Source organism: Lissotriton vulgaris, chromosome 6, assembly GCF_964263255.1.
Source record: "Lissotriton vulgaris chromosome 6, aLisVul1.2, whole genome shotgun sequence".
NCBI lineage: Eukaryota > Metazoa > Chordata > Amphibia > Caudata > Salamandridae > Lissotriton > Lissotriton vulgaris.
Window position 1 is genome coordinate 1,690,073,535 of NC_141694.1, and position 1,153,433 is coordinate 1,691,226,967.

Genomic DNA, 1,153,433 nt, shown 5'->3' on the forward strand with positions numbered 1-1,153,433 from the left:
TAGGGGATTAGGATACGTCTCCCGCACCCCCTTATACCTAGTACTTTAATTAACGAAGCACAAAATGGCGAATTCCCGTTTCGCTACCAGTTTGCGGCCCAGTTCGCGGCCCGTGAAGCGCTTCTACCGTGAAAAATCATTTTTTTTTATTTTCCCCACGGGACCCTTTAATAACCCCAACAACATTCCTAGGGGGTCAAGAGGGGGATACCTTGCCCCCTTTCATTAAATTCCCCCTTAGTTTTTCACCTTTTCTTCTCTCTCGATCCTACCGAGAGACAAGATGGCGGCCGCTCCGGACTGTCATGCAGCAAAAAAAAAAAAAAGCTCAAGCACAGCCGCTGGAAGAGATGTATCAACATATATCAGCCTCCTCAGCCACCCTCAGGAAACATAGGGGATTAGGATACGTCTCCCGCACCCACTTATACCTAGTAATTTAATTAACGAAGCACAAAATGGCGAATTCCCGTTTCGCTACCAGTTTGCGGCCCAGTTCGCGGCCCGTGAAGCGCTTCTACCGTGAAAAATCATTTTTTTCTTATTTTCCCCACCGGGACCCTTTAATAACCCCAACAACATTCCTAGGGGGTCAAGAGGGGGATACCTTGCCCCCTTTCATTAAATTCCCCTTTCGTTTTTCACCTCTTCTTCTCTCTCGATCCTACCGAGAGACAAGATGGCGGCCGCTCCGGACTGTTTAGAATGTTGACAGACACCGGAGAGCCAATCAGCTTTCTGCGCGCAAAGTTCCGATAAGCGAAAAGTAAGCGGACCGGATCGCTGCCCGGAGCGCTGTTACAGATATATATCTTGATTTAAACGTTAATTTCTCAAAATCCACTGAAGCACATATATTGAGACCTAGCAAAGGCACATCGGGCTAACAGTCCCTACAATTTTGCCAAGTTTCGTGCAAATCCATTCAGCCGTTCGAGCTAAAAGTGAGTCCAACCGCCCTATGGAAAACTCAATGCAAAAAACGTGTTTTGGGACCCCCCTTTTTTCTCAGCCCCCCCTTGACGAAACCCCACCAAATTTTCAGGGGCTGCTCAGAAACAAAATGTGCCATTTTCCTGAAAATTTCAGCCGATTCCGTCCACAAACGCCAAAGTTATTAGACATAGAATTTTCAGAAATCCCATAGGGAAAAAATCCTAACTATATATACCTACTGGCGATAGCCAGTAGGTAATATATATATATATATATATATATATATATATATATATATATATATATATATATATATATATGTATATGAGCCAAGGAGGTGGTGAAGTGAGTGCTGGACGAATAAGCAGAGACCAACTTTGTTTTTAATCAATGAAGCCCCCAACTACCTGAAGCGTAAAAGCGCAGTTTCCTGTTACGCGCACGAGGGACTCTCTCTACAATGCGACCAGAGTTAAAATTGGAGATGGAGTGTGTTCCGAGAATATCGGGTTAGTTTGACGGCCCGCCACAGAAGCCTCTGAGGTGTTTGAAGCAGCTGGGACCATCGTGCACAGAGGGTGCGGAGTGACGCTGACACCCGGTCTGTGCTGTCGACTGCTGAGCCAAGGAGGTGGTGGAAGAGAGTGTGGGACGAATAAGCAGAGACCAACTTTGCTTTTAATCAATGAAGCCTCCAACTACCTGAAGCGAATTGCCAGCGCGCTGCAACGTGGGGCTGGTAGTCCCCAACATAGAAGCGAGCAAAAGACAATTGGCTCCAGGTGAGACCAACCACCACATGGAGGGAGGCGCTCTTTAAGATCCACGACGTGGGAGTCATCATTGTAGAAGGACGTTAGGCGTTTCAGAAAGGCACACGCCGAAACCGTTCATGCCAGAGCCTTCAATAAAATTTACCTGTTTGCAAGTCCCGCTGAGTCCCTGGTGAACTTCTTGAAAAAGGAGAGGTGGAGTGACATTAAAGCGCGGTTTCCTGTTACGCGCACGAGGGACCCTCTGTACAATGCGGCCAGAGTGAAAATTGGAGATGGAGTGTGTTCCGAGAAAGGGAGGTACAATGGCCCTCTAAAGAAATATACCACTTGCAGAAATTTGTACGGCTCCTAAATAGTCAACATAGCACACCTTCACTAAGCATTATTGTGTGAATGTTCAAGCCCGTCAGGAGGCTTTGGTTGGTCAAGTGGTAGTAAAGACTTTATTGAAAACACATCTGCATTGTTCGCTCAATAGCTTATTGTTTTTGTTGGAGAGCAGTGCTTTATAGTCTATATAGCTAGCAACAACACACATGCCAGTACTAATGCTTGATCAACAAATACAAAAATTAAATCACACGTGACACTCATAGTGACTGAAAAGAACAGTTTTTTTATTTTTTGATTTGTTTAAAGGTTTTGAAATTTGAATTTGTCAAAAACACATTATCGGTTCTCACAAAAGTCTAATAATCAATTTTACATAGACCACACAAATTCCAAGACATACATAACATGTATAACATACGATATTTGTCACATATATTTCAACAACACTAGACATAACGTCAACAGAAGATTCATGCAATAGTGATGAATGAGCAAGCTCAGGTTCCAAACTTTGCAGCACTTTAAAGTAACTAACATGAAAAAGATGAAAAGAAAAAGCCCAAAGAGGGGTTGAAAGCTTTATTTTAGAATTACAGTGTCACTTTTTATTTTTGAGAACAACAGAATTTCACAAACCCAATGAGGGCACTGGCCAAACAGTGTATTATCCAGGTAACCAAGGCAATTCCTTCCGTAATGCTTTAAAGAAGTTAGTCACAAGTAAACACAAAAGGGGGGTAGGGGAAGTTAGCCTGATAGTGAATCCATGTTCACTTGTTTGGTCCGAATCTAGATCAACGCTTTTCAAACTCCTAGGTGACTTTGGCGGGTTTCTCATCAGGTCCTGGGACAACAAAGAGCTGAAGAAAGGGGAAAGAAAATGAGAAAATAGTGCTTGTAGTATCACTTACAACACCAATTATACAAAGCACACCTGCCCTAAAAACAAAATCCTAACTCTGATTTACCATCTTAGAGATTAACCAATCTCTAGCCAAACTGTTTGTGTAGCTTTTTGCATAGAAACTGCGGAGAAGGAAGAAAAAAGAGAGACAAAAAGAAACCACGTCAGTCTTGTGAATGGTGCTTGTGGAGGGGAGTGATTGTGGAGAAGTGTGAGGGCTCTTCGAGTTCGCTCAGAAAAGTGTGGAGGGTGTCTTTCATGAAGTGTCGAAGGAGAAGCTGTGTTTTTTCATGAGTGGTCTGTCACTTACCGCTGTTCTTGAAAATAAACTGTTCTTAAAAAAAACTGTTCTTTGAAAAAAAAACGAGGTGGTGTGGTGCCTGCATACCTTTTTGGATGTCGCTGTGTAGAATTTCCATAAAGATGAGGAAACATTGTAGACTTCATCAGAAGTTTATTCAGGTACAAAGGATCCCATCCAACAGCTGCCAGAGTAAGCTTCAACTGAGCAGCATCCTTCAAAACCCTAATGACATCAGAACATTCCATACGATGCTAGGATGGAACTTAAGCACACATAGAATTCTGATAATAGAGAATAGGCATACTATTTCACCATGCCTAAGAACTTCATAAGTTCTTCCTTATTCTTGGGAGGACTCATTTTCTGAATAACGCCAACCATGACTTCTTTTGGTCTAACCCCGTTTGCATCTATCTTATGACCCAAATAATTTATGGAGTCCGCACAAAATTTACACTTTACCTTTTTCACCGTGAGATTACATTCATTCAGATTGCGAAAAACAGCCGTTAATCTACTATCATGCTCGACCATATTGGCAAATACCAAAATGTCATCCTGATAAACAAACACACCAGGTAAACCCTTCAACACCCTCTCCATTACTCTCTGAAATACTGATGAGGCCTAGACTAGACCAAATGGCATCCTTTTAACCCCTTCCCTGCTGGGTACATTCCCCCGATGTGCTGGGGGGTGTGGGGCGTGCGCAGCGCCCCCATGCTCAGGACGAGCTCAGCTCGTCGTGAGCTACAGTTCTCCTGTGCTCATGACGAGCTGAGCTCGTCACGGCCACACCCGTTTCATTAGAACGTTCAGCACAGCAGGGGAATTAGCCCAGCGTGCGAGCGTTCTAAAGGCCATGATGAGCTCAGCTCGTCATGAGCACCGGAGCACTGTAGCTCATGGCGAGCTGAGCTCGTCATGAGCATGCAAGGGGTTAAATATAAAAGTGCCAAAAGGCTTAATGAAGGCTGTTATGTCTCTGCTGTTTTGCTCCAACTCTATCTTATGATACGCAGATGTTAAATCAATGGTGCTAAATACTTTAGCACCACCCAATAACACTAACAGTTCATTAATATTAGGTAAAGGATATTTATCGATCACCACATTTTTGTTTAGTTGGCGCAAATCGATGCATAGACGAAGATCGCCATTGGGTTTTCTTGCGGCCAGCACCGAGCCAACCAATCCGTTCCCTCAACCTCCTCAATGATTCCACCATCCATCAATTTCTTTAATTCTTTTTGCATATCATCTTTTACAGACAATGGAACATTCCTCACTTTGCAACATACAGGAATTGATCCATTCTTTAGCTTGATTTTATGTTGATATAGCAATAGGAATACCACACATCTCCCTCCTATAATACCTATATACAGATTCCAACATTTTCAAAACATTATACATAATCCTTTAGATATGATGGACGTTTTAAGGTCCTAAAGGAATGACGAAGATAATTTTGCTCACCTCTGTTATTATAAGAATGTTCACCTTGGCTACCACTGGTAGAAGCACGTTGACTCTCCCCAGAGTGAGCATCATTTTTTTCCCAGAACCATCACCACAACCATCATTTCCATTTGATTTAAATCTTACAATGACCACTCTATCAAGATTCCATATCCTGTGATCCTGAGTTTTCACAGCGTTATTGAAAACCTTTATGACTAACATTGGTTTGAGATATTTGGAGTTCCCACCACCAAATAAACAAGGTCGCCTAATAGCTACCCAATCTCCTACCTTAACAACCGTTCTTTTCACAGATTTTTTTGCATCAAAATTCCTTTTCCTTTGCTGAGCCATATGTTCCTCTCTCTCATTCAAATCTTGACCATCCACACTTTCAACTCTTCCTTTAAGTCTACAATAATCAATAACCCAAAATGGTTCCAAACAAGTATTTGCAAACCTTCCCCAAAAAAGAAAGAAAGGAGATTTTCCCATTGTAGAATGAGGGGTTAATCTATACTCTTCAACTGTTTTACATACTTCACACTTCCAGTCTAGATTGATAGATTTTGCAAGAGTAATATTTTCCTTTAACACTCTGTTATACCTCTCAATCATTCCATTACCCTCAGGATGATATAACGAACAAGTTTTATGCACAATATTATTTTTCATCAGAAAATCCTCCATTTCTTTGGATATCATCTGCACGCCATTGTCTGACAGAATAGATCTTGGATTACCCTCTCTCGAAAATAATTCTCTCAAATACCTTATCACACATTGTGTCTCCACACTGGATAAAAAGAAAACCTCAGGCCACCTAGAAAACATGTCCATGATGACCAAAAGAAAGGTTTGGGAACCACCACTATGAATGGGTCCTAAAATGTCCAATGCAATGTCTCCCCACGGACGCGTAGGACGTCTTCTTACTACCATGGGTTGAGTTCTAGGAAATTTAGATTTATCACATAATCCACAAGGAACACATTCCCGAATCTCTCTCTCCATGAACTTGTCCATACCGGGCCACCAATACGTGCTCCGTAACCTCTCTTTAGTTTTAGTAATACCGGAATGTGAAATATGAGCCATGTCCAGCAACTCATTCCTAAGACTGGCCGGGGGAACTAATCTCGTGCCTCGAAACAGTATACCTCTATTGACCGATAATTCATGCCTCACATACCAAAACGGACTTGTTGACAAAGTCCCTGCCTTAGCACTCACCCAGTAACCACTTAATTAAGACAAAACTTCACTCAACGTTTCATCTGAACCAACTTCATTAACCCATCTCTCTTCAGTTATACTTACCAAATCCAAAGCATAAACCCATTCCTCTTCAAACTCATTGTCAACACCCTGAAACTCTTCATCTATGTCTGAATCTTCAACACCAACCTCAGGAACAAGGCGAGAAAGAACATCTGCTATTTTTTTCTCCACCCCAGGAATATATCTAATGCAAAAAGAAAATTCTTGCACCCCCATTATCCATTTGGTAATTTGGCCAGAAATCAAATCCAGGCCCTTTTTCTCAAAGATTTCCACCAAGGGTTTGTGGTCAGTCCTAACCTCAAATTCTGTTCCCCATATAAACTTTTTCAACTTCCTCACAGCCCAAAAAACTGCTAAAGCCTCTCTTTCTACAACATAATATCTAGTCTCAGGATCCCTGAGACTTCGAGACAAAAACATTATGGTTTTAGTACCAGATGGACCGCATTGCTTCAATACAGCACCTAAACCCCTCTCACTAGCATCCGTCATTTTTTTTTTTAAATGTGTTTTTATTGCAGGCATCATATATATCAAATGTTACAACATTTCTCTCTCCCCTATCTAGTGGGTGCATTGCATTAACCATCTGCTTCAATCTTTACACAGCCCCATTGCCCACATCCCGGAGGTCGGGCGGCGTATATCGGAACAAAGAAGAGGCTGTTCAATGTTAGATCAAAACATCCAACTAGTAGGAGCACCTCGAGTCTGCTTTTCTCCTTTTGTTCTTTTTTTTAAAACAACCCCTCAAACACAAGTCCCTCCTCCTCCCCACCAAACCCAATCAAATAGGCAGCTAAAAGGAACAATCAAATTTACTTGACGCACGCTTATATCTTCTGCAGTTCCTCCCCGATCATAATCCTGTAGATCTCTCATCTGACGATTATTCCTGTCAATATCCACCTCTCTCCATGTTAGGTGACATTATTCTTTGTCGTGTCGGGGGGTCCCTCAATAGTCTGAAGGTGTTATGTGTTATGGACTGGCGGTGCACCCTACAGTGTTCGCTAGGGGTCCTGGTGTGCCCAATGCTGTCTCCTATTATCCCTAATGTTGTCTCTCCTCCCTCCCCCCACCCACAGTCCCACCACTTCGCAGAATATCGCAGTCTATTTCTGGTGTCATGAAACAGGTGCATCAGACGTTATGGAGTGTAGTGTGTCCTGGGCCTGCTGTCTGGGCTCTCTATCATCGTCTAGTTCCTCCTCCTCATCCTGTACTTCGAGATCCCTCAGGGCCTGTACCAATACCTCCCATGCCGACGCTGCAGCTAATGCTCTGTCATCTCGCCGTCTGCGTGCCATCTGATATCTAAGGGTGCTTTCACAGGTGGCCCATTTCAGGAATTCACTCATCCAGCGTCTATACAATGGGCCAGCCCTTGCCTTCCAGTGCCGGGTAATCTCTCGCTTGGCCAATATAAGGCCCATGTCAATGAATTTGCTGGTATACCTGTGCTTGGGGGAATATGGGAACCAGTGCAGAACCCCGACTGCCATATCAAATTGTATTTGTCTCCCCGTCGCCTCGTTCAAAACTTCTCCTATTGCCCTCCAATAATCTCCCAGCCCCGGGCAAGTCCAAAGCATGTGATCTAATTCTACTGCCTCCCTAGAACATCTTGGGCATGCTGCTTCCTGTACTCCAAAATATTTCCGGACTTTCCCCGGGGTCAAGTACGCCCTATGCAATATGAAAAAATGCACTAGCTGGAAGCGAGCGTTCCTAGTACTCTTACGGGCACGTCTCACTATCTGTGCCCAGGCTGTCTCCGGGATCTCTTTACCTATGTCCGCTTCCCACTTAGTTTTCAACACAGTCAACGGGGGGCAAGTTTTCCCAGAGCATTCTGCTATATAGGCATGTGACTGCCTTATGAGTGCCCGCTGCCATCATGGTATACTGACAGGCCAATGATGTTGTGGATTCCATTAGTCCCTCCCGCCAGTGTGCTTGTATCGCCCTGGTAATTGCGGCATGTAAGAAGAAGTCCCCACTAGGCAGATCAAATCTTTCCTGGAGCGCTTGTTAGGGCAGCAGGGCCCCATCCTCATAGAGATCTTCCACAACTTGTAGTGCCCCCTCCTCCCACTTCCGCAGTTGGGACCAGTCCCCTCCGTGTGGCAACGCAGTCAGCATCTCAAGTGGAATTTCCGGTGCATACGGGTGTCGCACTCCTGCTAGGCGTTGAGCTCTGTTCCAGCAAAGTCGGAACTTTCGCTCCTCAATGGTTAGATCACGTAAGTGCAGCTTCTGCTGCATTGTTATATAAGCGAAGATGTGCTGCGGTGTACCTCTCTCTCTCTCCTGCTCTGGGCCCCTGAAAACTCTTGCCACCTCCTGAGTAAACTGCTGCAGTTGCGCTGCCAGATAGTAAAGTTCAAAATTTGGGACTGCAAGTCCTCCCTCGTCTTTTGGTCTAATGAGCGTGTTCTGGGCAACCCTACATCTCCCCGCCCCCCAAAGAAAGGAGGAGACCTGCGATTTCAGCGCTTTGAAAATGGAGCAAGGTATCCACACAGGTAGTGTGCGGAAATAATATAAAAGTCTTGGTAGGGCCACTATTTTTAACAGGGATATCCGGCCCATCAATGACAGAGGTAGAGTCGCCCAGAAGGCCATGTTGCCTTTCAATGCTCGTATACAACGACCCACATTGCCTTCGAGCATGTCTGCCGGAGTATGGTAGATATGTACACCGAGGTATTTGAAGCAGGTGGGTTCCCATTTGATCAGCTGGTGACCCTGCGGTCTGGGCTCCCCACGTCGGACAGGAAACATGCACGTTTTGGACCAGTTGACTTTTAGGCCCGAGATCTCCCCGAATCTATGCAGCAATCTTTCTGCTCCGGTCAGAGCTGCCCCTGCATTTTCCAGGAACAGCAATAAGTCATCCGCATATAAGGATATCAAGTGTCTACCTTCCCTGTCAGCTAACCCTTTGTATCTCACAAGCTAAAGGTTCCATTGCAAGGGCAAACAAGAGGGGGGACAGTGAGCACCCCTGTCTAGTCCCGCGCATCACCGGGTACTGAGGCAATATATAAGACTCTCGTCCATTTTATATACTCCTCACCCGGTTCGAAACGTCGCAAAACCTTGTACAGGTAGTCCCACTCCAGGCTATCAAAAGCCTTCTCTAAGTCTACGGAGAGGATAAGGGGTACCTGTGCCTCTGAGTCGTCGACGGTCATGAGGCGTATGAGTCTCCGAATATTCAAGGTGGTGTTACGCTTGGGGATAAACCCCGACTGGTCGTCGTGGACCAACGAGGTCATGTATGGTAGCAATCGGGCCGCTAATATGCTGCTAAGGATCTTATAGTCCGTGGTTAGCATGGACAACGGCCTATAGGAGGTCTTGTCGCTAGCCACTCTCCCTTGTTTCAAGAGCGGTACCACCAGGGCCTCCCTCATCGATTGGGGTAAACAGCCCACCTCCTTGGCCTCTTTGTATACCTCCAGGAGCCTTGGTGCTAATAAGTCTACATATTTACTATAAAATTCCACCGGCAAACCGTCCAGTCCCGGAGTTTTATTACGAGCCATGCGTTTTATAGCTCCTTGGATCTCCACCAGGTCTATATCCTTACCTAGACCTTCTGTTTGGTCGGGATCTAGTTATGGTAGATCCAGCTCAGCCATGAAGGCATCCAGTGCTGGGTTTCCCTCTACTATCTTACTTTTGTAGAGCTCTTCATAGTACCTCGTGAAACCCTGTAGTATTTCAGTCTGTGTGTACATCATAGCTCCCTCGTCATCCTCTAGAGCCAGAAAGGGTGAATGTCGTCTCTCGGGGTTGGCCCGCCATGCCAGCAGCGTGCCCGCCTTGTCCCCCTCCGCATGCGTTCTGTCCGAGTAAGCCTTGAAGTCAAAGCAGCGGAGTCACTCCACCTCTACTGCAACTGCCTCTCGAGCTGCATTGAGTTTCTCTTGGAGCTCAGGGTGTCCTGGCCTCGCTATTTCAATGTTCCGGACGTTTCCCTCCGCTGTATCAAGATCCCGCAGGAGAACCTTACGGACCCCCGCCTGCTTCCCAATACAGAGCCCCCTGGTGACAACCTTGAAGGCGTCCCATTCTGCTGCCCTAGTCGTGGCAGTACCAACATTTACTTCGAAATACTGCCTAATCCCGTCTTCCAGCATCGCTTGAAACAGCGGGTCATCCATGGTGTCGGGTCGTAATTTCCACGTGGGAATGCACAGAATCTCGGGCATCCAGTTTAGGGTGATCAATAGGGGGTTATGGTCTGAAATTGTCCTGGAGAGATATTCAGTCCGCACCACTAATGGCATTATCAGTGGAGAACACAGCATCGCGTCCAACCGGACATGTAGCTCGTGCACTCTTGAGAAGTATGAGTAATCCCGGTCAGCTGGGTGACCTGATCGCCATGCATCCACCAGATTCCAGTGTGCCTGCCATTCCAACCTGCCCTTAGCCAACCTATGAACCGGGGAATCATTGAGCGGAGGGTGGGACCTGTCGAGCGATACATCCGTTACTGAATTAAAATCCCCACCAACCACTATTGGTCCCGCCGGTAGATGTGCCAGTGTCCCAGATAGTTTCCCCAGGAATACCAGCTGTTCCATGTTGAGTGCATATATGCTGCATAGGGTGATGTCCAGGCCCCGTAGCCTGCCCGCCACAGCCACAAATCTACCCTCAGGGTCGATCACCTGTCTGGTCATCTGGAAGGGAACTCCGGCTCTGATCCAGATCAGCGTCCTTCTAGCGTATGCGGAATAAGCAGTACTAAACACTTGACCTCGCCATCTGCGTTGCAGAGCAAGCCCTTCTGCTGCCGTTAAGTGCGTTTCCTGGAGAAAAGCAATCTGGACCCCTCTACGAGTTAAGTAAGAGTGAACTTTATGCCTTCTCACCATCGTATGGAGCCCCCTCACATTCCAAGTCACATACTTCAAGTTATCAAAGTCAACCATAATCCCATGTCTTCACAGTACTAATCAGAGCAACTGTCGAACTAGCATCAGTGGTGGAATCTCCCCAACAATTCCCCTTGTACCCCGCCTCACCCCCCCCTCCCAACAAGGAATTTAAACATCCATTTCAAAGAAACATCCCCAACCGTCACCCTCCCTCTCCTCCCCAGAACAGGACCCAATAGCAACCCATCAGCCCCCGTCCAATCTCCCTCTATTCAACTTATCTCCCGTCTATCCTGCAGTTGTCGCTGCAGTAGCCTTAAGGGCTGTTTAGGGGTAGACTATGGACCAACGGGCGGCTGCGCCAACTGTAACCCGCCCCTCTAGGATCCCTGAGAAATGATATGCGGTTATCGCGTTCTCGACCACAGGTTACCTTACTCTGTCCCCACCAGAGTTAGACAATCAATGTTATGAGGTAGATCCGAATTCTCACGTGTCAGGCATCCAGCACTTCGTCTGCTGAGTTCGGTGTCACCTTTGGGCCCTTGGCGCCTTGTAAATGTAAATGTAAATGTAAATGTACATGTATTTATATAGCGCAAATCACTGACCGAGGTCGGTATCTAAGCGCTTGCTTAGGGAACCCATCCTGGTATTCCCCTGTGAGATAACCCCGGCAGGGTATCCACAAGGTGAAAGCCAGGCATCCCACCGCGAGGGGCCGTTGTGGAGATTAAGCAAGCTATTGCCCAGAGTCGCAGAGTGTGAACCCGTGAGTCGAGAAGGCACCGGAGCGAGAATTATCGAGTCCGTGGAATTTTTGAGCCCAAGACCCACCGAGGCGGGGAATTGAACCCTGGTCCAGGGCCGATCTCAGCTTCCGGGTCTGCCGCCTCTAACCCCTGAGCCACACTTCTCCACTCCACTTGTGTCTCTGATATGTCCGTCTCTGACCCCATGTTATTCCCCTCTGAGTCCGTGCCTCGTTTCGATAGTGGCGGGCTGGCGCCCGACAGTTCTACCACTGCTTGCAGCGCTGCCTTTCGTTCTTCCACTGTTTGTGAGGCCGACGGTGTTCGGGTGCCCCGTCTCTTCCCGCAGAGTCTTTGTGATTTCCGCACCTGTGTCGCTCTCATCGTCTCCTTTTCCTGTTGACACGGGCCGTCGGTTCCTGCTTTATACGTTTTTAACCACGTCCAGGCGTCCTCCGGGGTAAGGAAGAAACGAGCCGTGCCATCCAATTCGACTCGTAGTCTGGCCGGGAAAAGCAGAGAGTATCTTATACCTTCATCTCTGAGTGCACGTTTCAGCGATAGGAAGGAGGACGTCAATCGCTGTGTTTCGTAGGTGTAGTCCGGGAATATGGTGACTCTACTATTGTCTATGTGGTATGGGCCATCCACTCGAGCCTTCTGCAGCAGCAAGTCCCTGTCTTTATAGTGGAGTAGTCGTGCTATAACCGGTCTAGATGGCTGGCCCGGTTCGGGAGGCCTGGCAGGAACCCGATGTGCTTGTTCAAGCGTGAAGAAAGGGGACAGGCCCTCTGGGGCCACTGTCGTCTTGAGCCAGGAGTCCAGGTAGCCTATCATATCGCTCCCTTCAATTTTTTTCCGGAAGGCCGATCAAGCGGATATTATTGCGTCGACTCCTATTTTTAACGTCCTCAGCCCTCTTCTCCAACGTTTGTATCCGGGCAATGGCATCTTCCATCTTCCCCTTCAGGATTGAGTGATCGGGGGTCAGTTCCTGCAGCGCTGCTTCGTTCTGTTTGACTCTATCCGCCAACTTGGCATGGTCTGCTCGGAGTAGCCCGAGCCCGGACGCCACCTGCGCAATGTCCTGTTGCAAGGCGTCTTTTGTGGCTATTATGGCATCAAGAATACGATCTTGCAGCTGCTGGAGGTCCGCTGGTCCCGCCACAACAGGATCTTGCGTCTCCGCTGTCGAGGCGCCCTCCCTCTTCCCCTTGGTTTCCCCATGTTGCGGCCCGCCTCACGAGACTCGTGGACCCCTTATGACGCACCCGTATTCCCAACTCTGAGCCTGTTGAGGGGGAGGGGCAGTCCAATCGTCGGCGACAGCCCTTCTCCGGTTGTCTCAGAAGTCCGTCGTCTGTGCCGGCCCTGTGGTTTGTTGTGTCCCCGGGGCTGTGGCCTCTTGCAGGCCTCTCAGATCTAATTATTGTTCTTGGATCAGTGGGCTAGCGATTTTTACCCCTTCCGCCTCGTGTCCAAATGGCCTTAGCAATGTTGCGGTGGGTGGGTCATGAAGCCGTGCCCTTCCCTTGCTCTTGATGATATGGCCAGGCGCTGTGCAGGGAAGCTCTCCTGGATATCAGATTGCACAAGAATGGCGCAGCGGGGAACCACCCAGCCTTTCCACTCTCCCTCCCGCCGATCCGGGTCCTCCAATACGCCCTTCTCGGCCCTCCTGTGCTCCGGCCTTCGGTATATCGTGTCCCCAAGGAGCTTAGATGTGTCTCAGGGGGCCCGGGATTCCCCTGCCAAGTTGCGCTGTGTGACCGATATCTCGGGCGGTTCCCAGACAATAAGGGAGCTGTAGCCGGCTGCGCTCCGGACCTCCGCTCCACCGAGCACCCTATTATCTCGTCAGGTCATGGCCCAGGTCAGGCACTCTCCCGGCTGCAACAATGGCGCCTCTTCCGTCCCGCAGATGGCGCTCCTCTCCATCCACCGCTAGATGTCTCTGCGCTATGCCGCCGCCCCCTTCTCCGCATTCAGGTCCTGTGGCAGCACGCTTCCTTGAAACCGACCGGTACCTTGTGACCGCCTGCCCAGGGCACTGCTCCGTCCTTGCCAGCTATCGTCGGGCTCCGTTTCCCAGCCCTCCACAGGCCTCGCCTCCTCACCGCTGCTAGCTGCCGGTCGCCTCGCACACCCTCAGGCTTGGCACCAGACGGGACGCTGTATTCGCTCGCACCACGGCTCCGCTCATCCTCGCTCAGCTTGCGACGTCCAGTGCCCCTCCTCGCAGGCCTCTACGGAGCTCTACTCGCCCGCACAGGACCCCTCCTCCGAGGCCCAATCTCCTCTCAGGCGCCATTTTGGGTTCCTCCGGCCGAAGATCTTTCGGTTCTCGCTCCGTCGCCACTGCGAGTTGGGGAGTATTTTCTTCAGCGTCCTATTGTGTCTTCTCAGTTCCTTTCCTTATGCCACTAATGCGAGCCTAGTTTCGTGTGAGTTACCGCTCTATAATCAGGATAAGAGAGGGATCGGGCGCGGAGCTCCGAGCTCACGCCGCCATTCCCGTCGGCCGTCAAGCCACGCCCTCCCCTAGCATCCGTCATGAGAATAGCTTTGAGAGAGGTATCAAAACTTTGTAAGGATGAAGCATTTTTTAAACATTTCTTGACACCAGGAAATTCTGCAATACATTCAGGAGACCAACAATAATTGACACCTTTTCTTAATAAACATCTCATATTGACAGTCACCTCAGAAAAGTTTTTTACAAACTTAGCATAGTATTCCACCATGCCTAAGAACTTCATAAGTTCTTCCTTATTCTTGGGAGGACTCATTTTCTGAATAACTCCAACCATGACTTCTTTTGGTCTAACCCCGTTTGCATCTATCCTATGACCCAAATAATTTATGGAGAAAATTTACACTTTACCTTTTTGACCGTGAGATTACATTCATTCAGATTGCGTAAAACTGCCCTTAATCTACTATCATGCTCGACCATATTGGCAAATACCAAAATGACATCCTGATAAACAAACAAACCAGGTAAACCCTTCAACACCCTCTCCATTACTCTCTGAAATACTGATGAGGCCTAGACTAGACCAAATGGCATCCTTTTAACCCCTTCCCTGCTGGGTACATTCCCCCGCTGTGCTGGGGGAGGGGGGCACCCCCATGCTCAGGACGAGCTCAGCTCGTCGTGAGCTATAGTGCTCCTGTGCTCATGACGAGCTCAGCTCGTCACTGCCACACCCGTTTCATTAGAACGTTCAGCACAGCAGGGGAATTAGCCCAGTGTGCGAGCGTTCTAAAGGCCATGACGAGCTCAGCTCGTCATGAGCACCGGAGCACTGTAGCTCATGGCGAGCTGAGCTCGTCATGAGCATGCAAGGGGTTAAATCTAAAAGTGCCAAAAGGCTTAATGAAGGTTGTTAAGTCTCTGCTGTTTTGCTCCAACTCTATCTTATGATAAATCAATGGTGCTAAATACTTTAGCACCACCCAATACCACTAACAGTTCATTAATATTAGGTAAAGGATATTTATCGATCACCACATTTTTGTTTAGTTGGCGCAAATCGATGCATAGACGAAGATCGCCATTGGGTTTTCTTGCGGCCAGCACCGGAGCCAACCAATCCGTTCCCTCAACCTCCTCAATAATTCCACCATCCATCAATTTCTTTAATTCTTTTTGCATATCATCTTTTACAGACAATGGAACATTCCTCACTTTGCAACATATAGGAATTGATCCATTCTTTAGCTTGATTTTATGTTGATACCCTTTCAAGCATCTCAACACATGTTTGAATACATTAGGAAAGTTTTCAATGAGGGATAACACAAATTCATTTTCCTTACACTTGATACAGACAGGTGTGGAAGTATGTTCATGCTTAAAATCTAGAACTTTCCTGCTATCACTTTGTTGAACTAGAACTAGAACTAGATTTCTGAATTGCCAAAACATTTTCTTTGATTTTCATAGGAGGATCCACATTGGGGTCCAGAAACACACCTAGATCTCCTTGATGTAACCAACTTATTAAACTATCTCCTTTCTTAGATATATAAATCTTGCCTGCAATCATTCTGTCCTTGTACTCAATCACACCAATGAAATATCCATGAAGCTTAATTGGTTCACCTCCATAAGCTAATGGAATAATATCAGGTTTTTCAAGTTTGATTTTATTCTTAAGCTTTAAGTTATAGAATTCATTAGAAACTATAGTTATCTTTGCTCCAGAGTCAAAAAGGACTCTCGTTGATTCACCTTCAATGAGTATGTCGTCAAAAGGACAATTTCTCTTCTTGGACATATCTTGAATCTGGACCACTATCTGCCCACACTCAAAGTCGTCCTGAGAAGACTCTGAGTTACTTTCGTACACCTCTACTTTCTTCACCCTGGGAGATATTTTCGTCCTACATGTGTTAGCGAACTGACCTTTTTTCTTGTATTTGGAGCATATATGATTAGCACAGGACATCTGCTATCATTAGATAAATGCCCTACCTTATCGCATCGAAAACATTTCAATGTGGTGAACTTCTTCTTATTTTTAAATCTTTCATTTTTAACCTCTCTATTAGTGTTATCTTCCACAACTGGATTAGATTTGTGAAATTTACTTTTAACTGAATGAACCTTTTCTTCTTTTACATCACCATTCTTAAGAACATCAACACAGTTCAACAAGTGTTTTATTCTCTTCGCAACTACAAGAACCTCCTCAAGAGTAGGCTCATTTTGAAGCCACAACTCCTCTCACACCTTTTCCATGTTGCAGCCTAACATAAATTGATCACGTATGTGATCATCAGTTAGATTGTCATATTTACAGGATGAAGCTAACTCTCTTAAGTCTGTTATGTATGTTTCAACAGTTTCCCTATCTTTTTGCTTGCGTTTCCCAAAATGATACCTTTCAAGTATCATGCTTATAAATAATGTTTATCCAATTTACAAATGCAAATTTCATATTCATTCAACCCATTAGCCTCAGAAGATGGTAATTCTGGTAAATGATCGAACACTTCCTGTCCTTCTGATCCCAAACAATGTAAAAGAAGTGAAGTCTTTCTTTCAGCACTTAATGATGTCCCACAAACTTTGGCATATCTCTCGAAAACATGCTTCCATTTCTTCCATCTAATTGGAGGATCACCCGGTGACTCCAACAAGAAAGGTGCCGCCGTTACATTCTGCATCGTTTAATGATATAGGCCACAATTCAATAAAGCTGAATGCTCAAGTAATGTAAGCGTGAGAATCGCTGATGAAAATGATGTGCTTTTCATAAAAAATGCAATGCACAGTCTATCAATAATAAGCGTGCAAATCGCTGTTGAGATGTTTTAATAGAAAAATTATTTGCCACAGAGTGTACTTACTAAGAGACACCAAATCGCTATGACCACAAAATGTAATATTAGCCACACAGTACCTTTATCTTCTGATAAGCATGCAAATCACAGTCACCGCAGATGAAATAAAACATTGATGTGAGTGTGCAAATCGCTGTCGATATCTTTTTTAAAATGATTTGCCACAGAGTGTATCCTGCTGAAATCACAAAATAAATATTAGCACACTGTACTTTTATCTTGTGAAAAATATGAAAAACGCTGCCATAGTCAGGAATTAAATTGACGAAATGGTCCCTGATAAGTAGGTAAGAGTTTATCTTTGACCTTACCAGTGCCGAGTGAATACAAAGTCTTCAAATGTATAAATTTCCAACAAATCAGCCAATCTATGCATCAAGCAAATGGTATTTGATGCAAAGTTAAATGTTTTCCTTGAAAAGTTCGAGTCACAACACATACAGTATTAAAGCTGAATCATGCCAATAAAAGCCCACAGCAAGCCGCTTTCTGATGAAATAAAGGCATTCAGCAAATCACTTTCCAATGCTAAAACTCACAGCAAGTAGTTTTCCTTGAATTCTTCTTATTTCCACAAAAGTACCAAATCTCGAGCAACCATTCTGAGAAATTTGAATGGAAATTATAGCTCAGAGAATAAAGGGAAATCATGCAGCCACTGTTATCATTTAATCAAAGGATGATGAGTTCTAGGATGAGCCCACATCGATATGCTAAAAATCATACATCCCATATAAAACAACATGTGGCGAAGCTCTAATCCCACTAGACTCAAGTAGCTTAATATCCTTTGAAAATAAGTAACCACAAAGTCAAATGAAAGGTGAACTTTAAAATTCTCACCTTAAATGCAAATATGAAAGTGTAATAAAATCATACAGAAGACAGTTCCTGAGTTGAGATCCTTTGGTGAAGCTTCCGACTACGCAAGTTTAGAATTTCCATAAAGATGAGGAAACATTGTAGACTTCATCAGAAGTTTATTCAGGAAAAAAGATACCATCCAACAGCTGACAGAGTAAGCTTCAACTGAGCAGCATCCTTTAAACCCCTAATGACATAAGAGCATTCCATACGATGCTAGGATGGAACTTAAGCACACCTACAATTCTGATAATAGAGAATAGCAATAGGAATATCACACGCTGTTTCTTTAATCGCGGGTGCAAGATTTTCGGAGGAGTGGTCGAAGCCTCATGGATTTCCTTACTATAAGTACAGCTCATTCTCACACTCTACCGCTCCTGGATAAAATAATGTTCTGATTTTTTACCTTTGCATCAAATTGTAAAGCGCTGTGATATCCTTCGGGATCAAGTTTGCGCTATATAAAACTTTATAAATAAAAATAAATAAGTATACAACATGAGTGAGAGAATGGAACATCAAAAATGTTCAGGATTGTTGGAAGAAAGCTTTTTATAACGACTGGGAATTGCTCGGGGTAGCATTTCAACCCATCATTCTTATGCACACTATTTACCTCAGTTTAGACCTAGCCACAGGCAAATCAGTCTTGACCCTACTCCAATAGGAACAGTCCAGCCCAAACTCCCAGTCCAGGTCCTTCCTGAACGTAAGCACAAGCAACACAATATCGGTTTTGCCCTGACTGGGGCTCATTGATCAGGTGTATCTTGGTTCCAAAGGCACAGTGAGCACGGGACCCACATCTGGCCATACCCTGTAGCAGGGTTTCCGTTCTCCCACAGAACTGTGCATAGAGATCTAGAACCTCAGTGAGTTAGGATGATCCAAAAACTCATCTCAGTGTCAGAAATCTCCTTACCTAGCTAGCTACAGTGTCTCATGGATCATTATGGAATGATCCATGTCTTAGACAAACCAGAACATGATCTTTAGAATACCTCAGGAGTCGTGGAACACATGAACACTCTTTCGTTATATAATCATTTCAAACCAAAACTGAGAGTCAAAGAACACAAGTGCAAGTTTGAAATATTTATTATTCAATGCAAAGTTCTCAAACGCAGTATCTTGTATAATACCAAAATGCAGATTATAAAAATCAGAGTCAGCAGCATAGTCACTAATCCATAGTAAGCAAAAGGTGCTAGCATGTTATAATGCAATTTCTATAGAAATCTATATCACCTATATTTCGCGCACCCTATCTAGCATATTATATTATATCTAAGAAGGTCTTATTTGGGCTTTAGCAGGGAGGCCCCATACCTCTCAATGTCAGTAGGAGCAGTTCACATCAACAGCTACCAGCTCTCTTCATGCGCAGCACCAAGTGTCTGCGTTCATTCCGTGTAACTCTATCTTAAACCCGTGTAGAGCCCAAAATGTTGGCATCAACATTATTTGTGTTATGTCTAATGTGGTGCGAGGATCAAGCCTCCCAGCAACCTTGTGTTAGGTTAATTTCAGAGTGTGCAGCTCTCAGTGTGCAGACAGTTGTACCAAGTGTACCAGGCAAAGCTGATAGCATAGAAATAACATATTATTCTCAAATAAACCACCTCACCGCTTCTAGGGTGAAGGCGACAACAACAAGTATGTGTCATGTGCAAAACTGAAGCCGAAGGAAAAAAGGCTGTTTAAACATGTAATGCACTCATGCTAACTTAACGCAATATATGTAACGAAGTATCCATATGACACCCCCCCATTGGTCCGAGCAACGTCAAACATAAGGGAAAAGGCAATACTAAACCAGATACAAAGATTGAAAGCAAAGTTCAATAATCTTGAGCTAAAATAAGCTAAAAAAATATGTATGAATGAATATGTACGAATGCCTACAGTGGCCTCAAGTCTAAAAATAAAAACAAAACTTTCGAACCAAAAGTTATTCGCCAGGTCTCAAAATTATGAAATGTAGGACCAGGCCGCATCAATCCAAATGTCTGTAAGAGAAAAAAAAATTTTTAAGGCACTTATCAGATATCCAAAGTCATGTGCCATGTTGACGTTATCCTCAGCGACATCACGTGCTTGAACTCTCCATCAGCTGAATACAGTCCATCCCTCCAATTCAGCGAGGGGAAAGTCATATTTCACAACAAAGCACTCCTTCAGTCATGTCATGATTGGAAAGTATATGCAAAGAAAGTTGCAACAGCCTCCAGTATGAAATCACTGCCATCATCCGAAAATAGTTCAGCAATCCAATTCAGCAATGGGAAAGAACATACGTGCTCCTCCAGCATCGGATCCTCCTGTAACGTCAGAGGACAACTCGGTGGGTTCACCAGATCGCTGTGTGTCAGAAAGGCATCCGCCGCTGCAGAGATCTCCCATTGGCCCAGAACTCCATTTATCGCTGCCAAGGCCATAACTCTTTCGCCAGAACAGATCAGCTCATGAGCCACCACGGGACGCATTAGTTGATCAAAATCGACGTCAGGAGCAGTCCTCAAGCATAGGCACAAATCAATGGCCCAATCGAACTCGCAGCTCAGGCAGTGAAACACAGGTTGGACACGCGTGAAGTCGGTGAACCGAAATGACAATCTATAGGCCGTGCTTAATGCTGCAAGCGGCAATGTTCCATAGTAATTGAGCATCCGATTACGGCACAGTGTCAGGAGGCGTTGAACGGCGTCTTGCGCAGGATGGGCATCCATGTTTTATGAAGAAAAACACCAACAGAATGCCTGCGGCTACAGCCAGCAACACAGGTAGTCCACCAAACAAACTCGAAAAAATGGTGTGGAAAAACGTGGGAATGATACCAAAAACTTTTTCAAACGTAGTCACGAGGCCACTGCTCACTAACTTGAAAAAATGTGCCAGCCCAGTCGTTGAAGAAGCATTAAAAATCTGGTGTACCAGCTCGCAGAAATGAAACGGCAAATCAGTATTTAAAAGCGCCTGCACCTCTGTGCGGGTGTTGGCTATGTGAAGGACATAAGTTTCCCGGGCCGAACTCAGGGTCACTTGTTTTTGAGACAAAAGGGCCCTTATTCTGCTTAAACCATTGAATTTTGCTTCCAAGGTTGGAATTCGTGGCCAGATGGAGACATCTAAAGACCCATGTGTGGGTGGGTATAGAACATTCTTGCAGCACACCACACGCTTTGATACAGTTACCACATAAGCCACACCAATTAATAAACCACAACATAATTCGTTGTTTAAAAGCAAATAACTACCATTAGCTAATAATGTAAATGTGGGAACCACTGCTGGAACTGGCGTGCCTTTTAAAACACATGCTAAATTTGGGCGGTCCTGATTACAAGAACCGTGTAACTGAATGTGTCTGCATATTAATGAATGGTCAGGTGACTGTGTGCATTCCTCACCATTAAGATTCACTTCTTTCCCATCCTTCAGACATCTGTATGTGTATGGTAATGACCATGCCTCATGTAAGAATGCATTGCCTAGTGGTTCATATCGTCCTATAGCAATATACCGCATACAGTTAGTAAATTTATATAAAGGAAATGGTAATGTAATTAAACCATGAATAAGCCATGTGGCAGTAGTGGTTTCAGCAACAGAAAAAGGCAAGGATTCTAGCTTCTCAATATGTAACATAGAAAATGATGCATCACGCATTGAAAGCATGCGCTGTTTTTCAGTAAGATTAAAAGGGGCGAAAAGGGATGAAACGTTCAATGAGGTCCAGGGAACTCGACCAGCCTTAATTGTCTGTAGAGTCCAGGCAAACTGTATTACAGAACGCAATTGATTTTGACCATGGTATAACGTGGACACTTCATCATGTACAATATCAACAACAGAAGAAACAATATTATCCAATGTGTAAATTCTGGAAGAAAGCATGTTAATACTGTTATCGACCACTGCAAGCACTTTTTCCAAATTGGCTTGATCAATAGCCCTCAGGCGTTTAGCTGCTTCGACTTGTGAAAATTTCCAAATTTCATTGTAAACAGCATAAATAAAGCGTTTAGACCTACCCATAGTCGGTCCTTTTATAAAATCATTTAACTCTATATTCTCATTCAACTGGGACAGATGTAGTTTAACTGCAGCTAAAGTGGAATGTTGTAACCAGTTTTGACACAATTTGCCTACTGAATAAGTTGTAACAGTGTGATCTGTGTCAAACCTGGGATCTGACCTGATGTGTGTAAAACCTTCAGACAAACCCAAAAAACGACGTTGGCAAGAATCAGAGCTTCTTTGCCATAAAAGCCACCCATCTGGATCAAAACTTGAAATATTAAAGGAGGAATTCTGCAAAAGTGCTTGTATCTCACTTATGGATAATGTAGTGAAATTACTCCAACCTGAATATTCTTCCAAATCAGGGATAGTAGGGGTATTTAATTTTTTAGATGTAGCCAATCCAAAACATGTTGTTTGGGAAACAGTCGAATTTAAAAACAACATGTGATTCGGGATGAGACATGCACGATGCAAAGCCTCAGTGCCTTGTACCTGCCAATCTTTGGTACCCCAAACCGATTTAAGGTCAATAGCATCCTTCCATAACTCATAGCCATCCACAGATAACCTTTCTAGAAAGGACTTTGAATACAGCAATTTTGTGTCAGTTAGTCTAACTTTGGGCATGAATTTCTGGTTCACTTTAAAATAAAACGACTCAGGATTTGATTGATTAAAATCTGTAAAGTAAGAGTATTTTCCCAGAAATGTACTTGAGCTCCCCTGTAAAGGAGTAGGGCAATGTTCCCACTGAGTGTAATTCACAGGAACCCTCCTGGAACTTGTCTTGTGTAAGAAATGATTTCCATAATGTTGATAACAAAACAAATCACCATAATTGACAGAATCTAAGTACAAATCCTCATCATCAAAGGCCGCATAATATTTCAAATCAGAGAACAATGCTTCTACGGCCTGAAGATCCCAATCATCAGAACGAATATTTTGCTTAATCACATCTCCCATGTTTACTCTAAGCACATTAGGAACATTAATAACCTCTGTGGGGCCATGTATCTGAAACCTAACCGCATCCCACACAATCCCATCAAGGACAGGCCAAGCAGTAATCTCTACTGAATGTAAGTCTCTTTTTAGTCTGTGTGCTGAATGTGAGGAGGAAAGAGGGGCCAATGTTCCATTAAGGTACCAAATTCCTGTTCTTTCTTTCACATAATGGCCATCAATCAGGCGGAAAAAATAAAACACAAAACCAATTGACATAAAAAGATAAAATGAAAATATTATCAGCCAAATGTATGTCCAAGGTGGAACTAAAAAATGTTTTTTAAACAACGTGGCATATTTTGCAATAGTCGATGGTTTCTTTGAAAGTTCCGAATCAGAGTCAAAAGAGAATCTGGACTGGTTAGCCAAACGAGCATGTAAATCGGACATAGATAAATCAGCAGGATCTGCATAGGTCACCTCATCAATGTTAGTAACAGGAATAGTATTTAATAAAGGACTTGATATGGCAGGCATCTCGAGGGACACCTCCTGATCTGCACCAGATGTAATAGCCAGCACAGAGTGCCTCACCATGGAAGGACAGGATACAGCCGGTGTCATGCTATGAAGAATCGGCCACCCTGTGTGTCTTGACATTGTCAATAGAAATAAATCTGTTTTCTTTACGACCTGGAAGTGGTGGTAAAATGACTGTTCTTGTGCCCTTCACTCCAAGGACTCGAACCGGCGCTCGATATGAGGGACCAAACTCTTTCTTGTTATCGATCTTCTCTCGAACCAGTTCTCCAACTTGGGGTAGCCAGCCAACTACCGGGATCTGCAACGCATCATCCGACGTGGAGGGCAAGTGTTCCTTTGCAAGACTGTCTCTGGTCTTTTGTAGATCCTGTAAAACATTGCAATGTTCATCTACGTCAAAGGCCGCGGCCTGGGCCTGGCAGTCTGCACCATCAAGGTCAGGGACGTACATCTTGATACCAAAGAGCATTTCGTATGGGGTCCGCCCACCCAGAGACCTTCTAGGGAGATTATTAAGCGCACGCTGCACGCCATAGAGGTGGGTCAGCCAGTTTCTACCAGTGCCTATAACACGGGCTGTCAAAGATTGCTTTAAGTCGCGGTTCATTCTTTCTACCACAGAATTGCCCTCAGGCCTGTAGGGACTTGAAAACTTCACCTGTACTCCCAACGAAACGATAGCATCCTTATACGCCTTAGAGGCGAAAGCCGGACCCTGGTCCGAATGGAAAGCACCACAAGCAAAGATTCCCACAAAGACACGCAAATCCTTAATGACAGTTCGCGAATCAGCGCTTCGATGCGGCCATACCCATACAAAGCGTGTGCATGAGTCAACTGCTACTAAGATGTATTTATACGCAGTATCAGAGAAAAAGGACCGCAGTGATCCAAATAAACACAACCAAGTGGTTTATTAGAGATGTACAACAGTGTCTGAGGCGGACGCGCAGCAGTAGAAGGCTTAATCTGCTGACAAATGTCACACATAAGGACATAATCGCGCGTCTGTTTGTACAGTCCCCGCCACCAGAACCTTTGTTGTAGCTGAGATACAGTGGCTGAGACGCCCGCATGCGCAGACGCCACACCTTCATGAGCCGCTGTAATCAGAGAAGCTCTGCGATCCGAGTTGGGAACCAGACGCTCTCCAACTTCAGGAATTTTCACTTAAGGAACCTTATCGGGACTTAAGTGGTATGTGTACTTCGAAGGGAACCCCGCAGGATATTTACCTCCCTTCGCCGTGGCAGCAACAGCTGCCAAGATGTCATCATCTATTTTGCTTTTGGACCTCGTGACTGCTGCAACTAAGTATTTTGATACCGCTGACTTCGCTGCTTCATCAGCAAGCGAGTTGCCAACAGCGTGGACTCCCACGCGCTGGTGGCCGAGAGTATGAATCACAAACACGAGCGGCAGTTTCTCTTTAAGTTCCGCCACTCGGACCCAGATCATTTTATGTTTTATTGTGCTACCCTTGGAATCATGAAAATCATTCTGAATCCAAAAGAACAAGTTCTCATTGTAAGACTGGACACAATAGTAAGAATCACTTACGATTAAAGTCGTCACACAAGGATCAGCGTACTCTAATGCGAGCATCAGAGCACGCAGCTCCGCTAATTGTGCGGTGCAGTCCCCAAGCGTCTGCGTGTGCACGACACTGGACTTGAACTCATCGTTCACCATGGCACCGACCACAATGGCGCAAGCGGAAACGTAGGCATGTTTAGAGCCATGCGCAACCTGCGCCGAACCATCCGTGTAAATGATACAGTGGAAATCCTCCAACGGCCGCATTGCTAAAGGAGCAGGATGAACAAATTCATACTGTAAATACTCCTGCGACCGTAAAGCGGCGTCAAAAATAAACGTGACATCCTGAGATGTCAAGGATGTAGCCCACTGAATCCACCGAGGGTGCAAAGCTTTAGAATTCGGTACACTGGCTTTCGTGACCGCCTCCAAGGCAGGACACGGGGTAACAACCAACATGCGCTTTCCCTGCGACAGGGCACGTTCTTTAAGAATTGCCATCTGCACAGCCGTTAAAACTTTCTCCACAGTGGAAAAACGCAGTTCAGCCGAAGTGTACAAGTGTGACTTGTAAGCAATAGGTACAGTATCCCCCTCATTAAAAGTCAGGTACGTGAAACCCACCGTCCCAGGGATAATTCTTATCACCAGGTTGGTCTGGTTATCACGGGTCTGTAAGTAGTCAGAAGTTAGCAAATCAGCCTGCAAAGACTGCAGAATGGCTGAATGCTCAGGCAGCCAGCATGATTTGGAAAAAGATGGTTGTACCAAGGCATATAAAGGCTTGATACGCTGGGCATATTCCGGAATGTATGTCCTCCCGAAATTTAAAAAACCCAGTAAAGACTGTAATTTTTTCAGCGTTGTCGGAGAGCGCAACTGCGCGCACTTCTCCAGGAAGTGAGGAGCCAATCCCTTTCCTTCATGGTTAAGTTCATAACCCAGAAACAACACTGTGTACTCCGCAATGTGTGATTTTGCAAAGTTAAACTTGTAACCCATGTCTGCAAAGTTACAAATTATGCTGTTTACTCGACACAGATGCACCCAAAGCTCGTCGTCTGTGAGATAAATGTCATCCACATACGAACATGCAACTGGATCGAAACTCTCCAAAAGAGAGACTATGCGGGCGGAAAACACTCCAGGACTATTTTTATATCCCATTGGGAGTCTTTTAAACATTTTTTGTACGCCGCCGCATGTAAAACTGGTCCATTGGGAACTTAGACCATCTAATCTATGTGCATAAAAACCATTGGAAATGTCAAGCGTGGTTTTGAACCGTTTACGCTCAAGACTATTCACTAGGGCAGAGCCGTGAGTATTCTGTACTGCACAGTTACGGCAATGCGAGTTCAAATGCCGGTAATCCAAAACCAGACGATATGAGCCGTCCGGCTTGTTAACAGTAAAAAGGGGATTATTCATTGGTGACACACACGTTTCAATTACACCTTGATATTCCAATTGTTCAAGGATAGCCGCGACCGAAGCTTTAGCTTCACGCCGTATGGGATACTGGGGTTGTGGCTGCGGCTGTGACCGTAACGGAATCTCATGGCTAGGGGACAATTTATCCCAGCCACACTGATTCCGGTACACAGCCGGCGCAAGCGCCAGAGCCCACTCTTCTGCAAAATGCAGCGCTTCCACTCTCGGCACAGTGTGCGCGAAACTGGGGAGGATTACCTCCTCCCCTCGCGGAGCTGCGAGAACAAAAGGTGGGGGCCAGTCAGCCTCCGAAAGCAAAATGTCATACGTATCCGAAAGATTGTCCCAAAATACCCCTTTTACAGTTCGCTGCATGTCACCTTCAATTAACAGGACAATTTCAAAAAGTCTTTCAGGGGGAGCAACATGTGTATCAGCTGTTTCGATTACAACATAAGTGTCAGTCGCTGTCACCTTCAACAGTGGACGGAGGGCCTCTCTCACTATGGTAATCTCCGCCGCGCTGTCCAGCAAGGTCAGAGCCCACGTCAGATTCCGAAGCCGCGTTCTCACTATCTGGGGCATATCGATGCGCCGTCAAGGCTGCGACTTTCTTCTTGGCAAACTGCGGTCTCTTTGGCGTAGAGCCGTCCCGCTGATCCCCTTCACTTCGCGTGCGGGGCTGGCCACGTCCTTGCTGACCACCCCTGCCCCTGCCGCCCCCTCCACCACCGGTTGACGGAGCCGATGAGTCCTGAAAGGAACGAGGAGAGCGTTGGTCAGATGCCTGATATCTGTCAGGCGATTTAATCGTAGCGCGATCGCGCAATTCATAAACTCGCTCTGACTGCGCAGGTTATGAAGGCGCCGGACTCGAAACCTGTGTCTGTTGTTGTTGTTGCTTACCCTGATTCTGCTTTTTAGGCCAATTTTGTTTTTTGGACTTGGGCTGTCCACCTGTTTCCGAAGACTGCCCCTGGGGCTGCTTCTTTTCTCTTTCAAGAAAAACCTTTGCACCCTTAGAATTGCGGCCAACCGTTTTATAAGCCGCCACAATAATTCTTGCCAGCTGACGGGGTTTCTCGGCATCGGGAATTAACGCCAGACCATTGGCCACCTGAAAGTTCACTGCATCCCCTTTTACATTGGCAAGGATAATACCGCAAACTGTCTCAAATGAACCGTTCAGGCGCATACCCAACTCAACCGCCGACTCCGGTCCGTGATCATCCTGAACACGTTTGAGGATCGCAGACAGGTTCGATACTGACGGGGTGCCAAAGCACCTCGAGTAAACCGCTGCAAAAGTCTTACCCCATGTCTCACAGTCAGCAAGTTCCGGGGCTAAATCTTTCGGTAAACTAAGCGTAAGAATCCGGTGTTTTTCACCTGGAGTCGTATTAGGAAACACAGCCTCCAGTTGGTCGAATTTCTCGGCAAGCCAGTAAGGAAAATCATCCTTATTGTCTGGCTTTCTGCCCATAACGGAATTCACCAAGACAGGACTGATTTTCAAACCAGCCTGTTCTGCCCGAAGCTGCGCACCTGCGGGGGCTGCGCCATGAATATTACGACCAATGTAATGAACAAGCGCTCTAATCACTCCAACCGCGACCTCATGAAGACGCCGCAGGTCACCCACGTTACAAGTGGCGCGATTAGGATGAGGAGTAAATCCACCCAAAGCGGGCCAATTTGTGCCCGGAACGGACAAAGGACCTAACCTCGGAGCCATTAAAGAATGGGGTAGGGCGCCACCAAACCAAACTCCGTGCTGCCAAGCGTCAATAGGTACTTCCAGTGCCCTGTACGGAGCATAAGCCGCCGGTACATCCGTGGCAGTGTATGAATGGAAGACACCCGAATTAGCGTCCACACCCGGAAATGTTACCCAGGAATAAAACAATTCGTACGGGTACGCATGTTCCGCACTCACCACTAGAACCACAGCCAAGCCTTCCGCAGGTACATTATATGCCCGCAAGTGGTCGCGAACCGTGACTCGGCTATGCTGTGCAATGTCCACGGCCATGTTAGCACAGGAAGAGAAAAGAGACAAAGAACAGGTTGTAGCACAACTGGGTAGTAATTCAAAGAAACCGTTTTCAGAAGAATTCAAGCTTGAAAAGACCTATTTCAAAAATAGGTAGGTTTTTCCAACACTCCCGTTTACCGGAAACGGGAATGAAGGTGTTAAGGTTTGAATGATATACTACTCGAGTGTCATGAAATACGGCCAACCAATCCGTTGGGCGCCATGTAGCAGGGTTTCCGTTCTCCCACAGAACTGTGCATAGAGATCTAGAACCTCAGTGAGTTAGGATGATCCAAAAACTCATCTCAGTGTCAGAAATCTCCTTACCTAGCTAGCTACAGTGTCTCATGGATCATTATGGAATGATCCATGTCTTAGACAAACCAGAACATGATCTTTAGAATACCTCAGGAGTCGTGGAACACATGAACACTCTTTCGTTATATAATCATTTCAAACCAAAACTGAGAGTCAAAGAACACAAGTGCAAGTTTGAAATATTTATTATTCAATGCAAAGTTCTCAAACGCAGTATCTTGTATAATACCAAAATGCAGATTATAAAAATCAGAGTCAGCAGCATAGTCACTAATCCATAGTAAGCAAAAGGTGCTAGCATGTTATAATGCAATTTCTATAGAAATCTATATCACCTATATTTCGCGCACCCTATCTAGCATATTATATTATATCTAAGAAGGTCTCATTTGGGCTTTAGCAGGGCGGCCCCATACCTCTCAATGTCAGTAGGAGCAGTTCACATCAACAGCTACCAGCTCTCTTCATGCGCAGCACCAAGTGTCTGCGTTCATTCCGTGTAACTCTATCTTAAACCCGTGTAGAGCCCAAAATGTTGGCATCAACATTATTTGTGTTATGTCTAATGTGGTGCGAGGATCAAGCCTCCCAGCAACCTTGTGTTAAGTTAATTTCAGAGTGTGCAGCTCTCAGTGTGCAGACAGTTGTACCAAGTGTACCAGGCAAAGCTGATAGCATAGAAATAACATATTATTCTCAAATAAACCACCTCACCGCTTCTAGGGTGAAGGCGACAACAACAAGTATGTGTCGTGTGCAAAACTGAAGCCGAAGGAAAAAAGGCTGTTTAAACATGTAATGCACTCATGCTAACTTAACGCAATATATGTAACGAAGTATCCATATGACAACCCTTGCCGCTTAGTGCCGTACACCAAGCACACAAAAGGTGATGGGAGATAAACAATTCAGTCATGACTTTGCTCCAATCCCTACATTGAAGCCCAAACTGCCAGGCCAGGTTCTCCCTGAATTGGAACACAAGCAACCGTAGTATTAGGCAAGACCTTTTTATTATATCATGAATTTACATAAAGGGACCTCCAGCCAGCTTCTTCATCCAGTGTCTGTTGTGTCACATGTTTCTTCTGCCCACTAAAGCATACTGTATATAGCACTGGATCAGCTTACTTCAGCCATTGGCTAACTTGATTGTGAACAATTGTAATCTGCTCTTTCACAGGGAGCACATCTGCAGAGTAGTTCCATCCAGTGGCAGAGACTAGCATTACAATTTGAGCTTTTTGAGGCCAAACAATTTTTTTCTTTTTTGCCATTTTTTTTCCTAGGTGGGGGCGCAGCATGTACCCCAACAATAATGTTTTACAAAAATCTAAAAAAGCATTGGCAAAGCCAATGGCTGACAGCCAACACCTGCCTTGTAGGGGTTGCCACCTTTTGTTGTATGTGCAACTGTATGTTGTAAACAATTGCCCTGCAAAGCTACCTTCACAATAGCAGAATTAGAAATTCACAAACACTTCTCAGGAATACTCCTTGAAAAATGTGGCTATCCTATGTTTCTTGGAGTACACTTGAAAAGTGTTATGATTTCTAAAAATGTATAGTTATGCACTCAAACATTGGAGTAAACCTATAGTGGCAGATTTCAGTTTTTTAATAGGAAGTGGACCCTTTGTTTCTACATTTGCTGGTTATTTTAAAAATAATAATTGTAGACCTTTCAGAATATCTCTACCTCATAAAGCACCAGTAGTTCAGAGCAAAGGTATTTCAACTTTTAGAGGGATCAGAACTTGCCTGGCAAAATAAACTGGCTCAAGTATTGTAAAAATGTATGAAGTTATGGAAAATCAAGTTGAAGCACTTTGCTCCTATGTATCAATGTTGTAATGATAGATTAAAGTGCCATTCTAATGTGCTGACAGGAGAACGGAGCTAAAAATATCAGCAATGAGATTGTTTCTTCTGTTACTGAATAGGGTGTCAATGCTGCTTTTTATACTTTTCCAATATATGATTTCATAAGTATGTGATTATGTTGTAATTGAGGCACACAACTGAATGAAACCTTAACGACTGTACGATGTATAAATCTGGATATATTCTTAAGAACCGGCTTAAAAGTTTCCTAGCGCTTTTACATATATAATATTTAATTTGGACTTCTCTGATAAAAACAACTTCATCCATTGCGATTTAATATCACAAAAAGTCACATGAGAAGGTCACTCATTTCAATGGTGTTTAAGTAAACTAGGCGTGAGTTAAGTTTTTATTTAATCTGAATTGGTTGACAATATTTTTTTGAATTTTATTTTTAGAACTACACCTTTGGAATAGATTGCAAATGATTTACTGCTCCCTCGCCAATGTAAAGTTTTTTATTCCACATATTAAGATCATTATTATGCTAATCAAATGCAGCCAAGTAAGCCAAGCTCAACCCCCTGGTAGCAAATTATGACACCCCTACACTTGCAACATAACTCCATCCTAGAAATTGTACTCAGATTGTCTCTATGCTACTTTAAATATATCTGCTTTTCTATGCACAATGGCATTGTGAAGGAAAGTACACTAAGTGACTGTCCTGGACACGAACGGTCGCTCCCCTTGCCTCCTCCTGCGAAGACCTGGTATTGTAGCGCCTGACTCTGCTGAAATTTCATCGTAGCGCTGACTGCTAACCTGTGATTGTAGCGCCTGACTCTGCCTCTGCAATTAACATCGTAGCGCTTGAGTGCAGACCATTTCCCATTTATTAGCGCTTGACTGCACTGTCTCTATTTAAACCATAGTGCCTGCATTGTTAGTGCTTTTCATATCGCTAGCGCGCACTTCTTGGCTGTGCTTGTTAGAGATACTTGATTATTCAAAAGCGCCTCCGTTTCCCCTGCTGCAAAGCTTGTTGTTGTTGCTGCAAAGCTTGTTGTTGTTGCCGCCATTTTGTGTGCATCCCCTGGCCCTTCCCACACCTCGCTCCCGCCTCCGGCTGACCCTCCCACCCACGAAAACCATAGGACGTCCTTGCACCCTCTTTGAGCTGTGACCGTCCTGTCCTGGACACGAACTGTCGCTCCTCTTGCCTCCTCCTGCGAAGACCTGGTATTGTAGCGCCTGACTCTGCTGAAATTTCATCATAGCGCTGACTGCTAACCTGTGATTGTAGCGCCTGACTCTGCCTCTGCAATTAACATCGTAGCGCTTGAGTGCAGACCATTTCCCATTTATTAGCGCTTGACTGCACTGTCTCTATTTAAACCATAGTGCCTGCATTGTTAGTACTTTTCATATCGCTAGCACGCACTTCTTGGCTGTGCTTGTTAGAGATACTTGATTATTCAACAGCGCCTCCGTTTCCCCTGCTGCAAAGCTTGTTGTTGTTGCTGCAAAGCTTGTTGTTGTTGCTGCCATTTTGTGTGCATCCCCTGGCCCTTCCCCCACCTCGCTCCCGCCTCCCGGCTGACCCTCCCACCCACGGAAACCATAGGACGTCCTCGCACCCTCTTTGAGCTGTGACCGTCTTGTCCTGGACACGAAAGGTCGCTCCCCTTGCCTCCTCCTGCGAAGACCTGGTATTGTAGCGCCTTACTCTGCTGAAATTTCATCGTAGCGCTGACTGCTAACCTGTGATTGTAGCGCCTGACTCTGCCTCTGCAATTAACATCGTAGCGCTTGAGTGCAGACCATTTCCCATTTATTAGCGCTTGACTGCACTGTCTCTATTTAAACCATAGTGCCTGCATTGTTAGTGCTTTTCATATGGCTAGCGCGCACTTCTTGGCTGTGCTTGTTAGAGATACTTGATTATTCAAAAGTGCCTCCGTTTCCCCTGCTGCAAATCTTGTTATTGTTGCTGCAAAGCTTGTTGTTGTTGCTGCCATTTTGTGTGCATCCCCTGGCCCTTCCCCCACCTCGCTCCCGCCTCCCGGCTGACCCTCCCACGCTCCGCCCCCCCCTCCACTCTCCACTTAAGGCAGATGTCCCAACGCGCAGCGTCCACGCGCTACGCCCGCGCCGAAGGTGCGCCAAAGGTAAGCCCGTCTATGCCCGTCCGCGCCTGGACCGCGCCCAGCGCTAGACCCCCTGGCCAACGTTCCACCCACCCCACCCGCATTACATACGACGCCTCCACCCTCTCAGCCCTAAACCCCGGCCGCCTCCCCAACTGCGCCCAAGCCGCTCCTGGACACACCCATGGACCCTTCACATGCAACTCCTGCAAGTATGACGGCACCAAGACCAACTCCTCATCCACTAACACCAAACAGAGATCTGACCCCAACCACCTAAAATGCATCCTGCTCAACACCCGCTCGGTCCACAGACACGCCATCGACCTTTGGAATCTACTAGACACCATCTCTCCGGACGTAGCCTTCCTAATAGAAACATGGATGAATGCCTCCTCAGCCCCTGACATCACCATTGCCATCCCGGAAGGCTATAAGATAATCTGTAAGGACCGCACCAAGCAAACAGGAGGAGGCATCGCCATCGTCCATAAGAATTCCATCCGCATCTCAACCAGCACAGACGTCAACTTCGCTAGCGCCGAACACCTTCACTTCCAGATCCACACCGACCCCAAAACCACACTCAGAGTCACCCTCCTCTACAGGCCACCAGGACCCCATGCACAATTCAGCGAAGACATCACTGACTTCATCAGCCCACACGCCCTCCCCTCCGAGGACTACATTCTATTGGGAGACCTCAATTTCCACCTGGAAAAGAGCAACAACAGCAACGCCACCACCCTTCTGGACAATCTCGCCAACCTCGGACTCAAACAACTTGTTAATACCCCCACTCACTACGCAGGTCACACACTCGACCCTATCTTCACCTCCAGCAAACATATCTCCTTCAGTCACACCACAGTTCTCCATTGGACGGACCACAGCTGCGTTCACTTTGTCTACAAAAAGACCACAAGCCACAACCATCCTCAACCTACTCTGCGAAGAAACTGGAACAAAATCACCATCGACCAGATCTCCTCATCACTTCTTCAAAACCCCCCTGCCCACTCCTCAAACCCCAACCAAGCAGCCATTAACTTCACTCAATGGCTAACCAACAGCGCTGACAACCTAGCACCTCTGAAAAAACGTCAAATCAAACTAGGCAGCAAAAACGCCCCCTGGTTCAACGATGATCTTAAGAAATCCAAGAAACTCTGTCGATCCCTTGAGAAGGCCTGGAAAAAAGACCCAAACACCAGCACCAGGGACGCCTTCAAAAACGCCACCCGCATACACCACCAACTGATCCGGACTGCCAAGAAAGCCGCATTCAAAGACCGACTAGACAACAACGCTCACAACAGCAAGGAATTATTCAACATCGTCAAAGAGTTTACCAACCCCACTGCCAACTCCAACGACATCACTCCCTCTCAAACCCTTTGCGACTCCCTAGCTTCGTTCTTCCACGACAAAATCGCAGACATCCACAACAGCTTCGACAACCAACCCGGAGTCCAACCCACCCAACCTTCTGCCGTACCTTCACCCCCCTTGAACATCCTTAATGACTGGAACCCAATCTCCACTGAGGACACCATCCGCCTGATGAACTCCATCCACTCAGGATCCCCCACAGACCCATGCCCCCACCACATCTTCAACAAAGCAGACTCCACCATAGCACCACACCTCCGAGACGTCATCAACTGCTCCCTCAACTCCGCCACCTTCCCGGAAAGCTGGAAACACGCCGAACTCAGCGCCCTTCTGAAAAAACGCACAGCTGACCCCACCGAACTCAAAAACTACCGCCCCATCTCGCTCCTTCCATTCCCGGCCAAAATCATCGAGAAAGCTGTCAACAACCAGCTCGCCGCCTTCCTCGAAACCAACAAATCCCTCGACTCCTCACAGTCCGGCTTCCGAGCCAAACACAGCACTGAGACCGCACTCATCGCTGCAACAGACGACATTCGAACTCTACTGGACAATGGAGACACAGTCGCCCTCATCCTCCTCGACCTCTCCGCAGCCTTCGACACAGTCTGTCATAGCACCCTGTTGCAACGCCTCAGAAACATCGGAATCCACGGAAAAGCACTGGAATGGATCACCTCGTTCCTTGCCGGAAGAACTCAGAGAGTCCACCTCCCACCATTCAAGTCAGAGGCCACTGAAGTCATTTGCGGCGTGCCACAAGGATCTTCACTCAGCCCCACCCTTTTCAACGTATACATGAGCCCCCTCGCGGCCATCGCACGCCAACACAACCTCAACATCATCTCCTACGCTGATGACACTCAACTGATCCTCTCACTCACCAAAGACCCTAACACCGCCAAAATCAACCTACATGAAGGAATGAAAGTAGCCGAGTGGATGAAGCACAGCCGTCTGAAACTGAATTCAGACAAAACAGAAGTCCTTATCTTAGGTACCTCCCCCTCCGCCTGGGACGACTCTTGGTGGCCTGAGGCCCTTGGAAAAGCACCCATCCCGACGGACCACGCACGGAACCTAGGCGTCATCCTGGACTCCTCACTCTCGATGACCAGACAAGTCAACGCCGTTTCTTCGTCTTGCTTCAACATTCTTCGCATGCTCAAAAAAACATTTCGCTGGATCCCCACCGAAACTAGAAAAACGGTCACCCACGCACTGGTTACAAGCGGCCTGGACTACGGAAACACCCTATACGCCGGTACCACCGCAAAACTTCAGAATAAACTCCAACGCATCCAGAACGCATCAGCCAGACTCATACTAGACATCCCGCGTAAAGACCACATTTCTGGTCACCTGAAAGACCTCCACTGGCTCCCCGTCAATAAGAGGATAACATTCTGCCCCCTAACCCACGCACACAAAGCACTTTACGATCTTGGACCCGAATGCCTCAACACACGACTTTCCTTCTACACCCCCCCCGCCAGCTACGCTCTTCCAATCACGCCCTTGCTGCTGTACCTCGCATCAACAAAACCACCATGGGAGGAAGATCCTTCTCCTACCTGGCGGCTAAAACCTGGAACTCACTTCCCATTCACCTTCGCCTCACTCAGAACCACCTAGCATTCAGAAAGCAACTTAAAACCTGGATATTCGACAAGTAATTCCCCACCCTTCTTCAAGCGCCTTGAGACCCTCTGGGTATGTAGCGCGCTATATAAATTCTTTGACTTGACTTGACTATTCACAAAGCCTCATAGCCATTTCCATCTGTAAGTTCGACTTACACATGCAAGCAGCTTGACGTACAAATGCAAGGTATTTACAAATGGTGACCTTGTAGTTCTTAATCAATCTAATTATACACAATATTACCTTAAACTGGTATGAAATTGCTAGCTAGTAAATTTGTCCAAGGGTGGAAATAAGGTGTTTCAGGGCACAGACACCCTTTAAAGATTGGGAAGACTCACATTCAGGAATTGGTTTAAGAAACTTTCCTGCAACTTATTCTCATTTTTTAAAAGCTTGGAGATTTACTCCTGTGATGAATAGTAGTAAATCCGTTACCACTGGGGGAACATGGTTGGAAGTCCACCAAAATCGGGGGCATATCAACAACGATTAGAGATAAACATCGCTAAGCGCGTTTAGCAATGTTTATCCTATTGCTGAATTTAATTCCCGTGATAGCGCTGTATCAACAAAGATTTTCACAACGGCAATAAGAAATCCAGCGATAGCGGGGAAATTGCCGTTTTGCAGGGACCATCGCTGGTTTTCCATCAATGGTCCCTGCAAAACGGTGATAACCTTGCTGATACGACCCTGTGGTCGTATCAGCCCCTATCCACCCCCTATGTTAAGCATAGGTAAGTCAGGATTTTAGCAGACAAAATCCTGTGGGCTGCCTTGTAAATATCGCGATGTGAACATCAGCGATATTTTACAAGGTAGTCCATCCGGGGTACGCCCAGTGATGCCCACTTTACATCTCATTAGAGATGCAAAGGGAGGCGTCGGGAAAAAGGGTGCTAGCATGTGATTATGCATGTTAGCACTCTCTTGTAAATAGGGGGATAGTTTTATCTCTGCTTTTTTGGCTTTTTAAGCCATAAAAGCAGAGATAAAGCCCTTGTCAATATGCCCCTCGGTGAGAGAAAGGATTTCACCAACAGAAAAACATGTTTTTAGTCTTGAAAAAAAATTGATTGCAACAATAGTGGCATTTTCCCATGCAGTATTCTATGTACAATTGTGCATGCAGAAATACCTTCACCTAGATGCAGTGGTAAATTCATAACTTTTTTCCAGATGAACTCCTGTGAATCTATATGCATGCAGTATAGTAAAGCTTTGGGTGTAAATATATGTGTTCTTTAAGGAATGTTTCCTGACAGTTTTTTACAATGTATATCTTCAACAGCACCACTTTTTAGACTTAAACAAATACCTTTGCAATATGAAGTTTCACACACATTTTCAATTTCACCCTGAAATCCAAAGATATGTCACCTCAACTACACCCGTAGATAAAATCATAGGCCCAGATTTACTCAATCTTTGCACCAGTATAAAGGGTTTCAAAGCCTTGCAAGTGTAGTTGCTGTCCAGTTTAAAGTTGTTTTGCAATGGAAATATGACTATTTCTCAGTGCAAACCTCCATTTGCACTACTTTATGTCGAGGGGGCATTTTGGGGCAACACTGTGTTGGATCATCGCAAATACAAATAAGTTTAGACCAAAAGCTCACTCTACTAAGAAACCCAGACTGGGCTTGGATTTAAAAAAAATAACACCATTTTTAGAACGGTGCCAACCAGCAGAAATCTGTTAATTTCTCAAATAAAACCTGCACATTGCACGTGTGCTGAAGTGCATAAGATCTTTCTGAGTGTGCCTACGCGCTGGAATTGATACTTAAATGCTATGTAACCAAAACAAAGGTATGGTACAGTCACTCTCTCCTCTGAACCATAGTACAAGGCTGTGTTTTGTGCATGGCTGCCTTGTTTGAGTGTAAGCACTGGGCATGACACCATCAGCAGACCAATCAAAATAAATATGTCTGTCAGCTATGTTTTCCTCCTTGTTCTTTGGTTGCTGCACTGCGTTCCATGAAAAGTTAGTAAATCTCACACATGGATTCCAATAGTTGTACTTGTTTAGTACAAAAATAATTACTTAGAAATTACAGTGTCCCTCCATTTTGCAAGGTCTCAGAATATTTATGCATGTCCTCACTAGAAAATGGGTCTTTAAATGATTATTGAAAAGCGAAATAGGAGTGGCGATAGGCCTAAGATTAGAACACAGGTCACTGGCAGTTCTGCACAGCAAAAATATAACAATGTGTGTGATGTTTCCATTTTTCTATTTTCCAATATAAATGATTGATGTTAGTTAAACAATATTAATTTGTTGTGGAAAGCACTTTCAGCTAGAGACATAATTTACCATGTAGGTAATGGGAAATGTTAATACAAAACTCAGGGTGTGGACCACACTAGATGAGTCAATATTTATATTAGCAGAACTTCCTAAAGGGGGGAAATGAAAAAGTATTTACTAAAAAGAAGGCTTGTGAAAAAGAATATAGAATCATAAAAAGGCAAAATTCTAATCTAACTATAGGGAGCCGGCTCGTACATTTTTTTGATAGATAAGGTTGAGTGCAGGAATAAAACTGCAATATTTACAAGCACCAATTACTCCTAGTTCACAAAAAAGTAAATGGAAATGCAAATTATGCAGCTAAATGTGTTGCTTTCACAATCTGCATTTTGTAATGGGTAAAGTAGTAATTCAGAGGGACTACTTTATATTTCAAAATACAATTCACAAACCTACTGCCAGAGAGCTTTTCCTCTTCTATCTTTTCTAGGTGGAACAATAAGGTTGAAAAGGATTTCAATTAAATAAATAATACACTTGAATCAAATGTATTAAAATGTTATGAGGGTAGTTATTTTTTTTATTTTTTTTGTTTAAAATCAATATTTATATCTATCAAATAAATTAATGCATTTAAAAAGTTGTATTATTTAATACACTTTTAATTTGAAGAGTAAGACAAATTAGTATGCTGTAAAATGTTATTTTATTAGTTCCAGGTTAATGTTAAATATTTTACGCTATTTTATATTTCTTTTTTAAGAATAAGAAACTTTAGAAAATGTCCCTAGTTTCTAATAGGGAGATCGCTTTCAAAAGGTGAATTACTAGTAATAACTTTACACTTGTACATTGTGTTATAGGAAACACCAATCCCTGTCTTAAGGGGTGGAGACATATAATTCTACACCTGGGTGTAAACCTCTACTTGGAAATCGTCAAAACCAAAAAAGTAGAGAGTTACATGAGGGGGCTTATTTATGAGAGCCCTGATTCACTTTTGCATCACATAAATGGTACAGCCACGACGGAGGGCTCTCATAAGGCTCTCATAAAGATTTGTGTGAAGCTGTGCAAAGCCACCCTGCATGGCTTTGAGTGGCCTCATAAATCATGAATAAGGCAACGCAGAGCAGAATCGCTGCGTTAAATTACTCTGCACCCCGGAGGCGTTCCATTGGTGTTGCGGTGGGTCTTCTATGCAACACCCTTGGAATTTGATTCTGCCCCGATTTACAAAGTGATGTAAACCTGGGGAAGTGCCAAATCCGTACGCCTCCCAAGGTTAGGCGTAACAAGGAGAAATAGCTCTATTTCGCCTTGTTTTTTCCTCTTTCCCTGTGTGATGCATTCTGCAGCACACATAGAAAGATAAAAATGGCAGTTTTGATTCTTTTTATGCAGGAAGGTGCCCCTTCCTGCACAAAACAACCCTGCCTGCAACGGAGGCACCCTTGCATCATGGTGCAAGGGTTTCTACTTTGGCGTTATGCTGCTGTAATGGTGCCTTCACAAGCAGAAAGGTCAGGAATGCACCGTATTGCTTAAATACAGTGCATTCCTGCCCTTTCACTCTATTGTAAAGCAGCGTACCCAGGTGCCTTGATGCCCTGCCCTTGCTAAAAATGCCATAAATGTGGCCCTAGGTGTAGGAGCAGATCTGTGCATGAATAAATATGAACATATAGAGATAACTTGTGAATTGGGACAAGGGTGTTTTTTTATGCTCACAGGTGTGCAGTCTGCATATATAAACTCAGTATGCACTTCCATAAGTGACTGCGTTGTCACATGTCAGAGGAGGAGCGAGTATCGAGCAAGCAGCAGCAGCAGGAGAGAAGGCTGTGGAGTCCCGTGGAGTCCCACGTCTCTGGCGTCTCCCGCGACTCCTGCGTCCATCATCGGGGAGAAACAGCCTACAGCCCGGCATCTCGGTAGTAAAACCAAGCGAAGGAGGTCAGTGCTGTGCCCGCAGGAGGATCAGCGCGGCGGGGGCGGAGGCAAGGACCGAGCAAGGTCCGGAAAGCGACCTCGAGCGCGGCCGCCGTTAGAGGCGGCTGCGAAGTAAGAGCCCGGGGGTAGACCGCGGAGTGAGCCTGACTAGGTCTACTAGCCTCTGGTTCCCCTGTGAGCTCTGCTCGCCACTTTCCCCTTGACAGAGGTTCACTTAAGGAGTAATACAACTGCCACTGCCGCCGCCAATGCCGCGCCACCTAGAGGTTTAGCACCAGCGGCTTGTCGTGCATTCCCCTGACCCGCCGCTACCTCTCCAGTAGCCAGCACGTGTTTCTACTTAGAAAATCACAGCCTTCCGAAACATTTGCTTCTCCAGGAGCCATAGTGCAAGGCTCTTCTCGACAAACAATCTACTGAGTCATTGCGCCTTAGAGCCGTTAGAGCGCAAAGGATGACAAACAAAGGAGGACAAGCTTAGTCAAGCAGAGTACTCTCTTACTAAGAGACTCCAACAAAGCGTGACCATCTAATGATCAAAAAATTAGCAGCCAAAAAGATCACAAACAGCAAGAGAGGCAGGAAAGAGACCGAGGGGAAAAAAACAAAACAAAAAAAAACATTAGTTCAAGGGTCAGTAAAAGAGCAAAATAAAGAGAAGGAGCTCATAGGTCCTATCGTTAAGCAAAAAAAAAAAAATAGATCTGGAACGAACCGGCAAGCTTTACCAAGTGAGAAATAATAAAAAAAAAAAACAGGCAAGTCCCTCCAAGAGGGTTCCTCTTCAGTTCGAAAGGGGAAACCAGCAGACCAGAGAGAGAGAGAGAGAGAGAGGGCAGGATCAGTCCCGATACCAGACAAAATCGACCCAAGCCTAGGAAAACAACAGCAGAAGATCAATAAATAATTTTTCCTAAAGGATCCAGTGTCCATGGTTTTTGCTTCAACAAAGGAGGCACTAAACCTACCGAGCCCAATTCAGCCCGACAAGTTAAAAACACCAGTCTTGTTCGAAACTTCAAATCAGGACAAGCAGCCAATGGAACTATTTACTTACGACGCCACAGCCGACTACCCAGGGAAAAAAATATCATCTATGGAAAAAATTGGAAACTGTGGCCCAAGTCCACAATACAATCAGGTCACCTATTAATACGGAATCGACTAGTGGTACGGAATAAAAAACTAACAATAAGTAAGCAAGACCTGAAGGGTGAAAACCAAATTTCATTGATACCATCGACACCTCCAGGAAAGGAATCCTTGGAGAATATATTTAACAACACGGGATACAAGAACAACAAGGAACACAATGAAGATAATGACCCATACAAAGAGATTAAACCCGGAGAAATTGGTGATTTGATAAAACAGAGAGTAGAAGGGGAGGAAGTCTGGTCGAACTCCCTTTTAGTATCAAATGAATCAAATTTGATTGAAACCACCAAAATGACAACAAAAAGGACATCTCCACAAGGGTCCCCTTCAGTACAATAAACAAACCCTAAGAGCGCGGGTCGGGACTAGTGGCATCAATTCTATGCAATATAATGGACAGCAGTGACATTCAAAGAATACTCATAGAGGACAGTATAAGTTATGGTAGTAGAGTAAGTAAAGGTCACCAGTCGGCACCAATTTCAATCTCATCAGCAAGCATGATCGAACATTCAGTCAAACCGGTAGGGATTGCAGGCAGCCAACAGTTTAACATACACTGGGGGAAGGCGCTAATAATTTCGCTGGACCAAGCTATAAGGGCACTTAATTATCAGTCTGACAAAATGGAGGTCCAAATCGATCTTATAAAAATTATCGCAGAGCACATCGCAAATATAAGCTCTAAGACAGACATAATAATGTCCTCACTGGAAAACAAAGGAAACAAGGACCAACTCCCAAACAAAGACAAACAAAACAAAGGAAACATGGACCAACTCCCAAACAAAGACAAACAAAACAACTGCGAGTGCGGGAGTATAATTGAGAAACTTGCGTCCCTCCCAGATATTTTAAAAGACATTCTCGAAGCAGTAAAAACAGCGAGCAAGCGCAAGGGAAATCAAGAATCCCCAGAGAAAAAAGTCAACAAAGAAACGCCAAACGTCCCAAATCATCAAACAAAACAAAGGCATAACAAAGAGGGGGATGGTAATTTAGAGCAACCGGAACACAAAGAGGTTCTTAAGGCGGAAATGGAAAGCAACGACGTTCAAATAAAAGAACAACAGGCCAACTTTGATCCTCAGCCACAGGATAAATTAACAAAAAGACAAAGGAAACGAGCTAGGAAGGCAAACCCAAACAAAAAAGTAAACAAACCACGGCCACAGAAAACTTTTTCCCAATATTCACAAGGAGCAGGAGCCAAGACCAAGGTAGGATAAATGATTCTCCGAACAACACCACGAGTAGATTAGCATTATCGGACTTGGATCGGGTGAGCTACTCGTTGGAGCAGTCGATAACGGGGGAACCCATTCAAGAGCTAGAATCATCAACACACGAGGGATCAAATTATGGTCCACAACAAGTTTCAGGCACTTTTAATCAAAAGAGGGCAAAAAAACATTCTGAGAACGTCGGTGAAAGGTCTCTGACAAAAAAAATAGATAAAGACTTATCATCTTCAAGGGTTTCATGTGCAAATAGAGAGGACGGTCAGATCTCAAAGCACCCGAGCGAAGAAAGTACACGAAAGACCGCCCACAGGCGCTCGGAAAAAAATATAAGTAAGCAAAAATGGGGAAAAGAACGTGCAGGTAGTTACAAATCAGACCCCAATCAAGATCACCACAAATGGAAACGATCGGAGATGTATTGCACAAAGTGAAGACCGAGAATACGAGCAAACCAAGCAAAGCAATTTAGTAGGAAAGGTAAAGACAAGGGAACAAAGGAAAGAGGCTTGTACAGGACAGGAAACAGTCAGAAAAATAAACAACCTAGTAACCAGAAAAAAGACCATCAACAGGCCCCTCAAAGAAGTTAAAAAAAATTCCTGGACGACATTGAACCAATACTGTCATTCATCCCAGAATATGTAACGAAGGGAAGGCAGAACATTTTAAACAGAGGGAACTTGATAAAACTATTTAAGGTAATACCAGAACTAAGTGGGATAGTCTCTCGAGACATAGTAGCAGTGGAGTTCTTTTAAAATAAAGATAACCCAGATATAGAAGATTCTGTGATCACCAGGGCATCTAAGGAGTTAGCGACCAGGATCTTCGCTAAGAGATCATTATTTGACTGAGAAGCAAAAAAAAGGGAATCAAACCAAACTTCAATAACATTAGGAGTTTGAGAAAACTATCAGAAAAAGTTGTGGACCTCAAAAGCAGTGTATAAAGATTCTATCTGGGCAAAACTTTTATGTGCAAGTAAAAAACCAAACTCTCGGAATTTTTGGAGCATTATAAATAACCTAAATAAATGAGAAGTAATGCACCAGGATCCCGGAATTGGAGACAACGACCGGGGAGATCACGTAAGGAACCTTTATTCAAGTCAGGACCCACAGAGAAACAAATAGAACCAAGGGTTAACAAAAGATATGGAACCAAGCAATTCAAAAATTACTCAGGTTAGTGAAAAAAGCCCAAAGATTTGGAATGCGAAAAAGGGGTTAACGAACAACCCACTCTGACTAATCGCAACCATTTAAAAAAACGAATTCAAAAGCTCAAAACAGAGGGCGCCCCAGGACCAAACAGTCTACCGACTGCAGTATTTACGTTCAACAAGGATTTTTGGGCATCTAACTATGCTGTTTAATCAAATTTACGTACAAGTTAAAATGCCGGCATCTTGGAAAGGAAACATTATCCACCCAATTGACAAAAAAGGAGACCATAGAAATCCGGGGAATTACAGGCTGATCTCTTTAATAGATGTGGAAGCCAAGCTTTATGCCTCATGTCTCTTAGAGCAGATGCAAGAATGGGCGGAAAATAATAACTTAATTCCTAGATTCCAAATAGGATTCAGACAAGGGATGGGGACAATAAGAAACTTGACCATCCTGGCATTACTAACCGAGAACGCTGAAAAAAAGAACCAACGATTATATGCGTGCTTTGTCGACATAAAAGCCGCCTTCGATCGAGTGAGCAGGTTTAGACTATGGGAAAAGCTAAAAGAGTGGGGGTTGCCCCAAAGCCTATTAAACGCAATATTTGGATTGTACAGCGACACATGGGTAAGGGTAAAACAAGGACAAGGGTCTAGTTTAACATCTAAAATTAAAACCCAGGAAGGACTAAAACAAGGTTGCGTGTTAGCCCCCAGCCTATTCAATTTATACCTGGCTGACATAGGCAGAAATCTAGAAGAAATCGATTGTTACGCCCCGAAATTGGCAATGTTTCAGTTCCAATTCTGCAGTATGCAGATGACATTGTCCTACTAAGTAAAACGCCAGTAGGCCTACAACGCTTAATGAACATGCTAGTATCTTACCTAGCCCAGGAAAATCTGGAATTGAACAAAGAAAAAACAAACAAAAGTGCCCCGGTTAGTGGGGCAAAAGAAAATCAAATTTAAATGGGCAATGAACGAGACAGTGGCAGAAGAACAGGAATCCTCTAAGTACCTAGTCTTAATCCTCGGACAGGGCCCCTCAAATAAGGAGCACACATTGGCAATAAAAGCGAAATCACAAACACTAATTTATGCGTATAGACAATTACAACTAAAAATGGCCGGCCCGAACTATACCCATCTCTTAAAGGTAATGGCTGCACACATTTTACCAACACTGTCATATGGCCTAGTAACGTGGCTTGGAAGGGAGGCGAAAATATTAAATGAATTACAAAATCAGATATATAAAGCAGCGTTTAAACTGCCACAGTCAGCCTCTCCAGCACAATTCCGCCTTGAATTCGGCCTACAAACCAAACATTTCAGTCAATTACCAGCTTTGATAAATTATGTCATAAATTCCGCTCAGCTCCAACTGAGTCAATGGACAACATCTGCTGGAAAGAAATAAAGTACCAGGAAAGCCAGCCACCCACAAACTCATGGGGAAGTTACTTGAGTACCTGTCTGTCCGAATTGGAATTATTAGAAGAATGGAAAAAAGAAACCGACCAAGCATACTTCAGCAAAGTAGCTAATGGTGCAGCAAAAATGAAATCATTGCTAGAGGACAAAAAAACATAAACTGTGGAGTGGTGTGGCTCACTGGTTAGAGGCGGCAGACCCGGAAGCAGAGAACGGCCTGGGACCAGGGTTCAATTCCCGATGCGGCAGGGTCGTGGACCAGGGTCAGCGGACTTGATAATTTTCACCTCGATGCCTACTCTAACCAGGGATCACACTCGGCAACTCTGGGCATTAGCTTGCCTCATCTCTACAACGGCCCCCAACATTCGCCGGGGAGGCCTGGTTTCACCTTGGAGATACCCAGTAGGGACCATCTCACAGGGATAGCCAGGACGGGTTCCCCAGCGGTCTACAGCGCCACGACGCCTCAGGGCAGCAGTGCGCTTAACAAGAACACATACATTACATTACATTACTAAACGTCGACACGCATGGACAGTAATCACCTCTTACAATCAACAAAAGCCACAGGAATATTTAGTCACGCATTTTAGTCAGCATTTATAAAAGATTTATATTGACTATCTAAGGGGCCAGCATTACTCTAAGGACTTAAGACCATCCTAGAAATATCAAAAAGAAAGTCCCCATTGCAGACTCTGTGGATATCATGATGAAACCTTAATGCACCTGGTATGTGTATGCCCGGCACTCATGTCTTTAAGAAGACAGTACCTACGAGACATCTTCATTACACTGAACATACATTCATGTCGGTAAGCAGTAATAAGTTGGCTGGGAGGTACCTCTTCCATCCTGACCTGTCTCGGGCTTAAATTCATGATTGAGGTAAAAAAACGGTTCCAGAAAACTTAATGAAAAAAAAAGAAAAAAGAAAAAAAAAAGCCATGTTGGGCATAAGGGACTGACAGAGGCTTGAAGAACATTGAGGTACACATAATTCCACCAAATCCGTGACCAAGAATTTGAACTTAAATATATACTGCACCGGGGGAAACTAAGAATGGTTTTTAAAACTGCATAGGGATGTTTCATAACGAATGTATATATTTATAGCTTCTAATTTTTTATTTTTTTATTGAAAGAATATTGTAACGATTTTTATTAATCATTCAATAAATTAAACTTGAACTTGAACTTGAAGTGACTGCACACAGGACAGTGTGAGATGCAGTATCCACGAATATCCAGTTCAAAGTTGGATTGCACAAAGTATTGAATACTGGACCATTCACAAATGTTTAGGAATTCGTGTACTACGCTTACCCTAAAAAAACATGCATCAAGATATACGTGATATATATACGCTTTACAGAAAGCAGGTGGAGTGTAACATTTAATCCAAAGTTTTGCAAGTTGTGTCGCCTGAATGAAAATAAAATTTTTGTATGTAAGGAAAAAAATTGGAACGTTCAGTAAATTAGAAAATTGCAGCTTTCCTGATGATAGGCATGCATAAGGTATCCTTGGGAATAATGCCATATGCACATTTGAATAATATTTCTGAGCTACATAGGTGTATACATTTATTGCCAAAAATACAATACGGTTCACAAATATGTAAGCTTCACGTTTGCATTATATAACTTATTTACATTCCACTGCACCCTTGTGAATTGACCGCAAAGGTAATCAAATGCGCTGTTAAACGAAACTCGCCACATACTGAACTGAGGTATCTTTTTACAACTGTACCTTGGAGACTTTTTATGCATGTTCTTATTTTGCGTTAGCAAGAGTGTAAAGCACTAGTGCCTTTAAAATGTTAAGAAGAAAAAGTAAAGGCAGTCTAGCCTCACCTATATAAAACTGTTTTGTGGCTTTGTAGTTTAAAAGCAACCTGCCAGATTCCCAAGTCCAAGTTAGAAAGTTGGAGAAAAGCTGGTCTGGAGGTTACTGGTACACCCAGAGCTGTTGCCTGACTTTTTTAGGGATTCATAAAGAATCGTGGGTACACTTCAGGACATTTCTGACAATATTAAATTCCTGCATACTTTAATGTGTACAATGAATGCATTATTTCTACCAGGAGTCAAATTCCTCTATACAAAATTAACTAAAGTAAAATGAATTAACTATGTATGTATCTATGTATGGGATAATACAGTACAGCAAAGTGGGTCTTAATAATTTGTAAATAAATTGTGAATCGCACAGTGAACGTTCACTTAAACAAGTGTATATTCTGCATGCGCATCCTTACCATGAGGTATGCCCGAAAAATTGCCACCATCGCATTGATGAATAATGAGAAGCACATTTGAAAAGTGCGATGTGCGAGCGCACTTAGGCCCACTGTGTCAGGAACACAACCCAGCTCTTTCCTTATTCCTGTATCAGCACAGAGAGAGAAGATAATGGTCCCTTCACAAAATGTAAAGCGTGTCCTCACACCCCTGCACCCCACCAAGCCCTCCACCTACCACCAACCGGCCACTGACATTATCTGCCTGCTCCAAGGAAGTGGAAAATCTCAGCAGTTTCCCTTCTAGAATAGGGATAAATGCATGCAAAATTATGCAGTATCTCTGCGCCCAAGGAGTTATCCTTCTTTCTGGGTAGAAAACGTGTGATTGCCGGAATCTCTTGCTGGAATCTAGCCAAAATCTGAGATTCTCCCTTGTGTATCCCCACACCAAATTTTAGGAATCTCATAATGAGGGCTTTAGTGTGCCAAACATAGGCCATGAATCTGTCATATGGCATTTTTTCCCCAGGGGCCAAGCATCATCAAAGTGGGCTTTATGCACCCACAATTGCATGCCTCAAATGTAGGTTAGGTCACACTCAATGATTGAGGCACCTCATAAAGAGACATGGCTGAATATACCACAACCTACGCACCTCTCATCAAAATCTGCTTGAGGGCAAAGATAGCAGCAGTCTGATTTGCCAACTTCACAGGAAGTATCCTGGGATCCTGTGTGCTTGAGGTGCATAAGCACTCTTCTCCGCCACTAGGGATCAGTTGGGTTGTGCTGCAAAAGTCCCAGAGTTCTCTATTGTAAAATAAGTCTGTGAACTGCAGTGACGTCACAGAAACTCAGTGTCGTCAAGAAAAAAATGGAAATACTTCAAAAGAAGACTGAAGGGAAAGGCAGAACAGGAATTGGTTGCAAGCCCTGCACAACTGGGAGCTAAGATGGATCTGTAAAAGCTAACACTATTGCAGACGAAGATGGAGGTATGCGCCACTTTGCTCGTCAGTTTCTTATTACGGAATTGCTGATCTGTACTTATACGGAGGGTGCATATGCAACTACTTGGGACCTTACTTTTCGGATATCGCTGTCCATCGATTACCATGATTGATTGAGGCGGATGGACTGTTTAAAGTTTTTTGCAATATAAGGCTAAGTTTAATGATTTGGAAGGAGACTACACTAACAGTTGTGATATCCGGCCATAGATATTTTTCGTCATCAAACCTAATTTGGGATTCCTGCAAATCGGCTAAATATAGCATTCACTTGAATTTTTGGGAATAATTGAGATTCTAAATATAAGGAGTACCACCAAAGATGAGGCTGAACAGCCAATATTGGTGGAATGAGACAATGTTGTGAAAGAAGAAGTCCTTCTTTGTTTTTTAAGGAACCCCTCACTCACCGACCTGGTCGGTGACATGCTTCATCATCGGGGCCACCTTGACAGCCGAGTGCCGTCAAGGTGTGCTGCGACACCTGAAATACAGTGGAGCGGGTATGTGAGTGATGAATGTGAAAAAAAGGGAAAAAGAGTCAGTGAGTTAAAAATTGTCCTGGTATGACTTATTCAAATATTTATTTATTCTAAGACTACTGGACAATGTTAAAAACAGTGTATGTTGATACAATAAAGGCTTTAATAGGACCTAGTGTATCTGTGGTATGTGATAGGTCTACATGTTTCAAACCATAGGTGGGAGTTACCGGTTTTTCTTCAGGACCATAAAAGATGTAAAAGGAGTTGGGTGGTCAGGGTACACTAACACCCTGCCATACCTGCAACCCTTTCAAGACCCTAAATAGCGAGGTTGCTAAGTGGGTAAAAAATGGATTGTAACCCAAATGTGGTTACAATAAAAATGCAAGAACCTGTGAAAAAATAGAGGATTATAAGTCACATAAGTTGTTTACATGCCTGTAACGTAGTGAAGTGACGTAGTCTGTTCTATCTCTGAGTCATTCCACAATCATTTAATGCGAATTATCCATAGTGCGGTGTATCAGCATAATTTATAAGTGGGAATTGATTGCTCCTAGGAGGACACACTTATCAATATTGGTGTGAAAGTGAAAACGCACATATAATTCTATATTTTAAACCAGTCTTACATAGTCTAGATTGTGCGTGCCTAAGTCATGATTCTTATTGACTTGTGTCAGGAATTACCGACGTGATGATATGCCAACTTGATCCAAAATCACAAATATTACAAGACAAACAACGCACAACACAAATATTGCCAGAAAATTAAGGGTTAAAAATGCTCACTCCTCAGTGGAGAAACGCTTGCTGCACGGGGATTGAGGGGAGGCAAACGAGCTCAAAAACGTATTCTGTAGAGTTAAGGAGAGATAGTATCAAAATGCCGTGTGTTCTCCTTCTCTTTTGGTGGCAAAGGTCCGGAAACGGGCACGTTTCCATAGGTATGGGCTCTACTTACAGTTTTCCAGCTTCAACAACGGCTTCTAACCTAATCCGCTCCTCCCTGCACCCGTGTGGGGCAGAAGAGCAGCGCCGAAATTAAAGGCAGCCGCCATTGCGAGCGCGGAGGGCGTGGCTGGCCAGCGTCGCGTAATGACGTCACGTGGACACGTGAGCGTCATATGCGCGCCGGGTTGCCAAGGGGGAATAGTGTAAACAAAACCTCCGTGAAACCAGGGGATTGGGAGTACCCTTCCATCCACCCCAGTGGACAGAATCCCTTTGCTCTCTACTTCTTGTTAAATATATAATAATTGAGATTCCCCAATTTCACTGATACAGATTTGCATCTTCTCATTAGGGAAACAATTGCTTTTCCTGTGTGACGCTCACTTGTCATCCATGAACGGATACGTTACAATACATCGATCTGGTTACTGAACCTCTTTACATACTATTAGCCCTGGCGAGCTTCCCGTGGCACTGGGGAACGAAACACGTTGGCTGTGTGCCGTTGTTGTTTTCCAAAGAAACTCAATAAAAAGAAGAACCTCGAAGAACTCATTTGTCTTGACTTCTATGTAGTGCACCTTCCTTTGGTCTTTAATTCTTAATGCAACCAAAGGCATGTCCATGCCAAACTCAGCATGGCACTGAAGTAGAGGCTCAGAGCAGGTAAGTACATGAGCACTGACACAACTGGTCATTGCAACACAGCATGACCCTTAGTGTTAATTGCTATGCTATCTTAACCACCTGAAATGATACTGTAGACATGCTATGCATGTCATGGGTATGTTGTGTACCTGTGCTTACATTATAGTCATGTCACACACTGTTTGTACTTTGAATTTACACAAAACTCATCAAATTTGTCCATAATCCTGACATGTTACTTGTAAGCGCCTTTAGACGCAGAAGAAATATATCAATATGTACAATGACTGGCACTTCCTCCTATGTTGGCACTGTTCCACACAAACATCTCTTGTAACCTACACCAGTTTTATGATAGGAAGTCGTGACAATTGTGAAAATGATAACAGTCCAGTTGGTACTTGAGACATTCCCTTAATACTGACTTGGAATGTTAAGAGAACAAGAATGGACTTCATGACTCAAAACTCATACACTCAGCAACAGATCAGAAAGCATCAGCATGAGTCTGAACAAGATCTGAAATGTGAATGTTGACTCAATATACCTCACTTGAATGATTGTTTTGGACAATATGAAAGATGCACATCATGTTTACATGCCATCATGTTTATAAGGTCAGTAAGTTGAAACTGGGCAGCACTTATTTCCAGGAACCTCATTTCAATGTGTACTACTGTTCTATCACTGAATCTTAGCTGCCAGTGCACCTTCTGTGGTAAGACCCCTGCCAGCGGGGACCACTAAAATAGAATGAATATGTGCCTTGGTATAATGGACAGGCAGCGAAGGGGGCAGGGTTGCAGAGCAGAAAGGGTCATTTCATATCATACCACATACTTTAACATTTACATTTAGGCATTATAAGACGATGCAAAGAATGCCCTTCATGAGGTAGAGAATCAATAAGGGATGGGTCATTGTGAGAAATTGGGTTTCTGGATAAGTGAGATGTTACTCCCACTGATGCAACAGCCATAATCCCTGTCAGGGTGAACCACAAAAGTCACCTAATGAACCTGTGCTTAACCCTTTGGTAGCTTGGCACAAATGCAGTCCAGCTTAACCTAGAAGCAAAGTGTAAAGTATTTATACATAATGTAAGAAAGTGATAACACAACACAAGAAAACAAGTAAAATCCCACCTCAATACAGAAAAATAGAGTAAATTAAAAAAGGTTATTTGAGCCCAAAATGGCAAAAATGCAATTACTAGAATCAGAGATGAAATCACAAACTGCGCGCATCTAGTTGCACAAAACTGCGTCAAAGTTGAAAAATATGTAAGGGTGGTTGGAGTTATAGGAGATGCACAACACAGAATTCTGAAGAGTTGCGTAAAAACTCTGTGGAATCTGCAGAGTTCCGCTCCTCCCTATCCAAGGGTCCCCACTGGTGTAGGTCGGGTGCGCTGGCCTCACTCACCTCCACAGGTCAACCACCTGGCCCCCATCACCAGCAGATGTCCACCACCCATCTTTAGGGCCTGTATCACTCGACACGGTGCAGTCACCCACTGCACCTCGTCAGCATTCAGCCCCAACCACCAGTGGCGGCTGACCGAGGGAGTGCTGTGGGTTGGCGGGGCGGGGGAGGAGCAGGGTGGTGGGGTAGTGGAGTCTGACATAAGACGAAGAGGTGTAAGGTAAGTAATTAAATAAATAAAACTATTTACCTCTGCGCGCTGCGTGGCAAACTCGGCGTGGAAGGGGTGAATTCTTTCGACAGCCACTGTATCAATAAGTCCCTCCAGAATTATCTCAAATAAATATAAAGAGCAGCAGGCAAAAAAACTTGCACCTGCCTCTTGTCCCCAAAGCAATTCTTGATATTGTGCACATTCTTTTAGTATCCGCTGCTCCTGGATACCACTGATTGACAGGAAATGCAATTTCACAATTATAGTGGTGCAATAAGTAAAGACAACATCTTTCTACGCATATCATAACACCCCAGCATACAATAAACCTTTAATCCCCACCAATTCCTATATACAAATTTATATCAGTTAAAATCCTGTTAAAATAACAATACTCCTACAAAATGTTGTGTCATAATAAATTAGCAATTCAACCATATCTTTCCATAACTTAATTCATTTTATTACAATTCTTCAGGAGTAAAATTAAAAATATTAATCAATAAAAAGCAACAAAAGAAACTAAAGATGACAACTTTGCTGTTCCATTAAAATTATTGTCCATATGTAGTTTCTATATATATTTAAATAGAATAATACATACCATTCAAAATATCAATAATTCCTAGAACATTCTAAAATGATCCTAATATGGTATCCAATTCTTTTTGATCAAGTAGATAATATAACAATCCATAATTCAAATTGTGTATCATGAGCCCGAATCCCCATATTCAATATCAGGCCCGCCTCATTAAGGATACTCAGCAAATAGAATGGAACATGTGTAAATGTGGACTATATCTAAATCATCTCATTTAGTACTTTCAAATCCATATAGTCCCAACCCTTCATGTGGCCACCCAGATCCATCCACATTCCTTTTGTTTCTTAAATAAACACAAAACACAAAAAGTTTGTGTCCACATATCACACATGATTACCAAAGGAACACAAATACCACATATCAGAATTTATAAAACAGCAATTATACTTTACTGTTGGGATGTTGACTATAAACATAGTCAACATCCCAACGGTTGTAAACCCTGTATTATTATGCCAATAGCGATGCAAACCAGTTATCAAATGTATTTGTACTACAAATAGGATGAAACATCCATGCAGTTATAGCCATTAGATTGCCATGCCATGCGCAATGTAAGCTGGACTTTTTCATGGAGTCTAATGAGTCCATGCCAAAACTAACTGCCATTATTCAATTCCAAACATCGAAAACTCGGTAAGCAAATGAACATCGAAAACTCGGTAAGCAAATGACACAGCACCCAAAAAAATGATTGGTCCAAGATTCTTTTCTTAAAATGGCCAATACATGTATTTGTCATGACTCACACCTGCGTTGGCCACAAAAAATCCTTACCTCGGCGTCCATTTGATAATATCCATTATTTTTAATGTGCAAAGAACAACAGTGCACCTTATCGCATCTCCAGTAAATTCAGACCCATTAGCACATCAAATCACATCCAAAAACGTAAATTATCAATCAATTTGCATCTCTAAATATCCAAATACTCTCACATTTGTTCCTACATGTTAGAAATTGGGTTTCTGGTTGGCAGCGGTATGCACACTGTCCAAGAAGGAACTAAAGTCCTAGTCAGGGTAGGCCACAAACACTCCATAAATTAACCTGTGCTCACCCTCTGGTAGCTTGCCACAGATCAGTCAGGCTTAACTCAGGAGGCGATGTGTAAAGTATATGTGCAACACATCAAACAGTAGCATAGTTAAAACACGATAAAAAGATCCCACATTAGTTTAGTAAAATAAGGAATAATTTTATAAATAATATTCAAGTCCAAAATGACAAAAATCCAATGTATAGAAGTCGAGATATCTGCTTTTAATGATTAAATGCAAAAAAAGCGCTTAGAAGTAGTAACGGCTTAAAGAGTTAATTGGTCATGAAAAATGTCAAGCGTTCAGGCCACCAGCGATGGAGCGTTGGCCGGATACGGGACCTACGCGGGCCTGCTGAGCCAAAGTACCTTGATCCTGGTCAAATGCAAGGAGAAGCAGGTGCAGCCAAGCAATGCCTGTGTGATCATCATGCAGCTGGCGGGATGTGCTGGATTTCTCCACGTGACTATGGTGAGGCATCTGTTCATTGAGCGATGCGCCGGGTCTGATGCGCGGCAGTTCCGAATGCAATGAGCCTGGTTTGTTCACGCTCTAGAGGCTATGCGTCAAGCTTCTCCATGCAGTGGCTGCAATGAGTTGATTCCGAAGCAGCATTTCTAGAGGTGATGCGGCAGCTCCAAGCGTGATGCACTGATCCGATTCCAAGAGCAGTGGCGATGCATCAACTCTGCTGTTGCAGCAGAAAATGCATCAGTTCCAATTGGTGCAATGGCGTCAATGCATGTGTTCTGCAAGTTGCAGCACTTTATAGTCACTTCCAATGGCCCTGGAATGGGCTGGCACCACTTGACAGAGAAAGACTTGCAGCAAGCAAAGTCCAGATTGTAGGTTGAAGATAAGTCTTTGATATCCCTCAGACTTCAGAACAGGAGGCATGCCTACAGGCCCTTGGAGATACTTAGGTTCTAATGTGTAGAGATGCAGGCCCAGTCCATTTCCCTCCCAGGCAAGTGGGCAGCAGACTGCAGGCCAGCAGAACAAAGCAGTCAAAGCACAGTGGCAGTCCCTCCAGCAGCACAGCAGTCCTTCTTCCTGGCAAAATGCCCGCAGTTCCAGAAGGGATCTAAGTTGGTAGTGCTAGAGGTGCAGCATTTATACCAATTTGGGCCTTGGAAGAGTTCCTGCATTCCTCCCCTGGCTCCAGACTCACATGGTAGCCCTTTGTCTGGGGACAGGACACAGCCCTGTCAGGTGTGTCAGCTCCTCCCTACCATCCTGCCCAGGATAGCCCATCAGGAATTGGATGGCCCATCAGTCACACCTAAGCTCCCTTTGTGTGTGGCTGTCTAGAGGGAATGCACAAATCCAGATGTCACCCATCCCAGACGTGTATTAAGAGACAGGCAGAAGGCACCAAATGATTACAGTAAACAAATGGCAACTTTCTATAAAGTGGCACTTTTAGATTTGCAAATTAAAATCCAACTTCACCATAAATTTTGTTTTCTAATTGTGATTCCAGCGACACCACATTTGGGGATCACATCTCTTCCCAATTGGAAATTCCACTTATAAAATGTAATAAGGCAATCCCACTGTTATCCTGTGGCAGAGATAGGACTTGCAGTAGTGAAAAAAAATGTAAGAGTATTTCACTACCAGGATATGTAACATTTAAATAGCACATGTCCTACTTTTTAAATATACTTTACTCCGCCCATGAGCTGTCCAGGGCCTCACCTGGGTGTGACCTATGTGTGATGAAAGGAAGGTTTGGGTTAAGTTGCCAGGTGGGCATGGCAGTTTAAAACTGCACACACAGGCTTACAGTGGCAGGCCTGAGACATGTTTAAAGGACTACTTAAGTGGGTGCCACAATCAGTACTACAGTCCCACAAATAGCGTTTAATTTACAGACATGTAGTGTACTTTACTATGGACGTGTAAGTAAATTGAATAAGCCAATTGTGGATAAGCCAATGTTACCATGATTTCAAATTTAGAGGACATGCACTCTAGCACTGGTTAGCAGTGGTAAAATTCCCAGATTCCTAAAGCCAGCAAAACGAGATCTGCAAAAACAGTAAAAATAGGAGGTTTTATTGTGCCAATTTGTGTTTTACTTTATTCCACCACTGTAGATTGTGCCCATCTGTATTTTGCTTTATTCCACCACTGTTTTATCCCTCATTCCTGCCTGTTCCCTTTCGCCGCTGCTGCCCCTGTAGCCCCTCCCCCTGGATAACCCCACTCCCGCCTCCCAGCCTCTCCTCCCTCCCACCTCCCCTACATAATGGCGGCCACTGCAGTGGAGCGCGAGTAAAACCTCCGACCCTCGGTCTGGGTCCACTCTCTCCCGCATCTCCTCTGTGTCGTCTCTTGCCTCCTGACCCGACCTCCTCCTTGGGAGGTTCGAGTCTGCTGCTCGCTCCTGCCACCCACTCCATCTGGGATCAGACTGCCCGCCGCCACCGTAAAACTTGTCAGCCCTTTTTCTTTTTCTAAATTCACTATTGTGCCACTGTTTATTTTGCAGCTCTGTGTTTTGCTTTATTCCACCACTGTTTATTGTGCCCATCTGTGTTTTGCTTAATTCCACCACTGTTTATTGATCCCATTTGTGTTTCGCTTTATTCCACCACTGTTTTCTCCCTTGTGCCTGCCTGTTCCCTTTCGCCTTTCGACGCTGCTGCCCCTGCGACTCCTCCCCCCGGACAACACCTGCTCCCACCTTCCAGCCTCCCCTCCCTCCCACCTCCCCTACATAATGGCTGCCGCTGCATGGTCGCTCACAGCGGGCGCGCCGAAGGTGCACCAAAGGCAAACCCGTCTGCGCCCCTTCTGTGACCTGACCGCGGCCAGCACCAGGAACCCTGGCTCTCCGACCACCCATCGCTTTGACACCACCACCCTCCTCGCACTCAACCTCAGAAGACTTAGGGAATGCTAACAGGCCTCGCCGAACACGACCCATGACCAGTTCTCCTGCCTCCACTGACGCCAGACCTTCACCACCACCCGGCCTCCACACTGCTGACTCCAGCACCGGCAATACACTAAAATGCATATTCATCAACGTACGCTACGTGCACAAACACGCCATGGAAATCTGAAACCTACTCGACTCTCTTGTGCGCGACATCACCTTCTTCATGGAGACCTGGACCAATGCATCCTCCGCCCCCAACATCAACACCACCATCCCTGAGGGATACAAGATCCAGAGGAAAGACTGCCCCAACCACCCAGGAGGAGGCCTCGCCATCGCCCACAAGCACACCCTCTGCCTCACCAGCTCCAGCGAAACCATCCCCTCCGGTGAACACCTGCACTTCCAGATCCAGACCTCCCCCAAAGCCACACTACAAGGAACCCTCGTTTACAGACCCCCCAGCCCCAGACACCCTTTGCCACCAACATCACCAACTTCATTGCTCCCCATGCCATCGCCTCAACAAACTACATACTCATCGGAAACATGAACTTCCACCTCAACAACCCCAGCGACCCCAAATCTGCCATCCTTTGTGACAACCTCGCCAGCATCGGACTCAAACAACTCGTCAACACACCGACCCACAGAGCGAGACACACCCCGGCCCCATCTTTGCAGCACAAAACAGCGTTCAATTCAGTCACACAACGCAGCCGCCATGGACCGACCACCACTGTGTACACTTCACCGTCAACAAACTAAAGGCACCCAAACAAGCCCCATTCCCACCACAAAGGAACTGGAGCAAGATTACCCATGAGCAACTTAACTCCGTCCTCACTCGAGACAACCACACCTGGGCATCCGACGCATATGATGCAGCCAGAGAACTCCACATCTGGATCACCAACTGCGCAGATGAGCTCGCCCGCTAAGCAACCCCAACACCCAACGCCCCAGGAAAGCTGCCTAGTTCACCACTTCTTTCCAAGAAACCAGGCGCACCTGCAGATGCCTGGAGAAGAACTGGAGAAACACCAAGACACCCGAAAATGACACCACCTACAAGGACTCCATGACGGACTACCACAACCAAATCAGAGCCACCAAGAGAAACTTCATCCACAACAAAATCCTGGCCAACTCCAAGGAACTTTTCAGCGTCATTCAAGAATTCACCAACCCACGCAGTGAAGCCACAGACATCACCCCATCCCAAGACTTCTGCGACAAGCTTGGAACCTATTTTCATCTCAAAATCAAAAACCTCTACGACAACTTCATCGACCATCCACCTGGTGCCACAGATTGACCCCTGCCCCCCAGAGACACCAGCAAGACCACCATCTCCAACTGGACACTGATCAAGACCGAAGAAACCTCCTCGATTATGAAAGGCATCCACTCGGGGGCCCCCACCGACCCCTGCCCCTTGCAAATCTACAACAAAGCCGCTGCCGCCATTGCACCCAAACTACAATGCACTATCAACACCACCATCAAAACAGGCACCTGTTCAGAAGATTGGAAGCGGTCAGAAGTAAGACCCCTGCTCAAAAAGCCTACAACTGACCCCACCAACCTCAAGAACTATCGGCCCATCTTGCTCCTCCCCTTCGCAGCCAAAGTTGCAGAGAAAACAGTCAACAGGTAACTGACATGATTTATCGAAGAGTACGCCGTCCTCGATCCTTCCCAATCTGGATTCCAAAGCAACCACAGCACAGAGACCACCCACTTGCCGCCACAGATGATATCCACACCCACCTGGACCAAGGCCTCGCCGCAGCCCTCATCCTACTCGACCGATCAGCAGCCTTCGACACCGTCTCTCATCCGCACACTAGTCGCCACACTACACGACGCAGGCATAGAAGAAACAGGATTCGATCATTCCTCACCGGAAGAAGCCAAAGGATCAGACTGCCACCCTTCCTCTCCGCCCCCACAAAAACAACCTGCGGAGTCCCATAGGTTACATCACTGAGCCCCACCCTCTTCAACATCTACATGGTCCCCCTCGCAGCCATCGTCCAACAACACAGCCTCAACATTGTATCCTACGCTCACGATACCCAGCTCATCCTCTCCCTCACCAAAATCCCCACCACCGCCAAACTCAACTTCCAGAAAGGAATGCAAGACATCTCAGTCTGGATGGCCAAAGCTGCCTAAAGCTCTATCCAAGAAGGCAGAAGTCCTCATCCGAAGTACCACCCCTTCAGCATGGGATAGCACCTGGTGGCTGACCGCCCTCGGAAGCCTACATACCCCCTCGGACCTTGCCAAGAACCTCTGCATCATACTCGACTCATATCTCACCATAAACCAACAGGTCCACGCAGTCACCTCCAGCTGCTTCAACACCCTACCCATCCTCTGCAAGACTTTCAAGTGGATCCTCCCTGAGTCAAGGAAGATTGTCACCCAAGCACTGATCACAAGCAGGACTATGGAAACGCACTCTACGCCGGCATCAACAAGTCCCTACTCCGCAAACTTCAGACAATACAGAACACCGCCGCCAAACTGGTCACCGGCATCCCCCGACACAATCACATCAGCCAACACCACCGAAGACTCCACTGGCTCGCCATGGAGAAAAGAGTCACTTTCAAAATCCTCATTCACGCCTACAAATGTCTACACAACATCGGACCCAAATACCTCAACGACAGAAACAACTTCAACGTACCCAAAAGAAACTTCCGATCTGCCAACCTCGCACTGGCCGAAACCCGGCGCATCTACAGAGCCTGAGCAGGTGGAATAGCCTTCTCTCACATCGTGGCCAAGACCTGGAACGAACTACCGGAAGACAACAGACGTGCCCCCTCCCTGAACACCTTCAGGAAGACTCTCAAGACCTGGCTCTTCAGCTAACAGATCTGCGCCCCCGCCCCTTGATACCTTCTCGGGTGAGTAGCGTGCTTACAATTCCCTGATTGATGGATTGATTGATTGAGGTCTAAAGGCAAAAAGCCAGGTAAATCCACGCCAAAGATGCCAAGTATAACACCATCCATACCTTAAACCCTTTGGCACTTTTGACGAACTCAGCTCGTCATGAAACACAGTGGAGCTGTGCTCATGACGAGCTGAGCTCGTAATAATTGCCACGGAACGCCCACGTTGGGCTAATTCCCCTCCTGTATGGGCGTTCTACAGGAGTGGGCAGAGTTGTGATGAGCTCAGCTGCTCAGCTCGTCATGAGCACCGCGGCGCCGCACCCAGCCACCATCACCCCACACCGCGGGTGAATTAGCCCCGCGTGTAATGGGTTAAAGTTCTTTTTAAAGTCAAAAAAATTCTCCTTACTATTTGTGTTAAAAGGAAAGAAAGATCACATAATAACCCAAAACTTTTACCTATTTTGGTAGAATAGGTAGTTTCAAACACCAATGAACAGCAGATGACCGCAAGTCGGTTCCACTTATTTTATTTTTATTTGTATTTTATTTAAGAAGTTTTCAATAGCGCTGGCCAGACCTAGGGGTATCGGAGCGCTTTACAATAGGTACATAGCAGAAAATCAACAGATACAAAAATAGAAAAGTGACACATCAACATAAGAACGTAAAATGAAAGAGCACACAATGTAAAGCAGGATAGTTAATTGCCTTCAGGGTGCTTCAGAGACTTAGAGCTTGAGCAGAGCTCGATGACCGCTAGCTGCCCCGAGATATCCATTCCCTACTGAGTGGTTGAGGAACAGGGTTTTGAGTTGGCTTTTGAATTCTGCAAAGGAGGGAATGCTTCTGATGTGAGGGGGAATGGAGTTTGATATTTTGGGTGCGCTTCCGGTGAAAGGTCGGTCCGCAGTTTTTTTTCTTCAAGTTTTTGGTGGTATGAGTAGGGGGGAGTTTAAACTTCTCAGGTTCCTGGTCTGGCCGGCTTTAGTGAGTTTTTTAGCCAAGTACTCAGGTTTACCGGTGTGAAGGGCTTTATGGGTGAGGCAGGCTGTTCTGAAGCTAATCCGCATTTCGACTGGTAGCCACTTTAGTTCCTTGAGAGCAGGGGAGATATGATCGAATTTCTTGATACCGGTGATCATTCTGGTGGCCGCATGCAGCGTTGTTTTTATGGGAGCCAGGTTTGATTTTGGAATTCCTGAGAAGACTGCGTCCCATAATCCAGTCTCGACAGTACCAGAGATTGGGTGGCCTGTTTGAGATCATTGGACGGAATGTAGGGTTTTATTTTGTTCAGTAGTCTGAGGTTAAGGAAAGCGCTTTTGGCCTAATTCTTAATGTGACTCTTCAAGTTCAGTTTTGAGTCTAGAGTGATGCCTAGAGATTTGACAGAGTCTGCTAGAGTGAAATTTCTGTTGAGCGCATCAATGGCCTTCAACCATTCGGCAATTTGGGGGTTATGTTCTTTATTCGAGATGAGGAGATAACCACCACAAAAACTCTGGTTCATTGCCACAATACTCCAGGTCATTACAGAGATCACCTACATAATATCTCTTGCAACTTCTGTCTCAGCCCATTGTCAAAACCGATTCCCTACTAGTTCACATACACAAAAGATAGAAAACATGTTGTGATGTGTAATTGTGACTTCATGACTCAGCAAAATCAATAGTCTTATGGGTTGCTTGTTGTTTTATACTTTTATGATGCATTAGGATTGATTGTGAGCTATTGAGATCATATTAGGTTTGTTTTACACATATGGACATTGTTAAATTGACGATATATGGTATTACAACATATTTTTGCTAACTCATGTGTGTGTACCAGAATTGAAGTAATTCGATGTTTTTGGAAGGTTTGTGTCGCCATGTCACCGGCATTTGAGTTCAGAGTGTACAAATGTTGCAGACATGTGAGTTTACATTGTACAAATACTTAGGATGTTTGGATTGATGCCAGTTAGTTTTGACATGGATTTACTAGAGAGCGTGAGGAAGACCAGCTTACATTGCTAATGACATGACACTCTAGGGCTTATAAGTGCCTTGATGTTTGAGATTGTTTGTATTGCAAGCATATTTGGTATTCCTTCAATACTGAAATGTGGTATTTTTGTTCCTTTTGATAATGATGTTTGATATATTAACTCAAACATTTTGTAGGAGACCATATTAGGGTAGTTTGAAAATCTTCGAGGAATGACTGACTAATATTGTGAATGGTTTTTATTATTGTATTTGAATATATAAAGAACTGTATAGGCTCAAGAATGTTAATTGGACAATAATATTATCATCTTTAGTTCCTTTTGTGGATTTGTGATTGATTAATAGTTTTCATATTACTCCTGATGAATTGAGTGATAATGTGAAATAAGTTATGGAATTTGTCTTCTTTTCTGTCATTTTGAAACATTGACACAAAAGATATGGTTGAATTGCTTATTTATTGACACTTTTTGTACATAGGAATTGGTGGAGATTAAAGGTTTATTATCAGGTGAGGATGGTTTTGATATGTGTAGAAAGATGTTGTCTTTATTTATTGTCATATATGTTTCCTATATATTGAATTGTATTGCTAACCTGAAAAATTTCACGGTGGTGAACGAAACACATTGGCTGTGACTGTAATGGTTTGAACTGGAATATTAAAAATATAAGACTGTTTGGAATTCGAAATGAAGAAGAAATGGACCAGTCTATAATTTGATTGGACTCTTGTAGTTTTTGGGTGCACCACTGCTGAAGGAGGAAAAGACAGAAGCAAGAAATCTTCAAGAGAAAACAGCGGGGTGGGGATGACGCACAATACTTAAGCAATACAAATTGAACAAAAAAAACAAGAATTAATATGATAAACACGTGGGGCAAAATATACTCTAACAGGGAGCCAGAGCATCTGCAATGCAATTGTGCATAGGCTGACCTCACTTATATATTAAACCCTAACCTGGAAATAGAAGATAACCTCAGGAGCCACAAAACCTCCATCTTAGGCTGGAACAACAGCAGCTGGCAAACTGTGTGGTGCCATCTTGGACTATATTTAATATTCAGTCTGGATCCTGTGCAAACAGAAATGCTGAGAGGCCACCTATCCTGAGCCAGGAAAATTGAAGATGTGGCGAGGCTGTGAGGGCACTCAAAAAAGAGGCTAGGTTCCTGCTGCGGGTGCTGCCCAGGACTGATGCTAATTTGCTGCTGGCGATCACAATCTTAGCATGCGGAGTGCTGTTGCCTGTGACTCAAAATACTATGATAGAAATACATCTTTTGCATTTGTATCATGTCTAGGAGTTATAGGGTATTGTTTATTTAACACATATTTTCAACTTGATTCTCTACATCACCATCCTATACCACAGTTCTTCAAAGTGTTATCTGTCAGTCTGACCTTAACTGATATCTTATCCTGATGGCAACTATTTCACCAATGTTGCCAAGGCTCTTGAATTTTAGTATATACAAATATGGGCATGTGTCAGTAGCACTGGATTGAAAAATGCTTCATTCAGTCATCTACTGCCAAGCACCCTTCATCAGTTCCAACAAACATAAGAGGTATGAAGACTTTTACCATTGGGCAATACATATTGAGCAATCTAGAGCGCTTATTGCCAAAGGCAGTATTGTAAGACTAAGCGATTGGGAAATCCATACAAATTCTCTGCACCATTGTTCTTAACAAAGTGAGACTGAAAGTGTTACTGGGCTTTATGAAAGGCTGGTGGGTGTCAGAAGGTTGGCAGCTCTTACTACAGCCCTTTCCGGCACTGTGGGACACTTGGCGTTCCGTTATGCTTGAGGGTCATAATATGAGGACGGCCCACTTACTCCAACCAAATACTAGAGATAATCTCTAATTCTATGAATTTATAGACACTAGAGGTTCATTATTCTACTAAATCACACTTTCAGTTGCTTGTAGAAAATATTCAAATGTACAACTCTGGGCCTTCTGACTTCAGGGCCTAGTTAAGCCATGGAAACTGGCTATCATATTCAATGCCACAGGACACTCCAAACTACCATATAATGGTATCTACACTTGATTATAAAATATTAGTACATTCATGGTTATATGTGGTGACTAACACTGTGCTACACAGGAGTGTATGAACGTGATGCAGGCAGGATTTACATTTTCGCATCACACATGGACCCTTCGTACCTTACCCCTATATTTTCAGTGGATTGCCTATTAAAACAGAAATTCACTTATAAAATATTAAAAACTTTCCAGTGTCCAATGACACAATAAAGAGATTGCACAGCATGAAGTACACATCATACGTAAAGTGACAAGTGCAGTAAAACAGCTGAAAAAACAACCCTCTGGAACTGCCAGCATAACCATAAAAAAGTCCACAAATCACATTCATAGATTATACTAGAGAGTGTTCCTTAATTTAATAGCTTGCTGAATGAAATTAATCTCTGCTATACAGATTTTTTCTGAAGGTAATCATTGCAAAAAATAGAAGGCTGGTCTACATTGTCTAAAAGTTAGGTTCCTACACAGAGGGATATGAATTTGTGTTCTGAGCACTTTATAAATCTTACAAAAAAATATACAACAAAGGAATCTTTGGGAAAAAACTAGAGAATAGGCAGTATTAAGACTAAAATGTGTGGGGCGTGGCTTGGCGCCCGATGGTCATGGCGGCAGGCGAGTTAGGCTCCACGGCTCGCCTCAGAGATATACCGCTTCCCGTATTTAATACCTTGTGCGGAGGACTCTAACGGACGTCGGCAGATGCCAGGACAACTTCAAGCCACATAATTACCATCTGGATGCGAGTTCAACATCTATTTTAAGCACCGTGAGTTCATAGCGGTTCCGCTCGCATCATGGCCGCCATTTTGTGTATTTTGCGCGAAGACGCACTTCTTCTCAACTTTATTTGGCAGCATGAACGCGACACCATACCGCCAGAATCGCGCACCAGGCTCCCTTTTTCAGCTCTAGCCCTGGAACTTATTGGAAGCCATTTTAGGAGCATTGCTATTTCCACAGGAGTTTTTCCTTTGATACACAGGTGCTGTATCTTTTTGGATATGCTGCTTCAAAGACAGGTCTGCCGCTCATTTATATCTCCATACCCTGCCAATTAAGCTTGCATTAGCTGTTGCTGTGGGGAGCTGTGTAATGCCTGTTTTTGCATTTCATCCTGTATTGATACTCTTTTGGCGCCTTTCATTGTCTGTCGCGCTCAGCTTTTTCTGATGGTGTTTTGCTCTTTTTGTGGATAGCCGTTTCAAATCACTTGATTTACCTCATATCTCCCTTCACTTCGTCTATATTGTGTTTTTTCTTCCTGCAAGATTTACGTTGCAAGATATCCTGTTCTTATTGAGAAGGAGTCTGATATTTGAAGTTTTATGGGAAGATTGAAGTCATCATTTTCTTTGACCACCATACCAAAGTTCATTTTTATAAAAAATTCCAAGATTCTTTCTGAATTTTCCAGGCTTAAAGTCTCTCTCACCTCTTCTTCGCAAAGTTCTGACGCAATGATGGCATCTTCCCAAGCAACCTCTGGGAAATCCAACACCAAGCATCTGAAAAAGGACCCACTATCCCCTCCTAAGTCATCATCATTAGCCTCTATGGATATATTATTGGAGGAGATTAGGGCCCTTCGACCCTTCATGGAGGATACTAACACTAAATTACAAATTTTGACAGACAATTAGTCCCAATTAGATACACGGATCTCCTCAGTACACATATATTTCCGTGAAGCTTCTGCCTATACCTTGTTAGGCTTTGCACCGGGTCACTCATGAGTAGCCGCGCACGTTACAAATTCATATAACATAACAGACAGTTGCAGAAACATCTAAATGCAGTTGTCTAAGGAAACAGATGACAGGTTTGTCAACCTCCATGGTCAGCATGGTAGACCATAGCTTTAGAATCAAACATTTTATTATGCGGCCAGATAGCATCATACACAGCCCAGCTGCCTACATCGACTCGCCGGCAGGGCGTAAGCAAGCATTGAGTTAACACTGCATGTGGACCTACAACCTGGAGGGCGGTCCTGCGTAGGAAGAGCCATAGGCACTCCCCACCGGCGGAGCGGGGTCTGCAATTTTCATAGAAGAGGAAACCAACAAGAACCAAAAAAGAAATTAGAGGAAACACCCCCCCAAATCCCATCCCCCCTAGCCGATCCCCCCATTCCCCCCCTCCCTCCCACCCCACTCCGCATCAGCCACCAGCCAAGATAAGTGCATCACACCCACTCCTCTGATCCATACGGACCCGCCCCTAGAAGCTAGGGCACTGGCCCCGCACCCATCGGGCCTAGAGGAATAAGTTGTAGGATTTGTAGGTACTTCGGACATGTAACTTCTCTAAACTCCTTAGACAGAAGTCGCAGAAACGGGGCCCACGAGGTAGCATATTCGGACCTTCTGCCATCCATATTCAAGGAAAGACGTTCCATCGCCAAGGCGTGCCACAGGCGCATCAACCAGTCACGCACATCCGGGACGTCCAGGGTGGGACCTGACACGCTGGGCAAAGGGCTCCATATAGAACGCAAATAGGAGCGGCGAGAGGGGACACCCCTGCCTCGTCCCCCTGGTGATAGAAAATGGCTCCGATCTACAGCCATTGACCCGCACAACCGCCCTCGGCGACGCATATAGGGCCTGATTCCAGCGCAGGAAATTACCCTTTAGGCCAAAAGCCTGTAATACTCGGAAAAGGAAAACCCACTCAACCCTGTCAAAGACCTTCTCTGCGTCGATGGATAGGAGGATGGCCTGGGTCTTTGCCCGGTGGACTCCATCCAGCAGGTGCAGCAATCTCTTAGAGTTATCACTACCCTGGCGGGTAGGAACAAAACCTGATTGGTCCGGTTCAACCACGCCATCTAGAAGAGAGCTGAGCTGCCTGGCCACATTCCAGTGGCCCAAGACGGATGGAGGCCCTGCTTGAGAACCCCAAAGTCCTCTTCAGTCTGCCTTTGCATGGCAGTGATACCAGCATGTAAAGACTGAGGGAAAGGGACATCGTAATACCTTCGGTGGTGCGGTTGCACAGGCACCGCCGACACTGTAGGGATTACGGTCGAATCGCCACGCCGATGGGCTCTTTGAGCCTGTCGGAGGCAGCCGGCTTTCCCCCAACCTCTGTGCTCTGACCGCTGGTATTGAAATCTGGTGGTGGGACCGATGCCGTAGATGCCAGGCGGACCTGTTGGTGGTGGTCCGCCGAACATCGTAACACCGTAATGAGGGCCAGAGTTGGGGACTTAAAATAAACCCCCTTAGGAAGAAATGTTAAATTGAAATAAATTATTAATTTATTATTAATTTTTTTAAATTAATTCATTTAAATCATAAATTAATATAATTGCACATAAAAGTGTATAAAAATTACGAAAAAGGTACATATTTTAATTTAATTGTAAACAATTTTAATCAGTTGTTTTGCATTTAAAACTTATGTAACAGTACATTTTATTTATTTCATTAAAGCATGGTTAAGCTACTTTTTATTAATTCAATGGATCACTTTTAGTAATTAACAATGAAGTATAGGGAAAAGTACAAGTTTATTAAAATGGGTAAAATGTTTATGTTAAATATGATTGGAAATTAATTTTAGATATTTTTTGTTACATCTTTAATGTAAATATGTTAAATAAAAGTATTTTTTCTCAACATTACATTGAAAATACATTCCCACATAATGTAAAAAAATATTATGCATTAATGAATATTAAAAGTGGTGTGTGAAATTATTATACATTTTTGTTGCATTATTTTAAATGTAAAAAATGTTACTGAAATATGTTATAAATATATTTTTTTAAATGTGTAATTTTCATAGTTGTAAACATTATTTGTACTTTAATACTTATTATATTTCAAAATGTTACTTATTTTAATTTACTTTAGAATTGTTTCTTATGGGGTTTTATTTGAAGTCCCTGCCTCTATTGATTTCTATGAAGGATTTTGCAGTGTCAGTGGTTTGCCTGTCGTGCTGTTCCTATAAATATATATAGAATCTGCGTGTTTAGACAACATAAACTGAGGGATTCGTGTTCAGACTGATTCCAGACAACCACAAAGGATATGTTAGACTTTAGACCAGCTACCTCACAGTGCCACTATAAGCCCTCTAAACTTACCAAGGAACGAATAGTTTCTGGCACCGAGCGAACATGACAACCCTTGATCCTTCAGGGATCATGGAAACAGTACAGTACTTTTCGCTCAGTCACTCATGCTCACTTCTTCTCAGAGAGATATACAGAATAAATGATGGGGACATTTTCAATAAGTCAAAAAATAAATAGGAGAATGGATCACTTGTGGACTACAGCACCAGGGTTTTCTATTCGGTACAGCCTTCTTAAAAAACCATCATACATGCATGTTAGCGATGAGGTGGTATATGTTGGTTCTCCACCAATTAACATGATGTGGGTACATCATCATAGGGTTCTTTATTAGTTGTATGCAACCTCCACCAGGAGGTACCCACTGGTTTTGTAGCAGTGTTCCAGAGATAGTGCTCCCAAAAAAATTGATAGTGCAATAAAAATCCTTAGATCGTCAAAAACAATTCTTTTATTAAAGGTAGGGATCAAGGCTAGTTAAAAAATAGCTTGTCTAGAGAAGGGTCGCGTTACTGGACCCTCATACATAGAAAATGGTCAACATGTTTCAGCCCCACTATGCCCAGCCGAGTCTATGGGGCTTTTGTCAGGACCGAGATGGAATATTAAGAAGAATAATAATACTTGCACGATTTGTGTAGTATAACGGTAGAACAATATTCCCCGTGCTTTCTTTACAAGGCCAATAGTACCTTGTTAGCCTTGATTTTAGCTTCCTTCGGGGGTTCAGCCTCTGCCTCTGCCCCGGGAAGTGAAACAGTACAGTACTTTTCGCTCAGTCACTCATGCTCACTTCTTCTCAGAGAGATATACAGAATAAATGATGGAGATATTTTCAATAAGCATTTAGTGAACCAGCGTCATTCTAGTATAAAATACGTGTGCTGCGACAACCATTAGACAAAAACAGATATATACAAATGCAAGCACTGAGAGAGTAAATAAAAGGTAGAATTTTACCATTGCGCTAAAACATTGAATATATGCAGGCATATAGATCCATAGCATGTATTTAGGTATACTCCTAAAATACGAACCCTAGCTAAGTGTGTAGGTGTAGATCCAAGAATCTCCCTAGGAAAGAGCCAACCCCATTATCTGATGGGATAGAACAAAGGACCCCTTCTTGGTTTTGAATTGGGCACCCAGCGAGGGATGTCATACCACTGCGTGCTGGAGTTTCTGCATGCAAGGACTTCAGCATCTCGTGGCAGCATGGAAGCTTCTCCTCTAGTTTGCCCATTGCAGATGTGGTGCTTATATACCCAAAAGGTACCCTCAGGGGGTCTACCTAGAATGGTAGTGTGGGCCTGTCGTTCTAGAATGATGATAGTGGTGACTCTTGTACAGAGTTATTATACAGAAGATGGTAATCCTGCTGTGATACTAAGAATCCTCATGAATAATAAATGAGGCTAGTTTTTGTAGAAACCCACACAACATTTTTTCGGCACATAACTAGATAAAAGGTCAGCGCCAGAGCCTGAGCAAGGTGGGACAAATGTAGGTAAAAAGTCATACCCCTATATTGGAGTGCATTGGGGATCATAACAGCCATGTAGTGTGCTGGACTTACTTCAGCTCTAGCTGGAGTAATGTATTACTGTTTTGGTAAAGGAAACTTTTACAACATGATTATCTTAATTTTGAATTAAATAATTAAGTAATTTAAGTATATTATATTGATTAGGGTTGCAGTGCTACCCAGAGCTATTGCCAATGGTAGACACATTGATATTGCAAGCACTCCTCCCACCATCTTTTGTGTGCTTGGGGTTATTAATAGCTCGGCATCCAATCAGTCAGCATTTATGCCCAACAAGAGTACCAGACTTAGGGCCTCATTTTGAGTTTAGGAGATAGGATAATCCGTCACAAATTTGATGGATATCCCATTCGCTGTCTTACAAGTTCCATAGGATATAATGGAATTGTAATATGGTACATTAATACATTAATTTATGGAGGCTATATGAATGCCTGGAATATACAAAAAAGGTCCACAAACCAACAGTGGTCCTCTCCATGGACTCTGTGGTATCCATCTTATTTATATTCTTCATATCTTACATACATTTGGTTCATCCTTTGTGTAGCTTCAGTGCTTAATAGAGTGTTAGTGTAGAATCTAGAATTTAAGTGATGTAATGCTTTAGTTAATCTAAGAGACAGTTGATGTTGATGTCTGCTGTGGATGGGATCTTGTATTACCCTCATCTCAATAAAGAAGTTATCTTAATATCCATGAGTATCATCTTCTTCACATTGGCGACGATGACTGGGATTGATTCAACCTACTACACCTACGTGCTACAACTTCAAGGTTTGAGGTGATTTCAAGATCTCAACACAATTCCTGTACTCTGGACTCAAAAGGTATTTAGCGCAGCATAATTAATTTTAAAGCATTTGAAACTTCAAAGACGCTTAACTTGCTCTCTTAACATAAATTTTCATCAACTTTCATCGCACTGTGCTGTTTTCAAAAGAATCTTTCTCTATTATTTAAACTCAATCCACTCTCCACGTTCAATGACAAGCGCATTATTGGTAAAATTTCTTTATCTACATCTGACTCTTATAAGTGTTTGGCAGCCAAGCAGACTTTAATGCACTTTTGTCCGTTGTACACACACATAGTTCACTTTTCTGCAACAGCTACTTGTCGTGTGAACAAATTTAAATTGGAATTCTCTTCAGCCAGCTGTCTGCGTGAAACATAACCTGCTGTGTGCCTGAAGCAAAGCACAAATTTGAAAGTGATATATATATATATTGGCAAATACATATTTTCAGCCGGGTGTGCTAAGTCAAGCGTCAATCTAAATTTCATATTGACTCTCAACTGTGCATGTCAAATGAGCCCGATGCTGAATTTCTGTCTGCGAATGCGCATTCACATTGAAAACAAATTATTCTTCGACATACTAAGCACGAAGACCTTTTACTTGAATACAGCATTTTCTTAATTTTTGATTTAAAAAAAAAAAGAGATTGCCTTACTTACATTCCGTTTTTCACCGCTTTCATTCCTGTTATTAAAAGGGAAGAATGACTACAGGAGAACATCTTTCAGAACAACTAGAGCGCTGATACACACAGCTTCTTCACTCTAGTTTTCATTTCACCGCTTTTATTCCTGTTATTAAAAGGGAAGAAGGACTACAGGAGAACATCTTTCAGAACAACTAGAGCGCTGATACACACAGCTTCTTCACTATAGTTTTCATTTCACCGCTTTCATTCCTGTTAATAAAAGGGAAGAAGGACTACAGGAGAACATCTTTCAGAACAGCTAGAGCGCTGATATACACAGCTTCTTCACTCTCGTTTTCATTACTAGCTTCCTTCTCAATCACAGAGTAAAGCAATTCAGGTCCAACAAAATCCCATCCACAGCAGACATCAACATCAACTGTCTCTTAGATTAACTAAAGCATTACATCACTTACATTCTAGATTCTACACTAACACTCTAATAAGCACTGAAGCTACACAAAGGATGAACCAAATCTGTGTAAGATATGAAGAATATAAATAAGAAGGATACCACACACCTTCCCCCGAACCTTAAACAAACAAATAATGATAAACAGTAGATAATATTAAATACATATTGTTTCAGTTTCACAAGACAAGAAAGAAATCTGAATAGGCTTATTCATCATACAAGAAAGTGAACAGAACAACTTATTTCAAAACATAATCACGAAGAGTCGTTGGAATTCTTGACTCCCGTAAACTTCTCCTTAAAGAGGTATCAACACCAGCTCGACCACCTGTGTCAGTGGAATCAAGAGAATTGCGTGTGTTTTTGGATACCATCCCAGGAATGGGTGCAATGCGATTCAAATTCCATATATCAAGAATACCTCCAGCAGTCACTCCTCTCCTCCCTATCCCCAATCCCCTCCGCCAAAACATACCATCTCTAAGTTTCCTCCGATTGATTCTACAGTCTTGGGACAGCTCATGAATCGAACAAAGTCTGGCTCCCCTGCAGATCCATGCCCCCTAGTATCTTTCGCCAGGCGCTTCCTGCCCTAGAAAGTCATTTTGTCTCCCTACTAAACAAATCATTAGACTCTGGCCAGCTTCCATCCAGTTTTAAAGAAGCACGAGTTAGGCCCCTAATAAAGAAGCCGGGGGCTGATCCCATCAACCTAAAAAATTATAGGCCAATATCTCAGCTTCCTTTCTTGTCCAAGATTTTGGAACAACATGTTCTGATATCTTTGTCATTATTCCTGGAGTCACACCATCTACTCCAGGAACGTCAAGCAGGTTTTCGGGCGCATCACAGCACCGAATTGGTGATGCTTTCGGTGCTTGATGAGCTCAGAGGTATGGCTGACAGTAAAAAACCGAGTGCCCTGATATTATTAGACCTGTCAGCGGCATTCGATACTGTCAGCCATACACTGCTTTTTGGACAGATTGGCCGCGTTTGGTATACAAGACGTAGCCTATAAATGGCTTAAATCCTTTCTTTCTGGAAGATCTCAAAGGATTCAACTGGAGGACTGTATATCAAACTTTGGTACCCTGAGGTGTGGAGTCCCCCAGGGATCTGCCTTGTCCCCTCTCCTTTTTAATCTTTATCTGCAGCCATTAATCGACTCTTTGGTAAGCATGGGCTGTAAAACCTTCAACTATGCGGATGATACCCAGCTGTTATTTAGTATCGATAACACTGCATCCGCACAGACCCATGCTCAAAAAATACTTAGACATACGGTGAGCTGGATGACAGCAAATTCATTGAAGATCAACCCTGAAAAAACTGAGGTCCTGGTGGTTTCATCTGAAGCGTCTCCTTGAGGTGATTTGTTTTGGCCGCAAGATCTTTGCCCGACCTCTAAACCCTGTTCCAACGTAAAAAGTCTAGGCATAAAGATCGACCAGGAGCTGTCAATGGTCAGCCAGATCTCCTCAGTGTTTGGGACCTGTACTAACCTAATTAGACAGTTACGTAAGTTAGTCCCTCTGCTTTCCTCATCCACGCTCCGTACATTGTCTCCGCCACAATAATCTCAAGACTAGATTACGGGAATGCCCTGTATTTGGGTCTCCCCAAAACACTGATAAATAGACTGCAAGTAGTCTTGAACGATGCAGCTAGGCTGATCTTTAGGCTACCTAGACACACTCATGCATCGCCCCTGTTATGTAAGCTACAGTGGCTCCCCATAAAACAACGGGTGGAGTTTAAAAGTTTGTGCATTGCCCATAAGGCAATTGTGACAGGGTGTGCGGACAGGACATGTCTACACCTACGGACTGGTGGTCCGCCACACCCCTCTCACCTTGCCCCTTTTCCCTACAGCTACCAGCATGCACGTGGACCGAAGACCCAGAGTCGGGCTGGCCGGCTGATACCAATACACACGGCCCCTTTAACAGTCCGGACCACGAGGAAGAGTCCACGCCCCTCGGCAGCGTCGGAACGTCAAAAGCAGGAAGTGGGAGAGAGGCGATGGACGGCGTTTCCCTGGAGGAGGCTGGAGAAGGAGTCGGAGAATTAGAAAGGCGAGACCAGAAGGATCCCGAGGAGGAAGAAAAGACCGGGACCGCGAAGCCAGGAGGCCAACGTTTCCACTCCGCGCCCCGCCACGTTCCCACGGGAGGAACGTGGCTCCAAGAGGTATGGGGTCGTGTGGCGGGTTGGGTGGGGGGGAAGAGCCAGCCCCGTGTGTTAAATTGTAAAGCCCCTTTGTAAAGCTTCCCCTTCATTCCCCTCACGTGCACTCTTACCTTTACCTCACGGACCGTAGATAAGCATCGTGACGCACTATCACTGGTTCCCCTCACTCCCGGCCCTATCTAGTGCAACGCGGTCATACCAGTCACCTGACCCGATTTTCCTTTCTTTCCTGCACCGGAGCGGAGGAGAATATTGGGGAGAGACGTCCCCATCAGAAGTCCCGGTACCCGTCGCCCTCTTAAGAAGAAGAAAGTCAAGCTGGAGCAAGCTACCTTTCCCTTGGATCCCGCCGCTCATTCCAGGGACCTAGCAGCACCCCTACTCAGAAAGACTTATATACCAATAAAGCCATCGCTTAAACCCTTACTCAAGGTGCCAGTGTTTCTCTTTACACCTAAACCACCTATCAGTCCAGGGATAGGAACGGAAAACCTGGGTATCCCGGCGCCCTTGGGACAGCAATCTATGTTCAAGCACCTGCTTACATTAAAGAACGCCTTGGAGTTTATAAACCTACACGATCACTAAGGTCCTCGAACACTCAACTGCTGTCCTGTCCCCGCTATAAATTAGCAACGATGGGTGGCAGATCTTTCTCAGTGGTGGTTCCACAGGTTTGGAACAAACTTCCAGATTCTCTTCGTAAGGAACCTAACTTGTGGCAGTTAAGGAAATCCCTAAAAACACTCCTGTTTAGAGAAGCCCTAAGCTCTACTTAGTGCCATGGCTCTATGCATCTGTTCTTCTGTTAGTATAGCTTTCTTCTGTCAAAAGCGCCTTGAGACCTGACGGTGATTTGGCGCTATACAAGCTCCAGTTAACAATAACAATATACGCCCATCATTCAATTTAACAGCATTGCGAAAAAGCTTGGTAACATGAAAAGGAGCGGAGAACTTTGACCTAGAGGATTTGAGAGGTAGACGAACCCTCACATGATCACCCACAGAAACCTTCGTGTGAGCAGTAGCATGTCTGACATCAAAGTTTACTTTCCTATTATTGGACTTGACATGCTGTCGGTCTAACCCCAGAGTTTTTCTCGAACTCAAGGCCTTAACACCTAAGTTTCTCATCCAAGACTGAAACATGTAGGTATTTGGCGTACGACCCCTAAATAATACAAAAGGTATCTCACCAGTGGTGGAGTGAGGTGTGAATCTATAGACCGAAACTCTTTCGAACAACTTAGTTTTCCAATCTGCAACGTGTTCTTTAGATAACTGAATGCATTCTTTGAGTACGCGATTAAACCTCTCTACCATCCCATTGCATTCTGGATGGTAGTGAGAGAAGTGCTTATGTTTGATACCCTTATTATCTAGGAAGTGCTCCATTTCTTTTGACACAAACTGGACTCCGTTGTCTGTGAGAAGAGAGTCAGGAAATCCTTCTCTACAGAAAACATCTTGCAAAAATGTAGTAATGCTCTTAGTCTCGATACATTGAGTGACTTTAATCTCTGGCCACCTAGAGAACATGTCCATTAAAACTACAACATAAAATTGACCACTTTTGTTAAAAACAGGTCCTAAGATATCTAGAGCCACATCTTGCCAACAGCGCGTCAGAGCTTCTCTTATGATCATCGGTTGCACTCTCGTCTTGCACACCTTGTCAGAAGTATTGCACTCAATACAATCTCTTATCAAGCGGTCAACCAAGATATCTATGCCAGGCCACCAGAAATGTAATAGTACCCTTTCTTTCATCTTTGATATTCCTTGATGACCTTGATGAGCTAGTTGAACAATCTTCAATTTAATGGAAGAAGGAGGAACAAGTCTAGTGCCCCTCCAGAGTAAATTCTCTCTCACAGAAAGTTTGTCCCTTACATTCCAAAATGTCTTGGCACATTCATTTAAGTTCTTCTAACAAGGCCTACCTGTTAAAACTAATTTACAAATTGCTTGCAGATCAGTGTCTTAAAATGGCATCAATGCTCTTTTTACAAAACACATCTTTTAAAGGCTTGTGGTCTGTATGAACAGTGAAAGGATTGCCCCACAGAAACTTTTTTAACTTTTTGATTGCCCAAAAGATGCATAAAGCTTCCTTCTCAATCACAGAGTAAAGCAATTGAGGTCCAACAAGAGCCCTAGAAAGAAACAAAATGGTAACTTATTTCCCATCTCTCATCTGCTTGAGGACAGCACCCAGGCCACGAGAACTTGCATCTGTGACAAGTATTGAGTTGAAAGACACATCAAAACTTTGAAGAGAGGGAGCAGAATCAAGAGCTTGTTTGACATGCTCATATTCTGTTTGACATTGCTGTAACCATGCAAACTTCACTCCTTTCTTCAAAAGAGATCTCAGATTAACAGTTTTACATGCAAGACGTGGTATGAATTTATTATAATATTCTGCCATGCCTAAGAAAGTGACAAGTTCTTCTCTAGATTGTGGAGTGGCAAGTTCGCTTATGGTCTTAACCAAGCGATCCTTAGGTTTAACACCAGCAGCAGTCAGACAGTGACCTAGATAATCTATTTCAGAGAGGTTAAAATTGCACTTATTTTCTCTGAGTGTCAATCCTCTCTCTGCAAAACGTTCAAGAACAAATCTGACTCTGAAATTATGCTCCTCTTGAGATGATCCATGAACCAGTACATCGTCCTGATATACCTTAACTCCTTCAATACCTCTCAGGACGCCCTCCATGACCCTTTGAAACCAAAGGGCAGGCCTGTGAATTTGTAGGTTCCGAAAGGAGTTATGAACGATGTAAGATTCATGGACTTCTCATCAATCCTGACCTGGTGATAAGCTGCCCTAAGATCCAGGGATGAAAATACACACGCATCACCCAGCTTTGTTAACATCATGTTGATGTTGGGCAGAGGATATCTATCAGCTACCACTTCCTTATTAAGGGTTGATGTTGATGTTTGCTGTGGATGGGATCTTGTATTACCCTCATCTCAATAAAGAAGTTATCTTAATATCCATGAGAATCATCTTCTTCACAGACTCCACTTAACCTTTTGACACAGTTGAGTGGCCCTTTATATTCCCTGTACTCGCCAGCTTTGGACAAAACTATACAAGTTTGGCTAGGCAACTATCATAAAATCCTATGGCCAAAAAGAAAGTGAACAATACTTGGCCCAAACCTTTCCAGCTAGGGCAAGGCCTTATGCGCCATGATATTTGCACTTGTGCTAGAAATATTGGTCCGCTGGATCTGGGAGAACCTACATACAAGAGGCCTAAAACAGGACGATACACGTGATGAGAAACTATTGCAATACACTAAGCATGGGCGAATTTTGCGAATCTCGCGTTCGCGGATTTTGCGGATTTGCGAACTCGCAATCCGCAAAATCCGCGAATTCTCGCGAATTTGCAGATTTTTTTTTTTATGTTCGCACGGGTTTCCGCAAGTTCGCGAGGGTTTTGTACAATTTCGCAAATTGCGAAATTGTACAAAACGCGTGCGAACTTGCAGCAACCCGTGCGAACACAATTACATGAAGAGAAAGAAGCTCCTGGTCACAGGAACAGCACGGGGATTGCGCTCATGAAAGTCAAGGATGCAAAGGCCTCTACCCAGCATCACAGCTGATTTTCCACAGTAGATTTGGGAAGAGGCACACCTGTCCCGCCTCGAAGACGCTCATGATTGTTTTTGGGCTAATGAATGAGTCACTGAATTTGAGCATCAACTACTTCGAGCGACCATGTGTGTGTTACTATGCAATCGCCCCGAAGGGCGCAGGGGTCCCTTGAGTGAGCTGTCCATCATAGTGGGTGAATGGCGGGAAGACGGTGCAAACCGCGAGTGTGTGGGCGGGGCCAACGGTGCGGGGCTTCCATGCGGGTTCACATGCCTCTTGTGTGCATAAAAGGTCAGAGAAAGATCAGTTCAGCAGATGAAGAGAAAGACGCCCCTGGTCACAAGAACAGCACGGGTATTGTGCTCGTGAAAGTCAAGGATGCAAAGGCCTCTATACAGCATCACAGCTGATTTTCCACGGTAGAGTTGGGAAAAAAGGCAGACCTGTCCAGCCTCGACGACGCTCACGATTGTTTTTGGGCTACTGAATTTGAGCATCAACTAGTTCGAGTGACCATGTGTGTGTTACTATGCAATTGCCCCGAAGGGCGCAGGGGTCCCTTGAGTGAGCTGTCCATCATAGTGGGTGAATGGCGGGAAGACGGTGCAAACCGCGAGTGTGTGCGCGGAGCCAAACGTGCGGGGCTTCCATGCGAGTTCACATGCCTCTTGTGTGCATAAAAGGTCAGAGAAAGATCAGTTCAGCAGATGAAGAGAAAAAGCTCCTGGTCACAGGAACAGCACGGGTATTGCGCTCGTGAAAGTCAAGGATGCAAAAGCCTCTATCCAGCATCACAGCTGATTTTCCACGGTACATTTGGGAAAAGAAGCACACCAGCCTGGCCTGTTGTAACTATTTTACGATGGCGCCAGCAAGCTGCCAGCGCCATCCTAAAATAGTTACTAAATTAGCTTCAACAGGAAGCTCTAATAGATAAAATCGAGCACCTGCTTTATTTTATCTATTAGAGCTTCCTGTTGAAGCTAACTTAGTAACTATTTTAGGATGGCGCTGGCAGCTTGCCGGCGCCATCGTAAAATAGTTACAACAGGCCAGGCTTCAACTTTTGCCCCCAGATCCGCCGCTCGCGGATTTGCGAATTCTCGGTAAATTCGAGGGAGTTTGCGGATCGCGAATTTACCGAAAATTCGCAAAATCCGCGAGCGTAACGGATTTTCCGCCCATACTTACAATACACTCACAACGTATTGCTATGCGGAGCACAACCTGAAATCTAAACTGTCAGAAACTCTTTAATATTTTGAGATGTATTGGGATTATTCCATAAACTGGACAAAATTATTTTTATGCGGTCTGACCAACTTGTGTCCGCCTATGACCTATCAGTCTCTGCTGACCTTTTATCCAGAGGGCTTCTGCTATTTGGGTATATATGTAACATGGAATGGAGATGAATTCTTCTGCCACAACCTCCACACATTACTACATAAATTCCAAGGGGATGTAAAACATTGGAGAACAATTCCATTACCCCTATTGGATAGAGCACACATGCTTAAGATCCAAATTCCTATATGCCCTTCAAAATTTGTTCTTTAAGGAGCTGAATGTGACAATTTGGTTGCTCTTATGGGTTGGCAAACTGCCAAACACTGCACTCACCGCACTAATAAGGGGGACTATGATACTGGAATCACCCTACCAGATGGACAAAAAATATGACTTGGCATCCCAAATGGTGGTGATAAACAAATAAGATTTTTCCCTCCTGGAGAAGCCTTTGTTTCAAATGGACAGTCATGTGATGTTGCACAGGATATTCCCCATGGCCCGATTTCGTGGAAATGATGGACCAAGATTACCTGCACATGTACAATCAGCAGTGGATACTTTGAGAGTGACAAATAACTGCCTAAAATGGGCTGATCTATTAATCAAGGAGACTCCGCTATGGGACAGTGATCTCCAGAGTGAGCTCAGGGAGCTTAAGGGGTTTATAACAGTTGGGATCTCATAGGGATCAGTAAATTACGAGATGATAGGGATGGCAGGAAACCAATTCCTTTCAAATAACTTAAAAAGGAATACAGCTTAGCAGAATCTCATGCATTTATAACCTGCAGCTGAGTCACACAATCATAGACCATTTTCCATAGTGGTAGATGAAATTCTTTCTGATCCACTTCCTAAAAAAAGACAGTCTCTCTCATTCTTAAGAAAATTGTTGATAACGTCCAAGACACACTGGTGAAATTAAGTGAGAGGTGGGCCATGAACTAGGCTTTCAGCGTGGTAGCAGTTAGGGCAGGCTTCAGGCTAATACACCTCAGGATCTAAGATTAGAAAAGAGAGCAGCCCCGCATTCCAGGGGACAGGGTTAAGAAACCAAATCACCTAAAACCTACAGCAGGTGCTTCTCATATCAACTAAGGAGCATAAATTAACTGCTAAATCACACACTCAATCATTCAATAGAACAGCCCACTATGTGAACCCTGTCCAAACATCACATGCATATTTATGAAAACTATATACATATATTCCAATTTCATAAAAATATTTTGTATATCAATGTATAACCGTATAAAGCATCACATATTAAGAATGTGTCTCAATACATCGCAATGCAATACATCGCCTGCTTTTACAACCCAGTTGTTACAATGACCGAGTTGTTAGTACGCAATGCATTTACATCACAAGTCATTACAACGACTTGCAATAGGGGGTGCGCTGGACTTAGGAATAGTATCAATTACTATTTCTACTCCACTTTGCGCAACAGTAGGGAAGGTGTTGGAATTAATTTCCAATACCTCAGTTGCCCCTAGTGCAAGTTGTTGTAATGACTTGCGTTGTAAATGCATCACGTACTAACAACGTGGTCGTTGTGACACCCGCGTAGTAATAGTAGCGCAATGTAATGACAGCAATGTAAACCCTGTTTCCCCATATTAAACATATCAAACAGAACCTAAGAAAAACTGAAAAAATACACATTAATTAGGGGTAGATGTATCAAGCTTTTTTCGTGTCACAAACACTGCGAATCGCAAAATAGCAGTGTTTGCGACACGAAAAACGGGAAATGAGATGTATCATGCAAAAAATTTGCAATATTAAGGAATCGCAAATTTTGTGATTCCTTAACATTGCGCAAGCATTTAAGAAATCGCAAATTGTGATTTCTTAAATGCTCTTTATGAAACATTTCATTTTAGCGAATTTTGGCTAAGAAATCGCAAATTACCACCAACTTGTAGTTGGTGGTAATTTGCGAATTCTTTTACAAATGCACTTTATGCAATTTGTAAAGGTGCCATGTGACGCTCATACATGCCCTTAGGGCATGTATGAGCGCCATATGCACACACATATCATTTTCAGGGGTGCAGTAGGGTGTCCTTGAGACACCCCTGCACCCTTGAAATTATTCTCAATTTGCGATTAGCAAATTGCGAATCGCAAATTGAGAATAATTTCACATTCATTCCAATGGGCCTCCTGGCCCATAGAAATGAATGGGAAATTATTCCTTATTTGCGATTAGCAATTTGCTAATCGCAAATAAGGAATTTTAGGAAATCGCAAAAAAATTGTGATTTTCTACATACATGCCATTTTGCTATTCCCAAATAGCGATTCCTTAAAAATCGCTATTTGGAAATCGCAAAAGGGTATGTTGATACATCTAGCCCTCAGTTACTAAAACGTACTTATCATTTCCATGATGTCACTCTTCAATTATGAGCTAATTTTCATGTACATTTATTCAGTGCAGGCAGATAGTGATTAAAAAATCATCAATGCCTTTTGGAGGGATAGATTTATACTATCCACCTTCTTCAAGACATGAATTAATGTATTCTTCCACCAAACATTTTAAAACATACATAAAAAAACTTCTCATGCTACAAGAGTAATCCTCAACCCCATGGGAAACTGGGCATCTAATGATTACAGAAAAACAGTGATTCTCATTGGTATCATTTCAGGGAAATTGCAAATAAAAAGGCAAAAAAACCTCATGCAGTCAATGCTGTTAATTGGTAACACTGCCATAATTTGCTAACATAAAGTCCACCACACTTGTTCATATGGCATAAAAGTGAATTTTATATATTTTTCTTATACAGACTCAACAGGGTCTGTCATAAAGGTACAAAACAGAGCCTAGTGTCCACAGTGAGAAAGCCAAACAAAACAAAGTTAACTACAACAAATATAAAATAAAAAAATGCGTGTGTGTTTTTAACAAACAACTCTTAGATTTTGTTATAGTCCATTGGCATGGTTGGTTGACCAGTTTCTTGTCTGTTACTTATTAGTGTCAAAGAGGTTCAACCCTTTATCGAGATACAAAGGTCTCATCAGGACTTAATGAATAAAAGGACATTTGCAATAATTAATGAAGTGGACTTAGGTCGTCACGTGCAGAAAATATGCACATAGGGATGTTTTTACCTTCCACGCCCATATTCTATATAAAGGATGGTATAGACACACTAATCAAGCAAGGGGTGAAGGGATATACACCGTTGTGACAATACAAATTTAAAATGAATAGTAATTCAGAGGTAATCAATGCATGCAAAGGTGAAACTGTAAAATGGCTGCAGCATACATTAAGGACTGTGTGTCTGACCCTCCAGTGGGAAGGGTCCATGGTGGATAGCCTAGATGTGATGCCACTGGCGGCACCAAATAATCACCAGAACTGGTTCCCATGAACAGAAATTGGACAAGTGGAGCAAACCTCTCCCAGACAATAAACGACAGCGTGGTAACATTGTCCATCAATGTTCGTTTTCAGGATCCGAGCTTGGTTTGTTCACTTCCTGGAAGCATGCAAATGACCTCCAAAACGAAGGTTGAAATGCCATGTGCATTCCAGGCACGATCAATGTCCTACCAAAAGTAAAACCAGTCCTATGAACAATCAGAAACTAATTGGAATGCATTTCTGTTATGAAGAATAGCTATCATATTGTAATTATACAATGGACCATATATTATAACCTACACACCAATTAAAGAATTATACTGAGGAACACATACAACAGTAAGGCTGGTGATATTCAAAAAGATTCATTCAGAGGCTCTTGTTTGCCCATGTAATGTCCATTCTAAGGGAACAGTCATCTATTACTACTTTCAGTCATGTAGTAAGGACACAAATCCACACCATTCATCAGAAGAGTTCTGACCTCTCTCAATGGAGTCACATAATCAAATCCATTTGCATTCCAGTTTTTGTAGACTAAGAGAAAGGTTACCTTCTCCATTCAGTACATATGTCACATCAAGTACCTGCCATCTGATGTTGCTGTCGATGTGGTGTGCCTGTATATGCAACCAATGGAGCAGTGGTCACCCAACACAAATCCTCCTCCTTTGCTGTCCAGTCCAAGTCTTTACCTGCTAATTTTTTTGGCCAACATAGATTAGGGGACAAGAACACTATATACAGAAGACCACGTTCACTATGTTACAGTTTGAGAACTACATTATTTCCAAACTGATGTCATTGTTCTCAAAATGTATTGCATTGATTGTGAACTGACAAGTGTTGGAAAGTGGGTTATTAGTAGTGGTAAATATGCATCTACCACTGGCAACATGGCAACTAACATGGTCTAGGGCTCAGTATAGGTCTCAATAAAATATTCCCATGCTCAACCCTTAGTAGCTTGGCTGCGAGCAGGCAGGCTTCACTTAGGAGGCAGGTATGCAAAGCATTTAAAAACACCAATTTCAGTAAATAATTAAGACACAACACTCAATAAAAATCCCACACCAATTAATAAAAATAGGAAATATTTGTATCTTTAAAACAGCACTAAATGACAAAAAATCAATATAGGGAACCGGAGATATGATTTTTTAAAGATTTAGCACTATGCAGCACTCAGAAACCTATAGCGCCACTTTGGGAGATCTGGTCGCCCTTGACTGGGACAAAGACAATGTTATATGATGGAGCCCTGCTCGGATACCCCCGCGGTAGGCCTCAGTCGAGATTTTACCTTCAGACTTGAAAACTTTTTGGGAGCTTTTTCTGGCGAGGTCCCTCGATGCTCTTCACCAGTCTGGGTTCCATGAGGGTTCACCAGTTTGCTTTCCTGGGAGTTCCTGGTCAAACTCTGGAGTGGGACGAATCAGCAAGTCAGGCTGACTCGCGGTTGACGATGGCTGTCTTGGCTCTCGCGGTTGAGTCAGTTTGCTTATGGAGCTTTTTTCCTGAGTTACTTCTAAAGTCCCCAGACTTCTGGAACTTCTTCCTGAAGTTCCTCTTAAGGGTCCAAAGTGTCCAAAACATAATCCAAAGGTCTGGAATCTCCGAGCTGGTCCTTAAAATCTTGGCACCACAATTCCCACAATGTCCCTGGACAAAGCACTTACAAATCCACTGGACACACCCAGGCAGGGAATTCTTGGTGGTGATGGTCTAGGTGAGCACTGTTACCCTGTAGTTTGCAGGGAGTCCACTCTTTATTCCTCCTGAAGCAAGGTACATACAAAGGGCTGTAGTTACAAATAATGCAGCAGACACAGCCAATCAGAATGCAGTGCCTGAGTGTGCAAATCAAGTTTCCAGCTTGGCAAGCCTGCTTCTTCTCTTAGTTTCAAGCAGCAGATCTGACAGACTTCGTACCTCTCACATATTTATTCAGTGTGCTCTGAGATCAAGCAGGAGAGCACCCCTGTCCAATGAAGCGCTGCGCAGCACCCCAGAGCATGACCACTTCCTCCAAAGTGTGGCATAATCTTCTCCCGGAAAGCACTATTCCTCCAAATTCAGTATGGCTGAAATCTCAGCAAAGGAGCAAGAACTAGTTAAACCAAACTCCAGTATGGCTCATTTCCATAGCTTTCCTCCCCCTACTATCTAAAAATTCCTTCCCTAATCCTACCATCTTGCTGGGTCGCAGGCGCTGGTGGGTAGGTGACCCTGGCATTCTCTGTCAGTCCTATCCCCCTTTGAAGCTTCCTGCTGTACTACTCCCCCCCTACTCTGTCATTTCTGTGAAGCAGAGCTCTCTCCAAATGATAGCCCTTCTGTGGGTGAGTCAGGGAAGACCACAGGAAGGCTGAATTTTGGCTTACAGAAAAGAAAGTATTATAACTTATTTTCTGTATATTTCAGGATAAATTCAACAATAGCATATTGTTGGATCTATCAGTACCATTCTCCTAAGTCCTTGAATGATATTTTCTTTGATTCCTAGTGATAGTTATGCATTCATAAACAATTGCCATGTTATCCTAAGGGGCTAGGCACCTACAATAGAGAAATTGTAATGTGCAATTCATTCATCATCAGGGCATATAAAACATATTTCACAAGGGCCCTGCCTATAGTTACAGGACCCCACCCCCTACCCACCCCTGGGACACTTAGGGGCTATTTTAGGGGTCCTGGATATGCATAAATAGTGTAGATCCTCATGCCACAGTGCTCATAGCAACAAAGTTGATTTTGTAAGGCACTTTACCATAATGTGGAAAGTGACATGTGTGATTTCTCTATCCCCAGGGCACATAAAACATATTTTATAATGGCCCTCCTTATAATGACATGACTCCCTATCCCTGGGACACCTGGGGAGACCCTGGGTATACCTAAAATGCCAAAATATTGTAGTTTATGACTTTTTAAGCGCCCCTACCACCAAAATCAAGTTTGGGCACAAGTTACACAGGATAGCTTTTAAAAAGACCTCAGGTTCTAAGCACTGCACACATGTAAGTGCACCAAAGGCTGCTGGCCTCTAAACTGCCATGCCATATTATGTACTAAGGACTTAAATGTGGTTTTAATCTTCCTTCCCTATTACCTACTAGGTAGGGATTTGTAGGGTAGGTCATGCCAATCATAGGGGTGCCCTGACACATAGTGTACCCTAATGCACAAGTGTGTTTTCACTGTGTGTTTAACATAGCAGTGGGTGTTTTAATATTGCACTGGCCCTGGGCCTGCCCAATGAAGAGCCCAGGGCACTCTCAGGACATAAAAACTGAACACAGGGGTCTCAAAATGTGCCAAACGTGAGGGGACACTGCAAACAGATCCTGATTTCCAACAACAAGCAACACAACCACCTCACTTACAGTGTTTTCTCACTTGTTGGAACCCTCATAAGCAGGCCAAAGAATTTGTACTGGTGATCCTCTGTCCATCTGAGTGCACTAAATGGTCAATTATTATGTGTCTGCATCTTTTGTAAGAAAACAATGGCAGATTTAATGTGGAATCTATACAATGTATGATATGCCAATGTTTCTCAATGCTTGGATCTTGTTAGTGTGTGGCCAGAAAGTGGTTACAAAAAAACTGTATCACTCAATAGTGCTTGCAATACACCAGGGATCTCCTGAAAAGAATTAGTACAATCACCTTAGATTAGTGTATCAGAAGTAGCGGCCATCAGAGCACTTTTTTCACACACTATGGTCATGTTCCGAGATGGAGCCCTATTAGAAAAGGTGGGTGAACATATGAGACCAGTACTAGGGTCCCCATTATGGAAACTACAAACTATCCCTCATGAAAGTGCAGGATAATGAGAGTCTTTAAAACACACATGAAGGGCATTGAGAGTCTATCTAAAGTAAACACAAGAATGGTGTTTTGCATTTGGAGGTCTCATGGAAAGTAATTCTTTAGGAACGAAAACCATTACCCACCCTAAGGGGCATGCTTCATCATCGGGTTCCTCCGGTTACCACTGGCAAAAGTGATGGTGAAGGAGACTACAACTCTTCGCTCAACTTATTTTTTGTGGACCACATTTCCCATAATTCCAGACGCAGTCACTTTTTGCAGTTGCCATCTGGAATCCGTCAAGAACAGTTTTTAAATCAACACGTTTAAAGTGTTTCATGGTCAAGGCCTCTGATAGGACATTACGTGTGAAAGTGAACTTTTTTAATGTGCCTTGCAGTTTATCCCGTTCCTCAAGCTCCTCACGTTGGTCTGCATGGTGAAGGCTGTGACTTTGCGTTTTTGCTGGACTTGCTAGATTACGAGACTTTCACCCCAGGTGGGGCTGATTTATAATACATAGTGTCTGAGACCTCCTGCACTTACAATTGAAGGAGTGTCTTCTCTCTTTTCTGAAAGCAAGGTGTTTATGTGTATATATAGCCTACCTCTATGGACCCACCACCATTTACAGAGTGATTTCCATTTGCAGACGCTGCAGGCTGCCTCATAATATTATGAGAAATCACTAGGTTGATGCTGATAAATTCTTCACTCTTGATGACCTGATTTAAAAGGAACACTTTCTGACCGCCAGCCTGGCTGTTGCATTCTAACTGCTTCTCTGGCAGTCTCCTGACTGCCACAATGGCAGTCGGCGGTCTGACCAATCGCTGTCATAATGAGGCGCTCAATCTCTAATAAAAAAAAACCTTGAAAATCCCTGAGACCACACTAATACAAATCTAACTTTACTTACCAGTCCTTGTGTAAAACTCATCTTTAAAGAGACAGAGCTTTACCTGACCTGGAACCAATACTCTTGAGACTACTGTTTGAAATATACCGTAGGTAGGGTATATGTGTCAAGTCAGTCATTCAGTGTTTAGTCTACTATACCAGTCACACTGAGCAAAGCAACCCCTCTGTTGTAAGAAATACCTGTTGCAGAGAGATTAAATATTTCATCTCCTGCACCTATCAGATCTCAGTTTCTCCTGCCATAACAGGTTGGGCATGGAAGTCAGAGAGTGATAACAAAAAGATTGCCAGACATGCAATAGCGTTAAGCTAGGACAGGCCACATTTTTAAAACAGATCTCTCATGCTTTAAGACATTTCAATGTTGGCATTCCAAATGAAGGAGGGCAATATATGTAGGATTTATAATTTTCATGTTCTTGAGTATGTTCACTTTAGAACTGTTTTTGAACCTAATAGGGATCCGTGAAAAGGTATATGAAATCCTTCAGACGTCTTTTATTTACAGTACCTGAGAGCTATTATCAGGTTTGCAAACCCTCCTGGCAGGATCAGACACTGGGGCAGCGCTGTAGGGTCTCCAACTCCTAGTTACAGTGCCCAGTGCTTTTCCAGCTTCACCAGGAACAATAATTTAGAAACTAGAGTAGCTGAACTCTCATCCAACCCTACCTCTGGCAGGTTTGTGACTTGGAAATGTTTACTCTTCCATTAAGAGTTGTGTAAAATGTTGTTGCAGAATACAAACGGGCTGAGAAGCTGCAGGGTGGAGCCGGTCTGCGCAAACCACAATGCAGTTAAGTTGTCTAGCAAGAAGGGCTTGTGTGAGCATCAACAAGAGTGTTGTGTTCGATTTAGGATTCCGAATTAATTTCCCGATTCATGCCCTTATATAGGTACAATTCGCGTTGCCCTTATATAGGCATAGAAATCAAGCCCTTATTTAGGCATAGTCCATGCTACACGAATACATGCATGGCTACTTCCATCCGTTCATGTGCGTCACAACAATTTCTTGGAAAACCTGACTCTTAAGCCGTTAGGGACTTCCCCTTGCTTGAATATTGATTTCTCCAAGAACCTTTAAGGTATAGATATACCTTTGCTATGGCAAAGCACAGTATGGTTCGGTGCAGTTCGACTACCTAATTGCACAACGCAGCTCGTTACAGCAAGTGCCGAAGGAAGCCAACTCTCCAGCAGACGCACTGATCAGAAGCTGTCATCCTCCTGCCGAGAAATCCAGCTCCAGTGTTTCCGACTCCCCCTACATGGTGTTGAGAAATCGAGTCCATGAAAGAGATACCAACCTCTCTCATTCTAAGGTATGGAGCTGGTTAGAACCTAGAAAAAACGTTGGCAATTCTTGGCAAAAAAATAAACCTATGCTAAAGACAACACTTACTTCTTCCCTCGTACTAGACCTAGGTTAGGTACATTGGGGTAGGCATATTTTAGAAGCATCAGTTGAGTATTTTAGCCTGTGTTATTTATGTATGTATTTTTATATGCCATAGCACCAGACAATGCTATTACAGTATTATTTTATATTACTGTTTATGCTGTATGCAGTATACTTTGCATTCTGTCTAACGTTTGTAGCAGTTCACCTCTCTTGCATGAGAACGAAGACTGTTCAATAAACCCTTTTATTGAAAACGCCCGTCTCTATATTTCTATGCAACTCTGTAGAAGCGAAGCATGCACGATTGACTAGGTAAAATAGTTATCTATTGTTTCCAAGACTCTGAAGATACGTTTTTATTCTTGGGGAAACAAAATTGTCATGTTCATCCGGTTGTCAGAAACTAATCCCTTCTTGTGTATTCAAGAACGTTTCTAGTGACCTCTGAGCTAGCTGGCACTTACAATTAAGTTTAGTATAGTCGATAGAGACATGCTGAACTCAGTCCTATGTCAAATCTATAGTGTATATTATTCCAATGTGCAGAGCCTATTGAGAATATTGGAACTACACTACATGGCTCCCAACAGTTGGTAAGGCACTAATTTAATGCTAGATACTGGAGTAACTCAGTCGTGCTTTTCTCAGAGACCCCTTTTCCATAAAACTCCAATAGACATGGAGTGGGTAAGGGATAATATCCGCCATAGCTGAGTAGTACGAAAAATCCTATGTATTAGCTTTTTGGTTTGTTCAACGTTGAAGGATACACAGTTCCAAAACATTGTGCACCTTATTTTTGTTTCCTTGAAACTAGCTCTGCAAACTTTCAGTTAACACAATTGCAGACAAAGATAATCCCGGGGCCAGAGGAGCTACAGGCGACAACGCCAACAGAGCTTTAAACTATACAGGTGTCCAAGAAACCGATGAGGATGCTATAGCCATTCCTCTGAATTTAAGGAAAGCCATCACTATAAAACTTATAAAACATGGCCTATCAGCAAGAGGTGGTAGGGCAGTTTTTGTGATAGAGGCACATGAATATCACTGATAGAGGTATTCTATTCATGGATAGTCTTCCCTGAAGCAAATCCTATAACACATGTGTTTCACTTCTACAATAAGATGATCCACCAGAAGAACACATTCCTTTCGAGGATATTGAAATTCCACTCACATACCAGGAGCATGAGCTCTGATTTAAAGGCGCCCTAAAACATTTAAATCACATTACCAGGCTCGGTCCACTAGTTAGAACAGGAGCAACATGGCCGGGCTTAGCCAGCTCTACAACACATCCTGATATCAATGAAATGTCAGATGTAAACTACTAGCTCAACTCAAAGAGTTAATCAAAATGTATAGACAATTAGTTCAATATGTCATGCAGACTCTCACGGTCCAACCTGCAATAGTAATTCCGCAATATACCCCTCACCAGGGGAATGCACAAAAAATTACACAACAGACTCTTCACTAAGTCATTGGTAAATTACCTGCAAAACAGGAATAAATTCCATTCTGAGCTCAAAAAGTTACCCAGATCAGAGCAGTATTTCCTAATATTAGCCCTCATGAGAAACACAGAATTTTAACAATCTGTTTACCAATGGGGATCACACCACATCTGGAGGACTCACCACTTGGGGTACAGTCTTTGCTGCTGTTTACACTAAAACATACGGTGTTCCGTCTATGGCGGTAATACCAAATGTCCTGAAACAGATTCAAAATTAATACAGGGCGGAGCCTGCTTTAAATTTGGGTATGAAACTACTGAAAGATTTCAAACAGGTCTCAGCAATAATATTAGCTAATATTAAAGATGAAGCAGCATCAGTGATGATCCGCCAGAAGTTAGGGGAATTTAACTGAACAACCACAAGAACTAGCCAGAATAATTGAAAATTCCTATGAAGAATTAGGCAGAGACCGTCTGGGTGGGAAACCGGTGAAAGCCCAACTGTCTGAAAGTCCTGAAAAGGTCTTTACTAAAAACACTCCTTCTCCTTCTAAAAAGAAGTGGGAAAATAGCAAAAAAACTTCTAAAGAGAAGCGTTCTCATTCCAGAGGTAGGTCTCCTCAAAAGGAGCCCTCTGAAAGGAGGTATACCCTCAGGAATAGGGATAATTTGAGAATACCTGATAGATATCCAGATACTGATGCACGTTCCTCTCGTACCTTTCCGACTTCGTCACAGAAATCCAAAAGAAGAGGACGGTCAGAAAACAAGGAAGAACGCGTGAAGTCCAAAGACGATCAACACGTTCAGAAAAACAAGAAACCTCAATTCACCAAAAAGAATGTAGCAGGTCTAAAAATCAGACATGCCGAGGATTTCGAGGACACAACTCAAGAATGGACTCAGACAATGTTGGACAGCGCAGCGGAGATCACAATAGCTCGCCAGAACCTGACGGATCATCTGGAGACAGTGGACTTGAATGAATTCATTCAAGTTGAAACTGCAGATACCAGGGTTAGTTCTCCACATAAGTCATATGAAATAACACTCCGGATGGAGGGAGATATACCAAGAAAAGTGAGAGCACTCTTTTGGGAGTGACTTTCTAAGGGTTATGACATTCTTCTCGCTGAGCAAGACTGGCCACCAGATTTTGTCATGGAGTGCCCACATGGCGAGGACATCATTATGCCAGCCTTCTCCAACCATATGCCAATTCATTTAAAATATACTTATGCCAGGAAATGGGCAGTTGCCCAAGATCCAGCATTATACAAAATCAGGTAGGATGGGATGAGGACTCGCCGCACCATAAAATCCAGTTGAAAAATCAACCAACTGCACAAAGGCAGTATCCAGTTAAGCAAGAAGCTAAAAAAACAGGTCAGGAAGATCTTGAATCAACCTGAATATCAGGGGGTGATTGAAACATGCACCTCGGGAATGAACAATCCTTTGTTTCCTGTCTCCAAACCAGACAATACATATCGTCTAGTATTGGATTACAGACATTTAAATTCTTGTTGCAAAACATTTGCAGTGCAAAATGCACACAGTACAGCATTAATGAATAACATTGTGCGTAAAAATATAAAACCACATTAGATATTTCTAACGGTTTCTTGTCAAAACATTGCACCAGAAAGTAGGTATTTGACTGCTTTTTCAATCATGGGGACGCAGCGTCTCTTCTGTCGTCTCCCTCAAGGATTCAAGAATAGTCCTGGGTTATTCTCAGCAAGGGTAACAGAGTTACTACAAACTTATTATGATGAAGCATTGTCATATGTCAATGACATCCATCTGACAGACGATGACTTGGATTGGCACTTGAACAGGCTGAACACCATAATACTGGGCTTCACCTCTGAAGGGTATAAATTCAATTTTAAGAAATCGAGAATTGCCCATCTCAACGTCCTTTTCCTAGGAGAATTATCAAGTGAAGGCAAACGCCTGGCAGCCAACTTTTTAGAAAGTGTGCGCTGCTCCAACCTCCAAAAACGCGGAAAACCTTACAGTCGATTCTAGATTTCCTGAGTTTCAGAAGAACTTACATTCTAAATTACGCAGAAAGGGTTAAACCTCTCTACGAACTAAACAAACCTGATTTTAAAACAGTAAATTGGACACAAAAACACACAGAAATGTTGCGTTCACTCCAAACAGACATGTTAGCAACTTAACATGTGCAAACCCACGTAAACTTACGCAACTTAGTGATCCGAATAATTCCAGGACAATGCGGATTCAAATACTTAACTTTTAATGAAGGAGAAAAAGTACCAATAGCTTACAAATCACTTGTACACACAAGCAGAAATGACATTTACTTCTACAGAAAAAATTCTGACAGCTGTTCAAACTGCTGTAGCAAAAGCAAGAGCCCTCGCACAGGGAAAATGCATTATGATCGTTACATCTGTACCTGCCTTAGAGGCAATGACGAAAGCTTTAGCATTGCAAATGCTAAAGCTTTACATCCAAGATGGATATACTGGGTTAATGTTCTTGCTGCAACAGAGGTTGAATACGTTTTTGATCCATATTTGACAACACAAGCATTTCTACAATACGAACAAGAATGTCCTCTGCCTACTGAAATTCTGTCTCTAGAGCAGTATGAATGTATAATTTATACTGATGGATCAGCTCAACTCGCTGTAGTATAGTTCTTATATTCCCAGTAGGCTCTGCGCATTGGAATAATATACACTATAGATTTGACATAGGACGGAGGTCAGTATGTCTCTATCGAGTATGCTAAACTTAATTGCGAGTGCCAGCTAGCTCAGAGGCCACTAGAAACTTTCTTGAATACACAATAAGGGATTAGTTCCTGACAACCGCATAAACTGACAACTTTGTTTTCCCCAAGAATAAAAACGTATCTTCAGAGTCGTGGAAACAATAGATAACTATTTCACTCAGTCAATCGTGCATGCTTCGTTTCTACAGAGTTGCATAGAAATAGAGAGACGGGCGTTTTCAATAAAAGGGTTTATTGAACAGTCTTCTTTCTCATGCAAGAGAGGTGAACTGCTACAATCGTTAGACAGAATGCAAAGTATAATGCGTACAGCGTAAACAGTAATATAAAATAATACTGTAATAGCTTTGTATGGTGCTATGGCATATAAAAATACATACGTAAATAACACAGGCTAAAATACTCAACTGGTGCTTCTAAAATACGCCTACCCCAATGTACCTAACCTAGGTCTATTACAAGGGAAGAAGTAATTGTTGTCTTTAGCATAGGTTTATTTTTTTGCCAAGAACTGCAAAAGGTTTCTCTAGGTTCTTATCAGCTCCATACCTTAGAATGAGAGAGGTTGGTATCTCTTTCACAGACTCGATTTCCCAACACCCCGCAAGGGGAGTCAGAAACACTGGAGCTGGATTTTTCGGCAGGAGGATGACAGCTTCCGATCAGTGCATCAGCTGGAGAGTTGGCTTCCTTCGGCACTTGCTGTAGTGAGCTGCGTGGTGCAAGTAGGTCGTCGAACTGCACCGATCCACACTGTGCTTTGCCATAGCAAGTGAAGGTATATTTATACATTGAAGGTGTTTAGGAATGCCAGTTTTGATGTAAATTCGGGCATATGAACGTCATGAATGAACCCCTAGGAATAGATGTTCAACAACTGAGTTCTTGGAGAAATCAATATTCAAGCAAGGGGAAGTCCCTAACGGCTTAAGAGTCTGGTTTTCCAAGAAATCGTTGTGACGTAGATGAAAGGATGGAAGTAGCCATGTCTGTATTTGGGAAGATTGGGCTATGCCTAGATAAGGGCTTGATTTCTATGCCTATATAAGGGCAACGCGAACTGTACCTATATAAGGGCATGAATCGGGAAAATCATTTGGAATCTAAAAACGAACACGACACCGCTATGGGGATAAACAAGCTTAAAGTGCGGCATGCAAGATCGTTAAAGGTCGTTGGCGCGATGGCAAATTCCGACCAATGGTCACAAAAACGCAATCTCTAGGAGATTGTACAGCTCAGCGAGCTGAACTACAAGCATTCAAGATGGAGCCCGAGAATACGGACCGCGAATTCCCCACACTAATAATGTGCGATTCGTATTATTGTGTTCAATCTTGCAATGAATACTTGCAGAGCTGGATTCAAAACAGTTACAAAGATCCAAAAGGTGACACAATCAAGCATAAAATGCTTTGGGAACAAGTAGTTCAGTTACGACAATGACTACAAAACACTCACATGATACATACGCTGAGTCATCAACGTGATGGCGTTCACGTTGCAGGGAATTCATTGGCTGATGAAGCAGCGAAGGCAGCTGTGCAAACGGCTTCCATAGCTGCAATCACTTGTTCAAAAACAAAAATAGACGGCGAAATAATGCTGGCTGTCAATGCTTCAAACAAAGACAGTGATAAAACATTACCTAAAGGGTTTTCACTCAATTACTCATATATAACTGATGCGAACAATGTTCCGTTTGCTCGAATTCCTGGAGTGGGGAATAGAGTAATTCCAAACATGGAACATATATTAGGACTAATTTTAGCAGTACATGAGCTCGCCTCTGCACATGCAGATGTTTCCGCCACAGTGTCATTATTAAAACAGAGATACTGGTGGCCAAGCATGCGGAAACAAACCAGAAACTATGTTTTGGAATGTGAAATATGCCAAAAGATGAAAGTCTCCACTGTGAAACGTCCTGCTCAGACGCCCCTGTTAATTTTAGATAAACCATTAGCTTGCGTTTACCTGGACCACTGTGGTCCCTTACAGAGGGATGGTAACTATAAATATATCATGGTCGCAGTGGATTCGTGTTCAAGGTTCATTTGGATGTGGCATCAGCGCTCGGCAGACGCTCGAACAGTTATAAAAGGTTTGCGAGCCTTTATCGGTACATACGCAGTCGGCACACTACATACTGACCAGGGTCCGGCATTTAGCTCTGAAGCTTACAAAGAGGCCATGGCCAATTTGGGCATTGCATTGCGGTACTCTAGTCCATTCCACCTTGAGGGAAATTCGGTTGTGGAGAGAAAAAAACGGGACATAAAGCAATCTACAACAGCTAGGGTATTAGGTTCGGGTGACGGGTGGGTCAAACATCTAATAAGTGTCCAACATAGTCTTAACAACTTGCCAAGAATTTCTCTAGGGGGTATCACTCCATATGAGGTTCTTTTTGGGAGAAGAATGTTGGTTGCGGACCTTGATTGTAAGACATCAGTGGTGAACCAGAAAGATTTTGATATCAAAGATCGTTTGGCTGTTTTACAGGACTTAAAAGAAATAAGAATGAAACAAAGTAACGTGATCCTGAAGCCAACCACCACTGAGGAAAAACCAACCATCCCAGCAAGGTCTGTCTGGATCCCAAAGCTTGGTGATCTAGTCAGAGAAAAGATTGTGGACAAGAAGGAATTTGGGCCTTCTTACAGACAACCAGTACCTGTCCTAGCAATCCACGGATCAAGAACAGTATTACTGCCGCCCATTGCTGATAAAAAGGAGAACAGGTTTGTGTCTATCGACCTGGTCAAACCACATCATGTGGCCGATAATCAGCAGTAGGCCAAGTGGACTCTGCCAATGTAGCAGACGTCCAGCTCTAGCTAATATCCAAGAGGTTCAAACTGAGAGACTCATCACCTTTGAAGAATCTGCAGTACGAAATGAAGGACTTAGCAACAAAGCTATGAAACTTGTACCTCTTGAAGCCCAAATAACAGTTCATCAAGAAACGCCTGCCTACAACAAGGTAGCATCTGACTACACAAATGTAACAAGTGATCCTGTGGTTCTAGCGATTTCAATGAATCCTGATGCAATCCCAACAATTGACAGAACTGCCTTTGGCTATTTCATTAACTTTGATACATTTTCTGAGGATCCCAGCAAGCCTGAAACAACTCCAGTGAAAAGAACTTTGAAAGAACAAGCAACAGACCTTTTTCATCACCCAGAAAAGACTTATCTAATGTCAACATGGATTGCACTTAGGATTGTGTTAGGTGTATTATTTCTTCTACTTTGGTTGACTCTGGTAATAACTTTGGGAATGCTGATAAATGGAAGATATGTCAAAATGGACACAGCAAGTAAGAACATCAACTTACTCCTCGAGCCACACAAATCATCCCATCATGAACAAAGAGACTTATCATCAGTGAACATCACAGCCGTTCCTATACCTGCTGGTATAGCTTGGGACAAAACGGATTATGACATTTTTGGCCCGTTGGAGCTGTTGAAGATTCCACACTTATTCAAGATTTCATTAAGTGACTTTGTTTCATCTAGTACTTTTTCTGATGATTGGGACTTCGAGACTGTTAATAATATGATGTCAGACTTAGAAATGTCTGCAGTATTCACAAACCATGAATATTTAGTAGGTTCATCAGACTAAGAAAAAATGTATTGTTATAATCATTATGGTCATCATTTGTTGCACAAATCTGAAAATACTAGAAATGTATTAATGTATAACCAATGGGAACATTGTCCTATGCCACAAAAGGGTAGCTCAAAAACATTTACAATGTAATTTCCATACTTTTCAGGGTTCAATGTATCCAATACAGAATCGTTTTACTTTAAAAATGTAAACAAAACAGGCATGAAAAGTATGTTGACAAATACCAAACAGATTTATTCTGCAGCCTTTTATGCCCAAGTGTCTAAACTAGGTTTCGACTTTTCGAAAGACAACATTGAGACAAAAACTGTCTGGTGTACAATAGATTGGCAGGTACTGGGAATAGAAGCTTTGTTTAGAGCCTGAGCAAATTATGTTTTTGAATGACACTGTCCAACAGACGTCTTGCCTTGGATTAGGCAAGATGAAAGACATGAACAATCCGTCCATACCTACACCTACAACTGAGGATGATATCACTTCAGAGGGGAAGGTCGATGTACATACTATTTTGCTTCACAACACAATAGATCCAGATTGGAATAAATGGTTAATCTGGCCCACAGACACAAACAACTGTCAAGATAGATTCCTGAAAAAAACACAGGGTTTCACATTCAATAGGCCAGATCCAAGATATGTTCAGAGACAGCATCCAGGAAGAGTAACAACATACAGTGTAGGAAAGCTTTGCCTTGATTGGCTACAAAGATCTACACTTAAGGATGTCAAGCAACAATTATCTTTACTTAAAGATGGCGCTGATCTTGGGGAATTCTTGCTAGGACCAAGAACACTGCGTCATAAACGTTTTATATATGCCGGTATCTATGCTGCTTATAATGAAGCATGGAAGATTATGCAAGCAGAGACTGCAGAAAGAATATGAGAAATTGATTGTATTAATTTATAGAAAACTCTCATGTGGTTGACAATGAGTTAACGACTCTGTCGTCCAGGATATATTCATTGGACATCATAGTGTCTTCTGCCATAGACATCATGGAACAGGACTTGGTCATGCTGCAACATGGTCAGTCGCAACTACGTTCTATCATGCTATTAGGCTGGACATTGCAAAACCTTCATTCAGGCTATGTGCCTTGGCGTTTAATCAATACTACGTCACTGTTTTCAGAATTCAATCTCACTGATAAACAGATGAAATTGCCACAAAGGGGAGCAGACTTTATGGTGCTGAGCATTGAAAAACTGTAAAGATTGCCATATACGGTAGCAGAGAAACCAGCTACTGAATGGATAATACATAGAACAATCACTCTGCCTGTTACAATTTTCCATTTTCAGTATTGCCTAAAACACATACCAGCAGGCACATATGAAAGGTTGGGTAAAGAATACATCAAAACATCCTGGTAATAACCGTACACACACAGATGTTGGAGTGGGGGACGTGAAGTGTTTCTTAGTGGGAAAAACTGTGAAAACGCACTAAGTGGTTCTCTCCTTTGTCAGGGTATAAACTTACAAGGGGCCTGCGATGGTTCCTCTAACAACTTATCCTGCCACCTGCAAGGTTCACCAGCTGCGGTGGGTGATTGATCCAATTTTTGGACAACTCTCAATGGGAGTTACTTCATGTTGAATGATCGCAGCAGCTGTGGCCCGTTGCCAGGTGTACCATATCTAGTAACTGTGTCAGCCAGGGTCACTTGCTGTATGCATCTATTGTTTCCTAAAACCAAGACTGACAAGGAGTCTCCATTATGGCCTTCACTGAACATCTCTTCTATACAAATTGATACTTTAAGCAGAATGAAAGCCATTATTTTGGAAAAAACTGTGCCACTGACCTCGGCCATTGAAACCTATTATTTACAAGTCGCAAGGACTTCTGCCGAGATACATGCCCTCTTAACTACAAACTGCCCTATACATTTCTCAGAAATGTTAAGTTGTATCTTAAACATGTCTGATACGAGTGGTATTATACATGTATTTAAGACCGTATTTTCTGGACTTTTAGCACCTTTTGAAACAGTCCTAGGAATATTTCCAAACTTCGTGCACTCTGTGTTTGGCGACTGCCGCTCATTTCAGGACTTGCTGCAGGGATACTATTTTTGCTCCTACTGCTGCGATATGGCAAGCCAATTCACCAGCGACACCCAGTTCTACATGGAGACACCTCTACTGGCAATGAAGTGTCGTGAGCTCATCGTCCAAATTTTGGAACTACCTCCTCTAAGAGAATTAAATACCACATGGTTTCTGTCATTCAGACCAATTTGGCAAGATTGCATCTTACCTGTTCTACTCTGCCTGCTATGCGGAGAAGAATGCGTGTTAGACACATGTCTCACACACCCATCAGTCATGCCAACGGATGTTGATACTTAGCTTGAACCAGTAACTTCCCATCCACTGTGTTGTCCCCAGCGGCTACCAATTCTGATGACGGCATTCATTTAGATCTCACAGACACAAATTGCAACTGCTGAGGTACAAGAGGAAACAGGCTCGCAGGTACCATCCATTACGATTATTGCTAATGCGACCAATGCTGACGGAGATGCTTCACATCTATGTGTGGTTAATCTTCTAAACGAGGTAATCCAACTTTCACCTACAATGGTAGATGATTTTTTATCAACTGACTTAAAAGATTTCATGTTTTCTGCAAGCCCTAACACTGACTTTTGAATTCGACCTTCATTTTTCAAAACAAATTTCTAACTTTGGAACTCTTTTTCCTATAATTCATTTTTTTTCTCCAAATTTGTATTTTTTGTTTTTGGCACAAAGTAATCTGCTTAAAGTAGAACTATTCATAGAGAAAAAGAATTCTTTGAAAACTTACAGACACAATATTTGACCTTGTCCACATACCAACATGTTTTATGTAATTCTGACATGAAATGGTTTCAGCACTTTTTCTTTTGTATTTACGAGCCATTTCATAAATGTATATTTCATGATTCATTTGTTTAGCATTTCAATTGAGAACTATATACTGAGAATGAAACATTGCTTGAATGCGTACAGCACCAATGCTCGTTTGTGTACAACCTGTAACATTCCACTGCGACTCCTTGGGATTCGGATGAAGCACAAAAAGTGTCCACCTCTTGACGTCCCCAACTCAGGACAAGTAAACACAGAGTAATAAGGCAATCAAGCAAGGGAAAAGAATTAGGGAAGGAACAGCAGGGAGATGGATACCTTTAACAAAAGAATATAATGTTAACACAAGTATATCTTAAACACTACACTTATATGGTCTCACTAGTGTTGCCTCTTACCTGTAAACCATTAAGTAGTGCTGCGGTATTCCTTTCTATCTACATTAGAGATGCTTATCTCCAATTGAAATGCTGTGTACCTAAAACAACAACAAAGTGAAAACACATTAACCTTCATGCATTCCAACTATAGCCAAATGAAAAACTCACCAGCTCATACGTACCATACTATTCCTTTTATACAACAGAAAGCAGAATTAGAAGGAAAATAAGGATCTATGAATCCAATGTTCCAGCACATAAGAATCCAATAATCAGTCTTGAAAACAAGGAGTTCAATCCGGAAATCCAAATTAAAAGACTCCAATTACCAGCAATTACGAAAGAATACTATATTTGCAAAAGGTCACTGAAAGTTATGGTTCCCTGCAGGATGTAGAAACCAGATACCTGAAATGAAGCAAGAGTACAGGCATTCCTCTCAAACTTGAATAGCTACTCAAGCCCGAGTAGTCTGGAATTCAGCATCACAAAATGAAAAGCCAAAAGTTCAGGAATTAATTCCAGCGGAGCCACAAACTCCATGAACTGCACCCAGCGGAGGGAATCCTCCTCCGGGACTCGGCAAAGATAACTCCCACAGGATTCCAAAAGCCGAGGCATCACCAGGCAACCAAGCTCAGCCGAGCTTAGTCAGCGTGGCCCCCTGAAGGAGCTGAATATCAGGAAACCGCCACCTGAACCACAGACGGCGTGAGGAAACCAAAATCCGAACGGCTGCGTCTCCCCGCAATATCCACTAACGGCCAGAATTACGCGCACCGCCTACCTCGCGGTCCTGGGAGATAATCAAAAGGCCTCGCCCATTCCAACACCAGGGTTTCTGGGAGATGTCGTCCATCTCTGTCAAGGATCATGTAGGCGCCTAGGCTCAGCGCCTGACGCAACCAGTACCAATGCATTTTTATGTATTTTGGGTGGGTTTTAAACACTTGTTGTGCAGATAGTCTTTAGATATGTTTATACATTTTTAGAACTTAGTATTTAGTAAGATTCGTACATAGGAAAGTGGACTGGGTGTAGTGTTCAATTTTAGAATATTTAGGTATAGCCCACGCTACTTACATACAGGCATGGCTACTTCCATTCGTTCATCTACGTCAAAACGATTTCTTGGAAAACCAGACTCTTAAGCTGTTAGGGACTTCCCCTTGCTTGAATATTGATTTCCCCAAGAACCGAAGGAAGCCAACTCTGCAGCTGACGCACTGATCAGAAGCTGTCATCCTCCTGCCGAGAAATCCAGCTCCAGTGTTTCTGACTCCCCTTGCTGGGTGTTGGGAAATCGAGTCCATGAAAGAGATACCAACCTCTCTCATTCTAAGGTATGGAGCGGATTAAAACCTAGAGAAACCTTTGGAAATTCTTGGCAAAAAACTAAACCTATGCTAAAGACAACACTTACTTTTTCCCTCGTACTAGACCTAGGTTAGGTACATTGGGGTAGGCATAGTTTAGAAGCACCAGTTGAGTATTCTAGCCTGTGGTATTCATAAATGTATTTTTATATGCCCCAGCACCAGGCAATGCTATTACAGTAGTATTTCACATTACTGTTTACGCTGTACGAATAATACTTTGCATTCTGTCTAATGATTGTTGCAGTTCACCTGTCTTGCATGAGAACGAAGATTGTTCAATAAACTCTTTTATTGAAAACGCCCCTCTCTCTACTTATATGCAACTCTGTAGAAACGAAGCATGCACAATTGACTGAGTAAAATAGTTATCTATTGTTTCCACGACTCTGAAAATACGTGTTTATTCTTGGGGAAACGAAGTTGTCATGTTTATGCAGTTGTCAGAAACTAATCCCTTCTTGTGTATTCGAGAAACTTTCTAGTGACCTTTGAGCTAGCTGGCACTCACAATTAAGTTTAGTTTACTTGATAGAGACATACTGACCTCAGTCCAATGTCAAATCTATAGTGTATATTATTTCAATGCACAGAGCCTATTTGGAATATAGGAACTACACTACAAGAGGAATGCTTTGAGGTTGATGGATTCCAGTCTAGTGACAATGCAGTTGTGAACAGCTGTTAACACAGCAAAAGCTTTTATTCAATTATTCATTTGTGGGTATGTCTATAGGGCAAACTTAGCTATGCCTGCATGTTGCGCTTTACCGACAACTATAACATACGGTACATTAAGATAAGCTACTCTTATAAAATATACATTGGCCCACATGCTGGAAATGGTGGCAGAGGGTTTTGAGTACATTAAACGTGCCAGTGACAAGGTGATTAGAAAGAGTATGTTAAGCTGAGAGGAACTTTTCAATTGAGCTAAGCTGGGTAGGAGCAGCTGCCTTAAATGTAGCAGTCAATCATCTGAGGACTTGGCAGGGATTCCCCTGTTGCAGTACAGACTGGAGGGGTTGCAGGGAGGCGCTCTCATCACCCCAGAGTCAGAGTGTGATTACAATACTCGTTCTGGATGCTTTCCTTCAGCAACTGATCTTGGAAAATGGAAACTGAAAAGAATGTCTCCCTTTAACTCACTGAGGTATTTTATTATAAAATCACTGGGTTAATGGCAGACATTTCAAATAGACGACCATTCTCGAAACACCGGAAGTCGAAGAGTGCACAACACTTGGCTTGCTAATAAACCCGTGTCTGATAGCACATGCTGAATGACAGCTGCACAGGAGTTAGAATTAGATACAGTTCATGCTTATTTATATCCATATTTTTCCTTGATGTGGAATTAAGCATCTGCTCTCTCTCCTAATACAGGATGAGTTGTCACAGACACTGCAAATCTGTCTATTTATAATATATACTCTTTTTGCCGTCCCACATTTCACTTTAGGTGTAAGTAATGTTACTTTGTGTTGGGACAAAGTAATTATTCAAAAGCATAAAGAGTATGCATATATTTTACTTTCTAATCGCTGAAGGGGTGAAGAAACTATTGCATTTCAACCGAGGGCGTTATTCGAGCAGCTCAGAACTGCATATGGGGGTGCAAGGACACCCAGAATGAATTACTCCCGCTGGTATCTCTATCCTTGTTCTGGGCATCACAAGTATTCAGGCCCAGAAAAGGAAAAGAATGTCCTCCGTATATTAATATATAAATATAAATGAATAGTTAAGATATATATAAATATTTACAATAATCTATTTTGAATGTAAAAAAATAATGTAACAACAAATGTTTAAGAAAAATAATACATCAATTTAAATTATGCATCAATTTAATAGTTATTAATGCACATTAAAATCATTATTTTAGTTTTCTTCAGGTGGAAACGTTTTAAAACGTCCCCTATACTTTACCAGCCAGCCAGAGATCTCCACCCAGTCTGCAGAGTCTGCCTATGGTAAATTACAGGGAAAATAATTACTAAAAAATAAATATTAAATATAGTCCAAATGGCCCTTGGAGTCCACTCGCCACTCCTATCTACAAGTGGGAACAGGTCCAGCCCTTGGGGTCTCTCCCCACAGCAGGCATTATCCTTCTTCTGCCTTCCCCATGCCCAGAGGAGTTCTGAAGAAGGTATATAGAGATGGCACATGTATGCCTGGCACCCTCTTGTGGGTGGGGACACTCCCTGACCAACAGCGAAAAAGTGCTCAGGGGCAGCCCTTACTACTTTGACATCTCTTCTTGGGGATTTGTCCCTAACAATCCCACAGAGCACTGCTCTTCCAACATCCAACATGGGCAGAACACTTGTTCCCTGGACTAATTTCAGGGCACACCCATAAGGTGTGCCTATGGAAATGAGAAAATCCCCCTGCAAACCAGTTCTGAAGCAGGTTTTCCTACCACTGGGATTGATGCCACTCTGGTTACCTAGACAATAGAGGTTGCAGGCCTAGGTGTGCGTTATATCTGCCTGTGACAGGGGATACACCTTTGAAACTTGTGAATTTGGTGAGTATACCCCCAGACCATCATGTCAAGAGGAGGTCACATCTCCTCCCACCCAAGGCTCTTTACCCGCTCTCTTGGAGCAATTCACATCTCACCAAATAGGAGACATTAATAGTCTGGTGATATTGAACATTGACAGAAAGGCACACTTGGCTGGGGCTGGAAAATGGCAACTTTCCATAGGTGGCATTTTCAAAATAGTATTTTAGAACATGACTTGACCATTAGATTGAATTTCAGGACATTATTAGTTTGAGTATTTGAATCCTGGTTATAGCTATTTCTAAACATGACTATGCATTGTAAAGTATTATACTGTAGGTCAGTGCTTTTCAATGGGAGTGCCAGCCCTGCCACAGGGAACAATTACTTTGGAGATCTTTCAATGCCAGGACATGTAAAACATTAGTGCACATTTCCTACTTTTTAAATACCATCTTCCCCGCCCTATGGGCATTTAGAGTCTACCCTAGGTGTGACTTTTAAGTATTACAAAGGAAGGTTTATGCCTGGGAAAAGGTTTATTTTTTCCAGCTGGATTTTTCAGTTTTAAAACTGCAGACTCAGGCTACAGGGGCAGGCCATATTTGTTATTGCCACTTTGTTGGTGGCATAATATGTGCTGCAGCCTACTTGTGACATTTAACCTATAGATCCTGCCTACCATAATCAAGGGGCTTCCAGGTGAGTTAAATATGCCAGTAAGGAATTGAGCAGAATTGCCTAGGTAGTGGTGCCCTTTTCCATAGCTGCACCTCTGGGTGGGCACTGGGAGCTCTGACCTGGGAAGAAAGGTTCTGCCATGTTGGTTTTAGGGGGAAATGGCTACTGTGGCGTAGTATAGAAGTGCTCCAAAAGTGGGATGGGTCACCCATGGTAACTATCACCCTATTGGATAGGGCGTCACCAGGAGTTTCCTCCACCCAGAAGCTGCCACTCTGCATAAATATGGCACCCCCCAGCACCCTCTTTGGAACACTTCTGGACTTGTGGAGAATCAGAAGAAGGACTGCCCTGCTGTATGTAGAACCTGAAGAAAGACTGAACCTGCTTCCCTTGAACCTAGGGCCCCAGTAGTGACTCCAAAAGTCAATTGGCTGATCTGTTTGAGCTACAGGGACACAACAAGCCTGTGACCTCTTTCCCTGCAACTGCCCAGCGGACCAGTACCACCCAGCCCTGTCGTAGACCCTGCTGCTGGCCTCTGTGAGTTATCACTCCCAGTTGTTGCCAAAGGTTGTGGATCCTTTTCTGGTGTTAAAGTGCACTCCTGCCCACACTGCAAAAGCTGGGACTTAAAAACGTTTTGGCAACTTTCTGCCTGGAGAATCAACTTAGACTGAGATCACTATTAAGGGTGCAGCTGTTGACTTTGAATTACTGGTCAGCCTCAGCACGCTGGATTTGCCCCACTAAAGGAGATCTGACTTCCAGAAAAGTTCCTAAGTCTGAAAGTAGAGGGCTTCATCTGACCAACACTAAGCAGCAACCCATCAAAGTCGAGGCCTTCCTGGGCACAGACCTCAGACTATGTCCACTGTGAGCTTTTCTGCTTTGGCGGATGCCCCACCAGGAATATTCATTGAGCACTGCTTTGTATTTAGCTTGCAGCTTGTCCCGCCAATGATTTGTCAATGGCCACTATTTTTACAAGAATATTTTTTAATTTCGAAGGAAAACTTTCTATTGTAACAAAACTGATCACTATCTCAGAACCACGCTAGTTCTTAACTATTGAATTTGACCAAGTGTAGCATGTTAAGATAACCGCAGTTGGTGCTTTGGAATATTTGGTTAAATGTTTAATACAAGTGTTGACAAAATTATCACTCCGGTTCTACCTATTGAATTTTTGTTGCTTTGGTGAAATATTATTTATTAAGATTAACTCTATTTTACAAAATTGATTTGATGTTTTTCTTGTGTTGAGTTTTTACTTTATTACTCTTTGGGTACTAGATAACAACTTTACATATTCCCTCTAAGTTAAGCCTGAATGCTTTGTGCCAAGATACTAAATGGTTAAGCACAGGTTTATTTAGTCACTTTTGTGGTTCTAACAAACAAGGGCTGTGATCATTATTTGAGGTTGATTCTTACCCCCCTTCAACTAATGCACCAATCTCTTACATAAATAAAATGGTGTACATGGGCAGTGGTATGGGATAAGGGATTGTAGCAGGATGCGGAGAATGAAGGCGGGGGATTATAAGATTGCATGCATTGATGTGGAAAAGAAATCTTAGTATATGTTATGTATTGGAGACATTAGTTCTTGATAAAAGACAGGTAAATCTATTTGTAGCGGAAAGCTATAAATGGTATTTCATCCTTTTTCAGGTGAAATTTCCCATTGTTTCTCAAATTGTCTAGAAATATATGCTCTTTTCCCGAATTTTAAACACTTCCATCTAATTCTAGGACATTATTTGGAAAGGTGTACCTATAAACTCTCTGTATTAATGTGATTAGATTATTACATTAAATGTCCTGGGTTTTCTTTTTTTAAAGAAATTACAGGTTTTATTATATGCAATTACGGCGAAACAATACTCATGATAGGAACAAGAAATCTCAACACTTAAGGTGCTAAATAAGTCATGTTTTATTTGTTATCCTTTATTTGTTCTCTGCACAACAAATGTGGTAGAAAAAGGTACACTATTGATCTAACTGTAGGCAGTTTCTCTTCATCCCTAGTATATAACTTGATAACTAGTAGCATTAATAGAAAACAGTTGGCAGAACGGTTATACCAAGAGAATATTTCAGTTGAGAAAGCATTCACAGGTAGGAAAATTGCATAATGTGCCCCACAAAAAACTTCAGAAGTTTGTTCTTACAGAACAAAATGCTCTGTCAAGATGGCACATTGAACATGGTGCCCACTTGGTAAAAGAGAGGTACCTTCCATGACATTGCAAAGGAAGTGGCTCCACTGAAGGTACAGATACCCCCATCATTCAGAGAGTCTCTGAATTTAGAGGGTAGTCCTCCACCAACGGAGTGAAGGATATTGCCTCTGCTGACCAGGTGGGCTGGCAACTTCCCGTCTGACTTAAAATGCAGTCCTATGACCTTTAACACTCCCCTTATTATAATACAGTTCTCTGTACCCTTCTGCTTTTTTAAGTTGAAATATTTTAATAACCATTAACACTAATAGCTATATAAATAGCCTGATGTTCCACATACAAAATACAATAGAAATAATACACTTGTAATGTAGTAAATGCTGTACAAAAATACTGTATATGCTAAGAAGAAAATGTCAATATTAAGGAGTATTAGTTAATGCAAAATAGCTGTGAGAAGAATATCCAAAAGAGAAAAGAAAAAGAGGAGATAGAAAAGATAAAATACAATAATATAAATTATGTATGCGAAACCCATTGCATTTATAGAGACTTCTTCAAACAAGATAAAATGAAAGGTAATTGACAAAATCATATATTACAAAGTCAAATAACTGTAGGTCTTACGAATAATAAGAATATTAAATTGTCTAGACAAGATTAGCACTAGAAATGAACAATCTATGAAAACAAGTAAACCATTCATAACTCAAGGGGGGGGTATATATATAATCTGTTCTCGTTTGGTGTAGGCTACATGCGTTATATGAAGTATTAAGAAAAGATTTTAAAGGAGGCCATAGTGATTGCCGTTTGGTAGCAAGAATCGTGTGGGGTACATAACCTCTATCAAGTTGATCATCATAACACACTCAATAGCCCAATGCCTTAAATGTTACATTTGCAGCTTTCTTGCAATGTGTAGTTATCTCTTGATAAGTGATATTAGAAGATTAAAGATAAAAGAGTATTCATCCTAATCACGAGTTAAACTACCCACAAAATATTAGTACATTTGAGGGAAACATGTGTAATAAAAATGTAATTAATCTAATTTTACACCTTTTGCCAAGGATTCAGTATATGAGGACATATAAAGATCAAATGCTTTAAATTATTGTTACAAATCCAGCATTTAGAATTTGGTTCAAGGAAAATGGAGTTATCAACAGTCTATTATTCATGAATAATAGGTATTGAGTGGTATTTGCATCATCACGTGACTTAAATACTTTAACTAAGTTTTGACTCACAATGAAGTTGGCCACAAAACATTTAAATCACTTTCTTAAAGTAATGATGTTTGACATCTCAATCCAAAACCAATAATTCCTCAAAGTGACTAGCCAGGAATGGAGACATTTTGGGAAGGGAGAAATTAAATGTACAAAAGAATGATTTTTCTAATGGTTGTTAGTAGCATTTAATGTGGTATATTGCTTACGTCAAGTAGCAACATTTTTTCTCATGAGTTTGGTATATGAAATTTGCTTTACAATTCTGTAAAAGAAAGCACAACGTTCTTGTGTATAAACTGGAGGACTCAAATGAAATCCTTATCCCTCAAGGTATTGCGAGGCAATCATTTATTTTTTTATTTTATGATTTTTGTTTACCAAATAGATTAATTAAGAAAGTCCTCTCTTCCTGGGCCATCAGAGAAAATGAACAGTTTCTAAAATCTGAACCCTTTGATAAAAATTGATACCGACAAATCTAAAGAACTTTGGGAGTTTGTTTTCAAAAACACATAGTTTGTTATCATTTGGCAGACTGCAGTCAAAACCAAATGTGGTGATCCCCCAAACTCTTCGTACCTTGGCAGGAATTGCCATGGCAGTGGATTGTGTTATGGTACAGCGATCACCTCTAGGTCAATGGTGATCCTTATATTTGACAGATGGAGTTGCACCTGCCAACCTCTTATTCTAGCCATAAGGATTTCAAGCCCAAAACCTTGCCGCTCCAGTCCTCTAAACATATCATTCAAAAGCATTCTATGGCAGGAGTATTCAGCACCTACATTTAGAACAACAGCAGCTATTTGCATCTGGAGGCTTTACTTTAACCATTAAAAAAGGATTTGGTATTGACAGGATATAGCCTGCGTTTTGAAAAGATAAAATGTTGTGTTAATAAGACAAAGCATAAGCTATTCTAAAAGTAAAGTTGTAATGTTTGCAAAAACGTATAATCAGTGATCACTAATGTGTTTGGGCTATAATTTTTGCATATTTCGGGATCAAGACATTCACTTTGTGAACGAAAAATCATTGTATTTGGGAATATTTCTTGAGCTGGAGAAAATGTTGAATAATACAAAAAGGTTTAAGAAATAAAAGTTTGGAGAAATGTGAATAAAAATGATCAGAAAGTCAACACCAGAACCGGGGATTTGCCTTTCTTTAACATGATAACTGCTTTAATTATTTCATCAAAAGAAATCTCTTCTTCAAGATGAAAAAAATCGTTATTCTCAATCGACCAATCAATCAAGGATTTGTAGAGCGTGGTAAATCATCCGTGAAGATCTCAAGGTGCTGGAGTTGCTTGCTGCTAAAAGGTGATATGTTTACTTGAACAGCCAGGTCTTGAGTTCTTTCCTGAACTGCTGGAGCGATGAGGTGGTTCTGAGCTGCAGAGAAGGTCGTTCCAAGCATTGACCTCTGGGTGTGAGAAGGAGTGTCTGTGAGGAAGAGAGAGGCTTATCATATGTATCTGGTCAGTTGATGGAAGGTGATGCGCCTGCTGATGTATGTTGGTCTTTTGTTGTGCAGAGCCTTGTGTGCTTGAGTCAACATCTTGAACTGGCATCTCCTCTCGATCGGGAGCCAGTGTAGCTTCTTGAGGTGTGGTGTGATGTGGGTTTTTCTGGGGAGGACAAGGATGAGTCTGGCGCTGAATTTTGTATTGTCTGTAGTCTCTACAGGAGGCGAGTTGTAATTCCTATGTAGAGTGTGTTCCCATAGTCCAGCCTGCTGGTGACGAAGGCCTGAATGACGGTTATTCTGGTGTTGACTGGGAGCCACCTGAAGATCTTGCGGAGCATGCATAGGATGTGGAAGCAGGCGGAAGATTGAGTTTACCTGCTTCTTCATAGGTTGCTGTCCAAGATGAGACTGAGGTTGCAGGCATGGTGTGTCAGACGGGGGATGGCCAAGGTCAGCAGGCCACCATGCATCATTCCAAAGAGAGTTGTTGTTCCCGAAGATGAGGACTTCCGTATTGTCCGTGTTGAAAGTGAGACAGTTGTCCTTCGTCCAGTCAGCAAAGGTAATCATACATCTGTGGAAGTTGGCTCTGCTGGTGGAGTGGTTTTCTGACAGCGAGAGGATGAGCTGTGTGTCATCGGAGTAGGACCACTGCACTTATTCATACAGATACAAGCACATACTTGCTCTCTCCGACCGACAGAAATTCTGTAAAAGAGAGTGCAACATTCTTGTATATAAATTGAAGGACTCAAATTAAATACTTATCTCTCAAGGTATTGCAAAAAGATAATTTCTTTTTTTATTTAATGATTCTTATTTACCAAATAGATGTATTAGGAAATTCTTCTCTTCCTAGGGCTTCTGAGAAAATGAACAGTTTCTAAAATCTGAACCCATTGTTGATAATTGATACAGACAAATATAAAGAATTTTGGGAGGTTTTTTTCAAAAACACAGTTTGTGAACATTTGGCAGACAGCAGTCAAAACCAAATTTGGTGATCCACCAAACTCTTTGTACCTTGACAGGAATTGCCATGACAGTGGATTGTGTTATGGTACAGAGATCACCTCCAGGTCAAAGGCGATCTCTATATTTGGTGGATGGTAATCTGTCAGGCTGGCAGACTCAATGTCCTCTGTCGTCTTGAGAGATGGAGTTGCACCTGCCAAACTCCAATTTTAGCCCTAAGGATTTCAGGCCCAAAACCTTGCCACTCCAGTGCTCTAAACATAACATTCAAAAGCATTCTATAGCAGGAGTATTCAGCATCTAAATGTATTGAAACAGCAGCTATTTGCATCTGGATGCTTTACTTTAACTGTTAAAAAAGGATCCGGTATTGACAGGCCATAGCCTGCATTTTTTTCCATTTCTGACATTTTCCTCTTTTCTTAAAGATAGCCATCTTGCTGTTTCCTTAAGTAAGTCCTAAGCCATTTGTGTTGTCATACCACTAGGAGCAGTCAACTTTCAAAACTCTTCAGCAAACTGTTAAAAAAAATAACTGAGGAAGTGGTCTATTAGTTGGGGTGCATGGGAGTCCACCACAAGTAATAATGGTCTTGTAAAAGTTACATTCATTTAAACCTAAATTCAATTCCTGGGAGCTATGGTACAGAGCTGTTATGTGTAATTTTTGTAAAGCGTATAGAAGTAGAAAGACTGTTAAAAATTGAAAACCATAATACAATAGAAATTACATTCTAATTTATGAAAATGTAAGTAATTTAATGAAAAAATTTACACCAGAACCATAGAAATCTGATGAGGAGATTTGGAGATATGTATTTTTAAATTTGAAAAACAAAATAGTGATAAAAAGCATTAAGCCACAACTGTGGTTATCTGGTTATGCATGACCGCTACCTAGGCAGAATTTAAGGCTCACATAGGTTAGGTACAGAAATCATGTTTTCCCGGTCTGAAGACAAAAATCTCTAGCAGTGCAGGGCAGCAGGCTGTGCCTGGTGAGGGATCCATGAGGTAGGATAGCCATTGGACATGGTCCCAGTGAAGAAGTTGAATTCTGATGGGATAGCTTAGTGTGGCAGAAATTCAAAATTTGTGCTCATCGAAGGTCCGGCTGGCTGGATATGTTTGGTGCATTTTCCTTATGATGATTTCTATTATCGGACATAGTCACTTTTTTGGTGCTTGGATTTTCTCCAAGATGGCAACGCTGTGAGTTGTAGCCAAATAGAGCGTCATAAGCTGAATATTGTCCCTGTGAGGTCCAGCTGAAACAGATTTGCTAGGGCAGAAAAGCTTTAATTGGGATCAACCTGAATCTTTGGCCCAACAGTAACTCATCTTGTCAGATTGACCTGGCAGACTTTTCACAGACTCCACAGGTTTTTAGAAATAAAATGTTTCTAAGTAACAGGTTTCCAGAACATTAGAAGGATTACGGTTTGACATGGCCAAGAGACCTGAACCTCAGGAATAGCACTTGGAGTCTAGACTCACTCTGTCAAAAGCAACCAGAATGGTACAGGGCATGTCCAGTCAGAAAGAGTGAGCTGGGCCCTTCAGGAAAAGGAATTCTTGGAGCTTGGTTTGTCGCTGTAGCTTAACAGGAGGTCATCCAACTTCACCCTTGGTGTGTGGTCTTTGTCCTGAGTTTAAGTGGGAGCAGTTCTAGCCTTTTTAGGTCTCCTCACAGGTCTAAACAGCAGGTGCAGTTCTGTATTCCACAGGTCTAATAGTATTTTGTGGAGGTTGCCCAGGGGTGCCACATGTATACCTGGAACTAGCCTGCGGGCGGGCTTAATTTAGAGTGGTCACCAGATGTGGTTGCATTATCTTTATATGTTGTGACATAGATATATTGATCCAAATCTTGCTTTTGGTGCCTGAGAGCTGCCCTTCGGAATTCCTTTTTTCTTTCTGCCATGACTACTGCCACATCTTGCGGGAACAACAACTGTTCACCTGGCACAATATTTTCTTCTTTCTCTTCCCTGACATAATGATAACAATTATAACTGTGTATAATATCATAATACTATAAGATTAGAAGCTTCTGAAAAAGATCCTAGTCTTTGACCTATATTCAGTGCTCTCTGAATGTTTAAAATTCTGGAAACCAGCATGTCTTAAACTCTGGGTGTAAAGGATTGGAAGAATGAAATGGGGTTTCTTCCTTCAATATCCTCTAGTACGCCATGGATTCTAAGGCTGTTTATTCTGTTTGAATTCTGTATATTTTCTGCTTGTTTCTAAAGAACAGTGCCTTCGTATTGTTAATTGCTGATTTCATTGACGGCATCTTGCACATAACTTACTCTTCGTTCTACTTCTGAAACTCTTTCAACCTATAAAACAATTTATAATCTAAAATCTGCATATTGGTTTTCTCCAAACGGTGTCTCAAAGCTCTAATATTCTCATAAAAAACACCCATAGAGATTAAGAATGGAAACTGAACTGGATCTTTTTAGACACTTATTTGTGGAGGTTTTGGAGATATAAGGAGGTTTAGCTGAAGCTATAGGTTTAGGATTTGAAGAATTTAAGATAACATATATCAGTGTCTCTCCCACTCCTCCCTCAAGATAGGCCCATATTACACTAAGTAACATGTTGATCAGACCACGCCATTAGGTATCCGTTCCAATCCATAGCCATTCGATGACACAGGTTTGTCGCGGTTTCCATCACTACAGTCATGCTTTCATGGAGAACATCGCCCTCTTCCTGCTGATCATCCAGTTTGTCCTACCCTAATCCACAGAGGTCTACCAGCCATTCTCACCACACACACCTGTCCATTCCCTTAAACCTGCGATCGTTAATTGGACAGGGTTTCAGACATCATCTGAGACTGTGCCCCAGAGCTCCCCGGCCGAGATAGGGCATCCGTGTCCCCATACAGTTGCCAGGCCATCTGTAGATTCTCAAGCATGACCCCGACATCTCCATATCCCGCTCAGCATTCTTGTCAGTGTGAACCAAGTGTAAATATTGCTCCTCTGCTGCTCCTCATTTGTTCTTGTCTGCTCTCCATCTATTCACCCTAGGTGGTGCAGGGTGCATCCAAATGATAGCGATGCAGCGTTTGGCTAGCACAAGTCCCAGTAGTGTAAATTTATGTTGTATTCCTGGTCCCAGATTTGGGAACCCGTTGAATCTCGTGAACACAATGGTTGACCATTGCCTGAATTCCTGTGACTTCCCACATCGTCCCTAGTACCCCTGACCAGTAGACCCAGAGCCGGGTGCAATCCCATGTCATATGGACAAATGTTGCGGGCTTGATGCCACAACAAGGACATGTCAGCGAATATGCTGTATTAAACCGTACAAATGGGTGGTGTCAGGTATGTGTGGTACAGGTAGTGGAATTGTGTGAGTTTAAGGTGAGCATTACTGACCACCTCACGAACCTGTGCAAATGCTCTCTTCGACTCCCCCTCAGTAAGCACTAACGGTAGGTCTGTAGACCACCTGTTTTGGACCCAGGAGACATCTGCCTTTAGAGCCCCGTGTAGGTGGAAAATCAGACCCCTGAAGGAGCCTGGGTCGAGGATTACCAATAATGTATGAGGATCTTCTGGGAAAGAGGTCCATATTTCGCGGGCCATGCCCGATATTTTTGCGTATTGTAAAAATTGTGCCCCTGGGATCTGAAAGCATTCCCTCGCTTCGGCGAAGGAGAGAAAGGTCCCATTGAGATGTAAATCACCCGCTGCAAGACAGCCACAGTTGAACCATCCTGTCTAGTCCATCACTGACTGTATGTTGCGGGAGCTATAGAGCCACTCCAGGGGAAGCACCTCTGCGTATGGAGCCCTACGCAAGACCAGAGTGACCACACGTTCCCAGGCCCACGCCAACTGGCGAACTACAAATGGGTAATCCCCAAAACCCATCATAAGACATCTCGGGAGATTAGCCCCCTGTCCCCAATCTGCCAAGAGATCCTTCTCCATATTTGGGACCTCCGTGCACCATTGTGCCGCATATTGGAGGAGGCCAGCAAGATAATAAAGGTGCAGGTCTGGATCCATGCATCCCCCAAATCCATGTCCAATTTCAGAATTTCTAATTTTACCCTGCCCACACTAAAGAGATAAAGAGACTGTTAAGAGCCTTGCAGGTGTTTTTGAGAATTAAGCAAAAGGAGTTTTGAAGGACATAGAGGCAGTGCAGCAGCAGGACAATCTGGGTCATAGCCATATGTTCCATATTCGAAATTGGGAGGCGATTCCAGAAGCTAAAGGAGGACTTCAGACCCGAAAGAACCGCTCCCCTATTCAAGGTGTATTGTGCCTTGGCTGAGTGTGCCACCGTGGTCCTCACGTAATGGAAGCGGTTGCATTCCCATCTGAACTCCAGCAGGGGAGGTTGCCGATCTCCCAACCAGTGTCGCCAGCGGGAACATAACCGATTTCTAGTTATTCACTTTCAATCCCAATACTGCGCAGAATTCTGACACGACTTCGGGGTGAGTCACATAAAGCAATGCATTGTCCGCATTTAGGGACACAACATGGGTAACGCTGTCCAGAACAACTCCCCAGCAAGCCATGTCCTGTCGTATTTGTATCACCAAAGGCTCCTTCACCAGTGCCAAAATGAGTTGGGACAACGGGCATCTCTGTCTTTTCCCCCGTTCTATAGAGGGAATGTCAGAAATCACACCACCACTTCTAACCCTTGCAGTCAGATGACAGTATAACAGATGAACCCAGGACATAAAGTCCTGACCAAGATGCATTTGTGTCAGAACTCTCATAGGTAGTCGCAACCACAGGGTATCAAAGGCCTTTTCAATAACCAAAGCTAAGGCGGCAGTTTGAATATTCATGGTCTCCGTGGCATGAAAGACATGAGATAACCTTCGCAAGTTGCTATGCATTCCCCGGACTGACATAAACCCACATTGGTCCCCATGGACCAAATGGGTCACTACTCTACCCAGTAAAATCACCAATATTTTAGCCAATATCTTACTGTTGACACCCAGCATAGATAAGGGTCGATAGGAGCCAGGCATATGAGAGTCTTTACCTGGTTTGAGGAGCATCACAATTTGGGCCTCCCTCATCGATGGAGGTAGAGTTCCCATCCGTTTGTCCTGCTGTAGGGTCTGCAGCAGATGAGAGAGCAAAAGGTCTGCGAGGGAAACACCCCATACCTGCTGAGTCAGCCCGCACCGTCTCTTTATACACTGTCAACCAGTTATGTTATGTTATGTTATGTTATTTATTTATTTATATAGCGCTCGGCTACTCAAAAAGAGTGTCCCAGCGCTTTATTGGAGAAAGGGAAAACTGCGACAGAATAACATAACACCAGATAAAAGAAAAACCGGAGTGCCAGACAAAAACTCACAATAAACAGACTACTGAGTAAACAGCCAAGTTTTAAGGCCTTTTCTAAAAGCCAGCAGGCTTGTGGCTCCCCGCAGAGCAAGCGGCAAAGAGTTCCACAGCTGTGGCGCCAGCAATCCAAAAGAGCGGCCTCCGAGGCGCGCTTTCTTTACACGTGGAACAACTGCCAAGTACAGGGATTCCGACCTCAGAGACCTGGTCGGTTGATAAAAGACCAGTCTCTTTTGGAGGTACTTAGCTCCCCCCTTGTAAAGAGCTTTATAGGCCAGAGTCAGAGCCTTAAAGGCGATCCGCTTGCGGATGGGAAGCCAGTGCAAAGTTTTCAACTGGCCCGAGGCACTGGAACGCCTATTCAGACCATAAATTGCCCTTGCAGCGGCATTCTGCACCACTTGAAGCCGCTGCAGCAAGTACTCTGGGAGGCCCAGGTAAAGAATGTTGGAATAATCCAACCTGGACCCAATCAGAGCCTGGACTGTCAATCTCCTGTGTTCCTCGGAAAGCAGGGGAAGAAACCTCCGCAGCATCCTAAGGATGCCGAAGCAAGTGCCCGACACCCCCAAGATCTGGGATTTCAAGGTTAGCCTATTATCCATCTTGACCCCCAGATTCTTGGCAACCTGGGAGGAACAAGACGGAGGGAACATATTCATTGGCCACCAGGCCTGCCAGTCTGGCTCTGTGTCACACCCAAAGAAAAGTACCTCGGACTTATCGGAATTGCACTTGAGGCTATTCAGATGGAACCATTGAAAAACAGCCCCAAGGCAATCCCGAATACTCTCCCCATCAAAGTCACCTCCTCTCTTACAAGAGAAGAGGAGCTGGGTGTCATCCGCGTAGGATACGATCTGGGCGCCCAGCGACTCCATCAACGCCGCCAACGGGGTCATAATGATATTGAAGAGGGTCGGGCTCAAGATAGAGCCCTGTGGGACCCCGACTCCCAGAGGCGGCATCACGGCGGAATCCGGCGGAGCCCAGATCGTTTGCCGGTGGCCGGCTAGAAAGGAAGAAAACCAGTCGAACACCGTCCCCCGTAGGCCTATCTCAGAGAGTCTGGCGAGAAGACCATCATGGGGAACGGTGTCGAACGCCAGTGAGCGTGCAATCGGGAATGGATGCCATACTTTGTGGATATGGGATTTTCACCCACCATCTGAAGTGTGATAATGATCGGGGATGCTCACATTGTAAGTAGCCATGCCAATAAGCACCCTGATTTGCCCCCCCTCGTGGTGAAGTAGTTGGCGATATTCACAGAGGACTAGGCAGTTCAGCCTGTTCCATATTCCTCCCACCCTATGGTTGGCATGCAGTAGTGCCTCCCCCTGCGCCTCCCCAATGGGCTCCCCTCCATGTATTTCAGCAAAGGCATCTTCTATGCCGTGGTTAGATCCTTCTCCAGGTGTCTTCTCAGCCTGCCTACCTTGGAGCAGCATTCTCCACTTGCCACCACCTTTAGCGCTTCCCATTCCATCCCCTTCCCAGCGGTGCAGACCCAGTTGTTACAAAAGTAAGCTCTGCTCACCTCTCTAAGCTACCCCCTGAATATTTAGTCTTTTATAGCTTCTGGCTGAAGTCGAGAAAGAGGGACCTGTGATGGACCACTCCCCGTCCCAATTCCAGGAGCACGAGGGCATGGTCTGAGAGAAATGGACCCATCACCCATGTCTGCAGTACTGTTGCAGCCGCCCCCTCTCCCCCAGAGAGTAGGAACTGGTCTAATCTACTACTAGCTGTGTGCGCGGGAGTGTAGCAAGTACAGCCCCCCTCCCACGGCAAACGGCCACTACAACGCTGCCGTTTCCACGCACACCATAACCACGAATGCATTACAACGCATGCGTGGTTACAACGAGAAGCCTTTACCACACATACCTTTACTACGAAAAATGTAGTAAAGGCATGTGTGCTAAAGTAAAAAATAAAATAAAGGAGGGGCTTGGAGGGGTCCCCCCCACAAAATAAAAGTGTGGGTTTAAAAATAAAAAGACGCACCTGTTTGTGAAAGAAAAAGATGTGAAGGAGAACGGCGTCTTAAGAGGAAACGTAAAAACACTTCCGCTTCCTCTTAATGACGTACAACGTCACCACGGCAAAACAAGGAGAGGAGAGGTAAGGAGGAATGAGCGGGTGGTGTAGCGGAGAGTAAAAATAAAAAAGTAAATTTTTAGGGTGAAAATCCATTAACATGAAAATGCCATTTACATGCATACTTTTACAGCGAAAATCGTTGTAAAAGTATGCGTGTAAAAGGTATTTTCGTGGTAAAGAATGTGCGTGGTGACTGCATTCCGTTGTAACGCATGCGTGGTAAAGGCATGCGTAACAACGGAATGCGTTGTAAAATCATACAACCCCTTTCCCACAGGTGCATCACGCCCCATATGTCTACATAGCCAAGGTGATCCATAACCCCTTGGAGAGCAGCTGTCATGCTGGGTTTAGTGTGGACTCTCAGGGTGTCTGTCCAGTGTGCCATCCAGAACACCGTTGAAATCCCCAGCCCATACTACCAGGGTCCCTACATTAGGCAGTAGAAGAGTCTCTGAGTGTAGGTAGAAATCACGGTCAACGATATTCCGGGCATAGATATTCAGTAGTCAGATTTCTATACCGTCTAATGCAGCATGAATAAAAACATGTATATTTTGTAAAGCACACGTTCAGGTCTCTTGACGCTGAATAACAGATGTTTATTGTTACCCAACTCAATGGTTCTCATTTTATCGTCCTCATATGGATGAAAGGCTGAGGGGCCTGCCAGGATTTGAACCTGTGACCATGAGGTCAAAGACAGGCCCCTGCATTGGATGCATTATTCCACTGAGCCACCAGACCTGCATTCGCAAAGACATATCTCCCCTCTATATCTGTCTCCCAACTAAGGACTCTGAGCGGGACCTGTGAGGTCACCCAGATCACCACTCCCTGGGAATAGGTGGAATAAGTTGCAGAGAGCATCTGATTCTGATAAATGTGTTTGCCACTGCATAGCTATATGGATGACTTATCTACAGATGTAAGTTGCCATCTGGTTCTTTTTTACAAAGGAGTTAAGACCTCATTTATTCCATGTAACAATTTTAACCTGAGCCATCGGTCAGTCTGTGACCTTGTACGGTCCCATCACCTGTACCCCACCAGTGCTGCTACCAAAAACATCTATGAGGATAGACAGTCCCCCACCCCCTTGGGTAAAACCTGCAATAACAACATGTTAGAATCATTTTCAACCCCCCACCTTTACCTTGAACAGAAGAACACAATCAAATCAACCAACGACCACAGCCAACTCTCAGACCCCCACGGCGTGGACTTTTGCAGATTTAATTTCAGAATGGCGTATGCCACCTAACACACACACACCAATAGATTGTACCACTAGTGAACTATACATCACTCGTACACTCCACAATCAACCAATCTAATTATCGTGCTGGGCTAAGGAAGAGTCCCGGACGCTGCACCAGTTAGTGCACCACAAGAGCTCTCCCCCACCCTTGGCCATGACACACACTCAGTCACTCACTCAGCAACCCCAAACACACAGAATACTTGACCAGGGAAGGGATAGAAGAGGAGGGGGGTAGCCTGCCCACCCAATCTTTTCAGTGCCCCTCCTGATCCAACACAGTAAGGAGCATCCAGTTGCCCTCAACAAGCATACTCCATATAGGCCATTGGTCTCCTGTCCCACATACATCAGCCAGATGGTTCTCCCACAGAAGTGCCCCCAAAAACAACACTTGGGGGGAGGAGCTAGCTCGCAACCAAGATGGCTGCATGAGCCGAGAGCTCCCCCGTCTCGCGAAATATCCTTCAACTATCCTGCGCTTGTAACTGCTTCCAGCTGTCCATAGCTAAAGAACTGAGGGGCATATTATCAAGGGGGTTTATCTCTGCTATTTTGGCTTTAAAAGCCAAGAAAGCGGAGATAAAATTATCTCCCTATTACCAAGCTGTCGCTAACACCAGTTAGTGACAGCTAATAGGAGATAGCGACCATCTTGGGCCCCGCTTTGCATGTCAGTGATATTTATCACTAATGACATGCAAAGTGGGCGTGCCAAGATGTTAGCGACTGGAAACAGTCCCTAACATCGCTATCTCCTATTACCAACTTTTGGAGATATTCGCGCTAAGCGCGAATATCTCCAAAAGCTAACACCTGCCCTGAGCAGTTCTTAGCCATGTTATCCAATGGGAGGTGGATAACATGGCTAAGAGCATTTGCTCGATAATGCATGAATATCGCTGACTTTTCAGCGATATTCATGCATAGCGGCCGTTTTTTATCGCATTTGCGATAAACCTTGCTAATAGCAAGGTTTATCTGCGATAAAAATCGCCGATGTGCGGCGATAATGTTTGTCTCTAAACAAGTTAGAGACAAAAATTATCGCTAGTTGTTGGTAATATGCCCCTGAGATACTGGGCGGTTGTGGACTTTGAACGGAGCAGGTACGAGCCTTGCACTCACCTGCTGTCCCTGAAAAGCATTGGGCGGCCTGACTGCATGGACCGCGCCTGGAGCACGCGGCCTGCATCGAGGGACGGAGAAACTGCCTCCGCCGCGACGGGCCAACTTTGTGGGTGGGAGCCTCGGCGCTTGGAGACCTTCGCGAGGATCGTCTCCCTTCCTTCCGCCTGCTGTGTTGCTGCCAAGCGACGGGGACTCTGAGTCGGCATCGGTGGACCCGGAGCCCCTGGCAGACTGCGGGGCCAGCGCTGCGGAGAGCTTTGTTGCAGCCAGTAGGACCGCCTGCGCCTGGGAGTGGTGACTGTCCCCCCCACGGCTGGAGAGGAGGGGTGCTCTGCGCGGCGACGGAGGCAGTGCCGGTCTCTGGAGTGCTGCGCCGGCGCTTGTACCACTGCTCACCCGTGGTGGCCGGGTGACTGCCCTGGAGCAGAACGGCCTGGAGAGACACAGTTGGACGGCGGGCCCGGGAGAGCTGACTGAATGCGCGGCTGCGGCCTCAGTGGACACACCCTGCCTGTCGAGGGCTGAAGACGCCGTTAGTGAGTACGCGCCAAGGTGGCAGGGGTCTGGACGAGGTGCTGGGTGTTCCCCTGGAGCTGAGAGTAATACGACGGCCCTGGGGCCTACAACTGGGAAGGCGCAGAAGAGGACATTAGCGGAGAGGTGGGGAGGCGGTGGCACCATATATGGATTTGACTGTAGCGGTCAGGGGGTGCCCTTGAGTGCCTTTGGGGATTTGCCTTGCGCCATCATTGACGTGGTGGCTCGGCGGTGGACGGCCCCCCTGTGCTGAGAGACTAGCTGCCTGGCGCTGCGGAGACTAGATTCCTGGAGGTGGTAGTATTGCCCCTACTGTGCGCCAGCTGACCGCCCGAAGGTGCTCCTGAATTGCAGTGCTGAACTGGGAGAACACATAAGAGCCCTGCTGATTCGGACCCAAGTATGGATGTGTGACTGGTTGCGGGCAGGAAGAGCAAGGCAAGCAGGGACTACGCGGTAACCAACGGGACACCCCTGCGGCGGTGCCTCTGCGACGGGGGCTGGAACATCACGAACTGGATGGCGGCCTAACAAGGGGTTTTCCTTCACTCCAAGACGCAAAGGGTCATCTAGAGCTGCCAGGATTGGGCGCACGGATCGGACTCAACCCAAACTGTCCTTTGAGCCTAAGAGACCCAAAACCGGTGAGTCCTCAAAAGGGGAAGATCCTGGGGAACTGGAGTTGGCGGAGGAGCTTCCTAAACAAGATATTTCTGGCCTGTTATTAGCTATGGAGAAGAGTCTGCAGGGGGGGATTGCCTTGCTGGGAACTAAGATGGACGTCCTCACCTATCGAATGGATCGCATGGCAGAGAGGCTAGACAAACAGGCGGAGAGGATCGACATGTTGGAGCGCCACCTCACTGAGGTAGAGGAGGAGCAGACTTCCCTGGACTCTGAACATAAGTAGTTGGGCAGAGTGATACAAATATTGCAAGACAAGACGGAGGATTTAGAGGCTCGCTCCCGAAGGTGCAATCTGCGCATTACAGGCCTGCCAGAAAATATACAGACCGGGAATATGGAGGTGTTAATGGAGAAGCTCTTAAAGAAACTACTAGGCGAGACGGCCTTCTCGGAAATGTTTGTGTTAGAGAGGGCCCACCGATCTCTGGGCCCGAGACCAAAGCCGGGAGCTCCCCCGAGGCCTGTGATCACTAAATTGCTCAATTACAGGGACCGCAATGTGGCTTTAAAATTAGTGAGAGAGAAACAGCCGCTACAATACGAGGGTTCGATCCTTTCATTGTCCCCGGATTTCACTGCAAAAGTATAGGAGGCACGGAGGTAGTTCGTGCCGATGAAACGCCAACTACGAGAGATGGGCACAGACTATGCGATGCTATATCCCGCTAAGCTGCGGGTTAATAGACAGGGAAAGTCCAAGATCTTCACGGATTCTAAGGTTCTTCAGAAGGCCCTCAAAGACTGGAGGAGAGAGGGGCGTCCCTCCCCAAATAGAGAGGTGGAGGTGAAGGGGGTTTCCCTCGATGAGCAGGACTAATGGTGATACTCGTGGATGAGCTGCTCAGCTTGAACTGAATTGCGCAGATGGCTTGGACGAGGAACACTATGGAAAGTGAGACATGATGGCCCCTGCGCATCTCATTCTAAGGCAGGATGATACTGTATGGGCTACGAGCTGTGCGGGAGGGCGCGGGTTGTAGTGATGGCAACGACACGACAAGAAGACGGGATGCCAGTTGGGTCATGATATGCAAGTGTATGCTGCGCTTATTTAGAGGTAGTGGTTGACCAATGTTTTGAGGTTACGCAAACTGCAGCATTTGTGTGCACTATTGGCAGGGGAGCTCCGAAGGACAATGAAGCTGTGCCTGAAGTCGGCTAACGCCTCAGCTGAGTGCACACTTTCACTGCCCATGATTAGTGCGCTCAGGAGTAAGGATTGTGATTACATGCGGGATATCATGGCACCGGGACGGGTGAGGGGCGTGTGGATATATGTCTTTCTTCTGCATAGTGATTTTTTGTTTGATGGTTACCTGCATCCCCGCGTGAATTCCACTGTACTGGTAAAGTAGGTCCTGTTTTCCCTTTTTAGTTACAGGTTTTGGGGATGGGACGGGAAGGAAGAGAAGTTTTGTTGGCGTGGGGGATGATCGTGGCCTAGTTGGGGATGGGCAGGCGTGGGAGGGTGGGAGAGGGAGGAGGGGCGACTGTGCGGTGTGTCGCTTGGGATGGGGGGAATCTTTGCAGGGGGTGGGGGGTTTTCATGGGTCATTGGGCATGGCAACGGCGAGGTGTGATGCACGGACATGTGCACAGACCACACTGCGGAGACACGTACACCAACAATTACAGACGGGATGACGCCACCAGGTGAATCTACGGGTACACTGACATTAATAACATGGAATGTCCGGGGTATTAATGATCACAGGAAGGTTAGGAAGGTTTTACAATATCTTTCGAAACATGGCGTCAATATCGCACTCTTACAGGAGACGCATCTACATCCAGACAGCCACATCTTACGATATTGGGGCTTTTTAGGCAATAGACACGTGGCGGGCTTTACCTCACATGGCAGGGGGGTACTCACGTGGGTCAACCCGAGGTCGATACTACAGATGACACCACTGGGGATGGACAGGGACGGGAGGTACACGATCACAAAATGCTGTGGGAGGGATATGGAGCTCTGCATAGTGAACACCTACCGTCATAACTATGATCACCCTGCCTTCTATTCGGATTTAGCAGTTAAGTTCCTGACGCATTCGGGGGGGTGTTCTTTGGGGGGACGATTTTAACATGACAAGACAACCCAATATTGACAGATCGGACAGGCCTGAACGATGCCTCTCGGCTTCTGCCAGGGCGCTGGAGGCACTAATGACCCGACTGGACTTACGAGATGTATGGAGACACCAACCAACACTTGGGGGATACACACATTATTCCCCCCACATAATATACACACTAGGATAGACTACTGGCTGGCCACAACTTATTTAACTCAACAAGTTCGGGCTTGCACTATACTACTGCGTACTTACTCAGATCATTCCCCCTTGTTGCTAACAGTTTCTGTGCCAGCCAAGCGCATCCCACCGTTCACCAGGCGTTTTCCCCCTTACTCCCTATTAGATGGCTCCTTTAACCTCTTCGCTGCTGATGACAAGCTCAGCTCATCATCAGCCACTGTGGTTGTGTGCGGATGACAAGCTGAGCTCGTCATGTAATGCAGCTTTTTTAATTTTGCCGCACACAGCGGGAAAAGCCGCTGCAGCGATGCGGTTAAGGAGGAGTTGGCCGTGGCCATTGAGATGTTTTTTGACACCAACGTGGGCACAGTGGATTCGTTCAAGACTGTTTGGGAGGCCTTTAAGGCGTACATCAGAGGGGTTACCATTTCTAAACACTCAGGGGTCCTTAAGTTGATTCGAGGCCGGTTACAGACTTTAGAGTCAAAACTTAGGGAGTTGGAGAGTGAGCGACTGCGCAGCAGGGGTGAGTCTCTTACCCAGGAACTTGCCCAAAATCTGCGTGAATACCAGGAGGCTGACTCTGAAATCAAACACTTGGGAAAGTACGCTACTGCGAGATCATATGGTGAGAGGGAGCGCACAGGGATGGTGCTTGCTCAACTGATTAAGCAGTGCAGGAGTAGGAAGTCGATACCAGATATGAGGCCCTCTGCGACGGACGAGCCCCTTTCAGATGTACAGGTAGCGGAATGATTCCGTGAGTATTATGCGACTCTGTTTGCCTCCCGAGGCCCTGCCCCGGAGGAACGCATACTAGACTACCTCTCCCATATTGAGCTTCCCTGGCTCTCTAATGTGCACCGCGAATTTCTAGTACGCCCGATTGAGCGAGAGGAAATCGTATGGGCATTATCTGCTATGAGGGCTGGGAGTGCGCCAGGAAGCAACGGCCTTACTGTTGCCTTTTATAAGGCATTCGCAGACCTTCTGATTACTCGGTTACTCACCTTGTTTGAAGATATGGCAGACACGGGCACTATGCCGCCCACTATGCGCGAAGCGATATTGGTGACTATTCTTAAGCTGGGAAGGCCCCTGGGGGATTGCGCCTCGTATCTCCCCTTATTACTATTGAATGTAGATGCGAAAATATTCGCCAAATTGATCGCTAACTGCCTCAGCCCCATGGCCACTTCAATGGTCGCCCCTGAACAGGCGGGATTTGTTCCCACACGCAACCTAACGTATAACCTTAGGACGGTGTTTGCAGCGTTTCAGCATACACGTCCGGCGGTCCTGGCTGTTGCGGTTTTCCTGGACATGGAGAAGGCCTTCGACTCAGTCAAGTGGCCTTTTCTGAGACATGTCCTCAGTCGGATGGGAGTGGGTGCGCTGTTTCTCCAACTTCTAGCTACACTGTACACCTCCCCTACAGCTCGTATACGGATCGGATCGCTGGTCACGGACCCAATACAGATAGGCAGAGGCACAAAGCAGGGCTGTCCCCTTTCCCCTATACTGTATGCACTTGTGACTGAGCCACTTGCTTGTGCCCTATGTGAATATCACGGGCACAGGGGTATACGGTTTCCCACATATAATTGATCATCTCCACGTATGCGGACGATACTTTATTATATGTTCTTGACCCAGAGGTATACTTACCGGCGGTCCTGTGCGAGGTGGTCTTGTTTAGCTCTCGCGCTGGCATCCATGTAAATTGAAGCAAGTCCCTCATGTTTCCCCTCACACCGGCTACGAAGAGGTTTGACCCAGAATTTCCTATTCAATGGACGACAGATGCAGTACGGTATCCGGGTATCCGACTCCATTCGGACTCGGAGATAGTTCGAGAGAACTACGGGGTAGCTGTCTCCAAGCTGGAGGATGATGTTCAAAGGTGGATAACTTTACCACTGTCGCTGTTGGGACGTATCTCACTCATGAAAATGATTGTGTTGCCCCATTTTTTATTTCTGTTTTGCAACATCCCTATGGTGCTATCGAGCCTATTCTTTCAACAGCTGCAATCATTGATGGTCGGATTGGCTTGGGCTGGAAAACAGCCTAGAGTGGCGTGAAAAATACTTATACGCCCGTATGCTGCGGGCACACTGAACGCCCCAGATCTAGAACTTTATTATCGAGCGACGCAGGGCGCGCCTGCTTACCACAGGATGCATGTCCCAGCAGACATTCCACACGTACGCATTGAATCGATCGTTGCAGACCCGGTACCTCTACCCGCCCTGCTGGCTCGACCTCACGACCGGCATACATATATTCTGGACTCACTGAATGCAGTCAATCATGCATGGTATCATACGATGGATATCCAGGCGCGCAGTTTACTGTACGCCCGAGTGCTCCTCTTGCTTGGTCGAAGGGGTACTGGCGGCGTTGGACACGTTGAACATACACCTCATGGGCGACCTGTTTGCAGGGGGCACAGCACACACCTGGAGTGAGATTGAGACAGAGGATGTTTCCTATCAGCTGTTATTGCACTTTCAGTTCCACAGGGTAAGGCATGTGCTTAGGGATCTTCTAGGGGAGGACATGGCAGAGCCCCCGGTGGTCGTAGCTTTTGACTACGTCATTGCTGCTAAGACCCCCGCTAAACTAATAACCAATATGTATCGTATAGCCCTAGCGGAGAGGACAGCGGATTACGCTAGGCCACGTTTGGCATGGCAAGCCGACTTGAATACGGATCTGAAGGAAGAGATATGGCAATACTACTGCCGGAGTACGAGGAGAATTTCTCTAAATGGTCGTCACAGGCTAATACATTTTAAATACCTAAACAGGACTTACTATACGCCTGATAGGCTCCACAGATATGGCTTACGCACCAGCCCTGGTTGCGAGAGATGTGGGACGCAGGTATCGGACTTCTTGCACGTGGCTTGGTCTTGTCCAGGCATATTTGCATTTTGGCGTAAAGTATACAACGAGGTACATGAGACCACGCAATTAAGGTTGATGCCGGATCCATTATTAGCCATACTGGGTTACTCTAAGCCTCTACGGCAAGAGCACAGGAGATCGGTTGATATGGCCTTCCTTCTAGCTGAGCGGTGTGTAGCGCTCTCGTGGATGTGTGGCCCGGTCCCTACTCTATCACAATGGACAAAGGAGATGATTTACTGCAGCACACAAACCGAACTTTATAGCGATTTATTACCCGCTCGCAATCAACCGAAGACCTTCTGGTCCATGTTCACAGATAGACGGTTCACACTGGACACTGGGGAAGAGGGGGAGGCAGATACACACACATGCGGGGATGACCCCGTTGGGGACCACTATGACAGCTCGCAGAGCGACCATCTCTAGTGCACTGTGACTTAAGGGGGGTAGATTCAGATTGCTCATGAAGGGATAAATTATAATAGCCCCGGACAGGGACGAATGCATCAGATTGTTTGTACTTAATGGATCTCCTGAATATCTGCACTATGGGTCTGCTATTACTGTGTAGAAGTAACGCTTTTTGTCTTTAGCATCCTTTTATTGATTTTCAAACGCTTTTTGTGTATCTGCTGTCACCAATTAATGCCAATGACTTTGATGGTTGTGTATTTTTGAAATGTCAATAAAGAAATAAAAAAAAGAAAATCGCAAAACATAAGTTTGCAACAGGGCTGCAACAGATCAAGGAGTGGCAGTCTGGGGGGGTCTTCTACGATATTACCCATGCTGGCATCTGAATTTGAGGCGGTCACCACCTCTACCAGCGATATGGTCTCCTATCCCCCTGTCATCCCGGAGAATGCAGTCACACTCTCTATAGTTGTGGATTTTACCAATGAGTGTGCGAGGTGCATCACCAGCTGGGGGGCCGGTCTCAAGGCCTAATGAGTCTGTTCAATCATAAACAGAGGGGAGAGGGAGGCAGCCGGGAGCGTGGTTTAAACCAATTTTCAAGGGACTGTTCAGGAGTCCTTCTTTTGGATCCCTCCGAAAAACTAACAAACTTCAAATTACATCTGCGAGAGCAACCCTCTACATCTTCAGCCCTGCGCTCTAGGGCTGCGGTCTTTGAAGAGAGATCCACAAGAGCCGATTTTAATGTGAAAACATCCAGGGACACAATCAATCAATCAATCAAGAAATTTGTATAGCGCGCTACTCACCCGGAGGGTCTTAAGGTGCTTGGGGGAGGAGGGTCCGCTACTGCTCGAGCAGCCAGGTCTTGAGTTGCTTCCTGAAGGAGAGGTGGTCTTGGGTCAGACGGAGGTGGATGGGGAGGGAGTTCCACATCTTGGCTGCCAGGTAGGAGAAGGATCTTCCTCCCATGGTGGCTCTTCGAATGCGTGGAACAGCGGCAAGGGCATGGTTAGTTGATCGCAGCTGTCGGGTGGGGGTGTAGAAGGTCAGGCGGTTGTTGAGGTATCTGGTGCCCCGGTCGTGGAGGGCCTTGTGTGCATGGGTGAGGAGTGAGAACGTGATTCTCTTGCTGGCGGGGAGCCAGTGCAGGTCTCTCAGGTGTCCGGAGATGTGGCTGTGTCGGGGGGTGTCCAGGATGAGTCGTGCGGAGGCGTTCTGGATGCGTTGGAGTCTTTTCTGGAGTTTGGCTGTGGTTCCGGTGTAGAGGGTGTTTCCGTAGTCCAGTCGGCTGGTGACGAGTGCCTGGGTGACCGTCTTCCTGGTTTCGGTGGGGATCCATCGGAAGATCTTTCAGAGCATGCGCAGGGTGTTGAAGCACGATGATGAGACGGCGTTGACTTGTCTGGTCATCGAGAGGGAGGAGTCCAGGATGAAGCCCAGGTTGCGTGCGTGGTCCGTTGGCTTGGGAGTGGTACCCAGGGCAGGGGGCCACCAGGAGTCATCCCAGGCAGAGGGTGATGATCCGAGGATGAGGACTTCCGTCTTTTCTGAGTTCAGTTTCAGGCGGCTGTTCATCATCCACTCGGCTACGTCTTTCATCCCTTCGTGCAGGTTGGTTCTGGCGGTGGCTGGGTCGTTGGTGAGGGAGAGGATCATCTGGGTGTCGTCAGCATAGGAGATGATGTTGAGGTTGTGTTGGCATGCGATGGGTGCGAGGGGGCTCATGTAGACGTTGAAGAGGGTGGGGCTGAGTGATGATCCTTGTGGTACGCCACAGATGACTTTGGTGGCCTTGGATCTTAACGGGGGGAGGCGGACTCTCTGGGTTCTTCCGGTGAGGATTGAGATGATCCACTCTAGTGCCTTCTCTTGGATTCCGATGTTGCTGAGGCGCTGCACTAGGGTGCGGTGGCAGACAGTATCGAATGCTGCGGAGAGATCCAGGAGGATGAGGGCCGCTGTTTCCCCGTTGTCGAGCAGGGCTCGGATGTCGTCGGTGGCTGCGATGAGGGCGGTCTTGGTGCTGTGGTTGGCTCGGAAGCCGGACTGCAAGTGGTCGGGGGATCCGTTCGTCTCGAGGAAGGTGGAAAGCTGTCTGTTGACGGTCTTCTCGATGACTTTGGCAGGAAAAGGGAGGAGCGAGATGGGGCGGTAGTTCTTGAGGTCGGAGGGGTCTGCTGAAGGTTTCTTCAGGAGGGCGCTGAGTTCGGCATGCTTCCAGCTCTCCGGGAAGGTGGCAGTGCTGAAGGAGCGGTTGATGATGTCCCGGAGTTGGGGTGCGATGACGGAGTCAGCCTTGTTGAAGATGTGGTGGGGGCATGGGTCGGTTGGTGATCCGGAGTGGATGGTATTCATCGTGTGGATGGTGTCTTCGGTGCTGACCGGGGTCCAGGTGTGGAGGGTGGTGGTGGGGGGGCGTTGGATCGGTGGTTGGGTGCTTGGTCTGAGCGCCGAAGCTGTTGTGTATGTCGGCTATCTTGCTGTGGGAGAACGAGGTGAGGGAGTCGCAGAGGTCTTGTGATGGAGTGATGTCGTTGTTTCCGGCGCTGGGGTTGGAGAGCTCTTTGACGATGCTGAAGAGTTCCTTGCTGTTGTGTGAGTTGTTGTCGAGTCGTTCCTTGAATGCTGTCTTCTTGGTGGTGTGGATCAGCTGGTGGTGTTTGCGGGTGGCGTGCTTGAGGTCGGTCACGTTGTCTGAAGTCGTGTTTTTTCGCCAGGCTTTCTCGAGGGTGCGGCAGTTCTTCTTGGAGCTCTTGAGGCTGTCGTTGAACCAGGAGGTTTTCTTGCTGCCGGGCCTGCTGGGATGGTTTTTCAGAGTTGCCGTGCGAGGTCGTCCGCGCAGTTGGTGATCCACTGTGCGAGGTTTTTGGCTGCTTGGTTGGGGTCCGTTGAGCTTGCGGGAGGGTTCTTGCTCAGTGATGTGGTCAGCTGGTCGGTGGTGATCTTGTTCCAGCTCCTGCGGGGAGCCTGTCGTGGGTGGTGGTGGGTCATGGCCTTTCTGAAGCTGAAGTGGACGCAGCTGTGGTCTGTCCAGTGGAGTCCGGTGGCGTGGCTGAAGGGGATGTACTTGCTGGAGGAGAAGACTGGGTCAAGTGTGTGTCCGGCGTAGTGGGTGGGGGTGTTCACCAGTTGCTTGAGTCCGAGGTTGGCAAGGTTGTCCAGCAGGGTGGTGGTGTTGTTGTTGTTGTTGTTCTCCAGGTGGAAGTTGAGGTCCCCTAGAAGGATATAGTCAGCGGAGGGGAGGGCGTGTGGGCTGATGAAGTCTGCGATGTCTTCGCTGAATTGTGTGCGGGGTCCTGGGGGTCTGTAGATGAGGGTGCCTCGGAGAGTGGTCTTGAGGGTCAGTGTGTATCTGGAAGTGAAGATGTTCGGCGGCTGTGAGGGTGTCGTCTGAGTTGGTCGTGATGCGGATGGTGTTCTTGTGGACGATGGCGATGCCTCCCCCTGTCTGGTTGATGCGGTCCCTCCGGGAGATCTTGTATCCATCCGGGATGGCGATGGCGATGTCGGGCGCTGAGGAGGTGTTCATCCATGTTTCCGTGAGGAAGGCGACGTCTGGCGATGTGGTATCGAGCAGGTTCCAGAGTTCCACGGTGTGTCTGTGGACGGAGTGGGTGTTGAGTAGGATGCACTTCAGGTGGTTGCTGCTGGAGCTCGGCTTGGCGGGTGCAGTACAGGTCCGGATGCAGGAAAACTTGCAGGATAGGCAGGTGAAGGGTCCGTGGGTGCATCTTGGGGTTGCTCGGTAGTAGCCACATCATCGATCTTGGCTTGCACTACCATGCTCGAGGCCTAAATGGCCACAAGATTCTGAGCCCCATTGGGGTCCATGTGCATATTCTCAGGGGCTAGAGAAGTCTTGCGGTGGGTCCACCTGCGGCAGTGCAACCTGTGCCGTGTACTGGCCCATTTTAGTCTGCTGTGCCCTCCTCTCTGGCCTGTCTTTCCCCATGGCTCCTCCCTTCAAGACGAGGAACCAATTATGGGTCACTTCCCAAACTTAGTCTCAGGCCCAACCTCTCACAGCCATATGGGCACAGGGGGCCTGCCCCAGAACAGTGGGGGGTATGCAAAATACAGCGTGTTACCCTCTGATGATAGGACAACATGTAGTCACCACTGCAGCCACTAATAAGCTCCACACTTATGATCCAGAGGCTGCAGGCCCAATCCAGGCTCCGAGCTCTACCAGAAGCCAGGGCCCAGTCCCAATGATCCGCAATGCCCACCGAGTGTGACTCAAAGGACGTAGATGCAGCAGGACAGGAAGTAACAGTAACAGTTTGGGGGGGAGCAGGGTGATCCTCTCACATCTCCAGCTGGCCACTCAGCCTCCCTCCAAGGGGAGATGAGGTCACTCACTGGATAAAGGCAGGATTCTCCAGGCAGCGATTCTCCAGACAGCTCCACCCCATTAGGGCAACCACAAGCTCACATGCAGGCCACACGAGAAGTGTAGGCCCCATCGAGCCACCGCTCCATTCCCTTAATGGGCCATCTGCATGATGATTCCTGTGGTGTGGATTCTGCCTCGGAGCAGCCTTTAGCAGTCACATCGTCTCGTGGCCTGGTCACCAGACATGGGCCTCCCTCACGGTCTGTCGTGCAGTCGCGACCCAGGGCAGGACCCGATCCTCTAACACCAAGGGCCCGCCCAGATCATCAGCGTCCTCATCAAGCCAAGCCCTCAGCAACATGCATGCTTAATGTGGTGGGAGGAGCACAAGAAATTAAGGAGTGTGTGTGGTCCCTAGAGTGCGTCTGCTGCAGCCGCCATCTTGACCACGCCACCACATTTATAGATGTTTATGTCAAATATGCTGAGGTCATATAATGTAGAGGTAATAAACTATCGGCTCGTACGTTTATTCTCTGTTCTAGTCCTTGTACTGTGTATGTTTTCATATGTAATTATGGAATATCATCTTGCTTGACACTTTCTTTAGGGGGATGTGTTTTTATAGTCCCCTATTGAAGAAGGCCATATTTACCCATGAAAATATTATATTTCGTAATTTGGTTTCTCACTGTTGAAAATGCTGACAATGTGCTGTTATCATATGTCCCTTGCCCACCACTACCTGTAGAGGATCAGCTGCAAAAGGAATGTCTGTTTTCCATTTTCATGTCTGCTTAACTAGTTCCCAGTCTTCTTTGTTAAAGGCTGTCTATTGGCATGGTGACGCCGATCTGCACGTTTGCATTTTTCTGAGTCTTGTTGGTGTCTCGAAACTTATCATCAGTAACTGGTCAATACGGGATCCATTGGGGTAGTTTTGTTCTGATGGCTCTCCCAAATGTAACAGTGGCTGGAGTTGTGGAGTGAAGGATTAAATTATAGACCCGAAGGGCCTGGCACAAGGCTTGGTTTAGATTGATTCCCTCCATGGACTTTTTGAATGACCCTCTAGAGGTCGCTCATGAATCGTTCAAGTACACCAATGGCCTAGGGCCAGAGGGGTGTACTCTCTTGGTGTTTGACTTTGAGTCGGACAAGGAATTATTTGAACTTTTTGCTGTTGAAGGGCGGGCTGTTATCAGAATGTAGTATTTCAGGGATGCACCAAGATGTCATCAAACCATTCTATGACTTTCTCAGAGGTTATCGAAGATAGGTTTTCCACCAAAGGGAAATGCGAATAATCATATATGACTACCATAAGATGATGCTCATTTCCTAAAGGACCAAAAAAAGTCAACTGCAACCCTCTCCCAAACATGGGCAGAAAGGTCAGACATTGTCACTGGGTGCTGCGTCACCTTGAGAGACATTGTAAACGAGGCACCCCTTCAGTTCCTTCTCAACTCACTCACCTAGCCCAGGGAACCACACTCCAAATCCAGGACAAACTCAGGTAAATACAACCTGAAGAGCCATTAAATATTATATACCATTCAATGCCACAGGCCCAGGATAAACTCACTCAGTACTCACCCCCAAAACTTGTGGAGGCGGTAGATCTTATCTCTAAAAGGAAATCTGGTTCACCCCTGGACCCGAACCCTCTAAAATCATGAACCTTATAGGTGAATGAATCTTTTAGGGGAATGCTTAGGACCCACCTTCCATGAAATCTTCTCCACTTCTCTACACTCAGGGATGGTGCCCTGTTCCTGGAAAAAGACAAATGTCATCCCCTTGCTAAAAAAACACCAATGCAGATCCTAATATCCAATCAAACTTCAGACCTATTTCTCTGCTCCCAGGGGCTTCTATGCTTATCCAAAAAATGAGGTAACTCTCGTTTTATGCAATTCCTGGATACTAATAATTGCTTGCACCCCTCACAATCAGGCTTTACGGCCCTCCACGGCATGGAGTCCGCTTTGATGGAAATTTCCAACACCTTCAAATTTGCACTAGATGCAGGCCATAATGGCGTATTGATCTTACTGGATCTCTCCCCGGATGCTGACATGATCTCACATTAGATCTTGCTTCCCCATCTCACCCTCATTGGGGTGGAAGGGATGGCCTGGGAATCGTTAAAATCTTTTCTAAAGAATAGAGAGTAGGCAGTTTGTCTTAAACCCTATCACTCGGGAGGCAAAAAAATCAATGAAGTATGGTGTGCCTCAGGGATCAGCCATCAGTACCACACTTTTTAATATATATAAATGACAATACTGGCATATCTCATTGATATTTTGACATCCATGTCATCTTGTATGCAGATGACACAGAAAGGTTGCTGACTTACAGCAACAATGATTCCATGACAAAAGCAAATGTTGCAGCATGCATAACAGCAGTAATGGAATGGCTGAGAGCTACTTCCCTGCAATGTAATCCCAACAAAACAGAGTTCCTGCTGTGTGGCAACAACCTCTTTCCCTGCTGGACTGGAGCCTGACCTGTCAATTGCACAGCACCTCGTCCTCCAAAGGAAGTGGCCAGGAACCTGGATGTTCTTATGGATACTAACTTATCCCTCAAGCCCCAGGTCACTGTAGTGGTAAAAACCGCATGTTGGATTCTAAGGATGTTACAGACATTTCTTAAACTCTTGCCTTGGGAAGCGCAGAAAATGGTGGTACAGGCTCTAATTCTATCTAGACTCGCTTACAGGAACATCTTATATGTAGGTATCTTGGATTGCCATATGCAGAAACTTCAAAAGGTACTAAACATGGCCATCCATCTTCTGTATAACCTTCCAAAACATGCCTCGATATCTCAGAATCGTTGCCAACTGCACTGACTCCCAGTGAAGAAAAGAATCATATTTAAAGGCCTGACAGTAGCACATGAAACCTTTTATAGAATAGGCCCTTAATACCTACAGGATAAACTGACCCCCCCACCCTAAAAAAACTCTGAGATCACAGCCTGCCCTCCTATTGTCTATCCCTTTCAACAGACATAAGAAATGGGGCAGCTTTACATGCTCAGTTCTGGCAGCCAAATACTGGAAAGGACTCCTATTGGCCCTTAGGCACATCACTGACAAACAGCCCTTCGTAAACAACTTAAAACACACTTCAAATATTAAACTGGTCATCCTCCCCACTAAGCCCTATGCCCAGTGCCGGGACACTTTAGTAGTAGCCGTGCGCTTTACAAATCCATACATTCATTAGTTCATTTATTCATTCACACTCAATCTCTATTGGCTCTTTTGGTGGCCACATTACCATGGTGTCCTTAATGGGCCAGCGCGATGAACCGCTGTCTTAGGGTTCCGGGTATGACGACTCTTATTTAAATATTTTTATTTCGTTTTTTATGTGAGCCATAACAAAATAGGATACTTGTGGGTACTCTCCTTAAACAAAATAACATGGTGATAGGCCACAATACATTAAGCACTACCATTTTTAGACAATTGGAGCAGTAGAGGAGACATTAGTATAGTTGCAGCTGTTACAACAAAATGACATATCACAGGACGTAAAACATAGTTAAAGAGAAGGCCCCATAGCAATGTTAATAGCTTCAGACAGTCAATAGCCTTCCATCCATGCCCCACATATTTTATAGAATGTGCCTGGACATCTCCTTCTCTGTAAAGTTATCCACCTTTCAACATCATCCTTTAGTTTTACTTTGTGAAGGAGACAACTGGCTCCCGCTAGGACACCAGCCCCACCATTGAAAGTGTTATTCATGGTGTTACACCCCGTGAACCCGTCTGGGCTTTCTTAGGTGAGTCTATACCACTATGTGTGCTACTTTAATGAGTTTGGCACTACACATTCAATTATAAATTCAACCCTCCTCATTGGGACCAACGTGTCGGAGCTCCTTACATGCTGGTGGGACGCGGCACTGAGGGACAGACTGTGGACGCCCTTCCAAGGGACACGTGATCGATCAACACGTTGGCCCCAATGCAGAGGGTTGTAGGTATGCTGTAAATTCGCAACCTCCAGGTTTTTAAGCACATATGAAGTAACAGATTGAGAAAGTGAACCCCAAGTAGCCCTGATTAAGTTGTGAGATACTATAGCAACAAAACATGTTGCAGTATAGAATTAAACATGGTTTGATGGGAACCATTTTTTAATTTGGAGGGCTTGCAGCTTGGAATAAAAGTTGGTTGGCCAGCAAGCCTTACCAGTTTTTAATGGTGAGAATCAAGTTCATTATTTCTCACAGGGGTTCATTGGGCACATATACACAAGAGTAAGCACAGCTATTTTGTCTTACTATCACTTGTGTCACCACGTTTCTTTGTGGTTCTCAAAAAGGAGAACACACACTGTTTTTTCCTTTCGTTTCTTTACTTCTTTCACATTCAGAGAGAGAGTCACCGATGATGAGAAGTGGGTAAACTGGCGATTGTTAGTCAGCAACCCTGTTGGCGGTTCTACCCTGAGGTACTCTCTCTCTTCTCTCACATTTTTTCAATGATGGAAGGTGGGGAGTCTAGATGGTAGCAGTTGCTGTTTTTAGTGAGAGACTGTGACAAATAAGAGTAGTTGAATTGTACACACTCTAGGGAATTGAGAAGAGTATTGAAAACCCCGGATTTGTCATTTATGTTAGGACTAAGTGTCTTTTAGGTGAGGCCATATGTTGTTTATAACGTTCCTTCCTTCTTCCCCCTTGGATCCGAGTAGATTGAGGGACTACACATTCAACACAAAGCTGACCAATAATTTTAATGCCAACAGGCTGTTATTTTCTTGTCCAAGTCCCGATGAAGACCCACACTGACCTTGCAATAATGCAGACCCTGGGTTGAAACGTTGACATTATATCCCTTGGACCAGTCAAAAGATTCTGCGATGAGACTTATTCATTCAGTACGCAGAGTTACTTGAAATATTTGCTTCTCTGGCCATCCCTTCCCCCCCCCCACAATCACTTTTGTATATATTACACCATCACTTTATCACTGAGAACCAAACGTCCCCTTGTCACATGCTACTAGTCACTATGTGTTTTTGACAGCCTTGCAAATTTAACTAGGGTATTTATGAATGATACAATTTATAAAAGCTCTTAGAATACCCCATATGGTTTGTGTTTGTATTTATTATGATTAATTGGTCTTTCTATGAATAGACTCTTGACCAGTCTAATTGTTTGAAGAAATAATACGCACCCAAGAGAACCAATTGTATTTTTGTATATGGCTTCCCAGGTTCTGAGGGATACTGGGTTACCCCATTGTTACTAAATTGGAATTTAGTGCAGGTGTGGACCCGTGAGGGTTTCTATACTCTCATTCATTGTTTTCTTTTGGATTGCCTTGTCCAAATTGTGTTTGTTTTGTCTTAGTATGTCTGAAAAAGAAACTCTGCCTTACAGTGAGGAATACATAGCGAAGCTAATCCAAGATCAGGGTGCTTCCAACTTCCTTCCTTAAAGACTAGAAAAAAAGCAAATCTGATCACCCCTTCATGGGCACGTATTAACAAAGTACTTGGAATCAAATATAATCCCCAAAGGTTTGCAGGTCTGTAATGAACCCGCCATTTTCATAGACGTCCCGAAATTCAGGGAAGGGTTCAGTTACGTAGCCAACAACTGCTCCGGGCACTGGATGGTGCTTGGAGTAGAAACTGCGATTAAGTAGGTAAAAAAAGTCACGCAAGAAATCGCTGACCTTAAGAGAGAAATACTTGGAGACACAGCGCTCACAAATGCTAGGGAGGCACTGGAGCGCACAGAGAAAACATTGGCTGACTTTAACACCGTTACCCTAAATAGGAAGCTACATAAGCTATCAAAAGATTTGAGGAACTACGATAAAAAGATAACCTATCCCTACCTCTCTGACGACTACTACCAACAGGATAGCCAAGGATTTTTCTCTAACGAGGGTAGACAGGGACCGAGAAGGTACAACACATTCTCGATTCCTCAGTAGGAAGTGGCTCAGATTCTGAGTCTGATAGCCGTCCACTAGCCACCAAGACAGCCAGGGCCCCCATTTTTTAGGGGAAGGCTACCGCCAGGGTACCAGGGGCGGAGGGAGACAACAGAACTGGGAAAGACTAAGGAGATGGGGCAGAGGCAGGAACACACAACAAGGGACATCACGTGTCCGCTTCTACCAACCAGAGACACATGGGGTTATCTCCACACGGACGCAAACTTACAGAAGGTAGACACACACAGGAAGAACAGCACTATCTCTAAACCCCGAGTGAACATATCCTAGCCCCCCCTGAGCCTAACATGTCGATTCAAGTGAGAACAACCACCACCTTACATGGCTCTAACACCACAACAATACTAAATGGGATAGGGTTGGCCCAACAGGGAGACACATTGGACTATGCAGACTCTTTGGCCAATTGTCCAGACCACGCCACACCCCCATACAGAGAGTGATCTCCTTCCAAGGAACACAGAGGTGCCCCAGCTGAGAGCAACACTGGATCATGCAGACCCAATATTCAATCTATCAGACCACACAATGTCTCAGGCTGAGCGGGATGTCCTCGCAAGGGGCCTCTCTTTTGTACCAACTGTGATACCAGATTCATTTCAAGTGAAACTTGAGCTTCAGCGCTTTTTCCGGAAAATAAGACTGAAGCATTACTTCAATAGGGATACATACACCCCGACACCAGCAGCAACTACATTCAGACCTGCCTCTACATTTACACCAGCAGCATTTCTAATGAGTGACAAAATACTGGCCTTTGAGAAAATTGTTCTCCAAGAAACTATGCAACTCTTGGATGGAAGAAAATACATACAATAAAACATCAGTAAGGAAGAAAAATTGGCACTTCATTCCCTTGGTACAAATAACTCCATCGTCATCAAAGCGGAAGATAAGGGTGTCACAGTGGTCCTACAAAACACCAATGACCATGTAGAAGAGATAGAACTTCAATTACCAACTAACCCCGCGGGACCCAACCCCCCATCTTAAAATCCTGATAGAAGAGGTAACCAAAGGCGGATTGGAAGATGGATTTCTGATTCTCCATGAATACTAATTTCTAAACAAAAAGGAACCAAGGATTCCTACTTTATACACTTTACCGAAGGTGCACAAGAGGCTAGAGAAGCCACCAGGCAGACCTATTGTGTCTGGTTGTGGTTCGCTTTTTGGAACCATTGAACCAATTCATTGACCATTTTTTACAACCTTGGGTCCCCAAAACAAAATCTTTTGTGAGAGACAGTATGCACATAATACAACTACTGGAAGGCCAGACGTTTGATGGTCATACACAGTTATTAGTAACACTAGATGTGTCCTCGTTGTACACGTCAATCCAACAAGATAAAGCCCTGGAGGTAATCAGGATCACACTGGACTCACGACCCAGACCACACTGGATCCTAACAGACTTTCTAATTTCACTACTTGAGATTGCAATGAAAAATAACTATTTCGTGTTCAGAAGACAGTTCTACTACCAGTGCAAAGGAGTGGCGATGGGAGCCACTTATGCACCAAGCTTAGCGAACATTTTCATGGACCACTACGAGGAGAAACACCTGTACAGTCATTCGAATCCATACCTCAACAGGATTTAGGTTTGGAAAAGATATATCAATGACGTGATAATGGTGTGGCCCGGCAATATAAATGAGCTGATGGATTTCCACGCATGGCTGAATACCAGAACGAGGGATATTCAATTCACGATGACAAGCAACGATGAAGCAATAGATTTCTTGGACTTGACATTCCGAGTAGAGGATGGCTTACTATACTTTGACATCTACCGTAAACCAATGGAAAGAAACACATTGCTCATGTATGGCTCACATCATCCTCGTACCCTGAGGGACAACTTGCCTTATGGGCAGTACTTGAGGCTGAAAAGGAATTGTTCCCGAAGGAAAGACTTTCTTAAAAAATCAGAAATCTTAACAACCCGTCTGAAGGAAAGAGGATACCCGACCGGATTACTGAAACGTGCTAAGAAACGAGCCTGGTACTGTCCCCGTGAGCAACTACTGGATGTCAGGCAAAGACCTAGGGAGTCAAACAATATTGTTTGCGCTACAACATTCAACACCAAGAGTAACGACATTAAAAAGATTGTAAAGAAGTATTGGAACATGGTGGTAAGTGAGTTACACATTAACCAAGACCCCATGTTCGCCTTCAAGAGGGGAAGAAACATCAAGGATACTGTTGTCAGAGCTTTCCTGGAACCACCCAAGCAACATGACCTAAGGAGCCACCTGGGCCTTCCGCCTTTGACCAGGCATCACAGATGTGGACATTGCAAAGCGTGGGACTTGTGCCAGGAGGGACAACTTCTACATACAACAGAACTTAGAAATTGCCACACTTTACAAATTGCAACAGCTCCCATGTGATATATGCATTTCTCTGCCCCTGTGCCTTAATATGCGTTGGCCAAACCACCGAGAAAGCAAAGGCTAGAATCATACAACACATAAGAGCAGGATAAGATGCAAAACACCCATGTTCGAACATTTTGCGACACGCAACCATTCCCCAGAGAATATGAAATTGTGGGTCAAAGAGAAGATCAGTCCCACTGCTAGAGGAGGCTCACTCGCAATGGCCCTAAATTACAAAGAGTGTAGATGGTTCCATTCTCTCCACTCAGTACAGACTGAGTTGAACGAAATGGAGGAAACTGCTAGACAAATGGGACAGCTGTAACCACATGGTCCCTTCTGACAGTACTTCTACCATGCCGCATGGAGAGTAACACTAACTGTAGTGCTACGCAATGTGTGATATACTGCCCAATTATAACGAGAATATTATGCATACATTACCAATTTCTGTTACAATACTGGAAATATTTTCTAAGGGTGGGCGAAGCTACCCGAAGTAGGCGTGAAACTACGCCCACCTACGCACTTCGCGTAGCCCCACTATGCGCCACCCGCCCTCCCTAAATGCTTCAATTAGCTTAAAAATTAATTGTAAACCATTTACCTTGTCCGCCGCTGCGTCCCCGGGGCTCCCGCTCGTCATTGCGTCGCGGGCGCTGCCGTCTTGGATACTAATGCGCATGCGCGGCCGCCCGCGCATGCACATTTCTTATGCGCATTAGTATCCGTGACTGCGGCGGATGACAAGAGGGAGCCCTGGGGACGCAGCGGACAAGGTAAGTGGTTTTATAATTAATTTTTATGGTAATTGAAGCATTTAGGGAGGGCGGGAGGGAGGCGGGTGGCGGGCAACTTCGCTAAGCCCACAGAGTGGGCGTAGTGTTGCCTGCTACGCCGACTTCGCACAGGGCGATGTAGGCAACACTAGCGAAGTAGTTCGCCCAGGGTTAATATTTTCACTGCCCAATTATAATGAATATATTATGCATACATTACCGATTTCTGTTACAACACTGTACATATTTTCACCTTGAATGTCACATGTTAGATAATGTGTATGCATTGGCAAGCTAAGGCCTCAGACTACATTGCATGACTGGCCTTTTAACATACATGTGACAAAGCAACTATATGACCTATGCACAAGGATCTCACCAACATCCTTGATGTTCCCATTGACTCTGACCTTTTATTATGAGATACGCTTTGAATAAGGGACTCTCTACCCTTCAATATTGCATTGTAGATACTATGTACACAAAGCGTCATGATTGCGCCGTGTTATAGAATACCTCCATTGTGCATTACGCAATTTAATCAGATTAAACTTTGGTTACAACCGTATGTGTATCACAACATTGTTTAGACACACACATGATGCATATCGCCAATAATCTTTGTAGTTCATACTCTTGTAATTGTTGCATAACTACAAGTTTTGTTTTGGATGCATATCAACTAATGTAATACTGCATCATTGTGAAATATGAGACACACTGTATATAATGACACACAAAGCATGATTTTAATTGTTTTTACTTTCACTGTATAAAAGGTTACAAATTGAAATGCTAATTACAATTCACCAACTCCCCCAAAAAACTTTCACGTTGAACCACAATATACTTTTAATAATGAAACTTTTTCTGGTTACGATCAAAAGCAGCCTCAAACACTAGCCGATCTCCTCAGCCTCCCGGAGGTTGCTCAGCAACCAAGCACGTCAGCGAATGAAAGTAAGACAGGCTACGCCTAGCCGGTTGCTAAGCAACCGGCAGATGCTTTCTCTCCGTGCGGAACGTCCTCATGCACGGCGAACAGGATTAAACGGGTAATTTTACCAACGCTCGGCAAAGCGACACGAAGAGCGGTTTTATGATGTTACAAATCGTGTTATTACAACGCGTGCTGTTACATCGCAGCTGGGCCAGACGCCCTTCCTAATGAATTTTATTCAAAATTAAGGGAGGTCTTGATCCCACCTTTAACATCACTGCTGAATAAAATATTCTTAAACAAATCTAACCTTCCCGACTCCTGGAAGGAAGCCATAATCACCATCCTCTTAAAACAGGGCAAAAATCCAAGAAAATGTGAATCATATCGTCCTATCTCGATCCTTAATTGCGACTATAAAATTTTCACGCAGATTATGGCGAAGAGACTGGGAAAAATAGCAGGGCTCTTAATAAACAACAATCAGAAGGGTTTCATTCTGGGAAGACAACTACAAGATTTAACGCAGGAGCTGTTTGCCGCCATAGATATCGCTTCCAATGAGAAAATCCCCCTATCAATAATTACCATCGACGCCGCAAAAGCGTTCGATAGAGTTAACTGGGTATACCTAAACAGAGTCTTGGAAAGGTTTAACCTAGTGGGAAATATACTAAACATGGTCTCTAAAATATATACTTCTCCTAGAGCCCAAATCCTAATAAATGGCAGTCTGACCCCAAATATACAGATAAAGAGAGGAACCAGGCAGGGATGCCCCCTCTCGCCTCTCCTTTTTAACTTTTTTATTGAACCGATGGCGGAACATCTCAGATCAGACCCCCTAATCTCTCCTTTCTCTTTTCAAGATTGGTCTAAAAAAATCGCGCTTTACGCAGATGATCTTATGATCTTTACAGATAACCTCAGGGGGACACTAACTATAGCTGAAGAGGCACTGATCAGGTTCGGGAGTATTTCTAGCTATCAAGTCAATCAAGATAAGACTGAAACTATGAGTTGGAACGACAACTTTACTAGCCCCCATAACAAAGATAAAATCAGATACCTTGGTATAGACCAAGTTAAAGATCTAGATAAAATCACCCATATAAACCTCCAAAGAATAGACAAGGATGTTAAAAGGTTATTGAAAGTTTGGGGGGTCTCCCTTTGTCGTTTCAAGGAAAATCGAACTTAATTAAAATGTCAATCCTGCCAAAGTTTACCTTCGCCTTTGGGGCTATCCCTCTTGAATTTAATAAAGTAACGTTAAAAAAAATCCAGAGTGAGATCACAAGTTTCATATGGTCCTCAAAAAATCCCAGAATTGCATGGAACAAGTTAAGGAGGAAATAAATCCAGGGGGGAATTGCAAGCCCTGATCTCTATGATTATTGTAGAGCTTTCCAATTTAAATCTAATAGAAAGCTTCTAAATGTTTTTGATTGCTACCCATTGTACTTCCAAACTATGACCAGTAAAACTAGCCACTTCCTATATAAATTCGGACACCCTAAGTACTTTAAAAAAATTAAACTAAAGATGTTGAAATCCGCGGCCAAATTGTGGTTTAGCATAAGATGTACTCTAAACATTCCCTATTACAGCGACCTAGCCCCCATCTGGGACTCTGGCAAGTATCCATGAGCAAATGCTGGACAATTCTGTCCTCAGCTGCCTTAAAGAGAAACCATATTTTCACCTCTCATAGAGCCTATTGGACTCCTAAAAAGTTATCAAAATTTGCTGGGTCAACAGTGAAAGCCTGCCCCAAATGTGGGCTGGAAGGAGCCGACGACCTACACATGTTTCGGCAGTGCCCCCTTCTCGACGGCTTCTGGAATGATGTGGGTAAGACTTTGGACGGGGTGTTAGGAAGACATCTAAATGTAAGTATTGACTTAATTATCTTTGGGGTAAGGAGCTCAGATGCATTAGACAAGCTTTCTACTCTTCAGGAAAATCTCCTATTTTTATTAATTCTGCTTGCAAGGAGAGAAATATGTTTAAAATGGGTAAGCTCTGCTCCTCCAACTCATAGTGATTGGTTAACTCCCATACTAAGAATATATAGACTTGATAAAAGAAAGGCCCCCAGAAAAAAACTTAAGTTCTGGGAAATCTGGGAAAACTACCAGCAAGGTGTAAATTAAATCATGGAGGTATCCTAGAAATTAAACTGTCTTAGTGATTGGCATGACGAACGTTCACAAAAATCCAATGATTATGTGTAAGCAATGGAAAGGCAGGAGAAGGCCTGCATGAGTAGCCATAATGGCTAGCTCCACCCCCCGTACTCAATCCTTCTATAAAGTAATGGAAACAAGGGAACCCTTCTCTCACCTAATGACGCTCCAGGGGAACTGTCCAGTTACACACAGTCTATTTCAGGACAGTGAAGTATAAGAATCAAAGAGAGAAAGGGGCCCCGACAACTCCTTATTTTTTATATTGCACTTATGAGGACTAAAAATTAAAAAAAAAAAAAGGTTACAAATTGAAATGCTAATTACAATTCACCAACTCCCCCAAAAAACTTTCACGTTGAACCACAATATACGTTTAATAATGAAACTTGTTCTGGTTGCGATCAAAAGCAGCCTCAAACACTAGCCGATCTCCTTAGCCTCCCGAAGGTTGCTCAGCAACCAAGCACGTCAGCGAATGAAAGTAAGACAGGCTACGCCTAGCCGGTTGCTAAGCAACCGGCAGATGCTTTCTCTCCGTGCGGAACGTCCTCATGCACGGCGAACAGGATTAAACGGGTAATTTTACCAACGCTCGGCAAAGCGACACGAAGAGCGTTTTTATGATGTTACAAATCGTGTTATTACAACGCGTGCTGTTACATCGCATTTGTTACAACGACTGTGATGTTACCACGCTATGCCTTTACAACGCAAGTCTTTACATCAACTTGCGCTAAGTGGCGTGCTAACATTAGAAAAGTGTAATTTACTATTCCAACTCCAGTCCACTTATCAGTAGGGAAGGTGTTGGGATAGTAAACTACACTTTTTTTAATGTTAGCACGCCATCTAGCGCAAGTTGATGTAAAGACTTGCGTTGTAATGGCATATCGTGGTTACATCGCGGTCGTTGTAACGACCGCGATGTAACAGCATTGCGGTGTACTGACCGCGTTGTTAAGGATGTTTCCCCAAAGAGCTGTAGCAGCAGGAATAAGATGTATGCCACGCAACTATATAGCGAATAATTAACTAAAGGTGAGCAGGTCACGGGGGCATAAATACTATCCTGAAATTGCTCATCTTGATTAAATCGGAATGGAGGAGATTAATTATATTCTCCTTTCCCAAAAGAGCCTACTTTGGGACTGAGCCCCATATTGGAATTCTAACTCACCACCTAACTGAATCTAGGTGAGTTTCCCCACGAGCACTTGTCATAACCATTAACCCCTCCCCTGCTGGCGACGGAACCACTCTGTCATCAGACGCGGGCGCGCTGTGCTGATGATGGAGTGGTTCCGTCATGGCCCGCTCGGACGCCTGCGTGGCGCGAATTCCGCGCGTGCGCTGAACGTTCTATTGAATGTGCAGGGAACCGCTCCGTCATGAGCACAGCACAACCGCGGCTGGTGACGGAGCTGTTCCATCACCAGCATGCGCCCTCCGCTCTTCCGCCCCGCCCCCTTAGCACTGCGGCGGAATAGCCTCCGCAGTGAATGGGTTAATGGAGATAAGGAGAATGGGATAGTAATCACCGCACCCATTTTTCCTTTAGTTTTACTTTGTGAAGGAGATACCCGGCTCCTGCTAGGATACCAGCCCACCATTGAAAGTGTTATTCATGGTGCCACATCCCGTGAGCCCATCTGGGCTTTCTTAGGTGAGTCTATACCACTGTGTGTGCTACTTTAAAGAGTTTGACACTACACATTCAACACAAACCTGACCACTAATTTTAATACCAACAGGCTGTTATTTTCTTGTCCAAGTCCTGATGAAGACCCGCACTAACCTTGCAATGGTGCAGACTCTGGGTTGAAATGTCAACGATATATCCCTTGGACCAGCCAAAAGATTCTGCGATGAGACTTATTCATTCAGTCTGCAGAGTTACTTGAAATGTTTGCTTCTCTGGCCATCCCTTACCTTTTTTCCCCCAATCACTTTTGAATATACTACACCATCACTATATCACTGAGCACCAAATGTCACCTTGTCACATGCTACTTGTCACTATGTGTTTTTGACAGCCTTGCAAATTTAACTAGGGTATTTATGAATGATGCAATTAATAAAAGCGCTTAGAATACCCCATATGGTTTGTGTTTGTATTTATTATGAATAATTAGTCTTTTTTATGAATAGACTCTTGACCAGTCCAATTGTTTGAAGAAATAATACGCACCCGACACAACCAATTATATTTTTGTATATGACTGCCCAGGTTCTGAGGGATACTGGGTTATCCCATTTAACTAAATTGGTCTCTATAAATCAGTCTGTGAATTGAGCTAGGGGTGTGAGTCTTACCGGGTTAGAATTCTCTCCAGATCTGTCTAGGTCTGGGGACATCACATTGTTAAAGTCTCCTCCTAAAAGGTGCAGGAAGGATTTGCTTCCAGAAGGATACTGGTAAGTTTGTCTCGGGGGTATAGGCACTGATCAAGGTGAAATTAAGTTGTCCCCAAAGTCCCTGTACTGCAGTGTTCAGCCAGGATTTCTACCTCTGAAAGGGGAGAGATTTCTGGATTAAAATCGCAACCCACAGGATTCAGACATGAAGCCAGCATGCAGTTGTGTGACGTATGCCCCTCGGGCCAGGAAGTGACAGAGGGTACCTTTGAGAGAATGTCTGACATAATATCGACAGACAGAATATCGAAATACAAAAATATCGGCACAAAAATATCGACATCAAAAATATCGGAGTCATATCTTCATAAAGGTAAGTACAAAAATATCGAAAAAATAATATTGTAGTACAAAAATATCGAAATTAAAAATATCGTTTTTTTAAATGTATTAATAATAATGTAAAATTAATTTTAAAATACATATAATTTTACAAATATTAAATATAAATATTAAAACAAAATTAAAACTTATACATATACATTTAAAATAAATAAAACACTTAATTATTTAATGTAATTTTCTTTTTTTTAATTTCATTTAATTGATTTAATGTAAATTATTTTTATTTTTACCTTGTACGCCTGTACCCCAAAAATCAAAAACTGACCCTGAACCCTAAAAATATCCCTGTACCCCAAAAACCCAAAACCGACCCTGAACCCTAAAAATATCCCTGTACCCCAAAAACCCAAAACTGACCCTGAACCCTAAAAATACCCCTTTACCCAAAAACTGAAAACTGACCCTGAACCCTAAAAATACCCCTTTACCCAAAAACTGAAAACTGACCCTGAACCCTAAAAATACCCCTTTACCCAAGAACTGAAAACTGACCCTGAACCCAAAAAATACCCCTTTACCCAAAAACTGAAAACTGACCCTGAACCCTAAAAATACCCCTTTACTCAAAAACTGAAAACTGACCCTGAACCCTAAAAATACCCCTTTACCCAAAAACTGAAAACTGACCCTGAACCCTAAAAATACTCCTTTACCCAAAATTAAATAATATTATTTAATTACCAATTAATTATTAATTAACAATAACAATAAAGTAAATATATTAGCACATTAGCTGTAATTAATTTATTTTAATAATTAATATTATTTTTCCCAATTAATTAATTAAGAATAACAAAAAATTATATATAAAAAATATTACTCTAATTATTGTAATTAACTAATTAATATTAATTAATTACCAACTAATTAATAATTAAAAATATGTACAAAATTATATTAATGAATTAACTAATTAATATAAATTAATTACCAATTAATTATTAATTAAAATATTTACAAACATATATTAATTAATTAATTATTATTAAATTACTTCCCACACTATTCCCCTATAAACCCATAACCCGCTACAGAACATATTTATCAATTAATCAATTAATTTAAATTAATTAAAATTAATTCTCAATTAATTAATTAATAATTCCTACTAATTAATAATTAATTTAACATAATTAAATTACTTCCCACCCTATTCCCCTATAAACCCACAACCCGCTACAGTAGTAAAAGACAATATTTAATTAAATTACATTAAAAATAAATAAAAAACCATAATAAATACAATATAATGTACACTAAATTTATTTAAAAATTGATATTAGTAACATCGAAGTTATTTATTTCGATATTATTGACATCGATATTTAAAACTTCGATATTACTTATATCATACTAATATCGATATTAAGACTGTCGATATTACTTACCTTCGATATTTTGTCCCATCGATATTTAAACTTCGATATAATTGTATATCGAAATTTAAAACTCGATATTTTGTCTGTGTACCCCTTTGAGATGGGTCTCTTGCAATAGGGTTACGTCAGGTTTAAGACGATCAAGATAGGCAGTCACCAACCCTCTCTTCTTAATCTTGTTACCCATCCCGTTTACATTCCAGGTGAAGACAGATGGTTGCCGAGGGTTCCAATCATTAGTGCCTAATACTCCTGGATGTCACAGTGGGATTCTCCCCCGCTGCTTGGGGGACTCCTTTGTGTGTGCTCATTATACTCATCGCCAAACTAAAAACAGAAACAGAAATAACAATGTGGAACAAACATTTCCAACTATTTGCTCTCAACCCTCCCCCTGCCCCACCCCCCTCCTTCCAACCTCTGTGCTCCTCAACAACTGGCAAGTGGAACACATTGTAGGCACAACTTGAGGGATCTGTTGCCCTTCCCATGACAACTAGTTTAAATATGAATTGAATCATTCAAAGAAGATAGGCATGAAGGATAAAATGAAGGGAAGAATAGGAATTAGTGGCGAGCCAGCGAGGAGGGAAAGCAAGAAGATGGAGAGCAGGAAAAGGGGGAAGTAAAGACAGAAGGAACAGAAAGTATAAGAGAAAACTCAGTGCAGTGCAATAGATGATCCTGGGCAAAGGTGGGCTACATTATCGCAGGGATGAGAGATGGGTCTCGTCGCCAAGATACTATAGCTTTCTCAGTTATTCAGTTGTCACTTCCAATATTTGGTGCTCGGAACATAGATCTCGAGTTCATGTAGGTGGATTAGTATTCAGAGAGTCTTGTGCCATAGCTGTAATATATTTTGGCAAGGAATTAGTGCTCTCCACCACATAAAAAGAGTCCACTCCGCTTAGTCACGATTGTGGGTTTCCATGAGAAGAGTTATTGCTAGGAGGCATGGGTTTTTGTTGTTCATCTCCCTCTGTATTGGACAACCAGTGTCCATCTCACTTCTGCATTCTTTTTGGTTATTGGGTCCTTCATCCTGAGTAAGTGGCCTTGCGAATCCTCCTCTGCTGTGACCACGGACCGGTCTTTGGCCTAGCATCTGGAAATTGAATTGTTAGAAGTTCTTTGATGCTCGTGGGTTCTTGTTGGACCCACGGCGTTCCCCCAGCCACGTCCAGGCCTCTTCTGGAGAATGGAAAAATAAGGATTTCCTTTGAAACAGAACTTTCAACTTGACTGGAAATAGAAACATATATTGTAGTCCCCAGAAAATATAATTTTGAGCCAGGTGGTGAGAAATTTTCTTGTGGCGTTTCCTTCAATCCCTTCCGGGAATCCGACAAAGCAGAGATTATTCCTTCGGGCTCGGTTCTCCACGTCTTAGATGCATCATAGCATTATTTCTCCGCTGTTCCTCTGCACTCTTTTTGAGGTTCTGGACCAGGTCAACTACTTCAGTGAGTCTTGTTTTTGCCACCATCACTCTATCTGAGATGTTAAGTAGGTCTTGGCACAGGAGGTACACCTCTGAGCATCAGTGATTTGACCACTCTGGCATAAGTTCCAGCCTAGCCTGCTGTGTTGTCTTAGCCTCCTTGCCCTAAGTCATGGATGCAGTTATTTCCCTTTTTGTGGTCCAACAAAGGGGGGAGGGATAATACAGTGTTCAACTATAGGAAAGCTACTTAGTGATGAGGAAGAGTGTAGCACACAGAGACGCTCAATCTCCCCGGGAGAATAGGTCCCCCCTGTTGTTGGCAGAGAGACAGTAGCCCCCCCCTGAGGCTTATACAGGTAGCCCCCCACTTCTTGCTGTCTCATAGATGGGGTTAAACTCACTTTAGATGTTCTCCCCTCAAAACTAATTATGGATAGGAGTTGATTCGATTTGTCAACTCAGTGATTCAGCGTCAGGTCCACCTGCACTGCAGTATCAGCAGTGTCTCCCAGGCCTCAAGGGACAGCGGGTAGGATTGCATCCATGGAAAGAAGGGGGCTGCATAGATCATAGATGGGGCAGCTACAGCCGTCAGACAGGAGGAGGGCCACAGGAGAAATAGTCAGCAGGAGAGGGCCCCAGGGATTCAGCGGGAGACAAATAGTGCTGTTCCCACTAGGAGCCTAGATGCCCAGGGGCATCGCAGGACCAGCCCGTCCTAAACCGCTGCGGTCTGCTCCCCAGGGGCCCAGATGAGGAAAGCCATTAACCAGGAAGACGGCAGTCCCCTCCCAACATTGTCTGAATGGCCCTTGGGTCCGTTCACACAGCGGTGTGGTGCATGCAGGGTTTCACAGCACACTTCAGACAGGGATCCGCGAGTGTGGTGAAATCACTGACCCTGGCCCCAGAGCTCCAATCTGGGTCTTTGCATCACCTCCCAATAGGGTGTTGGCACAGGACAGCACAGGTCTCATGGGGAGTCCTGTCGATGGGGAGGGACGGCAGGGGGTGAAGAGGCCCCTCGTTTCAGTGCCTTCGGGTCCCTCCCACTGTACCCCACAGCCTCTTTGTTTCAGTCGGTGCCCCAGCGAGGGTCGGTCCCAGCCTCGCCTGTCACACAGGAATTCGCTAAGGTTGCGGTCTCACTCCAGCTCTCCGATGCAGCAGCCCACTTCTCTCCCATAGAGCCGGGAGGCCCCAGTCAGTCACTGGTTTTTAAGAGGTACGCTGTCACCAGAGTGGTCGGCGCAGGACAGCCACTCACCGGCTCATTTCTCCTGTTCTTTAGGCAGCCTCAAAGCAAGCCAGCTGCCACCCTCTTCCTCTGGGCCAGCAGGCAGTTGCGCAGGCCATGGGCAGATGTGGCGAGGTTCGAGCGATTTAGTCACCAGAAAAGACACCAAGCAACACAGGTCCGGGCAGTCGCCCCATGGCCAGCGCCAGCCGGCCAGTTATAAACACAGCATGGCCGTCTCTGCTCTCTCGTTCCGTTACAACTCTCAACCTGCATAGGCCGCCATCTTCCTTCCCCAAGCCGGCAGGCTGTCTTGCTGGTCCTGGGCACAAATGGCTGGTTGCAGCCCGAGTCACAGGGAAGACCACAGGTGATAGGTCAGGCTTAGGCAGCTATACCTGGATGGCGTCTGGAAGGGTTGGATGTTTGTCAGAACCATATCGGGTAGCTGGAGTTCACGGCAAACGTGTCTACTCGGCCATGTTGTTGACCATGCCCCTAGGCATGACGAAACTTGAGCCTCACAGTATTACCCCTTCTTGGGTGATTGCTAACTCATCCTGTAAATTTTTGAACTTTTGGAATTCAACATCATCGGCAAGGGGTGTGGTAATAAGTTCTTTGAATTTGGCCAAGTCTTTATCTGTATTGGTGGCAGCAATGATATGTTCCACAGACAGACCCGCTGGTGTGCTGAATCTCGCAATAAAGTTAAGATAAGCTTCAGCTGTTGAACTGTGCAGATGTGGCGGCACTCATGAAAAGTAATCTGCTGGGTTTTGATCCTTCCCTCGCTTGTGCATGATCTCAAAGATGTACTTTGCAATCTCAACCCCCACCTCTTGATGCGAGGGGCCATTTTAGCCTTCCAGATTCCCAAAATTTAAAGCAATGCCTGGTGATCTGTGATGACAGTAAATCGTTTTCCGTAGAGGAATACATGAAACTGTCAGCAGGCCGACACAGGCAGACGCTTTTTCTCCGGCTGAGAGTAGGCATGTTCTATTTCAGACAGGCTTTGACTGACATAGGCCTCAATATGTCTCTAAGCAGTCATTCTGTTGAGCAAGGATTTCCCCTTGCCCTACTGTGCTTGCATCAATCATTATTTTGGTATGTAGCTTGGGGTCAAAGTATGCCATTTGAATTTAATTCTTGATAGCATGTCTAATGTCTTTGAGACTCTGGCTGCATTCCAGAGACCATTTAAACAGTACATTTAGGCTGTGGGGTTTTAGGTTTAAACCTATAATAACTGATGAAACCCCACTGAAAGAAAAATAGCCCTCACAGGTGAAAACATATAAACACTGAAAAAACACCTGCACAACCACAAACTAAATGCCATTCAAAGAAAGGAAAAAGCAAGTGAAATAGTCATTTTCTTCTTACTGAAGGGGTCAATAAAATGTAACTTTGTTATACAAGCTAGCAGTAAGAAAGACTAGCTAACATTATTCTGCTTGAGTTTTGTTTTTTAGGGATGCCACTAAAATATTGTTTCTTCTTCCTTTTACTTTTTTCAGTTGTTTGGCCTTTGGTCTAAAGATGCAGGGTTTAGTTTCATGTTTTAGGTCTAGTTTAATTATTTTATAAACTGTAGAGAATCAGTACATATCAAACTCTTATTTGATATTTTGGCTGCATTTGATTCTTTCACTGATAGGTAAAATGGCTAGTTTCATACAAATCTTTCCTAATATGTGTCATCGCATTTACCCACAGAGAATGGGTAAACACCCTTAATACATCAGACCATAGTTTCTAGTGGGTCAGTATTGATAGTAGGTGAATTGCCAACACCTCAGGCTTTAAACATTAAATGCAAGGTATAGTGACAAGGATATATATCACCAAGCATCTGGGATAGTGGTGAAAAAGTGACACCAGACTTTTGGAATGCAGTGTCACTTGTTATACTCTGCAAAAAAGGTTCTTTCCAAGTTCAACAAAGATTGGAGTGATATTGTGGGTATTTGCAGTGATTCAGCTATGTATATACAAAATTTGTGTGATGACCTGTCAAAATTGATACCCGAGCTGAAGTGATTCCCTGTAGGAGATCCTTGCCACTTGTTAGATGGTATGCTGAAAGCATCTTTACAATCTTCAGAGTTAATGAGGGATTCTATTGACTTTTTAGTCCATTCTGGTGCACTCTTTTCTTATGGTCAGGAACTAAAACACAAATGTTTATCATTTTGTGCTTTATTTGGCATCAAAGAAAGAGTCATCCCAACTGTGTCCCTTAGCTGACGGTTCTCAACCCAAGGGGCTATGAATGCTGAGAGGGCCTTTTCACAGAAGTTTACATGGGAAGGAATGCACAAGCGCACATGACCAAAGACTCACTGAAGAAGTATTGTATGGTGTTCTACAATAAGATTAATTTGCAAACATCTCTTTGGACCTCATATGCACTATACGTACACTGTTTATATACCATGTTCTTTCAGTGCATAAAGCAAGCAATGATAAAAACGAAACGTTCCATAACACCGGTAAAACACTTTTTCTGTTGTTTTTAGTGGCGTGAAAATGTGTAACCACTGATAACAACTGTTTTTTAAGATATTGAAAACACTGAATAAACCCCACCAGAATTTACCAGAAATAGAAACTGAAAACAGGACAGCCTAAGTACATTTCATTTTGTCAAGTCTCTCAATGGGGCATTCAATTTCAATTTCAATTTCAAGAAAACTTTATTTCGGCAATCCATACTAATATTATAAAGAGAGAGCCAAAACCTTTGAGGCGGGTAAGCTCCGGAACCAATGTGCCACCCGGAACACCCAATACAGCGTTGGAAAGGAGAGTTTCAGCAGATGGACATAGGCTATACACCAGCCCAACATATACATTAGAAGGGAAAAAGAATGTTTGGGAAAAAGTAGTCCGTTGTGGGCGTGTGCGTTCTGCTGTAAAGTGATGGGCGTGTGCATACAGCGATGGGCGTGTGCATTCGGCAAAAGCCTGTGGTTGCGATAAGCGTTCTGTGTGGGACTAGCATTCTAACACGAGTGGGCGTGTCTTTCAGGCATTGTTGTGGGCGTGTGCCGTTGGAGACACCGGAAGCATTCAGAAGCAAGAGTTGTGGTGTTTGTCGTTGACGCGATGTGGGGCTTCTAAGTGCACTGTGTCATGTTTGGGGAGTGTGTGCATTTTGCCACGATCAGGGCGTCGGCTGGAGCGGACACACACGTTCGCATATTGTGGCAAGGACAACAAACAGAAGAGCACATGCTCACCTTCAGCGGTACCGAACGAGGGCTTCTGAGCGGACGCACAAGCAAGTTTTGAAATAAATTTGCCTTGCCCATTACAACCATTGCAGACATTATATTTCATACCCGGACAACGTCGGGCGGGCTGCTAGTATACCATAAAAGTAGACAGAAGCATATAAAAAAACAATGCAGGTAGATGACAATATTAATTACTTATAGCAAATATAATTTCCAGGTCATTTTTCAAATAGACACATTTGGTCAAAATTCATCCATATAAAAACCCATTTTTAAAAAAAATAAGTTTCTAAGAACAGTTAAGAATTTATAAAACACACAGTATGTGACCGTGAGCTGCCAATCCAGGCTTAAGTTTAAGAAATTAGGAACCTACGCTTGTGTCACATAGCTGCCAAAAATTGTGAGACGGCAAATACAATAGGACCAGTTGTGTCAGATTTAAATAGTCTAAATGCCTGCATGCATTCTCGGAAGCCCAGATTTTTGCATAAAGGAACAAGCCAGTACTTCCTAGCCTTGTGATACTCCGGATAGAAAAATAAAACTTGAAGCTCGGTTTCAGTATCACAGTTGCATGCGGGACAATTTTTCTGAGCAAAAGATGACCACCTGCTAGTGAAGGCTCGCAAAGGTAGAACACCATGCCTCCACTGTACATAGAGTTTTTTTGCTAATAGAGGATATATGTCATCAAGAAATCGCTCAAATAAATAACAGTCTTTGACCAACAGGAAAGAAGTAGTTATAGAACCAATTTGATGGTTACATAGTATGGAATTAAGTCTGTGAGCACAGAATATATTCATGAGCTGGGTGCGTGAAAACATTTTGCAGCCCCTCTCTGGGTCAGACCATAAGACAGGAACTTCTAACCTTGTGAATTTGTTTTTTATGTAAATAAGCCAGGTAATATTCCCTGCAGCCGAAAAGGTCAATATTTCCTTGAGTTCCTGTCTATAATTTATCAGCTCCAGTGTTACCCAGAGCCGGCGCCAAAATCTAAGCGGTTTTAGCGCTAACTCTTCATCGATTGGTCTGATTCCCAGGTCGAACCTTAAAGGAAGGAGTGGGGTACTAGACTGTAGTGTTAACAACTGTCTTAAAAATTTGTTTTCAGTCCTGGTCATTTCGGTCCTGTTACAGTGACCCAATAGATCGCCCCCATACATGATGGCACCCCTGGCTTGTGTTTTGTAAACCTCCAACGGTGGTCCTACCGGTTTAATAGTGGACTTGTTGGATAGTTTGAGGATTCTGCCCGAGACTTGAGCCAATTTTAGTTGTGATTTGATTTGCTGGGGAGCCCACGGCAAGTTCTCATTAATGGTGACCCCAGATAGTCAAAGGTCGTTACCCTTTCAGGTCTCGTTGTCCATAGACTTGGATTTGGTCATGTGGATCTCGGGGGATTGAAGATCATGACATTTTTTTTTTTGAGGGAATTGATCTCTAATCCCCGAGCGGTACAGAATTCCTGAAAACCATCCAATGTTTGCTGTATTCCCTTTGGGGATTAAGAAACCAAAAGGGTGTCATCGGCGAACATAATTGCAGGGACTCTGTTGCCGGCCAACTTAGGAGCATCGTTGTTTTGTACTCAATTAAGGTGCGCGATTACTCCGTTGACATAGAAGCAAAACAGGGTTGGTTCAAGAACACAGCCCTGCCTTACCCCCCTGCCAACGGGGAATCGAGATGACAGTGCACCATTTTCCCCGCATCTGACTTGGCCAAAATTAGCCTCGTGTAGCCTCATCAGGACAGACAGGAGATGGACAGGAATGCCTAGGTCAAGAAGAACAGTCCAGAGTTTCCCCCGAGGAACAAGATCAAAGGCAGAGCGAAGGTCGACGAATACCATGTAGAGGCTGCCACCCTCTTGTCTCACCGTTTTCCAATACATAAGTTGTAGACAAAAAATGTGGTCCACCGTGGAAGTATTCTTTCTAAACCCCTCCTGATAGGGACTGAGAATTGCATACTCCTCTATCCAGTCCTGCAACCGGTCCAAGATGAATCATGCAAAGATCTTCTGGGGGACATCAATGAGGCTGATGGGTCTGTAGTTGGATGGGAGCAGGGGAAAACTCCTTTTGAATATAGGGACTATCTCTGTGCCCAACCAAGTGCAGGGAACCATCATGCCTCTCAAGACCGCATTAAACAGAATCTGAAAGTATGGGCCCCAGATTTTCGGCTCCTGCTTAAAAAGGTCCCCCGGAGGTTTATCCAATCCAGGTGCTATACCTGTGGCAAGTTTGGAGATAACATTACAAACCTCTGGTACTGTAAACTCAATCACCAGTGCAGACTGGGTGGCTAAGGCTTCGGGATCATCAGAAAGTCACTCAATAGAATACAAGGCCCGGTAATGGCCTTCCCAGGCTTCTTCCGCTATGTTTGATTCAATTGCTGCTTTCGGGTCCCTGCTGCCATTGTTGATGATTATAGACCAAAATTTGCGGTTATCTTTGGTTGCAAGCGCCAGAGATAAGCTAGACCATTTATCGTGGTCCCACTCTTCCTTTGCGCACTTGGTAAACCATTTATAGTGTGCTCTCCTAGTTTTAATTGCAGATCTATCATTGTCTTTTATAGCCTGCAATAGCTCTGTTTTGGCCTTCCTACACGATGAATTATACCATGAATATTTAGACACCCTTTTTACCCTCTTACACATCCGAGGATTGAGTAACTCTGCCAGGTTGGATAACAGGCCCTCATGAAGAGCCTCGAGCTTAGTTAAGTAATCATGGGGTGGTGGTTGAGTAATTAACGCTGCAACCTCTGTGAAGGAAGGGATTATCAAACTATATAGTTTTCCTAGTTGTTCCGGGTGTTCCACTAGTTTGTGCCAACTTACTCTGCGCCTGTTGTTAGAGACAGTAAGGTCACCATCATTATCACCAAGAACTGAGGCGCCATTCCTACTGTTATAAGGTAAGCCCAGTTCTAAAATTAGGGCATTGTGATCACTGTCCACTCTTGCGGCAACATTAAAATCAATGACCTTTGGCCATAACCTTGTCTCAGCCAAAATGTAATCAAGACGAGTCATTTGCCCTGGTTTGTTATAAGTACATTTGGCTGGGGTGCCGGAGGATGTACGGCCATTACAAGCTCGTAAGGAGTGATTCAAGGTAAGTGCCATAATCTGTACGGCTAATGCGACCATGCCCTAGGAGATGGAACCTGAGTCATAGGGATAGACCAATGTTCATCCTCTGCCAATTGAACTTCATAATTTAAGCCCTCTAGAGGTTCAAAATGGCATTTCAGGTCACCCCCCACCAGAAGTTGATTGTCACTCGGGATTGTTAAAATAAAGAGGGAAAGGTCCTCAATGGTACTGGACTCACTAGCTATACTTACAGGGCAAGACTAGATATTGATCAGTGCAAGTTTGAAAGCATTGGGCCAGGTAAGTACTACACATTGGATGTCTTTAGAATGAGCATTTAGTATCTTGGCAGTGTAGCCCAAGTGGGAACCGACCCAGATGGTGATACCCCTTGACGGGCGGTCTCTCCCTCCCCATACTGCCGGAACATAGAATGAAGCAAAGCCTGACCGATATTGCTCCGTTCGAGCCCACGTCTCTTAAAAGAGACACACATCACTTTCATCCACGAAGGAACCCCATTCAGGACAGGTCAATTTGTTAGGCAACCCTGCCAGATTCCAAGATAATATTTTAAATGAATCTGGCCTTGGGCTCAGGTCCTTGTTCTTAGATAACTCCACGCTTCCCACCTCGGTCACGACTGCTGTACATAATAGGGGGGGGGGCAGTGAGTTATCTTCCACAGTTGTAGTGGCTCGAAGCTCCTTGCTTCTACCAGTGGGGAGTGGGCTATCGCTAAGCATGACTGAGGTTCGTATGTTCACCCTGTTTCTTTCCACAATCCTGGCCCCTATAATGCTATCAATTTTCCTTTCTTTTTTGCTTCCACCCTCTTCCCACCACGCCCTATCTACATCAATGACTGCCCCAATTACACCCCCCTGAGTGAGGCACAGTCAGTCCACCATGTCCAGTCCACTATATCTGTTTTGTAGACAGACAGACACTGGAGCTTGAGATTCTCTAAACCTACCCTGACTATTACCACCCACTAATAGGCGCCCTACCAAGTTCCAAGGTAGTTCAGGACCTGGGCTGATGCGGAGTCGGCCAGGGGGATAAAAGTATGATAGGGGAAGCGGCTGAATAGCTGTCACAGAACTGGGCTGGCTCCACTCACATATGTGAGACACCGTCTGTGTGTCTCTAAAGTTTATCAAAACACAATCTCCCTTTAGGTCTTTATCTCTGTGGCCCACCCATAACACCCAACGAACAAGCAAGATTTCACTAGTTACAGATGGCGGGAGTGGTCTATTTTTATTAAGCCAATCTGTGACTTTGTTCTTAAGTGACGTATGAGATTCCTCACTGACGTTCTTCAGCTCAGGTACCCCAGCTAGAACCACCACATATGGGCTAGATTCGGGTGGTAGGTTAATTTTTATAGGCCGTGATTTACTGATGTGCTGTTGCTGTATAAACGCGTTGGGGTCATGGCAAGATATGTGTTTGTTTTGGGAATTCTGATCCAGGCCACAATTAGCAACATCCGCTACTCGCCCTATTATGCCCATTTCCGAAATCCCAGACCCCTGTACAGTTAAATCTGGTGCGACTAGCTTAACTACACCCACAACATTTAAATCAGATGAAGTAGGGGGTGGGTGCTTGTAATCGGCATTAGTTAGTTTAGCTAGATCCCCTGAGATCTGGTTGGAAACATTGGAAAGAGTTATTAGGTTAGCTTCAATAGCAGCCAATCTATGAGTGAGGGGTAATAAATGGTCAGCAAATAGAGACACCACTTTGTCCCAAAAAGCGTTGTTCACAGTGGGCTCTTCGACCATTGGTATGTCGGGAGCCATCGGTTCTGGTAAAGATGTCACTAGCTCCGTCTCTTCAAAATGTCCCAAGGATTTCCGCTCGTCCTCGCCCAACCTTTTGGGCTTTGATTTACTGGGACAATTTTTCTTAAGATGGCCCCCATCCCGTTTCTTTTTAGTGGCTCCTTGCATCTCTGTTAGATGTTCCTTTCTTCTCGTGAAAGGGGCAGTCATTGACCTTGTTATGGGACATGGTAGCTGGTCTGGTGCCCTTTTCTCTGTTGCAGAGTATACCTGATCATTTGCTGGAGTATTGAGCACCCTAGGAGGATAGGCGTTACCAATAGTCACGTCCTGTACAGGAGAGTGGACCGGCGTATGCCCTCCCACAGGCTTACAAATATTTGGAAGCGCATCAAGTGATAGCCGTCGTTCTGTTACTGCTATCTCTTGTGCGAGCACGTTCGAAGCTCTCGTGATAAAATAGTCCAGTGTTCCCATCATACCCCACCTTTCATGCCCGGCTTTTCCTTGTTGGCACCACACGCCATCACAAGTGGATAGGCAACTCGTACAGTTTAAGCACCCCAGTTAGCAGACTCCCAGGATTTGGAACTCCATCGCCCCACATATCAGAACGACCGCCTCCTTCCCACAATTCAAAACGCTACTCAAAGCCCTCTTCCTTGAACGCTCCAGTGCTTAGCGAGAAGCCCATCTCCCAACATCAGAAATCTGATAGCCTTTGCGGAACTCAGAACTAACTGATTCGCCCCCGAACTCCGTCTCTTACTGCGTTATTATTGTTGTTGTTCTGTTGGTGTACAGGCTATATTTCCCTCCTATCGTTTCCGATTCTTGTTTTCTATGCTTATTGCCCTGGTTGCATCTCTCTATTTGCTGTGAAGCGCTCTGATACCCTCGGGTCCAGCTGGCGCTATACAAAACTTCAATAAATAAATTTTTTAAAAAACTTGGATCAGTGCTGCAGGTCTTACCAGACAATGTAAGCCGCCAGTGTCCGAAGCCAGACGTTGGAGAGTGGGCCCAGCCCAGCCTACTCTGGCCTCAAACGGGCTCAAACGGGCCCGCCTTTGGCCCGGGCTTTGTCCGGCGCGAGTCCCGCGAAGCGCGGTGCGTACCCAGAGAAATAGGCTGTGGGCTCCCTCACTCCCTCAGCTTGGCGGGAAATGCTGGACAAAGTTCAGTGGCTCAACAAACAACCGCTGCGAGTGGCACCCCATTTCATTCTTGATAGCATGTCTAATGTCTTTGAGACTCTGGCTGCATTCCAGAGACCATTGAAACAGTACATTTCATTATGTCAAGTCTCTCAATGGGGCATTCACTGTAGCAAAGTTGTGAATGCTACTTGAGCAATAACTGGCATTGCCTAGACTGGATCACAGCATTGTAAAATATTGGGAGGAGGGGCAAGTGGATGGCAGTGCTTGCACCTTGTTTGGGTCTGGAATCATTCCCATGCCAGAAATTATGTGCCTAAAAAACTTGAGTTTGGTTTTGTGAAACTCACACTTTGCAGCGTTCAGAGTAAGACCTGCATCAGCAAGTAACTGGCACACTTGGATAAGGGTTTTGTCGTGTTCTACTTGTGTTCTCCCAAAAACCAGTGTGTCATCACTTTAATTGAAAGCATGAGTAAGAAGTAGAATTACTCAGCGAATAACGTCCTGACATATTTCCACAGCCAAAGATTCTCCAGAACTCAGTCTTTTCTATCTGAACAAGGCAACATGAGTTGAAAAGGCAGTAAAGTACTTGCAGTTCTCCAGCTAAAATTGATGGTATCCTTTGTTCAGGTTAAGACACTTTCATGCCATTCAGTTGCATAATCATGTTCGCGATGTGGAACCAGGGTTTCTCTTCCTTTCAATGGCTTTGTTTCCTGGATCATAGCCATGCAAATGAGCACTGCTCCACTACTGTCATTTTTTGTCACTACTAATACGGGCAAAGCCCATGGTGTGGAGCCTGTGGAATGTTAAATGATGTCATGCTTTAAAAGCACTTCCAACTCTTTCCCTACAGCTTCTTGTAAATGCAAAGCACCTCTACAGTGTCACTGAGCCACAAAGCAAATGTCTTCATTGATGTGAAGCAGTACTTTCATTTACTTGAGTTTTCCAAGGCCATGAAATAACGATGGGTACTGGATCATTAGCTATGATTGAGCACAGAAATTTTAGTTGATGGATATTAACCCCATGTCAGCAGTGGTGGCAAAACTGAGCAAGCAGGCACTCAACAAAGTCCTTTGTAGAACATGAATGGTGGCTCGCACTAATGTATTTTTGTACCTCATTATCGCTGTAAATGATCCTTGGATTTGCAGTGCCTCATAAATGGCCCAAGTATATACCTTCATGCCTGCTAGAGTGAGGTAAGAAACAGGGGACAAGCTATTACATTTTTCTACTGGCAGGATATTTATTGGCGCACCACTGTGGGATGATCATTCACTTTCAATGTGATTTTAGGACTACTTCAAAATGAAGTTGGTCGCTTTACTTGATCAGCTGTCTTTTAGCTGTGATTTTCTTTACAGCAAGCTAACTCCACTTGTGCACTCCGTTCTTTTGTAGATATCATCAGCACACAGCCATCTTCTTCGCTGATACTCGATAGTGATGTTGAGCCTTTGTAGGATGAGCTTAATGACGATTGATCTTGCCTGGTTTCAACTTGTCGTAGCTGATGTCGCTTTTTGGTTTTGTGGGCGTGGCGAGAGTGCTTCTAGGTTCGTTATGGTGGAAATGAGTATCCACCCAATCGCGCACTGTTCACTTGGCGCTGTTGCGCCTTCTGTTTTTTTATTTTTTCAAACTTTGTTTAAACCACACTTGTGCTTTATTCCATTTATGTATCTTTTTATTTATCTCATGCTTATATTCTCCTATTCATATAGGCTATGGATTCGTTGTGCAACATTAACATAACAATATGTTAACTGACGTATTTTTTCAATACATTTTCGTATTACATCATGCTTATCAACGTTTTCAATGTTCTACTTGGCACATATGATATAATACATTTAATGAACATTTCTTGAATGAGCCCAATGCATTTCGGCACTCGTGAGTGCCTTCATCAGGGGCAGTATCTACAAAAAGAAAAAAGTAAGAAAACATGGTGTAAGTGTTTGAGTCATATAACTGTGGGGGGTTCTCTGGATGTGTGACTGTGTTGTATGCGTACCTGATTGTTATAGTTGTGTACCGTATGTAGCCTTTCACGCCATTCAGTTGCATAATCATGTTCGCGATGTGGAACCAGGGTTTCTCTTCCTTTCAATGGCTTTGTTTCCTGGATCATAGCCATGCAAATGAGCACTGCTCCACTACTGTCCTTTTTTGTCACTACTAATACGGGCAAAGCCCATGGTGTGGAGCCTGTGGAATGTTAAATGATGTCATGCTTTAAAAGCACTTCCAACTCTTTCCCTACAGCTTCCACAAAGCAAATGTCTTCATTGATGTGAAGCAGTACTTTCATTTTCTTGAGTTTTCCAAGGCCATGAAATAACGATGGGTACTGGATCATTAGCTATGATTGAGCACAGAAATTTTAGTTGATCGATATTAACCCCATGTCAGCAGTGGTGGCAAAACTGAGCAAGCAGGCACTCAACAAAGTCCTTTGTAGAACATGAATGGTGGCTCGCACTAATGTATTTTTGTACCTCATTATCGCTGTAAATGATCCTTGGATTTGCAGTGCCTCATAAATGGCCCAAGTATATACCTTCATGCCTGCTAGAGTGAGGTAAGAAACAGGGGACAAGCTATTACATTTTTCTACTGGCAGGATATTTATTGGCGCACCACTGTGGGATGATCATTCACTTTCAATGTGATTTTAGGACTACTTCAAAATGAAGTTGGTCGCTTTACTTGATCAGCTGTCTTTTAGCTGTGATTTTCTTTACAGCAAGCTAACTCCACTTGTGCACTCCGTTCTTTTGTAGATATCATCAGCACACAGCCATCTTCTTCGCTGATACTCGATAGTGATGTTGAGCCTTTGTAGGATGAGCTTAATGACGATTGATCTTGCCTGGTTTCAACTTGTCGTAGCTGATGTCGCTTTTTGGTTTTGTGGGCGTGGCGAGAGTGCTTCTAGGTTCGTTATGGTGGAAATGAGTATCCACCCAATCGCGCACTGTTCACTTGGCGCTGTTGCGCCTTCTGTTTTTTTATTTTTTCAAACTTTGTTTAAACCACACTTGTGCTTTATTCCATTTATGTATCTTTTTATTTATCTCATGCTTATATTCTCCTATTCATATAGGCTATGGATTCGTTGTGCAACATTAACATAACAATATGTTAACTGACGTATTTTTTCAATACATTTTCGTATTACATCATGCTTATCAACGTTTTCAATGTTCTACTTGGCACATATGATATAATACATTTAATGAACATTTCTTGAATGAGCCCAATGCATTTCGGCACTCGTGAGTGCCTTCATCAGGGGCAGTATCTACAAAAAGAAAAAAGTAAGAAAACATGGTGTAAGTGTTTGAGTCATATAACTGTGGGGGGTTCTCTGGATGTGTGACTGTGTTGTATGCGTACCTGATTGTTGTAGTTGTGTACCGTATGTAGCCTTTCACGCCATTCAGTTGCATAATCATGTTCGCGATGTGGAACCAGGGTTTCTCTTCCTTTCAATGGCTTTGTTTCCTGGATCATAGCCATGCAAATGAGCACTGCTCCACTACTGTCCTTTTTTGTCACTACTAATACGGGCAAAGCCCATGGTGTGGAGCCTGTGGAATGTTAAATGATGTCATGCTTTAAAAGCACTTCCAACTCTTGGAGTTCTGGACTTTTTGGTTCCGTCCAGAGGTGTCAGGGTACAACACCCAAAGACCCCGGAGTTCCACCTGCCTTGGTGCACAAATGAACAGAAACACGGGCTTCTCGATGGTGGCGTCAAAGACCAAAGGTTTATTACTGCAGGGACACAGAAGTCACAGAATCTACACACGGGCAGAGACTAGGAGCCTGTTCGATTTGTACAAAGTGGGTTGCTCCTTATATACGAAATTTTAAGCTGGGGGCGAATTCTTTACATGTAATACCTTCCCAAAACCTTTGTGTCTGAAACAATAAATATTTGACGTTACACAGGAACCGTCGATAATATCTGAGGCCAAACATTGCGAAAAGAGGGGTTCCCACTAGTTTGTCACAATTCCCTGTCAATATTGCATTCAGGACCCGGACCGCCTCATCGTAAAGTTCGTTACCTCCCCCTAATAAAGATTCAGAAAGAAAGAAACAGAGCCAGGTGTGGAAGATAGAAAAGTGGGATAAGGGATGTTTGTGGGTTGTAAATGGGCAAGGCTACCGGCTTCGGCCGCCTAATCATGATCAGGTACAATGGACACGAAGACCAGTTTGGCAGGACTGGCCTCGGGCAGATGAGGCAGCCTTTGTCGAGTCATGCAGCTACAGCGTGATCTGGTTTAAGGTGCACGTGTCATGTAAGAGGTGAATCTCCGGCTAAGGCTACGTGTCCTTAATCAAAGTGGAGTGAATGAAGTGATCAGAGGCTATTGCATATGTGAGGGCAAGGAAACACAAAATGGCGGCCATGGTCTAAGATGGATGCCATGGGTATATCAGAAATATGTCAATGGAAGGAGTGCTCTTGCTCGTAGCGTAGCGAAAACACTAGGATATACTAAATGGATCATTTGCGGTTCGCTGATACCAATATTATGTATTTCCGACAAACTTGAAAACACGGGTTCAAATTGTCACGGAACCGTCACGGAACCTCAGACCCTCCTTTTGCCCTTACATAGGCAATTACTCAGTCTATGTCAGAATCTAGTTCTATGCTCATCAGGTCAGTGACATGTTGTTGTATCATCATCCTTTCTCGTGTCTTTTCTCCAAACGCAGGTGGTTTTCTGAGACAAGTCGCAGCACAAAGACTACACAGAGCAGGACCACACTGGATAATCAGACAACATGAGAATAGGAATACTAGGATGACACCAATGACCATTAGAACCTTCCATCCCCACGCTGAGATCAGAGTCCAAAACCACTCCATGAAGGACCAGTTTCCCTTGTCTACATGTATGGAGTCTGAAATCTTGTGCAACTTAGAGATCGCCTCATAGACTGTTGGAGCATTATTAGGAATAAAGACACAGCAGCTCGATTGGATCATTCTGCATACCCCACCTCGATCTGCAAGTATAACGTCTAGAACCATACGGTTCTGCAACGTCATGAGCCTATCCGCCTGAAGCTCAGCTGTCAGATTGCTAAGGGCACCAGCGGTTTCAGTAATAGTAGATTCAACTACCCGTGTTAGCTGACGTATGTTTCTACTATTGGCCATAGGTCCCCAGAACGGAAGGAAGCCTTTGAAGAAGTCTCCGGCTTCCTGACCAGCGGTATCTTCCTTGCTGAAGACACCTCTCGCTACTCTTGTTCTGTGGTAATCAGGTGAAGCAGTGTATGTCGGAGGCAATAATCGAGCAATATAACACGATCCTGAGAAGTCGGCAGGCAACCATGTATAAGCTCTGTCTCGACAAATGAAATAGGTACCCCTAGCAGTAAGAAAGGCAGGGGAAGAGTTAGCCGGAAACACATAAGTCTCTACGCACTCACTCCTCCCTAGCTGAGCTCTCGGATTTCTCCCATTACCTTGCAAACAGACCTGACCTCGGTGAGGTACGACCCAGATTGGAGTTGAGCTTTTACGCTTGCTTTCTCCTAAACTAAGGCGATACTCTGAAGTATTCCAACTTAAATATACTCGCAATTCGTCTCTAGGGTAAGATGGAGTATTATTGACGTCCTTGACCATGTCAATAATTCCCTGGACTAAAGCTTTGTTAGCAGAGTTATATTTAGTGGAACGCGGTGGACGTGGAGGATAAGTTTCAAGGGCATAAGCAAAGATGGTTTGGAAGGCCTGAAATGATCCATTATAGCTGTAAGGCAAAACCAAATAGGGAATACCTTTATCCATAGTGTGAGGTATCAAGCCACACACCCAACAGTCTGTTGTGTTAACTACCAGTTGGTGTTGGTGCAAGAGCTGTACAAAAGTGTTGTTGGTAAATTCTGAGCGTCTGGCTTGCTCATGTTCCGGAAATGAGTGAAAGGAGTGTATAGAAGAAACAGTAGAAATAGCAGAATCAAGGGGAGGTACTGTAGAAGCTGGCACAAAAATCAAATTTATGCTAAAGACGATTCCACCCACCAATGTTGCTAAAACAATCAAAAATGTAACGGCACATTGCATCAAAAAACATTTGCAGTGAAGAATTCTATTAAGTCTGTTTCTGCGAACGTAAATCACATTCTCTCGTTGCAGCGCAGGAAGTTCCATCTTCTACAATCCGCTCGCGACCACTGATGATGTGTACGTAGATGAAAATGCCTCTATCAGCCCTGGGAGTTCCCAGAACTAACAGAAAGATCGACCTTGTGTCAGACCCCTGCAAATTCAAACTAGGCACACAGCCACGACCCTACGGCTACCCAGACGGCAAGGCAATTTTAAAAACAATAAACAATAGCAAACTTCCTGGCTGAAGGCAAAAGTTCAATATATCAAAAATCACAATATGCAGTTGCCTGCTTTATTTGTCCTTTTTATGGCTTCTAAGGTTGTATCTCTGCTTCGCTGGTACTGTCTGATCGGAAAATAGTGTATCACTAGCAGCTGTTGCAGAGTTTAAGTTCGCAGATAGCAAAGTTTCTTCTGATGCTGGAGACAAATGTTCAGTGTTCAAAGGAGTCTTTTCAGGAGGAGAGTCAAGTTTCAAAGTGTCAGTAATCAAATCGGCATCGCTGAAAGGGATAAATTTCGGAGTGATTTCAGATTCGGAGGCACCAATTCCCTTCTTCACCCAGTCGTCGTAAGGCAGTGGCAACGGAACACGCTTTACGTGAGAAGCGTGAATCCAGTGTTTACGGCCAGCGACACGTACGGCTGTCCTCGTTGCCAGCAGGACCTGGAAGGGGCCGATGTAGCGAGGCTGAAGATTCTTTGTCCTCGCGAAGTTTCTGACCACCACGTGGTCGCCGGGTTTCAGCTGATGCCCTGGACTCTCCGGAGGTTTTGGCAAAGCATCGAAGACCTGTTGATGAATAAGACTCAATTTAGCAGTCAAGTCGTAAAGGTAGTCTATCAACATAGGATATTCAATGGAGCAAAATTGTTTAGGCCTCGGCACACCCCAGATATTTGCCGGGCGGCCAAACACAATCTCGTATGGAGAAAGCCCTATTCTAGAATGCACTGTTGCTCTCGTTGATAACAAGGCCAAAGGAAGTGCGTCTGGCCAAGCTAAACCTGTGGATGCTTGTATTTTGGCTATCTTAAGCTTGAGAGTGCCATTGTAACCCTCGACTAAACCAGCAGATTGGGGATGGTTTGCACTATGGAATTTTTGTTTCAATCCTAGGCCGGCACACACACTCTGCATAACTTTCCCTATAAACTCACTTCCGTTATCTGACCATACAATCCGTGGCATTCCATACCTAGGGAAAAATTCCTTGAGAAGAATTTTGGCAGTCGATAGAGCAGTGTTGTCCTTTAGTGGGTATGCTTCTATCCACCTGGAAAAAGCACAAACTACCACCAGGACGTATTTTAAATTGTTGCAGCGTTCCATGTGAATGAAGTCTAACTGAATCACTTCAAAGGGGCAGGAAGGAGGAGCGAAATGACCAGCTGGAGTTGGAGTTCCCTTGCCAGGATTGTGCATCAAGCACACCATACAATTTTTCACCACTCTCTCTGCACACTTACTGATTCCCTCATTCTTCCAGACCGGAGCCAACATCTTACATATCCCTTTAGAACTTATATGCGCCACTCCATGCGCCATCGTCACTACTGCAAGCACATATGCATCAGGCAACATCCAACGCTGCTGTTCTGTCAAATCAATCCAACATCCATTCGAGTCCAACTTGCCCGTACTTTCTCTCCATACACGTTTCTCTTCCTCAGTCGCTTCTTTCTGAATCTCTTTCACACTTTCCATAGTGTCCTCACACATTCCAGACTCAGCAATCCATCTTGCAGACGTAGCAACATACATTCTACTCATCGTGTCTCTAGCTGTCTGTTTAGCAGTTTCATCAGCAAAGGCATTCCCACGACCAACATCATCCGTGATTGCTTTATGAGCACTGCACTTCACAATCGCAACTTCAGTCGGCAAGGTTAGAGATTCCAACAAGTCGTTAACTAGCTGACCATGTTGGATCTTAGTCCCATGGGACGTAATGAAACCTCTTTCTCTCCACAACCGGCCAAAACTATGGGCCACGCCAAATGCGTACTGACTATCTGTAAACACATTCACTCTCTTTCCCTCAGCTAAAACACACGCTCTCGTTAGAGCTATTAATTCTGCAGCTTGGGCAGAATTCTGACTCACTCTTGCAGTCTCCACAATCGTCTTCAAAGTCGTTACCGCGTAGGCAGCAGTCACATCACCATTCTCCAATTTAAAACATGACCCGTCCACATACAGCGTACCATCTGGGTCGGATAGGGGAGTATCTTTCAAATCGATACGTCCTTTTGTCTCTTCCTCCGTTTTGAAATAGCAGTCATGTGGCTCAGAATCACTCGACTCTTGATCAGTCGGCAACAATGTTGCTGGATTCAATACATTGCATCTTTTGATCTGAATATGACTCGCTAGTAATGTCAGCTCGTAACCAGATAATCTCGCACTAGTAAGGTGTTGTGTCTTCGTTCGGTTCATGAGTGTATCCACTGCATGAGGAACCATGACCACTAGCATATTGTTCATCACTAAACCAGCAGATTGTCGAATGGAAGCCGCAGCTGCCGCTGTAGCCCTCAAACAACTAGGCAACGCTCTAGCTACCGGATCTAATGTTGATGAAAAATACGCACAAGGGCGTTGTTTATCACCAAACTTCTGTGTCAGAACACTCAACGCGCAACCTTCTCTTTCGTGAACGTAGAGCGTGAATGGCTTGCTGTAATCAGGTGTACCCAATACAGGAGCTGAACACAATGCTTTTCGTAATTCAGTAAAACTCTCTTGACATTCATCAGACCATGGCACCGGACTCGGAACATTTTTCCCAGTCAAAGCTACCAATGGTTTCGCTAAAAGAGAAAAATTTGGAATCCACTGCCTACAGTAAGAGGTAATACCTAGGAAGGCACGTACCTCTTTCTGTGTGCGTGGAACACTCATCTGCGTAATTGCTTTTATTCTTTCTGGGGTCAACTTCCTTCCCTCCTTTGACAAGAGATGACCTAGGTAGGTCACTTCTTGGCAGCAGTATTGCATCTTGGAAGGAGACACCTTATGATTCAAATTAGACAAATGATGCAATAACGAAATTGTAGCTGCTTTGCAAGTTTCCTTGTCATCGGCAGCCACTAAAAGATCGTCTACGTACTGTACTAGGGCAGAACCTGGAGGAAGGACAAAAGAATCTAGCTGACTTTTTAAAGCTTGACTGTAAATGGATGGACTTTCACAATAGCCTTGTGGAGCGCGTTTAAATCTGAAACTGCGACCTCCTAAACAGAAGCCGAAAATATCCCTACTTTCTTCGGCTATCGGAATGCTGAAAAAGGCATTCTTTAGGTCAATAACTGAGAACCATGTAGCTGTAGCAGGAATCAATGTTAACAAGGCAGTAATGTCTGGCACTACAGGAAACTGCGGGATTACAATCTTATTAACTTCTCTAAGGTCTATGACAAACCTATATACTGGAGGTTTTGTAGGATCAGTTCGTTTCAGAATCGGTAATACAGGACTGTTACAGACATTTCCTCTAGTTTCCTCAACCACACCCTTCGTGATCAAGTCTTGCACAATCAATAAAAGTTCACGCTCACCTTCAGTCGAGATTTTGTATTGAGGAATTCTTGGAAATTTCACATTTGCTTTCAAAGTTACTACATACGGTGGAATTTCTAGGAGACCTACATCATTAGGACCAGTCGCCCAAAGAGAATCAGGGAGTGAACGTAGCTCCGGCGGGAGTGCGTCCATTGACAAGTACATCGGAGAGGTGATATTTTTACCCAGTGTAAGCTGTACTCCTTCCGGAGAACAGTACAATGTCGCATATAGTCTTTTTAACAAATCTAAACCAAGCAGATTTTCATTACAACCTGTCGTCAAAATCAGGGGTGCTTTCAATTGGCACGGTCCAACAGAAATAGACAAAGGACCAGATATCGGGTTGTACACAGGGGCGCCTGAAAAACCTACGGAAACATTTGTTGAGCCAGACAAAGGTGCGCCAGGGAGTTTCGCATGCATGATAGAACTTTTTGCGGCACCAGTATCCAACAGAAACGGTTCGACTACACCTGATGTTGCTACTGCGACATAAGGCCCACTCTGATCCACTGGAACTGATACTACTCCCTCTCTCTGTCCATGGCTGTCCTAGTACCCATTTTGCTGAAAACCCTCATCTACTTCACAATAATCTTCAACAAGATATTGTTGAGATCTATTTTGCTGAACAGATTGTCCATTTCGCTGATCAAAGTGATTGGAGGGACGATCATTCGTTTGTGGAGGCATAGCACCTCGTCCTCGTCCTCTAGAATTCTGCACAAAACCACCACGACCTCTCTGAGCTGCTGCTGCATTATTTTGTGCTAAGATCGGACATTCATTTTTATAGTGACCCTCTTTCTTGCAGTACGCGCACTGATTCCATTGATATTGAGGTCTTGATGTACTATAATCTGCCCTTTGGTATGAGTTTTGCTGCGTATTAGTCTGATTCGCGCGAGGCGGATACGCCTGCTGCAAAAGAACTTTAGTTTTTAAATCTTTCGTTTTCTTTTCTGATTTTTCCTTTTCCTCTTTATCTCTATTTTCGTAGTACTGCGCAGTTGCAAGTATTTGCGCTGTCGTAGATACAGCCCACGCACTTTCTGAGTCTTTTAATTTATTGCATAATTCAGGTAACAAATTATGCACAAATTTATCTACAAACAGTCTTTGCCCTCCTTCTGTGCTCATATCCTGACCACTATGATCTACAAAAGTCTCTTCGAACCTCGTGAAGAAGTCCGAGACACTTTCGTCTTTCTTTTGCCTACATGCTGACAACTTGTCCCAATTAACACGCAATGCTGGCATCAGAGTCTTCATTAGATCAATTATTCTACCTGGCAGATTAGCAATCAAAGGTTCGGGTTTCGCACCACCTATTTGTTGATTATCTGCTGCAGTGATAGCTGCCCAATCACCACCTAAAGCAGCCTGATGATCCTCTCTACGAATTTTAGCCCACACTGGTTGCGGAACTACATTACCAAACAACATATCAATGTCGGCTAAGTTCATTATACAAGCCTCAACTGTCTGTGTTAATTCCTTGTAATATCCGGCTGGATTCTTACGCGGATCTGGCAAGGCCTGTTTCACTGCTAACACTTCTGCTCGCTTCCATGGAATGTGTATCCACACTCGTTGGAACTGTGCTGGAGCAGCCGCAATACCAGCAACCGCATCAGCTTGGATAGCTTCGTGCCAAATCGGAGGAACTTCCCTCATCGGATATTTGCGACTTAGCTTCACTTTACCTTTCTCTAAATCTCTCGGTGAACGAAGAGATGGATCATTCCTAAAACTTAAAATGAGTTCCATCGCTTGCTTTATATTCTCACCCACTATCATTCCAGCAGCAAATTCCTTTTGAACCCTAATTAAATCTTCCAAATCTGATTCGACATCGTCTTCTTCTATCTCTTCACGTAACAACGAGCACATCTCATCAAAGACGTACCGTTGCGTTGGTTCTCCCCACTGCATAAATGTGTCTAGCACATCTCTCGTACTATATCTTCTACCCTTCGAAATCCATCTGAGAGCCGTGGAATCTAAAACTCCCCGTTCCTCAGTACTCGGAAGCTGACTCCGTCTCTGAACAGAGTCAGGAGTAGGAGTCTTAATCAAAGTTTTATATATAGGAGACAGCATATTAGTAACAGAATCAGTGATTCTTCGACGAACAGAAAGTGGAGTTAGTACACTCGCAGACATAGAGAATGCAGTGGAGGTAGGAATAGATGAGGAAGCAGTAGGAGTATCGAGGAAAATAGTTTCTGGAGCAGTAGGTACAGAGGTAGGTATAGGGGCTGGCAGTGTAGGAAGAGGAGGAGCTGTAGGAACATTCACATTCACCACAGGAAGTACAGGAACTTGATTCTGAGGGATAAGAGCAGGAGCACCAGGTTGTCCAGCAACCGGCAATTGAACATTCGGGACGAGTGGAGCCGTAGCACCTTGTGCATACGGTGGAGGTGACCGTAACAGATAAGATAGCAGAGGATCGTTTTCGGAGTCCTCCAGTATCTTAGCCATTTTCGATGGCAAGGCAGGATAGCACTTGTCAATCGCTAAGTTATGCTCTCTAATGGCTACATCTATGGCCTTCTCACACTCGTTAGCCTGCAACTGTTTAGTCGCTTGCTCTAGAGTTAACTCCTCTTGTTCTTTCTGCTCTTTCTTCAACCTTCTCATTTCTCTCTGTTTGGATTCTTTCCGCCAATAACGGAAGGAATCAAACATTGCCGGCCGGGCTTTCTTCTTGAACAATTTCGCTTCTAAATTGTCGAGAATCTCTTGTTCAAAACTACCATGCAGTGGCCAACTAAGGACACCATCCTTCTTACAATAGCGGACCCATATCTCATTATAAGTTATAGGACCCACGCCATATTTGCAATATAAATCATATAGGGGAGTCCCAATCGGAGGAACCAGACAAGAGTCCTCCAATCGTGAGTCACTGTTGCAACTAAAACAAGACAATATTTTCCGACTTACCATTTTCAGTCCGGAACACAAAAACAAACAAACACGGAACAAATATGTGCACTCGAACCAAGAACTTAGGCCTACCAAAACGAACTGATGTATCGATACCCAAAACTAAACCAAATAGATTATCGTATCTAGAACAACCAGTGATAATCTGACAAAACCAAACCAAACCAAGAACCGATCAAGGATTTTTAACAATCCTCACAAAGTAACCAGCTAGCTATCACTAAATACTTAACTGAGTCACTGAAGACGTCACCAAGGAGAAACCCGTCACGTTTCGCCGTACTAAGGACTGCACCACTTCGGGTCCAAGACAGGGCGACGGTCAAGGCAACGGCCCACTGCAGCCGTCCTGAACGGGAAACCCTCGTGGAAGAGAACTTCGGGCCACTTTTGCGATATGCCGGGATCGATGAAGTGGGGCGCCTCCCTCAGGAATCTTCACACGAAGCTTCTCGAACTCTTCAGGCTTTTGGACCGGTACCGAATGACGTCGCCCCACGTTGGGCGCCAATTGGAGTTCTGGACTTTTTGGTTCCGTCCAGAGGTGTCAGGGTACAACACCCAAAGACCCCGGAGTTCCACCTGCCTTGGTGCACAAATGAACAGAAACACGGGCTTCTCGATGGTGGCGTCAAAGACCAAAGGTTTATTACTGCAGGGACACAGAAGTCACAGAATCTACACACGGGCAGAGACTAGGAGCCTGTTCGATTTGTACAAAGTGGGTTGCTCCTTATATACGAAATTTTAAGCTGGGGGCGAATTCTTTACATGTAATACCTTCCCAAAACCTTTGTGTCTGAAACAATAAATATTTGACGTTACACAGGAACCGTCGATAATATCTGAGGCCAAACATTGCGAAAAGAGGGGTTCCCACTAGTTTGTCACAATTCCCTGTCAATATTGCATTCAGGACCCGGACCGCCTCATCGTAAAGTTCGTTACCTCCCCCTAATAAAGATTCAGAAAGAAAGAAACAGAGCCAGGTGTGGAAGATAGAAAAGTGGGATAAGGGATGTTTGTGGGTTGTAAATGGGCAAGGCTACCGGCTTCGGCCGCCTAATCATGATCAGGTACAATGGACACGAAGACCAGTTTGGCAGGACTGGCCTCGGGCAGATGAGGCAGCCTTTGTCGAGTCATGCAGCTACAGCGTGATCTGGTTTAAGGTGCACGTGTCATGTAAGAGGTGAATCTCCGGCTAAGGCTACGTGTCCTTAATCAAAGTGGAGTGAATGAAGTGATCAGAGGCTATTGCATATGTGAGGGCAAGGAAACACAAAATGGCGGCCATGGTCTAAGATGGATGCCATGGGTATATCAGAAATATGTCAATGGAAGGAGTGCTCTTGCTCGTAGCGTAGCGAAAACACTAGGATATACTAAATGGATCGTTTGCGGTTCGCTGATACCAATATTATGTATTTCCGACAAACTTGAAAACACGGGTTCAAATTGTCACGGAACCGTCACGGAACCTCACTCTTTCCCTACAGCTTCCACAAAGCAAATGTCTTCATTGATGTGAAGCAGTACTTTCATTTTCTTGAGTTTTCCAAGGCCATGAAATAACGATGGGTACTGGATCATTAGCTATGATTGAGCACAGAAATTTTAGTTGATCGATATTAACCCCATGTCAGCAGTGGTGGCAAAACTGAGCAAGCAGGCACTCAACAAAGTCCCTTGTAGAACATGAATGGTGGCTCGAAATAATGTATTTTTGTACCTCATTAGCTCTGTAAATGATCCTTGGATTTGCAGTGCCTCATAAATGGCCCAAGTATATACCTTCATGCCTGCTAGAGTGAGGTAAGAAACAGGGAACAAGCTATTACATTTTTCTACTGGCAGGATATTTATTGGCGCACCACTGTGGGATGATCATTCACTTTCAATGTGATTTTAGGACTACTTCAAAATGAAGTTTGTCGCTTTACTTTATCAGCTGTCTTTTAGCTGTGATTTTCTTTACAGCAAGCTAACTCCACTTGTGCACTCCGTTCTTTTGTAGATATCATCAGCACACAGCCATCTTCTTCGCTGATACTCGATAGTGATGTTGAGCCTTTGTAGGATGAGCTTAATGACGATTGATCTTGCCTGGTTTCAACTTGTCATAGCTGATGTCGCTTTTTGGTTTTGTGGGCGTGGCGAGAGTGCTTCTAGAACATTCTTGTGTCCATCTCTTCTTACCATTGTGACACACTTGATTTTTCTTTAAATTGGCTCACAGTTATGAAACTATTTTTTTCCACAACCTTTGCAGACCTGCCCAATGGTTGGACATTCACCTTAATGGGGAAATGAAAATGCGCATCGGAAGCAATAGCTTCGATTCCTTTGAAGACGTTGACTTAAGTGCATCTTGCTTTTGCTTGTGCTTGCTTTTCACAGCTAAGGCAGATTCATTGTGGGCTGGTCTTGCTTCCCTTCCAGCAAATTGTCGGTCTGCTCATTCTTCTGCTCTTGCAGACATCAGCATTTTTCTAAGCTGTGGATTTCTCTCAAAATTCACCTTCTAAACGAATGTGAAAGGTGGCTATCAATGACTCTGAGGTGCATGGTTTCTTTGTCGATGAACTCACAGAATTTGTCATGTTTAATGAGTGTAATAATCCTTTCAACAAATGCATCCATTATTTCACCAACCTGTTACCATGCTTGGTTGAAGTTATACCTTTCATAGTCGACTTTCGGCATTGGGTTGAACTTGGCCTCCACTGCTTCCTTTTCCTTCTGGTATGATTTTGCATCAGTCTGTGAAACTTTCTTTAGCACTTATTTCACTCCATGGCCTGCAAGGATTTTTAAGTATTTGATGATCATCTTTCATCCTCTTCTTCTAGTGCAGCTATTAAGTCATCTAATGTTTCGTATCACGCAGCCCACCTGGCACTAATTTTCTGCTTCTTAGAAGTGTTGAAGGGTGGCGGCGGCTTCAGAGATACAGCTGCATTTTATTTTGCTCTCTCTTTTTCTGCCATTGAGAGGACATGCTGTTCAGACAGCTTTCGCTGTGCACTGCGACTCCTGCAACTTCTGCAAGCGCAACCCCTGTGCTTGAGCTTGAGTCACAAGGCCCAATCTGAGATCATAGAATGCTTCACTTGCCTTTGATGGTGAATAAATTCTCTGTTTCTTGTACCAGGTCGTCGCTGCAGTTATTAATTGCTCTGCATTTGGGATGTAGAGCAGCTTATCTGTCAACCGCTTCACCTGCGGTTTTTAGAAGATATTTTGAATGAGCTCCTCTGTAGGACCTTTACTTTTTTCTTTGGCCATGTATGGACTGGAGCTGGGCTTTGACTCAACATGTATCAGTGGCAGACTGCTTTGCATCGATTTGGTAAAATGCTTTGAATCAATTTGAGGCACATGTGGCACTGAAGAGCAGCTTACAGTACCGAGAGCATCCTAGTTTTCTTTGGGACACATAATCCCTACTAGTCGCCAGATGCAGCATCTTCTCCGGCCCTGGAGCATCCGAATGAAACAAGCCATAAGGGAGCTGCAGGCAAATGCTTCTTTATTCATCAGCATACACTCACACATTATCTCATACTCAAAATTAGCCACACCCTAATACATCCCTGCATATTATGTAGTTCCTGTTCAGAGTCTGCCCTGGAACCACAAAGGTCCCAGTGCATATAACCAGTCAGTGGCTCCTGGTAGGGGATGGTGGAGGGGGAAGGAGGAGGTAGTGGGGTTAGGAAATAAATAAAAAAGAAAACTTACCTGCTGGTCGCCATTGCCAACTGCCGCCTCTCTTTGCAGGAACCAGGAAGAGGAAGCACCCAGGTTTCCAGGCTCCCCTAGCCAGTCAAGCCTCTGCTGATAGAAGCATTGTGATTGGTCTGAGTGCTGTGGGTGTGGGCATGCTCTCCACCCAGGCTGTATTACAGCCTGGATGGAGAACATCGAAAGTGCACATTACTGTTTGGCCGGCCCGAGACGGACTGCCACACAGTCATGCGCACTTTAGGTGCAGCATTAGTCATTCCTCCTCCCTGTGGCGCGGGGAGACCCCGCCCCACCGCGTCCTAACCTGGAGGAAACTGGAATACTCAAAATAATATGATAATAACTTCTATTATCATTTTATTTGTTCTAATGCACTGCTTAAAGCAGTGGGGGTGAGGGTCCTCTGCCTGAACGTAGGAGACACCACTGCATATAACATCAATGTGCTGCACAGCCTAAAACTGAAAGGTTAAATATAGCCGCAATGTAATTTTTACTGCTGAGTTTTACCACTAGTTATATACCAGACGTTAATTATAATAATGTATACCTTTCTTGGAATGCTATTTCTCATAAAGTATGAAATTATCATGAAAAAATAGCCATCTTTGTGTGTGTGTGCCTGTGCATGTATGAGCAGCCATTGTTGAATGGTTTTTGTTGTAGTTCATGGCAAAGCTCACAGTAGTGTTTGGTGAGTGGAGATGGGAGTGGTGAGAACTGGGGAGTTTTAAAGAGGGGAAAGAGATTGTGGAGATGGGGTGGGAGAGTAGCTGTGGAAGAGCAACAAATGAGCTTGGGTTTAAGGAGGGCAGAAAGTGTACGAGCAGGAGAGCACCAGTGTGTGGCCTTAAGCCGCAGATACATGATAGAAAGAGAGGGCACAGAGATGGTGGGAGACCAAGAAATAAAATAGCCAGGCCCTCATGCACCACAGGGCAATCACTTCACAGGCAATAGAAAGACAGAAAAAGACAGAGAGAAGCATTTGGTGATACAGCCAGTAGGCAGAAGTGGAGCTAATCTAAGATGTGATTGACAATGTGCCAAGCCAGTGGCTGAAGAGGCAGAACCAAACCAGCTAATGGACCTAAATATAGGCAAAAGTTAGTATTCTCTGGAAAGAAGGCAAAAGGAGAATTGCACAGCAAGCCCAGGCAAAGTTCCTTGGGAACAGAGATGATCCTTGCATCAGGGAAGCCTTTGAGTCTCAACAGGTATACCAGCTACCCAGCAAGAACTGGCAAATCCACTAAGGGCCTCATTAAGAGAGCCCCAGACATTTAATTGAAATATTACCAACCCTGGGTACTGATAATCCGCAAGGGCTGAAGTTACCAGAGGATTACATGATGGAACCTGTTGGTCCCCTTAGAAATGAGGACCTATTGTGCAATCGGTAATTCTGGGTCTGATCCTCCTGGTAAATCCTCATTTTTCCCATATTTTCAGATGGTGATTTTAGCAAATCTGTAACTGAAAATTACCAGGCCCATGGAATTCCATGGGTCACATATTTCTAATGGAGCCGATAAACTGCTGGTAAGAAATCCACTAGTTAATTTGGGTAAAAGTAACACCTGATATTTGCAGCCTCTTAGCCAGCAGAATTGCAGTATGAAGCTCTACAAAATAAATTACTATTATTTTTTTAGTCCTGTACGAATGGTAAAATATGTCAGGCAAGTCCAAATGAAAATATTCTCCAGTCCCTCCTTCCCAATTGTTTCTGGGAGGAGAAAAGGTTACTGTTATAGAACTGTTTAGCCTTGGTTTGAAACAAAAGTATTTTGCCATAATAAGACGAAGGCTCAGTTTTCCACTAAAACGTATATAAATCAAATCAAATAAGATGAGTTGGATGGTAATAAGAAATCATTTTTTTTCCTTACCAACCAACCTTGACATTAGGAAGTGAGAATAAACAAGAAACAACTCAATGCTGCAAATGCACCGTCTTAGTGAACATATCGCAGAACATACAATTCTCAGGATGTCCTTGCATTGCTGTCAGACATTTCTCTGTTCTCTCAAGGTTCATAATAATGTAGAACTATTGTGCTTCGCTTTTAGGCTGTCCGGCACATACTGTTTCCCACAGCGCCTGAGACTGGACGGACACTGGATAAATGCACATTTTACACATTGATGAATTCACACCCATCAATGGGGACGAGAGATTCATTGCTTCTAGAATAATATTAAAATGTCAAACTCTATCAAATTAGATGTAACATTCCTTAAACATGCCATCACACAAAGTGTTTCACTCTGAGTGTCAAATTTTACAGAGCAAAACCAAAGGGGCTGATGGAAGGAGTGTTGAATATTGCAAGCACTCACCACAGTCAACTGATCTGGGTTTAATCCATCACCATTCTTTAGCTCACTCAGCCACCCCAGTTCAGACATGGCCATATGCAAATCAGTCTGACCCTGTGCCTCATGGGAACAGTCGAGCCCGAACTGCCTTTCCTGGACTGGAAACAATCATCCTGGGACCGGTTTCAGGCTCACAGCCCTCATCAGCCAGGCTATCTTGAATCCAGTAAGCAGTAAGCACGGGACCCACGTCTGGGCATACCCTGTCAATTTAGGGTGAACAAAGCAAAACCAAAGGGGATGATAGACGGAGTGACGAAATTTTACATCAGTGGTTCTTCACACATTAGTCTTGGCTCTGTGATTTGTGGATAAGCAAATGTGTGATTATTCCATGTAATAGAGGAATGTGCACTGCCAAAATTGCGTACCAAGGAAAATATCTCTTTAATGTAGAAGACTTTCTGCCATGTAAACCGTGGTGGATCGTAATGTCGATGATCCATAGGGTGGGCGTGCACACTCGCTCACAACTATTCATTCACAAGTGCACACTTATACCCACCATTCACAAGCACATACCCATTCACGGCATACATGTGTAAAATATCCATAGGTTCATACATGCACATGCACTCAATATTCAACAAGCACTTGTCAGACTGCGGCGGAGACAGCCGGTGGTGGGAAGGAGAAGCACAATGGCCTTAAAAGTTGCAGGAGGCTGGATCCTGCCACCTCCTCTCATTGGTTGACCTTCTCAAAGATCTGCTAACTCATTACAGAGTGGGGTGGGGACAGTGAGACTTGCTGACTGCACCCAACTCTATGATGAGGTGCCATTGATAGTGGATCAGCACTGGGCATTCAGGTCTTAAACCTGAAGTGCCCAAGTCTGACTCTATCAGTGACGCTCTCCCTCATCATGAGGCGGTGTTTCCCCTGCTGATGAGGTTATTGCCCTCGGGGCTGGAAAGCCTTCAGCCCAGCCTGCACATTAGCGCAAGTAAAGCACTTGTCTGCCTGACCTTGACAGGATGAGTGTCTGTCAGGCTGACAAACACTCGTTATGCTTTGGAAGAGGACAGGTGCGGATCTTTGGTGCTTATAATGATGGGCCGCTTGTGCATGTGAATGGTTCCACAGGAGCATCTGGTCCAGTTTGCACCCTAGGAGTCAGTTAAGCGGTGGTGCCTGGGGTCACAGGGTTGATGCCTGATAAACTTCTTAAATATTTTGCAAATAGACTACATGCAATACGACAACATCATCTTGGAATACCCATTGCATTTTAACACAGAATACCATATAGTAGTACCCTTTTCAATTTCCAAAGTTTATTATGTCATGCTATTCTCCTTTGTGTGATGATTTTACCCCATTGGCTTAGGGAAAACTCAGCATGAGACACAAAAACTAACCGTGGAAAGTCTCATACTGTTTGATGATGTTACTTCCCTCGGATGTTTGAACTAGATATTTCAAAAGCAGTGCCACGCAGAAAATGTTTGTCATCGGCGTGAGCAGTGGTTAATTTCGGATATCAAATGACTTTTTGGGTCAATTTAGGTTAAGTTTTCATTTACTTTTTGTCAGCCAGTTGCTAAGCTTTGGATCATTGCGATAAAGACAAACAGCCTGATTCATCAAGCCGAAATCGGCTCGCAAAGGGCCAGATTCTGAGAATCTGGCCCTTTGCGAGCTCTATTTTTGCATTTGGGATTCATCATCCCAAATGCAAAAATCGGTAATAGCGATGTCGCAATTTTGCGTGGAATTACATTTAAGGAATCTCTATTTGAGATTCCTTAAATGCAATTCATCATCCATTAGAAAATTGCGAATTCGCAATTTCAGCCCGCTATTTACCGGGAGGTCAAACCTCGTGGTAAATAGCGAAAACTTAGAAAAATGCTTTTAAAAGCATTTTTTTAAGTTGCATGTTGCACACACACATGTCCTTTGGACATGTGTGTGCGCAACACCTGTTTCAATTTGCATTTAAGGGGTGCTACAGGGTGTCCTTTGGACACCCCTGGCACCCTTTAAATCGCTATCTTATTTGCGATTAGCTAATTGCTAATCGCAAATAAGGAATACTCCCCATTCATTCCTACGGGCCTTTTGGCCCATAGGAATGAATAGGGAGTTATTCCTTATTTGCGATTAGCAATTTGCTAATCGCAAATAAGGATTGTGTAGGAATCGCAAATCTTTTTGCGATTCCTACATGAATCCCGTTTTGCGAGTCTGTAATAGCGATTCCTTATGAATCGCTATTATAGACTCGCAAAACGGGTCTATGATGAATCAGGCTGAAAGTACTGTAAAATAGTTCATATAAGTGACAGGTATATTTGTCTCCCATATTCCATTTTCATCTCTGTGCTATCATACACTGTTGAAAGGCTTAAAATAACCCTCCACCACACTAACCAGCCGTACTCTGTCCACAAAACTCTAAATCGGGCACTGAATTTAGCTCAAAATACACCTATTGTTGGATCTGTCAGCAAGGTTTTACTTAAGTGTAAATGTATATGAATATTTTAGTCATTGCAGAAATAACGTAATCCTGCTCTCTATGTCGTACCGGACCAACACAATTTCAAATAACTTTTAATAATATTTAGAAGACATGCTAGTGCAAGGGTGAGATTGTAGATCTCTATCTTATCACTCTAGATCTAAACCCCGTTCTGGTCGTCTGAACCTTTATTGCCTGTCGTTGAGGAGAGAAAGTGCATCCAATACCAGGTTAACTTTGCTAATGATGAACTCGACTCGGAAAAACCACAAACTACTTCTAGCTTTTAAAGATTTATTATAGAGTCAAGGTTAGCTGCAAGTACAGGCATCTCAAAATGAGATTCAAAAGGTATACAGGCACCACTACATACATGTGCTCTCGGAAAGCCCTCAGGCGAGCAAAGAACACGACTAGGACTAATTCCAAAATAAAAAGGGCTGCAAGCATCGACACATATTGTGATCTCTCCGTCATTTACAAGAGGAGGGAAGGTTTCAGGTTAGGCTGTCCCTACCCTGCTCTAGATGGTATCCCTACTTAACAGAGTCCCAACCTACCAAAAGGTGTCAGCTGTGAATGACTTTCTAAGAAGATCACCCACACTTAGTCTCTAGGTGAAAACCTATAATCGCCAGTCATGAACCCCTCACTGCCTACCCATCCGCTCTCTAAAGGGTCCTCAGGCAACTGCTCTAACTCCACCCCGGGGTGCTGACCCTAATACAAAATACAATAACATTTGAGACGCCCCTCGTGAGACGCCCCTTCACGTGGTGTCTGTTCTGGCTTTTTCCATGTTGATCTTCCTCTGGGCCTCGTGCGTTAGCGTTGACCTTGCTTCTCAGACTCTTCTCCGGCCCGCCGATACCCCCTAAAACATTCCTGAACCCTCCTCCATGTCTGCACCAGTCTCTTGAACAAAGTTCTATTCATCCAATTATTAATTGGATCCCCCTCACATTTGCAGACAGACATCCGTAGCTGAATCTCCATTCCCATAGACTTCTAACAGAAGCTTGCAACATTTTTCCTGACACAGTTCGGCCTGTACCAGTACGTGCAAATCAAAAATCCTTTCATCATTTCAGGCCTACAACCCTTTCGCAAGTTAACTAAAATAGCATGTTAGCGTCTTTCTCTGGCATAATAAGAAAACACATCTATGGAATATAAATCTAATGAATAAACAAATCGGTGTAACATTAGTGCAATCCATGTCTATGCAAAGCAATTTACGTTTCTAAACCCCTCTGACCTAGCCATAAGGCCCGTTCCCTTCTATGCCTTACAGCATGACATTTTTCCATTAGCAGCTACATAACATGGATCCTGATTAATCACGTCTAATAAAGGTATACCTTTTCACACATGTTTGCATTAGTTCCACTTCTATATGAAATCTCTAGATTAACTACACATTTCAAGGTATAGGTGAATATATTTCCAGCACTCATAGCATTTCTCTTTATGATTTGTGCGTACTACTTGCAATTTTGGTGCACTCATGCATTTTGTTCAGTTTGCGCTCTCTCAGTTCCCCCCTTTGATGACCTCTAGGGGTCATCACCAACATTTAAACTGAACTAATGGCTAATGCCCCTCGTTTCTGCGTTTCTAGAGCCCTCAGACTCCGGTACTGATTATCTTGTATTGCAGCCAATCTCTGTAACTGCTCTCTCCTGGATCTCTCCAATCTCTTTGATCTATACCATTGGTATGACCTCACCAATCCCCACAACATGATCACACAGATCACTATTATGATGATAGGTTTCAGCACATACCATACAAAGCTCTTACCTAGGTTGGCGAACCAACCTCCAACTTATCCCATTCCGTGACCCACTTTTTCCCATACATTTATTTTAGTTAGGTCTTCGATCTCTTTGTGAATATTAGTTATATTCATAATGACTTTCTCCAGAGGTTTTGAATTGTCTGGAATGTAAGTGCAACATTCCTGGACCTTCAAAGCCTTACAGACTCCGCCTTCTTTTGCTAGCAGGACATCTAACGCAAGACGGTTCTGCAGCACCATGGCCCTTATCGATTGCATCTCTCCTTCCACCAGCATTAAGGATCTAGCAGTGCTGGCAGACAACCTGTCTACGACTGTTGCCAGTCGCCTAATTTTGACATCATTGAGAATCAGTCCTAAGAGAGGAAATGCAGCTCCAATTACATCTCCGACTAATTCTGCATCTCCTACATCTCTTCTCCCTCTTGTCGAGGCCTTACCCTCGATGATCTCTAAGTCTTGGGCATGGTATATTTTGGGAAAGACAATTGCCAAGTAACATGATCCATACCAATTGTCAGGTAGTCTCACGTAGGCATTTCTTCCGCACACAAAATATACATTTGGAATCACTTGCATTCCTTTCAAGAAATCCTTTGTGTAATATTCTAATCTGAAAGCATGTTCACAACTGACTTCCCCTACGAATACATTTTCGTAGTACGTTTTACTTCTGTGAAGACATAACTTCCCTCTCTGCGCTTTATCCAAAGCTATTGGACCACTACTACCCTTCCTCTTGTGTGCCTTCTCTTCCTCGGTCCAATCTGTTTTCCATTGTCCTGATTTTTTCAAAATCTTTTGCCTTCTGTATCGATCATCCACTTGCCCTATAAACTTCTTCTCGACTTCTGACACTTTGCATGTCAGGTTATTTCTGCGGGCATGTGAAGTATCTAAGGTATCCCAAGGAATGAAGAACTTGGCCAATCTGTCTTCACTCTTCCAGTAGTCCCATTTATTCATTTGTTTGTAGTTTGGGACTTCTGGTAACACTGAGTCATAATTAGAGAAATAATATTCAAAACTATCTCTCCCATAAAATATGCTAAGCAATAAGCTACATGTAATGCCATATGTCAACGGGAGGTGATGATATCTAATGCCTTCATCTACAGACGCCGGCAGCTGCATGCAGACGTAACAGTCCTTAACCTCCATGGCATCCACGTATTCATACAGAAGTTTGGCATAATCATTTGACCTAAAGTCGCCTTGGGACTCATCCATGTGTAACCTACGGGCTTCTGCTGCCAATAACGCTTTCTCCTGTATGTTTTCCCCTTTCTTACCAGCAACAGTGGGTTTTGGTGTCACCACAGACTTCTCGTCTGCTACCCTTGCCTCACTCTTATGTCCCATTACATATGGTACAGTAACTACTAAAGCTATTAGAAGTATCACTCCTACTATTAGTGTGCCTATTATACATTTGGCTCTACGATTCTGGCTACCGGCCTCCATTTCTTCAGACAGTATGATTCTTTCCCTCTATATCAATTCAAAGTTCTTTTCTTCTTTGTTCCTTTACAGTCTCTTTTGATCGTTCAGTCTTTAGAACCACACAAATGGAAGCTGGCAATCTCCTTTTGCAAGAGTCTTTTTAAAGCTTTAACACAGACAACCCTAGCCCTTCTCCGTCAACTTATAGGAAGGTCCCTAAGATTCTCTGCTTCCTAGGCGCTAGGTAATCTTCTTTTTTTCTTGCTTATTTACAAAGTCTTTAAGCATCTACGATGAGGCTTGGGCCTGCGGCTTGGACAGCATAGTTCAATATTTCCAGACGAAGAATGTGCTCTTCATGGCTTGTTATCTTTGTTCCAAAGTCGAGGAATTGCAATTCGGTGAAAAACATGTGCTTTAACTTGCTTAGGCGGGGAGGGTTGGGGAGTGTGAACGTTAGTGACCCTTCTGCTTCGACTCCGGGCACTAACAGCTGTACTTCTACTGTGATGATGGGTTCAGAGCTGGACACCAGCACCGCTCTGATCCTCCCTGTCGCTCGTTCCCAAGACATTTGTCGCCAGATATGTCCACTCAGGGGTGGCGTATCTTCTGCTAGGCACACGTACTCTTCTTGATCTTCTTAGGTCTGGTGCTTCAGAGCCCTGAGCACCTTCTTCCAGGTCTGAGTCCTCTGATATTGGAGGAAGGGTTCTCTCTGGAGTGGACCTCAGGCTTGAACTCCTTCTTTGCGGCCAACTGGCTTCTCCACGCCTTACCCTTCTGCTCCTTGACCTTCTGGTTTGCTCGCGCTCTCTTTCAGACTGGTCAGTGTCTGATTCGTACTCCCAGCTACTTTCTCCTTCTGTAGCGTTGTCTGTTTTGCTGTTGTACTGACCGTCCTCAGGCTGGTCAGACTCGTTCCCAGCTTCTTCTGGCACCTCTACAGCTTGGCTGGCCCCCTCTATGGCTTCTCGGTCCGCAGCTGGACTTCCATCCGAGAGAGGAGCTGTTTCTTCCAGAGGTGCTGGAACCCTTCGCGTATGAGACGCGTGGATCCAGTTGGGCAGGCCTCCCACTTTCACAGCCGTGTTCGTGATCAGGATGATCTGGTAGGGCCCACGCCAACGAACATCCAGGCAGCTTCTTCGTACGTGCTTCCTGACAAGCACCCAGTCGCCAGGGCACAGGTCATGGCACAAGTCCTGGCACGACGGGACCTCGGCAGCCTGCACCTGAAGGGACACAGAATGAATGGCATCAGACAGACCCTTACAATAGTCCAGGATCATATCATCTGTGATATTCAATAATGCAGCAGTTGGTACAGATGGCAATCTCATTGCCCTCCCCATTAACACCTCGTGAGGTGACAGTCCCGTTCTTCTGTCTGGGGTACTACGGATACTCATAAGGACCAATGGCAGCGCGTCAGGCCAACTCAGGGACATTGACGAACACATTTTTGCAATTCGGGACTTGATGGTGCTGTTTATCTGCTCCACAATTTCTGATGCCTCTGGTCGATAACTACAATGCAATTTCTGCTCTATGTTCAGGGCCGCACAAATCATCTTCACAAGCTCGCTGTTGAAATGGGTTCCCCTATCTGATTCCAAAGAGGCCGGTACCCCGAATCGCGGGATGAGTTCCCTAAGCAGTAACTTGGCCACTGTGAGGGTGTCACACCTGCGTGTAGGGTATGCCTCGACCCATCTGGAAAATATGCAAACAACCACCAGGACATAACGAAGGCGGTTACACCTTGGCATTTCAATAAAGTCTATGTGCATCCTATTGAATGGACCTCCAGACCTCCCTATGTGACTCAATGCAACTGGTGTTCTCTTTCCTACGTTCAACTGCTGACAGGTCACACAACCCCGGTCACACTGCTTCGGCTGCTACTCTGAACTTAGGGTTGTACCAGGTTTGTCTGAATACTCTCAACATAGCATCTCTCCCTAGATGTACTGGACCGTGTATCTGTCTGGCCATTGGGCTCACCATCTCATTGGGTAACACTGCTCTTCCATCTGCTGAAACCCAGAAATGCGCCTCACCTATCACACATCCTGCAGTTTCCCATGTTTGTTTTTCAAAATCGGGTGCATTTTCTTGCATACATTTCAACTCGTCCCAAGTGTCGACAGTTTCCAATATCATGGCTAATTCAGTTCTTACATTTATTCCGCCCACTTCCACCTCTGTGAAAGAATACCCTTGTTCTGCACAATACCTGGCGACTTCGTCGGCATATCTATTGCCTTGTGACACAAAGTCCCTATTCCTGGTGTGGGCGGTACATTTTACAACTGCAATACCTGCTGGACATTGCAAAGCTTCTAACAGCAAACGTACAAACTCTCCATTATGAATGGGAGAGCCTGAAGAAGTCATGTAACCTCTTTGAGACCATAATTGCCCGTAATCATGAACTACCCCGTAACCATATTGGCTGTCGGTGTATATGGTGACTCGAATTTGGTTGCTTGCCAGGCAGGCACGCGTCAATGCAATAATTTCAGCTACCTGAGCGGAGTGTACTCCTTCCAGGCATCTGGCTTCTACAACTCCAGTAATTGTACAAACAGCGTAAGCTGCTCTCAACTGCCCAACCTCGTCTCTTACACATGAGCCATCGACAAAGAAAACTTCATCGGGATCAGTCAGTGGCTCATCCACGATGTCGGGTCTCGGTTTGGTGCATAGTTCAGTCACATCAAGGCAATCATGGTCTGTACATACATCATCATCAATGTCCCCAGGGAGTGGCATCAAGGTGGCAGGGTTCAAAACAGAGCATCTCTTGAGAGTCACGTTCTCTGCAGCAAGAATGACTTGCTCATAGCGCGTGAGCCTGCTATTGGTCAGATGCTGTGTTTTGGTCCTGGTCATTAACAGTTCAACAGAATGCGGCACGTACACCTCTAACGGGTGTCCCATGACGATGTTCTCGCAACGTTCGATACTGACACCTGTTGCAGCAACGGATTTGAGACATCCGGGCAACGCTGCGGCTACTGGGTCTAAAGTAGCCGAAAAGTAGGCAACTGGTCTACGGGCATTCCCATGGATTTGGGCCAACACAGATAAAGCACAACCCTCTCTTTCACAACAGTAAAGCAAGAATATTTTATCGTAATCAGGCATTCCCAGAGCAGGAGCACGACACAGGTCCTCTCTCAGCTGCAGGAACGCCATCAAACAGTCCTTGTCCCATGGTACCGGATCACTCACCTCCTTGTGCGTCAGTTTTTGCAAGGGCTTTGCTTTCAGTGAAAAGTTCGCTATCCACTGTCGGCAATACCCTACCATCCCTAGGAACATCCTGACTTCTCTCTGTGTTTTGGGCGCATTCATCTTCATGATCGCCTCTATCCTGTCAGGGGACACCTTCCGTTTCACCTTCTCTATTCTGTGCCCCAAGTACTGCACTTCCGTCAGGCAGTACTGCAATTTTCCCGGGGACACCTTATGTCCATTTGCAGCCAAGTGATTTAGCAAAGCAATGGAGTCCTCCCTGCAAGCTTCTTCAGTTTCTGACGCCACAAGTAGGTCGTCTATGTACTGGACCAGAACTGACTTCTGGGGCAGCACTAGACTTTCAAGATTTTTCTTCAACAGCTAGTTAAAGATCGATGGGCTCTCTGTATACCCCTGAGGAATACGACACCATGTTAGTACGCGACCTTCCAGCTTAAATGCGAAAAGAAAATGGCTCTCCTCATCCAGAGGGATCGAAAAGAAGGCCTGGCAAAGATCTATCACAGTGAACCATTCGGCTTGGAATGGTATCTGAAACAGTATCACTGATGGATTCGGTACCACTGGACAACATGAGACAACTATGTTATTAATCTTCCGGAGGTCCTGCACTATCCTGAATTTCCCATTTGGTTTCTGCAAACCCATAATCGGGGAGTTGCATGGACTACCCACGATTTCTTTCAGTATTCCCTGCTTAATCATGGACTCGATCACGGGTTTTATACCTGCAATCGTTTCTGGGGTCAATTTATATTGGGGTGTTCTCGGAAACTCAGCATGCGGTTTCACTACGATTTTCACTGGGTCCACTCCCTTGACCAATCCAATCTCTTCCCCAGTGAAATCCCACACTTCTGGTGCCACGGTCTCTCTTAGATCCCATGGGAGCTCATCCACTGTCAAAGTGGGATACAGCTCCACACATATTCTCGAGTTTGCGACTTTGAAGTCAGCATCGTCATCATTGGTCAATACCTCCACTCCTTGCGGTGTGCAGTATATTGTACAGTTTAATTTGCACAAAAGGTCTCTTCCTAACAGACATACAGGACTAGAATCGCAAACCACAAACTGATGCTCATCGCTGTACTTCCCTATTTTCACCTGTACCGGTTCCGTCAATGAGCTCGTTATTCTCCTGTTTGCGACCCCTACCACTTGAATGGTCTCTCCAGACATGGGCAGGCCTGGAACTGCGGCTGATCTTATCGTGGATCGGGTGGCTCCTGTGTCTACTAAAAATGTCGTGGGGCACCCTGCCACTTTGGCCTCAACGTAGGGTCCCCTTTGGTCCACATCTAAGGCTGCCCCGAGGGTACAGTCTTCTCTCTCTACTCTCTGTCCTGTTAAGGGATCAACGTAATAGCACTCCTCTCCTCCTACAAACAGAGGCATCTGTCTATAGGTCTTTCCCGTTGTCCCTATTCTGGGTGGTTGAGGGAACTGAGCTCGCGGAGCTGGGGTCCCCCCTTTGACCACCTTCCCTTGGTACGGCGTTATCCCTTTCCCTGGAGTGCATTGGACCTCTTCCTCCTCTACTTCTTGTTCTCCAATTTCGACGTTGTAGGGACACTCGCGTTTCCAATGCCCCACCTCGTTACACTGGTGGCACCGGGTCGTCTTTTTCAATGCGGCTATGTCTACCCTTGGTCTAAAGGTGGAGTTTTCCTCATTGCCCTTGTTCTGACTATACTGTTTCTTACCCCCAGTTCCTGTTCCCTGTTGCTGTTGCTGCTGTCCACCCTTACCAGCTGACTGCATCTGTACTACCATCAGTTTTTCTTTTAGCTTCTTTGCCTTCGAGTCTATCTCATCACAGCAGTACCTGGCATATCTCAGAATTTCATCCAAAGGTTTATTTTGCCAACAAATCAAGTGTTGCTGAATCATTAAACTAATATCCGGTCTCAAGCCCAAAACGAACTTAGACACAAATTGCCCTATGTCTTTAGGATCCATTACATCCAGTCCGCTATATTGTTTAAACGCCTTCAGCAATCTCTCATAATACTCATGAACTGTCTCTTTGGGTTCTTGTCTAGTTCGATCTATTTTGACCCAATCTATGTCCTGCATTGGCACCTTATCTTTCAGCCAAGTCATCACTCTCTCGAATTTTGCCATTACTATCTCGGACGGTCCATTAGTCCGTGCATCTCTCTCTGGTTCTGCTGTGGGCCACTCAGCACTAACCTTACATGCTGTCCACAAGTCTCCTGGTACGGCAATGTCAAACAGTGTGTTCAAATCTATCCATAGTACTTTAGAAATTTTTACAAACCTCTCCACCTGCTTATACCACTCGACTGGATTCTCCCTCAATTTAGGGAAGGAGTTGGTAAAGGCTGCTAAGTCTCCCCTACTCCATGGCACATGCACATAGTTCCCGTTTGCAAACTCACGCAAAGGGTATGCCTCTACTCTCTGCAGTCCTCCCTCTGGGGTCATTCCAAGCATGCTTCTCCTAACGGTCCCTTTCTTGGACCACCTTTCTTCCCATTTATCCAGCGCTCTCCATGTCCTTATTCCCGTGATCAGTTCCCTTATGTGTGTTTTTAATCCTATTGTTCTTCTCTCATCTAGGTCCTGATCTGAATAATGTAGCCTATGGTTACCCTGTAATGCTTTAGTCCTTGACAGGTCTACCATATATTTTCCTGCCAGTTCGACTAATTTCTCATGTACCGCTCTCGCTTTCCGAGTGATGTCCTTTGCCATGAACAGTATTTCATCCTGCTCATACATCTCCATTCTCTCTAGAGGCAAGGTACCATCCACCATGTCATCCAGATCTGATTTTAGGCTGGCGACATCAAGTCTCTTGGCTTTTATCTCGGCTCGCAGTATGTCTTTCGTAGGGGGTTCACTAGTCTCTCTCCCGTCCCAACTTCGAGTCCTACGGTTGGGCTCAGGGGAGTTAAGGAGAGTTCTCCCTTGTTCCCATCTCTCTAGGTCCCATGCTCGGCCATCCTGTCTTGGAAGGTGATGAAACACAGGCCTGTTTCCCCCAATCTCATTTCGTCCACTCTCTCTGTCCTCCCTCACTCCCTGGTAGGATTCCCTGCTGTTCTCCCTCCTGTCGCTATCCTCTCGTTGTCTAGTGTCACTCAGGATTCGGTAGGTTCCTTCTCGGCTCCCCATCTCCCCAGGACTGCGTTCATGTCCGTAGTCGCAGGGGTTATGGCGAGGCCTCTCGCAACTCTCGTTCTGCCCACTATTGTCAGACGCATAGTGGGTGCACTTAAAACTGTTCCTGTATTCCTGCGTTCTCCTATCCCCTTCGCTGTGAATTGGGCGAGACACCCCCCCACACTCGGGGCTCCTGTTTTCCAGGTCTGGTCTCCCTCTTCTCCTGGTAGGACAAGTGTCTCCTCTACTGTCCTGACCCTTCCCGTCCCACTCCGGACTGCTTTCGTCAGCCCCACAGTGAGTCCGGGTCCTGCTGTCCTGGCTTTCCCTTCCAGCTTCCGCTGCTATTATGCTCTTGTGAGCCTCCACTGCCTCATCCCATTTCTTCATGTACTCCCTTAGCTCCTGGAAGGATTTCTGTCCCGATCCCCTCAGATCCTCCGGCCATCTAGGGCCCCCCGGATCTCCTATTGGATCTACTGCTGTATGTACTGGGGTGCTCCAATCCCTCGGTCTTGTCAACTGACTTGGGGAATTGATTGTATCATCCCTCCTTGCTATTTCTGCTCTCTCCCTGTCCAGTCGTACCTGTTCCTCCCCTTTGGCTCTCTATGGGTCATAAATCGATACTATAGGACCTATAGTAACGGGTACTTGCAGGGCATCTGGCAGTGCGTAGGATGTGGCACGCTCCGTTTCTGGCACCCTTTGTACCACAAACCTACCGACTACCTTCTGTACCGGACTCGGTTGAGACAATTCTTTGCATGCAGTGGGATCCCAATCTGTAATGGGAAGCGGTCCATACTCCCCTATCCCCGGCCCCCCTTCTTTGCTGGGCTAAACATTTCCTGTCTCTTTGTTGTACGGGGGTGGCCTATCTGTCAGTAACCTGTTTATCAGGCTGTCCTCTGTCTCGCTCTCATCATCTTCTTCTAATGGGTTTTTGTTTCCTGGCACTTCTATTACTGGGTACAGTTTATTAACTTCAATGTTATGCACTCTCCATCTTTTTGCATCCGCATCCCATTTGGCATCCTGCACTGCTCTTACCGATCATTTCACCCTTTCTTGTCGTCTATTCAGGTTCCTCTTGTGCGCTGCCCTAATCCATGCATTGAGAGCTTCAAACTGGGTCGGTCTAGGCATAGGTCTCATTGAGGTCATGACTGCTTTTAGTCGGTGTAGCACCTCTAATCTAAACGTCCCGTACTTCGGGAACGTTAGTTCCTCATTTCCTTCTGTAATCTTACTCCACTCTGAAATCCACATTATCGTGTGTAACCCAACATTTGCCGCCATATAATAAGCCGGCGTGCCCTCCGGCGGGGCTTCTTCCCCATCATAAGATCTTCGTCTCTCTCTTTTAAACGCCGCTCTTAACCATTTAAAACATTTCATGATTAAACGTACAATTTCCAGCCTCGCTATGCTGTTTACTTCCTGATGACAATCCACCAATCCTAGCGCGGCTTTGCTAGCTGGCCTATCACAGCGCGGTTTTGCTCCGGCCGGCCAATCCCAGCGCGGCACTTTCTGACGTCACTCGTCTCCGCTTCGCAGCAGCACCCCTCCTTTCTCAGCTCGTCTCCCGGTCACACATGCGTCCCATTCATACACCGAAAAATGACTACTTCCGACCAAGCCGTCACTTCTCTTGACTGTACGTCCACAGTCTATCTGTAATTGTCACCACAACTGACGAAATGTCTTCCGTCTTTCTGATAGGTTGCTTACACACAGTAACTTCCGACCAGCGTCCGTTACTCACGCACTCACTCTTACGTTCCCCCTATCTCGGTCCTGCGGGCGATCAATGGTACCTCATGACCCCCTTCACACTGGTTGACAATTACTCTGGATGTCCGATACACCCGAACCACTTAAGCTCTCCTTGAACTTAAGATTTGCACCGGTTGCGCGCGCTCACAACCTGTTCCACAGTCACTCTACAGGCATTCAACTCCGCCAGACATTACAACATAGATACAACACAAAAACACCGCAATCTAACACGCATGACCCTTTATACTCACTCTCGACCGATACTGCTGCTTTTCTGTCTCACGTCATCCGGACCTTCTTCGGCGGGCGGTTCTTCCGATCATCGATCTCTATAGCTTGAGCACAAATGTCACAAAATTGAATAAAAGAAACCACATCTTTTTTCCAAGTTGGCCACCAGAAACTTCTCTGTACTAAGTCTTTTGTTTTTGCGATCCCTGGATGGCCCGCTAACTGTCTGGTATGACACCACTGTAAAACTTGCGTTTGTAACTTCTTTGTTGGAACAAACAGTAAATTCGAGAAAAACGGTAGATTTTGATGGATAGTTCTATCAGGACCTTCTTGAACCCAGGATAACAGCTTAGGTATCGGCATGGCTTGTCTTATTTGCTGAAAGAAAACATCCGACATTGTGGCACCAATGATTTGATTACTAGACAGCATGTTCGTAGGCTTGGGAATAAGAAGAGAGTCATCTTGTTTGAAGTCATAGCGTGACAAGGAGTCTGCTTTGTTGTTCTTAGTGCCTGGTCTGAAAGTTATAATGAAATCAAATTCTGCAAAGAACAGTGTCCAACGAAGTTGTCTTGGACTCAGCGCCTTTGCACATCTTAAAAATTGCAAATTTCGGTGGTCCGTATGAACAGTTACTGTATATTTCGCTCCTAGTAAATAGTGACGCCATTCTTTGAAGGCATAACGAATTGCTAAAAGTTCCTTCTCTGCTATAGTATAGTTGGCTTCAGCAGGTAAAAACTTTCTTGACAGAAAAGCAATGGGATGTAATTCATTGGTTTTTTGATCTTTTTGTGATAAAATTTCAGCTTTTTGTTCACAAAAAACATCAGTGAAAGGTTCATAAATAGGTGGTAAGTCTATATCTTGTTCGGCGGCAGTAGACACATAAAGAGCAGAAGCATTGTGAAGAAAAGAACTTGGAGACTCTTTCAATTCTTGCTTTGTACAAAAACATTCTTGTTTGCACCAAAGAGATGGGAATTCAATAGAACGCTTAACCCAATCAATGGTAGGATTGTGTAAGGTTAACCAGGATATACCAAGAATTACTCCGAATTGAGGTGCATCGATTACATCAAATGAAATGGTTTCTTGATGTTTTCTGTTATTGGTATCGCAGATCATTAAAAGAGAATTGGTACAATGGGTGATCATTCCTGAAGTTAACTGAGTCCCATCTACTGCATAAACTATTTCAGGTTTTGCTTTTGTGGTTATTGGTATGTTTGTCTTTGAAACAAACGTAGTGTCGATGAAATTTCCGGTAGCCCCTGAGTCTACCATAACTGCTACCATTAATTGTTTCTGATCCGGCAAAATGAACTGGACGTTTAAAGTTAGATGTGGTACAGTTAACTGCAGAGTGTTTGCTACTGATTGTTCAGGAGGATATTGCCAACTCGAAAAAGTCTCCTGATCCAATCTCGAGTTAGCTAGTTTTCCGACTTGTTCTCTTTCTTTTCACGTGACCAAGAATTTTTGGTTTGGTTAGGAAGTTTGATTATCTGGTGAAAAAACGAGGTGGAACAAATGAGAATCCTGCTGATACTGTCAAAAACAGCTCCTCCAGCGTACCCTCCAGTGATAGTGAGAGTATTCCCAACCCAATGGAGGATACTTCCAATACAAGCATGAATAGTTTTTTTAAGGAACTATGTTGTATACGGATAGGCAATCTAAATATGAATACCCGGTCCAAGAGCAGAGAAAGACCAGAAGAGGAAAAAGAAATGAGGAATCAGTCCAGAGACAAAGTAGAGATACAGAAAAGGTCATGAACCTGAAATATATATGCAAAAGTCTTGAGTAGTAATATCTGATGTTAAAGTTGTGAACCTGTCAAGCAAGGAACTTACACCAGAAAGAAATAAAGTCATGAAGAAAGGCTAAGGGTTATTTCCTTTTGTTAACCTTATGTTTGATCTTGTAAAAATGTGTTTTTTAAATTTGTGCACAAACTTAAACTTAAACAATAATTTGCGACGCTTACTATGCATCAAACACAAGTGACAAATACTATCTCATACATCAATCTCTACATACAGGATGTGATTGACACTACCACACTCCTCTCATTAACCACAGAGGAGGCGAATGATACAAGTTTACGAAGTGCGGTAATGGCCCTAGGCATAGATACAGGCTGCTGTAAGGGTAATGGGTCTAAACCAAAATCGAAATGGACCCGTTATCTCACTCCAGATAACAATTGTGACACTTTTTTAGGAATGTGTGCAGAGACTTTGATCGAATAACACTGATGCAAATATATAGAAGAGCAGGGATGACCATGAACAATCTAACCCCCCCCAGGAGAAAATGGCATTTCAAACCCTGCAGGGAGATGATACACTAAGGCAACCTGTTGTTCGTACCTGGATAACTGAGGCTACTTATATTTCCAATTGTCTCCCCATTCCGGAATGCAATTTTCAGGTGTCTCATATGGTACAATCTTGGCATTATCTCTAAGCAGGTGCTAATGATTTTTGAGCACCCTCCTGACCTTGTTTATGTTTCTTCCGTATGTAGTAATGAATGTAATTGTGTCGGAGTATGTGCGATCCCTTGTTCTGCACTCCTTAAGCATCTTTTGTCTATCTAGTTTAAGTGCTCTGTTATACGCAGTCCCTTCTGTGTGTGTCATACCCTCTTGTGAGAAGCATATGTTTTATGTCACATATGAGGAGTTTTCACAAAAGCATGCACTGCGCAATGTGTAGGATTGCCATGGATCTGAGATCATTTAGTTACAATAACAACCCTACCTACTACATCAAGGACAAGGTGAATTGCATGTCACAGTTGGTAGTGTGTGTCCTAGTATGCAAATGCAATAAGTTATAAGTGGGAGGCACACTCAGACCAGTTAAAGATAGGATAATGGAACATTTCATAGAAGTCAAACAGAGAGACCTGAAATTTCCATTTGCATTGCACATTCTGACATGCGAGCAACATGATCACAGTAGGGGCTTTCAATTCCATTGTATAGAAACAGTACAGCAGAAAAGAGGAGCGGAAACAGGGAGCAACGACTGAGACAACAGTAAGCCCTATGTATAATGAGACTGAAAGCTGTTGAAGAGGGTTTAAACATAGATCATGAATTACATTATTTCTTAGGAGACTGATAAAGTTTACTTTATTCTTTGTCTACACAGTCATATCTTACACACAGAAATGATTACAAGTGCACAAACTATTATGTAGAAGGAACGTTTAAACTCCTGGCAAACAATTTCCAATGTTGTTAAATATCATGTAAACCTGTGTAAGATGGAGTATTACAGACCAATGATACCTGTAATTCTTTCCTTGTTCTTTTATCCATGGATCATAAGGGCGACATGGAGCTTACTTCTTTTTCTTCTATAAAGCTATATATATTGGACAATCCAATTTAAGTTTGACAATAAACCCCAGTTATAGGGTACAAAGGATGTGATAAAATACAAATATGTTAGTACTACTGAGACTATGAAATAGCTCACTATGCATAATGGAGAAGGAATGGAGGGATGTCCAAACATCTGACATGAAATTTGGTGAAGTATGACAGTTAAATAATGATACCTGTAATTCTCTCCATGCCCCCCCCCCCCCCTATGATCATAAAGGGGATGTCTGTTTTATTTTTCTATCTTTATAATGATTACACACTTTAATTTAACTAAAGTCCCTAGTCAACATAAGTGGTACAGAGGGTAGCAAGGTTGTGAAGGAACACAAATGTTAGAATACTACTGTGATTATTAGGTACTGCCAGGCGCATGATAGATACCAATGTTGTAATATGGAAGGCAAGCTGCGGTTTTGCAATGCGTGAAATCGTGAATATAGTATGTTTGGAGGCCAAACTGGGTTCCAAATAATATGATATTACTTTACACTCGCGTAGAGTTTACTTTATCATCAGGGCAACCAAATTGGACAAATGACTTCACATTTCCATTGGGACTTCCCATGGTAACATCTACATCTTGATGGCCAGGCTATACAGGGTAGACAACATACTCAATAAGCAAACTACTCAATAATTATACAACGCTTAACCTTTACCGCGCTCGATTAAGAAGGATGGTTGACACACCAGCATTCACAGAATGCACAAACGCATAATTCTCGATATGGAGACACAAGATATTTAGGCTAGGCAGGGTAATAATTTGTTTTATTTTAGTAACAACGTAAGTGCCGACCATATATAGAGTAATATTTCAAGATGACCCTTATTCAGCACGCTACTTTTTCATGACAATACAACGTGAAGGGCCAGGAGCACTTTACTAAATATCATTTCCTGGTCTTGTGTTTGCCTTGTCATCATGTTGGGAGATGCAGGTAGGAACTGCGGCTTTAGGAAGAGAGAATATCGCTATATAGAATGTACGGAGAATTTTTGTGTTGTATCGGTTCACCTTTTTTGCAGATCTGTTACGTTATCACTAAAGGTACTGGGCGGCACATGGACCTTTTCGTGGACTGGTCTCTTCTGAGGCCAGAACTGTGTGTTGTGGACTACACATGGATAACCTGCTTTTGCGTTCACTGTGGTCACGGGTCAATTGTTGGATGTACATGTTGTTAGAGAGGCAGCTTTTTATAATGCGCAAGTGGTTTGAGTTACGCTGTGCACCAGCTGTGATTTATTATAGAGAAGCAATTACTAATGTTATTACAATCGATCTAAAGCTCATAGCATCAAAATGCATGATACGCATGATTTGCATGGTGCAAGGCATATACAGTTGAATTGAACTGTTATATCACGACCAGATTTACACTCTGGGAATTGACCAGCTTACGTTGGCAAAAGATCACATGGTGGTGACACATTTACTGTGTTAGATAATGCACATTATGCCATATTTAGAGTTTAACGACTAGGGAGCTATTACAACCACTGAATGGAGTATACTTTGCTTGAAGGTATTGAATAATTAATATTAGAAGAATGACCTAGTGCTCACAATGAGTGGACACATCAAGGTAAGAGATTCTACTTGCCTTGATCCCTGTAAATGAAATCTATTATATCATATCACTAAAATGGAGATCCTATGTACTTGTAGGAAACATTGCGATGAATGAGTGGCTTCTACAAGGACATAGGTTATATTAAAGGGACACCAGAGCAGGTGAGCCCTGTTCTTTCTTATTCATCCGAACACTGGTGATGACCCAAAACTAATTACTCACATTATTATTTTTTGGCAGCTTTGGGTGAATGGACCCTTTATGATACTTTGGGAATACATAGATGATCTAAGTGAAAAACACTAACAGGTACCCTATTGTGACTACTACCATAGACAATAGTCTGCATAAGAAAGATCACTTTAACATTTCAAGCACAGCGTGACTAAGGCCATTGTGACCCGGGTGAGGGTTTCTGCTGCCTCCCTACTTAAGGGGCTCCTCCCTGAAATCATGTACATTTGTAATTGTAGCCCTGAAGAGCCTGATTCAAATTTTCCAGCAGGAGAAAAAGATACATGTTTGCAAGTGCGAACTTAAGGAACTTCTGTGAAAATAAAGACTGTTACTACCACACTCATTGCGTTGATTCTTTTTGAGTGCTCAAAGGTCTTGTTTTTTATCAGTTGGACTTCTTCCAGAAGAGGGAGATCAGCTCTTCCTCCCCCTTGAGCATGGGACAGCTGGGATATTCTTTGTATATAAACAAGCGGAACTATTATAAGACTGGAATGTGTGTGCTTTCTTCCCCAGTCACCTAAATCCATTCTTTTGTGCTTAAATGTTTCATTGTTCTGCTGATATTTTTAATCTGCAACAGGCACCATAGCTCTGGCCCAGCTTGCAGATGTTCTAATTCTCCAAATAAGCTGGAGTAACATGCTGGTAAGGTAGTGAAAACTTTTATCTTTTTTAAGGTAAAAGTTGCAGTCTTGTCATTAGTCTTGAATGGCCACTCATTCTATTCATCTAAGCTCTAACAAAACTGATATTATGTTTTTTCTGTTCGTTCTTGTCAGATTTGCACTGATTTGGCAATCTGGAATCAACAAAAGCGGTGTTAATATCCTTACTTGTCCAATGCAAATGGTAATCATGCAAGGGATACCATGCTGGTGGGAAGGGGATCTGAAGAAAGGTTAATGGGACAAGAGAGACACAGAGAAAAACAGAGCCGCTAGATAAGTTTACTCTGCCTGTTCATACAACAGGCCTCCCCCTGCTCTGCAGAGGTGTCGATATCTAACACAAGAATAAACTCTTTTAGTATTTCACCTTTCACGTTCCAGCACACTACATCCAATAGGTCATATGATATCCCCAGCCAATATCTGTATTTCTGACTCTCTATGGATGGTTGAAACTCTGGGGCTTCCTTGAGCTGAAATACAAATAGAACCTCTGTAATATAAGCAAGAAAATACCCAAGCTATATCACTTGTTTCTATGTCAGTAGCTACCTTAAGTAATTCACAGGTTACAGCTGTGCTCTGAATTCTTTATTACATTAAAAGTTCATCAGCTGTAACATAAGGGATAAACATTAGTATTATATTTTCCTTCTTGGCAATAGGCTATCACGTCCACGCTGGTATCATTACCGTAATAATATCATGTGTCCCGTGCAGGCCTATTGTTGTTTTAATTATGTTAGCCTGAGCACATTGGAGGCTGCACTCTTCTTTCCGCATGTTACTATACAAACATTTTTTTGCTTTGTGCCCACTGTACTTTCACACAGTACCTGCTGTTGTTTTTGCGTTCTGTTCTTTCCTGGAATTTAGTCTGAACACCGTAGACAAGGTCAAACAACAATGCCCCTTGTTATTCTGTTCTGGTCAAGCTCTAGCACCTATACAAAACTCAAGAATGCAGCAGTTGTTTGGGAGCACATCCTATTTATCATATAGGTGTGCAAAGATATGTAAAACACACACACTTAGAGAGAGGTTTTCAGAGAGGCCATAATGACTACACCTGAGATGTAGAACTTTTATCTGTGCATGCTAAGGTACTGGGTCCGCTGCAAACACCCACAGATCTTTGTATATATGATAATTTCTGTAGAAGGGGAAGGGGATTCATCTACCCTGTCTAATATAATGACAGCTCCCTTTATGATTTATGGGTTACTTACTATGCTGACAGTATTTGCATTAGGTATTGTCATACTTAATGTGGCACGTGTACTGCAAATTAGAGCACAAAAGTTGAAATAAACATTTTAAACTTTCCCTGTGTCTCTGTCAAATCTTATTGTGGACAAGTACGAGGGTGAGAGTGAAAGGGTGTGTCCTGTCACCCTGATTTCTGGGAAGGTCAGGAGTGTTGTGTTCTGGGGTCACTTGTTCCTCTTTGAGTGAGTAGGAGGGCTAGTGAGAAACTATAGCTAGTCGGTCCAGGGTTCATGGGTACTAAGTTTGTAGGATGACTGCCTACTACGGTTCTATGGTACCAAGCATAGTTCTATTATTCCACAGAATCTCTGCAATATGGCGCAGCCAACGTTTGGTCTTGTACTTATTTGCAAGACACCTGAGTAGCGCTTGTGCTTGTCCACAATACCCTTGCATCGTTTCCTGGAGACATTCATGGTGTAGCAGCTTTACCTCCACAGTTTGTAGGGACTTAGTATTTCCATAGGTTTTTCAAGCTTGAATTTTAGAAGATTTATATCCACTTTTGTGCTACCATTTGAATCCCTTGCTATTGCTTTATGACTTATCCCGTTGTGATTCAAGCTCATTGCCGCACAGCGATTACTTAACACTTGTTTCAGCATGGAGTTCCTAATGCAGGATCTGCTATTGATTTTGTGGTCAAGGCAGACCCTGCATACCCCTTCAAGCTTTTTTACTCCTGGATTACGTGTCCCGCTGTTTTCATACTTATACAGGGGCTGCAGTTCTTGTGGCTTATCGCCCATATGTGGTCTTGAGTTTCTTCTTACAGCCTGGGAGCACCAACTTTGGTATAATGGCACCCTGCCCCATCCTATTGCTATTATTCGAATGGGCCCCTTAAGTATTGACAGAGTCACATGGCATGTGTTGGCCGGTTTTACTCGTACCCTCTTTTATGCCAACGCTAATGTGGCAGAGGCACGTTTGTTATATGTGCAGGTTGTCTTTCTTTATAGGAGCTTTCTAGGTGCTCCACCTGGGACTGTGCCTCCTATGCAGAATTGAAGAATGCATTCCACCTGCAGTGCCTTAGGTGCTGGGGTTGTTGTTTTAAGACACTTATTTGTTTAAAAAGAGGTAATGCTAGACCTAATGCCAGTGTCAGCAGAACGTATTGCACCTTTGTTTTAATCACGTTCCCACTGTACATTTTTATCCTGCGCCGCATTTAAATACCTTTCTGCTTCTTTTCTTACTGCCATCGACCCCGGTCCTCACAGCTTGTGCCGCTTGTACGCAGGGTCGACTTACTGGCATTATACACTTCCGGTTGCACTACCGGAAATCTAAACCAGCGTTGTAGCTTTTTTCGCCCACCTCCTACTTAAAGAGGAGCAGGGCGCGGATGCGCGCAGCGGCGCCTCTGACTGGAGGTATTCGCTGTTTGTTCTTTGTTCTTATTTGTTTAAAAACAGGTAATGCTAGACCTAATGCCAGTGACAGGAGAACGTATTGCACCTTTGTTTTAATCATGTTCTCACTGTACATTTTTATCCTGCGCCGCATTTAAATACCTTTCTGCTTCTTTTCTTACTGCCATCGACCCCGGTCCGTCACGGCTTGTGCTGCTTGTACGGTGGGTCGGCTTAGTGGCATTATACACTTCCGGTCGCACTACCGGAATTCTAAACCAGCGTTGTAGCTTTTTTTGCCCACCTCCTACTTAAAGAGGAGCAGGGCGCGGACGCAAAGGCAAGCCTGTCTGCGCCCATCTGCACCCGACCAACGCCAGACGCCAGGACCCCTGAATCTTTTTCTTCTGTAATATATCTTCATGTTTTATTACCTGTCCTTGAAAACATGCCTAATTTAAGATACTCCAGTGAAGAAATAAGAAAAATGAATTTTCCTCTGAGCGAAACTACGGAGGCCCATGTGGCAGAAATAGCTAGATGTCCTGAAATCCTTTACACAGCCTTCCCTGCTGACAAGACGGATATTTTAGTATCTCCCAGTTCTAGTTCTTCTAATACTGATAAACCTGTTGTACAACGTAAGGCCATATATGTCAATGCCCATTTAGTTACTAAACATGGCTTAGAAATCTGGAGTCTACTTGATTCAGAAGCTCCAGATATTTGTTTTGTCACTTTGACCTGGCTGCACGAAAATGCCACTCCTGACGTACACATTGCCTTCCCTCCAGAGTACAAAATAACACCGCTTGATAGGAAAGAAACCAGAGGGGGAGGACTACTAATTGCAACCACTAAAAATGTAAATGTTGTCAGCATGGAAAACCTTATTTCCAACCCCATAGAAATTATTGCGTTTAAGATTGAGGGATTACCAAATAATGTCTGGAAAGGAGCTTTAATATATCGGCCACCTGGTGTTAAAGGAGAATTTGCAAACAAGTTACTTGGGATTATTGCACCGCATGTTCTGGTTGCTGATAAATTTCTCCTGATAGGTGATTTTAATCATCATGGGGATATACAATCTAATTTAGATACTGGAAAGCTAATCTCTAATATGAACACTTTGGGCCTTGTTCAGAAGGTTATTGGCCCCACACATCAAGTCGGTCACACGGTGGACCTTCTTTTTTCAAATTCTCCTGACATTATAGTTGACCCTCCCATTCCATTACTATGGACAGATCCCCATTTACTAAACTGTTCCCTTCCTGTGACTACAACCAAGATGGCACTGGAAAATGAACAGATATTACGCAGGCCTCTGAAAAAATGTACAGTACCTTTATTTAAAAAAAAAAATGACCTAGATGAATTAACATCTGCCATGAGTGCAGGTTCAGCTGCACAACATTTTGAAAATGCCATAGAGAAAGCACTGGATAAAATTGCCCCTTTGAGTAAAGTTAAGATTAGAACTGCCCCTTGGTTCACAGATCAATTAAAAATCACAAAATCTTTTTGCAGAACTGCTAAAAAAAAATGGCGAAAGAGCAAAGATCAGGCCGACCGGAAAACATATACACTTCTGCACTCTAGCTATATGCATGACATAAAAGTGACAAAGAGAGTATTTCTCACTCAGCGGATAAATAAAGTGGAAAATTCATCTAAAGAACTTTTTCAAATTCTAAAAGAATTTACCATCTTCAGAAGTCCGTCAGAAATATCAAATTCTCAAGAGTGGACCAAAGCTCTCTCAAAATTCTTTGAGGATAAAATAACGGCCATTGATCACTCTTTCCCTCCCAATCGAATTATAGGGCAGTCTGAAGTCTTGGCAAATTTGACACCTGATCTGCCACATGTAATGAGCGAATTTTAAAAATTCGACTTCAACGCAACCATTTCAGTCGGTCTGAAAATAAAGTATGGGTCACCTTCTGATCAGATCACCCCCAGAACATTTAACAAGTCTTTTTAATAATTCATTTTCAGACGCAGACTTCCCTAAAATATGGAAAGCAGCAAGAATTAGACCAATTTGAAAAAAGCCCACAGCCGACCCTAACATATTGTTAAATTATCGACCCATTTCAGTACTTCCATATTTTGGGAAATTGCTGGAATCCTTCGTCAACACACAGCTTGTGAGCCATCTTGAAAACAATGGGCTCCTGGACCCATCACAATCTGGTTTCAGGGCATCCCACAGTACGGAAACAGCGTTGGTAGAGGTTGTTGATAATATCAGACTGGCATTAGACAATCGCCAATCAACTATCCTGGTCCTGACTCCACCTGTCGGCGGCCTTTGACACCATCTCCCATTGCATCTTAATCCAACAGCTGTGGGAGATTGGTGTCAGAGGAAATGCCCTAAAATGGTTTTCCAGCTGCCTATCTGATCGGTCAATCGCTGTTCAGATTGACAAAAATACGGCGGAAAAAAGACCTGTTAGAATGGGCATGCCGCAAGGCTCGATCTTGAGCCCTACGCTTTTTAACGTCTATATGACACCATTGGCTAGAGTGATTAGGGCCTACGGCTTTGATGTTCTGTCCTACGCAGATGATACCCAGATCTTGATCACGCTGGGCCCAGATCCAAATGAAACTAAACAGCGTTTCAAAAACTGCCTGATCCATGTTGAACACAGACCTAGTGTAATAAATCACTGGGTTGGACAACCATTTGTATTGACTGAATTATTTTTTATATAAAAAATTTTTTTGCAAGAAGTTTTTGGCATCAAAAGATACACCACAACATTCATAAATATACAAGAACAAATTCAAAGGACTAAACAAAAATTGGCAAAACAGTGCAAAAAACAAGAGAATTGTCATACATAAATAACATGGACAACTGTGAAAAGGCCTCAAATTAATCACTTTACAGAGGCTCCAATCCTGGATATACAATAGACAAGGGGAATATTATGTTTAAAAAGAAAACCTCCTTGTAACAACCATCACGAGATACACAATAGATAACACATCAGGTGCTAAGGCTAGGAACAACATAGGAACAGTAAACGATTCCAAAGTGGGATTTTTTGGTTGAGTCCTAGCGAGCCCTAATACTTTTGTATCTCGGAGGTGAAAACGTCGACGCGTTTCGAACCCACTATCATTCAACGGGTTCTCCTCAGGACAGGGACTGGGGGGTCGTTGTCACTTATTGGTGAGATGGAGGGGTCACTCCCTTGACAGAGGACGGTGTTGCCGCTGAACAAGGACGGGGTGCCGGCCGTGATCTATTTCTCGGTGTGTGGATCTGGAATCTTAGTTAACGTGGCGATTTGTTCAAATTAAGCGCGTGGGAGGCGGCGGCCGCCGCACGGGCTGGCGTGTTCTCGGCAGAGAATACGAGCTGCAGCGGTCCGGCACACAATGACTTCTGAGAGACAGCTAGTAGCTGTCTCTCAGAAGTCATTGTGTGCCGGACCAATAAGTGACAACGACCCCCCAGTCCCTGTCCTGAGGAGAACCCGTTGAATGATAGTGGGTTCGAAACGCGTCAACGTTTTCACCTCCGAGATACAAAAGTATTAGGGCTCGCTAGGACTCAACCAAAAAATCCCACTTTGGAATCGTTTACTGTTCCTATGTTGTTCCTAGCCTTAGCACCTGATGTGTTATCTATTGTGTATCTCGTGATGGTTGTTACAAGGAGGTTTTCTTTTTAAACATAATATTCCCCTTGTCTATTGTATATCCAGGATTGGAGCCTCTGTAAAGTGATTAATTTGAGGCCTTTTCACAGTTGTCCATGTTATTTATGTATGACAATTCTCTTGTTTTTTGCACTGTTTTGCCAATTTTTGTTTAGTCCTTTGAATTTGTTCTTGTATATTTATGAATGTTGTGGTGTATCTTTTGACGCCAAAAACTTCTTGCAAAAAAAATTTTTTATATAAAAAATAATTCAGTCAATACAAATGGTTGTCCAACCCAGTGATTTATTACACTAGGTCTGTGTACTCTGTCGCGAACTCAATACTGTCCGGCTCTTGTTTTGTTGTTTCAAGTTAGAGTGGCCCAGGCCGGTCAGTGACAGGGCCCAAGCCTTCCCCAGTTTCCCCTTGATCCATGTTGAGTCATGGATGAATGCTAATCATTTGCAGTTAAATGGAAGCAAATCAGAAATTTTGCTTTTCATCAAAGCGGCAGAATATTGGACTTATGATTGGTGGCCAATTCAATTAGGCAGCTGTCCAACACCCAAGGAGTCAGTCCGAAATTTGGGTTTTAATATGGATAATAAACTGACCATGGAAAACCAAATTATTCATATTGCGGGTACCTGCTTTGGGCTAATGCTCAGTTTGAGGAAGATTTTTAAGTGGATTCCCGTTAAGGCCGGAAACCACTAGTACAGGGCCTCATCATAAATAGAATGGACTATGGGAATGCCCTCTTACTTTCCATAAACGAACATTACCTAAACAGACTCCAGGTTCTTCAGAACACTGCAGCATGGTTGGTTCTCGGCCTCCCGCGAAGATCTTCATCAACTAATTGTCTAAAATGTCTTCACTGGCTTCCGGTAAAGAAGCAAATTATCTTTAAAGTTCTATCCCTGGTGCACAAACACATGTATAAAAATGGTCCTAGATACTGGTCCAAAAAACTGAGATGGTACCAGCCCCAAAGAGAACTTAGATCCAATAACGAGTGTCGGTTGACACCCTTAAGAATACAAACTTCCAGAAATGGCGGTTGTGCGTTTTCCTATCTCACCCGCGCCTCATGGAACAAAATGCCCTTCGGTCTCCGCATCAAAAAAACTGAAGACCTGGCTTTTCGCAAACGAAACCATCTTATTTCCTGTGTCAAAGCAGTCTGCTAGAGCCATGAGACTCTTCGGATGTGTTTTGTGCGCGATACAAATGTCCCTGGCTTGACTAAACAAAATATCCACTGGCCACATTCTGTGAAAGTTTCAAAACACAAGTGAACAATTTCCACAAAGGAATGGTTAGTTGGAAGAAAAAACTAACAAAGGCCCAGATTTACTAAACGTAGATACTGGTGAAGATGCACAAAAAATGAAATCGTCAACCAACCTTTGCCCAAAAAAGGAATTTTGCACCAAAAGTTGATGCGAGTGGAGCAGTGAATCAGTATTGTGTTGCGTGGAGTGAAAACCCTGAGGTTCTATTCCAAGTTGGCATAGTGGGATGAGAACCACCATTCCAACACTCGTAGGATTCCACAAAAATACAATATGAACTAAAGTCAGGAAAAGAACTGCGACATAGCTTGCACTGCCTTTGAACCATGACCCAGTGCTACATCCTGCATAGTATAACTCACACACAGCATTTTTAGTGGGAGCTTGACCAAAGACATTATCAGCAGTAAAAATCGCTCTGTGCCACTTTTTCCCATTTGCATAATGCAGTGCTTGAGATTTCCACAGTGTGATTTCAATGGCCTAATCTAGACGGCAGTATTTCGTTGTAGGTAGAAGGTATTTTTATGCCACTGTAACAAACCATCTGGGAAAAACCAGCCTGGATTGTTCAGAATAAACACCATCATTAAGACATGCTGCTTCTGTGACCTGAGAAGTAAAAACACAAATGTCTTCTGCAATAAAGCCCTAACCATCAATTTGTCCACTGCCCTTTTCTGACAGATTATCTTTAGGCTTTGGTCCCAGTCAATCAAATGCACCTCAGACTTGGATATTTATCTGACATTTTGCACGGGTCAATACATCTCTTCAGGTCATTCTGCTTTTCATCTTTCACTGTTATCTACTTTAGGGATTGTAATATCTGCTGCTGACAGCTTCGCATGGGCCAGGAGTATTATAGTGGCGTCTTAAATAGAGTCAATATAATACAATCTTTATTTCCAACATATGGACATATAGTGATTTTTTGTGACTATGTTTCATTTACATTTATTCTTTAGCAGTGTCTGCCATCACTTCTGAAAAAGACCTCAGGCACGTACTGGTCACAAAAAATAACAAACGCACGTGAATTTAGGAAGGCATTGTTCCATTTTTGTGCTTTTAATACTGGATTTTGTCGGGAATCAAGCTTTGACATCTATATACATACTTTAATGTCCTCCGATTGGCTGCAGGGCACGGAAAATCATCACAAGTTAATATTTCAGCACTTGAATTTAGTATAGTGTGAATAGTACAAGTTGATCTAAAGGAAATACAACTCAGATAGTTAAGCATTAGTTCAGGCTTGGAACTGGGATAACCATATTTATTTCAGCTTATAGACATACTCTTAAAGAAGCTGGTCAAAGGGATTACACTGCCTCGTGCTTTTCCTTCAAAAGAAAACAATAAAAAATAAGAACAATGTGCTCGATTAGGATGGCGGACGGACTTGCGTCCGTCCGCCACCCCCGAGGTGGAGGGACCGACCGCAGGGGCAGCGGCGGTCCCTCCGTAGCAATTAGGATGTGACCGCCACCCTGGCGGTCACATCCCTTATATTTTACATTGCAGCGGGTGCTGCTTTGAGCAGCACCCGCCGCAATGTGAAATATGCATGTTGAACTTTGGCATGCACAACTTGGCAGGCACTGCGTGGGGCCTACCACCTTGTGCATGCCAAAGCAGGGGGGTACCACAGGTACTCCCCAGGTGCACCAGCCACCCCCCAACACCCTGGGGGCCCGCAACGGGCCCCCAAACACAAAAGACCACATGCTTTTCCACGGCGGAAAAGCTGCAGTGGAAAAGCATGTTTCCGCCTGCATCCTAATATGGCTGGCGGTGTCTTGCAGACACTGCCACCATATTTGCGTGCATACACAGTGGATCAGCGGCAGACGGACTTGCCGTCTGCCGCTGATCCCACCGCCATCCTAATGTGGCGGTGGGTGTTTCCAATGTCCGCAGAGGTGAATCCGCATCCTCCAGGCCAGCGGTGGCTTCCGCCGGCCCGGAGGATGCAGATTCACCGCCATCCTAATCGGCCCCAATGTGAGGGAATAAAAGGTTGACCACAGATATATCCACTTCTAGTTAGATATATTCAGTTAATCCAAACCATCAAAGTATACAGAATCAATAAATAACAATTAATGAATAAAATAACCTTTCTCCACTACACATATAAAAACAATATGTTTAAAACTTCCATAAAAGGGCTTTGTGCCAGATACATCAAGCATTATAACAGAGCATACCTGTAAACAGCATCCAAGCTGCCCTGGGATTGACTACATCGAACATTCTCAGTCTGGAATTTCTGTTGCCTATACTAAACATTCAACAGTAACCTGCTTACAGTAAAAACAATGGTATTTGACATATCAGTCTTTAAAATCCTCAGAGCAACCCAGTAATGTCTAGTTTATGAGGTTACAACAACCAGGTTTGATGGAGCAGGATTTTCACAAAAAGAAACTTGCTCGAATTAACTCCCCCATAATACATACTAACAGTATGTGGTGTGAAAATTAATATACAAATCACATGAACACGAGGGAAACCTCTTTGCGCACGCATGCACTAATGCGAATAAATGCATGACAGAACTAAACCATATTTCCATATTTACATTGTGCTTTGAAGGAAACAAGAAATAATGCATGACTAGGCTTCAATTTACATCTTTTTGCATCTTGATTTAAAAATAATAAATAATGCTGCTTTTCCCTTAGGCTTCTGTTAGGAAAACATGTAACAGGGAAAAGGTGGGTGGTAAACAGTAAAAAGTGCATTTCTGTGTAATTAATGAATATTATGTTCCATTGGCCATAGTGAACTGAATGGGCTTCCATTACTCTAAAGTTGTCCGGATAGAGGAGGGGCTGGAAGATGAGCGAGAAATGACCTGCCAAAGCAGACAGAAGTGCTGAGCGCTGCAGAGAAAGTGTAAAGGTTCAAGGCTATGCAGCACAGAGAACATTGTATGTCTGCCAAACGGATGAAACTGGCCATGGGACCCGAAACATCTTCCGGGATGTTGCTGAGAAATACGTGTGAAAATGTTGAAATGTATCATGTATTAAATTGTATGAACGAGTCAAATATTAGGTAATAAAAAAGGATGTAGAACAATCAGCATGTACAAATTATGAATGAAGTCACAGTGGTGTGACAGACCACCTCCTAAATTGACCAATAGCAAGTCAGATTCTGTGAATTGTTTTAACTAAGGTGGGTTGGACATGTAGGTTTTAGGGTATAACTGGAGTGCCTTTGGGGTGTGCTTAGGCAAGCTTGCAAGGAGAGAGAAGAGAGGGGTGATAAGTCGCTGTTTGTCGGTTTTGCAGAGAGGCCTAGCTGTTCCTGTCCGTTCCGTTCCTGTCCCTGATATCTTTGTTTCCTGACTCTATTTCAGGGGGCCCCCACCATCTCTTTGGCCAGGGGGGTGGTATTTCACAGATCCTTTGGGTTTGTATTAATTATCTGACTCCTGCAAATGAAATTTTTGTCTCTGAAACTTTTGTCTCTTCATCTATCCACTCCATCCCATGTATATTGTTTCGCATTATTTTTCTGCAACTTTTGTCTCTTCATCCAGCCACTCCGTCACATGTGTATTGTTTCGGATTATTTTGCTGAAACTTTTGTCTCTTAATCTATCCACTCCTTAATGTGCATATTGTTAATTGAATGATGAGTTTGACACTGTTTGCATTAGCAAATGTTTTCTCTCTCTCTTGTGAATTTCATTGTTTGCATTTCTGACCGTATGCAATGAGCATTTTATTAATCATTTGTGAGATAAAACCTTATTAAAAGATTCTGTGATTATTTAGTTGAATGAATAGTTAGTTAGTTAGTTAGTATTATCATTACCATCAACTATTCAACTAATTGGTCTGTCGACCAAGAGGAAAAAGAGTTGATGTAGAAGCTTAGTTATGAATTTAGGGATGTCAAACATGAATTTGTGAGGAAAATTGATTTGATGTAATTAAAACCTGATCCTCAGCGCATCAGGGATCTGGGTGAATGTGTACGGGCCATTGTATTGTGATGGTATTGAGTATTGTAGGGAAATCAAAAGGGGGGAGGAAGAGGTGGTGCTGTGTGGCACCGAGGTGGGCACGTCCTCCTCTTGCGAAAGTAACAGTAATCAGAAAGGTCCACCTCTAAGAGAATCAGTGTGTATCCTGTTGTCTATGGAATACACACAATGTGTTAAAATACCCCTCACACACCAAAAGGGTCCTTGGTGTCATGCTTCATCATCGGGGTCTTCCAGCCCGGCTGCCGGACGGGGCAGTGCTGCGACAAGCGACTACACTGGAGCACCTTTTAAATGTGGGTGCTATGTGAGTGAATTTGAGTGAGTGTCAGTGGGGTCAGGGGTGATGAAAAAGTGATGTTTAAAAAAATACCTGGCCTAGTGATAGAAAAAACTATTTAATAAACACTGGCTGGTATTATTTAAAAAAGTGGTGTCGGAAAGGATAAGCGGGTTAATGGGCTTACTTTCCTGTGCGGGTCAACATGTTTCGGGGCGCCATGCCCCTTCGTCAGGACCGGGGTCAGATCCCCCTGTCACTCACTAATGTTTCTCTACAATAAAGTGTATGTACAAAAAAGTGTGGTGGTGATCTTATTTATCAATGTGTATAGATATACAGTTTATATTAATACACTTCCCTTGCTAATGCTAAGATATTGATGTAGTATGCCTGAAAGACAAGAGCACGGTATTATTAATGCGCGGATCCCACAGCGCTAATCTCTGAATTGCCTGTAAGGGAAAAAGGACAAACATACATATAGCAGTAGTCTGGAGCTAGGGAACCCAAAAAAGAGTCCATAGTTTCTATAGTTATTGAGGTGATTGATTCGACATAGTTAAGCACATACACAAAATTGAGCTCACACATTGTTTACATGTACAGTACAGTAAATTCAACTGGAGAGATTCTGTACTTATTTTAAAAATACATACTTAGCAAGGTGAGGAACAATGCCCCATGAGCCAACTCTAGACCGAAGGGTATTTGAGGGTCCAACTGCAGGTGAGACAAAGATGGGAAAAAAAGAAGAAAATAGGGGATTTCTGGTCCCAGTATTCTGATGGTAAGTACCTTAGAAATGTGGTAGTGAAACCACATACGCCACTTTTTTTTAGTCTTTCCCATTAGGCTATGCCGTACTTACTCAACCCCCAGCCTCGTTGTGCTTCCTCCTCTGTCCGTGGTTTCCGTGATAGTGAGGATGGAAGCTTGGGCGGGTGTTTTTATAGTGGTGTTAATTGGTAAAATCAGGGCTGGTCTAATTAATTAAGGGCTTTTGACTCCGGACAGCTGTGCCAGAAAGGAAGGGTGCCTAGGTCTGGTTAATGCGGTGGCCATTGTTAGCTAGTCACCGATCTTTTTTATTGGCACAGGGAATGGTGGTTGGTTCCGATGTTCCCCGTAACTAATCGCCATGTAGATATCTCATTAAGGTTAAGTTAAAGTGGTTCGGGAGGTAAAAAACACCGTCTTAGTCCAGCCGCTGTCTGGTGCGTAATGCGCATGGGCAGAGGAGTGTTACCGGTCCGTGCATGCGTGGTGGAGTGTTATCGGTCCGAGCATGCGCGTGGAGAGGGTAAACACTGCGCATGCGCTGACGGCAGTGGCACAATGCATGCGATTGAAAAGTGTTTTCGGTGGCTCACTCCCTCAATTTAAAAACGAAGTTTTACAAAACTCATGATGCATAAAACGGACAGGCTGTTGTATACCATCTGAGAGTTGTTACTGGGGACAAAAAAACCTGCAGGATATTAATGGGGAAAGAAACTTATTAGTATAATACAGCGATGTTTAATATAGCTATATTTGTAAATGTGGCAGGCTTGTATATTTTCGGTCTAGATACTATAATGCAATTCCTTGACAGGCACAGATAGTGACAGCTGATTGGGCTAGTGTTATACTCTCTTAAAACATCATGGGGCTGGTCAAGAGTTTAGTTGAGACCAGGGTATATCATCGTTTAGGCCAGTATAATGTGTACCTAACCGATGCACCCACCGTTGTTCCTTCGTCAGAAGGTCCTTGTCATTGTTGAAAACCTCAATGACCGTCCATCTCAGATCATGAATGCTGTGACCCTTTGTCACATAGTGTGTCGCCATTTTAGTGGTGTTTTTTTTGCAGCGCACATTGCTGCGGTGTTCATTCATACAAGTTTTCACCGGTCTGCTTGTCAACCCTCTATATTCTTTTTTAAAGGGACAGGTGATTAAGTAAACCACGTTGCGACTGTTACAATTAGTAAATGCGCGTTGTTCCCATGTGGTTTGATAGGAGAATATGATTGTACGGCTTTTTTGCGAGTATTGACAGGACGCGCATGAGCCACATGGGTGGTGGCCTCCAACTTCTGTAAGTCTGGTGGGGGCGTTGGACTCAGTGTTCCTAGGCCTTGTGTGAACCAGCATATCTTTAAGATTCTTGCCTCTCCTATGCGAGAACATGGGTTTAGGGAAATCAAGTTTGCCACAATTGAGAAGTCTCCAATGTTTGTTCACAATTTTAGTGATGTGGTTGGAGTTGGTGTTATATGTTGTAACACAGATGGGTCTTGGGTCGGGCTCCTTGTTACAGGTTTCTTCTAGTAGGGCCTCTCTGTTGTTGTTGCGGGCTCTTTTTTTGGCCTTTTTTGACAATGGCTTTTGGATATGATATATAGATATTCATTTGTATCTGAATATCTACCCCATTGATGGGAAACTAGAAACAAGCACACATTTGAAACCCACAGCAAAAAAACAGCCTGTTACTTTACGACAGCTTTCACCCTCGACACCTACGCGAGAATCTACCCTATGGGCAATTCCTTCGACTGCGACGCAACTGCAGCAACATCAAGGATTTTAAGACCCAGGCGGCAGATTTGGAGTGTAAATTAATGAATAGAAACTATCCAAAAGCCATTGTCAAAAAAGGCCAAAAAAGAGCCCGCAACAACAACAGTGAGGCCCTACTAGAAGAATCCTGTAACAAGGAGCCCGACCCAAGACCCATCTGTGTTACAACATATAACACCAACTCCAACCACATCACTAAAATTGTGAACAAACATTGGAGAATGCTCAATTGTGGCAAACTTGATTTCCCTAAACCCATGTTCTCGCATAGGAGAGGCAAGAATCTTAAAGATATGCTGGTTCACACAAGGCCTAGGAACACTGAGTCCAACGCCCCCACCAGACTTACAGAAGTTGGAGGCCACCACCCATGTGGCTCATGCGCGTCCTGTCAATACACGCAAAAAAGCCGTACAATCATATTCTCCAATCAAACCACATGTGAACAACGCACATTTACTAATTGTAACAGTCGCAACGTGGTTTACTTAATCACCTGTCCCTGTAAAAAAGAATATAGAGGGATGACAAGCAGACCGGTGAAAATTCGTATGAATGAACACCGCAGCAATGTGCGCTGCAAAAAAAACACCACTAAAATGGCGACACACTATGTGACAAAGGGTCACAGCATTCATGATCTGAGATGGACGGTCATTGAGGTTTTCAACAATGACAAGGACCTTCTAACAAAGGAACAACGGTGGGTGCATCGGTTAGGTACACATCATACTGGCCTAAACGATGATATACCCTTGCCTCAACTAAACTCTTGACCAGCCCCATGATGTTTTAAGAGAGTATAACACTAGCCCAATCAGCTGTCACTATCTGTGCCTGTCAAAGAATTGCATTATAGTATCTAGACCGAAAATATACAAGCCTGCCACATTTACAAATATAGCTATATTAAACATCGCTGTATTATACTAATAAGTTTCTTTCCCCATTAATATCCTGCAGGTTTTTTTCCCCAGTAACAACTCTCAGATGTTATACAACAGCTTGTCCGTTTTATGCATCATGAGTTTTGTAAAACTTCGTTTTTAAATTGAGGGAGTGAGCCACCGAAAACCCTTTTCAATCGCATGCATTGTGCCACTGCCGTCCGCGCATGCGCAGTGTTTACCCTCTCCACCGCGCATGCTCGGACCGATAACATTCCACAACGCATGCGCGGACCGGAAACACTCCTCCGCTCATGCGCATTACGCACCAGACAGCGGCTGGACTAAGACGGTGTTTTTTACCTCCCGAAACACTTTAACTTAATCTTAATGAGATATCTACATGGCGATTAGTTACGGGGAACATCGGAACCAACCACCATTCCCTGTGCAAATAAAAAAGATTGGTGACTAGCTAACAATGGCCACCGCATTAACCAGACCTAGGCACCCTTCCTTTCTGGCACAGCTGTCCGGAGTCATAAGCCCTTAATTAATTAGACCAGCCCTGATTTACCAATTAACACCACTATAAAAACACCCGCCCAAGCTTCCATCCTCACTATCACGGAAGCTACGGATGGAGGAGGAAGCACAACGAGGCTGGGGGTTGAGTAAGTACGGCATAGCCGAATGGGAAAGACTAAAAGACAGTGGCTTATGTGGTTTCACTACCACATTTCTAAGGTACTTACCATCAGAATACTGGGACCAGAAACCCCCTATTTTCTTCTTTTTTTCCCATCTTTGTCTCACCTGCAGTTGGACCCTCAAATACCCTTCGGTCTAGAGTTGGCTCATGGGGCATTGTTCCTCACCTTGCTAAGTATGTATTTTTAAAATAAGTACAGAATCTCTCCAGTTGAATTTACTGTACTGTACATGTAAACAATGTGTGAGCTCAATTTTGTGTGTGTGCTTAACTATGTCGAATCAATCACCTCAATAACTATAGAAACTATGGACTCTTTTTTGGGTTCCATATCGCCAGACTACTGCTATATGTATGTTTGTCCTTTTTCCCTTACAGGCAATTCAGAGATTAGCGCTGTGGGATCCGCGCATTAATAATACCGTGCTCTTGTCTTTCAGGCATACTACATCAATATCTTAGCATTAGCAAGGGAAGTGTATTAATATAAACTGTATATCTATACACATTGATAAATAAGATCACCACCACACTTTTTTGTACATACACTTTATTGTAGAGAAACATTAGTGAGTGACAGGGGGATCTGACCCCGGTCCTGACGAAGGGGCATGGCGCCCCGAAACATGTTGACCCGCACAGGAAAGTAAGCCCATTAATCCGCTTATCCTTTCCGACACCACTTTTTTTAATAATACCAGCCAGTGTTTATTAAATAGTTTTTTCTATCACTAGGCCAGGTATTTTTTTAAACATCACTTTTTCATCACCCCTGACTCCACTGACACTCACTCAAATTCACTCACATAGCACCCACATTTAAAAGGTGCTCCAGCGTAGTCGCTTGTCGCAGCACTGCCCCGTCCGGCAGCCGGGCGGGAAGACCCCGATGATGAAGCATGACACCAAGGGCCCTTTTGGTGTGTGAGGGGTATTTTAACACATTGTGTGTATTCCATAGACAACAGGATACACACTGATCCTCTTAGAGGTGGACCTTTCTGATTACTGGTATTGAGTATTGATCACTGATTAGGTGAAGTGAGCGCTGGATCACTTTTTTGGTAGCAAAGGACGGTTTAATTATTGATTAGTTTGGTAATGATTATTGACTATTTGTTCTTAACATGAAAAGTTAGTGTCCTGTTCTATGTTGTTCTGAAGTACAGGTTCGCAGATACCTGAGGAATCCCGGGAATGGAATTTAGCCTGAAGTAGGCAGAAAAATAGTGTGGTTAAGAAAACCACACTGCAGAAGTACTTTGTCTGTTGTTATAATACCAAAGCTATGCAGGGCTGTAGGTGTTATGTTTAGGGAAAATGTTCGTATGTAAGTAGAGTGTCTGAAATAGTGAAGGGTCCACTTCCGAAGCTCTAGCCCTATCCCCAGGAAAGTAACAAGACCTCTTTTTACACCAAAAAGTCCGCTTGTGAAACTTTGGCCTCATCCCTAGAGGAGTACTAGGTCCTCCCGGAGCTTGTTTGAAAGGTAAAATAGCCCTAATCGGTATTCTTACTTGAAGTGAAGAAATTCTCTTTGGAAGGGTGAAGACTATCTTTTTATTTATTGGAGCAGACAAGGAAGCATTGTTTCGTGTTGTTACTAACTGAAATTTTGATTAAAAAATGTAGAACAATATTGCAGTATACTTTTGTAAAGGGAGGGTCAGTAGAATGAGTAATTCTGACATCAGAAAAGGCAGCACTGGCATTGGTCAGGCAGCTGGCGTGTCCTGAGGTCTGATTGGTTGGTTAATGTGAGCTGCGTTGGTTTGGTTGAGACAGCAGATATGTAGAGAGCCATGATTGGATGGTTGGTGTGAGTCGCGCTGGTATAGTATGGGAATTGACAAATAGAATAAGTAGAAATACAGAAAGGTTTTCCTGTTTGTTTTGCTGAGATACATTAGTGTAAAAAGTCCCCCAAATTAGGCTGCTTAAAAAAACAAAGAATTTCTTTATCAAGGACAAACCAATAGTGACAAGAGAGGGAATTCCTTTTCCTCTTCCAAGGACACCTGCTTCCTATATGATGTTGGAGCAAGGATACCATACGTGTAAGTGGTTAGAGTCTAGAAGTAGTGACTGGTCTCAGAGGGGCAACTGTATTTAATGCAGATGTCATCAAAGCATTAAAGCAGGAGGCGTCCCTATCGGGGTTGCCTGACAGTTGTGGCGCTGTTACATCAAGGACTGGCCCCAGGGTGTTCATAGTGAACCTACTCCAATTCCACTTTTCTTCTGTTTGTTTAATGCTTGACTGGTATTTAGCCTTAAAACTAAACCTGAATGGGACCAGAAAATGATCCGTCCAAACCATGCGACATAGCTCCTCTATTCTCAAATCTTGCATATTGGAGAAAATAAAGTCTAACACATGGCCAGCTCTATGGGTAGGTGCTGTGACCAACTGGGTGAGGTTGGAACCATTCAGAGTTGATAGTAATTGGGCATCCTGAAGGCAGATAGGATCATCCACATGGAGAGTAAAATCTCCCAAGACTGGAAAATTAGTATAGTGTAAGGACATCTGGGTAATAACATCCACCAGGACCGGTGTGTGGCTGTATGGGCTGTCTGGAGGCCTATATAGCAGCAGCCCAGCAAAGGTGAAGAAGGGGGATATTTTTATGCAGAAGGTTAGTCCCTTGATATAACCAAAGTGTCCCTCTCTGGAGATGGAAACCTCCCAAGTATCTTTCAGGGTAATGGCCACACCTTCCCCAATCTGATCTCCATCCCTAGTGACACGGACTATTTGAAAACATTGGGAAAATGCAAGTGCCAAATCGGGGTTAGTACCCTCCTCAACCAGGTCTATGTTAGAAACATCAGATCCCAAACATTGTCCATTAAGGATTGCCAAAATCATCTGCATGTTTAGGTAGAGACCTGCAGTTTAAAAGACAGGGTTTAATGTGATAGTTTCTTAAAGTCTGGAAAACTGAGTTTTCTACCTTTTCCCTATCTACCTCTGAGCACACTTTGAATTCAAAGTTGTAGTCTGAGCAGCAGTACTCAGAACACCCCACCCAAAGTTCAGTATGTGGCATGCATATGCAAGGCTCACCTCTCAAGGCCAAAAGAGTATCTCTTGTCCATATAGTGGCCTTGCAGCTGGCTTTTTGAGCAGCATGGCTGGCACTTCCCTTGATCCGGATATGGACGGGCTTGCCTTTGGTGCGCAAGCGGGACACCCGCTGCATGTGTCCGTGTTCCTGTTTTCAATATATAAAACTGACACCTGGACTGCTAACCAATTCAAAATGGCAAGTGGTACTAGCCCCTGCGGCGCGACGAAAAATGGCGCTCCATTCAGCAGTAGCAACAGAGAAATGCCCAGAGATCGAGTCCTCCCAGATGGGTGCAGATGCAATTAAGGTATGTGCAAAAAAGAAAAGCTGTGTAGAAATAAAAACATTAAAATTAGTACTGATGCCCCTTACAGTACACCTGAGGTTCCGTGACGATTTGAACCCGTGTTTTCAACATTGTCGTAAAAACATAATTTTGGTATCAGCGAACCGCAAATGATCCATTTAGCATATCCTGGTGTTTTCGCTATGCTACGAGCAAGAGTACTCCTGTTTCCTGTTACAAACACATTTCTGATCTACCCATGGCATCCATCTTAGATCATGGCAGCCATTTTGTGTTTCTTGCCCTCACATAGACAAGGGACACGCAATGACCTCGCAATGACCTCTGATTACTTCATTTCGATTAAGGACACGTAGGCTTAGCCGGCGATTCACCTCTCTAGTGACACGTGCACCTTAGAACAGAACATGCTGTAGCTGCATGACTCGACAAAGGCTGCCTCCTCTGCCCGAGGCCAGCCTTGCTATACTGGTTCTCGTGTTCGTTGGCCTGATCATGATTAGGCGGCCGAAGCTGGTAGCCTTGCCCATTTACGACCCACAAACATCTCTTATCCTGCTTTTCTATCTTCTGCACCTGGCTCTGCTCCTTTCCTTCTGGGCCTTTATTAGGGGGAGGTAACGAAATTTACGATGAGGCGGTCCGGCTCTTGAATGAAATGTTGACATGGGATTGTGATGGAATAGTGGGAACCCCTCTTCGTAATGTTTGACATCAGATATTATCGACGATTCCTGTGCAACGCCAAATATTTATTGTTTAGGACACAAAGGTTTGGGAATGTACTAGCATTGTGAAGAATTCGCCTGAAGGCTAATATTTTGTATATAAGGAGCAACCCTTCTTGTACAAATCGAACAGGCTCCTAGACACTGCCCGTGTGTAGTTTCTGTGACTTCTGTGTCCCTGCAGTAATAAACCTTTGGTCTTTGACGCCACCATCGAGAAGCCCGTGTTTCTGTTTATTTGTGCACCGAGACAGGTAGAACTCCGGGGTCTTCGGGTGTTATCCCTGACACCTCTGGACGGAACCAAAAAGTCCAGAACTCCAATTGGCGCCCAATGTTGGGCGACGTCATTCGGTACCGGTCCAAAAGCCTGAAGAGTTCGAGAAGCTTCGTGTGAAGATTCCTGAGGGAGGCTCCCCACTTCATCGATCCCGGCATATCGCAAAAGTGGCCCAATGTTCTCTTCCACGAGGGTTCCCGTTCAGGACGGCTGCAGTGGTCCGTTGCCTTGACCGTCGCCCTGTCTTGGACCCGAGGTGCAGTCCTTAGTATGGCGAGACGTGACGGGTTTCTCCTTGGTGACGTCTTCAGTGCCTCAGTTAAGTATTTAGTGGTTGCTAGTTGGTTACTTCGTAAGGGTTTTTAAAATCCTTTTAGTTCTTGGTTTGGTTTGGTTTCGTAAGATTATCACTGGTTGTTCTGGTTACGATAATCTATTGGTTTAGTTTGGGTATCGATACATTGGTTCGCTTTTGGTAGGCCTAAGTTCTTAATTCGAGTGCACATTCTTGTTTTTGTTTGTTTTGTTCTGTGTTCCGGATTACAAAATGGTAAGTCGGAAAAATTGTATGTTGTCGTGTTTTGGTTGCAACAGTGATTCCCGGTTGGAGGACTCATGTTTGGTTCCTCCGATTGGAACTCCTCTATACGATCTTTATTGTAAGCATGGTGTGGGTCCTATATCTTATAATGAGGTGTGGGTCCGATATACTGAAAAAGACGGTGTCCTTAGTTGGCCACTGCATGGTAGTTTTGAACCTGAAGTTCTTGACAATCTAGAAGTGAAATTGTTTAAAAAGAAAGCCCGGCTGGCAATGTTTGATTCTTTCCGTTACTGGCGAAAATAATCTAAACAGAGAGAAATTAAAAGGTTGAAGAAAGAACAGAAAGAGCAAGAGTTGACTTTAGAACAAGCTGCTAAGCAGCTGCAACTCAACGAGTCTGAGAAGGCAATAGAGATGGCTACTAGAGAGCGTAATTTAGCGATAGACAAGTGCTACCCTGCCTTGCCATCGAGTACAACTAAGATAGTAGAGGACCCTGAAAACGATCCTTTGTTGTCTTACTTGTTACGGTCACCCCCACCGTATGCACAGGGTACTACGACTCCGCCTGTACCGAATGTTCAATTGCCGGTTGCTGGACAACCTGGTATTCCTGCTCCTGCCCCTCAGAATCAACCTCCTGTACTTCCTGTGGTTAATGTGAATGTTCCTTCAGCACCCCCTCTTCCTGGGTTGCCGACTTCTTTGCCTATACCTGTATCGCTTACACCTACTGTTTCACAAGCTACCTTACCTGATACTCCTACTGTCCCTGTGCTATCTGTTCCAACTGCTGCTGTGTTCTCTACATCTGCTAGTATTATGACTCCGCTTTCTGTTCGTCGAAGAATTACTGATTCTGTCTCTAACATTCTGTCTCCCTTTTATAAAACTTTAATTAAGACTCCTACTTCTGACTCTGTACAGAGACGTAGTCAGCTCCCAAGTACTGAGGAATGGGGAATATTAGATTCCACGGCTCTCAGATGGATTTCGAAGAGTAGAAGATACAGTACTAGAGATGTATTAGATACATTTATGCAGTGGAATGAACCAACACAACGATATGTGTTCGACGAGATGTGCTCTCTTTTACGAGAGGAGTTAGAAGAAGATGACTCTGACTCGAATTTAGAAGAATTGATTAAGGTCCAGAAAGAGTTTGCTGCAGGTATGATAGTAGGTCAAAATATAAAAGAAGCGATGGAACTAATTTTAAGTTATAGGAATGATCCATCACTCCGTTCACCAAGGGACTTAGAAAAGAGTAATACGAAGCAGAATCGCCAATATCCAATGAGAGAGGTTCCACCAATTTGGCGGGACGCTGTACAAGCTGATGCTGTTAATGGTATTGCAGCCGCTCCGGCGCAATTCCAGAGAGTGTGGATACACATTCCGTGGAAGCGAGCTGAAGTGTTAGCAGTGAAACAGGCCTTGCCAGATCCGCGTAAGAATCCTGCCGGATACTATAAGGAGTTAGCGCAGACAGTTGAGGCTTGTGTAATGAATCTAGCGGACATTGACATGTTATTTGGGAATGTAGTTCCGCAACCAATTTGGGCTAAAATTCGTAAAGAGAATCATCCAGTTGCTCTAGGTGGTGATTGGGCAGCTATCATTGCAGCAGATGGTCAGCAAATAGGTGGTTCTAAACCCGAACCTCTAATTGCTAACCTTCCAGGTAGGATAATTGACTTAATGAAGACTCTGATGCCAGCATTGCGCGTTAACTGGGACAAGTTGTCCGCATGCAGGCAGAAGAAAGACGAAAGTGTCTCCGACTTTTTCACGAGGTTCGAAGAGACTTTTGTAGACCACAGTGGTCAGGATATGAGCACAGAAGGAGGACAGAGATTGTTTGTCGATAAATTTGTACACAATCTGCTACCAGAGCTCTGCAATAAATTGAAAGATTCCGAGAGTGCGTGGGCTATCTCTACAACTGCGCAAATACTTGCAACTGCACAGTATTATGAAAACAGGGATAAAGAGGAGAAAGAGAAATCAGATAAGAAAACGAAAGATTTAAAAACTAAAGTTCTTCTGCAACAAGCATATCCGCCTCGCATGAATCAGACCAATACCCAGCAAGGGTCATATCAAAGGACAGATTATGGTTCCCAAAGACCGCAATACCAGTGGAATCAATGTGCGTATTGTAAGAAAGAGGGTCATTATAAGAATGAGTGTCCAGTCTTAGCGCAGAATAACGCTGCAGCAGCTCAGAGAGGTCGTGGTGGTTTTGTGCAAAATTCTAGAGGTCGAGGACGAGGTGCTATGCCTCCACAAACGAACGATCGCCCTTCCAATCACTTTGATCAGCGTAATGGACAGTCTGCCCAACAGAGTAGGTCGCAACAGTATCATGTTGAAGACTATTGTGAAAATGATGTGGGATCCGCGCATTAATAATACCGTGCTCTTGTCTTTCAGGCATACTACATCGATATCTTAGCATTAGCAAGGGAAGTGTATTAATATAAACTGTATATCTATACACATTGATAAATAAGATCACCACCACACTTTTTTGTACATACACTTTATTGTAGAGAAACATTAGTGAGTGACAGGGGGATCTGACCCCGGTCCTGACGAAGGGGCATGGCGCCCCGAAACATGTTTACCCGCACAGGAAAGTAAGCCCATTAATCCGCTTATCCTTTCCGACACCACTTTTTTTAATAATACCAGCCAGTGTTTATTAAATAGTTTTTTCTATCACTAGGCCAGGTATTTTTTTAAACATCACTTTTTCATCACCCCTGACCCCACTGACACTCACTCAAATTCACTCACATAGCACCCACATTTAAAAGGTGCTCCAGCGTAGTCGCTTGTCGCAGCACTGCCCCGTCCGGCAGCCGGGCGGGAAGACCCCGATGATGAAGCATGACACCAAGGGCCCTTTTGGTGTGTGAGGGGTATTTTAACACATTGTGTGTATTCCATAGACAACAGGATACACACTGATCCTCTTAGAGGTGGACCTTTCTGATTACTGGTATTGAGTATTGATCACTGATTAGGTGAAGTGAGCGCTGGATCACTTTTTTGGTAGCAAAGGACGGTTTAATTATTGATTAGTTTGGTAATGATTATTGACTATTTGTTCTTAACATGAAAAGTTAGTGTCCTGTTCTATGTTGTTCTGAAGTACAGGTTCGCAGATACCTGAGGAATCCCGGGAATGGAATTTAGCCTGCAGTAGGCAGAAAAATAGTGTGGTTAAGAAAACCACACTGCAGAAGTACTTTGTCTGTTGTTATAATACCAAAGCTATGCAGGGCTGTAGGTGTTATGTTTAGGGAAAATGTTCGTATGTAAGTAGAGTGTCTGAAATAGTGAAGGGTCCACTTCCGAAGCTCTAGCCCTATCCCCAGGAAAGTAACAAGACCTCTTTTTACACCAAAAAGTCCGCTTGTGAAACTTTGGCCTCATCCCTAGAGGAGTACTAGGTCCTCCCGGAGCTTGTTTGAAAGGTAAAATAGCCCTAATCGGTATTCTTACTTGAAGTGAAGAAATTCTCTTTGGAAGGGTGAAGACTATCTTTTTATTTATTGGAGCAGACAAGGAAGCATTGTTTTGTGTTGTTACTAACAGAAATTTTGATTAAAAAATGTAGAACAATATTGCAGTATACTTTTGTAAAGGGAGGGTCAGTAGAATGAGTAATTCTGACATCAGAAAAGGCAGCACTGGCATTGGTCAGGCAGCTGGCGTGTCCTGAGGTCTGATTGGTTGGTTAATGTGAGCTGCGTTGGTTTGGTTGAGACAGCAGATATGTAGAGAGCCATGATTGGATGGTTGGTGTGAGTCGCGCTGGTATAGTATGGGAATTGACAAATAGAATAAGTAGAAATACAGAAAGGTTTTCCTGTTTGTTTTGCTGAGATACATTAGTGTAAAAAGTCCCCCAAATTAGGCTGCTTAAAAAAACAAAGAATTTCTTTATCAAGGACAAACCAATAGTGACAAGAGAGGGAATTCCTTTTCCTCTTCCAAGGACACCTGCTTCCTATATGATGTTGGAGCAAGGATACCATACGTGTAAGTGGTTAGAGTCTAGAAGTAGTGACTGGTCTCAGAGGGGCAACTGTATTTAATGCAGATGTCATCAAAGCATTAAAGCAGGAGGCGTCCCTATCGGGGTTGCCTGACAGTTGTGGCGCTGTTACATCAAGGACTGGCCCCAGGGTGTTCATAGTGAACCTACTCCAATTCCACTTTTCTTCTGTTTGTTTAATGCTTGACGGGTATTTAGCCTTAAAACTAAACCTAAATGGGACCAGAAAATGATCCGTCCAAACCATGCGACATAGCTCCTCTATTCTCAAATCTTGCATATTGGAGAAAATAAAGTCTAACACATGGCCAGCTCTATGGGTAGGTGCTGTGACCAACTGGGTGAGGTTGGAACCATTCAGAGTTGATAGTAATTGGGCAGCCTGAAGGCAGATAGGATCATCCACATGGAGAGTAAAATCTCCCAAGACTGGAAAATTAGTATAGTGTAAGGACATCTGGGTAATAACATCCACCAGGACCGGTGTGTGGCTGTATGGGCTGTCTGGAGGCCTATATAGCAGCAGCCCAGCAAAGGTGAAGAAGGGGGATATTTTTATGCAGAAGGTTAGTCCCTTGATATAACCAAAGTGTCCCTCTCTGGAGATGGAAACCTCCCAAGTATCTTTCAGGGTAATGGCCACACCTTCCCCAATCTGATCTCCATCCCTAGTGACACGGACTATTTGAAAACATTGGGAAAATGCAAGTGCCAAATCGGGGTTAGTACCCTCCTCAACCAGGTCTATGTTAGAAACATCAGATCCCAAACATTGTCCATTAAGGATTGCCAAAATCATCTGCATGTTTAGGTAGAGACCTGCAGTTTAAAAGACAGGGTTTAATGTGATAGTTTCTTAAAGTCTGGAAAACTGAGTTTTCTACCTTTTCCCTATCTACCTCTGAGCACACTTTGAATTCAAAGTTGTAGTCTGAGCAGCAGTACTCAGAACACCCCACCCAAAGTTCAGTATGTGGCATGCATATGCAAGGCTCACCTCTCAAGGCCAAAAGAGTATCTCTTGTCCATATAGTGGCCTTGCAGCTGGCTTTTTGAGCAGCGTGGCTGGCACTTCCCTTGATCCGGATATGGACGGGCTTGCCTTTGGTGCGCAAGCGGGACACCCGCTGCATGTGTCCGTGCACCTGAGGTTCCGTGACGATTTGAACCCGTGTTTTCAACATTGTCGTAAAAACATAATTTTGGTATCAGCGAACCGCAAATGATCCATTTAGCATATCCTGGTGTTTTCGCTATGCTACGAGCAAGAGTACTCCTGTTACAAACACATTTCTGATCTACCCATGGCATCCATCTTAGATCATGGCAGCCATTTTGTGTTTCTTGCCCTCACATAGACAATGGACACGCAATGACCTCTGATTACTTCATTTCGATTAAGGACACGTAGGCTTAGCCGGCGATTCACCTCTCTAGTGACACGTGCACCTTAGAACAGAACATGCTGTAGCTGCATGACTCGACAAAGGCTGCCTCCTCTGCCCGAGGCCAGCCTTGCTATACTGGTTCTCGTGTTCGTTGGCCTGATCATGATTAGGCGGCCGAAGCTGGTAGCCTTGCCCATTTACGACCCACAAACATCTCTTATCCTGCTTTTCTATCTTCTGCACCTGGCTCTGCTCCTTTCCTTCTGGGCCTTTATTAGGGGGAGGTAACAAAATTTACGATGAGGCGGTCCGGCTCTTGAATGAAATGTTGACATGGGATTGTGATGGAATAGTGGGAACCCCTCTTCGTAATGTTTGACATCAGATATTATCGACGATTCCTGTGCAACGCCAAATATTTATTGTTTAGGACACAAAGGTTTGGGAATGTACTAGCATTGTGAAGAATTCGCCTGAAGGCTAATATTTTGTATATAAGGAGCAACCCTTCTTGTACAAATCGAACAGGCTCCTAGACACTGCCCGTGTGTAGTTTCTGTGACTTCCATGTCCCTGCAGTAATAAACCTTTGGTCTTTGACGCCACCATCGAGAAGCCCGTGTTTCTGTTTATTTGTGCACCGAGACAGGTAGAACTCCGGGGTCTTCGGGTGTTATCCCTGACACCTCTGGACGGAACCAAAAAGTCCAGAACTCCAATTGGCGCCCAACCGGGGCGACGTCATTCGGTACCGGTCCAAAAGCCTGAAGAGTTCGAGAAGCTTCGTGTGAAGATTCCTGAGGGAGGCGCCCCACTTCATCGATCCCGGTATATCGCAAAAGTGGCCCGACGTTCTCTTCCACGAGGGTTCCCATTCAGGACGGCTGCAGTGGTCCGTTGCCTTGACCGTCGCCCTGTCTTGGACCTGAGGTGCAGTCCTTAGTACGGCGAGACGTGACGGGTTTCTCCTTGGTGACGTCTTCAGTGCCTCAGTTAAGTATTTAGTGGTTGCTAGTTGGTTACTTCGTAAGGGTTGTTAAAATCCTTTTAGTTCTTGGTTTGGTTTGGTTTCGTAAGATTATCACTGGTTGTTCTGGTTACGATAATCTATTGGTTTAGTTTGGGTATCGATACATTGGTTCGCTTTTGGTAGGCCTAAGTTCTTAATTCGAGTGCACATTCTTGTTTTTGTTTGTTTTGTTCTGTGTTCCGGATTACAAAATGGTAAGTCGGAAAAATTGTATGTTGTCGTGTTTTGGTTGCAACAGTGATTCCCGGTTGGAGGACTCATGTTTGGTTCCTCCGATTGGAACTCCTCTATACGATCTTTATTGTAAGCATGGTGTGGGTCCTATATCTTATAATGAGGTGTGGGTTCGATATACTGAAAAAGACGGTGTCCTTAGTTGGCCACTGCATGATAGTTTTGAACCTGAAGTTCTTGACAATCTAGAAGTGAAATTGTTTAAAAAGAAAGCCCGGCCGGCAATGTTTGATTCTTTCCGTTACTGGCGAAAAGAATCTAAACAGAGAGAAATTAAAAGGTTGAAGAAAGAACAGAAAGAGCAAGAGTTGACTTTAGAACAAGCTGCTAAGCAGCTGCAACTCAACGAGTCTGAGAAGGCAATAGAAATGGCTACTAGAGAGCGTAAGTTAGCGATAGACAAGTGCTACCCTGCCTTGCCATCGAGTACAACTAAGATAGTAGAGGACCCTGAAAACGATCCTTTGTTGTCTTACTTGTTACGGTCACCCCCACCGTATGCACAGGGTACTACGACTCCGCCTGTACCGAATGTTCAATTGCCGGTTGCTGGACAACCTGGTATTCCTGCTCCTGCCCCTCAGAATCAAGCCCCTGTACTTCCTGTGGTTAATGTGAATGTTCCTTCAGCACCCCCTCTTCCTGGGTTGCCGACTTCTTTGCCTATACCTGTATCGCTTACACCTACTGTTTCACAAGCTACCTTACCTGATACTCCTACTGTCCCTGTGCTATCTGTTCCAACTGCTACTGTGTTCTCTACATCTGCTAGTATTATGACTCCACTTTCTGTTCGTCGAAGAATTACTGATTCTGTCTCTAACATTCTGTCTCCCTTTTATAAAACTTTAATTAAGACTCCTACTTCTGACTCTGTACAGAGACGTAGTCAGCTCCCAAGTACTGAGGAACGGGGAATACTAGATTCCACGGCTCTCAGATGGATTTCGAAGAGTAGAAGATACAGTACTAGAGATGTATTAGATACATTTATGCAGTGGAATGAACCAACACAACGATATGTGTTCGACGAGATGTGCTCTCTTTTACGAGAGGAGTTAGAAGAAGATGACTCTGACTCGAATTTAGAAGAATTGATTAAGGTCCAGAAAGAGTTTGCTGCAGGTATGATAGTAGGTCAAAATATAAAAGAAGCGATGGAACTAATTTTAAGTTATAGGAATGATCCATCACTCCGTTCACCAAGGGACTTAGAAAAGAGTAATACGAAGCAGAATCGCCAATATCCAATGAGAGAGGTTCCACCAATTTGGAGGGACGCTGTACAAGCTGATGCTGTTAATGGTATTGCAGCCGCTCCGGCGCAATTCCAGAGAGTGTGGATACACATTCCGTGGAAGCGAGCTGAAGTGTTAGCAGTGAAACAGGCCTTGCCAGATCCGCGTAAGAATCCTGCCGGATACTATAAGGAGTTAGCGCAGACAGTTGAGGCTTGTGTAATGAATCTAGCGGACATTGACATGTTATTTGGGAATGTAGTTCCGCAACCAATTTGGGCTAAAATTCGTAAAGAGAATCATCCAGTTGCTCTAGGTGGTGATTGGGCAGCTATCATTGCAGCAGATGGTCAGCAAATAGGTGGTTCTAAACCCGAACCTCTAATTGCTAACCTTCCAGGTAGGATAATTGACTTAATGAAGACTCTGATGCCAGCATTGCGCGTTAACTGGGACAAGTTGTCCGCATGCAGGCAGAAGAAAGACGAAAGTGTCTCCGACTTTTTCACGAGGTTCGAAGAGACTTTTGTAGACCACAGTGGTCAGGATATGAGCACAGAAGGAGGACAGAGATTGTTTGTCGATAAATTTGTACACAATCTGCTACCAGAGCTCTGCAATAAATTGAAAGATTCCGAGAGTGCGTGGGCTGTCTCTACAACTGCGCAAATACTTGCAACTGCACAGTATTATGAAAACAGGGATAAAGAGGAGAAAGAGAAATCAGATAAGAAAACGAAAGATTTAAAAACTAAAGTTCTTCTGCAACAAGCATATCCGCCTCGCATGAATCAGATCAATACCCAGCAAGGGTCATATCAAAGGACAGATTATGGTTCCCAAAGACCGCAATACCAGTGGAATCAATGTGCGTATTGTAAGAAAGAGGGTCATTATAAGAATGAGTGTCCAGTCTTAGCGCAGAATAACGCTGCAGCAGCTCAGAGAGGTCGTGGTGGTTTTGTGCAAAATTCTAGAGGTCGAGGACGAGGTGCTATGCCTCCACAAACGAACGATCGCCCTTCCAATCACTTTGATCAGCGTAATGGACAGTCTGCCCAACAGAGTAGGTCGCAACAGTATCATGTTGAAGACTATTGTGAAAATGATGAGGGATTTCAACAAAATGAGTACTAGGACAGCCATGGACAGAGAGAGGGAGTAGTATCAGTTCCAGTGGATCAGAGTGGGCCTTATGTCGCAGTAGCAACATCAGGTGTAGTCGAACCGTTTCTGTTGGATACTGGTGCCGCAAAAAGTTCTATCATTCATGCGAGACTCCCTGGCGCACCTGTGTCCGGCTTAACAAATGTTTCTGTAGGTTTTTCAGGCGCCCCTGTTTACAACCCTGTATCTGGTCCTTTGTCTATTTCTGTTGGACCGTGTCAATTGAAAGCACCCTTGATTTTGACGACAGGTTGTAATGAAAATCTGCTTGGTTTAGACTTGTTAAAACGCCTATATGCGACATTGTACTGTTCTCCGGAAGGAGTACAGCTTACGTTGGGTAAACGAATCACCTCTCCGATGTACTTGTCAATGGATGCACTCCCGCCAGAGCTGCGTTCTCTCCCTGATACCCTTTGGGCGACTGGTCCTAACGATGTAGGCCTTTTGGAAATACCACCATATGTAGTCACTTTGAAAGCAAATGTCAAATTTCCACGAATTCCTCAATACAGAATCTCTAGTGAAGGCGAACGTGCACTTTTATTGATTGTGCAAGATTTGATTAAGAAAGGGGTGGTTGAAGAAACTAGAGGAAATGTCTGTAACAGTCCTGTATTGCCAATTCTGAAACGTACTGATCCTTCGAAACCTCCAGTATATAGGTTTGTTATCGATCTCAGAGAGGTTAATAAAATTGTGGTTCCGCAGTTTCCTGTGGTTCCAGACATTACTGCATTGTTAACGTTGATTCCTGCAACAGCCACATGGTTTTCAGTCATCGACTTGAAGAATGGAAAGGGGCGACCACTCGGTCCCCCCGAACGTATGGCAGAGTGCCTCGATCCCCCCGGGAAGCCATTTTTGGGCGGGAGGCGCGTCTCGGCTGGTATGCCCGAAGCGGCGTAGCCGGGGCGCGCTTTTTCCCGCCCTTGAGTGGGCTGGCCTAGACACGGACGCCGCCGGCCACGCCCTCGGGGCAGGCAGGGGCGGGTTTACGCCCGCCCTGAAGATGGATAAAAAGAGACGCAAGACCAGAAGACATCCTCTTGTTCCTGTGCTCTGAAGCTGCACCTCCCCGCTGCACGTGAGCTCGAGACGGAACGAAGAGCCAATTTTGAGCGTTTTAATCGTTCTTGTTTGTTTTTCAGTTACTTTGTTGGAGAATGCCGAAGAAGGTTGAAAAGCGCATGAATACCGACCAGATGCTGCGTTTTATCATGAAAGAGATGTCCGAGCTAAAGAAGCGGGTGGACAAGAATGAGGAAAGGGGTCCAAAACGTCCTTTGTCGGGAGCAGCCCCGGGAGGAAAAAACAAAAGGCCCAGGAGGGGGGCAATGGGAGAGGAGATCCCCGGTCCCAGTGCTCCGCTCGAGGCTCCAACTCCCGTGCCAGAGGAGGGGAATCCGATCACCCCCGTGTCCGAGGATGATATGCCGCCCGAGTTGGCAGCACAATTGGCAGCGTGGTTGGGAAAAGGTAACGAGGGCGCCACGGCTGTCGAAGCGCAGGAGCTGATTAAGCAATTGCGTGAGAAACGGGAAGCAGCCAAGGTGCCCGTGCCGGCTGCAGTGGGGGACAAGACACCAGGGACGGTTGCGACCACAGAGGCAGCGTCAGGTGCAGGTAAGCGGCCATTGCCGATCGCGAGGGATGAGTCAACACCCTCTCGGAGAGAAAAGTTGGGGCAACATGTTCCTTTGGCAATTAAGGAGAAGATTTGGGCGGGGGAGTATGTGAACATTTTTTCGTTACTTGTTGATCATTATGAGGTGGAGCATGTAAAGAGTCAGAAGGACCTCATGCATCCGAGTGTTTGGCGCGCAAAGATGGCCGCCTTTAAAGTGAATGAGAATATCGCCAATTGGGGCAATGCCTGGGGAATCTTTACATCAATCCTGGGGGAACGTAGGCCTGAGTTGCTTTCCGAGTTCCCAATCTACCAATCACGAATCATGGGGTACTCGACATCGCACCAGGGTAATCATTGGTTTTGTTACGATAATATGTTCAGAAAGGAAAAGGAGCATAATAAAAGTCTAACCTGGGATTGTTATGATGCCTTGACCTGGGATAAAATGAAGGAGTCAGGGATGTTAAAAATGCCGTTGGTAGGAAGTAATGTGGGTGAATCCTCCCGACAATATGCGGGGACGCCCTTTCGATCAGGTTCGGGGGCCGATGATCACTCGAAACCTACCGGCAATACCGGAAGGAAGGGTTTCTGTTTTAATTACAACAGAGGAAAATGTACGAGACCGCAGGGATCGTGTAAATTCAAACATGAATGTAGTAGTTGTGGGTCGTCCCATCCTGAGACCTCGTGCAGAGCCAGAACGGGTGATAACGGGGGGAGAGGAGGTGCCAAACAGGTCTAATATAGTCCGAGGGGCGCCTTTACCCACTCCCATTGATACCCTGGCAATGATCCCTTGGCTCAGTGATTACCCGGATCGTATTTCTGCTGGGGTGCTGCGAAACGGTTTTTCGTATGGTTTCCGCATCCCGGTAGGGGACTTTCAGGGTGTGGATAAGTGTAAAAACCAACTTTCCGTCTTGCAGCATACAACCGTAGTACGGGATAAGATCCGAAAAGAGGTGACTCGAGGTCGGGTCGCTGGCCCGTTTAGTCTGCCCCCAGTCCAGAATTTTGTTTGTTCTCCCTTAGGGGTGGTCCCCAAGAAAGACCCTGGAGAGTTCCGACTAATTCATAATTTATCAGCCCCACGAGGTCTTTCCGTAAATGAGGCAATCGATCCAGAAGTGTGTTCGGTGCGGTACGCATCCTTCGATGAGGCCGTAGCCATTTTGAATCGCCTGGGGCCCGGGGCGCTGATGGCGAAATCAGATATCGAGTCAGCGTTCCGATTGCTCCCGGTACACCCAGACGACCAGCGTCTCCTAGGTTTCATGTTTCAGGGTTGTTATTACATGGATAGGTGTATGCCAATGGGGTGTTCTATATCCTGTGCTTATTTCGAGAAATTCAGTACTTTTCTTCAATGGGTTTTCACAAAGAAAACGGGTTTCCAAGATGTAATGCACTACCTTGATGATTTCTTATTTCTTGGGGCAGCCGGGGGTCTTGAATGTGGCCGGGCCTTGGCCGAATTTTGTGTATTGATGAAACAGTTAGGTGTGCCATTGGCGCCGGGTAAAACAGTGGGTCCTACGACTTGCCTCGAGTTTCTGGGGATCGAGTTGGACTCCATTGAGGGGTGTTTCCGTTTGCCAGCCGAGAAAGTGTTGAAGTTCAGGGCTGCGCTGCAACTGTGTATAAATGCATCAAAAGTTACGCTGCAACAATTACAGCAAGTGGTGGGACAGTTGAATTTTGCCCTGAGGGTAATACCAATGGCCCGCCCCTTTTCCCGTTCAATTGCCCAAGCGATGGTCGGCCTTAAAGAAGGCCATCATCGCACGAGACTATCGGCCGAGATCCGCCAGGACATGCGTATTTGGTTAGCATTCTTGGCGGATTTCAATGGTAGAATCGTCTGGAATAGACCAGCCGTGTCTTCTGAGGAGCTGGGGCTATGGACAGATTCTGCGGGAAGCATAGGTTTTGGCGCCATTTTCGGCACGAAATGGTCGGCACAAAGATGGCCGACTTGGTGGCATGAGAGGGGTCTGACGAGTAATATTGCTTTCCTCGAACTGTTTCCCATCTTGGTGGCCTTGAGAACATGGCCCGATGGGTTCAAAAATCACTCGGTCATATTTTGGTCGGACAATATGACCGTGGTCGAGTGCATCAATAGTCAGGCAGCACGTTGTAAACTGATCTTAAGACTGCTTAAAGAAATAGTGTTACTATGTATGCAATTGAACGTGCTATTCAGAGCAAAACATGTGCCAGGGGTAATGAATCAGGCAGCTGACGCACTGTCTCGTTTTCAAATGCAGGCCTTTTCGGGTTTCCTTCCCTCAGCGGACCCGGAGCCGGCACCCTTTACCGAAGCTCTCTGGTCTCTCGGTGCCCCGAACTTCGTCACCTCGTGGGAGAGAGTCTAGCACCAAGGACGAGGATGGCATATGAAGGGGCGTTTCGGGCCTATTTAGCCTTTTTGGGGAGTGATAGAGAGCAACTTTGGGGTCATGAGGAATGGGTGGTGAATTTCCTGATGTCCTTACGTAGGGCTGGGAAATCGGTGGCTACGGCCCAGAGGCATCGTGCTGCCATTTCCTTTATTGCCAGAGCACACGCTATCCAGGACCCAACAGCGTCTTTCGTTGTACAGAAAGCGCTGCGTGGGTGGCAACGCCTTGAGGGTCGCAGAGTAGATGTAAGGCGCCCGATAGGTTTGGATAGATTGTCCCAGTTGTTGGCTACACTTCCTGCCACATGTTCATCTCAGTTTGAGGCAGTGCTGTTCCGAGCCGCGTTTACGCTAGCATTTCACGGAGCAATGCGAGTAAGCGAACTAGTTGCAAGGAACAAACTGGATGTGGCGGGGGGTTTGTGCCGGGAACATGTTCAGATCAGGGGAGAAATGATGACTGTCTCCTTTGTAAGGTCTAAGACTGACCAAGATGGGATGGGTGACTGCGTCGTTGTACGCAGGATTCCTGGGTCCTCCATATGTCCGGTAAAGTGTTTAGAGGATTACCTAGCACGAAGGATGGCATCATGGGGGGGGACGTTGTTAAGACACGCGGACGCCACCCCACTGACGAAATTTCAGTTCCAGCGGGTGCTTGCGATGTCAGTTGCCGCTGCGGGCTTGAACCCGGGCGAATTTGGGACCCATTCCTTTCGGATAGGGGCTGCTACGGAAGCTACAGCAAGGGGTCTTGATGTTGAGCAAGTGAAACGAGTGGGGCGTTGGTCCTCCAATTGTTATAAAAGATATGTGCGGTTGCACATGTTGTGAAGCTGTAATTATGTACTTTGTACTCACGCTTCTTGTTTTTGTTTGGTTTCAGTTACGCAAGCCTACGAGGCGGGGCGGACTATGCAGTCGACCCTACACCGGGCCAGCGGTCAGACATCACCGGCTGTGAAAAAGGAGGTGTGGGTCGTGGGCCACTCATACGTGAGGCGTGCCGCGGACGTATTCAAAGCAGGTGACATGATTCACGTAGCTGGGGAATACGGGTACAGGATGTCCTTCTACGGAAGGGGCGGTCTCTGTATTGACCAGTTTCAAACATTCTTTGAGGGTTTGTTAGGGCGGACAAGGTCACCGCCGTCTATAGTAATAGTGCATGTTGGGGGCAATGATTTGGTCACCATCGGTAGACGACTACTCCTGGAGGCAATGCTTTCCACTGTAAGTTGGTTGGCGAGGAGAGTTCCGGGGTGCACAATTGCATGGTCCCATTTGATTCCACGAAAGGTGTGGCGGGGGGCTATCTCTATACCTGCTTTGAATCACTCTGTTAGAAAACTTAACAATAAAGTGAGTAGGTTGTTCCGTTCCAGGACATTGCATTCTATTTCTCATAGCTGTATTAATGATGACAGGATGTATTCGGGGGATGGTGTGCATTTGTCTTGGGTAGGGAATGAGTTGTTCTTAGGGGACCTCTTAGCATGGTTGAAATCTTTGAAACATGACCTTTAGGTAGGAGTTTTTTGGGGGGTCCGGATAGCCGGTCAACTATCCGGCCTGTGGCGGTAAGGTCATGATCGGTGAGCACTAATTGGAAGATCCCTATGAGTGGGCGTCACCCAACACGGATGGGAGCGCTCGGGGGAGGTGGCCTTTGGCCCCTCAACGGGGAGGCGGTCCCTTCTAAGGATGGGTCGCCGGAAGAAGAGGAAAGGCGGTCAAGGCCCCTTCCTGTGTAGGAGGGGTTACAGCCCCCTCCAGGGGAATTTCCCGGGGCCAGTGACATCTGCGACGGCAGATGCGGTAAGTTGTGTGGGGTTGGGGGGAGGTCTACGATACCTTCTAGATACCTCACACGAGTCTTCGAACGACCTTTAACTGGCGTCGAGTTGATAAGTGCCCCCGTCAAGACAAGGGAAATTGTAGTAGTTGCACGTGAGTACGCCTCAGTGCTGTCGCCCCTCCCAAGTGGGCGGGGTATGTCTGGTTAGGGATCTTGACACCGGTTACGACCTTGCCGTTGGCCCTTAAACGTTAGGATGTACAATTTCAATATTTCAAGTAAATGTTTTTGTAGGATGTTAGATCGGCTAGGAGAACCTCTGTATTAGAGAATCTGTTAAGGTTAGCCAAACATCGCAGTGTGGTATGAAATTGTACATTAATGATTAAATGTTTTAATTTTTAGTTTTAATAAATACGGCCGGGAGGGTCACTCCCTCCCACTTCCAAAAACTTCAAGAACTGTTTCCGGTTTCCCTCATTTGGGGATTGTGTTGAGAGGGGGTGGCGGGTATCTCAGCCATATGGAAAGGGGCGACCACTCGGTCCCCCCGAACGTATGGCAGAGTGCCTCGATCCCCCCGGGAAGCCATTTTTGGGCGGGAGGCGCGTCTCGGCTGGTATGCCCGAAGCGGCGTAGCCGGGGCGCGCTTTTTCCCGCCCTTGAGTGGGCTGGCCTAGACACGGACGCCGCCGGCCACGCCCTCGGGGCAGGCAGGGGCGGGTTTACGCCCGCCCTGAAGATGGATAAAAAGAGACGCAAGACCAGAAGACATCCTCTTGTTCCTGTGCTCTGAAGCTGCACCTCCCCGCTGCACGTGAGCTCGAGACGGAACGAAGAGCCAATTTTGACCCACCCACCAGCCCCTGAGGACAGCTAGTTGTTTTAATAAAGTTGATCAGTTAATCTATTTCGTTTTCAGGTTGTTTTGGTGTTATGTTGATATTTGATGTGTAATAAAGATTGGTATAATGTTACAAGTTGAGTATTAAAGAATGTCGGATTTTAAGGTCTATTTAGACACAGGTTTTTCGGTCATAGTGGCCAATGTAGTTTCGTTTAGTTAGCACTTGTCGTATTTATTTCAGTCGGTAGGCGGTAAGGTCATGATCGGTGAGCACTAATTGGAAGATCCCTATGAGTGGGCGTCACCCAACACGGATGGGAGCGCTCGGGGGAGGTGGCCTTTGGCCCCTCAACGGGGAGGCGGTCCCTTCTAAGGATGGGTCGCCGGAAGAAGAGGAAAGGCGGTCAAGGCCCCTTCCTGTGTAGGAGGGGTTACAGCCCCCTCCAGGGGAATTTCCCGGGGCCAGTGACATCTGCGACGGCAGATGCGGTAAGTTGTGTGGGGTTGGGGGGAGGTCTACGATACCTTCTAGATACCTCACACGAGTCTTCGAACGACCTTTAACTGGCGTCGAGTTGATAAGTGCCCCCGTCAAGACAAGGGAAATTGTAGTAGTTGCACGTGAGTACGCCTCAGTGCTGTCGCCCCTCCCAAGTGGGCGGGGTATGTCTGGTTAGGGATCTTGACACCGGTTACGACCTTGCCATTGGCCCTTAAACGTTAGGATGTACAATTTCAATATTTCAAGTAAATGTTTTTGTAGGATGTTAGATCGGCTAGGAGAACCTCTGTATTAGAGAATCTGTTAAGGTTAGCCAAACATCGCAGTGTGGTATGAAATTGTACATTAATGATTAAATGTTTTAATTTTTTGTTTTAATAAATACGGCCGGGAGGGTCACTCCCTCCCACTTCCAAAAACTTCAAGAACTGTTTCCGGTTTCCCTCATTTGGGGATTGTGTTGAGAGGGGGTGGCGGGTATCTCAGCCATATGCCTTTTTCAGCATTCCGATAGCCGAGGAAAGCAGAGATATTTTCGGCTTCTCTCTAGGAGTTTGAAGCTTTAGGTTTAAACGTGCTCCACAAGGCTATTGTGAGAGTCCCTCCATTTACAGTCAGGCATTAAAAAGTCAGTTAGATTCTTTTGTACTTCCTCCAGGTTCTGCTCTAGTGCAGTATGTAGATGACCTTCTGGTGGCTGCCGATGACAAGGAAACTTGCAAAGCAGCTACAATTTCGTTATTGCATCATTTGTCTAATTTGAATCACAAGGTGTCACCTTCGAAAATGCAATACTGCTGCCAAGAAGTGACCTACCTAGGTCATCTCTTGTCAAAGGAGGGAAGGAAGTTGACCCCAGAGAGAATAAAAGCAATTACACAGATGAGTGTTCCTCGCACACAGAGAGAAATACGTGCCTTTTTAGGTATTACCTCTTACTGTAGGCAGTGGATCCCAAATTTTTCTCTTTTAGCAAAACCATTGGTAGCTTTGACTGGGAAAAATGTTCCGAGTCCGGTGCCATGGGCTGCTGAATGTCAGCAGAGTTTTTCTGAGTTACGAAATGCATTGTGTTCAGCTCCTGTGTTGGGTACACCCGATTACAGCAAGCCATTCACGCTCTATGTTCACGAGAGAGAAGGTTGTGCGTGAGTGTTCTGACACAGAGATTTGGTGATAAACAACTCCCTTGTGCGTATTTTTCATCAACATTAGATCCGGTAGCTAGAGCGTTGCCTAGTTGTTTGAGAGCTACAGCGGCAGCTGCGGCTTCCATTCAACAATCTGCTGGTTTGGTGATGAATAACATGCTAGTGGTCATGGTTCCTCATGCTGTGGATACACTCATGAACAGAACCAAGACGCAACACCTTACCAGTGCTAGATTATCTGGCTACGAGCTGACATTGTTAGCGAGTCATATCCAGATCAAAAGATGCAATGTATTGAATCCAGCAACATTGTTGCCGACTAATCAAGAGTCGAGTGATTCCGAACCCCATGATTGCTGTTTCAGAACCGAGGAGGAGACAAAAGGACGAATTGATTTAAAAGACACTCCATTGTCAGATCCAGATGGCACGTTGTATGTTGATGGGTCATGCTTTAAATTGGAGAATGGTGATGTGACTGCTGCTTATGCGGTAACGACTTTGAGTACGATTGTGGAGACTGCAAGAGTGAGTCAGAATTCTGCCCAAGCTGCAGAATTAATCGCTCTAACGAGAGCGTGTGTTTTAGCAAAGGGAAAGAGAGTGAATGTGTTCACAGATAGTCAGTACGCATTTAGCGTGGCCCATAATTTTGGCCGTTTGTGGAAAGAAAGAGGTTTCATTACGTCCCATGGGACTAAGATTCAACATGGTCAGCTAGTTAACGACTTGTTGGAATCTCTAACCTTGCCGACTGAAGTTGCGATTGTGAAATGCAGTGCGCATAAAGCAATTACGGATGATGTTGGTCGTGGGAATGCTTTTGCTGATGAGACCGCTAAACAGACAGCTAGAAATATGATGAGTAGAATGTATGTTGCTACGTCTGCGAGATGGATTTCCGAGTCTGGAATGTGTGAGGACACAGTGGAAAGTGTGAAAGAGATTCAGAAAGAGGCAACTGAGGAGGAAAAGCGTGCATGGAAAGAGAGTACGGGTAAATTGGACTCGAGTGGGTGTTGGATTGATTTGTCGGAACAACAGCGTTGGATGTTGCCTGACGCGTATGTGCTTGCAGTAGTGACAATGGCACATGGAGTAGCGCATATTAGTTCTAAAGGAATCTGTAAGATGTTGGCTCCAGTCCGGAAGAATGATGGGATTAGTAAATGTGCAGAGAGAGTGGTGAAAAATTGTATGGTATGCCTGATGCATAATCCTGGCAAGGGAGTCCCTACGCCTGCTGGTCACTTCGCTCCTCCCTCTTGCCCCTTTGAAGTGATTCAGTTAGACTTCATTCACATGGATCGTTGCAACAACCTAAAATACGTCCTGGTGGTAGTTTGTGCTTTCTCCAGATGGATCGAAGCATATCCACTGAAGGACAACACTGCCCTATCAACTGCCAAAATTCTTCTCAAGGAATATTTCCCTAGGTTTGGAATGCCACGGATTGTATGGTCAGATAACGGAAGTGAGTTTATAGGGAAAGTTATGCAGAGTGTGTGTGCCGGTTTAGGGATCAAGCAAAAATTTCACAGTGCAAACCATCCCCAGTCTGCTGGTTTAGTTGAGGGTTACAATGGCACCCTCAAACTGAAACTTGCTAAAATACAGGCATCTACGGGTTTGTCCTGGCCAGACGCACTACCCTTGGCTTTGTTATCCACGAGAGCGACTGTACATTCTAGAGTAGGGCTTAGTCCTTATGAAATTGTCTTTGGTCGTCCCGCTAACATTTGGGGAGTGCCAAGGCCGAAAGAATTCTGTTCCCTGGAATATCCAATGTTGATTGATTACCTTTACGACTTGACTGCTAAATTGAGTCTCATTCACCAACAGGTTTTCGACGCATTGCCAAAGCCACCGGAGAGTCCAGGTCATCAGCTGAAACCAGGAGACCACGTGGTGGTGCGCAACTTTGCGAGGACGAAGAATCTTCAACCCAGATTTGTCGGCCCCTATCAAGTGCTGCTGGCAACGAGAACTGCTATTCGTGGGGCCGGCCGCAAACACTGGATACACACGACGCACGTCAAACGTGTGCCCCTGCCACTTCCTTATGACAACTGGGTTAAGAAGGGAATTGGTGCCTCTGAGTCCGAGCGAACACCCAAGTTTATCCCTTTCAGCGATGCCGAACTGATAACTGACACATCGAACTCTGACTCTCCTCCTGAAACTACTTCTTTGACTCCTGAACACTTGCCCTCTGCATCAGAAGAAACTTTGCCATCTGCGAACTTGAACATTGCAACCTCTGCTGATAACACACTGTTTCCAGATCAAACAGCTCCTGCAAAACTAAGATACAATTTACGATCTCGCAATATGGACAAATAAAGCAGGAAACTGCCTATTTTACACATTTGAAATTTTAACATTTTGCCTCCAGCCAGGAAGTTTGCTATTGTTTTATTGTTTTTAAAATTGCCTTGCCGTCTGGGTAGCCGTAGGGTCGTGGCTGTGTGCCTAGTTGAATCTGCGGGGGTCAGACACAAGGTCGATCTTTCTGTTAGTTCTGGGAACTCCCAGGGCTGATAGAGGCATTTTCATCTACGTACACATCATCAGTGGTCGCGAGCGGATTGTAGAAGATGGAGCTTCCTGCGCTGCAACGAGAAAATGTGATTTATGTTCGCAGAAACAGACTTTATAGAATTGGTCATAGCAAATGTTTTCTGATGCAATGTGCTATTACATTTTTAATTGTCTTGATAACGTTGGTGGGTGGAATCGTTTTTGGTGTAAATTTAATTTTTATGCCAGTAACTACAGTACCTCCCCTTGATCCTGCTACTTCTACTGTTTCTTCTATGCACTCTTTTCACTCATTCCCTGAACATGAGCAAGCTCGACGCTCAGAATTTATTAATAACACTTTCGTACAGCTCTTGCACCAACACCAACTGGTAGTCAACACTACAGACTGCTGGGTGTGTGGCTTGATACCTCACACTATGGATAAAGGCATTCCCTACCTGGTTTTGCCTTTTAGCTATAATGGATCATTTCAGGCCCTTCATACCATTTTTGCCTATGCCCTTGAAACCTATCCTCCGCGTCCACCACGTTCCACTAAATATAACTCTGCCAACAAAGCTTTAGTCCAGGGAATTATTGACATGATCAAGGACGTCAATAATACTCCATCTTACCCTAGAGACGAATTACGAGTATATTTGAGTTGGAACTCTACAGAGTATCGCCTTAGTTTGGGAGAAAGCAAGCGTAAAAGCTCCACTCCAATCTGGGTCGTACCTCACCGAGGTCAAGTCTGTTTGCAAGGAAATGGGAGAAATCCGAGAGCTCAGCTAGGGAGGAGTGAGTGCGTTGAGACTTACGTGTTTCCGTCTAACTCTTCCCCTGCCTTCCTTACTGCTAGGGGTACCTACTTCATCTGTCAAGACAGAGCGTATACATGGTTGCCTGCTGACTTTTCAGGTTCATGTTATATTGCTCGATTGTTGCCTCCAACGTACACTGCTTCTTCAGACTATCACAAGACCAGAGTAGCAAGAGGTGTTTTCAGCAAGGAAGACACCGCTGGTCAGGAAGCTGGAGACTTCTTCAAAGGTTTCCTTCCGTTCTGGGGGCCTATGGCCAATAGTAGAAACATACGTCAGCTAACACGGGTAGTTGAATCTACTATTACCGAAACTGCTGGTGCCCTTAGCAACTTGACAGCTGAGCTTAAGGCGGATAGACTCATGACGTTGCAGAACCGTATGGTTCTAGACGTAATACTTGCAGATCGAGGTGGGGTATGCAGAATGATCCAATCGAGCTGCTGTGTCTTTATTCCCAATAACGCTCCAACAGTCTATGAGGCGATCTCTAAGCTACACAAGATTTCCGACTCTATACATGTAGACAAGGGAAACTGGTCCTTCATGGAGTGGTTGTGGACTCTGATATCAGCGTGGGGATGGAAGGTTCTGATGGTCATTGGTGTCATCTTAGTATTCCTATTCTCATGCTGCCTGATTATCCAGTGTGGTCCCGCTTTGTGTAGTCTCTGTGCTGCAACCTGTTTCAGAAAACCACCTGCGTTTGGAGAAAAGGCACGAGAAAGGATGATGATACAACAGCATGTCACTGACCTGATGAGCATAGAGTTAGACTCTGACATAGACTGAGTAATTGCCTATGTAAGGGCAAAAGGAGGGTCTGAGGTTCCGTGACGATTTGAACCCGTGTTTTCAACATTGTCGTAAAAACATAATTTTGGTATCAGCGAACCGCAAATGATCCATTTAGCATATCCTGGTGTTTTCGCTATGCTACGAGCAAGAGTACTCCTGTTACAAACACATTTCTGATCTACCCATGGCATCCATCTTAGATCATAGCAGCCATTTTGTGTTTCTTGCCCTCACATAGACAATGGACACGCAATGACCTCTGATTACTTCATTTCGATTAAGGACACGTAGGCTTAGCCGGCGATTCACCTCTCTAGTGACACGTGCACCTTAGAACAGAATATGCTGTAGCTGCATGACTCGACAAAGGCTGCCTCCTCTGCCCGAGGCCAGCCTTGCTATACTGGTTCTCGTGTTCATTGGCCTGATCATGATTAGGCGGCCGAAGCTGGTAGCCTTGCCCATTTACGACCCACAAACATCTCTTATCCTGCTTTTCTATCTTCTGCACCTGGCTCTGCTCCTTTCCTTCTGGGCCTTTATTAGGGGGAGGTAACGAAATTTACGATGAGGCGGTCCGGCTCTTGAATGAAATGTTGACATGGGATTGTGATGGAATAGTGGGAACCCCTCTTCGTAATGTTTGACATCAGATATTATCGACGATTCCTGTGCAACGCCAAATATTTATTGTTTAGGACACAAAGGTTTGGGAATGTACTAGCATTGTGAAGAATTCGCCTGAAGGCTAATATTTTGTATATAAGGAGCAACCCTTCTTGTACAAATCGAACAGGCTCCTAGACACTGCCCGTGTGTAGTTTCTGTGACTTCTGTGTCCCTGCAGTAATAAACCTTTGGTCTTTGACGCCACCATCGAGAAGCCGTGTTTCTGTTTATTTGTGCACCGAGACAGGTAGAACTCCGGGGTCTTCGGGTGTTATCCCTGACACCTCTGGACGGAACCAAAAAGTCCAGAACTCCACACCCTGCAACACACAGAGGTGCATGCAAAAAATCCCCCCTACAACTGAGCACACCGCAACACTAAAGCGGGGATGCAGCAACATGGGCTTACGCAGTCTGAAAGTCTGCTGTGCTTCTGCATCACTGTTTTTATTATATAGCAGCTGGGAGGAAAAACTGACAACTGGACTGCTAACCAACCCAAAATGGCGTCTAGTACTAGCCCCTTCGGCACGAGAAAAAATGGTGCTCCAATCAGCAGTAGCAACGAAGAAATGCCCAGAGATCAAGTCCACCCAAATGGAGTAGATGCATTTAAGGTATGTGCAAATTGTAAAAAAAGTTGTGCAGAAATAAAAACATTAAAATTAGTACTGATGCCCCTTACAGTGCACCCTGCAACATGCAGAGGTGAACGCAAAAAATCCCTCCAACAAACAAACAGACCTCAAAACTAAAGCGCGGACGCAACAACGAGGGCTCACTTAATCTGAAAGTCTGATCCAATCTGATACTTCTATCCCTGCACATTTCAGGGATCCCTGATCAAAGTCTTCTTCCTCATATCTATCACATCTTGGGTAGTCCAAGGACCAAGGAAGTAGAGTAAACCCATGGCCATAACCTTGCCACGTAAACAACAGCCGCAGCCCGTGCATGTAAGAGCGGTGGGGCCGACTGGGGGTGGATTTTGACAGACTATGAGAAGGGGAAATTAAATAAATAATTACTTTTCCCTCATCATCGTTCATCTATATCCCCCCTTCTCCGGGCCCCACGCCTCACCGCTCTTACCTACACGGGCCACAGCTGGTAAATAAGAAATCTTTCTCAACACATTGATAAAGAAAAGTCTGACCACATCATCGAGAAAGATCCATGGTCTTTTTATTCTCCCAAGGCTCATCTGTAACCCTTCTATGCAAGAATGGACCTAAAATCTTTCAGGAGCTGGAATGAGATTTCCAGGGTCACATGAGGAGGCAGCCATGTGTTGGGGCAGTGAATATAACCTGTAGCTAAAGTAACTGTCTTTGCCTGGTTTCTTCTTCCAGTGCAAGAGTTGCACCAGTGCGAGTTCTGGGCCTCTCCTAGGTAGGAGCAACGCATCTTCTGAGACAATTGTATAAGTGCCACTTTAATCATTTTTCATCCCTTGAGTGTGTGTGATGAAAATGTTAGAATTGATGAATGGATCCGTGGAATGTTAATCATGTCGTTTATTTATATTAGGAACTCAGTGATCCAAGGCAGAGAAGCCTCTGCTCCCGAAAGAACTGAAGTGACTGGTCAGCCCAATTTGGCAAGCAAGGGATCGTCTTTCTAGCCTCTGCTCTCTTCGCCACCCCCTTTCCCCTGTTTGGTAGAAAGATTGGCGTGGTTATCTCAGAAGGGAAGTAAGGCATTCATGTTGTTCCTGCAGCAATCCAGATAAAACCAGGTGAATGGAACATGACAACATCTCTCTTGTGGGCGAAACATTGAAGTTGCCACACATTAACTATGTTTAACAGACACATTTATTGATGCAGAATGCAATCAACGAGACAACCTTCCAGGCTGCTAGAACATATTTCTCTGTTGTTCGTACAAGGAGCATCCCCCTTTTAGCGTGGCTCCAGTTACTTTGAATTATAAGGTGAAGAGGAAGCCCCACTCCAGCCACTTAAAGCTGTACGTAGCCGGACCTGGCTTTTTGTGACTAATCATTAGTCAACGTTTTTACGCTCCCTCCTTGTTACTAACAGCTGCTTTAGAGCAGACTTAACATTGTGTGAAAACATTAATTTCCCCATTGGAAGATGGACAGCCGGATTCATGCATTGAGCAGACATCGACTTGCTTCCAATACTCACAGGCCTATTACTAGCCGTAGAAAAGCAAAAGAATTACATCAATACTTATAACCCGGAGGTATGCACATTGAACATGATTTGCCTGCAATCATTCATTCATCGCCGATATTGAACAGGAAACTCACTAGCTCGATATGATGGCTAGTTAATAGCCATTCGCTTGGAAGGGCGTAGAAAATCTCAAGCATGTGAGGCATGTTCAATGGGTGGGAAGAGGAGGCTCCTGGAAATACATCAACAAAATCTAGGTGGAAAGTGGCCCATGTCCCATGACAAAATATGTGGGGCCTCATTTATGAAAAGTGACGCATCACTGCGTGAAAACAGCGATGCGTCACTTTTCACTGCGCCCTCCTTGCGAGACCAATGATGCGTCTTATTTACAGTATGACGCATCATGGTGCAAGGAGTTACAGATACGTCAGTATTTCTGACGTATCTGTATGGTGCAAAAGTGATGCATTGTAGGAGTGTGTCACAAAAGGGACGATACTCCAGCAATGTGTCCTTTCACATGGGGCAAGCCCCGTGTGAAAGGGCCTGGGTCAGTCTTACGCATGCTGTGAGGCAGGCGTAAGAAATTGACGCGTTTGTGTCCGAGAAGAGGCGCAGTGAAATCTTATAGATTTCACTACGTCACTTCTATGACCCTGTCTTGCGTCAGAACGACCCCCTACATACATTATACCTGGCGTAGGTATAATGTAGCGCAGGGTTTTACAAAGTGACGCATCTACCTAGATGCGTCACTTTGTAAATATGGTGCAACAAGGCACATTTTTTACGCTCCTTATGCGTCACAAAAAGTGACGCACCGGCGGCGTAAAAGTGACGCACAGCCTCATAAATGAGGCCAGAGGTATTTTATCCAGGTGCACAGACTCCAGGTCTACGTTTGCCGTCTCTGCATTACCCACAATGGTAATGGTGAAAGAATCAGCAAGTGGGTGCAAAGATGTGGTTGGGAGACCGAAATCCATAGAAGTGGAATCTGCCCCTAGTTCATTGGCTACTGGAACACTGTGAGTGCCCTGACCTCTGCTGTTATTGCTCTTCCTCTGAAATTTAGATATGAGGTAAATTGTTTGTTTAACCTTCACTTGTTTTCTCATTCTTCCCATGAGGCAGGTATGAATAACTAGAGTACCTTCCATTCTCTCGCCAAATATAAGATATACTGATGAGTCAATTACAGTTAATGGCAGGATTGACTTTCTTGCAGATCTTGCTTCTTTGATGGACATGTGCTCTAGCTCCTCAAACAGCTTCTGTATTGGGTAGATCATGTGACAGTTTGTTCATGGGTATTCTTGAAATGGTTTGCTTTTTCTGTATAAAGGTTTATTACAGCATCATTAGGGTATAATACATGACCTAGCCTTGAGTTTGATTTGTGGGATTTATACATTACTTTGCCATTTTTTCATTTATTGTATTTCTCTTGTGTATAATGTGTCTTTACCTCTCACTTTACAAATCTCCGAAAGCAGCTCGCTTATATTCTTCCTGATGATGGCTGTTCCTGGGTATGTATCTCAATAGGTTCTGAGTCCGCATACAGTTTTTAGTAAGTTGGAAATGCCATTGTGGGCATATGGGCTCCTAGGTAACCCCAGGGACATATTCACTTGGACAGCAACATCACTTTAGAGCCTTTTCCTCCATGTGAGCCCTTTTCCAATATACCTGAACAACACCTGCATTTGTTAATAGAGAAACACAGGCTGTATTTGGCACAGATTTTTCTAATTTTAGTTAAAGAATTTAAAAAGTCTCTGAGACGACAAAGTGCTCAGCAGTGGGGTTGCTTGTCGACTTGTCATTTATCAATATAATGGCAGACGGCTGTGGGAACTTTGGGCTTGTTTCAGCTCTATTACTAAGTTTAAAGACTTGACCCATTTTTAAAAGGCAAAAAGATTTAACCGGGATTCACTTCAAGCCTGGGATCTAGGAAAAATCAACATATCAGGTAATATTCAGTCAACAATAAGGGAGGAGCTTGCTAATGAGGTCAATGATTCAGGCACACATAGGGGAACTTCGAGTAACTCTAGACCTTAGTCCACAGAGGGGATGGGTAGAACTTTCCCATCTCTTGCTCTGTCCCCATATCTCACTTTTCATGATCAGAATCACTGAGTTCGATTCAACACTATCGAGCCTTGTTTGAATGGTCCAGAGAGCTCCTTTCAGTAAGTGCTCCATCACTGGTTAAGGACCTAGCGAGAGGATGTGGACCGGCAGTAGTGGCAATATCTTAGTATATATGATGCTGTTCTGCTCTCTCATTTTCACGCAAACTGATTGTTCCGTGAATCAGGGCTGAAGTTTGTAGATGTGGTCACAGAAATCACTTGCTACTGTCACAAATGTAGACACTCCTTTTTGAGTGGATCACTGAAATAATATCGAGGGACAAAATATCGACTTGCCAAAATATCGTGGACAAAATATCGACAGTCAAAATATCGAGTTTGTATCTACAAACAGGTAAGTACAAAAATATCGAGTACAAAATATCGTTAACAATAATATAGATGTAAAAAATATCGACTTTATTAAAAACAGTGTTAAATTAAATTAATATTAAATTTTAATTACTAAAATATACTTAAAAATACTTAAATAAAATTATAATAATTAAATAATAAATGAAAATAATAAAAATAATTTTTTACAATCTTATTTGTTGACCCTGAACCCTAAAATATACCCCTTTACCCAAAAACCCAAAACTGACCCTGAACCCTAAAAATACCCCTTTACCCAAAAACTGAAACCTGACCTTGAACCCTAAAAATGCCCCTTTACCCAAAAACTGAAAACTGACCCTGAACCCTAAAAATGCCCCTTTACCCAAAAACTAAAAACTGACCCTGAACCCTAAAAATACCCCTTTACCCAAAAACTGAAAACTGACCCTGAACCCTAAAAATGCCCCTTTACCCAAAAACTAAAAACTGACCCTGAACCCTAAAAATGCCCCTTTACCCAAAAACTGAAAACTGACCCTGAACCCTAAAAATACCCCTTTACCCAAAAACTGAAAACTGACCCTGAACCCTAAAAATACTCCTTTACCCAAAATGTATCAATATTATTTAATTACCAAATAATTATTAATTAACAATAACAATAAAGTAAATATATTAGCTCATTAGCTGTAATTATTTTAATAATTAATATTATTTTTTCCCAATTAATTACTTAACAATAACACAAAATTATATATATTAAAATGTACTCTAATTAATGTAATTAACTAATTACAATTAATTAATTACCAATTAATTACTAATACAAAATATGTACAAAATTATATTAATTAATTAACTAATTATTATTAATTAATTATCAATTAATTATTAATTATAAATATTTACAAACATATATTAATTAATTAATCATTATTAAATTACTTCCCACCCTATTCCCCTATAAACCCACAACCCGCTACAGAATTACATTACGCAATTATTAAAAAAACAAAATTCATTTAATAAAATATTTTATAACATTAATACACACGTTTCACACATATTATTACATAAAAATACACTATAAAATATTATATATTATTACAAATTCGATATTTTTGCTATCTATATTTTATACAGTCGATATTACTTCACTTACCTGAAAAACGATATTTTTGTAGTCGATATTATGTCCAGTGGATATTTTGTCCAGTCTATATTTAAAACTCGATATTATGTCCAGTCGATATTTTGGAGTCGATATTTTGTCTGTGCACCATTTTGAGTCTATCCCACTGAGGTATCTAGGCCCTGTATAGTTTACTGAAATTATAACATTACTGTCCTAATATAGCCCCATAGCAATGCAAACAATTAATTGGATACCATGATAATATATGATTTGATTAAATTAAGACATGCATACACATGAAAACCACAATTAGAAAATATAATAATAAAAATGCTAAAAGAAAGTAAAGTGTTCCTTGTGTGTGCACACATGAGAAGGCTGCCTTTGCAAACAACGTTTCAAAATAAATGCACTGTAATTTCTGTTTTCATGGCATTCTGTCTTTCATTTTACTCCCGAACATTGCTTCAAATTGAATAATAATACTGTGCAGGGAGGAGGCCTGGATACCTCCCCTTACCTAATAGTGTATTTGTTTTTGCTGCCATGGGAACTTTATTGCTCTGCGTGCTCTCTCGAAGAGCAATGACATTCTGATGAATAGAATGGCAATCTGTCTGCAAGGCGAGCTTTGATGTGCCACAGAGGACAAATGATAACGATCAGGAGAGCATCATAAGTGCTGGCGGATTCACTGGAAACTCTCACTGTGCATCTGGTGCTTGAAACCCCTTACTTATAAGACTGCATCCGACTTATCTTCAATAGCCTTGATCTGTTCGGACATTAATGGAAAATACACAAGTCTGACCAGCTCTACCAAATATAGTTTATTGTTTTCCATTTTTGTGCAAAGTGTGTGGTATGTAGTCTGTTTTCACAAATTAAGGAAATGTGTCTCTAATTCAAAACCTGGCGTGCTACTCTGTGACATGAGAGTTGCTTCATTAACCTAATCATTTCAATCGTGATTTTCATTTGTATTAATGTCGAAACAAAAAAATTGTTTAAAAGCAAGGAAGAGACAACCTGGCTTGCCAAGAAACCAAAATGGGTTTTTCGTGCTTTATAGGAACTATATTCAAACCAAATTAATGGATTCAAAACTTTCCGATTTATGACTGACTTACACATGCTTGGCCCAATTCACAAAGGTAAAGTTAGATCTGAAGTGTAAGTATAGACCTAACGTCTAAGTTTAAACCAAAAGTCTATCTTTGCACATAAAGTCTAAATTTAGATCTAAAATCTAAGGGCCTGATTCACAAAAGTAAACGTAGACCAAAAGTCAAAGTTTAGACCTGAAGTCCAAGTTTAGATCTAAAGTCTAACTTTACTACTATTCAAACTTAGACCAACAGTCTAACTTTGGTAGTAGTAAAATTAGACTTTTGGTATAAGTTTAGACCAAAAGTATGACTTAGACCAAAAGTCTAACTTTACTATTACTAAAGTTAGACTTTTGGTCTAAATTAGACCAAAAGTCTAAATTTACTAATAGTAAAGTTAGAGTTTAGACCTAAAGTCTAAGTTTAAACCTGAAGTCTAACTTTCAACCTGAAGTGTAACTTTAGACCTGAAGTCTAAACTTAGACTTCAGGTCATTAAACTGCAGGTCTAAAGTTTGACTTTAGGTCTAAACGAAGGGCCCAATTCACAAAGGTAAACTTAGACCAAAAGTGTAAGTTTAGTCCTGAAGTCTAAGCTTAAACCTAAAGTCTAACTTTACTAGTAGAAAAGTTAGACTTCTGGTCTAAGTTTAGACCAAAGTCTAACTTAGACCAAAAGTCTAACTTTAATAGCTAAACTTTGGTCTAAACATTGACCAGAAGTCTAACTTTACCACTAGTAAAGTTAAACTTTAGGTCTAAACTTAGACTTCAGGGCTAAACTTACACTTTTGGTCTAAGTTTACCTCTGTAAATAGGGCCCTCAGACTTTAGGGGTACAGTTAGACTTTAGGTCTAAGCTTAGACGTTAGGTGTAAAGTTAGATTTTTGGTCTACATTTAGATTTCGGGTCTAAAATTAGACTTCAGGTTCAATGTTAGACTTTAGGTCTAAACTTAGACTTCAGGTCTAAACTTAGACAGTAGGTATAAGTGTTCCTTTGTGAATCAGGACTGAAAATAGGAGCAACTTACACTTGTAACATAAATAGTTAACATAGTTAGGAGTCCAGTTTAAGTTTGCAAAATAAGGCTGTGCAATGTATGCATGTATGTGTACATCATGCACTGTCACTTGTAGGCTTTCTGAGGAGTGTGTGAAGGGAGATGTAAGGTAAATGTCATCCAAATGCAGTGTGCACCTTTTTAGGTATTCATCATAACGAACAATTGTAAATTCAATTCGCACATCTATATTCACTCTTAAGTTACAAGTTGAAGGTCTAAAAAAACAGCTACAGAAATTATTGGGAAGCGCACTAAACACCTCAGTTTTCACAGGTGGGATACAGGATGAATATCCACATAAATATGCTCCTAATACTTACAAAAATCATCATTACTCTAGACCTGCTTCGCAAAGGTAAAGTTAGACCAAAAGTGTAAGTTTAGACCTAAAGTCTAAGTTTAAACCTGAAGTCTAAGTTTAGAGCTGAAATTTAACTTTAGACTTGAAGTCTAAACTTAGACTTCAGGTCTAATGTTAGACTGAAGATCTCAAGTTAGAGTTTAGGTCTAAAGGAAGGGGCCAATTCACAAAGGTAAACTTAGACCAAAAGTGTTAGTTTGGTCCTAAAATCTTACATTACTAGTAGTAAAGTTAGGCTTCTGGTCTAAGTTTGGACCAAAGTCTAATTTGGACCAAAAGTTTAACTTTAATAGTTATACTTTGGTCTAAAATTAGACCAGAAGTCTAACTTTACTACTAGTAAAGTTAGACTTTAGGTCTAAACGTAAACTTCAGGACTAAACTAACGCTTTTGGTCTAAGTTTACCTTTGAGAATCGTGCCCTTAGACTTTAGGTGTAAAGTTTGACATTAGGTCTAAAGTTAGACTTTAGGTGTAAACTTAGACTTTAGGTCTAAATTTAGATTTCAGGCCTAAAATTAGACTTTAGGTCTAAACTTAGACTTCAGGTCTGAAGTTGGACTTTAGATCTAAACTTAGACTTCCAGTCTAAAGTTAGATGTTCTGGTATAAGTTTACTTTTGTGAGTTGGGCCTGAAGTGTCTAACTTTCTTATCACAGACCTTACATCACACTGACTGTGAAGAAGTCCTTAAATTGGCCCCTATGGGTCGAAATGCATAGACTACAGAACAGAGAAACACATACACTCAAATACACTTAAAGAAAGGAACTGATTTTCTAACAGAAAGCTGTATGTAAATTGTCCTCTCTCTGCCATCCTTCTTTACGGCACATTGCAATTTCATTTTACACCTCATTGGCCCACAGCCAGGACCTAAAATGAATGGGCAAGGAGTTCAATTGTTGCAAAGTTTTAAAGAAGTAATTGATATATATATATATATATATATATATATATATATATATATATATATATATATATATATATATATATATATATATATATATATATGTATATATATATATATACATATATATAAATATATAAATTCAGTTGCAGAACTCAACTTCGGAACAGAGCCACACGGAGATGAAAATCAAAGCACCAATTGTTTTAATGACAGCTTGCCAGCAAAGATTACTACAGGACAGGCATTTAATTCATTTCGCCAGACGCGTTTCAGGAAATTACTCCTTTCATCAGTGGCTGTGGAGAGACAAGGAGAAAGCGTTTTCAGCATGCACTCTTTAACTCCTGCCCCAATGGGCGTGGCCTAGCTGCATTCTGGGAGATGAAGTGCGCTTCATTTCATAACCACAGTGGGTGCTTTTTCCAGTCATAATGTCCATTTAATTCCAGTGCACATGTTCCTGAGAGTCTTTGCCCTGCTTTGCAGTTGCCACTTTCGCTTTTGACACCCTCCTCTCTGCAAAGGAGCCTGCCTCGTTCCGTCCCGTTGTTGGCCACACCAGACGATGCAGCCACGGACCCGCCATGACAAGCGGTGAGCTCATTCCACGACCCGTGGAGGCCGTTCAAATATAAATTCAGTTGCAGAACCCAACTTCGGAACAGAGCCACACGGAGATGAAAATCAAAGCACCAATTGTTTTTAATGACAGCTTGCCAGCAAAGATCACTTCAGGACAGGCATTTAATCCATTTCGCCAGACGCGTTTCAGGAAAGAGAGTCTTTGCCCTGCTTTGTAGTTGCCACTTTCGCTTTTGACACCCTCCTCTCTGCGTTGAATGAGCTCACCGCTTGTCATGGCGGGTCCGTGGCTGCATCGTCTGTTGTGGCCAACAACGGGACGGAACGAGGCAGGCTCCTTTGCAGAGAGGATTGTGTCAAAAGCGAAAGTGGCAACTACAAAGCAGGGCAAAGACTCTCAGGAACATGTGCACTGGAATTAAATGAACATTAGGACTGGAAAAAGCACCCACTGTGGTTATGAAATGAAGCGCACTTCATCTCCCAGAATGTCGTCAGGCCACGCCCATTGGGGCAGGAGTTAAAGAGTGCATGCTGAAAACGCTTTCTCCTTGTCTCTCCACAGCCACTGATAAAAGGAGTAATTTCCTGAAACGCGTCTGGCGAAATGGATTAAATGCCTGTCCTGAAGTAATCTTTGCTGGCAAGCTGTCATTAAAAACAATTGGTGCTTTGATTTTCATCTCCGTGTGGCTCTGTTCCGAAGTTGGGTTCTGCAACTGAATTTATATATATATATATATATTCACTGAAAAAACCATAGGTTATAGACCATATATAGTTAGGGATTAGCATTTAAAAAACCTTATTTTATTTGCACAAAACCATTGAAATTCCATATATAGTTAGTTGCACTAACTATATATCGCGGACCCGCAATCCACTGCTAATGATGTCACATATTACATCATTCATGACATGGTCAGTGACATCACTGATGACATCACTGATGACATCTCAAATGACATCACTGATGACATCACTGATGACATCTCAAATGACATCACTGATGACATCACTGACATCTCATTTGACATTACTGATTACATCACTGATGATATCATTTATGTGATAATACATCTTCAGACTCTAATATAACCTTTGATACACTCAGTGTAAACAGGCACTCACAGACTGTCACACATCCATGGAGTTACTCACACACCTATTCAGTCATGCAAAGAATCAATCACATCTCCATTTCCTTAACTATACAGTTATACACACCTTACTTATTCAAACATATACTAACACATATTTACTCTCTTATACAATCCTTGATACAAGTTCACAATGATTCATACAGCCACTCTCACATTCACTGACTCTTATGTTCAGTTATTTATATATGTCAACTCTCACATGGAGTGTGTTTTACATATGTACTTACTTTGACATGTAGAACTGAGATATCCATTCACTCACCAATATACTCATGCACACAGTCAACTGTCCATACAGCTGTTTCTACATGCACTTTTGAACCCATACACCTAGGGAATCAACCGCTCACACATCTATGCACAGAGTTATACACCTCCCAGCCACCCACACACACACTCAGTCTCCCATACAAATACTTGGGCAACCATTCAATAACCCATATAGTTACTGATATAGCTACTGATTTAAACATGCAGCAGTTTACAGAAGAACATAAATATTGATTGCCAAATTAAGACACTTTAATCACTAACCCATGCACTCAGTGAGACACATTTAATCATTCTCTCATACAGTCAGTCATGCACCTACTAAATCCTTCATCCAGACACTTATACATCCACTCATTCTTCAATATGTAAGACATATTTTAACTTTACAGAAACATACAGTCACTGGGTGTTGTCATCAGTGATGTCATCAGTGATGTCATTTGAGATGTCATCAGTGATGTCATCAGTGATGTCACTGACCATGTCATGAATGATGTAATATGTGACATCATTAGCAGTGGATTGCGGGTCCGCGATATATAGTTAGTGCAACTAACTATATATGGAATTTCAATGGTTTTGTGCAAATAAAATAAGGTTTTTTAAATGCTAATCCCTAACTATATATGGTCTATAACCTATGGTTTTTTCAGTGAATTTTCAAGGTTTTGTAAATGCAAATTCCTAACTATATATGGTCTATAACCTATGGTTTTTTCTGTGAATTTCATTGGTTTTTTAAAAGCTAATATCTATAGCTGTAAAATATATTCTTTATTAAGTGACGTATCACGTAGCCCGTGAGACGCCTCATGATGCATCGCATAACCGTGACGTATCGTCTCTGCAGCGCAAACCAAACCCAAAACGTAAGCGCGCCAGAACACGCTTAAAGATATATATATATTTTTTTAACCTTAATTAGACAAAATCCACACGTGCACATATCACAAACGTTCAAAAAACACAATATGTCGGACTCCCGTTACGCTGCCGGTTAGCTGCCCGGTTAACGTACCAGGAAGCACCTTTACCGCGAAAAATCGCAAATTTTTTTTTTTTCACCCCCCAGGGAACTTTAATAGCCCCCTCATCAATCCTAGGGGTTCAGGAGGGGTCTGCCTTACCCCTTTCATTCATTTACATCTTTTTTTTTTCCACCTCTTGTCTCTCGATCCCACAGAGAGACAAGATGGCGGCCGCTCCAGACTGTTTACAATGATAACAGCCAATCAGCTTCTCCTCAGACTCCCGTTACACTGCCGATTAGCTTCCCGGTAGCTGCCCGGTTAGCTGCCCAGTTCGCGTACCAAGACGCGTCTCTACGGCGAAAAAATCGGATTTTTTTGTTTGTTTTTTTTTGGCCCCACGTGGCTTTATAATATCCCCCTCATCAATCCTAGGGGGTCAGAAGGGGTCTACCTTGCCCTCTTTCCTTCATTTCCCCCTTTGTTTTGGCCTCCTCTTGTCTCTCGATCCTACCGAGAGACAAGATGGCGGCCGCTCCGGACTGTTTACAATATTGACAGCCAATCAGCTACTCCTCAGACTCCCGTTACACTGCCGGTTAGCTTCCCGGTTAGCTGCCCGGTTAGCTGCCCGGTTCGCGTACCAAGACGCGTCTCTACGGCGAAAAAATCTGATTTTTTTTTTTTTTTTGGGTTACACTGCCGGTTAGCTTCCCGGTTAGCTGCCCGGTTAGCTGCCCGGTTCGCGTACCAAGATGCGTCTCTACGGCGAAAAAATCGGATTTTTTTTTTTTTTTTGGGTTACACTGCCGGTTAGCTTCCCGGTTAGCTGCCCGGTTAGCTGCCCGGTTCGCGTACCAAGACGCGTCTCTACGGCGAAAAAATCGGATTTTTTTTTTTTTTTTTGGGTTACACTGACGGTTAGCTTCCCGGTTAGCTGCCCGGTTAGCTGCCCGGTTCGCGAACCAAGACGCGTCTCTACGGCGAAAAAATCGGATTTTTTTTTTTTTTTTTTGGGCCCGGCGTGGCTCTATAATATCCCCCTCATCAATCCTAGGGGGTCAGAAGGGGTCTACCTTGCCCCCTTTCCTTCATTTCCCCCTTTGTTTTGGCCTCCTCTTGTCTCTCGATCCTACCGAGAGACAAGATGGCGGCCGCACCGGACTGTTTAGAATGTTGACAGACACCGGAGAGCCAATCAGCTTCGCTTCGCAAAGTTCCGATACGCGAAAAGTTCGCGAACCGGAGCGCTGCCCGGAGCGCTGTTACAGATATATATCTTGATTTAAACGTTAATTTCTCAAAATCCACTGAAGCACATATATTGAGACCTAGCAAAGGCACATCGGGCTAACAGTCCCTACAATTTTGCCAAGTTTTGTGCAAATCCATTCAGCCGTTCGAGCTAAAAGTGAGTCCAGCCGCCCTATGGAAAACTCAATGTTAAAAACGCGTTTTGGGACCCCCCTTTTTTCTCAGCCCCCCCTTGACGAAACCCCCCCAAATTTCCAGGAGCTGCTCAGAAACAAAATGTGCCATTTTCCTGAAAATTTCAGCCGATTCCGTCCACAAACGCCAAAGTTATTAGACATAGAATTTTCAGAAATCCCATAGGGAAAAAATCCTAACTATATATACCTACTGGCGACCGCCAGTAGGTAATATATATATATATATATATATATATATATATATATATATATATATTTATACATATATATATATACATATACATCGCCAACATGCCAGCTTGCGCTGCCAAAGAACGTCCCAATGACGAAGAGTGGACCCAAAGTTGCTGGTGCAGGAAGTGGTTTTATTTAAATTTGTGTCAGCGCACCCGCCATGACGCGTTTCGCCTCCTGAAAAGGCTTGATCACATGACATACTGCACAACCCCCGGCAGTTTTTTAAAGTGGCAGTACAACAAAATTTGGCATAGGCATAGACAAAAGACTCTTTCAAATATTCCATCCTAAATACATGAATACATTCATAAGTATTAAGACAGATTTAAAACATGTTAAAAGAGCGTGTTAAATATATCAGCAAACAGTTCAATAAAAAACCACATAATTAGGTACTTAAAGAACTTTATATAAAATATACTTGCACCGTGCATGGTAATGCCTTGTGCATTTATACTGCGTCGACCCTCATTTCAATAATACTAAAAGAGGCGTCTACAAGACATTCCATTTCTGAAAACATGTCGCCAAGCCAAATCATAGTTGTAAAATTCCAATATCACTACATGATATCAATTATTGCATGTTGCCCCAGTGGGCCCTTGTGTTGTATCTAAGCTGCCAGTGAAGCTGTAAAGTGCCAAAGTGATTTGCAAAGTGCAAAGTTAAAGTGCTGAAAAAAGTGCAAGACAGACAGATTGTTTAAAAACATTCCATATGTACTGATAATCTTAAAAAAATGTCACGCATCATTCCAACAAGCTATTACATGAAAACCATTGCACATTCTTGTAAAAACTCACAGTATAAAGCTCCTATCCGGACAGGCTCCTCTGAAACCGATTATTCTAGATGCAGGTATGTAGGTCCTCCCTATCATTGAGACACCCATGATTCTTCGAGTAAAGCTCAAGTATATACCTGGTCTCCAAGAGTTGGAGTTTGGATTCTCGGTCCCCTCCTCTTCTTGACGCCGGTATAGTATCAATCACATAGTACTGGAGCTGATTGCGGTTACCTGCATGCATGGTTTCGAAATGCCTGGCAACCGGATAGGATTGGTTGTGCCCCGTAATTGCCCGTATGTGTTGCAATATCCTTTTGTGGGCAGGCAATCGGGTGCTTCCGACATACCTGAGCCCACAAGGGCACTCCAACACATAGACGGCAAAGGCCGTTTTGCAAGTTAACCTCTTGCTAATCGCAATAGGTTCCTGTCGAAAAGGACTGTTATAATGTGTTCGATTAATTCCATAGCAACAGGCTTTGCATTGGGGGCAAGTTTTAAAGCCCCTACTGAGGGCCAACCATGTGTTTGAAAGTTTGGGCTCCAGGGTGTTTTTAACCAAAGCTTTCGCCATGGAGGGTGATCTGCGAAAGGTCAATACGGGTTTAGGCTTGACTTTGGGACCTATAACGGGGTCACTCTGAACCAAATTCCAGTTCTTATATAGAATCTTCCTTAAGTCCCTGTGCTGGCGGTTGTAGGGTAAAACAATCCGCGAGGGTATTCCTAGATCACTCTCCTCTTCCAAGACATTATCTTGGGATGTACTATCTCGAGGCATCATGGCCTCCTGTCTGGTAAGGGACTGGGTGCACTGTATTGCTTTGGTTAAGTTGGTATTTGAGTAACCCCTGGCCAGAAAACGTAATCTGCTGGACTCCTGAACTGCCACACACTCCGTATTGGTGCTACAGATCCTTCTGATCCTGAGCATCTCCCCGAAAGGGATGCTCCGAATCAGATGTCCTGGATGGTGGCTAGAAGCATGCAACAAAGTGTTGCCCGCAGTGGGTTTTCTGTACAACCTGGTTGCGAGGGCGTTGTTAGCAACATATACTTCCACATCCAAAAATCATAAGGAAGTAGAGCTAATATTGGAGGTAAACTTTAGATTGACATTATTCCCATTCAAGACCTCAACAAAATCTTTGGCACTGTCCGGGCTTCCCCTCCATATTAGGAACAGATCATCTATATATCGCAGGTACAGCAATACATGGTTGGAAACAATAGCCTGGTGTTGGCCAAAAATATATATATACAACATGGTGAAATAGTGTTCACGGAAATGCACAGCGAAGATTGGTGCAGCCACACTGTTCATAGTAGCTGTTTTAATATTTGTCCTAGCAATGAGCACAAATCATGATATTATTCAAAATGTTTGAAGAACAGATCTAAGAAATTGCAATGCAGAATGTATCACTTTCCTTGTATGTTTCTGAGCAATTGTGATATTGCTTACCTGAATGGTAAGGAAGTGCAACTGGATTGTCAGGTCAATACAACGTTTGATTTTATGCTTGTGAATCTGGTCTCAGTAATTGGTATAGCAGTCTACTGATAATTGCTGTCCTAAATATAAACAGCTCTATGACAATCATAATAGCCCCATGTGGGCCAAAGAGCCTTATAAACATTCGAAAAATCTTTCGAATAATTTTTCTTCAAAAATTTTACATCTTTCAAAATAAATTATTTTTGTTGCCCATACGATAGCATCTGCTTTGTATTTAACATTCAACATGATTCTCCAGTCTTTTCACAAAGTGATTCCCAATGCATTTAGGACTTAATGTCCTTCAGTCAGAGGAATAACTATGGTACATATATATATACATGCTCACTAACAGAAGCCTAAAAAAACATATAATTAATTATTAATTGAAAAGTATATGTTGAAACCAAAATACATTAGACGAAATTGTGAAGTGAATAGAATTTGTGCGGCAAACAAGTGTCATTTCACAATCAAAATGTAAAAAACACCTTTACATGTGCGAAAAATAACTAGCACCATGAGACCCTGCCGTTACTGAAATGAAATAGTTGTCCAAACTAAACTTCCTACAGTTAGTTCCATCTGTAATGTGTCCAACTATGTATAGCTAGCACAACTTAAGTTCAGACAGAGTTATAGTCTTTAAAGTATGTTATTTCTTTATAATAACTTAATCAATCAAAGAAGTTAGTCAATTAAAAAAAAAGTCATGCGTACAAAGAAAATACATTCCAATACAGTTATGTATAAATAAAAACATTACACAAGTAACACAGAAAGAATGCCCCGGGAAGATTAAAAAAACATTCACGTTAAAAGCAAGCGTAAAAAACTCCATTAAACAACAGCACTATTCTTCTACCCTCGACATAGCCCATCTTCTTCAATATCTGTTCATGGAGAAAGGAGCGGGTGGCAGGCCCTTTTGTCTTGAGCTAAAGATCCCTGATAAGTACAATTTGTAAAGTATCACAGATTGAGACCTGATCACGGATGCACGATGGCAGCTATATATCCTTATACCAAGTACACTCTGAGAAAAGCAGCTGATAAAACATACCCAACTTAAAATAGGTTTATAATAACTCACCATGTCAACCGGTTCCAAAATATAGCTAATTTGATGCCCATGCATACAGAGTGCTGGCGATGGTGCTGCTTGCATCTAAAGAAACATGCTGCAGTGCTTCCATATTTCAAAACAGTGATCATGTTTAGTCTAGTTCGTTACAATCCAAACCAGCTGAACGTCATAGAGTTGTGCTAAAAGCTTGCATGAGCAGAACTACATTTCTAATTAAGTATAAAATCAAATATATACGGTTTAAACATGGAACCCAAAACTAAACGAAATCATGCCATGAAACATAACATAATGGGGGCAACAGGGGTGGCCATCTTTAAACATGCTTCAAGGTATAATCCCAATCATATGACATTCTCTCAAAATATTAAACTTTCAGCATATAACTCAAAAACAATCGATGTGATAACTCATATATAATCAAGAAACAATACGAGTTCTCATAATGAATATAATGAAAGTGACATTGTTAATTACAGTGATTGATGAACATTAGAAAAAATATTTTGAGAACATAAAAACAAAGAAAGTCAATGTTAGATGATTATCTCGCATATGAAAAAAGGCCATTTTCACATGATCATTGAATCCCTTAGGATGAAGAGTAGCCAAACTTTTAATCTAATACAGTCCTTGCTGTAGCAGTTTCTTATGTAGGCCACAATCAGGATTATACATTACTTGGTCAGTTACTTGCTATTTCAGTTGAGAAATCTTGTAGTTAAACTTATTGAAATGTACTGCTATTACTGACTCGTCAGAGTGATTACGAATGTTACTTTTGTGTTCAGTAATACTTAAGTTGATTTTTTTCTCAGTCATATTTACATATAACAAACCACGTGGACACTTCAAAATGTAAATACAATGGTTGGAATTACAATCACCTTTTTATTTGAGCTGCATGGAGTTTCCTTGTTCCTTGTTGGACGCCTTCAAAAACGCCACACGCATACACCACCAACTAATCCGGTCTGCCAAGAAAGCCGCATTCAAAGACCGACTAGATAACAACGCCCACAACAGCAAGGATTTATTCAACATCGTCAAAGAATTTACCAACCCCTCAGCCAACTCCAACGACATCACCCCCTCTCAAGCCCTCTGCGACTCCCTAGCTTCGTTCTTCCACAACAAAATCGCAGACATCCACAACAGCTTCGACAACCGACCCGGAGACCAACCCACCCAACCCTCTGCAGGACCTTCACCCCCCTTGAACATCCTTAATAACTGGAACCCAATCTCCGCCTGGGATGACTCTTGGTGGCCAGAGGCCCTTGGAAAAGCACCCATCCCGACGGACCACGCACGGAACCTGGGCATCATCCTGGACTACTCACTCTCCATGAACAGACAAGTCAACGCCGTTTCATCATCTTGCTTCAACATTCTTCGCATGCTCAAAAAAAACATTTCGCTGGATCCCCACCGAAACTAGAAAAACAGTCACCCATGCACTGGATACAAGCCACCTGGACTACGGAAACACCCTATACGCCGGTATCACCTCAAAACTCCAGAAAAAACTCCAACGCATCCAGAACGCATCAGCCAGACTCATACTAGACATCCCGCGTAAAGACCACATCTCTAGTCACCTGAAAAACCTCCACTGGCTCCCAGTCAACAAGAGGATTACTTTCCGCCTCCTAACCCACGCACACAAAGCACTTTACGAACTTGGACCCGAATGCCTCAACACACGACTTTCCTTCTACACCCCCTCTCGCCAGCTACGATCCTCCAACCAAGCCCTTGCTACCGTACCCCGCATTAACAAAACCACCATGGGAGGCAGATCCTTCTCCTACCTCGCAGCTAAAACCTGGAACTCACTCCCCACTCACCTTCGTCTCACTCAGAACCACCTAGCATTCAGAAAGCAACTTAAAACTTGGATCTTCGACAAGTAATTCCCCACCCTTCTTCAAGCGCCTTGAGACCCTCCGGGTATGTAGCGCGCTATATAAATCCTTTGACTTGACTTGACATGACTCCAGTGATAACATTGTTGTTCCAGGTGATGTAGGTGGTACTCCAGAACACAGTGGTTGAGTGAAAAGTTCCTTCAAATTTCGTGTGTATTTGTAAGCAAACAATGGGGGACTATTGAATAATTTCCCCAAATTAGCTTCTACCTGAACTATGTACCACCTGTTTCTGATCAAACGTTTGATTATTGCACACTTTGTAGAAAAATTGGACACAAATGTCATTCAAGTGTGTGTAGATTTGAATTATTTCTGAAGTAAATGATCTCTGGTAAGGCTACCCACTCTTTCTAATGATTTTTGTAAACTATGTGGCGTGTAACCTCGTTGGATGAATTTTACAGACTGTTCCTGTGTAGCTGTCTGTAGATCTTGAGAATCAGATACTGTGTTTTTTATACAAGTGAATTGCAAAAATGGTAGATGCTGTTTAAGAGGAAAACTGGTATAGTGTAGGTTTCCAATATATGTTGGTATAAATCCTATAATTTATAAACTTATGAGTGCATCCAAATATGAAATCTCATTCTGTGCTTTGTTGGTTGGTGTGTGATGCCTGCTCAACACGTTGTTCTCACGTTTGGTGTGAGGAGGAAGGGGCGAAGGGGGAGAGAGCCACAAATGTACCCAGTGGCCGAAGATTTCAGCAAGCTTTTCGCTGGTTCTGAGACCCACCCAACATTCTAAACACAGCAAGAGGAGGATTTTGTTGTGCAGGTTTCGACACTCCTGGTGGGAGACTGCAGCCGTAACAGCTCAAGGATTTGGTCGGGAAAAGTAGAGAGCAAGGCCAAGGGTTAGACACTGAGGGCCGGAGAGAGGTGGGCCAGATGATGTAGCTGTTGAAATGCGGGTCCACAGGACTGAAAGATCCTAGGTCAGCTGCGTACCTTGGTGGAGTCATGATTGGCAGCACTGTGCCTCCTTCTCGCCCCATCAGTACATATTGCCTACCTGCCCCGTCCCAGCCCAAATCTGATGGCATTTGAAATAGTCATCGGGGGCCAACAAGGACCAACAGCCACCCCACAAGTCAAAACGTCTTCAGGCAGTCCCGCCCCTCTGTAGGATCCCTAGGTCCCACAGTGACCATGGAAGAAGGGCAGCTTCAGCAGGCCATCAGTTGCAGTTGTGGTAGCAAAACCAAAGGAAGCAGGACTCTTTAGCCCGGAAACTGGGGCAGATCCAGCGATATCGTGGTGAGGACCTGTAAAGTGGTGGGAGGACCCGGACCGGGGAAAGCATCAGGCCCAGGGAAGGCATCCAGCCTGAAGTATTTGGGCTCAGAGAGAAGCAGTGAGGTAAGAGAGACCTAAATCGAGCAGCAGTCCACTGCACTCATCACTGCACAGAGGTGGTCGGCATTAGGTCGGTGTGTCTTGTGCGCATTTTTGAGTCCGCTTCGACAGAGACCACCTCTTGAGGGAATGGAAATTGATGTGCATCAACAAGTCAAACGCCCCCTACAGCAGTAATTATCCTCTCTGCTCTTTCTACATTTGGAGAGATGCACAAAGAGGACAGATACAAAAACTTTCTGAAAGGGTAGCACTCACTCGATCACCTTGCTCACAGTTTTCAGTTACTTTTGTAAATCAACCTTCGGAAAGGGAAAGATCGTAGGACCTGAAGTCTGGCTGGACCCTATGGTTTATAAAAAGTTAAGGAAATTGCACAATCATCATGAAGATACTGGGCATGGCACAATCTCAGAGGAAGAGCAAACAGAGAATGGCGCATACAGGTATTCTCCGAGGCATGCAAACTATATACAGATTATTTACCTCTTACTCATCGCCGGGGAAAAAGACAAAATGACAAACAGTAAATCTGAAAACTTGCAACTAAAAAGAACGACATAGGAGAAACCGATGCTGCTTCGCCAGCTTCACATACACCATAAGTTGAGACTAGTGTAGGAAACAGCTTGTCGGACCACTCCTTAATAATATACCATCAACACCAATCTTCTCAAACTGCTCCTACAATAGATTATACATTGCCTGACATAAACTAGAGTCAACTCCCTCACCCTGCAGAGGCCAAATTATCAAAAGCGACACTCAAACTGTTTTAGAGTACACCCAGCAATTCATCTGACCTGGAAAAAAAATCTGTTGCATTCTCCCGACTTTTCTTTACTTTTATCCTCTAATTCTATCAATAAGCAAGTAATTATCTCAGAATCACTATTATCCTGGCTGAGGGTGTTAGAATCAATCCTTGTATTGCTAGAAAAAAACAGCCGCGGCTGGTGGTGGGAGTACCTGCCGGGAGGTGACGTGGGGAGGGGGAGTGGCAGGGTGAGGGGTAGTAATGTATGGATTACGGAGTTTAACAGGTCAGTAAACATATAAATAAATAAAACGAATTTTGTTGCGCGCACTGCATCGCATTTGGTGATGCAGTGCATGCAACGAAATTTGTTTTATTTATTTATATGTTTACTTACCTGGTTAACTTCGTAATCCATACATTACTACCCCCCACCCTGCCCCTCCCCCTCCCCACGTCACCGCCCAGCAGGTACTCCCACCTCCGGCCACGGCTGGAAAAAACCCACAAACAACTCTGATCTTCTACTGGAAATACACACCAACCCATTACAGTATTTGGTAGATCAACATAATAAGCTAACCACTGGAAAGTCTAAATCTAGAACTGAGGTACAAAAAAGAGAGGACCCAGATCAAGAAATAACACAAACTGAGGGGAAGACACAGGCCCAGAACCAAAAGATAACAAGGGCAACACAAACCAGCAGAATATGTATGGAGAAAAGGAAAGGAAAAGCAAAAAAGACTGCATTGTCTATCAACTTCGAAAGCTATTTAAACATCCTGGGGCAGATTTACAAGCCCCTTGCGCCAATTATGCGTCACTTTTCCTATGTTAAAAGTGATGCAAAAGTGGCACAAGGGGCTTGTAGATCTGCCCTCCAATACGCGAAAATGACTCAAACACAGACTTCAAGACATTACCATGTTACCCCATATTTAATTGTAAACATTTTCAGAGTCCTTACAGCAACCCAAGTTATCAAACTCAACATTGAATGAGAATGAAACAGAGGTAACTACGAACAAAAAGCTTTCAAAAACATCTAATATTAAAACAAAAGCAAAAACAAAATCTGTGCTGGAAAAGAGAAGGATCAAAGGAAGAATTAAAAAGTGGAAAGCTTGCAAAATAAAGTTTACAGAACATGAACTCACGCAAATAGAAGTATAACAAAAAGCTATGAGGATGGCAGATGAAAATAATTTTATTCTAGAGATTCTACAAATTCCGGGCATAAGACCATCATCGTCAAGATAGGAAGCACCAACGCAATTAAATCCTCTAGCTCCAAACTTTGAAAGACTAATGCCTTCTCAAGACTATAGTTTCCCAACACAACCAGCAGTGGAAACTAACTTATGTACCGCAACCACAGAAACAAATCAGCAAAAAAAAAAATGTTTGCATTCTCGAGATATCTGATCTCTTTCCAACAGGATTACAAATCTCTTGCATAACTTCCACTCTCTCCAGTCACTAACTCCGTCGGAAATAAGGCTTGTAGAATTTCCCTATAAGCTTGATGTATATGTGGCACAAGTGGAATTCCGGTCAAGCGTGATACCATCCATCGTGTTGCAGGAAAGTGAAAAACTGCACAAAAATGGGTTTGACGTAGTAGACGTTTGATACAATAGCTCTGCAGGACCGTACACTGAAAAAAACAAGGCAATACAATAACTTCATCCAACAAACGGCTCCAGCAGTGAATTAAAATATGTTTTAGTGGATACATTTACAAACCACATAGAAGGTGCAGATAGGCAGATATGGAACCAAAGTTGACCAAAACCAGACAAATCACAAATGGATAGCATTTGGTCTTTGCTCTCAGGCAATTGTAACAGCAACAAACACGGAAGAGGATCAAAACTCCCTCTTTAGCAAAAGTTACACAACTATCTCTTGGAACACCACTGGATTAGATACGTCAACGCTGTCTTGTCTGCTAGAAAATTCGCCTGCAAATTTCTGTCTCCAAGAGACCTGGCTTTTAGATAAATACAACCAATAAAACGATTTTGTTTTTGACATCCCTGCCGTGAGGGCAAGACGAAGCCACGCAAAGCGCAGACTGTCTATTTTGTCATCAGAAGAGATTAGGTGGGACTTCGAATAATCCACTTACCCAGCAAGAATATAATGTGGATCAAGGAAAAGTTCCTGAATGAAAGATCTTACTCAGTCGAATCATTGATTCTCTTTAACTCTTACGTTCCACCAGGACCTGAATTTAATCCATTGGTGGGAAAAAAAATTTGAACTGATAGAATCTACCCTAGAGGCAAACGCAATTCGCAAATATTACTAATGAGTAAGTTTAACACTAAAATGTCCAGTGCCCTAACAAAAGCCTTCTGGAACAAAGAACTAGAAGATACCTGGTCCATACTGCCTCTGGTCTTTCCAGACTCCATTAAGGCCGATAAACACAGGAAGATGTTATTCGATCTACTAAACGGAGTGAATGGAGTAACCTTAAATGGGAGAATCGAAGAAGATGTTCCGGCAGCATTCACAAGAAAAGGAGCTTCTGGTTCCTCATTATTAGACTATATAATCAGCAGCCAAGATCTGTTCCAGAAATTCCAGCATCTCAAACCTCGTTTTGTACAAAGAAGAGATCATGCAATACTTTACCTCGAACCAGAACTAAATCTATAAGCTACATCTTCATGATCTCTATCAAATGGGAGAGGAGACGTACTAAAAGCATAAAAGCAGGGCCAAATCATATGGAAAAACCACAGCAATAGTAATAAGAATATAGCTTTAACGTCTTGGCAGTCGAGTCAAATTAATACTGGAAGTAACCCAGTATTAATTTTCGAATGTACCCTTACTTCAGTAATACAAACTCTACAGAGGAAGGCAGTCAATCGCATACCCTCTACTTTAAAAAAGAAGTGGGCAGCCTCCTGAGTAAGCTGAATAAGTAATTTTGACTACAATACATTGACTTCTCTGCTACCAGGAAGAAATAAAGTTCGGTCAAACAGAAAACCCAGAAAATATTTAAAAGGAAAAACTGCAGAGAAATAATGGATACAAATTGGGTTGACCTGCAGGAGGCAGTCTTGCAAAAAAATAGTAAGCTCTTATGGGGTATAATCGCTAAAGTCATCGGAAGTAACCCTGGGCGCAAGACTATGCTCCGCCCACGGAGTGTAAGTAGTATTGCCTACTTTGCAAAGTAGGCGTAGTAGGCCTCACTACGCATGCTCCATGGACGGAGCAAAGTTGCCCGCCACCTGCCTCCCTCCCGCCCAGATAAGTGCCTTTAATTTACTTTTGTAGTATATTTAGCTTTAATTAGGTATTTAGGAGAGGGCGGGAGGGAGGCGGGCGGCGCGTAGTGGGGCTACGCGAAGAGCGCGGGTGGGCGTAGTTTCATGCCCACTTTGCATAGCTTCGCGTAGCCCCACTACGCATACTACGCCCACCCTTAATCGGAAGTAAAAAATCTCCCAATACCTCACCAATTTCGCAGAATGAATGGTAAATGTCTTTTTCTGAACTTCATGGAATAAACCCGGTCAATCAAGTGATAACAAATCTCTTGTCTCCATGCTGCTGAAAGAATCTGACGAGCAAATAATGGCTCCATCTGCAAAGCAAATTGAACTATACATAAAGAAGGCAAGATCTTTGTCAGCAATGGCTCCAGACAAGAAACTCCTAAAAGTTCTTCAGGGTAATCCCGAGGGCTGGAGCAAGTTTTTAAGCCCTCTTTTTTCCTACTGCTGTGAACCTGGCCACATTCCACGTACAAGGTCTGGAAGCATTGTTGTGCTACTCCTCAAAAAAGGTTCCCGATACTTTCAGAGCAACTATCATCAAATTGCTTTCAGGGAAAATCTTCACGGCCAGTGTCCTGGGCCACCCATAAGACTCAGTATTTTCCAGGGTTCTGGAAAGAGGCATTTTTATCCCCTTTTTGACATTTTCTACGCTAAGACACCCTCTACAACAAATTCTTGGTGTTGGTAGAGATCCAGAAGACTTCTGCTGCTCAATTCAAAATGATCTCTAGAGTTTGTTGAAACTCTCTAGTAGGGTCATGATCAAGTGTGATATGTCAACCTATCATTAAAGTGGCGCTCTACTATGCGATTATAGATTGCACTGTCCATTGGTACTAATGCTCTGCCTTTATCAGCTGTCTGAATTGTAAGGTAACATTGCTTAGCCAAAGACCTGATCATATTCAAGTCTTTCATAGTCAAGTTCATTTGTTTAGATATGTAAAATTTGTATTTCTTTAAATTAGCTTTAACCAAATTTGTCCAGTGGTTTTATGTGAGATGCGTCCTAGTTGAGTACTATTCTTTTTAAATTCCTTGTATATATTTTGATTTTATAGCATGTGACTATTATGATGTAAATGGAAGTATACCTTTCAGCGAAGTGTGCCCATAAATTTGAATGTACCTTTTCACTGTCAAGCAAAGTAGTTGATGTGTAGGAACTAAGGATGACCCTTGGGAAAGAAATGCTATGTGATGTTGAGATTGTTTGAGAGAGGACAAATTAATCACATGGTTTTTGCCTGATTCCTCAAGTTCCGACATGTTATTTCTGGGTTTCTCTCCTTGCCCTCTCCTGATTTTGTATTATGATGGGCTGATTGACAAAAAAGTCAGGTCTGTTGAAGTAGATGGTCTCTCTTCAGAAGTATGTTGTGCAACATGACTTTCCTTAGTGTTAACTTGTGGTGACCTTCACCTGAGGTAATGCTTTCTTCTGACGTGGTGCCTGTGCTGCCTCATAACACTCGTTTTTGGCATGGGATTCTGCCCTTGTACAAACCTTTTGTAATTTGTAAACAGTTGTGTCTTGGCTAAACGTACACATTTTTCGATCATTAATTTATGTTGTATGCATGCTATTTGTTTTGCTTAGGTCCTCTGATGTTTTGTCCCAAGGGTCTTCCTCCATGCAACTTGTGAGATGTGTTTTAAGTTTACGAATCTCCTCTTTCAAATCTGTGATGACTTACGCTAATTCTTCTACTAATAGCAAAATCAAATCTAGTGAACATTTGTTCAGAATTGAATGCTACTTTTCAATGAACTGCTTGTTTTTCTTGCACAATGTAGGTTTTAAAAGAATACGTGAACCTCGTGGAAATCTTTTGACTTCACAATTTTGAACCAATATTGTTGCATATAATCAATAGTTTATTTCCTGTTTCATAAGGAACTCCAATTGTTTCAAATGTTGATGCATAGTGCCTCCTGATCCTGTAAGTTTAGTTTCCTTAATTAATTAATTCATGTTGTGAGCTTCTTGGTTAGTGTAACCACGAGTCGTGGCTTTGTGGACCGTAAGGTGTGCAATTTCATCAAAAGATATGCTCAGTTTTCATTGGGTGCCGATGGAGTTGTAGACAGAAAATATATAAAAACTGTTCATTTATAAACCAATAGACTTAATATTAATTGGTCATCTTATGAAAGACAAAATAAGACAGATAATCACATAAGGTAGTTATTCTTGTTTATGGGTGTATCTAGCCTCTCCCTTTACATTGTGATAGGTTTACTCTTACGCAGTGCTTTAAATGGGCAGGTACTGTCCGGTGTAGAGAGTACGAGCACTTCTCAAGAGAAATGCTATACTTTTAATTGGAGAGTACCGTCACTTCTCAGAAACAAGCAGGTACTCTGCTACAGAGTACCTGCACTTCTATTTTTCCATTTCAAGCACTGGTCTTATGTATGCATAGCCAGTGCAGTTCTCATTAAGGTAAAGGGCTTACAGATAGTCAAATATGTGACTCCATAATGGTCATAAAAGCACATTTTGCAACAATCCTGAAAATTAACTAAATATTGTATATTTAAAAGCTCCTTGTGCTGCCAGTGCTTCTCTTTTAATGTAGGAAAGGTGACGTACCAGCAGCGCAAGGGGCTTGCAAATATACCCCACAGTGTGTAGAAACAATTTCAAGTCATCATTCATGAAAGGAAGGTAAGTGCACTTATCTCCTAAACCAACGAGGAGCAGCACTCATGCGACAGTTGGCTGACCTGTGCAGAAAGGACTCATTCTTCTAAGAAGTGTATCGTAAACCAAAACCATGCCAGGAAATTGAAAGGCAGGATGCCACAATTAGGCCAGTGAGGATGTCTCAAATTAATTAGGGACTAAAAGGAACACAAGGAACAAATGCCACTTTAAATAATGCAATTTTCGTAATTTCAACAGTACATTTCTAATACAAGTTTAATTTGTTTTCAATTAATGTATACATAATGAAATGTTTGTTAAAATGCTAAAAACGCTATTGATTTAGACCTAGGTAAAAATGCATTGATGTCTGTTTCATTCAAAATAAAAGACAAAAGACAACGTTTTTGGCACAGAAGTACTTGCACTTAATGTTTGCAAGTAATGTCTTGAGTCTGGCATCATGCAGAGAGGGGATTGGTTGCTCATAAATATCCAGTACAGGAGCACCCAAGTTACAACAAGACATAGTATACCTGCTTGTGACGTTCAACAGCTTTGATATTCAGTGAGAAATATGTCCTATCTTCTAAGGCATACGCAAATCACCACCATGTGAAATCCATTGGCACACTTTCGCTGACATAATTGCCTGAAAAAGACCATCAGTAGGTTTGACAATTTTCTATAATCATTGAAGTGTCACAAAGAAAGCAATAGGCATACGGAAAATCTTCCATATTAATCTGCTGAAACCCCAGCTTGAGTCACAATAAGATGCAAAAACATCAATAGACATAACTCTGTGAGATTTAAATAAGAGTCTTCTTTTTAGGTCTGGGTCACATTACAGATGTTCATAATGTCTATTGCTCGTAATATGCATAGAGCGTGCCTTCGGTAAGCCCCCTTCAACCATTTGCATGTTTGGCTCAGCATCTTTCAGCCATTGCCTTGGGACATTATCAATCACATCTTCTTAGGTCAGCCCAGAACCACATTTCTCTCTTATCTCATATCATTGGCTGTTTATTATATAATTCCACCTCCTTTTGTGTGATTAGCTTGCAATGAATTAGGTGATATTTTACATTTAAAAAGAAAATTGAATCAGCATACCTATTGTCAATTCTATATTCACATAAAAACATGCCTATAGAAGTTGTTTTTTTTTACTGCAACACGTGTTTTTTTAATGTTGTTGTCATGACTCAAGTGCAAGCCTGGCCCTGACATAGCTTCCTAATTGCTTTTTGATTATAACTTCTGAGAGCCAATGAGGGGTCAGTCTGTCCCAATAAAACGTAGATGTACATATTAATATAGGGACCACCAATGCCTTACCACCAGCAATAACCAATACCAGACTATCACCTACACTGCCATCATCACCATCAATAACACCAGCATCCTCTACACCACCACCACAACCACCCACAGTAGCACCACCAATACCATTAATGCAAGTCCAATGTCCAATATCACACCTCCACTGAAATACGAATACCACACCGCCACAAATGTCATCATTATTTCCATATAAACCACACCAATGCTACTACCAATACAACTACAACTACTACCATCATCACCATAGCACCTCTACTAATTCCACACCCCCAATGCCACTAATACATCAATACCATCATCACAACTAATGCCACCACCAGTGCCAATACAAATCCCATGACACAAGCAAAACAAGCTCTATTACCACTGTTACCACCAACAGTGGTACCAGCAGTACTACCACTACAGCCACCACCAAAACATTGACCCCCAAAACCACCTGTACCAATACTACATTGCCACATCCAATGTGTCAAATTAATCAGTAACACCACAGTACCAATACCACCACCAGTGTAAAGTTCAATACCACACCACCGCCACCAGTATTACAACTAATACCACAACTATCACTACAACCACCAGTACTAAGATACCACCATCAATATCACTACCAATACCACTAATATAACCAACAATATCACCATCACTTCTACGACTACCAATACTATCACCAATACCACACCACCAGTTCCACCACTACCAATACCACCCCTAAAAATACCACCAATTTCATCACCACAATTCAAAGAACACCACAGCCAATAGCATACCACTACCACCAATACCACCATCCAATTATATATATATATATGTAAACATTACACAAACCGGTAATTCAGAAAACCACACTCACTCAGTGTAAACTGTGTAAAAGGTGTTTTTTCTTTCCCCATGATGAGCTGATCAAGATTCAACAGAGTTGAAAAGCATCATGGGGAAATGAACACCATTTACACAATTTACCCTGAATAAGTGTGGTTTTCTCATCTACAGGTTTGGGGACTGTTTGCATTATTCTCACTGGGTTCTGCTCCCAGTGGGCACGCGTCACAGCATTAGTCTGGGCATCCTTTGGAGCAGCAGCTGTTGACATGTATATTTAATATATACGAGCCATGGTGAATATACAAACACAATTGAAAAATACTGGGAGCTCCTTTCTAACTGGAGAAACACAGAGTTGATTGAACACAAGGAATATCACTATTTAAAGAATAATCATCCTCATATACCAGTCTGATACATGCTGCCTAAGGCACACAAAGCCTAAAATCAACCTCCTAGGAAGCCGGTTGTATCCTTCAGAGACAGTCTTTTAGAAAGCGTATCTCGTTATATAGATCACTTTCTAAGACCACAGGTGTGTACATTTGTCGTCTCATAAAGAAGATATTGAGAATTGCCTTGAAAGCATTTAGGGCATCAATTGGGAGGATAATTTCCTATTAATGACATTAGTTGTCTACTCCCTTTACACTAGCGTACAACATCATGATGAGGTGGCTACGTGTGAACACTTTTTGAGAGCAAGGCCAATCTGTTACTATGCCCATACCAAGATGTTACTTGAAATGATGATGTACTGTTTGAACAACAATGGGACTCTATGTAGACAGATTCAAGGGACTGCCATGGACACATGCTTTGCCCCAGCTATGCCATCCTTTTGATGGGCTTATGGGAAGAGCAGGTGTCCATAGAATCATATTTTGCCCTGTACAAGGAGAAGGTGGTGTTGTGGGTCAGATTCACCAATGATCTGCTCATTATTTGCAGGTAACAAGAAAAATGCTAAGAACTTTGTTGACCATCCAAATGAAAGTAATTTAAATCAAGAACTGACCTGCAACATGACTAGAGAGAAAATTGCCTGTTTATACGTGATAGTGGAAGTGTCAGGCAATAGGCTGGTGTCCAGTTATACAGAGGACCTACCACAGGTAACAGCCTACTCAATGCCATCAGTAGATATCCGAGTTCCCTCAAATGGAGTAATCCATATTGTGAGTTAACACAGGCAAACTTAATTGTACTAAGGAGGGAGATTTCTTAAAACAACAGTAGAACATACCCGAGAGATTGAGGGAATCGAGTTACACAGAGTGGGTACTCAACAATGCCATTCAGAGAGTGAGCGAAAACTCCAGAGACCAAATTTTGTTTGGCACAACAAAGGTAGACAAGTCTAGGGATGAGAGGGCACTTAGATTGATCACCATTTACAATAGGAATTAAAGCTCAGTAAGAAAAATTCTGACAAAAGATTGGAACCTGTTAAAATGTGATAAGGTCATGCGTGAAATAGTGAGCTCCAAACCAGCTATCACATATCGTGGAAACAGGTCACTAACAGATGTGTGGTACATATTGACATCATAACTAGAAAGAACATCATTAGTACTGACCAGAATGATATTTATTCCTAAACTCTGAAAACATGAAAATCTTTGAAGTACCTTTCCGAAAAAAAAACAGGGAAACATCTCAATTTATAACATCCTGTACCAACTTTGTGATTTATGCTCTACAATGTTCATGCGTTCTTCGCTATGTGGGTAGTATGATTCATCCAGTACTTAGAAGAGTGCTGGAACACCTGAGAACAATAGATAATCATGACAAACATTTCTCAGTGGCAGGACACAACTTTACATGTATATTTGTAAAGCGCACATTCACCGCAAAATGTATCTTGGCTCTGAATAACAGATGTTTATTGGTACCCAACTCAATGGTTCTTATTTTATCGACCTCAGAAGGATGAAAGCCTAAGTCGAGCCACTGGGATTTGAACCTGTGACCACGAGGTCAAATACAGGCCCCTACAGTGGTCCACTAAGCCACCAGACCCCGCTTTTTGAGGAAGTCTAATTCAGTGATCACAACCTCCTGAAATTATATGACACTGAGAAACTCAAGAAGGATCCCTAAGGTGGAGACAGACTTCTTATGCTAAGAAGGAGGGGAACCTGCCTTAATATAGTTTTAATACCCAATCTCCTTTTGGTTTGTACTCTGATGAGGAATTGTTAGTACATTTGGGCTGAGTACTTTATAAATTGTGTCATGAAATAGCGGTATTAATTTGCTGCAGTTGGTCTGCATATTGTGCATGACTCCTTGTTGGTTCTGTTGAAACTTGATGAAACTTCTCTGAAAATAATGTTTTTGTGCTTTATTGAAACATGTTGGTTTATTGTTTATTTTTGATTATCCAGTGTCCATTGTTTTATGCAACTTTGAAATATAGTATATTATAGATCAGATATTATATTCAAATCACAACCATACATTACTATTTCAATGAACCACCATTTAGACTGTATGATCATGTAACTTCTCAAATATGGTGCCCATCTTGAGTGTATTGTTAGTCTTCTTTCTATTTTCATAATGCTTGGTTATGAGGGTGTATTGCACTTGGGCTGGTGAGCGTGTGCAAGGTCTGTGAGCTGAAATACATCACTTAGCAGTCCAATTTGGCTGCAAAAAAAACCCAGTGAACTCTTGGTCCTGAGTGCACGTTTGTATATATATATATATATATTTATATATCTCCAACACTCCACCGCCACCACCGTTGGCGCTTCTCTCCTTGAATAATGGAGGGCGGACCACAGTTAAGGTGCTGTAATGTTTTTTCATTTAATCCATTAGCAAGTCGGCCATTACGCATTTCGGCTCCGTGAAACCTTGATCACATGACGCGCTACATAGTCAGCTGATCTAGTTTATACCATTTTTTTCTTCCCTCCTTTTCGTTTTACCAGTGATTAAAGTGACAGTGCAAGTGCAAAGGGTTACATATGGTGATGGTCATATCTTTGGCTTTAACATCTCGTAAAGCATTACAAATTGACATGCATTTTTGGTTTGTTTGTCTCAATGTTCCTTTAGACATCTGAGTCATCATGTACATGCCATACTGTTAAAGTTTAAATACAGTATTTGTGCAAAATGTGCGTTTTTTACAGTACTCGATATAGGAGTTGATCGGATCTGAATAGATCATTTTTAAGTACAGGTTGATATACATATATATCAATTCACTCCGCATATCCTACATCCAAAGGCACGGACACGGACCCAAGATTCCAGGTAATTATTCCTTTATTTGACATGCCGCCATAACGTTTCTGCTCCAAGGGAGCTTTGATAACATGACACACGTTACTATCATCTGGACATTTTTAAAGTGACAAGTGCATGAAAAAACTTTACGTAACGTTTCACAGAAGCATAGACATAGAAGTTCCAATGTAGCCCAATGTCTGTCAGTTTCGTTGATACAGTTGCTACAATTAGTGCAAAATCTTTGGTTTCATGAAGATGTAATACCCACAAACCTTAAAATACAATAAAATAAATCAGGGGCATTGTTTACATATGTAAGGCCTCAGCAAAAGTGCTTACTCCGCCCTAAACCAAAGATACCATTTCTCCAGTTTAAACATATCAATCTTGTTTCCACAAATACTACCTTACTTGTGTACTGCTTATCCCTGTGCACAATTGTCTACCTCTATCCATTTGCCTCTGGGAAAGTGCCAAGTGAAGAAAAAAACTGTATAGTGTATAAGTGTTCTAAAATCAATATAACTCCACATGTTTTGAATAACAAATCTCCTATCTCGCAATCACATATATTCATTGTTGTTAGATACTATCAGAGCAAGGGTGACTAGTAATCCATATCATTGTCAAGAAAACTGTCAAGCCGTGTCCTTTGTTTATGGATTGTGTTCACGTGTTGGTCACAATAGTGCAATTAGCAATTAGTTAATTGATTATTCCTGGTTGTTTGTTACGACTATACAGAATCATAGTGCAATATCAGGCATAATAAAAATTTGTATAAATACATTAAGAATTTGTTCTTTATCACTAAATAAGTATCACAATATAAAACACCTATAAATATGATAAAACATAAGTATAAAACCCTCTAAAATTGAATTAAATTTCAGTTTTATGGTACTGTTTTATAATATATACAAACTCCCTGCCTAGACAAATCTACTCATAATTGTCTTATGGTATACTCCGTATGCCTCCATGCGTAAATGCATTGGGGCTATCTAATCTCTATTTGGCCAAGAAAATCAATTGTAGTCTTGCTGAAATATATTTACTGTATTGTACTTTGTACATCATTTCTCATATAAATAAATAAATATTCACATAAAAATTTCAAAAAGTAAATAGTGTATGATTGCATTAAAAAGCTAAAAACATATACTTGTTCCTCAAAGATTATCATTCAGTCTACTCATTCCCCTAAACAGGTGTGCAGATCCTAAGTGGCATTTAGGCCTTCTGGTGCCTTCGAATCTAACTGCAGAAGGTATCTTGTTTCCATTCTACGCAGCTTACTTTCCCTATCCCCTCCTCGTCTACTCGCTGGGATGCTATCAATAACAAAGTACTTAAGGCCTGAGTTATTGGAATTGTGTGCCTCCCGGATGTGGCGTGCCACTGGATAAGTGTTATCCTGGTTACTAATGGGTCTTAAATGTTGGAGGTTGCGTTTATGTACCTGAGTTAAGTGCTGCCTATGGTTTGGAGCCAACAGGGGCACTCCAGCACATAGAGAGCATACTCGGTTTTGCACGTGAGGAATTTCTGTATTTTATACGGTCTGTCACTGAATGCAGTTGTGTAAGCCTTTTAATTTACACCGTGAACACAAGCTTTACATGTCCGGCATTTGAAAAATCCCTTATTTATCTGTAGCCAACTTGTTTTCTCTATTACATCTGGACTGGTGTTGACTAGAGTATCCCTCATTGAGGGTGATTTACCAAGTGTGATGGACACCCTCTGCGGCAGCAGAGGTCCTATCACATTGTCACTCAGCAACAATGGCCAGTTTTTTTTAATGATATTTCTTATCTGTTTGTGTTGACTACTAAATCTAGTTATCATCCTAAATGTGGAATCTGCTTACCTTCTGCTGTTTCTTTGTTCAATGTTATGTTCCACATTCAGTAAAGAATCTCTCGTTGGAACCATTGATTTAATTATGGCTCTCTCGATGATTTGCTGTCCGTACCCGCTTTCCCTGTATCTTTTTGTACTCTCGGATTGGGCTGTTTTTAAGTCTTGTTCATTGCTGCATATTCTGCGTAACCACAACATTTCCCCATAGGGTATAATCTCAATTAGGTGTCTGGGGTGAGATCTGGTCGCGTGGAGAGTAGTGTTCCCTGCTGTCTCCTTTCAGTATATTTTAATTTCCACTTTATTGTTACTAATAAAGATTTCAGTATCCAAAAACATTAACTGAAATGGAGCTTATGGTCATTGTGAAGTGAAGATTGATACTGTTTTCATTAAGTGCTTCCACAAATGACCTTGCTTCCTGCTCAGTGCCTTGCCACACTAAAACAAATCATCTATAAGCCTGAGCCACTTCCGCACATGTTTGTGAATACTGTGACTATGAGTGCCCATGAGGGCCACCTCATTCCAGTAGCCCATGTGAAGACAGGCATATCTGGGAGAAAAGCTGGCCCCCAAGGCAACTCCTCTGGTCGGCTGAAAGAGAAGATTATTAAACATAAAATTATTGTTTGTTAGACAAAATTCCAACATATCCAACAACATCTTAGAATGTTCTTTGTGACCAGAAGCACGTTGAGACAAAAAAATGTTTGGTGGCTTTCAGTCCATCCTCATAATTTAGACTGGTGTATAAGGATGTCACTTCCATTGTCATTAAGAGGTAGTTTTATTTCCATTCCATCCCTTCTATTTGTCTCAAGAAATCCGCTGTATCGTGAATGTACGATGGTAAATACTTTACAAACTCCTGCAAAAAGAAGTCCACATATATAGAAGTATGCTCTAGGAGACTTCCTTTAGCTGATATGATGGGCCGCCCCGGCGGTGTGATGGCATTCTTGTGTACTTTTGGAATAAAGTATAGTGTAGGTGTTACTGGATTATCCCTCTTTAGATACTTGTATTTATTGTCCGTAATTCAACCTTTAATCTTCCATGTTGTGAATTTGTTGTAATAGGTTTTGTACACAATTTTTGAATTTGTTGCTGTGCTCCTAGTGTAGCAGTCCCTGTCATTGAGTTGTGAAAAGGCTACTTTGAGATATTCTTCTTCTGGCCAAATGACCACGTTGCCAACTTTGTCACTGTTTCTAATAATCAAATTCTTGTCCCTTTTAAGCTAAGTCACAAGATTGTAGTATCGTCATTGTCGATTATTGTATTTAATTTTGGTTTTTCCCAGATCTTTATTGAGCGTCTTTAATGGTGCTGTTACAGTCTCGTGGATATACACAGCCAAAGGTCATGTACAGCATGGGGTTTACTGCATTTGGTTGGATTGACATATGCTAACTAAATATTACTTTATGATTTAAAAATATAGAAATTCACTGAAAAACCAAAAAGTTACAAGGACGTTATAGTTAGAAAATACAATTTTAAAAACCTTCGAAATTCACAAAAAAATTCAAAGTTTACAGGGACATTATAGTTAGATTAACATTTTACACACAAAAAAACATACAAATTCGGACAATATTGTTAGAATTATCTGAAGTAACTATAACTTGTGCCCTAAGGTAACTATGACTCACCCCCTCACCATGCACAGATAATTCCCCATATATTGCATTACTCATCACATCTTCTATGACATCATTGATATCATCAGTGCAACATCTATATATATAAAAACGAAAGTATTCCTGTCTGTCTGTTTCTCCTTTATGCATTACTACATCATTCATCCGATCGCCATGAAAGTTTTGGAAGTTGTTGAGTACACTCCTGCAAAGGTTTCTGTCAAAACCTTTTTTAGAAATCGGCCCCCCAGGGCCCTCATAATCTTTCGAATACTGAAATAGACAGGGAATTTGCGAGCATTGTCGACAGTTATGACCCCCAAACGGAAATTGATTTGTTAATCTACATCAGAAGCACGAAAGAAAAAGGCATTACGAGCTTCAGAAACAGACGAGCAACGGGAAGCAAGATTAGAAGCTGTTCGAATACAAACTGCTCAAGCCCGTAATTCTCAAACGAACGAGCAACGAGAATCAAGATTGGAAACAGATCGATTACGCACTGCTCAAGCCCGCTCAAATGAAACAGGAGAGCAGCGAGAATCAAGATTGGCAAACGATCAATTACACACTGCTCAAGCCCGCTCGAATGAAACAGGAGAGCAACCAGAATCAAGGCCGCAAGGCCTTAGTACATTCCTCGTAACATTTTAAGCATTGAACCACACATAATTTTTCATTTGCAGGAAAAGCATTGTATGAAATATGTCTCGATAAAGTTTTTGTGCGACCTGTAATATGAAAAGAAACCCCTTCCGGGGAAAACACTCTACCTGTAACGTCGAGCGCTCTCACATCAGAAGTCCGCCTGCAAGATGATAAGCACAGCAACATAGCTAGCTTTGCCGACAATTGTTTCCTAGAAAGAAGATTATTGACCGGCCATTTGTTGAATAAATCCAGAACCAAGGACACATCCCACAACCCGGTATACTTGGGTTTGGGCGGGTTGGCTACCCTGACGCCCTTTAGGAGTTTGCATACCAGTGGATGCATACCCACCGGTTTGCCATCAATCTGTCTATGACCCGCTGAAATCGCTGAACGGAAGTTGTTCACCGACCTGTACGCCAGGCCGACTCCTGCCTTTTCGGTTAGAAAATTCAAAATGTGGGACAACTCTGCCCCCACGGGATCCAGGTGTCGTCCCATGCACCAATCCACCCAGCCTTTCCAGGCCGAGGAATAACGCTTCCTGGTGGAAGGCGCCCATGCCTGCTTGATGAGCTCGGCAGCCTGTCCCGAAATGCCTGGCAACTGCCACTGTTGCCTGAAAGCCTCCATGCCATCAGCGACATCCTGCCCTCTACCAGTAACGGGTGTTGTTCCTGTTGAGGGCCCTGCAATAACCAACTCGAGTCCGGGAGCATCCTCGGACTGTCGCAGCTCCACTGAAGGAGCTTGGGAAACCACGCTTGTGACGACCACCACGGCGTCACCATGACAATTTCCGCCCTCTGTTTGATCACTTGCGTCATCACCCTGGGGATCAATAAGAACGGGGGAAAGGCATATTGGGTCCCCCGAGACCAGTCCTGAAGAAAGGCATCCGTCGCCGCTGCCAATGGGTCCGGTCTCCAGCTGAAGAACCGGGGAATCTGAAAGGTCAGTCTGGAGGCAAACAGGTCCGTGTGAAACGGTCCCCATATCTCCTGCAGCCAATGGAAGACCCGAGGTAACAGCTTCCAATCGCTGTAATCCCGCAAGTGCCTGGAGTTCCAGTCCGCTACCTGGTTCGCCTGGCCCGGAATATACTCCGCTATCACCGATATTTGATTCTGCAGACAATAGTGCCAAAAATCCTTGGCTATCTGAACAAGCATGGATGACCTCGTGCCGCCCAACTTGTTGATATACCTCACCGCCGACACATTGTCCAGGCGGAGGAGGATGCAACAGGATGTCTGCTTCGGGGATAACGTGCGGATCGCGAACGACCCCGCCAGTAGTTCTAAACAGTTGATGTGCATCTCGAGCTCTTGAGCCGACCATCTGCCGCCTGTAGAAACCCCTCCACAGCGCGCGCCCCAGCCCCACCGGCTGGCGTCGGACTCGGTTACTACCTCCGGTTGGGATCCAAAGATCGCCCTGCCGTTCCATGCGTCTACGTGACTGAGCCACCACTGTAGTTCTGTCCGAACCTCTTCCGACAGAGGAACCGAATCGGTATAAGAAAGGCCTCTTTGTAGATGTTGGATCTTGAGGCGTTGTAGCGCCCTGTAGTGCAACGGCCCCGGAAATATGGCCTGGATGGACGATGCCAGTATACCCACAACTCTGGCCAGCGTCCTGAGGGTCACCACTTGTCTGTCTAGCAACTTCCTTATTTCCTGTTTTAAGTCCCGCAGCTTGGCCTGGGGCAGACGTAGTTGCGAGGTCTGGGAATCGATCATGAATCCCAAGAAGTCTATCATTTGTGTCGGAGACATCACAGATTTCTCCAGATTGATCACAAACCCTAAACTTTGCAGCAAGGCTGTAGTCATGTTCAGATGTCGTGAGAGATTGATCTGATCTTGTGCCATGATCAAGATGTCGTCGAGATATATAATTAGTCTTATGCCTCGTTCCCTGAGGTACGCTACCACCGGCTTCATCACCTTTGTAAAGCACCATGGAGCCGATGAAAGACCGAAGGGAAGAGCCGAGTACTCGTAACACTGGTTCTCCCACATGAATTGTAAAAACCTGCGATGAGGTGGAAAAATCGGTATAGATAGATATGCATCCTTGAGGTCTAGGCGTACGAACCAATCCCCTTCTTGGAGCAAGTCTGCCAGGAGGTGAATACCCTCCATCTTGAAATGGTTGTACGTCAAGTATTGGTTGAACTCCCTCAGATTTAGCACCAACCTGTTGCCGCCCCCTTTTTTCTGGACAAGGAAGACGTTGCTGAGGAAAGTACGGGGACCCTGTCTGCAACGAGAGATCGCCCCTTTCTTCAGTAAATCTTCCACCTGCTCGCTTATAAAACTGCGCTCTTGTAGGGAAAAATGGAGAGGTGGAGGGGGAAACGCCTGCGCTGGGCTGGAGTAGAACTCTAGGCGAAATCCCTGAACCGTCTGTAGCACCCACGCATCCTGCGTCAAATTCCGCCACTGCGCCATGCAATGCTGCGTGCGCCCCCCCAATGGAAGAAGGGAAACATCTGAGGCACTCACCGGTATTCTGGTGTGATTTGAAGCTGGCTCTATTGTTTCCCGATTGGAAACGTCCGCGGTTGAACTTCCTCTTGGACGGGTAGAAGGTGCCGCCACGGGTGGAGTCCCACTCTCCACGTCCGCGGCCAAAGTCACCGCGTTGGGATCCTTGCTGGTATCCTCGGCCTGACGAGCGACCCCCGCCTCGTCCGGCCCTGGTGAAAACCCCCTGTGTAAGGGCTCTCTTTATCCCACTTTGGGCCTTGTCCAGGGCAGTAAAAGTACCGACGTACTTTGTGACGTCCTTGACAAACCTATCTCCAAAAAGGAAACCTCCGGCCAGAGGTCCCGGCTCCGCATCTGCCAGCTCCGTCAAATTGCTGTCCATCCGGAGCAATAGTGATTTGCGCCTCTCCGAGGAGATCGCGCAGTTGGCGTTGCCAATCAGGCAAATGGCGCGCTGAGCCCAGCCCGCCAGGATATCCAGGTTCACTGTCCCTTGACCCTCCTTGGCCTTCAATGCCATCTCCAAGATTTTTGCCAGGGGCCCCACGACGTCTAACATCTTGTCTTGGCAGCCCCGCCAAGCCCTGTCTAGTCCCCTTTTGGGGTCCTTGGAGAATTTCCTTAAGAAAGTAAGCATACTTGCGTCGATCTCGGGAGTGTCTGCCACGCCGTCTGGAAGCTCAGGGCGTAGACATTCTGACCGCGAGCGGGTCCGAACTTCTCTACTAAAGCCCTTCCGGAGATTTTCGTGCAAATACTCACAGACCGCCGGTGGCGGGATCCAATCCGAAGATCGGGGGTGGACTATCTCCGTAGGGTCAAAATTGAATGTCTTGATCCTGTCCTCAGCCGGCTTAGGATCCACTCTGGCTTTCTTCGGGGGAGGAGGGAGTTCCTCGGATGTATCAGTATCGGTCCCCGTGTCCGTGTTAGTAGTGGAAGTGTCAGTGTCCACAGGGATAGGAGGTTTAGCCTTGGCCTTGCCACCCATATACTGCGAACTATACGACTCTTTTGGCGGCAGAGAGGCCAATGATTGAGCGTGCGGCCATTGAATGGTGTCAGCTGAGTCCGCAGCTGAAGAAGTGGCTGCCTGCTTCTTCTTCTTCTTATCCCCATAACCGTGCCGTTTAGCAAAACCTTCCAGTTGTTTTCTAATGGGTCGTAGTGCCTCCGCAAGTGCCTGCTGCACAGTCTGTGGGACTTTCGTCTCCATTGCCTTATTTACAGAAGCCTGGACCGAGGCATCCAAAGCTTCGACAATATTGTCCTCAAGGACAGCCTCCTGCTGCCCATCCATAATTTCCTCCCCATCATTGAATTCCTCATCAGGATATCGTACCCAACCTTCCATTGTGAAGGCACACCCACTGCAGAGCAGTCTAGAAATACAATACTGGGTGAAATGGGGGGTAATGGGGGGGGTCAGCCCAAGCACACTTAGAAGTAACAGGTAACGTTTCCCAAACCCCCTCAGCAATGCTGTAATCAGAGGATCAAAGATCCTGGCCCTTCAAGTCCCTGGAGCGTGTGCGCACTCTGGGCCAATAGTTTATGCAGCCAGCCGATCAATAAAGCAGGCGCTCACACAGGGGACCTGCCGGAATGCTGAACGCGCGAAAAATGCGTTCAGCGTAAGCCGAGGAGTCGGAGCGAGGCACGCCGCCCAAACACTACCAAAATCCTACTAAAAACAAGCCCAAGTTGGCAGCGTTTGGGGCGCGTGCGTCGCCCGAGAGCCACCCGGCATGTGCGTCAGGGCTGACAAGGGAAGCCTCTGCGCGCCTCACAGGCTGCCGGTACCGGGCTCAAATGAATACGCGGCGGGCCCCCCGCCGGTCAAAGACCGTAACAAACAGCGCGCCTGCAGCGCGAGCTCAAGCGGGCGGAACACGATCGGAGGGACGTGGTTCAAAACAATCAGAGAGCTAAGTGCTGAAGCGCTCGCAGGTCTCGCCGCTAGCGCGCAATCAATACCTAAATAATCAAGCTGAAACAATTCAAGTAGTGTAAACAATAAACGGAGCGAAAAGCCCCAGCAATCAATGCCTTAAACAGGACAGTAATCAATAGCAATACCCCCACAGGGAAGAACCCAAGCACAAACAGAGTGAGGGGACCCAGGGGAAGGTGCACTTAACTCTGGCTTGAGCAGCAAAGAAAGAGGAAGTGATGTGCACGCAAGGGGTTCTTATGGACTGTGGGGGCGTACCTATAACCATGGTGTTCATGGGAAATGTAGTAATTTTATTGTTTACTTGAGAAAATAATATATTTTCATTGGCTGCTGTGTTGATGCAGTAAAGTTTGAGAAGCATAATCTGAAGCCTCCGGTCCTGTAATAGAATCGAGGACGCACTGCTCAAGCCACACTTAGAAATGTTTTCAAAAATAAAATGAATAATTGTCAATAACAATGACACAATGTAAATTGAATGTTTTCATAACGAGATTCCTTGAATTTCCTTTCTTCTGAGATCGCAGCAATGCGCGACGGGTAAGCTAGTTTGCTATAAAATTATTGATAAGAAAACTGCATGGCAGGGGCGCAAGTTATAGTTACCTTTAGGGCACAAGTTATAGGAGCCTGTTTCCTCAGGAGTGGCACACCTTTCAGCCCCACCGACTCTGAATAGTAATTACCCAAATTGGTTCAAAAAGGATAGATGAGGGCAGGTATACCAGTGAAACAGGTCTTGAGTAAGACAAGATAGTGATGAGTTGTAGATCTCAGTGGATTTTAAGCAGCAATTAGTCAAACATACACATTACCATTATATAACCATATGAGTTAGTCGAGCAGTTATCTTCGCCATGTAAAGAAGAAGTATCTTTTCTCTTATGGTTACTTCTTGAAAGAAATTTCACAGGATAGAATGTAAGCACAACTCTAAAAATACTGATGAAAGTAGCCACATTCGCATCTGGCCACCTACTCTTATTTTGGAATTCTGGATAGATCTCCGGCAATTGTTCACATGGAATGTACCATCCTTCTGTTGCCTCCAAGTCTTGAATCCTAACTTTTAACATGCTTAGTAATTCAAAACATAACAGTAAGATTCCAGTGCCTACAAGGCTTTGCAAGACTGGCTAACATTACTGCTTGTCCACCAGTTTCTTTTCATGACCTTCACAGAACTAGGGGGCCTCCCCACACTCTCATCCAAGAGGACTTCACATTTTTCACTACTAGGATTAAGTAGCTTCCATCATACATGAACCACCTCTTTCTTCTTCTGAGTTTCCTGTTCAGGATCGCCTCTCTTCACCCACTTGAGCTGATCAACAAAAGAAGGGCATGTCTTTCCTGTCATAATCTTGAGCCCCAAAATGCCCATAGAAACTTTACAGTTATTGCGGGTGTAAATATCACTACACAGGTTTCACTTATAGAATAGTACATGTTCAGAGTAGCCCGAAAGAAGCAGAAATGCAATCTGAATGCTTGGCACCAAACTCAAGTGACCCTAGCTGCTAACCTTTTGTAGTTTAGGCTGTTATGTTTTCTAGAGCTTTCCAGAGCTGTGGGTTTGGATTTATGAACCCAAGGTGCTCAGGTCTCAGTCAGTGTGCCCGCCCGAATCAGAAAACAAGTTGAACTGCAGCCCAAACACTACTCATTGATCCTGGATACCCGTAAGGGTGATAAGTTGGCCCTTTACAAATGTGGAATTATACCATTGTTATTATTATTTTATACTATTATTATATGTTATTAATATTATGAATATTGTATTATTAGTGTTATTATATTATTGCTATATTACTATTATTATTATTATTATTATTATTATTATTATTATTATTATTATTATTATTATTATTATTATTATTATTATTACTATTATATTAGAATGTTTGTGTAATATGTGTTCAGTCCCATGAGACATGAGATAGGGACAGTTAGTGGAACAACAAATCATCTTTCATAAATGAACAGCACACTCAAAGATCACTAGAATTTGGGATATACTTTTAAAACCCTTTATTTTAAAATTAAAACTCTTGTCTCGTTAACACAAGATGAATTGTTACCACAATTAATAAAAGCCGTAAGGTATTTAAGAAGTTTATGAGTAACGTAAACAATAAAAAATACTCCACCATTAGTGCAAATTAAGCTATAGCATTAACACCCTCATTTAGTACTTGTAAGCACTACAGTACTTCTAGCACATTAGTAGCATATTAACAATAAAAGCCTATTTTGAGTTTCAGGGATGGTTCGGATCAGTATTCCTGAATCCAGAGCAATAAGTTCACAAAAGTCAGCTGAATGTGCCCATGACAAGCACAATATATATTGTGCCACTGGACAGGCAGCTAGTGAAGGCCATATCTTTTGCAGCTTCAGTTAAGGTGGGTGCACAATTGTGTCTTTGTCTCTCCGATTGCTTGTTTTTAAGTCCTCTCAGCCTGGTTTTATGAATTAATCCAGGTGTTGGTGAAGACTGTTAGAATAAATAGTCAACAAAGAATGGCCTAATGCCCTTTCAGCTATTTTTACTCTGTCAGGCAGGTGTCCCTTGAAAAGACAACAGATGCAATATATCCTTACCATCCTTCTAGAAACTCCACCATTTTAGAAATTATGGTGGAACACTGTCAGGATTCTTGTACACAAACCCAACGTTACATGTGCAACAGTGTTTGGTAGGACACATTTGACATCCAAGACAAGAAAACCTGTTTCCTGGAGCCAGCTTTGGAGATGCACGAACTCTAAGATGGCCGACATTGCTGAAGATTGAGCGCTCTAGTCTTTTGCCCAAACTGCTTCAAGATTCTATTAGGAGTGCGCGGCTCCAAAAATCCACGCACTTCACCTGAGGAGTTTTCCTGAGACGCACCTTGTCAAGGGCTTCTCCATCGCGTATCTAGTTAGGGTTAAGATTCTTCAAGTTCGTTGTTGCGTTAGTTTTCAACGTGTATTGGAAGAACTAGTCTGTCTCCCGTTCCCGAAGAGCTGCTCTTCTTCCTTCTTCCATGCACCATGAGGAGAGAGATTGCCGAGTCATGGGGTATGCGCAGTGAGGCCTTTGTCGCTATTGCGCAGTGAGGAGAGCGCATGACTAAGAGACTACGCTATTCCTGAATAGCAAAAAGATCCAGTCTCTCTGCTGGAGAACTAACACAAATCTCCTCATCGAGTGGGAATAAAAACATAGAGCTAAGTACAATATTCTTTAATACTTAAATCTATAGTGTCATTATCGACAGCATATTTTTCTAATTAACATCAGGAAAATTCTTGAGGAGAAAAGAGTTAAAGAATAATATTGTTAGAGAGGAACTGAAATCCTAAATGAAAAGACTTACCTTGTATTGATGAATTCCGGATTTCCTAAAGAAAAACAAACAAAGAAATAATTATCAGAAGGTGACTACCGTAATTGGAAGCATAAAATAAATAATAGGAGCGGAGCTATCGTCTAATGTTATCTAGGTATGTACAATGATCTAAACGATCATAGAATACATTATGTAATAAGTAGATTAGAATTATAGAATACGAGAGCTAATATCTCTATGTGCTTAGTTTCCTAGAACACCATAAACCAAGGGTGAATACCACGCTGAGGAGAACATTGAGTGTACAGGAAACAGATGACCAGAGGCAGTCTCTCCTTATTGTTTGTTATTTTATCCAACTCCCCTTTCCCCTTCAGGATACATTCTCAGATGCTATGGACTTAAAAGAGTGTCAGGGGTGTTTCTCAGGTGCGGTATTGGGAAATTAGGTCTTCCTGTTCCTGCGCAAGTGAAAGAGGGAAAGGCAGTCTGACAAACATGAATATGACCAAAAGCAATGATGAAATATCAGAAATATATTAATGTAATCTTGATTATTATATGCACAATCACAGAACAATATGGAAAATAATGTGTGCTTGATTTGATCACAGGTATCCACTTTTTAATGAATAATTTAGCACATATCGTTCACAGAAGGGGAATTAAAAAAAGGGGAATTTGGGCCTTAAAAAGAGGACACAAAACAGGATGTTTATGACAATGGCCAGGTGTGAATGCATGTAGAGTGTACTAATTTTTACAATGGGCTGCATGCCAAGCAGGTACAGTGGCCATGACATGGAAGTGAGTTCTGTTGGTCACGTTAAGGTATAAGTGGTACATTATTTCATACGTTGTTTGAATATAATGCGAGGCACCACACCCGAACCTAGGGGAGGGGGGCCTTTAGTGGGCATTCCGGGCCTGAAGGAAGAGTTTCGTTTCTGCCTGATTTTGTCATGGGGAGGGTCACAAGGTAATGCGAGACGAAAGGGAGGTTCATCAGCGATCCCTCCCCGAAGGCAACAAGAATGCTGGTCTAGAGGGAGTAGCCCTCTTTGTCCGCTTGCCTCTGGGGGTTGTCGGAAGGGTGCAGTTGGAGCAGTTGGAGTGGATTGACGGGCCCGGCAGCGCTGGTGGCGATTCCTGAGGCGAGGGGGCCTCACGGCATAGCAGGGATCGGGTGTCGCGAAGTAGGTATCATTTGGCACTGGGGAGGATGATGCTGGAGCACTGCGGGACATCGCTGGCAGGCATGGGGGATAATGAGGCATCCTTTCACGTGTGCTGACTTGGTAGCGTGGTGATCAGCAACTCAGTTGGGGGCAAGGCACTTTTCATGTATGCGCGTATACGAGGAAGCAAGCTGGGGGAGCGCGTTGAGAGAGGAATGTCGGGCGCAAAGAACATGTGGCGCTGGGATGGATTGACGGTGAGGCACACGAGACATGGGTGGTATTAATTATGGGCATCCACGTATGATAGACACTGTCTTTGTAGGAGTGCTTAAGGGCACGCAAGGTTACCCTACACCAATTGCAGGTATTGGTGGGCCAACTGAATTTTGCATTGCGGGTGATACCCATGGGCAGGGACTTCCCAAGGAATGTAGCCAGGGCAATGTCAGGTTTGAGGGCGAAACACCACCACACTAGGCTATCAGCGGAAATGAAGGATGATTTGGCCACGTGGTCACGTGGGGAGATTTCTTAGAGTTTTTAAATGGGTCGGTGATATGGCAACAGCCAGCACAGGCCAATGGAAAGCTAGAGCTTTACACTGATGCAGCGGGCAGTGTCGGTTTCAGTGCAGAGTAAGGATCAAGGTGGTGTATGCAACATTGGCCAAAGGATTGGGTCAGGACAAGTTTGGTCTGTAATATCACGTTTCTTGAGTTATGTCCCATAATGTGTTTTGGTCAGACAGTATGTCGGTGGTTATGGCGGTGAACAGCCAGAGGGCAAAGTGTCCGTGGGTACTCCGGTTGCTGAAAGAGTTGGTGCGGGGTTGCCTTAGGCAATAATGTGTGTTTTACTGCCAAACATGTACCAGGGGTAGATAATACAGTAGCTGATGCCCTGTCTCGTTTTAAGTTGACAGAATTCAGAGCGTGATGGCCACAAGCAGACGTGCAGATGACAGTCTTCCCGGAAAGCCTGTGGAAGCTTGGTGCCCCGTTGCTTCTGACCTCATAGCAGCTTCTATTGCGCCCAAGACTAAGAGTATATATGAGAAAGCATGGAAGGTATACAAAGCACTCCTGCAGAAGGAAGGGGTGGCTGAGGAATTTACAACACAAGGTGTGCTGTAGTTCATAGTTGGCCAGAGGGAAAATGGAAGGTCCTGGAGTTTGGTCCACAGGCAGTTGTCCACAATCGCCTTCTTTACGGGAATAAAAGGGGTAGCAGATCCCACTAAAGACCTCAGAGTTAAAAGAGCCATAAAAGGTTGGGAACGGCTGGCTCCAAGGGTGAAGGATAACAGGAGACCCATAGACTCCAGTAGGTTGGTGAATTCCTTGGGGGTGTTACCTCCGGTGTGTAGGTCCCCTTATGAGGTGCAGTTGCTGAGATTAGCATATTCTTTAGCCTTTTCGGAGCTTTACGGATATCAGAGCTTGTACCGAGTTCCAAGGTGGACAGACAAGGGAGAATTGCCTTGGAGGATGTAGTGGTGGCCCCTGAATTACTGCAGGTGAGAGTGAGGAGGTCAAAAACTGACCCACTGGGGAAAGGTGTATGGGTACAGCTAGGGGCTGTACAGGGGGCATGTTATTGCCCTGTGGTGCTGATGGCGAAGTTTCTGCAGATGAGACCGGTGGGCGGAGATGGTAGGCTTCTTGTACATGAGGATAGAACACCCCTTACGAGATTTCAGTTCACGCGTTTATGTAGGAGCGCACTGGAACATTTGGGTGAGGATACTGCTCATTTCACACCTCATTCATTTTGGATTGGGGCGGCCACTACAGCAGCGAAATTAGGACTCTCATCGGAAGCAATCAGGAGAGTGGGCAGATGAAGTTCATCGTGTTTTGAGGTCTATGTAAGACCACAGTTGGTTTAGGGAGAGGTCTGTTTAGTGGTTTGTGTGGTAATTATGCACCTTTTTCTTTTTCTTTTGGTCTCGAATGCAGTGGTGGCAAGTCAGTGGACACAAGTATGCTGGTGTGGAGATGTAGTCATACTCAGAGCAGGGCAATGGTTCTGCGAGTCCGGGGAGGAGAGGACACAGAGGGACGCAGGAGTCGTCCATAATTGGATAGGAATGGATGGGCAGAGGGTGGAGGATATCACAGCCCATTTGCAGAGGGCGCTGGACAAAGGTAGGCCTATTCCAGATGTGTTGGTGATTCACGCGGGGGCGGAAAGCATGATCCCAGGGGGCAGGAGGGGAGTAAAGGAGGCCCTGTTCTCTATGTTCACATGGATCAGGAGGGTCTTACCAGACACGGCTATATTTTGGTCAGAGGTACTAACTCGTAGAGCTTGGGGTGGTGACATACCATCAGCTGCAGTGAACACATCAATGAGAAAGATTAATTGCGAGGTGGAAATATTGTTGCGAGGGTCGCCGATATGATTTATCAGGCATAGCCTGCTGCAGGCATTGGACTCGAATTGGTATCGGGCAGAGGGGCTCCATCTGTCCAGGGCAGGTTTGGAAGTGTTCGTTCACACTATTCTGGGGGCCATCGCATTACATCTAGAAAGTGTACTGGGGTCTTAGCCACAACACGGTGGTTGGGAGGGGGGAGGGCAAGGGCGCCAGTTGGCTTCTTGCCCTGTGGCGGGGTCCCGGACAAGAGGAAAAGGCCGGGACTCTCTTTTGGGCGGAAACTGGATGGCCCTGCAGCAGGGAGGCAGTCATTGGGGCTATGGGCTGGCGGGAGAGGGGGCCGTCCTGCTGGTGGTCCTGGACTCTCTTGCCCTACCTTAGTAGCCGGTACTTGGAAGCTCTGTTGGCCGCGTCTAAAGGTTAGACGACAGATTGTTACCTCAAATGGAAATAGTGAAAAGGGGGTTGTGTTGTGTCCTGCTTGTACAACTCGCCTCAAGAGATGCTGAATTGTAAATATATGGTAACCTAAAGGCGCGTATGTATGAAGCGCCTCAATATGCATATGTGTGGAGCAATAAAATGATCAATGTTTAAAGTTTTAGCAACAAATAAAGATGATGTTTTGCATAAGTAATAAAAGCTACGCAGTGGAAACCATTCACTTGTAAAGTCTCTTTGTGGGAAGGGTGATCAAAGTGTGGAAGGTGAATGGCACGTGATATCCCCACTATGCGAGGCACCCCCGCGCCTAGGGGAGGGGGGCCTTTAGTGGGCATTCCGGGCCTGACGGAAGAGTTTCGTTTCTGCCTGATTTTGTCATGGGGAAGGTCGCAAGGTAATGCGAGACGAAAGGGAGGTTTGTCAGTGATCCCTCCCCGAAGGCAATAAGAACGCTGGTCTCGCGGGAGTAGCCCTCTTTGTCCACTTACCTCTGGAGGTCGCCGGAAGGGTGCAGCTGGAGCAGTTGCCCACCCACCCATCCCTAAGTTTTTATGGTAGAATTGGCGGGGTCTCGGACAAGAGGAAAAGGCCGGGTACTCTTTTTTGGGTGGAAACTGGATGGCCCTGCAGCAGGGAGGCAGTCATTGGGGCTCTGGGCTGGCGGGAGAGGGGGCCGTCCTGCTGGTGGTCCTGGACTCTCTTACCCTACCCTAGTAGCCGGGACTTTGAGGCTCTGTTGGCCGCGTCTAAAGGTTAGACGACAGATTGTTACCTCAAATGGAAATAGTGGAAAAGGGGTTGTGTTGTGTCCTTCTGGTACAACTCGCCTCAAGAGATGCTGAATTGTAAATATATGGTAACCTGTGGCGCGTATGTAGGAAGTGCCTCAATATGCATATGTGTGGAGTAATAAAATGATCAATGTTTAAAGTTTTAGCAACAAATAAACATGGTGTTTTGCATAAGTAATAAAAGCTACGCAGTGGACACCATTCACTTGTAAAGTCTCTTTGTGGGAAGGGTGATCAAAGTTGGAAGGCGAATGGCACGTGATATCCCCACTATGCGAGGCACCCTCGCGCCTAGGGGAGGGGGGTCTTTAGTGTTCATTCCGGGCATGAAGGAAGAGTTTTGTTTCTGCCTGATTTTGTCGTGGGGAGGGTCCCAAGGTAATGCGAGACGAAAGGGAGGTTCGTCAGAGATCCCTCCCCAAAGGCAATAAGAACGCTGGTCTCGAGGGAGTAGCCCTCTTTGTCCGCTTGCCTCTGGAGGTCGCCGGAAGGGTGCAGCCGGAGCAGTTGCCCACCAACCCATCCCTAAGTTTTTATAGTAGAATTGGCGGGGTCCCGGACAAGAGGAAAAGGCCGGGTACTCTTTTTTGGGCGGAAACTGGATGGCCCTGCAGCAGGAAGGCAGTCATTGGAGCTCTGGGCTGGCGGGAGAGGGGGCCGTCCTGCTGGTGGTCCTGGACTCTCTTGCCCTACCCTAGTAGCCGGTACTTGGAGGCTCTGTTGGCCGCGTCTAAAGGTTAGACGACAGATTGTTACCTCAAATGGAAATAGTGGAAAAGGGGTTGTGTTGTGTCCTGCTGGTACAACTCGCCTCAAGAGATGCTGAATTGTAAATATATGGTAACCTGTGGCGCGTATGTATGAAGCGCCTCAATATGCATATGTGTGGAGTAATAAAATGATCAATGTTTAAAGTGTTAGCAACAAATAAAGATGGTGTTTTGCATAAGTAATAAAAGCTACGCAGTGGACACCATTCACTTGTAAAGTATCTTTGTGGGAAGGGTGATCAAAGTGTTGAAGGCGAATGGCACGTGATATTCCCACTATAAATATGTTAAACCTGTTTGCCAAAAGTTATTGTGTGAATGTAATGTAATATTTAATACTGATCGCCAATTGTCTCCACAAAATATTTTCCTAGGTGCAATTATTTTTTAAAAGAATACCATATTTCATTGTGCATATATTGTTAATTTATATATAGCCTCAGCGTTCAAACAAGTTACATCCTATAGGAAGAATATATCTAAATGATCATATTCTTCATGCTGGAATGGATATGCATCAAATTGACTCTACCACAGCATACACGTTCAAGAGATTATTTCCACCAGCTATATTTTTTACTGTTTTTTTCCATTATATAAATGATTGACAAACTAGTTATTTCCTGTGTCCGAAAAATCTGAACTACATTTATGTTAACCTGCACTAACAATTTACTTGTTAATTACCCCCACTATTAAACAGGTTAAACCGCATTGTAGGTGCATTTTATTTTAAACTATTTTAAAATAAGAAGATTAGTCAATAAGGTTTAGTGCCATAGGTCGGTTACTGATGTGCTTAAAGTTAATCGCTGGTAATATATTTTTGTTACCTGATAATTTCTGATATACTGTGCCCTGTTTCCAAGGAAGGAGTTTATTATTGTGGTACTGTGGCACACTAATTTGCACTGTAACTCTTCGTAATATTTCTTTTTTGATATTTTCATTACAATATGATAGCACTGTGTGTATGTACATATGCAGGTATGTGTTATTTGTATATGTCAGCAGGCAGAGGAGTGCTGCAGAGGGTCAAAGGCAAGGACACATGGAAAAGATGATTGGATGGGAAGGTGAGTCCAGAGTAGGGTTGGTTGGTTACTCTGTCTTGGTGTAGTGTTCCTTAAGTAGGCGTGACTTCAACTGTGCCCTAAATTGTGGGAGTATGGGCGGGTATGAGGGATACGAGGATGTCCTTCCATGTCCTGGGTGAAGAAATGGAGATGTCTTTTGTCTTGCGTTTTTTCTTTTCTGCAATTCTTCATCTCCAATCTGTTGGTGTCCAGCTGAGAGACAGTAGATGTTTGAACATGAAATAAAGAGTCGCCCTCGTGTTAAAAGATACGTTGATAAAAGGAGGAGAAGGGATGACGCTGTGAGCAGAGTGGCTCATGGTTGATACCTCGTGCCCTGAGTTTGACCCTCGTGACTGCGTCATAGCTACCCTGTGTCAACTTCCGGCTGAAAATAACTGCGTCAGACTCTTAAGCTTGAGAGAAACGCTTCCTGCTTGATATTTTGGTCTGTACTCGTAGTAGGGACAAGATGCGCAGTGCGCGTAAAGCGTTCAGTGACATGGAAAATTAGATTATTGCTGCGATTATCTGGCTTGCATGTATTTGATCATTTGATACCAGCACTGTGAGTGCCTCTGAACGAGGGATTTGAAAGAGGCCTTCCTGTCCCTGCAGAGCTGTCCGTGACTGGGGAGCTGTTAAACTCAATTTTCTGAATACAGTTACATGAAAAGAGCCAGGCAGCGTGATTACAAAACAACGCAAGATGCTCGCAAGATAGAACAAAACGCACACGTATGAGGGGCAAGTAAAATTGCGAAGGATATGTGCATTGCTGGTTAAAGAGTTGCCTTTTTTGTTCGAGGTGCCTGAAATATAATGAATTTTACGAGAGTTTGGCTTGTAAAGTAAAACAAAATATCTAAATATCGTAGAAGCGCTGACATTGAAGATGTATATGACACACCTGCAGTCACTCAATGAAAGGTATTTACTGGCTCATGTGTGATATATAAGGAACACCTGCTTTCTTGCACACATACTTTACAATTCCAGTTATAAAAACTCACAAGACCATTACATCATGAAGAATACAGATTGAAAAGAGTTGATTATTAGCACCCTTAGTAGTGCCTTGAACGAACTCTGGTTACATAAACATACCTACAGCTTAGGAAGAATATTAAACATTATAGTTAATTGTCAGCCTGTTACTTTTATTTAATGTTGTGGTAGGTCTGAGGTGCAGGGGTCCCGTGTTTAATAGAATGTTGAGGTGTAGGTGTGTGAAGCGCAGCAGGTTACAACACATTTCGGAAAATTTTGAGTATTGCATTAAAAATGTCATACCCTGGATACATTTCGGCAGGTCAAACCTGATGAAAGTTAGTGGTGAAAAAAATGGCTGGTAAATTCCGGAATGGGTTGATTTGATCCGACTAGCACCAAAATATGCATGTTATATACATATCTATGCCTAACTGGCCCAGGGGAAAACTCGTAATTGGATAGCATTCATCACACCTGATAAAATACAACCCAGCTCAGTCTGATTTTATCGCACCATTTACCTGCGTACAGTAAACATATTTAAATGGAGAGGAATGTTGTTATGTTGTCCTATATACATGTACTGGGTTTAATTATATTTCAAAAACCCTACAAAAAATATACCTTCATTTAAAATATTGATTGTTCTCTCTCCTATTGAATCTTGTTGCCCTCCATTCTCTGCATGCCTTACTCTCTCTGAATGTCGCCACTCAAAGCTGCAGGCTTGTCTGCCTGTTTCCCTATTATTATATTCCTGAAATTACCCTCACTTCATAGATCCAGTGGCGGCTCCGCCGCTAAGGCAGTGGAGCGTCCCCCCACTGCTTCAGCTGCAAGATGAATGCAAAAAATAAAATGAGATTAATGTTCGTTATTACCATGTTTGTTTCTTGCATTAAGCTTGAAGCTGAAGCAAGGGCGGGCGGGCTGGGCGGGCTGGGCTCCCCACGCGTCACAGGGGAAGGAGTGGTAGCTGCAACTAAAGAGCGGGAAAGAAAAAAAACACAAAAATAAAGTCATAAAGAAAAAACCTATAGGCAGTCTTTAAGCAGAATAACTGTCTTAACTGCGAACAACAGTTTCTCTTTTCTTGCAAGAGCGGATTAAGGATAACAAAACATAGGTATAATAACAAGAACAATAGAAATGGCCAGCACACAGGCAACAGAGCAAAAAGGTCCATGGCGAAGTCCAACATGGTAACAGAAAGGGTGTTCGACTGTTCAGAAGGTTGCCAACACGTGGAATACTCCAAATGATGTAATTCTGATGGTGTTGATAGACCTTGGAGAACTAACTTGGCAAGCTAGCAAAATCAAAATTTTATTACATGACCAATGGTTTCTATTTTGCTTGTTTAAAGCATATTAACAACAGAGTTTGCTACATGGATAGCAGGCGTACAATAAAAGGTTTGCAAAGTAGAACCATTAGACCAGTCTACTGATCTGAGAATGTTCTCTAATCCAGCCGCCGCTCAGAAGGCTTTAGAAGCCAGAGCTCCTCCAGCAGATTGAGCTCCAAAAGAGTTGGTGTCAGTACCTGCTAGGGCCATGATTCATTTAACCCACTGCACAAGGGTAGTGAAAGACACAGGTTTATGAGGTTTCAAGAAGGAAAGCTACACCTGAACAGGGGAGGACTTTCTCGAATCTGCAGTCTTTGCCATATATGTAGGGCTTTATGTGGGAAAAAAACTGAGGGTGCTCTAAAAGGGGCGTGGTAAATCTCGTAAAGGGGTGTGGCCTATCCGAGTAGGGGCGTGGTCTAAATCAAGATAACTAGCACTGCTGCTCACGGGATCCCTTTAATCCCTCGGTGACTTTCTCCCAACTAAAACTTTGCAGTTTTTCTGCATGACCTTTCAGGTTGAGAGCCGGGGCTATCAAGGGCAGCCAAGTATAAACATTATTTTTGCACCAGTATCACATCCACACACTCCTTTCACTCTTCCCCCCCCCACTCTTCTCTCTGTGTTTTGTCTTCCTCTCTTTCTGTAGGAATGAAGGTCCTCTACTATGAACTTAACCTCTAGAATATTTTCTGGCTGACACTCTAATCTCCATATTTGGTCATTTGATTGAACCAAAATGGGTCAAAAGGCATTTTGGTGACCAGTTTTGTTTTTAGGTTTACGTTATATTTTTGTGAATCAAACAAACAGCATCTAACAAATAAAAATACCATCAATATGGAAAAGCCGCCATACAGTAGTATCTCACCCAGGAATTATGTTTCTGCTTTTTATTTCATCTTCATTAGTTTATTTTTGCAATTTTATACGGTGCAGACTCGACCCAAAGGCATTGACGCAGGAAAGTAAGAAGTACCCTTTGGATAATACACATCACAGAGTCAAAGATAAGCATTACGGAACTAAAAGTAACAAACAATTTGTTGCAGCATAGACAGTCCCTTGCCAGGAGGCACTTGGCTGTCAATCACAACGCGCGCATAAAAAACATAAAGATGCAAGTTTGTAACTGGAATCTACACGTTATACAAGCTCAAACTAAAAAACGATTTTAATCAAACTGTGGGGATAACCCACTGCACTTACAGATCAAAGATGGGGCTCCACAGGTGAAAAATGGTGAAACTAATTCCCCGACCTCTCGAATTCAAAACACGGCGCCAATTAATTAAGTGAAGGTTATGTAGGTCCTGCTGAAGCAGGCTGCTTGGGGCAGAGGCGCAACTAGAGCCAAATTTCGGGGGGGGGGCTAAGAAAAGAATTCGGGGGGGGTGGTGAATCTTTAATCAATGGGCAGAGTGGAACTGCAGGGGCTCTTAGAAGGGATGAGACAACAGCAAGGCCTCATTAACAGGCAAATTGTCTTAAAGACCTGTGAAGTGCTGGGGTGGGGCTGTGTGGCTGACTCAGGCGGGCTGACACACACGAGGGGGGTGGGGTTAGAGGGGAGGCTGCCACTGAAGCCCTTTGAGTCCAATGGGTGTTGCGCGCCTGGCTGGGGTCCTCTGCCTCTTCAGTTTTTCATCGTCCCAGGCTGGCACCACGTCATGCCGTGACCACTTCTCAGTGAGGAAAATGAGCTCTCACTGCTGTAGCATAGGTTCAGAGATCGCGTTCTAGCTCCCTTAGCTGTCCATCTTGAATACAGAAAGACTTATAGAGGCTTACAGCCTTTTTGAAAGATCTCCCATATTTTTCTCCGGAATTGACCGGTTGGACTTTAACAGACACAGAGAATTGAACTTTTTGCCTACAATTCACAGAAAGGACCACTATAAGCTCTAGTTCTATGCCCTGATAAACTATTGTTAAGCTTCAATTCTCCAAGGCCAGGTCTTGCTCGTCATAACCCTGGAGACCCCAGCCTTATAGCCATGTACGGGTACCAAGCATAAATGAGACTTAGTAGTAATCATGGAAAGTGGAGGACACAGGGCCCTTTTATTGTAACACGAAGGGGAGCCTTGCATGGGGGCGAGTTATAGGAAGAGCATTTTTTATTTTTTTATTCTTGGGCTTGCTTATGCAATCCTGCCTCCCACAGGAGGCAATAATTCACTCGGTTAGGGCTGCGGGCAGAGGTGGCAGTCTGGGGCTGCAGTTAAAGCCGGCTCTGAAGTATAGTTTCTTCCAGATAGCTTACCCCCCTAGGGTTACGGGAGGCTTGCCCCCAGCTGCACTTTACCCCTTCAGATCCTGCATCCAGAACCTTGGTGCCCTCCAGTTGCTCTTTACCCCCACACTTTACTCTCGACCACCTCAGTGCCCGTGGGCAGAGCTCAGAGGCCACCTGAATGCTCTTTTCCCCTGGACCCTGATATGAGCTGAGAGCAGATACCTCTATCTACCCTTTACCCATTCTCGCCCGCATGGGCGCAGCTGAAATCCCCTGGCTGCACTCTGTGACCTCATGCCCAAGGAGTAGGCACCCTCTGGCTGTTCTTTGCCTCCCTCGCCAAGCTCCGTGGCATTCTGTATGGATAGCTCCCGGTTCCAGCCTTCAGACACCGACCTCACTGTCGTGAAAGCGCAAATAATGATAAAGGAGCAGCTGATACGAGTCAGCCTTGAAGACCTCAGACAGACCAAGATAACCGAGCGCTGGAGCCAGTGATGGGAGGGGGCGTGTACGTGCAGTGTCAATCAATGGGAAGGCGTCTGCACTGAACACAGGCTGCAGACATGCTCTGCCTGGGCACAGTCAGGGCTTTAAATGGGCTGGGTGTGAGCACCGGCAGTTTTTTTTTGGGCCCACGAAACGGGTCTGAAAAAAAATGAAGAAAGGACTACCTTTGCCAGCCGCGAAAATAGGGCCCGATAGAGACCCGTTTCGAGGGTTCGAAAAAAAACTGCTGGTGCTCAGACCCGGACAGACCCGGCCCACTTAAAGCCCTGCATATATGTTTTTAAACAATTTCCTACACTAAGTATAGAATGGGAAGGAAAATAGGGGTAATGTACAGCCGACACATTTGTTTAGTTTGATTACAACTTAAATTGTGTTTTCTCACTCCCTCTACAATGTCACCCCAACCATCAGTGAACATATTTCTGACTAACCCAACCACAGATGAAGTAACATACATAACACTTAACGTCTTACTCAATTAACAATCCTCATAGAAAATTATCTCACTGTCACAGCGATTATAATTTACCTAAGGGCTTTTTTGGGGGGCTCGGAGTGGGGGAGATTGTATAGAGCGAACTTGACCCAAAGGTATTAGAGCACTTTACAAGACACATTCATTTGCGTTACAGACGGACACGCTCATTTTTTTAGGGACTGGAAGATTAAGTGATTAGCCCATAATCACAGGATGTTGAGCCTCCCTGCTGAGACTCGAACCCGGTTCCCCAGCTTCTAGGTCAACCGCTCTAGCCGTTAGGCACATCCTTGTGCTTCTAATGACTATTTGCAAAGCACCGCCCCCTTTAACCCCTTCGGTGCTGCAGTACAGTGCTCATGACGAGCTGAGCTCGTCATGACCACACCCATTTTTTTTATGGCCCAGCACAGGAGAGGAATAAGACCAGCTGCGATGGTGTTAAAAAGAGAAACAATAGTTAACATAGATAAGGGACAATAAAACAAAGAGAAACAGGAAGAGAAAAACACTATGGAAAGACTTTTGCTTCTTACCCTGCAGGTTTAAATCCTGAAGAGGAAGAAATGTGAGGGGAAGTGGAGAACAACAATCACAGAGAGGAAGGAGCCTGGAGGTGGCTGTGCGGGAAGACTGGAGAACGTAAAAGAGAAGAGATGAGAGCTGATGAGGAACCACGAAGAATAAGGATGCAGCCAGACACCTGTAGAGAAAGACCAGGGGAATCTCTCAAAGGCAGAAGACTGCTCAAAGCTGGAGAGTGAACAATGGCCTCAGCACACAGATAAAGCAGGTGCAGTGGTCGCAGTGGGTGGGATCGGCAGGGCACGGCGTGCCCCTACGTCTTTAATTTTATAGGTTCAGTTCCCCAACTTTTTAATCTTAAACACGCATCCCAGGACAGCAGAAATATTCAAGGCTTATAGACCAGGCTCGGTGTTCATGGCCATTCGGGGACAATCTGATGGGCAGAGAAGGAAAGGGACTCTGGGGCACATGCATCAATGAAAATTGCATTCGCAAAGCGTGCGAATCGCAAAATTCGGCCGTTTGCGAATGCAATTTCATTATTTGGGATGCATCACTATTTTTGTATTGTTCGCAATTTAAGAAATTGCAAAATTGCGATTTCTTAAATTGCGATTGCATTTAAGGAATCTCAAATTGAGATTCCTTAAATGCAATGCATCAAACTCTAAAAATTTGCGAATTCGCAAATAAGGGGAGCAAATTACCATGAAGTTAACCTTCATGGTAATTTGCGAAAACTTTGAAAAATGCACTCAAGTGCATTTTTCAAAGTTCCATTTTACACACACACATGCCCTTGGGGCATGTGAGTGTGCAAAATGTACTTCTAAGCAGATTTCAAGGGTGCAACAGTGTGTCCTTTGGACACCCCTGCACCCTTAAAATTGCATTCTTAATTTGCGAATTTCTAATGGTGAATTGCAAATTAAGAATGTCTTTCCATTCATTCCTATGGGCCTCTGGGCCCATAGGAATGGATGGGGAGGTATCCCTTAATTGCGATTCTCAATTAGAGAATCGCAATTAAGGAATTTTAAGAAATCGTTATTTTTATAGCGATTTCTTGATGCATTGCAGTTTGCAATTCCTTAATTGCGATTCCTTATTTTTCGCAATTAAGGAATCACAAAATGCAATATTGATGCATGTGCCCCTCTGTCTTTTCCTTCTTGCCAGAGAAGACAAGGACAGTGTCCACTTCTTCTGCTCTGCTGCTGGCAGCTGCCCCCCTCTTTCTTACGCTTCCTACGTCTCTTTCTGTCTCGCTCCTCCTCACTTACTGAAAATCGTGACTTCAGGAAAACGGTCTTTACCCTCTCTTTCCTCTCCTTTAGTTTATTTGTTCCTCCATGAAATGGATCTAAAAATAAAAACACTTTTGCTGGAAATGTCATCTTCTTTGGACATTTTTCTAATTTAAAGTGCAGCCTTAAAAGGTTCAAAATGTGAAAAAAACTAAATAAAGCAAGACAGAGTGCTCGCAAAGTGGCCAGCTTGATTTTATTCATACCCAAACACATTAGCACCGCTTTACAGTGTTTACCAGTGAAGCACTACTTTTGTTTTCTTGTCTTTCTTTAAACAACATTGTTTTCCCCTGGTGGGGAAGTGCACCATTCCTGGAGGTACTGCAATACCTGGTTGATGCCAGAGTGGAAAACGTCTAATGCGATCCTTATCAGCTATTTTCTGTAGTCATGTCCTTAAATTTTCAGACACAAACACTCGCTGCTTTCTGAATAATAAGTGTAAAAACGTTAAAGTAACCATGTTGTTCCTGCTTACATTTCGCCTGTTTTAGGTTATCTTGCATTATGTTGAGTGTTTGCTTTTTCCAGGACGTTATTACTTTTTTTTCAGGCAGCATATTACACTTGTCTGGTGCATACTTTGAATTAAATCACATTCAGGTATTTATAGAAGGGGACAATTGTGTTGTAGCTGAAGGCAATGCACGTTTCTCCCAGTGTGGCAGTATAAAGGAAGTTATTTTAAGTAAGGCAGGCTTACTAAGTTTGTCAAAGTGTCGGAACACCAAAATATAAAAAAGGCCTATTGGCTTTTTAAAGGGATCAGCATATAAACATGTATAAAGCAGACCTGTTATCTTTATCGGAAAATCCACAATAATTATAATCAAATGTATATTTCATTCAGTCACACATTGCAATGTTTAATGAAAGTGAATGTCTTAAAATATTTGTAATCAAGTTTATTAAAAGAAAACATCAACATGTTTTCAAATCTTTCTTTTAACAGTTTTCAGCCCACAAAGTGCAGCCATAAAAATAGAATTTAGACAGTGGCAGTATGGTGTTCAGTGGCAGAGAGGATGTGGCACCATGGTTAGAGCTGCCGACTTTGAAACTGGGGAACCAGGTTCAGCCTTCATGACCAGTCCACCGGACCGCTCTCCTGATGGAGCACATTCCCATGCTAGACCTTAGAAGCCCCCGCAAGACCTTAGAAGCACTGGTGTCTTAGCACCAGCAGGTGGACCATAGCAGTAGCAAGTGTAGTTTAACCTTGAAGGCCTGTCCACCACCATCCATGCTGAAGTTCACCTCCAGTCTTGCAGGCAGGCCTCTGAAACAGCACACTGTGGCGCAGGGAGTAATTGGGGGACACCAACAAACATTGTCGCACAGGGCTCCTCCAGCGCTAAAACCCTTGAGGCCAGCTCACATCACCCATTGGTACCTCCATTGGCCTTGTTTCAGCAATAGTAGCTGCAACTTACCAGGGGTTGACAATGAAGGCTTTGCATGCACACCAAACTAAGTTCACAAACTTCACAGTATCTCTGCTTCATGCACAAGCACATTTAACATCTTTCTGCCTGCTTTGGGTCCACTGCAATTATGCAACAATGGAGGACAAAATTATGCCACAGTGTTGACTAAATTGTGGAGCAAAAGAAGGGTTGCAGCATTATGCAGTATATTATCTGATACTTTAACATTTTGACATTTTTACACATGCTAACAGTCTCTGCGAAGATGTTGCCTCATTAGTACCAGTGCAACATACAAATGCAGCAGTGAGAAAGGCGATCAGTCAACCTTTGAAAAGTTTTATTTTTAGTAGCTTTTGATCTTTTTGAGCTACAAGCATTTTATTAGTTAAACTCATCAAATTATGCAGCAGATGATGCTTTATGTGGCAAATAGTCACAATTATATAGAAAACATTCGAAAACTAGTATTTTTTGCCATTCATGTTTAAACTGCTCTTGTGGAAAAAGGGAGTAGTGCTGATGAAAGAAACTGCATTGCTCGGAGCAAATGGCTTGTGCTTCCACTTATAAGCGGATTTGGGACATTCTGTGTTCGGAAACAAATTCCACTTTGTGAATGTATTTTAATGTCAATAACTCATAATAAATCTTAAATGAACATGTATCCCTTGGTTGAATTAAATAATGTAATACGCGGTAACTGGGTAGTGAAATGCCAAGCAAATACTAAAAATTTGATTGATTTCCTCTTTCTAGCCACACCTCTGAATCCGCCCACTGACCCAATCCTCTGGTTATTCCCACCCTCTGATTCTTCGCCCATAGTTCCCCTACCTTTCCCCCCCACTTCGACCACTGGGCAGGTGGCACTACTAGCTCCTGCCACTCTCCTAGAAAGGTGTGGCAATCCCGGGTGGGTGCCCAGCTTAGGAGCTGAATGTGTAGTACAAGGGAGGAGGGGAGAAGCATGTTCTGAAACTGGTTAAAGGAGGGAGGGTGGAAGATACACAACATAGCCCAGAAGAGAGTTAGGAAACCTGTATACCTGCCCACCACCCTTATAATTCACAAGGCTGTTACTGGCTCTGTGATTACAGGGGGAAAGGTTTGGATCACATATAATACTTTATATATTTGTTGTTTCACAGAAAGACTTTTTGTTAAGTTTTTTGTTGTGCTCGGACTAGGACATAAAAGAGAAGCCTGTTATTGTTATTTTTTTCAAGAAACAAACAGATTGAAGAGAAAATAGCCATAAAAAAACTCAGATAGGAAAGTACTCCAGACCAAGACTAAGAAAGAGAAAGAGGGAAGCAGCCAGTGCGTACTATTTTCAGTTACTTCCCAATGTTTCTTTTCAGCCAGAGGACCATCCAGCTTCGCGATGAGCTTGGGAAAAAGAGGGAGAGGAAAGAAGAGTCACATAACAAAGATGGGTAGACCTGACAGACCCTCGAACTACGACAACAAACAACCTCCCAAAAGACAATATATTCTTAAAGGAACTTTTTGATTACTCCAATCCTATGACCATCCAAAATAAAGATAAATACATAAAAGCTAATAGCTAGCCCCCTTAAGTTATTTGCAACCGCCTAAATGGAAGGATCACATTTTCATAAAACTTAAATAAAACAGCATTGGTAAAATTAGATATAGATGTATGTTTGGCAGTTGGCATGGGAGACCCAAGGGCAGTAGACCTAACCAATACTATTCTAGAGATGTGTGGTAGGCCAAATTGGATTGAATAAAGTACCTGACATGTTTAAGCCTAATTGTTAAACAGTAACCTTTCTTGTGAGTCCCTTTAGTGATGACCTTGCGTTTGGGAAATATTGTCTCACTTTCTGGTTTATGTCTCTTTTACATTACCCTTTGCCCATGCGGGTGAAGACCAAGAGAGGATCGCCATGCATTAACGATTAGTGTCTTGCACCCACAATACATAGTTTACATATAGCAGGAGCTCTGTCATCTGAATTCATTTTTGGAAAATACATTCAAGCATCCCTCAGACTCACAATTAAACTTCTAAGGTTTATAAATGCCAGGAGAACAAATAGTTAAGCTGTATGTAAAAGTGTAACAGTCATCAAATTAGTGCTGGTAGAGAAGTTTGGCTGATCATTGTTTAACCTAATTTGCCCCTCATTCTAATTTGCCCCTTCTTGGCTGATGAAATAGGTAGGGTATGAGTTCAATGTCTTCTCTGTTTTCTACAAAAAGAAGGATGCTAATTCAGGGTCAATGAACATGCATAGTTTGCCTTTCACAGTCATTTTTAGTTTTGTTCGGAATAATATGAAGTAAGGTAACCGATGTCAGATTCGTCACCACTATTTTTTAGATCCAATTACTACTGGTGAAATGAGGTGGAATCACCAGTCGTTTTCTCGTCAACAGTGGCAAGGATAACCAAGACTGTGCTCAGCATTGAAGGCGAAGCGGGGGGGGGGCAACAGGGATAAGGGTATGAGACAAGACACACAAGAGACCTTGTCATTTTGTAGTCACATAGCTCATCTCATCAGATGGAGGTACCCTTGGATTTTCTGCAATTTCTCTCAAGTGGCAGCTCTTTCCTACTAAAAATAACAACACGCTACTGTTATTCTCTGCTCTTACAGCAACTTAAAATACACACAGCTTTTTATTTTATGTAAATTTCACGTAAGAATGGTAACATAGAGGAGATGATCCATATTAAAATTTTGTTTGAGTGACTGTGGCAGTATATTAAACATTCAACATGTCAATGGCACAGTACCTCTATCCTGTTAGAGCCCAAAAAATTGTCATGAGCAGTTGAAAATGCATTAGAAACTGAGATATCGGTAAAAAACAAAGATTCACACAGGATCTGCATATAAAACTGTGGAGGATACAGGAGACGTTTGTAATAGAACAATGTGTATGACAGAATTGCAGTATGTAGGTGCAGGGAACATTACAGGGGCACAACAGAAGTCCCACAATCTGAACAAGTGACGTCTAGCTCTCCCTAGCTTTCACTACCCAGAGGCGTCTGAAGACACCACTGGGAGTGTTCAATTAATTCCAAGGATGTAAGGAAAGTACTTGAGGTAAAGCTTCAGAAGGATCTTCAGAAGCGTCACAAACAGAACATTTCTGGGAAGTTGTTCCACTTAAAGGTCATTCAGATTGGATAGCCAGGAAAACAGATTATGCGTTAAACCCAAGCAGAAGAACAGGTAAAACGCAGAGCCCAAGCGGAGGCTTCCTCGTAGCAACAAGGATGAAATCGTAGCACTTGGCAATGCCATGGACGTGGCTTTTATAGACTGTGGGATTCTGTGAAGTAGTGTGGCTCACTGGTTAGAGGCGGCAGACCCGAGAGCAGAGGACAGCCCGGGACCAGGGTTCGATTCCCGGCGCGGCAGGTTTCTGGACCAGGGTCTGCGGACTCGATAATTCTCTCGCCTCGGTGCCCACTCTGATCAGCGATCACACTCGGCAACTCTGGGCATTAGCTTGCCTCATCTTCACTAACGGCCCCACCAGACCGCCGGGGATGCCTGGTCTCACCCTGGAGATACCCATTAAGGGACCATCTCTCAGGGAAGCCAGGAAGGGTTTCGCAGCGGTCGAAGGGCCTTGAGACCCTCCGGGTAAGTAGTGAGCTATATAAATGCCTATACATTTACACAATCCTGGAGTAGATCTACTAATCCTGCAATAGACCCTCAAATTATGGGATCCTTGATTCCTGTTGTAGTCTGCCACTCAGATGGGGCAGATTGTCTCGGCTTCTGGGGTGCTCTCATGGGGACTGGACTGACTGTACTACTGAGGATGGTGATTAATAATTGGCAGCATACAGCCCTGGGTTGTGTGACTCCTGGCATGCAGCGCAGACGACTTGCTGAGTGGCAATGCCATGAGCAAAGGGTGGATGGGGTGGCTAATAATTCCAAGGAGCAGAAGTTGGATGCAAGCAGGGGCATACTTGTTACAAGCCATGACAACAGCATCTGTTATAGTTTTTTCTTGATGGGTGTAAATGTTTTCTTACATCCTAGTACTGCTAATTCAAAATCAGGGAAGACTGGGATCATGGATTCTCTGTACTGGTGCTCTAAATTTTTTGCATGTTTATAGCCCCAATAACTACCAATTATTAGTCTGGCGGACTGCCCTGGGGGAGGGGGGCTTCCAAGGATTGGTAAATTCATTCCACTACAAAGATAGAAGAGATCGGATCTGTCCAAAAATAAATCATCCAGCTGCATTTAACAATTGTTTTCATACTCCCTGTTGTGGTATATATGGGTATTCCCACTATGCATACGTTGTTCCTATAAAATAATAACTTGCTTTTCTAGGCTCTTGTTTTAATATAACAGTCATTTTCATTATATTTTCCTTTGATTTGAATACTGTTTTTTCTTTTTTAAATGGACTATTTGAAAACAAAAACAATAAGCCAGCAATTCCTTTTGCAAGTTAACCATAACCTTTTCATTTCTTTCCGTTGGCTATTTGAGAATCTCTAGCTTCGTCATGATGAATGTTCTTGTGGAAAAATATTGCGTGAAGTACCGCCAATTCATCTCTGAATTGTCAGCCCTAACTGGAAAACGATTTACCTGCTGAGGACTGCTGAAGTCTTTTAGAATAATGGTTTTCATTTGTGCTCTGTACTTGTAATATGCTGACTATTTAAGGTACTTGCGATTCAATCATAACAGTCATTAAAGACTATCCTGTTACCTTGGGATAAGCACAGGTACATATTTTTTTCTTTTTTTAATGTACAGTTGTGAATTAATTCTGCAACTGCAATTTCAGCCCTAAAATCTTCCATATTATACAAGTATTGTAAGAAATTGGGTTACTGGTTGAGGGGGAATACCACTCTCAAGCAGCAGCCCCAATTCTTATCAGGGTGAACTCACAAGCAAATCCTAAACCTGTCCTCAACCCTCGGGTAGCTTGGCATAGTGCAGTCAGACCTAACTCAGAGGCAATGTGTAAAATATTTGTGCAACTCATAAAAACTTTGACACAGTGAAACCTTCACCCCAAAAGGACACTTCAAAAGGATTAGAAAAATAAAACAAGATCAAAATGACAAAAATCCAATGAGTAGAACCGGAGATATTCAGTTTTTAAGATTTTTGTAAAAATACCACCAAACGGCATAAAACGCCAACTGTGGATATCTGAACGTGCCAGACTAGGACAAAGTTACAAGTTCAGGCCACCTAAAATGAAGCGCAGGCTGGCTACAGGGACTCAGAACAGCTGAACCAAATACCTTCCATCCGGGTTTGTGGAGAGTTGCAGGATCGGCATCAAAGATTTGTTGCGCAGCCGAAGTGATACTTCAGTTCTGAGATGTAGCAAGGCTCCGGTGCATGGTCCTGTTGCTTCACCATTGGAGATCCTGTCAGCAAGGGTTTGTAATGCAAAGTCCAAAGTCAGGGATGCGTTGTACAGGCAAGGCGATGCTTCAGTTCCAATGACCTGTGAGGCTGCAATGTGAAGTCCAGCGTAGTTTTTGAGGCTGCTGTCAGTGAGAGATGCGAGGGCCTGCACCGAGGGTGGATCACGCAACAGGGGTTCCGATACAGCAACAGCAACTATGCAATTGGGGTCTTTGTGTCGGTTTCAATCCATGCAGCAGCAGCAATACATCGATTCTGCTCGGGTTTGTTCCAATCAGCACTGGAGATATGTTGGTTCTACTCGGTCCACAGAGGCTAGCAGGGCACCTTCGACCCACTTCAGGGGTCTAGGATTGGGGTAGCACCACTTGGCAGACTAGACTCACACATGGCAGAGCCCAGGTGCAGGTGCAAGGTTGTTGGAGACTTCGGTCCCTGAGACTGAGGTCAAGAAGTCAACCAACTTGTTCTTGGAGTCACTCTGGGGCTCTGGGTTCAAGAGATGTAGGTCCAATCCTTCTCACCTAGGCAGGAGGGCAACATGCAGCAGGTGAGCACAACAAGACAGCAGCATAGCAAGGCTCTCAAGTAGAGTGCAGTCCAGTAGAGTGGCAGTCCTTCATCAGCAAAGCAATCCTACTTCTTGGCAGAGTACCCAGAGGTCCAGAAGTGTACTGAACAGTTGGTGTCTGAGGTGCAGTATTTAAACCCAGTTGTGCCTTTAACCCCTTCGATGCTTGTTACGGAACGGTCCCGTCACGAGCGCTGGTTGGGCTGTGCTTATGACGGAACCGTTCCGTCACGCCCACGCCCGTTATTTAACACCTTCAGCACAGCGCAAAAATTCACGCCGCGCTGAAGGTGTTAAAGTGGGAGAGAAGCTTGTGGAAGTTTCCCTTCAAAGTCCCCAGGCAACCTGCCTTTCCTGACCTGGCTCCAAACTAACTACAGGAGGTATGCACCCCTTTGTGTGGAGGTAGGTCTCAGTCGATTCAAGTGTAAGTGGGGCTGTGCCCAGCTCCTCCTTCTGATCCTGCCAGTGAAGGGCCATCCAAGCATATCCAAGCTCCCTAATGTGTGTAGCTGTATAGGAAGGCTACACAAAGCTCAACCGTAATCTACACCCAGTCATATGACCCAGGTAGAGGCTAGAGACATTAAGGGCTTTTTTATCAACATTTCACACAAAGCAGCAAACTGCCTTACTGCACTGTGCTGCATGAAATGTAGAGGGCAGGAATTCTCCATATTTAACATTGCAAGTTATATTTCTGCTCTCTGCCTGAGCTGGTGCACAACATGCTGACTAGTGCCAAAACAGGCACCCTTGCACCATGGTGCAAGGGTGCCTGCGTTACAGGCAGGATCGTTTGTGTGCCTGAGGGATATCTTCCTGCACAAAAACAATCCTCGTAGATTTTTTGCCTCCTGCTATGTGTATTACAGAATGCAGCACACGTAGAAAGATGAAAAAACAAGGAGAAATAAAGATATTTTTCCTTGGTACACTTCCCCGTGGGAGGTGTAGCATACTTTAAATATATGGGTGCGCAGTTCCTAAAGATATAAGTGGTAGTCAGGTCTCTGGAATAACCTCCAAATTGAGGAAGTGCCCTCACACAACACAATATGTGTCATGCTTCATCATTTGGGCATGCTTCTCGTCGGGCCGGCACTGCAATGCCTGACGGGATCCGGCGAAGGGACTCTTTGCAGAGTTCTTTTGATAAAGCTGTTTGGTGAGTGAGGGTATATGAACTGAAGTGAGCAGTGTAGTAAGTATGATTTAAAATAGATTTAGGGAGACTCTTTATTAATGCAGCTCGCTAACCTAAATAAAAACAGTGTAGCTCGTATCGGAGATAATGATCCTATAGAGCATATATACTATTTAGTTTTGGTCAACATGTTTCTTGCCTCATCACCCCTAAGGGGTCTCTTGGCAATTTGTCAGGACCATAAAAGGATAATATCCTAATTGTTTTACACTAGTGCAGGGCTGGTGTATTCAATTTGGCAGATTAATCAAGTCGCCAGCCGTGCTATGTCGTACAAGGATAAGTGTCACCTTGTATCACTTCGAGACCTAAAACAAATAAGGTGGAACAAAGGCATAAAATAAAATAATGATGACATTACACTTGGTAGACATTCGTATAATTTTATACCGTTCTTAAAACCATATTTACAGATGGTGACCTGTGACAAATAAATCAATCCACACATGCACACGTGTGTCGAGCTAGTTTTGACAACTTGTTGTCATCAGAACGACTAGTGGCATGCAAACTGCCCATGTTTGTGATTGGTGACGCTGTTGTCTAAAATGCTGTGCTTTTGGTGCAACAAGGACAAATGCCAAGAAGTTAACATACAAATCCCTTTTCACAGCCTCATAGTTATGCCTGGATAGGGTGATTGTTTCTTGCAAACCTATATTTATAGTCATTTAGTCATGTGAAAATCCCAAGTACTCATCCCTTATTTTGTAGGTCAAAAGCTGACTGATTTTTTTCAGAGCGCGTCGCTCACACACAATCTATAAGTGGGGGCTATGCAGGTAAGTTACAAATAGAAGCATGGGCTTACCAGTATTGCTTGAAACAAAATTAAAAATTCCCTTTTCACATGTTCGGAAGAAGAGACTTAGGTCTCTGGGTGTTTAAGGGAGAGGCGCAAGGTGAGCCAACAGGCGTATACCAGTATTGCTGCCATCAGTGTTTGGAGTTGCATACTCAGTAGAAGTGGTGTGGTGAGTAGCCCTTCGACTATCCCGGCTCTGTCTCCCATACTGATATGTGCCAGAGGTCGGCTAATTAAGCATATTTCCTGTTGTCGCGTCGGGAAAGGCTAGAGTCGCAACCATCTTATGAAGGACGCATGTTACCAGGCTCATTAGTTGTTCCTGTTTCTGCATCAGGTTTTGAAGGGCCGGGACACTCTTCGGAGTAGCTGAGCACTATATAAAACCCCATTTTAACATAACATAACATAACAATTTAGGTGTGTTAAAGTGTGTGTAGTCAGTTAATGTTTATAGTTTTTTTTTATTACTAATATTTTTTTAATTGATCATTAATTATGTGAATTATGTAAATACATTTAAATACATTTTTGTAAGTGTTTTGTTATTGGTGTGGTGTTATAGGTTAGGAAATAAAATAAATACATATTTTTTAATTATTTTCTTTTGTTTGTAAATATTTTCTAGTTTAAAAGAAATGTATTTGTAAATGTATTTATTATTTTATTATATATGGTATTTCTAGGTTTTTGTTATATCTAATTAATATTATAAAAATTGTTCTTTTTAGATATTTAATAAATTGCATTTTAATATTTTAAATCATGTTTATTATTTTTCTCAATATATATATTTTTAAGTGTGTTAGTGTGAATAGTAATTTGTTTTCCAACAGTATCCAACACTTTCCTAAATTTTGCATTCAGAGGAGTGGAAATAGTAATTTTTACCCCTCCGCTACCCAGTACTTTCCCTACTGTTGCAATCACACGAGTACTCGTGATCAAGAGACTCTGTACCAAAACGCTTTGAGGTGTTCCATCTCTGCTGAATAAACAACTGCTTTGAAAGCTTTTTCGTGTCCGCGGCTGCTGTGATTGTTCCGAGGTAACAGCGTGTGTTTGGTGTTATGAGGCTCGCCTCCTCGCCGCGGACCGCCATTGTTAGAGGAAGGGGAAGGCCGATTTCAGTGGCTGCGGTTTTGATATATATATATATATATATATATATATATATATATATATTGTTTTTGTCCGTAGCTGATTAAATTGTTGCTGCATAACCCCCGTGAGTGCGTTATCGTTTTTGGTAAAGAAGAAACGATTGGAGCCGCTATATATATATATATATATATATATATATATATATATATATATATATATATATCTCCAACAACTATTCCCCGAACGGGAATAGTTGTTGGAGATATTAAGCGGCTTGGTTCTGCCGCAGGATACCGCACATGTGTGAGCGCTGCACAAACTCCCGAGAAGGAACCGTTGTGGAGGAGATATATATATATATATATATATATATATATATATATATGTATATATATATATATATATATATATATATATATATATATATATATATATATATATATATATATATATATATATATATACCATAAAACACCTTTACCACCTAATTTCCTCACCCACCCCTAAGTTCTAAAACACCTTGTGACCCAACACCCCTAACCACCTCTAAACCCTAAACACACCCTTACCACCCATACTTTTACCCACCCCTAAACCCTAAAAACCACCCAATACCCTTACCCCCTGAAACACTAAATACACCCTTACAACACAATACCCTCACCCACCCTTAAATCCTAAAAACACACTTTCCACCCTTACTCACCCCTAAACTGTAAAAAACACCTTTACCATGCAATATCCTCACCCACCCCAAAACCCTAAAAACACCCCTACCACCAATGACATCATTGATGACATCAGCTAGTAACTGTGAGTGTTTAAAAATAAAAATTATGAGTGTTATATATAGTTTCATGGGCAAACAGCGAAGGTGACTCCCAGGTATTGGCTCTATCTGTGACCGCCACATCCAATGAATGCAATTAACTGCTGTCAAGGCACAGTTCGTGACTACACGGAGAGATAGATTTCACTGTATCTCTATCTTTGATTTAGCAAGACTTGGACTGCTGTGGCTGGAGGTATGGGGGCCAAGAAAGAGGAAAATTGCGGAAACATCGGACCCGCATCTACATACGCACCAACAAAGCTTTCAACATACTCATTTTCAGCACTCACTACAAGAAACTTGGTGCCCATGAAGAGATACTTACTGAGCAAGCCAACATGTTGCTTGTTGGGAGATGTAATTCACTGATGTGGGCTGCACCATTGCTCTAATGATTACAAGGCCCAGCTGACCTGCCACCAAGGGGGAATAAGCTCAACTGTTAAAACTGCATTGGGAGCCACAGCCCGATGTGAAGGCATTTGAAAAAGGCACACTTGCCGAAACAAGTCATGCCACGTCAATAAAGAATCAATCTGAAGCCCCTGGTCCCTCCGATTGCTTCCTAGAGGAGGGGTCGATTGTTGTGATATATATATATATTTAGGGTATAGAGTGAATATATTACCTACTGGCGGTCGCCAGTAGGTAGTTATAGTTAGGATTTTTTTCAATGCAAAATCTCAAAATTCTATTTGGAAAAACTTTGGCACCGGTTGACGAATCTGCCTGAAAATGTCCTCAAATTTGCCTTGCGGAGCTCCGGTCCTTCCTTGAAAGTTGGGGGGGATTCGTCAAGCGGGGGCCGAGATAAAAGGGGGGTCCCAAAACGTGTTTTTCCCATGTTAGTTTCCATAGGGCGGTCAAACTCACTTTTAGCCCGAACGGCTGAATGGATTTCCACCAAACTTGGCAAAATTGTAGGGACTGGTAGCCCAATGTGCCTTTGCTATGTCTCAAGATATGTGCTCCAGTGGATTTTGAGTAATTTAGGTTCAAAAAAATATATATATCTATGGCCGCGCCCGGTACGCGCACCGGGGAGCGCTGATTGGCTCTCGGGTGTCTGTAAACATTCGAAACAGTCCGGACTGGCCGCCATCTTGTGTCTCGGTAGGATAGAGACACAAGAGGTGGAAAAAAAAAGGGGGAAATGACCATAAGGGGGCAGGGTAGACCCCCCCTGACCCCCTAGGTTTGATGTAGGGGCTATAAAAGGGCCCCGTGGTGCAAAATATATATATATTTTTTTTGATTTGCGCGGGGGGAGCGCCGGGTGCACGCAACAGGGAGCAGACCGGGGAGCGGCCCATGGGGAAAGAAGAATGACAGAGTTATTAAAAAATGTGGCCTTTTATAAATTGGAGGTAGTTCTAAAAAGAACTGTTTTTTTCTTCTTTTTGTTGTTTTATATTTTTTTGTGTTTTTGGAACATTTTGTACTTTTTTTGGCTTTTATGAACTATTTTATATTTCTTTTGGTTTTTTTATGGGGATAAACGAAAAAACAGGGAATTGAAAATGGCTCAACTGGAGCAGACAAAAAAATAAGAACAAATTAGGGTTTTTTGGGGCATTTGTGGTTGTCCCCAGCAAGGACGATGAGCTTTATGCTCAGTTCACCATAGGAGATGGTCTTACCACAATGTACATAAACAAAGTAGAATCCACTCAGAGTGGCGGTGATCCCTAAAGTGATGGGGAACACACAGTGTTGTTTAAATGCCCCTCACACACCAACAGGCCCCTTGGTGTCATGCTTCATCATTGGGGCCTTCACCTCACCTCACTCACACCTTAGTAACACACCCCCTCACATAGTTCACTGTCTAGTGCTCCTGCGTATTCGCGAGTCGTAGCACGCCGCATCCCGTAGAGGGGTGCGAAGGCCCCGATGATGAAGCATGACACCAAGGGGCCTGTTGGTGTGTGAGGGGCATTTAAACAACACTGTGTGTTCCCCATCACTTTAGGGATCACCGCCACTCTGAGTGGATTCTACTTTGTTTATGCGCATGACTAGGGAGACTGAATCCACTGACTCTCTCTCTCCCCCCTTTTGTTTGAAACTTACCACAATGTATACATGTTATACGGAAATCCCCAAACCGTGGCTGAATGTTAGGGATCGTCTCCCTTGCCTCTGGTCCCGTTGGAGTGGGTTGATTTCTTTGGGAGGTGGAGCTTGAAGATTGGGGAAGGTTACTGGCCAGTTCTCTCATCTCTGCAGCAGAATAGCTGATTGGATGCCTGCGCTGCACGTGGCCAATCATGGTGTTGTTTCCGAAAGAGTATTTCTTATTAGGGTTTCCCCTGGAAAGTTCCACGCCACAGATTAGGCAAGTCACCTTGGCCGCATTTACTTTTTTCTTTCCCTCTGGGATCGAAAAAAACTCCCATACAATGTGTGGTTTTGGCTGGTATGGGGTATTGTGTTCTTGCAGCCATCTTCTCCTCCCCTCCTCCTCCTCCTCCTCCTCCTCTTGTTGACCACCAATGTAATCTTGTGGTGGTCCTCTTGGTGGTTGTGGTGGTGGTGGTGGTGCAGATACTCCAGCTGCTGCTGCTATTGAAGCCATTTGAAAGTACAAAATATATCTCAAAGATTGCCAAACAGGTCATCCTAAGTCAAAGGACAAAGTCAGAATAAGGAAAAAAGGTGGGGTCTTTCATCATTTGGAAAAAAAAAGGCCTGAACCAATGAGAAGTGTTATTTTCAGGTCACAAGACCAGGGATTTCATCATTATGAAACCAAAACTGTCCTGCACCAATAGGGGTCATCCACATTGCATTAAATTCACTGTCCTGATGATGGTCTTTGGATTTCACCTTTGAGACCGAAACGTCGACACACCAGTCCAAGTCAACATCCTACACTTGACTTTCTATTTATTATTTTTAAAAGAAGTCAATTTGATATATTCTGTTAGACTGGATTGTTTTCTTATGTATTAATGGTTTGTTTTGTCATCTCCATTTACTTAAGATATGTATGCAATTATCATTGACTGTGTACCCTACATAATTCGTCAATTTGAACTCAAAAGAATATAAATAATAATTTTCTTTGAAGAACAAACCTCTCCGTGTTGCTTTATCTACTTTTTTGTTTCCAATAGTTCATTTATTGAGCAAAATCACAAATAGTGTTGGTAATCTGTTTAATTTTTTGACTTATATGGGGCTAGTGTGGTAGCTTCTTTAAGGTCCATAAAACAGATAATAAATACGAAGAACAGTTGCTGTTTTGCTCAGTTGATAAGTCTAAATAATATAGACTTCACTACACTGTTTAACTTTGATTTGTAAACAAATCCTTTGCTGGCACCTTTACTTTAAACATACTGTCATAGCAAACAGCAATGTCCCGGGGGTGGACACTCCGGGACATTGCAGGACCCGGCCCCAGGCCCATTAAGTGCTCCAAGAGGTGGGCCCTATTTTCAAAGCCCCAGGGTGGTGGTGGTCCCCGGGGCTGCAGGAATGCTGTGTGACCTCCTGCACCTAATTTACATAGCCCTGAGGAGGTGGTGGTATAATTATACGATTGCCCCTGGGACTTGGCCCACCTGGGGGCTTATTTAAATGAATTGGGGGAGCCTCTGCCTAATAAAAAAAAAAAAGAATTTGTCCGGATTCATGCACTCACCGCATTCGTATGTTTAAAAAAATAATAATTTGTGGGACCCCCTGAACAGGCCTGGGGGGTCAGGGAATTTCTACACTGCCCCCTTTTCTTCATTTTTTACTTTCTTTTACTGTTTTCTTGTGACTCAGTTCTACCGAGTCACAAGATGGCTGCCAACACTTCCTGGTTTGGAGTGATTTGTTGTCTGAGTACCTGTATGAGTGTCTAAGTGTCTGTGTGGGTGGGAGGGGTATGTGACTGCCTATATGGATAAGTGAGTGGGTGAGTCAGTGGCTATATGGATTAGTGAGTGCATGTTTGAGGGGCCGTATGGGTAAGTGAGTGTGTGTATGGTTGTGTGGGTGAGTCAGTGGATATGTCAGTGGTATATGGGTGAGTAACTAGGTATGTGAAAGACAGTATATGTGAGTGATGATATATATGAGTGACGGTATGGGTGAGTGAATGCGAAAGTGGCTTATGGGTGAGTGTGCGCTTGAGTCAGTGACTGTATAGGTGAGTGAGTACATGTTAGTATCTGTATGAGTAAGTACATTAGTATGTGTGTAGCAGTGTGGTTGAGTAAGAGTCTGTATGAATGACTATATCGGTGAGTGAGTACGTGTGTGAGTAGCTCTATGGTTGACTGACTCAGTGTGTGATTGACTGTATGGGTGAATGAGTGGATATGTCATTGGCTTTATTAGTTAGTGAGTGAGTGGGTGTATGAGTGGCTGTATGGGTGAGTGAGTGGATGAGTGTATAGATCTTTGAATCAGTGAGCGGGTGTGTAAGTACTGGAATGGGTCTGTGAATGGGATTGTGAATGGTTGTGTCCAGTAAGTCCCACACATCATGATTACTGAGAGGTCTTTGGAGGCCACGCCCCCTTTCACCAACACTCTGCAAATGCTCCTCGTGGGGCACTACTGGTTGAGAAATGAAGTCTCCTTGGCTGATGCGAGCGGCTGCGTAACAACATCTACTTTGCTGACAAATTTGGTGTTGTGCCATTGAGCGGTTCGGGCTGTGGGTTCAATTATGCATTCTATGGGAATTTAAAATGTCAAAAAATGCTTATCCTATGGAAACTAGGCCCTAACTTTAACTACCTATTGGCCACTGTCAGTAGGTTATACACACACACACACTTACCCCATATATACTTGCCTTGCGATGTAAAGGCATGCGTTGTAAAAAAATATCTGTGGTACAGGGCTGCATTGCAAAGGCAATGCGTGGTAAAGGCATTGCGTGGTAATGGATGAATGGTAAAGGCATTATGTTGTAATGCCCGCATTGTAAAGGCTATTTCCCCCCCAGGAATGCTTCAGAATCAATGGGTGGGGAACGCCAATGCTCTACCTATGGAACTCCTCCCTGGCACAGAGGAGCGCAAGGCAGCCACTAGCACTGACTTTCATTTCTCCTGATTTACCAAGCCACACAGCCCCACCGCAAGGTGGCCCTACATGGCATGGTGCATCTCGTCTAGGTTTTATGTCACCCTTGTGCCCCCTTGCGTGGGATAAGGGTGATGCAAGAGTTGATAAATATGCCCCGTAATGGCTAAAGGTAGGAAAATGCCAACTTTTTAAAAGTGGCATTTTCAAATTAATAATTAAATATATGCCTTCACCAGAAGTTAGGATTTTTCTTTACAGGTCCAAAGACAACAAACATGAACAGGTTTCCTATTCCCATTTAAAATTGCAGATTAATAAATGTAATAAGGTATCTCCAATGTTAGTCTATGGGAGAAAAAGGCCTTGGAGCAGTGACAAACAAATGTAAGAGTTTTTCACTAGTAGGACATTTAAAACTTAAAGTTCATGTCCTACCTTTTATATACACTGCACCCTGCCCTCTGCACTGGCCAGGGTCTACCCTATGGGTGACCTAAACGATATAACAAGTGAAGGTTTGGGCCTGGCATATGGTTTATTTTGTGAGGTCGACATAACGGTTAAAAAGTACTACGCACACAGGCTGCAGTGGCAAGCCTGAGACATGTTTTAAAGGGCTACTTAAGTGGGTGGTACAATCAGTGCTGCAGGCTCACTAGTTGTGTTTAATTTACAGGCCCTGGGCACATGAAGTTCCATTTTACTAGGGTCTTACATGTAAATTGAAGACTGAAGACTATCCTAAGGTTGACAGGTCTAACATCTAATATATGGGAAAATATATACGGACACAACTACACAAAACAGAAGGCTTTGCAGTACTAAACAACAAAAGGATATACTGTGCAGTAATAAATTGTCTTTTTGAGGAGCGTTTTGACTGTGCATGAATTTTTGCATCTCAGAGGTAGTAGAAATAACATCAATTACCCTTCGACCACTGATGACGATGGACCGCGTCGCCTACCATTAGATACTAAGTGATACCAAAGGGCATGATGGACGGAGTGCTTGAGCAAATCAAACACTCACCCCAGTCAACTGATCAAAGTTTAATCCATCATCCTTCTTTAGCTCACTCCACCACCCCAGTTCAGACATGCCCATATGCAAATCAGTCTGACCCTGTGCCTCACGGGAACTGTACCCTTCGCAGTTAGGGTGACAAATGTAAAAGGAACAAATGATAGATGGAATGTTGAACAATGCAACCATTCACCCCAGTCACAAAAATGTGGGTTTAATCCATCGTTCTTTTGCTCACCACACCACCCAAGTATGAACCCAGCCATGTGCAAATCAATCTTGACCCTGTTCCTCATGGGAACAGTCCAGCCCGAACTGCTAAGCCAGGTCCACCCTGGGAGGAGTTCGCGTAGCCGGCATACAGGAACCTAAGCGAAGTGGTAAAAAAACTCTGCAACTCTACGCGGAGTTCCACGAACATGCGGAGTTGCTTGTTCCGGGGCCTGTTTTCATCCCTCTCCAATCTTTTCAATTCTTTGCTTTTTACACTGTTTTTCTCATCTATCTCTCTATCTTCCTAATTGCATATTTTGCGTTTCATTTCTACTTTTACTGCGTTTTTCTACTGTTTTCATATTACTTACTTTTTTTTACTTCTCCTGACTTTATTTTTTACTCCTCCATTTTCTTTACCGCCCCCGCCCACCCAGAACCATGGTTAAGGCTAGTAGGAAGGGGAAGGCCAAGGCTAGTGCAACCAGGAGCCGCTTTCCTTGTGGAAGACGGCGCTTGGAAGGATTGCAGCCCCGAGCCTTGTTCTCTGAGGTGGAGGTGGGTGCACTTGTCTTTTGTTTTGTACAGCGTCTCCTCCCCTTAACCCTGGCAGCAGGCCTGGCTCCTGCTACGGTACCCAGGAGACGGTGGGCGAGGGTGCACTGAGAGATGCTTTGCTGCTCTGAGGTCCAGCGCACCCACAACCAGTGAGGAATTATAATCCGATTTCCCTTACATTAGCAGTACTAGCTATATATATATATTGTGTTAGCATGATATATCTACATATTCTTCTCGTTTTACATGCATAATGCTTAACCTATACCTGTTTTAGCTAATTGGTAAGGGTATATGCTGATCATATGTTCTTTTCACATTGAGTAGGCTGAGAACTATACAGACGCCATTTTTTCTCTGTCTGTGCCAGGCCCGAGCAGTAATCATGTGTTACCTTCCAATGGTTGTCAGGCCCCAGTTCAGTCGAGTTACTGAGAGCAGCTGAATGTACGCTATACTTTCTCTGTCCTGGGACTCAAGGTCACATCTGGCTTTGGGTGCGATAAGCCCATTCCTGAAGGCGCCGTGCCTGCACTCCCGGGCACCAGAACAAAAGAAAGTGATCCCGCATGACCTCCCAATAATAACTAAGCAGAGATTTTAACCAGTCATGTGTGCCATATATGGTCCTTTCTTGAGGCCCAAGAAACCAAGTAGTGTTTTTCCATTTACGGTGACTTCATGTACTAAACTGAAAGTATATATGTGTTGTCTTGAACGTAAGCCAGCAGTCGTCTCCGCGCACCTGAAAGGGTGAAGGTTGGAGAGGCTCCTCTATAGAGTATTTTGTATAATAAACAATTGAACTTTCTTCACTGCCAACTGACTGGTTATTTGGTAATTGGTATTGGGCCTATTGGTAGGTATAGCTCCTTTATGTTATTTTTTATGGTACGCCAGTTGGCAACTCTGGTGGGATTCCGCGTTAGGGTCGTCCTGCCGAATTCGGGTAGAAAGGACAAAGAAAGGGGATCTCTGGTCGAGTGGGTGGACTGACCAGAAATTCTGACTTACTCGGCTCTCGCGATCAGGGAGCCCCAGCTGCTAGTGACCCTTCGCCGGAGTCCTACGGGCGTAACCCAGGAACTGACCGTGATGGTCTTCAGGAGTTGGCAGTGGAGAATACGCAATTGTACCTGCGTGCATCAGGTGAGTGACTTGGTGTCTTTTGGAACACGCTGTTGATTGGAGTTTTGAAACAGTTAACTGTATTGGATTTGATGGTCGGTGTACCACGGAGAACTTTGGAGGTCTGATGGGGCAGCATTGTGGCTGCACGGGCAGATGCTCCACGGACTTGTTTGGTGAATAATAGAAATACCGTTCGGACGCCTTGGTGTGGCTTGTGTGGTGCGCACCCGGCCGGACTGCTCTCGGAAAAGCCCGTGGTCGTACCTGGGTAGCCCTTGGGACACATCTGAAGCGATGCTAAGGCAGCGGGCTAAGTCAGAATAGTCTTGAGGGTGAACCGGGAGGATCGCGGGATGGTCTGTAGCACGGTCTGTGGTTAATTCCTGTCTGACGGTCTCTTGGTAGTCTCTGGATTGCCTGATTTTGGTATCTGTTGGTCTGGAAATCTAAATTGATTGGTTCTCCAAGAACGGGAGTTGACGGGCCCCAACTCCTCTGTTTTGGAAAAGGCATGTCATTTTGAACTTTCCTTTTGAATGTACTTATGTATATATTGTCTTGTCTGTATTTCTGTTTTTGAATGGTGAAGGAAATGTTGAGAATGTATGAACATGGCCATGTTTGAAAGATTGTTTTTCTGAATGAAATTGAATTATCAGTTAATAAGGATGCCGTGTTTTAGTAAATTATGTTTTAGATGTTGTTGTCGCCAAAAAGGCACGCGATTGGATGAAAGTCAGCCTGCCTCACCAGAGGGTAGCCCATGTAATGATATGTACATTAAACATGGAATTTCACCCATCCTGTTTAATGCGTTATGGCATAAGTATACCAAATGCAGAGTGGAATATTTTGTTCGATTTTTTGCGGGGCGCACCAAAGAAGAAGTCCAAAAAGATTGTTTCTTATGTATGTAGAAAAGTTCTTTATTTATTTTTATCCGTTTTTTAAAATACAAATCACCAGGCACTTTACAAAAAGGATCAGCCAATGCCTTTCACTCCCTTCCAGGGAGTTTCTTCAGGGCAAATACAAACTTCACCGGAATCGTATGATAGGGTCCTTCAAATTCTTATTTTGAGTCGATGTTTCTTTGTCTCCTGTCCATTAAGTTGGTCTTTAGTTGGTCTGGTGTGAGGGGCAGTGTAGCCTCCCCCACTTGTATTGGACGTATTCCGGTGTCGAAAACTTTTTTAACCAAGGAAGTCGAGTCACTTCCTTTTCCTGACCATGTATAAAGGCATTGTCGTCGTGAATCTGTAAGAGTTGCTGAGGTCGTTTTCCCGTCACGGCATGGATGGTCCCAGGCAGAGTGGAACTACAATGGACTTTTTTGATGACAAAAAGATAAATTTCTTGCAGGATCGGTTATTCTCCAAACGTAGTCGGCAGGCAATGTTAGATTCTTCGAACATGTGGCAAAAAGAAGCAAAGTGTAGACGCATCAGGGAGGAGAAGATATGTAAGATGAAAGGAGGTCAGACGATTACACAGAAAGCTATATCTTACGACAAGAATCAGACTGAAAAAAATATTGATTGCACGTATAGACAATTCAGGTTGCAGGTGGATAAAAGCTATATAACTAGGATTGAGCCAGAGGATGAAATAGAGGAGATATTAGATGCGCATCCACCTCCCCCTTATGCCCCTCAACGCATATATACTGCGATCTCTTTGGCTCCCGCCTTGGCTCCAGTAGCTTCGGCGCACATTGTATCCTCTTCCCCCGCCCCTTTGGGAACTTCTTCTGTTGCGTCTCCCTCAGCATTTGGATCAGCTACTCTAATACCCGATGCGTTGTCCTCCCCCAATATGTCCACAGTTGTTTTGTCCCCTCAACTCCAGCTTGGGCTTCTCAGTCTTCGAGTACAACCCCCACCATAGCTGACTCAACTCCCTCTCGTGTCCCGGGGGATCTTGGCGCGCAATGGTTTTTTACTCGATCAGCAGTAGGGTTAGATGAGTAAAGACGGTTGCGAATCAGGCATCCCAATGGATGCTGAATGCTATTTATACTGTAACAGATATATGGAGTACCCTTAGAGACTATGAGCCTGTTATGCAGCAGCACGCCCTGGAGCATATGGCTACACGTCTCCTTTCCTTATCGGAACAGTGTTTCCTAGACGGAAGAGCCCCTCAAGTATTGTATGATATTCTGGATCGAGCTCATAAGTTTGAACTAGGATTGGAAGATGTGTACAGGAATGTCGAGACTTTAGTGAAATAACGAGGGCGGCTAAATTTGAAATGTCCAAATTGGGATTCCCAGCTTCCTATGCGGGAAGTTCATCCTATTTACCATCCAGAAATAGCGGAATTGAGAAATGACCAGGATCAAGTAACCTTGTGTGGAGGCACAATTTCAGGAACAATGGGTCTATACCGCTTGGAAAAGGAGTAAGGTCCTCTCACTGAAATGGCAACTTCCCGACCCCCCTAAAAATCCTACTTCTTACTATAAAGAGCTTACTGAGGCTGCCTCTTCGGCTGCATTGACCCTGGCTGGCATAGGGTTATTTTTCGGCTTACTAGTCCCTGTTGACGTATGGCGTCAGGTGCATGATCATGATCATGCTACAGAATTGGGAGGGACTTGGGAACAGATTAAAGAATAGGATAAGGATCGAAACCCAGGCGATCAACCTAAACCTGAAATATTGGCTTTGCCGGGTCGGTTTATTACCTACATGCATTCCTTAATTCCACCCCGTAAGGTGGATTGGGATAAATTGACAGTGTGTACGCAGAAAAAGGATGAGAGTGTTTTGGATTTCTTCACCAGATTTGAAGGTATGTTTATTGATTTTAGTGGATAGGACTTGTCAGTGGAAGGTGGTATAAGATTATTTCTTGATCGTTTTGTGATGAATCTGTTACCTGAGATCTCCACACAGCTACAAGCAGCTGAGAGTACTTGGACCACTCCTTCGGTAATACTGAGCATGGCTCAGTATTACGAACATAGGGAAAATGAGAGCAAAGATAAGTCAGAAAAGAAAGCAAAGGATCTTAAGACACAAGTATTATTACAGCAAGTCATCAGGGGATGCGCCAGAGAGAGAGAGACGGTAGAGGGTCTGTCCCGAGGGGGGTGGGAATTGGACGAGGTGGAGGTCCAGCTGTTGTTTTGGGAATAAACCAATGTGCTTACTGTAAACAGGAGGGGCATTAGCGAGCTCAGTGTCCACTGTTGTTGGCTCAGAGTGGGGCAGTAAGAGGAAGAGGGAGAGGTCGAGGTGGTGTGGATCGAAGTGATATGCGAAGAGAGGAAGTAAAGCACGGTAAGTCTGAAAAGAATTACTTTGATAATCCGAGAGGCAGGCAGTACTACAATGAAGACTGTGTGATTGAGGGAACTGATGGGTATGCTTACACATAGGACCTTCTCTTGCTCACTTTGCCACTGGATTCAAGCAAGCCGGGCTGAAGACGGCTGGAATGCCAGAAACCGGTCCTCGAAAGCTTGTTTCCGGTCCAGGGAAGACATGGCTTGGCAGTTCGGGCTGGACTATTCCCATGAGGCACAGGGTCAGACTGATTTGCATATAGCCATGTCTGAACTGGGGTGGCAGAGTGGGCTAAAGAACGGTGATGGATTAAACCCAGATCTTTTGACTGGGTATGAGTGTTTGATTGATTCAGATGCTCCGTCCATCACCACCCCCTTTTGTACATATAGGACAGCCATGGACAGAGTGGGGGCAAGGTGTCAGTACCCGTTGATCAGCAAGGTCCTTATGTGAGAGGGCGATTGATGGGGACTTCTGAAAGATTTTTAGTTGATACGGGTGCAATGAATAGTTCTATTGCTCGTTTGCTGCTCCCAGGGGCTGCTCTGTCCAGGCAGAATAATGTTTCGGTAGGATTTTCCGGAATTTCGGTGGTGAGCCCCATTTCTAAACCTATCCCGTTTACAATTTGTCCGGTCACGGTGGACTCTCCGTTTTTGTTAACTTCGCATTGTGGAGAAAATCTATTATGGTTGGATTTGCTAAAGAAATTGCATGCAAAGATTCATTGCTCCCCTGATGGTGTTTATTTGACCATACAATCTCCTGGTAAGCATACACTGCAATGCTTTGCTAAAAATAAACCCCTCCCTCCGGAGCTCGCTGCTATCCCCTCGACCCTGCAGGCGACCGGGGATACAGATGTCGGTCTATTGAAGATTCTGCCTGTTTCTATTACTTTGAAACCAAATGCTCGTTTACCACGTATACCCCAGTATAAAATTTCACCGGCTGGTGAAAGGGCTTTACTCACCATTATCCAGGATCTGACTGTTAAGGGTATAGTGAAAGAAACGGCTGCCAATGTATGCAATAGTCCTATATTTCCGATTTTGAAAAAGGCCCCTGTTGGAAGAGACCCGGATCATGTTGATACTTACCGTTTTGGAATTGACCTGTGAGAAATTAATAAGATAGTGGTGACGCAGTACCCTGTAGTTTCTGACATCACTACTATTCTCACTATGATTCCTCCCAATCCAAGTTTTTCTCAGTTATCGATCTGAAAAAGGCTTTCTTTAGCATTCCGATCCATCCTGATAACCGTCATATTTTCGCCTTCTCCTTATCTGGGTGCAGCTTCCTGTTCTGTCGTGCCCCCCAGGGGTACAATGTGAGTCCTTGTATTTATAGTCAGGCTTTGAAAGCAGTATTGGATGATTTGACCTTGCCTCCTGGTAATGTGCTCCTCCAGTATGTAGACGATCTGTTGGTGGCTTCTGATACAGAGGAAGGTTTCAAGGAAGCCACTGTTAAATTGTTTCATTTGGCAGCCAATGGTAATAAGGTATCCCTCTCCAAGTTCCAATATTGTCGACAGGAGGTGACTTACCTTGGTCATCTTCTGTCGAAAGAGGGGAGGAGACTAACCCCTGAACGTGTGACTACCATCTCTAATATGCCTGTACCTCGTACTCAGCGTGATGTTCGTGCATTTCTTGGCATAACCTCTTACTGTCGCCAATGGATCCCTAACTTCTCTCTCATGACTAAACCTCCTTTGTACTTAACCACTAAAGATGTGCATGAACCTCTACCCTGGACTGATGAGTGTCAGGAAGCTTTTGACTATTTAAAATCTGCGCTTTGCTCTGCACCCATCCTGGGTACTCCTGACTACCGAAAACCATTTGTGCTTTATGTACATGAGGTGGACGGTTGTTCGCTTTCTGTGTTAACACAAGGATTTAGTGGTAAGCAGAGACCTTGTGCCTATTTTTCGGCGGTGTTGGATAACGTCGCCAGAGCACTTCCTACATGTTTAAGGGCAATTGCTGTGGTAGCGGTGGCCATTCGACAGTCAGAAGGGCTCGTTCTGAATACTGAGCTCACAGTGATTGTACCGCACGCTGTGGATACATTATTGAACAAAACAAAGACTCAGCACCTTACGAGTGCGCATCTTACTGGATATGAATTTACTTTGCTAGCCCCCCATATTACAATTACGTGGTGTGCCACTCTTAGAGCCTCCACTTGGGATGCACCACTGGGCACTGCCCATGTTGATCTAGTTTTTCGCCAGCATGAGAGCCTGAGCTTCTGCACAGCACGTTTACCACTCTGTTAATGAAAGCTATGATCTCCCAGTGGTAACTCCGGTACTGGATACTTTTATTGATTAACCAATTTGCTGGGCACCAGTGGCTTTTTTTATGTACTAAGAATCCCTTGTCTCTACCGTAGCTTGTGCATGGTTGCTACACCTACCCTGACACGGCCTCTCCGGCCATTGATCCTGATAAGCCCCCTCACTGAGCATGTGTTACAGTGCTACAACCACTGCACTCGCATAGGCTTGCCCATGTAAATTATTAGTCATTCTCTTCTAATTTGTCTACCTTTCTCTGTCCATTCCCTTATGCAATGTTGTGATTTTTCTTTGGTTTTCTTTCTAGGTCACCACATCGCCCAGTACAGGACTACTAGGGCCCCATGACAGGCTACCTTTAACTAATTCGGAACCTGTCTTTAGCTGTGCACAACACATATCATAGGTCCTGAAGAAGTGCCATCTGATTCCTATAGGAACGACCAGGCACGAAACATGTCGACCTTACATTAGAGATTGTCCACCGGGAACATTATACTCCCATAAGACATCCACTTCATTTTAATTAGGCAGGTACTACCGTTAACATTAAAACTACTGATGACAAGACTGTCCCTGACCTATTTTAAACCACCACCTTTTGTGCATACACATTTTTATTGACCCAACACCTGCACGCACCCAACAGCTTCCTAAAAAGATCTCCGACAAAGAGCCCCGGAAACGGTGAGCCCGTCGAGCATTGCAGCGCCGGCCCGACGAGGAGCATGGCCCCGATGATGAAGCATGACACCTCTCGGGGTGTATGAGGGCAACATGACAAAAGATTACTCTATCCCATTCCCTTTCACCCTCTAGGAACTGCACTCTCCTTGCTTTTTGCTATTACCACTCTGAATCCTGCCACGTTGCTACCCCTCCCTTCGGATGAGAAAAATTATGACGTACATAATTGTATATTTCGGACCGAAGACAAGACGAAGGGACGGGTAGATCTTACAGACATTCCTCTATCTGACCCCCAAGGGGAATTGTATGTGGATGGCTCTTGTTTCAAGTTACCAGATGGCATGACAACAGCTGCATATGCGATTACCACCCTCCACACTGTAGTTGAGGCGTCTCGAGTATCAGTCAGCACAGGCAGCTGAATTAGTGGCTTTGCTTTGGGCCTGTGAGTTGAGTGAAGGATTGAGAACAAACATTTACACAGATAGCCAATACGCCTTTGACGTGGCTCATAGTTTCGGCCGGCTGAGGGTGGAGAGGGGTTTTCTCACTTCTCATGGTCAAAGGATACAACATGGCCCTTTGATTTTGCGATTACTAACAGCATTGACATTACCAGAGAAGGTGGCTGTAGTTAAATGCAGTGCACATAAGGCAGTGGTAGATGCGGTAGGTCAGGGAAATGCTTTTACTGATCAGTTAGTGAAGGGAACTGCCAAATCCAAAATGTCTTCGATGTTTGTAACTACCTCTGCAAGGTGGGTTGCAGAAACAGAGATGTTTGATAACACTATGGAGAGTGTCCGAGAGATACAGAAAGAAGCTACTCCTACTGAACTGGCTCATTGGGAAAAGGAAGCGGGGAGACTAGATGAAAATGATTGTTGGGTTGACCTGACGGAAAAATAGAGGTGGTTGTTGCCCAATGCATTGGTTAATGCTGTAGTGACCATGGCACATGGCTCAGCACACATCGGGGCAAAGGGCACTTGTGCACTTTTGGATCCTGTATGAAATAATCCTAATATCCCTAAGAGTGCTGCCCATATGGTTCAGTATTGTATGGTCTGTTTACAACACAATCCTGGAGGCAGGGAACCTGTTCTCAGTGGGAACTTTGCACCATCATCTTTGCCTTTTGAGGTGCTCCAAATGGATTATATTCAACTGGAGCGTGTGAATAATCTAAAGTATGTTCTGGTTGTGGTGTGCGCCTTTAGTAAATGGGTAAAGGCCTACCCGACAAAAGCTAACACTGCTCTGGCAACAGCAAAGGCTTTGATAAAGGAGTTTTTCCCACGTTATGGATTGCCTCGGGTGATATGGACAGATAACAGGTGACACTTTAATGCAGATCTTATCAGGCATGTTTGTAATGGATTGCAAATTAAGCAGAAGTTTCATGCAGCACGACATCCACAATCTGCGGGACTGGTTAAGAAGTATAATGGAATACTGAAATTAAAATTGGCAAAAATTCAAGAGGGCACTTGGCTGAAGTGGCCCGATGCCCTTCCAGTATCATTGATGTAATTACGAGTTACCCCCATTCCCGATCTGGCTTGTCGCCATATGAAGTCGTCTTAGGACGACGAGCCAATATTTGGGGTGTCCCAAGACCCAGAACGTTCCGTGATATTGACTATCCTATGATGACCGATTATCTGTACGCTTTGACTAAAGATCTCCGTTCCGTTCATCAACAGGTGCAGCCCCTGCTGGAGAGTCCTGGACGTCGTTTGGAGCCAGGACAGTGGGTCCCCTGGTCTGCAACTATCAGCGAAAATCCAGCCTGGACTCTCAGTGATCCAAGCCTCACTAGATTCTTTTGGCCACGCGGATGGCAGCCAAAAGCGACATTGGATTCACGTTTCCCATATAAAAAAAAACTGCCCCTCCCACTTCCTCATGTTCAGCGAAATCAGGAAGGAATTTTGACCCAGGAGAGTGAACGAGCTCCTTGTTTTGTCTCTTTTTCTGATGCTCTGGAAGTTAGAGAAGGAGCAGCGGGTTCCGAAAGGGCTTTGTCATCTGCACCAGTGATAGCCCTGGATTCTGTTGCCCCTACCATTGAACGAAAGACTCATGATATTCCTGTTGCAATGGATGCATCCTCTCCTGTTTTTTTCTTGATCAGGCAATGCCTGGCCATGTTCGATACAATCTGTGGCCCAGAAAACAACACAGTACCCTAGGTGAAGACAGTAGGAGATAGGGAAAGACTTCAGTAATAGGGGTGTCAGAAACTTTTCTGGGGTACTGAGTGAGACACTGGACTGTACACGCTGAGAGCCTGGAACATTTTGTTTGCTCTGTTCAGAAAGAAAGACTGAATTTCCTGTAAAAAGGGCCCAGGTTGTATTTTCTTCAAGGATTGGTGAAAACATAACCCCAACATGAGGATCTGTTTTGGTTTTTCTTTGTGACGAACAATAGGAGCCTGCCTGTGAGGCTCTAGACGGACACAGGAAAGAAGCACCCTCTGGCAGGTTGGACTGCATTGCCCGAGTTTAGTTTTGGACTTTTAGCTAGTATGTACCCTTTTGCCCATTTTGTTCCCGTAGAGGAACGTCCTCTTGCACCAGGTTATTACTCTACATAAATGCCTGTTTTTTCTAGTTGGACAATGCGTTTGAAAATAGCCTTTGTGATTACAATAGCGACTTTGTTGATAATATTAATGAGTGTGTTTGTATATTTGGAATTTCGTCATCCTATGCATACTGTCTTAGGAACTACTACCCCGCCTCCAGAACATCTATTTTATACCTTAGCTGCGCATAAAGAAAGGCATCGTCAGACTTATATGAAAAATGTATTTGTTGAAATGCTTCATCAAACACATAGTGCTACGAATACAACCAATTGTTGGGTTTGCTGCTTTCTGCCCTCTGTAATACACAGACATGTTTTTTTTTAATCTCTCTGCCATTATCATATTTAGGAAGTTGTGAAGCTTGGTTCAAGTTGGTATCTATGATGTACATGCATTATTCTGTAGATACTAAACTATATTCCAAAAAAGACTATGAGATGATCCTCCTAGCATGCACAGAAGTACATCAGGGTTTTGATCCTCAGGGAAATAAAGGGGAAGGGTCATTAGATCCGGATGCCTGTATGAATTTGTATACTGAACATGAAAATGTCACCTGGTTGAAAAATGAAATACTAGACTTTTCAGAGTTTAATTTTACCCAGTATTTTCAGCAATTTCAGGAAAGAAATATCACAGATGCAAAGCAATCCCAGTGCCCATATTAAATAGTACTTCAGCATTTTGTGCCCAGGGAGCAGGATACATTCCAGTAGGAGAAAGTCGATGTAATTATAATTATCAGCTGCGCACCTTTAGTAGCCCTCCATTACTGCCCCCCCTAATGTATATTTCGTCTGTGGAGAAAATAAATATACATGGCTTCCCCATGGTTGGGCTGGCCGTTGTTATTTGTCCTTTTTTGTATCCTCCAGTATACATAGCCCCCTCTAATTATCATAAGAATCATCGATTAGATAAACGGAGTCCGCTACTTGTTAGAGATAAGAGAGAGATTGATACCACCAACATAGATCAGACAGAAACTCCGGAGCAACATTTTATTGACATTGTGAAGGGGGTGTTTCCTATTTGGGGTCCCATCATTACCAGCAAGGAAGTAAGGCGTCTGTCTAGGGTAGTTGAAAGGGTGATCAATACCACTGCAGGTATATTGACCAATCTAACTGTAGAGCTTCAAGAGACAAGACTCGTCTCGCTTCAGAATTGAATAGTTTTAGATGTCATCTTGGCTGACCGAGGCGGAGCATGCAGCGTGGTTGGCAGCTCCTGTTGTGTATATATCCCTGACTGCGCCCCCCCCCTGTTCATGTGGCCATTCAAAAGTTACACCGCTTGGCCTCTGAAGTGCATGCAGACACTGGTACCTGGTCTTTATCTGACTGGTTTTGATGTCTGTTGTCCACCTGGGGATGGAAAATTTTGATGGTACTAGCGGGTATAGCTGGCATCATATTCACCTGTTGCCTCTGCATACATTATTGGCCTGCTTGTTGCTCTTACTGTGCTACTAAACTTGCTTCCTCTGTGTCCAGTCCCTCTCCAGCAGCAGCAAAGGCTCAATTGGTTCAGCAGGAAATAAAGGATATCATGCAGATTGATGAAGGGATTTTTGAAGACTGGCTTGCCTTTTAGTTATCTACATCATGCTAAAAGGGCGGTTCTGAGGGATTAATATCCGATTTCCCTTACATTAGCAGTATTAGATACATATTTATATATATTGTGTTAGCATGATGTATCTACATATTCTTCTCGTTTTACATGCATAATGCTTAATTTATATCTGTTTTAGCTAATTGGTAAGGGTATATGCTGATCATATGTTCTGTTCGCATTGAGTAGACCGAGATCTATACAGACACCATTTTTTCTCTGTCTGTGCCAGGTCCGAGCAGTAATCACGTGTTACCTTCCAATGGTTGTCAGGCCTCAGTTCAGTTGAGTTACTGAGAGCATCTAAATGCACGCTATTCTTTCTCTGTCCTGGGACTCAAGGTCACATCTGGCTTTGGGTGCGATAAGCGCATTCCTGAAGGTGACGTGCCTGCACTCCCGGGCACCGGGACGAAAGGGAGTCATCCTTCCTGACCTCCCCAATATTAACTAAGCAGAGCTTTGAACCAATCATGTGTGCCATATATGGTCCGTCCTTGAGGCCCAAGAAGCCAAGTAGCGTTTTTCCATTTACGGTGACTTCATGTACTAAACTGAAGGTATATATGTGTTGTCTTGAACGTAAGCCAGCAGTCGTCTCCGTGCACCTGAAAGGGTGAAGGTTGGAGAGGCTCCACTATAGAGTATTTTGTATAATAAACAATTGAAATTTCTTCACTGCCAACTGACTGGTTATTTGGTCATTGGTATTGGGCCTATTGGTAGGTATAGCTCCTTTATGTTATTTTTTATGGTACGTCACCAGTGGACTCACCGGGGTTGGACATCTTGGACCGGGAGCAGGACCTGCAGGACCTGCTAGGTGTTGAGGTTGTGGGGCTTGGTGAGTAGCTAATTTATAGTACTATTGTGTGTTCTGTTCTATGTTATTGTGAATATTATTTTTTTCCCAAATAGTAAGAAGGCTGCTGCTTACATGCAGGTAAGCTACGTTTAAAATCTTATATTATGTGATTGTTATTCTTCTAGACACTAGACAGGTGCTCGGAGCTACTAATCTTACTTGTTTGCAACTTTGCGCTCACTTGGGCTGATTATGTAAGGGAGTTTAGTGAACTTACATTAGGTAATGTTAGAGAGACTCCTTTCCTTTCTACTGTCACTAAGATTGTGGTGGATTGGTAGGTAGTTTCATTACTTAGTATTAGTTGGTAATTTTTTAGCGGTCCACGTGATGCGTCCTCTGTCACGTCACGTGGTGCTGACTCCTGTCCTTAGTAGAACCTTTTGTAGTTTGTTAGTGACTAAGTAATATAGCAACTTATCAGCACATCAGCAGTAACCAACACACAATTTGGTGTATGCAATATGCATGCAGCCATCTATGCATGTTTTAGGACAAAAATAAATGGAAATGCAGACTTAGGGGTCTATTAGGATGTCGGGCGGTGGCACCACCGCAGTGCTGGTGGGGCAGAAAAATGCCTTTTTCCACCAGCGAGCAGCGTGAATCACGTCCGCCATATTAGTAAAGGAAAAAAGGAAAACATAGGCTATTTCCCGTCCGCTGCGGAGCGACCTGCACCGCCATCAAAGTGCGCCCGCCACTGCGGCGGTGTGAGCCAATGGAGACTCACCGCCGTGCGGAATGACGTCCGCCCGCTCCACAAATTAGGATGGCCCAAACAAGCAGATGCACCGCTCCGGAGACACCGCCCAACCTGACACGGGGAAAACTCGATAGCGGAGCGCGATAGCAGAGACCCGGTCCTCTCCACCCGGTCATGAATGCCAAGGACCCAGCCCTACATGTGTTTCCGGTGCTGTACCTGCTACACCACTATCATCAAATGGGCCACCGCGGACGAAGCCGCAGGTATGCAACTACACAAACACAACACACAACACACAGGCTGAGACAGGGTACTATTCTACCACAGACACCCTGCTGGGGGTCACAACACATCCACAAGGGCAGCCACACATGACCTACCTGCCAACAAGTCACCCACTGCAGCCGGGACACACATCGACTGCGAACTTGCAGCAACATCCCGGTCCCGGTCACGTCACCGCAGCGGTCAACACATGCGCACAATGCAGAAGGCAGGGCCACTCCAAGTCATGGGCAGGGCACAAAGACCACATGGACACACCACCCCCAATCACACATCAACACATACCATCAAGTCACAGGCCAGGTGCCCATCCTGTGCACCCCGAAGCACAGCAACAAGCAACAAGCACTGCAACAAGCAAGCCCAATACACACCCTGCACCACACATCACACAACCAGGGAGACAACCACTGCAGGAGTGGCTGACAAGGAACACACAACACAAGTGCCACACACACTGAAGGATTACAAAACGTGCCAGCACATACACACACAAACAAACACACACCCTGGGTGTAGCCACAACAAGGACACAAACACAGGGAAGCCTGAACAGATGCCTGCACAAAAACAACACACAAACACCACAAGAACACACAAACAACACCAACAGAAACACACATACCCCTTCAGCCAAACTGTGGAAAGGCAATAGGAGCTTAAACACAACATGAGTGTACAACCTCATCACTCGGGAACAAAACACACACAACAAAACACAAATCACACAAGAAATGCACCAGCACATAACTACACTGCCACTTCAAAACAACCACAGATGCACATGAAATTGAAATCAACAAACACCACAGGACATCAGGGTATGCACATAAGGCAATGCCAAGCCCAAATACACACAGCACTGTATGCACAACAAGCAGTGTGTGCACACAAGCACAACAGCCACATACAGACATGACTGCCACAACCTCAACACTTACACCACAAATCAGCACAGCACAAATACAACAGCACGCCCAGGAAGTGAAGTAATACCACAGCCAACACACATACATCCAACACAACAACAACATATGCACCATGCTGGGATATAAGAGCACAACCATCTTCACCTGAGCACTGGGCAGCACACACAGCTGAAGTGCACATGACCAATCCTGAATGACTAATAGCACAAGAACAGCACACATAAACAATTGGGGCAATGTCCAGAGTGGGACATCACTCTTGGCCCAAGAACTGCACCACAAAGCACAGTTTCACAAATGAAGTGATGGTGAGGCACACACACACATGGAAACCAAGGGGACAGCGGGCATCAAAGTGAACTGACTTGCATGTCAGTAGTAGACATGTAAGGGGTGTACTATACACAAATAGAGGGAGTGCAGACCCACAATGCGTAGGCATAAGTGGCACACATAGAGGATGGCATTACACCACACACACCATACCATACAAGAGTAGAAAAGGCACCATGTGCCTGCAATGCATGAGAAACACAACCACAATGCCAGTGTGAAGCAGCAGGGCCACACAGTCTACACAAACACACCCAAGACAGATTGATGTTCAAACAAACACAACACAGATGTGCAACTCACACATCTTGCACACTTCTAAGTGACCAAAACATCAAGGATGAGTCAGACAGAACTGCATGGACACACCAATACACTGCACAGTGCACAACAGACAACTCTCACATGTGCATACAATCCTTTACACAGGGCAGGACAATCCAAACAACAGGTACACAACTCCTGGGTGGCACATGTGTGGCTATCACAATCCAGGGGCGCACACACATCCACACACTACAAAGTCACACCCTACACACTTCACACCTCTTGACCACCCAAGACCACACATCCCATGTAGGCCATGGTACCAGGACTAAGTGCCAGCACAAGATGACCATACACATACACAGCTGGGCACAAATAAAGGAATAACACACATACATCATGACATTGCCCAGCCTGCATGCAAACCTGTGCACAGCATCACACCCTGTGCTGGCAGTGTCCCTGTGAGGAAGGGGTCTTGCGGAGGGAGACACTTACCAATATAAAACTGAGGGGGGTCCACAATCAAGGGTGATGGCTCTGCGACGACCGATAGAACCACGGCATCCAGATTTCTTTGCTCTATTTCCACAGGGAAGTGACCAGAGTCATGCCCCAGAAGCAACGCCTCCGCAAACCGGAAGAAGAAGCCCCGGACCAATGAAAGAGACTCAGAATCAGGCAGGACCAGAGAGAGAAGAGGAAGAACGCCGGAATGGTGAAGTCGGAAGAAATGAAGCAGGACTTGTAAGAGACTGCACAGGAACTTGTAAGGAAGACCTGGGACCCGAGAAAGAAGACGCGGGACCCGAGAGTGAAGATGCAGGACCCGACTTGCTGGATACCAGGACATCAGGAAATCCCGAGGATGGCGAAGACAGCTGGTACTAGGACTGGTGGTGTCCGGAGGAGGCTGGGGGAGCGGCCGTAACTCAGGAGAGTTACGGCGGAGCCGGTAAGTGCTTACGGCTCGGGTTGTCAGGGAGAGGGGAGGGAGAAGAAGTGGGTGGGAGTACAGGGGAAGCGTAAACAGGAGGGTATGCATGGTCCTTTGTGAACTCTTTTTATGAAATATACGCCTTACCTAACAAGAGCGTGATATCCATGGCAGGATTGTGCACTTTTTCATATTTCCCATCCTAAGCACGTAAAAGTATCCCCAACAAGGAGTTTTTCCTTTTCCCCTCTTAATTACCCCCTACCTCTTTTTTCTTGGCTTTTTGTCCTATTCTATTCTCAAACTGAGCACACCCAAAGAACGTAGAGCACCAAGGTGTGGTGAAGGGAGAATAAAACATAATCATAGTAGCACAACATTCTGACGGTTCCTTTCTTCTCTTTATCCTCCTATGAGCATCTGGGGAGACGACCTCGGTCAAGGGGAACCAGGAAGCAGAACACCATCTTTGCCTTCATCACCCCCTTCCAACTCAAAGGATCATCAGAGGAAGATGACCGTCCAACACCTTCATTCCAACAGTCTAGAGTTCCCCCTTTAACCAATAAACCAGTTTTTTAACCCATACTACAGCCTCCACGCCTGTTTATCAAGCCTGCCCTCCCACAGTCCCCCAACTTAACATGGCAACAATGTTTCCAACAATAGCAAAAGAGAACTGCATGCCAGGAACAATAGCCATCACAGATGACACCAGTATCAGTGTCTGAATGGACTGAAGATCCTGTCACCCCTGTTTAAAAATGTGAAGCGGGCAACGATCTTGGCAATGTTGAAGTGACACATAGAGCATGGTGCACAGGCAATCAAATGCACACACCAACATCACTTTAATCAGCAAGGACACTAACAAACACACAACAGGAGTAACTGACTTTATTCACATATTGCACGAATGTGACAGTAGAAGAACAGTAAACCAGATCAACTCACAAAATGCTGATCATATGCATCAGAATCTGCACAGGCAAACTACAAACAGGAAGGCCAGTGTCCATGGCAGTTGGCACAGCAATTATACGAGAGGCTGCACAGGTGATAGTACAACACAGCAGAGCAACACGGCCAGTGTCCATGGCAGAGGGAAGACTCCAACACAGCAGAGCAACAGGGCCAGTGTCCATGGCAAAGTTCACAGCAATTGCATGAGAGGCTGCACATGTGAGAATACAGCAGAGCAACAAGGGCAGTGTCCATGGCACAAATGAGAGTACAACACAGCAGAGCAACAGGGCCAGTGTCCATTGCACAGGTGAGAGTACAACACAGCAACGCAACAGGGCCAGTGTCCATGGCACAGGTGAGAGTACAACACAGCAGAGCAACAGGGCCAGTGTCCATGGCACAGGTGAGAGTACAACACAGCAGAGAAACAGGGCCAGTGTCCATTGCACAGGTGAGAGTACAACACAGCAGAGCAACAGGGCCAGTGTCCATGGCACAGGTGAGAGTGCAACACAGCAAAGCAACAGGGCCAGTGTACATGGCACAGGTTAGAGTACAACACATCAGAGCAACAGGGCTAGTGCCCATAGCACAGGTGGGAGTACAACACAGCAGAGCAACAGGGCCAGGGTCCATGGCACAGGGGAGACTTCAACACAGCAGAGCAACAGGGCCAGTGTCCATGGCAATGTTCACAGCAATTACATGAGAGGCTGCATAGTTAGGAGTACAACACAGCAGAGCAACAGGGCCAGTGTCCATGGCACAGGTGAGAGTACAACACAGCAGAGCAACAGGGCCAGTGTCCATTGCACAGGTGAGAGTACAACACAGCAACGCAACAGGGCCAGTGTCCATGGCACAGGTGAGAGTACAACACAGCAGAGCAACAGGGCCAGTGTCCATGGCACAGGTGAGAGTACAACACAGCAGAGCAACAGGGCCAGTGTCCATAGCACAGGTGAGAGTACAACACAGCAGATCAACAGGGCCAGTGTCCATGGCACAGGTGAGAGTACAACACAGCAGAGCAACAGGGCCAGTGTCCATGGCACAGGTTAGAGTACAACACATCAGAGCAACAGGGCCAGTGCCCATGGCACAATTGAGAGTACAACACAGCAGAGCATCAGGGCCAGTGTCCATGGCACAGGGGAGACTTCAACACAGCAGAGCAACAGGGCCAGTGTCCATGGCAATGTTCACAGCAATTACATGAGAGGCTGCACAGTTAGGAGTACAACACAGCAGAGCAACAGGGCCAGTGTCCATGGCACAGGTGAGAGTACAACACAGCAGAGCAACAGGGCCAGTGTCCATTGCACAGGTGAGACTCCATCACAGCAACGCAACAGGGCCAGTGTCCATGGCACAGGTAAGAGTACAACACAGCAGAGCAACAGGGCCAGTGTCCATGGCACAGGTGAGAGTACAACACAGCAGAGCAACAGGGCTAGTGTCCATTGCACAGGTGAGAGTACAACACAGCAGATCAACAGGGCCAGTGTCCATGGCACAGGTGAGAGTACAACACAGCAGAGCAACAGGGCCAGTGTCCATGGCACAGGTGAGAGTACAACACAGCAGAGCAACAGGGCCAGTGCCCATGGCACAGGTGAGAGTACAACACAGCAGAGCAACAGGGCCAGTGTCCATGGCACAGGGGAGACTTCAACACAGCAGAGCAACAGGGCCAGTGTCCATGGCAATGTTCACAGCAATTACATGAGAGGCTGCACAGTTAAGAGTACAACACAGCAGAGCAACAAGACCAGTGTCCATGGCACAGGTTAGAGTACAACACAGCAGAGCAACAGGGCCAGTGTCCATGGCACAGGGGAGACTCCAACACAGCAGAGCATCAGGGCCAGTGTCCATGGCACGGGTTAGGGTACAACACAGCAGAGCAACAGGGCCAGTGTCCATGGGACAGGTAAGAGTACAATACAGCAGAGCAACAGGGTCAGTCTCCATGGCACAGGTGAGAGTACAGCACAGCAGAGCAACAGCGCCAGTGTCCATGGCACGGGGGAGACTTCAACATAGCAGAGCAACAGGGCCAATGTCCATGGCAAAGTTCACAGCAACTGCATGAGAGGCTGCACAGGTGAGAGTACAACACGGCAGAGCAACAGGGCCAGCGTCCATGGCACAGGTGAGAGTACTACACAGCAGAGGCAACAGGGCCAGTGTCCATTGCACAGGTTAGAGTACAACACAGCAGAGCAACAGGGCCAGTGTCCATGGCACAGGTGAGAGTACAACACAGCAGAGCAACAGGGCCAGTGTCCATGGCACAGGTGAGAGTACAACACAGCAGAGCAACAGGGCCAGTGTCCATGGGAATGTTCACAGCAATTAAATGAGAGGCTACACAGGTAAGAGTACAACACAGCAGAGCAACTGGGCCAGTGTCCATGGCACAGGTTAGAGTACAACACAGCAGAGCAACAGGGGCAGTGTCCATGGCACAGGGGAGACTCCAACACAGCAGAGCAACAGGGCCAGTGTCCATGGCACAGGTGAGAGTACAACACAGCAGAGCAACAGGGCTAGTGTCCATTGCACAGGTGAGAGTACAACACAGCAGATCAACAGGGCCAGTGTCCATGGCACAGGTGAGAGTACAACACAGCAGAGCAACAGGGCCAGTGCCCATGGCACAGGTGAGAGTACAACACAGCAGAGCAACAGGGCCAGTGTCCATGGCACAGGGGAGACTTCAACACAGCAGAGCAACAGGGCCAGTGTCCATGGCAATGTTCACAGCAATTACATGAGAGGCTGCACAGTTAAGAGTACAACACAGCAGAGCAACAAGACCAGTGTCCATGGCACAGGTTAGAGTACAACACAGCAGAGCAACAGGGCCAGTGTCCATGGCACAGGGGAGACTCCAACACAGCAGAGCATCAGGGCCAGTGTCCATGGCACGGGTTAGGGTACAACACAGCAGAGCAACAGGGCCAGTGTCCATGGGACAGGTAAGAGTACAATACAGCAGAGCAACAGGGTCAGTCTCCATGGCACAGGTGAGAGTACAGCACAGCAGAGCAACAGCGCCAGTGTCCATGGCACGGGGGAGACTTCAACATAGCAGAGCAACAGGGCCAATGTCCATGGCAAAGTTCACAGCAACTGCATGAGAGGCTGCACAGGTGAGAGTACAACACGGCAGAGCAACAGGGCCAGCGTCCATGGCACAGGTGAGAGTACTACACAGCAGAGGCAACAGGGCCAGTGTCCATTGCACAGGTTAGAGTACAACACAGCAGAGCAACAGGGCCAGTGTCCATGGCACAGGTGAGAGTACAACACAGCAGAGCAACAGGGCCAGTGTCCATGGCACAGGTGAGAGTACAACACAGCAGAGCAACAGGGCCAGTGTCCATGGGAATGTTCACAGCAATTAAATGAGAGGCTACACAGGTAAGAGTACAACACAGCAGAGCAACTGGGCCAGTGTCCATGGCACAGGTTAGAGTACAACACAGCAGAGCAACAGGGGCAGTGTCCATGGCACAGGGGAGACTCCAACACAGCAGAGCAACAGGGCCAGTGTTCATGGCACAGGTGAGAGTACAACTCAGCCGAGCAACAGGGCCAGTGTCCATGGCACAGGGGAGACTCCAACATAGCAGAGCAACAGGGCCAGTGTCCAAGGGACAGGTGAGAGTACAACACAGCAGAGCAACAGGGTCAGTGCCCATGGCACAGGTGACAGTAAAACACAGCAGAGCAACATGGCCAGTGTCGATGGCACAGGGGAGACTCCAACACAGCAGAGCAACAGGGCCAGTGTCCATGGCAATGTTCATAGCAATTACATGAGCGGCTGCACAGATGAGAGTACAACACAGCAGAGCAACAGGGCCAGTGTCCATGGCACAGGGGAGACTCCAACACAGCAGAGCAACAGGGCCAGTGTCCATGGCACATGTGAGAGTACAACACAGCAGAGCAACAGGGCCAGAAGCATGGCAAAGTGCAGAGTTAGGACATGAGAAGCTGCACAGTGAGTGTGTTTGACTGTACCCTTCCATGGCCAGCAACACATTCAGGTGGTAAACAATGGGCAGGACTAGCACACCTGTATGAGAGACAGGTGTATGAGGGGGACTACCACTCACTCTTGGCTGTCAGGCGGACTTGGAGCTGGCTGTGTGTTGGGGACAGCAGGACCACTTGACTGGGGAGACAGAGGCCCAGGTGATGTAGGGCTATCAGTGGTTTGGCAAGCTGGAGGGCTGTTTGGACTAGGTGGTATAGTGGCACGTGTAGGTGGAGTCATGCAGAGTTGTGACATAGTGTGCGTGGGAGGGGGTTGAGGGGTGCCCTTCCACTTTTTTGGAATACGAAATGGCTTCCCTGTCTTGGGGTTAATGGGAACTGGTGATGACACAACAGGCACACACACACACTAACGGTCCCGCATCAGGAGCAGATACTGGCACTCCCTCCGGTGATGCGCTGGATCCTGCCCTCCTTTGCCTCTTTGACAGCGGTGTCCCCTACGGTGCACTCCTTTGCCTGTCTGCCAGGGGTAGCTACTACAGTGCCCTCCTTTGCCTTTCTGCCAGGGGTGGCCCCTACAGTGCCCCTACAGTGCCCTCCTTTGACTGTTTGCCAGGGGTACCCCCTACAGTGCCCTCCTCCACCTGCTTCTCTGGGCTTGGATTTGGAGTTGATGTGGCGGGGGAATGTGGCCCTGTGCCCTTCCTAGGTGTACCCTTGCCATACAACACCTCATCAGTTGGCATAGACACTGCACGCCTAGCTCTGCGTGAAGTTTTAGGGATAGTAGAGTCCTTCACTGGTGATGCCTCTGAGGCATGGGAGCCTGATGTCTGCCTCATTGCTTTTTGGGCCTAGCTCTTCCCTGGCGGGCTCTTGTCTTTGCATTCTGGGGTGGCTCTACTCTTCTGTGGGGATGGTGTCTGTGGGCGGGACCGCTTGGGTTGTGCCTGCTGTGTGCTCCTTGTGCTGTATAGTGTTTGTTATGCATGCAAACCATGATCACTGTCATCTGATGTGGCCACTGACTGGGGGGTGGACAAAGGCACCTGAGCAGGAATGGGAGTATGTGCCTGTTGAAGGGCAGACGTCACTGCGGATGACAAAGCCTGGACTGTACGGTGTAGGCCACCTACGTCTGAGTGTATGGCCTCCATGTATGCAACCACCTGGCTTAATTTTTTGTCATGGTCACTGAAGGCATTGAGCAGGGTGGTCTGGCCCACACAAAGCTGGCGCAGGAGCTCTACAGACTCAGCACTGAGGGTAGCAGGGGGGACAGGTGCAGACTCAGTGGAGCCAGGTGTGAATGAAACATGTCCCCTCTTACTGACACGGACATGGGCAGCACCAGAGGAAGTGGATGGGAGGGTGGCCACTGGCCGCTGTGTGGTAGATGATGATGCAGACTCACCATCCCCTGTGCCCGCCAACATGGATGCATCACCGCTGGCATCAGATAATGTAGTACTCTGCGTCTCAGGCACAGATTCCTCCTGCATACTCCGGTCCCCCTTAGATGCACTGATGAGCTCTGTGTCACTGGCCTCCGGTGCAGCTGTGGTGCTACTCTCGCCACCACTGGTTTCCGGCTCCCGTTTCTCCGTGTCCACTGGTATTACTGCATGAGAGAAAGATACAGGGCTGTTTAGTGTCATCATCAGGACAAAGCAATCCAATCAATGCAGTACAGGAGATGCCCAAATCAACATGGTGACCACCACACCCCACAATCACATTGCAGCAACACACTACATAGACCACACCAGTGCCTGTAACACTGAATCTCTGCCATGACTGAGCCATGTTTACGCCACACAGCACAACACCCTTCCCGTGGATGAAGTGTACCAGACACACAACTTGCCCAGCCCACACCTAGGGACATGATGTTGGGACAACACTTACTACCACTGACAGACCTTCTGGGAACAGGAGGGAACATCACACACACCTATTAGGACATGACAGTCCACAATGCCAAGTAGGCAATACCAAGCACCATGTGGTACTCTGGGGCACCTTGTTGTCAGATGTATGGGCCTCACCAATCAAGATGCATGCAAAGTAGGCATACATGGAGTTACACACATATAGTGGACCCTGCTGTTCACCCCCAAAAAGATTCCCCACACCATCCCAATGCTGAATGACCATGTGGATCCTAACACATCTGCCTATGAGAAAGCACAGCAGGGAAGATCACCTTTGTAAGGTCAGTTTGGCCCAATGCATGACACTGGCACCTATCCCAGCAGCCACTCACATGACACAGCCCAGCAAAACCACACGAACATCACATGGCCCACCGATGCCACAGGCCCTGTACACATGCATCCGCTCCCAGCCAAAGTCACCCTCCCGAAATACTCACCCTTGCCTTGCTGCCGATGCTCCTTCAGACGTGCATCCAGCTCAGGATGAGTTACTGCCAATATGCGGGCCATCAGTGGTGTCATGTTGCGCCGTGCCAAACGCCCAGTGCACGGTAGCAGACCCAATGTCATCTCTGCTACTGTTTTTGCCAGCCGGCTGATGTCGTCCCACCTCTTGTAGCAGTGGTTGCGTCATCGGTTGAATACTCCCAGGGCTCGCACCTTTTCTGCAATGGCCCTCCACACAGCCCTATACTTGTGTACCTTGAGCTGCAGGTATGGGAGAAAAGAAGGGGAAATGATCAGTGTCACAGTGTCATGTACCAACATCTATCAGTACAGTAGCAAGACAGACTCATGACCAATTGTAATCTCCCTTCATCACAAACTGGGGGGCACCTCACAAGGGCACTCTGCATGGGCCAAACAGATGTGATTGCATGCATTCATGAGGGCGTACAGGGTCCCTGATGATCTCACACACATGCAGGATGACTGCACTGAACCCCCTCAGTGGCTTGAACACTTCTCCTGTCCCATGCTTGTCTGGCCATTACATACATTACATATCTACTGTGTCTGTGTGTAGAATCACTGTGTGCATGAGTGGGTAGCATTTAATGAGCATGTCCTGTGAACATATATGTATGTTATGTGTGTGGCATCGGGGCACATGGACTCACAAACAAAATATCCATTTACACAAGTGTGGTCATGTGCAAATATACAGGACTGAGATGGTGCATACCTTCATTTCAGTGTGAATGAACAGGAGTAAGGACCCAGTAAGTTCAGCAATGCGATCTTGTTTGGGTGGGCGGGCACTGAGCCTAGTCTCTGGGTTCACACAGAGTCGGACAACAGGGGCACACAGAGACAATCACCCGAGCAATTACTGTCCTGGCACCTGCATGTCCAACATCCTGTGGCTCTGTATGGCTGAGAATGTAACACACTCCACTCACACATACAACTGCAGGCAGGGAAACAGTGACATTGGGACACACACAGTTCCCTCGCCCTGTAGACAGCTTGTTTGTCAGTGGATGACACAACCTTATACCCTCAGGCATATATCACAGCAGCACAACTATATGTCTGACAACCCCCTGCCCTACACCTCTCTTCATGATGACTTACCACTACATTGGGGCCACCATACAGCCTTGGGTACTATGCCAGCACCTCGTCCACAAGGACCTCCAGCTCCTCGCTTGTGAATGGACTGGCACGGATCTTCTCTGTCCTTGCCATCAGTGTGGACATGGAATACCTGGGGTGGAAGTGAGTGGTGAGGGGTCAGGGGTCCCAGGCAGCAGGCACTTGAGGCAGCAGGAGAGGGTCCCAGGCAGCAGGCAATTGAGGCAGCAGCAGTAGAGGGTCCCAGGTAGCAGGCACTTGAGGCAGCAGCAGGAGAGGGTCCCAGGCGGCAGACTCTGCGAGCAGTGGAAATGTGAGGCTCACTCCCACAGATTTATAGCCCCCTGGGGTCGTTTGTAAGGTGCAAAGCTGCAACAATTGATTGTCCAGGTCTGCCTCATTCAAAAGCATTCAATGTCCACCTCCGCAGTGGTGGAGAACACCTTCCGCGATTTTCAAACCTGCATCATGCCATCACAATCATCACTCCCATTGGCTGTAGGCAATGCTCCATGGCGGTGATGCACCGCAGGGGCCAGGCGGTAGCTACTGCGATTTGGGCAGCGGAGCATGCCCACCACCATCTACACATGTCTCCATGCCAACTACCGCACTTGTGACGGAGTGGTGCTGGTGTCACACCGCAGGGGCCAGGTGGTAGCTACCGCGATTTGGGCAGCGGAGAATGCCCACTGCCATCTACACATGTCTCCATGCCAATGGCTACCGCACTTGTGAAGGGGGTGGTGCTGGTGTCAGACCGCCGTGGCCAAGTGGTAGCTACCGCAATTTGGGCAGCGGAGCATGACCACCGCCATCTACACATGTCTCCATGCCAATGGCTACCGCACTTGTGAAGGGGGTGGTGCTGGAGTCAGACCGCAGGGGCCAGGCGGTAGCTACCGCAATTTGGGCAGCGGAGCATGCCCACTGCTATCTACACATGTCTCCATGCCAATGGCTACTGCACTTGTGACGGGGGTGGTGCTGGTGTCAGACTGCCGTGGCCAGGTGGTAGCTACCGTGATTTGGGCCACATGCAATGGCAATGTCCATCGTGAACACTGCATCAGTACACTGCAGCAACATGGTTAAGGACACATCATTGTGCACACAATGTCATTATTCCATATGACCCACAGGTGGACACACGTTATGTGTGATGCACATTGGTCTGTGGCCTCTGCCATGCAGGCCCCTGCTATGCATTTGATGATTGATGATGCTTGACAGTGTGAAGCTGGTGTCAATGATTTGAAACCAATAAATGTGTTATGGGTCAGTGCTGAACTTGGCAAGGCTTGTCTCACTGTATGGTGTTGCTATTTACATGTGCTTACATATCAGCTCATGCACACAACTGACAGTTTTCCGGCTAGTGTCATCATTGGTTTGTGGATGTGTGCCAAGTTTACATGATGCATTGAGGTATGACAGATACAGCAGATGGGTATGAGACAGTCATGCTCATTTCATACACATTGGAGATGTTACGGTACAAGGCGTCCTCATGTGAACTGTGGGGTTTCGTATGTGTGCATTTACATTGTCCTATGTGTTGTTTGTGGCACTTGTGTATTGTAAATGTAGAGCTGTGCCCTCTGTTTGTCTCAGATATCCAACCATGTAACCTGTTGTGCCATGCATTTCTCAGGGCAGTCTTTGTTTTTCCGTGACATCCTTAACGGTATGTGCTGTGGCCATCTCATGATGGTTGTCATTGACATATGTCCATTTTCAACTCAATTAGGAGGAGGCCTAATCTCATACGTCACCTGACACTGCTGAAGGACATGAAGGATGTTGCGATCATTCGCAAATTCCACCTCGACAGACCTACACTGAAGACCCTTTGTGATCTTTTGGAGCCCCACCTAAAGCCTCGTCGCCACTACCCAACAGCATTCACATCCACGTACAAAGTGATGGCAGCCCTCGACTTTTTTGCAACTGGTTCCTTCCAGGAGACCGTGGCCAGCACTGCAGGTATGTCGCAGCCCATATTCAGCCTGGTACTGAGGGATGTTCTTGCAGCCATGATGATATATAAGGATCGATACATACATTTCCCCAGGGGAGCAGAATTGTGCTGTTGTGAAGGGTGACTTCTATCCCCCATGTCGTTGGTGCCTTCGATTGCACCCATGTCGGTCTGCTGCCACCACATGCGAGTGAGCACATTTTTCAGAATCGTAAACATTATCATTTGATGAACGTGCAGGTGGTGTGCCTTGCGGACATGACCATATCACATGTTTGTGCAAAATTCCCCGCTCAGCCCATGACTCGTACATCCTGAGGAACAGCATGGTGCCCCAGATGATAGCAAATCTCCTTCCTGAGCGTGCTTGGATTGTGGGTGAGTATGTCTAGTGAAATGGCGTGTTGTGTGTGTGACCTGCTGCCCTCTGCCTGTGCAACGTTGCAATGCGTGTTTGGCATTCCTAGGTGACTCTGCATATCTCAGCCGTACATGACTGCTGAGCCCACTACGGAATCCCAGGACCCCGGCTGACATCAGGTACAATGAGGCACATGGCAGGACCCGACATGCCATTGAGCGGACTTTTGGCCTGCTCAAGTCAAGATTCCGCTGCCTGGACAGGACAGGAGGTGCACTGTCATACTCGCCTGGGAAGGTCTGCAAGATCATTGTGGCATGCTGTATGCTGCACAACATGGCCATTCACAAGGGCATTCCCCTGCTCCTGGACGATGGTGAGGACCCAAGGCCACTGCCTGCTCAAGGACCTGAGTCCAGTGATGAGGACAGTGGGAAGGAAGAAGGAGTTGACATGCGTCAACAGCTCATCACCCGCTACTTCACTTGAAGGTGGGTAACAAGGTACAACTTGTACATTGTCCGGTGTGATTGCTGTTGTCGTAAAGGGCTATGTGCGGATTGTACGGACAGGCACATGTGGAGTCACCTGTGTGGGGAATTGGGCAGTGACATTTCACCTGTGAACGTATATGGAACCCTGTTTGTCGACCCGTGTTGCACATTTTGTTGTCTGCCTGTTGACTTGTGTAGATGGTTGGTGTATTGTAATGTCTGTGATGCCACACTCAGGCACACTGACTATTGACTATTGTTCTGTTGTGTCTCCCTAGGAGCCTAAAATTTTTCAAGAACTACGTACTGTACATCTTTTGGCATACATTACGGACATTTTGAACAGTGGAAATATTGCACTAAAGACAAATCAACACCAATTGAAGTGTGTAAGGTATTTTATTTACAAAGTTAACATGTGAGGGGTGCAGGCATATTTACATGAAGGTGGTGATGGAGCAGTTAGTTGACAGTCATGGTAAATGAGATGTAGTAGTAGACACCACATGGAGGTGGTGACCCAGTCCAACAGACAGGTGCCATTCACAAGGCAGTGTGGGGAAGGACAGTCCAAACAGTCAATGCAGTGAAAAGAGGGTTGCCATCAGGACTGGACCCGTGACTGGCGTTTGGCTGGTGCTTTGCCATTAAAGACTCCCAGGCTCTTCTTAGGATGGCCCCTTGCTCACTTGGCCGGGGGGGTGGGGGGCCTGCTGCTGGGCCAGCAGCATCTGAGGACTCACCCCTCTCTGTGGCCGCAGGGGAGGATGGTGCACTGTCATCCTGCAGCACAACAGAGGGGGCGGAGGTGTTGTTTGAGACGCAGGCCTATCCCTCAGTAACACCACTTGCTGGCCCATGAGGTCCACCATTTGTCCAAGGCGTGTGTCGATAGACCTCATCAGCAGGATGAGCTCACGTAATAGTTCGTCAGACCAGCCACTTTGTCCCTGGACCTGTTTGTATGCACCGATGACTCTGGTGAAGTGGTCCAGAGATGGTGTCCCAACCTCCTGAGGTCTGGGGGTGACCCTGGCCCTCCCCTGGCCCTCCCCTGGCCCTGCTGCCATGGACCTGTTGCCTCGCCACTGTGGGTCCCTGCACACTCTCCCTGCCGTCCACAGTTGTTGGTGTGGGCTGGTCATCCCCTGGGACAGGGACGGTGCTGCAGGTGGCACTGGTGGTGGTAGTGGTGGCGGATGTGGCGGTGGTGGAGGCACAGGCCGTAACTGTAGGGATCTGCTGTGCAGTTGTTGTTGCAACAGACGTGGTGGTGGTGGTGAGGAGGGGGGCTGGGACCTGTTGCTCCCTGGGACACCAGATGGGAAGGCCTGGAGCTCATCATCCAGAGAATCCTGGGCGTCTACATCCGAGAGTCCATGTACCGGGGGTAGAGACTGGCTCTGCTTGTCGTTGTCGTGGTCCTCAGCAGTGAGTTCAACGCCACCTGTGGATTAGAAGGAGAATGGTCAGTGTTGTGCACTGTGCAAGAATTCTGTTAGCTGTGTGTCATCCACTGTCTGTACACTACACAATTGACTGATCTTCAATATTTTTGCTTAGCGCACTACTGTGCCTCATTGCATGTTGCAGAGGTACATCAACTACTCGTACATCTCAGATATTGATGCATTGCATGCACTTGGTGCTGTGTGTAGTGATGCAGGTCTCCCACCCACAAACATCCAGCCCAGAGAAGATGGCTACAGTGCAATGGCTTCAAGGTGCTCCTGGGTGGGGGAGGGCTCCATCCTTCCTAGGGGTGGGACAGGCGGCATGGTGGAAATCGTGGTATAGGCCTCCCACCCCCAAGCAGGCCTCCCAGGCAAGATGGCTACCTACCTGTTTGGTGAGGGTGAACCATACAATGGCTGGATACTGCTTCTGGGTTGGCGTGGAGTGCTACATCCTGCTTAGGGGTGGGACAGGGGGCATGGTGGGAGTCGTGGTACAGGCCTCCCACCCCCAAGCGGGCCTCCCAGGCAAGATGGCTACCTACCTGTTAGGTGAGGGTGAACAGTGCAATGGCTGACACATGGTCCTGGGTGGGGGAGGGCTCTATCCTGCTCATGTGTGAGACAGGGGGCATGGTGGGAGTAGGAGTACATGCCTCCCTCCCTCAAACACCCTTACCGTGAAGATGGCTCCCTACCTGTAAATTTGTTTGGTGAACAGTGCAATGGCTGACACATGCTCCTGGGTGGGGGAGTGCTCCATGCTGCTAGGGTGTGGGACAAGGGGCATAGTGGGAGTCGTGGTACAGGCCTCCCACCCCCAAGCAGGCCTCCCAGGCAAGGTTGCTACCTACCTGTTAGGTGAGGGTGAACAGTGCAATGGCTGGCACATGCTCCTGGGTGGGGGAGGGCTCTATCCTGTTCAGGTATGGGACAGGGGGCATGGTGGGAGTAGGAGTGCAGGCCTCCCTCCTCCAAACACCCTCACTGTGAAGATGGCTACCTACCTGTAAGTTTGTTTGGTGAACAGTGCAATGGCTGACACATGCTCCTTGGTGCGGAAGTGCTCCATGCTGCTGGGGTGTTGGACAGGGGGCATGGTGGGAGTCGTGGTACTGGCCTCCCACTAAGCATGGGCGAATTTTGCGAATTCGCGATCCGCGAATTTGCGGATTTGCGAATTCGCGATCCGCAAAATTCGCAAATTTGTGCGAATTTCTGGATTTTTGCGTGTTCGCGGGGTTTTTTGCATCTTCGCGAGCCGCTTGCATAGCGAAGTTACCCATGCAGTCGTTTATGGCAGAGGGAGAGAGAGATAGATAGATAGATAGATAGATAGATAGATAGATAGATAGATAGATAGATAGATAGATAGATAGATAGATAGATAGATAGATAGAGAGAGAAAGAGAGGGAAAGAGAGAGGGAGAGAGAGAACGAGAGAAAGAAAGAGAGGCCGGATCTCTGAAGGGCCAGATTCCTGAGTTGCCCCTACAGAACATACAGCTTTTTATTTTTAGCAAAATGCATATGAAAATTGTGCTGTAAAGGTTTCTTTTAGTTTAACCCCTCCTGACAACTCAAAATGGGTGTATTTGCCATCCTCTCCCTTCTTCCTGTTTTTATATCTGTAAGTGCTTCCTGATGAGGTTTAATTCCTTGGACAGGTGCCTCGTTGCCTACTTGTAACTATTCTCTGACCCTGCTTCAAGGGTCAGAGCAGGGTCAGAGAATAGTTGCAAGTAGGCAATGAGGCGCCAGGAAGCAATTAGCAGCAGGTGTCCAAGTTGAAGTTAATTTGTTTGTAACCCTTTTGTAAAAGTTTACAAAGAAATTATGTTCAACTTTTGCACCTGCTGCTGTAACCCTTGCTTGGCTGAAAATTCGTCCCCGCTGATTCGCGGATTTTACCGCGATTTCGCGAGATTCGCGGATCGCGAAATCGCGGAAAATCCGCAAATTCGCCCGTGAAACGGATTTTACGCCCACCCTTACCTCCCACCACCATGCAGGCCTCTCAAGCAAGATGGCTACCTACCTGTTAGGTGAGGGTGAACCATACAATGGCTGTATATTGCTTCTGGGTTGGTGTGGAGTGCTCCACCCTGCTTAGGGGTGGGACAGGGGGCATGGTAGGAGTCGTGGTACAGGCCTCCCACCCCCAAGCAGGCCTCCCAGGCAAGATGGCTACCTACCTGTTAGGTGAGGGTGAGCCATACAATGGCTGGATACTGCTTCTGGGTTGGTGTAGAGTGCTACATTCTGCTTAGGGTGGCTGGTGTTGGGGGAGGGGTCCATCTTGGTAGGCTGTGGGACAGGGGCATGGTGGGAGTCGTGGTACAGGCCTCCCACCCCCAAGAAAGTACATATCAGTGTGTTGGTTACCAATTGTTTGTACTTACTAGCCTCCACTCCCCCGGATACTCCTGTGAGACTCTCAGGATGCAGTATGGCAAGCACCTTCTCCTCCCATGGTGTGAATGTTTTCGGTGGGATGGGAGGTCCACCGCCAGTCCTCTCAGCCAGCTCCTGGTTCTTGCTTCTCCTCTCTTTGACAACCCTCTTGAGATCATGCCACCGCTTCATGATCTCCTTCTTGGATCGCGGGGTGGTCCCTACTGCATTGACCCTTTGTACTGTCCTTTCCCACATGTGTGTCCTTGTGGCTAATGGTGTCTGTTGGACCAGGCTACCAAACAGTTGTGGTTCCACTCTGACTATCTCATTGACCATGACTGTCCACTCACTCTCTGTGGATTTTAGCATTTTCTGAGATGCCATGGTGTGTGGTGTTTGGAGTGTTTGTGGGTACAGGTGTATGGGTGATGGGTGTGGTGTTGGTGTGTGAGGTGTGCTGTGTGCTGGGGGATTGTTGGTGCTGGTGTGATGGAGGTAGTGGTGGTGTTGGTGGTGCTGTGCTTTCTTGCCTCTCCTGTCATGTCTGGTGTGTGCCCGTCTCTTCTGGAGTGTTGCAAAGGATTGTGGTCAGTGAAGGGGCTGGTTTTACACTCAGCTATGTGGGTGTGTCCAAATGGAATTTTGCTGTCAAGTGTGTTGTGGGAGTTGTCCTGGGAATTGTATTATTTTTTTGGGGCATTTACTTTTCCATTGGTATGTGTTTTTTATATTTGGGGCCATGGCTACTTTGATTGGTGCAATGTTTGGCATTGTAGCGGTGTTTTAGCATTGTCCGCCATGTTTTTCATGTATCGTCTGCTGCGGTGGGTATGCTGCAGCTCTACCGCTGTCTCTCCCATTCACTCCTGTGTGCGACTGCGGTGGTCGGAAACAGCGGATTGTACTGCGGGACCATCGGGGATATACTAATTTCCTGTGTGGTGTCTCCGCTTTGCTCGCAGCGGGTTGTAGCTTTTCCGCTGCGTTTCTGACCGCCACGGTCGTTTTTTGGACATCACCGCCCACGTTGGGCGGTTTCTGTTAACCCGCTGTCGCCGCGGTCAGTCTTTTTTGGCAGTTATTCCTAATTTGACCGCCAGTTTATCTGCGGTCCCGGTGGGCGGTTGTTTCCCGCCTCCATGACGGTCGGGGTGGTTTCCCGCCCGCTATCCTAATGGGGCCCTTAGTGAACAATTGGCCCGTCAAAGGGGGTTGATTCATTGATGATTTGGGATGAGATTTGAACCTAGAAGAAGCAAATATATTTTTGGGCAATTCATTTCCAATGTCTTTGGAATAGGAGGACTAGGTGGTATTTAGGGTTAGGATTCTGAAATCGGAATGGGACACTGGATTAATAAATAATAACTAGTTGGTCCGCAATAAGACTAGTCGATCAGATTAGATAGGTCAATGTTATTGCAATTGTTGTTTCTTGTCAAAAAATGTTTTCGAGCATTTTAAAAAATATTTTATTTGTTTCACACCAATCAATTTTTGTCTCTTTATTATATCTTACATGATCAGCATCCAGAGGCAAAAAGACGACGGGGGCTGAGGCGGGAGCTGGAGGTGCCTCCCAGGACCAGGATTGCTCCTCTACCAAGGGCTCTGCTGCTGGCCCTAGTAAGTCATCCTGTTGTTAATATTAATAATTATAGTTCCCTAACTTTTACTGCACCTTATTTTTTCTGAACTATTATATCTGTTTCCTAATTCTATTTTTTACCAAATCCTTGAGACTTTTGTGAAATGTGCGGTATACAAGAAATTATGACTATGACTATGACCATGACTTCTTCGATCTATCTGTTTCTAAATTCTTGTTATCCCTGACTCTAACTACCTCTGACTCTGTACGACTACTATCAGTCTTTCTATAGCTTGCCCAGTTGGCCACTCTTTATTTTCAAAACATTTTAAAACTCAGATTCACCAATAGCTCTACCCACCGAGTCCAGTCCTTTGGGTTGTCCTCTTCTTAATCTTGAGAGGCGTTTTGAAAATTGCCAAAAAAGAAAATCCACCCTCGCAGGCGAGGGAGAAGGGTGTCACCTGCCAAAAGATACTGTTGGGACGTAAACACTTCTCACAAATGATAACAAGAACCCAACTAGGTGCAAATTCAGGGAGAATGCGACAAAAATATGGATACACAAAATTATGTGTTACAGAAAAATAGAATTTATTAGAAGTACAATAAATATAATCAATTTACTTTGTTGAATGATGCATCAAAGAAACAAAAAATAGACATACAAAAAAAAATATATTATGTGCTTCAAAACTTTTCAATAGAACAGGGATTTTATAATTCTCTTTAGGCCATTTAAGGGCCAATGCCACGATTACACACAATGAGAATATTACATCCCCACAAACAGGTATCAGTAATTAAAAACAGGCTCCAACCACATACACAAATGCTCGATCCATCTAGCTACATACACATTCGAACCTACTCACATACAACAATGACACCATAAATATGTACAACCCGATACAAAAAGAGAAAGGCAGAGACCAACAAATAAATAGTAAAGTGGGCAATAGTGCATAAGTATTAACAGGAAATTCTTGCCCAATGTCTCTGTCTTGCACAGTGCCGACGCGCGTTTTGGTGCTGGACTAACTAGTAGCCATCACCTTCCTCAGGGCAGTAAAAATATCGATCTCTGTTGCTCAGCAACAACCATGGGGGAAATGAGGCAGAGCAGCAACAAATTATGTACATAAGTATTCAGTTGGTGGCACGGATCCCAGATCAAATATATTCTGTTTATAGCCGTTCCATCAAAGTGTAAATTGGAGAAGGCAGACGCCTGAAGCGAGCTCCGGGAATAGCGAGCTGCGTGCAAAGCTGATAATGAAAAGGGAAAGAAGGATGGAAGGAGGAAGGACGGGTGACATGTAATATATGACTGGTAGTGTAGGATGTGTGTGATGCATAGGTGACTAATAGGAATTGGATGCATGGGTGATTGGAGGATGGGTAGAAGGGGAAAGAATGGATGCCTGTCTGGGTGGGTGAAACTGTTTGGGTGATAGGAAGTATCCTCCGGGGGGATTCATGGGTCAAACTCATAGGCAGGCAAGGAAGGAAGCATAGGTGGTGGTTTAAAATAAATAACAAATGTATGTTGTTGGTGAAACTAAAGTTTGTTGAGAGATTAAGAAGAATGATAGACATGTTTACTCTGAATGGATGGATGCCTGGATAGTATTCAATCATCATAGCATAGGTGGAGACTGTCACTGGATGAAGACTCTTTGAAGACAATGTAAAAGAAAAATAAACCATGCCAGAGTAGCAAAGCCAAGGAGAATAGAATAAGATTTGACTTAGAAGAGCAATGCAATGATAAATGGAAAAATCGCTGGGGAGAGAAATGAAGACTGTTTTTTTTCAAGGTTTTTGATTCAAGGTTGTATTTCAGAATACTCCCTTGACTCACAGTAGTTTGCAAGCAAAGCATATATATTGTGTGTGTATGTACCCATACCCACCCATTATCAAGTGCTTTCCTCCAACTCCGAGGTTCACTCCCTACCTATGTCATTTTTTACTGTTTTAGCCTGCAATCGGCTGCATGGTTACACAATCAATCAATAGTACCTTGCGTCATTCCATTTATAATCAATGATCATTTGAATTAGATAGCATCTGCCTTGTTGTAGTAGACAGAGTGAAAGTGAAATTGAGCAGTTGCCATTGATGTAACAGAGTATGGCCATAATAGAAAAATAGGATAATTGTGTAGTTGTAGACTACAGCTTCCCCACCTGCAGACAGTAGTAAATAAAAATAACTGCGACATAAGTATGTTTGTCTAGGGCACAAGCTGACTGAGCTGGCATGCCTACAACAAGGTTAATTTAGCTGAACAAGAGAGAGAGAGAAGAAGACTTATCTACTCCGTAGTGCCTAGTAGTAGTAATGCCTGAAACTCCCACAAATTTTAGAGGCTGAGGAAGTGGGAGGATACCACAAATGTTATGTACTGTGCTTGCTAGTGCTGCTGTGCCACTATGTGTAGAATTAATTATTTTGTGTTACTCTTTTGCTAAGAGTATATGTTACAATTGTCTTTTTTCTTTATTGATATAGCTACTCCTTCCCAACAAAACAAGAAGGAGTTAGCAGCCATGGCCCGTCTGCTAACTCCTAGCTGGATACCATCCGTACAGAATATCAGCAGCTGGTGGCTCTGGCGGAGAAGGAGGAAGAGGCGGCAGCAGCTGCAGCCTCCTCCAATGCCCCGGGCCCCAGCCAGGCCCCCCCCAGTGGTACAGCGCCATGGTCTGACAGCCACCCGCCACGCTTCATTGAACACTGCTGCCCCCCTTGTAGATGCAACAGTAAAGCATTCAAGCGCTGCATGCTCCTCCGGATTGCGCACCTAGAGGAGGGGGATAAAGGTCCTGGAGAGTAACCGGCGAGCCCGCCACTATAGCTGGACATTGGTTGGTGTTAGGAAGAAGGGTGGGTCAGGTGTTGTGGGGTTTTTCCATTAATTTATTTTGTTTGGGGAATATATTATTTATACTTAAAGTTTACATACAATGTATATGTTTTGTGGAGGGATTACTATTTTACTTCACACAGTGTCATTTGCTGCTGCAGGGCTGCAGCCAGTTTTTGATTGAAATTATCTGCTGATAGTGAAACACACCAACAGATAGATGCAGTACCCTCACTTGTGAGTGACTTGTCCTACTAGTGCTGGTAGTCTCTCCTCATAGCCTATGCAGTCTGCAAATGGACTCAGAAGGGTGTGTAAATTCATGAATTAATTTCCGTATTATTAATTATGCCTCTCCCAAACGTCTTCTCTTACCTGTGATTGATGTTTCTTTATACTTAGGCAAAGCAATAGATGCATGGTGATGACGGTTTGGTTTCTCAAAATGGCATGGTGATAGTGGTAGTAGTAGTAGACACTGGCAGTAGCATTTGCAAAAAAAGAAAACAAGACAGTCACCTGAGGGAGACTCGGGAATGAGTAGTAGAAGTACAGTACACAAGAAGACTGCCAAATAAGAAACCATGATGATGATAAGCAATGCTAAAGTAAAATAAAACAAAATGGTGGTGGGGATAGCCTAGTACAAGTACAAACTGTAGTTGACTCAACCTTTGAAGTGGAGAAGCATATCCTTTAGTGCTGGAAGGATGATGAATCGATACTGGGAATTAATTATGATGGATTTTGTTGCTCTGGAAAAAAAAATTGACCTGCAAATACTGAGCATGGGTGGGCAAGCATAAGATCCTCGCCCTGCCTTGAGTTAGTGTTGCTTTCACCACATCCACCTCAGCAAGTATGTGATCAATTATTGGTGTAAATGTAATTTAGTCACACCTCAATATAAATCACACAGCCCAGGGGAAGAGGGTTAGGGTTTGATGAATGGTTGTGATGGGGTATTTGAGGGAAAGGTTTGACAAAGACAAACACTACACATGGACAACACACAATCTTGGCAGATGACCATCATAAATCTGTTAAGGGAGAAAAAGGAAATGCATGCATTATGATGACTTAATGGCGATGAGTAGTACTAGTAGTACAGGACAGCAGTATATTATTATTATTATTATTATTATTATTATTATTATTATTATTATTATTATTATTATTATTATTATTATTATTATTATTATGCAATTGCCTTGCCTGTCTGCCCCCGGAGAGACCCAAGTTACATACATTTTATGTTCTGTTGTACCGGGCTTCCTGTTAAAGCTAGCAAAGAAAATGCAAAAATATCTGTAGGAGTCAAATAGATAAGCAAGCATAATAAACAACAACACAACACACACAGTCATAATGATTGAAGGGATAAATGAATCCAATGAAAAGATGATACTATAACTATGTGATGGTCACAATGGGAGTTGAATCTCAGCATTCCTCTTGGTCCTTCCTTCCATGGATGCTCCGTCTGTCAATGTTGGGTGCCTGCCTGGCGGATGCGGATTGGTAAGGTAAGTGTGAGTTGTTTTTCCCAGTATAGCACAGGGTAAAGGCCAGCCTGTAAGTGTAGATAGAAAAACAAAAGGGATATTGAAAAATCTAGGAGAAAAGTAAAGTTAGACTGCACAACAAGAAAACTTTCAGAGGCGGCATGGCTAAAGCATGTCTACTCTGTTTCCAGCATTAACCTACAACAATAACAGGACAGAGCAGGCCCACGTCACACACCCAGCCTCCACTTAGCTTAGATTTTGAGCCAGACAGCACTGAGCACACATACACAGCAACATAGCATTTTCTAAATTAAGAATCTAAATCAATGCACTGCTGTCAGTAATACCACTACACTCGCCTCCACCACTACAGAGACATGTAGGTCTGGTGTTGTTGTTGTTGACTTGTTTACCTTTTAGGACACTTCATGAAATGCCCCGAGTTATTCCATCAATCATCCCAGACCCTACTGGCTGAGTGCGAGTATGGTATGGTCATCATGGTGTCCAACTCTATAGTGTACCGAAGTGAGTCCAGATTCCACAATGCAATGGATTGGCCTGCAGTAGTACAATTTTGTTATTGAACAACAAGAAGGGAAACATTGACTTGAGTCACTTTTTTGTATGTAGATTAAATACTAGTAGTAGACATCATGCACAATAACAAAAACAGCAATCACTCAGAGTCAGCATCCAATGCATTCCATCATTTACCTGTTTTTACGGGGCAGTCCCTCTACGCTCGGAAAGGAGGATAGCTATAGTCAGGTTTTTTGGAGAGACTCAACGAGGCACGTACACTTTTAAAGTTTCATGTACTACTATCCATCCAATGTCTGGCTTAAGGGAAATGGATTTAGGGCGAGTCAGGACTGGAGCAGGACTCGGAGGAGTGGACTTACTTCTTTACTGACTGCACACAGTTGCAACTCCAATCCGGCAATAAAAGAGTAAGACAGTGGTGATGGATTTGTTGTGTTTCGTTTTGGGAGGCTTTTTTGGGGGCATCAAAACAACTAGTTGAAAGCCTAGTTGTTGTCTGGGAAGAAGAGCTCATCCTAAAACGTTGGTGGTTCACTCAGAAGTAGGTCATCAAACACAGTACTTCCATGACCTAAGTCGCCGTCATTATCTTCCTGCTGTGCTACTTCAGGTATGGTGCAATCTGATGGTATAAAGTGCTGATTCATTTTTATCATGGTTAACCTCTCCACGTTTTGGGGTGGGACAATGATCCTTCTCACTGTCAGAACGGCACCTGTGGCACTGAAAACAGGCTCAGAAGAGACACTTGCGACAGGGCAAGCCAGATCGTTTATTGCCAGCCTGCTGAATACTCACCATTGGCGCCTTTAGCCATACCACTACAGCAATGGGTTTTGATCAATGTAGACCTCTGTTGGGTCATCCAGGTAGGCCTTGACCATCTATTCAATGCTGAGGGGTGCTATGCTTTGCTTGGCCTCTTTTTCCTTTGCCTCAGCACTGGACCTAACAAGCCTTTGCTGTAGAAACTATTCCTGTGCTGATTTTAGTGGGGTTGATGCTCCTATTCTTGTTGTTGTTGATTTTGTTCTTGGTGTTGTTGGTGGTTTTGGCTGCTGTGAGCCAACTCCACTGCCCTCAGGCTCTGAAGTTGAACTTGACGCTGGCTGCCCTGCAGTACTTGTTGCTGCCTGGAGTAGAGGGCCTCTATTTCCCGGCCGCTCTTTTTCTAAGTGATTGGCTTCTGCAGCTATCCAAGTTTTGTAGTTGGCAACATCCCCTTCTGAAAAAGGAATCAATGTGTTCAGTACTGGTTTGTACTGTGGATCCAGAATTGGGGCACAAATGTAATGGTTGGATTACACAATGCTCTTTGCATTCTTGTATTTTCATGATAAGCGAAGAGTTAAGCTCTCCACCAACTCATAGGCTTCTTTTTTTCCCTCCACACCTGCCTATATTGCAGACACCCCCTTCAGCTGTTCCTATAGCATGTGCACCAATGGGATAGCTTGGCCCATAGTACAGTCCTCCTTGCTGACTTCAAGTGTGCAGAGCTCGAAAGGAAGTAGCATCTCTGTCAGGCATTTAACTAGGCCCCATTGGTCCATCTCAATTATCATGCCTTTTACAGTATCATCCTCTCTTTGCACGACATATTCATTGATTGGTCTGTACTGCTCAAACAGACATTCAAGCATGTAATAAGTTGAGTTCCAATGTGTTGGCACCTCCTGGGTGACTGCTTTAACTGGCATTCTATGCTCATGTTGAATGATCCTCAGCAGCTTCCGGGCTTTCAAAGAATGGCTCAAATGTGTTCAGCTTCTTCTGCAGGTGGTCAGTAAGTTGCTGACTCTGTGTTCTTGTTTCAAAAATTCTTGAACAATGATTTTAATGCAGTGCGCCAAACACATGACCCTGAAATAGCCACCATTGGCCATGGCATTAACTATATTACTAGATACAAAAGAATGAATTATGCGGTGCACACCTAAGCTTATAACGTTTATTAAGCTGTTTAAGCAAAAGTTAAACAAAAAAAATGTGGGTCTGTGAGTATGTTTTGTTTGTGTGCTACACAGCGTTTGTGGGCTGCCTGTCCTACGTGTGCGTTAATCATCAAAAATCAAGAGAATTCTCACTTGAGTGACTGTGTGCACTACACTGAACAGTTTAGGCAAACATAAACAATTTTTACAAGATCATGACAAACTCATCTTGCTGAACATGATAAAGCAGAAAGAAATTTCAACACAAAGTTGTGCTCAATGAAAAGTTGTTTGTTATTTACACAATCAACATAAGAATGTAAACGACCTGAATATACATCCTTCAGTGATATAACAGAAATCTTTACATTTTACCAATACAGTAGCATTATCTTTTGCCAGTGATTTTACATAACGCAAAGCATTCCAAGGTGGCCCGATGCATTTCGGGACTCCAAGTCCCTTCCGCGGGGGCCACTGTAATAAAAGGAAAGAATACACTTTCAATTGGAATACAGAAAATACATCTTGTGGAATGCTCACACAGATGGTTAAGTGAGTGATGATCTGAATGGAAGTGCAACTTACCTATGTCTGAAGGAATCGATGGAAAGCTGGATTCATAGAAAACGCGGATGTAAAACACTAAAGAACGAAAGAGAGGAAGTGAGTGCAAAAGATGAAAGAAAGAGTGCATCAAGTTTCAAGAAAATAAAAGTAACCTCGGTACCTGAAGGCAGTTGTACTCTAAAAAAGTAAAAAAGAGAAACAATAATGGAAACCGGATAGTTAACAACTAATGTACTGGCCTTAAAAAACTAACCAACAATCCCGTAACGTACCTAACTGAGACTGGAGAAATCTTTAAAAATCACAAGGAATCTACAAAATGAAAAAGAGGCAAAGTTACTAACTGCCAGAAAACTAAAGACAGGAACGTGCTGAGAAGGATTGCCCCCCAAAATACAAACAATTCTCTTACCGGGAACAACGAGGAGTTGTGGAAAGACTCCAAAGTTCAGAGTACCGCGAGCTGAGGCGGTTTATCTGAAATAGAACGCCATCGCGATCACGTGATCGGAGTTCGTGGAAAAAAGTATCCGGCATATTGGAACTGTAATTAGAGCATTAGCGCATTATCATTTTTTAATCCTTTTTCCTCTTTTTCATCTTGTTTGGTATGTTTTATTTCTCATTTTTGCACCACTACGAGTCTTTTCAGCTTCATTTTACAGTTCCAATGTGGCGGATACTTTTTTCCAAACCCTCCGATCACGTGATCGCGACGGCGTTCTATTTCAGGTACACCGCCTCACCTCGCGGTACTCTGAACTTTGGAATCTTTCTACAACTCCTCGTTGTTCCCAGTAAGAGAATTGTTTGTATTTTTGGGGGGGCGATGCTTCTCAGCACGTTCCTGTCTTTTGTTTTCTGGCAGTTAGTAACTTTACCTCTTTTTCGTTCTGCAGATTCCTTGCGATTTTTTAAGATTTCTCCAGTCACAGTTAGGTGCGTTACGGCATTGTTGGTTGGTTTTGTAAGGCCAGTACATTAGTTGTTAACTATCGGGTTTCCATTATTGTTTTTCTTTTTAACTTTTTTAGAGTACGACTGCCTTCAGGTACCGAGGTTACTTTTATTTTCTTCAAACTTGATGCACTCTTCCTTTCATGTTTTGCACTCACTTCCTCTCTTTCGTTCTTTAGTTTTTACATCTGCGTTTTCTATGAATCCAGCTTTCCATCGATTCCTTTAGACATAGGTAAATTGCACTTCCATTCAGATAATCACTCAGGGTGTGTACACACCTTTTAAGCAGTTTTTCATTCACTTAACCTTGTCTATACACTGGTGACGGCACTTCTTGTAAATAGGGGTTAGATCTCTTTATTTATTAATTCATTAATTTGTGTTTTCCTACAATTTTGGTAGCAGCACATCTGTGTGAGCATTCCACAAGATGTATTTTCTGTATTCCAATTGAAAGTGTATTCTTTCCTTTTATTACAGTGGCCCCTGAGGAAGGGACGTGGTGCCCTGAAATGCATCGGGCGGCCTTGGACCGCTTTGTGTTATGTAAAATCACTGGAAAATTATGTTATTGTACTGGTAGAATGTAAAGATTTCTGTTATATCACTGAAGGATGTATATCCAGGTCGTTTACATTCTATGATTAGAGCGGCAGACCCTGATGCAGAGGTCAAGCCTGGGACCAGGGTTCAATTCCCCGCCTCGGCGGGTCTTGGGCACAAAATTCCACGGACCTGATAATTCTCGCCTCTGTGCCTATTCCAATCATGGAGTCCCACTCTGCAACTCTGGGCAATAGCTTGCTTAAGCTCCACAGTCCCCAAAACGCTAAAAGGATGCCTGGCCTCCACCTTGGGGGTGCCCAGGAGTGGACGCCTCACAGGGAAAGCCAGGATGGGTTCCACAGCGGTTTTCGTACAAGCGCCTTGAGACCCTTGCGGGTGAGTAGTGCGCTATACAAGTATCAATTTACATTTTTTACATTTACATTTTATGTTGATTGTGTAAATAACAAACAACTTTTCATTGAGCAAAACTTTGTGTTGACATTTCTTTCTGCTTTATCATGTTCAGCAAGATGAGTTTGTCATGATCTTGTACAAATTGTTTAGGTTTGCGCAAACTGTTCAGTGTAGTGCACACAGTCACTCAAGTGAAAATTCTCTTGATTTTTTTATGATTAACTATATTGCTGCCATTGTCCGTGGCAACGAAACCAATGTTAAACTCTATTGGTTGCAGCAATTCAAAGACCTTACTGTCAAAGTCTTCCAAAATGTTTGCAGCAGTATGAGATTTCTCCATGGCGAGCATGGCTACAGTTGTATGTTTCAGAATGGCATTAAAAATCTTATCTGTGTCAACAACACCTACTGCAGATATCTCTTCTCTAACCCTAAAAAAAGAGATCCAGTGTGCAGTGATGCACATGTAATCATTGGCTTAGCAACTGGTCCACATGTCTGTTGTTAGGTGGCTAGTGTGAACAGCACTCTGCCGCAAATCTTGTCCAAGCAATTCCATCATGTCGTGATGTAGTGCTGGAACAGCAACTCTGGCGAAATAGGACTAGCTGGGAACCTTCCATTTTGAGCAGATGGTTTTCACAAATTCAAGAAAACCCACCTCTTCCACAAAAGAAAAAGGGAAGCGGTCCAGCGCTATCATGTTAGCCAGCTTTGTGTTGTACAAACGTGCCATTGGGTGGCTGCATTCGCACTGCCCCTCCGACCTAAACATGCTGAGAATCGTATCCTGGATTTTTTTTCTTTTCTGGTGCCACTGATACAGGTGACATCATCTTGACGCCAGATGATGTTAGGCTCAACGCACATTTTTTAGTTGCGGTACTCGCTTGCCTGGGACCCCTTGGTGTCTTAGCCTGACTCTTAGTCTTGTTCCACTGCGATGTTGCTGATGAGGATGTGGGTGGTACCACAGTACTACTGGGGACAGAGCTACTTTGTTTACCAGAGAAAATGTCTCCCTCTTGTTCACCTTCCACTATGATCAGGTCTTCTACTTCTTCATCCCCACCAACAACAATTGGTGCCGTATTTTGGCCGCTAAGGTGTGACTCCCACTGTATCAAGTGGTGTTTTTTCAGATGGGTTGTTTGGCCTCCGGTACCATAGTTTGTACCAAGCTTACCCCGACTAACACCTTGTCCACAAATGGACCATATAGTATGTTTACCTCCTTCCTGCTAACTGAAAATAAGTCCCAAACTGGGGAGGTCAACTTTCTGGCACTGTTGATTGGTGCCACTTGCAATGCTGGAGGAACTGGTAGGTGGGTGTTTAGTTTGACTCTCTGCAGGACGTATTTCTACTGAGGTGACTGTGGTGGATGTAGGTGGCTGCCGGCGAAATATGGAAGGTGGTGATGGTGTTGGTGGTATCATCTGTGTTGGTGTTATCCATGCCACATATATCATAGCAATCTGGGATGGGGTATTGTCGGTCTCCACTGGGGCAGGACTAATGTCCATGATGACTGGCTCATCATCATCATCCTCCTCTTCTCCATCTACCTCAATAACTCTAAGGCTTGCATGAACCTTCCTTTTCCCTAGCCTTGTCTTGTGGGTGTGGCATGTCTCCAACTCAGACAGAGGCGGGATCCAAGTGGTGTCTAGATCATCAGAAGGTAGGCTTTGAGAAGAAGTTGATGGACTGACCCTCCTTTAATTTGCTGGGGATCTGGAAGACAATGGATCTTCTGCACGAGTGGCTTGCTCTTCCTCAGTAGGATGCTTGATCTCCTGAACTTCCCCTACTTTGGGAGGAACTACTATTATTGGGGGCAGTTGCGGCCATTAGTGCCCACTTATCTCAATTCCCTGCATTGATTGGGTACTACTTTGCGATAACTATTTATTTATTTATTTATTTATTTATAATTATATAGCGCTAGAATCACTCCTACAGGAGTATCTCTGCGCTTAAAACTATAAGTCAATTTCAACATCACTACTCTTCGGCATTGGCGTGATTAGACTAGCTGCCTCTGCGACAGACGTTTGTGCCTAGGTTGGTGGGGTGGGTACACTGATGCAGGGGTGCTGCTCCAAGCTTGCTCCTTATATGCCGCTTCTGCGACATACCGGTCTTTGTAACTGGCAGTGCCTTCTTCTCACTGGCAACTTTCTTGGTACTGGAGGAACTGGCACCTTTCTTTGGGGCCATCTTTCTTGAAGATGTCAGCAGCACGCAGTAGCACGAGATGAAGAAATGTCTGTGGTCACACGTCATGTGCTGTTGTGCGCAGCAGGACTTCTGTCTGGCAGTACAATGGGTGATGACGTCTCCTCCTCTTTTGTGCACCTAAAAGCAAAGAAGCAAGAAGCACATCAGTGAAACGTGGTATTCATTGTTGTGGTTCAATTACTACTAGTACAAACAAACAAATATAATATATAACTTAGTGTGTGGTCACCTTTGCTAGTGTTATTAATATTATTAGATTTATTACCTCTGCTATTAAAAAAACATAAGAATACATTGTAGATATTTGTGAGAGTTTGAGAAAAACAAGGGCTTTCATGGTTGGTGTACTAGTGTTCAGTTACTGAGGAATGATAGCAAATAAGAAGAACAACAACAAAAATACAAATCTAACAGACCCGGTTTGGCATTGAGTATCACGTGGGATTCAGCATTCAGAGAGCTACAGCTGACAATGGATAGAAGCAATAAGCCAAGAGGAACAAAGGAAAGACATGTAGGCCTAATGCAGAAGCACACTGGCTGCCTATACAAAATGTCTACCAGGCACATGGTCAGTAACTCACAACAACAACAAGCAGGAAGCCTGGAAAACAATTAACTCAAGCAGGCTTATATGGACACAGACTTCACAAAATGGCCTCTGGCCACACAGGGAGGCTCAGCCAAAGCAAATGCTGGCCCACTATTACAGACACACTCACACACTGGCCAGAGAAAAGAGGCATACTAAAACAACACAGCTTTAATGCAACAATGCCAAAAACGAAAATCCATAGGGCTAAAAAAGGTTTCCAAGTTACAACCACACACATCCAACAAAGGCATTTATTTAACACATATAAAAAAGTGAAATACCCCCCAAAATGTATATTTTGCATTTTTAATCCAATGCCTTCCATGCCCTAAATGATGTTTGAGTTCAACAGCCACCACAGAAACAGTTGTTTCATGCACCCATGAGTAGCTTTGGGTCTATTGTTGGAAAGCCCTTTGGCAGACTAGGCCACATAGTTAATCAATTCAAATCAATACTATTACACATTTATTAGAAAATGTAGGGAACTGTGTAACATTGTTTGAATGACAAAACATAAAAGAAGAAAAACTTGCATGCAAAACAACCAGCAAGAAGGGATGGCTGCCACAAAGAAGGCTTGTAGGCCTAATACAGAAGCACGCTTGCTGCCCCTTCACAAAATGGCCACCAGCCACATGGCCAAACCACAACAACAAGATAGGGAAAACAGACAATGCAGGCCTATGAAAAAAGCATACTGGTTGCCTTCACAAAATGGCCACCGGCAACATGGTGAGGCAGGCCACAACAACAGGAAAGGGAATACTGACAATGCAGGCCTATGGCAAAAGCACACTGGCTGCCTTCCAAAAATGTCCACCGGTCACATGGCCAGGCAGGCCACAACAAGCAACAATAGGCAAAACAGGAACAAAGGAAAGAAGACATGCAGGTCTATGGCAAAAGCACTACCACCACCACAAAATGACCACCAGCCACTATGTCGGTCACTCACAACAACAGAAGCAGGAGGCCTGGAAAACAATAAACTCAAGCAGGCCTCTATGGACACAGACTTTATAAAATAGCACCTAGCCACAAGGGGAGACTCAGCCAAGGCAAATGCTGGCCAACTATTACAAACACACTCACACACTGGCCAGACAAAGGAGGCATGCAAAACAACATAGCTTTAATATAACAATGACAAAAATGAAAATCAACAGGGCTAAAAATGTTTGCAAGTTACAACCACACACATCCAACAAAGGCATTTATTTAACACACATAAAAAGTGAAATACCAAAAAAAATACATTTTGTATTTCATTCCAATGCCATCCATGCCCTAAACAATGTTTAAATTCAACAGACACCACAGAAACAATTGTCTTATGCACCCATGAGTAGCTCTGGGCCTACTGGCTGAAAAGCCTATTGACAGACTACTGGGCTAATGAATTAAATAAATATTACAAATTGATTTCAAAAGTTGGAGAAAATGTAGTGAACTTTGAAACATGTTTCCTTTATAAAAGAAGAAAAATTACTTACAAAGAAACAACTAGTTCCCTACTGAAAGTACAGGCCAACTCACCACACTAAATAAAAAAACACAATGAAAAGTACAAGAAAATGTAGGTGCAATGCCCAAATCAAACAAACAACAAAGGTTTTCCAACTTACTTGTGAAATCTCAAATTCAAAAGTCCTCAAATCCAATAATATGTGATGCAGCAGACACAAAAAGGGATGCTTCCAGCTACAAATCCAAATAAAAGAGAACAGGAGATGGACAAAGCACTGGGAGAGTCTTGATGGACAGGAACAGGAAGTTGGAGACACTGGCGCACTTCCTTTCACTTCAAGAAAAAAGTTAAAAAAGAAAAGGACTCCTTGCACAAACAAGTAGAGCCAAATGTCTTTCTGAGGAGTTTTTTAAATCCAAATCATCATTTAGAGGAGGTTTTGATGCTTCTCAAGAGAGATTCTTCTCCAGCTTACAGATTCTACGTGTTGGGGATCACAATCTTCACAAAACTTCCGCCGGAAGTCCGATGGCGCACCTAAATTATATGTTCGCGTTCGCACACTCTCGCGGGACCGTGCGGCTGACTACCAAATCTCATGTGGCTCACAAATGGATGGGAAATCTCGTCAGCGATCACAGGTATCCTGGTATGTCGCTCCTGCGTGCATGAAAACACATTTGGAGCAAGCGAACACAGAAAAATCTTTGGGTCGGTGCGGAGCGAGGAGGTTTTGGTAACTCCGTGTTCTACGCGGAACACAGAGTTGCCAAAAATCCACAAACTCCGTGAGCATAGCAGAGCTTTTCACCCAGGGTTAACCCTAGATCGGAACAAACATCCTGGGACTGGTTTCAGGCCCTCACCCTTTATCAGCCAGGTTAGCTTGAATCCAGTGGCGCAGTGAGCACGAGACCCCCATCTGGGCGTACCTTTCCCACTTAGGGCGACGAAAGCAAAAGGAACAAATGATGGACGGAATGCTTAAAAATGCAACCCTTCACCCCCAATCACAAAGATCTGGTTTTATTCCATCGTTATTTTGCTCACCACGCCACTCCAGTATGGACCCAGCCATATCCAAATCAGTACAGACCGTGTTCCTCATGGGAACAGTCCAACCCGAACTGCCAAGCCAGGCCCTCCCTGGACTGGAAACAAGCATCCTGGAACCGGTTTCAGGGCATCACTCCTCATCAGCCAGGCTAGCTTGAATCCAGAGGTGTAGCAAACACGGGACCCACGTCTGGTCATACCCTTCCTACTTTGGACAACAAAAGCAAAAGGAACAAATGATGGATAGAATGTTGAAGAATGTAAACAAAAACTCTTAGTCACAAAGACCTGAATTTAATCCATTGTTCTTTTGCTTACCACACCACCCCAATATAGACCCAGCCATATGCAAATCAGTCTTTACCCTGTTCCTCATGGGAACAGTCCAGCTCGAACTGCCAAGCCAGGTCCACCATAGACCGGAAACAAGCATCCTGGGACCGTTTTCAGGGCATCACCCCACATCTGCTAGGCTAGCTTAAATCCAGTGACACGGTGAGCACGGGACCCACGTCTGGGCATACCCTTCCTACTTTGGGTGTCGAAAGCAAAAGGAAAAAATGATAGACATAATGTTGAACAATGCAACCATTCACCCCAAGTCACAAAAATCTGGGTTTAATCCATTGTTCTTTTGCTCACCATGCCACCCCAGTATAGACCCAGCCATATGTAAATCAGTCTTAACGGAGTTCCTCATGGGAACAGTCCAGCCTGAACTGCCAAAGCAGATTCTCCCTGGACCGGAAACAAGCATCCTGGGACCGGTTTCAGGACATCACCCCACATCTGCTAGGCTATCTTGAATTAAGGGTGGGCGTAAAATCCGTTTCGCGGGCGAATTTGCGGATTTTCCGCGATTTCGCGATCCGCGAATCTCGCGAAATCGCGGTAAAATCCGCGAATCAGCGGGGACGAATTTTCAGCCAAGCAAGGGTTACAGCAGCAGGTACAAAAGTTGAACCTAATTTCTTTGTAACCTTTTACAAAATGGTTACAAACAAATTAACTTCAACTTGGACACCTGCTGCTAATTGCTTCCTGGCGCCTCGTTGCCTACTTGCAACTATTCTCTGACCCTGCTCTGACCCTTGAAGCAGGGTCAGAGAATAGTTACAAGTAGGCAACGAGGCACCTGTCCAAGGAATTAAACCTTATCAGGAAGCACTTACAGATATAAAAAACAGGAAGAAGGGAGGGGATGGCAAATACACGCATTTTGAGTTGTCAGGAGGGGGTAAACTAAAAGAGACCTTTACAGCACAATTTTCATATGCATTTTGCTAAAAATAAAAAGCTGTATGTTCTTTAGGGGCAACTCAGGAATCTGGCCCTTCAGAGATCCGGCCTCTCTTTCTTTCTCTCATTCTCTCTCTCCCTCTCTCTTTCTCTATCTATCTATCTATCTATCTATCTATCTATCTATCTATCTATCTATCTATCTATCTATCTATCTCTCTCTCCCTCTCCCATAAACGACTGCATGGGCAACTTCGCTATGCAAGCGGCTCGCGAAGACGCAAAAAATGTTCTTTAGGGGCAACTCAGGAATCTGGCCCTTCAGAGATCCGGCCTCTCTTTCTTTCTCTCATTCTCTCTCTCCCTCTCTCTTTCCCTCTCTATCTATCTATCTATCTATCTATCTATCTATCTATCTATCTATCTATCTATCTCTCTCTCCCTCTCCCATAAACGACTGCATGGGTAACTTCGCTATGCAAGCGGCTCGCGAAGACGCAAAAATCCCCGCGAACACGCAAAAAACCCAGCGAACATGCAAAAAACCCCGCGAACACTCCGAAAAACAAAAATCCGCAAATTCGCACAAATTCGCGAATTTTGCGGATTGCGAATTCGCAAATCCGCAAATTCGCGGATCGCAAATTCGCAAAATTCGCCCATGCTTATCTTGAATCCAGTGCCGCATTGAGCATTAGACCCATGTATGGGCATACCCTTCCCACTTAGGGTGACAAAAATAAAAGGAACAAATGAAGGATGGAATGTTGAACATGGCAAACATTCACCCCAGTCACAAAGATCTGGGTTTAATACATAATTCTTCTGAATGTGTCACCTCTACCGAAGAGCTTTAAATTTCCCTTCCTGTAGCAATTCAGGCTCATCTATAGATGCTGGTGGGATAACATTTCTGGTATGGCACCAGTCTCCACTCACGCTGAGATTATAATTGTTTCCTTGCATTCACCAGCGCTTCCCTCTAAATAAAATCATGCAATGGTGGTACCCCTGCTGAAAAAGAATTCATTTGATCTCACCTCTGTTCGTAAATACAGGCCAATATCATCTGTACCATTTCCTACCAAACATTTGGCGAAATGGGCCAATGTTCAATTGTCACAGTATCTTGAGCTTAATTCCCTTGTGTCTAGTTGACTTTCTGTTCCCCACCCCAGCAGATTATATGTAACAACCATCAATCTGCCCCTGGGGGGGCAGAAAGACTTTTGTCCCTGGGGGGAAGGGAAAGCATTCACTCATTGCCAGGGGCCTGGTGGTGGAAAAGGCCCTGAATTGGCTCTCTAAATACAGTATGGGGGATTTTAGGCTTTACAGCCACATTATAATGGCTAGACAGGTAAAATGGGTGGGCCATGGCACAAAATCGATTGGGAGGGATTGTGTGGTAATAAACTTTAATAGTTACAACAAGGGGGTTCCTGAACTGTTCCTAAGCGTGACTAAGGGAAAGACTAGCTGGCGTGACCAAAGGTGTAAATGTGACACCCAAGGGCATCCATTGTGTTGGATGGATTTGCCTCACACACCCCGAAGGATGTCATGCTTCATCATCGGCGGTTGCTCCTCGTCGGGGAGGCGGTGCAATCCCCGACGGGCTCACCTCAAAGAGGGGCTCTTTGGCGGAGATCTTTTTCCAACTGCCTTATGGTGAGGTGTGGGTGTGTGGGCAGGGTGGTATGTGATAGTGAGAAAGGGATATTAAAATGTAGCTAAGGGTACCGGAATGAACTTTATTCTGGGGGTCCCTAGCTGCAGTTAAAAACAAGGGGCTAGCTCACTAGGAATCAACGAGTAAGTTCAGGTGAACCTAGATAGGGCTAGTGGTGCAAATGGTCGACATGTTTCTCGCAGTGGGCAATAGTTACCCGCGATTCATCAGGACCTATGAAAGGTGATCAACCACATGCTGGTGTCATGTGTGGGTTTGTGTGTGTATTACCTCTGTGAGAGTTGTCCTATGCCTAAACATGGAAAGGAGATAAAACAACAATGGTTAAAACAATTTGCAAAATGCAAAGTCGGTCACGCCAATGGGGAAGAACTGTGAAAAGCGTGGCATGCTATAGGTGTACTTGTGGTTCAAGTAACAATCAACACATGCCTGAGTGGTTAAGTATGCCGAATGTCTGAAGTATGGCATACACAACAATCACTAAGTAGGTGAAGTGGGTATTTCTGTGAAGTGTGAGGAGGTTTTTAAAAGGTTAAAAAAGGGATTAACATGCAGTAGCTAAGCAAGCTCAATTGTGCAACTGGGTTCATACCCTGTGATGGTATCAGTAAGTAACAGGGGGAGACACCCATTAAAACATGATGATTATAACGTGAGCAATTTGCACATACACTCTGACTTCAGGGAGCCTCAGTTCTAACAAAACTCCCATTATCCACTCACCTATTTGTCAAAAACTAACTGCCACATGAGGGGTCGGCGGGATGAGACATCAAGGATGAGTCATAAAGTCAAGACTGGGGTTGGGATTAAACAAAACAAAACAACCAGGCGAATATTAATGAAATAGCAGTATCTACTACTTCGAGTGGCTCCCCGTCTAGAGCCCTCTTGTCCCGCTGGAGCACTCACCTCTGATCACTTGTGCCCTGGCTGCTTGACCTACCCTTCTCCGCCGAGCTCGAGTAGATGTGAGAGCTCGGCGGGAAGGGTTATTTACATTACTAACAGCGAATCAACACGGAGCGAACGTCCCCGCCTATCTGCGGGTCACGTGGTTACCGCCGTTTGTGGGGCGGCCATCTTAAGCTAGTGGGTCTATGGCGTTTGGTGGGCTATGGTGTGTATCCGCGCGCCTTAAAACCGTGTACAGTGCGTAAGGAGCCCAATGCTCCGGGTGTTGGAGCGCATGGGAGCTGGGTTACAACAAGGTTTAACCTTGCTTGTTTGTTAACAATGTGTAGGGATGACCTCGTGATACTAGTAAGTGTGGCGGCGGCCATGATTGAATGGTGTCACAGCGCCTGAGCCCCTGAGTGAGTCACGTGGTTACCGCTGTTGGCGGGGCGGCCATCTTAAACTAGTGAGTCTATCACATTAGGTTAGTTAATATGCAGGGTCGTTAATGCAAAATGTATCAGCCTAATGTCAAGCCCCTGTGGTACTGTGGCATTAGTTTCGTTCGGGATGTGGACAATGTTGGGGGTGGAAGCCCTTATTAGAGTGTTAGTTCAAGTATATTATGCGATATGGACCCATTGGGGGGAAGAAGGGGGGGTGGTTATCATTACAGATAGCAGCCAAAGGCTGGATGTGGGGCTGCATGGAATGGTTGACACCTGTTCTCTACTTCCTGCCGAAGATCCATAAAAACAGCTCGAAACCACCAGGGAGACCAATTGTCTCGGGTTGTGATTCGGCCCTTGAACCAGCTTCGAAATATATAGATTTCTTCTTGAAACCTTTTTTGACTGGGGTTAGATCGTACCTGAGAGACACTATTGATTTTCTCAATAAACTCCAGGAAATGACTTTTGACCCTGACACACAGCTGATGGCAACACTAGACGTGACCTCGTTGTATACACAAATTCCTCAAGATGAGGCTCTTGAGGTGATGGAAATTTATCTTGACCAACGTGAGAGACCACACAGAGTTCCAACCTCTTTTATCCTAGCCTTGGCCCAGGTTACACTAAAAAGCAATTACTTCAAATTCGAAAATGAGTTCTTTGTACAAACCAAGGGCACAGCCATGGGTTGTCCTTACGCCCCAGAAATGGCGGTACTGTACATGTCACAGTACGAAGAGAAATTCATTTATAAGGACAACCCATATGATGCAAACATCATACAATGGCTTAGGTACATTGACGACGTCTGGCTCCTGTGGCAGGGGAGCCAGACTGACCTCATGGCATTCCATGAATGGTTAAATCAGAGACACCCTGACATAAAATTCTCGATTGACTGCAGTAACCAGCGGATGACATTTCTTGATGTAGCCGTGGGCACCGAAGGGGGCAAGTTCACCACCACTTTGTTTAAAAAGGCCACAGACAAAAACACGATCTTACATTATAAAAGCTTTCACCCACAAGGGCTCAAACAGAATCTACCCTACGGCCAATTACTTAGAATTCGGCGTAACTGTTCGGACCTTGATGAGTTTAATGTGCATGCTGAGACCTTTTGTGATGAACTGACCAAAAGAGGATATCCCAGCAAACTCCTCAAACACTCGAAAAAAAGAGCACGCTACACTCCCCGAGAAGAGTTACTCCAAATAAAAACCAAAAAAGAGTTGGACAAACTCGTGTGTGTCACGACCTATGGATCTCACACGAATAAATTCAGACAGATTATTCTACGGAATTGGCATTTGTTGGAGGGATTAGATTTCCCCCTGCAAAAACCAATTTTTGCGCTGAAAAAAAACCCAAGTATAGGTCAACAAATCATTAGAGCAGACAGCTCTTTACCAAAACCTAAAAGTGATTTGATTGCGAAATGGAACCTTAAGCCTATCACAGGCCACCATAAATGCGGTACGTGTGTGGCCTGCGCAAGTGCAGTGGAGGGAGATGAATTTTGTCATAACGGCATCAGATGGAGACACAGTTTGCAAACAAACTGTAAGAGTAGGAATGTAATTTATGGGATCCTGTGCGCCTGTGATAAATTATACATCGGCAAAACATGCCAGCAGGTTAACGCTAGAATAACACAACATCGCTCTAGACTCAAGAGAAAAGTGCAGAATGCCCCAATGGTTGAACACTTCACGTCAGCAAATCACAAGGAAACTGATTTCACATGGACAGTCCTATCTGGCATTGACCCACAGCACCGGTCACCTGATGTAGAGAAAGCGCTTCTACGAAAAGAAGCCTACTTGATACTCCGGTTTAATACCATAAATACCGGGTTGAACTCAATGAGTGAAGTTTCTAGATTATAATCCCGGCTTCACCATTAAAGGGACTTCAGGCCCCACAATGCATCAGACGAGAACGCAAAAGAATCCTCTTCTGATTGGCTCACCTATGATGAGCTCACTCCTTTGAATCACTGAGGCAACCGAATCCACATTCACTCTCAGTGAAGGAATGAGGAAGTGAAGAACGCTGCCAAGCGGCCAGGTAGGACAAGCGTTCCACTAACTGATAGCGCGTAACAAAGCGAAGCCCAAACAAGACACAAACGCCTTTCTATAATGGAACGAGCGTTCAACATTAGAAAAGCCGACCCGTCCCAGCGCAGTCTTTGGTAAACACCAAACGCGCGCTCTGTGCACTTACAAAGGAGCTCGATGCTCCCGAGTGATCACTAATTGCCGTCCGTGCTTTTTTCAACAGACTCACGGCACCAGTCGCTGTTGAAAGACAACCGGTACAACCCTTTGAACTAAGGCATCCTTATTTTTCGTAAAGAAAAGAAAACAAAGTAAGTGATTATTGGTTTCCAACACCATCTGAAAATGTTATGTTTCCCGCATTGAAAACAGCGAGTAATACGCCCATTTTACCTGCAGTTAACTATGTGGAAAGCGATTTGAAAATCGAAGCAAACCATTGATTTTCCCTGCACGCACAGAACCCACCAACCCCCTTGAGATCGACATATGTGGGTTGGATGAATTGTACCACCTCTATTCCCCGGAGGTACGTGTTATTTTAAAAGTAGTATGTATGAGAAAGCGTGATTAGGTTGATGGGAGCTAGCAGTAACAAGTGTCCCCAAAACCTTTATGTTTTTTATGAATAGGTTTAATAAACGGGGAAAAGAATTCAATTTGCCCTGAGGAGAGTTTGAGAAGACACGTCACAAACTCGAAACGCGTAGGCGGACAGGATTAAGTCCTCAGTTCTGACAAACAGATTAAATTGTTAGGAGCTACAAGCCTGCTAATACGGCCACCGAGAGGTCGTTTTGTTCCTTCTTTGGAGATTCATCAATAGACTCCCTATTGGTTACATTTAACAATTTTCTGATTATGTCATGTTAAAATATATGATTATATATATCTTTTTTTCCCCCTTCTTTTGTGATAATTCGCCACATGTTGTTGTGTTTTTTCACACATTGTTAGTTTCACTTATAGTATGCTTTCAGAATTTACGTTGTATGTTGTGCTAAATTATTGTGTTTTGATGCACTGTTTGATTTAAGTTTCTTGTTGTACGCTGGTGGCTAGTACGTTCAAGACACTGTGATTTCTTTAGACCAAAGTGACTCTTCACTTTTTGACAAAAATTTAAAAAATAAAACGGCGCAACTAATCGCCTGGATAAACATATTAAACTTTGTTTATCTCTCTCTTTTTCACCTTAAGTTGAATGGTGTGAAATTACTGAAGTGTGGGTTCCTTCCTTTTTTATACAGTAATTGGGCCCTTACCCCACTTCCGTCCGCATGGGCCAAACTCCCTTTGTTGTTACAAAAAAAAATACTTCAGACATTCGGCATACTTAACCACTCAGGCATGTGTTGATTGTTACTTGAACCACAAGTACACCTATAGCATGCCACGCTTTTCACAGTTCTTCCCCATTGGCGTGACCGACTTTGCATTTTGCAAATTGTTTTAACCATTGTTGTTTTATCTCCTTTCCATGTTTAGGCATAGGACAACTCTCACAGAGGTAATACACACACAAACCCACACATGACACCAGCATGTGGTTGATCACCTTTCATAGGTCCTGATGAATCGCGGGTAACTATTGCCCACTGCGAGAAACATGTCGACCATTTGCACCACTAGCCCTATCTAGGTTCACCTGAACTTACTCGTTGATTCCTAGTGAGCTAGCCCCTTGTTTTTAACTGCAGCTAGGGACCCCCAGAATAAAGTTCATTCCGGTACCCTTAGCTACATTTTAATATCCCTTTCTCACTATCACATACCACCCTGCCCACACACCCACACCTCACCATAAGGCAGTTGGAAAAAGATCTCCGCCAAAGAGCCCCTCTTTGAGGTGAGCCCGTCGGGGATTGCACCGCCTCCCCGACGAGGAGCAACCGCCGATGATGAAGCATGACATCCTTCGGGGTGTGTGAGGCAAATCCATCCAACACAATGGATGCCCTTGGGTGTCACATTTACACCTTTGGTCACGCCAGCTAGTCTTTCCCTTAGTCACGCTTAGGAACAGTTCAGGAACCCCCTTGTTGTAACCGTTGATACGGGCACACACTGAGACTGGACCTTCCACTCCCTTGAGTGGTAAACGGTGCCCTTTGATCAAGTGATCTCCTTCCTCCCTTCTTTTGAAAATAAATAAACTTTAATAACCACAGATTGGTGGAGCATCTTCTGAATGTCTTGCCAAATGCTCCTCGAACCGAATCCCAGAATTTTGCACTAGCACTTTTTTTTTAAACTATTAGGGCATACCAATATTCCACAAGCCTGGGCTCCCCTATATGAAAAACAAAATCGAGCCTTTGATGATTGGCCAGTAGTTCCAAAAAAAAACATATGCGATCCATTAACTGATCTTGAAGCCGGTGACTGGCTCTCTACCCAAACGGAGTCCCAGCCATTTGATACTATACCTGCTAGTATTACAATTCCTACTCCGAACCAAGATTTGCACAATTTAAAACTCATCTCCTTGAACATAGCGGGATATGGGCAGAAAACCCAGGATCATGAATGGCTGCGGCTTGTATCAAATTATGATATCCTGTGTTTACAAGAAACATGCAAACTTGATCAATATAGATGAGTTTAGTACTTCAGACGCCTGCAGTCCGGTCTAGAGCAGAACGAGCACGAGGAGGGTTTGTGACCTTAATAGCCTGTAAAGGTAGGCCTACTGTGAAAAGGTTTATAAAGACATCATCATGCTGTCCTATCCTCCTGTGTGAAGGTTGGCATGGAAGAGACTGGCTCTTACTTAACCTGGATAACAATATCTTTTCGTTAGACATTGCTGGGGTCAGTGAAAAAGATATAGCTCATTTGCAATAATACCATCATGCACCTCTAAAAATTTTATGGATGGGGGATTTTAACACCAATACATGTAATAGGACAGAGCTTCCTGTTTGTGGCGTGATGGATGATCAAAGGGAGCCAATCCGTCAATTCACCCATAATGGCTATGCACTGCTCTAAATAGACTATTAGCGATCCACAGTTTTGAGATAATGAATCCAGTAGATGTAAGTACATGCCAATTAGAATATACCTCCTTTACCTGATCCTATAAGACAACGATTGACTTTATTGTGGCCTCTGAACATATAAGATCGCAGGTTTCCACCATCAAGACAACAATTTACCCATTTGATGATAATAACGCGGCCATTAGTTGTCAAATACTGTCGGCTAAAAAGGTTTCCTTCCAGGCGGAATGAGTCCCAAAGCCATCAATTGTAAGAAAAAAATTGATTATCTTGAAGTGGGAAAAGCTGGACATACCAAAATGTACCCATAGTATTGTGGCTACTGTGTCCCAGGAAATTTTAATCTGCCTAGATCCATGTTCACACCCAGAGGAATCCCCTTTAGCCTTTGAGCTAATTTTATCTACAATCAATGCAAATCTGTTACTCCCTCGTAAAAATAAAAGGGGCAGGGATTCAGTATGCTGGTTTAATGACCATTGCACTAAAGCATTCAAAAACCTCTGTAAAGCCCTCTGAACAAACTCAAGAGATATCTCGCTGGTAAAATATCTATGTTTCATCTATAAAAGTAGAAAGAAGGAACAGATCAAGGGCCCTAAAAGAGGAGGCAAGAGACAATCTAAAATAGCATCTACACTAAAACAAAGTAGGGACTTCTGGCTCATAATTAATGCTCCGTTCCTCAAAGATGAGTCAGACCCCGCTTTAGACCAGCAGGTGGCAGAGGATGATTGGATGAGCTACTTTGGCATAGAGGGAGAGGGCACTGCAGTGCTAGTACCCTGCCAGTCTCAAATGGAGGGTCCCAAACTATCTTTCACTTTGGACTAAATGAAAATAGCGCTGAATAAGTGCAGAAGCTTGAGTGCGGCTGGGCCTGATGGGGTCCCAATAGACTTCTTCTTAACGAATCAGGAGTTTTGGGCCTATTGCTTGCTAATGTCTTTAACACTCTATCAAAAACAAATGTCCCCCCTTCCTGGAAAAAATCTGTGATAATACCGATTTATTTAAATAGGGACATAGCAGTAGCAAAAAATGATTGCCCAATATCACTGTTAGATAGTACGGCAAAACAAATTGCTTATTAAATAAGTTAGAGTACTGGGCTGAGGAAAACAACATATTAATTCAAACTCAATATGGATTTAGAAAGAATAATGGGACAGTGAACCAGTGTTTAAACTTAAACCTGCTGATTGCAAAATACACTGCTGCTAAGGAGGGCCATTTTTATATGGATTTTATGGACCTGTCGGCCGCTTTTGACCAATTGGCCCATATGAAGCTATGGTCTATAATGGATAATATCGGCATAGATAAAAATATACCCAATTTAATCTGGGAGTTGTACTCCTCAGGTGTGGTCTGTGTGTGCATGGGAAGAGAGGGGGAGTGTTTTAGACCCTTCCCCCTTGTGCGCTGTGTCAGGCATGGATGCGTGGTTGCGCCCTTTTTATTCTCCCTCTACACTAATGGTGTGGAAGCTGCGTTGGTGGGATCCACCAGTGATGTTCCCAACATAAATTCTACTCCGGTGCCACTTATTCTTTATGCAAATGATGCAGTATTGCTGGCTCAGACTGGCAATGCGCTACAGATACTTATGGACACCTATTCAAGATTCATGAATAACTTAGACCTGAAAGGTAAATAAACCAAATCAGTTGTGCTCGTGGTAGTAGCTAGATTGAGAAACCTTCCTAGCTGGAATATAGATGCGAAGAAACTGGCAGTAGTGGGTTCTTTCTCCTACTTGGGGGTACTCTTCGACTCAAAAAAACACCTGGCATAACATGGTGGCGAAAAGAGGACTTATAATGGAAAGATCTACAGGGGGAATCTTGAGCTTTATTAAGAAATTGGGGTCTAAACTAATAGAAACAATAAAAAGATATATGAAGCGAAAACAATGTCAGTGGCAAATATGGAGCAGTAGTATGGGGAGTAGCAACTGTATCAAGTCTCCAATCAATAGAAAACAAATTCTGGAAACGCTTGATGGGCGTTCCCCAATCCTGCTCCTCCTATAATTGCCATACTGAACTGGAAGTCCCCTTTATCTCAGACCAGGTTTATGCTGCCCCTCCCCTCTTCAGTGGCATTCAGTATGGAGAAGGGTAACTTTGAAGTTAACACAGGAAATCCTATTGGATTGCCTAAAGCTTGATGTGTCGCACAGAATAAAATGGTTGCAATTTATTAAGAACAGCATGTATGCTATTGGCCATCCCAAGTTATTTGATGATCCAATGTTTTATAACACTATCTCGAGGCTGAAAAAACATATAATTGAAAAGCAGAAGGAAAAGAGATAGGTAGCCGAATGCTCAAAATTACGGAGGAGACAATACCATCTAGACCCCAAAATAAATTCACCTGGCTTTAATTACTTATACTTTGTGACTAACTCACCATAGGTTCCTCTTAATGAGGTTTCAAATGGATTACATACCTTTAATGTTTGGCTATCCTGCCAATACATGCTATGTGAACGCTTTATCCCTTTGCCCATGTGAATCCTCATCTATTCAATGCGATCTACACTTGTTATTTTTTTGTAAATTTTATAGTGAGGAGAGGAAGATATTTGTTTGTCCAATCCTGCGTACATATGAGCTGAGGCAATTTCGACCGGCCCTTTATCTTTTAAAACAGCTTGCTGATCTGTTTACTTGTTATTGTTTGGCCCAGTTTTTTGTCGTGCCATAACAAGATGAAAGCATAATCTGTAATTAATTAATTAATTAAAAACCCTGCTTCCTATGCACTGTGTTTTAACTTTTGTATACTTTTTACTCTACTTTTTGCATAGGATTGTTTTTTAACTGTATATCATGATCTTATTGTATGTAGAATACTTTTTATGCCGCTTTTTTATCAACTGGCGAAATAAAATGGTTTTGACTGACTGACTGAGTTTAATTCAAGATTGGGCTGTTTCAATGTGGCTTTGGACCCCAGCACAGTACTGAATGAGCTCTACTAGCTGTAACAAAATATCTTAGTTCCATTTCAGATCATGGGAGCACTGCCACCTTGATACTCTTAAATCTTTCAGCAGATCTTAGTACAGTGTTACAATCTATTCTGGTCAATCACCTTCTCAGTTTTGACATCTGTAATTGTGCTGTGAGTTGCTTTCACTGTCTTATTGTATAGGCCCCATTCTTTAAGGCCTCAGTGATGTTCTCCGTCTCCCCTCTTAGAGGATGCTTCACATGGATCCTCCCTAATTGTCCTAAATCCCAATGTTCTTTAAGATCTGCATTGGTCACTGGCTACCTAACATATACCTACCGCCATCTTACATCTCTGGCTCTACCTTCTAGCAGCATTACCTTACTGGTGTCGGTGAAAGTTCTATTGCCAACCTAGGAGGAAGGAGAAGGTCCCTTCCTGACATTGCCCTTGCTTGTCCCTTCCGTTATCAACAGCAGCAATGGGGAGGGACTTCCCTTTTTATTGGGTCTTCTCCTATTGGTACCAGCTTTCCTTCTGCAGTCATCTTGTAGGAAGTTTTGGTTCCTGAGCCCATGACAGGAGGCTTCAGAACGTTGAATAGAGTGAAGTCCTTCAGTTCCGCTTTGATCATTGGTTACTTCAATCTGAGTCCTGCCTATGTCAATGATTCAAACTATAAGCAAAGCCGCAGGAATTACCCAACAATGGAGGGCTAAGCTGTGCAGTACATTTCAGGTACCCTAGCACACGTAAAGTTTAATGCAGTCTAATTCAGACAAAGTAAATGCAACAAAAGGCGATGAGTCTTATTCTTTCTGTCCTTCTCATTTATTCAGACATCCGGGAGTTCGGGGTCCATGTGTTCCAAGCCAAGCCAACACGTGTTTCGTCGCTTCTTGTACAGATAAGAACATGCGACTTGTTCACGGCTGTATATATGGTCATTGATGTGTTTCTTTCATGTGGCGATAATTCCAGGCCACATGGTCCCGTGGCGTGTGATAACTGATTCTCTGAAGGATGTGCTGATAGTATTTAATGGCCCAATATCAGCAGTCCAAAATCTAATCTGCATCCGACAAACGCCAAATACGCGTTACCTCTCTTCCACGCCGGGAGCTCGAGTGCGCGCTGTGCAGTAGCTGTTGCTAAAATTCCAATAGGAAAAGGCTGATTATGGAGCACAATCCGTGACTGTTGTTTCCTTATTATGTCAGATCAGAACCTTTTAATATTGTCAGCGCTACCTTGCACCCCGTTTAGATCAGTTTCAATCCTGAAGCAGTCAGCAACTGAAAAGGAACCAGTTAACATTTTCCATATGGTCTTCAATTACTTTTTTTGCGCTTTTTCAGTGAAGTTTCATTCGCTAGATCTAGAAATATTTTTTTCTTGTTAAAATGTGCGCATTATGCTGCAGATTGTGCGTTCTTGGGCAACTCCCGAAATATGGCAAAAACGCAACTGCATGTTGATTCATCTATTTGCAGTGGCCTTATGCATATGCCAGATGTTTAGCACACGTGTACTTTTGAAACACTACAAGCGAGTAGAGTGTTACCATAGAGGTGACTTGCCGCTGGCCGCGCGACGCAAAGGGGAGCTAAGCGAGACAGCGTCTTAGTACCACATGCCGGGCGAGCAGAACGATAGCGCGCCGGCCCCTGAGCCGCCCCTTTCTCAAGCGACCAATGGGAGGGCAGCACAGGGCAAGGTGGGCGGCCTCAAGGGACTTATAACTGGCACAGCAAACATTGCTCGGTCTTTCCTGCCGCGTTTCCAGAATAGGGGCGGCTACTGCAGCATATAGGGCTGGGCTGGGTGAGGAAGGTGTCAAACGGGTGGGGAGGTGGTCGTCCTCCTGCTATCAGAGATATGTCCGCCCATGAATATGACGAGTGGCGAAGGCCATATTCATTGCATAATTGGTAGAAGGAGCCATTGTGCAGCAGGCCATGGCTCACAGAAGATTCAGTTTTGTGGTGTTGTTTTTATGTAAAGCCAATTTTCAGGATGGCTGATACTGTATTTTAAGTTTTCGTTTGCTGTGCAGGTCAATATAAATAAAATAATAATGCCAACGGTGTCTTTTCTTGCAGTTGACTGTTGCGTGTGGGTGATGGGCCATTCGTATGTTACCAGGCTGGAACAGTGGGCGTCATACAGGAAGTGGGATTTGGCCTTTGCAAGGACACGAATAGTGTGGCTGGGCTCCCCGGGAATGAGATGGGGTCAGCTGAGGCGCAGACTGGACCAATGTTTGTCAGCACGGGGGGGGGGGCCTCCCAACATCCTCGTGATACATCTGGGAGGGAATGATCTGGTGACGGTGGGGAGGAGAGCATTAGTGGATGCCATACAGAGGGATGTAACCGCTATAACGAACAAATTGGGGGCCACTGAATTAATATGGTCGGAGATTGTCCCCCGCAGGGCCTGGAGGGGAGCGCGGTCAGCTCTTGCCATCGAGCAAGGCAGGAGGAGGGTCAACAGGGCCATGCAAAAATTCATGGAGAAGAGGGGCCTGGGGTTTATTAGGCATGCGTTGATACAGGAAAGGACTGTGGGTTACTATGAAAGCGATGGGTTCACTTGTCTGGGATTGGGATGGATGTCTTCCTCCTTGACTTACAGGAAGCTCTGGCAGCAGCAGGGTGCCAGTGATCTTGAGGGCACTAGGGAGCAACAGAAGGTAACTAGGTGGTGGGGGGGCTCTGTCATCGACGGGGGCCTCCTCCAGAGCTGTGGCGGAGTACAGGGCACTCTGGAAGCAGATGGACAGTAAGGGTACCTCTGCGGCAGAAGGATACAGTCAATACCTCTGCCTGGCACAGTAGGGGTGCCTGAGCCAAGAACCTGGAGCCGAGGGGGTTCCAGGAAACAGCGTCGGCGCCCCGTTAGTCCTTCGGGCGGTCGGGGGGCCTGAACCGACCGGGGGTGTGCCTCATCGCTCCGCCCTGACAGGGGGGGCGGGAGTAAAACGAAATAAAGTGTTAATGTAATGCACCGTCAGAGCATCGACTCACCGTGCAAGATGGCTAATTAGGCATGCGGGTCAGCGAGGGGCTGCCGCATTGGATCGCCTGTAAGATGACCCACCTTATCTGCTACTTGTTATGCAAAATAAACCTGCACAACCGTTTCCCACAATTCTGTCTCATGAGTCTCCTTGGTATGCAAGTGGTATGGGGCTCAAGGTGGAGCGAGCGCTGGCGGTGTGGGCACTATGCGCTCAGTCATTAGATTTCTGCATTGAGACGGCATCTTAACTTGTGTTTTGTCATTCATTATGAACAGAAACATGTGTTAGACTGATTTGTTTTTCTGGCAGATATTCTAATTATACAGTGAGTTTGGATTTTCACTTTGGTTTTGACCTGGAAGTTAAATAACAAAAAATTAGATTGTTACTCAATGACAATCCCTTTTTTATTATAAATAATGACAGTTTTTTATACAAATAGTAATGCATAGCTTCCGTCTGTCACGCAGGGATAACTAACCTATTCCAAAGTGTGTTAAACCTTTGCAGTACAAGGATTAACTGTAGCAACGGGTGTAACAGAGATAAAATTGTTTTGGGTATTTTTTTTTCCAATAACCTTTTCCAGGTTCATTTATGCTTATTTCTAAGCAAATTTTGTTTTCAACAAACCTCACATGACAATTGACCGGCTAATTGTTTATGCTTATCAAAATGTTTTCTTCTTATCACGTGACTCTATAAAAAGACTATTCAAATCTTATTGAAAATGTGGACACCTCGAAAGAATTAGTTTATTCACGTTCAAGGTTTTATGATAATACGCGTTTATGCGTTTTTTATAACAAATGCTCGATGGTAAACGATTACACCTGAACAATTAGACGTTCCTGTCTAGCATTGTTAAAAGTTTTACAAGAGCAAAGTATGTCGTAGGAGATCAATATAAAATTGAAGAAATAAGCATGTTGGTGTTGTATGTGCAACATTCTGTTGCTATTCTAAGTGAGCAGGGGCCGCGTGTACACACAGAGGTACTGTGTATGATTTTTGCTCCCACACACTGTTGTCATGAAACATGCAGAGCTCGGGTGAAGAGAGAAAGTCATAACTCCTTTAAATACATGCATTCTGCCTCAATTTGGAATGCTATTCCACAACGCATGAAACTGATGTTCCGTCATTAAGTAGTGTTTCACTCTCCTAGAAAAGTAGTGGCATTTGGTGTAAAAATGCATCAGCACTCGTAGGACTGGGTGCGCTACTGTACTGATGGAATGCTGTGTACATTTTACTCAGTTGATACTTGACTATGCATTGTCGAGCCTTTTTTTGTGTATTTACTCCAAATCTGTTTCTAAGCTCACTTTTGGGAATAATGAATATAGATCCATCTGAATTTACAGCCTGCCTCAACTAGATTGCCCTGTACATTATATTTTGAAATAGAGTATCCCATGCCATACTTAAGCAAATATGATGACCCTGAATATAGCAGGTTTAATGTCCACTAAAGTTGTTAAAAATCCCCTAGCTAGAGGGGATCCCTGGTAGTGATGGGTTACATAGAGAACTCCCCTTCGGCCCAAAATAGGATTATACACGTCCTGGTCTTTATCACCTGAAAAAAGCAGGTGCAAATATGCCCGGAAATCGGACTGAAATTTAGATAAAGCAGACAGAAGACGCTGTGGTAATAGTGCTTCCGTTATTCCCCATTGCAGAGGTGCCAATTTGGAATTGCCTTGTACACGGTTTAGTTCCACCTAGTATCAGTAAAACCAGGTGTTGTAATATTGTATTTTGTTACTATGCCACCCCTGAAGAGGGTCACAGGGTTATACTGGAATGTTGTGATTTTTGAGTACAGAATGAAGGTTTGCATGGTTACTCTATCTGGGGTCCACCAAGGCGGTCACCCGGTGTCTTCAATTGGTACAAAATGCCGCCGCTCGACTCCTTTGTGGATGTCGTAAATCAGACCACATTACAGAACGCCGGAGGGAACTTCATTGGCTCCGTATAGAAAGCTGTATAAAGTTCAAGGCGCTATGCTCTATGCACAAGATTAAGATGGGTGTGGCTCCCCTTTATTTTCAGTCACTTGTCAAACCCTATTCTCCTTCCCGTTTGCTCCGTTCCTCCACTCAACACTTATTCTGTGTTCCTAAGTATAGGTTGTCCAGAATGGGGGGCAGTGCATTTGCCAACCTGGGACCCTGACTGTGGAACTCCCTCCCGCTGGCTGTTCGCACGGAGGTCAACTATGTTTGCTCTCGAAGAGCTGTTAAAACCTGGCTCTTTAATCAGTAAATTTCTTTCATGGGTGTCAGGTTACTTGTGACAATCAGCGCCGGGAAACCCGTTTGGGTAGCTGTAGCGCTTTACAAATTCAATAAATAAATAAATTAAAAAAAATAATCAATAAATCAATATTCATGCCTTCCAGTTGTGAAAAACCACAATCAGAATTCCACAGAATGCAAACAAGGGTGATCTTTTCATTCATTTTTCAACATGTGAAGGTGGAACATCTCTTGACTCCTGCAGCCACCAGTATCCTCATCTTGCTTCAGATGCGGAGTGTTTATGCAAGATTGACGGACACTCCATCTATATCTGTTAAAAACCTCTGACGTGGCTTGACTCTTATTCCTGCATAAACGCATTGGAGTCCTGTTACACCATTGGGGAACACCTGATGCATCACCCATTAATTACATTTAGAACGAAATAGAGCTGCATATTTACAAGGAGTTAACATCATCAGAACGCCACTTTTTGAGATGTTCTGGTGGCGTTAAATCATTTGTCTTATTAACAAGGCAGCGTTAAGCCACTTACATAACGTGGCTTAACGCCGCTTTGTAAATAATGCCACTATTCACGCAGCATTCAGAAAAAAGTGTGTGCAATAGATGTTGTACCAGCCATTGCTTTTTGATGCTGCCTGATATTTACAAGGTATGGGGCAGCTTTAAAAATATTGCCTGGGAATACCGGGTTTTAAGCAGGCGATACGAAGAGAATGTTTTATTTCTTCTCGTATTTTGCTCTTTCCATGCAGCACACATAGAAACAGCAAACCCCGTGTAAAGATTGTTTATGTGCGGGCAGGTGTCCCACTCCCTCCCTGTACATAAACAATCACCCCTGCAGCGCAGGCACTCTTGCAACATGGCACAAGGGTGTCTGCTCTAGAAGAAATGCAAGGGTGCACCGTATTTTTGTAAATACGACGCATCCCCGCGTTTTGAACCTGACGGAGCACAACATTACCAATTTTAGCCTAACACCAGGAGCTTGCGTAATACAACTAAATGTATTTATTGTTTGTTTTGCTTCAGTAATGTAGTCGAAACAAACATGTTTAATGCTGTTTAGAACAACAATGATGTGAGGTAAATCCAGACAGAAAGAAGCATAAACTTGGGGGGAGTGACATGGCGCATGGTATCAATGGCGGCTCTACCTGAAGCTCTGTAGAGCCTCCAATATGTTAGGCAGACAGGGTGATTATTAGCACTAAATAAAAATATGGTAATATCAAGAGACCGTTGGTTGGAGTTATTTGCTTTTCTCTCTTTCAGAAAATGAATGTTTAATATGCTCAAGTTAAACATTTCAAATATATGTTTGCTCAATCCTGCATAAGTCCTCAAATGGTTTTTTTTTAACTCACCTGCATATCCTATCTTCCCAGCTGGCTTTCCACACCAGGTTTAGCCAGCATATCTGTGCTTCACCACAATTCTTCCCATGCGCCATGACTCTTAGAGACATGCCCTGGTGGGAAGGTGCCCTATACTGGCTCTGGGTCCCCCTGGAGCCATAACAGACTCCGTCAAGTTATTTGTTAGTTTACCCTATCCATCCTCCAATTTCTCTGCCAAGTGGGTTATCTGATCCCAGGTGAAATGTCTGTTGAGACGCCTGATGTCTTCTAAAGCCTCCCAATGGCCCCCCTGAACCACCCAGTTAAAAGAACAAACATCCTTCATTATTGTAAGAAATTAAATGGCGACATAATATTCCTCCAATAAACTAATATAGCTTTCAGAGGAGTACTGTTAATGAGGATAGGCTGGGTGTCTGAAGTGCTTTGCCCTGAAGCATGCGGTAAAAAAATGGGGTACTTACTTTATTCTACAGAAAATCTGGCCTATCAGTAATTGAGTCAGAACATGAGTTCAATATAGTCGATGGCTACTCACTAGACTGAATAATGGGATTCATGATATCTATATCATGAACATATATGCTCCCAATGTAGATGATCCATTCATCTGGTGCGAACTAAATAAGAAACTAGAAGACATCCCCTCTGATTCTAAAATGATTCTGGGTGGAGATTTCAATCTTCCAGTGGATCCTATTCTAGATCGCCACTTGCTTTTAAATTCAGAACACCAAGGGTCCATAAACAGATACTCCATCTTTGTTCCTCATACAGTCTATTAGATGTCTGGAGAATACGTCACCCCAAAGGAAGCAATTAAAATATTTCTCACAGCCTCACTCTAGTTTCTCTCCTATAGATTATGTACTGGTAGATGCCTCACTTCTAAAAGTCGCTACGACACAAAAATACATCCCATCCTTGTGTTAGACAATGCTGCGGTCTTCATGTCCATTTCAAACCGTCCTAAGAAAAGCCAATATTGAAATTGGAGTATAAACACAGACATTCTAGAACAAGAATCTGACATTGCGGCTATTCAGAACTAAATAGAATACTTCTTTAAGGAAAAATAACACACAGTTAGTTCCCTTGTAATAATATGGGATGCATTTAAGGGCGCCATAAGAGGACAAATTGATAAACGAGTGTCCATTAAAAATGGCAAAATCAAAAGAACGATACAATCTTAAGGTGCTGAACTTAAAAATAAAGAAGAAGTGTTTACACGCTCTAACATCAAGACCCTACTTAAAGATATTGCACAGTTAAAATACACTTCTAATTCCATTATTAGCAAGAGGGTATACCTAAGTGTACACAAACAAAAATCTAAACATCTTTTATTTCATAACACGGCAGGCAAAACTTTCACCACCATTCTCAAATTCAATAACATCAACAACCAAAACACACATATTGTGGCTCAAGATGGCTCCCAGAGATTCAAAACAAAGCAAATACGTGAGATCTTTAAATCCTTCTTTGACAAACTCTACTCACCACAATCGACTTGCGACAAATCAGTGTCTAGCATCTCTCCACTCTCTCCCTACTGCTTCAATGTCTGATGCAGATACAGTGCGCTTGAACCAGCCATTAGAAACAGAGGAGAGATGTTAAGGCAATAAAATAAGTTAGGAGCAGAAGACATTTACGACCTCCATCATCGGACATCCCAAAAATACCCTTCATGACTTTTCTCTTCAAGGCAAAGTTTTTGGCAAGGCCTCTGAAGCTACGATTGTGGTAATGCCCAAGGAGGGGAAAGATTATTCCGACCATAAAAACTTTCGTCCCATTTCACGTCTGAACATGGAAGCCAAAATTTGTTACCAAAAAACTCCCCAACAGAGTAGAGACTCACATACCCAAACTCATTCAGAGATCCCAAACAGGTTTAGTTAAAGGGTGTCTCGCAAGTGATAATATTCAAACATTCTGCCATATTATTGAAAAATCCTGCCTTTCCTTACTCCAGACAGCAGACATCGCCCTTGATGCAGAAAATGTCTTCGATAAATCCTCTTGGCCCTTTATTCATTCTGTTCTGGAGTCCCATAACCTAGGCACATCTTATATTAATATAGTGATTGTCCGTATGTGAACCACAGAGCAAATATTAGAATAAAGGGCTCCACTTCTTCACACTTTTACATGCACCAAGGCACAAGACAGGAATGCCTTCTTTCTGCTTTGCTTTTTTTACCTGCCATTGATTCCCTACTTACGTTGCCAGAAACTGATTCTGAGATTAAAAGTCTCCAATTTGGTAAAGAAACATATAAAACTTCAGCCAATGTGGATGACATACTAATTCTTTCGGGGGATAATCAAAATCCAATTCTGATTATCACCAACATTATTCATAGGTTTTACGAGGTCTCGGGATACACTTCAAAAAAGGATAAGACCAATGTTTTTCCCCTCAACCCATTGTTCTTTCCTTCATATTTAGGTGATTCAGGTCTCAAATGGTAGCCCTAATTTCATAAACAATTGGGGATTTAAATCTGTAGCGATTTTACAGAAACACTACAGTATAATGAATCAAGGACAATCTCCAAAGTTTGAGATTTTCTGTCATCCTGTTCACCCAAATACATCTTGTGGTGGGGTAGGCTACAAACTCTAAGAATGACGGTTACCCCAATAGTGAATTTTGTGTCCTCTATGCAACCCCTAAAACTCTCCTTATCCCTTTTCCACAAAATCGAAAATATTACTTCAAAATTCCTCTGGTGTGATAAAAGAGTAAGGATCTTATACAAGGGGCCATTAGGTCAAGTTTTTCCTGGGCTGGCTGCAATTTACAGAATTGCACCCTATATCAATCAGCCTTTCTGGCTGCTCAAGGTGCTGCCTGGCTAATTCCAGAACCATTCAACACACCTTGCTGGTTGGAGATAGAACGTGACATATGTTGCCTCTTTGGTATTTCTTAGTTCATCACAATTTCGAAATGTATATCCCCTCAATCAAACCGTAAACTTTCAGATATGGCAAATGTCCTAAAATTGCTAGACAAAAGACTACCTGAACCTATCCGCAATTCCAGATGGGCCTCATTATGGCACAACCACAAAATTAAGGTGTAGATGCCCATACTGCACATGTGTGGGCCTTCAAGGGCATAAGACTAATTAACTGAATATATGATCACAACAATGATCCACTCCGCTTCTCAGCCCTGGCCAGAACATAAAACCTCTCTACCATAGACTTTTACAGCTTCCTGAAGATTAAAGTAATGCATTCAAATCTTAATTTCACCAAGCATTCATCTCTACCGTCCCACCTTGCAATATAGCAATACTCAGTTCACATTGCCTTCAAAATGTGCACATTTTTCTCTGACCCACGCTTTACACAAACTTCATTACTAGGCATAAAATTGGCCAAAATGTTAACACGGATGTTTCTGACCACATCACTAATGATAATTGGCAAAAAACTGGCAAAATTTTGCTTTGTAATAAAATTGCCACCTCTCTCAAGTTCTTCACAATGGGTCTCCAGCACTGGACCCCGGCTAGGCTGCATAACTTGAGCCTGCAGGAGAACGACAAATGCTAGAGCAAACAACAAGTTCTCACCAACATATGTTGTTTTTATTTCAACTCTTAATGCCCTAGTTGCCTCAAGTTCAGAACCAGTTAACAGCCATTTTTGACATACCCATAACACTGAGCTTCCCTACAATAGCTCTTGGCCCCTGGGCTTCGGTGACCAATTTGAATCTCAACACCAATGATATGGCTGTCAGTACTTCTTGTGACTAATGCAGTGAAGGTTATCCTTTCTGAATGGAAATCATTTAATCACCTATCTCATCACGCATGGTAGGCATGAGTATCATACCTCAAAGGGGCTCACAGCCTCCAATCCAAATTGCAATCCTCCCCCCAATCTCTATGGCTGTATGGCTTTCCTTAGATTGAGTAAAAAAGAATGTTTCCCTTCGGGTAGACCATGTATCATCCACATCAAACACATTCAATCAATACACTTAACCAGAATCACTCCCCTCAAAGAGTTAAATGCAACTAATATATCATGTGAAACACTTACAAAGAAAAAGTAATACATGAATTATATCAAAACAGACTGTTTATTTTCATACTAAAAAACATTAATCTGAATGTGCAATAAATATAAATATAAAAAGCTCTAAAAAAGACTAAATTACAATCATAAAAATTCATAAAGCTGCACAGGAGAAAATTTAACAATTGTGTTTGACGCTTTATACAATTGTTAAATTTGGAGGGGTCAACAAGTGAAGGGTTATAGGGAAGGGAGGCCTAACCTTGTGTTGTCCTGATAGAGTCTAAATTAACAGTGACAAGACAAAGTTGATTGTCTTTCCTTTCTCCTGTGCAGATTTATGAATTTCTATGATTATCATTTAGGCTTTTTTAAATAGAGGTTTTTTTCATATTTATATTTATTGTACATTCAGATGAATGTTTTTTAGTATGAAAATAAACAGTCTGTTTTGATATAATTCATGTAATACTTTTTCTTTGTAAGTCTTTCACATTATATATTAGATGCATTCAAATCTTTGAGGGGTGTGATTCTGGTTAAGTGTATTGATTGAATGTGTTTGATGTTGATGATACATGGTCTACCCGAAGGTAACAATTCTTTTTCACTTTATAGTAATTTGTTCCTCTATTCCCTTTTGGTTGTAATGGAGCCCCTCTCATTTGTTTAAGATTTCCTTAGATTAAAATATAGAATTAGGTACAAATGGGTTGTTAGCTCATCCTCCACCTGGACCTTTGAATCTGACCCTTCATTCATGCCAAGCCTATCTGTTCATTTCTTACTGAAAGAGCCTTTATCAGCCTATATCTCTCACACGTTACTTGTTCAGCCTGCACCTGTAATGTAATGTAACTGTTTATGTTTATGCTTTTAAAACTGCTTGAAACTTGTGCTTTTTAAAACTTTATGCTCACCTGCTCTTCGCGCATTTGATCTGATTCCTGACACCCCTGCACAGCGGATTTAGCGCTGGTGCGGGCGAGGTGTTTGTATTTACATTTGCCGCCATTGCCGCACTTTCTGGGACACGCCCACCGGTGCTGGCCACGCCCCTTTTCCAACCCTTCCCTTACCTGTACATAGGATGTGCCCCTACCGGAAGCGCAGCGGGCGCGCCTAAGGCAAGCCCGTCTGCGCCCGTCCGCGGCCGGCCGGGGCCTGGGGCCTGCCACTCTGCCCAACTCACATCCTATGCCCCCAGGGACCTGACTGCTCTACACTCACCCTGGCCGCTGGAATCCGCCAGCCACCATAACCTACAACAGCTTGGTATCTACCAAGCCCGCACCTCTTTCCCCGAGATCAGGACCCTCCCATCCTCCCTCACTCCTGAATACACAATCACCCCCCCCCCTTTCTAAACCCCTGCCCGCTCAAGCACCTGTTAATTTGGAACTAGCAATCATGTATCTTAACACCCGGTCGCTCGTCAGACATCAATCTGATATCCACCACCTCCTGGATTCAGACCGACCTGACATTCTTCTTCTAACAGAGACTTGGCTGAATGACGACTCCTCCCCTGACATCTTGGCAGCCATTCGACCGGGTTATTACATCCTCCAAGCCAACCGGCCGGCTGGCAAACCAGGAGGCGCCGTAGCCGCTATTATCAAATCTCCTCTCAGGTTCAGCTCCCTTTCTCTACTTACCATCCCCCAGGTTGACTGCCTGGCAATCCGATTTGACTCCTCGGTGTCCCCTTTCATCTGTGTTTTGGCATACCGCCCCCCTCAACCCATGCCCAACTTTTACTCCCTCTTTGGCGATCTACTCTCTCAGCTCACTATCAACAATTCTAAAATCCTGGTCCTAGGTGACTTTAACTACTGGCCATCAGATGCAAATGAAAGCCCTCATTCCTTGGCTTTTACTGACCTGCTAAGTGGGCTTAATGGCTCTCAACATATTCATACAGCCACCCACTCTAAAGGCCACATCCTAGACCAGGTGTGGACCTATAATCTGGAAATCAATACGCTCACGATATTACCTTGCCACTGGTCTGACCACTTTCTAATCTCTTTTAGTCTTCTGATCCCTCCCTCACCCCCCACAGCCGAGGCCCTAGCCTTCTGGCTCGCAACTGGAACAAAGCAGACCTCGATCGTTTCCTCACCTCTTTAACTTCCTCGGCTCCGTCCTGCCTAGGCTCCATAGACTCTCAAGAAGCGGCATTAACTGAATGGTTAGAATCTGCCAGCGACAAGGTCGCTCCCCTCAAATTAGTCAGAGCCAAGCGTCCCCATGACGCACATCAGTGGTTCTCAGATAGCCTCAAATCCCTAAAACTGGGACTTCGCCAAGCTGAGCGTCATTGGCGCAGAAACTACGACCCTTTAGAGAAACTTCATTTTCTAAAACTATCTGGAGAATATAAACAGGCTATTTCAGCAGCTAAAACCACCTACTTCTCCTCAAAAATTCTCAACTCTGTGCAAAAATCCAAAGATATTTTTGCCATTGTGGAGGAGCTCTCACATCCGGATAGGGTGACTATTAAACCCCTTCCGTCCCAGGCCCTCTGCGACTCCCTCAACTGTTTTTTTATAGAAAAAATCAGTAAAATCAAAAACAGTATATCTTCCGGACCGCCGGCGACGGCCCTCTCTGAGGTCACCTCCTCCTTTAACCCCCACTCCCTCACTCAGCTCCCCCCCATACTAGACGAGGACTTTCCCTTCCTACTTAATAAAGTTTCATCTGGTTCCCCCACAGATTGTTGCCCTCCTATGATTCTCTGGGCCGCCTTCTCGGCCTGCCCCTCCCCTCCGCTGGCCCTCCTGAACAACTCTTTACTGCTCGGTCAGGTTCCCAGCCAGTTTAAAAACGCTGAGGTGGTTCCTATATTAAAAAAACCCAACGCTGATCCCGGGGTTCTGGGCAAATTCCGCCCCATCTCCCTGCTCCCTTACTTGAGTAAGGTACTTGAGTCTCACGTGACCAGCGTCCTCAGCTCCTTCATCGAAGACTCCAACTTCCTTGATTCCCAGCAAGCCGGGTTTAGACCTGCCCACTCGACTGAGGCGGTTATCCTCTCTGTCATGGAGGAACTCCGTAGAGGCGCTGACTCCAACATCAGCCAAGCCTTGGTCCTTCTGGATCTGTCAGCTGCCTTTGACACGGTCGACCACACCATCTTGGTCGAACGTGTCAAAGAAGCGGGCATCGGTGGGACGGCCCTTAACAGGGTTTGTTCCTTTCTGACAAACCGCCACCAATCCGTCCGACTCTCCCAGTTTTCGGCTGACAGGAGGATGCTTACCTGTGGTGTTCCACAGGGTTCGTCCTTGTCACTGCTTCTTTTTAACCTGTACCTCACCCCACTGATCCGCTCCCTCCGGGGAAGGAATGTCTCCGCATTTAACTATGCAGACGACATTCAGCTCGTTTTCAACCTTGACTCCTCTGACGAAGCGGCCCAAAATGTCCAATCCGCCCTCTGCCATATCAGCAATTGGATGGGCGCCCACCATCTCAAACTTAATCCCGACAAGACGGAGCTTGTTCTTGTCGGAGCCCCATCCAACCCTTGGAACTCCACCTTCTGGCCCCTCTAACTTGGCCCCCCTCCCCACCCTGCTGACAAAGTGAAAAGCCTTGGGGTTTACATCTCCCACGATCTCTCTATGAAACATCAGGTCAATGCCACTGTGTCCACTTGCTTTTTTCAGCTTAGGAAGATCCGAAAAATAGCCCACTTCCTGACCACCGAAGCCCTCACTCTGGCATTGCTGGCCCTAGTCATCTCTTGGATCGACTACGCTAACGCTTTGTATGTAGGCATCCCTCAATATCAGATCAAACGACTGCAGTTGATACAGAACCAGGCAGCTCGCCTAATCTATCATCAACCCAAACATCATCACGTCCACCCTCTGCTCAAAGCCCTTCATTGGCTCCCTGTATCAGAGCGCTGCAAGTTCAAACTTGGCTGTCTTACTCATAAATCTTTGGCCGGCATCGGCCCTTCCTTCATCTCTTCCCTCCTACATTGCTATGTCCCCTCCAGGCACCTCCGATCCTCTGACCAAGCACTCCTCCAGGTACCCAGATACAGGCGCAAAAAACATGGAGGTCTCAGATTTTCTTTCCTGGCCCCCTCATTTTGGAACTCTCTCCCATTGGAACTTAGACTCTCCCGCTCCCACCCTCAATTTAGGTCTCTCCTTAAAACCCACCTCTTCCGTAGTGTCTATTCATAGGCTTTTCTCAGCCCCCCCCCCCCCCCCCCCCCCCCTCTGCCTCCCACCGAATATAGTGAACAGCGCCAAGAAACCGTCCGGTGTATGCCGCGCTTTATAAGTAATTTTTACATTACATTACATTACATTCGAGACATCCCACTCACCTCCCTTTCCCCTCTCCCTCTATCCCAGTTTTCTCATGTATTCTTATCGTATACATAAAGGCGATACTTCTTTAGGACTAACGTTGCTTTGCATGGTACACTAGAGAGGTACTATAAGTACAAATTACATCAGATTGATACCTTCCATTCTGCTTGTCATACTAAGAGGATAATCATATGAGATTACACAGATCCGTAGTACCTCATATTTATAATACGTATATTATTGTTCTTATATGACTGAAATTGCCTCTCATATGTGTTTTTACATGGCTGACCTACAACACTTGGTATGTAATTTGTAAACTATTTGCTTGAATTGATTGTTTCAAATGTCCTTTCTGTATCTGTATCGCAATGATATATACCTGTTTTGCCCTCATATTAAAATGAATAAAATACTTTGAACACAAAAAAAGAAGCATAAACTTTTAGCATATGGATTTTTCAAATTCGGCATTCATGTCTTGATATCAAGCAGATAGTGTATGTGTGAAATGCTCTAGTTTTGTGATTAATTCGGTATGAAACAATAGGTATTCTCTTAAACCAGCAGAGTATCACTTGAACATCACTTTAACACCTACGCAATTCTATCTTTTCAAACAGGCATGCCTTTTAAATGACATGTCTCTGAGTGTCATTGATTTTATTGAGGTATTATTTAAATCCGAGCACAGGCACTTTTTTTACTCTTTCAAGTGTGATGAATCAAGAAAGAGTGAATAGCAAAATCATCTTGATTTACTATTTTCTAAAGCTTTTATAAGTATATTATATTCACAATAAGTAAAAGTCGTATTGTTTGCTTCACATCATTGACATTGTCCCTAGATCCATTGAATCCTAGTAGGAAACTTCACAATTGCTTTTCTTGGATAAGGTCATAGTGGCGTTGGCTTCTTGGAATCCTTATGTGATACGTTTTTCATGCTTTAACACCATTGCTTGGATGTGCAGTCTTGCCAAAGCTATTTACACTTCTATTTGGTTTGGATGAAGGGATCATAAGTAGCCCATCTAATCCCTTTCATACTTTAATCATTGGTTTGTTTTACTTTATGTCTTGATAACATATTGTTGTATTTACAGAGTGAACACATAGTGCTATGGCCTAGTTTCATTTAAGATGTTACACAACTGTGCTATTAATTCTTAAGATCTGTTTTTGTGCACTATTTCTTTTCCTCTTTCTCACAGAAAAGGCTATTATGTTTTCACCAGTAAAGCAGCAAATGTTAGCCATAGCTTACCTTTCCTATATCTGTGTCATGTAGACAATTTAGGAAGCTAAATCAATTCCTCATTATAAAAGTAAGAGTGTATCACCATACACCATACGTAGATAAACTGAAATACTTGAGCTAAAAACATTTTTAGCAATTATTCTTAGGTATTTTTTTGCCCTTGCCCCTCTCTGGCTGTTCCTTTTTTCGCTTAAAATCCTCTCTACCTGTATCTTCCTTTGCATGGACTTCTGCATGCCATAACACCTGTCAGCCAGCCCCTATTACACATATATCTCTCAACACCTCTCCCTTTCCACTGTCTTTCAGCCTACACTCATGCCAAGCCTATCTGCTCAATTCTTACTGAAAGAGCCTTTATCAGCCTATATCTCTCAGAGGTTACTTGTTCAGCCTGCACCTCTCCTTCCCCATACTTTCACTGATGCACCTCTGTCAGATTGCACCTCACTCTACCCATACATTTCTCTGCCTGCCGACACCTCTTCAAGCCTGCACCTCATCCTGCTCTCACCTCTGCCACTTTGAACCTACCCCTGCCAGTATCTCCCTCCTTGCTTACCACTCTCCTTCCCTCCACCTCTCCCAGTCTGCACCACTCTCTACCTGAACTTCTCCCTTCCTGTACATTTCTTTGCATGTAGTTGTCCCTGGGAGCACAGCTCTTAGTCCACACCCAACCTGCACCTTCCCACAAGCCATTTCTCTCCCTGCCCACACCTCTTGCGCCATTAGGCCATTACCATTCCCTGTTAGAAACACAAAGTGATTCTGATGGAAATAACTTAAAAAGAGAACAATAAGACATTAGGAGGGAGGCCAAACCATGATCCTCTTCATATACAATCAATGACATATACAAATATAAAAGTAATGGAGCACCAAGAGAGAAATTGTTGCTGCATCAGAAATCAAATGCACATAATCGAAGTGGTGTTCCAAAGAACAAAAGTATGTGATGTGGTGCAGTGTCAGGTTCTGGGCACTAACCTTTTGGCTAGTGATCACTGAGGCTGTTTCCCTACTCCACTGAGGAACTAGCAGCTCCCAACACTTTCTAGTACTTGAGGATCAGCCAACCCACTGGGGTAAAGGGGACTGCGATTGTAAGAAGAAAATAAGTCTTTCTCTCTGATGCTTCTTATTTGTATGGTCTATTTGTGCATGGGTATTCTCTCCATTGTTGGCTGTACTTGGTTGGGGATGGAAGAGCCATCCAGTCAAGTGCATGGGGGCAAACAGCACGTTAGGAGTGTTATTAGGAAGGGGCGATCCCTTCCTAATAGCGACCCCACAAGCCATGTAAGAATGTTTTGCTACCGCAATTGTGGTCGCAAAGCACTCGCAATTTACCACCCTCTTCAAGAGGGTGGTAATGCAATCACAAAAGGGAAGGAGTCCCCAGGGGACCGTTTCCCCTTTGCAAATGCAGGGGAAAATATGTTTTTGGGGCAGTCAATAGTCCCCGGGACCACTACCGGCCCGCAAAAAATGAAACAAAAACACTTTTTTTTTTTTTTTAAATGCATCCCCTTTTCCTGTAAGGATAAAGGGCTGCATTTAAAAGAAGTCCCAGACATGGAGATCTGCTGAGACCAGCAGGCCACCATACCTGGGAGGGCCAGCCATTCTCAATGGGGTCGCAAATTGTGAGTGCCTCAAGTCATGAATAATGATGAGGCATGCAATTTGCAACCCCATTGACAATCACAAACAGTGTCTCTGACACTGTTGTACATGTCATTTTGCGAGTCACAAATTGTGACTCGCAATTGAGCATAATTTGCGACTCGCAAAATCACATGGTCGAACATCTGGCCCCTAGTAACCACAGACCACTACGTAAGGTTAGTTAATTCATTACAAGGCCAATAATAACTGGATATAGAGACAAAATGAGAGTGTAAAATACATTGGAATCAACATAAAGCCAAATCTGCGAATAAAGTTCATTCGGTGAAACATGCACAAAGCAATTAACTCAAGGAATAGAATGCAGAGGATCAGAAAGTAGAGTTCAAATTTCCCTGCATCAAGGGTCAGTGAAAATAATGCTAACGTGACATCCCTACTTAAGCATCCTTTTGGGAAAGAAATAAAAGGTGCCCGACAAGAGCTTCCAGGGAAATGCATTTTACAAGATTCAACCAACATAAGAGAAATTGCGTATGAGCTTTATGAAATTACATAGAAATAAAGCACGTTTAGTAATATTCCTACCTACATATAAAATGACACAATAACCACATTTAATAAAGAATGGTTGTTAGTGGCACAACACAGATTCTTCACGTTTCTGTTTTCTGCCAGTTACATTCGATTTCCACATATACTCATCACGTTTTTGTTATATTTAGCCTGTCTCTTTTCTGCCCATGGGATTTCACTGTGACTCACATGATGTCACCACTAGAATGTTTGGTGACATCATGGGGTGTTGGGCTTTGCCTGGCCTCAACTGGCAGTTGGCACCAGGCAGGCTGAGTGACAAGGAGGTCACTCCTGTGGGTCTTCACTATGGGCCAGATGTAGGTAGGCAAATACCGGTCAGTAATGGCCGAAATTCGATAATTTCGTCCGTTACCGACCGGTATTTGGAAAATGAGATGTAGGTGGGCATTCTACTGATTCGGTATCGGTATTTTAAGGAATGGGTAAATTACCGATTCCTTAAAATACCGAATCAGTAAATTACCGATTTTGCTATGTCGGGAGCACTCAAATGAGTGTTTTTCCCCTTTTAGGATTCGTTATTTCCCACCAACTACAATTTGGTGGTAAATAATGAAAACCTTGGAAAAAGCATTTTTTTTGTTTTTCCAACAGTGCCATGTTGCAGACATACATGCCCTTGGGGCATGTATGTCTGCAACATGCGCACCCATACACAATTGAGGGGTGCAACAGGGTGTCAAAGTGACACCTTGCAACCCTTCAATGTTTCCCCTTTACCGAATCGGTAAATACCGATTCGGTAATTGGCATTCATTCCTATGGGCCTCCAGGTCTCCAGGCCCATAGGAATGAATGCCAATTACCGAATCGGTATTTACCGTTTCGGTAATTACCGAAACTTACCGATTCGGTAATTTTTTCGGTAAAAATACATACATCCCATTTGCCTGTCTTAAGTTCCGAATCGGGATGATTCAGTATTTAAGAATCGGTAATCAGGGATTACCTACATCGGCCCATAGTCTTTTGTATTTCCATCTTTATGACTTGACCTGCAACTTGACTTGAATAAAGTAACCTGATAATACACCGGACTCCAAGGACTTCTATTTACAACATTTTTGGCGACAAGGGTGCGATCAAAAATAAAGAGCCTACAGCGTGCAGAAAACAGAAAGGAAGAGTCTATGTATTTAAAGAACTTGAAAATACTGAAACTAAGAGAAAAGAAGCACCCTGGTAAGTCCCACCAGTGTCCATAGTAATCAGGACGGCCTGCAAACCCAGGGTGTTGGTGTGCATGGGATTAACATTGTGGCAAAGTTGGCGAAGACCATTATTGCATGAGAATATGCTGCAGTAAAGGAAGGGCTTACTGGATTGATTTATCGATTTAAGAACTGCGTGCCAAAAGTAACTGAGAAACTGATGTACCGTTTATTCAGCATGCGTTTTTGACTGGTATTCAAGACTGTAATCGCAAGTCATGACCGAGCGCCTGGGGGAGAGTGAATAAGGCACCGTTATTAGCACTTAGCGGATGTGTGAAGATATGCTGAGAGATAAGCATCCAATGTGTTTCACAGTGCCTTTGTTTCAGAAACTGTTAAGATCGTGAATCTGGGAGAGTGGAAATTGGAACAGTACTTAGCGGCTGTGCTTTTCAAGCTGCGCAAGGACATGCGAAGAGCAAGTGACGGCTCATACATCCTGATTATTTTGAATCAAACCAACATAATTTCAACTGCGCAATGCGAAGTGCGCAAGATATCCTTAACTGTCATCTCTAATTTGGAAAAGTGCGCGAGAAAGACGCAAAGCTTACCTTCGCTCCTCAGCTCTTTGTGACGTTGTGGGAGTTTTGTTGTGCCGCACTTTCATGTTTTAGAGCAGCGGCGTGCCAAGAGCCACCCGGTGCTACGCAGTATGCGTGCCGCCAGCTTGCGCTGATGTCGCTTTACGGCGGATTAATACATGGAGCCTTTGTTAGGATCATCACCATGGAAATGAGCCTTCGGGGGATGTACGAGGCTTTTGACATTTGATTGTGATGTTGCAACAGAAAGAACTGGCAGACAGTGACCTTTTCAGCGACATGCAAGCAGTTTTTGGGAGATGTCGCGAACATTGGAGGCTGTTCGTTTTGGTCTGGCTTGTGCCTACCTATCGAATGGACAATACAAGGGGTTCACTGACAAAAGGTATTTTCATATTTACTGCTCCCTGGATAATACTACTACTGTGGGGTCAGTGAGGGGTCAGTGGTAAATCAGTACTGATTAGTACTTTATTGCTGTTTATTTTGGGGGGTGGTGTGTCCCTTGTACAATTTATTTTAGGGTGTTTTAGAGGAGATGCTGGATGATGTGTCACAGCGGAGATGGTGGTGTGTTTTAGCGGAGATGGTGGTGTGTTTTTGGGGTGGTGAGTGCCCCGTGCAGTTAATTTAAGGTGTGGTGAGCGGCAAGTGAATGGCGAGTGCTGTGCTGTACTATTGTGTATTTGTGGGGTGGTGTGTTTTCGGGGTGGTGAGTGCCCCGTATAGTTTGTTATAGCTGGTAATGTTCCAATTGGAATTCAGAGTGATGCCCTGTTACATGTTTATTTTTGAGATGGAAGCTATATGCTCCAATTGTTTTAAGTTCACAGGGTGAGGTGAACCTCGTTGCATCCTCGCTTGTCGGACTATATGTGTCACAGTTATGGAGTTATGGTTCACGGGGCGTTGTGTGCCCTGTTGCGGAGTAAAGAGTACTCCAATTTTTAGCTCACGGGGTGATTAGTGCCCTAGTACGGAGCAACGTGTACTCCAATTTTAGTTTTAGGGGTGGTGAGTACCCTATTTCTTATTTGGTGGTGGAGCAATATGTACTCCAAGGTGTGGTTCACAGGGTGAGATGTACCCCGTTAGGGAGCAAAGTGTACTCCAATTTTAGTTTTAGAGGTGGTGAGTACCCTATTACTTATTTGGTGGCTGAGCAATATGTACTCCAAGGTGTGGTTCACAGGGTGAGATGTACCCCATTACGGAGCAAAGTGGGCTCCATTTTGTCTCAAAATCAATTTGTGTTTGATTGTGTTTCCCAAGGAAAGGGGATGGGACTAGTTGTGTTTGGGATTTGTTAGTTATTACCTTTGGGACTTGTTAATAATTACCTGAGGGTATGAGGTAGTGTGAATGTTATCTTAACGCTCTATCTTTAGAATGTTTTGTGTACTTTGATATCGATGTGTACACTGAAGTTAATGTTTTCATTTTAATTTCATCTTTTCTGATTTCCCTAAAGAAAGGAGATGTGTTATATTTAGCCTGTTTCTTTTCTGCCCGTGGGATTTCACTGTGACTCACATGATTTCACCACTAGAATGTTTGGTGACATCATGGAGTGTTTGGGCCTTTGCCTGGCCTCAACTGGCAGTTGGCACCAGGCAGGCTGAGTGACAAGGAGGTCACTCCTGGTGGGTCCTTCACTATGTCTTTTGTATTTCCATCTTTATGACTTGACCTGCAACTTGACTTGAATAAAGTAACCTGATAATACACCCGCCTCAAGTACGTCTATTTACAACAGTTTTCCATTCAAGGAGACAAACACATCACATTTTATGTTATTACATTTCAAGATCCTAACACTTTATGTTAACACCACCAAGTATTATATACAGGTGCGCTCTACATGTGTGATTATAATGCACCCCTAAAAATAAATTACATTTCTGCTAAATCAAAGGCAAGCAAGCAATAGTTTTCCAAAAATATATCAAAGTCTGCAGTTGAATCAGTTATCAGGTTGTGCTTTTAAATCACAAGATGTGCTGTTTTCAAATTCAAAGATACACTGGTGATTACAATGCACAATCTGCCTGATCGACACCACCTTTTCAGCGGTCGGCCACATCAAGGTCCCCTCACGAGAGGGTGGCATGGCTCGCAAGTGGAAAGCTGTCGACCCCTCCAAATTTCTAGCTCATCTGTCCCAAACCTATCCTCTGCTATCTAACGACACTGATACCGACGAGCTCCACGGCTCCGTGGCAGACTGGCTTACTACTGCCAGTGACATCTTTGCTCCCCTCACTAAATTTCCTCAATCCCGGCACAGTAACTCACACAAATGGTTTACCCCCCACCTAAAAGCTCTCCACTTGGAACTCCGCCAGCTCAAGCGCAAGTGGAGGAGAGACTACAGTCCCGTAAGCAGAGACGCATATGTGGCCGCCCGTAATGGGTACAAATTCGCCATTCGGGCTGCCAAAAAAACCTATGCCTCTGGAAAAATTTTATCTGCTCCTTACCAGTCTAAGGAAATTTTTAAAGTCCTTAATGATTTTACCTCTGACCCCAGGACGCTTCCTACTCAGGCCCCGACACAGGAAGCATGCAATGCCCTCGGCACCTTTTTTATTGAAAAAATCGTATCGATCAAGGACACCATTCCGGTCACCCTTCCTGGCGCTGGATCTGTTTCCCCCCCCCACAATACTTCTTCTTTCACACAATTCCCTCTTCTAGATTCCACCTCTCTGGCCACTCTTGCAACCCGCATTAAGTCGGGATCCCCAGATGACTGTTGCCCCCCCTCCATTCTTAGGGACATCTGCCACACCCTACCTGACTGTATCTTCCCCCTGCTAAATTCTTCTCTTTCCTCTGGGACGGTGCCGGGCCCCTTCAAGGAGGCCGTGTTGGTGCCTCTTCTGAAGAAGCCGGGGGCCGACCCGGCTGTTCCGGCAAACTACCGCCCCATCTCGCTCTTACCGTTCTTCTCAAAAATCCTGGAAGCCCACGTCACCACCTGTCTCTCACAGTTTATCGAGAGCTCCGACTTCCTCGAGGGCAACCAAGCTGGCTTCAGACCCGGCCACTCCACGGAGACAGTCATCCTGGCCGTGCTGGACGCCTTGAGAGACGGTGTTGACAAGGGTACCCCCCAGGCCCTGGTATTACTAGACCTGTCAGCTGCCTTCGACACGGTGGATCATAACATCCTTCTCCACCGTATCGAGCAGGCTGGCATCCAGGGCCTGGCTCTGGCCTGGGTCAGATCCTTCCTGACGGGCAGGTCTCAGACCCTAAGCCTGGGTGCCTTTAGGGCTCCTAGAGAGCACTCGCTCTGTGGGGTTCCCCAGGGTTCTTCTCTGTCCCCTCTCCTTTTCAATCTTTATCTTCGCCCCCTTCTACTTTCTCTGAGGCTTTGGGACGTCACCGTGTTCAATTACGCGGACGACCTGCAGCTCATCTTCCCTCTTAATTCCCCCTCTGCTATTTCTAACTTTCAGTCAGCCATGTCCCATATTCTCCAGTGGATGGGCCACAACCAGTTAAAGTTGAACCCTGGTAAGACGGAGCTCCTCCTTCCTGGTAAGAGCCTCACCTTCTGGGGGCCTCAATTCTGGCCGGTGGAACTGGGCCCCTCTCCCACCCCCGTGGCTTCGGTGAAGAGCTTAGGGGTCACTATCGACTCCGCTCTATCCCTAGGGCCGCAGGTGGGGACCGTGGTCTCGTCCTGCATTTACCAACTGCGCAGAATCAGGAAAGTGGCATATCTCTTTACACCTGATGCCCTCCTGCAGGTCATCATGGCCCTCGTCCTCTCCCGCCTAGATTTCTCCAATTCGATCTACCATGGTCTGCCTAAAACATCGATGGGCAGACTATAGGTGGTCCAAAATCAGGCGGCGAGATTGGCCTTAGGGATTCCGAAGTGGCAATCTGCCAGGCCCCTCCTCGTCAAACTCCACTGGCTTCCTGTCGCCTCTAGGGCAGCCTTCAAGATCGGCTGCCTTATCTTCAAATCTTTGGCTGGTTCTTGTCCCATCTTTGTAAAATCTCTCATCCGTCCCTACTGCCCGTCCCGTAACTTGAGATCCTCCCATCTTCACCTCCTGACTGTCCCCTCTTACAAGCTCTGTAGATCTGGAGGCCGGAGATTTGCATACTTGGCCCCCGAGTTCTGGAATTCTCTCCCCCTTTCTCTTAAAATTTCTAACTCTCTGATCCTCTTCCGTAAATCTTTAAAAACTTGGCTTTTCCCTCAAACTGGTTAGTCTCTCTGTCTTCTCTACTTCCAACCAGCGCCAGGAAACCCATGGTGTCAGTGCGCTATATAAGCACCCCTTACGATACGATACGATACGATACAAAGTTGCCAGCGTCAATGTCTTTGTCTTTTTTCCTAAAACTCTGCAGATATTATGAATACCAAGCTGAACTGGACTGGCATGGATTGCTGAACATAGCAAAATCATTGGGTGGGGGGGAAATCCCCCTACCCCCCGGACACAAAGTATGGCCTTGCTTGCACTGCACGTTCGCACGTTACCTTGTGTCTGAAGAATGAAAGTCTGTTGTCCTGTCTTGTTTATAAAGTTGTCTGGATGCAGTAGATCGGCCATGCTGATGGCGGGAACAACAGACCCGATCATTGGAGTAGAGGGGCGTCACTGAAGTACTGGAAGACTCAACCGCCACCTCAAGGTAAAGTCTAATAACTGGTCATAATTACTGCTGGGGTCAGCGTTCTATAGCCAGCTTTGCCCAAATGCTTCCTGACCTCATGAGAGGTCAAAGTCTTGCAAGAGTGGGACTTCTTTTGCACTGATAGAGGAATAATGGGGGTGTAAATGACTGTGCAAGAGCACAAACAATAATAGAAAACCACTAATCCTTTCCTGGCCTCTACTTATCATCCTGCAACTTCTTCTGTGACTGTATGCTGCGAAAAAGCCACTAGGCAGCCATGACAGTACACTACTCCTAGAGCCCCGGCCACAGGTTTGTGTTTATATGGGTGTTCTAGGTGGAAGTTCCATTACAAACGTGCTGTGTGAACATGTCCTCTCAGCTCCCAAGATCATTTCTCAGGTTCATATCCCCTCCAGTCGATTAAATAGTGATGGCGCCTCTTTATTCATTTGGTATCCAGGGTTGCCCTTGCTTTGTACTCAGGATGGAGACCTACTTGACTGGGTGGTGTGGGAGCAGACAAACAGGAATCTACTTTTACTGGTTTGGTCTAAACAGTTTCTATAGAGTTTTAGAATGAACAATACATACAGCCCACACTTACATCCACTGGCCTGCGGGGCGAATCCTGTAGGCTTATGAGGGAAGGAAGGAAGAAATGATGAGTTCAGAGAAAGAAATGGGGGAATAACAAACCAACAGAGTTACACATACTGCTTCTTGGTGGAAAAACTATCATCACAGACAATCTTAAGCTAAAGAAACATAGCGTTAAGGGGTGGAAGTGTTGTTGCCGGATGCATCAGTGTTAAGGAGTAGAGGATGAAGTACACGCAAATCAATTGGACAAGTTAGTTCCGTAAACTTCCGGAAAAGATATTGTATACTCAGCTTTATTGAATTTAGGTAACACACAGTCTAGTATTGCAGTCAAATTTTCCATGCCCAATGTAGCCCAGAGTTTGTGTAGCTATTCTAATTTAGTCAGAGTGACATTGGCCCCCATTTAGCTAAGATAGATTGTTTGGCGGCACAGAAGGCTAGTGTGATAGTTCACCACATGCAGAGTGCAATGGATATGTGAGAGAATTGGGGAGGCCTAATAGAATATCACTAGGTAAACCAGATAAAATAGGGTGATAAATTTCATTTATGCCGGTAAGTGCCTTGGACCAGAAAGTTTGTATTGCAGGGCAATGCTATAAAATATGTGTCCATGTTGCCTGCTGTCCACAATGTCTCCAACATTGACCAGTCTCAGCCAGCTTCCATTTAATCAAGCATGCGGGGTAATAAACCAATAGTGAGTTATTTTTAAAAGTGTTTCTTGCTTTCCAACATTACTAGCAGATATGCGTGCATATTGAATAATGTCAATGAAGCGTTCACATTCCACCTCTCAACTTGTTGTTCCAAGACTGGCTTAACTGAAGGTGTATTAAGGAAAGCATAAATATCCGCCAAAATACTCCTATCCGATGCCCGAGTCAGGAGCGATCTCTCAAAGGAAGTGATGCGATGGCTGATGTGTGGTCTAATATGGGGCTGTGTGATCCAATGTGTGATGGCAAGATATTGCCAGTGAGCATAAGACGAAGTCTTATACTCTACCTGTATCTGTGAAAAATCCAAGAGACCATCCTGATCTAATAGGTATCCCACTCTCTTACACACCCTTCCAGTGTGTGAAATCCCATCCCCGGAGAACTGGGGGAAGTCTGGGTTGCCAATGACAGGGGCCAGTGGTGAGAGGAGGAAAGAAAGTCCCTTTACAGTTTGTACCCTTTCCAAAACGCTCACCGTAGCTCTGATACCTGGAGAGATATAAACCCCCATTGGTCTATGTATCAGTGGAAGTCAGGTCATTTTCCAAATATGAATTCCAGCAATGCCTTGATCAATAAAACACCACTGTTTCTCCAATTCGGACCTGAACCACTTCACCTTATATCACAACTGTGCTACCTGGTAGTAATTAGTCAAATGAGGAATGCCCAATCCTCCCTCCCTTAGTAGCCAGTAACTTTGTTGCTTTGACATATGTGCCTGTTCGCCGTTCCAAATATAGCACTCTATAAGATGTTGCATTCAGCCTATCCCTTGTGGGGGCGGCTGCAACTGCAAACTCTGCATAACATATAATATTTTTGACAACAAAGTAATTTTCACTCCGCCAAGCGTCCCATCCAAGTAATGATCTTGCCCATCCATGACTGTAAATTCGCTTTGGTTGTGTATAGTAGTGCAGCATTAATTTCCCTCTACAGTGGACGTAAGGGTGGAGCAAATCTGTAATCATAGATAGGGGACCCCCCCAAAATCCAGGGGAAAGGGAACAGGCTCTCAATTAAGGCTCTGTCTGTGTGAGGGATAGAAAGGTTCAGAAGTTGTCTTACCCAGTTTGACCTTGAAACCCAATACTCTTCCAAATATATCTAATTCTTGCATCAAGTGTGCTGTGTGACAGTCACCATCACATCATCCACATACATAACCAGTTTATGTTCCCTGCCTCCCATGTATATACCAGCTATGAGGGGACTGTCCCTTACCTTTTCTGTGAAGGGTTCCATATATAACGCAAAAAGAAATGGTGAGAGGGGCAGCCCTGTCTAGTTCCACGAGTGACAAGGAAGGGGTCCGATAGTATGCCATTTAGTCTCACACGTGTCCTTGGGGCACTATAACTACACCACACCCATTTCTGAAAACAGGCACCAAGTCTGACCTTGTCGAGCACCAGGTGGAGAACTGGCCAGTGAAGCCTGTCAAATGCTTTTTCAGCATCCACCAAAAGGAGTACGGCCAGTGTGTGCGGATGATGTTATTTATCAATAGGATGATGTAGGTGTTTGGTGTTATCGGCACCCCCCGTTCCGGGATGAAGCACGCCTGATCCGGGTCAATCAGGTTCTGCATATAAGGGGCTAATCTCACAGCTAGAAAGCTAGTGAAAAGTTTGGCATTAAAATTCAACAGGGAGGCGATGGATCGATATGATGCACAGTATTTGAGGGCCTTCTCAGGTTTAGGTAGAGCTGTTATAACCGCATCCCTCATGGTATCAGTAATTGTTTCCGATGCACTAAATGAATTGAAAGTAAGTGAAGATAGGAGCTAATTTAGGGTCAAATACTTTATAAAAATCGACTGTGCAGCCATCGTGGCCTGGAGCCTTCCCAGGCTTCAGCCGCAAAATCGCCGCCAAAACCTCCTCAACTGAACTGTCACTTTCCATCTGCAGGGAGGCAGTGTGGGGAGTTGGTCCACATGTATTGCATCGAGATATTGCTGAGCCCCAGTAAGATCAAGCAGTTCAGCAGTGTATAATGTCAAATAAAACTGTTCAAATTCTTGTGCAATTTGGGAATCCTGATAAACTGTGTCTCCATAAGAGTTTTCTAAACCAGTAATCCTTCGTGTAAGGACCTGGGTACAGAGACTGTGTGCCAGAAGGTGCCGGCTTATTGCCACCTATACAATAACGTTGTTTAGTGCACAATAATGCCTATTCTTCTCTGTCTACATCAAGTGCCCGAAACTCTTTGTGAACTGTCATCAGCTGTCTCCTCACTCTATGTGAACCTGTGGGTCAGTGTTCCCCTACAAGGTCTCTTACCCACTCCTCCATGACAAGTCTATTTTCACGTCTCTCCCAATTATATTTAGCCTATATACCTATAAAAGTCCCTTTAAGTGTAGCTTTCAAGAAGTCCCAAAGCAGTGCGATGGGGGTGTCAGAATTATCATAGAAGCCAAGGAAGGATCTCAGCGCCTCCTCAATTGTGAGTCTCATGGATTCATATTGTAGTAATTTGGGATTAAGATGCTAAGTACCAATCTGGGGAGACGATAGCGGGATACGCAGGGCCAAAGTAATGGTTGAATGATCAGATAGAGCAGCAATGCCTATCCCAGGATCCACTACTACCATAGTGAGGACGAAATCTATTTTTATATAAGTTTTGTGGACAGTGGAGAAGAATGTGTATGTCTTGTCAGTAGAATGGTGGAGGTGTCAATTGTCGGCCAGACCCATATCTGCAAGCCATTGTTGGCCTGTTTCCGTGAAGGCTCCAGTCTATCCTATTCTCTGGATTGATCTATCCAGTCGTGTGCTAGGTGCCAAATTAAAATCTCTGCCAATCAAAATATCTGAGTCAGTAGATGCCAAAACCCGTCCCACTGCATCTAGCATAAAGGATTCCTGATGGTCGTATATCGTAGCTACTGTAATTATACGGGAAGGCAGGGAGACGCCCATCGACAGTAATCTGCCCTTGAGCTCAGCTTCTACCTGCAGCACCTTGCCCGGAAAGTGTTTAGCGAAGAGGAGAAACAAATTATCGATCATACCAGTGGGAGCGCAATCGAGTCCAGTCCTTCTGAAGTATATGAGTCTCCTGTAGGAGACAAATATCACATTTGGACTCCCTAACCAGAGAGAGATGGGCCAGGCTCTTCAGTATTCATGAACTCTGAACTAACAATATGGACAGTTGAACTAAAAGATAAGAAAATAATCTCCACCCCTATGTCTCATGAGTGACTGTAGTGAATAGAGCAAATGTGCTGAGCAGTGTAGTGTAAGAGAAAGAACACCAAAACGTTCAACAAATCAACATGCAAATTGCGCTCTCTCGCATGAGAGTCAACCATAGAAACAGTGAGAATAAAAGTCTGTGGCATCGGAGTATCACCATATACGATCTTTGTAGTAGAAGGAGCTCCATTGCATGATGCACTACAAACCTAAAGCATCGGCAAGCAAGTGAATATTCCGGCTACTATACTGTATAGATTAGAATGCTCAGGGTTGTTCTACTGTAAAGCGGCTTGCCTTAAAGGTCAATCATTCTCAGGATCAGAAATTGCGCTCCCATTGCTGAAGCTGCAGAGATCATGGCCCCAGCATCTCCAAGTGGGGCTGCAAAGAGAGAGAATCAAATAAGACACCCCATGTGTGCAACTGCTTCTCAGTCAGAACCAATCAGCAAGTGTCTCTCTTCCCAATCGACTCACAGGTTACAGATGCTGTCCCCAGCAGTTGCAACCAAAGCGAGGAGGCACACAACCTGACACCATAGTAGGGAGAGAGCTGTATCTCCAGGCCTGACCATTATGCACCCAAGTTCATGGCTCAGACATGTGTGGGTGTCGAAAAAATACTGGGCCAAACTCCAAATCAGAAAGGTGAGGGGTGGAAAGATGTGCTCCTTCTCGAATCTTGGGCAGGGGAACAGGTTTTGTAGCCGGGTGAGTTGAGACGGGTTGGGAAGCATTGCAAGTCAAACCACACTGGCCTATTCAGCTGGTCGCGGTGAGGATGTCCCTCCAGGCCTCCAAGCCCGGGGAAATGCAGGAATGTCATTCTGTGCACCCACCTCCAGGCTCCAGTCAGCCAGGTCCCCTCCGTTGACTGCCAGCAGACTCCGTCCGCATTAGTGCTGCGCCAAAGCATCATGGGTAAGGCTTCTGGCACTCCGCAGCTGCACTCTCTTGTCCTCTTTACTCCGATCTCCCAGTGGCCGCCATCTTGCATACTCGCCTGCCACAGAAGAGACAGCCACAGTCCAAGGAATAGGCCTCGCGCACACAAAAGGCACCCGCCAGTGCCTTTCCACTCCGCAGCTAGCTTCAGGACAACAGAAAGATGAAAATAAGGTGTAATAGAGCACCGCCAGCGTCTATTATATATTTCAGGCAGGAAAGCTCTGTGATCTTGTTGTTACTCTGCTGCCATCTTGACCCCCCCACACTTTTACAGGTTTAACAAAAGAAATGTTGAATACTTGATGAACTGATAGTGTCGTCTGCAGTTTTAGTTTTATTGCCACTAGATTTAAAACTTTCAGAATGGGAACTGGTACAAAGAATTTCAGTTGGAATTTACCACTATTATTAAAAAATATATTTTACATTACAATAAGTTTGTTGTGTTTTTTTTTTTATTTACTACCATAAAAAATATACATTTATTTATAAGCTCGTGAAAAATAAATGCTTATATTTCCAGGGACTGCTAACGGGTGGGGAGTAGAGCTTTGAGTCGGAAGAGCATGCAGTTGGGATAGGCAGGCTGCAACAAGGAAGAAAGGCACTCACTAAGGAGTGTGTGGTGTAGAAAGAGGTTTACTCCAAGATGACATGTTTCGGCCCTCACAGCGGCCTTGCTCCCATAAAAACATGAATGCATAGCGGTGGACATGTGGTTAGATAAACAATGAAAAGTAATGAAAATGAACACATCCAATGAATACCTCAATTTAAAGAACAATATGGGCACAGTAAGCAATACATATAAGGAGATGATAATGTCTCATCCGCCAATGTATAATAAAGGGTAACAGCAACAAATTAACTAAATAAATTATTTTAATCACTCAGATTATGAGCTGCATAGAAACGTTTCTAACCAGTGGATAAAGTGTAACATTTCTAAGGGCTACATTGTTGCAACTAACCACAGAGTCAGGAAATGACTGTTAAAAGACAACATACTGTGGCATGAACGATACAAACTCAATACAGCTTTAGGATGTCAGAGGGGCACCATGCCTTAAGGCTACACTATACTTCAAACTGAACGATGCAGATGTAAACACAATTAAGTGGACCAAACAGAAAATGCTAAATAGAACAAGTACAAGTGCATATGCCACTTAACAATAATAGACAAGAAATGTCACATTGACGAAATGCTATAAAAATTGATCTAGCCCAAGTGAGACATATATGTACAAGACATCCATCAATGCCCTGTGGACAGAACAGAGGGCAAAAATTCACCACAGAGACAATATCACCCCCAGTGGACTGAAACCAATGTACGTGTGATGAGTTCTTAAGAACTGAAGGGAAGACACAAAGGTGTCAGGGTAAAACATAAGAGTATCAATCAAGCTGGCTACAGAATCCTAGCGAAAACATGACAAAGTCCAAAATGTACAACTGAACAGGTAAAAAATAAAACTGTCCTGTACACGAAGGGAAAATACATATATACCATATTGTCACAAATGTGGCAAAACATGAGGCTGTTGTAAGAAGGCAAACATAGAAAATAACGTAACTTCTGAAAGGAATAAATAAAAATGAAAGAATACTGCTGCAAATGGTTCCCTGGTCAAAAGTACATAAAGTGGAAAAAACAGTGAAATCTCATATGTGTGGAACTATACATCACCACAGTGAAGTTAAATAAAAGGGTTGGGGACCAGTCCAGCTGATTCTCGTGGTTGTCAATGAGTGCCTCTTTCTTTCCTCATGTAAGAAAACACAGCACAACAGTGTGAGAAATAAAGACACAGTTTCTTAAAAAGAGAGGGACGTACAAAGAAAAAACACAGTACATAACTAATCATGCAGAACATCAAATGGTTGGAGGAGAGCCACACAAGCAATAAAATATGATATATTACTCATTGGGCAGAAGTATATTTAGTTCCTCATCCAAATTAAGGCCTTCGGTACTCATGTTGTCAAGCAGCTAAATGATCAATTGAGACTCTCTTTTCATGAGTGTGATCAACTACTCAGGAGTGATTCACAATTTGTTCAATAGCATACAAAAATCAACTTGATACTCTCACTAAAATGTTTCTTCCAGAAGTGTTTGGCTACCAGGTACTTAGGATTGTAATTATCAATGGCCTAAGTTGTTCAAAGACTCATTTCTTGGCTGCAAAAGTGGTGCTGCCCACATATCTCAAATGGCAGGGACATTCTGGAAAATATATCACAAACTGGGAACTGCAAGTTAGAGATTGATTAATAGCGCAGGTGTTAACATTGATGGTGTGATATTTTTTGTTGCTGTGGCTATTTTTACAGGCCTTACAGTGGCCACAATGGAATAAATCCTGGAGATTGTGCTCTATTATCCTTATGGTAAGAGTAATGTCACTGCGGACCAGAACATCTCTAAGTGACCTGGTTCTGCGAAATGTGACACTGGGGTTTTCACCAATGTTGTTACCAATGAGGGGATCGCATTTGAGAATGTTCCAATTCTTAGATAGATTGTATCTTACATGTCTGGAACTGTTGTTATATATTAATATAACTCTGGTACTAATACAGACAAACTATTTTTTATCATACTTCAAAACAACAGTCCTCATATACACTTGCTATTCGATGACTCATAATTCTAGACGTGTAACATATGACAAATCGGTTAAAGAACAAAATTCACATGTGTATGTATCATTATCCTATCTTTGTTATCCATATGTGTCATAAATGAAATGTACAACGTGAAAGCAATAAGAACCTATTGTACACTGAGTCAAGTTGTCTAGCTCATATGTGCATTTATTGTTGTAAAGGCGCCCAAAAAAAATACATATATATTATGGACAGAATAGAAAAAACTGGAAAAAACAGTCCAACCCAGTGTCTCCCAGGTAAACAGTTATGAGATCCACTTGCAACAGTTTTTGTCATCACATTCTGAACCAAATATGGGGTCCATCACCTCACTTGCATGGGTATGGTGTGCATCATCATTTTGATTGTAGCCACACAATGAAGATCATGGACATCATTCAGTCTATGGGTTGTACTCTGTAGTGTGTCGATCTGTTTATATTCTCTTTGAATAATTCTAACTGTTAATTCTCCACCGTGATGTACGGTTTCACACCTACTATAACTTGCCACCATATTTCTTCAGTACTGTGAAATTAAATTAAATTAAATTAAAAATGAGCTTATAGAGAGAATTAAACCCAAGGGAATCTACGCACTATAGCAGAAAACCAAGCTCATAATCACAGAGAAATCTGAGAGCCTAAATTGTGAAAAGCCAAGTTTTTTATGATTTTTAAACAAGGCAAAGGAGTCAAGTTTAGCAATGTGGGCGGAGAGGGAGTTCCATAACTTTGCAGCAACCCCGGAAATGGACAGTCTGTCCCATCTGACTTTCTGAAACCTGGGAATGGAGACTTTCCTAGTTGAAGAAGACCTGAGTGGCCTGCCTGGAATATACCACTTGAAGAAGTGGGAGAAAGGTTTGAACCCTTTGTGATGGGGAGCAAGGAAGACTAGGCAAATAGCCTTGAAGACAGTGAGCTTCTTAACAGGGAGCCAATGCACTGTGGTTCTGCTCCATACAATGTTTGACCAGTGATGCAAACTCCATTTTACATCTCACATGGCTTCTGTACTGGCATATTCTCTGTTTGACCCTTGGTGTTTGGCCAACATATCTCAGATTAAATGGACATTGGATAACATAGATTACATTTCTCAAGTTACAATAAAAAAAAGATCTAAATTTGTAACCTTTTGATCCAATCACAAATACTTTAGTATTGTCTGTGAACTGACATACTTGGCATTTATTGCATTTGTAGTGTCCTAACACTTCTGGGAGATTCCAAAGCACTCGTGTGCCTAGATGCATCAACCTTTTTAGGAAGTGCAAACGGTGCGAATCGCAAAAATCGGCCGTTTGCACTTCCTAAATTGGTTTCTGGGATGCATCAAGCATTTTTGGAAATTCGCTATTTTTTGCGAGTTCCAAAAATGCGATTGCTTTTAAGGAATCGCAAATTTGCGATTCCTTAAATGCAATGCATCATCCTCACAACATTTGCGATTTTACAAATTGCAAATGCAAATTACCACGAAGTTGAACTTCGTGGTAATTTGCAAAAATGTGTAAAAACGCATAAAAATGCATTTTTTAAACGTCTACGTTACACACACACATGTCCTTAGGACATGTGTGTATGTAACTCACATGTAAAAGTGCATTTCATGGGTGCAGGGGGGGGTCCTTTGGACGCCCCTCTCCACCCTTGAAAGGCTTTGTTGCATTCCGATTTCAAATTGCGAATTCGCAATTCCCATTCATTCCTATGGGCATTTCAACCCATAGGAATGAATGGGAATTGCGAATTCGCTATTTGAAACTCGCAATTTTATTGGGATTCGGTAAAAATTGCGATTTTTACCGAATCTCAATAAAATTGCGAAATTATTCAAGTCAAGTCAAGTCAAGTCAAAAAGGCTTTATTTCAACATATAAAATATCTTAAAAAGCATACATACATGTAAAATTCATTTCAATGCATTTTAGAATAAAACGTTTAAAAAACCCCTTGCATGATGAAAATCTGCAATTTTTACTATTATTTTTCAGGGGAAGAATATTTAAATTACCTAAAAAAGGCATGTTTATGAAACGGGCCACAAAAGTAAAAGCATGATTAAACAATTTGTCTAAGTCTTTTTGACCGAATCCGCCATGCCCACCCGAGATACTTCGAGGTGGCGCATGCATAAAAGGTACGAGTGTCTGAAAGAAGAATCCTTAGTGCCACATTACAGTGTCTTGTTCCCAGTGTACGACACATGGGTTTTAGCCATTTCATCCGTGGGACTTTATAGGCAGGACACTCGAATAAAAAGTGAGGGACAGATTCATGGCGCTGTGGGCAGAAGGGGCACCACGGAGCAGTCTGATAAGGAATTTTCCAATGGCTAGTGAGTTCCATTACGGGGAGAAGACCAATCCTAAATTTGAAATACAGGGATCTTTCCCAAGGGGCTGAGATAATGTCCAGATACAGTTCTCTAATGGGGACATCTTTGGACTCCATAAAATTTCTAGCCGATTTACAAATCGAGGCAGAAGAGTTTCTTCTATTTGCCACCCAGTTCCAATAAAGCTGTTTTAACGTTGATTTGGGCGGGGCTGTCTGTTGGTACCATGCTTCTTCCAGCCCCAGATTGGTAAGTAGTGCTTTGATGTCCGTTAGCCACTTTATTTTTGCCCAACCTGTCGATCTGATTGTCTCCCGCAGGCCATCCGCATAACTTGAGAGCTCGGGAACTCTCCAGATGCGGGCCCACAGAAGCAAAGGGCGTAGCTTAGCTTGATCTTCAATCGCCCGACAGCCCATATCCAATTGCAGTGGCAAAATGGGGACAGAAGAACCGAGGGACATCAAGCTTCTCAAAAAGGTATTCTCAGCTCGAGTAAGCTCTTTCATATTTGACATTCCCCAAAGTTCCGCCCCATACAGAGCGGCGCTTACTCCTCTGGCCGAGTAGATGTCCAATACTGCTGCTATAGGTTTAGTAGAGGCAGCTCTCTGCTCTTTCAGCAGGGTCCCAGTTACTCTTTTCAAATTTAGCAGCATTTTGGTCAAATGATGGTCCCATTTCATAGAATCCACCAGCCGGATACCCAAATAATCGAAAGTCTTGGTCCTATCCAGTGCAACAGAGCCCAGTGTTGGTGGAGGGCCAAGTTTTTGCGGGGGATTCAAGATAAGATACTTTGTTTTATCTGTGTTTATACAGAGTCCTCTTTGCTTACAAAAGTCATCAAAACCAGAGAGAAGCTTTTGTAGGCCCATTGGGGATTTTGACAAAGGCAAAGTATCGTCCGCAAAAAGCAGAGTGGGAATTAAACGACCTGCCAAGCGAGGTGCATCTGCTGGTATCCTGGTCAAGTGGTCCACCACCCCATTAACATAGAGCGAGAAAAGTGTTGGGGCAAGTACGCACCCTTGCCGCACGCCTCTATTCACATCTATTCTTGAGGTCTTTTGACCATTCGGACCCCAGCGAATTTGGGCATAGTTTTTTTCGTGGAACTTCATGATCAAGTGGAGCAGGTAATGTGGCAAGCCAAGATCACTTAGAACCTTCCATAAATTATTTCTGGGGACCAAGTCGAAGGCCGTCCGGAGGTCGATGAAGGCAAGATATAAAGTGCCCTTCCCAATCGTGACGACCTTCCAGTGGATCATAAGTAGCCTTAACGATTGTTCAATTGTTCCTGTACCAGTTCGGAACCCTGCCTGGAGATCCGAGAGTATCCTGTTTTCATCTGCCCACTGCTGTACTCTGGTTAGGAGGACCTTGCCCGCTACTTTTTGCGAACAATCGATCAGGCTGATCGGCCTGTAGTTCGCAGGGTCTTCCCTAGAGCCTTTTTTGTGCAGTGGGACCACTTCGGCGGCCATCCAAGAGGCGGGCAGTGGAGCACCCGCCATGGCAGCGTTCAATACTGATGAAATTAACATACTCCAATCACCTAAGTCTGCACGGAGCAGGTCGCCCGGAAGCCCATCGGGACCAGCCGCTTTGCGCGGGACGAGAGATTTTATAGCACCTTCCGCTTCTTTTTTAGTAAACAGACTTTCCTCATAACTCTCATCACCTCGAGAGATCTGTGGTAATGCGAAATCCATCGCTTCAGCTACTGATGCTGTATACAGTTTCGAAAAATGTGAGTACCAAAGATCCTCAGTTATGTTGCAGGTGATGACAGTATCTAGGGGTCTGTTTTTCTTGCGTATTAAGTCCCAAAAACCTTTTGCGTTTTTTCCAACGCTGGCGATACGGAGTTCCTGCCAAAATGCATCTTCCCAGTCTCTCCTTGCTGATTTTAGCTCCGCTTTATAGCTCTTGCGTTTGGTGGCTATTAAGGTTGCGTCTCCACTTTTTACAGCCAATATCAGTGCTCTCTTTCCTGCACGACACTCCGTCGAGTACCAACCAAATTTGCCCTGCCGCTTATCACGGTTGTTGTTTCCCTTTTTTACTTTAGCTTTGAATAGGTCCCCAATTGACATCGAGACCTCGCTAAACATTGCTGTAATCTGATTTGGGCTGACAAGCTCATTTTCCAAAATGGCGCAGGCTGTAGAGGTAACAGCTCTGATGCATGATAGTTTCTCTTCATCTATTGCCACTTTGTCCCATTTTAAGCGTCTTAGACAGTTTGAGGGAACCACCCCTCCCAATGACCCTGGCACGGGTGTATTATGATTTCCACAAGCTGAGTGAATCTCCCTCCACCAGTATGATAGGGATAGTGAAAGTGCGTTGTGGTCACTATCCAAGGAAGGTAGGACTATCATATCCTTCATGTGAGCCCACAAAGAGAAGTTTAAAAGGATATAATCTATCCGGGATGAATGACCAACCCTATTGTATGTGTGTGCCCCCGCTAAGTCTGAGCGTGTTCTCCCGTTGGCTGCTCTCAAGCCATGCTCAAGTGTGAGAGAATTTAGCTGAATAATTCTGGGGGTCCAACTATTTATGATTGGGAGATCAAGTGACGGGACACCTCTCCTTGAATCTTCGTCATATAAGTCCAAAGATTCGTCGGACAACAGGGGCTCGAATGTGCAATTAAAGTCCCCCATGACCATAATTAACGAATCATTGCTGCACTCACCTAAAGCTACCTCCAAAGCCGAAAGAGTTGGTGACAAGGCTCTCCCAGAGGTCCCACGTGTGTAAATGTTAATAATCTCCAGTTTTTCAGCTTTCCTCGGGCATGTTACGGTGAGGCGCATCAAGTCTGGAGATTTTTGGGGATGATGGTGTACCCTCCATCCTAGGGAAATATCTACCCAAGCTAAGAGACCTCCATAAGGGCGACCTCTTCCCGATGCTGGAATACCTGCCGGGACAAAGAAGGTGGCATGACCCACTCGGTGCCTTGGTTCCACGCACCACGTCTCTTGGAATGCACAGACTGAATGGGGTTCGATGAGCGCCACCCAGTCCGGGGCATCTAACTTGTTGTTTAAGCCTGCCACATTCCAACTAATGGCTTTCAGGGATGCGTGATGCAGGGGCTCAGTGCATCCTGCATCCCCACCCTGTGTACCAGGAGTTTGTGCTCCATCCACTAACTCAATATTCTCAGACCCATCGCCTGAGAGAGGGGGCATAATTGAGTTAAGCGGGGATTGGGGCACAGAAATGTTAGACAAGGGTACCCGCCCACCTGTGCGTGGTGTGTTGACCCTAGGAGGGGAGGCATTAATTACCGCTAAATCACCAAGTCACCAACCCCAACCCTGTGGAGGGGCTACTTGAGTAGGTGTCCATGCCCTTGCTCTGGCGTCCAATGTTGGGTAATGTGGGAACCATCCTCCTCTGCCCCCTTCTTGTAAAGATTTTTTGGGCCCCATAAGAGGAGGGGGGTGATAGAAGTACCCCAGGTCCCTAGTTTGAATGTCGCAGAAATTGTAATGCGACTGCTGACTACAGATCATACCTGCTGCTCTGGGATCGTTGAAATTGATCAACACACAGTCCCCGGTAAGATCCTTACGTCTGTTACCAATCCAACCCACACGTCGGACAAAGGCTATTCTACCATCAATGTGCCCTGGGAGTGGTCTATTTGCTTTGAGCCAGGAGAGCGTCTTGTGTTTGAGGTCAGAATACAGTTCACAAGAACCCTCTTCAAGCTCAGGAACCCCCGTTAAAATTACCACATAAGGCTTACAGCCAGGGGGGAGGCTCGCATTAGGAGTGTGCCTTCTTACCCTGTCTTTAGCCGGGGATTTTGCTGTGGTTTTCGCTGGAGGCTTGGGCGCAGCCTGTTTAGCAGGAGTTGAAAGGGATGGGGTTGTATCACCCTTCGTTGCGATCACTGTGTTTCCTACTACCTTGGTGTTTGGCACTATGGGCTTGGGATTTGTGGCAAAATTGACCTTGAGTGCCTTGGGTGCCTGGGTACTAGCTTTGTTCCTTGGACGGGCCAAACTAGGCTCAAGAGTGGGAGTTAGTGATGTGGGTATGGTTCCGCTATTGGGTTGCTGCAATTGGGATGCCTTTCCCAGGACGGGCGTCTTTTGGCAAGATATGAGCTCAGGGTGGGCTATGGTGACAGAGGGAACTAAGGGGACAGCACCACTCTTTAGCCCTCCGTTTTCTTCAACCTGGGCCTTGGCGTGAAATTTAACTAATGATTTCACCGCGTAAAAGTTGTCCAGCATTGACTGTTCAAGTGAGGCTAGTTTGCGTGTGAGGCCGTTAATCTTATCTACGAGAGGCATCACCACAGACTTAATTATGCTCTCAACTTGGGGGAAGATGCTGGTATCTAAAGGAGCCATTTGACCGGGAGTGCCCTCCAACAAAATATCTCCGGTGTGGGACGCATATGATTTTGGGTAAGGAACCTGGTTCGAACTAGTACCCCCTTTGGATACAATATTCCTACTTACTTTGCTGTGGGGCTTTAGAGAGCCTCCCCTGCGGGGACTAGCAGGACGCTTTCTCTTCTTTTGTGGGACTGGACCTAAAGCAAGATTCCCTACGGGTGTGGTTTGATGAACTGCTACTCTGGGAGTACTAGCTTCAGTGTGTACTACAGTAGGTGGGGAATTCACGGCTTCACTAGACAGCACAGGGGGACTAAAGGCTTCGTGGATTTCAGGGTTACAATCCAGAGTTTGCCTCCCCGGCGATGGGTTAGTTTGGGCGGAGGAATTGAAGTGTGTCGGGTCAAGAACAATGCTTGGTGCGGTGGTAGTTACCCTTTCTAAACTATCCCTAATCCGACTCACTCTCTCATCAATGTTTGGGGAATCAATTATCACCAGTGGAGTTGGGGAAATATGTCCAGGGCTAGAGGCTAGGGCAATGGCGCCCAGAGATGAGCGCTTGTTGGACATACTCGTGGAATCCCGGGATAATCTTCGTTCCGCCAGGATTATCTCCTTTTCTACTATGGAAACTGCTCGTGTTATGAATTGGTCCATAGTACCTAAAACAACGTCTCCCGCAGATTTCTTTGTTTTACACGATCGGGTGCCTGAAGCCATTCTCCCATTCCTTACGTGCCCACTTTGCGGAGCCAAGAGATGTGGCCCGGCCCGGCCTCTTCTGGCCCCTGATGGCCTGAGATGGTCCCGCCCTTGTCCCGGGCTTCTCCCGCGATACTCCCGCGTGCTCCCGCACAGCGGGGACTGGGCGTTCCTTTATGGGGGCGTGAAGTGATTGGTGGGAGGGGCAATCGGTCTGCAGGTGTGCCGTGGCGCAGGGACTCCTGGTTAGTTGAGTCCCTGCAGCGGCACCGGCGGCGCTGGTGAGAAGAGCGCGACCCTGCTCCCTGATGTCCTTCCCAGGGGCTGTGAGCAAACGTGCTCCCAACAGCCTTGCTCTGCCACACTGCGACGCGGCACCCGCGCAGCGGGTGCGGCTAGCTGTTGCTTGAAACAGAAGGCGGCTACAGCAACACTTGACTGCAAACGTGGGAAGACGCCGGTAAGCCCTCGGCGTTTCTGTGTCCCGCTGGAAAAGGGAAATCAGCTTCCTTTTCTCCCTCTGAGCGATTGGTGGGAGGGGCAATCGGTCTGCAGGTGTGCCGTGGCGCAGGGACTCCTGGTTAGTTGAGTCCCTGCAGCGGCACCGGCGGCGCTGGTGAGAAGAGCGCGACCCTGCTCCCTGATGTCCTTCCCAGGGGCTGTGAGCAAACGTGCTCCCAACAGCCTTGCTCTGCCACACTGCGACGCGGCACCCGCGCAGCGGGTGCGGCTAGCTGTTGCTTGAAACAGAAGGCGGCTACAGCAACACTTGACTGCAAACGTGGGAAGACGCCGGTAAGCCCTCGGCGTTTCTGTGTCCCGCTGGAAAAGGGAAATCAGCTTCCTTTTCTCCCTCTGAGCGATTGGTGGGAGGGGCAGTCGGTCTGCAGGTGTGCCGTGGCGCAGGGACTCCTGGTTAGTTGAGTCCCTGCAGCGGCACCGGCGGCGCTGGTGAGAAGAGCGCGACCCTGCTCCCTGATGTCCTTCCCAGGGGCTGTGAGCAAACGTGCTCCCAACAGCCTTGCTCTGCCACACTGCGACGCGGCACCCGCGCAGCGGGTGCGGCTAGCTGTTGCTTGAAACAGAAGGCGGCTACAGCAACACTTGACTGCAAACGTGGGAAGACGCCGGTAAGCCCTCGGCGTTTCTGTGTCCCGCTGGAAAAGGGAAATCAGCTTCCTTTTCTCCCTCTGAGCGATTGGTGGGAGGGGCAATCGGTCTGCAGGTGTGCCGTGGCGCAGGGACTCCTGGTTAGTTGAGTCCCTGCAGCGGCACCGGCGGCGCTGGTGAGAAGAGCGCGACCCTGCTCCCTGATGTCCTTCCCAGGGGCTGTGAGCAAACGTGCTCCCAACAGCCTTGCTCTGCCACACTGCGACGCGGCATCCGCGCAGCGGGTGCGGCTAGCTGTTGCTTGAAACAGAAGGCGGCTACAGCAACACTTGACTGCAAACGTGGGAAGACGCCGGTAAGCCCTCGGCGTTTCTGTGTATTGATGCATTGCCATTTGCGATTCCTTATTTGCGATTCCTTATTTTTCGCAAATAAGGAATCGCAAATGACAACTTTAATGCATCTAGGGGTTAGTGTTGTGTTGTTGGGGGAATTCTCTGTGTGCTCTTACCACATGGTCCCTGATATTTTTTTTTGTGTTGAAAGGCAAAAGGTGGAGGCTGGTTATTTGTTTCCTCTATCGGGTGCCAATGATTTTTGATGATTTTTTGTATTTGTTTGCCCATAGTATTGAATGTACTGACCATACCTATCCACTCTCTGCTATTCTCTCTCCTGTTGCTAGGGTTCGCAAGTGATTCTCTTGGGCAATACAATGCCTTCTGGGATACCTTTTTATAATAATGCAGTTTTAAGTATTTCTTCCTCCTTGTAATAATCTTCCTTCTTAATAACAATGTCTCCTTCTTCTCTGTGAATAGCTGTAGGGTTTAAATATCGATAGAAGGATCTCTTGTCTACATCTTAGATTGGATTTAGGGAAGGACTGTAATTTGTAAAACAGACTGCAGCACAGTGATTTTGAGACCGGGGTTCTGATCAAAGAGTTGTTGTTTTATTCTTTACATAGTCCCTATTTGCACCTTGTTCACACACTGAGCCGCCTGCACTAGAGTCACTAAGAATAATACATGTTGTTTACATGCTTCTATGCGATGATATGTAATGAAATTGTGAATATAATTGATGGATTTTTGCATAAGAGAAGGCCCTGTTTTAGTATTTATTATGCTAATTGAATGACTAAATTGACTTTGGGCACTGCAGATATATACATAATTACCTGTAGAAAAAGTCCCACTTGGTTTTGCATTTCCAAAACTGTGATTTCCTATAAGGAAATTGTAATTTAGAAAATCCAAACCCGAGGGTGCCTCTGGCCTTAACATCCCCCTAGAGGCACCCCAAAATTCATAGTGCACATGCAAGTGCACATATTTCCTGGGGTCATAAGTGTGCTTCATGTCACATTAAAAAAACTCATTTTAAATGCTTTTTTTCACATGGTTTCCATCGACTCTGTGCATAGAAGACCGCACAAATCTCTCTTTCTCCTTCACTGTATGTAGTCGCAATGTTAGGCAATCATCTTTTCTGCATTTACCTATAATTGCGACTTTAGAGCCTTTCAGACATCACGAAATACTATTTTGCGTTCGCAAACGGACGATTTGACCAAGGGCCATATGTATGAAGCATTATTGCATTCGCAAACGCCGAAATTCGGCGAATTTCGGTGTTTGCGAATGCAATTTTGCAAAAAGGTATGTATCGAGGCAAAATAAGGAATCGCAAAATTTGCATTCGCAAACACCGAAATTCGCCGAATTTCTGCGTTTGCAAATGCAATTTTGCAAAAAGGTATGTATCAAGGCACAATAAGGAATCGCAAAATTTGCGATTCCTTATTTTGCGATTGCATTTAAGGAATCGCAAATTTTGCAATTCCTTAAATGTAATGTAAGAAGCCAAAAAAAAATGCAAATTGGCTTTAAGGAATCGCAAATTACCACCAACTTCAAGTTGGTGGTAATGTGCGAATTTCTTGAAAAATGCAAATATTTGCGTTTTTCAATGTGCCATGTGATGCACATACATGCCCATGTGCACCCATGCTTATTTCAGGGGTGCAACAGGGTGTCCTTTGGACACCCCTGCACCCTTGGAAATATTCTCAATTTGCGATTCGCAAATTGCGAATCGCAATTTTCCCTTTCATTTCTATGGGCCAGGACTGGAGGCCCATAGACATGAACGGGAAGTATTCCTTAATTGCGAATTCGCAATTAAGGAATATCAAGAAATCGCAAAAAAATTGCATTTTTCTTGATCCATACCATTTTGCGATTCTGAAATAGCGATTTCTTAAAAATCGCTATTACAGAATCGCAGAATGGTTCCTTGATACATATGGCCCCTAATCGCACCGTTTGCGAACGTAAAATCTTTCATTTATGTGGCCTTCTGTGCATAAAAGACTGCTCAAAACTCTTTCTCCTTCTCGTGTGAGGCGCAAAACACCTGTGCCACCGATGAGGAACGGACCGCGTGTCTTGCTCATGCCAAAATGTGCATGTACCTTGAAGAACATTAGGTGCCTTTGGATCCGCTGACCCTATCTGCCCCTCCCTTAGACTGGGAAGCTATGACTACCCCCTTTTACCGCGAGGAAGGGGTAGTTGCTTATGATTGGATTGTGCAACCACACCTTGTGCATGGGAGACTCCAACCGCGGGAGGTACCAGAGTGGCTGCCGTCCGTTAATATGCACGATTCTGTGCAAAGATGACAGGAAGTCCTCAAAGCGCAAATGAGCCAGGAGGCCTGGATGGTGGCCCGCCGCAGCATCCTCCTCTTTCCACCCCGAGGCTCCTACGAGATAAGGAGACCCCACCCCTCGCAGGAGGCCCCTTCGATTGCCGGGTGGCTGCGAGCAGCCCCTCGTGGCTCTGGCAGAGGAAGAACCCCGCCCCAGCACTGGGGAGGAGACACCAAGACCCCGACTACCAGAGCCCCCCAGGTCCCAGTTAACACGGCGCGCGGATCTCGCCGTCTGCTGCTGCACCTCTGCCGCTCCTTCCCGGAACGCTCTGACCCCCTCCGCCTGCCTCTCCCTCAGCCTCGCGCCACAGACGGCTCGCGCGAGCAGCGCGCGCCCCTCCGCACCGGAGCACACCGCCCGCCCAGCACTGGCCGCGAGCACCCTATCTTTGAAAGATGCCTGCCTGTGAACGGAGGAGAGTCCAGTCCGCGTGGAAATAAGAAGTGAGTGATCTCGCGCGCTCCCGGGCTGCGTGGAGCGTTCTGTGAGGGGCCCGCCTCTCGTTTCCCACATAGGGGAGCGCTGTGCGTGGATTACACGAGGAGCTTCGTTGTGCATGGATGGCCACGACGGTATACTTTCAATAGTGCTGTGGTTATTGTGGTATTAATAGTACTTCACCTATGTACGTCTAGGTTTACATGTGTGCTTCAGCCGTGCGTAGGGCATACCTGCCCCCGGCACTGTTCCTGCCCAGTGCTGAACGTATTGCAATACATGGGACTGGTACTTCTTACGGGTTCAGCAGGTGTAGCGGTCTTCCTGATCGGGATTCCATCCTTTACTTTGTTAGAGACATAGATGAAGTGATTTTTCTCTCCTCACAATGAACGCAGGCGTTTTGAGGCCGCCCGTGTGTCACCTGCGAGCGCCCACTTCTGAGAAATGTTACTGTGCGCACCTGTCCGTGTGATTCTGAAGAACGCGTGTGGAGGTGAGCTTTGAGTGGTTGCCTGCTTCGTGCATGTCCTCACGCATTTAAATCGAAATTCCATTTATCTAGCGCTTATTATCCTCGACAAGGCATTATACGCACTGGGCGCTGACTTCTTGGCGCAGCCGCTTATTTGTTCCTCCTGCAGATGGTACCGTGGGCTGCCGAGGGTGTGAGAGGAGGAAAGAAATGTGCTACTATACTTGTCAATCACACAAGAACAGGATCGATGCGGGCTCAGCTGACGTCTTTTGTGCTGGGTTAGGTACTTTGCCAAATCCCAGTGGTACATTCCCTCCCCCACACCGATGGGGTTCAGTGGAGTTACCACATGGAAGGCAATGGCTTCTTTCGGAGGCAGGGGTCGGGCCTGTCACTGCGGGCATTTCCACAACCCCACCTGTCTCTCAATGATTTGGCATGATGTGTTGATATATTTAATACCCAGGGCGAGGTTCTAAATACCAGCTGCCAATGCTTTTATACTTTTGTAGATGACCCTTGCTACGGTTATATTTTTGTTGTTTTTTCTCAAGTACTGCGCCTTTGCCAGGTGAATGCATATGCAATTTGTGCAGTAATATAGTCATTAAAAATAACCGAAATAGATAAATTCTATTTAACAGCGCAATATTCTCTCCTGAGGTGCCAGACTGCGCAGAATGTCTGTCTGCTCAGCTCTCCCGGCTGCAATCGCACGTTCACAACAAACACTAAAGTAAAGACTGCTCGTCAGGTTGAGAGGGGGCTCCCCCTCCCTCCCCACGGGAATGTTATCCGGTTCACCGCACATTCCACACACCTGCTGCTCTGCTGTTTGACCCACTTCGCGTGGATGCTGCCGCAGCCCAACCATCGCATCGCTTTTCGCACTGACACGAACCGCAACGGCGCAGGATTCATATCATGCTATTTCAAAGGTTCAGACATGTCTAGTTTTAACCTGAAGCGCATAATATAGGAAAACAGGTATATGCTCAGTTTTTAATTTAGCATTTTTAAATCAGTCTTTGCATGAGCAGGAGTGATCAGCATTGAGACCACATACACCAGTGTAGTGTTTTCCCCTTATTTACTAGAATACTTAAAATTACCTCACAGTCAGGTAAAAGTGTTGCAATTTATATGTGTCATTTCAGATGCCTATAGGTATTCCTCGTGATTATTCATCCTACTCCACTTGCTGTCCAAAACCGTGACGGGCCTCAGTACCCTCTGCTGGCCACGTCCCTCTAATTCCTCGTGCCCTTATGGTTGCTAATCCATGGCACCACCTTATTTGTGCCCATCTCATGCTCCCCAACCACTCAACTCTATCCATTACCTCCTCGTCCGTCTTCCCCTCCCATTCCTTATCCATGAGCAGCTCACCTGCTCCACAGAAGGTATTGCCTAGCTAAGGTCAAAATACTTCCCCCCTCCCCCCCCACAATATGGCGCTGCCTACCCAGCATGGATAAAGGGGGAAGCACAAAGCACATCACTATGACAGCCTCAATATACCAAAGAAAGGAAAAAACAAAAACAATCACCATAACCGGAAATCAGGGAGGGAGGGAGGGGCCCAGGAATGGAATGGGAAGAATAGGACTCGGAGTAATGAAGATTACCGGTGAGTTACCAGGCATTACCAGGAATCTTGTGCCGTACCAGATGAGACCATAGGGTCTACCATGCTAAAGGTTAAGCTCTTCTGCAAATACAGCTTCCAAGTGTTAGGCAGTGGCAGAGCGGGTAAAACCACCAATCAGATGGCAATAACCACACCTCTGTATAAACCTGCAATTTACCAACCACTCACTCGCAACAATAAAATTAAGTGGCTGCGGTTTTCACTGGGCTTTAATATATCCAGAAGGAGAGGAAGAATATCAATGGTGTAGCAGTAGGATTCCTAACTTTGACCGGCTGGTGATCCCTTTGTTACCCCCGCAGAGATTCAGGAAATCAACAGGGATTCCCCACAGAATACTTCGAATCCAGAGGAGGTTGGGGGAATCTCTGCAGACTTCTGACCCTTGCTGAAGGTGAGACAGCTATAGTCACCTCCGCACCCCAATACACCAAGGTAATCCTTGCTATAGGATGTGGGCAAGTACATCCAACAAAAAAAAGGGGATACTGCTAATTCCCCATGTGCTGAGATGCTAAGATACATCAGGGTAGGTAATCTCAGTGGTTCCTGAAGACCCAGGGGTGTCCACCAGGTCAGCATGGCGGTGCTTGAACCACAGCGTTGATGTCTGCAGCGACCCACCATTGCCTCAAATTGAGGTCAGTTGCCACCAGCAGAATATGTGGGGAAACGCAGGCTGCTAGAAGGGGTTAGGCCTACATAGAGATGGTGCCTTCACTAAGGTTTATTAGGGGAATACTGACTTCATCAGCTGCATGGCTGCTTGCTTAATTTCTTGATATCTGTAAGATGGGAGCTCACTTCTTCCACTTTTCAAAGATCACGTTTTACAGTGTCCACTTAAGCTGGATACTACAACCGCCTCTTCAAAGGCCATCAGCCATATTCATTCGCCCGAAGGAAAAGCATCTGCTGAATGAAGAGAAACAATGGGCCTGTTTGACTAGTGAGTAGAGTGTGTAGCACACTTGTCAATCCTCCCAAGTCTACACAACCTCACAGTCCCACAACAGAGAGGGATGGCTGTCTGCTAAGAATATATAATGCTCATCCCACTCACTGTGCCCAGTAACTCAGCACTGTCTTGCTGGCAGAACACCTATGTTCAGTCCCTCCTCCTTCTGCGCTTTGACCCAGACCACCCATGAATAGGAAATACCAGCCTCTGGGTCTGAGAGCAACAACGTCCTAATGTAAAAAAAAAAGTAATCTCCATGTAAGAACAGATAAAAAGCCAGCTAGACCACCCTCAACTGTCCAATGCTACCAGCAATTTGTCCATTGGGAATTACAGTTTTAAGAAACCTCAATGGATGAAGTCTTGCTCAGCAGACATCATGATGATTTAAAGGATTGAACGTGTCTTAATAGTAGTTAGCACATTTGAGTTGTTTAATCATTTTTGATAGGTCATCTCTGAAGATTATCAAAAAATTACTCGGAAAGTTTCTAATTTTGATTAAAATGTAAGAGTGAGTCATAAAAGCTGTTTCATTTAAATAGAAGTTACTTTCTTTTAAAAGAAGCTCATTGTGCATTTCAGGGCCTGCAAGTCATTCAGGTTAGATTGCACAGTGCAGGGGTATCAAATTGCCATGGGTCTTATTATGAGTTTGGCCGTCCATTGGTCCGCCGAACCTGTGGTGATGGTCCACCCGCCCTATCAGGAAATTGGTGGTTGGACCGCCACTAGACCACTGCGCCTGCTGGGGACCCTGGATCCCGTGGCAGTGGTCAAGCAGAGCAATATGCTGGTGGTGCTGCCAACCTTAGTTCCAGTTACTTTACCTCCAGGCTTTTTATGGCGGTGGGCCTGCTGTGGAAAGGATGGAGGTGAGGCAACTCAGGAGGCCCTTACTGGGCCCCCTGTCACCTCTCTGCATGGGGTACATGCAGGGGGGGGGGGCACATGATGTGCCGCACTGTATTTTAGCACCCCCCAGTTCCTGCATAGGAATGAACATGCTGCGACTTCCCATTGCCATGCCTGTTACAGGTCTGCTATGAATGAGCCTTTAAACAGGCACCTCCGTGGGACCGCTACAGCATGACTGCCCAACTTGGATTCAAGTCTGAATCCCGCGGGTGGTCTATATTGGCTTTGGTGGTGTGGCAGCAGGGCAGCCGTGTGGCTGCCCAACTCCCACACCGCCACTGTCACAATAATGCCCTAAGTTAGGAATCGCAGATTCACACCAATAATTGCACGCATGCGCTGTGCATTACAAGTTGTGTCCCCTGAATGAGGAATAAGATACTCTGAGCAGATGGCAAATGGGAGAAGGGGTCTGTAGAAGGGTGCAGGACAGGTAGTGGGATTGGCTAGGCTTCCAGGATCCTGGGAAGGGTTTGGACAGACAGAGCTGGGCATTCCATGCTTCACCATGTTGTAGGAAGGGGGCAGATGAAGGCCCGGCTGCGTTTGTACCTGCGCCACTGCCTGAGCCTCATTTGATACAGCTCCCCTGACTCAGAATCGGACCCTTAGTGGTCAACTAAAAAGCTAAAAAGACAAAAGGCCAGGGAGAGGAGTATTAAGCTAAATGTTATGAGGTTCAGTTGCTTCAACTGTGTCTGGAGTGGAGGAGCGCAGCTCAGGTTTGGAAGTGTCTGGGAAAGTGTGGGCTACCCAGCTCTCAACCCCCAAGAAGGCCGAAACATGAATCAACGCAGAACAGGGCAAGGAGCAATAATGAGGAAAGGGAGCCACCCTGGCTGTGGGGTCCCTGCTGGCTGATTCTCGGATGCTTCAGTGAGTCTCGTGCTCTGGATCGCCCAAGGCTCCGCTGCCAATGATCGCAGGAGTTCCAGGAAGCCTGCACGAGACAGTCCCTTACCGGGGCAAGCCAGGTACAGGTGAAAGTGGTAGTCCGGGGCTCTTGTGGTCATATAAAAGTTCACTCTGGGAGATTAATTCAAGCAATCTACTCATCACTTTTATTTGCTTTTGTCAGTGATTTTTTTTAAATAAATGAAGCACAGGAGTTTGACACACCTGTAAATGAACTGCGTCAAAATGATAGCTGCCCCCTTTTATACAGCACCAATCATTCAGTACAGCACTTTGAGGAGTGATCCAAACTGGTCAGTTATTAGCGGTTTTGAGTCTATCTACAACCAAGAAACGACTAATTGAGCTATTGCCAACACGTTGAAAAACAAATTCAGGAAGTGAGCATGAATATTAGAGCTCCCCCACAAAACAACCCACCAGGGCTGGTGAAGGAGCTGTACAGAGGTGATAAACATCTGAAATCCTGCACATAATTACCTCTCAACTAACAGGAAAAGAATACCTGAAAACGATCCAGATCCTCTGGTTGACAATGCCAACAAGCCAAAGATGCATCTGATAAAATTGTTTGTTGCTTTTCCTTTAAATACAGATGCTAGACCAGGACAGGACAAAAATATGGTATCTGCAGTAGAGCAGGGACTAGTCATTTCACTTGGTTCAAAGTTTGAGTCATGAGATCTTCTGAAAAGTCCATGTGTATCGCTTAACGCTACATAATCACTAGTGTGATGCAATTGAAAGGCATTAATTCATATAGGAATCAAAATAATCCAGAAATTCCCCTTCTCTATGCAGAGTACCCCAAGATTCCTGGCCCTACCCATATTTAACCTCTTCGTGAAACCCCCTTGAATCTATTCTCACCAACAATATCAAGATTCAACTATTCACCAACATACACTTTTACCTTGAAAGCACTTCAAACTATTTTTATTTTCTGAATACAGACTTGAAGTTACTAAAAAAGTGTAACCTACAGAATTCGACAAGTTATTAACACACTTGTTAAAATGAGCAAAATATCTTTATGCAAGGTATTCTTGTACCCCTGATTTAATTTTTGCAATTATACATATTGCCTAAAGAGATCTAATGCACATTGCCTTTGTATCTTTTGACGCTGAAAGAGTATTTGATTGAGTCTGCTGGGGTTTGGTATGTATGGTTGTGGTGAAATTGATTTTCTCGAAACATTTGTTAGCAGCAGTATTCTTTCACCTCATCAGCAGCTAAGAACCAAGTATACAGGTAATAGACAATTCTCCCAATACCTTTTTGCCATGTGCACAGTACACAGTGCCATTTATGAAATAGAATTGATGTAATGTTACTTTGGGTAGATTCTGTTATGCAGATATATCAATAAAAATACAATTATACACCTGTAATATTTTTTTAGATCCTAAGTACTTAGGCCCTGGTTACAAGTAGGGCAGTTAATTCCGCCCTGTACACGTTTCATTTAATTTAACTCATCCAATATTTATCAGATGCGTTAAATAACCCAACATTAATGACATTTCGCCAGGTGAAACCTGCTGAAAATGAACAGGGGATATGTGTACGATATTTTTTGTATCATGCAAATTTCGGGGTTTAAACCCCAAAATCCACGTCATTCCCCAAAAACTCATATTAGGTGCTATTTATTGCACTTAATAAATATCGAACCCCAGGGTATCGTTATTTACCAGATGTAGTAGATATCACCTTTACTTGTAATCAGGCCCTTAGACTGAAGTAAACCGTTGGAATTAAAATGACCTGCTTTTCAGTGTGCTTTAAACTACATCATGAATAAGGTGTATACAGAGTATATATTTCTCAATTGTGAACAACAGTAGATGCATTACAAGAAGCAGTCTCAGACTTCAAATCACATCAGCATTTAGAGGATTGGTTCTATGTATCATGCACATTAAAAGTCTGTTTTGAGCCTATTAAAAAAGAGATATCTGGGGACAATATATCAACTTATTTTCAGCAATCATGCATTTGTTAAACGATAGGAAATACAGTTATATTTGCAAAATGGAAAAACCAATGGATAGTACTTAAGAGATTGTTGACAATTCAGACACATTTTTAATATTATTGCACAGCATTGTCATTCAACATACAACTGGAAATGCAGTACTTTCTGTTATTTTAATTATATTATAATATGGAGAGAGTCACAACTTTTGGAGAGAGCTTTTATTGTCAGTTGTTTAGATGAACAAAGCAAGGAAAAATTATAAAATATTTCCAGGAACATATGTGTCGAAACCCAGCTGTACTAGACTAGTGGGAATGGAGATAACTTTCTATGAAAGTTGTCTTTGGAAAGAGAGCATTGATTTGGTTGTACAATGGAATGGGAAGAAATCTGAAGATGCATGGAAGCATAGATTAATAATTTAATGACATAAGCATATAGGAATAACAGAGTATTTAACGATCATAAAATGGAGGATACAAAATAGTTTATAGGTGCAATGCTGACATTAATTTTGACATTTGTGTTACCAACACTTGACTGGTAAGGTTTTCGAATAGGTTCCAATTTAGCTAAGAAAAAAGTGTATTCACCAACTGTTTTAATTACATTCTGGGTAAAACACTTTTTGTGCTTTGGCGTCAGAGAATGATGTTCTTCAGTTTCCGCATGACATTGAATCATACAAATAAATAAACACATACATTCCCCTCCAGAGTGATAATCCTTAAGTAGGCTTGTTGATGGGCAAAAGATCCAGAATGGTCCATCAGTTGATTGATTATCTATAGTGGCAGTAGTGTTGTTTTCACTTAGGACAGATGTGCTGTGCTGGTTCCAAATCCCATCCCTGCCCTGACTCACTAGCGACCTATTCTTTAAAGTAGAACAGAAAGGGTACAAAGGAGAAAACTACTCTTTCCACTATACAGAGACTTCTGTTGTCTTTGATATCTAAAAATGAGATCTAAAGTGATCTTTTTTCTCCCACAATAAATCCATGAGAACTTAGACATATTGCATTCAAGTAAAATGTGGACTTTAATCCTGGTGAACTGTGGCATATACTGTTACTAAATGCCAAGCTGGATCTACTACACTTAATAACAGTTACATCTAGAAAATAATTGTTGCTCTTTCTCATGCTTGACTAAACTTTCCTTCCTGAAGTGTGGAGGACAGTTTTATAAGTTGGACCCAGGGGTAGTGAAATTCAGTGCAAGCATCTCAAATGGTCAAGGGAGAATAGTTGATTCAGAAATATGAGGGTAAGCTTCTGATAACTAAAAGGGCGCTTTGTCTGAGCCAAATGCCTGGGTACACACAGGAGAAGCAGCACAAACATTGGCATTAACTTGTGTAGTGATACGTAAAGATTTTGTCTCATGAAAACCAGTCTGTATGATTTGCATGGGTGAATCCCCAATCAAATCCAAAGATTCCAGGAAATGGTTTTAGCACTTCTCAGTAGTAAAACCATATAGCTTAAAAGCATAGAGCCCTATTGAAACAAGTTAAAAATGATGAGTAGTAGTGTTCTAGGAAACCTACAACCTACCCGGTGTTCCCACAACATTTCTCTGCTTTCAGGATTTTCCATTTCTAATAAACTCACATTGAGTCTATTTTTGGCATTCTGGACCCGCTTCCCTCCTAAGCCTATAGCTACTTCTTGCTGGCTTGCTGGTGAGATGAAAACTCGTAGAACCTTTGCCAAAACTAGGATTAAGGTGCCAGTCTAGAAATGTAAGGAGAACACATGGTGCTCTTCTTATGCTGCCACAAAATATGGTGGATTATTATGGGGTGTGCTATTCCAGTTGATCTGCCATCTGGCACCTAAATCATGGGACTGCCCCTGTTTATGATCTTTATCATTTAGAGCAGAAACATTTTAATTACTTACTCAGGTCTGATTCACAAAGGTAACTCAAACATTTGAGCAAGTTTACTACTTTCCGATATTCACAAACTCCAAGTGTAAGTTTGTACAAAAAAAGCAGTAAATCCAGCACTATACATGACCAATCACTGGAACTGCAACACCTCTCTATAGAAACATTGAAGGTAGGGTCTTAAAATAAAACACCAAAGGAAATAATGTTAAATTAAAATAAATTAAATTATCTAAAATTGTTGTAAAATATGAATGCATAATAAATATTTTAAAAAAGATATCAAATAGTACATATTCCATAATAAATATTCCAAAAAATATATGAAATAGTACATATTCCAATAACATATTTTGAATTTAGAAAATGATGAAGCAATACAATTCTATACATCATTTAATCATTATTAATGCACATTAAATGAGGTCATTTTTTTCTTCAGGTAGGAATGTACATTTTAATTCATAGTTAATTCATAGTTAATTTTAAAAGCTTTCCCTATACTTCACCAAAGGGAGACTCTGCAGTCAATGCAGAGATCTCAGCATGATAAAGTATAGGGAAAATAAGGAAGTTTCTCTGACAAGAAAATAAATATTAAAAATATTAGTATGTCAAAAATAAGGTATATTCATGTCATATGTTTACTTTAAATGTAGAATGAAAAAACTGCTACGACATTACTAAATGCTACAATACTAATAAATGCTACAACAATAATACATTATTTTTGAATTTAATTAATGGAAATATATTATATAACATTAAAGTTATTTTTTGAAGTTTAAATAAAAAAAACATTCCACCTAAATAGATATTTTTACTGTGAATTAATGAATTTGCAAGTGATGTGTACAATTAAGTAACATTTATTAATATTTTGTATAAAAACTGAATAACAAATGTTAAGAACATTTATTGTTGCATTATTTTTTAATTCAAATTATTTTATTAATGAATATATAATAAATATACACATTTATTTTATAGTTACATAATAAATAACAATTGTAAGTAATTTAATGTAACACTATTTTCTGTGAGGTTATATGTGAAGTCCCTGCCTGCATTTTTTTCTGTTGGAGAGTGTTGCAGTACCAGTGGTTGGCCATGTGTAGTGCTGGATTTACTACTGTTTTTTTTAAGTAGTAACATACACTTGGAGTTTGTGAACATTGAAAAGTAGTAAGCTTACTTAAAATTGTACACCTACTCAAAAGTGTGAGCTATGTTATGTCATGTTATGGTATATTTTGTTATTTTATGTGTATTTGTATGTTTATGTTAAGCAAGGTAAGCCCACGGGTAATAAGGGACCAGGGGTATGTATATTTATAAAGGAACAGGAGCCCCTTACACAAAGCATACAAACAGTGGAATGTACATATTGATACAATGAGGCCTATGTCTGTTATCCAAATGGTTTATTCATTAAAATTTATTATGCACAATAAAAGAACAATGGTGTGGGAAAAGCAAACAAAAAAGAGTCAAATTAGACTTGAAAGCTCAGACATATGAGTGTGACAAATGAAACACAATCGTTATAGGCACCATCCACGAGTACCAATGTTCATGTGTAGAGTAAAGGACAATGTAAAAATTGAGTCAAGATATTAGAGTCGGGGACGTTTCGATCCTTTGTGAAAACATAGGATCATCAGCAGGACATGCATAGCATTTGTAACCCAGTACCAACTAAAAAGAAAAGGAAGGAAAGAGGGAGATCGGAAAAGGGAAGAGTTAATTGCCAATAATTAAAGTGGTATGGTGCAGAACACCCGTTCAGACTAGGAATTGTTGCATTGAGTGTCTAGGGCCAGACGAACATGGGATCCAGACATACGGAGAAAAAATTAAAGGGCAAAAGAGCTACCTAGGGAAAATTGGGAGATGACCCATATTCACGTGTGAAGATGTACACATGGTGAAATGCAAAGCTGTTTGCCTGGTATAAAATAAAAAAACAGGGTAAAGAGCCTTGTGATATTTAAAAAGCGCGTTTATGTATATCAGGTGGACCAGGGTCATTGGTGTGATTCGAGAAGCCAAGCATACAGTGTAGCCACTTAACCCATAATTCGTGAGTAATTTCCGCAGTGTACACCTGTTCGGAGGAAGTAGTAGTGAGGCAAATACTTTGTAGGTAGAGTTGCGGCTGATAGGGAGTTATGCTGCAAGGAATAGTAAGAAGCTAGGCATACAGAGTGAATTGAGCATGTGGCAGAATGCTGGAGGAGCTGTGGAATATGTGACATGCTGTGTGGGGAGAGCAGAATACCAGAACCGGAATCAAGGAGTCAGGAGTGAAGCAGAGCCGAGAGGAGGTTGGAATGGGGCTTAGTTACACTTACATGGCATACAGGCGGTCCATGACTGCTTGGGAAGAAGTTCGAAGGTGCTGAGTAAAGCCGAGGAGATGATATAAATTGGAACAATTTGTTAGACTGAGTAACGTGAAGTGAATAGGCATTGGGGGTCACTGGTCGAATACTGCTTTCCTTGAAATAAAATTCTGGGCAATATCAATTTAGGAGAGAAATTAAAGGAGAGCAAGCCGAGGTGGGAGCATACTATAGTGGTTTTAAAGCAAGAAAGATTTGTAAAGATACAGCGTTAGCTACAATGTGCTCCTGAACAATAATAATAATAATAATAATCCACATTTGTAAAGCACACAATCACCCGTAAGGGTCTCTAGGCGCTGGGTGTCGTCGGGAAGATTAAGCAAGCTATTGCCCAGAGTCACATGGTGCTGAGCTAATCTGCCGCCGGTGCCAGGGATCGACTCGTGATCCCCAGATTCCGGAGTCAGTCGGCCTAGCCGTGGCGCTACACCTCTTCCTAACAAGGAGATATGAGTTTAGGGAACATGGGGGCACTTACCAGCAAAAGCATTGTTGGACCTGGTATAATTGGCGTGAGTCTCCCTTCCATTTTCTACTGATTGCCGCCTCTGTTTTTTATCTGTTTTGCTGGTTAGATGCTTTGAGCACTGTGCCACTGCTATTCAGTGCCACAGTGCAAGTGCTCCCTATGTTAAATTGATGTATTGATTAGTTACTCCATGATTGGGTTATTTGATTTACTTTTCAGATCCTAGTACAGTGCACCATGTGCGCCCAGGGCTTGTAAATCAAATGCTGCTGGTGGGCTTGCAGCACTGGTTGTGCACCCACAGAAGCAGCTTGTAAAGTGTGTCTCAGGCCTGCCATTTCATAGCCTGTGTGCAGTCTAGTACTACCATGTCGACTTGATAAGTGCACCCACTTGCCAGTCCCTAAACCTTCCCTTTTCTTCATATCAGACACCCCTAAGTTAGGCCCAAGGGCAGGGTGCATTGTAAGTATAAGGTAGGACATGCCATGGTGTGTGTGTGGCATGTCCTAATAGTGAATTACAGCCATTTACGTTTTTCACTATTGCAAGGCTACCAGTCCCCATAGGCCAGAATGGACAGTTTGAATATAATATCTTATATTCCTAACTGACCCAGGTAATATGGTAAAAATTTGAATTTAGTATGCCTGAACTCAGAATGATAAAATACATCTTTTAGTAAAGTTGGCTTTAACATTCTGTGTTTGAAAATACCACTTTTAGAAAGTAGGTATTTTCTTACCTAACCACATAGCCTGCCTCTGCTAGCTTGTGCATTGCATGTCTGGTTTTGTGACTGACAGGGGCTGGGGGATTGTAGGAGACACGGCGAGTCAGCACAAGGCTGAATAGACCTATCTGCATGCAGATGGGTGGGATGAGTAGCACCTGGGTCTGAATATGGCTGTGCCTGACTTCTACAACACTGGCTCCACCTCCTGTAGTGTGTCTGATGTCCCTGGCCCACACTCTCACCAGAAAGAAGGAGTCCTGTAAAAAAAGTGCTCCAGGACTGCACAGAACTGGTTTGGACTAGGTACAGGCCCCTCTGGCTTCAGAGGACAAAGGGTTTTGAGTATAAATATGAGGACCCAGACCCTAAGACTTTAGATTACTTCTGGAACAACATGACAAACCTTTGCCAAGGAGAAGAAGCAAGGAAGCGGCAGGAGTTTGGACTGCCCCCCTGCCAGTGTGCTGTATTGCTGGGTTAGCCTGCAGTTGTTTCTTTATTGCCAAGGAATGGAATGAATGGAATGAGGAGGATTTGTAGAGCGCGTTGGCTACCCAGGGGCGTCCCAGGAAAGGAGAAGGAACTTTTAAAGGACTTTCATCATCTTGCAGAATAATTACCCCAAGGGTTTGAACTTGTGCTTGCCTCCTGCTTAAGTCTCAGGGACAAAAGACTTCACCACCAGCTCCCCTTTGAATTTCCTTGCTGGGAATTCTGTCTGCAGAAGCCTGCGTGTCGCTGAGAGCTGGAAGCGCGATGCATCGAGAAGAAACGTGTCGCAGTCGCAGCTGTTGCCGTCGCATCACCTGAGAAGCGTGTCGCTGCCGCAGAGGTCGCCGCCGTATATTCAGAGAAGCATGCCTTCGTCAAAGCTGTTACCCGACACATCACCGGAGAAGCATGTCACCTCCGCAAGGTTGCATCACCGGAAAATCGTGTCGCAGCCGCCGGGCATGCACGCATCGTCTTCACGTCTTATCGCATCGCACCAGATTGTCGCATCGCATCGAGGTGCCATCTTGCTGCATCATAACCGGGCCACAGTACAAGAATCCACGCATCATCTCCTCTCCGGTAAGTACCAATATGCATTCCCTACTCTGCGCAAGCATTGAGGCGTGACGCATCGTCTCCCCCAAAGCACGGAACCAGCGCATCTCCCACTCTGCGAGCCTTTTGCTTGTTTTGCGTTACGCATCCAGGTACTTTTGTGAGAACTGTGTCGCATTTATCATCAACTTGAACTACGTAACTTCTACCATCTTTAAGTCTATTTTAAGTACAGTATTGTGTATTTTTGACGTTTGTGGTCTTGTGTTAAGTCTATATAAAGAGTACTTATTTTTATAAAACATGTGTTGTGCCATCTGTAATGTTTTCACTGTATTACTGTGTGTATTCACAAATGCTTAACACACTGCCTCTTAGATACGCCTGTCTGCTCTTGCCAAGCTACCAAGGGGGTGAGCAGGGGTTATCCAGTAGTGTAATCCCCTTTCCCTGACTTAGGAGCAAGGGTCCCTATTTGGTCAACGGTGTATCCTATTGCCAACTAGAGACCCCCAGTTCTAACATTGGTGGTCAGTGGTGAGGATTTGGATTTGCATTTGTGACTCATATACAGTAGTTGGTGTACACTACTAGTGAGTGCGGACCAAAAGCGACCACATACGTTTTTGGTAGAATTATTTTTCCTTGGACTATTATTCTTTAATGAGAACTGCCAATTCTTACTGCCATGAGTAGACCAGCATCTGTTGCATCTATGGATCTAGATTTTGAGGAAGAGAGGTTGGAAACCGACACTGTGAAACAGTTCAAGCAACTCTGCAAGAAATGGAAAGATGCTACACCAGGCATTTCCAAAAAGGATGACTACCAAAAGGTGCTAAGGGCCTGGGTAGAAGCAAGAAATGCCCCTGAGTTGGTGGTAGTGCCAGCTGGGGATGCAGATGGGCAGCTGGATGGGCCAGTGTTTCCAGCCAGGGGAGGGGTACCGTCCTCACCTGGCAGTAGTACCTCTTCCAAAGACCTGTCCCCCAGGGAGCTGGAAGATAGGGAGAGAAATAGGGCACACAAGCTGGAGATGGCTAAGCTTAAGATGGAGAGTCAGAGGGAAATAGAGAATAACAGATTGTCGTTGGAGAGACAGAGAATGAGAATGGAACATGAGAGGATGTTAAGGGAGTTAGAGATCAATCCCTGTGGTGGCAGCGCACCATCTGTGCCTTCAGAAGGCAGCGTATATATATCCCCAAGGATGTAATCAAAGATTTTCATAAGCATGAAGATATTGGGCAGTGGTTTGCAGCCTATGAGATAGCAATGTTGGCCCGCCGGGTCCCTGAGAAGGATTGGGGAGCTGGAATTTTGGGTCCGCTTTGTGAGTGAAGGGAGGGATACCTTGTTAGACCTTCCCAGTGAACATAGGATGTCTCATGCCCACATGAAGGAAGCCCTGATGACAAGGCATGGTTTGACCCCAGAACTCTATAGACAGAGGTTCAGAAATTGTAAGAAGCTGGAGGGAACCACTTGGGTAGACTATGTATCTTTCTTTTGCAGAGCTATGGATAATTGGGTTAAGGGTAGCAAAGTGGATACTTTTGAAGCGCTCTATGATTTGGTTGCAAGGGAGCACTTGTCTGTTTACTGTTTTCCAGAGCTACACCAGCACCTTATTGATAGCAAGTTAACTAACCCTAGGAACCTTTCTGAGGAGGCAGACTGCTGGGTCAGTACCAGGGTCATGTGGGAGACTCAGCCAAAGGTGGGCAGGGTCCCCAGCAGAAGAGTGGGGAGGACAAGGGTAAACAGAGGGAGTTCCAAAAAGGGCCCCAAAGTAAGTCCCAAGGGAACCAAGGGAAGGGTTCCCAGCCTCCCCCTGAGAAAAAGTCACAGCCCCAACAGGTAAACCTGTTCATAGGGGGCCCGCTACATGCTTTCAGTGTAAGCAAGTGGGACACCGTTGGTATGATCCTCAGTGTCCCCAGTACGGGGCTATGGCGAGTCCCACTGACTCGTGGCCGCAGGCGCTGCCCCTCCCCCTCTGATGGAGTCTGAGTTGGCGTGGTGAGCGTGGAAAGTGGAGCGGACCGGAGGAGAACTGCGGCCGAAACTCATGCTCTTTCTCGTCCACTTTCAGCACAGCGGCAATCTGGATTTTGCCACAGAAGCGGATGAGTAAATGCGACCGTGGAATTTTGGGCGGCCGTTGTTTGATATGCGTGGTGGTTGCGGCCATAACTGCTTTTAACCGGCTTGCTGGAGTCTGCTTCTGCAAGCCTCGGATTGCTGCCTACTGCTCGAGGCTGAGGCTGTGGGATCCTTCTTTGAGCATGGGGGTCTGACGCATTGGTGTGAGTTGAGGTCATCAACCAGCAGCCTATCGAAATCCTTACACCTCTGTTGCTCAGTAAGGTTTATTTTGCACCTGAGGTTTTCCTCGAATACCTGGCTTTTCAAATAGCCGAGTTGGAGCAAGGAACTGTGCAGAGCTGAGCAGATTGAGATCGTCATTGCTTCATCACTGAAACCTGAAGAAAACATTCTGAGACTCTTTTCAGGAAAGAAAACGAGGTGAGAGGAGGAGAGGTGGTGCCAAGGAGGTGAGAGCTAACTGGGTGCAGTGGCAAAGTCGTAATAGTGGAGTGGTTGAAAGAAGTATTACAGAGATTTTTTGTTTGCAGAGACTTGGGCTTGTTTTCATGGGGGCCAGCTAATTTCGGCTTCAGTTCTGTAAAACAGAGGGAAATCTATAAGATGAGGAGACAGCTAAAGCTTGCAGCAGTTGCTGCTAAAGCGGACGCCGCAAGTACAGCAAAAGCCAAAAAACGTTCAGCGAAAGCTAAAGTGACTCAGACCTCAGCGAGAGCTGTGAGTAAAATGAATCAAGACGAGTCTTCCTCTAGTACCCAAAGTTCAGAGATTGGTGATTCATTATTGAACGAGATAAACCTGATGGAGGTCCCTTTCACCACCCCAGTGCTCAAAAAACCTAGACAAGACTGTAAGGCAATCTACTTTTGTGTCAAAAGGAGATATGACAGCGCTCTCTGCCACGTAATCTTTATCTTCTGTGGTAGTTTCGCCTCTTGTGTCTGCACCTCCTCCCCTCCTTGAAGTTTTAGCTCCGGCGGTGCAAGTAGAAGAGTTGCTGACAGAACAGCCTTGTCCTGATCATCTTCAAACAGCTGCTCTGGCCATGGCGGTGGCAACACCACTTCCTCACTCTCCTACCTGCGAGAAGGATTTACAACATCAGTTTGATACTATCGTGCAAGTTCAGAAGATGTCATCAACATCGCTGAAGGCTCAATCACAAGAGCAGGTCTGTTCTAAAATATTAGAGTCCTCTGTGTTAAAAGACAACTAAGAGTCGCTGTCAAGATCTGCTGAATTCGAGCACGTAACTCAAAATGAGATGGCCACCATGCACCAGATTGATATCAAAACAATGTTCAATTTAATACTCCAACAAATTTGGGATATGAAGAAAGTACAACAAATCGAAACATCGGCTCTACATCTTCGATTAGGAAAAATAGAAGAGGCAGTCATTTTCCTATTCAAATTAAAAAGCCTGAATCGAGGATTTCTCAAGTAGAGGACCAAATGAATGACATCCTCCAATAAGTGAATTCAGTGTCTTGGGATAAAATAATTATGGAAAACAAAATTGAAGAACTCGAAAAATGTTCACGCCATTCAAATATGCGGATAGTGGTGGTCCCGGAGAGGTCCAAAGGAAAGAATACACTTCAATGGGTAGAGACTTTGCTTAAGAAAGTGGTGATTCCTGAATTCTCTGCAAATCTAACACTGACTAGGGCTCATCGGGTTCCAGTACATCTTCCACCTAACATCAAGTTCCCCCGCACTATACTAGTCAACTTTGCAGACTAACGAATAAAGGAAAACATTTTGTCAAAGGCAATTCAGATGAGACAATTCGATATTAATGATGGAGCTAAAAGTAAAATTTTCTCTGATATGTCAGTGGCGGCTGGAAGAAGGCGTAAAGAGTTTGTAAAGCTCTCGTACCTTTTTAAAGCTCAAGGGGCGCAAGCCTCTGTTGTGCAACAATCGAAACTTAAATTTCTTGTGCAGGGGAAGTTTAATTTGTTTACGAGAATTGAAGAGGCCTAGGAGTTGCTTAAGGCAATTTCAGCTGGGAAATAATCTGATTTAGCTGTTTTTTGTATTTACAGGAATAATGTTCTTTTTCTATTTATGGCTTGTTTCACTTTCAGGGGGTTGGGGGGAGGCCACCCATGGTGCAGCACCAGGGCACCAGTCGGTGCCCTGCTGCTGCCGGGAAGGTCACATTTCTCGGGGGTGAGTTAGCCTTTTGGGTGGGCGCCTCTGGGGTGAGGGAAGTCAGCAGGGGGCTTTAAAAAAAGAAATGAGCAGGCGTAATCAGGATAGAAAAATACAGAATTGGAAATGGAATGTCAAGATTTAATGTATTGGGATTATGAATCCAAACTGTAGATGTCACATTATATCGCTCAAAGTTAATGGTATTTTAAACAGGCAAAAATATGGGAGATTGGTTAGGTGGCTGACTACATTAAAACCCCAAGTCCTTTTTTCACAGGAAACTCACTTGAAAACTAATTTACCAAAATTGTTTATTCCGGGATGGTTTTCAAGTTCCTTTTTTGTGTCAACTGGGGCGCCATGAGAGGGGTTGAGATTTATTTTTCGAGAGATATTGATTGGGAAATTCTACAAGTAAATCGTGATCCTCAAGGTCGATGGACTTGAATTAAAACTGAAATTGATGGTAAAATTATAAATTTCATTAACTACTATGGGCCTATTTCAGATGATGCATTAATACTATCAACCATACACAAATTTCTTATTGGTGTGGCAGGGCAAATTATTTTAGGTGGTGAATTTAATTATATACAAAACCTGACAATAGATACCTCAGATAAGAATAAAAAACAGTTAAAACCCCAGACAAAGAAAGCTATTGATGGTCTGATGCAGGACTTGTATTTGATTGATGCTTGGCGCTCTGTTAATCAGACAGCTCGTGAATACACTTGTTATTGTCGTCAGTTTCATACTGCCTCACATATCGATTTTTTTCTGATTTCACAATCTATGGTACTTGCTGCCACTGAAATCGGTTTTAATGCTTTTTCTGACCATTCCTTTGTTCAATTGGATCTCAAGCTTCGGTATAAAAGGAGGAGGAGGTCCAGGTGGCATATGGACCGCCTCCCTCTCTAGGATCCTCATTGGCAGGAGAGTTTTAGGGTTTGCATAATGGATTACTTTAATCGGAATGAAGGTACAGCCAAACATTTTTCGGTTTGGGGTGGCTTTAAAGCAGCTGCTAAGGCCCACAAGATTGCAGTATCTGTAGACAAGGGCAAAAAACATTTGGAAGAATTCGCAGAACATCAGCTCTCTCTCAAACGCTTCTAGATTTTGTAATTCTCCAGCACAGGATCAGTGGGAGGAAGCCAGGGAGAATTTTTGTTTATTCTTGAGGAAATTAATAGCTCTCAGTCTTACATGCAAAAAGTTTATGTAGAGAGTCAAATGATCAGAAAAATGTTAGCCTGTGTTCCAGAAATAATAGATCCTAAGACATATTTAGTAGTTTCAGACGGAATAGAGATTGCCCGGGTGTTTTCGGAACATTACCAACAACTTTATACCATAAAATATACTATAAGGCATGAAGTGATTCAGGAAAATTTTGCCGGAGTAGAATTTCCCACATTATCTTTAAACTCTGTAAAACAACTTTAAAGCGAAATAGTCAATCTGAGATTTTGGAAGTTATAAATTTAATTGCGGGGGCAAAAGCTTCTGGGGATGATGGATTACCCATCGAATTTTATAAAACTTTTGCAAAAGAGTTAACCCTATTTCTTAAGAAACTTTTTTACTTCGTAAAGACTGGTGTGGCTGTTCCAGTTGCGTTTAGGGGCCAGATGTAGGTCACCAAATACCGGTCGGTAACGGCCGATTTCGTCCGTTACTGACCGGTATTTGGTGATTGAGATGTAGGGGGCCTAAATTTTACAGAATCGGTAAATTTACAGATTCTGTAAAATACCGATTCGGTAACTTTACCGAATCGGTAAATCTATATGTAGGTGGCACTGCAAACAGTGACACAGGCCCCTAAGAATTCGTTATTTACCATGTAATACTATTGCATTGTAAATAATGAATTCCTGTGTACATGCACATCTGTGCATGTGCACCTGTGCCATGTGCACCTGTGCCATGTGGCACACAGACATGTGGAGTGGTGTGGCTCACTGGTTAGAGGCGGCAGACCCGTAAGCAGAGAACGGCCCGGGACTAGGGTTCAATTCCCGACGCGGCAGGGTCGTGGACCAGGGTTAAACTGACTCGATAATTCTCACCTCGGTCCCTACTCTAACCAGGGAGCACACTCGGCAACTCTGGGCATTAAGCTTGCCTCATCTCTACAACGGACCCCCACAGACGCCGGAGAGGCCTGGTTTCACCTTGGAGATACCCAGAAAGGGACCATCTCACAGGGAAAACCAGGACGGGTTCCCTAGAGGTCTTCAGCGCCAGGATACTCCTTGGAGTCACAGTGCGCTTTACAAGTACACCCACATTTACATGCCCTAAGGGCATGTATGTGTGTCACATGGCACACAAGCCTGAATCAGGAGTGCAACAGGGTGTCAAAGTGACACCCTGTCCCCCTTGTCAATTCGGTAATTTTACTGAATCTGTATTTACCGATTCAGTAATTGCCATAGGTTCCTGTGGGCCTCAAGGCCCATAGGAATCAATGGGAATTACCGAATCGGTAAATACCGATTCGGTAATTACCGAATCATTCCGATTCGGTAAAAATTACCGAATAATTGCCTACATCTTATTTACCGAATCTAAAATACCGAATCGGTAAAATTTGGTATTTTAGAGTCGTAAATAGGATTTACCTACATCTGGCCCTAAGAGTGCTATCGTAGTAAGCTTCGTCAAAAAGGGTAAGGAACCCAATAATGTGAACTCATATAGACCCATTAGCCTTTTAAACGCTGATTATAAGATTATGATGAAGATCCGGGCACAGTGCTTTACCCCATTGGCTCAACAGGTAATTCATGAGGATCAAACAAGCTTTGTTGCAGGACGGACCATGACATGTAATACCGGGTATCTGATTCAAGCATTGTATTATTTCAATATTAATAAGACACCCGCTTGCATTATGATGGTCAATGCAGCATAAGCTTTTGATTTAGTTAATTGGGATGCTTTATTTTTTAGGCTTGAAAGTTTTAATTATCCGCCTCAAATTATTTCTATGCTACAAAATATTTATCAGGGGGCTCAGGCGCAGATAGTAATAAATGGTAATAAAATAGGTTCAGTGGATATTAATAGGGGAACCAGGCAAGGTTGTCATTTATCATCTTTATTGTTCACCTTTTTTATAGATCCTCGAGCAATTAAAATAAGGAGTAATAGGAATATTCAAGCCCCGATATCAGGTATGGCTAAGCTGAAGCTATTCGCTGACGATGCCATTTTATACTTATGGCCTGTAAGGTTAAATACAGATCAAAATATGACCGAGTTTACTCAATTTTAAATAATAGGGGGATATAGGGACAATCCAACAAAAACAGAGATTATAATATTAAATACCGATCTGAATTTCCCCCGGATAATCTTGAGCAGCAGGCTCGTAAAACAAATCCTATACGGTACCTCGGCATCTTCGTAACCAGGCAATTTTGGCAGTTAGCTAAATTGAATTATGAGGCTACCAGTATTAAAATAAAGAAACTTTTGGCAAGATGGGCAACTCTTCCTTTAACTTTTATAGGCCGAGTAGCACTTATTAAAATGTCGATACTACCCATATTAATTTGTATTTTTTCTAATATTATCATTAAGGTAAATGCTAATTATTTCAAAGGACTAGATGCGATGATTAGATTTTTTATTTGGAATAAAAAGTCTTCCAGATTAAACTTTCAGTTCTTCAACTAGATGTAGAATCAGGTGGTTTAGCCTTTCCGCATATACGTTCATATTATGATTCAGCTTTTCTTGATTTTACTGCCTGTCTACTGTCCAATACAAAATCTAGAGATAATTTTTTTTATTAATAAATGATTGCAGAAGCTGGAACTCAAACTCCCACTTTCCTAAAAAGTTTGAAACTCCCCCAAAAAACCAGATAGAAAACGCTTATTGTTTTTATATCTAGACTGAAGGTATTTTTTAAACAGAGCTGGTTCTCTGGATTCTATGCATTAGAGTTGAATGTAGAGATTCGGGTCTCTATATACACTCTTCTCATCTTAGAACCTGGCAGGACTCTGAGCTGGGTACAGTTATTCAGTTTTTTATCCAGGACAGGATTATTACATGGGAAGGAGTATAGTCTAGATGTAACGATCGTAACAAACCTTCATTCTTTGAATATTATCAAATTGTTTATTTTTTGAATAAATATAAGTTAATATTGAGTGGTTGTCCATGTAAGGCTGCTACCTCTCTTTTTTTCCCTCTTAAGACCTCCACAACGAACCACACCAACAATCAAGCCGCCTGGTTCACCGAAGACCTCCGGATCTCCCAGCACACCTGTCGGAAGCTGGAGAAGAAATGGCTCGACGACCGAACACCCGACAGCCACACAGACCACAAGAGCGCCACCCGCAGACACCACCAACTCATCAGGGCCGCCTTCAAGGACCGCCTTCAAGGACCGCTTGGACAACAACGCACACAACACCAAAGAGCTCTTCAACATTGTGAAAGAACTCTCCAACACCAACGACATCCCACCATCACAAGACCTGTGCGACTCCCTGGCCACCTTCTTCCACCACAAGATCACCGACATCCCCGACAGCTTCAACTCCGACACCCCGGCACCCTCCACCACCCCTGCGACCACCAACCCCACCAGCCGCCTGACCGCCTGGTCCAACATCAGCGACAAAGACACCATCAAAACCATGAACTCCATCCACTCCGGATCCCCATCTGACCCCTGCCCTCACCATGTCTTCAACAAAGCCAGCACTACCACCACGCCCCACCTCCGAAAAACAATCAATAGTTCCTTCGAGACAGCAACTTTCCCGGAAAGCTGGAAGCACGCCGAGATTAACGCCCTTCTGAAGAAGCCCAATGCGGACCCCAAGGACCTCAAGAACTTCTGGCCCATCTCCCTGCTCCCGTTCCCGGCAAAAGTAACAGAGAAGATTGTCAACAAACAGCTAACCCGCTACCTCGAAGACAACAACATTCTGGGCCCCTCACAATCCGGTTTTCGCAGCAACCACAGCACCGAGATCACCCTCATCGCCGCCACTGATGACATCAGGATCCTGATGGACAAAGGAGAAACGGCCATCCTCATCCTCATGGACCTATCAGCAGCCTTCGACACAGTCTGCCACTGCACCCTATCAGCACGCCTCTATGACACCAGGATTCAAGAGAAGGCCCTGGCCTGGACCACATCCTTCCTCTCCGGCAGAACCCAGGGCGTCCGCCTCCCACCCTTCTGCTCGAAATCCACAGAGATCATCTGCGGCGTCTCACAGGGTTCCTCCCTCAGCCCAACGCTGTTCAGTATCTATATGGCACCGCTCATCCACGTCGCACGGCAACATAACCTCAACATCATCTCCTACGCCGACGACACCCAGCTGATCATATCCCTCTCAGAAGACCCCCTCACCGCCAAAGCCAACCTCCACAGAAGAATGAAGGACGTTGCCGACTGGATGAAGGACAACAGACTGAAGCTGAACTCAGACAAGACTGAGGCCCTCATTCTCGGACCCACCCATCAGCCTGGGACCACTCTTGGTGGCCAACATCGCTAGGCACAGCCCCGGAACCCACAGACCACGCACGCAACCTGGGGGTCATCCTCAACTCTACCCTCTCCATGACCAGGCAAGTCAACGCCGTCTCCGCGTCCTGCTTCAACACCCTCCGCAAGCTCCGCAGGTTCTTCAAGTGGATCCCACCCGACATGAGGAAGCCCGTCACCCAGGCCCTCATCACCAGCAGACTCGACTACGGGAACGCCCTCTACTCAGGAACAACAACCAAGTTCCTGAAACGACTACAACGAATCCAGAACACCTCGGCACGACTGATCCTCAACGTCCCCAGACGCAGCCACATCACACCCCACCTGAGAGGCCTCCACTGGCTCCGGGTCAACAAGAGGATCACCTTCAAACTCCTCATCCACGCACACAAATCCCTTCACAACACCGGACCTACATACCTCAACAACCGATTCAGCTTCCACACCCCCACCCGAAGACTCCGCTCAGCCAACCTCGCCCTTGCAACAGTTTTTCGTATCCGGAAAACCACCGCCGGCGGTAGATCCTTCTCCTACCTCGCCGCCAAAACCTGGTACGCCCTCCCCACCAGCCTACGACAGACTCAGGACCTGCTGGCTTTCAGAAAACTCCTCAAGACCTGGCTCTTCGATCAGTAGCGGCCCCACCTCCCCCCAGCACCTTGAGACCCTCACGGATATGTAGCACGCTTTACAAATGGATTGATTGATCGATGTGAGTGTGGGGTGGGAGGTTGAGGATGAGCCTAGCCACTGAGTTTTGCATGGTCTGAGGTTTTCTGGTTAGTTGAACATTGATTCTGGCATAGACTGCATTTCCGTAGTCCAGCTTGCTGGTGAGGAGTGCAAACATTGGTGGGGAGTCATTTGAAGATCTTCATGAGCATCTTGAGTGTGTGGAAGTAGGAGGTGGAGACCGTGTTGACAGTCATGGTGAGTTGGTTGTTGATTACTATTCCAAGGTTCTTTGTGAGGGTTGGTGGGCGAGTTCAGATGCCTGATTGATGTCCAAATGAGGTTTGTTGAACTCAAAATGCCCGATTGTTGAGCAAAATCCGATGTGATTTCATACATGCACTTATTGGCCTTAAAAGGATTTCAAACCCTTACATTTATGTAGAGAGATTCTTCCTATATCCAATCAATTACATATTAGCTTTTCATTCACTCTACCAAGAACACTTTCCGATTAGGTTGTCTTATGGGGTCTTGTAGTAGAGATGTCCTTGAAGAAATTATTCAATAAGAACTATATTTCTTTTGCCCTGTCGTCTCATACTTATAGTGATCCTATAGGTGGAAATGAAAGTACCCCAACTTCACAAGCTAAAACTGTGTTAAAGTAGTGAAAGTGAAAGCTTTGTTTGGAAGTATCTGAAAGCAGGACAGAATAGCTACATTGGCTGAATGAACTGATTGAAAGTAATGACTTCATGTCCAGTGTATTTATTTATTTGAAAGTTTTATAGAGCACAGACAAGACCCTTGCCGGTATCAGAGCGCTTTACAGTAGATGAGTTTAGCTATATCATACATCAACAGATATGCAAAAACATAATACAGAGCATTATTCATGAAGACAAAAAGTAAAGTAACATGATGCAGAACAGGAATGGCCTGGAGAGTCATAGTAGTATAATGAGGAGAAAAAGTCAAAATATATAGCAAATCGTTGAGTATACAACTACAAAGCAGTAAAATGCAGAGCAAGGGCGGGCTGACGCAGCAAGGTCGTGGAAACCTGGGACTATGTTTAGGTGAATTTTCCCATAAGGATCCCTTTTACTTCCAACTTGAAGGATGAGGTGGAGTGTAGTAGTACTTTCTATTCTGTGGACATGCACATCCTTATAACCGTAAGTGACAGTGCTACACCATGTATGTTGCTTAACCTAACACCATAATTATGTAACCTTATGTAGGCTGATATAGGATTAAGACTAAAAGAGTTATGAGCCACACTTTTTAAGGGCAGGGTGTATACCTGTACCTTTGTGCAAAATCTTTCCCTGAGTATGCACCCTGCTCCATAAACCAGAATAGTGACATAGCCACCCCTTTTTCTTTGAAAACACAGCACCAAAGGTCTCTGTTTGAGGCATGGTGCCGCATGGAGTAGCGGAAAACCTGGCGGGAAGGGAGTTGGGAAGAAAGGTAGAGCTTTTCTGGACTGTTATAGGATGGGGGCGGTTGCCCCTCTGGTGGACTTTTGAGAGCCAGAGCAGATGACTCTTCCTAACCCTGTCTACTCCACAAGTGGAGGAACCAACATGCACTGCTTGAAGCTGTTAAGGATGCATTTGTAAGGTCTAGGAATTAGATCCAAATTGCGGAAGTCCACTCTTCACAAAGGAATCATTGATATATCACAGTCACAATATCTCTCTACACCCCGTTTCTTCTTTCTGATTACCTATATGCTTGCTGTATGATAAGTCTAGAAGAATTTCTGCCAGTCGTGGTCTTTAAGTTGATGTGTGGTAGGTTGATGAGTGGTATGTGGTAAAAAGTAGCAGAAGATGCAGGACAAAATAAACACATCAGATATTTTGCTCTTTTGTTAATTTGTTTTTAATTTAGAAGAAAGTGCAAACTTTTTAATCACTTTTCAGACTATTTCCCATGGAAGCTACATCAATCAATCAATCAATCAATCAATCAGGGGTTGGTGAAGCGCGCTACTCACCCGCGAGGGTCTCAAGACGCTGGAGGAGGGGTAGGTCTAACAGCTCCGATCAGTTGAAAAGCCAAGTCTTGAGTGCCCGTCTGAAGGTGAGTAGGGTAGTCAAGCGTCTTATTTCAACTGGGAGATCCTTCCATGCTGTGGCGGCGGTGTAGGAGAAAGCTCTCCCTCCGGCTCTGCTTCAGTGGATGCGGGGTACCTCTGTCAGGGCGAGGTCGGAAGAGCGATGGTTCCTCTTGGGTTTATGGAAACTCATTCGGTCTTTGAGGTATTTGGGTCCGCTGTTATTCAGGGATTTGTACGCGTGAGTGAGTAGTTTGTAAGTGACCCTCTTCTCAATGGGGAGCCAGTGGAGCTCTGGTAGGTGCGGCGTCATGTGTTTCCGGCGTGGTAGTCCTAGGACAAGCCTGGCGGCGGCGTTTTGGATGGTTTGAAGTTTGCAAAGTATTGATTTGTTGATTCCGGCGTCGAGGGAGTTGCCGTAGTCGAGCCTGCTGGTGATGAGTGCGTGTGTGACTGATTTTCGGCAGTCTGAGGGGATCCAATTGAAAGTCTTTTGTAGGGTTCGGAGGTAGTTGGAACTGGCAGCGGCAATAGGGTTGATTTGGCGGTTCATGGAGAGTGAGGAGTTGAGGATTATGGCGAGGTTCCGAGCATGGTCTATTGGGGTCGGAGGGGGGCAGAGGGCGGGAGGCCATCAGGAGTCATCCCAGGCTGAGGGGCTGGGTCCGAAGATGAGAACCTTGTTCATTTTGGAGTTGAGTTTGAGGCAACTGTCCTTCATACAGGTGGCTACTCCACTCATTCCCTCCTGGAAGCTCACTCTGGTGTCTTTGGGGTTGCTGGTGAGGGAGAGGATGAGCTGGGTGTCGTCGGCGTAGGATATGATGCTGAGTCCCTGCTATCTGACGATGGTGGCGATGGGGGCTATGTAGATGTTGAATAGGGTCGGGCTCAGAGAGGATCCCTGGGGGACCCCGCAGATGATGTCGGTGGGTTTGGAGAGGAAAGAAGGGAGCATGACTCTCTGTGTTCTGCTGGAGAGGAAGGATTGGATCCAGTTGAGGGCGTCTCCGCGAATTCCCATGTTGTGGAGTCTGGTGGTTAGTGTGCGATGTGAGACGGTGTCGAAGGCTGCAGAGAGGTCGAGGAGGATGAGGGCTGCGGTGTGCCCCTGATCGAGCAGCATGCTGATGTCATCGATGGCCGCGATTAGGGCTGTCTCGGTGCTGTGGTTGCCAATGGAGCCCCACTTTGAAAAGAATCAGGTGAGAAAAGGTTTGGGTCATAATGATAATGTTATTTCATATGCCCCACATTCATTGCTGTGCATGTTAGCGCAAAGTTCTTTTCATTTGTGTAGCCATGTTTTAATCTTTTTTTAGTTTTGTTGATACAAATAACATTACTTACCTCAATCCGGTGGGGGCCGAAATTAAAGAGTTACCTAATAGTATTGTGATCCAAGGAAATAGTTTGTTTACAATTTGAAGAATGCAAGGCACACTCCTTACAATAAATTTGTTGTTGAAGCATAGGAATTTCTGGTTCATTTTCTGTCTATAGGGGTGTTGTTTTTACGGTACATGATTTTAATATTGGCATTTTTACATACCGTTTCTTGTGTTGCATCGGCACTTTTCTCTTATCAACATTTAGATTTCAATCCCTGGGCCTATCCATGTCATTTTCCAGCCCAATCTGAGGCATTTTGTGACTAAAAAATGTTGATGGTCTAAACACGGTCGTCCACCATACCTCTATAAAATGGATACTGCTGGGTGGATGTGTAGCAATTGTGTATAGCAGGTGAACTTCTGACACACCTAAGGCAAGCCTGTCTGCACCCGTCAGCCCTGGCACGATGCTCAGAGTTCGCCATGCTGCCTCATCCTTATACGCTAACATCGCAATGACTAGGGACAGGATTTGTTTTACTAAATGACAAATATTTACTTAGAGAACTCAAGTTCAGATTTAGATGTTGTTACATTAAACAAACTGTTAGACAAAAATGTGTTGACATTTTCATCTATTTAGCATTTAAGTTAACTACAGAACATTTGATAAAGGGAATCTAAGTTAACAACCCAATCTTAGATAAATGCCGTGCTATGTAATGTTCTCTCTGCTCTAGCACATAGATCTGAAATGTTTCCTTCATTGAGCAACACAAATTACAACTCTTAATTATTACAGAAAATTGGCTTACGCCACCCTGCAATCTGCTTTCAGATGCAATGATTCTGCCTGGCTTTAAAATTATACAAGTCAATTGTATCAACAAATGAGGGGGTGGCATTTTCATTATCTTTCTAGAAAGATTTCAAACCAGGCAAATAAAAATGCTTCCCATCCAAAAATGTGACAATTTGGACATTCAGATCACTCAATTAGTAGTAATTTTAATATATTTTTTTAACTTTTTTTATTAGGCCATTCTAATGTATTTACCTCCTCAAACCTGTGCTGAGACATTTGATATTCAAAGTAATGAATTGAACCACATCTATAATCATCATGATTAGGTGCTTTGAACCTCAGGTTAGAAAGCCCTGGCAGCCAGGCCCAAATTTGTAAAATAAATAAAATGTGGACGTTTTTAATCTCAGTCTTTTGTCTACGTTGCTCACCCATTGTGCCAGCCATCTGCTGGAACCCATCTCAGCAACCATGTACAATATAACAAGTGAACCCCCACTCCTTCTGATTTTAACTGACCAAAGTCCCTTTAAATATTATCTTATGTAAAGTAGAAATACAGTTGTGTCTTGAAAAACAGGCACAATGTTACACTCCTGGAATCTCACCTTCCTGGAAAAGCTGGGACACAAAGTCCTAGCTAAAAGAGATTGTGATCCAGACTAGACCTCTGATATGAACGGAGCCTCTTTACTAGATACATTTTCTAAGACAATGTGCCAAGTTCTTGATGAAAGCTCCCTCTCCAAAAGAAATCACAGTCTTTTCTGAAAAAAATAATTCTTGATTGTCTCCTGAGCAGACCAAACTAAAGTTGGAATTATGCCAACTTGAGTGCCAGTGAGCAAGGTGTATAAATAAAAACTAAAGCAAGTATACTCTGCTAAGGCCCTGGAATATTATTCTAAAATTAGAGATACTAGATAGTTTTATTTACCAATTAGTTAGAGAGCGTAGAGAGCGCCTTAATTTATTAAAGGCATTAGTTTAAATTATAAAATAAATACAGGAGCCCTTATACATCACAAACAACTGTTGCCTTCTCTCCTAAACTCTGCAAATCTTTCAAACTTTTTCTAGGCAAATTAGGATCATGTGAATACTACTGAAGCAGAAGTCATTCTTAGACCAGTCCTTATTGATGTACTAGTTCTGCCTCTTCTTTCCGATTGTATTTTTGATGAATGTCATCCTATTTCAAATTCAATTACTAGAATACATTTTGGAATCTGACCCTCTGGCTTACCCCTATCCAGCTATGTTTATGCACTCATTACTCCCACTTTTAGTCTTGCTTTATTAGCGATCTTAACAACTCATTGTGGAAGCATGTGGTGGTAAAACCACTGCTAAAAAACAAACAGTTTTGGATCCTACTAAATTGAACATTTTTGGTCTTTTCCTTTACTTAAATTCACTGCCAAACTTATAGAAATGATTGTTTTTCAGCAGCTATCAGAATTTATTTAGTCTAGTAATATACTTGACCCCTATCAGGGAAGGCTCTGCCATTATAGGAGTAGGAGGCTGGTGGTGAATTGGCGATAGAAGATCTACGCAGGCATTTGGACACCGAGGGTCTGGTAGTCTGGAAGGACCTGGTATAAAGATAACTTCAAGTACTGTCAACTTTCTGACTAACCAGCCGCAGACAGTGGTGGTGCCTCTGTTTCCTTCTGACTTAAAAACCATCTACTGTGAAGCCCCTCCGGGATCTATTCTGTCTAGATTTATTTTTAATATCTATATGAGAGCTTTGGCTCAACTGCTCCTTCAGACGGGGGCTAAATTCTAAACTTATGCCGATGATTCTCACCTCAAACTAAATCCCCTTCATCAACTACTGTTCAAAATTTGAGAATTTACTCTGACTCGGATCTTAGTCTTACAGCAAATTCCCTATAAAAGTAAACTGATTTTTCACAACAGAACTATAAGGAAATTATTGTCAGTTGTTGATCCTAATTTAAAGATCCCTTTAACCAAGGCCTTGATTCAATCTCACATTGACTACAAACATACACACATATAATCTTGCTGGCTTCTCCAAAAAATGATTTTAAAGATCCAACTGATTTAAAATGCCACTGCTAAACTAGCTTGTGGCGTAAAGAAACATGACATTGCGTCATCAGCTTTAAGGAGACTGGACTGGCTTCCGGTACACAAATACATTATTTTTAAATCTGTGGTGAATGTCTACTAATGAATCTAAATTTCTAGCAAATAGGTTTAGTTCCTATAAACCCATAAGGCACTTGCACTCAGAAGAAAAAAAAATTCTGCAAATCCTGCAAACTCGTACAACTTCTTATGGCGATTGATCATTTTCTGTTGCTGAGGCAAAAGTTTGAAACTCCCTTCTCTGCATCTGACAACTTCCCTTACTCAATTTAGAATCACTGACAGCTTTTAATTTGGTCTTGAACTGCTAATTCATTTCAGCTTGGATTAAACTTCAATGTTTGTATACCTCTAATTTTCATTAGCCCCAATAAACTGTAGTAATTAAGCTTGTTTCATAAAATAAATACAAATGCAAATATAAATACAATGCTGGCTCTGGTCATGCTATAACTACCATGTCTGCTTTTTCCACATCCCCTCTAATCTCCAGCAGCAATTTGTGAAAAGAAAGGGGAGTATTTCGGTACCTTGACCTCTTCATCCCATGTTCCTCCTCCATTGCTTCCTTCACAGCCTTCAGTAATCCTCACACTACAGACACCCTGCCTTTAACATAACTCTTCTACCAAGTGCTCCTTCACATTACCTATATACAAAAGGCAGCAAAGATCTTCAATTTATGCCTTCTCCACTCTCTTTTTCACCATATCTGCTTTGTTTAACTTTACCCCTATTTCCATCTAAGAGCTCAATCATTTCTGACAGCTTTGCAGTCTTAGTTACCATTGCCTTCAGCATGCTACATGTGCCATTTCGTGAGAAGAACCCAAAGACATGTAACACATTGGGATTATACTCTGCTCACCTCTTCCTTGCTTCTCTTCACTCCATACTAATTGTTTCACATTTCCCTAGATGGTCTTTCTCTCTAATCTCACCACCCATCACCCTCCCTCTCTCTTCAGCACCCTTCACTAATCCTCGCCCATTTCACATTGCTGCCTTCATACCTACTGACAAGCAATGGCACTGTCCCTCATGGTATCAGTCCTTCTCCAGTAATAGGGGTGTCTTTCATAGATTCACATGCTTGAATATTCCCCGTCGTCGAAGTGGGAGTCCCACGGTACATAAAATAGCAGTAATATATGCATGTATACATGAGAAATATCATGAATAAAAATATACATACATATAATGCAATAGAAATGTAAACTTAAAAAAGTACCATAGAACAGAATAGGCCCATTGAAAAGCCCAAGGGAGAATTCACTTTAGTAACATATTAGAGTCATTATGTGTTGGTCCACATTCCAGCCAATCAGGCTGTAGCCTCCTCTAGAACCTTCTCCTCAGAAGCCCAAGTCCTCAGATTTTCTACCGCACGTCGTGTGAAGGGAGTCTCCCTGAGCTCTGCTCAGTTTTTCACCAGTTCTAGCTGTTTTCTTTTCAGAAATGTCTTCTACAAAGAAAACCCTTTTCAAGGCTTGTCCATCCTGTGGTAAATTGCGCCTTTTTCATGAGGACCCACACAGTAAGTGTATTTACTGTCTTTACCCGGATCATAATGCCTCTACCTGCAAGTTCTGTCACACTTTTCCCCCTAAAACATTGAGGGATAGAGAGGCCCGCCTCCTTCTGTGGCTACAGAAGTTGAGATCTACTGAAAGTGTGGTTTCTGATGCTGAGAGTCTGTCATCTGGATTTTCAAAATCCTCTCAGAAGCGTGGGGCCGAGACTGAGGTACCCTCTCCTTTCTTAAGAAGAGTAGAATGTTGGGTTCCTTCAAAGATGTCTCCCCACAGGACTTGCTTCAGGGCGCGCCTACGGGACCTGGCTCTCTGGCATCTAGACCCAAAGCTATGCCCTCCTCTTCTAAATCGGGCACTAGCTCGTCGACGGGCCCGTCGACGCGTCCGTCGACGTCTTCAGCGTCGACGAAGTCAGTCATGGCTGTTTCTACATCGACGACCACTTGTTCCCTGTCATCCAGCTCTGCAACGATGACGACCATCTCGTCGACGAGCAGTCATGAGGTGAGACCCATCTCGTCTATCATTAAGATCTCGTCGACGATCAAACCGTCAACGAAGAAATCATCGTCGACGCGCCTCTCGTCAACGGGTCCTCCGTCTACGAAAAGCAAGCCATCATCGTCGACGACAACTCCGATGACGAGATCTTCATCGTCGACGACTGCATCATCGACGACCGCATCGTCGACAACAACCACTCCGTCGACGGCAGCCACTCCGTCGACGACTGCTCCGTCGACGGTTCAACCTTCGTCGACGGCTACATCCTCGTCGACGAAAGCATCTTCGTCGACGGTAAAAGCTGCAACCTCGTCGACGACCTCGTCGACGACCAAAAAATCATCGTTGACCAAGAATAAATTGCCAATTCATACGCCGGTTTCTTCCACAACGGCGCAAGGGTCCCAGGGTGGTGCAAAGACTGTGGAGATCTCGTCAACGGGCTCGTTGACGTCACACCAACCCCTAACCACTGCTACCACCTTCAAAGTGGTTACTGCCTCGTCTCTCAAGACTATACCACTCATCCAATTAAGTCCAGTAAGGAGTGGATCACAGCTTCCGGAAAAATTATTTCAGTCTGGAGAAGAGGAATCCGGAAATGACTCTGAAATGGATCAAACTTATGGGCCAGCTTCCAGTCCTTCTGAATTACACATTAAGTGTCAGGATGATAGTGACGAGGATGAGGACGAAAATAATGACGTCGAAGATGGGAATGAACTTTTTCCACTTGATGAGGCAGAACCAACTAGTTATGAACAGGTTACACAAATCCCTTTGTCTTTGGTGCAAAACCTGCAGCACATGCTGGATGACTATAATCGTAGGTTTCCACCATCTTTGCCTACTTCTCCAGCACCTCGAGTGCCCCGGTCTCAGTCTCCAGCGCCTCGACCTCAGTCTCCTGTGCCTCGACCTCAGTCTCCAGCACCTCGACCTCCAGCTCCGGGGCCTGTTGCACCTACGTCTCCAACTGGTACTCGTCCTGATACCGATAATGAGGATCAAAATCCTCATAACACTGGGGATAACGACACCGATAATGAGATGCAGGATTGGGACAATTATCGGGCACAGACACCTTCTACTCCACCTGCATCACCAAGAGCCTCACCGCCAGTAGATATCGCGAGTTTTCATAACCTTATGGTTCGTGCTGCGAAGAGGTTCCATCTAACAAATGAGGCGCAACAAACTGATTGTTTCTTACACGATTTTAAGGACTTGCCTCAGAAGCAATCGCATAACATTCTTATAATCGACCACATATGGCAAGAAGGTCTGAGGTTAATGGAACGTCCTAATTCCATACCAGCTGTTTTGCCCAGATTGGATAAAAAATGGCTACCTACTTCTCCGGCCTGTTTGGTTTCTCAACCTAAAGCAGATTCTGTGATTACTCAGGCGGCACAAAAAAGATCTCGAAATCCTGCCATACCTTTGACATCTCCGCCTGATCAGGATGGCCGTAAGTTGGACTCCATTGGTAAGAAATTTACAACAATGGCAGCGACAACTGTGAGAGCATCCAACGCCTTAGCTATTCTAGGTCGCTACGACCGCCAAATGTGGTCTGAGATCGCTGGTCTGATCCCTCAGATGCCCGATTCCATCCGGGATGAAGCGCAGGCCATAATTCAAGAAGGGGAAAGAATTTCGGCCGAAATAATCGATTGTGCCGTCGACATTTCATCCACTGGTTTTCGGCAACTAGCGGGTGCTGCAGTCTTGCGCCGTCAAGGCTGGCTAAAATCGACCACTTTCCGCCCAGAGGTTCAATCCAGGGTTTTAGATTTACCCTACGACGGTGAATCTTTATTCGGCAAGCATGTCGACGATGCATTGGAACTGATAAAGAAGGACACTGACACTGCGAAGTCCTTGGCGACATTACAGTATCGAAAACGGCTTTTTCATGGGGCACGTGGTAGAGGAGGAGGAACCTCTACTTTTCGTGGAACAGGCCAAAATCGATCATACAACTACAATGATAATAGACAGAGGGGCTTCTATCAGTCCCAGAGTCGTCAATCCACCTCCAGACCATACCAGCGTAAGTCCAATTACAGAGGTGGTGTGAACAACAACAAAAAACAGTGACAAATCCAAGCTTTACCCTCCGGCGACTGTACATCTTGGAGGTCGGATCTCAAAGTTCTTCTACAATTGGTCAAACATAACCACCGACCAATGGGTCTTGGACGTTATTGCAAAAGGGCATACCCTGGAATTCACGAAATTCCCCCCCACTCGTCCACCTTCGGTTCCACCCTCTCCCCATCTAAAGGAACTGTTGGCTCAGGTGAAGCTAATGATCAAGAAAGGAGCCATAGAAGTGGTACCGCAAAGTCAACGCGGCAGGGGGTTTTATTCCCGTTTCTTTCTAGTAAAGAAAAAATCAGGAAAGTGGCGTCCCATCTTAGATTTGAGGGCTCTAAACAAGTTCATCGCATCAAAGACTTTTCAGATGCTAACCCTGCTTCAAATCTTGAATTTCCTCATTCCAGGAGAGTTCTTTTCAACGATAGACCTTCAAGATGCATATTTCCATGTACCTATTCACCCCAGGCACAGGAAATATCTTCGCTTTACAGTCGGCCAGTTTCATTACCAATTCAAAGTCCTACCATTCGGCCTTCGATCAGCGCCGAGGGTATTTACCAAGGTTCTAGCCCCGGTTGCTGCCTACCTGCGTCTCCAGGGCGTCCAGTTTTATCCGTATCTGGACGATTGTCTAATAAAGGCCAAGATTTTTCAGTTAACGGAACAACACATTCAAGTCTGCACCTCCCTCTTCGTCCATCAATTACCAAAAGTCGCACTTTCTACCATCTCAACAGCGAGATTTTCTAGGAGCCTTGCTAGATTCTCGGCTGGGGCAAGTGTTTGTTTCTCAGGAGAGACAAGATCGAATGATAAAGAAAGTACAGTTCCTACAGTCAAGCAAGTACGTTTCTGTCCGGATGTACAAATCATTCCTCGGCATGGCTTCTTCGTGCATTCAGCTAATTCCCAACTGCAGATTGCACATGAGAGTCCTACAGGAGGAACTGGACAAGCAGTGGAAGCAGGTATCGGGGTCGTTTGAAGACAAGATCCAACTAACGCCCCGCATTCAAAAGGCTTTGGAGTGGTGGGCTCATCCTCCAAACATAGCGACAGGTCGTTCATTCAGAGACGAACCACCAACACTTACACTGACAACAGATGCATCCCTAGAAGGTTGGGGGGCACATCTCGATGGGATGTCCGTGAAGGGAAAATGGACGGCGTCTCAGCGCACTTGGCACATAAACTGCTTGGAACTCCTCGCGATTTTCTTGGCCTTGAAGTCCTTTCAGAGGTTAGTGCAGGGACAAACATTGCTGGTGAGGACAGACAACACCACCAGCATGCACTACCTCAACAAACAGGGCGGCACAAGGTCTCTCGTGCTGTCACAACTGGCACAGGAAATATGGGATTGGGCTATCCAACGGCACATACATCTCACAGCTGTTCATGTGCCAGGTGTGGCCAATGTTCTGGCGGACTCGCTCAGCAGAGCCCTCTCTGACAACCACGAATGGGAAATCAATCAGCCAACTTTGGATTTCATCTTCCGACAATGGGGCCAACCGCAGTTGGATCTCTTTGCAACTGCTCTCAACAAGAAGTGTCAACGATTTGCGAGTCAGCATCCACACAGGGAGTCGAGCGAGAATGCCTTTTCAATAGATTGGTCGAACGACTTCATCTATGCATTTCCCCCACTTCCGCTCATTCCTCGCCTGTTGCACAGAATGAGGTTCCAACCGTGCCAAATAATCCTGATTGCACCCAAGTGGCCGAGACGTCCTTGGTTTTCGGATCTTCTTCTGTTCTCTCTGACAAATCCGATACCTTTGCATCCTCTGCCTCATTTTCTAACGATGCAGCAAGGTCAGATCTGCCATCCGGATCCAGCATATCTCCAACTTCATGCATGGAACCTGAGTACAATGAATTTGCATGCATAAATATCAACGAGGATTGTAGGGTGGTACTAGCAAGTGCTCGCGCTCCATCCACCATCAAAACTTACCAGCTAAAGTGGAGGCGTTTCTGTGCTTGGTGCTCCACTAAGACCTTGGATCCCATGTGTGCTCAGCCTGAGCAGATCTTGCCGTTCTTCCTGTCATTAGCAAGATCAGGACTATCACACTCCACTCTAAAGGTGTTTCTGGCTGCAATTTCCCGTTTTCGCCATGATGGCGTAACATCTTTGTACTCCTCCAGAATAATTAGGCAATTCTTCAAGGGCCTCTTTCGGATGTTCCCACCGATCTGTCGGCCCCCACCTACTTGGCGATTGAACTTGGTTTTGTCTCAACTGCTTTTGCCTCCATTCGAGCCCATCCATTCTGCAAATCTAAAATTCCTCTCTTGGAAAGTGGCTCTTTTGCTTGCTCTGACTTCGTCCAGGCATGTCAGCGACATCCAGGCATTTACTATACAGCCACCGTTTCTACAATTTCTCTAACGAGGCTGTTACGTTAAGGACAAATCCCAGTTTCATTCCAAAGGTTCCCAGTGATTTCCATCTCAATGAACCAATTATTCTTAAAACTTTCTTTCCAGCACCACAATCTGCAGCAGAATGGCCATGAATGTTTAATACTGTTTGCCACTTCTCACCTCCTCTTTTCATATCAAACTATAGGCACCACTTAAATCCAACTTAGAAAAGACCTTGGCTTTTCGAACTACCACTTTTATGACAGGAACACAGTTGGGAAGTGTTGAGGAAGTACTGTATTTTTGTGTCACCATCACTGTAAATTTAAGGTTCAAAATATCTAAATTAATTCTTGAGGAAAAATATGGCAATATTACTATTGAACATCTGAACGTGATCTTTCAACTCAAGCAGTAAATTAGTCAGTGCTTCTGGTTCATTGTGTGTGAAATTATGATTCGGCCAGGGAAGGAGGATAAAGTCTATCATTTTGCAATTCCATGAAATTGTGAACTTTCTAATTTAAATCATGCTACTTGAAAAATTCTCACATATTCATGGTAAAAGTCACTTTGTTTTTATTCAAAATATGCCAATAAACACACATTGATTATTCACTTCTTTTGGCAAAATGCAAAATACAAAAATAATTTAATTGATATTTTCTCCACCCGCACATTTTTTGCTGACTTTTTTCAAATTCAAATAGAAATCTGTTACGTTTTTATATGATTGCCTAAAAGTCATACATGGGAAGTCCCGCAATTTTGCACACCTCTACTTATGGGCGAAGATGTGTGACCTAGATTCATACATTTTGGTAAGGGAACGTTGCTTTAAGACATTTGTAAAATGAGATTCGCTGTAACATCCATGATTCACTCACTTTACACAGCGATTTGAAATGGAAATATAATTGGTTTCCAATTAGATACGTATTCAAAAACTCTCTACAGGAATCAATACTGTTATTGGCCTGTGCTAGTGAGCACTTACAACGGTTGAATGCGTATTTTTTAACTAAAACTTGAATAATGTGTTCCTGTGTAACATTCATCCATTTCAAATCAACATTTCCAACAAGGTTAGCACACTCCAAGTCTGGAAATTAAACTAATTGAACAATTGAATTAACGAAGAATATCCATTCTGAAAATATTGAATGAAAGTAGAGGTTCATGCTGATCCTTTGTAAACGAAGGCAAATACTGAGATAATTGATTCATTTGAATTAGTCTGTGTCTCAGTATAAAATGAAAGAACCTGCTTTGAACAAAGTAGAGGTATGCCCCTTCATTCTACGACAAAAGAAAATGTAATGAACAATGAAACTCAGATATCAGAAACCCAAACAATGATGTACTTTCTACTAAGCACTCACTTCGAACACAAGGCAACTTTTTAAAAACACGCTTAAAGGAAATTCAGTGAGAGTGGTAGAATTGGAGCTGTCCCAGTGTTACACAAAATCACACCTACATTTACTTTAAAGTAAAGCAAAGTACAAGTCTGCTCTGTGCGCTACTTTATCTTGTTTTGTGTCAAGGGGACATCCAATGGATAGCAAACAGGGGTTTACATGAAACCACACATGGTATTAGATGGAAAACCCTATCTAATCAATTTTAGACAGGGTTTGCACCTCCTTGAGGCAGGCACAAAGAAGGAGGAACATTTTTCTTTCCCCTTTTTTGCACCAAAGGGTGCATGACAGAAGGAAGCGTTATTGTGAACCAGTGCTTGAGAAGAGAGCAACAGTTTTGTATCTTTGTAGACATGACCCTGTCCTTCTCTCTCCATCTTACTCAACGAAGCATAGCAGCTCAAATGACTGCAATACGTTGTTTGAGATATTAGAAAATGTGCCCCTAAGTTTGCTCTGGCTGAGTCTATGCTCTGCGTCTTCAGTCTCCCCCACACCACCCTCCTTCCCTATAATATTTTCATAAATATTGCACCTGGTCTATTGCAACCTGCTCACTACATTTGGAATTTACTTTCTCCTTCCTCTTCCAAATTTAAAATAAAAACATCCAAATCACCCTTTCTGTTCCTCTTCAGTAAAAATGATACCTGGCATTTTGCTTCTTTCACCCTCCCTTCTCTTTACCTTTTCTCCACATCCCCATCCACAAAAGGATTGACAGCAGCTCTCTGAGAGCTGTGTCAGTACAACCTAGAATTCCATGTCAGAGTGGTTCCACAGAAACCCACGTCTAGCAAGTGAGAGGGCAGTTGGTGAAAGCAGGTTTGCTGAGGTCTCTAGATACATGTCCTGAGTCCTGGTTATTCTGAATACTGGTCGGTATGGTCAATCCTACCTTTTCCCCATGGAAGTTCAGCCATTTTTACACCGTGTAAAGTGAAGGAAGCATTATCCCTAGGGGAAAAGGGTGTGTGTGAGAGAAAGAGAAAGAGAGAGAGAAGAGGTACTCACTGTAGAAGGTTGAATGGTAAAAGACCTGCATTGGACTCTCTAGTTTACAGGATAGCGCAGCAATATAGATCTTAAATGTGAATCACAACTTCTATGTCAAAATATAGAGAGCTAAGTCAATAAGTACGCAGCCACAAGGATGGAGTCACTATGCATGAACATAAGACCTTACCCGGAGCAGCAAGTTGTCAAACTATAACTAACTCCCAGGCAAACCTGCAAACTTACCCCTTCCTCCATTTCCTACAGTTTGGTATTTTTCTGTCATTTTCTGGTGTGTTAATCTTGCACATCTGACAGTTGCCCAATTCCTTTCCAAAAGCTCCCACTTCTCTTTGGATCTGGATTTACTAGGAAGCATCTTGAGAAATGCTCTCACTAATCTTGGGCGAAGGACAAAAGCTGCTGCCTCCCAAGAAGTAGCAGATACATCACATCCTTCCCAACCACCTAGTCTTACAGTTGAGCCCTAATGCACCAAGAAGCAAAAGTTTCCACTTCTTTGTACTCAAGTGTTTCATCAACTAACATAGAAGGAGGAACGACTGAAGTAGAGAAAACAGCCCTATTGACCAGAGAGACATGGCCTTCAGCCTGAATGCACCAAAGACAGAGCTGTCCTAGCAACCTTGTGATGGGAAAGAGACCTACACATCTTGGAGAGAATGTAAGGTGAGACCCTAGAGTAGATAAATATTCAGTGAACAGCCAGACCCTTTCTCCCAACTTGAACACTGGGCTAGGCCTGGGGCACCTGTTTGCAAACCTCTTGCATTTGACTTCTGCAAATATCAAATGTAAAAGATCTGATTCCTGAAGCTTAAGAATGTGTTTAAGCAATGATTTTACAGCAGGGGCCGGAATAGCATAGAAGATAGTTGCCCAAATGAGAGGATGAAAGACAGATAAACAGTAGAACTGGAAATATCCTAATGAGGTGTGACAGATGCTGCTATATGAGAACTCTGCTGTACGTACCCATTTAACCCATTGCATGGAATGGTGCATAAGAAATCATCTTAAATATTGTCTAAGTGCCAGGATGAGACTTTCTGCGTTTCCATCGGTTAGAGGATTGAAACTTGTGGAAAGAAATGTACAACCCTTTGAAAAAAGAAATCCTAAATCTAGCTGAGAAGAGTGATCCATGATCTGTAATAATGATATGTGGCTAAATCAGGAGCTGTCTCAATCTTTTCTAAGGAAATACAATGTGCTATAGTGAGCAGTCTATGACTACTAATAATACAGTCATACATTCTAATGGTCATAGAGCAATTAGAAAATCCATGGAAATCTGTGACCAAGGTAGCTAAGGTCAGGCACGGGTTGTAAGAATAGGATTCTTTTCTTTTGGGTTACCTTGGCATGTGCACAGATGACACACTCTTGTTCACACTTTCCAATCTCTCCCCATATTTCTAACCACCAGTATTCTTGAGTTAGTAGTTCTCTAGTGTTTTATATTCCTTGACGTCCTCCAACTGGAGATTGTGCTACTATTTTATAAATAGATTTAGCAAATCTGGATCAGGAATAAAGACTTTATTCTTGTGCTAAAGAAGTTAATTTTCTAATTTCCTTTGATTAGGCTCTTGTGCAATCTAATCTGAGGGATTGAATAACTACTGTTATTTACCTTAACCTTTGCAAGGCTGTCTCTCCACATTTTACACTTCATCCTTTTACAAACAATATGGAGGGATGACTGATGGTATGTTTCTGTTCTCCTCCTTATGGTGACAAAGCATCTCATAAATCTATAAAGGAAAAGGGCACACCTTATATGTCAAATGTTCATATATTTATTGGATTCTCTGTAACCTAACTTCTTGTGTCGTGTACAAAAGGGTGATGACATGATGAGTTCCCTCAAAATAATGTCTCCAATGACCAATAACGTTTTGGTGGCAAGGAGTTCTCAATAAAAAGTGTAATTGATCCCAACATTTATCATAGATTATGAGACGTATGCTAATGGAAGCCCCAGATTTAGGTTTCTGTTGTGAGAGGACGGCTCCACAATGAATGCCAATTTGCTATTTGGTTGTTTCTGTCTTGTTCTGCACCCTATTGAAATGGAACTCCTTTATGTGTGAGTCTGGATACAAGTTGTACTATGTCTGAAAAGTCTTATAACAAAATGTATGTAGAAATTGGCAAAACATAGAAATCACTGAATCTCTTTGACTGACTTGGGAGATGTCCATTTTTGCACATCTTCGGCTTTATCTAGATCAACTTGTTCACTGTGAACTGATATCTAAAAAACCCCAAAAGGTGCTACTGAGGTTTCAAAGAGGTGCTTCTCAAATCCTGCTAACAACGTTTTTTTAAAAAAGCCTGAGTCTTACATGTTTTCTGTTTTCTTCCAATGACTCAGAGAAGAACAAACATCATACAGCTGGATGACCATATATACATCCAAAATATATCCTAAAATGTCATCGACAAAATGTTTGAGTGCAGCGGTGTGTTACAAAGAACAAAAGGCAATAATAGAGATTCAAAATGTAGACATCTTCTATGAAATGCGGTCTTCTATTTGCCAACTTGATGGGTGCGAACCAAATTATAGGTAACTCTCAAGCCCAATTTTGAGAATACTTTAGCAGTCTTTATCTGGCCGTATAGTACCAACATTAATGGCAATAGATATTTGTTACGTACTTTGATTGTGTTGCATTCTCTGTAGTCAATACATGTATGGTACTCTCCCACTGGTTATAGAATGAAAAATATTGGGGCACCTGATGGTGACATATGAATCCTTCCGGTAGATTGTTTGCATGGTTATGAAGTACCTCATCATCTTTAAATGTAATATACTTATATTTTTAACTAGCTTAAATATTTTAATTTAACATTATTTCCTATGGAGCTTTATTTAAAAATGTCCTACCATCAACATTTTTAAAGAAGAGTGTTGCAGTATCAGTGGTTTGTCGGTTCTGCTGGAGTTTTCAGTCCTTTTTGGCTATAGTATTCTTAGAAGTGCAGCTTGTGAATAGGAATTGGCTAACTATATTGCAAGTGGGTGCACTCCCAACTCAAAGCCCCTGCCTAACCCTCTTTAACCCCCTTACTCATCCCTAAACCCCTCCAATTTAGTAGTAAGAATGTTCTTTTTGCAGCCATCACAATTGACCCCGTCTACATTTACTCCAAAATACATTTGCATGTGTGAGGCTACCCACATAGAAAATATAGGAAAGGTGGTAGTAATTTACACTCATAGTGTAGTAAAGTAATACTTCTTTACGTACTACAAAATCCAATTTATGAATCAGATCCATACACTCATAGGTTTGTGAATTTTATTTTGCAGTAAGTAGTACTAGTTTATGTAATACAAAATGTAGTTTGTGAATAGTGCCTGCGGATTTTTGAATTGCATTTTGTAGTAAGTAAAGTAGTACTTACTACTGCATTGTTTTAGTTTGTGACTGGGACCTGTGTAAAATTCCCCTTGTAATTAGACTCAGCTGTATCTAATGTAGTTATAAACAAAGTCAAGGAAAGAAATGCTAGTAACTTTGACATTCATATAACAGATGTGATGCAGAATTGTATGTACATATATTATACAATGCAGTTGGAGAATATATACATTCTTTATTGTCGTTTTTAGCAATGTTAACTTTTTCATGTTAATAAAAATATTATGGGGCAGATTTACAAGTTAAATATCAATGTTGTGTGCGGCACTCCTGGTTAATTAAGGTAAATGATTGTTCAATCAATTATTAGGTTGAGTTCTCAGTTTCTGGGTGCCACTGGGTAGACCCCTCCTGACCTTGGGGGGAACCAAATTTGAACAAAATTGATGCATTGTCGAACCAAACGACACTGTGCCCTTGGTGGCACTCCTATGGAGACTAGGTCTCTTTACTGTTCGTTTCAAGCTGTAATGACTCGGAATCAATGGAATTTCATCAAAGATCTAATCAATAAGGTGCATTCCAGATTAATATCATCGGAATAGAATCCAAGACATTGTATCATACCTGTGGTAACACGTCACTTTTGTTCATCCAATTGTGCAAGGTGCGTCCCAATGCATTTCGGGACTAGTGCCCTTCGTCAGGGGGCTGGTACACAATCCTTGCCGCACATGGTTCCAGGCGTCCGGCCTCCGCCGAGTCCCAAGTGACGTGTTACCAAAGATATGATACAATGTCTTGGATTCTATTCCAATGATATTAATCTGGATTGCACCTTGTTGATTAAATATTTGATGAACTTCCATTGATTCAGAGTCATTACAGCTTGAAACGAACAGTAAAGAGACCTAGTCTCCATAGCAGATTTACAAGTCCCTTGCATGACATTTACGTCGCCGTTGCGTCACATTTGTGATGCAGCCGCAGCGTAAATGTTGTGGCCTATTTACAACGTGACGCATCTAGGGAGATGCGTCCCATTCTAAAGCCCTGCATCACATTATACCTGTGTCAGGTATAACGTATGCAGGGTGAGCGTTCCCTCACAAAAAGCCTTGTAGAACTGAAGCAGTGAAATTTACAAGATATCACTGCATCACTCTACGCCTTCACTGCGTCAAAATCCCTACTCCTGCTCAGACCAGGCCTAGGTAATGACGCAGGGCTTTTTGAATGGGACTCAGCTATCTGTTGTGGCGCATTGCTGGAGTTGAGTCACTTTTATGAGCAACTCCATTGATGCGTCATTTTTGCGCCAACAGATACGTCAGAATTACTGACGCATCTGTTAATCCTTGCACCATGGAGCACTGTATTGTAAATACATCGCATTCATGGTGGTGCAAGGACATTCAGCGCTGACGCAAGGAAACTGACGCATCTATGCAGATGCGTCAGTTCCTTGTAAATCTGCACCTATATATTTTATAAACGCTAACATTTCTTAATTCACATTTCCTATTCAGTGTTTACCAAAAACAATCTATCATTGTTTTCTCAGTGAATAAATAGTGTGGGCAGTAGGGAGGATTCATGGCCTTCATTTTAATTGATTCTGAAAAGGGGGTGGTGATGGACAGAGTTTCTGAATTAAGCAGAATACTCCTACCCAGTCAACAGATCAGGGCTTGATCCATCACCGTTTTTTAGCTCACTGCACCATCCCAGCTCAGAACCTGGCTACATGCAAATTAGTCTGTCCCTGTCCCAGTGCATCATGGGAACAGGGCAAACCAAACTACCAAGCCAATTCTTTCACTGGGAAGGAAACAAGCTTCCGGGGATCGGTTTCTGGCATTACAGCCGTCATCGGCCCGGCTTGCTTGAATCCTGATGGTGCAATGAGCAAGGGACTCACATCTGAGTATACCCTTCCACGCTTATGGTGGACAAAACGATTCAGAAAAGGGGGTGGTGATGGACAGAGTTTCTGAATTAAGCAGAATACTCCTACCCAGTCAACAGATCAGGGCTTGATCCATCACCGTTTTTTAGCTCACTGCACCATCCCAGCTCAGAACCTGGCTACATGCAAATTAGTCTGTCCCTGTCCCAGTGCATCATGGGAACAGGGCAAACCAAACTACCAAGCCAATTCTTTCACTGGGAAGGAAACAAGCTTCATTTTAATTGGGCAGAGAATGCGATTGGACATACGACGATGAGGGAAACTTAAATTGAAGAAAAGAAAAACATGTTTTTGTTTTTTTTTAAATGTAAGTTTCCTTAGTTGTCATATGACCAATCCCCTCCCACACAAGCCGCTCTTACCTGCCTGGGCCGTGCCTTTCTTTCTGTGAACCATAATTAGGGTCCGTTACATGGAATTTATTTTTGGGAAATTTCCTTCTGTATTCATACATATTTATTTTTTGCTCTTTTTATCTGTATTTATCCATCATTATTTTGTGCTTAGTGTAAAATATGAAGCCGCAATGGGCATATTTCTACATCTATTTAACCCAGAAAGGTTAATCCATATTTGTATGTCCAAAGTGGGGAGAGGTGTGGCGCAGCGGCAGGGGCCACTGACTCCGGAGCACGGGGCTCACAAGTGCAATCGCTTGTGGCAGCTCAGCTCAGCATCATGTGACGCTGGGCAATAGCTCACTTAATCTCCCCAACGGCCCCCAGCGCCTTGAAACCTTAAGGGGTGATAGGTTGCGCTTTACAAATATGGATTGTAAAGTGTTTTAGCCATTTACAGCACAACATAGTCATTTGAAACTATTCTATTGCAGTAGTTAGTTAAGCTTCATTAGAAAATCTTTTTTGAATTTATTTAACTCACCTACCTGTCAATCTACACAGCTATTGACCTGGCACTCATGATTGGTATTAGTAAGAATTGTTCAAAAGAAAACCTATTTTCCATATCTATCCATATTTGAACATAAATACAGGCAGGAAATCTGATGGTTTTCTGTCTGTATTTAAATGTAAAATCAGTAAAAATGGACCACTGGGAGCCTTAACCATAATTCACATAAGGTGCAGCTAAACTGTAGTCAAATACCTGTTTTATTGGTTTCTAAAGGCAATCTATAGCACATCGATGTTCGAATATTTACACATCCAACTAGAACATTCTGAGTGACTATATTAATGGTTGTGGGTCTCTTCGGGTACCGAAACCCCTACACACCACAAAGGAATATACATTTAAAATGTATATTCACATGTATATCACTGCAGAGGAAGGCACGCTTCTAAAGGCAGTGTTTTATTAAGAACAACTTTAGTTCTTGTCGGTAGAAACAGAACCTAGAGAAACTTGGCTATGCTTATAACATACAGCAAACTAGTACTAGTCTTATTTCTGTGAAAATATAGAAGAAAGACCTACTCACTTAAGAAAGGTGTACCAAAACCGCTGTCAAGGATCTTCTTTTTGCCTTCTAACGACAATCTATAGCACATTGACGTTCTAACATTACACATCTAACTAGGAAACTCAGGCTGATTTATTAATGTTTGTGGGAGAGCAGAGAAAATGCTTCTAAACAGTGTTTAATTAAAAAAGAGACTTTAGTTTATAACTGTAGAAACAGAACTTAGAGAAGCTTTGCTCTGTGCACAACATACAGCATACAAGTAATAGTACTGCTTCTGTGAGAATATAGAACATAGACTAATGACTGCTGCACTAGCGATGTGGCGTTATCAAATATACTCATTCTAAGGTCAATTTTGAATCTTAATTACACACACATTCTATCCTTGACTTACATAAAAATTATTGTAGCGTTTCCTTAACAATTTGCTTTAGAAAATAACATTCATATTGTGACAGACACAAATAATATATACATACGTACAATGTGGCAGTAGCGGCTGGTGTAGGGGAAATGTGGTATGCAGTGCAGGGGATCAGCGTGAGCGGGCTGAAATAATAAAAAAAACGTACCTTCTGTTATTCCACTTGCCGGTCTTCTCCTCTGGGCACAGGCTGAAGCTCCCATCTTTCCCTTTGGCCAATCCCAACGCTGCTATCACTATGAGAGCAGCGTGGAGTTTGGGTGGAGTACACTGGTTTTGCACTCCATCGGGGCCTGGGAGCCTGTGCCTCCTGATCCCTCCACCCCTACACAAAAATGGCGAAACCCAACAATCCGTAGGACCTGGGTAGTATATTTTAAAGAACACTAATGGTCCTAGTGTAGACAATTAACATTTCAAAGAAAAAGTTATTCCTGCCCAAGGAAATACACAATATATACAAGTAGGAATTAATTCACCTTTTACATCGAAAATGTTTATCAGATCATGCATTTACATTTTTGAAAGATTTCTCCACGCAGCAGCAGAGCTGGATTGGAGAGATGGCAGTGTGCATGATGGTTTGGCCGTCCAAGGATGGCCGGCCAAACCGTCATGCGCGCTGACAGCAGAGCTCACCACTGCTCCTCCCCCTGCTGCAATGCTGTGGCCCCACCCTCAAGACTCAGCCACAGGACCAAAAAAGTAATCTGCGCTAAGATAATTTTATTTTTCGTTTGCCTCTGAGGGCAGTGGGGCAACGCTCCTCCGGCTGCCCTTCTCCCCCATACTGGAGGAGCCGCCCCTGCAGCGTGGTGCATCCCAATGAAAAGCCCAAGTGAGAAAATAACGATCACTTAAAACTAGGAAGCTGAAAAAAAAAATAAACTCAAACAAGTAATAGAATACTGCAAATATATACTTTAGCTTTGTTGTGTTGGGTTAGGTTGTTTCATTATGAATTGCTTTCCTTTGTTGTTGTTTATGTCCGTGGGCATTTTATCTACTAAAGCAACAATAACAAGAACCACCAGTAGGATAAAAGAGGATACAGTTTACAAACAGAAACTCAGATACCGTGTCCCAGTCCACAGTCAAGTTATCCGTGGCCCTATTCACAAGATATTTTAGTTTTAAAACTTAAATAATTCATATTTTCCGATCCCTTTATTGGATTTCTGCCTTTTTAGGTTCACTTGCACAGTGTTTGTGCTGTCCTTGTAAAATCTATTGTATTGAATAAAAAAGTTTTTAAAGATGTTAGAGCCCACCCATTACTTTCCTCTAAATAGCATTGGCTGGTTCCCACGTCATTTTAATTACCATTGGCTGGCTCCCACGTGGGTCTCATTTCCTTCTTGCCTATTGGTCAGCACCTCTTTATTTACCATTGGCTGGCTCCCATATGGGTCTCTTTTCTTTGCTTCTTATTGGTCTACAGCTCCTCCTGGCCTCTCGCTTCCTCCTACTTTTCGGATTCTTCGATTCCTCACCCATGCTGTGGATCTGTGATCAAGTGCTGCTTCTGGTGGCCAGTGTCCTTTCACTGGCCAGCATGTATTCTCTTTCTTTTTTACTTTTGCACAGTGCCTGAAGTCTCATGTAAAGCAATTCACTTGAAACAACTTCCAAGCTCAACTCTCCTCTTCCCTTTTGTCTACTGTATAAATGTTCACAAAAATCATAGCTTTCATTCTCACATGGAATAACATTTGGAAATTGAAGTGCCCTGGATGAATTACCGACCAGGTTGATTCATGTTTTACTGTCACTCAATCAATATGACAAAAGTTGGTGTCCAATTCCTTACTTCCTCTGTGTACCACTGACGTTAGTAATAGTAAACAGTCAGTGAATTTTAGATTGCTCTTTGTCCTCTTTAAGAGTTCAAACATCTTTTAGTTTAAAAAACACCTGTACCTCCATTTTAACGATTGTCGATACCTTGTTTAATATGGAAACAATAGTTATCTTGATAAACCTTTGCTCAAATGTAGATCAATTGCTCCTCCCCGCTGTAAAGAACACATCACTGCTTTGCATGAAACACCAGAGAGATTGACCTCTTTATAAGCACAACAGGCAACAAGTGTTAGCAAAGCCAATATGTTTTGCCTATGCGAAATCTATTGACTATGTCAATTTCTTTTACATGTTGCACAGCAGTTGAGCTTCTGTGTAACATATCTTAAAGTAAAAAGAAAAAAAGCGCTATGATACAGCCAGCATTGAGTGTTTCATAGCGCTTTTTTCCCTTTAAGCCACGTTGCACAGAAGCTCAACTGCTATGCAACATATATAAAAGCATTGACAAATCCAATAGATTTTGCATAGGCGAAACCTAGTGTCTTCTCCAATGCTTGTTTATCCTACAGGTGGTTCTTGTTGTTGTAGGAGATAAAATGTCAACGGACATGAAAAAAACTACAAATGGAAACAATTCATAATGATAGATGGGACCTAGGTGCAATGGATGCAGGTCAGATACACCAACCAGGTTGGAGATTTTACCTTTGGACTTAGTCTTGAAAAATTGAGGTCATCAGGCTAGGCAGCAGATGGTATCTGAGAAGGGCTCCACAATGCCTAACAAAGGAATAGGGATGTGTCCATCTGTAACGCACTCTGTCACACACAAGTGTAAAGCACTCTGATAACCAATATCGCAAGTCTAGTTCACGCTATATAAAACTAAAATAATAAATGTCAGATAGGCATTGTATGAAGTTTCGGTGAAACAATTAGTTTAGGTGAGTGTGGAACATGGGGTAGCTGGTTAAAGGGGGCGAAGCCCTACTCAAGCAGCAACCATATCCTTGTCAGAGTAAGGTACAAGCAGATGTTTATGACCATGTTAGAACAGGTTGGGCTTCCACATGAAGGTTTTCTTTTCAAATATGGAGACAACAAATTCTTTAAAAAAGTAAGGTTATAGGTTTTATTGGGTGCAGCTCAAATATGGGCTAGAATAAAAAAATTAACGGGTCTAGAATACCATTCAAGGTTAGCTCCATTGTGGGATAGCCCGAGGGCACCAAGTTGCATGAAAGATATGCTGGCTGTACCTTTAAAAACTGCAGGGTTAGCAATATGGGGAGATTTAGCAGCAAAGGGCTCTCTCCCACCCTGGGCAACACTTAATGAGAAATTGGAAGAGGGCATGTCCAGATTTAAATATCTACAACTAAAGAGTTGGTCCCAGAATCTTCACAAACCAATTGGGCTGGGGAATACTTTAGAAGAACATCTGGTAAAAAAGCTAGCAGGGAAGAAAGAGGTATCATTCTTCTATTGGGTAATTGAGGAGGCCATCGATGGGGAGTTCAGACTAGCCGGTGATTTGTGGGAGGAATCCATTCCAGAGATAGATTGGGTGGAGTTATGGAAAACCTCCTACAACACCTTGTTCTCAGTTGTGAAGCCAGCCTGGTTGAGAAGAAACCATTACTTCACCACACATAGGGCCTATCTGTCCCCGGCAAGACTTTCCAAGATGTCCAATGGTCCACCTGCTAGATGTAAAAAATGTGACATGGAAAACGCCAGCGATACACATATGTTTTGGACCTGCCCTGCCATTGCGGAATTCTGGGAAAAAGTTGGGAATACCTTAACGACTATTTTAGGACACAAAGTACACATTTCCCTGAGTTTAATAATCTTTGGCATACGTAGTGATATCACAGTCCCCAACAGAGGTTTTTTATTTTTTGCCATATTGCTGGCCAGACGGGAGATATGCAAGAGATGGGTTGAGTCCTCACCTCCCACACAGTCAGATTGGCTTTCTTCCTTGTACAGAACATCTAAGACTGATTTGGCCAGATTAAAAAATAGCAAAAAGAGAGCCATTTGGGACTGCCTGTTAAATTGGTCCCTAAAAAAGGAGGTAGCAAAATGGTACTGGACATTTTTAACAGAAGAAGAAGAAAGCTACCAAATAGCAGAACAAACGTGGGGAAAAGATTTGGAAACAGACGATTTAGAGAACCTATGGGAAGAGTCAGTAGAGAAATGCTGGTCAACACTAAAATCTGTAAGACTGAAAAGAAATCACTTGTACACCCTGCATAGAGCTTATTGGACCCCGAAAAGACTCTCAAAATTTAAGAATGCAGGAATTAAGAAATGCCCGAAGTGCGGGGAGGAAAGGGCAGATGACATCCACATGTTCTGGAGATGCCCAACATTAAGAACATTCTGGGAAGCAGTTGGTAAGACGCTAAATCTGATATTCAGAAAACATCTAAAAGTAAGTGAATTTCTTATTCTTTTTGGGATTGGTAACACAACAGATCAAATAGGGCTGACAGTAATGGAAACAAAGCTACTTTTTGTTTTAATGGTAATAGCAAGAAGAGAAATATGCATTAAGTGGATTGTTCCAACAGCCCCCTCACATGGGGAATGGATGAATTCTGTCATCAAAACAAACAAACTGGATAGAAGGGGTCATAGGAGTAAAAGGTTTAATTATTGGGAAATTATGGAAAAACACGTAAATCCATAAAAAGGATATAACATTCTGTCCTATGATTAAGCGAATACACAGTCTGGATTATGAGTATGATACTCATAAGAGTAGCCAAGGTGGCTAGCTCCCTCTTCCCTCGCCTACAGACTTGTGGATATGTAATGGCAAAGGAGTCTCCTCTGAGAAAACAAGGAGAAGGAACATCTTATGGCAAGTGAGAAACGGGCGGTGACGGTACGGAAAATATATCCAGAGGTAGAAACCAAATTTTCCATATACATAGAATTTTCGCAATATGAGGATTATAAAAAAATAAATAAATAAATAAATAAATTGGTCCCTAGCCATTGCTATTTTGTTTGTTGTTTTTGATCACACATTTTTTTTTTTAGTACTTTGCTTGTCCAAATATTAAGCCTCATAGGAAGCTCTCAGACTGTGCTGGACCCCCTTACCACCATTGGGCCGCCTTGGTATTGAGATCTAAGATGGGCCTTCAGTAACAGTCGTTGGTTCTTGGTAATCAGTAGAGAGCACAACCACCCTCTCATTAACAACGAGAGGTCAGTAACAGGAAGAAAGTTGGTTAGCTACTCGTAGGCGGATGACAGACGGGTGGGGTATTACCCTCAAAGACCTACCTCTCATAAATGAGCAACAGTGACTACAATCGGATTTCCAGTTAGCTGTGGTTAGAGGCGAATGAGAAAAAAAAAGAAAAACGGGGAGAAAAAAAGGTGCAAGCAGAACACAAATTCATATTTGCTCAACCTTCTGTGAGCTTGCCACAGAACATTCAGCCTTAACTTAGAGAATGTGTGAAGTTTTTATACAGCTCTTCAAACAGTAATTATGTGAAATCAAGATGCAAGAAAAATCCCATACCAATTTAGTACAGTAGAGTACATTTTATTCAATAAAACAAGACCAAAAAGACAAAATTACAAAAATCCAATCGGTAGAACAGGAGATGCAATTTTAAAGATTTAAGTGAAAATAGCGCCAAAAAGCACAAAGGGCCAACTGTGGATATAAAGTTGCGCTAGTCCGGGGCAAAGTCACAAGTTTAGGCCAAATGTGATGGAGTGTGGGCTCACTATAGGCTCCAGTTGGGCCCGCAGATCAAGAGTACCTTAAATCATGGTTGCAGAGTGTTGAGAGGCCCTTGTCGAGGATGTGTAGTGCCATCGAGGCGTTGCGTCATTTTGGATGAACTGCGAGGTCCTGCATTGTCATTGAGTATCCCGTTAACGAGGGCTTGCGATGCGAAGTCTGGCATTGAGGGTGCATCGCACAGTCGCAGTGATGCATCAGTTCCTTAGAGCTACGAGGCTTCAATATGAGAACCTGTGTTGGGTTGAGGCTGCCATCGACGAGAGAGTCGGACAAGCTTCACACAGCTACGGCTCTAATGTGAGGTCAATGCGGAGTCCTTCAACTGTGACAACCCTTGCACCAGAGGCATTGAGCTGAATCTGCTCGGGATTATGCTGCGAAGCAGAGGAAATGTGTTGGTTCTGGTAAATCCACATATGGGCTGATGGACCAAATTTATGCATACTTTCAAGGGTCCAGGACAGTAGTGCCACCATTTGGTCTGGTAGAACTCACAGATGGTAGAGTCCAGGTGCTGTGTTCAAGATTGTTGGAGCCATCTGTCCCTTAGGCTTTAGTCAGGGTTCCAGCCAACTAGCTGTTGGAAGCACTCTGGGGTCCTGCGTTCAACATGTGCAAGTCCAGTGTTTTTCACCCAAGCAAGAGGGCAGCAGGCAGCCAGTTAATACAGCAGGGAGAGTAAAAATATGTTTTCCCTTGGTTCCTATAGACTAGATTAAAGGCAAAAATTCAACTTGCATCTCACCATTCACCACAGGCTAGAACAGAGATATTCTTAATGCCCACACAATAGACAACCAATAAGAAACAGAAGACAAGAACAAAGATTATTACAATATTAAATAATTACAAAAGATTTTTTATTAAAAATATTATTTGCAGTTGCGGTTTTAAAAAAGTTTGGCAGAAATTATTAAAATCATACAGCAAAATAGATCACAAACATCTTGTACACTCAAAATTCCCTTCCCTACTAAGGGGAACACATACATTGATATTAAGAGAGAAACAAACAGACAATTCACTTTGTTGTTTGATCATACACATTCATTTAGACAAGCTATCACTAGGACCTGGTAGGAAAGGAACATTTTTTAATATCTACAGATCCAGTCACTTTCACGAATTGTGTGAGTAGTGCGTCGACGCGTTTCAATGGTATTACTGTTTGTTGATGAACAATATTGCTGTGTATCTTGGCAATGTGTTTTACAGATACCATTTCAATAGATGTAGCTGCTTGATATATAAGGCCCTCATTTCATGGCATTTAAACGGTGAAATATAGAGAGTATTCTTTCTTGATTAGATTTGTTATGCTTTTTAGTTAAATATTTTCGGAATACAAAGATCAGTTGTATATTGTAGGCATGTGCTGTAATCACATCAATAGATTTACTTGCTTGTCATAAATGACCCTGATTTCATTGCATTTAAACAGTGCAATAGAGAGAGTATTCCCCCTTCCTCTTATTCAGTTTTCTTGTGCATTTCAGTTATAAAAATGGCATTGTGTTGTAGTTGTATGTCTAAATAGATGTATTTGTTTCACACAGGATCCATTTGTGGTGCAACCAAACGGTGCAACATAGAGAGTTTTTAGAGTTTGTCTTGAAAAAGATGGGATTTAAACAGTAATACCATTGAAACGTGTTAACGCACTACTCACACAATTTGTGAAAGTGACTGGATCTGTAGATATTAGAAAACACCCTTCTCCTACCAGGTCCTAGTGATAACTTGTCTAAACGGATGTGTATAATCTAATGACAAAGTGTATTGTCCTTTTTTTGCCCCTTAACACATTGCCTGCAGCAGGAATTCCAGCCCGGTGCTGGACATTCCAATCGGTGGCGTGGTCATGACGGAACCCAGCCGTCATGCGCACAGGCCACCCGTAGCTCATGATGGCTGGGTTCTGTCTTGAGCATTGAAGGGGTTAGCATCAATTTATGTGTTCCCCTAACTAGGTAAGGGAATTTTCCGTGTACAAGGTGTTTGTGATCTATTTTGCTGTATGATTTTAATAATTTCTACCAAACTATTTTAAAACTGCAACTGGTGAGATGCAAGCTCAATTGTTGCCTCTCATCTAGTCTATAGGAACCAAGGGAAAACCTGCTTTTACTTCTTGATAGTACCCTATTCCCTTAGTGTGGTAAAAGGGGTCCATCTCATTTACTATTTTATACAGCGGGGCAGCAGTCCTTCTCAGTAGAACTCCTTCTTCCTGGCAGAGTTTCCACAGGTCCAGGCTGTAGTAGCCTACCCAGCCCAGGTACTCGTCAATGACATCTCCACACATGGAGAGTAGTTATACACGTCTTTATCCTTCAGCATGTAAGCAAGAAGTCAACGATCTAAACCTGCCTTTACTTCATTACCCTCCAACTCTCATGTCACAGGTCTACGGAGTCCTTCATGAACCAAAAGAGTTCCGTCATTCTGTATTTAAACAATGCTACAAAGACGCATACGGAAGAGTTTGTGTCTGAGGTCCATTATTTATACAAAATGCAGACAGGGGCTTGAAGCCGTACCTTGAAGTACATGAATAGGCGTTTGCACCACTGTTTTCTTGTGTTACATCATAGCTACAAATGAGCCATGACTTTCTAGAGGTATCGACGGGGCCCATGTGTATACTTTAGTTCTTATTTGCGTAAGTTGTGGTGATAGAGACCATCTACAATATTTTCCTCAGGCATAATGTTGATGGACACACCTCTGTTAATAATAAAAGGTATCGAACACTCATTTATCTTCAAGGTAATCTTTGAACAATGTTTGTAGGTCTTTTTCATATCGATCTATCTTTCATCTGTGTTTTTTCTCACATTCGACTAGTCCTATAAGTGCATGCCTCTCTAAAGTAAACATCATCATTGTCACTTTTTTCTTTTCATGCTGTGATGCACTTACTTAACCCTTCACCTTGTAAACCGTCACAAAATGGTTTGCTTTGCAACAGCGGTTGCAAATCTGTCCAATGGTGGTGCATCTACTTTCGTGTGGAAGCTACAAACCACATCTGAAGCACATATTCTTTTTCTGTGGAGACATCACTTTGAACCCCTCAGCTCTATGTTTTGGCCAACTATTTATGTTCATGACTAACACACTCTGTGCACCTCTGGCCACCATGTCAGCCGCTTGTCGATTAGCACGCCAAGATAGCTGTGAGCACTTGCTCTAAAGTCACAGTTTCCTTTAGCATTCTTAATCGAAAAGAATCTGACAGACATCCATCTATCACTCTGAGACGTGTAGCGTCCTCATCATTGAATTAATTAAACTTACAGTGTTTCATGAGAAGATCTAGTCTCTCAAGAATGTAATCACATTTTCACCTACTTTTTGACGTTCTTGACTGAGATGTATCTTTTATAATCTACATTTGTCACTGGATTGAACTTGACATTCAAGGCTTCTTTGATGTGATTGTATGTCACTTCACCATCCTGTGGTATCTTTTGTATGGCCTCTTTTACACCTTAACCTGCCATGTTATTGAGATACTTCATAATCTTTTAGTCATCTATTTCATTAGTGCATCTATGAAATACTCAAAAGTCTCCATCCAAGCAGGTTATCCACTGGCAAGATTGTGTTTTTTGGCAGAACGAAATGATGATGGCGGTTTCAAGAAAGCAGCAGCAGAATAACCTTTGGAGGACAAAAATGGTCTCTCTAATACTTATTGCTGATCTTGCTCATGCTAACCATCTCTAAAGCCTTGTGACTTGCTGACTTCAGGGTCATAAATTATATTTGGAGGAGCTTTGGCCTCGCCCTTGCTCTCCAGAGCTCCCACTTTTGGTAGTGGGCAACTTTATTTATGGACAGTTCTGCATGCACAACCCCAATTCTGCCTCTGGGGCCATGCCGGAGCAGGTGGTGGTATTATGACTCTCTTTAGTTGTTTCAGTAAGTAGACAAGTCTTTGTATTTGAATGAATAGATATGCAGATAATGTTATGATATCCAATTGGCTTTGCGCTTAAATGTCTCTTCGTAACCACTTTGTTTATCTCTGCTTCATAGCACGTCAATTTACAATTTAACATGCACTGGTTTGTCAGGACCTGGTTGCATTTGTCTTTGGCATTTTAACTCTGCATGACATGCAACTTTCATTTGTGTAGTGACCCTCCCAGGCATATTTGACCCCACTGTTGTGGGTAGCTGTTTAGGAGAAATACACAAAGCTTAACTATCAGCTATCATCCTTGCAGTAGTGGAAAACCACAAACAATCCAATTCTATCTTATATAAGGAGAGAGTATAAGCACTTTAGCACTGGTTAGCAGTGGTAAAGTGCACAGAGTCCCAAAAACCTACAAAAACAGGTTCAGAAAACAGGAGTGTGAAGGTAACAAGTCTGTGGATGACCCAGCAGGAAGGGCCAAGTGCAACAGTGGGAAAACCTCGAAGCAGGAAAATGAAACTTTTTGACCTAGGGAAGTCCTCTTGTCAGCCAGAGACCTTGGGTGCTTCAACCCAGGCATGTTTTCTACATTCTTACTTTGTAACTCACCTTTTTGGAATTTGCATTCATATGGTGGGGTAGGATTGCAGGCTGATGCTACAGAGGTTGGATCAACTTGGCACTTGGATGCCAAGACTCACATCATCAGAATACACCAGTAGGATCCAAGGTATGTCCAGTTAGAACTGGTCAGGTGGGCTCTTCAACATAAGGGCTTTTTGTAGCATGTTGTGGCCCTGTAGCTTACACAGGATGTCAGATCAAATGGATCCTGTAAGTTCACTTCTTTGTCCTGGGTACACGTGGGTGCGGGTCCAGTCCTTCAGTTCTCAAACAGAAGGTGCAGTCGTTCTTCTGTTTTCCTGCAGATCCACAGAGGTCTGAAAAGGAGACCAGGGGTGGCCACATTTATCCTGGCATTAGCCTGTGGGTGATGTGACTCTTGACTCATCCGTAAACAATGTGATAAAAGTTCCTATGAGTTACCCTGTCTACTTTATGCAGCATTTCAGGTATGCTCTTCTGCAAAAATCCAACAATGTCCCTCTATGCCTAAATCTGAGACAGAGATACCCTTCTCCTCTTCTGCAGATCCTGTGTACCCACGCCAGATGTTTGGCCCAGGAGATAAGAACGCCCTTTTCTGTGGTCACTGTGGCCCTTTTCTGTGGTCACTGTAAACCAGTTCTGAGAGCATATACCTTCCCATTGAGATCAGAGGCAGCCTGACTGGGGGGGGACAAGAAAAGTACCTTTTCTTGACTATTTGGCTTCCACTATATATTACAGAGTCCAATAATGACAGTTCTAGATGTTTCCTAGCCGAAGATAGCATTATTAAAATGATTAGTTCATCCCAGTGTTTCTCTATGGAACAGCCAGTCTTGCTACAGTTAAAAAAGCTTTTAGTTTTTAATATTAACTTTCTACATGTTCTTCTTTAAAATACTATACATCCTACCAATAGGCTTGAAAGCATATTTTAGGGTGGTTATCCCTCTAAAGAAGGGTTTATTTTGCAGTTTTAAGTTGCAAATGCCAGGCCACTGTGGAAGGCTTGGAGCCATATTTGCCTGGTCACATATGTGGATGGCACAGCTGTGCTGTAATCTATAGGTGAACATTTAACTTTCCATGTCATAGGTATACTTTGAACACCATATACTATGGACTTTTAGGAAAGGTAAACATGGTAATAAGGTGTTAGCCAATTCAACATGTTTTAGGGTTTGTAACACATTGTCTTGGGCCTGGTTAACAGGGTCCTAGTGCACAGCGTAGGAAAAACAGCAGCATCCGCCACAAAATCTGGAGATGACTTTTCAAAAATAGGCATTTTCACAAAGGCTCCATCCTTCAATATTTGATTTACTATAATTCAGACATTGGTATCTACCCAAAGCCACTCATTCTGTCTCTGAATTTAAATGTCAAATAACAGGTACGTGTTAGTGACTGACCCAGGTTTCCTGAGAAGAAAGGACAAGTATTTGAGTAGGTAGGTACCAGAAGAGACATTGTGAGAAGAATCTTGCCTGAGATGTCCTTCTGATCTTTATGTGATGGTTAGAGGTAAAGCTAATTGAATCATGAATTTATCTTGATGCATGGACATTTTCAAAGCACTTCCATTAGATAAAAAGAGACAGAGGCAAATCATTCTACAAATATTCCCACTTTTAGATGTAATTTACATGCTTCAATTGCCAACAATGAGCAATGTCATACTCCCAAGAGTGGTATAATTATTCAGGGTGAAAGTGGACTAGCATACTACAAAGTGAAGTGATAAAAATTCTTCTCCAAAGAAGCCTCAAATGCGCTCTGGTCTGCTGGATATCTCATGGCCATGTGTTTTTATGACTTTTGTATTCTGAAGGCCTTTGCTCACTAGCAGCCTTGGATGATAATCGCATTTTAAACTCCTTAGAGCTCAGAATTAGCCAAGGTGATCTTCTTGTGAATTTATCACTATTTATCCAGCTGTGTGGTAGAATTGTTACAGATTTCTTGTGATTAGTTATTGCATTCAGTATTGGTATTGTCTTCTGTGAAAACCAATCCTTATTTATGAATAGTTTGCATGGCACATTTCATTAGTGACTGATTACACGGATAACATCTGTACAATGCTTGATATTTTGCTTGATAGATTTTGAAGAAGCCTGATCTTTCTTTAAATTGATGGATTTGAATGTTTTGCATTTTTCGATTTAAATCCAGCAATGATTGAGCATAAGGAATTAGGGGGCAGATGTATCAAGATACCATTTTGCACTTCTCAAATAGCGATTGTTAAGGAATCGCTATTTGAGAAGTGAAACATGGTAAGTATGTAGAATTTCGCTATTTATTAGCGAATCCTTAGAATTCCTTAATTGCGATTAGCAAATTGCTAATCGCAATTAAGGAATAATTTCCCATTCATTTCTATGGGCCAGGAGGCCCATAGGAATGAATGTAAAATTATACTCAATTTGCGATTAGCAATTAGCTAATCGCAAATTGAGAATAATTTCAAGGGTGCAAGGGTGTCTTAAGGACACCCTGCTGCACCCCTGAATTTGATATGTGTACGCATATGGCGCACATACATGCCCTAAGGGCATGTATGAGCGTCATATGGCACCTTTAGAATTTTAAAAAAGTGCTTTTTGAAAAGAATTCGCAAGTTACCACCAACTACAAGTTGATGGTAATTTGCGAATTCTTAGTCAAAAATCGCAACACTGAAATGCTTGATACATTTCAAATCTTAAATCGCAATTTGCTATTTCTTAAAAGCCTCGCAATATTAAGGAATCGCTAAATTAGCGATTCCTTAATATTGCGAGGCTTTTTGCATGATACGTTCCAAATCCCGTTTTTTTTGTCGCAAACGCTGCTATTTTCCGAATCGCAGCGTTTGCGACAAAAAAAACGGATGATACATCTGCCCCTAGGTCTTTCTTGTGACTGATAGAGTCGATGATACCACTTTTTAGAGGGTATCTTGGCATATATAAATCTATCTATACATATAGCTCATGCTCTCTTCAAAGACATTTTTACAGTTGGTTGAGAAACTTTATGCCGTGGAAATATAACTCTGTGACGGCATTCGTTCAGTAAAAGCTCTAAGATTGCAAAAATGTCAAAAACTGATCCTTTATTGATGTGAGAAGATTTTGTTTGGCCTTCTCAATGGGTCACTGAGAGAGTTTACATGGACTTTAGAAAAGGTGATGAACAGAATGCCCTTGCTACAGTGCTTCTCCAATATTATGAAGTGGAAGATGGCCCACAAAGCTTTCCCAGACATATTGTTGGTACTGTTACCACTGATCAATACATGTCCACGGCAATTGAACTTTTCTCCCCTCTGAACCATATAATATGACATGAATGATGTGGCAATGCAATTAGTTAGTGATTCACTTTGTATATATTTCTGAATCAAAATGTCATCTGGACCTCATGTTTAGTGTTTGTTGTCTATCAGGCAGTGTTAAGGCATCTTCACAGCATACAATCAGTGGCTGCAACATTAACAGGACACTGACCACAGTCACCACTTCTGGAATATTTGGCCAAGAAGGTTATTCAATGGGCCATTGCCTCTTGTTCCCAGAAAAGAACCTTCCTTGTCTCTATGGAAAATGTCTCTTTTTGCAATAAGTGTAAGGCCTCCAATTGCCCAGGAGAGAGTGGCAGCAATCTAGAATCCTACTACATTGCAGCTGAAATTTCACAACACGCTGGCGCCTCTAGCATTGGGTCCGTTCTTCCACGAATCGCACGAACAACTTGTAACCTCTGTACTGATGCTTTGTTACATTCTTCCAAAAAGTTAATATTATGATGAAAACTTGCTAGTCGATATATTCGAGATGTGCTCTGCATCTGCTGTGCTACGAACAGTCTGTTTTTGAAACACGATTATATTTCCATGGTAGCCGTCCACCTCAGATTCATTGAACCCTATTCATAACACACTGTCTTGACTAAGAAATCAATTACATGATTTTCTAAGAACAGACTGAAAAGGCCATTTAAGATATTTTCACAATCGGCAAGCATCAAAACTCTTACCCTTTGATACAACGAATGGAATGTGTTTCTGTTAATATTATTGCATAACATTTATTATGTAACTCAAAATGCCAAAAATGACATGCATCAATTTATGAAGCTCTTTAAATATACTGTATAATGCAATTGCTTTAAGATTGTGCATCCTTTGTTTTATGTGAATGCCGGAGTCACTAACTCCTTTCTTCCGGATTTTGCCTCTAACTGAATTAAATTCATTGCGATTTCTTGGAAACATAAATTCAAGGAAATTATAAATATATGTCTTTTAATTTAGCAAGATGAACACTAGCAGTATGTCCTCATAAGACCCATTTTCTTAGCAATACTCGCAGAGTTTGTATGAGTAATAAATGGTGATCCGGAAACAGATTCAATTTCTGCCCCTCCCTAGCTATCTGAATTATGATCCCAACAGCAACATGAAATAACGATCAGCATCCAAGATGTAAAAAAAATACCACGTGTGGCAAGATGCTGTTTTTATATTCTCCAAATTGAATAAAATGCTAATCAGATATAGCTACGTAGAGCTTTATGCTCTTAGTTAATGTGGGTTACACCACAGCAAAGACGTCCAAAGGTGAAATTCATGTTACTGACTTTCTGCAAAAATACCCACAACTGATTGGAACCAGTTGAAGGGTCTAAAAGAAAAATATCCTCTTCTAAATGCATAATTTTGTTAAAAATATTAAAGGTCAATTTACCTTGATAGATGGCAGCGGACTGGTGCTGCCTGTCAACCTTAATTAACGTCTGACAGTCCGCCCACTTGGTAACAATTAGCGGCACAAGTGGCAAGGCGCAGCGAGGCACAGGAATAGAAAAGTGAGGGGCCATTTGCAACCTGTAGCAGCTTGTAGCACCCAGTAATAGGGCTCAAAGGCGCTGAATGATGAACCAACTGAGAAATACTGCGAGAAAGGAAAACCCCTTGAATCACAGGCATGGCTTCAGTGATTGCATGCTGCATTCAGAGAACATTAAAGACGAACTGCTATCTATTATTTTTGTGCTGTTACATATCTTTGAGACTTCTGTGTTGTATGCAAAGAGGCATTGCTTCCATCATTTCGTTTCTGCAAAACCCCTTTACAGTTATTGTAGTAAGGGAGACTACACAGGAGGTAGGTTCAAGCAGGTTTATTCGTAGGAAGAACAGCTTAACAACCACAGGTAGCAAGAGATGTCTTGATCATCAGTCAAGCAGTAACAGTCTGCTGTCAAGGGAAAACATTCCAAGATCCTAACACTCTACTGAGTGACATGGGAAGGTTCCAGATGACATAAGGTAATGGAATACCACAGTTATGAAATGGAAGAGCCTTAAGACTTCTTTTTATTGCCCCTCTCGGCCTACAGTAAAATGCATTTACAAAGGCGATGTGTCTCCTGTCACTTACCAGGCTCTAAGGTAATCCACCACTTTGGAACTTATGTATTAAGCTTGCCTATGATTATTTTGTTAACAGCAGTTGAGCAGTACCAAATCCCTGCTAGAAGACAAGTAGACCACACACATTCATCTTGCTCGACTGCTGTCTGACATCAAACATGCCCTTTTCTCAAAGCTATTTTTTTTAAATCAATGAGTAAGTGTGACTACATCTTGGAAATTCAGCATCAAGTCACAATTACTAACATGAAAATCTTTATGAATTGGGCATAATGTTAGCAATATTTAATAGATTTGTTAGTCAAGTCATTCATTGAGCTGACCAGCATCACAAGTGAATAGGTTCTATCTATTTTCTCTACATTACTTTGAAATGGTCTGGGAGCACACTTGAGCCACTGCTTCACTCCGGAAATCAAACAGCTTAACCCCTTCGGTGCTCATGACGGCTCCCAGCCGTCATGAGTCACGGTGGGCGTGTGCTGATGACGGCTGGGAGCCGTCACAACCACGCACGCGATCGGAATGTTCAGCACCGGCCCGGAATTCCAGCCGCAGCCAAGGTGTTAAAGGGATCAAGAGGTGCTCAGTAATGCCAAATGAAGATGGTTCGCTCAGCGAATAAAACATCAATTATCAAAATTTGAACATACAAATGGCTATCTCTGAAACACAGCAAGCATGCTAGAATGACAGTTTAGTAGTGCTGAGCAATGTGCCACTGTTGTGCCAGTGAAAAGTCACTGTTCACGGTTAACCAGGACCTAGGCAGAATTTCAGTCAGACTGCAATAGAACAGAGGTCGGATACACCAAGCAGATCATTCCGGTCAGCATTTTTTTATCTTTTGACTTAATCAATTTTTGGAAGTTGAAATCCTCCAGTGGGGCAAGGTTGAACATGTATCGGGTGTGATCTTTTGGAAGTCGGACACTCATTAGCTAAATCCCTCTGAAGAAGTAGGTTTTGATAGGACAAGTTCTGAGTGGGAAAATTCAAACTCAGTGAAGTACACTCATTGCCGCATACTATTGATCCTTTGTCCCATCATGATTTGTGCCTCTAGAATTAGTCTCTTTTTAGAGCTAAAGATACTCCACATAGGAAAAGGCTACAGGTTATATCCTAGGAGGCCACAGCAATATTGGATACCTTTGCTGGGTGATCCTCCTGCAGCTCTGCAGGTATTGTAAGTCAATAAAAGGTTCACATTTCGAGAGAATATCCTATTGCTGAATTGTTATACTGCAGGACCTAAGGGACCGAACGTATGGACCAGGACTCACTGCAGCAGAGGCCACTTGCAGGGTCTAGTCCAGGTCTGCTGCAAATGGTAAGTTGGTCACTCCATGAAAAGTGCCTTTTGCAGCTTTTGACGTCCTCACCACGAGTCCAGGGTAGTGGGTCAAGGTCTAGCTATTCAGGTCTCCACATAATTCATGGAGAGCAGGTCCAGATGTATTCTAAGGAGGTGGGGGTGCTGTCCAACATTTGTACAGTTCACTAGGCAGTGAATGTGGATGACACCAGGACAAACCTCACCCTATTGCAGCACAACCTGTTTACTTTACTGCAATTATCCTGCAGTACACCAATCTCCGGGTAAATGCAGGTGGCAGAACCTTTCTGCCCCCGGAGTATGGGGACCCACCTAGAGGTGTCTCGAGGGAACATGACTAGTCCTGTCCTCCTCAACCACACAAAGCTGGATCTAGGATCAGCTCTTCTTTTCCACTGAACTTACTTTATGCTATGATTAGGCAGGATGCATCCTGGTCTCTTCCAATTTAATGAAGTTCCTGAACCCTCCTCAACTGCTTTTCCTGAGAGAGGATAAGTCATGTATCTCATACCCTTGTCTTCCTACCAAAAAACTGAGGCCATTGTCTTTTCCGTGGGAGCAGTTTTTACACCGCGTTAAGGGGAAAGCACTGATAAGGAGGGCAGTTGCAAACAGGCTAATGCTAATAAGCCTTCTGGAGCATTTGCCAGGCAAAGGCTAAAGTTTAAAAATAAATTTTCCTGCAAATGTATGAAAAAAATCCAGTTTTATTACTGAAGTGGGTTTTTACTAAATAATTAACACTGTGGTTGAATGGACTATGTAGCTTATTCCATACCAAGTGACTAAAAGCAGAATTTTATTTGTACCTAGTTTCTGTCATTTAAACAGCTACAGCCCCATACAGTGACATAGCTTTTCAGGGGCTAGTCACGGTAGGAACATGACAGCCATAAATCCTTACATGTTCCACTTTTAAATACTGCGCACCCTATCTTGTGGGTTATAGAGCCCACTTAAAGATGAATTAGCTGATATTAAAAGGGATATTTTACAGGTTCGACTACAGGATTAAACGTTGCAGCAGTCAGGCTACACATGTAGGCCTGAGGACATGTTTCCCTGCCAGCCTAGTGGATAGCACAATACGTGCTTCAATCCACATGGGATATGTAACCTCACTGCTATTTGTGTTTTTTCTACACCATATTCTATAGCCTTAATTGAAAGTTAAATATGCCAATTGTGAATTCAGCAGTGTTACCATGTTTAAGGGATCAAAACACATACACCGGGGACTGATCAGCAGTGCCTCAGTGTGCAGATTTAAAAAACAGCAATACCTGCCAGCAAACAAAAATCTGAGTGACTTCAGAAAAAGAAGCATTTTCTAACGATGATGCAGTTTCTGATTGAGATGTAATAGATACATGTTGTTTGCGTTACTGTGTATGTCACAAACATTTCAGAATATACATGAGGGATAAAGTACCCCTGTAGTTTATGGCACCTTGTGGGCATCTATGGAATCAAACCCATTGTTCTTCCCCCAAGTAGAATGCCTAACCTTGCATATATGAGGTCATTCTTGGCAATTTGTGAGCATTCAATCAATCATGCACAATACATGCCCTGGTAAAATGCTGTACTTGGCATAAGGTGGAAATTCTTGGAAACTATAGGCATCCACAGGTTATATACATTTCCCACCAGTGATAAAATACTGGTTCTCATATAAGGACAATACTTATTGTCAACATGTGGGAATCCATGAGATGGTGCCAGTGGCCCCTGGTTAAATATTGATACCCACACTATAGGAATAATTATTGGCACTTTAGAGACATCAATGGGATGATGACCCTTCCTTGCCCTGTATGGATCTGAATGAAACAGTAAGTAAAAATGTTGTGTGATGGGGGCGTGGTTTGGACGCCGAGGAAGATGGCACCTTAGTTCCTTTCTCCTCCCGTAACGCGGCCTAACAACCAGCATTGGAACCTCTCTAACTTGTCTCACCCCCGTGAGAGTACCGGAACAGTCAATCGGAATGTGAGGGGAGTGCGGCGATCCGAGTTTCAAGGGTGACGGAGCTCAGAAACTCACATAACTAGAGGCATCCCGGAGCGCCCATGCTGCGGCGACGCTGACGAGAGAGCGTGCGTACGGGATCTCCAAGGCCAGCCTTCGTGACCGATGCACTCACCAATGCGCTGGAGATCCGGAATCACTGAATCCGCTCTACCTCTCCGGTGATCCGTGAGTACATTAGCGATTAGACCGGCGAGTAACGGCTGATATAGCTGACTCGCGAAGCCTTCACTGGAACGAAGCCTTTACCAAGATGGCCGCTGCTGCTTTCATAACGGCTTGATGCGGCTCAATTTCCCCACTACGTGTGCATGCGACATCAGCAAACACCCGCACCAACAATGACCCCCACGCCATGTGTGAAGAGGAACTGGGCATTTAAGGGATACATTTCCAGCATATTTGACATTTTATAGCGCGAGCCTCCAAAGCACGGCGCTCGGCGCTATTAATGATGCAACCACGTGTCTTGGCAAACCCGGGCTCCCAATCATGGCGGCACAATCTATAACGAGCCTTACAAAGCTGCAAATGATCACAAATGACTGCAGATAACTGCTAGCTGGTCCCTGACACTGAGGTTGATGGGTTCCTTGATCCCTGCTTTTCTGTCTGAGTCAATGACGCTAGATGCACGAATAAGAAGGTGACCTACTGACCCTCTGCCATTGACAAGCCTCATACAGCCTCCTAGTCACTTACTGTTATACTACTGGGCCCAAAGGGTGGTGGTGAAGATTTAACTCAACTGCTAAATTTAAGGCGGAGAAGAGCATCAGGGGATCCTGCACAATCAAGTGTTCTGCTGTAAGTTTTCCACTATTGGCCTATAAATACAGTCTTTCACGAGGGGCCACCCAAGCACTGGAATTGACACTGGGACAATGGATTCCAAGGAGCAGAACTCCCTGAAAAGAGTCAAATCTGACCACTCAAACCCAGGTTCTCCTGTCAAGACCAAGAAAGTCACACCGGACGCAATAGCCATGAACCTAAGCAGGCTGGATGAGGTAAAAGACCTAGCCAAATCGACCAAAGAGGAGGTTGTGGCAATTCGACAAGTCATAAGGGACACCAACGCTCGCCTTACAGAGACGGAATCAAGGATTAGTCGACTCGAGGACATCGAAGTTAAAGCGAAACAATTGTGCATATCCTCGGATTCCACTACAAGAAGGCTGGCTGAGTTGGAGGACAGGAATCGAAGGGGGAACCTGCGCATTTTCGGGGTTCCGGAGGGATCCGAAGACACGGAAGGCTCATGTATCCAATTCCTGGAATCATGGTTCGTACAGGCTACAAATCTGACCTTTGTTCATCCCCTAGAATTCGACAGGGCCCACAGAGTGCCAGGAAGGATCACTAAAATGCAAAAAGGCCCCAGGCCTATAGTGTGTAAACCGCTGCGCTACCAACACGTGGAACAAATCCTTGCCTTTGTCCGGAAACACAATCATATCTTGTGGAAGGATGCGAAGATCTACATCTCACAGGACTACAGTAAGGAAATGGTGGAGGTGAGGAAAGCGTTCCTGGCGCTTCGACCACAATTGAAATCGAGGGGCTACCAGTTTGGCTTTGTGGCTCTGGCAAAGTACAGAGTGATCGTGCAGGGGTCTCCACACATCTTTTCAGACCCCTTGAAATTCAGGCGCATGCTGACTGATCTGGATGAACGTGACATGGATACCAACAATATGGAAAATGGGACAGCTTCGGCCTCCGGCTATAAATGAGTATCCTTTTGCTTATATTGTCTATGTGAAATTTCACTGTGCTCTCACCAGCTAACATGTCTATCAGTCCAATTACTCTACGTACGTTATCTGCAGATTTGTTGCTCTTGACTGTTGGTAGGAAGGACTGGCAGTTGGCTGCTCATTCTCTTTTGCTCAGGACATCCGCAACTCTGATAATTTCGGTATAAACTTTATATATATTCCTGGGCATAATTCATAGTACTCAGCTTGCTCGCTACTGTACTACATCAGTCGCCTGATGGTGTGTTAGACCCATTAGGAGCTCTTTACCTTAAATCTAGTATGCCGTCCCAGATATGTTTTCTTAGATTTTAAGATGCACAGTCTCAGAAATATTGATGACTACAGTTAGCTTATGTGTGAAGCCCTTTGCTCCTTTTACAGTATAAAACTGTTTTCTCATTGTTATGCATAAATGTTCTAGTGTTGGAAGGGGGTTACCTTGAAGCTAAACTTGTGACATTTCTCTCATGGAGCTAGTTGAGTTATCACTATGTTGAATGTACACAAAATTGTTCCGATGTTTCTAATATATCAGCATATACGGGAGGGAACACCGCGATTTTCCTCAAGTCACCATGCTTCTGTTTGCGGTTGGGGAGGGGGTGTGGGGGGTGTGGGAGGATGTTGGGGGGTGTGTGTTGTATGTATTGGTTTTCATTTTCTTGCTTTCTCTTTCTTTATTTATGCCGACAAGATTTGGCGTTTGCATGTCATCCTTACAAGCTTGCACGATTACTCGTCATTTTTATGGTTCGGGTGCTACACTGATCGGGTCACTGAGTCTACAACAATCCATGATCTCACTGTTTCACATAGAGTTAATTTCTCTGAGAATCATACCAATATATTCTGTCTGTAATTCTTTAGAATGACGCGCTCTACTCTTGATACGCCACTTGGGGTGGCCAGGACAGACAAATTAAAAATTCTGTCTTTAAATGTAAAAGGTTTAAATCAACCCGTTAAAAGGCAAAAGATAATGGACTATTTGCGCAGGCAGAAAGGAGATATCGTGTTGCTACAAGAAACCAAATTAGACAGCAAACAGTTCTATACGTTAAGAAACAAATAATATTCTGAAGTAGTAGGCTCTGATGCAGTGGGAAAGAAGAATGGAGTATTGATATTGATAGCTAAACGTTCAAAAGTTGAGGTACTCTCTTCATCAGCAGACGAGAAGGGTAGATGGGTTACGACCAAACTAAGTAAAGATAACACAGAGTTCTATGTCACCAACATCTATGCTCCAAACACTAGTGACTTAACTTTCTGGGAGGGGTTAGCAAAACAGGTTGAGTCTATTCCAGATTCTGCTATACACATACTAGGGGGTGATTTCAACTTTCCAATGGACCCACTCCTAGATAGGGATTCACGATGCACTTTCAAATCTAACAAGTCTCACAAAGCTCTACTTAACTTGTGCCAACGTTTCAACCTGGTGGACACATGGAGATTACAAAACCCCACAGATAGGGACTATACGTTTTACTCGTCACCACATGATTCCTATTCGCGTATTGACTACATCCTAATCACACAGAATAGGGTACCGAGAATAGAGGACTCTTCTATAGAACCAAGAGTTATGTCCGATCACTCGTGTATCTCCCTTTCCATAACCAACGCCAAGCCTTCTTCACGACAAACATTGTGGCGTTTAAATGACGAAATACTGAATAAAGATAGTCATCGACTCGCTATCCAATCTGCCATTCACTTGTATCTGGAGTTGAATGAAAGAGGGGATACTTCTGACTTAGTTCGCTGGGAGGCATTAAAAGGCACGATCAGGGGGGTATGTATCAAAATCCGTTCAGCAATGAACAAAGATCACAATGCTAAACTGGTAGCACTGGAACGAGAGATATTGGATCTAGAAAACAAACATCTAATAGATAGGGACAGAGTAATTCTCAATACAATGACAGCTAAGAAATATGAATACAATAAACTTGTTAGCGAAAGAGCGGGCCTATGGTTAGACAGGAAACGTAGACTCAAAATTTGCGAATCCAGCAAAGCGGGTAAGAGCTTGGCCGCCTATTTAAAGTTTAAAGTCCAAAAGAATTCAATTAATGTCATTAAAGACTCATCGGGGGTGGGCCACTCTGAACCAGATGAAATAGCAGAAGTTTTCAAAGACTTCTACGAAACCCTCTATGCCAAAAATCCATCTGTAGAGGAGGGTAAGATTCAGGAATACCTGAACGAATGTGACCTGCCGAAACTCTCCCTAGATGACCAACAGAGGCTCAACGAACCAATTACGACAATTGAAATAGAGAAAACAATTAGGACTCTAAAATGTGGTAAAGCTCCCGGCCCTGATGGCTTCACTGCTAAATTTTACAAAAGCTTTGCCTCCTTTCTGGTGGACCCCCTCCTCCATTTGTTCCAGGAAATAAGTGACACAGGTGCAGTAAGAGGAACTCTGGCAGAAGCTACTATAGCCGTCCTCCCGAAAGATGGCAAGGACCCCTCCCTTCCAAAAAATTATAGACCTATTTCCCTAATTAATCTAGACTGCAAGATCTTGGCCATGATTCTCTCGGCACGCCTTCAACGTGTTCTCCCTAACCTGATCCACCCTTCTCAAGCAGGGTTTCTTAAAAATAGATTATCCAGTGATAATACCAGAGTTCTAGCACACGTCCTGGAGAAAGTTAAGCTCTTAGATACACCAACGGCTGCAATAACATTGGATGCAGAGAAGGCTTTTGATAAAGTAGACTGGACCTTTATCGAGGCCGTGTTAAATAAATTCAATCTAGGAGCAACGTTTACGAAACTTGTCATGTCACTGTACACCTGCCCCACTGCAAAGGTTAGAGCGGGTGGCTCTTTCTCCTCTTCCTTGTCCCTGAAGCAGGGTACGAGACAGGGTTGCCCCCTCTCCCCATCCTTGTTTTTGTTAACAATTGAACCGTTCCTGTTTCATATAAGGCATAATGATGCTATTGCCGGTATCCCATTCCAGGATTGTAACATAAAACTGACCGCGTCCGTGGATGATGTACTAATTTTGTCTGAAAGAGCAGATGAGGCTATTTCGGCACTCATGCATACCATTGATGAATCCTCCAAGGTATCGGGCTACAAGCTAAATAAGGACAAAACGGAGGTCAAACTCCTCAACAATATTGGGAATAGTGAGATCCTTGGAGACTCCGGCCTCACCTGGCAACCACACTGTTTCAAGTACCTAGGCCTTGATTTTAGGAAAGATTTAATTTCAACACTGAGAATTAATGAGGAACTAACCCTGAAAAAGATCTCAACACGATTAGATGGTTGGTCACCCAAGGTTCTCTCCTGGTGGGGCAGAGCAGAGACTCTCAAAATGATGTCCACCCCTCTAGTGAACTACCTTGCTAGCATGCTTCCTATGACTTTTACGGACGACTTTATTAAGAAAGTGGACAGGCTGTTTGGTGAGTTTTTGTGGCGGGGGAAGAAAGCCAGGATATCTATGAAAAAGCTGCAGATGGCAAAAGAAAAAGGCGGCCTGGGTCTCCCCTCCTTCAGGAACTGCCAGATAGATTTTCTTTGCAAGCAGGGAGCCTTATGGCTAGTGGACTCCCCACCATATGTTCCAGTGTGGCTAAACATTGAAAAATCTATTATCACAACACAAAACTCACTTTACTCCTATTATCTCCCTAATCCATTTCTAGAGATTATTCCCTCTATCTCTCCTTATACTCATCCCAAACCTCATCTTACTACTATGATCTCCTAATAAACACTTTCTAGACTTTTACCTTGTCTGTACACCTCAATACCCGCATTATCCTTTTCAATCCAACTAACAGAGTCACATGTCCACCACTCAAATTTCACTATAATCCACCAGTAATCCTTTTTGGGTTCTGGAGTAGCGGGCTAATCGCCGAAAAACTTTTTGACGCCTCGGCAGGGGTAGTAAGCGCTATATAAATACAATTAGAATACAGTGTAATATTTCAACACTGTACGTTTTATCAGCTATTTAAGATGTTTTTAATAACAATAATGGTATTCTCTGGTTTATATGACCTTAAACCTACTTTCCAATGGTCATAGAGCCACATGCCATCAGTGCTCTATTTCACTTATTTATCCATAGATAGGATGAATGTAGGCTTGGGGATTTTTTTTTTTTGTGCGGGGGAAGCAGCTAGTTTACTCTCTTTTGTTTGCATGACTAAGAACAGTTTGGAATATATGTATTTCAATTAACTTGCGTAGCATTTAAAATATGTTTTTGTCTATTTAATCCTCCGAATACTGAAAAGTATTTGTAGTTAGAATTAATGTATATAAAACAAGCCAATTATAATAAGAATTTTTCATTGAATTACACCTCTCTTACTTTAAAGTTAAGGCGTGGCCTCTAATATATACTTGAACCGGCTTTTAAAATAGTTTTCCATACAAGAGCTGATTTTCATTTTCTAATCTTTCTTTTTGGAGAAAGTGCTGTAACCTGAATGTTTTTTGTTTTGCATGCCCTTGAAACATTCTTCATTGTGGTGAGATGGATTATTACCTGCTATAAATCCATCCCATCTCTGTTAACTTAAAAAGGCAACAGTATGCCTTCCTTCCAGCCTCTTCATTCTATCTACAATATATTTTAGAGATTTTAATTGCTTGTTTATCACAAACGAAAATTCAAAATGAAGAAAAACATTCTCTCAAACCAGCAGCCTGTATTAAGGCATAATATTCAAGCAAGTGTTTCCTATTGTTTATAGATGTAGTGTTTTCTGAAGTGTTGAGTCTTTACATCATCTCTGCCATGCAGGAAGTTTGAGAAGTTATGATGTTGACTGGGATGATATTTCAGATTGTGGGAGTATACATGGAGAAAGCCTGTCTTACACTTTCGTTTTTCAGTTTTTAGTTTGTATTGTGGCTTTGACCTAGCATCTTGTGTGGTGCTGACCATGTGCCTGATTATGACTTTGCCACCCTGCCGCCGCACTGCCTAAGCTGTGGTTGGGCCGTCTGCCAGATTAGTTTCATGCTGTCTGGTGGGCTGGTTTTTGGCATTCCCACGGTGGTGCCACCGAATATGGGCACCGCAATGGGAATGCCAAAAACGGTTCCTGCATGTCATGGACTATAAAGTGATGGAACTGGTGTGCATTCACACAGGAGGCCACATGTTATGTCCCCCGTGTGCATCCACAGGGCGTGAGGCACCAGGGGCCCTGTATAGCCCCCTTTGTTTCCTGTCTGTCCGTGACACTGCCAGCAGAGAGGAAACTCATAATATGCTTGGTGGGAGTGCAGCGGTCCCGCCAAGCATATTGCGGCCTCCTGACCACCACAACACCCACATGGAATGACGTTCCCTGGTGCCTGTGTTGGAGCAATTTAAAAAAAATAAAAATTAAATCGTAATTGGCCTCTAGGTGAGGTTATTTTCGAGGCCCCCCACGAGTCTGGCACTCCGTGGACCACCAGACTCCTAATAGTCCCTTTAGTGAGGTGGTTATTCTTTAGGCTAACATACTAGGGCATTGTTTCCTGGGGTCTGTATGAGATGCAGCTCGTCTTGACGTGTGCAGGGCGAGTGAGTATAGTTTCTGGAGTTTGTAAATTCCCTTATTTATCTATTTATTTCACAGTTTTCGATTATGGTCCTGTAACACCCAAAACATTGCAGCTCAGCCACCCTTCTGCTGGAAACTCTGGAGTTCAAGAAGGAAACAAGTCGAAACCATCTTTTTCAATAAGTGCACCCAGGGTCTGGATTTACATCTCCTCTGAACTTTATGTTCATACAAAAATTTCAGTTCAGAACATGAAAATATGCCTCAATAAGAGAAGCGGTAAATTCACAGAAGAGCAAATGATTCTGACCCTTTAGTCTCTGCAATAATTTTTGCTTCAGAAACTTGCATTTAACCCATGTCAAAATCTAATATTTAGAAAAATACGGCATACTGTATGCAAGATATTGATTTGCATGCCAAATATCGGTCTGACCTAGGAATAGAGACTTGATGGGAAATAGATTCCATGGCCTGTTTACAATATTGCTTAGGTGTGAACAACATTTTCCCAGTCATCCATCCTAAACTGACATAACAAAGAATCTTGTGACAATCATATTGGTCTACAGGAAAGACGTATAGGTCACTCCATCATGATAATGGCAGCTGCTGGAAATATAATACTCCAGATCATCGGATCATAACCTGTCACTCTTGATCTTTAATTGCTCTATAGTTTTCCACAGTGTTCAAGTAGGGCTCAGAAACAATTATTTGGAGTACTGGATTATTCGTGCAACCTTCAAGAGGATTCATTATATTTAATTATCTGAGACAAGTATATTTGACGGATTCCGATAAAGGAACATGGATTGTAAGAGCAGTAAGGGTGGGAAAGAAAGTGATTCTGTCTAATTAAAAGAGGAGAAACAAGCTAGACATATGTTATGGTTACCAGAACTATCTGCGTTAACATCTAGAGAGAACCTGCACTTTAGATGTGAAAACAATCTTGCAAAATTTCACAAAGCATGGCATGATGTTTTTTGGATTTGTAAGACAATGCGAAATTTATAAAAAAAGATTAGATTAATATCATTAGGACATCCTTTCCATCCCTCTTCAGCACAGTTGTTTAAATGTTATTTGTCTGATGAATATTTATTTATTATAATGCAATTTCCAGCGTGTTAAAAAAAATGTCCATTGTCCATTGTACCAGACCTTCGACACCATGGCCAGTACTAATGGCATATGCGCCTTGCTATTGTTTGTAGATGTAAGCTATTTTGGATATTTTTTAAGGTATAACCTTTACTACTCTTTTCAAATGTTTGATTTTACTCATTACACAAATTAATGTTGTCCTACTGTAGACAGGTTAACATGTTTTATTACGTATTTATGAATTACATATTATTGAATTTAAAATAAATAGAAAAAAGAACTTCCGAAAGAGCTGATGAGCGCCCTTACCTCATAGCGGATTTTACCTCCAACTTGTATGCTGACTGCTCTGACCTAGGGTCAACCGAATTGAACTGGAATTAAGTACCATATTTATATTTCTAGAAATGTATGTAACTTGTTCACTCTCTCCTCTGTCATTAAATGTAAACATCCCATGCATTCTATTAATGCAACCGTGTATATGCTGAACATTTCTATATCTATTAATATGCAATTCATGAATATTGTAAGAATTCTGTCATCTGTTTAAATCTTGTTTGTGTTATACAAAGCTGCTAAAAAATTCTTAAATACATTAAACTAGATTCAGAACAATACGCAGTGAGCAGAAAAGAAACAATTGGATTGTCAGGATTGGAAAAAGAGGATTGTCACCAGATTTCAATGCTTCAGTAGTACTTTTAGGAGAAAATGTTTTAGGGATACTTTTCCTTTCCAAAATCCTTCATGAAATGTTTGTTTCATGACATCTTAAGCACTAAGGTCTCTATACATTTCATTTTTTCTAATATTTTATTTTGCAATCAGATTTTTTTTCTTTCTTTTTCTTTGTCTTTTTGTCTGAGATCGACACTTAAATCTTTCTGCGGTAGTGTTTGTTACAGTATTTAATGTAAATCCATTATTAGCTAACAATTGAGACAGGCCACAAAATATCTTGAAAAAGTAGATATATTTGCTTTTTCCTGTCTTAGTAGGTCATGCTGCACTAATTTTGATATGTATCAAATTGTTTTTGAATGTGTTAGGAGTATGATACCAAAGGTAATGCACTACTTTTCATTTATTTGGTACTTTATGTCCAGACCGCACAAATGAAGAGAATAATCTTTTCAGTGTCCATGTTCTTGTTACCTGATGCTAATCTCTTTTTTTTCAGTGGCGGCACCTGACTTACTGGATCCTAAATCTGCCACTCACAACGCCAAGCCAAGACTCTCCTTTTCTACGAAGCCCATTGTGCTGTCTACTTTTGAAGACAGCGATATATCAGCCAGTGTCATGAGATGGAAGACAGTGTCAACCATATTCCTGGTGGTCGTTTTGTACCTTATCATTGGAGCTACTGTATTTAAAGCACTGGAGCAACCACATGAGAGCTCACAGAGGACTACCATTCTCATTCAAAAACATGCCTTTGTAGAGGAGCACGCATGTATCAACACCACTGAACTTGAGATGCTCATCCAGGTAATGAATGGAAACATATGGTGTTTCAGCCATGTTATCATTTTATGTTGGGCCTTCAACGGTGGTAGTACGTTTGTCAGCTGTTGCTTTGACATTTTTGGAGATCTTCTTATGATATTTATACAGACTAATTATGTTGAATTATACTGAAAAGGCTACTCACAGCACAGATCAGAATGCTGACGTATCAACTATTGGGTAAGAAGTTAGTTGTGATGGTTTTCATGCCGATCAGATTAACAATGGAGTGTATAGGCATAGCTCTGATGAAACTTTAAATTGACTATATTCAAATTATTTCTGCTAGATCCACTTTGTGAAAGTTAGTGTTGAAGAGCCACTGATCTGCATTATTGATAAGATTCCAGTTGAGTCACATTGTGTGTCGGAACTGGTTATTAGGGTCTAATGGTGTTTAGTGGCTTCATTTTACATTTTTATTTAAGCAGTTGAATTTGCCATATCTTTGGACTGAGAGTATTCGATCGAGCATCAAGCTCACAAATGTACCCATTAGAAGCTATTTCTAATTGGTCAGCTGTAATTTCTACCAAGAGGGAAAGGAGGTGACATATTCTGCTACTCAAGCCCAGTCTATCCAAGAGGGCCTTCAAGATAAATGCCATTGAAGCACACACTTTTCTTGTCGATTCATGTCTTGTTAACTCCCACTGTTTAGAGAGTTCAAAAATGAGCCAGAAAGTGTATGTAAAAGTAGTAAAGTAAGCATATAGATCAGGCACAAGAAATCATTGACTGTGAGATAGACAGTTTTAAGAAATATGTACAAAATAACTGGTTGGTTAGTTCATGATCTATGGCTTAATGTGTGGCCAGTTGATAGACTGTAATCTGTGGATGTTTCAATCTGTTTATCTGTACATTAATTTTGAATGGCTTCTTGTCCTAGTAAAACTCAATTTTAAGCACCATGTGGTCATGAAACCCGGTGTATTTTCATGGTCATCTGGAGAGATGTCTGCCAAGCATGATATGTAAGAGGTGCCACTTTTGCTAAATCATCATGATCACAGGTCATCTGATTTAATGAGGGATCAGGGAAGGCGAGGTTAAGTGTGATGTTCCTGCAGGAGCTGTCAATGCAGGAAAGTGCCTTACTGTTCTGTCAGATAAATGTGCTGAACATTGAAGCAAGATGTTTTCAAAATGTTCTGTGAAGCAGACTACTGTCTAGCAGTGCTGGAAACCTCTATGAAAAAAGCATTTCACCGAACCATACTTCACTTCAATGTGGAGTAGAGGGGACAATGAGATGACACCTTTATAGTCTAAGTACCAATACATGATCACCTTTCATGATAATTGACTTTAACCGCTAGACTGAGAAGGAAAGCTTTATTAGGTAAAACCTTTCAGCTAAAAAAATCCTACAAAAATCTGAATAAAGAAATTATACAAAATCCTAACCTGAAACATGTGTATAATACAAACATAGGGGACAATTGTATGTTTTCTCACACATACTGTACATTTAAAACCTGTGTCTTCTAACAGGCACTGTTTCAGCAAAGAAGATTTGTAAATAAACCAGATGTACTTTTCCCCCATGAAAGGGAGTATCCTACTCATGACATAAGTTACTTCTGTTTGCATCAAACAAGCCGTACTTTATCTGCCATAGAAAATTCAGGCCAGTAGCATAGATTGTCTTGGGAAGGTTTACTGGAACCACAAGTTGCAGATTAGCTTGCATTGAGTTTCTTGCTATTGATTCAACTATTCTCATTGATGCCTGTATTTATCCTAACAATTCCAAAATCAGTAAACATGCCGTCTAATTGAGTTTTCTCAAGTTTTTCAGTCTGAAATGTTTGTAATAGTTTCCAGGATAAAAGCCATTCAATGTGAGACAGAATTTTCCCCTCCTTCTGCTAAGATAGTTTCTGTTACTTCAGACTACATTGTGTGCCAAAAGTTGAAATTTATTTTTATGTATTTTGGTTTTGCCTATAAAGCATGAACAATAGATGATTCCTAAGGTATTAAGACAAAATATTGAAAAAAATATTGTGGAGCTGAAATATCGAGTTTCAAATATCGTGATGTACAAATTTCCTGTGCAAAATTATCGCTGACAAGAATATTTACTTTAAGGTAAGTAATATCGATGGTAAAAATATCTATGTTGTTAATATCGATTTTAAAAATATCTATGTTTTTAATATTGTTTACAAAAAGATCTTTAATAATATCAATTTTTAATTATTTTGATGTATTTTAATATATATTTTAATTGTATATGCTATAAATCATTTGTATAATTATTGTTAATCGTTTTTAATATAGTTTGCAAATATGTAGTTCTTTTTAAATTAAATGTAATCGTTTATTAGAATTGTTGGTGCTGTAGTGGGTTGTGGGGTTTATAGGGGTACAGGGTGGGAAGTAAATACATTCTAATTAATGATTGATTTATATTAATTATTTAATTGATAAATATATTACTTGTGTATTTTTTAAAATTACATTAAGTTTTAGGTGCAGGTTGTGAGATTTGTAGGGGTATGAGAGTAGTGACTGGAGTGGGAATAGTACATTTTACCCCTACTGAGTCTAACAATTTCCCTACTCTTGCAGAGATTAGAGTTGAATTAGTATATATATTATCCCTACAATTTTATGCTTTTGTTATATTGTTTGTAATATGCAATATATTTGTTGTAACATTTTAGGTTTTTATTTTGTTTACTTTTTTTGTGTAATTAAACTGTTATGATGTTTAGAATTATATCCAGTTTATTTGCTACAGTTTGCAATTTATTGTATCTATATATATATATATATATATATATATATATATATATATATATACATACAAATCTATATTCATTTGTTCTTTTTTAATTTTAACATTTTTGTACAATGTAGCATAAATTATAATTATTATTTTAATAACAGTTTTAAATTACTTATGTTTAAATAAACAAACACATAGATATATTTTAATAAGTATTACATTTTATATGATTATACATTATTTAAATATATTTAAATTACATTATATTACTGTTTAATGTTAATGTATTGAATTTTTACTATGTTTAACTATGTTTATGTAGAAAACTATATTTTTGTGTTCAATATGTTTTTTTAATTATTTTTGATATTTACATTCTTGATATTTTTAAAACAATATTTACTTGTTAAGTTTGAACATAGTTATAAGACAGCTGAACGCTGCACAGGGCAAGAGGAACTTCTCTTTTAATTGGGCGCCACTCAGAGGGTCACTTTTTGAATGTGGTCTAGTGTTAGGGATATAGTAGGTGCTACTTTATGTTGGTTAGATAAGTTATGATACATTTATTTGCTTGCAAACAAATACGTGTAAACACCAATAAGGTGAAGACCATATAGTGGCACATTACAAAACCCCTCCAAAGAGTCATAAATATTAACTTTCAAATCCCTTTTAGTTGGAAATGGGGCTTTATTTTCTATTGACTTAATATCATGTAAATAAAACTGTGACTATGATTTTGTTAACACAATCATATGTACAAACCAATGAACCGCTCTACATGAGGAGAGGTATGTAGTAAAAGTGGAGCACCATCAAAGGAGGTGCAGGGGAAGAGAAAGAAAAGGCAGCTTGGAGGAAAGGGTGCTTACAGCAATAGGGGGGCGGGATAGTGCATTAAGTAGGAAATGGCTAGCTATAATAACTGAGAATGTGGAGGGCATGATTCTTCCAGGACATATTCTTTAATTAATTGAGACCTAGGCAGCTAGGGACCGGAGAAGAAAAGGTTGTTGCAGTTGCAAAGCCTAAGGCATGCAAAATTGTAGGCTTTGTGACCTCAGAAACCACTCTCGATGTCCTAAAGGTATGAATCACAAAGCTATCTGAGATTGCAAACCCATTGATTGGATAGTGACACCGCAAAAGAGCTGTTGTCCTTTCAAAAGGTTTTAGGATGGATAACTTTCACATTGTGAATGTGGGTTGTGGACATTGGATGAGCAGACAGTGATTTATGCCCTGACCAGGTGCCGCGAGCGTGAGGGGTAGGTGTCTCCGCCGTCCCAGCGTCTGTGCACAGGTACACCGACCAGACAGCGCTGGCCTCACAGGAGCATGCTGCGAGGCCCGTGTTACTCTCCCCTAGGGTCGCCTAATTAGAGCAGGACCCCTTGGCCCTCTTTGTACCCGATCCAGTGAGGTTGTATTTACATTTGCTTTTTACTTCCTGAATGAGCATTGTATCACTTTTTTCTTGTGTAGTACTTTGTTAAGGTCCTGACGAATCGCCGGTTGGCGAGAAACATGTTGACCACACCAGGGGGTTGAGTTAGTTTTCTGCACACTCAACAGTCTCTAGCTCCCCTCTCACCCCTTTTAATCAGGGAATCAGCCACGCTAATAAAATCCATTGTGGACTGCTTACCCTTTTTAATATTCACTCACTTTGCACCGACTACACTTTCCCTTTTTCTCACTCACACACACCATCGGCAAGGAACAAAAGAACTCCGCCAAAAGAGTGCCTTTTGGCATTCTGTCAGACATTGCAGTGCCGGTCTGACGAGGAGCAGTGAGCCGATGATGAAACTGGACATCCTACAGTCAAGGTGTGTTTCACACCTAAGGCTCTGGGTGTGTGAGGCTCTCTAGTTCCGGCAAAGGAACTTCCCTAGTTCCCTGACTCTGCACTTCTTTTCCCTCTCCACACTATAGCACTCTCCCCGGGGAACTTTGTACCCTTCTGTGTGATTTATGCCCTACCCCGATGATCTTTTGTATCTTGACAACCTATTTATAAAATTCTGCCCCGTCCCTTTAAGTGGTAGGGGGCTGCAGTGTCAGAATTGTGCATATGTAGATGCAGTGATAGGAGTCTGCATCCCCCACAAGCCTCTGTTGCTGCATTGTAGGCATTTGTTGGGGTATGCAGAAGAAATCCTATGGTGGTTATAACACATTACACCAAATGCCATACATACATTCATAAATAAAGTAATTACTGCATAAATACACTCATAAAAAGATTCATTAATTCTTAGAAGCCAAGACATTTCCATGTGGAAAAATCTACAACACACAATACAAGAACGCCATATTAACCTTAACCTAATATCACAAATAAGGACACCAACATTTGCCCAAAACCTAGGCACCATGGTATGTCTTTGAATTTTGAGCCCCCCCTCACTTTGTTTGCATGTCTGTGCACCATGTGCCATGCACATCAACGGAGGTGAGTGGGGCTCCCCAGTGCCACTTTTTAGCAGCCTACGATGGCGGGCTGCCCTGTTTGGAGCCACCCATATCTCTTTCCAGCAAGTGCCATTCAGGGATGCTGCTCCTACCACCGCCTCATCGGGATCTATGATCCTGGTAGAGCCAGCAGTCTTGTGTCCGACAGCTCATGGTCCGACCCCCACTATCAGAATACGGCAGTCAGACCTCCCATGATGGCCTGTCAGCTGTCCAATTGTCGCTATTGCAGTCAGCCACTTCAGTGCCTATTACGATTGCGGGCGGATCGCCAACGCCGGGTCGGCAGAGTTCTCCGCACCACGATCTTAACCTTAAAAACCGCTGGCCAGATTATGATGGCGGTGGTGACCGCAGCAGTGTGAAAATCCGTCCGCCGCTTTTCCACCTGTAGCAATACGCCTGCGGAGCTGGACTGCTAAAATGGTGCCGGTGCCTAGCTTTTCCTGCCGTCCGGATTAGGATGCATGCAGAAGCTAGCTTTTTCACTGCACTCTCTCTGCTATGGAAAGGCTGATGGGGATTGGGTTGAGGGGCCCGTTGCAGACCACCCTCATGTGGGGGGGGTGGGTGCACTGGGCGGGTACCCACCTACATTTCACTGCACCAAGTGGCTGGCACAGTGCAGTACCTCCTTCGTAGTGCAGTGAAATGCACAAAATGCTTGTTTTCGCGACGCAGCGTGCTGCTGCCAGCACCACCTGTCTCAATGTTAACGCTGTGGAATCCAACCGATCAAAATACAAAGGGCAGGACTGCTGGAAGTGTGCGGCGGTCAAATCATAATACGATGGGCGGGACCGCCGCACGCATGGTGTTCGGACTCAATATCCGCTACGGTTGCGGCCGAAAAAAATAAAACCACCAACCTAATAGGCTCTGTAGTGTCTAGCATCATATCTTTTTTTCATTCTCCCCAGAAATTTCTCAACTGTTGGTCGCATAATCTTAGCTAAAAAGAATGCACGGTCGAATTTCTGCTGAAAACCCCTCAACCATGCAAGACATAATTTTGACATTGGGACTTGTCCCCTCATGATTTCAAAAGGACATAATCCATTAACACCATAAGGACATGTACGATGGGACCACAGCATACTCTCTATTGCATCACTCAACTCAATTTTGTTTTGGACCGCCCACTGAATGCACTCCATCAACATGCCAATCATTTTCTCAACAAGTCCATTAACCTGGAGGTGATAAATAACGCAATAAGCTTGTGTTTTATTGCAATGCCTTCAAGAAAATCCTTAATTTCTTGCAAAACAATTGTACTCCTTTGTCGGATACAATTTCTTTTGGAACCCCCTCTATCAAAAACAATTTCTTCAGGAACTTTATCACCACATTAGTATTGGGCTCTTCCATAAAGCCTACCTCCCACCACTTGCTGTAGCAGTCTACCACCACCATAGCAAATGTACATCTCTGTGGTAGCATATTGAATGGACCAATAACATCTATTACCAACTTAAACCATGGGCCCTCAGGTAGACTTCTAGTTTGCAATGGTACAGACTCTGTCTTCATCCCTTTGTCACTGTTGCCACATATAACACAAGCTGTGGCGCTTGCAGTGATTTCTGTGTACATTCCCAGCCACCTATCACTGTGCCTAGTTTTCCATTTTGTGATGGTTTGACCCAAATATCCTTCATTGGCATATTATCTAATCTCTTAAACCCTTGGGAGGAAATAGTTTGTCTCCCCTCATTAACATTCCATTTTTCTCAACTCACAACTCTGCTAGCTTGAAATAAGACTGAATGGACACTGGTAACCCTTTCCTTTTGGGCCAACTCTGTTTGATATATTTTTTGACAATCTCGAGATCTTCATCAACTAACATTACGACCATCCATTCATCCTCAGTAAATGCATTTCCCTGGCACACATCCACTGTAGCTATCAAATATTCCTCATCCTCCTCTTCCCAATTTATTGATTGTTCCTGATAGGACCTGGGGAACGTGATAAATAATCAGTTATGGTGTTTTTTACTCCCGGAAGGTACTCAATCTTACAATTACATTTCAAAAACTTGGAGCTCAGTCTGGCCAGTCAAGGGATGTGTTCCTTTATCACTGAACCTCCAAGTATGTTAACAAATGGCTTCTGATTGGGTTTGAGCATGAACTTCCTCCCCCCAAATAAAACCTTTAAATCATTCCACCACCCAACAACAAGCCAATAGTTCTTTCTGTATAGCAGATTTTTTTTTCTTCTAATTTTCCTTAAAAGACCTGGACGCAAACCCCACCATTGATTCACCTCCATCTTCTTTCTTCTGAGCAAGAGTGGCACTCAAGTCTACTGTGATGATGCACGCCCTGGTAGAGTGAAATGGTGCCAGAACTTCATCAGGGACTATGTCTTTCTTCAGAGCTGCAATTTCATCCTGGCACTCTTCACTCCACAAGAACACTTTTTTTTTCCTTGAGCAGTTCTCTCAAATGTACAATTTTGGCCGAGAATGTTTTTATTAAATTTGCAAACCCCTTAAAAGGATGCAATTTGCTCTTTGGACAGGGTGCCTTTGTAATATCTTCCACAAGACCAGTTCCGGGTTCCACTACTTATTCAGATATCACAATGCCTAAATATTCAATTCTACTTTTGGCAAATTCACACATTTTAACATTTGATACAATGCCAAACTTGTTCAATATTTCCAAAATCATGTGCATAAGCCCCTGGTGGGCATCTAACTCTCAAACACGTCACCGTACGACATTGCCTCAAGACACACGAGGTGCTCATGGACACCCGAGTAGACACCCGAGGCTGAATGAGCAGCTGGCTTGCGCCTGGACATGCACTGACCATGACCTGGACTGAACGGATGACTTGCCTGTGGAGATGCAAACTGGTCATGCGCTGGTCTGCAGAAACTGCCTCCTCACGCAGCATGTAATAAGGTTGGCCTCTCAGGCTCGACCTGACAGTTCCTCCGCTCTTGTGCTGAAGGTTTCTGTGCATACAGGCCAGTGGACTCAGTCTTGGCAACAGCTAATGCGCAAACAGGCAGCCAGTACAAACAACATAGAAAACTTGCTGCTACTGGTCTGATAATTCTCTGGTTATATAAAAGTCATCAGCAGTTCATATGACTGTTCAAAGAAATGCTCAGACAGGTCATGTCATTAGGCATGCACCAGACATGATGACCTTTGACTGTGGCCACCCTCAGTTCCACACCCTCTAGCAAAGGAATATAAAACGTGGAATGCATTGTGAAAGACTCAACACCACAAATCCCTTTCTCATGAATACCAATGGGCTATCCTTACAATAAGTCATTTATGCTCTGTGATTGATTAGTACATCCATCATAGTGCCAAAATATTGAGAGATGAAAAAAACTCCCTCCGGCCCTAAGCATTTATTTCTTGCGGGCGTGGATCTTGATCGCCTTTTTAATAAATAATTGAAGGAGAATGCCTCACTAGCATGGAATTCCAGACCCCATGTGAATAGCTTTAGAAGGCCTGATTTCCTTTCTTTCCTGTGTTTTCTAGTGGCTTCAGCTATTGTGTAAGCCACTGGAGATCTTGACATTGGTTGCCAAGTATGCTGGGATATTTAAGTTGTTCACCTTGTAGCTCCACAACAGGTGTTAAAGTGATGATGAAAGATCCCTTTTAGCAGTGTTTCCTTTACTTTACAGCCAAACAATCTCAGAAATCCATATACTGCTGTTCTTTTAAAGAAGCAGAACAAGGGGATCACATTGGCGCTTCTGTCAGCCCTCTTGGAGCTTCCCTATTATAGTGAGAACCTCCCCTTCCCTATCAGCATGAATCTCACTCTTACTGGTCTGGGCCCGGGGCACCGTGATAGAAGTCTGTCTGACTATGATGAAGACAAGCTTCAAAAGCAAGCTCACAAGAGAGTTCTGTTTATTATAAACATGCATTTACTGGGTTCCTGCTTGCCCTTTGTAAGATATAATTGTTTCCCATCCCCTCACAACCTAGATAGCTATTATTATATGTTCCTATATTTACCTGCTCACAGTTTTCTTACTAGAGATTTACCAGAAAGCCCATTGCTCCCAAAGGCCCTTTGTTTTGCTTATGGGCACTACTTATATCTTTACTCTAAGCAAGGGAAGTCCAATTACTGCCAGTGCAAGAGCAGGGGCCTGACATAACCAGTTTTTAGGAATGTCCTACTTTGTGGTAAATGCAACAATAATCTACAGAATGTCACCAATTAATTAGGCATTGTATAGTTATCACAATGTTGCAAAGATGATATCGCTAGCTCTTACCTAACTGAACTTAGTAAATTGTATTTTTATTTTAAGATAAACCCTGACTAAATAGAAAGACAGCGTTAGCAAAACTTTCGATTCCTGTTACTGCATAGACATATCTAGTCCATCTTTGCATGTCCCACTTTTGTAAATAATGCAACCATACCTCATGAGCTCCAGTGCACTACTTATAGGTGACTTAACTAATATTAATAGTAGGCTTGTTCAACATGTCAAAAAGATTTATTTTGACAGGTGCTAGGCATGATGGCAGTCCTGAAGCCATGCTTTTAAAGTAGCTTGTGTGTGGAGTGATTCCCTACTGCACCACATATGGCATTGAATGTTTATGTTACTGTTGAACTTGGTAGACATGCCTATTGGAATTGGTCTATATTACTATGTTACTGTGGGGCGGTTTAACAGCCTTTCAGAGCCCAGAGACAAAATATACAAGTAAATTCAGCCTATAAAAGCATACTATATCTAGCAAGGCTACACAGAATGGTCAATGTCTGTACAGTGAAGATGTAGTACTGTTACTCAGATTAATATTAGAGTATTATTTCTCAAATATGAAGCCAGTGGTGTAACTATAGTGCACTATATATACATATGATGATGCATTACAATTATTTTCATTTCAAGAAGCACCTTTACGTTCCAATGAATCTGAAAATAATCTTTTTAATTAACCTAGAGAAGGAACACTTAAAATATTGTGATAGGTATATTGATAACGTTAACCGAATTTGGAAAGTTTTATAGAATTCAATATTGGTTTTCTTACACTACTTTGATACTGTCCATGAAATGATGAACGATTCTTTATATAGACAAAGACATAATATTGTGAATAGTAAGTTCAAGACTAATACATTTTTAAGGCAAGGTACCAATGTAGCCTGTTGAGAGGAAACAGTTTCTTGGATTTATGATAGTCTAAACTGTAATACAAAGATACAATTTAGAAGTGAAAAAATTGACATGAAATGGAAATTTCTCAATTAACACCGTATAAAATGTCAAAATAAATAAATAAGTTAATATGTGGGAAAATATAATGTGAAGGGCAAAGGATGAAACCCACTGAAATCACTAAAGTGCCCAGAGTTGGGTGGCATTCTTCTTCTTTGAGTTTATAAGTCACTTTGTAATCAAATATGTTTGCACCCCTGTGTCAAGCAGGATGGATGACGTTTTTTGAATTGGTTATATTGCAGGATGTATTTGGACATCTAGTGTTTGACTTTGATTAAGGTGAGGGTGAAAATATGTCAATTATGGTGGCAGTTTGGATGTTTAATTGTGTATAATAACTCATAAGCTGAGTGTGGTCACATCCTGCAGCCTTCCAAGACTTTGGGAAGGGAGATGGTCAGCCCCAATCATTGCGTGCATTGCTCTCTGTATGTCCGACGTACTGTCAACCGTCTGATGGCGGGTGCAATGTGAAACAAACAGAACACATTAACATGTTAAAGCCAATATTTACAATTTAAGTTGAAAAAACAATTCATTTAAAAGTTAAATCAGTAATGTCAAAATAGTAAGCAATATATTAATGCAAAGGAATGATCTATGTGAAACAAACAGAACACATTAACCTGTTAAAACCAATATTTACAATTTGAGTTTGAGTTGAAAAACAATTCATTTAAAAGGTAAATTAGTAATGTCAAAACAGTAAACAACATATTAATGCAAAGGAATGATCTATATGATGAAAGGAGTATGCAGCCAAAACAGAGAGAAAGAGAGAGAAAGATCATGAATCAACTTGTAACCAGATCCAGAGAAAGAACGGGAAAAGAAAAGAAAAAGAAAAAAGAAAGAGAAAAAGAAAAGAAGAAAATAAAAAGAAAGAAATTTAATGAATTGACTAAAGAGGATGTTACATACCCAGAAAAGTGAAGAGGATTACAAACAGATGAGACAGAACACAATGAGTTCAAAGTCAAATTCAATCTCCTAGATGTATAGACAATTCTTCATCTGAATTCAAAACATTCGGTATATTAGTATTCAGTTCTATAATGTATCTAGGGCCACATGCATGAAGCCTTTTTGAGTGCGCAAATGGGCCTCATTGAATCTGCCCATTTGCAAATTCAAAAAAGGCTTTTCACATGCATCGAACCCAAATTGCGATTCAGTAACCTGTTACCGAATCGCAAATTGGCTGTCTATCCCTAGCAGAATTAGTTTCAAGGTCCTCACGTTGGCGTTTAAAGCCCTCCACTGCATTGGCCCAGCTTACCTCAGGAAGCGGATTGCTCTCTACGTTCCCCGGAGGAGTTTGAGATCTGCTGACCTGGCTAAAGTGGAGGTACCAGTGATCAAACGCGTGCGGATGGGAGGCCGGTCTTTCCAGTTTATGGCGGCCAGTTTGTGGAATGAGCTCCCTCTGGCACTCCGCAAGGCTAACAATCTTCTGGCCTTTAGAAAGGAGCTCAAGACGCTCCTCTTCTCCGCCTAACCAGTGGGCCTACAGTGTTTCTGCCGCTGGGTTTTTCTTGGTTGTGTTCAGGACTCTCTGCCAAAGCGCCGGGACACCCGATCTGGGTAGCCGTGCGCTCAAGAAATATAGTTCTAACATAACAAATTGGGTTTTGCGATTCGGTATTAGGAAGGGGCGTGTTTAGGGTGTCCCTTCCTTATACCAAATCGCATCAATATCTATGAATGTTTTGCGACCGAAATGGGGTTGCAAAATATTCGCTTTTGACCACCTACACCAAGTAGGTTATAAACCATTTCTAAATAGGAAGGTCCCCAAGGGACCCCTTCTCCTTTGTGGATTTTGTAAAAGCATTTTTCAAGAGCAGGCAGTGGTCCCACAGACAACTGCCTGCTCTTAAAACATGAAAGGAAAACTTTTCATTTTTCTTTTTGTAAAACATCCTGTTTTCCTTTAAGGAAAATGGGCTGCTTTAAAAAAAAAGATTGCTTTATTTAAAAGCAGTCACAGACATGGTGGTCTGCTGACCTCAGCTGGCCACCATCTCTGGATTTTTGTGAATTCTGGGGAGCCGCAAATTGCAGTGTACCTCATTAATATTAATGAGATAGGTTGTTTTGCGTCCCACTACGAATCACTATTTGAAACTCATGGAGTTTCATATATTGGAAATTGTGATTACCTAATTGTAATTCTCAGAAAATCACAATTATTTGCAGTTTCCAATTTTGATACATGTGGCCCCTAGATTCTAACTGGCATAGTTTTCTCACCCTATCCCCACCTCTGCTGAGTTTAGGTATGTAATCTATGGCAAAGAAGCATAAGAGATTCCTCTTGCTGTCATGTTTCTCTTCAAAGTGGGGTGCCACCGGATAGTGCTTGTCTTTATTCTGGATAGCTGTCATGTGTTACAGTATTCTTTTTTTCACTGGAAACATGGTGCTGCCCACATAAGATTTCTCACAAGGGCATGGAAGAACATAGATACATTAGTCTGACATAAAGGACAGATGTTTATCAATTAAACTGTGTGTTTTCATTACTGGTGAAAATGCTTGTTTTACATTTTGACTGTATTTACAAGCCATACAAGAGGTACAGGTGAAGAGGCCTATCAAGTTACTGGTGGTAGATTTACTTTCAGATATTTTGCTCTTGCATAGCTTATTACTCAAAGAGGGACTCTGCTTGAAACATGTTTTAGGGCTTTCTTCCAAAATGTTTGTTAGTGTTGCCTCAGTTCTAAGAATCTCCCAGTGTTTGTTGAGGCTCCTTCTTATGTCCACTGCCTTGCTGTTATATGTATTGATAAACCTCATGGTAGGTGTCTGTGTAGTATCAGACTTGTTTGTGAGTGTAAGTGCTGTTTCCCTATTCACCTTTTTAGCTTTAGCTGGAGCCGTATTGAAGATAGTCTCCCTATAGTTTCTCTCCCTGTAACGTTGACTCATGACAATACATTCCTCCTGGAAGCTTTCTTCCATACTGCAATTCCAGTGTGCTCTTAGGAATTCCCCATAGGGGATGCTATTGATTAGGTTCCTATGATGTCTACTTTCTGCATGCAGCAGAGTGTTACCTCCTGTGCTTTTGTGATGTAGTGTAGATGTTAGTATGTTCCCAACTCCCGACATTTGTGTATCCAGGGATTCCAACTGGGTGTCACTAATGTGACCCTCAAATCTGAGGTTATATGTATTATTATTCAGATCTGAAATGGATGTGAGTACCCGATCATGATCTCCTTTCCAGACAATAAATAAATCATCAATGTAACAAGACCACAAGACAACTTGGGCCATGAAGTCTTGAATGATGTTGGAGACCTGCTGCTCCCACCACCCCATCATAAGGTTGGCATACCTGCGAGCAAAACAGGCGCCCATTGCAGTGCCCTGTGTTTGTCTGTAGGTTGTGTTGTTAAAGAGAAAGAAATTATTTTCCAGGCACAATTTGATCACTGAGATCAACTTTTCAGTGTGGTGTTGATTCATCAAGGGGCGAGATTTCATATATATATAAACACCAGTATGCTTCAAAGCAATACGCGAACTCAGGAGTATGGATGCTGATTTTTATTCCTTAGAAAACGTTACGCGTTTCGACACCAGTTGTGCCTTGATCACATGTTAACCAGAATTACATTTTTGGCGCATTTAAATAAAGTAAATTAAAACAGAAATAAACAGTGATGAGGTAACAATAGAAGGTAGCTCACAAGTACAAGTGAATATGTCGGCCATTTTGTAGTGGTAAAAAAGTGAAGGTAAATAATATGTACTCAACACAATTCCTTATTGTATACTCTGTCTACTCTTTTCACCTGGGTGCATACATGACACCTACTCAAGATTTGTAAAGGTGCCTCATGCTACTCCTGTTGGTACATCCTACCATAAGAAATTGTACCTTCTACGGTCTAGTGCCGGAACAGGAGCGCTGCCTGGAAATTACATAGCCCCTATTTTACTAGTAACCACACAGGCACCATCAACGGTCTAGTACTAGATTTCTTGATCATGCATTCGGTCTAGTGCCCAATCTCTTATTGTATACACCCTGCTATTAGACCAAAATGGTAGTAACCGCATCTTGGTCCATAACTGTATAGATACTGTCTCTATACTTGTAGTCAATCCATTCATATCTCTTACCAGGCCAATTGATATTGCATACGAAAACGTAACCAAAGATACTGGACCTCATCACCCCCCAGTATAAGCAAATAATAAAGCCAAAAGTGCAAAAAGTGATAATCTTATCTCAATGTAGTGAAGTGATCTTCTTTTGTCGCCGAAGAAAAGGGTAGGGAAGAGTGAAGTGCATTAAAAAAAAGTGATGTCTCCCTTCCTTTCCTCCTGGAAGAAACATATAAACAAGCTATTAAAATTTCATACATTAAAATATTATCAAGAAACATCTTATTGTTAAACAGTATAATACAGTACAACTGAAATATAGGCAGCTTAGTGCTGACTGGTTAGATTCCTACCGAGTTGCCTCAACAGATTAAGGGCTATACTGATACATCTTTCCCTATTTTTTGACTACTCTTCATAAAGATGAGTTGCCAATTCCTCGTCTAAGTTGTGGCCTCCTGGGAATTTCGTTTCTAGTTCCATAATCCATTTGGACTCCCTCTTCCTCAGTGCCAGTACTCGGTTGCCACCCCTTCTGCCTATGTTGACCTGTTCTAATGCAAAGAAACTTAGCAGTGAGGTATTTGATTGGTGGTATTCCTGAAAGTGTCTGGCTACCGGGTAGCGGACATCTGCGTGTGTCACTGCTCTCAAATGTTCCTGAATTCGCTTTTTGACCATGCATATTGTGCTACCTACGTACTTTAATTTACATGGACATTCGAGTACGTAGATGACAAAGTTAGTATTGCATGTGAGGAACAGTTTTATTTCGTGCTTAGCAGAGTGCCCTGGGATTTCTTTTTCTTTCACCATGAAACTTGCTCTGCAAGCCCTGCAGTGGCCATAGGGATAGAAGCCTTTGAGGCACTGGATGTGCTGTCTTTTGTTGTTGGATATGTCACCTTTAACTAAGATGTCCCTTAGATTCCTTCCTCTCCTATAGGTGATTTGAGGCCTTTCTTTCAGATGAGAGCCTATTATATGATCTGTCTGTAAGATATTTCAATTATCCTCTAGGATCTTTCGAACTTTGTCAGATCTCTGGTTGAAGGTGGTGATAATTCTAGTTGGATTGTTCTCACTTTCAATATTGGACTTACGTTGCAGAGTCTCAGATCTCTCTACCTCTGATACCCTTTGAGTTGCCCTAGAAGGACCCACTCGGGATACCCTCTCTCCCTGAATCTTGACAACATCGTGTTTTGTTCCTGGGCAAAGCCTTCTGCATTATTGCAATTTCTCTTTGCCCTTAGTAGCTCCCCGTATGGTATACTCCACTTGAGTGGATCTGGGTGTGCGCTGAGGGCATGCAGAAGGCTATTGCCAGCCGTCTCTTTCCTGTGTAATTTCGAGAAATTATAGTCCAATATTGAAAGTGAGAACAATCCAACTAGAATTATCACCACCTTCAACCAGAGATCTGACAAAGTTTGAAAGATCCTTGCGGATAATTGGAATATCTTACAGACAGATAATATAATAGGCCCCCATCTGAAAGAAAGGCCTCAAATCACCTATAGGAGAGGAAGGAATCTAAGGGACATCTTAGCACTTTGCACTGTGGTTGTTGTAGTTTAGCTCTCGTAGCATGCCTCCATATATCCTCTCATAATAAAAAATCTCAAGTAGGTTTGCTGGCAATGTCAAAACCATGTCCCAGGCAATAATAACCACAAGAATCAGTCACGTATGAGACGATATATGGAGGCATGCTACGAGAGCTAAACTACAACAACCACAGTGCAATAGCTGTCACGCCCATCACGGCGAGAAGCAATCAAAAAGCTCTGCAAATACGGCGCGAAAACCAGTTGCCTCCATCCTGAACTATCCAGTGACCAAGGACTGAGGAAGCCCGAAATGCGTTTGGAATATGGGATTGTGCTGCCTGGAGATGCCGTTTTCCCTTGTCATCCAGAGATTAAAAGGTCGATAAATGCTGCTGTGTTGTGCCTCAATTGCTGGGTAATTACATATTCAATATTTAGCGGCCCACCCGGGTCGCGAGGCACCCAACCGCGGAAGAGCGGGCAATGCATGCTTCTTCAGAAATAACCGCGGCATGCGAAGGAGCAATGTGACCGATTCTTGTGGGTATTATTGCCTGGGACATGGTTTTGACATTAACAGCAAACCTACTTGAGGTTTTTTTATTATGAGAGGATATATGGAGGCATGCTACGAGAGCTAAACTACAACAACCACAGTGCAGTGGCCGCCACGCCCATCACGGCGAGAAGCAATCAAAAAGCGCTGCAAATACGGCGCAAAAATCAGTTGCCTCCATCCTGAACTATCCAGTGACCAAGGGCTGAGGAAGCCCTGAACGCGTTTGGAATATGTGATTGTGCTGCCTGGAGATGCCGTTTTCCCTTGTCATCCAGAGATTGAAAGGTCGATAAACACTGCTGTGCTGTGCCTCAATTGCTGGGTAATTACATATGGAATATATATATATATTTATTAGCAGCCAGTCCCAACCTTGCTTGGGAGCAATCAGGCTTCCCAGACCCCCGCCCGCCCCAACATTGTCCACCACCCGGGACCCCGCCCGCCCCGACATTGTCCAGCAGCCCGGGCCCCCGTCCGCCCCGTCCCCCGCCTGCCCCGTCCCCCGCCTGCCCCGTCCCCCGCCTGCCCCGACCACCGTCTGCCCCGACATTGTCCGTGGGTTCCCCGGAGCCGTACCTCAGCTGCTGCTCCTCCCCTGTGCTCCTCAGTTCACCGCTCCGCCGGTCCTTGCCGCTCCTCCCGCCTGTCCGCCGGTCCTTACCACCTGTCCACCGCTGGTCACCGCTCCTCCCCCGCGCCATGTCCGCCGCTCCTCCTCTCGCTCCTGGACGCCGCTCCTCCCCGCGCTCCTGACGTCAGCACGCAGGTCGCGGACGGCGCTACTTCGAAGGGACTACTTTTTTTTAAAGGTACATTTTTTAAAGAACGCATATTTTTATAGTTTATATAGCCTATGTCCATCTGCACACCCTGACTATTACAATGATGTATCGGGTGTGTGGATTGGCGCTGTGGTTCCCGAGTTTACCCGCCTCAAAGTTCTTGCTTTATAATAGTAGTATAGATATAGATATATATATATATACACATATATATATATATATATATATATATGTATATATATATGTATATATATATATATATATATATATATCACCCACGTACTAACTATACACTTATCCAATCACCCAGGTTCTACCCTTTCCATTCATCCATTCACCCAGACACTACCCATGCACAACCCTCTTCAACTACCATAAAAATATAAAGGTGGCGCGGAAGGCCTTATTGCTTTACAGCTAGCCTGGGCAGAGAATGCTCCTAAAACCCTATTCCAGATTCTCAAGTCCTTCACCAGTCCCGAGGCCTGTGACAATCCTGAGGCGGCCTCCCAAGTTCTCTGCGATGCTATTGCTCAGTATTTCACTCAGAAAATTCAGCTCATTTATGATAAGATCTCTCCCTCAGGGAGCCAGCAACCGGATGCCACACCTTTTGACCCATTGGCATCTGCAAAAACACAGCTGCTGGAGAGCTTTCCCCCTATGACTTCCAAGGATGTGGAAGCCTTACTACGCACAGTAAAATCTTGCTCTCCCTTGACGTCATTCCAGCTAAAGTCATTATCTCCCTTTCTAATCAATTGTCCTCGCCCATAGGCATGCTTCTCAACCTCTCTCTAAGAGAGAATTATCTTCCTCTGGAATAGATGGCGGCACAGGCCATCCCTATATGTAAGAACACCAACGTCTCTATGGCAGATCTTTCCAATCTCCGACCCATTTCTTTACTACCTCTCCTGAGCAAAGTATTAGAAAGATACATTAAAAAACATCTGTCCAACCATGTTGAATCTTCTGGTAGTTTGGATTCTTCTCAATCTGGGTTCAGGCCCAAATATAGCACAGAGTCTGCCCTGTTGGAGGTCACGGATAATATCAGGATGACCTTAAACAACGGCCATTCAACGATACTCGTGCTGCTCGACCTCTCTGCTGTGTTCAACACGTCTCCCATCAGATCTTGCTCAGGATATTGGAGGAGATTGGACTCAGAGGACATGCTCTTCAGTGGATGACGAGCTTCCTTTCCTCCCGTTCTCACATCATCAATTTAGGCCCTTTTCGGTCAAAGACAATGGAACTGACCAAGGGAGTACCCCAGGGCTCATGTTTGAGCCCTACCTTGTTCAACATCTAAGTTACTCCCTTGGCTAACCTCCTCATGACCTGTGGCTTTACGCCTATTTCATATGCTGATGACACTCAGCTCCTCTTCTCATTTAATAATTTGGTATGTCATCAGTGATGTCATCAGTGATGTCACTGACCATGTCATGCGTGATGTAATATGTGAGGTCATAAGCAATGCTTTGCGGGGCAGTGAGTTATAGTTAGCTCATTTAACTATAAGTGCTGATTTTCTCTCGTTTTGTAGGAGTGAAATGTCAGCCTAATTATAACATCACTGTAGCCTTTGTTTTTTTTAGTATATGGTCAGGGTACAAAAAATCAGATACATCATGCACTCCGAGAAGGAGGTAAAAACACGTATTAAAGACAACTGGAAGATCTTGGACAAAGATGGGCATCTCAAAGATATTGTTCACAATCCCCTGGGTATAACGTATTGGAAAATGCACTCTGTTGGTGACCATTTGGGTCACAGTTTCATACCAAACTGAGAAAAATCTAGTGGTTGTACACTTTCCAATAAATGTGGGTTTCATAAATGTACAAAGTGCAAAGCCTGTAAATGGGGAGCTAACAGAACAGAAGTAAAATTGCTTGATGGAAGACCAAGGAGGATCAATGAACATATCTACTGTGAGAGTGCACTTGTTGTGTATGTTCTGGAATGCAAATGTGAGATGGCATATGTAGGCAGTACAATCAATGAACTTAAGCTACGAGTACTGCAGCACATTCGAGCTGTTACAATGAAAGATTGCACATATATCATCTCAAAATACATTTTGGAATTTCACTATGGGGATATTGAAAAATTTGGATACTATGGAATCCAACAGATCTTTGTGAACCTAGGAGGAGGTGATAGGGAGATGAAACTACGGAGAGCTAAATCAAGGTGGATACTTTCCATGAGCACAGAAAGTCCGTGGGCATTAAATACAGATGCAGAGCTGTACTTACACCTTAATTGAACCATGGCAGTGTATATGGAACATTGTGTAATATGACATCAGGGAGAATGTCCTCCCATCTTTTCCATTCCTTTTCCTCGCTCCCGTATAGTGTAACATCGATAAATGGAAAAGGTTTCTTAACGTGTCTTTGATGAAATTATATCAAGTTGATTTGTTTTGAGTTTATAGGTGAAGGATCCCTTTGATCCTGACAAGAGAAATGAGATGGAAGCAATGAATTCTTAGAGTAATATGCTGTTTTGTTTAGAATTTCTGTATGATGCAAAGTCTCTTCTTACTGTGTATCATGCATCACAATGTAATGTGCAAAATGTGTTATCATTTTGCTCATTGCACTTTGACGGACTTAAGAGGCTGTCATACTTTGCACTTTTTTCGTCTTCCGACCTTTGGGGGTTATACATGGCACATGGCACATTATTGAACTCGGGTGTTGGTATAATCTCTTAATGACACTGTAAGATTGTTATATGTGGTGCAATATATTTCAGCTACTCAAGAACCTTGTGCATTGGATGGTAGTAGAATTCATGACTACTTAAGTACTGTGACGTGGTAATTTATTGTGCAATAATTTCTAATTGAAGAGTGTTTATTGAGACTTGTCTTGAATCTCAGTTTAAATTTGTTTAATTGGCAACAACTTCAATGCACTTGATAACATTGTAAGAGCAATTGTTTGTGGAATGATAGGTAGTTAAATCTGCGCAATGTGGAATCTTTCTATGGTGGGAAGAGAGATCATAGAAGTATATATGGTTTATGCATCATGTACTGTAGTGAGACAATGCATAATGCACTTTATAAACTCTAAGGGTAGCTACTCCAGAAATGGTTCAAATTCAGAGGCTTGAAAAATTTATGGAGACGATTTTCTAGTGGGGATTATTTCTAAATAGGGATGTTTGAAAGTGAGGTCATGCACTATGCACTTTTTGAATTCTAAGGACAGTTACTTCAGAAATGGGTAACAATCAATTGCTTGCAAAATCCATGTAAATAAATTGACAGTGGATACTAAATAGAAATGTTTGAGAATACCTCCTTCATCACGCTTTATGACATTGGAGAGGAACTCTTGTGTGCTCCTTGTAGTGTGGATTCTAAATTCAATAATGCAACAGTTATTGGGGTATAAACATTTTTGCGCTTAGACTTGAGAGGAGAACATTGAAAAAAATGTCATTGAAAAAGTAGAGAAAGTTCAAGAAATTATTAACCCCTTCCCTGCTGGGTACATTCCCCCGCTGTGCTGGGGGAAGGGGGGGCGCGCGCAGCGCTCCCATGGTCATGACGAGCTGAGCTCGTCATGAGCTACAGTGCTCCTGTGCTCATGACGAGCTGAGCTCGTCACGTCAGCACCCGTTTCTTTAGAACGCTCAGCACAGCAGGGGAATTAGCCCAGCGTGCGAGCGTTCTAAAGGCCATGACGAGCTCAGCTCGTCATGAGCACCGGAGCACTGTAGCTCATGACGAGCTGAGCTCGTCATGAGTATGCAAGGGGTTAAAGAACTGTGTAGATTAGAATGATTTATTTTCCTCTTTTTAGAAATGGGAACTTCTCCATTCCCCTTCTCTCTTTATTTTTCTCATTTCAGAAATTATCTCTCTCCTGACTTGATCTGTACTAAATTTGCAATTACAATAAATAAGAAATAGAAAATTGCAAAAATGAACTAATACATAATTAGTATGGGAGCAATATCCTGTGTATGAAATGATTGTTGTTTCAGCTTTAGTGGATGGTTTTGGAGTTATAATGCTTAACTGTATATAATATTGGCTTGTGTCTCAATTGTGCTAATAACGATTTTGTTGAGGTGTGGGTAGGGGCTTCTGCCCCTTTAAAAGGTATACTCTACACAATCTCTGTATGGCCCCTGTCGAAGGCTACGTCTGAAATACGTAGGTCATTTGCACCTTGGTGCTGGTATAGTTAAATAAATAAATTATAGCTTCCTGAAAATTACAGGAGGTGCTGTGTCTTTCTGTGCATGTGGATGTTGTGAAAGGATCTCTGACTGCTGCCTGAAGACACTGGTAACCGGCACGCCCTCTCGATCAGGAGCAACGCACATGCTTGGAAACTTTGGACGACGGTGTGAGAATCACAGCGCGTAGCCCCCCCAGCAGAGACACAGCCACTGTGTGATTGTTTTGTTTTTTTGTATGCAGTTTTCAACTTAGTGAAGGGGCAAACATTTGGACTTACCATCATATTCACCCATGTAGGCAGCCGCAGCGGATTTGTTTTTCAAGGCCAACAGGATTGGGGTACCACTTGGTGCACGAGTGCCCTATTACCCTAAGGGCACCCACTGCTGAAGGCCAAGACAGGTGCTGAGTAGTATTTGGGGCCGCATATGGAGTAAATCCAAAGCGAAGGAAGAGCCTAGCATGCCATCCAATGGGAGTGGATATCCGAACTTTTGAATAGGCTCCCAGGTGTAACATCTCGCACAAGTGAAACCAGCACTGATGAAGGCTGAGGTGGCTGAAACGCGTCTGCCTGAGCATTTCACGGACTGGAGACTTTTACTTCTATGCACAAAACTGCAAGATCTTTGAATAAATACCATGTTTACCCCTGAGCAAGTGTCGGCCCATGCTTCTGGTGAGTGGGATTGGACCTATGTGTAGCCAGTTCACAGGCACTGGCAAACGGCACGCGCTCTCGATCTGGAGCAACGCGCCTGCTTCAAACTTTGGACGACGGTGTGAGAAACACAGCACGTAGCCCCCCGGCAGAGACACTGCCACTGTGTGATTGTTTTTACTGGGAAGAGAGTATGCAGTTTCCAACTGCGTGAAGGGGCAAACATTTGAACCTACCATCATATTCACCCATGCAGGCAGCCGCAGCGGATTTGCTTTTCAAGGCCAATAGGATTGGGGTACCACTTGGTGCACAAGTGCCCTTTTACTTAAAGGGCACCCGCAGCTGAAGGCTGTTTGGCGCCACGTATGGAGTGAACCCAAAGTAGAGGAGCCTAGAGTGCCATCCAATGGGAGTGGACATCCAAACTTTTGAATAGGCTCCCAGGTGTAACATCTCACACAAGTGAAACCGGCACTGATGAAAGCTGAGATGGCTATAACGCTGTTGCCTGAGCATTTCACGGACTGGAGACTTACTTCTATGCCCAAAACTGCAAGATCTTTGAATAAATACCACATTTACCCCTAGCAAGTGTTGGCCCTTTCTTCTCGTGAGTGGGATTGGACCTTTATATATTTATATATATGTATATATATATTTATATATATATATATATATATATATCCATTCACTTTAAAAACCATAGGTTTCAGACACGTTATAGTTAGAAATTAACATTTAAAAAACCTTTGAAATTCACTGAAAAAACCAAAGGTTTCCGGCATGTTATAGTTAGAAATTAGCATTTAAAATACCTTGTAAATTCACTGAAAAAAGCATAGGTTTCAGGGGCGTTATAGTTAAATGGACATTTCACTCATACAAAACCATAGAAATTCCCCTGTTATAGTTAGTTCAGCTAACTATAACTCGTGCTCCCACAATGCACTGCTGATGACGTCACATATTACATCACTCATGACATGGTCAGTGACATCACTCATGACATCACTGATGACATCTCAAATGACATTACTGATGACATCACTGATGTCATTTGATCTGCTTCCCTCTACCTCACTGACCCCACAAATCCACTGAACCAACAGCAAAGGACACTCTTTCTCGCACCTGGGGGCCAAGTTAGGGAACTACCTTTCCCTTCACCTCAAGACCGCACAGTTGCTCCAGCAGTTCAGGAGAGAACTCAAGACCTGGAGGTTCGTATGAGCAAACCACTGTCTCATGGTTGATTTCCTGCTCTTTATAAATGTTTGATGATTGATTACAAAGATGTTAGACAGAGTTCCAGGTAAGCACTCTTGCTGTTTTATATTTTTATCAATGACCCACTTTCCCATATTTTGAGAGCAAACACTTATTTGTTCTTATGAATAGGGTTAACATTCTTTATTTATTTTATGCAGATGGCTCAGTATTAACAGCATACCATTAAAAATATCTACCTTCCTTTTTGGCTGTATTTGAGGACTATTGTGAGAATAAACAAGTTTACTCAATTTATTAAGAGCAAGATTCTTCTGAAGTGGAAGCCTTACTCTGAGAAGACTTTTTAGGATAAACGGTGTGCCACTTGAGCAGGGTTCCAAATTCAATGACTTTGGGGTTGAGATTAAATATGTGTTGCAACTGACCCACCCACAGTGAAAAATGTGGAAACATCGAGAAATATACAGCACATGTATTGATCATGTATATTTCCATCAACACCTTTTACTAACATGAAGTGGTGTCTAGCTCAATTTATTGAGCTATAGTATGTTGAATAGAGAAATTTAGCCCTATGGTTGTCCCGCCAAATAACTTGGTCACGGAACAGGTTCTGGTGCTTGCAATAAAGATGGAAATAACTGGAGTAGAGCATTTTAAGTGTCCAACAATCACAAGTTCTTGTCGCTTAATACCCTTAAGAAATATGGTAGGAGTAGCATGCATAGAATAATTTGCATCATTGAAACATTTAGTCTTTTGGTATGCCTTTTAGTCTTTAATCAGAATATTTACAATACCTAATAAGGCTTGAGGGAGCAGAGTTGTTACCTTAGTTGGTTGATATTTGAAATGGATTCTTAAGTATGGGACAGTTATGTAACTGAGGGCCTGATCACGATCTTGGCCTGTGGAATACTCTATCCTGTCTGCTGTATTACAAGTTCCACAGGATAAAATGACATTTTAATTTGACGGACGGGAGTAACCTGTGTCTTCCAAGATCTCAATCAGTCCCTGACTGTTTAGTAAAATCATCAGCAATTGAAATTAAAAGGAGATACTATTATCTACACAATACTAAAGAATTCAATATGATGTTTAATTCAAAGATGGGTGTTCAATATTACTACTATTTTTATCACTGATTGATAAAGAGGATTGTTTTGATGACTCTATGTCCATTCCCATAGATAGTTATACATTATGCGAAGTTTGAAATCCTTGCAGAGTGTAATTGGCAGATAGAAGTTATAATTATTACAAACATTTGTCATAATAACACAGTGGAAGAAGACATTCACCTCTTATATGTGTTCCCAATTTACTGTGATTTGAGGGAAGATAGTTAAACCCATATTTTCTGGATTTTAGGGTCACTAGCTGTAAGGAAGGTCTTTCTTTATGTAATTATTCAAGTCGGATGTTGACAAAGTTTGGCCTGCAAAATATCTCTGGATCGACTGGTATAGACAAAACTAGGAGTGGGGCACATGGGAATCTTTTATGCAGATTTCTTTACACAGTCTTTCTTTTCACAGCCTATAGTATTATGTTTCACTTTTAAAACCATTGAATGGAATATAGGGGCCTCAGAACCAGCTTGGCACACAGAAAACAATATACACTACCTACCTGTGACATTAGGACATTCTGCCACCTTCCAGAGGAACTTTGGTAGGGTGTGTTTTTACCACCTCTAACTCCAGAACTGGGGATGCATGTGTGTTGACCTTGCCAACAGAGATATTTATATCTGCTTCTGATTGGAAAGCAGAAGGCCAGTAGATTATGTCTCAGTAACTGTGGGCTGCGAATCTGAAAGGACCTCAGCTCTAGGGGATTTTGAGCACAGACTCCTGCAATAATGGAACTGAGTTCATTAGAATCAGTCCAGATTAACTGTCTTGTTTCCTTTTGAGGCTGCACATAATACCTCACTCAGAAACCCATCCCAGAAACTTTTTACAGAAACTGTTTTCCTGTGTGGGTTGACATTTTGAACATAGCTAAATGTACCAGGAAGAAATAAAGACAAAGGGAGAGTCAGAGAATGAGCAACAAAGAGCGAGAGAGAAGGAGAGCGAGGGGAAAAGCATTGATAATGATTGGACAGGTATGACCCCTGGTTGGTAAATGAGTGTGTATTCCTGCAATGAGAGACAACCCTGAATGTGAAACTGGTAATCTCATTTTCTGTTGGCCCAGATGACATGATAATCTAGCATGTGCACTGAGGAATGTGCCCCTACTTGTTAAACAGGTGTATACCTCTGCCATGAGTGACATAACTGTATGTGAAACTGGTGATCTCACTTTCTGTTGGCCCATTTGACATGATAATCTAGAATGTGCGAGGAGGCCTAGGCCTATCAGTCATGAATCCAAGGTAAATAATTTGTTCTCTGACCTGCATTATGTGTTCCCTCGCTATTGACACAGGACTGTTCATATCAAGCTGTTGCAGCAGGCCAATTTATGTAGATTCATAATATTGTACAAGCATTTTGCTGCTTCAGGAGGAGTGCAGTGCCTACCGGCCCCACTCGTGTAAAGTTTTGCTTAGATGTAACGCACAGACCTCATGGATATATCCTTTGTGCATGTTGACATTCTGTAGGTAAGACATGGATGGTAGCAGGACTGTGTTGTGGTGAGAGTAGGAGTGCTAGGGCCAGTGGCTGCATTCTGGAATGACCCTGGTTTGACATAGCACAATGCAGGATGGAATATAGAGTCCCCAAACAATGGAAGTGAAATTCCTGCATTCCTGGAGCTGAAGGAAGGAACAACAGATACTGATATGTGAGAAGATGGAAACACTGATACTCTTAAGAATTGTTACAGAATATTTTAGAAGGGGGTTGCTGATTAGTCTTTCTTGAGCACTGACATTTAGTTGACGGTAGGAGAATGGAGGTAATTCTGCAGAGTTTCTTGTTATGGATAAGGAGATTTCTAGGCAGGGACATCCATTTTGTCTTTCCCTGATTGCTACTTTAGGATGGCTGAGGACAACCAGATGCAGTGTCATCATACTCCTTTGTGCCATGTCTTGGACACTATTGTTTGAAGCTAACATTATCACTACCTGCTCTGAATGCCATCATCTTGCACAAAGTCTGTGTCTGAACTGCAGCCACAACATTTTATTTGAAATGGAATTACTTTAGCCTGATCCTGGACTCTGAACAAAGGCTCAACATCGCCTGTGAAGAGAATGAATATATTAGTGGGATCCAAACTATACCAGTTTGTTCCAGTTCCAGCTTCTCCTAGTCCAAGGAAGGAAATGCTCCACATAGTACTTGAGGAGCTGCTGTCTAGCTAATACTCACTCTCCCAAAGGTAAGAAGATATTGCCGGAAATCCATGCAACTTGCTGGAGAGCTGTGGCTAGCACCCAGTAGCCTGCCTGTCTGCTCAGAAAGGGAAGGGGAGTGACAGGTCCTGCAGAAAGAGAGAACGTACAGGAGGAGAGGCCCAGTTATGTTTCTGGCATGTAAAGGACCAAGAAAAGCCAACTTTGTACTTAGAGTGTAACTGGCGCTGAACCGAGCTTGGAAAGGCCCAGGAGCGGCCCGTGCAGGTAAGAGCTGTGGGTAGGTGGGGCCAGGTTGGGGGGATTCGACAGACGATTAGGAGGGAAACTTAAATAAATAAATAATTTTCCCTTGTCTGTTGAAATCCACCCCATCCGTCGACCCCACCACTGTTACCAGCATTGGCCACTACTGGAGGGGGTCACCACACCTTTCTGTGCAGTTCATGTGGTGAACTGTGTGAAGTGACAGCATGCCTCAATGATCAGTGTACCCTGCGAGGCCTGACAACACTGCTGGAGCATGGGGTGAGTGACTGCTGCCTAGACTTGCCATGCTGTTCTACAGTGACAAGTTCTGAGGGATGGAGCAGCTGCCCGTGAGCCTGTGCATGCCATTAAGAATGTTGACTGTGGGACCATGAAGAGCTCTCCACCAATCCCAATTCCAAGCCATGTCCCACTGAACAAAGAACTGATGCCTCAAATCAAAGGCTGACAGACTGTTTCTTGGAAAGGTAAGCTTACATGTTAGGAAGATTAACAATTGCCAGCGGGAGCTCATTTGCTCAAGAACTGAACAACCTGACCTACGGGTTACCAAGCACAGGAGTTGCTTGCACAACCTAGCAGTAAGTTTACACCTGTGCCTGATTCTTGCTTATGCTTAGATCACTACTACAACAGTGTAGATATTGTGGGCAAGATAGCAGCTGTGTTAGAACACTATAGATGGTGTAAGATTGTCACACTTGGCTAGAGCCATGTAAATGTGTTTGTAGAACTCTATCACTCAACCGCCATACTGTGTCCAGTATTTCGTTTTGCTGCAATATCATTCTACCAAAGACAAGCACTGGGATTGATAGTAAGATATTGTGTCTGTTGTTGACCATTTCAGCTCTGAGACCATGCATCTCTTGACGACCTCCCTTTAGAGCCTATGACTGCTAGTCGTTTCTACTCTGAGAGTCAAATGTGTACAGGTGTACTTGCAGAGCCATTGTAGATTGGCCCCTCGACCCTAGAGGCAACCAACTCGAACAGCCACAGTTGTGACCCTGCATTTCCTTCCTGCCCTGTGGCTCCACAAACTCGGTTTAAAAGAGGGGAATTTGTGAAAACACAAATGGAGTTTGTAAGAAGAATGCCAACATTCAGTTGTTGGAATGGATGTGATCCCAATATCAATGAGTAATGGATAAGGGAATCGGTGCTTTGTACATTTCTTTTCCAACCTAATAGCGAAAGTTCCATTCGTCACTAATATTTAATAAATATCAGGCACACTTCACATTGACGTTTGATTGTGGCTTAATTTAAATGGTATTTTGCAGTATAGCGCATTGACACAGTCAAAATCCCACACCAATTTAGAAAAATAAAGTAAAATGTAATAAGTTATTTGACACTAAATCAACAATACTACAATTAGTAGAACTGGAGCAATGCAATATAAAAGATTTAAGTGAAAACAGTTTTTAGAATCACAAAGTGCCAACTGTGGATATCTGGCTGCGGCAGACTGGGGTAAAGGTACAAGTTCAGGCTGACCGTGGTCCATTGTGTTCCAGATACAGGAACCAGGTTAGGCCTTCTAAGCAAGGTACCTTAAATCCGGATTGTGGAGCATAGGAAGGTCCTGCTTTGAGGATTCTTAGGACAGAGGTTGGTGCAAGGCCTTTGTGGAGGATGCGTCACACAGCAGCAGTTCCGAGGAGCTGCTGGTATGTGATACAAGGTCCTGCATTGAGGATGGATCGGGCAATGGCGGTTCCAAGGAGCTGCAGGGCTGTGATGTGAGGTCCTGTGTCGAGGAAGCATTGGGCAGCATCGATTCAGAGGAGCTGTGTGGTCCTGCATCAGGGATGTGTCACACTGCTGTGCATGTGAAAATATCCACCTGAGAATTTTCAAAGCCTGCTATGTAATATGAAATTGCAATAGCAAATGGAATGGAACAACATATATTCCTTTGATGGTTTGTGTACCAAATATTGGGGGTCATTATGATCGCGGACGGACTTGAGTCCCGTCCGCGACCATAGAGGAGGAGGGAACCTCCGCATGGCCTGTGGAGTTCCCTCCTGTGCAATTAGGATGTGACCGCCACCCTGGCGGTCACATCCTCTATTTTTAACATTGCGGCGGGTGCTGCTTCAAGCAGCACCCGCCGCAATGTTAAGAATGAAAGCTGTGCATTTGCATGCACAAAGCGGCAGGCACCGTGCGGTGCCTGCCACTCTGTGCACGCAAATGCAGGGGGGTACCATAGGTACCCCCATGTGCACCCCCACCCCCCCTGCACCCCTGGGGGCCCACAACGGGCCCCCAAACAAGATTCCGTATGCCATTGCACAGCGGACATGCCGCTGTGTAAAGGCATTGAAATTCAGACATCCTAATATGGCTGGCGGTGTCTGAGAGACACCGCCACTATATTAGGCCTTTTCCGCCGCGGTTGTAAGCCAACCGCGGCGGAAAAGCAGCGGACCTAAACCAGGACCCACCGGCCATCCTAATGAGGTGGTGGGTCTTTGGTGGGTCCGCAGAGGATTTTCCGCATCCGCCGGGCCGGCGGTGGCTTCCGCTGGCCCGGAGGATGCGGAAAATCCTCCATCATAATGTGCCCCATTGTATGGGGCTAAATAATGAGATTGGGTTTTTGGCGTTAATTACTGAACTTCAAAGGCTAGGCAACGGAAAGAAAATGGCTAATCAAGTTTAAGTTACATTTGTAACTACGAATACTTAGTATAATAACAATTCTAGCGTATTATATTTGGTAATGATGAAGGGCATTTAAATAAAAGTGTTGTAAATATATAACCTGAATGCCATATTAAAATATTATTATATAACACGTTTCCTGTTCAGGGGAGGCAAAATAGAAATATCAACCTTGACAAACGGCAGCCCTGATTGAGTCTCCAAAGCATGCCAAAATCCCTTTTACATCTTAGTTTTCCGAATCTTGACCTGCTATTTATTGATCTTAACTGTGCACACTCCATTAGAGAGCTTGTTCTATTTCAATAATAAATTGCCTCTGTATTTTTGTAGAAGAGCTTTTCTGTCTGCCTAGTGGTTCATTTTCCATCTGTACTTCAAGCAGATTCTAAAGAAATAAACATTGAAAGAGTTTCATCGGTTTGGAGCCTAGGAGACACGCCTCTGTTAATCGCATTATAACCCAAGTGTTGTTTATATCATAACTATTTATCAGTGTGGTTTTTGTATGAATTGAAAGATACAATTATAAGATAACCCTCTAATAACACTAAAGAATATTGTCTCAATAGATGCAATGGTAATCTAAGAGTTAATGCAGGCCTTTTCACTGAAATGAGGGCTTCCTCAGAAAGCAGAACCTATTAGGAATATTTTAATAAATGCTTTACAGAAAAACTGTAACATTTATATCATGCAATTGTTAAACTAATAATTCTGTTGGACACAAATTATTTTACAGGCCCCCATCAGTAAAGGTGCTGTTTACAAGTGATCAGAGTCTGTACTACTTTTTTGTAAAGTTGCTTAAAGATGGAATTTTATGCTATGCTGAGCCACAAAGCCCAAACCATTCACTTTCTGTGAGGTAGAGAAGTGTCCTTCCGGCAATGGTGTAGCTAGGGGGAGGGGGTGTGGAGGGGTGACAGTCTGTAGTGCAAGGGTATGATTTCTTTTATGAGGAAGGTGTCCCTTCCTGCACATAAACAATCAATAATGGCAATTTGCTACGTTTGTGTTACATTCTGCAGCATGCATAGACGTAGCAAATCGCCATTATTTAATGATTGTTTATGTGCCAGAAGGGACACCTTCCGGCACATAAATAATCATTAATGACATTTTGCTCTTTCTATGTGCACACATAAAACAGCAAAAACAAAGAGAAATAATAGTATTTCTCCTCATCGCACCATGCCTGCTATTGCATGACATTAGTTTTTGGCACTTCCTCAGATTTGCAGATCCTTGTAACTCTAGGGCAGCATCAAAAAGCAGTGGGTGTTTTGGTGGAACGCCCACAGCAACACCCATTGCAGGCCCCTTTCATGCAAAGTGATGCATGTAAAGGCGTCGCTTAACATGGCTTTGTAAATATGGAGATGTGCATGGCACCACCAGAAGGTCGTAAAAAGTGACGTACTGGTGACACTATTCCCTTGTAAATATACCCTAAGCAGTTGCCTCACTCCAAACGTTACAGGGGACCAGAACCTATGCACAATTTGCATTTAACCTGCAATGGACCAAGGCATCAAAGGGTTAAAAAGTTTATTTTCACATTTAGAAACTTTTCTGTATTTTTGTAATCTTTGGCACATTAAAGATGGAAGTTGTAGCCGAGCACTGTTCCGCAAGGGTGGAGAACTCAACTTTTTTTCATGGTCCTGCAGTAGCTTTGAAATTCATAATCAGATCAGGAAGCATAACTTGTAAACTTTGCAGCTTTTTTTATTAGCTCTGGCACTTTCTTCATACTCCTCCTGAAGAAACATCCCATAATTCCTTCCCTGGTACTCCAAAGGTCTCTAAGCTTTCATTTAAGCCATATTTGCACAATATCTTTGGTTCAAATTGTGAGAAGGCTTTTCACAATTCCTCAAGCTTCCTTTTTCTTCATGACCTCCTAAACTCTCACACTTTCACAGAGAAGTTCCAAATGGCATGCAGCCTTCCATACCTAGAACCAGGATTCATTAGATCTAGTGGGTCAGCAGTAGTCTTTCCTTTTAAGACTCCAGAGCTTCTCAGTCTAAGACATTCAAATTAAGTTTGGGAAACATTTTCCCCACGTCCGTTTATGTCATCTGTCAGATGAGTGGATATTCTACCAGTGAATAACCTGCAGGGTTCTCTTCTGTTGTAGTCTGGTCATCTTTATGGCTCCAAGAGTGCTTAGTGATTGGCAACAATTCCTAGACAAATCAAACCAAAGATGTGTCAATTTCTACACATCTGATTTGTCACAATGGCACCAAGTTCTTGACTCAGAAACATGATTTGCCATGAAAGGGATTTCAGAGTGCTTGGCACTACAGTCAACAAAGATGACAGCTCTAAACTCCCATTCAATATTTCACCTAGCTCTCTTCAAACTTTATCCCAAGCAAGCTTACTACTGGCTCTATAGAGCCAAAGAACTTCCTTTGCCTATCTTGACACATCTGCACCCTTTCCCATGTTGAAATAGGCTCACTGATAGCTGAGATGTTCCCTGTGTATATAGGTTACTATTCACATATATTTATGAGGTTGGTATGGGAGAAGGTTGTCCGGAGCTCCAAATCTTTGAAGTTCAGCAGCTGACTACAATACTTCAGGGTTAACAAATCATGAAGTTAGTAAATTGTCTATAAGTGACAGACAGATCTGCAAAGGCCTTTTGCTATCACTAGATACATTTTAAATAGGTGATATGAGTGCATATAAGGAGTGTGACTAATCAAAATCGGAAATTCCATTTATTTTGCCATACTTTTCAAAATCCTGTAAACATGGGGTATATAGCTATATAATTCAGTTAATCCAAAGATATTACACTTTAAAAGGTAGACTTATACAAAACAACATCAAATATCAGCACATATCAGCTTTTTAATGTTAGGGAAAACATTGATTTGAACACTGTGCAGCAGCACAGAACATTTTTAGCAACATTAATACAGCAATACATGGAAATCCCCCAAAGTATTTCTTTTTATTTTTGGTAGTTGTGAGAAAAGGCACCTTTATGCGTGGTCAATTCAATTGTATTGCTGGGTTTAGACTCCTAACACTGGAACACTGCAGTCCAGTTATGTGCACTGATCCCCTAAAACTTGCAAAATTGGCTAATCCCTGAATGGCATATTTAATTCACCGTATAGCCATAGTTTATGAACTTGGACAATATGCATGGCAAGGCAGGTTACATTTCACCTGTAAACTCCAGCACTTAGTGTGCCTTCCACTAGTACAACAAGAAAAACATGGCTTATATCCGACCAATGTAGCCAGAATACTGCAATTTAAACCTGCAATCCAACCTATCAAAAAAAAACTTTTGACCAGGAGGAAACCTCCCTTTTAAATAGTAATATGCCACCTCTATGTAGGCATTGTAGCCCAAAAGATAAATTGCATGGTATTTAAAAGTAGGACATGTAGAAATGTAATGATACCATATCCCTTTAGGGCAATCCCAGAAAAGCTATTATCACTGTGAAAGGTTCAAGCTTCCATCTAAGAAAACTAGAGCACAGGTTAAAGTATTAATTCTGCTGTCTCTGGTTTGGGGCCAGCTAGAAAAACGATTCAATCATTATTCTCAATATTTATTACAAGTCTGATTTAATGGTAAATTTAGGGTAAATGTTTGGGACTAATGACTTTTATAAAGTTACATTTTCCCTGCTTCAATCTCCTGGAGACGAATTTTCATCAGCTCTCTAGGCACTTCCCAGCCAGTACTTCCATTCCGAAGTCTTCCGTGCAGAGAGAGTGGGTAAGAAGTGAACTGAGCCTGTTGTACCCTGGGGGACTCGCTGCTAACAGTGCTGCAGCACCATAGACACTGTTGACTAAAACCTGAAGATTCAAGGGTGAATTCTTGAATACAGCCATTCTCTGGATGTGGCCACCAGTGAATGGGGAATAACCCTGAGTATGCTACACAAAAAAGGTGGAACAGGAATTTGAACAACTACAAGAACCCCAACCTCAAGGGGATTGTGTTGTTTCTTCTGAATGTCCTTTGAATGTTTATAGTTATAAATAAAATTGAATGAATATTCCTTTGCATCTTCAGCGTTAGAAATACAAAATACTACTTTTTCTTCTAAAAGCAAGTATTTGACTGGACATTGATTCTTACTGTATGCACTTTGAGTTATGAGTCGTGTTCACTGACCTATATTTACATATCCTCATGAGGGATCCTTGAATGCTTGATCACAGCTACCGCTGAGAGTTAGATATAGAAGGGATCCTTGTCCAGTTCTTCAGGATCTATAGTTGGTCGGGCCCTGGGGCATCAGGTGTAAAATGCCTTAGCCCCTGCATGTCCTTTGGCCCGCTGAAAGGGGTCATCCCTGAAATTTTTGGCTTCCTCCTGTATTATGTCTGACCTATTTTTATTGGTTTTATGACTCTGGACACTTTACCACTGCTGATCAGTGCTAAAGTGCATATGCTCTGCCTATTATAAATTAATGTATGGATTAGTGATTCCATGATCGGCTGATTTGGTTTACTGGTCAGACCCTAGTACCGTGCACTGAGTGTGCCCAGAGCTTGTAAAGCAAATGCTGCTAGTTGGCTTGCAGCACTGATTGTGTCACCCACGGAAGCAGCCTGTAAAAGTTTGTTTAAGGTCTGCTATTGCAGAGCCTGTGTGCAGTCTGGTACTGCCATGCTGACTGGGCAAGTGCACCCACTTACCAGTCCCTAAACCTTCCCTTTTCTTCATATCAGACACCCCTATGGTAGGCCCAAGGGCAGGGTGCATTGTATGTATTAGGTAGGACAAGCCCTGGTGTATGTGGCATGTCCTAATAGTGAATTACAGCCATTTTCGTTTTTCACTATTGCAAGGCAACATATTCTCCATAGGCCAGAATGGGCATTTAGATTATTACATTTTATAATCCTAACTGATTTAGGGAACTAAGTTGAAATTTGACTTTAGTATGCCTGAACTCAGAATGATAAAATACATATTTTAGTGAAGTTGGTTTTAACATTTTGTGTTTGAAAATAACACTTTTAGAAAGTAGGTATTTTCTTGCTTAACTATCCAAGCATGCCTCTGCTAGGTTGTGTATTTCTTGTCAGGAGTTTGAGTGACAGGGGCTGGGGGATTCCAGGAGTGTGGGTGAGTTAGCCCAGTGGTGAATAGAGAGATCTGCATCTAGATAGGAGGGAGAAGTTGCACCTTGGACCTGAACAGGACTGTGCCTTCCCTCCACAATGCTGGCTCCACCCCCTGTGGTGCGTCTGATGTCTCTGCCCTCCACTGTGAAAGGAGAGGAGTCATGTCAACAGAGTGCTCCAGGGCTGTGCCTTCCCTCCACAATGCTGGCTCCACCTCCTGTGGGGCGTCTGATGTTTGTGCCCTGCACTGTGAAAGGAGAGAAGGAGTCATGTCAACAGAGTGATCCAGGGCTGTGCCTTCCCTCCACAATGCTGGCTCCACCTCCTGTGGGGTGTCTGATGTTTCTGCCCTGCCCTGTGAAAGGAAAGAAGGAGTCATGTAAACAGAGTGCTCCAGGACTGACCAGAACTGGTTTGGACTAGGCAAAGCCCCCTCTGCCCTCAGAGGACAAGTGATTTTGGGGTATAAGTATTGGAAACCTGATCCCAAGAATTTAGATCACTTTTGGACAAACAAGAAGAAACCTTTGATGAGGAGTGGAGCCAGAGAGACTGAGGAGAGACTATCCCTAAGCTGAAGTGCTACTTGGGGGATTGGCCTGCAGTGGTTGCCTGACTGCTAAAGAAAGGAGAGAGGTACTTTGTGTACTTTTCATCAACTTGTGAAAGAACTCCAAGGGCTTGGAACAGAGCTTGCCTCCTTCTGAAGTCTCAGGGACAACAGACTTCAACCACCAGCTCCCAAAGATTTGTCTTGAAGTGCCTTCAGTTGTGCTGGACTTTTTCAGGACTTGGGTGTCTGTAGGAGCTAGAAGCACGACAAGAACAGGAAGCGTGTCACATCGCTGGAGAAGAGGATCAATGTCGCAGCAGACTCCGCCGCATCAACGGGAAGCGTGTCGCAGGAGAAGAGGATGGACATCAAATCAGATGCCTCCGCATCTCTGAGAAGCGTGTCGCAGGGCCTTTCGCGGCTCATTGCCGGAAAGGAGGATCGACGTCACAGCAGACGCCACCGCATCACCGGGAAGAGTGTCGCGGGGCCTGTCGCGGCTCATCGCTGGAGAAGAGGATCGACTTTGCATCAGACCCTGCCGCATCACAAGGAAGAGTGTCGCAGGGCCTGTCACGGCTCGCATCCTTGTGGTAGCAACTCGCATTGCCAGGAGAGAGGATCGACATCGCAGGAGAAAGCACCATCTTTATTTCTTTGCACCAGATCTTCAACGCATCACCGTCCTTGCGTGTAAGGGACTACCGCATCACCTTTCCTGCAACACTTTAGTTGCCCTTCGTGTCGCATCTTAAGGTACATTGACTCAAAGTATCGCATTTTAAGATCTACAGAGAACTAAGCTAATTCTACCAGTTTAAGTACAGTATTGTGGATTTCTGTCATTTGTGGTTTTGTGATAAGTCTATATAAAGAATACTTATTTTTTATATAAAACCTGTGTGGTGTCCATCTGTAGTGTTGTCACTTGATTAAATTGGGTATGCCATTATAATCGCCCCCCAGTAAGTGGGTACCAAATGTTCCCTATCCATGGTTCACAAATGCTTTACACACTGCCTCTGAGATGAGCCTGTCTACTCGTGCCAAGCTACCAAGGGAGTGAGCAGGGGTTATTTTAGGTGTGTACCCCCTTACCCTGACTTGAGGCAAGGGTCCCTATTTGTCACAAGTACCTACCTGTGGCAACTAGAGACCCCAAAATCTGACAGTAATCAAGAATGCAGAGGTGCACATATATCCGGACTACACATTATCAGTACAGCGCTGCATGGCATAATTTTTGGACGTTAAACACTGCCTCCGTGAACATGAGATAAATATGTGCTGCAATATTGCGAATACAACATAAAGGAACTATGATCTTCTGCCATTCTCCTGATGATGCCTGGAACTGGGTGGCACAGAATGGAGTTCTGTTCAGAAATCCACAGGGGACTCACACCTGCAATGGAAAAAGGACACACATCGCAGACACAGCGGCCTACCCCCGGGCAGCGCCCCACCAAAGCACAAGTCGCACAGACCTGGGGTGGGGAGGTTGGTTTATAGTGTAACACAAAATGCCAGTCCATAACATGTGTCCGCGTGTAGTTGTCCTACATGTGCTATTCATCTCTTTGCCGCATGAGAGGAATGTATATTTACTGTCTCTTTCTCTTATTGTTGGAAATGCATGGGAAGAATTACTTATTGCTAACCTGAAATGTGTGCGGCCTGGCCAGTTGTGTCAAGCGACACAAAGTTTATCAATACTTACACAGATACAAAATCGCCATAGTTTTACTTCAAGAGACACATTTAATGCAACAAACAATGCAATCGCTCAGCAAACGATGAAGGGGCACAGTAATAGGCACAACTTATTCAGGCTATGCCAGTGGGTCCCTGATCTGGGTGGCACCAGGCACCCCACTACAGATAATGCATATGTGCATTGACCCTCAGGGCCGTTATGCAATATTGGAAGGCTCTTTAGATGGTCGCTCACTATCCATGGTTTCACTTTATGCACCTAACTACGGGCAATCCACATTCCTTCACACATTAACCCCAGCACTCCTTAGGGACCATTTGGTACCCACTTACTGGGGGGCGATTATAATGGCATACCCAATTTAATTATTGACCGTTCCCCACTTCCCTCCCCGGAGTACAGGCTGTTAGGCTTACACACATTATGTCCACATGGCCCACACAGATGCAACTGTTAGACAGATGGCACGCAAAACACCCCACAGAACAGGAATACTCACACTACTTTTTTCTCCATGACCTATACAAGCAAATAGATGCCATTTACTGCACGGAAACCTACTGGAGCATGTGGCTCACGCTGAATACTTAGCTCACACAATATCGGACCATAGCCCCATGCAAATTCAATTGACTTGGGGCACGTCCAGACCCAACATACAGACTTGGCACCTCCCCGTAGGCACTTTGTGACCCTGTTCTGAGTGCCACCATATCACAGTCCATAACCTCATACTTTCAAACTAATGAGGGAACGGCCACATATGCTGGCATTGAATGGGATGCCCTAAAGGTCATACTGGCAGTATATGGAACCCATATGACATTAATTAAAGAAATACAAGAGCTAAAGGCTGAAATACAACAGCAGGAACATAAGGCCCCCACGGAACCGCACATACTACCAGCACTTTCCAAAGCCAGATTAGCGCTTAAGGAAGCATTGGATAAATTATGCGCCCTAGACTACAAACAGTACATGGCTAGATGCCACGCAGAACATAACAAAGCTGGCAAGACACTTGCATGGTTGTTGACAAGCAACCTTACGCAACCACTCATCAAGGGAATATACACCCTGGAAAGTAATCTAGTTAACACTAAGGAACAAATCAATTAATGCTTTTATAAATATTAGACGTTACTATACAAGGCCCCAGAATCGGGTGCCCCTCATGCAATGCCACTGTTCCTAGAACTTACACAAGTAATGCAGGACCAATATAGAGACCTAGAGGCCTGGCTCACAATAGCCGAAATCTCGAACCACAGTGAGAATGTTAACCTCATCCGTGCGGTGCCGATTTACACCCGGTGCTGGGCCCTAATGTAAATGGGTGTGGTCATGATGGAACGGTTCCGTCATGAGCACAGCTCGACCGATGCTCATGGCGGAACCGTTCAGTCATGAGCATTGAAAGGGTTATGTGGCACCTATTGTTAACTCTCTAATTTCTAAGCTGCTGCTCTTATAGGCTACTTAACTACATTTATCATTGTTTTTAAAGATAAACCTTCACCCTTAATTAGTATTTGATTTTTCAAATATCGACCAAAGGAATATTCTCTAGGGAAAAATGAAATAGAGACTGAAAATGCTGTTTTAAAATTAGTGTATGGATTTGTTTCTCATTTATATTGCAGTAGTAGTTGACAGTGTGTATGCTATGCGCAATTGATTACACCATAAAATACCTTCTAAGTGTTCCTAGAATCATGGGGCTGCGAGCTGGATCTACCACCATAGACAATACCTACCATTTTGAGCATACACAAATATAAAGCATGCAATTAGGAAATAAAGTTGACAGCTTTTTAATTATTAGTCTATTGATATTTTTGGCATTCACTAAACATACAAAACTGTTGACAGGAACACGTGTGGTATTTTTATTTTATTCCTTTATTTACATCTTTATATTAAATGTGAATTTTCCCTGTTTTTGAGAACTGATTTAGCACAGTTTTCTAATTTACTGACTAAATAATTGTAAAGTGAATAATTATGCTGAATCTTAACATTTTTTTACATACCAAAATGTAATAAAATAACTTACATTGTTTCTTCTGTTAGAAGCATAATTAATGTGAATTAAATGTGGTTCTTAATTGCCAGACATATTACCTGACCACTTGAATATATTTTGGAAAGCAGTTTTTTTTTTTTTCGCCATTTTTTGCTGTGTATGACATGTTTGTATTCCTATCTGTTTTAACGAATATTGAATATGCAGTCTAACTACTCTCGCACTGGTTCTTTCTTTTCTACCGCATGAGAAGCAGGAATGTTGTTCTGGCGGTGTGCAATTAACTAAATACTGTGACCATGTAATGAGGGCATTTCCACCCTTCAATCATGCGGACTCATAGATTGCAATGTTGCTGGATACTTTAAATAAAATAAGACATGCTCTAAACAAACTGCCAGTAGCTACTGGTTTGTGGAAACACTGAGACTTTGGCAGTTAATGCAATTCACAGCTGATGTATAATTAACACATTTGAAGAGAAAGAGAAATAGAGGGCTAAAATGAGTTTGCTATTAATTCTTTGTGATCCAAGAGAAGCTATCAGTTAAGGCTGAAGAAAAGCAATGCTTGTGGAAACCCAAACATAAAGCAGGAGGTGAAGTGAAATTACTGAACTATTTAGAGGACGCGGTATTTACAGTTGACACAAGTAAAGGTGAAGAAGGCATGTCAGTTGGTAACATCCATTAATGCTAGAGTGTTATAAACAACAGGAACCCCTTCGCTGCTAGGCCTATCACTACCTCCCCGCCCGCTGTGCTAAGCTTTTTTTTGTCTATTTTGTCTATTTGGGGAAGTTTGCGCTTAGGTCCCCCTAACGGTTTGTCCACATAAGGTATCCAACACCAAATGTGCTTCCTTTTCTTCCAACATCTTGAAGATTCTAAAGGTAGCCAGGGTTCATGGATTTTTTGTGCTTTCAACCTCCTTCTATTTAGTGGTAGAAATGGGTGTGATACCAATAATGGATCCTGGATTGTGTAGATCCTTCAAGGTTTTCCTATGAAAAGGAACAGTTGAAATAAAAAACTATTGAAATTATGTTGAAAAAAGCAGCCATTTGTACCTACATTCTCCCCTGTAACTTCTTCTAAAAATGACAGATTTTTTAAAGCAATATACTTTTACGTTCACTGGACCTTTCTGGTTCCAGGAATATATAGGACGTGTAGGTTCACCAAGAACCCGAGGTACCTACAACCAAAAACTGAACTGTGCCTTGCAATGGTTTTTGATTGTGTGCCTGGTATACAGCAATTCACTTTCTAAAATATAAAGAGTGAAAATTAGCTATCAAGGAAACCTATGTATTACCGAAATGGTAGCAACATATGGAGTTTAGAAGCAGTGGTTATTTGCACAATTCTGAATTTGTGGGTTCCCACACTAGCATGTGAATTAGAGGGTATTTTTCAAAATGACTTATTTTTTACATACTGTCTTATATTTGTAAGGCAGAATTGCATAGAAATTTAATTGGTAATAACACTTGTTCAACTATTTTGTGTTACCTTATTTCTCCCAATAAATATTTCTGTGATGGAAAGTTCTGAAATCTGTGGGGGGCCACACACTTCCACCCACCCAGCATTCCCCCAAGTCTCCAGTTGAAAATGGTACCTCACTTGTGTGGGTAGTTCTAGTGCCCACAACAGGAAACAGCCCAAAATGCAACTGGGCTACATCACATTTTTCCAGTGAAAAATTACACATTTTTCGCAATGCACCTAGCTGTGGATTTTGGACCCTAGCTCAGCCGAAACCTAGAGAAACCTAGCAAACCTGTACATTTTTGAAAGCTAGACACCCAGGGTAATCCATGATAGGGTGAGTTATGTGTTACTGTCATCAGGTTCTGTTACCCAGAATCCCTTCTCTCAAACCTTGTAAAAAAACATTTCTGCATATTTCTGTGATAGAAAGTTCTGGAATCTGCGTAGTGCCACAAACTTCCACACACCCAGCCTTCCCTCAAGTCTCCTGATAAAAATGGTACCTCACTTGTGTGGGTAGGCCTAGTGCCCATGACAGGAAACGGACCAAAATGCAATGTGGGCACATCACATTTTTCCAGTGAAAATGGACCCTTTTTTCGCCTTGTGTTTAGCTGTGGATTTTGGGCCCTAGCTCAGCTGGCACCTAGGGAAACCTAGCAAACCTGTACTTTTTAAAAACTAGATACCTATGAAAATCCAGGATGGGGTGGCTTGTGTGGCTCTCACCAGATTCTGTTGCCCAGAATACCTTGCAAACCTCAATGTTTGTCAAAAAACCCAATTTGACCGCATATTTCTGTTATGATAAGTCCTGGATTCGACGGGGGGCCACAAACCTCCACCCACGCAGTATTCCCCATGTCTCCTGATAAAAATGGTGACTCACTTGTGTGCGTTGGCCTAGTGTCCGCAGCAAGAAATGACCTTAAACGTACTGTGGAGACTTCAAAATTATCGGTTACAAAAAGACTTGGTTTTGCAAGGGAGTCGTCTGCGTTTTTGTTCTCGGGCTTGGCGGGCATCTAAGGAAAACAACCACACAAAGACATTTCTGAAAACTTGTCACCCGGGGGAGTCCAGTAAGATGTGACTTGCATAGATCTCCCAATGTTTTCCTACCTAGAATCCTCTGCAAACCTCAAATTTAGCTAAACAAATGACATTTTCCTCACATTTCGGTGTGAAAAAGTTGTGGGATCACTGGGCTGACACAAATTTTCAACCACCAAGTATTCCCCCAAGGTCTCCCGATAAAAATGGTACCTCACTTGTGTGGGTGGACTAAGCAGGGAATGCTCCAAAGAGACATCGGAGGAAAGGAAAACACTTTCCTTTCCCCCGATACCTTTTTGTTACAAACCCCCCCTTCCCAAGGTAAAACTCACCTTCTCCCAGACACGCTGGAAGCAAATGGCTTCCAGTGCATGGGGAAGCACCGTCTTAGATGGCTTCCGCTGTCATGCCCAGTGCGGGTATGAACAAGGGTGGCATATGAGGGCGCACCGGTGCAAATGGCTTCCAGTGCATCTGGCAACCTCTAATAATGTAGACATGCGGTGTATGCTGATGTCATTAGATGGCGTGAGGTCTGGGAGGCAGCGGAAGCAAGGGTGGCACATGGGGGAGCACCAGTGCAAATGGCTTCCAATACGTCTGGCAACCTCTAATAACAGCATGCAGTGTACGCTGACGTCATTAGATGGCGTGAGGTTTGGGGGGCAACGGAAACGCTTCCGCTGCAATCCCCAGTGCGGGTATGAACAAGGGTGGCACATGGGGGAGCACCAGTGCTTTCCCCCGTAGGTGGTAGCCAGGGCGGCCGGGAGACATCAGACGCACACACACACTGAGTCGTTGGAAGGCTCCTGGTCATCCGACACATGGAACGGGTTAAGGCTTTAAAAACACTGATGCGGTAAACACATTTTAGTATGCCTTGTCACTTATCCACTCTTAGCTCTCTCAGTGGGTGCTCCCACTGTGTGCTTATTAAATTAGATTAATTATTGGCAATAGTATTGGGTGTCCCTTTTGGGCACAAACAAACAGTGAAACACACAAGTCTAATTACTTTGAAAGAGCGTTCTTGCTAGATTTCCTAAAAAGAGGATTGGCTTATTATTTATAAATGATAATGAAGTCTTTTTTCAGGTATATTCTGTGTCTTCATTTTTGTAGAGTAGTACAAGTTCCCTATGCCTACATGCGGTTATCACTTTCAAGCATTCCAATTATATATGGGACATATACAATGATATTTTAAGTCACCAAAGAGTTTCTTTATAAGGCTATGGAACTCTGAGTTGATTTGAAATGTGCTCCTTATGTATGGCACAGGCTATATTACTGTGTTTAATACATAATCACTGCTATTTTTTGAGGTAATGGAAGCTCCACTCAAACAACCACAACCTTGTCAAGGGGAACCGCAGAAAGCACCAAATTAACCTGTCTTTAACCTGCTGGTAGCTTGGACAAAATCAGTCAGTTTTACAGGCCAAAGTGTGAAGTATTGACCGCATATTTCTGTTATGATAAGTCCTGGATTCGACGGGGGGCCACAAACCTCCACCCACGCAGTATTTCCCATGTCTCCTGACAAAAATGGTGACTCACTTGTGTGCGTTGGCCTAGTGTCCGCGACAAGAAATGACCTTAAACGTACTGTGCAAACTTCAAAATTATCGGTCACAAAAAGACTTGGTTTTGCAAGGGAGTCATCTGCGTTTTTGGTCTCAGGCTTGGCGGGCATCTAAGGAAAACAACCACACAAAGACATTTCTGAAAACTAGTCACCCGGGGGAGTCCAGTGAGATGTGACTTGCATAGATCTGCCAATGTTTTCCTACCCAGAATTCTCTGCAAACCTCAAATTTAGCTAAACAGATGACATTTTCCTCACATTTTGGTGTGAAAAAGTTGTGGGATCACTGGGCTGACACAAATTTTCAACCACCAAGCATTCCCCCAAGGTCTCCCGATAAAAATGGTACCTCACTTGTGTGGGTTGACCAAGCAGGGAAGGGCCCAAACCTATTATGGAGACATAAATATTACCTATCACAAAACAACCTGGTTTTGCAAGGGGGTCACCTGCGTATTTGGTCACGGGCTCAGCGGCAATCTAGAGAAAACTACCAAACCCAGACATTTCTGAAAACTAGACACCCGGGGAAGTCCAGGGAGGTGTGGCTTACATGGATCTCACAAAGGTTTCCTACCCAGAATCCCCTGCAAACTTCAAATTTAGCTAAAAGAATTACAAAAGTCTTCAACTCATCCAGATTTGTGGGAGTCCACTTGGTAGCTCTAGAGCGGGCCTAAGTCTGGACCTGTTGTCCCTCAAATACAGTTCAGTATACAAATTAGTCTGCTCAACATTCTCATCCAAAAATACATTGTCCATAAACAACTGAAAAGATTTGTAAGCAAAACATTTTCATAATTCACTCTACACCCTACAGCACCACTAAAGCTAGCAAACACCGGCTGCACCATCTTTAGGTCAACCCTGATTCCAGCACTTCCAATGGGAATCCTTGCAGCCCCAGGCCTCAATCAGATGATTCCTCTTGGACAGGAAATTCTCAGCCAGAATCATTCACCTCCTCCTCTGCCTCAGATGCAGTGTTAGTCTCATAATCATGGTCAAAGGGAGATTCAAAAAGCATACCAACAACCTGCTGAGCAGTATCTCCACTCAGCTCTTCAGAAGACTCCAGACCATGCAGAACGCTGCAGCCAGACTCATCCTGGACCTCCCCAAATAAACTCACATCGCCCCCCATCTAAGAGACCTCCACTGGCTCCCCATCCAGCAGAGATGCCAGTTCAAGATCCTCACGCACGCCTACAAAGCCCTCCCTGACCTCGGACCTACATACATCAAACATTGACTCAACTTCCACCAACCCTACAGACAACTGCACTCAACTTCACTCACCCTTGCATGCACACCTCACATCCGTCACAGCTGCAGCGCTGGCTGCTCCTTTTCCTACATCGCTGCAAAGACCTTGAATGACCTGATCCTCCAGCTCTGTACAGCCCCCTTGCTGGCAGACTTCAGAAAAAGACTCAAGACATGGCTCTTCGACAGGGACACAGAGCCCAGATACCCCTAGGCGTGATAGTGTTGCACTTTATAAATGATGATTGATTGATTGATTGATGGAGTTTCATCTCTTTGTTTCTAGTGAAGGATGCATCCATTCATTAAACTTCAGCATTAACAAGTTTTCGCAACATGTATGCAAGGTTTCTGTTGATTACTTTATTGTCTTTCACTTATGTAGCACTTCCTACATTTGTGCAGTTGTCTATATATTCCTTTTTATCAACTTTAAAAGAATGAAAGGCTGAGTGAACCTCGACCAGGGAATCAAACCTAGCATTTAAGGAGACTAAACGAGCCCCCGCCACTCCCCACCCTCAGGCAGCTGCACTCTTCTTCTGGCGGCTGCCGCTGGGATTGTGAACATTGTTTGGATAATTCTGTTCAAGATATACTAATTCTTACTTCTCACGATTCTGTTCCTACCAAATAGTGAAGAAACAGACGGCCTTGATAACAACATGAAAAAATAATTTATAATTCGACAATTTCCGCGATGCATTAGTCCTCAGCAGCTCCAAAATCTTTCCTGTTTCTAATAAAAACGTTGTACGTCCAGTTTGTTTAATTTCAGTAATCATCTCATTTGGAACCCCAAGGCAAAAAGTAATACCCGTGATATACCGAGTCAGAAAATAAAATAATAGCCGTCTAGAATATTATACATTTTAAAATAAGAACCCTGTTGTGTGAGAAAAACAGTGCCATCAAAATACTGTGTGCCACATAGAAGTCGTGTTACCGAGTGATGCTCTGCAGGGAAATAATACACGTCAAGACTGTCAGATAGAATTTTGTGGTTCGCGTGTGGGGCCAAGGTCAGGCATACACAAACCAGTTAAAAACAAATTATTTGTAGCCTAGAGTAGCTCGTGCTCCATCTATAAGTTTGGTTGCGAGCGAGCTCCGTGTCAGCAGGATCATAATGCCAGAATACCACTTGCAGAATGATGAGTTTTGTTATATGAAAACCGACAACTGAAAATATTGGTCTTGCTGGCGTGATGGGATCTTTCGAGCCAATTCCGGTCTTTTAAATACTGGCAGATAGGTTGCTGGGGACAGTCCTCCAATTGGAGTTCAGACTGAAGAGCATCTGCCTGACTGCTCCCACTCCATCCTCACCAGTGCTAGCATCTGCAGAAGTCTTAGAGAGTGCGCAAGCTGGCAGGGGTGGGAAGTTGAGCGGTACCTTGTCTGCCACTTATCATCAAATGGAGTCTCTCCCTCTCCCACTTGAGCTGTGATAAATTTGTACTAATTGGTTATTGTAACCTAGAGCCATCTGTTATTTATTCATATATTTTTTAGTAAAATTTGCGTCTAGCAATCTAACATTTATTGCAATGCTTTTGCTACAGTATGCAGAGTTGTGTGAGGATTTGATATGCATTCTACAAATAAGAAAATAATCTTCACATCGTCTTGAAGGACCAGGCACCACCCGTTTCAGCATTTCAGTGGGCTACCGCAACTGTGGGAGGAACGACATAGGTTAAAATACTGCAGAATAGAATACTCAAACAACGTGGAAGATCCAGTAGCGTAAAAGTTAAGGAAATATCCTGGCGCGCTCGTTATATAGGAAGTTAGGGCTAAATAGCAACAAATATGTCCTCATGGTGTCCTACCCTCCCGTTCAATGTTTTCCAAGTTAGAACTAGGCAGGTGCCCATCAGCACAGTTACAGTCTTCCTTCATATTTGAGTCTGTGCATTTAGAGCCAGCATTTTGCTGGTGGTATTGCGGTTGACTTTTTGACTGATGTGTTGAAAATGATGCTCTAAAACGACATCAATCAAATTGTTTTACACTACATAATTTGCGCAAAAATAATTTCTAGCAATCGTATTGTCAATCAGTATCCAAGATAAAAGCTTAATGGCACATCATATCTGTCAGTAATACATTGAAATATCCCATTATTGCACAAACACAGAAATTGTGCCATTGCCATTGAATATAAATATAGAGCAGAAGAATAATAAATAACAGCATTTTTTTCAAACCATCACGCAATGTAAAGCGACTTTATTTTGATTTGTTACCATTACCTCCAACACCACTCTCCCAAGCAATTGCAACCTAGCAAAGCTAACAAATGTATAAAGTCTATACTGCACATTATTGACAATCTTAAATTCAAGTTCTCTCCTTGAACGTAGTAGGTGCAAAATTGAATATTGTGTGCTTATATGAAGCCTTGAGTCTAGAAATGGTTAAATGTCCCCAACATTTACAGATTTTCAGTTTCTTTGTCTAAGGAAGGTCTTTGAATATTGCGTTGGGGACCACATGCCTACTCACCTGCTCAAGTGATTGGATACCCTCCCGGGAGATTCGTGCACTATACAAATCCACATAACATAACAAGGAGCAAAGTGTGGATATGCTTGGGGGGATTATCGTTCTATGTATAGTCAAAATGAAACCTGTTCTTTCCTTTCCTTTCAGTCTGTGTTTTTTGAAGGTTGTTGGTTGGAGATTTTGAAATCCTAACTATTTTTAGATGTCTAAATTAATACTTTTCTCAAGAACAACCATTTTTTAGATTAGGCAACTCATTGTTTCGGTGGGTAGGGTGTTGGAGGCATATAGGGGCACATGCATCAACCTAAATACCGATCGCTAACGTGCTGATTTCCTGAATCGGCCCCTTTGTGACCGGTATTTAGGCAATTGGGATGCATCAACCCAAAACCCATTAGCAATATAGGTAATCACAAATTTTGCGATTATCTAAATTGCAAATGCTTTTAGGGAATCGCAAATTGCGATTCCCTATTTGGGATGCATCAAAGTCTTTCTTAAATGTGACTTCGCATTTAGGAAATTCTAATTAACATCAACTGCAAGTTGATGGTAATTTGCAAAAACTTTGAAAAATGCACAAAAATGCTTTTTTCGAAGTGCCATTAGGGTATGCCTTTAGGGCATATGTGTGCGCCACATGAGCATACATTCCAAATTTGGGGGTGCATCAGGGTGGCCTTTAAGGCCCTCTAGAACCCTTCAAATTGTATTTTCAATTTGCGAGATCCTATTTGGTACTCCAAAATTGCGAATGGATTCCCATAGGGCCCATAGGAATGAATGGGAAGGCATTCCTTCACATCGATTTGCAATTTGTGAGTCGCAAATAAGGAATTTTAAGGAATTGCAATTCTTTTTGCGAATCCTTCATGCATTGCATTTCGCGATTTCTAAAGAGTGAATCAGTAAAATTCTCTATTTAGAAATCGCAAAATGCAGGCTTAGTGATGCAGAGTTATTAATAATGGGAGCATTCCTCTTACTGTAGCAAGCAAGTCAGTAGGTGATATATGGCTGAATAGACTTCAAGGTAGCCCATAAAGTGCGATTTCACTTTAGAAAAAGAATACTTCTGAATTCAGCTTTTGATTTACTGGACCGCAAATTTATCATATGCAAACCTTACTCTGGAGATTTAGGGTAGATATTCCAATGTATTAGTCACATATTCCACCATCTTGAAACAATTTTTTTATTACTAATTTATATTAGCATCACTACTAGCCTCTATTTTAGATATCAACATCAAAGCATATTTGAGTGTGATCATTTCCCCCAGAAGTTCGGGCTACATCCTGATCAGGGCTTTTGGGTATGGCATGTATAATGATGGGGTATGAGCAGTTAAGAAGTAGGCAGTGGTCTAATTTGGTTTTGTAAAGATACACCTCATGTATCCATCCTATCTACCCAGCTGTTACTGGTCTCTTAGAGTGGATCTGAATTCTTGTGAGTAAGGGTGCCAGTGACTCTACAGTGATGGATGATTCCAAAATCTAGCCAGTCTAGCAGTAATTGAAAGCATTTCAATATTAAAACCAAGCGGTATTCCCCCACACAAAAAAAGGCAGAGAAATCATTGAAGAGGGAACATAGGAGGATTCCAAATGAGACTCATCAATGGTCAGTTTAGTATATGTACACAAGGGTAACCCAAAGAATGTAAGGGACCAAGGGTACTTGAGTAATTCTAGGGACAACGGCCCCTTAACAAAAAATGAAATACAGTTGTTCTGGATACAAAAATCAGTTTCATAAACAAATTCCATGATCAAAGTTTTCAATGCTATTGCTACAATTTGAACCAAAATTTGAATAACTCCAGCCGGGATCATTTCAAAACTCAAAGTCAAGAGAGCAAAAAACAACAATCTGAAACAAACAATGAGCACAAAAAATGAATGCACAGCAAACCAGGTGTTAAAAACTGACATACAGATATATACAGTCAAGCAAACAATGATCAACATTAATATAACACCTTTAGGTCAATTCTTATTAAAAGCAAAACACTACTGCACCCAAAACAAAACTACTACAAAGCATAGTGTAATGGGTCAAGTGTATGTCGAAGACGTTTCAATCCTGTAAAAATGTGGGATCATCATCAGGACTGTGGATCAGTTGCCTAACATGGCATCTGTTGATATATTACATGAAGCACCTGATTCGTCAACAATCTGTAATTAAGCAAACAACAGGCTTTTTCAACACAATTAGGGCCTGTTTATCATATGATGAAGCACCAAAATAAACAAGGAGCGAAAAGGAAGGAATGTAAATGAGAATTAGGAGAATAAAGAAATCACTTTTATTTTAAAGATATGTATATTAGGGCCATTCACCTAGAGAGATGTGTGCTGCAAATATTTCTCTCGAAGTAGTGGAAACATAGGGCCAAAAAGCAATCATGCATGAACATGCTATCTTGTGCTCTGGCAACAAATGATTACTAGTAACGCACCGATCAATAATCCATAGCGTCAAGGTGACTGGTAAGAGTATGATTGCAATCCCATGTACGTGTGAAGATTTGAAAAATATAAGGGAGGATATACCTACAAAGGTAGTGCACTTTTGTTTCCAAAAACTGCAGCGGATTTGGGAGAAATCTAAATATACACCCATATAACGATACAATCAATTTCTAAAATAAAGAAATAGAGTGAGTATAACATATAGTCTGGTGTAAGAGACTAGTATAGTAATAATTCAAAAGACCCATACGGGTGCTCCTTCCATTAACACGTGTTTTCAATATGATGCAAGAGTAAACCACAAGTAGGAATTAATGCCTGTCCGGAGCGGAATTACAATGATGAAATAAATCTAGCATGAGAGCAATGTGTAAAAAATAGCTCCTCTGATTATGGAGAGCGTCTTTTCAGCAAAAGAGAAAGAAATTATCAGGGCAGATGGTGGGTCTTACCTTAATAGAGAAGTGGTCCCGAATGAAGACGCATTCGTATCATGCTGACCCGACAGCAATGTGCAAAGCAGAGCATGTAATGTAGTTCCTACATCCCTGATAGGCTCTGCGCATTGGAATAATATACACTATAGTTGTGGCAAAGGACTGAGGTCAGTTTGCCTCTATCAAGTACATTAAACTTAATTACTTTTGTGTGCCAGCTAACTCAGAGGTCACTAGAAACTTCTCAACTAAACAAGAAGGGATTCGTTTCTGACAACCGCATAAACATGACAACTTTGTTTCCCTTAGAATCGGAACAGTCTCAGAATCTTGGAAACAATAGATAACAGTTTCACTCAGTCAGTCGTGCATGCTTCGTTTCTACAGAGTTTACACAGAAATAGGTAGACAGGCGTTTCAATAAAAAGGGTTTATTGAACAGTCTTATTTCTCGTGCAAGAGATATGAACTGCTACAATCGTGAGACAGAATACAAAGTATAATACGTACAGCGTTAGCAGTAAGATCAATAATACTGCAATAGCATGGATTGTAGCTATGACATATATTCATAAAAATACAAACATAAATAACACAGGCTAAAATGTGAATACTCTTCTGGTGCTTCTAGCTAGCTCCACCTAAGTGTACCTAACCTAAGTGTAGTACGAGGTAAGTAGTAGGTGCTGTTTTTCTATAGTCTAGTTTAGCTATAGTTAGTATTTTATTTTAATTTTATTTTTTCTGCAAATGAAAAAGTCCACTTTTGGTGTTGCAAAGATTTGCCAAAAGTCCCTCTAGGTTCTAGTCTGCTCCATACCTTAGAATGGAGAGAGGTTGGAATCTCTTTCCGGGTCTCGATCTCTAACACCCTGCAAGGGGAGTCAGAAACACTGTAGCTGGATTCTCTGTGAGGAGAATGACAGCGTCTGGTCAGTGCGTGGCGAGCCGTGCAAGTATGCAGCTGTGACTTGCCATGGCAAGTGAGAGTATATTTATACCTTGAAGGTGTTTAGGAATGCCAGTATTGACGTAAAAGTCGGGCAGAAGAATGTCATGAATGAACCCCTAAGGGATAGATGTTCATGCATACTTAATGAGTTCTTGCAGAAATCAATAATCCAAGCAACGGGAAGTCCTAAAGGCTTAAGAGTCTGGTTTTCCAAGAACCCGTTGTGATGTGGATGGACAGATGTAGGTGGGCATGCCTGTATTTGGTTAGCATGGATAATGCCTAAATAAGGATTGGATTCTATGCCTAAATAAGGGCAATGTGAATTGTACCTATATAAGGGCATAAATTGGGAAACCTATATACGGTATCTAAATCAACGCACAGCACCCACTTCAGTTTCATATGAACGACATTACTAAATTCTAAACATGTTAAACTTATCTAAAATATAGCTACACATTAATTTGCTGAAAATGTGTCTAAAATTCATTATAAAAAATGCATTAAAACTGTTGCTATGCATACAAAATGTAATGGTGCTGTACATATTAAAGCAATGTTTAATTCTAAGCATAAGATCGCATTGAATGCTAAATGAATGAACATGAGTGTATACATTATGAAATGGCTCATAAATACAGAAGAAAAAGCCAAAACCATTTCATGTCAAGTTACATAAAAACAATTGTTATTGACAAGGTGACATATTATCTCTGGAAGTGTTTCAAAGAATTCTGTTCTCTATGAATAGTTCTACTATAAGTGGATTACTGTGCCATAAAAAAGAAAAATGCTAATTTGGAGAAATAAAATTAATCATAGGAAAAAGTTTAGTCTTTGTTTTGAAAAATTAAGGCCAAATTCAGAGTCTTCCCGGTACACTGTGTGCTGAATCAATAGTCAGTGTATGGAGATGAAGAAAACATGAAATCTTCTATTCCTGTAAACAAAATGTCGTCTACCGCTGCAGGTGAAAGTTGGATTACCTCGTTTAGAAGATTAACCGCACATGGATGAGAAGCATCGTATTGGACGCATCAGCAATGTTCCTATCCAATGTTACCTGTGTGCCTGTTGATTCCTCTCGTATCTCAGCAGTAGCAATTTGCGTCTGTGAGATCTCAATGAATGCTGTCATCAGGATTGGTAGCCGCTGGGGACAACACAGAGCATGGGCCGTTACCGGGTCCAGCAGCGTATTGATATTCGGTGGCATGACTGATGGATGTGTTAGACAGATGCATTCTTCACAGCGAAGCAGGCAGCGTAGAACAGGTAAGATTCAATCTTGCCAGATTGGTCTAAATGACAGAAACCATGTGGTATTTAATTCTCATAGACGAGGTAAACTCAAAATTTGTACGATCCGCTCACAACACTTCATCTCCAGTAGAGCTCTCTCCACTGTGCATTGGGTGTAGCTGGTGATTTGGCTTGCCATATCATAGCAGTAGGAGCACAAACAGGATCTCAGCAACTAGAAGTTGTGGCAGTCCGCCAAACACAGAGTGCGCAAAGTTGGGAATTATTCGAGGATTGCTTGAAAAGGTGCTAACAGTCCTGAGCAAATGTTCTTAAATACATGTACAATACCGCTTGTATCAGATATGTTTAAGATATGTCCCAACATTTCTGAGAAATGTATAGGGCAGTTTGTATTCAAAAGGGCATGTATCTCGGCTGAAGGCCTTGCGACTTGTAGATAATAGGCTTCTTTGGCCGAGGTCAGAGGCACTGTTTGTTGCAAAAGAATGGCTTTCATTCTACTTAGAGTATCAATTCGTATAGAAGAGATGTTCAGTGAAGGACATAAAGGCGACACTCTGACTGTCTCTATTTGAGGGAACTAGACTTGCATACAGCAAGTGACCCTAGATGTAACTGTTACTAGATATGGAATACCTGGCAGCATGCCACAGCAGCTGTGGTCATTCAGGTAACTTCCATTTGAAAGTTGTCCAAAAATTGGATTAATCACTGCAACTGGTGAACCTTGCATGTGGCAGGATAAGTTTGTAGTGGAACCATTACAGGCCCTGTGTAAATTAATACCCTGGCATAGGAGAGAACCGCTTAGTGCATTTTCACAGTTTATACAGCTAAGATACACTTCAAGCCCCCCTCTCCAACATCTGTGTGTATAAGGTAAATACCAGGATTTCTAGATGTATCCTTTATCCAACCTTTCATATTTGCCTGTCGGTATATGTTTTAGGCAATACTGAAAATGGAAAGTTGTAACAGGCAGAGTAATTTTACCATGTATGATCCACTCAATAGCTGGTTTTTCTGCCACCGTGAATGGTAATTTTCCCAGTTTTTCAATGCTCAGCACCGTATAGTCTGCTTCCTTTTGTGCCAGTTTGATTTGTTTATCAGTGAGATTGAATTCTGAAAACAGTGACGTAGTGTCGATTTAACACCAAGGCACATAGCCTGCAAACAGGTTTTGTAGTGTCCAGCCTAATAGCATGATAGAACGTAGTTGAGACTGACCATGTTGCAACATGACCAAGTTTTGCTCCATAATGTCTATAGAAGAGGATACAATGCTGTCCAATGAATATATCCTGGACAACAGAGCCGTTAACCCATTGTCTACTACAGCGAGAGATTTCTCTAAATGAATACGATCAATTTCTCGTATTCTTGCTGCAATTTCTTCTTGGGTATCCTTCCATATTTCATTATAAGCAGCGTAGATACCGGCATATATGAAATGTTTTTGACGCAGTCTTCTTGGACCTAGCAAGAATTCCCTAAGGTCTGTGCCGTCTTGAAGCAAAGTTAAGTGTTGTTTCACATCCTCTAGTATAGCTTTCTGTAGCCAATCAAGGCAGAGTTTCCCTACACTGCATCTTGTTATTAGCCCTGGATGCTGTCTTTGAAAATAGCGTGGGTCTGGCCTATTGATATTGAAACCCTTGTGTTGTTCAGGAATCGATCTTGACAGTTGTTTGTGTCTGTGGGCCAGAGCAAAATTTTTTTCCATTCTGGATCTGATGGATCACTGACATAATATCGACTACAAAAATATAGGCATTTAAAATATCGACTCCAAAATATCGACTACAAAAATATCGAAGTCCTATCTACAAACATGTAAGTACAAAAATATCGAATCAAAAATATCGTTTAAAAATATGTACTTTGTAAAAATATCGAATTTATTAAAATTAATGTAAAATTAAAAACATATTAATAAATAACTAAAATATACTTAAAAATTCTTAAATAACCTTAAAATTATTAAATAATTAATTTAAGGTATAAAAAATGTATTTGTTAAAACATATATATATATATTAACATATTATTATTAAAAAATATACAATATTATTACCGTAGCATAGCAAGAGTGTTAAAATTACTATTCCCACTCCAATGAGTTCAACAGTAGGGAAAGCGTTGGATAGCGTAGCGGTAAAAATTACTATTCTGACTCCAAAGAGTTCAACTGTAGGGAAAGCGTAGGATAGCGTAGGGGTAAAAATTACTATTCCCACTCCAAAGAGTTCAACAGTAGCGAAAGCGTTGGATGGCGTAGGGGTAAAAATTACTATTCCCACTCCAGTGAGTGCAACAGTAGGGAAAGCGTTGGATAGCATAGGGGTAAAAATTACTATTCCCACTCCAGTGAGTGCAACAGTAGGGAAAGTGTTGGATAGCGTAGGGGTAAAAACTACTTTTCCCACTCCAAAGAGTGCAACAGTAGGGAAAGCGTTGAATAGCGTAGGGGTAAAAATTACTAGTCCCACTCCAGTGAGTGCAACAGTAGGGAAAGTGTTGGATAGCGTAGGGGTAAAAACTACTTTTCCCACTCCAAAGAGTGCAACAGTAGGGAAAGCGTTGGATAGCGTAGGGGTAAAAATTACTATTCACACTCCAGTGAGTGCAACAGTAGGGAAAGCGTTGGATAGCTTAGGGGTAAAAATGACTATTTCCACTCCAGTGGGTGCAACAGTAGGGAACGTGTTGGATAGCATAGGGGTAAAAATTACTATTCCAACTCCAAAGAGTCGAACAGTAGGGAAAAGCGTTGGATAGCGTAGGGGTAAAATGTACTATTCCCACTCCAAAGAGTGCAACAGTAGGGAAAGCGTTGGATAGCGTTGGGGTTAAAATTACTATTCCCACTCCAAAGAGTGCAACAGTAGGGAAAGCGTTGGATAGCGTAGGAGTAAAAATTACTATTCCCACTCCAGTGGGTGCAACAGTAGGGAAAGCATTGGAAAGCGTAGGGGTAAAAATTACTATTCCCACTCCAGTGAATGCAACAGTAGGGAAAGCGTTGGATAGCGTAGAGGTAAAAATTACTATTCCCACTCCAGTGGGTGCAACAGTAGGGAAAGCGTTGGATAGCGTAGGGGTAAAAATTACTATTCCCACTCCAGTGAGTGCAACAGTAGGGAAAGCATTGGATAGCGTAGGGATAAAAATTACTATTCCCACTCCAAAGAGTGCAACAGTAGGGAAAGCGTTGGATAGCGTAGGGGTTAAAATTACTATTCCCACTCCAAAGAGTGCAACAGTAGGGAAAGCGTTGGATAGCGTAGGGGTAAAAATTACTATTCCCACTCCAGAGAGTGCAACAGTAGGGAAAGTAAATATTTCATATATTATTTAAAAAAATATAAATTAATATCTATGAAAAATGTATTAAAAGTAATTACCAATTTAATATAATATATTAATTAATCAATTAAAATTACAAATTAAAATTAATTATTACAATTAGTTAGCTATTAATACAAATTAATTAAAAATGAACAATTAAGTAATTAACAATTAAAAATTAATTAACAATTAATTCAAATTAAATACAATTAAATAAATTGATTTATTTAATTAATTATGAATAAATTACTTCCCACCCTATTCCCCTATAAACCCACAACCCGCTACAGAAAATAAATTAGTAAAATTAACATAATTAGCAATTAATCAATTAAATAAAATTAATTGGCAATTCAAATTTAATTAATTACCCATAAAAAATTAATTAACAATTAATTCTAAATAAATACCAATAAATATTTTACATATTTAATTAATTTTAAATACATTACTTCCCACCCAATTCCCCTATAAACCCACAACCCGCTACAGAAAATAAATTAGTAAAATTAACATAATTAGCAATTAATCAATTAAAATTAATTGCCAATTAAAATGTAATTAATTAACAAATATAAATTAATTAACAATTATTTAAAAATGAACACCAATAAATAAATTTACATATTTAATTATTATAATTAAATTACTTCCCACCCTATTCCCTATAAACCCACAACCCGCTACAGAATTAAATTACGCAAAAATTTAAAAAACTAAATTCATTAATTAAAATAAATTATAACATAAATATACACTTTTCTCACATATAATAACATAAAAAACATTATAAAAAATTTGATATTATAAAAAATTCGATAATTTTAATAACCTATATTATATACTTCGATATTTTAACTTGCTATATTTTTAACATTCGATATTACATTACTTACCCTAAAAATGATATTTTTGATGTCTATATTGTGTCCATTCGATATTTTGTCCATTCTATATTTTAAACTCGATATTATGTCCATTCAATATTTTTTACTCGATATTGTGACTGTTTACCGGATCTGTTGTGATGTAAAATAGTACGTACTTCGACCTCCCCCTGTGTAGTGCTATTACTTGCAGGTGCAGGTATGGACGGAGTGTTCATGTCTTTTATCTTGGCTATTCCAAGGCAAGACGTTTGTTGGACAGTGTCATTCAAAAACATAATTTGCTCAGGGATTATACAGGCTCTAATCAAAGCTTCTACCCCCTGCACTTGCCAATCTTTTGTACCCCAGACAGATTTTGGCTCAATGTTGTCTTTCCAAAAGTCAAAACCCTGTCTAGACAGTTGGGCAATAAAGGCTGCAGAATAAATCTGTTTTGTATTAGTTAACATATTTAACATTCCTGTCTTGTTCACATTTTTAAAGAAAAACGTTTCTGGATTTGACAAGTTGAACCCTGAAAAATATGGAAATTTCTTTGCAGAGGTTTTTGAGCTACCCTTTGGAGGTGTAGGACAATGTTCCCATTGGTTATACATACATACATTTCTAGGTGTTGCAGTCTTATTCAAGAAATGATGGCCAGAATGGTTACAACAATACATTTGTTCATAGTCTGATGAACCCTCCAAATATTCATGATTTGTGAATACTGCAGACATTTCTAGATCAGACATAATGTTATTAACAGTCTCAAAGTCCCAATCATCAGAAAATGTACTAGAGGTAATAAAGTCACTTAAAGAAATTTTAAATAAGTGTAGAATCTTCAAAAGTTCCGACGGGCCTAAAATGTCATATTTGGTCTTGTCCTAAACTATACCATCTGGTATAGGAACGGCTGTGATGTTCTCTTGCTTCACGATGGGATGATTTGTGTGGCTAGAGAAGTAAGTTCATTCTTTTACTTGTTGTGTCCATTTGAATATATTTCCATTTCTCAGCCTACCAAGAATTATTACCAGAGCTAACCAAAGTAGAAAGAAAATTATTCCCAAAACAATCCGTAGTTCAATCCATGGTGAAACCAGATAAGTCTTTTTCAGGAGATGAGAAAAATCTGTTACTTGTTCTTTGAAAGTTCTTTGTGCTGGCGTCGTTTCAGGTTCACTCGGATCCTCAGAAAACGTATCAAAGTTAATGAAATAGAGACAGCAGTTCTGTCAATGGTTGGAATTGCATCAGGATTTGTTGAAATCGCTGGAACCAGTTGATCACTTGTTACTTCCTTGTAGACAGGTGTATCAGGATGAACTGTTATTTGGGTCTTGAGGAACGAGTTCTATAGCCTTGTTGCTTAGTCCTTTATTTCTCACTGTAGAATATTCAAAGGTGATGAGTCTCTCAGTTTGAACCTCTTGAATTGTAGCTAGAGGAGTATGTCTGCTACATTGTCGGAGTCCACTTGGCCTACTGCTTAGTATCGGCCAAATAGTGTGGTTTGATCAGGTCGATGGACACAAATCTTTTCTCCTTTTTACCAGCAAGGGGCAGCAAAAGTATTGTTCTTAATCCGTGGATTGCTAGGACAGGGACTGGTTGTCTGTTAGAAGGCCCAAATTCCTTCTTGTCTTCGATCTTCTCTCTGACTAAATCACCAAGCTTTGGGATCCAGACAGGCCTTGTTGGGATGGCTGTTTTTTCCCCAGTGGTGGTTGGCTTCAGGAACATGTTGCTTTGTTTCGATCTTAATTCATTTAAGTCCTTTAAAACAGCCAACCGATCTTTGATATCAAATTCTTCACTTTGCACCACTGTGCCCTTCATGTCAAGGTCCTGTACCAACATTCTAGTCCCAAATGGGACATCAGTTAGAGTGGCACCCCCTAGAGAACTTTTTGGCAAATTGTTTAATGAGCATTGGACCCCATAAAGATGTTTGAACAACCCATCACCCGAACCTAATACTCTAGCTGTTATAGACTGCTTTATGTCATGGTTTTTTTCTTCCCACAATAGAATTTCCCTCAGGATGGAATGGAGAAGAATACCGCAATGCTAAGCCCAAACTGGCCATGGCTTTGTAAGCTCGAGAGCTAAACTTAGGGCCCTGGTCAGAGTGTTGTGTGCCAATTGCATATTTGCCAATAAAGACTTGCAAATCTTTTATAACAGTTCGAGCGTCAGCCGAGCGCTGAGGCCACATCCATAGGAACCTTGAACATGAATCCACTGTGACCATGATATATTTAGAGTTACCATCCCTTTGTAAAGGACCACAGTGGGCCAGGTAAACACAAGCTGATGGTTTATCTGAAATTAACAGGGGCGTCAGGATGTTTCACAGTTGAGACTTTCATCTTTTGGCAAATTTCATAGTCCAAAACATAGTTTCTGGCCTGTTTCCTAATGGTGGCCCATCAGTATCTCTGTTTTATTAATGATACTTTGACGGAAACACCTGCATGAGCAGAGGCGATCCCTTCATGTGCTGCTAAAATTAGTCCTAATCTATGTTCCATGTTTGGTATTACCCTATCCCCCACTCCAGGGATTCGAGCCAAAGGACCATTGTTTGCATCAATTCAATGTGAGTATTTGAGTGGAAACTTTTTAGGTAACGCTGCACCGCTGCCTTTGCTTGAAGCATTGACAACCAGTAATATTTCAGTGTCTGTTTTCGTTTTTGAACAAGTGATTGCAGCTAAGGAAGCCATTTTTACAGCCCCATTCCCGGCTTCATCAGCCAATGAATTCCCTTCATCGTGAACGCCATCACTTTGTTGACTCAGCGTGTGTATCACATGAGTGTTTTGTAGTCCGTTTCGCAACTGAACTACTTGTTCGGAGATCGTTTTATGCTTGATTGTGCCACCTTTTGCATCTTTGAAACCATTTTGAAGCCAATTCTGTAAATATTCATTATATGATTGAACACAGCAAAAGGAATCGCACACTATGAGTGTGGGGAATTTGCGATCCGTATTTTCAAGTGCCATTTTGAATGCTTGTAGTTCAGCTCGCTGAGCTGTACAATCTCCTAGAGATTGTGTTTTTGTGACCATTGGACTGAATTTGCCATTGCACATACGACCTTTAAAGATCGCGTATGCTGCACTATGAGCTTGCTTATCCCCCATAGCGGGTTGTGCAGATCCATCAGTATAAATTATAAATTCGTACTGGTCAAGAGGGAGAATCTCAGTAGGCATGGACATTTGTGTTCATATTGAAGAAACGCTTGTGTTTTCAAATAAGTATCAAAAAAATATATTCAACATCAGATGCAGCAAGTAAATTAACCCATTGTATCCATCTTGGATGTAAAGCTTTTGCATTCGGAATGCTCGCTTTTGTAACTGCCTCTAAGGCTGGTACAGGAGGTACGACCATAATGCTTTTCCCCTGTGCTAGGGCTCTTTCTTTCGCTAAAACAGTTTGAACTGCTGTCCGAATTTTTTCTGTTGATGTAAATTTAATTTCTGCTTGTGTGTACAAATGTGATTTGTATGCAATTGGTACTTTTTCACCTTCGTTAAAAGTTAAGAAGGTGAATCTGCATTGACCCGGAATGATTCAGATCACTAAGTTGCGTATGTTTACGCGTGTTTGTAAGTGTTTTGTTACTAACATATCTGCTTGAAGTGAACGCAGGATATCTGTGTGTTCCCGTATCCAATATGTGATTTTAAAATCAGGTTTGAATAATTCGTAGAGAGGTTTAACCATTTCTGTGTAGTTTAGAATGTATGTTCTTCCAAAATTCAAGAAACCTAGAAGCGAATGTAAGTTTTTCAGCATTTTTGGAGGTTGGAGCAGTGCACACTTTTCTAAAAAGTTGGCAGCCCGGCTTTTGCCTTCACTTGATAGTTCATATCCTAGGAAAAGGAAGTTGAGATGGGCAATTCTTGATTTTTTTAATTTGAATTCATAATCCTCAGAGGCAAAGCCCAGTATAATGGTGTTCACCCTGTTCAAGTGCCTATCCAGGTCATCGTCTGTCAGATAGATATCATCGACATATAACAATGCCTCATCATCATAAATTTGTAGTAACTCTGTTACCCTTGCTGAGACTAACCCTGGGCTGTTCTTGAACCCCTGTGGGAGTCGTCTAAATTGACGTTGTGTCCCCATTATTGAGAAAGCTGTCATATACCTGCTTTCAGGTGCCATGTTTTGAGAAAAGAAACCGTTAGAAATATCTAATGTGGTGTTATAATTTTTACGCACAATGTTATTCATTAAAGCTGTACTGTATGCATTTTGCACTGCAAAAGTTTTACAACAAGAGTTTAGGTGTCTGTAATCCAAAACTAGACGATATGTATTGTCTGGTTTGGAAACAGGAAACAAAGGATTGTTCATTTATGAGGTGCATGTTTCAATCACATCTTGGTATTCAAGTTGATTTAAGATCTCCCTGACCTGTTTTTTAGCTTCTTGCTTAATCGGGTACTGCCTTTGTGCAATTGGCTGATTTTTTACCTGGATCTTATGATGAGGTGAATCCTCGTCCCATCCTACATGATTTTTGTATAATGCTGGGGCCTGGGCCACTGCCCATTTCCTAGCATAAGTATATTTTAAATGTACTGGAACATGATGTCTTCGCCATGTGGGCATTTCCTGACAAATTCTGGTGGCCAGTCCTGTTCTGCTAGAAGTACATTATAATCCTCCCAAAAGAGTGCTTTCACGTTTCTTGGTATGTCTCCCTCCATCCGGAGTGTTATTTCATGTAACCTATGTGGAAAGCGAACCCTGGTGTCTGCAGTCTCAACTTGAATGTCCTCATTCAAGTCCACTGACTCCAGAAGTCCCTTCAGGTTCTGGCGAGATATTGTTACTTCTGCTGCAATGTCCAGCATTGTCTAGCCCATTCTCCGTTCTTGAGTTATGTTCTCAGAATTCTCGGCATGTCTGATCTTCAGACCTGCTACCTTCTTTTTGGAGAATTTAGGTTTTGGTTTGTTTTTCTGAACGTGTTGATCGTCTTAGGACTAAAGCGCTCTTCTTTTAGTTCTGACCGCCCTCTTCTTTCAGATGTCTGTGACAATATCTGAAAGGTACGAGAGGAATGTCTATCAATATCTTGATACCTATAAGGTTTTCTCAAATTATCCCTATTCCTGAGGTTATACCTCCTTTCAGAGGGCTCCTTTTGAGGAGACCTACCTCTAGATTGAGAACGTTTCTCTTTTAAATGTTGTTTGTTATTTTCCCACTTCTTTTTAGAAGAGGTAGGATTGTGTTTAATGGAGTCCTTCCCAGGACCTTCAGACAGTTGTGGTTTAACTGTGTAATTCTATTAATTTATGTATCTGATTAAGTAATTTGACGTCTGACATTGCTGCAATGTCTGGATGAGGTGTATAACCGGCTAAAATCGGCCATGTAGATCCTGGGTTACCTTGTTGACCGAGCCTGGTAATGTGATTGTAATGTTTTAGGGCACCTTCAAACCAGAGATCATGCTCCTGGTATGTGAGTGGAATTTCAATATCCTCAAAAGGAATATATTGGTGGTTTATCTTCTTTGTAGATGTGAAACATGTTAGTTACTGGATGTGGTTCAGGGAATACTATCAATGATTAGAATACCTCTGTCTGGTGAGATTCATGTGCCTCTATCACAAAAACTGCTCTACCACCTCTTGGTGTTAGGCCATGCTTTATAAGTTTTAGAGTGATGGCTCTCCTTAAATTTGGAGCGATGATTATCGCAGCTTCCTCGGTTTCATTAAAACCTGTATAATTGAAAGCTGCTGAGAATTGCTCGACCGTAGCTCCACCGTTCATGGTGTTAGTCTTGTTATCGGACATTGTTTAATGAAAAATGCAGAGCAAGTTTCAAGGGAACAAAGATAAGGTGCACAATATTTTTGGAACACTGTATCCTTAAACTTTGAACAAACCAAACAGCTAATAAATTGGATTTTTGTCCTACTCATCTATGGCGGATATTATCCCTACCAGATGGCCATGCCTGTATTTGGTTAGCATGGACAATGCCTAAATAAGGATTGGATTTCTATGCCTAAAAAAGGGCAATGTGAATTGTGCCTATATAGGGCATACATCAGAAAAACCTATATACAGTATCTAAATCGACACACAACAAGCATGCTTACAAACTTAGGAAGTTGAAATAGGACAGGCTCAAAATGGAAAGCAGAGCATGCTTACAAACAAAGGAAGTAGAAATAGGACTGGTTCAAATTATAAATAGTAAATGTTTTTGAGAAGATAGTGGCCATCTTGGAAGAGCCCATAGTATCGATAGGCCTTGTTTAGAAACAATCAATTCATAGTGAGAAACCAAAAGAAGAGAAATGGGGGTCATATTATTATCAAAATCACATACAATATATTGTTAAATAAAGTCATTTGACTTTCGTCATAATCTCTACTGGTGTGCAAATAAATATATTGTAATCAAAATTCATCAAATGGACATAATGCTGATGAAATCATATTGTGTGAGTGCACGCTAAGGTCATTTAGCACATTCAGCCAGTAATGCAGATATATGAATTATGATCACCCGAGCGTAGACCAGTCCTCTCTCCGGTTAAGTCCTTTTTCACAACTATCCTTCTTCAGAATCCATTTTAGTTCAATTTTTATATATCTCCTCCGCCCATAAGGGCCCTAATGACTTCCATGACTTGCTTTTAATGTCATTCTCATCATGTCCACACCATTAGAAATGTTCCACCAGTGGTGAATTGGCCACCTTATTCGACTCATGTGTTGGAAAATTCTGATGCGTGGTTTTAGCATGTTTGCCATACAAAAATCATTTTGCAAGGACACAATCACATACATAACATTCTGGGAATTGCAGTTAGAAAATTCTGTTAAAATATTTCTCACATTGTTGTGAACAAATTCTCTTGTTTCAATTGTATATTTGCACAGACTGCATTCTCCACATTTGAAAAGGGGTGGATCCTTACAGGTCAGGCACTATTAAATTTGTCTTAGTGGAGGAAGGCATGCCCTTACTAAGTGCTCTTTTATGTTCTTGCTTTTCTTAAAGCAAAAAGTGGGCGTTCAATGGATAATTCATCTGTATTTAGGGTATGCCAATGATGTTTGCAAATCTTTTTGAGTTCATTAGAAATTGGTGAAAAAGTGGTCACACACAACATTATGTCTGAGCTTTTCTTAGTGTTAGGGGAGAGTGGTATCTCACATGGACTGTACCATGCCCTCTTAATGTCTTTGTTGATACGTTTGCGTGGGTAACCTCTGGCCAACAGTTTAGTCTTGAGCACCAGTGCTTCTTTGAAGAAATCCTCTGTGAAAAGCAATTTTTATGTATCCGTAGAAATTGTGTGTGGAAGTGAGTCCCTCAGTGCTCTGGGATGAAAGCTTGAGCATACGAGTAATGTGCTTCGTTCAGTGGGTTTGCGGTATAGGGTAATGTACAGCTGCCCATCATTGTCTTTTATTAGTAAGTCTAGAAAGGAAATTTGTTGTCTATTCTATTGGAATGTGAATGTTTTCTGTGCATTTTTGTTTTTTTGCTTATTGTTTGTTTTAGTTCATTGTTATTTTGGTTTTTGAAATGATTCCGGCTGAGGTAATTCAAATTTGTGTTCGAATTTTAGTAATTAAATTTGAAACTTTGATCATTGAATCTGTTTATGGAACTTAATTCTGTATACAGAACAACTGTATTTCATTTTTTGTTAAGGCCTCATTGTCTCTAGAATTCATCAATGGTCAGTAGCATTTGAAAGCTTATAAAACACTTAAAAGCTTGCAATTTGGCGCTAGTCAAAAAGGACTATGAAGAAAAGCAATGCCTGAAATTATTTGCAGTGTGTAGAGAAAGGACCCACTGAAGGTTTGTATGTTTATTACTAATCTAGAGCACACCAATGTAATTGCCTAATAATGTAGGGCCTAATGTACTAAAAGATTGATCATAAAAAGTCCTTGATTTTTTGCAGCATTGCCTGCCCAATTAATATTAATTAGTCGGAACATCATTTGTGACCCCCTGTGATTGGTTAACAAACATAATTATGGCAGCCTACAAGGACAGCCGATGCAGCCCGTGTTCCATAAATGAACTATTTGGGAACATATGGGTGAGCAGGTTGTGCTCCTTGCAGGCATTGCCTTGTCCCATGTAGATTGTCAGCACAGTTTCTAAAGTGGAAGATGTTCCAGTTGGATAGATCTGTAACCACCTATTTTGAAGTGTTGGTAAATACTCAATGGTTATCGATCCGAATTGTGGTTTCATACGATTGAAATTTATCATTCCAAATCACAATTATGAGAGGATGCTCATTTTATGCCTATTCCTAATAGCTTTTCGGAATGGATCTAAAAATGCATTATGATGGCTGGAAATGTTTTTCCAAATAAGTAATATGATTTAGTAGTACAAAAAGTAATTTTGCAGTTGCATAGCGCTTTGTGGGCCAGATGTATAAAGTCTTTCGCAAAAGGTCCGATTCGGAGATTCGAGCCATTTGCAAGCAAAAAGAGCATTTGTTATGTAGAAACCTTAATTTGAGATTAGGTAACATGTTACTGAATTATAATTTGGGCTTGCGATCAAATACTGTGTCGACTTGGCAAGTGCACACACTTGCCAGTCCCTAACCTTCCCTTTTCTTACATGTCAGTCAACCCTAAGGAAGGCCCAATGTACCCCTTTGGGCAGAGTGCAGTGTATGTGAAAGGTAGGACATGCACTGGTGTGTATGGCATGTCCTGATAGTGAATTACTGCCCATTTCTTTTTTTCACTATTGCAAGGCTACCTGTTCCCCATAGGACAGAATGGAAAGTTTGTTTATAACATCTTATAAACGTAACTGGCCCTGGGAACTAGGTTTGATAACCAAGCTTAGTACTCCTGGACTCAGAATCTAAAGACGCATCTTTCAGTAAAGGTGATTTTTACATTCTGTGTTTGAAAAAAACATTTTTAGAAAGTAGGTATTTTCTTGCCTAGCCATCCAGTGTGCCTCTGCTGGGTTTGTGGATTGACTGTCTGGGTTTTGGATGACAGGGGCTAGGGAGCAGGAGTAGCTTCTGATAGTCTAGGTGGGTCAGGAAAGGGTTGAATAGACTTGGGCTGCATTCAGAGTAGGGGGAGGATATTTCCTTGCATCAGAATGGGCCTAGTCTGACAATGCCGTCTCCACCTCCTGCCAGGAAACCACATCAGAGAGGGCAGAACTGGTTTTGGCCAGGGACAGACAATCTCTGCCTTCAGAGATCAAAGGATTTTGTGGTATAAATATTGGGGCCCAAACACCTGAACTTCAGAACTCTTTTGGACCAAGAAGACTGCCGAGAAGACGAGCTGGAAAAGCTGAGAGGAGGAAATACCACTTTCCTGTGTGCTTTGCTGTGTTGGCCTGCAGTGGCTGAGTCTATCTTGGGCAGTGAAAGGACTGGACTGAACCTTCTGCAATCTACTTTTGTGAGTTTCTGCAAGGGCTTGAGGTAGAGCTTGCCCCCTGTTCAAGATGTCTCAGGAACAGCAAAGACTACTTCAAGTTCTTCTTCCCTCGGAACTGGGGACTGTGGGTTTTGTGCTGTAACAAAAGAAAAAGCAACCTGCCGACATCTATGATGCCGCTGCTGACCCCGTGTCCTGACGGCACTGCAGAGGGCACCACCACAACACCGCACTGCGATCCTATTCTCACCAATGACACCTGCTGACACCGCCACCGCAACGCGGCCCAATCCGCACCGCCTTGCTTCATGACGACGCCTTGGCCTCCCCGACGACGCCTCTCCTTGCCGGAATCAACGCCACTGCTTGCACCGTGGTTCGAGTGCACCGCTCGTGAAGTTACACAATGCACCGCCCTCATCCCGCAGCGCAGCCTTGGTCTACCGACGCTGGTGCCATCGACTCCAGTTCGTCAGCTGATGGCAGCGCTTCAGCAATGACGATGGCGCTGCTTGCACCGTGACCTGCCTGCACCGTAATGAGCACTGCATTCATTTTGCACCGCAACCCTAGTCTCACCGACTATGCCATCTGACGCCGCCACAAGCCGCTGCATGCATTGCAACCTATTGGCACCGCACGCCGCACCGTTGTACTTCAAACCACAGCACCCGACGTCTTCCGACGGCAGCGCTCCTGACTTCAACAGAGAGTAGTTTGATCTGCAACGCTTATGACTTAGAGGGCTTGACAACTCCTACACCGACCTCCCGAACTGACGTCTGCGGCCGCCATGCTTTCGGAAGCTCACCGAGAGGTCGCTGATGCCCTGCATTTCTAAAAGGTACTGTTTGCGGGTCTTCCCAAACCCGTAGCTGGCCTCTGACGCCGCGGTCAGCCAAGAATGTTTAGATTTGTTTGTTCACGACGCTGTGATAGACCCAGAGAGAGCTATCGACTTCAAGGAACTGTTTTAAAAGGCTATTTTGATAACTGAAGATTTCTAAGTATTGTTTTGTGGATTTTTATCGTTTTTGGTCTTGTCTTGAGTATATAAGAATATTGGATGTTTCTCTAAACTGGTGTGGTGTCCTTTGTAGTGCTTACACTGTATTACTGTTGGTTATGTGCAAATGCATTACACACTGCCTCTAAGATAAGCCTGACTGCTCGTGCCAAGCTACTAAGGGGTGAATAGGGGTTATTTTAGGAGTGCAACTCCCTTATCCTGACTAGGAAGAACGGTCCCTACTTGTACAAAGGTGCAAGCCCTTGCCAACTAGAGACCCCCCTTTCTAACAAAAGATTTAATAGTAGTGATTATATTGACCATGAATTAAAATATGCTCAAGTATATTGCATCACTGTTTAGGGCTTACCTCCTGCCTGACCTCTGCGGCATGAGAGTTCAGTGAGTCCTGTGAACGCGGCATGGTAGTAACAGGTCAGCAATGGCCACAAATTGCATTGGTGAGTCTCGGAATGATATCCCTCTAAGTGGAGAAAAGTACTAACTGTGGGTATAGGGCATACATAAGTCAATAAGTGCATGGTAAAGAGGTAAGTAATGTCAGATACTTACCTAATGCCACATTAGTGTATCTGGAAAAGGAGGGTAGTTGCAGGAGAATAAGCTGCCACGGATACTCGGAACTCGATGTATAATAACCCTGTGCAAATAGAAAAGTATCGGAGTTGTGAAATTTGAGAAGTATATAAGCTAAGGAGCTGTGTAGAACTAGTCTCAGTGAGAGATGTGAATGAGGATAAAAGTAGTATAGATCTCTGCATGCACAGTGTATATATTCCACGCAAGAGGATTAATGTCAGATGAATGGATGCAGATCAAACAGCGTAAATCCAATGTCTATAGAAATTGTGTGGGGGAAAAGACGAGAGCTGATTGGTAATAACTGTTGCTCCGCCACCCGTATTAGGCTGCGTGTATGTGAATTTAAAGCTCCTGTAATCTGCCCCCAGCAAACATATCAATCAGCGTGCACTCAATAACACTACAAATCGTGAATATAGTCAGAGGTGTTAGCACAACCAGACCCCCATGGAAGGGGGAAAGGTCGCCCCTGTGTCAGCGCTTACCTGTAGTCGCAAGTACACCAATTCACATTACGGCAGTGCTAAACACCAGCCGCCGACATTATGCACAGTACTGGAAGACAGACTAGCGACGCAGGCTGCTCAGAAGTGTGTGAACAGTGGCACCATATTTGGATGGGGTTAGAAAATGAGATTGCATAAAAAAGATGTTCTGTTGAGGATAAGTACCATAAGTATAGGCTGTGATCGTGCATGCAGGGTATTACAAGCCGTATTCAATTGCGGTTAGTAGGCCATATTGTGTATTGAAGGGTATATGGCGTATCAGAAGGAAGAGAAGGCAAGAAAGAATGGGCCAAAGTAATAACTCCCAAAATTGCCTGAAGAGTCTAAGTTTTCGCAGAGAGATGCTCAGAAGCTGAAGATATAAAGGGCTCCATCCAGTCAGACATGGGGTGCCAGAAGGCCGTTCCATAAAAGCGGCATGGAGCCACAAGAATAAATGGAAAAGATATCCATATAAGAGATTTATGGACAAGGATAAGTGCAGCCAGAAAACTGGTACCAGGAAAGGGACTGGTAGAACCTCCCTGGATATAAGGAGCGTATGATTGGAGCTGAGGAGGAAAGGGGTCAGCCACCTAGAAAATATTGTAACTCATGGTCAATATTTAATCCTTCCTCCTCTACTCTAAGGCATATAATCCACATAGACTCCCGTCTCCTTAGTGTTGCCGCCTCGGGGATCTCTGGTAACATGGTCAAAAGCCCAAAATTGGAAAACTCTTAATAGGTCCTTGTGCATAACAATTTTGTGTGTGCGCAGCTATCGGATATATCCCCTCTCACTGCTTCAGGGCCCTCATGTATTCACTGACACGGTCCTTAAGAGATATGATTGTGCTGCCCACATAGATTGATCTACATTTACATATAATCATGTATACAACAAATTTGGTGTTACAGTTGGTGTGAATTGAATACCTGTTGTTAGCATCAATGCCAAACTCCTTGGTTTTATCCTGGGCCCACTTACACATTCCGCAGTGCCCACATTTAAAGAAACCATGAGTGTATTTGGAGATCTATTGGCCCGAGGCTCTTTCTTGGGTAGCTGGTGCTCAGAATTGAGCTCAGTGTTTTGCCCTTAGGGTATGTGATATGTGGTCATGTGGTGATAGATTCCTCATGTATTTTATCCGCCTTGAGGATATGCCAGCGTTTATTCATGCTCTTATTTAGTATGTTCGACATATGTGTATAGTCAGTGATCATTCTAACTTGTGTAGTCAGTTGTTGCTTAGATTGGATGGGTCTTAGTATAGTAGTCAGTATAGTCTTTAGGGCTCTGTTCTATGCCCTCTTTATGTCATGTGCTTTATAGCATCTCTGCACAAATCGTAGTTCCATATCCTGTAAGCAAGCAAAAAAGTCAGGGTCCTCGCTACAATTACGTCTGGCCCTGATCATCTCCCCATAGGGGTTTGATTTTATCTGGTGTCGTGGATGGGCACTAGCCGCATGTAGGACCGCATTGCATGATGTCAGTTTGCGGAACATTTTACTGTTTATCATATTGTCCTCGATGTAAAGTTGCACATCTAAAAAATCAATTTTGTCATGCTTGAGTGGATACTGAATCTGATGTTGGCATTTTTACTATTAAGGTAGTCACAGAAACCCTGTAGTTCAATTGGTGAGCCTGTCCAGATCATAAAACAGTCTTCCATACACCATCCCCAATATAAGATGGACTTGTCCCATTGACATCCACCTGGGCCCAAAATCCACTCCTCCTCCAGCCACCCCATAAAGAGGTAGACAAAAGAAGGTGAGAACTGAAACCCATGGCTACACTCTGTGTCTGTCTGTACCAGTCTTCTTTGAAAAAAAAGTAGTTGTTCTGGAGTATCAGTTCAGTCATGGTGATTAACATCTCTGTGTGTCCCCACAGACTTGCTGATCTCCTACCCAGGAAGTGATGTAATACCCAAATCATTCTGGATACCAGTGTATACGGCCACCACGTCTAGTGTCCCCATAGTCATTCCTGGCTCCTAGCTGATATGGAATAGTACGTTCAATATATGTCTTGTGTCTCTGATATAAGAGGGTAGATTCACAACTAGCGGTTGAAGAAATATATCCACAAATTCAGACAGCTTCTCTGTAGGTCCCCCTTTGGCTAAAAGAAGGTCATCAGAAGTTAATTAACACTGAAGAAAAATGAAGAAATTCCTCTGCTTATTACCTTTCTTTCTGTTTGTGATATAACCAAACTGCAAGTGACTTGAATGGCGTGTGCTTCATATAATTAGTCATTGATATGTATTAATGTTTTGTGACTGAAACCTAGTCACAAAACAGTAATTCTTTACAGAGTACACACAAGTAGTCCTAAGGGACCCGTTCCTCCTTGAGAATGTTGAAAAAAAATGTTTAAGAGTAGTCAGTGGACTACCGCCTACTCTTTAAAAATATTAGTTACATTTTGTTAAATCAACCCATTTTGCTTTAAGAGAAAACAGGCTGCATTTCTTTAATTTGCTCTATTTAAAAACAATCACAGATATGATGTGCTGAGCTCAGCGGGCTTCCATTGCTGTGATGGTTTTAATTCATAGTGGATGGTATTTTGTGACCTACCTATTTAACATTCATGAGGTAGGCCATTTGCAACCTATAGGAAACTGTATTTTGGAAACTGACCTATTAGTACATAGGCTGGTTTGCAAAATAGCACACTTGTCGCAAAAATACTGGTCAAAAATTACAACCAGTATCTAGCAGCCAGTGTTTCGTACATCTGACCTATAGTTCTCAATTTTCTTAAAGACTATAACAACTCTTTACATATCACTGACAGGCCAGGGATTACTTCAAAACATCTACCAGAGGTTAAGAAAGTGGCGTTAAGGCCTTGAGGTAAATATGAAAGGAGGGAAGGCCGTTTTAAGATCAACATGACTTTATGGGCTCCAGGTCGAAATGTACTACTCACTACTTAGTTCAAGAATCATCGAAGTTATGGGGCACTTCGGCTGTGTCCATTGTCTAACAAATGTTTATTAACATCAAAACATCCCTGACTAATTTTTACATACTCTTTATAAAAATGCTCACTGACTTTACCTTATAATTACTGTTTCATAGCACTCCCTAAAGCAGAGGCAGATACTCTTGAATGGAAAGAGAGTTGGGTAAATGAAAAAACTGTTACACTTATATCAGACTGGTTTCTGTATTTCTTTCAAAACCACAGACCATATTATGACTCCATTCTTGTTCAACAGTTGCACTGACAAAGATCTTCTCTACTCACATCTTATTTATTTTAAACTTGCATTTGTTCGCAAGATTAGGAGTAAGTTGACTACTGGGGGCATCACAAGTCTTATTCTGTGCTACACAAGGGGTTTATGAGAAGGAACTTATGCAACAATATCTGAGAGGCTCCTAGCAAAAAACTGAAGCTGGGAGGAGTCTGAGGATCTTTCCTTTTTAGTTGATTTGAGGATAACGGTGGCTCTGCAGGGTCTTCCTGTCTTAAGTATGCTCTCTATTTTGTAGGTGACTTGCATTATGTCAATGCTCAGTCTTCTTGGCCTATGTAACCCTAGGTCTTTTGATGGTTATAGCCTCCGTGGACTCCTACTGCACAGATTGTATATTAGTGGTTACAATTGTGAGAATTACGTTGATGGGCTTCCGACTGAAATGTCAGACACCCGGGAGTTGAGTAAAGAACTATATTTATTTAGTTAGGACTTCATTTTGAAGAGTAGGGTGGTTCTCAGCTGCATTCGACCTTTTAAAAACTATTGGCAGCTCACTGAACTTTACATACCTTGCAAAAGAACTGAAAAGTACATCTTTTGCCCCCATGGTGTCAGTGATAGAGGCTAAACTTGTATCCATCCTACATGGAATTGAGACCTTCCCATGACAGTTGACAGATTGTTTGGGCCTGGGCCATTCATTTAAATTACTTTTTGCAGTGGTTTAAACACAGATCAGTCTAGAGTGTAGCCTAATCATACAAGCTTAGGCCTTGAACACACAATTTCATGATTTTTATATGACATGACCTGCAAACATGAAGCCATTAAAAACCCTTCAGCGGAATTCTTGGTGATGCACAATACCTTGGAACATCCTTGAGCAGTCTATCTTAATGGCATCCACTAGTCGTGAAATTTACATTAGTAATTAACAAATAATTTGTCATTCATAGCATTCTTAAAAAAAATTGCTGCAAGTAGGGTGAGGGTAAATGTAGTTGAAGGAAGAATGTACTTTTCCCAAAATTAGCATGAGCGATTTTGTTCACTGGGGAAGGTGCATGTCTACATACTATTTCTAACATGCATGCGTACATACTATTTGTAACATAGATAAAAGAAAATGTATTAGGTTAGGATTTCGCCTAAATCCAATAGGAGATTTTAGAACGGGTTGGGATTGTGCACAAGTGGAGAAAAGGTATCGCCATTAGGGCTAGAAATTAGAATCATTATTTCATAGAATACATACAAATGCCAAGCATTGGATGGGGGGTAGGGTATGGTTTTGTTCAACATTTAATACGGTTGGTTTGTGTATGAATTGCAATGCAGTGTTGTATGCCATGAGAAGAGATTGTTAACAGTTCATTGATGAATATCTCCTAAAGGAAATGACCACTGAGTGTGTGCATGCATTGCATGCATGGTGGCCTCGGCATCCATTTTGGCTTATTTACTTTACTGTTCTAGCACAACCAATAGCTATTTTAGAATGGTAAAGATGGAATGAAATACAAAATGTGTGGACACACCAGTGCAAATAAGCAGTGGCAAACTATTAGGTTGGCACTTGCCTTTTAAAACCCAGATTTATTTACTTTGTCAGAGCTTGTTTATATGTTTTTTTATGGGGTTTTTTTGTGCAGACATAATCCAGAAGGATCTCAGAGTTTGTTTCAAATGTATCTATGCATGCTAGTGTTACATGTGACATATACCATGACAGGTTTAAGCAGAGGTATTTAGCTGTTTAGGTCCATACCAAGCATTTAGATGAGGTAACAATACTGTGCAAAAAATCATAATTTGACATTTTGACAAATTTCTAAAATGAAGAAGGTCAGCCAAATGAAAACAGGCTGATGAGGTCTACTTTAGGGAGAAGTTAAATGGACAAATTTCCTGCTTCAAAAAAATACTATGTTCTCTTGGGAAATGTAAATGTTAATTTTAAAGGATCATATGGCAAATGGGTACAAAGGGAGAAGTGGTTAGTTAAAAAGATTGGTGAGGTGCGGATTGGGAATGGGACATAGTGAGAGATTTGTGAAAAAAGGTGTCTAAAGTGGATGGGGTAATAAGGCATTTGTAAAAAAAAAAAAGGGGGGCAAATCAGGAGGGGAGTTAGGAGTTTGTAAAAAAAGGGAGTAAAGTGGGAGTTGAATTACAAATTTGTAAAAAGTGAGTGAAGTGGGAGGGGGAAAAGGGTTTGAAAAGCTTGAGCAAGTGGATGGGTAATAAGGTAAAAAAGGTAGCAAATGCAGGAGTGAGAGTCAGGGGTTTGTAAAAAATGGGAGTAAAGTAGGAGGTGTGTAATGGGTTATAAAAAAGGAAGTAAAGCAGTAATAAAGCAAAATCGAGAGTAAGGGGTTTGTAAAAGACAAGAACGTAACATAGGAGAGGGAGTATGGTATTGTATCAATAAGGAGCAAAGTGAGAGAATCACAAGGAACATGAAGGCAGGTAAGAGGGTCTTTAAAAAAAGGGAAAAGGAACGAGGGTCAAATAGGAGGAGCCTCCCTTTAAAAGAGCCCAAAAACAGCTTTAAGACAGGGTTATTTTTCATGTAAGGCTTTCACTAGGTTGATGAAACCTTATGCTTGATAAAAATATCAGAAAGTCCTCCTTTTTGCCCTGATGACCCCCATTTTTTGACGGATACTGGTGGTAATGGACTCTGATTGTGCTCTCCGCTCTGCAAACCTGACCCAGGTCCAGTGCTCTGTGTAAAAAGTATATGATAATTAGGTGTAATAACAATTTATATGTCAACCTACCTGTAAGCCCCAAGTATATGTAGGGCATGTAAGGCTTGAGGCCCTGCAGATTTAATGCACATAAGTGTGCACTGCTGTTTTGCCTGCATCCTTTTAATGGCAGCCCTGTTTTGCAGGCTGCTTTTAAAATTAAATTATTTGCAACATAGAACTTGGACTTAAAGGTACTTCCAAAGTCTGAACCTACCTAATGTCCTAATTGTTCGATATAAATCACCCCTAAGGTCTCCCCTGTGGTAGGGCATCTTGTAATTATAAGCAGGGTCATTTTAAAATACTTTTTATATGTTATTGACAGGAGTGAGCCAAGATTATACTTCAAGGTATTAAAAATGATAGAATAAATCCAACAACTTGTCAAGCTTAGATAAGTTATAACTATCACGGAAAAGTTTTTCTGATGAACCAAAATCCGGCCTTCCAGCAGCCTCTTCTGACTATCGAGCCTTTGACAGGCTGAGCCAAACTGCTCTGATGAGGTGTGAAGTGGCCTGCATAGAGACGAAGGACATCTAGTGGAAGGAGATCTGCAGCTGCAGAACAAAAGGCAGGATGGGGGCGGAGTAGCCAAACTGGTCTTCATGAGGGAATGACAGTTAGGTCAAGACACAAGCTCAGCCCCCATTCTTTCAACCCCAGCCAGACAGGAGCCCCGGTAATTGAATAGCAGAGGGGCTGGAAGGGGAACGTTAGGGAAAGGTAACCATGCCAGTGGAATGGCTTAGCCACATCTTAACCTCTAGGAGTGAGTTTCTCCATTTTAGGTTGTAAAGAATAGTGCTTTCTGGGACAAGAATATGCCATTCTTTTACGAAATTGTCATACATGAGGGTGGCACCCTGCACCCAGTTGGTGTGGGGTGCCCCCTTCTTGTCATTCCAGAAGCACTGATAAATATGGCAGAGCTTCTCAGCAACTCAGATCCCTGCCTGAAACTACAAGAAGAAGACGGCCTGCCTTGCTGGAACCCTGGCCTCTACTAAGAGGTTTGCACTCTGAATAACTGCACCTGTTGAAAACTTTGGAGCTACAGTCCTAAGGACTTTGAATTTGCTTTGAAAAAGGAGTGGACTTCCAGAATGCAACAGGTTAAAAAAGCTCCACCTGAAACATCTTCAGCAAGAAGGAAACAGCTGGCCAGATGCATTGTGGGAGACATAGTTCCAAACCCCCATGGAGCAACTCTGCGCTTCTGGACCCTTAGAATGGGGTTGTGGACACTTTGGAACCCCAAAAGGACCTTCTAGAAGAAGATCTAAAAGTTTGTCACGATTTGGAGAATTTTTTTGAAAAAGCTCCAGAAGATGACCAACCCGTCGTCCACAATTAAGCCTGCGATGTCAAACCACGTTGCGGCCTAAGATTCATGTTTTCCCCACAGAAGCTCCAGGGCTTTTCATCGTCGACAAGTCTTTCAAGAGTTGACCAGGGCATCGGGCTGAGTCAAGCCTTCGTCATCGAACTCAAAGCCAGCGTCCTCAAACCCAAAGCTGGCCTGACGAGTAGTCTCGCTGAACGTCAAGAGAAAAAGCTCCAAAAAAGTGATCAAGTCCGAAGGTAAAATCCTGGCTGGGCCCTACCGCTAAGTGTATCTGATCTGCGCTCCATCTCAGTTGGCCTGAAACTTTGACTTTGTCCCGGTCAAGCGTGATCAGATGTCCCAGTGTGGCACTTTTGTTATTTAGGCACTAGAAAGTGTTTATTCTTTAGAAATTCATGAAGCCAGTTCTCTACATTGGATTTTTGTCATTTTGATGTTTTTTAAATAATAAAAATATTTCCTATTGTTATAAATGGGTTTGGATTTTTTATCGTGTGTTGTGTCCTACCTATTGAATGTATTGATGTTTTTATATGCTTTACACGCCTGTCTCCTCAGTTAAGCCTGCCTGCCCACAGCGAGATACCAAGGGTTGAGCAAGGGAATCATTTATTGAGACTTTGACTGAACCTTATTTTGAGATAGTGGCCTAATTACTAGTTGTAGGAACCTACTGATACACCCCCTTCCAACATTCAGTATTAGTTTTCACAACATTTAGTCAAAACCACTTTCTTTAAGATGATGTTTCGTCCAAAGCACCTACACTCATAAATTGTACATTTAGGCACAGGAGACAAGAGTGATAAATGTAAGTATAATACCAAATTACAGGTAATTACACAGCCTCAAGCACATGGAGGAATGGGAATACAATCTTAGTGTTTAGTCTTCAGTCAATGATTCCTAATAATTTATTGAAGCTTCTATTATTCTAAGGGTCTGTTTATGACTTTGACGGTCACGATGAACAGCCAAACCCACAGTGATGGTGCGGCAACCGCTGAACCGGCGATCCGACCACCGTATTAGGAGTTTGGTCGTCAGCCCGCCTTTGGACTGCTGCTACTGCCAAGTATCCGCGAACCTTAGCAGTCTTGCAGTGGTCTGAGGCCACAATATGCTGGCTGTGCAGCTGCTGCACTGCCCAGCATATTATGAGTCTCCTCATTGCCCTCTTTTTCATGGTGGTGAGCCCACCATGAAAAGGGTGGTGGTGAGAAAACTAAGGGGTGCGTCAGTGCATGTGCCCCTCTGTCTTTCTGCACCCCCAGTGCCTGCAGGGCATGGACTTTGCAGTCCATGCTGTGCTGGAACTTGCTGTGGCGGTCACACTGTGCTGCCTTTCTAAGGGCTTATGAGCCCATCGTGGAAACCCATGCAAGTAATAATCACAACTCAAAATTGAGACAACATGGGAGCGTTGATAATTAAGCATTCAAATGTAGTAAAGTTAAGCAATCATCATTTGCATTTATACTATCACAAATTACATCTCCAATGTGTCACGTGCAAATTGCCACTCCATCATGTAGTCCACCATATTATTATCATGAGATTCTAGCCTAGTGTTAAACCATGTTACCACAATATCATCATGAAATTCCAACTTAGTATTAGGACAAGTCATATCACACCTATAGTGCACATGTCCAAACCTTTAACACCCAAAAGTGATAATTTCCATTTTTTCACTCTAAACTTTACCAACAAATTATACATAAAAAGGTACCTGTCTTATTACTAGATAGAAACCACTTATTCTGTGAATGCAGGCAAACTAAACTCAGAATTCAAACCAATTGGTCAAACTGGTCGTTCTCCTCTATCTGTCATTAAACCCTACCATGACCAGAAACACATTACAGTCACCAATATAACCCCACCTGGTTCTTTTGTGGTCCAAATCACTCTTACAACCACTCTGTCTTTTCTAAGTATCTTATTTAAAAACACAAGATGCATCATCTCAGTCACTAGCATGTATGAGCAATTCTTCATTCAAACAAGCCCCCTACCATTCCAACACTCATCTTATTGTGACAGTACTATGTGAAGAAGAAAACAAAGACAATCTGAAGAAAGTGCACCCCAGATCATGGCGTGCTGCGTAGGCGCCAACATTAAAGGCCTTTATATACAGGCAGAATAAAAGCTCGAAAGTGGACTAGTCCTTTTTTGACTCATTGACATCAATGCATACCTCCACTGACAAAAACTCACTGCGATCTCTAAATGACCAAATTGTTAATATTCGCTACCTGTATCAAATTCCTTCTTAAGCTGTTTGCCATATCAGTTTATTCAAACCAGTGTCAAAAACGTACCAGCCAGCGGCGTCACTAGGGGGGGGGTGCGGGGGGTGCGGACCGCACCGGGTGTCACCCCATCTGGGGTGACACCAATCTGGTTAGTTTCGCGCTGGCTGGCCTGGCTCGCTCGCTCTCGCTCTGCACTGCACACTGGTGTGCAGCCTGAGTCTCGGCTCAGCCTCGTCCTCACCTGCTGCCAGTGCTAGTGCTGCTTTTTTTAATTTATACTATAATGTGTGCAAGCCGCATCTAGCGCACGCCACCATGGTGCGCAGTTGCTGCTTACAAATTAAAATACTGCGTCTGCTACTACTGCAGTCAGTGCAGTGAGTGCGTGCACTGCAGCCGCCACGTCGCCACGCACGCACGCACCGATGCATGTGATGATGCTGGTGCGATGCGGATGCGCGGCGTACCCAGTTTGTGGGTCCCAGGGCCGTCAATCTTTAGCGCTACCAATGACGGCCCTGGGACAACCCCCGCAAGCTGTGCTCCTCTCCTCTGACACATCGCAGCGGTCACGCGCCAGGGAGGAGACGAGACAGCAGCGCAGGGGAGTGCCGAGTCACGAGTGCGTGCTAGAAGAATAAAGAACTAATTGTCACCATCGACATATCACAGACACACCACCATCGTCTTGGATATCGCGATTTGCGAGCGCCGTCGTCTCCCTCTCCCCATCAAATTTGGGACTGACTTCTTGGGTCAGGACTCCGGAGGCAGGCAGTCGTTGAGAGAGAAATATCATAATCATGTATAAATTAAATATAATGAATGAACTAAGTTAGAAATGAATGTGGCAGTGCAGTGACACACTAATGCAAAAGAAAAAACGTCAACGGTCATCTGTGTGTCCCATGGATTTTTACAGCCTGGTCTACTCTGTGGTACGCAGCGGGCGCACAAACGAAAACATGCTCCTCTCGGGGTCTGGTGCACCTAGAGCTTTCTTCCTTGGGCAGATACGATAGGCCTAGGGACTGCAGTAATGGTTAAATAGAAGGCCCTGTCCTGCCCGCCCTTCCAGCCTCCTAGGCTAGTCCTGACCCGAGCTTGCATGTGCTTGCAGTTGGACACGGCCGGCGCCGGCCATAGCAACCAACCAAGTTCAGCTTGATTTTGTGCTGATGCTTCACCAATACCAGCAACTTCTTGGCTGATTATCAATCGCAGCAAGGCTTTTCCATGATGGGAAAACAATTGCAAAGCCTTTCTCAATGATCACACACAAATATAATACATCTTGTCTGCTTAAGACCTCCGCAGCACTTGTCAAATTCAATTCATGTTTAGGCAGACTCCCATCTAGTGGCAATTCCATTCTGGCTCTTACAGCACAGGCAAGTACGTCAGGCCTATTCCTCCCTCAAAGTGCCCCTATCTTCTAGTTACCACTCCACATCATACCATACACCAACATTTTATTAGATCCTTTACCCTCAGAATTCCAAACACCAGGTCAGACATACACTAAATGGGGACACATAGGATAATACGCACTTCCTTTTCTTACAAAGAACCAACCAAATAATGGCTATTCCTTTGTATATAAAGTATATGAACAATCATTAACAATCACTCAATCTTCAACATGATTAGCTTACACATTCACCCAAAAACAACCTTCAAAACTCTCTCCAATACCCACTCCGACACACAGTGACAACGAATAACAGTCACAGAAACTCTGCAATGGTTCGTTATGAGGGTCCCCCTACCTCATGTGAAATAAAGAAATGAGAGATCAACTAGTTAGTGACTACCAGAGCAAAGTCTTGTGACAGTCTACCGCCACTTGTCTGCATGTTGGTAATAATGCCTACATCAGTTATGCATGGAGAATATGTAGTCACAGACACCCAGTCACGCGACAGCCAGGGTACAGAATCGACTGGCTTCTTTCGACAAAGGATTTCCCTGTCATCCCTGAGTCTACACACTCCATGCCCAAAACATAAATGGAAAGTTTAACCATATATCACCTCCGCTAAAAAATGTCCTTGACCAGACTCGAACACAAAACCAGTCAACACAACTACATTCTTACACAATGTCCCCAAACATCCGCCTCACTAAGCTACACAGCGCAACAAACTCTCATACCTTCTCCATCTTCCATAAACAATACACACATCGCCACAAAGACACCACACTACACCACATATGGACCCACAATGTACAGCCTAATACTCCAACACTCCCAGCACCAAGTCACTCTAGCTGGCCAAACCAACATGACCAAGTGTCAGGACGTCAAATGCGCTTAAGCTGTACTCAGTACTGCATCCTCTGGAAACTTTACAAGAAAAAGTTGAGACGATCTCTAAACACAAAGATGACATCCTCTAGTAGATGCATACTAAAAAATTGACACAACACAACAATCAAACACTAGAACAGTCCAGCAATACAACCATTGACACCAGACCATGTCAGCAGATTAGGAAATACTTACCTCCAACTTACTAGAGCTACATCAAACATTACCATTCAAATGCAAAACGGATTAGCTCCATTTTATTCAAGCTGAATAAAATGCATCACAAAACATGCATGATTAATTGCTCAAGGCAGGGAGCAGGCCTTTCCTTGAACTCGTCACTTGCAGGTGGTTCACTTCTCAGTTCACTTCATATGTATACTATGAAGTGAATTGCTTTGGCTGAAATATGCCTGCTTTGCTGGCCGGTCTTCATCCTGCTGCCTTATTGTCCATCCTGGCTGCTTTTATTCTTAGTTCTTAACTTCTTACCATCTTTTACCTCCGACCTTGTTGAATTAAATTTTTCTTCCATGGCCTTTGTAAATATAGGAACTAAATTGCGTTACTAAGGATTCTGTATGTTCCCGTTATTTGCCATCTGTTGTGTCCACTGGCGGACTCAGAGCCGAGGAGGTCCATGCGGTAAGTCGTGAGGGGGTGACACCATGAGTTGCCCTCACCGGGTGACACCAACCCTAGTGACGCCACTGGTACCAGCTCACATTTCTTCACTGGCACTCGATATGTATCCCATCTCATACAAGTATCCAAATCACGGAGTCCCTTATGGGCGCCATCTTTAAATATCTACCTAATTCAGCTAACACAGATATCACGACCAGTCTGTTACCTTGCAACCTGTGACCCTTAACTCCCACAAACCAGCTAGCCTGCAAATAAGGGCTCCACTCGTCTTCACATTCTGGCTCGTCACCAACTTTATTCGCCCTCTCACTATTCGCTTGTGTATGTTTAATGATGCAACCTCATACATCACGGTAGGTGCTCCCATTATTAGGGCTATTTTTATACCAGTTCAAAACCTATTCTGCTGGGGTATGCTCAAAACCATATTGAGGTTTTTTGTTAAAATTTTAGTCCTGGCGAAGTTGTTAATACGATCAAACTTATGTTGGGTAATGCTAAGAGACTAAGAAGGCTAATGCTAAGAGACAAAGGGCCAGATGTACAATACCTTTTTTGCTGCCACAAACGGGAGATTCTCCCGTTTGTGACAGCAAAAAATGGTGATGGCATGTACAAATGCTATTTTGTTAGTCACTGATGCGTGAAATAGCATTTGCGACTCCTGCTATTAGGAAGGGGTGTCCCTTCCTAATAGCGAGACTCATAGCCATGTACAATTGTTTTGCGACCACATTTGCGGCCGCAAAACACTTGCAGTTTACCACCTACTTCAAGTAGGTGGTTAACCACTCGCAAACGGGAAGAGGTCCCCAGGGGACACCTTCCCCTCTGTTAATTACAGTGGCTGAAGTAACAGAGGCTCTTAATGCGAGTAAAGTTGGAAAAGCACCAGGACCCGATGGACTGCCTATTGACCTATTTAAGTCAACTCCTTTATTATGGTCCCTGCTACTGACTCGTGTTGTAGAAGCATGTTGTGCAAAGGGCTTCATCAAGTCATGGTCACAGTCGGTGATTATTCCGATTTTTAAAAAAGAATGGGAACGGGAAAACCCGACATGCTACTGCCCAATATCCCTCCTAGATTCCCTAGTGAAGGTGGTATGAAGGGTTATCTTGAACAGATTGCAAATTTGGGCATAAGACAATAATATTTTGAGCAAGGTCCAATATGGTTTTAGACAGGGGTTGGGGACATGTGAACAGGTTTTAAATCTTAATATTTTAATCGAGAAATATACTCGGGCAAAGGCAGGGAAATTTTACATAGCATTTGTTGACTTATCCGCCGCATTTGATTGTGTTATGCACAACACACTATTGGTGCAATTTTTAAAGCAATCACATTCTGGGGCATCAGTTAGGGTGAGGTATGGATTAAAAGGAGAATGCACTGCGCCATTCCGCGTGGAGAGGGGCGTGAGACTAGGATGTGTCTTGGCTCCGTTCCTCTTCACTTTATATACTAATGCACTAGAAAAGGTACTAGAAGAAAGGGAGAGAGATCCGCCTTATATCAATAAAAAGCCAATTGTTTTTCTCCTTTACTCGGATGACGAAGTGCTCACGGCCCGAACTCAGCTGGGCCTGCAAAGAGCGCTTGCCTCATATATTGATTTTATGGATGTTCGAGGCCTAAAATTGAACGTGAAAAAGACCTTTGTAATGTCATGTGGGACGGTGAGACACAAATGCAGTAGTATAGCTGTAGGCGAAAATAGGATTGATTCCACCAATACGTTCTCTTACCTGGGTGTCCTATTTGAGCATACAGGTTCCTGGGTACCTGCAGTAAAGATCAGGTGTCTCCTTTTCATGAGGTCAACAGCGACTCTTTTGTAATTTTGTAAAACAAATGGGCAAAAGGCCCCCGGCAATTCATCATAAAATCTATCAGGCCAAGTGCATAAGTATAGCAATGTTTGGGGCGAGAATATGGGGTTGTAATGATGTATCATCAATTCAACTAGTGGAAAACACTTTTTTAAGGTTTATTTTAGCAGTGCCACCAAGTTCCCCAGTTTTTAATTGCCATAGGGCCCGATGTAGGTAATTCTAATTTATCACTTCTTAAATACCGAATCATACTGATTCGGTATTTAAGAAGTGGTAAATTAGAGGGGGGGACATGTAGGTAATTCAGAATCGGTAAATACCGAATCGGTAGGATTCGGTATTTACCGATTCTGTAAATACCGAATCGGTATCCCCCATTGATTCCTATGGACCTTGAAGCCCATAGGAATCAATGTGGAATACCGAATCGGTATGTACCGATTCGGTAAATTCCGATTGCTGCAAAGGTGCAGGGGGTGTCACTTTGACACCCTCTAGCACCCCAATTCCAGACGTGTGTGTCACATTGCACAGGTGTGCATGCACAGATGTGCATGCACACCTGTATTCGGTATTTTACCACCCACTAGGATTGGGGGGTAAAATACCGATTCTTAAAGCCCTGTGGCACTCTGACATGTGCCAGCTACATCTGCATTTACAGAATCGGTATTTTACAGAGTCTGTATTTACCGATTCGGTAATTTTACCGAATCGGTAAATACAGTGAGCTAAGGATTTATTACATTACTGATATTATTAAAGTGCAACCAGTTTTAATATGGCATCGAGTCTGGACCTCCAATAGCACAGGACTAAACAGAGAAATTAGGATTCTATGAAGCTGGACCATGCTTGCAAGATCACTTGGTTGAATTATGTGAGAACATTTCTGATGGATCTTGGACAATCTGATTTTAATACTTCCCTGGAATCCATGAGTTCCATTTCAGGGAAGGAGTTAAAGAAATTATGCATGACCCATCTAGACTACATATGGATCTCACTAATGGCCTTCCATCTGGTGTCCCAATTTCTGGTAACACCATCTCCAGACAGTGATCACGCCATTTTAACATGCAGCATCGCCTTCGGGCCACCACACCGTCCGAACATAAATCCGATAGGGACCGCCGCAGGATTGCAGAGTGTGAGGAAACTCCGATGGTCTGAAAGCAACCAGGAAGCAATTGAAATAGAGGTGGATAAGCTCATGACCAGAGGCCCCCTAGCTCCTGGTACCCAGGTGTCAGTTCTCACCTGGGAAACAATACTGACTAACTTTAGAGACCTCTTCACCACTAAATCGCCAAACAATCACCCTATGGACATTACGACTCTGACAACCTTGTCAGCCCAACAACAACGCATTAAAGCTATCAAGAGTAAATTAAATAAGTTACAAAGAACAACTGTCCATAACGAAAATGACCATAAACTTTTGAAGGAGGACATCACGACTACGCGGAAAGCCTACAGGAAGGAACGTTTCACCCTAAAGAAATTAGAGGAAGATCGACACTGGGCAATGGCCTTTGAAATTTTAAAATCTAAAGATCAAAAGAAATTCTGGAACTGGGTTAACAAGGCTAGCAAAACCACCAAACCACCTACCGCAACTAACATCTCTCCCGCGGACTGGGAAATTTATGTTAAAAAACTCTACACAGCACCACATGGCCAAATCATTAACAGCTCACCCTTTCTTGACCATCCAGTCAATCATGACGAAACCATGATCCCTGTCAATACGTTAACGGATGATATAACTGGAACAATAAAGAAAATGCGCTCGGGTGGTGCCCCCGGTCCCAACGGAATCCCGACCCAAGTATTCAAAGCCTCTGCTGGAAAATGGGCCCGGATACTGACACCCCTTTTCGAGGCTGGTATACTGGGTGGCTCCATCCCGGCGTCTTGGCAAGGATCGCTTCTTGTCCCCTTCCATAAGAAAGGACCGCGCTCTAACCCCGATAACTATCGGATGATAGCTCTTCTAGACGTGGACGGGAAGGCATATGCCAGCATTCTCTTATCTGCACTCACTACGTGGGTGGAAACTAACAATCTAGTTCCATTCACTCAAACTGGTTTCCAAAGAGGCTGCCACATTGAAGACAACCTGATATGTCTTGCTCATCTGATGGAATCCACCCTAGCCGCAAAAGGAAAAACCTTACACTTGGGTTTATCGATTTTCGAAAAGCCTTTGACAGCGTTAGTCGGCCAAACCTATGGGCAAAACTAGCAAGATGGGGCATCCCACAGTCGCTACTGAAAGCATTAATCGCTTTACACACTGACACCTGGGTCAAAGTGCGAGTCACATCGAGTTGGTCGACCTCCAATAAAATATATACCACCAGAGGCTTAAAGCAAGGGTGTATTCTTGCACCAATGCTTTTCAACCTGTACCTCGCGGACCTCCCTGAATGGTTGTCATGCACGCGTACTTTCCCTCCACGAATAGAGTCAAGAAAGATCCAAACTCTCCAGTATGCAGATGATACCATCCTGCTAGATCAAACTCAGGTTGGTCTCCAGAGACTGTTCGACTCCCTCGCTCAGTACTGCAATATGAACATGTTAGAGATAAACGTGACAAAAACCAAAGCAATGATTATATCATCTGTAAAACCCAAAAAATCTACGTGGTTCATTGAAGGGAAAAGTCTGGAAACTGTCAATACCTATAAGTATCTGGGGGTGTGGATCGACCACAAAGGGAGACCCACAGTGCATACAACTGAAATGCAGGCCGTTGCCCGTAGTCTGGAATGGGCCTTTATCAGAACAAAAAGTGCTCTGCACTCCCAAAATCTAGTAACGTTAATAAAACTGATTACCGCAAAATTACTCCACACTATCTCGTTCGGTGCAATAATATTCAAGGACAAAATGAACAATTGGTTGGACAGAGCTCAATCTTCTTGCTACCGTAGGGTTTTTCGGCTGCCAAATTCTACTGCCCACGCCCAAATCCGGAAAGAATTTTCATTATTCTCCCAGAGGTGGATAATGAGTGCACGCTACATTAACTATTGCTTAAAATTAAAGCACGCTAGCCCACACTCTCTAAAGAGTTGCCTATGGTTAGTTTTCAGCAACCACAAAACATCGTGGAATAAATATTTGACGTCATGTCTAGAATCCCTTAAAGCAAAGGACATATGGTCATCTCCGTTACCCATTGCAGCGAAAACAAAACTTCTAACCAAACAGGCAAAAAGTCTCTCAAGCGACCTCGACGAGCAACGCGTCGCCCAGCTCTTTCATGGCCCCTGGGTTTCTAAACTATACACCTCGAAAACCCTCCCATCGTATCTGGCAGCTTCTACGAAAGTACATATAAAACTCCAATTGATGCGATTTCGTTTTGGCTTAATCGCGCTGATGGCGTACAAGTTTGGCCAGGGGTACAGGAAAGGAGCTTCATCTGAATGCCGCTTCTGCAAGCAGGAAGAGGAAAACCTCATTCATATATTGTGCATTTGCCAAAAACTTCAAAGCACAAAGAAACTTCTGGTTGCGTCCCCTTTGGCTTCTTCTCAACATCAGGACCTGCCAGGAAGCACTAGACGTCTGCATGAGAGGAGACTCTCCGCAGTTGGCGGCTCGTTTTGTTAAGTTTATTTTAGAAATTAATTCCCCTAACTTGCTTTTTGACCAAGCATAAGCTCCTATTCTGGTGTCATTATCGCACGTTCTCTGTTTCCTTTTTTTAACTTACAACATTTCTGTTTTAACTGCTTTGTCTATCCTTTTACTTTTAATATGTAACATTCATCCCAGTGTATGTACATTGCAACGATTTTAATTAATTGCGCAATAAAACTTTACTTACTTACTATTATGCATGACCCATCTAGAAATGTTACGAGTGGCCTTGGAAATTAAGAAAAAATCGGTGATTCATTATCAAATGACTTTGGTAACATTTTGTATTCAGCCATATCTAGACTGGTGTACCGTGGGATTCGATAGATATGTGCTGTCAAGATTCAGGTTTGGAAGTTTCCATCGTTTGGTCAGCCACCCAGCTGTTAATGGGTGGTACAGAGATCTTTGCAATTGCCCTTGTGATAATGTATCACCACAATCTAAAATTCACTTTATCTTCTTCTGTAAATTTTATAAAGGGGAAAAGGCAAGATGGATAATGCCAATCTTAAAGTTGAGGGGATGGAGGCAATGCCGTCCGGCTTTTCTTTATTTGCAATTACTGTAGAATGTTTACTGTGTGGGGGTTATGTCTGTTTTTCTGAAAAATATATTGTGAGTAAGGGAAAGTATAACTGGTTATGATAATGCTACTCCACCGCACTAACATCCTGTGAATAACTTTGTCTTGTAATTTATCTAACAGTGGGAATTCTATTTGAATGGAGTATGCGTAGATCTGAAATTTTCAAATTTGGATTCTTACTTGTGACAAATATTTTATTTTGATGCTTTTTGATTTTAATGTCTAAAAATCGAAAAAAGTATATTCTGATTCTGATTCTGAATATGTGTGAAAATATTTTTAAGAGCAGGCAGTGGTCCCAGGGACCACTGCCTGCACTTAAAAAAATGAAACTGAAAAGTTTTATTTTCTTTTTTGAATGCATCCAGTTTTCCTTTAAAGAAGAAAGGTTGCATTTTTTTAAAAAGACTACTTTACTTAATAGCAGTCCCAGACATGGTGGTCTGCTGACCCCGGCAGGCCACCATTCCTGGCATTGCTAGCCATTCCTAATGGGGTCGCAAATTGCGACAGCCTCATTAATATTCGTGAGACATGCAATTTGTGACCCCATTAGGAATTGCTAACAAAGTCTGAGACACTGTTATATATCGCAAATATATGCGACACAATTTGCGAGTCGCAAATTGGTGGGTCGTACATCTGGCTCTAAGAATAATAAAAGATTCAATAAATTATCAAGATCGGGAATCACAACTGAAGACTAATCACTAAGATTGTATTTATACTCCTGCGAGTGCTTGAGGCTGTGTAATTGTTTTGTAAACCTCTGGGTTTGTTGAAGGGTGTTGGGTGGGCATTCCTCATTTTAGGCACTACAATACTTAGATGCTCTTTAAGATATAGTGTTGGCTGTTAAGTGAGTGCCTGGAATCCTAAATTTCACCCCTCTTCAATAGTATCAAATTATGGACTTTTCTTTTTCTGTATAAGTGTGAGAAGAGGTGCACGATTAGAGGGAGAGGTACGAGGTGTGAGTATTCAAACTGTCAAGAAGATGGCATATATATACTCAGTAGATAAGATCTTATCTTTGAGTAGGGATTCAGGTCAGCCCAAGGGCAAAGATAACAGAGGAAGGATGCCTAGTGTTCACGAAAATTAATAATTTAACTTTATACAAAGTTCTTAGATGCTTAATTTGTATGTGTTCATACAGGCAGTTTTTGAAGAAAAAGAAAATAAATTCCTGCTTAATGTAAATTGACATGTTGTTACAAATATTGCTTCAGAACCAGAGAATGAACAGGATAACATGAAAGATTAATTTCAGCATAGTGACTCTTTCTGGAGGTCTTTGCATGTTTTCTACATCTACTTATAGGTGTAGGTGTATTCCTCAAAAGGTGGGGAGCAATAGGTTTATAGATCTGAAAAGGGTGCATGCAGGTTTAAAAATGCAGTGAGTTACATACATCAGTTGTTTGAGATCAGATGGTACAGGAGTGATATGCTCAAATTCCTTATGTCCTTTGAACATTCTCGCCACTAAGGGCAGAGCTCATTTTACAGGGATGTATTAAGGCTCCAAGAGGCTTGTAAGAATTGAAATTCCTTATACCAGATAAGAGTTGACCAGTGACTGAAGGACATGCTTTTGATTCTCTCTAGGAATAAATCTTTTGATGACATAGTATTTGATGCTATTAGAAGAAGTTGAGATAAAAGAATTTTCTATCCAAGTTGAAACCCAGGGATTTGGCAATGTTTTTTAAACTTGCTACTATATCAACATCAAGCAGGTTTGTCTACCATGAATTTACTGTGTGACCATTTGTATAATAGCTAATTAGGAAGAATCAGGTTTTCTATTTGAGTGTAAGTTGTCATTGGGTCATCTGATTTTTAATTTGTGTAAGATAATGAATGTGGTTGATGGAGATGTCTTTATTAATTCTCATATAAATGTGCATGGTATGTGGATATTGGTGGGGTGAGTGTGTCTAGGGCTGGTTTTCCTGGCAAGAAAGGATAATGCTTCGTGATGTAGAAGTATGACCTTCCATTTCCAAATGCCACTTCAGTGTCCAGGACACAAGCTGGAAAGGATACACAGTGAAGAAAAAGAGTGGATCAGCACGAGACGGAAGAAAACCTCAGCGCTTTATAGGGAACAAAATGGAACGAGGAAACCTCAGTAAGGCAACAATCAAAATCCCAGGTCTCTAGAACAGTAAATGAAAGAGAAAAGTAATGGGAAAACGTCTGAGCAAGCACCAGAGCTAACAGATAGCTCACTAATCACCGAATTCCTTCTCTAATAAAGAGTCCTTAACACATGGGCAAGGAATGTTCCAGTATGTCTATATAATTTCCATATCATCATAGAGAAGGGATCCAGCAGAACAGCACAATGTGGAGTCATACAAGTGTGTAATTTAACAAGTAAAAGAAAAGTAAGCTGCTGGAGTATGGAGTAACAGAGTACAGAGCAAATTCAGATTAGCATTTTAGTCACAGGATCCACTTGAGGTAAGAGCTATTGGTGTTGAGAGGAGATAGAAGAAAACAGCAGAGCGGATCCAAGAAGCAATGAATGACCCTCTCGGAGGATGAAGAAGTGATCTGTATGGCAAGGTTATGAACAATTGATTCAGAGCATGCTGAAGAGGCCTACAGCACAAGCCATCAAGCAACCACATAGGTGAATGGAGACGTGAACTACGGGGCACGTCAGCAAGTGGCCATGTCGGAGGACATGGAAGAAACATACAAGAGTAAGTGGCAGCTTATCCATGACAGATAGTGTGTCAATGATCTTGACAATCTGGAAGCATACTTCCTCGGACTGTATTATGGAAAGTTGTTAAGGGTGCAACAGGTTGCATGGCCCCATGTGTAACACTGTGCAATGAAACAATCCCAAGGGTACTCGATCTAATTTACATAATTTGCATGGGGCAGTGGCCCCAGGCACATGAGGGAATCCATTGCCTTTGATTCTGTGCCATATTAAAAGCAGCTCTTCTTTTTGCTTTTGTCGCCTTAAGTGGGACGTTTATACCCAGACGTGGGTCTCGTGCTCGCAATGCCACCAAAGTCAAGCTAGCCTGGTTGATAAGGAGTGATACCCCAAAACCGTTGTGGTGACCAAAATGATGGATTTAGACCCAAATCTCTGACTGAAGGTAAATGTTGACATTGTTCAGCATTCCGCCTGTCAACTGTTCTTTTTGAATTTCTCACCCAAAGTCAGACGGGTATACCCAGACCACTGAAGTCAAGCTATCCTAGATGATGAAATCCTCCAACTGGTCCTAGGATTCCTGTTTTCAGACCAGGGAGGACCTGGCCCGGCAGTTTGGCCTTGGCTGTTCCCAAAGTGTTCAAGGTCAAGACTGATTTGCATATGGCTGAGTCTAAACTGAAGTGGCAGAGTGAGCAAAATACCAACGGATTTAGGCTCAAATCCCTGACTGGGGGTGAATGTTTGACATTGTTCAGCATTCCGTCCATCAACGATTCTTTTTATTATTAGCTGCAGTGGCACAAACTCACTGCAGCCCCTGTGCACCGATTCGAAGGGGGGAGAGGCATTCTATCAATCAATCAATCAATCAATCAGGGGTTGGTGAAGTGCGCTACTCACTCGCGAGGGTCTCAAGGCGCTGGGGCGGGGTAGGTCTAGCAGCTCCGATCAGTTGAAAAACCAGGTCTTGAGTGCCTGCTGAAGGTGAGTAGGATAGTCGAGCATCTTATTTCAACTGGGAGAACGTTCAATGCTGTGGCGGCGGTGTAGGAGAAAGCTCTGCCCCGGCTCTGCTTTGGTGGATGTGGGGGACCTCTGCCAGGGCGAGGTCGGAAGAGCGAAGGTTCCTCTTGGGTTTGTGGAAACTCATTCGGTCGTTGAGGTATTTGGGTCTGATGTTGTTCAGGGATTTGTACGCGTGCGTGAGTAGTTTGTAGGTGACCCTCTTCTCAATGGGGAGCCAGTGGAGCTCTCATAGGTGTGGCGTCATGTGTTCCGGGCATTTTAGTCCTAGGACGAGCCTGGCGGCTGTGTTTTGGATGGTTTGAAGTTTGCGAAGTAGTGATTTGTTGATTCCAGCATAGAGGGAGTTGCCGTACGAGCCTGCTGGTGATGAGTGCGTGTGTGACGGTCTTTTGGCAGTCTGAGGGGATCCATTTAAAAGCCTTTCGTAGGGTTCGGTGGCAGTTGAAACTGGCGGCGGCAATAGCGTTGATTTGGCGGTTCATGGAGAGTGAGGAGTCGGGGATTATGCCGAGAGGGCGGGAGGCCGCCAGGAGTCGTCCCAGGCTGAGGGGCTGGGGAGAACATGAGAACCTCAGTCTTTTCAGAGTTGAGTTTGAGGCAACTGTCCTTCATCCAGGTGGCTACTCCACTCATTGCCCCCTGGAAGCTCATTCTGGTGTCCTTGGGGTTTCTGGTGTGGGAGAGGATGAGCTGGGTGTCGTTGGCGTAGGATATGATGCTGAGTCCGTGCTGTCTGATGATGGCGGCGATGGGGGCCATGTAGATGTTGAATAGGGTCAGGCTCAGAGAGGATCCCTGGGGGACCCCGCAGATGATGTTGGTGGGTTTGGAGAAGAAAGGGGGGAGCATGACCCTCTGTCATTTGCTGGAGAGGAAGGATCGGATCCAGTTGAGGGCCTCTCCGCGAATTCCCGTGTTGTGGAGTCTGGTGGTTAGTGTGCGATGTGAGAAGGTGTCGAAGGCTGCAGAGAGGTCGAGGAGGATCAGGGCTGTGTTGTGTCACTGATCGAGCAGCATGCAGATGCCAACGGTGGCCGCGATTAGGGCTGTCTCGGTGCTGTGGTTGCTGTGGAAAACAGATTGGGAGGGGTCCAGTATGTTTTTTTCTTCGATGAAGGTTGTCAGCTGGGTGTTCACAATTCGTTCTGAGACTTTGGCCACGAAAGGAAGGAGACAGATGGGTCTGTAGTTCCTTAGGTCGGTTGGGTCCGCCAATGGTTTTTTGAGGAGGGGCCTCACTTCGGCGCGCTTCCAGTCCTTGGGGCAGGTGCCCGAGGCCAGGGAGGAGTTGATGGTGCGGGTTTGCTCAGGAGCGATGGCCTTGATGGCTCTGTGGAAGATGTGTGGGGGGCAGGGGTCCGTGGGGGTGCCCAACTGGGTCTTCCTACTACACTCAAGTGCATTTGCTCCCTGCCCTGCCTTCACAGGGGTCACTGCCTTCCTTTTAAAATCAGGCTGGGTTGCTGCTTACACAGAGAAAGACAAACCGGTGGCTTCAGTCAGCCTGCCTGCCTTTCACGAGTGCCATGCTCCCAGAGCAGCAGTCCCGATTTTATTGCGCCTATTGATTTCGTTTTTGTATAGAAGAAAACCGTTCAACAAGATGTATTTTTCGCACAAGACCATTACAGACCGCATTAATACAGGCATTATTAATAGACAGAGCAGTCACAGGTGACAGTAATGTTACTTCTGTGATTCTCAAATATGTTCCTATCAGGCTCATGAACAGTTGCGAGTTGACATCTGAGCAGCTGAACATTTCTTTTTTGATGATCATAATTTATGGCTCTCAAATAAGCTCCCACCTTGTACTCCGGAGCTGTTATATCTGCAGGTTCTTCTACAGAAAACGAACCTTCAACTTTGAAAATAGTGCACGCTATCCACATTATCAATGTCGGTTATTACCCTCTGGCAGTGGCAGCAAGAATCCAGCATGTAAGTAGCATGTAAGAACCACATGCATCCAATTTCCAAGACGCCTTCCTCTAGGGCCGCTCCCACCGAATTATTTCAAAAGGCAGGTCATGTCAGTCTGCTTTGCGCACACCCTTCCACCTTGCAATCTGTCCATCCTCGTCTCCTTTGTGCATCCTTGCAGGGCGCAAGTTCCTGCAGATTTTTTCTCTTGCACGGCTCACGCGCCAGCTGCACGCGCCGCATCCTTCCACGCCGAGAAATGTCCCAGTCACTCTAAGGCAGTGTTTCCCAAACTGTGGTCCGCGGACCCCCAGGGCTCCGTGACACATTCCCAGGGGGTCCGTAGGCAACAGTTTTAAAAGCACAGAAACGTTTCTTGTATAATTAGCAGCTTTCCAGCAACAATAAAAGTGTCAAGAGAATGCCGGTTATTAATGACCCTGCTGGAGAGCAGGAGAGTTTTGTTCAGTGGCAGCTTTGATTTAACTAATGAAGCACAGAGGGTTAATGTGCCTACTGCAAAGAACGTGTAGCATGCATCTTATAAAGCAGTATGGTATGTGCCTAGGTTCGTGGTTACTGCTTTTGTCACAGAGTTTCTTTTGTTACTGTACACTTCATAAGTGACAATCGTAATCTAGCAGAGGGACCTATAAACTGTCAAAGAGCTACTTGCAAACTGCATGGTACCAGTTGTAACTTATATTTTGTCCCAGTTATTCATTAATTTGATGCTGCTAAAATTATATATTTGGGTGGAAATACATTTTTAATGTTAGTCAATGCTAGCCACTGTGTTTTGTTCTGAATCTTGAATTTGTGCTTTTCCAGACCAAGCACTCTTTAAACATTTTATATACACACTGATTTACATGTATGATTCAATGTCTCTATATGTGTGTGATGTAAAGTGCTCTGACATCCTACAACGGTATGAGAGATGCTATAAAACAAATTAAATACATATGACAGAGGGGCTATTACTTCAATATAAAATACTAAGGGCCAGATGTACAATCTGTACAATCTGTTTTTATATGCACAAACTATTGGGCCATGTACATAGCCTATTTTGCGAGTCACAATTTGTTTGCGACTCTCTGAATAGGTTTTGCAACTTGCTATTTGGAAGGGGCATTCCCTTCCAAATAGCAAGTCTCAAAACCATGTACAAATGTTTTGCGGTCGTAAAACAGTCACAATTACCATCTACTTCAAGTAGATGGTAATGCATTCGCAAATGTCAAGGGGTCCCCAGGGGACCCCTTCCCCTTTGCAAATGCAAGCAAAATTATTTTTTAAGGGCAGGCAGTGGTCCCAGGGACCTCTGCCTGCCTTAAGAAAATGAAACGAAAACGTTTCATATTTTTGTTTTTAATGCATGGTAAACAAGATGCATTTTTAAAAAAAAACTGCTTTATTTAAAAGCATTCCGAGACATGGTGGCCTGCAGAGCCCAGCAGGCCACCATTGCTGGGAGGGCTGGCATTTCCAATGGGCTAGCAAATTGCGAGAGGCTCATTAATATTAATGAACCTCACAATTTGCGACCCTATTGGGAATCCCAAACAGTGTTAAACATTTCATTTAGCGACTCGCAATTTGCCACTCGCAATGTGTCGCCAATTAGCAGGCGCTAAATGAAATGGTCGTACATCTGGCCCCAAAACCCTTAGTACTTTGAGTATTTGTTTTGTGTGCACACGTGTGTATGTTTTTCGAATTACTGTTTTAATGTTTGAAATTTAACTCATAAAAAATTGCTTGGGGGTCCCCGGCTTAAAGTGGTGACTCAATGGGGGTCCTCAGGAGTCAAAAGTTTGAGAACCACTGCTCTAAGGGATTACGCAGTAATTAGCACCTGCTCGGCCAAAAACAATATTGATTTCGTTCGTTACTGTTTCTCACGGGACGTTTTCAAGGAAGGAGCTGCTGCTGCCAGTTTCAAGCTGAGGGCTTGCATTGAGTAGGCTTTCATTGCTGGAGACCCAGACAGCGTGCTGACGTCACTAATGCATTCACTCCTGCTTGCGTCCTTGCTGATTCTGCTACATGTGTGGAGCCTGGCCTTCGTTACCTATAGCGGAAAAATACTTTTAGGCCCTGATGTAGACCCAAACGTGACGGATAGCCCATCCGCCGTATTAGGTTCAATCCTATGGAGATTGTAATACAATGGATATTTGTCATGTTTGTGAGGGAGTATTCCATCCGACGAGATCTAAATAAGGCCCTTACAGCTAGATTCATGAAAGGAAATTGTGCTTGCAAAGGGCCACTTTCTGAGAATCTGGCCCTTTGCGAGCGCTATTTTTGCATTTGGGATTCATCATCCCAAATGCAAAAATCGGTAATTGCGAAATCGCATATTTGCGAGGAATTGCATTTAAGGAATCTCTATTTGAGATTCCTTAAATGCATTTCATCAACCATTTTAAATTTGCGAATTCGCAATATTTAGCCGCTATTTACCGCGAGGTCAAACCTCGTGGTAAATAGCGAAAACTTAGAAAAATGCATTTAAATGCATTTTTCTAAGTTGCATGTTACACACACATGTCCTTTGGACATGTGTGTGCGCAACGCCTGTGTAAATTTGCATTTCAGGGGTGCTACAGGGTGTCCTTTGGACACCCCTGGCACCCTTGAAATCGCTATCTTATTTGCGATTAGCAAATTGCTAATCGCAAATAAGGAATACTCCCCATTCATTCCTATGGGCCTTTAGGCCCATAGGAATGAATGGGGAGTAATTCCTTATTTGCGATTAGCAATTTGCTAATCGCAAATAAGGAATGTGTAGGAATCGCAATTTATTTAGCGATTCCTACATGAATCCTGTTTTGCAAGTCCTTAATAGCGATTCCCTAATAATCGCTATTAAGGACTCGCAAAACGGCTCTTTGATGAATTTAGCTGAAAGTGGGAACAGTTTGCATGAGCCGAAGGTGTTTTGTGCAGGCACGAATAACGTCTTGGTAAATGTTCCAGTCTGTCCCTGTTGCTTAGTTCTAGTGGTTCATAGCAGAAGGGTTATGTAGAAGGTAGCTTGGTATGTTTCTTTTCATCTGTGTAAACAGTGCAGTATTAGACTGGTTCATATGGTCGCAAAGAATGTTCTGAGTTTTCCGCTTTTAAAAAGATGGGCCCTAGTTTATGAAAAACATACTGGGACAGATTTATCAAACCATTGAACTGGTGCAAAGTCACCAAAGAGACTCAAACTTGCACAGTGTTGATTTGATTTTTACTTACCAGTTCGAAACGTTGTGCAAGAAAGTTATCTAAAAGTAACAAAGCATGGTGCTATGGGTTGTATTGCATTAATTTGAGTCAAGAGTGCATTTAATTGATGCTACATCAGAGTTCACAAGCCACCACCTTCGGTTTTTGACACAAAGTCCGATATACTACAAGTGACATGGACTTCGTCCTAAAATAAAAACCTCCTTATGGAAGGTGTGAAGTAGGAGAAAAGGTTTTTTCCTAAATGTTTCAAACTTTGCATGTGTTCTTCACTGTACAGCTCGAAACCAAAAGTGAATTCTGTTCTTTCTTCTTAGCCTGCAGATATTTATTGAGAGGAAAAGAAATGTCTTTAAATAACCCACACTCACCAGGGTTACCCCTTGGTGGCATGCTTCATAATTGGGTTCATCCCATTTCGCTGTGGAATGGAATGTGCTACGACGGACGGGTACGTGGGAGCACTGATAATGATAGGACCTATCCAAATGAGAAAATAATAGGATTGGGGTGTTTGGAAAAATAATTAAAAATACCTGGCTAGTAGGACAATGTTATTGCACCTGAAGTGCTGCTGAAGTCTCCCAGCCTCAGCCAGCGGGCCCTTCTCTAGAGCTCCAACAGGAGCCCTTTGGACTTTCTCAGCCAGCACCCGAGCTAATCATTACACCAATAGATGAATTCCTGCAACACCCTTAACTGATGTTTATCCACCTTCTTCTTATAGCTGAAACCCTGGAGACCACTCCTTCCCCACGTCTCCTCAAACATGGAAAGAAGACAGTCTCCTTTATTTTCCATTATCTCTCACAGGGAGATTTTCTTTTCAGATCAAAAACCTTTAGTGGTACATGTGAACCTTTATCATTAAGCTTCTGCACCGCATGAACTTTTATCATCACATGTGAATTGTTTCTATTACCACCTGTTCTCTCTTTGATTTCCTTCACAAGTAAAAGTTTGCCTGCTTAAGGAGAGGAGAGCCGTGCACTGCTTTATGCACCCATGGGGAGAGGACTTCAACTCCCATCTCCCCTTGCCACTATTTCCTGCTTCCTGGTTGACACGCTTAAAAGCGCACTGCGGAACCACTTTCTTTGTAAATGTTTGCCTGCCTAAGGAGGGGAGACCTGTGCACTGCCATCAAGGACCGTTGGGCAAAGAACTTAACTCCCATCTCCCCCTGCCACCATTTCCTTCTTTCTGTTTGACGCACTTAAAAGCGTGCTGCGGACCCTCTTTCTTTGTAAAGATTTGTCTGCCTAAGGAGGGGAGAGCCGTGCACTGTCATCGAACACCGCTGGGGAGAGGTCTTCAATTCCCATCTCCCCCTGCTGCCATTTCCTGCCTCCTGGTTGACTCGCTTAAAAGCGCGCTGTGCAGCCACGGCCCGTGGAGGGAGTTTCGGTGGGTCGGAGAGGCGGGGCGTGGGGTGCTAAAAACTGGAGTATGGATAATTGAAGGTAAGTAAACCATGTAATTAATAAAACGAATTTCGTAGCACGCCCTGCATTGCAAAATGTGATGCAGGGTGTGCCACGAAATTCGTTTTATTTATTACATTGTTTACTTACCTGCAATTATCCATACTCCAGGTTTTAGCACTTCCCACCGTGCCCCTCCCCCGCCCCGCCTCTCCGCCTCACTGAAACTCCCTCCACGGACCGTGGCTGGCGCTGTGGACCCGTGGTGCGGGTCATGTGTGGAGACCTGCCAGCCTGGGCCAAGGGCATGCCTGTCCGAGCCTGGAGGAGGCTGAGCTAGGCCTCCCCCTAAATTTTGACATTAGACCTGGTCTGTGCCATCCAAAACTTGTTGACGATGGGTAAGAAGAAGTCTCTCATTACATCTCCCAAAGGGCTGTCTATAACCACCTCTGACTTGTTTTTGATCAAAGGGACCAACGCTATTTTGAAGTAGATCGCCTTGGCCGAGTGCAGACTCTCTGTGGGGAGGGAGCCCATAACATGTCTGACAGATCTGAAAGCATGCTTGCAGTCACAGTTCATGTGCCAAATGGTTTATCCATTAGTCAGGGCAATAGCGAATGCAGCAGTCTGGCCCCAGTTGTATCAGCTCCTGCAAATGACATTCCTTTGCCCCCGACCACCCCAGCGCAGCGAAGCATACTTCCACATTATCAATACGTGGCAAGAGGAAGAAAGGACCCCATCAAGAACCTTCTTCCTCCAAGCCTAAGAAGTCAAGAAAATCGACACCTCCACAATCCCGTATTGAGCCAGATGTGGACAATGTTGAACTATTGCAGTCCCAGGCACCCTTTGAGGCTATTTGTAACAGATGTTCATCTATGCTAAATATTCGGCTATGTCTGAACAATCTTGAACTGAAACTCCAAGAGATAATAAATTCCAATCGTCCCTCTGGTCAGTCAAGCCTATGTATTAACCCCATTCCATCTATCCCTACCAACCCCCCCATTACCGGGCTTCCCCACCCTCAGCTGGGCAGCACCTCAGAGGTGGGCATGCCTTGTTCTGCCTCGGTACCTACTGCCCCGCTAGGAGGGGGGAACCCATTGCATATTGTTCCAGGTACCCTTCCCCTGTCTTCATGCAAGAACACATTAGATCCTAATAAGCAAATGGAGGGTCATAGAGCGACAACTCACACTTACACGAACATTGTACCTAAGCCGAAGCACAGGGATTCCATGTATCAAACCCTTAACCTTCCACCTGCGGCTTGTCCGTTCGTGCTCGTTCTGATTAATGTCCCAGCACTCAGACCTCATCTGAAAGAATCTACAAACAAGCTCATGGCCTAAGTGCACCATTGGTAATACACTTACACGAGGCTAGGGAAACTAATTCAGAATCATTTGCTAATGGCACAGAGAATCTCATGGGTTGGTACTTCCCCTAAGGCATACGTGGGTGACTGTGTTGTGTCGAACTTTGATTGTCCCTACCTTGCTAGTGATTTAATTTCCCAGTCTCAATTTACATCTAATTTAGGAACTAAGATATTCCCGGTTTCCCTTGTTTTTTTCTACAAAAGTCAGCCCACCTGGATAGGGCATTAGTTGCAGTGCCAGATTCTTCCACCAACGCTACTAGGCAAACACCTAACAATTATAGCCCTCCGAGCACATTCAACAGGTTCGCATCACTTTCAGGGCTGGATTCCTGTGATTGACAATTGGCCATTAACCAGGGTCCTCAGACATCACCCAGAACAATGAGTCTAGGGGCCGAGGTAGATAGTGATACACCGCTCTCAATGGGGGACGCAGATCTCCTGAGCAGTCCGGACCTAGGTCCTTCCTTTGTGGTCACCAAGGCCCACACCACGGGTGTACACAATTTAGTTTACTCGTTTTTGGCTTGGAATATTGCAGGTGTTAACAGTAAGCGGAATAACAAGGACTGGCTGACCATCCTGGCTGACTTACACATTATTAGCATCTGAAGAAACCTGGGAGATTGCTCCAATTTGTATCAATGGGTTCCGTTTTTTTCATTCTGCAGCCCTGCCCTCCTCTGGGGGGGGCATAGGGCAAAGTTACTTACGGCTTCTTGCTCATCGATTTTACGTCAACAAGGTTGTGCATTGGCTCTAACTATTCTAGCATTTTCACTTATGCTCTACTCACCTGTGTTGATCAGCAAGACCCCAAGATCCCTGACATGGGTTCTTTTGAATGATTACTGCTTATGTATGAAGATGTTGCTGATGTAAAAGGTTAGACAGAAAAAGCGCTTCAGATGCAGTTAAACTTATTATCAGCTTGCATTGTCAAAATCAATTAACTGTCAACACAACTAAAAATTAGGATTTTGGGGCTAAGTTAATTAAGTCAAATTATAAATGGGTTATACCTGAAATATCTGGATGTTATTTGTACATTCATCTTGAGAGAGTTGATACATGAATGTATTTACTCCTCGGTACCATCTAGTACTGTCTTAGAATACAAACATGCATTTAGAAATCACAGTTGACGGCATTAGCTCCTATAGAACAGTTTACAAAGTTTAAGCAAGAATTTAGGGGTTTATCTGTGATACCGTGCCTTCAGCCATTTGAAGACAAAGTGGTGCTGATGATAACAATTGTATTTTAGTAGCACATAGATGAGTGCGTCAAAACAAGAAAACGTATTAATAATAGATGGTCAGGTTTGTAAAAGAGTATTTGCTATTTTAACCCATTGATGGCATGGCAAACACGTAGAATGCATTCCATAGAACCTCCCTGGTTCCACTGATACAGCTAGTGGATAGTTGTCTTTTTGAATTGAGATATGAGAGATGTAAGGAACCACATGAATTGGGCACCATCAAGCTCTGAGCTGAAATAAACGGTTTTGTTTAGTTGCTTATACAATTCTAGACTCCATAGATCGTATAACCCATCAAAGCCAATTATATTCTCCTATCAGATTAATTTTTGGGAACATTTTTGCAAGATCAAATCACTCAGCTACTATTATAGATATACAGACCGGTCATAAAGAAATGTTAGAGCATCTTCAAATGAATATATGTTTATATTGAAACCTATAACTGGGAGAAATAGCTGTGATTTTAAGAGCAGGAACAGTGTATTTTAAATTTTTTATGTCATTGTGTGCTGTATTTTAAATATGCTTCTACATTGTCAAGCTGTTTTGAAAACTAAACAATAAATTGGATATTAACATTGTTTCCCCTACACTGACCCCACATTGCTGGCAGGTTTTCTTCAGCCCCACCATTCAAGTATCATGGTATCTTGGCATGGACTTTCCTGAATAGGCCAGGGCATTCGTACACAGGAAATCGAGACACAACCCCATTACCGACTTGAGGAACATCTGTTCTGCTGTCAGACAGGAACTCAGCCAAATCATTAACAAAATTGCTGATTAAAATTGGGGGGGGGGGGGGGGGGGAGAGGCGGGTGGCATACAAAATACAGGCGTATCATATTTGCTTTTACACAGGGAAGTATAATATATATCCTCCATTTAAACTAAAGGTGTTCACCTATTTCCATGAGGACTGGATTCATGTAAGACCTTCATGACAACTATATACTATAGATTTTTCTATGCAAATGTATCTTAATTGGATACGATGCAAATGATTGCTGCCTATGTGGACCCACTGTACACGCCCCTGTCTTTCACCCATCAGTATTTCCTTTTGGTATGCTACTAAAATTTGAACCGTGCATGAGCACATACCAGCTCTTAAAAAAGACTTTCAAGGAAAAGAAAGATCACTTGTATCAAAAGTTAATTTAAGTTCAACAAACTTCAAATTCATCTTATCACCTTTTTCGGGTACTCATTTAATCACACACCAGGCCAATAGAAATTGCTATTCAGTTGTCCCAACCCAAGGCAGATTAGCAAATATAATCTGATGCTTTTCAAAATTGCAAATATGGATGCTATTTTGCAAGTGCTTTAAGCACACGGAAAGAAAGTGCGGGGAATGAGATTTTGATATCAATTTATGGTTATGATAAATTTAATAAAGAATCCCATTCATCTGTTTTGGACCGCTCGTATCTGTCATTGAGGAAAGGACCACCCCCGCATTGGTTAGATAAACCCCATTAACTGACGCCACTCTGAAGAACCACTTACAACTTATAAAGTTTAAGAGTTTTTATATATCGTTATTTTGAATGCGATACAATCCACTCAGGATAAAATCTCAAAGTATACAAAATACAAAAATCAGTTACAATATCAGCCGCTTAAGCTTCGGTGTGAAGTGGTTCCTTCTGCGTCATCTGCAGTAAGATAAAATCATCAAGTTAATCTGTCCCTACTCTATGCTATGTGACAACCCTACTTCGCAAGTTTCTTCCCTAAAAAGGTGTCAGCAGTTTGACTTCCAAAGAAGTTCAAACTCTCTTAGCCTCTAAAGGAAATCTTAAGTTTCAGAAGCAATACCCTATCTGCCTACCCATCCGCTCTCTCTAAGGGTCCTCGGCCTACTGCTCCCTTGCGCTCTGATGTCTCAGCGCATCTGCTCAATGCATCTACCTTCGCCCTTGCTCTGAGCAATTCGTCTCGCTGTTCCTAATCTCCCAATTGCTCATTGCTAATGGTTCTGCCCTCCTCCCCGGGGTGCTGTCCCTAAAATACACAATCACAGTGTGGGTGGAACGCCCCTTGACGCCCACCACGGACTTTCCCCGATGATGTCAACTTCCTGCTTCTTCCATTGGTCCACTCCTTGCGTCGTTCATTAAGTTGACCTTTCTCTTAGATGTCATCTTCATCATCTCATCGTCGACTTTTATTGATTCTTTCAGATCTAGTATCATATGAATTTAGACAAGGCTTTAACTCTATGTCTCTTAGCTTGACCCTGCTAGGTCCTGTGAATGGTCTTGTCAAAACATAGTCCACATTCAAAGTGTCTCTCCTCACGTTCAAGCAATAAGCTCCGTCCGGCATTGTCACCTTAAATCTAACAAGTGCTAGACTTCTCGGCTCTCACGTCCACATCAAGCTATTTACGACTTTTACAAGCCCTCTAAATTACATACATTTGACTATGCTCCTGCGAACTCTTGACCAGTTAGGTTACAAACACAAATGACCTAAACTCTTCCAACATTCCTACAGAAACCCTCTACACAGTATAACCTTTGGCATACATTTATATATTCGTATTTTAGCAAATTGACTTAGTTATACTCGAATACATTTCACATCGGATATATACTACATAGAATACAATTGCGTAGAGTATAACTTATGCACTTTCCTTGGTTACATCGTCATGTAAGTTCCTTATACATTCATCCACGTTTCTCCGTTTAAAGTTATACACGTATATGATTTCTACTGTGCACGTTCTATATTTCCTAAGCATTTCTACATTACCCATCATGTATACGGGCCTTCTAAATCTAATGCATTTTAACATGTAAATACATTTACATTTCCTATACCATGTTATCACATTCGTTGGCTTTTATGCTATAATCGCCAACTTAACCTTACAATGTGCGTTTCATTCCTACGTTTATGACATATACGTCTAGATATGGCTATGATATACTTTGCATTCAAATTGCGCTCTCTCAGTTCCCCCCTTTGATGACTTTTAGGAGTCATCACTAAAAGCAATTTGAATACATCTCTTATACCGAACTAGTTACATCAGTTCCTCTTTTTATCGATTCAAGTGTTCTCAGACTTTTATACTGTTGATCTTGTAGAACAGCTAGTCTCCTTTCTTGGTCTCTCATCGATCTTTGTAACTGGTTCGACCTATACCATTTATACAATTTTACTAATCCCAATAATGTAATTATACAAATTAATACTATTAATACAGGCTTTAAAATATACCAAACTATACTTTTGCCAAGATTAGCAAACCAACTTCCAACCTTTCCCACTCCATTTCCTACTTTTTCCCAAACATTTACTTTTGATAAATCTTCAATTTCTTGATGAATCTGTGTAATGTTCCGTATGACTTTCTCAAGTGGTTTTGAATTATCAGGAATATAAGTACAACATTCCTGAACTTTCAAAGCTTTACAAACTCCGCCTTCTTTTGCTAATATCACATCTAAAGCAAGTCTGTTCTGTAAAACCATTGCTCTAATCGACTGCATCTCACCTTCTACTAACATCAAAGATCTTGCAGTACTGGCAGACAACCTATCCACGACTGTTGCTAACCTTCTAATCTTAACATCGTTAAGAATCAAACCTAACAATGGAAACATCGCTCCAAATACATCTCCTACTACTTCTGCATCTCCTACTTCCCTTTTCGTTCTCCTCGAAGCCTTTCCTTCTATGATCGCTAAATCCTTTGCATGATATATTTTGGGGAAGACAATTGCCAAGTAACACGAACCATACCAATTGTCAGGTAGTTTTACATAGGCATTTCTCCCACATACAAAATACACATTTGGAATAGCTTGCATTCCTTTCATGAAATCTTTCGTGTAGTACTCTAGTTTAAAAGAGTGCTCGCAACTAACTTCACCTACAAATTCACTCTCATAATACGTTTTGCTTCGAGCTAAACATAACTTTCCCTTCTGCGTTCTATCCAAGGCTATTGGACCATTGCTACCTTTCTTTTTATGTGCCTTCTCTTCTTCGGTCCAATCAGTTTTCCATTGTCCTGACATTTTTAGAATCTTCTGCCGTCTGCATCGATCATCTACTTGTGCTATAAACCTTTTCTCTACCTCTGAAACTTTACAAGTCAGATTATTTCTACGTGCATACGATGTATCTAATGTATCCCAAGGAAGAAAGAATTTAGCCAGTCTATCTTCCTTTTTGTAGTAGTCCCACTTATTCATTTGCTTATAATTCGGAACTTCTGGCAGTACCGAATCATAATTTGAAAAGTAGTACTCAAATCCTTCTCTACCATAAAATATGCTAAGCAGTAAACTACATGTTATCCCGTAAGTCAATGGGAGGTGGTGATATCTAATGCCTTCGTCTACAGAAGCCGGCAATTGCATACAAACGTAGCAATCTTTGGCCTCCATGGCATCGATATATTCGTACAATAATTTAGCATATGCATTTGACCTAAAGTTTCCCTGTGACTCATCTATGTGTAATCTACGAGCTTCATCTGCAAGTAACGCCTTTTCGCGCGTAACAGTGCTCTCCTCCTTCTTTCCCACAAGAGCAGGTTTCAAGGTCGTTACAATTTTTACATTCGCTATTCTTTTATCATTCTCATGTCCTGTCATGTAAGATATCGTTACTACTATGATTATGAGAAATATCACTATTGCTATAAGTGTACCTACTATACATCTAGCTTTTCTGTTTGGGTTGCCGTTCTCCATGTTATCAAAACAGCGTACCTCGTTCTCTAGCGAAAATTCTCTTTCCAGTCTTTGGTTGCTTGTTTGCTTTCACAGTCTTGTATCTTTTTCACCACAATGTCTTTTTTCTCTTCTTAGCAGCAGACAACCCTAGCCCTTCTCCGTCCTCTAAATGTAATCCCTAAGTTTATTCTTCTTTCCACTCGGAGCTAGGTTATCTTCTTCTTTATAACATACGTACAAAGTCTTTTATGCATCAACAATTATTTTCGGACCTGCAGCTTTCACAACAATTATTAACAGTTCAAAGCGAATAACTTTTTCTTCTTCTTCTGACATTTGCTGACCAAATGTTGGAAATTGTAATCTTTTTAGCACTAGATCTTGAATTTTACTCAAACGTGGGGGTATGGGAAGTGTGAAAGTCAGTAATCCCTCAGTCTCGAGTCCAGGCGCCAACATCCATATCTCCACTGCCACAAATGGATCGAGATCGATTACTTTCACTCTCTTCACTCTCCCAGATTTCTGTCCCCAATACATCTGCTAGATAAGTCCACTCTGGGGTGGCGTACCTTCTGCAGGGCACACGTACCCTTCTCGATCTTCGTGGACTCTCAGTTCCTGAATCTGTCGTCTCTTCCTCCTGATCCGATTCTTCAGCGATCGGGGCAAGAGTTCTTTCCTTTTTCCTTTCCGAACTTGGCCTTTTCCTTCTCTCCGGCCAACTGGCTTCGTTACTTTCCGTCTTTCCACTCCTTGTTCCAGGACCCGTCTCTTGGTCACTCTCAGCTTGCTCGATATCTGTGTCGGACTCCCAATTACTTTCTTCTCCTGAGGCGACTTCGGTCCCACTAGTGTCCTGACCTTCGTCGTCCTGTTCCAACACAGTTTCAGCTTCTTCGATCACCTCCACAGCTTGGCTTTCCCCCTCTATGGCTTCTCCGCTTCCTGCCGGATTCTCATCCGAGAGAGGAGCTGTGTCTTCTGGAGGTGTTGGCACTCTTCGGGTGTGTGAGGCATGTATCCAGTTTGGCAGACCTCCACACTTCACTGCGGTATTCGTTACAAGTATGACTTGAAACGGTCCTCTCCAACGCACGTCTAAGCAGTTCTTCCTGACATGCTTCTTCACCAGGACCCAGTCTCCTGGACTCAGGTCATGGCACAAGTCTTGTACTGATGGAACCTCTGCAGCCTGGACCTGGAGGGACACAGAATTAACGGCATCAGATAGTCCCTTGCAGTAGTCCAAGATCAAATCGTCTGTGATGTTCACTAGCGCTGCAGTCGGAACCGATGGCAATCTCATAGCTCTCCCCATTAGCACTTCATGTGGAGAGAGGCCTGTTCTTCTATCAGGTGTGCTACGTATGCTCATAAGAACTACTGGAAGTGCGTCTGGCCAACTCAGGGATGTCGATGAACAAACTTTAGCCAGTCTGGACTTGATAGTACTGTTAATTTGCTCTACGATCCCTGAAGCTTCTGGTCGATAGCTGGAGTGTAACTTCTGATCGATATTCAAAGCTGAACACAGCATCTTCACCACTTCGCTATTAAAATGAGTTCCTCTGTCCGATTCCAAAGAGGATGGCACCCCAAACCTCGGTATCAACTCTCTAAGTAACAATTTTGCTACTGTAAGTGTATCACACCTACGTGTAGGGTAAGCCTCAACCCATCTAGAAAATATACAGACAATCACTAACACGTATCTGAGTCTGTTGCATGGAGGCATTTCTATGAAGTCAATCTGCATCCTATTGAAAGGCCCCCCAGCCCTTCCTATGTGACTCAAGGTAACTGGTGTTCTCTTTCCCACATTTAGTTGCTGACAGATCGTACATCGCTGACACACTGCTTCTGCCGCTACTCTAAACTTAGGATTGAACCACGTTTGTCTGAATACTCTCACCATAGCATCTCTCCCTATGTGTGCTGATCCATGCAATTTCCTTGCCATTGGACTAACAAGCTCATTTGGTAATACCGCCCTTCCGTCGGCAGAAACCCAGAAATTCATCTCACTTTTTTCACACCCTGCTGTTTCCCAGCTCTTTTTCTCATCATTTGGTGCATTTTCCTGTACAGCTCTCAATTCATCCCATGTATCCACAGTGTCTAACAACATGGTCAATTCAGTTCTTTCCTGGATTCCCCCCACTTTTGCATCAGTGTGAGAATATCCCTGCTCTGCGCAGTAACGCGCTACTTCATCTGCGTATTTGTTTCCTAGTGATACAAAATCAACATTCTTTGTATGGGCTGCACATTTGACCACTGCTATGGCCATCGGTTTTTGCAAAGCTTCTAACAGTAGTTTCACGAATTCTCCATTCCTAATAGGAGAACCCGAGGAGGTCATGTAACCTCTTTGAGACCATAACTGCCCGTAATCATGAACTACGCCGAAACCATACTGGCTATCGGTGTATATAGTGACTCGGAGTCTGTCGCCTGCTAGGCAAGCACGAGTCAAAGCCACAATTTCAGCTACCTGTGCGGAGTGTACTCCTTCCAGGCAAGCGGCTTCTATAACTCTGGTAATCGTGCATACGGCATAAGCTGCTCTCAGCTGACCGACATCGTTTCTTACGCATGAACCATCAACGAAGAAAATTTCGTCTGGGTCTGTCAATGGCTCATCTACGATATCGGGTCTCGGTTTGGTACATAGTTCAGTCACATCGAGGCAGTCATGCTCTGTACAATTTTCATCGTCCACTTCGTTCGGAAGTGGCATCAAGGTTGCAGGATTCAAGACAGAGCATCTCTTTAGGGTCACATTCTCGGCAGCCAGTATGACCTGCTCGTAGCGTGTGAGCCTGCTATTCGTCAGATGCTGAGTCTTAGTCCTGGTCATTAATAGTTCTACAGAATGTGGTACATACACTTCTAACTGATGACCCATAACTACACTCTCAGATCGTTCAATGCTGACACCCGTTGCAGCTACGGATTTGAGACATCCGGGCAACGCTGCGGCTACTGGATCTAATGTAGCCGAAAAGTACGCCACTGGCCTGCGCGCATCTCCATGGACCTGTGCTAATACCGCTAAAGCGCATCCCTCTCTCTCGCAGCAGTAAAGCAAAAAAGGTTTAGTGTAATCTGGCATTCCTAAAGCCGGGGCACGACATAAGTCCTCCCTCAGCTGCAAAAACGCCATCAAACAATCTTTGTCCCATGGTACCGGATCACTTACTCCCTTGTGCGTCAGTTGTAATAACGGTTTTGCCTTCAGTGAGAAGTTGGCTATCCACTGTCGACAGTAACGGACCATGCCTAGAAACATCCTGACTTCTCTTTGTGTCGTAGGCGCGTTCATTTTCATAATCGCCTCTATTCTGTCTGGAGACACCTTCCGCTTTCCCTTTTCAATCCTATGGCCCAAGTATTGCACCTCAGTCTTACAATATTGCAATTTGCTTGGAGACACCTTGTGTCCATTCTCGGCCAAGTGATTTAACAAGGTGATGGTGTCTTCTCTGCAAGCTTCCTCAGTTTCTGACGCAACTAGGAGGTCGTCTATGTACTGGACCAGAACTGAATTCTTGGGCAGTACTAGACTCTCAAGATTTCGTTTCAATAACTGGTTAAAGATCGATGGGCTCTCTGTATACCCCTGAGGGATACGACACCATGTTAAGACGCGATCTTCCAGCTTGAAAGCGAAAAGATACTGGCTCTCTTCGTCTAACGGTATCGAAAAGAAAGCCTGGCACAAATCTATCACGGTAAACCATTCAGCTTGGAACGGTATCTGAAACAATATGACTGATGGATTCGGTACCACTGGACAACATGAGACAACAATGTTATTAATCTTTCGAAGATCCTGCACTATTCTGTATTTTCCACTAGGTTTCTGCAAACCCATGATCGGGGAGTTACATGGACTACCCACGATCTCTTTCAGTATTCCCTGCTTAATCATGGATTCGATCACAGGCTTAATCCCTGCAATCGTCTCTGGCGTTAGCTTATACTGTGGTGTTCTTGGATACTCAGCATGGGGTCTTACCAAGATTTTTACCAGTTCCACTCCTTTGATCAATCCTATTTCTTCCCCAGTAAAATCCCATACCTCAGCTGAGACTTTCTCTCTCAAGTCTTGTGGAAGCTCCTCCACTGTTAAGGTAGGATAAAGTTCCACACACTCCTTTGAGTTTACAACTTTAAAATCTGCGTCCTCATCATTGGTCTGCACTTCTACTCCCTCAGGTGTGCAATGTATCGTGCAATTCAGTTTGCACAGCAAATCTCTCCCTAATAAGCACACAGGACTAGAATCGCAGATCACAAACTGATGTTCGTCACTGTAATTCCCTATCCTTACTGACACTGGTTCGGTCAAGGGATTTGTCATCCTTTTGTTCGCGACTCCTACCACCTGAACCGTTTCTCCTGATATTGGCCTACCCGGGACTACCGCAGATCTTAACGTGGATCGAGTGGCCCCCGTATCCACCAAAAAGGTTGTAGGACATCCCGCTATTTCCGCCTCTACGTATGGTCCTCTCTGATCTACTTCCAAAGCGGCTCCTAGAGTACAGTCTTCCTCCCTATTCGCCCGCTGCCCTGTAAGAGGATCAACGTAGTAGCATTCCTCTCCTCCTACAAACAATGGCATCTGTCTGTAGGTTTTCCCTCCGTTTGAGATGCGAGGTGGTTGAGGAAACGGGGCTCGAGGAGTCTGAGTCCCCCCTTTGACAAACTTGCCCTTCGGGACTGTGGCTCCCTTAACCACGTTGTTCTGGACCTCTTCCTCCTCCTGCTCAAGATCCCCTGACTCAGCATTGTAAGGACACTCGCGTCGCCAGTGTCCCACCTCATTACACTGATGGCATCTTGTTGTCTTTTTCAGTGTCGCGATGTCCATTCTCGGTCTCGGTCTTTCTTCCTCATCTCTGCTCTGATTATTCTGTTTCTTTGCCTGCGTTCCTGTTCCCTGCTGCCGCGGTTTATCCTTTCCAGCAGCTTGCATTTGCACTAGCATTAACTTTTCTTTAAGCTTCTTCGCCTTAGAATCTATCTCGTCACTACAGTACCTTGCATACCTCAGAATCTCATCTAAAGGTTTGTTCTGCCAACAGATCAGATGCTGTTGGATCATTAGGCATATTTCTGGTCTCAATCCGAGGACAAACTTCGAAACAAACTGCCCTATGTCCTTGGGATCCATCACATCTAACCCGCTGTACTGCTTGAATGCTTTCAGTAATCTCTCATAGAACTCATGAACTGTCTCTTTCGGCTCCTGAGTAGTTCGATCTATCTTTACCCAGTCTATGTCTTGCACCGGCACTTTCTCTTTTAGCCATGTTATTACTCTCTCGTATTTTTCCATGACTCTGACTGATGGACCATTCGTCCGGGTATCTCTCGGAGGCTCGCAAGTAGGCCATTCAACACTGAGCTTGCACGCCGTCCACAAATCTCCGGGTACTACGATATCGAACAGTGTGTTCAAATCGATCCACAGTACCTTCGAGATCTTCACGAATCTTTCTACCTGCTTATACCACTCGACGGGATTATCCCTAAGCTTTGGGAAGGAATTGGTGAATGCCGCCAAATCCCCCCTACTCCAGGGCACATGAACGTAGCTTCCATTCGCGATTTCTCGCAAAGGGAAGGCTTCCATTCGCATCAAGCCTGTGTCCTGGGACTCCTCAAGCACACTCCGTCTGACAGAGCCCTTTCTGGACCATCTTTCCTCCCATCTATCTAGATCTCTCCATATTCTGATACTTACGATCAATTCCCTTATGTGTACTTTCAGCGCGATCGTTCTGCGATCATCCAAATCCTGATCCGTGCAAGTTAGCCTATGGTTACTCTGTAAAGCCTTAGTTCGTGACAGGTCTACCATGTACCTGTTTGCTAAATTAGATAAGTTCTCATGAGCTGACCTCGCCCTCCGAGTAATATCCTTGGATAGGAACAGTATCTCATCTGGTGTATACGAGGCTAATCTCTCTAATGGCACTGTACCATCAATCAATTCATCCAGATCTGCCTTCAAACTCATTACGTCAAGCCGTTTTGCTTTTATTTCCGCTTTCAGCATTTCAGTTCTATATTCTTCTCTCATATCCCTCTCACCCCCACTATGCGCCCTACGCCTGAGCACAGGTGAGTTATGAGGAGTCTTCCTTCCATCTCTTCGTTCCCACCCTTCTAGATCCCAAGCCTTTCCATCTCCACGTGGGGTATGGTGGAATAAGGCTCCGTCCCCCAACCCTACGTTCCGATTTTTAGGCTCGGTTTCTCCAGATGTGAGATAGGATCCACCGTTCTGCTCTAACCCACTATAACTTGCTTGTTGTCTGGTGTCGCTTAATAAAATGAAAGGCCCTCGCCGGTCTTCCGTGTTCCCGTGATCTCTTTCGTGATCCCCGGATGCATGGCGAGACGTTTCGCGACTTCCTATGTTCCCATGACTCCTTCCACTATCACCGGATGCATGTCGAGACGCTTCGCGACTCTCCATGTTTCCGTGACTCCAATGTCTCACATTCTCACCTGGGGCATGGTGTGTGCACCTAAAGGTATTCTGGTACTCCTGTGTCCTACGTTCCCCTTCACTGAAGGTGACACGAGGCACTTCGCCACACCCTGCACTTCTGTCTTCGCACATTAGCCTATTGCTGTTATCGGTAGGATAAGTATCTCTTCTGCTCTCTTGGCTTCCTCTCTCCCACTCGGGGCTGCTTTCGCCAGCTCCACAATGAGAGAGAATCCTGCTATCCTGCTCTCTCCACTCGGATCCCGTTTCTAAACTTTTATTCCGAGCCTCTTCAGCAGCGTCCCATTCTCTCAGGTATTCCCTTAATTCCTTATGGGTTTTCGGTTTAGGACCTCTCAAATCCATTGGTCCTCTTCGACCTCCCTGTTCTACCCTGGGACCCGTTGCGGAATCTAATGGGGTACTCCGACTTATTGGTGCTCGTATTTGCCTGTGGGGATTCATCGTGGCATTCCTATTCTCCTCTTCTGCTCTTTCATTGTCCCATCGTGCCTGTTCCTCCTGCTGGACCCCTTCCGGATTGTAGATTGACACAATAGGGCCTATGGTGACCGGGACCTGCAAAGCGTCCGGCATTTGGTAAGACCTAGCGCATTGCGTCTCCGGCACCTTCTGGACCACAAATCTTCCCACTACTCTCTGTTCAGAACTAGTTTGGGGTATTTCCTCAGTCTTATTAGCGTCCCACTCTGTTACCGGGATCGACTTATATTCCCCCCACCTAGCTCCGTCCGTTTGTGGTAATATGGGACTCGCAAGTTCACCGCTGTATGGAGGTGGTCTATCTGTCAACAACCTTTCTATTAGATCCTCCTCCTGTTCGCTTTCCTCATCTTCTTGTTCTAGAGGTTTCCTTTCTCCTGTAGCCTCTATCATGGTGAACAGTTTGTCCGCTTCTATCTTTTGTACCCTCCATTTCTTAGCTTCATCGTCCCATTTAGCATCCTGCACTGCTTTTACCGATCTTCTCACTCTTTCTTGTCGCCTCTTTACGCCCCTTTCGTGTGCTGTTCTAAACCACACACCAAGAGCTTCAAATTGTGTTGGCCTCGGTAAAGGTCTCATTGAAAGCATCGTCGCCTTCAGTTGGTTCAACACTTCTAATTTAAACGTTCCAAATCTTGGAAACGCCAGTTCTTTTTGCCCTTCAGTTAGCCTGTGCCACTCGGAAATCCATAATATCGAGTGTAAGCCTACATTTACTGCCATATGATATGCTGGTGTGCCTTCTGGTGGAGCTTCTTCTCCGGCATATAAATTTCTCCTTTTCTTTTTAAAGATTTTTCCTAAACCCTTAAAACACTTCATTTTGATCACGTATGATATTTCTTACTTATTTGCGTCTTGATAACAACCACCAATCCCTGTACGACTCTCGCTAATCAGCCTATCCCAGCACAGTTCTATGCTAACTGACCAATCTCAGCGCGGCTCTATGCTGACGTCACTTCTCTCTTCAGCAGCTTTTCTCGTACCTCAACTCGTCTCACGATTTCACATGCGTTTTCATTCATACATCGAAAAGTGACTACTTCCGTCCAAGCGATCACTTCTCTCTGACTGTACGGCCACAGTCTAACTGTAATTGCTACCTCAACTGGCACAGCGTCTTTCCTCTTACGGTCGGACACTTGCCTCAACTGATAGGTTACTTACACACAGTAAACGTACGACCAGCGTCCGCTACTCATTCACTCACACATACGCTCCCCCTATCATCGGTCTGTCGGGAAATCAATGGTACCTCATGACCCCCTTTCAATGGTAGACAAATTACTCTGGGTGTTCGATACACCCGAACCACTTAAGTCCTCTGGACATAAGATTTCATCCGGTTGCGCGCGCTCACAACCTTCCCCCAATCACACTACAGGCATTCAACTCCGCTTGACATTACAACACAGGAACAACATAAAACACCGCAATCTTACAACGCATGACCCTTATACTCACTCTCGACCGACTCTGCTGCTTTTCTCTCGACGCACCATCAGCACCGTCTTCGGCTGCAATTCTTCTTCTGGTCGATGATGACTAGGGACCTTGGGGTAAACTAACCTGGCCTCGGTCGTCTTCCTCAAGAAGATAACCATCATTACTCTGCTACCAACTGCGGGGAATGAGATTTTGATATCAATTTATGGTTATGATAAATTTAATAAAGAATCCCATTCATCTGTTTTGGACCGCTCGTATCTGTCATTGAGGAAAGGACCACCCCCGCATTGGTTAGATAAACCCCATTAACTGACGCCACTCTGAAGAACCACTTACAACTGATAAAGTTTAAGAGTTTTTATATATCGTTATTTTGAATGCGATACAATCCACTCAGGATAAAATCTCAAAGTATACAAAATACAAAAATCAGTTACAATATCAGCCGCTTAAGCTTCGGTGTGAAGTGGTTCCTTCTGCGTCATCTGCAGTAAGATAAAATCATCAAGTTAATCTGTCCCTACTCTATGCTATGTGACAACCCTACTTCGCAAGTTTCTTCCCTAAAAAGGTGTCAGCAGTTTGACTTCCAAAGAAGTTCAAACTCTCTTAGCCTCTAAAGGAAATCTTAAGTTTCAGAAGCAATACCCTATCTGCCTACCCATCCGCTCTCTCTAAGGGTCCTCGGCCTACTGCTCCCTTGCGCTCTGATGTCTCAGCGCATCTGCTCAATGCATCTACCTTCGCCCTTGCTCTGAGCAATTCGTCTCGCTGTTCCTAATCTCCCAATTGCTCATTGCTAATGGTTCTGCCCTCCTCCCCGGGGTGCTGTCCCTAAAATACACAATCACAGTGTGGGTGGAACGCCCCTTGACGCCCACCACGGACTTTCCCCGATGATGTCAACTTCCTGCTTCTTCCATTGGTCCACTCCTTGCGTCGTTCGTTAAGTTGACCTTTCTCTTAGATGTCATCTTCATCATCTCATCGTCGACTTTTATTGATTCTTTCAGATCTAGTATCATATGAATTTAGACAAGGCTTTAACTCTATGTCTCTTAGCTTGACCCTGCTAGGTCCTGTGAATGGTCTTGTCAAAACATAGTCCACATTCAAAGTGTCTCTCCTCACGTTCAAGCAATAAGCTCCGTCCGGCATTGTCACCTTAAATCTAACAAGTGCTAGACTTCTCGGCTCTCACGTCCACATCAAGCTATTTACGACTTTTACAAGCCCTCTAAATTACATACATTGGACTATGCTCCTGCGAACTCTTGACCAGTTAGGTTACAAACACAAATGACCTAAACTCTTCCAACATTCCTACAGAAACCCTCTACACAGTATAACCTTTGGCATACATTTATATATTCGTATTTTAGCAAATTGACTTAGTTATACTCGAATACATTTCACATCGGATATATACTACATAGAATACAATTGCGTAGAGTATAACTTATGCACTTTCCTTGGTTACATCGTCATGTAAGTTCCTTATACATTCATCCACGTTTCTCCGTTTAAAGTTATACACGTATATGATTTCTACTGTGCACGTTCTATATTTCCTAAGCATTTCTACATTACCCATCATGTATACGGGCCTTCTAAATCTAATGCATTTTAACATGTAAATACATTTACATTTCCTATACCATGTTATCACATTCGTTGGCTTTTGTGCTATAATCGGCAACTTAACCTTACAATGTGCGTTTCATTCCTACGTTTATGACATATACGTCTAGATATGGCTATGATATACTTTGCATTCAAATTGCGCTCTCTCAAAAGCATTGACCGTACAAATTAAACGGACGATTCATCCATAATGTACATGGCTGCTCGTATTATCCTTGTCGATTTTGATACCATCAACCCCTCGGCCAAAGCACATACAATTATCACATAAAAGTGCCTTAGGTATGCTCTCATAAATTAAAAAGATGCTTAAAGAAACGGAGTGCGTGTTTTTGATGAAACAGCTGAGAGGGCATTCTTTCATGGTAGATATTATTGGGCTTGATATGATGATACATTGGAAGAGGCTCAAATTAAAGTACACGTAATGCGAACAGGCCCAATTTTCTACTGTATTAAAAAAAACTAATAAAGCACTATATCTATGGGTGGCTTCAGAAAAATGGTTCATGTGAATATGACAAGTTTGCTGGTGCATATGCACCTATATTTCATTACACACTTGATAAGGTTGTAGAACATCAACCAAGTTTTAGTTGATACTGAAATGAACTGCTTTGCCGCTGAAATATTTCAAAGAGGGAAACTTTTCTGCATTACAAATTTAATGCAAGCCAGAGGGCATGTGAAGTAAAAGATTTTGTTTTCTACTTTAGATAAATTGTTAACAAATGGGTCTAACGTCATAAAAGGGCATTTGAGATCACGAATTTAAATATTGTTTTGAGGCCTGTTTTCTACCAGCTCAGTTCCGAAATTATCGCTGGTGTATTCTATTGCTGTTTTATGTCCGGTTGTTTAAGCGCATTCAGGTTTCTCTTGAAAGATGTTCTAATTAAATAGTACATATAAAGAAGGAAAGAAGGCACGAAAGGGCAATTTGGAATATTGCTATGGATACATTTAAATTTATGTTTGCGCAGGGAAAAAATCCTAAATGTTCGTAAAAAAATATGTGTGCTAAAGAAATTCGCTGTCAGGACAGGTGTTTTAAAACGGGGTAAAACATTTTGCGGTGCCCTTAAAGGTTTCCCATCCAAATTTGCAGAGCATAATGTTAGGTAAAAAGTGCACCAGGGTAAGAGAAATCACGGTATTTGGCATCCCCTAGTGGTGTAGCAGCGTTATCTTCATTATAAAGGACTCTGGCAGGCCTTCTTCTCATTACATACCTACTTGTTGCAACACAGTGCATGGTTGCAGTAGGAGGGGCTTTGGGTCAATGAGACCCGGCTTCCCTCTCCTGATGACGGTCCCTCGGCCATGCTCGGCTGTCTGCGCACATGTTAAAGATACACAACACTAAGTCATAAATAATAGTAATTCAATACTTCACCACATCCAGGAAAACGGTCACCCATGTACTCGTCAGCAGCAGACTCGAGTACGGCAACGCACTCTACACCGGTACCACATGGAAACTCCCAAAACAACTGCAGAACGTTCAGAACGCCATCGCCAGCCTCACCCTGAACATCCCACGCCGACACACATCATCGACCGCACGAAGGACCTACACAGGCTACCTATCAACAAAAGAATCCCTTTCAAGCTCCTCACACATGCATACAAAGTCCTTCACAACACCGGTCCTGCATCCACCGCCTCTCTTTCTACACTCCCACCAGACATTTTCCTCTCCGCCAAACTGGCCCTGGCACCATCCCACAAATCCGCAGACCACAGCTGGAGGAAGATCCTTCTCCTACCTCGCTGCGAAGACCTGGAACTCCCTGCATCTGCACCTCAGGCAATCACCATGGCTCCCGCAATTCAGGAAGGACCTCAAAACCTGGCTCTTTGATTAAACCGCAGACCCCCCACCCCCACTTGGTGCCTTGAGACCCTCATGGGTTACTAGTTGTGCTTTATAAGACTACTGATTGAACGATGAAGTGTATGCTTTAGTATCCATGAAGCTCTACTTACGTGGGTCATAGGTTCAGAAGCTGCAGAAGAAAGCAGAGTACAAGGGTGGTTAAAATTGCTCAACTTTTTCCTCGTGTAACATACATCCATTTTGTGAAAGTATTACATGAAATATGTTTGGGTTGTCGGCCTGTATTAAAACTATATCCGAGGTATGCCGTCACATGCAAAAGTTACATAGGAAACCTGCTCAGTGTACTTTCAATACAGTTTCTAAAGTCACACAGGAAATGTAGGGCCAGATGCATCAAGCGAAATGCGCTCGCAAAAGGGCCAGATTCTCAGAATCTGGCCCTTTGCGAGTGCAATTTTTGCATTTGGGATGCATCATCCCAAATGCAAAAATCGCAAATAGAGAATTCGCTAAAATGCGATTGTTTGTATTTAAGGAATCTCTAATTGAGATTCCTTAAATGCAATGCATGAAAGTATCAAAAATAGCGAATTCGCTAATAGGGCACGCAAATTACCATGAAGTACAACTTCATGGTAATTTGCAAAAACTTTGAAAAATGCACTTTTGTGCAATTTTCAAAGTTTCATGTTGCGCACACACATGCCCTAAGGGCATGTGTGTGCGCAACATATGTGCACAGATCACATTCAGGGGTGTAACAGGGTGTCCTTTGGACACCCCTGCACCCTTGAACTCGCAATCTCATTTTGCGAATCGCTAATTGCGATTCGCAATTTGAGATTATCTTCCCATTCATTCCTATGGGCCTCTAGGCCCATTGGAATGAATGGGGAGGTATTCATTAATTGCGACTCGCAATTTGCGAGTCGCAATTAAGGAATCGCTATTTTTGTGTGATTGCTTGATGCATTCCATTTTGCTATTCCTTATTAGCGATTCCTTAATTTTCGCTAATAAGGAATCGCAAAATGGATGCTTGATGCATCTGGCCCGTAGTTACCACAGAACATGAAGACACTGTTATGTAAATTTGTAGGATGCGCTATCACCCAGTATGGCATCCTGGCCCTGCATATATTTAGTTTAACAGTTGAAGAGAGACATTTTCCGCTTCAGTCACTTCCACAACCTGAAATTGCATGAAACGTGTCAGCATAAGAAAAACGAAAATGATGCAAAACACATAAGACTCAATATTCACGATTTATAAATGATGACGCTTGTATGAAAAATACTTTATCTCTGACCTAGTGCAGGTGACATATGTATGGGTAACACAGACTGCGTAATCTTTATATAGGTTTGCACAAAAAAGACTTTCACAGTCATTTGTGCTAGAAAAGCAATGACAATAGAAGTCATCTTTAACTGTTCCACTTAGTGCCTCGTTCTGAGTGCCCCCATCAGAACTATGCATTCTGTGGGAACACTGTGGAGAGACAGACTGCGAACCAAAGGCATCCCTACAAAAAGTTTCAAACCAACCATGTTCCCTACCTCCCCCTCTCACCCTTTCATTTCATCCAATAAGTTTCTCTGCGCTTCTCTCCTCTTTCTCCCTCCCTCTCCTCTTCCTATCTGTGGTCTACCTCCCTTCCAGCGTTATCATGAGAGGCAGCCCTTTCGAGGGGACACCGCAGGCACCACCCTACATACAGGTGCGGTTACTCAGGGCATCCCCCCGCAGGGGATGTAGGTGGCATGCCGCCTGTATTGCGAAACACAGAATGGCTTTGAAATGGCCGCTCCGTATTTCAATGATGTACTGCCTGCAGGGCAGAGTGATTTCACAGCTGCCTTGGGGACAGTCAGTGCTTAATTTGAGCAGGTGCTTTCAGGTGCTCAGCACCTGCACTTCTTTCACAGGGTCGGGGCTACAATTTCTAAACCTGCCGGTGGTGGTCTCAATATTAATTGTTCAATTCAAAATAAAAAGAATAACACACATTGCATGATGACTGGCTGGTAAATTTTCATAGGAAGGCGGGCATACGCCTGTCCAGGCAGGCATGATTGTGTACCACCACGTTAGTGATGATGTCATCACACTGATCACAAATCCAAGAAGTCATCGACAAACTATGGCTTGCATTCTATTCCCCTAGTCTGCTGCACCCCGCCATTGTCTGAGCCTAAACCTCCCATTGAATATTTGTAACTGGGGGCTGGCTCATGACGGAGTTGAGGCAAGGAAGCTGCAAGAGCGCATTTGGAATTTGGGAGTGAGGGCTCTTGAGGAAGAATAAATGAAAGTAAGTGTGGACTTTCCACTTGTTGCGTAGCCAGAGTAGCATATCCGACAGCCCTGTATTGCTGCTATCCTCAATGTGCTCGATGCAGCTGTGGCCCAACACAACTTTTGTGCCCCATGGTGTCACCAGTAGAATCTGGACCTACTAATTAGAGGCAGCACTAGCAGTGACATGACCTGCTGTGCTCAAGCAGCCACCTGTTCCGCAACAAACCCAGTCATACCACACTGATTAATATATGCAAAAAAGCATTTTCATTTGGTGTACATTTTGTTTTTGCAGTCAGTGTAGGTAAGAAAGTAAAACACGTCATCTTCCGCTTCTTTAGGAATGACAACAGGAAAAAGCAGAGTTCAAAATAGCAGGGACATGTATAGGCTGACGACAGGGGTCACAGGCAGCAGCAGTGTTAGAGATGAGAGACAGCAAGAGTAAAGAGGAGAAGAAACAACAAGAGAGGAGAGAGATAAAATGGAGCAAAGTAGAAGAAAATGAGGAGAGCAAATCAGATACAAAGAGAAAGCAGCCATGAGGTGAAGAAGAGAGCATTAAGAAGAGAGAAGATAGAATGAAAGGATCTGGAGGACAGGACAGAGGGAAAAAAGCAGACAAATGATAAAATGGAGACACTGCTAATCACTGATAGAGAGTGATAGTAAAGAGCCAAGATCGAGGGGAGAGAGAGCAGAGCATGGTTAAAAGTGAAGAGGAGAAAGGGCAGGGCTAAAATGAATAGAGGGCAAATCAGAAATACAGGGTGTGACATCGGTGATAGTAAACAATTAAAGAGAGGTGAGAGGATAGACTCTTAGAGTAAAGATTTAGGGGACAGACAACAGATCAAGGTTAGAAGATAGAGACAGAGACAGTGAGAGTGTTGAAAGTGGGGCTCACCGGAGGAAGACTTAAGCAGTGGCCTCCTTGGCAAAATCTTCAGTACCTGCACTTCTTTTTTTTATACAAATTAAGCACTGGGAACAGTGCAATCATTGTGATAGGGCACAGGATCCTTTTTTGCACCTGGTACACAAGTTTAAAGGTGCACCATGATGCAAACAGGGTGTTTGGGCCTTTTCCACAATACAGCCCCTGAATGGCAAAATTACGTGGATGTATTATACTCTATGGGAACTAAAGTTAACAATTGTCCCCTTCCCTTCTTCCAGAGCTACACACTTACAGTCTATTTCCAGTATTATACTATACAGCTACAGCCTGCTTAATTGCAATTTTTAAGTAGTTAAGCAGTAGGTTGTGCAGGAGAGAAGGATAAACCATTTTAAAACTTACAATTTAATGTTATGTTAGCCACAAGACTTAAGAACCTGCTGAAAATCTTTAGTTTTCTTGCATTAATACCACTAATCATTCAGAGATGCATTGTCTTTCTTATGTGTGTAGAGTTTATTGTCTGAATTTAGCTTACATCTTCGACGTCTGCATGCAGAGTACTTGAAATGTCATGAACCACATAGGGGGATTATCTATTACAAACGCAACACACACAGGGAGGACTTGGCCTGGCAGTTGGGACTGGATGGTTCCCATGGGGAGCATGGTCTGAAGTATGATTTGCATAAGGGTGGGTCCAAACTGGGGTGGCATGGTGAGCAACAAAACAAGTGATTTGACCCAGTTCTGTGAATGGGAGTGAATGTTTGACAATGTTCAGCATTCAGTCCATCATCTTTTTGTGTTGCTATACTTGCCCTAAGTGGGAAGGGTATGCCCAGACGTGGGTACCATGCTCACTGCACCACTGGATTCAAGGTAGCCTGGCTGATGAGGGGTGGTACCTTGAAACCGGTCCCCGGATGCTTGTTTCCGATCCAGGCAGGACCTGGCCTGGCAGATCGGGCTGAACTGTTCCCTTGGGGAGCAGTGTCAAGACTGATTTGGATATGATTGGGTTCAAACTGGGATGGTGTGGTGAGCAAACAAACTATGGATTTGACCCACATTTGTGAATGGGGTGAATGTTTGACAATGTTCAGCATTCCCTCCATCATCTTTTTGTGTTGCTATGAAAGACTATTGCAAAATTACTTAATGGCTATTCTATTAGTTATTCAGTTCTCTTTTCATAAATGGGGCCTCCTTCTTTACACCACAGATTTGAGTGCAGTGATTCTGACAGTCTCACACATGCCCAGTCTCAAAGAAGCTCAGTGCATTTGTATCTGAATTCAAACCAGAATAGTGGATTTACAGTTTGGTGGATGTGGGAGGTTTGCATAGAGCAACAGATGTCCCATCCACCTTATCTACATTTAATTGCTGTCCATATACTCCAAATGGTGTGGAAAGAGCATCTGCTACATTTTGGTGGGTGGACTGAAAATTCTTTACAATGCTCCAAAAACAGAGTCTAACATTGAGTCTCAAACTATCAGAAAGCCTAGCACAGGCAGACAGCCTCACAAACAAAGACATAAACAAGCAGACAGTTTCAGTACACACCACATACCGCCTAGCACACAGAGATGCTTTCAAAGAGCAAGAGAGTCAACATACATTGAGTTTCAAACGAGGAGAGCTAAATACACATAAAGAGTCTCAAACAAGCATAGAGTCTCACAAGGTTAGCAAATCCCACACATTAGGAGAGATAAAACATAAAGAAAGTCATACACAGATGGATATTTTTAGGCAGAACGTTTCACAACATGGCAGTGTTCTGCACATGCAGGTAACCAAGCAGCTGCACAGCATTTCATGCTTGCATAGTAGGGGTCTACAACTGGCAGCTTGGGGGAGGGGTGGGGGGGGGGGGGCTAATGCAGATCACCAGTACCCTGGAAGTAGCACTCTTTAGTGCAGCCCAGAAAATCAGAGGGTTAACCATTTTAGAGATGGCAGTGCTGCATATCTCCATTTTGCTGGAGTGGTTTTGAGCCAAACCAATTGCAGGGTCACTCTCTTACACACAAAAATCACTGTTATACCTAATGGCACGGTCAACATGACCACTGTCAATTTACCAAACTCACATGGAGATTGGTCACTTTGCAAGTGCCACCGTATGAAATGAAGTAAACTTATAGCTGCACACAATTACCAAAAGGTGTCAGGTGCTAAAGACTGTGCTAGACCGGATGATAAGAGCACTCTCTCTTCCCATGTCCTCCAAGGACCTTCATTTTGTAAGGTGAAGAGACAAGTTTTAAGGGGTTTCCTACAATTCACATGCCTTTTCAGACTCGTAACATGATGAAGTAGAGAATTCCATAATTTGGTAGTGGCCACTAGGAAGAATCTACCTCCCCATCTTGCGTTTCAAAACTTTACTACATTTTGGTATTCACATCGATAAGTTACTATTAGTAAAGTTAGACTTTTGGTCTAAGTTTACCTTTGTGAATACCGAAAAGTAGTAAACCGACACAAAAGTGTACGTTTACCTTTGTGAATTGGGACCAAGGAGAGCAGAGGGTGGACTGAGAGACAGGTAATGACTTAGTTTGTTTTAGACCCTGTGCTTTTATGTATGTTTATTTGTTTAAACGTTTCTCTATGTAACATGTAGTATGTGTGTAGCAAGTGTGTGCTACTGTGTATGTGCTGTGCATGTGGCTAGTACTGTGTCCCTCCTTGAAAGAAATTATCGTACTGTAGAATTCTGGTGTCTGGGAACCTCTAATATATATGGTGCCCCCAATATAAGAGGTTAATCTCTGGCACAAGTTACCATATTGTGAGTATGCGTGGCCTAAATATGGCCATTTAACACATAATTGTGGCCATCATTGGAATAACAATGTCCATGACTGAAATGATGTGTTGGTTCTTAGCATTATAGTAGGCAGACATGGCACCCTTGAAACCCTATGAATTGCTGGGCATCCTTAGCATAATATAGACATATTTGGCATTATGGTGGGCATCTGTAGAATGTGTTGGTAATAGCTCAGCAGGTGGAGACAAATCTGTCAATGCGATGCATTTGAACTAGGAAAATAACAAACTCACCTTTGGGGACTGTTGCAAATTCACCTTTTTTACATGTAAACCTCACATTGTTTGCAGTTTTCAGGACGCTATTTTTACTGCCTTTAGAACGGAGTGCACTTTGCTACGGCTAAACTGTAGTACATTTCTTGAGTGGTTTTCAATGGAAATCCCTATTTGGTCTATTTCACTTCCCTATAGGTCCATTATAAATGGTGCATTAAGTACACCTATGGCATGGGAAACTAAATATTGTATGTAGGCAGCAGTGTATATTCATATTAGCTGCATACATTACATAAATCTTGTTCTGCAAGGAGCGCCACTGTTCTCTGGCAGGGCTGGAGGTAATGCACAGCAATGAAAAATGGCAGGGAAACATGCTTAGGCAAGGTAGAAAAAGCCAATTAATTTTTATTCAATCATTTGTCAGTCAATTTCCTTCATTTCTCTATATTTAATAGAATATAAAGTACAGTAAGAAGAAAGTTCAGATTAAAACTCAGATACAGTAACATGAATCAACCAACAATAAAAACTAGCAATAAATATCTTTAAAAATCGTCTTGCATTATTAAAAAGCTATCTCATCCCTAAAACCAGTCATTAAAATTACATATTTAGCAGATCTTACAAAAAGAATAGAAGGACCTCTAAGAGAGTAGATTTCATAAAGTGTCTCAGCTCACCATTTCTTCAATACAGCCCAGAGGAATGATGCCAGTGAGGAAGACACCAAAGGGTCAACCCACATTTGAAAAAAGTGAAATGCAGGTTTGTAGTTTCTAAGATTAAACATAAGTAAAATGGGAATTATAAAACTCTTCCTTTGGGCAGGATAGGAAGAACAAAAAAAGAATATATGCAAATTTGTCTTTAAAGACCTCCCATCACAAGGACATAAAGTCAAATCTTCTGCAGAAAATACATTACTGGGATAACCTAACATCTAGGGAATATAACTTAAACGAAACCTCATTATCTAAACCTATGCTGAGGATTAGACACAGTAGCTAAATAAGAATAAAAGAGTTTGGGGTTTTTGGGGGAACATTAAATACAGCTTTACTGCTACTTTGTTGCCAGTGGTTTCCCTTCTATCAGACTTCATTTTCTGTAGAAATAATTCTTTAATTCTAGCTTTAGAAATGAATATACAGTTAGCGGGGTTCTCATACAGATCTAATAAACCAAAATCCTTCAAAGTGTGATTGACATGCTTCAGCTACATAATATTATTATGTGAATTGTGCATTACCCGCTTGGGCCTTGTCATCCTTCTAAATAAATAGAGATCATTATAGTTTTTACCCATGACACTGGGGGACCCAATTGCCTAATAGCATTCATTAAAGATGTTAGTAATGGGGCCCACTGGTCTGGGAACTCGAAAAAGCAATCTGTTAGGACCCTGTCTGGTCCTGAAGCCTAAGTACTATTACATTGGCCCAATCCACGCCTAACCTCAGCCAAATCAAAGAACAGGTTGCCCGCTGCCCTATCGGCCTCTGTATGGGTAGTAAGCCTAAGTGCTTACCTACCAGCCCAAATATATTCGAAAAGATTTCAACCCAGATTTCTTCTTCAACATGGACATCTGTTGAGGGATCCCTTTCATCTGCCTTTGGGCCAAAATAATAGATGAAAACTCCTCCCTATCTCTCTTTCTCATTTCAATGTAAATCCACTTCTCCTTGCTAAGACAGGTTTTGTCACAATATCCTAAGGTATGTTACTTTTGCCTTCCCATTTCATTAGAAAAGCATGTGCAGAGTGATCACTGAAATTTAGACACAAGACTACAACCTCAGTCAAATAACAGCCCACAATGTTGGATGTTAATATGTAATCAATAGTGGAGCCATTTTCCTGACACCCAAAAGTCTTATGTAATAAGCTGAATGAATATCACCCGGATTCCGAATCTCTAAATTCTTAACTTTTAGCATCCTATTAGGTGCATTACCATAGTTACTGTGGGTAAAATGGGGAATCACCTTCCCTCGTCAATTAACCCACAGTCTGGTTTATACATCATATCACAACTATGGGGATTGAAATCACATAAACACATCAAATGAATCTGTTTGGGGTGAGCCTCACACAACAAATCTATCTCCTTTTCCAATGCTCCGACCACTTCTGACATGTCACCAATTAAAATCCAATCCCAGTAGATGCGGCCTTCACACAGCAAGATGTGAAAAAAAATGGGAATCAATTCCAATATTTTAAGACCTTTATGTTTGCTGTATTGGCTATCAAGGTTAAAATGCCCCCTCTTAATCTTCCTGCTCTAGATGCAGTGGTAAGTGTTTGATATGAACTGTACCCATCTAGAATGACCTGACTAGTTTCCCAAGTTTCCTGCATACATAATACATTAAACCCTGCTACCTCCCAGAGCTAATCTGATTTACCCCTCTTATGTTTCAATCCAGCAACGTTCAGTGTAATCAATCTTAACTTCTGGTTACTCTCTACTCTCAGTTTAGGCCCTCACGGGGTTCTTCCAAATTGGGTTCATCTGACCCAGGTTCCTTTGAAAATTGAGATTGACTATCCAGTCAGTCACAGTTTTCCAAACCTTCCAGTGGCTCATAGCTATTTCTTGTCCTAACACCATACCTATTGAAATCTGTCTTTTGCTGTAGATACTGGGGGAAGTAATTGTCACTGCTGTTATTGGCCCACATCTCAACTCTGATCCCAGGAGGTGATGGCTGGTAAAAGAACCCCAGGGGGAGAACATGGATTTGTGTGCCTGTAATGCCAATATGGGATAGTACTTTCAACAAGTCCTCAAACAATCGGCTGTCATTGATGACTTCACAGTCACCACCTGTAGTTTTGGGGGCGGTACCTATCCATGAAACTCTTCTGCCCATTATTATATGTCCATGCAAAGCATAGGTCACCCTAGCATTTCTACTCAGCAAATGAGGAACTTTTGTCATCAGCTGCTCCGTGGTCTCAGATTGCATGTGGTTTAGTTACAGTGTATTAACTAATATTAAAACATTTGGGTAGGCCGCAGGGGTGAGATTCAACCTTTGGCCCCTTAATTTGCCTTGTTCGACTCCCTTGCCTCCCTCACCTACTTTGAATTTCCACACTGTTACCTTTTAAACCAGATAGATCTGACCCCTTGTTCACCTGAACTAGGGCAGCACTTATAGAGGTCATTGTCTGTACATCAGAAGTCTGAACCGAATGGCTAAACCCTAAAAGGTTAGGTGGAGGGTCAATTGGACGGGTTTGCTTTATCGCACCTTCCCTCCTTCTATCTCCCTCTGATTCCTGAGCTACCATTTGAATCTGCCAAGAGGCTATAAGGGAGATTTATTTATCACTTTCTCCCTGGATGCCCTGATCTTCCTTCGTTCTACAGCTCGCTCTGAGCGTGTAATACGGAGAGGGAAACTCTCTTCTATTTTCTCTAATCTATTCTGTAATGGCTGCAGTAATGACTTTACAATATGCTCCATATTAATGCATACAGCATCGTCCTCATTATTAAAAATTCTGTCTCTGGGTTTGTCCTCCAAGATTAGTCTTTTTACCCATGAGGGCTCTCTTCTTCTTGGGACCGCCCCTTATTCTCTTTACTAGGGGTTCTGGTAAAATCATGAAATCGACATTGGAAGGGCTAGGAGATATATTAGTAGTCGTACTGAGTGCAGCAACTTGCCTTGGCTAACATACAGTTGCAGTTACTGGTGGTGGCACTAGACAAGGCACTACGTTCTCCTGTGAACCACTCCTAACCTCCTCCAGGGAAAGTTGTCATTCCATAAGTTCAATTTCCTTGGTCAGGACACTTGTGGATCTTGTCAGAAACACATCCAAGGTGTTCATTCCCCCCCAGCCCCCCGCCCCCCCCGCTCCCCCCTCACTGGCCTTCCTTTTTCCCATGGCTTGTAGGAGATTAATCAGCCTGAACTCTGGCAGCTTAGAGGGGTGGTCCGGCTCAGCCTCTTCTGGGCGATTTATTAAGAAATCACCCATTAAATTGTGCCTGTAAGCCTATAGGCCAGAGTACTAATATATAAATGGAGTACAACTACTATTGAAGTTAGTGCCACTTCACATTGAAATAAACCCAAAAGCCTGCCCTGAAAAGGTGGGTGCTGAGGACTGAACTGAAGCTTTTCCTGCAGTTGGAGACTAAGGGCCCATTTAAATTATTGGTGATAAGTGTGATGGAGCAGGCATTTTGCAAGCCTACTCAATTGTTGCCGCTATTTTCACTACTAGCTGAAGGTCTTTCAACTCTGAGATTCCACTGAGGCCTGATAACCAGATCTCAGTGCTAGTGTTCTACCTCTTTGCAAAATGTATGTTGAATTGGCTATCCCCAATTGGCATAAACTGACTTATTTATAAGTCCCTAGTATATGGTACCCAGGGCATGTAAGACATGTGTCCCCCAAGAGCTGCAGCACTGGCCGTGGCACCCTTTGTGGGACAAATTGTAAAATGGCTCCCAGTCGGTCACTGTAGCCTGGAAGAGCAGTTTTAACCTGCAAGTTAGACATTCCCATTTAAGCCAATGGCAAAGCCCCAACTTCACTTAACAATATATGTAAGTCTTACCTACGGAAGGCATATGCGGGCACATGCATCAAGTTTTTGCGTGTCCTTAATTGCGATTACTGAGGAATCGCAATTAAGAACTCTCAAAAGCCTATGCATGTAGGAGTCACTATTAAAATAGCGATTCCTAAACATTCCTTAATTGCAACTCGTAAATTACGAGCCTCAATTAAGGAATGGCTTCCCATTAATTTCTATCGGCCTACAGGCCAATAGGAATGAATGGGAAATTACATGTGCAATTTGCGAGTACCAATAGGTACTTGCAAATTGCGCTTGCAATTTCAAGGGTGCATAGGTGTCAAATTGCCACCCTGTTGCACCCCTGAAATTGTGATGTGCACCCTTGATGCGCACACACATGCCCCAAGGGCATGTGTGTGTCTAACCTGAAACCTTGAAAAATGCACTTTAGTGCATTTTTCAAAGTTTTTGCAAAATACAGACCACAGTAATTGCTCTTTATTTTGCTGCCCTAAATAGCGAATTTGCTATTTCTACATTCGGCTAGCATTGCATTTAAGGCATCACAAATTGCGATTCCCCAAAATGCACGCCAAATTTAAGAAATCGCAATGATATGACAGTTATTAAATTGCGTGTGCCTAACACTTTAATGCATCCCAAAAGGCCATGTTGCGGGCGCAAACGGCCAATTTTTGCAAATCGCACCGTTTGCGCTTCCACAAACGTTTGATGCATGCGCCTGATAGAGTCCTGAGGTAGGGAGCTGCATATTACTCAATTGGAAATATGCTTTTAATATGTCCTGACAGTAACACCTCCAAATTGTAATTTTGCTGTGTAAAGGTTAGTTGCCCCATTGACAGAGTTACCAGCTGAACCCGCACCCCAGCTAACTTCTGAACGGGACTACTAAAACGGGTACTTCAAAGTATCAAATTATTTGTGACATTAAACACGACTTGATGTCCAAGTCAAATTTAATATCACTTTTAAGGAAGGGCAACTTTTGAACAGTCTGCCCAGTGGCCTCACACAGTTACTGGCCATCAGACAGCCTTCTGTCCTCCTGGAGAGTCATGTGAATGACTCACAGGCTAAGGAATAATAGAAGCCTGCTACAGGTGTTACCTCCCACTTGCTGTGTTGGCCCAAAAGATGAGCACCCTTTGGTGGGCAAATAGTGATTCCACTCCTGAGATGTTGCCCCATTGTTCAGGTAGACAGGCTGGTGGTGGTAACAGAGATGGGAGACCAGTGCCCAAACTGTTTTTCCCTTGGGCATGTAGCCCACGGGTAGCCACACCTCTAGGGTGGGCTAAGAAGCTCCCACTATTCAAGGAAGGACTCAGACATTTTGAAAGTGGAAAGTAAATTACACCCTGGGATTGCTAGATGCCACACATAGCCGGGAATTTTCATAGGGCGGAAGACATCTTGATAGCCTATTGGCAAGTGACCACATAATCCCCTGGGCAGTTTCTGGGCATAAATATGGTCACCCTGGCACCCTGAATTTCAAATCATGCCAGAACTGAGAAAAGAACCAGAGAAGGACTGCCCTGCTGAATCCTGGACCTTGCAAGAAAGGCTGCACCATCTGCTGGACATCACATGCCACTCCTTGGGCTAGCGATAAGAGGACTGTGCCTCCTGGCTCATGGAAAAGTCACTGCCGAACCCCAGACCAAAGAAGTGACTCCAAGGTTAGTTGGCTTACCCCCTAGTACCAGCACCAGTGCCATCAAAGCTGAAGAAACCCATTCCAGCAAGTAAGTAGCCACTTTCTGTGAATACCTGCTGAGTTCTGCTGGGCACCCCAAGACACCGATCCTCAATAGACAAAAGTTGCACCCGAGTCGGCCCAACCCAAGAGCGTCATCTGAGTCCAGATTTGTCGCTCAATAGGGACACCAGTCTCTACAGCTGGACCAGCTGTGCATGGAGATCAGTTTTCGCAACTGCAGCTGGCCTTCAACTTGTCTCAAAGAGAAATTTGAAAGACCCTGACCCCAACCCCTGATGCTAAAGCCACCCCACCTTACCTGGGAACCACAAAGGAACCAAATGATACCGCCGCCAACCACACAGCACTCAGAGCATCTTTCAGCATCCTCTGCATACTGCATCACCAGCATCTGGACCATTCCATTAAAGATTTGGCGGTTCTTATGTGAAGTATGGAACTGGACGTGGAATTGCTTTGGTCACCCCCTGCTCTTTTCCTTGTCAGATTTGGTTGCCCCAATCAGGCTGGAGCAGCCAAACACAACCCTTTCAAACAGTGGCCTAACAAAAGACCCCGCAGACCCCACGGTGCGGGGGCCCGAGCTCTAGGGGGGGGACTCCTCCGGCACTGGCTGGTCCCTTGCCTGCAATCTCCAAACTTTATCCAGAGCATTAGGAAACCCAGACATGTACTTTGCAGGGGGTCACCCTCAAGTTTTGTTATGCCACTGCTTTCAAACTTTTCAAGAGTTTCCAAACTTTACGGTTACCAATGCTTGTCTGTGCTTTGGCCTAAACAGCTGAGATTTACGTTTTGCCTAAAAATATATATCTCCAGAACATTCAAGTGAATTTTACTCATCTTAGTGTCTGAAAAATACTTAAAATATAATCTATTTTCAGAAATTGTTGTCAGATTTCTTTTGTGTTGTGTCACTTACCTATTTCATTGTTTGGTGCTTCTACATGCTTTACACTAGTTTCTTTGTTTAAGCGTTACTGGTCAAAGCCACAGCTACCCAGTGTTGAGCTAAATGCTTTATAAATGAGCCTGACTGGACACAATGTATACAAGGGTGAGCAACCCAATATACCCTTGCGGGCTTGGGCAAAGTTAATATAAGAAATGGCCAGCAAGGGATTTTGTTTTTTAGGATTTTTTACAGCACCTTTAGGACTTGTTGTTAATCACAGTACCCAAAAGAAAATTAAATCAAATGGCTGTTCAATTCAATTACAATAAACATAGGATGTTACCACACTAACATCATGATAGAGCAAAAAGTGCTCAATAAAACAAGGAACCAGGGTGTATTGTCTGAAAAATTATTATTAAATTTCAAGGCAAAATATCTGTACAAAAACAATAAATGATCATAGAAAACAGGGTGCATACATGGATATACAATCAGGATATTCAAGGTCTTGGTCGCTTTTCCTTGGACATATCCCAATTAGAGTCCAGACTGCTGTATTTCAATAGCTGATTGATAATAACCCAAGGTCAGAAGAAAATCAACAGATGACTAAGGGACAAGCTAAGCAGAATTGGACTATATAAGTCGACGTTTCGGTCTTGTTGTAGTTATTCCTAAGACCATCATCAGGACTACAAAGTAGTATATACAATTGTTGACCCTCTGTAAAAAAACAACAATCAGTTATAATATATACAGTTAAATCAAATACCTGGTTAAAGACGTATAATAGTTATGACATAGCGAGATATATTTACTTTACATATTTACATTCAACAAAATAGCATTGAGTTTCATCTTATGATAAAATTGATCGGTGTGGCGATCATAGCATAAGACGGATTAGGGAAGTTTGAAACAAATTAAATACAGTAAACTGAGTCTACACCGCATGTTATTCTTCAAAAGGTGAATTTGCACTTACTTATAGCAATGTAGATGGTATCAGTATTATGGGTCTTGATGGCACCGGTGTTTAAAAATAATTACACTGGAGTTATACACAGGGATGAATCCAATGTGCCGCAAGTGCGCTAAAAGGAATAATGTGTCACTATTAGTTCCTCATAAGTGTGCCCGTATTATTTTATTCAGGACTATAAAGGTTAGAGTATTTACCTTTCAACACTTTAGGCGCAGGAATTGATGGAACACGATAAACAGTCAAGTGTTGGTTGTTGATCAGCTATCAATCAATGTAAGCTGGGTGAAACAAAGAAAAAGCAATCTTGTGGCTTTTTGTGATGGACAGTGAGCACTCCTAAGTCACAGTGATTGCTGTGGTTTGTGAATATATAAAAAGTTAAATTTAAAATTACAGCGTTTTGAGACATGGGACAAAGTTTGTCGGAAAATGTGTACACAAGGGGGAGTGACCCATAGTAAAAGGCCTTGGGGCTTATCAAACTCAAACAGAAATTTAATTAGATATAGAATTACAGCTTTAACTCGATTAACCTATGTTTCTAACAAAGGGTTTGCATTTATATGGGAACTCGGATTCGGTTTTAGGTGCAACATATTTGCAAAGTCATATGCTGGCTTTAAGGCAACTTTAAGATTCACAGGGTTTTAACGAAGGAGAAAAGCTCCGAGGCTATTAGTTGCAGCAGCACGTGTCAAAAGGTCGCGTTTGACTTCTAAGCACAGACGCGCATGTAACGGAGACTAGCGGCCGGTTCACTTACTTGGAAATAATCCTCCGGAAAACATCAAGGCGCATACCATCCGAGCGATGTAACAGTGTTGCAGTTACACGCTCGTTAAATACCTATCTGATTGTGCTAGACCCTCGCGTAGTCTCGCGATGTTTCGAGCGAGGAAAAAACGGCACTGATGTTTTGTGACTAAACGCGGCGGCCATCTTAACATGTCCACAGTACGTGGTACAGATGCAAGTAATGCATAATATAGTATTTAGGTAGGACTATTCAAGATGAGAATATCATGTAGTCGAACTAACATTCCTTTCTATTGTGATAGTTTACGTGTGTCCAAAAGATGTAACAATATTTGGTTGAGGAATCAGGTTCATACAGTACATTATTTTACAGTTTGTTGTAAATCAGCATGTATTAATCCTTATACAAAGTCTTATGAAACAATATGCTCAGTAGTAGTTGTATCTGTCACTTGTTAGGTGCTCACACTCTAGAAAGATCCAATAGTTCAAATTCCAAATATGTCAACACACATATAGTTTTCACATTCTAGACAATGCTAATATTTGGATTTAAAATGTTAAGGCAGAGTGTATAAGATGCTACTACGATAGTGACAGAGAAACTAAGGAGTGTGCACATGTGGTTGAACAGGGTTTAGAGAGATTACATCAGACAAGCCAGCGTGTGCCACTCAGTGCATGAATTGAGTCCATTTTTAACACTGTTAGCCATTTCGATCCAACGGTTTTCTTGGATTATCAGACTTTTGTCGCAGTTTTTTTGTCTGATTGTGGGTTTGACCACATCGATCACCCACCATGTCATATCTTTTTCTGAGTGTTTAGTCAGGGAGTAGTGGTCAACTAATGGAGCATTGTCCACTTTGCAGCGAATTCTAGATTGATGCTGCAGAATTCGCTGCTTAATCATTTGGGTAGTTTTCCCTATGTATACCTGACCACATGGGCATTGGATACAGTAGATGACATTACTTGTTCGACAGTTGGAGAAATGTCTGATGTTGAATTCACGTCCGTTGACTACAAAGGTTTTAATGTTTTTAGTTGTTGAACAGGCCCTACAGTTATTGCATCGATAGTGACCAAGGAGTGGTGATAGCTGCTTCATATTGTCAACAGTATTAGTGTCTTGTTTTTCATAGGCATGGACTAAGTGGTCTCTGAGGTTTCGCCCACGTTTGAACGAAAACATTGGTTTGTCACTGAGTTTGGGCAATTCGTGAAGGAGAGACCAGTTTTTGGTGACAATCTTTTTTAGTTGTTGACTATGTGTTCCAAAGGTGGTAACACATACTAATGGGGTCTGGTTGCATTTGATCTTGGTTTGCATCAGAGCTTCCCGGTCATTATACCATGCACGCTTCATGGAGTTCTTCAACAATTTGTTGGGATAACCTCTTTCTAAAAGTTTAATCCTCAGGATCTTAGCCTCGTGAAAGTAATCACAGCGTTTGAAACAGTTTCTCCGAAGTCGCAGAAACTGCCCAAATGGTAGTCCATCCCGAAGAGATTTAGGATGGTGACTACTGTACTTCAGTAGGGTGTTACGGGTGGTGGGTTTAGTATACAAGGATGTGTATATGGTGTTCTCCTCACTCACTTTTATTGTTAGATCCAAAAAGTTCATTTCCTGGGAATGGTAGTCCAGGGTGAATTGTAAATTCGGGTTTCTCTGGTTCAACCATCCGTGAAATTCTTTCAAAAGTTCTTGTGGGCCTTTCCATATTAGGAAGACGTTGTCTATATATCTTAGCCAACATGATATATTGGCTAAGAATGGATTGAGATTGTTGTAGATATACTCATTCTCAAAGTGGTTGACATAGATATTTGCTATGTTGGGGGCATATACAGCCCCCATTGCCACACCTTTGAGTTGCTGGTAAAACCTTTTTTCAAAAAGAAAAAAGTTTTGGCACATTGAAATTTTTATGCAATCGACTATGAATTCGCTTGGGACAGAGTGGGGTCTTTCACGGCTGTTGAGAAGATTGGTGATAAGTTCCAATACGTCATTTTGTGGAATGTTGGTGTATAGACTATTTATGTCCATGGTCACCAAATATTCACATTCAGGGTCATACACATGATTTTCTAATTTGGTAATGACAGTCGTGGTGTCTCTGATGTATGTTTCAGATTCAGTGACAAAAGGTCTGATAAAAAAGTCTGCGTATTGGGCTAGTGGTTTAAGAATGGAATTGCAACCAGCCACAATAGGTCTCCCTGGTGGTTTAGTGGCGTTCTTGTGGATCTTAGGGAGAATGTAAATGGCAGGCACAGTTGGTGATTCATTGATGAGAAAGCTGGCTTCTTTCTGGCTAAGCCAACCTCCTTTGAATCCTAGTTCACTAAGTTGTTTGATTTCTTTTTCTAAAAGGGGGGTGGGATCAGATTTAAGTAATCTGTAGTTATCAGTGACAGAGAGTTGATCTAGCATCTCTTGCCTGTAAGCTTCCCTATCCCACAATACCAGGCCGCCCCCTTTATCTGCGGGTTTAATTACTGTGTCCTGGAGAGATTCAAGTTTTTTGAGGGCTAAATGTTCCTCTTTGTTAAAGTTGTTTCTACAAAAGATTTTTTCTTTGAATAGTGACTCAGTTTCAATTAATACCGCATTCTCAAAAGTTAAAATGTTTTTAGAAACCATGTTGTTAGGCGGAAAAAAGGTCGAAGGGGGTTTAAGACCGGTGATATTCCTTTCTGGCAAGTTGTCTTTCAGGGCAAAGTAGTTTTTTAATCTGATTGTTCTGAAAAATTTGTACAATTCACATTTTGTCACGAATTGATTGTTCCTATGAGTGGGGACAAATGATAAACCAGATGAGAGGACAGATATTTCGGCCTCAGACAAGATGTGTTTGGACAAATTAAATATTGGAATGGTAGAAGAAATGCCTACCATTGGTAAAATTGGTTCCGCGTTTGTCTTTGACCTGGAGTGTACTGGTTTCTGTACCATCCTCTTTTGGCACCCCTGGGCTTCGGAGGTTGACCCCTCCCTCTCCTGTTGTCCTGTCCTAAAAAAGGACGTGAGGTGGATGGCTGTTGTTCAAATTGGGGTCTATAATGGCCAGTTGGAATTTGGTCTCCGTCTGATTCTGAGCCTGTCTCAGAGAAGGTTATTCTTTTCTGTTGTTGTGGGTTGGAATTCAAATTGGGGCCTCTAGAGTTGTTTTGGGCCAAGTAAAAGTCTTGTTGTAAATAGGGATATGTTGTCTCTTTATTGTATTTGCGGATGTCCTTCTGGAGCTTATCCGTTTTCCTTAAAGAGTTAAACTCTTCGAAGTCTTTTATTGTTTGTGCTACTTTGTCTAAAAGAGCTTTAGCGTTGGTGACACTCGAATCACTGTTGATTTTATTTTCAAGTGTCTCAATTTCTTTTAGAAGAATCTTAATCTGTTTGGCCGCAGTTTCAATGCTGAGCACCATCCAGGTGCGTGAGCACTTATTAGCTGCGTGACTAAACCCAGTTTTAAATTCACCGTCTTCGGTGAAGATGATGGGAATGTTGCGGATCTGCAGGCCAGTGGGAATTATATTGGCACTAAGGCAGTCAGTCAAGAACTTGGCATGGAGTTCAGTCCTTACTAATTTCTTTTTAAGACGTTCCAGTTGATTAAGGTCAGATTCTAAGGGTGAATTTACTGGTGTACTTCTATTGCCCAATAAAGATGGTCCAGAGGCAATCCGATGTTTATTGTAATTGAATTGAACAGCCATTTGATTTAATTTTCTTTTGGGTACTGTGATTAACAACAAGTCCTAAAGGTGCTGTAAAAAATCCTAAAAAACAAAATCCCTTGCTGGCCATTTCTTATATTGACTGGACACAAGACATTTTAAGGAGTGTGTTACACCGTAAGGTCGCACCACCATACCCTATAATGCAGCATCATTCTCACAGTAAGGATACTCGTCACAGCAACAACAGACTATCCTTACCACCAAGAATGTGGTGTGCCAATGAATTTAAATGCGGGTGGACCTTAGGGTTAATCATGGCCTAGTCTACTCCATCTCTGCCTTGATTAAATCGCTCCGACTACCCTGTCATAGGAGGCATACCTGTATTTCCGCCCACCTGATTTAGTTGGATGGAATTAGAGGTGATTTTTCACTGACCCTCACCACCAGGAAAACCCAAGCCGTAGGGGGCAGTGAAAACTTATAAATACTCCCATCACCTTTAGCAAAGACTCTGATGGTGAGGGAGCATTTGTCATAAAGAAAATCCAAGTTCTGGATTTTTAGGGGGGGGTTAAAAAGGGAACCTGTTTGTTACAGGGTTCCATCTCCCTGATTGAGCTCTTCACCAAAGATGAAAATACATTGACAGGAACTACCTTGACAGCAGTTCCTGACAATGCATTATAAATGACAGTCAGCTGTGCGATCATTTATAAATTTGGTGGGTGGCCCCTTCACCATGACGATGGAGTAACTTACTCCATCATCGCTAAAAAACGGGCCACCTGCCTAAAATTAAATCAACTCCTAAGTCTGAAGATAAAATATTTGACTTGGATAACCTACTTGGTGTATCTGACCTCCACTCCATCACGATGAACTTTAAATTGTGCTTGGGTCCTGATCCATAGCGAATTATTGTTTTTCCACAGTGCTTACCTTTTAAAGACACTTTGGCCTAAAACTTTAAAAACCTCTATCTCCATTTACGCTTAACATATTCAGACCTTTTTGGTGTCTTTTTGCTAATTTTTCTTTTTTTTGGTTAATTTGTTTGGAATTTTTGTTATGTTGTGTTCATTAGTTTAAAATTGTTTGTACTTTTGAGCTTAGCACTTACTTCTCTGGGGGTTGCCTGCTGCTTTTGCCATGGCTATCAGGGGCTGAGAAGAGATTCTCTAGGATTGTATTCTGTTTGTTTGCCCAGTATAGAAGGTGCATGTATGATAGAAAACATCTATTATGAGAAAATATTAGGTTGCAAAATAAAAAGTTTAGAAATGCAACAACTATTTAAAGCTTCTCTTTGAATGACAAACCAAGTGGAAAAAATGTACAACTGTTTCAGTGTATTTCCTTTGTCCCAGTGGGTACTTGATATTATTTCATTAGTCATGTGGAGACATTTTATACTGATAAAACTTTTCCTGACCACGCTGTTAGTACCTCTGTCCTATGTGTTTTAATGGTTGAAGTTCTACTATACTATTACATGTTAAATATTGTCCCTACAAAATATCATGAAGGTATTTATAGGTAGATTTAATTTTATTTACATTTTTAACTCCACATATATTTAGTTTGAAAATATATGTTTCTTCAAGACATTTAGATGGGGATTTATGAATAATAAATCTATACTTATATACTTTCTTGATTTTTATTGGTCAATATTCTCAATATGATATATTGACATGACATTATTTTGTCTCTTGATATTTTGACATACATATTTGCGGCCGCTCTGAACAATCTTCCAAGGTTTGGTTACTATTGTGTTTGTATTTGATGTGGTCATTACAGAACATTGGCCAAAACCATTGGTAGCTCAGGACTATTTTCACTGGTCAGAAGTAGCTCTCATTATAAATAAAAAAAGGAGAAATGGCAGGAGCAACAATAGATTGTTCTATTAGACACAAATCAGGTCAAATATACATGTGCTTTTCGGCATGTTATTACAAATGGTAGTTTAATGACCACTTCTCCCTCCTTCTGACTCATGTATTGTGTGATGTTTGAGTTGATAATGGTATGAGTAAATATAATTAGGGGTGGGCATTAAACTTCTCTCTTCCGATGGAGTTTGTAGAGTTTTGCCCACTCCATGCTCCGGTTGAAGCGCAGAGTTTCAGAAAAACATTGCCAACCTCCAAATAGTAGGGGTGTTTCTTGCATGCGGCTCGCCTATGGTAAGTTGGTGAATGTCCGTGAGAAAGTCAAGCAATAGGCCACTTCCCAGCAAGCTTTCTTAATGCGTGGAGTTGTACCAGGCCGCTACCACTCACACTGAGAAAGCTACAGCTCGCAGTGAGAAAGTTGTCACTCGAGTAGAAAATCTATTTGTGCGACAGAAAGAAGCATGGGGCAGAAAGAAGCAGCGCCCTCGGTTCTCAGGAGATGAGATAATCTAGAGAAGCACAGGAAGGCTCCTGTGATAATGTAGGCCCCTGGTGATCTATTTAAATCGGTCTAGAGGCTGGGTCATATATGTATGTGCTGGCCTGATGGTCTATTTAAATCGGTCTAGAGGCTGGGTCATATATGTGTGTGCTGGTTTTAACACAATAGCTGCTGGTGCCCGACTCCCTCAATCATGTCTGGGGGTTGAAAATGTCCAGATTCATTAGAAAGACAACTTTTCAGATCAAAAGAATTACAGACCTATTAGTTTTGTTGATAATCTTCAGAAAGTGTTTGCAATATGTGTCCTGGGTATATAAAAAAGACTGGTAAAAGAAAGGTAAAACAGTGGCTAGATGCTTGGAAAGTTTTATCTCATTATCAGGTGGAATTTTAGAAATAATGCAAGTGCATTTGATCAGGTTTTTAGGTACATGTTATTAATATGGAAAGTTGCAACCTTGAAGCACTGCCCTTTATTTGTCATTTTCATCAATATGAAATTAACATTTGATACTGTCCCACACCCTACCTTATGGATGAGTTGGGTGTCCCTTGCCACTGTAATGTATTGCCAGGAAGGTGCGCTAACATATCAATTTCCCATAAATATAGGTATCCCTCCAAGGGTGTAATCTGGCTTTGATCCTGTTCATTACTTTTTTGAAAAGTGTACTAGAATATCCCTCTACTTTTTTTCATGATCAATTCAATTCAATGATCTTTATTTCGTTGCTTTGCAACATAAAAGATATACAATAATACAATTATAAAAAATACATTATACAATACCAAAGAACCAGTAATCAATACTGTGCGTCATTATTTTAGGACAATCTATTATGGTTTAGAATTATCACGAAGTTGAATAAATAGTTTAAAATACATTATTACAGAATTAAGAAATCATTAAATCGAGTTTATAACAGCCAAGGCATAAGATTTAAAATTAACAAGACAAATAAAACAGAAAAAAAACATAATCCGTGGTTTGAACAGACTGACGTGGTGTACAGCTTAAAAAGGAAGAGACATTTTCAGTCTAATGAAATTTACAGCCAGAAGAAATCTACTGATTCCAAACACGATTACTTGGCTGGTATTTGTTTTTAAAATTCTACCTGCTTCCTTATGGGATCTAGAGCCAATAATATGGCATAATGGCACTATCCATTTTTTCCTTGCTTTGCCATAACTAGGACAAAAAAACAATATATGTAAAACGTCTTCCCTTGTATTGTTAGAACATAAAGTGCAGTAATCACTGTTTGTCTTCCCCCAGCTTTTCTCAGTTTCCTTAGTTCTCAGTGTTCCGTATCTATATTTTAGGTACAGGGTTTTGGCCAACGGCGACTGAACCTCATCAAGAAATGGTTCAAAACAAGTCACATTTTTAACCATTAAAAATTTTTCGGTTAAAGGGCCATGCGTTCTAACGTACGCAGAATCGTGGCTCACATAGGACCAAAAGGACAATTTAACAATTTTCTTGGAGGCCATAATTAAGGACTCCGGCTCACTCCAGAAGTGGGTTAGACCTAGTTTGGATAACCACGCTCTTACGTGCTTAAACCAATAAATTTGGTTACCACTATCTAGGTCCAGTACTTCTTTCAACCCATTTTTGTAGTCAGTCAGTTCGGGGGTTGTCCATAGTCTAACCCATAGTAATAATGGTCTCATCATTGCATGGTGGTCAGTATGCTTGATGTTTACATCTAGAAATAATGGTACCAATGGAGTATTAATGGGAACTTTTAATAATCCCCTAATAAACTTGTTCTCCAGTGTTTCAAAGGTCTTCCTGCATACTGGTCCCCATAGTTCAGCCCCGTACAGAACAGCTGATTGAACCTTATACCTGAAAATCTCTATTGCTGGGGTAACTGTCTTGTTCACACATTTATTATGTCTTTTTAGTATTGGGAGTCAATTTTGTTTGAACGCTATTTTTGATTTTTCTAGCTGAGGTCTCCATCCCATTGACGAATCTAATAATACCCCTAAGTATGTAAAGCTCTGTTCATAGTCAAGCTTATGACCATTTAACATTAGATTTTTTTTTAAACTTTTGTGCGGGTTTAGTGCCATTTATTTGTTTTTTTTATGTTGATTTCTAACCCTTTTAAGGTACAATATTGCTGGAACCTGTCTAATAATATCTGAAGGCCCCGAGGAGTTTGTGAGATGAGGATCGTATCGTCCGCGAAAAGGAGGGACGGTACACGTTCCCCTCCCAATCGAGGCGAATCATTATCACAATTCTCCATATAAGCCACAATATCATTGACAAAAAGGGAAAAAAGTGTGGGAGCCAGTACGCATCCCTGGCATACTCCCCTTTTTATTGGGATTGGATCTGTAAGTTCCCCATTTGGACCCCACCTGACCTTAGCATAGTTCTCCTGGTGCAGGCCCATTACCAGTTTTAGTAATTCCCATGGAAGTCCCTGCCTTGCCAAGGACTTCCAAAGTAAGTCACGAGGTATTAGGTCAAATGCTGCTCGTAAATCTACAAAGGTCACATACAGGTGGCCCTTGCGGATGATAACATATTTCCAGTACAAGCAGCATACCCTTAATACCTAATCTATGGTCCCAGTTTTTTCCCTAAACCCCGCCTGGTATTTTGATAAAACTAGTTCTTCATCTAACCACGTGTTTATACGATTTAATATATGCCTGGCGTATATCTTTTGAGTTATATCTAAAAGACTAATGGGGCGATAATTAGCTGGATCGCCTCTATCCCCCTTTTTAAAAATAGTGATAATTTCTGCACCATCCCAAGTGTCTGAGATTTGGTCACCAGCCGCAATAGCATGGAACAGGTGGTTTAAATATGGTGCCCAAACATCAGTGTTGTGCAAATAAAGGTCGCCTGGGATTTTATCGAGTCCAGGAGCCTTCCCTTGTTTGACTGAGGCAATTGCTAGCTCAGTTTCGTGTAAGTCAAAGACTACCAGTGGGTGTGAATTCGCTGGCTGAATGGAAGCCGGTTCTTCCAGAGAAGTAACCTCGGTGATTTTAGCTGCGTGCAACGTTGTAAAGTGTTTAACCCACGTAGCCTTGTCTAAGAAAAGCTCTCTAGAGCCTTTCTCACGTTTGTTCCCCTTAGCCACTAGTTCCCAGAAGTGCCTCTGGTCCTTGGTTTTAGCTGCTTGTAGCATGCTAGACCATAATTCCTCGTCCCAAGAGGATTTTGCTTTCACCAATATTGTGTTATATGATTTCCTTTTGTCTTTAATTTCTACAGGACTTTTTCTTTTGATTGCCTCAATCAAAGCAGTTTTGGCAACATGGCATTCCTTGTTATACCAAGGTTTCCCGACTGGTTTTGCATTTACTATACCAGTCCCTTTTTTTGGTATTTTTGTTAAAAGGTCTAGCAATTGACTAAAGAGGAATTTATGTAATTTAATAAATTCCCCAGATTCACATCTGAGTGGACAATACGATTCAAATGTATTTGCAAAAGTACAGTAAATATTAGATAGAAGGTCCTCTCTTTCCAGTATATATGCCCATTTGACAGCCCTTCGATTATTGCTAACTACGATGTTATCTAGTATTGGTAACTGTGCTTGTCTGTTGCCTCCCTCTATATTTTCCGGCCCCTTTAGTAAATTTTTGAGAAAACTAGTTTCAAGGGGATAATGGTCACTATCAAATCTCTCCTTGACTTTTAGATCAATTGTATATGGCCACAAGTCAAAAGAAATAATAACATAATCTAGGTTGCTTTTGTAATCTCGCCTTTTGAAAGTGGGTGCTTTCGGGCTATCAGATGGCATGCGCCCATTACAAGCCCTCAGACCATGGCTTGTAAGCAGCCTAGTGATCTGAAGGGCTAATGTAGTCCCAGCGACGGTTCCATTTTCAATCAGGAGAGGTATCCTATTGGCCACATCCTCATCTTCATACAAATTGACCATGCCCGTGATCGGTTCAAAATTACAATTCATGTCCCCACATAAGATTACAGTAGCATCTGGCTCTAAGGTGTCCATAAAAGTCTCCAGTTTTTCAATGCATGGCGACATCTTATGAGATGGATGACGACTGTTATACACATTTATAAGGTTGATCACCCTTTTATCCTCTGTAGTTATTTCCAGATCCAGTATATCTAGGGAATCGGTGTTTAGGATTTTTATACCGATATTAATAGATACACTGATCCATATTAGTAGGCTTCCTGAGGCTCGTCCTCTTAATGAAGGCACAGCCTCTATTTGATATGTTTTATATCCCACTCTATGGACCTGGTCCGTAGCCCATGTCTCCTGCAGCATACAGATATCAAAGGTGTTCATATAATTATTCCAGTCAGGGTCACATATTTTTGCGCGCACTCCCGCTACTAATGTAATCAAAGAGGGCACCTCATTTGACCCACAGTTGCCAGCTAGTGTGGGTGAAGACGGGCTACTCTTAGCCCCAGTGCCAGTTGCAGTAAGAATGTTATCTGCCCTTCAGGGATCTACTTCCTTCTTCCTCCTTGGCTCCATCTGTATTATAATTGTTTGCACCACCACTATCTTCCTCCCTGTTCATTAAACTTCAGTCGCATTCCTCCAGACCGCTGAATACGTCAAACCTATTCGATATTTCCAATGGCGTAAATGGTATTAAGTGAGCCATTCTTCTGTATTCACTTGTATTGTGTCTGGGGGGTATGGTGTTCCACCCGGATAACACAGGGGCTGGTACTGGTTGGTATATATGAACAGGGTTTCTAGCAAGCTCCGTGTTAGAAAAATGATTGTCGAAGAGGGCATTGCTAGTTACTGGTTGGTGTGGGAATACTATAGACCTTGGGTAAAAATAAGTCAACGGGCGCGGTGTAATACAGTTATTCACATTACCATGTGGCCAGGACAGTATGTATTGGACTGCATTTTTGTCTCTGAAATTCACCACAACCACATCTCCCCCTATGTCCTTTGGTCTTCCACCTAGCCAAGGCAAACGTCGGACATGGACTATTTCGCCATTAATGTTACTGGCTATTGGTCTGTGTGAAGATAGCCAGTGCATTATTCTGTTCTTGAGTTGGAAGAAACCTTCCCGCTTATTTCCAGACAGTTCTGGTACCCCGGTGAGTACCACCACATAAGGTACAGCTTCTGGCGGGAGTTCAGTGGGTGGTCTCCTGCCTTGGGCCCCTCTTGTGTGTCTACCTTCTTCCACCACCTCTAATCTTGGCAGCCCATTTGATGAGTTACCCAATTCCTTTACTAGATTATTATTGGAATATCAGGAATACGATTCGAGGTTGTAACTAATCTTGATGTTGGTATTTTTGTCTGGTTTGTTTTGGAATTAGGGGGATGCTTGGGTGCAGATAGTGTGCTTTTAGGCAGATTTTTGGTCGCAGCTGGTGTAGCTATTTTCGAATTATTACAAGGAGTGGTGGTAGAAGATGTTGCCACAACGACGTCTGATGAAAGAATATGCGCCGATGTGGATGCTTGGCTAGGGATTAATGCTGTTATTGGACCTTTATTTTCTAAGGTCCTGGTAGAGTTTCCATGTGTGGCCAGATCTGCCTCTATTTTCCCTAGTCTTAACTCCACTCCTTGACACTTACTGGGGAAAAATAATTGCACTTATTTTCTAATGATACACTATTGATATCAAAGATGGTGAGTTAACAACACAATCTTCTTAAAATGGTTCTGTTTTTTGTCTGATGAATGGTCTAGAAATGAATGCTGATATTCCTCATTCACAGTATGTCTATTTAACATTTCTTGAAGTACTTGACCCAAAAGTGGTTTGCAGACAGTCCCTCTAATGTTTTCCAGGTACACAAAAGTAATTGGCTTGCCTAGCTGCACAACAGTTGCCAACCACAGCATAATTTTGCTGGTGCGTGCTGATGGTGGGCACATAGACACGTTTTTAGGGACCTCAAATTATTTTGCACATCAGACAGAAAGATGAAGGAAGAGAGAGAATGGAAAATTGACTGACACAAAGCTAAAATGGCAATGAATCTGTAAGATTCTGTAAGACAGAACATTTTGGGTGGTGGACAAAAGCAAAAACCACAGTTGATGGACAGAATGCAGAACATGCAGTCTCTTAAAAGGGGGCTCTTATCGGTTCCTGTTGCCAAATTACTGTGTTCATTTGCTTTTGTGTGGAACATTTTGTTTTGTTAACTTTTGCAGGCATTGCAATACTTCTAAGCTGTTCACACTGTTTAAGCCCCATTTACTGTTCAGATGTTATGTTATGTTATGTTCAGTTCTAACAATTTAATGAGCGCACGTATACCAAATATTTCTTGGTGCTAACTGTCCTGAGCAAGAAAGAAACAACCTAGTTGATAAATAACCAGGTTTTGAGATCCTCCCTAAAGGAGATCAAAGTAGGCTGGTGTCTTAGGCGGCTGGGTAGACCATTCCAGAGTTTGGTGGATCCTGATGTAAAGCTTCTGCCACCCCAGTTCGCCTTTCGGATTCTGGATAGCAGCATAAGGTTTGCCCCTGCAGATCAAATGGGTCATTGGGGGAGTATCATTTTAAATACTGCGTGATAAACTGAGGGCCAGTGTCATGTAGGGCCTTATAGGTGATACATAGGGCCTTTCATTTGAATCTGGTTCTTATCGGAAGCCAGTGCAGTTCCTGAATTTCCTTCGCAACAGATTGGAATTTGAGAATGCCTAGGAGAACCTGGCTGCTGGGTTCTGCACTTTCTGTAGCTTGTTAAGATGTTTTTCTTGCACATTCATGTAAAGGCCATTACAATAGTCTAGCTTAGATACGACTGAAGGGGTTACGGCCTTCTTGGAGTGGACAATAATGTAGGGCAGGATTTTTTTTATTGATTTGAGTAGATAAAAACTGTAGGAGGTGATCTGCCTGATGTTCAATGTTTCTTCAATTAACACTCCTAAATTTTTAGCCTTGGTCACCAAGAGGTGAACCCTGCTGGGGAGATCTTTCCAAACAGAGCCACCTCGGTTTAACCTGAGTTTAATTTCAGGCAATGCTTACTCATTCAAGGACTGAGAGCCAGCGTGCAGTTGTGGAATTGAGCCATGATTTTGGTGCCATTGTTGATGGCTGGCAGGAGAATTTGAGTGTTATCAGCAAAGGAATTTAAAGATAAGGTCTCTTCCCAAGGAAAAGGCAGACAGCTTCTAACAGTATGCTGCAATGCTAGCATTTTATTACTTAGTTGTATAAAGCAGATGCTTTAGCCTCAGAATGTTTTTAGCATTTCCTATTTATGCCTCATTCCTTTCTTTGCAATTTGTAGGCACTATCGGATTGATTTTTTCAACCTAATATATTTAGTCATTATGTTGCAATTAAAATTGCACGGTAAAAATAAATTTTATATACAAGAGCTACAAGTGCAGTTACCTTGCAGACAACAGGCTCATGATTTGAAAGGTGCAGCAGGTGCAGTAGCACTGGGCCCAAACGTTGCCAGAACTCCTCCAAACTCCTAATATTGCTATGTTTGACTACTATACAGGTAGTCACAATTGCAATTACTCTACAGTTAAAAGGAACTTGACTTCAATGGTGCAGCAGGTGCAATGACACTTGGACCAAAAGCTCTTGACACCCCACTAAACACCTACAATTGCTATATTTTACTGCTAAACAGGTAGTCCGAAGTGCAGTTACCTTGCAGACAAAAGGATTGTGATTTGAATGGTACAGCAGGTGCAGTGGCATCGGACCCAAAAGTTGTCAGAACTTCTCTAAACACCTACTATTGCTATATCTTACTACTATACAGGCAGTCACAATTGCAGTTACCTTGCATTTAAAGGGGGCTTCATTTAAATGGTGCAGCAGGTGCAGTGCCACTGGGGCCAAAATTTGTCATAACGCCCCTAAGCACCACATATTACTGTATTTTACTACTAAACAGACAGTCAGAAGTGAAGTTATCTTGCAGACAACAAGGTCATTATTTGAATGGTGCAGCAGGTGCAGTGGCACCGGGCCCAAAAGCACCAGGCACCCCACGAAACACAAATTAGTGCTATATTTTACAAATAAACTGACAGTCACAACCAATGTTCCCTCTAATTTTTTTCTCTGTGTGCGGCACTGTAAGGTCTTTGTGCGCTGCAGCCAAGGCTATGTGCGCCAGGAACCAGTCCGCGTGTGTGGGTGCAGCATCTAAAGAAAGAAAATTAAAGTGGATGGGGCATTTTTACATAAAGTGTAATAAAAATAAATAAATAAAGAAAGCTTTTGTAGCGCGTCCGCTGTAGTGAAAGTGGCCATGCTGTGAATTAAATAAATAAATAAGTGCAGCCGCTAAAGTGAAAGCGGCCTGCGTTGTAAATTAAATAAATAAATAAACACAGCTGCTATAGTTAAAACGAACTGCACTGGAAATGAAAAAATACATGAGTAAATGACATGATATAAATGGTGGAGGCGTGCTGCAACATCGTTGGTGGAATAGGGAAGATCATTAAAGAAAACAGTGCTCACCCACTAGATAAAGCAGACCATGTAAGAACACAAGTAAAAAATCTAGTCGTTATGGGAGGATACAAATGCAGACAAGGCGGTACCAAGGAGGGACTACTAAGCCTATTCACAAATGAAAAGCAACGATTTTGAAATGACAGTTAATAGGAGCCACTTAAAAAGTTGGCCAGGAAAAGCTTAGAAGAAAAATAGATTTAAAAAAGGGCTATGTTTTATAAAAAAGAATTCAGGTTAAACTCTTTACATTAAAGAATTTTTCTCTTACATAAATGTGCTTTATGATTGAGCACAAAATGAACTTTTCTTGGAGGTCCAGCTACATCAGTTTCAGCGTTGCTGCGATCTCAGAAGAAAGGAAATTTAAGGAAACTTGGTATGATAACATTCAATTTACATTGTGTCATTTTTATTGAAACTTATTCATTTTAATATGTAAAACATTTTAAAGTGTTGTTTTAATTCTGTTTATTTGTTCGAGTGCTTGTGGATACACAGTATTTTTTATTTTTCCGTCTGGTGCGCACATGAATAAATCAGAAGGTTTTCCTACGCGTGAGCTGGCCACATGCAGTTGTCCATGTGAGAAGCACGGATTCTGCAAATCTTGTCCACACATTTACAGCGATTGTCCTTGTGCTTTGTTGATGGTCATTGCAAAAGCGAGTCGCACCGTAAACTGTAAACATTCAGTATTGGAAAGATTATGAGGGCTCTTGGGGGGCCGATATTTCACAATTTAACTTTTCTTGCCTGAAGCCTTCGCAGGAGTGTACACAACAACTTTTAACATTTTTTTTAAAAATTATTTATTTATTTATTTTTGCCAGAAACCTTCACGGGAGTGTACTCAACAACTTCCCAAAGTTTCATGGCGATCGGATGAATGGTGTAGTAATGCATAAAGGACAAACAGATATACTTTAGTTTTTATATATATAGAAGATAACATGTCACCTCACCTGGGTCAGGCACTGAAACCCATGTGCTTTCAAGCTGTTCCACCTGTGGCTACTATTTCAGCTATTCTAGTGCTACATGGTAATGGTCTTGAAGCTGTACGACAGTGGTCTTGGTCTTGGTGAGTGCCTCTCCATTGATAATCTTTGGCATCCTCACTTCACCTACTTTGTGATAGACAGATATTTATTTTATTCGTTAAGTTCTATATAGCACTAACATGACCCTAGAGGTTATCAGAGCGCTTTACAAGTGGTAAGGTAGTAAGAAATGGAAAACCAACAACAAAATCAAGAGCGAAACAGGATGTGGTGGGTCCCAAAATGAGGCAAGAAGCCACCTTGGGGACCAAGCCGCGCACAAAATATACATGGTACAGCAAATTAGGGCTAATGTGGTAGGCTACTGAAGTACATGAGCCTTAGAACAAGAACTTGTTCATTAGTAGCACTTTTACTTCCTTTTTAAATGATACGGTTGACCTCTCATAATCCATTACATGTACCATTAATTATATAGATTATTGTGCCCGGACTGAGATTAGCATTTCTGAGAATGTTTCAAAACTGAAAGTAGTAGGTACCAGAGTAAACGTTAGCGTAAGGAACATTGCTATGTGCGCTTAGTTAAAGGGCAGTTTTTGGTTTAAGTGAATGGTAGAGTTAAGGTTCGAATTTGGTTCAGCTCTGGGATAGGCTTATTCTTCAGTTTAAGATATAGGAACTGTTGTGGCAATACTCAAAATATTCACCATAACTATGTAGAGCTACCAGGCATATATCCCAGCGGTGGGTACATCAGGCATAATGTACCACTTTTGTGATGATCTCGGGCACCAAAAATCAAGGGCAAATATATCTTCAATGTAATGTTCCAAGACACAATATCGGCACTATGACAACGCGCATATGCACAAAACAAAAATGTAATGCTCCCAAGTACAAACCACCACCACAGGAAGATCCGACATACACATCAAAATTAAAAAGCTGCATACACTACATGTCACAACTGGGATTACCAATTTCACACAACATTCCTAATGCAATATTCCTAGACACAAAATACCACAACTGGGTTGATAGCATACTGGAATAATCCCAGATGCAAAATATCACCATCGTAAAACTTTCAAGCACTACATATGAACATTATGATTTGCCCATGTACAGAATACTGCCACATATGATAATGCCAGGCAATAACTGCACATCATTTGTACACAATATCACAATAGTGCTGGGCACTTGCCCAAAAATGTTTGGACTATAATTATCTCATGTAAAAAAAAAATCATTAAGGTGATCTAAGGCTCAACAAAGCACTGGGAAAACCCCATGTGCAAGACATCAACTGTGTGAACATATATACAAAACACGCACAAAATACCACCAGAGTGGTGATTCAAGGGACACTAACACTAAAGAACATTTGATTCGATTAAAACATCATGACATTCTCAGTTTTGTACATCAAAGATGTTTCCTGATAACCCAGGACAAAACTGTTTCATGTATAATTTTCTAATTTAAATTATTTTAAAACCATAACTTGTACCTCCCATAACCAAAAGATATGATGTCTCTCGTTCTTGGGGTTTTAAGGAGCTACAAGAAATGTGGGCCTTGAGGATCTCTGATGTAGGGCCACTTATTTATTTATTTATACTTCTTCCTAAAAGAAATGCAGCAAGTTCAAAAACGCGATGTGTGTTTTACGCGTTGTGCTTTCAAACTTGATGCATGTTTTTTTGTTCATTTTATTTATTTATTCTTTATAGAGTTTTATATAGCACGAACTAGACCCGAAGATATCGGGTTTCCAGAGCGCTTTACATAGCACCAGTTTCGTTACCCTATGACACATTCATTTTTCTTACGCACGGGGAGATTAAGTGATTTGCCCAGAATCACAAGATGTTGAGCGTCGTTGCTGAGACTCGAACCCGGTTCCCCAGCTTCGACGTCAACCGCTCTAGCCCTAAGGCTACATCCTCTCCCCTATATCCACCCGCCACCACACTGTGCACATCCAGCACTCACCCATTGCCCTAAGCACCTTCACATGTCTATGCCTCCTCCTATGCCAGGCTTCCCTCTGTCCTCACATGCTCAGAGTCCACCATACCTCATGTTTCCTATCTCAACCTACTCTCATCTTTCATTAATCTATCCATGTCCCGCATCTGATCCCACATACCTGCACAGTGCCAACTCCCAACCTACACTTATCGACTCAGACACAGATCCACACTTCTTTGTTGAAGTCCAACCCACCTTCTTCTGCCTATTATGCTCAGCCTCCTTCCCACAAGCCCCAATGTCCTTTCCACTAATTTTCAGTCTTCCCTCTGTCCAAACCCAATTTTGAACCTTCCACCTATAACTAGACCCCCCCTCTCCAGTCAAGACCTGCCTCTTACACCTCTGTTCAATGGCAACTTCCACCCATTGGTCCAATGCCAGCTTCCCTCTCTCCATCGAAGGCCAGTTTCCACCCACTGGTCCGAATGCCAGCTTCCACCCCTCCACCCAATTCCATCTTCCAACCTTCCACCGAAAGCAAGCTTCCACCCACTGTCCCAATGCCAGCTTCCCTCCTGCCATCAAAGGCCATCTTCCACCCACTGGCCCAATGCCAGCTTCCACCCACTGGTCCCAATGCCAGCTTCCACCCTTCCACCCAATGCCAGCTTCCACCCTTCCACCCAATGCCAGCTTCCACCCCTCTGCCCCTGTGTGCAGGAGTGTCTTACCTTCTCTTCATGGTATTTGCAATCTGGAGATGGTGTCCCGTAACAAACCAAATCTCTGATGGCCTTTGTACTGAAGCCAGCAAGTCCTCAATAACATGCTCAAGCTTGAAAGATCCTATGGTTTGGAAATGGAACAGTGACACAAAAGAAAGAAGATCGTGCAAAATTGGGAATAGTGACAGATCCTCCTTCCACAACTGAGAAGGCACTGCAGGAGGTGCTTCATATGCTGAAGTGTTGGAGCATTGACAATGAGCTGTTGGGCAAAATACACAACGCTGGGCTCCTAAGACTGCAAAGCCCTCCCAGAGGATGGTCACATTGCTAGAGTGCAGTTTTAGTCCCACCAACCATACTGATGTGAAAGGTATAAGAGTTCATTAAGTTTACCTGTTTTTCTGTTGTGCATGACACACTTCAGGGATCTGGTACTGCTTGGGTAATGGAGCGCGGCTGGGGGCTCATTGTGGGCCTTTGTGAAAATACTTCTGTTAATTGCATCGCATGACAGTGCTGCGATTAACAGGAATACTTTCACAAAGGCCCAGAAACAGCCCACAGCCGCACTCCATAAGACGTGCATCAAGTTCAAAAGCACGATGTGTAAAACACACGTCGTGCTTTTGAACTTGATGCACGTCTTATGGAGCGCGGCTGTGGGCTGTTTCTGGTCCTTTTATGAGAGTATTCCTGTTAATCGCAGCACTGTCATGCACTGCAGTTAACAGAAATATTTCCAACAATGGCCCACAATCAGCCCCCAGCCGAGCTCGATTATGAAAACAAATGCAGAGAGTGCAGAAGCTTCTTGTTGCTGAATGTGTGGACAGGCTGCTATTAAAAGGAAACTTATCTGCCACTCCCGGCGAGGCGACCATTCTCTCAGGCGATCTGCTGTGTGCGCGCTTCACATTGGACACTGCGCGCTCAGGCTGAAAGAGGTGCGCGGGCGCCCAGGCATGCAGCCTGCTGGGAACATAGGTGACAACTGCAAGTATTTTTCGGGCACTATGGTCATGATTTGAATGATGCAGCAGGTGCAGTGACAACGAGCCAACAAGTTGTCAGGACTCCTCTAAACACCTAATATTGCTATATTGTACTACCAAACAGGCAGTCACAATTACAGTTGCCGTTGCAGTTGAAAGAGGCTTAATTTAAATTGTGCAGCAGGTGCAGTGCCCAAAAGTTGTCCGAACTCCTGTAAACATCTATTTCAATTTCAATTTCAAATCATCTTTATTCGGTTTTCAAGGAAGACCATAAAAGAACAATAAAAGCATTTTTCCAATAAAATACATTAAAAACCTGTTAAAATTGTTTGCATATTCATTACATTCATTAATACATGAAAATCATTCCATATTAAGGTTGGGGCGGTGGTTGATACAGAATTTAAAAAAGGAAACAATCGATTTGGCATATAGTTCATTTTCCAGCATTTGTAAAGCTACAAAAGCTGGGCGGCATGTTCGAAGGCCCATAATCTTTAATATTGGAGTTATCCAGTAGGTGCAGGGGGCCATACAAAATTTGCAAAAGAATTCTGTGTGGATGTTACTTTGAGTGGACACAGAGCCACAGGGGCAAGGTAAAAGGTGAGTGGACCAGTCATTTTGTTTTGGGAACGAGATGAGCTGATAGAAATTATCCAATCTGAATCTAGTCAGGAAAACATTTTCAAAGTGATTTAGGTCGTATTTTAAATATGGCTCTAATAAATGGGAAGTTTGAATGGAAATTAGATGTTGAACTGAATTTTTGCCGACTTCTTGAGCCAGTCTAAGATCTCTCATGTGTGATAGACATGTCCTTTTAAGATCTATTTTTGAAATTTTAGAGATTAAAGAAGTGTGAGAAGTTGGCCTGATATATGATGTTTCCAATTCTGGAACCACCTTGTATCAGTCCAAACAATCCCTTATGGTGTCTGGTTGTAAGTCAACCTTATTAGACAAGCTATCTTAAGGGTAGCATAGACTAAGCAGCCTTAAAGGCTTAATTCAAGAGGTGGTGTTAAGCGAGCTGTTTTACCAATCACAGTCCTGTAATATCAAATGAAAGGACACCACACAAGTATATATTATAAAAATATATGTATTTATTTCTAAATTAATCCCCAGTACTCTTTATGAGCAAAGGGGCACAAGCGTTAAATCAAAAGAACAGTATAACATATAAAGTTGCACAATCATGGATGAGGGCGGGTGGCCACCCAAACCATATATTAAAAAAGTGGTATAAGAGATACGAATCGAACAGTGGTTAGGCCTAGGGCCTAGGGAATCGCTGGGAGCAGTCGGGACAAGCAATGCTGAAGTCGGGAAAAGCCTGCGGGATTCGGGTGCAGCACTTAAAGTGCGGCTTGCACCAATGCAATGTCAATGGTGCGTAAAAGTTACACAAATAGAGTTTAAGGACACTTCCGCTGAACCTAGAAGAACCAAACTTTAGACACAGGCCTTAGAGGTGTGTACCAGTGTGGGAACACTGGCGTTGCAATGTTACCTCACCCATAGGAAGCGGGTGCATAGGGTCGAAGTGGCGTCGGGTTTTGACACGCAGGCTCTTGGTGCTTGAAGCTGAAGATGCTGCAGGCGATGTGAAGGAGAAGTGTCCGGTGGATCAAAGGGTGGATCTGAAGTGGTGAAGACCTGAAAACAGAGGGGACAATGTTCAAAGTCACTGACCAGTCACCACCGTGGAACCAGATTGGAACCAGGCAAAGTCGGGTGCAAACAGGTGATGAGGGGTTGCTTCTCTCTGCAGCCACGTGGACACGAAGAGGTCAAGGACGTCTAAGAGTCAATCACGAGCTGTCCCATGAAGGCTCTAGCTGATGGCGGTGATCGCAACTTGATTGAAGCAAACAGGCCTTGGCTAATGCAAGCCATGCAGAAAGTGAAAAAGGCTTATTACTCGGACCAGCAAGGTCGGAGCGGGCGCTCCTTTCTACAGGAGCGAGGGCAAGTCTGAAACAACCAGACCCGCAGTGTAAATTGTAGGTTTCGTCACCAAGATGGCCGCTGACCACGTGGCAAGTGGCCGGGATGGTGCGTCAAGTGGCACAAAGCAAAAGGGCCCCACACAGATCGTGGAGATGCTGGGGGGCTGATCTTTGGTGTAAATGCTGCTTGGTTGTGGGGCTTCTTAAACCCCAAAGCACAGAGTCAAGGGTGCCTCGGGTGCTGCAAAGTCAGCGTTTCGGGGGTCTTCCAAGATGTCCGGTCCCACGTCTCTCGGTGCCTCCACGGGTCCCTTCTTTGCAGGGACTGTGGATCAGGCTGTGAGAAGTCTGGGAGTCTGGGTCTTGTCAGGCTCTGCACTCGGGCTCTGGCGGGAGGCGGCGACAAAGCAGATGTCGAGTTGCTGGATGGTGCCTGTATTCACAGGGTGGCCCCTCCTAGGCCACAAGGGAGATGCTCTTCAGTCTTCTGTTCATCAGAATGTCAAAGTCCAGTTCTCTTCTTAGTTTAAAGGTGATTTCAGGATGATCTGAGTTGCATTGGCACTGCTCCTACTCTTATTCCAATCTTGGGGGCTGGACATCCTGCTAGGTCCCCTCCTATGGGTGGGACCCAGGAAGGGGGTGGTTACACCCCTTTCCCTTTGTCCAGGTCACACTGGAGCTGGGGCTGGTGTGCCCCAGAACCGGTTTGACCGGATTATGCAAGGGGAAGCCTTGTGCTCCCCAGGCCCTGTCTGGTTTCATTGAAACCTCCCTGCTACAATCCACTATCTCCTGTCTGGGGTGGTGTGACACCTCCCTGTGACAGGAAAGCCTTTGTCCAGGCCTCCTCTGCTGAGTTTCGGTCAGCAGCAGGAGGTCAGACATGTGTCTGTGGCAGAAGCATCCATTTTGTGGATCTGAGGCTCTTTTAAAAATCAACCGCGTTTTAGCAAAGTAACATGTCCCCTCCCTCTAGAGGGGTGGAATGCTACCCCCGTCGCCAGAACTGGCGAGGGGGTAGTATTCCAATTCGTATGACACCTTACACGACATGTTTTGATAAAGCCAAACCAAAGTTGCTATATAACCGCGAGGATTATAATGCACTTAATAGTTTATGGTATGGCATTATCCCGGAACAGCTTAGGGAGTTGTTCCTGACAGCTGCAGACAGGCTCAGCTCATGCTAGAGCTCCATCTCACATTAAACCACGCACTCTGCCTCCTGGATTGATAAGGCCTTCCATAGGAGTGGCTCACAGGTTTATATGTGTCCAGATATAGGTTTAGTTATAGGTATACTATATCTAAGCAAGGGGTGATTACACCACCTTGCCCCAGCTGAGTGATCAGCCAGTTGTGTCAATTTTAGATAGCCAGCCAGGGGTGGCAAAAGATATGCTGCAGCCCCTGGTAGGCCTTGGATGCACCTATGCCCTGGGCACCTATAGTGCTCTGTACAGGGGCTGATAAGGTGACCCAAGCCAATCTAGTTATGCACCTAGGGTACATGGAATCCATTTTACAGAGAGAGCAGATAGCCTGGGGCCCTGATTAGCAGGGAACCAGGCCAACTAAGTCTAAAACCAGCTAAACACAAGGCAAAAAATCTGGGGTAACCATAGTCAGGTAGCCACCTTCCTACAAGAAGGGTCAGTGAAGTAGGTTTGGGTACCCAGGTCATTAAAGAACATTTTTACGTATTCCAGCCATCTTATTCTGTATGATTTGTCTAATGACATACAGTCCTCAATGAGGGCTCTTGTTAGGTGACATTGGTCGTTTGTCCAGATGCACCTCCACATCATTATAGGTTGAATTTTTAAGATGTCTGAAATATAATCCATACCTAGTTCCAAATGGGACCCGTATGTCGTGGTGCTTCGGGGGACTGAGAGGAGATAACGAAAAAAAGAATTCTCCAGTTTCTGAAGAGTGTCTGTATTTGAATATCCCCATACGCCTGCGCCATAACTGGCAACTCTGATACACTTGGCCTGGAATATTTTTAACATTTCTTCGGCTGGTCTTTTCCCAAGTTTTTGAGCGAATGCAGTTAACGCTGCTGTAGCCCTAAGGAAGGATGATTTCCTTGAGTTAATAGCTTTTGTCCATGTTAATTTATTGTGAACTAAGATTCCTAGATAAGGGTAAGAAGTCGTTGTGTCCAGGGCAGTGTTACTGATATAAATGTCCTTTTGTTTTTTACTTTTTTTCCTTAACCCCGCAGTCATCGTAAATGTTTTCTTTACATTTACTTTTAAGTTTAATGAAGACATATACTCACAATATCTATCAACCGAACGCTGAAGTTGGACAGGGGTTCTTGCTAGGATGACAGCGTCGTCGGCGTACAATAGTGCCGGGATTGGACGACGCTGAATGGCGGGCAGGTCTTTACTATCTCGAACCATTTCTTGCTCGAGGCTGTTGGTATACAGAGTGAATAAGAAGGGGACCAGGACGCACCCTTGCCTGACCCCCCTCTGTACCTTGAAAGATTTGGTGAGATCTCCATCCAGCCCAAATCTGACCCTTGCTGAAGCATTAGAGGAAAGTTCTCTTAAATAGTTGACTAATGCGGGTTCGACTCCCATATCCAAAATTATGGCCCAAAGCTTTGAATGGGTCACGCAGTCAAATGCTGCGCTGAGGTCTACATAGACCATATACAGGGGCCCGCCTTTTGCTGACACGTATTTTCCCGATAGCAGGGTGAGATTTAGCACTTGGTCAACTGTCCCGAGCCCTTCTCTGAAGCCGTATTGCAGGTCTGAGACGATGGTGTTTTCCTCTGCCCAGCATTGGATTCGTTCCAGAAGGATGCGCCCGGCTAGTTTGCCTAATGTGCCCAAAAGCGAAATGGGCCGGTAGCACCCAGGGTTGTTATGGTCACCTTTTTTGAAGATGGGTACCAAAATCGATGTTGACGAGGATTCAACTAATCCTGCTTTGGTGGTCGCTTCAAGTACTCTTGTCAGGACGGGGGCCCATAAGTCCGGTTCGGATTTGAATAGGTCTACTGGAGTCCCATCCGGTCCTGGAGCTTTTCCGGATTTTGACTTGTTAAGAGCACTAATAATTTCATTGTGTAGAAAACTTATCTGAATGGGGAAAGTTGATTGTATAAAAGTTTCAGATAAGTCCATTATTGGATCCTCATCTTGTTTAAAGATGGTTGAAAAATGGTCCACCCAGGCGTCAGGATCTACTGCTATTTCTAATTTTGGGAGATCCTTATCACCGCAGAGAAACGGTGCTCTGATTGTCTTCCAGAAGGTGATGGAATCCTTTGCTGCATAGCTTTGATGAAGTTGTTTCCATAACGAGTCTTTAATCTGGGCTTGGCATTTTTTTGGGGCTAATTGATAGGCCTGTCTCAAGACGGCAACCTCTTGCCTATCCCTTGTGGTTTTAGTTAGTGCCTTCTTCAGACTGGTTAGCGCTTTCGTACATTCAAGTTGAACCAGCCCTTTGGTTTGGACCTGTTTAATTTCCTAGTAATGGTTAACTCATCTTTTATTACTTTAGTAATAATTTCATAGTTAGCGAGTGTTGTCTCAGGGCTAGAATCCTGGTCTAAGCATGCATTTACTGATGGTAGAGCCTTCCTTAAGATGTTTGCCAAAAGTTCCTTTTGATCTGCGTTTACCCATTTTGGCGTGAAACCGTTTACCTTATGTATGTTAAGGGATTGTTGGTCCAGAAGGTTCCAATAAACCTTCTCAGTTAAGCTAAAGGGAGCGATCACTAAATGTATTTATAGCGGTTTCAAATTTCTCGGGCCTGAATGGTTTGAGACTAAAATATAATCGATTATTGTGTTTGTTCCCCGACCGCTGAAAGTAGTTATGAAGGGGACTGGAGGACTAACCAAGTCATTTGCATATCCCAGATCTGCAATGGCCATGATCTCATTCAATCGATTTCCTGTGGCTGTGTGTTCAAAATGAGATATGTTATTATCAAACTCATCCTGTATGCCACAGTTATCAAGGCCACTATTTTTGCATAGGTGCAGATTAAAATCGCCTCCCCATATTATCATGATTGACTTGTTAGAGTATCTAGTATATAGGGTTTGAAGTAGTCCTAAAATACTGTTTAGTGTCTCGTTTAAGTCGGCTGTTCCGAGATTATTATAAAAATTGATCATTAAGTAAACAAACCTTTTTGGGACGGTTATCTTTAAAATCTGGTAATTATAATCTAACATCAAAACTTCAACTTTACCCAGGGGTAAAGTGTTTGATGTGTATGTTATAAGACCTCCTTTTAGACTTTCATAAGTCGATGGAATTGCTTCCGAGAAGAAAGTTTTATAGCCCAAGAGGTGAGAGGGGGTACAAAGCCAGGGTTCCTGTAAGGCAATTACATCGAATGAAGTTACTATTTGTCTCCAGTTGCTATCTGCTATTTTATTTTTTAGCCTTGCCACGTTCCAGAAGATAGTATTGAACGTAGTTAGATTACTTGTATGGTCGGGGTTTATACTGATTCTTTGTGAACAGAGTTGGTTCCGAAGTTCTAATGCTACATTAAGGTTAAGTATTTTTTGGTTTGTAGTCTTACCCCGTTGTTCTATGTCTACTGTTGGTAACATACAGCCTGATTCATCAAAGACCCGTTTTGCGAGTCAATAATAGCGATTCATAAGGAATCGCTATTACAGACTCGCAAAATGGGATTCATGTAGGAATCGCAAAAAAAATTGCGATTCCTACACATTCCTTATTTGCGATTAGCAAATTGATAATCGCAAATAAGGAATAACTCCCCATTCATTCCTATGGGCCAAAAGGCCCATAGGAATGAATGGGGAGTATTCCTTATTTGCGATTAGCAATTAGCTAATTGCAAATAAGATAGCGATTTAAAGGGTGCCAGGGGTGTCCAAAGGACACGCTGTAGCACCCCTTAAATGCAAATTTAAACAGGTGTTGCGCACACACATGTCCAAAGGACATGTGTGTGTGCAACATGCAACTTAGAAAAATGCTTTTAAATGCTTTTTTCTAAGTTTTCGCTATTTACCACGAGGTTTGACCTCGCTGTAAATAGCGGGCCGAAATTGCGAATTCGCAATTTTTAAATGAATGATGAATTGCATTTAAGGAATCTCAAATAGAGATTCCTTAAATGTAATTCCTCGCAAAATAGCGAAATCGCTATTACCGATTTTTGCATTTGGGATGATGAATCCCAAATGCAAAATTGGCGCTCGCAAAGGGCCAGATTCTGAGAATCTGGCCCTTTGCGAGCGCAATTCACCTTCATGAATCTGGCTGATAGTTATTTGCTGGAGGGCAGTTTGTGGATCCTGTCCAGGAAAAATTAGGTTAGCATTTTCCTCTCCTTCTGTGGGGATTATTTTAGATGTGGTTGGGGGCACTGGGATAAGAATAGTTTTCCAATTGGGAATATCTATTGTCAACTTATTTGTACCTTGATCCACTGGTGGTTCTATTTCAGTTGGGGGGAGTAAGTATAAAAGGAGCTGATCAGAAGCACCCTCTACTAGAGAGCCCTTCCAGTCAATTACAGTCCTTCTGCTTGTTATGTCAAATATGGGTGATGTTATGCCCGTATTGGGATTTAACATACTTGCAATACTTGATCCACGTGAGGCATTAGGTAGTACGTTGGTGGGTCAATCGACCTCATCCAACCCTACAAAGGGAGCAAATCTGTGTTTTGAAAGTTAGGGAACATCCCCCCCCAGGTGTTGCCGTAGTGTGGCTTACTTCTCCTTTGTTGTCGGGATATTAAAGACCTAGGATAGAAGTAGCTCAGATCGTGGATCCTTATCCCCTCCCCACCGCTCTCAAAATCCTAGAACCAGTCGTTTATGTATGGAATGACCCTACGATCCCTAATGTTTATGATTATTACGTCTCCTTGGGTGTTTTTGGGCCTCTGGCCTACCCAACCGAGCCTTCTAACGTTTATGATTTCCCCGTTGATATTTGGAGGTAGAGGTCTGTTATTCATTAACCAGTAAATTACCTTGTTTTTAAGGTCATAGTAACCTTCCCTTGATCCTGGTTTCAGTGCGGGGACCCTTGTCAGTATTGCCACATAAGGGGCAGCCTCTGGTGGCAAATCAATGTGTACATTTGAACCTAGCGAGTAACTGTGATCTGGCGTCTCCCCATTGGTTTCTCCACGGTTATCCTCTGTGCTTCTAATCCATTAGGGCTAGGTATTTTAGATGTTTGCGAGACGCTCTTAGGCTTAGTGGCATCACGTTTATTATCCAGAGCTTGCAACGTTGGTTTTATAGTTTTCGCCTCTTTGCTTTGAAGTGGCGGATTCACAATGTTATCCCCTTTATTGGATTTGGATGTTCCAGGTTTCTCACTGTTATCTAATGCCAAGCTTTTTAGTAGAATTTTATTGGAGGTGATGGTTTCCTCTATTGAGACCAGGGGTGTTTCTAACCTTTTGAGTCTTTCCACTAACGGTAATATTAGGGATTTAATAAGAATCTCTAAATTCCCTAATAGGTCTTGCTGCGGGGCGGGGTAAGCTGGGAACTTTACCTGGGGTGTGTTATCAGGTCTTGTTTTTCTCTTCAATGGGGAATTTGTGGCGTTATTAGGTAGTTTTGCCTGCCTTCCCCTATGACTGTTCCCCACCTCTTTCTCTTTAGTGTTGGTTTTTTAGTAGGAAGTGCTGTTTGGGGTTGCGAGTTATTCTTTTGGGTCGTCATTAGGGGGTGGAGAATCAGATATTCTTCAGGGATAATTTCTAACGAAGCATCTAAACTGAGGCTCGTATTACTGAAGGATTTATTGGGTTCTGAAACTGTTATAGTTTCAAGGAATATAGAGGGGATACTTGTGTCACAATTTGGGAATTTATCCTTCCTATTGTTCGAATTAGGGGAAGTGGCTAATTGTATAGGTCCTAACGAAGAACGTCGATTCTGTAGCTCTGTGGACAGGCGGCTTTCAGCCATTGCTATCTCTTTTCCTAAAGCCGAAGCCGCTTTGGTGAGATACTGTTCAATAGTGCCCCTTAAGGACCCTCCCTCAAGAGATTTCCTGCCCTTGTCTGCTTTACCTCCCTTTGAGGACATTATTGATAAGCGCTATTGTCCGGGCTTGCTTTGTAGGGGAATTTGGGTGCTGATTAAGACAGAACGGTGGGTACTGAGAAAAAGAATCCGCTGGATACTTAAAGAGCCAATCAATGTAGATGAATGTTTAGTAAGTCTTTAGTAAGTCTTGATAGTACCTTTATTTATTTTTGGATGGCACTGGTTCTCGAAGGCGTGGATGTTAGTGTGGTGGCCCGACCCGGCCTCCTCTGGCCTCTGAGGGCCACAGAGGGCCCGCCTTTTGCCCGGGCTTAGCCCGTGCGCGTCCCGTGACGCGGGGGCTGTCCTGTAATTTATGCGCCTCCTGGTGCCGGTAATCGCTGCTTCCGGCCGCTAAGGGCCCTGGATCTTGCAGTCCTGCCCCACTGGTCTCCCCCCCACTGCGGTCGCGCTCAGGTGTTCGAGCTGCGGCGGCGGGAGGAGACAGGAAGCGGGATTGGTGGTGGGCTTTCAGGCAACAAGAAAACTGTGTTCGTGGAAGGTTTGGTCCCACAGATAGCCCAGCGTCTGTTGCAGGTGATGATGCGGTGATGAAAACAAACAGGCTTTGGTCCCCCACTCCGCCGGAGCTGTCCTGTAATTTATGCGCCTCCTGGCGCCGGTAATCGCGGCTTCCGGCCGCTAAGAGCCCTGGATCTTGCAGTCCTGCCCCACTGGTCTCCCCCCCACTGCGGTCGCGCTCAGGTGTTCGAGCTGTGGCGGTGGGAGGAGACAGGAAGCGGGATTAGTGGCGGGCTTTCAGGCAACAAGAAAACTGTGTTCGTGGAATGTTTGGTCCCACGGATGGCCCAGCGTCTGTTGCAGGTGATGATGCGGCGATGAAAACAAACAGGCTTTGGTCCCCCTCTCCGCCGGGGCTGTCCTGTAATTTATGCGCCTCCTGGCGCCGGTAATCGCGCCTTCCGGACGCTAAGGGCACTGGATCTTGCAGTCCTGCCCCACTGGTCTCCCCCCCACTGCGGTCGCGCTCAGGTGTTCTAGCTGCGGCGGCGGGAGGAGACAGGAAGCGGGATTGGTGGCGGGCTTTCAGGCAACAAGAAAACAGTGTTCGTGGAAGGTTTGGTCCCACGGATGGCCTAGCGTCTGTTGCAGGTGATGATGCGGCGATGAAAACAAACAGGCTTTGTTCAAACATCTAATATTGCTATATTTTACTACTATACACATAGTCACAATTGCAGTTACCTTGCAGTTAAAAGGTGCTTGGTTTAAATATTGTAGCAGGTGTAATGACACCGGGGCCAAATGTTGTCATAACTCCCCTAAGCACCAGATATTGCTATATTTTACTACTAAACAGGCAGTTACAAGTGCAGTTAGCAGGTGTAGTGGCACCAGGCACTCCCCTAAACACTGATTATTGCTATATTTTACAAAAAAACAAGTAGTCACAAGTGCAATTATCTTTCAGGCACTAGGGTCATGATTTTATTGGTGCAGCAGGTGCAGGGGCACCGGGCCAACAAGTTGTCGGAACTCCTAAATACCTAATATTGCTATATTTTACTAAACAGGCAGTCACAATTGCAGTTGTCTTGCAGTTGAAAGGGGCTTGATTTAAATGGTGCAGAAGGTGCAGTGGCACCGGGGCCAAAATTTGTCATAACTCCAATAAACACCAAATATTGCTATATTTTACTACTAAACAAGCAGTCACAAGTGCTGTTATCTTGGAGGCAACAGGGTCATGATTTGAATGGAGCAGCAGGTGCAGTAGTACTTGTCCCAAAAGTTGTCAGACCTCCTTTAAAGCCAAAATATTTCTATATTTGACTACTATACAGGCAGTCACAATCACAGTTACCTTACAAGTAAAAGGGATTTGATTTGCATGGTGCATTAGGTGCAGTGGCACTGGGGCCAAAAGCTCCTGGGACCCTACTAAACCCAGATTATTGCTAACATTTAAAACTAAACCAGGCAGTCACAAGTGCAGTTTACTTACACATAACAGGGTTAAGATCTCAATGGTGCAGCAGGTACAGTTACACCGGGACCAAAAGATCTAGGCACCCCACTAAACACCTAAAATGCTATATTTTACTACTAAACAGGCAGTCCCAGTGCAGTTACCTTGCAGACAACAGGGTCATGATTTGAATGGAACAGTAAGTGGAGTGGCACCGGGCCCAAAATCTGTCAGAACTGCTCCAAACACCTAATATTTCTATAGTTTACTACTATACAGGCAGTCACATTTGTAGTTACCTTGCCGTTCAAATGGGTTTCAAGTTTATTTTTATTTGAATAGTTACTAAAAACCATTGCAACATTTTAAAATAGGCAATAGAACTGATATTGTACACCATTAAAATCAATAAAACGAGTACTAAAAAAATGCTGTAAAATGGTTAAAATTGTCAGTGTGAGCGTTAACAATAATCATTGGTTCACAGAGTAAAGTGCAGTGCGGTCGCTTAAAACGTTACTGAGGCCAGAAATTCGCATAGTAAAGTGCGGTATAGTGCATATTATTTCGTAGTGAGAGCCAGTGTGTTAGTACCTGCTAAGAGTTTATACGATAAAAAGGTGCTTTTTTCTTATTGCGGCAAAGAGAAGCAGCGACCAGCTTGCGGGCCAATTGCACCACAGGCAGCTTATTGCTTGTGTGGCTGAAGTTGGGTTGTTATTTTAGGCATTGTTTGTTCGGCCAGCGTGAGACATTTTACCATTCTGCAGTTCAGTTGCCTGTCCCCCGAATTAAAGCATCCCAGCACCGCTTGCCTCCTGGTGCGGATACCTTTTTGTATAAAGGGGGCTTTTAATAGCTATGACCGTTCTTGTTGCATTTCCTTACAATTGCAGATTAAATGCAGAATATCTCTTTGTTCGGTATCGCACAGCCTGCAAGTGCTTTGAGTTGTTACCCTCAGCCATGGTGGAAGGTGCTGAGTGCATGGTAGAATGCCCAGTATGTGCCTTAGAAATTTAATTTTTATTGGTTTAGGATAACCCTGATTGAAGTATTTTTGCGGTGCAAGTGTTTTGTAGGAATTTAGGATCATCCAGGCGAGAGATCTGGCTGAGAAGGTTGCCTTGTCCACCACCAGTGAGAGTTGCTTTACGTATTTCCAAAGCAATTTTTTGAAAATTCGATGATAAAGTTGTGTGTTCCAGAGTTCGGTGAGCCTGGTAGTTTCCAGAGGTGTCTGTAGGTAACTTCTTGCGTGGGAAGTTTCCTTGTCCTGGAGTTCTTGCCATAGCAGTTGATTTAAGGTGTTTGAGGTGGCAGTTCTGATCTTGGGCCAACAGATATTGTAAGATCCATGCCTGGCCAGGGATTGTTGTAATAAGCAGAACTCCGGCCTTACTTGAGCTGGTGAAGTGTAGTGCCGAAAGCAAAACACAGTTCTATATGCTTTGACCAGTGTGCTATCTAGTACAGTGGCATCTCTCCCCCGCATTGCTTCGCTGCCATAGGTTATCGTAGGGAGTAGTTTGGCTTGAACTACCTTCAGGAGCGGGCTCAATGTCGGCCCTTCAACTTATTACGAGCGTTTTCATTGACAGTGCTATTACCAACTTCTTATTTCTTCTTTTTGACGAGCGAATGTACCTTCTTTATCAATGATAACTCCTAGGTACTTGTATTATTGTGATGGTTCAAGCTCTGTGTCTCCCAAATACCATTTCCTCTGACGATTCCTTTTGTTGTTTATTGTTGTTGACCGTGTCTTACTAAGGTTAATTTTTAAGTTGTTCTCTGTGGCGTGATTCTGCATTTCCATTAGTAGATCTTGAAGACCAACGTAGGTATGGCTGCGCAACACTAAATCATCAGCGTACATAAGACTGGTCTCTGTTTTGCCTCCTATTTTAGGTACATGTGAGTTACAGATGTTGAGTGCCTGTGGAAGGTGGGCCATGAATAGGTTGAACAGGGTGGGTACAAGAACCCAACCCTGCTTCAATCCTTTGGTTGTAGGGACTTTTGAGGAGAGGTGAGTTCCGTCGCCCAGTTTCACCTAAACCCAGATGTCTGTATGAAGAAGTTACAAGATGTTTAAGATGGACTGTGGGATTCCCCAGTGTGCCAGCGTCTCCCACTGTCTACTCCTCTCAACGTTATCAAATGCAGCGTTGAACCCGATGAAGCATAGATGTAGTGGAAGGTTGGATGTTTTTGCTGCGTCAATCAGTAAGGAGATTGCAAGAATGTTTGCTGTTGTGCCAGCCATTTTGCAAAAGCCTGTCTGATTTAGTGGTGTTATCTCATTTTCCTCTGCCCAGGTTGTGAGATCCTATAAGAAAGTGCCCACAAAGTATTTTGCTTCATTGGCGATCAGTGCTATCAGTGCTACCAGCCGATTGTTGCTCAGCTCGGCCTTGTTGCCTTTTTTGTGGATCGAGACGATTGTCTAGCCCTTCCATGAATCTGGTAGTCTGCTTAGTAGCCTAACTTCCAGGAAATTAGGTTGCAGGATGGTAGCCCAGTCACCCAACTTGATAGTGCAGGCAGGATGCCATTCTGTCCTGGAGCCCCTTCTTTCCTCCCTTAAGCGATCTGTTTTTTTACTAGGAGAGGCAGTGAGCTGCTGGCTTCACAGGGTGGTATGACTCTTATGTTTAGCATGTTTGGCTCCGACGTCTCATTGTGTGCGCTGGAAGACAACAGGGTCATGATTTGAATGGGTCAGAAGGTGGAGTGGCACCGGGCCCAAAAGTTGTCAGAACATTCTCCAGACACCTAATACTTAATTTTGCTATATTCTGCTACTAAACAGGCAGTCACAATTGTAGTTACCTTGCAGTTGAAAGGGGATTGATTTGAATGGTGCAGCAGGTGCAGTGGCATCGGGGCCAAAAGTTGTCATAAGTCCTCTAAACACCTAATATTGCTATATTTAACCACTGAACAGGCAGTCATAAGTGCAGATATCTAGCAAGCACTAGGGTTATGATTTCAATAGTGCAGCAGGTGCAGAGGCACTATGACCAAAAGCTCCAGGCACCCCACTAAACACCTAATATTGATATATTTTATTCCTAAACAGGCAACCACAAGTGAAGTTACCTTGCAGTCAACTGGGTCATGATTCGAATGGTGTAGCAGGTGTACTGGAGCTCTAGGCACCCCACTAAACACTGATTTTTGCTATATTTTACAGCTAAACAGGCAGTCATAAGTGCAGTTAACTAGCAGGCAATAAGGTATTGATTTGAATGGTGCAGCAGGTGCAGTAGCACCAGGACCAAAAGCAATAGACGCTCCACTAAACACCTAATATTTCTATATTTTACAACTAAACAGGCAGTCACAACTACAGTTACCTTGTAGATGACTGGGTCATGATTTGAATGGTGCAGCAGGTGCAGTGGAATTGGGCTCAAAAGTTGTCAGAACTCCTCTAAACACCTAATCTTGTTATATGTTATATGTTACCACTATACAGGCAGGTTCAATTGCAGCTATCTTGCAGTTAAAATGGGCTTGATTTGAAGGGTGCAGCAGGTTCAGTTGCACCAGGGCCAACAGCTCTGGGGTTCCCACTAAACACAGAAAATTGCTAAATTGTACTACTAAACTGGCAGTCACAAGTGCAGTTATCTAGTAGGCACTAGGGCCATAATTTCAATGGGGCTGCATGTGCAATGGCACCAGGGTCACACTTTGTCAGAACTCCTCTAAAAACCAAACATTGCTATATTTAACTACTAAATAAGTAGTCACAAGTGCAGTTACCTTGCTGGCACTAGGGTCATGATTTCAATGGTGCAGCAGGTGCGGGGACATTGTGGCCCAAAGCTCTATGAACCCATCTAAACACCAAATATTGCAATATTTTACTACTTAACAGGCAGTCACAAGTGCATTCACCTTACAGGCAATAGCGGCGTGAGTTGGATGGTGCAGCAGGTGCAGTTGCACCTGGCCCAAAAGTTATCAGAACTCCTCTAAACACATAATACTTCTATTAGATCAATTAGTTCTATTATTTCCCTCTTTCAAACACAAATGCACGGAGTCTGCAATACCTTTACAAGTTCACAACCTGCCTGATGTTAAAACGTCGGCCATTTTTTTTAGCCATGTTGGTCGCTAATCCGGGCCACTTATATATTTGTGACTGGCCCTATTTCTTGCCCAAGTCCGACCCCGAACTCAATCATTCTGCAGCATCGGCAGCTGGCTCCCGAGTAAACTAAGCACTGCTGCCAGCTATCTACTATTTATATGTGGCACCTTGACACGGTCCTAGCTTTTTTTAAGCACCAGTCTTCTGTATATGTGTATTTTATAGCACATAGTCACAATTGTATATGTATAACTGCAAAAACTAAAATACAGCTTGCTATTGGTTGAAATGCCAAAACTCGCTGAACTTATTACACACGGTGTGAGTCAATGACTGTTGTGCATGCTTCTGTGGTGACGGTTAAATGCTAACATATAGTTTTCTGATAAGTGCGCTGAAGCTGCACAGCCACCAGCAGGATCCCCAGCAGCTCGCTCTGATTGATGCTCTGCCCTGTCCGTGAACCCCCAGCTCAGGCAGCACGACTGTTCCGTGTGTAATGGCGGATCACTTGTCATATTCATCAAGTCGGATCTTTTTGACATCATATTAAATAAACATGGCATAAAATGATATTGATGTCAGTTTATGTATCTGCCAGCACGTGCAAGAGCAGTAAGAATGACATGGATGTAGAATTAGTAGGTTGTTTTGAACCTCAAGGGTCCCATTATAAAGCAATGCATGAAAACATGAGGGGTGTTAGTGTTTCATGACTCAGAGGTATTGATTTTTCCTCTGCCTGATGGTGTTGGATGGGGAACAAATAAAACATGCACCGGTGCATCACCTGGTGGGAGCTTCAGTGCATTCCAAAAGAGGTCAAGGCGCAAGAGGAGAGAGCATGGGTAGGGAAGAGGTGGTTGTCCATTTATTGGTGGAAGTTCATACTGTGGAACTCAGTTAAGCTGGAAGATAATTCCAAAAGGAGGAACCAGATCCAAATTGAGTGGTTTGGAATAGTGGAAGATTGGCAGGAGATTATATAGGTTCCCCCTTTACTTCATGGCTAGGGAGGCTGGCATCCTTCTGTCCAGAGATACAGAGGACCATTTCCCTGGATGGATGTGCGAAGGGGAAAAATATTTTGAATGAAGATATTTCCCTGGCCGGCAACATTGGAGGATTGTGAAATTGTGTCAAATTAAGAACATTTGTTAGAGTGGGAGCACTCCCATATATTTGCGGTGCTCTCTCAGAGACTGCCTTTCAGCTTGCCCTACATTTGAAGAATCGGGGGAACTGCAGACTTGTCAATGGCAGAACATCAGTTTGCTCAGCTGTAGGAAACCTTTGACCAGGCAACTCACCTGCCACAGGGCCACCAGGTCACAGTGAATGTTGCCTTGCCCGATTTACGTTGTGTTGATCGTCAATAGTGTTCTTAGCCAATCCACGGTGCATAGAATGGAGCTGTCTAGAAAAATAGCAGTCACCGCCAAGCACAGTGAGAAAATTTATACTAATCCTTCATCTGAGCATTAATGCATCTGGCATACCAGCCAGAACTATTGCTTCCCTTGATGGTATTTTGATGTGCTCAATAGCTGTCTTATGGCTAGCTGGGCAATGAACGGAGACCCCCAAATATTTGTACATAGAAATCACCTCTTATATTTGGACACCACTGTACCAGGCTTTATATGATATGTTGATTTTTATCTTGTTCTTACTACTATTAGTTGCCAAAGCGGCCAGCTCACTGGAGTCTAACAGTTGATCATCTATAACTGCAGTGTTTTTAGGCAGATAGCCAACATTGTAAGTTGACATATATATGATATATTGCTATTATAAAACGTTGTCTTGCTGTGAGATACTAAGTAACACTGAAGGTTCACCATTATTAAGTACTAAGTAACATACTAAGTAACACTAAAGTACTAAGCAACATAGTACTTGTAACATACTAAGTAACACTAAAGGTTCATTATGGTCATTCTTTCTCTGACATATTTTTCGTTCTTCACAGAAAACAGACTTTTTTGTACCAAGCATGTTAAAAAATTAATGATTTTTTTCTCAATTTTGTGTTAACTTCTTTCGCATCCCTTTTTTGAAACCATATAATTTGCCCATAATCTTTCTTCGGGGGAGGAGTTCCAAATATGTTGCCAGGTTTTGTAGCCTTTTTAAAAGACACCTTGATGTGTGCATGACTTTACACATCGCTCTCAGTATGGACACTGCCACACTCATTCTTTACTCGACGTGCTTAGCAAATACACTGTTAGGTTTGGCAAGCCCCCCCCCCCCCACCCTCCATTTCTTCAATTAAAACAATGTTGCAGTGTCGTCTACCACTGACTAAAACAGTTTTTTTCAAGGCAGTCCGACTTAACTAAATGAGCTTCTATTATAAATACTGAAATACAAATTGAATATGATATTTTTAATTTTCATCTATCCACAAATAGGGCCAATTATTGACCCCCTTGTTGTTTTTACGTTTCACCCTAATTAAGCCTCAGATCCTGGCAGTACCCCTCCAGTTTTTAGATGTATTCTTTTTTCTTTTTGTTCACACCAGCCCACATGGCTCTTATTGAGTAGTAGCAAAGTGGTGCTCACTTTGTGGAAGGGCAGCATTATTTTTCCAAATTATAAACAAACGTTTGCATAGACAGTCCGACTCACTTTGCTAATGCTTTATTGGCTTTATCCATGTTTGTGTACAGCAATCACAGGCAAACGCCAACACCACTGGGCAGCCATCTTGGAATTCTATTTTGTTGTATCGTGTAAAATAGTTATACCATTCCAAAATAACCACCACATCTAGCCGCAATATGGCGGCTAATTAAAAAAGTATGGCTGTAATAAACAATAGAAGAAGTAGAATTGAAAGATGGCAACCTTAAAGCGTCTTGTTGCATTTAGACATAATGTGAGTGCCGCCTTGGAATTCTGTGTTTTTACTATTTATTACAATATCCCAAGATAGCTACCACATTGCATCACATGGGGTCTATATGCAAGATGACTCACTGTGGTCGCCATCTTGAATTTTTTTTTAATGGTTTTTCATAGTTTTAGCATCCATGTTACCTACTCTATTGTTAATAAATGCAACATGGTGGCCACTTTGGAACGGTCTAATTATATTAAATAATACAAAGAAATAGCTTTCCACAATGCCCATTTGAAGTATTGGATTCATACAGCTGCGGGCAGTAGAGGGCAGCCATGTGTGTTGTGTTTGGAGCTTGGATATAGAATTAAGAGGTAATGATGAGAGGGCAGTAGAGAGCAGCTTAAAGAGAAGGGGAGCGAGAGCAAATTACAGGGAGCAAGAAGAGGTAAGCAAGCTGCATGAGTGAAAGCAGGGGCAAAAAGTAAGGGATATTAAAGAGGGGCAGCAGAAAACAAGTGGGGCCATGAACTCATATCAAGTGCTTAAATTGAATTGCCATAGAATGAAGCGTAAGGAAAAAGAGTTGCATGTCATAAGACGGAGAAGGGCAAAATTCAGCAACCCCACTTCATACGATGGTGTTTATCGAATCATGTTCCCTTCTGAAAATACCTTGGAATAGTGAATTCATAAGTTATGCGTGGCTGATAAGCTTGACAAAAAAACATTCATGCTTAGAATTCCAAACGAGGGTAGAGCCTTGAGCTAGAGCAAACCAAATGAAAACTTTAATTAAGAAAGAGGTAAAGATAGTTTTACTTCGGAAACAGTGTATTATGCCCAGCTGTTAAATTAGAGATTTATAAGCAAGGTAGTACCACCTAACAAAGATCATACTTATTTCATAATGTACGTTGAACATAAATAGTGAAATATTTTTTTTTGCCTAAAAAGTGGTGGCATCCCTTTAAAGAGTAATTCTAGTAAATGGGAAATGCTTAGACCAAAGACAGGGGCTTTTCACAAATGCATTTTGGAAAAGTAAAGTCGTACTCCTTGAAAATTGTTTTACATACTCTTACATGCCTTTTTAATTAACCTCAAAACATCTTAGGCCAGATGTAGGTAAGTAACATTTACCGAATCTTAATTACCGAAAATTACCGAATTTTACCGATTCGGTAATTAAGATTTGGTAAATGTGAGGGGTTGGTATGTAGGGAATCCAGATGTTCCCTTTTACCGAATCGGTAAAATTCGGTATTTACCGATTCGGTAAATACCGAATCGGTAAAGCCTATTGATTCCTATGGGCTTCAAAGCCCATAGAAATCAATAGGCTTTACCGATTCGGTATTTACCGAATCGGTAAATACCGATTTTCACAAGGGTGCAGGGGGTGTCACTTTGACACCCCCTGGCACCCCCTAAACAGGCACATTTGCCATGTGGCAGGCATACCTGCCCTAAGGGCAGGTCTGCCTGTCACATGACATAGGTGTGCATGCACACATGTGCATGCACACCGGAATCGGTATTTTACCATGGATTTGTATTCCATGGTAAAATACCGATTCTGTAAGCCATGTGCACAAGGTACATTGCCTACCTACATTGCATTTTCGGTAATTTTACCGAATCGGTAAATATTACCGAATCGGTAATTATTTTACCGATTCGGTACATATTACCGAATCGGTAAATTTACCGATTCGGTAATGATACCGATTCGGTAAAATTACCGAAAATGTGCCCCTACATCTCAATAGCCCTTTACCGATCGGAAACGGCCGAAAATCGGTATTTTCGGCCGATTCCGATCGGTAAAGGGCTACCTACATCTGGCCCCTTGTGTGTGTTCACAGAGGTATTTTGGAGTACATAAGCATGTACACCTGTAGTATTTTTTTACATACTCTTACATGCCTTTATGAATTGGCCCAAAACATCTAAAACGGAGTATGGTGGGAATATTCAGGGAATATTTATCTACAATTAGTTAAAAAGAAAAGGACTAATTTCACTTTCACCAATGCGAAGTTGGACAATTTGGTTCCGATTCACCAAGGCATGTAGGTGTATGTGAAAGAGTACTCCTGTAGTACTAACTCCTGTACTCAAAATCATCTTGATGTGCTTTAGCTTTATGAAACTTGGGAATTCAGGATGGGTTTTGTTCACCAGTGTTGTATGATTTGAAAAAATAAAATAAACTCAGCTAAGCAGTTAATGGGCCAATGCTTGTTATTAAAGTTGTCATTTTGTTTTAGCTTTGTAACATGATCTCTGTGAATTAATTGGGTAATTGTTATATTACTGTTTGATTCGTTGTTGAACTGTAACATACAAAAGTTGATGGGAGGAATTCTTGCAATTTGTCTAACCACAGGCAATCGCTCGGGTAGCATCCCAACTCCTCATTCTTTTACTCACCATGCCACCTCAGTTTGGACCCAGTCATAAGCAAATCAGTCTTGACCCTGCTCCTGTTGGGAACAGTCCAGCCTGAACAGCCAAGCTAGGTCCACCTTGAACCAGAACACAAGCAACACTGGACCAGTTTTGCCCTAGTTATGGGCTCATCAGCTGGGTACAGCTTGGTTCGAGTTACACAGTGAGCATGGGACCCACGTCTGGGCATGCCCATGCCACTTAGGACAGTACATGAAACCCAGCTGATGAGCCCATAACTAGAGCAAAACCAGTCTTTGGCTGCTTGTGTTCCAATTAAGAGAGGACCTGGCTTGGCAGTTCCGGCATAGATTTCACTGGGTTGTGCCATTGAGGTCTCTCTTCAGTTTAGATCCAATATTTTTTAGATATTTTGCTTGCAGATGTATCCATAGCAATACAAGGGAAATGTAATTATAGCAGAAAATATAATATGTTGTAACACCTTTACGTATAGTTGCAGTAGAACTGGTCTGTTGAAGTAAGTTAATATCACAAACAAATTGGCTGGTGAGAGAATTGCTGGGATGTAGTGCCAATAATTGTCTGCAGAGCTGCCCTTTCTTACTCTCAGTCATTCAATAATAGACACTTTCTGTAGTGAGCCTAGTATTGCCATCTTTTGTATCCGTGTAAAGTTTGCTCATATTAATTTAGCTGCCTAGTACTATTTACCCCGCACCAAATCCTATTTTCTGTCTTTCCCTACTCTGAGTGTCTCGTTATGTTCCCGCATGACTATGAAGCCATTCAGCATAATCAACCTCTCCCATCCACCAAATACACAACAGATCAAAAGACGGCAGAAAATTCATTCAATTCAGTTCACAAAGTCCCTCTTAGTGGGCATTCATTCTTTCATTAATTCAATCATTCATTATATATGCTTTCATGCAGGTAGTTATATATGCTTTCATGCAGGTATGTATATATTCATGCATGTTTTATACAAAGATGAATCACCATATTCATACTTTAAGATTCCTCTTTCCAGAAACTGATGAATGTACACTCCCTTCAAAGAGATAGGCATAATCAGCAAGAAGTGAAATATACATCCAACAATTATCTGTGTATAGTTTGTTCATATTATTCTATCCTTGTATTACTATTTAGGCAGCATCAAATCCTAATGTCTCTCTTTCCTCTCAACTCAGAAGTCAGTCAGCATGATCAATATGGACCATTTACCAAATACGCATCAGATCTGAAAATTAACTTTAGTTCACAAAGCCACTGCAGTCACTCATTCATCCATTCATCCACTTATGTTTTCATGCAAGTATGACATTTTTCGTGCAAGTATTGGACAAACATGAATCACCATATTTATCACTTTAATACTGCTTTTTCAAAAAATTGATAATGTGGACCTATTGCAAAGAAATGTCCATAATTATCAAGAGGTGCAGTATACATCCAACATTTCTCTAAGGGCCAAATGTACAACGTGATTTTGCATGCGCACACAGGTTTGCAAACCTGTTTGCTTATGCAAAATCACTGTTGGCCATGTACAATTTCTAAATAGCGAGTCAATTTATTTGCGACTCGCTATTTAGGAATTGCGAGTCGCAATTAGGAAGGGGTGTGCCCTTCCTAATTACGTCGGCAATGCTATGCATGAATGTTTTGTGACCGGGTGGTAATGCAGTCACAATTTGGAAGGGTCCCCAGGGGACCCCTTCTACTTTGTGACTATCCCTGAAAATAGTTTTTTAAGGGCAGGCAGTGGTCCCACGGACCACTGCCTGCCCTTATAAAATGAAACAAAACGCTTAATTTTTAATTTTTAATTTTTTTTAATCCCATTTTCCTTTAAGGAAAATGGGCTGCATTAAAAAACTGCTTTATTAAAAAGTAGTCCCAGACAGGGTGGTCTTCTAAACCCAGAAGGTCACCATCCCTGGGAGGGCTGGCCTTCCCAGTGGGCTTGCAAATTGTGAGAGGCTCATTAATATTAATGAACCTTGCAATTTGCAACCCGATTGGCACTCGCAAAACAGTGTAATAACACTGTTGTACATTTCATTTAGCGTCTCGCAATTTGCAACTCGCAATGAATCGCAAATTGCGAGGCGCTAAATGAAAGAGTCGTACATCTGGCCCCAAGTCATGAAATTTGAATGTGCCTACTGTAAAGTATACCAATACATTCCTGGAAGCATTATATTTGTACTGTTATTGGTGTTCCCCCCAAAAAAAATTCTCCATACTAAAGTGTACTTGCTTCCTGTATTCTTTATTTAAACTGTTTTTTGATTGCCGTCAATGTTTTATTCTCTTTGGATATAAGTTTGCAGTTCTTTGAGTCATGTAGATAGTAAATTAATGTATATATCCTTATATCCCAATTATGTATGCTTTACAAAACTCTGATGGACTGTAAGACAATCCCAGAGTTCATCATTAGATATTACAAAGAATGTTTTGATCCTACTGAAGGGTAACATTCTGTTTCTAGCTAGACGTGGTAATAATTTAATGAGGCCTGCCTATTTTAGGGTCCAAATTCAAAACGACAGACTTTGCAATTCACTTTGCAATTCACAGTAGTGTTCATCCTCACAGTAGATTGTAACTTCAATTTATGGCAATCTTTCTAACCACAGATCTGCATAAAATGTTGTTGGTCTTTCTTTTGTCCTATTGTTATAAATTCATGCATAAGCTTGCTATTGTGACTGAAGCCTCCTTATTAGTATCCAATTTGGAGTGCATGTGAATATCCATTGATCTATTTAGCTCTAAGATAAAGTCTATATGTAACTCAGAATCTAGGATTAGAGGAGTTGGCAGATTTTGACTGTAGACTGACAGAAAGGCATGGAAGAGGGTTCAATTGGAAATATTTGCAAATGGTCATTTGTTGACTATCTGTTTTTTAATCTTTGGAAATCTAGGAAGAATTAAAGTGCTGACTGCGGCTATGGGGTGTCTTTTGTCCATTTATTGTGTATAATTGCGATAGAGCAAAGTCACATTGAAAATTCTGGAGATATCAATGAGTTCCTACATTCCAATTAGCATTTTACAAGCCTCCTTCCAATGTAGTAACCAGTTTCCAAATATACTACAGTACCTGTTCCTAAAATCTGATAATATTTTAGGCATTTCATACCAAGTTACCTATGTCGTTTAATAGGGATAGTAGGACTAGATTTGATTGCTTTGATTGTGGTAAGAGCATTATCATTATTTGCACAAAAATATTTTAAATTCCTCATCATTTATTGTGACACCATTTTCTGTATTTATAAATATTGAGGTGTTCCTCCCTTATTGCCAACACACAGTGCATCTGGTGCACCAATGCATAGGTCCTCAATAAGTATTTTTTCAATAAAAGACTTGGACCCTGATTACGATGGCAGATCGACCTCTGTCTGTCCGCCATCATCCTGGGGATGGGGACCGCCCACCTTTAAGGCTGCGGTCCCACATATGCAATTACAATGCAGCCGACACCATTGCAGCAGCAAAAGGCACTTTTTCCATAGCAGCGGGTGCTGCTGGCTGCAGTACCCGCTGCAATTGGAAAAAGTAGGTTTTGCTTTGACTTACACTACATGGCAGACACCAAGCCATGCCTGCCACATGGTGCAAGGAAATGTAGGGGGGCAGTGCCAAAATAAACTGCCCCTGCACAAGAGGGACCCGCAACAGGGCCCCAAAGGCCATCCTCACCAGCCTTCCCACAGCGAGTGAACCGCCATGGAAAGCCTAGTGCGGATCCAGCATTGTAATCTGACCGGCGATGCCAGCTAGGCGTCGCCGGCATGCATTACATGCTGAAGGCCTTCTCAGCACCGACGGGCTCAAGGACCCCACCGGATATGTGGAGGTTGGTGTTTACGACCGCCACAGTACTGCCCGCTACCATAATATGGCAGGCGGAAAATGGCCTCACCATGGCGGTGAACTCACCACCGACAGCCTGTCGGTGTCGGGTTCATCGCCATCCTAATGACCCACATAATGTTGAGTGTTAGGTGAATCCTGATAGAAAATACATATCTTCAAACTCTATATTCTCCAGCAGAAAATGATAATATAGAACCCTATCAAATGACAGTTGACTAGGTCTTTTCTGACATTCCTCTCTCTCTCTTACATTTTGTGCCCCAAATGCAAATTCCAGTCACACCATGACACCATGAGAATTGAACCAATCTTTATCTAATGTTCCAAAGCATGCCAGTGATTACATTTACCAAAAGTAACAAGGCGCCTGGCCCAGACGGAGTGCCTGCGGATTTATACAAGAGTAATCCAAAGGAATGGGCAAACATCCTGTCAAATGTTTTTAATTCAACTGTAAAAGCAGGTTTTCCTGAAACATGGGCCAAATCTATTATAATACCGGTGTTTAAGAAGGGTCAAAGGAGGGACCCGCGCTGCTATCGGCCCATTTCGCTGATTGACTCATCGGACAAGGGTGCATTCTGGCCCCCCTCCTTTTTACTTTATATGTTAATTCCTTAGATAAATATCTGTTGACATCTACACTGGACATACCGCGTATAGGAGAAACTTCCATCTCAGTTCTCCTATATGTGGATGACGCAGTCCTAATAGCCCGCACCCCTCTTGGTCTACAAATACTTTTAACTGCGTTTGGGGTTTTTATGGATTTCTTGGATCTGGTTATAAACAGTGCAAAATCTAACACCATGGTATTGGGTCCTGGACGAAAGAAGGCTAGAACATTTTTCTGCAAGGATGTACAAGTAAAAAGGGTAAAATCCTTCACATATCTGGGCATATTGTTCGATGAACAATGCTCTTGGTCCCCCCAACTTCTGGCAAAAAAAACATCAATGACCAGGGCAACTTCGGCCGTCAAAAGTTTTGCCCAAAGACTAGGAGGCAGGCCATGCGAAGCTGTACTTTCCATTTATAAAGCCAAATGCCTTTCAGCAGCAATGTATGGATCAACAATCTGGGGGTATAAGCAAGCGGAGGAATTACAAAAAGTAGAGAACAAATTCTTCCGTTCTATCCTCTCAGTCCCTCAATCCTCCTGTTGTAAAGATGATGCGAACAGATGACAGGATACTTCCTGTTGGTTACAAATAGATTTAATGCAGGACACAGCCGAAGACAATCATATTACATGAAGAATCAATGTACAACACCTCCCCTACCTTTTCAGTACATCAGGAGTTAGGGATGGGGTTTGTGACAGATTCTATCAGTGTGGCCCCCCTTATCTGTTGGTTGAAAGTTTGGATTAATTCTGACTTACACCTAAATCATTTGATAATGAAAGATTGTCTCAAATTAGATAAAGCTGAGGATATCCAGTGGTTCTCCTACGTGAGCCATGAACTGAGACAACTGGGCCGACCTGAACTTTTTGAAAACCCGGCATCTATTGTCAAAGGGGACATTGGTTGGGTGAGGGAAAATTTTATGGCTCGTAAAGCCATGGAGAGGGAGAAAAATGAGCTTAAAAAAACCCTTGTCAGAGCCCATTATTTACGGACCAAGACACCAGCGATAGAGCCGTATCTACAGATAGTTACAAGGCCTTTCCACCGAATTTTATTGACAAAATTTAGGTTTAATTTAATTCATTTTGCTTTGGGAATGTTTGATGGGTGGAGTAAGCCTGAGGATACGGCACTTTGCAAATGTGATGATATGTCTATACAAGATACAATGCACTTCATCTTCTTTTGCGAATTTTATAACGAGAGCAGGTCAAAATTCCTAAAACCCCTGTTAAGAAGTCTGGGGATTGCCCAGGTGAGTCCTGCTTTATTATACCTACAGATGCTTGATACTCCCTGGGTAATTTTTAATGTGGCTAGTTTTCTGGTTGTTGCTATACGTGCAAAGAACTTAAGATGTATAAATAATGGTGTTTGTATGGATATTCTGTGCTCATGATCACTTCTACTGATTCTTCTATCTACCTCACGTTTTAAAAATTATGCCTTTTGATAACATTGTAAATAGGTTGTTAATGTTGATTTAAAAAAAAAAGTTTTTATGACGTTTTTAAACAGCACAATGAATGGAATTTTTGTATGTTTATGTGTACTTTGTATGATTTTAATTAATCGAATAAAGTGGTATTGACTTGACTTGATTACATTTCTTTGGCAAACGCACATTTTCACCTGCTTGAAAAAGATCACGTTTATAATTAAGGTTCAAGAGGCATGATTTTTTCATGAGATGTGCTTTGGAAACCTTGGAATTGTCTTTGCCAGTCTATCCTGTACAAATACAGGGCGTTTGGAATGGTACACATGATTGTTCAATAAGAGCAAGATATGTGAGGGTCTAACAGAATCTTTTTGTGATCAATTTATGAAATAATTGTGGCTGAAGCAATTGAGAGATCACAGCTCTGTACTTTCCCATGCAAACACAAAATTCAAAACAAGAACTAACACCCTCTTATAGCCCTCCTCATAAACTAAACTAACTCTGCTGGCATCACAGAATGGTCTGTATCTCCAAGGATTAGTCTCTCTCAGTGAAGGACCTCCATATTGAACAAGATGATTTATCATAATAAAAATTACTGATACGTATTCTGGTATTAATAACTGTAGAGAGGTGAGGTGTAAACATTAAAAACATTGAAAGCATCCCTGTAAGTAAAAAAATATGTCCTCTATGCATGGGCGGAATTAGGCGCAAGGTCTTATTCTTTCGTCTCCTAGATCTATGCATCTGAGTCTCTGTTTATGTATTTGCCATACAGAAAACAGGGAACATTGTGGGCTAGAAGAATATTGGTTCCTTCTACAAACTGAATAGTCTGAGAGATCCTGAAGGAAAAATATACAATTGTCTTATAGTCACATACATAGTTGACTTTTCCAGAGAAACTACCCTCTTTAGTACTGTGCTGTCCCTGCCGTTCTGAAATGTTAAATTCAATTCTTTTCATCACAGATTTGGATACTGCTGCAGTTAAATGAACTGTATTTCTTCTTTCTTGGGAAGGTTCCCTTCTAGCACAAGTGTGCATGCCAGGCATTTGCTTTGATATAGATAGCTCTGTTCATTCTTTCAGATGGGCATTTGCTTCTCCTCCAATACAACTCCAGGATACTCCCAGAAGAACTCCAGGTGTGGATGCTAACGATCAGGATGGGCAGTCCCTTCTAAATAATAAAACTACTCTTACCTCTTACTTTAAAAATTCACAAGTCTCGACACACGAAAAATTTCCTTACAGTTTACACAGTAGGCTTAACATACTTTCGGGTTATCTCAAAAGCTTTTTTAGATATTTTGCCCACTGTTGGTCCGTGTTGATGTAGTTGGAGATAGATGCTAACAGTCAGAGATATGAAGTGACTTCATTAGAGGATATCACAGTACCTTTTAGTGTGATCAGCATTTTGTGTCCTTCTTGGGTTTGCTGCTTAGTCTCAAAAACATGATCACCTTAAAACCAGTGATAGCAGATGCCCGTGTAAAGTACTTTAGCGTACTTCATTAGTGCAGGCTACTTGGGGACTGCATCTGCCATCCAGGAATGCTACTGTGCTCTGTCACATGAGTGAGTCACAAAACCCCTAGTTCATCCTTTCCTCTCATCATATATGTCTCATTCTGCATATCACAGATAATTTTGAAGTGTTACAGCTCATAATCCCACAGATGTGACCCAGTTCAGATCAGAGTGTGGCCAGCTGCTGCATAAAAGAGTGCCTAGTCCTTTCTGTATTTTTTCAAGCTTCCATAAGCAAGGTAGGACCATCTAGATGTATCTCAGTGCATGCAGAGAGTTTTGCTTTGCAACACGTTAGTTTCCCTGTAGAACTGACGCTCCTTCCACTGTTCCTGGTACACTTATGTGCTGTAATATGTTTGACTGATGCATGTTGGTGTTTATTCTTACATGTGAGTGAGTACCTCTATGCCTCTTGGTTTTCCGTGTAAAGTGCATGGATGTCTATTTATCTGTAGATCTGTTTACATGGATTCCTGTATGGTTGTTGGCTGAGTCTATGGATGCATGCTCCTCCATTTGTATGTGTGAAAAGGTGTCTCTAGGTATTTTAGCCTGGTTCAAGGAGAACCCATATGTAGGGTGTTGTTATTTACACTATAAACACTCTAAGATTCTTTTTTTTAATGGAATGCTTATGAATCGCACAATTCCATATTATCTGTATATATATGAATACATGAGTCGCCATGATCATTCACAAATATCACAATCTTTGGTTGCTTTTTTATTGAAGGATTTTACCTGGAAATGTAGGTAAAAATCAGTTTGTAACCATCGACGGAAGAACAACAACAATTTGGTTTGAAATTAGGAGGGTTTTTATATTTAAATTAATTTCCACATTAAACATAGCATTTTCAGACATAGTGATATTTAACATAAATCTTTTGTATCTCAAAGTGGTCAGCCATCATATATGTATTTTATCTTGTCATAGCTGTCAGTTAGTTGTTGCAAAATAGCATACCTGTCAACTTACAAAATAGTTCCACTGTGTGGTGAGGAGCTGGGACCTTGGAGGGCGTAGGGCCTGGTGGCGAGAGCTAGCTAAGAGGCGCCCTGCCACTCACCAAGTCCTCCCACCCCCTCCCAAAAAACAAAAAAAAAGGATTGAATCTAACAATAACTGGTGCTGGGAATTTTTCCTCTGCATGATAAAAAATGTTTGCAGAATGTAGTATACATGTTCCTTCAGATTCTCTATTTTCTCATGGTGTTTTGTTATTTTTCTCAGCACTTAGTGACAGCTATCAATGCTGGAGTTATGCCGCTTGGAAACACGTCTAACCACAGTCACTGGGATTTGGGAAGTTCTTTCTTCTTTGCTGGAACTGTAATTACCACCATTGGTAAGTACTGCAAGTACTGCATTTTTCCTTTATAATTACTGCAATTTTATGGTATGTAAATTCGTAAGCATGTTGCCACCTTTATAATCCATGTTATTGGTAATAACAACACCAGACATTTGGTCTGGTGTTGGGTTACATACTGAGACACTATTTGTGTAGGAATGCCCAATTGTTTGGTCTCTCTACATATAGTTTCATCATTCTGTTTTACAGAAGTATTGTTACAAATACTTAAACATATCCGTAGAGTGGGCTATTTGCCTCTCTCTTGCTCAAGATTCAATCACATTCCTGACTATTTGATTTCCCCTCGTCCTAATGTGATGGCTTTTCTCTCTTTTCTTGTGTTTGTCCCTTCTGTGGAGTACTTAGGTTTCATCTTCTTTTGATTGGATGAACTGTATCCCTTCACTGTTTGAAACCATTGAACAATGTTTCCCTTTTGCATGCTTCTATATAGCATTTGCTCAGCTGCTTTATCTTTCCTCTTGTGGGTTTGCATCTTTTTGCTGTCTCCCACCTCTCCTCCTTTTCCCTCTGTGTCATCTCCTCTCCTCTTCTTTCCTCCCTAATATCCCTCTTTCCCTCATTTGTTTCCCATTGCTTCAGCTCCTCCAACTTTCTCCCACATTTCATAATGCCCACTTTTACTCAAGCATAATATAAATATTGAGCTGCAACTGGTACAGACTGGCCGTAGGAAAGGAAGAAGATAGGAAAGTAAGAAGAGAGGAGAACCATCAGTGGTATAAATGCAGCAAATGAGCACTAAGCACAATACTATCCAAGATTGCTAAGGCATACAGTAACCTCAGTAGCAGTGATTAGTGAGTGACGCGTGGCCATAAATTGTGCTCTGTGGGCAACTTGAGGGGCATATCAAAGAAGAGGCAATCATAGAAGGATAGGTGACAAGAGCCAAGGCTCCTACTTCTGCAGCCTGAGTGTCTGCACTTGTAAGAGTGCAGACAAGTATCAATGGAAGCAGGGTGCAGAGGTGTGGACAGGTGTAAGGACGCCCTGATTCTGCTTGAAGTTAGTGCAGTTACAAGGCACAAATACATGTGTTTATGGGGCCAGGCCCTAAGACTCCAAAGGACTGAGCCTGGAGATCTCATGACGAAAGGGGAAGTAACTTAAGAGTGAAAAGTTTTACATGTGCAGGAGAGAGGAGAATAATGAAAAGCTGCATAAGTTCTACCGTGTCCAGTTTTCTGTCCTTGCGACCCAGCACAATGACATCACAACTGGCAATGGAGGAAGCGGGGTAGTGAACCACCCTGACAACATCTGTGTCCAGGGACTCCCAAACACTGTTAAGCAGCCCTCCCCATCCCAACTGGTCATAGCCTCAACCCGTGCAACTGAGTTGTCTGAACCCAGAGCCCAAGTGCACAAGATCGCACAGCTCAGAAAGGAGTGGTATGCCCCAGAAGCTCGTCCAAATGCCTCACAACCTGTGTGGGCACATAAACAAAGGAGTTGTGCACTCCAGCAGCCCATGCTCGAGATTCACAAGGCACTCAAATGGCTCCCAGCCAACTTGAGTGCTGCTAAAGAAAACCAAAAATCAAAACAACCAATTAACACCTAAAGATGTCAATGCAGGGGCCCAGAATGAAAAAAAAACTCCTCATACTTCTAGGCGGCAGCCATTTACACACGTGGCAGCTGCTAGAGGTGGCCATTATGAATTGGGACAGGCCTCTCTACCTGCACACGGGGCAGCCATTGGAAAGTGGGAAGAACCCCATCATATGCACAGCACACAAGGAAGGCAGACAAAGACAGAACAACTAGGGAAGAAAACACAAAATCCCAAGGAAGACCAAGTAGGACACAGCAGCTTTCCTGAAACTCCCACCTTCATTCAACACAGCAGAGAACCAAAACATTGGCACCAAGTTGGCTGACTTGATAAAACAATTGACGATTTCAATACTGGAAGAAATGGAGGATGCAAAGGTAATCACATATCTACAAATCCTGGCACACAATGGGGTCAAACAGGCTTTCAAGTAGCTCTCCATGGAAGAAGCAGTCACATACCAGAAGGTGAAGGATGCACTTACCATAACGTTCGATCCGACAAGCAATGTGGACCAAGAGATGTTCAACAAAGCTAAACAAAGAGAAACGATTAATGAATTTGCAAAGAAACTATAAACACCCCTCAAGCACTACAGATTTAGTTATTTCAGCAATGATGAAACAATGAGACTGAGCAAAATTGATGGATTACAATCCAAACTGTTCTAAAGATGAATGCTTAGGAAAATACACACATTGGAGAAAATGCTGGACATGGCAAGACCAGAAGAGTGGACTGAAAGAAAGGTTACCACCATGGAGGCAATGATGAGCCCAAGGAAATAAGTAGCTAAAATCAAAGACAGACAAGTTTGGCATCACAAGGTCCAGCTCGAACATGCTACTGCTGCTGCTGGCCTATCAACATAAAGGAAAGTGCTCAGCTATGGGGCAGAAATGCAAGAGATGCAGAACGGAAAAAAATTTCAAGTCCATGTTTTAATTGCAAGACAGGTGGGAAAAATGGATCGAAACACAGCAAAAGCGAAGACAGAAGACACACACGGGCAGTTGCAGACCAAAAGATAAAGACATGAGGCCTGATTCACGAAAGTAATCTGAGACAACATTCTAACTTTACGACTTTCGGTATTCACCAAGGGCATTTAGGAGTAGTAAAGTTAGGATTTTGTCTCAGTTAAACCTAAGTTTTGGTCTTAAGTTAAACTTAAGACCAAAACTTAAACCTAAGACCAAAACTTTGTCTCAGTTAAACTTAAGTTTTGGTCTTAAGTTAAATTTAAGACTAAAACTTAAACTTAAGACCAAAACTTTGTCTCAGTTAAACCTAAGTTTTGGTCTTAAGTTAAACTTAAGACCAAAACGTAAGTTTAACAGAGACAAAATCCTAACTACTCCAGATGCGCTTTGTGAATACTGAAAGTCGTAAAGTTAGAATTTTGTCTCAGATTACTTTAGTGAATCGGGCCCACAGAGCGCCATCAAGTACGAACCATCGACACTAAGTCCAGATGATGGTTCTACTCATCATTGTCCAGCCAATTGACCACATCAGCATCCAGTGACAGTGATGATGTGGGATACCTCCTACTGATTTCCGAGACTAGGTCAAAGAAACCGACTGCCACAGTAAACCTCTCAATGGAGGACCATGGAAAAGAGTTTACGGTGGATAGTAACACATTGATGAATGTGATGGGGACGCAAGAACTAGTACACCTGCAGCGCAAACTTCAGCTTGTCGAGACTAATGGGAAAATCTACAAATTGGCAAGAATGAAGTCAAATGCACTGGATAATTCACAATGACGTTCAAGCTTCAAAGACGAGAAGTGAATGCTGAAGTCTACATATTAGACAAATGCACACCAGCAATGGGTGCCCAGTGACTAGCCAAAGCAACATGTCTGGGACTACTCACTGTACACCATGCCAAGAAGGAATACACCAAGTAAATTTAAAAGAGGAGGAAAGCAAGTGCCCAGTGGCCCGCATGAAGGTAAACCAATACCGCTCATCACTGACAGCTGAGCATCATTCAACGTGATGTGAATAGAGAGGTTAAAATAACTCAAACCATCACTGAATGTAAAACAAATAGACGTTCAGGTCTACACATTGGCTGAGCCCAAGCCACTAGGCAACCTGGGGTTCTATACAACAACCCTACGACACTAGACATCAACCATGGAAACAACTGAGCATGTGCTACAAGGATAGGTGTCAGGTACGTGCCTCCTAAGCTTCGCCACAGCAGCAGTGGGACCAATATCTGTTAACTACCATGCACAAGCCAACCAAGGCGTGACCCAAAGTTCCCCATGTTAATCATTGGACTGGGACGAATGAAGTATGTCCCCTTCAAACTGCACATGAACCAGACAATCTGCTCAGTCGCACAAGGACACAGGTGAAGGACACTCAACCTCCAAGAAGAAGAGGAAAAAAATCATGAGAATTCTGAAACTATACATTATTGAAACCTCCAAGGGCCCAACTCCATGGATCTCACCAATGGTAGTCGTGCCAAAAACAGACGTCCCTGGAGATGTGTGGCTCTGTGTTGATGTGCTCCAACCAAACAAAGCAATAGAACAGGAACAATACCTTGGTCCGCACATCTTGGACATAATCACACAACTGAATGGAAAAGATATTCAAATATAACTCGATGAGGGGAGCCGCCACTTCACAACATTCCCCACAGACCTTGCACCATTCCGATACAAGCAGCTTCACTTTGACATCTTGTTGGTGGCAGAGATCTTTCAGGAACTTATTGGCAGAGTCATCCAGACAGTATTCAATACATTAAACTACAAAGATGACATGCTGATGCTCAGAGCCACGAAGGAGACACATGATTCAACCCTACACAGAGTGTGTCGACCACTCAACACTGGGAAATTTGACATTCACAAGATCAAGCTGAAACCATTTGGCTACATACAAATGACACCAGACAGGGACAAAGTCAATGCCCTCCATGCTATCAACCCACCATAAGATGTAGGCATGCTGAAATCCTTCTTGGGCATGGTGAGCTACTGCACCCGATACATTGAAGACTTTGCCACCTTAAGCACACCCGGCACCTGATCGAAAAAAATGTTGACTTCAAATGGTCATCTGAGTGTGTACAAAGCTTTTGAAGCATCAAAACAGTGATAGAAGACGCAGCAGTCATGGCATAGTTCGACTCCAGACTAAACACAGAGGTGAATGTGGACACCAGCCTGGTGGGGCTGGTGGCCATAGTAGCACAACACACAGACGACACAGAGTCACTGCGACAGATGGTAGCATACATCAGCAGAAGCCATTCAGATACCGAAAGAGCCTACTCACAACCTGAAAAGGAGAGCCTAGCAGCAGTCTGGACCTGCAAAAACTTCTACATGTTCCTAAACGGCAAAAGGTTCAGCATTTTACTGGACCACCAAGACCTGCTGACGATCTTTGGCAACCCCAAAGCAAAATTTCCACTGAGAATCAAGCACTGGAGCATACTTCTGTAAGAATACAACTATGCAATCGTACATTAGCCAGGAAAAGAACACAACCCTGCAGACTGCTACTCGAGACAACCTTTACAGTTAACCAAGCCAAACCAGTACAGTAAGATGCTGAATACTACCTTCAATTCATAGTCAGCACCAGCATACCCACGATGCTGTCAGTCTTTCAAGTGACTGTGATGACGGATGAGGATAGAAACCTTAAGATCAACAAATACCTGATCAAGACACAAAAATGGAAACACAGCAAAGAATCAGGAAGTGACACTGAAGAGATCAGAACCTTCTTCAATATCCAGGATGAGCTGGCCATAACAGAAGATGGACTCATACTGAGGGGTTTCTGCATTATCGTCCCCAGGAGTCCTTAAAATCAAATCATTGAATTCACACATGAGGGCCAATGCAAGAGAGTAGCCACCCAAAAAAGTCTATCTGAGTGATTATGGTACCCAAAACTAGACAGTATGTTATGTTATGTTATGTTATAAGGAATTTATTAAGCACACATCATTAGGTCTCTTGGCGCTAAGGTAGTGAAGGCAGCAGCTCTCAGTCAGAATTAATTAATCACAGGCTTGCCTGAAAAGTCTGGCTTTTAAAAGCTTCCTGAAGCCCATGTAACTGGTAGATAATCTAATGTCTTGGCGAACAGTATTCCAGGTGTAAGGCGCCAAAGCATGGAAACTAGCGCCTCCTAGCCTCTTTGTTTTACTTCTTGGGAATGCCAGTATATTCTGACGGGCATATCTGAGATGACGATTTGGGGTGTAACACTGGATTCTGGATGATACTAAGGCAGGGCTTTTGCTGTGAAGAGATTTAAAAGCAATGCATTCTGATTTAAAGATAGTTCCATGAGATACAGTGAGTCGGTGTAGCTTTTTCAGCAGAGGTTTAGTATGACAATGTTTTGGCTGACAGAAAACTAACTGGGCTGCCTGATTTTAAATTAGATGCAACCTGTGATTGAGGCCAGAAGGGAGACTCAGATAGAGTGTGTTATCATATCCAATCACTAATGCCATCAGAATTTGGATAATAGCATGCCCCTTGAAGTATCTTCTGATTTTCCTATTTTTCCTGAGTTGGAAAAAGTATGCAGAAGACACTAACAACTCCTATCGTATGTTTCAAGGATAGATCTTCATCAATAACGATTCAGACTTTTCACTGTTTTTTTGAGTGTGATATGGGGGTCCCAACTGCAAGGGCCAAAATGAAGGATTTCATTGATGTAATTTGTTCCTCGTGACCACAATTTCAGTTTTCTCTGAAATCATCTTCAGTTGGTGGCCATACATCCAGTCTCTAATACCGTCATGGAATTTTGAAAAATACCATAGATTTCCGGGTGTTGTCAATATCAATATCAGCTGCATATTGTCAGCATAGTTGTATACTTTCACCTTTCGCTCCAGGAGGCAGTGAATCAATGAGCAGATGTAGAGATTAAATAAGTGAGGAGATAGGGAGGAACTGTGAGGCACCCACAGATGAGTTGAACCTTGTCAGAGCAGAACAATGGAAGATTGTCCAATTGGACTCGATCTTAAGAAAGGAAGTCACTCACTCTAGAGAAATACCCTACAATTCTGCCATATTGAAACACTCAACCAATTTAGTAAGGTCCACCATGTCAAAAGCTGCTGAAAGGTCAAGCAAATCCAATGCCTGAGTAGAGCCATGATCCGCCTCTTTCCTCATATCATTCAACACAGAGAGAATGACGGTCTCCGTTGAGTGGGTAGGACGAAAGCCAGCCAGATGGGAATCGAGATAACCAGACTCCTTCAACAAAGAATAGAGAAGTCGCGCAACATGGGTCTCTAGCAGTTTAGCAAGATAGAAAAGTCGGGACATCAGTCTATATTTCTTTAATATGGTTGGGTCCTCCCTGTTTTTTTTTTTTTTTTTAATAGAGGGAGAGCAACTGCCTCCTTGAATGAGTGAAGTCCTTAACCCTGATTGAGGGAAGAATTTAGAAAGGAAGTGGTGGTGTCCGTATATTGGGAAAATATCATTTTTTTGACATGTGATGGGTGAATATCATTTGGAGAGCCTGATTTAACCCTAGCCATCAACTCTAAAAGGTGCTCACTACTGTTGGCTGGAAAAGTGGAAAGTGAAACAGAATTCTTTCCTTCCTTCTGATAAGGTGGTGAATGATTGTGTACTGGGTGGAATTGGTGAACGATTGCGTACAGGGTAGAATACCATCTTTTATTACTTTTATTTTTTCTGTAAAAAAGGAGCTCAAATAATTGCATACATTTGGAGTAGGGACCAATGGAAGGCTTAGTCTGTCAGGTTTGGAAAGTTCTCCAACTGTCTCAAAAATGGTTTTAGTTTTGTTTTCGGATTTCAGTATTTTATTAGAAAAGATGAAGGCTTTAGCCTGTAAAACCAGTTTTTTGTATGACTTTAGTTGGAGGATAACAGTTTCCCTGTTTTGAGGAAGGTAGGCCTTACACCATTTTCTTTCCGCCTGCCGAAGTTCAAGCTATGCCACTTTCAAGTCCTCAGTGGATCATTTAGAGGCTTTATGATGGTGGAGACAGAGCTGCAGGTGTGTCACGTGTGCACATGCTTTTCCACAACAGTGAAGCCACTTCCACCGACGATGTCAGATCTATCAGAAAATGCATGGGAACTTGAGGCTATCAACCTCTTCAGGCCCCTGCCCTCAAGCAAGTACCTGCCGGAGTTAGTGGACAAGTACGTTTGGTTCCCTCTGATCAAGATGATCTTATCAATTGTAGCAGCAAAAGTGATCCAGGCGCTGAATCACATTTTTGAAATGTGGAGGATTCCACAGACCCTCAAATCGGACATAGGCCCACCCTTCACCCATAGAGAGTTCAAAGACTTCATAACCCTGCTAGCCATTGAACACCAACAGATCATTGTCACAAACCAATGGTATAGCAGAAGGGTTCATGGGAACCCTGAAAATGACCACCAGTGAAGGTGCAACAATTGAGAAAGAAATGTACCAAGTCCTGTGGGCATATTGAACCACCCCTAACTCGATGAGCAGGGAAAGCCCTGCCTCCCTGATGTTTGGCCAGGCCATCTGAACCAAACATCCATCTGTCCTTGCAGCCACGTACTATGACCAGTTTTTACCTCACAATCTGCGCAGGGTGGAAGGTGACATGTTGGTTATACTGCTTCTCTAGCACAGGTAACTATTTAAAGACATGCTGTGAAGGTGGACGATGATGCATTCTCAGTAATAGAGGAGACAACTTTGTCTGCAGTGTCAAGACTTCCCCAGTAGTGGAGGATGGATTTTTGGTGCAACATTGAACTTATTGGGGTGGGTTACCTTCTGAGGGATAAGATATATCTCCATTACCCGTTACCACTTCTACTCGTGCAATAATATAAAGTCTATTGTCTTTAAATACATTGCAAAAAAGAAACAAATAGCCCACCAGGACTATCTTTGTTTAGCGAAAACATATTTTTAGTACTAGGTATCTGGATCACGAGTTCCTACCTCAGGTAACCAGAAAAGGTCTCACTTTGTTGGTCATATTGTACTCTTAGACATAAAGCTACACTTAGGTATACTGAGGTAATGCTTCGCTTGATTACCTGATGGAAATACCAGACCTTGTGATCGTAATATAGTAGTGAATCCATTAACCAACATTAAGAGCAGCGAGCCAGCTCAGAAAGTTTGCTCTGTAAGAAGGATATGCAGGATGAGCACGCCTCCAAGATAGATGAATATGGCATAAAGCATCTCGACCTCAATTACGAGTGTCACTGGTTCCCCATCAACAAAAGGATCACGTTCAGGCTCCTCACCCACGCACACAAAGCTCTCCACAACATGGGCCCCGAATACCTCTACATTCGTCTCACGTTCTACACTCCGACCCGCCGGCTCCGCTCTGCCAGCCTTGCCATCGCAGCCGTCCCACGGATTCGCAGAACCACCACCGGGGGAAGATCGTTCTCCTACCTGGCCGCCAAGACATGGAACTCCCTACCAGCCCACCTATGACTGCCCCATAACCATCTCACCTTCAGGAAACTCCTCAAGACCTGGCTATTCGAGCAGCAGCAGTCCCCCCCCCCCTCCCTTCAGAGCCTTGAGACCCTCACGGGTGAGTAGCGCACTCTATAAATGCACTGATTGATTGATTGATTTGAATTTCATTAGGGTGGGTGGCAGTGGGTAGCAGTCCTATCAAAATAGCACGCTTCACTGGGGGAATCTTGCAGCTGCTAACAGACAAAATCCCAAAATAAAAGTCGGTGGGGTTGTGTGGTATTGCCACTAGAATTTTACCTGGAATTATTGATTCTACTAGAAATGTCTCATTCCTAATTTTTTTGGAACTTCAATGAACCACTTGGATTCCCAGTAACCCCCTGGTATCTGTAAGTCTGGGGAGGTGACGGTACCATGGAAGAAATCAGAGGCACTCGTAATAAGGATACCAGGGTCAGGTTTTACTACTCAGGAGAGTACCTCATTGATGCACCAGGCGAAAGCTGCATGAGCAGAGCATTTGGATACTTTAGTCCACGGGACATATAACTAGTCAGAAGCTTTAAAATTCTCATTGGTTTAACCCCTTCACTGCGGCGGCTATTCCGCCGCAGTGCTAAGGAGGCGGGGTGGCCGGGCGGTGGCCGCATGCTGGTGACAGAACCGCTCCGTCACCACCGTCGGTGGCGCTGTGCTTATGACGGAGCGGTTCCGTCATGGCCCGCCCCGCTCAATGGAACGCTCAGCGCAGGCGCGGAATTCGCGCCGCGCAGGAGCGCCGAGCGGTCCATGACGGAAGCGCTCCGTCATCAGCACAGCGCCACCGCAGCTGATGACGGAGCGGTTCCGTCATCAGCAGGCAAGGGGTTAAGTGCCAATTCTAAAATAATAATAATAATAATGTGTCATTGATATTTTACGACTTTCAGTATCATATCAGTTTCACCACTTTATGTGCATTTTATAGGCAGCTGTCCACAGATTATCTAAACAAATTGTCAGTGTTGTGTTATGTTCCTCGTTAGTGTTTGACAGATATCATTCAATGGAGACATTGAAAGCAGCTACAACTTGCGATGACCATTTCTTTGCATATTGACGATTTTACCGTTGGATGTGTATAATTTCATTATTTTCGTGTTGTAAAATAAAGTTTTTATCTTGAAATTGTGTAATTTATGGAATGAGTTAAATTAAATTAAATGCTTAAAACTCATTTTTTTTTATAGGGTTTGGAAATGTATCACCTCGTACAGAAGGGGGAAAAATATTCTGCATCATTTATGCCTTACTGGGTATCCCGCTGTTTGGGTTCCTTCTGGCTGGCGTTGGAGATCAACTAGGTACTATATTTGGAAAAGGAATTGCCAGAGTTGAAGATACGTTTGTTGTAAGTATGTAAGTCAAACGACGTCGTATACAGTTTGGCAATCAGCATGAGGGCAACAATTCAATATGCAAGTTGCAAAATGATTAAAAAAAAGTAAAACATGTAATTGCTTTGGAACCCCGCTCTAAATAGCAGTCTGTTGCTATTAACCTCTCTCCAAAACGCACTTTTGTTTTAGGAAAGTGTTTTCCGAAACTGCCTCAACCCTTTACATATTAGTAGTTGTCAAACAGAGGGAATAAAGTCCACCAATGTTAGAACTGCTGTCCATTTTTTCTTTTTCCTCAACATTTTTCCCTGTTTTTATAAAGTAATGGTATCGTCTGTGGAGCATTAATCCATAAGGAATCAATAACCTAGAGATCATGGATTGTATTACACACACTGCCCGGAGGGTGCAGTGTGTGTGTGTGTACGCCTGCTGTTTGTGACCCAGGGCCACTATGATATTACAGAAGGTGCAACAGATGCTTGTGCAGCCCCTTCTGTAGTACTCATAGTGCTGGTGCACAAGTAGTGCCAGCGCCATCTTCAGAGGGTGTTTCTTCATTTCCGTGGTGGTATGGCCTCATGCAGATGAAGCAATCACTTTGCCGCTGCACCAGTCCTGTATTAATGACACGGGCCAGAGGCAAACAGGCCTTTAGGAGGTGCACCAAAAATGAGCCACAGAAAGGTGGTGAACTGTCAGTGTGACATCTGCGGGAAGCCCTCTGCAGGAGGTAAACAGGGTCCCATGGACACCCTTCAAATCTTGCAGTCACTAACTGCACCTGTCTGCAAGGAAATCTCTCTTCCCTCTTTAAAGTGCATGTGGCATGCCACCTGCACTGTGAAACATGAAGGGGCTTATAAGCAGCTGGTCATTATTTCACCGATGAGGATGCCCCTAGGGCAGGTGAGGGCTCACAGCTGTCCTGAGGGCAGCAAATGAATTGTAATAGGGCACACTATCCCTGTTTTCTCCCAGTGCACCTGCTCAAAGGTATGCTGTGTTTCAAACAAGAACAGTAAGGCCAATCTGTAATACAGGATCTGGTTCTCCTACTTGACACTCGTGTAGGTTCACTGTGATGGGGAGAACATGCATCTATGTGTAAAAGGGGCGTCCACAGTCATAATCAAATTACCAGCAAATCAATAGGAACTCAATGGCTACAAACAAAGGAGTTTAGAAAATGCTCCAACTGTAAGGTGTGTCAGATTGCCAAGAATACCAACCAGGTAGGATTACCTAACAAAAAAATGTGGCAAATCAGGGAATTGATTACGTGCAAGAGCCAATTTGTGGTTTACATGATCGAATGTCTGTGTTCGCTTAAATACATAGGGAGCACGATTTGTGAACTCAAGAAGAGGATTTTAGAACATGTACGTGCGACAGTCAACAGAGATCGCAGCAATGCGGTCGCAAAGCACATGGAAGTGGACCATGAAGGGGACTGGAAATTGCTAACATTCTGGGCTCTAGAAACAGTTCCCCCCAGTGAGAGAGAGGGGAACCGTGAGAAGAAATTGAGACAGAGAGAGTCCAGACAAATCCTAAATTTCAGGACTTTAACTCCTTTTGGTTTGAATCAAAGTGAGGAATTATATGTGCACTTATGATTGTAATTTGTCATCCTTTAGATTTGATTATGAACATGAAATGGGAGATAAACATATAAAATTCTATAAAATAAATAAAAATGATAAATAAAGTAGGAAGACATATCGGTACGAGCATCCATGATATCGGACATATATAAATGAGTGCAATTAATATTGAAACATCAACATAGTACTAAAATAGGAGAGTTTCTAACGTGGTGTGAAATGAGAGGCAAGGTGACAAACAGGAGAGCTTAGCCCTCTGGAGGGCAGAACTCTATATTTAACGTAGAGACAACCAACAGACCGCGCATCTTTGATACAGCTCTGTGACACAATGATGAATTAGCTTTGTGTCCAGCTGGAAACTATTTTAACAAGCAGTGCACACTGTCAAAAATTGCCTACATTATAGATACATTAAATTCACATAAAAGAATGAGACCACAAAACGTCTCTCTCCACTTTTTAATCAACTTGACATATTACTTGCAGAGTGCACCCAGGTTATGCAATACCTATGGGTGATATGGAAAATCCGTAGGAGACAAAACCGATATGTGCTAAAAAATCATAAAGAAGCTCTTATGACAACACAAGGGTGATAAAACACTACCAGCACAAAAATGAAGTTGGATTGAAAACGAAAAAACTCCCAAACTAAATGGTGGTAAATAAGGTTAACTCCATCTCCCAAAATGCATCGGAAAGGGAGTCTTACTTGTTAGTAATCACATGATGTGGTGAAAATGTTTTTATTGGCTAATTTGAATGCAACCATGTAACCGTGATCAAGCTATCTGGTATAGCGAAAAGCGTCGGTTGTCTCCGTGTACCTTTCTGCCAAATGAATTCAATATGAAGACTTGGGAATCAAACAACCCGGTTACATCTGTCATTTATTACATACATAGGTTTCTTAAGATACAACTTTGACTGATGGGGGACCCTTTCATGTCAGCCAATAATATTCAATTCCAATAGCAAACATTATGATTCCCTTTCTTACTATATCAGGGTATTTAAACCGATATATCAATTAAAAGTCCTACAAACTGTGGGATCCAGTCAACTGAGTTGTTGATCATAATTATGGATCGACCAAGCACTTGCACTTTACCTTGTATTAGTGAACCTGTTCACTGAAATTGAACAACATTGGGGCTCCAATGTTGCTTTCACAATACTGATATCACTCTTGGCCCTATACAGCTACTTGGATGTATTTAGACAGTTATTGGGCTTAATTATTTGCCAATGAATTAATGTACTGTAAACCTACTGCTGCTAGTTCGGAAACTTATTTTATACAATTTTGCACTGTTTTCTGCCCTGCTTTGCACATTTAAAAAATAAATTCTTGAAACATTGTTTTTTTATATTGACGAATAATTATATTGTGACTTGATTTTATGTCGAGTGAACTGTGATATAATCTGTATTTATTTATCGTATTTGTTACAAACAACTTAATCAGATGAAACACGATTGAAGACATACTTGTAGTTTTACTGTACGTAGTGTTTTCTCTATGTCATTTTAACTTGTATGCTATCTCACGTCCCTTGCAAACGTCAGCAGCTTGCAGTATATTTAAACCAATGTAAAATCTTTGACTGTGTCATGTGATCAAGCGCTCCTTGTAGCGCGAAACGCGTCATGGCGACTTACTGCACCAAATAAACGAACCTGCACCGATTCTGTGGTCCATATTCGCTTCTTTGCCTGTGAGATTACTTCATCAGGAAATCGGAGCTCTCTGGATATATATATATATATATATATATATATATATATATATATATATATATACATATATATATATATATATATATATATATATATTAAACCTGGGTTGGTTCAAGTCTCCTTCCGTGTTTGGCGCTGCTTGCAGGTGCGTGGCTTCATGCGGTGGAACCAAACCGCTATATATCCAAACTGCGCTTACCAAGGAATACCAGATCCCCCGGTCAAACAAAAGAAGCCGCCACTCCAGTCACTCGATTTGTGTGAGACAACTTAATTTATTCTTAAATCCTCTGCAGCATTATTCACAGCACAAAGCCAACGCGTTTCGTTAGCTCCCCACTAACTTGATCACGGTTGCTTCAAACACTGTTTGCTGGTTGTGTTTTAAAAAGGGAGTTCCCGCCCACCTCGGTCACATGGTTACACCAATCTGTTATCATTCACAATGGTATTCTGGGATTTGTAGTTTACATTTCCAATTCATGTAAACATCATACATTTAACACCAACTTAGTGCCTCACATTATAATTCCCTCGCCCTGCTGTCCTTAGTTTAACACCCTTCAATGTTTAGTGAGGTAATACCTCCATAGCGAAACCCACCAAACAAATCAAGATGGCAAACCGAAAGATCTGGAAGATAAAGGAATTAATCACCTGCAAAAGCCAGTACACGGTCTATATGATTGAATGTCCTTGTCAGTTACGATATATAGGAAGTACAATCTGTGAGCTGAAAAAGCGAATTTTGGAGCATGTAAGGGCCACTACAAACAAGGACAGAGGGAATGCAGTGGCCAAACACATGGAGACACATCATAACGGAAACTGGCGATTGTTAAAATTCCTGGGATTGGAAACGATGGCACCGTCAGACAGGGGTGGACATCGTGAAAAACTTCTACGTCAAAAGGAGTCACGCCACATTTTGAACTTTCGAACAATGACCCCTTTCGGGCTGAATCAGTCGGAAGAACTTTATGTACATATTTGAAAAAACTAAGACTGCTTCTCTAAACAAACTCCATAATTTTTCCATCCCGAAAACCCACGGCACAGGTCAAAAACAATTGAGCATCTGGGATAATAAAACATAGAGACCCATAAACATTTTCCAAAAACTTTACAATCCCTCAGTAATGTCAGCCCACTAGAGGGCACCAAATATGTCTAAAGAATAAGACTTGGGAATGTGACCCTGCGTCCGAAGGATTTTTCTCGTTGCTTTTGTTTAAAAATTGTTTTATAATTGCTTATGGAGGTATTACCTCACTAAACATTGAAGGGTGTTAAACTAAGGACAGCAGGACGAGGGAATTATAATGTGAGGCACTAAGTTGGTGTTAAATGTATGATGTTTACATGAATTGGAAATGTAAACTACAAATCCCAGAATACCATTGTGAATGATAACAGATTGGTGTAACCATGTGGCCGAGGTGGGCGGGAACTCCCTTTTTAAAACACAGCCAGCAAACAGTGTTTGAAACAACCGTGATCAAGTTAGTGGGGAGCTAACGAAACGCGTTGGTTTTGTGCTGTGAATAATGCTGCAGAGGATTTAAGAATAAATTAAGTTGTCTCACACAAATCGAGTGACTGGAGTGGCGGCTTCTTTTGTTTGACCGGGGGATCTGGTATTCCTTGGTAAACGCAGTTTGGATATATATATATATATATATATATGTTTCCCAAAGGCCCACGAACAATTTTGAGCGCACACGCTGTCTTTGAAAACACAAGTTTTATTAATGGCAAACAATATATATATATTACCTACTGGCGATAGCACGGTACGCGTACGTACGCGGACCTGTACGCGTACCGTGCGCGCACCCCGCAATTTTTTTTTTTGCCCTTGGGTGTCCTTCTAGGACAACCTGAGAAGGGCTAGGGGGTCAGGGGGTCTCTAACCTGCCCCCCTTTCCGCGTTTTCCACTCTTGTTTTGTGCTCTTTTGTGCCTCTCTTCTCCTGAGAAACAAGATCGCTGCTCAGGTGGTCCCAGAAGGATAATAACATATATAAATGTTATCCGCTAATAGAATTAGCATTTACAAAACCTTTGAAATTTATTGAAAAAAAATATAGGTTTCACGCCTGATATAGTTAGGAATTAGCATTTGAAAAACCTTGCAAATTCACTGAAAAAAACATAGGTTTCAGGCCTTATATAGGGCCTCATTAGGATGGTGGATTTTCCGCATCCTCCGGGCCAGCAGAAGCCACAGCCGGCGTGCATTTTTAACATTGTAGCGGGTGCAGCTGGAAGCCGCACCCGCCTCAATGTTAAAAATAGAGGATGTGACCGCCAGGGTGGCGGTCACATCCTAATTGCACAGGAGGGAACTCCGCAGCTGTAACGACCGGATTTTCGGTCCAGATAGAATCAGCTCACCAAGACACCACCAACCCAGCCGAAACGTAACCACCTCCCTCCTCAGGAACTACTTACCAAGGCACCTGGGTACCTACCTAAGGATGGGGAATTAGCAATATACAAGCTTAGATCTTCTAAAATACCGCACTCATACCTTATAGTCTCGCGGAAACATAGGCCCAGACTAGACTACCCTGAGGCAGTTCCGATTACTTACCATTACACACTGATCACAATCAGTGCTCACGCAAGCCACAATCCTGTGGGTATAGGCACTGTATCCCCCCAGTGCTCTTACTATTTCATACATACACAAGCCACAATCCAGTGGGTATACACATTGACCACAGTCAATGCTCTCATTAAGGCCACTTTCCCTAGCGGCGATCTCATTACACACCGGGTTCCTCCGGTGCTCTTGCAAGCCACAATCCTGTGGGTATACCCATTGACCACGGTCAATGCTCTCATTAACGCCGCTACACAACGACGATCACTTTCCTACTAATACCTTCAGCTCTCTCTCTCTATATTGGGAAGTTTCTCTATCTACTGGGAATATGATATTATAGGTTATGTGATAGATAGACAGGTCGATCCTCTCACACAAGAATGGCCAAATTACAATATAAAAAGGTTATTTCCTAATTCAAGTGCTCCTCTACTCCCTTATTCAGTTACCATTTAGCCGGACGGGAGGCGCATCCGTCCACATAACAGCATCTGACTAGAAGAAAGGTTAACTTTATTATAAGAAAACAACAGTTACACAATAGTTCACTAAAAACTGGGGTACCTTTATTAAACAATAATACACTATAGCAACAATATAATACTGCAATATAACATATAGCCTGAAAAGCAAAAGAAAGGATTAGAATGTGTGTGCACACTAATAAGAAAGGGTCGACGTCACCTTATGAGTACGAAGTCTGGACTCAGTGGTCATCTGGGTTCCCTTCTCGTCTGTGCCTTGGCTCATCTTAGGATCACCCCTGCAGTCACAGATGCACGTCTGGACCGCTATGCTCTGTCTCCTCTGCTCTCTCCAAGTCACTGGAACCTTCCTCTTATTCTCTGTTTCATCTGCTGCACTCTCGCTGTTCTGCACTACTCCTCTCTCTCCTCTCGACCACGGACTGTCTTCACCTTCCAACTTCGATCTTATAAATCAGTTTCTGCCACTCTAGTATTCGTTCGCTCCACTAACTGCTTCACTCTGCATGCTCTGATCTTAGTATCAAAGCTCGCCAGCTGCTCCAACTAAAATAACTTCTATCTTTCTGAGAGAGTATCAGCCTTTGGTCTTTTTCGGACTTCAAAATGGCGACTGTCTGCCTTAAGTTGATTAACTGCAATAATGCTAACGACTAGCTGCCGTCTACTAACTGACTCACTGACTCTCCGTGCTTTCGCTAATATGGAACCTTGTTTATGCATGGAAATTTACGTCCAGTAACCTGCCGCCCACCAAATTCTTGTACCACCCCGTGCCAAGGACACATTCTCATCCGGAAGGCCTGATGTTATGTCTTCGACACGAAGAAAAATACAATCCTTCGATAAGGGCCAGCCTGAGCCGGTTCTCTCCAAGCGAACAACACCTCATAACTAAAACATTACATTTGACCTAAATTCATCTCAAGCAGCCGAGGCAGAAAGAAAGATAGAGTCTCTCCCGTTCGAGGCCTACAAGGCCCGAAATAAGCATAACTTCATTAGAAATATACTAGCAACCTTACAAAAGGACGGATTAATACTAATACTAAAGAATCTATCCCTTAACATAAGTTTATAGACCCTAAAATAAAGAAAAGGGTAGAGAATTGTCAGACAGCTTGTAAATAGGCCAGGTCTGAGGTTCTAATCCTCCTATTAGAATGATAGCAGGCTCAAGTCACCTTCACTCAAAAAGGGGCAGAAAACCCGGTCAGAACAGCAGACCATGCGGAGGTTCCCTCCAACTCTATGGTGGCGGACGGACTCAGGTCCGTCCGCCATCATAATGTGCTCCATAGTTAGGAATTAGCATTTAAAAAACCTTGCAAATTCACTTAAAAAAAACCATAGGTGTCAGGCCTTATATAGTTAGGAATTAGCCTTTAAAAAACCTTGCAAATTCACTTAAAAAACCATAGGTTTCAGGCCTTATATAGTTAGGAATTAGCATTTAAAAAACCTTTGAAATTCACTGAAAAAACCATAGGTTTCAGGCCTTATATAGTTAGGAATTCGCTTTAAAAAAAACTTTGAAATTCACTCAAAAAAAGTTTTAGGTGTGTTATAGTTTGCTTGACATTTCACTAATACAAAACCTTTGAAATAGCTCCTATATAGTTAGTTGGACTAACTATGTTTTACGCACCCGCAATGCACTGCTGATGATGTCACAAATTAGATCATTCATGACATGGTCTGTGACATCACTGATGACATCTCAAATGACATCACTGATGACATCACTGATAACATCATCCACGTGACAATCACAGACAGCTTTTCCTACACTAGTAAAATCTTTCATCACTCAATGTAAAATACAGAGTATCATATTTGAATCCATTGTCACAGCAATACAAGTATCTAAAAACCCACTCAATGATTCATAGATGTATGCACACATCTTATCACTTACCTGTAGATTCACTCATACATGCTGTCAATGAACAATAGAACACATCAAAAATACGTATACACCTATATTGACATTAAACAACAGCACACATCCTATTCACATGTGAAGTCATCCTACTCACTTAGGCAAACAATGGATCATGCTTACATACTTACTTAACTACACACTTATACAAACACCACTTCATCTATTCCTTTAGATAGTAAGTCATACTTAGTGAATTATAAAATCAGTATTACAAGTATATAGTTATCCATACAGTCACTCACACAATCATTGAGTCTTATGGATACTTATTTATATACAACAACTGACACATACACTGCCTTTTATTTTTCTAGTTTGTTGGACATGTACCATTTTGAAATATATTTGCTCATCACCACACCCTTAAAGAGATTCACTCACCCAAACTGCTAGAACATGTAATTTTTACTCTATATATATCTACTGAATTAACTATTCACACATCTTTGGACAGTCACACACTCCCCAACGAACCACACACGCTTTCACTTTCCCATACAAATACTCAGTTATCAAATCAATAACTAATAGAGACTGTCACATAGCTAGTAAGCAACTGGAGAACCAGTTTACACAACAACTGACAAAGTGATACAGATATTCGCACAGTTTAGTCCCTATCCACTATATTTAGTGAGACACTATACATTGTTAAAGTCATCTATCCAAATATTAATTTTTATATATCCACTCATACTTCAATGCAAATTGCTATATATATATAATTCATATTTAAATAACGAAGCAAACCATCAGTGAAGTCACTGACCATGTCTCTGTATTTTACATTGAGTGATGAAAGATTTTACTAGTGTAGGAAAAGCTGTCTGTGATTGTCACGTGGATGATGTCATCAGTGATGTCATCAGTGATGTCATTTGAGATGTCATCAGTGATGTCACTGACCATGTCATGAATGATGTAATATGTGACATCATCAGCAGTGGATTGTGGGTGCACGAAATATAGTTAGTATAACTAACTATATAGGAGCAATTTCAATGGTTTTGTATGAGTGAAATGTCCAGCTAACTAGAACACCCCTAAAACTTATAGTTTTTTGAGTGAATTTCAATGTTTTTTTAAAAGCTAATTACTAACTATATAAGGCCTGAAACCTATGGGTTTTTTCAGTGAATTTGCAAGGTTTTTTAAATGCAAATTCCTAACTATATAAGGCCTGAAACCTATGGCTTTTTCAGTGAATTTGCAAGGTTTTTTAAATGCTAATTCCTAACTATATAAGGCCTGAAACCTATGGTTTTTTAATTGAATTTGCAAGGTTTTTTAAATGACAATTTTTAAATGTATTAATTTGTTTTTTTTATACTGATTTACTACATTTTTGTAGGCAGGTGTTCAGAGGGCACGCCCCCTTTTTACAACACTCTGCAGCGCAACCCCTGGCGCGTTTGCAGAGGAGGAACTAATTCCCCTTGCATACTGGGGGTCTCTGGGGGGCAACTAGGCCACCAGGAGCCTCCAGTATAAGCCAGGGGGCTGCATTGCAGAGAGGTGTAATGAGGCCATACCCTTTTTTACACCTCTCTGCAACGCAGCCCCCGGGCATGTTTGCAGAGGGGGAACTAATTCCCCTTGCATACTGGGGGTCCCTGGTGGCCAACTAGCCCACCTGGAACCTGCAGTATGCGCCAGGGGGCTGCGTTGCAGAGAGGTGTAATGAGGCCACACCCTATTTTACACCTCTCTGCAGCGCAACCCCTGACGTGTTTGCAGAGTAGGAACTAATTCCCCTTGCATACTGGGGGTCTCTGGGGGCCAACTAGCCCATCAGGAGCCTCCAGTATGCGCCAAGGGTCTGCATTGCTTTGCCCCGGGGGTGGCGGTCCCCGGGGAAGTGTGGGGGGGATTGTGGACCCCCCACACTTCTTTATCACTATGCCCCCGTGATTTGGTCCCCCAGGGGTAATTTTTTAAAAAACAGACCAGGTTTAAAAAAAAAAAATTGGTCCTTTTTTGTCTTTGTGGGACCACCTAGGCAGGCCTAGGGTGTCAGGGTGTATCTACCTGCCCCCTTTTTGCGTTCTTCACGTTTGTTTTTTTGCTTTCTTTTGCCTTTGTCTATCGAGCACAAGATGGATGTCTACACTTCCTGGTTAGAAGTGTTGACAGCGAATGAGCATGCAGCTTTCTCGGGAAGGCATGCTGATTGGCTGCCACTGTCTGTCAACACTAGCACAAGATGGATGTCAACACTTCCTTGTTAGAAGTGTTGACAGCCAATGGGCATGCAGCTTTCTCGGGAAGGCCTGCTGATTGCTGCCATTGTCTGTCAACACTCCAAACCAGAAGGTGTTGGCAGCCATCTTGTGCCTCGGTAGAAACAAGGCATAAGTAAGCAGTGAAACAAAGGTGCAAACCACGCAAAGGGAAGCACCCTGACACCTTAGGCCTGCTCAGGGGGTCCCACAAGGACCCCCCAGGCCCAAGAAAAATTATATATTTTTTTTAAATCGCGGGGTACGCGCACCGTACGCGTACCGTACAGAGTACATTCTCTACTACTCACTCTCTACTACTCTCTACTACTCACTCTACTACTTACTCTCTACCACTCTCTACGACTCACTCTCTACTACTCACTCTCTACTACTCTCTACTACTCGATGGGTCAGTAGATCCCTAGCCCTCTTCCTAGAAACCAACAACATCCTGGAAGAGGAGCAATTTGGTTTCAGACCAGCTCATGGAACTGAGTCAGCGTTGCTGACAGTCATGGATGACCTACAAATGAGGGCGGATAGGGGAGAATCAGCAATCTTGATTTTGCTGGACCTGTCCGCCGCATTCGATACGGTGAACCACAACATCCTGATAAAAAGACTAAAGAACATTGGAGTCGGAGGAGTCGCGCTTGACTGGTTCCGCTCCTACCTGACAGATAGATGACAGGCAGTAGCTATCCCTCCATATCAATCAGAGTTCGTTAAAGTTCCGCATTGGGTTCCACAGGGGTCTGCAATCAGCCCCATACTTTTCAACATTTATATGCAGCCCCTGATGAGGATCATTAAAAGCTATGGCATCAGCGTGATAAATTACGCAGATGACACTCAGCTAATGATCTCTCTTGATGGAGCTCATGCAAACTCACTGGAGACCTTCCACACTTGCATGCTAGAAATGTCACTCTGGTTAAACCAGAACTCTCTACAGTTTAACAGTGACAAAACTGAAATACTGCGATGTCTGGTAGGAAGAATCCCCAAATGTCTACCTACTGACTTCTGGCCTCAGTTGTTAGGAGACTCGCCTACCCCAGTGAAATCAGTAAAGAATCTCGGAGTCACTATCAACAACAGCCTGAGCCTAGAGACTAACGTCAACAAGCAGGTCAGCAGCTGCCTTGCCTTATTGCGAGGACTGCGAAAGCTGCTACCTCTCCTGCCCCCACAGACCAGAGCCAACATAGTCAGGAGCACCATCCTCAGCCGCCTGGATTACTGCAACGCCCTTTTGGTGGAATCCCCTGCCTATCTCACTTCCAGACTTCAAAGTATCCAGGCGGCTGCAGCTAAACTGGCACTCTCTCGAGAACGAAGATCTTCTACCACGCTTGCCTTGGCTGACCTCCACTGGCTGCCTATACACCAGAGGATTTGCTTCAAATCCTTATGTATTGTCTTCAGGGCAGTTCATGGGCTAGGCCCCCGACCACTCCAAAATAAATTTAACTGGTATGAGCCCATCCGTTCTCTTCGATCCTCATCCTTAAACCTCATCAGCATTCCTAGGATCAAGAAAGCCACCTGTGGGGGAAGAGCCTTCAGTATAGCTGCAGCTCATTTATGGAACAACCTCCCTACTGACATCAGGAAAACAAACGAACTGATGGCCTTTCGGAAAAAGGTTAAAACTTGGCTCTTCCAGAAAAATCTAATTGATTAGCACCTTGACCACTGTCCTCTTCTGTTCTACAGGATTCTCAGTTATATGTACCTAGCGCCAAGATGCCCGTAGGGTTGCAAAACGCTCTACAAATGCCATAAATAAATAAATAAATAAATAAATACTCACTCTACTATTCACTATACTACTCTCTACTACTCAATCTCTGCTACTCTCTCTACTGCTCTCTACTACTCTCTACTACTCACTCTACTCTCTATTACTCACTCTCTACTCTCTACCTCTCTGTACTTCTCTCTCTACTAGTCTCTACCTCTCTAACTCTACCTCTCTACCTCTCTACCTCTACCTCTCTACCTCTCTCTACACGCACCCATATACACATATATATATATATATGCATATATATGCATATGCATTTATATATATGTATGTGTGTATATATATATATATACATACATATATAAACATATATAATCTGCATATCTATTTAAATACAAATATAAATGCATGCATACCTATACATATATGCATACATATGCATGTTATTTACATGAAAGTTTGAAAAACACTAATAAAAGCAAAGCTAAAAAGCTACCTCATTACAAACAGAATGGCTTTAACTTAAACGAGGGCGAGATCTATTGAATTTTCCATGCTTGTTTACTTTGGTTCCATCAAGAAGGCATTCAGATGTGTCACACATTTGCCATAAATACTGAATGTTAGCCCTCTAGTTGCTCATTAGATCACTGTAGTAAAGCTACTGCTCACCAGGGAAGTCTGCTGCTGGTATTCAAAGTGCATGTTTCAGTCTGCATGTTAGAATTTTTTTAATGAAATAGAAGAGGATTTGAGAAGTCACTCAAAATGTGCCCTAATTTTTCTTTCTGAAGCACTTATCATACTTTCTATGGCAAAATAAGCCCCCTCATTTTGTTCCTTTTTAAATGAAATGTTTTCAGACTTGCATTTCATTCCAATCAAGATGGCTTCTGGTGTGCCATACTTTTGTCATAAGTAAACTGTAAGCGCTCTAGTTGCTCTTTAGAACACTCTAGGAGGCTGCAGTAGAACACAAAGGAATCAACTGACAGTCTCTGTCCTTGTTGGATGTACATGTTTTACTGAGAATGTCAATCTGTCACAAAATATAGTCCCCTTTGGAACAATTATAGGCAGTCAGACACACTTACACATAGCACCTTGTTAATAGGTGCATTTTTCCAAATAAGAGCAATACTAAAAGTAGTCAGAAATCATAAAAAGTACACAGTTTAATAATCTTTTTTATAAAAAAACATTTACATTAAAAAAGGATAAACCATATATCCTAATACAGTATATGCAGATAATGATAACACAGTGGGAACAAAAAACAACACAGTGGTTAAAAGATAAAACAGGGATACTGTAATATAATCTCAGTAAATCATATTCCAATTTTGTGATTTGTATCTATCCAATTGGAAAAGTTGTACAATCCAATGATTTAGAGTATCCCAATACACAAGGGCATCGACGCGTTTCGGTTTTGGCAAATTAAATTTCCAAGCCAACACCTTCATCAGGATGACATTTTTAAAAATTCCCACAATATAAGACACATCTGCAAAGAATATAAAAAATAATATCAAAACATTGGCACCAATATACCATTGCTAACCAAATATAGCATCATCATCATATAGTTGCTCAAAAAAGAAGAAATACATACTAGTCTCTACAGCAAATACATAGCACATCCTTTCAAAACATTTAAACAAAAGTCTTCAATATGAAGAATATTAGAAAATTATCAGACATTTAAAATATAATGATTGTGACCATTCTCAATTCTAGGTCGGAGGTTGTAAGCCAAATATAGGTTGTGGTCATACCCCACATCAGTTGACAATATAGCGGCTAAAGAAAGGTCACCACATAGGTATACTTTCTTATCACATTGACCCATCATCCCTCTATTGAACGAGAGTTACCTCATACAGTAGGTATTCACAGGCCAAATTTTGGTCCTTCCAATATTATGTCACAATGTAGGAGGTGATTGAATACACTGCTCAATGCTGTCACCTGTGAAATTATTACATAAGATGAATTAAACATAAATGGTTTATTTTCCTTTTATTCAACATAATTCATTTTTATATAAAAAAAAACGCTCACCTGTGAGGACTTTGTTATATATTTCATCTCTCGGTCTCGGTGCTTAGCAGATTGAATATTTGTGAAGTTGAAGACAGCTTGCCGTCTGTCTAGAGATAAATTGCGAATTGCAAAGATAAGAATCTCAAATTCGAACATATTGCATTTTCCACTCTCGTTTTGTGCTCTCTTGTGCCTCACTTTTCCTGAGAAACAAGATGGCTGCTCAGGTGGTCCCAGAAGGATAATAACATATATAAACGTTAACCGCTAATAGAATTAGCATTTACAAAACCTTTGAAATTTATGGAAAAAAAAATATAGGTTTCACGCCTGATATAGTTAGGAATTAGCATTTAAAAAACCTTGCAAATTCACCAAAAAAACCATAGGTTTCAGGTCTTATATAGTTAGGAATTAGCATTTAAAAAACCTTGCAAATTCACTTAAAAAAACATAGGTTTCAGGCCTTATATAGTTAGGAATTAGCCTTTAAAAAACCTTGCAAATTCACTTAAAAAACCATAGGTTTCAGGCCTTATATAGTTAGGAATTAGCATTTAAAAAACCTTGCAAATTCACTTAAAAAACTATAGGTTTCAGGCCTTATATAGTTAGGAATTAGCATTTAAAAAACCTTTGAAATTCACTGAAAAAACCATAGGTTTCAGGCCTTATATAGTTAGGAATTAGCTTTAAAAAAACTTTGAAATTCACTCAAAAAAGTTTTAGGGGTGTTATAGTTTGCTGGACATTTCACTCATACAAAACCATTGAAATTGCTCCTATATAGTTAGTTAGACTAACTATATTTCGCGCACCCTCAATGCACTGCTGATGATGTCACATATTAGATCATTCATGACATGGTCAGTGACATCACTGATGTGGTTTTTTCAGTGAATTATATATATATGTATATATATATATATATATATATATATATATATATATATATATATATATATATATATATATATATATATATATATATATATAGGAACACCTACAAAGCTATCCCACAGAAAGATAGATTTATTAAAAATCACTATAGGGGTTATGTCGATCTCCCCCCTGATGTTAGACCCTATGTAACAATCCTCACGAGGGTACCAGAAATCCCACACCAACAGCAGGAGGACTTTGGGTCATTAAAAAACAAGGTCATCCACTGGCTTAATGTGAACAGGCCATTGCCCAATCTCCTCAGAAGTAAAATCCTTATGGTGCGACGGGTTCCCTGGATAGGGACCACGCACAAATCAATCTCAGGTGAATGTGTAATTGTCTCATTTGAAGATCCTAACACTGCACATTTTATCCACTCATGGAGCGGCCATGGTGCCTACTCACCCATCGTAACCAGACCACTTACCTACTTTTATCCACCGCGTTCCCATTCCCACATGGGGGCAAATCGGAATTGGAACACGATCCCAGAACGAAATTTTGTGCAGGGTGGGCAATCCAATCATTGGCAAGATAATTATGGAGGGTGGAATGGGGCTCCCACCTATAACCGATTTGGATGCCTCGAGGGCGTGGATTGACTCCACCACTGGGCTTCTGACGCCTCCCCCCTGACTGATTTATATTATTCTCCTGTTTATCCCTCACCCTGTTCTCCCTTACTAATACTAATACCAGACAGGGTCAATGAAACACTGGCACCAACTCCGTATCTCCCAAGAGACTGTATTCAAACCTTGGGCGAAGCAAAGCACACAGAGAAACAGGCTGCTGACTATCCCACTGTGGATATATCCACTCACCACAAAAAAGAAGAAGTTGAGCTAATTATCCCCTGCCCAGCTGACACCCCTCATGCAATTTGTCCGCTGGCCCCAGAGGGTATGTTTTCCCCCAACTATTGCCAGGGCAGGATAAATAGGCGCCCACTGTCCTCTAATTCTATCGAGGAGAGCGGGGCACAAAGTACACTTTCGATACTGTCCTGGAATGTGGCCGGGTTAGGTAATAAACTTGACTCACCTGAGTGGTTGGAGTTCGTTGAGGAATATGACATATGTCTATTCCAAGAAACATGGGCTAGAGAACAATATTCCCATACAGGGTTTGCTATCTTTGAGGTCGCTGCAAAATGGGGTGGGAGGGGTCGACCGTCCGGTGGCTTGTCAATCTGGGTAAGTTCCCACCTTGGTTGCAAGGCAAGAAACATGGTAACAAACTCACCGGACCTCCAGTGTGTTGTCCTGGAGTGGGCGTCTGGTGATAGAGTAGCATTAATTAATGTATACTCTAGACCGGTTGGCATTACAGGCACTTCAGGAACAATTGAGGAGCTGGCCGCGTTTCTTGACCTTACGACCCTCTGCCCATCACTCATAATGGGGGGGACTTTGACATCCAGTATGAGCCCCTCCCGGATCATCTGGATGGTGTATTTAATGAAGAAGATGAACTCTGGGAGATACCCGACTTGGCGGGACCACCGGTTAAATCATGGTCGCCCCTAGCCACCCAAATAACGTCCCTAACTTTATCCCACTCACTAAGGGCTTGTAATGGGCGGTTTAAAGGTGATGTCCCACCCCAGCATACCTTCAATAGACCAGGGCGCGAATCACGGATTGACTACCTCCTCGTACGGACTAAGGACTGGAATAAAGTCAGGGACTTCACTATACTGAGAAGGACTGACAGTGACCATATCTCACTGCCAATGAGGTTCGTTGCACAGGGTATGCCAACTTCAAACACAGATAATAACTCGATGCCCCCGGAGGGTCTTGTCGCATCTAGCAGCAGACGCAGGATTAGATGGGCCACACTTGTGCAGAACCCAATAAACACTCAGAGACTATACGAGGTAGTGGTCCCTGCCTTAGAAAAAGTAAGGGATTTTTTCCTTCAGTCACCAACTCCTGATAATTTCAGAGGGCCGGGGGATATCCATTCTGAGCTTTGCACCAATCTGGCAGAAGTAATGAACCCAGTGGCCAGGAGGAAAAAGGGAAAGAAAAAGAGAGCCACATGGTTCAATGCTTCTTGTAGAAGTGCAAAGGCTGTCCTCCTAGAGTCCCTAAAAAATCGGGACACCCCTAGCGAGATCAGGTGCAAAAGGATGGCTTACAAGTCAACCACCCGTAATGCCAAAATAGAATGGGACCAGCATAACTGGTCGGAAATGACGGCTGCCTTGGCATTTCATGATGCCCGCAAATTCTGGCAGATCGTCAAGCATGGTTCAGCCAAGCCTATAGCCGCAGTAGATGCTAGTATTGCTGCCACAGTATGGGAAGACCATTTTAAATCTTTGTACAGTGTGCCCGACTCTGGCCAACTAAGGAACCCACTTGATTCACCAGGGCCTCAATCCCTAGAAAGTGTAGCCAAGATGGACGGGTTCACCCTGGGAGAACTCAATAGGGCAATCCTTGATCTCGCGCCCGAAAAGGCACCTGGTCTGGATAAACTTCCAGGTGACCTCTACAAGCAGGAGGTCAAGATCTGGGCCCCCTATTTGAGGGAGCTGTTCAATGCAATCCTGAATGGCATGGCGATCCCCCCGACTTGGCTGGGGGCAGAGATAGTCCCTATATTTAAGAAGGGTTCGCCTCTGCTCCCAGCCAATTACAGGCCAATAAGCCTGATAGATGTTTCTCAGAAACTCTTCACCAGGCTATTACTGGATCGTCTACTGGAATGGATGTCAGACCACGATATTCTGAGTCCATTCCAGGCGGGATTTAGAAAGAAGATCTCCACCATAGACCAGGTCTTCCGGCTTGCCCTCATATACTGGAAAACGGTACAGTTGGAGGGTGGCAGCCTCTACACTGTATTCGTGGACCTGAGGGCGGCCTTCGACCTGGTCCCCCGCAGAAAACTTTGGGAGGTGGTGACCAAATTGGGGGTCCCCGGGGGTTTGCTGGAGATGATTATTCGTCTCCATACTACCAACTATGCCCGGGTGAGGTGTGGCAAGGTGGGGGCGTTGTCAAACCGGTTCCCTGTTGACAGGGGGGTTAGGCAGGGTTGTGTGCTTGCACCAACCCTGTTTTGCCTCTATGTCAATGGGGTAATCGCCCACCTCGGTGGGATTGCCAATTCGGACGCCCCAAAGTTGGCAGGTAGCAGGGTACCGACGATAATGTTCGCCGACGATAACCTGCTCCTCTCAAAATGCCCAATGGGGATACAGCGTGTCCTAAATGGCTTTGTGGAATTTTGTGGGGAACACGGCCTAGAAGTTAACACCTCAAAAACCAAATTTATGGTCTTTAATGCCCCACAAAGACTACGAACTGCCCCTACCATCGGCCAGACCAGACTAGAAAGGGTGCGTACTTTTGAGTATCTTAGGCTCCTGTTAAATGAGAGTATGACCTGGTGCAGACACCAACAGAAAGCACTACTGAAACTGGCCCAGTACTCGGGAGGGGTTTTGAGGCTCATGGGAAGTAATAGGTCATCTATCAAACCTGTCGGCCCACCACTCCAGATTTACAAGGCACAGGCAAGGGGGGCCGCCATGTATGGTTGTGAGCTTTGGGGGCACGTATCTTCCTCAGAATTGTTGAAAGAGGAGAATAAGTTCATAAGGCAGGTGGTACAACTCCCGCCTAGCACGCCTCTTGTGCCACTAAGGTTAGATCTAGGGCTGCGACCCCTAAGCGATGAATTGGCACTGCGTCCCCTTGTTTACTGGCGCAGGTTGTGGGCAGTTCCAGAACTGAGCAGTTATAGGCAGGGTTTGCAGGAAGTTCTAGCTATGCCTAATGCTGGGAAAATTAAGTGGCTTAAATACATCAGAACTGAGTTGGATGGATTGGGCCTACTGACACTCTGGTCTGATCCCCTATCTGCATGCCCACTACTTTCCAAAAAGAGTCTCGCAAAGGCATACCATGACAGTAAATTAGCGGCACTCTGTCGACAGGAAACTCTGGGCACACATACGGAGTCATTTTTATCTATCAAGGACAGCTACAGATTTGAGCCAGCCTTGGACAAAATATATCCTCCACTTCTCAGGAAATTATACTTACAATGGAGGCATGGGACTCTTCCTATCAGAGCTCTAACTGCAAGTGGAGTAAATCATCATCTAGCCAATGCCCGGCCTGCGGGGTGGACAATGAAACAGAACTCCACATAGTCTTTTTCTGTCCAGCTTACCACGCCTCCCGCAAGAAATGGATCATTCCCATATGCAGAAGCCTGGGTTTCGCGGAGTGCCTGGCCGCCTTCCGAGTTCTTAGATCAGATCTGACTGATCACATTGTCTTTGCTGTCGCCAAATACCTAGGAGCAATGTGGAGAAGCAAATATCTTACGGCTGGTCACTGATTATTGATTGACTGTAGACCAAACCCAGAAATTTGTACATGGAAAATTTTTTTATGTACCTGGATAGACTGTGATGTTTTACTATTCTATGTTTTAATACTTTTGAAATGAACTATGTATATCTTTTATGGTGATATAATTACCAAATAAAGATTTTATGATGATGAAATCATAACTTTGATGTCTTAGATGTGGGACAAGCTACTGGAATATTTGACTATTTTAATGTCCATGTTCAGTGGTGAAGTTAAATTTGTAATACAATTTTTTGAAAAGGGACTTTTAAAAAGTTAGACTTTATCCGCCTGAACCTCCAGTATGATAATTAGTGTCAGTTTGCTGGTGGATGGCCCTGCCAGTGCTTCCCCTTAATTAGTGGTGAAAACCGTTCTCAAAGCAGAAACAATGACTTAAGCCTTTTCACAGGAAGACCTGGGTGTGAGGAATGAGGCATATATCAGCTCAGGAAGGGCAGCTTGCTATGGTTTACAAACTTTATTTATTTGAAAGGGTAACAGGAGACCAGGGAAGAGAAGCCTTTTGTCCCCGAGCTCTCTGCGGCCAGTTTGGCAACAGTCAAATGAGAGAGGAGTTGGCCTCACAACCATTTTGTTGCATTTGAGGAGGAGGGGTCCTCTCATTTCCATGGGCACTCAACTGGCTGGCACATGTGCTCTCCTCAGGGGCAGAATGAGTCTGCCATGTTAGATTTGCCTCAGAATAGTACACTTGCAATAGAACAGCTTGTAATAAGGCAAACAGAATGTGCTGCAAGAGTGGGAAGGGTTGTCCTTGAGAACTTTTGTTGTCATTTGCTAGGATGAGTCTGGGGCTTGCTGTTGAAACCAATGCTATTAAAACCTAAACAGCTGACACCTCAGCCACAGCTCATCAGAGCATTCTCTAGACCTATGGGAGAAAAGGAGAGGACTGCACTTGCTATTTGAGAGACCAGCCTTGGAGACCTCAAGGGTTGGACCTACTCCTATTTGTTGCCATGATTAAGAAGTGGATTCCAAGGGTCAGTTGGCTGACCTCCTATGTGGCTATAGGGACACAACAAGCTTCAAGAAGACTTTTTGCAGAAATGACCTGGCTAATAGCAACTGGACCATAATGAGCCCCTTCTAGTGGCCTGTGATGGGGTGAGTCTTGGACCCCTGAGGTTCTCAAAGCCTTGGAATGTACCAAGATGAACTGATTCAGGAACTCTGAAAAGTTGTGATTTAGAACATTTGTGGACCTTTAAGACCTCTAGAGAGTGGAAAAAGTGTTTCATTTCGAAAGGACTTAATCGGATACAGCTTCAGGCTTGTCTTGCTGGGGAATTCTGAGCTCCATAAAATAGAGGTAAAAAGGTAGAAATCATGAACATGCGAAGGAGCAAAAATCATCCACCCGGCGCAAGGATTTCTGTGGCCATGAAATAAGAAGTTCTTCTGCTTGGAGCTTTTTTCGCCACAACTAATGGCTTAAGCAGGATTTCATCTACTGGCTATCTGGCTTCGAGAGAACTTCAGCGGATACACCCTGCAGCTTTGTCCCATTGGAGGATTGTGACTTCCATTTCCGATACTAAATCAAAAGGTAAAATCTTTGACCTGGTTGAACCTGATTGGTGTATCTGACCCCCGCTCAATTTTGTTCAACCTGAAGTTAGGGTCGGCTGCAGACTGTGACTACTACTTGGATTTTAAAAATGTTGTTGTAATTTTACTTATTAAAATTATCTCTATTTCTCTAAATTGGTTTTGGGATTTTTATTGTGTTTTGGTTTCAGTTTTTAATTGCTTTGTTACTGCTAGATTCTTTACATGTTTTCCTAAGTTAAGCCTGTCGGCTCTTTGCCGTAGCTACTAGGGAGTTGAATCCAGGCTTACATTTTTTAAACTGTATTTTACCCCGACAAGTTTGTGGTCTTGTTCCTTGTGGTGGGCTCACATCTACCCCCCATAATATCTCACTTTCTTACAATGATTAACTCTGTTAAGCAATTAAATACCAAAGATGTGTTAATTAGAATAATGTCACAGTGAGCTGCATTAAAGAATTTCCAGACTTTACCAGAAGGTAGAATTGTACATTGATAAATTCCATAGATAACTCATATCAGTGAAGAACAATTTTGATTAATTTTGTGACAATATTTTAAAAATAATTGTTGAATAGGTAAAGGACATGTAATTGCTCTTGACAATGGAACATCAGTTCTGAAATGTGTTGACCTAAGGATTTAGAGTTGCATGACAAGGAACTGGATCAGTGATCTAAAAAGAAGGAAAGTAAAGATTTTTTTCTGTTAAAATAATTCATTAGAATAAAGAAATGTGTCTAAAAGTTTAAATATATGATTGTCTACCAGTACGGGTCTATGAAATTAAAAGTGCACCAATAATGCATTGACCTTCTTGAGTATTGGAGTGTTTGACAACAGTAAACAGATCTTGTGATAGAGGTGCAAAAACCATTGTATCTCTGCTGTTTACTCTGGATGTAGTTTTAGAAAACCATCAATAAATGTTGCCACCATGATTACATCTGAGGGGTAGAAGGAATGCTATTAAATGTTTTATTTTCTTCCGTTTGGTGCCTAAGGTTCTCACATTGAAATCAAAGGTCCGCATATATTCATAAATGAACTACAGACTGCTTAAATACATAATATTAAGGCTGTCGAAAAACAAAGTTTACATTCAACTTTATCTTTTTAGGATGGAATATTTGCTATCTTTTTTATTTCATTTGTGCAACTATTTAGAACAAAATACCCGATGAGGGGACCTTTTAGGATATCTACATTTAAACTGTTTCAACTTCTGGCCATACTAGTGACATTTTAGGTCAATGAATAGATGTTTTAGACAAGCTGATGAGCCCGGCAATTTCTTTGTTTGGATGCAGTTGACTTCTTTATTGGGCATCTAAGAGTGGACTCTTGTGTTGTATATCCAAGCAAACAGAAACAAAGAAGAATCCCTTAGTCCAAGGTTCTCCGCTTGAAGCACACTTAGAGATCTACTTAGAAATGGCCAAAATCATTAGTGTGGTTTGGTACTCTATAAAGGCACAGTAGATTGTCATGGCATTTTCTACTGCCCAGTAAGTGAGACAAGTTTACAGTGCTTCCTTAGAGCTTCACAAGGTGCCCTTGGGTTGAAGATCATTTTTGAGACAATGTCACAAAATGACAAACGGCTCAATGCGAACAGTCATCTTGCATTTGCAAAATTCGTGACTCACAAAATCATAGGGTTTGCACTGCAAAAGGTTTTTTGTTGCACATTAAACTCCTTTTGCCAGTCTGAACAGCATTTCTGACTTGGAGAAAGGGTTTGATGACTCATGCAGAATGATATTATCAACAATGGTCCTGTCGGGTATATACAAAATTGCTTCAAATACTGTGCGTATCTCAAAACATATTTACGGCATAATAGTGTTACTTATTATGACTCTAGATTAAATCATTAGGTGCAAACCAAACAAAAGGAAAGGTCAGAACATGTTTTTAATCAGTGAATTATTTTTCATTCATGTTTTATCTTTTTGTTTTTAACTGACTCCTTAAATTATGCATAGAAATTATTTACAAGTACGGCGCATCAATTCAAATCAGTGAAAATTGTGACATAGAGTGAAATATTGTGACTGAGTGATAGAACAATAAGTGACCTATATACATGTGAATGGGGAGTATTGAGGGGAAAAGCAATTAGAAAGCCAATCTCTAATTCAGTGATTCTCAAATCCAACACGCTATATTAGTTAGCTATGTTACGCTGGACTCGGATGATTGGTCCTTATGGTATTTTGTCGACGTTTCAACCCTATTGACGCCTTAGTTGTGGGTCTCTGGCGGGTCTTCTTCAGGACGGGGGCAGGGGGAGTGATATCGCGCCTGTAGTTTAATTAGAATAAAACCATCAGGTTTGGATTTTGCACAAGGTTTACATTAAAAAGATAAAAACTTTCATGTGGGGTTGGGAATCACAAATTACCGGATACTTTGGCACCAGCCTGGGAATATATGTTCACCTAAACAACGCATCATTGATACAGATATAAAAGTGAATACACACATCTTCAGACATCATCCATTGGCTCAATTTTGTGGAAGTCCTATCTACTTCAGGGCAACACTCGGTATCAACATTTAAAGCATGCTATCGATGAGAGACTATATAGCCACTCATCAAATGAATACAGGTTATGCATCTATAGACAATGTTCAAGCATTTCATGGGTGCGGAATACAAAGTAAAAAATGGATACTGGTTTCTTTTAACCTTTCCCACTATTCCGGTTACAGTTGTCCCATCTGCCTATCTGTTTCCTCTCTTTCATTCAAGCCCTGTTGTACACTATTTAGAGAGTGTATCCATCTGCATTCTTTGTAGGCCATTGCCTTTGTTAAGGAACCTCCCCTGGCACCTATGGTTACCTTTTCCAAAACTCTCCACACAAGTTCCTCTGGTTTGTGTTTGTGGGTGGTATAGTGCTCAACTAGTGGGGCCCCAATGGTGTTGCATATAAGTCTGCTCATGTGCTGTAGTATTCTTGTTTTAACTTTTTGCATCGTTTGGCCCACATAGACCAAACCACAGGGACAATTGATGGAATATATCACATGGGTGCTGTTAAAATTGGTGAAGTGGGACAATCCATATGTTTTTGAGTTATGAGTGAAGCTTGATCCTTCTTGACACGAATCGCAGGCTTTGCAACTACCACACTTGTGGTGGCCCACCACTGGTGGTAGATTCATCATACTCCTTAGATCTGGCTGTTTAGGGGGTCTAGAAATGCCCTGATCACTGTGTCCTTGATGTTCCTTCCCCTTTTAAATGCGAACAACGGTTGCTCTTCCATGTGCAACTCCGTTGCCACGAGGTTCCAGTATCTTTTTATAGTCTTTTTAATGTCCGCACTCTTGGTGTTGTATGTGGTTACACACACTAAGCTCCTTGTTTCTTCCATTCTCTCCCTGGGTTCAAGTAAATGCTCCCGTGGTTGATACCATGCACGTTTCTTCGCTCGTTTGAGCAAACCTGATGGATATCCCCGTTTCTTTAAGCGCAATGCCAAGTCATCGGCCGCCTGGAAGAAGTCATTTCTCCGGTAACAGTTCCTTCTTATCCTCAGGTATTGCCCATAGGGCAAATTATCCCTAAGGTTCCTCGGATGGTCGGATCCATACATCAAAAGCGTATTCCTTTCCATAGGTTTACGGAATAGATCCGTATATAGGTGACCTTCTTCAGCTTTGAATGTGAGATCCAGGAAGTCGATGGAATCTGAGCTATGTGCCATTGTAAACTGAATGTCCTTGCTTCTACTGTTCAACCAAGTGTGGAATTCTTTTAATTTGTTTCCTCTCCAGACCAAATCATCAGCACGTCATCGATGTACCGTTTCCATACATCAATTTTGGCCAGGTACGGATTGCTTAGATCATATAGGTGTTTCTCTTCATAATGGTCCATGAAGATATTCGCCAAACTGGGGGCATATGTAGCGCCCATAGCAACTCCTTTACACTGAAAGTAGAATTGGTTTTTGAATACAAAGAAGTTCTTTTTTATTGCTATTTCCAGGATGTTGATCAAAAAGTCAGTTGGTATCCAGTGTGGTCGTTCCCTCTTATCTAGTGTGGTTTTGATTACTTCCAGTGTGGTTGCTTGAGGGATCGAAGTGTACAAAGATGACACATCTAGTGTCACCAACATCTGTTTTTTGTCATCAAAGGGTTGGCCTTCGAGGAGTTGGATGATGTGCATGCTGTCATGTACGTATGATTTTGTACGCGCAACCTAGGGTTGTAAAAAATGGTCAATAAATTTATTCAGAGGCTCTAGGATCGAACCGCAGCCTGACACTATGGGCCTACCCGGTGGTTTTTCAAGTCTCTTGTGCACTTTAGGTAGTGCATATATTGCAGGAGTCCTGGGTTCCCGCTGGTTTAGAAAATCATGTTCATGTTGGCTCAAAAAGCCATCTTCCAGTCCATTTTTGGTTACAGTTTCAATTAATGCCTTTATTTCCGAGGGGGATCTCCTCTTATCTTGTTGTAACTGTCTTGCATCTGGAGTTGTTGCTCAATCTCACCGACATAGTCTTGTGTATTTTGTACAACGATTGCTCCCCCTTTGTCGGCCGCCTTTATCACTATTGCATCATTGCGCGCCAGTTCATATAGTGCTTTCTTCTCTTCCCTGCTTGTGTTGTATTTTATGTACTTCCATTCTCCCATTGTTTTCATAATTTCCTCCAGTACTATTTTTTCAAAGGCCAGTATCCTTTCACTCATCATAAATGAGGCCGGCGTGAACGTGGAATCTGGTCTGAACGTTGTCGCCGAGTGTGTTGGTGTGGGGTTATTTTTTAAGAAGAAATATTTTAATCTAATCTTTCCGAAGAATCTCTGCAATTCTAACCTTACTTGGAAGGTGTCTGGGATGGCTGTTGGTACAAATGATAGCCCCCTGGATAGGATGTTATTTTCCACATCAGTTAGGGTATAATTCGATAAATTAATCACTGGATCCAGATTCACCAATATAGTACTAGTTTGTATTGCATTGAATCTCTCTTCTTCGATGGGAATAACATCGGTATGTTGGTTCTGAAATACAGTTGTCTGCTCAGTATAATTTGGAACCTGGATGGGTTCTACAAGTTCAGTTTGCAGAGCTATGGATATAGTTATTCCCACATCAGGAAATGCATTTGATGATAGTGACATGGTATTTGATGGATAATTGCTCCCATCTGCGGTGGGTCTTTCTATGGTCAATGGGTTGATGTCTTCAAGTGTGGTAGTTGGACTATTCCCATGGGATATTACCATCGATAGGTCTGTCTCCTTGTTGCTATCTCCCCATGGGAGTCCGGTTAGAAGAACCTGACTCGGGATGCACCCTGTGCTGATCTTCCCCGTCCCCATCTCCTGGGGCGATCCCAATTCTGATGCTTCCCCCCGCCTCTGTTTCCTCTGGTGGGACCTTCCCCTAAAAAGGGTTCTGTGTTTGGTACTCTGAGCTACTCGTAGAAGGCTGATTGGTGTCTGAATCAGAGCCACTCCCTGCTGATGAATTTCAGAAAGTATAGAACCTGCGTGGTCCCTGCCTACCCTTATTAGTGAAGAAGCCCTGGCTATCTTGCTGGTAATAGTTGTCGGCAAGGTATGGATATGTGACCTTTTTATCGTAGCTTTTTACGTCCTTTGCTAGTTTATCAAGCTTTCTACCTAGTGTGATGGTGTTGAAATAAGCCAATGATTTTTCAGCGCGTTCTAACGCTTCTTTTGCATTTGTGAGTGCTGAGCCACCTAGAATTTCAGTCTTAAGATCTGATATTTCTTGTATGAGTTTTTTCACATACTCAATGGCCGTATCCACTCCAAGCACCATCCAGTGCCTCGAGCAATTGTTGGCCACGTGGCTGAACCCTTCTCGGAATTTCGGGACGTCTATAAATATACCTGGTTCATTTCGTACCTGCAGGCCCTGCGGTATTATATTTGCTTCCAGATATTTGGTCAGAACATGACCGTGGAGTCGTGATCTGATCAATTTGTTCTCTAATCGTTCTAATCTCGCAAGTTTTCCATTAAGGCCAGCATCCGCTGGTAATCTATCGTTCCTTAAAAGGAAACTAGATGTACCCTGTTCCTGAATCAGTTTCGCTATATATTCTTCGCTGTATGACAAAATTTCTTTGTCAGACATATTCAAGTATACAAACGTTTGAAAGAGACAGTACAATTTACACTTATACAATACAATGAAACAATAAATGAGAGTAAAAAACCCTCGCAGGCAATGACCTGCACTCACTAAAGTAAATTTCTTATGGGGTAACCCAGTGTCCCTCAGAACCTGGGCAATACAATGATATTATCAACAATGGTCCTGTCGGGTATATACAAAATTGCTTCAAATACTGTGCGTATCTCAAAACATATTTACGGCATAATAGTGTTACTTATTATGACTCTAGATTAAATCATTAGGTGGAAACCAAACAAAAGGAAGGGTCAGAACATGTTTTTAATCAGTGAAATATTTTTCATTCATGTTTTATCTTTTTGTTTTTAACTGACTCCTTAAATTATGCATAGAAATGATTTACAAGTACAGCGCATCAATGCAAATCAGTGAAAATTGTGACATAGAGTGAAATATTGTGACTGAGTGATAGAACAATTATTGACCTATATACATGTGAATGGGGAGTATTGAGGGGAAAAGCAATTAGAAAGCCAATCTCTAATTCAGTGATTCTCAAATCCAACACGCTATATTAGTTAGCTATGTTACGCTGGACTTGGATGATTGGTCCTTATGGTATTTTGTCGACATTTCGACCCTATTGACGCCTTAGTTGTGGGTCTCTGGCGGGTCTTCTTCAGGACGGGGGCAGGGGGAGTGATATCGCGCCTGTAGGTTAATTAGAATAAAACCATCAGGTTTGGATTTTGCACAAGGTTTACATTAAAAAGATAAAGACTTTCATGTGGGGTTGGGAATCACAAATTACCGGATACTTTGGCACCAGCCTGGGTCCCCTCTTGGGTTAGACACCATGGAGTGTTTCTGGTTAGGGTCTCCTCTTCAGTGCTGTTTAATCTGTGTAACATGGTAAATTTGTAAGGGGTAAGTAAAATTGGACTCTTGATTTAGCTCTTAGGCGTTTTGATTTAACCTAGGTGGTAGTGTCAACTCACCAAATGAGAACAGACATCTGTCTCTCATACTGATTCAATCCTGTTGACATAGGCGTTTTCTTGTGTTATGTAAATCTGTCGACTATTTCCGACGATCTGCAATTTAAAGTTCGAATGGGTCAGAAACTTATACATTCTTTTGAGCTTACGGTAGGTTTGTTGCTGGTTTTGGAAAAAACGGTGCTAGACTCACCATCAGGTTGCCTCCGTAAGTCTAGGAGATGACTCACTGTCTTAATCCTGCTGAGACCTGTATCTTGCGTGTGACGTATGGTTGCCTAGCAACGAGGCAATGTCCTCGAGGCGACCGCGGAAATGAGCATATCAGCGGCCCCGCACTCGGAGCCCGATCAGAACAGAACAGAAGGTGGCCGTTTCTTGACTCCTGTAAAAACAACGAGAATCTAAACCATGGTGGGTACAGCTAGCACGGTGAGCACTCTTGCCTAGACTCACGTATTGCTATAATGCGCGAGCACTCACTGATCCGCTTTTCTAAATTTCCAGATTGCGGTAAATAATTAACAGAGATACAGGTCTCAGCAGGATTAAGACAGTGAGTCATCTCCTAGACTTACAGAGGCAACCTGATGGTGAGTCTAGTGCCGTTTTTTCCAAAACCAGCCACAAACCTACCGTAAGCTCAAAAGAATGTATGAGTTTCTGACCCATTCGAACTTTAAATTGCAGATCGTCGGAAATAGTCGACAGATTTACATAAAACAAGGAAACGACTATGTCAACAGGATTGAATCAGTATGAGAGACAGATGTCTGTTCTCATTTGGCGAGTTGACACGACCACCTAGGTTAAATCAAAACGCCTAAGAGCTAAATCAAGAGTCCAATTTTACTTACCCCTTACAAATTTACCATGTTACACAGATTAAACAGCACAGAAGAGGAGACCCTATCCAGCACAACTCCATGGTGTCTAACCCAAGAGGGGACCCAGGCTGGTGCCAAAGTATCCGGTAATTTGTGATTCCCAACCCCACATGAAAGTTTTTATCTTTTTAATGTAAACCTTGTGCAAAATCCAAACATGATGGTTTTATTCTAATTAACCTACAGGCGCGATATCACTCCCCCTGCCCCCGTCCTGAAGAAGACCCGCCAGAGACCCACAACTAAGGCGTCAATAGGGTCGAAACTTCGACAAATTACCATAAGGACCAATCATCCGAGTCCAGCGTAACATAGCTAACTAATATAGCGTGTTGGATTTGAGAATCACTGAATTAGAGATTGGCTTTCTAATTGCTTTTCCCCTCAATACTCCCCATTCACATGTATATAGTTCACTAATTGTTCTATCACTCAGTCACAATATTTCACTCTATGTCACAATTTTCACAGATTTGAATTGATGCGCCGTACTTGTAAATAATTTCTATGCATAATTTAAGGAGTCAGTTAAAAACAAAAAGATAAAACATGAATGAAAAATAATTCACTGATTAAAAACATGTTCTGACCCTTCCTATTGTTTGGTTTGCACCTAATGATTTAATCTAGAGTCATAATAAGTAACACTATTATGCCGTAAATATGTTTTGAGATACGCACAGTATTTGAAGCAATTTTGTATATACCCGACAGGACCATTGTTGATAATATCATTGTATTGCCCAGGTTCTGCGGGACACTGGGTTACCCCATAAGAAGTTGACTCATGCAGAATGGCATGAAAGGAACTCCACCCTGTTGATTGCATTCCATGTATAGTATATATCAATGGTCTGTGACTACAATTGTGGTTGCCAACCATTAGTTACTTTGACACCTCAAAGGATGCTGTAATTGATTCACAAAGGAGAAGGTGTCAGCTTGGCACATCATCCTCTTTGTGAATGGTGTTGGAAACCTCAGAGGGAGCAGGCAATAGATCAGGGGACCATGCCTGTGTTTGCAGACAATATCAGGAGGTGCAAATAGCTACTTGCCTAAGTAATCGTCATTAAACAGGGTGTTATGGTACCCTTTATGATGCAACCTATGAGTACATAGTTTGCATCACGTAATTAAAATTTTGGCACACAATTTCCAACCATTTTTTTGCATCCCATCTTTTTGGTTCATGTCCGCTAAACTCCATAATGAAAGTTATCCTAGTGAAAACAATGGTTGACATATTAATCATTTACTTTCTCCTGTGTAGTAATTTGAGTAAATGCCATCTTGAGTGTTAGACAAGATGCACTTACTCCTCAAATTTGGTGAAATAGAAATAGTAATAGGTCAACAACAATTTTTCTATTGGTTCATCAGTTTTGGGGACTAATGAGAGGCTAATTCCTTCTTGCATTAGAAATCTTGGCAGACCTGAAGAGAACTCTTAAGCTATATAGCTCTAAACTGTGTGCAGGCTTGTGCCCCTCAGAGGTCTCAACTGGCCCTCTGCCAGGTTTTTGCCTAGTAAATGGTTTTTAAAAAACACTAATTGCTGTTTCCTAATCATTCAGGCCAAACTAGACCAAGAGATTTTACAGGGGAGAATTGATTTTGCTTCCTGGTCTGAAAAATTGGATCATTTCTATGTGTCTTTGGAAATGTTGTACAGTGGGTTTACTACCATCCCAGGTAATACAAGGACAATGTCCACTTAGTAAGAAATGTCATATTCAATATTTGACCATAACAATTTTTTTTAAGCAACATATTGCTGGGCCAAACTATTGTCAACTATTTTTCAGTCCAGTTGCAAAAAGGTTGGTAGTTGCACCCTTTATGACAACTGAAATCAATGTTATCAACTGGAATCAGATTTACATTTGTTAACTCCAAGTGACATTAGGCCTACCATACAATCAGTATACCCCTTGACAGGACTCTGGACTTGCACATACTTACCTATTTATCAAAGTCACAGAAACTATTTATGGTCTTTTAACTGTTTTATGTGATTAACTAAAATGTATGGTTTCAACCAGGAGGTTGTATGTCTTCCCTTGTTTATGAAAGCAATTGTCTCCTTGTCCAAAATGTACACTCAAGATCATCATTCACTGATTTGGCAGGGCTGAATACAAAAATTCCCTTTTCCTGCTAATTAATGTTCATGTTGTTTGAGCTGTGATATTTTGATGTGATTATAGGGTTATCCTACTTTATGTTGCTGATATATTATTCCAGTACTGGAAACTGAATTTCAGTCTACCCCTTCACTGGCCACATCATTTATGATGAGCTTCACCTTATCCGGTATTACATTTCAACACTCTAAGAAACATATCTCGAATCATAGCACTTAGAATGCCTACTGCACCTGACAGACCACTTTAGTAACAACCCTCTGGGGGAATAACTTGTGGATCAAATCTAAAAACACAAACAAACCAGCATTTTCAATGTCCCTAAAGCCTACAAGGAGTGCAGTAGAAATATGAAACATGACAATTACAAAACATGCAACCAAGATAACTAAGTAGCAATCACCTCTTAGGATACAATTGTCTAAAATCATTGATCCAATGATAACACGTCACTGCAGAATATACGCAAAATACTGAAAAGCTCTCAGCAGACAGAAAACATTCTACAACATCTGGAAAGTCAAGAAGGCCGAAAATAAAACACAGATACCCTACCGCCATCATTATACCATTCACATTAGAAACTCCATGCTAATCATCCTCCAAAATATATACATGACATCCACTGTTTGTATTCAGCAAGCCTTTAAAGACCCCAGTTTTCAATCTTCACCACAAGTGTACATTGGATGTATTCTCTTTTACTGTTAAAGACAATGTTCACAAAATCATGGCTGTTTTTTCACAATCAGTGTTGAATAACCTCAGCTTAAACCATTGACCTGACCTGCTCACAAACTGTAACCTTTGACCTGGCAAAAATGACCAATGCCGCAAATACAGTTGCTCATTCATTCAATATAACCAAAAATACTTTCTTCAAAAATGTGAAGCTAATCCAATAAATCCAATAAATGAAATTATAGCTCTCTCTTAAATGTTTTAGCATTCCATGGGTTATTGAACATAGTCTGTCAAAACACCTCTAAAATATTTCATCACAACCCTCTTCCTTCTTATGAATCATCAATCTGGATGGCTGAAGGGATCTGCTTTTGCCTCAATATTTGAACATTATGCCAACGGTATCTCCTCATGTCTGTGAAGTGTTTGATAAAGTCAACCTGGAAATCCTGCTCCATTGGCTCAAACATCTCATGGGTATAATTGAAAAGACACCCATCAATCAGAATATTCCTCAAAAGTCAGACTCAAATTCAAAAAATAGATAATTGCAGTTCATTAACTTCTAAAATCACCTGTCATCCTCTAAGGCTCCTCAGTTTTGGGCACATATATTAACCCTTTTTAAAGGGAACTCATAGCAGTGGCATTGCATTCATATTATATATGGGTCATGCTCAGCCATTCTATTCTATGAAACCATCCGGGATTTGCAGGCACTCTATGACACAGATACAGACCTGCGAACCCTATATACAAGGCCCGTTTACAGAAAATATTTAAACAATTATCATACAAAAACTGTTTACCATGAACATAATGTTTTGATTTATGCATTTCAGGTGCTAAATATATCTGTACTGTATTCATTGTGAATGTTAAGTTTGAATGAAGAGAAATATGTGGTATGCATGTGGTTTGTTTTTGTTCTAGTTTTAATGATAAAATATTGAACACATTACTAGCAATAAATAAAAAATGTTGTACTTTTGAATATACACATGGCTAGTTGTCGCTCTTTTGATCAGGTTTGATGAAAAAAGCCTATTGACAACTAAAGATATCACAATCTAAGGTACGTCAGGAGAACACAACACAATCAATAAAAAGCAACAGCAAAAATAGTATATAAAAAGTTGTTCCATATATTTATTACAATCAAAGGTTTAAAAACATATAATACATAAAAAAACATTTCATAATGACATTCTTAGAAAACAAAGCCAACGCTGCGTTTCGAAGTGTTAGCTGATGTTCACCTTCTTCAGGACAGTTTTCTCTAATCTAAGTAAGGCTGAGTTTCCTCTTCATCAGGATTACGCCAATGACATGAAGGCACAGGATTTTGGTGCTATCCCACACATTAAAACCACTGAGTCAATGCCCAGAGTCATATGACATTCATTGGAGCCACCGTCTTGTCAAGATAAAAACATATGCTATAAAGACTGAAACTCAATGTGTGGGGGCCTGTCAAGGAGCCTTTTTATGTCAACTCTTAAGTAGCGACTGGATACCGACTTGAAATGAAACCATACATGGATTTTATGCACCGAGAATAATGTTTGTGTGGATCACTGTGCAGGTATTTGTTAAAAATCTCTCCTGACATACCTTGGAAGTAAAATATGGCCTCCCTGCGTCCATCTCAAATGACATCACTGATGACATCACTGATTACATCATCCACATGATAATCTGATGCACCTCCTCATACCCTTGTGGAAAAGCAATCTGTTTTGGATTTTGGAAGCAAGAGCAGGAAATCTGTTCTTGCTTCCAAAATCCAAAAAAGAGTTTGCAATGACAGGGCGGGACCCGCACGGCTCCCACCCTGCCATAGCAAACAGCAGTGTCCCGGGGGTGGGCACCCCGGACACTGCAGGAGCTGACCCTGGGGGGGTGGCGATCCCTAGGTCCATTGAGGGCTCCATGAGGGGGCCCCCTCCTTTTATTTACATGTCCCCGCATAGGTGATGGTCCCGGGGCTCGGGGGTCCGTAACGGACCCCCGCATTTACATTATTAGTGCCCCTGGGAGGTGGCGGTCCCTGGGGCATGTGGGGGGCTCAAGTCCGCCACACAGGTATAATTATTTTTAAAAAACAAGCTCTGAGGGGTGGCGGTCCCCGGGGCAGCGGGGGAGCCGTGTGCCCCCACGAATATTTAAGAAAATTCCCAGAGGGTGGCTGTCCTTAGGACTTGGGGGGCCTTGGAGGCCCCCCACAGATTAATAAAAAAGAAGCCCCGGGGAGGTGGCAGTCCCCATGTCCTCCCGTATATTATTCACATAGCCCCGGGGAGGTGGCAGTCCCTGGGGCTGCGGGTAGGCCCCCGCAATTATAAATTAGGAATTGGGCAAAGCCCTTGGGATTCCCGAACTGGCGCCAAAGTTATGAGGAAAAGAATAAACGCTTTTCCTCTGGAAACTAGGTCCTAACTATAACTACCTACTGGCGACCGCTGCCGGAACCTGATGTCCTAGAGGGACGCGGACTATTCAAGTATGTGGTGCCCCAACCATATGAGGGACACCAGCAGGACTCTTGTCAGCAGTAGCGTGGGAGAGATGCACAACCAGACCCCGAGAGAAAATAGTGTCTACACTAGAAAACGGCAAAGTACAAGTGGAGTGGTGGCCGCGGCAAAAGATTTCAACTAATGAGTTGCATTGTGGGCCATCGAGACCCGTCTCAATCAAGTACAGATGCCGACGCGAATAGACTACTGCAGTTTTCTGATAGGCGTGAGCCCTGCCAAGGAGGTGAACTAATGTTTAAAAGGGTGCGTGGCTGTGCGATATGAAGAACTGCTTTTTTTAGCACTGATGAAGGTGAAATACCGAAATGCATTTGCAGATCAAATCAGTTTGCAAAATCCCAAGAGTGCTCCGATCTCCGTAGTTGTTGGGTAAAAAGATGAATCCTCCTGTCATCCACAGATGCACCCGCTGAGAGTTCGTCTGCCTAGGTGGAATTGTGTTTGGGATGAAATTGGTAGAACAGAACCGCCGCTGCCAGAAACTGATGTCCTAGAGGGATACAGACTATTCATGTTTGTGGTGCCCCAACCATATGAGGGACACCAGCAAGACTCTTGTCAGCGGTAGCATGGGAAAGATGCACAATCAGACCATGAGAGAAAATAGTGGCTACACTAGAAAACAGCAAAGTACAAGTGGAGTGGTGGCCGCGGCAAAAGATTTCAACTAATGAGTTACATTGTGGGACATCAAGGCCCATCTCAATCAAGTACAGATGCCGATGCGAATAGACTACTGCCATTTTCTGATAGGTGTGAGCCCCATCAATGAGGTAAACTCATGTTTAAAAGGGTGCATGGCTGTGCAATATGAAGGAATAATTTTTTCAGCACCGATAAAGGTGAAATACTGAAATGCATCTGCAGATTAAATCAGTTGCAAAACCCCGAGAGTGCTCCTTTCTCTGTCATTGTTGTGTAACAAGACGAATCCGCCTGTCGTCCACGGATGCACCCGCTGGGAATTCGGCTGCCTAGGTGGAACTGTGTTTGGGCTGATTTTGGCAGACCAGAACCGTGGCTGCCGGAACCTGATGTCCTGGAGGGACGCGGACTATTCAAGTCTGTGGTGCCCCAACCATATGAGGGACACCAGCAGGACTCTTGTCAGTGGTAGCATGGGAGAGATGCACAACCAGACCACGAGAGAAAATAGTGACTACACTAGAAAACGGCAAAGTACAAGTGGAGTGGTGGCCGTGACAAAAGATTTCAACTAATAAGTTACATTGTGGGACATCGAGGCCCGTCTCAATCAAGTACAGATGCCGAAGCGAATAGACAACTGCCATTTTCTGATAGGTGTGAGCCCCGTCAATGAGGTGAACTCATTTTTAAAAGGGTGCGTGGCTGTGCGATATGAAGGACTGATTTTTGCAGATTAAATCAGTTTGCAAAACCCCAAGAGTGCTCTGATCTCTGTAGTTGTTTTGTAACAAGACGAATCCGCCTGTCGTCCACGGATGCACCCGCTGGGAGCTCAGCTGCCTAGGTGGAACTGTGTTTGGGATATATATATATAGACATTTAGAGGCCAGATGAGTCGTGAGACAATCTGCTTTCTTTGATGTTGAAATTCTGATAAAAAACACACAGCTACATACTAGACTGCACAGGAAGGCTACGGCTGGTAGCTCGCTATTACATGCAGCGAGTCGTCATCCAGTGCACCTGATCCGCAGCATCCCCTTTGGGGAGATGTTACGCATTAGAAAAATCTGTAGCACTGATGATGAATGCATTAAGGCACAGACTGAATGCTGTACCAGATTTCTCACATGAGGTTCCTAGTGTAGTTGATAAGGCCATGGCCAAAGCCAAATGAGCAGGGCAGATCACAGGCACTGGCTATCAAAACATCTAAAGATAACTCACAGGAGACAGTACAGCCCTCAAGACTTATTATGACTTATAGTAATCAACATCAAACTACTAGAAAAATTAACAATAAGAACTGGGCACTAGTAAGAAATGATCCTGTTCTGGGGGACATACTAACAAGGTCCCCCAATTTAATATTCAGAAAAGTGAGCTCGATGAGCAATTCATTGGTCACTAGTAGTCCTGATGTAGTTCAGAATACAACTTGGCTGATGGTCAGCAAAGGCTTTATTAAATGTGCAGTCTGTAAAGTATGCAAACAAGGAGTGAGTAAGACGGAATACACCACACCGTTTAGGAGCAGGCCAACTAAGATTGACAAAAAACTTACCTGAAAAACAGAGTTTGTGGTGTATGTGCTAGAGTGTCCCTGTGGCCTGCACTATGTGGGCAGTACGATGATGCAAGAGGATACTCCAGCACATAAGGGCAATCAACAATGGGGATACATCTTACCCTGTTGCCCACCATTTCGATGAAAATCATGTGAGTTGCATTACTTTAGGTTAGGTTAGGTTAGGTTAGGATTTATTGAGCGCACAACTCACCCTGGGGCATCCCGGCGCTGGCTAGCAATTATATCTGGAAGTGAGAGGAATCGGGGAGTCTATTTACTGAAGAGAAAGGCTTTCAGCTGTTTCCTGAAGGAGCCATAATTTGAATTAGCACGTAGGGTCTTCGTGAGTAGGTTCCAATATCTGGGAGCTAGGTAGAAGAACGCTCGACCACCCGTCTGAGTCAGGCAAATTCTTGGGACTCTTAGTAGTTCATGAGTACAGTCTCAGTCTCCTACTTCGGCAGTATTTAGGGTATTTTATTTTGCAGATACCAAGGGCCTTTTTTCCTGAGGGCGTTATGGGTGAGGCAACAAATTTTGAAAAAGGATCTCTTTTTAACTGTGAGCCAGTGCAATTCTGTGAGTAATGGGGCAGAGTGAGTGCCCGGCAGACAATTGAGAATTATTTGCGCTGCTGTGTTCTGAACAGTATGTCATATTGACAAGAGGGTTGATCCCACCTCCGCCAGCAAGGCATTGCCATAGTCTAAATGGCTCGTCACCATCGCATGAACCAAGGTTCTGCGTTGGGCAGTGGGAATGAAAGGAAATATTTTCCGGAGAAGCCAAAGACTGTAAAAGCAGGTGCCAGTAGTGGTGGTGATGTGATCTTCCATAGACAGGGAGCAGTCAATTTTTGTTCCCAGGTTCCTAACAGATGATTTGGGAATAGGGGCAGCACCTAGTTGTACAGGCCACCAATCTTCTGACCAGATAACCTGTGCTTTACCCATAAACATGATCTCGGGCTTGCCGGGATTTAACTGGAGATTATTCATCGTCATCCAGTCAGAGATCAGCTTCATGCCATTGGAAAAGCGAGTTTTTTCTAGTTCTGGACAGTTCCCGATAGTGAACATGAGCTGCGGGTTGTCCGCATATGAGATGATTTAAAAACCCAGCTGTTCCACTATCTGGGCTAACGGGGCCATATATATTAAAAAGGGACTTGATTCTACCATTGTAGAGAGGTGGAGTTCGAGATGCTCTCTTGAGAAAACTGGAAACCAAATATATATTAGAAATGGACACAAAAACTCAGAACGGGTTAAATTCCAGTAAGGATTTTTTTAACTACCTCATCTGTTAATTAGAATGTACCCATATGTCCATGCTGCTGCTTCTTCATGAAATGTTTTTATGCTAAACTTTTTTATACAGTTTGCATAATTTTGCACATTATGGTTTTATAGGGATTTTTAAGTGTCACTTTTCATGCACTAGCACTTTATTCTAAGACTAGGTTTACATGGATAATTGCCCACTTGGGCTTTAATGTGCGTTGTTCATTCATGGCACTGTATCATTGTATACAGTCTATTATTGTGCAATAAGATATTAAATACTGAGATTTTTAATGCTGCTACATCGATTACGATGGGAAAAGGCTGATATTAATGCTTTTCCTAGCTTATGCACTTTTTTAACACCTTGGGTGCTTGAGAGATTTTCCTCCTGTGCTGCATTCCCTTCATTCCCATTGTTCATGACGAGCTCAGCTCGTCATGAGCACAGTTCAACCGTGCCTCATGACGAGCTGAGCTCGTCATGAGCATCGAAGGGGTTAAACTACTGTACATATATTTATAATTATTTATGTACATGTGTTATTTCAGTTGTGAATCTCTTTTACGAGGCATCCTTTTAATGTGGTGCGTCGATAAAGTTTGGTTTTACCAGGTTTAACAGTGAACTTTAGTGATATTTACATCATTTATATTATTTTGCTTCATATTGCACAATGTTGGTGTGATATCAACATGTTTCTTCTATGCCTAGGATGAAGAGCAATTTTTTTGAGCACTGCCACTTTAAAATGAGGCGGTTGTACCTGGTAACGTGTCATGTGATCAAGGTCCCACGAGGACTGAAACGCGTAATGCTGGGCATACAATAAAGAAAAAAGTGCACTGCAATTTGGGTTTGCTTTGTCTTTTCTGTGATTGGAAGTCAGAGACGAGTTTACAAGATATATATTCCAACAGGATCCACACCTTCACACGGCAAGGATTTCACGGCACCAAAAGAGTAGATTCCACAAGTAGGTTGCTTTTAAAAAAAACAAAAGTGTTTATTTAATACACTATAGTACATAGCATGGACGGTCTACGCATTTCGGCTCTCCGCCTTCAACTAGACCATAGAGTCCCATTGTCTAGATTGCCAATTTAAAGTGAAAGAGTGCATTTAAAACCCTCTGTCTGTTTCTACTATTGTACAAATACTAGACTACTGCCCCTCATGTTTAAATAATGGCGACAACTATCCGCCTTTTTTACATGTATTACTATCTGTAAAGTGCATCCAGCAATAATTTTCATGGCAGTAAAGTGCGAGTGCATAATTTCATTTCAATCCGGGAAAGATTAATTTGTAATTTTATTGAATTTGTAAAAGATGAAACATTTCTACAGAATTAAAAATGTATCCAAATGTGCCGATATATATTAGGTGAATATTCTGTCCAGTTTGAGTACAAAGAAGTTAATTACAGTAAAGTACTAGATAAGTTAATCAAACTGTTTGTTGACATAAAATCATTATCAGATGACTTTTAAAAGAATATTCAATTATTTCTAATACAATGATATGGGGAAAGAAAAACCAACGAACAAATTCATGGGGATATATCACATCCATCCAATACCTTTTCTTCTTTTCTTTTACTCTCTCATAAGTGTTAAAATAAGGGGGAACAATGTGATCTATATGTCACCGAAAGTGCTTAGTGCATTTACTAATTTTCCCATTTTGCAGACTGTTATATGAAAATTTCTATAAAGTATATATTTTCATAAAGAACAATCCTCAAGTTTCAACATGAAATCACTTAAAATCTAGAAAAAAGTTCATTAGATTAAGTCCTAATGATATTTCATATGGCACCTGTCTTATGATTTTTTATAAAGCAAATGTTTGCCTTTTTGCGTTCCCTTTTATCCTTTTTCCCCATTTCCCCAGATTTCTTACAATGAATTCATTCAGAATGAATCTTTTTCCGATAATTGGTTTCTCTTTGTTTGTCCCTGTACAATATTTTCTGTGGCTGTAAGCGGAAAATGTTTATTTCAAATCTGAATGCTGATGTTTAGGTATCAAAAAGTTCTTACGTATGATATTATTGCAGGTGGATATATAGTTCTGCATCCAGATTATGGCCAAATGGACTCTCAGTTCCAATGGATAGAACATATTGAGATTTCATTTTCCTTTGGTCGAAAGTTCTGTTACCTCCTTGTTCTTTCTTCCTCACGATGTTTAATAATAATAATATTAATACAGATACTTATAAAGCGCGACAGCTACCTCAAGCAGAGGTGTCCCGGTGCTAAGCGATCAACAGTATGCAGATAGAAAACCAGTAAGCAAAGCCACGGTCCCATTATTCTGCCCTAAAGAGCTAGTTCTTAACTTTTTTCCTGAAAAGGGGCTCTCCCTCAATGTTGCGTAGGTCGTCTGGCAGGGAGTTCCACAATGTTGCTGTCCCAACCGTGAAGGATCTACCTCCTAGGTGGGCCTTGTTAAAACGGGTTATGCAGAGCAGGCTTTTTGAGTTAGACCTTAGCGATCTCGTCTGCTTATAACCACGTAGTCTTAGTTTCAGGTAGCTGTTGCATTTGCCATGGGTAGCTCAGAAAGCCAACGTCAGCCCCTTGAATTTGATCCTTTTAGCAACAGGTAACCAGTGAAGGTCTTTTAAGTGCGGAGAGACATGATGTCGAAAAGGGACCCGCCTAATCAGTCTTGCAGCCGCATTCTAGGCCACCTGAAGGCGCCTGATTAGATACTTTAGGCCAAACTATTTCAATAGTTGGCTATTACTTGAGTGGTGTTCAGAGAAGTGTTTCGCCATTGGATAGGAAAAGTCTTTATTTTTGATGGCTCTTAAAGGTTGGAGTATTCTTAGAATATGTACTCCCCACATATTGCTTTTTACAGGGGCATTCCAATATGTATACCACATATTTAGACTCACAAGTAATATGGTCAATGATGCGTTCTGTTTTCCCATTTTCAAGTGAATATGATAACTTGTTTTGACCATGCTTGCAGACCTGGCATTTTGAATACTTCCAATATCCAGGTGTATTTAGCCAAGTGGACTTCTCAGGTTCCTTGATCTCATGATGGCTATGCGTCAAAATGTCTCCTCAGGAAGCTGTTTTTCTGTATGTTATGCTTGGGTTTGATGGTACTTTTCTTCTAAAATTTCTCATCTAGCTAGCTAGCTAGATACCCCAGTTTTTCTTTACGTTGTCTTTCAGTTCTTTATTTTCATTATTGAAGTCATGTGATGTCATTTTCTTCTTTGTCTTCTTCTAGACTTTCTGTGTGTGGTGTTAGTAAGTCTGCTCTTTGTTTAAGTTTGACTTTTGTTCTAGCTGTTTTTATAACTTCCAACAGGTAACTTCTCTCCAAGAAACGTGTGCCCATTTCATCAAGATTGTGTTCGATGTCGATCATTTCTGAACAATTTCTCTTTGCATGGAGCATTTTTCTGTACGGTATACTCCACTTTAGATGTTTTGGATGCCCACTTATGGTGTGGAGTATACTATTGCAGGCAGTTAGTTTCTGATGTATCATTGTACAAAACTTCTGGTCTTTGATAAACACTTCGACATCTAAGAATGTAACGTGGTTTTTGCTTAGTGTAGATTTGAATGATAGGTTATGGTTGTTTTTGTTCAATGTTTGGCAGAAAATTTCAAGGTCTTATTGCTCTCCTTCCCAGACCACAAAAAGGTCATCAGTAAATCTTGTCCATATTTTTATATTGGGTTTGTATTTGGTGTTCAGTACATTAGCTTCCCATACCGCCATGAGCAAATTTGCGTATGTGGGGGTAATCTATGTACCCATTGCTGACCCCTGCCTTTGGAGAAACAGTTCCCCTTTGAATAAGATGTTGTGAGTTAGGCAGTACTGTAGCATTTCAATGAGCATATCAGAGTGTTCCAGATAGCTCAAAGACCTTGTTTTTAAAAACTGTTTGATGGCCATTACTCCATCTGAATGGAAAATTGACGTATACAAAAAGGTTACGTCTAATGTTGCCATAATGAGTTGATCGTTCCATTGGGTATCTCGGATTTTATTGAGGAAATCAGTCATATCTTTCAGGTACGATGGTAAAGATGTTACATAATCCATTAGGAAGATGTCAATGAAGTGTGATGTTTTTTCGAGAAGGGATCCAATCGAACTCACGATGGGTCTTCCTGGTGGGTTGATGATTGACTTATGTACCTTTGGTAGGAAATATATGGTTGCTATGATGGGATAGTCAACCTTCAAGTAAATATATTCCTCAAAGTTAATCAATATCCGATCCTTCCATGTTTGTAATTTCAGATGGTATTCCTGAGTCCATACCTCCGATTATTATCCAATTTTTCATAATGATCTTTATTTTGTAGCTGCCTGTTAGCTTCATTTATGTATTGATCAAGGTCTTGTATGACGATGTTACCGCCTTTGTCTGAGGCTTTTACAATAATTCTTGGATCATCTCTTAGTTCCCTCAGGGCCCTGTGTCCACCCGGTGTTAGGTTCCATGATTTGTCTTTGTTCTTTTTTTGATTTTGAAAGTTTGTTGACATCTTCAACGACAATTTCATGGAATAGGTCTGTTTTATTCCCAGGTGGAATTTGTGGACAAAACGTTGATTGTGCTCTTAGTCCACTATCTCCTCCTTTCCATGTTGAGATGCCCATATTTTGGCAGAATTGTAAATCATCTTCCGCCTGAGATATGTATGTATATATATATATACACACTCTAACGGTTGATGCAGGGGACATGCATAGTATGTGGACTGTATATGTGGGCATCAGGGGCAAAAGGTGACAAGGGGTTAACACAAAAGCTTTACCCAGATAGTTTGCGGCAGTCGCTACTATCTGTTAGTAATATTCGTGCATATTGTACTCACGCATTCATGAGTGCTTCTTCTCCCGTACACCTACCCTGTCCCTCTGCTCGCCAGGGTCAAGGGTGATTGGAGGATGCAGTGTGGTTTAAATGGGAGTACCCGGTGGTGATGGAGCTGAACAGACAGTGCATGTCTGGTGTCCATATTGTAATGGTAAAATGGCGTATCATGTTGTTCCCATATTATTTGTTATATTTCTATGTTATTGATATACCAGTATATCATCAAGACTGGGTGTAGCGCTCATACAAGTTAGAGTGTGCAGCCTCATGGTGAGATTGTGCCAACGAGTCTCACATATGGAAATGAGAGGTCTGATGTATGTGAGCTGTTGACTGATTGTGTTGTCGATGTAAACATCACAGGCTCCTGTGAGCCAGTCTTCTGTGGGTGTGATCATATCAGTCACTTGGAATTACTCATGGTACTAAGATTGTGTGATATCAGGATTTTTTATGTATATATGATGGGGAAGGCACATGGATATTCATGTGTAAGTGCTAGTAGTTATCCCTAACAGTCAGGAATAGTCATGCCTCTGCAGGGATAGGTGTGTGATACAGGTTGAGGTGTGTGGGCCATGTTAAGTTTACTCAGTTTCAAGTTCATGGTTGTGGTATTTCGGATGACTTCAGTCAGTTATATATGCGCGGTGTCTAGATTGGATAGCTCTCATATAACCGAGGTCTATCTGCTGTCTGTTGCATAACGTTCAATCACAGTTTGATCCATGTTATCTCATCATTCAGACCCTATTTTTGTGTGTGAAGTTGGAACACCCAGCGTTCTTCTCTTCTAAATAGCGATGTTGCACTCTTTAGTGGATCAGCTTAGAAGATTGTCCACCTGAGGTCATCTGATGTTTGTTTTAGTTTGCGGAAGTGGTTGCACATCTTGGTTGCGCTGTGTGTACACCAAATAGTGCTTCTTTGTTCACCAATTCTTTTCTTAATGGCCCTTGGGCTCAACCCTACATAGGGGAGGTTACATGGGCAAGTAATGTGGTACACACAGTTTTTTGTGTTACAATATGTGCTGTTTTTGGGTCCCAATAAAGTTATTAGCCAGAGTCAGTTCTGTGGTAAAATGGCAAACCCTGCAGGATCCACATGGATAATGTCTGGTAACGGGGGTAGTGCTCATAGAGTATAATGTGTATGATTGGTTTTGAATCTGGGTCTGGTATGTACCACTTGGCCTCTCAAGTTCTGCATTCTCTTGAATGCAAATCATGGGCATACAGATCCATTTCACCTGTGTTTAGAATGTTCTAGTTTTTCATAATTATGTTTTTGACTTTATTCGATAAGGGCGTAAAGGTTGTCACACATGTCATAATATCTTCCGTTGGTCTGGTAGTGGTTTCTAAAAGTGTTTCAAGTTTTTGTTGTTACGCGCCCTTTTCTCCACTCGCTTGATCACTTTAGGTTGGTAGTTCTTGGTCAAGAAGTTGTTACTCAAAGTTTCGGCTTGTGCATCATAGTCTCTCATATTACTACCGTTCCTGCGTATGTGTAAAAACTGCCCAAAAGGTAGATTTTCATGTAATGCTTTTGGATGGTGGCTGTCGAACTTCAGGGGACTAATGCAGTCAGTATCCTTCTTGTAAGTGTTGGTATGAAGTGCACCATGTTTGATGGAAATGAGGAGGTCCAGAAAAGGTAGTTGTATGTCAGAGTTGGGCTTAGTAAATTTCAGGAAGAGATTCAGGGTGTTTACCCACTCACTGAATTATGGCATCTTGAGAGATCCGCTTTCCAAAAAAATCAGATATTGTCTATTTAGCATTTCCAGATAGTAATATTTGCTAGGTATAGGTATAAAGGGGGCCAATATGTGCTTGGATTCGAATTGGGCCATATACATACAGGCCAGGCTTGGAGCAAATATGCTGCCAATCGAAGTTCCTTGTATCTGATGGTATAGTTGTGACTTATATTGGAAAAAGTTATTTTTTAGGGCCATTTCATTATAAAGTCAACTGGTGTGTTGGTAGTCAGTGTTGCTTTTCTGAGACAGGTATCAATCACATCAATCGTTGCATCCTGTGTACAGGGCTTCCACATCAAGGGTCACCAAATGTTGATCTCTTCAAGGTGTTTCACATTGGCAGTCAGGTTGAGAACATCCCTGGTGTCTTTCAAGAAGGATGGTGTATTCTTGAGTGAGGGTCGGAGGAAATGATCACTGAATTGGCTAAGAGGTTCCAGAAGTGATCCAATGCCGGAGACAGTAGGTCTCCCCGGTGGACATTCTTGCCTATTTTGGGTAATACATAGAAGTGCAGTGTATTGGGGAAGTTATTTATCAGAAACTCTGCTTCATGTTGGGAGATCAATTGTTGTGTCTCTGCTCTTGAGACCATATGTTTTATTTCTGTCATAAGTCTGTCGGTGGGATCCAATGACAGTTTTTTGTGATATTTTGTGTTCGGCGATTGTCAGAGACATTTCTTATTCATAGTTAATGGAATTCCTTATCACCATAGCTCCACCTTTGTCGGCTGGTTTTATTATGATCTTAGGGTCATCTGATAGGGTGATCAGGGCACTCCTCTGCCTTGAGCAGACATTGTTGTATGAACGCTGTGGTCTGAGAGCATTGGTATCCTTAAGAACAGCCTTCTCAAAGGTAAGATTTTTGCTGGGTGTCTTGACTGCAATGGGAGTGTATTTGGAAGATGTGCAAAGTCCTGTATCTTGACAGACTGAGATTACCTTGTCTTGGAAGATAGAACATAGTCGTATTTTCCTAAAAAATGTATGTAATTCCCTTGTTAGTCGAAACTCATCTTCTCTAGGAGTTAGAACAAAACTGAAGCCTTTACCTAAGGCCACCTGTTCATCATTAATGAGGGTACTTTTGGAGTGGTTCTCAATTAGTGTTCTTTTGGTGGTCTTGCTCCTGGTTTGGCAATGTGTGTCCATCTCTTCCCAGTGTACTTTTCTTGTCCACCTCTTCTTCTTCCTCTGCCCCTGCCCTGGCCTCTGCCCCAAAAAGGTTGGGAGATGGGTTGTTGGTAAAATGATGGAATCGTTGTTGTGGTCCCGAAAATCTAGGAGACCACACGGGTGCAGGTCCCAGAAAAGGTATGGGTTGATACCTGTACATGTTTGGCGCCAGACATGCGCTGTCTGTTTGGCTCCGTCAACACTGGAGATACCCATTTAAACAACACAGCACCCTCTGCTCACCCTTGACCCAGGCGAGCAGAGGGACATGATAGGGGTATGGGAGCAGAAGCGCTTTTGAATACTTGAGTACCTTGTGCACAAAGATTGCTAACAGATAGTAGAGACTGCCAAAAACTATCTGGCTAACGCTTTTATGTTAACCCCTTGTCTCCTTTTGCCCCCAACGCCCACATATACAGCTCGCATACTATGTGCGTCCTCTGCATAGACTGTTACAGCATAGTGGACTAATCCACTGGTATGGCTATGTACTTCGGTCATCTTGACTACTGGGGTGAACACCAATATTTGCATTTCTCTTAACATATACTGCATGTAATTGATTCACTATACAACCGGAAGGGCAAACTATCACTGTGCCGGCCTTACAGTGAATATTAATATGTCACAATGTGATTTCCTATACCCGTGTCACAATATGGAAATCTGTGTATAATCACCTCTTTTTTAAGAAAACTGCTTTCCGCTGATATACAGTTTTAATTTGTTAGCCCTCTCAAAATTGACTACTATGCTGGAACAATGAGCATTGTATACGTATACATATATTTACCAGGGATGCTGTACATTTGAAATGACAGGGACCTAACCCTGGGCAAGCATTTGGTCCACCCATGAGGAAAATTTGTGGTATGCAAGGACACTCACACCACACACAATAGGCCTAGCATTGATATGTGCTCATTATGATTATTCTTTCTTTTTCTCAATACTTTCTTTTCCTTCTAAGTGGAACGATCCTTTTTATCACCACACACAATCTGTGAATTTAGACTGAGGTAGCTTATTTACCCTTGCATTTGGTCCTGAAGAAGTGCCTCGGATCTTATATAGACCAAAGAGGCACCAAACATATGGACCCGCACTCAACTCCACTATGCCACCTAGGTACATTAATGGCCCTATAGGCGGAACTAACACTCATTGGTTTTTTAAATCTGACAGGGGAGTCTAAAAAATAAAGATGTATGTGACATCGGCTAGCCAGTTTTAACCCACCACCACTACCCTCCACTCTACACTCCATATTGCACTCATCTGAAGGAAAAAAACAAAAGATCTCCGCTAAAGTGACTATACGGGGGACCTGTAGGGCATTGCAGCGCAAGCCTGATGAGGAGCAACCGCCCGATGATGAAGCATGACGTCCCTAGCGATGTGTGAGGGCAACAAGAAACGTTCTAGTTGACTGTCCCTTCTAACCATTCCACACCCCTCTATCAGGAACAGTGACCCCCATGGTTTTGATTCTATTACAGCTCAGAAGCACGGGCACTAGACATTTATCTACTCCTATGCCCCTCTCTTTACTTTTTTATACTAGTGAAAGTACCAATGCCTGGATAGCCAGCCTTCTGAATAGAGGGAGAGGAAATATAGAATTTTCCTAAGCATTCGGAGAAGGATGTTACAACTGGCCGAAGGTTTCCGCGCTTGTGATTCCAGTGAACGTGTGTTGTCAAGCCACACCACCAAACTCTTTATACGGGTCTTTGATGAAGGAGCATTTTCTAAACAGTCTGGCTAGCCTGACAGGGACTGATTGTTAGGACTGTTGCCCAACAGCTTGATCTCTATTTAGTCACCATTAAATTTGAGGCTGCAGCCAGGCATCCATTTGGCCACTTTTGTCAGGCATGGTGTGAGGTATTGAGAGTTTGAAAAGTGCTACACAGCTACAACTGAAACAAAATAGCACAAACAGTAATATTCACAAACATTATGACTGCCTCATATCAGTTTAAGCATAAGAAAACCATGATTTCCTACTTCGAATAGCTTTAAAAACTGTGATTATTTGTAATGTCATTAACAAAGCATGTTAATAGCGTGAAGCTTAAAGGAGGTAGTAAGCACATCAGCTGCCACTTCAGAGGAACAGCTCTTCTGAATGTCATAAGCAATCTTTTAAAGGAGAAGTGTGGCTCACTGGTTAGAGGAGGCATACCCTGAAGCTGAGGTGAGACCCGGGACCAGGGTTCGATTCCCGACGCGGCAGGGTCCCGAACCCAATTGTCCACGGACTCGATAATTCTCGCTTCGGTGCCCACTCTAAGCACGATTTCACACTATGCAGCTCTGGGCAACAAGATTGCTTAATCTCCACAACAGCCCCCACGCGGGATGCCTGGCTTTCACCTTGGGGATGCCCAGCACGGGTGATCTCACAGGGAAAAACCAGGACGGGTTCCCAAGGCAAGCGCCGAGATGCCCAAGGGTAAAATCGAGCGCTATATAAGAACACACATACATACATACATAAAGGCTCAAAATGTGAACATCTCTGCAGTGTTGTTTCTAATTGATTATAGTGCATTCCACCACAACCAAACAAGACATCCTGATGGATTGCCTCAAACATTAAAAGGTTATCAACTGGAATACATAAACATGGTAGATTGTTCCTCTCTAATAACATTCAATTTGAAAAGATATGCCACAGCAAATAATATTCTTTGAACATCACCATAGTCTGCTGAAAGGCTCCTCCATGTATGCCTTTCACCTTAAAGTGTATATTACCACATTGGCAAAGATCACTCATAAACATGGCATCTAATTCCTTTTATAGGCAGTTTATACCCAACTGCATCTGAAATGGATGGCCACACAACATTAATGGCTGCCTCAAAACAATTCCCCTCTTTGCCTCTCTCTTAATAATTAAAACATTGATTAATTGAAATTACAAAAAACACCTTAGTGCCCTTCAGGAGGCCAAACGTGGCAAGCACTCCAACTACTATCAACTTAATTCTAATCCATATAAACAGATTATATTTGAAAACAAGGAAACACACAACACAAAATTACATATCCAAGTACAGCAAAAGCAACCGGAAGAGACTTAATTTCAAACAGGAGATGAAAACCTGTAATTTAAAAATTATAATCTCACATTTCTAATGAACTAGGGTGAAAATAAAATATGGATTTTCCTTTCGTCAATAACTCTTTGGCAGATTAAAGGCATATGCCATATTTATGTGGTGCCTTAAATGTGGAAACACAGTTATTGCCTTAGCACCAAATCTAATTTCTGCTTTACTGTAAAAAGTTTGGGGTATGAATCTCCCGAATAGCAAAAAATGTAACCTCCTAGTAGCAAGGTCCTGAACCATAAAAAATAGCCAACTGACTCGTGTTTAAGATTTTTCTGGGTGGGATTGGACAGTGAGGTTTTATATCTATCATGTGGCTATCATTTAATGAAGGATATCCTTAAAGGAAAGTTCCTAAATTTAATTCTATTGAAATGTGCTCCTAATGGTTCTTTTCATGAGCGATACAAATGCTTATTTGCTCATCTTTGGCATATACCTTGCTTAAAGTATCAAGTCTTGAACATGCCCTTGAATGCTCTCCTCTTCAAAAATGCTTCAGACAGAGACCTGCAATACAAGGGAAGGTTTTTCGGGACAATCCATTTGATGGTTTTCTGGATCAATATGTGAGTACATAGCTCAATATAAACTCTCTAGACCTCGCATTAAGGATTTCATCAATTTGCCAACTCAAGGGAGACAGTCATTTGGACTGCAAACACCTCTCCACGCAGTGACCAATATCTGAGTGAAATGTGTTTTTCGAAAGCACACTCAAAAACACTAGGAAACAAGGAACATACCTTAAATATGTATTTTTAAGTGAGAATCCTATCCTATTGCATGCAATGTGAATGATAACTATTTTTTAATTAATTTTTTTGGTCCTCATTTCACCATTGGCGTCTGCTAAATGAACGATTAAAACCTGATCCAACCTGGGCGCCCGGGGCTAATGTTCTTGCATTCGCCTTGGGCCAACCAGGCCTGCTTCTTTGTACGAGGCATGGTGTAATCATAAAACCTTTGAGGCATTAGGCCAACCTCATCTCTTTGCCCCACAAGATCAAAGGTTCCCACACATTGTTGTTACCATTATCTGCCAAGCCCATATCTAGGCGCGCCATGCCTAATGCTGCACGCAACCAGTTTTCATAGAGAGGGGACTAGAATCCTTCCACAGTTTGCATCTCTCTCTTGCGAGCGATCAAGATCAGACAGAAAAACAAGCCCACTTGTGTCGCAGAGAGCAACCTTATGAGATCCATATCCAATCCAAACAGAACTCGAGCTGCATTAAGGCACAGCTTAACTTTAAAAATACCTTGCAGAGCCCTCCTCAGGCTAGCCCAAAAACCACACAAAATAACACAATAAAAAATTGTGACCAGGCTGCATCTAGGGCACTTAGGGAGAGGACAAACAACACATTTTGCAATTTTTTGGGGCGTATAATAGAGCATATTAATAACATAAAGGTGTTTTTTTTTTAGAAGCTGGCCTAACGAATTTATATAAAATTTGGAGGGATAAAGCATAAAGACTAGCTGAAGCCTCTTCCAAAGTGGAGGAATTCAATACAAGATGAGATGGGGGAACTGTGTATCCTCTGCATATAACAGGCTTCTATACCAAAATCCCACTTCTTTTTTCCTGGGGTTCGGACTTTGGAGGGCATTCTCAATCTCCCAATGTCCACCTGTCTTCACCTTCTCTGCTGAAAACCAGGAACAAAGTTGCAAATATTTAAATCTGGAAAAGGAATCCCCTATCTTTAATCTCAAAACTTCCCTGGGGAGAACCCCCTCAGATGTCACGAGGTCAGACCAAATCTTAATCCCTGCACTCTTGATGGGGGACGCTAAACCATCTCTGAGGCACTTGGGCGATCCCGGGGAGTCCCAAATTGGGGTAAAATCAGAATAGTATCTTATACCCCATCTCCCTTTGACTTTATACCAAACGTGAAGCACTAGTTTTAAAACCTTCAGTCAGACCTTCTTGAAAAACGTTGGCGCACCAAACTTGTACAAAAACCCAGTATCCCATCTCTCAAGATTAACCATTGTAGTCAAGATCCGACCCCAGTTGGAATCGTCAGGACTGAAGAGCAGACAGCGTACATTCTTTAGCTGGAAAGAGAATGAATACCAGAGCACATCCAGCAGCGCTAGGCCTCCCTTTAAAAGTTTTCGTTTGATCTTTTTCCAGGACAACCTGGAATTTTTATTAGCCCATATAAAGCTGCCTATTTTACCCTGGATTTTCCCCAGAAGCTTATCTGGAAAGACTAGAGGTATGGTGCTGAATAAATACGTAAGTTTGGGGAGGATGACCATCTTGACTAGATTAACACGACTGTGTATTGCCATCTAGAAAACAGATGGTCGATCTCCTTGGCCACATTCTTCAGATTTATCTGCGTGATAATATTTTGCTCCTGTCCTATACTTATCCCCAGATACTCGCTTCTACGAGTACCTGGCAAATTGTTCACCCCCCAACACATTACCTCGGTCTTGGTGTTGTTAATCGAGTAGCCAGAGTACAGACCAAATTCGATCAAAGCAGCCTTCACCCTAGGGAGCTCCTCCGCTGGGTACTGTTATAAACCAGCAAATCATCAGCGTATAGGGCTAATTTACAGCTGTGAATGATAACTATTACAAAAATCAGTAAAATAGTAGCTACAATATTTACTAAGATTGTGATCAGAGAGAAATATTGACACATATTGTCGAATCATGAAAGTTTTCTTTATAACAATATTTTATATTCCCACCATCACTTCTTTGGCTAACTAAACAATGTGGTAGCACCACAAAAGGGCTTAGTTACAGTTTCAAAGATCGATTACACTCTCATACCTCGTCTGACCAATTAAGCCAATGTTCAGTGAAATATCAACATCTGTTATTCTTGTCTACAAAAAAAGGAAAGCAGAGAAGGCCACATAGTGAAGGCTGAGTGTATCTTCCTGCAGCCTTCTGCAAAGGAAGATGATATGATTCTGAACAGGTTTTATCCTGAGTCTCTGGTATGTAGTCCCCTGCATCTTTTCACTCTCTGGTCTTAGTTAATATAGCATATTTGTTGATTATTGAGTCTTTCAGAATAATCAATTGTCAGAAAAGGTCTTGTCACTGTGCTTTTGTTTACAAAACACTAAGGGCCAGATGTAGGTCGCCAATTACCGGTCGATAACGGCCGAATTCAGCAGTTACCGACTGGTAATTGGGGATTGAGATGTAGGGGCTATTATTTTACAGAATCAGTGAATTTACCGAATCGGTAAATCTACCAATTCTGTAAAATACCGAATCGGTAATTGTACCGATTCGGTAAATCAAGATGTAGGTGGCACTCCACAGAGTGCCACAGGCCCTTAAGAGTCAGTATTTTACCACCCAGTCCTATTGGGTGGTAAAATACCGAATTCAGGTGTGCATGCACATCTGTGCATGCACACCTGTGCCATGTGACACACAGACATGCCCTTAGGGCATGTATGTGTCCCACAAGGCACACAAGCCTGCACTTGGGGTGCTAGAGTGTGTCAAAGCGACACCCCCTGCACCCTTGCTGGATTCGGTATTTACCGATTCGGTAAATACCGAATCGGCATTTCCCATTGATTCCTATAGGCTCCAAAGCCCATAGGAATCAATGGGGAATACTTATTCGGTATTTACCGAATCGGTAAATACCGAATCTTACAGATTCGGTAATTCAAAATAAAACATTACCTACATCTCCCTCCTTCTAATTTATCGACTCTTAAATACCGATTCGGAGAGAAGTGTGGCACAATGGAAGGAGCGGCAGACCCTGATGCAGAGGTCTAGCCCGGGACCAGGGTTCAATTCCCCGCCTCGGCGGGTCTTGGGCTCAAAAATTCCACTGGCCTGATAATTCTCGCCTCGGTGCCTATTCCAATCATGGAGTCCCACTCTGCAACTCTGGCAATAGCTTGCTTAATCTCCACAACGGCCCCCACAACGCTAAGGATGCCTGGCCACCACCTTGGGGGTGCCCAGGAGTGGACGCCTCACAGGGAAAGCCAGGATGAGTTCCACAGCGGTATTCGTACAAGCGCCTTGAGTTCCTTGCTGGTGAGTAGTGCGCTATACAAGTATCAATTTACATTTTTTACATTTTATTTAAGAGTCGGTAAATAGGAATTACCTACATCTGGCCCTAAATGAGCAGCACAGTTATCAGTTTCCACGAAATTTAGGTATCAATCATACAGTCACTAGAAAAAGAGATCGGGTTCTCACTCATGGTGTTTTACTTCCAAGTGAGTGGGCGGGGGAGCCTCTGTGTGTTCCTTTTTGCCACTCCCTAGAGGAGAGTGTTCCACATGTTTTTAGGTCTCGGCTAGCCGCGCGGAAGCGCGTCTCCGCCGAGATCTTTTATTAGCGAGTGTGCTTCCCAGGAGACAGTTCCGGCCGCGCGCATCCTTGGAGCCGATTTGAAACGGGAACGCGCGCTGTGGCCAGGCGCTGTCTCCTGGGAAGCTCAAGCACCACACACGCATGCGCATACACACACACAAGCGCCCATGCACGCACGCACATACATACATACAGAGACACCCCCCTGACACATACACACACACGCGCACACACACACATGCACCGAGGCCCACCCTCCCTCCCTCCCTCCCCCGCCGTCACCGTCGCACACATACATACACACACGAGCATACACGCACACACACAAGTGCACCAAGCCCCCCCAGCCTTTTGGAACTTACCTGGCTAATGTCGGGGACTCTGCTCTCAGCACGCGGCGCCCAACCTCCTGCTGGCGCGACCCCGGGGCTCCACACCGCTCAGAGGAGCCCTGGGCGTGTGACGCATTTGACTCCGCCTGCCTCCTCTTCCGGTCTGGACGTGGCCCCGCCCCCATCACAGGCGACCGTGCCTGACTTCCGGGGCGGCCGCGGCGGGATTCCGGGGGCATTTAGGATGCTCTCTCAGCTTGCACTGGTTTTTTATCTGGCTGAGTTTTAGTACAATGGTAATTATCTTCAGTATTGTGAAAAATATCATGCAATAAGAAGCAGCACAAGTTTGCACAGGCAAAGAAAAACGAAAGTTGGGAAACTTCACAAACTTCAAAGAAACGGGCATTTGCAACCTTTGCTCAAAACAAATTTGCACCCATCCCTATTTCGGTCTTGCTTTCGATTGAAGTATAAGATGCGTCATCTTTCATTCGCTCTGTCACTTTGGTTCTCGGCCTGACACCAGAGACGATAGGGAGCGGTGCGCGCCGTGGCGAGGACTTTGAACCCGGAGCCCAGTTAAGGCACCAGTCACCGCCTGGCACTGTACACCGTCTATGCCTTTGTTTCATTTCCTTCTGAAAGCGTTTTATTGTGAAGTATGCACAGACGCAGCTTAATCGGGTGAAGTATGCACATGTGCCCCAGATAATGTGTGGTTTGACCGGCCGGAGATTGGTACGCCGCACTTTCAACAAATTCTTATTAAAAGGGGAAATGCGTCCTAAAAGCAAAGTGTGTTATCTGCTGGAAGGAAATATCCTTGTACTGAAGTCCGGTTTAGAGCTGTACAAGAGAACAAAGCAAAGAGGCCGATGTTATGAATTCCTGCATAGGCCGGAGCCATGGGGCCGTCTATCGTGAGAGGTGGCATATTAAAACGTTCAGCAAGTTCCTCATCCACCTGTACTCTTCTTTCAGGTAGATTTCCGAGGGGCGGGTGCAGCTTCTTCCCAAATAGCTAGAGAAAAGTAACAGTTGCTATTGACAGGCTCTAGTGCAGGAAGACACCCTCACTCAGTGTGTGGGAGGCATGGCAGTGGTTCTGAAAAAGCATACACACGCTACAGATGTGATTACAAGAATGATTGTCAATGGCACAATTACATATGTACTATTTTAAAGAGTATTTGCACAGAACCATTACTTTAATTGTGAGTAAACAGTTCAAGGTTCACGAGTAAGGATTTTTTTGGCTTTAAACCTTAAAAAACTTACTGCAGATGCGATCACGTCTTTTGTGCTTGATCATGAAAAATAAAACGTTTAGGCTGGTATGTTATTCGCTTGCCAGATGTTATAGTAGTGTTGCTCGTGCTCACAGTGTTAAATTCTTCTAAAAACCTGGGTGGCTCATTTGACTGTGGATCTGTGTGTGAGTAGTGAGTGCAGTGTGCAGAGTAGTGAGTGCAGTGTGTAGAGTAGTGAGTGCAGTGTGCAGAGTAGTGAGTGCAGAGTAGTGAGTGCAGAGTAGTGAGTGCAGAGTGCAGAGTAGTGAGTGCAGAGTGCAGAATAGTGAGTGCAGTGCAGAGTAGTGAGTGCAGTGCAGAGTAGTGAGTGCAGTGCAGAGTAGTGAGTGCAGTGCAGAGTGAGAGTAGTGAGTGCAGAGTAGTGAGTGCAGAGTGCAGAGTACAGAGTAGTGAGTGCAGAGTGCAGTGTGCAGAGTAGTGAGTGCAGTGTGCAGAGTAGTGAGTGCAGTGCAGAGTAGTGTGCCGAGTAGTGAGTGCCGAGTAGTGAGTGCCGAGTAGTGAGTGCCGAGTGCAGTGTAGAGTAGTGAGTGCAGTGCAGAGTAGTGAGTGCAGTGCCGAGTAGTGAGTGCAGTGCCGAGTAGTGAGTGCCGAGTAGTGAGTGCCGAGTAGTGAGTGCAGAGTGCAGAGTAGTGAGTGCAGAGTGCTGTGTGCTTTTGAGTGCAGAGTGCTGTGTGCTTTTGAGTGCAGAGTGCTGTGTGCTTTTGAGTGCAGAGTGCTGTGTGCTTTTGAGTGCAGAGTGCTGTGTGCTGTTGAGTGCAGAGTGCTGTGTGCTGTTGAGTGCAGAGTGCTGTGTATTGGCAATGTAAATGACAATGCCATTTATTTATGATTTTAAAGAAAAAAAAAGAAATGTCATGAGCAATGCCAATAGCTCTATCTTTAATGATGCCGAGACCATTGCATTGTAAATGCTTGACTTTGTTTGTCCAGTGTATGCCTCCCCCTCAACACCTGGTTAACTCCTATATGTAGGTTGCTAGGTGTACTTAGCTATTCTGCCGCCCTTCGTACTCTCAGGGTGGACAGTCCCTCGGCTGCGCCATATCGGTTGTCAAATTCTTAGGTGATATGTGGGTGCTTAAAGGGAAGGTTCTTTCTCCCGTAGTTGCTTCACACAGAGTGTATCATCGATCAGGCGCTATCTTGTTGTTTCACCATGTGCACTTGTCTATGTTACACCAGTGTTTCAATATTGTACTTAGTATCTTTATTTCAGTTCACAATTCATAGTTTGTAACTATGTTTTTATCCATGTTTTTACTTATTTATTGCTTTTTTAACCTGTTGTACTTTTATGTCCCTGATGGCCGCAATAAAGTTATTTGAACTGAACTGAGATTTTGTTCACGCTCATTAATATGCCACCAAGCTTCTAAACATGGTATTACATTGAATTGACCTATTACATTCTTGTGAGAGTGTTGGATATTAGGGGTCATATTATCAAGACAGGAAATAAAATTATTGCCGCTTTATCGGCAGAAAACTGCTGATAAAGCGGCGATAATGGCTTGATAATATGCTCTATGGAATTCCAATCGAAGCCCATGTTAGATGTCTTCACATCTAACGTGGGCTTCGATTGGAATTCCATGTGAAGACATCCAACATGGGCTTCGATTGGAATTCCATAGAGCATATTATCAAGCCATTATCGCCCCTTTATCAGCAGTTTTCTGCCGATAAAGCAGCGATAATTTTATCGGATGTATGTCGTTACTACGCATGCTTTTACAACGCATGCATTTACCACGCAGGTATTACAACGCAAGTCGTTATAACGACTTGCGTTGGGGGGCGCTGGATAGTGAATAGTTTAATTTACTATTCCAACTCCAGTCCCCGTGGATAGTAGGGAATGTTTTGGATAGTAAATTAAACCATTCTCTATCCTACAGCGCCCCCCAGCGCAAGTCGTTGTAACGACTTTCGTTGTAAAAGTTGCGTGGTAAAGGTACTGCGTGGTAAAAGTTGCGTTGCAAATGCTGTTCCCCAATTTTATCTCCTGTATTGATAATATGCCCCCAGGTTCTCTCAAAGAACGAGCCTAGCTTAAATTACTTTAAACAGTCATGCTCAAATATCAATACGAGGCCACAGAGGAAAGTAAATAGTTCAGAAGTCTCCTAGTAAACTTACTGAGTGTTTTTCAAAAACAGCAATTTGCATTATAATAGTAATAAAGGTACGTTTACTGTCATAGAATGAATTCTAGGTCAACAGCAGACGATGTAACCCTGGTAGAGTATGATCTAAGATTACTAATGGACTTTTGTATCGATATGATATTTCTTTAGTGCTAACTAGCCAAAATGCAGTGGAAATCATTCCTAAATCATCAACATATAATGATACATTAATGCCCTGAGAAATTCAACTGCCAGACCACAAAGTAAATCAGAAACATTTAGCTAAAACAGGGGAAGAGTAACACAGAATGTTATAATCAGTTTTGCATATGAATTTTGTTAACGCACCAGCACTCGGCTGAATACAGCTCTTATGTGCTATTTTGAGCATTGAGTCTCTCTGAAACAGTTATCTAATTGCAAATGATTTGTTCAATATTGTTAACACACGTGTTTGCATTTTAAATTGTTTTGTCGCATAATAGGTACTCCATTTTTCACATTTTAATCAGTGTGATTACCACAGTCACTGGTTTTTCATTTACTGTTTTCAAAGAATATCTAAAATTATGTATTTTAAAGTGATTTTATGTAATTTTAGCAATCAAGTCACTTTCAACATATCTTTACTGACTCTTTCTTGCTGAATTGTCTTTACTGTTTAAATACATAATTTTATTTTGCTTTTTTAAGATAGAAAACAGGTACAATGTATTTAAATATAAGGGAAGCTTTAACTGCTAGTTTTCAGTAATTTTATAAATATGGGCACATTTACTGAGCATGCATACATTGACCTTCCAAGTGTCAATTATTGCAGTCCCCAAGCAAAGGGAATAAGACAAAAACACAGGATAATTTGCAAATGCATTGTGATGACTCCAGCCAAGTCCCTAAATCTTCTGCTGCTTTCTCATCTAACCACAAGTTTTACAGACTGGGTTTTTGGTCTGTAAACACCAATCCATCCCCCTGGCCCACTGTTCTGGTGTCCAGGTCTCTTTAGCTTTCGGATTACGGACTATATCCTTCTTGGTCACGTACAATCTCATTCCTAGCAAAGTACGGGCTGGCCTGCATCCTTTCCAGGCCTCCATAATCCCTAAAAGGGCAATGTTGAGTTCAGTAACAATAGACTGCGCAAGTACAGATGCGAGTGACTGGACCTGCTTTCAGTTTTACGCAACAACCAATCAATACCATACAACATGTATAGAGGTGCCTGCCTCTTGCTGTGTTGCAGCAAAAGCAGAGGGAACGGGAGTTCCAGCCATTCAGTAAAGCCTGGTGGAGGGGAAGGGTGAGGACTATGGGTTCCATGGAAGTATTCAAATTGTATTAACTTTAAACTGGAGGAGTATAGTGAGTGCAGAATGTGACCTTCTCCTCCGTCCAACTCCTTAGCCCACCAACATTACCTTCCCATTTCTCCTGGAGATCCGTGAAAGGGTTTGGAGTATTGATTATCAGTGATCTGTAAATTCTGGAGATACCCTTCTTTCCCAGTCATTCCTATTTTAACTAAAGTTCTAGGGGGCTGTACTTGTGTTACATTATTAGTTTACTCCAATACGTATCTACTGCATGGCAGATTTATAAGTGGTAGAACATTGCAACTTACAGAGCTGGAATTCTTTGGCAGTGATTTTAAATTCATATTGTGTGTGTCTGAGTTTACAGTCTAGTTTCTCATTGGCTTTCCCACCGTGACATATAAAGGCAGCGCTGCTGCAGGTCCATGTGGTTGGTGTGTGTAGCGGGTTCGGCAGCAGAGCTCCAGCAGAATGCCAAAGGCCTGTCGCGCTGCCCACCTGAAGTCCCTTTCACCAACTCTAAGCCACTGAGTTAAGAAAGTTAAGGTATGCTCTTCCCATGCCCCTTTTCATTATTTTCTTTTTGCTTTCAACCATTTCTATTAGTTTTTATGTCAAAACAATAGCAAAGAAATGTACAGTACACTTCTGTAAAGGAATATAGTGCACAAGTGGTAATTTTAGGAACGGAGAATATTTGTAATCCAGAACGTCCCAAGCATTGCTGATTGCAGTGTGGTAAACAATAAGAGGATGTGCGAATTAACATTGGGGTGGTATAGAAAAGTGCATATCCCAAAACAGGTTTAAGATACACCCCCGAAATGCTGGATTATCTGAACCCAGGACAGAAGTGCCTAATAACACATATGCATGAAAATAAAGAAGAAAGAAAGAAACCGAGAAAGAAAACCCCAGTAACAAAAAAGGAAGAGAGAGAGAGAAAGAACCAGAAAAAGAAAGAAAAGGATAGGGTAGTATACTCTGGGAAGCTGACAGAACCAACAGTGTCTGAAGCCGATCCATAGCAGCATTTGCCTCCACCCAAAACGTGCCCTAGGTACGCTAGTATGCTCCATGTACATGAAATTACCTAAGGCGGTTTGTTCTTCTGTAAATACTTATCAAGAGAGTGCCATAGGTGTCTAGAGCTTGAGGCATTTGTAATTTTGTGTACATTATATTGTCTGCACTTCTAACGGAGCATAACATGTTCCACCATTTTTTAAAGGAACTCGCAGACATTGACTTCCAATCCATTAGGACCAGCTAGGGTCTGTCGGGTCCAAGCCAACCCCATGGAGTCTGGCAGGTGTCCAGTATGTTTTATGTGCAGATCAGAATCTGGTGTCTGCTAGTGCAAGGTACATTTTTGCTACAAAGGGAGATTGGCAAGTTTTTCTCCATGTTGCTTCAGAAAGGGTTGAGATTTGTGCAGATTGGATCAATGTGTCCCATTTCTGTGACAGGCCTCTCAGTGAGTATTCTTTCGGGGTTCTAGGAATTCATAAAAATGTTGCCCCAGATGGCCACTTTCTAAAGTTACAAGTGGTCCAGGTAGAACAGGTAAGGGAGGAAGTGCCAATTTTCCAAGTGTGCTTTTTAATCTTAGAAACTTGTAAAAGTCAAAATCAGGGAGGACAACGTTTGTGCGCAAAAGTAGAAAACGGGATAGAATGAAGCTGAGTAACCAGGTCTCCTCTGGTATTTACACCCTTATTTGCCCATGACTCCTAATATACTGTGTTGCCATCTAGTTTAATCTTATGATTATGCCACAAGGAAGCTATAACCGAAGCCAGTCATACTTTTGACTAGCAGCTTGCCAGTCAATAGTAGGACAGTAACTGTATCTTACATTAAGCACTTTGAAGAGCTGGGACCGGCCGCCTATGGTGCGGCGGTCCCACCTCGACGATAAAGATTCCACTGTGGCCGTGGCATCCTCCCTTCCTAGCATTGTGGCGGGCGGTGCTCACAGCACTGCCCACCACAATTCTGGGAATGCACAGCATGCATTGTCATGCACAAGGTGGCAGGCAGTGCGAGGTGCCTGCCACCATGTGCATCCCCCACCACCCAAGGTCCCTGGATGCCCGCAATGGGCCCCCATAAGTAATCTCTGCATGCCTTTCCGTGGCGGCAAGGCATGTTTCTGCCACCCTTTTAATATGGCTGGCGGTATCTAGCAGACACCGTCGCCATATTAAACCCTTTTCCGCCTAGTCGACATTGTCCAGGGGCGGAGAGGAGTTACTGAATTCGAGTTCCAGGTATACACTGGCATGAACTGACATTACCATCAGTTCTATTTTAGGGATTTGAGACGTAGAGAGCAGTAATTTACTAACCAATATGTAATAATCCTGGAAAAGAAGTGGTGTGGTGAACAGTTGAATGTGTAGTTCCTACCTAATAGGGTATGTAGTCTCCAGACATCAACTAAATTGTTATTTGCATAATAGATTCTCATTTGTCTATGTAATCTATTGCCTACAAACTTATGTGACAACAATCTGTCCCGAGTCCCATCCATTGGGAGGTGAAACTCTCCCCCCAGAATCCCTTGTAGGTTGTCAGTCATTTGCCATTCGGTCCATGTACACTGACAAAAAAGAATACTTTATCCCTTTTTCTTGCTCTGGGTCTAAGCCATCTGCGCTGCTGATCATGTGAATAGGTTAGCACAATGATTTTAGATTTTTTAGATGTTATACAGAGAACCCCATTTTTTCTGTATCGCTAGGGAGTGTCCAGTCTATCCACAGACTGTAAAATTAGGCATCCGGAAAGGAGTTAAGGTGTGTTTCTTGTGTATGATATCACCTTTTAATTTCTTATAGTAGTTTGCATTCTTTTTACTTTTGACAGGGTGATTCAGGGCCTAGGTGTTTAGTGGGAGTATTCTAAAGGACAAAGACATTATGGATCTCTATGTTGAGATGGGTGTGCAAAGTAGATCTATACTACTATAATAAAGGAAGAACTTTCAGCCTTTAAGGCGGGTAAACTCAGGAACCACAGCGCAAATCCACACACCCGATACACCGTTAGAATTGTCAGGGTGTGTGCATGGTTATAGGCTATATAAATTTAAAAAAAAAATGTTATTTAAAAAATTTACAGTAAAAAAGAAAGTAGTCTCTCCGAAGTAGCGCCGGCCGCGACGTGCGTGCTCACGTCAGGAGAGCGGGGAGGAGCGGTGTCCAGGAGCGCGATGAGGAGCGGCGGACATGGTGCGGGGGAGGAGCGGTGACGTGAGGAGCAGCGGACAGGCTAGCGGCGGGGCAAGCAGCGGACAGGCTGGAGGAGCGGCGGCTGAGGTAAGGGAGCAGCGGACATGGCGTGGGGGAGGAGCGGTGACGTGAGGAGCAGCAGACAGGCCAGCGGCGGTGCGAGCAGCAGACAGGCGGGAGGAGCGGCGGCTGAGGTAAGAGGACCCATGTCGGGGAAGGCGGGGGTCGGGGCAGGCGGGGGACGGGCCGGGCGGGGGCCCGGGCTGCTGGACAATGTCGGGGCGGGCGGGGGTCGGGGAAGCCTGTTGCTCCCGGACAAGGTCGTGACGGGCTGCTAGTATATACATAAAACTGTTGCAAAGTATAACTTCTGTCCCGGTGTGTATGGATTGCAGCACCGTATCTCCTCTATTTTTCCCTCAGAATGTTGTAATGCCCTTTCTTTATTTTCCAAAGAAAACTTTTGAAACGTCCAAATTAAGTTTAAGCTCAGCACTGTCAAAAAACCTCTTCTACAGAGTAATATATATTTTTTTCTTCAACCTTCATTAAATTCACACATATTTGAGAAAGCATTACCATAACCAAGAGGCACCGACAAACGGTGTTATGTAGGGAACAATGAGAACTGAGGAAAGAAGCAGATGGTATCTTCAGTTGCTTTGCAACAGAAGGAGTGCAGCCGCACTGGCGTCTGAGCTGTTGTGTCTCGGTACTGTGCAGGCCGCACCGGTGCTGCCCCGTAGAGATAAAGTGGAATAGGAGTGCCAGTCGAATACTCCAGCATAGAGAACCTAAGGAGGGGGCAAGTAAGAGGAGACAGACAAGGGTGGGTAGTTAGATATTCTAACGAGCAACATAAAGTGCTCCCTGGATCAGGTCACCATCCGAAGAGATAGCAAATAATATCAGTACGTCTGGCTCCCCTAAATATATCTATCTAACCTACTGGATGAAAACACTCATCATTGTTATGGCATGATAATTTTTTTATAAACATTTTAGTTGATCTCTTTTATCATTTAAAGTACCCACTGTCTAGATACGGACATATCTGACACATTTACTTTAACAGCACCCCTCAAATCCAAAAGATAGCAATAAGAATAGGCCTATATCCCTGGCCCTATTTTTAGGGAATTATTAGAAACACTGGTCTTCAATCAACCCCATGGTTATGTTGAATACGGAGACATTTGGATACCGTCCAGCTGCCTCCTGCCCACTAGGGGTTCTCAAACAGGTTGTGGATTCAGAACTGAAAAACTTGGGAAGACTGGTCCATTAGGGTGGTCTTGGGACACTCTTGCTTCTTGACCTTCATCAGCCTTGCAAATCATAGATGATGCCTTAATATTTATGAGCCTGTTAGAGTTAGGCTTTGAAAGGTCTGCTCTTACATGGCTAAAATCCTTCTACAGAGAATTATGACTTTGCCTCCATAACGCTAAAAATCTAAACTATGGTGTCCCCCATGCTCCATACTGTCTCCACTTTTATTTAACATTGACACCTATCCTCTGGCTACACTGTTTCATCTAGGGGGGAGTCATTTTTTTACATGTACGTGGATGATAAGCACATGATTTTCAAACTAGCAACTAAAAAAGGTCAATAGAACTCCACTCAACAGTTCTTTTCAAGCTGTTTAGGGATTACCCGATGGTGAATGGCAAATAAATGTTCAAAACGACACCTTTCTAAAATGGAAGTCATCCAAGGTATACTGCCTGGATCGGCACCTAGTTTTGGAACACACACCTATCCTGTCAATGTTAGTTCATAACCCAAGAATTCACCTCAACTGTGACCTTTCATTTAAAACCCAGGCAAGTACGGTAACCACAAGTTTTTATTGGCAGCTTTAAAAGCTGAGATCTGTACTTTCTCTTATGGACTCTGAGTATCATATTCCCACTGTGAATTCCATCATACAATTACATCTTTAAAGTGGGATTTCGATTTATCTTGCCTCCCCCAAAACACCTTTAGAAATATTAGAAAATGTAGCTGCTGTATATTGAACATACCCCTGTTCTCAGATACCTTTGCCATCCTTCCACAGCCTTAACGGGTGCCCATACCATCTTAAATTTGATAGTTGTAGTCCACCAAGCATGCAACAAAATTCTATTGGCGCTCGCACTTTGCTATCCTCAGTTACTTTATTGCCACTTTCATGCTAGCGAGCTGCAAAGTTTGGTGACAGAGCATTATTGGTGGCTTCTGAAAAACCTGGAACTCCCTTCCTGCCTCCTGAGTTCTTTTAGTTTCGGATACTGATGAAAGGTCACTTATTTAACTTGCAGTAGTTCACTCAAAGTTATTATTTTATGTTTCCTTTACTTTGCAGTGCACTGCTTAAAAGCAGTGGGGCGAAGCTCCTCCACCACAGCAGAGGAGCCGCCCCTGTGTAGAACAGTGTAGACATGAACGCACAGACTTATTTAAAGTTGGTTAACTGCAATTCTTTGCTATTTTACCTTTAATCTGTTGTGGGAGCAGAGGACTTTTATATAAAAGACATCACTGGAAACAAAGAAGCATTTACTGCCAGGGGCACATTTGCAACTGTTTTTGAACTATGGGATTAAAAGTTTGAGGGCAAGGAAGCAAAATATTGACCTACAACATGCAAGTGGTTCTTGCAGGTTGTTTGGTGAAAAAAGTAATGCGCAAGAAAAAGAAGGGCTTGGAGATGGCTTGTTGTTTTTTCATGGAGAACTCTTGTGTATGCCACTGAGTTTTCTCACAGTGGGCCCTCTGCCCACCACCCATCCCTAACACATTGGCCCTTTTTACGATATCCGTCGGTCGGCCCGCCCAATTAGGATGTGCCTGCCAGGCTGGTGGGCAGAAAAGTGCTTTTTTACATTGGGAAAGGGCCGCAGCACAAGCCGCAATGTGAAAATGCATGCAGTGCATGAATGCGCGTGGATGCACTACATGTACCCCCAGGGCCACCTTACAGTGGCCTACGAAGGACGAGGGCCCTGCTTGGGTCTCCAAAGTCCGTATACATCAGCCTTTACATGGCGGATACCCCTACTCGGTAGCGGATTATACACCCCCCACAAAAGTGGATTACAGTTCGGATACCTCCGATGATTCACAATCGAGTGGCTCGAGTACAGGAAGTGGTGGAAAGAAGAACAAAGGAAGAGGCAGAGGGAGAGGGATGTTCAATCCCTATTGGCAACCTTACCAACAAAGTGGTCCACGCTTCCACAGTGCCTTTCCCCCACAGACTCCATTTCCCCCAATGATGGGCTGGAATCAACCCTTTGGTCAAATGCAACCGCCATTTTTTCAACAACCAATGTTTCAACCGCCTTTTTTAGGGAGAGGCCGGGGCGCCAGGGGCAAATGGAAAGGACCGAATCAGGTTCACTGGGAACAGACAGACTCAGTGGGCGACCACACGAGGAGCAAAACTGCGGATCAGAGGGCAGGTACGAGCAATCAGCGAGTTTGATAACTAACCTCTCTGACATTACGCTAACTGAGGAAGAAAAAAGTGTCCTAGAAAAGGGTCTAGGTTTTGTTCCTACTCCTACCTTGGACATTTTCAAATTACGATGTGAGCTTATGGAGTTTTTCCGTAAGTTGAGACTGAAAAGTTTCTTTGAGAGACAGGCAAATGAAATCAGCCAGAGGGAACAAAGTGACACTGGTTTCAGAATAAAATCCACTTTCCAACCACCACCACATAGTGTACCACCAGAAATACTGGCTTTCGAGCAGGCAGTGGTCAAAGAGATTGAGTCTTTAACTCCACCAAATCCCTATAAAAATCTAACTGCAGGAGAGTTCAGGGCGATTAGATCGCTACAAAACAACAACGAAATAGTTATAAAAAGTGCAGATAAGGGTGGGGGTATAGTCCTTCAAGACAAAAAAGCCTATGATTTGGAGTGCAGACGCCTACTACACAATGAGACTAACTATATCTTACTGAGGGAAGATCCTACTGAGAGTCTCAGATCAGAAATCATTGAATTGGTCTCCTCAGCAGAATCTGAAGGTCTGATTACTAAACAGGAAGCTGATTTCCTCAGAACATCAGAAGGTAAAATTCCCTATTTCTATACCCTCCCTAAAACACACAAAGGGATCCTTCCACCTCCGGGAAGACCTATTGTCTCTGGTTTGGGTTCCTTGTTGGAACCCCTTTCCAAGTACTGCGATTTCTTTTTAAGACCAATAGTGGAATCAACCAGTACTTACATCAAGGACACAAAGAGTTTATTGATGATGCTAAATTCTATAACTTTACCAGAAGGACAGTGCTTCCTAGCCACATTGGACATAGAAAGCCTCTATACTTGCATTCCGCAAGACGCGACCATAGAGGTAATCGCTCACACACTGGATAACAGCTCCTGGGATTATAGTACATCTAAATCCTTTGTGGTGCAATGTGCCTCTTTAGCGTTAAAACTGAATTTTTTCCAATATGAGGACCGGCTTTATTTACAAGCCACCGGGACTTCTATGGGGAGCACATTCGCTCCCAGCGTAGCGAGGCTGCATGTCTACAATTTTGAAAAATCTCACATTTTGCCACCTGAGAACCCTTTCCAAGATAACATCGTCCTATGGCAAAGGTACATAGACGATGTACTGTTGATTTGGAGAGGAGATGAAGCACGGCTGTGCTCATTTTTCGGATGGGTTAATGAGCTGGATGTGAATTTGAAATTCACTCATGAACACAGTGATTCGATTGTAGTGTTCCTGGATGTGACTATCCAAAGGGTGGGTAATATACTCAGAACAAAAACACACCACAAGCCTACTAGCAAGAACAATTTGCTACACTATACTAGCTTCCACCCACGCCCACTCAGGGAAAATTTGCCTTTTGGGCAATTTCTTCGAATTCGGAGAAACTGCTCGGACATACAAGACTATAAAACGCAGGCCAAGGAGTTAACAGAAAAAATGCAAAAGAGAGGTTACCCCAAACAGCTCCTAACTACTAGCAACAAAAGGGCTCGAAACCAAAATCGTGATGCCCTTCTGGAGGACAAAACCCAGATAGAGAATAAGGAGGTACCACTCACCTGCGTGACAACGTATAACACAGCTTCCAACATGGTAGCACTCAGTATTTCAAAACACTGGAGAATACTGACATCTAACTCTTGTAACTGGGAGAAACCTTTGTTCTCCTACAAAAGGGCGAGAAGCCTGAAGGATTCCCTGGTGCACACTCGCCCTAAGAAAAGACAGGAGCCTACTCAGAGTGTTCTGAATATGTGGGGATTACCACCAGTGACTGGCCACTATCCCTGTGGTAATTGTAGTGTCTGCCCACTCACAAGCCCCTCTAAGACTCTGAGTCTAGAACCTAACAGAGTGTGGGAACAAAGAACCCACACTAACTGTAACACCACGAATGTGGTGTATTTAATAACTTGCCCATGTGACCTCAAATATGTGGGAATGACGAAGAGGATGGTGAAACTCCGTATGTGTGAGCATAGAAGTAGCATACGGTGTGGGAAAAACAACACCAAAATGACATCACACTTCCAAGAACACAACCATTCACAGGACAGTTTTCATTGGACCATTATTGAACACCTGGCAGGGGCCAATGAACAAAGGTTGTTCGAACAGGAGCAACGGTGGATACATCGACTGTTTACCCACCGCGAGGGATTGAATGATGAAATCCCATGGGGCAATATCATACGGTGAGGTACTCACAGTGTTCACATTGCTACTTGTGAAACAATCTTATGTGACACATGAGAGGCGCTCTTTTGAACCATCTTTCAGGAAATTTAGCGATGGTTACCAGTCTAACTGAAAACTATTATTCTCATATATATGTCACCTCTATTGAAATACTCAGCGTTGCCACGCTTAGGAGTCCTATGGCGACTACACAGGCTGCGTAACTGCTAGATCTCAGTCTTTCTCATAGAAAGCGTAACTGCTAGATCCCAGTCCTTCTCATAGAAATAATAATTGCCCAGAGGTTATTGGTCCAGACTTTATCGCACGACAATGTGTTGTGAAGTGTATGGGCTTCGCACCCACTGTACACGCGATGCTATTGTTGCTCTTAAATACACAGACCAACCTATGTATTCCAAACATTACCGGTCTCAGGGTTTACATTCTGGCAGAAAAGTAGGCGAGGGGCTTTACCATCCCCGCGTAACTTAGACTAATGGCGGTTTCCATGGTTTCCTAGCTAAACTATGCAATACAATATACCGCCGTACGGAAGAGATGAGGTCCGGAGAATAGTTTGCTACATATCACCACGGCAACCACTCTAGCCCACGTGGTGCGTTCACGTTCCGTTACGCGTGACGTCACGCACGCGCGACACGGAATTGAACTAAACGGCAGAGAAACGCGAGCACAGCGCGTTTCGGGCCTTTGGGAGCAACCGAGTAGGTTGAGAGGCGGCGAGTCTCGCGGTCTGCAGTAAGTAAACCTGCATAATTGATTGGGTTATCGAATGAAACGACAGCGTTTCCTGAGATACTTTCATTAATTTGGTTTGTCACTTTAAAGACGATATCCAGGTCGAACTGAATGGGTTTCTTTTGGATTAAACAGATCCTGACAGCGAGTGAAGATCTGCTGATCCCACTGAGCCCATGTAGCGGTTCACAAAAACGAGCATTGTAAGTTTGCCACACTTAATGCTTAACTTTCTTATTCAATGCTGAAATCCTCTTTACATCAGAAAATAACTACTGTTGGTCTGCCACTTAAAATACTCCTGTGTCTGAAGTTTAAATCTACTGTTGATATGAAACACTTGTTAAATAGTTTTCAAAGAGAAAGCTAAGCTTGACATAAAGGGGTTTTTACCTTCTTTTTTTCTCTCTTTTTTCAAAAATGTAGGGAAAACAGTCTTGAACCTACTTGTGGTGTGCAATAGGGTAGACACCACCAAAATTCCCCTCTGAACTAATGAAGGGTAGAATCAATAGTCAATATCTGAATTAACGTGAATAAGTCCATACAAGTAGAGTAATGGTCATGTAAGTTTGAAGGACAGATATAGAATAAGATTGAATATGTCATTTTTGTTCACAGATACAACGCCTGATGACTAACAGGAGTTGGATGGGTAAACCGTGAGTTATCCTGAGGACAGTACAAAATTGGTATTTTACCTCACTTTTCATTTCCTAACGGTGTGGGCAGGCCTTAGCGTGCTTGGACCCCCGTAGGATGGTGTTATTTATTTATTATTTTGGTCCTGAAGAAAGCTGAGCTGACTTGAGCTTTTTACAGCAGAAACATGTTGACCAGTCACCTATTGATATCCCTGGACAAAAATTAAAACATCCAGTGATCAAACCAATTTTTAATGTGAAACAACTGGCCCCGAATAAAGTCTGTTGAGGCACAGTTGTGATCTTTTAACCACACACACTTTTTTCACTGATCACCACTTTTCACACATACCCACTCCGCTGCACTCGCAGGCGTGGTAGCACACAGGAGGGGATAGTCAGCCCCCCCTGTGAACAAACCCAATGATGAAGCATGTCACCTCTAGGGTGAGTGAGGGTTCTTTTAGGAAATAATTAATTTCCCCTTTTCCTTCATTTGATTTTGTACCAACTGACCACTCGCTTTAAAGATAGGTCTTTCACTTAGTTTGCACAGAAGAATAGGGTTCTTCATGGTTGTAGTGTCTAGGGCGCTCTTATGTTGATCATAGTCATTAAAAGTTTGAGGGCAAGGAAGCAAAATATTGACCTACAACATGCAAGTGGTTCTTGCAGGTTGTTTGGTGAAAAAAGTAATGCGCAAGAAAAAGAAGGGCTTGGACATGGCTTGTTGTTTTTTCATGGAGAACTCTTGTGTATACCACTGAGTTTTCTCACAGTGGGCCCTCTGCCCACCACCCATCCCTAACACATTGGCCCTTTTTACGATATCCGTCGGTCGGCCCGCCCAATTAGGATGTGCCTGCCAGGCTGGTGGGCAGAAAAGTGCTTTTTTACATTGGGAAAGGGCCGCAGCACAAGCCGCAATGTGAAAATGCATGCAGTGCATGAATGCGCGTGGATGCACTACATGTACCCCCAGGGCCACCTTACAGTGGCCTACGAAGGACGATGGCCCTGCTTGGGTCTCCAAAGTCCGTATACATCAGCCTTTACATGGCGGTAGGCCTGCCATGAAATGGCTGTCAGAAACGGACATCATAATCCCTATGTCATATATCATAATATCATATCCCTGCGCAGGCATCACCTCCAGTGTCGGGATATGAGTCAGACCGCCACCCCGACGGGATCGTAGATTCTGTCCGAGGTGGCAGTCTGTCCCCTGACAGTCAAGGACCCCACCGGCATTGTAATAAACCCCAATGTTCTTATGCCTGCAGACAAGTGATTTGATAATAACTTAGGATGGTTTGTGCAATCTTGACTGTGAAGTCAATTTCCTATAAATAATGCTGTGTTTTTGGACAAAGTCCAACCCTTTCATTTTTACTCACTACTATGCAAGTGAAAGAACATCTCATTGGTGTTTGCACCAGACGAAAATGTCTGTCGGTGCGATTGGTATTATGGAAGTGGTCACACTAGCATCTGCTTCTTTTTTTTTTTATTCCGAAGTGCCTCAGGTACCCAAGACGCAGGAGCAAATGCCCATTGTGCCCTGAGAGCACTTTCTTTGATATGCTCCCATCTGAGTTAGGCACATTGGCTTTCCTTCTGGGTTGTGCCGTCTTGAGTCAGAGCAAACTAAAATATTGGCAATTTCTAATCAGCCCTTTAGCTTTTTTTGGCATTTATTAAAGTTTATTTTTTAAAGCACACCAGCTATTTTTCAAGGATGCCTACTTTTGGTTGCTATCTTTTAAGACTAGAATTTCCCCATGCACACACAGCAGGTATAAACCAAAAAGCTAGAAACTAAACACACGCTACCCTTATAAAGGGGTCACCATTAAAATTTGAATTTCTGATCTCTGCTGTTAGAAAACTACATTTATATATGTCAAACGAAACAACTGCCACTAGTTGTATTGCGTCCAATATATCGGGCTTTACTGATTGCCAGAGATGTATTGCATAGGGCAATCATCGTTCTAATAGTGAACGTATTTAAAAATTGTGGACTAAGATCATGACCTCTTGGTCTGCATTTAAAACTTTTTATACTATCACGAAAATGTAAAGTGAAACTATGTGATGCTTGACACTTTCGAATGTACGAATATGGATGTATGACGTTACAACGCAGGCTATTACAACGCCTGCCTTTACTACGCGGTTTTTACATCGCATACCTTTACAATGCATAGCGCTTAGAGGTGCTGGATAGTGAAAAGTTTAATTTTCTATTCCAACTCCAGTCCCCGTGGACACTAAGGAAGGTGTTGGATAGAAAATTAAAATTATTCCCTATCCTAGAGCGCCCCCCAGCGCAATGCATTGTAATGGTTTGCGTTGTAATGACCGCGTTGTAATGGTAGTGCGTTGTAAAAGTTTTGTTGTAAAGGTTGTTCACCTACGAATGGATGTATGACGTTACAACACAGGCTATTACAACGCCTGCCTTTACAACGCGGTTTTTACATTGCATACCTTTACAACGCATAGCGCTTAGTGGTGCTGGATAGTGAAAAGTTTAATTTTCTATTCGAACTCCTGTCCCCGTGGACACTAGGGAAGGTGTTGGATAGAAAATTAAACTTATTCCCTATCCTAGAGCGCCCCCCAGCGCAATGCGTTATAATGGTTTGCGTTGTAATGACCGCGTTGTAATGGTATTGCGTTGTAAAAGTTTTGTTGTAAAGGTTGTTCACCTACGAATATACATGAAATTGAAGCTATACTCGGAGTGTTGCTTAATGATTCCAATCTATTTTGGAGTGAAAGCCCTTCTTCATAGGACTCACTGAATGGTCATTTACACCTTGGTTTTCAGCAGTGTGGGATGGACTGCATGTTTACTATCCGACTTGCACTACAGTGAAAGGCAAAGTGTAAATTGAGTATTTTACTAGTGAATTTACAAGTACTTATTCATATTGCATGGATAATCAGTGGATGACTGGATGGTTATAAACCCAGTGGAGTAAAAGAGTATGGTTACAATAAGAAGTAGTTTGTTGACACGGAAAGTACCATGAGAGTTGTATAGCTCTTCACTGAGAGACAAAGGCCATTGCTTGACCTCTTTACATATATACCTCTTTATATTTTTTGTGTATTGTTTTGCAGTTCAAATCATCTGCCAAGCTTAGGCTAGGCTTCTTGGGTAGCAGTCATGACTCAGTGGCATGGACCTCCCCCAGACTCAATAATGATTCGGGGAGGGGGCTCCCTGCTTCCAGCAATGATTACTTGAGGGTCCCCAATAGTCAAAAGGTTGAGAACCACTGCTGTAGATACTCTGGTTCAATTTTGCAGCCTCATTCCAACCAATATTTTAACTTTCTCAAAATAAACTCACACCGACTCAATCTGACCAGAACAGTGTTCTAAGCAAAAAGGAATTATGTGTTACTCTTGATTTTGGCACAACCCGTTCCATATAAAAACTGTTTTTTGCTGGTTCGAAGAGAGAAAGCCAAGTTGAGCTTGGGTGATCACAGTGAAACTGGTAGAGCACCTTAACACATTTTCCTTACAATCACATTGGTCCCTAGCCCTGCAGCTGCTTGCACATGCAGACCTGGCTGTGGGATCTATAGAGTTTAGCTGGTAAAGGTTGTGGTGACAAGCAGCAGTCACCTTCAATGTGTGAGGGCTATGTTGCTGACTTCAGCCTTTCCCTGAAATTTAAATCTGTAATGTGTCCTGTTTGCAGCCTCCTTTGTCTCTAGCTGCTCATCCATAACTATAAGGACTCATTCAGAGAGGCAAAAGATCATCACTGGTAGTGGCCTACACTTCCAACACCAAGGGGCCCATTAGGATGGCGAGCGGATCGCCACCGCCGGCCTGGCGGGGGTGATCCACCCACCATCCATGCCGGAATGACCCCCCCCCCGCCATATTAGTATGGCTGGGGGGTCCGCGCCGGACGGAAAAACCCTCCGCCGCTTTTCCGCCCCGGTCGCCTTTCGACCGGGGCGGAGAAGGGTTCATGTGGTGGTGTTGTCTATCAGACACCACTAGCCATATTACAATGGGCTTTGACGGATGCCTTTCTGTGGCGGCGATGCCGCCACAGAAAGGCATGCAGAGTCTGTTTTGGGGGCCCGATGCGGTCCCCCATGGACTCCGGGGGTGTGGGCGTTGCACATGGGGGGTACCCATGGTACCCCCCAGCAGTTCCATTCACAGCATGGCAGGCACCGCGCGGTGCCTGCCATGCTGTGCATGGAAGTGCACAGCATGCCTTCCTGCCGTTGTGGCGGCGGTCCTGAGTGCACCGCCCGCCACAATGGTAGGAATGCTGGATGCACCCGCCACTGTGGCAGGCGCATCCTAATGCTGGCCATGGGACCCCCTCCCTTATGGCGGGCGGTCCCTTTCACCGGTAGGATGACGGGCCGCATCCTAATGGGCCCCCAAATGTCGGTCTTGTGGTCTGATCTAAAATGTGAATGCCACTGCCAACAAGCAGTGGTTGAAGGGAGCTAACCCAAACACCCTCTCAGTGTAAATTCTGTATTATGTTTTCTTCTTTACGTGAGTTAGTTCAGACAACTTATGCAGGCTTTACCCCAATCTAAAAGTAGATCTGAGAAGAGATCTGGGTACATGCAGCAGAAGTAGGAACGTACCACCAAATTATAGTGGAGGGAGAACATAAAGTAGGAACTTAAGTATGCAGTTGGGGCTTGTGGGATTACGTTCAGGACTGAAGTGTCAGGCGATACCCCCAGCTACCAGAAAAATAAAAAAATAAAGTTGTTATTTGCAGTGGTTAATTTGTAAAAAAAAATATGTGCCTGGGCTCTCGTCGGGAGGTAGTTTGCACCAGCCCATTTCTCCTGTTAGAGCCGCATAAAAAAGAACCAACCACAAACCAGGAAAGTATGTGGGGGGATGTGGCGTAAAGGCCAGAGCTGTCAACTTCGGAGGTGGGGAACCAGGTATGAGTCTTTGCGTTGACTCAACATCCTGTGATTCTGGGCAAATCACTTAATCTGAATATGTCCTTAACTGGTGCTCATGAAAAGCGATCTGCTGGTGCTGAGCACCAGAAAATACCGTCTCAAATTAAGCACTGGTTACTTGTAGAACTGCGCAGTTTAAATTGCTGTCAAAGCAATATCAATTTGAAAGACAGATCAAATTTAGTTTTGTAGTTTAATCTTTTAAACAATGCATTCTAGAAGTAGTGAAAAGATGAGATTGTCAAAGACCTTCACAGACTTTTCATGCTATTTTCTCTAGATCATATAGGTGTCGCTCTAAAAGTGAGAAAGTCATTGCAAAAGTGGGTAAATGCCCACGAAGTGATGATGATATGGTTGCTGTTCTAATTGCATTACATTTCCCTGACTACCCTTAACTCTCTTCTAGTAACATTCTCTGGGTGTCACCTACAAGTGCAAAGAAATCTGTATCCGTTTCTGCTTCTTTACACTTTTCAGTGACCTATAGACATGCAGAACTGTGATAGTCCACTCTTTGAGAATCACAAGGTTGGAATTTAGAAAGTACATGTTTTCAGTACATCAGTTAGATCTTCCAGAGAAAAGATTTGTGAATCAGCAATACGTTGAATGCAACTTATCACCGCTTGAAATATATGAGCCAAATGCTTTAGTTTGTTGTTTCAAGTGTAAAAAGCCAAAGAAAATAACAATTTTCCGGTCTCGTCGGGATACAGGATTTTTCTCATGGTGTTTTATGTGGTGACCTGTGTCAATAAATAAACCTCCTTTTTTTAAGGGGTTGTATTTTCCTAATAACAGTAAAACTGAGTCCTGCTGACAAACTATAATCCTTTGCATTGTTGTTCTAAATTTACACTTTATAAAAACATCTCCCTTCATGATGGTGTTCTATTTGTTTTCGTTGCAGAAATGGAATGTGAGCCAAACGAAAATTCGGATCATATCAACAGTTATATTCATTTTATTTGGCTGTGTGCTGTTTGTTGCCATTCCTTCAGTCATTTTCAAGCACATAGAAGGCTGGAATACACTAGATGCAATTTATTTTGTGGTCATTACTCTAACCACCATTGGATTTGGGGATTATGTTGCAGGTAAGAGCTCATCTCCAATTCATGTACATCTGCTGTCAATACGAATGGAGGCGCTAGCGCATTGGCAAAGCATACAAGGCCTCCCCCTCTTTCTTACCACATTAGAGCCACACTAAAACCTAGAGATTCTTATTTATGGACCATGATGCTGTTGAGTGTGTTGTTTCTCCACAGACAGTTCCACTAGCAGCGGCGGTCCGTGCAGGTAAGCGTTGTGGGGTGGTGGGGCGGGCGGGTACGGAAGGGGTAGAAGTCGACAGATGATGGAATAGCGAACATGTAATAAATAATTAATTCCTATTTCATCATCTGTCAACATCCCCCCTCCCCGCTCACCTTCACGGACCGCTGCTGTCAACTAGTTATTGGTATGGGTAGAGTTAGGATTTTATAGTTTCCTTGTGAATAATTTAATTTTTACCATGGACTCGTTGTAGGAAAGCACAGGGCATGCAGTGTTTCTCATTTCCAGTTTCCAAATAATCCTGCCTTGGCTGGACACGAGAGTGTTTGCTGGTAAACCTCCAGCTTTGAGGGTTTCCCCGGACACATTTAGCCAAGGAAAAATGCAAAAACATCTGTGCACAGACACATATTGCTGCAGCTATTTACCAACTGAAAGATGACATTTCATCCTGGTGTTATAATGCTCTGCCCTTGGTATAATTCCAGGTAACTTACTGGCGCACGCCTCTTAACTAAATCTTCTTTTTGCTCCCACATTCCAATACATGAATGTGTGCAGGTATCAATACCTCTATTCAAAGAGTTGCATTTTAGGAATTGTTTTTTTCTAAAAATATATCATTTGAATAAGTGAGATTTAGCTTGTGATCCTAACATTTTTTTTGCCCAATCATTTAAATATCTTAAGTACATTTAGTACGTGTTATTTTACTTTACTTGTTCTACATCGATCAGTTCTATTTGCAGCAGGAAAAATCATTGTTCACAGTTTTATATTTAAATAAATGTTTAAGGTGTCTTGGGGGTCAGGTACACCATGTCTCAAAAACGTTAGTTGCAAAAACTGAGCTACATAGTTCCCAATTGTGCTGTTCAGCTAAGATTGTGTCTGTTGTTTGCACAAATTGTGAAATAAATGCATTACTGGCATCTAGATCTGTTTTTATGCAGTATTTCCATTCCAGTGATCTCCTTTACAGATGTTCTGCTTAGCGTGCCCTCTTCTACGACCAGCTCAAAGCAGTGGTATAATGGAGCAAACAACTAGTGTGAACGCAGTTAGAGTGGAAAATCAAATTTTGCTCTCCATCATGGCCTATATGACCTTGTAGTGTTTTTCATCAGCTCATCATATCCTTTATTGCTAACAGTCTCCTTATGACTTCCCTCGAAAAATTGGGTGAAAAAAACCCTTTTCCACGGTATTGGTTCCTTGTTTATCCCAGAATCTGATTTTTGCGCCAAGCAGGGGCAGATTTTCCATGAGGGCGTTTAGGGCATTGCCCCTCCAGCCATGGAGGATGGACGAGGAGGAGACTGACCGATGTGTCTGTAGTTCTCCCAATGCCTGCTCTGCAGGTAGTAGAGTACCAGAGCAGGTCACAGGAACACATTGGGCATGTGATGTGTGTTGAGCGACTCGATTATTGCACCATCATGCATGACCAATGTGTCTCAGCGAGGTAGCCTTGTTGGCTGGCAGGCACTAAGAAAAACACCAGAAGCCCCAGCTAAGGATGAGTATTAGGCTCGCCCCAAGCTATGACCTGTGCTGACTGCGTGAGCCTTCTAGAACCCCCCTCCTCCTGCTCCTCCACGTGTTGTCTCATCTCTGAGATGTTTAGCCAATGAGAGGAGCCGGTGCCCTACTGGCAGCAGAGCCCTGTCTGTCTCACTGTTTCTTTGCCGGAGACCTCATTTCCTCGTACCACATGAATCCTCTGAGCTTACAACTTGCCGCCTCACCATTACCTTGGAGAGAGAGAGAGAGAGAAAGAGAGAGAGAGAGAGAGAGAGAGAGAGAGAGAGAGAAAAAGAGAGATATAAAGAGAGAGAGAGAGCGAGAGGGAGGCATAGCACCACGCGACTGCTCCCATTGCGGCCCACACTGCACTCACCCGCAGCTGCAGAAGGTATCAAGAGCTGGGAGGGACACCTTGGCGCCCTGAGTAGAGAGGGTAAATCGTTTGACGGGGGCAGCGGTCCTGTATGTCTGAAACTGTGCGTGTACATGTTTTCCTTACAACTGAGCATGTGTATATGAGCGTATGCAGAAAGCATGCAGAAATCTGCAAAGCTCTGGGCAGAAGGCCAGCACCAGGCCTTACTGAGCTGCCCTGCTGAGCTGCTACCCATCTGCTTCAAGGGAGTGAATAGTTTTCATGGTTTAAGCAGCAGTACGTAAAAGGAACTAAAAACATTACTGCACAGCTAGTTATATAATAATACTTTGAACAGTCACTCTTTGATAGGTCTCTCTTGTCTGAGAGATGGGATCAGCAATTACAGGCATTGGGGTCCTCCATTGCACGTGCAGGCCATGCACACAGGTCCTTTAGTGCGTGTGTAAGCTCCACATGTCTCCATCTGTTCTTCAGTGTCCTTATGGCTTCGGTCAGTTTAACTGCCCCAATGATGAGGTTGTTTACTGAGGCCTCTACCTTGGTGCCCAATCACCCTATAAACTTCATCACAAGGCGCAGACTCGCTCAGATGCGGCAGTAGTGGTATGCCAAAGATAAGGCCGTCTACACCCATCTGCACACAGAAGGGGCCAGGGGCCAGTATCCCAGCTTAAATCCCCCCTTTTAGCCACTATTATAGGGTGGAACAGCTTTTGGCATAGCGCTCTCCTATTCCTGCTGCCTGTAACCACGGCTTCCAACCTTCTTATACTACTTAGTATTGTTGGCGCTGCCATTTTAAATTTCTAGCGGAAAGCCACCAATCCACACAGAATACTGACTCTCTTTCCATGACTAAACACCTGACTACTTATAATTTAGCTAGTCGCAATTTTCAATCTCTTCCTAAACATTAATTTGGCTTCATTATTAATCACAATTTAGATGCCTCTTGCAGAGACGTGGCTTACGATTGGCTCTTCACCTGATGTACTAGTTGCCCTTCTTGCAGGGTTCTGTATTGCTAAACAAGATTGCACTGTGGTGTGGCCCTTATCTTTAAACCCACTTTTACATGTCTTGTTGCCTGACAGTAAAGCCATCATTTTTTGCTTGGGTCTTATCATTTTTCTCTATCTGGCTCCTTTATTTACTGTTCCCCGGGACTGGTCACAGAGTTTCTGTTCAGCTTTGGCAAATGCTATTTCTCTATTTACCTTGAAATATGCTAATTTAAACATATTGGACAATATTAATTTGCATTTGGATGGTCATCTGTGCTCATTAGGACAGGATCTGCCACTTCAAGTCGGGCTCTCCAATGGAACAAGTACTCTCCTTTTTTTTAAAATAAAGGCTAGCCCAGTCATTCTCCCAGCCATCACCAACCTGCTACATATGTCCTTAATTACAGCCATGAAAGCATGCCATGGTCTTCCCTCCTTTAAAGATACCCTCACTGGACTCCTTCAAATTTGAATATTATAGGCCGATCATCCTTCTTACAGTTTTTGCCAACAAGCTCGAAAAGCATATTAAAATGCAGCTATGAGCCTATCTAAAATCCAACCATCTATTGCATCCTTCTCAATCGGGTTTCCATCCCTGCCACAGCACTGAGTCTGCTCGCCTTGTGGCCACTGACAAACTCAAGGCCTCATTGGACCGGAGTGCTGCTTTTGACATTATCTCATTCCACAAACCTCGGTAGACTCAAGGGATGCACCATCACAGGCATTGCCCTGAAGTGGTTTTCTTCCTTTCTAGCAGAAAGAACATTTCAAGTTACCTCTAAAACCTTTACTTCAACAGTGCAGCCTATACACTGTGGTGTTCCCCAGAGGTCATCTTTGAGCCCGATGTTCTTTAATAACTATAAGAAGCAATGCTTCTTATAGTTTGTGAAAGTCTTTCTGATTTTCTTTGAACGGTTTAGGGTTTTTTCCGTTCGCTCTTTACGCACCAAGCCATAATCATTGTTTCCCTACGAAGTGTAACGTAAACCTTAGGCAGAGCGCCTATTACATCTGAAACTCTTTCAAACCCTATCAGCTGTTTTTCCTTCTTTAATAACTATGTTCAACCCCTCACCGACCCCTCACCGACATCACAAATACTTTTCTCCTTTCATCTACTTGTATGCTGATGATAAACAGTTTATCATCAACTTAGCACTTGCAGCAGACAAAGACCCTTTGCAGCTTAACACCTGCCTTCAAGCAGTCGCCAAATGCATGGACAGCAACTGTTAAAACTGAACGGCAATAGGATGGAGATCTTAATCGTAGGCTACCAACGTAACCTATTGAGATCTTAATGCTGGTCAGGAGAGTTCATCCCTGTGCCGGTTCCTGTTGAGGTGGTAGAAAGTCTCTTTTTTTTAGATTTACAACCAGCTCAAGTTTGAGTTCCTGATCAATGCTGTGCCTGCCTGATGTTTTGGTCATTGAGGCCTCCGGTAGCTCCTTTAGATGATTCCCAGAGCTACTCAAAGAACATAGTTTAGGCTTTGATTATCTTTTGTCTAGACTATGGTAATGTGCTTTATTTAGGAATCAACAAGGCCCTGTTCCACATTATTCATGTGATTCAGAAATGGTAGGTCACCTTCTTTGTTACTTGCCTAGGGCAGATCCTATATCTCTGGCATGCTTTGGGACCTTAATTGGTCCCCAACTGTTAAGTGTATTCAACTTAAGGCACTCTGCTTCACCTACAAAGACATGTCCAATTCTGGCCATACTTACCTCTGACACTTAATTAGTAATTTTTGTCATACCAGACAGCTTCATTCCTCATGTTTTCTGCTGCTCCAGGTCCCTAAATATAGCAGGACCAGAGCAGGTGGGTGTTTTTCAATATTAGGCTGCCAAGCTGCCAAAATCCCTTCCCTTGCAACTGTGGAGCTGCCCTAATGAGGGACATTTTTGTAGGCTTCTCAAAATGTGTCTTACCTAACTGCTCTCCTCGCTTGAGATGCACTGTCTAGCTCTACTTAGGGCTTGGAAACCCTTTTTGGGCAGTGGTATACTTTAAAGAAATTTAAAGTTTAAAAAACGTCTTTCCTGAGTAGTCCAGAGGTTCAACCAATAAATAATTGCGCATAATTCAGTTGTCTCCTTGATTTTGTTTTTAATCTCTTTATTTGCATTTTATAGTTTTCTTGTGAAATACAATGCGTGAATTCACAATTATCAGTGCCAACATATGGCGGATTACATTTCCATTATTTCGACTTGTGCATTTCTTACATGATACTTTATGACTAACGGATAACGAAAGAATGTCGGTAACATACTTCACATATATGGCTTCTAACAGTAAATTACTGTTTTGGGTCTGTTTATATGTGTAGCCATGTCTGATGCTGTTTACTATTCAACTACTCAACACAATAAAACAACTTCTTTGCTATTTAAGCATCTCCCACTGTGTTTAACCCTCTCCCATCCCTTTTTGGCTTTTCTCCTCATGTCTTAAAGTCATGAGATATTTTTGCTTATGCGTCAGTCCTCTCCACAGTAGTTTTGTGACAACCCTAGGCTAGATGCCTGCTTTGATACAGTCTGTTTGCAATCACTGATTATCCCTTCTTCAGTCTCTGTCATGTGATGCTACCCCATCCTGCATTGGCCCAGTATGTTTTAATGTTACCAATATAGTGTGCCAGTGCTGTGCAATGGGGTATTTGTGCAGCCCGCTGTATCTTCTTTGTGTAGAGCTACGCTTTCAGCCTGGGCCCACAACAGGAGGTACTACTTCCAGCACTCTGGTAAGGGAGGATGTTTATTCTTCCATCTCCGGGTGATCTGTCTTTTAGCTGCTATAAGGCCTAGATCTATTAATCTGGATATTACTTTGTGCATTTTTTGACTGGGGAACACACCTAGTATGCACTCCTTCCCATGCTTGTAACCGTGGGCCGTCCGTGTACTCCGCCAAGCAGGTCCCGACCTCTTGCCAATATCTGTGTAATAGAGGACAGGACCACAGTATATGAAGAAGGTCAGCTCAGACCTGATCACAATGGGGGCAAGCTGCCGTTGTTCGTTGAAAGTATCTGCTTATTTTGTCTGGTGATAAATAGGTTCTATGAATGATAACAAACTGAAGGATGCAGAATTTTGCATTCTGCTAAATTTGTGTGCACTTGCCAATATCCTTCCCCACTCCTTTTCCTCCCAGGGCCTACATCTGTTTGCCGCCCAGTTGGTGCGCAAATTACAAAAAACAATTTGATGGACAGAATGTAGATCAATGTCTTACATTCACCCCAGTACAAGGATCTGGGCCTAAATCCATCGTTTTTTGCACTCCACACCACCCTGGGTCAGATAATGGCTTTATGCAATCAGCTCTGACCCTGTGCCCCATGGGAACAGTCCAGTCCGAACTACAACAGCAATATCTTTCCCAGACCGTATCAAGCATCCGAGGACCGGACCGGTTTCGAGGTAACACCTCTCATCAGCCCGGCTAGCTTGACCCCAGTTGGTGTGCAGCGTCTCTAGAGGTCTTAATGTGTGCGTTAGTAGTGCTTCCGTTAGCCTATGCACTGTATGGCTGCCCTTCCCCATAACATGCAGGTATTGTTTTACTAAATGGGATTGGGGCTCAATGCTCATGTCCCCCCAGGACATTGTCAGAGCAGATATTATACAGTTGCATAATATAAATTGGCCCTGTGGCATGTCTGTGTCTTGGGCTAACTTGTCAAAAGATAATACTGTTCCATCTTCGTATATGTCACCCAGCGTCTGTACCCCCGCAGCATGCCAGGGTTCCAGCACCCTGCTTGATGTACCCACTCCACACGGTACCAAGAAGGGGTAGTGCGGGTGCATAGGGGGTCATTTGCCGGTTGAGATACAGGCTACATCTGTAGCAGCGGTGAGCCAGGGTTAGTGAGGTCAGCGTCGGGGTAGGTAGGGGTCTTGGCGGTGGGATGAGACAAGTGGCAGCTCCTGGTTAACAACCAGGGTGGTTGTACAGTAGCCATGTCAGCTAATTGCAGTCCTGCCAGCCATTTTGTCTCCCACTGTAGTTGCGCAGCTAAGTAGTATAGTTCCATATTGGGAACTGCCAGGCCCCCTTTTTCATTGGCGCATGTAGCTTCCATAGAGCTACTCTTGTTCCAGATGAAGTCTCTAAGCAATTGTTCCAATTCAGAAAAGTTTTAACCTGAATGTATTAGGGCAGATTCGTGAAGTAATGCAAGAGTCTAGGCTGTATCACCATTTTGGACATGGTTATTCTGCCCATGATGTTTATCTGCAGCGTTTTCCAAAATTTTATTTGGGAGCAGATGGATAATATGCCTCTGGTTAGACTGCCATCCAAGATGTCTCTTGCACAGTCATATATGTGTATACCTAAGTACCAGAAGGATGAGGGCTGCCACTTAATACACCCACCATTGACCGTAAGCCCTGGGTCCTCCCCTTCATGTTTAAAGGGATAGAGGCATTACTTATTCCAATTCACCTTCAGCCCGGACAACCCAGCGAATCACTGCAAAATCTCCACTATGGTGTCCGTCACATTGTCAATGTCCTTATACATAGTAGTAGGTCATCTGTTTATAAGGACGCCATGTGTGGACCGTCACCCAGGCAAATGACCCAGTCATTACCACTCCTGAAAAAATGTACTGCAAGTGGTTCCATAGCCAATGAAAATAGTAAAGGAAAAAGGGGGGACCCCTGTCTTGTTCCTCTGCCTATTGGAAAGCTCCCTGATATTTGTCATCCTGTGCCGATCCGGATGAGAGGCTGCGTATATAGCAGCCTCACAAGGTTCGAAAAGTTACTCCAAAAGCGTATTGGCGGAGGACCGAGAATAGATAGGGCCATTGGAGAGAGCTGAAGGCCTCCTCTAGGTCTAGGACCAAGCAGCCTGAGCTGGGCCAAAGATGTGTTGCATATTCTTGGAGCCAGAAGAATCTCTGTATATTCTGGTCCGAATGCACCAATGACTGCACCAGCAGTGCCAGCCTAGCCGAGGTTACCCTAGCTAATATTTTATAATCGGTGTTGAGAAGTGCCAGCAGTCGGTATTAACCCAGTTGCGATGGACCCCTGTCTGGTTTAGGAAGAGATATTAGTAATGCCTCTTGTTGTGATGCCCTAAAAGTGTGGAGGCCCACAGTGCTGCGTCGTATACTGTTTTTATCTGAGGCACAAGCAGTGTAGCATATGCTTTGTAAAATTAGAGCGGCAGGCCATCCAGGCCAGGGTACGTTCCTGTACCCGGAGCATGTATACTTGCTAGGATTTCTTTGGGGATGACCGGTGCATCTAACTCTAATCGTTGCTCGGGGGTGAGCAATTTCTGCAAGGAATTGTTGGATCTTCTTAGGCGGTGCAGTGGTGGTGGATTTATAAACTCTGCGTAATGTCTTGTAAATTCAGAGTGTATTTCTTTTTATGTGTATAGTAGTGTGCCATCTGAAGCTCGGATCGCTGTTATGGACGTCTGGGTATTCTCTTGTCTGATAAGCCATGCAAGTAGGCGTCCTGCCCTGTCTGAAGCGCTGTGAATGCGTGCTGAGTGTGACTTATGATTGAGGCATCTCAATCGCTCCAGCAGCTGTTCTTTTCTCATTGAGATTTGGTCTTAATAGCGGGTCTTGTATCACTTGAGATTTTAGGTGGAGTAGCCCATCTTCCACCTTCCTGGTGTCTGTTTCTATTACTCTACTCACACCTATTTGTGTGTTTAGGCAGTGGCCCCTATTACCACTTTGAAGGCGTCCCACTCTGTTAGGCATGAGGAGGCAGTGTTTGTATTGTCGTTAAAGTAATTAATGGTTTCTGTGTTGAGAGCTTCAGGAAATAGTTTATCTTCTAGTGTCTCGGGTTGTAAGCACCACCTGGGGAGGGCTGCATGGGCAGTGTCCCATGAAATTTGCAGGAATTGTGGGTTATAATCTGAATGGGTCCTGCCCAAGTATTCAGTCTTCTTCACTACCGTTAGGATCTCTTTCATGCAGAGCAGCTTGTCCAACCTAACATGTAGCCTATGGGAGCTCGATTAGTAGGAGTATACCCTGTCCGTATGATTTCTTTGTCTCCAGACGTCTATGAGCTGCCAGGTTACCATCCAGTCATTTAATGCCCTCTTGGCTATTGTCATGGGTGTGCTAGGGAGGTGGGGAAAAGGAACGGTCAAGAGTTACATCCAACACACAGTTGAAGTCATCACCCAACAACCAGGGTATTCCACGCCAGTTAGAACGTCTGCCAGTCAATGTATCTAAGTATGATGACTGGCGTGTTGGGTGCCTAATACTATTTGTCTGCCATTAAGACGGCCCTTTACAAGAATATACCACCCCTCTGTGGCTATCACTTATTCCTCAGGTCTAAAGGGGGCGCCTGGTCTGATCCAGATCAGTGCTCCCCAAGCGAAGGCTGAGTATCCGGTACCATGGAGCTGCCCTCGCCATCTCCTCTGCAGGTTCGTTTTTTCAGGAGTTGTGAGGTGTGTTTCCTGTAGAAGGACTATTTGGGCCTAGTGCCTTTTAAGGTATGAGTATATTGAGTATCTACGGGAAGGTGTGTGGATTCCCCGGACATTCCATGTACATACGTTAGTGGCTGTCAGAGGAGTGGTGGAGTTGGTTCTGGTAGCTGTCACGTCGTGGGAGCTAGTCTGTCACATTTAAGCGGAACCATGTAGAGAGAGAGAGGGGGGGTGTATTATTTCTGGGTTTTTGTGGGTTTGTAATCTGGCTGATATGCCATAACAAACAAACAAATGTGAACTAACATATTAAATACCAGAAGGGCGAGATTGCAACTTGCATCCATCCAATCTTTCATTCAAAACATTGTGCCAACTTTGGCTAATAGGGTCGGGCAATGCGTTTGACGGGTGCTGACTGAATGGTTATATGGCTCCACCCGATGGTTATGTGATTCGTGGAAACCAGCAGAGGCATAACGGACACCCCGCAGTGCGGGGGCCCCACTCTTCTATATATGAAGGGGGTCCCCTCAGCGTGTTCGTCCAGGGTGTGTGTCAGACACAGTGCCTCCTGTAAAGCAGGCGTAGCTTGCAGCCTGCTTTGAGCTGACGGGCTGACTCAGAAGTGAAGGGAAACAAAATAACTGCTTTTGTTTCTCTTTCACTCCGAGCCTGCCAGGCCCCTTATAAGAGCAGATCCCCCCTCCCGCTCCTCCTCACAGACAGTGTCTTCAACTGCCTGTCTGAGAGGGAAAGAGGCTGCACAGACCTTAATAGGGCAGAGATAAGGCGCCACCTTTAATTGCAATAGATAAATATAGCGACCTGTTCACCATTTAACATTCTGCAAAAAGACACCAATGTGGTTCTTTAATAAGAAATCATTGTTATTCCTTTGAATATGCCCTCTTGTCTTTGTGAGTCAGGGGTCACCAGGGCAGCTGTAGAGCACAGTTAAAGTGTTTTTCTTACACTGCCTGTTTAAACTATGAACTAATTAGGGGAAAAAAACTATATGATTTTTATAATTATTGTACTGGTTGGAACATTAAAATATTGCTCATGCCCGTATAAAACCAGTTAGGTGGCAACCATAGGAAGAGGATGTGTCCAACTGTAGAAACATAACCCGGACTCTACTTAGGGGCAATGGAGGGACAAAATATAGCTGGAATGAGTGGTGATGGATGTGGAGGGGTGATTGCATATGAGTGATTGCGGTAGATGAGCGCTAAGGAAGTGGACCCCCTCCCCCAAAAGGTTCTCCTACAACACCGCAAGCAAAACAATATATATCATACATCATGCAAAAAACAAACATACATTTTCTACCAGTACCCTAGATGAAATTCTAAGACAAAAAGTGAATCTTTTCCAATCACACCCGTTTCTGTTTGTTTTATGCACTGTTTTATTTTTGATATATATTCTGTATGAGATATAATGTTTCGCTTGTGAATTTAGTTCCATTTCACAAAGAGATTGTGTAGTAGAAAAAGCTGTTGAAAGAAATTAATTAGCAAGCACACAGTTGTGCCTTGCGTAGGGATCTTGTTTTGTTAATGGTCTGCTGTAAGGGGACAGGGGTAGCATTTTGTTTTTAAAAAGTTAAATGCAGGCATGGTGTCCTCTGCACCCAAGGGGAGTTGTTGTGTGCAGAGCTTAATTTGTAAAATATTAAGTGCCGGGGCCCTGACCAGGAGGCCACTGCAACTCGCACCAACCATCTCTCCTGTCATCGTTGTCAAAACAACTAATAGCCTTCTCTCTCGCCAGCAAGTGCTACAGTTCAGATTATTCAAGGTCCCCAAAGCTAAAGGAATGACTATGGCGGCAGATATTAGTAATTTTTAATAATATTGTATTTATAAACAACTGTTGTCCTACTCATATCTAAATTAGGTGAGCAGCGCCACCATGTGGCAGACTGTCCTAAGTGGGGTGTTAACAATTAAGCGCCGGTGTGGAGCACCGGAAACAAATTAATATCCAATGTTCAGCATCGGAACCAATGGCTCAAATTAAGCACTGGTACTTGTGTGGGGAAGTAATATATTTAAATTCAAGCTGGATAATTGAAAAGGTAATTCAATTACAAGTATTTTAAATGTACTACCCAAATCAGCAATTACCCATGCATGCCTGGAATATCACAGATATCTGCACTATTTTCTCTATGCGTTTTTTATTGAGTGCATTGTCTAGAATATCACTAGTGGAACTATCTGTAGTGTCCTTAGAAGCAAATTGTAGGGGGGCATACATTAGGCCATAGTTAAACTGGTGGCTGTACTTTATGAGATGAAGTAGCCCCTGCCAAACATTATAAGGATATTACAACTCACTGAGGAGTTCATGACCATATAGCACCGTGGTACTCATAGTACGGCCCGCGGGCCGCCAGCAGCCCGGCAGGCCTTCCTTGGCGGCCAGCGGACCGTGCAGGTAATGTACCCATGGCCCCCAGAGAGAAAGTTGAGAAAGAGTGAGAAAGTGGGGAGAGAGTGAGAGTAGAGAGAGAGAGTGTGGAGAGAGAGTGTGGCGAGAGAGACAGTGGAGAGAGAGAGAGTGGAGAGAGAGACAGAGTGGAGAGAGAGAGAGGAGACAGAGTTGAGAGAGAGAGTAGGGAGAGAGAGACTAACTGAGAGACTGAGAGACTGACTGAGACTGACTGAGAGACTGACTGACTGACAGAGGCAGAGACTGACTAACAGAGAGACTGACTGACTGACAGACAGAGACAGAGACTGACTGACAGAGAGACTAACTGACAGAGAGAGAGACTGCCATATAGAGAGAGAGACTGACTGGCTGAGAGAGATTGACTGACTTAGAGAGAGACTGACTGACTGGCAGAGAGACTGACTGACTGACTGAGGTAGAGAGAGACTGACAGAGAGAGACTGAGAGAGAGACTGGCAGAGAGAGAGAGAGTCAGAGACTTGACTTAGATAGACTTATTGACTGACAGAGAGACTGACTGACAGAGAGCGAGACGGACTGACAGAGAGACTGACTGACTGAGAGAGAGAGTCTGGCTGACAGAGAGAGACTGACAGAGACAGACTAGCTGACAGAGAGACTGACACAGAGATTGAGAGACACTAACTGACTGAGAGAGAGAATGACTTACTGAGAGAGAGACTAGCTGGATGAGAGAGAGACTGACTGACAGAGAGAGACTGACTGACTGACAGAGAGAGAGAGACTGACAGAGACTGACTTCCTGAGACAGAGAGAGACTGACAGAGACTGACTGACAGAGCGAGAGAGACTGACAGAGATAGACTGACAGAGAATGACTGACAGAGAGAGAGACTGACAGAGAGAGAGAGACTGACTGACTAACAGAGACTGACAGAGAGAGAGAGACTGACAGAGAGAGAGACTGACTGACCGTGAGAGAAACTGACTGACCGGGAGAGACTGACTGACCAGGAGAGAGACTGACTGCCTGACTAGGAGAGAGACTGACTGACCGGGAGAGAGACTGACCGACCAGGAGAGAGACTGACTGACGGAGAGAGAGACTGACAGGGACTGATTGACAGAGAGAGAGACTGACACAGAGAGAATGACATGGAGAGCGAGACTGACTGGCTGACAGAGAGAGACTAAGACTGAGAGAGACTGACTGAACGGGAGAGAGACTGACTGACTGACAGAGAGAAGGAAAGACTGAGAGAGAGACTGACTAACAGAGAGATACTTACAGAGAGAGAGAGAGAGACTGACAGAGACTGACTAACTTAGAGAGAGAATTGCAGAGAGAGACTGACAGACTGAGAGAGAGAGACTGACAGAGAGAGACTGACAGAGAGAGAGAGAGAGAGAGAGAGAGAGAGAGAGAGAGAGAGAGACTGAATGGCTGCCTGACAGAGAGAGAGACTAAGACTGACAGAGAGAGACTCAGAGAGAGAGAGATATTGACTGACTGAGAGAGGGAGACTTGACAGAGAGACTGACTGACAGAGAGAGAGAGAGAGAGAGAGAGAGAGATAGAGACTGACTGACTAAGAGAGAGAGACTGACAGAGAGAGAGAGACTGACAGAGAGAGACTGACTAAGAGAGAGAGACTGACAGAGAGAGACTGAGAGAGAGAGAAAGACTGACTGAGAGAGAGAATAAGACTGACAGAGAGAGACTGACTGACAGAGAGAGACTGACTGAGCGAGAGACTGACAGAGAGAGACTGACAGAGAGAGACTGACAGAGAGAGACTGACAGAGAGACTGACTGAGAGAGAAAGCCTGACAGAGAGAGCCTGACAGAGAGAGAGAGACTGACTGAGAGAGAAAGAGGGCGAAAGACTGAGAGATAGAGAGAGAGAGAGACTGACTGACTGACTGACAGAGAGAGAGACTAGGGCTGTCAGAGAGAGAGACTAAGACTGACAGAGAGAGACTGACTGACTGTGTGAGAGAGACTGAGAGAGAGAGATTGACAGAGAGAGACTGACTGACAGAGAGTGAGAGAGAGAGACTGACTGAGCGAGAGAGGGAAAGAGACTGAATGACTGACAGAAATAGAGACTGACTGGCGGAGAGAGAGACTGACTGTCTGAGAAAGAGACAGAGCGAGAGACTGTGATGGAATTGGGGTCAAAGTGTGCATAAAGCTATGCAATGCCTCTTAAGATTGCTATTGTCTGCTAATAAAAATGTATTATCAAAAATTGCTCTTTGTGGTTACATCTGCTTTTGAAATACAGCATTGTCTAATGTTTTGAAACGGGTTTGATTTTTTATACTCTAGCCCCGCCCCCGAACTGACCCCACCCCCCCACTGACCCCGCCCTACCGGTGCGGACTTCATCCACAAACCACACTGTAATTTTTGCCCCGACAGAAAGTTTGTGAGTACCCATGATATAGCGGAACGAGGCAGAAGGTGACTCATTATCATATACGGCAGCGGGTACTTTATTCCATGTAATACATGGTAACACCATCACCTTTACCACAAGCCACTTAAATCCTTGGTGTATAGCTATTGGTGTAACAATGGCCCCTGCAGCACCCATGGCGCGGAGGCACCCCGGGCTCCAGGGTGCCCCCTCCTGGACTGTGCACAGGCGTTGAGGTCCCTGTCCTAAAAGCTACTGACTGGGTCCAGGGCGTGGGGGGCCCTCTCTGTGAAATTTGCAGGGGGCCCCCTTAGGTTTCGTTACGCCACTGGAAAGCAGTGCTGCTACTGTGTGTGCCTGGGTTTGTGGCTTGCGTTTAACATCATGTGTCTCAAAGGAAGATGCCCCCAAGCTCAGTTTGGCAAATTATATCATTCTTTAGTAAATATTTCAGCTTTCAGTTTTTTCAAGCTAGATGTTCTCACAGGATTAGTTACCAAAAGTGCTTCCTAGATACAGTCAGCAATAAAATAGGATAAGAACTATCCGGGTCAATCTTGGTTTTTTTTTTGTATTGGCATAATCTCCTATTCGTATCAGGATTCAGGAATCAAATTTAAGGAAATAAATCCCTAAGACTATCTAAGAAAGAGGAGCTACTCCCTAAGATTTAAAAGAGTAAATTAAATTCCACAATTAATACTGTCTCATCTGTCTATTTAGGCAAATCGTCTCTGAAAAATATTGTATAATAATCAAATGTGGCAGGTGTTTGGTGAAGTAGCAGCATTGGGCATCTGTTACTACAGCAGAAAATTCCAGTTTTATTCTATTATTCGGGTGGCTAGTGCCTGCTCGGTATGCTGTCTAGAGGGATAGTGTACCATATGCATCTCTCTATCAGAGTTTAATTCCCAATCTTGAGATGGCTGATGGAAAAGGTCAACAAAAACTCCTCTTTACTTTTGTCCCTCAACCCCTTCCAAATCAAAAGTCTCCATATTTTCTCTCCTCATCCTGTTCTTTAATTCTTGATTACTTTCCCAATAAGTATCTTTATGTTAATACAAAGATCCTCACTCAACCTCTCTGGCCTGAGTGAGGTACTAAGATGGCTTTAATGGAAAGGTTAACATTTGCATTAGCATGATGAAACTTCTTTGAGCTGCATGTTGCAAATATTTTTCCCCCACTTTTTTGTTATTCGTATTGTGGTCAAACATAAATTCCAAATTTTGTTAAATGCCTAAATGGTGATTTCCAGTAAAATGGTTGATTTGAACTTTTTGCAATTATCTGGGGTTAGCTCCTCCCAGGAAAGCAGGCATTTTGAATATACCTTAGTGGGGCGCCAAGCATACTTGTAAAGTATGTGGTTTTTTAAATGTATTAATGCAATTGCCTCTTTGTTTATAACAAAACGCAAACCCTTGGAACATCAGTGTGCTTGCGGTACAATACAATTTCGTAGCTGATGTCTCCTTTAAAAAGTAATAAGGAAGTCTAGTGTGGATCAGAGTAGAGGTGGTAGTAAATATTTATTTATTTATTTATTTATTTCTGGCGATTTTTAGAGCGCGCAAATACCCTGGGGTGTCTCGGCGCTGTAGTTGCAGAACTCTCCGGAGGAGGGGGGGGGGGATTAGGCAGGGAACAACCAAGTCTTCAGTTGCTTTCTGAAGTGAAGAAGGGTCGGAGCGCTCTTGATGTTTAGAGGAAGTGCGTTCCACATTTTGGCCGTGGCCACAGCAAAACGTTTGTTGCCCCAGTTGGCCCTTCTTGTACGGGGGACCATGAGTAGGTGCGCTGAGGATGACCGCAGAGTTCTAGCATGTTCAAGCGGTCGGAAGGCTTTCCTTAAGAATAAGGGTCCTTGATCGTGAATGGCCTTATATGCAATGCATAAAGCCTTAAACTTGATGCGGCTCCTCACCGGTAGCCAATGTAATTGTCGAATGTAGGGGGAAACTGATGCAAATCTAGGGATAGATAGCAATGTTCTGGCAGCAGCGTTCTGGACAGTTTGGAGTTTATTAAGAACCTTTTGTTGTGTATTGAGTAACAATGCATTGCAGTAACCAGTTTTGGAGAATACTAGTGTACTGACCAAGGTTTTACCTGCATGTGACGGAAGGTATGGGATTAGTTTTTTTATCCTTTTTAGTACGTGGAAGGAAGAAGAAACCACCGCATTGACATGTTGCTGGAATGTCAATTTGTTATCGAAGATAACGCCCAAGTTGCGTACCTTCGTCACAGGTTCTGGTGGTTGTCCCATCTGGTGAGGCCACCATTGAGGGGACCAGGTGGGTTGAAGCCTCCCGAATGTCATCACTTCTGTCTTATCAGAGTTAAGTTTAAGACAGTTGGATGACATCCAGGAGCTTATTGCCTTCATTCCCATTTGGAAATTGGCTGCTACTGAGATTCCGTCATTATGTATCGATAATACCAATTGGGTATCGTCAGCGTAAGTAGTGAGGGAGATTGCACAGGATTTTATGACCCTCGCCAGGTCCGACACATAGATATTAAATAGTGTCGGACTTAGCGAGGATCCCTGTGGTACTCCACATGGCAAGGAGAAGGTCTGGGATGTGAAATTGCCTAGTTTCACTGTTTGTGAACGGTTCGACAGGAATGAGGCCAGGAGGTTTTTTGCTTTGCATGTGATTCCTATGGCTTCGACACGGTCGATCAAGGTGGCGTGGTCGACCGTGTCGAAGGCCGCAGATAGGTCCAGGAGTACTAGAACTGCGGCTCCTCCATTATCCATTGTAGACCTAATCTCATCTGCTGCTTTCAACAGTGCCGTCTCTGTTCCGTGGCCCTGTCGGAACCCAAATTGGGTGTCATCCAGTAGATTATTGTGATGGATGTAATTTGACAGCTGGATATTCATGATCTTTTCAAAGATCTTTGCAGGGAATGGGAGACAGGCAATGGGCCTATAACTAGCAGGAAGGAGAGGGTCTAGACTAGGTTTTTTAAGCAGCGGTTTGATTATTGCTTTTTTCCACTGCGGGGGGTATACACCGGATTCAAACATTGCATTGCAGATGGTGGTTAGGGGAGGGGCAATAACCTCCGAGATGAGGTTGAGAATGTTTGGAGGGCAAGGGTCCAAAGGTGAGCTGGATTTTGGTTCGAGCGATCAGTGGTTGAATGAATTCACAGGAGGTGGGTTCAAAATCTGCGAATAAGGGAGCGGTGTCAGCTGTGGAATGAGAGGGAATGGTCGCTATCTCAGGTGTAAATGTGTTAAAGATGGCTCTAACCTTGTCCTCGAAAAAATTGGCTAATGCATCAGAAAGGGCTTGAGACCCTTCTGACTGAGGAACAGATGGATTGGACAGATAGGTTACTACTTGAAATAGTTTCCCTGAGGAGTTTTTCGCCTCATTAATTTGGCTTGTATAGTATGTCGTTTTTTCTGTTTTTATGAGTTTTTTATAGTTAGTGAGAGCGCTTTTGTAACTAATCTTGTCAGATGTGTTAAAGTTACGGCGCCACTGCCGTTCCAGGTTTCTGCAATACTGACGCTGAAGTCTGAGCGGCTCAGAAAACCAGGGGGCTGATGGGCGTTTTCTAGTACGGTGGGAGGTTTTAGGAGGTGCTACTTTGTTGCAGGCTTCGATCAGAATCTCCGTGTAAGTGTCTGACGCTGCTATGGGATCATGCTCATTAAGTGATGGGCTATCCTGAATCATCTGAGTGAGACGTTCAAGATTTAAATTCTTCCAGTCTCTGAATGTAGTAGAGTGGGGAAGAGACAGCCGAGGGGGCGTGGGTTTAGTAGGGATAGAGAAGCATATTGCAGAATGATCAGTCCAGATTAGAGGAATGACCTCTGTGATGGAGATTTCGGGATTGTTGGTGAATACTCCATCCAACGTATGGCCTGCTTTGTGCGTGGGTTTTTTAACAATTTGTGTGAGACCGGCAGTCTCTAAGTCTCCAAGTAACATTTTAGTGTCAGGGTCTTCTGAAACTTCGAGGTGAAAGTTAAAATCACCTAGAATGGTAAACTGTGGTGCTCCAATAGATGTCTCGATTATATGATCCAGGCGTGCTAGAAATTTGGCTCTGGATCCTGGAGGGCGGTAAATCAGCATACCTTTAAATGTTGCTTTACTGGATAGGCCTATGGAGAAGAGAAGGGCCTCGCATTCAGGATAGGTTGTGTCTGTAGTAGATATTTTAAGGTGATCTTTGTACATGATTGCGACTCCTCCACCCTTTCTTATAGGTCTGTCTAGTTTACACACACAGTAATTGTCTGGTGTGGCGTCTCTGAAATCGGGGCCAGAGGCCTCGTCTCCCCAAGTTTCGGTGATAAATAGAATATCTATCTGTTGCGAGTCTATGAACTCAGCAATTTCGAATTTGTGTTTTGGTAGGGATCTTGCATTGATAAGAGCTGCTGTTACTAGAGGGGGAGGTATAGGGTGAGAGATGGGTGGCGTCTCAGTGCAAGTGGGACACTTGAGAGGTCCGAACCTAGGATCGTTGTAGTTAAAGTTTGGAAATGAATGAGGGTACCTAGTTGTTTGTTTGATGCTGAGAAGTTGATCCGAAGTGTAAGTTATTGGCAAGGCGCTGGTTGCGGGATAAGGAGAAGAAGGATCAGGGGGGGTGGCCCTCAGCCCGGTCTCGGCGCGGACGAGCGCAGACGAGCTTGCCTTATGCGCGCCTTCGGCGCGCATTCGTCGCGCCCGCTGCGCTCGTCCGCTGCGCTTCCTGTGCATACACATTCTTATGGACTAAAAAAGCTAGGTGGCGTGGCCTCGGAGTGGGCGTGTCCTGCTCCGGGCGGGGGGAAATGGTCTTTTCCCAAGCGAGGTACTTGTGGTCTTCCCAGCGCTCGTTTTCGGCAATTAACAAGTGCCTGCACACAGTAATCGTGTGCAGGGATCAGGGGGAGAGTGAAGTTAAAAAGGTGAAATTTTCAATTTTAAAAGCAAAACAGACGTCTCCCGGCTGTGCCTCAGGAGGTAAACAACTAACAAGCGCCCAAACGCGACGGCGCGCTATTTATGCAAGTTCTTAGGGGGCGTGGCCTCGGAGTGGGCGTGTCCTGCTCCGGGCGGGGGGAAATGGTCTTTTCCCAAGCGAGGTACTTGTGGTCTTCCCAGCGCTCGTTTTCGGCAATTAACAAGTGCCTGCACACAGTAATCGTGTGCAGGGATCAGGGGGAGAGTGTAGTTAAAAAGGTGAAATTTTCAATTTTAAAAGCAAAACAGACGTCTCCCGGCTGTGCCTCAGGAGGTAAACAACTAACAAGCGCCCAAACGCGACGGCGCGCTATTTATGCAAGTTCTTAGGGGGCGTGGCCTCGGAGTGGGCGTGTCCTGCTCCGGGCGGGGGGAAATGGTCTTTTCCCAAGCGAGGTACTTGTGGTCTTCCCAGCGCTCGTTTTCGGCAATTAACAAGTGCCTGCACACAGTAATCGTGTGCAGGGATCAGGGGGAGAGTGAAGTTAAAAAGGTGAAATTTTCAATTTTAAAAGCAAAACAGACGTCTCCCGGCTGTGCCTCAGGAGGTAAACAACTAACAAGCGCCCAAACGCGACGGCGCGCTATTTATGCAAGTTCTTAGGGGGCGTGGCCTCGGAGTGGGCGTGTCCTGCTCCCTGCGGGGGGAAATGGTCTTTTCCCAAGCGAGGTACTTGTGGTCTTCCCAGCGCTCGTTTTCGGCAATTAACAAGTGCCTGCACACAGTAATCGTGTGCAGGGATCAGGGGGAGAGTGAAGTTAAAAAGGTGAAATTTTCAATTTTAAAAGCAAAACAGAAGTCTCCCGGCTGTGCCTCAGGAGGTAAACAACTATGTCTATAGTTATTAACTTGGCTTGTTGCTCTTTATCATGCAACATATTATGAGTGTAACAGAGATTGTATGGGGTCATACAGTGAGCAAGAAATTCAAAAGAGGAAGCATGCATACATACAAATATGAGGTAGGGTACTCCTATTCCTGAGTGTAGATTAATATGTTTTAACAATGCATGTGTTCCTAGTATTATATTTAGAAAGTTGCAGAAGGCTCAGGTTTCCAGGTGCACTACTGAGAATGTAATGTGCTTTTTATTTTCCCCAATGCAGAGTGTTGTTACATTGTACACAACTCTGCATTGGAAAAAGGCAGCCAGACTAAAAAATATGAAGTCCCCGATCCATAAAACACAATTTAAAATAGAAAACCCATATTTATGGCTGCAAATGGCTATCATTTACGCATTTAAGGTTTCCACAAAAGGATGTCTGGTAGGTGTAAATGGTGCAATACCTGCATTGTCTGTGTAATAAATCCATGCATTAATTAATTCACATTTACATTGCAAAGTTAATGTACTGTGAATATGCTTTTGTTTTTTTAAATATATATATAATACATTATAATATTTGAAATCATCTTTATAAGGATCCGAATAAATGTCCTTATACTTTCCCATGGGGAGATGTACACCACAGTGGGGATCACCATCAAAAGGTGACAAGTTACTAATAGTAACTTTGCATTCTTAAATGAGGTATTATGAGTCTCCACCCCCTGTTTGGAGAGGATAGAGATGTAAATGTTCTCCTTGACTTGCCCCCAGATGCATCAAGCATCCATTTTGCCATTCCTTATTAGCGAAAAATAAGGAATCGCTAATAAGGAATCGCAAAATGCTATGCAAGAAGAAATCACTTTAAAAATAGCGATTTCTTAGAATTCCGTAATTGCGACTCGCAAATTGCAAGTCGCGATTAAGGAATACCTCCCGATTCATTCCTATGGGCCTAGAGGCCCATAGGAATGAATGTGAAGACATTCTCAATTTGCGAATCGCAATTAGCGAATCGCAAAATGAGAATGCGATTTCAGGGGTGCAGGGTGTTGCACTCCTGAAATTGATCTGTGCACATATGTTGCGCACACACATGCCCTTAGGGCATGTGTGTGCGCAACATAAAACTTTGAAAAATGCACTTTAGTGCATTTTTCAAAGTTTTCGCAAATTACCATGAAGTTGAACTTCATGGTAATTTGCGAGCCCTATTAGCAAAATCGCTATTTTTTAAACTTTCATGCATTGCATTTAAGGAATCTCAATTTGAGATTCCTTAAATGCAAGTAATCGCAATTTAGCGAATTCTTACTTTGCGATTTTTGCATTTGGGATGATGCATCCCAAATGCAAATATACCGGTCGCAAGGGGCAGATTCTGAGATTCGGTTTATAGCTTCATGCATCTGGGCCTATGTCAATTTATAAAAGTGTAGCTTAATACACCTACATGTAGGAATAGATCTATACTTGAGTAAATTGACTCATGTAAATTTAAGTTTGTGATGGGGTCTTTAACACTAGCATTTGGGATCGAATGTCCCTTCTGTCCCCAACTTTTTAGAACAGCAAAATTACGGTAGCAGGAGAGTTCACAAGGGCTGAATCCACGCTGCAATGCTTAATGCTAGATGCTAAAAATTAAAGGTAAATGAGTCCAACTTAGATCAGTTTTATGGTGTATGTCGTGCCAATTTTGCTTGGATATTTTTTTCTTACGGAGTTTTATATAGCGGGAACCTGACCCCAAGGTATCAGGTGTCAGAGCGCTTTACACGAGCACCAGTTGCTTTACTGACAGACACATACATTTTTGTTAGGCATGGTCGTCCCGGACAAATTTTGGCCAGTTCTAGTCTAGGTTATTGTCTCATTGTGTAAGAGGAATAGGGTTATTGATAGCTTGAAACCCTGCCTCTTAACTTTACTGATTTTGTCAAACCATCACTAAAAAGTCGGTATTGCATGGAAAACTTCTTTGAGTAAGCAGTAGCAAAACATAATTTCGCCATAAACACCCATTCCTTCCACAAGGATGCTTAAATTATAGGATTCTTTTGGAAATGGTTGAACTTTTGTTGAAAGGTGTTTTCTCTCAGATTACTAGTTAATTGGAAATTCTAATAGGGGCATGCATGCGTGTGAAAAGCTAGTTGCAATTGGTATTGCAGTGCAATTTTGGTTTTGTCTTTCTCATACAAAATGCGGGAAATGGTTCTGTTCAAACCAAACGTAGAATTATTGGCTGCATTATAAATTCTATTTAAATGCAAAGAAGGCTTTTCCATTTGAACATATGCTACTGCCCATAATTCTCTCAAATGTACTTGGATTGTGGTGTGCTTAAGATAACAGTAGAATTCAAACTTTCAAATAATATACAACATCAATATCTGCTTTGCACGTTTTAGGGTAGTAATTATTCTAATACAATTGGTATAAAGCAATGCAGTTGAGGGAACGCTTTCTATGGTACATATGATTAAGTGCAATGCAAAATTTAACACATTTCGAATCCTGCTCTTCACAAAAATGCCGCAGATTACGTATTTTACCTGTAGGCATGAAGGGCATGATTCACAAAGTGAATTTACACTTTTGAGTAGTTTTGCACTTTTGAGTAAGTCTATTACTTTTTCAGTATTCAGAAATTGCATTTTTGAAGACACTTACACTTTTGTAGTAAGTCCAGCACTACACATGGCCAGCCACTGGTACTGCAAGATACTACAAAAGTGCAGTTTGTAAATACTGAAAAGGAGTGAACATACTCAAACATTTTAGTTACTACAAAAGTGCAGCTTCTGAATAGCACTTTGTAGTAAGTTTTGTAGTACTACAAAATGGTTTGTGAATTTGTCCTACAGAGTCCATGTAGCGCCCCAGGGATCTATTAAGCCCCACACATTGACAACATTCTTAGTCTTACAATCCCACAATCTAGCTTTGGAACATTAGTAATGGATGATAGTGACCTACTACAATAAAAGACAGCTCCTGATCCCCCTTCCCCAAACCACCTAGGAGTTGGATTATATGAACTAACTGAAAGTTAAACTAGGTCACGGTTACAATGATAACTTATTTTTTACATAGCATCATTCTTCTGTCATATTGAAGTGCTATAAATAACAGTTGTGGCAATTACACAGTTAAATTGTACATAAATTAACAACCTTGAAAAAATCGCGAACATCTCACCTCAAGGATCACCACATATCTACACTGCAAGATTTTATCTAATCCAGCCATCCTATCTGACCAACGTGACACTGAAAATCTTCTACGAGATCAGGAATCATATGACTAAATCCTACCATGGGACTAGTGATGTCTGCCTGCTGAATTTCTCCCTAGAACAAAAGAGACAACCACTTCACACACCACATGGAGTTCGTCAATGGGGATGCTAAAGCTCTTAAGACAGGAAGCAGTGAGCAAGAAGCTCTGGATAGGTATGGTATTGGCAGAGATTCTGTGCAATGAGTGACCTTCTTGGAGAGGCCAGGCAGAAGGCAATGAGAACTCTCTGTTACATTAACATATGCCTCTTACATTGAAATTAGGCACCTAACTCGCTAAGCCAATGAAAAGCCAGAACTCAAATTTGCAAATTAATATACACACATGGGACTTGGTCTTAGGCTATGAGACTCACTTTGGACTGTGTTAATGACTGAGACCTGAACATGTATATACCAAGCTTTGGCACATCCAATAAGAGTGCCATTTACTGCCAGCATTTTGCTATGTCAATGTTTGTGTTATCAAGGTTTTTGCAAACGTTTATCATTGCAGAAACTGGAGGGCCCTCATCAATTTTTTTTTTTAAAAAGGCTAAAAGCAAACCTATTATTGTGGTCCATAAGCACACATTGCCATAGAATTAGAATTAGAATTAGAATTAGAAATAAATTTATTGAGCGCGGGTGCTGCCCAAGGGCGTCCAAGCGCTGAAGTAAGAATTGGAGAGACATGCTGAGTGACAGATTAGAGCTCGGAGGCTTTGGCGAATAATAAAGTTTTCAACTTTTTACGGAATGCGAGCAGGTCATAGCAGTCCCAGGCACTGAAATAAACCACATAAATTGTGGCTGCAATACTTTTGGAAGGGCAGAATTCTGACGATCACAGGGTAGTTAGCCAATGGCTGAAGTAAGCAGACCCATTGTTCCATGCTGTAGTGGGTTGAAGATATAAGGGAATAACACAATAATGCACCATCAGATGAAGAGGGTTGACTGAGAGGCCCTATAAATTGTAGCCTCCTCACCAGCCTAGGTTGCCGCCAATAACTATGCCATACATGAAACTCAGTGTAACTTGTCTTTGTTCATCTGCATGTAATCGCGAACTCAACATTGCAAACTTGCATTTACTTTGCTATGATCTAACACTTATGTCACAGTACTATGGAGTCCAACATTAGCCACAAGGGATCCGTCATTGCTAACTCACATGACTTTACATCTCCTCCTGTGTTAAATAATTTTTTTAATTGTTTACAAATATATACATAATCATAGTTCTTCTATAAGTCTTTGTGTTGCTTTGAGCACACATCCCGACCATGTCTTCGGAAACTGAGGACGGACAGTAGAAGTACCCATGACCTGCGCTTGCGATGTGGGAACAACAGCAGTCAGGGCGTTTTCACGTGTCCTTTCCGACCATGTCTCTACATTGACATCAGCGCCTGAGTGATGAACCACATGTTGGCAATGCAGGGTATCTTGCGTAATGAAGTTCCCAGGACAATGTCAGTCACCATGAGTCCTTTCCTGGTTATAGCATGGAACAGCTCAGCATTGAAGGGAGCCTCATATTTTTATTTTCTAGATTGACGGACAAGTACTTGATCTCCTCTAGGGAAAATAACGTCTTTTGCATGTCGGAGCTTGTCTGCATAGGCCTTCATTTTCCTTTTATGATCCAAGTCTTTTACAAGGATTTCTTCCTCTGTACTTGATATTCTGGTGCTCCGGTGAAGTCACATTGTCGCAATGGCTCTCACGAACATCAAAGTTACAGGGCTGTTACCTATGGTCAAGAGACGAGTCTATGGTAAGCTTGAAGAATAGAATGCAAGAGAGTTTCAAGGTCCAGCACTTCCAAAACAGCACGATGAACAGCTTTTTTAAGAGTACTCATGAAGCGTTCGATAAGGCCATTGGCTTTTGGCCAAAGAGGTGTTCTCTTCTGATACTTCACATTAATATGACTTAGAAAGTCTAAAATTCTTGACTGCTGAAAGGGGGGACCGTTGTCAGAGTCTGAGATTGCAGGAACATCCGATGTTGTGAAGATGCTGTCTTATCTCCTGATGACTCTTGAGTGATAGATGAGAGAGCTTCTATCACTGGAAGTGATGATCATTGTCAGGAAGACCAAAAACGTCAACAGCAATTCTTTCCCATACATGCTTTGGCAACTCTGACATGCTTAAGGTGTGTGGAGTTGTTTTCGATGAAAGGCAGTTGCATAGATGACAGACCTTCAATTCTCTGTCAACTCTCTCATCGAGATGTGGAAACCAGACTCGGTCTCAGAGAGCTTGTGTGGTGGCCAAGATTCCATGATGTCCTTCATGTGTCACTTCAATTATCTGCTATCTATCGCAGACTCTCTGGATCAACAACTCTTGAACCTTTTAGAGTAATGCCTCCCTGAATAACAAACAGTTCATCTTTTACATTTTTAAACTTCTGATATTCACTGTCATTGGTAAGAAGTAAAGTGTGCTGGTTCCAAGTCTGATGTGTAATAATGTCTTTTAGTTTTAACATGTCACTATCTTGATTCTGAAAGCCCGAAACCGGTCCTAGGATGCTTGTTTCCAGTCCAGGGAGGACCTGGCTTGGCAGTTTGGGCTGGACTGTTCCCATGGGGCACAGGGTCAAGACTGATTTGCATATGGCTGGGTTCAAACTGGAATGGCATGGTGAGCAAAAAACCGATTGATTTAGGCCCAGATCTCCGTACTGGGGTGAATGTATGACATTGTTCTGCATTCTGTCCATCAACTGTTGTTTTTGCATTTATCACCCCGAGTGGGACGGGTATGCCCAGACGTGAGTCCTGTGCTTTCCATGCCACTGGAATCAAGGTATCCAGGCTGATGAGGGCTGAAAGACCAAAACCGGTCCTAGGATGCTTGTTTCCAGTCCACGGAGGACCTACCTTGGCAGTTTGGGCTGGACTGTTCCCATGGGACACAGGGCCAAGACTGATTTGCATATGGTTGGGTTCAAACTGGAATGGCATTGTGAGCACAATGGATTTAGGCCCAGATCTCTGTACTAGGGTGAATGCATGACATTGTTTTGCATTCTGTCCATCAACTGTTGTTTTTGCAACTTTCTTGATTCGTGGCAGTGACAATTTGTTCCAGTGAAATGACACTGGTGTGCTTGAGTTCCCAATGAAATGTATGTACGTTTTAGCCGTCTTGGAATGGGTGTTATGACATGGAAGAGGGTGCCATGACACTGTAGAGGCACTTGTGAGAAATAGTCGGCTGGGTTTTGATCTTTCCCTGGACAAACTGTGTAGTCGTATTTTGTATTTATAGACTGCAACGTTCAATGTGAGGAGGCATCTTTGTCTTTGGGTTGCCAAAGATGGTCAGTAATGCTTGATGATCTGTCACAAGCATGAAAGGCTTTCCATATAAGAATGTGTGGAAATGATCACACACTCACATTACGGATAAGCTTTCTTTCTCAGGTTGTGAATAAGCATGGTCAGTTTGGGACTAACTTCTGCTTCACTATATCACAATATGTCATTGAGCATTTGGGTGTCTGCTGTACTGTGCAAGGATTGCGCCTAACCCGATGGGTCTTGTATCAACAACTACCTCATTATGAAGTTTTGGATCAAAGTAGGCCATATCCAAAGTGTTCTCAATAGCTTGTTTGATTTTCTTGAAGCTTTGCTCGGATTGATGTTACCAATGAAAAGAAACATTGTTTTTTGTCGAGTCTCTTGACGGTGCAGTTTTGAATATATCTTGCACAGTAGCTGGCCATGCCAAGGAATACATGTAACATGGATACATGATAATAGCAGTGGACAGCGCTTGCACTTGAGCTGGATGGGGTGTTATGCCCAGAATTTTAACTTTGCCTAATGGAACTCACATTTCTCAGCATTCAAAGTTAAACGTGCATCAGTGAGCAAACAACACACTGTGTAGCTCCAAAAACCAACATGTAATCACTGTAATTGAGGGCGGGCAAGATGGTGGCCGCTTGAACTGAGTGAGCGTCACTCCCTGTCTGGTTCGGCAGTATCGGATGGGTTTCGGACCGAGAAGGGGAAGTTTTTCGCAGTGAAGGATCAGTAATCCTTGACTTTTTTTTAGGAGTTCAAGGAAGTTATTGAAGAGTTTTTGTCGGCGTAGGAATATCTATGCTGGTGGACTGGGAAGTGCAGAGGCTTTGGCTGCGGTCCGTGCAGCTTGCAATAACTGCCCTCCGGAGCCGAGCACACCTGTGGACCTGGTGGGTGTGGCTAGCAGAGAGAGTGCAGAGAGTTCACTGCGAGGCAGCTGCGCTCGGCGGTCAGCAAAGCTCGATGCCCCCTGCAAGAACGGGAATGTTCCAGCAGTCAATATCAAAGCTGCGGGAGAATCGCCAGCCGTTGGCACGAAGAAAATACCGCCTGCAGTGGAGAAACCAGAGAAAGCGGGGAAGCAGGACAAGCCGGAGAAACCCGCACTGAGGGCAATGGTGCTGAGTGCCAAAAAAGCGGGGCTGATCAAAGGGAAACCCTTAGAGAATCTTCCACCCAGTGCTAATGATGAAATTAGGACAAAGGATTTTGGAAAACGGGGACTATGGCAGTAGCAGCTGAAAGCACGGGACGGGGGAAGGTAGTAACCGTCCCGGGGATGTTTTCAGGGAAAGTAACGGCGATTAGAAATCCTACACACATTCCACTAGCTTTGCAAACTACTCTCGTCGGTATGGCCGCTACTGGCACAGGTAAAAATGGGGCAGCCCCGGATCCGCAGAAAGACAGTGACGGGGGGCGAAAAAGATTCCGGGTGGGTGGAAAAAGCTAAGATAGATGGAAGGAGCAAAAAGTGGGACAGCGCTTAGGACACTACCTGAAGCCTCAATGACTATGTGCCATGAATCCAGTGGGATTGAGGGGCTTAAGGGGTCTAACAACGCTGCAGACGAAAAATCTCCTTCTGGAGCAGGGGGTCACCTTTACCATCTCAACCCCTGCCGGATAGAAACCTGATACAGGAGCTAGCAGCATACCGGATGTCCAAGATGGTGATAGCTTCTTCTCTCTTGCCGAGGAGTCTGATATTGAATCTACTGAGGACTCCATTAATGAAAACCTTACCTCAGGCGAAGAGAGTGGAAGCCCCCCAAATACAGCTGACCCTCAGAAAAGGGCCACACCCCTCCATAGTAAATCCAGGTTGACGTCCATAGAGGGGCCAAGGAACGGTGAGAGCGATGGTTCTGAGACTAGTAACAATCTTCAGTGGGATTATGCACAGGCCGCTATCAGTCTTGCGGGCTCGGGAGGATCAAGGTCTCATGAAGAAGAGTTGAAGGGTTCCAGGGGTGAACCCAACTCACCCCATCCAACACTTTGATCTACGCCATGTTAAAATCCATCCAAAGCGAGGCACGACAGGAACATAAGAGAGCTCAGCTAGCGACGATGAAGATATAAGGGGCTATCCGGAAGAACACCAAGGCATGCTCAGATGTTATAGCCAGGACCGCCGCCCTTGAGGAAAGGATCGTTGAGCTTGAGACTGGGCTACAGAATACCGAAATAAAAACTATGGTTAATGATGAGAAACTTGCTGATATAATGTGAAAACTAGAGGATTCGAAAACAGGCTCCGCAGGAACAACCTCCAGCTCTTAAGGACTGAGGAGAAGGCTGAGGGTCAAGATATCAGAGGATTTGTTCTGAAGTTATTCGAAGCTGCTTTTCCCGAGCTCTCTCATTGGTCTTGGGAAACTGAGATACAGAGAGTGCATCGATTTCCTCTCATGCTGAAAAAGAACTCCGATCCTGAAGCAAAGCCGAGGGCTATTTTGATATTCTTCGGCAATTTTTTATTTGGGCAAGCCATTTTTGAAAAAGCTCGTCCGTATGCAAAAAGATCTGTAGAGGGTCATACATTTTTTGTGCGCCCGGATTTTTGCCACGCAACAGTGGAACGGAGGTGGCGACTCCGTCTACTGATTACTCCGTTTCAAAAGAAGGGATGCGAGGTTTTCTTAATGAATCCTGCACGTTTAAAGGTTATTTTTCGGGGCAAGATACAGGTATTTTCTTCAGAAATACAGGCCGAAGAGTACCTGAAAGAACTTCCTGATGGCTAATGGCTTATGGACTCTTAGTGCAAATCTAGATTTAACTATTGCTTTGGATCTGATTTTCTAAAATACTTAAGATGTCTTATATATTTGTTCTGTTTTTTCGCTGATTCTTCTTGGACTTTTTGTTTGTTCTTTCTTTTTCATTCCTTCGTTAGAGGGTTATATAGACAGGGAGCGACCAGGGGACACTCGGGAAGTGGGAGGCATCACAAGGGTCTATGGACCTGTTTCGCCTGTTTTTGGGGTTGGGGGTGAGGGGGAGAGGAGGGGTCAGGGTGAGGGATGCGCTACGGGGGAGGGAAGGTTTGGATAGGGGTCTGTTTTTGGAAATAATCTAAATAAATCAGGACTGATACAAAGGGCCGGCTGTGTTTTTTTTCTTAGGAACATTTCTTTAGAGGTATGGCTAATATCCGAATAGCCTCCATAAATATCTGCGGGCTTAATGACCCGGCTAAACGGCGCCGGATAAGAGAATATCTGCGATTCTTGCGGGCAGATATCATATGCCTTCAAGAAACGCACATTGAAGCTAGTCGGCATAAACTTTTGGATTTTGAGGGTTTTCAGTTGGTATCATGGACTAAATTGGAGGCTAAGACCAAAGGAGTCGCTATTTTAGCATGACGGGGGAAGGTTAATATAATTTGTTCTTCTGTTGATAGTTTTGGTTGCTGGATCATTGTGCACTGCAAATTTCAGAATAAAAATATTACATTATGTTCAATATATGGCCCTGTACTTGATGACCCAGAATTATAAAAGTGGTTGAACCTGGAGCTGGTAGGTTGGCCGGCACCGTTTGTAGTCTGTGGTGATTTTAATATAAATATGGATTGTGAACTTATGAATCAACCAGGGATGGCATATGTAGGGAGAAAGCAAAAAGTCTATAAGGTCTTATGGCATATGATAGATCTTCATGGGTTTATTGATGCTTGGGCTTTTTTTAACCGGAATGACCCTGGATTAACTTTTTTTTCTGCACCTCACAAAATCTGTTCTAGGCTGGCCTATTTTTTTATTTCACCAGCTCTCGCTCAAGGCTCTAGTATTTTTAGATTCCCAAGAGTAATGTTGGATCATAATCCGCTTTTGCTTGAGGTTAATATACAACCTTGTGGTACTAAACCAGACGTTTGGACGTTTAATCGTGGTCTGCTCAGGGACAGCAAGTATATTGAATCAATGACCCCATGGATCATAAGATTTCTAGATGAAAATATGGACAGTACCGGTATTCAAAATGTCTGGGATACACTTAAAGCCGGGATAAAGGGTGAAACAACTCGATATGGTTGGGAAAATCAGAAGAAAGAAAAGACCAACTAACAGAGATTGTATAAAGATTTAGAAGAGGCTGAGATGAAGCTGGCCCAGGTGATACTGCGGGGTGGGGGGATAGTGATGCAGCCCAAACACAGACCATTATAGCTAAGTCAGCTATAACTGAACTGTCTCAGGCTAAAGCGGCAAGTAGATTTGTAGCATGGAGATCTAAAATGTTTGATAACAGCGAAAGAGCGGGACATATGCTAGCCGCAAGAATTAAAGAAAGAGAGTCTGCCACATGTATTAAAAGTATCTTGGACCCGGATGTTGGGTTAGTGACTGAGGAGGGTGCCATAGCTGTAGCTTTCCAAAAATGTTATCAAAAATTATACAATGAGGAAATAAGCGATAATGAGGCACTGCAGGCCGAAATTCAGGAATATCTTAAGGAAATCAAGGTTGATGTACTATCCCCAGAAGAGCTTGATATATTAGATGCAGAAATTAGAATTGACGAGCTTTGGCAAGCTATAGACTCTCCCCCTGCCGGCAAAGCTGTTGGTCCAGACTATCTACCGGGCAAATTTTATAAGGCTTTCCGATCCCAGCTTACACCCGTCATGTTGGAGATGTTTCGTAGAGTTCAAAATGGGGATGTGCCTCCTGAATCATGGCGAAGAGCTAGAATGCTAGAATTGCTACATTTCTAAAGAAAGGCAAGAGTCCATCAGATAAGGGGTCTTATCGCCCAATCAGGCTTATTAATAGTGACATAAAAATATATGCTAAGATTCTTGCAAATCGGCTATCTGGGGTGATCAAGAAGCTTGAGTCCTCTCAACAACATGGCTTTGTGCCTGGTCGTGAAACGATCGATCATATCACAATCATATTTGACTTTACCAAGGTTTCAGGAGACCCTGTGGCTTTAATTCTGCTGGATGCGGAGAAAGCCTTTGATAGGGTCTCCTGGCCTTTTTTATGGGCTGTATTGAGGCAATATGGTCTTGGGGAGAGATTCATCTGTGCTATTCAGAGCATGTATAAACAACCTAGGGCCCAAATTTTGGTTATGGGAATTCAGACAGGCACAATTAAGATTTTAAGAGGTTAAACGGCAGGGGTGCCCCTGCTCCCCTTTATTATTTGCAATCTATATCGATCCTTTAATTACAATTTTTTTTACTAATGTTTTGATTCAGTTGGTTAGATCCAAGGGTGGAGACACAAAAATTCTTGGCTATGCGGATGACCTTGCTATCTTGACAGATTCCCTGCAGACCGTATTGCCTGAAATCCAGATTATGACACAGTTTGGTAGGATGTTAGGGTATCATTTAAATGACGCCAAAACTCAAATAATATGCAATGATAAAATTATGCTGGTGGACTCACGGGTTATTGACAAGGCAAAATATCTAGGGATAGAGATAAGCTCTAAACCTGAGGAGATTGTGGAGATCAATCTAAACCCTCTGTTAGGTAAAATCGAAACCGATGGGTGCAAGATTAACAATTTGCAGTTAACATTGATGGGTAGATGCAATGTTGTAAAAATGATTTTTTACCAAAGATTCTGTATTTTTTAAGAGATATTCCTGGATTGTTTGATCAAGTTTGGTTTAAAAAATTGGAGCGAATAAACTCTTGGTTCGTATGGGCCGGTAAATGTCCTAGGCGAGCTATGAAATATATGACGTTACCCAGAGAGAGGGGGGGCTGGGCCTTACCAAATTTTCCGATTTATTACTGGGCAATAACGTTGAGACATATTGCTGAATTACTAGATGTTGAGGATTTAGAAGGCACTGATATATCAATTTATCGTTTAATTTATGGGGAAGAGGCTAGGGGCCTTTTATTTAGACATATTGATTTCGCTTATTTCAAACGGGTGAGGTTTAAGGTTTTGTTGGCGACCTTCAAGGTCTGGACGCCTGCTCGAAAATTATACAATATCGGGAGAATAGACTTATATACCCCCGTTACAGGAAACACTCTCCTTCCGGAAATTTTTAGGGATGGATATTTTAGAGAATGGACAACACAAGTAGTTAATGTAATAGGAGATATTGTCTCTGAAACAGGGGTATTGACCTTTGAATGTATTAGACAGAAATTTGGTATTAGTAATCAGCATTTTTTCAAATTTTTACAGATTCGAGATTTTTTTTCAAGGAAAACTGTTAGCTGGACCCGTATTCCTGTAGTTGAAGCAATTAAGGGAGGCCAAACGACTATTTCTATGATTTATAAATTGGTTAATGAAAGTAGGAGTGATGATTTAGCTAAGCACTTTAGCCGTTGGCAGATTGGATTATTACATGCTGGACAGGATGTGTGCGAAGAATCATTAGGCTTTAGACGAATTGCTACTATATCCGCAAACCTCCAGGTTCAATGTTTTAAGACATGGCTTAACTCCACATCGTGTACCACAATGGGGCGGGGTGGTGGGAGTTAATTGCCCCAGATGTAGGGAGTTTGCGGTAGATAGTATCCACATGTTCTCATTCTGCCCTTGTCTGATTCCATTGCTTAATAAAATAACGGTTAGAACAAGTGTTTGGATATATGATACTATTATCACCAAATCCTATAATGTTGGGGGTAGTGGATCTGAATAGGACTGAACCAGAGCGGAAGTTATTTTTTGTAGCCATGGCCACATATTGTGTATAGCAACGGTTTGGTTAGACCCTGCTACCCCGAAAGGACATGCACGGTTCAGTAAATTTGTAAATGTCTGTAAGTGGGAGTTACTGGTTTTTAAGAGGAGAGGTCCGAGGGCTCGGAGAGAGGGGGAACCGATATGGGAGCCTTTAACTAATTGGCTGCATCTAGCAAATTAATGCTGTGGGAAGCCTGATGAAACCCCTGATGAAATGGATGTTCGCTTTTGACTCAGTTCCTGGTCATTCTTAATTTTGTTTTCTAAAATTTGTTTTTCTTTTTCGTTTTCTGTGCTTTCTGATCCTCCTGTAGCGATCCTTAGGGGGAGGGAATGGGTGGGGGGTGGTAGAAAACACAAAATTTGGGTGATGACATAGATATTATGTATTGTGTTATTTTTGTTTTTATGCTTGACTCTGTTATTATGTAATTTCTCTAATAAAAAAAATTCAAATTAAAAAAGTAATCACTGTAATTGAAAGCATTCAAGACAATCTATATGATACTTCGAATGACATCTTGACACAGCTCTGCTGCTGATATCACACCAAAACTTAGTAATTTGTAACTGAACGGACCAATATAGAAAAGTTTGTAATGTACCTGAAATTCTCCTCCAGTTCCACCTTATGATAGCCTGTATTCAGTTCAAGGAGAAAGAATAGCTTTGTACCATTTAATTGTGTTATCATGTCAGCAATGCGTGGACCGGGATGTCGTTCTCTTTCAATTGCCTTGTTTGCTTGACTCATATCCACACAGATACGTTCAGCTCCTTCACTGTCCTTTTTGGGTACTTCCAATAGGGAAGAAACCCTTGGCATTGGACCAGTGGCACACTCAATGATATCATGTTTGAGTAAGGATTTGAGTTCTTTTTCAAATGATTCCTGTAAGTAAAGTGCGATTTATCTGAATCTTTGTGCAATAGGATGGACATCCTCATTAATTTGTAAATGTATTTTCATAATCTTCAACTTTCCTAACCCATGAAACAACGAAAGCAAATGAATTACTATTTAGTGATGAGCATTCACGTTATAGTTCACTGATATCAGTCCTGTATCAGCAGCTGTAATGAAGATTAATAAACATGTACTTGATGCAGTACCTTAAAGTACATGAATGGGTGCTTGTACTTTTGCATTCTTATGTTTTATCATTGCTAAAAAAAGAACCTTGACTTTTCAAGGGCGTCATTGCAGCCCATGTACACACTTTAATTTTTGATGGCGTAAATAAGGGCAATGGAGATAGTTTATTTTATTTCTAACCTGGCAAAATGTTTATTGACGCACCAATGTCAATGTTGAAAGGTATTGAGCAACTAGGAGCTTTTAGTGTAACCTTTGGATAATGTTTGAATGTCTTAGGTGCTTAGTCATGTCAATTTTTTTTTACCTGTATTTATCCTCACATGCAGCCAGTCCAACATGCGCACATTTCTCTAAGGTAAACTTCAACATTGCACATCCATCTTCATCAGTTTCAATGGACATTGACACTGAAGAACTGTTTGATGATGATTTAGATGATGATTGACTTCATTTGGTGTCAACTTACCTCAACTGGTGTGGTCCCTTGGCCTTGTGGGCGTGTGTCGAACGTTGCTTCTGGAACTTTTAGCAACCATTATGTCTATGCGGCATGACGCACTTACTTTTTCCTTCGCCTTGCAAACCAGTACAAAATGGTTCTCCTTCCCAAAGCCTTTGCAAATCTATCCAATGGTGGGACATTTAACTTCGTGTGGAAACTAAAGAAAAATCCACACCTGAAACACAACTTCTTTTCCATGGAGACATCCCTCTGTGTCCCTCTGCCTTGTGCTTTGGCTTACTATTCATGTTCATAAATGACTCACTATGGGAACGTGCTCCAGACTAAGCGTTTCTTTCAGCATTTGTTGTTTTAATGACTCTGACAGGCCCCTGTCAATAACTCCGAGATGTAAAGCTTCCTCATTAAATTAATTGAACTTACAGTGTTTGATGAGCGCATCCAGTCTCTCAACAAATTCGTTGTTGGTTTACCCAAAGTTTGGTTGTTCTTTACTGAAAATGTAACTTTTGTTATCTACATTTGGCATTTGATTGAACTGGAGATTCAAAGCTGCTTTGATTTGACAGTATATAGTTAACTTGTGGCATTTTCTAATGACTTCTTTCACACTTTCACCAGTAAGATTCTTAAGGTATGTGATAAGCTTGTTGTTCTCTGCTTCTTCTATCGAATAAATTAATTCTTCAAATGTCTCTATCAAAGCACTAAATCTGTCAACAGTTTTTAGGTTATTAGTGGTAAAGAATGGTGGTGGTGGTTTCAAGAAAGTGTCAGCTTTGTAACCATTTATCAGTTTGTCTGACACTGAGGGGGGAGTTTTCTCCAATACTGTCTGCTCTTTGTTAGGACCTGCTTCATCCATACCATCTCTAAGGCCCTATGCTGTGCTGGCTTCTGGGTCATCTTGGACAGTCGGTGGAATCTTGATCTCCCTCTTGGTCTCCGTGGGAGCACTTCACTTTACTGGAGAGCTTTGGAGTTGTTCTGAGCCATCACCCAGCTGCTTTGGTGGTGTGCCACATCTGGCATGGACAGCTCCATCAACACAACCCCAGGCACTTCTTCTCCCAGAGCTGTGGTATGATGATTCTTAGTAATCGGTGCTGGTAAGCAGATGCTCCTGTCTTGTTTCTGGATCGCTTTGCTTTGAGGCATCTTTTTGTACTGTCTGACACCTGGTTGTTCTCTGTCTTGCAGCACCTCTGATCGCAGTATTATTATTCAATTTGCTGTCACTATTTGCTGCTCTTCCAAAACCTGGTTGCATCTGCCTTTAACATTATCACCGCATATGATGTGTAGATCTAAGCTTCGTAGGAGCGGGGTACCTCTTTTTACGTCCCTGCTAGCATGTTGTTGGTCAGCTATCAGTGGCGGCAGTAGGGAATGAGGGTTTTGGGGCAGGAGGTGGGAGGTGGGATATGAATGGGCGTTTGAAAATATTTTTTTTAAACTGACTAACCTTTTCTGTTGGCTGCATCTCTCATCTGCTTCTCTGCTCTTCCTGACTCTTCCACACAGGCTCCCCTGAGCCAATACAATGCTGCAATGCAGCGTTGTGATTGGTCCGCCCGCCGTGGATTGGCACTCAGATCGGGACAGCGAGCATGTGCATATTCCCTACTAGGCTCTCAATTACAGCCTGGTGGGGAATAAGCAAAGTGTGCATGGCTGCCTGGCCGGCAAAGCAGACATGTGCACTTAGTGTCATAGTCCAGTCCTACTCCCTGAGCCACCAGCCCCCCGCCCTAACCCAGCACTGCAGCAACTAAAGAAAAAGGGATAATAACATTTTATTCTTCTCTCTTTCACTGTTCTAAGAGCAATGGATCAATGCTCCTCCACCTTGGCGGGGGAGCCACCACTATCAACTATGTGTAGACTTCTCAGTGAAACTTTTGTTACCTTCAAATACTTTATACTTGCTGGAGTTGCGCGTTGTCTCCACATACGCCAAATGTCAATTCCGCACTTGAACGGAGGCACACGTTGCACACACGAGCAGGTGACAGCGCTATCGATTTTTAGGTTACTTATCATCTTTCGCCACCAGTTGTAGCATCCTTCCTACTCTGGGTACTCACCAAGGACTACGCCACACACAGTATAACACATTGTTGCATCCTCTCTAGCCCGGGTACTCGCCAATGACTACGTCACACACGGTATAGCATGTCTTCAATCGTGTGCTTTAAACGGAGAACTCAACATTCATTTCGCTACATTCTAATGATTACGTCGTAGTTCTATGGAGTTTATAAGAAGCCACAAGAGTTCTGTCATTGCTAACTCACACAACAGTACATACATCACTATATTGAACCTATACTTTTAGCAAAATCAAAAGGTCTTGAAAAACACTAGACCAAGAAATTAGACAGCTTTGAAAAACTTGACTCTCACACATGCAGTGTGCATGTTGCTTGTTCTAAGGTAAAAATCCCCTTCAGATTCATACATTCCGTCAATGGTTAACGCAACAAATATTCACTCACAATCATTGTCTTTCCTATTGAGAATTATTTAAAAAAGAATAATGGTTCTGCTTGCAAGTGTGGTAAATAACAGCTGTCACTACTACCTAAATATTTAGTGGCACCAAACTAAAATCAACTTTTTTTGCCATCCCTTGAAATCTTACTGAAAATAGGGAAAAAGTTTCACCACATTGCCTAATCCATTAAAATGCAGAGGCATCACAAGTCTTTATGAAGATCAACCTCCCCTAAACTGGACTCTAGGCAGCAGCTGCATTGCAGGTAGCTGACTACTGACAGCCATTGTGACAAAACCCATAGCCCCAAGGCCATAGTCATGGGGGAGAGCATTTGAGGGATGGGCCAGCCCATGTTAATCTTTGCTCCCCCACAAATGACCAAGGTAGCTGGCACTGTATTTATCAAAAACTCAGTTTAATGAAGTAGAAGCGTAGGGAGGAAGGCTGCTGCAGCACAACCAAAAAAACAAAAAACCATGCTGGTGTCCAGAAAGTAAATCACTTTGAATTGTGTTTTCCTCTTGCCACATTTGCTTTGATTAAAGAGGTTAAAATTCAGACTATGGTCCTGATTTAAAGTTCAGCAGACGGGTTACTCCATCACAAACATGACGGATACCCCCTCTGCCATATTGCAAGTACATTATAACCACAGGCACTTGGAAAATGGCAGACAGGAAATGGTTCATGTTTGTGATGGAGTAACCTGTCCACTGAACTCTGAATCCAGCCCTTTGTCTTCTGACAAATTGCACCTTATTCATTTTTGCATGGTGATATCGTTTACTTTTCTTATCTCTGACTTCAAAGTGAGAGGATATTTAAAGTGATTTATGTGACAAAGACTGTAGAATGTCAATTTGTTTCTAATACATAAAAAAATAAAATATCTGTAAATGATTTGTTGCAATTTTTCAAAATATATCAGAAGTTATGAAAGCGCAAATAAAGCACATTTTGTTTTGTAATTCTGAAGTGCGATGGAAACAAAGAATTTATTAGAATGAAAAAAATCTTGGCAATGCACAAATGATAAATATTGTACTATATTGTGGGGCACTGTATCCCGGTGGGGCACTGAAGCTCCTACCTACATGGGCAGCAAACAAGTTATAGTAGCTACTGTCCCTGTAGGTAAGCGCTGCTTAAAGGGTGATTTGAAGGTTGTTCTCTCTGTTTTGTGATCTTATGTGGCGTTTCCATGTCATGCGTGATGACAACCAATGTGCTGTTGCTGTATTATGGGATGCAGCATGTAGCAGTGTGGTGGATAATGAGGTGTGAGAGACACAGAAGTGCAGTTTATGGATTTCAATATGCTGGCAGCTCTGTGGGTTCTTTTATGACTTTTGTTTAAAGTTGTCAGCTTGAGCTGGCATGGTTGGAGAAGGAGAAGTGGAGAGATCAGCTGGGGTGGGATTATTATTATTAAAGTAGTGTTGTATATAAGCATATGGGACCTGCAGTTGTGGACTGGATGAAATCCTCCATTGACCAGCAGTGTGGGACAGAACATTTCAGTTATTCCATGCCTGTTCATTTGCTGATTGCTGGTGTATTGGCTGCACAGTACTGGTGACAGACAAAACCCATAGCAGATATGTTTTATGTGAATGTAAGAGGTGTAAGTTACTGTTGGCTACCAACCACTGAGAGTTATGGTGTTAGTGTGGGGCGAAGTTTTTACATATGCAATTACATACTATATAATATAATACCCATATGAACCATAGGTCAGCTCTCCTTAACTTACTTACCTATCAAAAATGATCTACTGGTTGGGGTAATTCAAATCTGTGCATTGTTAACTGAATATTGAACTCGAGGGTGCAACTGTGTTTCTGGGTTCTGTTGCTGGGATGCAAGGTGGTGTAGTTGCCTTGGAAATAGCCATGCTTTCAACTGTCTTCTGAAGTTTATATAGTTTCCTGGATGCTTTGAGTGCTGGCTGGTAATGAGTTCCAGAGCTTAGCGGCTTGTACTGCAAAAGCAGTGCTTTCTACTGATTTCGGTAGTAAAGTGGTATGATGCCTGTGATACAAGTCTGAAGCACAATGTCCTGTTATATTTGTATTGTTAATCTTGTAGGTATAACATTCTTTTCCTCAGGAGGCTCTTTGGACAATGCAAAGTGCCTTGAGCATTGCCCTCCTAGCTAAAAGTAGCAAGTGGACTGATTGCAAGACTCTAGTCATTTGTTCTCTTGGATCAAGGCGAAGAAGATATCTTTAGCAGCATTTTGCATATTGTTTGAGGGTCCTCATGTGCTTTATGCCATATTGCGGTAGGCTGGTATTTTTGCAGTTGCCTGTAGGTCATAATCTTTGGTAACCATAGATTTATGACCTGAAGGCAGTCATGTTTTAAATTGTAAAGGTCTTCCAGGCTGTCCATGTCATCTGCATAGTTCTAACATGTAAGGTTGAAAAATTCAATCAGGTTTTCTTTTGGGATTAGATAAATGTTAAATGAAAGAGGAGATACAATGGACTCCTAAGGGATGCCACAGTGTTTTGTGGAACTGATGTGAAAGTTCATAGTCCTAGTCACAGCTGAGAGGCCAAGAATTCAAAGGGCATTAGCTGAACTCCTTTCCAACGTTTCATATATAAAATAGCTTTCTTTTCTTTGCAAATTGCTGCCACCGACAACACCCCAGAACGTTTTTCAAAATCGTAAATAAATGTTTGCAGCCAGCAGTTTACAAACAGTGGGCCTGCCTCATATCCGCTGGCAGAGGCACTCTTCCTTTTCTTCCACACAAAAGTAGAAAGAATCTACTCCTAGTCCCAATCCTCGAGCTGGTATCTACCGCATATCCAGACAGGATAGTACTATTGCTCGAATCATTCAGTCCTATTCCATTAGCTGATTCAGAACAGATAATCCTTAAGATCAAACCTCAATCCCTGCCCCCCCCATCTGCCAAGGGGGTGCTAGCCTACAACTCACAAATCTATGCTATCTTCGCCCTGTCTCTAGAAAGTGGTGAGGTGCCTCTTTGTTGGAAAAAGGTTCTGGTAATCCCTCTGCTCAAAAAATGAAATGCAGACCCATGCACGCTGAGCAATTTTGAGGACCATATCTCTCCTTCCTCATCTTGACAGAAGGCTAGAAGCCCTGGTGAACCATCAGATCACCAGTTATGTGGGACAGAACAACATTTTACATCCCACCCTGTCATGCTTCCATGCCGATTTCAGCATAGAATTAGCCCTTCTCTGAGTCACTGAACACATCAGAGCCAACCTTGCTGTAGGGCAGGAGGTGGTAGTCATGCTATTGGATCTCTCTGCTGCTTTCAACACTGTGTCGCACAAGATTGTTTTACAAAGGATTCACGGGCCCGCCCTGAAATAGCTCTGCTCCTTCTTAGCAAACAGACCGCATGTGGTCTTCCACTCTCCTTTAACTGTCCAGTCAAGAGCCATCCCCTGTGGGGTCCCTCAGGGTTCATCACTAAGCCCAACCCTTTTTAACATCTATCTGGCTCCTTTAGCCCTAGTCGCGCAAAGTTGGGGTGTGAATATCTTTCCCTATGTGGACGATACTCAACTTATGCTATCCTTCCACCGGCTTTGTGGCAATATAACTGGTAACTTCCAGGGCAGGAAAGAGCAGGAATAGGTGAACAACTCAATAGATGTTTTAGGCTGGGACAATAAGTTGCGAGGGTAAAAACCCACATTAAGTAATAATCATAATTCTTGTCAGCGTGAAACACAAAAGTACCTAAACAAACCTGTATTACGTTTTCTGGTAGTTTAACTTAAAGGCACATTGTAAAGTATTTATGCAGTATTCAAACAGTAAGTTCTGGACATGGCCCTCCCGACAGAGTCATTCTCAAACATTTTGCGTTCACCCTCCTGTGTTCTCAAACCACTTTTGTTGGCTTTTAGCCAGCACTAATGCTTGTGCTTTGTCTGTTAAACATGGTAAAAATTGCTTACAGTTAATTGGCAGATTTAATTTACTTGTCCCTCCCTAGTAAAGTGGTACTGCCTGTCCCCAGGGACTGTAAATTAAAGTTACTATTAGGGGTGCAGCAGTGATTGTGCCACCCACTTACATAGCCCCCTTAAACCTGTCTCAGGTTTGACATTGCAGCCTGTTGGTGCAGTTTTAAAGTGCCATTTTGACCTGGCAAAATTCACCTTTTGCCAGGAATAAACCTTCCTTATTAATATATATAAATCACTCCTAGAGTAGGCCCTACACAGCCCAGAGGGCAAGGAGCAATGTATTTAAAAAGTCGCACATGTACTTTTATGTTTTACATGTCCTGTTTAAAATCTTACATTAGTTTTTCCCTACTGCAAGGCCTACCTCTCCCAAGGGATAACTTTCAGTTGTGAGCAAATAGGAATGTTGAGTTGGGCTCTAAAGAATTGTAACTAAAAACCCTCTTTAATGATAAAGTTGGAATTTATGTCCCAATTCTGGAATTTCCACTTTTTTAAAGCTGGAATTTTCGTGTCCCAAACATTTGGTGCCTGCAGTCTGTATCCTGGGTCACATGACTCGGTGTAGCTGGCAGTTGGTATTGGTGTATTGCTTCCAGACAGTGAAACAAAGGTGTAATACGCTTTGGCAGGATGGGCCATCTTTGACTTGATGGGTGGGCGGGACTGCCACCTACCACGCTTGCCCATAACAAAGACTCTGCCTCAGCACACCCACAAAGGCTTCCACATTAGTCGTTTGTGCCCCTAGACAAGCTGGGGCCATGGCAGGCAGGAAATTTCTGGATCCTTCGAAAGTGGAAACCTCTAGAATCTTCTCCTACCTCAAAGCTGGCACCAGTGATCAATAGTGAACCCTCAGACCCAACTCTACAGTACACACCTGGACCTGTGGAAGACTCAGAAGAAGGACTGCTTTGCTGCTCTATTGCAAGCAGGACTGCTACTCTGCTTCGATGCTACTCTGCTAAGCTGCTGCCCTGCTGCCTGATTGAGTAGGACCAGACCTGCATCTTGAACCCAGGACCATCAGAGTGACTCAAGGGCTAGTTGGCTTGGCCTCCTGGATACAGCCTCATGGACAGAAAAGTGGTACCTTTACAGTCCTGGTCCCTTGGAGGTCGGCCTCAAATTGCTCTCCCAGCCCAAATGTAGTCTTTGAAGCAGAACCGACACAGCGCGATGCATCTCCTCACAGCTATGCATTGGAACAGTTGCTGCATGATGCAACACTTATGCAGGACCGTGCATCGCAGCCCTGAAGCTCCTCAGAAGCACCACTGTGGGAAGCATCCTCAATGCAGGGCCTTGCAACACCAGGATTTAAGGTACTTAGTTCAAGGGGCTTAATTTGATCCCTGTATTAGTGGCCCACGCTCCATTGTGGTAGGCTTGAACTTGTGACTTTGTCCCGGTCTGGCGTTACCAAATAACCACAGTTGGCGTTTTATGCTTTTAAGCACTATTCTTACTGAAACTTTTAAAATTACAAGTATCCTGTCCTGATCATTTGATTTTTGTCATTTTGGTGTCAAATAATGTATTTAACTTTACTATATTTTACTTAGTTGGTTTTGGATTTTTCTTGTGATTTCACTTCTTTACTGTTTATGTGCTGCTTAAATAATGTACACATTGCCTCTAAGTTAAGCTTGACTGCTTTTGTGTCAAGCTACCATAGGGTTAAGCCCTGGTTAATTTGGGGTTTTTCACCCTGACTGGAATTGTGGCTGCTGCTTGCTTCACCCCCTCAAAAAGGGTTCCAGTTTCTCACAGTAAGAAAGTGAAAACACAACTCATGAAAAATTCCGAACCAATTTAGAAAAAAAATAGATTTCAATAAATGAAAATAAAATAAAATGGAAAAAATCTGTAGAACCAGAGGTATGGGTGCTAAATATTTATAGCCCTAAAAAGTAGTTATCACCACCATGGTCATCTGGTACAACGTGATGGGGACAAAGTCAAAAGTTAAGGCCGACCCCAATGGAGCATGGGTTATATCCAGAGACCAGATTTGTCCCAGTGTAAAAATGTTACCTCAGGACTTAAGGGTTGATTTAAATGTTGGCAGAAAGAGTACTCTGTCACAATAGCAATGGACTATGTTTTCCGCTAACCTGAATGTCCGCCTGCCTCATTAAGAGTCGGTGGACCTTCCGTGTTTAGATGGCCTAGTAGTCTCCTATGCACACCTCCAACATACCAATGACATGAGACCCGTCAGAGGTTTGACTATATGTCCACCTGCCACATTTAGATTGGGAGGACACATATCCAGTTTTACTGCCCATCATTGCCATGAAATAATTTGGTGGTAAGGGACAATGACAACTTTCAAATGAGTTTAATCAAAAAGAGACTAGCTATGATTTGGGAGGGTTTTTTTTTAACAAGATTTTAGCTTAAAATCTTAGTGACTAAGTCTTGTTTTGTCAAGGGGTTGTGGCACCTGGTAGGTGTCCTCATGATGCCCTCACTCACCAACCTAGTTGGTGGCATGCTTCATCATCGGGCCCACCCAGTGACACCTAGCGTGTCCCGGGTGTGCTACGACGCCTGGTTACAGCGGAGCAGGTATGTCGCTGTGTGTGCGGTGACGGGTGTTTTGAATGTGAATTAAAACGGCTTGGCGGGGGTTCCAGGACCGGAAGGTTGAAAAAACTTTAATACCTGGGCCTCCGTCAGCGGTTAAAAATAAGGCTGGTGGATGTTAGAGGCGAGTTACGACCTCCTACGTCCTTGGTGGGTCAACATGTTTCAGCCAGTGCCTTATGATTATGCTGGCTTTCTTCAGGACAGTTAAAAGGTGTGTGCAATTAAAACTAGTGGGTGTGTGATACAGACTATGTGTCTACACGCCCTAAAGTGTATCTATGTGTGAGAGGAGAGATTCCCTTCTCAAGACCACGCTAGTTTTAAGGATAGTTTATTCAAGGTTATTTAAGTGGCAAGTGGTCAGGATTTCTGGCCAGAGCCTGCTATGGACCTGTAGTGCCTCCTTCGCAGAACCGGTTCAAATGGCCCAGACGCCATGCAAGAATGCTCACATGATGAGGGGCTCATTGTTCTTTTTATTTTCAAAAAGAAGATTCCGTATTGGGAGGTTTTTTTTGCAAATGAAAAAAAAGTAGTAAGTTTGATGTACGGAGCCGTCTGTCAAATTTACAATGCATTTCCAGGAAGCACTGTGATAGTGGTTCATGGAAATGCTGTAGATATCCGCAAGGGCGGGGGACACTCGCCATTAGGGAAGTAAAGTAATGTGCCATGGCATGGCATTACGAGAGTAAATTACTCTGCCATGGCAGCTGTAATTTCCCCATTTGTCAATCATTATATCAGCTCGTAACTCTCTAGGATAGAAGTAAAAATCCTTATTGGACAAGGCAGCAAGCTGTGGCCAAAGAGAGCTCCATGTCATCCGATAGCTGCTGGACTGGGTCTGGTTAAAGCCGTTAACTTTTGACAAGAAAGCTCTAAGCAGGAGAAATGAAAATTTCTCACCCAGAGAAAGTCCCTTGCTGGCTGGATATTTCTCGTGCCTTCGCCCGGTGGACATTTCTACTTTTGAATTTGGTCACTTTTTTAGAGCTTGGATTTTCCCTGTAGGGTAAGGCAGTAGGCTGTAGCTGAAGAGGGCTTTATGAGGCCAGACACCTTCTCCACGAGGTTCAACTCAAACAGATTTGCTACTGCAGACAAGAGCATAGTAGGAGCAACCTGGATTTTTGGCCCAGCAACCATCTACCTTCATCAGATTGGCTTGACAGGATGATCGCAGTCCCCCATCCACACATATTTGGCAAAAAGTTTCTTAGTGCCAGGTTTCAGTAAACTTCATGTGGAATACACCATGACACCTGTCAAAGGTCAAGGAACTTTGGGACAGAATTTGGGGGTCCAGCAGATGCCAGAAGTAGGGCCCTTGGCAATATATTTGTAGCCCAAACAGAAAGTCAGCATTATGACCATTGGAGTCCAATTCCTTGCCCTGGGTACAAGAGGGAGAACTGGGCCTGTCTTTAAGCCTTTTCTTGGGTCACAGCCAGCAGGACCAGTCTTCTTCTGTTCTTCCAGAGTTCTAAAAGTGATCTCAGGGGGGTACTGGTGATGCCATATTTATGCCCAGTGCCAGCCTGTGGTGGGTAAACTCTTGGCCACTCCTTAACAACCAGGGTAAAAGGTCACAGGAGTGGACCTACCCACTTTTGCAAGGCGTTCTGTGTGTTTCTATTTCACAGTGCCCCCATTCTACCTACCTCCAACATGGTAGAACCTTTATTCCACTGGTCAGAACTCCCTGGGTCCTCCCAGAGGTGTGGCTATGATAATGGGCAAACTCCCCCTTCTGATCACTCTAAACCATTTTTTGGGAAGCCTTCCCCACGCTGTTTTTGGAGCCAAGCTGACTAGGAAGACAAATAGAGGCCGGATTAGGTGTGAGCTACAGCTGCCAGTGAAAGGGTAAGCACTTTTTGAACCTCAGGAAAGGGCCGGCACTAACTCTCAGGACATCCTGCTCAAGGAAAAAACACTGCTACACACCCAAACCTTTTGTCCATTGCTTAGGCAGGAAAATAACAACTGTTAGTGTCATGTTCAAAATAGTAATACAAAATCTGACTTTATCATTAAGTTGGATTTAAATTACTATTAAAGTAAGCCCTTGAATCATGTTTCTAACTGCTCCCAATCTGAAATTAAGCATTAAAAGTTGTTATAATCATGTACTTCTGCATTTTCCTATGGGAGGGTTAGCTTTGCCACAGTAAAAAAAACGACTTTGGGAGTTGTTCACCCCCAGGACATGTGGAACATTAAATATATATGTCCTACATTTTTTATTCCATGCCCACTGGCCTATTGGCATTTAGGGTCCACCTTAGAGGTGACTCACAGATTTTAAAATTGCAGGTTTAGGCCTGGCAAATGACTAATTTGGCCAGGCTGAAATTGCAGTCTAAAACTGCACACACAGGCTGCAGGGATAGTCCTGGAGGCATGATTAGCAGTGATAATGTAGTAGATGACACAGTGAGTACTGAAGCCCACTTGTAGCAATTAGTGTACAGGCCCATGTAGTACCACATACTAGAGACTCTTAAGTAGAACCCAAGGGCCAATTAGGTGTATGCCGATTTAGCTATGTTTATGACGGAGAGCACGAGAACGCTAACTATGTTTGGCAGAGGTAAAGTACACAGTCTTAGGGCCAGCAAAAGCTGTAGCTGGAAATGTACCCCAAAAGTACCTTACCATGATTTGCAATTACAAAGAACCAACATTATAGTTAATGAGGGCACAGAGTAACAGTATTCATAACTGGGCAAAATATTTTCCCTGGGGGTGAATAAATAACCGTTCAAATACACTAGACCAGAGAAATTACTCCTGCAAATATATATCAGACAATTAGCAAATCAGAGTCCTCCCAGAAATCTAGTCTTATCCTCGATTTCCATATGTTCTCTTTAGACTCTTTGTAAATATCAGAATAAGTCAGAAATCTACCACAGACATAGGAATATTCCCGTGAGAGCATAAGTGCGACTTTCAAAAGCCTATCTTTTTGATTTTTTTCTGAAAATATATTACTCCGCACATACAATGAAAATGTAGGTGACACACACTAGCTTAACTAGTTCTATGCAGACTAGTTGCATGCAAAAATAATGCATAAGTAACACCAATCAGGTAAAAGTCACATACGTAGGACTCTCGTTGATTAAGGAAGCATCCAAACGTAAATCTTAAAGTAGCTGATACAGGGGCAAGCCTCCTGCCCTCAGGAATCCCTCACACAGCTAAATGTTGGATTTTTTTTAGATAAAATTCACAATATCTGAGAATAGCTGCTTCCAATTTGGTAAATATGTCAATATGTTGCTGTGTTATAGCAATACTTATAACAAATGTACCCTCTTCCCCAGAAGGATAAAAGAGTATCACTGGTAAACCATTCAGTCACTTCACATAACAAAAATCAGCCTCCATCATTACGTACGGGATACAAATCTAAGCACTTCACCAACACCTGCGTCAGCATGGAACTCCTTGCCTGTTGAAATCCGCTTGTTGGAGGACCTTCTGACCTTTCGGAGGGCTATAAAAACCTTCCTGTTCTAGCTGTCCCTTAGTTTTGTTCTTAGCCTGTTGTTGTGTTACGTGCTACCTTTCTCTGCGCCAGGACGCTCCTTGGCTGGAGTATCTGTGCGCACAATAAATAATCGTAACATAACATAACACCTCAACTGGGCAAAGATATTTCCCAAAATGCTGGAATGCAGGCCGCATAACTTCCCCAAGTTCACAATAAAACCTCCCCTAATTTCAATATACGTCTCACAATTTGTTGCAGACTTGGTCCATCCTTGTAGTATTCAATGTGTAGGAGAGAAAAGGTAAGTGAGGATTGGTTGTACTCCACTGAGTAGAAACGCACCCTTTCTTAAGGTCACATTACTGGTGATAAGTGGGAAAGAGGAGTGGAATACCATATGTGGGTTCCACTTGTTATTTCAGGCTGAATCCATTCATACTGAACTATCAGCAAAGTGAATGGGTCTTTCTGTTTGCGAAATTGGCTCACTGATGCTCTGAATTATTTCCACATGCATGCCAGTGCCAAAACAACATATTGAGCTGCAAATCCTTACAAAACCATTAAACACTTGATAACATAAGGGGAAGAGAATGAAGCACAGAAGGGAAGAGAATTCAGATAACAGTATTATAGTAAGTGTGTGCTGACACATGCACACACATGCCCACACACTCATAAGAAGGACTTACTGCGGGTACGTTGTCTCTGAGTTACTTAAATAATGTACTCTTGAATAATGCTGCCGCTATCCAAGCAATGGTCCATTGGCCGTGGGCCAGAGCCAGAGTGAATAATGTACTCTTGAAAGAAGATGGGTGACTTCATATGAATCAAAACCTTCAGTAAAATATTAAAAAAGATACTTCCGGGCAGATGGATTTCTCAGTGGCGGTTCCTCTGTTAAGGGGGAGGAGCATCACCCCTCTGATCTCTGAGCTGTGCAGAAAGGGGAAAAAAAATGATAACACAATGTTATTATCATTTTATTTTTTAGTGCTGAGCCAGGGTGAGAGGGGCTGTGCTATGCTGATGGATGGCAGCAGTCAGCAGGGAGGACGAGTTGTTGGCACCATAAGTGCACATAACGGTTAGGCCAGCCATCTTAGGACGGCCAAACCGTTATGCGCACTTAGCATTTCTCCAACTGGCTATCTTACCCAGCCGGATGGAGAACAGTCCAAGGCTCCCAGGCACTCTTGAGTGGCAAACCAGGCCGCTCAGACCAATCACGACACTGCTGTCATGCTGGTAAATCTATTACTAGCATGACAGCAGCATCAGGGCTTATGGGAGTCTGGGATCCGGTTTGCTGCCGGGAGTAAGGAATAGAAGAGAACGGAGAAGAGGCAGCGGCCGTACACATGTAAGTGATTTTTATTTTTACTTTTCAACCCCAATCAACCCACAACCCCCCCCCCCCCACCCCCACCACCACCCCCCACCCTCTCCACCTCCTCTCTGCTCACCACTTCTGGTCACCAGCAGCCACCACTGGCCAGTTTCTTTTCCAACAGTTATCACTAAAAAACAGTGTTGTTGGAGACTATTTTGGCATCTTTATGTCAACAAATAGACCACTGTACTCATTTTTGTGTGTTGGGAGAACACATTTTGTCATTCAGTAACTATTAACTCTCGTGATACCCCGAAGTAAAAAATCATAAAACTTGGAATACTTCATGCTGCCTATTCTGAAGTCATGTTTTCATTTCAGATAAAAGGGGCGATTTACAAAGCGTGTCTTAAGGGCAAGGACGCATGCAGACTGCCTTATGAATAAATTAGCTTAAGGGTAAAACTTGGTACATGTTTGGCATTGCAAAGTCATACAAGTGTCACCAAAGTAAATTCATTGTGTATCAATCAATGTGAAATAATGCTATATTAATAAATGGAGCCTGCAGTATGTGTATAACTTTCATACTAAAGGCTGTCCTTTCACTAGGTATCGATAATGGGATAATTATATAGCTATTTTCACAATTGATTTATGGCATTGTGATGCCTGCTGCCTGAGCTAGCAGATTGTGTTAAAGGCAGGTCACGTAGCAGAATTTCAACTACTGTTCAAAAAGTAGTTTGGGAAAGTTAGCTTCTCAGCTCTTCTGAACTATTTTTTACATTAAAGGAATAGCCATTAGCTGGAAGGAGACATTGATGGCAGTATGTGAGTTATCTGTATAGCTCGAGTTCATTTCAATCAGTCAGAAATCTTTCTTCAGATTACCACACTTTATCAACTGTTTTTTTAAAGTGAATCGCATTACACGACTTATGTTTGAGCAAGAAATTCCGGGCAGCATATTAGAATGTTAAATTTTGCACTACAGGTTCTACTTTCATTCTACATATCTGAAACCATCATCATATAAAAGTACACAAGACCTAGCATTTGTGGTTTAAGGGCAAGGGAAATGGTGTGACCATATATTTTAATAAATAAAATATGCTTTGTTTGTTGTTTGCTGAAAGGCTATTGGAAGTCACCGTAGAGCACCTAGATCTTGTAGAATACTTGGCCTTCTGCCTCCCCCGTAACATGCAATATCCTTATAATGTATAGTAGAAGCAACTTTATCTCATCAAAAATATATATTTTCAATTCTGCATTATTCTCAGTGTCAATCTCATTTGTGATAATTCAATTCTCAATCATACCATATTTCTCCCTTAGTGTATGAGTACTATTCCAGGCAAATAAACATTGCTAAGAATCTGGTAGTTATGGTTTACTCACAGCTTATCCAAACCGTTGCTCCTTTAGTTTGGACCTGTGAGTGCACAGGGCATGTTTCATCCACTTACATATCCTCAAGGCAGTCCTACCCTTACTATTATTCCTGTTTGCACAAAGCTGCCTTTGTCACTGCTATTGTTGTCTATTTCACTGACTGACCTCAGACCTCCTGGCAGCAGTTTGTCTCTCAGAAAAGTCAAAAAGGGACTTTACACCTTGATTGCATAAACATCTCCCGTATGAAATGCTCTGCCTTTTGCAGTAATCTTGCCTACGGCTTGCAAATGTCGTGACACTTCTGTGATCTCTCTGACTCTAACCCTGGTCACGTCATTGGCTCTTTGCTCATTTGTTACCAGGAATAGCCTCAGCCTGGCCTTTTCTCAATGCATGGTGCTGCAGTATTTGTGTATTCCTTACATTTAGGCCTTTTTCCTTGATCAGTTAATCAATCACTAGGACGAGTGACGAAGTCAGCAAAATCATATGTAAATGCGACAGGATGTGGCTTAACGGCCAGAGCAACCGATTTTGAAGCTGGGGAACCAGGTTCGAGCCTGGCGGAAGGCTCAAACATCCTCTGGTTCTGGGCGCGCCCCATGGCTAAAAATGAATGTGTCCGTCTGTAAGCCTCATGTTAATCGCTCTGAACTCCTCAGATCAAGTTTGTGCTGTATAAAACTCCCCCCCAAAAATTGACAGCAAAACCCAACATACTAGCCAAGATGACAGCTGTTTCATAACATTTATGATATCACATTTTTTTTCTTTTCCCAGCCGCTTTAAGGAACGAAAGGGACCTTGTGGTTTTGTCAGCGTCTAAATGTTATTTCTAATTCCTCCTTTCTTTTAATGAATACCTCATCGTTTCCCAGTGAAAATACAGTGTTAAAATTGTTACATGCTTATATTATAGATCAGCTTTGGTTGTTGCTAATTCAAATTCCTCATCTCTATATTGCACTCTGTGTGTTTCTGCATTTTAGTCAAGGACATGATGCAGTGGGTAGACCATTTGAGCAGAGACATTGAGCATTTGAGTTTTACCTTGTCCCTATTGAATACATTAGAAGAGTTGCTTGGGTCGATCACATACTTGTTGCAAGCGATGAATTCTTAATTTTTTTCAAATGTGGATTGTTAAGTCTTTCAAATGCCCCAACTAAAATTAAAATCTCCTTGTTATGTTTTTATCAGGCGATGTGTCTTCTCCCTTTGTGTATTCTGTGAATACTTCAAATATATTTGTATTCTCTCTTGTTGGTGGCTGATGGTGTGCATGTAGATGGCTTGGTTGGACAGGTTAAACTGCTATATCACTCAACTCAAGGCTTCCAAGGCAGCAAAATAAAACCAGAAATAAAAACAATTAATCTGCAGATCTTAAGGTGTACACCTTTTGTGGTGTTTCCCTCTACCTTGTTGCATCGTTGGCAGATCCTGTATTCACTAACATGCTCTTTATCCTGCCTGTGGTCATTCAGTCTTTATTTATTGACCTTGCTTTGTGGTCCCACCCAAACTTTCTTCTTGTGGATTTCAATGTTGGCAAGGTCAAGGCTGTTGCTCTAGGAGTGTCGTGTTAGTTTTGGACAAATATGTCCTGGTTAAACTACTGAAACCAAAGTGGTTCTTGTTATATATTGTGACCTGCTGCTTTTCAAAGTACTTCTGGAGATCCAATTATGTGTTATCCTTACGGTTAAAATACTTTTGAACTATTTAAGTATGAGATAATATTTATTAAAGATAGCAAATTAAATCAGTGCACATATATATTTCAAATATCTGTAACCAATGTTGATTAACGCAATATAACCACCAAAACAGTTTGTTCGCCTTTAATATCATCCATTCTGACCTAAAAAAAGGTATTGGGTAAGGGGGAGTGGTAGTAAATTGTAAATCTTACATCGAACTCAACCTTAATTCCCTAGTGGAGACCACCCTTGAAGAAGTAAATTTAATTGGCCACTACTGGATCTCTTACCCAGGTTGTGTTTGTTTTCTTATGGTAGGTCTCTCAATAAACTCTTACAAGGTTATAGTCCCCGCACGATACAGATCCCAGTCCTTTTGGAGCCATCCTATTATATCAAGCGGATAAATGAGCCAGACATAGACCAGGAAATTACATTCACAACATTGCACTTCTCCCGTAGTAGTAAGGGGTGAAAACCCCAGCTCCTTAGATTGTACAAACCATTTTCTAATCTAGTTTGGAATGATCACTTTAAGACGTTTTTGTAAAATCAACTTAGCCAAGCTAGGGAATTCCAGACCCACCAATAAATGTATTTTTGTAAATTTATTTTACAAAGAGCAACTTAGACATTCTATGATTTTGTAACTTATTTTTGCCTCTTTTGTCCTCTAGATGACAACGAAGAAATATTTTTTCTTTAATAAATTGTATAATTACAAAATACAGTAACAACAGTGTTACTCTGAAGAAACGTTACCTCATTTTGATTTCTTTTGTAAAGATGAGGGAGCTACATTTTATTTATGAGGAATCTGAGAAAACATTTCTAAAATAACATTATTATAATTTCATTTGACAGCATTGTAATGTTATGATATATTATGTTGTGTTAGCACATTTGTATAGCGCACAGCTGCCCCAGCAAAGTGTCGTCCCGGCGCTATTGCTGCAGAACCGCTAAGGAGACCGTGTAGCTAGCACCCAAGTCACTCAGGCGGCAAGAGGTATGTTTTAATGGCTTTGCGGAATTGGGCATGATTACTGATGCTCCTGATGTCCAAGGGGAGAGAGTTCCAAAGCTTCGCGGCCTGGGCACGAAAAGAGCGCCCTCCTGCTCGGACCTTTATTGTTAACAGCCAAGTGTTGATCTCTTGAACATAGGCACCGAGTGGGAACATAGGGTGTAAGGAGATGCATCAAAATGTCCATGGCCTGCTGATTTAGGATTCTGTGAGCTATACAAAGGGTTCTAACCTTTATGCGTTTCACCACTGGTAACCAGTGCAGTCTATGAATAGCACTGGTTGTGGGATATCTTCTCGGCAGGCCAAGTAACGTCCTTTGAAGGCGGGGATCTCAGCTTTGTTCATCCCCTTTGCCTTTAATACTAGTCAGATATGTACATTTGTACCCCTACAAAGTGCGTTAAAGTCTATTTGTTTCTAGGATTTTGTGCAACTTCTACTCCTACTTCTAGATCATTCTTTTTGTCAAAAAACAATCCTATTCATAATATTGTCAGGGTTTTAATAACATCCCATCGTAAACTAAGTTATCAGAGGGAAGGGTTCCGTTCTGGGCGGTACAGGTGCCACAGTTCAAATCTGTGTCACATTTACTTTCCCAATGCCGGCCAACATCTCAGACCGGGAGTGGTGTAGTCCCTGTATAGACTTTGGTGTTCCCCGATTGGTCGGTAGTTTGATAAATTTTCCACATTCGAATAAAGCCGTAGCATTCTCAATAATAATGACAGACACAGGCTAAAGTTTTAAAGGTTTACCTAAAGAATATACAATGAAAATCCATAAGCTGGGCCATCAATCAAGTTAGAATTTAGGCCTATAAATCCTAGGTACGCAGAACTCAGAAAAGTTCAATTGGAAATCCAGAATAGATTTGCCTTCTAAAGGTGGGAAAAGACGAGCCCCGCAACAGTGAAAAAGCAAATCCTTTTATGAGATTTTAGGCAACGGATTTCATTCATTCACTACATAAGTACATGGTTCCCGGGATATGCACCAACACTACAGAAAACATTCAAAGATTCTCTCATAATACGATTACATTAGATTCAGAGGTTCTCAGAGTCTGTTCAGGTGCCATGACTTGATATATTGCATGTGACACAGTCTGGGACAGCCTGTTGGCCTTGATTAGGTACATCTCGTTCAGTGAGGCTGGGAATGTCTGTTTTCCTAGTGCAAAGCTTACCATTTTAACAAGAGAACAGCAGCAGTGATCACCTGGTAAATTACAATGTCAGATTCAAAAAGGAAGAAAGCATGAAATAGACTTAGGCAAGCTGAGCTTGATTTCTCGTACATTAGACACTATAATTAAAGTAAAGAGATTCCACACAGGTGGAGCCTATAGATAACCGGTGCATGGCAGCATTCGCATTAGGCTTTTTAGTGCCATCCGATGCATCCACAGAGTCAAGGCGCTGGACCTTATTACATATTCAAATGACTATACTCAGCTTAAATCTGAAACACCGGCTGCTTCCTTCTATCAAGGTCTCGTGGATGAATTGAGCGATGGGCTTCCCATTTTCACAAATCGACCAACCAAGACAAATCCTTTGAATTACCCAACATTTCACATTGATTATTGGCGGAAAAGGAGCCAGAACAAAGGAGGGATAATTATAGGCAGGATTCCTTCTCGTGACATTCTTGTGGCATTCTCGCGTGGAGAGGATGCACTCACGCAAATTGGAGGTCTTTTATTTGACATTGTCCTCAGCTGGAGGGAACACTGCCACTCAGGCTTAATATGCACACTGAGCTCGAGCACTCTGCCTTAAGGAGTCTCTGCGCTCACGTTAAATTTACAAAGCACTCGAAGATACATCATTGGCCCGGATAAGGTCCTCGTTAATAGGCAATGCTATGGGTAAGCTTGCCGAGGAGATAAAAGGGCATTTGTTATTCGTAGTTTCAGAATAGACTAGGTGCTCTCAGGATGATTTTTGGGCAGTTCATGCAATGGCAGATTAAAGCATTCCAACATTCACAGGCTAGAAAGGGATGGTAAAATAATCCTATAGTTAACTAAATTATACTAACTATGGGAAGGAGTATGTTTAACAGTCAGTTGATAGCCAAGTGTTAATTCCAAACATTACAGCTGATTAATTCATGTGAAGCCTCCTTTTTCCATGGCTAGTACTCCCCTTTCCACCTACATTTAAACAAATAAAGTCAACAATCGTTGCTACTCAGGTAATACTTTCATCATTCAAAATATTCACTGTCCTTAAATTAAATCTAGGGCTTTCATTCATTCAGTTAGGTCAGATTATATTATGTGTACTTGAATTTTTTTATTGTTGGCTCAATACACTTGGTGGTGATAACACTTCCTCAGGAGCCACATATAATGTTTATTTAAAAAAAAGCAATCCATAAATATGAAATTAACAGAACGTGCTTCGAGAATAGATTCCAAAACAGTCTAAATGTTCAACTCTACACTGTAATCAAATTATATACCAACCATATCCATGCCGTCTCTTCCAAAGCCCGAAATTTCTCGTCTTCGAAATTCGGGATGAGTAACTTGCTTGCAGAGTAGACCATACGCTTTTTAATTCACAATAATGTTATAGCCTGCCATATGTCTTCAGTCATATGTAGTTTCTAGGCATTATTCAGTGCAAAAAATAAGCCAAAAGCTGCCGTTCGTTCATTAAAATCTTTGGCCTCATAGAGTTAAACATTTTGTTTTCGAGCATTACACTCGCTCTGTGGTGATGTATTCTTCATGCACTTCATTTCATTCGGTGTTATACTATTGCCTGTCCTTGAATATGCCTTGCAAGGTGTTGTTTAATATTTGTCTTGAATTATACTTTTTTTGCACTCATTGTATCACTTTATGATTAGTCTTGACAGTGTATAAAAGGGGATTTGGCATGACCCGCAAACTCACTGGTCATGTGGGTAACAATGCGGTGGCCGCGACATCAGGAGCGGGCCCCTGCTGCCCTTTCATCTTTCCCGGCGGGCGCCCGTAGCTGGTGCAGCCTGTGATCTCCGGATCTGCAGCCTCCATCCGCCTGTGTGGCCCGACTGCAGTGTGTGGATGGGGGCCCGTGGCCACAGCGGATGGGCGGAACAGGTTACACGACGAGAGAGGATTTTAACTACAGCGCTCACCCCCTACATGTGACGAAGCCGCTAACGCCCCCCTGGGAGAGCCAAGATAGATATCAGCTTTTTGTCGAGCATGAAAGCTGGGTGGAAACCTGGGGATTTATTTTAACACCCCTCCAGCTAATGACACGGGTGGACTGTGGTGCCCAGTACAGGAGCGTGGGAGCATTTAGACCAGGATTCATGTGTGTGCAGCAGTGGTGAAAGGAGGTGCAAATACTGAAGATGCTTCTCATTTTGACTGTCTGGCTCCTTTTCCCCTCTTGTTCTTCCTCCATTGGGCCGGCTCCCTGGTTTTCTTTGGACTTGGCCCTCCTAACTTTTGGACTGGAACTTGTGTGCGCCCGCCATTTTGGGACACTCTCCTGTTGTCGCTCTTGCCATGGGTGCATCTTGCCATGTTAAGATGGTTTCCATCGATGCCCACGACCCGGGTCCACCAATTTGTTGATTCTTGTCCTTTCCTTTGGTCCCTTGGATTCCATCCTGCTGACCTTTAGACATTTCACTTAAGCTGGACTGCCTTATCTCTTACTCCCCATCAGGTTCCCCCTCTCTCCTCTCACCAATCTCAGCCTCCAACTCTTCTCTCCCACATACCGCTCTCTACCCCTTTTTACTTTATTTTTTTCAATTTTTTTTTTATTTCTCTTTTCACTCTGTAAGTATGTGATATATACTTGTCCAAGGCGAATCCCTGGTAAAATGGAATCCTGAGAAAACCTACTCTTTGCATATATATATGTATGTGGCGATAACTCTAACCACTAGTATATGTAGTAGACCTTTGTACTCACTACCATTCCTATGTGATTCTTAGAGTTTATCCATTTGTATCTATTACTTGAGTGACTTTACAAATTGTACATTTGCAATTTTTTCTATTCTTATCTCTTCCCTGTGTGACTTTACAACTTGTACATTTGCAATTTTTTTTCCTGTTTGTATCTTTCATGTAACTCATGTAATCCTAAATCCTTATGTATCGCAACTGGTTCTTTTGTAAAGCGATCTGACACCTTCGGGTAATGTTCACGCTATAGAAAATTGCATTAAATAAATAAAAATAAATAAAACGATATTGTGGCCATATCTTTGTTCCCTCTAATTTTAAAATGGATCAGTAGCGGACATTACAGTTTTGAGGTTTACAGGCGTTTTACATGCAAAGAATGGTCTTTCCTTACAAACATCTTGTATTACAGAATCGTTCTGAAACATTGTTCAGTGTTAATACTTTTTGATGTGATTTATTTCAATTGAATATTTTGAAACAAATACATTTTGAATAGAATTCATTTAAGCTTTGACCTTTAAAAGATAATTCCGTTTTACATTTTTTAAACTAGGCACAGTGATTGCCAGCCTCATGAAATGAATACAAAACTGAAATAAAATGTATTTCTTTGGTTTTGCTTCATATTTTTAATAGGGTGACCTTGGCTGCTCCTTACATTTGTACTGTGCTGCATCAAGAGCAGACACTGCTTTAAAACTAGCAGTCATCTTTGAATGGCACTGTGTGCTTTATCATTGTTTACTGTTCCCAAATGCACATACAGTTTAGAAGTAGTGTGCCAGCTATCTACGATGGGCACAGTATGCATAATGCCATTCCAAGATGGTCATCCAGTGCTGTGCTTACCGACATCCATTTTGGAATGGTATTGTATGTAAGTAGTCAATAATTTATCATCCAAGATAGCTGGTACCTTATGTACTCACTCATCTCAGCTCCTTCCTATATCCCTCTGCTTACTGTTAAGTCACCAGACTCATCTTGCACTGTTGTACCCTCTCCAGCCTCATGCCTCACTTGCCTCACATGAGGTGAGCCTATCCCAGTACTCTTCAATACAGCCCCTTGTGTGTTCCTTTGTACCCTGCTCTTCTCTTCTTCAACGTCCTACTCCTGTGCCATTCTCTTCCTGCTCTTCCCCACTGTCCCATTCCCCCTGAGTTGCCTCATTTGTCCTCCTTTAATTTGTCATCCCTCCCTCAACAGCTTACTACTCATGCAGGAAAATAATAGAACCCTAAGGGGCATATGTAGGTAATTTCCATTTTGCGATTCTCAAATAGTGATTTTTAAGGATTCACTATTTGAGAATTGCAAAATGGAATGTAGGTAAAAAAATCGCAATTTTTTTGCGAATTGCTAAAATTCCTTCATTGCGATTAGCAAATTGCGAATCGCAATTAAGGAATGAGTGTCCCATTCATTCCTATGGGCCAAGAGGTCCATAGGAATGAATGGGGATACATTCTCAAATTGCGATTTTCTATGAGAAAATCGCAATTTGAGAATCGCAATTCCAAGGGTGTCAGGGTGTCCAAAGGACACCTGTTGCATCCCTGGAATGTGTCTGTAAGTACATGTGGCGCACATACATGCCTTAAGGGCATGTCTGTGCGCCACATGGCACTTTGAATTTTTTTTTAAAAATGCATTTTGACAGGAAATCGCAAAATACCATCTACTTGGAGTAGGTGGTATTTTGCGATTCCTTAAGCCAAAATCGCATTTTAAAAGTCACCCCGACATAGCATTTAAGGAATCACAAAATTGTGATTCCTTAAATGCTTGAGCAAAATAAGGAATCGCAATTTATGCAATTCCTTATTATGCTATGTGGCACCTACATACCAAAAGGCCGTTTGCGATTCGCAAACGCTTACCTACATATGCCCCTAAATGTAACTTAGGAAAATCTGGGACAGGGCAGATCCAAGTATTCTTACTAGACCCAGTGAGTACAGGTAGGTATTGCACAGAACTCCCCAAATTGAGACAGTCTTAAGATGAATTATATAACTTGATTGTAAGAAGGCACTTCTTGAGTAACTGGTTTGCAGACTTGCAGTGGCATTTGGATGCGCTCAAACTCTGCAGACTAGCAGCACAGCACTAGAGTGTCCAGATATTGCCGTATGGAGAACAGAAGGTGTGTGGATCTGATCCCTATAAGTCTACCAAGGGTGGTAGTGGGAATAAGTGGCCAAAAAATCAGTTTTTGAAGGGGCTCGAAAATTCATTTGGACCTTTTTTAGACCAGGCACAGAGATCGCAGGCCTCGTGAAATAAACAAAAAATTGAAATTTAAAGAATTTCTATTGTTTTGCTTCCTAGTTTTAATAGGGTGTACTTGGCTACTCCTTAATTTATTTTGAGGGTACTACATCAAGAGCAGACATTGCTTTAAAACTAAGCTGTCATCTGTGAATGATACTGTGCCCTTTATCATTGTTTACGGTTCCCATATGCACACAAGGTTTGGAAGTAATGTATCAGCGATCTTTGATGAGCACAGTATGCACTCAGCTCAGCTCTTTTCTCTATCCCTCTGCTTAGTGCTTAGTCACCAGACCCCTTTGGCACTGCTGTACCCTCTCTAGCTCCATACCTCACGTACCTCACATGAGGTGAGCCTATCCCAATACTTTTCCATACAGCCCCTCATGTGTCTCTTTGCATCCTGCTCTTCTCTTCTTCGCCGTCCTTCTCCTATGCCTTTCTTCTCTTTTTACTCTTCACTGCCCCATTCGCCCCTGAGTCCCTCACCAACCTCATATGTCCTCATTTTATTTGTCATGCTTCCATCACAAGATTACTACTCAAGCTGGAAAAGAGCAGAACACCTTTGTAAACGAAGTAGGGTCCTAATAGGTCATTAGTCCAGTAGCCAGTACTATAGATTATGTAGGTTTATTCAGTTACAGGTAAGATGGTACAGCCCCATCGGAACAGCATCCTGCTGCTCAGTCCCACACATTCCAATTGACCACACATCCAAGCCATGCCCTCATGAACATTCTATTATATCACACTCACGCAGGCTGAGCAGCAAAGAACCAGGAGACACAGGATATAACACATCTCCTTCCTTCAGAAAACAATAACATGCATTTAAAATGCAATAGGTTGCGCCTTTAACTAAATGAAAGCCATTTGCTTTGCTAATGGTATTGTATAGCAAAGCAATAGGCTTTAACTTAATGAAAGGCGAGACCTATTGCGTTTTTAATGCTTGTTTTTTATAACAGGATGCGTGGTCTCCTCGTTAAACAGTCATACCTAAATTATTTATTTATTTATTTTATTTCACAATTTTTATTAAACAGGCATTTATATACGTCCACTGCCCAGTACACTGTTCGTGCCTCGAAACAATGCAGGCATTTGTAAAGCGCATCAATCATCCCATAATCATCCCACTAAGCAGGCATCCATTTTAAGATAAAATGCACTGTCTGCACAGGGCAAGACAGCGGAAATAAGGACACGAGATGGCTGGCCAGACTCGGCCTAGACGGACTGGCTCGCTGAGGGTGCCTGGCCAGGCATCGCCATTTCATGGCTGCATGTTTCCCGTTAGAAACTCTGTCAAGCCATTACAGCGCCTCCATCTGTAGGGTGCATGGAAGTGAGGCGTTTCCCAACTAATGCAATGAAGGTGGCCAGGTTCTGTGGAAGTGCTGGGACTGTTCGCAGGAGGAGCGTTTTATAAGCATAACTTACCTATGTGCATGCATATGCAATGAATTATCGCAAGTCTACGCGATTAAACATAGATGCACAGATCTGAAAGCCCGCTTCAGTTTCATGCATGTACATTATTTGGGTACTTTCAATGGCATAATCTTAAAGATGCAACCATGGCAAGGCACATTCAAGCTGTGGGCAGCAGGTGGCCTGTGCGCGAGACACACCGAGTCACGTAAGACATCAGAAATGTGTCCACATCTGCCAAGCTTATATTCATATAACACAGCATGTAGATAATCTGCCGAGTTTATATTCATAGACACCTAAGGCAGCCGATGCTCTATAGGGCTTCGGCTGTGACATACATGCATAGCAATACTACATCTTTCTCATTTGCATGCATGGCCAGTGCAATAACATTTACTTCCTAATTGGCAATGACATCACTGGACTGTTGGCCCAGTGATGACTTCACAGGAAATTACAATAGGGGTCTTACGTCAGAGAAAATTTCCATGTGTCTGACCTGGACAACATCGAAGGAGATGCTGATCAGGGCATAAGTAACTGACCTTTGAGATTTAACCTCCATGAGACATCTGTTCATCAGCAGACATATCTTTCACATAAGACTCGCTCAAACTTAAAAATAACCAAATATAGTGCTCGCAGCCCCGAAAATGAAAGTGGACCGCGCATGTAACTTACAAAAAATAACAAATATAATGCTTACCGAGCGTGGTCACAAAAATGAAAGCGGACTGCGCATGTGCTTACCGAGTAATTGAAGGAAGCTGTGTCCCTCCACAAGTGAAAGATCCAAACCCAGTGGGCGGGGCCAAAAGGAAACAGGGTGGCAACCAGGAGGTACTAAAAAGCCTCTGGGGCAATAATAACACCACGTATAGCATAATTGGTGATGCAAAATGATGTGCACCAATGGGATACACAGGTGGAGCACAAAGCGAACTTCTGGAACCATATTGATTCCAAGTAGGCCTCGCATGGCGACGGCAGCGCATGCACGCTGCTAACGCCAGGCTTGATCTAAAAACAACAAGAAGCACAATCAAAGAAAATCACACACTTACACCTGTCCAACATGTAAGCAACCAATCCTAAATAAAGAGGGAAGATCACCTTACATTACATTATTCATTCCATTCCGTGGGTGGTCAAATAAAATAAGGTATAAAAGATCACATCAGTGAATCATTGCATTCCTAGAATTAAAATGAAGATTAAATAACATTACGTCACAATGAATGAATCATTACATATCTTGAATTTAAACTAAGATTACATAAAATACGAGAAATATTACCCTACTTAGATTGTAAAGGAAGATCACATATATCAGGATCCCATATATCTTGGGCTCCCAAAAAAGAACACCAGATATATATATCGTAGTATACAACCAATGAAATTGCTTAAGCACACACTGTAGGACCCACGACCCACACGCTGCAGGACCACTACTGCACCTATTATGCTGGACAGAGGAACGCAAATGTCCCCACTACAGCACACTTCTCACTGGACAAAGGAATGCAAATGTTTCCACTACAGCACTCAACTCGAGGGCAAATGTCCCCACTACAGCACACATCTCTTGCTGGAAAAAGGAACGCAAATGTTCCCATTCCACACTCTTCTCGCTGGACAAAGGAATGCAAATGATCCAACTACAGCACTCTTCTCGCTGGACAAAGGAATGCCAATGTTCCCACTACAGCGCTCATCTTGCTGGACAAGGGAACGCAAATGTTCCCACTACAGCACACCACATCTCGCTGGACAAAGGAACGCATGTGTTCCCACTACAGCATGCTCACTTACAAGACCGAGAATCCTCACGTTCCCTCTGCTGCACATCATGCTGGACAAAGGAACAGACGTTCCCACTACAGCAAATTTTAGGTATCTTACAACCCTTGAGTGACAGGGAATTCTCATCTTTTCACTGCTGCATATCATGCTGGACAAAGGAACACACATGTTTACACTACAGCAAATTATATGTATCTTACATCTCTAGACCGTTCACCATAAAAAGGAACCCATTGCTCGCTTAGATTATCATCCAACCCAACAGAAAAGGGACTCATCTCTCGCTCAGGGTATCATCCAACCCAACTCATCCCCACATACAAGGAATTATGAAGAATATACAGAGTATGTTCCAATCCACTGACCACCACAGTCACAAAGTAATAGCTAACCCAAACACACCCCTACTCATAAAGACATGTCATTGTGCATTAGAAAATGGTATACCAACAAAACAATATATATGCACACATCCTAAAGTGCAACTCATCCACTTACTTCTCACAAGCATCACCACCACAGCAGACAGCAGCTCATTAAGCATGGGAAACAATCACTACAACGAAACCTTAATGACTATAAGTATAGGCATAGCATTAGGAATATACATAGTGCCACATGACAGTAGCTACTAATAACAGTCATGTGATCGGTGAGCAACATCTCACCGAGGCCACTGTTGGAAAAACAAAAGTATGAGTCCACCTCTGACTTCAAATCAACGTTATAGTAATTACTCCTCATGGTGATGGACCGAAATCCCCTCTGTGCAGTTGCATGCCACTGACTCTCCAGCGCAACAGGGAATAACTCTCCTTAATGCTGACTTAACAACACATCAGGCCAGCATAATCTGCGTCACTAGGATTCAACGCTGACCCTGTCATCACCCAGAAAACATCCTGCAAGGCCTCGTTAACCAATGTGCGGTTCTGAAGGAATGATTCCATTAACAATGCAGCTTTCCCCTCACCAAAATGGATGATCTTCACTTAGTGTGATTCCAGTGTTTACAGCGATTTTCATTTACTATTAAAATATAGTATTTATTTAGTATGCATGAAGACTATGTAGTATGCCCACAAGCCGAAATATGCAAATGAGGGAATACTAGTTCTACTCGACTACCCTTCAAATACATGATGAACACTTGATTGCTAAAAGAAGACTAGTAGTATTCTAGAAGAATAGTATTTGAAGCTTAGTAGTATTCTTTTAGTTTTTTTTGCAGTTCTTGTGCAAAATGAAGGCTAGTCTCATTGATTGTGACCACTGTTTGAAGACTAGTTGTGTTCTTTGTGAGCAATATCTGAATACTAGCGGCAATGATTGTGAAGACTCAAGTAAGACTAGCAGAATTTAAAGTGAATGTTGAATGAACACTATTGTGCTATTTCAAGAGCAAAATTAAGGCTAGTCTCATTTAATGTAACCGCTAATTGAAGATTAGTGGTATCTTTGTGAGCAATATCTGAAGACTATTGGCAATGACTGTCAAGAGTTAAGTAAAACTATAGCAGAATTCAAATTGAATGTTAATTGAACACAAGTCACATTAATTCTGATTAATTTATGCAATTTTATTCATTTGGTTGCTTGCACAAGGCTTCTTTTAATGATGTCTTTTGGACTAAATTTTATGTGTTACATATCTTGGGAGTCAATGATTCTAATACACCTGTTACAAACTCATTAGTCATGCATTTAGTAAGCATATTATAATTGTGGTATGTGAGAAGACCAGAGCAAGAGATCGTAGGAAAAGCACAAAGCAAAGGAGCCAACCCAGACATACCCTGGATTGTACCAGGAGACCCCATCTCCTGCAAGTAGAGAGCCAGTTGAATTGTCGACAACCTGACTGAATTCCCACTTGGTCCATGACAAGACAGGATCACCACCGTTTGTTTTCAGGTTACCCAAAATGAGCAATTGTGCAAAATTCAATTAGTTGTCAGATAAAAAAGTAATTGTTCTACTTCCTTCTGTGTTGATTGTCCCCAAGACTCCATTAATGTTAGAACTTATAAAAACAATTCACTAAACACGTTTGTACAAGGCATTTATGGCATTGACTTGTACATTTTTTTTTAAAGGAAATGGAGTTGGACACAAAAGTGTGTGATATGACATTTTAATGATATTTGCCTATGGAAGAGCTATTGGCTTTGCCAATGTTTTTGCCATGTTGTGCACTAGCTAGTGGTGTGGAGTGTTGCAGTGTGGAATTGCGAAGAGTGGAATAGAGTGTTGTAGAATGGAGTGGCAGATAGTGTCATGTATTGGAGTGACCGAGTGGAGTCGCGTAGAGTGGCGTACAGTGGAGTGGCATTGAGAAGAGTTACTAATCTGTTGCTGCATAGTGGAAGTCCTTTTGTGAAGGTTGATGGGTCACCTTTCTGTAGCCTATTGCTGTATTTGAGTTTGAAAGTAGTACTAATGGAGTAAAACTTTCACTAAGCCAGTGTCAACAATAATAAAAATGCCCAAAAAATAAATGCAAAAATACGTCACAAAATGGGCTGCATTCATTTACATCAGTGCCTTTTCTTACCACATAATTCCGTCAACTATGCCCCCTGATTTGGTCCTCTTCAGCTGCATAATTCCAGTGGCCCCTACATAGACTGACAATTTCTGAAGATAATGGAAATACAGTTGCCTGTTGATTATCAAATATTTACCAGCAGCAGCGAATAAGAAGAAAAATGTTTAGTGTTGAGTCGTGTTACTAGGATATGCCGTGAGTGGGTGATGGTATAGTGAACAAGAAGCACGGTGGCTGTGAGTAGGGTCTGGCAAAACTGAGAGGGATATTGAGTGGTTTTGTTAATGACTGCAGATTAGTACTTCAACTGGCCTACAATGCAGTAGGCGTTTCTTCTTTTTTTTTTAAGGGTCTGCATTTGGTAAATAGAAACTTATTTCCGAGATATGCAGGTGAGGAGTACAAAGGGAAAGTGCCAGAGAATTAGGTGTTTTGGATTATGTGGTCAAAGTTGCTGCTACTCACTTGGTTTTAAAATGTGAGTTTCACTTACCTTTTTAGCAACCATTCTTACCTTGAAATGTTCTTATTTTTCAGACCAGTAGCAGGGCAATCTGACGAATTGCTGTAATAATTGACAAGGAAATATAAGTGATTTACTAATGTAAAAAAGTATTTTGTAAATAGGCACATAACAATGTGAATTCAACTTCTTAAGCATAAACTGAGACAGAATGTGTGGTTGAGTTTCACTGACCATACACCATATAATGGCATGTTGAGTGGTGAATATCATACATTTATCACACAGTCACCACAGTTTAGTTCTAGTTTGGCAAGAGTTTCATAGGGAAGACATTTTTTCCTTTCTTTAATTGCCTTGGTACCGTTTCATTAAAAACATTTTTAAAAAACCAATCACTTTGGCTTCATTATGGAATGTTATGCAGAAATTATACCAAAATTGATCAGCAAAATGTTATAACTTTATAGAGAAAACCTGCTTTTGGTTATTTGGTGTAAATCTGTTCAGCCATTTTTGAGAAATTAGCTTCAAAATGGAGGTCATGATGAGCTGGTCTTTTGTCTTCGTGGACTAATGCATTCACTGTAGGAGTCTTTACATGACCTCACTGCAACAGGTTCAAATCCCAATCCACTCAGCCTTTTATCCTAAGGTTGATAAAATGAGTACCATTGAGTTGGGTAACAATAAACAGCAACAAGATACCTTCTCGCTGAACATGTGCATTAAAAATGTACATGTTATGTTAGGGTAAACACCAGTTAAAACTAAAAATAACTGAACCATTGGTGCCAGATAACCTGCTATTGACCCATTCAAAGTGGAAGGGGGACCCTGATTTGCTGGCCACAAAAATGAGAATGTTCAGTCAGCCATCTCAATCCTCTAGTCCTGAAGGAGGAAAAAAACATGAAAGGCCACATAGGGGTCAGGATAGGCATGCCTTTGCCTTTGGGACACCCCACTTTAATTAAAAACATGTAAAAACAGAAAATAAGAAGATTGGGTTTCAGGTACCCCAGTATCGGTGCCTATTACAAGGGTACCCAGAGCAGTAGCCACTGAGGTACCAATAAACATTAAAAAATAAAATACAAAACCCTACGGCCAATCACCATTTTGCACATGTGAAAGACAGGCACCATCATATCATGGAAGCCAACAACAGGACAGGAATTCCTACCATTATACCCAGCCCAGCATTTTACCAAAGGTAGCTAACATATCATGGGTGCTCACATACGGCCAGGAATGACCCTTTTTGTGACTGGGCCAAAGTTTTCCAAAGGTTGGGTATCATGCAATGGTGGCCTAGCTCCCAAGAAAAAACATTATGTGAGGGTCAGTATATCGCCAGCGTTGGCAATGGAAGCAACACTACTCCCTCAGGTGCTCACAGAGCCTTAAATGTTTTTCTAGATTACCTTTTACTGCTGTCATGACGCCAAATGGTGCTCCAGGTTGCCTTGCTTTTCCCCTTACGTAGACAGCAGCAGTTCCCCGATTAGTACTCCTGAGACAAGTGGACGTGAGTCCTTTGGGTAGACTGCAGGAGACAACTGGGAGAGAATACCGCAGCCTGGAGGAGGGTTTGAAACAGGAGAGCATGAGAGCAGCAAGCAGGAGCGGGAGTGCATGGATAACTGGACACTGCAGTGGTGAGAGACCCTGTTATGTGAAAACTGTAGTTGTGAATGAAAGCATGAGTGACTCCACACCCTTGTAAACATTTACAATCTTTCTGATAGGACAATCAGGAATAATGAAGTAAATGAGAATGCTAGCAGCTGAGGGACAGTATGAGTTAGCATACACAAATCTTGTATTGGTTCATCTATTTAAACTCAATAATATTTGGTGTTAGAACTTTCTATGTAGAATCCTCTACTCCAGTGGTGGCTGCTTTCAATAGAAAGTGGTACGGCATCGGATATTTAAAAAAAGAAAAAATGACTTACCTGCTGCTGCCCAGCTTCTTCCACAAGTGCAGTCCGGCTCTCAGACTGCACACCCAATCCCGAAGCTGCTCTCATGCTATTACCCGGCATGACAGCATCACCAGGATTGGCCTGAGCGGACTGGTTTAATGCTCACTAAGGCATATGAGTCTGTGACTTATCTCTACCTGGAAATACAACACAGCTGGGTTAGAGAAATGTAAGTGTGCATCTTGGTCTGGCCATCCTAGGTTGGCCGGCCAAACCAACAAGTAAACTTACAGTGCTCACCATTCCTCCTCCCTGCTATTGTCCCTAGAGGATGGCCCTGCCGTAGACTCGGGCCACTTGGCCTAGCCAAGGAAAAATCAAATGATACATTGTTTTATTATCATTTTACTGTTTATCTGCTGGCTTTTAGTAGTGTGTGTGGGGGGGGTGATGCTCCGTTGCCACTACGGAGAAGCCGTCGCTCCTCTACTCTCTACCCTCCCAACTCCACCACCTTCAAACCTTACCAGGAGAAAAGACAGAGGTGAAGACTAGGTTGTTTTTGAGAGATAGAGGAAGCTGGGAAGACTGGGAGTCTGGGTGTTTCTGTCAGGCCTACTTAATTACAATCCATCATAGATGGAAAAAGAAAATGCAGACGCGTTACGAATCCCCTTAGAATTTTGGGGATTATCGTCAGGACTGAACCATGGTGTAATCTGAAAGTTAAAAAAGGCGGGAAAAGTAGTTTTAGGACCATTAGCTTCCTTCTTTCTACATATATTTTTCATTGCGCATAGAAATTAATGTAACTGGATTTTGGAGGGGGTTTGTCAATTTTCCCTTTGTATATCCTCTACTGTTTCCATCTCCGGCCTCCTTGTGTATCGGCCTCCCGCTACGCTGGGGAATTTCGTAGATTCTCTCATTGAGGCTGTTATTCCACTGGTTGCTGCCTCGTCCAACTTTGTTATTCTTGGGGACTTTAACCTTCATTTTGATGACCCCAATGATGTAGTAGCAAGAGATTTATTAAGCTCGCTTGGTGCACTGGACCTACATCTTGCTAATGTGGGAGCTACTCATAATAGAGGTCATCAGCTTGATGCGGTTCTTGCCAATTCTGCGAACCTGCAAGCTCTCCAGATGTTGGTTCTCCCCTGGACGGATCACCATCTCATTCCGTTTAGCTGGCTGCTGGGGAACCGGAGAGACCCCGCACCTAGACAACATACTGTAGAACGACTCTGGTCGAAGCTGCCGGTGGACAGTTGGGCGGAAGAGCTAGCTAGAACTTGCCCTTACCCTGTAGATGACCCCAATATCGCTGATCAGCATTTGGGCGAATGGCTAACTAATTCTTTGGACCTACTGATTCCTAATAAAAGGAGGCTTGTCAGGGAGAGAAGAACTGGCTCTGCCCCCTGGTATACCCCCGAACTTAGGAGTTTCAGAACCTCTTGTAAAAGGCTTGAACGTGCTTGGAGGAGAGAGCAGACGGAAGAAAGCCGAGCCAACTATAAAAGAGAGATGAGGAAATATAAAAATGCACTGAAGTATGCTAAAAAGAACTTCTTTAGCAATAGGATTGAGAGGGCAAGTAATTCTTCAGGAGAATCGTTCAAAATTTTTAAGGAACTTCTGAAAGCCCCGGTCCCGCCAGTTGTGCATGATAATCCTAAAGAAAAATGTGAGGAACTGGCTAGTTTCTTCCACTCTAAAATAGAGAAAATATTATCCTCCTTGCCCGCTATTCCTCAAATCCCTGAGCCGGTTGCTAGTCCAACAAGATGCCCGATTGAGCTAGCCTCCTTTGGCCCCTTCTCGGAAGAGGAGGTTATAAAAGTCCTATTAGAGATGAAGAGTGGATCTCCGAGTGACCCAGTGCCCATAAAATACCTTAAGCTTGTGGCTAACACTTTGTCTACCCCACTGACCGACCTCATGAATCTCTCACTCTCTCATGGCACAGTGCCCCAGAGATATAAAAAAGGCAGTGGTAAAAGCCTTATTAAAAAAACCAGGATTGGATCCATCCAACTTGACCAACTTCAGGCCAATTTCACTTCTGCCTGGGCTATCAAAAGTTGCAGAGAAGCTGGTTAACCGTCAGCTCTCTTACCATCTAGAGTCCAACCACCTGTTGGGAGACTCCCAGACTGGTTTCCGCCCCGGCCAGGGAACAGACACAGCCTTGCTGGCAGTAGTGGAGGAAGCAAGGAGCACTCTAGATACAGGAGGGTCAGTGGCAGTGATCCTCCTGGACCTGAGTGCTGCCTTTGATACCGTGAGTCATCAGGTGCTCCTCCAACGTCTGTCAGAGGTAGGCGTCTCAGGGACGGCCCTGAAATGGTTGGGATCTTTTCTCTCCAACCGTTTCTACCAAGTCTGGGAAGGAGCAGAGCAGTCTGCCTTATTCCCTCTTCAATGTGGAGTCCCGCAGGGCTCATCGCTGAGCCCTACCCTATTTAATATATATATGACTCCACTTGAAAGAGTGGTCGCCCCTTCTGGGGTGAAGATCATCAGCTACGCTGATGATACTCAGCTGGTGGTGGGCCTCACTCAGTTGGCGGAACAACCTGAGGTGTTACACGACTGCCTTGCCAATGTCTATCGATGGATGTCTAACTCTGCCCTAAAGCTTAATGGAGGAAAAACCGAGCTGATGCTCCTGGGTAATTCCAGTCCCTCCATTATTGCTAGCTGCTGGCCCCGGTCTCTTGGTGATCCACCATCTCCCAAGAAGGAGATCAAGTCCTTGGGAGTATGGCTGGAGGAAGATCTGTCCTTCAGGACCCACGCCAGGAAGACCGCGGGGGTTTGCTTTGGTCTGCTGAGGTCAGCCCGAAAGGTGTTACCACTGCTTCCTGATCCAGCAAGGAAGTTTTTGATACGTGGTTTAATCCTATCGAGGCTCGACTATGGGAATGCACTGTTTCTTGGTGCTCCCAAAGCGACCTTTAAAACCCTCCAACAGGTGCAAAACGCAGCTGCGAGAGTCGTTATGGATGTTCCCAGAAGACAGTCTGCCGCCCCGGCCCTCAAAACGCTCCACTGGCTCCCCGTGAAGGAGCGGGTGAAATTTAAAGCGCTATGCACGGCCCACAAAATTCTGCATGGCAAAGGCCCCCCCCATCCTTTCTAACATGGCCCGTCCTTATAAGCCCCCACGCCTTTTGCTCTCGGACCAAAAACATCTTCTGCAGTCAGCGAGAGTAAGGAGAGCTCGTTCTGGGGGCAGGCGTTTCTCTGTACAGGTGGCGACTCTTTGGAACTCTTTGCCCCTCAAGATTCGCTCAGAGCCCAAGATCCTACTATTTAGGAAACTTCTTAAGACCTATCTGTTTCCACAGGAGTGATTAATTGAGTCTCTCCTTCTGGTCTGTTGCGCCGGGATGCCCCCGGGTAAGCTGAGCGCGTTACAAATTTCATAATATTATTCATATTATTATTATTGTTTTCAATCCCTTTAACTGGCTTTTCCATCAAAAAAGCCTTAGGTTTTCAAGTACCTATGGAATAAGGATTGTTGGTATGAGTTATCTAATTCTGCAACCCCGTAAAATTGTTATTTCGTTTATATATATATATATATATATATATATATATATATATATATATATATATATATATATATATATATATACAGTATGTTTACGTAGGCTTACTTGAGCGGTTGAATTTTTGCAAAACGTTTGTCCAGACGGAAAGTTGCAATCTCAGATAAAAGCGTTTGGAACTCTTGCGCTTTCGTTAGGGGGCCCTCACTCTGAGCCTGTAAAATACATTTACAATAGTTGCTGATATTTGATTAGAGCACCTGCATGCTTGTTAATCAACAACAGTTTTGTGTACTTACTTGGAAGGCTTGTTTTTTTCCTCTCGTGTTTCTGAAATGAATTCTCTTATGCATGCATGCACGGTAAGAATGCCAAATATATCTGTATGTATGTGTAATTACAGAAATAGCAATTTAAGTGCTACTTATTGATCTATTTTTTAATTAGTTGATAGCGTTACACTTCTCATCTCAGTATATCCTGTCAGAGCCCTTTACAGCACACACAGAGACAGTAAATCATACAAGTGTATAAATTAATGTTCAGAGAATGTTACATAAGACAATGATGGTTATAAGATGTTGGAGTCGCATATAATCCATACTTGTTGACATTTAATGTTAAGAGTGCATGGCTGAGAGAACACGAAGTCTGGATTAGAAATGTAACACAGGTGACTTTGAAGTAACAAAAGGATCTCTTTGTCAAAAGCAGTAGCCCATTTACCTATCTATGCAAAATACAAATCTGTGCCCTGCATGTTGACTGATTTTTGCAGCGGATACGTTAACCCTCTATGCTATGTATGAGTCAACACTGAGTCAACACTGCGACAAGACAGAAATCAGCTCATCCCAGCATGAGCATTATTCACCACTGAAATTTGATGGGCACCTAAAGATCTCTGCAAAATACTTTTTAACCCATAAAAATATTTCAAAATGCAGGCTCTTTGTGGCCAATCAATTAAGCAGAACAAGTCTTACCAACTTCATTACAGCGAATTTTCGAAAAAGTAAATGCACACGTTGACTGTGAGGACTCCGCTTTTCAAGACTATGTGCCACATGACTCCACCTCTTTCCTCTGCCACAACTTGTTGCCTAATTTATGGGTTACGGAAAAATATTTTTCCTAATCCCGCACTTAAATGTAACTAAATATGTTGTAAAGATACTCCGACGCCTTTAATGAGTTGAGAAGAACTTCTTTATTGAATTTGCACCAACACAGGCTCCGTGGAATTTGGAGCACAACGCCTCTGCTCTGCCGGCCCCAGCTGTCTACTGTCAACATTCCAGTGGTGACAGCTGGTGACGTACGGAGCAGTGGTACGGTGTCTGTAAGGGGACACATAACAATCATAACACATCTTCCCCCCTGAGGAAAAAGAGAAAAAGAAAGAGAGAGAGAGAGAGAGAGAGAGAGAGAGAGAGAGAGAGAGAGATAGAAAGGAAAGAAAGGAAGGAAGAAAGGGAAAAGCAAACGTAAGTATAAGGCATCATAAGAATACAACAGGTACAGGTTTGTACAGCGCATTATTCACAAACATAGTCTGACAGTTTACCAGGTGGTAATAACCTCCGACCCGCCCTGCTGGTGACATGGGTGGGACCAGTGTTGAGTGCGGGTGTGGGTGGTAACATTCTACTCATTCTACCCGTACTAGTAGTACAGGGCCCTCTGCGGATGGAAGAGGTATTGGTTAGCTCTGGAGAGAAATGCCCAGCTGCGTTTTGGTGTTAGATTCGCAGTCCATTTCCTCGTCTGAAAATCCAGTGATTGTACTACCAAAGGCATGTGTATGGGTTTGGGTATCACTGTTAAGGTCAACAGGGGTGTCTTTGCACCGCGAAAGGGCAGAGAAGTTCCACACCCTACCATCACTTAGCAAGGCAGAATTGCAGTACACTTTGCGTACAGAGAGGTGCTGAGTGAATCTATAATTTCCCTTACTAATGTGACCGCTTCTCTTAACCTGAACGGTGTCCCCAATTCCAAGCTTTACAGGTTTGCACCCATGTTGTTTCAAATCATACCTTTCCTTACAGCTAGCTTGTGCAGCCTTCAGCTTACTCCTAACTTGTTCTGTAGACCAATTGACCCTTTTGGCTGCCTCGACCCAGCCTACATTGTCCTTGGACAAGGGAGTTCTACCTCACATCAGCTCAAACAGGCTGTGGCCAGTAGTGACACACGGTGTGATGCCGAACGCCCACACGGTTTTAAGTGTTTCCTGTTTCCATTCCAGTTTATTGCTATTTGCCAGTTGAACAATGCCTTTGATGGCTCTGTTGACCCTTTCTACCACCCCGTTACCAGCAGTGTGATATACTGAGGTGGTTTTGTGACAAATTTTGTTTCTTTGTATGTTGCTCTTGAAGGTTTCCGACATGAACTGAGGCCCGTTGTCACTAATAATGGCTTTGGGCAGTCCCTCTCGTGTGAAGACTTCGTCTAGAAATTTTACAAAACTTAAGGAATCTGTTTGAGTGACAAATTTGACCTCGGGTCATTTTGAGAAATGGTCGATAAGGACAATAACATACACCTGTTACCCATTTTCCATTATAGCCCCATAATGTCTACTCCTACCCTCTCCCATGGCATAGATGGGCAGGGAATGGGTTGTAATGGGGTCTAAAGGTCACCTGGGATTTGTCCGAATTGAGACATAAGGTGCAGTCACTGACCACTCTCTCAACTGCTAGACTTACTCCGGACCACCAGTAACTGTTCTTGACTCTATTTTTAGTTTTTGCGATGCCCAGATTCCCTTCATGGCAGATCTCGATTATTTTCCTTCTTAGCGTGTTAGGTGGGACTACTCTTCCCCCTCTTAACAGTAATCCGTATTCGTGGGAGAGTTCATGTTTCACCTCCCAGAAATGTCTAGATTTTTCAGGCAAGGCTTTTTTTGAACTCCAACCCTTTGTTACCATGTCAATTACTTCAGACATTGTCTTATCCTTGTTTTGTTCTGAAATCCATCATCTATAGAGATTCCCTCTAGTTCCTCTTTTACACTTGCGATACACAGCTCATCACTTTCGTCATGTTTCTCGTTCTTTACCCCAGGCACATACTCTACAACATAATTGTAATCAAACAATCGCATGGATACCCGTGCTAGCCTAAGCGACTCTGCGTATAATCCCTTAGTGGTAAATACTTTTGTCAGTGGCTTATGTTCACTGCGTAGAGTAACCTTGCCACCCCAGACAAACTGCTTTAAGTTAAGGCTATATTAGCTCATAAATTATGCAAAAGAATGATGGTTAATTACATTCAAATACACCTCTCTGAGAACAGATTTAGTTCAAGATTTTTATGTAAGAAAAAGTCACCATTGTAATACACTGGAATTTCTTCATTCCTTATTAAACTCAATAACTGTTAAAAACATGTGAATAGTGACTGTTGGTGAACAAAGTGAATAGTGAAACAAATTCAGTGACAATTATTTACAAATGTATACAATATTGTACACAAATAATTGGGGGGTGATGGGGGAAGCTGTAGTTTAGGAGGTCAGAGTTCTGAGTGAATACTCCAAGGACACAGATAATTATTGCGCCTGTTCCCGGAGGTTTCTTGACCAATGAAAAAGCGTCGACATTTCGACCCTAGAGTGCCCCAGTTGGTGGTCACAGCGGGTCTTAATCAAGACAGGGGAGGGGGAAGGACAAGGGGATCTGGAGTCACAATTCGAGTTGCTGCTTTCATTGACAGACGGCGCTCGTTGCACTCGGAGACAGCGTTTCCATTCCAATCCAGAGATAGACCTTCAGGCTTCCATCCAGGCTGTGATAACTACCTCCTGTGACTCCAGATCCCCTTATAGACCTTCGGGCATCCTTCCAGGCTGTGATAACTACCTCCTGTGACTCCAGATCCCCTTGTCCTTCCCCCTCCCCTGTCTTGATAAAGACCCGCCGTGACCACCAACTGGGGCACTCTAGGGTCGAAACGTCAACGCTTTTTCATTGGTCAAGAAACCTCCGGGAACAGGCGCAATAATCATCTGTGTCCTTGGAGTATTCACTCAGAACTCTGACCTCCTAAACTACAGCTTCCCCCCTCGCCCCCCAATTATTTGTGTACAATATTGTATCAATTTGTAAATAATTGTCACTGAATTTGTTTCACTATTCACTTTGTTCACCAACAGTCACTATTCACATGTTTTTAACAGTTATTGAGTTTAATAAGGAATGAAGAAATTCCAGTGTATTACAATGGTGACTTTGTCTTACATAAAAATCTTGAACTAAATCTGTTCTCAGAAAGGTGTATTTGAATGTAATTAACCATCATTCTTTTGCATAATTTATGAGCTAATATAGCCTTAACTTAAAGTAATTTGTTCAACCACCCGACAGAACCATTTTTTGTTTAATCACACACGCCCAGGTTCTGAGGGACACAGGGTTACCCCTTTTTGTTAAATCACCCCAGACAAACTGCCTGAAGTGTTCAAGGCCCCAGATGCACGCCAGTGCCTCACGCTCAATGACTGAGAATTTTTCCTCCATCGGGGTCAAGGAGCATGAGGCAAAGGCTATACTACACTCTTTTCCTCTAGCGTCTCTTTGAGTTAAAACTGCACCCTGCCCCCTGCAGCTTGTGTCAGTTGTAATAATGTTTTCAAGAAGTGGATCAAAACCGTGCAATGGTACAGTTGAACACATTTCTTTTTTTAAAGAATTGAAAGTGTTCTGAGAATCCTCATCCCATATGAATTTGTTTTTCAATTTTAACAATTGTCTAAGGGAATACGACGTTTTGTGCAAGAAGTTCTTTGTGAATTTTGTGTAAAATTCTACCAATCCTAGAAAGGATCGTAGCTCCTCTTTGTTCTTGGGCACAGTTGTTTCATTGATGTCCTCCAAAAGTTCTTTCTTCGGACATATACCATCTCCTGTTATTTCATGCCCAAAATAGTTGATCTTACGGCAAGCAAACTTGCACTTTTTGTACTCAGCTGTCAAACCCTTTGCTGCAAGTATGCCAAGAACTTGGTTTACCTTGTCGTTATGCTCCTGCCTAGACCTTCCCATGACAAGAATGTCGTCTTGGACCAACAATAAATCTGGGTTGCCCTCGAAAATGTCTTGCATTAGCCTCTGAAACATTTTTGCTGTACTGGCTAGGCCAAAAGGGACTCTAATAAACTGGTAACATCCGAAAGGCGTTACAAATGTGGTAAGTTTCTTGCTCTCCCGATGCAGAGGAACCTGTTGATACACGGATTTCAAGTCTATTGTCATAAACCATTTCACACCTTTCGTTTTTGCTAGCATCTCATTGATCCTTGGCAGTGGGTATTGCTCAACCATTATGCTTCGATTTAGATCGTGCAAGTCGATGCACAGCCTCAGGCTGCCGTTGGGCTGTTTTGCCACGACCAATGGTGCTACCCATTCGGATGCCTCGACGTGTTCTATTATTCCATCCTGAAAAAGCTTGTCAAGTTGTGCCTTCATCTCTTCTTTCACTGAAAATGGCAAGTTGCGTACTTTATGCACTGCTGGGACAGCATCGCTCTTGACTTGAATTTTCTGCTTGTATCCCTTAAGTGTGCCAATTTCTCCATTGAAAGCACTAGGAAATTTGTTTAACAAGGACTTGCTGTAATCTTCGCTGTCATGTACAACCAGGAGTGGATCTGACCTACTGTGGTCAAGCTTGAGTCCTAGATCCCCTTGGTCCATTCACCCTAACACAGAAGGTCCCACTGCGTATACATAGAGTTTGCAGATTGCCTCTCTTCCCTTGAAAACAAAATTCAATTTTCTGAATCCACATATGTCTATGGGGTCCCCAGTGAATGTTTTGATTGTGATGTCAGCTTTATCTAGCTGTTCCCCAAGTTGAGGAGCAAATTTCTCGTTCCATACATTATTGTTTACAATTGAGTATGGGGAACCTGAGTCCGCCACAATACTAATCTCAACTCCAACTATCGTCATGTCACGGACTGGTTTTTTTCCCTGGACTTGTCTGTCGCATTGACACTTGACACGCACTAGTCATCTACATTTAACATGAACGTGTTTATGTCTTCTTCGTCAGATTTGTCTGGATTGGATGTTTCCTCAAATGTCACTATTTTTACTTTGCCAGTATTCCTTCTGTGACACACCTTCTGGAAGTGACCAACTACACCACAACATGTGCTTTTCACGATCCATGCAGGGCACTTCTTGTCATCTGCCATGTGATTTGTGCTTCCGCACCTGTAACAGTGCCGTCTGTTGGTGTACTATGTTCTTTTAGGTGCTGGTTTGTAGTTTCTATAAGTTCTGCTCTGTTTAGTTATCTTTTTTGAGTCCGTAAACTTGTTTACTGTACCTCCTTCACTTTTTTCTTTATTTTCAGAAATGACTGCTTTTGCGCTACGTCCAGTTAGTTCCGCCTTCTTCGCGATGTCAAATATGTTTTGTAGTGGGTACTCACCCTTTGCCCACAAATTGTCTTGGATATTACTGTTGGACCCTTGCATCCAAATCTGGTCCCTAATGAACTCAACATTTAAATCCCCGAAGCAGCAATTGAGGGCTAAGCTTTTTAATGCTGACACAAAGTCATCTATTGATTCCTCCTTGCCTTGTTTTCTGTGGAAGAACCTGTACCTATTTATTTCCACACAGACTGTGGGTTTGTAATAGGTATTTAGGTCATCAGTAGCATTTACAAATATGTCTCCTTCACCTTCTCCCCTATTCTTCTTATTAATGCTATTATATACCTTTATACCTCCAGCTCCTAAACTATGTAGCAAAATGCTGTGCTTTTTTTCTGCTTTGAAATCATCATCGTCAAAATTGGATATATAGTTCATGAAATACTACTTTCATTCCTCCCATTTGATTTCCAGTTCACCTTTACCTGGAAGGAATGCTTGTGGAGGCGTCAGGTTCCACAGGTATACCGAAGCCATGCTAATTTTTCCAACCTTTATCACTATTTGTTTAAATGTTACTGGCTTTGGCCTGCTTATACCTGTACCAGTGTCAAGGTTACTATATGAGTGCTCAATAGTTATTTCTTCATTTATCACAACATGAATAAGGTTTGTCTTCCCTTATTTTTTTTTTAATGTTTTAATTCAACTCATTGTCTGTATTCTATATAATGAATGCAAGCAGTGATGTGCTCCTCAATTTATGCTTGCAAAGCTCCTTATAGTCTTTAAATTGATGAGTGTGCTCTTTTAATGAGCTTAATGTTTGATAGAAAACGCTAGAAATTGTACCTTCTAGTTCTGTTTTTCTCAATTTCGATCGTTCAGTCTTGAATTTTCTCCTCATCCGATCGTTTATTAGAATTCTTATGTGTCCTTCGCGTAGCTTCCGTGATGCGTCACAAGTTGTGTGAAGACTGAAATGCTGACCCTGTGGCCGCCTTCTATGTATGCGTTACGTCGCCTTGTAGTACGTGCCATGTAATCAGCTGAGTCAGGGTTCATCAGTTGGACAGTTACGTCATGAATTCCGTGGCATATGACAGTATGGCCGGGATGCCCGCCACCCCCTCCCAACACCAATCCCCAAGGATGGGAGAAGTCGGACACTGGTTTGAACTTTTGGAAGGCGGGAGGGAGTCACCCTCCCGGCCGTATTTATGAAAATATGAAACAAAATTTAAAACATTAAATAAAAGTTTCATCATTATGTACAATTTTACATTTATTACATTTTCGATGAAGACATGTTCTTTGGCTAACCTTAACAGATCTCTAATACAAAGGTTTCCTAGCCGAGTCTAACATCCTGAAAATGCATACATTCTAAATTAAAATTGTACATCCTAGCATCAAGGGCCAACGGCAAGGTCTTAACCGGTGTCAGATCCCTACTACCAAAATCTCGCCCTCACGGTGTGAGTGGCGCATGCGCAGAGGACTCTACCCTCATTGCCAACTGTAACTTCCCTGATCGTGGTGGGGGCCCCCTTTCCACTCGACGCCATCTTAAAGGTCGTACGAGTTCCCGTGTGAGGTATCTGTAGGAAGGACAGCGTGGACTCCCCCCCCCCCCCATCCCCACACTCTCTATCCGCCGTCGCGGATATCCGGCCCCCGGGAAATTAGTAGGAGGGGCATCTAGCCGCCTCCCCCCTGGGAGGGGCCTATGGCCGTCTCCCCCTAGGTGACCCATCCTTAGTGGGTGCCGCCTCCCCGTGGAAGGGGCCAATGGCCGCCTCCCCCCGGGCGCTCCCATCCATTCTGGGTGGCGCCCCCCTCTAGGGACCTTGAAATTACTGCTCACCGATCATGACCTTACCGCCACAGGCCGGATAGTTGACCGACTATCCGGCCCCCCCTACTCCTCCTAAAGGTCATGCTTCCTCAAACCCCTTAGCCACGCTATGAAGTCTCCTATGAGTAAGTCATTCCCCTCCCTGGACAGGTGAACCCCATCATTCAGATACATGTGATCGCCCCGAATACACCCATGAGGAATGCTATGTAACTGCGAAGAGCGGAACAATTTACCAATTTTATTATTAACCCTTTTCACTGAATGGTTCAGTGCTGACACCGAAAGGCCCCCCCGCCATACCTTCCTTGGAATCATGTGGGACCAGGCAATCATGCACCCCGGGACTCTTTTAGCCAACCAGCTAACAGCCGACAAAATGTGTTCCAATAACACTCGTCTACCCAGTGTCACCAAGTCATTGCCCCCCAGGTGTACTATGACCTCTGCCGCCCTAAAAGACCCTCAAAAAATGATCCGAATTGGTCAAAACAGAGCCCGCCCTTCCCATGGAAGGCCACTCTGTACCCGTATTCCCCAGCTGCGTGAGTCGCGTCACCTGCCTTGAATACGTCCCCGGCGCGCCTCACATATGAGTGGCCCACGACCCATACCACTCTCTCCCCAGTCGGTGAGCCTTGACCGCTGGTCTCCTGGTGCTGGGTCGACTGCAAATTCCACCCCGCGTGACAGGCTCGCGAAACTGTAATTCAAACAAAAGACAAGAAGCGTGAGTGCATGTCAATTGATCTCTACAACATGTGCAATCGCACATACCTTTTGAAGCAATTCGAGGACCAACGTCCCAACTGTTTTACTTCCTCCGCACTCTGACCCCTAGCTGCAGCCTCAGTGGCAGCCCCTATCCTAAAGGAGTGGGTCCCAAAATCGCACGGGTCCATGCCCGCAGCAGCGATTGTCAGTGCTAGCACCCTCTGGAACTGAAATCTCATCAGTGGGGTGCCATCCTTGTGCCTCAGCAAACTCCCCCCCCCCATGTAGCCGCCCTCAGTGCTAAGTATTCCTCTATACACTTTATCGGGCACGTGGGGGACCCTCGCGCGCGCTGCACGATAACACTATTTCCCATAGCTCCCTGGTCAGTCTTGGACCTGGCTATCGAGACCACCATTGAATCACCCCTAATTTGGACGTGATCCCTGCTCAAGCCTCCCTCAACATCTTTCTTGTTCCTTGCGACAAGTTCGCTCACCCGCATAGCCCCATGGAATGCCAATGCGAAAGCTACTCGGAACAGAACTGCTTCGAAATGGGAGGAGCATGTCTCATCCAGCTTTGCTAAAAGCAGAGACAATCTGTCCAAGCCAATCGGGCGCCTCGTATCTTGCTTGCGACCCTCGAGGCGCTGCCAGCCGCGAAGGGCTTTCTTAACCAAAAAGGAACCCGTCGGGTCTTTTATGCCATGCACCTGTGCCATGAATGAAATGGCCGCCCTATGCCTACTGGCCGTTGCCGCTGATCGGCCTTCTCTGTGCAGCGCTACCAGGAACCCCAGGAAGGATTCCTCCTGACCCCAGCTCTGTCTCCCTGTTGGACCCAAAAATGTGCAGTAGGAACGAAACGCTCCTTCGTATGCCTTCCTCGTCCTGGGGGCTAAACTTGCTGCCACGAGGTCTTGTAATCCAGGGCACCGATTAGCCATAGCGCTTCAGGGAACGGTGCCGCCACTAGGTCCGCTGTGGGTAGATAGCCCCTGAACGCCTGCATATGTGAACGAGAGAGTGCATCAGCTGCATGATTCAGTACGCCTGGCACATGTTTCGCCCTGAACTGTACATTCAATCTCATGCAAAGTAGTACAATTTCTTTCAACAATCTCAAGACCCACTTGCAGCGGGCTGCCTGTTGGTTAATGCACTCGACCACAGTCATATTATCAGACCAAAACACCACTGAGCGGTCCCTGAAGTCATCTGGCCATGCCATCAGAGCAACCCAAATGGGGAATAACTCCAAGAACCCAATGTTACCTGTGAGACCGCTGGAGTGCCACCACGTCGGCCATACTTGCGCCGACCATTGGTTACCAAAGATGGCGCCAAATCCCACGCTCCCAGCTGAGTCAGTCCACAGACCAAGTTCGTCTGAAGACGCTGGTGGCTTGTTCCACACAACTCGACCATTGAAGTCCGCCAGAAATGCCAACCAAATGCGCATATCCTGGCGAACCTCTGCCGACAGTCTCGTACGGTGGTGTCCCTCCTTGAGACCCACCATAGCTTGTGCAATAGAGCGGGGGAAGGGGCGGGCCATCGGCATCACCCTCAAGGCAAAGTTAAGCTGACCCACTGTTTGCTGTAACTGATGCAGGGTCACTTTCTCCTTGCCCAGGCATTGTATCAGGGAAGCCCTGAATTTGGCTACCTTTTCCATCGGTAAACGGAAACATCCTTCCACCGAATCGAGCTCAATTCCCAGAAACTCCAGTGAAGTAGATGGTCCGACCGTCTTACCTGGTGCCAGTGGGACTCCGAACTCCCGCATGAGGATGCAGAAGTCCCGTAGCGCCTGCGCACAACTCGTATCGCCGGCTGCACCCAAAAACAGGAAGTCATCTAAATAGTGCATCACATGTTTATGGTCAGTGGCCTCAGTGAATACCCACTGTAAAAAACAGCTGAACATTTCAAAATAAGCACAAGAAATGGAGCAACCCATCGGCATGCATTTATCCATGTAATAACTCCCTTGAAATGCAAAACCTAGCAAGCGCTGATCCTGTGGGTGTACCGGGAGCAACCGGAACGCCGATTCGATATCTGATTTCGCCATCAGCGCCCCGGGGCCCAGGCGATTTAACATGGTCACGGCATCATCGAACGATGCGTACCGCACTGAACAAATTTCCGGGTCAATGGCTTCGTTCACCGAAGAACCCCTTGGGGCGGACAAGTTATGAATAAGTCTAAACTCCCCAGTGTCCTTCTTCGGGACAACCCCTAACGGGGAACATATGAACTCCGCCACCGGCGGGCGATGAAAAGGCCCCGCCACCCGCCCCAAGCTGACTTCTTTTGCAATTTTCTTTGCTGCAACGCTTGGGTTGTGTTGGACAGATAACTGTTTTTTACAAAATGAGTCCCCTCGAAAATCCCCCGCCGGGATGTGGAAGCCATTTAAGAATCCCTTCCTCAACACCCCAGCGGATACATGATCAGGGTATTTGTTCAACCAAGGAGTCAGAGCCATGATATCAACAGGTGTAGGCAATCGGTTACAAAGTCTTACCTCACTCTTGCTTAGACCCCCCTTTTCCTCCCGACCCGCTGTTTTTAGATCTACAGCTACTCTCCGGGTGTGAGGAGTTCCCACAGCCCGCACACGAATGCCTGAACCTACATGTTCCCTGGGGTCTGTTACAGTTGCCTCTATTGAAGCCCCAACAAACCCCACGCTTGCCGCCATTCCCGCCGGTCTTGGACTGATAGTCCCCACCGGCGCCCGCTCGAAAGGGCACCGCAGGCTTTTGGCGGACGAACCCCGACCCGCTCCCGCTCGGCGAGGACGTACCTGCCGCCCCTGGCAAGAGCTGCTTGTGCCATGACACCGAGTCAAGGCAATCCCAAGTCAAAGTAGCATCAAACTCTTTCGCTTTCCGGAATTTCATATCATAACCTTTCCATTCATCCCCCTCATACATGGAATAAAATTCCATAATCCTATTCTGGAGTTCAGGCTTTCGTTCCCCCATGACTGCAATAAATATGGAAAAAGCCTTAACCCAGTTCGTTACCGTCTCATCAACCCTGAACTCCGCCATCTTGGCGCGCCATACACTGGGATGCCATAAATCTTTCTGGGATTTTGCATATTCCATCTCGCGATGGTCAGTCAGTAATGAAAACATATTTCTCTCCCCATATTAGTTCTTTTGTGGCCAAAGGGATGTGCTGTGCCACCCTTTCCCGCCTCGAGGGTAATGAACCCTCCCCCGACATTGGCAATGTGTGCTTACCAGGTCCGGCCGTTGTGTCTGCCGCCTTTTCCTGGACAGCCGCAGGTCCTCCCGGCGCCACCTGTGGGGAAACAAGAGGAACATTCGCCGTTGCGGCTTCTCTCAACTGCCGCAATTGCTCGATTATTAGTCTGGCCTCCTCTGCCGGGTCCCCCGCGGCCACTGCCCCCCCTGCTTTCTTCTTGAGCCATGGCAAGACCGCCGCTAACTGGATGGCCAACTCGGGAGGCGTCTCCTCATCATTAGCGGGAGTAATTACAACCGGGATCGGCAAACCTATATCTGGGTTTGGTACCGGGATGTCTGCCGGTGTGACGGGGGCGACTGGGGGTACCTCAGGAACCGGGACCTCCCCAGAAACCACCCTCCTCTTGACCCGCTTCCCCCTACCCTCGGGGACGACTCCCCGGCAAGGCCGGGCCTATTACCTTCTTAGGATGACCTGAGTTGCTCAGGGCCACCAACTGTTTCTTCACCCCAGACAAACCTCGACCGATCGAACCAACCTTTCCGAGCTTTCGGTCCATACCAGCCATTCGGTTCGACAACAGGCGCAATGCCTTCTCCATCCCGGAGCCTTTTCCCGCTTTTTTGCCGGCCATGGTTTCGAGTAGTCTGCTCCTAGTCGATCAACGAGGTCCTGAATACTTCGTACTCCAAATAACTGACAAAGAAACAACAAGATTACAAGTTCTCAAAATTGCCGCTTGTTCCGTCGAGGGCTCACGAGCAACGAGTGGGTGCAGCCTTCCGAGCACAGGAACAAGAGGACGCCTTTTCGGATTCCCGCTCTATTTATTCTTCTGCGGGAGGGCGTGTACCCTCCTCCGGTACGCCTACTGGGCGTGGTCTTCTGTGTAGGTGTCTAGGACAACCCCTCTTGGGCGGGAAAAGGCGCGCCCCGGCTACGCCACTTCGGGCATACCAGCCGAGCCACGCCCCCCGCCCAAAATGGTTTCCCCGGGGGATCGAGGCACCCAACCATACGTTCGGGGGGACCGAGTGGTCGCCTCTTTCCATTTGCTGAGGCGTTGAAGATCCGTTGAACAGTTCTAAAGGCATTTCTAGATTTTCACTGTAGATATTCTTTCTGTGTAGGCAATTTGCACATCATCTCCATTCTTTTCATAAACATTTCCTCACGTTCTTCATATTATTAAATTATGCTTTGTTGCACTATTTCTCCATCAAACGTTACTCGTTATTTTTCAGATTATGTTGAGATGTCAATTTCTCAAATTTCTTTCGTTCTTTAAAGTAAAAATTCTTCCAGTAATTTCTTATAAGTTCTTGAACTGACTGACCTTCTGAATTTCCTTTTTGCTTTTCGTGAGATATTTTCTTTCCGTTATATTTGCTTATTCCTTCTTTTTCTGCGTGGAGTCACGTGTTGGTGCACGTCGCTGTTGTATTGAAGATATTACTCCAAGTAGGTTGAATTAAGTTTTAATGTAGAGATGAGCAGGTACACAGCCGGACAGGTTAGCAGTCAGCATCAACTGAATTACATTAGAATACATAGTTAAGAACACAGTGTAAGAACACTGTATAGTGGAATGTGGAATGAACACAGTTAAAGGTGTATAACATGTATTACACAACATAACACATCCCCCTTGGAACAAAATTAAAAAAACAATAACTTTTAACCGACATCACCCCCCATCATACACCAAAAAAAAAAAAAAACGAAAGAAAAAAAACAAGCTAATAAAAATTCAGATAAATGAGAGAAAGAAACAAGGAGTCCTATAAGGGAAAACTTTCAGAAATATAATCAGCCAACCATACAGGAGGCCTTTTTTCACATCTAGAGTTCCTGAAAACATTTGACACATCTTGACTGACTAGACTTGAAGAACTAGGAGCAACCAAATCAGAAAGCTCACCACACTTATGCAAACCAGAAACATCAGGTATAGGAAAACTGGAGGTGTCAGAAACTACATCCTGATTAATATTATCAGATGGCAACGAAGAGTTTGCACACAGCAAATCCTCCAAATCAAACAAATCCAAGGATTTCTTTGAAGAAGCTTGAGGAGGAGAACACTTAGCAACTCTCTTAAGGTTCCATACACGTCCGTCAGTGAGGCGAACAGAATTATTTAAAATTTCCACAACTTGCATAGGTTCATAAAAATGACTTTCCTCCTTAGGAGGTTTACCAGGTTTCTTAACTCTTACCCACTGACCAACGTCCAAATCAACATCCTTCACATTATGCTTGGAATCATACCAAATTTTGCTTTTGAGATGTGAAGCTTGACTTTTTCCCTTCACAAAATTTTCAGACCAATTGACCACATTGGACTTGAACAACCATCCAGGTGTAAATTTTGTTCGTGGATTTCTACCACGCATAAGTACAAAAGGGGGATAACCTATAGCTTCACAAATTGAAGTCCTGTAAGACCAAACCATTTTCAAAACTTAAGTTTCCCAATCCTTATTTTTTCCTGACATTTGGATGGTGTTTTTGATAACCCGGTTGAAACGCTCAACCATACCGTTGCTGTTTGGGTTATATAGAGCCGTGGTTTTATGCTTGACTCCCAATCTATTAAAATACTCTTTGGCCTTTATTGACATAAACTGACCACCATTGTCACTTAACAAAACAGGAGGAATGCCTTCCAAAGTGAAAGATTTGTCTAAAAATTGCAAAACAGTATCCGTATCAGCTTTACTCACAATTTTTACAAAAGGCCACCTTGAGAACAAATCCATTAACACCAAAATATATTTCTGCTCACTACCAATATGACCCATAATGTCAATAGCTGTGTGCTCCCAGGGAGAATTAGGTGCAATCATATTACCCATAGAAGGCTTACACATAACCAAAGATTTATCAGCAGCTTGACATGATTTACAATTCCTCACAAATTTATCAATATCTACATCCATACCGTGCCACCAAAATGAAGTTTTAACTGTGCGTTTAGAACGGACAATGCCAAAATGCCCCTCATGACATAAAGCCATGATGGACAAACGCAAAGTCTTTGGAGGTATGACTCTTTCACCAAACCAGATATTACCATCTCTGACACTTAAATCAAATCTAACCTCCCAAAAAAGAATAGATTTAGAACAAAATTCGGCTAGGCCAATAAAAGATCTAACATCGTCTTTTCCTTTGGGAGAAGGAGCGCTCTTAATGTCATGGCCTAAATAAGTGACATGATCGCTAGCAAAAGTACACTTAGTATATTCAACAGTCAATCCTTTTGCATCTAGTATGCTTAAAACTTTTTCCAAAGTATTGTCATGTTCTGCCTTTTCCTTACCAAAAATGAGAATATCATCTTGGAAAAACTTTGTGTTTTTTACAGTGGAAAACAACTTGTGCATTAAGCGCTGGAAAACAGCTGCAGCCGAAGCCAACCCGAAAGGCATTCTCTTAAATTGAAAACATCCTTGAGGGGTTATAAAGGCAGTGTACTGCTTGCTGTCTTTAAACAAGGGAATCTGGTGGTATGCGGTAGATAAATCAATAGTGGTGAATCACTTAGCACCATCAAGTAAAGCGAACATCTCATTAATTTTTGGCAGGGGGAATTGATCCACTACAATATTATCATTTAAATGGCGTAAATCCACACATAATCTCAATTTTCCGTTTGTACGTTTTACAACAACTAAGGGAGAAACCCAAGCAGATGCCTCAATGGGCTCTATTATGTCAGAGGAGACCAATCTATCAAGTTCAGATGCAACATCCTTTCTTAAAGTGATTGGCACACCTCTGACTTTATGGGTTTTTGGCACTGCAGAATCTTTTAAAATTATCTTATGCTCAAAATCCTTTAATTTGCCAATTGTTTTCTGAAACACAGAAGGACATTTTTTTTAAAGTTCCCCACCTGTCTTAGTGCCTTCATCCATCACCAACACCTTTTCCACTGAATTGGGATCAAGAATTATATGCAATTCCCCTTGATCTTTCCATCCCAACACCGATGGACCTTTTTAGAAACATACAACTTGCCATAAGATTTGCGATTATTAAATTCAAATTTCAGCCAACGAAAACCAATAATATCAATCTTCCCACCATTATAACCCTCCGGGTCAATATCTGGAGAAGATAATTTTGGACCAACCCTGTCAACAAAGGTATTAGGCCAAACATCTTCGATGACAATTATATAGGGCGAACCAGAATCAGCATATACCCTAACGCGCACACCACCAATGTGCATCCAGCTTTCAGGCTTGTTGTCAACTAGTAAACCACAGCACTCTCGGAAGCTTGGTCATCATCACTAGAAGCGTTGTCATCAGAGACAACCTCTTCTTGAATACATTTAACTTTCTTTGTCCTTCTTCTGCATGCTTTAGTATAATGACCATACAGTCCACAAGCACCACATTTACTCTTCTTAGCAGGACAAGACTTAGCTAAAGCCAGATGTTCAGAACTCCCACACCTATAACATTTGGGAGATTCACCGCTATACTTTGGCTTTGCCCATGTTTCATTCTTTTGTTTAAAGCTGCTGTTCTTTCTCGAACTGGAATTAATTTTAGCTACTACATCTTTGTTAATACTGTCAGATTTCAAGGCACTGGCACACCTGCTGGACGTTGCAGCTTTACGAACCAAGGCTAAAATGTCATCCAAACAAGCATCGCCATTCATCCAGAGAGGTTCTTGAATGGGTGTGTTGTTAGCATGCATTACGACTTGATCACGAACCAAATCTTCCAATAAACCACCAAAAGCGCAATCATTCCCCATTTTTTTTAACTCCCCAACGTAGTCGTCAACAGATTCACTTTTAGACTGCTTCCTTTGGAAGAATTTGTATCGCGTAATGCCGATACATACCTTTGGGAAAAAATACTTATCTAAATTAGATAGAGCAACAGTGAAAACATTACTGTCCCCACCCCCAACAATAGGTTTATTCATCTGGTTATAACATTTAAGACCTTGCGGACCTAAAGAGTGTAAAAGAATACGCTTCTTTTGTTCAGCCGACATTTTACCATCAGAGTCTACAGTGTCGATATAATTAAAAAAATTATCTTTCCATTCCAACCTTTTCAAATCTGGTTCAGAACCTTTACACCAGAAATCTTGAGGGTTACTTATGGAAAATGTTTGTTGACTCATGTTGAAAGATAAAAAAAAAAAAAGTCAATAATGATGCTTGCCGAAATAAAACAACATAAAGCTGCCAGTAAAGATGCTTGTGGTGGAATTGTTCAGTGTAACAGTTAGAGTGAACAACACAAAACAAATAACAAAAAAAATCAGCTTTTTACACTGTCCAATCTTCACCACCAAATTCCAGAAAAATGCCAAAAATCCTCAATAATGTTGATAATATAATTCCAGTAGAACAGTTCAAAGCGTTTATGAATAGTACCTTCAACCGCTATTCAAAACGGATCTGTGGATGTCAAAATCGGTACTGAAGGGAGATGGCGGTCGCAGCTTGCTAGAGCTCCCGCCGGCCCGCCATTTATCCGACGAGTTATCCTGTCCCCAAACCCACAAACCCACTACCGGACCAAGGCTGGTGTTCCTGAAGGCGCCGGGAACCATCCGGTGGGCTCGGGGGTGATCTCGTGCCCCCGGACAGAACCGAGCAGAGAGGGGCGAGGTGCGGCCTGGTGGTCGCGGAGCAGCCGGGGCCTCGATTTTAGCGAAGCGGCAGAGTGCGCTGCTTGGCCCGGGAGCGGCCGCGGTGTTGGCTGTCCCTGAGGCCGTGACACTGCTGACGATCCTTCACCTGGGGCCAGGCTGGGCCGGAGAGAGGCACAGGCGCCGCGAGTGGACAGTGGCAGCGGAGGCGGCCTGGAGGCCTGGGCGCAGCCGGGACCTCGATTTTCGCGGCCTCGTGTCGGGCCGGGGCCGGCGGCCTGGAGGAGTGACTGGCATCCCCTGGAGACCCTGGTCGGAGGCAGACGGACGTAGGGCGACCGGTGGCCCGGCGAGCAGCAACTGTGAGTAGTGGCCCTCCCCGGCCCCCCCCCCACCCCCGGGCCCGCTATTCAGTGACATTATCGGCGCAGCAGTGCAGGACGCTGGGAGTCCTCGCGCCTCCTGAGGGGCAACGTGGGTCACAGGGGGCCCTGGTCGGCGGCGGCTGGGGGGGCTGTTCCTGGGGGAAGTGGCTGACGCCTGCCCCCTATTTCTCAACTGCCACTAGTCCTTACCGAAGAGACTTCTTTCGGGTCTCCCCGCCTGTGGTCCGGCGACCCTAGTGGCCCTCATCCACCCGGACAATCATGACCAGGGGAGGTGGTGGATCCACCAAGCAGGTGACCATCGACAAATTTACTGGCCCCGGTGGGGGCCCTGGATCGTCGGGGGGTGGTCCATCTGGAGGAGGGCCGGACAATGCAGCCCTTATGGCGGCTATAACCCAGTCACGAGACATGCTGGACGCAAAGATAGGGGCAGTTGGCGCAGACGTAACCCTGTTGCGCCAGGATCTTAGAAACGCAGTGGCACGAATCACGGAAGCCGAGTCCAGGGTGTCAGTGGTGGAAGAGGATGTTAGTGCCCTTAAGAAGAGAATGGCGGCGGTGGAGGACGCGCAGCGAACCACAGCGCTCCGGGTGGAGGATGCTGAAGGGCGGGCACGGCGTAACAACCTCCGTTTTCTTGGATTTCCGGAGAGCTGTGCCAAGGGCAATATGGAGCACTTTCTCACACAGTGGCTGGAATCATGGATGCCCCCGGGGTCGCTATCTGCCTGTTTTGTTATCGAAAGAGCACACCGCGCCCTGACGCAAAGGCCGCCTGAGGGCGAGCGGCCTAGGGCAGTGATCGCTAGGCTGTTAAATTACCACGACAGGGACGCTATACTGAGGGAAGCCAGAACCAAGGAAACCCTCCTGTTTGAAAATCAAAAGATCATGATTTTCCCTGACTATACTAGACTCGTGCAGCAACAGCGCCATTCTTTCGTGGCGGCTAAGGCTAAGCTGAGAGGTCTTAAGCTACAATACTCCCTGTTGTACCCGGCGCGCCTGAGGGTGATATTCCAGTCACGGACACTGTTTTTTGATACCCCGGAAGACCTTTTCAAGTGGACGGATGAAACAGTACGGGTCAGACCGAATCCTCAGCCAGGACTTCATCCAGGCACCCCTGAGGGTTCACCGCGGGTGCAGAGAGACCAAACGACAAAGAGTGGGCGGTCCAAACGCTCTAAATCACGCAGGCGAGCGGCCTCGGTGGATGGCTCACAAGACACTGGTAGAACTGAAGACTCGGAGCAGTCGGGAACGGATCACTGAAGTCTCCGGAGCCTCGACTCCAATTTTTTGCTAGTAATGCTGTGACTCCGGGCTGGGTGCGCTGAGTCGCTTGAGACCTGTGAATTACTGACCACTTTGCAGCTCTGAGATAGTACTGCTTTGATCTCCTAATTGGGGGGAGAGTTTTTGGTGGGGTTGGGACTTGGGGACTACGATATAAGGGCTACCACTCTCCTAGTTGTGAGTGGGACATCGAGGGGAGGGGGGTGTGTTTACGGTTTTTCTGTTTGGGATGTTGGGATCCATTGGTATGGGTGGGCCCGGGCCCTCGGTTTTGGGCTCGAGACTACCCATGCCGCGACAGGTACTTCATGGTTCATTGAGGTATAGGGTGGGGGGAGGCGGGATACGGGCGGTCGGGGATGCGACTGCTGAGTTGGGGAAGGGAACTGTTGCAGATCATGGGACGAGGGGGTTGATAGTTTTTCTTGGGGTAGTTAGTGTACTGCATGTGTGTACCAAGATGATGCTTTGTGTGGTGTGTGGCGGGTGGTGCGGGCCTAAGGGGCTTTTATGGTGGACTCCGATTGACTATGGCTGAATCGACCAATCGACTCCCTGTGGACTTTATGCGGGTGGTTACGTGGAATGTCAGGGAATTGTTAGACAAGATTAAACGGGGGGCGGTGTTGCGATGGGGGAAAAGGGAAGCGGCAGATGTACTACTGCTTCAAGAAACTCACATGATGGGCACGAAGGCACTGGGCCTACAGAGATTTGGATATCAGCAGGTTTTCCACGCGGGGTTCTCCAGAGGATCCAGGGGAGTGGCCATATTGATACACCGCAGGGTGGCGTATGTGCACGAGAAGCAGTGGGTGGATCCTCAGGGTCGCTACCTGTTTGTTAAGGGCATGGTGGGCACGGAGCCCGTGGTGTTTGGGAGTGTGTACGCCCCCCCTCCCCTGCAGTGGGCCCTGGCAGAGCGGCTGTTTGCGGTGTGGGAAGATGTCTCTGGATCACTGGCAGTGATTGGGGGTGACTGGAATGACGTGATGGACGTGAGTGTGGATCGCCGGAGACGTCAAGAGGTGACCGACACCACCCCCCCCTCCCTTCCGCCCACCAGATTGCATGCCATGAGTGAGGGGCTAGGCTGGGTGCATGCTTGGCGACATATGCACCCTGTAACCCGAGACTATACGTATGTCTCAGCAGTACATGGCTCGTTCTCGCGGTTGGATTATATGTTTCTACCTGGAGAATACTTGTGTAGGGTGAAGGGTGCAGACATCTTGCCGAGGGGCCTGTCCGACCACTCCCCAGTTTCGGTTAAAATAGATTTACTTCAGAAACGGCAGCCGTTTAGATGGAGGATGTCCTCGTGGCATCTCCTGAAACCGGCGTACACTAAGCACAGAAACCATAGACCATTATTGGCGGGAGAACCTGGTGGAGGGTGCCGACGTAGGTGTGGTGTGGGAGGCTATGAAACCTACCATACGGGGAGTCGATATTGCATGGTGCTCGGCGGCCCGTCGGCGGCGTCGAGAACATACTGCGGAGGCAGCTGCCCGAGTAGCGACCCTCGAACAAGAACACAGTACTGGTGGTGATGGGGTGGATCTGCGGCTGCTCCTGCAGGCACAGCACTCGTACGCGTCCCTATTGCTAGATGAGGCCAAACAGGCGTGGCTCGCCACCAGAAGTAGGGTGTATCAATGGGGGGACAAGTCGTGTTCCATGCTCCATAGATTGTGCCAGCACAACTTCCAGCCCCTCGTACTACCGGGTCTCACGAACGACAACGGAGACGTTCTAACCGACCCAAACGAATTGGCGGCAAGCTTCGCCACGTACTTTACAGACCAGTATGCCCCACGCGACCAATTGCCTGAGGGCGACTTGGCCCGCTTCTTCGCGGAGTTCCCGCCGGTGCCGGTGTCGGACGAGACCAGAGAGGCCCTGGATGCACCCCTCACGGCGGAGAAACTGGGAGACGCATTGGGGCAACTCAACGCCGGTAAGGCCCCTGGACCAAACGGCTACCCGTGTGAGTTTTTTAAAAAATTCCATGTGCAGTTGGGACCGCACTACCGCCGAGCGCTGGAAGCGGCCCGTACTCGGGGTCTGCTGCCACCAGACTGGCGCCATGCAGAAATAGTGGTCTTTCAGAAGCCTGGCAGGCCCCCAGATAGCCATGATTCGTACAGGCCCATCTCCTTAATTAATACTGAGGCTAAGGTACTGGCCAAGGCTCTGGCGAACCGTCTGGCTCCACACATTACGGATTTAGTCCATTCGGACCAGGCAGGCTTTATGCCCCGAAGGGCGACGCGACACAATATCAGGCGCGCACAGGCGGCGATCGACGCTGTTGGAGCCCTGGGGGACCAGGCGGCGTTGTTGCTGGCCGATATCAACAAGGCCTTCGACTCGGTTGGCTGGTCGTACCTATTTACCTCACTATCTTGGCTCAACTTAGGCCCGGTCTTCCTATCCTATATAAAGCTCCTCTACACTGATGTTACAGCCTCGGTGCGGGTCGCCGGGGCGGTGTCAGAGACATTCCGCATAGGCCGAGGGACCAGGCAGGGCTGCCCGCTCTCCCCCTATCTTTTTGCACTGGCCATGGAGCCCCTGGCGGCAAGAGTGCGCCAGGATGCACAGATACGGGGCTTTGTATGGAATGCTACCCTGTCGGACAAGATCGCGTTATACGCGGACGATGTCCTCTTTTTCCTTACTGATTTGCAACGCTCGGGTCCACGTGTCTTGGAGATCATGCACCAGTTTGGAGAGGCCTCGGGCTTGTATCTCAACCTCCACAAGTCCACCCTGTGGGTGCTATCAGGAGACCCGGTGACAGACCCCTGGGCTTCAGGATTACGGATGGCCACGAATGGGCTGAAATACCTTGGGGTGTTTCTCTCAGACTCGGCTGACACTGCCTGGGACCGTAACCTGCAGCCCGTCTGGGAACGAGTTCAGACGGACGTCAAAACTTGGTCTCGAATGCCCCTGACAATCTTTGGCCGTTCTGCCATTTTCAAGATGGTTGCGCTCCCGCGCCTACTCTATCAGTTGCAAAACCATCCGTATCCTATCCCACCTCGGTGGTTTAAACAGGTTAACTCAGTGCTGGGTCACTTTCTCTGGGCGGGAGGCTCTGCCCGGGTGGCACTGCGCACATGCTTTTTGTCCACCTACTGTGGAGGCCTGGCCACCTCGGATCTGCAGTCGTATTACCAGGCCGCTCATCTCCTTATTCTGAACGAATGGTGGTACTGTGACGGTGGGGACCCGGCCTATGCCCTAGAGCGTGCTTTGATGGGCGATAACTCGCTCCATACCATCCTATACTCACCCCGACTGCGTAACTCGCTGCCAAGGGTTACTAAACTCGTGTTTGCTATATGGCGACAGGCCTTGCGTCGCGTGGGCTGGTGGGGCCGACTAACCGCAGAAACGCCTTTATGGCGGAACGGCATGCTACCTGAACTCTCTAAATTGTCAGGCTTCGATGGCTGGGATGCAATAGGTATCTCGCAGTTAGGCCAAGTGATGTCTGGTACGTCGCTCAAATCCTTTCAGACTCTCAGTGCCGAATTTGATATGCCCCAATCTCAATTTTTCCGGTACCTACAGTTCCGACATGCACTGACGCCCAGCATTGCCAACCTTGACTCACTCCCTGAATTTAGCCCGATCGAGGCGAAGGTCTTCATGGGTGATCTTGGGGACAAGAAAGTATCGCGCATTTATCAAACCATGGTCACCCACTGCTCCCCTACTCTTCTCTCACTGAAGACGACTTGGGAAGCTGATCTCGGCCCCTTGGACGAGGACGACTGGCGAGAGGCCTTGGAATCCCCGAGGGGGGCGGCTATCGCAATGCGATTCCGACTCATCCAATTCAAGATTCTCCATAGAGCATACTATACCCGAGAGCGTCTGTGGAAGGCGGGCCTGATTGGGTCCCCGGAATGTCTGCGGTGTGGGGCGGAGGTGGGTACGCTACTTCACACAATGTGGTCGTGCTCTAGGCTGGTTGGCTTCTGGAGGGGTGTTTGGGGCTGTCTGTTAATGTTAATGTTAACAGGTATTTATTGAGCGCTCGTACGCCCGGAGGCTTCATGGCGCTATAGGAGGGAACAGGACGCGTCAGCCATTTGATAGAGTCTGTCTGAGGTGCTGGGCTGGACCCTCCCCCGTACTCACCGTCTGGGTCGGCCTTCTCCTCCACCCCTAAACCATTTTCTCTACTGATGAGGGAAGTTATCCCGAAACCAGAGCCATGTCTCGGGCGATACCCAAAAACCCGGGACATGTATCGGGTCTAGAGATTCATCAGTCCAACAAGTACCGACTTGCACCCACCTGGGTGATCCACTACTGAACTACAAGTACCAGAATCCCGAGGGGCGATCCGGAGGAGGGGCTAGCGGTGTGCGCTCCATTGCGGTGGTTTTTACTAATTGGCTCCCTTGAGCTTTGAGCCGACGGGCTCCTGGATGCTGCCCTGCGTGCCGGTTCGGGCATCGAGGCCATTGACTGTTGTTTGGCGGCCTTCTCCTCCACCCCTAAACCATTTTCTCTACTGATGAGGGAAGTTATCCCGAAACCAGAGCCATGTCTCGGGCGATACCCAAAAACCCGGGACATGTATCGGGTCTAGAGATTCATCAGTCCAACAAGTACCGACTTGCACCCACCTGGGTGATCCACTACTGAACTACAAGTACCAGAATCCCGAGGGGCGATCCGGAGGAGGGGCTAGCGGTGTGCGCTCCATTGCGGTGGTTTTTACTAATTGGCTCCCTTGAGCTTTGAGCCGACGGGCTCCTGGATGCTGCCCTGCGTGCCGGTTCGGGCATCGAGGCCATTGACTGTTGTTTGGCGGCCTTCTCCTCCACCCCTAAACCATTTTCTCTACTGGTGAGGGAAGTTATCCCGAAACCAGAGCCATGTCTCGGGCGATACCCAAAAACCCGGGACATGTATCGGGTCTAGAGATTCATCAGTCCAACAAGTACCGACTTGCACCCACCTGGGTGATCCACTACTGAACTACAAGTACCAGAATCCCGAGGGGCGATCCGGAGGAGGGGCTAGCGGTGTGCGCTCCATTGCGGTGGTTTTTACTAATTGGCTCCCTTGAGCTTTGAGCCGACGGGCTCCTGGATGCTGCCCTGCGTGCCGGTTCGGGCATCGAGGCCATTGACTGTTGTTTGGCGGCCTTCTCCTCCACCCCTAAACCATTTTCTCTACTGATGAGGGAAGTTATCCCGAAACCAGAGCCATGTCTCGGGCGATACCCAAAAACCCGGGACATGTATCGGGTCTAGAGATTCATCAGTCCAACAAGTACCGACTTGCACCCACCTGGGTGATCCACTACTGAACTACAAGTACCAGAATCCCGAGGGGCGATCCGGAGGAGGGGCTAGCGGTGTGCGCTCCATTGCGGTGGTTTTTACTAATTGGCTCCCTTGAGCTTTGAGCCGAAGGGCTCCTGGATGCTGCCCTGCGTGCCGGTTCGGGCATCGAGGCCATTGACTGTTGTTTGGCGGCCTTCTCCTCCACCCCTAAACCATTTTCTCTACTGATGAGGGAAGTTATCCCGAAACCAGAGCCATGTCTCGGGCGATACCCAAAAACCCGGGACATGTATCGGGTCTAGAGATTCATCAGTCCAACAAGTACCGACTTGCACCCACCTGGGTGATCCACTACTGAACTACAAGTACCAGAATCCCGAGGGGCGATCCGGAGGAGGGGCTAGCGGTGTGCGCTCCATTGCGGTGGTTTTTACTAATTGGCTCCCTTGAGCTTTGAGCCGACGGGCTCCTGGATGCTGCCCTGCGTGCCGGTTCGGGCATCGAGGCCATTGACTGTTGTTTGGCGGCCTTCTCCTCCACCCCTAAACCATTTTCTCTACTGATGAGGGAAGTTATCCCGAAACCAGAGCCATGTCTCGGGCGATACCCAAAAACCCGGGACATGTATCGGGTCTAGAGATTCATCAGTCCAACAAGTACCGACTTGCACCCACCTGGGTGATCCACTACTGAACTACAAGTACCAGAATCCCGAGGGGCGATCCGGAGGAGGGGCTAGCGGTGTGCGCTCCATTGCGGTGGTTTTTACTAATTGGCTCCCTTGAGCTTTGAGCCGACGGGCTCCTGGATGCTGCCCTGCGTGCCGGTTCGGGCATCGAGGCCATTGACTGTTGTTTTGCGGCCTTCTCCTCCACCCCTAAACCATTTTCTCTACTGATGAGGGAAGTTATCCCGAAACCAGAGCCATGTCTCGGGCGATACCCAAAAACCCGGGACATGTATCGGGTCTAGAGATTCATCAGTCCAACAAGTACCGACTTGCACCCACCTGGGTGATCCACTACTGAACTACAAGTACCAGAATCCCGAGGGGCGATCCGGAGGAGGGGCTAGCGGTGTGCGCTCCATTGCGGTGGTTTTTACTAATTGGCTCCCTTGAGCTTTGAGCCGACGGGCTCCTGGATGCTGCCCTGCGTGCCGGTTCGGGCATCGAGGCCATTGACTGTTGTTTGGCGGCCTTCTCCTCCACCCCTAAACCATTTTCTCTACTGATGAGGGAAGTTATCCCGAAACCAGAGCCATGTCTCGGGCGATACCCAAAAACCCGGGACATGTATCGGGTCTAGAGATTCATCAGTCCAACAAGTACCGACTTGCACCCACCTGGGTGATCCACTACTGAACTACAAGTACCAGAATCCCGAGGGGCGATCCGGAGGAGGGGCTAGCGGTGTGCGCTCCATTGCGGTGGTTTTTACTAATTGGCTCCCTTGAGCTTTGAGCCGACGGGCTCCTGGATGCTGCCCTGCGTGCCGGTTCGGGCATCGAGGCCATTGACTGTTGTTTGGCGGCCTTCTCCTCCACCCCTAAACCATTTTCTCTACTGATGAGGGAAGTTATCCCGAAACCAGAGCCATGTCTCGGGCGATACCCAAAAACCCGGGACATGTATCGGGTCTAGAGATTCATCAGTCCAACAAGTACCGACTTGCACCCACCTGGGTGATCCACTACTGAACTACAAGTACCAGAATCCCGAGGGGCGATCCGGAGGAGGGGCTAGCGGTGTGCGCTCCATTGCGGTGGTTTTTACTAATTGGCTCCCTTGAGCTTTGAGCCGACGGGCTCCTGGATGCTGCCCTGCGTGCCGGTTCGGGCATCGAGGCCATTGACTGTTGTTTGGCGGCCTTCTCCTCCACCCCTAAACCATTTTCTCTACTGATGAGGGAAGTTATCCCGAAACCAGAGCCATGTCTCGGGCGATACCCAAAAACCCGGGACATGTATCGGGTCTAGAGATTCATCAGTCCAACAAGTACCGACTTGCACCCACCTGGGTGATCCACTACTGAACTACAAGTACCAGAATCCCGAGGGGCGATCCGGAGGAGGGGCTAGCGGTGTGCGCTCCATTGCGGTGGTTTTTACTAATTGGCTCCCTTGAGCTTTGAGCCGACGGGCTCCTGGATGCTGCCCTGCGTGCCGGTTCGGGCATCGAGGCCATTGACTGTTGTTTGGCGGCCTTCTCCTCCACCCCTAAACCATTTTCTCTACTGATGAGGGAAGTTATCCCGAAACCAGAGCCATGTCTCGGGCGATACCCAAAAACCCGGGACATGTATCGGGTCTAGAGATTCATCAGTCCAACAAGTACCGACTTGCACCCACCTGGGTGATCCACTACTGAACTACAAGTACCAGAATCCCGAGGGGCGATCCGGAGGAGGGGCTAGCGGTGTGCGCTCCATTGCGGTGGTTTTTACTAATTGGCTCCCTTGAGCTTTGAGCCGACGGGCTCCTGGATGCTGCCCTGCGTGCCGGTTCGGGCATCGAGGCCATTGACTGTTGTTTGGCGGCCTTCTCCTCCACCCCTAAACCATTTTCTCTACTGATGAGGGAAGTTATCCCGAAACCAGAGCCATGTCTCGGGCGATACCCAAAAACCCGGGACATGTATCGGGTCTAGAGATTCATCAGTCCAACAAGTACCGACTTGCACCCACCTGGGTGATCCACTACTGAACTACAAGTACCAGAATCCCGAGGGGCGATCCGGAGGAGGGGCTAGCGGTGTGCGCTCCATTGCGGTGGTTTTCACCGTCTGGGTCTGTTGCACGTCCTGGAAGGGGTTGGTGGCAATATATATAAGCGGCACCTGCTCCTACTGGGGCTGGTGGTGGCTAAAAGGGACCTGGCCCGAGCGTGGAAGAATGTGAGGCCCCCCCCCCCCTGACTGCATCGAAGGCTGGTATAGACTTCTGTATGGGCCTGGAGAGACCTATATTTGAGGCGCGAGGATGCCCCCGCAAACACTTTAAGATTTGGAAGAGGTGGGCAGACTATAGAGGTCTGACACTGGACCCTCCAGTGGAGCAAGAAGAAGACCTGTAGCCCCGTACTGGCCGGCAAAGCCCATGTCCACACACATTACCCACGTCACAATCTTACGTCGATACAGTTAGTGCACACATGCATGGGGTTCGGGTGGGTTCCAGGGTGGGATCGGGGAGTTGGGTAGGTAGGTAGCGGAATAAGATGAAGGTGGGGTAACTGTTTTCTGATATCCTTGATTGCATCATCTCCTTGCTTAGACACTTGGTTAACTGCTGTGATTGTATCGTAATGTCTGGTGGTGTAGTCCTGATTGTGGGCTGCCACTCTATTTCATATGCTCATCTTCATCAATAAACTGGTTGTGAAAAAAAAAATCGGTACTAAAAAATCCTTTGTGTTGTTTCAGCAAATGCGAGTAGGCTTGCCCAATTCAAGATGGCTGCCGCGCATCGCGTGATGCACCAAGTTCACAATGAACGTCTGACGTAGGTAGGAAAGCAGCGAGCCTTCGGGGAGAAACTTGCGAGTATTGAGAACGTCACAAGAAAAGTGACGTGGGGATCACCAGGCATTCAGCGTCCCATTCAAAGGATGCAACGGTAAGATTTACGGGTTATCCAGTCGACCCCAGTCGATCGGACCGTGCCTCCCAACTGTAGCTCCCGTCCTTGGAACTCCGGGTGACTTGTCCAGTCGACCCCAGACAGATGTCTTTGACTCTGGTCTGGGAGCTCCGGACAACTCTCCCAGTCGACTCCAGTTGAGCACTCCTGCTTTTAGTTTGGGAACCCCGGTCTCTCCTTCCAGTCGACCCCAACTAAAATCCTTTCCTCGTCCCTCTTTCGAGGAATTTTGCAGTCTGGCCAACACGGTATCCTCTGGCTCACCGCGGGATCCGTTGCCCCCCAAATTTTGGAAGGCGTTTCAGGCGGAACTTTTTCAACCGTTGCATTCCATCTGCCTCCAGTCTTTGAAGTTGGCATCCGTCCCTGAGTGCTGGAAGTTAGCAGTAGTATCTCGTCTGCTTAAGAAGCCAACGCTGGACCCGTCCTGTCTGTCCAACTATCGGCCAATCTCCTTGCTCCCCATTCCTATTAAAATCATGGAAAAATGGGTGACCCGTGCGCTCTCAGACTTCTTGGAGAACATCGGTTGGTTCGATGAGGCACAGTTTGGTTTCCGTCCGGGCATGGGACGGAGACGGCGCTGGTAACCGTATTGAACAATCTTCGTTCCTGTGTCGACAGTGGTCGGGCAGCCTTTTTAGTGCTGCTCGACATGTCGGCCGCGTTCCATACGGTGTGCCATCGAACCCTCATCAAGAGACTTGAAGAGTGTGGGGTCACAGAGGAGGCAAGAGACTGGCTTAGATCCTACCTTGACAGTCGGCAACAACTGGTATCGCTTCCTCCATTCTGCTCAGAACCAAGGAAAGTAGGGCAGGGGGTGCCACAGGGCTCGGCCATCAGCCCTATACTTTTCAACCTGTACCTCCGCCCCCTGGTCCAGCTTATTAAATCTTTTGGTGTCTCTGCATTTAATTATGCCGATGACACCCAGCTGGTCTTTTCCTTGGAGGGTGATAAGGCGGTCTCGCTGGAGACATTCCATCGCTGCATGGCAGCCACAGCGGACTGGTTACGGGCCAACTCCCTACAATTTAACAGTGCGAAGACTGAGGTTCTTTACTGTTCCACCGACCGGACCTCACGGACATTGCCAGAGAACTTTTGGCCAGCTTCCTTTCCCGAGCCAGTCTCGGCTGCACCATCTGCTCGCAACTTGGGGGTGATCTTCGGCCCTAATTTACAGCTCGACCTGCACGTGAATAAAATCACGTCCACGTGCATGATGCTGTTACGCATGTTGCGTAAAGTTCTGCCCCTTCTCCCCGCCCATGCCAGGCCAGAAGTGGTTCGCGGCACTATTCTAAGCCGTTTAGAATATTGTAACGCGCTACTCCTGGAGGCCCCGAAAAATCTGGTGGGGAAGTTACAACGCGTGCAGAACATGGCCGCCAAGTTGGCCCTCTCATGGCCTAGGTCTAGTTCCTCTACCTTGGCTTTGAGAGAGTTACACTGGCTCCCGGTACATCTGAGGGTGCTGTACAAAGCCGCGTCTTTAGTATTCAAAGCTGTACACCATCAGGGTCCGATCCCTTTGCAGAACATGTTCTCTTGGTATTCTGCCTCGCGACCTTTACGTTCCTCTTCTGCGCAGCTGTTGGTAGTTCCGAGGTTTCAGAGAGTCAGGATGGGCGGCCGTTCATTCAGTGTGGCTGCTGCCAAGCTGTGGAACTCCCTGCCTCTTTCTCTGCGAAGCCACAGCAACTATCTGCCATTTCGGAAAGCTCTAAAAACGCACCTATTTCCAAAAAATGCTGCGTAAGTGATTAGTGTCGTTGTTTAAGCTCAAAGCGCCAGGATGCCCTTTGGGTGACAGGCTTGCGCTTTATAAGTAAACTAAATAAATAAATAAATAAATAAATAAGATCCACACAGCTCGAGCGCTAATACTTTGAACGATGAAATATCGGTGAAAATTGTTAAAAATCCACCATTTCTTTTAGGAATATGCGTCGCTCACCGGAATTAGCTGCTCGTCCACACATGTAGTCCCCAATGCGCCGTCAAAGCACTACCAATGTAGTCTCTGCTCATACATCCGTCAGATCAATTAGAAAAAATAAAATAACGCGGTTTCAAGGTGTATATAAAAAAAAATATCCCGATCGTCGCCAGTTGTTGTATTGACGATATTACTCCAAGTAGGTTGAATTAAGTTTTAATGTTGGTGATCCAGCAAATTACCGCCCCATTAGCCTTTTAGATATCACGCAGAAAATATATGCTAGGCATATTCTAAATAGAATAAATTCATGGTTGGAGGAGGAGTCAATTTTATCTAAATACCAGGCCGGATTCAGAAGCAAAACAAGTACTATTGATCAAGTATTCAGGCTATGCTGCTTGTATTGGAAGTATGTCATCATCCGCAAAGGTCACTTGTATGTGACCTTTGTAGACCTACGAGCAGCATTTGATCTCATTCCACGAGATCTACTTTGGGAAACCCTGAATAGGCAAGGGCTGCCTGGCGAATTATTAAAACTTGTAATAGGATTGCATCTGGAGAATTACGCTAAGGTTAGATGGGGCCCAAATGGGGAACTCACAGACCCGATCCCGATAAAAAGGGGAGTGCGACAGGGCTGTGTCCTGGCCCCTACTCTATTCTCCCTTTATGTAAACGATATTGCAACCTACATGGAAAACTGCGATAACGATTCTCCTCGACTGGGAGGGGAACGCGTCGCGTCCCTCCTTTTCGCGGATGATACAATCCTAATATCGCAAACGCCACGTGGCCTACAGCTCCTATTAGACAGGTTCCAACAGTACTGTATCCATAAAGGATTAGAAATTAATATAAAAAAACTAAATATATGGCACTGAACCCGCATAAAACTTTTAAAAAGAACCTAATGTTAAATGGGCAAAGATTAGACTACGAGCACAGTTTTACTTACCTGGGGGTCTTGATGGACCCTGTAATGGGATGGGGCCCACAATTGGAAAAATCTAAATTGGTGTTTAAACAAAACTGCTTCCCAATAACACAGAGATATAACAAAAGTGTGAACAAAGCAGTTACTCCTGCAATAGAGCTCTTTAGATTATAAGGTACAATCCGCCTCCTTGTATGGGGCAGAAATTTGGGGGCCAGTATGTAAAAAAACTTTTGAAGTACTGGAAAACAAATTTGTCAGGGGACTATTAAAAGTTCCAATCAATACCCCCCTGATACCCCTATTCTTTGATCTTAACTTTAAACACACAGATCAGCACGCTATATTGAGACCATTGCTGTTGTGGGTCAGATTATGGACAACCCTGGAATAATCTGACTGTAGAAATGGGCTGAAGGAAGTATTAGAGCTGGATAGAGATAATAAGATCTTCTGGTTTAAGCATGTAAAAAACTGGCTTACCAAGCTCGGATTATCACACTTTTGGAACGAGCCTGAATCTCTAAACCCAACTTCCAAGAAAATTGTTAAATTAAGCTTCTGGTCATACGTGAATTATGAATCTGTGTACTCAAGAACTCACGGCCCTCTTACTGAAAAATTTCTTTTGGCAACAAATGAGGCTCTATTCGAACAATTTCTAGATGAAATTCAACCTCCACTGGCTAAATCTTTATATTTAAAATTTAGGTATGGAACGTTAAGGATAAAAGTAACTGAGAAAAGATGGGGGAAGACTGATAAAGAACATTGTACCCTGTGCACCAATAACCAAAGGGAGGACATTTTCCACATACTGTTTTTTTGTCCCAGTTATGACAAAGCTAGGAAAAAGTGGATAGTCCCCTTGTGCCGTAACATCGGCTCTACTTCCCATAGGGAAGCTGGCAGAATCCTAAGCATGGACACCAGTCAAGTAATCGTGTTCGGTATTAGCAAATTTCTATTGTCCACTTATTTTGTTAGAAGAAAATTATCTCTTTTATTTTAAACTAAAGAAAGCTGCTATTCAGACTCCTCGGAATCATGAACAAAGCCAATGCATTGCATTTTTAATCCTGGTTGCTTAAATTCAATTTAATGTCTTTTTAACTTTTCTATTGCTTTTAACATTTTAATATTTATCTGATACTGTGCCAAACTGAAACTATAAATGATGCGCTTTTATTGATGAAATACTAGCTAACGTGTTAAATTTGATGAAATGTAGAAGTAATGCAGTATTAGGGTGCCCATTATAACGAATGTTATATTGTTGTATATTTTACCATGAACTGTACATTTTATTGTTATCTTTTATGTTGCAATGCAACGAAATAAAGATTGAAATTGAAATTGAAGTTTTAATGTAGAGAAGGAAAGGTACACAGCCAGACTGGTTAGCAGTCAGCATCAACTGAATTACATTAGAATACATAGGTAAGAACACAGTGTAAGAACTCTGTATAGTGGAATGTGGAATGAACACAGTTAAAGGTGTATAACACGTATTACACAACACAACATAACAGTCACCATAACTTGTAAAGATACTCTGACTCCTTTAATGAGTTGATAAGAACTTCTTTATTGAATTTGCACCAACACAGGCTCTGTGGAATTCGGAGCGCAATGGACGCCTCCGCTCCGTTGGCTACCAGCTGTTTACTGTCAACATTCCAGTGGTGACAGCTGGTGACGTAGGGAGCAGTGGTACGGTGTCCGTACGTGGACACATAACAATCATAACATATGTATGCTTCCATTTCATAGACATTAGAGAAAAATGACAGTTTCCAGAGAAATGCCGGGAGACGCTCTTTTAAGATTGTGTATCTTGTGATTTTAAAACTTTACCTGCTGCTATTTGTTTGATTGCACCTCGAGGGCTCCGTGTAGCGGATCAAGCGCTCACGTGACGCCCTCCTGCCGGCTGGCCACGCCCACCTTCAGGCCACGCCCCTTTCTGCCCTTCATAAGCGCCAGTTCTCGAGCGCTCGCTGGGTTCACATCTCCTGAGGCGGAAAGCCGGGAGACGCTCTTTTAAGATTGTGTATCTTGTGATTTTAAAACTTTACCTGCTGCTATTTGTTTGATTGCACCTCGAGGGCTCCGTGTAGCGGATCAAGCGCTCACGTGACGCCCTCCTGCCGGCTGGCCACGCCCACCTTCAGGCCACGCCCCTTTCTGCCCTTCCGGCCATCTATAACAATGTGCCATTTTAGAACGCGCAGCGGACGAGCGCAGCGGGAGCGCCGACTTCGCGCCGAAGTCGCGCATAAGTCAAGCCCGTCTGCGCCCGTCCGCGGCCGATCGGGGCCTGGGGCACGACACTATGCCAAAATTCTGTCCTATTCATCTAAGGACCTCATTGCCCTCCAAGGCCCCTGGCCACTCCCGGATTCCGTCCACAGACTCGTCTCTTCACTAGGTCTTGCCCCTACCCTCCCCACACCTCCGCTACCCCCGCTACGCACCCCCCTGTCACCCTGCCCCCCCCTCGCCGATCCCTGCCCCACGACCCCAGCACTGTCTGTCATCCTACTTAATACCAGGTCAGCGGTCAAGCACCACCACGAGTTGTACGTCCTACTCGACTCTGAGAAACCGGACTTACTGCTCCTGACCGAAACCTGGTACTGTGACTCCTCCCTCCCCGCTCTCCTGGCTACCCTTCCGCCTTCCTATGTGGCCCTACGTGCCGATCGTCCGGCGGGCAGGGCTGGCGGTGGGGTCGCCTTAATCGCCAGGTCAGATTTGCATTTTCTATCACTTCCTTTTCCCCCTATGCTCCCTGCTGACTTTTTAGTAGTCCGCTCCCTCTTATCCTCCCCTCCCATCACTTGCCTTCTCGTGTACCGCCCTCCTCAGCCCTCACCTTCATTTTTATCTGCTTTTCAAGACCTGCTGGCCAATCTGGTGGTCAATTATGCCTCGGTTCTGGTGCTGGGGGATTTTAATTATTGGCCCTCAGACCCACACGAGTGCCCTGCCTCAAAAGAATTTACAGAATCCTTACTATCTTTCAACTTCGTGTCACATATAACTGTCCCCACTCATTCTCACGGGCACACACTCGACCAGGTCTGGTCTCTCAACCTTCCATTGGCCTCGGTGGCTGTCTCTCCATGCCCCTGGTCCGACCATGCCCTCATCTCCTTTTCCATCCTCCACAACTCATTTTCCAAAACCCCGCGTGCCAAAAACACCTGGGCGCGGAACTGGAACAGGCTGGATCTCCCCTCCTTGACCTCCCTGCTCCGCAATTCCATTCCCTCCTTCTCTGGCCTATCATCTGCCTCTCAAGCCAAGGCCATTAACACCTGGCTGGCTGGAGGTTGCGACTCAGTGGCTCCCCTACGTCGCATTTCCATCCGCCGACTCAAGGACTCCAATAGATGGTTTAACGACCACCTAAAAGAACTCAAACTGAGCGCCCGACGGGCGGAGAGGCAGTGGAGGAAAGATTATAGCCTTTCATCTAAAACCCACTTCCTGGCATCACTGGCTAAATATAAATCAGCAATCCTGGCTGCAAAAACCGACTACTTCTCCACGAAAATAACGTCTGCCGACAACAAACCCAGGGTAATCTTTGGCATTGTGAATGACCTGGCATTCTCTGACCGAACCTCGTCCCAAATTCCTCCCTCCCAGCCCCTCTGTGATCAGCTCAATCACTACTTCTTGGACAAAATCACAACTATCAAGGCTAATATCCCATTACCCTCGTCTTGAAGGACTGGGTTCTTTTGGACCCAGCGGTGCCAGGGCACAACACCTGAAACCTTCGTGGGTAACCTGCTCCGGCGTACAAATCACAGAGACACGGGACACTTCCTTCGGCGTCAAAGATTCAAGGTTTATTTGCTGCAGGGAACACAGAAGTCACAGGAAGTACATCGAGTGTAGTTCGGGGAGACTGCTTCAAATTGGTTCTGTGGATCGCTCCTTTTATACAGTTTTTACCCATAGGATAACATTGAACACAAAAGTTTACAACCCGGTTCCCACATTTAGCCCCCAGAGGGGTCGCTTTGGTCACTTTGAAACACACAAGGTCCGGAACATAAGTGCGGAAACATTTGGCGGTTCCCAACTGTAAAAACCCATCTTCCCACCATTAACAAATTCCAATCAGCAGTAAAGTAGATCGAAATAGGAACGAAGACAGGTGCAGAGGAAGACGGAGACAGTGGGGAGATCGGAAAGGGTGTAAAAGGGGAGGTATCGAGAAACACGAGATACAGGCATCAAAGGGACGTGCCTAATGAGATGCACGGCTGAGACAATAAGCCCGTGCGGCAAGATGAGCCTCGAGCGGCGCCATCTGCCTTACAGCAGCAACCCCCTTGTCATAAAGACACTTTCAAAGAACACGTGTCTTCCGCCAATATCTTGGGAGTCCCAGGGTCGCGAAGCGGACAGCGTCCGTTCGCTGGCTACTTGAGGGCAAGAGACAAAATGGATGCCGTATCTAAGATGGAACCCGTGGGTACAGACGAAAAACCCACATAACAAACGAACGGTTTAAGTTAGTACAGCGAAACTGCGCACACTTACTAAACTCGTCATTTGCGGTTCATAGATACCAGACTCGACCATATTCGTGCGAGTCGAAAACACCACTTACAATTGTCACGGAACCTCAGACGCTCCTTTTGCCCTCATGTAGGCAAGCACTAGTCGGAATCATACTCGATATTCATCAGATCATCGAGATGTTGTTGTAGCATAACTCTGTCCAACCGAGTCCCCTTGGTAACAGATGGTTGTCTCATACACGTTGTAGCACAGAGGCCACATAAGGCAGGACCACACTGCACGCAAAGGCAACACGTGAACAGGAACACTACCACAACCCCGATGATCATCAGAATCTTCCAACCCCAAGTCGACATCAGGCCCCAAAACCATCCAAGTAGCGTCCAATCCCCTACATCCACGTGTATGGATTCGGAGATCTTATGCAACTTCGAGATGGCTTGATAGACAGTAGGAGCATTATCTGGAATGAAAATGCAGCAGCTCGAATGGATCACCTTACATACCCCACCGCGATCTGCTAAGACGACATCTAAAACCATACGGTTTTGTAACGTCATAAGTCTCTCCGCCTGAAGTTCTGTGGTGATATTACCAAGGGCACTGGCAGTAATATTAGCTGTCGATTCTACCACTCGAGTCAACTGTCTCAGGTTCCTACTATTAACCATAGGTCCCCAAAACGGGAGGAAACCCTTGAAAAAGTCTCCTGCCTCTTGACCGGCAGTATCCTCTTCGCTAATTACGCCTCGTACAACTCTAGTCTTATGATAATCGGCATCTACAGTGAACGTCGGAGGCAACAAATTTGCAATGAAACATGAGCCCATGAAGTCTGCGGGCAACCATGTGTATGCACGATCATAACAGATAAAGTAGGTACCCTTGGCAGCCAGAAACACAGGGGACGAGAACATTGGCAGAATGTAACTTTCAGTGCAAGCACTTTCTCCAAGTAGGGCTTGCGAACCACGACCTATAAGACAAAGATTACCAGTGTGGGGTACGACCCATATTGGAGGCGAGCTTTTAAGCTGCTTTTCACTAGTGAACATACTATATTCCCCTCTACTTAGGACCCTATAGGCTTGTACCTCTTCTTCAGGGATAAGAAAAGGATCATGGATCTCATCTTCCATATCCTCTATTGCCATCAATAGCAGCCTCTGATACGAGGTAGGACCAGAGTAGGGGGAACGTTGTTCTTGAGTGGGGTGGAAACCCAGTGCGCTTCGAAACATTGTTTGGAATGCTCGAGCTGACCCTTGGGAACTGTACGGTAATACCAGATATGGAATTCCCTTACCCGTAGTATGCGGCATCAACCCACACACCCAACAATTAGTAGTGTTAACCACTAACTGATGCTGATGGAGGAGCTGAATAAAGGAATTGTTGCGGAATTCTACACGTCTAGCCTGTTCGTGTTCCGGTAAAATGTGAAAAGAATGAGGAGAAGCAGTAGAAGTAAGGTTAGGGTAAGGAGTAGGAGTAGGGGTAGCAAGTAAGAAATGAGACATAGTGTAATACACCCCACCCACCAATAATGCAGAAGCAGTTAAAAACAATACGAACAGTTGGAATACAAAACATTTGGAACGACTGAGTTGCTGCAGCTTGAATCTATAGACTTGAGCTCCCTCCAAATCATTCAGCTTCGAAAATGCCATTCCCTATGACCGTCCGCAACGTTTCTTGACGCACTTCGTTCTGTGCAGCAATAGTCAATCCCCAGGAGTTCCTAGGAACCGATGGCCTTTAACCTAGCGTCAAGACCTACTGTCCAGAAGGAAGTACGCGCGCGGCCCTACGGCCTTCAATACACAATGTATATATAAGCACAATGTCTCTCAGCTGTGAAAGTAAAAAGATACAAGGAAGAAGCTTGATATATGTACAAAAAACTTTCAATGATACGAATGTTCAAAATTGATCATGGGAAACGAGGATATTGCAGTTGTCAATTTCAGCAAAGCAAGAGAATTTTATTTGTCCTTAATGCGAGATCGCAAAGAATATCGATGTTTCCCGGGACGTGTCTGCTCGTCGAACAAAGGATCCGTTGAAGAAACAGCGTCCTGCTGATCAGTTGGTTGATCTGGTCTTGAGTCTTTTGCTGACAAGTGTTCAACAGTGGCTTTCTGCTGCGCTGAGGGTTCTCCAACAAGCTGTGCGTCGCTAAAAGGTACAAACGCCGGCAATGTTTCTGTTTCTGTTGACGCAATGCCTTTCCTTACCCACGGGTCTGCCGGCAAGGGAATAGGGACTCGCTTACAATGGGTAGCATGTACCCAATTTTTCCGCCCCTCAAGACGAACGGCAGTCCTCGTGGCCAGGAGTACCTGGTAAGGTCCGACAAATCGGGGGTCCAGATTGTTCTTGCGTGAGAAGTTGCGGGTAACCACCCAGTCCCCGGGCTGGAGCTGGTGGCCTGGACCCTCCGTCTGCGTCGGCAAGGCGTCGTAAACCTGTTGGTGAATTAACCTCAGTTTAGCAGTCAAGTCATGTAAGTAGTCAATCAACATCGGATACTCAAGATCAGAGAATATTCCTGGCCTAGGAACCCCCCACACATTCGCAGGACGGCCGAACACTATCTCATAGGGACTAAGCCCTATTCGGGAGTGTACAGTCGCCCTAGTTGACAGTAATGCTAGAGGCAAAGCATCAGGCCACGAAAGTCCAGTCGTAGCCTGAATCTTCGCTAGCTTTAGTTTAAGGGTGCCATTGTACCCCTCAACCAATCCAGCTGACTGGGGATGATTGGCGCTATGGAATTTTTGATTAATTCCAAGGCCCTTACACACACTCTTCATCACACTTCCAACAAACTCACTTCCGTTATCTGACCACACGACTCTAGGCATTCCATACCGAGGAAAGTATTCCTTCAGTAGGATTTTCGCAGTAGACAAAGCAGTATTGTCTTTGAGGGGATAGGCCTCAATCCATCGGGAGAATGCGCAAACCACAACCAAAACGTACTTCAGGTTATTGCATCGCTCCATATGGATGAAGTCCAATTGGATCACCTCAAAGGGATACGAAGGAGGAGCAAAACTGCCAGGGGGAGTTGGGGTTCCTTTGCCAGGATTGTACATTATACACACCATACAATTCTTCACCAAACGTTCAGCACATTTCGTAATTCCATCATTCTTCCATACAGCAGCCAGCAACTTGCAAATGCCTTTCGCGCTAATATGTGCCAACCCATGTGCCATTGTCACAACGGCCAGCACATACGCATCAGGCAACATCCATCTTTTCTGATCCGACAAATCAATCCAGCAACCATTCACATCCAACTTTCCCGTACTTTCTTTCCACTTCATCTTTTCAGTATCGGTGGCCTCATTCTGAATTGTTTTCACGCTCTCAACAGTATCTTCACACATACTTGATTCTGCAGGCCACCTAACCGAACTCGTCACATACATTCGAGTGCTAAGGTTCCGGGCAGTCTCCTTAGCAATCTCATCTGCAAACGCATTACCACGACCAACATCATCCGTCACTTTACGATGCGCACTACACTTGACAATTGCAACTTGTTTAGGCAAGGTCAATGCATCCAAAAGATCATTCACAAGCTGGCCATGCTGTATCTTCGTACCATGCGACGTCAAGAAACCACGCTCTCGCCACAATCGTCCAAAACTATGCGCTACACCGAAAGCGTACTGGCTATCGGTGTACACATTCACACGTTTCCCTTTTGCTAACACGCATGCTCTAGTAAGAGCGATCAGCTCTGCAGCTTGGGCAGAATTCTGATTCAATCTTGCAGTCTCGACAACAGTATTCAATGTTACAACAGCATAGGCAGTAGTCACATCGCCATTCGGCAACTTAAAACATGACCCATCCACATACAGAATGCCATCCGGATCTTCCAATGGGGTGTTTTTAAGGTCCACTCGACCTTTTGTTTCCTCTTCTGTCCGCAAGTAACAGTCATGTTCTGCTACTTCATCTGACTCTGTGCTAAGTGGTAACAACGTTGCCGGGTTTAGGACATTACAACGTTTTATCTGAATGTGGCTTGCCAAGAGCGTCAATTCGTACCCAGACAACCTCGCACTCGTCAAGTGCTGAGTTTTCGTACGATTCAGAAGAGTATCGACTGCATGCGGAACCATCACCGTAAGCATATTATCCATGACCAATCCGGCTGATTGTCGGATGGAGACCGCAGCTGCCGCAGTTGCTCTCAAACAACTCGGCAATGCTCTAGCTACTGGGTCTAAGGTCGAGGAAAAATATGCACATGGACGTTGCTTACCACCAAAAGGTTGCGTTAGAACACTCAAAGCACAACCTTCCCTCTCGTGAACATATAACGTGAACGGCTTACCGTAGTCAGGGGTACCTAACACAGGAGCCGAACACAATGAATCACGCAGTTCAGAAAAACTTTTCTGACATTCCTCCGTCCATGGTAAAGGAGTTGAAACATCCTTGCACGTAAGAGCCACCAATGGTTTCGCTAGCAATGAAAAATTAGGAATCCACTGCCTACAGTACGACGTGATACCTAGAAAGGCACGCACATCTCTTTGGGTTTGTGGCACAGCCATTCGCGCAATCGCTGCAATTCTCTCTGGGGTCAATCTCCTTCCCTCCTTTGACAATAAGTGACCTAGATAGGTTACTTCTTGACAACAATATTGGAGTTTAGAAGGTGACACCTTGTGATTTAACTCACAGAGATGTTGCAGCAACGACACTGTAGCAATTTTGCAAATGTCCTGAGTATCAGCAGCCACCAATAGGTCGTCGACGTATTGGATTAAAGCCGCACCAACCGGCAACCTAAACGCATCCAGTTGACCCTTCAAGGCTTGACTGTAAATCGATGGACTTTCACAGTAGCCCTGAGGAGCGCGTTTGAACCGGAAGCTACGTCCACCAAGAGAGAAACCGAAAAGGTCCCTGCTCTCTTCGGCAATCGGGATGCTGAAAAACGCATTTTTCAAATCAATCACCGAAAACCAAGAAGCAGTAGCTGGAATCAGAGTCAGTAGCGCCGTGATGTCAGGCACAACAGGAAATTGAGGAACCACAATTTTATTTACCTCCCGTAAATCGATAACAAAGCGATAAACAGGCGGTTTGGTAGGATCAGTACGTTTAAGAATGGGCAGTACAGGGCTATTGCACACGTTTCCCCGAGTTTCTTCGATGACATCTTTCTCGATCAAGTCATAGATGATCGCTAACAGTGCTCGTTCACCATCAAGGGAGATACGGTATTGGGGAATACGTGGCAATCGCACATTAGATTTCAGCTGAACAACATAAGGGGAGATATCAAGTAGGCCCACATCATTTGGACCCGTCGCCCACAAAGACGCAGGAAGAGAATCCAATTCCGGTGGAAGCTTATCGAGGGACAAATACATGGGAGAGACTACCCTCTCTCCTAACGTAAGCTTTACACCTGCAGGAGAACAATACAAAGTTGCATACAAACGTTTAAGCAAATCCAGACCCAAAAGATTTTCGCCACAACCAGTAGTCAAAATCAACGGAGCTTCGAGCTCACGTGGCCCAATTTGAAGGGGCAAAGGGCGTGAAACTGGATTGCTAACGGGGGCGCCAGAGAATCCAACGGAAACATTTGTTAAGCCAGACAAAGGTGCGCCAGGGAGTTTCGAATGCATGATAGAACTTTTCGCTGCACCAGTGTCCAACAGAAAAGGCTCAACGACGCCCGATGTAGCAACTGCGACGTAAGGCCCTCTCTGATCAACCGGAACTGATACCACTCCCTCTCCTTGTCTTTGGATGTCCTAGTAATTACTATCGTCAGTTCCCTGATCGACGTAATAATCGTCTACATTGTACTGCGCAGATCGTCCTTGCGATGATCCACGTTGATCGAAACAGTTATTAGAATTTGATGAATTGTCAGAGCGATCATTCTGAGCGCCACGACCTCTACCACGTGATGCGTGCTGTGAACCACCACGGCCTCCTTTAGACGAATTACCACTACCACGTTCATTTAGAGCAGGACAATTGAATTTAATATGTCCTTCCTGTCTACAATAAGCACATTGATTGTACCCTAACGAGGATCTTTGAAAAGAGGAATCATTACGCGGCTGCGATCGATTCGATTGTGACTGTGATCTATTCTGCTGAGGCGCATTCTGATTAGAACGCGGCGGATACGCTTGTTGTAACAACACTTTAGTTTTTAGCTCTTTCGTCTTTTTATCAGCACGGTCATTTTCCTCTTTCTCTCTATTCTCGTAATATTGTGCCGTAGCCAATATCTGAGCTGAGGTAGAAACGGCCCACGCACTTTCTGAATTCTTTAATTTATTGCTTAGATCGGGCAACAAGTTCGACACAAATTTATCCACAAACAACCTCTGTCCACCCTCAGTACCCATATCCTGTCCACTATGATCAATGAATGCTTCCTCAAACCTCGTAAAGAAGTCTGATACACTCTCATCTTTCTTCTGCTTACAGGCTGACAACTTGTCCCAATTTACCCTCATAGCTGGCATAAGCGTTTTCATTAATGCAATGATTCGCTGGGGGAGAGCAGCAATCAACTGATCGGGTTTAGTAGCAGCCACTTGTCCAGCGTCTGCCGCTGTAATGGCAGCCCAATCACCACCTAATTCATTTGCGTGATCTTGGTGACGAATCTTAGCCCATACCGGTTGCGGTACGACGTTGCCAAACAACATGTCGATATCGGCAAGATTCATTACCGTAGCATCTACGAGCTGCGATAATTCCTTATAATACCCAGTAGGATTTTTACGAGGATCGGGCAAAGATTGTTTCACCTGAAGCACTTCCGATCGTTTCCATGGGAGGTGTATCCACACTCTCTCAAAGTGCGCCACTACCTGAGGATTAGCATTAGTATCAGCTGGTATCCAAACTGGCGGAACTTCACGCATAGGATATTGGCCAGCCTCGTCTGGTTGGTGTTCAATATCCTCGACAAACAATGCATGAGGTATTGGAGCGGGACGGAAGGATAGCAACCGCTCAATAGCCCGTCGAACGTTAGTATCTACTATCAGTCCAGTTGCGAACTGAAGCCGAAGTTCAGACAGGGCGGTCAGCACCTCGTCAGGCGCGTCGGCCGCTATCTGATCCTGAAGGAACTTGCACATTTCGTCAAACACATATCTCTGAGTTGGTATGTTGAATTGAGTAAACGTTTCGAGGACAACACGGGGTGGATTTCTAAGAGGGTTTACCATCCAACCCATCGCCATATTATATAGTGCAACACGTTCTCTGTTACCGGGGAGCTGACTACGTCTCTGAGGACCATCAGAACCAGCAGACCCAAAAACAGGTCCGAGCGACTGAAAGAAGTTTGTCGCAAGGGGAGAATTACGATTACGAGTAGAGGGAGAAGAGTAAGACACAGGACTAACAAGAGAAGGAGTAGAGACAGTAGCAACAACAGGGGTTATCAACACAGGAGCAGTAGTGGGAGCAGGAGTATGTGGAAGCGGAGGAGCAGTAGGAATAGAAACAGACAAAGGAGCAGGAACAGTCGGAAGAGCGGGTGCAGGTGGAGGAACTGGTGGGAGAACAATAGGTGGAAGAACAGGTACGGCAGGGACCACAGGAGCTGCGGTACCCTGTACGTACGGAGGTGGCGACTTCATAAGATAGGACATTAAAGGATCCTCAACTGCCTCTTCCTTCTTATCTGACTCCGTAGGCAAAGCAGGATAGCATTTATCTATAGCCATACGTTGTAGCCTTTCAAACACTTCCTTATCCTTATCCTCCTTATCACGCTGAAACTGCTCAGCTTTCTTCACTATAGTAGCAACAGTATCTCGCTGACTACGTTTATTCTGTCTGATTTCTTTCTGTCGGGCTTCTTTGCGCCACAACCGAAAGGCATCAAACATGGCCGGCCTAGATTTACGTTCGAACAACTTAATTTCCAAATTATCTAAGATCGACGCCTCGAAGCTACCGTGAGGTGGCCAACGAAGATCGCCGTCTTTCTTTGTATATTTAATCCAATAATCGTTAAAAGCAATCGGGCCTAGCCCATGTTTGCTATATAAGTCATAAGTAGGAGTTCCAACCGGAGGTATCGGACACGAGTCCTCCAGCAGGGAATCCGCACCACAAGGTCTAAAACAACTAAACAAAGTACTGCGACCAGGCATCTTGCACACTAGCCGAGTTTCACAAACTTCAAGGGTTACGGGATTTACCAAGTCCCAGCAAAGAACAAAACCCTCGGTTTTTGGCGGCTGCAGTCGTCAAACAATACAACAACAAAGTACGCTAGCAAAGTGTCACCGACAAAAACACTCACACAGCGTGAACAACAAAGACACTCGCTAAAGTGTCATCAACCAAGAACTCTGGGAGCGACCCACAAATACTTAACTCAAAGATCGATGGCGTCACCAGGAAGGCCCGTCAATCGTCTCGCTATACCAAGGTCTACGCCAGGCGCCAAAACAGGTCTACAGTCAGGGCAGCAGTCCGTCGCAGCCGTCAGGAGGCGGGAATCTTCGCGGGAAAAGTCTTCGGGCCACTTATTTCGACAACAAGATCGATGAAGCGGGGTGCACCTTCCCTCGGAGATTTCACACGAAGTTCCTCACGATCGTCGGGCTTGGACCGGTACCACTGATGCAGCCCCACGTTGGGCGCCAACTGAAGGACTGGGTTCTTTTGGACCCAGCGGTGCCAGGGCACAACACCTGAAACCTTCGTGGGTAACCTGCTCCGGCGTACAAATCACAGAGACACGGGACACTTCCTTCGGCGTCAAAGATTCAAGGTTTATTTGCTGCAGGGAACACAGAAGTCACAGGAAGTACATCGAGTGTAGTTCGGGGAGACTGCTTCAAATTGGTTCTGTGGATCGCTCCTTTTATACAGTTTTTACCCATAGGATAACATTGAACACAAAAGTTTACAACCCGGTTCCCACATTTAGCCCCCAGAGGGGTCGCTTTGGTCACTTTGAAACACACAAGGTCCGGAACATAAGTGCGGAAACATTTGGCGGTTCCCAACTGTAAAAACCCATCTTCCCACCATTAACAAATTCCAATCAGCAGTAAAGTAGATCGAAATAGGAACGAAGACAGGTGCAGAGGAAGACGGAGACAGTGGGGAGATCGGAAAGGGTGTAAAAGGGGAGGTATCGAGAAACACGAGATACAGGCATCAAAGGGACGTGCCTAATGAGATGCACGGCTGAGACAATAAGCCCGTGCGGCAAGATGAGCCTCGAGCGGCGCCATCTGCCTTACAGCAGCAACCCCCTTGTCATAAAGACACTTTCAAAGAACACGTGTCTTCCGCCAATATCTTGGGAGTCCCAGGGTCGCGAAGCGGACAGCGTCCGTTCGCTGGCTACTTGAGGGCAAGAGACAAAATGGATGCCGTATCTAAGATGGAACCCGTGGGTACAGACGAAAAACCCACATAACAAACGAACGGTTTAAGTTAGTACAGCGAAACTGCGCACACTTACTAAACTCGTCATTTGCGGTTCATAGATACCAGACTCGACCATATTCGTGCGAGTCGAAAACACCACTTACAATTGTCACGGAACCTCAGTCTGCTTTTGTCGATCCCTCCCCCCCCACCGTCCAAAACGCTCTCACCCTCATCCCTCCCCTCACTCAGGAATCTTTTCTGGCAATACTCCCCAAAGTAAAGTCGGGGTCTCCGGCGGACGTCTGCCCCGCACGCATCTTACAGCAAATCTACTCTAGCTGCCCTGATCCCCCTATCGCCTTCCTTAACAGCTCCTTGGCTCAGGGTGTTGTGACCCCTGCACTAAAGGCCGCCACCATAGTGCCTCTGCTGAAGAAACCCGGCGCGGACCCTTCCATCTCGGCTAACTTTCGCCCCATCTCCCTGCTGCCCTTCCTGGGCAAGGTGATGGAACGCCACGTCACCGCGGTACTGAGCGCTCACATCGAGGCGAATGGGGGGCTGGCCTCTCGCCAGGCAGGATTCCGCCCCAGGCATTCGACCGAATCGGTCGTAGTCTCAGTCCTAGACAACCTCAGAAAGGGTATGGATGACAACAACCACCAGGCACTGGTCCTCCTTGATCTCTCCGCCGCCTTTGACACGGTGGACCATACCATCTTACTTGCCCGTGTCAAGGCGGCCGGCATCGGGGGATCTGCTCTGGTCTGGCTCTCCTCCTTTCTGAGGGACCGCACTCAGGCGGTCCGACTAGGCGATTTCACCTCCACCCCTCTCCCTGTCACCTGCGGTGTTCCCCAGGGCTCCTCTCTCTCTCCCTTACTCTTTAATCTCTATATCTTTCCTCTTATCTATGCACTCCAGCAGCTGGAGGTCACTGTTTACAACTACGCGGATGACCTCCAGCTCATCTTTGATCTGTCCCCCTCTCCTCTCTCGGTCTCTAATTTCCAGTCAACTATGACATTCATCAGGGACTGGATGAACCACAACCATCTTAAACTGAACCCTGACAAGACCGAGCTGGTTCTCACTGGTGGTTCATCCAGCCCCTGGAACTCTCTTTTCTGGCCCCCCTCTCTTGGCCCGGCACCATCCCCTTCCACCGCGGTCAAAACACTGGGTGTTAAAATGAATAATCAGCTCACTCTTCACTCACAAATCAGTTCCGTGGTTTCCTCCTGTTTCCTCACTCTCCGAACTATCCGCTCTGTTTCCCGCTTCTTCTCTCCCCAGGCACTTAAGATCATCATAGCCGCCCTGGTAATCTCACGATTGGACTACGCCAACGCCCTCTATCATGGCATTCCAGCGTACAGCCTGCGTAGACTCCAAACCATCCAGAACCAGGCGGCCAGGCTTATATACGGCCTTCCACGCTATCACCACTCCACTCCCCTTCTAAAAGAGCTTCATTGGCTCCCCGTGAAACAACGTTCCCTTTTCAAGATCGGATGCATGGTCTTTCAGGCCCGCCAGGGCACTGCCCCCGCTTTCATTGCCTCACTAATTAAACCCTATGTCCCCGCTAGAAAGCTCCGGTCTTCCTCCAAGTCCCTCCTCCAGATCCCCCGCTTCTCACGCAAAAAGTGGGGCGGTTCTAACTTCTCAACTCTGGCCCCTACTTTCTGGAACTCACTTCCAGACAATCTCCGTTCTGCAACTCAGTATCTCTCCTTCCGTAGAGACCTGAAAACTTTCCTCTTCAGCCAGGCTTTCCCCGCCTAATACTCACTTCACCCCTCCATGGTCTTTCTCCCTCAGTTTCTGAACCTTCAGCGCCAAGAAACCGCAAGGTGTACGCCGCGCTCTACAAGTGTTTTAAATTAAATTAAATTAAATTAAATTAAATTAAATTATGCAAGTTGAACAAGGATGAATACACAAAGATACGGAAGTCCTATTTCAAGTTTGTCTAATCGTGCACAAGAAGTGAAATAAATAAGTTACGCTCATAAAATACATGGCGGTGCAGTTCAAATTACAGGACCTCTGTCACGAATTCAAGAAAGGTTACAAATGACACCTCAACCAAACTAAAAGGAGAGGAGAGCCATGAGCAAATATAAACAGAAAGCATTGATTGCACCCGGAAGTTGCATCCCCCTAGAAAGCTAGTGAAGTGCATCAAGCATGTTGGCACGGTGGCCAGGTGGTAAGGCATCGGTCTTGTAAACCGAAGATCGCGGTTTCGAACCCAGCCGCAGTCCGCGGTAGGAGTTCCTGCAGGGTGGGGAGGAGGAGGGGGAGGGGCAGGGTGGGGGTAGTAATGTATGGTTTACGGAGTTTGACAGGTAAGTAAACATATAAATTAATAAAACGAATTTCGATGCGCGCACTGCATCGCATTTGGTGATGCAGTGCAAGCAATGAAATCCGTTGTATTTATTTATATGTTTACTTACCTGTTAAACTCTGTAATCTATACATTACTACCCCCTACCCTGCCCCTCCCCCTCCCCACGTCACCGCCCTGCAGCAACTCCTACTGCCGACCGCGGCTGTTCGAACACCGTCCGGGCCTTAGAGTACATGTTTTATTTAAAAGTGCCTGTTTAAAAAAATGTCATTTTCTGCAACAGTGAATGAAATAATGGTTGTCTTGTTGCACTATTTTATTGGAGAACCGACATAGAGTGTTAATTATGTTTCTGGCATGGCTTGCGCTAAAAAGATGAACGCTTATTGCTTGTTACGATGTATCGTTTTACTCTTAGCGTTTGCAACACTGTAACGCTGCGGCTCGTTTTGGCAATCAATAGCGTGTCCATTATGCTTGCGCTGTTATTTAAAATATTTGCTTCTGAAAAGTTATGCCTTCAGATTTATCACTACGGTAGCAAACTTTAGGTAGAAACTGAAAAGACAGGATATGTTGGCACTCACTACTTTAGTCTCTCTCATCTTCTTCAGAAGCTGGCTTACTCTGTAACTCCTTCGGTCGATCAATTACGCTTGTGCTGTCGCTGCCATTTTTTAATTCTCAAGGGCATTTTAAAGAAATACGCCTTCCAAACAAAAGTGCCGCACTTGCAGAGTACCCCAAAGTGGAGGAGAGGCGGGAAATCACACCCACCTCACTTCCACGTCTCACCCACACCCCACCAAACAAAATACCATTCAAACAGAGCAATTTTCTTCTTTTCCCCTGACCGATCCATGTGCACACACTCCGATGCAACAGCACGTTAGTCTTCTCACTCGGCCGATGGCCACAGAACAACTAGGCTTCTACTTCCTTTCCAGCCAGTGTTAGGAACGGCTGTGCCATTCTAGCCTGGATCCTACCAAAACAAGCCCAAAGGTGGCCCATAGTGCTACTCAGAGGCAGGAGGGGCTTGAGCTATTCGTGCAGCAAGGAACTCCCGCCTGCCTCCCAAATTGAACAGCCTATGTCCACATCAGAATCAGGGTGCAAAGGCTCTGCACAATTATGTTAAAATGTCCCAAAAATGTTATTCAATGAGTCCAATATTTTATATAGTTTATTTATGTGCAAATGGCGAGTAGTCTGTCACTAAAATTCCAAGCAAGTATTATATCATGAAAGAAACAAGTACCTAGAATAATACAAGCAGTGTTAAAAGAAGCTTTGGTACCTTACCTATTAGGAACAAAAAAAGCACAAAGCAGTTTGATACCCTCTATAATGCACTTTCAAACAAGCATTGAAAATGCAATCTTCATGTATTTGTTTGTGATAGAGCCTTGGCTTCAAGTGGGATTGAAAAACTGGGAGGGGGATCTCTCATAGGGGTATGGCCGATGTAATTAAGGTCGTGCCTTACTACACTTAAGCGAAAACTCTGTACTTAGCATAGTGTGCTGCTCCACTGGTGTTTTGCTGTGTCTGTCCATTCATCCAGATTTATAGCACAAGTAACATTACAGCCACAACAATTGGCTTTTTCAATGGCTGTAAACAGCAACAACTATGACTTTGTTGTATATAATATTGAATATGCTTCCGATCTTGTAGGCGAGGGTGTGATATAAGTATAGAACTGCTAACTTTAGTGCTGAAAAAGCAGCTACGCGCCTTACTTTGGCTCAACATCTTGTGATTCAAAACATGAAAATGCCCTGGTGTAATGTAAGTGGTGCTCATTTGAAGCACTCTAAGTTTGCGTTCTATAAAACTGAAAAATTTGTCTATTTGAAGTGTCATCAAAAGCAGTGATGAATGTTACTATTGCAGAACTAAGTTTTTTTACCCAAAGGGTATAAATGGAGAGCACGATAGGGACCCGTCTTGGCACCTGCTTTTAAAAACTGCTGGTGTTGAGCACCTGCAGGACCCGGCTCACTTAAAGCCCTGGTTGGAGCTATTATAAATGGCAATGTCTTTTACCTATGTGTTATGGAATGAGGAGTAAAGCAGAGTGGCGCTGAGTGGAGTGGAGTCAAGCAGAGTGGTATGGAGTAAAGCAGAGTGAAGTGGAGTAAAGCAGAGTGGAGTAAAGCAGAGTGGCATTGAGGAGAAATAGCCATCACATCACATGCGTGACAACGTGGTCGTTACAACAACTGCGTTGTTGCATCACAGAACCATTACAATGCTAGTTGTTACAACTACTTGCTCTAGGTTGAGTGGTGTAAAGCAGAGTGGCATGGAGTAAAGCAGAGTGGAGTTGATTGGAGTGGAGTAAAGCAGAGTGGCGTTGAGTGGAGTAAAGCAGAGTGGAGTGTGGTTGTGTGGAGTAAAGCAGACTGGACCACAACACTACCATAAAACACTACCACTAGCACGACCTTACCCCGACCCCCAGTCCAGTCCCCACACTCAAACACTACATTGCACGACCCCCCAGCACTACCTTAAACCCTAAAACACTAGCCTACACTACACAACCACCACAACACTACCCTAAACCCTAAAACACTACCCCCAGCACGACCCTCCCCCGACCCCCAGTCCGGTCCCTACACTCAAACACTACCCTGCACGACCCCCAGCACTACCCTAAACCCTAAAACACTACCCTACACTACACACTGCGCTGCTTCCAAAATGGCCATATAAGGGTCCACAAATTACCACCAGAGAGCATCCAGAATAGTTCCACATCGGGCGGGAGCACCATACAAAATCACTTGCACAGCATCACCACATCTGCCGCTTTTCTTCACAACTTTCTGATGTAAAGCTGTAATCTCCACAGGCATGATAGCCAAAAGGTGAGATCTTCAACATGCCGATTCCAAACTTGTTGGCACTAAAGTCTTCAGAAACTGCCAGAGGCTGCGGGCTGTCAGATTTCAAGTCATTAAGGTTAAGTACCCAAAACATACTTCTGTAGGGTGTCTGAGTTTAAATCATCTATATCAAATACACCAACATGTCAAATCTGTAGGCTGACTGTCGGCTGGCTGTGTTTAAACCACACAGGTCAAGCATCAAATCTTCAATTCTGTAGGCTGACAGGTTTCAAGCAACATAATGTCCAAGGCCCAAAAATTCTAATGTGTAGGCTGCCTGTTGTAGAAAACACCGGTGAGGCATCCAAGGCATTGCTCTGGCATATTGGAAATCATCCTTTAGTTAGTTGTGCAATTCCTTGGCTCTTCACGCGTGGTTCTTTTCAAACTCGTCACCACTTTTGTAAACTAAGTAGGGTCATTGTAGGTAATTAGTCCAGTAGCCAGTATTATAGATTATGTAGGACAAAAATCTTGGACAGGGCAGATCCAAGTATTCCTACTAGACCCAGTGAGTACAGGTAGGTATTGCACAGAACTCCTTAAATTGAGAAACTGTAAGATGAATTATATAACATGATTGTAAGAAAGCAGATCTTGAATAACTGTTTTGCAGACTTGCATTGGCATTTGGATGAACTCAAACTCCACTGATTATTGGCATAGCACTAGAGTGTCCAGACATTGCCATATGGAGAACAGAAGGTTTGTGGCTCTGCTCCTCTTAAGTCCAACCAGGGTGGTAGTGAAAATTAGGGGAAAAAATGATTTTTGAAGTGGCTCAAAAATTTGACTAACATAAGGCAGTTTTTTAGTCAACTGTGTTGTTGTTGCCGGGCTTGTCACACCTTTTCTCATGTTTGCCTGCTTCTCTGGCCATGCTACCTAAAACAAACCAAATACATGCTTCCTGAGACTTATAAGCCTCTGTCAAACTGTCTGTATAGGCAATATTGGAGCTCAGCCACAGCTCCCACCAAGATGGTGGCCCTTTCTCTTATAGCCTTTTGATGGACTTTTTCATGTCCTTTGTTGCCAATACAAATGATGATGGATTTTATCATGATGAATTTCCACAACTCCTAACTGAATTAATTTACAGAAATTTTCACAGGCTGGAAAAAATTATCTCTACCACTTGTTTTGGTGAAGTTTATACCCATATGTCCTTCAAGTTTGATGTTGATCCTGCTTTACCTGATGCTCTTGGGTACTAATACTTTGGCCGTCTTCTTCATGAAAAATACTTTCACAATACAGAATTCTTCATGTGTGGAGCTTTACTATACACTCAGGGAAAAACTCTGTACTGGGAAAGGCCATATTCAGCAAAAGCCATTTTTTTCTCCTTTGGGAAAACATTTTTCTGCATGGATAATAAGTATGTTCCCCTACAAACATGTTAGGTGTGGGGCTGTTCCATTTTCATCCCCTTCCCAACCTGGGGGTGGGGGGTTTAGTCTAACCAATTTCTGGAGTAACTCTTTGTCTGTTTCTAGGATGCAGTTGGAGAGACGTTTGTGAATACCTCCAAACTCACAACTTAGTGGGCATTCACAAACTATGCCTTGATCGTCCTACTGTCCAACACTTACACATTGTTTACTACTGCATATTTGTACTTAGTCATTCTGGACAATTGTTCAGTAGTAGCGTCTGCAGGGTGCCATTTTTGTTGCTCTCTATCAGACATTGGCCATAACTGCAGGTTTACAGTTTTACAGTTTTAAAAACCTTTGTGAATTGGGCCCCAAAGAGCCTTCATTGGCTATACTTCATTCATTAAATTCTTTATTTCGGCTAATATGCCATAAAAGACAGTGCATACATTACATTGCATTTCATTAGTATTTAAAAACATATTATCACTTGAATACATAAAACACAAGATATAAAATACAATACAAGTTGGATGGTAATTTGAGCAGAAACATACATTCATAAAGGATATAGTGGACCATCATGTCAATCCCAGCATCGGTTCGATTACAATTGATGCCCCACTTTTTTCCTTTGATAAAAGACGGAGAGCAGAAATCTACTGACACTGAACACTATTTGTTGGGATGTATTTGTTAGTAGGATTCTCAGAGCCTGAGAGCATGACCTCAAGCCCAAAAGTAAGCATATTGGTTTAATCCACTACCTTCTAGCCTGAGCATATAGGGGACAGAAAAAAAGAATATGCTGTTCATTTTCGGTCTGATTTTGGTCACACATTGGGCAGAGTTCATCCATTACTGGGGATGCTGGATCGCGATTTCTAGCCCACCGTGCCAGAGTAGTTTTAATCAATAGATTTCCATAGCGAAATTTTAGAAATAAAGTTTTGGCAAGTGGCGGCTCGATCTCATCCATAAACATCTCATAGAGCGGTTCATCCTTAAAGTTTAGGAACTTTGCAACTAAGGTACCACTGGTTGTAATATTTACAGTCCTACTTAACATAAAACTCCAAAAGGCTCTTTTTAGGATTAGTTTGGGATTAGCAGGTAATTGCTCGGGATTCTCCCAAAAGTGTTTCAATCCTATATTATTCAACCATATATTGATGTGCCTTAGCCATGGAGTGGTACTCTGGCTGTCAAGAATCATGATTTCCTTTAACCCATCTCGGTAGTCTTGAAGTTCGGGCACTTGCCATAGTCTTACCCGCAGCATTAAAGGTCGAATCAAAACTTGGTGGTCAGTCCTTTTGAAGTTTAAGTCAAGCTCCAGGGGAACTAAAGGGGTGCCTCTAGGGACCCTTACCAAGCTACGCATACAATTGTTATCTAGAACACTGAAAGACTCCCTGGACCCGGGGCCCCATATTTCAGCACCATAAAGAACAGATGCTTGGACCTTAAATTTGAATAATTCCATCACTGGGGATACCGCTTTACTAGTGCTCATACTTTGCTCCCTAAGTACTGGTTTGACATTTTGCATGTAGGTTAATTTGCTTTTGTCAATTTGGGCTTTCCAAGTAAAATTTGAATCCAAGGTCACCCCTAAATAAGAGAAATGTGGCACTGATTCGAGCGTAGCTCCTTTAAGTGTTAAACAGCCCTTATCTGGTTTGATAGGATTTAGGGCCATACATTTGGTCTTCTTGCCATTGATCTCCAATCCCTTTTGGCTACAATATTCATTAAAGGTGTTTAATAATGTCTGCAACCCATTTTTTGTTTGGGAGATCAAAATGGTGTCATCGGCAAATAGCAAGGATGTCACCTTTTCGCCATTCAGTTTTGGAGAATCATTTTTACATCTCTCTAAAAAGGAGGGGATGTCGTTTACAAAAAGGGAAAATAGCGTCGGGGCCAGAACACAACCCTGGCGTACTCCTCGTTCGATGGGTATTTTTTTAGTTAATTCGCCATTTGGACCCCATCTGACTCTCGCGAAGTTCCCTTCATGTAGCTCTTTGATCAGGACGACAAGATTTTTTGGCATGCCTGCTGCACTCAAGGTTGCCCATAGGAGACTACGAGGCACCAAATCAAAAGCAGCCCTTAAATCTACAAAGGCTACATATAAATGGCACCTCTTAATCACTACGTACTTCCAGTAGAGGCAGCAAAATCTAAAAATTTGGTCTATTGTGCTGACCTTGGATCTAAAACCGGCTTGGAATTTGGTTAAAAAAGAATTTTCATCTAGCCAATATTAAAATGTGTCGTGAGTATATTTTCTGTAAGATGTCCATTAGACTTATTGGCCGATAATTACATGGGTCCATCCTATCTCCTTTTTTAAAAATTAAAACAATTTCCGCTCCCTTCCAGCTTTCTGGAAATTCTAAAGTGCAAGAAAATGTATTGCACAGATAATTAATATAAGGTGCCCATACTTCAAGGTTGTGCTTGTACAGGTCCCCTGGGATTTTATCCAAACCTGGAGCTTTCCCGGATTTGATTTGTGATATTGCCAGCTCTGTTTCCCCTATAGTAAAAAACAGATGTTCAGCTGGAGATTCAGGATTTTCTACACTCGTATTCATGTATGGGTCATCGTATTTTTTGTAAAGATTCGTGAAGTGTGTGACCCATGTTTAGCTCATCCAAGAAAACATCTTTGGTTACCCTACCTGCATGGTTCCCATTTGCGACCAGCCTCCAAAAAGCCACATTATCACGTGACTTGGCGGCTTGCAGCAATTCAGCCCTTTTATCTTCCTCCCAAGCTATCTTTGAGGCCCTTTGAACAGATTTGTAGTCACTCCTTGCTTTTTTTACGTCTGTTGGAGATTTGGTCTTGATTGCCAATAGTAATTCCCTCTTTGACTCTCTACAGGATCTGTCATACCATGGCTTACTATGGGACAGATTCTGGGTCTTCTGCTGTTTTTTTTTTGGCATCTTGGTGACTAGTAACTTCAGGTCAGCAAAAAATTTTGGGTGAATTTGGAGAAATGAAGTATTACTATCATTATCATCACTATCATTATCGCCTATTCTTTCTAAGTAAGGACCAAAAGTGTCTGCCAAAAGCGAGTATATTTCACTTAAAATATCGCTATGATCCAATATAAATGGCCATTTTAGGGACCTTCTATTATTGCTAATATGGATCTCCGAATTAGCGACTTCGTCTTCCTCAGATGATGAATGTTGGACAATGTCATTCAACAAATAGGCATCCAGCATAAAATTTAAGGGAAAATGGTCACTTTCAAACCGTTCCATTACTTTGAGGTCTATAAGATGAGGCCAGAGGGGAATAGAAGCAATCACAAAATCTAAATTGCTTTTATAGTTGTTCCTGGTGAATGTTGGTTTTTTTGAGCTGTCGGAGGGTAACCGTCCGTTACATGCCCTAAGGGAGTGTTCCGTATATAGATTAATAAGTTGTAAGCCCAGTGTTGTACATTTAACCTGTTTTACATTCTCCAGGATAGGGATTTGGTTTGCTTGATCTTCATCATTAAAGATTTCGCTAAGACCCAAGACTGGCTCAAAATTGCAATTTAGATCACCAGCCAAGATAACAAAATCCTCCCTGGGATCTAATCTGCTCAGAAAACAATCTAATTTGGCAATAGTTGGTGATTCCTTTGAGGAGGGTGAAGGCCTGTTATAGACATTTATAAGAAATAGGTTCCTCCCATTGCAAGCTGTGATCTTTAAGGCTAGTATGTCTACGGAGTTAGTGGATATCTCCTCAATGTTTACACTTAGATTTATTTTCACCCATATCAGAAGTCCCCCTGACGGCCTACCACTTCTAGAGGGTGTCGCACCAATCCCATAAGTCTTGTAGCCCACCCTATGAGGCGTCTCCACAGCCCAAGTTTCCTGAAAGAGGCAGAGATCAAAGGACTCTATATAGATAACCCACTCCGGGTCCCTTAAGTTTTTATCAACTCCGGCTATATTCCAACAGATCATTTTCATCGGAATTTCAGGAGTAACTAGTCTCTCAGGGAAAGTCCTAAGTGTCACTGCATGAGAATTTAGGATGACATCATGGGGTACATTAACATTGTCATTGTCAGTTTTGCCCATACAGAAGGGAGCTGTATTAACCAATGCATCATTCACATCATCGAAAATCACAGTATTAGCCAATGCATTCTGAGTGGTATTACTCACGTCATCACAACTCAATATATCTAACGCCGCAAACCCCAGCATCTCATGGCATCAATCACAGTCGTCTAGACCGCTAAAGATGTCATATCTATTAGAGGTTTCTAGCGGTGTAAATGGTTTCAGATTATCCATCCTACCCCTCTGGATGTTATGAGTTTTGGCCGATACATAATTCCATCCCTTTGGATCTGGTGCTATCATGGGGCATGGTATGTAGTGCATATTGTTTACATTCTGCAGAGGGGGGGGTATGACGCGTAACAATTACTCCCAGCATTCTGTACAATTGAATGGTTATTTGGTTGGGTTGTGGGTAAGTGGTGTGATTGCTGATATTGCGGCAAGTGAAGCTGTGATGGAAAAACCACTGACCTCGGGTAGAAGTAGGTTAATGGTTTGGGGATTATTATGTTATTTGCATTTCCAACCTGCCAGTTCAATATGAACTGGACAGCGTTTGGATCCCTAAAATTCACCACCACTACGTCACCATCAATGTCTTTGGGTCTACCCCCCAGCCATTGAAGGCGACGTACATGAACAATTTCTCCATTAACATGAGTTGAAATTGGCCTATATAGGCTAAGCCAATGCATGATCTTATTTTTTAGTTGGGCAAAACCTTCCCTCTTGATTGGTCCAAGCACAGGCACCCCTGTTAAAACTACCACGTAGGGTACTGCCTCTGGTGGAAGTTCGGGCAGAGGTGTCCTTCTAGCTTTCCCCCAAGCATGACTCGTATCTCCCGCCTCCCTTGTTGGTTTCACCAAAGGTGGATTGGATATGTTGCCAGTGTTTTTATTTGTAACATTTAATGATGATATAGCAACAAAGTTTTTTGGGTGTGGAGGATTAGGGGGTGGGTGGGTTTGTACAGTCGTCACCTGCGTGTTCCCCGTGGATTTGGAAGTAGATGCAATAGGGGGAGGGATATTAATAAGAGTAGTGGTAGCTTTGGGTGCTTGAGCTTTAGCTAATGTATTTTGTGGGACATTTGCTACAGTTGTTTTGGTCGCATTATCCAAACCGGTGTTAATTACATCATCCTTTTTACCCAATACACGCTCAATGTTACACAACCTACATTCCACCTCCATCAACCTCTCCAGTATGCTTGCTGAATAAGACTTAATCAAACTCTCTATGTCAAATAGGGACACAGGGTCCCTGCTCACAATAGGTGCATTAGCAGCCGCGGATGTGTCCATAGAATCTTCATTAGCAGAAGGGGTAGTTGGCATGGCAGGAGAAATTAATGGAGCAGTACCCCCCTCACTGTCTGTATGTGGAGTACAGAGTTCTTTAACAGCATTACTTGTTTTCTTGCCAAAATCGCGGCAACTTAATTTTGGTTGGAGCAGAGCTCCCCTTTTCCGCTGTTTTTTATTCGGTGGTGGACCATAAGTTTTTTGAGCAGGAATCAGTTTTTTAGCCTTAGTACGAGATATTTTTACAACAGGCGAGGCTTCTCCTTTAGATATACTTTGGTTATTAGAAAGTAAAGATAACACACTCACATCTGGGGCAGGCAAAGAGCTTTGTGTGAGCACAATTACATTAGCTTCCAAGGGCTGACTATCCAGTAAGGAGGATGAATCATTTACTGTCAAATCAATGTCAGTATCATTAGAACCATTAGCTGGAAGCGAGGGCAAAGGAACTAAGCCATTTTTTATATTTTCCACGGAACAACGTCGGTCAGCCCTCCTCTCAGCCAGGACAGACTCCCTTGCAATGTCAGGGGATGATTTGGAGAAATAATTGTCTAGAGTACCATTTAGCAACACTCCCTGTTTATCAGATGCAGGCAGGTCTGGATTTAACGATGCCATTTGCAAGTGCTAGGGAGAGGGACCAAGACAATCAAAGGTAATAAAGGGTGATGGCAACAATAAGTACCTTATAGGCCAAGGTTTATGGCCAGTCCGGTCTCCTCGGTTCTCGGAGGGTCTCAGAGGGTCCGCCCTTAGTCCGGGCTTTGTCCCGGGTGATGTACCGCACACGCGTCCCGCTGACGCGTAATGACTTCTGATCTTAAGCTGTCTGTGGATAGAGGGGGCGGAGTTACGGGAAGAGGCGGCAGGTGTGCTAGCTGGAACACGCACAGCCTGCTGGCCCTCGCAGTCCCGTCCTCCTTGAGAGCAGCTCCCCTCGCTTACTTCAATGCCCAGCGGGGCTCCTGGCACACTGATGAAATGCCCTAAGGGGCTTCTGGCAGCACAACGGTGACAAGGTATCCACGGACTCCTCGACGAGCGGCTCCCGCGAAGCGGGGGCCGCGAGGAGTTTTCTGCAGTCAGTCAGGCAGGGGGCGGAGTCACGGGAAGAGGCGGCAGGTGTGCTAGCTGGAACACGCACAGCCTGCTGGCCCTCGCAGTCCCGTCCTCCTTGAGAGCAGCTCCCCTCGCTTACTTCAACGCCCAGCGGGGCTCCTGGCACACTGATGAAATGCCCTAAGGGGCTTCTGGCAGCACAACGGTGACAAGGTATCCACGGACTCCTCGATGAGCGGCTCCCACGAAGCGGGGGCCGCGAGGAGTTTTCTGCAGTCAGTCAGGCAGGGGGGGGAGTCACGGGAAGAGGCGGCAGGTGTGCTAGCTGGAACACTCACAGCCTGCTGGCCCTCGCAGTCCCGTCCTCCTTGAGAGCCGCTCCCCTCGCTTACTTCAACGCCCAGCGGGGCTCCTGGCACACTGATGAAATGCCCTAAGGGGCTTCTGGCAGCCCAACGGTGACAAGGTATCCACGGACTCCTCGACGAGCGGCTCCCGCGAAGCGGGGGCCGCGAGGAGTTTTCTGCAGTCAGTCAGGCAGGGGGCAGAGTCACGGGAAGAGGCGGCAGGTGTGCTAGCTGGAACACGCACAGCCTGCTGGCCCTCGCAGTCCCGTCCTCCTTGAGAGCAGTTCCCCTCGCTTACTTCAACGCCCAGCGGGGCTCCTGGCACACTGATGAAATGCCCTAAGGGGCTTCTGGCAGCACAACGGTGACAAGGTATGCACGGACTCCTCGACGAGCGGCACCAAACTTCTGCACAATTGCAACAAGCACAGCGCACCAAACGCTGTTGTGGGTCCCCATAATTAACCGTTAGAGACACAAGACTCCAATCCATTTCAACACTAGCCACAGCACACCCTTCTACACTTTTTCAGTTGTCAAGGACAGCTTTGAAAGGAAGTCTACAGTAATGAGAGTGTTAGGTTTTGTTCTCCTGGTTATTAGTAGATATTTATGCTCTATAGATTATGTACAATTGTTTACCTGATCTACTGTAGAAATGTTCACACGCTTGCAATGTTTCAATTTAATTTGCGACAGGTGCAGTAGGAGGTGGACATGCAGAGATTGGAGCCAGTTGTTTGCTGGGGCTTTGATGCGAAGCAAACAACACTATTTTCCCTAGAGCAGTGTGAGAAAGTACCTAAGTTTTGTTGTGGCCCTTTGATTTTTTTCTCCAGTTTGCTAAGTGCAAAACTGCGTGCGTGCACTAGTCCTTGTAGTGATTTTAATTATGCCAGAGTCATTTTGGTAATTCCGCATTACATTTAATGCAAAATTTGAAGCAAAATTACCCACAATTCTGCAATTACTGCAGCTCGCGTAATTAAGAGTAATTTTAAGAGAAAATAAGCACAGAAACAATGAATTAAAGAGAGTGTGAGATGCTAATGTTCATGGTGTTTTGCATTTATGTTTTTTCAAAATGGACACAAGGTTGCATTTCCTGATAAGAAAATAGCTCAAAATGCTCAAAATGCAGGAGTAAGTTGGAGGGTATTCCTATTCTTTTGCAATTAGTGCTTATTTTTAGTGCAAAGTGCATCCTCGGGTCCATTTTGGATGTGAGAGGGGCTTTTTTTGTGCTAAGAATATAGCGGTAAATCACAAATTCCCTGTATTTGTGCAGTACTTTATTTTTTTATATAATTCTTTTTATTAACCATAAAAATAAACATAACACTTGCTTCAGAATCATTGCAGCAGGCGTAACATTTAGATCGACATACAGAAATGCATTGAGGACATAGCACTTTAAAGCCTCCCATTATCCTTCCCTCACGCAAAATAAATGGGCCCCAACCGAAAATCACCTGGCACAGAAACATGTACATTATGGTGTCTGTGGATCCGTTCTATAGGCCATCCAGGCCCCCCCCAGACCTTCTCACTTTTGCGTGGGCATCCCTTGCTCTGTCCAAATCATTCCCCCAGGCGTGTACCGTCGGGGGTATCCGGGCACTCCACGCTCGGGCAATATTGCGCTCTGCCACCACTCCTGCAAGGACCAGCCAAGTCATGGCCCATGTGGACCAAGCTACATCACCCGGCAGCCCCAGGATATGCCACCTCGCATCTAGTGGTACCTGTTCTCCCACCACGGTTACCATCACCTGGGTGACTTGCCTCCAGAACATTCGAATCTTAGGGCAATCCCACAATATATGAAACAATTTTCCTGTTTCCCTGCAGCCTCTCACACACTGTTCTGAAATGCAATGGCCCAAATGGTATTGCGCAGACCGTGAGGCATATGATCTATGGAGAATACGGAGATCAATCAGCCTAAATCTGGCCCTGATAGCTATCCCTCTGTGGCATTGCATGGCGTCCCTCCAACCATCGTCTTCCAGGAGGCCAACGTCTGATTCCTACGCCTCTTGCAGGGGCCCCTGACAGTCAGGGGTATTACTTATTAGTGTGTTATATGTAAGGGATATTGCCTTGTCAAGCATAGGGTCGAGGAGGAGTCTATCCTTGAGTGGAGTCTATTCTGGCAGCGGAGTCCCTTCTTTTTTGTGACAATGTAGTGCATGTCGCAACTGCAAATATCGAAAGTGTTCAGTGGATTGCATCTGGAATTCCTCCTGTAACCTGTCAAATGTTTACATTTCCCCCTTTTTGCAGATGTCTGCCAGGAGGTCAATAGCGATTGCACTCCAGCCACGAAAGCCCCTCCGTCTACCAACCTCGCCCAGCAAATTACTCTCCCATAGGGGGGTCTGTTCAGTCAGTCAAGGCTCCCATCCAATTATTTTTGTACCCTTCTGCCAGGCCATGAACACGGTCCGAGTGTGCAGTGGGAGGGACGAGACCTTCTGTCTGCCCCATACACAACAGAAAGAAAGCCGCCCAATTGCCCATAGCGTGGCGATCAGTCCGGAAAGCCGGTTTGTCAAGTGGTGCAAAGACCCACCCATTGATGTTGACCAATTGAAGCGCCCAGTAATATTTCCTTATGTCCCTAACTGCAAGCCCTCCATCATAAACCCCCTTTGTAGTTTTTTCAGGGCAATCCTGGGGCTCCCACGCCCCCCCCGCCCCCCCCCCCCCATATTAACATCAGTTGTTCGGATTCAACCGCCTGAAAGAAAGCCTCAGAGATAGATGATTGTGTGTTTTGTAAAGCATACAACAGGTGCGGCTGGGCCATCATCTTAAACAACACTGCTCTCCCCCTCTCCCCATAAGGGAAACCGATAGGCGCTGCCAATGCACGGCGTCCCCCCTCAACCTCTCTAGCTGGGAGTGTACATTCAATCGAACAAACTCCTCTTCCGTTTTGGTGTACCAGATACCTAAATATTTAAAGAAGTCCTTGTGAACCAACTCCCTACAAGCAGATGTTAAAACTGGTGGGTCCCCGGAAAGAGTGAATGCCAAAGACTTGTACCAGTTGATACGATAACCATGGATTAATCTGTGAAAAGTCTGACGGGGTCTGTGGGCATTGCGCATTAATTTCAAGTACTTAAGCACCAGCAAATTGAGCAAGTTAGACCCATCCCTAGTATGCACTTTACCTCTGCTAAACAATAATAAACTGCCTGTTCTTTCTATAAAGCATATGCTTTAAATTGGAACTGTGTGTTTGACCTATTTGCTTCCCAATAAGTTTGTTTCAAATGGTGCCTAGAATGCACCTATCACATGGTAGGTTCAAACTCAAATGCGGGCTACACTGTGTATTTTCCTATCCATATATATGACAAAATATAGGGCTGCTAGGAGCCCCACTGTGCCCTGGATGTGCAGAAATTTAAATGAACTACAATGACATATGACATATGACATATGACATAGAATCGTTCCTTGACTATAAATTGGAACCATATTTATGTGTATTGATAGGTCACGTATTAAATGTGCCTTATACGCCTACAGAGCATGGTGCTGAAATGTAAAACCAGGACACACTACATATTTTGGTTAGTGAGTTCTCTGAGTGAAATAAAGACACAAGTTATTTCACTGGGTGGGCCTTTCTAGATTTATCCCTGAACAAACCTAAATGTGATTTCCTATATCTGCTTGGGTAAATGACATTTCTTTCTTTTGTTATTTCCAACTTAATTTTGAAAATCAGATTTAATGGTGAACTCAGATATCTGATATCTTAAGTGGAACACTAACTTTGGAAACATTTACTTTAAGCTGTCAGTTTGCCACTCATCACTCTATCAGGGCTGGGACACACATCCTTGGCTGGAAGAGTTAATGCCTCTGCCACAGAGGATGATAGCTATGTATAAAGGAAGAGCAAATGGATGTTAGTTTCTAACCACGTAGCACGGGTTAGCCAACTGGGAGTGGACAGGAACTGTTGACAGAATTAAGAGCAACTTTAGCACTACTTATTTATATGCAAAGGAGGCCTTCCCCTACTCATTCCTAGGCCCCAGGTATAGAATGGGAAATAATCAATTCTGACCATGTCAGGTGGGATGCAAGCTCATCTAAACAGAGGAGTGGCTAAGGAGCTGGAGACAGGTCTGTCCAATAGTAGCTGGGTTTTGCCATATTGAAATGGACTTCTGGGTATTGCAACCAGGCAGTGCTGAAAATATTGAGGAGTTGGTGGTAGAATTTCTCAAATCACTGGACAGTACACAGGATAAAGCTGGCACCTCATCCACCACTTGCTCAGAGCATTCCTGGACCCGAGATGACTCCGCCTGAAGAAGAAAGTCCCACTAGAAGAAGACACCTGACTTCTGACTCCTGATTCCTGCTGGAAAAAGGGGACTCACTAAAGGACTCAATGACTCAGGAATGTCTGAATCCTGCTGACAACTGTCAAGTGTTGGCCTCCTGTTTGTCTGGGACACAAAAAACAGAAGGACTGCCAACTTTAACCCGTTGGCTGCTTCCGCTTTTTTGCGGCAGTGCAGCCGTTTTAAAAAACGGGCGCGGTCGCGTCGGCTATTGGCCGACGGCAGCACCAGCGAGGTAGTGCTGCCGTCGGCCAATGGCCGACGGCAGCAGCCAATGGGTTAAAAAGACCATCTGAGCACAGAGGACTGGACTTTGCAGTAGACCGAAATATAGAAGACTTGGTGCTAAAAGCCTTTTTAGAGAACTAGTAGCTGCAGGAGTGGTCAACATTAACTTTTCCAGAACTATGAAAAAGATGTGACATAGTCATTTTAACCACCTCCAGAGAACTGGGACAGGGCGCTAACCTTGCCTTGGGTTGTTTCACCCATGGCAGATAAGAAAACCAGGTTAACTTCAATCGTAGCTTTATGCCATGATGAAAACTGATTCAATAAGATCTTGTGGCAAAGGTATCTAGCCTCCTCAAGCCCTGCCTAGCTATTGCTTCCTGCTTTGATCCACTGGAAGATTTTGATTTCCACAAGAATGAAAAAGTCTGAAAGTAAAACTCTGGACCGAAACCAACAGGTGGAGCTCAATTGTGAGGTATCTGACTTTTTCGGACTCTCACTGGCGATAACCTTGGACCTTACCCTGCTGTAAGATTTTGACTTCCATGTGAGAGACTCAGGGCCTGATTTAGAGTTCCCCATTGGACACTCCATCTCAAATGTGACCGATATCTATTACAAGTGCATTATATCCTATAGCCCTTCTAATGGATTGAGTAGCTGTCTGACACACTGAAAATCAGGCTGGTGTGATAAATTATCATAAAATATTGCTGCCCATAAGAACAGTTGTATGTCACACTTACAATTACAGAAATACTGTACCATTGAAATATTGTTGTGAAATATTGACAACCAAAATTCAATAGAGTTATTATATATAGTAGAGGTATAGATTATTATTCTTAATTTCACATCTATGTACTTTAACGAAATACATACATCAAGAACATATATATATATATATGGAATCACCCATGATGGCAGTAACATTGGATACCAGTATAGGTTTCATTGCAAGAATTAACCATTACCATGTAACAGAGTAAGGCCAGATGGCGTCTGATTGATTTACTTAAATGTAATCTAGCACTATATGCACCCCTGTTGACAAACGTTTTTAATAATTTAATCTAAAAGTCCGTACCAACTTCATGAGGGAGCTCAGTGTCATTCCAATTTTTTAAAAAGATGATCGTTCCAATCCGCACTGTTACCACCCCATTTCACTGACAGATATTCCAACCAAAATTCTTGGCAGAGTTCTGTACAACAGGATATTGGAATAGGTTCAAGAGAATAACATCTTAAACGTATGTTAGTACGGGTTTTACACTGGAATTGGTACAGTAGAACAATGCTTAAATCGGAACCTAGTTATTGGAAAAAACACGGTGACCAAGTAATCTTCTATTTACCTCACCGTTATGGATTTGCCAATGGTCTTTGACCGTGCCAGCTGGTCAAAGATGTGGCAGTTGTTTTTTTTAGATGGAGCGCAATGCTAAATTAGTGCGCTTACTTGTATCGCCATACGCTAATACCAATGCCAGAATTCGGGTCGGTCAAAATGGTGAGGATTTTGAATCGAATTAGCATTGGTTGCGGAGTCCACCAAGGGTACGCGCTTGCTCCATTGTTATTCATTCTTTACATGACCAAACTTGCCCCATAGCTAATCTTAAGCACTCCACTATCCATCACATTGTATGTGGATTATACCATACTTATTGCTCGTACTCTCAAAGTACTGCATCTGTTAGTGCAATCATTCGTACATTATATGGCTGATCTTAAATTAACAACAAATGACGCCAAATGTTTCTTCATGACCTGTGGCCCCAAGGGCACTAAACGCATGAGTATTAAAATGGGCAGATGTCACTTAACAAGTATTGGTACTTTTCCTATATAGGTGTGTCTTTTAGCTCATAGGGGTCCTGGGCTCCACATGTATCAATATGCAGAGCAAAATTGGCCAGAACTGTAGGATCCCTTCTCAGTCTCCTCTTCTCATTTGGGGCAGGGCATGTGTCCTACTGTTGCAGATTTACACTGCTCAATGCATCCCAATAACAACATATGGGGCAAAAATCTTGGGTGTAAAAGATCATGAAACTCTGCAGCGGGAAGAAAATTGCTTTCATAGAAAATTTCTGGCTGTCCCTCCTTCTACCCCTCACTATGTTTGCCACAAGGAATTAGGCGTAAACTATCTGCGTGATTACATTCACACTACTCCTCTCCCTCTCCCCACCCCTCCCCCAATTGTGGCTTTCTGTTTGGAAAAAAGAGGAGGCAGCATTAACTAGGGATATAATAAATGACTGGCATGTGACATGGATCTCTAAATTCCACGGCTAGCGTATGTCAAAAAATCATTTGATGAGATTGGCTAAGCTCAGATTTTTACTGATAGGGCATCCTGTGCTGTTAATGACAGAAAGGAAGTACAAGCATTATTACAAGTGAGCTACAAGTGGATAGGGAAAATGCTGAATGTTTGAAAACTTCATTTTTTAAGTTCTTTGCACCTAAATCTTGAACTTTCCCCTACTAGTTACTTGTGGAATACTAGAGGATATTGGCTGCTTTCATTATTGTTCCGCTTTAGAGCCGACATGAGTAAATATTTGCTTTGCTTTCCACTTGGATATCAGCAAAAATTAGAAAGTGAAGTATGCCCATGTAATAATGCTTCTAGTGAATCAATGCTACACTTCCGCTTTTTTGTGATTTTTGTAGGATTTGCACCAAGAGATATTTAGGGGCCAGATGCAGGTAGCCCTTTACCGATCGGAATCGGCCGAAAATACCGATTTTCGGCCGTTTCCGATCGGTAAAGGGCTATGGAGATGTAGGTGCACATATTCGGTAATTTTACCGAATCGGTATTATTACCGAATCGGTAATTTTACCGAATTGGTAATATTTACAGATTCGGTAAAATTACCGAAAATGCTAGATTGATATGTGGGTAGCCAATTTTCCATTGGCACATGGCTTTCAGAATCGGTATTTTACCATGGAATACATATCCATGGTAAAATACCGATTCCTGTGTACATGCACATCTGTGCATGTACACATGTGCCATGTGACAGACAGACGTGCCCTTAGGGCATGTCTGTGTGCCACATTGCACACATGCCCGTTTTGGGGGTGCTAGAGGGTGTCAAAGTGACACCCCCTGCACCCTTGACAAAATCGGTATTTACCGATTCGGTAAATACCGAATCGGTATTTGAATTGAATCCCATGGGCTTCAAGGCCCATAGGATTCAATAGCAAATACCAATTCGGTATTTACCGAATCGGTAAATACCAAATTTTTAAAGAATCGGTAACAAATCCAGATGTTGGTACCTACATCCCATTTACCGATTTTGAAATACCGAATCGGTAAAATTCGGTATTTCAAAATCGGTAAATGTGATTTACCTACATCTGGCCCTTAGTTCCTTTTCTAAAACGTAGGAATTTTTGGTATTGTGTTCAGACCTACCATTATCTTCAACAACTGCTGTCAGATGAAGAGACTAGGGGCGAGATGTAGGTAGCCCTTTACCGATCGGAATCGGCCGAAAATACCGATTTTCGGCCGTTTCCGATCGGTAAATGGCTATGGAGATGTAGGTGCACATATTCGGTAATTTTACCGAATCGGTATTATTACCGAATCGGTAATTTTACCGAATTGGTAATATTTATAGATTCGGTAAAATTACCGAAAATGCTAGACTGATATGTGGGTAGCCAATTTTCCATTGGCACATGGCTTTCAGAATCTGTATTTTACCATGGAATACAAATCCATGGTAAAATACCGATTCCTGTGTACATGCACATCTGTGCATGTACACATGTGCCATGTGACAGACAGACGTGCCCTTAGGGCATGTCTGTGTGCCACATTGCACACATGCCCGTTTTGGGGGTGCTAGAGGCTGTCAAAGTGACACCCCCTGCACCCATGACAAAATCGGTATTTACCTACCGAATCAGTATTTGAATTGAATCCCATGGGCTTCAAGGCCCATAGGATTCAATAGCAAATACCAATTCGGTATTTACCGAATCGGTAAATACCAAATTTTTAAGGAATCGGTAACAAATCCAGATGTTGGTACCTACATCCCATTTACCGATTTGAAATACCGAATCTGTAAAATTCGGTATTTCAAAATCGGTAAATGTGATTTACCTACATCTGGCCCTAGTTCTTCTGTTATTCCGCACGAGGCACTATGCACTTTGAGTAACTGAGTCATTCACAATGCTTTTTTAATATTTTAATCTCAGGATCTGGTTTTAGTATTGTGTATGTGAAATATGTTTTCTATAATTATTTGTGTATCTTCAAATGTAATTGGTGGCACTGCATCCCTGGCTCTTATGTTTTCTAGGATTGTGTAGTGTTAGCTTTTATGTAATTTTATGATTGTGGACGCTCTAATGGTTTATTTATGAACCAAATAATGTTTACATTGATTGATTGATTGATTGATCGATTGATATGGAATTAAGTATAGTAAATGTATCATTGTCTATACTTGCTTAATGCATACTTCCCTTGAAAAAAACGTGGTTGTCAATATTTTTACTTCAATATTTTTGTAGCACAATTATTCAAACTCAATATTTTGTTTCCATACTCATTAAAAAATATCAGCCTATTCTTTGAAATGGAAATTGGAGCTAACCTAACAACTCTTACAACTGTGACTGAGCCTGAAGTCCTGTACTGTAATGTCATGCTCCAAATGTGTTACAAATTGACCTATAAATATACAGTTGGATTACTCCACTATTCAGACCAACGCAAATGGTATGTGTGTGTTCTGGAAAGCCTCAAGTGGAGAAATACATTTTGTCAGGACAATGAACCAGTTTATCAGGAATCTGGGCATAGGCATTTCACACATCAATTTTTCTGATTATATTGGCCTAGATGGTTTATTTTATTCTGTATTTATTTATGCACTTCACATAGCGCAAAGTAGGCTCCAGGCATCAGAGCATTTTTTCAAAGCAAAAAGAAGTTTTCTGATATTAGTAAATATGCACGTTTAGTACATCAAAGAGCAAGGTTAACTAAGAACAATGCAGCCAGAAACAATGATAACAATGTAGCTAAAATGCTATCAGCAAACTAGTGTCAGTTAGATGAAGGTGGGTAGTCAGTGTTCGCATACACAAACAAATAGCCTTTGGAACTGGAGGCATTTAAATTCCTTTTTAACCCGTTAAGTGCTGCGAACGTTCGGCGGACGTCGCGTGCACTACCTCGCTAGTGCTGCGCACGTCCCCTGAACGTTCCGATCCCGCCCGCGCAATGGAACATCCGCACTGGGGCGGAATTTGCGGCGCGCTTAACGGGTTAAAAGTTTCAGAAGAGGGCATAATACTAAGTGTTGGTAGAAGAGAATTCCAAATTTTTGTAGCCCTACCCAAGAAAGTGTATTTGTGCACCACTCTTTTTTTAAATGAAGGTGACTGCAGTAGAAGAGCTTCTGCACCCCTTGTTGATCACTAGAGATTTTCATTTTCTTAGCTACGTGGCTGGGAGCACACGTGTGGAGGGTTTTGTAGCTGATGCAGGCCATCTTGAATTGTACTCATGCTTCAATAGGGAACCATCGTGGTCTGATCAGGATGGTAGTGAGGAAGCCAAATTTCTTGAATTGAGAAACAAAATGAGTGGCTGCATGCAACACAACTCAGAGGGGAAAGTGAAAGCTTTTAGAAGGCCAGTAAGAAACAAATTCCGTTAATTGAGGATAGAGAGGGCATGGGTTGCGCTAGGGACTTCAGGCCATGGCCTCATATAAACTGCAGGATTCCCAAGGAACGTGCGAGTTGGAAACATTTGTTTTTGGGCGTAGAAAATATTTGGCCTTGTTGGTTTAGTCTGCTGTTGTTTTGGCATTTGTCTACAATAGTCCATTTCCACCCAGAGGAGTGTAAGGATCAATATGGAATCGATCTCATAGATGAGGTAAACACTCTGTTTTAGGAAGATTCAGTTGAAGTCGATAAGTGGACGACTGTTCCGAATTTTAGAGAGCAGAAAAATATCGCTGGTGGTGGGACCTTAGTCATGTCAACAGCATACTGGTTGTAAAATAACCTAGAATTTTTAAGGATGGCTTTAAGGAATCATAAATAAAGATTAAATAATGTTGGTGAAAGAATGGACGTTCAAGCAACCTCTTCTTCCAGACTAATTTTGCTAGATAGGGAATTCTCAGTTTTTAACCTTAAGTTTGGATTGATAGGAATACACCCAATTTAGCACATCTTCTTTAATATTGATACATTCTTTTAAGATCTTAATGAGAGGGATCCGATGGACAGTGTTGAAGACAAGTAACATATCTAAGAGACAGAATTTACTTAAGTCTAAGAGGCGGAGTGCATTGTCAACAGTTTGTAATAGGCTTTCTCTGTGCTGCAGACCTGTTGGAAACCAGATTTAAGATTATCAAGAAATTGTTAGATTGTATGTAATAAGAAAATTGTGAGGCTACATAGCTTTTAATGATCTTCTAAATGAAGTGGAGTCCTGACACAGGATGGAAATTGTTGAGGTCATTAGAATCCGCAAAGGTTTTCTTTCACTTCTGTTGATTTCACTGAACTGAGACAAAGGATTCTGAATATTGAGGTCCGATTCACAATCTGCTCGAAGGTCTGATGAAGGAGGAAGAGGGGGTACAATGCACTTTACCTTATTGGTGAAGAACTGGACACAATCTGGGACATTACCAGAAGCTGCGTTGTTAAACTACCTCAAGCAAAAGTTTAGAAGGATTCTTGGAGCAATCAAAAACATTTCCTGTGAGAAGACTTTGCTGAGCAAATGTGATCTTTGTAGCAATGGCAGGAACTCTCAGCTCAATCCTCTTGCAGAAAGAGGGATACTGTTGCTACATATTCTCAAGTGTTCTCAGAGATTTGTCTTTCCTTGAATAAATCTCTGGAAAGCAAAGAGACACAGGGCTTTGCTTCTAAAATTTCAATGGGACAAAGTTATTAAGCAGGTCTTTCACGCAATTGTTGTAAATAGATGTGGTGACATTGTGTAGTAATGAGGCCCACGCAGGTAGGATGTAGATTATGATGATTTATTGAAGTCTGTTACAAATGGATACGTTCTTGTGAAGCAGCCCAACCAGGAGCAGCCTGCCTGCTGCTCAGCTCATTCTCCAGCTGTCACATTTGACCTCACGGACACCCAACATTCCAATACGCATCATCACTCCAACATTTGATGCAGCACACATCACATTCACACTGGCTGAGGAGGGGGAGAGATAATGGCAGAACATTAACATGAACTGGATACTACACATCCCCCTTTCCTATATAACAGAAGCATAAGTGTGGTTACCTGAAACAAGATAAAACAATGTGCACAAAGAAAAGGAATAAAAGAGAGGAACACAAGTGCAGCTGAAAAGATGCAAGGAAGAGAACAAAGAGGAGAGAGCAGAAAGATAGGTGGGAGTAAGTGAAGAGGAATCAATAGATAAATATACACAGATAGGCATTGAAGAGGAAGCAATGGATAAATATACACAGATAGAAGAATAACCGACCCCAATAGAATATAATACAAAAGTAAGGAACAAGGAAAAATGAGGTAAAGGATGGACATAAAAGCACCATAACTACCCCCAAACACTGACCAGGCAGGCATGCAAGAAGGAAAGACATAGCATCACAAAAACTAAACACCAGTCTTACACCCAGACACACAGGGAAGAGAAAGCAGGATCTCCTCCTGAACAGGGGACAAAGAGCAAAAAACTACAATGAGGGAAAGACTGGGGACAAAGGAAGACTAACAACCAAATAAATTCCAGATTCCAAGGATTAAAAGAATATAAAACATCACGAGGAGAACTGAACAGGCAAGAAAACAAAGGAGACGAGAACAAAATATCACTCATCCTCCCCCATTTTCAAATTGACAAAATAATAATGTAAGCATTACAATGCGTTTGATTAACAGCAAAGTCTAAGAGTAGGCTCAGAATAAACTGTACCCTAACCGGGGATTGATACTGTAAAGTTTAGTGCTGGGTGAATGCCTATGGGTGAATGCCACCCATAGGGACAACCTTCATTAAAAGATAACCACTAGCAGAAAAGGGGCTAACACCCCATAAAACACACCCAGAGATAAGGGTGGTTATCTAATGTAAATGGGACTGACACCATGACCTACCCCTGAAATAAGGGTGGTTAGCAGTAGCGGCTCCTGGAGAGGAATGCTGGGGCGGTGGGGTTGGGTGGGGGAGGGGTAGGGTGGGTGGTAGTAAACTCCGGCATTTGGCCGGTTGGAGTTAGGTAAAGAAATTAATAAATAAAACAAATTAAATTGTGCGCGCTGCAACGCATTTGGCGTTGCAGCACGCACATTAATTTGTTTTATACATTTATTTCTTTACCTAACTCCGATCGGCCGTATGCTGGAGTTTACTTCCATTCACCTGCCCCATCCCCCACCAGACCCACTGCCCGCAGCACTCCCCCAGGAGCCGCTACTGGTGGTTAGCTAATGTAAATGGGACTGACACCCATGACCTACCCCATGGCATGGGGGAGGCAAAAAAATGTTTATGGGACTGATACCCATGACCTACCCCCAACATAGGGAGATGGCTAATGTAAATGGGACTGAGACCGATGACCTACCCCCGGGCACGGGGGAGTAAAGCTAATGTGAATGGGACTGACACCCAGAACCTACCCCGAGACGTAAGGGAGGTAAACCAAAGTAAATTGGACAAAGGCCTATTCACAGATATCCTGTGAAAGGGTTGACAACGTAAATCCATATAAATGGGACTAAGACCCATAAGTAGGTACCCTGTACGAGGGTTATACCCATGAAAATAATGGAATTCAAAACATTAAGTCAAAAGTACTGTGTGAGAGTGACGTAAAAACATAGTAGAAGCTAAAACTAGATGCAACAGTGAGGGATAAGTAACTAGAAGGACCCCTCAGCCAAGTACTCCTATTAAAACTACACTCCAAGTATATAGAGCCAAGATACAGAGTAATTTCCTCAAGGTTCTAATTCCCCTTGTAAACATGAGGCAAATACAATTAGTACAATGCCTACAATGTCAAGAAATGCGACTTTTCTGGAACACAAAATGCAATAGAACATTGAGGATGAGCTCATCCTTCCCACAACTTGACACAATCGCTCAAGGAATAAGGCCAAAATACACAAGCAAAACGCATGAACGTCATCACTACAAATGAAACAGAACGTCTGTCGCTCTGCAGCCCATCATAGGCTGCTGATTGCAGTTGTGACCAAGTCCGAAAAAGTGCCACACGCCAAAGAACACAAAATGACTTCCATCCTGCTGGTTAAGGCGTGCGTGTTATAGAAACAAACCGAGACAAGAGTCCGAGACAAGAAGTTCGTGAATGGCGATACGCCTAACACAGGCCTCAGTAGTGTTGTACACTCGCCTTCACCGCACGGCAACACCATCCTCACCAGACCTCGTAAATGAATGATCCATAAATGGCGACACGCATGATGCGCAGTACCGGGTGGCTCTCTCTGCATTTGAGCGCCAAATTGTGTCACTCAGGCAATTCTGACGTGAAGGAAGAACGCGTCACCACAGAGGATCCTCGAGGTGACTAGGGCGGCTTCAAGCGTGAGATAAAATGCATGCACACTTTTCGAAATTTGAAAACGCTGCAAAACAGATTAACCGGCCTCTAAATCGAGAATACATTGACATGAAGTCCAAACCTAAGCAGAAAAACTCACCACAGATTGAAGCATAACATAACAATTAGCCTCCTACGTTTTCTGGTGACGATGTAAACTTTTCAAACCTACATTAGAGAAAACCCAATAGTTGAATGACACTTCATGTAGACTGGATTGAACAAGATGCCATAAATGGGTCATAAGCGTAGTCCACTGCGTCTGCAGCAATGTATACAAACCATGAGCTGCAGATACTTAAGACACAATGTTGATGGCACAACGTTGTGAGATTTCCAAACAAAATCGCAAGCCATGGTTGACTGAGGAGCAGACACATGTGTAGAGTATGACGTCATACCAATCATCCCAAATTTTCCTCCAACATGTAGCCAATATAAAACTTCTTTGCGCTCACTGTTACACAAAATGTGATAACTATAATCCCATTTTCTTCTGGTTGTAACCTCAATAGGATTTACTTGCGCTACACAATCACTGCTTGTAAAATTCAAAGTACCAAGTAAGTAAATTAGATGAGCCCAGCGCGCCTGGGCTAGGGCTGTCAGATGGTGATGATACTGCTGGAGCTGAGAGGCATAGTGCTTCATCGTTTCTTGTTGACTTCTTTGCTTTTCTGTGAGGAACTTCTTTCTTGTAGAAGTCTTTGTTGTTCTGTGTAGAACTCCCTTGTATCTTCTTTGGAGTTTTTCCTTTCCTGTGGATACCTCCGCTTGTACTTCAAGTCCTCCTTTTTTTGTCTGGTTCCTTAAATCTTGTTGTAGCACGTAGCTAGGCACCACCTCGTCGCCAAAATAATGTAGCAACGAGATCCACGCAGGTAGGGTGTCGATTAAGATGATTTATTGAAGTCTGGTACGAATTGATATGTTCGCGTGAAGCATCCCCACCATGAGCAGCCTGCCTGCTGCTCAGCCCATTCTCCAACTGTCACACTTCACCTCACCCAACGTTACAATACGCATCATCACTCCAACATTCCATGCAGCACACAGCACATTTACACTGGCTGAGCAGGAGGAGACATAATGGCAGAACATTAACATGAACAGGATACTACACATTGATGTCATTGTTGAGAACCAATGGTGGGAGATTCAGCCTATCTGTAATTGCTAGTAAGTTGATGTTGATATTCGTAGTGTGCTGGAACCACATGGTCTCCTTTCTTTGTTGGTTAACAGTTTAACTACGAGATAGGAGTAAGGTGAATTGGATCTGATGGTAGGCAACCACTCAGTTATATAAGAGTGTAGTCCCACATGTTTTTATGCAAATTGTGACGGTCAGTGCATACAAGTATCTTCCATTTCCTCCTAGACACCACTATCAAGGGCTTGCGCAAAGCAGATGTCTCTTTTTCTTCCATGATTCGTTTGATACAACTTTATAAACAGCACCATGTGCACCTTGGGAACAACTGCAGTATGTAGATAGATCTTTATAAGAAATATTTTGAACCTCCCTGTTTTATTGCTGTACACTTCGGGAATATAATTCAACAAGTCTTGAGACACACCATCTCTATTAACAGCTATTTTTTGCTTCTGTTGTTCTCTTCCTTTTCCCAGTGTGAAAGTAGCTTTTTTGTTGCATTGAATTATTTCCTTCTAGCATTTCTGTCCTTGTAGACTTTTAATTAATCAGTACTTTCACAAACGTTTAGATCTTGATGAAATGGTCCTTGTTTGGTCTTTCATGCCTTCGGTCTTCTGTTGTCATCTTTGTGGTTCCATAAACTGAATCCACTCCAAATCACTTTGGAGATGATGAGGGATAGGACAGGAAACACAGATCATCTCTACTTTCACTTGGCAGCCATTCATAGTTTTCCCAAAGTCTGAAGTCTTTAAACACCTCTCTTGCACCTGCAACAGATCATTCTCTTCATCCCTTGTGGATGTATATTCTGCGTAGGAGCATTTCAATCTCACAGTGTTCTGATTGATTGATTTGTATTCTTGCAGTGCTGATTTGCCTCTGATTCATAGAACTACTTTTTAAAATTGTACTTTAACCCCTTGCCTGCGGGGCTAATTCCCCCGCTGTGCTGAGGGTCGCGCACAGCGCCCCGGTGCTCAGATGAGCTCAGCTCGTCGCGGCCACACCAGTTTCTGTAGAACGTTCAGCACGGCGGGGTAATTGGCCCTGCGTGCGAGCGTTGCGGCCGTTATGACGAGCTCAGCTCGTCATGAGCACACGGCCACCGTGGCTCATGACGAGCTGAGCTCGTCATGAGCATGGGAGGGGTTAAGCACTCCAGAGGGAGCGTGTGTGGTTTCTTGATCTCTCCTCATGCACTACTTCCCTCTAGACTTCCTCTGCTCTCACTCTGCCAGTTGCTTTCCCTTCTCTTTACACAGCTCTTCTGTTGCTGTCCAGCCCACCCTGCTTGGTGTCCCACTTCCATCGCACCCTCGAGCCTTATTTAACATTTGTATACATTCTTTGGCACCTGTCGTGTTATCAAAAGGCGTCCATTTAAAAATGTTTTTAACCCTTTTCTATATGTTCACCCGCAAGTGCACCTGAGCATGCATATGCAAAGGACGCTTAGAAAAGGGTTTGTATTTAGCAAACCTAGCTCAAAGATGACCACTAACACATGGGCTGGTTAAAATATTAAAAATGCATTCAAATGATGCTCAATTAGACGTGCTGCTTTCTTCTCCATAATCTTCCCTCACTGTGACAGTTTTCCTAGCCATGCAATACTGAATTACTAAAAAACTAAAACATGTGGCACAGTCATAAGTGCATGTAAATAAAATGCTGCCTTTTTTTACATAATCACAAAGCCAGATTGTCATATAAGTAGACTGAAGCTGTTTGTTAAAGTGTCATAAAATAACCCTCCTAATTCGGACTTTTGTTGTAGGGGAGGACTCGGACATTGAGTACCTGGAATTATACAAGCCGGTGGCGTGGTTTTGGATTTTGGTGGGCCTTGCATACTTTGCTGCAGTCCTGAGCATGATTGGAGACTGGCTGCGGGTCCTGTCAAAGAAAACTAAAGAAGAGGTAATGTTCTAGGTTTTGAACACTTTCTGAATGTCAATTGTAGATTTCGGATACAGACTCTGAAAAATACTTATACTGTATACATAGGAATACCTTAACCGATAAAGACTACTTTAATGTAAAACATCTGTATGTTAATTGCATCTAGGGGCAGGAAGGAAACCCTCAGTTATTATTCGCTCTATTGTTTGTCCAGTTATAGGTACAATGTAAGCTCCATGCATATACTCATTTGATCAATTCATTTTGCAAGGTATGCAGTGATGGATTTGAGCAGGAGCTTGCAGGAAGGGCCTTCTAAAACTCATTTTCGGCGAGCAACAGTTATTTTTCATCAGAACAAGTTGATCCAGAGCAAGAGCGAGATAAATAAAAATGGGGGAAAGAAAGAGGATGAAAATGGCAGAAAGACAGTGACAGAGAAAAAGCAGCGATGAAAAACAACCTGCAAGAAAGGCCTAAAGAGGTATGGAGTGGCTGATGGTCGATTAAAGAGACAGGAGCTGGATTCTAGACAATGGAACCCAACCTTTGATAGTGCCTGCCGCAGCCTTATGAGCACAAATTTGGACACCAGTAACTTTTTATTTATTTTTTTACAAATGAAGCACTGGCCCTTAGCTGCCATGGTTTCAGATTGCTTATGTGTGGCATTTTCATAGTTTCAGTGTAAATATGAGTACCATTCAACGACTATGAGGGACACTTACACTTTCTCGCAAGCAAAATCATGTAATGAAGACAAGGGAAAAATATAAATATTAGAAATTACACCCGTTTGAGCAGCGATAAACTCTAAGAAAAACTTTAAACTGCTGCATAGCATGAGAAATGGATGGGTACCTCAGTGTCCGCTCTGTCGGGCCATGGATACTGCAGAACACAGGGAGGCAAGAGTTTTCCCAGAAATAACATCAGTAAGGTGCTGCCATCAGGGTCCACATGAGGGCACTCCATACTAGTTACCAAGTTCACAAATTGCTATGTGTGATGTTGTATTCTCTGCACTTATGTTTCTCTGTACCTCTTTAAGTCCTGCATTCCATTTTCCCTGATGTCATCTTCTCCTGTGTTCTGCCCTGTCAGTTAGCTCCCTGCTTTCTGATGGGAACACCAGTTATTCTCTATGGTGCTTAATAAATAAGTATTAAGCCTTACCTCTGTCTACTGGCTTCATTTACAACACATGGAGACGATGAGCAGAAGGAGCTGAACAACCATAGAGGGAGGAGAGCTCCACTGGTGAAAAGAACCACGCGGATTTTTGAAGAAAAAAGAAAGAAAGAAGCTCTCCCATTTCAAAGAACCACGCAAGTTTTGAAACAAACAAGAACCTTTTATTCCATGCCAAGAGTATTGTATTAGAGATATTTTTGCCACCTTGAAGAAGAAAAAAACGTTTTGAACTGTAGCCTGCAAAAGTTTACGTTTTGAATTGAAGCCTGCAAAGTTTCCAGAACAACTGGTGAGTTTGGGAGAACATTTGCATATTTTTGCCGTGTATCTGGTTGTGACTTTGTCGAGTTTGGATTACAAAGAGGTGCACCTTGCTAAAGGAACCCTATTCAACGTTATATTTCGGAAAGTAGAACTAAAAAGAAACTCCTGTGCACGTTTAAAATTAAGGAGAATGAGAGCGCAACTTCTTGAAAGAAAACGGAATGACTTGTGTTGTATTTATGCCATTCAGTAAATATTTGACTTTTCCCTCGTCTGAACCGACAACACCGGTACAAACACACAGGCTGCATCTTTCAAAAGTCTCCTCGAGCAGACACACGAGCACACTCCTCGAGCGGAGAAGCACAAGAGCCGACTCACCGTTCGATTTCCCTGCCATTGTTTTCCTTTAACGGAGCCGCGTCAACAAGGAAGCACTCCAACAAGAAAGGAATAAGCGTCATTGACGGAGGAGGTGACGTGCCGGCGGTGACGCGACTGGAGGAAGCGACGTGCCAGCAGTGACGCGACTACGCAACGCAACGTACCCGGCGGCCATCTTAGGATTGTCGGGTATCCTAGCAACTGACATCGCCCATTGAACATCGCACCAAGTGGAAACCTATACTTCAAAAAGCTTACCGAGTGAAAAAAAAAGCCTCTTTAAACAGAAACGAGTGTCAGCAAGAGAAATTAAAGGGTGAGAGTGTCATTTACTAATCGAATTTTTTTTTTTTATTTATTCGTTTTTGAGACTTTATGCAGCGCACAGTGAAAGTCACCACAGACACTATTCCCTACATTGGAGAAGCAGAGAAAGAGTAGAGAAGCACATATTGCACGTGTTAATGAGGAAAAGGTGACATTTCATTCGAGTTTGACTATCTCTCTGTCAAAAAGAATTGTGCTTCTTTAAGAATGGAGAATCTGAATATTATTGCACCTCCATTGTTCTTACAAGCTACTGGGGATCCACCCATTGAATGGGATGAATGGATAGACATTTTTGAGAATTATATCGAGGCACTTGATGGGAAAGATTTCAGTGCAATTAGGAAGAAAGCCCTCTTGTTAAGTGCTTTGGGCAAGGAGGGTCAACATTCCTTTAAATATCTTCCCGTAGCAGTGAACCAAGATGGTAGGGCAATAACCAATGTTTACACAGAAGCCAAAGCTCGGATGAAAAAACAATATGCTAAAGAAGTAAATATTGTTATGGCGAGGCACAAATTTTACACCCAACCCCAAAGGAATGAGGAGTCTGTAGACCAGTTTGTGGCTAGGTTACGTGAGTTGTCAATAAAATGTAGTTTTGGAGAGATAAGGGACGAAATGATAAGAGACCAGCTGATAGTACAGTGCCGAAACAAAAAGATGCAAGAAAAACTGTGGGCGGCAAAAAACCCTACCCTACAAATGGCCATTGACATAGCAAAAGTAGTTGAGGAATCGAATGCATGCATGAAAGAGATGGAAAAGAAAGATAACACAAAAGAAAATGTTCAAGGCAATGGCGTTTCTTGTGTTGATCATGATGAAGTTGCCGTTGTGAATAAGAAAAGTGTAGATCTGGGAGGAAGTGGTCAGAGGAGATTTAACAATGCGTTCTCAGGCAATGACAGGAATAGATTCCAAGGAAGAATGTGCAGTAGGTGTGGGAGTACTTTTCACAGTTCGGACTTCAGGAGATGTTTTGCAATTGACAAAATGTGTAGGAAATGTGGGCGGAAAGGACATTTTGCGAAGATGTGTAGGGGTACAAACGTTGATAAAGTAGCCGTTGTTGAAAACAGGGATGAAGTAAGAGACATCGTTAGTATTGAGGGTGCCAACAAAATATTATGTTTAGGTGGGGATGGTGTGAATGAGGGTGAGCCTGGAAGGAGATTCAGACCAAAAGCCCAGTTCCTTATTGATAAAATTGAGGTTCAGCTGATGGTTGACCCTGGATCCTTATGGACCATTATTCCCAAGGATATGTTTTTAGCAAATTGGAAGGATGTGCAGCTATCTGCTAGTGACATTAATGCCTGCGGTTTTCAGGGTGAAAGCATAGATGTGATTGGGTTTATGGTGTGTGTAATATCATTCAAGGATCGCTCAGCCGAAGGAAAGGTGTATGTAGCCAAATCTGGTCCTGCAATTTTGGGATGGGGGCAACAGTATGACCTCGGGATAATAATAAATCCTAGAGCAGCACAACAAGTGATGGTGGTAGATAGCATAACCACAGATTCGATAGTTGAAGGGATGAATGGTCTGTTTGATGAGCATATAGGAGAGTTAAGGGGTTATGTGCATAAAATTGTTTTGCGGGATGATGCCATACCCATGCAACACAAAGTGAGAAAGGTTCCATTCATCGCACGTGAGGAAGTGAAGAAGATGTTGGAAGAAATGCTAGATCAGGGTGTGATAGAGCAGATCGAAACGTCACCTTGGATTTCCCCCGTAGTTATTACGACCAAATCCGATGGAAAATTTCGTTTTTGTGTGGACCTTCGCACCCTGAACCAAAACATTGTAGTAGACAACTTCCCCTTACCGAACATCAATGAGTTGGTCCTATCACTAAAAGGTGGAAAGTATTTTTCCAAGTTGGACCTTCGCAGCGCCTATCATCAAATAAAACTACACCAAGACTCAAAAGCACTGACAGCGTTCATAACAACCGAAGGAATATACCAATTTACACGAATGCCTTTTGGACTCGCCTCTGCAGCTGGGGTATTTCAAAGGATGATGGGTGCTGTACTAAAAGGCGTGAACAATGTAGTGTATTTTCAGGACGATGTCCTGATATTTGGGGCGACTGTTGAAGAACACAATGTGATCTTGAAGACCGTTTTGGAGAGGATGGAACAGGCAGGATTGACTCTCAAGAAAGAGAAATGTAAATTTGCAGTGGAGGAGGTTGAATATCTTGGGTATACATTGTCTGTTGACGGAGTAAAACCCAAGAGAGACTTATTAGACTCCATTAGAAATGCACCATCTCCGTGCGATAAAGATCAGTTGAGGTCTTTCCTTGGCCTCATCGAGTACTACGCTAAGTTTGTAAGGGATTTTGCAGAGAAAACCGAAAAGATCAAGGTGCTGTTGAGGAGTGGATGCAAGTTTGTGTGGGGTGTGGAACAAGATGAGTGTTTTAAAAGAATCAAGGTGGAAATTTGCGAGGCAGGCATTTTGACACCGTTCGACACCAACCGCAAGTCAGTTTTGACAGTGGACGCAAGTGCTGTAGGTGTTGGTGCGGTTCTGGCTCAAGTACACGATTCTGGTCTCAAAACTGTAGCATTTGCCTCAAGGACACTCACTACAGCCGAGAGGAATTACTCTATAATCGAGCGTGAAGCTCTGGCCGCAGCATGGGGTTGCGAGTATTATAGGATGTACCTGTGGGGGTTCAAGTTCACGTTATTGACAGATCACAAACCCCTGGTTAAAATACTTTCACCTGGCGGCGCTGGCAAGGGTTCTGCCAGGTTAGCTAGACTCGCTGCCAGGATACTTGTACACTGTGGAATATATTCCCGGTTGGAAGAATTGCCAGGCGGATGGACTCTCTAGACTTCCACTACCTTGGGAGAGGGTGGACAAGTTAGGGGTAGAATCTCTCAACTCAGAGGGTTCTGTTGCCGCTGTGGATGAAGTTGTAGATATGTGTGCTGGGGCAATTAGTAGAAGTTTGTGGAATACATCTATGGCTAAAGATGTGGTGTTGTGTGAAGTCAAAGACCTGATAGCGAAGGGTCCAAGGAGAGAGAGTTGCTTATCTCCCGCACTTCGTCCTTATTTAAAGGTTCTGGAACAATTGTCTATCTTGGACAAAGATGGATTCATGATTTTAATGGATGACAAATTCATTCCTCCACAAGAAGTGCGATTTACTTTATTTAAGCTGGGTCATGAGGGTCATTTAGGGCAGTCCCTTACCAAGAGGAGAATTAGGGAGAATTTTTGGTGGCCCGGAATGGACTCCGAAATCTCGCAGTGGGTGGAGAGATGTACCGATTGCTTGGAAAGCGAGAAGAGACTTAAAGTGGGTAGCCATACTGGTTGTGGCTCAATAGTAGATCCCGGGTGTCCTTGGCACACCATATGTCTTGACTTTATTGGCCCGTTCTACCAGTTGAATCAAGATATGAGGTTTGGGTTGGTAGTAGTTGATGTCTCTTCCAAGTGGTTGGTAGTCAAATTCATGAAGGAGATCACTACGAGCAGCACTATTGCTGTGCTGAGTGAGATCTTTAGAGAGGAAGGTTTTCCCACAAGGATCATTACCGATAATGGGACGCAACTCACCTCCCTAGAGATGGCTAATTTCTTGGGAAGGTGCGGTATTATTCACTCAAGGACCTCACTTTACAACCCCCAGGGAAATGGCATAGTGGAAAGGGCCAACCGCATGGTTAAAGGTGCCATTCAAATGGCGATTTCTTCCAGAATGGATGTGAAGAGTTTGGTTAATGACCTGGTTTGGGCCTACAGGACTACTGAAAATGGTGTGACCGGTTTGATCCCGTTTTCTGTCATGAGGGGACGTTCAGCGGGTACTAAACTAGTGGCTGCGTGGATGAAAGAATATCTGAACGCTGACCTTCCTGCTGGTCCTGGTGAGCCTGACACTTTACGTGAATCAGATGGCGCGTGTAAATTTGCTGTGAATGATTGGGTGAAAGTCAAACCTGGTCGAGTGGGTGTCGGACTGACGAAGTTCAGGGGACCATTTAAGGTCAAGTCTGTCCATAAAAGATTTGTCACTTTATTTAACGGTGAGAGTTGGAACTTGAGGCGTGTGGCACTGTATAAAAGAGCCGAGCGAGAACCGGTGAGAACCAATGAGCCTAGTGCCAGTAGTACCAATGAGTTTTGTGCTAGTAGAATTCAGAGAGTGAGAAGACCTCCAGGTTATTTACGTGACTTTGTTTGTAAGTAAGGTCTCTCTCTGTAACGAAGAGCATGGTCTTATCATGTTTTTTTTTAGACTCACTTTCTTTTTTTTTTGTGTTCCTCCATATGAAGGGAAGAGGATATGTTGTATTCTCTGCACTTATGTTTCTCTGTACCTCTTTAAGTCCTGCATTCCATTTTCCCTGATGTCATCTTCTCCTGTGTTCTGCCCTGTCAGTTAGCTCCCTGCTTTCTGATGGGAACACCAGTTATTCTCTATGGTGCTTAATAAATAAGTATTAAGCCTTACCTCTGTCTACTGGCTTCATTTACAACATGTGACATTTCCATGTTTTCAGGGTAATTATCATTCTAAGGCCACATGTGTGACACTTAGAGTGACATTTTCTCAGGAGTAAAACAAAGTACTGAAGTTAACGTGAAATAAGAAATCTCAGAAAGTACCCCCTACAAGCATTAAATAAGAAGCTCTAAAAAATGTAAATATGCAAAAAAAAAATGAAATTTCACTTGGTGCATTCCCACTGATGTTTGTGTCCTATCTCCCCCACATTAATAAGCTTGTGTTTGTTCTAAGTTGTGAAGTGTCACATGACATAAGGCCATGGACCTATCTGTGCCAAGTGCCTACTGAGTGCTGAGCAGTAACGGCGGGCCCACTCTCGCATCTTGGCGGTCCTTGCCGGCAGGAGCCCCCAAGACTATCATGATCCTCGAGGCGAGTCATAAATATTAAAACCAGCACGCATTTTGATCGTCCGTTACACAATTGAAAACAAAACTTCAAATCTAACGACACAATGTGCCTAAAAAAAGAAATGACTCGAGTTATTCATGCAAGAGCCCACTGTCCAGGTATACAATTACCAAAATGCAAAAAGGAAACAACATATTCAGGGTCCAAATTTTTAAAACAGAACACCTTGAGCCCATTACTCTGGCCTTTTTTATAACGAAAGTTTTCCGCGTAATGTTAAGCTTTGCAGGAAAAACACATGCAACATACAGGTACTTAGCAGTGACGTATGGGACCAATCTTCCGGACTTAATGGGCGTATGAGGCAAGGTCCAAGGGACCACCAACAGCTCCCTTAGGGAAGCTCTGGGGCGACCAGGTGAAGAGGTGCATTAGAGCACTGAGTGCACCCTTCACTTAAATGGAGGATCAGGCCAGTCACAAAGAGGCTACTGGCTTGGACTGGGGACCAGTCAAGCTGAACCAGCCAGGGGGCTCAACTCTTGTGATGTCCAGGGACACGAGGGTACATTTGGTTCTCTTCTTCAGGGCCCAGGGGTGATGGGTGCAGAGGTTCCTTAGGTGTCGCATCTTTGTCACCTGGAGGATCCCTGCTGAGGGGGCCTGCACATCGAGGCTGCAGGCTGTGGAAAGTCCACAGTGGACAAGTTCAATGTGGGCTTTGTCTCTGCCCGTTCGGGTGACCATGCTGGCACCATTGGCTCACTTCATTGGGGCTTGGAGAAACGGGTGAACTGGTGATTTCCATTGTAGGGATTTTGACAGTCCAGAGGCCTTGCAGCAGTTCCTGGGTGCCTGCCGGATGCAGGGGAGCAGCTCCGCCACTCCAAGGGAGACTCCTGGTTCTTTTTCAAAGGCAGGCAGTCCTCCCAGGCTTTTGGAGTCCCAGCTGCAGGACGAGTCAACTTTGGTACAGTTCTCGATGAGGGATGCAGACAGGCCGGTGTGGCTGCGACTAAGTCCGCTGCCTTTTCTCCTATTCTCTGCTTTCATGGTACATTGGTCCTACATCTTCTTCTTACCTACTCCTCTGGTACAAGGAGCTTTCCTAAATGCTGAATTTAGGGGCATTAGAGGGAATGCCAGGTAGTAGCCAATGGACTACTTACCTTTAGGGTGACTACACCCTCATATGACTACTTCCATTGGGAAGTGGGCATAACCATGACTCTGGTTGGTTAATTCTCTGCAAGAGAATATGGAGGAATCTAATAAGAGGGGTCCACATTACCTGCTCCACCCTAGGGGTGGTGCTGGCTGAATGTGAGCACTCCTCCTAATCACGTTAATTTTCCTACCTGTCCTCCTGCCAAAAGTGGCCAGTACATGTTTTAAAATGGATTCCCTTCGCACTTACATTCGCAGTAATCAAACTGGCGATCACAGGGGCATATCTGCTTTTGCAGTTAGGCCTTCACATATAATATTAAACACCCACCTTATGATTGTCAGGCCTGCTGTAGGGGTGGCTTACAAATATCATATGCAGTGGAAGGGGGCATGGCACACAGGGATTTGGGACATCTCATGTTTTCACTTTTGACTTCACCAAGACAAGCGGCCTGCACTGGCAGTCGTGCATGTGCTTGGTGAGGGGTCACTTAGGATGAGACAATTTGTGCTGCAGCTCTAAGGGACCCTCTTTTGCACCTCAGGCTCTAGGTACCAGCGTACCAGTTAATAGGTACTTACAGAGGGTGCTAAATGTTTTGACAATTGGGGGGGGTGACAATTGTACATTCTTGGGAAAGTGCCCTGGCACTGGGGGCCTTGATAGTAGGAACCAATGTGCTTTCAGTCGAAGTGTCACAGACAAAAAAGGGGGTGACAGGTCAAAAAGACCACTTCACTACAAGCAGGCATTCTTATTTATGACTCATCTAGAGGATCATGATATTCTATGGGGCTCCTGCTGGCAAGGGCCACCAAGATGTGAAACTGGGGCCTGGGGACGGTACAGAATCCCTCAGGATTGCTAGTTCTGTAGCATGCCTAAAAAGAGCAGGAATGGTGTGCACCACAGTTAGGCTAACTGGAATACTGCTCAGCACTTAGTAACCACTTGGCGCAGATAGGTCCATGCCCTGATGTCATGTGACACTTCTTATTTATTTTATTTATTTTTACCATTTATTAAGCGCACTGTTACCGGGCAGGTGTCCTGGCGCTGAAATGATATACTTTCTCCATACAATGTTAGTCCCTATAGATTAAAAAGCCATGTTTTAATGTTCTTCCTGAATGTCATTAGGTCAGTGGTTTGTTTTAGGGGGAGGGGCATTTTATTCCAGATATCGGCTGCTCCGGAAATAAAGCTGCGACCTCCCCATCGAGCTTTCCTAATACGATCAGTCTTGACAAGCCATTTGTTGGATGATCTTAACTGTCGGCCTGGTTTATACAGCTGGAAGTGTTGTTGAAGGAAAGACGGACCTAGTCCATTCACTGCCTTGAACACTATGCACAGTGCTTTGAACATCATACGTTTCCGTACTGGGAGCCAGTGCAATTTGCTCAGTTCCCCAGAAACGGATGCAAACTTGGGTAGACCCGTAATTAAGCGGACAGCAGCATTTTGCAGCATCTGTAGCTTGTTCAGGATCCCTTGCTGTGCTTGCAAATACAGACTATTGCAGTAATCAAGGCGTGACAGCACTAATGCTGTCACGACAGTTTTCCTGCTGCTAGTGGAGAGAAAGGGGAGAATTTTCCTGATTGTTTTTATTATCCAGTGAACAGAGGATGAGAGGGCATTGACTTGTGCTTTAAAAGAAAGTTGTCTGTCAATGAGTACCCCCAGATTTTTTACTGTCGTGGCAGGTATGGGAGATTCTCCCATTTCTTGGGGCCACCAATTGGGGGTCCATAAGTTGGTCTCATTGCCAAAGAGAAGAACCTCTGTTTTCGAGGAGTTCAATTTAAGGCAATTCCTAGCCATCCATGAACTTACTGCAATCATACAGTCCTGAAATCTTGCTGCTGTTCCTTCCTCTCGACCCGGGAGCAGAGATACCACAATTTGTGTATCATCTGCATATGATGTCAATTCAAAGCCAAATGACCGAATCACCGGGGCGAGGGAGGAAATGTATATATTAAAAAGGGTAGGGCTCAGGGAGGAGCCCTGAGGAACCCCTCCTGGGAGTGTAAAAGGAGTGGATTCGAAATCTCCCAGGGCTACCACCTGAACCCTGTCCGAGAGGAAAGATCTCAACAAGCTCAGCGCGACTCCTCGCACTCCGCACCCCTCAAGGCGGTCCACCAAAATACTATGGTGGACCGTATCAAAGGCCGCGGACAAATCAAGAAGCACCAGGACTGCCCGTCCACCCACGTCCAACACCTTCTCATCTTAGAACAAACACAAGCTTATTAATGTGTGAGACACAGGATACAAACATTTTCCAGCATGCAGTAAGTGACATTTCAGGGGGTTTTCTGCACATTTAAGATTTTTTTAGAGCTTCCTATTCTATTGGTTGTAGGGGTACTTTCTGATATGTTTTTCTTCACACTAACTTCATTACTTTGTTTTACTCCTGTGAAAGTGTCACTCTTAAGTGTCGCACATTTGGCGGTAGAATGACACTCATATGTACCCTGAAAACATGGAAATGTCACACATAGTAATGGTGAACTTGGCAACCATGGAGTGCCCTTATGTGGATCCTGATGGCGCCATCTTACTGTTGTTATTTTCTTGCAAAACGCTTGCTCACTGTGTCCTACAGTATCTCATGGCCAGACATAGCGGGCACCAAGATGCCCTTTCATTTCTGGTGCTATGCAACAGTTTTAATATTGTCTTGGAGTTTCTTGTTGCTCAAATGGTTGTAATTTAGTATATTTATATGTTTCCCTTTTCTTCATTGCTTGATTTTGCCCTCGAGAAAGTGTCACTCGTAGTCGTTGAATGTCACTTGGAACTACACTGAAAATTATGAAAGTGTCACACATAAGCAATATGGAACCTTGGCTGCTATGCCTCCATGTTCACTACCTCATCTGGGCTAATCTGGTGTCATTCGTTGAAGGCTCAGGGTGCTAACATTAAATGATATATTTACTAATTATTTTCATATAAATTACCAACATGTCATTTATGTGTAACACAGACCTGAGTGTTTTGCAGCATCGCTTTGTAACTTAGGCAGTATTAGTCAGATCTTTTGCAAACATGATCCATGCCTCTGCAGCGATGACTTGTGACCTCCAGGGTCTGGTTGGGCATAATGAGGCACAACATGCAGTAAACTGGTGGCACAAGCAGCGGTGTGGCAAAGAAACTTACCTGCCACGTCACTCACTCGTTCCTTCCTTGTCGGCAAATGAAAACGCTGTTGTGATTGTACTTATGTGGCGCCATGTCACGTAATGCATACACAGCCGGCCCTGACTAAGTGACTCTCAGCATCCACCAGCTTTGAAAAGATCATGAGTGCAGCCAGCGCAGTTGAGCCAGGTGCGACCCACTGCCATGAGTGAACTTCACCTGTACCAGGGAGCTCTGCACAGCGTGCAGTCAGGGGAGTACACTCTGCCAGATCAGCACGTGGTCCATGCTGCTTGTTTGAGTGCCTCTAAGGCTGATTCTCTTGTCTTGCTTGTGTCTTGCCTCAGCGCCGCTTTTTAGTACAGTGATGTGGACCACCACACTAAAATGCGTTAGTCTAATGCCTGATGTGTGGTACTTGGCAGGGCTGCTGGCCATATAGACTTCAAGAAAATGAAATACACAATGAAATATTAAAACCACAGATATACAATTAAGTTTTAAGAGCCTGAAAGACTCTCTGCTCAGATACAAATCTTGTGAATGCTATTTAAATGAGTTAGCAGACACTGGTAAATGCAGTATTTGTGTGTGGGAATAATACTAACTGATTTGTTCACACATAAAACAGAGAGAATTGATATAAGAGGAAGTACATCCAAAGATGCATTATATCTATAAAAAAACAACAGTAGGCTGGAGGGATTATGTCATTCTAGTTGAAATGTAATGTTTTTACATTAGGAAATCTATAACAAAGAAAATGCATAGTTCTAACTTTATGTAGATTTAAAGGAAAATTACACACCTTCTGAATCAGTGGCGTAACCCAATATTTAAATATGGTAAAGTGGTTTGAGATGGTTAAATAAAAATCAGTGTAAAAAACAGCTGCACCTGGGAGAGGGAGCGAACCCCACCCTGCTTAAGAATAAGCCAGGACACACTTGAGGGAGAATCTGTTTTGAATACAGAGGAGAGTTTTGCTTGTGCTATCATCTTACAAGGGGTACACAGAGGGCTACCACTAAAGCCGAAATTATTTTCTCAGAGCCCAGCAGAGGTAAGTAAGGGTATGTGTGCATTGTGGGCTTATGCAGAGGGAAATACCATAACCCCTTACCTAGAGTTAGTTCCTGTATGGGGGAAACGTTCCTGGATCAGTTTACTGGAGGAGAAATCCAGGGAATGAGCTGTACCCCCAGTTCCTTTTGATAATAGGTAATACTGAGAAGGGGGTTTGCCACTGCCCTTTTTTATAGTGTGGAACCCTTATGTAGCTTTGCGTTCTCAAGATAGGAAATTCCCAGAAAGGAAATTCTAATTGGCTTCTCTCTGCACTCGCAAATAGAGTGTGGTTCAGGGAAGGGTCAACATCAAAACATATACAGTGGATTGTGACACTAGGGGAGGCGTGGGGAGGTGGATACTCTAGAAATTATCAAGTAAATGGCGATCCCAGGAGGGTAGTTTTAGACCCTGCACTTGCCAATAGAGTGAGACTCTAGGAGGAAAAACTGTCAGAACATACACTAGCAAATTATGCATCTTTATATGTGAAAGGCAAATGTGGGAGAAGGACATCCTCTCCAACGTGAAAATTAGGTTTTTGAGTGTCCTATGAAAGTGTTTATTGTGATTGTCATGAGTAGTAAGACCTGAAGTAATTGTATGTAAGTCTACATTCAACCCACATCACCAATGTATGTATAAATGTATGGATTTTCCCTGATTTCTTAAGGGAAACAAATTTGGAAAAGTAATTTTGCAATTGCTCATCTACGTCTGAGGCAGTCCCACTGTGAGGGAAAACCCCCTGGAATTCCTGGTGGAATGGAATACTATAAGAAGAAGGTACTTGGTGCTTGAAACTGGAAGATTGTTCATTCCATACTTTTTAGCAATAGCTTCACACTTGTTAGAAGTGCCAGTAATACCATTGGTAGTCAGGCAGTACCTAGAAATCTGTCAAGTCAGGCAGGTTTAGAACAATGTCTCAGTATACATCTCTAAACTGGGCTAGCAAACATAATGGAAGAAATTATGGTTATTCATTTGCAACCTCAGATGTCCCACAAAGATAACCTTGTCTGTCACATGCATCAAGGCATTACTTTGGCAGTGAGTCATTCCCTTCAACTGGAACAGGTTCAACTGTGGTAGGTTCACTGTATACTAGAATACACCCAACATGCATGTCATCACCCAGACATTTTCTTATCAGAAAAGCCATGGGTTTGAAGTACGGTTCCTATAGGGGTTGTTCATGCTTACATCCTTATATGTCTCAACTAAGCAATTCTTGCCATGGTGAGAAATCCATTATGCCAGACCCTAAATTCTCTGATGAAGGTTTCCTCCATAAATATAGTAGGCATGTCTTCTAGATAACAAGATGGTACACTAGTGATATGCCGACACTGAGGCTTTTGCAGAGCATGGATCCCAGTGTTGATACCCTTGGAATGCTTAAGATGACTTTGTGGGATTAAGTCATTCCAACAACCATCATATTCAGCTCAGTCTGCTTAAATATGCCACTCTCCAACTGACAATCAGTGGAGAAACTTCCACAATGTGACCTATAAAAACTTGATTCAGCCTTCAAAATGCAAAGTCAGATAGGGAACAGGGTATGAAACGTCCGTCTGGCCACTGCTGGTCTAAGTAAAAGCTTTCTGCCAAATAAAACACTTTGTGGCAAAGATAAACGTATGACTCACTATGGTCATACTGACTTTGGAAACAGTGCAGCTTCTCATTCATTGTTTGATTGAATAATGGTTTGCAAGAACTGTTACTTGCTGCTGAGTGGCTGTGTCAAACATCAGAGGCACCAGCCTGTGCATTGAGGAACATTCTGACTACCCAATTAGTATTCCTACTGTGCCTCCTTTAGTGTTGAAGAGTAGAATGTTATACCTGATGTTCAAAAACATTACTTAGCATGTGAAGTTCCTCTTATGGCTTTGTATCTTTTGGTTGATGAGGTTAGGGGCCTGAAACAGTCGATTAGAGGTGGCTGGGGTTCGAAGTTGCTGTAGATCCTGGTGATTTTTTGTGGAAGAAGTTGGCAAGATTGTTGCAGAATTTTTATCTAGGGTGATGGTTTGGGTTGCTGATATTTTTTTGATGAATTTCTTGACGACGGCTTAAGGTTCTGTGTAGTTGTTGGTGCTAGATTTGATTCTCGGGGTCAGGGCCTTTGCCTTTGTCTCTTTTACTTGAAGGTGATAGTGTCTAAGTGCGGCCTTGTAGGTATTTCTTGCAGTGGTTCCTCAGCTGGTTCGCCATGTCCTATCGAGCTGTTTCCAAACTCTGTTGCAATTTCTTAGGTCAGTGTTGTACCAGATAGCTTGCTTGTTGGATCTTTTGGGTTTGTTTTGCTGGGGCTCCAGGGAATTGGTGCAGGTGGTGATCCATTTATGGAAACTGTTTGTGTTGTTGATGAAGTCATTTGTGCGGTCTGGGTAGTCAACACTTTTCAGTCATTTGCCTTTTTGGTTATTCTGCTTCTGGAACTGGATCGATGGGTTGATGGTTTGTGCATCACATATTGGATCAGCCTAAGGCGTTTGCAAATGTGTAAATTTTCTGTGGTTCTTTCTAGCTTAAATTGCTACCGCAGTGCAAGTAGTCATCGTATGGGTATTTTAATATTTTCTCTGAGCAAACACTTGTTTTGTAGTACTTTCTGTGTGTGATGCTTTTGGTGCTGGCAGCATGTCTTTGGAGGTGAAACAGTATTGTTATTGTTTTTTGAAGCCGCAGACTTCAAATCTTCAAGTGCAAGGCATAAGAAAAAATTCTACTGCTCCTCATTGAACAGGCATGCAGTGCTCTTTCTGGATTAAATGGGAAATCCCCTCTTCTAAAATGACCACCATGAAAATGCTATGATTGCAGCAATCTTAGTTGAGGATATATGCCTTCTAATAGAGTGAACAGTTTTTTTTTTTACATTCACATAACCTACTGGTCAGTGACAGCTTCTCCGCTAAGTCGGAGGAAGGTCGCCCCACTGTTTTCATCAGTTTAAGAAAAAAATAAAATTATAATAACCCAGTTATTATAATTATCTTTTTTTCTTTTCCGGGAACTGAAGGACTGGGTTCTTTTGGACCCAGCGGTGCCAGGGCACAACACCTGAAACCTTCGTGGGTAACCTGCTCCGGCGTACAAATCACAGAGACACGGGACACTTCCTTCGGCGTCAAAGATTCAAGGGTTTATTTGCTGCAGGGAACACAGAAGTCACAGGAAGTACATCAAGTGTAGTTCGGGGAGACTGCTTCAAATTGGTTCTGTGGATCGCTCCTTTTATACAGTTTTTACCCATAGGATAACATGTTACACAAAAGTTTACAACCCGGTTCCCACAATTAGCCCCCAGAGGGGTCGCTTTGGTCACTTTGAAACACACAAGGTCCGGAACATAAGTACGGAAACATTTGGCGGTTCCCAACTGTAAAAACCCATCTTCCCACCATTAGCGAATTCCAATCAGCAGTAAAATAGATCGAAAAATAGGAACAAAGACAGGTGCAGAGGAAGACGGAGACAGTGGGGAGATCGGAAAGGGTGTAAAAGGGGAGGTATCGAGAAACACGAGATACAGGCATCAAAGGGATGTGCCTAATGAGATGCACGGCTGAGACAATAAGCCCGTGCGGCAAGATGAGCCTCGAGCGGCGCCATCTGCCTTACAGCAGCAACCCCCTTGTCATAAAGACACTTTCAAAGAACACGTGTCTTCCGCCAATATCTTGGGAGTCCCAGGGTCGCGAAGCGGACAGCGTCCGTTCGCTGGCTACTTGAGGGCAAGAGACAAAATGGATGCCGTATCTAAGATGGAACCCGTGGGTACAGATGAAAAAAAAAACATAACAAACGAACGGTTTAAGTTAGCACAGCGAAACTGCGCACACTTACTAAACTCGTCATTTGCGGTTCATAGATACCAGACTCGACCATATTCGTGCGAGTTGAAAACACCACTTACAATTGTCACGGAACCTCAGACGCTCCTTTTGCCCTCATGTAGGCAAGCACTAGTCGGAATCATATTCGATATTCATCAGACCATCAAGATGTTGTTGTAGCATAGCTCTGTCCAACCGAGTCCCCTTGGTAACAGATGGTTGTCTCATACACGTTGTAGCACAGAGGCCACATAAGGCAGGACCACACTGCACGCAAAGGCAACACGTGAACAGGGACACTACCACAACCCCGATGATCATCAGAATCTTCCAACCCCAAGTCGACATCAGGTCCCAAAACCATCCAAGTAGCGTCCAATCCCCTACATCCACGTGTATGGATTCGGAGATCTTATGCAACTTCGAGATGGCTTGATAGACAGTAGGAGCATTATCCGGAATGAAAATGCAGCAGCTCGAATGGATCACCTTACATACCCCACCGCGATCTGCTAAGACGACATCTAAAACCATACGGTTTTGTAACGTCATAAGTCTCTCCGCCTGAAGTTCTGTGGTGATATTACCAAGGGCACTGGCAGTAATATTAGCTGTCGATTCTACCACTCGAGTCAACTGTCTCAGGTTCCTACTATTAACCATAGGTCCCCAAAACGGGAGGAAACCCTTGAAAAAGTCTCCTGCTTCTTGACCGGCAGTATCCTCTTCGCTAATTACGCCTCGTACAACTCTAGTCTTATGATAATCGGCATCTACAGTGAACGTCGGAGGCAACAGATTTGCAATGAAACATGAGCCCATGAAGTCTGCGGGCAACCATGTGTATGCACGATCATAACAGATAAAGTAGGTACCCTTGGCAGCCAGAAACACAGGGGACGAGAACATTGGCAGAACGTAACTTTCAGTGCAAGCACTTGCTCCAAGTAGGGCTTGCGAACCACGACCCATAAGACAAAGATTACCAGTGTGGGGTACGACCCATATTGGAGGCGAGCTTTTAAGCTGCTTTTCACTAGTGAACATACTATATTCCCCTCTACTTAGGACCCTATAGGCTTGTACCTCCTCTTCAGGGATAAGAAAAGGATCATGGATCTCATCTTCCATATCCTCTATTGCCATCGATAGCAGCCTCTGATACGAGGTAGGACCAGAGTAGGGGGAACGTTGTTCTTGAGTGGGGTGGAAACCCAGTGCGCTTCGAAACATTGTTTGAAATGCTCGAGCTGACCCTTGGGAACTATACGGTAACACCAGATATGGAATTCCCTTACCCGTAGTATGTGGCATCAACCCACACACCCAACAATTAGTAGTGTTAACCACTAACTGATGCTGATGGAGGAGCTGAATAAAGGAATTGTTGCGGAATTCTACACGTCTAGCCTGCTCGTGTTCCGGTAACATATGAAAGGAATGAGGAGAAGCAGTCGAAGTAAGGTTAGGGTAAGGAGTAGGAGTAGGGGTAGCAAGTAAGAAGTAAGACATAGTGTAATACACCCCACCCGTCAAAAATGCAGAAGCAGTCAGAAACAACACAAACAATTGAAATATAAAACATTTGGTACGACTGAGTCGCTGCAGCTTGAATCTGTACGCCTGAGCTCCTTCCAAATCATTCAGCTTCGAAAATGCCATTCCCTACGACCGTCCGCAACGTTTCTTGACGCACTTCGTTCTGTGCAGCAATAGTCAATCCCCAGGAGTTCCTAGGAACCGACGGCCTTTAACCTAGCGTCAAGACCTACTGTCCAGAAGGAAGTACGCGCGCGGCCCTACGGCCTTCAATACACAATATGTATATATTAGCACAATGTCTCTCAGCTGTGGAAGGAAAAAGATACAAGGAAAAAGCTTGATATATGTACAAAAATTTTCAATGATACGAATGTTCAAAGTAGATCATGGGAAACGAGGATATTGCAGTTATCAATTTCAGCAAAGCAAGAAAATTTTATTTGTCCTTAGTGTGAGATCGCAAAGAATATCGATGTTTCCCGGGACGTGTCTGCTCGTCGAACAAAGGATCCGTTGAAGAGACAGCGTCCTGCTGATCAGTTGGTTGATCTGGTCTTGAGTCTTTTGCTGACAAGTGTTCAACAATGGCTCTCTGCTGCGCTGAGGGTTCTCCAACAAGCTGTGCGTCGCTAAAAGGTACAAACGCCGGCAATGTTTCTGTTTCTGTTGACGCAATGCCTTTCCTTACCCACGGGTCTGCCGGCAAAGGAATAGGGACTCGCTTACAATGGGTAGCATGTACCCAATTTTTCCGCCCCTCAAGACGAACGGCAGTCCTCGTGGCCAGGAGTACCTGGTAAGGTCCGGTAAATCGGGGGTCCAGATTGTTCTTGCGTGAGAAGTTACGAGTAACCACCCAATCCCCGGGCTGGAGCTGGTGGCCTGGACCCTCCGTCTGCGTCGGCAAGGCGTCGTAAACCTGTTGGTGAATTAACCTCAGTTTAGCAGTCAAGTCATGTAAGTAGTCAATCAACATCGGATACTCAAGATCAGAGAATATTCCTGGCCTAGGAACCCCCCACACATTCGCAGGACGGCCGAACACTATCTCATAGGGACTAAGCCCTATTCGGGAGTGTACAGTCGCCCTAGTTGACAGTAATGCTAGAGGCAAAGCATCAGGCCACGAAAGTCCAGTCGTAGCCTGAATCTTCGCTAGCTTTAGTTTAAGGGTGCCATTGTACCCCTCAACCAAACCAGCTGACTGGGGATGATTGGCGCTATGGAATTTTTGATTAATTCCAAGGCCCTTACACACACTCTTCATCACACTTCCAACAAACTCACTTCCGTTATCTGACCACACGACTCTAGGCATTCCATACCGAGGAAAGTATTCCTTCAGTAGGATTTTCGCAGTAGACAAAGCAGTATTGTCTTTGAGGGGATAGGCCTCGATCCATCGGGAGAATGCGCAAACCACAACCAAAACGTATTTCAGGTTATTGCATCGCTCCATATGGATGAAGTCCAATTGGATCACCTCAAAGGGATACGAAGGAGGAGCAAAACTGCCAGGGGGAGTTGGGGTTCCTTTGCCAGGATTGTACATTATACACACCATACAATTCTTCACCAAACGTTCAGCACATTTCGTAATTCCATCATTCTTCCACACATCAGCCAGCAACTTGCAAATGCCTTTCGCGCTAATATGTGCTAACCCATGTGCCATTGTCACAACGGCCAGCACATACGCATCAGGCAACATCCATCTTTTCTGATCCGACAAATCAATCCAGCAACCATTCACATCCAATTTTCCCGTACTTTCTTTCCACTTCGTCTTTTCAGTGTCGGTGGCCTCATTCTGAATTGCTTTCACGCTCTCTATGGTATCTTCACACATACTCGATTCTGCAGGCCACCTAACCGAACTCGTCACATACATTCGAGTGCTAAGGTTCCGGGCAGTCTCCTTAGCAATCTCATCTGCAAACGCATTACCACGACCAACATCATCCGTCACTTTACGATGCGCACTACACTTAACAATTGCAACTTGCACAGGCAAAGTCAATGCATCCAAAAGATCGTTCACAAGCTGGCCATGCTGGATTTTCGTGCCATGCGACGTCAAGAAACCACGCTCTCGCCACAATCGTCCGAAACTATGCGCTACACCGAAAGCGTACTGGCTATCGGTGTACACATTCACACGTTTCCCTTTTGCTAACACGCATGCTCTAGTAAGAGCGATCAGCTCTGCAGCTTGGGCAGAATTCTGATTCAATCTTGCAGTCTCCACAACAGTATTCAATGTTACAACAGCATAAGCAGTAGTCACATCGCCATTCGGCAACTTAAAACATGACCCATCCACATACAGGGTGCCATCCGGGTCTTCCAATGGGGTGTTTTTAAGGTCCACACGACCTTTTGTTTCCTCTTCTGTCCGCAAGTAACAGTCATGTTCTGCTACTTCATCTAACTCTGCACTAATTGGTAACAAAGTTGCCGGATTTAGGACATTACAACGTTTTATCTGAATATGGCTTGCCAAGAGCGTCAATTCGTACCCAGACAACCTCGCACTCGTCAAGTGCTGAGTTTTCGTTCGATTCAAAAGAGTATCGACTGCATGCGGAACCATCACTGTAAGCATATTATCCATGACTAATCCTGCTGATTGTCGGATGGAGACCGCAGCTGCCGCAGTTGCTCTCAAACAACTCGGCAATGCTCTAGCTACTGGGTCTAAGGTCGAGGAAAAATATGCACATGGACGTTGCTTACCACCAAAAGGTTGCGTTAGAACACTCAAAGCACAACCTTCCCTCTCGTGAACATATAACGTGAACGGCTTGCTGTAATCAGGGGTACCTAACACAGGAGCCGAACACAATGAATCACGTAATTCAGAAAAACTTTTCTGACATTCTTCCGTCCATGGTAAAGGAGTTGAAACATCCTTGCACGTAAGAGCCACCAATGGTTTCGCTAGCAATGAAAAATTAGGAATCCACTGCCTGCAGTACGACGTGATACCTAGAAAGGCACGCACATCTCTTTGGGTTTGTGGCACAGCCATTCGCGCAATCGCTGCAATTCTCTCTGGGGTCAATCTCCTTCCCTCCTTTGACAATAAGTGACCTAGATAGGTTACTTCTTGACAACAATATTGGAGTTTAGAAGGTGATACCTTGTGATTTAACTCACAGAGATGTTGCAGCAACGACACTGTAGCAATTTTGCAAATGTCCTGAGTATCAGCAGCCACCAATAAGTCGTCGACGTATTGGATTAAAGCCGCACCAACCGGCAACCTAAACGCATCCAGTTGACCCTTCAAGGCTTGACTGTAAATCGATGGACTTTCACAGTAGCCCTGAGGAGCGCGTTTGAACCGGAAGCTACGTCCACCAAGAGAGAAACCGAAAAGGTCCCTGCTCTCGTCGGCAATCGGGATGCTGAAAAATGCATTTTTCAAATCAATCACCGAAAACCATGAAGCAGTAGCTGGAATCAGAGTCAGTAGCGCCGTGATGTCAGGCACAACAGGGAATTGAGGAACCACAATTTTATTTACCTCCCGTAAATCGATAACAAAACGATAAACAGGCGGTTTGGTAGGATCAGTACGTTTAAGAATGGGCAGTACAGGGCTATTGCACACGTTTCCCCGAGTTTCTTCGATGACATCCTTCTCGATCAAGTCATAGATGATCGCTAACAAAGCTCGTTCACCATCAAGGGAGATACGGTATTGGGGAATACGTGGCAATCGCACATTAGATTTCAACTGAACAACATAAGGGGAGATATCAAGTAGGCCCACATCATTTGGACCCGTCGCCCACAAAGACGCAGGAAGAGAACTCAATTCCGGTGGAAGCTTATCGAGGGACAAATACATGGGAGAGACTACCCTCTCTCCTAACGTAAGCTTTACACCCGTAGGAGAACAATACAAAGTTGCATACAAACGTTTAAGCAAATCCAGACCCAAAAGATTCTCACCACAACCAGTAGTCAAAATCAACGGAGCTTCGAGCTCGCGTGGCCCAATTTGAAGGGGCAAAGGGCGTGAAACTGGATTGCTAACGGGGGCGCCAGAGAATCCAACGGAAACATTTGTTAAGCCAGACAAAGGTGCGCCAGGGAGTTTCGAATGCATGATAGAACTTTTCGCTGCACCAGTGTCCAACAGAAAAGGCTCAACGACGCCCGAAGTAGCAACTGCGACGTAAGGCCCTCTCTGATCAACCGGAACTGATACCACTCCCTCTCCTTGTCTTTGGCTGTCCTAGTAATTACTATCGTCAGTTCCCTGATCGACGTAATAATCGTCTACATTGTACTGCGCAGATCGTCCTTGCGATGATCCACGTTGATCGAAACAGTTATTAGAATTAGACGAGTTGTCTTAGCGATCTGTTTGAGCACCACGACCTCTACCACGTGATGCGTGCTGTGAACCACCACGGCCTCCTTTGGATGAATTACCACTATTACGTTCGTTTAAAGCAGGACAATTGAATTTAATGTGTCCCTCCTGTCTACAATAAGCACATTGATTGTATCCTAACGAGGATCTTTGGAAAGAGGAATCATTACGCGACTGCGATCGATTCGATTGCGACTGTGATCTATTCTGCTGAGACGCATTCTGATTAGAACGTGGCGGATACGCTTGTTGTAACAACACTTTAGTTTTTAGCTCTTTCGTCTTTTTATCAGCACGGTCATTTTCTTCTTTCTCTCTATTCTCGTAATATTGTGCCGTAGCCAATATCTGAGCTGAGGTAGAAACGGCCCACGCACTTTCTGAATTCTTTAATTTATTGCTTAGATCGGGCAACAAGTTCGACACGAATTTATCCACAAACAACCTCTGTCCACCCTCAGTACCCATATCCTGTCCACTATGATCAATGAATGCTTCCTCGAACCTCGTAAAGAAGTCGGAAACACTCTCATCTTTCTTCTGCTTACAGGCTGACAACTTGTCCCAATTTACCCTCATAGCTGGCATAAGCGTTTTCATTAACGTTATTATCCGCTGAGGAAGAGCAGTAATCAATTGATCGGGTTTAGTAGCAGCCACTTGTCCAGCGTCTGCCGCTGTAATGGCAGCCCAATCACCACCTAATTCATTTGCGTGATCTTGGTGACGAATCTTAGCCCATACCGGTTGCGGTACGACGTTGCCAAACAACATGTCGATATCGGCAAGATTCATTACCGTAGCATCTACAAGCTGCGATAATTCCTTATAATACCCAGTAGGATTTTTACGAGGATCGGGCAAAGATTGTTTCACCTGAAGCACTTCCGATCGTTTCCATGGGAGATGTATCCACACTCTCTCAAAATGTGCCAATACCGGAGGGGCAGCATTAGGATCAGCTGGTATCCAAACCGGCGGAACTTCACGCATAGGATATTGGCCAGACTCGTCTTGTTTTTCAATGTCCTCAACGAACAATGCATGAGGAATAGGAGCGGGACGAAGAGATAGCAACCGCTCAATAGCACGTCGAACATTAGTATCTACTATCAGTCCAGTTGCGAACTGAAGCCGAAGTTCAGACAGGGCGGTCAGCACCTCGTCAGGCGCATCGGCCACTATCTGATCATGAAGGAACTTGCACATTTCGTCAAACACATATCTCTGAGTTGGTATGTTGAATTGATTAAACGTTTCGAGGACAACACGGGGTGGATTTCTAAGAGGGTTTACCATCCAACCCATCGCCATATTATATAGTGCAACACGTTCCCTATTACCAGGAAGCTGACTACGTCTCTGAGGACCATCAGATCCAGCAGACCCAAAAACAGGTCCGAGCGACTGAAAGAAGTTTGTCGCAAGGGGAGAATTACGATTACGAGTAGAGGGAGAAGAGTAAGACACAGGACTAACAAGAGAAGGAGTAGAGACAGTAGCAACAACAGGGGTTAATAACACAGGAGCAGTAGCGGGAGCAGGAGTATGTGGAAGCGGAGGAGCAGTAGGAATAGAAACAGACAAAGGAGCAGGAACAGTTGGAAGAGCGGGTGCAGGTTGAGGAACTGGTGGAGGAACAATAGGTGGAAGAACAGGTACGGCAGGGACCACAGGAGCTGCGGTACCCTGTACGTACGGAGGTGGCGACTTCATAAGATAGGACATTAAAGGATCCTCAACTGCCTCTTCCTTCTTATCCGACTCCGTAGGCAAAGCAGGATAGCATTTATCTATGGTCATACGTTGTAATCTCTCAAACACTTCCTTATCCTTATCCTCCTTATCGCGCTGAAACTGCTCAGCTTTCTTCACTATAGTAGCAACATTATCTCGCTGACTACGTTTATTCTGTCTGATATCTTTCTGTCGGGCTTCTTTGCGCCACAACCGAAAGGCATCAAACATGGCCGGCCTTGATTTACGTTCGAACAACTTTATTTCCAAATTATCTAAGATCGACGCCTCGAAGCTACCGTGAGGTGGCCAACGAAGATCGCCGTCTTTCTTTGTATATTTAATCCAATAATCGTTAAAAGCAATCGGGCCTAGCCCATGTTTGCTATATAAGTCATAAGTAGGAGTTCCAACCGGAGGTATCGGGCACGAGTCCTCCAGCAGGGAATCCGCACCACAAGGTCTAAAACAACTGAACAAAGTACTGCGACCAGGCATCTTGCACACTAGCCGAGTTCCACAAACTTCAAGGGTTACGGGATTTACCAAGTCCCAGCAAAGAACAAAACCCTCGGTTTTTGGCGGCTGCAGTCGTCAAACAATACAACAACAAAGTACGCTAGCAAAGTGTCACCGACAAAAACACTCACACAGCGTTTACAACAAAGACACTCGCTAAAGTGTCAACAACCAAGAACTCTGGGAGCGACCCACAAATACTTAACTCAAAGATCGATGGCGTCCTCAGGAAGGCCCGTCAATCGTCTCGCTATACCAAGGTCTACGCCAGGCGCCAAAACAGGTCTACAGTCAGGGCAGCAGTCCGTCGCAGCCGTCAGGAGGCGGGAATCTTCGCGGGAAAAGTCTTCGGGCCACTTATTTCGACAACAGGATCGATGAAGCGGGGTGCACCTTCCCTCGGAGATTTCACACGAAGTTCCTCACGATCGTCGGGCTTGGACCGGTACCACTGATGCAGCCCCACGTTGGGCGCCAACTGAAGGACTGGGTTCTTTTGGACCCAGCGGTGCCAGGGCACAACACCTGAAACCTTCGTGGGTAACCTGCTCCGGCGTACAAATCACAGAGACACGGGACACTTCCTTCGGCGTCAAAGATTCAAGGGTTTATTTGCTGCAGGGAACACAGAAGTCACAGGAAGTACATCAAGTGTAGTTCGGGGAGACTGCTTCAAATTGGTTCTGTGGATCGCTCCTTTTATACAGTTTTTACCCATAGGATAACATGTTACACAAAAGTTTACAACCCGGTTCCCACAATTAGCCCCCAGAGGGGTCGCTTTGGTCACTTTGAAACACACAAGGTCCGGAACATAAGTACGGAAACATTTGGCGGTTCCCAACTGTAAAAACCCATCTTCCCACCATTAGCGAATTCCAATCAGCAGTAAAATAGATCGAAAAATAGGAACAAAGACAGGTGCAGAGGAAGACGGAGACAGTGGGGAGATCGGAAAGGGTGTAAAAGGGGAGGTATCGAGAAACACGAGATACAGGCATCAAAGGGATGTGCCTAATGAGATGCACGGCTGAGACAATAAGCCCGTGCGGCAAGATGAGCCTCGAGCGGCGCCATCTGCCTTACAGCAGCAACCCCCTTGTCATAAAGACACTTTCAAAGAACACGTGTCTTCCGCCAATATCTTGGGAGTCCCAGGGTCGCGAAGCGGACAGCGTCCGTTCGCTGGCTACTTGAGGGCAAGAGACAAAATGGATGCCGTATCTAAGATGGAACCCGTGGGTACAGATGAAAAAAAAAACATAACAAACGAACGGTTTAAGTTAGCACAGCGAAACTGCGCACACTTACTAAACTCGTCATTTGCGGTTCATAGATACCAGACTCGACCATATTCGTGCGAGTTGAAAACACCACTTACAATTGTCACGGAACCTCAGAACGGCAGGTAAGCTTTGGGAGGGTGGTTTGCTCCCACTCCTAAGTGCACATGACTGTTTGGCTGGGTTCTCTCAGTCTACCCAAAACAGTCATGCACACTTTCCCTTTTCTCCCCCCCAGGCTGCATTACAACCTGGGTGCAGAACATGCCCAGGCCCCCATTCCCTGCCTGAGCATCGAGCCTAGGCCCTCAGACTAATCACAACGCTGCATTGCAGCATTGTGATTGGCTCGGGGGAGCCTGGGTTCCTCCAGGCTGCCCTCTGTTTCTGCCGGCGGGAGGTGGAGAGACGTGACCAGGAGGAGGAGCGGCAAGGAGGACGCTGCAAGCAGGTAAGTTTCATTCTTTTTTTGTTTCACCCCCTGCACTTCACCCCCCACCACCCCTCCACCACTGAGCTGTACCAACCGCTACTGCTACTGGGGTGCCTCTCACTCCTGGGCCAGCCTCTTCTTTCATCCAGAGCAGCCAGTGAATTCTTTGCTGCTCACCTATTTGCTGAATTAACATGCATAGGATCAGTCATCTCTTTCAGCTGTAGCTGACTTACTCAGCTCCTACGTCACTCCTTAGCCAGCCTGCCACTTCATTCTGAGAACCTGAAGTCTTCTCTGCTACTCGCGGGGCTGCTCATTTAAAATGCAGAACACCCAGAATTCCTTGCAGCAGCTGTTCAATTCCCGGGCCAGCATCTCCACGAGGCTGCCGGTTGGTTTACTCATTTAAAATGTAGATCACATGGCATCGCTTGCACCTACCATCAGGATGGTCAGTTTCTGCCTCACTACGTGTGCAGCTTTGTCTCAGACCCCCCTCCATTCAGAGCACCTGTTGTCTTCTCCGCTGTTTCTTGGGCTGTTCATTTTTACATGTATAGTGCTCAACGTTTCTTGAATCTGCTTCCTGGACAATGAGTTCACACCTTGCAACTGGGCAAGTCTCCATCTGGTCTGTCTTGTACTTCAGTGGTGGATGGTGATATTTGAAAGTGGTGAGGGTGTAAAACTTGGGTATAATTATTATATGGCAACCGAGATTGATGGACAAACGTGGGGTTCGGGGATCCACCATCCCACCATTTTTTTTTAAAGAACGACAAATCGTGCATTTCAAAGAAAATTTTAATAAAGAATTTAGGGCCAGATGTAGGTGGCCATTTACCGGCCGGTAACGGCCGATTTCGGCCGTTACCGACCGGTAAATGGGTTTTTGGGATGTTGGGGGCCAATGTTACCGATTCTGTAAATTTACCGAATCGTTAAATTTACCGAATCGGTAAAATACCGAATCGGTATTTTTACCGATTGGGTAACTTCTAGATGTAGGTGGGACTCTTCTGAGTCCCAATGGCCTTTCAGATTCGGTATTTTACCACCCAATCCAATTGGGTGGTAAAATACCGAATCCAGGTGTGCATGCACATGTGTGCATGCACACCTATGCCATGTGATAGACAGACATGCCCTTAGGGCATGTCTGTGTGCCACATGGCACACATGCCTGCATTTGGGGTGCTAGAGGGTATCAGAGTGACACCCCTGCACCCTTGCTGGAATCGGTATCAATGGGCATTACCGAATCGGTATTTACCGATTCGGTAATGCCCATTGATTCCTATGGACTTCAATGCCCATATGAACCAATGGGCATTACCAAATCGGTATTTACAGAATCGGTAAATACCGAATCTTAACGATTCGGTATTTACCGATTCTGTAATACCTACATTCCCCCCCTCTATTTTACCACTTCTTAAATACCGAATCGGTACAATTCGGTACAAGAAGTGGTAAAATAAAATTACCTACATGTAGCCCTTAGTGAGAAAGCAAGAAGGTTTATTCAGCAATTGTGAATGTGTAGTCTTGAAATATTAAAACACATTAAAGACTTCCCTATATCTTGCTGCATTGATATGTACAAAAGTTACTGTATTGTGTGCTTGGCCAGTGTCTTGCACTGCATGCAGCTTTAACTTTGGAAGAAAATGCATAAACCAGGCTTGGGGAAGCACCCACAGCTGCTGGATGCAGTCAGTCATATAGACATATTTGCAAACAAAGCTATAAGTGGGATGAAACAGTGTGGGTGTCTTATAGGGGCGAGGTTTACGCATGTAGACTACATTTCTGTGATTCCAATTGTGTGCCACCCGACTGGTATTTTGGTTTCTCTCTTGGCCTTCTGTTATTGCATCCAGATAAATAAAACAACGACTGACATGCACTTAAAACCTGCCAGGACTATTTTCTTTGTCAATGGTTGTTAGCTGTGTAAGTCAAATGAGTAACAACAATGGCTTTGTTGTAAATAATTGATGTTATACGATTTTCAAATCTGAAATTATGCAACTTAGAACTAAATAATATTGAGACCTGCGAAAGGAGTATTGTCTTCAGTTATGTGCACTTTCTGTTAGACATGTATGTCTTTCTCTTCAAATCTCGTACATCTGGATATCTTAAACCTCATCACTTTCCTCTTGGGCACCCTTTTCACTGGCCCTGAATGCACTTCCTCCCATCTCCTTTACTTCACCACCCCAAACAAACCCTGCACTCTCTCATATGCAAGCATTTTATTTTATTTTATGTTACCCTTGTCAATATTTTTATATATGTTCATTCCCTTCACACACATTTACTCAGAATTTTAATTGCAACTGGAATACGTGACCATTGTGCTGCGTGCTCTGCAGGGAGGCCAACCCACTGACAGGCTCTGTGAGATACTCGCACTGCCTGCAGCCTCAACACCAGAGCTCTCAATCACAGAAAAGATGTGGGAATTTCAGAGCCCTAAAGCAGAAACTGCCACTTCTCGCCTTCCATTCAGAGTGCCAGATAAATTCTCGGCTGCCCGCTGGGCACCTCACCCAGCAGGCAGAGTGCTAAAATCCTTTGCAGCAGCCGCTATGGTGCTCTGTTCCCACTGGCGTGCTGCTACCCTGCACAGTGCTTTACTGCAGCAGGCATTGATTGGGAGGCAGCTGGAGCAGCAGAGCTTGAGCGATGCACACTTTCTTACTCATGACCTTGCTATCTCTTCCCGATCAGCTGGCAGCAAATGCTGAGGTATTTAAGATGAATGTGAAGTGTAGCACAAGTTAGGTGCCAAAAGGCATACATCTATTCTAATAATCACAGCAATAATTCTACAGGTAGTGCAGCACCAGCTCCCACTCTGCTCCCAACGCAGGCAAGTATGACTGTGCAGCTTCCAAGAGCTACTGTACCTTTTCCTGTGCAATGGTGGCTAGTGGGGCTCTCTGACTGCTATAGTACTGCAGACAGTGGCACTCCCCTCAAGCTAGTTAGGAATAACGAGGCAGATCTGAACATTCACTCTGGATATTTGAGTGAAGGTGCAGTTCTGATCGTACATTTGGAACTAATGAGTCATGCTTTACTTGTGAATGTTATGCCCCACGAATTTACTGAGTGAAGGGGGAAATCTGTGTGCACAGTCAAGAGTGATGGTGCAAATTACACATTGAGTTTTGACAGACAGAGGGAACCACAATAGCACAATTATCTATTTATTCATCCAGCTGTTCATCCATTCACCCATGAACACACTCACTTAGTCATAAAGCAGGTCGCTCACTCAGTCTTCCATTCATGCATGGATGCATATATTGAGCCATCTGTGCTCACACCCATTCATAATGTGATCCCTTCATCTATTGACTCCTTCACGCTTTCATCCATTCGCACAACCACAAACTTATCAATCAATAGAGAAGCATATAGGCTTGTTCTGTGGCCTACTTCCTCAAGAGTATGTCATTTTTCTCCAAGAACAGGATAGATGCAATGTTAGCCATCTACAGAAAACAACAGACAACATTACAAATGCACACGGGGTCTTAAGCATACCGAATAATATTGCATGTTTTGGTGCTTTTACTGCACAAACTGCAGTGGTATAAACATTTGAATTTAAGAGAGACCTGGGCAGTGGAAAATATTTTAAAGTTCCCTGTCAAATGATGGATTAATCTTAATGAAAACAGCACCCAAACCACTCTACAAAGCTTTACCATTGTCAAGGCTACTAGGATTATGTTGTATGGAAGACCTATATGCAGCAAGGTTGTCTAAATTATGTGGTAAAAATGCAAATGATGTGCTACATTCACTTGCAGCATTTTAATCTGCTTGAGCAAGAAAAGAATAGTTTTATGAAATCTGCAAATTATGCAAATTATCTGCCAAATTATGTGGCAGTTGCAATACATCCATTATAATGTGCACATACTGTAGCCACAGAATCACATAAATCCACGACCCTCACCATTGTCCATTGGTTTATCAAAAATAAATTAATGAAAGGTTAACACACCTTAAATATACTAATTCAAGTTATTGCGCATTGTTAGCTGCCTTTAAAGAAACAGCTCTTTCATGCTGCCTGCCTAAACATGTAATATAAAAAAATACACAACAGGTTATGTGTGTAATATGGTCTTATTTTGCTACTTCAGGGTCCTGGTGAAATTTAAAAACCACTCAGTCATCGGCCTTGTGGTTTAAAATACAGCAAAATAGGTCCCTATTAAACAGTTTCTGGTTCTGTCGTCTTTATTTATAGTGAAAGAATAGACAAAACACAATCAAAAAACTGTTAACACAGATGTGATTTTAATGATTTATTCTAAAAAAAAATGTAATTCATTTCTAAGGAACTTGCAGTCCTGAACATTGTTCACGATGAAGCCAAGAGTAATTAAAAGTAAAAAATGGGCTTTGGGGATTGTGGGACGTGTGGAAAAAAAACTGTGAATAAGAATGACTTGGATGACGTATAAGAAGACTGTTCGTGCAAGGTGTTGGAATAATTTAATCTCTCATTTTATGTAAAATACTTTTTCCAAGATTACTGTGTATCGAGGACATTCAGATCCTCGAAACGGCTGTTCTTATCACAAATGCAGACAAAGGGATGCATTTCCCATCAACAAAGCAGGCACTCATTAAACTGTATGGAAACGCTGCGGAACAAAATGTTCGAACACTTAACAGTTACCCTCGTGGAAGTCGATACACAGAAACGCCAATGGTATCGGAAGTGACATCACATAACACACCTTTGGCCCTTTCCCCCAGGGACTGCTAGTCCCTCAGAAGCAACATATTTACTGCTGAGATGCTACTGGAAGGTTAATAAACAAGAGCTATGGATAGTAAACATGGTTTTAAGAGACATGTTTATTTTCTGTTCCTGCTGCTGCCTTCATGTCATATCAGGACGAAAAACACATGGCACTTTGTATTCCATTGGAACTAGGCTAATGAACGTCATATATACACAAGACTTTTCGGAAGGGAATCACCCTAAAATATGTAATACTTTTGCAGGGATTATCCCACTGAATGACCTTGCTGTCATAATAAACATACTGCAGATCTTTACATTTTTTTTACATGTATTTGTTTTGTACATTACATGAGTGAAAAGGAAATTACAATACTTGGAAAGGGGCTACAGGTGAAGGTGCAGTAAGAGCGAAAATATGTGAACAATGTGTAAAAAAAACAACCACCATACAGGGCACAGAATCAAGAAATACCTTAAACACCAGACCATCCATTACAAATTAGAACCCCACGAACAATACATTGGTTAGGTTTCTTCAAGTCCAGCAATCAATGCAAATATGGTGAAGACTGAGAAGTGACGTTTTGACCCTGTAATGATGTTGTTCTTCCCCCCCAATAACTCTCGGAGTCTGGCATCGGCGTCACTCTCTTTATTCAAATCGTAACATACAAGGAGCGCTTAGCATGTCCTTCGCCCAGCCTGCTCGCGCTCTAATGCCGCGCTACGCACCTCGCGCCCCTACGTCACCGTACGTCACGTAGCCACGTGACGTACCACGTTAGCGCGCTCACTACATATCTCCCCTTTTTCCAACAAACTATATGTACAAGTCCTGACTCATGTCATAGTCTCTGAACCTCGCTGGTGGGACCACCGCCCTGCCCCTTCTCGTCAGTCTTACCGGGGATGTGGCGGTTGTCGCTGCTTCTCCTTGACCACCCCCTAGCGCAGCCGCGCTAGTCTCACTCTGACTTCTGTCCTCTTCAATCTGCTGCTCTCCACTCGCTTCTTGATCCTCTTGCCTTCTCTCACCAATGTCTAGATCCTCTCCCCCATACTCACAGGGGTCGTCACTGCTGTTCTCTCCTTCTCTTTCATTTCCATTGCCTCTCCAGCGGAGTATTTTGTTGCACCTGGCCATGCGGTCCTGCGACCACACATTGCCGTCGCTTAGCAAGGCCGCCCTGCCTTTGACTTCCACTACCTGTAGGGGCTTGCTGTATTTGCTTTCACCCTTTTTCTGCAATGTGGCCAGTCTTACTCTCACCCATTCTCCTTTTTCTAACGCTGTGTCCCTTACATTCCTCCGTGCATCGTAATGTTTTGTGTACACCGCTTGTGCTCTCTCCAGATTGGCTTGAACCACTGCCGGTGACCACTCGCTCTTAATTACTCTTTCTTTCCATATTCTGTTGTCCTGAGTGAAGGGCTCCCGGCCTCTAAGGATCTGGAAGGGACTGTAGCCAGTGTTCGTGGGTGTTATCCGGTACGCCCACACCATGTGCCAAATCTCTGCTTCCCAGTCTTTGTTGTCTGAAATCGCCGCCTGTATCGAGCCCATCACCACTCTATTGAAACGCTCCACCAAGCCATTTCCCGCTGGATGATATATGGACGTGTGTTTTGCCACAATTCCATTTCTCTGCATGAACTGAGACCATTTCTCAGAACGGAATTGGGGTCCATTGTCGCTGAGGACACACTTTGGGATGCCCTCTCTCACGAATGTTTCCGCCATGAAGCTCACTATCATTTCCGTGTCCATGGTTTCTTCGATCTTCAATTCCGGCAATTTGGAATAGCGATCCATCATTACGCATATGTACTTCTGTATTCCTTGTGCATTTAACACTGGACCTAGTATGTCTATGGACAGTTCCTCCCACGGATTTTGTGGAGGATCGATTTTTCCCAGGGCAGGGCGTAATGGTTTCAGTGTTTTGTCCGCGCCCTGGCACCTCGGACATTCTCTAACGTGTCTTTCCGCTCTTATGTCCATTCCTGGCCACCAATAATTCTCCTTGGCTCTTAGTTTCAACTTCCCCGCTCCCAGGTGGCCTTCGTGTAACATGTCCATTAACCGGGAGATCATTTTTGCCGGGGGTATGACCCTCTCTCCTCTGTATACAAATACGCCCTGGTCATCCATAGATAGTTCCTCTCTCACTTCAAAGTAGGGGATGAGGCCTCGTCCTGTCTTGCTTTTGTCTGGCCAACCCCTTACGATATGTGCCTTCACTTCTTCTAGGACGGGGTCCTCTTCATAGGCTGATTTCCATTCCTGCTTGCTTATGGACGTTTCTAGGTCCTCGGTGAGTGCGACCCACTCTTCCGCCGCCTCACTGCATTCCGTACTGGTTTCCATCGCTGCCTCCCAGCTCAGGTAGTCCGCCACCTTGTTCTTATTCCCTGGGATGTGCTCCACGTCATATCGGAACTCCATCAATTTGAGCGACATTTTCGAGATCCTCGGCGTTGCATCTGCGTGTCCACTGGATGTGAGTACCTTGAGCAAGGGCTTGTGGTCGGTCCTCAACCGGAACCTGGTGCCCCACAGGAACTGCTGAAAACGAGACATGGCCCACACCACTGCTAACATTTCTTTTTCGATCACACTGTACTTTTTTTCAGTGTCATTAAGGGTGCGGGACGCAAAACATATTGTTTCTACTCTCCCCTGGCCGCGGTCTTGCATGAGGACTGCTCCCAGTCCTTTATCACTGGCATCCGTCGTGAGTATTGTGCTTCCTTGGGGGTCAAACCCCTGCAGAGGAATCGCCCTTGCCACTTCTCTTTTTATTCCCTCAAATTCTTGCTGGGCTTCCTCTGACCACCGGAATTCACTGTTCTCTCTGGTTAGTAGCCTCATGTGATGGGTCTTTGAGGCGAAATGTTCTATGAACTTCCCGTAATATTCTGTCATGCCCAGGAAGGATCTGACCTCCTCTTTGTTGGCTGGTGAGGGTGCATTGCAGATTGCCTTCACGTTTTCTCTCTTGGGGGTCACTCCTCGTGCACTTATCTCGTGGCCCAAGTATGTCACCTTTTCCATTCCTATGCGGCACTTAGCCCACTCTGCCGTGAGGCCCTTCCTTTCCAGGATACTCAATACCGCGTCCAATTTCTTGTCATGGTCGGCTCTCTCGCGACCCATCACCAAAATATCATCTTGAAAGTATTGAACTCCCCGAATGTCCTGGAACAACTGGTGCATTAGTTTTTGGAACACCGCAGCCATCGAGGCTAGCCTGAACGGCATGCGGCGGAATCGATAGCACCCGAAGGGAGTTATGAATGATGTCAAACTGCGACTCTCCGGGTGTAATGCAATCTGGTGATACGCCGATGTTAAGTCTATAGTGGAGTACCACTGAATACCCCTTGTGCTGGCCAGCATTTCTTCTATCCGGGGAAGGGGGAACTTCTCTACCACTATGTTTTTGTTCAACTCACGCAGGTCCACGCATAGACGGACCTTGCCATTGGGTTTCTTCACCACCACCAATGGCGCCAGCCACTCGGCGCAGGTAATCGGCTCGATGATTCCTCTTTTCTCTAGCTGCCGTAGCTCCTCCTTCACGTCGTCCCTCACTGCCAGCGGGATGTTCCTCACCTTGTGGGCCACCGGCACTGCTCCTTCTCTGAGGATGATCTTGTGCGCGAATTTGTCGAGCCTTCCTACTGAACCGCCAAAGACCGTTGGGAACTCCTTCCTCCATCTGTTCGTGTTCAGCTCTTCCTCCGGCTCCGTCATCAATATTTGCTCCTTGCCACCTGGGTCCAGTTTGATTCCCAAGTCTCCTTGGTCGAGCCACCCCAGGACAGAAGGGCCTTTCTCGGAGACGTACAGTTTACACCTGGCCGCCCTGCCCCTGAACTCGAAGTTCAGCTTTCTGCATCCGGCCATGGGGATTCGATCTCCATTGTATGTGACGGGGCGTATGTCCAGCTTATCCAGCTCGGGGCCCAGTTGTGGAGCAAACTTCTCCTCCCATACGTTTCTTGGAATTATGGTGTAAGGTGACCCCGTGTCTGCCACCACCTGGACTTCCACACCCCCTATCGTCATGTCCATGATCGGCTTCATCGTTCTCCTTCCGTCGGTGCCTCGGCCTTGGTCGTTCACGCTCAAGATATCGTCGTAGATGCAGAGGACTGTGACCACCTCCTCTTCGGTCGCCTCGTTTGGCTCCTCCACTTCTTGGCCCACGTACTTCACTGCGTTTTTGGAGGCCTTCTTCCTGCACACTTTTTCATAATGGCCGACGATTCCACAAAACATGCATTTGGCGCGAAGCGCGGGGCACTTCCGGTCGTGCGCCTCGTGCGTCCAACTGCCGCATCTGTAGCAAGGCCGTTTGTTACTTCCGGTCAGTTTGCCGGAGTGGCCTGGGCTGCTTTGCCATTTGTTCGGGCCCTTTTCTGGCTGTTTCCGCGCCAGGTGATCTTTGTGGAGTTCTTCGTTGTCCACCTTGTTCACCACCCCGCTGGGCACATTCTCTTTCTTCGTGGCCGCTGCACACCTTCGTGCCAGTTTGGCTCTCTTGACTATCACCAGTACGTCCTTGAGCGAGGTGTCTCCTGCAGCCCATAGCTTGTCCTGTACGTTCGTGCACGTGGTGTGCATCACCACTTGGTCTTTTATGAATTCACTTTCCCAGTTAGCGTACTTGCATGGGGCCGCCAGTTTCCGTAACGCCGCTACGTACTCCTCCACCGTCTCCCCTGGTAGTTGTTTCCTTTGTTGGAAGTTAAACCTGTCCACTGAGACGCATACCGAGGGTTTGAAGTGTTCCTCTAGGTCTTCCATTGCGTGGGCGTACACATCGTCGTCGTCCACTTCTCTCTTCTTAGGTACCAAGCTTTTATAGATCCCCAGGCCTTCTGGGCCCAGGTTTAGCAGCAGAATGCGTTTCTTTCTCGGCGGTTTGAATTTCTCCTCACTTTCATCTTCCATTACTTCTATGAAGTTATCTATGTACTCTTTCCAGTCCTCCCATTTCATGAGTGGCTCCCCTGGTCTGGGAAGGAACTGGACTGGCGCTATCGCATAACCTGCTTGTGTGTTCATCTTTTCGCCCCTGGATGTGGGCAGCGCACTTTCCAGGCTTCTCGGGCTCCCTGGTGCACTGTCTTGTTCCTCTTTGTTGAGTAAGGGTGGAGGGCTGCTTCTTTCAGCCCTTTCCTGTTCGGGTGGGGTAGCCAGTGCGGTTGCCTGCGGGCCTTGACCGTGGCTGGCCTCCTGCTTCGGTTGTGTGGCAGTTCACCGCCCTGTTGGTCACTGTGCGCCCGCGGTGCCCTGTTCCTTGTGCTGTCGGCTGCGTCGCGCTCCTTGTGGTGCCCGGTCAGGGTGTGGTCGCTGTGCGTTCCCTCGGGCCTTCCTTGCTCGCTCCGTGACTCCGCTCCGTTCCGCCGTTTCTTGCGTAGTCTTCGTGGTGGGGGTCGTGGGTCGGTATCCCACCCTCGTCGCCACTGTAATGATGTTGTTCTTCCCCCCCAATAACTCTCGGAGTCTGGTATCGGCGTCACTCTCTTTATTCAAATCGTAACATACAAGGAGCGCTTAGCATGTCCTTCGCCCAGCCTGCTCGCGCTCTAATGCCGCGCTACGCACCTCGCGCCCCTACGTCACCGTACGTCACGTAGCCACGTGACGTACCACGTTAGCGCGCTCACTACAGACCCCTTAAAATCATTTAACAATGTCCTCCTCAGGACATAATTGTAGCAACCTACAACGAGACATAGGAATTGTAAGAATATTAGAAAAAGGAGTAATCACGGTGAATGATACCAGCATACTGCTCACCTTACTGAAAGAGGAGCGTGTGTCAATGCATTGTTTAGAAAAAAGAACCGGACGACCGATGTCCTACATGTCCACAATGACACAAATGGCCTCCAAAGAATAGATCTTAATTAGGAAAGCAAAGTAGAACAGGAGGCAGGCACTCAACTGGCAGAAGAATAGTCTGTACAAAATTCAAAGTGACCTGTGCATAATATGTTTTGTGGAAACCATAGTGTTAAGCAACAAAAGCTACCTAAAGTTCATGGAAAAACTTGGGAGCGGCACTTTACCGTGCAACATGCACCTCGAATAAACCTATACTGAAGAATATATATTAAACATTTTTTAAAGGGTCCTCTTTTTAGGGTCCACACCTATTCCAATTGATAACACTCTCTATCAGATGATTGATAAACTTGAAAAATTTAACAAAATCATAATTTGTACCCAGTTGCATAGTCGTTTTATTATCCATCATTTACAGTCCTACACGATTCCTATGGAATTGCAGGTTAGGAATGAACTTCCAATTTTTACTGATGATCCAAGGTAGCACAAGGGTTTCAGTTTTATCAGCAATAATTGCTCATGTTGCTGGATGGTTCTAGCTATTGATACCACCTTAGAACATGTGAAAGGAGTAGAAAAGGAAATAGTGGATTTTCTTGAAAGAAATATTCCATATCCAATTATTGATTAATGCAAAGGAAGCTTTGGCTGAACTAGAAAAAAACTGTTTCTGGATTCAGAATATTTACACAAGAGAAAAAACTAAATAAATTAGCTAGGGACACCAGAAATTACAACAAAAACATGACTTACCCATATATCTTTGACGAATATTACAGCTAGAACAAAAAAGGAAGATTTGTGAACAGAGAATAACATTACCAAAAACGTTTTTTCACATTTTTAGGCATTTCTAACTCGGAGGCTGTTGACTCTGAACTCAGCAACAGTCCTACTCATTTGACATCTAGAAATTCTACGCTTCTGCACAGCCAATTTTTAAGAACCATGTCCGTGAGGCCAATGGCCCCCTGGACAGAAGTTTCAAACCCCAAGCGGCAGAAGTCGTGGTCGAAGGAAAGGACGAGGCAGAGGCCCGTAATTTTAGCATTTCTGGTGCTGGGAACCTTGCGGCTTGTAATCACCAGTACACAAGGACCTAAGCAAACAGAAGATTTGCAGATACCTGGTTTGTGGACAGGGATAAAAAGCAGAGGCGAATATATTGGCAAAATAGATGTATTCCCTAGATACCAGACAGCACAGCGACAATCCCCACCAACAGCTCCTGGAGTCAGTCACTAACTGACTCCCATGGATTTCTGTAACAAGAACACCCCTTCCCACATTCCATTATAGATTCCATCCCTTAGTATACTAATACCTATAAACACAACAACGTTGTAATCTATTGTCTGTGTGAACTGAAAGTCTAAATTCTTGTAAGTGGTAACTGATGCTGACTGTTTTTGTGTACTTGTGCTGTGCAGGTGGGAGAGTTCAGAGCCCATGCCGCAGAGTGGACAGCCAACGTCTCAGCAGAATTCAAAGAAACCCGCAGGCGACTGAGTGTGGAAATTTACGACAAGTTTCAGCGGGCCACCTCTATCAAAAGGAAGCTCTCTGCGGAACTGGGCATGAGCCCAACGCAAGAACTCACGCAGGGCAAGCGGACCCTATCAGTGAACCACCTCACGAATGAAAAGGAGATGCTGCCAGCTCTCGTCAAGAGTGATAGTATTTACCTGAATGGCCTGACGCCACACAGTGCGAGCGAGGAGATTGCAATCATTGAAAACATGAAGTAGAGCTGATTTTTGGATCCCTGCCTCCTTAACACCAAGACTTTGACTGGCCAACTGTTTGATTTCTTTTATTGCATAACCAGTGCTAGTTCCATTATGAATATGTGCATGAGCTCAATTAAAAGGAAACCACAAACCTTGGGACATGGAGTTAGCATCAAATTGATCAGTCACTTCAAGATATATTGGGCATGAGTTGTCGATGAATACGGAATTGCACAATATTCAATGACTTTGTTGTGTCCAGAGTGTCTCTCCTTCCTAACGTGCCATAGGAATAACCAAGATATGCATTACCCTTGGCAATGCTGATGATATAACTTTGAGAGATCATTCCTTAATCTTTCAGGTACAAACTGAGCCTAGAAGACGGACCTCTACTGACTGAACCATTGTTGTAAATGGAAGAAACTCTGATGCAGCCTTTTGCCTAAGAAAAGTTTTCCAGTGCCTTATAGTCTGAAGACACACTGCATAGCCATCATATGTTTTTGTATGTTTTATTTTCGCATGAGAAATGTGTTATCATGTTACTTTCCCCTCTTCCTTGCAATCGTCTGCAAGGTTGCCTGCTTGACTTTGGATATCAGAGCCTACGTATACAGGCGCGAATAAAGAGACACGAAGACAACTCGCATCCCTGCAGTCTGGATGGCAATGCAGTTGCGTAAGTTGCAAAAATGACTGAAAATGTATTTATTCCTTTTTATTTGGGTTCAAATAGTTTACAACATCTTAAAGCTCACGGTCCACTGCGGTCACATTTCCTAAAACATAGAGTAAAAAAACTCTTACAATATGAAGCAGGACAGTGCTTGGAGAGATTGTAAAATGCAATTATTTATTATACTTGGAGCCTTATTTAGTAAACCCTCCTTAAGACGAGTGGTGTGGTGAATGGCTGAAGATTTTAAACCTCATTGCCTTTACCAATCAACCAGAACTGAGTAAATCGTTTTCTATTTGTCATGCTATCTTGCACAGTTTTCTCATTTCTCCCTCAACAGTCCAGTAAATCCCTAGCCAGTAACCAACCAGCCACAAGTGACATAGAAAGAGCCACCAGGTATATACAGAAGATTCACCTATACAGGGGCATTTCTACATATATGGGTATAATCATTTAGTTGAAAAATAAAATTAAACACCTTAATTTACAAGTTCGAATTTTGTCCAACTATTTGCTCAATTGTATCATATATAAGCAATCCCTTTTATACCACACATACCTGAAATGTAAAGATTTTGACACCAGGCTTGCAACAAAAGAACAGACAAGCATTGTAAGTGCTAATAGGTATGACTTCCATACAGTGCAAGCACTTGACAGCTATATTGTGCAAGCACTTCCAAGCCCAAAACATGCAGGCAAAATGTACACCATCCAACACACCTTCAGACAACTACTTTATCAAAGTTTACCAGCATACAGGATCCCATGCACACAAATCCTCAGGCACCCATTTTTATAATTTTCAACAGAGATGCATATAGAACTACTGACAAATGGTTATCAATGAACATAAGCCAGAAGGCACACCTATTCATGTGCAGGAGGGCGGTACTCAGTGACGTACAAGCATGGAGCACAGGATGGTGTGTAGCAAAAGGCACAGTACGATGTGCAGCAAAGGGTACACAGTGGTGTGGTTTACAGCATGCCGCACAATAAGATATGCATCTGCGAGCACACGGGTGACGTGACCTGGGAGCGCTAGGCGATACACAAGCTTAAAAAAGAAGATTGCTCAACAGGGGCGCACTGGGTGCTGCACCTGAAGGGAGGCCCTGCAGATGTACAATGAGTGGAGCCCTGTGGGATATGCCTCATATAAGCCATGTGCTATTCATCCACAGAGCACTGGAAGTCGCCACGGTGTCATGCAATACATCATATGTACAAAGAATAAGAGACTGATTGAAACCTCTTACAATCAGTCAATACATTGCCTGACTTAAATGATTCTAGTGAAGATTCAGGGCCTGATTACGAGTTTGGCGGACGAGTTACTCCATCACAAACTTGACAGATATCCCGTCATACGTGTTACGAGTTCCATTGTGTTCCATTGGATAGGATGGAACTCGTAATACGGCGGATGGGATACGCGTCACGTTTTGTGATGGAACATAATGGAACTCGTAATACGGCGGATGGGATACGCGTCACGTTTTGTGATGGAACATAATGGAACTCGTAATACGGCGGACGTGATATCCGTCACGTTTGTGATGGAACATAATGGAACTCGTAATACGTCGGACGCGTTATCCGTCACGTTTGTGATGGAGTTACCCGTCTGCCAAACTCGCATTCAGGCCCTCAGTGTATTTTTTAAAATGTGTCAGTGACGACATCAGATGCATGGCTAAATACCAAAGCTCATTTGCCGAAGCATGGCGCTTGCATTACTCTCTTGAAAACCCAATCCCAAAGCCAGCACGTTCAAATAGTGCGCTGGAGCTCCTTATTCTCATGTAGGAGCCAAATGATCTAAGATAATTTTGAATGAACCATTTATAAAGCCACCTCTCACACATCCTTGCCTCTTCCACTACTGTCGCGGCTGACCGTACCACTTATCATTAAGCAGAAGCCATGCATATTACATGTATTAATAACCACTAATGAAGCACACGTTATACATGCAAAATGAATGCAATGTCATGTAAAATAAGCCCATAATGAATCTCTATGTGTTGCCTACTAACCTAGACATGCTCTTGTGCACATCTGTGACCATTCAAACACTCATAGCCCACGATCATCACACCCAAAATTGCACAAGAGGATGTGTTAAGAAAGAAGCACATAGTGGAGCACATAAATACTTATGCCACATTCTGTTTTATCAGTATGTTCAATGAAAAAGTATTGTGCAAAAAAAGACAATACGACTTTTTTTATTTAATCGCTAGAGCTGTATCTTCAGAGCAATACCATATCATTTTTTCCTGTTAGTTTAAAATATGTTTTGCTAAAATAAAACGCTTTCCAAATGTAGCACTGACTAAACCATGTTGCTCAAGTGTGTAATTCCTCTGATTTGGAGGCTGTTGTTGCTCAGCCCTCAATGCTCTCATGCCAAGAGCAGCATCCGCTTAGCCAATCCAATTCTGTTGCAGTACCTGCGACACATAATAATGGGGGTGCATTTTGAGAGGGAGAATACATATGTACAGCTTACCATGAATACATGTTTGCTCTGTTAATGCTGAAATTCCAATTAGCACAGGTCTTGATTTTCTGGACCTCTATGGGACCACCGGGTGCCTACATTGTGACTATAAATAATGTCTTATGTTTATCATAGACTGCTGCTCTGATATCATGCAAAGTTTTGTCTGAAATTGAGTTATGATACGCTATCAAACACACAGAGCGGTAAGCTTATGGAAATGAATAAAATATTTTGAAGAAAGTAAACTTGACTTGAATGTATGAAGCTTTCTGCTGCAAGAAAATGAGACTTGTTTCTTCATTCATATCAGGTTTTATGATTATATAATTTCCATAATAAATGTGCACTCATTTATTGTCTTTGGATGCATGGTGGTATGTCAGTATCACTGCGTTACTGGATGAATTGAGAATCAAGAACTGTCCTTTTTCCACTTAATTGTTTATTGAAATTATTGAGATAATAGAGCTATATGCATGACTGAAATAAAGAATGGTGATATGCGTGCACAAAAGTACAGTGAAGATCTTTCACTCTTAGCATTGACACAGTGGTCATTGCAAATGCCTTTTTTTGTTATGCTAATAACATTTACAACGTTTGATGAATCTTCATGAAAACTTCCACAAAAGTGCTCTTTTTTGCCTCATTTACCAGTTGGTGCATGGAAAGTTTCCGGGTGATCGTTAAGCAGGGGCCTAGGAAAAGAGAGTGTCCAAAAATGGAAAACCCCCATGCATTTTCCATATACTTTTTTAAGAAGCACTTCCGCAAAAGCTGCTGAACGGAATTTCACCAAATTTGGCAGGAAGCTAGATGTTGGTCCTCAGATTGTGGTTTGGTGTAATCTGTTTAGCATTTTTATCTATAAATTAACATTTAAAAAGAATTGTATCTGGATATTTGCTGTTCAGATATGCTCTGATTTTTTTAAAGTGAAGGAGACAAGTCAATCCTGATTGATCGATGAGAACGTGAACAATATGTTTTGGCAGCTATTACAAGACTCAAAGGCTTTGTCTCTGTGTCTTAAAAATTAATACAAATAATATGTAAGGGGTCAGGGTGAGCACATCCAGACCCAAAATGGCATGTGGAGGGCTCCTAAAGGGACCCCCTTTATTGGCTGGCCACAACATGCTGTGGCAGCACTTGCATGACTCTGGGACATGGTCCCTATTGAAATGCATTGTAGTGTATGGCTGGATTTGAGTGTCACAAAAAGTAGCACATATAAAGGTTGATAACAGATTTTAGTTACAATACAAATCATTTGTTGATGGTACCATATTATTTTAGGATTTCTGGTGTGTTCGAAGGTGATTTTACTCTGTGAGAAATGCTGACCCTCTGCTGGGATTTCATGAATCATGCCTGAGAGAAAACTGGTTTCCCCCTGAAGATTTTTTCATAGAGGTAAAGAAAAGTGGTCAAGAAGCAGAAATGAGAGCACATTTTCTGTAAATTCTTTCTATTTTTCTCAGCCATTTGGGAAGAGTAAAGTCTGACATTCTCAGTAAAACATGTACTTCCAACAGCAGCAGCAGCCTGTCATATTATTCCTGTGTTCTACCTCAGCCTCCCAGAGTGTTCTAAAGAACAACTAGAGCACTAACAGTCCTACTTATGACAAAAGTGTGGCAGTTCTGAAGCCATTTTGATTGAATCAAACGGGTAAAATATAAAATATTTCATTTAGAAAGGAACGGCATGGGGGTTCACTTAATCATGGAAATTATGCTTAGTGCTGTCGAAAGCAATATTAGGACACATTTTCAATGAGTTTTAAAATATTTTCTTCATGTATTTACTTAAAACACTCCGACATGCAGTCTAAAACATTAACATTCAACACCAGCATCAGACTGCCAGTTGACTTGCTGGTGCAGGTTTAACATAGGGTTTTAATGAGCAACTAGAGTGCTAACATTATGAATTTATGGCAAAAGTGTGGCACATCTGAATTCCAGTTTGACGGAATTGAAGTGAAAAACTGGAAGCATATCCTATTGTGGATACTGTAGTGAATGAGAAAATTAGGGAATTTATAACAAAAAGTCTCTCAAAAAAACCAGTAGAGAACAAAGGGCCTAAATATAGCTCAAATACCACCCAAACCCTAGCCCAGGTCTAAACCAATGACAGAAATGTGCAAAATGCGTAATTTTTTATTTTTATTTTTGCAGTTGTATATGGTGTGAACATGGCCCAAAGTTATGGGAGTGCTTTATATGAGAACACATTCAGCTTGGTTTTAGGCATGAGGAGATTAAGTGATGTGCCCAGAATCACAGGATGTTGCGCTGATGCAGATTCAAAGTAAGAAGCTGTGCCTGTAACACCACATCCTTCTCTCCCCAGTGCAAGAAATATTCAAGTGATCTACTGAATAAAAATCATAAAGATAGCAAATAGTGAATAATTTAAATGTGCTTAGTCGATATTTCAGAACTCAGAAAATGTGCCCTCATTTTAGTTTTGAATAACAATAATCATAATTTTTTATGGGAAAACAACTCATTTTTATCATTTCTAAAGCAAATACTTTAGGTTTTACAGTTTTGATTCCACAAGATGACTGCAGGTGTGCCACTCATTTGAATTAAAAACAGAATGTTAGTGATCTTGTTGTCCATTAAAACACTGTGGGCAGATCCCCATTGAGGAAGAGGACTGGGCTGACATCTTGTAAGTCCTGGGCATAGGTGCCCGGGAAGCCCAGTTGAAATTCTGCTTACTTAAGATCCTCTACGAGTGGTACTGGACCCGACAAGACTGCGAACGGCTGGCCTCCTGCCCCACTTGACATGTTGGAGATGTCCGGTTCCCCACTGTGATTTCACTTTCATTCTATGCAACTGTCCCTCAATATGGCTCTTTTGGTTCCAGGATGGGAGCTTCCATGCCCCTTCAGCTGCCACTCACCCCCCCATAATCCTCCTGCATGATCTTAGAGACTCCCTGGACCTCTCCCGTCTGCAACGCCACCTACTACACACTGCGCTGTCCACTGAAAAGCTCTGCATCCTTCACAAGTGGCAATCACCCATACCCCTCCTCCGAAGGACTAGACGGTGGCGGTGATCCAGACAGGGTCCCAGGAGTGCTTTATCTACTGGAGAAGCGTGGCTCAGTGGTTAGAGACGGCAGACCCGGAAGCTGAGATCGACTGTGGACCAGGGTTCGATTCCCCGCCTCGGCGGGTCTCGGGCTCAAAATTCCACGGACTCGACAATTCTCGCTCTGGTGCCTACTCAACTCACGGGGTCACACTCTGCGACTCTGGGCAATAGCTTGCTTAATCTCCACTATGGCCCCTCGCGGCGGGGTGCCTGGCTTTCACCTTGTGGAAACCCTGCCGTGGTTTCTCACAGGGGAATACCAGGACGGGTTCCCTAAGCAAGCGCCGGGACACTTACGGGCAGCTGTGCGCTTTACAAGTCCAGCACATTTACATCACATTTACATTTACATATACACAGAATCAGGCTGAGGTGTTCACACAGATATGGGCCTCCATCCTACATGATGCCCCCTAAAGTAGGCCTTGTCGCCACTGCCCCCTCTTTCCGATATAAATATAGGAAGTCACGCCAAGGGGGCTGATAGCCACCAGCGCCTCATTTAGTGGCCCTAGACCCAGTTCTCTGGTTGTGGCGCCCACGTGCTGTGATGGCCTTCTGGCAGTAACTAGGGTACCCCACACCCACCTCTGTCTCTCTCCCCCTTTTTTCCCCACCACCACAAACTTTTTCCTCCCCCTCTTCTCTCCTCCCCTCCAACATCCACCCATCCTAAACCTCTCGCAGATCCCACCCACCCTTCCTTGTGGTGCTCCCCCTTCCCTCCTAGTCCGCAGCCCTCTCTCTCCCTCTATTCCCCGCCTCCCCACCCACCTCTCCCTCTCCTCTCCCCTGTCAGATACATAGACATGCGGACCTTCCCTCCACAATAGGAGCCAATTCTATGCACTCATGACCCATTGCACAACTCTCCACCCGGGACTTCCCACATCATACATCCCACCAAGCCAGCATGTCATGACCTCCACCCTGTCTGACACACAGGACCCCCGCACCACACCCCACCTCGTTTCTCCACTAAATCATGGTACTGGTCTCTCAGCGTACCCTACCTCACCCCGCGGCCTGGGCGATGGCCTCCTTCCATTTTCCCCTCACCCCGCATGGCGGTCTACACAGACTCCTAACCCCCCTCTCCCCAATCCAGAGAAGTCATGGCCCAGGGCCCTACCATCACTGCTAACAAGATTATTGGTTGTTGTTCACTACCCAGTGACTGCCGCACGGGTCCAAGTGTCGGGCGAATGGGTGGTACCACAGACCCTCCTGGTAATCTGTACCCAGCCAATGCTACCCCCTATCCAGCCCTCCTTCCCGAGCCTCCCCTCCCCTCTCTACCTTCCCCCTTCTATTACTGTAATGATTTTTGTTGCTTACTACAGGTTTTGCTACATTGTTCCCATGTTGTAAAGATTTGTCTCAATAAAAACTAATGCCACAAAAAATAGAACACTATGGGGAGACAGAGGTTAGAGACATGGACTTGGACAACAGAAAGCAGGTAGAAGTGGCAAGGGATTCAAGTTGACCACACTGGACAGGCAGGAGGGGCAGTGGCAGCACAACAGAACATTGAGGGCAGGGGAAAGGTGGGCAGTCATAGCAAACCAAACCATGCAGGACAGGCAAGAGAGGCTGTGGCAACACAATGGACCATTGAGGGCAGAAAGGAAAGGCAGTGGCAGTGGCAGTACAAGCATACATGCCAACTGACCTTATTCAGGCTGGAGACTCCCAATATTTGTAAGCCAAAAAGGGCTTTATTTTAGCTGTCTCCCACTTACAAACTCCTTTTTTTCAATGTACGTCAATGGGGAAAATCATTGATCAATTCCCATGATTTTCATTTTAAAATCTCCCTCTCACCAAGTTTGAAATGTTATCTACGTGGTTTGGCTGATTAGAGGGCAAGAGGAAGATGGCAGTGGAAAACCTATCTCATTTTACAGGGCAAGCACCAGGGTTGTGACAGCACAATGAACCACACAGGGCAATCATGAGGGCATTGGGGCACAATGGACTATGGAAAGCAATAGGGAGGGGAGTGGGCCATACATAAGGACAACAGAGGTTGGGATAAAGAGGCAAGGGCAGCAAGCTGACCATACAGGGATGGCAGGAGGGGTCGTTGCAGCACAATGGACCATGGAGGGCAGGAGGAAAGGGGCAGGGGTATGACAAAGGACACTGGAAGGAAGGAGGGAGAAGGTAGAGGCCTGCACATGGACATCAGAGAGCAGGAGGTAAGCGTGTGTGGAGGGAGCAACAAGCTGACCTTGTAAGACAGGCAGGATAGGTACTGGAAGCACAACACACCACGGAGGACAACAGGGAGCCTTTAAGCGCATACATAGGGACAACAGAGGGAAGATGGGAGAGGTCAGGGGCATTAAGCTGACCAGACAGGGCAGTTGGGAGGAGCATTGGCAGCACAAAAGACCATGCTTGGCAGGCAGGTGTGTAGCACTACAGCCATGGTGGGCAAGAGGAAGGGGGCAGGAGTATGCACAAAGAACCATGGAGGGCAGACGTGAGAGGTGGGGGCTGGACATAGACAGCAGAAAGCAGGGGAAGGGGCTTCATAACAAGCAACACAGAGAGAGCAGGAAGAGCAGTTGCAACACAAGCGAGCATAGAGGGCAGAAAGGAGTGACAGCAAAACAGAACATGTAGGGCCGGAGATAGGGTTTAGGGGCATGGAACTCGGACAGTGGAAGTCAGGGGTGGAGGGAGCAGGGACAAGCAACAGCCATTTAACCATACTGGGCAGGCAGGATTGGCAGGGACAGCTCAATTGAATGCTCAGAGAGGACTGGAGGGGCAGTTGCTGCTCCATGGTACATGGTGGCAAATATGAGGGAGCAGGGGCATGCGCGCAGGCATCGGAGGGCAGGGAAAGCAGAGTAAGGACAGCAGGCTAAGCTCAGAGGCTAAGCAGGAGGGCAGTGACAGTGCAAAGACTCTGACAACAGAGGGTAGGAGGAGAGGCAAGAACCGTTAACGAACAGGAAGGCAGTGGCAGCACATCAAATGATGTAGGGCAGTGTGGTAGGGGGAGATGCATGGATTCGGGAAAAAAGAGTTCAGGGAGGCGGTGCGTACAGACAGTAAGCTAACCATGCTGGAAGGATAAGGGTAGAATAGTTGCCAAACAGGGCTGGACTTGGACAATGGATGGCAAGGGCGGAACAGAGGCAGAAAGCTTTGATGGGGACAGAGTAAAGGACAATGTAAAACCAGGCCTTGAATCCCCCCCCCCCCAGCATTGCATTGTGATATGCGTCTTACTTTGAGTTAAGAAAACCTAGAAATTCACTATAAAAAATCTAAAGTTGAAAGAAACATTATAGTTGAGAATTGTAAAAATATCTAGCTTTAAATTTAAAAGAAACCCTAGAAATTCACTGAAAATACAAGAGGCTAGGGGGATGTTATAGATAAATTAAAATATTATTTAAAAACTACAATTTGAAGCTAGCAAAACCACTTAAATTCACCATTTATAGTTAACTCAAGTAACTATAACTTGTGGCATTAGGTTACAATAACTTGCTCCCGACTATGCACAGTACTGTCAACAATGATGGCAATTCAGGTGTGATTAGTGATGTTATAAATGTAGTCAATGAGTGGTTTAATTTTCAAGGATAAAAGCAGGGGAATGGGGTCAAATAAGGGTTGGGGAGGAGGTCCCACACCGCCTCCCCTTAATATATATGTTCTGCCCACAGATAATGGGGTCTCTGGGGCACACAGGCTAACCCAACCCCGTGCACACCCTATGCCGTGTGGGGCTGGCAGTCTGCTGGGGGTTTGACCAGAGGGCCTGGCGGCAGTCCAAGCCCTATGGCCAACCCCGCTGTGCACTGCCAAAGGATGTTCATAGTATAGAGTTGGCTGCCTGCGGGAAGTTGGAGGCAGGAGATGCCTGCAAGACAGGCCCTGCAGCTCACCCCAAGCCACGCACGACCAGAGGCTGCGCAAGGGTGGCTGCCTGCAGAAAACCCCATGCCCCTCAGGATGACAGTCCTTATGCAGACTGGTATTGGCTGTCTGGGGGGGGGGGGGGGGGGGGGGGGGGGTTGGCTGCCTCCGAGTGGGTAGAGCCAGAGAGCCTGGCTGCAAGCCAGGCCCTGTTGGTAACTAACAGCTGTGCAAAGCCATGTGTAGAGTTGGATTGGCAGCCTGTGAGGGGTTGGACACAGCGCCTGTTCGCAGGCTAGGTCTTGCGGCCAACCCCTCGCCACACACAGCTGAAGGCCTTGGGAGGCTGGGGGTTGACTTTACCTATGCTTATAAAATATTACTTTACATTTAAAAAACCTAGAAATTCACTGAAGAAAACAGAGGTCAAAGTAATGGTATAGTTAGGTGTGATAGAAAGATCTGTTTCATTTTTTAAAAAAGCCTTAAAAATTAATTGAAAAAAACAAAGGTTAAAGTAACATTGTAGATAAGTGAATGTCAGTGACCACATTAAAGGTTTAATCTTCAAAATCCACAGAAATTCCCCAGTTATAATTTACAGAGTAAACTATAACTTGGACACCTCCTGCAGGCACTGCTTATAACCTCCCACATTACTAATGACGTTCTATGACATCATTTAGGACATCACAGACACCCATTAAACCTTATGCACGTTCATCCACTCGTTTTTTCTGGAAGAGAAAGTTGTACACTCTAGTATGCTGCCATAGTTTGCAGCCGCACTAAGTAAACTCACTTGGTTTTGGCAGCAAAGCCTCACAGCAGCTTGTGAACAAGGACTGGGAAGTCCAAAACGGTGAGGCAAAGTATTTTATTTCAATGCAAGAACCAGGTTTGTAGCGTTCATTAAAAAGTTGAACCTGGATGAGAAGTTTGTCTTTTGTCTTGGGACAATTTTGGAAGAGATAGTATGATTGCGGTCCTGCTGTCATGACTGCACCATCACAGGTATTTGAATATGGGTCAGTGGTCGTGTTGTAGCACAAAATGGAATGTCAGGTTTGGATATGGACTATGAAATTGAACAAATCTCAACACGTCTTTGAAAGTCCCACTGGAGGGATGTGCATAATGCAAAATGATAATGTTTGGCAGCGCCAACCAACCAAAGGGGAAACACAGTATGCCACAGAACCACATGTTCGAGGCATATGGGCTGCAGATGGTACATTATGAATAGATCGCCATCTGGTGTTGGGCTTGGATGATTGCACTTGTTTTTCTCTTGGAGAGTCTTTTGTATCTTGGTGACTCCTCCTTTGGTTGCTAGTGCGCATGGGCATCGGCTCCATCCTTAGATTGTTTTGCCATAGTAGGGTTAGATGGAGTAGTATGATCGAATACAGATAGAAATGCCCATGTAAGTGTATCTAAATAAGATATTGTTGGAACAGACACAGGTTTCCGGGGAAGCTGGGAGGGCATGTACCACTCTGCAGCCCTCTATGCCAAGAACAGATGCATACTGGTAAGTAGCATATTCCGTTCAAGGCATATGGGCTGCAGATGGAACATTATGAATAGACTATACAGCAGTTCTCTCCCTAGCGATGGTCGCCCGTGTCTGTTGCAACCGTCTGAAATAAAGTCTTTAGTACAGCTTGTCCCACTCTAGCTTGTTGTGTTTTGTGCACATCTACACAATAGTGCTTTGTGAAGGTATGCGGTGTAACCCAGGTAGCTGCTTTGCATATGTCATCTAGTGGAATGTTTCCCAAGAATGCCATAGATGCCTAGTTTACGTGTAGAGTGAGCTCTGGGAGGAACAGTTAATGTCCTCTTTGCCTTTAAGTAGCATATTTGTATACATTTTACAATCCATCTGGCAATGCCTGCTTTAGAGATGGGATTGCCCTTATGTGTAGGAGAAAACGCTACAAATAGCTGTTTCGTCTTTCTGAAAGTTTGTGTTCTTTCTTTATAATACAATATTGCCCTTCTGACATCTAATGTATGTAGGGCCCTTTCCGCTACCGTCTGTGGTTTTGGAAAGAAGACCGGTAGTTCCACTGACTGATTGATGTGGAATGCTGAAATTACTTTAGGCAAGAATTTTGGGTTTGTTCTAAGAACCACCTTGTTTTGGTGTAACTGCATGAATGGTTCTTGAATTGTAAACGCTTGTAACTCACTTACTCTTCTGAGTGAAGTGATAGCTATGAGGAAGGCCACCTTCCATGTGAGGAATTGTATTTCACACCTATGCATAGGTTCAAAGGGTGGTCCCATTAGTCTGGTACTATGTTGAGATTCCAGACTGGGGGAGGTGGCAGTCTTGGTGGAATGACTCTTTTGAGTCCTTCCATGAAAGCTTTAATTGCTGGTACTTTAAACAGGGAAATATGATACAAAAGACTCTCCAAGAGAAAAACAAGTGCAATCATCCGAGCCCAACACCAGATGGCGATCTATTCATAATGTACCACTCTGCAGCCCTCTATGCCAAGAACAGATGCATACTTGTAAGTAGCATATTCCATCCCAACATGCAATTCAATTGAAAAATGCATTTGGGAGGCCCAAACGGAGGGCAGCAATGATTAATTAGCATAGCATATCAATTAAGGTTCTGGGAGAGCATTCTTGCAAAGCCTCACAGCAGCCTGTGAACAAGGACTGGGAAGTCCGAAAAGCGAAAGGCAGAGAAATTTATTTCAATGCAAATACCGTATTCCGTATTTGTAGCCTTAAGTAAAAAGTTAAACCTGAATGAGGAGTGCGTCTTTTGTCTTGGGACAATTTTGGGATATATATATATATAGATATATATATATATATATATATATATATATATATATATATATATATATATATATATATATATATATATATATATATATATATATATATATATATATAGAGAGAGATATATATATATATATATATATATATATATATATATGTATATATATATATATGTAGATATATAGATATATAGATATATATATATATATTTATCCAAAGTCCCAAACTGCACTCTATCAGTTCACCTAGAGCCTCAACATCACGGTAATTATTTACAATGCCCTACGCATTTCAAAGCTTCTCTGCCTTTTCATCAAGGGCTGATTTCTTCAAAACATGGCGCCACACGGACTTCCTTTTTATGCACGCAATAATTTATTCATTGCCCCCAGTGGGCCGTGCTTGTTGCACTAGTGAACAGCATGCTGGGACATGTGGTCCTAAGGAAAGAATTGTTCCCAACAGTGGGTTCTAGGTGCCAAACATTAGAAGATTGTCATTATCCTATGTATTTCGAGTCAATTTTCCTTTAGTAGAAAAGGCTCACTGTGCTGTTACTGCTTCAGGCAATTCCGAGCTTCAGCCTCTCCAATTCTCGAGATGGTGCTCTTCCTGCACGGTCGGGATGCCGTGTAATCATTTTTTTATCCTAGGTCCCAAACTTTCTAGGAGGCACTCGATCACCCCAACTATGGAAGGTCATCAGCATTCCTTCAAAACAGCGACATTCCCGGAAAGCTGGAAACACGCCGAAATCAACGCCCTCCTCAAGAAGCCCAAGGCGGACCCAAAGGACCTCAAGAACTTCCCGCCCATCTCCCTGCTCCCGTTCCCTGCGAAGGTCATCGAGAAAATCCTCAACATGCAACTGGCCCGCACCTGGAAGAAAACAACATCTTGGACCAGTCCCAGTCCGGGTTCAGACTAAACCACAGCACTGAGACAGCCCTCATCGCCGCCACAGACGACAGCAGGCGCCAACTAGACAATGGCAAAACATCAGCCCTCATCTTCCTGGACCGGTCAGCCGCCTTCGACACGGTCTGCCATCGCACTCTAAAGACACGCCTCCTAGAAGCCGGAATCCAAGAGAAGGCCCTTAACTGGACCACTTTGTTCCTCTCCGGCAGAACCCAGAGTGTCCGCCTCCTGCCCTTCCGATCCGAGGCCTCCAACATCATCTGCGGCGTCCCCCAGGGCTCATCCCTCAGCCTGACGCTGTTCAACGTCTACATGGCCCCCCTCGCACAAGTGGCCTGCCATTATGACCTCAACATCATCTCCTACGCCGACGACACCCAGCTCATCCTCTCCCTCACCAAGGACCCGCACACCGCCAAAACCAACCTCCACAAGGGAATGAAGGCCGTTGCCGACTGGATGAGGAACAACCGTCTGAAGCTGAACTAGGACAAGACGGAGGTACTCATCCTCGGACCCACCCCCTCAGCCTTAGACACCTCCTGGTGGCCGTACAGACTGGGAACAGCACAGACACCCACCGACCATGCACGTAACCTAGGATTCCTCCCCGACTCCTCCCTCTCCATGTCCAAACAGGTCAATGCTGTCTCCTCCTTCTGCTACAACACCCTCTGCATGCTCCGCAGGATCTACAAGTAGATCCCAACAGAAACAAGAAGAACGGTGACACAGGCCCTCGTCAGCAGCAGACTGGACTACGGCAACGCATTCTACGTCCCCCACCGCAGCCACATTACCCCCCACCTGAGAGACCTACACTGGCTCCCCATTGACAAGAGGATCACCTTCAAGCTCCTCACCCACGCACACAAAGCACTCCACAATGCCGGACCAGCCTACCTGAACAGCAGACTCAGCTTCTACACCCCCAATCCACCAGCTCCACTCAGCCAGCCTCACCCTCGCTGCTGTCCCCCGCATTCAACGAACAACCTCTGGAGGCAGATCCTTCTCCTACATCACCCCCAAGACCTGGAACACCCTCCCTACCCACCTACGGCAGACCCAAGACCTACTAGCCATCAGTAGACTCCTCAAGACAAGGCTCTTCGAGCAGTAGCGGCACCCCCTCCCCTCAGCGCCTTGAGACCCTCACGGGTAAGTAGCGCACTTTATAAGTACTCTGATTGATTGATTGATTGATTGATTGATCAGTTCAACCAGAGCCTCGACATCACGGTAATTATTTACAATGCCCTACGCGTTTCAAAGCTTTTCTGCCTTTTCATCAGGAGCTGATTTCTTCAAAACATGGAGCCACACGGACTTCCTTTTTATGCACGCAATAATTTATTCATTGCCCCCAGTGGGCCGTGCTTGATGCACTAATGAACAGCATGCTGGGACATGTGGTCCTAAGGAAAGAATTGTCCCCCACAGTGGGTTCCAGGCACCAAACATTAGTAGATTGTCATTATCCTATGTAGGAACGTGTATTGGAGAGGCTGAAGCTCAGAATTGCCTGAAGCAGTAACAGCACAGTGAGCTTTTCTTACTAAGAGAAAATTGCCTCGAAATACACGTTACCATTTTTGATCGTGAGTGGGAAAAAAACTCCGCTGTCCATCATGAAGTGGAGTGTTCTGCACTCTGCGAGCTCCTCGGAGTGCAGCAAACTCCGCAAACCGACTGAAGTTCACCGCCCAGGCCTAGTACAAACTTGTTTTTTATTACTAGTACAAGTGTGCCAGTTCTTGAGTTCATTTGTCAGAGATCACTGTAAATATAAGTAGCATCTCTTGGCGAGACTGGGATGAAACGTGAACTGGTTTTAAATCCTATTGGTGTATCTCCTGAAATATTAACACCTTACTCTTGTGCTAATTTCTCTGCATCTTGAGTCACATCTTCTCCTGTGCTTTCATCTTCCAATTCTCTCAACTCAAGCATTAGATTCATATCATCCACTGCTAGTTCACCTTGTTGCATCATAGTTGTAGTTGGTGTTTCAGGCTGTTTCGTTTTTTTTGGTACTAAAGGAAGTGTTTTTTTAATTGTAGCATTCTAGTAACTATAAAGATAAAATTATTGTTTGAACGTAATCCATATCTGCCTCCAGGCAGAAAGATAGACCCTATTTGAGTGTCCTTTTGTCCTGATCCGTAAGAACAATATTAGTTAAATTAATGATAGAATCTTCATTATCATTTCCTATTTCTCCTATCTTCATTATCATCTCCTATTTCCTCTGTATTTCTCTCGTAGAAAACCCGCTGCTCTCGTGACCAAAGGGCACGTCGTCTTACAGAACCACACAAGAGAGGGTCCGTTTTAAATCACCAATTTCCTTTCCCAAAGGATGACGACACCGCGTGTAGATGCTTTTTAGACTTTAATTGTCAGCCACCATTGTACGCGTTTCGGCTGCGCCGCAGCCTTGCTCACCAATGCCGAAGCATAGTTTACAGCCAACCTTTGAACATTTTTTGTGTGTGTCACGTAAGAACTACTGTGAAAACAATACTGAAGACAGACTGGCAGTTTTCATCGCCTTACTTAAATTCATTCGTTGAATCATAATGATTTGCGTTTTGTAAAACAAGTACCAAATTTACCAGTGCAATGCTTATTTTTTACAATGAAAATTCTGGGAAAATGATTGAAATACAAAACCATATTACGATTACGATTTCTCAATCCACCATTTTTCCTTTAGTATGGATCTTTTATAATGTATTGTTTGTTCATTCCCCAGATTATTTTTTAAAACAATATAATTCATTCCACCATTAAGGAAATAATAAATTAAACTGATATTAAAATGCATACATTATATTCAAATCAAATCATTGTAGATGTATTCATGCCTGTCTTTCTCTGTGATTAAGCCGATTAATATATATATATATATATATATATATATATATATATATATATATATATATATATATATATTTATATTTATATATATATTTAAATCGCTATCAGCAATCGTTTCTCCGTTGCCCAACAGAGCGCACATACAGGAATTTGATAATATCCAACGTTTATTCAAAAATCACACAGCAGCACTGACAGATGCGTTTTGGCTCCACGCCTTTCTCAATGTCAGCACATCCAAACACCATTTCATATTTAAATAACAAGGGAATTCATTTGCTCAGTAGTAATGTGCATGAAAATAAAAATAAAATGTTAAAAAAGGAATGTTTTTCGATTCAACCATTATCTCATAGGTGGCGGCCATCATAACACTTGTAAATAATGTATATACAAAGAATACTAATCTTATATGTGGTTTAATATAAGAATTTGTGGCAAAAAAGAAAAAAAAATGCTCCCGCTATTGATTTAAAATAATGCTGGGGCATATACTAATTATAGGAGGTCCCCCCAGGCCCTAGGACCACCACCTCCCCAGGGCACATGTTATCAAAGGGGGAGGGGCACTGCAGTCCCCCTCCAGAAGCCCTAGATGGCCCTGGCAACCACTACCTCCCCCAGGGCCGCCTCTTCAAATGTCCTGGGGTGCCCATCCTCTGGACATTGCTTTTTGCTATGGTTTGATGGCAGCTTCACTGCTGACACCAAACCATAGCAAACTGTGCTTGCTTTCAACAAGCAAGAGCATACAGGGACTGCAGGGGCCTCAGGCTCCCTCCACAGCCTCTAGTGCAGAACGTGGGTGCCCTGGGTGGTTCCTGGGCACCCAGAAGGGAAGCCAGGCCGCAAGAGATGGGGTCCCCAGGGCCAAACACAGCCCGTTAGGGGGGCACCCCTCAAGTTAAAAAAAAAGAAAAAAGAAATTACGGCTTGGTGGATGGTGTCCCCCGGTCCAAAATCGGCTTGGAGAGGGGGGTTGCGTGGCCTGGCATTGGGGGATGGGCTCCCTGGGACCAAAATCGACCTAGGAGGGGGGTTGTGTAGCCCCCCCTCCTGTTTTTTAATTGAAAAAAAGGAAAAAAGAGGCAGGCCCTAGGGAATAGGGCCCCAAGGGCAGAAAATGGCCCAGGGAAGGGGAGGCCATACAGCCCTTCTTCCTAAATAAATTTTAAAAAAACTAAACCTGGCAACTTCATCTCCCTACTAGTAGTGCACCAGGAATTTACTTGGAAGGGGGGCTGCACCATGCCCCCTTTCTCCACCACTCTTCAAACATGCCTCCTAGCGCACTTCTAGTTGAGGAATGAAGTCTACTTGACTCTCAAGGGTCTTTGGAGGCCAGCTACCCCTCCTGTTACATCCAGTAAGTCCCACAAAGTGGGATTGCCTAGAGGTTGTCGGAGGCAATGCCATCATTCTGCAGACACACTTCCTGATGCACTGCTGGTTGGAGGATGAGATCCCCTTGGCTCAAAAGGGTCCTTGTGGGCCAACAAGCCCTCATGTTAACTCCAGTAAGTCCCACACAGTGAAATTGCTGAGGGGTCTTTGGAGGCCACACACCCTTTCTCCACCACTCTACAAATGCGCCTCCTGGCACACTGCTGGTTGGAACATGACGTTGGCTCTGATGCTAAGGGTTCTTGGGGGCCTAGAAGCCCTTCTGTTACCTCCAGTAAGTCTGTTTCAGCAGGATTCCTGAGAGCTGGCCTGAATCCCCACCCCCTTTCTCCATCTCTCTGCAAATGCAACTGCTATTTAAAAAAACATAGAAATTCACTTAAACAAATCACAGGTTATAGGGACGTTATAGTTAGGATATAGAGTTTGAAAAACCTTAGAAATTCACTTAAAAGCGCACAGGTTCTAGGGGCGTTATAGTTAGGAAATAAAATTAAAAAAAACAAAGGTTACAGGGACGTTATAGTTAGGCTCAGATTTCACTCATACAAAACCAGTGAATTTCAGCAGTTATAGTTTTACGAGTTAACTATAACTTACGCCCCTGCAATCCTTATGACCTCACATATTACATCACTCATTAAATGGTCAGTGACATCACTGACGACATCTCAAATGACATCACTGATGATATAATCCACAGAACCACTCACAGACCTACTCACACTCCCATACAACCTCTTGTACTCCTATTCCCACTCAATCCCTCACGTGCCCATTCACAGACCTATACCTGTACTCACACACCTGCTTAGACCTTCCATACAGCCACTCACACAACCATTCACTTACCCATGCAGCCACTCATACTACCAGTCACTCACTCGTACAGCCACTCACATAGCCACACATTCACCATACAGCTACTAACACACTCACTTATTTACCTACACAGTCACTCACACCCCCACTCACTTACCCCAGTACAGCATCTCAACACAGCCACTCACTCACCCATACAATCATTCACACTCTCACTCACACACCCACACAACCACTGACATACCCATTCACACATCCATAGAAGCACTCACATGTATGCTCACTCACCCATACAGCCATTCACACAGACACTTACTCCCTAATACAGCCACTCACACACCAAATCCCTTAACTAAACAGCCACTCATTCACCTATACAGTCACTTACACAGAGTCACTCACTGATACCATACAGTGACTAGACACCCACTTACCTACCCATAGAGCCACTCATACTGCCACTCACTCACCCATACAGCCACTGACATACCCACTCACTTACCAATACTGCCACTCACACATCATCTCACTCATCCACACAGCTACTCACACACCAACTAATATACCCATACAGCCACTTATACACCCATACACACAAGGATACATGCAGTCACACAGCCACTCCCTTAATATATATTAGAAGCAGTATCACTCATTAGTACTGCACCTAGTATACTCAGGTAACTAGAACTGCTGAAGGTTTCTTAATTCTACTTCCTAACTGTGACGACCATGTAACCTTTGTTTTTTTAAGTGAATATATATATGTATGTGTGTGTGTATATATTACCTACTGGAAGTTGCCAGTAGATAGTTATAGTTGGACCTAGTTTCCATAGAAAAGCGTATTTTGACTAGGCTATAACTTTGGTGCCCTTTGACGAATCTTCACGAACGTTTGCAAAATAAGGGTACCAGTAAGTCCTGTAGTGCATGGAAAGTTTTGGGTTGATCCGTCAAGCAGGGGCTGAGAAAAAAGGGGGTGAACAAAAGTGTGTTTTCGATGGAAATTCCTTCAGGGGATAATAGACTCGACTAAATCCTGAACCGTTGAATGGAATTGCACTAACTTTGGCAGAAAGGTAGCTGTTAATCAAGAAAGTGAATTTTTTGTAAATTGGTGCAATTCTGTTCAGTGGTTTGGAAGATATTAAAGACAAACTAAATATGGACATCTAGGTACACAAAAGCTCTGCAAACCCTCCTGATCTTTTGCTGAGATCTGATTGGCTACCAACACATCAAACAGGAAGTGCTGGCAGTCATCTTGGGGTTCGGATTCAGCTGAGTTCCACAAAAAGATTTTTTTTAAAGAAACAGGGGCAAGGTAGGTATACTATTTTGATGCAGGAAAGTGACAGAGCTGAGAATCAGTGGCAAAATAAAAATAAAAAAGTACGTTCTCTTGGGTTGTTTACATTATAGTCCCGGGTGGGTCAGGTCAGGGGCATGCAGGCTTAATTATGCCCATTTGACCACCACCTACCATGTGGAGCCGGTGGATCGCACAAACCACCCCATGCCCCGGGATCCACCACCTTCTCGAGGCCAAGAAGCAGGGGGCCACGCGCTCCAAATCCAGGGCCGATCTTGGCACTGGGGACAACCACCTCCCCATGGCAACCCATGCAAACAGAAGAAGGAGAGACACACGGCCCCCCTCAAGCAGCAATACATGGCCCCAGGGACTGTCACCCCCAGGGCCAGCTCCTCATATGTCCTAGGGTGCTTCAGCGTGGCGGGAGCTGTGAAAGCTCCTGCCAAACTAAAGCAAACATTCCGGTTCCATTGGGTGGGAGCTCTCTGGGTGCTCCCACTCACTGGAAGCAGAAATGTCATCTCCTTCACTGCCTGCAGACATGTGGGCAAGGAAGGAGATGAAATGATTGCTACTGCCTTTCCAACAACTCCATCCATGAAGCAGCAATGCACGCTCCTGCAGGAGGCAGAGAGCCAGCTAAGTCAGCGGGGGCCTTCAGCCTCATTCCACGTCCCTGGGGAAAAGAGCAGAAAGAAGCAAAATAAAGGTCAAAAACCTAGCTGAAAGAGGCAGAATAAAGGTAAGAAATTAGCAGAAAGAGGCAGAATAAAGGTGAGATACAAGCAGAAAGCGGGAGAATAAAGGTCAGCAAAGAGCAGAATGGAGGCCAAATAAAGGTCAGCAATGAGCAGAAAAAGGCAAAATAAAGATGGGAAACAAGCAGAAAGAGACAGAATAAGGTCAGCAACGATAGACCGAGACAAAATAAAGGTGAGAAACAACCAGAAAGAGTTAGAATAAAAGTCAGAATAGAGCAGAAAGAAGCAAAATAGAAGTCAGAAATGAGCAGCAAGAGGCAGAATAAAGATCAGAAACAAGCAGAAAAAGGCAGAATATAGGTCAGAAGAGAGCAGAAAGAGTTTGAATAAAGGTCAGAACGGAGCAAAAAGAGGTAGAAGAGAGGTCAGAAACCAGCACAAGAGGCAGAATAATGGTCAGAAGTGAGCAGATAGAGGCAAAATAAAGGTAATTAGTGAGCAGAAAGAGGCAAAAAAGGGCAGAACGAGTAGAAAGAGGCAAAGTAGAGGGCAGGAGCAAGGAGAGAAGAAGCAGTAAAATGTGCAGAAATGAGCAGAGGCAGCTGAGGGTAGCAGACTACAGGCAAGTTGGACAGAAGGACCACCACAGGGGGGACACTCATGCACCTACTCACTCACCCACTCAGAGACTCCATCATCCACTCACAGACCTTCAAAAACACTCATGCACCCACTCACAGACCTAGCCAGAGACTTATGCACCGACTTACAGACCCACTTAGACACTCCTGCACTCACTCACAGACTCACGTACTCACTCACAGAACCACTCAAGCACCAACTCAGACCCTCTTAGACACTCACACACCCACTCACAGACCTACTCAGACATTCACACGTCCACTGACACGCCCACTCAGACACTTTAACACCCACTCACAGACTTATTGAGACATTTATGCACACACTCACTGTCAAAGGTTAGTGGTTATATTTAGGAAATAAAGTTTAAAAACCTTAGAAAAGCACTTATAAAATGCAAAGGTAAAAAGGGACATTATAGTTAAGAAAGAACATTAAAAAACCTTAGAAATTCACAGAAAAAAACAAAGGTTAAAGGGACGTTATAGTTAGGGAATAGAATTAAATAAACCTTAGAAATTCACTGAAAAAGCAAAGCTTAAAGGGACGTTATAGTTAGGCTCAGATTTCACTCGTACAAAGCCAGTGAAATTGAGCAGTTATAGTTAGCTGAACTACCCATAATGTACGCCCCCAATGCAATGCTTATTACATCACACATTACATCACTCATCACATGGTCAATGATGACTTGCTTCACTTGCGTGGTGTCATTAGAGCTTTGATGGTTCAAAGTGGGGGTTATTTAAATTAGGAACAATGTTACGCCAAATAGAGGCAATATACTTAAACCAAAACAAATGTGGGTCCTGCCAAATCATGGAAGAACCTTTGACTTGTGCCCAATATCACTCATTAGCGCCAAAGGTAAGTTCTAGTTAAAATACTTGTTATGTATTGAGCATGATAGTGACCATTTTTTTGTGCAGAGACTATGCAGCTTCGTGCCAGGACACAGTACGTTCCATTGTCTCTGTGATGTCTACACTTGGTGCTAGCACATGCACATGAACTATCATCCTCCAGTGCTCGCATCCTTTTGGAATTTGAAATGGCCTTTCATTCTGTTAGTTAGTCCTTTCTCCGCAAAGTTAAAAAAATATAATTATTTGGCCTCACTTACTCACATACATTGATATGCTGTACACATCTGCTGGGGCTCAAGTATACAAAAAAGTATACAAAAAAGTAAATGATGGAATGTTTGAATTAATCTCAGCCACTTGTAATAACTCATGGTCATGTCTCGGTCCATTTTAATTACACAGGGCTGCGTCTGAATTCAACTGAAATATTGCCATTGGAGCTGGGTCAAGACTGAATTTCATATGGCTGGGTCCAAACTGAGGTGGCATGGTGTGCAAAATAATAATGGACTGGGATGTGGCCCAAGCAATTACCAGTGGCTGAGACTAATTCAAGCAGTCCATCCATCACTCTTTTGTATACTTTAGCAAGGTCATATTAATGGCACTCTGTCTATTTCTTTTCCTATGGAGTTGCACAACCGTCATGGCTGCCTGGGCTTGTACCGTCTATATTGCTTGCTCTGATAATACACCCACATGCAGAGTTTAGTAGACAGGATGCTCCGGTGTGGAGCATCTGGTTGGAGGAAGCTACTGCAGACAGGCTTTCTCTATATATGCAGGCTACACGCTCCTCTACATACCAATACTTGGCAACAGTGGTCCTATGCGTAAGTAGTTACGACCAAATGAATATAGACACAATGGAGCTATATTAGTTGATGTGATTTGTCCAGCCGGACAGTGATCACCAAGAATTTTTACTGTTTGAAAAGTTAGCACAGAAATTGTCTTACATTCACAAAGAGTGAGACACAAGCCTGTGCCTTCACGCTTACAAATTGGCAAAGTAGAGTGATAGAGAAAGGCAAAGAGAGAGATAGGTTAGGCAGAAAGTGAGCGATTTCTGAGAAATGGGAAATAACAGAAATTCAGTTACACCATTAATCACAATTTAAATATACATTTGCATATATGGCGTAAGAGGTCGACGACGTTTCGATTCCATAAACAAAGTACAAGGAATCATCATCAGGACAAAAAGTTTTGTGCCTAAAATTTGCAAAACACAATAGCCAGCGCGAATGCTGGGGGGCAGGACTAACTAGTTGAGTAGTCCATCCGTTTCATAAATAGGCAGTGGTGACAGCGACGCTTCAGATTGGCCTGATAATGGAGCCAGAAGCCGGGGCAAGTGGTCACGATACTTGAGTTGATCGCTTTAGAGAAGCGGAGGGCGGGGAGGAGTGCTCAGCTTCAAGGTATAAGCGCAAGATGATGAGCCCTCAGAATACGGGAGCTAGTATCCCTTGGAATTGAAAAGCGATGCTATTGACCGCAGTGGGGGAAAATAAACACGCCAGAAATAAGGCGTGGAGGGACGAGCCTATGGCTTCGTGTCAATGGCGAGCCGCGATGTGGCAATCAGCAGTGTCACCAGGAGTAAATTCAAGGGTGTGCCAAAAAACGGAGTCTGGGCAGCTCGGCAAAATAATTTAAAGGTGGATCCTTCTGGCGCCTGTGCGTTATTTAAGCTTGTAATTCTGTATTAGAGGTCTAATAAGCGGTTAGGTCGCTGTAGAAGAAGGTAGCATCATATATTTACCAACTGCTCGCCAGGAATTAATCACGCATGTAGATGGCTGCAAAGGGGAGTCCGAGTGCCCAGACTCCGTTTTTTGGCACACCCTTGAATTTACTCCTGGTGAGCTGCCGCTAAATATGTGATGCTACCACCTTTTACCCTTGCTCATTGCACCATCAGGATTCAAGCAAACCGGGCCGAAGACGGCTGTAATGCCAGAAACCGGTCCCCGGGAGCTTGTTTCCTTCCCAGTGTAAGAATTGGCTTCTGTAGTTTGGTTTGTCCTGTTCCCATCATGCACTGGGACAGGAACAGACTAATTTGCATACAGCCAGGTTCTGAAACTGGGATGGTGCAGTGAGCTAAAAAACGGTGTTGATCTAGCCCTGATCTTTTGACTGGGTGAGAGCTTTCTGCTTAATTCAGAGACTCTGTCCCTCACCACCCCTTTTTGTAAATATTTTTGTCCACCCTAAGCGTGGAAGGGTATTCTCAGATGTGAGACCCTTGCTCATTGCACCATCAGGATTCAAGCAAACCGGGCCGAAGACGGCTGTAATGCCAGAAACCGGTCCCCGGGAGCTTGTTTCCTTCCCAGTGTAAGAATTGGCTTCTGTAGTTTGGTTTGTCCTGTTCCCATCATGCACTGGGACAGGAACAGACTAATTTGCATACAGCCAGGTTCTGAAACTGGGATGGTGCAGTGAGCTAAAAAACGGTGTTGATCCAGCCCTGATCTTTTGACTGGGTGAGAGCTTTCTGCTTAATTCAGAGACTCTGTCCCTCACCACCCCTTTTTGTAAATATTTTTGTCCACCCTAAGCGTGGAAGGGTATTCTCAGATGTGAGACCCTTGCTCATTGCACCATCAGGATTCAAGCAAACCGGGCCGAAGACGGCTGTAATGCCAGAAACCGGTCCCCGGGAGCTTGTTTCCTTCCCAGTGTAAGAATTGGCTTCTGTAGTTTGGTTTGTCCTGTTCCCATCATGCACTGGGACAGGAACAGACTAATTTGCATACAGCCAGGTTCTGAAACTGGGATGGTGCAGTGAGCTAAAAAACGGTGTTGATCTAGCCCTGATCTTTTGACTGGGTGAGAGCTTTCTGCTTAATTCAGAGACTCTGTCCCTCACCACCCCTTTTTGTAAATATTTTTGTCCACCCTAAGCGTGGAAGGGTATTCTCAGATGTGAGACCCTTGCTCATTGCACCATCAGGATTCAAGCAAACCGGGCCGAAGACGGCTGTAATGCCAGAAACCGGTCCCCGGGAGCTTGTTTCCTTCCCAGTGTAAGAATTGGCTTCTGTAGTTTGGTTTGTCCTGTTCCCATCATGCACTGGGACAGGAACAGACTAATTTGCATACAGCCAGGTTCTGAAACTGGGATGGTGCAGTGAGCTAAAAAACGGTGTTGATCTAGCCCTGATCTTTTGACTGGGTGAGAGCTTTCTGCTTAATTCAGAGACTCTGTCCCTCACCACCCCTTTTTGTAAATATTTTTGTCCACCCTAAGCGTGGAAGGGTATTCTCAGATGTGAGACCCTTGCTCATTGCACCATCAGGATTCAAGCAAACCGGGCCGAAGACGGCTGTTATGCCAGAAACCGGTCCCCGGGAGCTTGTTTCCTTCCCAGTGTAAGAATTGGCTTCTGTAGTTTGGTTTGTCCTGTTCCCATCATGCACTGGGACAGGAACAGACTAATTTGCATACAGCCAGGTTCTGAAACTGGGATGGTGCAGTGAGCTAAAAAACGGTGTTGATCTAGCCCTGATCTTTTGACTGGGTGAGAGCTTTCTGCTTAATTCAGAGACTCTGTCCCTCACCACCCCTTTTTGTAAATATTTTTGTCCACCCTAAGCGTGGAAGGGTATTCTCAGATGTGAGACCCTTGCTCATTGCACCATCAGGATTCAAGCAAACCGGGCCGAAGACGGCTGTAATGCCAGAAACCGGTCCCCGGGAGCTTGTTTCCTTCCCAGTGTAAGAATTGGCTTCTGTAGTTTGGTTTGTCCTGTTCCCATCATGCACTGGGACAGGAACAGACTAATTTGCATACAGCCAGGTTCTGAAACTGGGATGGTGCAGTGAGCTAAAAAACGGTGTTGATCTAGCCCTGATCTTTTGACTGGGTGAGAGCTTTCTGCTTAATTCAGAGACTCTGTCCCTCACCACCCCTTTTTGTAAATATTTTTGTCCACCCTAAGCGTGGAAGGGTATTCTCAGATGTGAGACCCTTGCTCATTGCACCATCAGGATTCAAGCAAACCGGGCCGAAGACGGCTGTAATGCCAGAAACCGGTCCCCGGGAGCTTGTTTCCTTCCCAGTGTAAGAATTGGCTTCTGTAGTTTGGTTTGTCCTGTTCCCATCATGCACTGGGACAGGAACAGACTAATTTGCATACAGCCAGGTTCTGAAACTGGGATGGTGCAGTGAGCTAAAAAACGGTGTTGATCTAGCCCTGATCTTTTGACTGGGTGAGAGCTTTCTGCTTAATTCAGAGACTCTGTCCCTCACCACCCCTTTTTGTAAATATTTTTGTCCACCCTAAGCGTGGAAGGGTATTCTCAGATGTGAGACCCTTGCTCATTGCACCATCAGGATTCAAGCAAACCGGGCCGAAGACGGCTGTTATGCCAGAAACCGGTCCCCGGGAGCTTGTTTCCTTCCCAGTGTAAGAATTGGCTTCTGTAGTTTGGTTTGTCCTGTTCCCATCATGCACTGGGACAGGAACAGACTAATTTGCATACAGCCAGGTTCTGAAACTGGGATGGTGCAGTGAGCTAAAAAACGGTGTTGATCTAGCCCTGATCTTTTGACTGGGTGAGAGCTTTCTGCTTAATTCAGAGACTCTGTCCCTCACCACCCCTTTTTGTAAATATTTTTGTCCACCCTAAGCGTGGAAGGGTATTCTCAGATGTGAGACCCTTGCTCATTGCACCATCAGGATTCAAGCAAACCGGGCCGAAGACGGCTGTAATGCCAGAAACCGGTCCCCGGGAGCTTGTTTCCTTCCCAGTGTAAGAATTGGCTTCTGTAGTTTGGTTTGTCCTGTTCCCATCATGCACTGGGACAGGAACAGACTAATTTGCATACAGCCAGGTTCTGAAACTGGGATGGTGCAGTGAGCTAAAAAACGGTGTTGATCTAGCCCTGATCTTTTGACTGGGTGAGAGCTTTCTGCTTAATTCAGAGACTCTGTCCCTCACCACCCCTTTTTGTAAATATTTTTGTCCACCCTAAGCGTGGAAGGGTATTCTCAGATGTGAGACCCTTGCTCATTGCACCATCAGGATTCAAGCAAACCGGGCCGAAGACGGCTGTTATGCCAGAAACCGGTCCCCGGGAGCTTGTTTCCTTCCCAGTGTAAGAATTGGCTTCTGTAGTTTGGTTTGTCCTGTTCCCATCATGCACTGGGACAGGAACAGACTAATTTGCATACAGCCAGGTTCTGAAACTGGGATGGTGCAGTGAGCTAAAAAACGGTGTTGATCTAGCCCTGATCTTTTGACTGGGTGAGAGCTTTCTGCTTAATTCAGAGACTCTGTCCCTCACCACCCCTTTTTGTAAATATTTTTGTCCACCCTAAGCGTGGAAGGGTATTCTCAGATGTGAGACCCTTGCTCATTGCACCATCAGGATTCAAGCAAACCGGGCCGAAGACGGCTGTAATGCCAGAAACCGGTCCCCGGGAGCTTGTTTCCTTCCCAGTGTAAGAATTGGCTTCTGTAGTTTGGTTTGTCCTGTTCCCATCATGCACTGGGACAGGAACAGACTAATTTGCATACAGCCAGGTTCTGAAACTGGGATGGTGCAGTGAGCTAAAAAACGGTGTTGATCTAGCCCTGATCTTTTGACTGGGTGAGAGCTTTCTGCTTAATTCAGAGACTCTGTCCCTCACCACCCCTTTTTGTAAATATTTTTGACCACCTTTTATAGCACCTAAAATCTCTTATTGGACCCCTAATACAGTTTTCAAGCCTAAATAACATAGCTCCAGAAGGACCCACTTTTAAATTACTCTGCCAAGCTGCCAAGACTCCGTTTTTTGACACCCCCTCAAACTCAAAATCTTTTCTGTCATATCACCTGATGTCCCATTTAATCTAAATTGAGTTTTCGGTCCTGCCGGACTGTATTAACTACAAATTTCAGGAGGCTCCTCAGTCCTGAAGATGATCTAAAATCATATAGATCGAAACGTCGTCGACCTACTCAAGGAAATATCACCCCCCATTGTATATATCTATGTGGTCTTTTACCTTGTTGTTGTGTGACATTCCGTTTTTCACTATGTTCACTCGTGTCACGTTATGCACCTTGTCACTCATATGAGCATCTGAAACTTTATGATAATTGTTGTAAAAGAAAATAAAAGATTCTATATGTACCTACATCTTTAGCTCCCCAGCGTGAATTAATCATACGCTATACTCCTCTAAGGACCTTATTAGGCCATTCCTGAACCATTGTTTTCTAAAAATACACTATCACTCCAGGTTCGCTTTATGGGGTACCCTTGTTCTTAAGATATAGTGACAAAGCAGGCGCCCTTGGTGCAAGGGTGCCTGTGTTGCAGTGAGGATTGTTTATGAGCAGGAAGGGACAACTTGCTCTGCATAAACAATTGTAAATGACAATTTGCTTCTTCGAAGTGTGCTGCATGATGCAGAAGACATAGAAAGAACAAAAAATGAGGAGAAATAAAATTATTTCTCCTTGTTACCCCACTCTAATGCCTCCTTTTGAATGGTGTTGCCTCAGATTTACGCATCCTTGTAAATTTGAGTCAGAGTCAAAAAGCAATGGGTGTTGCGTGGGTAAGCCCACAGCAACACCTATTGCACACCCCTTTGATGAAGAAAACTGAGTGGAAGGGCGCGAGTGTTAAGTTATGTAAAGTGGCTTAACTCTGCATTGTAATTATGGAGCAGGGCATTGCACCACCAGAGAGCCATAAAAAGTGACTCTCCGGTGGTGCAATGCCCTTGTAAATATGCCCCTCTGTGTTATTGATACAACCTAAGCAGCACATTGCCATATGTGAGCTCAAAAGGAGGGTGAATTAGCACAGAAAATCCATGACTGAGGGACATGAGAGCATAATGTCTCACAGTCTTGGAAATAACTGTGAACTTGTGGCTCTGCAATGTCCATGCCTATGTTTCTGCAAGGTGTTATGTTGCATTGATTATCCAAGCAACCACCAATTTCCGTGGTGCCCTCTTGCTATACAAACATGTGTGCCCCAGAGGTCTCATGATGCTATGTCTGTTATTACGTAGGTGACGTTTCATACCACCTATATGTTAACCTCTTGACTGCTAAGCGTTTGACACTCTGATACGGAGCCTCTTTTTATGTTTGTAGAAGGTCCAGCTTAATCTTTCATAACTTTAGCCATCTTTGATTTACACATGCAAGGAATTTTAAAGGTATCCAGAGCATGTGGCTTCCTAAAGATGGAACAGAAAAAATTGCCAAAATGTGCCAACAGATTTGTTTTTCAAAAAACGGTAAAGTGCTTGTAATCAACAACAAATCTTTTGCTGTGCAAAGATCACCCTCTTCCAAGCTTTTAGAAATAGGCAAACCTGTTAAAAACACTATTTAACAGTGTTTGCATTTCCCTAAATTGGGGACCAATATTCCATATTTTTGCACTTGCAGTTTGTGGGGAAAAGGGGTCTTATATGCTTTGGTGAATGAGGAAAGTGTATACATTTCTGAAAAGTAGACAACATTCTGAATTCAACAACTGTATAGCTTGTATATGGGTTTCCCAAAAAACTGTTAGTTGAAATAACAAATAGTGAAAGTAAGTAGGTAAAAATAAAAATAGGTGACATAAGAAAGCTTTGCTTTTCACTATACCCTATCGTCACACTGACGCATGCAGAAAACAAACATGGGGGAGAACCCTATTCAGTGTTCTGGAATGATTTGTAACAATCCTATAGAACCCTACAATCTACATGAGATGTGTTTAAAGCTACAATGAATTCTCTAGATTTGATCAGTTCTAATTTCTTTGCTCCTTATCAGTGGTGGCTCCTCTGCAATGGTGGAGAAGCATCACCCCACTGCCTGGCGCATTTTGGCGAACTAATAATAAAACAATGCTGTAGCATCGTTTTACCTTTCGTTTGCCGGCTTTGAGTCGGCTTGTGCATGGAGGCGCGTGGCATGCGAGGGGGAGGAGGAGTGCTTCTGCATTCCCTAAGTATGCATATGTGTTAGGCCGGCCGTCTCAGCCTGACCAAACACACATGCGTTCTTAGGTTTCTCCAGCCCGGCTGCATTCAGCAGCCAGGCTGGAGAAAGCCCACAAACTCCATGACCTGAGTGGAGCGTCTTTCTTGCCTGCTCTGGCAATCCCTGCAGAGCTCTGCAACACAGTGATTGGATGGGAGTCTGTCCCAGGGGCTGCTGGGACCAGAAAGAGGCCAGCAAGAGCTGTGTGGCACAGGAGGCAGCTGGCAACGTTAGGTAACTATTTTTTTTTCCTAATAACCACCTCCCCGTACGCTCAACCACCACCCTTTGCTAGTGGCAGCCGCCACGGCTTCCTATCCTTTTTGGAACCTGGTGCTATTATCCACATGGCAATGTTTTCTTTATGCAATGGGAAAAACTCTATTGATATGCTAATTAATATGCTAAATGTAGTGTAAAACAAAAATAATTGAACATGTCTCTTAGTAGAAGCAGGGGACAGGAGATAATAACAAAAGAAACGCTGTAGGTCACATTGCTTTCTAGAGCAAACAATCCATCTTAGGCTAAAGGCCTCATTTAGAGTTGGATGATAATGGGTCAACTTTGACGGCAGAAACGTAACCCTCTCTACCACCTGGGGCACTTCCATTTACTGTTGATCATGAATCAGAGGGGCCTGCACCACAACATATTTTCCTTTAGATTTTTAAATTCCCGACTGCCCTACTCATCGTGGAGGCCCTGAGCATGAACATTACTGAAATGTCCCCACAAAAAGCATTCACACCACACAGGACCGGCTGTTCATCTCGTGTTCTGACAAAAGTGCTTCTACCCTTTATGCAGTAGCACTTATGAAAAAAGCTCTGGATTGGGTGAGCTAGTCATTTCTGGGCTGGGACACTTGACTGAGGTCAGAACTACCCACATAGAGCTCTAGATGGATCCACTCTATGTGCCTCTTTGAACTGCTGAGGATGGGTTTCTTCATGGCTGCGAGGGGCCTGGTATCCATCTGTGGTGTTTGCCACTTTGACTGCCATAGAATGCATATTTGTGTGCCTGGGGACACTGTATTAGCCGTGTGAAGATCAAGCATCTCTCTGGAACATTCTGTAGATGTAAGAAATGTGGTATTTTGTTAAGGATGGGTGACTCCGATCAACTTAAAAAACACAATCGAATTGGATTAAAGCACAGTTCCTAGAGAATCTCTGCTCTACCTCTGGTGGCTATGGCACACACACCAGGCAACTCCCAGAGAAATATGTGTAAAGTTCAAACAGTACTACAAAATTTAGAGTAAAAAAAAAACAATTCCTAAGTTAATTTAGAAACAGTGAAAAATTCAGGAGCAGAAAGAGTTGATAAAGGAAACTGGAGACATGAATTTTCAAGGTTTTAAGGTAAAAAGAAACTAGTAACATTAAAGTACAGTTAAAAAACAACATTTTGAGGTTGACCCGGACCTACTCAAATTCAAGCTGACTATGATAGAGCAAACCATTATAGATAATGGGGTAACCCTATAAGCCAAGGCGGACCTGGGTATAGACAGGAATGAAGAAGTGGTCCGTGACCAATTATTTAGAAAGTTGAGTTCAATTCTTTAAAGCAGTCAGTATTATGTGAAGTACTACAATACTGATATTAAATATCTCCATGAACTATACACTTATACTCAATTCACATTTAAGAGTACATGTATTTGAGAAACCACACAATTAGCAATAGAAGCGCTTCTATTGCTACGTGTGGGGTTTCTCACATACATGTACTCTTAAGTGCGAATTGAGTATAAGTGTATATATATTAAGTGTATATATACATATATGTGTATATAATACATATATATATATATATATATATATATATATATATATATATATATATATATATATATATATATATATATATATATATACCACACTCCTCCGTTTTTGGCGAAAGAATTGGGCGCACACTCGCTGCCTTCCACAATTATTTTATTCGATTTTTAACAGCTTGGAAACAACCAACGATCAACGCGTTTCAGTGCTCCTGGCACCTTGCTCACGATCACTTGTTTACATTTTTTTACTTCTTTTAAAGTAACCAATAACATAGATGTTACCTCACATCCTGTTTTACTCTAGGCATTGTGGTTATTGCAGTTTTTAATAAAAAAAGAGTCTGTTTGGTGAAGTTGGGTCCGCTAGTTCAGTGCTTGTTATAATTGACAGTTTTGGATATTCATTGCATCATGAATATTTCTCGTTTTGAATCATGTTCTTGTTATTTATATCCCTCCAGTGGGATTACTTGACTAGCAGCCAATTTATCAGAGATCTCATGAAAGGCCATTGCATGTTTCTGACCCTGTAGTTCATTTTGTTGTTCTCCTATCCTTCCATGCATGTGTCATGTATCGCTCATCTCTCTCTGGGCTCTTCACCAGCTCCTTATGATTTCTTACACGAGGTGGATGTACAACTCCTCCGATTGGTTCAGGCCGTGTGGATGTGAGGTTCTGAAATTTAGGATGTGTCGCGATTCTTTTTTGCGCATGATTTTTTCACGATCTCCTCCCCGTATGTTCTTCGGTATGGTCTCTATCCCGAAGAATTTTAGTTTTTGCCAATCAGCATTGTGCTTCTGCTCCATGTGTTTTGCCACCGCATTTGCTCTGTCCTTGTGTGTCGTGGCTCTTGCATGTTCCATTATCCGCTTTTTGAGCTCTCCCTTGGTGCTTCCTACATACATCAGGGGGCATGGGCATACTACGCCATAGACCGTGAAATCTGTCGTGCAAGTGATTAGTTGTTTTATCTGCCATTTTTTGTTGTCAGGTAGCGGTATTTCTTTGGTGGGTTTGGCAATTTGGCACATTTTACAGTTGTAGCATTTTACAAAGCCTGTGGTTTTCAACCATTCTTTCTTTTTGCTTGTGCTGCAATGGCTGTGAATCAGTTGATCTTTCAGATTTGGGGCTCTTCTATAGGGCACCTCCGGATGTGAGCCCACTATTTTTCCTACTGTTTCATCTAAGTGGAGTATTTTCCAATTTTTTCTCATTATTTTTACAAGTTCTTTACTATTTTCTGAGTAATCCATGATTAGTCGGATTGGTTCTCGTGTACATTTTTCTTTCTCAGTTGATTTTGTCAGACACTCCTGTCTTGTTTTTGCATTTGCCTTTTGCCAGCACTTTTCAATATTTCCCCAATTGTATTGACGATTTTTAAATCTTTGTTTTGCTTTGGTGCTGTGTTCCTGCCATTCTGTGTCTTCACTGCATATCCTCCTGATTCGGAGGAACTCTCCATAGGGTATGCTGGAGATAAGGGATGCTTGGTGGCAACTCGTTGCTTCCAATGTAGCATTGGTAGCTGTTGCTTTTCTGTGAAGCGTCGTGTGGATATGGTTTTCCTTGACATAAATCCGAGTGTCCAGAAAGGTGATTTCGGTGTTGCTGATCTCGTAGGTGAAGGATAATCCGGCCGTTCTTGTGTTGATGATGTTGAAATACTCCTGGAATTCATCTTTAGTTCCTTCCCAAATAATCAGCAGGTCGTCTATGAACCTTATCCAACACATGACCTTACTTGTGAATTTGTCAAATTCTGGTGCCCAAGCTATTTCCTTTTCCCAGTACCCCATCGTGAGACAGGCGTAATTGGGACTAAATGAAAAACCCATTGCGGTTCCGCTGCATTGTCTGTATATTTCTTCACCGAACAGGAAGATGTTTTGTGATAGGCATAATTCCATCATGTCTAACAACATTTGATTATGATTTTTGTACTTGTATATGTTATAAAAGCGGTAAGAGCACCGAAATGATAAACCAAGACACCCCGGGGTTGCAGGCAAGAGATGCAGAAGCCTTTACTACCCTCTTGAACCTTGACACCATGAATGGGGAAGAAATAACGTTGAGTCAAGCAATCACACAAAAGGGAGCAGGCATCAGCAACCTGAAACCCAAATCGAAATTCTATCCTCAGTTACCACCAGGCAACAAGGTGGATACCTTCCAAGAAGCAGTAATTCAGGACCTATATAAAATCAAAGGATCCAAATATCAGGATAATCTAACCCAAGAAGAACGGAAAGGGTTAGAAAACCTTTGCAATGATGACTCAATTGAGATAAAAATGGCCGATAAAGGCGGAAACATTGTGATCTGGGACAAAAACTCATATATCACCGAGGCACACCGTCAATTAAAAGACACGAGATACTACGAAAGACTGAGGACAAATCCAACTCAAGAAATAAAGACCAAGGTAGATGAAAAATTGAGACAATGGAAACTAAATAATCTCATTGACGGTGATGAAGAAAAATATCTCACAACCAGCTACCCAATCACGGCAACAATATACTTCCTTCCTAAGGTACATAAGGACCGCAACAAACCACCAGGCAGACCGATATTATCGGCAAAGGGCTCTTTGCTAGAACCAATCTCAAACTACATAGATTACTTTCTCAAACCCCATGTAACAGAACTGAGCTCATATATACAGGACACCAATGACTTGTTGAGACGACTAGAAAACATCCCATGGCAAGAAAGCTATCAACTAATATCTATGGATGTTGTATCATTGTATACAAATATACAAAATAATCTGGGTCTTAAAGCTTGCAATTATTTCTTACAACAAAGAGACATCGTGTACAAAAATCATAATCAAATGTTGTTAGACATGATGGAATTATGCCTATCACAAAACATCTTCCTGTTCGGTGAAGAAATATACAGACAATGCAGCGGAACCGCAATGGGTTTTTCATTTAGTCCCAATTACGCCTGTCTCACGATGGGGTACTGGGAAAAGGAAATAGCTTGGGCACCAGAATTTGACAAATTCACAAGTAAGGTCATGTGTTGGATAAGGTTCATAGACGACCTGCTGATTATTTGGGAAGGAACTAAAGATGAATTCCAGGAGTATTTCAACATCATCAACACAAGAACGGCCGGATTATCCTTCACCTACGAGATCAGCAACACCGAAATCACCTTTCTGGACACTCGGATTTATGTCAAGGAAAACCATATCCACACGACGCTTCACAGAAAAGCAACAGCTACCAATGCTACATTGGAAGCAACGAGTTGCCACCAAGCATCCCTTATCTCCAGCATACCCTATGGAGAGTTCCTCCGAATCAGGAGGATATGCAGTGAAGACACAGAATGGCAGGAACACAGCACCAAAGCAAAACAAAGATTTAAAAATCGTCAATACAATTGGGGAAATATTGAAAAGTGCTGGCAAAAGGCAAATGCAAAAACAAGACAGGAGTGTCTGACAAAATCAACTGAGAAAGAAAAATGTACACGAGAACCAATCCGACTAATCATGGATTACTCAGAAAATAGTAAAGAACTTGTAAAAATAATGAGAAAAAATTGGAAAATACTCCACTTAGATGAAACAGTAGGAAAAATAGTGGGCTCACATCCGGAGGTGACCTATAGAAGAGCCCCAAATCTGAAAGATCAACTGATTCACAGCCATTGCAGCACAAGCAAAAAGAAAGAATGGTTGAAAACCACAGGCTTTGTAAAATGCTACAACTGTAAAATGTGCCAAATTGCCAAACCCACCAAAGAAATACCGCTACCTGACAACAAAAAATGGCAGATAAAACAACTAATCACTTGCACGACAGATTTCACGGTCTATGGCGTAGTATGCCCATGCCCCCTGATGTATGTAGGAAGCACCAAGGGAGAGCTCAAAAAGCGGATAATGGAACATGCAAGAGCCACGACACACAAGGACAGAGCAAATGCGGTGGCAAAACACATGGAGCAGAAGCACAATGCTGATTGGCAAAAACTAAAATTCTTCGGGATAGAGACCATACCGAAGAACATACGGGGAGGAGATCGTGAAAAAATCATGCGCAAAAAAGAATCGCGACACATCCTAAATTTCAGAACCTTACATCCACACGGCCTGAACCAATCGGAGGAGTTGTACATCCACCTCGTGTAAGAAATCATAAGGAGCTGGTGAAGAGCCCAGAGAGAGATGAGCGATACATGACACATGCATGGAAGGATAGGAGAACAACAAAATGAACTACAGGGTCAGAAACATGCAATGGCCTTTCATGAGATCTCTGATAAATTGGCTGCTAGTCAAGTAATCCCACTGGAGGGATATAAATAACAAGAACATGATTAAAAACGAGAAATATTCATGATGCAATGAATATCCAAAACTGTCAATTATAACAAGCACTGAACTAGCGGACCCAACTTCACCAAACAGACTCTTTTTTTATTAAAAACTGCAATAACCACAATGCCTAGAGTAAAACAGGATGTGAGGTAACATCTATGTTATTGGTTACTTTAAAAGAAGTAAAAAAATGTAAACAAGTGATCGTGAGCAAGGTGCCAGGAGCACTGAAACGCGTTGATCGTTGGTTGTTTCCAAGCTGTTAAAAATCGAATAAAATAATTGTGGAAGGCAGCGAGTGTGCGCCCAATTCTTTCGCCAAAAACGGAGGAGTGTGGTATATTGAATGGCGAGGTTCCGCCGTAGGGAAACGCACCCACATCGAGCGCTCGAAGTGGCTGGGGAAGCAGGAACCGGCGTGTGAAGATATATATATATATATATATATATATATATATATATATATATTAATTCAATTAGCCTGGCAGCCGCCAAGCTCCGCTCTCCTCAAGCCTCTTAACAAAGGCGGTTCGTGTGTAGGTTGCGAACCTAATATAAATTCCAATTCTGACTTTACCATTACAGTCAGAGAACACACAAACAACTTCTTGCTGGAGAAAAAGCCTTTTAATGCAGTTTCAAAGCAACAACTCTACGCGTTTCAGGAGCTCACCTCCCTTGCTACTCGTGAGCAAGGGAGGTGAACTCCTGAAACGCGTAGAGTTGTTGCTTTGAAACTGCATTAAAAGGCTTTTTCTCCAGCAAGAAGTTGTTTGTGTGTTTATATATATATAATATCAGTATTGTAGTACTTCACATAATACTTACTGCTCAAATAATTCAACTCAACTTTCTAAATAATTGGTCACAGACCACTTCTTCATTCCTATGATAGAGCAAAGGTGGGATACGCCAAGTGGATTGTCCTGGTAAGAGTTTTTACCTTAGGACTTAGTTTCTCAAAATCCTTGAGAGTGGCAAGGTCCATAGCTGATTCAAGATGGGTCCCTCATAGAGTGATATGTTGTTGATAAACCTTTATTGAAGCCATTTTTCTAAAACCAAATGCTTCAAGTGAGACAAATATGGACGTCATAGCCACCACGTTACATAGAAGCTGGGATTGATTTGTGGTGATACCCTGGCATTTGTCTTCAGGTGTAATATTCACAGGATCAGAAGCGTTCTAATGAGGTGGTGGTGAGTTGCCAGTCTCATCATATGCACTACCCACTGATTGGAGAATGTTACCTACCCAATCCTGCCAGCTCTTTCACCAAATATCTACCTTTTGCAATATTTTCTCTCTGCTTTACTGTAGAAATTCTCAGAAGCCCTAAGTTTTAGATGGCTGCTCCATTTTTCCTTCATTGCTCACGCAGTCCAATGTACATTAAAGTAACTTCATCAAATATCTGATTTCACAATTCAGTCAAACATTGATAACTAAACAGAAAATACATTTGAATGTTTTCTCTAGCATTTTCCCAAGAGGAGAGGTATAATTAGATATTTTAATCCCACAGCCCAGTTTATAGAAAATCTAGTTGAGCCCACATGCTGAACGCATTTTCCAGGCCTTCAATCACTGCAATGATACCTACTGTAAACATGCAATGTGCCACATTTATATGTATTTAGAACCCTACCATTTGTGCGCACGATACATCCTTTAGGGGCTCCTTATTGAAATAGAAACATAACTAGATTTCATACATGATCAAAGCACATTTTCTTGCCATGCGTTACTGCAGTGCCTATAAACTGCAGCTCTGGCGGAGCACAATGATGCTCCTGCAGCCTCTGTAGTTAGTTATAAACCCAAACAAAGGGTAACCCATGAAAAAAATTAAAAATCAATGCCAATAAACAGCCAGAGAACTTCTTTCCTTTGGTCATCCGACTCCCTGGATAAGTGTTCAACTTGTGTTATATACCATTGTTTAAGCAGATGATGGCTAAATGCTTGAAACCATTGCCTAGCTAGTCGAGATTGGCGCTAGAAGTAATCAGAGATACTCCCATCAGCCACTGGAAGGGCTAACAAATATAGGAGGTGGGATAATATTTGCCTCCCTTTTCTTTAAGAAAAACAAGACTATCCTTTAATATGATCTTGGAGAATTTGTATTTTATTACAAGACAATAAGCTCTATTACACAGCTTCCAAGCCTTCGCAATATTGTTAAATCCCTGCGCTCGATACATCTCCAAAAGAATGATTTATATGTAGATACTGTGATGAGATGTTAATAAACCAAAAATAAAATAGTTTAATTGAATCTACAATGTTAACATACAAGCTTTAATGAACTCAAAATGTGTTACAATGCGAAGATTCTGCACATGGTTACCATGTTTACACGCACTAGACCTCAAATGGCTAAAATTACACTGCCTGACACATTGATTGCTTAGAATGCTTAAATACATAAAGGGTCACATGTATCAAGAATTTTTGCTTTCGCAAACGGGCTGATTCTCAGATCAGCCCATTTGCGAAAGCAAAAAATGCTCTTGCCATGTATCAAACCCTAATTTGTGACTCAGTAGCCTGTTACCAAATCGCAAAATGACTTTGCAATTCAGTATTGGAAGCGGCATGTTTAGGGCGTCCCTTCCAAATACCAAATCATAACGGTATGCATGAATGTTTTGTGACCTTGAATGTGGTCACGAAACATTTGCATATTAAAGCCTACTTCAAGTAGGTGGTAACCCATTCGCAAATGGGAAGGGGTCCCCTCTGTGAATGTTTGTATAAGCATTATTTAAAAGTAGGTCTTAAAAAATTAAATGAAAGGAAAACCTTTCATTTTTCTTTTTGTAGAGCATCTCGTTTTCCTGCTTTACAAACAGCAATCACGGACATGGTGGATTTGTTGACCCCCTAAGGCCACCATCCCTGTTATTTTTGCGATTCCTAGGGGGGTCCCAAAGTGCAATCTACCTCATTAATATTAATGAGGTAGAGCGATTTGCGACCCCCCTAGGAATCGCTATCTGAAACATACATTAGAAATTGCAATTACCTAATTGCGATTCTCAGAAGTTCACAATTAGGTGTTCACAATTTACAACTTTGATACATGTAGCCCAAAATGTTTCTTTGTTGATCAAGAACTAATGAGCAATGCAGATAGCACAAACAAGTTTAACTCTTGACCTGTTCATGACAACGATATATAAAACATTTCACTTATTTCTGCAGAATGTTTCTACTTAAACAAAGCTTGCTGTTAAATAAACTATTATATTGTCATTTAACAGGGAAATTAAGGATTCACACATGGAGAATCAGCATTTAAACATGATCTTGACAATTTCTCAACTAAGTTGTAATTTTTCTTTCATTAAATGTTGCTGCAAAACGTTTTGTTATTCTTTTAGAAATGTTTCAACTTTTACATAGACTATTGCTTAAACTCTTGATATTAGAAGGATAGAAGTAGTTGCAACATAGGAAAATATAAACCTGAATGTGAAGCTGACTCATGTTAAGTCATAACTGCAATAATAAATTTGAAAACTTAACAGTGTTGTCTAAGGGCTATTGTATTTTTCCCCGAGAGGATAAGGAGGGACCATGTTCCCAGGACTGCATTAAACGCTGATTGGCTTACAGAAGATGGATTAAATAAAATGTTATTAAACTTTACAAAATATGTTCCTTAAATGTGTGTTTTCCTAGAGTAGGAGAGTCTTTTTTTTGCGTGAACATTCTAGCCTACAGACGCGTGCGATTTTTCCAATTATCCTAAACAACGCTAACAGTACTTTGAGAATCAGATGAGTTTCTTCCACCTCTCTTTATGTGAAGTTTGCTTCAATATGTTTGATTTATATGAGATGACACTGACAATGAAGCTTTATGCTTTTCTCTCACTCTCTCAAACTCGAACTCTTCATGGGTTGTAACTAACTTAATCCTCCCAATATTCTTAGAATGGGGATTTCCATTACTTTATGGAACATGATTAATAAATTTGTATTCAATTATTACTGTTTATTGCTTTAGTATCAAAGTATGTTGCTATTAAGATTCTAATGATTAACATGATTAACTTAATTAACTTCAGTCAATCAATTAGCTTTATTTCGATAAAAAAATATCTTAAAAGCATTACAAGAGAAAACAGTAAAACACCAACATTGGCTAAGAATTCAGATAAAAAGCTTTCTAATAAATTAAATAAAAATGGTCGTAATACATGACCGCAATTAAACAATGATTGTTAGCCTCTTTAGTCTAATTGACCATGCCCAACCCAAATATTTAGCCATACCACAGACAAACAGCGGACGGGTATCAGACATTAGTATTCATAAAGCGTCTTTGTAGTGTCTGGTAGCCAGCCCTCTACATAATGGTTTTAACCACATAGATCTTGGAGATTTGTAGGCCGGGCATTCAAATAAAAAGTGGGTAATGGACTCCACTCTGTATGTACAAAATATGCAAAAAGGAGTGGTTTGCCCCGGAATTTTCAAACGAGCCGACAGTTCTCTTAGGGGAAGAAGACCCACCCTAAACCTGAAGTACAGGGCTCTATCAAAGGGCTTTGAAATCAAGTCCAGGTAGGGTTCATATAAAGGTATATCCTTAGTTTTGAGGAACACCATAGTGGTTCTGCATTCCTTGGGATTGGAGTTTGATTTGTTGGCTACCCACTGCCAGTATATAGTCTTGAGGGCAGCTTTCGGGAGGGCACATCTGGAAGAACAAGCGTCTGCAAGACCCAAATCACCAAGCAGAGTTTTGACATTACTAAGCCACCCTATTTTGGGCCAGCCCGGCATACCCAGTATTTCTGACAGTCCTTCCGCATAACTAGCAAGTTCAGGCACCCTCCATAGGCGAGCCCATAATAGTAGCGGTCGGAGATGGGCCTGGTCACTAATCGAGCCGCAGCCCTTATCCAACAGCAGGGGTAACGTTGTTGTGCTCTGAGGGAGGGACTTCAGCTCCTTCAAAACATTTTTTCAGAGCAGGAGAGGAGATTGATCTTGGAAAAACCCCAAAGTTCAGCCCCATATAGCGCTGCACTGACTCCTCTTGCTTTAAAAATTTCTAGAACAGGGGCAATAGGTTTAAAGGAGGACGAGCGCTGCTCTTTAAGAAGTGACCCAACAACCCTTTTATGGCCCAACAACAGTGTTTGGAGGTGAGGGCTCCACTGCATAGAGCCAGCCAAGCGGATGCCCAGGTAGTCAAATTCCCTGACTCGTTCCAGGGGGTCACAGTTCAATACAGGGGGTTGGCCTAGCTTTTTTGGAGGTTTCAATACCAGGTACTTAGTTTTATCGGTGTTAATCCTAAGCCCCCTACTGGTGCAGAAGATCTGGAAATTGTCCAAAAGGCTCTGTAGGCCCATGGGTGACTTTGAGATGAGGAGGGTATCATCGGCGAATAGGAGGGTAGGTATTTTCTTACCCGCCAAGGACGGAGCATCAGATGGTTTGCTCAGGAGGTGCTCCACCACTCCATTCACATACAATGAGAACAGAGTGGGGGCAAGGACACATCCCTGGCGGACCCCCCTATTCACAGTAATTTTTTCGGTCTTTTGGCCCTGGGTACCCCACCTCACCTGTGCAAAGTTCCCAGTATGCAACTTCACCAACAAGGACAAAATATAGCCCGGCATCCCCAGATCAGAAAGTACCGCCCATAGGCGGTCACGGGGTACTAGGTCAAAGGCAGTCTTTAAATCAATAAAAGCGAGATAGAGACTGCCCTTGCCTAGCACTACCACCTTCCAGTATATGAGCATTAGTCTAAAGACCTGCTCAATGGAGCCCGTGCCTGTCCTAAACCCTGCTTGGAACTCCAAGAGGATGTTATTTTCAACCTCCCACTGGAGCACTCTCCCTAGAATCACCTTCCCAGCAACCTTCTGAGTAGAATCTATAAGGCTTATGGGCCGACAGCCCTTTTTAAAAATCGGGACGCATTGAGGGGATTGCTCTGCAGGAACTTGTCACCTCCACAGTCGACCAGGTACCAGGGGGAGTGGAAGAGGCCACCCAGGAATACACAAAGTGGCTGGAGAAATTCTCTTTCCTAAAAGAGCACAACCATCTGCCCCATGGTTTAGAGAAGACCTAAGGAATCACAAGCTCACCTGTAAATGGCAAGAGCGGAGCTTGAGGCAAGGTTATAATGAAACAGGTAAAAAACGTTATCAAATCGGCCTGCAAAAATATAATCAACAACTCCTTTTCTCAGCTAAACAAAAGTTCTATGTTGCCCGCATTGATCTAGCAACTGTAAAATAAATTTTTCGAACGGTCTCTAGCCTGGCTGCTCCAACTCCAGCCAAAGTTCAATCAAGTCAGGAACTGTGTGAAGACATCGCCAAGTTTTTCCTGACTAAAGTAGAGACTATCTTCTCAGCTTTCAGTAGCTCCAGTGCTGCCCTGTTGAATATGGTAAGGGAAGAATTTAAACCCACAAGGACTTCTACTGCTACATTTGATAAATTCATGCCAGTATCCTCTGACATTGTCCATGGGCTTCTCAGGGCAGCCAAATCTGGATCAACCGTGATTCATGACCAGTTACAGTGGCCAAATTGACCCAGGGTCCGATGTCGTCATCACTGGCATCTATTTTTAACAACATGTTTGAACAGGGCCTCCATATTTCCCCTTCTAAAGAAGCTACGCCTGGACCCTAAGGACCCTAATAATTTTTTGCCCGATTTCGCGTCTTTCGCTTCCAGCTAAACTGGTTGAGAAAATCATGAATGCACAACTCAGTGCCTCTTAGCTGCACCACAAGTCTTGGATCCCTCCCAGTGCGGCTTCAGAGGGGAACATAGTATCGAGTCAGCTCTCATTAAGGCCACAAAGGAGAAGGGCGGCCCTGATCCTACTGGATCTGTCTGCGGCCTTTGACACGGTCCATCATGACATCTTGATGGACCGTTTATAGGATTGTGGGATGCATTCAAAAGCCTGGGATCTGTTAAGATCCTTTCTATCCAACAGAGGACACATTGTTGCTCTGGGTGACTACCAGTCCAAACCTCTGTCACTACCTTGTAGGGTCCCTCAGGGGTCCGCCTTGAGTCCAACCTTTTTAATGTGTATGTCCAATCCTTGGCCCCCATTATCAGAGCATTTAGGTTTGGTCTCACCTCGTATGCTGATGACACCCAAATTGTGGTGTCTCTGTTATGTGGCCAGGAGATGGGTATGGATAAACGCTTCCAAGCCTGTATGGAATCAATTGGTAGATGGATGACAGAATTGTCTAAAGCTAAATGCAGGCAAAGCCAATGTTTTATTGTTTGGAAAAGAGTCCAACTTCTGGACACCGAGCTTGTGGCCTGACTCGATGGGCTGCCTCCCGCAACCTTCTAAGAAGATAAAAAAATTGGGAGTAATAGTCTATGAGAGACTTACCTTTGGGGAGCAACAGCCTATGTGTTCAGAACCGTCAGGAAAGTACTGCCACTCCCACCCTCGAGTAGCCAGCAAACTGTGGTCACAGCACTGTTATTGTCGAGGCTGCACTATTGCAGTAGCTTGTACTTTAATATCCAGCAAAAATGTATGAATAAATTGCAACTGCTACAAAATGCTCTTGCTAGACTTCGTTCCCATCACCAAGGAAATAAAGAAACTGCACTGGCTCCCTGTAAGGAGATGTTTGCGTTTTAAATTGCTATGTGTGGTTTTAAAGCTCTTCAAGGCACAGGCCCAGACTTTTTAAAACTACTGTTCCAGTGGTATACACCGAAAAGATCACTATGCTAACTAGGGGCTAAGCTGATCTTAGTGCTGCACCCAAAAAAAGCAGCGCTGTGGGTTGGCAAACGTTTTGCCATTGGTGCAGCGAAAACATGGAATGCTCTGCCATTCCACCTAAGGAATGCCACAGTTCTTCTAGCCTTTAGGAAGGGCTTAAAGACTTGGCTTTTTACTGAATAAACCTCATCACCTCCATATTCTTGCCTTCAGGATAAGTGATTAGTGCCAGGACACCCATGGGTAATCGCTGCGCTTTAAAAATGCGATTAACATAGCATCACCAGTCTTACTGTAGGGAACTTGTGACACAAGTATTGTAAGGTCATTAGGTCAATACGTATTAAACCCCTCCTAGTCAATATATATTTGAGGGCTGTTTAGCTTTCTGTCAGGGTGATACTATCCCTAAACAAGTGGGTAGCCCCATGATTGTCGAGAAACTACTTACTTGAAAATGGGACAGCCTGATCCTCTTAGACTGCAGGACCCTCTATGGCCCACCAGGAATCCAAGCCTGGTACAAAAGAAGAAAAGGTCTCAGTCAGGTGGATGTGGGAGAAGTGCCAATGTAATGTGATCCAAGCGGTACAAAAGGTGGTGGTGATGGAGTGAGCATCTGAACCAATCAAACACTCAATGTAATGTGAAGGCAAGTAAAAATCACTGGCAATACCTCTAGGTCGGTTGGAGTGGAGTCGCTAGTGGTTCACAGGGTTGGTCATGATGAAAAGTAACTGTGGTCATCCATGAGACGCCTTTGCGCCATCTCATTGAGATAGTCTGTATATTAGCGGAAGTAATCTGCAGGGTCCAAAGCCGGAAGTGATTCTACAGCATTGGTGTTACCATCTTACACTTGGGAAACTATACATATTAAAACTTGAAACAAAGCAAACTGAGATTAGCTTGTGGTCTACCACATGCGATTTGCTATCTTGCAGTGGAGGAACTAGAAATATTTAAACTTAGTCAAAACAAGCTGAGGATGGCTAATTGTGTAATGCTTTTTTTCGACAGATTCGTACTTGGGCAGCAAGTGAAAATATGTATGTGGATGATAGTCATTAAAGGGGAAGATCAAGTAGTTTAATTGCGTTATTCGGTATCTGAGGATACCATTGAGCGCAAGTTTTGGTGGGTACGAAGGAACAGCTATTTATGTTGATGTAAGCAGAATTCTGCCCTTTAAACTGATACCCTGAGAAAGTCTTTATTAAATTAAGTAAAAATCGTGTTTTTTTATCGAAAATAATCCATTATGTGTAGAAAGGTAATCTCTTTAATATTCCCTTCGAAGAAGGATTATTAGTGATCTATAGAGTGATTAGACAGACAGTAAAAGACAATAGGAGATAACATTACATGATGAAGACAATTCCAAGTTAATCCTCGTGTCATCAATGATGCACTTTGGCATCCATGTTCAAACCATTTTTCACAGGGTGGTATCTAAGGATCAGTTCATTCTCTCTTCTGTGGAGTTTAAGCTCACAGTCCACCCTCTTGGGTTTTTGTTGATGATCTCTATTTCTGCATGGGGAGTACAATATGAAATTGATCCATCAATAAGTGCCCTTTTGCAAATGTGTTAATGTTCTTGAATGCTGGTCGAAGGAGTCTGACCGTACTATCAATGTAAGGTTGGTTGCAGGGGCAGAAAATCATGTATTTGATCAATTTGCTGTTACAGTCAGTCCAATTTGTGATTTTTTTACCTGTTGACCGGTCTGTACAGTGAGGTTATGTGTTTTGTTTAGTCCCAATTTGAAGATGTTGTAGTTTTGAAATATGTGAAAACCGGGACGTCTATCCAGAAAGGTAGATTTAGTGGTTCTTAAATCAACAAACTCTGATTTTCACAATAGGAGTTTTAGATCACATGCGCTTCTAAATTCCATTTCTGGGAAGGTCTTGATATAATCCAAAATGCTTGGGTTTTGAGCCAGTAAGTGCCAATGCCATCTCAGGATTTTTCTCACACGCTGATGCCATTGTGGTAATCTATAATGAAGCACAACTCATCTTGATTTGTCTTTGGTGTCTCAATTATAGGTTGAAGAGTTTCAGTACATTTGATCCCAGCAATTTCTTGCATGTTTTGTAAGTTGATCTGAACGAAAGCCCTGGTGTTCTAATCTAGTTACCATTTCTGCTCCATTTTTCAAAAAGACCTTAACCTCACTACAGTTATGTTTGCTGCATAATAATTCACCCTTCGGAATGTTCCAGACATTGTGTTTGGGATGACAGCTATCCACATGAAGTATAGAATTGACAGGTTTTTCTTTTCTGTATAGACTCATTTGGAGTTCGTTATCATGGTAATAGATGGTAAGATCAAAAAATTCAGTTTCAGTTGTGGAGAACCTTGAATTGGTTTTAATGTTCCAAATGTTGGCATTAAGTTGATTGAGTAAGGTGTTTAGCAGTTCTTCATCCCTTTGATGTGTAATGTAATCTGAAAATTAATCATCCCACAGCCAGAATTGGTCCACACTCTCCAGGAGAATGCAGACATACAATGGCACAAATTCTGCACCCATGACCATCCTGACAATTTAGAAATAGTATTGTTTATTAAAGCCGAATGCTTGTTCGTAAAAAACAGAAGGTGAGCATGTCCAATATCATCTCATTTGAATCCATGCAGTTGGCTGGTTTTGTCCAAAGGGCTCATAGTGTTGTTTCTATGCCATCAGCATGTTTTATTGATGTATATCGAGTGACAAGTTGAATAGTCACACAAATTAAATCTGGTTCCTAGTTGATATTTTGCACTTTGATTAGTAGGTCCTTGGTATCTCAGTTATTCGATGGAAGTTCCCTCATGAGTGGTTGTAAATTTTTATCAATGTATTCTCCCATTTTCAAAAACAGTTAATCCCTGTCATTATTGGCCTACCAGGTTGTGGATGACCTTTTTTATGGATCGTGGGTAACAGGTAGACTGTGGGCATGGTCGGGTGCGTGACAAAAAGATAATTCTTTACTTTATCATTCAGTAAACTTCAAGTACATCTGCCCTCTAGTAGGCTTTTGGATCATGATTCAAAATTTGATAGCATTTGGTATCCGATAGTTGGCATATATCCGCCAATATGTAGTCATTAGCATGTAATAAGACCACTTTTTCCCATTTATCCACTTCTGTAATGATGACCTCCTTCCGTTGTTGTAATCATCTTACTGTCCTGAGTTCTTGTGAGGAGGAATTTTGTGGCCACAATTTGGCTTTCTTAATGTATTTTTAATTTTTTTGTTCCCAATTCCATGAGACTGCCAGCTGGAATGCAACTACACTGGTACCAAGTGGTAGTTGGAGGCAGAATATGGATTTAGTTTTTCTGGATGTAGATTTTGTAACACCTGTATCTATACCTAAAGCTATTGCTAGATCCATAAGAGAGCCAGAGTTAGTTTCAGATTCAAAAACCACAAACAAGGAACCCACCTCCAAATCAAGCTCTAAATGTAGAGTCTACATTTCAATTTGACCACAAGAAACAAAACAAAACTCTTTTTTATTGAGTCATCAAATAAAGTAGTCACATTAGTTACAAAGAACCTAAAGTATAGGTTTATCAGTGTAATAGTTTTCGAGCAGGCGACTTGTATATTGCATTTATAAAACAAAGAAATAGGCAATTCAGGTCTGTAAATGACAGCCCCTAACATTACAAACAATTGTGTCTTGTACCGCATAATAGACCAATGATCGTACCCATCAAGCCATTCCATGTATGTCATAATCTGGTGTAGCAACATTATTGTCCTGTGATATGTCCTCATATGGTTTCAACTTCTGCAGGTTGTGGTGGGGGTGGCTCTAGTAGGAGACCCCTGAAATCTTCCCAACGTTTCCATATTTTGAAGTGCTTCTGCGGGCACCCCTGTACTTTAAAAATAGGCTGTTCCTAGCTCATGCAGCAGTCAAGGCCAGCCTTCCAGGCACCCAATTTAGGCAGAGCCAGATCCTTCCATTCCCTCGCTATATCTTTTTTTGCCAGGGTAAAACCCTAGAATAATTGGTGTCTTTTATAGATATTTCCTCCAATTTCGTCTGTAATATGCAAAAGAAGAAGCATATTAGAAAGAGGTGTGTCCCATCCCAGCACTTCTGATAAACAATTAATAGCTCCCCTCCAAATCCTGCTCAGTGTAGTTCAATCTCAAATCGTATGCAGAAGTGTGCCTTCCTCACTGCCACATCGCAGGCACATAGGGGAATCTATCAGTCCAGCCCTCCAAAGCCGGTTTCTGGTAAAATAGGCATGATGTAAATACTTAAACTGGATAAGTTTGAGGCAAGATGCTATTTCAGCACATCTCAGGGATTCCAAGGCCTCTGTCCAATCGTCCCTATCAAGGGCACCCAAGTCAGTCTGCCATTTTTCCCCCGAAGTGAGTCTAAAGTCGTGGAGTGGTTCGTCACCAATGTTTGATATATATTTGCAGTTTTATGATTTCCTAAATCTCCCATAAAAAACTTTGTCTCAATTGGGTTAAACTCCAGGATAGATTCCAAGTGTGCAATATATGGGGATAAGGCATGTCTCAGTTGTAGGTATTTATTAAATTTGTGTGTGTGGCATGGCAAACTTATTTCTGAGATCCTGAAAGGATCTCATTATGGTACTATGCATTACATACCCCAACATGGAAATGCCTACGGTGTCCCGTTGTTTATACCCCACTAATGTGGACACTTGTGGCATAAGGCCGCTCTGCCAAAGCGGCGGTCCCCCACAGCTGGGGACCGCCACCACACCGGGGCTTTGCTCATAATGTGCGGGGGCATGCAGCTTCCCCGCAGCACCAGGGAGAGCCACCTCCCTGGGGCTTTTAAAAAAAATGCATGCGGGGGGCTCCTGCCCCCCCCCCCACGCTGCCCAGGGCCCACCACCTCCCGGGGCTTTGCTTTAATAAGGGCAGGGGCTCGCGGGCCCCTTCAAGTCCCGGGGACCACCACCTTCCCAGGGCTCCAATAAAATTAGAGAAGTGTGGGGGGACCACCACCTCCCAAGGGCACAAAATATGCAAATACAGGGCTCCATTGCGGAACCCCAGCCCCGGGGATCACCACCTCCCCGAGGCTATGTTGAAGTTGGGAGGGGTGCCACTCATCCCCCCTCCTGGAGCCCTCCATGGCCCCCAGGGACCCTCAGAAGCCAAGAGGACTTCATCCCCAAACAAAGAGCATGCCAGGAGGCATGTTTGCAGAGTGGTGGAGAAAGGGAACATGGCTTGTGTCCACCTCTCAGTAATCCCACTGTGTGGGGCGGAGGTAAGAGGTAGGCTAGTTGGCCCCAGAGGACCCCCAGCAGTGAAGGTGACTTCAATGACCATTAAAGAGCACGCCAGGGAGCGCATTTACAGAGTGGTGGGCAAAGGGGGCGTGGCTGCTATGAGAACTTAGCAATCCTGCTGTGTGGGACTTACTGGAGGTAAAAGAAGGGGTAGTTGGCCCCCAAGGATGGCCAACTACCCCTCATGTTACCTCCAGTAAGTCTCACACAGTGAGAATGCGATAATGTCTTCGGGGCCATGCCCCCTTTCTCCAACACTCTGCAAACGCGCCTCTTGGCAGACCACGGGATGGGGAATCAAGTCCACTTTATTCCTGAAGGACTTTGGGGGCCAAGAAGCCTTCCTGGTACCTCCTGTAAGTCCTACGCAGCTGAATTCCTGAACGCTGTTGGGAGGCCCAGCACCCTTTCTCCACCACTCTGCAAACGCTACTACTAGTTAAAGAAGCATTTGCAATATAATAGGTTTCGCATTTGCGAGAGTTAGAGCTATTGGCCTAGTAAATGTAAACGTTTTTTACTAATGTTTTATGGTGTAGAGTGGATTTACATTGTATGTGGTGGAATTATGGGGTATGTTGTGCAGTGAAATTATGTGAATAGAAAATATGTGGTATTTAGTGTATAGGAATTATGTGGAGTGGTATTATGTGTTTTGGAGAGTAATTATGTGGTATTGTACTCTGTATTGTGGAGTGGTAACCTCAGGTTTAGTGTTCCTCGTTTCCATAGAAGCTAAACTATAAACTCAATGAGACACAAAAAAAGAAGGAACCACTGAGGAGCACTTCTGGACCTAGTCGGGGGTATGAGCAAGGCCACTGGAATCATCTGACTGTTCTGTTGCACCAATTTTCACATAACTAAACATTTTCTGCATTCGGAACTGAACATCGAGTATGCAAAGGCAGATTACATATCATTGAATGCAAGGAGAGGTGTAAGACCTTGCATCTTGGTGGAGAGAAAAGGATCATCGTTACGGAGGTGTACGTACACTACCGACAACTGACCTGGAGTCACTTTCGCTGTGCATCGCGAACCAACGACACATGGCTGTGGGCCACTGCTGACCGCTGCCTACGGCCTACACTGCGGTCCAGTAGGTCACAGAGTCATGATTCAGCAATGACGGAGTTCATATCAGTGTACCGGCATCATCGCAGTCTGCATCCCCACTCAGCCCCGGTGCCACTAAGTCTATTCCCCGACATTCATGGACACTCTCTGGTCGAACAGTGGTGGCGTCTGAACCTATTGACTATGGGGTAGTTTTCATCCCCATGTAGCTGATACGGAAATGGTGGTGGCAATGAGGCTGTCGCATTCCACTCGTACATTTGCTGCTTCCGGAAAAAATCAAACCTTTTGGTGTCTTGCCCTAGAGGACACCTTCCACTATCCCCCGATACACTCCGAAACATACACCTCGGACTTTGATGGTTACCCGCTCAGGTCACATGGCCCATCTGACTGCACCGCAGTCACTGTCCCATGGTTGGGTGCCTGTGCCTCTAGCAGTGCATCTGGGCCACTAACTCTGTGCTGCTCCTGTCCAAGACATAGGCTGGCCCTTGAGGCGTAGGCCTTAGGGTTATTAACACCATTACCCTGTGGCCTTCCGCTGTACACAGCCTCCGGGCCCAAATGCATTCCACCAGGCCTCACACACCAAAGCGTGTCCAGACTGGCCCCGACGATGCATCACCGCAGGGGGCACACACCACCAGAGCAAGGACCACCTCCAAACGCCATCTGCGGTAGTTGAAGCGGTGGTCCTGACAGACTTCGGAGTTGCTCAGGCCTGTCGTGGATGCCGTCATCGGCCTAATTCCCTGCTCAGCACTTCAGGTGCCAGTGACTTAGTGCACCGCAGAGCATTGTCCATTGCTGATTGTGTTTTGTGCTGTGGAGCGGTTGGGCAGGTATGTCACCTCAAACATTGGTGGGGGCCCTGAGGCATTGATGGGGAACACGATGCAGGTCTAACACACCCTACTGCATATGCATCAGGAATATATCGAAGGGACACAATCCGAGATTTTTTCTGCACATGAGAGCGCTCATCTCTAGTCTCTACAGCCCAGTGCACTGCAACTCACGGACACTTCTGTTTGCATGTGGGCTGTCCTCTGGAATTTATCAGTGTCACTCCATGTTGCTCAGCAGTTGACTCTATTACATGTGTATTCTGTTTCACTGGTGTCCAATGTTTAAGTGGTTGCCAGCAGCGGACATTCTGTGCGGGTTGGCTTACACTCACCCCACACATATCCAGCACAGGCGTCACTGTACATGTTGCCATGTAAAATAAAGGTGTGACCGTAGACAGTTCAACATGATCTCTGTCTGTGTCCCTGTGATTTGTAGTATGCATGTGGGCCCTGGGCCATACGACTTTACATTGTGCTGTGTACATCGGATGCAGACATGTCACCGCAGGCAGTTGGTTGGAGCATGGACATGTAGCTTTGTCGTCACCCACTCAATTCGTGAGGGAAGTGGCCAGGGCCATCGTACACACAGGCAACATGGCTGTGTTACTGCTATTTGTGCGCCCTGGGCGTGGTTCCGTGCTGTGAATGTGCATCTGCTTGTGTCTCTATGGCAGTGTGGGTCTCCTTAGTGGGCGGTGGGTGGGCCCTATGTATGTGTCCTGGTTTGCGTTCCATGGGTTCGGCCACCACCCACACCTGTTGGGCCACCTCCTTTTGGCATGCTGACACATGGCATTGGGGTGCCATCTGTGGTTGGGTGAAGTGTTGTGAGCCAGCTGTGCTTGCAGGTGCTTCCTGCTGTGTGGTCTATTGCAGGATCGGTGTTCGCCCCTTAGTTGCTTGGCAGGCCGGGTCCTGGTAGGGGGTTGTGTGAGATATCCATGGCCTGTTGTAGGGCGTCGGTGTCGATGGTGTGGTGGTCCTTTCCGGTATCACTGATGTGTTGTGTTGTGTTGTGTTCTGTGCTCTGCTGAAGGTGTTGTCTGCCCCTCTGCGATGTGAAGGGGAAGTGCGTGTGGGATATGTGTTGACATATGTGTTGGCGAATTGTGCTGTTTTTTTGCATACTGCATGGCAATGTACATTGTGACTGTTTGGGGGTGCTGGATTCTTCTGCGGGACATTGTTCATTTGGACTACATGCCGGATGTGAGTTTGTACACGTACATTTCCATTTCCTTGTTTCCAGCAAAGTCAGATGTAGTGGGCATGTTTCTGTCCATGTGCAGAGCCAGTTGTGTCCTCTGTTCTGCAGTGTCAGCTATGCGCATTGTTCCACGTTTTTGTCATTGTGGATGTGCTGTTCGTGCATGTGTGTGTGCTGCAGTGTGCCAGGGGGATCTGGGACATGATCCTGGGTATTTGTGGGTGTGCATTGTGCTAGGCCTCGTCGTGCATGTATGCCATTGTGCCCATCTCCCCCGTACCCCCAGTCCCTGTTTGTTGCACTCCCTGTTGATGTTGTGTCAGGTCCTCTCGCGCTGTGTCCGTACTCCCTACTCCTTGCACCATCTACACACTGATGACTGTGGCCTGGGTTTCCTCCAACTCCTCTGGGGGCGCTGGACTGCCACCTCCTGTCGCCGATGCTGCCTTCCTGTTGGCAGCGGGTTGGTGCCTGGTTTAGGTGGTCATGCCGGCGCCTATTGGCCTCCTGGATTGGCCTCATCAGCAATCGGACTGAAATCCAGATGGTCTGCTAGTGTGTCATTTGCTGGCAGTGTTCTGTCACCTCTGTGACGCTGGTCTTGTTTTCCTGTGGTCGGCATCCATTCTTCCTCTCCCTCTTCTCCCATGCCTTCCCCGATTCCGTTGTTCCCTGCTGGTAGTCTGTGGGGGTTGTGGGATTCGAGTTGGCCTCTGCGCTGGGTCAGGGTGCATTCATGTTGCTACGTGCTTTGGCTTGTTTCTGGTGTATATTTTCTGCGATTTTCATGGTGCATTGCCCTGCCAGATGCGTGAGATTTTCAGGCCTGTGGCCTCATCGCATGTTTTTTTGCGCTCGCGTACCGCATTTTAGCAGCGTGGGGTTGATTTTCACGCACACATTTGCTGCGTTATCTGGTGTCTATCGCATGCTACCACCGCATTGTGAATTCCATGTTGACACAGGGTTATTTTCCTGCGATGGGCTGTGATGTTGAAAGTTGCATAGCACTACTCTTGCGGTAGTTAGCACACCTTCTTGTGAATATACCCCTCAAACCCATTCAATTGCATTTCTTCATTTCAATATTTAAAGTGCTAAAATCATTCCTAATGATAGATTAATGAATTGTCCAACTCAGTGTGTTCTAATGTTTCCCCAGACAGAATATTTTTGTTTTAAAAGTCTTGTTACAAAAACATTTAAAATAAATACTTGACTCGTCTAGCCTCTTAATGTTCTATCAGGCGGATCTATTATTAAGTTATGATCTGGCCATTCAAACCCAAACAGCTGCCAAAGAAGACAGAGGAGATGCATTTTACAATGGAAACTCTGACTGTCTTCCTTTTATCTTGTTTTGCATCGCATGTGCCTTCCCTTTTCTGTCCTAACAGCAGAAAATGTTCATGGCACTCAGGAGTTTATGAGCAGTTTATGAGCACACTGGCATTCGTATTAGCTCGCCGGTGTATATACATAAAACCTGCAGTGCCTTATAGAGCAGGGAAGTATTCTCAAATAATAACTCGGGTGTGATATTAAAGCGTTCTGTTATGCTCTGACTTTGAAAGTGCATTTCTCATAATAGTGCTTTACCCACAAAAAATAGAGGCCAGATCAGGGAATGTTAACCCCTTCGATGCTCATGACGAGCTCGTCATGAGGCACGGTTGAGCTGTGCTGATGACGAGCTCGTCATGAACAATGGTAAATCTGGGAATGCAGCACCGGGGGGAAAACCTCTAGCAGCCAAGGTGTTAAGCCCTACCATCTTCATTGTAAAAAGGGCCATTTTTAATGTTTGCCTACAGACAGCTGTCGGAGAACTCATGTTACCAATACGCTACTGCATAAATGCAACATTCACGTACAATACAGAGAAAGGGGGGTCTTTCGGTCAGCCCGCTTTCAGCCATTGACTGTTGGCATTTGTAAGAGTTGCCAGTAGTTATGAATGAGTGCCTTAAAGCCTACGCGTTGTGTGAAAAGTTACAAAACCTTGCCATTACCTTTTGCATTGGTTGTTCTGATAGGGTGTTAATTAAAGTATTCCTATGTAGTAAGCCATTCTCTGATTTTTGTGCGGCAGCTGCCACTTTACCTCCTTGTGCAAGACATTGCCCAGCCACAAGCCACTCTCTTAGCTCCCTGCTAGCCACTGAGGCCCCCAATATTGTTTCGTTTAGCTTTGCCTGAGTTTGAATTATCTATGTATCAAGAACAGGCTAAGTGAATGTCTCCACCTGGTCATCGGTAATGTAAAAAGAAACATTCCAAGATGGCCACCAAAATTGTGCTCATGTATACAGGAGTCAGCTGGCAATGGATGCTTTATTAAAAAACATCTCATGAAAAAGAACAGGCACAGCCAATATGTTATGCCCAGCAGCAAAGGTGAGACTTATTTGATTTGCTGGTTATTTTTGAAATGCAGTTTAAAAAATAAAATAAACAGCAACTCTGACATCCATTGCTTTGAAGCTTTCACTTTTCACACCCAATTGCATCTCATGTTAGAATCCAGAAGTGACATGCTGCACTGAAGGAAAATTCTAATGTGGCACTGTTGCAGATTTATTTATTTATTTATTTTGAAGCTTGTAAAGTGCGCGGCTACCCCCAACGGGGGTGTCCCGGCGCTGTAGACTGCAGACTTGGAAAAGAGAAACACTTTAAGAGATGGTGAACAACCAAGTTTTCAGTTTGTTCCGGAAAAGAGATTCAGAGGAAATAATAAACCTAAGGTCTAGTGGGAGGCTGTTCCAGAGTTTAGCGGTCATTACACCAAACGCTCTGCCACCCATTCTGGAACGGCGAAAGCGAGGGACAACCAAGAGGAGCAAGTTGTTCGACCTCAAGGATCTGACCGATTGGGATAGTATAAGTCTCTTTCTCAAGTATCCCGGGCCCGACCCATTAAGGGCCCGAAAAGCAAGAGTCAGCATCTCGAACTGAATGCGACGGGCAATGGGGAGCCAATGTAGCTTCTTACAATAGGATGTGACAGACTGTCGATAAGGGATGTTGCCAATCAGTCTCGCCGCCGCATTTTGAATAATCTGCAAACGTTCAATTTGGTACAAGGGGGCACAGGCATAGAGACTGTTGGCGTAATCCAAGTGTGAGGTGATCAGGGCAAGAATGATGGTTCTACGGGCATCCAGCGGTAGGTAAGGAACGATCATTCTAATCATACGTAGTTTCCCGAAGCACGCTGCCGTGACCTTATTGATTTGAGCTTTACAGGATAGAGCGTTATCAAACTGAAAGCCCGGATTACGTACTGTTTGGACTGGGGTGGAGGGAGGATTAAGTACAGTCAGCCACCACAGAATGGCAGGCAGCGTGGTTTTCTGATTAAAAAATAAGACTTCCGTCTTATCAGTGTTGAGCCTGAGATGATTAGAGGTCATCCAGGAGCATATATTGCCAAGGCAATGGCGAAAACTGGCAAAACTGGAGTCAGAGTGATCTCTAAATGAAAAGACAAGCTGAGTGTCATCAGCATAAGAGATCACTCTGACCCCCCCAAGATTCCACCACCTTAGTCAATGGAGCAAGATACACGTTAAAAAACAGAGGACTCAGAGCAGAGCCCTGAGGCACGCCACAAAGGAGGGGTTTACTCTCTGATTCAAAAGGTCTAAGAAGGACCTTCTGAGTCCGTCCTTTAAGAAAGGAGCCAATCCAGGTCAGAACAGCGCCACCCATTCCTGTCTGGCTCAGACGATCCAATAGTATCTCGTGGGATACCATGTCAAAAGCGGCGGATAGGTCGAGGAGGACCAATATGGCCTCCTCGCCCCTATCCACACACTCCCGGATCGTCTCAGAGACCTCCAAAAGAACAGTCTCAGTACTACAACCAGTTCTAAATCCCGACTGTGAGTCGTGCAGCAATAGATTAGTTTCTAAATATTCAGCCAGTTGTTTCTGAACAGCCTTTTCCAGGATTTTAGCCGGTTTAGGTAGGAGGGAGATGGGGCGGTAGTTACTAAATTGCCCCGGGTCCGCATCCACTTTCTACAGAATGGAAACTAACATTGCCTCCTTCCAGTCGGAAATTGGCTTGTGCACAGGGATGTGTTCTAAATAGAAAGAAGTGGACTGACCAATAGGGGTTCCAAATTGCCCATCACCTTAGCAGGGACGGGTCTTTAGGGGAGCCAGATTTGCACTGGGCAAGCAGACTCAATGCAGACTCAATAGTTAACTCTTTGAAGGACACCAATGACACTTTCTCAGGGTCCCTGTCACTGGAAATACGGGGGGTCAATATAGGAGAGAAAGAAGACGTAATATTGCTAATATTATCTTGAAAGTAATCTGACAGTCCATTACATAGGGCCTGGCTAGAGGTACTCTGAGGCACCATAGCAGGGGGATTGACAAAATCCTTTACAATACTAAAAAGAGTTTTGGAAGAGTTATCTGCGTTCTTGATTTGTGAGGCAAAAAAGTCTCTCATGGTGGATCGTTTTAGTTTTAGAAAGGTTTTTTGAGCAGTCTTGTAAATAATTTTAGACTCAGAGACATAAGTTTGCCGCCATTTGCGTTCTAACTTTTTACAGCGGCTCTTTTCCTCACGCAGGGCAGGAGAGAACCAAGGAGCAGACGGTCGGGATCTGGCAGAAGTAATAGATTGTAAAGGGGCCATGGCGTCAATGGCAAGCAGCAGAGAGGAATTAAATTTAGCCACTCTTTCATCAAGATCATTAGACAGAGGGTCTGGTTGGTAAGAGAATAAAGGATCCAATGCAGCACAGGTGACTTTGTGCCATTTTCTCCTGTACTCCCTGCCAAGTGCTACAGGACTGGGTAATGAGGGGAGAATTAGATCAAGAGGGAGAAAGTAATGGTCAGCCCAAGTAAGGGGAAGAGAGGAATGAACTGTGATGCCAGGGTGGTTAGAAAATATTAAGTCGAGAGTATGGCCCGCTATGTGAGTCGGGCCCTGAACTAATTGGTTTAAGGTCAAACCCTGCAGAGTTTCTAATAGATGAGTAGCCTGAGAGCATGAAGAGTTTTCAACATGAAGATTAAAATCGCCAAGCACTATAAAGTGCGTATGTTTGAGGGAAAGATCCGCTATCAAGTGTGATAGTAACCTTAAGGAGGAGGCTGAAGCGTTGGGGGGATTGTACACTAAGATACCAGCCAAAATCACTGCAGCCGAATCTAAGATGGTAAAGTACATGGCTTCAATAAGCAGAGTCATTTCCTCTATTAGGCTCTGCCATGAAAATGTCATAAAAAATGACCACCACTATGTCTTGGTTATGGAGACAATTCCATTGATAGTAAAAACCCACTTTTACTTTCTCTTCATTACCTAGTTTGAACAAACTAGCACAAGGTGTACCTATTAAATAGCTCAAGAGGCCGGGGAAAATACAAAACACACAGGAACAACAAATATACCCCTTGGGTTATGAATTATCGGCAGCTCAAATTAAATATTTTCAAGTAAATATGGTAACGGTGAAGGGATCACGCTGCTTATGTTTTGAAAAAAGTAAGTTAAGTTTTAACAGTGTAGAATTATCCCTGTTTATTTTAAGAAAAGGCTTGCGTACATAACAAAGCCAGCAAAAATCATCACCCAAAGGCCATTTTTGACCTTACAGTAGTTTGAGCAAAAGTAATACCGATAAGAAAATAACGCAGTTTCAGTTAAGTATAATTGGGGGTATATATATATTAAATATTTAGGTGCCTTTTCACGGACTGCATTTTACAAAAGTGCTACTAGAGTATTACAAAATGCTATTCACTCACCTACAAGTGTAAGGGCATTATAAGGAGCTTAGTGGTCTTGGAGCGGGTCATCACACCAACGCCCCCCTTCAAGACTGCCAAGCCCATAATGAGACCACCCTCGGTCTCCAACTGGAATCCAGGTCGGGCGGACCTGCAGCACCTGGCTGACGGCAGTGCCGTGCTAAGGCTCAGATGTGAGCCTTAGCAAGGTACCACAATTGGAATGCCATTGCATTTCCCTGCAGGGCAAGGACTGTCAAGTCCATGTTCTGCAGAAACTGGGGCGCAACCATACAGGGGTGCACACCATGTGCCCCCCTGCGTGCATCCCATGGTGCAGAGGAAACAGTTGGGCCCCCTAAGTTTCCTCACTGCCACACTTTCATGGTTGTCAACTGCAATCAGTGAGGAAACTAGTGATATGCTTGGCAGTGCCGCAGCTGCACCACCAGCATATAACCAGCTTCACACCACTTTAAATAATTAATTAATTTAAATATATTAAATTAAATCAAAATTATTTTTCCCAAGGTGTACATTAAGGAAATGAGTTCCTACATAAAGTAAAATCAATATTTATATTTATTATGCATTAATAATTATTCAATGTGATGTATATAATTAATTAAATGTAGTTTAAATATATTTTAACAGTAACATTACTTTAATTTATAAATTCAAAAAGGTTGTTAAAATGTTTTCTTTTTTTTTTTTCTCTTAGATATTCCATAAATTCATCTAGTTCATATCGCCCCCCTGCTTTTTTAATAAGACTGACCTGACTTGTAGATATTTAAAAAAATCTCTACGCTCTAGATTATACATTCCGTGTGCTTGTTCAAAAGTTAATAAACCTGCCGAGCCTATGAGATCCCCTATGGTTTTAACCCCTAAGAGATCCCAGCCCTTCATTACTTGGTCATGAAACACCACGGTAACAATGGGTTTCTAAATAGAGGGGTATAGTAATTCATCCTTCCAATTTTATTTTCTTCCTGATCCCTGACCAGACTGACATAGCGGCACCTAAGGTCTTAAACCGTAGTTTCTTATAGTAGCTTCTTTCATTAAATGAGAGAAGCCAATTGTTAGAGTCTTTAACTAATAGTTCATATACATCTGGGGACCCCCTCTCCACCCCTTCTTCTATCCTTCGTGTTCCCGCCTAACAGCCCTCTAATGTACTCTAGAACAGTGGCCCAATGATAGGTTTTAAAATCAGGCTCCGCTAGACCATCCCGTTCTCTTGACAAGGACAAGAATTTTAGGCCCGACGTGTTTTGCCTTTTGCCCATATAAATCTATTTGTGACTCCCTCTAGCTCGCTGAACCAGCTATTATTGAATTTTCAAGGGGATAGTACGAAATAGATATAACACCTTTGGCAAAAACAGCATCTTTATTATGTTACAGCGGCCTATTGTTGTTAGGTGTAGATTATTTAACCCATCGAAGTCAATTTTAGCCTTTTTAATTAGTGGAATCCAAATTCTTTGCCACTACCTTTGATAGATCAGATGTTATTTTTATCCCTAAATAAACTGCTGTCTCCGTTATTCTTTGTTAAAATGTTTTCTAATTAAATAATGCATAGCGTTTTTAGTTATATATTTTTTCTCATTAAATTATACTTATTTATATTTTAAGCTATTTTGATCCAATTCCTTTTTGAGGGGCTGAGGACGTGCAAGTCTACACTTTTAACTAACTTTATCCTCCGATTTTATGACTAGCCAAAAGCAGTAAAGTTACTCAAAAGTGTAAGAGTAAAGTTCATGTCTAAATTACTACCAGGTATAAGTTACCTTTGGATGGTGACATACGGATAGCTGCGGAGAACCCCGCCTCCGCATAGCTACAGGTGACCGCTGCTCCTCCCCCTGTAATGGAGCTTGCAGATTCCTGCACCTGAGCATAAGCGACACAGAAACGGATGTCTCGGCCACCTGGCGTTTTTGGCTTTTTCAACGATGACTGGCATCCTCAGTTGCTCATAGCGGGGTTCACTACGGAAGGGGCCTGCAGTGCGATGGTGGACCCAGTTGGAGACCGTGGTAGTAGGTGGTTGTTTTCCGCTGGTTGGAGGCTGACGAGCGGACGGAGATTGATTCAGAAAAGGGGGTGGTGATGAACAGAGTGTCTGAATTAAGCAGACCATTCTTACCCAGTCCAAAGATCAGGGCTTGATCCATCACCGTTTTTTAGCTCACTGCACCATCCCAGCTCAGAACTTGGCTATATGCAAATTAGTCTGACCCTGGCCCAGTGCATCATGGGAACAGGGCAGACCAAACTACCAAGCCAATTCTTATACTGGGAAGGAAACAAGCTACCGGGGACCGGTTTCTGGCATTTCAGCCGTCTTCGGCCCGGCTTGCTTGAATCCTGATGGTGCAATGAGCTAGGGACTCACATCTGAGTATACCCTTCCACGCTTATGGTGGACAAACATGATTCAGAAAAGGGGGTGGTGATGAACAGAGTGTCTGAATTAAGCAGACCACTCTTACCCAGTCCAAAGATCAGGGCTTGATCCATCACCGTTTTTTAGCTCACTGCACCATCCCAGCTCAGAACTTGGCTATATGCAAATTAGTCTGACCCGGGCCCAGTGCATCATGGGAACAGGGCAGACCAAACTACCAAGCCAATTCTTATACTGGGAAGGAAACAAGCTACCGGGGACCGGTTTCTGGCATTTCAGCCGTCTTCGGCCCGGCTTGCTTGAATCCTGATGGTGCAATGAGCTAGGGACTAACATCTGAGTATACCCTTCCACGCTTATGGTGGACAAAAATGATTCAGAAAAGGGGGTGGTGATGAACAGAGTGTCTGAATTAAGCAGACCACTCTTACCCAGTCCAAAGATCAGGGCTTGATCCATCACCGTTTTTTAGCTCACTACACCATCCCAGCTCAGAACTTGGCTATATGCAAATTAGTCTGACCCTGGCCCAGTGCATCATGGGAACAGGGCAGACCAAACTACCAAGCCAATTCTTATACTGGGAAGGAAAATAGCTACCGGGGACCGGTTTCTGGCATTTCAGCCGTCTTCGGCCCGGCTTGCTTGAATCCTGATGGTGCAATGAGCTAGGGACTCACATCTGAGTATACCCTTCCACGCTTATGGTGGACAAAAATTATTCAGAAAAGGGGGTGGGGATGAACAGAGTGTCTGAATTAAGCAGACCACTCTTACCCAGTCCAAAGATCAGGGCTTGATCCATCACCGTTTTTAAGCTCACTGCACCATCCCAGCTCAGAACTTGGCTATATGCAAATTAGTCTGACCCTGGCCCAGTGCATCATGGGAACAGGGCAGACCAAACTACCAAGCCAATTCTTATACTGGGAAGGAAACAAGCTACCGGGGACCGGTTTCTGGCATTTCAGCCGTCTTCGGCCCGGCTTGCTTGAATCCTGATGGTGCAATGAGCTAGGGACTCACATCTGAGTATACCCTTCCACGCTTATGGTGGACAAAAATGATTCAGAAAAGGGGGTGGTGATGAACAGAGTGTCTGAATTAAGCAGACCACTCTTCCCCAGTCCAAAGATCAGGGCTTGATCCATCACCGTTTTTTAGCTCACTACACCATCCCAGCTCAGAACCTGGCTATATGCAAATTGGTCTGACCCTGGCCCAGTGCATCATGGGAACAGGGCAGACCAAACTACCAAGCCAATTCTTATACTGGGAAGGAAACAAGCTACCAGGGACCGGTTTCTGGCATTTCAGCCGTCTTCGGCCCGGCTTGCTTGAATCCTGATGGTGCAATGAGCTAGGGACTCACATCTGAGTATACCCTTCCACGCTTATGGTGGACAAAAATGATTCAGAAAAGGGGGTGGTGATGAACAGAGTGTCTGAATTAAGCAGACCACTCTTACCAAGTCCAAAGATCAGGGCTTGATCCATCACCGTTTTTTCGCTCACTGCACCATCCCAGCTCAGAACTTGGCTATATGCAAATTAGTCTGACCCTGGCCCAGTGCATCATGGGAACAGGGCAGACCAAACTACCAAGCCAATTCTTATACTGGGAAGGAAACAAGCTACCGGGGACCGGTTTCTGGCATTTCAGCCGTCTTCGGCCCGGCTTGCTTGAATCTTGATGGTGCAATGAGCTAGGGACTCACATCTGAGTATACCCTTCCAAGCTTATGGTGGACAAAAATGATTCAGAAAAGGGGGTGGTGATGAACAGAGTGTCTGAATTAAGCAGACCACTCTTACCCAGTCCAAAGATCAGGGCTTGATCCATCACCGTTTTTAAGCTCACTGCACCATCCCAGCTCAGAACTTGGCTATATGCAAATTAGTCTGACCCTGGCCCAGTGCATCATGGGAACAGGGCACACCAAACTACCAAGCCAATTCTTATACTGGGAAGGAAACAAGCTACCGGTGACCGGTTTCTGGCATTTCAGCCGTCTTCGGCCCGGCTTGCTTGAATCCTGATGGTGCAATGAGCTAGGGACTCACATCTGAGTATACCCTTCCACGCTTATGGTGGACAAAAATGATTCAGAAAAGGGGGTGGTGATCATGGGAACAGGGCAGACCAAACTACCAAGCCAATTCTTATACTGGGAAGGAAACAAGCTTCCGGGGACCGGTTTCTGGCATTTCAGCAGTCTTCGGCCCGGCTTGCTTGAATCCTGATGGTGCAATGAGCTAGGGACTCACATCTGAGTATACCCTTCCACGCTTATGGTGGACAAAAATGATTCAGAAAAGGGGGTGGTGATGAACAGAGTGTCTGAATTAAGCAGACCACTCTTACCCACTCCAAAGATCAGGGCTTGATCCATCGCCGTTTTTTAGCTCACTGCACCATCCCAGCTCAGAACTTGGCAATATGCAAATTAGTCTGACCCTGGCCCAGTGCATCATGGGAACAGGGCAGACCAAACTACCAAGCCAATTCTTATACTGAGAAGGAAACAAGCTACCGGGGACCGGTTTCTGGCATTTCAGCCGTCTTCGGCCCGGCTTGCTTGAATCCTGATGGTGCAATGAGCTAGGGACTCACATCTGAGTATACCCTTCCACGCTTATGGTGGACAAAAATGATTCAGAAAAGGGGGTGGTGATGAACAGAGTGTCTGAATTAAGCAGACCACTCTTACCCAGTCCAAAGATCAGGGCTTGATCCATCACCGTTTTTTAGCTCACTGCACCATCCCAGCTCAGAACTTGGCTATATGCAAATTAGTCTGACCCTGGCCCAGTGCATCATGGGAACAGGGCAGACCAAACTACCAAGCCAATTCTTATACTGGGAAGGAAACAAGCTACCGCGGACCGGTTTCTGGCATTTCAGCCGTCTTCGGCCCGGCTTGCTTGAATCTTGATGGTGCAATGAGCTAGGGACTCACATCTGAGTATACCCTTCCACGCTTATGGTGGACAAAAATGATTCAGAAAAGGCGGTGGTGATGAACAGAGTGTCTGAATTAAGCAGACCACTCTTACCCAGTCCAAAGATCAGGGCTTGATCCATCACCGTTTTTAAGCTCACTGCACCATCCCAGCTCAGAACTTGGCTATATGCAAATTAGTCTGACCCTGGCCCAGTGCATCATGGGAACAGGGCAGACCAAACTACCAAGCCAATTCTTATACTGGGAAGGAAACAAGCTACCGGGGACCGGTTTCTGGCATTTCAGCCGTCTTCGGCCCGGCTTGCTTGAATCCTGATGGTGCAATGAGCTAGGGACTCACATCTGAGTATACCCTTCCACCCTTATGATGGACAAAAATGATTCAGAAAAGGGGGTGGGGATGAACAGAGTGTCTGAATTAAGCAGACCACTCTTACCCAGTCCAAAGATCAGGGCTTGATCCATCTCGGTTTTTAAGCTCACTGCACCATCCCAGCTCAGAACTTGGCTATATGCAAATTAGTCTGACCCTGGCCCAGTGCATCATGGGAACAGGGCAGACCAAACTACCAAGCCAATTCTTATACTGGGAAGGAAACAAGCTACCGGGGACCGGTTTTTGGCATTTCAGCCGTCTTCGGCCCGGCTTGCTTGAATCCTGATGGTGCAATGAGCTAGGGACTCACATCTGAGTATACCCTTCCACGCTTATGGTGGACAAAAATGATTCAGAAAAGGGGGTGGTGATGAACAGAGTGTCTGAATTAAGCAGACCACTCTTACCCAGTCCAAAGATCAGGGCTTGATCCATCACCGTTTTTTAGCTCACTACACCATCCCAGCTCAGAACCTGGCTATATGCAAATTGGTCTGACCATGGCCCAGTGCATCATGGGAACAGGGCAGACCAAACTACCAAGCCAATTCTTATACTGGGAAGGAAACAAGCTACCGGGGACCGGTTTCTGGCATTTCAGCTGTCTTCGGCCCGGCTTGCTTGAATCCTGATGGTGAAATGAGCTAGGGACTCACATCTGAGTATACCCTTCCACGCTTATGGTGGACAAAAATGATTCAGAAAAGGGGGTGGTGATGAACAGAGTCTCTGAATTAAGCAGACCACTCGTACCCAGTCCAAAGATCAGGGCTTGATCCATCACCGTTTTTTAGCTCACTGCACCATCCCAGCTCAGAACTTGGCTATATGCAAATTAGTCTGACCCTGGCCCAGTGCATCATGGGAACAGGGCAGACCAAACTACCAAGCCAATTCTTATACTGGGAAGGAAACAAGCTACCGGGGACCGGTTTCTGGCATTTCAGCCGTCTTCGGCCCGGCTTGCTTGAATCCTGATGGTGCAATGAGCTAGGGACTCACATCTGAGTATACCCTTCCACGCTTATGGTGGACAAAAATGATTCAGAAAAGGGGGTGGTGATGAACAGAGTGTCTGAATTAAGCAGACCACTCTTACCCAGTCCAAAGATCAGGGCTTGATCCATCACCGTTTTTTAGCTCACTGCACCATCCCAGCTCAGAACTCGGCTATATGCAAATTAGTCTGACCCTGGCCCAGTGCATCATGGGAACAGGGCAGACCAAACCACCAAGCCAATTCTTATACTGGGAAGGAAACAAGCTACCGCGGACCGGTTTCTGGCATTTCAGCCGTCTTCGGCCCGGCTTGCTTGAATCTTGATGGTCAATGAGCTCGGGACTCACATCTGAGTATACCCTTCCACGCTTATGGTGGACAAAAATGATTCAGAAAAGGGGGTGGTGATGAACAGAGTGTCTGAATTAAGCAGACCACTCTTACCCAGTCCAAAGATCAGGGCTTGATCCATCACCGTTTTTTCGCTCACTGCACCATCCCAGCTCAGAACTTGGCTATATGCAAATTAGTCTGACCCTGGCCCAGTGCATCATGGGAACAGGGCAGACCAAACTACCAAGCCAATTCTTATACTGGGAAGGAAACAAGCTACCGGGGACCGGTTTCTGGCATTTCAGCCGTCTTCGGCCCGGCTTGCTTGAATCTTGATGGTGCAATGAGCTAGGGACTCACATCTGAGTATACCCTTCCAAGCTTATGGTGGACAAAAATGATTCAGAAAAGGGGGTGGTGATGAACAGAGTGTCTGAATTAAGCAGACCACTCTTACCCAGTCCAAAGATCAGGGCTTGATCCATCACCGTTTTTAAGCTCACTGCACCATCCCAGCTCAGAACTTGGCTATATGCAAATTAGTCTGACCCTGGCCCAGTGCATCATGGGAACAGGGCAGACCAAACTACCAAGCCAATTCTTATACTGGGAAGGAAACAAGCTACCGGGGACCGGTTTCTGGCATTTCAGCCGTCTTCGGCCCGGCTTGCTTGAATCCTGATGGTGCAATGAGCTAGGGACTCACATCTGAGTATACCCTTCCACGCTTATGGTGGACAAAAATGATTCAGAAAAGGGGGTGGTGATGAACAGAGTGTCTGAATTAAGCAGACCACTCTTACCCAGTCCAAAGATCAGGGCTTGATCCATCACCGTTTTTTAGCTCACTGCACCATCCCAGCTCAGAACTTGGCTATATGCAAATTAGTCTGACCCTGGCCCAGTGCATCATGGGAACAGGGCAGACCAAACTACCAAGCCAATTCTTATACTGGGAAGGAAACAAGCTACCGGGGACCGGTTTCTGGCATTTCAGCCGCCTTCGGCCCGGCTTGCTTGAATCCTGATGGTGCAATGAGCTAGGGACTCACATCTGAGTATACCCTTCCACGCTTATGGTGGACAAAAATGATTCAGAAAAGGGGGTGGTGATGAACAGAGTGTCTGAATTAAGCAGACCACTCTTACCCAGTCCAAAGATCAGGGCTTGATCCATCACCGTTTTTTAGCTCACTACACCATCCCAGCTCAGAACTTGGCTATATGCAAATTAGTCTGACCCTGGCCCAGTGCATCATGGGAACAGGGCAGACCAAACTACCAAGCCAATTCTTATACTGGGAAGGAAACAAGCTACCGGGGACCGGTTTCTGGCATTTCAGCCGTCTTCGGCCCGGCTTGCTTGAATCCTGATGGTGCAATGAGCTAGGGACTCACATCTGAGTATACCCTTCCACGCTTATGGTGGACAAAAATGATTCAGAAAAGGGGGTGGTGATGAACAGAGTCTCTGAATTAAGCAGACCACTCGTACCCAGTCCAAAGATCAGGGCTTGATCCATCACCGTTTTTTAGCTCACTGCACCATCCCAGCTCAGAACTTGGCTATATGCAAATTAGTCTGACCCTGGCCCAGTGCATCATGGGAACAGGGCAGACCAAACTACCAAGCCAATTCTTATACTGGGAAGGAAACAAGCTACCGGGGACCGGTTTTTGGCATTTCAGCCGTCTTCGGCCCGGCTTGCTTGAATCCTGATGGTGCAATGAGCTAGGGACTCACATCTGAGTATACCCTTCCACGCTTATGGTGGACAAAAATGATTCAGAAAAGGGGGTGGTGATGAACAGAGTGTCTGAATTAAGCAGACCACTCTTACCCAGTCCAAAGATCAGGGCTTGATCCATCACCGTTTTTTAGCTCACTACACCATCCCAGCTCAGAACCTGGCTATATGCAAATTGGTCTGACCATGGCCCAGTGCATCATGGGAACAGGGCAGACCAAACTACCAAGCCAATTCTTATACTGGGAAGGAAACAAGCTACCGGGGACCGGTTTCTGGCATTTCAGCTGTCTTCGGCCCGGCTTGCTTGAATCCTGATGGTGAAATGAGCTAGGGACTCACATCTGAGTATACCCTTCCACGCTTATGGTGGACAAAAATGATTCAGAAAAGGGGGTGGTGATGAACAGAGTCTCTGAATTAAGCAGACCACTCGTACCCAGTCCAAAGATCAGGGCTTGATCCATCACCGTTTTTTAGCTCACTGCACCATCCCAGCTCAGAACTTGGCTATATGCAAATTAGTCTGACCCTGGCCCAGTGCATCATGGGAACAGGGCAGACCAAACTACCAAGCCAATTCTTATACTGGGAAGGAAACAAGCTACCGGGAACCGGTTTCTGGCATTTCAGCCGTCTTCGGCCCGGCTTGCTTGAATCCTGATGGTGCAATGAGCTAGGGACTCACATCTGAGTATACCCTTCCACGCTTATGGTGGACAAAAATGATTCAGAAAAGGGGGTGGTGATGAACAGAGTGTCTGAATTAAGCAGACCACTCTTACCCAGTCCAAAGATCAGGGCTTGATCCATCACCGTTTTTTAGCTCACTGCACCATCCCAGCTCAGAACTCGGCTATATGCAAATTAGTCTGACCCTGGCCCAGTGCATCATGGGAACAGGGCAGACCAAACCACCAAGCCAATTCTTATACTGGGAAGGAAACAAGCTACCGCGGACCGGTTTCTGGCATTTCAGCCGTCTTCGGCCCGGCTTGCTTGAATCTTGATGGTCAATGAGCTCGGGACTCACATCTGAGTATACCCTTCCACGCTTATGGTGGACAAAAATGATTCAGAAAAGGGGGTGGTGATGAACAGAGTGTCTGAATTAAGCAGACCACTCTTACCCAGTCCAAAGATCAGGGCTTGATCCATCACCGTTTTTTCGCTCACTGCACCATCCCAGCTCAGAACTTGGCTATATGCAAATTAGTCTGACCCTGGCCCAGTGCATCATGGGAACAGGGCAGACCAAACTACCAAGCCAATTCTTATACTGGGAAGGAAACAAGCTACCGGGGACCGGTTTCTGGCATTTCAGCCGTCTTCGGCCCGGCTTGCTTGAATCTTGATGGTGCAATGAGCTAGGGACTCACATCTGAGTATACCCTTCCAAGCTTATGGTGGACAAAAATGATTCAGAAAAGGGGGTGGTGATGAACAGAGTGTCTGAATTAAGCAGACCACTCTTACCCAGTCCAAAGATCAGGGCTTGATCCATCACCGTTTTTAAGCTCACTGCACCATCCCAGCTCAGAACTTGGCTATATGCAAATTAGTCTGACCCTGGCCCAGTGCATCATGGGAACAGGGCAGACCAAACTACCAAGCCAATTCTTATACTGGGAAGGAAACAAGCTACCGGGGACCGGTTTCTGGCATTTCAGCCGTCTTCGGCCCGGCTTGCTTGAATCCTGATGGTGCAATGAGCTAGGGACTCACATCTGAGTATACCCTTCCACGCTTATGGTGGACAAAAATGATTCAGAAAAGGGGGTGGTGATGAACAGAGTGTCTGAATTAAGCAGACCACTCTTACCCAGTCCAAAGATCAGGGCTTGATCCATCACCGTTTTTTAGCTCACTGCACCATCCCAGCTCAGAACTTGGCTATATGCAAATTAGTCTGACCCTGGCCCAGTGCATCATGGGAACAGGGCAGACCAAACTACCAAGCCAATTCTTATACTGGGAAGGAAACAAGCTACCGGGGACCGGTTTCTGGCATTTCAGCCGCCTTTGGCCCGGCTTGCTTGAATCCTGATGGTGCAATGAGCTAGGGACTCACATCTGAGTATACCCTTCCACGCTTATGGTGGACAAAAATGATTCAGAAAAGGGGGTGGTGATGAACAGAGTGTCTGAATTAAGCAGACCACTCTTACCCAGTCCAAAGATCAGGGCTTGATCCATCACCGTTTTTTAGCTCACTACACCATCCCAGCTCAGAACTTGGCTATATGCAAATTAGTCTGACCCTGGCCCAGTGCATCATGGGAACAGGGCAGACCAAACTACCAAGCCAATTCTTATACTGGGAAGGAAACAAGCTACCGGGGACCGGTTTCTGGCATTTCAGCCGTCTTCGGCCCGGCTTGCTTGAATCCTGATGGTGCAATGAGCTAGGGACTCACATCTGAGTATACCCTTCCACGCTTATGGTGGACAAAAATGATTCAGAAAAGGGGGTGGTGATGAACAGAGTCTCTGAATTAAGCAGACCACTCGTACCCAGTCCAAAGATCAGGGCTTGATCCATCACCGTTTTTTAGCTCACTGCACCATCCCAGCTCAGAACTTGGCTATATGCAAATTAGTCTGACCCTGGCCCAGTGCATCATGGGAACAGGGCAGACCAAACTACCAAGCCAATTCTTATACTGGGAAGGAAACAAGCTACCGGGGACCGGTTTCTGGCATTTCAGCCGTCTTCGGCCCGGCTTGCTTGAATCCTGATGGTGCAATGAGCTAGGGACTCACATCTGAGTATACCCTTCCACGCTTATGGTGGACAAAAATGATTCAGAAAAGGGGTTGGTGATGAACAGAGTCTCTGAATTAAGCAGACCACTCGTACCCAGTCCAAAGATCAGGGCTTGATCCATCACCGTTTTTTAGCTCACTGCACCATCCCAGCTCAGAACTTGGCTATATGCAAATTAGTCTGACCCTGGCCCAGTGCATCATGGGAACAGGGCAGACCAAACTACCAAGCCAATTCTTATACTGGGAAGGAAACAAGCTACCGGGGACCGGTTTCTGGCATTTCAGCCGTCTTCGGCCCGGCTTGCTTGAATCTTGATGGTGCAATGAGCTAGGGACTCACATCTGAGTATACCCTTCCACGCTTATGGTGGACAAAAATGATTCAGAAAAGGGGGTGGTGATCATGGGAACAGGGCAGACCAAACTACCAAGCCAATTCTTATACTGGGAAGGAAACAAGCTACCGGGGACCGGTTTCTGGCATTTCAGCAGTCTTCGGCCCGGCTTGCTTGAATCCTGATGGTGCAATGAGCTAGGGACTCACATCTGAGTATACCCTTCCATGCTTATGGTGGACAAAAATGATTCAGAAAAGGGGGTGGTGATGAACAGAGTCTCTGAATTAAGCAGACCACTCGTACCCAGTCCAAAGATCAGGGCTTGATCCATCACCGTTTTTTAGCTCACTGCACCATCCCAGCTCAGAACTTGGCTATATGCAAATTAGTCTGACCCTGGCCCAGTGCATCATGGGAACAGGGCAGACCAAACTACCAAGCCAATTCTTATACTGGGAAGGAAACAAGCTACCGGGGACCGGTTTCTGGCATTTCAGCCGTCTTCGGCCCGGCTTGCTTGAATCCTGATGGTGCAATGAGCTAGGGACTCACATCTGAGTATACCCTTCCACGCTTATGGTGGACAAAAATGATTCAGAAAAGGGGTTGGTGATGAACAGAGTGTCTGAATTAAGCAGACCACTCTTACCCAGTCCAAAGATCAGGGCTTGATCCATCACCGTTTTTTAGCTCACTGCACCATCCCAGCTCAGAACTCGGCTATATGCAAATTAGTCTGACCCTGGCCCAGTGCATCATGGGAACAGGGCAGACCAAACTACCAAGCCAATTCTTATACTGGGAAGGAAACAAGCTACCGCGGACCGGTTTCTGGCATTTCAGCCGTCTTCGGCCCGGCTTGCTTGAATCTTGATGGTGCAATGAGCTCGGGACTCACATCTGAGTATACCCTTCCACGCTTATGGTGGACAAAAATGATTCAGAAAAGGGGGTGGTGATGAACAGAGTGTCTGAATTAAGCAGACCACTCTTACCCAGTCCAAAGATCAGGGCTTGATCCATCACCGTTTTTTCGCTCACTGCACCATCCCAGCTCAGAACTTGGCTATATGCAAATTAGTCTGACCCTGGCCCAGTGCATCATGGGAACAGGGCAGACCAAACTACCAAGCCAATTCTTATACTGGGAAGGAAACAAGCTACCGGGGACCGGTTTCTGGCATTTCAGCCGTCTTCGGCCCGGCTTGCTTGAATCTTGATGGTGCAATGAGCTAGGGACTCACATCTGAGTATACCCTTCCAAGCTTATGGTGGACAAAAATGATTCAGAAAAGGGGGTGGTGATGAACAGAGTGTCTGAATTAAGCAGACCACTCTTACCCAGTCCAAAGATCAGGGCTTGATCCATCACCGTTTTTAAGCTCACTGCACCATCCCAGCTCAGAACTTGGCTATATGCAAATTAGTCTGACCCTGGCCCAGTGCATCATGGGAACAGGGCAGACCAAACTACCAAGCCAATTCTTATACTGGGAAGGAAACAAGATACCGGGGACCGGTTTCTGGCATTTCAGCCGTCTTCGGCCCGGCTTGCTTGAATCCTGATGGTGCAATGAGCTAGGGACTCACATCTGAGTATACCCTTCCACGCTTATGGTGGACAAAAATGATTCAGAAAAGGGGGTGGTGATGAACAGAGTGTCTGAATTAAGCAGACCACTCTTACCCAGTCCAAAGATCAGGGCTTGATCCATCACCGTTTTTTAGCTCACTGCACCATCCCAGCTCAGAACTTGGCTATATGCAAATTAGTCTGACCCTGGCCCAGTGCATCATGGGAACAGGGCAGACCAAACTACCAAGCCAATTCTTATACTGGGAAGGAAACAAGCTACCGGGGACCGGTTTCTGGCATTTCAGCCGTCTTCGGCCCGGCTTGCTTGAATCCTGATGGTGCAATGAGCTAGGGACTCACATCTGAGTATACCCTTCCACGCTTATGGTGGACAAAAATGATTCAGAAAAGGGGGTGGTGATGAACAGAGTGTCTGAATTAAGCAGACCACTCTTACCCAGTCCAAAGATCAGGGCTTGATCCATCACCGTTTTTTAGCTCACTACACCATCCCAGCTCAGAACTTGGCTATATGCAAATTAGTCTGACCCTGGCCCAGTGCATCATGGGAACAGGGCAGACCAAACTACCAAGCCAATTCTTATACTGGGAAGGAAACAAGCTACCGGGGACCGGTTTCTGGCATTTCAGCCGTCTTCGGCCCGGCTTGCTTGAATCCTGATGGTGCAATGAGCTAGGGACTCACATCTGAGTATACCCTTCCACGCTTATGGTGGACAAAAATGATTCAGAAAAGGGGGTGGTGATGAACAGAGTCTCTGAATTAAGCAGACCACTCGTACCCAGTCCAAAGATCAGGGCTTGATCCATCACCGTTTTTTAGCTCACTGCACCATCCCAGCTCAGAACTTGGCTATATGCAAATTAGTCTGACCCTGGCCCAGTGCATCATGGGAACAGGGCAGACCAAACTACCAAGCCAATTCTTATACTGGGAAGGAAACAAGCTACCGGGGACCGGTTTCTGGCATTTCAGCCGTCTTCGGCCCGGCTTGCTTAAATCCTGATGGTGCAATGAGCTAGGGACTCACATCTGAGTATACCCTTCCACGCTTATGGTGGACAAAAATGATTCAGAAAAGGGGTTGGTGATGAACAGAGTGTCTGAATTAAGCAGACCACTCTTTCCCAGTCCAAAGATCAGGGCTTGATCCATCACCGTTTTTTAGCTCACTGCACCATCCCAGCTCAGAACTTGGCTATATGCAAATTAGTCTGACCCTGGCCCAGTGCATCATGGGAACATGGCAGACCAAACTACCAAGCCAATTCTTATACTGGGAAGGAAACAAGCTACCGGGGACCGGTTTCTGGCATTTCAGCCGTCTTCGGCCCGGCTTGCTTGAATCTTGATGGTGCAATGAGCTAGGGACTCACATCTGAGTATACCCTTCCACGCTTATGGTGGACAAAAATGATTCAGAAAAGGGGGTGGTGATCATGGGAACAGGGCAGACCAAACTACCAAGCCAATTCTTATACTGGGAAGGAAACAAGCTACCGGGGACCGGTTTCTGGCATTTCAGCAGTCTTCGGCCCGGCTTGCTTGAATCCTGATGGTGCAATGAGCTAGGGACTCACATCTGAGTATACCCTTCCATGCTTATGGTGGACAAAAATGATTCAGAAAAGGGGGTGGTGATGAACAGAGTGTCTGAATTAAGCAGACCACTCTTACCCATTCCAAAGTTCAGGGCTTGATCCATCACCGTTTTTTAGCTCACTACACAATCCCAGCTCAGAACTTGGCTATATGCAAATTGGTCTGACCCTGGCCCAGTGCATCATGGGAACAGGGCAGACCAAACTACCAAGCCAGTTCTTATACTGGGAAGGAAACAAGCTACCGGGGACCGGTTTCTGGCATTTCAGCCGTCTTCGGCCCGGCTTGCTTGAATCCTGATGGTGAAATGAGCTAGGGACTCACATCTGAGTATACCCTTCCACGCTTATGGTGGACAAAAATGATTCAGAAAAGGGGGTGGTGATGAACAGAGTCTCTGAATTAAGCAGACCACTCGTACCCAGTCCAAAGATCAGGGCTTGATCCATCACCGTTTTTTAGCTCACTGCACCATCCCAGCTCAGAACTTGGCTATATGCAAATTAGTCTGACCCTGGCCCAGTGCATCATGGGAACAGGGCAGACCAAACTACCAAGCCAATTCTTATACTGGGAAGGAAACAAGCTACCGGGGACCGGTTTCTGGCATTTCAGCCGTCTTCGGCCCGGCTTGCTTGAATCCTGATGGTGCAATGAGCTAGGGACTCACATCTGAGTATACCCTTCCATGCTTATGGTGGACAAAAATGATTCAGAAAAGGGGGTGGTGATGAACAGAGTGTCTGAATTAAGCAGACCACTCTTACCCAGTCCAAAGATCAGGGCTTGATCCATCACCGTTTTTTAGCTCACTGCACCATCCCAGCTCAGAACTCGGCTATATGCAAATTCGTCTGACCCTGGCCCAGTGCATCATGGGAACAGGGCAGACCAAACTACCAAGCCAATTCTTATACTGGGAAGGAAACAAGCTACCGCGGACCGGTTTCTGGCATTTCAGCCGTCTTCGGCCCGGCTTGCTTGAATCTTGATGGTGCAATGAGCTCGGGACTCACATCTGAGTATACCCTTCCACGCTTATGGTGGACAAAAATGATTCAGAAAAGGGGGTGGTGATGAACAGAGTGTCTGAATTAAGCAGACCACTCTTACCCAGTCCAAAGATCAGGGCTTGATCCATCACTGTTTTTTCGCTCACTGCACCATCCCAGCTCAGAACTTGGCTATATGCAAATTAGTCTGACCCTGGCCCAGTGCATCATGGGAACAGGGCAGACCAAACTACCAAGCCAATTCTTATACTGGGAAGGAAACAAGCTACCGGGGACCGGTTTCTGGCATTTCAGCCGTCTTCCGCCCGGCTTGCTTGAATCTTGATGGTGCAATGAGCTAGGGACTCACATCTGAGTATACCCTTCCAAGCTTATGGTGGACAAAAATGATTCAGAAAAGGGGGTGGTGATGAACAGAGTGTCTGAATTAAGCAGACCACTCTTACCCAGTCCAAAGATCAGGGCTTGATCCATCACCGTTTTTAAGCTCACTGCACCATCCCAGCTCAGAACTTGGCTATATGCAAATTAGTCTGACCCTGGCCCAGTGCATCATGGGAACAGGGCAGACCAAACTACCAAGCCAATTCTTATACTGGGAAGGAAACAAGATACCGGGGACCGGTTTCTGGCATTTCAGCCGTCTTCGGCCCGGCTTGCTTGAATCCTGATGGTGCAATGAGCTAGGGACTCACATCTGAGTATACCCTTCCACGCTTATGGTGGACAAAAATGATTCAGAAAAGGGGGTGGTGATGAACAGAGTGTCTGAATTAAGCAGACCACTCTTACCCAGTCCAAAGATCAGGGCCTGATCCATCACCGTTTTTTAGCTCACTGCATCATCCCAGCTCAGAACTTGGCTATATGCAAATTAGTCTGACCCTGGCCCAGTGCATCATGGGAACAGGGCAGACCAAACTACCAAGCCAATTCTTATACTGGGAAGGAAACAAGCTACCGGGGACCGGTTTCTGGCATTTCAGCCGTCTTCGGCCCGGCTTGCTTGAATCCTGATGGTGCAATGAGCTAGGGACTCACATCTGAGTATACCCTTCCACGCTTATGGTGGACAAAAATGATTCAGAAAAGGGGGTGGTGATGAACAGAGTGTCTGAATTAAGCAGACCACTCTTACCCAGTCCAAAGATCAGGGCCTGATCCATCACCGTTTTTTAGCTCACTGCACCATCCCAGCTCAGAACTTGGCTATATGCAAATTAGTCTGACCCTGGCCCAGTGCATCATGGGAACAGGGCAGACCAAACTACCAAGCCAATTCTTATACTGGGAAGGAAACAAGCTACCGGGGACCGGTTTCTGGCATTTCAGCCGTCTTCGGCCCGGCTTGCTTGAATCCTGATGGTGCAATGAGCTAGGGACTCACATCTGAGTATACCCTTCCACGCTTATGGTGGACAAAAATGATTCAGAAAAGGGGGTGGTGATGAACAGAGTGTCTGAATTAAGCAGACCACTCTTACCCAGTCCAAAGATCAGGGCTTGATCCATCACCGTTTTTTAGCTCACTACACCATCCCAGCTCAGAACTTGGCTATATGCAAATTAGTCTGACCCTGGCCCAGTGCATCATGGGAACAGGGCAGACCAAACTACCAAGCCAATTCTTATACTGGGAAGGAAACAAGCTACCGGGGACCGGTTTCTGGCATTTCAGCCGTCTTCGGCCCGGCTTGCTTGAATCTTGATGGTGCAATGAGCTCGGGACTCACATCTGAGTATACCCTTCCACGCTTATGGTGGACAAAAATGATTCAGAAAAGGGGGTGGTGATGAACAGAGTGTCTGAATTAAGCAGACCACTCTTACCCAGTCCAAAGATCAGGGCTTGATCCATCACCGTTTTTTCGCTCACTGCACCATCCCAGCTCAGAACTTGGCTATATGCAAATTAGTCTGACCCTGGCCCAGTGCATCATGGGAACAGGGCAGACCAAACTACCAAGCCAATTCTTATACTGGGAAGGAAACAAGCTACCGGGGACCGGTTTCTGGCATTTCAGCCGTCTTCGGCCCGGCTTGCTTGAATCTTGATGGTGCAATGAGCTAGGGACTCACATCTGAGTATACCCTTCCAAGCTTATGGTGGACAAAAATGATTCAGAAAAGGGGGTGGTGATGAACAGAGTGTCTGAATTAAGCAGACCACTCTTACCCAGTCCAAAGATCAGGGCTTGATCCATCACCGTTTTTAAGCTCACTGCACCATCCCAGCTCAGAACTTGGCTATATGCAAATTAGTCTGACCCTGGCCCAGTGCATCATGGGAACAGGGCAGACCAAACTACCAAGCCAATTCTTATACTGGGAAGGAAACAAGATACCGGGGACCGGTTTCTGGCATTTCAGCCGTCTTCGGCCCGGCTTGCTTGAATCCTGATGGTGCAATGAGCTAGGGACTCACATCTGAGTATACCCTTCCACGCTTATGGTGGACAAAAATGATTCAGAAAAGGGGGTGGTGATGAACAGAGTGTCTGAATTAAGCAGACCACTCTTACCCAGTCCAAAGATCAGGGCTTGATCCATCACCGTTTTTTAGCTCACTGCACCATCCCAGCTCAGAACTTGGCTATATGCAAATTAGTCTGACCCTGGCCCAGTGCATCATGGGAACAGGGCAGACCAAACTACCAAGCCAATTCTTATACTGGGAAGGAAACAAGCTACCGGGGACCGGTTTCTGGCATTTCAGCCGTCTTCGGCCCGGCTTGCTTGAATCCTGATGGTGCAATGAGCTAGGGACTCACATCTGAGTATACCCTTCCACGCTTATGGTGGACAAAAATGATTCAGAAAAGGGGGTGGTGATGAACAGAGTCTCTGAATTAAGCAGACCACTCGTACCCAGTCCAAAGATCAGGGCTTGATCCATCACCGTTTTTTAGCTCACTGCACCATCCCAGCTCAGAACTTGGCTATATGCAAATTAGTCTGACCCTGGCCCAGTGCATCATGGGAACAGGGCAGACCAAACTACCAAGCCAATTCTTATACTGGGAAGGAAACAAGCTACCGGGGACCGGTTTCTGGCATTTCAGCCGTCTTCGGCCCGGCTTGCTTAAATCCTGATGGTGCAATGAGCTAGGGACTCACATCTGAGTATACCCTTCCACGCTTATGGTGGACAAAAATGATTCAGAAAAGGGGTTGGTGATGAACAGAGTGTCTGAATTAAGCAGACCACTCTTTCCCAGTCCAAAGATCAGGGCTTGATCCATCACCGTTTTTTAGCTCACTGCACCATCCCAGCTCAGAACTTGGCTATATGCAAATTAGTCTGACCCTGGCCCAGTGCATCATGGGAACATGGCAGACCAAACTACCAAGCCAATTCTTATACTGGGAAGGAAACAAGCTACTGGGGACCGGTTTCTGGCATTTCAGCCGTCTTCGGCCCGGCTTGCTTGAATCTTGATGGTGCAATGAGCTAGGGACTCACATCTGAGTATACCCTTCCACGCTTATGGTGGACAAAAATGATTCAGAAAAGGGGGTGGTGATCATGGGAACAGGGCAGACCAAACTACCAAGCCAATTCTTATACTGGGAAGGAAACAAGCTACCGGGGACCGGTTTCTGGCATTTCAGCCGTCTTCGGCCCGGCTTGCTTGAATCCTGATGGTGCAATGAGCTAGGGACTCACATCTGAGTATACCCTTCCACGCTTATGGTGGACAAAAATGATTCAGAAAAGGGGGTGGTGATGAACAGAGTCTCTGAATTAAGCCGACCACTCGTACCCAGTCCAAAGATCAGGGCTTGATCCATCACCGTTTTTTAGCTCACTGCACCATCCCAGCTCAGAACTTGGCTATATGCAAATTAGTCTGACCCTGGCCCAGTGCATCATGGGAACAGGGCAGATCAAACTACCAAGCCAATTCTTATATTGGGAAGGAAACAAGCTACCGGGGACCGGTTTCTGGCATTTCAGCCGTCTTCGGCCCGGCTTGCTTGAATCCTGATGGTGCAATGAGCTAGGGACTCACATCTGAGTATACCCTTCCACGCTTATGGTGGACAAAAATGATTCAGAAAAGGGGGTGGTGATGAACAGAGTGTCTGAATTAAGCACACCACTCTTACCCAGTCCAAAGATCAGGGCTTGACCCATCACCGTTTTTTAGCTCACTGCACCATCCCAGCTCAGAACTTGGCTATATGCAAATTAGTCTGACCCTGGCCCAGTGCATCATGGGAACAGGGCAGACCAAACTACCAAGCCAATTCTTATACTGGGAAGGAAACAAGCTACCGCGGACCGGTTTCTGGCATTTCAGCCGTCTTCGGCCCGGCTTGCTTGAATCTTGATGGTGCAATGAGCTAGGGACTCACATCTGAGTATACCCTTCCACGCTTATGGTGGACAAAAATGATTCAGAAAAGGCGGTGGTGATGAACAGAGTGTCTGAATTAAGCAGACCACTCTTACCCAGTCCAAAGATCAGGGCTTGATCCATCACCGTTTTTAAGCTCACTGCACCATCCCAGCTCAGAACTTGGCTATATGCAAATTAGTCTGACCCTGGACCAGTGCATCATGGGAACAGGGCAGACCAAACTACCAAGCCAATTCTTATACTGGGAAGGAAACAAGCTACCGGGGACCGGTTTCTGGCATTTCAGCCGTCTTCGGCCCGGCTTGCTTGAATCCTGATGGTGAAATGAGCTAGGGACTCACATCTGAGTATACCCTTCCAGGCTTATGGTGGACAAAAATGATTCAGAAAAGGGGGTGGTGATGAACAGAGTCTCTGAATTAAGCAGACCACTCGTACCCAGTCCAAAGATCAGGGCTTGATCCATCACCGTTTTTTAGCTCACTGCACCATTTTCAGCTCAGAACTTGGCTATATGCAAATTAGTCCGACCCTGGCCCAGTGCATCATGGGAACAGGGCAGACCAAACTACCAAGCCAATTCTTATACTGGGAAGGAAACAAGCTACCGGGGACCGGTTTCTGGCATTTCAGCCGTCTTCGGCCCGGCTTGCTTGAATCCTGATGGTGCAATGAGCTAGGGACTCACATCTGAGTATACCCTTCCACGCTTATGGTGGACAAAAATTATTCAGAAAAGGGGGTGGTGATGAACAGAGTGTCTGAATTAAGCAGACCACTCTTTCCCAGTCCAAAGATCAGGGCTTGATTCATCCCGTTTTTTAGCTCACTGCACCATCCCAGCTCAGAACTTGGCTATATGCAAATTAGTCTGACCCTGGCCCAGTGCATCATGGGAACAGGGCAGACCAAACTACCAAGCCAATTCTTATACTGGGAAGGAAACAAGCTACCGGGGACCGGTTTCTGGCATTTCAGCCGTCTTCGGCCCGGCTTGCTTGAATCCTGATGGTGCAATGAGCTAGGGACTCACATCTGAGTATACCCTTCCACGCTTATGGTGGACAAAAATGATTCAGAAAAGGGGGTGGTGATCATGGGAACAGGGCAGACCAAACTACCAAGCCAATTCTTATACTGGGAAGGAAACAAGCTACCGGGGACCGGTTTCTGGCATTTCAGCAGTCTTCGGCCCGGCTTGCTTGAATCCTGATGGTGCAATGAGCTAGGGACTCACATCTGAGTATACCCTTCCATGCTTGTGGTGGACAAAAATGATTCAGAAAAGGGGGTGGTGATGAACAGAGTGTCTGAATTAAGCAGACCACTCTTACCCATTCCAAAGTTCAGGGCTTGATCCATCACCGTTTTTTAGCTCACTACACAATCCCAGCTCAGAACTTGGCTATATGCAAATTGGTCTGACCCTGGCCCAGTGCATCATGGGAACAGGGCAGACCAAACTACCAAGCCAGTTCTTATACTGGGAAGGAAACAAGCTACCGGGGACCGGTTTCTGGCATTTCAGCCGTCTTCGGCCCGGCTTGCTTGAATCCTGATGGTGAAATGAGCTAGGGACTCACATCTGAGTATACCCTTCCACGCTTATGGTGGACAAAAATGATTCAGAAAAGGGGGTGGTGATGAACAGAGTCTCTGAATTAAGCAGACCACTCGTACCCAGTCCAAAGATCAGGGCTTGATCCATCACCGTTTTTTAGCTCACTGCACCATCCCAGCTCAGAACTTGGCTATATGCAAATTAGTCTGACCCTGGCCCAGTGCATCATGGGAACAGGGCAGACCAAACTACCAAGCCAATTCTTATACTGGGAAGGAAACAAGCTACCGGGGACCGGTTTCTGGCATTTCAGCCGTCTTCGGCCCGGCTTGCTTGAATCCTGATGGTGCAATGAGCTAGGGACTCACATCTGAGTATACCCTTCCATGCTTATGGTGGACAAAAATGATTCAGAAAAGGGGGTGGTGATGAACAGAGTGTCTGAATTAAGCAGACCACTCTTACCCAGTCCAAAGATCAGGGCTTGATCCATCACCGTTTTTTAGCTCACTGCACCATCCCAGCTCAGAACTCGGCTATATGCAAATTCGTCTGACCCTGGCCCAGTGCATCATGGGAACAGGGCAGACCAAACTACCAAGCCAATTCTTATACTGGGAAGGAAACAAGCTACCGCGGACCGGTTTCTGGCATTTCAGCCGTCTTCGGCCCGGCTTGCTTGAATCTTGATGGTGCAATGAGCTCGGGACTCACATCTGAGTATACCCTTCCACGCTTATGGTGGACAAAAATGATTCAGAAAAGGGGGTGGTGATGAACAGAGTGTCTGAATTAAGCAGACCACTCTTACCCAGTCCAAAGATCAGGGCTTGATCCATCACTGTTTTTTCGCTCACTGCACCATCCCAGCTCAGAACTTGGCTATATGCAAATTAGTCTGACCCTGGCCCAGTGCATCATGGGAACAGGGCAGACCAAACTACCAAGCCAATTCTTATACTGGGAAGGAAACAAGCTACCGGGGACCGGTTTCTGGCATTTCAGCCGTCTTCCGCCCGGCTTGCTTGAATCTTGATGGTGCAATGAGCTAGGGACTCACATCTGAGTATACCCTTCCAAGCTTATGGTGGACAAAAATGATTCAGAAAAGGGGGTGGTGATGAACAGAGTGTCTGAATTAAGCAGACCACTCTTACCCAGTCCAAAGATCAGGGCTTGATCCATCACCGTTTTTAAGCTCACTGCACCATCCCAGCTCAGAACTTGGCTATATGCAAATTAGTCTGACCCTGGCCCAGTGCATCATGGGAACAGGGCAGACCAAACTACCAAGCCAATTCTTATACTGGGAAGGAAACAAGATACCGGGGACCGGTTTCTGGCATTTCAGCCGTCTTCGGCCCGGCTTGCTTGAATCCTGATGGTGCAATGAGCTAGGGACTCACATCTGAGTATACCCTTCCACGCTTATGGTGGACAAAAATGATTCAGAAAAGGGGGTGGTGATGAACAAAGTGTCTGAATTAAGCAGACCACTCTTACCCAGTCCAAAGATCAGGGCCTGATCCATCACCGTTTTTTAGCTCACTGCACCATCCCAGCTCAGAACTTGGCTATATGCAAATTAGTCTGACCCTGGCCCAGTGCATCATGGGAACAGGGCAGACCAAACTACCAAGCCAATTCTTATACTGGGAAGGAAACAAGCTACCGGGGACCGGTTTCTGGCATTTCAGCCGTCTTCGGCCCGGCTTGCTTGAATCCTGATGGTGCAATGAGCTAGGGACTCACATCTGAGTATACCCTTCCACGCTTATGGTGGACAAAAATGATTCAGAAAAGGGGGTGGTGATGAACAGAGTGTCTGAATTAAGCAGACCACTCTTACCCAGTCCAAAGATCAGGGCCTGATCCATCACCGTTTTTTAGCTCACTGCACCATCCCAGCTCAGAACTTGGCTATATGCAAATTAGTCTGACCCTGGCCCAGTGCATCATGGGAACAGGGCAGACCAAACTACCAAGCCAATTCTTATACTGGGAAGGAAACAAGCTACCGGGGACCGGTTTCTGGCATTTCAGCCGTCTTCGGCCCGGCTTGCTTGAATCCTGATGGTGCAATGAGCTAGGGACTCACATCTGAGTATACCCTTCCACGCTTATGGTGGACAAAAATGATTCAGAAAAGGGGGTGGTGATGAACAGAGTGTCTGAATTAAGCAGACCACTCTTACCCAGTCCAAAGATCAGGGCTTGATCCATCACCGTTTTTTAGCTCACTACACCATCCCAGCTCAGAACTTGGCTATATGCAAATTAGTCTGACCCTGGCCCAGTGCATCATGGGAACAGGGCAGACCAAACTACCAAGCCAATTCTTATACTGGGAAGGAAACAAGCTACCGGGGACCGGTTTCTGGCATTTCAGCCGTCTTCGGCCCGGCTTGCTTGAATCTTGATGGTGCAATGAGCTCGGGACTCACATCTGAGTATACCCTTCCACGCTTATGGTGGACAAAAATGATTCAGAAAAGGGGGTGGTGATGAACAGAGTGACTGAATTAAGCAGACCACTCTTACCCAGTCCAAAGATCAGGGCTTGATCCATCGCCGTTTTTTCGCTCACTGCACCATCCCAGCTCAGAACTTGGCTATATGCAAATTAGTCTGACCCTGGCCCAGTGCATCATGGGAACAGGGCAGACCAAACTACCAAGCCAATTCTTATACTGGGAAGGAAACAAGCTACCGGGGACCGGTTTCTGGCATTTCAGCCGTCTTCGGCCCGGCTTGCTTGAATCTTGATGGTGCAATGAGCTAGGGACTCACATCTGAGTATACCCTTCCAAGCTTATGGTGGACAAAAATGATTCAGAAAAGGGGGTGGTGATGAACAGAGTGTCTGAATTAAGCAGACCACTCTTACCCAGTCCAAAGATCAGGGCTTGATCCATCACCGTTTTTAAGCTCACTGCACCATCCCAGCTCAGAACTTGGCTATATGCAAATTAGTCTGACCCTGGCCCAGTGCATCATGGGAACAGGGCAGACCAAACTACCAAGCCAATTCTTATACTGGGAAGGAAACAAGCTACCGGGGACCGGTTTCTGGCATTTCAGCCGTCTTCGGCCCGGCTTGCTTGAATCCTGATGGTGCAATGAGCTAGGGACTCACATCTGAGTATACCCTTCCACGCTTATGGTGGACAAAAATGATTCAGAAAAGGGGGTGGTGATGAACAGAGTCTCTGAATTAAGCAGACCACTCGTACCCAGTCCAAAGATCAGGGCTTGATCCATCACCGTTTTTTAGCTCACTGCACCATCCCAGCTCAGAACTTGGCTATATGCAAATTAGTCTGACCCTGGCCCACTGCATCATGGGAACAGGGCAGACCAAACTACCAAGCCAATTCTTATACTGGGAAGGAAACAAGCTACCGGGGACCGGTTTCTGGCATTTCAGCCGTCTTCGGCCCGGCTTGCTTAAATCCTGATGGTGCAATGAGCTAGGGACTCACATCTGAGTATACCCTTCCACGCTTATGGTGGACAAAAATGATTCAGAAAAGGGGTTGGTGATGAACAGAGTGTCTGAATTAAGCAGACCACTCTTTCCCAGTCCAAAGATCAGGGCTTGATCCATCACCGTTTTTTAGCTCACTGCACCATCCCAGCTCAGAACTTGGCTATATGCAAATTAGTCTGACCCTGGCCCAGTGCATCATGGGAACATGGCAGACCAAACTACCAAGCCAATTCTTATACTGGGAAGGAAACAAGCTACCGGGGACCGGTTTCTGGCATTTCAGCCGTCTTCGGCCCGGCTTGCTTGAATCTTGATGGTGCAATGAGCTAGGGACTCACATCTGAGTATACCCTTCCACGCTTATGGTGGACAAAAATGATTCAGAAAAGGGGGTGGTGATCATGGGAACAGGGCAGACCAAACTACCAAGCCAATTCTTATACTGGGAAGGAAACAAGCTACCGGGGACCGGTTTCTGGCATTTCAGCAGTCTTCGGCCCGGCTTGCTTGAATCCTGATGGTGCAATGAGCTAGGGACTCACATCTGAGTATACCCTTCCATGCTTATGGTGGACAAAAATGATTCAGAAAAGGGGGTAGTGATGAACAGAGTGTCTGAATTAAGCAGACCACTCTTACCCATTCCAAAGTTCAGGGCTTGATCCATCACCGTTTTTTAGCTCACTACACAATCCCAGCTCAGAACTTGGCTATATGCAAATTGGTCTGACCCTGGCCCAGTGCATCATGGGAACAGGGCAGACCAAACTACCAAGCCAGTTCTTATACTGGGAAGGAAACAAGCTACCGGGGACCGGTTTCTGGCATTTCAGCCGTCTTCGGCCCGGCTTGCTTGAATCCTGATGGTGAAATGAGCTAGGGACTCACATCTGAGTATACCCTTCCACGCTTATGGTGGACAAAAATGATTCAGAAAAGGGGGTGGTGATGAACAGAGTCTCTGAATTAAGCAGACCACTCGTACCCAGTCCAAAGATCAGGGCTTGATCCATCACCGTTTTTTAGCTCACTGCACCATCCCAGCTCAGAACTTGGCTATATGCAAATTAGTCTGACCCTGGCCCAGTGCATCATGGGAACAGGGCAGACCAAACTACCAAGCCAATTCTTATACTGGGAAGGAAACAAGCTACCGGGGACCGGTTTCTGGCATTTCAGCCGTCTTCGGCCCGGCTTGCTTGAATCCTGATGGTGCAATGAGCTAGGGACTCACATCTGAGTATACCCTTCCACGCTTATGGTGGACAAAAATGATTCAGAAAAGGGGGTGGTGATGAACAGAGTGTCTGAATTAAGCAGACCACTCTTACCCAGTCCAAAGATCAGGGCTTGATCCATCACCGTTTTTTAGCTCACTGCACCATCCCAGCTCAGAACTCGGCTATATGCAAATTAGTCTGACCCTGGCCCAGTGCATCATGGGAACAGGGCAGACCAAACTACCAAGCCAATTCTTATACTGGGAAGGAAACAAGCTACCGCGGACCGGTTTCTGGCATTTCAGCCGTCTTCGGCCCGGCTTGCTTGAATCTTGATGGTGCAATGAGCTCGGGACTCACATCTGAGTATACCCTTCCACGCTTATGGTGGACAAAAATGATTCAGAAAAGGGGGTGGTGATGAACAGAGTGTCTGAATTAAGCAGACCACTCTTACCCAGTCCAAAGATCAGGGCTTGATCCATCACCGTTTTTTCGCTCACTGCACCATCCCAGCTCAGAACTTGGCTATATGCAAATTAGTCTGACCCTGGCCCAGTGCATCATGGGAACAGGGCAGACCAAACTACCAAGCCAATTCTTATACTGGGAAGGAAACAAGCTACCGGGGACCGGTTTCTGGCATTTCAGCCGTCTTCCGCCCGGCTTGCTTGAATCTTGATGGTGCAATGAGCTAGGGACTCACATCTGAGTATACCCTTCCAAGCTTATGGTGGACAAAAATGATTCAGAAAAGGGGGTGGTGATGAACAGAGTGTCTGAATTAAGCAGACCACTCTTACCCAGTCCAAAGATCAGGGCTTGATCCATCACCGTTTTTAAGCTCACTGCACCATCCCAGCTCAGAACTTGGCTATATGCAAATTAGTCTGACCCTGGCCCAGTGCATCATGGGAACAGGGCAGACCAAACTACCAAGCCAATTCTTATACTGGGAAGGAAACAAGATACCGGGGACCGGTTTCTGGCATTTCAGCCGTCTTCGGCCCGGCTTGCTTGAATCCTGATGGTGCAATGAGCTAGGGACTCACATCTGAGTATACCCTTCCACGCTTATGGTGGACAAAAATGATTCAGAAAAGGGGGTGGTGATGAACAGAGTGTCTGAATTAAGCAGACCACTCTTACCCAGTCCAAAGATCAGGGCCTGATCCATCACCGTTTTTTAGCTCACTGCACCATCCCAGCTCAGAACTTGGCTATATGCAAATTAGTCTGACCCTGGCCCAGTGCATCATGGGAACAGGGCAGACCAAACTACCAAGCCAATTCTTATACTGGGAAGGAAACAAGCTACCGGGGACCGGTTTCTGGCATTTCAGCCGTCTTCGGCCCGGCTTGCTTGAATCCTGATGGTGCAATGAGCTAGGGACTCACATCTGAGTATACCCTTCCACGCTTATGGTGGACAAAAATGATTCAGAAAAGGGGGTGGTGATGAACAGAGTGTCTGAATTAAGCAGACCACTCTTACCCAGTCCAAAGATCAGGGCTTGATCCATCACCGTTTTTTAGCTCACTACACCATCCCAGCTCAGAACTTGGCTATATGCAAATTAGTCTGACCCTGGCCCAGTGCATCATGGGAACAGGGCAGACCAAACTACCAAGCCAATTCTTATACTGGGAAGGAAACAAGCTACCGGGGACCGGTTTCTGGCATTTCAGCCGTCTTCGGCCCGGCTTGCTTGAATCCTGATGGTGCAATGAGCTAGGGACTCACATCTGAGTATACCCTTCCACGCTTATGGTGGACAAAAATGATTCAGAAAAGGGGGTGGTGATGAACAGAGTCTCTGAATTAAGCAGACCACTCGTACCCAGTCCAAAGATCAGGGCTTGATCCATCACCGTTTTTTAGCTCACTGCACCATCCCAGCTCAGAACTTGGCTATATGCAAATTAGTCTGACCCTGGCCCAGTGCATCATGGGAACAGGGCAGACCAAACTACCAAGCCAATTCTTATACTGGGAAGGAAACACGCTACCGGGGACCGGTTTCTGGCATTTCAGCCGTCTTCGGCCCGGCTTGCTTAAATCCTGATGGTGCAATGAGCTAGGGACTCACATCTGAGTATACCCTTCCACGCTTATGGTGGACAAAAATGATTCAGAAAAGGGGTTGGTGATGAACAGAGTGTCTGAATTAAGCAGACCACTCTTTCCCAGTCCAAAGATCAGGGCTTGATCCATCACCGTTTTTTAGCTCACTGCACCATCCCAGCTCAGAACTTGGCTATATGCAAATTAGTCTGACCCTGGCCCAGTGCATCATGGGAACAGGGCAGACCAAACTACCAAGCCAATTCTTATACTGGGAAGGAAACAAGCTACCGGGGACCGGTTTCTGGCATTTCAGCCGTCTTCGGCCCGGCTTGCTTGAATCTTGATGGTGCAATGAGCTAGGGACTCACATCTGAGTATACCCTTCCACGCTTATGGTGGACAAAAATGATTCAGAAAAGGGGGTGGTGATCATGGGAACAGGGCAGACCAAACTACCAAGCCAATTCTTATACTGGGAAGGAAACAAGCTACCGGGGACCGGTTTCTGGCATTTCAGCAGTCTTCGGCCCGGCTTGCTTGAATCCTGATGGTGCAATGAGCTAGGGACTCACATCTGAGTATACCCTTCCATGCTTATGGTGGACAAAAATGATTCAGAAAAGGGGGTGGTGATGAACAGAGTGTCTGAATTAAGCAGACCACTCTTACCCATTCCAAAGATCAGGGCTTGATCCATCACCGTTTTTTAGCTCACTGCACCATCCCAGCTCAGAACTTGGCAATATGCAAATTAGTCTGACCCCTGGCCCAGTGCATCATGGGAACAGGGCAGACCAAACTACCAAGCCAATTCTTATACTGGGAAGGAAACAAGCTACCGGGGACCGGTTTCTGGCATTTCAGCCGTCTTCGGCCCGGCTTGCTTGAATCCTGATGGTGCAATGAGCTAGGGACTCACATCTGAGTATACCCTTCCACGCTTATGGTGGACAAAAATGATTCAGAAAAGGGGATGGTGATGAACAGAGTGTCTGAATTAAGCAGACCACTCTTACCCAGTCCAAAGTTCAGGGCTTGATCCATCACCGTTTTTTAGCTCACTACACAATCCCAGCTCAGAACTTGGCTATATGCAAATTGGTCTGACCCTGGCCCAGTGCATCATGGGAACAGGGCAGACCAAACTACCAAGCCAGTTCTTATACTGGGAAGGAAACAAGCTACCGGGGACCGGTTTCTGGCATTTCAGCCGTCTTCGGCCCGGCTTGCTTGAATCTTGATGGTGCAATGAGCTAGGGACTCACATCTGAGTATACCCTTCCACGCTTATGGTGGACAAAAATGATTCAGAAAAGGGGGTGGTGATCATGGGAACAGGGCAGACCAAACTACCAAGCCAATTCTTATACTGGGAAGGAAACAAGCTACCGGGGACCGGTTTCTGGCATTTCAGCAGTCTTCGGCCCGGCTTGCTTGAATCCTGATGGTGCAATGAGCTAGGGACTCACATCTGAGTATACCCTTCCATGCTTATGGTGGACAAAAATGATTCAGAAAAGGGGGTAGTGATGAACAGAGTGTCTGAATTAAGCAGACCACTCTTACCCATTCCAAAGTTCAGGGCTTGATCCATCACCGTTTTTTAGCTCACTACACAATCCCAGCTCAGAACTTGGCTATATGCAAATTGGTCTGACCCTGGCCCAGTGCATCATGGGAACAGGGCAGACCAAACTACCAAGCCAGTTCTTATACTGGGAAGGAAACAAGCTACCGGGGACCGGTTTCTGGCATTTCAGCCGTCTTCGGCCCGGCTTGCTTGAATCCTGATGGTGAAATGAGCTAGGGACTCACATCTGAGTATACCCTTCCACGCTTATGGTGGACAAAAATGATTCAGAAAAGGGGGTGGTGATGAACAGAGTCTCTGAATTAAGCAGACCACTCGTACCCAGTCCAAAGATCAGGGCTTGATCCATCACCGTTTTTTAGCTCACTGCACCATCCCAGCTCAGAACTTGGCTATATGCAAATTAGTCTGACCCTGGCCCAGTGCATCATGGGAACAGGGCAGACCAAACTACCAAGCCAATTCTTATACTGGGAAGGAAACAAGCTACCGGGGACCGGTTTCTGGCATTTCAGCCGTCTTCGGCCCGGCTTGCTTGAATCCTGATGGTGCAATGAGCTAGGGACTCACATCTGAGTATACCCTTCCACGCTTATGGTGGACAAAAATGATTCAGAAAAGGGGGTGGTGATGAACAGAGTGTCTGAATTAAGCAGACCACTCTTACCCAGTCCAAAGATCAGGGCTTGATCCATCACCGTTTTTTAGCTCACTGCACCATCCCAGCTCAGAACTCGGCTATATGCAAATTAGTCTGACCCTGGCCCAGTGCATCATGGGAACAGGGCAGACCAAACTACCAAGCCAATTCTTATACTGGGAAGGAAACAAGCTACCGCGGACCGGTTTCTGGCATTTCAGCCGTCTTCGGCCCGGCTTGCTTGAATCTTGATGGTGCAATGAGCTCGGGACTCACATCTGAGTATACCCTTCCACGCTTATGGTGGACAAAAATGATTCAGAAAAGGGGGTGGTGATGAACAGAGTGTCTGAATTAAGCAGACCACTCTTACCCAGTCCAAAGATCAGGGCTTGATCCATCACCGTTTTTTCGCTCACTGCACCATCCCAGCTCAGAACTTGGCTATATGCAAATTAGTCTGACCCTGGCCCAGTGCATCATGGGAACAGGGCAGACCAAACTACCAAGCCAATTCTTATACTGGGAAGGAAACAAGCTACCGGGGACCGGTTTCTGGCATTTCAGCCGTCTTCCGCCCGGCTTGCTTGAATCTTGATGGTGCAATGAGCTAGGGACTCACATCTGAGTATACCCTTCCAAGCTTATGGTGGACAAAAATGATTCAGAAAAGGGGGTGGTGATGAACAGAGTGTCTGAATTAAGCAGACCACTCTTACCCAGTCCAAAGATCAGGGCTTGATCCATCACCGTTTTTAAGCTCACTGCACCATCCCAGCTCAGAACTTGGCTATATGCAAATTAGTCTGACCCTGGCCCAGTGCATCATGGGAACAGGGCAGACCAAACTACCAAGCCAATTCTTATACTGGGAAGGAAACAAGATACCGGGGACCGGTTTCTGGCATTTCAGCCGTCTTCGGCCCGGCTTGCTTGAATCCTGATGGTGCAATGAGCTAGGGACTCACATCTGAGTATACCCTTCCACGCTTATGGTGGACAAAAATGATTCAGAAAAGGGGGTGGTGATGAACAGAGTGTCTGAATTAAGCAGACCACTCTTACCCAGTCCAAAGATCAGGGCCTGATCCATCACCGTTTTTTAGCTCACTGCACCATCCCAGCTCAGAACTTGGCTATATGCAAATTAGTCTGACCCTGGCCCAGTGCATCATGGGAACAGGGCAGAACAAACTACCAAGCCAATTCTTATACTGGGAAGGAAACAAGCTACCGGGGACCGGTTTCTGGCATTTCAGCCGTCTTCGGCCCGGCTTGCTTGAATCCTGATGGTGCAATGAGCTAGGGACTCACATCTGAGTATACCCTTCCACGCTTATGGTGGACAAAAATGATTCAGAAAAGGGGGTGGTGATGAACAGAGTGTCTGAATTAAGCAGACCACTCTTACCCAGTCCAAAGATCAGGGCTTGATCCATCACCGTTTTTTAGCTCACTACACCATCCCAGCTCAGAACTTGGCTATATGCAAATTAGTCTGACCCTGGCCCAGTGCATCATGGGAACAGGGCAGACCAAACTACCAAGCCAATTCTTATACTGGGAAGGAAACAAGCTACCGGGGACCGGTTTCTGGCATTTCAGCCGTCTTCGGCCCGGCTTGCTTGAATCCTGATGGTGCAATGAGCTAGGGACTCACATCTGAGTATACCCTTCCACGCTTATGGTGGACAAAAATGATTCAGAAAAGGGGGTGGTGATGAACAGAGTCTCTGAATTAAGCAGACCACTCGTACCCAGTCCAAAGATCAGGGCTTGATCCATCACCGTTTTTTAGCTCACTGCACCATCCCAGCTCAGAACTTGGCTATATGCAAATTAGTCTGACCCTGGCCCAGTGCATCATGGGAACAGGGCAGACCAAACTACCAAGCCAATTCTTATACTGGGAAGGAAACACGCTACCGGGGACCGGTTTCTGGCATTTCAGCCGTCTTCGGCCCGGCTTGCTTAAATCCTGATGGTGCAATGAGCTAGGGACTCACATCTGAGTATACCCTTCCACGCTTATGGTGGACAAAAATGATTCAGAAAAGGGGTTGGTGATGAACAGAGTGTCTGAATTAAGCAGACCACTCTTTCCCAGTCCAAAGATCAGGGCTTGATCCATCACCGTTTTTTAGCTCACTGCACCATCCCAGCTCAGAACTTGGCTATATGCAAATTAGTCTGACCCTGGCCCAGTGCATCATGGGAACAGGGCAGACCAAACTACCAAGCCAATTCTTATACTGGGAAGGAAACAAGCTACCGGGGACCGGTTTCTGGCATTTCAGCCGTCTTCGGCCCGGCTTGCTTGAATCTTGATGGTGCAATGAGCTAGGGACTCACATCTGAGTATACCCTTCCACGCTTATGGTGGACAAAAATGATTCAGAAAAGGGGGTGGTGATCATGGGAACAGGGCAGACCAAACTACCAAGCCAATTCTTATACTGGGAAGGAAACAAGCTACCGGGGACCGGTTTCTGGCATTTCAGCAGTCTTCGGCCCGGCTTGCTTGAATCCTGATGGTGCAATGAGCTAGGGACTCACATCTGAGTATACCCTTCCATGCTTATGGTGGACAAAAATGATTCAGAAAAGGGGGTGGTGATGAACAGAGTGTCTGAATTAAGCAGACCACTCTTACCCATTCCAAAGATCAGGGCTTGATCCATCACCGTTTTTTAGCTCACTGCACCATCCCAGCTCAGAACTTGGCAATATGCAAATTAGTCTGACCCTGGCCCAGTGCATCATGGGAACAGGGCAGACCAAACTACCAAGCCAATTCTTATACTGGGAAGGAAACAAGCTACCGGGGACCGGTTTCTGGCATTTCAGCCGTCTTCGGCCCGGCTTGCTTGAATCCTGATGGTGCAATGAGCTAGGGACTCACATCTGAGTATACCCTTCCACGCTTATGGTGGACAAAAATGATTCAGAAAAGGGGATGGTGATGAACAGAGTGTCTGAATTAAGCAGACCACTCTTACCCAGTCCAAAGTTCAGGGCTTGATCCATCACCGTTTTTTAGCTCACTACACAATCCCAGCTCAGAACTTGGCTATATGCAAATTGGTCTGACCCTGGCCCAGTGCATCATGGGAACAGGGCAGACCAAACTACCAAGCCAGTTCTTATACTGGGAAGGAAACAAGCTACCGGGGACCGGTTTCTGGCATTTCAGCCGTCTTCGGCCCGGCTTGCTTGAATCCTGATGGTGAAATGAGCTAGGGACTCACATCTGAGTATACCCTTCCACGCTTATGGTGGACAAAAATGATTCAGAAAAGGGGGTGGTGATGAACAGAGTCTCTGAATTAAGCAGACCACTCGTACCCAGTCCAAAGATCAGGGCTTGATCCATCACCGTTTTTTAGCTCACTGCACCATCCCAGCTCAGAACTTGGCTATATGCAAATTAGTCTGACCCTGGCCCAGTGCATCATGGGAACAGGGCAGACCAAACTACCAAGCCAATTCTTATACTGGGAAGGAAACAAGCTACCGGGGACCGGTTTCTGGCATTTCAGCCGTCTTCGGCCCGGCTTGCTTGAATCCTGATGGTGCAATGAGCTAGGGACTCACATCTGAGTATACCCTTCCACGCTTATGGTGGACAAAAATGATTCAGAAAAGGGGGTGGTGATGAACAGAGTGTCTGAATTAAGCAGACCACTCTTACCCAGTCCAAAGATCAGGGCTTGACCCATCACCGTTTTTTAGCTCACTGCACCATCCCAGCTCAGAACTTGGCTATATGCAAATTAGTCTGACCCTGGCCCAGTGCATCATGGGAACAGGGCAGACCAAACTACCAAGCCAATTCTTATACTGGGAAGGAAACAAGCTACCGCGGACCGGTTTCTGGCATTTCAGCCGTCTTCGGCCCGGCTTGCTTGAATCTTGATGGTGCAATGAGCTAGGGACTCACATCTGAGTATACCCTTCCACGCTTATGGTGGACAAAAATGATTCAGAAAAGGTGGTGGTGATGAACAGAGTGTCTGAATTAAGCAGACCACTCTTACCCAGTCCAAAGATCAGGGCTTGATCCATCACCGTTTTTAAGCTCACTGCACCATCCCAGCTCAGAACTTGGCTATATGCAAATTAGTCTGACCCTGGACCAGTGCATCATGGGAACAGGGCAGACCAAACTACCAAGCCAATTCTTATACTGGGAAGGAAACAAGCTACCGGGGACCGGTTTCTGGCATTTCAGCCGTCTTCGGCCCGGCTTGCTTGAATCCTGATGGTGAAATGAGCTAGGGACTCACATCTGAGTATACCCTTCCAGGCTTATGGTGGACAAAAATGATTCAGAAAAGGGGGTGGTGATGAACAGAGTCTCTGAATTAAGCAGACCACTCGTACCCAGTCCAAAGATCAGGGCTTGATCCATCACCGTTTTTTAGCTCACTGCACCATTTTCAGCTCAGAACTTGGCTATATGCAAATTAGTCCGACCCTGGCCCAGTGCATCATGGGAACAGGGCAGACCAAACTACCAAGCCAATTCTTATACTGGGAAGGAAACAAGCTACCGGGGACCGGTTTCTGGCATTTCAGCCGTCTTCGGCCCGGCTTGCTTGAATCCTGATGGTGCAATGAGCTAGGGACTCACATCTGAGTATACCCTTCCACGCTTATGGTGGACAAAAATTATTCAGAAAAGGGGGTGGTGATGAACAGAGTGTCTGAATTAAGCAGACCACTCTTTCCCAGTCCAAAGATCAGGGCTTGATTCATCCCGTTTTTTAGCTCACTGCACCATCCCAGCTCAGAACTTGGCTATATGCAAATTAGTCTGACCCTGGCCCAGTGCATCATGGGAACAGGGCAGACCAAACTACCAAGCCAATTCTTATACTGGGAAGGAAACAAGCTACCGGGGACCGGTTTCTGGCATTTCAGCCGTCTTCGGCCCGGCTTGCTTGAATCCTGATGGTGCAATGAGCTAGGGACTCACATCTGAGTATACCCTTCCACGCTTATGGTGGACAAAAAATATTCAGAAAAGGGGGTGGTGATGAACAGAGTGTCTGAATTAAGCTGACCCCTCTTACCCAGTCCAAAGATCAGGGCTTGATCCATCACCGTTTTTTAGCTCACTGCACCATCCCAGCTCAGAACTTGGCTATATGCAAATTAGTCTGACCATGGCCCAGTGCATCATGGGAACAGGGCAGACCAAACTACCAAGCCAATTCTTATACTGGGAAGGAAACAAGCTACCGGGGACCGGTTTCTGGCATTTCAGCCGTCTTCGGCCCGGCTTGCTTGAATCTTGATGGTGCAATGAGCTAGGGACTCACATCTGAGTATACCCTTCCACGCTTATGGTGGATAAAAATGATTAAGAAAAGTGGGTGGTGATCATGGGAACAGGGCAGACCAAACTACCAAGCCAATTCTTATACTGGGAAGGAAACAAGCTACCGGGGACCGGTTTCTGGCATTTCAGCCGTCTTCGGCCCGGCTTGCTTCAATCCTGATGGTGCAATGAGCTAGGGACTCACATCTGAGTATACCCTTCCACGCTTATGGTGGACAAAAATGATTCAGAAAAGGGGGTGGTGATGAACAGAGTGTCTGAATTAAGCAGACCACTCTTACCCAGTCCAAAGATCAGGGCTTGATCCATCACCGTTTTTTAGCTCACTGCACCATCCCAGCTCAGAACTTGGCTATATGCAAATTAGTCTGACCCTGGCCCAGTGCATCATGGGAACAGGGCAGACCAAACTACCAAGCCAATTCTTATACTGGGAAGGAAACAAGCTACCGGGGACCGGTTTCTGGCATTTCAGCCGTCTTCGGCCCGGCTTGCTTGAATCCTGATGGTGCAATGAGCAAGGGACTCACATCTGAGTATACCCTTCCACGCTTATGGTGGACAAAAATGATTCAGAAAAGGGGGTGGTGATGAACAGAGTGTCTGAATTAAGCAGACCACTCTTACCCAGTCCAAAGATCAGGGCTTGATCCATCACCGTTTTTTAGCTCACTGCACCATCCCAGCTCAGAACTTGGCTATATGCAAATTAGTCTGACCCTGGCCCAGTGCATCATGGGAACAGGGCAGACCAAACTACCAAGCCAATTCTTATACTGGGAAGGAAACAAGCTACCGCGGACCGGTTTCTGGCATTTCAGCCGTCTTCGGCCCGGCTTGCTTGAATCTTGATGGTGCAATGAGCTAGGGACTCACATCTGAGTATACCCTTCCACGCTTATGGTGGACAAAAATGATTCAGAAAAGGCGGTGGTGATGAACAGAGTGTCTGAATTAAGCAGACCACTCTTACCCAGTCCAAAGATCAGGGCTTGATCCATCACCGTTTTTAAGCTCACTGCACCATCCCAGCTCAGAACTTGGCTATATGCAAATTAGTCTGACCCTGGCCCAGTGCATCATGGGAACAGGGCAGACCAAACTACCAAGCCAATTCTTATACTGGGAAGGAAACAAGCTACCGGGGACCGGTTTCTGGCATTTCAGCCGTCTTCGGCCCGGCTTGCTTGAATCCTGATGGTGAAATGAGCTAGGGACTCACATCTGAGTATACCCTTCCAGGCTTATGGTGGACAAAAATGATTCAGAAAAGGGGGTGGTGATGAACAGAGTCTCTGAATTTAGCAGACCACTCGTACCCAGTCCAAAGATCAGGGCTTGATCCATCACCGTTTTTTAGCTCACTGCACCATTTTCAGCTCAGAACTTGGCTATATGCAAATTAGTCTGACCCTGGCCCAGTGCATCATGGGAACAGGGCAGACCAAACTACCAAGCCAATTCTTATACTGGGAAGGAAACAAGCTACCGGGGACCGGTTTCTGGCATTTCAGCCGTCTTCGGCCCGGCTTGCTTGAATCCTGATGGTGCAATGAGCTAGGGACTCACATCTGAGTATACCCTTCCACGCTTATGGTGGACAAAAATGATTCAGAAAAGGGGGTGGTGATGAACAGAGTGTCTGAATTAGGCAGACCACTCTTTCCCAGTCCAAAGATCAGGGCTTGATCCATCCAGTTTTTTAGCTCACTGCACCATCCCAGCTCAGAACTTGGCTATATGCAAATTAGTCTGACCCTGGCCCAGTGCATCATGGGAACAGGGCAGACCAAACTACCAAGCCAATTCTTATACTGGGAAGGAAACAAGCTACCGGGGACCGGTTTCTGGCATTTCAGCCGTCTTCGGCCCGGCTTGCTTGAATCCTGATGGTGCAATGAGCTAGGGACTCACATCTGAGTATACCCTTCCACGCTTATGGTGGACAAAAATTATTCAGAAAAGGGGGTGGTGATGAACAGAGTGTCTGAATTAAGCTGACCACTCTTACCCAGTCCAAAGATCAGGGCTTGATCCATCACCGTTTTTTAGCTCACTGCACCATCCCAGCTCAGAACTTGGCTATATGCAAATTAGTCTGACCATGGCCCAGTGCATCATGGGAACAGGGCAGACCAAACTACCAAGCCAATTCTTATACTGGGAAGGAAACAAGCTACCGGGGACCGGTTTCTGGCATTTCAGCCGTCTTCGGCCCGGCTTGCTTGAATCTTGATGGTGCAATGAGCTAGGGACTCACACCTGAGTATACCCTTCCACGCTTATGGTGAATAAAAATGATTAAGAAAAGTGGGTGGTGATCATGGGAACAGGGCAGACCAAACTACCAAGCCAATTCTTATACTGGGAAGGAAACAAGCTACCGGGGACCGGTTTCTGGCATTTCAGCCGTCTTCGGCCTGGCTTGCTTGAATCCTGATGGTGCAATGAGCTAGGGACTCACTTCTGAGTATACCCTTCCACGCTTATGGTGGACAAAAATGATTCAGAAAAGGGGGTGGTGATGAACAGAGTGTCTGAATTAAGCAGACCACTCTTACCCAGTCCAAAGATCAGGGCTTGATCCATCACCGTTTTTTAGCTCACTGCACCATCCCAGCTCAGAACTTGGCTATATGCAAATTAGTCTGACCCTGGCCCAGTGCATCATGGGAACAGGGCAGACCAAACTACCAAGCCAATTCTTATACTGGGAAGGAAACAAGCTACCGGGGACCGGTTTCTGGCATTTCAGCCGTCTTCGGCCCGGCTTGCTTGAATCCTGATGGTGCAATGAGCAAGGGACTCACATCTGAGTATACCCTTCCACGCTTATGGTGGACAAAAATGATTCAGAAAAGGGGGTGGTGATGAACAGAGTGTCTGAATTAAGCAGACCACTCTTATCCAGTCCAAAGATCAGGGCTTGATCCATCACCGTTTTTTAGCTCACTGCACCATCCCAGCTCAGAACTTGGCTATATGCAAATTAGTCTGACCCTGGCCCAGTGCATCATGGGAATTGGGCAGACCAAACTACCAAGCCAATTCTTATACTGGGAAGGAAACAAGCTACCGGGGACCGGTTTCTGGCATTTCAGCCGTCTTCGGCCCGGCTTGCTTGAATCCTGATGGTGCAATGAGCTAGGGACTCACATCTGAGTATACCCTTCCACGCTTATGGTGGACAAAAATGATTAAGAAAAGGGGGTGGTGATGAACAGAGTGTCTGAATTAAGCAGACCACTCTTACCCAGTCCAAAGATCAGGGCTTGATCCATCACCGTTTTTTAGCTCACTACACCATCCCAGCTCAGAACTTGGCTATATGCAAATTAGTCTGACCCTGGCCCAGTGCATCATGGGAACAGGGCAGACCAAACTACCAAGCCAATTCTTATACTGGGAAGGAAACAAGCTCCCGGGGACCGGTTTCTGGCATTTCAGCCGTCTTCGGCCCGGCTTGCTTGAATCCTGATGGTGCAATGAGCTAGGGACTCACATCTGAGTATACCCTTCCACGCTTATGGTGGACAAAAATGATTCAGAAAAGGGGTGGTGATGAACAGAGTGTCTGAATTAAGCTGATCACTCTTACCCAGTCCAAAGATCAGGGCTTGATCCATCACCGTTTTTTAGCTCACTGCACCATCCCAGCTCAGAACTTGGCTATATGCAAATTGGTCTGACCCTGGCCCAGTGCATCATGGGAGCAGGGCAGACCAAACTACCAAGCCAATTTTTATACTGGGAAGGAAACAAGCTACTGGGGACTGGTTTCTGGCATTTCAGCCGTCTTCAGCCCGGCTTGCTTGAATCTTGATGGTGCAATGAGCTAGGGACTCACATCTGAGTATACCCTTCCACGCTTATGGTGGACAAAAATGATTCAGAAAAGGGGGTGGTGATCATGGGAACAGGGCAGACCAAACTACCAAGCCAATTCTTATACTTGGAAGGAAACAAGCTACCGGGGACCGGTTTCTGGCATTTCAGCCGTCTTCGGCCCGGCTTGCTTGAATCCTGATGGTGCAATGAGCTAGGGACTCACATCTGAGTATACCCTTCCACGCTTATGGTGGACAAAAATGATTCAGAAAAGGGGGTGGTGATGAACAGAGTGTCTGAATTAAGCAGACCACTCTTACCCAGTCCAGTAATCAGGGCTTGATCCATCACCGTTTTTTAGCTCACTACACCATCCCAGCTCAGAACTTGGCTATATGCAAATTAGTCTGACCCTGGCCCAGTGCATCATGGGAACAGGGCAGACCAAACTACCAAGCCAATTCTTATACTGGGAAGGAAACAAGCTACCGGGGACCGGTTTCTGGCATTTCAGCCGTCTTCGGCCCGGCTTGCTTGAATCCTGATGGTGAAATGAGCTAGGGACTCACATCTGAGTATACCCTTCCACGCTTATGGTGGACAAAAATGATTCAGAAAAGGGGGTGGTGATGAACAGAGTCTCTGAATTAAGCAGACCACTCATACCCAGTCCAAAGATCAGGGCTTGATCCATCACCGTTTTTTAGCTCACTGCACCATCCCAGCTCAGAACTTGGCTATATGCAAATTAGTCTGACCCTGGCCCAGTGCATCATGGGAACAGGGCAGACCAAACTACCAAGCCAATTCTTATACTGGGAAGGAAACAAGCTACCGGGGACCGGTTTCTGGCATTTCAGCCGTCTCCGGCCCAGCTTGCTTGAATCCTGATGGTGCAATGAGCTAGGGACTCACATCTGAGTATACCCTTCCACGCTTATGGTGGACAAAAATGATTCAGAAAAGGGGGTGGTGATGAACAGAGTGTCTGAATTAAGCAGACCACTCTTTCCCAGTCCAAAGATCAGGGCTTGATCCATCACCGTTTTTTAGCTCACTGCACCATCCCAGCTCAGAACTTGGCTATATGCAAATTAGTCTGACCCTGGCCCAGTGCATCATGGGAACAGGGCAGACCAAACTACCAAGCCAATTCTTATACTGGGAAGGAAACAAGCTACCGGGGACCGGTTTCTGGCATTTCAGCCGTCTTCGGCCCAGCTTGCTTGAATCTTGATGGTGCAATGAGCTAGGGACTCACATCTGAGTATACCCTTCCACGCTTATGGTGGACAAAAATGATTCAGAAAAGGGGGTGGGGATCATGGGAACAGGGCAGACCAAACTACCAAGCCAATTCTTATACTGGGAAGGAAACAAGCTACCGGGGACCGGTTTCTGGCATTTCAGCCGTCTTCGGCCCGGCTTGCTTCAATCCTGATGGTGCAATGAGCTAGGGACTCACATCTGAGTATACCCTTCCATGCTTATGGTGGACAAAAATGATTCAGAAAAGGGGGTGGTGATGAACAGAGTGTCTGAATTAAGCAGACCACTCTTACCCAGTCCAAAGATCAGGGCTTGATCCATCACCGTTTTTTAGCTCACTGCACCATCCCAGCTCAGAACTTGGCTATATGCAAATTAGTCTGACCCTGGCCCAGTGCATCATGGGAACAGGGCAGACCAACTACCAAGCCAATTCCTATACTGGGAAGGAAACAAGCTACCGGGGACCGGTTTCTGGCATTTCAGCCGTCTTCGGCCCGGCTTGCTTGAATCCTGATGGTGCAATGAGCTAGGGACTCACATCTGAGTATACCTTTCCACGCTTATGGTGGACAAAAATGATTCAGAAAAGGGGGTGGTGATGAACAGAGTGTCTGAATTAAGCAGACCACTCTTACCCAGTCCAAAGATCAGGGCTTGATCCATCACCGATTTTTAGCTCACTGCACCATCCCAGCTCAGAACTTGGCTATATGCAAATTAGTCTGACCCTGGCTCAGTGCATCATGGGAACAGGGCAGACCAAACTACCAAGCCAATTCTTATACTGGGAAGGAAACAAGCTACCGGGGACCGGTTTCTGGCATTTCAGCCGTCTTCGGCCCGGCTTGCTTGAATCCTGATGGTGCAATGAGCTAGGGACTCACATCTGAGTATACCCTTCCACGCTTATGGTGGACAAAAATGATTCAGAAAAGGGGGTGGTGATGAACAGAGTGTCTGAATTAAGCAGACCACTCTTACCCAGTCCAAAGATCAGGGCTTGATCCATCACCGTTTTTTAGCTCACTGCACCATCCCAGCTCAGAACTTGGCTATATGCAAATTAGTCTGACCCTGGCCCAGTGCATCATGGGAACAGGGCAGACCAAACTACCAAGCCAATTCTTATACTGGGAAGGAAACAAGCTACCGGGGACCGGTTTCTGGCATTTCAGCCGTCTTCGGCCCGGCTTGCTTGAATCCTGATGGTGCAATGAGCTAGGGACTCACATCTGAGTATACCCTTCCACGCTTATGGTGGACAAAAATGATTCAGAAAAGGGGGTGGTGATGAACAGAGTGTCTGAATTAAGCAGACCACTCTTTCCCAGTCCAAAGATCAGGGCTTGATCCATCACCGTTTTTTAGCTCACTACACCATCCCAGCTCAGAACTTGGCTATATGCAAATTGGTCTGACCTTGGCCCAGTGCATCATGGGAACAGGGCAGACCAAACTACAAAGCCAATTCTTATACTGGGAAGGAAACAAGCTACCGGGGACCGGTTTCTGGCATTTCAGCCGTCTTCGGCCAGGCTTGCTTGAATCCTGATGGTGAAATGAGCTAGGGACTCACATCTGAGTATACCCTTCCACGCTTATGGTGGACAAAAATGATTCAGAAAAGGGGGTGGTGATGAACAGAGTCTCTGAATTAAGCAGACCACTCGTACCCAGTCCAAAGATCAGGGCTTGATCCATCACCGTTTTTTAGCTCACTGCACCATCCCAGCTCAGAACTTGGCTATATGCAAATTAGTCTGACCCTGGCCCAGTGCATCATGGGAACAGGGCAGACCAAACTACCAAGCCATTTCTTATATTGGGAAGGAAACAAGCTACCGGGGACCGGTTTCTGGCATTTCAGCCGTCTTCGGCCCGGCTTGCTTGAATCCTGATGGTGCAATGAGCTAGGGACTCAAATCTGAGTATACCCTTCCACGCTTATGGTGGACAAAAATGATTCAGAAAAGGGGGTGGTGATGAACAGAGTGTCTGAATTAAGCAGACCACTCTTACCCAGTCCAGTAATCAGGGCTTGATCCATCACCGTTTTTTAGCTCACTACACCATCCCAGCTCAGAACTTGGCTATATGCAAATTAGTCTGACCCTGGCCCAGTGCATCATGGGAACAGGGCAGACCAAACTACCAAGCCAATTCTTATACTGGGAAGGAAACAAGCTACCGGGGACCGGTTTCTGGCATTTCAGCCGTCTTCGGCCCGGCTTGCTTGAATCCTGATGGTGAAATGAGCTAGGGACTCACATCTGAGTATACCCTTCCACGCTTATGGTGGACAAAAATGATTCAGAAAAGGGGGTGGTGATGAACAGAGTCTCTGAATTAAGCAGACCACTCATACCCAGTCCAAAGATCAGGGCTTGATCCATCACCGTTTTTTAGCTCACTACACCATCCCAGCTCAGAACTTGGCTATATGCAAATTAGTCTGACCCTGGCCCAGTGCATCATGGGAACAGGGCAGACCAAACTACCAAGCCAATTCTTATACTGGGAAGGAAACAAGCTACCGGGGACCGGTTTCTGGCATTTCAGCCGTCTTCGGCCCAGCTTGCTTGAATCCTGATGGTGCAATGAGCTAGGGACTCACATCTGAGTATACCCTTCCACGCTTATGGTGGACAAAAATGATTCAGAAAAGGGGGTGGTGATGAACAGAGTGTCTGAATTAAGCAGACCACTCTTTCCCAGTCCAAAGATCAGGGCTTGATCCATCACCGTTTTTTAGCTCACTGCACCATCCCAGCTCAGAACTTGGCTATATGCAAATTAGTCTGACCCTGGCCCAGTGCATCATGGGAACAGGGCAGACCAAACTACCAAGCCAATTCTTATACTGGGAAGGAAACAAGCTACCGGGGACCGGTTTCTGGCATTTCAGCCGTCTTCGGCCCGGCTTGCTTGAATCCTGATGGTGCAATGAGCTAGGGACTCACATCTGAGTATACCCTTCCACGCTTATGGTGGACAAAAATGATTCAGAAAAGGGGGTGGTGATGAACAGAGTGTCTGAATTAAGCTGACCACTCTTACCCAGTCCAAAGATCAGGGCTTGATCCATCACCGTTTTTTAGCTCACTGCACCATCCCAGCTCAGAACTTGGCTATATGCAAATTAGTCTGACCCTGGCCCAGTGCATCATGGGAACAGGGCAGACCAAACTACCAAGCCAATTCTTATACTGGGAAGGAAACAAGCTACCGGGGACCGGTTTCTGGCATTTCAGCCGTCTTCGGCCCAGCTTGCTTGAATCTTGATGGTGCAATGAGCTAGGGACTCACATCTGAGTATACCCTTCCACGCTTATGGTGGACAAAAATGATTCAGAAAAGGGGGTGGTGATCATGGGAACAGGGCAGACCAAACTACCAAGCCAATTCTTATACTGGGAAGGAAACAAGCTACCGGGGACCGGTTTCTGGCATTTCAGCCGTCTTCGGCCCGGCTTGCTTCAATCCTGATGGTGCAATGAGCTAGGGACTCACATCTGAGTATACCCTTCCACGCTTATGGTGGACAAAAATGATTCAGAAAAGGGGGTGGTGATGAACAGAGTGTCTGAATTAAGCAGACCACTCTTACCCAGTCCAAAGATCAGGGCTTGATCCATCACCGTTTTTTAGCTCACTGCACCATCCCAGCTCAGAACTTGTCTATATGCAAATTAGTCTGACCCTGGCCCAGTGCATCATGGGAACAGGGCAGACCAACTACCAAGCCAATTCCTATACTGGGATGGAAACAAGCTACCGGGGACCGGTTTCTGGCATTTCAGCCGTCTTCGGCCCGGCTTGCTTGAATCCTGATGGTGCAATGAGCTAGGGACTCACATCTGAGTATACCTTTCCACGCTTATGGTGGACAAAAATGATTCAGAAAAGGGGGTGGTGATGAACAGAGTGTCTGAATTAAGCAGACCACTCTTACCCAGTCCAAAGATCAGGGCTTGATCCATCACCGTTTTTTAGCTCACTGCACCATCCCAGCTCAGAACTTGGCTATATGCAAATTAGTCTGACCCTGGCCCAGTGCATCATGGGAACAGGGCAGACCAAACTACCAAGCCAATTCTTATACTGGGAAGGAAACAAGCTACCGGGGACCGGTTTCTGGCATTTCAGCCGTCTTCGGCCCGGCTTGCTTGAATCCTGATGGTGCAATGAGCTAGGGACTCACATCTGAGTATACCCTTCCACGCTTATGGTGGACAAAAATGATTCAGAAAAGGGGGTGGTGATGAACAGAGTGTCTGAATTAAGCAGACCACTCTTACCCAGTCCAAAGATCAGGGCTTGATCCATCACCGTTTTTTAGCTCACTGCACCATCCCAGCTCAGAACTTGGCTATATGCAAATTAGTCTGACCCTGGCCCAGTGCATCATGGGAACAGGGCAGACCAAACTACCAAGCCAATTCTTATACTGGGAAGGAAACAAGCTACCGGGGACCGGTTTCTGGCATTTCAGCCGTCTTCGGCCCGGCTTGCTTGAATCTTGATAGTGCAATGAGCTAGGGACTCACATCTGAGTATACCCTTCCACGCTTATGGTGGACAAAAATGATTCAGAAAAGGGGGTGGTGATCATGGGAACAGGGCAGACCAAACTACCAAGCCAATTCTTATACTGGGAAGGAAACAAGCTACCGGGGACCGGTTTCTGGCATTTCAGCAGTCTTCGGCCCGGCTTGCTTGAATCCTGATGGTGCAATGAGCTAGGGACTCACATCTGAGTATACCCTTCCATGCTTATGGTGGACAAAAATGATTCAGAAAAGGGGGTGGTGATGAACAGAGTGTCTGAATTAAGCAGACCACTCTTACCCATTCCAAAGATCAGGGCTTGATCCATCACCGTTTTTTAGCTCACTGCACCATCCCAGCTCAGAACTTGGCAATATGCAAATTAGTCTGACCCTGGCCCAGTGCATCATGGGAACAGGGCAGACCAAACTACCAAGCCAATTCTTATACTGGGAAGGAAACAAGCTACCGGGGACCGGTTTCTGGCATTTCAGCCGTCTTCGGCCCGGCTTGCTTGAATCCTGATGGTGCAATGAGCTAGGGACTCACATCTGAGTATACCCTTCCACGCTTATGGTGGACAAAAATGATTCAGAAAAGGGGATTGTGATGAACATTGTGTCTGAATTAAGCAGACCACTCTTACCCAGTCCAAAGTTCAGGGGTTGATCCATCACCGTTTTTTAGCTCACTACACAATCCCAGCTCAGAACTTGGCTATATGCAAATTGGTCTGACCCTGGCCCAGTGCATCATGGGAACAGGGCGGACCAAACTACCAAGCCAGTTCTTATACTGGGAAGGAAACAAGCTACCGGGGACCGGTTTCTGGCATTTCAGCCGTCTTCGGCCCGGCTTGCTTGAATCCTGATGGTGAAATGAGCTAGGGACTCACATCTGAGTATACCCTTCCACGCTTATGGTGGACAAAAATGATTCAGAAAAGGGGGTGGTGATGAACAGAGTCTCTGAATTAAGCAGACCACTCGTACCCAGTCCAAAGATCAGGGCTTGATCCATCACCGTTTTTTAGCTCACTGCACCATCCCAGCTCAGAACTTGGCTATATGCAAATTAGTCTGACCCTGGCCCAGTGCATCATGGGAACAGGGCAGACCAAACTACCAAGCCAATTCTTATACTGGGAAGGAAACAAGCTACCGGGGACCGGTTTCTGGCATTTCAGCCGTCTTCGGCCCGGCTTGCTTGAATCCTGATGGTGCAATGAGCTAGGGACTCACATCTGAGTATACCCTTCCACGCTTATGGTGGACAAAAATGATTCAGAAAAGGGGGTGGTGATGAACAGAGTGTCTGAATTAAGCAGACCACTCTTACCCAGTCCAAAGATCAGGGCTTGATCCATCACCGTTTTTTAGCTCACTGCACCATCCCAGCTCAGAACTTGGCTATATGCAAATTAGTCTGACCCTGGCTCAGTGCATCATGGGAACAGGGCAGACCAAACTACCAAGCCAATTCTTATACTGGGAAGGAAACAAGCTACCGCGGACCGGTTTCTGGCATTTCAGCCGTCTTCGGCCCGGCTTGCTTGAATCTTGATGGTGCAATGAGCTAGGGACTCACATCTGAGTATACCCTTCCACGCTTATGGTGGACAAAAATGATTCAGAAAAGGCGGTGGTGATGAACAGAGTGTCTGAATTAAGCAGACCACTCTTACCCAGTCCAAAGATCAGGGCTTGATCCATCACCGTTTTTAAGCTCACTGCACCATCCCAGCTCAGAACTTGGCTATATGCAAATTAGTCTGACCCTGGCCCAGTGCATCATGGGAACAGGGCAGACCAAACTACCAAGCCAATTCTTATACTGGGAAGGAAACAAGCTACCGGGGACCGGTTTCTGGCATTTCAGCCGTCTTCGGCCCGGCTTGCTTGAATCCTGATGGTGAAATGAGCTAGGGACTCACATCTGAGTATACCCTTCCAGGCTTATGGTGGACAAAAATGATTCAGAAAAGGGGGTGGTGATGAACAGAGTCTCTGAATTAAGCAGACCACTCGTACCCAGTCCAAAGATCAGGGCTTGATCCATCACCGTTTTTTAGCTCACTGCACCATTTTCAGCTCAGAACTTGGCTATATGCAAATTAGTCTGACCCTGGCCCAGTGCATCATGGGAACAGGGCAGACCAAACTACCAAGCCAATTCTTATACTGGGAAGGAAACAAGCTACCGGGGACCGGTTTCTGGCATTTCAGCCGTCTTCGGCCCGGCTTGCTTGAATCCTGATGGTGCAATGAGCTAGGGACTCACATCTGAGTATACCCTTCCACGCTTATGGTGGACAAAAATGATTCAGAAAAGGGGGTGGTGATGAACAGAGTGTCTGAATTAAGCAGACCACTCTTTCCCAGTCCAAAGATCAGGGCTTGATCCATCCCGTTTTTTAGCTCACTGCACCATCCCAGCTCAGAACTTGGCTATATGCAAATTAGTCTGACCCTGGTCCAGTGCATCATGGGAACAGGGCAGACCAAACTACCAAGCCAATTCTTATACTGGGAAGGAAACAAGCTACCGGGGACCGGTTTCTGGCATTTCAGCCGTCTTCGGCCCGGCTTGCTTGAATCCTGATGGTGCAATGAGCTAGGGACTCACATCTGAGTATACCCTTCCACGCTTATGGTGGACAAAAAATATTCAGAAAAGGGGGTGGTGATGAACAGAGTGTCTGAATTAAGCTGACCCCTCTTACCCAGTCCAAAGATCAGGGCTTGATCCATCACCGTTTTTTAGCTCACTGCACCATCCCAGCTCAGAACTTGGCTATATGCAAATTAGTCTGACCATGGCCCAGTGCATCATGGGAACAGGGCAGACCAAACTACCAAGCCAATTCTTATACTGGGAAGGAAACAAGCTACCGGGGACCGGTTTCTGGCATTTCAGCCGTCTTCGGCCCGGCTTGCTTGAATCTTGATGGTGCAATGAGCTAGGGACTCACATCCGAGTATACCCTTCCACGCTTATGGTGGATAAAAATGATTAAGAAAAGTGGGTGGTGATCATGGGAACAGGGCAGACCAAACTACCAAGCCAATTCTTATACTGGGAAGGAAACAAGCTACCTGGGACCGGTTTCTGGCATTTCAGCCGTCTTCGGCCCGGCTTGCTTGAATCCTGATGGTGCAATGAGCTAGGGACTCACATCTGAGTATACCCTTCCACGCTTATGGTGGACAAAAATGATTCAGAAAAGGGGGTGGTGATGAACAGAGTGTCTGAATTAAGCAGACCACTCTTACCCAGTCCAAAGATCAGGGCTTGATCCATCACCGTTTTTTAGCTCACTGCACCATCCCAGCTCAGAACTTGGCTATATGCAAATTAGTCTGACCCTGGCCCAGTGCATCATGGGAACAGGGCAGACCAAACTACCAAGCCAATTCTTATACTGGGAAGGAAACAAGCTACCGGGGACCGGTTTCTGGCATTTCAGCCGTCTTCGGCCCGGCTTGCTTGAATCCTGATGGTGCAATGAGCAAGGGACTCACATCTGAGTATACCCTTCCACGCTTATGGTGGACAAAAATGATTCAGAAAAGGGGGTGGTGATGAACAGAGTGTCTGAATTAAGCAGACCACTCTTATCCAGTCCAAAGATCAGGGCTTGATCCATCACCGTTTTTTAGCTCACTGCACCATCCCAGCTCAGAACTTGGCTATATGCAAATTGGTCTGACCCTGGCCCAGTGCATCATGGGAACAGGGCAGACCAAACTACCAAGCCAGTTCTTATACTGGGAAGGAAACAAGCTACCGGGGACCGGTTTCTGGCATTTCAGCCGTCTTCGGCCCGGCTTGCTTGAATCCTGATGGTGAAATGAGCTAGGGACTCACATCTGAGTATACCCTTCCACGCTTATGGTGGACAAAAATGATTCAGAAAAGAGGGTGGTGATGAACAGAGTCTCTGAATTAAGCAGACCACTCGTACCCAGTCCAAAGATCAGGGCTTGATCCATCACCGTTTTTTAGCTCACTGCACCATCCCAGCTCAGAACTTGGCTATATGCAAATTAGTCTGACCCTGGCCCAGTGCATCATGGGAACAGGGCAGACCAAACTACCAAGCCAATTCTTATACTGGGAAGGAAACAAGCTACCGGGGACCGGTTTCTGGCATTTCAGCCGTCTTCGGCCCGGCTTGCTTGAATCCTGATGGTGCAATGAGCTAGGGACTCAAATCTGAGTATACCCTTCCACGCTTATGGTGGACAAAAATGATTCAGAAAAGGGGGTGGTGATGAACAGAGTGTCTGAATTAAGCAGACCACTCTTACCCAGTCCAAAGATCAGGGCTTGATCCATCACCGTTTTTTAGCTCACTGCACCATCCCAGCTCAGAACTTGGCTATATGCAAATTAGTCTGACCCTGGCCCAGTGCATCATGGGAACAGGGCAGACCAAACTACCAAGCCAATTCTTATACTGGGAAGGAAACAAGCTACCGTGGACCGGTTTCTGGCATTTCAGCCGTCTTCGGCCCGGCTTGCTTGAATCTTGATGGTGCAATGAGCTAGGGACTCACATCTGAGTATACCCTTCAACGCTTATGGTGGACAAAAATGATTCAGAAAAGGCGGTGGTGATGAACAGAGTGTCTGAATTAAGCAGACCACTCTTACCCAGTCCAAAGATCAGGGCTTGATCCATCACCGTTTTTAAGCTCACTGCACCATCCCAGCTCAGAACTTGGCTATATGCAAATTAGTCTGACCCTGGCCCAGTGCATCATGGGAACAGGGCAGACCAAACTACCAAGCCAATTCTTATACTGGGAAGGAAACAAGCTACCGGGGACCGGTTTCTGGCATTTCAGCCGTCTTCGGCCAGGCTTGCTTGAATCCTGATGGTGAAATGAGCTAGGGACTCACATCTGAGTATACCCTTCCAGGCTTATGGTGGACAAAAATGATTCAGAAAAGGGGGTGGTGATGAACAGAGTCTCTGAATTTAGCAGACCACTCGTACCCAGTCCAAAGATCAGGGCTTGATCCATCACCGTTTTTTAGCTCACTGCACCATTTTCAGCTCAGAACTTGGCTATATGCAAATTAGTCTGACCCTGGCCCAGTGCATCATGGGAACAGGGCAGACCAAACTACCAAGCCAATTCTTATACTGGGAAGGAAACAAGCTACCGGGGACCGGTTTCTGGCATTTCAGCCGTCTTCGGCCCGGCTTGCTTGAATCCTGATGGTGCAATGAGCTAGGGACTCACATCTGAGTATACCCTTCCACGCTTATGGTGGACAAAAATGATTCAGAAAAGGGGGTGGTGATGAACAGAGTGTCTGAATTAAGCAGACCACTCTTTCCCAGTCCAAAGATCAGGGCTTGATCCATCCCGTTTTTTAGCTCACTGCACCATCCCAGCTCAGAACTTGGCTATATGCAAATTAGTCTGACCCTGGCCCAGTGCATCATGGGAACAGGGCAGACCAAACTACCAAGCCAATTCTTATACTGGGAAGGAAACAAGCTACCGGGGACCGGTTTCTGGCATTTCAGCCGTCTTCGGCCCGGCTTGCTTGAATCCTGATGGTGCAATGAGCTAGGGACTCACATCTGAGTATACCCTTCCACGCTTATGGTGGACAAAAATGATTCAGAAAAGGGGGTGGTGATGAACAGAGTGTCTGAATTAAGCAGACCACTCTTATCCAGTCCAAAGATCAGGGCTTGATCCATCACCGTTTTTTAGCTCACTGCACCATCCCAGCTCAGAACTTGGCTATATGCAAATTGGTCTGACCCTGGCCCAGTGCATCATGGGAACAGGGCAGACCAAACTACCAAGCCAGTTCTTATACTGGGAAGGAAACAAGCTACCGGGGACCGGTTTCTGGCATTTCAGCCGTCTTCGGCCCGGCTTGCTTGAATCCTGATGGTGAAATGAGCTAGGGACTCACATCTGAGTATACCCTTCCACGCTTATGGTGGACAAAAATGATTCAGAAAAGGGGGTGGTGATGAACAGAGTCTCTGAATTAAGCAGACCACTCGTACCCAGTCCAAAGATCAGGGCTTGATCCATCACCGTTTTTTAGCTCACTGCACCATCCCAGCTCAGAACTTGGCTATATGCAAATTAGTCTGACCCTGGCCCAGTGCATCATGGGAACAGGGCAGACCAAACTACCAAGCCAATTCTTATACTGGGAAGGAAACAAGCTACCGGGGACCGGTTTCTGGCATTTCAGCCGTCTTCGGCCCGGCTTGCTTGAATCCTGATGGTGCAATGAGCTAGGGACTCAAATCTGAGTATACCCTTCCACGCTTATGGTGGACAAAAATGATTCAGAAAAGGGGGTGGTGATGAACAGAGTGTCTGAATTAAGCAGACCACTCTTACCCAGTCCAAAGATCAGGGCTTGATCCATCACCGTTTTTTAGCTCACTGCACCATCCCAGCTCAGAACTTGGCTATATGCAAATTAGTCTGACCCTGGCCCAGTGCATCATGGGAACAGGGCAGACCAAACTACCAAGCCAATTCTTATACTGGGAAGGAAACAAGCTACCGTGGACCGGTTTCTGGCATTTCAGCCGTCTTCGGCCCGGCTTGCTTGAATCTTGATGGTGCAATGAGCTAGGGACTCACATCTGAGTATACCCTTCAACGCTTATGGTGGACAAAAATGATTCAGAAAAGGCGGTGGTGATGAACAGAGTGTCTGAATTAAGCAGACCACTCTTACCCAGTCCAAAGATCAGGGCTTGATCCATCACCGTTTTTAAGCTCACTGCACCATCCCAGCTCAGAACTTGGCTATATGCAAATTAGTCTGACCCTGGCCCAGTGCATCATGGGAACAGGGCAGACCAAACTACCAAGCCAATTCTTATACTGGGAAGGAAACAAGCTACCGGGGACCGGTTTCTGGCATTTCAGCCGTCTTCGGCCAGGCTTGCTTGAATCCTGATGGTGAAATGAGCTAGGGACTCACATCTGAGTATACCCTTCCAGGCTTATGGTGGACAAAAATGATTCAGAAAAGGGGGTGGTGATGAACAGAGTCTCTGAATTTAGCAGACCACTCGTACCCAGTCCAAAGATCAGGGCTTGATCCATCACCGTTTTTTAGCTCACTGCACCATTTTCAGCTCAGAACTTGGCTATATGCAAATTAGTCTGACCCTGGCCCAGTGCATCATGGGAACAGGGCAGACCAAACTACCAAGCCAATTCTTATACTGGGAAGGAAACAAGCTACCGGGGACCGGTTTCTGGCATTTCAGCCGTCTTCGGCCCGGCTTGCTTGAATCCTGATGGTGCAATGAGCTAGGGACTCACATCTGAGTATACCCTTCCACGCTTATGGTGGACAAAAATGATTCAGAAAAGGGGGTGGTGATGAACAGAGTGTCTGAATTAAGCAGACCACTCTTTCCCAGTCCAAAGATCAGGGCTTGATCCATCCCGTTTTTTAGCTCACTGCACCATCCCAGCTCAGAACTTGGCTATATGCAAATTAGTCTGACCCTGGCCCAGTGCATCATGGGAACAGGGCAGACCAAACTACCAAGCCAATTCTTATACTGGGAAGGAAACAAGCTACCGGGGACCGGTTTCTGGCATTTCAGCCGTCTTCGGCCCGGCTTGCTTGAATCCTGATGGTGCAATGAGCTAGGGACTCACATCTGAGTATACCCTTCCACGCTTATGGTGGACAAAAATTATTCAGAAAAGGGGGTGGTAATGAACAGAGTGTCTGAATTAAGCTGACCACTCTTACCCAGTCCAAAGATCAGGGCTTGATCCATCACCGTTTTTTAGCTCACTGCACCATCCCAGCTCAGAACTTGGCTATATGCAAATTAGTCTGACCATGGCCCAGTGCATCATGGGAACAGGGCAGACCAAACTACCAAGCCAATTCTTATACTGGGAAGGAAACAAGCTACCGGGGACCGGTTTCTGGCATTTCAGCCGTCTTCGGCCCGGCTTGCTTGAATCTTGATGGTGCAATGAGCTAGGGACTCACATCTGAGTATACCCTTCCACGCTTATGGTGGATAAAAATGATTAAGAAAAGTGGGTGGTGATCATGGGAACAGGGCAGACCAAACTACCAAGCCAATTCTTATACTGGGAAGGAAACAAGCTACCGGGGACCGGTTTCTGGCATTTCAGCCGTCTTCGGCCTGGCTTGCTTGAATCCTGATGGTGCAATGAGCTAGGGACTCACATCTGAGTATACCCTTCCACGCTTATGGTGGACAAAAATGATTCAGAAAAGGGGGTGGTGATGAACAGAGTGTCTGAATTAAGCAGACCACTCTTACCCAGTCCAAAGATCAGGGCTTGATCCATCACCGTTTTTTAGCTCACTGCACCATCCCAGCTCAGAACTTGGCTATATGCAAATTAGTCTGACCCTGGCCCAGTGCATCATGGGAACAGGGCAGACCAAACTACCAAGCCAATTCTTATACTGGGAAGGAAACAAGCTACCGGGGACCGGTTTCTGGCATTTCAGCCGTCTTCGGCCCGGCTTGCTTGAATCCTGATGGTGCAATGAGCAAGGGACTCACATCTGAGTATACCCTTCCACGCTTATGGTGGACAAAAATGATTCAGAAAAGGGGGTGGTGATGAACAGAGTGTCTGAATTAAGCAGATCACTCTTATCCAGTCCAAAGATCAGACTTGATCCATCACCGTTTTTTAGCTCACTGCACCATCCCAGCTCAGAACTTGGCTATATGCAAATTAGTCTGACCCTGGCCCAGTGCACCATGGGAATTGGGCAGACCAAACTACCAAGCCAATTCTTATACTGAGAAGGAAACAAGCTACCGGGGACCGGTTTCTGGCATTTCAGCCGTCTTCGGCCCGGCTTGCTTGAATCCTGATGGTGCAATGAGCTAGGGACTCACATCTGAGTATACCCTTCCACGCTTATGGTGGACAAAAATGATTCAGAAAAGGGGGTGGTGATGAACAGAGTGTCTGAATTAAGCAGACCACTCTTACCCAGTCCAAAGATCAGGGCTTGATCCATCACCGTTTTTTAGCTCACTACACCATCCCAGCTCAGAACTTGGCTATATGCAAATTGGTCTGACCCTGGCCCAGTGCATCATGGGAGCAGGGCAGACCAAACTACCAAGCCAATTTTTATACTGGGAAGGAAACAAGCTACTGGGGACTGGTTTCTGGCATTTCAGCCGTCTTCAGCCCGGCTTGCTTGAATCTTGATGGTGCAATGAGCTAGGGACTCACATCTGAGTATACCCTTCCACGCTTATGGTGGACAAAAATGATTCAGAAAAGGGGGTGGTGATCATGGGAACAGGGCAGACCAAACTACCAAGCCAATTCTTATCCTTGGAAGGAAACAAGCTACCGGGGACCGGTTTCTGGCATTTCAGCCGTCTTCGGCCCGGCTTGCTTGAATCCTGATGGTGCAATGAGCTAGGGACTCACATCTGAGTATACCCTTCCACGCTTATGGTGGACAAAAATGATTCAGAAAAGGGGGTGGTGATGAACAGAGTGTCTGAATTAAGCAGACCACTCTTACCCAGTCCAGTAATCAGGGCTTGATCCATCACCGTTTTTTAGCTCACTACACCATCCCAGCTCAGAACTTGGCTATATGCAAATTAGTCTGACCCTGGCCCAGTGCATCATGGGAACAGGGCAGACCAAACTACCAAGCCAATTCTTATACTGGGAAGGAAACAAGCTACCGGGGACCGGTTTCTGGCATTTCAGCCGTCTTCGGCCCGGCTTGCTTGAATCCTGATGGTGAAATGAGCTAGGGACTCACATCTGAGTATACCCTTCCACGCTTATGGTGGACAAAAATGATTCAGAAAAGGGGGTGGTGATGAACAGAGTCTCTGAATTAAGCAGACCACTCATACCCAGTCCAAAGATCAGGGCTTGATCCATCACCGTTTTTGAGCTCACTGCACCATCCCAGCTCAGAACTTGGCTATATGCAAATTAGTCTGACCCTGGCCCAGTGCATCAGGGGAACAGGGCAGACCAAACTACCAAGCCAATTCTTATACTGGGAAGGAAACAAGCTACCGGGGACCGGTTTCTGGCATTTCAGCCGTCTTCGGCCCAGCTTGCTTGAATCCTGATGGTGCAATGAGCTAGGGACTCACATCTGAGTATACCCTTCCACGCTTATGGTGGACAAAAATGATTCAGAAAAGGGGGTGGTGATGAACAGAGTGTCTGAATTAAGCAGACCACTCTTTCCCAGTCCAAAGATCAGGGCTTGATCCATCACCGTTTTTTAGCTCACTGCACCATCCCAGCTCAGAACTTGGCTATATGCAAATTAGTCTGACCCTGGCCCAGTGCATCATGGGAACAGGGCAGACCAAACTACCAAGCCAATTCTTATACTGGGAAGGAAACAAGCTACCGGGGACCGGTTTCTGGCATTTCAGCCGTCTTCGGCCCGGCTTGCTTGAATCCTGATGGTGCAATGAGCTAGGGACTCACATCTGAGTATACCCTTCCACGCTTATGGTGGACAAAAATGATTCAGAAAAGGGGGTGGTGATGAACAGAGTGTCTGAATTAAGCTGACCACTCTTACCCAGTCCAAAGATCAGGGCTTGATCCATCACCGTTTTTTAGCTCACTGCACCATCCCAGCTCAGAACTTGGCTATATGCAAATTAGTCTGACCCTGGCCCAGTGCATTATGGGAACAGGGCAGACCAAACTACCAAGCCAATTCTTATACTGGGAAGGAAACAAGCTACCGGGGACCGGTTTCTGGCATTTCAGCCGTCTTCGGCCCAGCTTGCTTGAATCTTGATGGTGCAATGAGCTAGGGACTCACATCTGAGTATACCCTTCCACGCTTATGGTGGACAAAAATGATTCAGAAAAGGGGGTGGTGATCATGGGAACAGGGCAGACCAAACTACCAAGCCAATTCTTATACTGGGAAGGAAACAAGCTACCGGGGACCGGTTTCTGGCATTTCAGCCGTCTTCGGCCCGGCTTGCTTCAATCCTGATGGTGCAATGAGCTAGGGACTCACATCTGAGTATACCCTTCCACGCTTATGGTGGACAAAAATGATTCAGAAAAGGGGGTGGTGATGAACAGAGTGTCTGAATTAAGCAGACCACTCTTACCCAGTCCAAAGATCAGGGCTTGATCCATCACCGTTTTTTAGCTCACTGCACCATCCCAGCTCAGAACTTGGCTATATGCAAATTAGTCTGACCCTGGCCCAGTGCATCATGGGAACAGGGCAGACCAACTACCAAGCCAATTCCTATACTGGGAAGGAAACAAGCTACCGGGGACCGGTTTCTGGCATTTCAGCCGTCTTCGGCCCGGCTTGCTTGAATCCTGATGGTGCAATGAGCTAGGGACTCACATCTGAGTATACCTTTCCACGCTTATGGTGGACAAAAATGATTCAGAAAAGGGGGTGGTGATGAACAGAGTGTCTGAATTAAGCAGACCACTCTCACCCAGTCCAAAGATCAGGGCTTGATCCATCACCGTTTTTTAGCTCACTGCACCATCCCAGCTCAGAACTTGGCTATATGCAAATTAGTCTGACCCTGGCCCAGTGCATCATGGGAACAGGGCAGACCAAACTACCAAGCCAATTCTTATACTGGGAAGGAAACAAGCTACCGGGGACCGGTTTCTGGCATTTCAGCCGTCTTCGGCCCGGCTTGCTTGAATCCTGATGGTGCAATGAGCTAGGGACTCACATCTGAGTATACCCTTCCACGCTTATGGTGGACAAAAATGATTCAGAAAAGGGGGTGGTGATGAACAGAGTGTCTGAATTAAGCAGACCACTCTTACCCAGTCCAAAGATCAGGGCTTGATCCATCACCGTTTTTTAGCTCACTGCACCATCCCAGCTCAGAACTTGGCTATATGCAAATTAGTCTGACCCTGGCCCAGTGCATCATGGGAACAGGGCAGACCAAACTACCAAGCCAATTCTTATACTGGGAAGGAAACAAGCTACCGGGGACCGGTTTCTGGCATTTCAGCCGTCTTCGGCCCGGCTTGCTTGAATCCTGATGGTGCAATGAGCTAGGGACTCACATCTGAGTATACCCTTCCACGCTTATGGTGGACAAAAATGATTCAGAAAAGGGGGTGGTGATGAACAGAGTGTCTGAATTAAGCAGACCACTCTTACCCAGTCCAAAGATCAGGGCTTGATCCATCACCGTTTTTTAGCTCACTACACCATCCCAGCTCAGAACTTGGCTATATGCTAATTGGTCTGACCTTGGCCCAGTGCATCATGGGAACAGGGCAGACCAAACTACAAAGCCAATTCTTATACTGGGAAGGAAACAAGCTACCGGGGACCGGTTTCTGGCATTTCAGCCGTCTTCGTCCAGGCTTGCTTGAATCCTGATGGTGAAATGAGCTAGGGACTCACATCTGAGTATACCCTTCCACGCTTATGGTGGACAAAAATGATTCAGAAAAGGGGGTGGTGATGAACAGAGTCTCTGAATTAAGCAGACCACTCGTACCCAGTCCAAAGATCAGGGCTTGATCCATCACCGTTTTTTAGCTCACTGCACCATCCCAGCTCAGAACTTGGCTATATGCAAATTAGTCTGACCCTGGCCCAGTGCATCATGGGAACAGGGCAGACCAAACTACCAAGCCATTTCTTATACTGGGAAGGAAACAAGCTACCGGGGACCGGTTTCTGGCATTTCAGCCGTCTTCGGCCCGGCTTGCTTGAATCCTGATGGTGCAATGAGCTAGGGACTCACATCTGAGTATACCCTTCCACGCTTATGGTGGACAAAAATGATTCAGAAAAGGGGGTGGTGATGAACAGAGTGTCTGAATTAAGCAGACCACTCTTACCCAGTCCAGAAATCAGGGCTTGATCCATCACCGTTTTTTAGCTCACTGCACCATCCCAGCTCAGAACTTGGCTATATGCAAATTAGTCTGACCCTGGCCCAGTGCATCATGGGAACAGGGCAGACCAAACTACCAAGCCAATTCTTATACTGGGAAGGAAACAAGCTACCGGGGACCGGTTTCTGGCATTTCAGCCGTCTTCGGCCCGGCTTGCTTGAATCCTGATGGTGAAATGAGCTAGGGACTCACATCTGAGTATACCCTTCCACGCTTATGGTGGACAAAAATGATTCAGAAAAGGGGGTGGTGATGAACAGAGTCTCTGAATTAAGCAGACCACTCATACCCAGTCCAAAGATCAGGGCTTGATCCATCACCGTTTTTTAGCTCACTGCACCATCCCAGCTCAGAACTTGGCTATATGCAAATTAGTCTGACCCTGGCCCAGTGCATCATGGGAACAGGGCAGACCAAACTACCAAGCCAATTCTTATACTGGGAAGGAAACAAGCTACCGGGGACCGGTTTCTGGCATTTCAGCCGTCTTCGGCCCAGCTTGCTTGAATCCTGATGGTGCAATGAGCTAGGGACTCACATCTGAGTATACCCTTCCACGCTTATGGTGGACAAAAATGATTCAGAAAAGGGGGTGGTGATGAACAGAGTGTCTGAATTAAGCAGACCACTCTTTCCCAGTACAAAGATCAGGGCTTTATCCATCACCGTTTTTTAGCTCACTGCACCATCCCAGCTCAGAACTTGGCTATATGCAAATTAGTCTGACCCTGGCCCAGTGCATCATGGGAACAGGGCAGACCAAACTACCAAGCCAATTCTTATACTGGGAAGGAAACAAGCTACCGGGGACCGGTTTCTGGCATTTCAGCCGTCTTCGGCCCGGCTTGCTTGAATCCTGATGGTGCAATGAGCTAGGGACTCACATCTGAGTATACCCTTCCACGCTTATGGTGGACAAAAATGATTCAGAAAAGGGGGTGGTGATGAACAGAGTGTCTGAATTAAGCTGACCACTCTTACCCAGTCCAAAGATCAGGGCTTGATCCATCACCGTTTTTTAGCTCACTGCACCATCCCAGCTCAGAACTTGGCTATATGCAAATTAGTCTGACCCTGGCCCAGTGCATCATGGGAACAGGGCAGACCAAACTAACAAGCCAATTCTTATACTGGGAAGGAAACAAGCTACCGGGGACCGGTTTCTGGCATTTCAGCCGTCTTCGGCCCAGCTTGCTTGAATCTTGATGGTGCAATGAGCTAGGGACTCACATCTGAGTATACCCTTCCACGCTTATGGTGGACAAAAATGATTCAGAAAAGGGGGTGGTGATCATGGGAACAGGGCAGACCAAACTACCAAGCCAATTCTTATACTGGGAAGGAAACAAGCTACCGGGGACCGGTTTCTGGCATTTCAGCCGTCTTCGGCCCGGCTTGCTTCAATCCTGATGGTGCAATGAGCTAGGGACTCACATCTGAGTATACCCTTCCACGCTTATGGTGGACAAAAATGATTCAGAAAAGGGGGTGGTGATGAACAGAGTGTCTGAATTAAGCAGACCACTCTTACCCAGTCCAAAGATCAGGGCTTGATCCATCACCGTTTTTTAGCTCACTGCACCATCCCAGCTCAGAACTTGGCTATATGCAAATTAGTCTGACCCTGGCCCAGTGCATCATGGGAACAGGGCAGACCAACTACCAAGCCAATTCCTATACTGGGAAGGAAACAAGCTACCGGGGACCGGTTTCTGGCATTTCAGCCGTCTTCGGCCCGGCTTGCTTGAATCCTGATGGTGCAATGAGCTAGGGACTCACATCTGAGTATACCTTTCCACGCTTATGGTGGACAAAAATGATTCAGAAAAGGGGGTGGTGATGAACAGAGTGTCTGAATTAAGCAGACCACTCTTACCCAGTCCAAAGATCAGGGCTTGATCCATCACCGTTTTTTAGCTCACTGCACCATCCCAGCTCAGAACTTGGCTATATGCAAATTAGTCTGACCCTGGCCCAGTGCATCATGGGAACAGGGCAGACCAAACTACCAAGCCAATTCTTATACTGGGAAGGAAACAAGCTACCGGGGACCGGTTTCTGGCATTTCAGCCGTCTTCGGCCCGGCTTGCTTGAATCCTGATGGTGCAATGAGCTAGGGACTCACATCTGAGTATACCCTTCCACGCTTATGGTGGACAAAAATGATTCAGAAAAGGGGGTGGTGATGAACAGAGTGTCTGAATTAAGCAGACCACTCTTACCCAGTCCAAAGATCAGGGCTTGATCCATCACCGTTTTTTAGCTCACTGCACCATCCCAGCTCAGAACTTGGCTATATGCAAATTAGTCTGACCCTGGCCCAGTGCATCATGGGAACAGGGCAGACCAAACTACCAAGCCAATTCTTATACTGGGAAGGAAACAAGCTACCGGGGACCGGTTTCTGGCATTTCAGCCGTCTTCGGCCCGGCTTGCTTGAATCCTGATGGTGCAATGAGCTAGGGACTCACATCTGAGTATACCCTTCCACGCTTATGGTGGACAAAAATGATTCAGAAAAGGGGGTGGTGATGAACAGAGTGTCTGAATTAAGCAGACCACTCTTACCCAGTCCAAAGATCAGGGCTTGATCCATCACCGTTTTTTAGCTCACTACACCATCCCAGCTCAGACCTTGGCTATATGCAAATTGGTCTGACCATGGCCCAGTGCATCATGGGAACAGGGCAGACCAAACTACAAAGCCAATTCTTATACTGGGAAGGAAACAAGCTACCGGGGACCGGTTTCTGGCATTTCAGCCGTCTTCGGCCAGGCTTGCTTGAATCCTGATGGTGAAATGAGCTAGGGACTCACATCTGAGTATACCCTTCCACGCTTATGGTGGACAAAAATGATTCAGAAAAGGGGGTGGTGATGAACAGAGTCTCTGAATTAAGCAGACCACTCGTACCCAGTCCAAAGATCAGGGCTTGATCCATCACCGTTTTTTAGCTCACTGCACCATCCCAGCTCAGAACTTGGCTATATGCAAATTAGTCTGACCCTGGCCCAGTGCATCATGGGAACAGGGCAGACCAAACTACCAAGCCATTTCTTATACTGGGAAGGAAACAAGCTACCGGGGACCGGTTTCTGGCATTTCAGCCGTCTTCGGCCCGGCTTGCTTGAATCCTGATGGTGCAATGAGCTAGGGACTCACATCTGAGTATACCCTTCCACGCTTATGGTGGACAAAAATGATTCAGAAAAGGGGGTGGTGATGAACAGAGTGTCTGAATTAAGCAGACCACTCTTACCCAGTCCAAAGATCAGGGCTTGATCCATCACCGTTTTTTAGCTCACTGCACCATCCCAGCTCAGAACTTGGCTATATGCAAATTAGTCTGACCCTAGCCCAGTGCATCATGGGAACAGGGCAGACCAAACTACCAAGCCAATTCTTATACTGGGAAGGAAACAAGCTACCGGGGACCGGTTTCTGGCATTTCAGCCGTCTTCGGCCCGGCTTGCTTGAATCTTGATGGTGCAAAGAGCTAGGCACTCACATCTGAGTATACCCTTCTACGCTTATGGTGGACAAAAATGATTCAGAAAAGGGGGTGGTGATGAACAGAGTGTGTGAATTAAGCTGACCACTCTTACCCAGTCCATAGATCAGGGCTTGATCCATCACCGTTTTTTAGCTCACTGCACCATCCCAGCTCAGAACTTGGCAATATGCAAATTAGTCTGACCCTGGCCCAGTGCATCATGGGAACAGGGCAGACCAAACTACCAAGCCAATTCTTATACTGGGAAGGAAACAAGCTACCGGGGACCGGTTTCTGGCATTTCAGCCACCTTCGGCCCGGCTTGCTTGAATCTTGATGGTGCAATGAGCTAGGGACTCACATCTGAGTATACCCTTCCACGCTTATGGTGGACAAAAATGATTCAGAAAAGGGGGTGGTGATGAACAGAGTGTCTGAATTAAGCAGCCCACTCTTACCCAGTCCAAAGATCAGGGCTTGATCCATCACCGTTGTTTAGCTCACTGCACCATCCCGGCTCAGAACTTGGCTATATGCAAATTAGTCTGACCCTGGCCCAGTGCATCATGGGAACAGGGCAGACCAAACTACCAAGCCAATTCTTATACTGGGAAGGAAACAAGCTACCGGGGACCGGTTTCTGGCATTTCAGCCGTCTTCTCTGTTCATCACCACCCCCTTTTCTGAATCGTTTTTGGCCACTATAGGTGTGGCAGGGTATACTCAGACATGAGTCCCTTTCTCACTGCACCATCAGGATTCAAGCAAGCCGGGCCGACGACGGCTGAAATGCCAGAAACCGGTCCCCGGTAGCTTGTCTCCTTTCTGGTGAAGAATTGGCTTGGTAGTTTAGTCTGCCCTGTTCCCATGATGCACTGGGCCAGGGACAGACTGATTTGCATATAGCCAGGTTCTGAGCTGGGATGGTGCAGTGAGATAAATAATGGTGATGGATAAAGCCCTGATCTTTGGACTGGGTAAGAGTGGTCTGCTTAATTCAGACACTCTGTTCATCACCACCCCCTTTTCTGAATCGTTTTTGGCCACTATAGGTGTGGCAGGGTATACTCAGACATGAGTCCCTTTCTCACTGCACCATCAGGATTCAAGCAAGCCGGGCCGATGGCGGCTGAAATGCCAGAAAACGGTCCCCTGTAGCTTGTCTCCTTTCTGGTGAAGAATTGGCTTGGTAGTTTAGTCTGCCCTGTTCCCATGATGCACTGGGCCAGGGACAGACTCATTTGCATATAGCCAGGTTCTGAGCTGGGATGGTGCAGTGAGATAAATAACGGTGATGGATCAAGCCCTGATCTTTGGACTGGGTAAGAGTGGTCTGCTTAATTCAGACACTCTGTTCATCACCACCCCCTTTTCTGAATCGTTTTGGCCACTATAGGTGTGGCAGGGTATACTCAGACATGAGTCCCTTTCTCACTGCACCATCAGGATTCAAGCAAGCCGGGCCGACGACGGCTGAAATGTCAGAAACCGGTCCCCGGTAGCTTGTCTCCTTTCTGGTGAAGAATTGGCTTGGTAGTTTAGTCTGCCCTGTTCCCATGATGCACTGGGCCAGGGATAGACTGATTTGCATATAGCCAGGTTCTGAGCTGGGATGGTGCACTGAGATAAATAACGGTGATGGATCAAGCCCTGATCTTTGGACTGGGTAAGAGTGGTCTGCTTAATTCAGACACTCTGTTCATCACCACCCCCTTTTCTGAATCGTTTTTGGCCACTATAGGTGTGGCAGGGTATACTCAGACATGAGTCCCTTTCTCACTGCACCATCAGGATTCAAGCAAGCCGGGCCGACGACGGCTGAAATGCCAGAAACCGGTCCCAGGCAGCTTGTCTCATTTCTGGTGAAGAATTGGCTTGGTAGTTTAGTCTGCCCTGTTCCCATGATGCACTGGGCCAGGGACAGACTGATTTGCATATAGCCACGTTCTGAGCTGGGATGGTGCAGTGAGATAAATAACGGTGATGGATCAAGCCCTGATCTTTGGACTGGGTAAGAGTGGTCTGCTTAATTCAGAAACTCTGTTCATCACCACCCCCTTTTCTGAATCGTTTTTGGCCACTATAGGTGTGGCAGGGTATACTCAGTCATGAGTCCCTTTCTCACTGCACCATCAGGATTTAAGCAAGCCGGGCCGACGACGGCTGAAATGCCAGAAACCGGTCCCCGGTAGCTTGTCTCCTTTCTGGTGAAGAATTGGCTTGTTAGTTTAGTCTGCCCTGTTCCCATGATGCACTGGGCCAGGGACAGACTGATTTGCATGTAGCCAGGTTCTGAGCTGGGATGGTGCAGTGAGATAAATAACGGTGATGGATCAAGCCCTGATCTTTGGACTGGGTAAGAGTGGTCTGCTTAATTCAGACACTCTGTTCATCACCACCCCCTTTTCTGAATCGTTTTTGGCCACTATAGGTGTGGCAGGGTATACTCAGACATGAGTCCCTTTCTCACTGCACCATCAGGATTCAAGCAAGCTGGGCCGACGACGGCTGAAATGCCAGAAACCGGTCCCCGGTAGCTTGTTTCCTTCCCAGTATAAGAAATGGCTTGGTAGTTTGGTCTGCCCTGTTCCCATGATGCACTGGGCCAGGGACAGACTGATTTGCATATAGCCACGTTCTGAGCTGGGATGGTGCAGTGAGATAAATAACGGTGATGGATCAAGCCCTGATCTTTGGACTGGGTAAAAGTGGTCTGCTTAATTCAGACACTCTGTTCATGACCACCCCCTTTTCTGAATCGTTTTTGGCCACTATAGGTGTGGCAGGGTATACTCAGACATGAGTCCCTTTCTCTCTGCACCATCAGGATTTAAGCAAGCCGGGCCGACGACGGCTGAAATGCCAGAAACCGGTCCCGGGTAGCTTGTCTCCTTTCTGGTGAAGAATTGGCTTGGTAGTTTAGTCTGCCCTGTTCCCATGATACACTGGGCCAGGGACAGACTGATTTGCATATAGCCAGGTTCTGAGCTGGGATGGTGCAGTGAGATAAATAACGGTGATGAAACAAGCCCTGATCTTTGGACTGGGTAAGAGTGGTCTGCTTAATTCAGACACTCTGTTCATCACCACCCCCTTTTCTGAATCGTTTTTGGCCACTATAGGTGTGGCAGGGTATACTCAGACATGAGTCCCTTTCTCACTGCACCATCAGGATTCAAGCAAGCAGGGTCGACGACGGCTGAAATGCCAGAAATCGGTCCCCGGTAGCTTGTCTCCTTTCTGGTGAAGAATTGGCTTGGTAGTTTAGTCTGCCCTGTTCCCATGATGCACTGGGCCAGGGACAGACTGATTTGCATATAGCCAGGTTCTGAGCTGGGATGGTGCAGTGAGATAAATAACGGTGATGGATCAAGCCCTGATCTTTGGACTGGGTAAGAGTGGTCTGCTTAATTCAGACACTCTGTTCATCACCACCCCCTTTTCTGAATCGTTTTTGGCCACTATAGGTGTGGCAGGGTATACTCAGACATGAGTCCCTTTCTCACTGCACCATCAGGATTCAAGCAAGCCGGGCCGACGACGGCTGAAATGCCAGAAACTGGTCCCCGGTAGCTTGTCTCCTTTCTGGTGAAGAATTGGCTTGGTAGTTTAGTCTGCCCTGTTCCCATGATGCACTGGGCCAGGGACAGACTGATTTGCATATAGCCAGGTTCTGAGCTGGGATGGTGCAGTGAGATAAATAACGGTGATGGATCAAGCCCTGATCTTTGGACTGGGTAAGAGTGGTCTGCTTAATTCAGACACTCTGTTCATCACCACCCCCTTTTCTGAATCGTTTTTGGCCACTATAGGTGTGGCAGGGTATACTCAGACATGAGTCCCTTTCTCACTGCACCATCAGGATTCAAGCAAGCCTGGCCGACGACGGCTGAAATGCCAGAAACCGGTCCCCGGTAGCTTGTCTCCTTTCTGGTGAAGAATTGGCTTGGTAGTTTAGTCTGCCCTGTTCCCATGATGCACTGGGCCAGGGACAGACTGATTTGCATATAGCCAGGTTCTGAGCTGGGATGGTGCAGTGAGATAAATAACGGTGATGGATCAAGCCCTGATCTTTGGACTGGGTAAGAGTGGTCTGCTTAATTCAGACACTCTGTTCATCACCACCCCACTTTCTGAATCGTTTTTGGCCACTATAGGTGCGGCAGGGTATACTCAGACATGAGTCCCTTTCTCACTGCACCATCAGGATTCAAGCAAGCCGGGCCGACGATGGCTGAAATGCCAGAAACCGGTCCCCGGTAGCTTGTCTCCTTTCTGGTGAAGAATTGGCTTGGTAGTTTAGTCTGCCCTGTCCCATGATGCACTGGGCCAGGGACAGACTGATTTGCATATAACCAGGTATTGAGCTGGGATGGTGCAGTGAGATAAATAACGGTGATGGATCAAGCCCTGATCTTTGGACTGGGTAAGAGTGGTCTGCTTAATTCAGACACTTTGTTCATCACCACCCCCTTTTCTGAATCGTTTTTGGCCACTATAGGTGTGACAGGGTATACTCAGACATGAGTCCCTTTCTCACTGCACCATCAGGATTCAAGCAAGCAGGGTGGACGGCTGAAATGCCAGAAACCGGTCCCCGGTAGCTTGTCTCCTTTCTGGTGAAGAATTGGCTTGGTACTTTAGTCTGCCCTGTTCCCATGATGCACTGGGCCAGGGAGTACAGACTGATTTGCATATAGTCAGGTTCTGAGCTGGGATGGTGCAGTGAGATAAATAACGGTGATGGATCAAGCCCTGATCTTTGGACTGGGTAAGAGTGGTCTGCTTAATTCAGACACTCTGTTCATCACCACCCCCTTTTCTGAATCGTTTTGGCCACTATAGGTGTGGCAGGGTATACTCAGACATGAGTCCCTTTCTCACTGCACCATCAGGATTCAAGCAAGCCGGGCCGACGACGGCTGAAATGCCAGAAACCGGTCCCCGGTAGCTTGTCTCCTTTCTGGTGAAGAATTGGCTTGGTAGTTTAGTCTGCCCTGTTCCCATGATGCACTGGGCAAGGGACAGACTGATTTGCATATAGCCAGGTTCTGAGCTGGGATGGTGCAGTGAGATAAATAACGGTGATGGATCAAGCCCTGATCTTTGGACTGGGTAAGAGTGGTCTGCTTAATTCAGACACTCTGTTCATCACCACCCCCTTTTCTGAATCGTTTTTGGCCACTATAGGTGTGGCAGGGTATACTCAGACATGAGTCCCTTTCTCACTGAACCATCAGGATTCAAGCAAGCCGGGCCGACGACGGCTGAAATGCCAGAAACCGGTCCCCGGTAGCTTGTCTCCTTTCTGGTGAAGAATTGGCTTGGTAGTTTAGTCTGCCCTGTTCCCATGATGCACTGGGCCAGGGACAGACTGATTTGCATATAGCCAGGTTCTGAGCTGGGATGGTGCAGTGAGATAAATAACGGTGATGGATCAAGCCCTGATCTTTGGACTGGGTAAGAGTGGTCTGCTTAATTCAGACACTCTGTTCATCACCACCCCCTTTTCTGAATCGTTTTTGGCAACTATAGGTGTGGCAGGGTATACTCAGACATGAGTCCCTTTCTCACTGCACCATCAGGATTCAAGCAAGCCGGGCCGACGACGGCTGAAATGCCAAAAACCGGTCCCCGGTAGCTTGTCTCCTTTCTGGTGAAGAATTGGCTTGGTAGTTTAGTCTGCCCTGTTCCCATGATGCACTGGGCCAGGGACAGACTGATTTGCATATAGCCAGGTTCTGAGCTGGGATGGTGCAGTGAGATAAATAACGGTGATGGATCAAGCCCTGATCTTTGGACTGGGAAAGAGTGGTCTGCTTAATTCAGACACTCTGTTCATCACCACCCCCTTTTCTGGAGCGGACGGAGATTGGCGTGAGGCGAGACGCTTTAGAGTTGATATTTATTTATTTATTTATGCGATTTTATATAGCGCGGACTTTACCCGAATGTGTCAGAGCATTTCACAATAGGAACAGTAACGATACATGAGGAGAAAGTTTCAATTGAACAAATTACAAAAGCAAACGTTAAGCTACATGAGACATAAGTGACAATAGTGAGCAACCCAAATACAAGAGGTAGCAATCGGTACATTACAGGGGGAAAAAGTGATATGTGTGCAGGTTACAAAAGCGTACAAAGTACAAATAGAGATATAATACTGCAATAAATGGCAGACACTCCAGCACAAGAACAAACATTACGTAGGCAATGGTGGCGCTTGTGCTAGTATCTAAAGCAAACAAAATGTGAGAGGTAGCAAACAGTGTGTTACAAGAGAAAAGTGACGTGTGTAAGTTACACATGGGTATGAAACAAGGATAATACTGCAATAAATGGTAAGCACCCCAACCACAAGAACACACTGGGAAGGCACTTCCATAGTCATGGAGAATAGAATTTTCAATAATAGGAGGTCTTCCTTCAGATAATAGAGAGGGCGTGAATTAAATGTGGAGGTGTCTAGGTGGTGGTCCGAAGCTGAGGCAGAAGTGAGTTCCAGATTCTCACTGCGTTGCCTGAAAAGGATTGGGCCATAGATCTTTCCTTCTTGAAAGTGGGGGGTTCAAGCAGTACATTTTCTGCATTACGAGATTGTCTAGAGTCTCCAGAGAGTTTCAGTTTAATCGCCAGGTAGCAAGGAGAGGAGGAGTGCAAGACTTTGTGGGTGATACAGGCATAGCTCTAGCCTCGATGGGAAGCCAGCGAAGGGTGGATAACAACGGTGTGATGTGGTCGCTTCTTTTGGCCCCACAAATGAAATGGGCTGCTGAGTGCAGGACAGATTTAAGGGGGGACAGGTGGGATTTGGGGATGCCAGTAAGAAGAGAATTGCAGTAGTTCAGTCTGGAGAGGACCAGCGATTGCACCAGGGTTTTAAGGTCTTGCTCCGGGAAAAAGCGACATATTCCCCAAAGAAGGCGCAGTTGGTATCGAGCAGACTTTGCAATGGAATTGATGTGGGGGATTAGATTGAGTTTTTTGTCGAGTATGACACCAAGGGATTTTGCGCTGTTGACAATGATGGGTTTATTGTTAAGTAGATTCATCTGATCCATCCATGATTGAACCGTGGGAGGAGAAAGTGAGGAGGAGAGGAGGAGGAATTCAGTTTTGGAGGGATTTAGAATCAGTTGATGAGTTGACATCCAGTTCTGAATGGAGTCGAGAGTCGAGTTTAGGATGGCGAGATCTTGAGTGGAGGCAACCTTGAGGTAGATTTGAGTGTCTTCTGCGTAGAGATGATAGTGGATCCCGGATTTACTTAGGAGATTTCCCAATAGTTCTAGGTAGAGATTGAACAATGTGGGTGCAAGTATAGAGCCTTGAGGAACACCTTGACCTACCGCCAAAGGAGATGAAAGACTGTTCGCTATTTTGATCATTTGGGATCTATCAGAGAGGAAGGAAGCAAACCATTTAAATGAGTGCCCTCCATGCCCATTCTCTGTTGCAGAGTGTTGAGGAGAGTGTTGTGATTGACAGTATCAAAGGCTGCAGAAAGGTCAAGGAGAATTAGAAGACAGGACCCCCCCCCCCCCGAGTCGACTATTGTCAGGGCGTCATCAACCACTTGCAATAGGGCTGTTTCAGTGCTGCAGTTTTGGATGAAGCAGGACTGACAATTGTCAAGAAGATCATTGTCCTTGATATGACAAGAGAGTTTTTTCGCTATACATCTTTCTGTGATCTTCGCAAGAAAGAGTAGGTTAGTCATGGGGCAGAAGTTGTTGAGGTCATTCGCATCAGCAGTGGGTTTTTTAAGCAGAGGGCTGACCTGCCCAGTTCTGAAGGAGACAGAAAGGGAGCCTTGACAGAGGGAGAGGTTGACCTAAGTGGTCCAATAGGAAAGAGATTGGGAATAGAAGTCAATGGCAATGGGGATGGGGTCAAGAAAATAGTTTGGAGGGTTTTGTTCGAGGATGCAATGGAGGAGGGCATCTTCAGAGATGGGGTCAAAGTTCTGCCAAATGGCCAAGGATTTGCGCTCCTCTTGAGGGGTTGGATGAGCGATCTGAGCCACAAGGGATTTCACTTTTTCGTCAAAGAATATAGCAAAATCCGCTGCTTTCTTTGTAGAATCCTCCAGCTTGGATGTTGGGGGAGAGCAGTTAGGAATCTTGATGAGATCGAATAGTTTTTTGGGTCTTTTTTTGGCTGAGTCAAGGAGGATTCTGAAGTGCGACGCTTTTCCAAGGAAGATGCTCTTGTGGTACTTGGATATTGCTGAACGAAGCGTGGCCAAATTATCGGTGGAGGGCGCTTGCCTCCATTGTTTCTCCAGGAATCTTAGCTGCTTCCTCTCTTCATAGAGGGATTTGTTGAACCAGGGTGCTGAGGGAGTGGGCCTTATCTTTTTTCTTTGGAGAGAAGTGACGTTATTGATTACGACTGCAAGGACTGTGAGGCATCGGGAGGTGAGTTCGTCAACATCTAGGTTCGGGTCTAGCCTTGGAAGTGATAGCAAAGCTGATTCACAGAGGGAACCAACATCAATATTTTTAGCATCACGGAACCAGAAGGTAGCCTTCTTAGGTTGGCCAAGAGTTATAGAGTGTGATAGGTGAAGAGAGAATGGGATGAGGAGGTGGTCATACCAGTCTACATGAATAGGCGTAGCGATAGAAAGCATACCTGCTTTAGAAATAACAAGGTCCAGGATTGAGCCCTTAGAGTGTGTTGACTCTGTGCAGTGTTGGATAAGATCGTTTGCAGAGAGGAAGGTGGCCAGCGAGTTCGCAGAAGAGTCGTGCGGTAAGCCCCAGTGGAGATTGAAGTCACCCACGAAGGTCTGATTGTCACTTTGCGAGTATTGGTCGCTTATGAAGTCAGTGCATTCCTCCTTAAACAAAGGGCCGCTACAAGGCGGGCGGTAAATGACATGGAATCTGAGGGGTGAGCGGTGCTGCAATTGAAGCTCAAGAGAAAGGAATTCAAAAGTGTGGAAGGAGCTGATAGGAAAAGCCTTCAGTTTAAGGGAGTTTCTAAAGATGACTGCAACACCTCCCTCAACTCTGTCAGTTCTGTCATTCCTAAGTATATTATAGCCTGTGGGTGATAGGAGATCAAAGATAGAGTGAGAGGTATAGTTGAACTAGGTCTCTGTGAGGAAGAGCATGTCTATATTGTGAAAGGTTATGGTATTGGAGATTTCAAGTTTGTGTTTTACTTCAGATCTGCAGTTGTGGAGCAGACAGCGCAGCCAGTCAAGACTGTTTTGGTGACGGGGCACATGGACTCTAAAGGGTGTTCGGGATATTGTATTTAAACGGGGGGTGCTCGGGAGTGTTTAGGTGGATGCTTGGTTCTGACAGAGGAGATGGTCGGAATAGAGTAGATAGTAGGGTTACTGGGAGATGTAGGTTGAAGAAGGGTGGCATTCAAAGGCTTGTATGAGTTAACAAAGTTTGCAGACGACAGGTTGAGCTTGGCTACTGTGTACAGTGGTGTTAGAGGTGATTGGTGATTGGTGATTGGGGCAATCTCAGCGCCTGAGTCTGGAAGTGGCTGGAAGTGGCTACGGTGCAGTAAGGATGAAGCTGGTCTGCAGGGGTGAGACTGCCAGGCAACAACTGTCTCAGCTGACTCAGCTACCAGAATAGGCTGAGGGGTTGTCTGTATTGTCAGCCTCGGGGTTGATGGTTTTAGAGTCATCAGCTCTCCCCCCACAGGTCTAGATTCGTTGGGTGTAAAGCAAGACTTTTGCTTATTAATTGGGGCATTGAATACCTTGCTAACTAGACCCAAGATCCAAGGGAAAAGGGGAAAACATCTGGAGCAGGCGAATGCTATCACAAAAGTTGACTCTGCGGCAGGGCTCAAAGCCAAAACTCGCTTAGCCCAGGCAAAGGCAGTGTCATCGGCGGCCAGAGCAGAACATTCTCCAAATCGACCTGGACTTAATTCAAGCTTCGAGAGCTCTGAAGAAGAGCAGTCTGAGTATCATCAGGAGGGTGGAGATCCTGCTGCATAGAAGCAAACAGGTGGTTCAATTAGTGTGGAGAAGGAACAGGCACCCGAGTCTATAGCAGGGACAAACAAGGATGAGATGAAAATCTCCAAAGACTTTCTGTTATTTTCTAACAAATAATCTCAGCAGGCTCTGGCCAAATCTACGGCAAACCTGAAGCAACTTATAGAGGGGGGCCAGAGGGTGCACCAACTAGCCCCTCACAGTCTCTCTCTTCCTTTCCCATGGGCCCAGGTGCCTGGGCAGGCTCCTTCAACAGTTGTTTTGGTATCACAAAGGTCTGGTCAACCTCTGCATGGTCAGACTATATCATCAACGCCACAGACTCAGGCCTTGGCGCTGGTTCAGACACCCCCTGAAGACATCATAGTGAAGCAGCCGGAGGATCAGGCACAGCCCCAAACACAGCCCCAGAAGCCTTGTAATGCTGGTTCACAATTCTCAGGACAACTAGCCAGGAATCAGAAGCAAACATAACAGGACGAGCCCAAATCATCGACTGAAGAATCTCAACAGATCGATATAAAGACCATGCTGAATCTTATCTTGGAGGACATTAGAGAAATAAAGAAATCCCAAGAGAATGAGATAGCCTCCCTGTACCAGTGTCTTGGGAAAATCGAGGAGGCTGTGGCTTGTTTTCCAGCTAGAATTCAAGAAGCTGAATCAAGGATCACCCTTTTGGAGAATCAAATTAACACTATGCTCCTGAGAGTGAATGATGCAGTGAAAGATAAAAAGTAACTTAAGGAACTTGAAAATCATTCTTGACGTTCAAACTTACGTATAGTTTGGGTACCCGAGGGGAGTGAGGAATCTCAAACTCTTCAATGGGTTGAATCATTTATTAAGCAGAAGGTGTTGCCCGAATTTACTGGAGACCTTATGATAACAAGGGCACATCGAGTCCCCTTATACCCCCTACCTAATTCAAAGATCCCACATACTATCTTAAATAACTTTGCTGCCTATCACATTAAAGGGAAGAATATGGCTAAGGAAATACAGCAGAGACAATTTTCTATCAATGAGGTCTCAAAATGTTGGACATTAGCTGATATGTCTGTGGTAGCCACACGTAGGTGCAAAGAGTTTGTGAAGCTACTATATCTTTTTAAAGCTCAAGGGGCGCAGGCTTCAATAGCCCAGCAATCTAAGCTTTGAGTGCTCGGGAGACGGGAATTCCACATGTTCTTCAAAATGAGGAAGCTCAGGTGTTGCTGAAAGAGATCTCTTCCTCAAAAAATAAATTTGTATTATTTGACCCCATACTGAAGTAGAGGGGTGAGATGTGGCCAGCGGGGATTCACACATTTCTTGGGGGGCAACCTGGGTGGGGAGGGAGGCAGTAGGGGAGGGGTCTATGGCATTAAAAAGAGCAGTCGCACAGGGGACAAGGAAGAGGAAAACAGGGTTTTGAACTCGATTGATTATTGTCACTATTTAAATCATAGAAATGGTTAGTAAATGTTGTATTATGTTGGCAAATATGAACGGTTTGTTAAACAAACAAAAATATGGAGGGCCTATAAGATGCCTGCCCTCCTTTACGCCCCAAGTTCTCTTTCTCCAAGAAACTCACCTTAAAACAAATTCATCTAAGCTCTTTCTTCCTAGAGTTTTCTTGAATGGTTTTTTTGCACCTGTCCGGTTGGCTATGAGAGGAGTAGCTATTTACTTCTGTTAAATTGTGGCTTGGGAGTTTGTCCAAGTCCGGAGAGATCCCCAGGGAGGATGGTTTTGGGTCATGGCTAAATTAAATGTGATTACATTGAACTTTGTTAATTATTATTGCCCAGTCCTGGATTACCCCACAGCTTTGATGAAGGTTAATGAACTGCTCAGTGGAGCCCCCGCTCAGATCGTTTTTGGAGGGGATTTTAATTACATCCCAGACCTGAGAAAAGATATTTTCAACAAAAATAAGAAACAACTGAAGCCAAAGACCAAAAATGTCCTTGAAGCCATAATACAGGACTATCATCAGATTGATACATGGCGTAAAGCCAATCTGGCTGCATGCGATTATACATGCTACTCCCATCAATTTCAGGCAGCATTTCATATTGATATTTTCTTAACATCTCGGTCCCTGAATTACGTAGAGGCAGAAATTGGGGGTAATTCGTTTTCAGACCACTCTTTTATTATGCTTGATCTATAAATTGAAGAGGGGAAGAGGGCGAGATCCAGGTGGCAGATGGATTGCCTCCTCCTCCAAAATCCCCAATGGGTAGTAGGCTTATGAGAGTGGATACTTGATTATTTTAGGATCAATGAGGGGACGGCTGGACCATTCTCAGAATGAGGGGTTCAAGGCAGCTGTGTGTGGGCAAATGATCGCCTTTTCGACTGCTGAGTCCAAACACAACGCTTTAAAATAGCTGAACTCCAGCAGGCAGTTGTTAGTGCTCTAAATCAGAGAAATGCCCCTCTACAGGGCCAGCTTGAAAAGGCTAAAAAGGCATTAAGGGAATTTTTCTTAGTAGAAGAAATCGACAGCACCCGGACTTTTCATCAAGGTGTATATGAAGAAAGTCAAATGCTTGGTAAACTGTTAGCAGGGTCAACTAAGACCAGACAGGAAGCGGCCTTAATCACAGAGGTCATAAATCCCAAGACCAGAGTCATAGTGACGGATAGGGATGAGATTGCTCAAGTTTTCATGGAGCACGATAATCAGGTCTACGTTACCAAATATGCGGTCAGGCTAGATTCAATACAGAATTACTTCAAAGGCATAAATCTCCCGAGTTTGTCCTACTCTCTTGTGGAACAGATTCAACTTGACATATCAGGCGCTGAAATTCTAGCAGCTCTGAATTCAATCTCAGGAGCGAAAGCCGGCAGAAATGATGGGCTGCCTATGGAATTTTACAAGGCATTTGCTAAGGAGTTGACGCCCTTCTTGACAAAGCTTTTTAATTATATTAAGATTGGTGGCACTGTTCCATCAGTCTTTAAAGAAGCTATTATCGTTAGCTTTGTGAAAAAGGGTAAGAATCCCAAGGACTTCAACTCCTATAGACCAATCAGCCTTCTTAATGCTGCCTAGAAAATTTAAATGAAAATTTGGGCCCAGTGTTTTACTCCCCTAGCTCAGGAAGTGATCCGTAGTGACCAGTCTGGGTTCATCGGGGGAGGTTGATGTCTTCAAATACAGGGTTTTTAATACAGGCTCTCAACTTTTTTAAATAATAATTGTACTCCGGCATTCATTATGATGGTAGATTCTGAAAAGGCATTTGACCTGATTAATTGGGACTCCCTTTTTTATGGTTTGGGTAGGTTCGGTGTTCCCCTTCAGGTCACACAAATGCTCTGGAATATGTATCAGGGGGCTCAGGCTCAGGTGATGATAAATGCAAACCGTTCGGGGATAGTAAATATAAACCGTGGGACTAGACATGGGTGTCCGCTTTCTCCTTTATTATTTACTTTCTTTATTGAACCCCTGGCTATTAAAATCCGCAACAATATAGCAAATAGAGCTCCAATTCCAGGTATGTCAAAATTAAAGCAGTTCGCGGATAACAATATTTTATGTCTTAGTCCTGAGAGCCAAAATTTAGTGCTGGTCTTAACAGAATGTTGTCAATTTGAATTGATTGGGGGCTATGAAATAAACCAAAACAAAATAGAGATTCTAATTTTAAATACTGATAGTAATTTCCTTCCCAAAAGTCTCAAACATCAAGCCCTTAAGTCGGATCCAATACGCTATTTGGGGATGTATGTCTCTAATCAATACGGGCAGCTATATAAATTGAACTACGAAGTCATGTGGGGTAACATTTTAAAACCTCTGGATAACTGGTCGCTTTTACCACTGACTTTGATAGGCCGTGAAGCCCTCATCAAAATGTCCATACTCGCTCTACTTGTCTTTATTTTTACAAATATACCCATAAAAATGAATACTAGTTACTTCAATGGGAGTCACTCACAGGGTTGGACACCGGCTTGACCTGATCTTTTCGGTCCCTCAGCTAGCACATATGAGTGAAATTCTGCCCATGACTTGGACTGACCACTTCCTTCTTAAATTCTTTGTTAACAGCACTAAGGCCTGTACACAGGCACAAGATACTACCACTGAATTTATGTGCAGAGACTGGAGAGCTCTTGGGAGGTTGAGAACTACTGGTGCAGTATTTAAGGTTGAGGACAGTTTCTCTTCAGACTGTCAAGTCGATGAAAACTATGCTTCTTTGTGTCTTAGAATTACAACAACGGTAGACTCTCTTGCCCCGTTAAAGAAACGCAGGTACAAGGGTAGAGCCTCTGCTCCCTGGTTCAACGATTCTCTAAAGGCTTTAAAACTAGCCTGTAAACAGGCAGAAAGGAAATGGAGGCAAGGGTACACAAATGCTAGCAGATTGCTCTGGAAAGCTAAACTTGACGAATATAAAGCCTTGATTCACAAATCCAAAGTCGATTACTTTTGCTCTACGATCTGTACTGCGGCTAATAGCTCTAAAAGCATTTTTCAGATTTTGAACGGTCATACTAACCCTGAATGCACTAAAACGTCTACTCCCCTACGCAGACTCTCTGGGACAACCATGCTCTGTTTTTCTCTTGCCCCGTTTAAAAAACTCAGGTACAAGGGTAGAGCCTCTGCTCCCTGGTTCAACCATTCTCTAAAGGCTTTAACCCCTTCGATGCGGCCGTGATTCCCCTGGTGTGCTGTAAACAGCACGAACAGGGGCGGGCCGTGACGAACCCCAGCCGTCATCAGCACACGAGCACCGTGGTGCATGACGGCTGGGGTTCGTCATCAGCATGGAAGGGGTTAAAACTAGCCTATAAACAGGCAGAAAGGAAATGGAGGCAAGGGTACACAAATGCTAGCAGATTGCTCTGGAAAGCTAAACTTGCCGAATATAAAGCCTTGATTCACAAATCCAAAGCCGATTACTTTTTCTCTACGATCTGTACTGCGGCTAATAACTCTAAAAGCATTTTTCAGATTTTGAACGGTCATACTAACCCTGAATGCACTAGAACGTCGACACCCCGACGCAGACTCTCTGCGACAACCTTGCTCTGTTTTTCAAAGAAAAAATTGACACCATTATCCAAAATCTCAGCACCTCTCCCACTATGACTTGCTCCATTAGTCTAGGGGAAGGGGATGCAGGAGACGGAGAGGGGAACCCTGGCTGGCTGTCTACTGATCTCTTCTCGGAGTTTCCTCCCATTACGGAGGAGGACCTAGGCAGATTGGCTCGGGGGATTTCATCAGGATCACCTCTAGACCCTATCCCTCATAAAAGTTGGAAAGACTATGGGGAGGAATTATTTCCTACCCTTTGTAGGATTTGTAATCAATCGCTAGCGAGCGGCACTGTCCCGGCATCCTGGAAACAGGCTCTTGTATCCCCGCTGTTAAAAAAACCCTCCCTTAACCCAGAATGTCAAAATTATAGGCCAATCTCCTTGTTACCATTCCCTGCAAAAATTACTGAACGCTGGGTTAGCTCGCTTCTTTCCCAACATTTGGAGCAACATCAACTCCTGGACGAAATCCAATTCGGTTTTCGCCCAGCCCATGGGACCGAAACGGCTTTGCTCACTGCCATGGAGGATCTTCGAATGCGTGCAGACAGAGGTCAGGCAGTGGCTCTGATCCTGCTTGACCTGTCTGCAGCATTCGATACGGTAAATCAAGTGATCCTCCTGGAAAGATTGAGTGAGGCCGGGGTAGGGGGTGTTGCCTTGCGATGGTTTCGCTCCTTCCTATTCAATAGGAAGCAGGCGGTGTCCCTCCCCCCTTTTCAATCTGCGTTCTCCCCGGTGTCCCAGGGGGTGCCTCAGGGCTCGGCAGTTAGTCTGATTTTATTTAACGTGTATCTGAAACCCCTGATCACGTTGATAAAATCTCATCAGATCAACGCTATCAACTACGCAGATGATACCCAAATCATCTTGTCGTGGGAGGGTGAGGAATCAATCCTGCTGGAGACATTTCATGACTGTATGCGAGATACGGTGAGCTGGCTGCACAATAACTCACTGCAGTTCAACGCCAGTAAGACTGAGGTGTTGTTTTGTGTTAGAGGTCGGGTTCCTCGTCCTTTTCCGGACAACTTCTGGCCTCCAGAAACAGTGACTAAAACTCAACCGGTCACCACTGTTCGCAACCTGGGCATCATGTTGGACAATAAATTGAGCATGTAAGCTCAGGTGGCAAAAACGGTGGCCACCTGCTTTGCCCTCTTTAGGCCTCTTCGAAAGATCCTACCTTTACTTCCCTTAAAGGCCCGGGCTTTGGTGGTCAGATGCACCATATCAAGCAGACTCGACTATTGTAATGCCCTCCTGCTTGAGTCACCAGGTATGCTGCTAGATAGACTTCAAAGATTGCAGTCTGCCGCCGCCAAGCTGGCTCTTGGCTGGCCTAGAAGATCCTCTGCATCGGCGGCGCTGGCTGAGCTTCATTGGCTTCCGCTGAGGCAGAGAATATCCTTCAAATCCCTCTGCATTGTCTTTAAGGCCCTGTATGGACTTGGGCCCTGCTCTCTGCAAGCCAAATTTGCCTGGTACACTCCTACCAGAGCACTCCGCTCAGCAACTGCATGTCTGGTGAAAGTACCCAGGTTTAAGAGGGTCAGGGCTGGGGGCAGATCTTTCGGAGTTGCTGCTGCTAAGCTCTGGAACAGTCTGCCCTTGGAGATCCGTCAAACCGAGGAACTTCTCCTCTTCAGGAAACGTGTCAAAACTTGGCTGTTACCGAAGGTTTAACCTGCTGGACTCCTTCCCCCTGCTACATCCCCGTCTGCCACTTTGTGAAGCCTAAGCGCCAGGATACTTGTAAGGTGACAGCGGCACTCTACAAATTCCCTAAATAAAATTAATAAAATAAATAAGAGCTAGAAACTGTGTTCAGAGAGTTTGTTTGGAGTAAGAAAGCACCCAGAGTTAAACTCTCGGTGCTACAACTGGATATGCATTACCGCAAATTTGTACATATTAAGAAGCAGCTATTTTATTTATTTAAAAGGTTTTATATAACACTGGCTGGACCCAAGAGTATCAGAGCACTTTACAAGTTTTGATAAAACAAAGTTGAAATATAGCTTTGGTACATTATAATAATAGGATAAAACAATTTGAACACCTGAAGCAGATTTTAAGTGGGGAGATAGATTTAGATTTAGATTTAGTTTTAGATTTAACAGCTCATTTCGTGGCATCAAATGAATCCTCAGACACATTTTATTTTTAATAAAATGGTGCAGGAATCTGGTTTGCACATCCTGATATTTCTAAAAACCTCTAAACTCCCCCAGAGGACCAGATATAAGACTCTGCAGGAATATTCCCTTAAATTACAGTATTTTTTTAAGCAAACTGGTTATTTTGGGTTTAACTACCTAAAATTAGATGACTGTAAAAGTTTGGGTTATCAAATCCAACCTAGTCACCTTAGAAATTGGAAGGAATGTGGTCTAGAAGAGCTGGGGCGCTTTTTATTCTAGAACAGAATAATTACGTGGCAAGAGGTTCAGAATAGATGCAGTGACTGCAGTAGCCTGTTTACTTTTTATATTGACAGATCATATATTTTCTAAATAGATATAATCCTTTGTCTAGTGGCGCCCCGACTAAGCTGGTGACTGCTCCATTTGGTTCAAAAGTGAGAAGGGTGGGTAATTGGCACCGTCTTTTGTGTACCCAAAGTGAATCTCCACTGGTCGATACATTTTTAGAAAGAGTAACCCAGAAGTAGAGAATAGATACTTTCGCTGTCAGGAAGAAGGGGAATGGGCTTAGCTGCATATATTCTTTACGTGTCAATGTCTAGGGCTATTCTGGGTTAAGTTTTTTTCGTCCGTAAACCGGGTGATCCAGAAGAGGATAGATCCAGAGGCTGAGGTAACCCTCTTCGGCATTCCCAGATTTAGGGCACACTTGACAAAAGCAGAGGAGACTTCTTTAGCTATTTCCTCCCTTGTTGCCTGCTCCCTAATCCTCCAGAATTGGAGATCGGTGGAAGCACCCCCATATGCGAGTTGGCTAAACCTGATGAAACTAACCAGGATTTTTGAAGAAGCATATGTAAGGCGGGTGGGCACTACAAAAAAGTTTACTGCGGTTTGGAAATACTTAGTGAATCTTGAAGGTATGACCGAATAGAAGTCTTATCGAAATTTTAAGCAGGATTAACTCAATTTTAAGGCTGGGATTATTATTTTAACAAACAAAAAAAAACAAAAAAGCCCACGTTCTGGAATTCGTTATATTCCGTGGAGTGATTTTGCCTAGTAAAGTGTAGGTTGTTCTGGGTTTTCCTGTGTAGCTGAACACTTTCATGGTATTGGTTTTATTCATGATTTGTATGTTCTGATCAAATGCTATTTTTAAACCCCTTGTTATTTATTATCATTGTCATACCACTCATGCTCTGCTCAATAATAAAAAAAGTGTAAGTTACTTTTGTAAATAGAACCATTAATGTTTATGTTTCAATCTGTTTATTAATTGCTATAGTGCACACTAAAGTATAAGGTGTTACAAGTCGATACTCGCAGATCTTAAAAAGCAGAATTAATAAACAAAGATTCTATAACAGAAGAATATTTAGTAAAGAACTAACACAAAATAATGATATTAGTGAGTTGAGGTCAGTTTCATCAAAATGTAAATTTAGAAAAATCCACGATTTCTTTTGAATGTGTATGAAACTAGGGGCTTCATGTATGAAACATTGAAATAGTGAGTACCTAATTGCATTTTCCAAATGTATGAAAATATTTTAAGTTTCACTTGTGATTTCCAGTGGGTTGCAAATAGACATATCTCATGAATATTAATACGGTAGGTCTTGGTATGCGACCCATTGGGAATCGCTACAATCACAGGGATGCGGGCCTGCTGGGGTCAGCAGACCACCATATCTGTGATTACTTTTAAGAAAAGCTATTTTTTTTTAAATGGGACCACTGCCTGTTCTTAAAAATGCCTTTATAAACATTCACAAAGGGGAAGGTGTCCATTGGGCAACCATTCCCATTTAAGAATGGTTGACCAACAATTTGAACTTGGTGGTATATTGCGAATGTTTTGTGACCGCATTTCGGTCTCAAAGCATTCACACATACTACAGTGACTCAGTATTAGGAAGGGACGCTCTAAGCATGACCCTTCTGAATACTGAATCGCAAACCCAATTTGTGATACAGTAATAGGTTACGGAATTGCAAATAGGGATTCATACATCCCAAAAAGTCTGCGAATCAGGCCAGTGGCGACGGTCAAAAATGTTTGTACATGTGGCCGTAATTTTGGTAAACCACTTAAATATGTTTTGTGCGCAGACTACAGAATATCATGAGTGATTGAGTTCCCTACAGGTTCTTGAAATGCCCAATCAGAACTGCTGAAAAAGAAGATTATTTGAGCAATTCTGACTGCTTGCCTTTCTTCCAATGAGAAATGTTTTTTGTGTTTCGATAACGTCCCAGGCCCCTGTCCAGGGTGGACCAGCTTTTAGTCCTTCGTGAGATATCACTCCTTTTTGCTCCAAGTTGGCTCTCTTTTCTGTCTCTTGGTGTGGGAGCATTTTCCAAGCCATGTAATTTCGGGGAGTGAACAATATTAAAGTAATTTTGAATTGTAAAAGTCTCTTACTTCTGATTAGAAATATGGTTCTCATTTCAAAGAAGTCTTGAAAATTGTAAAGAACAACTAATTTCTGCATAAACATAACATGTAATAAGGGAAGGCCAGGTAATGAATGGGTGGTAGCATAAAATCACAGCAAAGTTCACAGTTGCCACGCAGCAAGCAAATGTATTTATTTATTTTATTTATTTATTTTTGTGTTTTATAGAGCGCAAACTTGACCCAGGAGGGTATCAGAGTGCTTTACACGCTATACAGTGGTGGACAAACAAAACGTTTAAAATGCGGAGATATACAAAATCAAACAATTAAAGGATGGCGAGGGGCCGGGGTGCTGAGAACATAGGGAAAAAGGGGATACAGGTGTATGGTTACAATCAAAGTTGGAGTCAGAAAAGCAAAACAATGGTCCCATATATTCCAGGCGGGGAGAATAGGTGACCTCGGGAAGGAGTGATAGTCTTAGATTCATCTGGGACAGTGTGGTGGTTGTGGTCAGACATTAGATGAGGATTTTACCCATGAGGAATCAATCAATCAATCAAGACATTTGTAGAGCACGCTACTCACCAGTGAGGGTCTCAAGGTGCTCGTGAGGGGGGTGCTGCTACTGCTCAAATAGCCAGGTCTTGAGCAGCCTCCTGAAGGTAAGTAGGTCTTCGGTCTGCCATAGGAGGATAGGGAGGGTGTTCCCGGACTTGGCGGAGAGGTAGGAGAAGGATCTGCCGCCGGTGGTTGCTCTCCGGATGCAGGGGACGGTGGCGAGGGCGAGGTCGGCAGAGTGGAGCTGGCGGTTCGGGGTGTACAAGGTGAGTCGTTTGTAGAGGTATGCTGGTCAGGTGTTGTAGAGTGCCTTGTGTGCATGGGTGAGGAGTTTGAAGGTGATCCTCTTGTTGACGGGAACCCAGTGGAGGTCTCTCAGGTGGGGTGTGATGTGGCAAGGGATGTCGAGGATCAGGCGTGCAGAGGCGTTCTGTATGCGTTGTAGTCGTTTCAGCAGTTTGGCCGGGGCTTCCGTGTAGAGGGCGTTTCCGTAGTCCAACTTACTGGGTGACCGTTCTTCTTGTGTTGGTGGGGATCCACCTGTAGATCTATCGGAGCATGTGGAGGGCATTAAAACAAGAGGATGAGACAGCGTTGACTTGCTTGGTCATGGAGAGTGTTGAATCGAGGATGAATCCCAGGTTGTGTGCGTGGGCGGTGGGTGTCGGTGCTGCTCCGAGTGCAGTCGGCAACCAGGAGTCGTCCCAGGCTGAGGAGGTGGAGCCGAGGATGAGAACCTCCGTCTTGTCCGTATTCAGCTTCAGACAGCTGTTCTTCATCCATTCGGTGATGCCTTTCATTCCTTTGTGGAGGTTGTTTTTGGCAGTTAGAGGGTCCTTGGTGAGGGAGAGGATCAGTTGTGTGTCGTCGGCGTAGGAGATGATGTTGAGGTCGTGCAGTCTGGTGACGTGGGTGAGCGGGGTCATGTAGATGTTAAACAATGTCGGGCTGATGGATGATCCTTGGGGTATGCGGCAGATGATTTTGGAGGCTTTGGATCAGAAGGGGGGAGGTGGATGCTCTGTGTTCTGCCGGAGAGGAAGGAGGTGGTCCAGTCCAGTGCTGTGCCTCAGACTCCAGCGTTGTGGAGGCAAGTGCGTGGGGTGCGGTGGCAGACAGTGTCGAAGGCAGATGACAGGTCCAGGCGGATGAGGGCCGCAGTTTCGTCGTTGTCCAGCAGGACCCTGATGTCATGGGTGGCGGCTATGAGGGCCGTTTTGGTGCTGTAGTTGCTGCGGAACCCGGACTGGGACAGGTCCAGGATGTTTTTCTCCTCGAGGTAGCAGGTCAGCTGTTTGTTGATGGTTTTCTTGATGACCTTCGGCGGGGACAGGAGCAGGGAGATGGGACGGAAGCTCTTGAGGTCTCTTGGGTCTGCCTTGGGTTTCTTGAGCAAGGTGTTGATCTCGGCGTGCTTCCAGCTCTCCGGGAAGGTCACGGTCTCGAAGGAGATGTTGATGGCCTTGCGGAGATGGGGTGAGATGATGGTGCTGGCTTTGTTGAAGATGTGGTGAGGGCACAGGTCTGACGGGGAACCGGAGTGGATGGTGCTCATGATTTTGATGGTGTTGTCATTGTTCATGTTAGTCCAGGTGAGCAGGGGGTCGCTGTGGGTGATGGCAGTGGGGTCTGAGGTGTTGTTGGCTGCCTTGGTGGTCTGCTTGTCGAAGCTGTCGTGGATGTCTGTGATCTTGCGGTGGAAGAAGGAGGCAAGTGAGTTGCACATGTCTTGCGATGGTGAGATGTCGTTGGTGTTGGAGAGTTCCTTTACAATGTTGAAGAGCTCTTTGCTGTTGTGTGCGTTGTTGTCGAGGCGGTCCTTGTAGGAGGTCTTTTTGGTGGATCTGATGAGGTGATGGTGTTGGCGCATGGAATTCTGGTGGGCTACTTGCTTCTCCGGTGTATGTTCATAGCGCCATTTCTTCTCCAGTTTTCGGCAGTTTTGTTTGGAGGTCTGGAAGTCCACAGTGAACCAGCTGGCATTCTTGTTGGTGCGTCTGTTTCAGGGATTCTTGATCGGGGAGAGGGTGTTGGTGCAGTCGTGGATCCAGCATCTGAGGTTGTGGGCGGCAGTGTCGGGGTCGGTGGGGTCAGCGGGTGGGCTACGCGCGAGGGTGGTGATTAGCTGGTCTTCTGTGACTTTGCTCCAGCAGCGTCAAGGGATCTGTTGGATGCGGTGGTGCATGGTGGGTTTCCGGAAGGTGAAGTGGATGCAGCGATGGTCGGTCCAGTGGAGTTCGGTGGTGTGGCTGAAGAAGACGTGGGAGCTTGCGGAGAAGATGGGATCAAGCGTGTGGCCGGCGGAGTGGGTGGGCGTTGTCATGAGCTGTCTGAGTACAAGTTTGGCGAGGCTGTCGTTCATGGTGGTGGAGTTGGTGTCATTGTTGTTCTCGAGGTGGAAGTTCAGGTCTCCGAGGAGGATGTAGTCCATGGAGGCGAGGGCGTGCGTACTGACGAAGTCGGAGATGGAGTCGCTAAACTGTAGCCGGGGGCCTGTAGATTAGATTTAATCTGAGGGTAGTGTTGGGATCAGTGTGGATCTGGAAGTGCAGGTGTTCGGCTGTTCTAAGGGTGTGAATGGAGTTGGTCGAGACCTTGAGGGTGGACTTGTGGATTACGGCGATTCCCCCTCCTACTCGGTTGGTGCGGTCCCTGCGGGTGATCTTGTAGCCATCCGTGATGGCTATGGTGATGTCGGGAGCCGAGGAGTTGTTCATCCAGGTCTCTGTCAGGAAGGCGATGTCCGGGGAGGATGTGTCGAGCAGTTCCCAGAGTTCGACGGTGTGTTTGCGTGCTGAGCGGGTGTACAGGAGTATGCATCTGAGGTGGTTGCGTCGTGTCCTGGTTGGTGGTACGGCGGGTCAGATGCTGGTGAAGCTGCAGTTCCAGCAGGTGAAGGGTCCTTGGGTGCGCTTCGGGGCGGCCAGGAAGCAGGTGTGTTATCGTCCGGCGTTGAGTGCCTGGAGGGTGCTGGCATTGTAGCGGAGTCAGGCGTTGTGGCGCTGGCCAGGGGTTCTGGTGCTGGGCGCGGTCCAAGCGCGGCGGGTGCAGACGGGCTTTTCTTAGGGATGCCTTCCATGCACCAGCGGCTCGCCCGCTGCATGCAGCCGCCATATGAGGAGAGGTGGAAGGGAGAAGCAGCTGGAGGCGGGAGCAGGGGACCAATGGGCAGCAGGGGAGCGGGGCCACAGGGGACGCAGCAGTGAGAACGGCGAAGCAGGGATACAGAAGTAAAAGGGGGGCACAGAAAAGGGGGAAAACGAGGGAAACAGGCAAAACTAAATTAGACAAATGAGACAAGAATCAGACAAAAAAGACAGTTAACAGTTAATACACAGGCAGAAACCAAGTGAGACAAATAAGACATCTATCCATTATTTCACTTCACTACGTGTGTCATTACTCGTGTTCAACAGAACACTAGCCTTAAGAGATCTGACTTTAGAAGTGCCTGGTTTTGCTCAGGCCGGATTGTGACTGAGAATGAGCATTGAGAAGACAGTAGGCAGAGTAGGACTAAGCAGGCAATGAGTGAGTGAGGGATAAGGGACAGTGAGGGGGAACAAGGACTGGGCAGACAGTGAATAAGGAGGGTAGCACTATATATATATATATATATATATATATAATGGGGAAAACAACTCTCCAAATATTGAGTGGGATGTGGGGGAAAATGGCACAGTGCAGACATGGGTGAAGAAGCGTATTACAGTGAATGGGTGTGAAGTATTGGGCATGAAATTAATGATGTAGATGTACTGAGTAGATAAGGAGAGGGTAGAAGCTCTCACTAGAGAATGAGTGATGGTGAAGCATTGCAGGCTGAGTGGGGGTGGAGTACTTTGTATATAATGAGTGTGAAAAAAGCACTGTGCATACAGTGAGTAAAGAGTTTTACAATCAGTGGAGGATAAGCACTAGTTAAATACTGAGTGAATGCGACATTCTTCTTAGATAGCTTGTGCTTTACCGTCTGGTAGCTTGGCACAAAAGCAGTAAGGCTTAACTTAAAGCCACAGTATTAAGTATTCATGCAACACTCAACCAGTAACAAAGTAATAACACAATGCAGAAATATCCCATTTGTAGAAAGATGGATTACATTTTAATAATTAAAATTGATACCAGAATGGTAAAAGTGCAATCAGTAGAACCAGAGATATGCAATAAAAAAAACTTCGGGTAATTATAGAGCATAAAAGCACAAAATGCCACTTGTGTTCATCTGGGTATGCTAAATCGGGGCAAAGTCACAAGTTCAGGCTGACCACGATGGTGTGCAGACTGGACATAGGGACCAAGTTAGTCTGGCTGACAAAGTTAACGTCAAAAAGTCCAGAGTGAAGAGTCCAGTTTGAGGTGGAGGAGGCTGTGAGGAGCAGGGAGAGAGTCATGGGTGGTTGTCACTGTGGCGTGAAGAGCAGACCTGGAGTTGCAAATAGTCATCAATATAGCGCAGTTCAGATCTCGAATTGCTACTAGTTGCTGTAACGCAAAGAGGTGAGTTCACTAAAGCTTCATATCGGTCATCGAGGGTGTCAGAGTCTTATGGGGAACAAGCCTGTTCGCAGTTGAAACGAGCACAAAAACGTAAGGATTTCACCCTTCTTTAGAGGGAAGTGCCCTCTGTGGACCTGGGGAGGCACCTCTTGGGTATCAGGTACTCTAGTAGAGGTCAGCAGGATTCAGGAAGGTCCAGTTGCATGTCCAGGCATGCCCAGTTGCAGCAGGTGCAGATGGGCAGTTGAAAGGGTCCCTCTGGAGTTTCTTGTGTCTGTGTAGTTCAGAACAGAAGGTAAGCCAACTGACTCTTGAAGTCACATGGGTAAGCTTGGGATGAAGGGAGCAGGTCCAGTCTTCCTTTAAAAAAAATATCCGCAGAACTTACTCAGAAGGTACTCCTTTGGAGAACAAGGCAGTACTTCTTCTGTGGTCCACAGGCCTAGGAGTGTACTGGTGAGTTGCTCAGGAGGTCCAATATTTATGCCTGGTACATTTGCAGTGGGGGGACTCCCTATACACCCACTTCTAGTTCTGGAAAATTCTTCCCTTCCCCAAGGTTTCAAATAGTCTAGGGTTACAAATGACTGGTATCAGATACCTTTGTAGCCCGAGGCAGACCTTTGAAATAAAAGTGGTGCAGGAAACAGCTCTGCCCCAACCATCCTGGCAGGATGGCTCATCCTGCCAAAATCCTGTCCCTTTCTGTCTCACTGAAATCTAAATTTCAAAAATTCTCTTTTCTTATGTGAGCCTATGTCCAACCCAAAAATAATTGCCTTATCAGTGTATAACTGTCCTTATCAGTTAATTTGCTGTCAAAAATATTTGGAAATATAGCAACCCCACATAGTTTACTTTATTAGAAGCTTGTGCAGAGCTTTTTCATCACTATTGGAATTGGCCCTCTCTGCTGGGTCACCCCCAAAACTTTTAATTTTACCCCTCCTATTTTTGCTGAATTTGTTTTTTTTGACCTACCGTGTGTTTCCTGCATGACCCATTATAGTTTTCCCTATGTTAGCCTAACTGTGCATGTTGTAGGTCTAATTTTTCCTTTGCACATGTTACTAGATAAACACGTTTGCTTTTGTGCTACATTGCACTTTCACATGGAACCTGCATATGTTTTCACCTTCTGTTATTTTGTTAGAATTTTGTCTGAACAAAATAGACAAGGTCATACAATGTCTCTTGTTATTTGTTCAGGCCTGGCACTAATACCTAGACAGAACATAGAAATGCAGCTATGTTCACACATGTCCTATCATACAGATGAGCACATAAGCCAAAAACACACACATGGAATGAGAGTTCTGAGACAAGTGCACTGCGTCTGCTAAGATGTAGAGCATCCATCTGTGCATGCTAAGGTATGGGGTCTGCCAGTAATCTACGAGATCTTTCATATAATTATTTAGCTTCATTAGCAAGGGAGGTGTGTTTAGGTTATGCTGTCCTTTAAAATAACAGGGCTTTTCACGATATATGGATTATTAGCCATGCTAATAGTATTTTTAGTATTAATTTGTTTTCAATTGTGGCACGTATTCTGCATTTCAGATCACAATAGTTTAAATAAATATTCTAAACTTCCTTGGTGTCTCATGGTTAACTTATTGGGGACGAGTAGGAGTGAGAAAGTGAAAGGGTGCGGCCTGTTACCACGATCCCTGATGTGGTCGAGAGTGTTGTGTTTTGGGGTGCCAATTCACTTATTACTCTAGTAAGGGTAGGAGCGCTAGTGAGGCACTATATCTAGTCAGACTCAGACTCATAAATACTGAGGTGGTATGGTGATTCAGTCCCTTAATATTGACGTTCTATGGTTCCATGCATAGTTGTGTTCCAGAGCAGAATCCCTGGAACAGGACCTAGGACTCTGTGCACCTTACCACTGCTAGCCAATATTATGGTGCGTGTGCTCTCTACCCAAAACACTGTCAAATTTGCTTACACATAATTATAATATGACATTTACCTATAATTCCCTATTAAATGTAACTCTGGGCATAGTTCGCGAAGTAGCGATACGCGTAGCTACTCAAAGTGCACTTCGCACTAGTGCACTGTTCGCGATGATTGCACAGTGCTGGATGCTTGTCCGCACTGTGCAATCATTGAAAACGGCATCTTGCACAGTGCGTGCTGTCGTTTTCTGCCGCTCAAGTAGATTTTTACTCGAGCTGCAGCTTTCTCAATGCGGACTGGTAGTTTCTCATTAGGGGAGGTCACGAGCATTCGCAACCACTCGCAATGAGAAACCTGACCTCTCCGTGTTGAGAATCTCGCCGGGAGGTTTATTTTCCACGCTCGTGATCGCCAACTTGATGTTACTGATCGCGAACGCGAAAAAAGGCTCACCGGGACGTCATTTTGCTTGCTCGCTGTCGCCAACATGACGTTGAAGACGCTACGCATGTTTGCGGTGTACTATGTGCAATTTGCGTAGTAGTGCAAACTTCACAAACTACACCACGAGCGTAGCGTAGTTGTCCACTCAAGCTTAATTAAATGGTATGCCATATTACCAAGGGCATGCAAACACTTGCTACTACTGGACCTGCAGTACTTATTGTGCCACCCACTTAAATAGCCCCTATAAATATGTCCCAGGTCACCATTGCAGACTAAATGCAGTTTTAAACTGCCAATTCAACTTGGCAGACTAGCCCCTTACCAAGTCATAAACTCCCCCTTTAGTACATATAAGTCATCCTCAAGGTAGGCCCTATGTAGCCCATAAGGCGGGGTGCATTGTGTCTGAGAAATTGTATTTTTTGATCCTCTTTAATGCTAAAGTCGGATTTTAACTTGCAATTTTGAAAATGCACCTTTTAGGAGGTTGCAATTTTTCTACCCTGTTTGGTGACTGCAGCCTGTTCCTGGGTCACATGACAGGGTGTAGTTGGCAGTTGAACTTTGTTCTTTCCTCCCAGGCAGCCAAACAATAGAGGGATTAGGTGTGCCTGGATGGGTCACTGACAAGATGGGGTCTGAGTTGGGTAGAGCTCCACTGCAAATCAATAGTTTGTGTCCTGCCTTCACGCAAAGGTCTTGTCACCACTTCATTGTTCATTGAACCAACTTTGAGCCAGCATAGATGAGGCAGGCAACTCCAAGCACTTCAAAGGGAATCCTCTAAAAACTTCTTCTTCAAAGAAGGCAGCAGGTATACAAATAGGACTCTTAGTCCCACTTATCAGTTCACTTTCTGGACCTGTGGAATAACTTTTAGAGGACTGCATGCTGCTATGGCCTGCTGTGAAGTTCAAGGAGCTGCTTTGATGCACCTGCAAGCCCTGTTTTGCTGCCTGAAACCTGTCTTGAACCCTCAGAGGCCTGAACTGTTGCTTGAGCCCAGTTCCACTTCGGGAACTAAGGACCTCCAGAATGACACCAAGGGCTTGGGTAGAGGATGTGGGCTTAAGGCTAGGGCAGGTGATCTCAAATCTGGGGAAACGTTTTGGTTCTCGGCAATGACCCTCAACATCCTGTGATTCTGGGCAAATCACTTAATCTCCCTGTACCTAACAAAAATGAATGTGTCCTTGTGTAACACAACTGTTGCTCATGTAAAGCACACTGATACCTGATACCTTCTGGTCAAGTTTGCACTATATAAAAATTCGGAAAAAAGGGCTAGTTTGTTGGCATCCTGATCAGAGCCTCAGGGACAGAAAAGGCTTCAATCATCTTGAAACCGCACATGGGCCTAACCTGAGTGAGTCCCAACCCTCCAGGTGATGCCTTCCCACTACTGGACCCTTGTGGTGAGTGGTGTTAAAGGTGCCCAGATAGCCATAATCCAAAACTTGGAACTTGTGGTCCTTCAGAGTAGGGATATTTGGCATCATATTCGACCATATTCAGCCTCGTGAAGCCTTCGTTGGCTATAGCCTCCAACCCCATCCTGCTGAAGATTTTCAACTTCCAAAAAAGAGACAATGGGGCCAATTACGATGCCATAGTAAACAGCTCCGACCCTCGTTCAGAGCCGTTACTACAGCCTCATATTCAGCTGTTCAGATTTATTTCCGACTGAACCAATTGGATGGAGTCAGTCGGAAAAGAATCCAAACCGGATTTCCAAATGGCTTCCAATGGGCTCAGGGAGCCTGTCTGCCATTCGTAAAGCCTCCAGTAATCCCAAGGCGGCTCTTTCCATCCGAGAGATTACAATGTCAGATTCCAGCAGCCTTTCTGTGCCAGCCTTTCCGACATAGAGAGACTGTCAGAAGTTGAATTTGGGTGCCCCCAGCAGGGCTCCCATGGGAGTACGATCTCTGGATGGAGGCCATGCTCCCCGTGGCAGGCACTTTGAGGTGCCTGCCACGTTGTGCAGGGATGAACTGCAGCTCTTCTCTTTACAATGAGAGCATGCATTCCGGTCGGACTTTGTGTATCTTACTCGTGCTCCATCAACAGTCGCTCATAGTTTTCAACTTTAACCCGTTCCACGAGATTGGGTGTCTGTGGTTGGCGCTTTGATCTTTTTATTCACTTGTTTTTACCCAAAACTTTCAAAATTAATTATTCAGTTTCTACTAAATAGATTTTTGTCATACTGGTGTTGAATAATTTATTAACATTGACTCTATTTTTGCTGGGTGTGCACTCCATTAATACTTCACAGCTTTCCCCTAAGTTAAGCCTGACTGTTTTGTGCCAAGCTACCAGAGAATTAAGCACAGGTTAATTTGGTAACTTAAATGGTTCACATTCAGAGGGACTGTGGTTGCTTCATGAGCACAGTTTCTACCACCCTCACCAAACAAACCAATTCATCAAAGTGTCTGTGAAACATTGTGCAGATAATGAGCTGAAGGGGATTGCTATGTACATGGTAAGTGATGGGGACAATGGTCCATGCTGTTCCAGCTCTTTCCACAGAAGTAGCAAGTGTATCATGGACCAGAATGTAAGCAAGGAAAAGGCCCTCCCAGGCCCCTCCTATTGTATTTAAAATCAACCATAGCTGTGGTAAAACATCATTTTTACACTGCTGGTTTCCAGTACCACATCGTCAGCTGCTTACTCATATCAATAAACCAGTTCTTCCCCCTCACCCTTAGGGATCTGTTATTGTCCTGGAGATAGCCAATATAGCTGCACACCTCTAAATGAAGCAGTGTATTCTAGTTTTGAAAAGCATCTTAACCATTTAAAAAAAAAATATTTTCATTAGTTTCGAGAGAATCAAGTCATAATGCTGCCACGCAGGACGGAAAATTGTCAACAAAAACAGAGGAACACAACACCCCAAATGTGATTGATCCTGTTGCATAGTTATACACAAAGACAATGATGACCACATACTACCCCAATTCACAAGGCAATGATCTCAGCACATAATTAAGTCTTCTAGTCAGATATGGATACGCTTTGACTATCCGCTATCAGGTATTGTCGTAATGGCTCCCAGCTGTCTTTGGGCTTAGACGAAGACAGAAGTTCTTCCACATACAACTCAAGAGTCTCTTTCCAATGTATCATATCTTTTATCTAATGAGCAGTATCGGGGGCCAGAGAACTCTCCCAGGTTAATGCTATACGCCGTTTTGCTAACAACAAAGCAATTCTCAAAAATGTCCCCAAAACACCTTTTACCTGAGGCACCAAACAGAGCAAACAGACCGTGGGTGTGTCAGATATGATCAAGCACTCTTACCTGAGCTGAGCTCCAGCCTTACCTGTAAGGTGCTTGGTCGGTTTTGCAGAGACGCTATGGACCAATCCCCCAAAACCCTACCTTTTCAGCCAGTGACTCTTATCTATACACTAGGATGTTGGGTAGTGGTCAGGGAGAGAGGCCGGATCTGACGCTACTTGTTGATTAGTAGTCGACCTGAAAAATATACCAAAAGTTGTTTTAACAGATGTTCTATTTCTTCTAACCTCTTATCCCACTTCTCTAACTCTTTCTAAACTTTCGTGAGCAGTCTCCTACCTGCGAACTACTCGATAGGTCTTCGCGTCCAGGAAGTCGTCGTCGTGATGTGTGTTCAAGGGTTGAGATGTTTTGCGCAGTTGAAGGTGGTTGACTTGTCCGCCCCCAGACTGGTTTTAAAGATTCTATGGAGGAAACAACACACTTATTTGCACTTTCCTTTAAAACACTTTTCCCTGTAAAATAACCTTGAATTAATCCTACTCACTTCTTTCCCAGCTTGTAGATTAAATCACGACTTCTCCTGTAAGGTTTAGCAGTTTTCAGTTCACTACTAAAGCTTTGTTATCCCGGCTGAAACCTTAGAAAATTCTGTGAAGACTTAAACACTTTCTATACATCTAAATAAAATATTGCCAAACATTTCAAACATTAAAAACACTCATGTCTGAATTAGTCTTTGACTTGGTTCTACAAGGGTTCACAAGGGTTAACCAGAAATTCCCATCGAGTGTCTTTTAACCAAATGTCCAAGAAAAAGTCTTGAGGATGCTAGCGATGGGCGCCTTGATGAGAAATGAGAAATGTACTTAGCTTTGAGTTGTCCGATGACTATAACAGATGGTTGTCTCAATCCGATGACAGATAACAGATGGCTGACTCAGTCCGTGGGCCTTGGTGAAATACGCGAGCTCTTCAGTGAAGGTGCTGCTTCCAGGATGCTCCGAAGACCAAGCGTCTTCTGGAAACCTGGGCGCGGCTTTTATAACCTAGCCACACCCTAGGACGTCGGCTGTCAAGTGCGTGCCACACCCAAATCCTGCGAGCGCTCCGAGAACGGAGCATGCATAATCATTACTGCGCACCAAAAAGATGCGTGCTGATTTCAAAGCGCGTCTTTTTTTTTTCCTTTGCACCAAAAGGATGCGTGCAGTTTTAAAAGCGCGTCTTTTCTTCCTGCATTCAATTGCCTACACAGAATACCATTTAGACAGTTATAAGCGATCACCAAACATAAGAAGCACACAACAGTTTCAGGACCGATTATAAACATGAAATCCTTAGTTCAATTAAACAACCATTATTATATTCACAGTTTCTTGACTTTACTAATCCCTTCTTTCCTTTCTAGGTACAGGAGTGCTGGATGCACGGGACAGGGGTGGGTTTCCTGGAAGGGTGTTCTAACCTTATCATGGACTTGGGAATCACAGTGTCATGACAGTACCCTCCCCGTAGAATCCCCCCTAAAACCATTGGAATTGGCTTTGGTTTGTCTGGGAATCGATTATGAAATGTTTTCAAGATTCTGGGAGAATTTCTTAAGTTTTCTAAGGGCTCCCAAGAGCGCTCTTCAGGACCGTAGCCCCTCCAGTCCACCAAGTAGTATAGTTTGCCTTTTTTCCTTTTGGAGTCTAAAACTGCTTTTACCTCGTACTCCAAATCACCCTCTACCTCAATTGCATGAGGATGGACAAGATTTCGAGTGTCAGGATCACAAGGTTTCAGTAAAGAAACATGAAAGACTGGATGGATACGATATGAGCTAGGTAGTTTCAGTTTCATACTAACTGGATTGACAATTCTCTCTATTTGGAAAGGACCAATGAATCGAGGACGGAATGTCTTATGATCTTTTAGTCTTAGGTTCCTTGTGGCTAACCAAACACTGTCACCCACTGCATATTCAGGCTGTTTGGTCCTATGTTTATCAGCAAATTTCTTCTGAACTTCTTTTGCATGTACCAAATGCTGTTGAGCTTCTTGTTGGATAGAAACCAGATTATCTACAAAATCTATGACTGCTGGTGTATCAGAGATCTTTCTATCTATGCCTAGCATATCTTTTGGGTGGAAACCATGAGCGCAGAAAAAGGGTGACATACCAGTTGAAGAATGATTTGAATTGTTATAAGCGAATTCCGCGGCCCAAATGATATCTGACCATTCCTGATCATGAGTGGTTAGTAAACACCGCAGGAACTGTTCCACTGTCTGGTTGGTGCGTTCAGTTAGACCATCAGTTTGCGGATGGTAACTGGATGACATTCGTATTTCCATTTTCAGAGATTTCCCCAGGCCTTGCCAAAAATGTGACACAAACTGTGAACCTCTATCAGATAACACCACAGATGGAATTCCATGTAACCTTACAATATGTGTGACAAAAATGTGTGCTAATTCCCAAGCAGTAGGAAGTTTCTTCAATGGGATAAAATGAGCATATCTAGAGAAGTGATCTACTACTGTGAGAATGGTGGTAAACCCAGAAGTGGTGCGAGGCAATTCTACAATGAAATCTAACGACACAGTATGCCAAGGCTGGGGAGGAACTGGCAAAGGCATAAGTAATCCAGATGGGGATTTATGAACCGCCTTGTTCTTGCTACAAACTGCGCATGTTTGCACATATCTCTGAATGTCCACTAACATGTTCTGCCACCAAAAGTGTCTTTTTATGAGCTGATACATCTTAGTAACCCCTGGGTGGATTGTTAACATAGAATCATGATAATTCTGCATTAGTTTTTCCTGTAATATTTCATTAGGAACAAACACTTGGTCATTCATAAATAGCATATTATCTTTCCATTGCAACAAGGGGTAAAGCTTATTCCAATCTTCTTTAGTGTGACTTTGTAAAGCTTTCTCAATGTCAGGCAGAACATCAGAGTTGACAAGACCAATCAGAAACTTATCCTCAGAAATTATTGGATGTAACTTTTCTTTTTGTATGTTCAGATCATCACTTACACCTATTCTAGACAAAGCATCAGCCTTGTTATTGTCTTTACCTGGTCGATAAGTTATAATGAAATCATAATCATTAAAAAACAATGTCCAACGTAGTTGGCGAGGAGTCAAGGCTTTAGCGGATCTGAGTGTCTGTAGGTTCCTGTGATCTGTGTATATGGTAACCGGATGTCGAGCCCCTAGCAAGTAGTGTCGCCATTCCTTGAACACAGCTTTTATGGCCAATAGTTCTCGGTCTGCAATTGCATAGTTCTGTTCAGGAGGGGTTAATTTTCTGGAATAGTATGCAATGGGGTGTAACTGCCCAGTCTTTGTACTTCTCTGAGACAGGATCCCTCCTATTGCAAATTGTGAAGCATCAGCTTCTACTATAAATGGCTGGGAAGGGTCAGGATGTTTTAGAACTGGGGCTGTCACAAACTGTTCTTTCAAATCCTGAAAAGCTTGTTCACTTTCTGAAGTCCATTCAAATTTTGTATTCTTGCGTAGTAATTTTGTGATAGGCGTAACTTTTAGGGAAAAGTCCTTAATAAAACGCCTATAGAAATTCGCAAAACCTAGAAAACTCTGTATTTGCTTTACAGAAGAGGGGCTAGGCCATTCGATTATTGCCGCAACCTTTTTTGGGTCCATTTCTATTCCAGCCGGACTAAGAATGTAACCCAAGAAGTCTACTGTGGTCACATGGAATAAACTTTTTTCAAGTTTGACAAACAAGGAATTTTGTAAAAGCTGTTGAAGAATGGCTCGTACTTGCTTTACATGCTCAGAATGATTTTTTGAATAAATTAGGATGTCATCAATGTATACAATACAACAAATATCCAAGAAATCTCTCAAGACCTCATTTATAAAAAACTGGAATGCTGCTGGAGCATTGCAAAGTCCGAAGGGCATCACCTGGTATTCATATAAACCGAATTTAGTTCTAAAGGCCGTTTTCCATTCGTCGCCCTCTCGAACTCGCACCAAATGGTATGCTCCTCGTAGATCCAGTTTAGTATAAATGGTGGCATCTTTGATTTGATCGAGTAAAGTTGGAATCAAAGGTAAGGGATATCGATTCTTAACTGTGACATTGTTAATGGCACGATAGTCGATGCAGGTTCGCAATTCTCCTCCCTTCTTCGGAATAAAGAAGAGAGGAGAAGAGACCGGAGACTTAGAATGTCGGATGAACCCATTTGCCAAGTATTCATCCAGATAATTGCGTAGATGTTCATTTTCTTTTTCTGTTAAAGCGTAAATCCGACTACAAGGCAAGGAAGCCCCGGGGACTAAATCTATCTGACAATCAAAGTCTCTGTGCGGAGGTAAAGTTTCTGCCTTTTTTTTGTCAAAAACATCCACTAAATCCTGATATTGTTCTGGGACCCCCGCAAGCACTAGAACACTTTTGGACTTTTTAGGGAAGTCATATCCTTGGATTAACAATTCTGAACCTGGGAATTGTTTGAAACATTTAGCATGACAGTAATCAGATTTAAATAAAATGCTCCTGTTTGTCCAATCTATATATGGGTTGTGTAAAACTAACCAGGGTATCCCCAAAATCAAACCAAATTGAGGAGCATCAATTATGTCGAAAGTTATTTCTTCTATGTGTTTCTCTGCACAAGTCATTTTTAAAATCTCGGTATGGTACTGTATAAGCCCTGAAGTGAGTTCCTTTCCGTCCACTGCCCTGACTATTTCTGGTGAGTCCTTGACTATTTGTCCCAGGCCTAATTTCTGAAACAATTTTGTGTCAATAAAATTTCCAGTCGCCCCGGAATCGATTAAGGCGTCTATGGACCAAGATCGTTCTTTATTCAGTTGGGACTGAAGAAGAATACGCATACTGAGATGGCAATGAGAAGCAGTTGGAGTTAAGGAGGCCAAGGTGATGGGTGAACTCGATAGATCGACCTCTGTATCTACCGAGAGAGCTAGTTTTCCGACTGTTGTAGGGTAGCAACCTCAGAATTTCTGGTTTTAGGCCTTACAGGACGTGTTGGACAATCTTTTATGAAATGCCCGGTTTTTCCACAGTACATACATTGGTTCAGTTTTCGGCGCTTCTCTCTCTCATCTTTAGTGAGAGGTCCTCTAATCGTGCCTATCTGCATTGGCTCTACTGGATCGAGTTTAGAAGGAGAAGATTCGGTTCTTACATTCCCTTTTTCTTTGAAGACCATCATCCTAAAATCTGATTTCCCCCTCTCACCTTTTCTTTCTGAAATTCTGTGATTTAATTTTACAACCAGGTCTATGAACTCCTCACAATCTGTAGGTGGATCTAAAATTTGTGTTACCATGTCTTTTAAATCATCGCGCAAACCACGATAAAATAGTGATACTCGTTTCTCCTCAGGCCACTCTGCTTCAATAACCAGCCGGTTAAAGATTGAGATATAATGCAGTAAGTCTGAAGATCCTTGCCTTAAGTTTAGCAACTCATGATCCGCGGATTGCACAAAAACATGTTTGGCAAACAATTTCTTCATTGCCCTTTTGAATCTCCTAAAATCAGTTAACATTGGATCATTCCGTTCTACATAGGGCACAGACCATAAGGCAGCATCTCCACCCAGATATGACAAGATAAATGCCACTTTAGAAGAGTCATCGGGAAATGCTGTGGGTTTTGCTACAAAATGCAATTGACACTGATTTAAAAAGATAGTGAATTTGTTGCTATCCCCATAAAACCTCTCGGGTGGAGCTAAAGGTACTGACACAGGAGTAACCACCTGAATTTGAGAACCACCTGACGTAGCAGAGGTAGTATCTCCACTATACAGCGTATGCATATTGGGCTGAAAGGTTGGTGGTTTTAAAAAAGATTTTTTATCTGAAGTAAAAGTCCAGGTCTGAGGACTTGGTGCTTGTAACCTATTCTGAACTGCAGTTAGATCCTTTCTTAATTCTGCGTTTTCTGTTCTCATTTCTAATAGAACAGCAGCTAAATCCTGCAGCGTGAATTGGTGGGATTCATCCATAGCGTCTGGGCAAAACTTCTCCGTGGGCTTGGTCTTCTGTCAGATATGATCAAGCACTCTTACCTGAGCTGAGCTCCAGCCTTACCTGTAAGGTGCTTGGTCGGTTTTGCAGAGACGCTATGGACCAATCCCCCAAAACCCTACCTTTTCAGCCAGTGACTCTTATCTATACACTAGGATGTTGGGTAGTGGTCAGGGAGAGAGGCCGGATCTGACGCTACTTGTTGATTAGTAGTCGACCTGAAAAATATACCAAAAGTTGTTTTAACAGATGTTCTATTTCTTCTAACCTCTTATCCCACTTCTCTAACTCTTTCTAAACTTTCGTGAGCAGTCTCCTACCTGCGAACTACTCGATAGGTCTTCGCGTCCAGGAAGTCGTCGTCGTGATGTGTGTTCAAGGGTTGAGATGTTTTGCGCAGTTGAAGGTGGTTGACTTGTCCGCCCCCAGACTGGTTTTAAAGATTCTATGGAGGAAACAACACACTTATTTGCACTTTCCTTTAAAACACTTTTCCCTGTAAAATAACCTTGAATTAATCCTACTCACTTCTTTCCCAGCTTGTAGATTAAATCACGACTTCTCCTGTAAGGTTTAGCAGTTTTCAGTTCACTACTAAAGCTTTGTTATCCCGGCTGAAACCTTAGAAAATTCTGTGAAGACTTAAACACTTTCTATACATCTAAATAAAATATTGCCAAACATTTCAAACATTAAAAACACTCATGTCTGAATTAGTCTTTGACTTGGTTCTACAAGGGTTCACAAGGGTTAACCAGAAATTCCCATCGAGTGTCTTTTAACCAAATGTCCAAGAAAAAGTCTTGAGGATGCTAGCGATGGGCGCCTTGATGAGAAATGAGAAATGTACTTAGCTTTGAGTTGTCCGATGACTATAACAGATGGTTGTCTCAATCCGATGACAGATAACAGATGGCTGACTCAGTCCGTGGGCCTTGGTGAAATACGCGAGCTCTTCAGTGAAGGTGCTGCTTCCAGGATGCTCCGAAGACCAAGCGTCTTCTGGAAACCTGGGCGCGGCTTTTATAACCTAGCCACACCCTAGGACGTCGGCTGTCAAGTGCGTGCCACACCCAAATCCTGCGAGCGCTCCGAGAACGGAGCATGCATAATCATTACTGCGCACCAAAAAGATGCGTGCTGATTTCAAAGCGCGTCTTTTTTTTTTCCTTTGCACCAAAAGGATGCGTGCAGTTTTAAAAGCGCGTCTTTTCTTCCTGCATTCAATTGCCTACACAGAATACCATTTAGACAGTTATAAGCGATCACCAAACATAAGAAGCACACAACAGTTTCAGGACCGATTATAAACATGAAATCCTTAGTTCAATTAAACAACCATTATTATATTCACAGTTTCTTGACTTTACTAATCCCTTCTTTCCTTTCTAGGTACAGGAGTGCTGGATGCACGGGACAGGGGTGGGTTTCCTGGAAGGGTGTTCTAACCTTATCATGGACTTGGGAATCACAGTGTCATGACAGGGTGCGCATTGCAAGTTCTGATTGGACATGGCCTTTAAGCAACATATTACTTCATCCCAGTATTTTGCGACAAGGTTACAGTGTCATGCCAAATGCCAGAAATCCTCATCTGGTTGGCCACATCATTTGCAATTACTTGTTGCCCGTAAGCCAATTTTGTACAATTTTAGAGGCGTGTGGTAAATCTGGTGTATATATGTTAAATGGATGGTTCTGAGATTTCCATTGGAGGTTACTTTGCCAGTCAGAGTGCAAACATGCTCCCATTCTGCCAGAGTCAATGGAGGGTCTAGCTTACTCTTCCACCACATCAGGCTAAAGTCTTCCCCTCTTACTATTTCAAAGTGCACCTCCCTGTATAGTTTAGTAACCAATTTATGCCTTATGGGTGCCACTAATAACAATTGCAAGGATTGTAATGGAGTTGGTTCCAGAGGACACGATTTGTAATTTGGCTGTTTGGCTGTTTGGCTGTTAGTTTACCAATAGTCTGCCAAGCGGCAATGGTAGTGTCTACTGTGTTTATATCCGACCCGGGGGTAGCCCAATGTGTGTGCGTTACTATCCCACTTAGTAAAATAGGGTGGGCATCACCATCTTCTAGCGTGACATAAGGTGTAATGGCGTGCAAATTATACTAATAATATGCGTACTGTGCCTGTGCACAGAGGTAGTAAAGGTAAAGGTCTGGTGTGCAGAATCCGCCTTGATCACAGTCTAGTGTGAGTGTATGCCAGCTCACCCTAGCCTGCTTGCTGTTCCATATTAGTCTAAGCAAGTGAGTTCTTATTGTGTGAAAGAGGTGTTGCGGTAGTCTGATCGGGATATTATTGAAAAGATATAGAAACCGTGGCAGCACGATCATTTTGACAACTGCAACGTGATCTGCAAGGGATAGTGGTAGAGAGGACCATCTGTCTACTTGACGTTCCAAGGTCTACAGGCCATTCCATAATTTTCACGGATGACAACCTCCGGGTCACGATGCAACCATACTCCCAGATATTTCACTGAGTCTGGTGACCAGATCAGAGGATATTCCACTTGCGGAGGAGCAGTGATCATCGTCAGAGGGACTATCACTGATTTATCCCAATTTATCATGAGACCAGAGAACAAGCCGGAGCGGACATATTCCCGCAAGATAGGGGACAAGTATTTTTTGGCTCTTGAATGAAAAGCACCATATCGTCAGCATAGAGGGATTTGCTGACGGGGCAAAGGTTAAAATTCAGTGCTGCTTCTCTGTGAAGTTGTTGAAGTACACATGCTAGAGGCTTAAGCATAAGGGCAAAGAGAAGCGGCGAAAGCGGACAGCCCTGCCAAGTGCCCCTTTTCATGGAAAATGGTTCAGATGTGAGACCCCCGACCCGGACTCGCGCCGACGGGTCAGCATATAGCAAATGCACCCATCTTAGAAATACATTAGGAATCCCCAATCACTTTAAAATATAAAACATGTTCCGCCACTCAATAGAATCAAATGCTTTAGCCGCATCCAACATGACTGCAGCAGCTGGGCGAGCCGGATTTAATATGTGAAACATGGCAAAAAGAGTTCTTATATTGTGGGACGTAGAGCACTCCGGTATCAAACCAGATTGATCAGGTAGCATTAAACAGGACATTAACGGTTGGAATTTTGTAGCTAATATTTTGTCTAATAATTTTGCATCTAAATTGATTAGCTATAGAGGGTGGCATGAGTCACACTGACAAGGTGATTTATATTTTTTAAGCAGTTTAATAATTAGGGCCTGTCACAGCCATGGAGGCAATATGCAAGTCTCTTGGGCCTCCGCATGTACTTCTAATAGGTAGGGCATTAAAATATCAGAAAATTCCTTGTAAAATTCTGCAGTGAGTCCATCTGGACCTCGGGCTTTTTTGTTCGGCAGGGACCATATTGCTGGTTTAATATCAGCCTTGTCAATTGGTTGACTGAGGTATTCCCGGTGGCCATCCGCCAGCCAGGCATAGGCGATATCAGAAAGATAATCATCCAGTGCATAATTGTCCGTACCACCGTGGGAAGTGTACATCTCTGCGTAGCAGGTTCTGAACTGATCAACCATCTCTTGGGGTGTGAAGTGCTCCTCCCCACTTGTGTCTACTATTTTCATAATGTGATGATGTTATGACCTGAATTTGAGTCTATTAGCCAATTGACGACCTGGTCGGCCCTCCTCGCCGTATGTTCGAGCCATGTGACGGCACGATAGATAGCAGGTTTCAGTTTCCGCCATTGTGCTGTACTCCGGAATCTGTTCCTGGATGCGCGCAAGCATGGTGGTATTTGGATTTCCAAGTCTGTCAGTGTAATCTCAGTTTTTGATAGTTTCACCTCTTTTGCCCCGCAGTATACCTGCCGTTGTGCTAATAAAGAACAATTCCCAACAGGTTTTATGTCAAGACAGTTTCAATAATGTATGCAATATGCATTACAAGGAAGGAAGAAACAAGGAGTCAGATGATTATAGGCAGTATTATTCACCAAGGAACAAAAGGAATGGTCTTTCACATAACAATACAGTTAGAGCAGCACTGTACAGAACAGATCATGTGACAACCACGTGACACTTGGTGCAAGGTGCTATATACAATTGGCGAAAGTGAAGGTGCAAGTGTTAAAATAAACAGCGTGATCGACGCATTAGCCAAAATATTACATCAAATAATGGCTCCAAAGAAACAAGTTATAATCACTTAGAACAAAATTATTTATATAGGAGCACAGAACGTGATATGCGTCGTATAATTCAAGCTGTACAGTCGACGGCGTTTCGACCCCCTTTAGTCGGGATCGTCATCAGGACAGGGTTGTCGATGGAAACAGTGCTGTGGGCAGAAAGGGCAAATTGAGCGGAAGACCAAGGGCTGGGACTGGGATAGGGGTGGGTGGGATGGAGGGTGGGGGAGGTGGAAAAGGTGGATGAGTGATCAGGTTATTCTCAGGTCAGTGAAAGTGGTGGTGGTGTGGTGGGAGTGAGGGTGGAGCGGGGATATTTTGGAATGTGAATTGGGGGTGTCTAAGGTTTGTATACCAGCATCGAGAAATAGTAGGGCAATTGGTCTAGTTAAAAACCAACTGATGTTAATTGACAAGAGACTGGTGTAAGATAGGCTGTGTAGTTTGGAGTGTTAATTGGGGGTGACTAAGGTTTGTGTACCAACATTAAGAAAACGTTGGGTAATTGGTATAGTTATATACCCAATGCGATTAGTTGTTTAGAGAGTAGTGCAAATTAGGCGGTGAGTGGGAGGGGAGTGCAATTCTGCAGCAAACAGGGAAAGTAACTTACAGTAGTACCCAGGCGCAAGGGCGGGGGTAGCTGAAGTCCGATTAGTCGCTCATTAGTCGATGGCTGAGGGGGACAAAGGATAAGTCATTACGAAAAGTACCAGGTTAGGGGTGTAGGCTGGATTAAAGACCACGGGTAGTGGAATTACCTGATCGTTGACTTTCTATGATCAGCGCGCGAAACTTGCTGTGCCTACGGGGAGGAAAAGTACTGGGAGTGAGAGATGGCCGGTAGCGTGCAAGCTCGTGAAATAGCTTCAAACTACGATCGCACCGAATGTGCGAGGTATGGGCTCACCTGAATTAATCAGGGCAGCGGAAGGCAAATGGGGCTCTTCTGGTGGGTAGGCTGCTAGCAGTGAAGGCTGGAGCTACCTGGGCAGGTATGAGGTCTGCGTATAAGAAAGGTAGTCGAAGGCTGGGGGAGGAGTCTGGGCAGCGCGGGAGGCAGGGTGGGGGGCGTGTCGCCTAGGCAAACGGGAAGTGGTTGGGTCGAAGAAACTCAGGAAATGCCGGATTGTTGTCAAGGCAGCCCTGGCAGGAATGACGCGAAGGGTGGAGGGGGCGTGGCAAATGACTTCTGTTCAGGTCGGGAAGAGCGACGGGATAGTACCCGTCGTAGTTGTAAAGGGCACGAACACATTAAAGGTACAAATTACATCAAATGTACATTTCTTTCCAGAGTGCGAGAGAGAGAGAATGAGAGGAGACAAAAGTACATGTGCTATCAATTAGTACCCGTCGTAGTTGTAAAGGGCACGAACACATTAAAGGTACAGATTACATCAAATGTACATTTCTTTCCACAGTGCGAGAGAGAGAAAATGAGAGGGGACAAAAGTATATGTGCTATCAATTAATGATAAACCATCATAAAAAAAGGAAAACAATGGCCGTCACAAGTCGTGGGGGTTATCAGAGAGCACGGTATAAAACCAGACAGTTAGGTACATTGGAGGTCTATTCAGGTGGAAAATGGAACTAAACAGTGATCGTATTTGTCCATTCGTCAAGAGTGTTTAACCCATGGTTGACCGAGTCAACTCGTGCAATCCATTTACATTCAGCTCTATTGAGTAGAGTGGACATGCTCCTCCCTCTAATGGGCAGTGTGGGTTTCTCAATGACTAACCACCTCAGGTCTGTGTCAGTGTGTGATTTTTCCATGAAATGTGCGACCAATGGAGCAGTAAGTACTTTGCAGTTAATTCTGCTCTTATGTTGTATTATCCTTTGTTTGACCATTTGGGTGGTCTGGCCAATGTAAATAAGGTCGCACGGACAACAGATGGCGTAGATGACATTTTGTGTTTTGCAGTTTGAGTGGTGGGATAATTGATGAGCATGTCCATTGTAAATGAATTCTTTAGTGTTGAATGTCAGCTCACAGACACTACACGATTGACATTTGAAATGTCCAACCACTGGGTTCAAACCCCATGCGGCTGTGATGGTGTGTTTTTCAGTTGTGGTGGTTGGCCAAGTAATGGCATGCACAAGATGGTTGGCAATGTTGTTCCCTCTCTGGTATGAGAATAGTGGTGGTGCTTGGAATTGTTCCTCAAATCGTAGCATAGGCCAATTTTTCTTGATTATTTTGGAAACCTTGTTGCTGTCCGGGCTAAAAACAGAAACAAAAGGGATTCTGGTCATTGGTTCTTTATTTTGGTTCGGCCTCAGTAAATCCTTGCGATGGTTATACCATGCACGTTTCTTTGCTTGTGTGACCAGACGTCGTGGATAGCCTCTACTGACAAGTTTTGTGACCAAGATGTCTGCCTCTCTGAAGTAGTCTTTTCGCCATTTACAATTTCGGCGAATTCGTAGGAATTGGCCGAATGGCAGTCCATCGTGTAGGCCTCTTGGATGGTTGCTAGAGTAGTGTAACAGGGTGTTACGTTCTGTGGGTTTACGGAAAAGCGATGTTCTAAGCGTACCCTCTTCTGCATGTATAATGACATCGAGGAATGGTAGGTCATTTGATTTAGTATCACTTGTGAATTTGAGATGTTCTTGTGAGGAATTTAGCCAATCAATGAAGGGTTGTAGGGTATCAGCCCACACTGCCCATTAGAGGGGGGAGCATGTCCACTCTACTCAATAGAGCTGAATGTAAATGGATTGCACGAGTTGACTCGGTCAACCATGGGTTAAACACTCTTGACGAATGGACAAATACGATCACTGTTTAGTTCCATTTTCCACCTGAATAGACCTCCAATGTACCTAACTGTCTGGTTTTATACCGTGCTCTCTGATAACCCCCACGACTTGTGACGGCCATTGTTTTCCTTTTTTTATGATGGTTTATCATTAATTGATAGCACATATACTTTTGTCCCCTCTCATTTTCTCTCTCTCGCACTGTGGAAAGAAATGTACATTTGATGTAATCTGTACCTTTAATGTGTTCGTGCCCTTTACAACTACGACGGGTACTAATTGATAGCACATGTACTTTTGTCTCCTCTCATTCTCTCTCTCTCGCACTCTGGAAAGAAATGTACATTTGATGTAATCTGTACCTTTAATGTGTTCGTGCCCTTTACAACTACGACGGGTACTATCCCGTCGCTCTTCCCGACCTGAACAGAAGTCTTTTGCCACGCCCCCTCCACCCTTCGCGTCATGCCTGCCAGGGCTGCCTTGACAACAATCCGGCATTTCCTGAGTTTCTTCGACCCAACCACTTCCTGTTTGCCTAGTTACCACGGTAACGCTGCGACACGCCCCCCACCCTGCCTCCCGCGATGCCCGGACTCCTCCCCCAGCCTTCGACTACCTTTCTTATACGCAGACCTCATACCTGCCCAGGTAGCTCCAGCCTTCACTGCTAGCAGCCTACCCGCCAGAAGAGCCCCATTTGCCTTCCGCTGCCCTGATTAATTCAGGTGAGCCCAAACCTCGCACATTCGGTGCGATCGTAGTTTGAAGCTATTTCACGAGCTTGCACGCTACCGGCCATCTCTCACTCCCAGTACTTTTCCTCCCCGTAGGCACAGCAAGTTTCGCGCGCTGATCATAGAAAGTCAACGATCAGGTAATTCCACTACCCGTGGTCTTTAATCCAGCCTACACCCCTAACCTGGTACTTTTCGTAATGACTTATCCTTTGTCCCCCTCAGCCATCGACTAATGAGTGACTAATCGGACTTCAGCTACCCCCGCCCTTGCGCCTGGGTACTACTGTAAGTTACTTTCCCCGTTTGCTGCAGAATTGCACTCCCCTCCCACTCACCGCCTAATTTGCACTACTCTCTAAACAACTAATCCCATTGGGTATATAACTATACCAATTACCCAACGTTTTCTTAATGTTGGTACACAAACCTTAGTCACCCCCAATTAACACTCCAAACTACACAGCCTATCTTACACCAGTCTCTTGTCAATTAACATCAGTTGGTTTTTAACTAGACCAATTGCCCTACTATTTCTCGATGCTGGTATACAAACCTTAGACACCCCCAATTCACATTCCAAAATATCCCCGCTCCACCCTCACTCCCACCACACCACCACCACTTTCACTGACCTGAGAATAACGTGATCACTCATCCACCTTTTCCACCTCTCCCACCCCCCCATCCCACCCACCCCTATCCCAGTCCCAGCCCTTGGTCTTCCGCTCAATTTGCCCTTTCTGCCCACAGCACTGTTTCCATCGACAACCCTGTCCTGATGACGATCCCGACTAAAGGGGGTCGAAACGCCGTCGACTGTACAGCTTGAATTATACGACGCATATCACGTTCTGTGCTCCTATATAAATAATTTTGTTCTAAGTGATTATAACTTGTTTCTTTGGAGCCATTATTTGATGTAATATTTTGGCTAATGCGTCGATCACGCTGTTTATTTTAACACTTGCACCTTCACTTTCGCCAATTGTATATAGCACCTTGCACCAAGTGTCACGTGGTTGTCACATGATCTGTTCTGTACAGTGCTGCTCTAACTGTATTGTTATGTGAAAGACCATTCCTTTTGTTCCTTGGTGAATAATACTGCCTAAAGTCAACTGACTCCTTGTTTCTTCCTTCCTTGTAATGCATATTGCATACATTATTGAAACTGTCTTGACATAAAACCTGTTGGGAATTGTTTTTTCTTACACGTTATACCCATCCCAACGAGGTTTATGGGTTTTCTCCTGTTTTTTATACAAGTTGTGCTAATAAAGGCACTCTTCACTGTAACTTTGAAGGCATCCCATAAAGGGGCTGCACTCTCCATCGCACCCACATTACTTCAAAGTATTGTACTACCGCCTTTCTTATGGTGTCAGCGTAGATAGGATCTAGCAGTGCTTCAGCTCTAAAATGCCTTGTGAATGGGCGGTGTGTACTGGTGGGAATACTGAGAATCAATTTCAATGGGTTGTGATCTGTTAAGGTGTGTGGAAACGTAGCAATATCCAAAGCCCAGTCATTAGATTCTTCATTCAAGAGCCAATAGTCCAGTCGGGACCAGCTATCATGTGCAGATGTAGCGTGTGTACCCCCCCTAATATCCTCATTGCGTATCTCGTAAACACTGAGCAACTTTCATGGTGCATGCCCCTTGCGGATTGGATTCATCTCTAGCAGGATCCAGATGCGTGTTGAAATCACACCCCCCTCCACTCCTCCACACAAAATGGTTGCATCTGGCCAAGTGCGCAAGACGTTAAGCATTTAAAGAAATACCTGTGGTTCATCTAAAATAGGGCCATAGATGTTAATAACACTGACCAGCGTTACTCCCAGCTTTCCATAAACCATTGCACAGTGCCCCTCGTCATCATTTGATTGGTTTAAACATCAGTCCACTTTCAAACAAAACAAGAAGCCCCCTTGCATACGTGGAATATGATGACGCTAGCTCATAGCCGGCCCACTTAACTGCAATTCTAGTCTCCGATTACTTGGTAGGATGTGTCTCCTGGAGGAGAGCTATCTGCACTGTATGTTTGTCCAAATATGCAAATACCTGACACATTTTTCTTGGGGCACTGAGCCCTCATACATTCCATGTGAGACAAGTGTATCTTTCGCCCATGGGCTGAGAATACTAAATTAAGCTGAAGCGAATAGTGAGTCGTGTGCATAAATGTAACAGTAGGTACGTGTTGTGGGCAACATATCGGTACAATCACTTGGAACAACAACCCCTTGTGAACAATAAACCCCCCCACCCCACCCACTTCAGCAATCCCAATTCGCCAAAGCCATATCCCTGGTATACACCAAACCCCAACATAAAAAACTATTGAGAAATTTCAGGTGGGGTACACTCTTTGGGAGACACTGCAGCACAACAACTCCCAGATGAACCAGGGAGGTGGCTGCCTTTTCTCTCTAAGTGCTCCCTGAATTATCCATCCTGAATTATCCGAAGCAATTTACAATTGTAACGACAGCCGAGCAGCTAGCACTGTAACCCTTGTATATCATTATCAATAACTATATAGGAGTACAATATACCAAATTGCCAGATGACAAACATTTATAGATAAAAAGCTCGATGTGAATGGCTGACCCAACTTGTTAGTTTCTGAGGAACACAAGGTCCACAATGTTTAAACAAAATAGCCACAGTACAGTGTTCTCCCTTGTAGACCCACAATGAAATATAACAGTTACCAGCTTCAGTCCCTCCATCTGATATATCTGGAGGGACATGTTTCTTGTGACAGAGTGATTTGGCAAACTCCATGGCTCGCTTAGGGCTGTTGAAAACCTTGGCCTTATCGTCTATGCCTATCCGAAGGCGGGCTGGGTAGAGAATGGCATATTGAGTGTTGTTGTTCATTAGTAGCTTCTTCACAGTTTGGAATTCCTTCTGTGCTGCCTGAACAGGGGCTGTAAAGTCCGGATAAAAGGATAGTGTATTACCCTGATAGGATATGGAACGGGCAATAATCGGCCTGTGAGGGGTACCTGGAGGTGGGCAATACGCCAAGGACCGATGAGCGCTCTCCACAATGAGCAGATCAGACAGATTGTCAACGCCACAAATTTCGTGGAACACAGTTTCCACGTAAGTTTCCAACTTGCCCACATTTGTGGATTCTGGCAGCCCTAGTATGAGCACATTATTGCGCCGTGAGCACGCTTCGGAATCCTCATTCATGGCTTGGATGACTGCCAGAACCTGCTCCATGTCAGAAATCTTAGATGAGGTTTGCTGCAGCCCATCTTCAGTGGTGGAGATGTGCTGCTCGGCCAAGCCAATACGAACAGCATGTCCATCGATTTTTGCGGATATGGTATCCATTTGACTATTAAGGGCCGCAATTTTGTTGTCTATAGACTGCAAGCTGGCTTGAATGGCAGTTAATGTCTTTTCCAGTGCTGTTGGCGGTGTACCGGCGGTGTCGAGCTCTAAGTCAGACGCTGTAGTGCGCCCCTGCTTACTAGTTTTCCGCAGTTCAAAGGTGAGGTGCGGTTGGTGTGTTGCGTGCTGTCCGTTCCCGAGTCGTAGGTGACCAGGGAGAGTTGCGGCACGCCACCAGAGTGCACATGGCCACTTCGTTGTGACCCCCTTCAAGCTAGTAGGACATCTGGAACTTCAATAGTAAGGATAGCCCACACAGATCACCATATCGTCGCACATGTACTCACTGTGGTAATATCAGCACAATCCTCGTTCAGCAAAACATGGCTCAGGCAAGCAGCAGATGTAAGCTATGCAGTGTTGTCCGTCGAGCACCATGCAGGCACGTGGATCTCTAAATGGAGTCACCATGCAGTATTATCATACAATGCAGAAGGCAGCAACCATCCAGCCGTTTCGCGGGCGAGTTGTCACTGCACAATAGGAAGGGGGGTCAAGCACACTGGGCCGGGTAAAAAAATTCCAAGAGCAGACCTGTCCTCAGCGCAAACCACACAAGCAGCTCTCAGATACTCACTATACACGAGCCAGATCTCAGGCCGCAAAGGCTTGCAGACCCGTTCAGCTGCGTCACCGCACTTGATCAGCGCAAGAGGCCTCCAGTCAGGGAGATTCCCATCAGGCACTCAGGAGTCGCAGTGCGGGGGTCCCGCCGGCCGGCAGGTGAGACACCTCAACACACCAGCAGTGCGACCCCCGATCCCCCGCAGAGATGTCCAGCAGGTCTTCAGGCGCCCCCACACACCATCAGGGAGGCCCAGGCAGACGCGCCGCTCTCCAGTCCCAGAAGTCCCGGTCTAAGAATTTTTTTAAATCGGCCCCCCGATCCCTCATAGTTTTTCGAATACTGAAATAGACAGTTTGTGAGCATCGTCGACAGTTACGACCCACACACGGAAATCGATTGGTCAATCTACATCAGAAGCACAAAAGAAAGCAAGGAGCAACGGGAAGCAAGATTAGAAGCTGTTCGAATACAAACTGCTCAAGCCCGTAATTCTCAAACGAATGAGCAACGAGAATCAAGATTGAAAGCCGATCGAGTGCGCACTGCTCAAGCCCGTTCTTCTCAAACGAACAAGCAACGAGAATAAAGATTGGAAACAGATCGATTACGCACTGCTCAAGCCCGCTCGAATGAAACAGGAGAGCAACGAGAATCAAGATTGGAAAACGATCAATTACGCACTGCTCAAGCCCGCTCGAATGAAACAGTAGAGCAACCAGAATCAAGATTGGAAGCCAATCGAGGACGCACTGCTCAAGCCACATTTAGAAATGTTTTCAAATATAAAATGAATACGTTTCAATAACAATGACACAATGTAAATTTAATGTTATCATAACGAGTTTCCTTGAATTTCCTTTCTTCTGAGATCGTAGCAATGCGCGACGGGTAAGCTAGTATTGTTATGAAAATATTGAGAATCAAAATATCGACTTTACATAACATAATGAAAGGGCAAAAATATCGACTACCAAAATATGCTCCACCACAACAACATTTTTTGTCAGAATATGTCATTAGTAATAATTAGCATTATTGTAATTTTTTTTAAAGTACATTCTTTTTTTAATTAATATATTTTAAAAAGGTCTAACAGAAAATAACATATAACCATTACTTATTAACTTTTTAAAAAACTAGTGGACTGATTCACTAAACATAAAAACATACTTAAGAGTGTCTTCAGTTTGAAAAAGTTATGTTTTTTACAAGGTTTGTTTTTCACAAAGGCTTGTAAGTGTCTTCTCAAAGTTTTGTGAATAGACGTGTGAAAATGTGTAATGTATGCATTATAGCATAACTCACTCCATTTTTAAATTAGTAAAATAAATTAAAAATAAGTTGATTTATAAATAACAATATTTAATATCATACATGATATAGTTATGTCGCAATGTATTTGTAGCATCATTTTCTAGCTACATTTTCATGTATAACAGTTGTCACTGACACCTGTTATGGGAGAGGATGTGGCGCAGTGGCCAGAGCAGTCGACTCAGGAGATCGGGATCTGGGTCTGAGTCTCATCTGTGGCTCAACAACCTTTGATTCTCAGAAAATCAAGTAATGTCCCCGTGCCCATGGGCAGGGCCTGGGTGATAAGCCACGGTATATAAATCTACAAACATACAATAAAATATCGAAATATTAGCTTGGGAGCTACTGGTAGCTCATTAGCTACCTTGATGTGACTTGTTGAAGGTACCCAGCCCCGAGGATATAGGCCCATTGAAGAAGGAGGTGGTGCTCATTTTTAGACCATTGGAGTTGCAGGCAGCCAAACCAATGGCAAGTATCCACACTAACACGTACATACTATGAGAACTCGAGGCAGTAAGACAGCCTGCATCATGATCACCTTTATCCGCTCCCAGTTTAGCAGAGTTGCATAGAGATTGGTCATGTTGCAAGTCCGCTCTATTAATCACACTGTGATAATGAACACTCCCCATGAAAGCCTGTCAGAAGGAACAGTAGAGTGACTTTAGTGCCAGGCTGCAGAGGTTGGTCATGATCAATAATCCTATATGGGGAGGTCAGATTTGATATCCCGTTGGAAACTCACCAGGATATTCATTGATCGGAAGTAGCTCGCAACATAGAAAAGGATCCTTGACGTATAACATAGTTATTATGGCACAGTTTATATTTTTATATTTATGTAACAGCCGGTATGTAATATTAAGGCAGTATGGGTGATATAACCAACATTATAGTTAATTTATTTAAAACACATGTTCTAATACTTTTTATTTTATTTTACCAAATGGTGTTGATATCATCGACACTGTAGTTTTTAAAGCCATTATATAACTGGTTATGGAACATTTTGCTCACTCATGCATATCTTATGGACTCCTAAGTACATATAATATAATATAATATGCATGAAAGAGTAAGATACGCAGATGAGTAAGTTATGCATAAATGAGACACGTCAAGGAAGTTACTCATGCATGCACAAATGATACCAAACAACGTTATTGACATCTTGAAATTGTCGAAAAATTAGGCATTACAAGGGTTGTCCAAACAAAACACCCAATATTCATGAGTGATATTGGGCAGAAAAATACAGAAAAGGGAATGCATATTTTAGGTAACATTCCATCTTGCCTGAAGTTGATCGGATTCACAAAAATACTTGAGCCCATTCCTTCTTGCTTAGTCAGTTGGTGATGATGACAGTGGTAGACCATATGCGAAGGAAATTACCACAAATTTCATAGGGTAGATGGAGTAAAAATAGAAGTGATCACGGAAAAATGTGACATTCGATTGTTTTTTTTTTCCATTGAGGATAAAAAAATCCTATTTATATGTTATTCAGATTCTCCAATTTAGGAGTTCTTAAAATTCGGGAAACACTTGCACACTCACACATATAAAATCAGAACATTGTACATAGCCATTAACACCAGAGATAGGGCTTCATAAGAAGATATTAGGGTCATATATAACGGTCCGGAAGAAATGCCCCTTGACCCAGCTAGGCAGGAAGGCTTGAAACATGTCGACCACAAAAAGGGCTAAAGAAGAATTGATGTTCATTCGATCCATACTAGTTTTTAGACATGCCATAGATTACCTTCAGAGAATAAAGCAGTAGATACTGGTTATCAATTACCAATTATAGTTTTCTCACTGCACCCACTGCTCACTATCACCACCAAATAACCTAGTGGGACAAGGGCCAGAAAATATCTCCACCAAGAGCCACCTTGTTTGAGAGGCCTACTGGAAATTGCACCATCCCCCCAGTAAGGAGCAGAACCGATAATCAAGCATGCTACCTAAATCCTTAAGCTTTTTCACATAGAGAGGGGGTTATTTAAAACATTTTTTTTTAACTTACCTTCACCTCTGGCCCCCCGTTGCATTCTGGCTCCTCTCTCCACACCTTACGGGAAGCAGGCAGCTTCCCTCTCGCTCCCCTAAGCCAATCACATTGCTGCAATGGCAGCGTTGTGATTGGCTAGGATGCCAACCCCACAGGCGTCTATGCGGAGGCCATTTACTCTATGTAGGCTGCATGCAGCCTTCGTAGAGAAAATGCAAATTGTGTATGACTGGTTTGGTCTGCCCTGGGGCAGATCAAACAATCCGTGCCCTCAAAATGGGCAAGCCAATCCTTCCCTGCCTGGAGCGGGAACGCACACCCGCCTGCCCCAACCAAACCCTGCCTTCTGCTTTCTTGCAGTGCGAGAAGCAAAAACATAAAATGGTATTTAAAATACCATTTTATGTTTCTGCTGCTCGCATTGCGAGAAAGCAGTGAGGCGATGCTCCTCTGCCCAACTGGAGGAGCCGCCCCTGATATTTAAGCAGCTCAACTAAATTACGCCACTGGCATAAGTTATGTTGCTTGCTATTTTGGCCCATTGACAAAAGTTACTCATTTTGGTGAATTGCATGAGGATAAGAGCGAATCTTAAGATTACTTTCAAGTACTTAACCATTTTTGTGAATTGCAATGTCAGTTTTAAGCTAAGGATGCCCTTAAACATTTCTTAAAGTTTCTTAAGTTAAGAGAATTTATAACTTGGCCTCTATACAATTAAAAATCCCTATAACTGTAAATAATGTTATAAAGTAATTAAAAATGCAGTTATCTCAAAATAAAAAACATTTATTAATTACATAAAATAATTTTCAAATAAATTAAAACATTTACTATTCATTTAAATAAAATAGTAAGACACAATATAAACAGAAATAATTACCAATGGTTAAAAAATGTATCAAACATATGCTGAGAATTAATATAATAAGGGGCTGTTTCGGATGTCGTTCGGAAACTGTTCCGAACGAATTGGTATGGAATTGTTTCTGAACGAATCAGGTCCTGCAAGTCTGAACGTTTGATTACGATGCTTCCCAACATCGTTCGGTTGGACTCAATTAACATCAATGAGAGCCTGTGCTCTGAACGAGAACACAGGCTCCCATTGAAAAAAGGGGTCGTCGGGAAAACCTTGCACCCTGTGCAGGCACCCCCTGGTGCCTTCAACACTGTAAATGGTTGTGAAGAGGGGTCCCATGGGTACTCCCATGGGACTGATTCGGAAGGCTCCGGGTGAAGGGAGGCATGCTAGGGGCCCCCAAAGTCACCTTCCGACAGCCATTTGGTGTCAGGTACATCGAATCTGAATGGCTGTCCGGATTGGTCATCCTAATTGCTTGTTCGGAAACTGTGGCCATAGATTTGTACGATTCTGCTCCGAAAGACTTAGCCTGTCCGAATGCCTTTTGGAACCGAATCAGACAGCCCGAAGGGTTTCAGTGCTTCGTAATCGGTCATTGGAAAATGTGTATGATTCTGTCAGAAACAAGTGTTCCGAATCGGACTCTGAGATACTGAATCCCATTCGGAGCCTCTCCGAATGACATTGGAATCGGCCCCTAAATGTTTTATTGGAAATTTATACCAAAATTAATATTTCTTGCACACTAAAAACTTGAGAATGATACATTAATTTTATGAAACAGAAAACAGTAGAAACATAAAAAATGAAGTAAACTATACACTTTAAATATATGCAAAACAGCTAATTACAGTCCTACCAACATTTTGGAAAGTGCCTACATTTTGAAGTCACATGTAATATTCTACCTGCAGCCTAACACACACAGAGGAAAAGTCATACATTGCAAAGGAACGTCTGCTATTCTAACTGCAGTCCAACAATTTTTGGGAAACTGCATATATTGAAGGAGGGAAAATTTACAATTTTCTAACTCAAAGCTGGCAAATTTTGTGGAAACTGCATATCTTTTGAAAGGTGGGGGCAAATCTTTTCAAATTCCAGTCAAATATCAGAAAGTGGATATATTGGAGGGGTCAGATTTAGTATTCTAACTCCAATTAATACGATTATTATACAACTATTCACTAATCGCAACAAACCCATCAACCCAAACAATAAAGTGCTGCAAAAAATTACAACATGCAAACACATAAATGTCAATATCAAACAAAATAAATTTAAAATATCAAACAATTTAAAAATAGTTAATCTATACTTTAAAAAATATAATATACCACTCAAACTCAATACACTCCACAACAATTATCTATAAGGAAATCTGCAGAAATATTATTTAAATAATTCTGAGTTAAAAATATACATAATTTAGACATTAATCAACTAATATCAATGTACATAGATTTTATTAAAAACACTACCCACCAAATCCTCCAAAACCTAGAACCCACATGTTTAAATAATGATGTAAATAATTATTAACTATATGAACAAAAACAAAACATTAAATAATAATTATGAAACAGTTCAAATTAATATATCATTTGAAAATATATCATTTAAAAAAATTAACAATCCAGAAGAAGAAAAAGTTGCTATACTATTTTTAAAAATATTCAAAATACAATAAAAAATGAAATACAAACATAATGCAATAAAAAGCAATATTATAGTAAATGGTATTTGAAAGTTTGATATTATAATAAAAATTAAAAAACATATATACTTTCCTTCTATATTTTAAACTACAACATTTTTGTAGTCACCCTATTTTGACCGTGATGTTATGGTTAGGCGATATCTTAGAGTTGATAGTTGATGCAGTACCAACAATAATAAGAGTTCCAGAATGTCTCTGTTGGAGGACTGCTGTAAAATCTAATGTAAATAGAACAGATGATGGGCATAATGCTGAATTAATCAACTATTCACCCCCAGTCAAAGATCGGGGTTCAATGCATATTTTTTGCACGCCACACTATTCCAGTTTGGACCTAGCCATAGGCGTGGCTGATGAAGGGTGAAGACCCGAAACCGGTGCCAGGATGCTAGTATGTGGTCCAGAGAGGACCTGGCTTGGCAGTTCAGTCTGGACTGTTCCGATGAGGAATAGGGTCAAGACTGATTTGCATATGGCTTGGTCTAAATTGGGGTGGCATGGTGTGCAAAAGAACAATGGATTTAACCGAGATCCTTAGACTGGGGGGAATGTTTTGATTTGCTCTGCATTCAGTCCATTATTTGTGTGTCTTTTGTTAAATCTATTGTGACATCATTCACCAAATAGCCCCTTTAATGGAAGGTTTTCTGTTGGGGCGTTCCAGGGCAATACCAGAAACTATGTGAATGAATGAATGGAGACTTTTATCGCGCGACTTAGCCCAAGGGCATCAAGACGCCTAAAAGATGGTACATCTTGTAATGTGAAGCGTTGCAGGACTACAAATAGGCCTCTTAAAAAGAGCCATGTTTTTAGTGCTTTACGGAAAAGCACGGTGGATGATTGCCCTTTTAGTTCAGGGGGAAGCGTGTTCCACAGCCTCGGGGCAAGAAAGGAGAAGGCCCTCCCTCCCCACCTGGCTTTGACAACTCGGGGGACAGACAAAAGGTTTTTATTAGAAGAGCGAAGAGCTGTGCCGGGAGAGTAAGGGGATAGAAGGGACCAAATACCTTCTGCACTTGTTCCATGCAAGGCCCCATGGGTGAGGCAAAGGATCTTAAAGTTAATCCTGGACTGGATAGGTAGCCAGTGCAGATTCTTCTTGGCTAGAGAGGTTGAGGAGAGTCTAGGAGCGTCCAGAACAAGCCTGGCCGCCGTGTTTTGCACTATCTGTAGGCGCTGGAGCAGCTTTAAGTTTGATCTCTGAGTAGAGCGCATTACAGTAGTCCAGTCCCGAAGAGACGAGAGCCACTGTAACCTGATTCCGGGCTTCTGAAGAGAGGTAGTGTGCGACCTTTCGCAAAATCCTGATGACACCACAGCAGGTTGAAACAGTCCTACTGACCTGACGGTCAAAGGAAAGAGTGGTGTCTATTAGCACACCCAAATTCCGGGCGGATTGAGAGGGCAGGGGGCACACTCCAAGGGACGGAGGCCACCAGTCACTCGACCAAATGTCCTGTTTACCCCTGAAGATCAGGACCTCGGTTTTCTCACCGTTTAGCTTCAGAAAATTCTGAATCATCCACCGAGAAACTGCCTCCATACAGTTCCTGAAGTTAAGGCGCAGAGATATTCACCGATTGGGAGAGGGAGACCATGATTTGAGTGTCTTCAGCGTATAACAACACTTCCAGCCCGAAGGATCTTACCAGCCTGGCAAGTGGGGCCACATAGATGTTAAAAAGTGTGGGGTTCAGGGATGAACCCTGAGGAACCCCACACTGCAAAGGTTTGACGGGGGAGAGGAATTCACCCAGCTTGACCCTCTGTTCTCTTTGGTTAAGAAAAGAGGTTAGGAGGCTCAATGCTGGGCCCTCAACTCCCATCTCCCTGAGGCGTGTTACCAGGATAGAGGGGAACAGGGTATCGAAAGCAGCTGTCAAGTTGAGCAGGACCAGAAGGTTAGTCTGGCCCCTGTCGACTTTCGAGCGGATATTGTTGATGACCACTGTAAGGGCAGACTCAGTAATATGGCGAAAACCATGCTGAGAAGGATCCAGCAGGCTGGAGCCATCCAGAAAGGCGCTCAGATGTTGATTGAGATGTGCCTCAAGTATCTTTGCTGGGGCAGGTAGCAGGGATATAGGGCAAAAGTTCTTCAGAACCCCGGGGTCCAATGTCGCCTTTTTCAAAAGGGGCTTGACAACCGCCATTTTCCAAGAGGCGGGGAAAATACCTTCAGTAATTGCTGAGTTCATCACCTTAAAGAGGGGAGGCAGCACTACCTCCCTGCAGTCTTTGAAGATCTTAAGAGGACAGGGATCCATATTTTATTTTATCAGGGAGCAGGTTTAGCTGTTCGGCGGTAAGAAGGGGAAAATTGAGGAGGCTACTACGAAGTTCTTTCACCTGGCATTCGGGAATGGGAAATACAGGGAGGGATGGAGCACCCAAGTCGCGGTTGAGGGGTTCAAGAGCGGTATAGATATCCACTATCTTTGTGTGGAAGAAAGTGGAGATCTTGTCACACAGCTCCTAAAATCCCGCTATGGGGTCTAGCGTCTGAAGAGTAGAAAAGGAGTCTACAATCTTAAACAATTCCCTGGAAGAGTTGAGGGAGGCCGTCAAATTAGCGAAATAGCCCTTCTTTTCCTCAATTACCGCCGATTTATACTCTTTAAGGAGACGTTTATGTTTTTCCTTCTCCTTGGGATCAAAACAAGTCCGCCAGAGCCTCTCCTGTTTCCTACAGCCCTGCCTTAACAACCTGGGCGCATCAGAGAACCAGGGAGCTGAGGGTCTCTTTCTGGCCGAGTAATGTTGTTTAGCAGGGGCCAGGCTATCCACTGCTCTCGCAATGGTGTTAAAGTCGAGAGCAGCGGAATTGGAATCCCAAGAAGTGGGGGACCTGAGACTGGTCATAAATGGAGAAAGTGTCTCATTTTTAATCATCCTGTAGTTCCTTTTCAATTCCCACTTCCTAAGGTCAAAGGGGGAAGAGGAAGAGTGATGAAGTTTAAGTTCAAGGGGGATGGCCAAATGGTCTGACCATGAAAGGGGAATAGGGGAGCCTATCGCTAGCCTAGGGTCATTTGAAAAAAAACCCATCCAGTGTATGCCCGTCTAGATGGGTAGGGCTATCCACAAGTTGCAGCAATCCACAGGAAGCCAAATAATCTACCAAGGAAGAGGTGTCACTGGAGTTTGTATTTTCAAGATGAAAATTAAAATCTCCCAATAGGGTCATTTTGGGTCTATTAATGAAGGGTTCTAAAATGTTCAGCAGATCGTAGCGAAAAACAGACCTGGGGCCCGGGGCCTGTAGAGCAAACGGCCAGAGAAGGAGACTGTGGGAGAAGAATTAAGAGAAAAATACATAGCTTGGAAGGAGTCTGAAGAGGTGGAGAGGAATTCAGTACGACATATTAAAGAGCTCTTATACAATATACCCAGTCCTCCTCCCCTACGTCCAACTCCATCCATCCGTGCTAGGGCATAGCCCTCAGGAATGGCATTCACAAGCTCAGGACCCGTGGATTCCGATGCCCAAGTTTCCGTGATGAAGGCCCAAGAGGGCTTCCTAACGGAAACGGAAATGTGAGTTGAGGACTCAGTTAGGTGGTGCCTACTGTAAGAAATCAGGCATTTGATTGAGAGAGTGAAAACTCTGCTCAAGAAACAACCACAACCCTTGCCCAAATGAACCATCAAAGCCACAAATTTAACCTGTGCATAACCCTCTGTTAGCTTGGCACAAAAACTGTCACGGTTAACTTAGAGACACTGTGCTAAGTATTTAGGCAGTACTCAAGCAGTATTAAAGTGAAAACACAACACAAAATAAATTCCACACCTATGTCATAAAAATATAGTACATTTTAAGAAATAAAATGAGCCCAGAAAGACACAAAACATCAATCAGTAAAATCAGAGATATTCCATTTTCGGTAGGTATAGCACCTAGAACCACAAAGAGCCACTTATGGTCATCTGGTCATGCTAGATAGGGGAAAATTCACAAATTCAGACCAATCACGATGAAGTGCTGTCTGGCTACAGGGACCGGGTTCATCCCTCTGAAAAAAGTTCCTGCTCAAAGTTTGTCATAAAAAATTCAAGATTACAGAATTTCACAGGAGCAGTTTCAACTAAAGGCAGCCAAGGTTCAAGGACTTGGAGAGGAACCAATTGGGGATTAGGAATTCACTTCCAGAGAGACCAGCAAACCTCAAGGAATTCCAGCTGCAGGTCCAATAGATCCAGTTGCAGGTCGAGTCAGGGCCAACTACAGTAGATCAGTAGGGCAATTGCTGGGAGGCCTCTGTATTTGTTGTGTCCCTTTAACCCCTCCATGCTGATGACGAACCCCAGCCGTCATGCACTACGGTGCTTGTGTGCTGATGACGGCTGGGGTTCGTCACGGCCCGCCCCTGTTCGTGTTGTTTACAGCACACCAGGGGAATCGCGGCCGCATGGAATGGGTTAACTTAGAACAGAAGGTCAGCCAACTGAATGCTGGAGTCACTCACGTAGCCTGGGATGAAGGGAGCTGGTCCAGTCTTCCTTCGCAGACAGCAGGACTGGCCTTCAGTCAGCAGGGTAGTCCTCTGAGGAACAAGGAAAGCCTCAAGCAACTGGGCAGTTATCTGTAAAAAAAAGTCAGGCTTCAAGCAGCATGGCAGTTCTTTGGTGACACAGGCAGGCCTCGAGCTGCAGGATAGTCCTCTGAGGGACAAGGCAAGCCTTGTGGGGAATAAGGCAGTCCTTCTTCTGCAATGTCTGCATGTATAGATGTGCACTGAAGAGTGGCCAATATTTATACCCAGTGACAGCCTTTGAAGTGGGGGAATTTTCTAGACTACCCCCACACCTGGCTCCATCAAGTTCTTTACTTTCACAGCCAAGGCAGCAAGAAGCCTGGGGTGGATGACGAAGGACAAGTGCCAGGTTTCTTTGTATGTGCTGGAGGAAAGCCCTTTGCAATGTAATTGGGGCAGTGTACAGCTCTGCTCGTAACTATTCTGGCAGGATGGCCCAGTCTGCCCACATCTAGTCTCCTATTGTTCACTGTCTAGACCCAATATGCATTCTTAATGGGTGAGGCTTAACAAGTCCAGGCAGCAGGAAACCTTTAGAAAGCATTAGAAGCATTTGAGCAGGAACATGCCAACTTTTTAAAAGTATCAACACCATAAACAGGGTCTGGGCTCACTGGCAATAAGGACAAGCCTCACCAGAACAATAATAAACCAAAAAGCGGTACCAATATTGCCACGCTACTTATGTAATGGATCACGGGTGATCACTCGAATCACTGAACAAAACAGTAATTCTCAACGAATCTTATTTCAGAATGAATCAAATTTTGTTTTATTTTTTACTTAATGCATGTATCAAATCAATGTGCACCTTTTTTCTTTTTTCAAATAGAAAACATTTATAATAGATCACAATGAACACGACTTAAACAAGAAAACAAGAGGAAAGTAATATTTTTCACAAAAATCACGACTTACATTCAACATTCATACCACACAACATATCAAAACTACATACATTACAGTTTTTTACAAATATTTACACTATCACAGTTTGAAAAAACATAGCATTGGAAATAAGCAAGTAAACAATATTAGTATGTTTCCGAGTTACTCAAGGGTTCCTAATGCCGAATAGAAGAGGTCTACGCGTTTCGATAACCCCTGGTTGTGGGGAAATCTCATCAGGACCATATGCCTGTGAATGGAGAACGAAATTGGATCAGGCGGGTGGACAAGACCAAAACCTCACAACGCTACAGTGGGGATAGAGAAAGCTAATCATACCTCTCAGTTGCTGGCTTCACTTTTGTGGTTGAAACTGTGGACAAAAGATTATGTAATTTTTAGCCTCTGAAGTAAACACGCCAGAGAGGCGTTCATTCAATCTTAAGGGAACATTCATTCGTGGCTACTCACATAGTCTTACGCCTGCTGTGGCTGTGTTATTAACTGGAAATGAAGTTCGGGTGGAAGTGGATATCTGGGGGGGATAAACAGAACTGGTTATAGGATTTTATGGAAGGAGCTCGTGTCAGTGGTCGTGATGATTTGCTAATGCGACTTACTGTTAGTTAATAGCGCGGGGAGTTCACGGGTGTTTGTGTCCGCCTGGAGCGATTTTGCGGCGTGCTCCGGTCTCCTGCAGGGGAAAAGGGAGCTGGTGTCAGGTATCCCAATTGGTTGAAAAAGGTCGCCTCTCTAGCGATGTTCGCCTCACATGGTTTTTCCGTTTACCTGTTTGGGTTGTGTCCGCTGTGTCAATCGGGGGGTCCGCGCTCTTCGGTCTCTGTTCGTAAGTCCAGTTACCGGCACCATCCAGTCGGTAGCTCTGATCTCGCGTCTTGTGATTTTACTCACTCAAATCGAGCGCGCCCACGATACAACCAGCCATGGGAAATGTCAACACGGAGGCAGAACTACAAGAATTGGTAGTTTCACCGATCTTTAATCTGTCAAATAGAAGTCTCACCACGTCGGAAACAAGCATTCTAGAAAAAGGTCTTTCCTTTGTCCCCAGGAGACATACCAACTTTGTTAAACTCAAAATGGAGGCCCTCGAATTCTGTCGTAAAATCAAACTAAAATCCTTCTTCGCCCAAACACCAGTGAATTTACCACTAGAGGTTACTGGATTGAAGAGAAAGTCTAATTTTTGTCCACCAGGGAACAAAGTCGCCAAAGAAATCATCACTTTCGAAAAAACAATCTTATCAGCAATAACCAAAATGGAAGAGGGAAGAAATTGGACAAAATTCAACATCTCACAGGATGAAAAACGGGCTTTAGAAAATCTCAAAAAAGACACTTCAGTTGTAATAAAACAGGCGGACAAGGGAGGTGCCATTGTCGTATGGGACACAGAGAATTACAAAAAAGAAGTGATGAGCCAACTTGATAATGCCAGGTGCTACAGGAAAATAGGCAAGAACCCCACTACAGAATTGCAACAACAACTCAACCCAATTCTGGAAAAAGGTTTAGCAGAAGGAATAATCGGTAAGAAGGAATTCGAATACCTCAAAAGCAACACCCCACGAATACCTTTATTTTACGTCTTGCCAAAGATTCATAAAGACGAAAAGAACCCCCCCGGCAGACCAATTGTCTCCGGATGTGAGTCATTATTCGAACCAGTGTCCAAGTTTGTAGATTTTTTCTTGAAACCCTTTATGACAGAAGTGAAATCATTCCTTCGAGACACAACTGATTTTATTAATAAACTCTCGACCATTCCATTTAACCAAAACGAAGACTTCTTAGTCACAATGGATGTATGCTCACTGTACACCCAGATCCCCCAGAGTGATGGTCTGGATGCAATACAGTTTTATTTAGACAAACGACCAAGACCTACCAGGGTACCAACAGAGTTCATTATGCAATTAGCAACACTGGCATTAAAGAAAAACTACTTTAATTTCAACGGCGAATTCTTTTATCAGACAAGTGGCGTAGCCATGGGGTGCCCCTTTGCACCGGAATTAGCTATACTGTTTATATCTTTATATGAAGAGAAGTTTGTGTACCAGTCAAATCCATTCAGGGACAAAATTACAAGTTGGAGTCGATATATCGACGATGTTTTTTTGACTTGGAGAGGGACGGAAGAGGATTTAAAGGAATTCCATGATTGGCTAAATGCAAGAACGGAGGAAATCAAATTTACTATCAACTACTCTAAAATAAAAATGGTGTTCCTCGATGTAGAAGTTTACCCGACTGATGACGGCTTGGTTACAACACTATACAAAAAAATGACGGACAGAAATAAGGCATTGCACTTCAACAGCAGCCACCCACGTAATTTGAGAGAAAATCTCCCATTCGGACAGTACTTACGGATCAAGAGAAACTGCCACTTTAAGGATGAATACATGTTGCATGCTGAGAACTTGACTGAAAATTTGGCACAAAGAGGCTACCCCATCAAACTACTGAGAAGGACAATGAAGAGAGTTTGGTGGATCCCTCGAGATACGCTACTAAAAAATAAGGTGAAACCAACTTTAAACAGGATTGTTTGTGTCTCCACATTCTGCCCAAACTCAAATGTCTTCAAAAAAGCAATTTTACAAAATTGGCATCTAGTGGAAAATGTAGACGAGACACTTAAAGAAAAGCCATTATTTGCCTTTAAAAAGGACCAAAGTGTGGCCAATCACTTAGTTCGAGCAGCACTAAAGCAGAATATACCAACAATTAGCACTATGCTAGGACTACCACCGATCCAAGGTCATCACAGATGCGGCTCTTGTATCTGCTGTTCAAGCACAGAAGAAGGTAACCTGTTTCAACATAAACAGATATCCTGGAAACACGAAAAATTTACAAATTGTAAATCGAAGTACGTCATATACGGCATCAAATGCCCCTGTGATAAACTATATATCGGAAAAACAAGTCAGGAGGTGAGATGCCGGATTACCCAGCACAAATCACGCATCAAAAAGAATGTGATAACGGCCCCACTGGTGAATCATTGGGTAAATCACAAACACACCGTCGACGAATTAAGATGGACAGTGATTGCAAAAATTGAGAAAGACCCCAGAGGTGGTGACATTGAGGAGAAATTGTCACACACTGAAGCCATGCTGATAGTCAAATTCAATTCAGCAACAAATGGCCTCAATGAACTCTCGGAGCTTTACCGCCTGTGATATACTAATTATGATGTAAATACCGAGATTCTGACTACTGTCTCCCACACAGACTGTGAACTGGGCTACACACACCCAAACTCAACAGAAACACAACCCGTTTCCTTGACAACGGACATCTAAACTACAATCCCCACAACCCCTTGGGAACCAGGAAGTGAGTAAAATCACAAGACGCGAGATCAGAGCTACCGACTGGATGGTGCCGGTAACTGGACTTACGAACAGAGACCGAAGAGCGCGGACCCCCCGATTGACACAGCGGACACAACCCAAACAGGTAAACGGAAAAACCATGTGAGGCGAACATTGCTAGAGAGGCGACCTTTTTCAACCAATTGGGATACCTGACACCAGCTCCCTTTTCCCCTGCAGGAGACCGGAGCACGCCGCAAAATCGCTCCAGGCGGACACAAACACCCGTGAACTCCCCGCGCTATTAACTAACAGTAAGTCGCATTTGCAAATCATCACGACCACTGACACGAGCTCCTTCCATAAAATCCTATAACCAGTTCTGTTTATCCCCCCCAGATATCCACTTCCACCCGAACTTCATTTCCAGTTAATAACACAGCCACAGCAGGCGTAAGACTATGTGAGTAGCCACGAATGAATGTTCCCTTAAGATTGAATGAACGCCTCTCTGGCGTGTTTACTTCAGAGGCTAAAAATTACTTCATCTTTTGTCCACAGTTTCAACCACAAAAGTGAAGCCAGCAACTGAGAGGTATGATTAGCTTTCTCTATCCTCACTGTAGCGTTGTGAGGTTTTGGTCTTGTCCACCCGCCTGATCCAATTTCGTTCTCCATTCACAGGCATATGGTCCTGATGAGATTTCCCCACAACCAGGGGTTATCTAAACGCGTAGACCTCTTCTATTCGGCATTAGGAACCCTTGAGTAACTCGGAAACATACTAATATTGTTTACTTGCTTATTTCCAATGCTATGTTTTTTCAAACTGTGATATTGTAAATATTTGTAAAAAACTGTAATGTATGTAGTTTTGATATGTTGTGTGGTATGAATGTTGAATGTAAGTCGTGATTTTTGTGAAAAATATTACTTTCCTCTTGTTTTCTTGTTTAAGTCGTGTTCATTGTGATCTATTATAAATGTTTTCTATTTGAAAAAAGAAAAAAGGTGCACATTGATTTGATACATGCATTAAGTAAAAAATAAAACAAAATTTGATTCATTCTGAAATAAGATTCGTTGAGAATTACTGTTTTGTTTAGTGATTCGAGTGATCACCCGTGATCCATTACATAAGTAGCGTGGCAATATTGGTACCGCTTTTTGGTTTATTATTAACTTTTTAAAAGTGCCATTTTCAAAATGTTAATCTAAAATCTGACCTTAGCATTAAAAAGGGTGTTAAATTACAATTCATTTGAGTCCAAACTTGACATCCCTATACACTTCCAATGAAAATGTTAGCACTTAATACATGTAATAAGGTAACCCAATGTTATCTAATGGGAGAGAGATAGGTGCTAAAAGAGTGTAAGTGAGCAACAAACTTAGGGTTTTTTCAGTACCAGGACATGTAAAACTAAAGTACATGTGTCCTACTTTTTAAATACAATGCACTCTGACCTACGGGCTGTTTGCAGACTACTTTTGGAATGACTTACATGTATTAATAAGGAAGGTTTAAGCCTGGCAGGAGGTACAATTTCATCAAATTTGGGGACAGGATGCACACCTTATTCATACATTTTTCATGTCTTTTTCATATTTCATTGCTTTGCGTGCAGACTGGTAAGTGCAATGCCCCAAAAGCACTCTCAGATCATAACACCATAACAATGGGGCGACATCTCACCCCATCCAATCGCACTGCTTAGTCGTGCCTTCATAGACAACATAGTCATAAATGTACTACTATTTGTATACTTATCTTTACTTCAACTTTACACTTGTTCATTTTCGTTATTCTTTCTCTAAACATTGCTTAAGTTCCACACGCGGAGTGAAAATGCTATTTTCCAGGTTTCTGATGTTCCCACTGTGTCCGTCTGGACCTCTTTGAAAGAACACGAATGAGGCATACTTCCTTAAGGGCAGTGTTTTATTCTCTAAAAAACCCAATGCATTTCGTGCTTGATGGCACTTCTTCAGGGGTCACATTTATGAACAGAATTGTGTCTACGATGTGTCAGTGGTTTTAAATAATTAGATTCACAAGGGATTGTCAGGCTGTCACGAAGTGCTTTATGGGGAATGGAGTTTTTTTCCATGTTAGGCGGCCACAAGCATGGGGCAGAGAAAACCTGATTGGATTGTCAAATTGGGTGGGGAGAAGGATGTGGAATTTTAGCAATGTTGAGAGAAAGAATAACGAAAATGAACAAGTATAAAGTTGGAGTAAAGAAAAGTGTACAAATGTTGAGTACATTTATGATGATGTTGCCTATGAAGGCACAACTAAGCAGTGCGATTGGTTGGGGTGAGATGCCGCCCCATTGGCAAGGAGATACAATTTGCCAGGTCAAAATTGCAGTTTAAAACTGCACACACAGTCTTCAGTGGCAGACCTGGGACATGTTTTAAAGGTTATTTCAGTGGGTGGTACAAAAGGGGTTCGTGATGGACGGAGCATCTGAATCAATCAAACACTCACACCCAGTCAAAAGATCTGGGTTGAATCCATCACCGTTCTTTAGCCCACTCTGCCACCCCAGTTCAGACATGGCTATATGCAAATCAGTCTGACCCTGTGCCTCATGGGAACAGTCCAGCCCGAACTGCCAAGCCATGTCTTCCCTGGACCGGAAACAAGCTTCAGAGGACCAGTTTCTGGCATTCCAGCCGTCTTCAGCCCGGCTTGCTTGAATCCAGTGGCAAAGTGAGCAAGGGACTCACGTCTGAGCATACCCTGCCACACTTATGGCAGCCAAAAGCAGTACAAAAGGGGGTGGTGATGGACGTAGCATCTGAATCAATCAAACACTCACACCCAGTCAAAGGATCTGGGTTGAATCCATCACCGTTCTACTTCAGTGGGTGGCACAATGAGTGCTGCAGGGCCACTGGTAGCATGAAATGTACGGGTCCTGGATACATATAGTACCATTTACTAGGGACTTTTAGGTAAATTAAATGTGCCAGTGAGATATAAGTGTCTTTTACAATGTTTTAGGAAGTGACCACAAGCACTTTAGCACTGGTTAGCACTGGTAAAAGTACACAGACTTATATTGCCACCAAAAACGAACTCAGCAAACAGGAGGTGTGAAGGCAACACTTTTGGGGGTGACCCTGCAGAGAGGGCCAAGTCCAACAGCTGCCAACCAGCATGTTTCAGATTTCAACTCAGCTCACTGTCAGCTGAGTTCTAGCATATTGTATAATTTGATTTCTGAGCAAGGAGAGAAATATCTCAAGTGATTTTTTTGTGAGGGCAGTAAAAGCCATACTCGCCAATGCTACTGATTTAGACAGTAGGTGAGTTCTTTTTTGGCAGTACCACCGCCTGCAAAATTTTCCATCCTTTTTTTTGTAAGCGGAGAAACGCTGTGAGTCTTGGAACATCATGTGCCAATTAAAACATAAGCAGGCTGATCAGGATCTGCGGGCCTTACTGAGGCTGGAGGACACGAGCAGCAGTGAATATTACCCTGCCAGTTTACGGCGAGCGAGAGGGGTCTAACGAGGACAAAGCCAGACGTCCATTACTCATGCAGTTTGCAGAGCTCCCCGAGCAACTCTCAGATCACATGCAGAAGTTTAAAACCTGCGTCCTGCTTATTCTTTGGTACAGGAAGTTTGTCAAAGTATCTGCTTCTTCCGCGTGAGATATGAACAAGTGCAGACTACGGTCTTGTCTCCAATCACTACTGAAGAGGATGAAGGGAGATGTGAGTTGAGGGCGAGAGATCCAGGGAGACAGGGATGCTCAGACAGGCATGTGGCATGGAACTGATACTGTCAGGAAACACACGAGAACATACTGTCAGATTCATTCAACCAAACGTGAGAGAACTGATAAACAAGTTTTCTTTCAGACCACCTACGTCCTTTAGTGCACACTCTGTAAAATAATACTGTACAGCAGGGTGACGTATCTATGCGGTAAAAACACTGTACAGAAACACTGTAAATAATATCTAAAAATGGCATGATTTTTTTCAATATTTGGATCTGTGGCAACCTAAAGCTCAAACAGGTACAGGCAAATTTAAAGTATGGGTTTTGTACTTGTGAAAGGTGCAGGATTAGAACATAAAAAGGAACTGCTTCATCACAGTGTGATTCCACCAGCATGAACCCTAGGATGGGTAAGAGGCAACTTCGCTGCATGGATTCTGAGCGCAAGGGGGCACATTTCCAGGCCCAGAGCAGTGAGGCTATGTCTGAGGCCGCTGGCCAGCCTTTTCCGATGGAACCATAAGCCACAGGGCCCGAGGCCATGTGTTCTCGTTATCTGGACTTCATTTCCATATGTGATTTCATCGAACGCTGCTGGCGGGGCAACAAAACTATGATGTCATTTACTGTAATGTCACGTTAGGTTTTGAAACCTGACACCCTACTTTTTAGCAAATATGAAGAGATCTTGGTGTGCCCTCGAAAAATTGGTGCAGTCCGTCTTCTAAACAGCATTCGATGTACTATATTACTGGTGTATCAATCTGCGTGACACATTGCAGTAACACCCTTTCTAAATGTAGAATCATTCATATGTGACGCCATTTTATATCCTGTATGGATGTAGAATCATCTGTGTGTGACACCTGACTGACTCCCGCATTTGTAGACAACTGCGTGTTGCGTTGTTGTTTCACTTTTTCCATTGTTAGGTAGGAGAAAAAACTCCCAGCATGTGAAGCGCCGTTGGCGCACAAGTTAAATGAGGCTGCCTGAATGTGTCAAACATAACATCGGGCCACTTGAGAGCCTGTACTTTGCATAACTTCTTAGCGGCGGGCAGAACAACGACAAGGCCTTGCAGAGCCAAAAAAAAACACGACAGAAGGACAATCGGGTGACTCTGTTGGTTTGCATGCACAACGTGACCGTGTTCAAGAAAATTCGGTCCGGCCGTTTCTAGGATAACTGCTCCATTTTACAGGCTGAAGAAAAGAAGATTGCTGCTCCAAGGATGCAATTGTATATAAAGTACACCTCAGCCTTCTATATAAAAATAGAAAGGTAATTGAACCCTGACAACTGGAACTGCTCTCCTCTGCACAAGATGGAAGTGGCACACAATTTAAATATAATTATATACCATCGTAATATAATTTGAGCTGTATTTCGCTCTTACGAGAAATTGTATTAGGGTAACGAATGTTCAATTCTAATAAATTATTTAATTGGCCAAAGTTGTGTTAGAAATGGCCTATGTGCTACTTGTATCGCTGAATAGTGGCCATTTAAAATGTAGTACATACAATTTTCTCATGCAAAAAAAATGAGTGCCCTAATGTTACTGGGATCATACTATTATTTTACTGGAAGGGAATCATTTTATAAACTGTACCAACCAGTAACTAAATGTATTATGCATGTGCCCTGTGCCCCTGGGGCACTGTTGTATTACGGGACGAGCCAACTTGTCCTGCATCTTCTGTAATACTAATACCATCAGCACACATATAGCGCCGGCTCTATCTTAAGAGAGCACCCCCTCATTTACAAGGGGGCATAGCCCCAAGGAAATGAGGGAAATACTTTGGGGGTCATTAGGATGACAGGCGGACTTAGTCCGCCCGCCATCCTATCGGATTATGGGACCGCCCGCCATAACGGCGGGGGTCCTGTGGGGGGTTATTAGGATGCGCCCGCCACAGGGGCGGGCGCATACTGCATTTTTAACATTGTGGCTGGCGGTGCTCTCAGCACCGCCCGCCACAATGCTAAAATATCCATGTGATGCATTTGCATACACAAAGGGCAGGCACTGCGCGGTGCCTGCCGCATTGTGTATGCAAATGTAGGGGGGTACCACAGATACCCCCCATGTCCACCCCCCACCTCGCCTTCACCATGGGGGCACGCAGGGGGCCCCCAAATTGAAGACCGCCTGCCAATGCCGCCACAAAAAGGCATTCCCCAAAGCCCATACTAATATGGCTGGGGTTGTCTGATAGACACCGCCACCATATTAAACTTTTTCCGCCCAGGTCACAAGGCGACCGGGGTGGAAAAGCGGCGGACGGTATTTTCTTCCGCCGCGGTCCCCCTTGCCATAGTAATATGGCGGGGGGAAAATGGGTGGCGGGCGGGTGCTGGGCAGACAAGAATGTTGGGCGGATCGCCACCGCCCGCATGGCAATGGCGATCCGCCTGACATCCTAATGGGCCCCTATGTTTCTTCACCCACATCAAAAATGGATGCAGGCTCCTAGGCAAATAGGGCGTCAGGAGGTGCACTGACTGCTCCACAGGGAAGTGACGCGCAGTCAGTGAACCCACAAGGTCACCCCTGTGGAGGGGGCAAGGGGGATTCTAATTACCACCCCAGACATGCCCCTGTGGGCAAGTGCCGTCACTCATTGCACCCGCCTGCTGGGAGCTATCTGTCCCTTTTGAAAACACAGGCTGCCTTTGACGAATGCACTCCCTCTAGGCCTGGGGCGCATTCACAGCTGCCCTGGGAGCTGCACATTATCAATACTAGGGCACACTGTCCTTGTTAGTACCCGGTGTACATGGCACAGGCAGACTCAAACAGGGACAGTGTGACCTTACAGCAATGCGGCCTGTAACACTACATTCCATTTTCACAAATTCATTTGTAAATCAGCCACAAATCTCTGTAATTTCTTTGATGACAAATTGATTTAATTTATTTCAGAGCTCCTTCCTCCCCACAATGTTATGTAAAATGCTTGATATCAGTCAGATATGATGTCATTGGATGTGTGCTCAATTGAAAGAGGCTAATACATTGCGTATTGAACTCTACAGACACCTTCATGGATAGAAGAAATTAATATCCCGAGCAAAACATTTCCAAAATAATCAGTAGTTGCAACTAAATTCTTCTTCTCTTCTTTATTTTCTTATGACACAGTTCAACATAGATTCTAGACTTGTTGACTGTGTCATAAGAAAATAAAGAAGAGAAGAAGAATTTTGTGGCAGCTACTGACGTGGATTGTTCTGATTATTTTGGACATGTTTTGCTTGGGATATTCATTTCTTTTGTTTGATTATATGTGTGGGCATTGTCTACACACGTGTTGAGGTGGATGGCCATTCCTTGAGCATTCTGATTTAGTCACTGTTACTTTACGCAACTCGGCGTATACTATACCCAGCCATCCTTTCTCTATATTGTTACCACTTCATGGATAGACCTGAGCCAGAATGACATAAACAAACATTGAAATGTTTGAATTGCGGGGAAGCATTTGATTTGCCAAAATGTTTTTTTCTTTATTTTGATTGTGTGGATTGTTGCCTGTGCTGGTTCCAGCTAAACATGTCTGAGCCAAATAGACTGTGTTAAACTTTGTTCCCTTCTTTTTCCAGTGCAATCTCTGATGCTGCAGAAATGGGAAAAAGTGATGGGCAGAATCCTTGAATTCATATTCCTACTAGTAAATAATATTGATTGCCCTTCTATCAATCATTTGTTTGCTCACTATGCCATGACAGACTGACTCAGCCATGGTCCTCTATAACCAAAAATCCAGCCTGTACTGTGAGGCTATGTAGACACTGAATGAGAACACAATCAGTTTGCACCCTTGTTGGTCACATCAGTGAGGATGCGGCTACATTTGGAGGTGTAGCGTCACTTCATGACAAGACCCCAGTCCCACAGTGGAGCATGTCAAAATAACAATGACCCCATTATTAGAAAAGATAGACAAACAAGCCACCATGATTTGCTGCGTCTTTGATGTGAATGGATATTTTACATCACTGTTGAAACCTTTATATGTTGTATGTAGTGCCTAAATCATGTTGCTATAAGCAAATGGCAGTGGATCACCTTCAAAAATCTGCCCTGACCACTGACAGCTCTGCTTCAGATCCCTCAATTTAACTCAATTTGCATTTTGAGTTTTGAGGCTGTGATCATTGTAAAATTTAACTTTATAGATAATCTGGTCTGTAAAGTTCAACTTTGAAGTCACATGTTAGTTACTTATTTTACTTTCATCTGTCATGGCTTTGTCTGACAATGGCTAGTTCTGAGTATCATACGTTTCACACACAATAACAGCTCCAGCATGGGTGAGTCGAGTTGAGCCCCTCTTGAACTTTATTATTTACTACTGCTTTATTATTCTTTGCCCTCGATAATAATTTTTTTTAAATTGCACGTAATTTGTCTAGAATTTTTTAAACACTGGTGCAAGCTTCCATTCTGGGATTATTTTGAAAGAGCCCCCCTTTTTTGAGCTTTACTTTGTGGACAGGACCAATAGGAACAGGCAACGTGATCCTGCAGCAGGACCTCACAGCGCCTCGAGACCCTCATGATTGAAGCAACCATTCTATACAAACCCTGGCTGATTGATTGATTGGACTAGTACTGGTCTAGCCTATATTCTTATTTCTTGATATGGGAGCAAAACCACTATAGAGTTAGTAAACAAGTATTTCTCCTTTCTCCTTCAAACAGTGTATTGATTCAATATTCTAGTCAAGAAAATGACCATTGATAAACTGCATAATGGACATAAAAATGAAAAAATGTCATATATCTCATCCAACAAATCATCTGCCACTGGTGGCTCGCAGAGGTAACGCTGTGGGGTGGTGAGGCGGGGCAGGGCTGAGTCGGGGGTAGTGGAGTCCGACATACAACGGCAAAGGTGAACCCCCCCCCTGTCCCGCCCGCCCCACAGCGTTACCTCTCGAAGCCACTACTGTCATCTGCTGAGAGGCACACATCCATTTCCATTTGCATCCCTGCACAATACAACTCTTCCCACATTTTTTTCACAAAATTGAAAGTTATTGGGTGAGCAAGTTCCTACAAAAGAGGAAATAACACCAACACCAACACCAACAATGGAAAATGTAATTGAAAATGCTAAAAACACTGAAAATTAAGATCTTATGGAAAAATGTAAGCAGGAAGACAGCCTCAGATCAATGCCGGAGTTAAAAATCAAACCAAGCATGGACATGGACAAATCACTTAATATCCTGTGCTTACCAAAAATGAATGTGACTTTCTCTGACATAACTGGTCCTCATGTACAGCCTTCTGATGCCTTTCGGTCGAGTTTGTGCTATATAAAACTCCCCCCAAAAAAGCTAAGGGAACTATGTTGCATATTTATTTCTGCATGTTGAGGCGAAGATTTTACAGAAAAACAAACCAGATATGGTCCAACTTGTTCTTCCATAATAACAAAGATTAAACAGCAAAACAAACCAGATATAGTCCAACTTGTTCTTCTATAATTGATTATATGGCCTGTGTTGGAAACAGCCCTTTTTGCAGGGTTATCCCCAAACATTTTGCTTCTTCCTCCTATTTTTTACTGACCTGTTGTTGTTGGCTATAGGACTCTGGATACATTACCACTGCTGATCAGTGCTAAAGTGCATATGCTCTCTGTGTAAATTGTTATTGTGATTGGTTAGCCATGATTGGCAAATTTGATTTACCAGTAGGTCCCTTGTAAAGTGAACTGATTTTGCCAGGGCTGGTAAATCAAATGCTACTAGTGGGCCTGCAGCACTGATTGTGCCACCCTAATGAACGGTGGCTGTGCGCAGTTTGTTAACTGACATGTCGACTTTTGCCAAGCTCTACCCTTCGCTTTTCTTACACATCTGACACCCCTATGGTAGGCCCAAGGAAACCCCTGGGTAGGGTGTAGGCATGGGCGGAAAATCCGTTCCGCTCGCGGATTTTGCGGATTTTCGGGAAATCCGCAATCCGCGAGATTTGCGAATTTCCTGCAAAATCCGCAAATCCGCGAGCAGCGGATTTTGCTCGCACTGCTCGCACTGTTCGCGTGAGTTCGCGCCCCGCGAATAAGTGCGAAATTGCAGAAATACGATCTAAGCAAAACTGAAAGTAACTACTTACCAGGTTCAAAAGTTCAGGCACATCATTAGTAGCCATTTCCTGTAGTGCTTCCTGAGGGGCCCCTCCAGAGTTCAGTTGCCAGTTGAAACTATTATGTGACCCTGCTCTGAACCTCAGAATAGTTACACATATGCCACAAAGGTCATGAATTACAGCTAAGGGAGACAAGCAGGAGCCAGGCTGGAAGTTAAAATCCATTAATCAGCCCCTAATTCATTATTGTCAGTTGGGGCAGGGCAGGTGTTGTAACTAATTTTGCAACAATGAAAGCACTTAGCAAGTGCAAAAGATCACTAATCAGGGCGCACTAAGGAAGCAGGTGCCAGCTAAAAAAATATTCTGTGACACATTAATCAGCCCCAAATTAATTCAGGTCACTTGAGGCAGGGAAGGTGTGCTTTGCTTTGCCGAAAATAATGTACACTGGACAACCAGAGGGTGTGGTGATGAAACAGAGGGTGGCATGGGTGGGCCAGAGGGTGGCATGAGTAGTCAGAGAGTGGCAGTGGTGACAGAGAGTGGCAGTGATGAAGAAGAGTGTCCCAAACAGGTTGGACACGTAGAAACAACAAGTTCGCAAAACTTGCGACCCGACAGGTAAGTTCGCAAATTGCGAAATTGTAAAAACCCTCGCGAACTGGCAGAAACACGGGCGAACACAAAAAAAAAAAAAAATCCGCAAATTCGCGGGAATTCGCGGATTTTGCGGATTGCGAGTTCGCAAATCCGCAAATTCGCGGATTGCCAATCCGCAAAATCCGCTCATGCCTAGTAGGGTGCAGTGTATGTGAAAGGTAGGACATGTACTGGTGCGTGTTACATGTCCTGATAGTGAAATACTGCCAATTTCGTTTTTCACTATTGAAAGGCTATCTTGCCCCATAGGACAGACTGGGGAATGCTTTGTAACATTTTACAAGCATAACTTTCCGTAGGGATAAGATGGAAAATTGGAGTTTGGAATCCCTTATGTCAGGATTGAATAACACATATTTTAGTAAAGATGCTTTTTAAATTGTGTGTTAGAAAATACCACTTTTAGAACGTGGCTATTTTCTTGTTCAACCATCCTGTGTGCCTCTGCCTGATTATGGATTGACTGTCTTGTTTTAGAGTGACTGAGACAGAGGAGGTGCATTCCCTGTAGACAGCCTTTGGAGGGTTGAGGTGTGCCTGGCCCTTACTGAATGACTCATCCCTGAGCTGAATAGACCCTGGCTGCATATAGAGTGGCCGTAGGAGATTCAACTTGCACCTATTGGAGCCCGTGTCCCTTGCAAAATGTTGTCTCCACCTCCTGTGGTCATGCTACACCAGTGAAGGCAGAACTGGTTTGAAATGGCCTCAGACCCCCTTGCACAAAGAGAACAAATACATTTTAGTGTATAAGTATCAGACCCAAAACCCCAGACTTTAGACTTTTTCTGGAATCAAGAAGAACCTTGCCAAGGAGAAGAGCTGGAAAAACTGAGGAGAAGTACTGCCCTTGCTGTGTGTCTGGGGTTGGCCTGCAGTTGCTATTTCTGCCAAGGAAAGGAGAAGGACTTTGCTGTGTGCTGTGTCCCCTGCTTGAGGAAAGTCTCCAACGGCTTGAGTAGAGCTTGCCTCCTGTTCTGCAGTCTCAGGGACACAAAGACTTCACCCTCAGCTTCCCTGAACTCTGCTGCTAGGCGCTCTGACCTGTCAAGAGGTGCCTGTGCCAGTTTTGGGCCTCTGGAGCTTGTTGCTGCTGTTTGGGAGCTGAAAGAAAGACGCAACTCAAAGAACTACAGAAATTGATGCATTGCTCTTCTTGCGGCTGTTTTCCCGACTCACCTTCATGGCACAAGAAGAATTGCCATGTAACTCTGCGCCACTGCGAAAACTGACGCAGCGCCTGTCACTGCTGCAAGAAGCGAAGCAGCAAGTGGTTGTGGCTGAAGAGGACTGACGCAATGCCACTCGACGCATCAATCACTGACGCATCCCGGATGTCCACACATTGTACCTGTGAGGGAAGTGCTTCTGATGCATCACCTGCGGACCGCAACCGTCACGAAGAATAGATGCATCACTACCCATACAGACCGGATTCGATGCAACCCTTCCACTGCGTGCAGCGGGACTGTCACATCGCCTTCCCAAGGTCTCAGGAGTGTTGCATCTCTTTGTTTTCCGAATCTGCAGCGGTTTGGCTTTTGGAACTTTGACGCATCTACAGGTACTTTGGTGAAAAGTCATGTATCCATAGTTTTCTATGCTACAAGTTCTTGAAACCTTTTGAAAGTCATATTTTTAAGTGTGTATGTTGGATTTTTGTCATTTTGGTCTTGTCTAGTTTAGATAAAGATATTTTATTTTTCCAAACTGGTGTCGTGTCCATTTATGGTGTTTTCACTGTGTTACTGTGAGTGTTGGTACAAATACTTTACACATTGCCTTTGGGATAAGCCTGTCTGCTCATGCCAAGCTACCAAGGGGGCGAGCATGGGTTATCTGGAGTGTGTATCCCCCTTATCGTGACTAGAAGCAAGGATCCCTTTTTGGACAATGGTAACTACCTCTGCCAACTAAAGACCCTCATTTCTAACAATCTGCAATTATGCCCTGTTCAATTTACTTTCAGAGGGGAAGGTAATCCAAAATACATGAGGCGATTATGCTATACTCACAGTCAAGTAGCATTGGCCTTCATTAAAGAATAACATCTGGCATCTTGATGATAGTTTGGTCGAAGTGGAAAATATCAGCAGTTATTGTGGAATGTCAATGCCATTACACACGTTGCAAATTATCTTTCCAGCTTTTGTAGTGAATGGCACTATCAATGAACAATACCATGATTGAAACCTTCAAGTGTTGGATGCAAATGATAACTTTGGCTGAACCCAGCTCAAGAAAATCGAATTATGCCTGTAGGCCAAAAAAGGTCCATGATACTTTAGAACATAGAATTTCTATGTAGTCAATTCAATGACATTTTGGGGAAATTATAGCAAATCAGTGCCAACTGAAATCAAACCCCTCAGTTATTTCCATCCTTCAAGAATACTGAATGCAGTAACTATGTAAAATCCAGAAGTGCAACTCTTCACACTGGAAATCTTCAATTTATCTATGGTCAATAGGTGATTAATCCCCATTGTTTCCTTCAGGATTTGATCCCTATGCACCTCAAATGGAAAAGCGCATCTCTTCTGCGTGGTATTCTTGAGCGAAGGGCCTGAGTTTAAATTCCCATATCTGTAATGAAATCTAATGTGAGTGATTGGGTAAACATGCTAGAACCAATATTTCCCTATTGCTATTGCTCAGGTAATATTCCTGCATCATGGACTAGGATGCTGTCAGTAAGATTTTATGCCAAAAGAAGTCATGATCATCTTGCCAAATGGACAGAAATGAAGTGCCCACCATGTGAACAATCAGGCTTTAAAAATAATCGATCAACACTGGACAACATAGTGATTCTTCAAACAATTTTAGATAAATATGTAAAATTGAAAAACCAACCACTCTATGTCACTTATATTGACTCCTCTATGCCCTTTCATTTGGTCATTCATCCGTTTTTTGGGGGAAATTAATTTTCCTGGTATACTTCTAAAATTAATAGTTGCCTTGCACTCATCTACCTGGTGTAAAGTGCTGTTGGGGAGACAAGGGGCTTTCTGAACCAATATTAACACAAAAAGGCATATATAATGGTTGCATATTAGCTCCCTCAGTGTTTTTCTTTGTATTTAGGTGACTTACTAAACCTTTTCTGCTTCATTACTAAATCCTCTCCTAAGTTAAAATGTTTTAGCTGGCATTCTTTTTTGTGTGACCATCATTGGTTTACGAAGAAACTTCACTTCACAAACACTCGAAGAAACAGTATCTAAAAATTAATACACATAGAAGTAAAGTTATATTTTTCTCTGAAAGAAAGAAATCACTAGTATTTCTTTAGAAATGAGGAGTAAACTGCTTTCTCGTGAGAAAATCTATCCTTAACTTGGCAGAATTACATCACAGAATCTAGATATGAAATTATATTACTTATAATGGTTCGAAAGTTTGAAGAGTATCTGTAGCAGATTTCTTATGATATAACCAAGCAAATTCAATTCTTGAGTAATCAAATGTAAGCTACTAGATGGAGCTTGCGACCATTGTTCTATATACTGTAGTTTGGACCGAGTGTACTAAAAAAAATCCCTTGTAGGTATGATTACCTGTTAATATATACACTACCTAAGCCTCCAATGGTGTATTGGGTTTCCCACTTTTCCTTGTTCTATATTTCCTTAAGCTTGCATTTCTGCCTTCCTCTTAACTTGGCTCTTCTTTCTGTGCAAAAGTCTAACAGAGGAGAGGCCCTTACATGTGACATGCGGAAAATAATTTACTATTTCTCACTGGATAGTAACAAAAATGTTAGCTAATTCAGAATTGTTGCAAAGTCATCCTTGTGTCCTGGGCACCCCATTTGTGTGCTGACAGGTACTGGTGGTAACTAAATCTGATTGTCCATGGGCTCTGCCTAACTAGGCGCTGAGTCTATGCTATGCTGAAAACACACTTAGAGTACAGTGAAGACACATACATACACTAAGGTACCCCTATGATTGGCATGAACTTACCTATAAGGCCCTAGTACATAATAAGGCAGGGGATTAAAACTACCTTTAAGATCGTAGCATGGCAGTTTAAAGGCCAGCAGCTGTTCTGCACTTGCATGTGTGCTCTGCTGAGGCATGAGGTCAGTTTAAAAGCAGCCCTGTGTTGCAGCACTGCTTTTAAAATGCAAATTCTGCACAAACTCGACTTTGGTGTCTGGGGCACTTAAAAATTAATAAACTACAAAATGTTGGCATTTTAGGTACCCCCAGGATCTCCCCTATACACCCCAGGGGTGAGGGGATCAGGTACTTATAAGGAGGGCCGTTATAAGTTTTATATGCCCTGGGTTTAGTGAAATTGCAAATTTCACTCCCCACGTTGTAGTAAAGTGCTTCCCAAAATTGACTTTTGTGCCAGGAGCACTGCGGAGTGAATATCTGCAACATTTATACATATGCAGAACCCCTAAAGTCTCCCCTAGGTATTTCAGTGGTTGGGGAGGAGTCCTGTAGCTATAGGCAGGGGTGTTTTATAACCCCTGGTGGTGGAGAAATTGCCCAGTTTATTTTCCCCATTGCAGATCCCCAGCCACATAGGTTAACATGGCAAGAAGTTAACAATATTAATAACTAAATATAGGGGGGGCATACAAATATTGTTCAAGGACTCAGTAGAATGATATTGATAAATCCAACAATATGCTATTGTTGAATTTATCCTAAAACACATAGACAAGAAGTTATAAGACTTTCTTTTCTGTAAGCCAAAATTCAGCCTTCTAGTGCTCTGACCTGAATGGCCAAAGTTAAGTGGATTAGCCAGGCTGCTTTGAAGAAGTGATAAGTGACCCCTGATGTTAGGGAGCCCTTCGGGGAGGAGAAGGTGCTGTCCATAGCAATACCAAAGCCGGGGGTGGGGGTAGTAAATAATGTTCTTCAAATGAAGGAGAGATTAGGCTGCAGAAACCATTTTCACTTACATCTCTACCCTCTGCCTCCAGCCAAATGGCAGGCTGAAAGAAGGAATTTGCAGATGCAAAAAAAGAGGTGAGCCATCGTGTAGATAGGCTTGTTTAGTTAGCCTGTCTCTCTCTGCTGGAAAGTTTTGGAGAAATGGTGCTCTCTGGGAGAATATAGTGCCACACTTTGGAGGGTGTGGCCATACCCTGATTGTTGTCCTGCACCTCATTGGACAGGATTGCTCTCTTTGTATACCCAGAGAACTTGGAATTAATACCTGAGAGTGGTTGAGTCTCTCAGATCTGCTGCTTGAAACGTAAGGAAGAAGAAGGGTCCACGTTGCAAGTTTGATTTGCACCAACCAGGCCCTGCATTATGATTGACTGCGTCTGCTGCACAATCTGGAACTACAGCCCTATGGATCAAACCTGCTTCAATCAATCAATCAATCAATCAATCATAGGCATTTATACCGCGCACTACTCACCCGGAGGGTCTCAAGGCGCTTGGGGGGGGTCCGCACTGCTCGAACAGCCAGGTCTTGAGCTTCTTCCTGAAGGAGAGGTGGTCTTGGGTCAGGCGTAGGTCGGGAGGGAGGGAGTTCCAAGTCTTGGCGGCTAGGTGGGAGAAGGACCTTCCTCCTGTTGTCGCTCTGCGGATGCGGGGGATGGCGGCGAGGGCGTGACTGGTCGAGCGGAGATGGCGTTTGGGAGCGTAGAAGTTGAGGCGGCTGTTGAGGTAAGTGGGGCCTTGGTTGAGTAGGGCTTTGTGTGCGTGGGTGAGGAGCCGGAAGGTGATTCTTTTGTTGATCGGGAGCCAGTGCAGGTCTCTCAGGTGTCTGGAGATGTGGCTTCGTCTGGGGACGTCGAGGATGAGTCTCGCCGAGGCGTTCTGGATACGCTGGAGTCTCTTCTGGAGCTTGGCGGTGGTTCCGGCGTAGAGGGCGTTGCCGTAGTCCAGACGGCTGGTGACGAGGGCCTGGGTGACAGTCTTCCTGGTCTCGGTGGGGATCCACCGGGAGATCTTACGTAGCATGCGCAGGATGTTGAAACAGGACGAGGAGATGGCGTTGACTTGTCTGGTCATGGAGAGGGAGGAGTCCAGGATGAAGCCCAGGTTGTGTGCGTGGTCTGTCGCTTTAGGTGCGTTGCCCAGGCCGGGGGGCCACCAGGAGTCGTTCCAGGCGGAGGGTGAGGAGCCCAGGATGAGGACTTCCGTCTTGTCTGTGTTCAGTTTCAGGCGGCTGGTCGTCATCCACTCGGCCACGTCTTTCACCCCTTCGTGTAGGTTGGCTCTGGCGGTGGCGGGGTCGTTGGTCAGGGAGAGGATCAGCTGGGTGTCATCGGCGTAGGAGATGATGTTCAGGTTGTGTTGGCGTGCGATGGCCGCAAGGGGGCTCATGTAGACATTGAAGAGGGTGGGGCTGAGCGAGGAGCCCTGAGGGACGCCACAGATGACTTCCGTGGCTTCTGATCTGAACGGGGGGAGGCGGACTCTCTGTGATACATTCCAGTGCCTTCTCCTTGATTCCGACGTTGCTGAGGCGCTGCACTAGGGTGCGGTGGCAGACAGTGTTGAATGCCGCGGAGAGGTCCAGGAGGATGAGGGCCGCTGTTTCTCCGTTGTCCAGCAGGGTTCGGATGTCGTCAGTGGCAGCGATGAGGGCGGTCTCGGTGCTGTGGTTGGCCCGGAAGCCTGACTGAGATGGGTCGAGGGATCCAGTCGTCTCGAGGAAGGCTGCCAGTTGCTTGTTGACGGTCTTCTCGATGACTTTGGCTGGAAACGGGAGGAGCGAGATGGGGCGGTAGTTCTTGAGTTCGGTGGGGTCCGCCGTTGGTTTCTTTAGTAGAGCGCTGAGTTCGGCGTGCTTCCAGCTCTCAGGGAAGGTGGCGGTGTCGAAGGAGGTGTTGATGATGTCCCGCAGGTGGGGTGCGATGACAGCGTCGGCCTTGTTGAAGACGTGGTGAGGGCAGGGGTCGGTTGGAGATCCGGAGTGGATGGAGTTCATCGTGCTGATGGTGTCTTCGAGGTTGATCGGTGTCCAGGCGTTGAGGGTGGTGGTAGGGGGCGTTGGTGTGGTCGTGGGGAGCGTTGTTTGTGTGCTGAAGCTGTTGTGTATGTCAGCGATCTTGTTGTGGAAGTAGGAGGCGAGGGAGTTGCAGAGGTCTTGCGATGGGGTGATGTCGTTGGTTCCGGCGTTGGGGTTGGAGAGCTCTCTCACGATGTTGAAGAGTTCCTTGCTGTTGTGTGCGTTATTGTCCAGCCGGTCCTTGGATGCTGTTTTCTTGGTGGCGTGGATCAGTTGGCGGTGCTTTCGGGTGGCGAGCTTGAGGGTAGTCATGTTGTCCGGTGTAGGGTCTTTTCTCCAGGCTTTCTCGAGGGCACGGCAGTTCTTCTTGGAGCTCTTGAGTTCGTCGGTGAACCACGGGGCCTTCTTGCTTCCGTGTCTGCTGGGCGGGGTCCTCAGAGGGGTGAGTTCGTCCGCGCAGGTGCAGATCCATTTCGTGAGGTTGTCGGCGGCTTGGCTGGGGTTTGCTGAGCTGGCGGGAGGGTGCTGGCTTAGGGATGCGGCGAGTTGGTCGGCTGTGATCTTGTTCCAGCTTCTTCGTGCAGCCTGTTGCTGGTGGTGGTGGACCGTGGTCCTTCTGAAGGTGAAGTGGATGCCGCTGTGGTCCGTCCAGTGGAGTCCAGTGGCGTGGCTGAAGGCGATTCTTTGCTGGACGAGAAGACGGCGTCGAGTGTGTGTCCGGCGAGGTGGGTGGGGGTGGTCACCAGCTGCTTGAGTCCGAGGGTGGCGAGGTTGTCAAGCAGGGTGGTGGTGTTGCAGTCGTTGTTGTTCTCCAGGTGGAAGTTGATGTCCCCGAGGAGGATGTAGTCAGCGGAGGGGAGGGCGTGCGGGCTGATGAAGTCAGCGATGTCTTCGCTGAATTGAGTGCGTGGTCCCGGGGGTCGGTAGATCAGGGTGCCCCTGAGAGTGGTCTTGGGGTCGGTGTGGATCTGGAAGTGCAGGTGTTCGGCGGTTGTCAGGGTGTCGTCAGTGTTGGTTGAGATGCGGATGCTGTTCCTGTGGATGATGGCGATGCCTCCTCCAGTCTGCTTGTCACGGTCTCTCCGGATGATCTTGAAGTCCTCTGGGATGGCGATGGCGATGTCGGGCGCTGAGGAGGCGTTCATCCAGGTTTCCGTGAGGAAGGCAACGTCAGGAGCTGTGGTGTCGAGGAGGTTCCAGAGCTGGACGGCGTGTCTGTGGACGGAGCGGGTGTTGAGCAGGATGCACTTAAGGTGGTTGCTGCTGGTGTTCGGCTTGGTGGGCGCTGGTGCAGTGCAGGTCCGGATGCAGGAGAACTTGCAGGACTGGCAGGTGAAGGGTCCGTGGGTGCGTCTCGGGGTGGCTCGGTAGCATCCAGGGGTTCGGCCGGTGTTGAGTGCGTTGAGGGTGGTGGCGTCGTACGTCCGGCGGGTGGGCAGGGGTCTGCGAGGGCCAGGGGTCCTAGCGCTGGGCACGGTCCAGGCGAGGACGGGCGCAGACGGGCTTACCTTTGGCGCACCTTTGGTGCTCAATCGGTGCTCCCGCTGCGCGCGTCCGCTGCGCGGTCGCTCTGCTTCAAAAGGAACTTCCTGTAAGCTACAGGTTAACAGAGCTAACCTGGGCCATCACCACCATGAAACCCATCCTGGAGTACTACCAGTGGATTTGTAAGGGTTTTGTCCCAGTGGATTGTGGGGATTGTGGAGAAATGTGGCTCAATGGTTAGAGCGGCAGACCCTGATGCAGAGGTCTAGCCCGGGACCAGGGTTCAATTCCTGCCTCGGCGGGTCTTGGGCTCAATTTCCGCGGACCTGATAATTCTCGCCTTGGTGCCTGTTCTAATCATGGGTCCCACTCTGCAACTCTGGGCAATAGCTTGCTTAATCTCCACAACGGCCCCAACAATGCTAGGATGCCTGGCTTCACCTTTGGGGTGCCCAGGAGTGGGCACTTCACAGGGAAAAGCCAGGAAGGGTTCCACGGCGGTTTGCGTACAAGCGCCTGAGATACCCCTTCGGGGGTCGATTCGGTGCGCTATACAAATACTACTACATTTACATTTACAAGTCCCAAACTTTCAAGGACCATCTTGGAGCTTCCAGTCCCTTTGAGTACGTTTTGGACACTCAAGGGAACTTCAGGAAGAAGTTCCAGAAGTTTGAACTTTGAAGCAACTTCGAAAAAAACATGCATAAGTGGACGAAATCAACCTGGCCAGCCAAGCCGGCGGCCCTCAACCACAAGCTGGCCTGCCATCCAGGTTCGTGCCACTGAAAAGCTCCGGAGGTTCAACTTCCAGAGTTTGACCAGGAGTTGGCTGAAATCCAAACTGATGAACACTCACTGAAGCCGGCCTGGTAAAGAGCATTGAGGGACCCCACAAGAGAAAGTTCCGCAAATGTTTCTAAGTCCAAATTTTAGAAAAGGTGATTAGGACCAATCGTAAGAGTCAGCCCGCCCAACTTCAACTGCAAGCCTGCCTGGATCTCTGGTTTGTCCTGCTGGAAAGCTCCGGAAGTCGGACTTCCAGAAGTTTGACCGGCAGCTCGTCTCAAGGCAAGCGGCAAACCCTCACTGAATCTGGCCTAGCTGAAAGCTTCGGGGGACGCCGGGATAAGAAGTTCCAGAAAGGTTTCTAAGTCAGAAGGTAAAAACATTGATAGAGACCTACAGCGAGGAGTAGCCACGCTGGGCTCCATCGCGGTCAGCCTGAAACTTTTACTTTGTCCCGGTCTAGCATGACCAGATGTCCCAATAGGAGCTATAGGTGGTATAGTGTGCTAAATTTTTAACAAATCAAATCTCCAGGTCCCCACATTGCATTTTTTTCGTTTGGTTGCCATTTTAAAGATACAAATTTTTTTCTATTTGCATAAATTGGTGTTGATTTTTTTATTGTGTGTTCTGTCTTAATTCTTTATTGAATTGCTGTTTTTAAATGCTTTAAATACCTGTCTTTGAAATTAAGCCTGCCTGCTCGCAGCCAAGCTACCAAAGGTTGAGCATGGGAATACGTTTCTAAGATCTATTCTGAACTCTATATTGTGTTAGTGAACTTATTACTATTTGGTAAACATATATTTACCATTACTAATAACCCCCTTTCCAACAACAATGCAGCTAAGCAGTTTGTGCTTCAATCCATACAGGGACTGAGGAAAGTTCTT

General features: G+C 44.0%; 1 protein-coding gene across 2 annotated transcripts; it reads left to right on the top strand.

The window, feature by feature from the left end:
- The first annotated feature begins 421,825 nt into the window (after positions 1-421,825).
- On the top strand, positions 421,826-951,060 carry KCNK2 (potassium two pore domain channel subfamily K member 2). Of its 2 annotated transcripts, none has more exons than XM_086927899.1 (7): positions 421,826-422,286; positions 497,249-497,559; positions 677,563-677,677; positions 687,988-688,148; positions 762,934-763,120; positions 910,193-910,335; positions 948,622-951,060. In XM_086927899.1, coding segments are annotated over exons 1-7 (1,236 nt in total). In that variant the 5' UTR covers positions 421,826-422,285; the 3' UTR covers positions 948,940-951,060. The 2 variants fall into 2 exon arrangements, with proteins under 2 accessions (XP_086784025.1, XP_086784026.1); XM_086927900.1 differs by lacking the exon at positions 421,826-422,286 and adding an exon at positions 422,967-423,042.
- The last annotated feature ends 202,373 nt before the right edge of the window (positions 951,061-1,153,433 follow it).

Bases quoted from the DNA above. Each gene is read 5' to 3' on its own strand.
- KCNK2 (XM_086927900.1), top strand. From the start codon at position 422,967: ATGTGCTACTATACTTGTCAATCACACAAGAACAGGATCGATGCGGGC. The intron at 497,560-677,562 runs GTAATGAATGGA...TATTTTTCTCAG, and splicing joins AACTTGAGATGCTCATCCAG to CACTTAGTGACAGCTATCAA. The intron at 763,121-910,192 runs GTAAGAGCTCAT...CTTTTGTTGTAG, and splicing joins ATTTGGGGATTATGTTGCAG to GGGAGGACTCGGACATTGAG.